The sequence below is a fragment of the Ursus arctos genome, chromosome X, assembly GCF_023065955.2.
Source record: "Ursus arctos isolate Adak ecotype North America chromosome X, UrsArc2.0, whole genome shotgun sequence".
Classification (NCBI taxonomy): Eukaryota; Metazoa; Chordata; class Mammalia; order Carnivora; family Ursidae; genus Ursus; species Ursus arctos.
Genome location: NC_079873.1, coordinates 6817977 through 7786545, shown reverse-complemented (window position 1 = coordinate 7786545; position 968569 = coordinate 6817977). Strand labels below are relative to the sequence as shown.

The 968569-nt window shown below is 44.4% G+C and overlaps 4 protein-coding genes and 1 non-coding gene across 13 annotated transcripts; 2 read left to right on the top strand and 3 right to left on the bottom strand.

Moving 5' to 3' along the window:
* Positions 1-10887: 10887 nt before the first annotated feature.
* On the bottom strand, positions 10888-22196 carry LOC113240740 (holocytochrome c-type synthase). Its single transcript, XM_026478150.4, has 7 exons — positions 22045-22196; positions 21261-21404; positions 18863-19014; positions 16442-16590; positions 15294-15413; positions 12885-12971; positions 10888-12373 (listed from the first exon to the last, which is right to left on the bottom strand). The coding sequence occupies exons 2-7, from the start codon at positions 21370-21372 to the stop codon at positions 12175-12177; spliced, it is 819 nt and encodes a 272-aa protein (XP_026333935.1). The 5' UTR covers positions 21373-21404; positions 22045-22196; the 3' UTR covers positions 10888-12174.
* Positions 22197-22323: 127 nt separating this feature from the next.
* MID1 (midline 1) lies at positions 22324-592229 on the top strand. 7 transcript variants are annotated; one of them, XM_044391873.3, is made up of 14 exons: positions 22324-22592; positions 33346-33455; positions 40632-40747; positions 50500-50615; positions 197775-197835; positions 488869-489584; positions 525952-526047; positions 548776-548883; positions 557740-557888; positions 565886-566013; positions 571082-571225; positions 579552-579713; positions 583076-583283; positions 588055-592229. In XM_044391873.3, exons 6-14 carry the CDS (start codon positions 488925-488927, stop codon positions 588401-588403), a joined length of 2004 nt encoding a protein of 667 aa, XP_044247808.1. In that variant the 5' UTR covers positions 22324-22592; positions 33346-33455; positions 40632-40747; positions 50500-50615; positions 197775-197835; positions 488869-488924; the 3' UTR covers positions 588404-592229. The 7 variants fall into 7 exon arrangements, with proteins under 7 accessions (XP_044247808.1, XP_048069199.1, XP_048069198.1 ...); XM_048213242.2 differs by having other exon boundaries at positions 22338-22592; positions 488869-489470; XM_048213241.2 differs by lacking the exon at positions 22324-22592 and adding an exon at positions 24326-24452.
* A 95982-nt stretch (positions 592230-688211) lies between these two features.
* Positions 688212-688315, top strand: LOC113240824 (U6 spliceosomal RNA). Its single transcript, XR_003311320.1, has one exon. It is a non-coding gene; the product is annotated as a U6 spliceosomal RNA (small nuclear RNA).
* Positions 688316-756553: 68238 nt separating this feature from the next.
* CLCN4 (chloride voltage-gated channel 4) lies at positions 756554-820363 on the bottom strand. 2 transcript variants are annotated; one of them, XM_026478153.4, is made up of 13 exons: positions 820184-820363; positions 818766-819026; positions 793592-793746; positions 791097-791196; positions 787181-787368; positions 784368-784490; positions 777290-777496; positions 777087-777167; positions 775287-775832; positions 773583-773769; positions 771363-771761; positions 764119-764335; positions 756554-757155 (listed from the first exon to the last, which is right to left on the bottom strand). In XM_026478153.4, exons 3-13 carry the CDS (start codon positions 793733-793735, stop codon positions 757065-757067), a joined length of 2283 nt encoding a protein of 760 aa, XP_026333938.1. In that variant the 5' UTR covers positions 793736-793746; positions 818766-819026; positions 820184-820363; the 3' UTR covers positions 756554-757064. The 2 variants fall into 2 exon arrangements, with proteins under 2 accessions (XP_026333938.1, XP_044247807.1); XM_044391872.3 differs by lacking the exons at positions 791097-791196; positions 818766-819026; positions 820184-820363 and having other exon boundaries at positions 793592-793679.
* A 21603-nt stretch (positions 820364-841966) lies between these two features.
* On the bottom strand, positions 841967-959758 carry WWC3 (WWC family member 3). 2 transcript variants are annotated; one of them, XM_048213426.2, is made up of 23 exons: positions 959443-959758; positions 919431-919540; positions 913705-913908; positions 903455-903531; positions 902248-902327; positions 890968-891097; positions 887937-888083; positions 883864-883937; positions 870504-870746; positions 867810-867899; positions 866265-866830; positions 860931-861051; positions 860089-860163; positions 859570-859656; positions 858420-858612; positions 857108-857281; positions 856580-856731; positions 855582-855747; positions 851667-851831; positions 848908-849000; positions 846952-847179; positions 846361-846488; positions 841967-844710 (listed from the first exon to the last, which is right to left on the bottom strand). In XM_048213426.2, the coding sequence occupies exons 1-23, from the start codon at positions 959733-959735 to the stop codon at positions 844644-844646; spliced, it is 3663 nt and encodes a 1220-aa protein (XP_048069383.1). In that variant the 5' UTR covers positions 959736-959758; the 3' UTR covers positions 841967-844643. The 2 variants fall into 2 exon arrangements, with proteins under 2 accessions (XP_048069383.1, XP_057165971.1); XM_057309988.1 differs by lacking the exon at positions 959443-959758 and adding an exon at positions 953446-953596 and having other exon boundaries at positions 856580-856734.
* Between the last annotated feature and the right edge of the window lie 8811 nt (positions 959759-968569).

The following is a 968569-nucleotide window of genomic DNA, read 5'->3' as shown; positions in this document are numbered from 1 at the left end:
GCTGGGACTCAGGAAGGATTTGCCCACCGGGCTCGGGTTCTTTCTGGCTGCCCACATGCAGCCGAGCAAACCCTCCTTGATTGTGGATCGCAAGTCGCCTTTCTGGGCCACCCCCCCTCCTCCTATTCCTAACCCCCGTGTGTTTTCCAGGCTTTGAGTCTGACCATGAGCTCGCCACTTCTTTCCCGCCGTTCTGGACTGAACCGCCACATGTATGGGACCCTCTTCCCACCTGGCTCCTGCCCTAACAGTTCTGTTTTTTAAAACTTGCAGACCAAATGGTTCTGAGGCTGATGTCTGTGACCCAAAGGTCTGTCCATCTGTTGACAGGCCGAGAAAAGCCAGTCCAAGAAACAGGGCTCAGGGTGTGTTTTAAATAAACTGTGTGTGTGTGTTATGACTGTTCACTCTCCCCTTCTCTTTATGTGGCTTAAGCCCAGTGGCCGTATCTTTAGCTTAAGGAGTGAAAGCTAGGTTTTTAGATGCCCTTATCCCATTGAAAGTAACCTGTTTTAAAACACACACGAGACCCAAGAACCTGAGTGGAAATTGAAGTAATTTATAAGACCTTGCAAATGATACAATACCTGACAAGAAAAAAATAAAATCCAAGCTCTTCCTAGTTGGACAAAACCATGTAACAGGCTGTTCAAGTCACTGGCTCCTGTGAGCAGAGACTCCGAGGAGCAAGAAGAAAGCTTGAGACCCGCCACGCCTCTGACTCTGAACACTTGGCCGTTGCGTGTGTGTCTCTGGCGACGGGGCCAGAAGGACGATGGCAGAAATGGCCAAAAGGGGAATTTGTCTTGGTCCATCTAAGTAGCTATTAACATACGTTTGTTGTGGTTTTTTATAGAAAAAAAATCTCTTGTACCAAGGGAGTTGGTGCAAATGAAGAAAACTCAATCAGCCCAGCTTGCTCCTTTCCTCACGCATGTTTTACTACGCGTGGTGCGCGCGGGCTGGGCGGGGGAGCAGCAGTGTCAGGAGACGTGGGAACAAAGTCCAGGCCGGTGGAGGCTGATAAGCAGACTGCTGGAGGGGTGTGGGGACACGACTCCATAGAACAGAGAGGAAGGAAAGGAAACGACCGGAGAAGAGGCACACGGAGGTGAGGACAGGACCACAGCTCGACCAGACAATTTTAAAATGGGACTAAATCAGCAGCAAATGTCGAAGAAAAAAATGAACGCAAAGCGAAAGGAAAATTCCAGTAAGGGTTGAGAATCTTCAGCACAGCCGAGGCAGCAGATGGCGTGGTACGGATGGGAGGCTGCTGAGAGGGGTCGCTGGGGTGTGCACCCCTGGCCCACTGAGGCCCCCAGTGCACCCAGGTGCATGCAGCTCCAGCCCCAACTGAAGGCCCCCCGGAGGTGGCAGAAGGGTCAGAAGATTCTCAAAACTCAATTCAGGCAATATGTGTTCAGCCTAGAGTGACCAAATCGTCCCAGTTTGCCTGCAACATCCCAGGTTTTGTAATGAAAAACCCACGCCAGGGGGCACAGGCCATGCTCTGAGCTGGCAGGAAGGGGGAAGGTGGGTTGGGGATGCAGAGCCTTCTACCTTGGCACCTCTCAGGTAGGGTCACCATATCAGATCGAGGACAGACACCCAGTTTAACTGTCAGATAAATGAATGGCTGTGTTTTAGTGTATGTCCGTGCCATGTCTGAGGTGTAATTATATTAAGAAGAGATTTCTTGCCCTAGATATGGCACGGGACATACTGACTGTAAAAAGTATTTAAAGTCATTCACTGTTTATCTGACGTTCAAATTGAATAGAGTGCCCGTTGGCTAAGTCCGACAACCCGAACTTCCAGCCCTGATGGCCCATTCGGTCCCCAGTGGCTTGTGGTCTTCACTGGGTGTCGCCCAGAGCCTCGCCAGTCCCAAAGGACCAACTGCACACCTCGACTCCGTGCGGAGCCCCGTTCGTTCCCTGCAGCCTCCAGCCACCCCCCCCCAGGGTATGCTACCCCAGCCTTCCGGGGGTCCCAGCCTTACTGCGTCTCCCTTGGGTCTGCTCTCACCCTCTCAGCCTCCGGTTCTTGGGCTCCCTTCCAGCTCCTTCTTCCCGGCTCCTCCACGCCACCGCCCCTTAGATGGCGTGTAACGCGTACCTCGTCACGGGCACGGCCCTGCTGCCGAACCACGGATGCCCTCCTCCCCCTCTGGCCCACAAGACGAGGCCCACACTCCTCACCTAACATCACAACGCTCGCAATCCAGCCTCCACCGACCTTCCGCCCATCGTTTCTCCCCAACACCGTACCCCCTACTCTGGCCTCCGCCGGGGGACACCCCCCATCCCACACGCAGGATGCACTTTCATACTTCTGTTCCAAGGGCCTCAAGTGCTCCTCCCTGCTTTTCCTCGTCGTTCAAAGGCTATTTTCCTTGTAAATTAGCTTGACTCTTCCCCTCCCGTAAACATGCTGAATCACAGCTTAGGCAGGCACTTGGCACACGTGGCCATTTTAACAAGCGTTGCTGTGCGTTATCGGGACTGCTGCCCGTCTCATCTCGAGGTCATTCCCACTCTGTCCTTGATGGCAGGGACTGTGTGCTCAGGACCGGGCAGAGAGCCAGTGCACGGTCGGTGTTTGATAAATGTTGCTGAACGTCCGCCTGGGAGTGTGATGAGGCACTTTCCCCTGCCACGGAGCAAAAAATGCAAGTGCGTTGACCTCCCAGCGAATGCAGACGTTGAAGTATGTTGGCCAAATAAAAAGGCTTTGGAGGAAATGGGGACACAGTCTGGGGAGAAGCTGATGGCGAGCACAGAGACCCTGTCTCCTAACCAGCCAGGCCCCACAAAGACGCGTCACGCAGCGCTGAAATACCTGGGACAGGGGCCGGCAGCTTGGGTATGTTACTTTTCCATTCTTAAGAAGAAAATGGAATAGTAAACGTGGCAAGTAAATGTATATTTGCACGCTTCCTGCTTGGTGCTCACTTAATGATTGAAAGAACAGTGACCTTTCAAAGTGTGGGCTTCAGGGTCAAAGAGGACGGGGTTTGAGTCCTGGCTTTGTCGTTCAGGAGCTGGGTGACCTTGGGCCAACCGCTTTCACTGGACTGACTCTCCATTTGCTCAGGGCAGTCAGAGCCTAACAACACCTCGCCCGCAGGATCCCTCCGAAGGTTAAGGGAGAAACCACCTGCAGCAGCACCGAATTAATCGTCAACACGTAGCCGAGACTTGGTGTCCCACGTGAGATCACTTTAGAAGAAACAAATTGGGACCCTCTGCTGCAAAATGCTGGTCCTATTAACTAATACTTATTAACAGCTGCTCAAACCCAAGTGTTTCCTCCGTCGCTCATTTAACCCCCACAAGCGATAGACAGGAACCACAACTATCCTCTCTTGCCAGGGGGCACAGAGGACTCAGAGTGACGTCAAATGAGTGGCCCAAGGTCACACAACTCCAGGGTGGAAGACCCACAATCTGCTGGCAGGCCATCCAGGGGCGCCAGCCTGCCACCTGGATAATTCTGAGTGACACGAACAAAGCTCTGTAGTTCTTGGAGCCCTGGGTCTCTTTCGTGAAGGAGAGGGGCTCAGCTGGAACTTCCCCAGGGGAGGAGCTCCTGCCTCTGGGATGACAACTGAGCGAAAAGGAGGACCAACCTTCCAGTTTGCACTGGGGGTGCTGGGAGGAGGCTGTTAATTGTTTCCTCAGAGGCTGTAGATGAGGGGGAAAAACCCTTTCCTCCTACCCTTTTTTTTTTTTAAAGATTTTATTTATTTATTTGACAGAGAGACAGCCATCGAGAGAGGGAACACAAGCAGGGGGAGTGGGAGAGGAAGAAGCAGGCTACCAGCCAAGGAGCCGGATGCAGGGCTCGAACCCAGAACGCTGGGATCACGCCCTGAGTCATAGGCAGACGCTTAAAGACTGTGCCACCCAGGCGCCCCTGCTCCTACCCTTTTAAGCACTGTGGGCAGGGCCTGTGAATTAAACTAGGAAAAGACCGCTTAACAGGAGAAAAGCATTTACTCCATATGCATAATGGGAGCCCACAAAAGGGTAGCTGTTTCCTTAAATGGTTCACGTTACAAATTTAGTTATCTAACTTAGTAGAGAAAAGGGAGCTGGAAGAAACAGCTGCTTCTTTTTTATATTTGGTTGATATGCCTTTATTTTTTTTTAATTTAAATTCAATTAATTAACATATTATGTATTTGTTTCAGGGGTACAGGTCAGTGATTCATCAGTCTTATACCCAGTGTTCATTACAACACATACCGTCTCCAATGTCCATCACCCCATTACCCCATCCCTCCACTCCCTCCCCTCCAGCAACCCTCAGTTTGTTTCCTAAGATTAAGAGTCTCTTATGCTTTGTCTCCCTCTCTGGTTTCGTCTTGGGAGAAACAGCTTCTATGAGAAAAACAAATGGGTTTTTAGGAGAACAGATGGGAGAAATGGAAGTTTGTGATAATGTCTGTCTATACAGGTAGGAGTGATTTTCCCATCTCCTTCAGGACCATAAAACTCCTCCAGAGAGGGGATTTATGGTGGCTTCATTTCCAAGACGTTGCTGTTCTTAGATACTTGAAGCGCTGAGAAGGTTTTTTTTTAATCTACATCAGTAGAATCTCAAATGTGTTCAGTTTAAAGTAGTCTTGATGCCAACTCTGGGGTTCTGAGTGGGTCTCCACAAGGGTAAAATGAATTAGAGAAGGAATTAGAAACATGCTTCTTCCTGCAAGAGAGAAACAGGGCGAGTCAGTGTCAGGAGCCTTATTAAAGTCCTTTGCTTGGTCCAAGATCAAGGGTCTGGGCCCCGAATCTGCTTGGGAAAGTCAGTCAGATGAGCCACCTGGCTCTTGCCCTTCCTGATGTGTTGCAGGACGCTGTGCATCTGGTTGTCTTGCCCCCCCCCCGCCCCGCACCAGGAGATTTCCTTGAGCTGCTTAGCCGTCTGGGGAGGGGCGGGTGCCGCTGCAGCGCTGAGCGCGTCCGAGCTTGGCAGAAGGGTGAAGACTTGCGAGAGACCAAGCCACTGCTGGTTTGCAAGGTCACTGTTGAGCAATGACAGAGCTCGGACGCCAGAGGGACAAGCTGCACTGGCCCTGGGTGAGGTTTTTCATAGCCATCTCGCAGATGTCCATGTTTTGCGTTGAATCGCATCCGCCAAAAAGATGTTGAAGTCACAGTACTTGTGGATGTGATCTTATTTGGAAATAGGGTCTTTGCAAATGATTGGCGTCAAATGAGGTCATTAGGGTGGGTGCTAATCCCATGTGGCCGGTGTCCTCATAAAAAGGGGAAATAGGGATGTAGACACAGACAGGCGTCCATGTGAAGACTCAGTTCTGCTGCCCCAAGCTAAGGAACTACCAGAAGCTAGGAGAGAGGCATTTCCCCCAGCACCTTCAGTGCCTGGCCCCATCTACACTCTGATCTTACTCGTAGCTTCCAGAACTGCGAGACAATAACTTCATGTTGTTTATCATTTTTTCCTGTTACATTTTAACGGAAAACACATAAACATACATGGTTTGTTCAGCGTCCAGCGTGGAGCCACGGCCGCCTCTCTGAGCGTGGGGTGGGGGGGGGCGGCGGTGCCGCTTCATCCCTCGTAGGTGAACCTCATCCGTGTACCAGTCCCCTTCCAGCTTCTTCACGGCGACCTCAAGAGACTGCTGCGAGGCCATGAACAGAGAATGTTCTGGAGTTTTACAAATATTTTCCCAACTCTTTGCAGTTTCAGGGCAATATTTTTAGTGATTCTCCTTCAATCCGTTCTGAGCCATTTATCAGCGTGTATAGACTTGGTTTATGCATGTACATTGCATTGTCTTTTCTTTTGCTTCATTAAAATTAAGTTACTGGCTGTTGGTAAACTGACCACTCAGTCAGGAGCGGCGTGGGGTTCTGCTAGCTGCAGGGATCAGCCAGGACATGTTTTTCTTTCTTAAAAATAGCTTTAGGGAGCTGTATGTACACAACATACAGTTTGCCCACTTAAAGTTTGCCGGTAGAGTCACCGAGGGGTGCAAGCAGCAATTTTAGAACATTTTCGTCCCCCGAGAGAAACCCTGCACGCACTGGCGGTCACTGCCCGTTCCCGCCTCACCCCAGCAGTGGCACCTGCCAGTCCGCTCTCCGCCTCTATGGATTTGCCTGTTCCGGGCATTTCTGTAAACGGAACGCACAGCATGTGGCCGTTTGTATTTGGCTTCTTTCACTGAGCATGGGGTTTTCATGTTTTCTAGGGCTGAATGATATTCCACCGTATGGCTGGACCACCACTTATTTATCTCTTCGCCAGTTGATGAACATTTGGGTTATTTCTTTTTTTTTTTTATTAATAATGATTTTTTATTATGTTAGTCACCATACAGTACATCCCCGGTTTTCGATGTAAGGCTCGATGATTCATTAGTTGTGTATAACACCCAGTGCACCATGCAATACATGCCCTCCTTACTACCCATCACCGGTCTATCCCATTCCCCCACCCCCCTCCCCTCTGAGGCCCTCAGTTTGTTTCTCATAGTCCATAGTCTCTCATGTTTCATTCCCCCTTCTGATTACCCCCCCTTTCTTTATCCCTTTCTTCCCCTACTGATCATTCTAGTTCTTATGTTCCATAGATGAGAGAAATCATATGATAGTTGTCTTTCTCTGCTTGACTTATTTCACTAAGCATTATCTCCTCCAGTGCCGTCCATGTTGTAGCAAATGTTGAGAACTCATTCTTTCTGATTGCTGAGTAATATTCCATTGTATATATGGACCACAACTTCTTAATCCAGTCATCTGTGCATTTGGGTTATTTCTAAGCCAGCACATTGCATAGAAGGAAAGGAAAGCAGTGGCTAGCTAGGAAGTAGCCGAAGTGTAGGTCGAGCAAGTCTACTGACGTTCTGTGAAATCTAGTTCAAAGTAGGCTTTCAAACCGCATCATCTTCCCTTCACTTATACAGCCTCAGCCCCAAACATGGCCCAACCCAGCCCATCTGAATGTAAGAGAAGTAGGCCGCGTGAAACCGAGAAATCTGGTGTGGAAGGAACACTGAAGATAATCTGAGGAAGGTGGGGTTTCCGGATCTAAAGCGATTGTCCCCATCCCCCCCCCCCACAGAGAACCAGCACACGACGGCGATTCTCCATTCTGCCTTCTGCCATCACACTAGCCCCTTGCTCCAGATTTGAAACCCTGGCATCAGAAAAGGGCCCAAATGAAGGAAAAACACCTTAATGAAACGATGAGTAAGTGGGGGATTTAAAAATTCATAGTGAAATCATCCCCCTGTGGGCGCGGCAGTTTAAGTGGTTCATCTGAGGCTAAGCACGAGAATGTGCAAGGGTACATGCTCGGGAATGTACAGGGCGGGAGGTGGCCGGACACAGACCTCATGCCGAATTGGCCCAGTGAGCGGGAAGAGGAACCTTATTTTCCATGGTTGGGGGAGACACCCCCTCCTGCCCCACATCAGACCCACCGGCCATAGACAAGTATTATAAAGATCAGGTGGGAGCTAGGAGCCATGTGAGGGTGATGAAAGGAATCCACCCTATCAGGATGAAGCTGGAGTTAAGCATGAAGGGAACAGCATGAGAGAGCTCGAATCGACCAGGTGCACACCCAGCTTTGCACTTGTGGTGAGGAGTCCCAGCAAGGACTCTGCTACTTGTAGGCAAAAGCATCCTGATAATATTCCATATCAAACCACTGGAGAGCCACGGGAACCAGCCACATGAACTTATCCGAAATGTAGACAGAAAAGCAAAGTGTTTAAATGATGATTCGGAGCAGAGCTCCAAAACGGTAACCTTTATTGTCCTTGGGGAGTCAACTCACTCCTGTTGTGAAGTCTTCTCTCTTCACGCAGTTCCTACGTTACAGCACTCAGGGTTGTCGTTTCCGTGGCCCCCGCACACGGGGCATGACGCGTGTGAAAGCATTCAGTAAAAGTTATCAGTCCAAGCTAGCGCCCATGTGTCCATGCCTCACCCCCCGAGGAGACACAGGCTTCCCGAGAAGAAACTTGTCTTAGAAACATTAACATCTGCTCCAGCTGCTGCTGCGATCCCACAAAAACCTCGGACCGCTTGCTATGTGAGTGTGACACCAGGGCGAATACCTCGCAGAAAGCGCTGCCAGCTTCTCTTCAGAACGAGGGCGCACACAAGCGTGAGGCGGACGCTTCGCCGCTTCTGCAAAGGGCACGGCCTCCGCCGCGGGAGTAAGTCTATCACTCCCGTTAGAGCGGGAAGGAGCGACTAACAGGCATCGCTTTAATAGGCTGCGTGTTGAAGAGATTGTGTCATTTTCAAAATTTTACCTCAAGTTACGAGGAATGCATGGCTTCGGAAATAATTTTCGGTACCCTTTTACACGCAGGAACCATACCCTTGTCATATCCGTCTTAAATCCGGAGACCTCTGTGACCCCGAGGACACAGTGAGCTATGTTTTAGATTAGGAAGCACAGGAGCCTCATTGTAACCTTTATTTTTCTCTCGTGGGACTTGCATATGAAGGAAACCAAATGTCCCCCTGCCTTGGTTTCCAGTTTTCAGCCGGTCAAAGACTGCTACCTGCCTTGTCCCTGGACGGATTTTACTAGCACCTGCTAATCCTTCCAATTAGCCCCCATCAGGAGGAGCCCCTGCTAGTCCACCCGCAGATGCTCCTTGGCCCCAGGGGTGGGAGCGGCGGGGGGCGGACGACTATGTGTCCTAGCGCTGCTTTTCTGCCCGGCCTCTCCCTCGAACCATCCTTTCCTCGTTGGTGATGATGAGCGCGTGGCTGACATTCACGGAGCACGTCCCCCTGCGGGCTCTGCTTAAGTGCTTTCAGGTGTCATCTCGCAGCACCCGGAAACAACTCTCGCAGGTGGGCGCAAGGGTCTGAGCGTCTGTGCCCCCCACGCCAGATCCGTCTGCTGTTGGTATTAGGCGGTGGGGCCTTTGGGAAGTGCTTAGGTCAGGGGGGTGGAGCCTTGGGATGAGATTAGCGTCTGTAGAAAGGAGACTGCTGCGTGCTCTCGACCCTTCTGCGAGCAGGACCCGGGAGAAGATGGCCCCCAGCGACCCAGGAAGCCAGCCCTCTGCACCAGGCCCTGAAGCCGCGGCGCCCTCGTCTCGGACCTCCCATCCCCAGAACTGTGACACGTGCGGTTCTGTGGTTTGTAAGTCGCTCGGCCGGTGGCATTTTCTAATAGCAGCCTGAACAGACTAAAACAGTTTTATTACTCTTTCTAAGGGCGACAAAGCCAGGACCCAGAGATACTAAGATCTCACAGCAAGTGAAGGCCTGAGCTGGACTCTAAGCCAGTCGTCTGCTTCCGGGACTTGCGTTTTTTAAATTGAGGTGTATTGACATACGGCAGTAGTCTCAGGTGTGTAAGTAATGATTTGATATTTGCATATATTGGGAAATGCTCACCACAGTTACAGAATTCTTTTTTCTTTTGATGAGAACTTTTAAGATCCACTCTCTTAGCAACTTTCAAATATGCATTACATCCTTATGACTTATTTTATAACTGAGATTTGTACCTCTCGACCCCCTTCACAAATTCCACCCCCCCCCCGGCCATGTTTGGCAACCGCTAATCTATTCTTTGTACCCATGAGCTCGGTTTTTTTGTTTCGTTTTGTTTTTTAGATTCCACATATAAGTGAGATCATATGCTATTTGTCTTTCTCTCTTATTTCACTTAGCGTAAAGCCCTCAGGGTCCACCCATGTTGTCACGAATGGCAAGATTTCCTCCTTTTTTTATGGCTGAGTGGTAGTCCACTGCATATCTATACGTATTTTCTTTATTCATTCATCTGTTGGTGGACACAGGTTGTCGCCAGGTCTTGTCTACTGCAAATAATGCTGCTGTGCCCACAGGGGCGCATGTTATCTGTTGAAGGACGTGCATTGTCACCACACATGGCCTTAAGCCTGTGCAGACACAAGCGGTCCACGGTGCAAGCCCCACAGTCCCTGCAGAGGGGAGGCGTGACGTGCGCATCTCTTCAGTCTCGCTAGCAGGGAGCTCTGGTAGACGACGAACTGCACTCGTGACTCAGTAAAGCAATCGGTAACTATATATTCAATACATATGCAAAAAGACTTAGGACAACTTGCACCCCCTAGGTTACCACAGGCTGTCTTTAAATTGGAATTCTCGAACTTACCATTTCATTTACAGACTGCCCCTCAAAAGACTGAGCACCTCGTGGGTCAGGGCTGCCCCTTTTGCATTTCGTATTCCGGGGACGATGGGGGGCCCGGCTGCCTCTACACAGGGGCCGGCCAGGGATGCTCCAGTTTAGTACACGAGCCCAGCTCCAACCCCACCTTGTCCACGAACACTTGGCCTCGTGACAGGAGTTTGTACTGATTCTGAATGGGGCTAACACCGCAGAGAGAAGACGTAGCCTAAAACCCCGGAGAGCATCCAAAATGAATTTCAAGTTCTAAATGAAGCCTCCTGTCCGAGCAGTGAAGTACTGGCCCCCGGACACGAGCAAGTCTGATCGAGCCCCCAAGGAGCTCTGGAACACCCAGCAGGCTGTCTTTTCCAGGAGTGGTGGAAGGGTTTCCTTCCCGCTGTCCTCAGCTTTGCCTGACAGTTTACTGCAGGGGGTTCCTCAAGAACCAGTACAGCTCTTTAGGAGGGGGGACCCCTGCCTATGGCTCAGTTTCCAGTTACACCACTTTGTTTCCCATAATGATGCCTTACCCGACACTTCCTCGGTAGCACCGAGGACCAAAAAAAATATGCCAACAGTAATTCTTTCTCGGTAGTTTAAAACGTGATTGAGAGAGAAGAAAACAGCCACTAACAGCGAGACTACAGCATCACTTCTGTAAAGATTCTCTCTGCAGAACGACTGCGACACGTGAAGTGACTCTTCAAATCCAAACCCGTGAACTATCAGCTTTATTTTATTTTAAAATATACATTTTGACATGTAGAAGAGTTTCAAGTTGTTGGATTTTGAAACCAGCACACAAAACCGACACAACAAAGAAATCGGTATCAAATGAATCACTGCAGACTCCAGTTCCTTCTACTACCTCAACACTAGACTCCAGGGAAATCAACAGATTATCATCAACACTTAAGAAAACCCCCCAACAGTCATCTCACGCTGCTGTACGCAGAACCACCGGCTGACGAATCGCCGGTAGAAAGAATTTCAACGGCAAACTGAGAGCTCCCTTAAGAAAAGAAAAAAATCTGCGCCGAGACAGTGAGTTGATACAAACATTCTGTATCTGGGAAAAATACTCTTTTCGTGCATCCTAACACTCAACAAAGCAGAAGCGTGTTTTCGAGAGGGACCATGGTGGTGCTGCGATTTGCGCCGAGCCTTCCAGGTCCCGGCGAGGCCGGCTGGAGGGAGGGCTGCCGGCAGGAGGAGAAACGGGACTCCAAGGCAGGGTCAACCATCAAATGCCACCGGCGACAAGACATGCTTGCTGGGAGCAGAGGCACGTGGCAGGATAGCGGGAATTCAAATCTTTACAAAGTGAAAACATGGATTCCAATGCACGTGCATCATCAAACCATGGGGGACTTGAAACTATTCTAGAACAAGGTCCAGCCTGAAAAATTCTCACAACTGAGAATCCGGAGCCGAGACGCGCCTTCGTTTTGCTGAGAGCACTGCCAGCGGACAGCTCTGTGTTTTCTTAAGGGCGCGCTACTCTCGCAGGGCCAGCGACACGCTGGTAACTTCTGCGAAAGCAGAACCACTTATTTGCAATGAAGAGTATTCGTTCAAACACCCGGCTGGCTAAAAACTCCTCGACAGAACACGGGCTGCCGGGGCTACGTCTCAAGTGTTCCTGAGAAACAGTAAGGAAAAAAGCCGCTCTCTTCACATGACAAGAAACATTCTTTTTCAGACACTGTTCACTTTTCTAGATTAAATACACCGGCAATACTGCAGCTGAAGGAAAAACCAAGGGACTGCTTCCCACTTAAGCCAAGAGGGAAGGAAACCCGCAACGACCTGCTATAAACTGCGCAAGGTAAACACCAAAGGACACGGGGCCGGGCCCCCTCTCTATGGGGCGTCTAAGGCGTCCTCACCCACCTGCCATTCCCATTACATCATGAGAGCAATGCGGTCTGGGGAAAATAGTTTAATGTATTGCTCGGAAGAAAAATAGTTTCTATTTTCCCATCTCTAACAAAACAGCACTTAGGAAGTCCAGCGCCACCACGCGACCTTCATCCTGTCCCACACCGCCGAGAGCGAATCCAAGGCGGGCCGGACGTCCAGGATGGTGAACTGGTAGTCCTGGTTGACCTCCCCGCCGTCGTAGTAGTCGATGACATATCTGACTTCCGTCCCACAACGGTTGATGATCCAATCGTGCCTGTCGAAAGGCAACTCGTACCTGAAATGAAAACGTGCTCGTGAGCATGAAAACGCTTGCTCTCGGGGTCAAACATCCAGCTGGGGGGGGTGCGGTGAGGCTCAGAGAACCCGTCTACAGTGTTGAAGAACCATGACGAGCCCAGGTTCACGGGACTGGTCACTTGTCTGCAAGGCAACATGGTCAACAGGAAAGGGACCCAGGCCAGGGAGGTCGGCTGAGATACTGCAGAGATCCAAGTACGAGCTAAGAATCAGTCTACGCTGGAAGGAAAGGGGGGGATGCTAAGTGCTCAGACGCAGAGAGACCACGGGAGGAGGAAGAGGACAGTTCCGAGAACACAGAAGACAACTCAACTCAGGGCTACAATAATCAGGGAACAACGCATGAAACCCGAAGAATCTGCCCACCAACAGGCAAAGTCGAGAGAGAGGAAGAAATCTCCAGCTGAATACTGGTAACGTCTTGGAAGATGGCCCTGCAGTTCTGAGACCCCGACGTGAGGAACGTACATTTCTGCACCATCACTCACCCCATCCAGGAACGAATTCTTGCCCTTGGTGAATACTCTTTCGCTTTACCTCCGAACCGGATCAACGATGGACCACAAGGACACTCCCTAGAAATTCCCAAACAAGAACGGCCTGTTAAAATACTTTCCCTCCACTGAAAAATGTGATGTAACATTTTACATAATTTCACGCTTAGAGTGAGAGAACTTCCAACACAATTCAAAGAAATATCCCTATTCCCTAAAAACGTCATTCTTTATTTCTGGGTCGAGTATGCTGCACCCCCTCCACTGCATTCCGAGGATCTGCACTGTTCTTCCAGGACGCAGGAAGCGGGCTTTCCATTTGCTGGGGGGACACAGGCACATTCTCAGGGGAAAAAAAAGACATGTGAAGACCGGGCATTACACATTTGACTTTCACAGCCTACAGCAGGGTTTTTAAATAAAAGAAAATCCTCTACTCTTCTTTCGTTTGAAACCAATGAAGAAAAATGCTGGAAGAATCCTTAAGAACAAATGAAATTAGTGCCGGACCAGCTCTTTAAGTAAATACGACAGGCCCCCTAGCTTGTCAGCCAGTGTCACTGCAGGGAGAGGCTTCAGCCTTGCTGGGCCTCATGGCGTGCGACGGAGGAAACAAGCCCCAGTGTGACTGAGACCGACGTGAGGCCCATCGGAGTTACTTTGCTCCTCACTTTATTAACTACTCACTAGCGTCCCTTCTCAAGAAGGTCACTGGCGAAGAAGTAAACTCAACCCAGGCAAGCTTCCCCCTGGAGGCTGTAGCAGGTGTCTTTAAAAGGCCGACCTAATTTTGAGGGACCCTGGAATATGACCAGAAGAGGGGTTGAAAGCGACAAAGTGGAATCTTCTCATCTGTCTTCTCTCTGCTCCAACGTCCCACTCTGAGTAGTTAGCAGGTGGCTTTCGCTCCAGCACACATCGGACACCTGCGGCTCACCTTGCTAGCGAGCCGCGGGGAGGACAGATCTGAGTCCCGCTGGCCTCAGGGTACCGAGAAGGGAATCCTGGTTGCCGTGCCATTCCCTCCTCACACGGACCCCTCCCAGGCCTGGGGACCAGCCAGTGACACCCAGGGAGTGCTAACGAACTTCAGAGTCCAAATGTTAAAAAAAAACTGAACATCTTAACAAAATCATTCAGTGGACTTTAGCCAAGAAGTTAATCACATTATACCATGAATTTATTTTTACTTTTATTGTTTTTCAAAGATTTTATTTATTTGAGAGAGAGAGAGAGCACAAGCAGGGGGAGGAGCAGAGGGAGAGGGAGAAGCAGGCTTCCCGCTGAGCAGGGAGCCCAATGTGGGGCTCGATCCTGGGACTCTGGGATCATGACCTGAGCTGAACGAAGCTGCTTAACCCAGTGAGCCACCCAGGTGCTCCTATCATGAATGTAAAATGTAATCCGCCTGTGATGATACAATCTGGCTTTCTGTGCTGACATTCCCCACCCCTACCCTTCTCAAAGTGGACTCCTCAAAGCAGTAGCATCTGTGTTGTTCTGGAAATGCCAAGTCTGGGCCTCACGTCAGAAACCCTGGGGATGGGGGCGCAGCACTCAGTGTTTTAGTAAACCCTCAGGCGATGCCGGTGCAGCTCAAGCGTGAGGACCACCGCTCGGACAGACCGACGGTCCATCACTGCCAAGACACGCAACAGCACTTACCATTCTCTCCGAGAAAAAGGCCCGCATGCCAAGACAACTCTTGATGTTTAGTCCTACTGGGGAGTCAATGCTGCTAAGGGAACGGAACCACTTTTCTCATCAGCCTCAGGGCAGAGAGCATTGTGCCACCTCCCATCCCACGTGCTGTGCCTTCCATGGGCTGTGGCATTCCTCCCACCGAGACGTGTAAGGTCTATGGCCCCTCCCCCTGAATCTGGGCAGGCTTGTGGGACGGGTAAGGCCAGGTCATCAAGGCGGATGCAGCTTCCCTGGAGCTTTCTGGAATTCTAGCTCTGGGAACCCAGCCACCATGGTGTGAGGAAACCAAAGCAGCCACGATGAGAGGCTGTGGGTAGGTGCCCTGGCTGACAGCCGGCATCAATCAGCTGACAAGTAAATGTTCCAGTCTTCAGAGAATTCCAGCCCACGGCTGTCAAGGCATCCCTGATCAGAACCTGGCTGAGGCCCTAGACGTTGGGAGCAGAGACAAGCCATCCCTGCTCTGTGCTTTCTGCACTTGGGACCCACCGAATTCACAAACATAATAAAATGCCTGCCATTTCATACAGCTGCGTGGGAAGAGTCTGTCACACAACAGTCACTGAAACAGGCCCGCCACCCACCATGTTGGATTAGAGGAACACATTGTCTGAATAAAAGGTTAAAACTCTAGAAAGCAGAGATGAAATAAGAAAGATGCTGGAAGGATGTTTTTTTTAAGATCTCAAACATACTTACGCAGCATGAAGGGCTTCCCACTTCAAAATCTCCTTCCAGGCTTGCTCGTTATTCTGATTGTGAATTCTGATGATATTATACATATCTTTCTGACTAATATCATCATCCTTCCACTTCCACCTAGGAAAGAACGTCTGGTAAAACTTGATAAACCTTACTAATAATGCCGTACAATCAATCCACATATGCATTTCACCAAGTGACAAAAAACCACTTACACGTGTATCAAGGAACCATAAGGTGACACTTTTTCGGTCAGTACCACTGACTGATGATTCCCCAACTTTTTCTAAGTATCTTACATAACAGTGTTTTTAAAAACTACTACTGGCAATGATGGGTTAGTCTTATGTGTCAAGTTGACCAGGCCATGGTGGGGGCCAGATATTTGGTCAAACATTATTCCGGGTGTGTCTGTGAGGGTGTTTCGGATGAGAGTAACATTTAAACGGGTAAAAGAGAGTGCTGTCCCTAACGTGGGTGGGCCTCATCTGATCAGCTGAAGGTCTAAATAAAACAAGAATGAGCCTCCTGCAAATAAGAGGGAACTCTTCCTGCCTGACTGCCTTCGAACTGGGACACTGGTTTCTTCCTGCCTTTGGACTGGAGTGAAAACATCAGTTCTTCCTGGGTCTCCAGCCTGCTGACTGCAGATTGTGGGACTTCTCAGCCTCCATAGTCACGTGAGTCAATTTCTTATCATAAATCTCTTTTTCTGTATAAAGACACACACATCCAATTCTGTTTCTCTGGAGAATCCCGACTAATACACTGACCCTGCTCTTAAATTCTTTTAAGTCTGAAAGATCAGTTGAATATTATATACTGATTAGCTTATAAAAACTTACATTTGGGGATGAAAACCTCTTTATTTTATTTTTTTTTAAAGATTTTATTTATTTATTTGACAGAGAGAGAAAGCCAGCAAGAGAGGGAACACAAGCAGGGGGAGTGGGAGAGGAAGAAGCAGGCTCATAGCGGAGGAGCCTGAGGTGGGGCTCGATCCTATAATGCCGGGATCACGCCCTGAGCCGAAGGCAGATGCTTAACGACTGCGCCACCCAGGCGCCCCTGAAAACCTCTTTAACATTTAATTCTTAGATGAATTTGATGAGCAAATTTATACTCTCAGTAACATGCTCACTCACCCTTTCCGTAACATCGCATTCCAGAACATCTGTTCGGAAGGATAAACCCACTTCTTCTCCGAATCTGCTCTGGGAATGGAGGACTCCTCTCTCACGGTAGACAGTGCGAACGGCTGGTCGGGGGCCGGCATCTGATTAGGTGGTGGCATCTACATAAATGAAGTGGAGTTTTTAAGTGCTGGAAATCGGACATAAAGCGGAAACAATGATAATGACTTTCGGAAAGCAACGCCTCACACACAAGAAACATGTTCCCTATTAAGCCAGCGACGGCAAAATTTCAGCCCTCCCAGAAAATTTGGCTGTTTCGAAGAGTCAGAGTTCAAAGTGTTTCCTTCTCGTTTAAGTTTAAGTTCTCACAAATGGTAAATACACACCGTGGTTATGTTTTCTGTCTCTTTCTCCCCGAGGATTAAGAAGTAAAAACTAATACCACGGCTGTAGTTGTTTCTAAAAACCTTTCTATGATGAGCTTTTCAAAAATGACTGTTCTCTCTTCTGAGGAAAAGTATCATAAAATATAGGTACACCACCACTTTCTTTTTAAATATTCTTTACTTTTAGGATCTTGCTGATGCTTCCAGTGTCGGGGCTGACTGCGTTCCAGAGCAGCAGTGACGCACCACAGCGGCCATCGGGAAGGAGGGCAAGACTCCTTCCTCCCAGACACAAGGGGCAGCAACACCGGGGTGCAGACGCCCTGCCTGGACCAGGGTTCTCACCCCAGGCTCCGCTGGTGACGGGGGTCTGTTCTGAGCACTGGAGGACTTAGCAAGCTCCCTGCTCTCTACCCAGTGGTACCCTCCACCCAAGCTGTGACAACCAGTGTCCTCCCAGGGGCAAGATCCCAGCTGGTTGGCAACCCCTGGCCGAGAATTTCTTCCAGCACATGCGCATGTGTTACTAAGTCACGAAACAGCCCCGGCTAGGACGACGGCAGCGCGCCACCCGGGTACGGAGGCGCCGCACCGAGCACCTCATTGCGCCCCCACCATGGCGGCCTGAAGCACGCACGTCAGAGGCAGCTGGGGTTCCGTTTGGGACCTGCCGCTTCCTGGCTGTGTGCGGTGGGGCAAACGGCGTCCTCGCTCGTTCTCGGTGGCTTCAGCTCTAAAGATGGGGACACTGACACTCCCGGAGGGCGTGTAGGGTGCTTAGCACAAGGGTACAGATGTCACCAAAAGAAATGCTGACTGCTACTGACTAATATTCTTGCTACAGGTAACAGTCCCATGGGTGAGAGTCTAGGTCTATGGGATTCCAAAAGGCCCATGTTCTGACCCACTAGGGCTATTAGAGATTATCTAGAACAGCAGTCTTATGCCGGCACTTTTAGAAACGTCTGGAGACATATTAGGTTGTCGTGACTGAGAAAAGAGGGTGCTCCTGGCATCTGGTGGGTTAAGACCAGGGATGCCGCTAATATCCTACAGCACAGGACAGCGCCCAACCTCAAGGAACCGACCAGCCTCCAACGTCAACAGTGCTCCGGGGAGAAGCCCTGATCTCGTCCACCTCCTTCCTCAACACAGCAGTTCCCTTATAGCTTGGCAGGGTCATTACTGAGTGTTGAGGCTGAATGTTCGTGTCCCTCCAAATATACTGAATCTGCCGCCACCTTCCAGTAGGACTTCTCGGCCTCTGGAACTTTGAGAAAGAAATGTCTATTGTTTACAAACCACCCAGTTAACGGTAATGTTTTATATATATAATGTTATAATACATATATACACACATATATCCCACACCCCTTCTCTTTCAGACTAAATATTTCTAGTTCTTTCAAATGTTAGCCAAGATTTCTAAATACTTCTGATAACTCTGGCCTTCTGAGAACCCTGTTCTGGGTTTCCAGAGTACAGATCTGAGTCTGCCCCTCCATGAAAACGTGATTTCAAACAGGAAACCTCCAATCCCTACACTGTCTATCACAAAATGTGGTGAGGCCAAGCTTGTCTTGTCCTTGCTTTCTCAGTGGCATTCCACTGGTGGCTGCCACATGACGCTGTAGCACACCAGTGACTCTCACACAGGCTGGTACCCGGCTGTGCTGGAAAACAGAGCCCTAATCAGGCATCGTGCCTATGAGATTTCCCAAGACCAGAAACATCTTTAGCAATTCTAGCTGCACTCCTAATGGGATTTCCCGCCTTCCACTATCCCTAAAGGCAATACTCCTTTGGTGTGGCTCGTTTCCAGTCAACGTACTCCGGCACTTCGCCATCAGTGTCTCCTTTATCAGGCACTCTCTGAAACTACAGTTAGTGATGCCCTCAGGATTTTCAATGTGGATGGAATATCAGACTTCTTTATTTTAAAAGTAAAGGAGAATTAATCCTAGCAGTGAGCAGTCTGTCTTGGGAGCCCATAAAAGCATCTCTGCATAAAAAGTTCCAGGAAGAGGGGCTGAGTGTGAATTACCAGATTAGAAGGATCTAGGTTCTCCTTATTCTCAGCCACAGCACCCGTAACAGGACACTGCACGTACTCATACGCACGATCTTGGTGGGCAGGCACAGAGTTCATTTTGTTCTCACAAGTTGGGTTAGATGGCTCTGTGCTCACTGGACAGCCTGAAATAAATCAAGTAAAAAAAAAAAACAGTGTCACCACAAAAGCAGGAGGACATCTGGCTCTCTGAATCCCGGCCCTAAAGAGCTGGATTTCTGACCAGTGATCACCATCAAAGGCAAAGCCAGGTTTCTACTGCTCCAAGCTGCCAAGAGCTAAGCGAGCTAACATTCTAATATCCTAAAGACCAGGAAAAGGTTCTATAAATTTACTTTCCCTTGAAAGAGAAATGGGTACCCATTCCCTTATTGTGTCACGCCCCCAACAACAACAACAAAAACAAAACAAAACACCTCAACATTTGCAAGACGTGTTGTTCATTCTGTGGTTTTAGCGATGGGCTAGAAGGTACCTGCGTGGGTTCCTAGCAGCGAGCTGTTTTGCAGAGGAACCTAAGCAGAGGCCCAGCCATGTTTTACGGGGTTTCCCTGACTTTCAGTTCCGATTCCAGACAAGGCCCAGCCCTGATCAGGACACAGGATGCCAGACTTACTGACGCCTTCTCTCAGGTACCAGAGACAGGAGATGGAAATGAGCAGAGGAGCCTTCAAGAAGGCTCCTGGAGAAAAGTCTGAATGCCCCTCTGCCTGTGCTTTGCTCCAGGACAGAAACAAGCACAGAAAACTACCCCCTGGCTGAGGTTCTACTCCCCACCAGTTGACAGCAAGCACTTAGCAAGAAAAGGCACATATTAAAATGTTCCACAGTCACACAGGATCCAGATGCCACTTAAGAGGGAAGGTCTGAACCTACGAGAGCAGCAGCGGGAAGGGCAGCTGATGTCCAAGAATCCAGGGTGCTACTGGAAGCAAGTGTGGAGACTGAGAAGCTGGTCTTACACTGAGGAGAGGGGGCAGGCACCAGCAATAACGCCGAGAATATGCTGGATGCCATACACGCCAAAGACAGATTTCCTTTCACTTCCTTTCCTCTGTTTCTCCTTGCAGACCCTCATTCCCTAGGACCCTGTACTGCTGTCCACTTGAGGGGTGAAGGGAGACTTGCTCTACCACCTTTCCGCTCCACCACTCAAACTGATCCCGGCTGGCTGTGAGAAAATACTGTTACATTTCTCCTATAACCAGGAGCCCCTTTAGTCGCCTATAAATATCCACATTCTTTACTTATCTGACTGACCGCTCTTCCGGATACACAGTAAATGAAATCTAACCATATTCAGGGCTCTATCATCTACCCGGGGACACTCAGAGCAGGAACACAACAGTTCTGTCCAACTCTGTCTCCATTCTTCCTATACAGAGAAACCCTGGAAAAGCACTGGGTCTGCCTTTGTCCAAGGTCACAGAGTTTCTGCTGACTTTGCCAATTATTAGCTGTGTGGCTTTTAGTTTCCTGAATATAAAATAGGGAGAAACCCTACCACACAGGATTACGGGGATGAGATGTATACTCCATTAGGCAGAGGACTGTTGTGTTCTATACGCTGCTCTTCTTTCAGTGCAAAAACAAAACCCACCAGTGCTTGGCACAGAGTGGGCAGTGAGTCAATTCCTGCTGAATGACCAAGGGAATGTAAGACTACAACACAAGGAAGGGTTTTTTAGGCGATACTTTTATATAAACAATCTCAAGCAAATGTGGACCAGGGAGGAACAAAAGATAGCTTCTCCGTTCTCACCTCTGCACCTAAGGAAAGAACAGCAAGGCCATGAGTGGTGACTTACTTTTACAAAGATGAATAACGCAACGGGATGTAAAGCTGCCTTGACAGATAAAGGCAGATCTAGACCAAGGTTCCGCAACCTCAGCACTCTTGACGTTTGGGGCCAGGAGATTCTTTGTGGCAGAGGTGCACTGTGCACTGAGGGATGTTTACCGGAACTCCTGGCTTCTACTCACTGGACGCACCACCGCCTCTCAGTTTGACCAACAAAAATGTTTCAAGACATTGCCAAATGTCCGCCAGGGGAACGGGGGTGGCCACCCAGGTTGAGAACCACTGACTGCAAACTTTGAGGGGTAAGGGCTAATGTATGGAGCTATCACTCCACTCTCATGCATTATCTTAATTTAATTGTCACAACAGCCCTGTGAAATATTATTATATCCTCATCTTTCGAATGACAGGTTGCAACTTAGAGAAGTAACTTGTCCACAGTCACATACCTTGTAAGTAGCACCATAAGGACAGAACTCACTTTGCCTCACTAGTGTGCTATGCTGCCTCTTCCTTAAAATCCTTTTGAGAATTCTCTTGGTTTTATTTTCTAGACAAAGGGTCGATTACCTTTCATTTTCCCTTCATGCATGGGACATCCTGAAGGCGGGGATGCCGTCTGATGATCTGAAGCGTTTGAGCTCTGGACTGCAACAGCAGGGGTAGATGCAGACAAACCCATGGTCGGAGCTGCCGGGCTGAGTCCAAACAATTCTAAACTCAAACGTGCCAAAGCAAAGAGACAGATTAATGCTGATGCCTGGGCTCTGACCATTCCCTTGGTCTTCTTTATCTGCCCAACCCTTGTTCCTCCTCCTTGTCATTCGATGTAAATCTACAGGGCAGGGTATCCACTTCGAGGGATAGCTTTAATGTATTAACCCCTTTGGGAAATACTAGTGTGAAATTTACACCACACCACTCTTTAGGGGCACGTTTCTAAGATGTGCGGATTTTCGGGGTGAGGTGAAGGGGGTCCCTGAGAAACTAGGTCACAGAGAGGGAGTGTAGGTCTGGGGAACAGGAAGCCCTAAACGTGGTGACCCAGAGGGGAGTCCAGAGGAAACCCCAGACCCGGGCTGAGAAAAGGATTGGAATTCAGGGCAGGGTACAGCGCAGAAAACGGATTCGAGGAAGGAAGGAAGGAAGGAAGGAAGGAAGGAAGGAACGGAGGAAGGAAGGAAGGAAGGAAGGAAGGAAGGAAGGAAAGAAGGAAGGAAGGGAGGAAGGAAGGAAAGGACCTCCAACGGGGGAACACGGCCAAAGTCGTCTTCATACGGTCCCTCCGCGTCCCACCTGCTCCAGTCCCGGGACTCCAAAACCCACCGGCCTCAGCCAGCCTGCCACTGCGCACCTGACTCCAGTCCCAAGCCGCTCCGAGGAGCCGGCCCCTCCTCTAACCGCCAAGCCGCGGCCGCCTTCTCCCAGATCGGTCACCGCTATCTTCGCGGTCACCGCCGGCGCCCCAGCGCACCGCTACTTCCTTTTCCGAAGGCGGGACTTCCGGGCGCGCGGGAGGCGGGGCGCAGGCTGAAAAGGAAGGGCTTCCGTCGAGTACGCAGAAGCGGGCCCGCCCCCTCCCGCCTCGACCTATAAGGGCGAGCGCCGGTCCCTGGCCCCGCCCTTCCAAGCCAGCGCGGGCAGGCAGAGTTCAGGCTGAGCCAGAGGCTTCCATAGAACGAGGCTCTCCAGTGTAGCTCCCTGAAGCTGCAGAAGGGTTGCTTTAGAGGTATTAGTTTTAAAGTTTGTCTTTTAAATTGTATCCCATCAGTTTCAAATATAACAGTGACTCAGATAACATCAGTAGGTGTCCAGAACTGTGGCCGACTCTGGAAATCCCAAAATGAGCAAATCAAGGTTCCGGCTCCCAAGGCCTCCTTAACTGGGTGTGTGAACTTGAAGGTCTGTATTTTCACTTACCTCTAACAGATATTTCGTATTTTTTTCCGCCAGGAATGCAGGCAACAAATCCTAGTAGTGTTAGCAATATGTGGCCCTAATAGAAATCACAGAGAAATTGTCATAAATGATGGTGGTTTCTGCCTTAGAGTACTATTCATCGCTACTTTGAAATTAAGATAATTTTATCTTGTTACTTAAAAGTGTTACTAAGAAGCATATGCCTTTCTGCATCACTGTGATGGAACTGTGAAGCCTGCCCACATGGCTCTCCAGGGCCAGGCAGGCCATCTCCAGCGTGCTGGGGGCTGTTAGCAGCTGACACCTCTGGGCTGAGTCTCTCTCCAGGAATTGCCCTCTGCCAAAGAGAACTGCATCAGGCAAAAGCACATCCCCTCCCTGGGGACAGGCTGCTGCCTCCAAGTGGCCTCTGCAAGGGTATATAAGCCCCAGGCCCTCGCCTCAGAAGGGCCATCCCAGTGTCAGTGGCTGAGGCTTCCATTGTGACTGCATCACGGTCTAACGTCTCCAGTCAGTCTCCCATTGCTGTTCACGAGAGCACTCTGATGCACATTTCTTGGAGTCTCAGCCATTTTAATAAGTCTATTGTAATTTAGATTTGGTGAGGTTGACGGATCAGGAAAGAATTGCCATTGAATAACCAGTTTATTATACTCACAGATCCCAAGAGAGGGGTACACCTCACACGGTGGGTTGCCACATGTGGAAACACTGGAGTCCTTCTGAGCCAGGGGGAGAGGGGGAAGAAACAGGTGAGGCAGGCTCCGGAGCAGGTGTACAGCATATAGTGGCTCTGAGTATGAGAGCCCAAAAGGGAGGTGGTTGGCGAGTGTGGACCTAGCTGCTCAAATCAGGGAACTGACCAGCCACTAGCCGGGGCCTCCAAACTGGATCAAGTCAGCATTTTAAAATCTATATTGTATCAGTGTATATTTCCTGGGGAACCTGACCTTTAATGATCAAAACCTGCTTTTCTAAAATATGTGGATAACTATATTTCAGTATAATTGATTTCTTTAGTGATTTCTTGTATTTTGTTTTATGCACATAGAAATATTATTCTGAGAAGATGCTCATAGACTTCCCGACAATCCACAGGGGCATATGGCACAAAAAGGCCCCAAACCTCTGGTAATGGGAGAGGCATGCATGCAAACAAATAACCATGTTTACATCTCAGTGCATGTATGTGCAGACTATTGGAGGCAAAAGGGAAGACGTGACTGTTTGGAGGGTCATGTGCAGAAAGTGGATAGGAAGGAAAGAAGTAACAAGGATGCTTTATAAAGAAGGAGCTACCAAATAGGGTGTTCAAGGAGAGCTGTAGGTGGGTAGGGAGACTGGGGGGACACTTTCAACCCCAATTCCTACTCTCCTCAGGCAAAGACCTTAACTGTTTCTTCTACTTTTCCTTCCATGTTCCAAACAACATGCTAACACAAACACACGTGTCCCTCCCCATGTGCCAATTGTTCTATGGTTTTGGAGACATTACAGTTTAGTATTTACATTATTGTGACTGAAAATATTTGTTATGACCAAAGATGAATTTTTTTCTCGTACAACTTTTTCAATAGACTTTAATACTTGCCTTTTCCCCCTTTGTCTGTCTATATTTTTAGGTTAACCCTAAGCTTCCCGTCTGCATTGTAAATCTCCTCCCAATGCATTTAAATATGTCAACTAATGTGTATGTTTCCCTTTCTTCCCTTGAGACCTCACTCACAGATAAGCGCCTCACCTCTGCCACTGCCCAGTTCTAAACGGTTTGGAAGTAACTTCTGCTCGTCGTCGTCTTCGGGGACTTCCTTTCAACCTGTGCCTGTCCTGTGTGGCTCTCTGGTTCGTGGATACCCTGTATTCTTCTTTGCATTGTTTTGGGAGCACATCAGTTTTTGAGGTCTTGAGAATCAGAAGCTGTCTTTGGTTTACCCTCCCATGTGATTGATAGTTTGGATATTTAATTCTAGGTTTAGAAACATTTTTCTCAGAATTGTTAAGCAGTTGCTTCATTGTCTTTTAGTTTCCATTGTTGATGTTGAAAAGTCGAATGTCATTTCTTTTTTTCCTTCAACGATATTTTCAACTTCTTTCTTCTAGTGGCCTGAAAAGATGTGCCCTGATATAGACCTTTTGCTTTCGTTGGCTTGGCACCCGATGGGACCATTCATTCTGGAAACCCATAACCTTCACATTGGGGATATTTTCTTGTATTATTAGTTTTCTCGATAACTTGCTCCACTCCCTCCTTCTTCATGTTCTCTTTTAAGGAACCTCTATTCCTCATATGTTGGATTCCTAGACTGGCACTTGTATTTTCTTACATTATTCTATCAGTTTTTCATCTTGTTTTATTTTTTATAAGATTCAAAAAATTTCCTAACCGTTTTATTAGTTTATTTCTGTTATCATGTTTGAACTATCTAAGATATGTGTGCATGTATATTTATATGTACGTGTGTGTTTGTGTGTATGTGTACAAGCGTGTGTGTGTGTGAGTGTGTGTATGTATGTGTACATCTGCCTGTACAAGGCAGTGCGTGTGGCTTAGCCAGTCCCTGGTAATGTTATATGAACTTCTGTTGTCAGACCCAAGGGTTTAGCAGAGATGAAAAATTGAAGCTCTTTTGTAATGACAAACCGAATTTGTGACTGGTTCTTGTAAAGTAAGTCTCCTTTCCAAATCTCCAGTTGCTTACGTGTACAAAGTGCTGCTTTTGTACTTCTGAGAGCTCCCACAATGCCATGTCTTGTGCATGATTCCCTTTTTTCATTTTTCCTTGTTTACTTGCTTAATTTTGCTCTGGTTGCCTTGGCTCATGGTGTGAAATCCAAAAATTTATCTCCGAGACTGGTGTCAAGGAGCTGACTGCCTGTGTTTTCTCCTAGGAGTTTTATGGTCTCAGGTCTCATATTCATGGCTTTCATGTTTTGATTAATTTTTGTGTATGGTATAAGATAGTGGTCCAGTTTCGTTCTTTTGCATGTGGCTGTCCAGTTTTACTGACACCACTTATTCAAGAGATTGTCTTTTCCCCATTGTATATTCTTAGATCTTTTGTTGTAAGTCAATTGGGCATATATGCATAGGTTTATTTCTGGGTTCTTGATTCTTTTCCATTTTTCTATATGTCTGTCTCGATGCCAGTACCATACTGTTTTTATTACTATAGCTTTGCAACATAGTTTGAAATCAAAGTGAGATGTCTCCAGCTTTATTCTTTCTCAAGATTGCTTTGGCTTTTCAAGTTCTTTTGTGGATCCATACAAATTTTAGGATTGTTCTATTTCTGTGAAAAATGCCCTTAGAATTTTGGTAGGGGTTGCATTGAGTCTGTAGAATGCTTTGGGTAGTATGGACCTTTCAACAATACGGATTCTTCCAATCCACGAGTATGGAATGTCTTTCCATTTATTTGTGCCCTCTTCTATGTCTTTCATTAGCATCTTACAGTTTTCAATATACAGGTCTTTCACCTTCTTGGTTGAATTTATTCCTAGGTATTTTATTCTTTTTGATGCAGTTATAAATGGGATTATTTTCTTACTTTCTCTTACTGATAGTTCATTATGAGTGTATGGAAATGCAACTGATTTCCCACAATTTCCTGTCTCAAGCACAATTCTCTATTTTCCCCACAATTTCCTGCTCTCTCCTACAATTCCATATCGCTCCAACTATTCTGTTATTTCCCCAAATTCCCCTTGTCTTCCACGTTTCTGTTTTTCCTCCACAATGATATTCTTTCCCACAATTCTCTGCTCCCTCTCATAATTCCATGTGTCTCCCAGAATTTTCTATCACACCCACAATTCCCTGTTTTTTCCAGAATTCCCCATTCTTTCCCAGAATTCCCCTTGTCTCCTATAATTCCCTATTCTTTCCCACAATTCTCTTTGTTCCTCAGAGTTCCTCTTTTCTCTCACAATTGTTTTCCCCACAATTCTCTACTTGCTGCCACAATTCTCCCTTCCCTTTCTCACTTCCCTGTGACTCCTACAATTCCTTGTCACTTCAGCAATTCCCTTTTGCCCCACATTCCCTGTTGTTTCCCACAATTCCCTCTCTAAGTACAATTCTCTGTTCTCTCCAACAATTCTTTATTCTTGCCCATAATTTTCTGTTCTCTTCCACAATTCCACATCTCCCACGATCCCATCTCAAGCACAATTCTCTGTTCACTGCCACAATTGTCTCTTCTTTCCCACAGTTTTTCCCCTTATCTCCCACAACTGTTTCTCTCACAATTCCCTCTATTTCTAACAATTCTTTATTTTCTTACCCAATACACCATTATCTCTTATAATTCTCTCTTCTCTCATAATACTCTTTTCTCCCACAATTCTTGTTTTATCTCACAATTGTCTTCTTTTCTTCTTACAATTCTGTTCTCTCCCACAACTCCCCTTGTCTCCCACAATTCTTCCCCTTTTCCACAATTTCCTAGTCTCTCCACAGTTCTGTTCCTTCCCACAATTTATTGTTTCTCACAACTCTTTGTTCTCTCCCACAATTCTTAAGCTCTCCCACAATTTCTTGTTCTCTACAACAATTTCCCTTGTTTCCCACAACTCTCTGGGTTCTCCCACAACCCCCACAATTCTGTTTTCTCCTGCAATTCCTCTGCTCTCCCACAATTCCTTGTTCTGTCGTACAAGTTCCCTTGTTTCCCACAATTCCCTATTATCTCCTACAGTTTGCTTTGTCTCCCACAATTCTCCATGCTCTCCCACAATTCCTGTTGTATCCCACAATTCCACTGCTCCCCCATAATTCTGTTCTCTCCCACAATTCCTCTGCTGTCTCCCACAGTTCTCTGCTCTCTCCCACAATTCCCTTTGCCTACTGTAAGTTTCCATGCTTTCCCACAATTCTCTGTTCTCTCCCATAATTCCTCTGGTCCCCCATAATTCCTTGTTCTCTCCCATAAGTCCCCTTGTTTCCCACAATTCCCTGTTATCTCCCACAGTTCCCTTTGTCTCCCACAATTCTCCATGCTTTCCCACAATTCCTGTTATTTCCCACAATTCCACTGGTCCCTGTAATTTTGTTCTCTCCCATAATTCCTCTGATCTCTCCCACAATGTTCTGCTCTCTCCCACAATTCCTTTTGTCTACCATAAGTCTCCTTGCTTTCCCACAATTCCTATTGTTTCCCACAGGTCCCTGTTCTGTCCCATAATTCTTTCTCCCATAATTCCCCTTGTCCCCCACAATTCCCTGTTCTCTCCAACAATTCCCATTGTCTTTCACAATGATCTGTGTTTTCCCACAATTCCCATCGTTTCCCACAATTCCTTGTTCTTCCCCACAAGTTTGTTCTCTCCCACAATTTCTCTGCTCCCCTACCACTCTCTATTCTCCCTCTCATTCTCTTTGGTCCCCCACAATTCTCTTTTCTTTCACAGTGTCCCTCATTGCAGGTAGTTCCCTGTTGTCTCCCACAATTCTCTCTTCTTTCCATAACTCTCTTCCCTCCCACAATTCCCTTTGTCACCTACAATTCTCTATGTTTTCCCACAATTCCTGTTGTTTCCCACAATTCCCTGTTCTCTCCCACAATTCCCCTTGTTCCCCACTATTCTCTATTCTCTCCCACAATTCCTTGCTCCCCCACAATTCTGTTCTCTCCCATAATACCTCTGCTCCCCCCCTTCTCTATTCTCTCCCACAATTCCCTTTGTCTCCCATAGTTCTTTGTCTTCTCCCACCATTCCCCCTTGTTACCCACAATTCCCTGTTCTCCCACAGTTCCCTTTGACTCTCACAAGTCTTCATGCTTTTCCACAGTTCCAGTTATTTCCCACACTTCCTTATTCTCTCCTATAGTTCCATTTGTCTCCCACAAGTCTCCATGATTTCCCACAGTTCCTATTGTTTCCCACAGTTCCTTGTTCTTTCCCATAATTCTCTTTTCTCCCACAATTCCTCTTGTCCCCCACAATTCCCTGTTGTCTCCCACAAGTCTGCTTGATTCCCATCATTCTCTGTTCCTTCCCACATTCCCTGTTGTCCACCAGTTCTGTTTTCTCCCACAGTTCCTCTGCTACAATACCATTGCTCTCTCTGACAAACCCTCTAGTCCCCCACAGTTCTGGTTTTTTTTCACAATTCCCTTTGTTTCCCACAATCCTCCATGCTTTCTCATAGTTCCTGTTTCCCAGAATTCCCTGTTCTCTCCCACAAGTCCCCTTGTGTCCCACAATTCTCTGTTTTCTCCCACAATTCCAGTTGTGTCCCCACAATTCTTTGTTCTCTCCCACAATTCCCTTTGACTCCCATAAGTCTCCATGCTTTCCCATAATTCCTCTTATTTCCCACAATCCCTTGTCCTCTCCCAGCATCCTCCCTTGTTACCCACAATTCCCTGTTCTCTCCCACAATTCCCTTTGACTCTCACAAGTCTCCATGCTTTCCCACAATTCCTATTGTTTCCCATAGTTCCTTGTTCTCTCCCACACTTCCCTTTGTCTCCCACAATCCTCCATGCTTTCCCACAATTCCCATTGTTTCCCACAATTCTGTTTTCTCCCACAATTCCCCTTGTTTCCCCCCATTCTGTATTCTCTCCTACAATTCCTCTGGTCCCCAACAATTCTGGTCTCTCCCACAATTACCCTTATTTTCCACAAATCTCTGTTCTCTCCTACAATTTTCTGTTCTTTCCCACAATTGTCTATTCTTTCCCACAATTCCCCTTGCCTCACACAATTCCCCTTTTCTCCCGTAAGTCCCTGTTTTCTCCCACAATTCTCTGTGTTTCCCCATAATTCCACTTGTTTCCCCCAATTCCTCTGGTCCCCCACAATTCTGTTCTTTCACCATTCCCCTTTTTTCCATAATTCTCTGTTCTCTCCCACAATTCCTCTGCTCACCCACAGGTCTCTGTTCTCTCCCACAATTCCCTTTGTTTCCCACCATTCTCTGTTCTTTCCCACAATTCCCGTTTCCCACAATTCTCTGTTCTCTCCCCCAAATTTTCCTTGTTTCCCACAGTTCTCCTTTTTTCCCACAATTCCCTGTTTTCTCCCACAGTTATGTTCTTTCCAACAATTCCTTTTGTTGCCCACGATTCCCCCATTCCCTCCCACAGTTCTCTCTTTTCTTCCACAATTCCCCTTGTTCCCCACCCTTCTCTAGTTTATCCCACAATTCCTCTGTTCCCCCACATTTTTGTTCTCTCCCAAAATTTGGTCCCCCACAATTCCGTTCTCTCCCAAAATTTCTCTTGTCCCCCACAATTCCCTGTTCTCTCCCACAATTCCCCTTGTTTCCCACAGTTCTCTATTCTTTCCCACAATTCCGTTTTCTTTCATCTTCTACAGATATGCTTAAAGATGTGAGAAATGATGTAAGTTTGTTATTACTCATTGTAGTATTGTTTGTAATAGGAAAGGATTAGAAACCATCCAAATTTATATAATTAATGGAAGACCAGTTACATAAATTATATTAATCCATATGGTGGAATAATATACAACCGTTAAATAAAAAGCAAAAGGAATGTTTTATGTAACTATATGGAAAGCCTCCAAGATATTTTAGGTAAAGAAAAACGAGAGTGAAAACACCCTGTGAAATATGATACCATTTGTGTAAAAAAATGGAGGTGGGGAGAGAAGGGCTCTTCTATAGCACGTGACAGTGTCTGCTACACTGGAATAACCCCTACTTAGCCTTTAAAAGTCAATTCAGGGTGACCATTGCCCAACACTGTAAGCTGTAAGCGTGTTTAATGCCACTGAATTGTACCTTTAAAAATAAAGTGGTAAAAAGAAGTCAATTCAGAGGTCATCTCCTCCAGAGTAAAGGCCATGGCTAAATACATTTTCCTTATATTCCCACAGTAACTTTATGAATTAGCCACAATAAATGCAATTGTCTGAATGTATGTCTGTCTTGCTCCTTAAGGTATTGGCGAGGCTGTTGGTGGGGACCATGTCCCACCCATTCCATGGACTCTGATACTGGCTCCATGTCCAGCATATGGTGGGCGCTCAGGAAGTATTTCTCTGTCAGCCTGTCCTACAGATTTCAGACTCAGGACTGCAATGTCAACGTCTGCTGAGTTCGATATTTTCATGCACTACAAAGTGATCACCCCAATAATAGTTACCATCCATCGTCATACAGTTGGCTTCCTTCACCCTTTTTGCCTATCCTCAACCCACTTTCCCCCCTGATAACCACCAATCTGTTCTCTGTATCTGTGGGTTTTGTTTGTTCTGTTTTTCGGATTTCACATGTAAGTGAAATCAGATGGTATTTGTCTAATTCTATATGATTTCTTTTAACTTTACTTACCTTCCTAAAGATTAGTAGCCCTAAAGTGATATTTGGGGTTAGGGCTTCAATGTATAAATTTTGAGTGGGACACCGTTCAGTCCATGACAATAAGTTAGACTTATTTTCTGTTAGTCATCTTTCCTGGGTTTTTTCTTACGGTGAGTTTTGCTTTGAGTAATTTTTGTGCACCTTAATTTGCAGTCTTTTCTTTCATGGTTTCTGAGTATTAATAGCATAGTCAGAAGTACTTTCTTTTAAGTTCTAAATAAATTCTTTCATATTTTTTCAAGTTTCCACTTTTTATTTTAAAACATTAATAGAGTTGAAATTTATCCTGGCGTAAGGAATAAATTACAGCGACAATCCCCCTCTCTGTTTTTCAGACAGTTACTTTGTTGTCCCAGGATGATTTATCCAATAAACTATCCCTCCAGACACCCCTTCACCCATTCTTAGATTTGAGATGTCTCCTCATTATTAAGACATTAAATCCCCATGTATTTTTGGACCTATTTGTAGATTTTTTAGTCTGAGCTGTTGTCATATCCATGAACACACCAATACCACATTCACTGAGGTATTGGGACCATCTGGCAAATCACTAACCTCTCATTACACTTCTTTTTCAGAATTTTTCTTGATACTTTTTGCTTATGTATATTGCTGAATGAAATTTGTAGTTGGCTGGTTACGTGTTTTTTTTTTTAACCTGCACAGTAATTTCATTGGGATTATGTTAAATTTATATATTCATTCAAGAAGACCAGAACTCTTTAGAAAAATGAGTCATCCTATGCAAGAATATGCAGGACCCTCCCAAATATTCGGTTCTTCTTTTGTGTCCCTCAATACCATTTCTAAGTGTTTCTTCAAATCTTAAATATTTTTTGGTGAGCTTATTTCTTGGCATTTAAACTCTTGTTGCAGTGGGAGGGAAATCCCTTCTTCCTTATGTCTTCAAACTCCCGTTGGCATATTTATGAACGCTGTTGGCTGCGTTCACCTTATGTTCTACAATGTTTTGAATTTTCTTATTGTCTTTGGTCTTATTTTTCTGTTTATATTGGGTTTTCCAGGGCTTCTTTCGTATCATCTCAATTAATAACTTCACTTCCTCATTTCTCACTCTAACGCCTCGAATTCTTTGCACTGCCAATTGCATGGGCTAGGGACTTCCCACAAAATATTAAATAATAGAAGTGGTGGTAGGCATTTCATCATCTTGTGGCAATGTTTCTAGCGTTATTTATCCAGGAAACGTGTTAACTTTCGACTGGCTTAGATACAGTTTTCTTAAATCATGTTCACAAAGTCTCCATATGTCTCTGTTTTATTATGAGTTGTAAAAAAATCAACAAATGCTTTGGTGAATGGACTTCCATGGAAGATGATAAAGGGGTTGTTTGCTATCTAAGTTACCGTGAACTGAGCCAGCACAGGCAGAAAGAGGAGTCCACAGCAGAGATGACCATGGGAACATGAGTCCCTGGGAAGTATCACGTAACTTAGGGAAACTTGATCTTCCATGGATCTGGAGATTCCAGTGGATCAGATCTTGAGCTCCAGGGGATAGGGAGGCCAGGCCTAGCTGACAATGGCTTAAACTTTGCTTAAGGGTGCACTTATTAAATACCTATTATATAAAATATGGTGAGTCGATCATAAAACATTCTGTGGTCTTAAAGTAATATGCGTATGTCTGCGTGCCTGTACAGTTGCTTTTGATTTTATAGTTTGGACTAGTGCTTCTCCTACTTCAGTGTGCACACAGATCCCCTCAGGATCGTGTTAAAATGTAGATTCTGATTCAGTGAGTCTAGGTGGAGGATGAGAGTCTGTGTCCTCACGAGTGAGTGCCCAGGGGACGCCAGTGCTGCTGGTCCAAGGACCATGCTTTGGATGGCAAGGTTTTAGAGTACCGTATGTGTTGTTCATAAAAAAAAAAAATACAGAGGTCAAGAGCAAGCATTTGGAAATTTTTGCCACAGTTTAAAAGAGTGATTTTATATCTGGTGAATCCGAACTTAGGCTTGTGTCTTCTTGTATGTTTGCTTTTTACTTCATTAGTAATATTTTGTCTTTGTTGTTGTTTTACAAAAATATTGGTCTGTGATTAGAAATTAAAAAAAACCCCTAGTCCTCCACTGCAGATAGTTCAAGAAGCTGTACTTTCAACTACCTCATAGTGAGAGAAAACTGCTTCTCTCCCTTCTCTCATGTGGAAGCAAGAGAACTTACCTAAAGTTCTCAGTTACCCCAAATGAATTCAGCTTTATATTTAGCGACTAGAAGAGATGAGTAGGACTATTCCACTATTTACAATTGTAATTCGCCCCTACCTTTATTTACGTAACAGTTTTAATAATAATAATATACTCGGCTTATTTTTAAAAATTCCTTTATAATTGCTCAAAGTGGTCTTCTACTTTAATTCATTGCTTTTTGCAGTATTGCCGTGCTGAGCACTGAGCCACCCGAGGCGAGAGAGGAGCGTGTGCACCGATGTGGCTGGAGGCCCACCTGCAAGAGCTCCCCTGTGCAAACCCCTTCATCCCCAGGTGAGCCTGCTTTCGTGACGAGTGGCTGCTAATGTGGGAATGCACCGGTTGTCCTTGCGAACATCGTGCAATGCATATGTACTGTATCAGGGGAAATAGAAACAGTCGATTGTGTCTTATACTGGTGGTTAAATATTTACAAGAAATTCCATTTCTGGGAACTTGGCTTGACTTTTTTGTTATTGTTGTTGTGTGTTCATCTGCTTCGTTCTCTATGAGCACTTGACAGCATATGTGAGAATTCCACCTCCATGTGTGGTGGAGAAACGGTTAAAATTAAGAACGTTCTGGGGCGCCTGGGTGGCACAGTGGTTAAGCGTCTGCCTTCGGCTCAGGGCGTGATCCCGGCATTATGGGATCGAGCCCCACATCAGGCTCTTCCGCTATGAGCCTGCTTCTTCCTCTCCCACTCCCCCTGCTTGTGTTCCCTCTCTCGCTGGCTGTCTCTATCTCTGTCGAATAAATAAATAAAATCTTAAAAAAAAAATTAAGAACGTTCTATCTGTTCATTTAGAGAGTTCCTGAAAATTAATGTGTGTATGTTTGCGTGTGGCTATTATTTTATTGTAACGGTGAACAGCGCAGCCTGGCTCCCAAAGTATGAGGAAACACTGAAAACCATCACTTTGAATCATTAGCTCCAATAGATGAATTTGTTTTGGGAAAGTTATGTCCCTGAAGAGAAACCTCGGCAACATGCTTAGGTCATTTGCTAAGGAGGACAAGGGAGATTTTCATTGTTGGGTGGTGTTTATTAGTGGGAACATCGTGTCCTTATAAAATAATTATTTTCTCTACCTTTCCTCTTTTTCTATATTATTCTTTTTCCTCACTCTCTCCCTTCCTTCCGTCCTTCCTTCCATCCTTCTCTCCCCACAATCCCCCCCTTCCCTTGCTTTTAACAAATTATTGAGGACCTACTATGTGCAAGATCTTATGCTAGACACGCACAAGAAGATATGCTTTGGCACTAATAATGAGGCCCCCAGACAACTGGGATTTAAAAGAGATTTGATGAAGTTTATCCTTCAAAGTGGGGGTGGAGGAGGAGAATGTTCTGTCCTGAAAGGAAACAAGATCTGAGTAAAGGAAGCTGAGGGACATGCACTTCCGCTCAGGACGTAGGAGTGGCAGGAATGTTTAGCATGTAGGAGGTTAGCACCAGGATAGTATTATTTACAGGACTATGAGCCTGGCCTCTAAGCTAAAAGGGGCATGGGGACGAGGCATAGTAGGTAGTAAACCAAAAGAATTCACTGTGATCTGAAAACTGTGTTGAAATATGGACTCCATTGTGGGTAGGGAGGCAAGAACCTTCCCTTTTCTGAGCTGAAGGTAAACCTCTTTAGTCTGGACTTGCTTTCTTCAATTCTAGTTCTTCCTTTTCTAGAAAACGAGGTGACATACATTTTGCCAGCCATAAAAAGCACTGACTGTATTTAATGCAGATTTGTGGGCTTATTATGCTATAAAAGTGTTCCTTGGCTGTTTCATATGTAACGTATGTTCTTTTCCACAAAATACTTTGTATTTTTGGGATCCCAAAGAGCCCACCTTCTGTTTTTCAGCGAAAACATTCAGTGGCTGCAGTGGCATGAGTTCTCATCTCTACTCTAGGCCGTCTGGATGCCACCCACTGAGAGTCTTTTCTGGACTTAGTGATTTGGTGCTGGTCACTTCCACCTTCTCTGAGAGTGGAGCCTCAGCGTAGAGACCAGATTGAAAAGTCTGAAAACTCTCTTTTGCTTCTGGAACCATGAAAGCAGCTGCTGCCTCTTATCTGTCTTTTCTCCTTGGCACCTCACACGGTGTCTGCACCTGCCTAACGTAGAGATGGTTAGATCCGGGTCATCAGGAAAGAGAAACAAAGCCCACAGCATACTACTAAGTGGCTGCAACATCATCCCTGCACTGAAGACCCGCTTGCTCTCCTTTGTTTTCCATAGGATGCCTTTCTCAACTAGGTGGAAGGATGGGCTGATGGGTGGCTGGAAGAATGGATGAGGATCAGATGGGATAGTAGGTGGGTGGATGGGTGGGTGATGAATTCAATCTCGTACATCAGTCCCTACTGACTATTGAGACTGTTCTGTGCCAGTAAACTCTGTCTGATGACTTAGGGCACCTCTATCACCTATGTTTGGGTTTCATCTGCTCGAAGTTTGAAATCACTAAAACTTTTATTCATTTCATTCTGCCACTTCAGGTATAATCTGCTGAAAGTTTTGCCAACCTGACAGTGACATTTCTATATAATTTGTGTGGGTTTAATGTTGGCTTTTGCAACGTTATACATATATGGCTTATAAACCTTCACTTTTATTGGCTTTGAATATTTTCTCACCTCCTTGGACAATGTTACAAAACATTTTATGGTGGAAAAGTTTACAGAGGGATAGCACAAGTCCCAAAAATCATAGTTATTAATAGCGGTTTAATTGGACCGGAAAAAAAGGAAACCTGGGTCTGGATCCTCTAAATTAAAAAAAAACTAATTTGAGGTAATCACATTCCTACTGGACTTTGCAGCTATGATAGGATAGGAATTTTTTTCAAGGGGCACGCCAATTGGTGAGATCTGTCCAATTGCATATTTCTTGTCCATTGCATGAATGTGTGACCCCATGACCCAGCAGCTATTAGTTTGACATTACTAACACACCTCCACACAAACTTTTCATAATTTTCGTGAGAATTAAAAAAAAAATTCTTTTTTAAACAGCTTGGGAGGGAAGAATCCTAAGCCTTTTGGAGTTAGAATATCCCTGACAAAAAAAAATTGCCACTGGGGGGCGATGGAGGCTCAGAAACCTCCCTGTTATTCCCCGAGGCAACCGAGCACTTTAGCTGGTTTATTTATTCAAAGCTGGAATTTGGACGTGCGAACCACCAAGCTCAGAGAAATTCCTGGATGAGGAGCACGGTCCTGGGAAAAACCTACCAAAGATGGAATTAGCACCTTGGCGGACCGCCTTTAACGCAAAGAGCTTTCCTTCCTTGTGGGTCTTAAGAATTGACTTCAGTTCCCATCAGTCTGAAACAGAGGAAGGCGAGTCAAACTGCAAGGAACTGAGACAGCAAAGTGTGCTCATTTATCAGTACCAGCAAACGCACGTACGCCCGCAGAGCGCGGTGCGCATGGCGTTAAGGCATCTCCCAGCCACTTGGCTCAGAGTTTTGGCTGGTGTGGGCAGGCCTCGGTCGGGTCCTTCCCTCTGGAGAGGGGGGAGGTTGCAGAGTTTCTCGCAGGAAACTGACTCATAGCTAACTCTTTAGGTGACAGTTGAGGAATCTAGCAAGGCAGAGCTTAGACAGGTTCAGAGAGGTATCTTTTGGAAAACAAAGGAGGAAAAACAATGGGTCTTCGCCAAAGGGGTAATTCTGCAGCCACTTGGTGGGGTGTGTCGGGCTGTATTTCTCCTTCTTCATGCTGGCCGAGCTTGGGCCCGCTGGTAGCTTTGGGGTTCAGCCCTGGCATCAGACTGTGGCTAGCTCCCTCTGTCAAGCAGTGTCAATGTTGTTGGCCCAGCCGTTAATCTTGCTTGATCTTCTTTTCCCCAGATCGATACCATCGGTGTCCCAGTGTAAGGTTTTTGTCTTGCTTCTACTCCAAGACGGGCCAAAGGACAGGGAGATGTAGAACTCAGGAAAGCAAGCCCAGCCTGTGCTCTGTGCGTCACAGAAGGCACACACCTATCCGAGAAATGGTGTTACGTCCCATGTCCCATAGGCTGTCCATTTCTAAGGCCCTCTGACCTGGCAGAGGCATGGCCCAGGAGTTCTAAGATTGCAGCTAGGAGCGGGACTTGTGGGTCCCAACGTCCAGTGCCCCGTGCCCTCTGGGAGTTGCTGATGCATATTTCCAAGGACACTCGGAAGATCTGGAAGTATGTTATGTTGGTGAGGACCTTTTGGGTTTTGAGTGAAAAGTCTGACTTGGATTAGTTAAGCAGACAAAGGAATGTATTGGTTCACAGGCCCGGAAAGTCCGGGGCTGCGTAAGACCTCAAGAAGGGCTGGATCTGGGGGGGCTGTGCCTCCCTCCCTCAGCACAGCGTCCCTTTGTGGGGATGGCTCTCTCCCAACTTCTTTAATATTCTGGGGACTTGGCTCGTATTGGGTCACATAGTTTCCCTTCCATCAGCTGCTGTGTCTCAGGGTAGAATGGGGCGATATGATTTGCAGGGGCCTGGAATGTTGTACCTGGCAGCCCACCCAGGACCATGTGAAGTGGGAACGAGGCCGCTGCTCAGAGGACTTGATGTGGCTACGCGAGAGCGGCAACACGCCGCACGCAGGGCGTTCGTCTGGGTGCACAGCACGATCAGGAAGCCGAGTCCTGGTGAGAGGTCCTCTAGCCAATAGTAAGAGTAACCCCAGCTGCTGTTTGGCTTCCTTAAATTCTTCCATAGGCCTAAAGAAAAGGCTCCGGATTCATATTTGGGGACTGTCTCCACTAATTCAAAGAGGATCTAAGAACTGTTTTCTATTGACAAAGGCCACTATAAACAGAAACCCGAGCTGTAGTAGATACAATAAGGAAAGCACCCTGAGTTCAGTGTCGGATGCTGAAAAGGGAACATACTGTCTAATAATGGAAAGGACCAGCAATTGCATTTAGGACTAACAGCCCCAAAATTATCCTTGGAAACCCCTTAAGGTCTACATAATTATTTGCAGGGTTCCCTTAATGCACGTGGTCTGCTTTCATATGAAACACGTGCCCTGGCACAAAACAAACTGAAAGAAAATAAAATGTCAAGAAACCAAGGACCCAAAGTAGTTCTTTTTTTTTAATTTTTTTTTTTATTTGACAGAGATAGAGACAGCCAGTGAGAGAGGGAACACAGGCAGGGGAAGTGGGAGAGGAAGAAGCAGGCTCCCAGCAGAGGAGCCCGATGTGGGGCTCGATCCCGTAACGCTGGGATCACGCCCTGAGCCGAAGGCAGACGCTTAACCGCTGTGCCACCCAGGCGCCCCCCAAAGTAGTTCTAAGCAGAAACTAGTAAGGTGTGGATGGAGACAGCCGGATATTTGGGCCTGAGTGACAACAGTGTGTGAGGCTGAGAGGGAAGCTGTGGTGCTGGTGGGACCATTTATCCAGGCCACAGGCCCGGCAGCCACATCCACACATGATTCCTAGGTCATGTGGTGGGGCGGCCCGGAAAGGGCAACCTTCTTAATGTTCGCGATCTTCTCCTGGCTTGCTGGCTATAAATGTGGCAGTCACTTCTCGTTGTGAGCCTTCCCCGCCTCATTGGTGAAGTGGCAAGAGTGCGACCTAGGGAGTCATCTTGCAGATAAAACAAGCAATCCTACATTGGCCTAACCCGGGAGTCAGCACACTCCTGTGAAAGACTGAAGGGTAACTACTTGGGGCTTCGTGAGCCAGACTCCGGCAGCTGCTCACCTGTGCCCCCCGAGCAGAAGCCTGGGCAGTTTGTCCATGGTGGGTGTGACCATGCACCAAATAAAGTTTATTTACAAAATAGAGGGGGCCTTCTGAGTAGGCCTGCAGGCCCTAGTTTGCTGACCTCAGGCCCAACTAAATGTCCCTCCCTGCTCTCCCTGTTAGCCCTCTTGTCCCTCGTCAGAGAACTTCTTTGTATGGACTCACTTGTGCCCCCCACCAAGTTCACAAGTTGAAGCCTTAACCTGACATGTGCCTGTATTTGAAGATGGGCCTTTAAGAGGTCATTAAAGTTCAATGAGGCCCAAAGAGTGGGGTGTCAGTCTGCCAGGGCTGGTGTCCTTGTAAGAGAAAGAGACACCGCAGCTCCCTGTCTCCGCCAGATGAGGACACAGCAAGGCAGCACCCCCGGTGGCACCTGGAGCTCAGACTCCCAGGCTTCAGAACTGTGGGAAAATGAATATCTGCTGCTTAAGCCACCCCGGCTATGGTAGTTTGTTGTGGCGGCCCCGGGGGACAAGTACAATGGCCCAGTGATTGTGTGAATGCTGTGGCCACCTTACAGGTCTTTCTTCACTTTCCCTCTCCCTCTTCCTTTCTTCCTCCTTTCCTCCCTTCCTTCCTTTTCAAAAATGTTTACTTCTCTCCAGTGGAGCTCAAAAACATTTGCCCTGCTTAGCCTACCAAATCTGTGTGAGACTCAGATTAAATAGAAAACATGAGGTACAACATAGGAGAAGCAGTTACTACGGTATTTCTGTTTAAGCTCTACCACCTATCTTTGCAATCGTAAACTACCACATGGCACAGCCGATCTGGACCCAAATGTTGGGGCCCCCTTCCCCCTCCCCCTGCACAAGGTTGCTTGGGCAATGAAGTGATGTTTGTGTTTATTTGCTTGGGCACTTTTATTGTTTGAGCGGTAGCGGAGCTACAAGGAGGCCAGGAGGAGAAAGCGTGGATGAAAAGGTTTCTAGTTCTAGTCCAAAAAGAGCGTTTTCCCTCCACCCTTCGATGGTCAGTGGTATCGTGTCCTTCATTCAGCAAATACAGATACTCTCTACCCCATGTCGGGTGCTGTGCTGGGTAGATACAGAAGTGACGAAACCGATAAGGCCTCTGCCTTCAAGTTGACGTTCTGGTGGGGCGTGTGTGTGTGTGTGTGCGCACTCGTGCCCACTGGCAGAGGGGGAGAGGAGGTTAGGCTCAGAACAGAGAACAACTGAATGAAGAAAATTTCTCTGAAGAAAACCAATTGGGTCCCATGTCAGAAGTTACAGGTGTGGGCCTGCTGGAGACAAAATCCACAGTGTCCATGGCCTCTTCATCTCCCCTTTGTTCCTCTGTTCTCCTCTCTTCCCTCAACTCCAATATCCAAGAACAGCTCCTAGTTTCTCCCAAAAATGTTGAATCAAGATGGTGGTCTTCTTGTTGGGATTATTCCTCATATGATTTACAAATACAGGTCACAGTAATAGTAACAACTCTTATTAACATGTCCTTCTGGCCTGGGTACTACTCTGCTAGGCCTTTTTTTGGTAATAAATTTTAAATTTTAGAATAGTTTATTTTTACAGGAAAGTTGCAGAGACACACAGAGTTCCCATATGCCCCACACTCAGTTGGTCCTATTATGAACATCTTACCTGAGGATGGCACATTTGTCACAAGCTATAAACCGATTTTGATACATTAGTATTAGCTAACATCCACTCTTTACTTGGATTTCATTAGTTTTTACCCTAATGTCCTTTTTTCTGTTCCAGGATCTCTTCCAGGATGCCACAGTACAGTTGATGGTCATGTCTCCTCTTGGCTGTGACATTTACTCAGACTTTCATTATTTTTGATGACCTTGACAGTTTTGAGGAGTACTGGTCAGGTATGTTGTAGAATGTTCCTCAGCTGGCTTTTGTCTGATGCAATGCATTATTTCTTATTCTCATGGCTAACCTTCAGTGTCAGTATAAATTACTCATTTCATCATTACAAATGAAAACACTGAGGCACAGAGAGGTTAAGGAACTTCCCTAAAGTTGCACAGCTAGCAAATGACAGAAACAATGATTCAAAGTCAAGACTGACACGACTTCATGCCACACGTACTATGCCTCCCCAGCCCCTCTCTGCTGAATTCCTGACAATGAAAGAGTTCCCTTCAAGGCTGTCAGGGTGATTTCTTTGGTAGTTGTTCCTTCCAAATAGTTTTAAATAATTTACTATGTTTAATTAAATTAGAGCAATTTCCCCAATCAGTTACTTGCTGAACTGATTCTTTGTGTAACTTCAGTGGTTGTCTTCTCAGGGCAATTGATTAATCGAGAAAGAACTTCACTAAGAAGTATTCAAGCGTCTGTGTTTCTCGGAGTGGCTCTCAAACCGTGCTCAGCTGGAATGCATGTGTATCACCCGGACTGCTTGTTAAATGTCCGCTTCCCTGGGGTAGGATGACCAGCCATCCCAGTTTGCCCAGACGTGAGCTGTTCCCAGAATGTGGGATTTTCTGGCTAAAACCAAAACCGGGACAGTCCCAGGCAAACCAGGATGGTTGGTCACCCTACCACAGAGCTATGGTGAATTGCTAGGGCCCAGCAAGCTGCTTGTAAACAAACTACCCAGCAGATCGTTCTGAACACACACAAGTAGGAGATCCCCTACATCAGACGTGGGAGTGGATTACTGGAAGAACTGCTGCTGGGTTTCTGGCCACACTGAAAAAGCACTGAGTTTCATATGTTTGATTCTGCCTGAAGTTGATGTAGAACATTGTCACCCAGCGTTCAGCCCAGATGACATCAGGGGGGATGCTTTTTCACTCTTTAGGTACGAGATGGGCACTACTTTTCCAACTCCACAGTTTTGTTGAGGGATGATGGGAGCGCCCAAAAGATCTTCTGGGCCTTCTGAGGCCGTTATTTATCAGTTGGGATTGATCAATCTGGGCTAATCTGGGGGCAGTGGTTCTCTACCTTGGCAGATGAATGGAATCACCAGGGAGAGTGTAAAAACCCTCATGCCCAGGCCCAGCCCAGACCAATTCCATCAGAATCTCTGGGATTGGGAGCCAGGCACCAGTAATTCGACAGTTGGAGAACCATGGATCTAAAGCAGCCCTGGGCAGTAAAATAATATGTGAGCTGTAATTTTCTAGTAGTCATATTTTAAAAAGGAAAAATAGCACATGAATGTTAATATATTAAATTTAACACAGCATATCTGAAATTTTATCTTTTTAACCTATAATCATTATGAAAATGATCAATTACACATTTTATGTACATTTTCTCATCCTAAGTCTTTGAAATCTGTGTGCCGTTTATACTTTACAGTACTTTTCACTTCAGATGCTGAGTTTTTATCAGAAATACTTGATCTGTATTTAGATTCATATATACCTGAGTTGTTCCAAATGTGTTTAACTTAAAAGTAGTCCAGTCACTGAATCAGGTATTATTTTCCAAATTTTAATTTTAATTAAAATGAAAAATGCAGTTTCCCAGCATCACTAATCACATTTCAATTACCGGAGAGACACAGGCGGCTAATAGCTTTGGAAATGGTTAGCACGGTTCTAGGGCCGCGTTTCCGAGACTTTCATTTGGGCCTACAAATCACCGGCAGTCAGGCTGGTTAAAAGCTAGGTTCTGACTCAGCAGATCTGGGGGAAGCCTGAGATTCTGCATTTTGAACAAGTTCCCAGGTGAGGCTGATGCTGCTGGTCCAGGGACCACATTTTGAGTAGCCACGGACTAGAATAATCTTGAATGAGGGCTGCCTCAACTCTGACTTCTCAACTTGCTCAGTGCTATTCTCTCGCTTTACAGGCTGGCAAACGTGCGTCCGATCGTGTGAATGTATATAAAATACATGTGTACATACGTACATGCCAGTGTATGTGTGTGTGGCTGATGAGGCGGAACTTGTGTTCACGTCTGAACTTGCACAGACACCCAAGTAAGCTCTGCAAATACAGAGAACGCTCCGTTACTACATGTGTTCTTGACCTTCTTCGCTTTCTTTGAAATTCAACTTACTCTTCTTTGGTCACTGGAACTGAACAACAGCTGAATGTTTCACCTTGATTTAAGTCCCTATATGTATTTGTTTGCTTTTGTTTTTAACTGAGTGCAGTAGGTTCCTGCATTGTATTTCAGTGTTTGAAGGTATTTAAAAAGTATTTGATGACCCAGCCTCTCTGTGGTTTTGTGTATAGTGCAGAGTAACCTCCAGTTCCATCTGGTTCCCTTGTGCTTGTGTGTGGACATTTTATGCCCCAGTATCTGTGTTTCTTTCTATAGGTGGCTTCTCACTCTTCTTTAGACATCTCTATGGAAAGGTCGTGAATTACTTCCAAAGTGTTCCCTTCCCCCCCTCCAAATCCAAACAACAAAAACTAAAATTGACCGAGTGCTCTTTTTCAGGATTTATAATCTGAGAAAATTATTTGAACATAAATAGCAACCGAAATCATAGTGAAGTTGGAGAAATTGGTCATAGTTGTCCCTTTATTATCCTTTAGTTTCTTTAAAGGGACAACTTTTCCATGGGAAAACACCATTGTTTTTGGCAGTTATCGGAATCAGACAAAGGAAGAGATGAAGGACATAGCTGTCACAGACTTTTGGGACAAAACAGGGAATAACCCTTCCTTCCACTTAAATGGAAGGAAATAAAATAAGGGATAACAATTGGGTATATCAAAGCAGGATGGAGGGTAAAAATATTTTTTACCCTAAACCCAATTTTCATTTTATTTTCTGTTATTGGTCGTGTGTGGTGGAAAAAATCATACATCTTTATGAGACACAATACTTACTCTGTGTACAGTTATGGATCCCAATAATTATAAGATTTGGCTCCATCCACGAAAATGGCTACTAATTCAAAGGCTTCATTCATTGGGCTGCATTCTGGAGGATTCAAAAATCTCCAGGGAAATCAAGCTAGAGCTCAGCGTGAATAGTCTCTTAAATTTATTTCTTTTGATTTGGCTGCATAGGTGTCTCTGGGTGAAGTTTGGATATGTTACATTTTTTATTTCCTGTGGATCATGCTGCATTTAATTATAGCTAATAGTAATAGCTAACATTCATTAACTGCTTAATATGTGTCAGGGCCTTATTAATTACTTTATTTGCTTTATTTTATTTAATTCTCATAGTAACTTCGTAAGGTAGGTACTGTCAAAAGTATAATTTTTAAAGAACTAAAAACATAATCTCATACAAATACAGAATGAACACCTGTCAAGAATTTATTCAGCGCATTAATGATCAGAACCATAAATGGGTTAAGCCGATTCCAAGAGCATTATGAGGGACTTGGTATTTATAGGCATTTTGAGAAAAATAAGTGTTGGAATAAGATTTCTAGGATAGATTAAAAACTGATTACTGCCCTACGAGGCAATAAAACCACGACCTTAGGGGTTATCTTTTTTTATTGGACAGAAGTCTATGAATTAACATGTAACTTCAGAGCATCTGAATTCTAATCAAGTAAAAAAACAGAAAGTCAAACACAAGCGCGTTCTCTAGGGAATGAAGTAAGTCTTAGGTAGGCAGGTTACTGCCCCAGTAAGATTTTGAAAGGTCATGCCACAGCTCATTTCACCTCATTTAAAGTTTGGGAATAATTTTCTTAACAAAATTTTACTTGTCCTTATTTTACCAATGAGGATGCTTAGAGATGTTAAATAATATGATAAAGGAATCACAATAGGGGCAGAGCAAAACTGGAGCCCATGTCCTTCTGACACTGATACCTACTCTCTTACACTAGTTGAAATCCATTTTGACCTGTTTTATTAAATTCTCTCTCCCTCTTTGTGTGTGTGTGTGTGTGTGTGTGTGTGTGTGTGTGTGTGTGTGTACACGTGCATGTGGCAGGAAAGAGGATTTGGAAACTGGCATTCTAACCTGGGTATTTTGGGGGCTTTTACTGGCAAGGCTTATTAGATGATACCAACATTTTGACCATTTTTTCCTTCTTTGAAAAAAGAAAAATCTCATCCCTTGCCCATTAAAACATCTATCATTAAAGGAGAAGTCTAATCTACTGGTTTCTTAGGAACGGGGGAGTAGGGCTTGCACTGAACCATCACACATGTTATCCTTGCCCTTGACCACCAGCACACATTTGAGAACTAGCTGGCTAGGGCAGTTAGGCTTTGAAGTTCCAAAACAGGCTTTTCCTTGGTACGAAGCAAAATGTGTTCATCAGAGTCTAAATCCATGAACCCCGGTCTGTAATCAACTCAGCTACCCAGCTTCGATCCAAGAGAGTTAGTACACGCCTTTTAGGTGTAATTTGAGTGAAGGCAGTCTAAGATCTATTGGATTTCAGAGGGAGGGAGAGAGAGGGGATGAAAGATTACATTAATTGAAGGCAAAGTTAAATTTTGTACCCATCAGGAGGACCAGGGGCCAGATTGAAAGGTTAAAATGTGGGGATGGAAAGTGGGGGGAGTGTGTGGATATGGGAGTCTGTCAGTATGGGCAGACCCTGCTCCCCTCCTCAGCACTCCCATCTCTAATCTGTCTGCCTCCCTTGAGCCAGGCAGCTGCCAAGAGTGGGGTGACTAAAGCAGGTGAGGCCTTGGGCTCTGCTGGGGTGCTTGGGAGTTGGAGAGAGCTGGGCTAGACTAGTGCACAGAGGGGTCACCTGATGATGACCAGAGGATGACAGATCCCAGCTTGGTGTTCAGGGTGGATGACGATTCCACCTGCGTGTGCTGGGTGTCCGTGATCCCCGCAAACAGTAGAAAATGAAAGGTCTAAAAACTTTGTCGTGTGGTCATTTGTAGAAACGAGGATGGCGATAGGGATATTTTCTTCCTGTTGTCATATGGATGTGTCTGTACATATAATAAAATTTGGTCTTCTTCCCTCTGCCTATTATGTAATATAAGGAACGAGTTCAACCTATAACTCAACCCTTAACCCTGCAGAAGAGTAACGAGCTATCGTGACTGAACTAGAAGACAATGACCCTCAACCATTTATGGGTGAAATAACAAATCAGACTTTGTAGCTCTGCTTTGGGGCACAGCATGAGAGAGTTTGGGATGTATGGGGGATAGTTGATTCAAGTAGGACGGAAGCATTATGTTGTTGACTTATTTGGAAGTTAAAAACGGGTGAAAGGAGAGTGTTGGGACACTGCACTGACAAAGGGGTGGAATGTGCTGGACTATCCGTTGTCAAGGAGGCATCACTACCACCGCTTTGGAGATGTCTTCTGAATTCCTGAAGCAAAGTGGGGCACTGCGTCTCCTATGGTCCCCGGCCCGTCCCGTCCCGCGTTCGGGTCGCCAAGGTGGTAACGCCCGCTGTGTTTCAGGTGAAAGAGAAGGAGAAGCTGGTGTGCTCGGGGGTGCTCGCGGCTGGACGGTGGGCAGGCAGGAGGCTCACAGTGGCTCTGCAGGGGAGACTGAGAACCAGTTGCTTTGCTGGTGCGGACCGAGACAGTCGATGCAAGGGTTCTCAGACGTCCTCACAACCCGGAGATTTCCGTAGAGCTTTGGATAAGCGCCCACACTGCTATGCCAGGCTGAGGTATATTCAGTGTCTGCTTCCCAGGCCTTCACTGGTGACTTTCTTGACCCGACTGTCCCAGTGTATTCCGACATTGACGTAAGCCCTAATTAATATATTAAGTTCTTTATTCCTGGAATGTTTAGAGTGAGTTGATTTTCTTGACTGAATCTAAGCTTATGCTAATAGTTAGATAAAAGATGTGCACCTCGATGCATTTAAGGAAAATGCTATTGGCGGGCCAACGCCATACAGGAATCAGAGGTACTGCTAAGCGCATTTTAAAATAGAATTAAGAAGCACTATAATTTTCAATTTGACCTTGAGATCTGCATCTTTTCTTAGGTTTCAGTCTGTTGGAAAGCCATCTACATATTATTTCAGGCGTCGGCAAACTACAGGCTGCAAGGCAAATCCAGCCTGTCACCTGCTTTCGTAAATACAGTTTGCCTGGAATACAGCTGCGTGCGTTGCTTTACATACTGCCGATGGCTGCTTTCGGCGCAGTGGCAGAGTTGAACGTTTGCAAGAGAGACCGTGTGGCACACGAGGCCAAGAACGTGTGCTGTTTGGCTTTTTACAGCAAAACTTTGCTGACCCCTGTATTACCCTAATTCCTACTTCCTTCAAAAAGGAAAGCCTTTTTCACTGTCATCATCAACTTGGCTCGCTCAGTGGGATTAGACTAAAATATTAAGGCTTTGGCAGAGCAATTTGGGATGCCTGAAAGAACCTTTTAGCTGTCTGAAAGTACCCACTTACCAACAACACTTCTGACTTGGCATAGCAGCGTGTCATTCGTAATTAGCTGAATTCCTCCTTAATCGTTTTGGCTACCTCTGCGGTGTCTTGCTCCCTGCATTGCTCAAGGTAGACAAGTCTGCTCTTCCCATGCTTGCGCAGTTCCCGCAAGTCCAGTCCCCACGTGGCCTTTTCTGAGGAGCAGCTCTGTTCTCTGATTGGACTTCGGAGTGTTGCAAATGCAGGAGGTGCTCTCTTCTGTCCTCATCTTCAAATACTGAGAAGAAAGGTTTAGATAATAACTGTGGAGTCTTTTGCATCCTAAATTCAACATTTTAGAAGTGATTGAAGAGCAAGTTGATACATTACTGGAAATGTAGAGGAACAGTGATTAAAATGCTTTAGAAGCAAAGCCTTCCTCGGTGAGTCTGTTCGAACTATTATGTTTTTTATCACTTGCCTAAGCTAATCTTCTCTCTTTGTTAGTAACAAAATGGAGCTTGCCCTCTCCTCTAAACAGTTGCAATTGAAGAGAAACTCTGGAAAGTTACAGTGTAGGACACGTAATAGCCAGGTTATGACATTCAGAGAGGATTCTTTAGCTTTGGGTTATGATATTGCATCTGCTATGATCCAGTGAGCCTGCAAATACATAAGATAATGACTCCATTGGTAAATATTATCCATCCCCGTGCACATGTCATTCATTAAGTCCCGCCCCTGTTCATTTAATTCACTAAAAAAGTGTGTGCATATATATGTGTATGTATGTATGTATGTATTTGGATCCTACTGTAGGCCGGGCCCTGCTTTCGTTTTTGAGCCTATGAGGACAGGAGGCAAATAATGAGAGAAAGGAAAGTTCTGGAGACCTCTCTTTTACTCATCTTATTTTGGAGAAGTAGCTCAGTTATACGAACCCTATATTTGTGGCTCTGAAACTAAGGGCTCTAGTGTGGCTCCGCACTTACTCCTGGCTCGTGTCCTCTTGCTGTGTTAGCTCTGCTCACAGAGTAACCGGAAAAAAAAAAAAAACCCACCATAGGAGGATGATTTTAAATGGATGTTTTTGTGAAGAGTCGACTATAAAGTTTGTATTGGACCAGAGTTAATATGGAGCAGCAGGAAGCCTCTTGCACTGCCCCTTCCCACTCCATAGTCTGATATTTATTCTTCTTGACAGGAAGATAGACTGCCAACTTTGTTTTTAATTATTTGAATAAAATTACATATATCATTCTCCCTTTTCTCGTGCCTCCCTCTGAAATCCCATCTTCTGTGTAGCTGATGCTGATGAAAGTGCCGGTTTTGGCATTAGTGCTTCTGTCAGCCAAGTGAGATGAACTGAGTTAATATCCACACCCTGAAATGAAGCCAGGAACGTTTACCCCCGGGTTCTCCGTCTCTCCCCTCACTTTCTGCCTCCGCTCGGCTCTTTACCTGCCACCCTGCAGACATCCCGCACGTCTCCACACATCTAACCTGGCACCTGAGTAAACATTTTCAAAGTATTTTCTAATTCCCCCTTCCTATTTCATCCTCTTTTCATCCTTTTCTTGTCTTTTCTTTCCTCTTCTCTTCTTTTCCCTTTCTTTCTTTCACAAAGTGGCTGGACCTTCCTTTTTTGTGTTCTAGTGTAAACATGGAACAAATGTGTAGCTCTTCGTAATGGACGTCTGTTATATGCGTAGTGGCGAGCTCGTATCTCCCAGAGTAATCACTGGTTCTATTCATTTGGAATTAGCAACCTGTGACTTCAAGGAACTCCCTGATGAAACAGAACACACATTCTTTTCACAGATGTATAGAAATAGGAATAAATCTACGGTTTGGCAAGTGCTCCAGATGCAGAACACAGTGCATGCTTGTAATAAGAAAATACAGGACCTGTCTTAGGCTGATACATGGTGACTCTGACAAAGAGGAATCTATATAGTCAGAACTTCTTGAAAACAGCCTCACCTGCGCAAGTGTTTTCTAAACTCCGGCCCTGAGGGCCTGTCGTTTCCTGACAAAGTTTTCTCCTGTTATTTGTCCTCCTTGGAGACTCGAAATTCTTCATCACTTAGAAGCAAGATAGAAATTTGGAGGCTATGAAGCATAACAGAATTATCGTCTGTAGGAGCCGGGGTCTCACTGGCTACCCTTCTTTGTCAAGGTGTGTTTTCAGAAAGAGCGCGTTCCTGTGTGCTAGGACTAGGGCTCCAAGACATCTATCATATACGGACCATTGAGTAGAAGTCCGCAGAAGCTAATGATTCACAGTTGTATCCCACTGTACATTTACACGGAGTACTGCCCTCAAACCCGAATAAGGAGTGTACAGCACAAAGTATTTGTTGAATTTATTTGTGCTATGAAAAGTGCCAGCTTTTACAAAAAGGCCGTTCATTCATTTAGCAATGGCTTATTGATCCTGTTTTATCCGAACCTACTGGACCAATCTGGGGCTGTTCTAATTTGGGGTATGAAGACATGAACTTTTTTCTTTAAAAAATTGTCTAATGAAGGGGCCAGATGTATGTAAACATAAGGCCAATGCTGTGATAGAGCCTTTGATAGGCATCTGCACAGCAGAATGGTCAGTCTCTCTTCAGTGGGCTATCGGCAGCAAGAAGAAATTGCGAAAAGACTAGAGGGAGAACATAGTATCTGAGCAGAGTCTTGAAAGACAGTTATTTATCTGGGGCCTTCAGGAGAGTATTGGACATAGGGTGGGGACAGTGTGGGACTGTTACTGATTATCTTCCTTGGGTTGCATCCCGTTTCTATTCTGCTTCCAGAAACAAACTTAAAGTGTAAGAACGTTAGTAGGAAAATGATATAGCAGGGTCAGGGTTTGAGAGGAAGAGATAAGGGACAGTGTAGGCCACTTACCGTGATGATAATCTGATGGTGGGAGAAACATCAAGTAGGCCACCTCTGGTTTCCTTTAATTGACTATGCTGAGGCTAGACAAGATAATAAGAAAATCGTAGATCAAAAATGATCAAATACAGCGGTGTCTGGTTGGCTCAGTCGACAGAGCATGTGCTTCTTGATCTCGAGGGTTCTAAATTTGAGCCCCACATTGGGTGTAGAGATTACTGAAAAATAAAATCTTGAAAAAAATTTCTTTTAAATTGTCAAATATTGGTGATTCCATAAGGTTCAGTCTAATAGGTATAATATGCATGTACATGGTACAAAAATCCCAAAGCACAAAAGACAGTAAAAAGCATGTCTCAATCCTTTCCTTCTCCCCTGCTCATCCATTTTCCTCCTCAGAGAAGACCACTGCTAGAGTTCTTCCAAAAGATATCCTTGCCAAGTTCAAGCATTTCCATAACGTAACATGTTAAAATGGGGTCTCTTCTAGGGTCGGTTTTGGCTGAGGAATGAAAGACAATGGCCACCACATTCCACGATACCACCAGGACAGTAATTCTCAGTTCACCGTGGGAAACATGAAGAAAGGAGTCATTGACATGGAAGGTAAGAGTTAAGAGGAGTTTTTGTGTGTGTGTGGAGAGAGGGGGGAGCTTCTTACCCTCCAGAATGAGGGCAGGGGACCCCTACCTCTAGCCCCTGGCCTACGGAGGGGAGCATCTCTGGGACCAAGCTGAGACATGTGAGGTCTGTTTCTTGCATCTGAGGAGCCCAGAGGGCTAGTGTCTGACTCATCTGATGAAGCCTGAGTGGCCTATGATCAGAGGCAGGGGGCTCTATCTGGAAGGAGACTGCCTTCCGTCCAGAGTTGCATGGATTCAGGAGACCACATGTGGAGTTTGGGATGGGAATATTGGCCCACGGTTGATCTAACAGGGATCTTGTAGCAGGGTGTCATGAGTTGGTTTCTCCTGGAAGCATACCATGAGAAGGAGTTCAGTGTGCACATGTCTAAAAGGGGTCAACACCTGGAAGGGGAGAAGAAGGAAACCAGGTTGGGTAGAGGGAGAAGTTGGGCTGCAATGCAGGCCAAATCAGCCTTGGCCTTCCCCATGGATAGCTGTGGCATAAAATGGCCCATCATAATGATGCCACTTGGGGGCCAAATAGCACAGATTTTATACCTTTACTTTGATCAACCATCATTGGGTGTAGGCCACCCTAGGAAGGATGTGACCTTGACTTTGACAGCCCTCTCCTGCTCAGTTGCTGCCAGCTGAAGGCTGTCTACCTGTAGCCCTCCCGTCAGCAGGGGCCACAAGCCCTTCCTGGAAGGGGGACCTGGACAACACACCTCAGTGCCCATCACACGAGCCAGCGCACCTCAGCGTTAGGAGGCAAGTGTGCATATTGCTGGTGGCAGGAGCCAAGAGGGGACTGCGAACAGTGAGTCAGAGGAAAGGCCTAGGAGATTTAAGCCTTGGGTGAAAAAGATACCACTGTTGAAGTTTCTGTGGTTCATTTCTTTGCTTAGAGATGGGTGCTTGATTTTCCTTTGATGATAACTGCTCTTCAGTTGTGGGGAAGAAAAATGACCAAAGCAGACCTTTTTGGTTTTGCCGAAGAGAAGCTATAACTCTAAGCCGTCTGCATAATTCTTCATTGTCGGCCAGAGTCATACCCTCCCAGGAGGGGGAACCGAGGGCTGGTGCTGAAGGATAAACTAGTTTTCTCTCTCTAGGTCCCAGGAGAGTTTGGGGATGGGGGAGACAATGGTCAAAACCCCTCCCAGGGTGAGTGGGTAGTGGGAGGCGGGCTCCGCTCTGCAACCGCGGGGGGGGGGGGGCGGCGGGGCGCAGCGTCCCTGGTGGGGGGTGCAGAGCTCTGGGAAGAGTTCAGGTGGCCTGCTGGGGAAGGCTGTGAGGCAGGAAGCACTGAAGTCCCGTAGCCACAGGGCACTAGGGTGAACTGAAGGAATAGTCTGGTCTTTCGGAATCTCCGTATCAGAGGTACCGGGGGTGGAAAAGATACCGTGGCCCAAGGTGGGGATTCACCACTATTACAGGGATATAAAAGGCAAGTGCCAGCACGAGAGAGGAGCACTTGGCACATCTGAACATGAGTGCTGGAGGACCTCAGTGGTCTCTCTAAACGCCATCTTATCCAGCCACTCCGTGGGTGTCTATTGTTGGATGGGGCCACTTACTAGAAAATCCTCTCCAGGGAAAATTAAATTCAGGTTTCCTTACCTGCCTCTTCCTAGCTGTCTCTTTATTCTCCTCCCTTCTGCATTCTTCAGTTAAGCACTGCTTCGATCAAGAGGCATGGTGTACAGTAGAAGCATGGCTTTGGAGTCAGGAAAACTCATAGTCAACGTTGACTACTTCTCACTGGCTGCAGATGCTGGCACAGATGACTTAACCCCCCCAGACCGAGTTTGTACAGCTATTGCTTATCACCTTGGCCGCAGTTACTCTGCTGGCTGCTCAGATTGCCATAGATTTGACCGGTAGGGGCCTCTTTAAGCTGCTTCCAGTGTCCTTTTGAAATGGCCTTATCTCTGAGATCTTCCCTGATTTCTGGCACTACATGATGTCTCAGGCTCGTCTTATATCTTCTCTACTGCCAAAAGAGATCTGGAATTGGCCATTTTCCCGAGAAACTTTGATACCTTTCAGTGGGGATTGGAATTGGAGGCCAGAATCTAGGGACTTGGTCATTTATTTCTACTGGTCGCTCTAGTTAGCATTATGCAACTAGGAAAATAGGATGAGTGTTTTCATGTATTAATCAGAAGAACATCAGTGATTTATTGGTAAGTGATAAACGCAAATTGTGGAATAATACAATACTATTTTGAAAAGAAATTAAAAGGAAATAGGCACATATTACAATGAATCTGAGAAAGATCTAGAAGGATACGTAGAAACTGCTAACAAAGTTGTGGGATTTGGTAAGAGTTAGGGTATTATCTTTGTTTATATAGCTTAGTATTATATGATTTCCTACAATGATCATGTATTACCTTATTTTGTATTCTGAGATCTATTAAAATAATTTAAATCAGGGCACCCGGGTGGCTTAGTTGGTTGAATGAAGGCACAGGTCATGATCTCGGGGTCCTGGGATCGAGTCCTGCATCTCAAATAATAAAATCTTAAAAAAATAATACTTTAAATCACACACACACAAAAATGGAGGGATGAATTTGGACCTACATAAAAAAACTTCATTCCATTTTATTTTGTCCACTGTAAGCTGTCTGTGTTGCTACAAATGATCTCTGCAGCTCTGTCAGGGGGAAACATGCATGATGGAACCCATAACAGACCTTTATTCTTAGATTTATGTAAATCACAATAGCATTGGAGAGCCTTGTTTCAAATATGTGTTACTCTCTGGCAAAAAGATACCACATTGTATTCCAACGGTAATTACTGCTTCAGTCACTTAAGAAAATGTTATTTTTTTTAAATAATTTTTTATTACGTTATGTTAGTCACCATACAGTACATCCTTAGTTTTTGATGTAGTGTTCCATGATTCATTGTTTGCATATAACACCCAGTGCTCCATGCAATACGTGCCCTCCTTAATACCCATCACCGGCCTATCCCAATCCCCCACCCCCCTCCACTCTAAAGCCCTCAGTTTGTTTCCCAGAGTCCACAGTCTCTCATGGTTTATTCCCCCTTCTGTTTACCCCCCCTTTCATTCTTCCCTTCCTTCTCCTACCGATCTTCCTGCTCTTTCTTATGTTCCATAAATGAGTGAAACCATATGATAATTGTCTTTCTCTGCTTGATTTATTTCACTTAGCATAATCTCCTCCAGTCCCGTCCATGTTGCTGCAAATGTTGGGTAATCGTTCTTTCTGATGGCTGAGTAATATTCCATTGTATATATGGACCACATCTTCCTAATCCAGTCATCTGTTGAAGGGCATCTCGGCTCCTTCCACGATTTAGCTATTGTGGACAATACTGCTATGAACATTGGGGTGCATATGGCCCTTCTCTTCACTACGTCTGTATCTTTGGGGTAAATACCCAGTAGTGCAATGGCTGGATCATAGGGTAGCTCAATTTTTAACTTTTTAAGGGATCTCCACACTGTTTTCCAAAGTGGCTGTACCAACTTGCGAGTTAGAAAGGCAAAAATTGACAAGGCAGGAAGAAAATGTTATTTATACATATTTTCATATCTCCCCGTTCAGTAAAAATCGATTTTTGTCAGATTCTTAAGTGGGTATACAAGTCTTCTCCTCTTCTCCCATGTCTGGTTCAAGGAAATCTCAGTTTCACTTTTGACCTCTGTGAAATGCCAAAAGGAGGGGTCAGTAGCTAATTCAGGACCTATGAGTTGGTGATCCAATGTAGCCACTTCAGGTAACTCCGCTGAAATGGTCCCTGCCACTCCCCTTGGATCTCCTTTGGGCTGCTGGGCAGCGGTGGCAGGAGTGTGATCTTTGCTGAGGTTGAATGTTACTCTTCCTTCTCCTCTTTCTCTGTATTTTGATCTGTGGTAAGTTGCCAAGGCTTCTCAGCAGTACAGAGGAGAACAGGCACAAGGAGGATGAGAAGAATGTGGCCAATTTCTGATAGAAAATAGTCTTTAAACCCAATATAAATATTGTACTGAGAAATTAAAGTTTGTAGATGCTTTGAATTTTTATTAACAAGTTTTAAATGCTGTATTTATGAAGATGCTGGCAAGCCCTTAATTGGGATCTAAAACAATAAGCGTTCAATCTCCAAAAATTTAAATGTAAATAATTGAGTAATAGTCATGATTTAGGATTAAGGGGATGTAGTTCTAGAACATTTTTTAAAGCTCCTGTAGCTAATATTTTGGAAAAGGTATTTTGTCTGATATAGTTTGTTCTATTCATCCTCAGTGAACATGTAGTTGGTATTTTAATGTAGTTCCCTTTACGATGGTTCTGTCAGCTTCTTTTGGTCGGAGATAGCATAGCGTAGTGAAAACTGCACAGGCTGCGGTGTTAGGCCTGGGTTTGAATGCAACCTTGGTCAAGTTAGCCAACACTTGAGGAACTCGGCTTTCTCAGCTCTGAAATGGAGATGAAAACGTTGTCTCAAGGGTTAAATTACATAATATATAAAGGAACTGGAATGCCTGTTTAATAAATGATAGTTATTAATATATTGAAGTAAAAATTTTATAGCTCTGCATTTCTAGAGAGTGAGCCAATGAATGGATGCAGTGAACACCTGCAGAAATGAGGAGGTGATGAGAAACTGTGCGAAGGAAGTCAAGACGTGGGCTAGAGGGTATTATGCTAAGTGAAAGAAGTCAGGCAGAGAGAGACAAATGCCATAGGATTTCGGTCATATGGGGAATTTAAGAAACAAAACAAGCAAAGCGGGGGAGAGACAACCAACAACAGACTCTGAGCTACAGAGAACAAAGTGATGGTCACCAGTTGGGAGGTGTGGGGGGATGGGTGAACTAGGTGATAGGGATGAAGGGGCGCACCTGTCATGATGAGCACTGGGTGATGGATGGAAGTGTTCAATCACTTTATTTTACACCTGAAACTAATAATACTGTATGTTGACTAATAAATTAAAATAAAAACTAAAAAAAAAGAATACTCCCTGTAATACATTGAATTCTTGTAGCCTAATATTACAGAGAATATGTCGGTATTTAAATGAGCCCTCAAATTTATCATAGAACTGCATTGTATAATGAATTATTTATAACTGTGGTTCATACTTATAGCAAAGCAGAATAGATTTTCCTCAAGAAGATTCAGAGCAAACATATCCTTCTCAAAATTAATCATATTTCCTTCAATCCAATTAAACTAATTGTTGCCAATTCACAGGAAATTCGGTTTGAAGAAAACACTTATAATTTTGGGATATCATTCATTGGAACGCCACAAAAGTAGAACACAGATGAATAGAGAAACAGTTTCCAAACCAATGTCTGGGATTTTGTTTGGAATTATCCTCAAAACCCCAATTCTGGAGCTTAACTGGTAATATCAAATGACATTCCATGTCAGTTACTTCTCCTATCCACTCTTTGTCCCTCCTTTCTGCCAAATAATTTTTCCTTCCAACTGTGGTATTAATTTGTTCAACTGACCCCCATGAATACGAAGCAGACTGAAAAACTCACATGGTGTCAGAGGTGGAAATATCTGCTCATATTTTTGATTGTGCTATAATGAGATCTAAACTATACACTGTAGTCCATTCGTGTTGCGTCCTTTTGGAAGGTCTTACGTACCACTGACACATGCAGCCAATTGTGCCTTCCCGGAGTTAGAAATGTTACATATTTCAAGAAGCAGTTCTTTGTGCTGGTATTTGAAACGCAAGCTCCTTTGTGTGCTGTTCTACTCCACCCCATTACTGGTATGAAGCTATATATTTCAGAAATGCCTTGCTTATGAATACCAGGCAGAGAAAGCACCCACGTAAGCATCTAGAAAGGAGAGAAGCGGACTACACTGGATGAAGAGAAGCGTAAATGAATTTTGGAAACCCTGTTTGTTTTTCCAAAAGAGATTCCCTGGTTCCTTTGCCACTCCCCTCCTCCCAATCCTTATGGAGCCATTTTAGAGCGAAAAGAAAAAAGAAAGAAGGAAAAGAAAAAAAAAAGAAAAGGAAGAAAAGAGAAAAAGGAAATAAATATAGGGTAAAAATGACATTTCAACTTTCATAATGTTGTAGTATTCCTTTCCTAGCTTTGTGTTTTTCCTTTCATGTTAAACAAATAATTCATTTCTCTTGTCTTTTGCCTAATTTCCTTATGAATTTGCATTTTTAGCACTTGGCCACTGGGGAAACGTTTATAGAACAATTTAACCTATTACTGATGTTTGGATTTTGCCTGTCGCTATCACGAGTGTCTGCCAATTTCCTGTTGGGCGTGCCTTCCCTTCCCCTGCTCCACACAAGCAAATCCTTCTGGCTTTCTTGCCTGTCCCGAAGACTATTGCACATTTAGGATTTTTATCACTCTTATTACTGATTTGGGGACCTTTCACAATTTTGTTGCCCACCACTCATATTTCAGTCCTTAAGGAAATTCTACAATAAGTAATACTTTTAATCCCGTAGCCTGTCTCTCTGCAAGTGGATTCATTTTACTTTATTATTTTTATTACTTTGTTTTATTATTCATTTTTAAAAATTAATTTTATTTTTTAAATTTTATAATCTTAATTTTTAAATTTTATTATTTTTTTAATTTTACTTTTTAAATTTTTAAAAATTTTTATGCTTCATTTTAAATCATATTATGAGCAAGACTATAGGCAAATTAACCAGGTTTGCCATATATGTAATTCCTGAGAAAGGAGAAACTGTTGGATTCAAAGTGTAATTGTTTGCATGAATTTATTAAGGGCTAAAAGTACGTGTTTCATTTTGTGTACCTTCAGTTATTTTCATCTAGCTGTATTTATATTGTCTATTTTAAATTTATGCAAAGATCAAAACATCAAGCAAAATGAAGAGAAAAATCAAAGAGAAGGAGTTCCTTTCCCCTGCCAGCCTTCTCTTTTGTCACGTAGGCCTTGTCGGTTCTATTACTAAAGGGCAGGTGAAATCAAGGCAGGTACTGTATGGTGACTAACATAATATAATAAAAAAATTTATTAAAAAAAAAGAAATCAAGGCAGGAATCTTTAGCTCCCTTTATAAAAAAGGAGGGCACTCCTAGTTCGTCTGAGAAGGGAGGGTGACTCTCTGAAAGGGAGCAGCTGCTCTCCAGATCAGTATAAATGCTTAAAATGTGACAATTACTTTTGCCTTAGGATTCTGGATCATTTCTTTTTCTGTTTGGTAGTAGAGTAAAAGAATCACTTGTAATATCCGTCTTCTCATTATTGCGGACTTTTTCTTTTCTGTCCTCTTCAGCATGTCCCTCAATTCTCTTTAGCACATTAACTAGAGGAGAAGTGTATCTGGAAAAAACTTAGTTGGGATAGACCTTGTATCAAGTACCAAAATGAAATTAGGGGATTATGATTATCATGTTTATTTAAGCTATTACCACCTCCTAGTAACACACAGATATACTCAAGTGGACTAAGATTTGATTGCCCGCAAACAGCAGAGGTTTGAATAAGATGCTTAGAACCTAAGTGGATGTTAAGATCACATTGTTTTCCTCCCTGATTATATGCTGTTATGCCTGATTTAGGATTATTTCTTGTTCTAGCCATAGAAAGCCAGTTCAAACTAGATAAAGAAAAAAATAGAATATATCGATTTATGTAACTAAGAGGGAAAAGAATTAGTTCCGACGTCAGGCATGGTAGGATCCAGGGACTCAAATGATGTGATTAGGAGATATTTTTGTGTGTGTCTTTCTTTTTGCCTATCTAATCTTTTTTCATTTTTAATGGTTTTGGGGTTTTTAATATTTTTTTATTGTGATGAAATATGTATAACAAAATATGCCATTTTAACCATTTCAATGGCGTTCACTACATTAACAGTGTTATGCAGCCATCACCACTATTTGTTTCCAAATCTCCATCACCCTAAACAGAATCTCTGTAACCAGTCATTAAGCAGTAACTCTCCATTCCCCTCTGCCCCCAGCCCCTGGAAACCTCTAATCTTTCTGTCTTTATCAACTTGCCTACTCTAGATATTTCATTTAAGATTTGTCCTTTGGTTTCTGGCTTATTTCAATTAGCATAATGTTTTCACGGTTCATTCCTATCATAGCAGGTGTCAGTACTTTATTTCTACTTAGGACTGAGTAATATTCCATCATGGGGATAGACCACATTTTGTTTATCTGTTCATCTGTTCGTGGACATTTGAATTGTTTCCATCTTTTGGGTGTTGCAAATGCTGCTGCAGCAAACATTGCTGTACAAATATCTGTTCGAGCCCCTGTTTTCAGTTCTTCTGGAATATACCTACGAGTGGAATTTCTACCTGATCTCGAGTCTTCCTTTCTCTCTGTGGCTTCATCCTCAGGTAGACAAAGGCAGTTTGTTCCTTACTCCTCAAGTTCCTGAAAGATGGGAGCATTCTCGTTGTCCATATTCTCATCTCTACCTTTGGATGGGTCACTAGATCTAGGAAGAAACTTCTTTATGACCGTGTGACTAACAACCCACTGGGTTGGAGGGCAGTTCTGTATAGAAAAGGGGGGTTCAGCTTCTGGATATTTCTAGATGCCAGTGGGCAGAGATAAGAGATGTCTACTGCAGTCTCATTCTTGATGTAGGGAGAAAACTCATCTTTGCTGTTTATTGGGGACCCTTGGATGAGAGAAATAATTTAAGAATGGCGCAGTTGGAGTTTTGGCAAGAATGAGGGAAAACCATCAGTGCTGCTGATTGGAATACTCTTGCTATTGGCCCTTGGAAGAACATTTCCATGGTGTCTAGCATGGCTGAAAATGTGCAGACATTATGACCCAGGAGCTCTGCCTCCATGCATTCCCAGCAGAACCTCTTCCACTATAGCCTCTGGAAACAGGGACAAGACTCTTCTTTGTGGCATTGTTTGTAATTGTGAAAAATGGAAAACCCCTGAAGGTTTCATCGGCTGGCTAAAAGATCAATTGTAGTGTATTTATAGAATGGAATGTGATGCCACATTAAAGATGATCTAGGTCTATCTGTATCAGAATAGATAGGCTCAAAAGTATAACACTGAGCGAAAAAAATCAAGTCGTGGTATCATAAGTGCTGATTTGATAGCATTTGTTTACATATCAGAAAACATACAAGACCATGTTCAGCATTTTTGAACCCACATTTGGGAAATATGTCTATAAAATAAAAGTATAAAAACATATACTGAAAGGGTTCCCAACAAATTAAATAGTTAGAGGCAAATGGGACAAGGGGAAAAAAATCAAGGGGATTTCAGTATTTTCTACATTTCTTTTTTTTTTTCTTTTTTTAAAAAGGATTTATTTACTTATTTAAGTAATCTCTGTGCTCAAGGTGGGGCTCGAACTCATGACCCCGAGAGCAAGAGTCCCGTGCTCCACCAACTGAGCCAGCCAGGCGCCCCCCCACTTTTTTCCATTTTAAAATTAACTCAGTTAAAATGACTGAATGTGATCAATCGTTAATTTAGTCTGGTTGATATTGTTTTTTCTTCACTGTTCTATATTTTTTCAAGCTTTTCGCAGTTATAAAAAAGGAGCACATTGTTAGAGTTCAAATGAAAATCCAAGTTTTTTCCTTTAATCTTAAAATTTTGGGGTATGTATGCGGATAGATGAAAAAGGTAGGTAGGTAGGTAGATAGATAGATAGATAGGAAGATAGATGGCATATTGCAACTCTTTTACTTGGTGTTTCTTCCTAGTAATCATAAGAAGAGGCTCTTGCCAGACTCTCCCTGCTGTGCTATATTACCTCACGCCATTTTGTGTCATTTACGTGTTAGAGTACATTTTGTCCTTCATCTTGCCTGTGCCCCAGTATTCCCCTAACTAGCAAAATGCCCAGTGTGTTTCCCATTAACCTCAAAATCCTACTAGGGTTTAGTCTTCGAGCCCTGAAGTGCCTCCTATCATTTTAACAAACAATCAGACTGCTCCCCGAATGTTAAAGGCTGGCAAAAATCAACTATCCAAATCAGTATTCCTAAGAGAAGAAAGTCCTGGGAGGTGAAGATAGATTTCAGAAACCCCATTCATACCATGAGGGAAAAGTCATTAAATGATTGTGCTTGAGGCAGTTGGTGACAGCCGTGTCTCTTTCGGTTTTGCAAAAACGCTAACAGAAAGATTTGCAACATCTTGCTTGATTCTGAACTGGTTAAAATTTTATAATAGGAACCTTAATGGCAAGAAAAAGAATCGCAGCAAGCGCATTGCTCGCTGAGCACTGACATCACCGCGCGGGAATGAGGATTGTCTTACACAATGGAATGAGCTCCATCCCTCCTCCGAGAGGGAATTTGGCTTGGTATGCAAATTTAAAATATTGTTTTGAAAAATCTGTTGCATCAAATGACAGAAACATTTTTTTTTCTAATCCGGCTCTTTGGTGCATTATTGGCAAAGCAGTTGACAGCAGGCTCATGTAGCCAGTTCGTCTGGGGCACGCTCTTGGATTTTGGAATGGAGCCCAATCAAGCAGAATTGTCCTTTGGCGAAGACGCAAAAGAGCCCTAAATTCTTGAGGTCTCTGTTTAAATAGTTTTATTGGGCATAAAAGAAAGGAAGGATAACGTACTTGAAATGCTTGCAAACCCTTAAAAGCATTTCGAATTTGAGTGTTATTTTGTTTTCCCTTTGTTGGGAAGTTGGCAGGTGAGATAGGGGGACGCTGACTTGTTTTGGTAGGTGGCCTTCCTCTTCTCCTTTCAAGCTTCCTCGAAGGGGTCTCTCCCCAAATGAAGTCTTCCAGTCTCAAGTTCTGCAACCTGGAAATAATTTGAAACGATTCAGAAATGCTATACATTTCACAGCTCTGCTCTGCAATGTCATTTGACTGGGGTTGAGCCTGAGTTCACACGTGGGGATTCAGGGAGTGGCCGAGGCCATCACTCATGCTCATGGCTCTGGCATCACTCCGAGCAGTGGTTCCCCGACAGTGGTCCTGAACAGCCTCATCGGCATCGCCTGGGAGCTTGCTAGAACTGGCGACTCTTACAGTCCACCCTAAACCTACTGGGGGCGGAATGCAGCAATCTGATTTAACCAGCCCTCCAGGTGATTCGGATGCACGCAGAAGTTTGAGAACCACTGCTCCAGGGAAATCTGTCCACCCGGCTGTAGAGAAGCCCAACGCTGAGTCCTCTTTACTCTTTCACCTCCCGCCATGGCTGAAGTCCATATACCAGATCTGTCATCAAATAGTTTGTGGTGGAATAATTTTAAATTAATTGCCATCATGTTCAGGGGACTTTTGGTGTTATTTGGAATTTGCAGGGATGTGTTTTTCCACAAGAAGGTAAATGTAGTCATCCTTAGTTGTAAAGAGGGGAATGTTAGTCTTGGATTAGGGCCCTTATAAAAGGGGCCCCAGAGAGCTTTCTCTGTCCTTCCACCATCCAAGGTTACAGCATCCGATTAGTACCTATTTGTATCCCTTTTTTCTTCAAGAGATAAACTTGAAGTTAATATTGAAAAAGGCTTTCCCTGAGCTTATATCTCCTCTAATGACTTCTGTCACTTGTTCCTTGGTACAGGACTCTTTTCAGAAACGAATTTGGCATCTTAGGTAACAATCCTCAGACAGACAGTGATACGTCCGGTTGCCAGACACGAATGTGTTATGTATGTCAGAACGCCTAAATGCAAGGAATGGAAAACTGTATCTAGATGCTTCACCTTCTGGTCTGCTTGGTGTTTAGTTTTTAAAAATCTCCTTATGGAAATAATGCTGTAATTATTGATGGATAATGTTCAGGAAAAAACTGACATATATCGAGCAGCTAGTATAAGCCAAGTGTGCTTGGCACATGCTATCTCATTTATTGTCTTAAGATTTATTTGTTTATTTGAGAGAGAGAGAGAGAGGAGCAGACTCTCTGCTGAGCAGGGAGCCTGATATGGGGCTCGATCCCAGGACCCCAGGATCATGACCTGAGCCAAACGCCAATGCCCAATCAACTGAGCCACCCAGGCGCCCCCATACGCTATCGCATTTTGTGTTTCAAACAATTATGAGAATAGATCATTTTGCCCAATTTACAGATAAACAAACTGAATCTTTAATTACTTATTGTAGCAGTTCGTTGGCTGCCCAGTGGTGATTTCTTTTTTATCTTTTGTTAAGAGTGGAACTCAGAATTACTGTGGGTATCAGGTAAAGTTATGCTCTCAGGAAAGGAGGGCTCAGTCTCTGGATGTGAAATATGATTGGACATAATATGTGTGAACATGATTATTCTACCTCCTTTCCAGTAATTGATTTGAGGGCAGTCATGTGACCTGGTTCTGACCAATTAAATGGAAGGGGAAATTTGTGGTGAGTGCTGTGAAAACCTATTCTCCCTGATAAAGTAGAGACATGCACAATCCAAAGACCTCATTCCTTCTTACATTGGACTGCTGTCTTGGAAGGACGTGGTACTTTGTTGAGTTACGGCAGCCATCTGCAACTATGAGGAAAAAGCCAAGGGAGAGCTGTAGGGGTTGTCCTGCCTGGCGCTGTTCTGCTTCTAGATTTCTGGTTGTATGAGTTAACAAATCTCTATTGTTTAAGCCACTTTTTGTTAGAATCCCGTTGCTTGCTATTAAAAGTATATATTCTGAGAATACACGTGTTTATCAGGTACCAGAATAGGGACTAAAACCCAAGTTTCACTGATGGTGAACACCCTCCTGGTTTGTTCTCTCTCTTACCCACCTGCCTTCCTGCCTTTTCTTTTAACAAAAGTAAGCTTGTCTACCATCAGCCTACAGAATTTGAAGTCATAGAAAATGACCAACAAAAATGAGAAGGTCTTTGAAAACATTCTATTAAGTACAATATATTCTAGACCAGATTGTGACAAGGAATGTTTCATTAGTATTTTTTCGGTAATCTGATGCATTTTAGGCATGTATGTGATAAACACATTCTTCTTGTAAAAATCCAGATATTACACCAAACCAGAATTGTCCAAGATTTATTCAATCCTGTTTTCCTTTACAGAAGTAATCATCCCTTGCCTGTTAGATATCTTCCTAGATTATTTTCTATGCATTTATATATTTACATGCTCAGATCGAGATGAATTGTAGAAAACAAATAGTGTTATACAGCTTATATTGTTCCATGATTTTTTAAACACTTCACAGTATGTCTTGTAGATTCTTCCATATCAGTTGATCAGGCGCATTTTTTTCTTATTATATGTAGCCCAGTGTTCTATAGTAGGAGCATGGTAAGGTTTGATATCTGCTTATCCCTTTGGCTAAAATAATACCTGGCACATAATAGGCATTTAATAAATATTTGTTAAACAGATTTGTCTTTGAAGTTCCTTAGGGTGTTCATAATTTTTCCTTGTTTCAAACAATGTTTCTACTTAAATTTTAGAGTCAGTGTGTCTCTTTGCCCAAAATTAATCCGGTTGGGACTTTGTTTGGAATTTTATCGGCAAGAATTGACATTTTTGTAATAGTAAGCTTTTTCCATGCATTTTTTGACATAAGTATTTCTGCAGGACAGATACCTTTGAGAGAAATTGATGATTCAAATGGGATATGAATTTTTAAGATTTAATAGTTACTGCCAAAATTTGTTTCAATAAAGCTCGACAATTGTCTGTACTACCAATGGTGTAGGACGGTGGTAGTCATGGTGATGATGATAGTAATGGTGGTGATAACGGTGGGGTAGTGGTGGTGGTAGTGATGATGTTGGTGGTAGTGATGGTGGGGATGGTGTACTGATGAGGGTGATGGCGCCTGGGAGGGCAGTGGTGGTGGTGGTTATGCTATATCGCAAAGGAACCCAGGGCTTTTCTGTCATGGTTCAGTTTAGCTGTGATTATCCCCAGATACCTGATCACCTTTAAATTTTATTGCTCCTCAGGGGCGCCTGGGTGGCTCAGTAGGTTGAGCGTCTGCCTTCGGCTCAGGTCATGATCCCGGGATCCTGGGATCGAGCCCCGCATCGGGCTCCCTGCTCAGCAGGGAGCCTGCTTCTCCCTCTCCCTCTACTGTCCCCCCCTGTTCCCCTGATTGTGCTCTCTCTCTCTCTCAAATAAATGAATAAAATCTTTTAAAAAATGAAAAAAATGTTATCGCTCCTCACTTCAAGTGTGGAGAGAAGCACGGATTCTTCAGCTAAACCCATGTTCAGAGAATTAGGCTTGCCTGAGCGTATACATTTTATAATTGCTGCCAAAATATTGGGCCAGTCCTGGGTGAATGCTCGTATTGTAGAGTTGAGTAGTGCTGAATTTGTTTTTAGGAATAGTAACCCCCCCAATCTTGAATGGCTGTTGTAAAGTGTCCCAGGATGGCAAAGGAAGACTTCTAGCAGGAAAGGCAAGCAGTGAAAATAAAATAAGTAGTCGGCCGCGGGTTCATGCTTATGTAGCTGTCTCAGCTGAACTGCTCAGTGTCCCTGTTTCCTAGTAAATACCCAGACTCTGTATAGAGGTGGATCCCTGAACCTGAGAGGGAACACGTAGCTGGCTGCCTCCATTTAGACTTTATTTTCACATTTTCAGCTGCCTACACAAAACCTAGAGCTCCTGACCTTTGCCTCACTGTGACTGGCTCATCTTCTTAAACTCGCAAAACTACGGGCAGTTTAAAGACTGCTTTTGCCACCATGTTGTGTGTGCGTGTCTGTTTTAGTTGTGCGTGTTTCTTTGACAAAGTCTTTGTGTGCCCAAGGATTAATGCCACTAATGCAATTAGTAATAAACCAGATCAACTGCGATAACTCTTGAATACCATACCACATTCAGTATTGGTATTTCTTGTTTTACATATAAAGTTTCATTCTGAATGATAAGTAAATTGTTTAAATAAAATGGAGAAATTATGAATATTCTGAATTATCGAGATTCAGTGATTCAAGTGTATCTTTCTAAAGAAGGTCTGGAACTCTTGCATTGAGATAATATTTTAACTTAAATACTTTATTTTTAAAAAGATTTTATTTATTCATTTGAGAGAGAGAGAGAGAGCACAGGCAGGGGGAAGGACAGAGAGAGAGGGAGAAGCAGGCTCCCTGCCGAACAGGGAGCCCAACATGGGGCTCGATCCCAGGACCCTGAGATCATGACTCGTGCCAAAATCAAGAGTCAGATGCTTAACTGACCACCCAGGTGCCCTTTAAATTAAATACTTAAAAAAAAAGACTTAAGACTCAAAATACGTCCCCATGGGATGCCAAATATACTGTCATTATGACTTTACTATCTTTTATAATCCTATTGCCCAAAGGTCACTTTGGAGCAAACTCTGTTTTCCTTTGTATCTGCCTAAGGAGCAACATTGTACCTAGCAGTCATTCAGAAAAGAGGTTCTTTCCCCACCTGATTATGGAAGCAGGCTCTGGCCCATTTCAGGGAGGGACTCACTGACCTGCATTCTTCCCTCCCTGGCTGTCAGGCAGAGTGCTCCTGCCAACCAGTGTGAGCTGAAGTGTCAGTGAGACGTGGCCTGTGGTCCATTGCTCTGGTCCCAGATGATTCTGGAAGGTCTGCTACCTACTCTGTGGGAGCTGCCGGTCAATGGGAGTCCTACAGATTGGTGATGGGAATACGCCAGAGAAGATGCATGATTTCGATTTAATACATTGATTTTGAGCTAATACATGAAAATTAGAATGCCTTTCCAGAATGCTGTTTTTTTAATTTTATTTTTTTATAATAATTTTTTATTATATTATGTTAGTCACCATACAGTACATCCCTAGTTTTTGATGTAAAGTTCCATGATTCATTACTTGCGTATAACACCCAGTGCACCATGCAATACGTGCCCTCTTTAATACCCATCACTGGAATGCTTGTTTTTAATTTCGAAAGCTATCCTTTGTCCATTGCTGGGACGCTAGCTTGTATGTTTTGACCCTAACGCAGTTGAATGTTGAAGCCTGGACTGAGAATGCACACAAGGAGAGAGGCACCTTCTACAGACAGAGAACATAACCATAGAGAAAGGAATACCTGCTCCTTAAACTTGAAGTGTGGACCATGGACCAGCAACACCATGTAACCTGGAAGCTTGTTAGAAAGGCAGAACCCTGGGCTCCATCCCGGACCTACCGAATCAGAAGCTGCATTTTAACAGTATTCCTAGGTGATTCCTATGCACATTCAAGCATGAGAAGTGCTATTTTAGGCAGTATTAAGACTATTTTAGGTATGTTCCCACTGCATAATACCACTTGCCATCACTATGCCCCCAGTCGTTTCCGAGCATTTCAAAGGAGCCTCCCAGGAAAGTGTTTGCACGGACTTGCATAGAGAAGTTAAGATCAGAAATGGTAATAATGAGATAATCAAGCAGTTAATGGTAGAGCTCTAGCAAGCAGTGCAGTTGATAGGCTCTGTGCAGTTAGAAGGGAATCCCCGGTGCTTTAAGGGCTGACCCTGAACAATTACAGGCTGACACAGAGATTAGAGCAGTGACACATCGGCAGGTTTTGGGTGAATCAGCATGAGATAACGCTGGCTAGAGACAGATGAAAGGATACGATCACTCATTAGGTGTGGGCTTGTGCCTTTTTTTTTTATAGCAAGTCCTGTCGTGTCTGCACCCGACTGTTAAATGCTATGAGTAAGAAAAGTGCTGTGATTGTTTTATGTTGACCTTGGGTGGCCTACAGGACCTGGCTTTTAACTCTTCTATCATGGACTCACATTGGGGCTGACTCATTCTCAATATTCACCGGCTCTCTCTAAAATAAATCTTTAAAAAAAAGGTTAGTACTAATGACAGTAGTTACAGCATAAAAAGTTCATTTATCAAGGACCTACCTCTTCTCAGTCAGTCCCATTCATGTGTTAATTAAACCTGAAGTGAAGGCCTTCTCTAGGAGTGGGTAGGAGTTCACAGATGCGCTAACCAACCCTGCAGTCAGTACTCCAGCTCCACAAACAAATAGATCAGAAAATTGTGGCTTGAAACTTGGTATCCATGTTTATAGTTAATATCATTTAGCAATATCTTTGGTCCTCCTGCCTGTGGGTGGGATTGTACCTCTGCGCCTCCTTGACATGAGGCAGGGTTATACGACTTGCACTGGGCGACGAAATGTGACTGAAACCTATCACTTCCGGGCATGTGTTTAAGAGCTGCTTTGCAGTGGTACACACTTCCTTCGCCCCGCCCCCAGGACTAGGGGTGTTCAAGTGGAAGAGCTTCTGAGTGAGGGTGATTTGGAGCAGACTCACGGCAGGCCCATGACGAGCACGTGGAAGAAGCCCACAAATGAACGTTTGCTTTAGAACACAGAGAATTTGAGGCTGTCCGTTCCGTCAGCATCACTAAGCCTATCTTGTGACTGGTAGAGTACCTTCAGGATGTGGTCAGGGTTGAGTCTAGTGACAGCACCGGCCAAGCAGAGAACTAGAGACCAGAGTTTGGCTGGAGGGGTAGCCAAAGGCATGGGTGCCGGAGAGTGAGTTCAAACCGTATCCAAGACCAAGAGCCAAATATTCAAGTGTCCAAATCTGTCCAAAGTGCAGGTGTGGGACTGGCAGCAGGAGACAGGAATGAGAGCCGAGAAGTCTGGAGCTGAGTAAAGGCAGGGAGGGAGCAGGAACTGAGGAACAGACCCTGAAAGCAGATAAGAGGGTCTGCCGGTGATTTTTCACCATGCAGCAAAGGGAGAGCCAAGGCGCGCTGTTCCTGGGTGTGGCTGTTTGGTGTGTGGTGGGCCGCCTGCCTGGAAGCCACAAGGTCAACGTCAGCAATAATTTGGGGCCGTTTCTCTTTGGATGCATCAGTCTTCATACCAGCAAGATTCCTCGGTACCCCAAGGTTCGAAGAACACCACAGAAATTCACTGTGTTCTGGACAACGTTTGTGCTCATTCTCTTTCTTATGTTGAGATTCTCTCGATCCGGATTCCAAGAGGCATCACTCTGATTAGCTCGAGAATCCTACTCACTCTGCCAGAATCACTTCTGAAACATCAAAACACGCATTTTGGCTCCCTTTTAAGGTACCATGTCATGTAAATCCTATAAAATGTTACCAATACAGAGCTGTCCCTGTGTGCTTTTAATCGGGTCAGCAATGTTAACACAGCAGTAGTGTAAGCAGAGCATTTAAAAAATTTTTCCCAATCCTTTTGGAATTCAGCTCATGGTCTTAACAGACATGTATTGACATAGCTAACTTGTTCAACATGTCTTTCTGTAAGTTATAAGTGTGGAGAAAGTAAAGCTCTGCATTAAACTAACAGATGAGATTTTTGTTTTAGGGCTAATATACCAATATGCTACACACTGATAGGGTCCATATCCCAAAGTGCAGTTTCATCATTTAATGCAAAGTTACCTCCTCCTGGGGACTGAAGATTATTTTACAGAAACTATAAATAATGGGAAGGCTTTCTTGACACTCAGCAATAAGCTGGGATGTGAAATAATTTACCGTGTACCGTGGGCCATGTGCAACATCCTCATATTGAAGATGATCGTCAGGATTCTGTGGTGAATGGATTGGCAGGGCTGGAGAGCGGGCAATTCCTGTTATGATGCCCAGGGACCAAAAGCTTATTTTTGTTCTCAGTTGTCCCCTTAATAAACTACAAAGGTAGAAAATGGTTGCATGAGTCTGTTTCTGTTTGCAACTGTGAAGTTGTTCAGCATCATGACTTTTTGGTTAAAGTTGTCTGATGTTTTGCGACAGTTGCTTATTGTGGTAATAATATGCACTGACATGCACTAGTACGTCCAGCTATGCAAGCAGACGCTTAATAAGTGTTGAGAGTGATTTTATATGCACATTTATAAAGTTTGAAATCTGCGTTGTCAGAAAGGCGAAAAGAACGCTTCTGTAAGAAAAAAATTCAAAGCAATCTGAAACATTTGAATAGTTTGTAATATACGCGCATGTGACATGTATTATACATATAAATATAGAAATATCTTACAGGAAATAGTCTGAAGAAATATTATCAAATAATCTTTTGGTGTTTAGAGGAAGACTTGTACAAGAAGGATAGATTCGAGGAGAAGAGCTGCCTTAACTTATTTTATTGCTTCTTTGCTAAAGGTATTCACTCAGGACATCAGACGTAAAGCTTTAAAGTCAAATGTCTGGAGAAATTTAAATATATGTGAATGCATGTGTTTAAATTGAAGAAGAATGTTGACAGAAATAAATCACTTTTAGAGAGAATTCCCAGGACCTAGTCCCTTTTAGGAAAGCTCTCTCGGGCCTTGTGCAAATACACGGTCCTTTAAAGTACTAGCGCGTGTAATTTATGGGTTTATGTCTGTATGCCTCTGTTTATTTTGGGCATAAAAATCCTTGCTTATAAAAAGGGTAGTTAAGTATGGTACTACATAACTGTGATCCCTTTTGCCTGACTTATGAATTTGTACTTAAGGAACATAAACGAAAGTCGAAGGTAATTCAATTAACATTCTGAACACACAAAGGTATCTTGCTTCTCAGCTTTAAGGCACAAAGCAGCGCCTTCGGATTGTAGCGGTAATTACACCATGTGTACACATTCTTAAAACTTCCACGAATTGCAGGGCCAAGCTCTAATTTGTGATGTTTGTCTGTCTCTGGAGAATCAACTGAAATAGAAATCTTGAAGCCAGATAGCTCAACTCCTTGTCTAACCTTACAAAACAAAAATCATCACCTTCATTCGCAGACGCATACCCAGGTCCCCCTGTTTTCTTACCGCTCGTGCTGATCCATTACCAAACTCCGTGGATACCAGGTCTGAAATAGCTCTTGAACCTGTCCACTTCTGCCCGTTTTCCTTGCCATGGTCCTGGGTCGGGATGCCATCCTCTCTTGCCCATATCAGTGTCAGTGGTCTTGTACGTGTTCTCCTGGCCCCCATACTGTCTCCCCCGACCTCTCCTCTGCTTTGCATAGGGCCATACTTTTAGTAAATAAAATTGCACCAAGAAGAATGCTGTGAGTCTCAGCTTACACATACTTCCCCAGGACACCCCTGGTTTCAACTCCCTTCTCCCGCCCTCCTGAAGCCTCTGTAATTCCTTTGTTGTGACAAGTGTCACACTTGATTGTGATTCCTGGTGTAGTCATCTATTTCAGTAAATCACAAGCTCTGTGAGGGTAGGGCCTATGCTCATCTCCTTTACCTCTGAGTCCTTGGATTCCAGCCCAGGACAGACTTTCAAATTATAAGGAATTTATCACAGCTCTGTAATATGAGAGCAGTCCTCAAGGCAAGGCGTGTACCAACACTCTCTCACATACTAATACACTATTTGTCTCATGCAAGAACATTTATGTCTCTCAAGGAAAATTCCCCAAATTGGTGTATCCCAACAGGCTTTATTTTAACTAGTGAAAATAGTAAAATCTTATAAATTTCTCCTTGAACTAAGGGTACCGACTTAAATTCCTTCTCTTGACTTTGACTAAAATGCTAGGAAGGACAGTTCCAAAGACTTTTATTTTAGGCATGGAATTACGTATACCTATGGTGTAAAATGTGATCTGAGAATCTGCACATGTGTGGAAGGGGCTGTGGCATTGTTTCCCTTAACTGTTTACATGTTAGAGGACTTTTCGTGTGTTTTTATTTCTTCCTCTAATGTCTTATTTACAGGTTTTTCCCCATGACTGAAAAATCTGGTTTAGTTTAGGCTAGAAGAATGTGATATAGGAAGAAAGATTACATGTGTCTCTGTGTGTGTATTTGTATGTATGTATATACGATGATAGATGAATGACTATTATGAGCAATAAGAAAAATGGAACGTGTGGGAGTTGGTGGAGCAGAAGTTCATTCATGGCTCTATTGTGAAGGAAAGGTCATTGTCAGTTCAAATACAATCTTTTTCCCCCCACCTTTATTGAGATATAATTGACACGTAACACTGTGTAAGTTTAAGGTCAAAGGAAATCTTGTCTTCGTTGTAAATGTTAAAAATGAGTAGCGTTGAATAGACTTGGTCCCTGTTCTGAAAATAGTAGAAGTAAATGTAATTCTCCTTGCAGAAATAAAAAATATTTATTATATTACAGCCACTGATAAATTTGGCATAAAATCTTATGCAAGAGATATAAACTTTAAATATATATGTATGTACAGAAATAATAATAGGTGAAATGGTAATAGTCGGGGTAAGGGGGGTGGGAGTGGGAAGGTGGGTAGGGTTATGGAGGAAATAAGAAGGCCCTGAGTTGATAGTTGTTTAAACTGAGCTGGGTACATGGTGGGTTGTTATATATTCTAACCTTTGCACATGTTTGAAAGTTTCCATAATATAATGTTTTTACAAAGAGAAAAAAGAAATCCTATGTGTAGAAGTAGAAACATTCCAAAGCTGATAAAACTTAAGCCTGAGGACCCACCACTGAATGGGTCCCTTCTGGAACGGTGGGAGTAGCCCCTGTGGTGTTTTCAAATGTTTATGTGGTTTTGTTTTAGAAAATTTGCAAAAATGAGATAATTTAACCACGGTGGGTTAAGACTGCTGTCTCTTCCCATTTCAAAATCCCCTCCACAACATAATAAAAAATTATTATAAAAATAAAAAAAATAAAATGAGCCTCAGGGACACCTGGGTGACTCAGTTGGTTGAGCCTCTGAAGAAAAAAAAAATCCTCTCCATTACGCTTCCCTTTGTGGTGAGAGGTGTTTGAGAGGCTGTGGGCTTTTAAGGGATCTAGCTAAGGGGAGTTGGGGATACAGAGAGCTAAGTTTTGATATCTTTACACATGGATGAAAGATACAGATTTCAGATTCCCAGCAGAGACATGCGTGTTGACACCCCCGTAATTATTGGTGGAAATGTCGATTTCTTACCAGTCTCGTCTGTATATTGGCACTAGTTCCTTGCTCGCGCAGGGATGGCTTCCAGCAAGGCCTCTGTCCAGGCTGCTGACTCTGTCGTGACTTGAGCCGCAGGACTGCAGACTGTGTTGGAGTATGCGTGTGCCCCACGGCACCTGGCACGAAGGTATATAGGTAGGAGAGGAAAAACAAGGCTTGAAATGTGGGAAGCCAGAGGCCAGTCGATGGATGATTTTTGCAACCGGCAGATGTGTAGTTATATGCTTCAGATTTGGTTCCTATCGATAAGTGGCGAAACTAGGAATCCTTTCCCGTCAGAAATATACTCCAAAAGGCTGCAAATATAATTATAAATGCACCATACTTCTTTTGCGTTTTTGTAGACATCAAGAGAAATAGAATTCAGCAAAATGTCATGTTGCTAGTGCACAGACCTCTACTACCGGAAGCGTAAACTGGAGTTGGACTATGTGTAGCTGTTTAAATATCTGTTCGTTGTATATTAGCTTAGCTAATGCATTTTTCCCCTGAAGTAGTGTGGGATTCCAAATCTGAAGAAACACAAAACTGCCTCTGATGCACCAAAATGACCCGAAGCATGCATGTGTGCCTGTGAAGACACACACACACACACACACACACACACACACACAGGCACGCACACGCACGCACGCACTCGCGCAGTGGATTGAACCAGCAGTGTGACTGTTACAGGCATTCAGACATTAGTAAGTGGATGAAAATGTGGCAGTCTAGTGAATACTCCTGTGAACTGAAAGATTTTTGGAAGCCCCCTTCCACAGTGACTTAAAATACGTAATGTGCTCCTTGAGGATAAAATTTAAAATAAAATGAAATCAGATGCGTTTCTAGGTTTGAAACCAAAGTTTCTTACTACTTTAAATTTGAGCCCTTTGTGAAGATGGTTTCAAAGATAACAATCTAAGTCTTTTTTAAAAATAGAGTCCCCTCCAGAGAACTGAAGCGGAGCCAAATCCCTCAACATAGAATAGAATAGTCACTTAAAAGAGAAAAGCAAGTCATCCTGTTTCACTTGGTTATTTTCTCTTCCAAATATGGAATATAGGCCTCTAAAAAGCAGGGCAACAGTGAGTTAATATTCATCATGTTTTGTTTATCTTGGCTTTTAAAATACCCATTTCTTAAATTTCTGCTTTCTATAATTTCTCTATTTACCCAAGCAGCCTTATATCTTTTCCAAGTTTTCACTTTAGAGTGAAAATCTTAGTCCCTTTTCCTCAGGTTTTCCTTCTTTCTTCCCAGACATTGTTCATCATTTTCTCTAAGAGTCTGTTTACTCAGAGCATGCCGGCAGGATATTTTGTTTTTGAAACAAGATTTAAACACATTAACACACAATCAATGATGTGTATAATGTGTATGGGTGAATGCAATTACATGATCCATTTATATCTTCCATAGCTAAACGCAGGATGCTAGTTGGTTCTTGGTTTGTAAGTGGTTATGCCTTTGATTAAATTATCTCAACCAGCTATGCTTATAATAGCATAGAGGTCTTTTTTTCCCTGAATTTTCTGGGATATTGTTATGTATAGGGCCTCTCTGAGACAGGGTTCCTCTAATATCGAGGAATTTTTTCACAAACCTAGCTCTTAAAGCTGCGTGTAAGTATAGCGGCAGTCAGTGTATTAAGGTAAGCAGCACTCTGCAGTGACCAGTGACCTGCAAATCTCCAGGCCGTAATCCAAGCCTGGCTGACATTGTCTGGGGAAAGGCTCTACTACATTCAGAAATTCAGGGACCCAGATTCCATAAGTTTTATGGCTCTCCCCTTGCAAGAGGCCTCAGGATTTGATGGGATCATCTGCAACCAAGTGGTAGAAGCAGGAAGAAAGAATGCATGGAGACCTAGCAGGGTGGGGGCGGCAGGGTGAGGATTCAGGGGCCTGGCCTAGTAGTGGCAGACATCACGTGCAGTGACGTTACGTGGGCCAGAATTCAGTCATATGCCTGGCGGCATTGCGGGGAAGGCTGGGAACTCTGTAGCAGCGAGGCCAGGTGGGCAAGAAATAGAGTTTGGGGCGTTCATAGCATTGTCTCTGCACCATTCAGGTCAACCAGCTATGATTTCAGTGTCCTGTGCTTTATCGATGTTTAGCAATATCTCTGGCTTCTACCCACCAGACGCCAGTAGTTCTCCTCAGATCTGACAACCACAAAATTGCTGTATGTTGCCAAATGTCCACTGGGGGTCCAAGTCATTCCCAGTTGAGAACAGCTTGGCTAGAAACTTCAGCAAGAGGCAACGCTTGCCATGATAGGAGCTTCTCTCTGAGCAAGGGACATTACTTTTGTGAGGTGAAAAAGTTAGGAGTGTGTTTAATGCTGATGGAAGACCAGATGCTGACTCTCTCTCTTGGGAATAATACACTTGTGGTGGGCGTTTTACTATCTATTCTTGATGATCTGTCCACTTCACAAAATATCTCTGCAGTTGAGATCGGTATATGGACCCGATTTTCCCCAAAGTTAATAGTTCAGCTTTTTCAAGTGTTTCTTATGGAATATATAGTCATGGAATAAAAAGATCATAGTTAATAATCATTTGTTTATTATTTTTTGGAAACTTTGACCAGCAGGGAAGTATGAGGATTTTTAGAAATCACCAGGGTACAGTGAAAGTTGCCAATAAAAATGTAAAATAATACAGATGTTGTTATGAAGCAGAAACATGTTATGTTTTAAATAAATCAGTATCCTTAACTATTAGCAAGAGAACTTGAGTTTTTAAAAAAGAACAATGGTATTATAATTTTATTATCTTTTTCCTACACATCTGGAATTTTGAAAACTTTTTGAATAAAAAAAATCCCATTAGATTATTTAAGTCATTTTTGAGTTTAATTGTAGTTTTGAGAGTATATGGAAAAGTTATGTTTCAAATCTCTTACAGAATCTTTTTAACATTTTCAAAGAATTTATCTGTGAGTTATTGCCTAAAATATGTAGGTGACATTCAGAGATAGTCTACAAATTTTGTTTTAAAATCACACTTATTACTTTTCTTATAAAACTATAAAATTTGAAAAATAGAAACAAATATAAAGAAAGTAAATGTGATTTATAATTTTTTTATATAATGTTATAGCCTTCTTTTTCTTTGCTTATGTTGTAGTGGCTCCCCAGCTTTCATGTGCATAAGAATCATAGGGAGAACTTGTTTAAAAACCATGTTTTACGTTCACTACAAAAGTAGGGTACAGTATGGGGCCTGGGAAACAGCATTTTAACAGATACTCCAGATGATTCTAATTCAGATGGTCTATAAAAAGCACTTGGGAAAATCTGATACATGTTCTTATGTTGCCATAATATCAGTACCATACATTGACTGGTTAGGGGAGGGAAGAAACTATGGATTTATACCCTTGCTTTGTCTATTTCAAAGAGTCCCACTCCTTGTAAATATCAATTCTTTCTACAATAGTTAGCTTCTATTTAAACATACAACATTCACTTTAGTCTTTCAGTAGCTTTTGGGTTATTTTCCGTGAACTGATAATCACTCAGTGTTCTTTTGCCTTATGTTATTTGGAAGATACATAATTAGTGCATTCAAGATTTAATAATCTCCCTTGAGCAGCTAGAACACTTGAGATGTGTTAACTCTAGGCAGGAGGTAATAGGGGACGGGGCTTGTGAAACACACAGTGTCAGTGTGCAAGAAGAGGAGTGGCATAGACCTGGGCAAACCGGGGGGTGGGTGGAAATCTGTGGTAATGAGCACCTGTTAAAGCGCAAGGGCAAATGAGAAGGAGATGCCTGGGTGACCTTAAGTTTGTGAGTCTGAGCAGCAGAGAGGAACTGTGTTGGGGAATTTGGGGTTATGGGGGCAAGGAATATAAAAATGGGAGCATGATGCAGAGTTTCAGGGGCCAGTGGATCATCCGTCAGAAATGTGTACAAGCAGTTTAGAAATTTTGAACCATGCTTAAGAAGTCAATCAAGGATTGAAATAGAGAAGTAGGAGCCAAAGAAGTGAATGGACTAACGAAAAGAGAGTAAATATTAAAAGAGGGCCAAAAACTAAGCTGTGAAATATGCCTTCATTTAGAAACCTGGGGAGGAAAGGGTGCCTGGGTGGCACAGTTGGTTAAGCATCCAGCTCTTGGTTTCTGCTCAGGTGGTGATCTCAGGGTCGTGGGATGGAGCCCTGCTTCAGGCTCCACGTTCAGTGCAGAGTCTGCTTGAGACTCTCTCCCTCTCCCTCTGCCCCCCCACTGTACTCTCTCTTTCTCTAAAATAAATAATTTAAAAAAAAAGGCGGCTGGGGAGGAGGAAAAAAGGAATAAAACAGGTAAGAAATGGCCAGAGAGGAAGTGGGAACACCAGAAAAAAAACTTTCCTGGAATCAAGGGAACACTTCAGGAAGGAAGATGTGTCCAGCAGGAGCAAAGCCAGTAGAACTGAAAGATGGAAGCAAAGTAGTTGAGCTTGGTGGCCAGATTTCATGGGTGACCTTCGATGAAAGTTCTGTTATGTAAGTAGATTTAAATTATCGAAAAGCCAGGAGCTTACAAGAGAACTTAAGACTCAAAATCACAGCAAAAGTTTGATTCCCCCTTCTACTCATCATGAGTTCCTTATTTTGTTGTTGATTTCTGCCTGCAGGATAAGTATTCCCCTGCATTTTCCCCTTGGTGACCTCTTCAATGTAATCAGTTTCGTATTTGTGGTCCGCCATGACCCTCATTTGAGGCTCTCTCAGCCAGGTGGGACGCTTCAGTGGAGTTAATTGGTTCAAGTGGCAGTTCACGCCCAAGGCAGCTTGTCATCCCCTGACTGACCTCTTCATAGGGTATGCCAGGAAATGAGAGAGGAGTTGAGCTAATTTTCTATAACCCTTTCATTTAACGGCTACAATACAATTGCTCTCCCTTTTGCTTAGCTATTCCTACCTCAAGTATTAAAACCACCCAGTTCACCTTATCAAATCCCTGAAACAAGTTAATAAAATGATATAATTAAGACATGTGGGAAAGGCATATAGTGGGGGTTGATATGTACCTGCTACCATTCTTTCCTAAGGTTCAAAGCACATATTTAAGAAACCAGTTAATTTTCTTCAGTGAGTCCAATTTCATTGTAGTAGATTCTTTACTGGGAACTATTTCTAATATGGTAATACGGCCATGAACCTTTACTTAGCTTGGAAAAGCTAAATAACCTGGAAGTTGCAGAGTTGAATTTGAGTCCTGTTTGGTCTGACTCCATTGCCAATAATATTTCTACCATACCATGCTACCTTGGCAAGTCATTTTTCTCTTCAAGTTTTGCTTTATAAGAATGGATAGTTGATGTATTTTCTTTTTGCTGCCTCCTATAGTACAAAATACAAGTAAGAAATAAAACCAAGAAAACACATTATCAAATTGGTTATGTATGACCCAAATGCTTAGGAATGAAACATTTAACCTTATACTTATTCATTATGCATTAGCAGCCAAGAACAAATCCTAGTTTTCTAATGTACCTCTTGATGGGCTAAAAAAGTACCATAATGAGCTCATCTTCCGTAACACATCTCTCATGTTTATAAATATTTTATATAAATTCAATTCATGGAGTTAAACTTCTACAACCAGATTATGGGACCTGACAGATCCAGCTTTTTAAGGGAAAAGTTGAAAATGTCTAATTCAAAGCCATCATAAATTATTTATATATAAGTTAAAATTTTTAAAGTCTCATTTTTGGCTTGTCCTCATTTTCGGAGAAGGAATGGGTTGTTCTAGATATGATAACAAGCTATAAATATAGTTATATGAGATGTCACCTTATTTCCAGATATTGGGTTGTGGAATACCCCATAAAGCATGCTGGGGTGCTGTGTATCTTCTGGATTTGAACACTGGAGGTATGGGCTAGTGTGAGGTTGAGGATACCACGTCGAGGAAAGGTGTGGGTTTGGTTTTGAATGGTGAATATGCCCAAGGTAATGTGATCTGGCTGCTGAGTCAGAGTGTCAGTCACTGGAAGGACAGACTTTGTGGTCATAGATGATGAGTCCCTCAGGGGAGGATCCCAGGCACTAGTAGCTGTGGGTCTATGGGAAAGAGTACCTATCACTCAGGGGACAACGTTGGCAAGAGTTGGGAATGGGTAGAGATCAGAGGAGAGCTCCAGGCCATCCCGGTGGAGAACTCAGAGGATAAGGATGACTGCTACAATGGGAATTATGGGAATTATGATGGCCAACAATTGGGTAGCACTATCTCCTCCTGCTGGTGGCATGTGGTATTTCATGGCCACATTGTCTCAAACTCCATGGCCTTCAGCCTGCAATGATAAGCTGAGTTACAAAGGGCTGTAAAAGAAGAAAGCTGACAACTTCTAATCTTTTGGTCTTTAGTCCTATAGTTCCATGACCTTAAATACTTTATTTTTATTTATTTATTTTTTTGAGAGAGAGAGAGAGAGGAGGGGCAGAGGGAAAGGGAGAAAGAGAATCCCAAGCTGGGTGTGGAGCCTGACATGGGGCTGGATCTCATGACCCTGAGATCATGACCTGGGCTGAAATTAAGAGTTGGACACTTAACCAACTGAGCCACCCAGTCGCCCTTTAAATACTTTATTTTTACGTGTATGTCTCTCAACAGTCAGCAAAGCGTAGTAGATGTGAGCACAGACTCTGGAGCCAGACCGCCTGGGTTCAGCTGTGGGCCTTGGATATGTTACTTGACCTCTTTGTAGTTTAGTTTCCTCATCTTTAAGTTGAGAAACAAGAGTCCCTGCATTGTTAGTTTGTTGTGAGGATTAAATGAGTTAATATTTGTAAAGCATTTGGAACTATGGCTGGCATAGAGTAAGAGTTTTCTATTACGTTGTGAAAACTACAAATTAAACTTCACCTCGCTTAGTGGGTCCATTTGTAGCAGTCTCTAACAGGGACATTATTTAAAATGCAGATTCTGGGGGCGTCACCCCAGACTTCCTCAAATTCTTAAGGGTGACCCTAGGAATCTGTATTTCCCAAGAAATTCTTTTGGTCAAAGTCAGATTTGGGAATTAAATGAGCCATGTCTCCAGTTCACAATAGATTTGAAGTCATTAGCAAATTATTTTCTGACTGATTTATTAAGACCCTCAATACATGGGACAAAGCTTGATTACTTATTTGGAACACAAAGGATATAAGCAAATCAGACTTTCTTCCTCTTCTAACTCCAGGTACGAATATATCACCTATGAATTATAGAAGCTACTCTCAGGCAACTTTTTGGCATGTCATTTACTAAGACTAACCTGGAATTTGGTTTGGATTGTCAAATGTTTATAATACAATATAAAGGAAATGCAGTTGTTCCAAATGTTAAAAATCCTAAGGAGATCGCTCAATTTCTAAAGGAAAAAGAAAAAAAACACGATGATAGGCAATTGCCAACTGTTCACAGATACATTTTTTAATAGCGTAGTCATGATAGAAAACCAAACAAGAGAGTCTCCACAAAGATTTAGCCAAATGGAGCTGCCAAGACAGTAATGTTGCATTTTAGCAATAACATGACGTGTTCTTCTTAGTTAAAAACAAAAACAAAAATGTGATCTGGTCTTCTGTAAACAAGTTCAATAAAGCAGTAATATACAAATGATTTATTTGAAAAGGAAACAGAAAATAAGTTTTTGCTACTGTAGTAAGTGTTTATGGGCTGCCCTCATTTGGGCAAAGAAGTCCCCGTGTATCTTTAGTAGATCACGTGCTAGAGGAAATGGATTTACACCGAGCCATTTTGTTGTTGTTGGCTTTGTTCGGTTTGGTTGCCCTTGTTAGCAGTATCATTTATTTTCAAGGTGATTGGCTCGAGTTAAGGACCCATTTCATGACTATGCAGCAAAGTGGAGTGAATTAACATAGCCAAGGATTCTGTTAGCACTTGTATCTCAACCATGAAACCAGATGGGCAAGGTAAACTAACTGAGAAATTAACTGTATCTTTTCTTGCCCGTGGGCTTTTAACACACACAAATTTAAAAAAAAAATTCTTTCTTCCTCTTCTTTTTAATGTAGGAAACTAGGTGTGGCCGATTGTATTTTCTGAAAATTGCCTCAGCAATATATCCAGTCCCACATGTTCCTCCAGAACCATGCCACGCTCCTACCAAGAGGTGGAATCTCTTTCTCCTCCTCTGAACTTGAGTAGAACTTTGAGACTGGCTCACCGAGTAGAATGCAGTGGAAGTGACACTGCATGACTTCTGAGGCCAGGTCATAAATACTGCTGTGCCTGTATCTGGCTCTTTCTTTGGGGATGCTCACTATGCTGTGAGGAAGCCTCAGACACATGAGGAGACCATGTATTCATTCCTGAACGATAACATTAGCTGAGGTTTCCTATTGGCAGCCAGTATCAGCTGCCAGAAATGTTAGTGTGCTGGCTTCCAGATAATTCCATATTCCAGTCCTCATCCTATGAGCAGCCCCAAACTGCAGAGTTTTGAGCAAAATAAGTGTCACTATTGCTTAAGGTGCAAAGTTTTGGAATGATTTCTTAACCAGGATGAGAGAACCGTAACTCTGGGACTTGCTGTTCTGGAGGTCTGTATCCTGTTTTTTTTTTTTTTTTTTTTTCCTTCAGGAGACAGATTAGATGCCTCCGTTTTCAAAAGCCTGGGAGACCAAGATCAGGGCTCAAAGAATTCAAGAAGTAAGGCAGCAGATCAGCCCTTAAAAGTAAAATTCCTAAGCCCCATGGATAAGATCTGGGAGTTCTGAGAGCAGTGGAGATGGTGTTCCACTCCCAACTGGGCCTTGAAGAAGGGGCAGGACCTCTGACAGGGCTGGCAATGTGGGGGCCTGTGGACCAAATACTAAGCTCAGTGATCTTGGGAGTTGTGGTTAAAGGCTGTCATAATCCCAAGTAGGGTGTGGGGCTGAGGGGAGATGGTGTCAGAAAAGCCACTGCCTTCAGATGGGCCATAAGAGCCAGAACAAAGACAGATGGCAGAGTTACAACCACATACTAAACATCCTTGAAATCCTTGTCAGCCCCCGGGATTCTTGTCTGATCCTGGGAAGGGGAGGGACTTTCAGAATTTATTCTGATAAAGGTTTTATATGTATGTATATGAAAATTGTTAATCATTTGTTATAATATTGTTTATCAACTGGCTAATTTGCTGGTTAATCCTTTTCTTACCAATTTGAAATATTATATTGTCATATACCAAATATTTTTATATATTTGGTTTTACTGTTTTGTTCCATTAATCTGTCTATAACCACCAATATGATTCCACTTTAATAATTATATATTTATATTTTAATGTCTTGTAGAGAAACGTCTCTTTATTTTTTCCCAGAAGTTTCTTGGCTTTCTCCCAAATGTAGTCCTCCAAACAGGCTCTCAGATCATTTGGTGAGATGACCTCCCAAAACTCACTGGGGCTTTGATTGTGATTGTCTTGCATATAAGTAGTTAAGAATGACAGATTGAACGCACAGGTACCTTAACTCCTCTTCCTCTCAGAATCCCACTAAATGAGAGTAAAGGGATGTTTAAGGAAGATATAAACAGACAAGGACAAAGGATGAGATAGGAGACAACAGTGACAAAATTTTGGAAGTTGGTAGGCAGATAGATGGGAGTTAAATGACTTAGCAGACGTGAGAAAGCTGAATCCTAAACTGGAAGTTGGGGAAGGGGAGAAATAACCTAATGTACATTGCAGAATCCTCCAAAGGAGTAGGATTTGGCAGGTGGAGAAATGGTTGAAAATCTGTTTAATAATTTAGTGCCTCATATCTCCATTCCAAATTTAGGCAGCTGAGCAAACATCCTTCCCCCATTCTGGCAGGAGACTCGTGCGTTATTCTGTGGAGAGGATAAGCAGATGATCTTTGAACACAATACCAGGCACAGCTAAGACAGAGAAACCAAGTAGAAAACATAGGGATTAAGATAAACCTTATATATGGGACTTGAGATCTTTAGCCTTCTTTCTTCATAGGACTCAATAATTTTGGCAGCCAGACATGTACCTTCTAGGCAAGAGGTCAGAGGCTTCTTTTCTGGAAACCTAACGTCCAAGGGAAATGAGCACAAAATATTCAGATCTGAGGTCTTCCAAGTATTACCCTAGAGAGAAAAACACTGTTGACAAGCATCTTCCCTAAGAGCTCCCACTCCTCTTTTTTAGTGCCCCACTCTTAAATATGACCAGATGGCTAAGGACTGCCAGACATTTATTTTAAAAAAATAAGTTGAAATACCAATGCAATGGGAAGAAAGAAATCTGTAATAACTATTATTAATATCTTCAGAGAAGATATGAATCTATGAAACAAGAAGTGGATACTGTAAAAAAGAAATATTCAGTGAACACAAAACCTTAGAAATTAAAAATATGATAGCCCAAACTATTGGCAGAGATACTGAAAGGAAGCCCTTAGAAAGTAGAATAGAAACCAGAGAGGAAAATAAGAAATACAAGATTAAAAAAAAATAGAGACCCCTCTGGAATGTTCCAGGATAATTGAAGTTCTATGAATAGAGGATAGAGATAACAAAGGTAAGGAAATCATCAATAAAATCATTCAAAACAGATTTCTCAGAATTGAAGTACATGAATGTCCTTTAATTGAAACAGATTACTAAGTGTCCAGAACAATGAATGAAGTAGACCAACACCAGAGCACATTATCAAGAGATTTCAGGCAGCTGGGGACAGAAAATAGATTCTGCAAGCTCTCGGGGAGAAAAAAAAAGAAGTTCATCCAAAGTATCAAGTGTTAGAGAACATCAGACTTAACAATAGCAATAGTGGAAGCTGGAAAGCGGTGGAGGAATAGCACACTCAAAATTCTGAGGCAAAACAGCTTCAAACATAGACTCCCGTGTTCAGTTCCTAAGAAACAAGACTTACTTCCCCTGCAGCCCTTTCCAGAAAGCTGAAATGTGCTTCTACGAAACTGGAGTTAGTCAAGAAAAGAAGAGACATAGGGTTCAGGAAACAGGGACTCCAGCCTAAGAGAAAGGCTAAGGGGATTCCCATGATGGTAATGAAGGGAGATTTCTGGATGACTTCTAGTTATTAGGTATAGTAGTAGGCAGAATTATTCTAAGATGGTTCCCAAGATTCCCACCCCCTGATAAACATATCCTGAATAATCCCCTCCCCTGAGTCTGGGCAGGACCTGTGAACAAGATGGGATATCAGTCCCATGATTATGTTACGTTGGTGATAAAGGCGAAGAAATTTTGGAGATGTAATTAAGACCCCTAACCAGCTGAATTTCAGTTAATCAAAAAGGAGATTATCCTGGGTGGATCTGACCTAATTGGCTGAGTCCTTTAAAAGAGAGACTAGAGGTTATAAAGAAGTCAGAGAGATTTGAAGCCACAGAGTTTCTCCTGTTGGCCTTAAAGAAGCAGACAGCCATTTTGTAGAGAGCATCACCTTGCAGGGAATGGTGGGTGGCCTCAGTTCTGTAACCACAAGGCACTGAAGAGCCACGGGAGTTTGGAAGAAGATTCTGTGCCTCAGATGAGAACACAGCCCTGGCCATCACCTTGATTTCAGCCCAGTGAGAACCTGAATAGAGAACAAGTTATGCCAAGCATAGACCTCTGGTCCAGGGCAAGTTAGATAATAAGTGTGTATTGTTTTTAAGCCACTAAATTTGTAGCAGTAGATAACTAATGCAGGCGCAGATAGCAGTCAGTCCAGATGGAAGCAGCTCCGGACACTGGAGGGATTTAGCCAAAGATGTAAAATTGTCCCAGTGTTCTGAAAGATGTGCACAGCTTGAGGATAATTGGAAGGTATATTGGTAGTAAGTATATACAAAACTAAGTAATCAAACACAAGACCATTGATAACTTTAAGAAAAAATAAATTTTTCATGAGAAAATAGTGTATATAACATGACTCAGTTATAAATAGGATTTACAAAGTCATAGTAATGTAAAACCCAATTTACATCCTAAGCAAAATTGCATGATAAGTACCATAGAGGAGGGAAAAGTTCTGTGATCCTTTTTGGGTCCCTAGCTGGGTCTGAAAATTAGATTAACAAAGACAGATGAACAGAACGGCTTACAAATTTATTTAATATAAGTTTTATGTGACATGGGCCCTTTATAAGGAAATGAAGACGCAGAGAAATGGCTGAACCTGAGTGTTTACATGCTAGGTTTGGCGAAGTCGTAGAAAAATGTGATAGGACTTAAAGGGGTATGTGCTAAGTGTGTTATCTGAGATAAAGCTGCTCCTTCCCTCCAGGTGCGGGAAGGACACCTGCCACATGTTTCTCTGACCAGCTTCGGGGAAAGATCAGAAAGTTCTCCCTGCACGTGCCTTTTCTCACATTCCTTCAGCTGGAAATATTCAATATGGCGAGGTGCCATATTTTGGGGTAGCATGTCCTAAACTCTTTTAATACATTGGAGGGTTGGAGATGGGACTTGTATGTGCGAGTAGGGGGTGGCAGTGAGATGGAGCAAGAACAAAAATCATCATCTTCCTTGGTAGAAGTCATAGCTAATGACTAGGACTGAAAAATTTAAGAGTAGCAATATGTATCTATCCTACTGGCTGTGGGAAGGGGAAAATTGGAGTCGAGGAGGCAGGTAACTATTGTAATCAATTATTATTATGGACCTTGCTAAAACCTTGGGGAAGTATTTGACTTTTTAAAATATGTCATTCACATATTTAGGGGCGCCTGGGTGGCTCAGTCATTAAGCGTCTGCCTTCGACTTGGGGCGTGATCCCGGGGTCCTGGGGTCGAGCCCATCAGGCTCCTCCGCTGGGAGCCTGCTTCTTCCTCTCCCACTCGCCCTGCTTGTGTTCCCTCTCTCGCTGGCTGTCTCTCTCTCTGTCAAATAAATAAATAAAATCTTCAAAAAAAATAAAAAAAGAAAGCTACTTTCTAAAAAAAATAAAAATATGTGAATGTATACATTGGACAAAAGTGAAAATGCATCTAAAGGAAAGAATTGAATGTTCAATAAAGACAGCCGAGATTGGTTCTTGAAATGACATTTTCACTTAATTGCATTTTCAGATTCCTCCCCCTTATGGGCTATCTATAAATGAACAAGATTATAAATGGTAAAATTCAATCAGCTTGTTCTCGTGTGAACAAATGCCACAAAAGAAGAGACTTTCTTTTTCCCAGTCACCTGCATTTCTCTTGAAAAATGACCTTCAGCTAACCTGACCAAATAAACAAGAGCTGCTACTTGTCAATTTTTAGCACATCATAGAGTGAGAGGATTTTTTCTTTTTACCCTTCTGTTCCTGAGAGTAATTAAAGTATTTTTGATAGGGACACCTGGGTCCCTTGGTCGGTTGAGCGTCTGACTCTTGGTTTCGGCTCAGGTCATGATCCCAGGGATCGAGCCTCGAGTCAGGCTCCCCGCTCAGGATGAAGTCTGCTTAGAATTCTTTCCTCCTTCCTCTCCCTCACCCTGTGGTCCTCCCCTGCTCATGGACGTGCGTGTGTATGCACGCATGGTCTCTCTCTCTAAAATAAATGAAAAAATACAATCTTTAAAAACATTAAAACACTTGTGATATATTAACACCCTCTGTCTGGTGAAAGATCAAACATTTCAGTGTTTGTTTCTTCAGTAGTCAACTTCTCATTTGGAATAGTGGGAATCTAAATTCATGTTTCTCACACTTCCACTCTCCAGGCACTGTGATTTAGCTGGATCAAGAAAGAGATGAATTGCGGTGGTTTCTGTATTTCCCATTGAATAGTATTCACTAGCCGTGCACCCGAATTTGGTGTGCGCCAGCAGTGTGCACCATTTGCCATTACAGGCACCTGCCATGCAAGTTCCTAAACCTTGTTAAGCAGCTATTTCCATCTCTGTACAAAGGATCACTTAAATGAGTTAAGTAGGCAAAGGGCTTAGCACAATGAGGAATCAAATAGCATTAGCTGTTGTAATTGTTATTCAAGAGAACAGTTGTCAATAATAAGCATTTATAGTCAATGTTTAATAAATGTAATAATGAAATTCTGACTTTAACCCAATAGGAGCTTTTCAGTTCTGTATATTGAATTTTCTTATGCAGTCCAAGAGGTAAGTGGAAAATTGATCCATTTCTACCCTCTTTCTGAAACTCAAACTTATAAAGCATGATAATTCATATACTCTTTTTTTATCCATTTGAATCTGTGCAGTTGAAAGGAACTTTTGATGTTGGGGGCAGGTATAGCCATGAAAAATGTGACTTTTCAGACTCAGAATTTAATAACAAATTTTGTTGAAAATTCTCAACCTCTTCAGGGAGTTGGTAGGGAAATTGTGTTAGATCGCCTCTGATTTCTAATTCTCAGCGGATATGAAAGAATTGATCTGACTTTATCTAGAAACCCATGTTACCACATATGGTTATTATTTGTGTGTATGGAGCAAGAAGAAGTGCTAAGGATTTATTTTTATGAAAACTTGGTTCTTTAGTCATTAAGGCTTTGGTCAGGAAAAAAAAATGAGAGAATGATAGTTTCCCAGTTCAGACTTTTACAGTCACTTTTACCCATTTATTTCTTGCTGAAAAACAAATTTTAAAGCACAAATATGTGTGCTTTCATTTTTTCTGAATGATAAATTTTTAAAAATTGCTTTTAGCAGAATGGTCATTTTCTCAGGAAAAATTCCCAACACGAATATAAAAAACAAAAGCCCATAAAGACATTAATCTTTTGTTCTGTTTTGTTGTTGTTGTTCCATTGCAGTCCCATAAAGATACATGAATTAAGAACTTTGGAGTAGGGACTGCTAAGTTGAAAATTTCCCTAGAATACTTTCTTCCTTTGATAAGCCCATGGAAACTGAATACAAATTCTGTTACCACAATATCTATGTGCAAAGCCCAAATTTTAGAACAGTCGTTAGGAAATTCCAAAGGTTCTACAGCCCAATTACGTCGGTGTTGTGGCCTGAATGTAATTTTTCTATCCCTCTTTCCCTTGTAAATTTATACCCTCAATGCAGTTCTGTTCATGTGGTAAAAACTGTGTCAGAATTTGCCCAGGGTATGTAATTTGGCCAAGTTCTCATTGCTCTGCAAATCCTTAACTAGGCATTTCCTGACTTTTGATTTTTCACCCTTTAAAGAATTTTGCATTAATGCGTACCATACAGAATATCCACTTGACAGAAGAGGGAAAAACTGAGGATCAGGATATTTATAAACACGTGGCATCCACAGAACACAGTTCAATAGAGCCAGGCTTGCTGTGTGAATAAACACACTTTTTAAGGCAGGCAGCTTGTCCTTTTAAGCATCACAAGAGAAAGAGAAAGACACATCTTGATTTTGTATTTTGTATAAAAGCTGTTAGGTTTGCCTCATTTATCATTCAGCTACAAAATGGAAACTTGGCCTTTGTTCCCTCACAACTCTAATTTTTCAAGAAAGTGTGCACAGATTTGAACAACTCCCACTTCTTGTGAACAGTCAACATGAAATCCTAAGTTTTTAGAACTTGGGAAAAAAATTTTCACAAGATAAGGAAACAGTTCAATTTGGAGATTCAAACCCTTAGATACTGGGGACCTACAGGGGGGATTGGGAATCAAGAGAGATGCGAGGTTTCCACAAACCACAGTTAAAATAAAACTAGTTCCAATGTGGTACACAGTGAAATTGCTGTTAACATAATTAGTTAATATCATAGTGGATTTAAGGAATATCTTTTCTGTACAACCGTAGGAAACTATGATTGCTATCTAATAGAATGAGGTTTTCTTTCCTGTTTCTTAACTGAGTTCTGTTCCCACCTCCTCACTCCCTGACCCTCTCCCCAGCTCGTCCTCTCTCCCTATTTCAGTTTGCCAAGTGGGACAAAGTTGGTCAGAGTTGGGGGTCAAGCTGCTTGTACCTTCCACCCTCTTTCTTTTCTTGTCTAAATCTTCCTATTTCAGAACCCCAACTCTGTGGATTCACATTCTCTTGGCACTTTGGTTCCCCCTTGCCTCTGTCACATGGCCATCCAGCTTCTATATGCTTTCTGATGGGGCAGCTGGCAAAAAGAAGGGCCATCACCTCCTTGATTCACAGATCTGATCATTTAATCAGTCATTCAATAGTTATTTATTGCATATAACCATGTATCTGGCATGTGGATTACAGTCGCTGTGATGGCTGGTGTTTTTCCAACTTACCCTGACTCTACTACGGCTCCTCCTCAGGGCTCCATGCCACAGCCGGACATGATGAACAGGCTGTCACTCATTTTGGTGATCCTGGACTCCCAATTTTGTTCCCTTAGCCTTAGGAAACTGTCAGAAGTTCTGCTCAACTTCTCAGCCTTTCAGTCCGTTCTTTTGGACTTGACAGATGTCCCTAAGGGAGAAGGAACCCCCAAATGGCAGGCTTACCTCTTTGCTGTTCTGTTTCTAGTTCCTTGACCTTAAAATTGTTTACTCCTTTGTAAGCAGTTTAATGCCTTAAATCAGCTGTTTTTATATCATGTCCAACTGTTTATAGGGGGATGGGTGGTTCCAGTGATCTAGTCTGCCATTGTTGGAACCCTTTCATTTCCACGTTCTTCCTTTATGAGAGTATATCTCTGATACCCCTTCCTTCTAAGCAGAATTCATCATGTCATCCTCTGTGCCAGCAAACTCTTGGGCACATGGCTGATTAGAGAGGGTATTCATTTTATAATAACTTATTTAAGCATCTCTTGCTCCTGATAGACAGTTCACATGTGAAGGGCACCAATTATACATAACCCATTTTCGTGTTCCCAGTGCCTAATGTTGATGCATATAGTAGATGTTCAGTAAATGTTTACTAGTGGAAATAGTTGGCATTTCATGTAAATTTCATGTGTTTATAAATTCAGCGTCTCAAACGAAAATCATATAACAGCTACCATCCCAGAAGAAGGAAAACAAAAGACAGGGCAGAGCTTATGTGTCTCTTTCAGTGCACTTGAGACAGGCAAATTTTAAAGAGCAAGTGTCTTCTTTGGTTTTGTCAAAGGAAAGGTGGGGAAATAGGTAAAGAGAAGTACAGTCACTATCAAGGTTAGGAAGGGCTTGGAAAGGAAGAAAAAAATCCTTAAACACAGATTTGGGGGAATGATTTTCCAAGGTGCTGGCCTGTTTGCACTGTTCAACCTCTGCAGTGTGCCTCTGTCCTCCAAAGGACCATCACGTGCTACCCAAGTCTCTGCCTCTCATATTATGCATTTGTCCAGTGCCTGGTAGAGAGGACATTCAAAAGGAACTTGGGCTATTGTACTCAGAGTTATCCATCTCAGCATTTAGGTTTTCTGAGTGGATATTTGATCAATGGATTTTGTAGAAATATTTAAGAGTACATAAAACAATAAGTGCACTTTTGGCATAAGCTGTGGATGAGAAAGAATTAAGGAAATATTAATTTTTCCTCTCAGTGGCAATTCTTTTATAAGATAAAAAATTGCCTGTTTACAATACATTAATTACTGCACACAGCACAAACAGGTGGAATTTGTGTGGAATTCTCAATCATGTTGCCATGAAAAAAACCATTGCCAGATGTGATATTTTATTTCTTCAGCTCCTAGATCATGAAGCAAGTAGAAAACAAACATGAATAAGGGTAAAAGGATGAGAATTTGTCTTTTTTTTTTTTGGAAGATTTGATTTCTTTATTTTGAGAGAGAAAGAGCATGCAAGCAGGGGGAGGGGCAGAGGCAGAGGGAGAGAGAGAATCCCAAGCAGACTCCACGCAGAGCATGGAGCCTGACGCGGGGCTCGATCTCATGATCCCGAGATCATGACCTGAGCCTAAATCAAGGGTTAGATGCTTAACTGGCTGAGCCATCCAGGCACTCTAAGAATTCGTCTTTAAAATAGAAATGTAGAAGTATCAGAGGATTCATGCTAATTGTGCTGTTCTCTATTATAAAATACATAAAGGAATATAGGTATATGACCCTCGTTTTTACTATTTCACTCTTGTCCCCCTTCTCATTTTTTGTCTCTATACCTTCTCTATACCTCTAAGATAATTGGCACACAGACAGTTTCCCTCTGTTCTTTAAGGATATCCCATTCTCAGAATAGTACTATCCCACAATAATGTTTCTAAAGTCAAATTTTGCAGTAAAAAAAAAAAATGAACCTGCCATTCATATAGGATCAGTAAGCCACAGAAATCATGCTGTGACAGTCTCTGAAGTTGCTCTTCAAATAATGAGGAAAGCAAGCTTTACCATCATCTATTCATTCACCAAACTTCTAGTGTTAAAAAAGAAACAAATGAGAAGGAAGCCTATAAGCATTATGATCCTTAACACGCCAATCTTGTATTCTCCCCGATGAGCCTGAGAGGTAGGTAGCATTATCTTCTTAGAACCAAGGAAGCAAGGCTTCTGTGAAATGTAATATCTTATCCAGAGCAAGGAAGTGAAAGAAGAGAGTCAGAACACAAACATCCAGAATCTCTGCTCTCTCCACTTGATCACACTGGTTTCAGTCCTGAGGTAGGGCGTGGATGGGTCATGGTCCTGACACCTGAAAAGTTGAACTCCTGCAATATAATGCAAAATAAAGTAATGCCACACCCTAAAATAAGCGCAAAAGTGTCCCATGATATTTTACATTTTCCCCAAGGTAATGATTTTGTTTAGTTATTATGGAAATATTAGTACCCATGTCTTTTCCAAGAACCCCTTCCCCCTCCCACACACACCTTTTCCCTCCCTCCCTCTCTCTCTCTGTCCTGCTTTGGTGTTGTCATAAGCACGTGTTTTGTTTTTCATTTGTGTAGTCTGGTACCAGGCAGGATAGGAAAACCTTTCCTCTGGAGTATAGGCTCTGAGATAGTTTATGGACAACTAAGTGGCCAATAGATGAACTAGAGATGTTGATGAGAGCCCTGGAATGTATGCAAAAGTTTGTGTATACGGGCGCTTTTCTGGAGTGAAGGCCAGAGCTTTTGCTGCCATCCCCAGTAGACGAGGAGCTACTGCTCTAAAAAGTCGGGGACTCTAGGAATTCATTAAGAGCAGGAGAGAAAACTGAAGAACAGTTAAAGAGAAGATTATTCAGATTGCTTTTATCAGAGAAATGCTAGACATTTCACTCCTTGGCTTTTATTTTTTTTTTTGAACTTTTATTTAAATTCCAGTTAGTTACCATACAGTATTATATTAGTGTTAGGTGTACAATCTAGTGACTCCACACTTCGATCCATCACCCAGTGCTTGTCGTGGCAAGTGCCGTCCTTCAGCCCCATCACCTATTTACCACTCAGCTGCTTTTAAATTAAGAACAAGGATTGTAAAATTCTGTGCAATGTCTACCAAAAATTAAGGTTGCTACCTTATATGTACACAACTTTTCTCCATACCCAGCACGGCTCCAAGCATTTTACACATATCCTCACAAGAACCCAGTGAACTTAATATTATCATTTCCATTTTATTTAAGATATTTCTTTCTTTTTTTTTTTTAAGATTTTATTTATTTATTTGACAGAGATAGAGACAGCCAGCGAGAGAGGGAACACAAGCAGGGGGAGTGGGAGAGGAAGAAGCAGGCTCCTAGCGGAGGAGCCCGATGTGGGGCTCGATCCCATAACGCCGGGATCACGCCCTGAGCCGAAGGCAGACGCTTAACCGCTGTGCCACCCAGGTGCCCCTATTTAAGATATTTCATAAATAAAAATATATCCTAGCTCTATATTACTACAGTCCATAATGGAGAAAGACAGAAGAGGGGAAGGGAAACAGAAATAGTAAGAAAAATAGACCAAAGAACGGGTGATGGATAAAAGGGCGAGGGAGAGAAATCTAATACTGAAGTGCTATAGGAAGAAAGAGAAGTGCTAACTATGTAGAGACTGGCGTGACCACAGCTGTGCTATTTGCCAAAGCCACAAGCACTAACAGATTAATCATTTTAGAAGAGAAAGAATATATAAGCGATAGATTAAAAGCATGTATAAACACTGTCAAAATTTATTAGGAGTAGTGTTTGAATTTCAGCCTAATATTTGGAAGTACAGACATTTCTGAAATGTTCTCTTTTCTTCATCTGATGGTGAAAATCCTTATTCACACACTGTAGAAACAGCCTGAGAAAATAGTAGTTTCATTGAATAAACATTCATCTCCCACCTGGTCTTTTGGACTTTAATTAATGGCCCCTCGTAGCTTGCCCTGTACATTGGTGAAATTAAGCCAAGCACTATATGGAGACCACAGGTGAGTACTAGTCCATCCTTCCTTGCTTGCCAAGTCTACCATGAAATTAAACCCGGGCAGTCGTAATTGGAAAGTAAATGATCTATATTGTGCTGTAGGGCTCTCAATATGTTTAAAGTAGCCCTGTATACTACTATGATAATAAACATACTATAGGAATTTAAACCGATTCTTTCTGCTCTTTTAAAAGAAAATTTAACCAGGAAATTTTATTATATTAAGAATTTTTAAAATGTCAAGCTTCATTCATTCTTTCTTTTTTTTTTTATTGACACACAATGCTGCATTAGCTTCAGGTGTTCAACATAGGGATTTGGCCACTGTATACACTGTGCTGTGTTCACCACAAGTATAGCTACTACAGTGAACACATTCAGCGCAAAGAAGTTCGCAGGATTTTCCTATGAAATTTTAAGAGGTTTGTTATGTGAGAGGAGATGGATGATTTAGGCTCAGTGTCAAGCTTCTCATTTTATGTTTTCACCTTTAAAAATGTGGAAAGAAGAATGGATTTAAATATTAGGATTGACTTTGATTTTCTACCTTTATTCTCAGTGATCAGAGTGGCCCTAGGATGTATCTTTTCTGAGTGTCTTCTAAGGTATTTCATATTTGGTGCCACGAAGCGCCCCCACCTCATTCCCATTGCCTGCATACACCGTCTACTCTACAAGACTGCAGGGCCATTGCATTGCACTACCTGGGGGACAGGGGTGGGAAGCCACAATTTGGACCCTATGTGAATTGTCTCACTCATGGAACTAACTGATTCATAACAGTTAATTTTGACGAAGTGGCTGTCAAAGATCAATGTTAAATACCTGGAATTGGCTCCAAATGACCAATTTTTTTTCAAAAATTTAAGCATATGTATTTCAAAGAAAGAAAGGAAACTTGCTTATTTACTATTCTCTTTATGTTCACTTATAAAAATACGTACTCCCTACTTGCCTATTCCTTCTCATTGGACGTAGACTGTTGTCACCATCAGCTCATGAAGCTGTCAGCAGGTCCATGGAGACCACTTTATGATGTCAAAGTGAAGGCAAAGTAACATCGATACAAATCCCCTGGTTATTAACAAAACAAACAGAACTCATTTTAAATGACTTTTACAGTTGAGGTCCCCTCTCTGGACTCTTCGCCACTACTATGTTTCCATTTCAAAGTCATATCTCTGTTAATAATATCATGGGATTCTGAATTCAAATTGCTTATGCTTTGTTAAATCTTGGGAAGACTCATGCTAGAGTTCCAATTTCCCTTGAGCATATTAGAAAACCACAAACTATTTAAAATTTTTTAAATATTGGTTAGACACATTGTGCATTACAATGCTATATTATTAAATCAGAGTTTAAAATATTCCCTGGAATTGGGAGTGTTGAGTAAAAGAGAATTCAGCTAAATGTGTATCACTAAAATATTTGCAGATAAAGAACATTTGAATAGGACTTATCCAGTTTTTTACTTTCTCCCCAAAAGAACATTTATTAAGGGCTTACCATATGCCAGACATTGGCTACATGTTAAACAGGGAGAAGAGAATAATGCAAAAAAGGATCAAGCACACCCATGACACTCAAGCGTTTTATGGAGTTTAGGAGTGAGGGAAACACAAACACACAATTCCAATATAGCATGCCATGGCACAGGTATGCTCTATGAAATTGGGAGCCCAGTGCTCCCAGTGGAGCCCAATGGGAATGTGGTGAGGAGTCTTGGAAGGAGAATATTAATTTGGCCATCAGAGAGGAAGGATGTAGTGAATGGTTGCTGCCTAGATCCGTTTAAACACTCTTCTAATAATTGGAAGACTCTTTGCCTCCCAAAATAGAAGGCAAAAAACTTTCCCTCAGCCTCATTTGGAGCTAGACACTCGCCCATGACCTAGGTTTCAGCAGTCAGAGGTGCTTATAGGAGATGTTGATATAGAAGTGAGCGACAGGGGGCGCCTGGGTGGCACAGCGGTTAAGCGTCTGCCTTTGGCTCAGGGCGTGATCCCGGTGTTATGGGATCGAGCCCCACATCAGGCTGCTCCGCTATGAGCCTGCTTCTTCCTCTCCCACTCCCCCTGGTTGTGTTCCCTCTCTCGCTGGCTGTCTCTGTCTCTGTCGAATAAATAAATAAAATCTTTAAAAAAAAAAAAAAAGAAGTGAGCGACAGAAGGAGTAAGTATGTGGGATTTTTCTTCTGGAGCCAGAAGTAAAGTTCTGGGGTGATCTATGCAGGAAAGAGGAAAGCTGTGATGGGAGTGTCAGTTGGAGGAGAGTAGAACAGTTGGATATTGTTTTTGGCTTCAGAGTAAATAAGCTGGCCCCTGGTTTTCCTGAAGATTCTGTAAGTTTCCCCCATACCACTCAAAAGATGGCGTGAGTGACTACTATCCCATAATAAATGTGTCTTTTTTCGCTAGAGTAGTTATGGTGTGGACCCAAGGATCTTGACTGATAGAAATATGTAGGTAATTATGGTCCAGACAAGGTAGAGGGAAAAGGATGTTCAAAGAAAAGGAGTTACAAGAAGTAGACCAAGTTTGGTATATGACAAAGGTGGTTTCAATTGGATTATTGGTGGTAAGGCTGGAGTAGGGAGAAATACAAGATGAAATTAAAGGAAGTTGATATCAGACTTTGGGGGGAATTAGGATATAGTTCTGATTAATCTAGACTTTCCCTCATAGAAAATAGGGAACCTCTAGAAGGTTTTAATTGGAAAACTGACAAAGATATTTTTGATCTATTTTCAAGCGAGAATCCTGGTGGCAGTGGGAGGAGGCAGAAGTGAAGAATTGTTCATGATGGGAAAACCAGTTTGGAAGTTGATAGCATAGTTCACATGGAAGATAATGAAGCCCTCATGTGATAGTTACAATGAAGAATAGAATGGGGGGGGCTGTGAAATCTTTAGGGGGTGAATCAGTAGAGCTTTATGACATTGAAACCGATGGATAATGAGGGAAAATAAAGATAAATCAAGTTTTCTAATTTAAGTTACGAGGTGGATGGCAGTGAAGTTTATTGAGATGGGAAGTATAGTGGAAGAGGCAAGTCCTGAAATGAATTTGGTTTTAGATATAGTGAATTTTAAGTACTTGAAAGAGAAACATAGTTGGGAAATCTTTAGAGTGGTGAGTGTTGCATCTAAAATTGGGAATCATTAGTAATTAAGTGGTAGCTGAAGTCATGGACTTGCATACGGGAGAGTATGCAGGGACAAAGCAGCGGTGATAGGAGTAGGGAGCTGGGGAGGTGTCATCTTAAGGGGCAGAAAGAAACCAATAAAGAAGACAGAAGACTGGAGAAGGCTCATCAGGGAAGTAGAAAGAAAACCAGAAGAGATGCTCAAACAGACTTGAGTCTTTTAGTTGTTAGAAATCCATGGCTTTATTTTATCTCACCTTAGCATGAAGGCTGTATTATCTTATAAAATATCTTATAAAATATTTTCTTTTCACTGGAATATTCCACACAGCATACATTGGAATGTCAGCTACTAATTCGTCTTGCAAACATTGTATTCAAGGTTTTAGAAGGTGTAATGTACATAAAATAAATACAATAGAGCAAGCATGAAACACATGGGGTGGGTGTCCTGAGATTGGTGATTGGTATTAACTTAGCCTTTTGATTGCAAAGAACTGAGCTTCTTTAATTTACCTCAAGCACACCCCATGTGGTGCTCTCCTTATGAAGTCTCACCCTTACTCTGGATTTCTATTCCTTTCACTACTCATTGACCAGTGGTCTACCAAAATCAGGGGCAGGGGAGTTAGTAGTATTTTATCACTGGCATTGTTTAGAATCGCAGGTGCATGGTAATAATGAGAATAAGACCAGCTTTTAGCCAGTTTTATTATTCTTTTTAGATTATCTGTAGATAATGTACCCCCTTTTATCTGCATTCAGGGTGGACTGCTCCCCTGCAGCCACTACGGCTGGTTCATCCTTTTTCCCCACCTCATCTATCTTTTCTTTACCTCATAGCTTCAGCTTACTTATGTCTTGTGTATCCTCCTAACCACAGCTTCTGTGTTCATTGCTAAGTTTGCTACCCAGGTTCTGCACTACACAACTACACAACTCTGGGGATCCTGCTTGTGGCCTTTCTTCTACCTCACTGCCTTGTAGCTGAGGCTTTTGATCATTCTAAAGAGCAGGAAGGAAAATCCAACATTTCTTTTTGCATTTGCTAATTTAAATCTCCAGGGGACAGGAATCTGATTGGCTTGACTCTCTTTTTCCACGTGGCCAAGTAGAAGAATTAACTCCACTGGATCGTGGACCCATCTTGGATCTGGTAGGTGATCACCCTGCTGCATCTTAGACCAATTCCCGTGAGGGGAAGCTTGCACTTAGAAAAAAAGAGAGACGTGCATTGGCATACTAGTGGAAATTTTTTCGTTACTTAGTTTTTCGTTTATGATACAGATTTCCTACCAAGAGAATTTTTGTAGAGGGTCTCCTCTACAGAAAACAGGCAGTCTTCATTTCCATTTACAGATTTCTAAACAGTTAAACCCACAAACAATTCCTTATGGTAAATGATAGCAGACAACCTGAAGAGTTTATGTAAATACTACCCTCAAGTATTTTTGGAAAGGCAATCAAACCAGCATAATACTGATGGTCCAGACACCTTAGTTTGTGCTCTCAACAGATGACCTAAATAAGAACATTCAAGACTACATGTTGACATGTTTTGAAACATTTAGCACATGTACAGAAACCTTTCTTTACAGAACTTGATTGAAGTTAGCAGTCATGTTTTCTTTTCTTTTTTTTAAGATTTTATTTCTTTGAGAGAGAGAGTGGGGGGAGGGTCAGAGGGAGAGGGAGAAGCAGGCTCCCCACTGAGCAGGGAGCCTGACATGGGGCTTGATCCCAGGACCCCGGGATCACGACCTGAGCTGAAGGCAGTTGCTTAATCAACCGAGCCACCCAGGCACTCCAGCAATCATGCTTTCTAACCAGGGAATTTTAATCACAGTCCTTCTAGTGACTGTCAGCATTGGCAATAGCCTCAAAAGACCAGAGTCAGCTTATCTCCTCTTTTTAGATTTTTAGCTCTTGAGTACATTGACTTGCCGTCTGTGATTTTTGAATATTCAATTTCCCAGACTCTCCTACTGGCACATATTTCTCCTTCTTGGAGAATGCCAGGAGGAGGAAAACATTCTCCATTCCTTTATTATTTTAAAGATTTTGTTTATTTATTTGAGAGAGAGAGAAAGCAGGGGGAAGGAGAGGGAGAGAGAATCCCTAGCAGACTCTGTGCTGAGCACAGAACCTGACGGAGGGCTGAGATCAGGACCTGAGCCAAAACCAACAGTTGGACGCCCAATCAAGTGAGCCACCTAGGCGCTGTTCTCCGTTCCCTTAATGTGCTGTTGCCATTTTTGTCCCATCTTACCTGGAATCATCTCTACACTCTCCCTCTGCCTCCTGAATCCAAAGAGGAGGGTGACCCTTACCCCATCTGCTGGTATAAGAAGTCACCACCAATATCACATCCCATGCCCCTTCATCCTACATTTACTTGGCGTTTCTCCTGGTAGTTTATACAATGAATCCCCAGCAGAATGACCCTGATTGCAGACAGGTTTGTAATGGTAGCCAACAGCACTTACATAGTTGTTCAGCAGCCTTCAGTACACACCCAAGTGTGGGGACAGTAAAGGACTGCTACAGGTGGAGGTTGACACAAGTGGACATAGTGAACAAATTGAAGGCTTCCAGGAGAGCCAAAGAAATGACTGACCCTGGAATCCAAATCGGAAAGGGCAGTTTATGAATTTATTTATTCCTTTAGGTGATTATTTTGTGCCTGTTTCTCACCAGGGCCCAGTGACTCTTCTACCCACAGATATTTACCTTTTTTTTTTAAGGGAAGGATTTAAGAAAGAAAATGATAGCCTTCATGACTATCTGTCATGACTCTCTGCTTTCCCAGACTCCTTATCCCCTTTCCCTAAGATGGTCTTGCAGTCTCTGGCCTCTGACACTCCCGTCTCTGAAATGCGTTTGATTCTTCTATCTCCGTACCACGTGCCAGGGAAGGGCTGTTGTTCCCTTCTTTATTCTGTTTTGGCATAGGTGAAACCTTCTTTCCCAGATTTATATTATAACGAGCATGCCTTTTGATAAAGAAGAAAAACATCAGAGTAGAAACCAGTCGGGTGGGGAGGGAGAGAACAGGGCGGGTGTGACAAGGGAAGAAGGAAGAAAAAAGGGGGAATGAAGACAGAAACAGAAAGAGAAGTTTTGAAAAGCTTGACACACAAGAAATTAGAGGAATTAATTATGGCTAAAAGGCTATGGGGAGACGTCATTAGGAAGTCTTTAAGATTTTTAAAATGATAGTATCCAAATCTGAAGGGTTGAAAAGGGGATTAAGCATTGCTGGAGGCAGTATGAAGTTGTATGGCTCTTTGGGCAAGAATCTAGAGTTTGGCAAGAGCCTTAAAAATGTTTGTGCTGGGGGCGCCTGGGTGGCTCAGTCCTTAAGCATCTGCCTTCGGCTCAGGTCATGATCCCAGGGTCCTGGGATTGAGCCCCACATCTGGCTCCCTGCTCGGCGGGAAGCCTGCTTCTCCCTCTCACATTCCCCCTGCTTGTGTTCCCTCTCTCGCTGTCTCTCTCTGTCAAATGAATAAAATCTTTTTAAAAAATTTTTAAAAAATGTTTATGCTGTTTGGCTCAATATTATACTTCCGGGAATATATCCTTTAAAATATTTCTAAATTTTGAAGGAAAAAAGAACTTTTTGTAGAAGAATTTCTTCTCAGTAATGTTTGCATACGTAAATAATTGGTGACAACCAGTATGACTAACAATAGATACATGATTAAGTAGTTTTAACCATTAAATAATTCCTTTCACTTGATTGAATATTAGGTAGCCAGTGAAAATGGTGATCTTGAAAAACATGTAATATAGTAAATGCTTATATTGTCATAAAAACAGGCTGCAAAAAGGCTATATGATCCCAATTATGTCTACAAATGACGAAAAAATATCTATGATAAACATTGAGAAACACACCAATATATTAATAGTGGTTGTGTCTGAGTAGTGAGACTATAGGCTGCTTATGTGGTTTTCTTTCTTTTTAACAAATAAGTTTTTAAATGGTATTGTTTACATATGATAAAAGTCACCCATGTTTAGTATGCAGTATAATACATTGTGTGGTATATATAATCTGTTGTTACCACCCTAATCAGAAAGTTTCCCAAATGCCCTTTCAGAATGAATGCCCTCTCCCCACCCCTGGCCCCAGACAACAGATCTGTCATTAAAATTTTGCCTTTTCTAGAATTTCACTTAAATGACATCATATAGTATATGAGATTATAGTTTTTGAGTTTTAATCTCCTTTTAAAGTGTTTCTTCAATGAGCACATTGAAACATGATTTGAACCTAAAACAGAGATTTCAACTGTGTTTTCTAGGTGGATAAAATAAGTCACAAAGTAAAAATTTTCCCTCTCAATGGGAATAGCTATAAGAATTCATTTCTTTCATGTCTTAGTACATAGGCTACGGCTTCTATGACAGTTTTAGGAAGTGTGGTGCTATTGGACATCCTGAATTGCTCTTGATTTCCATGAGAATGCATTTGTAGTTACAGTTAAGTGTGAGACTGTTTTCCTAACGGAGATATTAATTATTATGTTACAGAAATAGTCCTATATTTTTAAATTCTAGGATTTTTAAAAATTGGAAACAAGTGTTGAATTTTAAAAAAATACCCCCTTACCATCTATTTGAAATAACGTTTTTCTCCTTGGACATATTCAAATGTTTAATCAAAATAATAAAATTCCTAGTAGTAAATCTTAGATAAATACCATGTTTTCAAGGTGTGTCATTTGAATAATATACAGCAGTTGTTTTAGTACTCTATTGATTTGCTTTTATTCAATGTTGATTTTTGCCTATGGACTTATGAATATTTTAGGCTATAATTTTCTTTATAATCTATTCTTGTTAGGTTTTTAATCAGCCTTATGTTTACATATTTCTTATGTACTGAAATATTTCTGGAACAGCAGTATTCCGTCTCTTGAAGATTTGCTAGAACTCATTTGTAGAACGCTGTAGACATGGTAGAACTTTGGGGAGATAATTCTTGAAACCATAGAAAGAATTTTAAAAGTTTTTTTTTGTAATCAGAACTTTTCTATTTCTTCTTTTGTCAATTTGGTAATTTATAGTTTGCCAGAAATAATCCATTTATTATGACTTTTAAATGTGTTGGCATATAATTATAATAATATTTTAATATTTAAAAAAATATCTCTGTGACTGTTATATATATATCCCTTTCTCATTTTCACATTTTTGTGTTTGGTACTTAATATTTTTTTTTTTTTTACAAAACCTTGACTGAGAGTTTTCCCTGTATTTCTTTATTTTTTCAATTACTCAAGTATTTGGTTTTATAATTACTTTCTTCTATTTCCATTCCCTAACTTTTCTTAATCTTGTTTACTTCTTTTTTTAAAGTTTTTATTTAAATTTCAGTTAGTTAACATACAGTGTAATATTAGTTTCAGGTGTACAATATAGTGATTCATCACTTGCATACAGCACCCAGTGCTCATCACAAGTGAGTTCCTTAATCCCCATCACCTCCACCTACCTCCCTTCTTATTTACTTCTTGAGTTAGCTCATTCATTTCCGTTACATTCTTTTATTAATATCAACAAAATCTGTGATATTACCTTTGGGTATAATTTTGACCCAGCCTGTATATTGTGATATGTTATAATTAGCTTTAATTATAGAGCTTATTTCCATTATAAATTTGATACAAATTTAGATTAATGCTTTAAATTTTCCAACTTGTTGGATTTTGTGTGTATTTAACTAAAGTTATGTTATGAATTTCTAGTTTGTTGCATTGTAGCCAGGAAAATTTCCACTTTGGGGAAATCTAAAAATAGAGGTTTTTTTGTGGCTGATATTTGTAAACATTCATGAATGTGGATACACATTCTTTGTAGAGGGCAAAGTTCTATATGTAACTATTAGGTAATTTTAGCAATTAAATTCAGATTATCTATATTCTTATTTGTTTTGGGTCTATTTAATATTTCAAGATTGTTTTACTTTTCTTAAAGATTTATTTGAGAGAGAGAGTGTGTGTGCACACATGGGGGGAGGGGCAGAGGGAGAGGGAGAGAGAGAATCTCAAGCAGACTCCCCACTGAGCACAGAACCTAATGTGGGGCTCGATCCCATAACCTCGAGATCACAACCTCAGCCGAAACCAAGAGTGGGATGCTTAACCAACTGAGTCACCTAGACGCCCTTCAAGATTGTTTTATAATCTAACATTAAAACATATACCTTTTAAGCTCTCCTTTTAATTTTAGTAACATCTACTACATATACACTGAGACCCAGACATGTGCTGTTCAATATCGCAGTCACTCACCACATGTGGCTTTTTAAAATTAACATTTTAATTAATTAAAAATAATTCAGTCCATCTGCTACCCTAGCTATATTTCAAGGGCTCGATAGCCACAATTGGCTAGAGAGTCTACCATATTGGACAACACAAGTATAGAACATTTCCATTGTCATGGAAAGTTCTATTAGCACTGATCTGGACTATTTTATTGTGGGTTATACTGTTGGTCAGTGTAATATTGTTATTTTTGTTATATTCCATTATATTCTGAATTTAATGTCTTCTTTTTTAAACTAAATTAAATTTATTTATTTTTAAATTATGTTCAGTTAGCCAGCATATAGTACATCATAAGTTTTTGTTGTAGTGCTCAATAATTCATTAGTTGCGTATAACACCCAGCGCTCATCCCAACACGTGCCCTCCTTAATGTTTTCTGTTTTTTCTTTTAATTGCTTGATACATATTTGCTATCCTTTTATTTTTAATATTTTATTTATAGTTTTATATTTTTAATATTTCGATATCTTATTCTATATATTCTCTTATAAATAACATATAGTTCTATTACTTAAATTTTTTAAATGAGTCGAACAAATTTATGTTTATTTTTATACTTTTATGTTTGATCTTCTAACATTTTAGGTTTATGCTTTTTAAAGAATGTTTTTCTGTTGTCCTTGTTGGTTTTCATCTTTCGATGCATGTGTAGAATATTGGCTAAGACCATTAGCTCAGGCACGTGCTCGCCTGAGCTTGGATCCGCTTCAACATTTCAAGAATCAATAGCTCTTAAATTCTTTTTTTTAAAGATTTATTTATTTATTTTAGAGAGAGAGAGAGAGAGAGAGGAGGGGCAGAGGAAGAGAAAGGTCCTCTAGCAGACTTCCTGTTGAGCACAGATCCCAATTTGGGGCTCAATCCCAGGACCCTGAGATCATGACTGGAGTGAAATCAAGAGTAGGCTGCTTAACCAACTGAGCCACCTAGGTGCCCTGCTCTTAAATTCTTTGTACCTAAATGTCCTCATTTATAAGATTTGTAAAGTAGGTATAAAATAGTACCTATTTCACGGTGTTATTAAGAGGGCTATAGAAATGAATATCTTGAATGTGCCTGGTACATAGTAAGTGTTCATAACTATTAGTAGTTAATTCCTGGGCTGTTTTCCTCTAGAAACACCAAATTTATTTTCATTATAATAGCATTAAATCAAAAAACACAGCCTATATATCTCTAATTGTCGATTTCATAGAGGAAATACAATTATTTGAATCCCACATAAGATGAGGTCATTAGCTTGTTTTTATTTCTCCCTCCTCTTTGTGTACACATTTCATGATTTTTGTTGGAATTATCTGAGATGGTAGAGCCACATTATTTAATATTGAAACTATTTTAACCCGTAGATGTTTGCTTTCAAGAATGATCAATTGTTTTTGCAAATCTGTAATATAAGTATTTGACTCACCTCAGATTTAAGTGTTTTCAGTGCTAACCAGCAAACCTTTTAAAACTTTCTTATATTCTTTTTTGTTTATATATTTACAGTTTTTAGCCAAACAGTATCACACTGTGTACATTTTGAATCTGCCTTTATTTCCTTAGCAATCTTTGAAAAGCAGAAAATTCATCCCAAGAGTAAAACGTAATTAGAATTCAGTTGCTATGCCAAAACACGTGAAATACAAATGTCCAATGTTCTCTGTTTATTCACACACTGGACCATATAGTTATCTATGTTTGGGTGGTGTCCATTTGGCCATTTCACTATGGGTGTGTCACTCTCTACATGCTCTGCTTGGAAGCCAAAATGCGTTTCTTCCGTCTGCTGGGGCGAAGTGGATCATCATATATGATTTCAATTACTGCACGAACCCAGACATCTCCAAAGTCTGCATGTCCATTTCTGGACTCTCTCCCTCTTTCTAGTACAGTAACTCCGGTTTTAATATGTTGTTTCCACAGGTCCGTTATCCATAAGACGTGTATTTCTTTATCTATAAATAATGGGATTAGATTATATGATCTCCAAGGTTTATTCCAGGAATAAATGTCTATGATCTATAAGCTGCCATTCCTTTATTATTCCACCAAGAGGGCTCTTTAAAATTCTTTTAAACTCCTCCCTCTGAATTTGTTCTTTTTTCACTATTGGTCTGGAAGGTAGCCATTATTTCTGTAACAAATTGAACCATACGTCTACTGGAACGTACAGCCTTTGTAAAACACTCACAATCTTTGATCCTCTCAAACTCGCTCCGCTACAATTAGTGGCTCCAGTATCCAGAGGGAACATCCTCCCCACCCATGTTGTGAACATTCATCTGCTCACCAGTTCCTTCTTTTTTACTCATTCACACATGCTCTCAACTCTTCAAGTCACCTGATGGGTCACATTTGGGTGCTGCTCAAAAAGTGGAGTCCTGAGAGCCGGTACCAGGGGTATGAGGGATCAGCTCAAGAGATGGTGGCTTTCCCTCTGTTTCTGTTTTCTCTTCCTCTTAAAGATTTTCAGTAGCCCCTGACCACCTGTCACTGCCTTAGTTCTTTCTAAGCTGGTACTCATTTCACTCAGTTTAAACCATACCCTTTACCTCAGGAGTACTGGCACAGTTTTAGTCCAATAGATGGGGCACATGCCACGTTACTGGGAGCACCCAAGAGAGAAGGGTAGACCTCTGAGACTCAGGGGGGGTCACTTCCATCGAAGGATGATTACCTTTGGGCCAGGATCTCCAGTGATGGTTTTTGGTGCCAGTTTACTTGGATAGTCAGAACACCTCTTTCACTCATATACACGCTCTCCCTCTCTCTCTTTAGTATTAGTTTTGGCCTCTAGTCCATACCAGAAAGATTTCAGGTCTATGTTCTTAAACTACTGCTGCTGCCATTACTGTTGTTAGGGCTACTATTGCTGCCACGGCCACAGTTGTCATTCTTGTAGCTCTTACTCTGTGACATGAAATGGGCAAAACTCCTTATACACATTATCTCATTTAATTTTTACAATAGCCCTTTTGGGTAGTTTTCACTATTAGTCCTATTCAAGAGAAGAAGAAACAGTCTTAGGGCAGTTAAGTAAATTTCCCAGTGTGTCTGAGCTTGTAGTTTTCAACTGAGGTTTGGTCGATCACAAAGCCCACTCTCTTAACTGCTACCAAGCCCCAAGCTGGAAAATTTCTGCACATAAACTGACCCCCCTCTCATTCTGGAGTACTGGCAAATGTTGTTAATAGACTCCTACCTTGTCTCTGCCTAAACCCAGATACCATCTCAGAATCCTTCAGAAAGGGCCTAGGCAGCTACTAGGGAAAATCTATCAGGTTTGGCATATGAGCCGAATCTGAGTAAAGCCTGTGTGTGAGCCCTGTCGCACTTGGCACAAAATGATGTCCCCCCCCCCCCCCCCCCGCCTTCCATTCCATGGTTCTCCTCTGGAACCGAGATGACAGAGGCTAAATTCAAAGCCTAGTCACTTGGGAGACACAATAATATGGAGCCAGAGGCAGAAATTGAAGCTGTTGACACAGTATACTCCTGTCCCTTTTCTTGAATGACACGTAGTGATTACTGCTCCATATACTTGAACATTGGCATTATTTCATGAAGTCAAAAGTAACCCAAATATTTTGTATATATTTTTCCTTAATATTTTTAAAGCGCAGACAGCTCTGTAGTTCCCATACCATTGACCACACCATCTCGCCTCGCTGGAATCCGTTTTTGTTATTTGCAGAATGGGATTTATAGTACTTAGAACTTTCTGTAACCAGAAAGCTTTCAAATAATGAAATGTACATGTATGAGAATCACCTGGAAGTTCGACAATTGTAATTGATGCAGTGAAGCAAAGTGAAACTAAAAATGCGTATCCATATGACCATACCCTTAGAAAAATGTCCATTTATTCTTCGTGTTGGTGTAAAATGTGTCAATCCAAGGAGAAGAAGAGATTTCTTCCTGTTATTATGAAGCATTGCCAAAAAGAAAAGATCAATTATTCCCAAGACGCATTTAGTTGAGCCTTCTTCCCACATCCTAAATGCTTATGTTTATGTGAGGTATACATCTGTACAATGCAGCAATTGTTTCATCTTCCCCAAACTAATAGAGATGTTAGAAACATCTGGTAGTTGATAGTTAGTTCATTTTTTTCATTGCACCTTTTCATAGGAAGCAGGGAACGCAATTCAATATATCCCCTGAGAGAGTCTTGCGTTTATGACAGGTGTGTATTTCTTAACACGTCGTTGTTTGACACCATTGCTTCTCCTAAGACCAGCTGGAAGTACATTCATCTGGCAAGAAAGAGAGGGGAGGAAAAGTGAAATTTGAAAGGAAGTTGGAGTGTCAGGTGGTTGTTGAATAAAGCATCCAGTTCACTCCAGTAATATTTATTCTGCTTATTTTGTGCAATTTCCTGCAACCGCCTTTTACAAGCCTGTCACAATGATGACTTTCTCTGTTCTGATTTAGGTGCATACTACTAATTTATTTGAGACAGTAAAATGAGGTTTCTTTTCAGCGTGGACCCAGGAATTGATTCGATGTAAGGCTTGACCACCCCCCCCCATCCCAGCACAGCATCCCAGCCCCATCTGAGACTCAGAGAGAACAGAAGGATATAAGACGAGTCATTACATCCTGAATGTTCTGACCCCTTCTTAGTATGCCTCTTTGATCTCTAAAGACTTTTTTAGCTCCTTGTGACCTCACTGAGATTATCTCTATCCTCCCTAGCAGTTATGATTAGCTAAGGTTATTTTTACTGAAAACATCTCAGGGCTTGAAGTGGGAGGGTGAGGATGCTGCATTCTTGGTGGAGGGCCCAGTGTTTGGAAATCTTCCCTTGATGTGACATAATGAATCGTAATTGGCCTGCCTGTGGGCCATGGCACAGCAACCCCAGCTGGCCAAGCCTGAGGGACAGGTGCTGCTGAGGCAAAGGTTCAGAGGTGGCTCCAAGAAACTCCATGAGTAGGCAGACAGTGAATGTGGGGCCACCTTGATGGCCAACATGGCATCTACTCTACTGGCTCAGCAACTTCCTCATTTGAAGACTTGGCTTACTAGATAGCTACAGAATATTTATTCAAAAAGAAGCAATGCTAATGGTGTTTATGTCACTCTCACTTATCTCAAACTTCTCTGACTCCTAGGCACTGTTGACAATCCAGCATTGTAGTTTTGTAGTTGGCTTAAAGTATTCTTTTCTACACACACACACACACACACACACACACACACACACATACACACACACACACACACACTGAATGAAGAAAAGCTCTTCTGTTAATAGAAACATTTGATTGGTCCCCTTTTAATGTTCAATGTTAGGCAAAATATGATGCTTGTCTACTGGCTCAGTGATTTCCTCATTCGATTTCAGTGGCAGGAGCTTGAAATATGGACTATTTCTAATTTGTTCTTGAAGATAAAAATAAAAATACATAGAAAATTACAGAATACAGTACAGCAATTCCTAACTCTTGTCATCCATTTCTCTCCGGAGTCATCCATTAATGAGCTGGTGATAATATTCCCACTGGGCTCATGAGGTCATTGGAGCAATAAGGGATTTAATAATTTGGCCAAGGTCAATGCTAATGAACAAAGCAGCTATGCCTCCACATTGACTTGCTCAGCTAGTCCTAGTCATATAATTTCACTTAGCACACCAATTTATTTTGATTTCCTTAAAACATCTATCATAAAGTGGCAGAGCTAATCCAAATAAGCAATTGAGTTTAGACAGGACCGGGAAATGGTAGGGTGGCTTGATTGAGCTCATGACCTCAGTGCCCAGGCATCTCCATCCCCTCAAAGTCTTCTCCTGCTGATAAGTTTAGGAAGGATCTTGCTCAGTTCATGCTCTTCCATTAGCTGGCATGCCCTCCCTTATCCTTACTGTCACTTAGTGGCTATAAAGAAATGTGTTTTCCTGAGATATCCACTTGGAAGTGGCTTTAATAATTGCTGTTTGTGCCTCCAGTCAGTCTTCTTTTCTTTGTCATTAGGGGTGGTCTGATGGCCTCAAGAATGCGACAAATGTGAGGAATGTGCACAAGTCGGGGGGGCTCTGATTTCAAGGCATTTTCACCTGAACTCCTCTCCCCTTCCTTTGTGACTGGAGTAAAAGAGAACTTTAGTAATTAGGTTAATCTCTTTAGGAAAAATTTCTTGATAGAAGTTGTGTGTCAGCACTGGAAAAATCACTACAGAAAGGTATTCTGATTCATCTTGGCCACTCTGTCTTAAAAGTTTTCTTTGTCTTAGAAACCAATGTAATAGATTTTGGAATGACCTAATGAGTGTTATATTTCTTCCATAGCAGGAAAGAGAGAAATTTCTTTTCCCAAGTATGGTCTTCTATTCCTCTTTTCTTTAAGTCCCAAGAGTGGTATTTAATCTTTGAGAACATTATGCTTTGCATATGGTAAAGATTGTTAAAACCATTGGGGAAATTTACCAGGAAATTGGTGCATTTTTTCCTTCTTCCTTTTCTTCATAGAACTAACAATGATCCTAACACTCTGTTTTCTGTGATCTAAGACTCATAGTAACAGGATGAGCTTTAAGGATTCCACCAAAATCTGTACAAACTGGCTTTGCCCATATCTGCTTGGCTATATGATTGACAGTGGAGCTCCCTCTGGTGAGGGAGATGCACCAGAATCACCCAGAGAGTTTGTTTGCTTGTTTGTTTCATCTTAAAGTATTTTTTAATTGAGGTATAGTTGACACATAATAATATATTAGTTTCAGGTGTACAGCATAATGATCCAGTATTTTTTATTTAAATTCAGTTAGCCAACTTATAGTTTGTTAAGACTTAGATTGCTGCTGCCTACTACTTGCAGAGTTTCTGATTCATTGTGTCTGGGGTGAGTCCCAAGAATGTGCATCTGTAACAAGGTCCTGGTGATACTGACGCTGCTGGTCTCCGGACCACAGTTTTTGAGAACCCTTGGAGAAGGAAATAGGAGTCTATACCAAATACCCCATAGCCAATATCTGAAGCTACTCTTCCCTGTGCTAGGGCGACTTGTGGACTTGCTGTGTTGAAGGAGTTGCAACAACCTACGCTACTCCCAGAACTTGCTAATTCTGTTACTGCCCTGTTAGGATGCTCGAAAAATGGACTGATAACATATTTGCAAAATATGACTGGCTTCTTAAGAGGTACTCAAGATACCATTATTTTTGTTGCTTTTTGTTCCAATCCTTGTCTTGGAATTGTTGTGTTGTGAGAAAAATGACTATAAAAGCCACCAGGAAAGTAAGGTCTTAGTATGATTTTCAGTTTAACACCTCTTGGAGAAGGACTTGTTTTTCCTGTGTCACATGGCTTAAAAGGTTAGTTAACCAGGACAAGCCTTGATGTGTCTGGATTGAGCTAATGAGTAGCTGAACAGTTTACCCGTAAGTGCGGAGTAATCCTCATGACCATATGATATAACATGGAAAGTAATCAACAGTTTCAGAAACTGACATCACCCATCCTATTGTTTTCATTTGACTTAACTGATAGTTCCTACATGCCTTCAAGGGAGAACTGGACTAATTAGTAGAGGAGGGAGAAACCACCTGGCAAAGAGGCACAACTCTAATTACATAAGCAAGCCCAGCCACAGTTTTTCAGTTACAGCATGTGGAGATGGGTGAGAATACAGGGCAGTAAGAAGCCAGTGCCCGGCAAAGATTAGAGGTAGCTCCTGCTGCCAAGGGACTTAATGACAAGTTCCAACAGTGTCACAGATTCTTTGTGAAAGGAACAACCAGATTATAATAAACCAACAGGTATGAATGAAGTTAATGATTGTGTCTTCCTCTTCTAAGTGACCTCTTGAGAGAGAGGCATGTATATATAGAGAGATAGATGGGTAGATCTATCTATAGATAGACAGACAGATATCTCACTCCTGACAACCTAGTTATGAGTCAGTAGTCTCTAAATGCAACAGTGTATTTGGTGCCGTTGTAAATAATATTGGTTCCTCAATTTCTCCTTCTACTGCTTCATTATTGGTATATAGAGATACCTAGGAATAAACCTAACCAAAGAGGTGAAAGACTTGTACTCTGAAAACTATAAAACACTGATTAAAGAAATTGAAGATGACACAAAGAAATGGAAAGACATTCCATGCTCATGGATTAGAAGAACAAATATTCTTAAAATGTCTGTACTACCCAAAGCAATCTACACATTTAATTCAATCCCTATCAAAATACCAACAGCATTTTTCACAGAGCTAGAACAAATAATCCCAAAATTTGCATGGAATCACAAAAGACCCTGAATAGACAAAGCAACCTTGAAAAAGAAAAGCAAAGCTGGAGACATCACAATTCCAGACTCCAAGCTATATTACAAAGCTGTACTGATCAAGACAGTATGGTAGTGGCACAAAAATAGACACACATAGATCAATAGAACAGAATAGAAAACCCGGAAATGAACCCACAACTGTATGGTCAATTAATCTTCAATAAAGCAGGAAAAAATATCCAATGGGAAAAAAGAATGTCTCTTTGACAAATGGTGTTGGAAAACTGGACCAGTTTCTTATACCAAACACAAAAATAAATTCAAGATGGATTAAAGACCAAAGCGTGAGACCTGAAAGCATCAAAATCCTAGAGCAGAACACAGGCAGTAACCTCTTTGACATTGGCTATAGCGACTTCTTTCGAGATACGGCTCCTGAGGCAAGGGAAACAAAAGCGAAAAATAAACTCTTGGGACTTCGTCAAAATAAAAAGCTTCTGCACAGTGAACGAAATAATCAACAAAACTAAAAGGCAGTCTACAGAATGCGAGAAGATATTTGCAAATGAAATATCTGATAAAGGGTTAGTATCCAAAATATATAAAGAACTTATACAACTCAATAACCCCAAAATTAATAATACAATTAAAAATGGGCAGAAGACATGGATAGACATTTTGCCAAAGAAGACATCCAGCTGGCCAACAGACACATGAAAAGATGCTCAACATCACTGATTATCAGGGAAATACAAATCAAACCTGATGGAATTTGACAGTTTTTGGGTTCATGAGCACATGGCCAAGAAAGAATTCTTGAGATGTTTTTGGTGCAAAAAGGTCATTTTATTACAGCATGGGGACAGGACCCATGGGCAGAAAGAGCTGCACAGAGATTGTGAGGAGTGACTGATTATATACTTTTTTAATTAGTGGGAGTTAGGGATAGCGTAAGTCTCTGAGGAATTTGGAAGCAAGGCTTTCAGGACCTTGAGGGACTAGCTGCTGTTGAGATAAGGTTACTTTTAGTCTTTAATAAAACATAAACATTGAGGCACTAAGGAAGCCATGAGTTCCTTGAAGAAGGTCACGCCCTGCGTGTTTCAGGGATCTGTCAGTGGGCTACAAGCTGTAAGGAGATTTAATTTAAGCTGCATTTCTCTTGCCTGTGTTTCCCTCATCAAAAACCACAATGAGCTATCACCTCACACCTGTCAGAATGGCTAAAATCGACAACATAAGAAACAACAGGTGTTGGTGAGGATGTGGAGAAAGGGGAACCCTCTTGCACTGTGGGTGGGAATGCAAACTGGTGCAGCCACTGTGGAGAACGGTATGGAGGTTCCTCAAAAAGTTAAAAATAGAACTACGCTACAATCCAACAATTGCACTACTAGGTATTTACCCAAAGAATACAAAAATACTAATTCAAAGGGATACATGCACCCTGATGTTTAAGGCAGCATTACCTACAATAGCTAAACTATGGAAACAGCCCAAGTGTCCATCAACTGATGAATGGATAAAGAAGATGTAGAATATAGGGGTGCCTGGGTGGCTCAGTCGTTAGGCGTATGCCTTCGGCTCAGGTCATGATCCCAGGGTCCTGGGATCGAGCCCCGCTTCAGGCTCCCGGCTCAGCGGGAAGTCTGCTTCTCCCTCTCCCACTCCCCCTGCTTGTGTTCCCTCTCTTGCTGTGTCTCTCTCTGTCAAATAAAGAAAATCTTTAAAAAAAAAAAAGATGTAGAATATATATACAATGAAATATTACTCAGCCATAAGAAAGAATGAAATCTTGCCATTTGCAATGACATGGATGGAGCTAGAGAGTATTATGCTAAGCAAAATAAGTCAGAGAAGACAAATACCATGTGATTTCACTCATATGTGGAATTTAAGAAACAAAACAAATGGGAAAAAAGAGAGAGAGGCAAGCCAGGAAATAGACTCTTAACTCTAGAGAACAAACTGATGGTTACCGGAGGGGAGGTGGGTGGGGGGGGATGGGCTAAATAGGTGGTGGAGATTAAGGAGTGCACTTGTGATGAGCACTGGGTGTTGTATGGAAGTGTTGAATCACAATATTATACACTTGAAATTAACATTACACGGTATGTTAACTAACTGGAATTTATTTTTTCCTTAGGGAGAGAGAGTGAGGGGAGGGGCCAAGGGAGAAGGAGAGAGAGAATCTTAAGCAGGCCCCACGCCCCGTGCAGAGCCTTACATGGGGCTCAATCTCACAACCCTGAGATCATGACCTGAGCCAAAATCCAGAGATGGACGCTTAACTGGCTGAGCCACCCAGGCGCCCCAACTAACTGGAATTTAAATAAAAACTTAAAAAAAAATGCAGAAGTGTAAGGTTTTTTACAATTTTAGGCAAAAATTAGTTTCTGATATTTAATGCAGGAAATTGTACAAGACTATAAAGTGAGAACAGTAGGCTAACAAATTACTTATTGTTGGATAAACTTACTTTTTGAACAGCCATCCCAGTGCCTCTATGTTGTCCAATGGGAATTTTCCCTGACTTCAGGACAACTGTACCGGTTTTGGGCTGTGGATGCCTCCAACCATGAGGCACTCTCTATTCTGTTCTGTTCTCCAGAAGGCACCTAAAAAGGAAAGCCTGGAGACATTTGACCAGGGAGGCTAATGATCTTTGTCTCCTGGCATTTCCCATATCTGCTTCTTGACTGCTGTTTCCTCATTCTGTCCCCCTCCCTGTGGTACCGGTGTTTTCACCCTGCCTTCTCTCTTCTCCCTTGCTGCCACTGCCCACACTGGTCAGAGAATGTGGAGAATCCCAAGCCATTCTAGTCTGGCCTGTAAATGATCTCAGCTCTTTTGGGCTCTCCCAACCAAAGAAATTTTTGCTATTTCAGTTTTTGTCTGAGAATCTTGGTGCACTCTGGACCTTACAAAAAAAAAAACCTCCCTCCTGGTCCCTGCCAATAAATGGAGAACAAAGATAATAAAATCATATCTAACATATTGAGTATTGGTATGGTCAGCATTTTTCCAAGGTCTTGAATCCATTGAATCATTTTACCTGTATACAGTTACACAATAAGTGGTTACCGAAACAATTCCCGTTTTACAGATAAGGGGACTAGGCACCATGAGGTTAAGTAACTTATGTAAGTTTCCCCAGGTGGTTGTGGCAGTGCTAGGATTGAAAGCCAGGCAGTCCGGCCTCCGAGTCTGTGCATGTGCTGAGATTCTCCCTCCTGCAAGGATATATGCCATCTCCTTGACCGCTGCCCCTGCTCCCACTAGAATCCAGCTGATCTCATCTTTCTACTCCCTACTAGTTCGACAGGATCATTTCTGGCTTTTCCATATATGGGAAGCACCAAGCACAGAGTCCTCTGGGAGAACAGGGATGAGGCCTTAGAGGGGCCTCATGCAAATAAAACTTACGGTGTTCTCTAGCTTGCTTGTTTGCTGAAAAAAAATTATTGAAATATTTTTGGATTAATAGTAAGAGAGCTTTCCTCAATACTCTTCACGCTTAATGTCAAGATCCCAGTCCTTTCAAGTAAAAATAGTCCTAATTAATCTGAATGAACTGAACAGGTAAACTGGGATGGGGGTGTTTCTTTATAAGATGACTCCATTCCGTTTGAGTTGCTGAGTACAATTAAAGTAGAAACTAATTTTTACATCCTCAAAACATGTGTAATTTTACAGGAATATATTTGTATCTATATTGTACTTTATTCTTAGAAAAATAGGTAGAGATAAGAAATCAGGATTTAAGAATTGACTTTCTTAAGCATGAGACAAGTGAATTTGGCTTGCTTTGATAAAGGAACAGATATACTAGTTCTGGAAAAAGCTTTAAAAATGAAACTTGTTGGTTTCCTTATAAATTTTGAGCTCATTCATGTCTTCATCTAACAAATATTTATTGAGTTCCTTCTGTATGCTCGGCAGTGAGAAGACAGCCCTGAACAAGAGAGATGTTTCTTGTCCTAGCGGAGTTTAATGTCTACTGAGAAAGACAAACACTGAAATGATTATGGTAAAATCTGTTGTGAATAATGATGGTGGATGATAGATGGCCTGTGGATGCTTTCGGTAGGGGACCTAACCATGGTAGAAGTGAAGGCCTTCCAGAATATTTATCATGTATGCCGAGACCTGAGGATTTGGAGGGTCAGCCTGGTGATGAGTGAAGGACAAGCATTCATTCCAAGTAGAGGGAAAGGATGTGTGAAAAATCAGAGGTGAGAATGTATGTAACATATTCAAATAACTGAGAGATCCTCTAGAACCAAATTTCTTTCAGCCAGTTTGGACATTCAGACCTAGAAGGGTGAAGAAAACTGTCCAGTGGGGCGAAGTGTAGAGTGCAGGTCACCTGATTTTTACAGCTAGCATTCTGCCATATGCCCATGGTCTTCTGTGGACTGAGTAGACCTTTTGGGAAGGGCTGCTGCCAGCTCATATGGCACCTTCACATGAATTAGGAATATAATCTGTTTCTAGATCATCGTAATATAAATATTTTGCTAGAAGAAGTCTGCCAGGGAATTATGGCAATAAATATATAAACCTATAGCATCTCCCGTCTTAATGGTCCCCCTTAGATATGCAACATGCGTAACTGTATTGGCCTCTGTGGATTCACATCAAACCTGAAGTAGTAATCTTTGAAGCTTCTGTTGGGGGGAAGAGTCTGTAGTCATCTCACTCCAGTGGCTTTTTAATGGTTTGTGATGGGCTGCCTAGAGTGGAACCATTGACCTTGACCTCCTCTCAGGCATTTGTGTTCTCTTAGTTTCTGATTTATAACCCATTGCCTGCTGTGACCTTCAACATTTCCTGTCTGTTCTCCCACCTGCTTGCCTTCTAGTTTCTGATTTATTACTTGTTCCACAATCAGGTTCATTTTCTCTGAGACGACCGTAACCACCAAATCATAGAATTAGACACTTAATTTTGAGTTTTCCTTCCTTATTGAGTTTCTCTCCTTTTATTTAGTCTCTCTTTTTGTGTGCATGTGTGTGGTTTGTCATAACCCTTGGGGCTTTGTTTGGGAAGTTTACTGGAGTCTCTTTTATAAGGGGCAAGCTGGAGGGAAGAATGGAAGCTAGACTTGGGTTGGGATAGATTTTCCCAAGTGTGTTACACTTGGAAAACACTAGTTTTGCACGATGTCCACAAGCATATAGCAAAGAGGGAAGATTCGTTAGCTGAATAATCCTGGACAACCGTGGGATAAAAAAGGGCAACGGTCTTTCTGCAAGGCAGTCTTCAGAGTCATTATTATGCTAACAATGCTTATGAATGTGTAAGTTTATGCAGCATTTGTAAGATTTATTTGACCCTTTAAGTAATGAGGTTTTTGTGCTCCATGGACTACTCCTGCCACCTGGGCTTGGTGCTCTAATTAGGCCATAGAAGGACTTGGTTCAGAAGAACGAGATAGTCCATTGCTTGATGCCCATGGAAGCATGGCAAAGGAAGGGCTCATTCTGGGTGGGCTGCCCATATCCCAGGCAATATTTAGTGGCAAGGGAGGGAGTGGCTAGGGAAGGCCAGAGGCAGAATCCCACCCAGGGAATGAGAAATGGTGAAGTTTGGTGATCACCGCTTCTGTTAGCTGTTTAGGGCAGCGCTACAGCCACACTCAGAAATTGGAATGCTCATCCGGAAACAGGGACTGGAAGATAATGGTAGGGGACAAGCGTGGTGCTCCTAATAACTGCCTCAAGGCCATGGCAGAGTGGCCAAAAGCCTTGAATCCAGAGTCATACAGATTTTTGTCTTTCTCTCATCCAAGTCTGAGGGAGAGTTGGTGGCCCTTGGCCATCTTGAGACATAGGCAATTATATATGTATGCATCCTTTTATTTTTTTTTACGCAAATGGCAACTATTTATGTAGTGTTTTGTACTCGTTTTTTTTTTAACGTGGCACTCTATCAGTGAAATCACTCTGTATAAAGCTGCTTCAATTTTAAAATAATGACAGAATTCTGTTGCATGGGTGCGTTGTAATTTACTTAGTCTTACATTGGTGGGCATGGGTATGCTTTGTAGCCTTGCAATACTGCAGCAAATATTGGACTCATCATTTCACACATGTGAAAGTATCTCTGCAGGATAAATACTTAGGACTAGAATATCTGACTCGGAAAGAATGGGCATTTTTAATTTTAACAGGTATTTCCGAATTGCCCTCCATAGAGTTTGAACCAATTTACGCACAGTCTCATAATGTATGAGAGTACATTCCTCGTTTTAGTTATTTTTTTGTTTGACCTACACAGCGTTTTTCAAAATCTGAATTTTTAGAAAAGAAAGATTTAAATTAGAAATTCAGATTTTTGTGTTTTCTTGAAAAACTTGACATTGGCCCCACAAATCCACAAGTGTTAATCAGCTAGGATCAGTAGCAACTGTCTTCCTTAGGTGGGCAATGAGCACTCGGGGTCATCATAGTCCCCTGTATTTCTTATCACCTCCCAACATTTGAAGCCATACTTAGGTGCCATTTGCCATCATGTATTTATAAAATATATGCGTGTATAGAAAAATTATACATTTATACATATATACATACAGGAGACTTAAGAGGAAAGTGAAACGTTTCTTCTCTACAGTAAAGAGGGAAATGTGTGTTGATTATGGTCATATTACATACAGAGCTCAAACAACTCTTTGCCCAGTGCCCCCAGCAAATAGGAAGCACTCAATGAAAATATGTGTATTAATGGTTGGAGGCTGGATTAACTGGGGTTGGTGTACAGTGGGCTTGCCTCTTGGGGGCCTTTAGTACCTACAAATGAATGGAGTTGGAGACTCCAGGGCTGATATTCAATACATGTTTATTGAATCAAATTGAAAAATCTAATTTTAAAAAATGATTCTTAAACCCTTGGATCCTTTTGCTAAGCATGCATATATTTTAAATGGTTTAGTTTTACCATCTTGATTTAGGATTAACATCCTGTCCAAAAAAAAAAAAGACATAAAGAACAAGAAAAGGAGCTTCAAATACCAATAATGGAATGTGAGAGAGTCGATGCAAATGCCTTAGGTCTAATATTTTGCATTCCTCTAATATATCGTAGAGAGCTAGGCTTTGATTTCCTCCTTAGGTCTTTATTTACACTGTATGTGTTCCAGGCCGTCTGCAGGGGAGACTGTGAGTGGTGGTCGTCTGGGTAAGGGAAGGATCCTGGGTCCTCCTTTGTCTCCTAGTGTGCTTCAAGGCAAGGCAAGCTATCTTGGCATCACTTTCCCTCTTCCTAAGGGGAAAGACTTGAACTTAATATGTTTTCTTAACTGAGGTGGGAAAGTAGGATACAGTGACCTCTAAGTATCAATTAGGGGTGACCTAAGTTATAAGAATGGTAACTCTACTCCCTCCACCCCTCATGGAGCTAGGTGGGCAGGGGCCATGGCAAGTCTTTCTGTAATGTCAACTTCTTGGACCACCTCAGTGTGAGCTGGAAAAAAAGACAGGCATAGAAATGGACATCCAGCATATTCCCAACAATGTACAAATATCCATAGCAAAGAAAAGCCCAAAGGAAATGCGCTGCAACTGTAGCAGTAGTCGGCTCTGAACAGTGGCATGATTGACAATTGTCTTTTTCTTTTTTGTTTTTGAAGTTTCCAGCCTTTCTAAAGGAAGTGTTACTTTTATCATCAGAAAATTATCAAACTATATTTATATCTCTGAAAAAAAGGAAAAGATGCCAATGAGAACCCAAAGATACCAAGCGAGTATCTGGCTGTTCTACCTCCGCTGCTTGAGCTGTCTGTCCAGAGTGCTGGGCCTTCCAGGGGACGTGCCCCCGGACTCTTGCCATGTGCCTCTCTGGTGCTGTGGGAGCGCAGGCCGTCTCTCTCCTCCCCTGCTCTGGGTCTCTGTGGGAGAGGGATGTGACTGCCATCGAAGACCCCACAGGAACTCTTTCCACCGCTGATAACTCTCGAGGGCATTGCCGCTGGAGTCACAAGCAATGCCATCTGTCGGGAGGGTGGATAGGGGCGGCCACGTCACCAACATGATCATCACAATGAAGCAGCCACTGCCATCAGCGACTCTGCCAATGGCAGCTCCTGCTCTGCTGTCACAGAACCTCTGATCCTTTGTGCTTTCAGTAGCCGTTGGAAATTTTACAGAAACAATTTTGGGTTTTAGTAGATCTTTATTAGAGTCTCCTTGTCCGGAGACTCAGGGTGAATCCACGATGACTGAACAAGGGAACAGTTCTGATACAGAATGGATGCTGTGCTCAGAACGACCCCTTTCTTTCAAAGCTCACCTGTTATCTTTGAAACACACTTTGTGCTATTGACCCTTTGTTCTCTTGGGATGAGTAATTTTCCAAGAGGCTTCTGGGTTTCTTTTGTGCATAGATCCCTAGTGATTTCACTCTGCTATGTCTTCTTGAGTCACAAGGTGAAAAAATGGTGGTAGCTCAAGCCCCTGCCTGAGTCTGTGATCGCTGATGGATGGGAAATCTCACTTCTCCCAAGGAGGTAGAAAAGAAAGAATAAAGAAAAGAAGTGAAGGAGGATCGAGGAACCCTGAAATTGTTGGGCTGTGGCGAGAGGATCAGACTATCTCCTTCCTCCCTCTGCCTGTAAGATGTTCATTCCAGAAATCACCCAGAGCAAGAAAAAAGGAACAGGAAGGAAGGGCTCTTTGTTGAGTGCCTGTTGAGAAGTGCTTCACGTTTAATATCTTCTCTAGCCCTTACAAATTCCTAGAGAGCAGATATTAGGACCGTGAACTTGTAGATGAAGAAATTAAGATGGAGAAACATTAGTAATTGCCTGAGCTCATGCAGCTGGGAAGAGGTGGGCTCTGGATGCTGACTGTGAAGACCTTGATGTTTCGGTGAGTTCCTGTTTGTTCATCACCTTGAATTAGAAGTTTTTCTGGAGTCCAGAGATGCCCCATGCCTGGCTCTATCCAACTCTGTTCTCCTTGGACACATCATCTGGCTGCTTCTGCATCACCAAGCTGACCTTTATGAGTGGCTTCTTTTAGGCCAGGGTTTCTCAATCACTGTGCTAGTGACATTTGAGGTCACAGAATTCTTGGCTATGGGAGGCTGACCTACGCATTATAGGACGTTTAGCAACATCCCTGGCTTCTATTCACTGGAAACCAACAGCATTCTTGCCCCCAGTTGTGACAACCAAAAGTGTCTCGAGACATTGCCCAATGTTGCCTGGCAGGGGGGTGCAAAATTGCCCCTAGTTGAGAACCACTAATTTAGAGGTTCCAATTGTAAGGCAGCACTTCTTAGATGACTCAACTTCTCTGCTCAGCTCCCATAACATTTCCTCATTACTCACTCTAGTCACATTTGCCATACTAATGGCTGACTCTTCTTAGATGAGCATATAGAGACCTGTGCATAAGGTGAGCTGGGCCGAGTGGACCACCTGAGCTCCAGACAGAGCCTGGGTGAAAATGGTGGCCCTAAAAAATAAGAGATGGGCCAGGTGGGAATGGACGGAGAAAGCCCCTGAGTAGGACAGACTGATGCTTCAATGTTCTTCAGTGCTCTTATCCCTCCTGAATGAGCAGGACGCGGGGCAGAGAGGTGCAGCTGAGGCCTTGCCTGTGCCTACACTTCTCCCATTCCCATCCTCAGTAGATTTTGAATTTTTGTCTCAGGTTTCTGTGGTCTCCTGCCCTGTGCTGCCTGTACCCTTCACCATTCCCCTGCTTTCTACCCCTTCCATGGAGAGTTTGGGCATTCCAGGTAAAAGGGGAGACTCGTCGGGATGAGTTGAAGTCTGTGTGTCAAAGGAAGCATCATGTCCTTTACGTGGACTTCATTCCCTTCCAATGACACCGACTCTCTTAACTCAGCAAATTCCACAGCAGTACTTGCCAACTGTGATTAGACACATCATAGCACACATGGACACATATGTGCTTTAACACAAACACAGATAACGATACTTTTGCTCCCACTGAAATGGTGTATTTTTGTTCCTCTACTCTATTGTCTTATCTAGACACCTCTTAAAGCAGGACAGCTTCAAAAGTCTCCTTACCTTTGATCAGGTCCTCACCAAACTGCAAATAGCACCCCTGTGTCTGTTTGGCTGTCTTTAAAGAATACTAGAGAAGGATGACTCAGTTCCGATAAGTGGTCTTAGTGGAGGACAGATGGAAGGGCATTTGAATGCTCGCTGGTTGGCCCGAAGAATACAGACGACCAATGTTTCTAGCTTGGCTTTTGGAGTCTTCCCATGTTGTGGTTGTGTCTGAAGTCCTTGGTGTTGTGGTGAGCTGTGCAAACCGTTGTGTTATAGTGGCTTCTTACTTCCTGCCTCCAGTTGCTGGATGGAGATTTGTGCACCCTATGGGAGCTATATTCCAGATTTTAATTTGCTGGTCTTGAAAAATGCATGTACCCTTCCTGCTCAAATTCAATGTAAATCAGATGCCTCCTGTTCACATCTCGTTCCAGCCACTAGAATTTTTGTAATATCTTCTTTGTTGTCACTTAAAAGTTGACCTGCATCCCCCACTTCACATCTTTCGTTAGTGATCTCACCCCTCTTTCCCCCCTTGTCCCCAACGTCTTCTTTCCCTCTCCTTTTTTCTCTCTGCTCTGCTTTTCCTGGTTTATAGTTATTTTTTCCTTTGCAAAATTGTTTGCATCTGTGTTCCAATTATAGTCAACATTTGCTGGTGCTGAATTTGGGACAAGACTTTATGTTAAGTATTATGGAAAATAGAAATACAGACATGATTCATGCCCTAGTCTCCAGGAAATTCATAATTTGAATTATAATACAAGACAAATTATGAATCTATATTTTTTTCAATCCATTAATTTGACAAAAATGTCCCGAGTAAAATATGTATGAGGCAATGTTTGGGACGTTGGAGGCACACTGGAGGATAAAATAGGCCCACATTGCCCTTACGTAGCTTGTAGTCTTAGAATTATAAGCTATGTCATGAATTATAAGGTGCAACGTCTATTTAATAATACATTTTTCAGGAATAAAAGCTGCATTTAATGTTCGTATCAATTATAAAGAGACTCCTTGACTTCAGAACATGTTTGATGTGGGGGGGGGAGTTTGTTTTCAGTTTGGTCCCCAGAAATGCTGAAATGAGGATTTATATGTGAGCGAGGAGGAAAATGCTTCCAGTTGGAGCAGGTCAAGGAAGTCGAGCAGGCCGCAATGCTCAACGACAGCCAAGCAGGGGTGCAAGGTCAAGCGAAATCCCACCCCACCCCCAAGACCCCACAGAGGAGCTCTGTAGAGCAGGGTACACCTCAGAGGTTGCCACCCCCTCTCTGCCGGGGAGCTTCCTTCTCATGCTCCCCTCTTGTTAGTCATGAGCTAAGGCCCCCTCCCAAGTACGTCAGGATGTGGTGCAGCCAGAATTGCTCCCATAGCACAAGGGCAGTGCCAGGAAGTCCTTGGAGGCCAAAATATACCCCAGCCGGGGGAGGTGGCCCATGGAGAGTGAGAAGGACTTCCGGGGATCTGGAAGGAGCCGAAGTGTCTATGACAGTGTCATCTCAGATCAAGGACCCATGGTAAGCGTTACCATTTATGGGTGTGTATGCACACCTATGTGTACCCACATACATACATACATGTGTGTGTGCACGTATAGATTTTAAAATGGATTTTATAAGTGAAATACGGACATTGAATATGTAAAAAAAATATCAGGAACAAGCTTTGTCATGATTTTAACATCCAGTTGCAAGTTACCTTGAAAATTTAGGTATGTGCCATTTGCGTGTCTCTTCTTTTCAATTTATGCCATTTCGATGACAAGAATTGGACTTTTCAGGGGAGTTTGGTGTGATATCTCTCTTACATTTATGAACATTTCTTGACATTTGGGAAGGCCGTGCTAGATTTGCCCTCCCTCCCAGGTAGCTGCATACCATGGGAGCGGAGCAGCCACATGACAGCTGGTGACTTTGCTGTCTCTTCCTCCAAGAAAATGCCCGAGTTTCTAGTTTGAAGTAATGGTGATTACTTCTGTATAGGTATCACTGATAGTTTTGTCATTGTTATTCTTTTTATTTTTTAATTAAATGGGCAGTTACTTGAACAGTGAGTATAAAATGCACGCATTATAGTTACAGGCTTCCATGCACAATACGTAAGCAAGAGCGGAAATGTACAGATAGACAACCCTGTTAGTGAGGAATTAAAAGACATTTCCAGGGGCGTCTGGGTGGCTCAGTCATTAAGCGTCTGCGTTCGACTCAGGACACAATCCCAGGATTCTGGGATCAAGCCCCGCTTCAGGCTCCCTGCTCAGTGGGAAGTCTGCTTCTCCCTCTGCCACTCCCCCTGCAGGTGTTCCCTCTCGCTGCCTCTTTCTGTCAAGTAAATAAATAAAATCTTTTAAAAAAAAAAAAAGACATTTCCTTGTCTGTCATGTGATAACAACCCGTGTTAAATATTGACGTGATTGGGTTCATTTTAATGTGACTTGGTGGTGCTTTAGCATAAATAGGTTCAATTTGATTGTCAGAAATACATCAAAACTTTCCCCTTTGCTGTTAATGATGATTTTGATTTTTTGCTAATGAAAAATCACCTTAGAAAGGATTTTTTCTGGGAGGTAACATCCCTCAAAAGGTAGGTGGCAAGACTCATGTGTGTATGTTCAGATAGAGATATGGCTGTCGCTTTCTAAAAATGTTTTTACTTTGAAATAATTAGATTTGCAGGCAGCTATAAGTAATACAGATATCCCATGTACTGCGTGCCCAGCTTCCTCCACTGGTTACGTCTTATGTAAATACACTACAATGTCAAAGTCGTGAAACTGACATTGGTACAGTGCATGTGTATTGTTCTGTTCCATTCTATTACATACAGAAATTTCTGTAACCACCACCACAATCAATATACAAAACTGTTCCGTGACCACAAGGCTCCTTCATGCTACCCACTCAGTCACACCCACTCCCCGTCCCCCTCTCTAACGTTTGGCAACCACTAATCCGTTCTCCATCTCTATAATTTTGCTTTTTTGATAATTTTATATAAATGGAATAATATAGTATGTGGCCTTTTGAGATTAGCTTTCCTTCCACTTAGAATAATTATCTGAGATCTATCCAAGTTGTTGCGCGTATCAAGAGTTTGGTTTTTTCTGTTGCTAAGTGGTATTCCATGGTATGGCTTTCCTAGTTTTCCTAGTTTCTAGTTTATTCACCAGTTGATGTTGTTGGGTTGTTTACACTTTTGACGATTATAAATAAAGCTGCTGTGAATATTTGCGTACAGATCTCTCTGTGGACATGAATTTTCATTTCTCTGGGATAGATGCCTAGAAGTATGATTACTGGGTTGTATGTTAGCATAGATATAGATTTTTTTAAATGCAAAACTATGACCACCCTGGTTAATTCTTTGATATCAGCCAGGAGGTATAGACTCAGCCAAACGTGTGTTATACTTTCTTAGAAAAGATGAACTTAGCAGTAAGATAATGGTGATTTTATAAAAGAAGGGATTTGTCCACAAGGAATTGACGTTGTAAGTATTATTGTAGTTTTCTGCTGTCATGCTATATTTCGAGTCCTTGTTCTAACCTATAATTTTGTAACAGGCTGTGATTCCCAGTGAATTCAATCGGCATGGCCGCTCTGTGCAGTAGGGAGCACAGCGTCCCTAATATCAGATCATCATTATTCCACTTAACTTTACTCTTTCTGTGCAACTAACCATTTCCGTCCAGTGAATCTGAGTGCGTTCTAAATGTAGCCAGCATATCTTGTTTTTCCTTTCAAGGAAAACTACTTTAGTTTCCAATTTTCTACCTGTTTTTTTGACACATGTAGTTTCAAATGCCTGTGAAAACTGGCAGCTCCTCATATTCAAAAAGCATTGCTACTTTGTTGTGTTGTTTTCAAACTTTTAAACCTGGTGGAAATAAAATGTCATTGTTCTCTCACGTAAGCCCGAGCACATCAGCTTCCATAGGGTAACTCCAACCCCCTTTCGCCCGACGTCGAGGGTCAGCTCGATGAAACAATTTCACGGTATTCAGTTTAGTGAAGACTTCAGGCGCTGTCACACTGGGCTTCTGGGATTCTCATCACACAGTAAGTCCAGTGACTGAAGCACGAAGAAGAAAGATATTTGCCAAATGTGTCGCAACAGTTGATGTAATTTGCAGTTCACTTCTTCTCGGCGAAATAACATAGAGCATATGTGGCTAGCCTAAACTTATTTTTAAGTCAGAATGTATTCAGAAGTGAAGAGAAACTGAAAGGGAAGAGAGAACCTCATAAATTAATTGAGTGGCACTTCAGATGCAGGTGTAGCCAAGCTCTTGAAAGCATATGTCTCAGCCCCGGGCGTCTGCGTTCCAGCCCTCAATCCTTCCCTGACCACGGCTCCACTGCACTGGACGTTTATGATTTATGATTCGCCACTTACGGAGCATTTATTTCGGGGGAGAAGATTCTGACCAATGTCCTGACTAAAGGACGAGGGTTTAAACAGGTTAGCCAAGGTCAAAAAGGAAGTAAATTCTGAAGTTGGCATTAGAAATCTGGCCCGGGCATCCATCTTTTCAATCAGAATTAGCGTGAGTGACCAGAGGAGTCAGTTTTCCCAGGACAGTCCAGGTTAAACGGTCCCAATGCAAATACTGTGAGTGCCCCCCTCACTCGCAAAGTTTTCCACTTTCAGGACAAATTCTGTGTTCAGTCTACTGGTAGCTCCATTTGTATATTTTTCCTGGTTTATTAATTTAAAAAAGGTTCATCTATTTTTCCATTATGCAAGATAAATGGGTGACACTCATTGTGCCCTTTAAGTCTTTCTACTGATAGAAAACTTCAGTTTGATGATTGATATTTTCTGCTTGTTAATATTAGAATTTCATTCCTAGTTATACACCCAAGGGAAACAAGTGCATATATCCAAACAATGACTTACACATATTTTTTTGCAGTGTTATTCATAATAGTCCCCAAATATTTTTTTAACCCCACAAATATCCATTAAAAGCGTCTGTGGTATATTTACATGATGGAATACGATATAGCAACAAAAAAGAACAAACCACTGACACACAAAATTATGCATGAACTTTAGAAAAGTATTGCATGATAAAAAGGCACAAAGAATACCTATTGTGCAATTTAATTTATAGGCTAAAAAACACTGGACAAGGCCAATCTTCATTGATAGAAATCAGAATAGTGCTTGTATTGGAAGATGAGGGATAGGTATTAACTGGGTAGAGGCAGGGAAGCCTTCTAGGGTAATGGAAATATTCTATATCTTCGTCTGGGAGGCAGTTGCATGAATGTATATATATGTCAAAATTCATAGAGGCTTACACTTCAGATTTGAGCATTTTATTATTTATATCTCATACTATAAAAAGCCAGAGAAGAAATTGTATAAGAACCACATCTATTAAGGGGCCTCTGGGTAGCTCGGTCAGTTAAGCATCTGTCTTTGGCTCAGGTCATGATCTTGGGGTTCTGAGATGGATCCTACTCAGTGGGGAGTCTGCTTGTCCCTCTGCCTCTGCTCCTCCCCCGCTCATATGCGTGCGCGCTCTCTCTCTCAAATAAATAAGAATCTTAAAAAAAAAAAAGAACCACATCTCTTAAACATTTCTATTAAATTTCTACAGCATGACTGTCATTGATGTATCCAGAGAAGTAACCCAGCCTGTGAGTAAAAGATCGTAACTCATTCTGATTAAGAATGGGTATCTGCTTCTCTCCTCCATCCCTTCACCACATTATCCTTGTTGAGTCCTGACTGTCTCTCACCAAAGTTTGTGGTCTTGGGCGAAAATGCTGGGCAAATGAGAACCTTGTGGTGGCATCATGAGCTTGGGGCAGAGCCAGGGTGGTGTTTGAAGGTTTGGTTGGCAGGTCCTAGAAACCTGAGAGGTCGGTACTGAGTGCAGGCATCAGAACGAGGTCAGAGCTGAGCACACGAGGCCTTCTTCTCTCATTCCTTTCTCCAAACTCCTGGCTAAGGAAGGGAGAAGAGGAGAGAGTGAATTTGAGGTTGGAAGTGCACCAATTGGTTCTTTCCAAAATTTGCTGCAAAATAATGTTATAATTACAAACAGGCAGGCTCTGTTTTCATGGCAACAAAAACACACTTGCAGGCGAAAGTATGGTGGGAGCTAGGAAAGGCATATGGTTCATTAAAACAACTTTCCTTTTTTTTCACCAAAACATTTCAATGGCTTTAGAGCCAAGGAAGGTTCATAGTCAAAAGCGCCAGTGAGTTTCTTTTTATCCCACTTTTCATCTCTGCTTTTGTTCCTATTTTTTGTCTGGGTTTATATATGGGTGCTGAAGGATTTAGACCAGTGGTTCTCAATCTGGGGTGATTTTACCCCAAATAGACATCTGGAATGTCTGAAGACATTTATGATTATCAGAGCGCAGGGTTGGAGTGCTGCTGGCATCTAGTGGGTAGAAGCCAGGGATGCTGCCACGCATCCCACGGTGCACAGGATGGCACTTGATGACAAAGAATCATCCAGCCCCAAGAGTCAATAGTGCTGAGGTTGAAAAATCCTGTTTAGACTGAACCCCACATCTAGGATTAAGGGTGAAGGTGCAGGGGGTTAGGATCCAGAATCCCGCCACAGAACTAGTCTCTTAGGGATCTTTTCATTTTGCAATATTGTTCCTTAGATACGAATTGCTATCCAAGGGTTTGGGTAGATCCAGTCCTTACAGCATTTCTCAGTGACTTTGTGGGGCATTAAGACAAGCGGAGCCCCAAGAATTAGTTTGTTCTTTCTATTTTGATTCAAGATACGTTGAAGCAAACTGCTGTGGGGTTATAATGAAAGAGCAAGTTAATACTCTACAGTAATAAAACATAATCTGCTAGAGGACAGGGACCATGATAAACGAGAAGATCATTGGATGAGTCATCAGAAAACCAAGGTCCTAGTCCTGAATTGTCATGGATCTCTGATTTTGTGGTAGTGGATGGCTTGGAGACCCTTTCCAGATCTTGTCTTCCTCATTCATAAAATGAAGAAGCCAAAGTAGATCATTTCAAAATCTCTTTTAACACCAATATTCAGTAATTTGATGGGAACCAACATATTCCCCACTAAAAAATAATTGATATCTCCAACAATGAAATGACTAGAGGAATATAAAAATTGTTATGCAAGAAACTCTTCTTTTTTTAAAAAAAATATCTTATTATGCCTGTCACATAGAGTTCCTTTGTCTTTATAAAATCAAGATGCGTCTTTCTGACTTGTCAGTTTAACTGTTTGGCAAAATATGTTCCAGGTAAAGAAAAATAACTGCAGAGCTGTTTAACATTTGTTCCTAACGTTAACTTTTAAACTCTGCTTAGAAAAATAATTCTGTTCAGAAATTTGATCTGTCTGCCTTCCTTTTGTATTGCTTTTGGCTCTTCTAGAACTCAGAAATGTCAATTTGTTATTCATGTTTGCCTTCACTAATCCTTCCAAAAGAATGTGAAAAGGCCCACAGTCTTTTATATTAGGAAATAGTGGAGATTAAAACGGATTAAGTCTGAGCTTTCTTTTGCTCTGTATTGATGTAATGAGTGTTATCACAGCGTTTACGAAAGTGATGGGGTTTCTCATACTGAACTATAATTTCACTGTATGAGCATTCAGTAGGGGCACTGATACAGTTAGGCCTGGCAACTTTTCACAAGTTAAATGCCAAGATCCTGCAGCGTCCTTCTGAAATGTTGGACAAGGTGGTGGATAGGGAGGGGTTAGAGAGACAGAAGTATGTGTCAAGTCAAAGTCTTGAAGAGGGGGCAGGAAGGGAGTGGATAGACAGGCTGAGGGTTGTTGACTTGCAAAACCAGTGGGAGAGCATAGCATGGTGGGAGCATTCAGCTACTAATGAATTGGATGTAGAATTGTTTATGCGACTATCTTCTATGTGATATCTACTAATATTACCAAGAATAATAGAATGTTCTCCCTTTACATGGAAGATTCTATAGGTCTCACATCAGAAAGGAGAATGCTAGATCCAAATTACATCAAGGGTCTGGGCCAAAGTGTTCCCAAAGTGTTCTCATGACCTGAGCCGAAACCAAGAGTCGGGCGCTTAACCGACTGCAGCACCCAGGCGCCCCATTTCTTTTTTTATGAGATGGCTCATACCTTACCTTAAATGTCATACGTGATAAATGCTTCTTTAAATGTGATTGCTTGAAATTGTGAAAATTTTCTAAAATTATTTTTTGAAATTCTGATTATTTCAGGGGAGAACTTTTTGCCTAGTGATCATTTTATCACCATAACCACACTCTCCATTTTTCCTGTCATAAACAAAAAAAAAAGTAAGCATGCAAACAAATAAACATAAATAAATAAAAACAAAGATCTGTGCCCTCAAGCCTTGAAATCTTCCTTAAAGCGCATCTGTTTACTTAAAGCTTACATCTTGAAGATCACCCATGATATACTACTATGAAGGTCATGGCCTTTCCTTAGTGATCACTCAGTGCATCTGCTCCATAGCAGTCAACCTTGCTGACTAAGTCTTCCTTAGAACTGTCTTGTTATCTTTGTGATTCTCTGTTTTCCTTGTCATCTCATCTCTTTGATCACTTGGTTTTGCTTCTCTTTCCGTTTGCTTAATGTGGGCATTTGCCAATCCCTCCCTCCCTCCCTCCCTTCCTCCCCATGTATTAAATATAATCTGTGTCCCAGGAATATTGTCTGATTTCATCCTCCCAACCTGGTAATCACTTGTCATGTATGGCTTCTGATCCCTTGAAATGTGGCTCATGTGATTGAGAAACTGAACTTTAAATTTTACTCTCTTTTAAAAAATTTAAATCTTAAAATGATACTCCATTCAGTTATTGGGAAACTTTGAAAGAAGGAACTTCATTCCTTCCTTTCCTTCTTTCTTTCTCCCTTTCATAACAATACTATACTAACATGGCTTTCAGTACTTCTCCTAATTAGAGAACTTCACATACTTTTATTCATTACTGACCCATCCTTTTAGATCCATCTAGACCAGAGTTTCTCAACATTGGCACTATTGACATTTGGGTGCCAGAGAATTCTCTGTTGTGGGGCTGCCTTGTGCACAGTAGGATGTTCAGCAACACCCCTGGCATCTACCCACTAAATGCTAGAAGCACTTCCCTAGTTGTAACAACCCAGAATATCTCCAGATGTTGCCCCATGGGGCAAAGTCACTCCCAGTTGAGAACCACTGAGATAGATATTGACCAGCGGTAGGTGGTAGCAAGGAGTGGACACAGGTTTTGGAAGAGGAAAGATGGTTTTGAAAAGAAGTAGATTTTACCTAACCATGAGATTAATTGGGAGGTATTTTTCAACAGTGAGATTAATTGAACTTTCCTAACGAATTAGAAAGGAAATACATTTTTGCTTTTTCTCACAGAAGATACTTAATTTTGGAAGGTTTTTGTTTTCATACAGTTTTTTAGCTTTAAGTAGCTAAATGATAATAAAGAGAAATGGTGTCCTTAGAACTTTCATCTTAATTCTGTATTAAAGATCACTTATTCGACCATTTTTTTTTCCATGTAAGAACAATAAACTCCTTTTGCAAAGCTCTGGAACATACCCAATAACAAAGGGAAGAGTCGTGTAGTTAAAGGTTAGACAAAGTACAGGCTTAACCTTTAACATTTCGATTAGGCAAGGCAAACATTCTCCTTTAAGCCAAGTGTCTGTCTCATTAGTTTCTATCAATTTAATTTGATCAGTTTTAACTAACTTTCTAAGAATTAAATAAACTGTGTTTATATCTTTAGAGAAGACTCTAAATTTAGGACACAGAGAGCCTTGGGAAAACAAGGCAGCCATTCAGATTTTACAAGAAATTCTCGCTTCCCAGGGGATCTTTATCAAAATTGCACTCTTCAGACTAAAATTATGTAAGTGTAGGCACACAAAACAAAGAAAACTACCGTGAACGTTTGACTGGATAGTTCTGCTTCCGGAGAATTAACCTTATTTGCAATGATCTTAGCGAGGTCTGTTTGGATTTCCATTAACATTAAATCTTCATTTATATTAAAAAGACAAGCAGTGCAGCCATATACAAATTAGTTTTCTCTTGATTCTATAACATATTATCACAAACACAGCAGCTTCAAGCAACACAGACTCTCACAGCTCTGTCGGTCAGGAGTCTAAGTTGATGTGGCTGGTTTCTCTGCTCAGGGCCTCACAAGACCAAAATCTAGGTGTCAGTCACCTGGGCTCTCCTCAGGAGGCTGTGGGGAAAATCTGTTTCTAAGCTCCTTCAGGTTGTCAGGGCTCATGTGATACCACTGGCCCACTCGAACATCCAGGAAACTCTCCCTAGTTTAAGAAGAGCTGATTCACAACCTTCACGCCATCTGCAAAGCCCTTTCACAGTAGTAGGTAGTTTAGTGCTTGAGTGGGTAACCAGGACACAGGAAGCTTGAAGGGACACTATAGATTTTTGCCTACCACAGCCTAGGCATCTATATGTACAGCAAAATCTTTCCCAACTCATTCCTAGTCATAATGTCGTCACCTCTTCCATCAAACAGGTAAGCACTATTACTAATTTCTTGTTAGCACTATTACTAATTTCTTGTTATCCTTCCAGAGTTTCTTTATGCATATGAATAAGGTATAAATATATACATTCTACTTTCCTCCCTTCTTTTATAAAACATAGCCTTCTATACGTAGCATTTTTCACCTTACTCTTTCAAGTATGACCATATCTTCGAGAACTTTCCACATTGGTATGTATAGAACTTCCTCGGGGCACCTGGGTGGCACAAAGGTTAAGCGTCTGCCTTCGGCTCAGGGCGTGATCCCGGCGTTATGGGATCGAGCCCCACATCAGGCTCCTCCGCTATGAGCCTGCTTCTTCCTCTCCCACTCCCCCTGCTTGTGTTCCCTCTCTCACTGGCTGTCTCTATCTCTATCGAATAAATAAATAAAATCAAAAAAAAAAAAAGAACTTCCTCATTCTTTTTCACTGCTTTAAGGTAGTCAACCATCATTTATTTAGCCAGCTTACCAGGAGTGTGCTGTAGGGTGGTTTCCTGCCTTTCGCTACAACAAATGGTGGTGAAACAAATGCATTATTTCACATATGTGCTGATGTGTTTATAGAATGAATTTCCAGAAAGGGAATTTGTAATTTCAATGGATACCACCAAATTGCCCTCATGAAAGAATGAACCAGCCTACCCTCCTTGCTGTAGAAGCACTTGTGTGGTACTTTTGTACAACGTTACTAGCACAGAGTATTGTGACTTTCAGATTTGGGCCAGTCTAGTAGTTGTAAACTGGTGTTTCCATTTGCATATCGTGCTGCAATGTATTTGAACTTTATGAGCTCAAACGTGTTTTGTCAAACAGTGTAATGCTTTAAAAGTACATTTTTCCTTCGTGTCCCACCAGAGTCACCAAAAGAAGTATGTGTTTCTTAGAATAGAATATTATTCAGCTAGAAAAAGGAAACAGAGTACTGATACATACTACAACATGCATGAGCCTTGAAAACATTATGGTAAGTGAAAGAAGCCGGCTACAAAGGGCCATATATTATATGATTCCATTTATATGAAAAGTATAGGATAGGCAAATCCATAGACACAAAAAGCACATTAGTGGTTACTTAGGGCTGGAGGGAGCGTGAGAAGTGCCTACTAATGGGTATGGGGTTTCTTTCTAGGGGAATAAAAATGTTCTCAAATTAGATAGTGGGGATGGTTGCACAGCATCATAAATCTGCTGAAAACCACTGAATTGTACTTTTAAAGAGTGGATTTTATGGTGTGTAAGTCGTCTTTGAAAAAACAAGTCTAGTCCTTACCGTTTGTGTGACATGGGCATATGAATTATTGAAACTGCCTGAACCACAAATGTCTCTCTTCTATAAAACAGAGGAGAGCTCCCACCAGGCATGATGGAAGGAGGAAAGTTGATGATGTTTGTGGAGCCCCTGCATATGGCCTGCCCTTGACACATGGGAATACACTGCCCTCTTCCCTCCCTGCCCAAATTCCAGAGAGGGGCCCCATGAGAACACTAAGGGACTGGTACCCTCAGGGGAGTAAGGAGCACCAAGGAAAAGGACTGAGAACTGCCCAGTCACCCTTCCCTGATTGGACTCTTTTTTCACAAACTGGTTTGGTCTCAGAAATGCCATGCTGGAGTAGAATCAGGAATAGCTCTCTGGAAGGATGACACATTCATCAAAGGTCAAGTGTATGGAATCTGCAACAATAGCATGACTAAAATGATATGCTTTACTCTTCCTTAAATTTTGGCATCTGTTTTTTTGTTTTGTTTTGTTTTGTGTTTTGTTTTTTTTAGCCATGTGGTTGCCAACCGTATAAGACAAATAACTTAAGAGAAACTCTTAGAAACTCAAAATGTAAGGTTCTCCAAAAGAAATTGAGATGCAGTTTTCACGTGAAGGGAAATGATTAACTTGATTGATTTGGGCAGGGGGTGGTTCTTTCTCAGTGTGGAGGAAAACAGATAGTGTACATTGTTAAATGATTTCCAAGACATTGATTTACTTAGCAAACATTTACTGAATGTCTACTTTGTTCAAAGCATTGTGTTAGGCGTTCTTGGGGAATAAAGAATTAGACACAGTCCTTGAACAGAAGGAAGAAGGGAAACCTATGTTTTTGGAGAGGCTGTGACTTATTTAAGTCCCACAATAGCCCTGGGAGATGAGAATTACATTATTATTCTCCCAAGTTTTTTAAAAATTTTATTTCTTTATTTCCAAATTATGTATACTTTTTTCTCTTCAAATACCATATGATAATGACAGAGTAAGATATTAACAAGTACTCACACTTCACTTTAGGAACACAGTTCATTTTTAGCCCAAATTATTTTAAGGCAAACACATTGAAAATCTGTATTTTATGTCTGTAGCACTATTGACCTATTCATTTCAATCCATTTTCCTGTTATGTCAGAATTTCACTATGAGTTCTTTATTTTCCAGACATTGTACATCTCCTGAACAATCATTGTTTCACTTTGATTTATAAACACGGTGAGATACATTTAGAAGTCTTCTTGATATCAAACATTTGGATATTAACCCTACTGACTGAGGCCTATTATTCATATTGTGTGAATTTGTTATACCAAATTTTTTGGTATTAAGGGAATTGAACTTGTTAAAAAGTGTATAGTGAGCAACGAAGATTCAAATCTAGATCATCCTGACTCATACATGTACTTTCTTTTTACTGCACCATATTGCTTCTCTTATTTTAACTTCTTTGTAATTTCTTTAAGATATTTCCATAAATTGGGACTTCGAATGTAATCTGGCAATATCATTGAAATGGTTTGTGTATTTCACATACGTGTAAATTCATAGATTGAAAATACAATTTTTGAGGTTAATATATTTAATGTTTTTAAAATATAGATCTTTGTACTTTATATACACATGCAGTTAATTTAAACAAAAAGTAAATAGTTATATGAAAAAAATCTATCTTTTCCACAAGGATTATATTTCTACAAGAGCTTAGTTCTGTATTTATTTGGCTAGAATAATGTTAAACATTTTTAAATAGGCAAGATTTTTTTTCCCAAAAAAATTTTGACATCTCCACCATCTACACCAAGTCAGTTGTTGTTTTTTAGTAACTTTTCCCTTTTATGCTTCTTTCTCTTCATCCATGGACCTCAATTGCCAACAAAAATTGTTGGGACTATTCTGTAACAAGAATGTATTAGTGTCAGCAGCAGAAGGCACCTAATTCTGTTTTCAATAATGAGAAAGCATATGATAAAGGTTCTACATTGATGAAAGTAATATTTTATAACCAACTATGGAGACATACATGGAGAGATTATTACCTGAAGGCAGATCCAGTTCTTTGGGGGTAAGAGTACTATGGCCTGTGATGATCGGCTCATGAAAAACTTTCATTTCAATGAGCTGCACAGACCATTTAATTCAGTAAACATTTAGTGAGTGCCTATTACATAAATGACACAGTTCTCTGGGACTCATGGGAAGAGTGGCTTTATTTCCCAAGACAAAACAAAGAATATTTTATATTTATGAAGACATTGGTATAGGGTATGTGGAATCTGCATGATCTCAGAGAATTCCTGTTAACGTCATTATATCTATTATGTTTCCTGTGTGTCTCTAAAAGACAGAACAATTGAATATTCTTTCTCACATGAAAACTTCTGGATTTTGAAGGCAGGGAAACACTGTAAGAGGAAAATAGAGAAGATAGGGATTTCTAGCTTTGGAGATCTAAAGGAAAAAAACTAGAGAATGATTTATCCTGGGTGGCTTAGAAGGTGCTTACCTGCATGCAGGAGGGGAGGGGAGCTTATGACCCCTCTTTATGTGCTTCAGTGACCACAACTAATAGACGGACCGAAGTAGAGGAATATGCAGAGGGCATGGGACCCCGGGGACATGGAGAGGATGTGGATGTGAGAAGGAGAAAGGGCACTGATTTTGAATCAAAAGAGAATAAGCGAGGTAGCTGAAGATGAAAGACAAGTTGAAAGGCTGGAGATTATCCCAATCTTCTCAGAAAAGGCAGCCTCATCCAAGAGTGAAGTGGGTGGAGGTAGATTTGGAAGCCCAGACAGAGTAGAAATATTTGTAGCATCTGCTACTAAGTCACTGGTGAGAAAGCTTAAAGGAAGAAAAAGTCTAAAATCCAGAGATTTAGAAATGTTCTTAACTAGTTTGGGATCGCTCCAACATCACTCAGAAACTGACAAGCAGGAATGAGAAAGTCCATTATCGGGACAGAAGTCGATCAAGGTTGGGGACTGGCAAGGCAGGAATCCTGGAAGGTCCCTAATGAGAGGAATTCTAGGGTGAGATAATGGGCAAAACCGAAATTATTGACTATTGGCACTGTCAGTACTGGGTCAAAAGGCCATTCAGCTGCATGGGTGGTATATTAGTTTCCTCTCACTGCTGTAGCAAATTACCACAAACTTAGTGAATTAAATAAAAACTAATTTATTATCTTACAGTTCTGGAGGTCAGAAGTCCAGAATGAGTTTCACTGGACTGAAATCATGGTGTCAGCAGGGCTGGTTCCTCTGGATGGTCCAAGGGATAATCTGTTTCTTGCCTCTTCCAGCTTCCAGTGGCTACTGACATTCATTGGCTCATGGTTATATCACTCTAGTCTCTGTCTGACTGTGGTCCTCCCACTTCCCTCTTAGTCTGAGAACCTTCATGATTACATTGGGCCCACTGGGATAATCCAGGAGCCTTCTTCCATCTCAAGATCCTTAATTTAATCACATCTGCAATTCCATTTTGCCATTTGGGAGGCCACGGTCCATCTGACCACAGCTGATGATTCATTGGGAAAGCAGGGAGGAATCAAGGAAATGGGTGTCATGATAGGGAAGGAGTTTGAGATCACAGTTTGAGATCTTGGTAGCAATAAATGGTCAGGTGTATTATGATGCTTCCTTAGAGGGTTAGTGCTGAAGAACTGAGTACTTACCGCTATGAAGGACAAGGATCTATGAGGTGTGGTATCAGAAAGGGCTTCAGTAGGGTTGTTAGAGCCTTAAAGGATGATGGCCGCTGAAAGGAAAGACTGTGGTAAATGCCCTGTGTCTTAAAGGACCTGGCAAGGGATCCTAGGATGTAACAAAGGTGAATAGCAAAGAAGAGATGTGCAAGCATATGGTAAAAGACTGAAAAACTAGGAATATTATTGCATGTTGATGGTGGGGTAGGAACCTAGGCACTGCAGAGGAGAGTAGGGCATGTTCATTGCCTTCCAGTCATTCTACCCATCCCTGAGTCATGGGGGGTGCAACAAGAAGCAAGCTACCTACCTTTGGAAAGGTCAGGAAGGGAGTTGAAGATTTAGGGATATGTTATCAGTAGACTGTGGACCCCACAATGATAGGAGTGAAGTAATCTTTTGGGGGCTGGGACTAGAATAATTCTGGACAGCCAGGAGAATTTTGTGGCGATCAGAGTGGGAAGACGTTTCACTTTATAGTACTGAGTGCAAATACATGAGACAGTGCCTTTTGTTCCTAGAAGGAGAAGGCCAGCACATTCTTTTGCCAAATATTTACCATAACAGAGATGCATGTGAATAAAAAATGCCTATGTATTTTTTTATTGACCCTTGACACTTACAAAGCTTCTTCACAAACTACCATTTCTTTGAATCCTCTACTTGTGCTGTAGATATTTGTGTCATTCTTTTACAGATGAGGCCCCTGGGCTCAGAGGGACAGCAGGACCAACCGCAGTCCATGTGGCTAAAAAAAATGGCAGAATCGGGTTGACTCCCCAGTTTTTCTAATACAAGTCTAATCTTTCTTTCTTTTTTAAAATCTGCATCTAGAAAGGAGAGTGGCCTGAAAAATATCGGCACAGTTGAAGGGAGTGTGAGAAAAATAAGGGAAGTTTATTAAACCACCAGATAATTTAAAAATTGCTGTTCAACAAAAAAGGAAGGAGGTGGTTAAGAGAATTTTTTAAACTTAGAAGTAGATATGAAAATGATACTGTAAAATCTTAGAGGAAAAATGTATTGCCCTGTGAACCACTGTTGTGTTGACTTGTCCATTCTGTGGTGAATCCTGAAAGAATTGGCTTAAAATTTTTCCATGTGGTATGGACATTGCAGTTCTGGCTTCCAAGATGACTATATCATTTTGGAATTTCAAGTGACAGAAAGACAGGACAAACTCCCAAGCGAAGCAGAGTTGAGGTTGTTCTTACAAATTCTTGAATGGGAAAAACTGCAGAGTGATTGAGGGAGGGAGGGAGGGAGGGAGTGAGTGAGTGTGTGTGTGTGTGTGTGTGTGTGTGTGTGTGGTGTTCCTAACGGCTATTTAATTGGGTGCCTAGAAATCACTTTTCTCCCAAATTAAAGTGCCCTGGTTACAAAGTCTTTGGGATAATTGAGTCTGTTTGGGGGCCAACTAAAAGGAAAATCAAATAGGGTGGAAATATAACACTCCCTCTTTCTAGAATTTTAGCTTAAAAGTTGTGAATACTGTGTAAATGCATAATTTCTTTTAGCCAGATCTTGAGAGGCTATCATTTAGCTAAACGTTTAAACATTTTCCTAATGTTTTTATTTTCAATTTCTGGTAAAGATATGGAACAAGAAGGGAGGCAAAGAAGAGTTGAAAGAAGAGAGGGTTTTACACACAAGTGAAATTTTTTTCTGTAATTATCATGAAAAGAAAATTAAACATTGTCAGAGATTAGAGAAACAAATTCTTTCAGGTGACTTTTTTTTTTTTGGCCTTTCAACAAAATATTTTACCTCAACTCAATTATTCTGCTGATGTTTATGTGAAGTACTGTGGAGGAATTTTAAATTTTATTTCTGCCAGTAATTTAATTATATGTCATAAGAGTTAGTTTATTTTAGCTCAACTAGTGATGAATACTTTCAGCTTAGGAATAAATCAGAGTTAAAAGATGGCAGGGTAGGGGGATTACTCATTTAGGACATTTTTAACTTTTTCCTGTGTCCGACTTAGAAGGTGTACCTCCAAAGGAGACCAAATGCAGTAAGCACCTGTAATGGATTTTAAGCATGGGCAAAAATCACTCTGTGTTGCTGGAGGAAATGAGGAACCCAGTGAAAGGGTTGCAAATCATATTAATGTTGTATTTTCATGTTCAGATAGAGATTCTGGTTGACAAGCAACCAGAGATCATTACCAAACACTTTAAACCTGCAATTCTTTGTGAATGCATGAGCACTCTCTTTAATGGAAAAATGATGCATCAATTGCCAGGAGACTGGCTTCCAGAAATGCATTTCCCAATTGCTACAGGGATGAAATGGTATATATCATAGAAGACATGTTGCTAGAAGGAAGGGAGGGATATCATGCTACACATTCCAAAAGGAATATGGAACTATTACGTGGGGAATAGGCTTTCAGGCTAGGAAATACGAAGACTACATAAAACATCGCCAGACACTCAACCAGCCTGAATGATTATGCTAGTCTCTGGAAAAAACTGAAGCGCAAAAGGCTTTCTCGGTTCAGCGAGTAACCGCAATAACATAAAAGAGTCATGTAAACCAATTGGTTCTCTTTTAATTTTGTGAATAGGGACACCGGTGTTGACTATGTTTGTCTTGCAGAATTGCCTCTTCCTCCCTCCTCCTTGCCTTCCCCTTGCCATCATCGTCTTAGCTCAATAGTTACTCAGCTGTGGAGGGCCAGTCTATTGCCTTCACTCCCATTTGCCCCCATCATAGCTGTAGCTAGACAAGCCCAGGTTCCAAGGGCCCCTTTTCTCATATCCTGTGTGTGGCAGCTTTGGCATCATACATAAAACACGTGAGTGCCGACTTCTTTTTTCTAAAAAGGAAAGCATTGACTTTGCAGGATTATTGTGAGCAGAAGATAAGGTAAAGGTATGTAAAGTGCCGACCGTAGAGGCTGGCATATTTGATCAATAATATATGTTGATAATAAAATTTTGAATGCCACCAGTCTTCCACTTGGAACGCGTGCAGTCTTCCTTCCACTCTTTCTTACCTTCACTCTTATTTCATGTTGAGGACATTCCCAACCCACTTGTCTGCCGGTTTCTCAACCTCCAGCACTTCACGGGCTTCATCTTCGCCTCACCTCTCATGCCTGTCCCGGCCACCACCATCACTCAAAGCTGTCCTGTTCCGAATAATCACCTGCCTTCTTCCACGTCTTCCATGTAGTCCATATATCGACTCAGTTGTCGGAGTAATGCACACAGGGCACTCTTGCTATTGCTATTTTAGAGAGAAGGAAACCGTGGCACAGCAAGACAGTATGATTTGTCCGAGGTCACGCTACCAGGAAGTGGCAGAGTCCAGATTCCAAAACAGCATTAATGGTGGCTGGGGCTGTAGTCTTAATCGCTGTATCCTGCTTCCTTTCATGGAGTAATGCACTCTTGGGACATATTCTGCAGTGTTCACAGACCTGTGGTTCCTCATCCACCTCCACCCCAGGCTGCCCTCTCCTCCAGTCATCTCATTTAATACCTTCATCTGGGCCCCATATCACTCTTCAAAGGCCTGGAAACCTCCAAGAGCATCAGTTTATGTATGTGGCTACTCCCTCTCTAGTCTCTTGCACCCCACTTCCCTCTCCTTTCCATCTCTCTTACATCTCTCAGTGACGTGACGTCTCTGAATTCTGTATCACGTCTCTGAATTCTGAATCACCTTTGTATTTCCCATAGCCCACTGCTCCTAACATACAACAGAACCCCACCCCAGCCCTTAAAGAAGCCACCTCTGCCTCCTCATTTTTTACACCAGTGACTACACTATTTGTCTAGTAACCTCCTTTAAAGCCTTGGCCCTCTCTGTCCTCAGCATTCCATGTGTTTCCAACCTGATCGTTCTACCTCTGGTTGTCTCCTCACCTCTGCTCAGGCCGTTCCATTCCTGCTGCTATCACTTGGGTTCCCACACTTACTCACTCCCCATTTCCTCATTGTCCTGACAGTGTTTCTGCTCCTTAAGCAGCAGTATCTCTACCCCCATCTGTCCTCTTCACTTCTCCTATCTGTCCCCATTATCCTTCTAAAGCCTACTGTGCTCAGAAACTCAGATATTGCCAACTCCTCCCCTTCAAGAGAGACAGAAGCTTGTTTTTAGGGAACACGGAGGACAGGACCTAAAATCAGTTCACAGAGATTGGCACTCTTTGCTAATCCAGAAGGCAAGTGGGCCTCATGGTTTCAGAAAAAGCTGAAGGGTCAGAAAAAACTATCTCCGTGAACTATAGGGGACAGGAAGTAAAATGAATCTCCACACACTTACTGTTTATGTAACTGGAGATATAATTTTGCCAAATGTGTATTTTGAATATTAAATTGAAAATCAGTCTTTAGAAAAGCTGGAAGAGCAGAACACACATAGAGTGGGGTCACATAAAATTATTTTGGTAGTTTTCACTCAGCAGTAAGTTAGCAGATATCCAGTTCAAACTGGCACCTGGGTGGTTTTGTATCACATATTTAACATAAAAATGTTGAGTATAAATCCCTCTGGATCAAATGTGGAGTGATTCAGGAAAGCTCTGTATGTACAGCGAATATGTTTGATACAAGGAAATAAATGTGTGATGTGAACTAGTGAATGGGGGATGGTTAGATTGCTAAAATGGAGTGTTAATTTCACGACAAAGTAGAGTATGCTAGTAAAATTTTTAACATCAGAGAAACAGAAGGTGGACTGTCATTAACTTCTCTTTGTCCTGTAGGACTGCATTCAAGGGTCAACTTTCCTCGGATGTATCTTCTGCTTTCTAGCCCCAGGCTGAATTACTTGAGTGCTTGTCTCCTGGAGACCTACCTTTGTAGGACTATGTGCATCTCTTTTTGTGCTACTGATCACAGACTTTCATTACTTTTGATTTTCTTGGCTGCTTTACCTTCTAGATTTGTACCATACAATATGGCAGCCATTAGGTACATGAGGCTATGTAAACTTAAATGAATTAAAATTAAATTAAGAATTCTGTCCCCAAGTTGCAATAGCCACGTTTCAAGTACTCATTAGCCACAGGCGGCTAGTGCCTAGTGGCTACATTGTATTGGACAGTACAGACATAGAACATTTCCATCATTGCAGAAAGTTGCCGGACACTGTTGATAGCCTCTGATCCCCTGAAGGGATTGATATTGCCCTTTTTATTTCTATATTCCCTACACCTAGAACGTATCAGGAGCTCAATAAATAATTGTGGGATGAATAAGTACAGGAAGTTCAAACACTGAGATGAGAGAAAATAATTTATAATCCATTATTATTTTGAAGCCATGTTTTCAAGTTTCTGTCATTTGTTAGGTTGCTCTGGTGAACATTTGATTGTAATTAGAGATGATGGATTAAAGACAAAATTTCCTGAATTATGTGCAAGATTGGCAAATATGTGTGCGTTCTAGTGGTCTGAGCTCCAAAGGCATTGCTTTCCCCAAGGATTAATGGATATCATCTCTGGGTATATTGCCATCCAGCTGTGAGGTTTGCCTGCAGAAATTTGTTAATAAAGGACATTTCTCTTGTAAAATCTTCAAAATGTAAGACTGTTTGCTTTCCTTTTGGAGCATCAGGTTACCAAGTGTAGCAGTACAGTTACCCTATGCTTTTTTTGTATTTTGGAGGAGTAATTTGAAAGCTGATCTTGGAGGAGATGGGAGATAAATGCATCCAGGAAGTAGTATCAGATAAGAGGTTTTAATGGCATGCATTCAGAATCAGGACATTCTCAATTGGGCCGACTTAAACCACAAAGAGAAGTATTAGCTCACATAAGGATACATCCATAGACGGAGCATGTTCAGGGCGTTGGATTCTGTGACTTTATGATGTCAGCAAGGATCCAGGTTCTCAACTCTACTCGCCTGGGTCATCTTAATGATTGGTTGAACTTCAGGTAAGATGGCAACAGGGGTTCCAGGCATCACCTATAGACAACAGAGAGACAGTTTCTCCTGTTGCTCTTCCAGAAGAATTAGGAAACCTTTCCCAGAAGCGTCTACCTGATTTCCTCTCATTTCTCATTGGCTATAATAAGGTCATATACCCATTCTCTGTCCAGTCACTGAGAGGACTAATGTATTACCCCCAATCAATCAGGTCTATGGGTGGAGCTAAAAAATAGATTCAGCCTCCCTCACATGAGACACATGACGGCCTGAGAGTAAGGGATGTTTGAATGAAATGGTGCTCCCTTAGCAAGGAAGTAAGGAAAACCTGTTGGATAGTTAACTAACAATTTCTGCTAATAGATTACCCAATATTTTAGAATATATGACATAGGATTCTTTTAAACCTCGGTTGAAAAATAGTCCACTGATGGTCCATTTATGGTCACCCCAGAATCTTTGGCAAGTCAGTAAATTCACCAATAGTGTCATGCCAACTAAGTCTTGAATTCATAATTTGGCTAATACCGTCTCTTATATTCAATGGAAAATAATGAATTATAAGATTTAGGTTCATATTCAAGCAACCAAGTTTAGGAAAATGGCATGAACAAACCCACACCCCATTTCTTTTATCTCCAAATTAAAAAATATAAGTCACACTCTCTTCATCTCGACTCAACTTCTGGAATTATGGGAAATTATTCAAAATTTGGGCTAGTGGTTCTCATTGATGGTGCGGTTGGAGAGGACCATGGCTATCAGAATCTCTTTGGCGAGCTTCTTTACATACCTCCTTTACCTTTCTTCCCACCCCCTTTTCAATATGTCCCTGCTCTCTCCCTGATGGTGAGAGTAAATTTTGGTGAAACAGTTATCTTTTCCTAATATTCTAGTTCTTTCAAAAAATTTTTCCACATGATGTGTAAAAAAGTGAATCTTAAAACAGTAAATGAAAAAAAACAGTAAATGTCCACAGATTGTGGGATCATTATTTATTGAGCACTTACTATGTACCAAGCATGGTGCCAGGTCATTTAGTACTCCTTTAATCCACATAGAAATTCTCTGTGGAGCAACTCATCCCTGGGTTATAACTCAGGCACTCAGACTCAAGTTTTGAGAGAACTGCTAGAGGGTTCCCCTGTTAGTAAGTAGGAGAGCTGGGACTCAAAACCACAGCTCTCTGTATCCAAAGACAGCCCTCTTCTCACTAAATCATTGATATGCTATTCTGAGAGTGATATTTTAAGCTTGTGTATAGTGAAGTGTAGCATTCCCAAGGTCATGATTTGAGAGCTGGTAGTGGGATCATAGCAGGCCAGTGGACAGAACCCCAGCCTTGAGCTTGTTATTGATGAAATATGAGGCCTTGGGCAAAATATTTAACATCCCTAGGCCTCTCTTCCACACAAAGATTCTACTAGATCAGGGGTTGGCAAACCATGGCCGTTGAACCAAATCTGTCTCGTTACCTGTTTCTGTTTTGTTTTGGTTTTATAAATAAAGTTTTTGTAAATAAAGTTTTATTGGAACACAGCCATGCCCATTTGTTTACACATTGTCTATAGCTGCTTTCCCCATGCAACATCAGGGTTAAGTAGTTGTGACAGAGACCGTATGGCCAGCAAACCCTCAAATATTTACTATCCAATGTTTACGGAGAACATTTGCTGACCTCTGTATTAGATCAGTGATCCTCAACTTTGGTATTACCTTAGAACATTTAAAAACCACTGATGTCTGAATCCCACTCCCAGGAATTTTTACATAATTGGTCTGGGATGGGGCACAGGCATTGCTAGATCTTTTTGAAAATCACCCCAGGTAAATCCAATGTATAGCCAGAAATTCTCCAAGTGGAACATTCTATGAGTCCATGAAGATGTAGATGTTCAGAGAACATTCTTTCTTAAACTAGTAAATAGCCATATCAAAACTTGAATAATCTGAATTCAGATCTCCAAAGCATGGGCTTTTTACTACCACGTACTAGCTAGTTACTAACTTCTCTGAACCGCTGTCTCTTCATCTACAAAATGGGGATAATAGACTTTTTCCTGCCTGCCTCAATGATCAAATTAGAACGGAGTATCCAAATGTACCTTGAAAACTGTCAAGTGTTAAATAAATATAAATACCTAAGTTTGGGGAAACAGTTTTTGGAATCACTGGAAGAGATTTTAAAACTATGGACGTTGTTATTTTTATTCTAAACTTGGTAGGAAAAATAGGGCTTAAATACGTATTTTCCAAGTTTTATTCGATTTCCTGTTTTCAAATCTCCAGATGGATGAACAGCATATACCTCTTCTTTCTACAGTACTTGCAGTATTCCTACATGAATATTTTTGTATGGCCTTGGCAGTCTTCATTTATCCTACCTTGTTACCTTTCATGGGGTCTTTCTAATCATTCTCCAACCATTAGCTTCCCATGCCTTATTTATGGCTCTGTGCCTCTGAACAGACGCCAGTGACTATGAAAGCTTTCCAATGGTTTGGACATTTTTTCCCATTTTCTCCTTAATGAAGTGCCTGGATCTGTCTACATTTTTCCAAGCATGATCTCATTGGCATCTTCTAGAGAGAGGGTCATCTCTTCACAACCATGCAATGAAGCCTGTGATGAGTGTGGCCTAAACCATAACGTGGCCATTGACATTGGTATGATTTGATCTTTCTTCTCTTACTCTTATCATGAATTTCCTTATCTCTTGGTTTCATTTTTTCTTAGACGTAAGCATTTTCACTGTAGTGTTAGTGAACTTTTTTAACATTGAATTTTTGTTTGTTTTCACTTTAACAGCAACTGTAATTTTCCTGTTACTAATTATGATCTACATATTATATTTGCAGTTGGCAAACTATGGCCTGTGGGCCAAATCCAACAGCCACCTAATTTTTTTTTTATTTGAGTATAGTGGACTCACCATGTTACATTAGTTTCAGGTGTACAACTTAGTGATTTGACAAGTTTATACATCATGCTGTGTTCACCACAAGCATAGCTACCATCTGTCCCATTACATCACTATTACAGTGTCATTGACTCTATTCTTCATGCTGTGCCTTTTATTCCCATGGCTTATTTATTCCATAACTGGAAATCTGTAGCTCCCACTCCCCTTTGCCCATTTTTCCCATCCCCTCACCTCCTTCCCCTCTGGCAACCACCAGTTTGTTCTTTGTATTTATAGGTCTGATTCTACTTTTTAATTGTTCATTCTTTTTATTTTTATTCATCTGGGGTTTTTTAGATTCCACTTATGAGTGGAATCATATGGTATTTGTCTTTTTCAGTTTGATTTATTTCACTTGGCATAATACGCTCTAGGTCCATCTATGGTGTCGCAATGTACAATCTCATCCTTTTCATGGCTGTATAATATTCCATTAGGTGTATATACTACATTTCCCTTATGTATTTGTCTATCAGTGGACACTTAGGTTGCTTCCATATCTTGGCCATTGTAAATAATGCTGCAGTAAACATAGGGTGCATATATCTTTTTGAGTTAGTATTTTTATTTTCTTTGGGTAAATACCCCATAGTGGAAATATTGGATCATATGGTATTTCTATTTTTAATTTTTTGAGGAACCTCCATACTGTTTTCCACAATGGCTGTACCAGTTTACATTCCCATGAACAGTGTACGAGGGTTCCTTTTCTCTACCTCCTCATCAACACTTGCTATTTGTTGTCATTTTGATTTTAACCGTTCTGACAGGTGTAAGGCGATATCTCATTGTGGTTTTGATTTGCATTTCCCTGATGATTAGTGATGAACATCTTTTCACGTGTCAGTTGGCCATCTGTATGTCTTCTTTGGAAAAATGTCTATTCAGGTTCTCTGCCCATTTTTAAATCAGATCTTTTGTTTTTTTTGGTGTTGAGTTATATAAGTTCTTTATAGATTTTGGATATTGACCCCTTATTGGATATATCATTTGCAAATATCTTCTCCCATTCAGTAGGTTCTCTTTTGTTGATGGTTTCCTTTACTGTGCAAAAGTTTTTTTTAATTTTGATGTGGTCCCAATAGTTTATTTTTGCTTTTGTTTTTCTTGCCTTAGAACACATATCTAGAAAAATGTCACTATGGCTGATGTCAGAGAAATTACTGCCTGTGGTCTTTTCTAGGAATTTTATGGTTTCAGGTCTCACATCTAAGTCTTTCATCCATTTTGAGTTTCTTTTCGTATATGGTGTTAGAAAGTGGTCCGGTGGGCAGCATGTGGCTGTCCAATTTTCCCAGCACCTTTTGTTGAAGAGACTGTCTTTTCCCCATTGTATATTCTTGCCTCCTTTGCCATAGATTAATTGACCATATAAACATGACTTTATTTCTGGGCTCTCTATCCTGTTCCATTGATCTATGTGTCTCTTTCTGTGCCAGTACCATACTCTTTTGATTTCTGCAGCCTTGTAGTATATCTTAAAATCTGGAATTGTGATACTTCCAGCTTTGTTCTTCTTTCCCAAGGTTGCTTTGGCTATTTGGGGTCTTCTGTGGTTCCATACAAATTTTAGTATCGTTTGTTCTACTTTTGTGAAAAATACTGTTGGTATTTTGATAGAGATTGCATTTAATCTGTAGATTGCTTTGGGTAATATGCACATTTTAACAATATTAATTCTTCCAATCCTTGAGCATGGAATATGTTTCCATTTTTTGTCTGTCATCTTCAATTTCTCTCATCAATGTTTTATAGCTTTTGAAGTACAGTTCTTTCACCTCTTTGGTTAAGTTTATTCCTAGGTATTTTATTCTTTTTGGTGCAATTGTAAATGGTATTGTTTTCTTAATTTCTCTTCCTGATGCTCTGTTATTAGTATGCAGAAATGCTACCAATTTCTAGGTATTAATTTTGTATCCTGCCACTTTACTGAATTCATTTATTACTTCTAGTAGTTTTTTGGTGGCGTCTCTAGGATTTTCTATGTATAGTATCACATCGTCTGCAAATAGTGACAGTTTAACCTCTTTACCAATAGAGATGCCACTTATTTCTTTTTGTTGTCTGATTGCTGTGGCTAGGACTTCCATTATTATATTGAATAAAAGTGGCAAGAGTGGATATCTTTATCTTGTTCCTAATCTTGGAGCAAAAGCTCTCAGTTTTTCACCATTGAGTATGATGTTAACAGCTGCCTATTTCTGTAAACAAAGTTTTAAGGGAGCGTGGCCACACCCATTTGTTTATGTGCTATGTGTGGTGGCTTTCAGGCCACCATAAGGACAGAGTTGACTATTTGAGACAGAGACCAGAGGTCCCATAAAACCTAAAATAGTTACTCTCTGCTCCTTACAGGAAAGTTTGCTGACCCCTGCATTAGATGAATACACTTATTTGGATTTTAGATAGTTTGAGAAGGGAATTAGCTATGATATATTTATATTTCTCTTTCATTTTAAACATTTTTTGTAATAAAGTCAGTTTACAGCATACTAGCTTTCATGTATTGATTCATTCATCACACCATGTGCCATGTGTGGCCCTGAGCTTTGAGTATGGAGAGGGAAACAAGATATACAGGCTTCTTTTGTGGGTTTCTGTGCTTGTGTGATGACGCAGACAAACAAGCAAGGAAAGGCAAGCACCAAGATGACTTCAGATGGTAGGTGTGGTGAAGAGAGTAAGACCTACTGACATGTTAAAAAGTGATGTGCAGACTGGTTCTGTGATGGTCAGGGAAGTGCTTCCTGAGAATTTAACATTGACATGAAATGTGAATGAAGGGAGAGGCAAGTATGTGAAAATCAATGGGAAGATCTTTCCAGGCAGAGGGAAGAGCAAGAGCTAAGACCCAGAGGAGGAAATGAGCAGGGTGTGTTCGAGAAATAGAGAGTTGACCGTCATGCTTCAAGCAGAATTGGAGGAGGGGAAGGAAGGTGGGAGCTGAGGCAGCGTGTAGACCTTGTAGGGCCATGAGTGTCGAGTACAGGAGTCCAGACTAGGCTTAAATGTGGCTGAAAGCCTTGGGACGATGGTGAGGACACGGGAGACAGGCCTTGATATGTCCGGAGGGCTCACTCTAACTGTTCTCCGAAGAATGGATTATAGGGGATCAGGAAGGAAGACAGGCATTCCAGTTATAAGCTATTAACATAATACTATCTTCAATTATAGAGGAAACTTAGTAAAATTTAATGGAGCCCAGACCTCCGCTTGGGAAGGCAGATCCAATATAACAAACTGGAAGACAAAGATGAATACACTACCATCCAATCTCGAACTGAGGAGCTCAGCCAAGGAGAAGACACATATATGTGGTCCATTCTACTATGAAGAACTCAGTTACTGGTCATTATTCCCTTTTATCCTTGGCCAACAGGAAGCTCAGAAGTATGCTCGTTTAGTTCCATCAGATAAGTGTGCACATTTTCTTCCTACTTCCTTCCATGGCCTCAATTTCCTAGTTTTATTTGGAATTTATGTACGTACTTGAGATCCATCTCAAATTCTGCTTTGAAAGAATTGGCCAAGACGTAAAGTAATAATGGAGTCTGTAATTTCCAGGATCTACTGAAAGTTATGAGATTTGTTTTCCCTTTGTTCCCTTAGTTTCTGTTTTCCTTAGTATATTGGTTTACACTGGCTGTGGAAAGAAGCCCTCGGAAGAGTTTATCATATAAGTGATGAACTGACAATTATAGTTAGCGCCAAAACACTGAAACAATGGTTTCCTAATTGTTCAAGGATGCCATGGACCCTTCTCATCACTACTGAACTCAGTATACTTTGCAAAGTGAACTCACTCTTGTATATAAATATAAATATTTAAAAAGTTCTAATTAGTTCATTAGTGGGAAGGAACTCTGGCTGTGACAGATTTCTCCCCTACTATTACTCCTCTGAGCTACATAATTAAGAGAAGAATTCAGGGAGAAATGGCATGTCTAAACCACACTTTCATTGGTTAATGGAATGCTGGGCTCATGTAAGGGATACCTCTTTCTCAGTAGAAGCACCGTTCTGTTTGAAGTGCAGTCAGCCCGTAGAGGCTAAATGGAAGGCTGAAATGCAAGATTTCTCTATGACGGATTTACAGTCTCACGCTCCACCAGAAAGGTGGCAGAGTGAACAGCACTCTGTAAACTGCAGTCTGCCCTCAGACATGCTGGACCAGCCACAGCAGCGCTATTCCCCAATATATGTGACACAACAGAGATGGCAGGTGCTCACACAAGATTGCACTCTGGGGCAGAACTTATTTCTTATTACTCTCTCCGTTTTCCAAGCCCAGAATAGTGCTCGGTGTGGTAGCTACACTGAAAGGTTGTTTGTTGAATCAGTGAGTGAATGAATGAACGAATGAATGAATGGTTCTCTAAAGGCGGAGGACACGTACCTAGATAACCATGATGTAAGCTAGTATCTGATGAATACCCTAAGAGAGTTACAAACATCGACCAGGGTAGCAGAGAAGGCTTGGGGGTGGGAGTGGCATATGAACTGGGGCTTGGAGTCTGGGCAGGGTGGGCAGGGTGGGGATACTGGAAAAAGTCGTCTGTGCTGGGAGAGAAGCATAGACAAATAGTACTACTTGGCAAGACCCACAAATCCCAACAATTAGGGAATATCAGAACCCTTTTGTGGCAGTACATCTCTTTTCACTTGCCCTTAGGGATTAACAAAAAAGTATCTCATCATTTTTTCACAGTGTAAGTGAACTAGTTTTAAGTAGACTATATTTAATTTTGATCAGTAAATACTTATTTTAAGGTTTTTGTGGTTAATAACCTTATTAATGATATATAAAAATAAATCTGTTTTCCCCCATTTAATAAGTTTCCATTTAACAGTCTTTTAAAATTTATTTTCTAAAATTATGTTTTAAAAAATATCTAAGGTCCATGGGGGCAGAAATGAGGTGAGGGGAAGCATGACTTGTTGACAAATAAATTACTGGCTGTGGGACACTGAGCCAATTGTTTACCATTCACCGTGACCTTATCTGCACACAGAAGTCACAGTGCCTGATCCACAAATTGTTACAAGCATTAAAAAATATATTGGAAGACGTTTAGCAGTTATAATGGGCCACACAAATGCAGTAGTGGATGGGAAGTTTGGAAATATCTCTCTAGTAGTTTGGAGCCTACCGTACAGTCTAAATGAAAGAGAAGGAAGGCAGGAACTAACGGTAGAAATTTGGAGAGGATCCAATGCATGTGTCATTTCAGGAACAGCATGGATCAAATTCAGTGGCTAATTAAATGAACAGAGTTCATAGGAGAAGGACAGGAAAATGGCTTGAACCTGTATAATTAGGCAGATATTAGTACACATACACACACACATGTAAATACACACATATGCATATAGATATATTTGTGTGTGTGTATACTTTTTAAAGATGAGAATGGAAATAAGATTCTAGAGAATGTCCTTCATCTGTTTATGCAGCAAGAAAAATCTTTTTTTTTTTTTTTTTTTTTGGTGGTTTTGCCGAAGTGTTTAGGGCAAAGTATGGTTGAACTTGACACTGCTAAGAAAATGGTCACCATCCCTCCAGTACCTTTTAGATGGTTACACAAGATAGAATGTGTGATTGTGGATGATTTCTTTAGCCATGAGTGTCATGCAGCTCTGGAACAGAGTAGTAAGGATGCCTAGAAGCCAGTTTTACTAGAGTTTTTAAATACAAGAGAGCTGATCGTTCACCTAATGTAGCTAGCTTTGAGACAGGGAACAAACAACTGACTGGATGTCCTCTATGATTCCCGTATCTGTAGATTCCCATGATCATCTATAAAAATGGGGATTGCAATTGCAGAAAGGAAAGGAGAAATACGAAAGCTGAGCAGAATGTCTGAATTTAGTCATCATTGAATCACCGAGTCACTCTGCAAATACTCATTGCGTGCACAAATGTGCCCGACCTTGTATTATAATGTAGAGCCCAGGACAATAACTGGGGACAACCTGGTCCTGCTCTCGAGGTAATCCTCATGTAGTGGGGGACAAAAAGACCAAACGGATTGCCGAATTGCCACTATTTGTAATTCATAAACCCTAAATGACACAGCTAAAACTTTCTACTTTCTGCATTGCCTGTCATGTCTCATCACCCCTGAAATCATTGCTGTCACTCCTGGATGTGTGACAATGTGACCGTGTCACAGGGGAGTACATTATCAGGGCTCAAATAGGCAGCCACTTGTGTGGTGGGTCCTGACATGTACCAATAGCTCCACTTATTTAAAAATAGTCTCCACAGCAGCCGCGTGGGAGGCCTGCCTGTCCTACTTGAGACTTGTGCTTTGGAATATAGTATTAGACCTTAGGAAGTTCCCTGAAGCTGTTAACATTAATAATAGTTCCCCAAATTGAGTTCTGTGGACACTGAGGAGGAAAGGAAGAGTTCCATATTTAAACACATTACAAAAACAATCTGTGCTCCACTGACACATCTACAATATTTACAATGAACATTAACATGGAAAGCTCTGGAAATAAAAGGTTTTGAGAGGTTTTGACTCCCCACATCTCCACCACGAGACTCTTCATTCTGTGGGACTCTTGTTAACAGCCTGTAAGGCATATGGCTTCAGGAACTGCTGGTTCATCAGATTGGGTGGCATCTGCAAAAGCAGAAAGTTGAGCCTCAAGGGAATGGAACACCAGACGAGCAAGTTTGAAGGGAAGGCGGGGGGAGAAGATTCTGGGCCATGCATTCTCCTGGCAGCCTTCTGCCTGCAGTGTTGGCCGTGTATCCACACTGCTGGGCTGAATGCTGACCTGCAGAAATGGAGCGAAGTCCCATTCTCAGCTGCTTGTTGCTCAAGGAATTTTTAAGAGACAAGGGTGAAGGATTCCAACTGCAAACATATATACATGTGGGTGTAAGAAACATAAACAGAAAAGAGCACTTATGGGTAACAGAAGTGCCAGCTGGGACTTTAGAACTGGGTGGTTTGTGTTTGCACAGTTTTTTTTTCAGTCCAGAGTAGTTCTTAGAGTACATAATCCATATGGTGTGTTTAAAATAGACCACATAGTCTGAAAATGGAGCTCCTGAGAAATTCGCAGATAAAAATCTCAACTGTTATTTTCATATGTAAAAGCTGGAATCATCTTGTAAAGATAATTCAGGATGAAATATTTCCATTTCCATTTGAACACAGAATTATTTGGTTTTCATTGCAAAAAGCTCCAGCCGGAGCCCCCTATTAAAGTCACATGGCTGACTCCAGGCATTTTTGAAGTGTCTGTTACAACACTTCAGTATTTATCTGGCAGGAAAAGATATAAAGAGAAGATAGGCAAAGAGAAAATCCGGAATCAACTGTTCTAATAATTAGTTCTACTGGGAAACAGGGAAAGGTGACTTGTAGAATTAGAAGTATGGAGGGTGCTTGACTACTCGGCTTTCTGATAAAAATCCCAAATCACTTTCAACTCTGTACTTTGCTTTAACTGCTTTAATTCCTTTCTGAAAATCATTAAATGAAAAAGTTTTCATTAATTAGGTGAAACAGATACTAAAGAGGCAAATGCATAAGTAGACTTTTTACCTAAAATATAATGTTAGGGAGGTTTGTTGTTTTTTCCCCTGACCCATTTTCCTGACCAGTTTTTCAACCTTTCGAGGCTCATGGCTGCATTATACTCATAATAGACATATACATAAAGTTGTAGTGCAGAAATATGCTTTTGGGGAAACGTGAAGGTTAAATATGACTGTGCTTCAAGTGTGGAAATGGCACGTGTGGCCGATAGCCTTTGATCTGGCCATCCCTCTTGGGTGGCGTAAGGACCAAGCAAAATTCCTTGGGTTTATTTGAACATGGTATGAATGAAATCTGTCCATATTGTCATGTTCTCTGACCAAAAATTCTTGTGTCAAGTAAATTGGTGAGTATGTCATTGCCTAAATTAATAATGTTGACATATCGCTTCTTATAGTTTATTTAGTGTGTTTTGGGGTGAAAAAGATTGATGTTCTGAGGGGAAAAAAAGAATTGTCCTCAAAGTGATATAACTTTTCAAGAGCTGCTATGGCAAAAAAAAAAAAAAAAAAAACCCACAAAAAACCATTAACTGCACATTTATTATGTATTAAGCATTATATGTTACATTCATTAAGTCTGTATTACAATAATTTTCATCTCACTTCAAAGAAGATTTGTGCTGTATGCTTAGTGGAAGGATTTTAATTTTAGATAAAAGGATGGGAATAAATAACTTGCTCAGGGACTTATATCAAGTTTATAATAAATTAGACAATGCAACTTTACACAGCAATTTTGGGAAGTTTGATTCCAAATAAGTCCAGCAAAGAAAGATTAGTCTATTGGGAAGATCCCAGAGTACTCTAACAGAAGAGCAGAGCTTTTGTTCTGGATTGGCCACTAAGCAGCTCTGTGGCCTTGGAAAAGTCTTATAACCTCCGGGAGCTTCTCTTTCCTCATTTATAATAAAAGAGGAGTGGTTGCACTAGATATTCATTCGTCCTTCAAGTATTTATGTTCTGGAAGCTAATGATGTTTTAGTTAGCCTCTTAAAGCAGAGAATACAATGCGTGTGGGATTTCCGATTTAAGGTGTCCCCAGTGGTTACAGAGTTATACCTATACCTATATCTGCATCTATACCTATGCCGACACTTGTAATTAGAAAGAGATATAAAAATAAAATCTAAGTCATCTCACACCACCTTCCTTTATAGAAATTGTGGGACCCTCCGGGGTCCAAAAGGATTTGAATACTACACTAGGTTGATAAATGTAGACACTAACAAACTATCCTGAAACTTGTCTTGCAAACACATTCTGAATTGGAGTCATTAAATCACTAGATATTGTCAACACCTACTATGTGCACTTTGCTTCATGCTTTTGTATTCATCTCTGGAGTATCAGTTTGGTGCCAGATCAGTGTTTCGGGGAATTCGTTGCTACTGAGTTTTTCTCAGAGTACTTCCAGAAGTTGGTTTAGTGCCACATGGGTGGCTATACAGGTGACATATGCTAATTTACATAGACACGAAAATATAAAAGCTGCGCCTTCAGTGAAAGGCACCAAAGTCTGAAAACCAAAAATCTGCTCATAAAATTTGAATCTTTTAAAATTGGATTTATACTGCTATGGTCCCATGGAATAATAAACATTTTATCTCTCAATCAGAGGGTCTCCAACTTGGTGCTCTTGGATTTGGGGCCAGGTAATTCTTTTTTGCAATGTTGAGTAGCACTCCCAGCCTCTATGCGCTAGATGCCTGTCGCATGCCCTTCCCCACTGTGACAAACCAAAATGTTTCCACACATTACCAGATGTCCCCTGCACGGCAAAATTGCCCCCAGTTGAAAGTGACAGCTTATAGCGAGATACAATGACAATGATATTATATCACAAATTTTGTTTTCTTGAAAATAACACTGGTGTTATACATTTGATGAGTAAAAATAGTTTGATGCTGATTGAACCCTGCTTTAAGTTTTCAGTGCTGCTATGTTGTCCTCTATTTGTGAATGGGGTTCAATAGAGTTAATTTACTGCCCTTTTAAATTGTTAGGCAACATGGAATTAATTCACATATGTAGAATTGAAGCTAAGCAGGGAATCGGGAGTTAGTCCATATATTAAAATGGGTGGAGGGAGATTACCGTCGAAATTGCACAAAGAAGAACTTGTTTCTTTCCCTTGGAGTGGACCTAAGAAACTTAATTTATGTTGATGTTTTTCTCCTTAAGAGTTAGCAACAAAGAAAATAAAGCCAGAACACAAGAACATTTAAAAATGAATAAATCAGTCATTCCTTCCATATTTATTTCAGTTAAGAATGTTCTCACCAGATGATAATGGATAGACTTAAACTTCTCCTGGAAGATCATTATGCTTTTGCCCAAGAAAGTTATTATAATCAGATGCAGGCTAGCAGTTTGTGAAAACATTCAAAAAGGGAGAGTCCTGAGGAGTTGATGTTTATACATGTAATTATGTGTGTGTGTATGTGTGCGTGCGTGTGTATGTGTGTTATAACCCAGTTTTGTCAGCAGCTGAGAGAGCAGCCAGGGGACCACTGTAATAACCTAGGAGAGACCGGACCAGGTACTTTGGACCTAGGTGGTCAAAGTGGAGGCGATGAGAGCAGGTGATCGGATTTGCTGAGGAAGCAAATGTGAATATGGGAGGAGTCAAGGATGTCCCTAAGCTCTTTGGCCAAAGCATAGAGATGGATGGGATTGTCGTTAACTGAGATGGAAAAACTAGGAGGAGGAGAACTGGCAGCAAATGGCAGGCTGGGGAATATCAAAAAACTCCACATTGGACAAGTGACATTTGACATGCCTGTTAGACACCCACCAACAGATGTGGAGCAGGCAGTTCGGGGATAAGAGTACAGAGTTAGGGAGAGAACTGTGGGTTGGAGATGTACTGCATCCACACAGTATGTAAGGTCTCATGACTAGAAGGGACCCACTAGAGTGTGGTGGAAAGGAAAAAAAGAGAGAAGCAGGAGGACTGAGTCCCAGGGCACTCTGATAACAAAGAAGATCAGGTACACAGTAGTCAAAAGGTATAAACAGCCCAAACATCCATCAGCAGATGAAACAAGTTGTGATCTATGCATACGATGGAGTATTAGTAAGCCGTACAAAGACATTAAGTACTGACATGCTTCAAAACATTACGTTCAAAGAAGGCAAAACCGAAAGGTCACCTATTGTATGACTCTGTTTATACCAAATGACCAGAATAGTTAGATCCACAGAGACAGAAAGCAGATTAATGGTTAGCAGAGACTAGGGAGAGGGGGGATGAGAGTGACTGCTCCGGGGCTGTGGGTTTCCCTTTTGCACGATGGGAATGTTTTGAAACTAGATAGGGGAGGCAGATGCCCCACATGGTGACTGGACTAAAGGCCATTGAGTTGCTCGTTTTAAAATGGTTCAGTTTATGTTATGTGAATTTCACCCCAATTTTAAAAAAAAAAGTCAGGGAGAGAAGAAGCCAACAAAGGAGGCTGAGAAGAAGCAGCCAGAGGGCAGAAGGAAAACCAGAAGAGTGTGGTGTCCTGGCCGCCAGGCTTCGGAAGTGTTTCAAGGAGGCCGGAGCAATGAGCTCTGCACAGTGGTGCCAAGGAGCCGGGCATGATGAGGACTGACATCCGAGGCGGGACTTAGTATTATGGAAGTAACCAGTGAAACTTCAGTGGAGCAGCCTTGCTGTGTGGTGCCTGGAGAAGGTTGATCAGAGGAAATTCCTAAGATTGGAAGGCGGGAGGTTAGAAACAGGAAATAGAGACAAAACTCTGAAGGACGCTTGTTGTAAAAGGAAGTCAAGAAATGGGAACAGTATCTGGAGAAGGATTGGGTGATGGGAGAAATAACTGCATGTTTTGAAAGTGATTTTAAAACTTTGACTTATTCCTCTCTCCACCCCGTAATTACGCAGAAGTGGCTGGCAGGGTTTACGACTGGAGAGTGGATGTGCTTGCAAACCAATCCATCACCCTAGCCTGCTATTACCACTTAGGGAAGAAACACAACCAGTGAGCACAATTATAGAAGTGCAAGATGACTAAGTGACATTTGTGTTCTTAAAGGGTACACAGCACACACGTGGACACACACTCTGTTTACTGGCCCTGACTGAAGGGAGCGGAAACACAGCATTTTAATTGTGTATCGTGATGCTTTTTTTGGCATTGTACCACATTTGGACAGGCTTGTTGATCCTAGAAAATACTGCTGCCTGCAAGTAACAGCTGACAATAGATTAATATTTGTGCTGCAGAATGAAGTTGTAGACAGTGTTTTCACTCTAATTTTATTGAGCTGTCTAAGGACCCACCATGAAAGAGCACAGCCATGAGCTAGTACAAGAAGCCTAATTAGAACATAGTCCTGGGGCGCCTGGGTGGCTCTGTTGGTTAAGCGGCCGACTCTTGATTTCGGCTCAGGTCATGATCTCAGGGTCCTGGGATCGAGGCCCGAGTCGGGCTCCATGCTCAGTGGGAAGTCAGGTTGAGGATTCTCCCGCTCCCTCTGCCCCTCCCCTGACTCATGCTCGTGTGTGTGCTCTCCCTCTCTCTCTCTCTCAAGTAAATAAATAAGTCTTTAAAAAAAAAAAGAAGAACATAGTCCTGAAACGAGAGTGGAGGATTGGAAAGAAAATGAGATTCAGCCTAGAAGCAGAGATGATTTGTTTTGTGTTTGGGAGCCTGTTATGTGAATGGATTTTATAGTGAGATAAAGAAATTGAAGTAGCATGAAACACATAGGGAAAAGAGAAATTGGGCTCAGAGTAGGCAGTTCTTTAGATGAATTGTGTTATAAATGACAGGAAATGAGGGACGGAGTAGCTGGAGGGGATTGGAATAAATACGCTTTTATTTAAACAGAAGAAACAGTAGAATGTTTGTAAAGGTAAGTTGTAAAAGTTTAACTTACTCCTTTCTTCACTCATAATTTCTCAAAAATTACTATTAATGTGGGAATGCACCAGCAAATCAATATCTATCACCCTCACCCAATAGCACCATGTTAGGAAAACAGCCACGGCCATTTCTTTTCCCCTTCCTTTGGAAGGTTAAAATCATAGACATTTGTTTCTCAAAATAATAAATAAGAATGCAGCTTTAGAAATCTGCATTTCACAAGTTTGTGAGCTTTCCCATGATCCTTCCTCAAATAAGAAGGGCTATACGTCTGCCTTCAGCGCAGGGCGTGATCCCGGAGTTCTGGGATCGAGCCCCACATCGGGCTCTTCCGCTGGGAGCCTGCTTCTTCCTCTCCCACTCCCCCTGCTTGTGTTCCCTCTCTCGCTGGCTGTCTCTCTCTCTGTCAGATAAATGAATAAAATCTTTAAAAAAAAAATAAGGGCCATAACTGGCGTGTCCACTGGCTGGGACAGTGGTTGGGAGAACGGGGAAGCAGTCTGGGAGGTGACTGATGGATTCACTGGGTGATCAGCTAGTTTTAGAGGTTTGTAGGGGAGCAGACCACACGGACCTGCTGATGAGTACACAGGCCCAGCATTAGGGACAAGCTGAACCCACTGCCATCTCTCTAAGAGCTAAAACACAAAGAGCGGGATGCAGAGGGAATCGACCCGCCAAACATCTGCGTTCAATTTGTCGGCGGCAGTGACCACCCGGGGGCAGCGGCTTCTTCCCAGGGAAACTTGATTACCCCGGCACGAAGTGCCTTAACATCCTGGAGAAAAACTTCTACCTTTGGTCACACAGCAAAATCTGCTTTGGAAAGAGCGTCCCAAAATGTTGTCCCTGCTTTGGTTCGAGAAGGAGCTTTAGAGGACAACTTTCTAAGCTCCGTAGTTTCCCTTCTCCTTCAGTGACAAGTTCTGGAGAGGGCAGGGGAGGTAAGGGGGGGTTCACTGTGGGGCAAGTCAGTCAGTTGGGAGTTGATGAGATCTTGTGTTTTATGCCCAGTCTGCTGAAGCTGTTATCACTTGAGACCAGAGTATTCTAATTGGGTGTGTTCCCGGAAGAATTCAGAGCTGTGTTCCTTTAGGTCAGTGCTTCTCTCGGTCAGCCAGAGAGATTAAGGCTGGCCCCAGGCGCTTCTGTGTGCTGCAACATCTTGGAATGTTCCAGGAGAAGCCATGATAGATTTGGTTGGAGAGGCAGGGAATGTTCATGGTGTCTCTGGTGCCGCTTACAGGCCCAGCGAGCCTGCCTTGCCCTTGGCTCCATTTAACCCTTTATATCAAATTGTCATCCCGTTACATTGGCACCAGCTCTTTCTGGACTGCGTTCCTCCTCCGTTACGTGCACGGTGTGTTCTTTACCCACCTTTACCTCCTTGTACGTTATGAGACGTACCTTTATAAGGTCCAAGGCTGAGCCTAAATTTTCTTTTCATGATTTTGCCTGAATTATTTGCTGGAGTGTTTCCTGTTTTTATAGCTTTTCCTCCTGTTGGACTCTAGCATCCGGAAGGGAGTGTCTTATTATTTCCTTGCATCTTAATGAAATGTCAGCCCGCCTGCTGCCCTGCTCACACCGTTGCCGTAAGGGTAGAATTCAGGGTCCTTCTGTCTTTTGTCTTCAAGCGTGCCATCATGCGTGGCATACAGTAGCTTTCTGTGAATATGTGTTGAATGAACGAACGACTGAGATGGACTGGCAGTCGTTCAGGATCTAACACATACTCCGCACACCAGCCTGCTAGGATTAAACCGTGGACTCTGGCGCCAGGTTACCTGGGTATGAATCCTAGCTTCATCCCTTATTGGACACTCTGACCTCTCTCTGCCTTAGTTTCCTCATCTCTAAAGTGGATAAATAGTAATGCCTACGTCCCAAGCACTGAGAAGCTTACTAGGAGTCAGTAAGCAGGAAGAACTACGCAGGGAATGTATTAAGACTATGTAAAGATCAACCATTTTTTATCTCTTCGCCATGCCCCCAAATCTTTGCTCAGGTCACATGTACTCTCATAGCTGATGCTTTGGGGATGCCCTCCTCTCTCCTGGAATATGGTTGTCCTTCCTCTTTACTTATCATGTCCCCCAACCTCCAGTTAAAAAACTTCTTTGGCTTCCACAGTCTGTGCGAGCTGCCTCAATCACGGGCATGGACAGCACCACATAGAGACCTCGGCTGGGATGCTTCTATTATTTTTAACTTGCTGTTGTCTGTCCTTCCCACGAAAATATGAGCTCCTGTAGGGTTGGGACATGCTTTCATCTGTAGATCCCTGATGAGGCCCACGAGCAAAATTGGACCTCCCAAAATGTCAGACATTGAGGAGTGTCTGGACCACAGTGACATTTCTGAGTAAGAATATATCCCTGTGTTTGACTCTATGTTTTTGAGGCATTAACTGGATAAAACACTAAAGCAGCTTTTCTCCAGGAGTAACTAGAAGATTCAAAGAAACAAAAGCTGAAAGATAATATGTGAATTACGAGGATGCGAAAGAATGCAAACGCTAGCCAGGAACTTATCAAATTCCAAGTGCAGTAAATTAAATAAAACCAGAGGCTACTGCGAGAGACAGTTTTGAAACTGATATGGTTCAGTTGGTGGAAGGAGGCAGGATCCCAGGCTGCACTGTGCTGATACACTTTTTTAGCAAGCTTTTCAACCTTCAAAACTCCCCCCAGACTCAGGGTGATGTTATCATGTATGGTGCATTATCAGAATCCCATCCTCAGAGCAGAAAAGAAACATTAAATATGTCCATCACGGGTACAGAGAAAAAACATTGTGCCCTAGGGTCAGGTACACAAGTTTGGAATCTAGAATGTCTGAAATTTTCTGATATCAGTATTTATTTTCTTAGCGCCTTTGGCCAAATTTCAAACTCTTTGGTTCATTTCTCACCAGTGTTGAGGTTTGGGTCATATAGAGTACTGTGTTTGGTGATATTTTTGCAGTGATTAAGGCGAAGAGGTATTTCTTTTTTTTTTTTAATGATTTTTTATTATATTATGTTAGTCACCATACAGTACATCCCCGGTTTCCGATGTAAGGCTCGATGATTCATTAGTTGTGTATAACACCCAGTGCACCATGCAATACGTGCCCTCCTTACTACCCATCACCGGTCTATCCCATTCCCCCACCCCCCTCCCCTCTGAGGCCCTCAGTTTGTTTCTCATAGTCCATAGTCGAAGAGGTATTTCTTATCATTGTTAAAGTTGTTTATTAGAATGGAGTCAATATCACAAAGCAGTTAAGAGTAAGGACCCCAGAGCCAGATGTCCTCTGTTCAAATCCCAGCTCCACCACTTGAGAGCCTTGGACGAGGTGTTCTGACTCTTCAAGCTTCAGGGTTTTCACCTATAAAATGGGGATCGTGGCCATCACTACGTCGGAGGGCTATTGTGAGGTTAACAGGAAATGTCATCTTAGAGCTCAAGAAAGGGGATGTGCGCTGACATCCATGGATGTATACTAGGCCCCAAGGAGCCTGCCAGTTTGCCATGGTCTCGCCATGCTTCCGAGCCACGTCTGATCGTCTCTCAGGGACCTGTGCATCTTTACTCTCTTAAAGCATGATGTGGTCAAGAGAGAGGCAACACTTCCCCAGACTGGTTTAGCCAGTTATTTCTCTTTATTAACAGTAGGGAGGCTGACCCTCAGCTGAAAGGTCTACAGACCTTAAAGTATGTAAAGCGTATTGTGATCATTCTCGCCCTTGGCTTCCAAGGAGAATCCACTCCGTTAAATAAACACCAGTGTCCGAGCCCCACCCTAGACCAATTAAGTCAGAATCTCTTGCAGGAGGACACCTGGACTTCAGTATATTTTTAGAGGAAATTGTGATGATTGCTTGATGTGATGGGAAGAAACTAGACGGACCAAAACTCGGCAATTCAAAACTAGATCTATTGGCAATTCCTCAAAAAGTTAAAGATAGCATTTCCATAAGATCCAGCAGTTCAACTCTGGGGTATATGCCCAGGAAAAGTGAAAACTTATATAAACATCAAAACTTGTACATGAATATTATTAGAAGCACTCTTCATAAGAATCAAAAAGTGGAAACCACCCAAATGTCCATCATCTGATGAACGGATAAATAAAATGTGGTTGATCCATACAATGGAATATTATTCAGCCATAAGGAAGAATGAAGTAGTGATTCATGCTACGACATGCGTGAACCTTGAAAATATTACCCTAAGTGAAAGATGCCAGGCACCAAAGACCGCTTATTGTATGACTCCATTTATATGAAATGTCCAAAATGGGCAATTCCATAGAGACAGAAAGCAGATCAGCAATTTCCAGAGGCTCGGGGTAGGGGGGGAATGAGGAGTGACTGCTATCGGAGATGGGGCTTTTGGGGGGAAGGAGTGATGAAATGTTTCAGAATTTTATAATGATGATTGCACAACCTTCTGAACATACCAAAGAACACTAACTGTACACTTTAAAAGGGTGAATTTTGTGGTATATGAATTGTATCTTTGAAAAACTAGGTCTGTTCCTTACCGTTTGTGTGATGCGGGCATATGAATTATTGACACTGTATGAAACACAAATGTCTCTCTTCTATAAAACAGAGGAGAGCTCCCACCAGGCATGTTGGAAGGATGAAAGTTAATGATGTTTGTGGAGCCCCTGCACATGGTCTGCCCTCGACACATGGGAGCGCACTGCCCCCTTCCCTTCCTGCCCAAATTCCAGAGAGGGGCCCCATGAGGACACTAAGGGACTGGTACCCACAGGGGAATAAAGATCACCAAGCAAAAGACTGAGAACTACCTGGTCACCCTCCCCCGACTGGCTCCTTTTTTATGAGCTGGTGCTAATCTCGGGAAAGCCATGCTGGGTGTTGTAGACTAAATGTTTTATCCCTCACCCGCCAAATTTTATGTCCAAGCCCTAACCCCCAGTGTGACAGTATTTGAGATGGGAGGTAATTAGGATTGAATGAACTCATGAGGGTGGGGCACTCATGATGGAAAAAAATGCTCTTACAAGAGACACCAGAGAGCTTGCTCTCTCTGTTTCTCTCTGCCATGCGAGGACACAGCAAGATGCTAGCCAGCAAGAAAGCCCTCCCCAAGAACCAAACTGGCTGGCACCTTGATGTTGGACTTCCCAGCCTCCAGAACTATGAGAAATACATGTCTGTTGTTGAAGCCCCCCAGTCCGTGGTATTTTGTTATGGCGGTCCAAGCAAACCAAGACATGGAGTAAACTCAGGGATAGCTCTTTGGAGAGATAACACATTCATTAAAGGTCAAGTGTGTGAAAACTTCTGCAGCAATAGCATGGATAAGATGACATGATTTCCTTTTTCTTAAATTGTCGTATGTCTGTGTTTCCATTTTCGCCATGTGCTTGCCAAACCCTACAGAAGACAAATAATTTAAAAGAAAACTGTATTTCTTTTTCTAAAATGGAAGATTCACAACCAAAGCCTGTATAATAATGATTATTTTCCTTATTGTGAAGGAGCAAACAGTTAAATTAGGTTCACAGAGCAGTGAGATTAAAGTTCTGCTTGGCTAAGGCGGTTGAATTCTGAGTGGATAAGTATCGAGAAGGCAGCAAGCTCAAGTTAGTCATCGGCATTTCTCTCCTCAATCCTGGAGAACCCCCAAGATTGTCTCAGTGTTTCCAGTCTTTGGGACTTGGAATGAGAAATTAGAATTCTGGGGAATCCCATATGTTATTCTGTCGTATGCATTATTGTTAAAATGTTTCAACATTTTTCAAGCGTTTTATTAGCTATTAAAGATATTATAAATTGTTTAGTAAATGAAGAATTCTCAGATTAGCATTATTTAAAAAGAGTCGTGGCCTAAAGCAAATATTCAAACACTGGAAAATGCTGACTAGTGTTATTGGGTAGTATCAGAATAACCTTACATTCAGATCTCCTTATAAGATTAACAACACTACTACCCAGAGTCATGCATGGAAATTGCCAATTAAAAGACTTATTTTGCTTCAAAAACTTGTCATTTCTTGAACACCAATCATATGATTTGTATAAAGTATACGATGCATGTAAACTTATTTCTATTTTATTTACAATGAACACACATGTATAACATGGCAACAGCTGCAGGCAAGGCTGACTGGTGAGCTCACAATCCCCTTTCTGTGCTCCTGTCCCGCTTCTGGAAATGCTGACCTTGTTCTTCGACTCCATGCATGCATCAGAGTTTCCTGCTCTTACTTTTGACTTTGTGTCAGTGGCTTTCATCAAACCAGTTATGTCTCTGTGTTGATTTTTCAATTTTAATTCTTGGAGGAGAATTATAATACCTTTTCTCATTTCCTTAATGTGTTCACGAATTTTTTCTTGGATTTGGGTTTAAGAGACACACATAAGTTCCCTGAGAATTGCCAAGAAGGAATTCATACATGAAAGTACTAGTCGAGACAAGGCATGGCCTGGCTGGCTGTTGACCCCGGCTAGATGGAGCAGGCTGGGAGACGCAGGGACCCGGAAGTAAAACAGCATGTGGGCAGGGTGGGGCCAGCTACAGGCCCAGCTACAGGGGCTGGAAGGAAGTGCAGCCTGACAGGCTGTGAAGGCCATGAACATGCAGCTGGCAGACCTCTGACTATGGGGGGGGGGCATAAACAGACCAAGGGGCCCGGCTGCTACAGGCTGGACTCAATCGTGGGGTTTACGCTGAAGCTCCCCTCCCATAGGCTGCTCCCTTCCACTGACTAAATGATGAGGAGATACTAAGGCAGGCCCCTTCCTGAGACACATAGTACCCCTTTGATGGGTGACTGCGGTTGATATGCTCTCACGACAGCTTTACCGAACCTTCCTCAGACTGAAGGGCAGATTAGGAGCTTCCACCTTCTCCCCTTCTCTCCTTCACTGTAAGTCACCGTACATCGTGATCTGAATGGTCTCTTCACCTTCTCCATTTCCCATCCTAGCTCCTTTCACTCAGGCGTGTCCACCAGTGAAATCCTTGCATACTTTATCCTGTGTCAGCATTTGTTTCTCAGAGTATGTGAACTAGCATGCAGGTAGATCACAGTACCCAGCCATGGTGGCTCTAGAAAGCAGGGCTTAGGAGACTCAGTGGAGTGTCTGACAAATGGGAGAAGCACATTAGCAGGAAATTGAGGAGCCAATGGGGATGTTTGGCTATCTCGGCAGCAGGCAGGTGGGAGATTTCAGGAATGTTCTTCCCTGAACTGATGGAGAGCAAGAGAATACAGCCCTCCACCACTGTGAGGTACCCAGAAGGGATGAAGACAGTACTTTTCTGAGGAGGTTGAGCTCATTCCAATTACTGAGATACAGATTGGGCCCAAGAGGTGAGCCAGGAGGCCTCAGGTGAAGCGACCATCCTGGGAACAAAGAAATCCAGTTACAAGAATTGGGGGTAAGATCGGAGGCAAAATGGCAGCCAAGAAAGTATAAAAGGATGTTCCAAATATTAAACCAGAATTCCTTAAAACCTCCCAACAAAGATAAAGGTTGGCTCTAGAAGGTAGCATAGGATCGAATCTTCAATTATGGAGAAGGTTTTTTGTAGGAAGCCTGAAGGCTCAGCTATAGGAGTGGAGCAACTGAGGGTCCTGAAGAGCACGGTAAACATTCATGTGGCCTGAAGAATGGGGCCACCCACTGAGGTGACTCTGGCACAGTCACTTTACTGACTATTCCTGAGAGCTGGGCTGGCCTGTGTGAGAGAACGTAGACCTAGGGACCAGCGCAACAGCGAACTGAAAATGCTGGGTGGTTTGAAGAACATTTTGAAATTGGAAGTATGTGTTTGAAAGTTGTCCAAGTCACAGTCTGGCCTTAACATATTTTGGCTGATTGATATGGAGAAATATTTATGGAACTATTCGTTCTTTTCAAAAAATATTCATTGGACAACTTCGTGCAAAGCAAATATGGAAAGATGCTCAATTGTAAAGATATTTATATCTATGCTGCAACATGTCAATTATTTGCACCTGAAAAGTGTATTTGCTTTGTTGAAAGTCTCAAGAAACCATGAAAAATTAAGTGTTGAAATAGCCCTATGTAATCCAAGACCATCAGAATTTAAAATAATGAGAATATACCAGTAAATGAGAGGGTAATGGGTAACTTTATTCATTTTTATTAAGTATCCCTATAGATGAAATCAAAGATTCTAGCTTATTTCCCCCCAAGAAATATGGGGTATTGGCAGCACTAAATCTGAATGTGTTCTCCAAAGAAATCTGGAGGCCAATATTTCTCTAACTTATACCACTGTCGTTATGGATGACCAAATTTGGCATAGCTATTCTGGAACCAGATCTTGTGAGAAATTAAAGTAGTCTAAAAACCAGGAGAAAATTGAAAGTAAAATCTCCTAATTTAAATGCAAGCTGAAAATATAAGCCAAATTATAAAAGCCCACTTTTTTAGGTCACTCATCTCCACTATAGCTGGCCACATTGTCACTAATCAGAGAAAGGAATGGTGCAGTTGAGTTAGGTCAATGCATATATTTGCAATCTAACATATTTAAAAATGTTTAAGCTGAATAAAATAAATTGAGAACTTTCCCCCACCGCTGTCATGGCAAACTTATCAGTGGAGATAGGAAAATATTTTATGAGCTTTCAGAAAAGCTACTCCCCTAGTGTCAAGGCAAAGGCTAATCTTGTTAATGGGTTTCAGGCTATCTGTCTCTAAGGTCTTCTCCATACCAGGTTAAAAAAAAAAAAACAACCCCACATGCCATTGTCATGTTCTGGCTTCAACATAAAGCTGCCCTTGGAACATTGGATACATGTGGGTTATGACGATTGCCTTCAGTGTCTCAATGATATTACCAAATGTTATGCCCAAGCTGATGGCCTAATGCTGCATTCTGAAAGGCGAGCCTGATTTACTGCCGTGTCTGAAACTTTTATTGGAACAGGATACTGTGTTTTCTTTCCAATGACTGCACAAGAACTATATGCTCTCTCAGAATTAGCCCAAGACACCTATAAAGCTACTTTCAAGTGTTTATAAGATTGGAATCAAAACATGAGATCATGAGTCTTTTGCTGCAAATATCATTATTTGTTTAAATGTTCTTTTCTGTCATATTACAATATCAGGAAACTACTCTTTGTGTGCTCACTAATAACACAACTGAAATCAGAAAAACCAGGCTCAGTGTCCATCTAGGTTAACTGTCTATGTTGGTTTAACTTAATTGAAAGTTTGGAAAAAGGAAAAATAAAATTCCCAAGTCCTTATCTCACATTGATTTACTTTAGGTTAGATGATGGTTTAATTATTTTCTCTTGATATTCATTGGACACCTATCACGTGCAGAGACAGAATAACAGGACATTGGGAGCTAAGATCATCTCTGTTCTCAGTGGGCTCTCACAGTCGAGTAGGGAGTAAAGTACCCTGATGACTTTCAAACAAAGCGTAAGATCAGAGACAAGGGTCATCACACAGAGGCAAAGCACAACTGTCCAGGTGACTGCATAGAGATGACGTCTTTCCTGAGCAGGATCCATGGCTTGGCTCTGCCATTGTCACTTGGACAAGTGCACTTGGTTCCAACAAAACTGGCATCAGCAAGTAGCTGATGACTCAGCGTATCACACATTATTCAGTCCTTTGCATGCATAATGTTCTTCCTGGAATGTTCTCTCCTCAGCATCCCCTACATCTACCCCATCCCAGCCGTACAACTCACTTGGCCTAATTCCTATTCATTGCTAATATTGCAAAATAACCACAGTTCCTCTAGGAATCTCCCCCAACTCCTTCCCAAACTGACTCCCTCCTCTGTGCTCCATGGCATCCTTTATTTCTTGTATCACAGTACTTACCATGCTTCAGTTATGAGTGCTTGCTTAATTATTTGCCTCTCCTAATATAGTGTTGGCTCCATGAAGACAGAGACTTTTTTTCCTTTAACAACTTTATTTTTTTTAATGTTTTTTTATTATGTTATGTTAGTCACCATACAGTACATCCCTGGTTTCTGATGTAAAGTTCGATGATTGATTAGTTGCGTATAACACCCAGTGCACCATGCAATACGTGCCCTCCTTACTACCCATCACCAGTCTATCCCATTCCCCCACCCACCCTCCCCTCTGAGGCCCTCAGTTTGTTTCTCAGAGTCCATAGTCTCTCATGTTTCATTCCCCCTTCTGATTACCCCCCCTTTCTTTATCCCTTTCTTCCCCTACCGATCTTCCTAGTTCTTATGTTCCATAGATGAGAGAAAGCATATGATAATTGTCTTTCTCTGCTTGACTTATTTCACTTAGCATTATCTCCTCCAGTGCCGTCCATGTTGCAGCAAATGTTGAGAACTCGTTCTTTCTGATAGCTGAGTAATATTCCATTGTATATATGGACCACAACTTCTTAATCCAGTCATCTGTTGAAGGGCATCTCGGTTCCTTCCACGATTTAGCTATTGTGGACAATGCTGCTATGAACATTGAGGTGCATATGGCCCTTCTCTTTGCTACGTCTGTATCTTTGGGGTAAGTACCCAGTAGTGCAATGGCTGGGTCATAGGGTAGCTCAATTTTTAACTTTTTAAGGGACCTCCACACTGTTTTCCAGAGTGGCTGTACCAACTTGCATTCCCACCACCAATGTAGGAGGGATCCCCTTTCTCCACATCCTCTCCAGCAATTGTTGTTTCTTGCCTTGCATGAAGACAGAGACTTAATCAGTCTTGCTCCCCAGGGTCTAGTACAGAACCTATATATAACCACCCAATAAGTACTTAATTGAGTGAACAAATAACCTATGATAATTCTATAGAAAGCTTTCAGATAAGGATGTCATGAACAGTTGGGCAGGTACAACTTCCAGGGACACTATTCATTTTGAAGACTTTGTGAATGGCTCTCCCTGGAGTTGAGCAGTGTCCCAACCAGTACAGTCTTACATGATGGTCTTGCCTCCCATCTGCTATGTATTGCACCCAAATTTTCCTTTGTTGAGTTAATTGAAACTTAGACTTTTAGAGTCTAATAAAAGCCAGAAATTGCATTTTAGCCTGCATGTCCAATGAAACTCAATAAAAATTCCTTGGAACAATTGCATATGACTTACAAATCTAACATTTGCATGGCCCTTCACAAGGATTAAAGTCTTGGAATCTGGTATGGCAGGAAATTGTTTGTCATTAAAGAAGGCATTCTGGTGGTGGTGACGGGATAGGTTCAAACAAAGGAAATTAAGACAGCTTTGAGTGAATCACCATTCTTGTTCTTTACCTGCCTGGTCCTGTTAAGAAAAAGCAATCCCTTTCATCTCCAGTCTTTAAAAAAATAAAGAAAAAAGGAAGAAAGAAAGATGGGAAGGAAGGAGGAAGAAGGGAAGGAAGGAAGGAAGGAAGGAAGGAAGGAAGGAAGGAAGGAAGGAAGGGAGAAAAAGAAGGAAGGGATGAGTTTGCAATATCCCAGAATAGATGGACAAAAGAAGCCTAGGATGGGAATGGAAAAGTTTAAGTTTTAATACTGATGTGCTTTTTGGGCTATGATGTTATCAGAATCAACTATAAACTTAATGCTGATTTTTCTGGTTTTTCTCAAACACAGGAGGGGTGTCCATCTCCGTGTCCCAAGTCAGTCAGCCATTGATGTTAAAACCATTATTGCCAAGGGATGAGCCAAGAGATATCTAGTGACAATGTGGGCTCAGAAAATTACTGACTGGCTAAGAGTCGCAGCATTTTTCCCATCTGATTAAGTGCAGCACCTTGGGACATAATATTTGCCAGCTACTCTCAGCTTTACATATTTCAATCCCCAAGAATGCTTTCCCGTATTCCAAAGTTGTTCTATCTATAAAAAGTGTGCTCTTCCCTTGAGGATTGCTGATCCCCCTATATTAATTAATAGCTTGATTAAATATAATAAGATGATTCATCTGTCACCAAAGGATTGGTTACATTGTCTTCTAGCTTGGTTTAAGGCCTTTGAATAATTCTCGTGACTTCAAGACTTTGTTTCCCTATTAATTCCATTCAGGTTTCAATAACTCCTGAGTTCATTTTCCAACTCAAGATTTTAAACTATTCCTTTGGCTTTTGGAGATTCAAAGACAAATCATGATGGAGACATTTTGACAATAATCACTAGTTAAATTGCTGAAGTGGTTTTATTAACAACACACAAATATTTGCACCAAAGCTAGTTTATAAGTCCTCCTTCTCTTGACCTTTAAGAGAATGTTCATTCTCCTCTACTGTCCTATCTCTTTGTACCCAAAAGCCATCTTGCAGGTGTCTGCCCCCATGAAAGAGTTACATGTCTGTGGCTAGAAGCCTCTCCCAGAGTCAAAAAATATTCCTGTCTTCAGATTGGGCTGGAGCACCTGTATTTTTTTTCAATTTTTAAAATTTAAGTATAGTTGATTCACAATGTTGCATTAGTTTCAGGTGCACAACATAGTGATTCAGCATGTCCATTCATTATATGCTGTGCTCACCACAAATGTAACTACCATCTGACACCATACAATGCTACAGTATCACTGACGATACTCCCTATGTACCTTTTATTTCCCTGACTTATTTATTCCACACTGGAAGCCTGTATCTTCCACTCCCCTTCCCCTATTTTTCCCATCCCTCATTCCCCCCTTCCCTCTGGCAACCATCAGTGTGGACTTACAGGATGTTATGCTAAATGAAATAAGTCAGACTGAGGAAGACACATGCCATATGATTTCACTCATATGTGGAATCTAAAAAACAAAACAAATGAATAAGCAAACAAACAAAAAGCAGAATCGGACCTATAAATACACAGCATCTGTATTTTTAACAAAGCCGTTATATGCACAGCAACACTGGGGAACCCATGCCTTAGTTCGTACCTCTCCCAACATACCTGTTTTTCTTATCTCATGGTTATGTCCTGGTCTTACATTTTCTGTCATCCCTTGGAGAACAGGGACTATACTCTATGCATCTCTACTCTTCAAGTGGTACCCAGGGCAATGTCTTGCCCAGAGAAGTCATTCAGGTTAACATTTCTTCTGTTGAATCAGGTTGAGTGTATGCTTGAGAGACGTGTAGACAAACAAATCAGGCCATGTTTGCACTGAATTTCAGGGAGAATTTTAATTCGTCAACAAAGCAAAATTACTTGTGTCCTTCGCCAGTTACCTTTTGGTTTTCCATATTCTGTGAATTTAGGTATTTCTGGAAGGGTGGGGAAAAGTACAAGTTTGATCTTAGGGTAATTTGTAGAGAAGCACTGTCCAAGAAAACCTTCTAGGATGATGGGAGTGTTCTAATCTGTGTTGTTCAGTATGGTAGCCACATGGCTCCATGCAGCTGAAATCTGGCTTGTATCACTGAGGCACTAAATTTTTAATTTTATTTAGTTTCAATTGCTTTTAAGTTAAATAGCCTCATGTAGCTACCAACTTCCCTATTGGACAGAGGCACTCTAGAGAATAAGTAGATAGCCTCTGGCACTAAGATAGTGAGCATTGTTACCCTTCTCTCCCCCCCCCCCCACCCCCACCCAACATAGTGTCTGGTACATTATTTGTTTATTTATTATTTGTTTTTTGTTAACCTGAACTGAAAAATTTCGCTCTTTTTCCTTCCTTTCCTTGGCTCTTCTTGCTTTGTTTCTTGTTTGTGTTTTGTTTTTTTTATTCATACACACATACATATATACACACATACTCCACTTAAAGACATTTTCCTTCCTGTGTCATGTTCTGTCCCTTTGGTCCTGTTGGTGACCCTCATGGATAAAATAGAATCTTTCTAAGATACAAGACTTTCATCTCCCTGAACTTGATAGAGTTTTAAGAATATGCAACCTACTTGGGTGAAGGGATCAGCAAATACTCCCTGAAGGTTCTGGATGGTTTCTATATGGCTCTTCACTGTTCTTGTCCACCTGGAGGCTTTGATCTCCCATCTTGAGGTCATATATGGATTGGCCAGACATTTCAAGTATCACTTCCTCTCCCTTGGGCCAAACCTGAGGCTTAACACCCTTGCTAATTCAACTCTCCCACGAAGTAAGTTGTCATGCCAAGATAGGTACAGAGATGGGCCCATCTGATTAAAAACCCAGCCATGCAGTTTAAAATGTCAGACCGTTAAAATGTAGAATTTAATGAAGCAAGTAATCCAGTGATTTCCTAGCCAGGAGTACCAGATGCATGCACCTGGACCCCGTTTGTAGATGTTGACAGTGCTGCTCGCTGTAATCCTTTCCAGCTGAATCCTCTGGTAATGGATTGTGTTGGACGGTCTTTAGTTTGGATGGTTAACTTCAATGGCATCAAGAAGAAGGAGATCATATGGGTCTTGGTTTTCAGGGATGTTTAATAGACATCATCTCCTCCTTCCAAATATGACTTCAGCACTTTGCAGGGAGGGGCATTTCAAATATTAGGGCAGTGGTTCTCAAACTTGAGCGTGTCCTGGAGGGCTTGTTAAATACAGATGTTGAACTCCCCCCTCAGAGTTTCTGACTGTGGAGAGGTGCTGAGAATTTGCATTTCTGACAAACTGAGGGCTACAGAGGGGAGGGGGGTGGGGGAATGGGATAGACCGGTGATGGGTAGTAAGGAGGGCACGTATTGCATGGTGCACTGGGTGTTATACGCAACTAATGAATCATCGAGCCTTACATCGGAAACCGGTGATGTACTGTATGGTGACTAACATAATATAATAAAAAAATTAAAATAAAAAAAGAAAAGAAAAAGGAAGAGGAAAGGAATGTTGGCTTTGCTTTCTCTGTGCCTGGCAGATGATTAAAGCTGAGGTTTTTTGGTCATGTGGGCCTTTTTGAGGGCTTCTCGGAGGATCTCTGCTTGAACGCTTTGACCTTGATGCCCTTGAGTTAGGCAGGTGCTTCTCTCTTCTATTTGGTCACTTACGTCATCTCCTTCTACCAGCCCTGCATATCAGATCCTCATGGTATCTTTCACTATGTTCTCTTAGTCTAACTGATCTCCCTGAAGCTGGGATAAACATTCCATGCATTCTACCAGCATGCCACATCTCAGTCTCACCATCGCCTTGTTTTTATTCTAGGGGCTCTCTCCAAAGCAGAGAGAGACCCTTCAGGCCTTGAACAGCCACTGCCCTGAAGTGTAAGGGGGATGTTAATGCTCTCAGAAGTGACCCTTATTAAAGGGGCAGTGAGAGTCAATAGATAAATTGTTTTATTTCCTTTTTTTTTTTTTTTTGCTTTACTTCCATTTCACTTGATTTGACATTTCTGAGATCTGTTCTACTAGTTCCCCAGATGGTCTTAATTGGGCTTATGACCCAGTTGCCTACACTGTTTACCAGCTCAGTAACTCATTCTTTTGTGGCTTTTTCTCCCTTCTCTGTTCTGCTTTCCTCATTCCCTCACTTCTGCTTTGAATATCACCTCCCAAATTAACTCCACTCAAGTCATTAGCTCAGGCTCTGTTTTCAGTAAAACCCCAAGTGAGATACCCTGGTAATCCAGGTTATCTTTGCTGGGATCCTTCTACTCTGTAGAAAGACCAATTAGACAGGACCCCAAACCACACCCCACTGACGATCTGTCTTGTGTTCCTCACATCTTGCCCAAAGGAATTACTAACACATCACTTGAGCTATAAAACTCTGGGAGTGTGGACCATCCCAATCGGCCAGCTCAGCTCCATTTCCCTTTGGAAGGGGAAAAACAAAATTCCATTTTCTCTCGTAGTCCATTCAGTAGGCTATAACAAAAATACCATAGACTAGGTGATTTCTAAACAGCAGAAATGTGTTGCTCACAGTTCTGAAGGCTAGAAGTCCAAGGTCTGAGTATCAGCGTGGTCAGGTTCTGGTGAAGGCCCTCTTCCAGGTTGCACACCACCAACTTCTTGCTATGTCCTCACACGGTGGAAGGGGCTAGCAAGTACTCTCTAGCCTGTTTAATAAAGACACTAATCCCATTCATATAGACTCTTCTTTCATGACCTAATCACCTCCCAAATGTGCCACCTTCTACTATCATCACCTTGGGGGTTAGGATTTCAACATACAAAAATTGAAGGAACAGTAACATTTAGACTGTAGCAAAGAGGAACGACAAAATTCCAATGGGAGTTTAGCTGTCTCTGCTGCGTAATTCAAGAAAAAATTCTAGAACTCAAGTACATGAATCTCCAGATTGAAAAGACCCACGAAGAGTATAATTCAAAGAATACAAAAGACCCCCATCACAGTACATCATTGTGAAATTGCATAACATAAATGATAAAAAAAAAAAAAGATCCAAAAATATTCCACGGCGAAAAACCAGATCCTAAATGAAAGATCAGGAATGAGAACTATTTTGGATTTAGAAACTTCGGTAGCTAGAAGGAAATGGAGCAATAACTTCCAAAAATTCTGGGAGAGGATAATTTCCAACTTAGAATGCTATATGAGCCAAACTATTCACTTAAAATGAAAGCAAAACAAAGGTTTTTAAAAAGGTATCTCTAGTGTATCTTCTCTTAGGAAGTTCCTGGAGCATGGGTCATACTGCAGTAAACCAAGAAAAAAGTGAAGTCTTGGAAGCCGGAGATACAACACAGGAAAGAGGAGAAGGTTGATGGTAAAGAGAAGTTTCAAAGAAGACAAGTGTCAGAAGTCCAAGAAAGTAACTGGTCCTAATGGAACACAGAGATGGAGGGTACTAGACGGGAAGTCATAAAGGAGAAAAAAGCAACTGATATATGAACTGAGAGATTTGATTGCATGGAAATCTGTATTGCCATAATATTATATGGTATTGGAAGAATTAACTATAGGTAAAAGGACAGCTAAGCGAAGGAAAATAAGACAATTATTAGCACTAGAAAAAAAAATTTACAAGAAAGTTAGTTTAATCATTATAAACATTTGGCTCATATTTACCCAATAATACTGAAGAACAATTTAGCAGAAAGTTATCATCTCCCCATATTTGGATGATGGATTGAGGTAAAGGGGGTGTTAGAGAACTACATAATTATATATCAAAATGGCTAATAAATAGATGATGTCACTTAGAAAGAACTGGTTCTGTTGTGAAACTAACTTAATCAGAGCTAATTTTGGATTTTGGAGCTTGTTATCTTATATAAACTATTTCCCCCAAGTGTTTCCAAAACACGTTTTAGAAAGGTTTATATTTTCCGTCTAGATAGTCTAGTAAATTCATGCTTTGGTGCACAGTTTCTGTTCCCAGCACATGGCAATGAGATGCCAAAAAGATTTTTTAAAAAACCACACATAACGAGAGTAGCATTTCCATGGTCCAGAAATATAACAGAAAAGCAGAATGGTAGGCAGAGGTGAAGCAAGAGACCTCTTGGAATCTGGGTCTGATAGCAGACAGTTGAACTTCTGCAAAGGAAGGGAGACTTGAAGTACTTTCTGGTTCTCCATCTCCACTTGAGATGCACTAGGATAGGCTCATAGCTTACAGCTAGGGCTGATACGGGACTTCCTCCCCCTGACTAATGAAAGAAGACTTAAAACCTTTCTGTCACTCACTGCCTAGGGCCATAACTCACAATTACCTGTGGGCCAAGCCAGTGGAAGAATTCAGGCATAGCTGGCTAACTAGGAGCTTAACCAAATTACCAAATAGCTTGGGGCCCAGGTCTGTGGTAACTCTATCTCACTGCAAAGGGCTCAGGCCCTGAATTACATTTTAAACCTGATTCTAGAGTTGTAGTCTAGGGTCTGGAGAAAGAGATAGGTAATCATTGAGAGAGAGAGAGAGAGAGAGAGAGAGAGAGAGAGAGATGAAACAAAATCTCCTTCTCCAAATGAGCTTGTTAATCAAGATATAAAAACAAGTTAGGAAATCCAATGCAAGGAACATGGCCAAAAATAACAATTAAATCAATATTTAAGTTCTTTCCACCTAAAATAATTTCTAGGGAAGCCTGACAAATACTTTAAAAAGGGGGCATCTGGGTGGCTCAGTTGGTTAAGCCTTCGGCTCAGGTCATGATCCCAGGGTCCTGGGATCAAGCCCAGAATCGGGTTCCCTGCTCAGCAGGGAGCCTGCTTCTCCCTCTCCTCCCCACTCATGCTCTCTTTTGGTATCTCTGTCTCTCTCTCACTCTCAAATAAATAAATAAAATCTTAAACCAAAAAAAGACTTTAAACACATAGGTTTTATTTCCAGGAAGATACTGTAGACATCCCTTTCCCTATTTCTCCAGGTAAGTAGAACTAAAAACCCAGAACATTACAGATAAAACAAATATAGCAACACTTTGAAAAGTGGAGGAAAGAAGGCAGACTGAATAGGGACCTCGGAACTTGAGGTTTTCTTTTTGCATCAGCCTGGATGCCTGGAAATGCCAATAGGCACAGACAAAAAAGCCTACGAAAAGCCTTCTCTCTCTAGCCAAAAGACCAGGAAGAGGGCAAACTAGCAACATAAAGAACTTTTAGATGCTAACTACCTACTATAGCCAAACATCACAGAAAAAAACTGTGGCTTCACCCCCACCCTCACCAGCAAAGGCAGGGTGAAGAGCTTAGACTTCCACCTTTACCAGACTGTAACAAGGTACCATAATGCATCCCCCAACCCTTTTAGGGTGGTGTCAGAAGTGGAGAGCTAAGAATGGAGGAAATGACTGTTATAAGAGCTGAAAATACCTACATTGGAGGAAGATATGAGTCCTAAATTTAAAAGAATGCCCCAAGTGCTAAGGAGAAAAAATGGAAGTAAATCCATACCTACGCATATTGTAATGAAACTACAGAACATGAAGGGTAATATACAAAAGGTCTTAAGAGCTGCCAGAGAGAAGTCGGAGAACAGACCATTGTAGGTGAGACACCCAGCACATCTGTTCATAATTGAATATAGATGCCAGAAGACAATGAATTAATAGCGTCAAAGTGCTAATGGTAAATGTCAACGTAGGGCTTTATACCCAGTTAACTATCATTCAAAAGCAAAAGCAAAATAAGACATTTTCGGTTACACAAAGACTAAGTGAATTTACCCCCTACCAAAGACCCTCACTAAAGTAACAAGGAGTGAGGGGCTTCTACATGCAGAAATGTAAACCCTGAAGAAAATGTGGGGTATAAGAAACAAATAAAATGCATAACTCAACATAACTAACAAGCAACAAGTTAATTTTTTGGAAACAGATAAAAGTAAAAGTATAAACAATAATAAAAAAGAGGGGGTGGAATTTGCTATGGGTATTTAAGGCATTGAAGTTCTTGATGTGTTTTGGGAAAAGGTGGGACTACCAAATAACCTTAAAGTTGTTAGAAAAATAGAGAATTGCTATGTATGTTCACATGTATGAATAGCCCCTGAAATAATATAAATGCAAACCATATCTTTTTAAAAAAAGAACAGATTTTAAAAAGTCTTTAATCCTACGAAAGAGAAAAGGAAAACAAAACTAGGAGCAAAGGAAAAAGAAAAACAAGAGAAGAAAGAGAAGACAATATCAATTTAAGTTGTTCATAAAAATAAATGCAAAAAGATTGATATACTTATTCAATATGAACTTTGTGAGACTAGATAAGAAATAAAATATACCTATATGCTGCTCAAAAGAGAATACATAAAGTAACAAAATATTTTAAAATAAAGGGATTTTTTAAAGAAGAAACACCAATTTACAAAACAAACAGCCATATTGTATTAAAAAATAAAATAGAATTTAAGAAAAAATGTATTAAAAGAGAAAAAAGATATTAAAATGAAATGGGTAAGGAAGAAGTAATTAGTAACACTATTAAAGGGTTTCGATATTGGTAAAATGTGTTGACTAGCAGTTGAGTGTATCAAGAATCTCGAGGATTTCTATATATTTTAAGTATTTTATTAACAAATGAAAAGAATTTCTAAGAGAAAGAAAATTGATATCCAGACTAAGAAGCACAATATTGAAAAAGAGTTAGTGCAGTGAGTAATTTACAAAGGGCTAAGAGCATGGGGTTTTTTTTAATGTTTTTTTTTTTATTATATTATGTTAGTCACCATACAGTACATCCCCGGTTTCCGATGTAAAGTTCGATGATTCATTAGTTGTGTATAACACCCAGTGCACCATGCAATACGTGCCCTCCTTACTACCCATCACCGGTCTATCCCATTCCCCCACCCCCCTCCCCTCTGAGACCCTCAGTTTGTTTCTCAGGATCCATAGTCTCTCATGCTTCATTCCTCCTTCTGATTACCCCCCCTTTCTTTATCCCTTTCTTCCCCTACCGATCTTCCTAGTTCTTGTGTTCCATAGATGAGAGAAATCATATGATAATTGTCTTTCTCTGCTTGACTTATTTCACTTAGCATTATCTCCTCCAGTGCCGTCCATGTTGCAGCAAATGTTGAGAATTTGTTCTTTCTGATAGCTGAGTATTATTCCATTGTATATATGGACGACAACTTCTTAATCCAGTCATCTGTTGAAGGGCATCTCGGTTCCTTCCACGATTTAGCTATTGTGGACAATGCTGCTATGAACATCGGGGTGCATATGGCCCTTCTCTTCACTACGTCTGTATCTTTGGGGTAAATACCCAGTAGTGCAATGGCTGGGTCATAGGGTAGCTCAATTTTTAACTTTTTAAGGGACCTCCACACTGTTTTCCAGAGTGGCTGTACCAACTTGCATTCCCACCACCAATGTAGGAGGGATCCTCTTTCTCCACATCCTCTCCAACAATTGTTGTTTCTTGCCTTCTCTATTTTTGCCATTCTAACTGGCATAAGGTGGTATCTTAGTGTGGTTTTGATTTGAATTTCCCTGATGGCTAATGATTTTGAACATTTTTTCATGTGTCTGTTAGCCATTTGTATGTCTTCATTGGAAAAGTGTCTGTTCATATCTTCTGCCCATTTTTTGATTTGTTTATTTGTTTCCCGTGTATTGAGTTTGAGAAGTTCTTTGTAGATCTTGGATACCAGTCTTTTATCTGTAGTGTCATTTGCAAATATATTCTCCCATTCCGTGGGCTGCCTCTTAGTTTTTTTGACTGTTTCCTTGGCTGTGCAGAAGCTTTTTATCTTGATGAAGTCCCACAAGTTCATTTTATCTTTTGTTTCTCTTGCCTTTGGAGATGTGTCATGAAAAAGGTTACTTTGGCCGATGTCCTATAGGTTGCTGCCTATGTTCTCCTCTAGGATTTTGATGGATTCCTGTCTCACATCGAGATCTTTCATCCATTTGGAGTTTATTTTTGTGCATGGTGTGAAAGAGTGGTCAAGTTTCATTCTTTTGCATGTAGCTGTCCAATTTTCCCAGCACCATTTATGGAAGAGACTGTCTTTTTTCCACCGGATGTTTTTTCCTGCTTTATCAAAGATTAGTTGCCCAAAGAGCCGAGGGTCCATTTCTGGGTTCTCTATTCTGTTCCATTGGTCTATGTGTCTGTTTTTGTGCCAGTACCATGCTGTCTTTGTGATCACAGGTTTGCAGTACAGCTTGAAATCTGGCATTGTGATGCCCCCAGCTTTGTTTTTCCTTTTCAACAGTTCCTTGGCGATTTGGGGCCTTTTCTGGTTCCATACAAATTTAAGGACTATTTGTTCCAGTTCTTTGAAAAATGTCATCGGTATTTTGATCGGGATAGCATTGAAAGTGTAGATAGCATTGTCCAAGTGTAGCATGGACATTTTAACTATGTTAATTCTTCCGATCCATGAGCATGGAATATCTTTCCATCTTTTTGTGTCTTCCTCAATGCCTTTCAAGAGTGATTTATAGTTTCTAGAATATAGATCCTTTACGTCTCTGGTTAAGTTAATTCCAAGGTAGTGTATGGGTTTTGGTGCTATTGTAAATGGGATGGATTCCCTAATTTCTCTTTCTTCAGTCTCATTATTCGTGTATAGAAATGCAACTGATTTCTGAGCATTGATTTTGTATCCTGCCACATTACTGAATTGCTCTATACTTCTTATAGTTTGGGAGTGGATTCTTTTGGGTTATCCATATACAGTATCATGTCATCTGCATGTTTTTATCTATTTTACAATTTCCTGGTTATCAAAAACAAGGTGATCAGGCTTGATAGTAGTGATGCATTTAGATTTATTAAGTTCTTATTCTCAATTTTTATTGTCTGCAGAGAAATACAAACCACTTACAAAAGCAATTCAATTTTTTTAAAGCTCCAAATAAAATACCAAAATGTGTGAATATTAGAATGTGGGAATATATTAAAAAGGCTTCTCACTATGTAATTGATAAGGAAATATTTACCTTGTACAAATATTAAAAGTTTTGATGTAGATATAATTAGTTTCACCTGGGAGTTGGATATATCGAGAAGCATATTTTCAGGGATAAATTTCAGAAAATATATGGCAATTGACTCTATGGGGATGGATAATTACATTAGTAGTTTTTTTAAGAATGCTGATACTCCTGTCATATCTGTGTTCATTTCCCCCAGTCTATAGTTATATGTCCTGAAAATAGCCAAAGAGAGCTGTTCTTCTTGAATTCTGCATCACAATGTTTTTATAACTTGTCATTTTCATATCCAAAGCCTCACACATTATTAGCCTTTACATGTTGATTTGTTGCAGGTTTGATTGCTTTACAAAGCTCCTGTCCTTGTGAGCACAGCCTTAGAAATAGATACTATCAGTCTAAATGTCCTACTGATAGCAGGATGGCTGCATCAATTGAGGCAGTGTCAACTCGAATATCTAACCTAGTAACCCACAGAATTAGCAAACACAGAACCACACTGATAGGATAATATGGAATGAAAAACATTTGGGCAGAATTCTATACACTCTGTCAGCATGCAAAATACAACGCTTATATTAAAAGAGAATAATAAATAAAGAGCTGTTGCAATTGGGCAGCAAGATAAGTGATTTTCTCCTCTTTTCCAAAATTTTTCATATCAATATTATTTTATAATTAAATTATTTTACTTTACAAATCCAATGTGATTATATTTTAAAATAATTAAAGTAATTTGAATAAGAGTGGAAAAAGACAAACTTTTGGAAGCTGAAAATATATCAAAGAAAGGAGAATGAATGCAACCTTAAAAAGGAGGTTCACAATGGCACATTCAGCAGTAAAAAGAGCAGGGGATTCAGGCCAAGGAACAAATCAAATACCAATGCCCAGAAGAAAAACAACACTTGAGAGTTAAGCACTTCAGATTTTTATTAGCTCTTAGTAAATAAAGTAAGATTAAAGGAAAGCATTGGAGACAGCCAAGAGATCTTCACCCTTCAACCTCCTCTTGTCTTGGCGGTAAGCACGAAGGAATTAAATAAAGACCATATGTTCTATTATTTTACCTGGTCAACAGGCTGTAAGGCTTTGAAGGAAAAGAAAACGAAGACAAGTTCCCAAAGCATTCAGGTGTATAGCTCAGCTTGGAAAGCTGAACTTTGCCTTCATTTGAAGTGGTCACTGAATGCAACTAAGAGTAGCCAGTGCTAGAACAGAATTGTGCACAGCTTGATTTCTCACAGGGCTTAAGAATTCTAGTCGTGACTGCCTGTAGCACTGACTTGGCCTTTTTCTCTCTTCAAAGCATTTTATGCATTCCTACTTTTTACTTAAGCAAACCTCCATTCTGCCCCAGAAGTTTGATTCATATATGGAGGAGACTGAGACAAATGAATGTGCATGTTTCCTAAATTTGAAATGGAAGTGGAATCCGAACAGAATTTTCTAAGTCGCATCCCTCCTAAAGCTTGAGTTTATAAACGTAACTTGTTTTTTATAAGTCCTGATCTAGTTTAAAATAAAAATCTAGGCAAAATATAAGTGAAAAATGAGTGCCCAGTCAAGAATGTTGTGTAGACTCTGACTTTCTGTATACCACCCATCTTCCCAGCCCAAGCATAGACAGGGCTATTTCAGCAATAGGAGTCACTGACACCCATCCCCTGCCCTGCACAGAGCACCAGGAAATGGGACATCCATCTGGTTCTAGTCCTGAATATTAGCTTCCTAACTTTTTCTTCTAAGCAGGGATCTAAGAGTAGATAATGTCACTCAACTTGAGTGCATAGCCACATCACTTTCATTATTTAACATGGAGTCCACCCAGACTCCATGAGAAGAAGCAATACATCAGTAGCACCCAGTTAAAAGTAATTTTTAATATTCTTTCCCTTCATGACATCAAACCTAACCTTGTGATCAAGACTTTGCCAAGGTAGAACTAACCAGGTGATCTTCTGCTCCACCCCCAATTACTGTTTTCCTCATTATCGTGTGAATTTCTTTTTATAATGTCATTGACATAAGGTAGGGTCTTAGTTCCTGGGCAACCAGGAGTGGAAAATGTGCAGAGAAGTTGTGGCATAAACCTTTAGAATCTCTCGTCAGTTTCCCACAATTCTCTTGATTCCTCAGATTCTTGTGGTTAAAAGAATGCCAACTGTGTCAGAACTTTGCTGCTTTCTCTTCCTGCATTGTCTGCCTCCTGCTTGTGGGTTTGGCTGACCTACACATTGTCTATTGAATTTACTAATTTAACTCCTACTTGCTGATCTTGAGGCTTTTCCCCTAATCCTGCAAAATTGAGGCCCCCTTGATTTATCATTTCCTTTCTACAAAATTTTTTAATAAAGACTGGCATTATTTAAATCTGGACTGAGGTTTGCAATTGTAAGGACACTTAAATGTATTCTTTTCCTCTGGTTCATTACTACAGATTTGGGAATAGTGTTGGTAAGAATTTATTCTAAAACTGCCAACTTTCTTGGTTTTGATAAGCAATTTTCTTGGTTTCAATAGATAATTAGAGGATTTCAAAAAGCAAGATAGTTCTGATCTAGAATGAGGTTGATATTTGTCATGAACTGTTTATCTTCTCTGTCTCCTCAAGGATGTCCTTGGAATTTTTAGTACTTAACACAGAAAAGCAGTAAAATTGCCTTTGACAATTCTGATCATGTCCAAGAAAATCCAAAACAAAAAGTGCCACCCAAATTTGCCTGTCAGATAGTTCAGCATTTCAAAGGAGGTCTCTTCTAAGAAAAGCAGCTAGAGCCAAAGAAAACTCAACACTATTATGTCATAAATTCATCATTGCTAAGTTTTTTGGCTGGGAACCATGGCCTTCGTGGTCTAGGGAAATATTCTTTAGAGTCTTTAAGTTCTATGAATTTTTTAATTTAGGTGTTTTTATGTCAATGATAATCTAAAAACAATATAAACATATTCTGAATCACATGTACAATAATATAACAAGAAATCAGTCCACAATTATACCAAATCTCTGAAACCAGATGTGTTTTAGAATTCACAGTTTTTCAGGTTTTAGGAAGATTACATGGTGCATATACTGTGTATTATGTAATACCTATAGTGGAGGCTGGGGAAACCCCAGGAAATCAATCAGACGAATATTTCTGTGGTGAAGAATGTAAACATTTCTGTAGTGAAACTATGATAAACGTAGACTATGAATAGACCACATTCTGATCCATAAAATAAGCCTTGACAGATTTAAAGTAATTAAAAATATTAAAATGATGTGTCTGACTAAAAAGTAATTAGACTAGAAATCAAGAATAAGAAGTTATCTGGAAAATCGCTCAAATATTTAGAAATGAAATAACACACTTCTAAATAACCCATTAGAAAAAGAGAAAGTCACAAGGAGGTTAGAACATATTTTAATGAATTAAATTAGACAACATATAAATTGTGTGAATGCAGCTAAAACAACACTAAGAGGAAAATGTATAGCATTAAATGTTCAAAACTAAGGTCTCAAACCAATTTCCTAAACTACCTAGGTAAATTAGAAAAAAGAAAATTTAACTAAAAGCAATAAATAAAAGATTAAGCAATAAAGATAAGGTCAGAAATCAATGGAATTGAAAACAGAGAAAAGAGAAAATCAATAAAAGCAAAATCTGTTTCTTTGAAAAAAATCAATGAAGTTGATAAAAAAATTTTAGCTGAACTGCTAAGGAAAAAAGAGAGAACTCACAAATTAATAGTATTAGTGATGAAAGAGGAAACATCACTAAAGATCCTAAGGACATTAAAGGAAATAAGGGACTACTTCGAACAATTTTATGCTAATAGATTTGATAACTTAGATGCAATGGAAAAAATTGCTCAAATGTTATAAACCTACCACTCAAGGTCACTCAAGAAGAAAGAGGTAACCTGAATAATCCTACACCAAATAATGAAATTAAATTTGTAGTTAAACATCTTCCAACAAAGAAAACCCTGGACTCTGATAACTTCACTGGCAAATTTTACCTAATGACAAAGAAAAAGATAACACAATTTTATATAAACTTCCTAAAAATAGAGGAACATGAAACACATTCCTGCTCAAATTATGAGGCCAGCATTACCCTGATACCAAGACCAGACAAAGACATTTAAAGGAGAGAAAATTATAGACCAATATCCCTCAAGAGCATAAACACAAAAATTCTTAACAAAATATTAGCAAGTTAAATGTAGGAATTAAATTATATTATGACCAAATGGAACTTATCCTAGTAACGCAAGTTTGGTTCAACATTAAAACATCATTGAAATTCACCATGATCATCTCGATAGATACAGAAAAATCACTTAACAAAGTTCAACATGTATTCATCAGGCAAACTGTCTTCATTCTGATGAAGGATGTCAACAAAAACAGCTATAACCAACCTCATACTTTCCTATTCAAGATTGAATATTTTCTTTCCAAGATTAAGAATAAGGCAAGGATTTTTATTTTCACCACTTCCAGTCAACATCATACTGGGAGATTCTAGCCGGTGAAATAACGGCAATTTTTTTTTTAAAGCACAGATTGGAAAGGAGTAAGTAAAACTTGTCTTTTTCTTCAGCAATGTGATTGACTATGTAGAAAATCCCGAAGATTTTACAAAAAAACCTCTTAGAACTAATAAGTGAGTTTAGCAAGTTTTTAGGATGCCAGATGAATTGCTGGTTGGAATATAAAATGGTTACTACCTCCAGGATAAATTAAAGTTAACCATACACTTATATTTTGATTCAACAGTTCCACTCCATACTTACCCAAGAGAAATGAAGACATTGAAGACATTTCTCTTTATTTGTCCACACAAAAAATTGAATGTGAATGTATTTACCAGTTTTATTCTTTTCCTACAAGATTTTATTTAAATTCCAGTTGGTTAACATACAGTGTAATAATTGTTTCAGGTGTAGAATTCAGTGATTCATCACTTACATACAACACCCAGTGCTCATCAAAACAAGTGCCTTCCTTAATCCCCATCACTCATTTACCTCATCCCCTCACCCACCTTCCCTCCAGTAACCCTCAGTTTGTTCTCTATAGTTAAGAGTCTATTTTATGGTTTGTCTCTCTTTTTCTTTTCCCCCTATGTTTATCTGTTTTGTTTCTTAAATTCCACGTATGAATGAAATCAGATGGTATTCATCTTTTTCTGACTTATTTTGCTCAGCATATCTAGCTCCATCCATGTCATTGCAAATGGCAAGATTTCATTTTTTATGGCTGAGTAATATTCCATATACGTAATGGAATGTGTGTGTGTGTATTCCACAATATTGTTTTAATTCTTAATTTTGAAACCAACTGCCATGTTCACCAGTTGGTGAATGGATAAAGAAGTGGTGGTACATCTATAAAATAGAATACTACTCAGCAATAAAAAAAGAAGAAGCTATTGATACAATCCAGATGAATCTCAAAAGCATTATACTGAGTGAAAGAAGGCAGTCTCAAATGGCTACACACTATATGATTTGACCTTCATAGTCTAGCACTTTCTAAAGTAAGTGCCTTCCTATTCTGGATCACACAAGGGTGATATTTTTTGATGAACTTGTTTGTTAAAGGTAGAGAAAGCTGAAATGCGGAGTGCTTCGGGGAAAGTGTGAACAAGATCAGAGAGCTTATTCTCCAGTTATGAAAGGATGACTGTGTCAAGACTCAGAGCACAGTGAGACGTTAAACAGAAAGCCCTTGACATCCTGCCACAGGGGCATTCCAACCAGTTAGAACAAAATGTTTAAAAACATGGTATTTGCACAGATCAGGCAGTAAACCAGCTTTTGTGAAAGAAAATTCAAAATATACAACTTGGTTGGATTGTTTAGATATGTGGCTGTGTTATGCCTTTTTCATCTTTAATTTTTAAATATCTCCCATTTGAAAGAACACCTTCCCTTGGTCCTATTTTTCCCTCCAATTCCCATCACCATATCGTTGCTGCTTTATACACATCATCTCCATTTCACCCTCTCCAAATCTCTTATGCACCCATTCTAATCACTCCACTGAAATACCTCTTGTCAAAGTCATGAATGATCTACATGTTTTCAAATCCAGTGGTCAGTTCTCTGTTCTTAATCTATCTCAAAACACCATTCAGTGTAGTCACTTACTCCTTCAGCTTCTAGGACACCACACTTTCCTGGTTTTTCTTCTCACTGCCTGATTGTTCTCAGCTTCCCTCCTAGATATCTAAGTATTGGGGTGCTCAAGGACTAAGCCCAGCCACTGTCCCTCTTCTCTCCCCAGGTGGCCTCACGCAGTACCATAACCGTAAATACCATCTATACACCACTGGTTCCCTGAAGCAAATATAGCAAGTTTACTTATTCAACACTCATTCCAAACTCCTCTAGCTTTCCTTCTAACACTCGAGAGGTTGTAAAACTAAAATGGCATGTTTTTCTTATAGCTGGAGTAGAGACGTATGGCTGAATTTCTTCAACTCATGTGCATCGGTGCAAAATCTGGGTGCACATGATTAGGAGAGAGAGGGTCACATTTCATGACTAAGGCATATCTGCTTTGTCTGAAGGAAGTCAGATAGATTTCCAATGTCCAGTCCCTAATGGCACAGTGGGTAGTACCAACAATGGTGTTTCTATTAGAACTTTCCAATGGTGTGGTTGGATGTTTGCCGTGGCTGCATCATGTTTGGCCGTGTAACATCCAGGTCTTGTTCTATCTATTCTTGGAACCATGTAATACTCCATTTCTTTTTCTTTTTCACTTTATTGAATTTTCTTTATTTGATCAGCCTATACAATTCTACATAAATTAAAAATATGTCATTTAGCACATATTTTAGATTTTATTTTTTTAAGTAATCTCTATACCTACATGGGGCTCGAACTTACAACCTTGAGATCAAGACTCGCATGCTCTACTGACTGAGCCAGTCAGGCGCCCCCTTATTCAGCACAGTTTTATACTTTGACTTAGCCTAAATGCATAATATAGAAGAAAAGTAGGAACAGTACAACTGTTTTTCCCCCCACATTTACTGATTAAGGGTTATTGTAGTCTTACATTTTTATTTTTTTAAAGATTTATTTATTTATTTATTCGACAGAGATAGAGACAGCCAGCGAGAGAGGGAACACAAGCAGGGGGAGTGGGAGAGGAAGAAGCAGGCTCATAGCGGAGGAGCCTGATGTGGGGCTCGATCCCAGAACGCCGGGATCACGCCCTGAGTCGAAGGCAGACGCTTAACCGCTGTGCCACCCAGGCGCCCCTGTAGTCTTACATTTTTAATATGGAACATCTACATCAGAGCCAACTTTTACTCCTCTTATGTTATAATTCCAGTTACAGCTGAACATGTTACTTTTTATCTTAGTTGTTATGATTTTTATTTTTCTTATTTTTTGAGTGAGTTGACATACAATGTTACATTACTTTCAGGTGTACAACACAGTGATTCAACATCTCTATATATTATGCTATGCTTACAGCAAGTGTAACTACCATCTGTCATCATACGATGCTATTATAATATCATTGACTATATTCCTTATGCTGTACCTTTTATTCCTGTGGCTTATTCATTCTGTAACTGGAAGACTATATCTCTCACTTTCCTTCACCCATTTTGCCCATCCCTCCACCCCTTTCCCCTTTTGCAACCATCAGTTTATTCTATTTATAGGTCTGATTCTGCTCATTGTTTCTTTACTTATTCATTTTTTTTGTTTTGTTTTTGAGATTCTACATATGGGCGAAATCATATGGTGTTTGTCTTTCTTGGTCTGACTTATTTCACTTAGCATAATACCCTCTAGGCCCATCCAGGTTGTCACAAGCAGAAAAATCTCATCCTTTTATGGCTGAGTAATATTCCATTGTATATATACACTACACCTTCTTTATCCATTCATCAATCGGTGGACACTTAGGTTGCTTCCATTTCTTGGCTATTGCTAAGTAATGCTGTAATAAACGTGAGAGTGCATGTAACATCCCATTTCTATTTAAACTGGCTAGAGGGGATTCTATTGTCTGCAGTTAAGAAACCCGTGCAATACTACCCCCAAGTTGTTATTTCCAGCCAAGCACCTAACTTTAGATAATGTATTTCCAAATGGCTACTTGATATCTTTGCTTGGATATCTAAAGAGTTCCTTAATGTTAACACGGTAACAAATGAATTTTTGATATCCTCTCAAATTAGCTATTTCCCTAAGTTCTTCAACTCAGTAATTCATGCCATAAATCTTGGGGTCTTTTTTGAGTCATTTTTTATACTGAATTCATCTATGAATTCTGTTGACTCAGTCTTTGCAGTGTTTCCCTAATCTGACCACTTCTCATCATTCCCACCCCTAACACTGGGGTTTGATGTAACAGATTCCTAAATAATATCCCTGCTTCTACCCTAGCCCCACCACAGTCTGTTTGCACAAAGGTAAAGGGATCCTATAAGTCCTCTTTTGTCTGTATTGTGTTGCTTTTCTCGTCATTGTTTTCCACGTGATCTTATTCACAAAGTCCATCATCTGACTCCCTTATTTGGTTGCTCTTAAATTACTGCTGAATTTAATGTAAGAGTAAAAAATTCATAAGAATATTGCTTTTGAAAGAGGAGAATTACATGAAGAATGATGATCCCAGTATGTCCTAACATCTTTGACTCATCTCAAAACTTCTATTTGTATTTAATGGAGAAACCATACTTTCAGATCCCTACACTCTGAACTTCAGAATCCTTTGACTTTCATTTCCTTTGTAGTGATCACTTCCTCTTCCAAACTTTTATTTTTTTTTTCCTTGAAATCGTTCTCCTTTCTGTTCATTCATTCCTCATTTACATTGCCATTATTCTACCAATGTACTTTATTGATCTATATGAAGAATAGAAAATAATTTCATTACTCTCTCTATGGCTTCAGGCTTTCCCTTCTCCAGTTTTTCCAGCACAATGTCACATGGATGATATTTATAAATAATTGTTTTGGTCATGTCATTCTAGTACTAAAAAACAAAAATTGTCTCCAAGCTGTAGTTGGGATGTCAAGGTACTCCACAGTAATTGACCCAACCATCCATCCAGGCAGTCAACCACGCATCTGTCTTAGGGGGGTGCCAGTCACTAGGAGTAAGAAAGTTATGAGCTGTACCTAGATAGCATCTGTAAACCAGGAAGTAGATAATGAATGGCACCAACTCAGTACCACAAAAGAGCTCAAAAGAGAGCAGGATCATCCTTTGGTGTGACCACTGAGGTCACACAGATGCTCTGGTTTGGGGATTTGAGGGTTATGAGCCAAGGCAAGATGTGAATTCACAGAATGGGACCTAGCCTATACTGACCGTGGTTCAGGACTCTTGCTATGGAGATGTCAGGAATAAGGTTAGACTGTGGGCTTCCTAGGCTAATCCATAAATTCTGTGAGGACAAGCATCATGCAAAGATCTTGTCTAGTACCACCTTGTGTCCAGCACCACTCCTTACACAGTAGCTGACTGTGGAATGCATTAATAAATAAATTATTTATTTTTATGTTTTTAAAAGATCTTATTTATTTGAGAGAGAGAGAGACCATGAGTGTAGCGAGGAGCAGAGGGAGAGGGAGAGGGAGAGAATTCTTAAGCAGACTCCCCGCTGAACGTGAAGCCTGATGTGGGGCTCAATCCCAGGACCCGAGATTATGACCTGAGCCAAGATCAAGAGTTGGACACTCAACCAACTGAGCCACTTGGGTGCCCCTAAGTAATTTAAAAGACAGAAAATGAATACCTGTCTTGCTAGTTATAAAACCATGGTTCTCAACAGGGGGTGATTTTGTCCCCTAAGGGACATTTAGCAATGTCTGGAGACATTTGTGGTTGTCACAAGTGGGGTGGGGTAGCTACTAGCATCTAGTGGGTGGAGGCCAGCATCCCACAATGCATAGGACAGCCTCCTCTACAAAGAATTATCTGACCCCAAATGTTCACAGTGCCAGGAAGGTTGAAAAACCATAGTTATAAAACATCACTTCAAGTATCTTTGTGTCTTTTATCTGGAAGTAAAGAAAAAAGTTTCTAATAGGTAGAAGAAAGCAATGACTTTGCCAACATTTTTACTCTAAGGAATTTGAAAAGTAACAAGATACCCCATTGGCTCTGGTGAATGGGCTCATTACACTAATGAAAAACCTGGCATTGTCCTTCCACTGGTAAAGGTCTAAAAAGACATTCTAAGTTCCAAAAGGAGAACTTGGCAGAAACCAAATATAATTGTGAAAAGACACAATGCCCTGGGAGAAACCTGCCTTAAGCACAGCCAACTACGTAGAAACTTAGATCTTCAGGTTCTAATGGTGACTAATTGAATCCATGAGAGGCTGTGTGTGTAGGAGTCTCGAGTCTCCTAGTGCTTAAAATGCCATGTCTTCTAGAGTTGCCTTGAAAATGAAACTATAGAATTCTTTGAAGCTGGAAGTAATGCAGTGGGCTAACTTTATGGAATTGAAAAGTGAGCAAAAATGTTAATGTTTACTTTTTAGCTACACGAAAGGCAAATACGTGGACTGCTAAATTTTAAGCACCATGGTTCGGTAAGAGAGATGAATATTCTTCATGATGAAAACTCCTTTTTGCCCTCATGAAGGGGGCATTACCCATGATGATGACTCAGTGTTCTTAAATATTCTGGCAATTGATGGAATACATTTCAGTGTAATACGCCCTCCTTTTAGGACTGTTTTCCAAGTTTTCTTTGCGTCAACTTACACCCCCAGAAATAAAACACATACCTTGGCTGAGATCACCCAATCAAGGCAAAATAAAAAACAAAAAACCAAACCAAAACCCCCAAGCACGTTTAAAAGGTCTGTTAGGGATACTAAAAGCAAGAGTTGTAGAGCAGATTGAACTCTTCGAAACCTACACATTTTTTAACACAGATTTAAAAGTGCACCTTTGTTCCTGCCACACAAAAGAAAAGTAAACCTTTGTTTAATGGTTAACAATTTTTGGCAGCTACTACCTTTTAAACTACTCCAGGGCCAAGATGACTATCTGGAGAGGCGAATTACAGATCACTTAGGCAGGAGATTATGCCATGTTGACCCACTCTGAAGTTTGATTTTAAACAGTGATTATATTCTTGTTGTGCAGGCTACATTTACTTGAGCCTTGTTATCTGGACTAAATGGCAATAGAGCAAGCAAATACATTTGTGCAAATGTTGAAAAAGAGCTCAGGGGCTGTAGGGAGCCATATAACACAGCACGATGGTTCGGATTGAAGAAAAGTCTGGTAACAACCAAGAATTTACACTGAGATATTAATTTAAAAATTAGAACAGAACACACCAACTTGCTTATCTTTAAATCTACATAGTAATCTCTGGAGGTTTTTATGACTCAACCGTGAACTGAAATGGAGCTAATTCAAAATAAAGTCTTATCTGTTTCTAAATAAAGTAGAAGTTAAACTGGCATGGCAAAAATTCCTTATTTGGGTTTTATTCCAAAACAAAAGCAAAATTGCATTTGGCTGAAGTCCCTAATGCAAAACACACCCACACAGACGCTTTTTAATGGGACATTTTCTTAATTCTTAATCGTGTTGAGGGCCTACTATGAACAACCCTTGTTTGCAACAATGCCAGGTAAGAGAGGCATGTCCTTCTGTTAGTGGCCAAATAAAGAACCCCTTCCTGTGCCCTCGCCTCTGGATCTGTCCTCTCCACCCTACCCTGGGCTGGAAGTGCCAACCCATGTATTCACGGCCAACAGAATCAATCGGCCACACTGTTTAATAGCAGCAGCCATCTTGTAAGTGTTTTGATCTGTGGGTTAAATGATATGCCAATTCTGCACTCTTAATATCCGCCTTATACTCTCCAATTGCTGCTGTATAATAAAAATATAATTTTGAAATAGCTAAACTATAACTTGGGTAAAATCTGAACTAAGCTTAAACTATTTCTGAAAATTGAGTGGAACCTCAATCATTTGGAGGTAGGACCTCAAATTTTTTTAGCTTCCACCTCACATCATAAGCAAATTAAATTTAAACAAAGCAACTTTTAAAAAGACACTTCTGAGGCAATTGGGGATATTTGAGCATAGGCTAAATATTAGAGGAAATTAAGGAATTATCATTAATGTTGTTACTTGTGATTACATTTTTTTATTTTTAAAGTTATTCAAGGGATTCATATTGAAATACTTAGTAGTGAAATGAGATGAAGTATGAGATTTGCTTAAAAGGACTCCAGAAAAAACAAACCAGAAAATGGTGGTGGTGCTGGATGAAACAAATTGGCAAAATGTCGATCATCATAGAAGCTGGGTGAACGGTTTATGCAGATTTATTATACCATTCTCTCTACTTCTGTGCAAGTTTTTTTAAATGCTAGAAAAAAAACAATAATGGGAGCTCCTGGGTGGCTCAGTTGGTTAAGCATCTACCTTCGGCTCAGGTCCTGATCCCAGGGTGCTGGGATCAAGCCCCACGTCGGGCTCCCTGCTCAGCAGGGAGCTGTTTCTCCCTCTCCCTCTGCCCCTCCTTATCCTCCCCCACCCCACCGCTCGCTCATGCTCTCTCTCTCTCAAATAAATAAATAATATCTGTTTAAAAAAACAATAACAAGTTACTTGCCAGATAAAAAGCAATATAAGAAAACCTACCTAGGGTAATTTAGAACATCAAAACTTAAAGGGATCACAGTGAGATATCACTGTACATGTGTCAGAATGGTTAAAAATGAAAGAAACAAATAATATCTAGTGATATCAAGTGTTGGCAAGGATGTAGAGCCATGGGAACTGACACATTGCTGGTAGAAATGCAAAATGGTCAGGTCTCCTTGAAAAGAGTTTAGCAGTTTCTTGTAAAGTTAAACATAGAATTATATGACGCAGCAGTCCTACTCCCAGGTATTTACCCAGGAGAAATTAAAATTTATATTCACTCTAAAATCAGTATGTGAACATTTGTAGTGGCTTTATTCATAATTACCCAAAACTAGAAATAACCCAAACATCCTACAAGTGGTAAATGAATAAACAGTGGTATCTTCAGACAGTAAAACACTATTCAGGAACAAAGGGAACAAACTACTGATACGTTTGCTGTCTTTGGCACAGTGGTAGCCACCTTTCTGCATCTTGCTTTTCTTTGCTTCTAAGTTGACCATATCAAAGGAACATGTTTACACAGAAACATGTACGCGAATGCTCATTGCAGAATTATTCCATAATAACCAAACGGGGCAAACAACTCAAATGTCCATCAACTAATGAATAGATGGACAAACTATGGTTTATCCATACAATGGAATATGATTCAGCTAAAGAGGAATGAAGTGAATCATGCTACAATGTCGATGAACCTCAAAAACATTACGCTAAGTGAAAGGAGTTAATCGTAAAAGACCATATTGTATGATCCCGTTTATTTGAAATGTCCAGAATAGGCAAATCCATAGAGATTGCTAGGACTGCGAGGGGGAGGGGATGGCGAGTGACTGCTAGTGGGTACAGAATTTCTTACTGGGGTGATAAAAGTGTTCTGGAATTAGATAGTGGTGATGATTGCACAACGCTGTAAATATATTAAAAACCACTGAATTATTCACTTTAAAATGATGAATTTTATGTTAGGAGCAGTAGTCTTTTGGCATTTTTCACGAAAACATAAAATTATTGGTTATCTTTTATGGGTACAGATCACAAAGTCCTAGTGAACTTGGGATCCTGATGCCTGGTGTGTAGCAAGGATCCGACGTTTATGAATATTTCCCGAAAGCACGATTCTTTTGGATGAGAACCATCTCTGTTTAGTTTAAAGAGGTCATCAGGGGCGCCTGGGTGGCAGCGGTTAAGCGTCTGCCTTCGGCTCAGGGCGTGATCCCGGCGTTCTGGGATCGAGCCCCACATCAGGCTCTTCCGCTATGAGCCTGCTTCTTCCTCTCCCACTCCCCCTGCTTGTGTTCCCTCTCTCGCTGGCTGTCTCTATCTCTGTCGGATAAATAAATAAAATCTTTTTTAAAAAAAAAGAGGTTATCAAACTTCCTTTTCTCATTTATTCAGTTCTTTCATTAGAAGAATTTTACCTGAATGTTCCTCCAATTTGGACTGAGGAACCTCCATTCGAACTGAAAACTTTTCCTTAAAACTCTTTGCCAGTTGCATGCAACTCTCTGTGAATTCCTTCCAGCTAAATATTCCATCACTCTTTTGTTCATTAAAAGAAATGAATTCCAGCAGCTCGGCTTTGTAAACAACTTTGCAATAAAAAACAAGTGTTCACATTCAGTGAATGAAAACCATTTTAGACAGGAAATGGGCTTCAGGTTCCAAATTCAGTGCCTGTGTTCCAAACAGAAATGTGATTAGGAAAATATTGAAATGGGAATCGGGAAGCTTTTTCGCTAAATAATTAACTGAAGACTTTTCTGTTCCTTCAAAATTGAAAGAAATAGTGGATCTCACCACTCTACCTTTTTTATAGTTAAGGAAGGATTCCTGTATCAGATATTCAGGTAAAAATGAGAGGAATCAAATAGTATACTTTATTTGCTGGGATGAGAAAAGACTTTGAAACTCCTTCTGTCTGCTGAATACTGTTTCAGGTATCTGATGTGGGTGGGAGTGATAAACTTGGAATAAGAAAGCTTGGGTTCTAATCCCAGTTCTTTTGTTTTCCTGCTATGGGACCTTAGACTTGATGAAAAGAGGATAATACTGCCTAACTAGAAAAGTCACTGCGAAGTGTAATTGATAATAAGTAGAGGAAACCCAATGCATAGACGCTGATAACCCCAGATGTAATGAACCAAACTGAAAAATTTATGGAGTTGTATTATGTGCAAACCACCATGCTACTGGTGATGACACCCTGAAGAAAAAGCACTTAATATCCCTACCCTCACAGAACTTACAGTCCAGTGAGGGAACACTGCCAACTTCTTAGGCAATGAGAACATGGCTTTTCTTTTGCTTGGTCTTCATTCATCTGTATGAGTGAATACGGTGGCTTTCCATATGGTCGTTTTCAAGGGCACTACAAGTAAACAAGAATATTTTAAAATGAATATTGTCGTGATTGGGCAACCAAAGTGTTCAGACTAATAAAACCAGTAAGTGATACTCTGAATATTCAGTGGGAAGGTAAGTGAGAAACTGGAACAAATCAAGAGTTTTGTGAACTAAGTATTTCACGCAGAAGGAGTTGTCCCCCAGGTGTGGAACCAGAATCCATTAAGGAAAAGTTACTGCAATCCTGCTTTATCTTAGAGGTTTCCTTTGTAACTTTTGGACATGTTAATTTCATCAGCCCCCCCCCCCCGCTCCTGCTTTATGTAAATGTTAGATTATAACTCAAGGAGTTTCATAAATTTAACCACAAGTTTTGGAACCATTGAAGAATTATGTCAGCATCTTTCACATTTTTTTTCTTTACAAAGAGAAATCTGGAAATTCACTTTCCTCTTACAGCCAAGGAATTAGAGTGGGAAGTTTTGATCTAGATCAAAGTAGTACTGCTGGTCTTACTCAATGTTTATTAACCCAAGACTTTGAAGCATGAGGTTGACATTAGGTTGTTTGTGAAGCTCCTTGGTCCCTATTCTCCCACACATCTAGGTACTTATAGATTCCTGCGCATTTCATGATTTTAAATGGAATTTCTCCATGTATGTTATAAATGATGGTGTTCAGCTGCACAGCCCAGGAAATGACTGTGGATGTGATATTCCCTTTAAAATCTTGAACATTTCAATAATTTTGCATTTAGTTGAGAATACATGTTATTTTCTAAATCAAAGACTATGCTGTTCAAATAATTTACTCAAATACTGAGCTGATCTTTCAAAGCAAATGACCCACATGAAGGTTTCTAATATATACACCAAGAAAAGCCCCCGGGTATCTGGAAGTCACCAAAAAGAAACTGAATAAGGCCATTGCATGTGCTGAAAAACTTTCTCAGCTCATGACTTGCACATTTGTAGAAAGATTGCAATTTGAAATACTGTTGATTCACATTATTGCTTACTTGAGGCAACTAAATATTTCTGTATCCCAAGGCCAATGTGATGGTACCACCCACTTCTTTTCTATTGGAAATTCCAAGTTTTTAAATCAAAACCTCAGAGTGGAGTCCTAAAATTGCTTAGTGGTGAATATTTTTCAGTGAAGCCATATCTTAGAACCACATCTGCTGAACCGTAAGGTTTGTCAGGCTGTGGTCACCCTCCCAACTGCCCCATGGCCTACTTAATTTATGCCTGAAGGAATGCATGAATATAAAAATCAGAATATTCATAGCCCTTAGACTCAAATTATTCCATAGTCCGTTTACCGACATTTGGGTATGAAACTGTTATTTTATTTTTTCACAAGGTAAAAGCAAATTGCTGGCAAGTTTCTTACCTAAAATACAATTTGCTTAGTATTTCAACTCCAATGTTGCAGAGTGGTAGATTGAGACATGGATCCATGTATGTCTTACACCAATATTCAGTCTAATGAAATTGAAAACGTGAAAATGTCTTTTTGGTATTTTACTGAAATTGACTCTTTTACTTCAAATCAAATCTTTAAAGTATGACACAGCTTCAAAATTAATTTCCATGGAACTAATAAGACATTATGGAAACTGATGGTATTGAAAGGGATTTTTCTCTTTTTATTCATCCCCCAGATGAGTGGCTGTGTATTTTGCCTATCTTGCATTTTGTTCACATCTATGTAACTTCCAAATCTGTTAAAATTATAAAATATCATAAAATTAAGTTAGCAAAGAATTCCAAAATGTTTTCATGCTACTTGAGAATAGATATATAGAAATATCTTCACAGGCATTCCAGGTATAGAGAAAGGATTTCAAAAATTCAAGAAAAGCCCAGGGGGTACAAGGAAAATAGAATTGATATCTCACTCCTAAAAGGGTTAGTTAGTTTTTCTATATTCTTACTCTCCTTTAGTTCATCCTCCTCTATTTAGCCACCATTCTGTTCTAAAAGCTTATATTTCAAAGGTATAATGTTGAAGAAGAACATTAAACAAGACACCAGGTCGGAGATAAATCAAAGGATGGAGAAAATGTTAGTGTTTCCCTTATTTCAACCTACTGAAATAATTTTTTTAATGTTTTTTTATTATATTATGTTAGTCACCATACAGTACATCCCCGGTTTCCGATGTAAAGTTCGATGATTCATTAGTTGCGTATAACACCCAGTGCACCATGCAATACGTGCCCTCCTTACTACCCATCACCGGCCTATCCCATTCCCCCACCCCTCTCCCCTCTGAGACCCTCAGTTTGTTTCTCAGAGTCCATAGTCTCTCGTGCTTCATTCCCCCTTCTGATTACCCCCCCTTTCTTTATCCCTTTCTTCCCCTACCGATCATCCTAGTTCTTATGTTCCATAGATGAAAGAAACCATATGATAGTTGTCTTTCTCTGCTTGACTTATTTCACTTAGCATTATCAACCTACTGAAATAATTTAAGGCAAGAACTTGGTTCTCTGCAGAGAACTGGCTCTCCAAACATTTCAGATGTTTAAAAAAAAAAATACAGATACCCGGCCCACCATTGGAGATTCTGATTCAATAGGTTTTGTTTAGGATTCTGGGATTTAAAAAAAAATAAAGTTTGTAATGTGCAGCTAGGTTTGAATTTCCTAAAGATGCTTGATCATAAGCCTTACCAGGGAAAAATTTCAAAATACATGGGCTGGTAGAACCCAAGAATCACTATTTATCCCAAATTCCTTGGATGATTATTATGATCCTAAAGTTTGGGAAATGCTGATCAAGAGACAAAAGTGGAAGGCAGGTTTAAATAACTATAGAAAGTATGATACAAATGTAGATTTTGTTATCTTTCATTGTGTTCGCTGATGACATGTTTAGCATAACACATTTCTAAAACAAGTGTTGGTCTTGACTGAAAATAGTACTACATTCATCTTTGGAAGAATTTAGCTTTTCTGAGCTTATAGAGGTGGGAGGAGCCTATATAGGGAGCGTTATGAGAGAGGAGACACCTTCTCAACCATCAAAATCTTCAGGATCAACCCTAGGGCTCAGGGCACTGATATTTTATAGCCACCATTGCTTTATATGCAGCTCGTCTGTGTACAAAAGTGATTGTATTCTCATGAGATCGTGACCCCACTTTCTAGGATAAAGTCCTAAGATTTCAAGTCACTCCTCTAAGATAGGGTATCCCAAAGTGCCTATCATAGTATGTTAGTTCTATCTGAGGGTCATAGTACTGTGAAAGAGGTAATTCCATGAAAAATGAGCTGTGTGGACAAGTGATTTGGGAAACATGGCATTTTATATTCATCTCCTGGAGATCCCTAGCACATATTAGCGTATTTAAAGCTCTGATAAATCCTGCATGCCTAGTTACCATTGTTTAATCCACATTTTTCAAATTAATATAGAATTCTTTTTTTTTTTTTTAATAGAGTACCTGCGCACACTGGAGGATCTGCTCCTTGGAGAAATCTTGAGGAACATTGTTTTAAGGTACTAATATGGTACTGACATCTAGAATTATTTATGGGGTTTAATACTGATGACAAGGAATAGGCATTTACTCTCTCCTAAGAAGATGAAATTAAATAGAAAATTAGGTAAACTGAAAAAAATGCATTTGTTTAGTAGATGATGGAAATGACCACATAGGACAAAAGAAATTTTCGGTTTTATATGTCTGTTTATACTGTGGGGTTTAGGGAATCAAACAAGTTACAGAACTCTAATTTCTAAGTTGAACAAGAGGCACGCGTTAAATACTACTGGGTACTCTTTGCTCATTTGGTTGCCATGGACGCTACCAAGGTATATAAGCAGAGCTTATAATAGATTTGTGATATTAATAGTGAATGTTTATTGAGTCCCTAACATGTGGTGGAGTCTAATCTAACCCTTTACATCTATCATCTTGCTTAGTCCCTACATTAGCCATGTAAGGTAAGTACTGATATTATGCCCATGCTTTCTGGATTAGAACTTTTCTGAGTCCTACTGATAATTAGTAGTGAAGATGGCATGTCAGGCCTGAGGGTTTCACTCCAGAAACTCCACGCGTGACCATTATGCTACAAGGCCGCTAGACTGCACCCATGGGTCCTGGCTTACTACGCATACAGAAGGAAAGATTACTGGGCTTGGGGGCTCATCTAAAAATTCCCCATTTTCTGAGGCCTTACTCTAAAATCTCAGCTTTGTTCAATCTAAAATATATTTTTAAAACGTGTATTTCTATTTTAATCCATTTTAAAATATATAAATATGTATGTGTGTATGCAGCATGTGTTATTTGGCTTCGTCAACATACACATGATACATGGAATCAGTATACATGTGTGTATCCCATACGTTTGCTTGAACGAACGTTCCTACCTCTTCAAGGAAGCTCCTACCCCAAGCTTTTGTAGGAACTCTGTGTTTTGGGAAAAAAGCGTGGCCAAGTTCATTTTTACCCTCCGACTGCAGTGACAGGCTACATGTGAAATTTCAGTCTCGTTTGGACTCTGTACATGGGCGGATTTCATAGTCTGTCATTATTTCCCAGCAACATGGAATTAAAGGTCTTGCCTTGTGTTTGTTGGCAACTTTTGGTTCCTCGGTCCTACTGAGATACTATAAGCATGAAGCAACCCTGCTGGGTTACTGGGAGTTTTAGTCTAGTGTACTAGATATGATTTCAGGCAAATCCCACTTGTTCGTTTTCTCTTGGTTAAGTTTGCTCTTCTCCCATCCCTGTGGGCTTCTATCTCTGAATATTTGTTTATGATTCTGTTGTTTTAGAATGCAGGCTTCCTTGTACCATGGGATCCTTTCAAAATATGAAGTTGACCGCGAAGATGACAAAACATTCTTATTGAATTATCTTTTCTTCTGTTGCCTTATTCCCTGCAGTTTCTTGGTAGGGGGCTAGGGCAAGGCTTGCTACTGACTGGGTGCCAAGCTGTTCACCATATCACGTGTGTCGACCGTACACATGGTGAGCGCTCCTGTGCGGGACTGGGGTGTCCTTAAATAAGCCCCTTCGCTTCCAAATTCCTTCCAGGATGACTTGCCCACTTCCTGTCCTGCTGATCGCACCCTTGGAAGGGATTTGAAGTCTGGAGTGTCTTTGATGTTTTCTTCTGGCCATGCCAAAGCCTCCCCAGGAGACAACAGGCTCTCTCAAGCCTGTGCAAATGGGTTTTTAAGTCAGTGTGTCTGCCAAGCTGTTGTGTTTCTTTGCTCTCTCTTTGATGTCCATCTAGCATGGTGCCTTGTATGCCTCACCCAATGCCTGGCATGCAGCAAATTCTCATTACCATTGCCTCGGTATGGAAACATGCATGGAAAATATTTCTGGAACTCCCTCCTACCCATCCCAAGTTTATTTCCTTCTTCCTGTTCCGTTGCCTTCCCTCTCCCCTCTACCATACAGACATTTGCCAGATGTTAAGGAAATTCAGTAAATTGAAATAAAACAAAACAAACACGTAAAACCAAGAAGAGATAAGAATGCGGTTTCTTTAAATAACAGACTGCAGGGTTGGAGTAAATGGAAGTGTCACTTTACTTATATACTGAGAACTCACAGTTTCAAGGCTTCGGACCTCCTGACAAGGCTTTCGACTCATCCAGTGAGCCCAGTTTAAATATATTCTGTTCTTGTTCTTTCTGGGGTGTGAGAAGAGTATTTATGGAGGGGCTGATCCAAAAATGAGGTGTTAACAAATCAGACAATCCCTTTCACCACCTATCGACACGTACACAGAGGTCTACTGGCAACTTTCACCACATTCATTTTCTTTTATGCTTGCTAGTTGGTTTCCAAAGGAATTTTTTTTTCACGAACAAATGAGTGAAGCAAAACACAAGGGATGTGACTTTAAAGGATGCTATGTTAAATTTAGAGTTTGGATAAAGCACCGATGTCGTTAAAAATATGCGGGCATATACTTCAATTCCTAGACGCTTAGACATCAGAATGTTGCAGTATGACTCCCCGGGAGGGAGTACAAAGGAGGATGTTGAGATGTGGACATGCTAAGGGATTTGAGTCCAAGGTCATTGCTGAGTCATGTTTTCTCTCAAGACTCTAAGCATTCTTTTCTCTTTCCTCTTGTTTGGTGACTGCAGCTCTGCTTCTTCTGAGAATCCCTGACATTCTTCCTTTGCAGCTTGAATTGTTCTGCCTGGTGCGTGTCATTCTTGCGTATTTGGTGTTTCCCTCCAACAATTCCAGCAGATGCTTCTCGTTCCTTTCCACTTTGAGTGTCCACCAAGCATGCCTATTTGTGCTTCAGTCTCTGCTGTCGAGTTCATCTTGGTTGATATCTACAATGAATGACTTGCCAGTAGTAGGTTATTAAGATGAGCCTAGTTTGGGCAGCCTTTAGCCCTAGCAGTATTTCCCGAGGGGCTGGTCAGGTTATAGAGAGCCATAAGATTGGTGGCATCACGTCGCTTGGAATGATAATAAATAATGCAAAGGAAGGGGCAGTGCTTAGGTGATTACGGGCAGAGCTATTACTTCTGTTTGCTCTTCATTAACTATGGAATGGTGAGGAACAGAGGCACAGATAATGCCGACACCTAAACACGATATTTGCATGTGGCTTCAGGGTGCTTTCTTGGCAATGAAATTCAAGTGCGAGCCTTTCGATGTTCCAGACATTCACACCTCACACACCAGGGGTGTTTAAACACTGGACTGAGGCACAGGGCAAGTTGTCCAGATTACTTCTGAAGTCCTTTCTTCAAACCTCATTTGCGGAAGATGGGCTGCAGCCCATTCTCTACTGCTTCTTCTTTTTTTATTATAATAATATTTTTCATTATATTATATTAGTCACCATACAGTACATCCCTGGTTTTTGATGTAAAGTTCCATGATTCATTAGTTGCGTATAACACCCAGTGCTCCATGCAATACATGCCCTCCCTCCTTACTACCCATCACCAGTCTATCCCATTTCCCCACCCCTCTCCCCTCTGAAGCCCTCAGTTTGTTTCTCAGAGTCCATAGTCTCTTATGCTTCATTCCCCCTTCTGATTACCCCCTTTCTTTATCCCTTTCTTCCCCTACCGATCTTCCTAGTTCTTATGTTCCATAGATGAGAGAAACCATACGATAATTGTCTTTCTCTGCTTGACTTATTTCACTTAGCTTCTTGTAGCCTCCACTCTTCTGGTTGAAGATACGTGTTTTCGCAGTTCAAGCTGCCTTTCAAGTACAAGCGAGTTCATCATTAGAAGTGTCAGCTCAGCATTTCTGCCACTCTGTGCTTCCTCCTTCTGGGGAGAGCATAGATCAGAAAGTCTTGCCAAAGAAATGTTTGACACACAGAGTATGGTCTCTGGCAATGCTCTTCTTTCATGATTATGGCCAAATATGTTTTCAGAAGGAAATGAATACATCAATATATGAATAAATACAGCAATGTACAAATATCAAATATACAAATTTATTAAAAATTTATATTTATTGGGATGCCTGGGTGGTTCGGTCAGTTAAAGCATCTGCCTTCGGCTCAGGTCCTGATCCCAGAGTCTGGGGATCGAGCCCTGCGTTGGGGCTCCCTGCTCAGCGGGGAGTCTGCTTCTCCCTCTCCCTGCTCTTGCACTCTCTTTCTCTCTGTTTCAAATAAATAAATAAAAATCTTTTTTTAAAAAAAATGTATATTTAGTTATATATTAATTTGTTTATTTAAAAGAAAACCTACTTCTTGCTAGAGTGAAAGAAGGATTTGCCTATGATAAAAATCATGGAAAACAAGGAGTTAAGGAAACCATTGGACCAAACGTCCAAACAACAAAAAGTGTTGCTCTAAGTACACAATATTTATGAAAGTTTTATAATATGCTTGGCACCATCTTAGATATACTGGTGTCTGAAAAATAAATACAAGAGATTATCTTTGCAAACAAAGGCTTTACTATTTTAAAAACAGAAACTGCGTTGGGCACCCAGATGGCATTCCAAAAAAGCTGAATGAAAGAATACGCCTTCAAATTATGTTGGTCATAAGAAATAGAGAAAATAATGCTTCACTTTCACTTAATGACAAAAACAACATAAATTTAGAAATGTTCGCTCACGAAAAGTAGTTCAGCGCTTCCTTAGCAAACATGTCCCACTCGGCAAAACTTCTAGTGATTTACCATCCTGTCTTTGCCTAGGATATACTAATAGCAAATAGAGACCGAGAGAAAGAAAAAGAGAATTAGGCAAACAGGAGGGCCCTGATTCATTTCAGAAATGTATTTCCATTCAACCATGCCTAAAGCTGATTATAAATTATTAGATTAAATTGTAGTTTCTTTTGAACCCCAAATGGGACCATTCAGATGATGGTCAGAAGACAAACTGGAACACCAACCAAGCCTGCCTTACGCGTACTTGAGGCCACTGAGATTAAATTCTACCGCACCCTGAGTGTTTCAGCCGACTATCAGATGTAACTGGAAACACTCAAGGTTCTTAGACATGAATGTGCTAAGCTTAAACATTGTTTTCTATACAAAGATTTTTAGATTATATTACATTATATATTACGGTACAGCTCCTCCTATACCCACAAGCATTTGCTGATTCTTTTGCTGTCTCCCTTCTCCTGGGCCTCTTAATACTCAGCTGCTGCCCAGGTGTCTGTCTAGCTGTTCTATAAAGAGTCTGTGGTTGATAACAGAAAGGATTGTTTTTCCTTTTGGCTTGGGCAATTTGAATGGCTGTGTTAAGTAGCCCATGACACTAACCCAGGATATGTTGGAAGGTGATGACACAAAGGACTCAATCTAAAGACCAATTGTCTGCTCTCGCATCAGATTGTCCCCAGTTTTGCTTGACATGTAAGAATGGGGTAGAAGATTACAGTCATTGGAATTGTGTCAATTTGCCTAACAGCCTTGTTTACATAGAATGTGAATTGGACATATTATGTGCTCAAGGGTGAATGGATCTCAAGTAGTGAGGTTTAACAGAACGTAATGTATTTGGATGGGTTCCCCAGTTCTCGCTACTGGAAGCTTGACCCTACTGTCCTGTGTGGATGTAAAGGCACCCCATTAGCCATGGTATTTTCTGCTGCTTGTATAGAAACTGAAAATAGAAAGCCAGAAAGAAATTTGAGATTGCAGGTAAACCCTCAGCTCCAGAAACCCTTTGTTACAAACAAGAAGGGACATGTGCTCATTATTTTCATGTAGCTAACAAATAGAAGTTCAACTTAAGTTTAAATGTAATTTAAACTAAATTCCTATGACAACTCTTAACAGGTTAATTAAATTTGCTCAGGTGCTTAAATGCACTACCGGGCGTATTTTGTGTAGTTCTGTTCATCACACTCCAGAAAAACAATAATTATAGAAGAGGTAATGTACATTTGTGGGAGGGGGTCACTAACATCTTTTTCAATATTTAATGTGTGCTGGACCAGTGCTTCTCAAATGAATTCTAAGTAAAATTTTAGCGAATCAAATCCAACAATATATTAAGAAGCATAACACATCATGATCATGTGGGGTTAATCCCAGGAATGCAAGTTGGCATAAAATATGAATATCAACCAATGTAATTCACTATATTAGCAAACTAGAAAAAGAAAGAAAAAGCCGTATGATAATATACACAGAAAAAGCATTTGTCAAAATCCAACATCCATTCCTGACAAAGCCTCTCAGCAAATAGGAATAGGAGAGAACTTCCTCAACCTGATAAAGGGCATCTATGAAGAGCCCACAGCTAACATCATACTTCTGGTGAAAGACCAAAAGCTTTCTCTCTAAAATCAGAAGCAAGATCAGGATGTCTATTTCATCACCTCTATTTAACATTGCACTGGAGAGTCTAGCCAGAGAAGTTAGTTAAGGAAAAAGAAATAAAGATTGGAAAGTAAAAAGCAAATTCGTCTATATTCAGAGATGACATCATAGCCCACGTAGAACATCTGATGGATCCACGTATTAAAAAGCCACTGGAGCTAATAAATGAGCTTAGCAAAGTTACAAGACACAAGATCAATATACAAAAATAATTATACTTCTGTATACTGGCATGGAACAATAGAAAATTGAAATTAAAATATCATTTACAATAGCATAAAAGAATGAAATGCTTAGGGATAAATTGGATGAAATAGCCAAAAGAAACATGCAGTGAAAACTATAAAACATTCCTGAGAGAAATTAAATAATTACCTGCATAAATAGTCAAATATGCCTTATTCAAGTGTCAGAAGACTCAATCAATATTGTTAAGATGTCATTTCCCCCCAAGTTGGCTAATAGATTCAATGCAATCTTAATCAAAATCTCAGCAGGCTTTTTTATAGATGACAAACTGATTCTAAAATTCATATGGAAATATAAATAACCTAGAATAATCCAAACAATATTTTAAAAGTAGAAAAAAAGGTAGGCTAACACTACCTAATTTCAAAAATTATTATTAAGCTGCTATAATCAAGCCAGTGGGGTATTAAACATGTAGACAAATAGGGGCACCTGGGTGGCTCAGTAGGTTAAGCGGCCGACTTTTGATTTCTGCTCAGGTCATGATCTCAGGGTCCTGAAATCGAGCCCCATGTTGGGCTCCATACTCAGTGGGGAGTCTGTCTGGGGATTCTCTCTCTTCCTTCTCCCTCCGCCTCTCCCCCTGCTCGTTCTCTCTCTCTCTCTCTCTCTCAAATAAATAAATAAACCTTTAAAAAAGATAGACAAATGTATCAATGGAATAGAATGGGGAATCCAGCAATAGGCCTACATATCTATGGACAACTGAATTTTGACATAGGTTCAAAAAACAGAGAAATCATAGTCTTCTCAAAAAATAGTGATGGAACAATTGGATGTCCATACACATTCAAAAAAAAGAAAAATGATACTTTGATCTATATCTCACACCACATATACAACATATACGATCTGTGATCAAAATGTAAAGCTTAAAACTGTAAAACTTCTGTAAGAAAACACAACAGAAACTTTTCATCTTGGATTAGGCAAAAACTGCTTAGATACAACACCAAAATAGGATCTATAAAAGAACACATTGATAATACAGACTTTTTTTTATCACTTTCAGAGGTAGAATTTAGTGATTCATCAATTGCATGTAACACCCAGTGCTTATTACATCATGTGCCCTCCTTAATGCCCATCACCCAATTATCCCTTCCCCCCACCCACTTCCCCTCCAGTAACGCCCAGCTTGTTTCCTAGAGTTCAGTGTCTCTTATGGTTTGCCTCCCTCTCAATTTTCATCTTATTTTCTTTTTCCTTCCCTTCCCCTCTGTTCATCTGTTTTGTTTCTTAAATTCCACATATGAGTGAAATCATATGGTATTTGTCTTTCTCTGACTGGCTTATTTCGCTTAGCATAATACCCTCTAGTTCCAGCCACGTCATTGCAAATGGCAAGATTTCATTCCTTTTGATGGCTGAACAATAGTCCATTTGTGTGTGTGTGTGTGTGTGTGTGTGTGTGTGTGTGTGTGTATGCCACATCTTCTTTATCCATTCCTTTGTCAATGGACATCTGAGCTCTTTCTGTATTTTGGCTATTGTGGACATTGCTGCTATAAACATTGGGGTGCATATGCCCCTTCAAATCACTATATTTATATCCTTTGAATAAATACCTCGTAGTGCAATTGCTGGGTCATAGGGTAGCTCTATTTTTAACTTTTTAAGGACCCTCCATACTGTTTCCTACAGTGGCTGCACCAGTTTGCATTCCCACTAACATAAGAGGGTTCCCCTTTCTCTACATCCTTGCCAACATCATTGTTTCCTGAGTTGTTAACTCAGGTGGTATCTCATTGTGGTTTAGATTTGTATTTCCCTGATACCGAGTGATGTTGAACATTTTTTCATGTGTCAGCCATTTATATGTCTTCTTTGGAGAAATGTTCATATCTTTTGCCCATTTCTAGGCTGGATTTGTTGTTTTGGGGGGATAATACAGACTTGATCAAGTTAAAAATCAATTTGTTGAAAGTCACAGTTAAGGAATCAAAAGACACACACAGACTACAATAAAATATCTGCAAATCATATATCTGATAAAGGACTTGTATCCAGAATGTATAAGCAACTCTTAAAACTTAATCATGAGAAAACTAGCCACCCATTAAGAAATTGGCAAAATTCTTGATACATACGGTGCTCTTCTCCATGCCTCACTTCACTGACCCAGGATCCTTCCATCATGTAGGATTACACAAAGGATCCATAAAGTGGGAATTAATTTTATGAGCCAGTCCTGGTGGTGTGTGGTGTACACATCACTCCTGCCCACATTTCATTGGCCACAATTCAGTCGTGTAGTCATACAGAACTACCCAATAAAAGAAGAAGGTGGGCTTGGTAAACAGCTAGCAAATCTCTTCCACATTTTGCACCATTAGAATTGGTGACTATCAGTAGATGTTTACAGGTGGTTTTGTGGCAGATAAGAATGTTCTATAGCAAATCCCAAATGTATAAAATCATTACCACAATATCATTAGTTTGACCTAATTCAGCTCTTTTTTCCCCTCCTGTTTTTCCTCGTGACTTCATAGGTGTAAAGAAATACTCCTTCTGGTTGGATAGAGTTATAGAGATATCTCTTTTTTTTTATCCATAAATATGAGAATATTTGCATAGTGGGGGTTTTGAAAAAAAATGTCATTTTTGCCCTGGCCCGACAGTTCCTTTCAGGAAGAGAGATAATAAACCACTTAAGCTGTAGCAGGTGATGTCCCAATGACATGGTCTGTAAAGGGAGATGTTAACAAAGATCGAGGGGGCGTAGGAAATATTGGATGCCGAGTAGAGATCCAAGAAATGAGGCAAGACTGGGAATATGAGAGATGTGGCAAGAGGTTGGAGCCTATGGAAAAAGAGTGTATGGGAAATTCTAAGATGGGAGTGTGAACAGAAGATTTTAAGGAGAAGGATGCTAAAGATTCAGTTTTACATCATTTGTACACTGCAAGGTAAATGTCGTCCTTCATCTTCAATCTCCAACAAAAAAACTGCTACCCATGGAACCTGTGTCATTGGTACCTTGAGTGGCATCTGACATAAGGCCATAAGAACTATGTCAATTCAGGATCTCTGAGAAGCAGATACACAGATGGAGAAAACGCTAATGACAGATAAGGGGGAGAGAGAGCAGGAGTAGGCAGGAAGAGCCCTTAATCCCTTATCAACTCTAATACCTGTGAGGGGAAAGAAGGAAGGAAGATTGGGACAGACGCCTCTTAGACTGCAGTGCAGCTCTAGAACCATCGTGGCCTGGCTGATGGGGAGCCTCTGAGCAAAGTTTGCCCATTAGAGAATCAGACAGTGGCCTGGATCTAGTCCCGTTCCATGCTCAGTCCTTGGCTGGGAGTAACATCGAGGCAGTATAGCAAGGCATAAATGCCATGGCTGATCTGTAAATACAGCAGCTGACCACCGCCTGCTAGCCATATTCCTAGCTGGGAATTCACTTCAAGAGCCATCTGAGTGGTGCATCCCCATGGCCGCTGAAAAGGATAGGCTCGGAAGGGTGAAGTGGTCCAAACACTGAACTAATTCATCAGAAACAGGAATTGGAGTCAGAAAGAAATAGAAGTCCAAGCGCCACCAACCCCTAGGCATCCTTGGAGGGTCTCTACAGCAGCTGGGATAGAGATACCAACTGATTTCATGAGCATCAAGAGGGAAAGCACAGCAGGCTGACATCTGGGTTACACCCTGATTCTTCTTATAGAGTAGAAGGGGAGAAGTTGAGCCAGCTTCCCTCTCATCTCTCAGCTGTGCACATTGTTCAGTGGTGCCAAAAGTAGATGGGAAAGTTATCAACCCAAACACTTGCTATGGAATGGCCAATTGTGAAGGAGAGATAAGAGAGGTGTCTAGTTGTTTTTAAAGTTTTTAATATGTAATCTATGAGTGTAAGTACAGTTGACCATTGAACAACACGGTTTGAACTGCATGGATCCACCTATATGCAGATTTGCTTTCAAGAAATACAGAATAATATTGTAAATATTGTAAATAATATTGTAAGTATTTTCCTTATGATTTTCTGAATAACTTTTTCTTTTCTTTCTTTTCTCTAGCTTACTTTATTGTAAGAATACAATATGTAATACATAGAACATATGAAGTATGTGTTAACTGACTGGTTGTTATTGGTAAAGCTTCTGGTCAACAGTAGTCTATTAGTAGTTAATGTTTTGGGGAATCAAAAGTTATATACAGATTTTTGACTGCACCAGGGGTTCTGTACCCTAACCCTCATGTTCACTGGCCAACTGTATCTCCTTTTCAGAGGTCTTTGCTTCACACCAGATGCATTTAGCTGTGCTCCCTGATCCCGGGCATAGCTGAGTGTGGACAATGGTGGCAGATTCAGGTATAGCTTTTTTGAAAGTTGCCACCAGCATATCCACCACTGGTGACTTTTTCACCTAGGGCCTCCCATTATCTTGGAGAAGTCAGTGTTCATAATGATAAAAGCAGCTACTTTCTAAATTCCTTTCTGGACATAATATCCCACTTTCACCCATACTATAAATGCCCCTCTTCCCCTTATAGCAAATCACTAAGTTCATGTGCATCTTAGACTTGACATATATCTTAGGGAGGGTTGGTTTTCTTTAATTGAATTTGTTTTAGAATATATTGTGTTTATATCAATATCGTGATTACTCTGGAGATATTAAACTATAAACAGCACTCATTTTAAACTTTTAAAACACTTAAGGTTTTGTAGTGGTTTCAGAATTTTTTTCTTCCATTTAGATAGCACGAGCATTTCCAGGGATGATCTCAGTTCTGGGCACATGAAGGACGGTCATGTGTTCTAATATCAAACCCAGATGGGTGCAATTTGCAACACCCTTGACAGGTTTCCCTGCTCTAGGCTAACCAACTCATCATGATTTCCCAGGAGTTTTCTGGGCACTGAAAGTCCCACGTCTTGGGAACCTCCCCAGTTCTGGGTAAATGGAACAGTTGGTCACCCTACCCTGCTGTTAGCCTCAAACAAAAGAAAAAAGTTCTATCAGCAGGGTGGCCATTCTTAGCTGGCAAATTACATTCCTGTTTACTTTCCAAGGTGGTGAAAAAGCAGGACCCCTATAGATGTCTTTGATTACTGTCACATTATTTCAAACATTTAAGAGTTACAATGGTATAGGATATCTAGTGGATTTACCTGTAGTTATTGATTTATGAGAATACATTCTTCATAAAATTAAATACTGAACACATTAAAAAATACTGCTTATTTTCCAAAAGCAATAAAGAGATGGAAACAATTGCATTTTTAACAATCTTACATATATATTATTTTTTGTCTTCTCGAATTTGCCTGTATTCAGCTTCTAACTCCTTGGAGCTGCCCTAAATGAAGATATCAGATTAATAGTAAATTGAAACATGCATGAAACTCTTTTTCTTTTTTAACTTTAGTTTGTGTGGGTGTGTATGTATACACACACACACATATGTATAGATAGATATATACATATATCTGTATATATTTCATGGCACATCTTGCAAATCAATAAATCATAAGGGAGAAAAAAGTAAAAAGTGGTGGCTTATTCCTCAAAGCAAATTCAGTCCAACTGAATTACTATTTCAGGTCACAATGTGACAAAGCCAATTGGGAATTTCCAGATGCAGAAGAGGTAAAAATGCCAACTTTATTAAAAAGGAAGCCAAAGCAAAATCACAGTCTGAGATGGAAATGAGATTGAGGAAAAGGCTGATTTTGTTTGGCATGCACTGTAAAATTCTAATTTCATGTAGGTTTTAGAAAAATGAAATGCCCACCCTTATAGAGCCATAGAGGGAAAGACAAGCACACACTAAGCTGATTGTCCATGGTTCTTAAATTTTTATGTTAATAATAATTTTAATTGTTGATAACATTTTGGGGCTCAATTGATGATGGCATTGGAAGATTTCATGAGCTAAAATAAATTATTTTAGTAGAGCTCATCAAAAAAGAGATATGATTTGATCTTGGGAGACCAACTTGGACCTACAACATATCTATACATATCCTACATATGAAATCATAGAAGGGCCACATTTTTAGAAAAGATTGGAGGTATGAGTACAATCTTTTCCTAAACCAAAGAAAGCCAGTTTTTTTTTCAGTGCTTTAGGTATAATTTCTTTTAGAAAGATGACCCATATATCTGTTCATAACCTACAGATGAAGACATAGGGCTGCATTTTCACGAAGATTGGAGGTACTCATAATTAAGGAATCCTCTGTGACTTCAGGTGTGATTTCCCTTAGAATGATGACCTAAACATTGTGCATGCCAATGGTCTGACACAGCCTGTAATCTGTAGGATTTTAAGTACTTTGATACATAGTAAAAAGATCATGAATTTCAGAGTCAGGTAGACCTGGGTTCAAATCCCAGCACAGCTTAGACATATACAAAATATATTAAAGATAGATAATTGAGGGTGGAATAGCCCCTGGATCATGGAACTAGTAAGGAGAGAGAGAGAGAGAGTGCTCGTGAGAGAGAGCATGAACAGGGGAGAGGGGCAGAGGGAGAGGGAGAAGCAGACTCCCCACTGAGCAGAGAGCCTGATACGGGGCTCGATCCCAGGACCCTGGGATCATGACCTGAGCCAAAGGCAGCCACTTAACCAACTGAGCCACCCAGGCACCCCGCAAAATAGCATTTGAATGTAGAACATCTTCACTTCAAAACACATTATATAAAAACTAAAAATTTCTGACCTACAAAAAACCTACCATACACAACGTTGAGAAGCACACGACAAATACAGCAGGTAAAGAGCTGATTTTATTAAGATATAAAGAGCTTTTACAAATGAATATCCAAAAGACATATATGGGCAAGTCACAGAAAAAGACAATGAATAGCTTGTAAGCAAATGAAGTCCCCACTTCAGCCATGTTTACGTAAATATATATTAAAACAACAAAATATTAAAGATTAAAATCATGCCATGTGTTAGAAATGTAGGGAAACAAGGGTTCTCAAATTAGACATGTCAACTGGCAATCCCCTTTGGTATCACTTAAATGAATGATAAAGAGTGTGAGACATGTTAGTCTGATATTTCGCAAGTAAGAGAATTTAAGATGGCTTAAATAAATCCATGTTTACTTTTGTCACATAATTTGAAGTTTGGAGGTAGGTGGCTGCTGGTTTGGGGGCTCTGGGTTGTGGGGTGGCAAGATGCCTACCGTAGCACCAGGAACCATGCCTGTAATCAAGTAGCAAGGAGCGAGGAGGAAGGGTGGGATCAGTGCTGGCACATCTGGCCCCTCATTAAGTAAATAGGACCTTACCTACATAGGTCCCAGCAGACTTTGATTTATACCCTACTGGCTGGAACTGTGATATGTTGAACACTCATGACTACAAGGGAAACTGGGAAAGTCTTAGCCTACTGATGGGAAGTAAGAGAGAAGGAAGGTGGGAGCAGTTGTTGGTTCAGGCAACTTGCAGTGTCTGCTACACATTTGGTGAACAATATTTATCAAAATGTACATGCCACCTGACCATATAAAGTATTGGCAAGGATGTGAAGCAACTGGAACTCTCCTACAATGCCATGAGTAGAAAATGGCACAACCACTTTGCGGAACCATTTGGCAGCCTCTTATAAAGTTGAACATACAAGTTGAAACTCCACGAAAGACATTTGAAAGAATATTTGAAGAAAAAATATTCATAATAACCCCAAACTAGAAATAACACAAAGATGAATGAATAAACAAATTGTAATATATCCATACGGTGGAATACTGCTCAACAATAAAAAAAAGAAAGAACCATCGATACACAAAACAACATGAATGAATTTCAGAAACATTATCCTGAGCAACAGAAATCAGGCACAAAGGTATGCACATTGTTTGATCCCATTTATATGAAGTTCTAGAACCGACAAAACAAACTGTGGTGATAGTAAACAGATAAGTGGTCACCTGGAACCAGAGGTTGGGATGGGATTTTCTGCAAAGAGTTTTGAGGGAACTGTTTCGGTAATGGAAATGGTCTTAGCCATATTTCTAGATTCAGTAAACTTGATACTTTAACAACTGTCCTGTATGCAGATGCCAGACATACCTTGTTCCCTAGAGCCTGATTTGAGTCCTCTCAAATACAAACGAACAAATCCAGAGTCAACACCGTCCTCTGTAATAACCAATAAAGGTCCTTCCTCCTCCCTTGTGCTTCCTGCAAAAACCACAACAAAGACTTGGACACACAGTTCCTCTCTCTCTTGCTCACTGACTTTGCTACTTCACTCTTGATGATTCCCCTGGTGGCTCCCCCATGGCACGACATATATTCCCTGTCTTGGGAACTGTGAGTGTAATAAGCCACGCTTTCCATGGAAGTCCTCTCTTCCTGATCTTGGCATCACCTTTCCTCAATAATAGTAAAGCTTATTAAAGCAGAAAGGTTCTGTTTCTTAATTGTGTTAGTGGTGATATAAGTACACAAACTTCACACTTTAAATTTGTATATAAATTTCATGCTTTTGATTGTATATAAATAAAGTTTATTAAAAAGAAATGTACATACCCTTTGTGCCTGCAGCTCTATTGCTAGGACTGTATCCTTTGGATATCCTTGCACATGTATGCAAAGGTAAAATAAGATCTTCATGATATTGCAGTAGCCTTAGACTGAAAACAACATAAATGTCCATCATCTGGGGATTGTCTGTTAATGCGGCATAGCCTGCACTATCAGAACGGATATTCTGCATTTTAGGATTTTGAGCTAAACCCTCCTCCAGCCCTCCAGTTTGGCCAGGTACACCTTTAAGTCAAGTCCTAAAGTATGATGAGATATTATTTAGCTATTAGAAAAAAAAATGGGTAAGTCTATGAGGACTGAAGAGAAACAATGGCCTAGAGAACGTTAAGAGCAGTGTGCACTCTGCTCCCAGTTATGTTGATAAGTATGGGGCAGGATCAGATTTTGTAATTGTATATATCATGTATTATATTTGTGTATGCATAGAATACATATTAGTAAGAGTTCCTTCTGGGGAGGACTGCAACCTGGATGCAGGGGAGGGGGGATGAAAATGAAATGTGGTTTTCCCTGCATATCCTTTTATAAGACTGAATTATTTTCTTAACATTGTGTAAATATATTAACGTTTTAATGAAAAGTGACCAGTTATTTTATAAACAAAATAAGGAAAAGTTAAAAATTAAAAGATTTAGAATTTGCAGAAACACAATTTGTATTACCCCTCAGGCTGATATAAGAATGATCTTCTTATTATTGGATTGGCTACTATTCTTAAATCAGTAGATACATGTAGCAATCCCATGTTTTGCTGGGGCCAAATATCTCAATGGGGAATGGGGACCCAAAGAGTTTAGCATGTAATAAACGTGGGAAAATAGAAAACAGATTCCAGCATGCTCTGGAGGTCTATAGTTCTCCTGACTGCTCCCTTGGAATGGAGTGCCTTTTTCAATTATAGCTCACTTTATGCAAAATATACCACATTTCCCCTAACACTCCCCCACACACCCACACACACTCATTCTCATAACCACCTTGGGAAATATCATTCTTGTCCTTGCTTTACAGAGCAGCAAAAGGAAACCTAAGATGATGGTGGTTTGCTGAAGTTATAAAGAGACATTGGAACTCTGAGTATTGTGTATATTCTCATCAGTTAATTTTTTGATAGTTGAGTTCCATGTCAAATCTATCTCTCAGAGAGAAAGAGAGAGAGAATGTGAGTTAAATATAGAACAGACTATGGTTTGTCATGGTTTCTGTCATAGCTTCATATGTTAGTGGGAGGCTCAGAGGGAAAGAAAGGAATTATGAGCCCCTCGCCTCCCTTTATTGTCTCAAATAAGTATGAGGATGCTGATGAATGTGACATATGTGGTTAAAGTGGTGCAGATGGCCAAGCCAGAGGACTATAGGGGGGGGTCAAGCTTAAAATCGTGAAATGAAGTAAGATGCTAGATGGGATAGCAGAGATTATACTGCATTAACAAACAACCCCAAAAATCCTAGTCATGTAACACAATGAGGTTTTTTTTTTTTTAATCACACTTGACAAATAGCAGATGTATGTAAGAGGTACTTTTCTATGTCATTCTACCTCTGGAACCCAAGCTAATAGAGATACCAACATGTGGAACATCACCAGTCATGACAGCAATGGAAAAAGTGCTGCAGGGTCTCACGGTGGCAATGAAATTCCACAGCTGGGAAATGACACAAGTTACTTCTGCCAACAGCCTATTGGCCATTACTAGTTACATGACTCTATCAAATGGCAAGAAGGTTTGTTAAGTGTATATCCTCCCATAGCTCTAAGGGAGAGGAGACCCAGATATGCATGAACAGAAGTCTCTACCACCAGAATGAAAGCAAAGGCAGGCAGGAAGAATAGTGAGCTGGGATCTGATGGATTGACAGCCCAGGTGATCTCTCCATCCTCCAGGACCTAAGGTAAATTTGGGTCTTGGAGCAAATTTAGGCCTTGGAGAGAGGAGAGGATGGTGGCAGAATAGGAGGACCCTAAGCTTATCTTGTCCTACAAACATAACTGGATAACTATCAAATCATCCTAAATACCCCAGAAATTGACCTAAAGACTGACAGAACAAACTCGGCAACTAAAAAGTGAGAAGGGGCCATATCAAAGAAAGTAGAAAATGCAAAGATATGGTTTAGGGGAGAAACGGATCTTGAGTCCTGCGGTGGAGAGGGAGGCATGGTGGCAGAGAAGGGCAAGAGAGAGAAAGAGGAGCACACAGGGGAATGCACAAGGAGGACATTTCCCCAAAGCTATTGGCTTGGAAAATGAGGGGCGGAATTTCATGAGTTCTTGCAACCAGCAGGGCTTAAAGCCTGAAATTTTAAAGGTCAACAGGCTTGGCTGTGATAGAGCCTGGAGGGCACTGCACTGCTCCTGGAGAGAAGGCAGACAGACAACCCAGGGGCAGACAGTGTGGAAACAGTGATCTGAAGAGTGCCTGGGGCACACAGGGGGAGATTATTTGCTCTTCTCAGAGCACCTCCCTGAGAGGCAGGATTCCCAGAGATGCCTCTCTGGAAACAAAGGAGCTGGCTGGCACCATTTCCTGCCCCCGCCCCTCAGCATATACACAGAGCCACCTGTGGGAAGCAGCACAACACCGACACTGGCTGCCTAACTTGCTTACACAAAGCCATATCCCCTGCTCTGGCAGGACTGCCCTTCTCAGTCAAGATTGCCTCAAGTCCAAGAATGTTGGGCCCGTTCCCCAGAAGACCAGCACAAACCCCTGCCCGCACCATGTCTCCAAACCAGAGTCTTATAGGACCTCAGTTCTGGTGGAGTTGGTGTCATGTCTCATTTCACAAGCAGACCAGAACACACCTAGTTAAAATTTGCCACATTCAGGCCAGGGACCAAACACTGCTCACAGCAGACAAGGAGAGCCTCTGCAGATGACTAACCTTAAGGGTAGGCAGCCAAAACACAAAAGCAGAGCACACACAGCACACACCAGAGACACTCCCTGATGTTCCAGGCCCTGGGCACTACATGACCTCATCTTCATAAGGCCATTACTTTCAGAAGCAGGAGTCATAACTGGCTTTTCTAACACCAAGAGGAAGGCAGAGACTTAGACAAAATGCCAAGATGGAGGAATTTATCCCAAATGAAAGAACAAAATGAGGCCATGGCCAGAGATCTCAGTGAAACAGATATCAGTAACTGCCTAATGGAGAAAGCAACAATTATAAGGATACTCACTGGTATTGAGAGAAGAATAGAAGACATCAGTGAGACCCTTAACACAGAGATAAATGAGTTAAAAAAAAAGAATCAGAGATGAAGAATGCAATAAACGAGATTGGAAACAGGCTTGATGCAATGAAGAGCAGGTTGGAAGAAGCAGAGGAGTGATATTGTGACCTAGAAGACAAAATAATGGAAAATATTGAAGCTGAACAAAGGAGACAAAAAATTATGTAACAGGAGAATAGACTTAGGGAACTCAGTGACTCCATCAAATGCAGTAACATTTGTTTTGTAGGAGTCCCAGAAGGAGAGAGAGAAAAGGGGTCAGAAAATGTATTTCAAGAAATAATAGCAGGAAATTTCCCTAATCTGGAGAAGGAAACAGACAACTAGATCCAAAAGGCACAGAGAACTCCCATCAAAATCAACAAAAGCAGGCCAACATCAAAACACATAGTAATTGAATTTGCAAAATATAGCAATAAAGAGAAAACTTAAAAGCAGCAAGACAAAAGAAGTCCTTAACTTAAAAGGGAAAAGCCATAAAGCTAGCTGAAGATTTCTCAACAGAAACTTGGCAAACCAGACGGGAGTGTCATGATATATTCAAAGTGCTGAATGGGAAAAATCTGCAGCCAAGAATACTCTATCCAGCAAGGTTATCATTCAGAGTAGAAGGAGAGATAAAGAGTTTCCCAGACAAACAAAAACTGTAGAAGAGTTCATGACTGCTAAACCAGCCCTAAAGAAATTTAAAGAGAACTCTTTGAGTGCAAAGGAGAGACCAAAAATGACAAAGACTAGAAAAGATCAGAGAAAATCTCCAGAAACAACAACAAAACAAGTAAAAAAAAGGCAATAAATACATATCTATCAATAATTACTTTGAGTGTAAACAGACTAAATGCTCCAATCAAAAGACATAGGATGTAAAAAACAAGACCCATCTATATGTTGCCTACAAGAGACTCGTTGGAGATCTGAAGACACCTGCAGATTGAAAATGAGAGGGTGTTGAAACATTTATTACACAAACAGATGTCAAAAGAAAGTTGGAGTAGCAATACTTATATCAGACAAACTAGACTTTTAAAACAAAGACTATAAAAGGAGACAAAGAAGGGCATTCTATAATCATAAAAAGGGATAATCCAACAAGAAGATATAACAGTTGTAAATATGCACTAAACATGGGAGCACCCAAATATATAAAACAATTAATGACAAACATAAAGGAACTAATAATAACCCCCACTTACATCAATGGATAGATTATCTAAGCAGAAAATCAACAAGAAAACAATGGCTTTGAATGATATACTGAAACAGATGGACTTAACAAATATATTCAGAGCATTCCATCCAGAAACAGCATAACATGTGTTCTTTTCAAGTGCACATGGAACATTCTCCAGAATACTTCACATATAAAGTCACAAAGCAGGCCTCAACAAGCACAAAAAGATTGAAATCATATCATTCACCTTTTCTGACCACAACACTATGAAACTAGAAGTCAATCACAACAAAAAATTTGGAAAGACCACAAATACATGGAGGTTAAATAGCATACTACTAAACAAGGAATGGGTCAACCAGGAAATCAAAGAAGAAGTAAAAAAAAAATACATGGAAACAAATAAAATTGAAAACACAACAGTCCAAAACCTTTGGGATGCAGCAAAAGTAGTTCTAATAAGAAAGCATATAGCAATACAGGCCTACCTCAAGAAGCAAGAAAAATCTCAAATAAACAACCTAACCTTACACCTAAAGGAGTTAGAAAAAGAACAACAAACAAAGCCTAAATCCAGCAGAAGGAAGGAAATAATAAAGATTATAGCGGGCACATGTGGTGATGAGCAGTGGGTGTTATACGCAACTAATGAATCATTGAACACTACATCAAAAACTAATGATGTACTATATGTTGGCTAATTGAACATAATTTTAAAAAGATTATAGCAGAAGTAAGTGATATAGAAACAAACAAACAAAACACAATACAACAGATCAGTGAAACCAAGAGCTGATTCTTTGAAAAAATTATTAAAATCGATAAACTTCTAGCCAGAATTATCAAAAAGAAAAGAGAAAGGACCCAAATAAATAAAATCAAGAATGAGAGAGGAGAAATAACAACCAACACCACAGAAATACAAACAATTATAAGAGAATATTATGAAAAACTATATGCCAACCAATTGGACAACCTGGAAGAAATGGATAAATTCCTAGAAATGTATAAACTACCAAAGCTGAAACAGGAAGAAATAGAAAACTTGAACAGACTGATAACCAGCTAAGGAATTGAATCAGTAATCAAAAAACTCCCAAAAAAATCATAAGTCTAGGGCCAGGTGACTTCACAGGCTAATTCTACCAAACATTTAAAGAAGAGTTAATACCTATTCTTCTCAAACTATTCCAAAAAATAGAAAAGGAAGGAATACTTTCAAATTCGTTCTGTGAGACCAGCATTACCCTGCCAAAAGCAGATAAAGACTCCACTAAAAAAGAGAACTAGAGGCTAATATCCCTGATGAACATGGATGCAAAAATTTTCAATAAAATACTAGCAAACCGAATCCAACAATACATTTAAAAAAATCATTCACCACTGATCAACTGGGATTTATTCCTGAGTTGCAAGCACGGTTCAATATTTGCAAATCAAAGTGATACACCATATTAATAAAAGAAAGGATAGGAACCATATGATCATGTCAATAGGTGCAGAAAAAGCATTTGACAAAGTACAACATCCATTCATGATAAAAACCTTCAACAAAGTAAGTTTAAAGGGAACATACCTCAACATAATAAAGGTCATATATGAAAAACCCACAGCTAATATCCTAAATGGGGAAAAACTGAGAGCTTTTCCTCTCTGGTCAGGAAGAAGACAGGGATTGTACTCTCACCACTGTTATTTAACATAGTACTGGAAGTCCTAGACACAGCAATCAGACAACAAAAAGAAATAAAAGGCATCCAGATCAGCAAGAAAGAAATACATCTTTCACTATCTGCAGATAATGTGATACTCTACATAGAAAACCCAAAAGACTCCATCAAAAACTGCTAGAACTGATAAGCAAATTCAGTAAAGTTGCAGGATACAAAATCAATGTACAGAAATCTGTTGCATTTCTATACACCAATAATGAAGCAGCAGAAAGAGAAATTAAGGAATCAATCCCATTTACAATTGCACCCAAAACAATAAGATACCTAGGAATAAACCTAACCAAAGAGGTGAGAGACCTGTACTCTGAAAACTATAAAACACTGATTAAAGAAATTGAAGATGACAAAAACAAATGGAAAGACATTCCATGCTCATGGATTGAAAGAACAAATATTTTTTAAAGATTTTATTTATTTATTTATTTGACAGAGAGAGTGAGTGAGCACAAGCAGTGGGAGCAGCAGAGGGAGAGGGAGAAACAGGCTCCCCGCTGAGCAGGGAGCCCAATGCAGGGCTCAATCCCAGGACCCTGGGATCATGACCTCAGCCAAAGGCAGATGCTTAACCGACTGAGCCACCCAGGCACCCCAAGAACAAATATTCTTAAAATGTCTATACTACCCAAAGCAATCTACACATTTAATGCAATCCCTATCAAAATACCAACAGCATTTTTCACAGAGCTAGAATAAACAATCCTAAAATTTGTATGGAACCACAAAAGACCCCAAATAGCCAAAGCAACCTTGAAAAAAAAAAAAAAACAACAAAGCTTAGAGGCATTACAATTCTAGACTTCAAGTTATACTACAAAGCTGTTGTGATCAAAGCAGTATGGTACTGGCATACACAAAAAATAGAAGCATAGATCAATAGAGCAGAATACTAAACCAAGAAATGAACCCACAACTATATGGTCAATTAATCTTCAACAAAGCAGGAAAGAATATCCAATGGGAAAAAAGAATGTCTTCTCAACAAATGGTGTTGGGAAAACTGGTCAGCAACATGCAAAAGAATGAAACTGGATCACTTTCTTTTTTTTTTTTTAAAGATTTTATTTATTTATGTGACAGAGAGACAGCCAGTGAGAGAGGGAACACAGCAGGGGAGAGGGAGAGGAAGAAGCAGGCTCCCAGCCGAGGAGCCCGATGTGGAACTCGATCCCAGAACACCAGGATCACGCCCTGAGCCGAAGGCAGATGCTTAACGACTGCGCTACCCAGGCTCCCCCTGGATCACTTTCTTAAACTAAGCACAAAAATAAATTCAAAATGGATGAGGGGCGCCTGGGTGGCACAGCGGTTAAGCGTCTGCCTTCGGCTCAGGGCGTGATCCCAGCATTGTGGGATCGAGCCCCACATCAGGCTCCTCCGCTATGAGCCTGCTTCTTCCTCTCCCACTCCCCCTGCTTGTGTTCCCTCTCTCGCTGGCTATCTCTATTTCTGTCAAATAAATAAATAAAAAATCTTTTAAAAAATGGATGAAAGACCTAAATGTGAGACCTGAAACCATAAAAATCTTAGAGGAGAACACAAGCAGTAACCTCTTTGACATTGGCCATAGCAACTTCTTTCTAGATAAGTCTGCTGAAGCAAGGGAAAACAAAACCAAAATAAACTATTGGAACTTCATCAAAATAAAAAAACATCTGCACAGCAAAGGAAATGAACAATAAAACTAAAAGGCAGTCTACAGAAAGGGAGAAGATATTTGCGGATGACATATCTGATGAAGGGTTAGTATCCAAAATGTATAAAGAACTTATCAAACTCAACATCCCAGAAATGAATAATCCACTTTAAAAAAATGGGCAGAACACACAAATAGACATTTTTCCAAAGAAGACACCCAGCTGGCTATCAGACACATATAAAGATGCTCAACATCACTGATCATTAGGGAAATACAAATCAAAATTACAATGAGATATCACCTCACACCTGTCAGAATGGTTAAAATCAATAACACAAGAAACAGCAGGTGTTGGTGAGGATATGGAGAAAGCAGAACCCTCTTGCACTCTTGGTGGGAATGCAAACTGATGCAGCCACTGTGGAGAGCAGTATGGAGGTTCCTCAAAAAGTTAAAACAAAAACTACCTTTGATCCAGCAATTGCACTAATAAGTATTTACTCAAAGAATACAAAAATATTTAAAGTGTTACATGCACCCTGATGTTTAAGGCAGCATTATCTACAATAACCAAACTATGGAAATAACCCAAGTGTCCAGCAACTGATGAATGGATAAAGACAATGTGGAATATATATGCAATGGAATATTACTTAGCCATAAAAAAGAATGAAATCTTGCCGTTTGCAATGACATGGATTGAGCTAGAGAGTATTATGCTAAGCAAAATAAGTCCGTCAGAGAAAGACAAATACCATATGATTTCACTCGTATGTGGAATTTAAGAAACAAAACAAATGAGCAAAGGGGAAAAAAAGAGAGAGGGGGGCAAGCCAAGAAACAGACACTTAACTATACAGAACAAACTGATGGTTACCAGAGGGGAAATGGGTGGGAGGATGGTTTAAATAGGTGGTGGGGATTAAGAAGTGCACTTGTGATCAGCACTGGGTGTTGTGTGGAAGTGTTGAATCACTGTATTGTACACCAGAAACTAATATTACATTGTATGTTAACTAACTGGAATTTAAATAAAAACATACATACACACATAAAACAATTAGAGGCATTTGTTGTACATCTCAGCTACCTCAAGCAGTAGATAACAGTTGGAGCAAATAGTAGGCTAACCAAAAAAAGGTTTAAAGAAAAAGCTGGAGAATGAGATGTCCTTGGGGAGGTTTAAAAGACTCTGACATATTAATGGCAATCTGGACAGCCACATGCATATGTAAGGTTGTGTGTATGCCCAGGGCTGTATACCTGCTCTAAAAAGACCTGAGAAAGCACTAAGTTCTCACCTCTGTGTGAACTTGGAGTTCTGTAAAAATAGGAAATGAAGGCTAAGACCAAGTTGTAAATTACTTTGCTGAGTGTTGAAATTGCAACCATACATGTACACAGAACCCCTCAGCAAAACTGTGAGACTTATTGATTCCATGCATTGAAGGAAATTTCTAATCATTAGTTGACTACTAACTGAGCAGAGACACTGGTGGCCATGAATGACAAAGAATACAGACTTCACACAATTAATTCAAGAAAGTCACACACAAAAAAGGTAACAACTATGAAAAATAGCAGTAACAACAAATTCAAGGGAAAGAGGAGAATATTAATTCCAGGGTTGCTATATTTTCAACAAGAAATTATGAGGCATGCAAAGAAATAATGGAGTATGGACCATCCACTGGGGGAAAAAAATCAGTCAACAGAAATTGTCCTTGAGGAAGCCAGATTTTGGCCTTACTGGACAATGACTTTACATCAGTTATTTTAAATATGTTCAAAGAACTAAAGGTAAGTATAACAATGATGTCTCACCAAGTAGAGAATATTAATGAAGAACTGGAAATTCTACAAAAAACAGCCAGATAGAAATTATGGAGTTGAAAAGTACAATAACTGTGGGGCGCCTGGGTGGCACAGCGGTTAAGCGTCTGCCTTCGGCTCAGGGCATGATCCCAGCGTTCTGGCATCGAGCCCCACATCAGGCTCCTCCGCTGAAAGCCTGCTTCTTCCTCTCCCACTCCCCTTGCTTCTGTTCCCTCTCTCTCTGGCTGTGTCTATCTCTGTCAAATAAATAAATAAATAAATAAATACATCTTAAAAAAAAAAGAAAGAAAAAGAAAAGTACAATAACTGAAGTGAAAAAATCACTAGAGAGGCTTAACAGCAGATTTGAGTAGGTAAAGTTACCAGGATGAATATAAGAGGCACTAAATGTTTCCACATTCTATTCACAAATTCCATTGAACTTAATTAGAGTTGAGAGGCTCAACATAGTTTCAATCTCTTCACCCCCCTCCTTCAATATATAGAGGTAAATGTCTGGGAATGCATTAGAGAATCATCAGAGAACATCTTTAAATTTTAAGTCAAGTGATAGGGAAGGTTCTACAGAATCATTATTAGAGAAGGAGAGTGGCATCTCATTCAATCGTTGGCTGTTTGCCTATGTATACAGATCTGCTGATTTCTTCTCTGGAACCAAGGGGCAGGATAGTCACTGAAGAGAGATAGCAAGACAGAAATCAAAGAGCATTCATTCCGGGGGAAGCCGAGGTATTTGAGTTTCCCCTGAGTCAAACAGACACAAAGAATGATACCTCGCCCTTGATGGCTGCCTATTGGGCCAGGGTCTCCTGGCAACAAGAGCCTGTGTGATGCACCGCCAAGGGCAGGATTTGAAGTGGGTTCAAACTGAAGTACATCTTTTATATATAAGAACCGTATGGTGGGAAGATCCATCCAAGGAGCCTCTGAAAAAATATGTCCATGAGCTTCAGGTCAGAGGAAGCATTTATGTTCATGCATACACAAGGCCTCTGGGAAGGAGTGGTAGTAGTCAATGCAGAAGACTACAAATGGACCTCTTCTACCAGAGATGTCTGCCCCAGGTACCACCACCCATATTACGTCTCCCTGGGCTCTGACACAACACAGGAAGAAAAAAAATCCGGAAGAGGGCAGTATGAAAGAAGTTGGAAAAAGCTCTTCCCTTATTCACAACCCCTCAGGCCAAGGCCCAGCACTGGGGGTCCAGAGGAAGAGTTCATGATAAACTGAATGGGAGATCGAAGTTTCAAACTGCACTGACCTGGGCATTTTCAAATACAAGAATAACAGGCAACTAAAAAAATCTGCCTGGGTTATCTTTGAAGAAAGAGAAAGGGAGCTGGAACAGAGAATGTTTGAAACGAGTGGTTGGAGAAAAAATATTCTTGTCACATTCTATCAAGCAGTTCCATATAGATACCATGGAAATTGTTATAGCGAGTAAGTACACAGACCAACACAACCGTTTGTGTCATTCTTATGTATTTTGAAAACACATCACTATGCAACCATAATGAACTTTGAGTTTCTTCTCTTCTCTGGCTTCAGGTCACTCATCTAGAAAATAAACTGGTTTTACCAAATAATCTCCAAGAAGTACCTCTCTGTTCTAACTTTATTCAGCACAGTAACCAATTATTGCATACCAATGAGTAACCCAAGTGTAGCACTTTACAAATAAGCCAATTCTTACCAACAACCTATGAGTAGGTAAGACAGATATTCTTGGTCCCTTTTAAGGTTAAGAGGATGGTGAGACTCAGAGAGGCCAAATGACTCGCCCACGTTCCTCCAGCTGGTGAATGGCAGGGTGAGTACCACGAATTAAGCCTTCTAACTAAAAAGCATGTCCTCGTTCCAGTAAGTCACACCATTTCAGGCTTAGTTCAATCCTGAATATCATCCAAAATGTTGCCCCCAAATGCCACTTCCGTCTCTTCATATTTCATGCATTATGAGAGGATTATACTTACGAGCAAGAGAGAACATTCTGCAAAACTTCCTAACTGCTGGAGCAGATCACTGGTGGTGGCGGAGGGGTCAGGTATCTAGACTGGCCAGGAGAAGAGGCAATCAGCTGCAGGGAATTGAGGAACTTGCAAAAGTCATCTAAGAATTTTCTTCTGCTTGGGCCAACATCAGAAGGAAGGATGTTGGTTGGTGACCTGACAGCAAGATCAAGAAGAAAGAGAAATGCTGGAATCTTTTTTGAATTTACTTTCATAAAAAGAAAAAAGCCCTTCCAGAGATTTCCAGATTTATATTTTTTTCCAAATAGATGGTGCTGGAGGATGATTGACATCCAAGCTCTTCACGTGACAATATTTGTGTAAAGCATTTGGAATCATGTTTATTATGCTGAGAATGACATCCTGGGGAACGTACATGATTCTCTGGATTTTAAAATCTACAAGCATCTACCATTATTTAAGGCCAGCTCTTATTTACACAAAGGATCGCTTTTGCAACCTTCTGTGCATTCGGAATTCTTGAAGCACCACATTACATTGTTTTATCATGTGGTCATGTGTTTTGGGTTACCCTCGTCATAAACTGCAGCTGCAGGGAAGAACTATGTACCCAGTCTACTTTAAACTTAATAAAATCTTCCACATGGAAAATGAATTAAACCATCCTATTGTGGTACATGTTTATTGTGATGACAGAGAGGGGGTGCTTGGGTTTCTTTGCTTTTGGTTTAGGCCATCAGGCTTTCAAAGCCCCCTGGGACATTGTCCTCTGCAGAGGAAATCCACTAGGACCTCAGTATTCAAAGACTGATGTGACTAAGTCTGTCTCTGGAGAGAAAGTGTCGGCCAAAGTGATTGGGAGGCTCTGTCCCCACCCCGTTCCTTCTCGAAGCTGACCAGATGTGCAGGGTCCCACTCTAAACTGACCACCCCCCTCGGACAGGGGCTAGTTTGTCACTGACCCCCAAATTGCCTAGAACTGAAAATGTTTTAATTAAAATAGATTTAGAATTTACAGATTCCCTGAACCTTAAATCCAGAATCTACCTTCAGGATGAATTTGGTAAAAGTGAGAAAGGGATAGAAGAGATTTTCCAAGGAACAAATAATCAAATCCAAATGCAGAGTTCTTATGGATCTGTAGCCTCTTTCCTAAGTTTCATGTGCCTGACATGGGCCCTCAAGTAGTATTTGTTTAGACATTCAAGAGGCTTTGACCCTATCTTCTTTTCCACAGTATGGGAAAGAGTTTCCCGTGAAAGCCCGTTCCCTCACCCTCTTCCGGTGTGTGCGCACACACCGCCACCACCACGCACACACCCACCATAGCTCACATGCCTGGAGCAGTGACTCCTAGGCAAACTTCCATGAAGTTTCATATCTCCTCAGAGATATTGGGCGTTATAACCTAAACACACACACTCCCATATCTATGTGCATACACAAGATGCTTTTATTAATGTTCTTGATGTAATATTATCCTTCAAAGCATGAGAAGGAACAGCTATAGATAAGGACGAGAGTGAAGTGCACCCAATCTCTTAAAATACTGATCATTGGCTGAGCCTGAGGTAACTCTACCCTGCTCATGTTTCTGGAATGAGTTAGTCTGTGTTCCAAGAAGTGGGTGTGTGTGCCTTGCTGGAGAGGGGGACAAAGGGAGCAGGAGAAGGGAGTGAGAGAGAAATCTGTTGACAGGACAGTTATTACTCTGATAAATGTGGAATATAGGACATGGACAGCTGGAGCACCTTTGAATTTCCACTGTCCTCTTTCTCCTGGGAGTGCCTCGTGCTGTGTATGTTGAAGCATCCGCAATCTAATCACCAAGAAATCCTTACAGATTGCCAGTTGCTTTTTACCACAGGCAATTGATTATGTTCGAGCATCTGAAAACTTGATGCATTTAATGCCTATGCCTAAGGACAAACAAAATTGCAAATTCATCAATGCCAAATATTCACTTAAAAATATATTTAACTCTTTGTGGGTTTGATTTGTATTTCCCTGATGCCAAGTGCGCTAAACTCTACCTCTGAAATTAGTACTACAGTCTATGTTAAGTAGTTGATTAAAAAAATAAATACGTAAAAAGCAACCTGACCATCTAAGGTAGTCCTTAACAAAAGTACATTTAACTCTTTTAAGTCAAAATGTGTCCATAGTTATATTTTGGATTTTCTTGCCATTGACTAAAGAAAGTAACAGTCTCTTTTATGCAACACTTTATCCAGTGTTAAGATAAGGCATGCGTCAAAGCATCTCAAAGCATTTGATGAAATCACAAGGGATCTGAGGAAACCTTGTGTGGTGTCACGTTAGTGCACGTGCACACACTCACATAACACTTGCCACTGATCAGACCCTGCATAGCCTCATGGAACTCTATTTTTGAGGAATGGCTTTGCAGAGGAACTTGGCCAATATCCTGTATGAACCGAAGGCACAGAAAGTGTAGTGCTGCCTCAGGTATCAGCTCAGATTCCCTGCAGCTTCTAGCTGGAACTGGAATGTTCCTTCCAAAGCGCTAGAGAATTGCCACTCCACCCAGATTCTGCTGGATTATGTGATTCTTGGCACCTTAATTACACTCAAAACTTCACACCATCTTGAAAATCTGTTTCAGAGTTCAGAGCTGGGTTGTCCCATACATGGTTACTGACAGTTGCTGACAAGGGCCATAAACTATCATAGTTTAGAACAGTGATCACAAAGCGTGTTTGGTTATGCAAGCCTAGAAGTAAAAATAAATGCACATGAATCCTAAATGTATGTATGTCAATTTACAAATTATATATCTATGAATCGGGAACTATACATTTTGTATATTATGAAACATACCTAATGGAATAAAGACGAAGTAAGTAAATGTGTTGTTGAACACCAGGCGCCTGGGTGGCTCAGTCGGTTAAGCATCTGCCTTCGGCTCAGGTCATGATCCCAGGGTCCTGGGATCGAGCGCCACAGTGGGCTCCCTGCTCAGTGCAGAGCCTGCTTCTCCCTCTGCCTGACGCTCCCCCTGCTTGTGTTCTCTCACTCTCTCTCTGTCAGATAAATAAATAAATAACTTTTAAAAATGTGTTGTTCACTGTGATGTCTTCACCCTGTGGGAAGGCACATATGGCTTCATCCTATAGAAAGCCTAGGTAAGGTTTATCTATAATGGAAGTGGTTCTCAATTCATGTTCTATATAGATTTCTTGATAATATTAAATATTTGTGGCTGAGTTCTCTTTGGCTATGAATAGAGTCATAAAGTGGCTGATGATGGCCTACTTGGCAGACAGAAAGAGTTGCTTCTGACATTTTCTCAATCTCGAGAAACTTGAGATTGCAATAATAGTATTACCTCAACCCATTGTTTCCATACAGACAAATTTTGAAGCCACTGGTCCATTATTTGAAATTTACTCTAGTTAAAAGTAGATAATATAACCTTTAAGTTCACTTAACTAGGTTCTTATAGAAGGCACTGCGTTGCAATACTCCAGGTGACTATCTGTCATAGGGACCGAGGAGAGTGAGCCAGTGTAAAATATTTAAATATTGGCAAAATAATTTCTTTCTTATTTTCTAGATTAAAAATAAATGCAAATCTAGCTTCTAATCCTTTCTTCCTATATTCGGATTGATTATCTTGCCCACCCTCAGTAGTACACATACCCCACTTTGGAGCTGAAGAGAGGGGCCATAGTCGTTTGGGCTCTTAAGAACCCACATCATGAACTGTTTATCATCAAATGACAGCTTAAATGTCCCCTCTCCAGAGACATCTTTCCTTAGAGTAGCCTCCCTTCTGACACAAACAGAGCCCAGTATATCACTATCACCATAGCATTTACCCTTCTTGGAACTACATTGTTTGCATATTGGCTCATTTATCTATCGGTGTATTATTTCCCTCTTATCCTGTATTAGAATGTAAGCACCACAAAAGCAGATGCCCTGTCCGTTTACACCACCCTGTCCCTTGACCTGACAATCCGTTAAACTTTTGATTGATAGAATCATAATATTAATATAATTTTGTTGGGTAGCCATTTACTTCACTGTCCTCAATACGGTGGCATGACTATGATACCTTTACAGTGCTAAAAAGTACAACCTGGCCATCTTCAAATCTTCCAGTTACCTTCTCAGTTGCTCAAATGGAAAATCACATATGATTGTTGGCTTGCAAATGTGGGGAAGAATTCCTAGCTTCTACCACAGAAACCAAAAAATTTTTCTAGTTCCTATCTTGTAGAATGCCAAACCCAAAACTACTTAAGTAAAAATTATATGTAGGCTCAAAAAATGTGTTTCCTCTGTATTACTTTTGAAGATGAGAGGATACAAACTATGAAATTATGTCAGGGAGCTTTTCCAAATCACAAATGACATCTGAAACCTAAACGGTTATAATTATTACTACTGAAATATTTGTTTCCTAACTCAGGGAAAATGATATGTATAAAAATGGTATGCAATGAATAGGAGACGATTTTGAGCTCGTTCACTACATCAGTAATTTTGCCGGTATTCGTAATTTAAAATTCAACAATTTAAACCCTTTAAAGTGGTTATTTTTATTCTCATTTAATATGTAGACCTCAAGGCAACAGAATGTACCTAGGTTTTTTTTTTTTTTTAGCAGTCTTAGGGAAAAACTAAAAACGCTCATAAAATAGTTTTTATTTCCACCATTTTACATTATTTACAACACCAAACACAAAGATTTACAAAATTTTAAATAAGTATTTAATAGATGTTGTGGCAGGCAGAATAATGGCCTCCAAAGATGTCCACATTCTAATCTCTGGAGCCTATGAATATGTTACCTTACATGGCAAAAGGGATTTTGCAGGTGTGACTTAGTTAAGGATCTTGAGATGGGGAGATGATCTTGGATAATCTAGGTGGGTTCAATGTAACTAGAGGGGGCCTATAAATGAAAGGCAGGAGGGGCAGAGATGTAAGGATAAAAGCAGTGTCACAGCCATGTGATGTGAGAAGGACTCGGCTGGCCCTTGCTGGCTTTGAAGATGGAAAAAAGGCCATGGGCCAAGGAATGCAGGCAGCTTCTAGAAGCTGGAAGAGACAAGGAAACAGAATCCCCCCAGAGCATGCAGAATGAACACAGCCCGGCTGACACCTCTGTTTTAGTCCAGAGAGACTCATTTTGGACTTCTGACCTCCAGAACTATAAAATAATAAATTGGTTTTGTTGTAAGCCACTAAATTTGTGGTGATTTGTGACAACAGCAGCAGGAAACTAATATGGCTATCTTTTTCAAACACACACTTTTAAAAATTCATCAATTCCTCTGTGTAGCCTCTCACATTCAGCCCGTAACAAATTTTGATGGCTTCAACAAAATAGTTTAGAGTTCTTGAAATCTGAGCTTTTTTCATATTAGAGAATCATTTTAAGTCATGCAAATTAGATAATAAAGCCAAGTTTTTGTGGGTGGTTATTTATAACTCTAAGTTCAGATGTAAAAAGACACCTATTTGACACAAAGCAATAGTTGTATCATAAACTATCTGAATGTTCAATCCAAGCCTTTTATTTTGTGGGAATTGAGCAAATAAGATCATGCTCTGTAAGGAGTATGTGCTCAAGAAATGTTGACAGATCAATACAAGAGACACAAGTGAGGTAGCCTTTGGACCTGTAGATCTTCCCTGAGTCTGATACTTGGCTGTCTACAACCCATTCCTCTAATGAAACTTATGGGATCACATGTCCAGTATTGTTTCTCAAATAGAACTAGAAAGAATAGCCTGGGAAGTGTACCATTAGCTGGAACTGGAAGGAATCGTGATACCTGAAGAGTCTCAGCACTCTGGGTGGACTATGATTTTCCATTAATCAAGTTAAGTGCTGCTGCCCAGTCTTCACTACACAGTGCCCCGGAAAGCAAGATCCACCAGTAAAATGCTTTAAAAACAATCCATATGGACACCATTGGCAATAACATATCCTAGCATATGGCAAGTGACATGTATACATATAAAAATAAGAACTGTAAGCATCACGAGCTGTTTCAATAGTGAAATCATATTCCTCCCCACCACCACCTCTCCAACAACACACAACAAGGAGTCCCCTGCCACCCCTCTGCCACCTGAGCCACCCAGACGGAATGTGAATTGTGCAATAATGGCTATGCTCAGTCATTGTACCAGTTAGGGTCCCAACTGGAAGCAGATGACACACTGAAGTGAATTTACATAGTCATTAATGAACTTTTTACAGAGGATTGGACGGGATTGAAGCACTGATGGGGAGACAGTAGGCACCGAAGGATCAGCAATAGTGGGAAGCTGCCGGTACCACTCCTAGGTCTGAAGGGGCAAGGAAAAGGAATGTTCTTTCTGGTATCAGGGAGAACTAGAGCTATGGCAGTGGGATGTCCTGACAGGAGCTCTTCTTGTAGCAGAATGCAACCAGTGGCAGAACCACAGCAGGGAGGAGGTGGGAAGGGGAATTATCATGACCTCATCATCTACCCACCCATCTGTCTCTTGTGAGAGCCTCCTCTTGGCCAGCCCCATCCAAATTGCAGCTGGGTCAGTAGTCTGGATGATACAGTCCATGGAAGTCTCTCTGGAAGAGACACCTGGACAAAGCAAGAGAAGAATGGATGGAACATAAAAAATATAGAGCAGTTTTTCAATTCAGCCACCATTGTAATGAGCACTTAGTGAGAGCCATGCTCTGTGTGATGCATGCAGTCAAAGAGATAGAAGTGATTGAGTCCGCCTCACAAAACTCAGAGACTGCCAGGGGAAGACAGAAAAGTAAATGATGACATGATGACAATGATACTATGATACAACAAGAACAGAGTATTATGGAAACACTTAAAGGAGCAAGCCAATACAAAAGGGTCAGTGAAGGCTTCTAAAAGAGAGTCAGATCTAAGCCAAAATATGAATTCATTGGCCATCACTGACTTTCAGTGAGGACTGTTCTAAGGGCTTCACACATTGTAGCACATTTAATCCCTCCAAGGACCCTATGACTCAGGATCCATTATTCCCCAATTTAAACCTGGGAAATCTGATGCACAAGGCCATGACTTACCCAGTGTCACACACCTTTAATTGGTGAATTCAGGTATCTAACTCCAGAGCTGCCCTCTTAACCATCACCCTAGAAGTAAGGAGAGTTCTGGGTAGAGGGAAAAACCCACACTAAGGGCTTGAGAGTTCACAGGCTGTTCAGAAAGCCCAGTCTCGTCTGGCTGATACAGAGAAGGGGAAGGGTCCAGGAAAGTGGAAAAACAGGATTAGGGGCTGCCGAAGTGAGAACACATCATGCAGGGCTCCATAAACAACGTAACAAGGCTTTGGTTTTAATCTAAAAGCAATGGGAAGCTTCTGTCGAGTGTTTTAACCGGGAAAAGCAATTTCTAGATTTGCACTTTCATAAGATTCTAGCTGAAGTAGGAGAGGGTATGAAAGTGGGTCAAGAGGTGAGATAAGAACAGTTAAGAGACTGCTGTGCAGCAATTTGCTATACAACCCAATAATTCCAGTCCTAGAAATGAAACTTATCTCCACTTGCAGATTTGTGTATGAATGTTCACGGCAACATCATTCATAATAACTCAAGAGTGAAAACAGCTCTAATGTCCATCCGTGGGTAAAGTGATAAACAATAATGTCCATCGGTGGGTAAATTGATAAACAAAATGGTCTATCCATGCAATGGACTATTATTCAGCCACGAAAAGGAATGAAGTGCTGATTTGTGCTACTGTGTGGAAGAGCTTCAAACACATTGTGCAGAGTGAAAGGAGCCAGTCACAAAAGGTTACATATTGTATGGTTCCATTTATTTGGAATATCCAGAAAAGGTGAATCTATAGAGACAGAAAGCTTAGTGGTTGTCAAGGGCTGGAGGTGTGAACAAGGATTAACTCTTAAATAGTAGAGAGGGGTCTCTTTGGGGTGATGGAAATGTACTAAAACTGGATTATAGTGATAGTTGTACAACCCCGTGAACTTACCAAAAATCGTTGAAATGCACACATAAAAGGGGTGAATTTTGTGATATGTAAATTATATCTCAGTAACTTTCATCGAAACAAAAAAACCAAAACAAAACAAATGAGGTTGTTTCAATAACGTAAGGAAGACAAGATGGTGGCCTAAGCCAAAGTAGGGGCAGTGGGGATGAAAAGCAGAGAAGTGGTTGAAACTGATAGTGCCGTTTACGGTTGGGAGAGATGACTGGAAATTTCGGCACCTTGACCAAGAGGCTTTGAGAAAGAGACTGTGGCTTTTTGCCATCCTGGTGTTGGAGGTCTGTGTCGGAAGACAGAGATCTCCAGCTGTGGGAGATTACCCGGCAGTCAGTGCCTCTAGCATGAGCAGTAGCTCTCCGCTGAAGATAACGCAGAGAATTCTTGAATACAAATTTTTGGCATTAGAAGGGAGACTTTAAGAATTAGCCAGATATCTTGGACTAACCTCTAAGAAGGTCCTAGGAACAATCATAGCACGCTATGTGGATGACTGCCCTCATATATGTCAATCAGTTTTCCAAAACAAGAATGAGAATATCTGGGTTCTTGAGTTAATACCCCTTTCCACATCAAGTATAGTGACATTTGGTATCCCTTGAGGAGTGTTTGGGTTGTGAGGTCCCCTCATGTAGCTTTAGAGCCAAGAAAATGTCAGTGGTCTTTCTGCTTCCCCCTCGAGCCACAATAAAATCCAGGGTCTGATTAGTTGTTTGGGCGACACCTAGTCATGTTTTGATGGAGTTTGGTAAAACAAGTAAAAAGATCCATTTTTCCCAGGCCCATGAAATGCATGTCGTGGTAAGAAAATTGGGTTAGACTGTGTTTCCCCTGCCAGGACATAGAGTTCTCCATGTAGTTCAATACCCCCTAAGGGATGGTCGAACCTTTCAGCATATGGTTAGTTAATCTCTCTTATGCTGGGTTATCAGTGGGTCAGCTGAAAGGTCAGAAGCTACAACAGGAACATGAGAAGTCTGAGCTCGGAGTTGTGCATTGTAGGGTGACTTTTAAAAACTTGGGAAGGGGTGAGGACGTCTGGGGCATGGTAAGAAGGGGAATTTCCTGCTCGATTTCAGCAGCTTTTCTCTCAGCTGCCTTTTGTCTCCTAAGAGATCGAAGTTCCTCGCCTCTCTGATATAAAATTTGCTCTATGTATTTACTTTTCTGGCAGCTGGGAGGCAGATGTAGCGATGTGCTGCCCACTCTCTGCATATCACTGATTTTAAGCTGAGATCTGGGCCACTTGATTTAAAGCAAAATATTTCTTCTGGTTCAAATATCTTGAGGGAGATGATCGGGGCCGGCAATATAAGCTAAGAATTTGGTGTGGCCAGGTCTACATATATGCTGGCTTTATGTGTGGTTTCAGCTATGTGGCTCCTCGTGAACGAGTTGGGGTGACCAGAAGGAAGCTTTAGCATTAACTCTTGATCAGTTCCTCCTCGGGGCAGTACCCCTGCTATTCCTGTAGCCGTGAAAGTCATCCGTGGAGCAGCTGAGAAAGTTCCTTAGTTACAAAAGATTTTTCTAAGTTCTACTTTGTACTGAAAACAAATCATGTTCTGTCCTTTTAATAATGAAAACTGAGAGATGACATATTGACAGAGCAGGACTTTTTCTTTCTTATCCTTTTAATTCCTTATAAGTCTTCTAATCACATTATTTGCCTTGACAGTAACACATTCTTTAGTCTGAGTACTTGGGAAGCAAGTAAGCAAACTGAATTCCGTACTGCTTGATGGAGCGCTGAGTAAAATAAAAGCTAAAATTGGATTACTGCGTCATTATGAAGAGAGAAGATTTAAGAGGCAGAAGGAAGACAACCCAGATTTCTCGTGCTGTGTTGAGGACCTTGTAGCTTTTTTTTTTTTTTTTTGAAGAGTTTATTTATTTGAGAGAGTGAGCAAGCGAGAGAGAGCCGGAGCAAGAGCACAAGCAGGGGGAGGAGCAGAGGGAGAGGGAAAAGCATGCTCCCCGCTGAGCAGGGAGCCTGACGCGGGGCTCGAGCCCGGGACTCCATCCAGGGACTCCATCCAGGGACTCTGGGATCATGACCTGAGCCAAAGGGAGACTCTTAACCAACTGAGCCACCCAGGCACCCCGAGGACCTTGTAGCTTGAAATAACATATCTTGGTTCCAAATACATTTATTAGAGAATAACCAAGAGAGAATAAGCCTAGAACGTAATGCTGTGGTTTTGAGAGGGCTTTTTTGACAATAACATTTGCAAATCTGGACACAGAAACGTAAAGAAACTTGAGTCACAGTAAGGAGACACTTGAGAGTGACTTGGAGAACTTTTCTGTTTGTGTAGAGGCATCGTATGTATTGCTTTGTTTAAACCATACCTACACACTCACTGCATAATACTCGTTTTAACTCACAGGGAGCATCGGTGAAAATATATTTTTGGTAGCAAATTCAGAAATTAACTCCATTTGCTTCTGAGCATAAGAGAGGTTCTTCAGTTTACCTTTGGGCTGAAATACTAACCTTTAGCATTTGTAGCTGTTTCTCTTAAGCGATAAGGTGCTTGGGGAAGCTTTGGTTTCTCTGAGAAAAAAAACAATTGATTTCTACAGCACTGAAAACAAAATGCAAATGTTGCTACAAATTGTATGGAGATCTTAATGAAACATTCTTAAAATCTCATTAAATGTAGGCAAAAGAGATTGTTTACTTGGGAGATTCTGTTAAGAAAGAAGATGCACGTAAATGTGTACACTCATTGGTTGGTTTGGTTTTTTTTAATAGCTGTCAATGTCGAGACAGTGAAATGCATCATGTTTAATATGTGTTCCAATCTAAGGGATTTAAAAATAGCCTATAATTTTAGGGGCATCTGGGTGGCTCAGCTGGTTAAGTGGCTGCCTTCAGCTCAGGTCATGATCTCGGGGTCCTGGAGATCCAGCCTGTGTTGGGCTCTCTGCTCAGCGGGGAGTCTGCTTCTGCTCCCTTGCCCCTGCTCATGCTCTCTCTCTCTCTCAAATAAATAAATAAAATCTTAAATAAAATTAAATTAAAATAGCCAATAATTTAAAAACTTAGCCTATATAGCACATTCTTTTTGAACTACCTCAGCCAGATTCCCAAGAGAGTTAGGTGAAGATTAAACTTTAAACTTTAGTTATTCTGATGAGGAAAAAAAAAAAGTCCTTTCCATATGGCCAGAGTTTAAACTGGATGGATAGGAATAAAACTGAAACAGCCACTATGGGAAACAGTACATAGATTCCTCAAAAAATTAAAAATAGATCTACCTTATGATCCAGCAATTCCACTTCTGGGTATGTATCCAAAGGAAATGAAAACAGGATATTGAAGAGATATGTGCACCCCTGTGTTTATTGCACCATTATTCACAATGGCCACAATAAGGAAACAACCTAAGTGTCTGTCAACAGATAAATGAATAAAGATGTGGTGTATATATACAATGGAATATTATTCAGCCATGAAAGGAGGAAATCCTGCCTTTTTCAACAACATGGATGGACCTAGAGGGCATTATGCTAAGTGAGATAAGCCAGACAGAGAAAGATAAGTATTGTATGATCTCACTTACATGTGGAATCTAAAAAAGCTGAACTCATGAAAACAAAAGAGTAGAATGGTGGTTTCCAGGGGCTGGGGTGGGGGGATGGGGAGATGCTATTTAAGGGTACGAACTTGCAACTAGTGCATAAATAAGTCCTGGAAATCTAATGAACTGCGTAGTGATTATAGTCAGCAATACTATAGTATAAACTTCACAGCTGCTAAGACACTAGAGCTTAGTTCTCACCACAAAAAAGAAACGATAATTATGTGACATGATAGCGGTGTTAGCTAACTAGCTACAGTGGTAATCATATTGTAATATATAAATGTATCAAATCAACACATTGTACACCTTAAACTTATATAATGTTATATGTGTCAATGGCATCTCAATTTTAAAAATGAAAAATGAAAAATCAACTGGGTGGATAGACTGGACGAGATCATTGGTTAATTTCAGAATACCTTGTAAAGAAGAGACCTGGAGCCAACTAAAATCGAAGGGAAGGTCAATGTCCTGAGTCCCACCCAGATAAAGGTTTACAGTTCCCTGCTAAAGGCATCACAAAAGTGCCCCTCGTTCTTCTATACCAGTGATTTTCAAGCAGGGTAACTGAGCCCCCCACAGGCATGTGGCCATGAGTGGAGGCATTTTTGGTTGTCATAACTGGAGGAGAGTCTATTGGCATCTAGTGGGTAGAGACGAGGGATGCTGTCGAATGTCCTACAGGACCCCCACGACGGAGAATGGGGGCACAGGTTGGCAGCAGGGGTTTTTAGCAGTGTGATGATTTCAAGTCACGTGGGTAAGAGTATTTTAGAATCAGCATTTAAGGTAGAATGGGAAGTTCATACAGACTCACTAAGAAAAGACCTCAATTTCCACAGATGGAGACCTGGTGTCTGGAATGATCCATGGATAGTTTAGAAGGGAAGAACACAAAGGGATTATGTCTTCATCACCACCCTCATGACCTATTACATGTCCCTCCATACCCAGGACCAGCATGCGACATCTGTCCCACAAAGAAAATAATACAGCTGTTCTAGTCAGAGTAACTAATTCAACTGTTGTAATAAACAGTGACTTCCCACAACATCTGTTTATTTCTCACTCACATTTGACTCCAGTGCGGTTGACCAATGACAATGGAAAAGGAGGAGTCCAGGGACCCAGGTTCTCCCAGTCTAGCAGCTGTCTCATCACTAGAGCCTTAGGGACCTTAGCTACATTCTCAACATCTGGCCAACAGGTGACTGAAGGGAGAATTTCAAGGGCCATGCAGAAGGCTTTAGGAGCAGGCTACTTGCCACAGGCCAACTCCATTCCCTGGCCTCACTTAACTGCAAGGGGCCGGGAAATGTTTAGTTTTGTGCCCAGGAGGGCTTGGCAAGCACATGCCAATGTTTCTGCCAGGATATCATTTCAATATCTGAGGAAAATGTGATGGAGCTTGAAATAGGATAGTATTTGAGATCAGCTGTGTAAATTATGAAATGGATTCTCTTTATATTGTGACAAGGCAAAATTTACGTTTTTTGACAAGAAAGTAAAAATAATCAAAACTCATGAATTTCAGGGACCCGTTCTTACCATGTCAGTTTATCCCCCTTTGTTCCTTCACCCCCTCCCTCCAACTTAGGCTGCTACCCTGAGATGTTGAGGTCAGCTCAGGGACAGTGAGCAACTGAGCTGGCAGCAGAGAGGGGCCTGGGAGAATGATAAGGACTGTTTTTAAGGTCCAGACACTATGTTAATGCATAGCATTTGTTATAGAAAGGACACAGCTGACACAGCACCAGAGCCCACAGCCTTGAAATTTTCACATCGGCTTCCTTTCAAAAGCCCAGCTGAGATGGTTGATTCCTTCTAATCATTTGTTCTCCTAGGTTGGTGCTGCCCAACTTGATTGTAAGCAAGAATCATCTGGGATGCCATGGTGGACAGATTCTAAGACCCCCCCCCATTGACTTTTTTTTTTCCTGGCATTCTCCCCATTGTATAATCCTCTCCCTCAAATGCAGGTGGGACCTGGGACTTGCTTTTAACCAAAACAATATGGCTAAGGTAATGCGATGCCATGTCCATGATTACATTACTAAGATTGTAACCCCTGTCTTGCTAGTGGGCTCTCTTTCTTGCTGGCTTTGATAAGGCAAGCTGCCATGTTGGAGAGGCCCATATGAAAAGGTACTGAGGGCATTCTCCAACCAACAGCCAGCAAGGAACCTAGGACTTCAGTCAAACAGCCCTTAAATAACTGAATTTTCTTAACAACCTGCATGAGCTTAGAAGTGGATCCTTCCCTAGTTGGACCTTCAGATGAGGTCCCATCCCCAGCTGGCAAATTGACTACAGCCTTATAAGACCCTAAAACAGAGGTACCATCTAAGGCATGCCCCAATTTCCTACCCACAGAAGCTGTGAAATAATAAAATGGGTGTTGTTTTGAGCTGCTAAATGTGTGGTAATTTGTTTACAGCAATGATAAGTAATATAGATGCTTGTTAAAAATATAGATTCCCGGGTCCTAGCCACAGAATCTGTTTAGCAGGATTAGAGAAGGACTTAAGAATTCCACTTGTTCACCATAACCTCAGATGGATTTTGAACTATCTGGCTTAGAAATCACTCCAAATTCTATCATCTTTATTCTTGTATCTAGTCAGCCTCACCAGAAAGTTATATAACTCAGCAATATTATTTTTACTCCCAACTGAAGTGACTTAAAAGTTACATTTCAGTGATTTTCCTCTTGGCCCATTATTTAAAAATCTGCACTTCTTTTCTCTTGTGGTTGTAACAAATTATCATAAATTTAGTGCCTTGAAAAAACATAAACTTATTATCTTACAGTTTTGGAGGTCAGAAGTCCAAAAATAGATCTCACTAGGCTAAAATCAAGGTTTCAGCAAACGTGGTGCTTTCTGGAGGTTCTAGGAGAGAATCTGTTTCCTTGCCTTTTTCAGCTCTTAGAGGCCACCTGCATTCTTTGACTCGTGGCTCCCTTCTCGCAATGGCATCTCTGAGACCTCTGCTTCCATAGCAACATCTCCATCGGACCATGCCCCTCTGACTTATTTCTTTTCCGTATAAGGACCTTTGTGATTACATTGGGCCCACCAGGATAATTTAGGAGAATCTCTCCATCTCAAGACTCTTAACTTGATAATATCTATAAGGTCCCTTTTGCTATGTAAGGTGACATTCACAGGTCTGGGGTTTAGGACATGAATATCCTTGGGGGAACCGTTATTTTGCCTACCACAAGATCCATTGAATAACGTATCTATGTCTTGATGCTAGTAACATATAAAATGTTTGTCTCTTTCTTTATATCACGTGAACTAGATTATTTGTCTTATTTCCTTTTCTGCCTTAGCTACTGGGGCTCTTGGAGTTCAGTTGTAATAACTCTGCTGACTTGTCTCTAATCCAGCTGCTGCCCTTGGTTTATTATTTTGTTCTTGTTCTTTTTTTCTTATTTTAACGGTTCTGTTTTGTCTGTGTCACTTATTGTAAGTTGATTTTGAAACGTAACTAGAATATACAAATCCCCATATTTAAGCTTAACCCCTAGATCCTCTGATTCCTAATCTCTTGCCCTCCAAGGTCACCAGCGAGTGAACCATTTTCTCATTTGATACCTGGACTTTCTCTCTTCTGTATCTCACTCGACTGCTCCTTCTTTGTCCTTTCCACAGCCATCCCTGGACCTCCAAGCCACTCACCAACCTAGTTGTCAATTTCCCCGAAGGGACAGTGGGTGAGTAGTTCACCCTCCACCCATTGGGTAGAGCCTGCTATGGCCCTTTATACTGTGATGGATGAACTAGTCTCTGAACCCTTGGTCAGCCTGCCCATGGAAGAAAGATCTTCTGAACTGATCTCAAATACATTGGATTCATTAAAGTACTTGAACAAATTGCCCTAGTAACTCCCATAATAGCCACACACCTCAGGGAGACAAATAATATTATCCATATGTTACAAGGGGAAATATTGAGTCAAAGAAGGCAAAGAAAGCTATAGATTCTATTTCTTTGGGAAAATTATCTCGGTTTCAGGGTTTTAGATGACTTAGATGGATGAATCCCAATCCTAGTTTTCCATTTCATCAGTACACCCCAATTATTGTTAGCAGTGGTTTGACAGAATAATTTTGTTAGCGTAATTAAAATATATATTTCAGATACCATATTCTGGAATGGTCAGAAGAGCAGAGAATAGAGTGCGAACTTTAGAAACACAATGACGAAAGTGTCTGCCAAAATGTTTTGAAGTTAAACGTATATGTTCAGCTTAACAAATTTTTATAAAATGAACACCTATAAAGCCACTCTCTTCTTATGCCCAAATTCTGTCCATGCCTCAAAGACCAGATTAGATGTCCTTCAACAAAGACTTGCAGAAGGCTCTTCCTCATAATCTTTTTTTCATTAAATTCCAGGAACATCTTAGTTGGATGCTTCTTATGTCCCATAACATGTGTATTTAACGTGTGTGTGTGTGTGTGAATCAGATATATATATATATATACTTACATACACATACATGTATATCTATATACATATATATATCATATATATATAACCAGATATATATATAACCAGATATAAGTGTATATATATATATCTGATTCACACATACATTCACTCAGTGTCATTGTTTTACTATAATTTAAATATAGTTCATCAGAGGAGCGCCTGGGTGGCTCAGGCGGTTAAGCATCTGCTTTTGGCTCAGGTCATGATCTCAGGGTCCTGGGATCAAGTGCTGCATCAGGCTCCCTGCTCAGCAGGGAGTCTGCTTCTCCCTCTCCCTCTGTCCCCCCCACCCCCACCTGCTGCTGGCTTGTGTGCATGCTGTTTCTGTCTCAAATAAACAAAATGTTAAATAAATAAATAAAGTAAGTAAGTAAGTAGCTAAGTAAGTAAGTAAGTTCATCAGAGAAGAATGAGTGAATGAATGAGGGAGGGAGTGAATGAGGCGTTGAGTTAATGGAAGTACCCAGCTCAGGAGGGAATAGTCAAGTCCACCATGTTCGGGGAGTTAGACAAGGGTCAGTAAGCCAGGTGAGCCAGGGTGGCTCTGGACAGACACTTCAGTCCTGACTTCAGGTCTTCAGTCTGTCCACCTCCTGGGATTAGATGGCCTGGGGGCCCTGAAACAGTGATCATGGTTAAAAGGGAATCAGATAATTTTCAAGTGCACCCTTCTCCTGTTTAGAGCTAGGGCGACTTTAAGGAGAGTAGGGCATACTCTGCCAACTCTTTACCTACATTTGTATCATGTTTGACTCTTTCAGCAGGTTTTCACATATACATTCTTGATTCAAGCTCAGGGGGAAATTAATTTTGCTACTGCGTTCATAACTGTTGACCATGGAAGCTAGTCTCCAGGGCATCAAGCAAATGACTAAACATTTATATTAGGGCACTTGCTCTTATTGATCTCATTTCGTCCTCAGAGAAAACTTAAGAGAGAGAAATTAGTATCCCTCCCTTTTTACAGATGATGGAATCAGAGAGCCTCAAAGAGTTTTAATGGCATGCTGAAAGTCATCTGTCTACTTCCTAGTTGAATGTCTCCGTTCTACTCAGCTGTGGTGCAGAGGAGTCTGATACATAATGAGAAAACAGACTTAGGGATTTTGGTTCAAAGAAAATGGCCCAAGGTGTTCTAATTATGGTCTTGTTTATGATTAAGCTTAATATGAAATGATAATAGTTAAGTATTCTTAAATATGTACCCTGATTTATTGTAGATGGTAATGCTTGAGTACCAACTATGTGCAAGCCACTGGGCTAATGGGACAGTGCACCCCACAAAGCTGCCTTTTCCTTATCTCGCAGATGGGAAGTAGGACACAACTCTCTTCGCTTTCAAAATCAAATCTCTTTGGTCCCCCTTTTTTTTTTTTTCAATTTCTGTGGTCAGAATTAGCTAGGGCTCATCTCTTGATATGTACAGAAACACTTTTTAAATTAAAAAAATCCCATTTTCCCCTCAAAAAACCTACTTCATATATCGAATAAGCTTTGTTTTTGAATGATTTTGATTTGCTAATCAAGTTTACTAACTTGATTCAGCAAAAATAATTGAGTTATGTGTTCTAGGCGGTATCTGAAGACAGTGGGCACAGAAACAGTTTGTTGCTACCTGGTATGTACAAGTAACAGATAGAAGGCATAGAGGAGGGAAGCACAAGGCATCCCAACAAATGCTCTTGCATTTATTACACAGTATGATAGTTTATGATTATAATAGATACATATTGTCATATGCAATAAATCCCACTGCTCTCGCACACTTTCTTTCTTTTTTTTTTATAATGATTTTTTATTATATTATGTTAGTCACCATACAGTACATCCCCGGTTTTCGATGTAAGGCTCGATGATTCATTAGTTGTGTATAACACCCAGCTCGCACACTTTCTCAATTGATCATGCCAGGTTGAAGCCTGGAGATTCTACAGTAAAATCTGTTCATTCGTTTGTTTCTCCTATAGGCATGTAGATGTTTAGAGATTAGAGATTAGGAATTAGACATTAGAGTAGAGATAGAGGTGAACAGTGGTTCTTACCTGGGGGAAATACTGGGACACATACAAACACACACACACACACACACACACACACACACACACACACCAGGGAACATTTGGCAATATCTGGACACATATTTGGTTGTCACAGCTGGGAGAGGGAGTGCTACTGCTATCTACCAGGTGCAGGCCAGGGGTGGTGCTCAACATCCCACAATGCACAGGAGAGCCCCCTTCCCCTCATACACACACACATAACAAAGAACTCTCTGATCCAAAAATGTCAGTAGTGCTAAGGTTGAGAAACTTTGAGATAAATACAAGATAGCTAGATACATAAGTAGATACATAGATACATAGGGATAAAGCTAGTTATATGCTAAGTGCCAGGCACTGTGCTTGACAGACACTGACCAGGTCATCCCTCATCGACAGCATAATTTACCGTAAAGTCATTGTATGTTTTCACACCTCAAAATCTCAGTCTTGTTTCCAGGCCACGTACAGCCCAGTTCTTTTTTGGGAAAAATTAAGTTTGGCCTCTCCCAGGATTTGTTGTCCTTCTAAGCAGTACTTCTTAGGAGTAAAACCACCTAAACATACGTTTCTAGGTGAAGTTAATTTTTTGCACCGCATACATAGTTCCTAGCACTGATAACAAATTCAGCAGACTTAATCAGATTCAGATTTGGTATGCTGTTTCAGTGGAAAAGGAAAACAAATATAAGAGATCACTTTAGAACTTTGGCTCTTGTTAAAGAGTTTATGTAATTTGCTGCATTAAAGATTAAACCCAAGCTCACAAGAACTTCACATTTATGATATAAAACTAATTCAAGATGAAATATGCAGTCCCCTGAGATGTCTTTGCAGATCTGTGTCCCTACTCTTCCCCTTCCAACATGCCAACCAGTACCAAAATCTCAATCAGTTTCTACATGGAGATTTCTTCCATCTAATACGGCATGTGGATTCTGTGATCAATATCAATAAAAGGTTTGGAGACCTGGGTGTGAGTATCCCATCCATGAAATACGTGTTTGGACTGATTCAGGGCACACACTAATCAAATACTTTTGATTGACTGTTAATATCTCACACTTAACCTTGTCAAGACTGTCCAGACTTACAGTTAATACGGTTTCAAGTCCTTTTTGGAAAAACACCATGGAAAATGTATGTTAGTGCACACTGGTCTGCAGAAATTCTTAGCATGCATTAATTGCCGATTAACTGTGAGGTTAAATGCTCAGGGAAGCTTCTGTGAAATACTGGGACTCCTTTTAAGAAGAGAACCCCCAAAGTCTTCATATGTGTAATTGTAAAAGCCTAACCTAACCTTAGGGAGTTTTTAAACTTTTTTTGGCTTCCCATTATATGTATTCCCAGGCAGACAAAAAGCTAGATTAATTTCTAAATAGAAGTACCCATTAGGATGAAGTCAAGGTCAATCGTAAATGTATCCTTTTGGCATTGGAACACTAGAGAGTATGGGATTCTCAAAGAAAAGCTCTATAACACATGACAGCTTTTAGTGTCAAAACCTTGCTGATCAGTCTGTCCAAGGTTCCCGAAAAACTTGCTAAACTAAAGCTATTCATTGACACATCTGCCTTCAGAATCACATAGAAAAAAAATACCTAACATTTAAAGATAGAAAAAGAAAGAGAAGTTTCTCAGTACTCCAATATGTTTCCAATCTATGTCAAGTCTCTCAGTTCTTTCAAAGACCTATCCTTTTTTCTGATCCCTGTAACTTAAGAGAATAGCAGGGAGCCACATAACAAGGCAGTGGAGCTTGAACACCTCCTGGAGCCCACCAGAAGGATACGGACTCTTACTTCCATATCTGTCTGTTGCTCTTTGCATGTTCCTGCCTCTGTCTCTGTCCTTCTTAGATGGATCTTTTCTTCATCATGTTTTTTCTTCTCTGGCTGCTGTATAAAACTAATGTGTTGTTCTTGTTTTGGGGGATTTTAAAAGCATTTTTAAATATTTTTACTCTTATTTTTGAATGATTTTAGATCAACTAAATGTTTCAAAGAGAATACAGATATATCCTATATATGCTTCACCTGATTTTCCCTAATGTTGATGTCTTCCATTACCATGGTACTTCTGTCAAAACTAAGAAGCCAACATCATACCTTACTACTAACTAAACTCTAGACTTTATTATAAAAAACTAAAAACTCTAGTTTTTTCACAAATGTCTTCTTTCAGTTCTAGGATCCCATCCAAAGCATTTAGTGCATTTAGTAATCATATCTCCTTAGGCTCCCCTGGGCTGTGAGTTTCTCCATCTTTCCTGTTCAAGACTTTCACAGTTTTGAGGAGTACTAGTCAGATATTTTGTAGAATGTCACTCAATTTAGCTGCAATGATCTGAATGTTTGTGTCCCCTCAAACTTCACACGTTGAAATCTTAACCCCCATTGTGGTGATATTAGGAAGTGAGGTCTTTGGGAGGTGACTAGGTCGGGAGGGCAGAGCCCTCATGGTTAGGATTAGTGCCCTTGTAAAAGAGATCCCAGAGAGCTCCCTGGCCCCTTCCACCATGTGAGGGTATGACAATAAGCCTGCAGCCCAGAAGAGAGCACTCATCCAACCATGCTGGCAAACCGGTATTGGACTTCAAGGCGCTTCTATGGGTTTGGGGAAAAATACCACAGAGCTGAAGTGAAGTGTCCTTCTCATAGCATCGTAACAGGGATGTTTATATGTTTATATGTTTCCCTAAAACATAACTTTTGAAATTCTTCCAACCGTTGAGTTGCTCTTACCTACCCTAATATACGAATGTGTGTCTGACACATGACATTTACCTGATATTACTTGGTAAGTAAATGAATGACTATCTTTATGTCTCTCTCTGTCCTCATCTATACTCTGGGTCAGGGACCCCAGTTGGGGAAGAAGAGAAATCCTAGGCAGCCTCAATGCTGACCATGTGGTAGTCTAACTACTGTTATTGATCTGGGTTTTAAAGAGTTAATTAAAAATTACTTTGGCTGGGTGCCTGGGTAGCGCAGTCGTTAAGCGGCTTCCTTTGGCTCAGGGCGTGATCCCAGTGTTCCAGATCGAGTCCCACATCGGGCTCCTCCGCTATGAGCCTGCTTCTTCCTCTCCCACTTCCCCTGCTTGTGTTCCCTCTCTGCTGGCTGTCCCTGTCACATAAATAAATAAAATCTTTAAAAAAAATTACTTTGGAAAATTGTGATGTATTTTCACCTTCCTAAAAGAATGTTCTAAATTTTCATTTAGTTTTGTTATTCAACTGTGGTGTTTTAAACAGTGCTAATGAAGTGAGAACTAAGCAGCTAGGAGTGAAGAAATTCAGACCTTGAGAAATGGGGAGGGGGTTTAGAATTATTGCTGTAAAATTGCTTGTTTTCATTGCTCTTTGAGGATTTGCCCTCCCGCGTGGTTATTTGCCATCTCATTAAAAGGGAAACTCTCAATGACATGGTCTTGAAACACCTGCCTAGCAAATGGAAAGAGTCAGTCTTTTAAGAGCTGTGGTTTTATTTTTTCTGTAGCTTGATGGAGTTTTCTTTTTATTTTTTAAAAATTTATTCATTTTATTTTATTTTATTTTTTTTTATTAATAATGATTTTTTATTATATTATGTTAGTCACCATACAGTACATCCCCGGTTTTCGATGTAAGGCTCGATGATTCATTAGTTGTGTATAACACCCAGTGCACCATGCAATATGTGCCCTCCTTACTACCCATCACCGGTCTATCCCATTCCCCCACCCCCCTCCCCTCTGTAGCCCTCAGTTTGTTTCTCGTAGTCCATAGTCTCTCATGTTTCATTCCCCCTTCTGATTACCCCCCCTTTCTTTATCCCTTTCTTCCCCTACTGATCATTCTAGTTCTTATGTTCCATAGATGAGAGAAATCATATGATAGTTGTCTTTCTCTGCTTGACTTATTTCACTAAGCATTATCTCCTCCAGTGCCGTCCATGTTGTAGCAAATGTTGAGAACTCATTCTTTCTGATTGCTGAGTAATATTCCATTGTATATATGGACCACAACTTCTTAATCCAGTCATCTGTTGCAGGGCATCTCGGCTCCTTCCACGATTTAGCTATTGTGGACATTGCTGCTATGAACATTGGGGTGCATATGGCCCTTCTCTTCACTACGTCTGTATCTTTGGGGTAAACACCCAGTAGTGCAATGGCTGGATCATAGGGTAGCTCAATTTTTAACTTTTTAAGGGATCTCCACACGGTTTTCCAGAGTGGCTGTACCAACTTGCATTCCCACCAACAATGTAGGAGGGATCCCCTTTCTCCACATCCTCTCCAACAATTGTTGTTTCTTGCCTTGTCTATTTTTGCCATTCTAACTGGCGTAAGGTGGTATCTCAGTGTGGTTTTGATTTGAATTTCCTTGATGGCTAATGATTTTGAACATTTTTTCATGTGTCTGTTAGCCATTTGTATGTCTTCATTGGAAAAGTGTCTGTTCATATCTTCTGCCCATTTTTTGATTTGTTTATTTGTTTCTCGTGTATTGAGTTTGAGAAGTTCTTTGTAGATCTTGGATACCAGTCCTTTATCTGTAGTGTCATTTGCAAATATATTCTCCCATTCCGTGGGCTGCCTCTTAGTTTTTCTGACTGTTTCCTTGGATGTGCAGAAACTTTTAATCTTGATGAAGTCCCATAAATTCATTTTATCTTTTGTTTCTCTTGCCTTTGGGGATGTGTCATGAAAAAGGTTGCTTTGGCTGATGTCGTAGAGGTTGCTGCCTATGTTCTCCTCTAGAATTTTGATGGATTCCTGTCTCACATCGAGGTCTTTCATCCATTTGGAGTTTATTTTTGTGTATGGTGTGAGATAGTGGTCAAGTTTCATTCTTTTGCATGTAGCTGTCCAATTTTCCCAGCACCATTTATTGAAGAGACTGTCTTTTTCCCACCGGATGTTTTTTCCTGCTTTATCAAATATTAGTTGCCCAAAGAGCTGAGGGTCCATTTCTGGGCTCTCTATTCTGTTCCATTGGTCTATGTGTCTGTTTTTGTGCCAGTACCATGCTGTCTTTGTGATCACAGCTTTGTAGTACAGCTCGAAATCCGGCATTGTGATGCCCCCAGCTTTGTTTTTCCTTTTCAACAGTTCCTTGGAGATTCGGGGTCTTTTCTGGTTCCATACAAATTTAAGGACTATTTGTTCCAGTTCTTTGAAAAACGTTCTCGGTATTTTGATCGGGATAGCATTGAAAGTGTAGATTGCTCTGGGTAGCATGGACATTTTAACTATGTTAATTCTTCCGATCCATGAGCATGGAATATCTTTCCATCTTTTTATGTCTTCCTCAATGTCTTTTAAGAGTGATTTATAGTTTCTAGAATAAAGGTCCTTTACGTCTCTGGTTAAGTTAATTCCAAGGTAACGTATGGTTTTTGGTGCTATTGTAAATGGGATGGATTCCCTGATTTCTCTTTCTTCGTTCTCGTTATTCGTGTACAGAAATGCAACTGATTTCTGAGCATTGATTTTGTATCCCGCCACGTTACTGAATTGCTCTATAACTTCTAATAGTTTGGGAGTGGCTTCTTTTGGGTTTTCCATATAGAGTATCATGTCGTCTGCGAAGAGAGACATTTTGACTTCTTCTTGGCCGATTTGAATACCTTTGATCCCTTTTTGTTGTCTGATTGCTGTTGCAAGGACTTCTAGTACTATGTTGAATAATAGTGGCGAGAGTGGGCATCCTTGTCGTGTTCCTGATCTTAAGGGAAAGGCTTCCAGCTTTTCTCCATTGAGAATAATATTTGCAGTAGGCTTTTCATAGATGGCTTTTATGAGATTGAGAAATGTACCTTCTATTCCTACACTCTGAAGGGTTTTAATCAGGAAAGGATGCTGTATTTTGTCAAATGCTTTTTCGGCATCGATTGAGAGGATCATATGGTTCTTGAGTCTTTTCTTGTTGATATGATGTATCACGCTGATTGATTTGCGAATATTGAACCACGCTTGCATCCCAGGTATGAATCCCACTTGATCGTGGTGGATAATCCTTTTAATGAACTGTTGGATTCTATTAGCAAGTATCTTGTTGAGGATTTTGGCGTCCATATTCATTAGGGAAATCGGTCTGTAATTCTCCTTTTTGAGGGGGTCTTTGCCTGGTTTGGGGATCAAGGTAATATTGGCCTCATAGAATGAGTTTGGTAGCTTTCCTTCTGTTTCTATTTTTTGAAATAGCTTTAGGAGAATAGGTATTATTTCTTCTTTGAATGTTTGGTAGAATTCCCCAGGAAAACCGTCCGGGCCTGGAGTTTTGTTATTTGGAAGGTTGTTTATCACTGACTCAATTTCTTCATAATTAATTGGCCTGTTTAAGAAATCAATTTCTTCCTTTTTCAATCTTGGTAGTTTATAGGTTTCCAGGAAGGATTCCATCTCTTCCAGATTGCTTAGTTTATTGGCATATAGCTGTTGATAAAAATTTCTAATAATCCTTCCAATTTCAATGGTGTTCGTCGTGACCTCTCCTTTTTCATTCATAATTTTAATAATCTGGGTCCTTTCTCTTTTCTTTTGGATAAGTCTTGCCAGTGGTCTGTCAATTTTATTGATTCTCTCCAAGAACCAGCTTCTAGTCCTGTTGATCTGCTCTACTGTACTTCTGGTTTCTGCTTGATTGATTTCAGCTTTAATTTTGGTCAACTGCTTCCTTGTGCGTGGATTAGGCCTGTCCCTCTGTTGCTGTTCCAGCTTCTTGAGGTGAGAATATAAAACTGCATTTTAGATTTTTCTATTCTTTTGAGTGAGGCTTGGATGGCTATGTATTTCCCCCTTAGGACTGCCTTTGCAGTATCCCATAGGTTTTGGACTGTTGTATTTTCATTCTCATTGGTCTCCATAAATTGTTTAATTTGATTTTTGATTTCCTGGTTTATCGAGTCATTCCTGAGCAGGATGGTTCTTAGTCTCCAAGTGTTTGAGTTTCTTCCAAATTTTTCCTTGTGGTTGAGTTCCAATTTCAGAGCGTTGTGGTCTGAGAATATGCAGGGGATAATTTCAATCTTTTGGTATCGGCTGAGACCTGTTTTGTGTCCCAGAACATGGTCTATTCTTGAAAATGTTCCATGGGCATTAGAATAGAATGAGTATTCTTTGGTTCTGGGGTGTAGTGTTCTATATATATCTAAGAGGTCCAACTCGTCGAGTATGGCATTCAAAGCCTTTGATTCTTTGCTTAGTTTTTGCCAGGGTGTTCTGTCTATTTCTGAGAGTGGAGTGTTGAGGTCCCCTACTATTAATGTATTTTTATCTATATGTCTCTTTATTCTGGTTAAGAGTTGGCTTGTGTATCTTGCTGCTCCCCTGTTGGGGGCATATATATTTATAATTGTCATCTCCACTTGTTGAATACTTCCTTTAAGAATAATATAGTGCCCTTCTGCATCTCTAACTATAGTCTGTAGTTTAAAATCCAATTTATCTGATATGAGAATTGCTACCCCAGCTTTCTTTTGAGGTCCATTTGCGTGAAAGATGGTACTCCATCCCCTTACTCTCAGTCTGAATGCATCTTTGGGTTCGAAATGAGTCTCTTGTAGACAGCAAATGGATGGGTCATTTCTTTTTATCCAATCTGCAACCCTGTGGCGTTTGAAGCCAGAATTTAAACCATTAATGTTCAGGCTGAGTACTGAGAGATATGCTTTTAATTCTGCCATGTTGTCAGTAAAGTCTTTGTTTGTATTGGCTGTGACTTTCTGTTTTGTATCACTCTTGGGGCCTTTTTACTTTTATAGAACCCCCCGTAATACCTCCTGTAGGGCTGGTTTCGTGGTTACGAAATTGGCTAGTGACTGTCGATTCTGAAATGTCTTTATTTCTCCATCAATTCTGAATGACAGCCTTGCTGGATAAAGGATCCTTGGCTGCATGTTTTTCTCTGAAAGAGCTTTAAAAATGCTCCCCCAACCCTTTCTCTCGTTCCAGGTCTGTGTAGACAGGTCTGATGTAATTCTGATACCTTTGCCTTGGTACGTGAGAAATTTCTTTGCCCTGGCCGCTTTCAATACTGTTTCCTTGGATCTCATATTTGCGAATTGCACTATGACGTGACGTGGTGTAGGTCTGTCATGGTTGAGCTTGGGAGGGGTCCTCTCTGCCTCTTGGACACGAATTTTTGTTTCCCTTGCTAGATTAGGGAAGTTTTCAGCTACAATTTGTTCAAATATCTCTTCTAGACCTCTGTTTTTCTCCACCCCCTCGGGGATGCCGATGATTCTAACATTGGATCGTTTCGTTGAGTCAGTAATCTCCCGTAGCCAACATTCGTGGGCGTGGATTTTCTTAAGACCATCTTCTATTTTTATTTTTTCCTCTATTAACCCATCCTCCAATTCACTAACCCTTTCCTCCGCTTCCGTGACCCTGGCCGTCAGAGCCTCTAGTTTTGCCTGCATTTGGCTCATAGAATTTTTAATTTCTGTCAAATTCGCTCTCATTTCCGCCCTTAGGGATTGTATATTCTCAGTAATATTTTCCTGAATACTTTTTTCAAGTCTACTCATTATCTTGACCATTGTTACTCTGAATTCCATTTCTGATAATTTGGTTACATCCATATCCGTTACTTCTGTGGCAGAGGCCACTGACTCACTGTCTTTTCTTTGCTGGGGGGGGCTTCTCCTTCTTGTCATTCTGATGAAGAGAGGTTGCGGGGTTTCCAGAGCCCAAAATTATTGACTGGGTCCCAGGCCGTGCCCCTTGTTTTATAGGGATCTTAGAGATGTGGGCTTCTTCTTTAAAGATTTTATTTATTAACTTATCTGAGAGAGGGAGACAGACAGTCAGCAAGAACGAAACAGAAGCAGGGGAGTGAGAGAGGAAGAAGCAGGCTCCCAGCGGAGGAGCCCGATGAGGGACTCCTTTCCGGAACGCCGGGATCACGCCCTAAGCCGAAGACAGGCGCTCAATGACGGCGCCACCCAGGCGCCTCCGGTTGTGGGCTTCTTGATTTTTCAGCCTGCCTTCTGTGTTCTGGGGGAGGGGCCTGCCGCGCCGATACTCAGGCAACCCTGTTTGGTTAGAGTCTCCGTGTCCCCTGCGAGGGAGGATGGGGATGGGCACTCTCTGAGCCGGTATTTCCAGGCTTTTGTTCTCTGGCGGCTTTCCCTGGCGGCCGGCTATGCCTCTTCTGAGGGTCAGAGCAGCAGAGGCTGCATTGTCACAGAACAGAGGGATTGCGGCCCGTTCTCCACTGATGTTCTGGCCACTTTAACTCTGTTACTGTTGGTGCTGCTCAACCCTGCAGCGTCCCGGAATGTGAGCCCCACACCCGGCGTCCCTGCCCTCACTTCCAGGGCCGGCGCGTCTCTGTCCTTTGTGTTTCTAATGCCGCCAGTATTCATTTTATTTTGAGAGAGAAAGCACGTATGCGGGAAGAAGGGCAGAGGGAGAGAATCTCAAGCAGACTCCCCTCGGAGCACAGAGTCCGACATAGGGCTCGATCCCAGGACCCTAAGATCCTGACCTGAGCCGAAATCAAGAGTCAGACGCTTAACCCACTGAGCCACCCAGGCGCTCCTTGATGGAGTTTTCATCCTTTACTCAAAGCAGTGAATTTTAAGCTGCCGACAGACAATTGAAAAATGCAAAGTTAAGTAAATTGTTGAAAAATTCAGCCCACTTTATTTTGCAGAACGTGTATTCCCCCAAAGCTAAGTTTAAAAGGCCAAAATGATTGCTAGCCTTTGCTGGTGTCTCCAGTGGTTTTGCAGAGAAGTCAGCTTCTCCTGTGCCAAGGCGTACAGAAAAATTGTCTGCCACTGTGGGGAAGCGGGAGGACAAGACGGACCCGAGGAACTAAGAGTTTCTTTGCTTTTCTGTGCTTTTCTACATTGGTTGTTAATACTTTTTAAATGTCCTGGCACTTCGCAAGCAATTTAAAGGCCAACAATTCCCGGGTGGGGATGGTTTGTGGGAGTGGGATGGGTGGGGGAAATCTGTAATTCTAGTCTTCTGTTTTGAGAATAAACATTCTTGATTAAAATGAAAGTACAAGACACCTTTTCTCCCTCCTTGACAATGGGTTCAAAAATCAGATGATAGGTTTGTGAGGAAAATCTGAACAATTTCAGCCTTTGCTCCTCCTGTTCAGATTCAAAAAATACGAAGAAAACCATGGGTGACAGAAAGGGCTCTTACAGGGAATCAAACACCTAAAAATCAATTTAAAATAGAATTTCAAAAACAGACTCCTCAGGACAATTCATATACTACAGCAAAGTTGCTGTTTTGGTACTTGGACACCGAATTGCAAAGGAAAGGTTTCTTAAGATAAGCATTTGTGTTTCAAATTTCCCCCACTTGGCTCTTTATGATAACAGCTTTCGTAAATAGCGTAGCAGTTGAAACATTTATTATTGGAACAGAAATGCAATTACATGCAGATGTTGTCCTGTGATTCATTGCTTTATGCTACACACATTTTAAAGCTGGAGGAAGAACAAGCAGGTCATCAAGTAAATGCTCTAGGCTGAGCTCCACTTATTCTCTTGACTCAAGTTATCTAATCTCTTTCGTGAGTGTTGCCGCAATCTAGGCCTCCATGGCCCTTCTTGGCAGCCTGTTTCATTGTGCAATTACTCCAACTACCGTCAAGAATGTCTTTTCATCCAACATAAACGTTCTTTACTTAATCCAAACCTGGTTCTTTCTCCAACATTCCTGCTCCGAGACATATTAAATGACCACCGCCATTTCTTTTTTCAAGTGTGTCATTGTTGGCTACTTTTTGTCAAGGTAGGCCTTTTCTTTTTTTTTTTTTTTTCTTTTTCTGGCTTTGCAATGAATGAACTGTGGTAATATCAGATAGTGACCAGAGCTATGAAGGAAATAAAACGGGTAAATTGATAGAGAACCACTGGAGGTGGAATGGGTGGTGCCTGGCAGTCCTGGTTATCACGGGTGGCCCCCTACTGGAGAAGAAGACGTTTGCATACATTCTGAGGGTTTCGGAGCTAGCAGTGAAGATGCCAGGAATATTGGTTTCCTGTTGCTGCTGTAACAAATTATGGAAAGCTTAGTGGCTTGAAACAGCCCAAATTTATCATCTTACAGTTCTCGAGGTCAGAAGTCCAACGCAGGTCTCACCGGGCTAACGTCAAAGTAGCACCAGGGTTGCATTCCTTCTGGAGGCTCTAGGGGAGAATCTGTTCCCAGCTTCTAGAGGCTGCCCACATTCCTTTGATCATGGTCTCCTTCCTCCATTTGCAAAGCCACCAATAGCTAGTCCAGTCTTTCACATGGCATTGCTCAGACACTGCTCCTTCTGCCTCCCTCTTCCACATTATACGAACCTTGTGATTACATTGGGCCCACCTAGATAATCCAGAATAATCTTCTTATCTTAAAGTCAGCCTATAGCAACCTTAATTCTATCTGCAACATTAATTCCCCATTGCCATTTAGCATAACATATTCACGAGTTCCGGGAATTCAGATGTGGACCTCTTTGGGAGGCCACCATTCTGCCATCCACACCAGCAGGAGCATTCCAGGCAGTGAGAATAACATATACGGAGGTCTTGAGTTCTGAACAAGATGGGTATACTGGGGAAGGAGAAAGAAGGCCAGTGAGGACATGGTGCTATAAGATTAATCTGGAGAGGCTGACAGAAGTCATACTCTGGAGAACTCTGTGGGCCATGGTATGAGAGCTAGATTGTATTCTAATTATAAGAGGATACCACTAGAGGTTTTAAGCAGAGAAGTGGCATGATCTGATGTATATCTTTAAAAGATGGTTTTGGCTGCTGTGTGAAGAATAGACTGCAGAGAAGCAAGGGCAGAAGTAGGGAGAACAATTAAGAAGCAATCATCTATTTCAGAGGTTCTCCAAAAGAGGTAATTTTGTGCCTCCCCCAGGAAGATTTGGCAATGTCTGAAGATACTTTTGGTTGTTGTGACTTGGAGGGTAAGGGGAGGGGAAGCGCTCCTGGCATCTAGTGGGAAGAAGCTGGAGATGCTGCTGAACATGCTACAAAGCTCAGGACTGCCCCATCACAAAGAACGATCCAGCCCAGTTATGCTGAGGCTGAGAAACTGATGTAGCCACCAGATGATACTGGCTTGGACTGAAAGTATCAGAGGCAGTGGTCACAAGTAGTCGGATTCAGGATTCAGGGGCATTTGCACAAAGACTCATCCATAACCAGACTTTAGCTTTCAGGACTTTATCAAAGGAGGGAGAGGCTATGGAGCTGACTGCAAAGGAGATTGCACGGGGGGGGGGGTGTGCATGGGGGAGGAAGGGACAGACAGTGTTTGGAGTGCTGGGCTTTCCCCAACGCATCTGAAAAGACATACCACAGGGCTTCCATTGCACTTCATGTAAGCTCTTTATTCTCTCAGCCTCTGCGCACTTGGTGTTTATCACGATTCAGAATTGTAAACCCAGGCAATCTCGGTCCTATTTCCTTCTCCATCGCCATGAGCTTGTTGATGTTAGACAATTGACTTAACCTTCCTTATCTCCATCTTCGCCTTTGGCTAATAAGGACATTTGCTTCATTGACCTCATTTGGTTATGAAGAACTTGGGGGAAAAAATTAAAAACGCTATGTGCATATACCTTGTTGCAAATTTTTGTTTCCTTTAATTTCATTATTGTAATCTTTCTAGGTTTTCTTATATGTTTTCATCTTTGATATTTTTGTAGCTGAAAAGCAATATAATTGATAAAAATTTGGCAAATCGAGATGGGAAATTATATTTTGGATTTTATTTCCACAACATCCTCAAGAATTACATATTATAAATCTTTTTGAATATTTAATAAGGAAGCTGGTATTTCTAGCTAATTTCATTTCATTTATCTCACCAAGTCATTCACTAGCACCTGCGTGGAAAGCACCATTAAGGGAACTTGAACAATAGGAAAATGGCCAAAATAGGATCCCTCTTGCCTTCTAGGCACTTGGAATCAATATGAGTACCTTGCCATTCTGGGACACTTCTTATAATGTAGAGAGAGCAGGGGTCTGCACAGTATAGCCTAATGTTGGCTGCCCAGTTTTGTCAATAAAGTTTTATTGGCACCCAGCCATGCACAATCATTTACACATTATCTGTGGCTGGTTTGGACCACAACAGCAGAGTTGAGTAGTTGTAGGAGGGAGACTTATGGATGGCAAAGTTGAAAATATTTACTGTCTGACCCTTTGCAGAAAAAGTTTGCTGACACCTGACCTAGGGTACTTAGTCTTTTGGAAATTTCTGCTTTTGCCTCTGAATTTGCTCTGATTTCTTATTTCTTAAACAAGGCTCTCCAGTGAGGAAGTGCTCTGAGAATTCCTATCTTCCAGTGCTTACGTGGTTAGTACCACCGTACCAAGGGCTTTACAAGTAAAAGTGCTAAGCTGTCAGTATATATTCAATTTACAGGCTTGTATTTGCTCATTATATTTTTCTACCATGTATTTTGTAGACCATTCATTCCAATCCTCTGTTTGTCCCTGTTGGACGTAAGCTTCTTCTTTAACGTCATTTCCCCCCCTACTCTTCAAGGTCATTTTGAATTATAATACAATCCTCTGAGGTGTTAGCTATCCAATTTGGCACCATCTGCAAATTAAATCAACTTGTCTTTTATTTCATCACTCAAGTAACTGATAGAAATATTAAGAAGAGTCTGCCTCAGGACATCCTTTTTAAATGTCACTGTTTCCCTCAAGGTTCAGCCAGAACCACTGATTAATCTGTGAGTCCAGCTTTAAGCAAGTGCTCCCATGGAAATTGGAGCTGGTCAGTAATTTCCAAACTTGAAATGCCAGTCCTTGTGCCATATGGGGTATTCAATATGCCTGCCTCCTTGATGCTTTCCTCCAGCCACATGGTTTGCCGTATCTGTCATGTCTTCATTCGTCATATATTCTAGCTCTCTCTCTTGCTTTGAAGTTAAGCAGGGCCAGTGGAGTTGCTGGGGCCAATGAGGGTAAGCGGAAGTTTAAGTGTCCCTTATGAAGTGAAGTTTTGAAAGGCAGTGCGTGATTCACCAAGTCCCTGTTTCCTGTCTCAGCAACCGTGGAAGTATGTGTTGAAAGGAACGTTCATGAGCCTGGGCTCCTGAGTGGCTATGAATAGGAGAGCCTTCCCTGTTGATCTGTGTAAACATGTGGCATGAGTGAGAAAAACACCTTTGCTGTTATAAGCCACTGAGATCTGGGGGTTCCTTGTTACCAGAGCATAACCTCACCCATCCTGCCTGATATAGCAGCATAACATTTTTCTAAAAAGCTCCCACTAAAGCTAAGGACCATGCTTTTTCTGTGTATCCTATCCTATTTGTATCCTTCACAGACCCTTATCTATAGTTCGTATCAATTAAGTGCTTATTGAATGGAAAGGAACGAAAACAGATTAGTAGCCTGATAATGGGCTATAGTATTATGCTTCTGCATCACTTCTTCGTATACAGAATTAATGATAAAAACAACTCTTTGTATATCCAGCTTCCCGAGCGTCTTTAAGATGTTTTGCAAGTGAATGCACCGGTCCTCCTCTGTTGTTCGAAGGACGGTTCATGATAGGACGGATGCATCAAGTTTTACCTTTCCCTGATATTTACCTTATTTGGCTCAGCCCAGGCCCACCGAGTCTAATCATGGTAAGGCCAGCCTCGGGCCAGGGAGAGCAGTCTGGACTGACTACAGTGAACGTGTTAGCTCGGGCATTTGTCTATTAATATTTCTATATTGATGTGGAACTCTGGTTCCACATTCTTGTGTTATGAGAAATCCAGGGAAATGTTAGGGTTTCACATTCCATAATATAGATGTGCGCAGCCTTTCCTTGAAGATCGTTAGCTGCATGATGGGGGAGACATGCCTAACTTGCTCGCGGCCATATTCCTAGGACCTTGAGGAATGCCTGCACCATGAGAAGCATCAATAAATTCATTGGGAACGATTGAAAACACCCATTAGGTACTTTCAGTCATCTGTGAGATGTGTAGCCATTGTTTCCACTTTGGAGGTGAGGCTTCAAAACATTACCCAAGGTCACATGACCAACACATGAAACCAGCATGACTCAAAGACATTTGCACTTCCTTGGGTAGCGTGGTACCCCCAGGGTGCGGTAGACATAGCAAGCATTCTAGAGTCTGATGGACTGAGGTTGGAATTGTAGCCTACCTACTCATTAGTCGTATGCCATTGGGAATTTCCGAAATCTGTCCCCTGATGTTTTCCTTAAGCCACTAGGATATTCTCTCCCCTTCAAGTAGGTCTTGTATTTTATTTAGTTTCCCGTAAGTGCTATTTTTTTGGCCCAGTGTAATTATTCAGCTGTACGCACTCTCTCATTGGGGGCTTCTATGGTTAGGTTGAATTCATGCTGCCTCAGTGACCCAGCCTTTCCCAAACCATTCCTTGAGGCGTCCAAAATGGATTTAGCAGAGGGTTATATTCCTTCTTTGAAATATGCTACTTTGAGATCCAAATTCCATTTGACCTTCGAATTCAATAATTATATCCTAAGATATTTTGTGTTTAAAACCGAAATGATTGTTTGCTTAGAATTGTAAGAACAAATTTGGAGGCCAGCTTAAGGCACTTAAAGGTTTAGCCTGCCCTGGGAAAAAAAATGCATTCTTTGTCTTGCATCAACATGTTAATAAAGTCTAAAGTTCCTGCGTAAACAGAACTTGCTTCAGCGGGAATTATGAGAACATAAAGGGTGCAGGATCATAAATGGACTCTAGTAGTGAAAGCCGTTTACCTAGCATGGTACACAGAGCTTTATTTAAGATTAATGAAAACCCAATAAGTAAAAAACCCTAATATTCCTGCCAGTGGGGGAGTCGAGATGAGTCTTAACTTGATGCCATAGAAATGTGTGTACTGCGAACAGAAAAATGTGTGCAATATTTGCAGTTATACCTTCATAATATTTTATAACCCAAATTCATATTCAATAAAAATATACTTCCTATCTCATTTTATGATCTTTCTGGAGTCATTTTAGCTGTAAGTTATGACTATAGAAATAGTATTTTAATCAGTTTGTATATTGCATTTAAACTCTCTGGACATAACGATTATTAAAAATTATATTTGAACATGGAAAACTGCCATTTTAATGTTCTTCTGTCCCTTCAAGTCGATTCTATTTTTGGAAATTTTACCAGAGTTAAATTCTAGAAGATCTGGGATTTGGGATCTGCCACCAGCTGATCGTGAGACTTTAGAGCACTCACTCTATCTCTGCGAGTTAGTTTTGTTATCATAAAAAGGAAATAATAACGCACATGCTTCGTAGCGTTCCTGTGGAGATATGAAGAGAAGCTGTATGCAAAAGTCTTTGCCCGGTGTAAAATGCTATTCAAAGATTAGTCGCCCGTCCTGACGGTGTGATTTTTGCACTCTACTGCTCTTAGCACAAGCTTTTTTTCTTCTTTCTTCTTTCTTCTTTCTTCTTCTTTTCCTCACAATTTTCAAGAGTTTATTTGAGCGAAAGCGGATTGGAATCAGGCAGTGCTAGGAGCGCTCCCCCCCCCCCACCGAAACTCTTGACGATTGGTTTGTGCTGGTGCTGGCTTAGGTATGTAAACATTCTCTCCCCTTTCCTGAGCAGGGGCCCAAAACACAGCACAGAGCTATTTTTACAAAGATTGACACCATCCAAGGAGCAGTCACCCAGTGGATGAAACAGGAACGAATGATTCATTTGAAGATAGGTTTTATTTAGTGTGCAGTCTTCACCTCCAGCACCCGGTATCGGGAAGTCTTGGGTCTCTACCGAGTCACAGGAAGACTGCAGTTGAATTGGTTAGACTTGAAAAGAATTATTACTTTACTTGGTGGTAGATAAATGTGGGGGGGAAGAGCCGATTATTAGGCCATTGCCATGTTACATACTTACATTTAAAAACTATGTTTGGAGCCCAGAGTTAGGCCTTGCAGGAGTTCTTTCTTAAGTCCAGGAAGCTGTTTAAAAAAATTTTCCGTGTAATTATGCAAATTCACATGTCTTCGATTTCCTTCCTGAAACCATCAAATAACACTTCAGTATGTGGGCTCAGGAGGGTTATTATGGAGAATAAATAGATGTCATTATGTGTCATTTTGCCCATCAAAAAATACAGTAGCAATTACCGCCTTGTAAAGGGAGTAAACTGAAAATGATCATATTGCATTATCTACTAAGGGCCTGGAAAAGTTGAATAACTATTCGTTACTATGCTCACATAAGGCATTTGAGCCTTATTTAATGGAAGTTTATTCACATTCTCTTCTATCACATCTTCTGTGCACTTCTTTGAAAATCACTTCAAGACAGGTTATCCTAGTTTTAAAAACACTGTAGGCAAAGGATAGCGTCCTCTACTTTGGTTTTGCTCCCTACTGTGCCTTCGGATAATACGAGGTTGGTCACAGCTCCTGATACAAAGTACTAGCTATTGACTCGCAGTTCTCCTAGAAGGGCCAATTTCACAGACTGCTGGGATAAAGATGATTTTAATTAAATCGCACAAATCCCTTTGTGCTGCAGCCAAACCCTGCACGGGCTGACGGACTCTGAGCCATTCTGGCATGGATAGAGTTAACCAGGTTACCGGGATTCCTAGTTAACTTCTTTCACCAGGAATGCAATTCATGTTTACCTATATAAGGAAACCTGTTAGGCTGACCTGAGTTTGGCAGATTTTTGCGCTGACTGGGAGGCGTGTAAGCACACAGCCTGGAAAGGGGAGTGATTCGGAGCTGGACAGAGCAAGCTTCCTGAACGCCCCAGCCATTCAGCTGATCCGAGGCAGCCTGCTTGGAGGACCTACAGGTTTGTCTCTTCCAGATCACAGCTGAGGAACAAAAACCCCGTCCTGGGAAAAATGGGGAAGCCGGTGAGTCTTACCGATCTCTCTCTGCTTTGCTTCAGCTCAGTGGCATGTCCCGCGGCTCTCACCCAGGAAGCAAAGGGAGAGGCGTAGCTCAGCCTCCAACCCCACAGCTCCTTCCCGAACCAACACAATGCTCCGCAAATACCTCCAGACAACTTTTCCTGCCTGTTTTATACACCAGGAATTCACAGAGGCCATGGTTTTAGCGCGTTAGGCATGCCAGAGAGTGTTTTTACTAGCCCAGAGTTTGTAGACCCTCGTGATGAGCAAACTTTCTCATCTTTGTTGCACTCTGAAACAGTGGAAATGAGCCTTGGGGTGCTTTGTGAGGAGGCTGAGTCCCCAAGGAAGTAATAGTAAATCTAAGTGGGTTCTTAAAACCACAGGCGGTGTGATATTCCGCAGAAGTGCAATTTGTCACTGAAAAGGCAGTCTGAAGGTATCGTTTTTCACCCATGCAGCAGCAGAATCCTTGCATCCTGCACATGTAATAAAGGACACCTTCTGAGACACTGAGGAAAGAAAGAAGCCGGGCTGGGCTCTTTGTTCTAGACAATGTAAAGATCACTCGTGCATTTTGACAAGTAGCGTATGTCTATTTATATATAAGGCGAGAACGATGAATAAGAGCTTGATGTCAAAGGCATTGCGGTCGATTGAGAATTTGGCTGTGCTCTATATGTATACAAAAATATCAGTCTGAATGCAATTAAACATGGAAATGTGAAAGTGTTTACCAGACTTTTCAGGGCAATCGTAGTTAGACTTGGGAACAGCCAATTATAAGAGGCAACCGAGAAAGAAGAAAAAACTATTCCAACTGAGTTCTGGGGCATAGGTAAAACTTTGGAAAAGAGAGTCGATTTCTTAGAGTAGAGCTGTCAAAAGTGATCTGGAATCAGGAATTGTTTTTTTATTTGGAAGTATTTTTTAATTTTTTCATGCCAAGGGGTTTTTCTTAATTGAGTTAGCTGGGATGATTGTCTTGGAATGATCTGACTGCTCATCTATCAAAGAAATATTGTCGTTTCCTGTCCTGCCCAGCGACTTAATCCTAAGAGTTTGGGGAACAGGACTGGGCTACTGAATGCAGCAAGTGGCACGAGGACCCGGTTTCCGATTCCTCGGATTCGGAAATTGACCTCCAGAAAAGCCATCAGCGCAAACAAACACATTTAATAGGCTGACCACTTGTTTAAAAATTGCAAGCGATCGTCCATCCTCTGCTGGGACTACTGATTTAATGCAGGGATTGGCGGCTGCCTACTCATAAAAACAAAAGCTATGGCCAATTTTGTTTAGGGCCCTTGACTTGAAAAAGCGTAACTATTCCCGGTAACATGGTGTCAATGAAACCCGCTCACCTCGAGGAGAGCGAAACCTAGAAAGGGGCACGCGTGATACAGTAGACGTTTTAGTAAATAAAGTTCTCAATAGCAAAAGCCGCAGAACTGAGAAGACTTGTGCAGACTTTTTCGAGCCAGTTACCTCAGTGCTGCTCAGAAAACCAGAAGTCTTGATATTGCATTGCTTTCAACGGGAATCAGTAACCCAGGAGACAAAAAAACACTATTGGAAAATATATGGTTAATAACAGATGTTTATATCGGATTGTCTCACCCCGCCGATGAGATGGCCCCAGGCCAAATCAGCCAGCGTGTCCGCTGTTTTTCCTGTGAGTTAATATGTACACAGTTATTATATGCTAATTTCATCAACAGCCAAGGGAATATATAAGCAGAAAGATAGATAAGTCTCCTGGGGTGGGCAGGGCCTCAGGTAAAGGGCGGAATTTTGAATCTCATGTCTAGAGTCCTCCTTGCCACTGACCCACGAATTACTGCAGACAACCGGGGGGGGGGGGGGTGGCGCTGACTCCACAACCTACTGATCCTTGGCTCCTCGGCAGCTCATTTGGGGGCAATGAGAGTGATTATTGTATTTAACACCTTGGTGTCAATAGAGTTGCAGGAGGGTTCTTCTTGAAGATGGCAGTTATTTCAGTGTCCGAGTGAGTGGGATGCCGTATTGTCGCATTGGCCTTTTGTGTAGAGGGTACAACCGTTCGGCTGCCTCTTTAGATCTGGGGGACATTAGGAGGTATCTTGGTTAAAGGAGATTGAAACCTACTGGGGGGAGAAAAGGACAAAGAGAAACAGGTCTTCTCAAGCCTTACCATGCTCATTTGCTAGTGTGTGTTGTGAGTCTCCAAACAAGTGTAGCATGTGAAGTATGGTTGGCTGCAGACGGGCCCGATGGCTTTGTTTATTTTGGCTGATCAGCCTCATGAATATTCTTTCAGACAAAGTTTCCCAGTGGCTGGGCCACAGAGCACTGGTAGACAACGAATGGGTCACAGACCTGCCCAGATGTTGGTCTCTCTTGTCATCGAGGCCATGGAGACGTGCCCGGGCTGGGTGTATCCCCCTGAAGGTTATCTCTGGGCCACGTGGCTTCCCCAGTTTGCCCCAGTGCATCGTGAAGATAGGATCCATTTCTGTATCTCTCATGATGTGCGACAGTTAGGAAGCTGTCTGACAATCCAGTCCCAGAATATAGATCGAGCAAGTCAAAATTCCACTACACTCTGTTAACCTAGGCCTTGGGGCTAAATATGAAGGAAAATATCTTAACTTTAATTGTCTATCGTGCTGTGGAGGGGATGTCAAGGCCCTCTATATGTTACCCAGCTTGCCCTCTCCATTCCATAAAGAATTTAAAGAGCTGTTTCTGCGTGCGCGTGCATGCGTGTGTGTGTGTGTGTGTGTGTGTGTGTGTGTGTGTGTTGTTCTATTCTTAAAGATCTCCTACAAAACTGATGACAAAGTGTTTCCTCATGGGATCCTTTCTAACATTTCGTCCTGGTTTACACTTCCCCTTTCTCAAACTGCTATCAGGGTTTGTTTGGCTAGGATTCTGCTGCTGCCAGTGTGGCCTAGTCCAGAGGCAATGACATAAAAGAACCCGGTTTCAAAAGTTATTTATTAAATGTAAATTCCTTCCTTGGACACTGTACCAGATTTGTACACAGCATTCCTATCCCTGGTGAACTTTCTCTGGCTTTCTCTGCCTACCATTTGACATCAATTACCTTTTCAAAAACATTTCGCGTTATTAATTCCTGTTACTTTCATTCAGCAAATATTTATTGAGTGCCTTTTGAAGTCCTATGCTAAGTACTCTGGAGGAGAAGCGGGAATATAAGAGACAGATGAATTTAAACCAAATCTTCATGCCACCGATAGCATTTCTGCCAAGAGAAATCTCATTGCCTCTTGAGTGTGCAGCATATGAAATATGAGTTGTTACAAACTTACTTGACCACTTATTTTTTTTCTCTGATCATCCTGAGGGACTTTCTTTAAGTCAGAGCTTCCCAACTGGTGGGCATAAACCGGGTAACGCACAGGTCATGATGTTCATGCTTTCAGTGACCAGATGATTTCCATGTTGGAACATGTCAGGTGCCAATGAACTTAGTTGTACTTACAGAAGAAAGATGCCACTTTACTCCCTGCAGAGCATCTGTAAATGGCAGAGAGCTGGATGATGCCTCTTTATATTTTGTTAATGAAATTTTTAAGACCACACTTTCTTGGGGGCTGTCGGGGATTCCTGGGGCACCGCACGAAGAAGAGGTATTTTCAGCATACTGAGTAACTCAAGAGCTTTGATATTGGTTTTTAACCACTGGAAATTATTAAGGTTCAAGTTCCAGTGACAATTCTCATGAAGCAGACGAAAGCAGCTGCTGTTACTTCTAAGGTTGTATATATAAGGCTTAGGACTAGGGAGCATGAATTAATAACTGGTTTGTGTCAGTAGGATTCTCCAGGTATCTAGGGCATTGGCAAAACCAATTTAAAATATATTTATATTTGAAGAAAGGTTAGCTGGTGAGGTGATAGACAAGACTAGGGTTTCTAGTTAAATGTAAAAGTACATTTCCATATTTTAATTAATTGCTTGCAATCACATAGAGTAGAATCTTCCGTGAGTGAACCTTTCAGAGAAATTAAGTTACTTTATATATCATTGCCAAGGGTTCAGTTAATTTTATTTTTTATTTAAAAGGAAAATAAAAATGGATAGCAGTGCTCTGTGGAATGTAGCATTTTCCAGTATGCGTGGTGCTTAACAGTGGGATCTGCATAAAGAATGGCTCTTACTGGACGTCATCGTGCGTTCACTCTCCTGTGAATTGCCCTTCACTTGTCTAAACTGGAGACAGAAATGAAATTAAGCAGAACCTCCTCAATTTGACAGTTTGAGTTTTAACACGTGACAGAACTGGAATTTTGGTTAAAGAGCTTAAGCCAGGAAATGCTGCGTTATTTATAGGTATTGTTCTGCAACGGAGGCCTTTGGTTATTCGAACCAAAATTATTTTCCCCCCTGAATATCTAATTGTGCCGTTATTTGGATCTGTGCTGACGCACTCATCATGTGTTGCCTCGGGGAACGGAACAGTGTATAAACTCTGGAGAAGGGATAACAAGTTTACTCAAACTGATATACTTGCCTTAAAGTTAAGAAACAAAGCAGTGGATGGTGGGTTTGGCCAAGTAAGTCATCTTCAACTTCTCTGGGATTCGGTTTTCCTCATCTATCAATGGAGACACAAATACGCGAGTCACTGGACAGTTGTTGAGTGTGGAAAACGGTCGCGTCTGTGGAAGCACCTCGCGCAATGCTGGGCATGAGGCCAATTGATAAGTATTAGTTGGATCCTAAATGGATGTCTTCAAGTAAACAAGGGATTGAAGAAGGAGAAGTACACACACACTGGTGGCCTGTATGTAGTTTTGCCCACTCGGTGACTTAAAATTTGCCTTTCAGTGAAGCGTGATATGCATTCTAATGTCTTGTTCCAGGTTCTGTTTGCTTATTTGAGTTCCTGCTTGTCCCCTGTAGGCTTTTGTGTTCGGGACCCTTGTTTTCAAGTCTTCCGCCTTCTGTAGCAATCTATGTTATCTCAAACATAAGCTTCCTCCTTTTAAGGTGTTTTCCCAAAAGTAACACGTTTTTATAAACAAAACAGAAATACTCACTTCGTACTTACTAATTTGACAGCTTGAAAGCTTTTCCAACAGCAGTGGTGGGAGACTGGGCTAGTGAATCCATTGATAAAAACCTCTCGTTTTATTAACAACAAGTTAGAACATTTCCCTGGCTTCAGTTCGTAACAACAGTTCTCCAGGGGTCTTGAGGATGGATGCCTCTAAAGGTGTTATGCCCCCAAAGTTACCCCCAGACCCCACTCTCTTCCCACTCCCCACCTACCACATCCCTTTGCTTTTTGGTACAAACTCAAAGATAGTGGAGAAGCTCTCTCAAAAGAAATGGTGTATTTGGGCACAAAGCATGGTAGCATGGTGCAGAAAAGCACACACACGACGACGACTCCAACTGAAAAGTAACTTAGAGAAGTTGAAGTCTTAAAAAGTTTATCTTGCCTATATTTTCCATTTATGTGTGTACAGGAGGAACATATGATTCAAAAAAAATATCGGGTCTAGGGGCGCCTGGGTGGCGCAGTCGTTAAGCGTCTGCCTTCGGCTCAGGGCGTGATCCCGGCATTATGGGATCGAGCCCCACATCAGGCTCCTCTGCTGGGAGCCTGCTTCTTCCTCTCCCACTCCCCCTGCTTGTGTTCCCTCTCTCGCTGGCTGTCTCTATCTCTGTCAAATAAATAAATAAAATCTTTAAAAAAACAAAAAAACAAAAAAAAATATCGGGTCTAAATAAGCGTAAAAGAACTCTTTGGATAAACTTAGCCTAAAATATTTAAATGCTAAGAAAACATTGGCTTATGGTCTAATTGGAAGAATTTTTTTTTCTTAGTGTTATATCTTATCTCAAGTTCAATGAAAGTAAGCCAGAAATAGGGGTTCTATACTTTTTTAATTTTTATTTTAATTTCATTTAGTTAACACACAGTGTTATATTAGTTTCAGGTGTATAATATAATAATTCAACACTTCCATACATCACCCAGTGCTAGTCACGACAGAGATCTACATTTTGATTAAGCCACTGCTGTGGACTGGATTGTGTAGTCCTTCCTGCTCCCAGAACTATATTCCTTCCTCAAATGGTCCTACCTGGGAATGGACTTGTCCATTCACACCCCCAGGAATATCCACCAAGTTACTACACTTCTCAGTGAGCTAATTACTTAACCTTTCTCACACATGTCCACAAATGCATTAAGAACCAGCATGCTTCGTGGATTCCATAGATCTCCTGGGTATCTGTCCAGATAACTTCCCTCCAGTCCCACCTGAGCCCTGAAAGGATCTTCCTCTGGCCTGGGGGAAACCCTTCCTCCTTTCCATTTCTTTGATAGGCTTTGCCAGGCATGTAACTTCTCTTCTCTCAGTGCGTCTTATTTCAAAAAATGTCTAGAACTCAACAGAAGTGAAAACAGTATGAACTTCTATGACCAAGAAAGTTCATGGGCAGGCAAGACAATTATATCATGACTGCAGCCTAGGCAGCAACCTGTGTAGGATGCATCCCAATATCGGCTATGCAAAACTAGGGAGAATTTCCCCGAGGACTCATGAAATACAGTGTAACGCCCCCATCCCACAGGGATGCCTAAAATCTTGGCATCAGAGCATGATTTCATTATCTTTTAAGGCGTCAAGAGTGTCCTAGTAGAAACTAATGGCTCTAGAGAGAGCAACACCTATAGTCACCATGTTTACTGCTCTGGCATGGGTTTCTTTCCAATTAAAACCAAGTAAGGGAACGAGATCCCATGAAAGTGGGACAAGCAGTGGGTTAGAGATGGAAAGAGGACAGGAAAAGAGAAAAACAAAAAGGAAAAGCTCACCATCCATTCAACAATACTTATCAAATTCCTGCTCTGAACCAGGCATCACCCTACACACTCAGACTAAAGTAGAGCCTGCGCCCAACGAGATAACAGTCTAGTGGAGGAGGCGAACATTGATGCAATGTCCCACAAACAAGATGCGCCCGTAACAAAAGCTGTGAAGTGTAGCTGTATATTGCCGTGAGATTGTCCTGGGGGGCTTCAGCTAATCGGGAAGGAAGTCAGAGAAAGCTTCCCCAGGAGAGGGTTGCTTATACTGAGAGCTAGTAGGAAACGATGTGAGTCAATGTACTTGGAGGGGTAAGAAATGGCCAGACTGCATTAGGGAGTTTTCAACAAAGAATGTCATTTATCTTTTGGAAAGGCCAGGTGGGCGGCCACACAGAGAAGAGATCATTGGAGTGTCAGAATGAATGTGGGTGAACCAAACAGGAGCCTACAAGAGGGGTCCAGGGAAATGTGATGTCTACTCTTTCTAATATCGTGGCCGTAGAGATGAAGGGAAGTGGATGGATTTTAGTTCTGTTTCCGAGGTGAAAGAGACAGGAGTGGCAATGAATGGGACATGGGTGATGGGGAGGGACCGGGAGGTGTCAAGGCAGACTCCCAGGAAGTTTGTTCTAACTAGAGGGATAGCGGGGTCATTAATGACTTAGGGAACAATAAAGTTGGCCTGGTTAGGAGGTAGGAGGGGAATCATTTGTAGCCTGCTTGAGTGGAAAATGCACCAGCTTTGGCTGAAAGTATGGCTGTGGGTTTAAGTCCTGGCTCCTCCATTTACTGGCTGGGTGATGCAAAGTTTCTCTGAGCCTCAGTTCTTCCCATCTGGAAAAAAGGCCATAAACACCCACCTCACAGGGTTGCTGGGACAATCAAAAGAACTTCATATATGGTCAAAGGTCCTACATACATGAGTTACTCTTATTACTCCACAAATTCACCAGCAATGAAGCCTAGAGGAGGAAGGAGTGTTTTTAATAACTTCCTGGGGGGAGGGGTTGGTGAGGGAGTTAGGGTGGTGTGTGAGAATCTGGACAGCTGAGATCCCAACACGTGGTAAGTTTCCCGAAGTGAAGTTTTCTCTTGGTTGATAATGTACAGGACAGCTATTCACTTCAGTTGTCTGGGGACTACCTTCTGATTTCCTCCCAACCCCCTCTCCTCCTCTCCCTCAGCCTGGATTAAGGGATACCATATAGGAACAAGCTACATTACTTTTCTCAGCTGAGATCCCTTATCACTTGTAAGAGGACTATAGGATTTAGGAAAATGTAACCCGAGAGTTTGCACTAACAGATGAGCACACTCGATTAACTTCACACTCCCTGTAGTGTTTGGGTGAAGGTTTTACCATGCTGTTTTTCTAGCATCAACTTAGCGAGAGCCTTTTATATGACATGTGTAATTCCACTGCCCTTGAGTGACCTCAGCGAATTCCTTTCTGGCTTCCAAACGTGCTCTCATTAAAGGGAGCCATTAGGCAGTGAAGCTGCAGCCATCGGGTTAGGAAAACCTTGTAATGGGCAGGTGAAGGGGAGGAGGGGGTTAAGCCCTGTGGAATCCAGGTCTTAGCTTCCCTCCCTGCAGGTGTTCTGGAATTGTAGGATCCGACTCACTACCAAAATTCTCCTCCGACTGCCTTGTTCCGTTTCTTTCCCTTTGTTCCTGAGACACACTCTTAAGTCTCTTTACTTGAGAGCTACATTCCTCTCTCAGTGAATTTTCAAGAAGTTGAAGTTTCCCACCAAGATCATTCAGTTATTTTTCCATGCAAGAAATACTCATTTTAATACAGAAAAACGTGTGGGAGAGACTGAGAGGCTATCCATTTTGCCGTTTCACTTGTGTCATGTTTGGGTGGCAGACGGTGAATACGTTTGTACGGACTTTCAGGTAACCAGCTTGCTTCTCCATCTGGATACTTGAGATTCGACCATATACACCCAGACTGGGAGCTGCGCGTGTGGGAGGTGTGGGGAAGGAAGTGGAGTGGAAGCTGTGATCTGAAATAGAAGTCTTAGACACGTTTTTAAGAGCTTCCTCTTCCCACTACCTTCCCCTGCCTTCATATTTCTTTTTCTATGTGACCCACTTCGGTACAAATACATCCCAAGATATAAGTTTAAAAAGGCAATTCTAAATCTGAATTGTATCTCCAGAGGGGCTGCCATTTCACTTCGTAAAGACTCACTTGGCGTTTGTTGTGCTGAGTTCAAGGCGGGAGCATTCCATAAGAAACTTGCAATTAGCATGTGCAAGAGTAGTCACTCAGCATCTGGAGGGTTTAGAATTCACAGCACAGCATCGGCATCGGGAAGCCAGAGCTAGACAGGGTCACAGCAGAGAAAGAGTTTGCTTTAACCATGAATGTAGTTACCTGCCAATAAATAATTTGCCAATAGTTCAGAGATAACGAAGGAACCTGGTAGAATGATCCCGGATGAAGGTCACAGCAAAGAGAAAACACATCAAACATTATAATGAATGAAAAATGGTGAGAACTTCTGTTTCCAGGCCCCCAAATAAAGTTCTTGCAAAGATAAAGATGTGAGCTTTGCACACCATCAGGCCTTCTGGGCTGTTTATCCTGCTCAGAAAGACTGAAAATGGGGAGGAGGAAGGCCTCTGCCAACAGATTGTAGGTCATAAATTAGTTAATAAAATCTGTCCTGTGTTATCTCTGCAACAGCCTATTTTATATATACTTGTCCATTTGATTTATTTGTTTCTCTGCTTACTCCAGGCTGTATTTTGGTAGCATAAGTCAATATATGAGTTTTAGATTACACAAAAGTTTATTTATAAATGACCTGCCTTCTGTGGAGAAAATAGCAGTGATGTGTGTGTGTGTGTGTGTGTGTGTGTGTGTGTGTGTCAGTGTGTTGTATATAACTTATTGCTGCTGATCAGGAATCTCAAAGTTAACTTTAGATTTCAATATATAATACTAGTGATTCCAATTAAACATATATATTGTTATCTGCCAAAATATATTTATTTTTATCATCAACTTAATTTTTATTGCTGCTTCCGAGAACTTTTCAGGGCTAATAGAGTTCTAGTAAATTATTTCCATTTAGGAGTGTGAGTACATCCAGTTCTCCTTTTATGTCCTAGAGTCACTATCAATGCTAAAGCAACACTGTATGTATCTATGTACATTTCTATGTATATTACACATATGTACATGTATGTGTCCCTTTGAAAGCTTCTCTGTATTAAGGAGGGTAAGCTGTAGCCATTGATACTGATTTTTTTCGAAGTCAGATAAGAGATACAAAGAAGAAAATGTCACAATTTTTTAAGACCAAGTTAATTATTTAGAAGATAAGTGGAAGTCCAAAGAGGTGGTGTGGGGGAGGGGGCTGGGGACGGGGGTGGGGGGGGAAGAACAGGAAAAAGAGAAAAGGAAAGAAAAGAGAAGCAGGAGATGAGAGAGGAAGGGAGATCCCAAAGCAACAAAAATCTCCTCCCCCTTCCCCATCCAAGCCCACTCTCCCTGTGTAGACAAAAGCCCAGGAGACAAATGCTGGAGGACTAAGGGATCAAGAAAAGAAGAGGCAAGAGGCAAATTGCTAGAAAGTGCCCGAGACTGAGAAAGAGAACAAAAGAAAGGGTGAGAACAAAACAGCAGGGCAAATGCTTGCACCGTGTGAGCAGATGAGCCAAAAGGAAACATGGAAGAAAGTAGGAAGCGAGGAGGTCATGTGAAACACTCGGAAGCGTGGAATGAGACAGAAATGGTCACTGCACTTGAGTGGGTGGATGGTGGAGAGGACGCTGTTCTCTAGGTGTCTTGATGAAAGGAAGGCTAGACAGCACAGAAACGAAGGTGGGCAAGAAGACAGCAAGAGGAAGGCCAGAACAAGGCGAAGGGGGCACCTTTAGCCCCCGTGAGAAGACAGCCAGCCAAGCGCTAGGTCCCAGAGCGTGTTCACGTGGTCATGCCCTGGGGGGAAAAGGGTTCATCCCGGTGAAACTGACCCCCGGAGATGACATGGCTGGTCTCATCTTTGTAATTGGTCCTATGCTGCGATAGGAGTGTGAATGCAATTTACTTTGTAAATGTCCCCACTCAGTAAGAGCGGTGTAGCAGGAACCCCAGTGTTCCCAGCCGTGAGGTGCTCCAGAGGAGGTTGCCTATTCCTGATCTAACAAACGATTATTCTGGGGCAGTGAATGATAGCTTGCTGGCCTGAAGAGTTAATCCTCCAGATGCCTTCCATACTCCCAGGAGTCATTTATTGAGCCAGCAGTACCTGACTTAATAGTTATTAAACACTTTGAATCTCGGAAGGCGAGTGGGAGGGAGAGGCTGTTGTATCTGAATCCACGTCCACTGCCAGGTCTCACCTGAGTACCCAGTGCTTGACTCTGTAACTGCCAGGCTTAGAGCCTGCACGTGAAATTCGCAATCCAGTCTCCTGTGGGGTTGGACTTGCTCGTTTATTTTTACTGTGATTTCGCTCATAATAACTTATGTTTGCAATTCAGCAACCCGAGGAATTGTTTTTATGGCAAGTTCGGAACTTAGAGTCAATCACACATTTCAAGGCCCAGTTCAGGAAACGAGTTTGACGCAGTATGTTGACCGTGAATTATTAATTCTTACCTGCAGCAGGGAATGATACTCAGAGGGGTCGGGGAAAGCTTACCGGTTGTTGACTCAAAGTGATGCGGCTGCATTTAGAAGTCCAGTGGGCAATTCGGAAGATGGCACGCTTTACTTTGATACCGTGCCATTGCACCTCCATTAGTGCCCTGGTTAGAATGCAAGCATGTGCTTGCTTTTATTGCCCATGTGTTACTTAAGATGGTCTGTTTCTTTATGACGTGAATCACTGGAATCAAGTGTCTTTTAGTGTTTCCCTGCAATGATCCCTCTCTACAATTGTTTAATAGATAATTGGCCCTTTAGGTACACAACAAATTCTACAGATCACATTTTCTACCTTCCTGACCTTTTACAAGGATGACATTGTGACGGAAGTACCCGGACCTGTGGTGGAATTTGTTGTCTTTGGGGGCTGTGTGAATCGTAGGTCCACTCAGCATGTCAGGTCAAAGGAAACCTCACATTTCCATTTACTGAATGGGGGACAGTCGGACTGCTGATTTTTCCCAGTAACCATAGCTTTGTGGATTTGCCCTGCAAGGGTTTGCTGTTTCCTTCCCTGTGTATTTACCTTACCCTGGTCACTGCTGGGCGATCTGTTTGCCCTGCAGGCTGTGTGCACATCCAGAGAGAAAAGCCTCGGGGCAGTAAGGACCGTCACTTTAGTTCCAACGGACTGGCTGTATTCCAGGGCCTCTTGTTGGGAATTTTACCTTACTTTTATGGCGAGTCGGAGTTTGAAGCCAATGGGACTGCGCAAGAAAATGAGAGCCATGAAACCAAGGCTCTACCTATGGGAAAAACAAAACCCATCAATTATGATTCCAGATTTGAGAAAAGATTGGCATAAGCTATAATGGATAGTAAAATGGCTCTCCTTAGCCCACGATTAGAAAAGCTTGGGAGGACATATCTATACACAGTGGGTCCTATAACTCGTAGAATGTTACAGAATAGGCCATCTGGAAGAGTACTCTCATGGTATTCCATAAAATACGGCTCTTACTCAGATCCTAGGATTGCAAAGGGGAGGAGGCTTCCATGGAATTCCCTAGGGCAGAATATTGGAAGATGATCATTTGAGGATTGTGAGAGCTCCTGAAATGGGCCAAAGAATTAAGACAAAGACTAATTGGGAGCTCTGAGAGACCAGACAGAACAAACATGGAAATGTTAGGTTGTAATGATTCTTTCCACTCAACATCTATGTGTTTCTTGCTCTCTCTGGGTTCCACATACTGAATTTATGAAAATGGAAGGGAAGAAATGAGTGTGTGCCATAGGCAAGGAAGTAGGGTTGGGGGGAAGTAGCCACGGCCTCATGATTGGGGAGAGAAAAAGAATGGGAGAGTGGGATGGAGAAAAGTTGAGGTCATTGCATGGAGTAAATGTAATCACTACAATGTGGCATTTAAGACATTCTGTAAGTCACAAGTAGGGGGTGTGAGTAAGGGAGATAAACTACAGTCCAAATTAATTTTATTTAATTAATTGAAAAGACTAGACAAGTCGTCTTCAAACTTTTCCGATATTTCTAAGTATTCTGTCTGTCTCTCTCTCTCTCCACACACACACACACACACGATGCAAATTATCCCTCCATAAATTAACCAAAATAAAATTAATGTGTATGTGTTGCTTCCCAGCGCAGCTAAGGAAGGATGTGGAAAAGAAGCACTCACTTTGTTTTCCCAACCCTCGGTTTCCCACAGCCACCATCACTAGCTGCTCGGTGCCCTCTAAAGACGTGCAAAATGAAGTAGAGGTTAGGAGAGCAAACTTTTTTTTTAAGATTTTATTTATTTGACAGAGAGAGACACAGCGAGAGAGGGAACACAAGCAGGGGGAGTGGGAGTGGGAGAGGGAGAAGCAGGCTTCCCGCCAAGCAGGGAGCCCAATGCGGGGCTCGAACCCAGGAACCTGGGATCACGACCTGAGCCGAAGGCAGATGCTTAACGACTGAGCCTCCCAGGTGCCCCGGGAGAGCAAACTTTTGAGCCATGCAGACCTGGATTAGAATCTCTACCGAGCCACTTGCTAGCTGGACCTTCCACTCTTAACACATAACCCCCTGACTTTGGTTTCTCTTACCACCTGCCTCCCAGGGTCATTTGCTAAGAGTAAATCAGAAGATGTAAATGCAGTATTCTGCACACAGTAAGTGCTCAATAAATGCTGGCTAGTATATCATCCCTGCTAAGTTCCTTGAGAGTGATGGCCCGATATTTGATAAACATGTGAGCTACAGAACTGTCACTCTGCAGGACAAATTGTGCAAAACACACTGCCTCTGGGTGAAAGGGTACCCACTAGAAAGTTTTTTGAATTTGTTGGCTAATACTGCTTTTACTCCAAATCACTCACGGGGCGCCTGGCTAGCTCAGTTGGTGGAGCATGCATGTGACTCTTGATCTCGGGGTTGTAAGTTTGATCCCCACGTTGAGTGCAGAGATAATTTAAAAATCTTAAAAGAATCACTTGGACTTCCTTCAGAGGTCTGTGGACTTATGCAGGACATAGGATCTTTTTGTTAATATAGTTAATGAAAAGGACTGGTAAGATGTTGAGACAGTGACTCGTCACTGTTGAAGGTGGACGTTCTGTCCATTGTGAACTGGATCTTTATACCTTTAAAGGATCTTTCTGAGACTAGATCAGCCTGAAGTTTGGCATATGAAACATGTCTCAAATAAATTTGGACTAATGTTACTAAAATATTCGAGTGATTGCAGGCAACCGTTGTAACGTATGTTGGCTCAAAACTAGCTTTTAAGAATTTTGCCTGGAGACAAATTCTCTGTGAAATGCTTGAACAAATTAAGCACAAAGTTAAAATTTGTTTGGAAGATGATGTCTTACCCAGACTGGTTTTCTGTTCCCTCTTGAATCAGAAACATGTCAATCCTTTTAGAAATACTATGTCCTGTAGACATATTTCAAGAGGGCAAAAACCCTAATCAACAACCAAATCCTAGTTCTAGAAATATGCAAAAATGGCAGCAATGTTGAATGAAAGAAATGAATATCTAGCTCTTTCCCCTTCCTGTCCCTCCCAAGGAAACGCTCTTTTGAAAACCATGTTGAAGTTACCCTGAGATTATTAATAGTCGTAGAAGTTTTCTAAAGTACTTCATTGCTGAAGTCTACTTATCATTAACACTTAATTTTATTTTTTCCTCCTCTTCTATTCTGAGGCATAAATGAATGATTAATTTGCTTGTTTTACTCAAAGGTGGATTACAAAACTTGTATCCCTCTGTAGCGTTTTATAACCCACTGAGGAAAACACTTAGAAGTTTCTGTCCTTCATACGAGCTGTATGAAAATTAAAGAACACAGTTATCTTACCTTAGATCCTTGCTAAGTTATCCTAGATCTCTGAGCATGGATGTGTGTTCTGCCTCCCCCATATCTGACCCTTCAAGAATGCTTATTTGTCATAATACCTTTCTGTGGAAGTGTCGGTTACTTTCAGTCTTACAGAATAACTGACAAGGCAGGGAAACCTAAAGATCAACATCAAAGGGCTTGAGACATCCCTACCTTAAAGCCAGAATTTGGATCATCTGGGGAGACTGTGTAATTTGAATTCTTATCTAGAAAATCTGTGGGAGAAGCAGAAGGTGGGGACCGCCTGCTCACCTGGCTGGATATCCATTGCCTCCTTTCTACTTTATTGTTCCACGAGAGACCGTTGTGAAATAGCTTTTCCCACATGCGCATGGAAATTGTGTTGATAGTAAAATGGTTCAGAGTCTATGCAGTGGCACCAAAGATGCAATTTAGTTGGTCGGTGTCCATTCGGCAATATTTGTAAACCTATCATGTTCAGGGCAATCTGAGGGATGCTGAAGGAGAGCCAGAATATGTTCAAGAATCCAGCATCTTCCACAACCTTAGAGTGCACTGTGTAGTGCAGGACGAAGCAACTCTAATGTAAAACACAAGCCATTCATTTGTTCAACGACCATTTATTAGGCACCTATTTATTAGGCTATGGAGACACACATTTCCTGCCCTCAAGGAAATTACAGTTTGATAAAGAATTTTAAATAGGTGCTAAGTAGAAGCACAAACTTAACATTTTCATTAGAAACATAACTTAAGTACAGCATGTGTGAAGAAAGCTATGATCTGCTGAATGTCAGAAATAACAACTCTGGCTCATACATATATCACTGTTGACCTCATAAAGACCGTGTAATTGACAGAAAAGGACTGAAACTAGTTTGTTGGCTCGTTTTTCTTTTAACTCATTTGCAAGCCAGGGCTTACGTTCCTATTGTCTACTGGAATGAGTTCCGAGATGGTTGAAGACAGCGCTGAAGCTTGAGTGAGCTTCAGTCTCCGGGCGAGAGCCAATAAAAAGACAGATGGCTGGGCCCCGCTGCAGACATTCTGAGTCTGCCGGTCTGGGCGGGGGGGGGGGGGGGGCGGGGGGGGTGCCCGAGACTCTGCATTTCTCTCGGGTTTACCAGTGCTGTGGCTGTGGCTGTGGCTGGTCCGAAGACCCTGTTTTGAGTAGCACCGGTTTCAGATCCAGACCCACGTTGCAATGCCTCCTGGATTCTGAGACAGTGAAAGGTGGTGGGGAATCTGCACTTCTGGTCATGGCCAGTGGGGTGAAAAAGCCAATTGCCCACTCTCACGAAGTAATGAAAGACGTCCTTCCTTGCACCATTCAGGGCCCCAAACTTGACTGGTAGGGCTTTAGATTTGAGGAATTATAATCCTCGAAACTAGTTCCATTCTCTCTAGTCAGTATAGTCAACTTGTTAACCATGCAGCTGTATAACCCCCGGGGGCCTGATGAAAAGGGTTTGTTTGCTGTGGTCACGGAGCTTTCGAGTTTCCCCTTCCCAGACACACCCGGAAGCATGATTAAATGTTGTTTGCGTGTTCCCACTCTGCCGTCCCTAATCACTTGCCCGTGCTGTGAGACAGTTTCAAGTTCTGAGTGAAGAAGCCACACAAGACCTTTATTGAGGGAGGCTGTGGCAAGGACAGATGGTTGGATGTGAGCTCATAACGTCCCTAAGAGACAAGTAAATCATGTCCCTTCTTCCATGATGAGAAACACCCTGTCTTTGGTTGTTTCCCTCTGTACTTTTACTTGTGCGGCATGTAAGGGTGAGAGCAATAAATGGCAAGACGGAAGAAGTGATTTGATTTCTTGTCCTGACTCAGTCCAAGCTGTCTGTTTTGTGACTCATGACCCTTTGGGGTCAGTTAAGTGCTCTAGTCTGGACTTCCTGGGTCTCTCAAATGAGAATGCAAGATGGCAGGGAATTTTTAAAGGGCCTTTTCCACGGCATCATTTGTTATCAAGTGTTTCTGTGATAACGTTAAAAAGCTTATTTTGAGGGGCGCCTGGGTGGCGCAGTCGTTAAGCGTCTGCCTTCGGCTCAGGGCATGATCCCAGCATTCTGGGATCGAGCCCCACATCAGGCTCCTCCACTAGGAGCCTGCTTCTTCCTCTCCCACTCCCCCGCTTGTGTTCCCTCTCTCGCTGGCTGTCTGTCTGTCAAATAAATAAATAAAATCTTTTAAAAAAAAAGCTTATGTTTTATAATAATATTTTTTTATTATGTTAGTCACCATACAGTACATCCCTGGTTTTTGATGTAAAGTTCCATGATTCATTAGTTGCGTATAACACCCAGTGCACCATGCAATACGTGCCCTCCTTACTACCCATTTTGAAATAGGCGCAGTGGGAATTTTTTTAAAAGTAGCAAATGTGGGGCGCCTGGGTAGCGCAGTCGTTAAGCGTCTGCCTTCGGCTCAGGGCATGATCCCGGCGTCCGGGATCGAGTCCCACATCGGGCTCCTCTGCTGGGAGCCTGCTTCTTCCTCTCCCTCTCCCCTGCTGTGTTCCCTCTCTCTCTGGCTGTCTCTCTGTCACATAAATAAATAAAATCTTTAAAAAATAAATAAATAAATAAATAAATAAATAAATAAATAAATAAATAAATAAATAAATAAAAGTAGCAAATGTGAAATCCCCATAGCCCAGAAATTGCATGTATCTTGGACATGTATCTCAGAGAAATGAAATGGTCACATAAAAACCTGTACATGAACATTCATAGAAGCTCTATTCGTGTTAGCCTGAACCTGGAAAGAACTCAGATTTCCTTCAACAAGTTCAAGGTTAAAGAAGCTGTGGTACATCTACACTATGGAATACCACACAGCAATAAAAGGAATGGACTATTGATACATTGAGCAACCCGAAGGAATCTGGAGAATTCGGAGTAAAAAAAAAAGCCAATCTACTGTATGATTCCATTTACATGACATTCTTAAAATAACAAAATTTTAGAAATGAAAAACATGTGAATCTACAATAATCACAATAGAAATTCCAATCCTAGGATTGTTTGGTGTGACTCACCCCTTAGTTACGAAAAACTGGTGTTGTTACAATTTAAAATGTCAACTTATAGTCAGTAGTATTTACTGATTATTCATTGACAGATTTTCTTTTCTACTTTTGTAAACTTTGTGAAAGTAAGCCATCAAACGTGCATGAGAAAATAAAAGAATGATCTTCTACAGCAGGGATTGGCAAACTGTGGCCTCTGGGCCAAATCCACGTCGCCACCTCCTTTTGTACAGCCCATGAGCTAAGGATGGATTGTACGTTTTTTAATTCGAAGAAGATTCGAAAGAAAAAGAATGTATTGTGACAAGTGAAAACTACGTTTAACTCAGAATTGTCGCCATAATAGTTTTATTGGCACACGGCCACACTCATTCATTTACGTGTTGTCCGTGGCAGCCTTTGAGCTACAACAGCACAGTTGAGTACTTGCGACAGAAGGTGTCTGACTCATGCAGCCTAGAACATTGACTCTCCGACCCTTTACAGAAAAAGTTTGTCCACCTCTGCACTAGAGGGATCATTGCCCAGGATTTGCTAGTCTGTGACGACTTCCCATTGTCACTTGAGTTTCCTAAGGTAGTCCTGACAAGAGACATGCGGTTTCCAGGCATTCCCTGTGAAAAATGAGGAAAATAACGCTAATAGTTCACAACATAAACTCCGTAGGGAAATGTCCTAAGTGTCACTGCCTGAATCAATAGCGTGTAATCTTGGGTTATTTTGCATGTCTGCTCTGCCCCTCTGGCAGAAACATTACACTTTATAAACTCAGCCCCTAGGACAACAGGCATCTGTTTTGAAAGAGCAGGGTTTCTTGTGCACAGGAAAGAATGTGGTCTCAGAGCGAGACAGACTTGGGTTCAAGTTCAAATCAGCATTCGGTCATTTGCCAGCTATGTGACCCATCTTTCTGGACTTTCTTTACTCTCCTTTAAAAGAAAGATCATAATACCCAGTCTCCGGGGGTGTCGAGAGGATTCAGTGAACCCATATGTCAGTGTCTGGCATATAACGGAGTCAGCAAATGCAACTTCCGGTACGGAAGGCCCCTGGTTGCTCTGTTTTGTGTCTGGGCTCCCCCCTGCCTCACATCCCTCAATCTAACCCCAGAATCTACAAAGAGGCATTGGAATCCTTTGTCAAATACCACTCTGATTCCGTTTTTGCAGCATTCTACACCAGTGTCTGCGGAGTATCTTTTTTCAAAACTAGATCATCTCCCTCTTGCCCAGACCTCTCCACTGAGAAAGCCGAGTATAGGCTCTGACACAATGGAATATAAATCAAATCTCGTTTTCAATTATAGGATGAGATATGTCTTCTGTGCTGGGGGAAACCTGCAGATTGATGTTATCCCAGGAGGGCTCAGCACTAGTCTCCAGGAATAGGCCAATTCAGGTTTTAAAATGTTTTCAAGCCTTCGGGCTATAAAGACAACCTTCTCAGTGAAATCGTAGGGTCTGAAGGGAAAAGTGCAGGAGACCAGCTTGCCAGTTCATCACAGGCAGACGTTCAATTCCAAGTGCGCTGGCTTGTGATTAACTCTCTGCATTGGTTCAGCAGGGACCTGGGCGTGCTTCCCACACAACTTCTCCTAGGGCAAAGCGGGCTGGTGGCTGGGAGGTGGCTGTGTTCTGTGCCTCGCACAGTCTGGAAAGGACATAAAATCCGGTCTCGGATGCCTTCCCCACTCGGGGCGAGTGGGCTGGGCAGAGCAGGACCAGGCTGACTCCAATGCTGACGGACATGTGCCTCCCCGATCAGCACTTTGGTCTCTCATAGATGTTCAGCGAGGAGGTGTGTAAGGTGCTGCTGTTTATCTAGCTTCCAGTCTCACAGGTCATTGGCACAGCAGGCGGCCACTGGTTGCTCTGTTTTGTGTCTGGGCTCTCTCTCCAGAAGGAAGGGGCAAAAAAGCTGATGAATGATTTTTTTTTTTTTTTAGAGTCAAATGGGTATTTTGGAGTTTGTCAGTCTTTTTTTTTTTTTTTTTTTTGCTTCAAAGCTATGGCTTAAATTACTAGTCCCTTTATATCTCCCCTTTCCCCCATGTGTCTTAAGGAGGTGGCCACTAATAACCAGCAGAATGCAACATGTATGTAATGAGCCAATATGTATTTTTTCCATGTGGCCACTCAAGTTTTGCTGCCTAGAGGTAAATGAGAATTCTCTATCCCCACAGTAGCCTGCCTCCCACCCCTGTCACTCTGTCAGAACTGTCCCCAAATAATGTCACTGGTGATCTCCTTTTGGCCTAATCCACTTAGTACTTTTGCCCTTACTATATTTGACCTCTGTGATCTTTTCGATTGCTTTGTTCTGACATTTCTAATGCACTGCTTCCCAGATCTTCAAATTTTAGGGACCAATTTTTTTTAAAGATATTTATTTATTTATTTAAGAGAGAGCCATCCAACGTGGATTTGCAGGATCAAGAGAAGGCATACAATCTTAAGGCTCTCCCACCCAAGAGGGAACAAGATGCGTGGAATGGGTGCATCCATGAAAAAGGTCTGAGACTCACTTTAGCTTAAAGACACACATAGGCTCAAAGTGAAGGGAAAGAAAAACATATTCCATGCAAATGGAAACTAAAAGAGAGCAGGGGCAGCTATGCTTATATCAGACAAAATAGACTTTAAGTAAAAACTGTAACAAGAGACAAAGAAGATTGTTATATAATAATAAAGATGTCAGTTTATCAAGAAGATATAACAATTGTAAATATGTGTGCACAACATTGGATTGCCTAAATATATTGAATAAATATTAACACATCTGAAGCAGAAATAGACAGCAATGCAATAAAAGTGGGAAACTTTCTTTTTTTAAGATTTTATTTATTTATTTTGAGAGAGAAAGAGTATGTGCACTAGTGGGGGAAGGGGCAGGGGGAGAGGGAGAGAGAGAGAATCCCAAGCAGAGCAGACTGCCTGCTGAGCATGGAGCCCAACAGGGGCTCCATCTCACAACCCCAAGATCATGACCTGAGTGGAAACCAAGAGTCAGATGCTCAACTGACTGAGCCACCCAGGGACCCCAGTATTCCACTTTCAGCAATGGATAGGCCATCACTAAGGGATCTTGGTGATCACAGAAAATCACTGAGGAAATAATGGGTATACTTTGGAACTACACTTTAGACCAAATGCACCTAAAAGAAATATATAGAACATTCCATGTAATGACAGCAGAATACACACTTTTTCAAGTGCAGACAGACATTCTCCAGCATAAACCATATGCTAAGTCACAAAACAATTCTTAACAAATTTTAAAAGATTGAGATCCCATCAAGTATCTTTTCTGATCACAATGGCATGAAACTAAAATTCAGTACTAGGAGGAAAGCTGGAAAATTCACAAATAATGTAGAAATTAAACAAAATTGTCCTGAACAACCAGTGGGTCAAAGAAGAAGTCAAAAGTAACATCAAAAAATGAAGTGAAAACACAATATATCAAAACTTATGAGATGCAGCAAGAACAGTTGTAAGGGGGAAGTTTACAGCAATAAATGCTGACATTAAGAAAAAAGAAAGATCTAAAAAACCTAACTTGACACCTCAAGGAACTAGAAAAGGAGAAACAAAGTCCAAAGTTAGCAGAAGGAAGGAAATAATGAAGATCAAAGCAGAAATAAATGAAATAGAAACTAGAAAAACAATAGAAAAGATCAATGGAACTTGAGAAAGAAAACGAAGATGAAGGTATCTTACTTCCTGATTTCAAACTATATTATAGAACTATAGTCACCAAAACAGTATGGTACCAGCATAAAAACAGACACAGAGACCAACAGAACAGGCTAGAGAGTCCAGAAATAAGCCCATGCATATCCGGTCAACTAATCTTTGACAAAGGCACCAAGAATACACAATCAGGAAAGGACAGTCTCTTCAATAAACGGTGTTGGGAAAACTGAATATCCACATGTGAAAGAATGAAACTGGACCCCTATCTTACACCACTCACAAAAATTAACTCCAAATGGATTAAAGTCTTAAATGTAAGATCTAAAACCGTAAAACTCCTAGAAGAAAATGTAGGGAAAAAAGTTCCTGGACATTAGTCTTGGTAATGACTTTTTTGGATATCACACCAAAAGGAGAGGAAACAAAAGCAAAAGTCAACAAGTAGGATGACATCAAATGAAAAGCTTTTGCGCAGGAAACAATCAACAAAATGAAAAGGAAACCTAGAGAATGGGAGAAAATGTTTGCAAACCATATATCTGATAAGAGGTTAATTTTGAAAATACATAAGGAACTTATACAACTAAATGGCAAAATAATAAATAATATGATTAAAAACTGGTCAAAAGACCTGAATAGACATTTTTCCAAAGAAGACATAAAAATGGCCAATGGATATATGAAAAGGTGCTCGCTAATTACCAGGGAAATGCAAATCAAAACCACAGTGAATTATCACCTCACACCTGTTAGAATGGCTGTTATCAAAAAGATATCTCTCCATAACGAATGTTGGTGAGGGTGTGGTAAAAAGGGAATCTTTGTTCAGTGTTGGTGGGAATATAAATTGGTACAGCCATTATGGAAAATAATATAATTTTTTCTCAAAAAATTAAAAATACAGCCACCATAGGATCCAGTAATTTCCCTTCTGGATATATATCCGAAGGAAGTGAAAACAGTATCTCAAAGAGATATCTGCATTCCCTGTTCATTGCTGCATTATTCACAATAGTCAAGATATGGAAGCAGCCTAAGTGCCTGTTGATATATGACTAAAGCAAATGTGACTATATCTATATAGCTATTGATCTATAGATATAGATAGGTAGGTAGATTGATAGATGATAGATAGATAGATAGATAGATAGATAGATAGATAGATGATAGATAGATATAATGAAATATTTTTCAACCATAAAAAAGAAGGAAATCCTACAATTCACAAGATGGATGAACCTGGAGGATATTATTCTAAGTGAAATAAGCCAGACAGAGAAAGAAAAATACTTCATGGTATCACTTGTGTGTGGAATCTAACAGTCGAACTCAGTAGAAGCAGAGGGTAGAATGATGGTTGCCAGGGCCTGGGGCTGGGGGAAATAGAGAGATGTTGGTCAAAGAGTAATACTTTTGGTTATAAGACAGTAAGTTCTGCAGATCTAATTTACAGTATGGTGACTATAGTTAATAATACTGTATTGTATACTTAAAATTTGCTAAGAGAGTAAATCTTCAATATTCTCACCACACACATACACACACACACACGTGTCACTGTATGAGGTGGTGAGTGTGTCAGTTAACTTGAGCATGGTAATCATTTCACAATATATACATATAAAAAGTCATCATGTTGTATACTTTAAATATATACAATTTTATTTGTTGACTGTACTTCAATAAAGCTGGGGGGCAGAGGAAGCAAAGAGAAACATAATAAGTTTCTAGAATAAAATGAAAAAAAAAAAAAAGAAAGGAGAATAGAGGTTACCAAGTGCCTGGGGGGAGGGGAGACAAAGGGGGAAATGGGGAGTTACTGTTTAATCGATACAGAATTTCAGTTTGGAGGATGAAAAACTTCCAGAAATAGATAGTGATGATGGTTATACGATGATGTGAATGTACTTAATGTCCCTAAAAGAGTGGCTTCACAGCGTGGAGTTCTTTAGAACAGGCATGTTAGTTGATGGCTTCATAGAGACAGGCGTAATGAAGAGGAGCACCGTAGAGAGGGGCACTATAGAGAGGGGCAGCACAGAGAGACGCATCATAGCCTGATTGCATCATAAACAGGTTCATCACAAAAAAGGCATCATAAAAGGTCTTACAGAGATGGACATGACAGGAAGAAGATTTGATGGTTATCATATATAATCTCGTCATAGAGAGAAGCAACAAAGGACCATCAGACAGGACCATCTTAGAGGTTTTCATGTCAGCTTTTACTCTCTGGACACCAAGTTGTGAGGTCCCTGAGAGCAGGAGTGGGTCTTATTCATCTTATTCATCCCAACATCTGATGCACACTCTGACACATAATAGGTACCTAATCTTTCTTGTGGAGAGAATACATGTGTACCATTTCTTCTAGATGCAGTTATTGAAAAATGTAAAACCTATTACCCATTTCTTTTTTGTCTTTCTCTTTGTTTGTCACTGTCTTTCTTAGGAAGTTCCCAGAATTGATTTCTTAAAAGTGAGTATTCTAATAAAATATTTTTCTTTCAGTTCTAAATAGGAAAAGTTCCCTGCATCATAACCACATTCAGATATGTTAGAGAATTTGGAACTATCAGACTAGGAATTTAAGATAACTATAATTAATATGCTAATATCCTAATGGAAAAAAATGGACAACGTGCAAGAACAGATGGGTAACATAAGCAGAGAAATGGAAACTCTAAGAAAAAAAATCAAGAGGAAATGCTGGAAATAAAAAATACAGTAACAGAAATGAACAATGCCTTTGATGGGCTCATTAGAAGACTATTCATGGCCAAAAAAAGAATCAGTGAGCTGAAAGATATGCCAATGAAACTTCCCAAACTGAAATGCAAAGAGAAAAAAAGAATGAAAACAAAACAGAATATCTAAGGACTGTGAGATAATTACAACTGGGAATACCAGAAGAAGAAAGAGAGAAAGGAGCAGAACAAATAATTGAAGTAATAATAGCCGAGAATTTTCCAAAATTAATGGCAGAACCCAAACCATAAATCCAGGCAGTTCATAAAACACCAAGCAGGATAAATGCCATAAAGTGTACACCTAGCCATATCATATTCAAATTGCAGAAAACCAAAGACAAAAATCTTTCAAATATAGTAACAGCTACTTATTTTGTGCCAAGAGCAATATAAACATTTCACTTACATTATGTCATTTAATTTATATGGAAACCTGTATCTCAAGGACTTTATATCTATCCCCCTTTACAGTTTGTAAAACTGAGGGTCAGGGATGTTAAGGCCTCTTGGTTAGGAAGTGAATTTGGCTAGAATTCAAACTCAGGACTACTTAACCCCAAAGGCCTGTGTCCTAAGTACTAAGAAATAGTGCTGACAGTGTAGAGCTTAGTGTAATGAATAAGTGTTAACCTCAGAACAGAAAGTCAGAAATTGCTGCATTTTTTTTAAAGATTTTATTTATTTATTTGACAGAGAAAGAGAGATAGCCAGCGAGAGAGGGAACACAAGCAGGGGGAGTGGGAGAGGAAGAAGCAGGCTCCCAGCGGCTCCCAGCAGCAACCAGCAGCTCCCAACGGAGCAGGGAGCCTGAAGTGGGGCTCGATCCCAGGACTCTGGGATCACGCCCTGGGCCAAAGGCAGACGCTTAATGACTGAGCCACCCAGGTGCCCCAGAAATTTCCGCAATTTGTTAATAAAGTTTGGAGCTGTGGTTTCCCATTAGTATGGAAATCAGCTGACATATATTGTCACTTATGATACTCATACAGAGGAACTGATACGGAACATGAAGGCCAATCCTAAATGAAGAGAAAAAAAAATATGAAACAAATAGGAGGAGTTTTTAAAATTCCAAATGAGCTTTGACTAATTTTTAAAGCCAGGGGAAATAACACAATTTCTCATATTACTAGATGTAATTGGGCCATACATTTTTTGAATTTGAGTGTTGACTATCTATGTATTTTCAATAAAAGCTCTGTAAAAGATGGAAACTTTCTAATCCAAAGGTCTGTTCCCTGATGATGAAGCTAAGCCGCACAGAGCTAGCCTAACCAACCAGGATACCGAGATAATTCCTGAGGGGATGACTCAGCCATTCTCTAGTTTTCAATCTTAATTTAGGTTGGAATTCTAACTCCAGACTGACTAAATCAAGTGATTTCTAAAACTCCTGTCACTCATTGTGTACTCGTTCTTTGTTCATGTGTATGAATTTATTATATCTATGTATTTGTTGGCTGTTTCTGTGCCTATGGTTACATCCTTTCTGGGGTTTTTTGTTTGTTTTTTAAAGATTTTATTTATTTGAGAGAGTGCATGAAAGAGAGAGCACAAGTAGGGGGGAGACAGAGGGAGAGGGAGAAGCAGGCTCTCTACTGAGCAGGGAGCCCAATGTGGGGCTCGATCCCAAGATGCTGAGATCTAACCCTAACCGACTGAGCCACCCAGGTGCCCCTCCTTTCGGTTTTTCACACCGAAGTCAAGCAAAGGTATTAGGCCCAGGTGGCAATGCATTTTCTATATTTTTTGCCTATTTTCTGGCTACAATGTAGTGGAGGAGTTGAGGTATCTGTCACTTTGAAAACTAGCATCATTGTCTTCCATGGGTCTCAAACTGGTGACCACATGTGGCAAGTCAATTGGTGTTATTAGGCCATTCTGTGAGGCCCTTGCATTACCGATCTATTGCTCCTTAACAAATTACCCCAGCACTTGGAGGCTTAAAACAATATACATTTATCATTTCACAGGTTTCATGGGTCAGGAATCCAGGCACAGCTTAGCTGGGTCCTCTGCTCAGGGCCTTACAGGCTATGATCAAGGCGTCCACTGAGGCTGGTATCTCATCTGGACGCTCAACCGGGGAAGAATATGCTTCCAAGCTCAGCCATGTGATTGTTGGCAGGATTCAGTTCACTGAGAGCTGTTGGCTTGAGGACCTTGTTTCCTTTCTGGCTGTTAGTCAGAGGCCGCCCTCAGTGCCTTGCCATGTGGATCTCTCTAACATGCCAGCTTGCTTCATCAAAGCCAGCTAGAGAGAGAATCTGCTAACAAGATGGAGATCACAGTCTTTTTTTTTTTTTTTTTTGACCAATCGTGAAAGGCGTCCCCTCAACATTGCCGTATTCTGTTGGAAGCAAGTTACTTAAGGGGAGGTAAATACCAGTTCATGACTACTAGGAGGTGGGGACCATTGGGGACCATCTTAGAGGTGCCTACCACAGCACTTATGGTGGTTTGAAGAACAGCATAATTAGGTACCTCTTGTGCCTGGTTAATCAAAAAGACCTCTAGAGCCAAAAAGGAGTTTAAATCCCAGATCAGCCATTTCCAATAAGTCTGGACTTCAGTAGAGTTTCTTGACTTCCTCAGGTCTCAATTTCTCCTTTGGGAAATATGGGGATAAGAATACTAGCTTTGCCTAACAGTTGTGAGGATGTAGGAAAAGTCCCTGCTCGTCTCCATATGACGGGTTTAAGTGTCCACTGCATGGTACTATTTTTTTACTCTCCTCCCTGCTATAAATGAGACTCTAATCAGTGTTTAGTATCTCAACCCCACTCTAAACTTCCTGAAAGTTCTGGAAGTATGCAAATTGTCATGATTTTTGTAATATCTCACTGGAACAACGTATCGATTAACTCAGTAATGAATGCTTTTTGGTAATGGTGGTTTCCAATCATGATATTTTTATACAATAACCCAAGGGATTCAGTTCTGGCCTTATATTGTCATGAGATTTTTTTCCGCTACCTTCATGTCATGGCCTATCTGCACAATTAGAAACCTAAAGTTTCTACGAGCTCTATGTTGTACTCTGTATGCTAGTTAATAATTGATCGTTTTGCCCAAACTCAATACAATTACATTTAAAACAAGTTTTTGAGGCCCATTATGTGTTTAGAAGATGTTAAGTCTCCTTGCCCATTATTCCTCACTAACATTTGCTTGAGGGAGTGGGGAGGAAGAAGGATGAATAAAATTTGTATGAAAGAGCAGAAACCGAGGTAAAGTGGCCACATCACAGTAATATTAGTAATGATAGCCTGGTGGGTGAAAGCATTGATCTGATGACCTCAACTCAGTGCTGCTTGCTAATATTACACATTTTGAAGGTTGACCCTAACACCACTAGCAACTAAATGTAATATGAATTCACTTTATAAATAAAAACTCCAATGAGATTGAACAAAAGCAGTAAGAAAATCTACCCACAAATACCATCGTGGTGACACACACACAAAAAAAAAATCAAAGACACACTTCTTTTACTCCGCTAGTGGTGTGTCTTCTGTTTGGCCCCAGAGTATTCACAGTTAGATTCAAAACACAAAAGTGGATAGCTGCCATCGAATAAATGACCATTAAATGTGTGGTGCTTACAAAACACAGTCTCTAAAATTTCCTCAATTACCATACAAGACTGAACTTTCTTGCATTTTTTCTTTTCTTCTTTTCCTTCCTTCCTTTTCTGCCCTTTTCCCTCTTCTCATGCACTCAACTCTCTCCTTAGAAGCACAAATGAGGATCCTGCTAAGTTCAGCACGATTATGGACACCCCTTGCCGCATAGCTAGCTAGTGACTCCCAGGTCTGCAATGTTTCTTCTTCACTTTTCTGGCTTGCACTAGAAATCTAAGGGACAATAAATCAATAATAGAAGCAAAGTGGAGTGAGGAATCAAAGTGGTAAATTACTGCTGTAAAGCTGGGTAGAAACTTGAATCAATGAAATGTAAAGAATTCAGATGAGAACTTTCAGAGGCTATAAACCAAAATAGGGGAGGCGACCATCAAGGCGTGCCAGGCATGGTTTCTAGACCCTTAGGCAATCCAAAATAATGAACAGCATATCTGCTTTTGAGGGGCTCCAGGTCCTGTGGACAAGACAGACCGGTCAGGACATGTTTTAATGCAAGGTGGCAAAGCAAGGATGCGAACCTAGTGAGGAAGGGAGCAGAGCGGGGGGGAGGGGGTCCCGCGGGACACATTACGGAGAGGGGCGCCACAGAGAGTAGTTGCTCTAAAAGGAGAATGTAGGGAATCCTGCAGGTCACGGCCATAGCTTACAAGGCCCCATCCACAAAGTTCGTTGCAGATGTAACACTCTGCCATGCTCCCTACAGTCTAGGCGTCCGTAACAACGGGTCAGTAGTTGTGCTCCAATTTGCAGCTCTGACACTGTCCTCGAAGGGGCCTGCCAAGGCCAGCCCCCCACTCCATGCCTGCTCTCCTTGCATTTAAAGAGCGGGCAGAATAAGGAACGGTGATCAGCAAAGGCTGGAGAAGAAAGTGGGAGGGACCGGACTGCGCTGGTGAGATTTTTAAGGAGTAGCAATGCGTCAGCCATGGATCTCCGCATAGTTGTTGGTCTCAGAGAGGGAGTGGCATATGGGAATGATACTTAGTCACGAGTACTAATGTCGACTGGGGAGGCCCTTAATGCTTTAGTGTCCTATCAAGCCTCGTCCGACGGGGCAGCGGGGTATCAGTGGTTCCATTCACCATGTTCTCACAAGGGGAGCTGACAGCTCTCCACCTCAGGCCGCTGACTTACCCTTCCAGGGGATGGGGCTTGGACAGAGCCGGCTTCCAGGCTCGCCTCAGCCCCTTGCTGGCCTCATTGACTCTGGAAAATTATTTAACCCCTTAGTAAAATGGGAGAAATGGCACCCACCTTGTAAGGTGAGCGGAGGACTGAATAAAATAATGCAGATAGCAGCACTCATTGCAGGATTTCTATTCTGGTGCTGACGGTCCATTTGGCTCTTCCTAAAGGGAGCCAATGTTGGCGCCGAAGACCACAAATGGATTGTGAAAGTCCCCTGAATTGCACCGTGAGAGGTTAAGCAAGCTGACGGGGAATGTTCTGCTGCGTGGGCCTGATTTCTTAGGGCCCCATTCTCAACTTGACTCCAGTTGTCCTCCTACTTCTTAAATAGTTACCTGCTAAACAGTATTTTACATTTGAAAATAGAAGACGCAATACAAGGAATGCCTGGCCCACAAGACATTCGCTGTGTTCGAATGGATTAATTTCTGTTAGATCCCTTAAAATAAGCACCCAAAGTTCTGCAAAGAGCATGTTTTGATAGATATGTCTTCCCTGGACGGGGACGACAGGGAAAACAACAGCACTCTTTATTCAAGTAGTGTTCAGATCATCCATTTCCTTGACTGGCAGCTACAAGATGCTCATTATTCAGGCTCGGTTATTTTAGAAATTACACAAAGCTAATTTGGAAGCATGTAGGCTCCTTCTCTGAAACTGAGTCCAAAATGCCAGTCCGACCCCCAAGCAGCTGTTGAATTAGCTGGTGGGACACCTATAGAAGGGAAGGGTGTTTAAATGGCCATTAATTAGAGCTCAGAAGATTCCTAATCAAAAGTTAGACAAAGGGCCCAGACTTCCCAGTCACCTCACCCTCCACATTTGTGGTGAGCCACTGTTCTTAGAGAAGAATGCTGGGTACACGCCCGCCCTCTCGGATGAGCCACATTCTTTCCAGCTGATCACCCTGAACATGGCCTAGTTTGGGTTTTGTTAATAAGAAAGGCAAGGTATTAAATAGATCACAAGATGCGAGCTACTCATAGAGGGCTTAAAGCAAAACCACAAGTTAGATTGACACGGGCTATGTTGAATATTTTTCTCTTCAGCTAAACAAAAACGTGGGCTTGCACAAAGCAAGTCACTAACCCATTGGGGAAAAAAAGATTAAAAATAATACTAATCAACTTTTCATCTCTCTGTAAACAGCCTTTTAAAGAAATTATAGCATTCGTGCCAAATGTGCGTCTGGTGCTAAGTCAAAACCCATAAAATATCGTACAAGAAAATCATGAAAGCAAACGAAATCACACGATACTGTGACTATGGCGTAGGAGTGTTACATTGGGCAGCTTCCTGTGCAATGTGAAATAATCCATGTGTGATTGTCAACAGCCTTGCAAACGCACTTTTTCAATTAGAAGACCATATTCCTGGGCAAATAAGAAAGTTTATGAAAATCCTGAAGAAAAGCTTTTTCTAAATCCGTGTCAGCTTTACATGAGAAGGCTGATGAAGATTGATGTTTGATTTCTTGCTTAGTCTTCCTTCCCACTTACTGCTTCTTGGTGAACGAACTTGCAGCCTCATTCCTCCATGGGAAAAACAGTATGTAGGGATTTGGTTGATGGCCTTTACCGAGTCAAGGCAGATAAGGAGTTTTATGGGTAGCGCGATTTAGACTTGGAGGACTTACTCTTGGATTATAACCAAGACAAGGGAATGAGGCGGTGGGAACAAATTTTCTTTGGGTTGTCTTTATAGATTGTTTGCTGATTAATGGCCTTCTCAGAATTGTAAAATCTTGTAAGGCCGATACCAGGACTAGTCCTGCTCTTTCTGCTGTTAATCTAAATACATCGTCATTAAGAGAGGTTAGTTATTTTAGCAAAAGGCAGAGATAAACGACTTGTTTTTTCATTGGTTTCAAACTAAAACCAGCTCTCTTCTTTCTCCTGAAAGAGCTCTTCATCCAAATATTATGATCTTTAAATGTCTGGTTTGAAACCAGTTTTAAGATCCTTCCACCAACTACAAATATTGCCGAGTTTCAGAGGCATTTACAGGCCCTTGTTGTTTTTAGAAAGTGTAATCTTGGCATACGATTCTTGAGGAAGGCATAAAATTCTGCACTGGGTTTCGGGGGAGTCCTCCTACAAGAGCAGCCCCGGCCTTACAGCATTTCAGTAGGATGCTGAGCAAAATGCATGGCTCTCTGCATAGCGTGTTGGTTGCTCTGTGGTGCTGGTCGGTTTACTCAAACCCAGCAACAAATGATACCGCGGCAACATGTGTGCATTCTGGATTTGTAAGTGTATAGTGTCCAAGAAAGAAAATGTGTCGAACTGTGTTGAAAGAGGAAAATAAAAAGAAAGTATTTGCTGATCTTTTTTCTTCTCGTTTTTTTATGTATAGTACCTTGAACAGTGGTTTTCAACCTGGAGTGGTTTTGCCCCCGAGGGAACGTTTGGTAGTATCTGGAGGCATCTTTGGCTGTTCCGGCTGAGGGATGGGTGCTCCTGCCATCTGGTGGGTGGAGGCGGGGAGAGGGGGCGGCGCTTAGCATCCCACAGTGCCCAGGACAGCCCGACAGCCCCTACCACAAAAAATTATCCACTCCAAAATGTCAGTAGTGCCTAGGCTGAGGAACTGGGCTCTAGAATCATCACCGAGTCCATGGGGAGATGGAGTAGGTGGGTGAGTATGTTTTCATTGGCTCAATACATGTGTGTGAACTAAGGAAAGGTCAAGGGCTTGACATTTTTCACCTTCAAGTCTTTTAATGGAGCAGCTGTTATTTCAAAGATTAAAAAGAAGAAAAAGCCTAGGTAAGTGCTGAATTTATAATGAAGTCATGTCCCTTCTTGTTTCTTGATCTGCTTCCAAAAGAGAAAAGAAAGGAAATCACCCACCGACTGCAGTTTACACTTATTTTGTGCTTGGGTTAATTAGAAATGAATAGCAGTCACCGTCTTGGGAAAGGTGGTATCCACATCTTAATTACAGATTTGCCCCCCAATGCACTGCTCTCTGGGGAGGGAGGTGGTTACCCCGAGGTGCTGGTGCAAACTGTCATTTTACTCTGTGAGTTACAGGGTGTGTCACCTTCAGTCACTCGGTTCAAGTTCCTTAGCTGTGTGCCTGCTAACTGGTTTCTCTGTGACGCTCGAGCTTGTGTTGAGAGCAGCTGGTTTCTCTTAAATGCCTGTGTCTATGTTTGCTACATTTCTATGACAATGTGTTCGCACCAATATAATTATGACTGCATTAGCACTTGCCCTGTAAACCACATGATTCAGGGCTTTATGAGTAGGTAATAAAAACTCTCTCCAGGCAGAAACTTGTCTCGGACATGGAACCTTGGGGGTGGGGGCAGTAGTAAATGGTCAGCGTTGGTGAGGACCTTCTGAAGTCTGTGGTCATTAGAAGTCCCATTTATTGGTTAACCTCTGCAAAGCCAGGATGGTGTGCTGCGGGGTTAAGGTCTTTCATCATTTAGCTACACGGAGAACCATTGCCAAGTTTTGTCTGCACTCATTCATTCTTTCAGAAAATATTCAAGTGCCTAAAATGGGCCAGGGGCAGGTGACCCTTCAGTGAACAGCACAAGAGTTCATGTTCTTGTAGGGCTTATGTTCTAGAGGAGGGGGGAAGGGAGAGAAGAAGAAAGAGAGGGAAGAAAGCAGAAAGGAGGAAGGAAGGAAGATGGAAGGACGAAGGAAAGAAGAGAGGGAGGGATGGAGGCTAGAAGGGAGGGAGGGAAAATATCAGATGGTAAGGGCTTTGCAGGGGGTTAGCATAGAGTGAACCGTTGCTATTCCAGGACGGGAGACAAGGACAGTCTCCGTGGGGGGTGACCCGGGTGCAGAGTCAGCCATGTGAAGGGCACTCCAGGGGTAGGGAGCAGCTAGGGTGGATGCGAAGCCGGCCCCCAGGCCGGTGGGGGAAGGGCAGGGCAAGCTGCAGCGCATGTGCTAGCCCGCAGACCAGGGCCTCTGGGCCCTTCTAAATACGGATGAGGGGCTTGACTTTTTCAGGGGGAGTGGACGTGGGTGTATGAGTGATTGAAGTTTTAAATAGATCCCTCTGGCAGCCGTGAGCAGGAGGAGGCCCAGGGAGAACGGTTGGGGGGCTGCTGCTGAAGCCAGGTGGCTGCAGCGGGAGCCTGTTTGCAGGGCGTAGCGTGCACCCCCTTTCAGGGAGAGAGAGCGCATGAGCCAGTGCTTGCGGTGTGAGTCTGGCTCCGGCGCCGTCAGCCTGAGATCTGTGAGATCCGGGATGGGGGAAAGAGCATGGCCTTTGACAGTCAGTTTGCTCATCTGTAAAATGGGATTAGAATGCACCACCTGCAGAACTGCTCGTCGCCCAGTGCCCGGCGATAATCATTTTATGTCCAGACAACTCTGGTAACTGATATAACCAGATCAGCTCTCTGTGGGCGTCTTCCAGGGGTATGGAAGGTAAAGTACTACCTTTGAATTGCTCTCAGGACGTGATAGAGCCCCTTTTGTGTTCGAATCCATGTATATGGAACCATCCCAGTTGCTGAATCATTGATTTGTCTACTTCCTTGCTTCCTTCCTTCCTGCCGCCCTTCAGTTTCCACATCTTCTTAGCTCCTGTTTCTCCTTTGCTTCCCACATTTGTAGGACTTTGAACACATAAATATATATTGCCTCAAGTTGCCTTCCAGAAAGATGGAAACATTGTATGAGAATGTCCTACTCCCTTTTTTTAATTGACATATAATTCATGTGCCATAAAATTCACCCTTTTAAAGTGTACAATTCAGTGGGTTTTGGTACATTTACAGAGGTGGTGCCTCCATCACCACTAATTCAGAACATTTTCATGACCCCCAAAAGAAACCCTGTGCCCGTTAGCAGTCGTTCCCCATTTCCTCCCCAGCACCCCCCCCAACCACTAATCTGCTTTCTGTCTCTATGGATTTGCCACTTCTGGACGTTTCACACAAGTGGAATCAAAATACGTGGCCTTTCAAAGCTCATCTATGTCACAGCTTCTATTTCTGAACTATACATTTATTTTTAATTTTCAAAATAGGATTTTTTTTTTGAGAGAGAGAGTGCACGTGTGCATGTGTGCAAGCAGGGTGGAGATGCAGAGGGAGCGGGAGGGAGAGAATATCAAGCAGGCTCCACGCTGGGGCGGATGGGGGGTGGGGGGCCTCGATCTCATGACTCTGAGAGCATGACCTGACCTGAAATGAAGAGTCGGATGCTTAACTGACTGAGCCACCCAGGCGCCTCCAAAATGGGATTTTTTTTTAAACATAGTAGTCATAGTTGCTAGGAAATTCTACCAGTGACTTTTATCACAAGGAAGAGTATGTGTTCAGTTACTCACAGGTTATGGATCTATCGTCACTACCTTAGTATATCGTACAACTAGAATATTCTCCTTTTGGTACCAGGGCAGGGTTGCCATCAATGACTTGGGTTTTTTCCCATTTGTTTTAGAGCTGTCTCCCTTGTTGCCAGATCATTTTCTTCCTTTCATTCTTTATAGTCTGGTGCAGGGCTGGCATACTATAGCCCACTAGAGCAAATCTGGCTGGCCATCTATTTTTGTAATCAAAGTTTGATTGAAACATGACTGTGCCTGTTCATTTACATATTGTCTGTGGCTGCTTTCACATTATGATGGCTTTGTTGACTTGTTGCAAGAGAGACCATATGGCTCACAAAGCCTTAATTATTTACTAGCTGACTTTGTTAGCAAAAGTTTGCCACCCCCTGCTCTCGTGTCTGACTGAGGACAGGCCCTCGGTGCTGATTTGGTTCCAATCAGAATGATTTGTGACTCATTGTGACCTCTCTGGACTGGGGCAATTCATTGACAAAACTATGAAGACGATAAAAGCATTCGTTGAAATAACTGTTTTCCTCTACACAGGAAGGTTAAAAAAATATTATTTCAAAGATGTGAGAGTATTTCTTAATATTTCCAGACAGAAAGAATGTTGGTGAACGTAACTGTTACCTTGAGGGTTGTAAGTGTCATATCGTAATCACATAGGCGCATTCGTACCACCCAGTGGCGCACGTATGCATAGCAAACTTGACAGCGGGTAAATGACTTAAACCTTCCTGAACTCAGCAGCAAAGGTAGCTTTCCCGGGAACTCTAGCTGGAGGCTTCCATGATCGCACTCCTTGGGCTTCCATTACGATCGGCACTCACATGTCTGGAGTCTTATAGGAAAACCCGGGCAAATTTCATGTTATTGCCTCTTTACCTGCCAATACCAACTGGACTCTTCTCCAGACTGAGACATGATCCCAAAGCAACACATTTGGTATGAACGTTGCCTTCCTCCTTTCCTCTCTAAATTTGAGAAACAACAAAGAATTTATGGTTGTGGTCGCCATTGTTTTTTTTTAACAAAACTAAAACATGCTCTTGTTTTATTTTTTTAAATTTCCAGATGCCTCCCTTGTCAATCTTCCCACTTTGGTAGCAATCTCTTTCTTGACCCCCTTGTGCCGCTGGCTCGTATGCCCCGTTATCTTTACATTTCTATCTTCCCCACTACTCTATGAGCCTTTGAGAAAAGAGACTTTCCTTTTCATGCCTCTTCTCCCAGTGTCTGATGAAGAATGTGGTACTGGCAAGGTCTGAACGAATGTCAGTTTGAATGTATGCATGCATGCACATAAAGCTTCAAGCAGTTTCCTTTGTATGTGTCATTTTATTTATCCATAAATTCCTTATATTAATATAGTTTTCAAGTGATTTATTTCATGAAAAATTTAGGTGTCTATTCTCAACAATGACATTGTCTGCCCTTTAAACCATCCATTCAACTGTCACTAACCAAACAGCCATGATCCCTGGAGAACAGAACTGTGCTGGGTCAGGCAACAGATATTACACAAAGAACCAAAATACAAACACACATATACACATTTATAAAATGCGGTAAGAGCTCGGCGTAAACATGATTGGAGGCTGTGGAAGAATCTATGTGAAGAATAATACAAAGAATCCATACTGATTTAGATTGAGGAGTGTGAATGCCAAAGTGCTGGCCAGAAACGAAATTCACTTTAGATGGTTCAAATGAAAATTTGTTAATGAAGGCGCTACTTCCAGAGGTGGGTGCAGAGTTAAGGGAAGACAGGAGAGAGGTCAGTTAACCCCAAACTAGCATCGACTGGAGGGACAAGGGGACAGAATGTGGCACTTCATGAGAGCTGGAGTTCTGGTGCTAGTGGGAGGAAGTTTCTCCCAGAATGGAACCCAGGTAGGAAAGGGAGTGAAAATGCCTGGATGTCCATCTGCTCCAGCCCTCAGATCTCTTACTGATGTTTCCCATTGGCTGAATCCAACCCAGAGCCAGCTAGTAAGGGTGCTTAAGTCATACAGACACACAGGGGTCAGGGGGACAGAGCAAGGCATGGAAGGATGGAGAATGGATAAGGAAGCAGGGGATGAAAGGAAATGGGAAGTTAGGCGTGGCCTTTTCTAGGGCATGATATTTAGGTCATGATATGGAATGTAAGGATTTAGTGGCGGGGGAGGAGATTTCCAGTTAGAGGAAACAGAATGTGTGAAGCCTCTGAGTTGGGAAAAGAACTTAGGGATCCCTGTGGCTAAAGTAGAGTCAATAGGTAAGGGTATGAGGTGGGAGGGTCTAGGTCATGGGCACCTTGTAGGTTTTGAAGCAAGGTTGTACGTTATCTCTAGTGCAGTGGGAATTTATTAAGAATGCTAAACAGAACACAGCCTGATCTTGGTGTGCGGCAGTCTGGGCGGGAGAAATGGTGGGAGCTTGGCCAAGGGTGGGGCAGCAGAATGGGAATTCATTCCCATAAAAATGAAGAATCCCCCACCCTTCCAAATTGTGTATTATTAACCCACTTCTAGAAAAGTTGTATTTTTGTTTTAACCCCCAGACAGCTGAAAATAAGATTAGAGCATTCCCTCAAGAGGAGGTTACTTACATTTTTAATCTACTCATTATCATGGAATTGTAAATTCCTCTAGTTTAGCCAGTATAAATTTCCTCATTTAAAATCTGGAGAGAGTGCCATGCCTTAGCAAAGGATTTCTAAACCTTGGCACTATTAGCATTTTGGACCAGATCATCTTTGCTGTGGAGGCTGTCCCGTGCATTATAGATATTTGGCAACATCTCGGGCCTCTACCCACTCACTACAGGCTATCCCCACCCCGAGTTGTAACAACCCGCATGTCTCCGGATGCTACTGAACATCCCCCTAAGGTGGCACCGTCACCCCTGGTTGAGGACCACTTGGGCTTAGCACATACTCTGGTATTGCTCTTCTTCCTTCCACGTGGGGTTATGATTTTACACCTATTTTTCCATGGATTTGGGGTTCCCTGAAAGCAGGGGAGATGCCTCTTCCTTTTCCTACGCACACAATAAGCCGCATATTGGGAGATCAATACGTATTTGCGGAACAAGTGGATGAACGAGTGGACCTTGAATGTGATACAACTGTGAGCATGGGATAGGGATTCAAGGAGACTTAAGTCATTCTCTCCCACTGCTGCTGCTTCTCATTAAAAAAAGGATCACTGGAAAGTGTGAAAGGAAGTTTTTAGAGACCTCCCAAGTGGTATAAAATTTGACTATTCCACACATAATTGCTTCAAATAAACCCTTTAAACTTTACAAAATCCTTAATTGTCTACATTGTGTTTTTTAACTTCTCTAGGAAGATTCAGTTCATCAGTTTCTCTGAGCTGCGTCTGATTGAGTTGAGGGAATGTAGTGGTTGACACCTGAGCTTTGCAATCAGAATTTGGATCAAATTCTGGCCCTGCCACTGCGATCAGCCAAATGCTTTAACAAGCCTGAGTTTCAGTTTCCTCCTCTGTAAAATGATGATGGTGAAATCTATCTTACTATTAAATTAATAAATGTGATAATGAATGTAAGGTGTAATTTCTAAACTATAAAGTACTATATAAATAATAATGAGAATTAATCAGAGGTCACTGGGGAGCCCTGTTTAATTTTTTTATTATGTTTTCAGAAAAACTTTTTCTTTAAAAACTTGCTTTTGTGGGGCACCTGGGTGGCTCAGTCGGTTAAGCGTCTGCCTTTGGCTCAGGTCATGATCCCAGGGTCCTGGGATCAAGCCCCATGTTAGGTTCTCTGCTCAGCAGGGAGCCTGCTTCTCCTTTTCCCTCTGCCTGTTGCTCCCCATGCTTGTGCTCTCTGTGTCAAATACAAAAATAAAATATTAAAAAATGCATTAAAAACTTGCTTTTGTTTCTACTGCTTTTTAGGAAAAAATCCTTTGTCAGGAAAAAAATATTTCTTTTGCTTTTCTTTAAATAGAATGTTTTTTTATTTTCTTAAAATAATTCTTCCTTTTGGTTTCACAAGTAGTACATGGAAACATTCTTATTATAAAAGATTCAAACTAGCAAAAATACATAAAGTAGATTCATGAAAAATATATTTCTCATTCCTCCCACCACCATTACTCACTCAAAGGAAACCAGTTTTAACACTTTGGTGTTCTGGTTCTTTTTCTGTTTTCACATCTATTTATTTTATTTTTTACCTAACTAGAATTATATATGTGTGTCCTCTTTTTTATTCAGTTATCCATATGCCTTAAAAATATTTTTGCCATTAGGTTCTAATAAATCGTGCATTATTGAGATAAATATATTATCTTCCCTTGGACCACCAGCCCATTCTTCATCTGAATTAAGTGCCCACAATAAATTAGAAAGTACTGCCTAGAAAACTGCATCTTTCCAAGCTTCTCCGAACAGATGGAAAAGAACATCAAATGTGTCACGTGTGGACACTTAGAGCTTGTTGAAGAGTGTGCTTTTCCACCAAGGCACAGTCAGACAACCTAAAATTTTTGAAAATACTACTTGTAAGGGGAGTTGGCATTAATGTTAGTTGGTGAGTTCCCATAATGAAAGGCACACAGAAAACTGTCGATTGTATTTGACATTCAGGTTTTCAAATCTAGTGTGAATGCTGCCATTGCCCATTGTTGGGAAGTAACATACGTTTCCCATTCACTTGTGTGTGAAGGCATTGTGAAGTGTAAGTTCTTCGGAGTGCTGTATTTGTGAGTCAGTGTGAGTATGTAATCCCTATAAAAGTCTAATGAGGTTTATTACATTGATGGCAGAATATACTTAATTATTAACCACGTTAATGTTTGGTTTGGTGTGGTTAATTTCATGTATTTTAATTTTATAGCTTTGTAAAAACAGGATCTAGTATAGAACTCTGCAATAAAGCAGAATGAATGGTGTTTTCTTCTCACCTTTTCTGTAAAAAATAGACATTATTTTTCTTATTTGTAGCAAAATATTAGTGCATTCGGAAGTCTAATATCTTTCACGAAATTGATGGGAAAACTGCTTTTATATCACCAGAAAAAAATGTTTCTCCAATAGGAGTGCTAGTTCCAAAAAAAAAAAAAGCTACAAGTCTGTTTTTAATTTCAAATTTAGTTAAGGAACAATTCTGATGGAGGTAGAGGATTGCCAAAGGAAAATGCTTTCCTGCTGCTAAAGAAATGATGAGGCAGGCACTGTGTTTATTTTTATAACAATGTATTTTGATCCTGTGACAAATGTTTCACCATGGCTTTAACATTTTTTCCTATTCTAAACTAAATTGTGTATGTTAACATTCTGATCTGTCTCGACTTCTAAGAACACTAGGGTGCATTGTTGGTGTTGAAGACTTCTTTCTGGTTTCGTGTAGGTTTAATTCAATTACATGGTTGACAAATGCCTTCCATTTGCAAAGTATCAGATAGGTGCTATCATGGGATAATAGATGATTAAACCAAAGGCTCTCCATCTGGGGGAGGGCAAACTCATCCCTAAGTAATTTGGGCACAAAGCAGAAACTAATAAGTTCTATAAGAGAATGAGAAGATACACTGTAGAAGGAAAACAAGGAGGAAAGTTAAATAAGGAAGATCCTAGAGGTCTTCTTGGAAGAGGTGAACAAGTTGAAAAATGGGTGGATTTTAATAGATTACTATGAGAGTGCTAGGGTTGGAAAACGAATATTTCTAGGTGGACCGGAAACTTAAAATACAGCATAGAGATGACACTGGCTGTCTGCTTAAGGATATAGTATAGGGAACAGACCGGTGCTGTCCAATATGGAAGCCACTAGCCACACATGGATGTTTAGCTATTTTTCTCTCTGCTAATGGTTCTTTATTGGTAGTTGTTTTATTTTTTAATTGAGATCTAATTGATATATAATATCATTTTCATTTTTAGTGTGAGACTATTTAGAAATGAAACTTGATAAAGTTAACATTTTTCTCAGTCATACCAGCCACATTTCAAATGCTTAGTAGCCACCATGGGCTACAGGGTATTGAAGGAGCGGTGGAAAAATCGTTATTCAGTGTATCTTAAAGGTTAGCTAGAACCTACAAGGCTTGTTTAAACACAGATTGCTGGGACCCACTCCCAGAGATTCTGAGTCAGTAGGTCTAGGGTGGGACCTGAAATTCTGCTTCTCTAACAAGCTCGCAGGTGATGTGGATGCTGCCAGTCTGGGGACCACACTTGGTGTATGGCTGTTGTAGAACAGTGCTTCACAAACGATCACGGTATGAATTTCCAAAGTGTGGTATCCCAATACACATATTTTTCAAGAGTAAAATGAATTACTCGAAGAAGGATGTTAAAATATTTTTTAAATTTACAAAACTGAAACCGTATTTGTAGACTTGATAGATGTATAACTACATTTCAATGAAGATAATCAGAACAAATATGAGAAAAAAAGACAGAATGTCTAGGGAGGTTTCTAGATGAAGACTCCATATTTTTCCATGTCTCTCCGTAGTGAACCACACCAAGGAGTTCGTGGACCACGTTGGTACTATTGTAGTTTGCTCAAGGATCCTGCATTTCCCGCTGCTTATAATAGCGATTCTTCACAGCTTTTGAGCAAGGAAATTATATAAGCCAAATCTTAGGAAGGGTAATGTGGTGGCCATGGAGAAGAGTAATGGGGAAAGGAGGCTGCCAAAGCTGGGGAGACCAATTCCAAGGCCATGACAAAATCCAGGCAGAAGGAAGTAAGGGCAGCAGACAGGAGGAGTCAGATGCCAAACATGTTGAGGTCATAGAATCAACAGGATTGGGCAGCTAATTGGATGTGGGGTGTGAGGAAGAGGAGAGAGGTAATGATGACTCTGAGGTTTCGACCCTGAGCAACTGGAAGGGCAGCAGTGGCATTCACCAAAATAGGGAACACCAGAGGCACCTGAATCAGCGTATGCCGAAGAGCAGCTACAAACCCTCTTTGTTATCCCTAAGATCAGATTTCAGTTTCACTCATCTGTGTGGTTTTCCTTTAAGATGTTAGTGGACTCTTGATTCAGAGGCGTACTTCATAAGTCATTACTACACACATCAGAAAAACATCCTGTTGGGTGAGCGACTCATATGAAGATTATTTGCATGTGAGATTGGGTGTTTAAGATGGCACAGATAATAAAAAAGAATGAAATCTTGCCATTTGCAACAACATGGATGGAACTAGAGGGTATGTTATACTAAGTGAAGTAAGTCAGACAGAGAAAGACAAATGGCATACAATTTCACTTATTTTTTAGGATTTATTTATGGTGAGAAAGAGCAGGGGCAGAGGGGAAGGGCAGAGGGAGACAGAGAATCTCAAGCAGACTCTCCACTGAGCAGGGAGCCCAACGCAGGGCTTGATCTCATGATCCCGAGATCATGACCTGAGCCGAAATCAAGAGTCGGACACTTAACCACCCAGGCACCCAGGCACCCCTACAATTTCACTTATATATGGAACCTAAAAAAACAAAACAGGTGAGATATATCTCACACCTTTATCCATTCCTCTGTCAATGGACGCTTGAGTTGTTTCCGTATCTCGGTTATTGTAAATAATGCTGCAATATACAGAGGGTTGCGTATATCTTTTTGAATTAGTGTTTTTGTTTTCTTTGTGTAAATACCCAGTAGTGAAATTACTGGATCATATGGTAATCCTATTAATTTTTTGAGGACCCTCCATACTGTTTCCCACAGTGGCTGCACCAGTTTGTGTTCCCACCAACAGTGCACAAGGGTTCCTTTTTCTCCACATCTTCACCAACACTTGTTATTTCTTATCTTTTTGTTTTTAGCCATTCTGACAGATGTAAGGTAATATGGTGGTTTTGATTTGCATTTCCCTGATGATTAGTGAGGTTGAGCATCTTTTCACGTGCCTGTTGGCCATCTGGGTGTCTTCTTTGGAAAAATGTCTATTCAGGTCCTCTGCGCATTTTTAAAATTGGATTATTTGGGGTTTTTTGGTGTTGAGCTGTATAAGTTCTTTATACATTTTGGATATTAACCCCTTATCAAATATGTCATTTGTAAATATCTTCTCCCATTCAGGAGGTTGTCTTTTGTTCTGTTGCAGGTTTCCTTTGCTGTGCAAAAGCTTTTTATTTTGGTGTGGTCCCAAGAGTTTAATTTTTTGTTTCCCTTGCCTCAGGAGACATACCTAGGAAAATGTTTCTATAGCTATTGTCAAAGAACTTATTCCCTATGTTTTCTTCTAGGAGTTTTATGTTTCAGGTCTCACAGTTAGGTCTTTAATCCGTTTTGAGTTTATTTTTGTGTATGGTGTAAGAAAGTGGTCCAGTTTCATTCTTTTGCATGTAGCTGTCCAGTTTTCCCAGCACCATTTGTTGGAAAGAACATCTTTTCCCCATTTTATATGCTTGCCTCCTTTGCTGTAGATTAATTGACCACATAAGCATGGCTTTATCTCTGGGCTCTCTGTTCTGTTCTATTGACCTGTGTGCCAATGATGTGTGATTTTTGTGACAGTAGCATACTGTTTTGGTTACTACAGCTTTGTAGTATATCTTGATATCTGGGATTGTGATACCTCCAGCTTCATTCTTCTTTCTCAAGATTTCTTTGGATATTCAGGGTCTTTTGTGGTTCCATACAAATTTTAAGGACTATTTGTTCTAGGTCTGTGAAAAAAATGTTGGTATTTTGATAGGGATTGCATTAAATCTGTAGCTTGTTTGGGGTTTTATGGACATTTTAACAATATTGGTTCTTCCAATCCTTGAGCGTGGAATAGGTTTCCATTTGTTTCTGTCATCGTCAATTTCTTTCATCAGTTTTTTATAGTTTTCAGAATACAGGTCTTTCACCTCCTCAGTTAAATTTATTCCTAGGTATTTTGTTCTTTGTGGCGCAACTGTAAATGGTATTGTTTTCTTAATTTCTCTTTCTGCTCCTTCATTATTAGTGTATAGAAATGCAATAGATTTCTGTATATTAATTTTGTATCCTACAACTTTATTGAATTCATTTCTCAGTTTTGGTGGAGTCTTTAGGGTTTCTACATAGAGTATCATGTCATCTGCAAATAATGAAAGTTTTACTTCTTCCTTATCAATTTGGATGCCTTTTATTTCTTTTTGTTCTCTGATTGCTGTGGCTAGGACTTCCAGTATTTTGTTGAATAAAAGTGGTGAGACTGGACATCCTTGTCTTGTTCCTGATCTTAGAGAAGAGCTCTCAGTTTTCCACCATTGAGTATGACGTTAACTGTCGGTTTTTCATATGTGGCCATTATTATATTGAGGTATGTTCCTTCTAAACCTACTTTGTTGAGGGTTTTCATCATGAGTGGATGTTGTACTTCATCAAATGCTTTTCTGCATCTATCGAGATGATCATGTGGTTTTTATGTTTCCTCTTATTTATGTGATGTATCACATTGATCAATTTGCAAATATTTAACCACCCTTGCATTCCTGGAATAAATGCCACTTGATCACGGTGAATGATTTTTTAATGTATTTTTGGATTCAATTTGCTAATATTTTGTTAAGGATTTTTACATCTATGTTCATCAGAGGTATTGGCCTGTGGTTCTCTTTTTTTGTAGTGTCTTTATCTGGCTTTGGTATCAGGGTAATGCTGGACTCGTAGAATGAATTTGGAAGCTTTCCTTCCTCTTCTATTTTTTGGAATAGTTTGAGAAGAATTGCATTAACTCTTCTTTAAATGTTTCGTAGAATTCACCTGTGAAGCCATCTGGTTCAAGACTTCCGTCTGTTGGGAGTTTTTTGATTACTGATTCAATTTCATTGCTGGTAATATCTTCAAATTTTCTGTTTCTTCCTGATTCAGTTTTGGAAGGTTATACGTTTCTAGGAATTTTTCCATTTCTTCTAGGTTGTCCAGTTTGTTGGCACATAATTTTTAATAGCGTTTTCTTATAATTCTTTGTATTTTTGTGGTGTTGGTTATTATTTCTCCTTTTTCATTTCCAATTTTATTCATTTGAGTCCTCTCTCTCTCTCTCTCTCTCTCTCTGATGAGTCTGACTAGAGGTTTATCAATGTTGTCGATCTTTTCAGAGAACCAGTTCCTGGTTTCATTAATCTGTTCTGTTGTTTCTTTAGTCTCTATTTCATTTATTTCTCCTCTAATCTTTATTATTTCCTTCCTTCTCCTGGTTTTGGGCTTTGCTTTCTTTCTGACTCCTTTAGGTGTAAGGTCAGACTGTTTATTTGAGATTTTTCTTGTTTCTTAAGGTAGGCTTATATTTCTATAATCTTCCCTTTTTGGACAGCTTTTGCTGCCTCCCAAAGATTTGGGACCATTGTGTTTTCATTTTCATTTGTCTCCGTGTGTTTTTTTAAATTTCCTCTTTGATTTCTTGGTTGATCCATTTATTGTTTGATAGCAATAATTATTTAGTTTAGTTTAGTTATTTAGCCTCCATGTATTTGTGTTCTCTCCAGATTTTGCTTGTCCTTGATTTCTAGTTTCATAATGCTACGGTCAGAAGAGACGCATGGTACGATTTTAATCTTTTAAAATTTACTGAGACTTGTTTTGTGGCCTAATATGTGATCTCTTCTGGAGAATGTCCCATGTGCACTTGAAAAGAATGTGTATTCTGCTGTTTCTGGATGGAATGTTCTGAATATATCTGTTAGGCCCATCTGGTCCAGTGTGTCATTCAAAGCCATTGTTTTCTTGTTGATTTTCTGTCTGGATGATCTATCCATTGATGTAAGTGGGGTGTTAAAGTCCCCTGCTCTTGTTGTATTACTGTCGATTACTTCCTTTATGCTGATTAATAGTTGCTTTATGTATTTAGGTGCCCCCATGTTGGGTGCAGAAATATTTACAATTGTTATATCCTCTTGTTGGATTGTTTCCTTTATCATTATGTAGTGTCCTTCTTTGTCTCTTGTTACAGTCTTTGTTTTAAAGTCTATTTTGTCTGATTTAAGTATTGCTACCCCAGCTTCCTTTTCACTTCCGTTTGCATGGGAGATGTTTCTCCATCCCTTCACTTTCAGTCTGCATATGTCTTTAGGTCTTGCTCTGGGTGGGTCTTGCTCTGGGGGGGGGGGGGGCGGAGTCTTGCTTTTTTCCTTGTTCAGTCACCCTTATGTTTTCTGATTGGCGCATTTAGTCCATTTACTTTCAAAATAATTCTTAATAAGTATGTAGTTATTGCCATTTTGTTACTTATTTTATGGTTATTTTTGTAGTTTTTCTCTATTCCTTTTTTCTTCTCTTGCTGTCTTCCTTTGTGGTTTGATAGCTTTCTCTTTTTTTAAAAATGGCTTTCTTTAGTGATATGCTTGGATTCCTTTCCCTTTATTTTTTGTGTATCTGTAACAAGTTTTTGATTTGTGGTTACCATTAGGTTCTTATGTAACATCTCATGCATATAGCAGTCTATATTACATTGATGATCGCTCAAGTTCGAACCCATCCTAAAAGCACTAAATTTGTACTCCCCCTTCCCACATTTTATGTAAATGAAGTCATACTTTATATCCTTTTATTTTGTGAATCCCTTGACTGATTTTTATAGATAGAATTGATTTTACTGCTTTTGTGCCTTCCCCTCCTTACTGGTTTTGTAAGTCATTAATCTACTACTTTTATTGGATGCTTGCATTTACCTGTGAAATTTTTTCCTTTCATAATTTGCTTGCTCCTGATTATGGCCTTTTCTTTGAGTGGGTAGAAAAGGCCAAACAGATTTTTTTTTTTTAGAGAGAGAGAGAGTATACACGTGTGAGGGAAAGGAGGGGCAGGGGGAGAGAGAGAGAGAGAGAGAGTCTTAAGAAGGCTCCCCGCTCAGTGCAGAGCCCAACACAGGGCTCGATCTCATGACCTGAGCCAATATCAGGAGTCAGATGCTTAACTGACTGAGCCACCCAGGAGCCCCCCAAACAGACTTTTCAATACAGAGAACAAAGTGGTGGTTGCCAGAGAGGAGGTAGGTGGGGGGATGGGTAAGCTAGATCAAGGGTATTAGGAGGTACAAACTTTCAGTTGTAAAATAAATAAGTTACAGAGGTGAAAAGTACAATATAGGGAATACGAAAAAATGGCAAATAAATAGTGTTCTAGTAATACATGACTGAGGAAAAGTACTATACAGCTTGCAGATTTAGGATTGGTCCGGAGTTCTTGAAACACCTTGAGAGCTTTATACAACAACTTAATCTCTTGATACTTAGAAGAATGCATTGTTGTTTCATAAATATAAAATCACAGCTCCAAGAACAATGGACAACCCTGATCTGACTTACTGGAATGTATTACTAATTATCCAGAAGATCATCCTAAATACCATTTTCACATGGAGGTCTAGTGATGGAAGTAATTAGTAGATACTGTTTTAAACCCACAAAAGCAAATGGTAAAGTTACCTCTGAATATAACAGGAGTTATGGAATATTTGGGGATTTTAGCAACAACAAATTAATGTCATATAATGCACTAGGAAGGTGCTGGGAAATCTCCTCAGGTCACTAAAAGGAATTTGATGGTTTCCTTTCTTGTTCAATATCCATAACACTTCTATCACCTTTAAACCTACAAACAGCAGAGCGGCCATCTTGAGAACACTATTTTCAGTGTACCTGCACATCACAGGGTATTCACTAAGGGTACCACTCTCCTAGGCGTGTGGGGCAAATTTTCACGATGTCAGACAAGGAAATTTCATTTTCAGATATAACCCTTATTTCTTACACTTTTCAAAAAGTGGAAAATGTATTATTTCCCATGTGACTGAAAATTCTTATGTTCACAAACTAAAGGAGTTTTGATATTAAAAAGTTGTTTTTATTAACTCTAGCAAAAGCACATTTTTCTTCTTTCCGTGTTTCTCTGAGTCTGGTTGGATTCACTGCTTCTCTCCTCCCAAACTGTATTTAAAAATATGCTCCTGGCTGAAATTAATGTTTCAACAATTAGTTTAGTCTAACTCCCAAAACAGATTAAAAGATTTATCTCTCTATTTAGGACCAAGTACCTGGATTAAGTTTTTTAATTCTTTCTGATGCTCCCTGCAACTTATACAAATACAACCCTTACTTTCAGTTCTCCACCCCTCCACACCCACCGTCAGAGCCCTGGTGATGCATAGAAATTAATAAGATAAGTCATGAAAACCACAGGATTGGGAAGACATCTAATTTTCTCAGCTAAGGAACACTTGAAAGGCTATTGGTAGCTAGTCTCATTTTAAGTGTTGACACTAAATCCATTAAACAAAGATGGGCTCCCTTAAAGTTGTCACTTTTAAAATTGAGGCTTCCAGAGAATCCAGCCTTCATCCACATTCCCTTATCTCTGACTTTAATATCATTACCCCTCAGCCTACAACATGTTCAGATAACCCACAACTTCAAAAATTAGCAAACAAGTACTCAAATACTTCTCCCTCAACCAACTCAATTCTCTCCCTGTTGCTCACCCAACTTTCAAGAGAAGCTCCTAGAAATCATGGACTATCTTGGTCTTGACTTCCCCACCTCCCATTCACTCTTTCACAGGATCTGGCTCCCATTCTACAGATTTACTGGAGTTACTTTTGCTGACACCACCAGAGACCTGCCATAATGTCAAGTTCAATGCCCTCTTCTCTGAGCTCTTCCCACTTGGCCTCAAAACAGACTTTAACTTAACTGACAATTCCCTTTCTAGTTGTCTCACCCGAGCTTTTATGACACAGCCCTCTCCAAGTTTTCCACCCACTTCCTTCTCATTTCTTTTGCTGGTCCCTTTTCCTTTGTGAAGTACTTCAAAGTGGCTGTTTTCTAGGGTGTAACACTAGCCACTTTCTGGTTCTTGCTGCTAGTGATAACCCCTCTTACCCCCTTAGCATGGCCATCACCTATATACAGTACCTCAGACTCCCAATTCAACATATTTACCTGGTCTGAATTCCAAGTGGGTGCACCACAGGGACTCAAATTCTACGCACATAAAATTGAATTCTTTATTTCCCTCTTTGTCCCCTCTATTAGTTTTCTATTGACACCGTAACATAAGCTTATAATATATAAGATTACCACAGACTTAGTGGCTTAAAACAGTGCAAGACATCCAAAATGGTTCACCATTACTGCCTTTCTTCTGGCGACTCTGGAGAAGAATCTGTTTCCTTGCCTTTTCTAGCTTCCAGTCGTCACCTGGATTCCTAGCTCATGACCCCTCCCCCCATCTTCAAAGCCAGCCATGCAGCATCTTCAAATCTCTCTGTGTCACCTGTGCCTCTACTGTCACATCTCCTTCTCTGCCTCTGACCCTCCTATCCCTTCACGACCTTTGTGATTATGTTGGGTCCACCTGAATAATCCCCAGAATCCAGAATGATCTCCCTACCTCAAGATCCTAAACTTAATCCCATCTACAAAAACCCTTTTGCCTTAAGGTAATCGTTTTAGTTTCTAGAGATGAGGACATGGACATCCTTGGGGACATTATTCTGCCTACCACACCCCCAAACCCTTCCTCTCTGTGTATCTTATCTCAGTGAATGCTTGTCCAGCCACTCAGCCAGTGAAGCTGGAAACTTCCAGGCCATCTTCTGTTCCTCTCTCTCATCCCTTACATTAAAAGTTTCTTAGGTCCCATATGTTCTACATCTGAACCTCCTCATAAATATACAGTCTTTTCATCCTAATCACTACTGCCTCTATTGAGAACCTCTCCTTTTCTACCCTGGACTTATTAAACACCATCCAAATTTGCTTTCTTGACTCCTAACCCATTCTTCTGTTCCAGTGAATTTCAGATCCTGTTTCCAAAGTGCAGATCTCCCTATTCCTCAGTCCCAATTGCCATGCACGTTCATGTTTTTGTGACTTTGTGTGTATGTCCCCATCTACCTGGAATGGCTTTCTTCCTTCTCTGCCTGCGACACCATGCTCCAAGGGCCAGCTCAGCCCTCAGCTCTGTGACGCTTCCCCGCATGCTCACACAGGAGTTGCTAGAGACGTGCTAGCACAGCACTCCGTGTTCATGAACACAGAAGCGCTTAGGGTTTATTGTGGCTCTCTGGTCATATGGCTGTTGTTCTGGCTATGTGATAAGTTTCCTAAGGGCAAGACAAGGTGTTACGTAACTTTTCTAATCAGATTCCAAATTCTCCCTCTTCCTCCTTCCTTTCTAGCCTTCCTTGCTCTTCCCTCCCCACCCAGCTAGCCCTCCTTGCAGCTGAGTTAAATTACAGACAATCTCTTCTCTCACTCCCCAGGTTGACTTTCAACTCCTTTCTGTGTGATCCCACTGTTTCTTGTATGTGCATCTCTTCGCCCTGGAAGTAACCTCATAGCCTGGCATTTGGCTATTACATTTATATATTTATTTCCGACAGATTCTGGAGAGAAGGAATCATGTACCTTTTCATCTATGTGTCCTCAGCACATGGCAGCACGGTGCATGGCATGTAGCAGCTGCTTAATATATATTTATTGAATAAATCATTGAAAATTGCCACCTTCTCCACCTGGGAAAACATAACTCATTTAAAAGTTCATTGTTGTGTTGTTGTTGTTGTTTTCTCTGTTTCCTTATCTCTCAGGCTGGACGATATGCTCAAAGCTAGGAACTGTGTCTCATTTATTGTAACCTAAGCACGAAACTAGCATCTATAATACTGTTCTACGTGCTCAATAATTGCATGGAGTTGAATTGGATGCTCTTTTTTCATCACAGTTGCAAGAACTTAATTCAAATAAAGTTAAATAAAATTTTAATTCAGATGAGAATACTGAAACTGGATATTCTGGCTGGAATAAATACTGGAAGAGGTGTCAAGCCTCCTAAGCTCTGTGTGGATTCTATAACTAACTTGTTTGGAGTGGCTTGAGGTTAATCACTTCACCTTTTAGAACTTCTGTGTCCTCATTTTGAAAACTTGCCTCCCCCTACTTTACAATATTATCAAGACCAAACAGGAAAGTAGAAAGCATCTTGAAAAAAGGCACAAACTGCTATATGAGTGCAATTTATTGTTAGGAGTCTGCCTTGAAAAAAAATGGTGTTTTGCTTTGTCTCGTGAGTTAAGGCTCTTGGGAATCCTTCATGCTGATGGAAAAGGAATAGAGGGCAAGCCTTAATGCCTTCATATAATCTGGACATTTACCTTAAGAATGCAATCTCTTCTCTCCATCTGGCCCCTCTAGCTCAGGACTATTCAAAAGAGAACAGGCTTCCTCCATTGCCTACCTGTCAGGAGCTGTTTGTGTAGGAACCTGAGGTTTAAGAACCTTTGAAGCAATCACTGATTAAATTAGCAGAAGAAATACCTTTCTCCCTAGGGTCACCTGATTTTGAATCAACCTGAATATACAGGCTGGCATTCTTGGGTCCCGTTACCCACACATGGAATCCAAGGAATTGGCAGTCTTCGGGGAGGCCAAGGCTAGCTTGAAGGGTCCTATGCAGTTCAATCCCTCGACAGGTAGAAAGAAACTTGTAGTGTCTCTGTCTGATGGCAGGGGCTTCATGAACGCCTGCATTATTCTGTTTTATAATCCCCAGTGCTGTGCTTCCATATGAGGCTTCTCAATGTGATATCTCAAAACAAATAATTCATTCATGGCTCAATTAATGAACATTATTCTTGACTGGTATATAAAAATGCATGGATACTCCTTGCCTCCCCTCCTCCCCTTTCCCTCTGTTAGGGAGTGGCTAAAGCACGTCAGAGTTGTATGCTCTTTGGTGTCCAATGTGAAGAAATGTCTAATGTAAGGTTTCTTGACCTTCTTCCCTCTTTCTTTCCAATCTGCTTTGCTCTTCCCTTCCCACCCAAATAGCCCTTCTTGTAGCTCAGTTAATTATAGATAATCTCTTCTTATTCATATGCTCTATAATCCCCATTCTGTATCCTCTCTCACTCCCAGCTCCTGCCTGGTGACCTTGGTGACCCCACTGGTGTCCTCTCTCTCTCTCTCTCATTCTCCTTGCCCCATCCCCAACCCCTGCCCCAATGCCCAGTGCCGTTCAGGACCTCCAAAAAAAACCATTACAATTTGCTTCTTGCTAAGATACAAAGCATTTAGAGCTAAAAGACAGTTTTGAGATCATCCACGCAAAACAGAAGAATTAGAATTATACCACTTTAGCAAAGAAAATAAATGTCGTTGAGATCTGAAGTGGACTTAGATGTAACAAAGAGCCAAAGAGGCCCGTTTCTAAAGCCTGTGAAAGTGCTTAGAGGCCCCTTGAGAATATGATGAAAGCCTTTGACCACCTCATGCTCGCTTGTAATCAAAGCTGCTGTTCCTGGTACCAGAATTCAAGTTAAAGTCATGTTTAAAAGTAACTCTAGGGACACCTGCGCGGCTCAGGTGAGGATCTCAGGGTCCTGGGATCAAGCCCCGCATCAGCCTCTCTGCTCAGTGGGGAGCCTGCTTCTCCCTCTCCCTCTCCCTCTGTGTTCTCTCTCTCTCAAATAAATAAATATAGTCTTTATTTAAAAAGGAGGGGGGAAGACTGGGGGGGCTCAGTTGGTTAAGCGTCTGCCTTGGGCTCAGGTCATGATCTCAGGATCCTGGCATCGAGCCCCGTGTCAGGCTCCCTGCTCAGCAAGGAGTCTGCTCCCTCTTCCTCTCTCCCTACCCCCTGCTCACGCTCTCTCTCTCTCTCTCAAATAAATAAATAAAATCTTAAAAAAAAAAAAAAAAAAGAGGGACACGTGGGTGGCTCAGTCGGTTAGGCATCTGCCTTAGGCTCAGGTCATGATCCTGGAGTCCTGGGATGGAGCCCTGCACCAGTCTCCCTGCTCAGTGGGGAGTCTGCTTCTCCCTCTGCCCCTTACCCCACTCTCATGCTCTCTCTCACTTTCTTTCTCTCTCAACTAACTAAATAAAAAAATCTTTGGAAGGAAGGAAGGAAGGAAGGAAGGAAGGAAGGAAGGAAGGAAGGAAGGAAGGGAGGAAGGAAGGAAAATGCTCTCTAGGACTGTACTGTGCTTTATAATGGCCATTAGCCACATGTGACTTTTTTAATTTAAATGAATAAAAATTAAATAAAATTTAAAATTCAGTTCTACAATCACAACAGCCACATGTCAAGTGCTCAGTAGCCACTTGTGGCTGGTGGCTACTAAGTGGGACAGCACAAATAGAGAACATTTCTGTCACCACAGAAAGTTCGACTGAACAGCAATGTGCTAAATGTTCCTGTTGGATTTCACTGTAAGATGAGTCTACAATGACCCATTAAGGGGCACTATTTCTTTTTTTAATGTTTTTTTATTATATTATGTTAGTCACCATACAGTACATCCCTGGTTTCTGATGCAAAGTTCGATGCTTCATTAGTTGTGTATAACACCCAGTGCACCATGCAATACGTGCCCTCCTTACTACCCATCACCGGTCTATCCCATTCCCCCACCCCCTCCCCTCTGAAGCCCTCAGTTTGTTTCTCAGAGTCCATAGTCTCTCATGCTTCATTCAAGGGGCACTATTTCTATTCTTATTTAATTATTTAAGAAAGTATGCATTCATTTTTATCAAATATCTTTTGTTATATCTTAAATGTTCATATGATCTTTCTTATTAGAGTATAGAATCCTACATTAATAGATTTCTGTTTATTGAACTATACTAATATCTGAAATAAATCATCCCGGGTTTGGGATTTTTTTTTTAAAACATCACTAGATTCTATTTATTACTAAAATGTTTTGTTAGGTTTATCAGGTTTTAGAGTTGAGGCCATAATTATCTGCAAGAAAGTTTTGCTAACATGAGAGACTTCAGAAGAATTCACCAATAAAGTGGGGAAGGTCACTTGAAACTTCCCATTTCTTCTCTTATTCAAATGACTAAGAGAGGGTTTATCCTCTTTATTGTTGAGGTTCTGAAGTTGAGGCTCTCTTCTCTTTATTGTTTGAGTATTATGTGTTGAGTTATGGTGAGTTCTCAGAATGTTGGATGTATGCACTATTGAAATACATCCAAATCCCCACTACAATATAAGTAATTCTAACTTTCTTTCTGTTATTTTAGATAGCTGCCTAAAACTTCGAGTTGATTATGTAGATATCACTGTAACTCAGATATTGTTAGTTAATGAAGTCATGTTAATGAGGATATACTTTATGTTTTAATTAAACACTTCCAGGAAGATTAATGATTTTATCAGATTGTTTTCATCTCAATTTTAATTAATTTGGCGTGATCTGTTGATTAATTAAGTTTTTACTAAAATGCCATTTGTAAGCGCAGTAAGCTGCATTTCAGTAATTCGACTTCAAGTAAGTGAGGACAGGAGAAATGAAAATATTCATTTTAAAGGGTTGAGTACACAGAATCTTGGAAGATATTGGAGGTATTTGCACTGGGGGACAGGACAAGTATGTTCCGCAAATATATACCATTCGTCAGTGAGGGATTTGTTACACAGCCTGCCTTGTGGCAGAATGGAGGAAAGAATTATGGGGGGCAGGGGGAGAAGCTACATCCTTGATCTGACAAGAGGTTTCCAATAAAGCTCAGCAGATTTAACTAATATGCAACAAACAATACAACAGAGTGTGTAAAACAAGACAAAATGTAACCAGGAAAGAAAAATCTAGTTCTTAAATTCACAAAAGGTCAACTGCACAGCAGCAGAATGAGGGAGATTTTGATTTACTTCAGTTCTGGCAAATACTGAATCATGGAACACTACATCAAAAACGAAGGATGTACTGTATGGTGACTAACATAACATAATAAAAAATTATTATTAAAAAAATAATAGTTGGCAGTACCAGTTGACTAAAAGCTCCAACATGAGGCACAGCGCAACTCGGGGACCAGATCACGTCTTCTGAGGCTGCATCACTAGAATCATAGCGTCCAAAGTGAACAAATCATTAGACCTACTTTTCTCTGCACTGGTCAGAACACAATGATTAAGAGAGGAGAGGTATAAAATAGCTAGATTGAAGACACACACACGTACACACACACACACACACGTGCACACACACACACATGATGGCTCTCAGTCAATTTACCAAAAGCCAATAGGTAAATTTTCTGATTTATTAAAAAATGGCATTAGAGCATCCCAAGGAGAGCTTTAAACAGCTTTGACAGAACTCTGCCACCTTAGTATCTGATGGTGGGTTACATGAACCTTTTCTGTACAATCAGTTTAGTAATTGGTAAAGCATATTAAATATATTTAGAAATGGATTATTTCATCAAAATATTAGAATTGACTGCTTTTCCGTTTAAATTAAATACTTTTTAATGTACTTTGGTTCAGCAATTTTAGCTGTTTTAACCAATTAATCCTTCATGTCCAATTATATACTTATGGTTAAAGTATTTCAAAATTGAGCTACCATTCAGTGAACTCTCCATTTGTCCCTTCTGGGCTACCATGCTCCCTTTCTGCATCTTTATATGATTTTACCTCGCAAATCTTTCAGTAAATCTCAATTATTTAAATATATAGATATGTGGATATAGATATATCGCTATAGATAAAATCATACCGTGAGATGGAATTGTTTTGGCAATTTATGAGTGTTTGCTTTTGGATTTAAATTTCAATATTTGCTTTGAGTTAAATTTTAACCTAATTCTTAATTTTAAATATCAATTTATCTGGTCTGGTTTTTAATTTGTATTTAAAATTTTACTTGTACTTAAAGTTTAATTTAGTTTAATTTCATTGCTATTAATTTTTTTTTAATTTCTACTAAATTCTTTAAATGTTGTGAATTGCTAGCAATAGTAGGAAAAGACCGATAGTCCATTACAAAATTAGATAAATGGTTTAAATTAGAAAATACAGGAAGTGTCATTTAAAAGCAACCAGACTAAAATCAGAAGTAGCTGAAACAGTCCTATTACACATAAAATGCCAATTTTTTAATTAAAAATAGTTTTCCATATGGGAAGCTTACATTTACTTCTCTTTTGCCAGATTTTTGGCATTTTTAGAATTCTTACGGTACCCTTAGTTTATTTAGCTGTCCAAAAATAGGTATCGGTCACTAAAATCCAACATTCCACTTAAAACTATTAAAGTAATTAAGCCTACAACAAGTAAGTAAGTAAATTTGGTGTATTTGGCTTCTGGGAAAATTAGTTTTTGGCAAATTGGCCTCCTTGTGTGAAAGCTAGGTGAGATCCTAATTTCAGTTTATAAGGTGTAAAAATCTTGAGGAAGATAATTTTGAGCCATTTTCTACAATTTTAAGAATAGATCAAAAGAAATGGTTAATTATGGTAAAATGAAGGATTTGGACTAACTGTTCAAATTAATCTTCTCTCGTAAAGAACGCCAATGTCAGGCACATAATTGATTGAAAGGGACATTTCTCCTGAGTTCTGAAACTAATTGCTTGCCTATGTAAACACTGGCCTTGGAAGAGTTCAGTCAGAGACTTACGCAGATTCTAAATAAGTGATCTTCTAATGACTCTTTTGCCTACCTTCTTAATATGCTGAAATTAACCCCCTGGTGTATACACTAGACTCACCTTTTGCATTCTATCACCTGCGATTTGCCCAGTCCGGGCCAAAAGAGAAGTGTTCGCTGTCTTTTCCCAGAACAAAGGGCTCAACAACATGGAATTCCTTGGAAAGCACGAGTGAGCCAGCAAGTGAACAAATCCTTTGTGCAAAGCAGGTCCTCAGAGGCTAATTAAATTTGAAGAAAGAAAACTAAAAATAGGATAGAGCGGTTCACGAATGGAAACAGTCTTAAGACCCTTCCTCATAGCCAAAACTCACTGTTTTCAGTGCATCTGTCGTGTTAATTCATTAGCAAGGGCAATGTGCACAATTTCCAATCCGAGGGCAGAGACCAGGGTGGACCCTGGCTGCCATGTTGCCATAGTGATGACATTTGAGCGTCTTTGGAGTGGTGAATCTGATTAGTCAGTTCAGTGTTTTCCCTCATTTCACTTTGTTACACGGGAAAAGAAACTCCTCAAAAGGCAGTTTCATGTGTATTTGTATTTGATTAAAATATAAATATTTCTCATGCTAGCTCATTTATGGAAATGGCAAGACAGTCAAAAGCCCAGCTGTATCATCTCAGCTAAGAGTTTACACAAAAATCGGTTTGCCCTGATGCCATAATGAATTGAAACTTGAAGCCAGTGAGTAGAAGCAAACAGCATGCTTCATGCTAGAGTAGTTGTAACTCAATTATCTTTGCTTCCTTCTGTCCGTCCTGGTGGAGCTTGGGCTAAAGATTCACAGTCTCCAAGTATTTGCGGATTGGTTGGCAAGGTTGTAGCTAATCTCTTTGTTGAAAAGAACAGGAGTAGAAAAAGAAAATAAGGGCGTTAAAGGTAATCTTTGTTTGCTGAGAAATGTATTTGTTGGCGGCCAAGCTGAATCTAAGGTATTTTCAGTTCTTGTGTGCTTCTCTGAAAGAAAGGGAAAAAATGGGTCCCCAGGGGAATGTTGTGTCTTAGATGGAAGCCTTGTCATCTTTGTGTTTCAGAGGGCGTGTGAGAGGGAGTCTCAGGGCACAGAGGCAAGAGTGAGAGGGAGCCTGCTTCTCCCTTTTCTCTGATCAATTACCTTTGTTTGGTGGCCCTGATTAGGTAACCCCTGTTAGCAAACAGCCAGCAGATGGCGCTATTTGGTTTCGTGCTAAGGAGAGCCTCTTGGTTTTGTTTTTTGTTTTTTCAAAGGAAGTACGGTAAAGAGGATTTTGCTTTTATTTTCAGCTTAATAGCCTGCCGTAAGGTCAGTCCAAATATCAATTCTAGCTATTATAAAGTGTCATCATAGGTCATTCGGATACATTTTCTAGAATCAGAGCAGGATAAAAGGGAAAATAAAATAATATGCCTCTTTTAGCAAAGTCATGTCACGATATTATAGAGCACAGACTTGGTATCATATTCAAGTTTTTGAAAATGATAGAAAATTAGAGGGAAGAGTAGATGCCAGCCTTCACTTTCCTCTCCTGCACGCAAACACATGCACCCTCCCAGCCCCACCCCCACATGCGTATCACGGTCACGCAGTTCTCAGAAATTAGTTGTCTGCATATACTTTGTTTCATGGCACCCCATTGCTCATCTGCCAACACAGAAAAGGAACTCAATGAGGTTTGTAGCCATTACTATCCAAAAATTGGCATATATTGCAGAATTAAACAAATTAACAGAGTGGGGAGAAAGTATGAGTAACCCTGTTGGGAACCACTAAGGTTGGTGCCCTGGAGGGAAGTTTGGCCGTGCTCCAGAGGACCAAGCCTGGCCATTTCACCCCTGGGGGGAAGTGAGGCCTGTGATCTCTAAGGGTCTTTCCAGAACTAACATTCTTACATTCTATTTAATAGTCCCAGGAGGGACTATAGGCGGCACCATTGTCTTATCTGCCCAGGGCCACAAAATCCTTTTTGGTTTCCTGGAGGCAAATGGGGCACCCAGAGTTAGCTCCAGACATCCTGCAGCTTTGAAACCTCCCAAGCGTGTGCTTTTCTCACACATCCCTCTGCTCAGTGAGAACACCATTTCTTGATTGCTGAAAGACAAGGTTGGTTGTTAATGCTTTTTCAAATGTCTAAGGCTGGCATTTTCTTTCTCTTTTCTTTTCTCTTTCTTTCTTTCTTTGTGTGTAGAAAGGGCTATTTACAGTTATGTAGGCTTTAAATTTATATTAACTTATTGAAGTTACAAAAATCAAAATATTCCTCAAGCTTTTAAGTTCAACTTACAAATCTTATTTTTCTGCTTATAATTCTAGTAACTTCTTTGTATATAATAAGAACAAATAGTTTCACAGAGGGTTTTGATTAGTGTTGAATCAATTTAAGTTGAGCAATCTAAACTCAAACAATCGCTCTCATTTCTAAACTTAATTAGCTAAAATTCTTTATATGTTTTAATCTACATTTATAAAGTTAATATATTCTGTTTTTGGTTTAACCATTCACGTATCTATCTAACTGGCAAACTTACAACCCTAACAAGCAAAACCTTTTTAAAAACTTAAACAACTTTTATAAATCGAATACGTGCATTCATTTATTCAACAAACGTGTATATTTAAGTTTATTACTATTTAAACTTTAAATATTTCAACTTATTGCCACTAAAACTTTTCAATATTTAAGTTTATTAAATATTTAGAATATCCATACTTATTTAGAGAATGAAGTTCACCTAAAGAGTCCAATGTTATTTACCAGTTAAATTCTGTTATACTTTTCAATCTATAATCACAACTCTAAAATCAATCTCTCATTTAAAATTGGAATCAAAAGGCTAATACATTTAACCATTTGACAAATATTTACCAATTAGGCGAATATGTCCATTTGCCAATATGCCAAAATACTCTTAATCATTGGGAGTGTTTTCAACTGCATGCCCAGAATGTCACTACATTGACTACGTGTTTTCCTAAATTTAAAACAAAAGAATTAACCCTATAAAATTCATTTATTAACAAAATTGGGTTTCCATTGGGTTGACCGGGAATGCTAACGTGGTGGCTTATGGGGTAGAGATTTGACCCAGGATGTGGGACATGGAGGCTGCTGTCATCCGAGGTGTGTGCTCTGAGGCTCAAAGGATATCCATTTTTTAGAATCACGGAACATGTGAATCTAAATCCATTTCTTTACTCAGTTCTTTAATCTGATTTGGGTTGAGAGAAGTCGGCTTTCTTTGTATTGTCTTTCTGGCAAAAACTCTAAAGATATTTTAATTCTTTTCATCTGGCTCTAAAGATAACTTGAAGCCATTCCATCATATCCTGGGTAAGTCTCAATCCTTTGTTTGGTTCTGTTCCTACATGGAAGGTTCCCACATGCTCACATCAGCTGGAACCTCCGAACTGCTGCCCCTAGAGAGAGCCGGTGCTCTGCAGTTCACCACAGACACCCCTCACAAGCCCCCTTCCAGGCCAGACACTACCGGCGCTGGGGACCAGGTAATTCTTTGTTGTGGGGCTGCCCTGTGTACTGTGGCATGTGCAGCAGCCTTCTGCACATCCTCTTTCCACTAGATACCAGTGCGTCCCCCCCAAGTTGCGACAACTAAAAATGTCTCTAGACATCACCAGATGTCTTCCGGTGAGCAAAATCACCCCTCTACCCCACTGCACACACTTTGAGAACCACTATCTCGCGGCAACTGAGTGTCCACCGAAAACAGACGCAGAATGATAGAAACGTTTGTGGCACGATTGTCTTGTTCTTTGTCTTACAACCCCTTGGTGCCTTCGGGTCGGCCCCCCCGCCCGTCTCCCCTTGGGCATTTGAGCGTATGTGCCCTACTCAGACCCTAAGGCGGGGTGCTCTGCTTTGAGGAATTGAGCCCATTCTTTGGTTTTTGACTTGTTTTCGTCTTTATCTTTCAGCCTCCATGACATTAGACAGTATGCTTCCTAGATAAAAGAGCTCCGTGTCAGCCTTTAGCTTTGTATTAACAATTGTTACATAAATTCTGCTATTAAAAACATCCGTTCATTTTCATATGGCATCAGGAAGTGAGCTTTTAAAAACACTGCTGTTTCTACACATCCTCATTGTCCTAACCAGGACTCCAGTTTCACATGAATTTCCTGACTCTATCTTTCTTTACATTAACAATGACCAACTGGATTTTTTTTTAAGCCCCCATTGGCAACATTTTTGGTTACAAGGGTTTGAAACCAAAAATAATCAAAATCTGGGCAGCGAAAGAAAATACAAAGTCTTAAACACTTGGGAATACAGACAGGCTGAGAGATGAAAGGGAAGCCTGGGGCTTGATCTGTCACATGCTCCGTGATAAATCATTGCTTCTTGAGGACGAAAGGAACATGCATCCTGCCTCATGAGAGGGATCTATTGCGTGGTCTAGCTTTATCTCAGAATACCACACTTTGAACTTAAGGACAGATTAAATTGCCCGATAAAATAAATGTTACACAGTGAGATTGTGGAAACCCAACTAGGTAGATGGAACGTTTTTAACGATGGAAAGCTGGAAGAACTTCACCTTCAGCTGGTTGGCCCTGCAGCAGGCTCGATGTTATCGTGGAGGTCTCCAGGAACCCTTCGCCAGCTTCCGCACACCGAACTTAGCTTGCGCACAAATGCCTCCTTGGCAGGTCAGGGCGGCTCGGTTCGTGCGAACTCTGTGCCCGTGTGTGGCTCCTCTAACACGTTTCTTCGAGTTGAGTATGTTCGTTAGCCAGTCTTCGCCAGGGGGAGCCACAGTGGTTTGGGAATTTGGGTGAGATCCTGTGAACATGAGGAGGGGCGAAATAAAAATGGTGGTAAGGGTACGGGTAATGAGGAGCTTTCAGAAGCCAAGGAGAGATTCCACACAAAAGTCCTTGGGGAAAATACGTATTTCCTTTGATATTCCTGTTGACCCCTATTTGGAAATCAAACCCAAAAAATGTATTGTCCCATATGGTCACCATCAAAACCAGATTGAGCAACATTCAAATAGGTGGAAATAGTCTACATTTGTGCTACACAGACCCAATGTTGATATATGTGGAAATAACAGAATAAATGTCCTAAAGAGAATAATTAGATAGAAATTGAATTAAATCAGCCTGCTGGCAGGATTTGTCCTAGGAAATTCTGTCCCCCATATGTTGGGAAACTTTGGGCCATGAGGATAGAATAAATAAACAATAAATGACTAAGTGAATAAAAACCAACCTTATGATTGGTCCTACATAGAACCTTAAAAAATGTTCTAATATTTAAAAGCAAGCCCAAAAGATATTTCCATAAGTGTGGATTTTAGATTAAAGAATGTATTTGAGCTTCAGCGTGGCTAATTCTGCATTCATATCACCGTGACTCCGGTCTTATAGTTTACTGTTTATAGGAGCTGGCGGCAAACTATGGCCCACCTGTTTTCGTACACAGAGTTCCATTAGCACACAGCCACACCTGTTTGCCTACTGTATATGGTTGCTTTTGTGCTACTATTGCAGAGTGCACCGGTCACAACAGAGACCATATGACCCCCAAGGCTGATAATACGAAAATATGTACTCTCTGACCCTTTTCAAAAACAGGTTGATCAACCTGGCAAAATCATTTGACCGTCCCTGCCAAACGATCACTTCTATAGCTGCAACAGAAAGGAAGGCAAGCCTTGTGTTTTTGACATTGCTTTTTACACACTGGGTCATGGGTCTAATTAGAAAACATTCCAATTACATCCAATACTTAATCGAGAGAGTCTATAGAAGACGGGGGAGAGCAAAGAACATTCACTTTTAAAGAAAGACATGTAATGATCTGCTGTGCTTGATTTTCTTTCAAAAGAACTTTATGTTTGAAAATTTGTCCTAAACATGAAACTTGTGTCCAGAGCAATATAAATAGCTCAGCGGGACTTACCACTTTTGGTAAATCATTCCCTCCGGGCACTGGGCAAGAAGAATGGCAGACTTTATAGTTGGATTTTTCAAAAGACCTAAGGCAAGGAAAAGATAGGAGTCATATAAGTGAAACCAGAGGAAAATGAGCAAAGAATTAAAAGAAGAAGAAAAAAATCATGGAATACAAATAATGACTCAAGTATAAATAGACTTTCTCTTGCACATTGTATTAAATAAAAATAATGCTAACATTCATTGTTCTACCCTATGCTGGGTAAATGACGTACTTTATCCATTAACTCATACTCTTGAAGGTAAGTGTGGTAGTTCTTGTTTTACAGATGCATAAATTGAGGCTCTGGAAGACTAGGAAACTTCCCTCTATATGAATTTAGAGCCATCTGATGCAAAAGCCAATCTATTTCTACTAGGAATCTCTTAAAAATGATATTGAGTAACATTATTGTATTGTTATATCACATTAAAAAATAAGTAATCAAACAGACCCTTACCGGTCCATCCTATAAACCAAACCTGCCTGATAGTGATTTAATGATGCATCAGTTAGTTAATGCCACATAACAAACCACCCCCCTACGTAGCGGCTCAGAACAATTGTGATTTATTATGTCTCCCAAGTCCACTGATCAGCTGGGTGTTGGCTTATCTGGTCTGGGCTTGGGGAGGGTTCTGCTGCAAGTACCTCTCATCCTTCTCAGGGACCAGCAGGCAAGCCCGGGCATATCATTCTCATGGCAGAAGCAGGGTTCAAGAGCAAGTGGAAACACACAAGGGCTCTTGAATCCTGGGCTTGAGACTGGCACACTCTCACTCCTGCCTCATTCCATGGGCCAAAACAAGTCTTGTGGCCAAGTCAAGAGGCAGAGAAGCGCACCCTGCCCACAGTGTACTATGGCAAAGGGCTGGAGCCAAGGAGCCAATCTTGCACTCATAGATTGATTAAAATTCAAAGGACTTTATTCCAAATGCTAGAAGTTTGAATGATCTGAAAGGCAGGTCCAGAGTTATGCTTCTTTTCCATTATAATTACCCTATGACCAAAGAGGCAGCCAACTATTGTTCTCTACCAAGAGTTCATGAGAGCAACATCTGAGGTCCACATGGAGGATCCTGGACACACAACTTCACAGAGTTCCTTGGATGCTTTTCAACCACCTGAGTCCTGTTTTGTTCTAAACTCTGCCCCAAGAGTAGCCAGCACTTTGGTGTCCGTGGTGAGAGAACCAAGGTCCTGTTGGTGCCTGGTCGAGTACTTTACCTGATTAAATAAGGAAGTCTCTGCCAGTTAAAGCAAGCAGCATCTTCTTCACCTGGAGAAGAGTCAGAAGTGCACAGGTGTGTGTGTGTGTGTGTGTGTGTGTGTGTGTGTGTGTGTGTTAGAGAGAAATAAAGGAACTGAACACAGGTTTCACATAATTAGACTCTTGTAACAATTCACTTACAAGTACTAGTCTACATTTTGGGGGCACCTGGGTGGCTCAGTCGGTTGAACGTCGGACTCTTGATTTCAGCGCTGGTTGTGGTCTTGGGTTGTGGGATCGAGCCCCACCTCTGGCTGTAGGGTCTGCATGTTGCTGGGGATTCTCTCCCTCTCCTTTCCCCTCTGCCCCTCCCCCTGTGCTTGCTCGCTCTCTTTCTGTCTCGGTCTAAAAAATAAATAAATGAATCTTTAAAAAGAAAAAGTACGAGTCTACGTTTTGGTAAAAGGAGTCATTTCCTTACTGTCAGTTGCTCTGAGTAAGAGATAGCAGTTGATGGCAGCTGTGCGATAATGTCCTGCTGTTCTCAGGTGCTTGTACAGTCATTAAGAGAAAACGGAAGTGACAGTGAGGCTTCGACAATTAGTTTCAAGGCAGGAGATATTGATTGGTGTGAATATTCTATAGAGTCTGCTCGTGCTGGAAGAACAGGCAAGACGATTATGGACTTTTCCCAGTGATTGACGGAAGCTTTGGGCAATGCAGTTGTTTCAAGACGCATGCAGTTTCCTTTTTGTTTTGTTTTATTTTTTGACAAGACAAAGAAAACTTCATATTAGCATCCCCCAAATAATAGAGCCACGAAAGCACACGCAATGTAGGAGGTGTTATGGGGCCAGTAGAAAAAGGAAATGTAAACTGTTTTTTGTTCTTGTTTTTGTTTTTTTTCATTTTCCTTGCTGTCTGAGGCATAGCGAAGAAAATAAAAGTGCTTTTACAGTTTTGGAATGAAGAATGAAGGTGATATTACCTTCTTCTACCTTGAGGGAGGGAGGCCTTCACAAGGTGAGCCAACAGAAGAACGAAAAGGGAAGGCTGAGTGGCATTTGCGGTGGAAGTAGGTTTCTAAGAGACAGCACAGTACATGCTTCTATCTGCCCCCGAGGAAGCCTTCCCCCACCCTTGACTAGCCAGGACCCACGTCACTGTGGCACGCTGAGCATTGGTCTGCCAGAGGTGTGGCTGCTGGTGGGCCTGATGCAAAGCATTCAGCTCAGAAAGCAGATTGGTGGGGAAGAGTGCTTCCCAAATGGGGAGAGACCGGTGCGTCCTCCCGAACGGGACGCCTGTGCCAAGGGGCAGCCATTTGGAAGAACGTGGGAGGAGGGGACGGGAGGGTCTTCTGGGATCGACTGACAGATCCAGCCCAGGTTCCCATGGCGCCTCCTCTCGCCTAATACATGTGGCAGCAGAATTCACTTAGAATACTTTTTATATCTGCCTTTAAGCTGTGCTTTACCAGCCACACGGACATTTCTGATGCTAGAGAACCGAGGGCTGAGCCGGCCCTGAAGAGAGGATTGAAGATGGAAATATGTGTGTTCAAACTGCATGCAGAGAATAGGGTAGCAGAGTTAGGTAGCAGAACAGGGCCGGCAACTCGGTGACCAGGGAAGACCAGGGCAGACGGGGGAGGCAGGGGAGAGCGAGCTTGGGGCCCTGTCTGGAGTAGGGACCCTTCCCTTGGTGCTCCCAGGGCAGGAGAGAAGGCGAAGTGGCTTCACCAGGCGGGGAAGAAAGTGACTCAGGTCATCTTGCCCAGGGGCAGGTGGGGGACAGAGACCCCAGGAAGCTTTCCTTATCAGACATCACCTCAGAAACCAAATTTGGTGTGTCTGGGTTTCCAACCCATTCATACTGCTGGAGAAAGTTCTGAAAATCATTAGAGCCCCTCGTTCCAAGCCTAGAGTCCAGCCTCCCGCCTCAGTCTCCTTCCAGTGTTCCACTGTGGTGCAAAACAGCGACAGCGCACTGGAAGAGATGTTTCAGAGGCTGGCCCTAGGGGAACGTCTGGTCACCTACCTCCAAGCTCAAACTACTAGAGAAATGGCATGACTTCAGCCCCCTTCAGCAGTGCACAATTAGAATAACGTAGACACCTGTGAGCAAGGCCCCCTTGAAAATGGAGTATTTTCTTTTTTTTTTTTTTAAGATTTTATTTATTTATTTGACAGAGAGACAGCCAGGGAGAGAGGGAACACAAGCAGGGGGAGTGGGAGAGGAAGAAGCAGGCTCCCAGCGGAGGAGCCCGATGTGGGGCTCGATCCCAGAACACCAGGATCACGCCCTGAGCCAAAGGCAGACACTTGACTGCGCTACCCAGGCGTCCCGAAAATGGAGTATTTTCTATCTGGTGGCTCCTGAGAAAGGAATGGTGTTTTACTGGATAAAAGATGCAAACCGGGAAAGGTTACGTGTGGGGAACATCTGTAATAATTTGCCTGCCAGTATAAAATCAATGAACCGCGTGTACAGATGTTAAAGAGTTCACTTCATCTGCTTGTTATATAGATAGAATTTGTCCTTTGCATTGTTTAAATTTTTGCAGCTTTTCTTCAAGCTTGAGAAACAAAATGTTAAATCTATTTCAATTACATTTGGAGGAGAGTGACATAGTTAAAAAGCACGTGTAAAGATTGGTTTCGAGAGGACCTGGAGCCATTTGGAGACCTGACAAAACTTTTTGTCAATGGTCTACAGATTCAGATGAAGGTTAATAAAGAGAATAAATAAATGAATTTGGAACAAAGAAGATTTGAATCTTGTCTTGATAGTTAAACTCGCCTTTAATGCAAGAGAAGGAATTATGAGGGGCGCCTGGGTGGCACAGCGGTTAAGCTTCTGCCTTCGGCTCAGGGCGTGATCCTGGCGTTATGGGATCGAGCCCCACATCAGGCTCCTCTGCTATGAGCCTGCTTCTTCCTCTCCCACTCCCCCTGCTTGTGTTCCCTCTCTCGCTGGCTGTCTCTATCTCTGTCGAATAAATAAATAAAACCTTTTAAAAAAAAAAAAGAGAAGGAATTATGAGAGCAGCTGATGCACATTTATATGGCGGTTTAAAACCATTACCAAGATTATTAAATAAAATGTCGAGTTGCCTTCAAATCTATATCAGAATTATTATTGTTTCTTTTTTGTACACATTGAGTTAGTCGAAACAGGAAAACTGCTTTCCAAATAACTACATTGCTTTGGAGATCAGGCTTGATCAGAACATTTATTTCCTTGTTTTGATAGACTTTCGTCTTCTGCGGAAAACTAAAATCCAATAATAAGAACAAGAACTATGTAATACTTTTCTTTATAAAGGGAGAGTTCAGATGTAAAGTTGCCATAATTAAAAAGTTCTTTTCTAATGAGGTAGTTTCAGAAATCGTTAACTTAACCCCCAAAACTGACTTATAAAAATTCCCCACGCTTCTTGGAACTGCATGCATAAGCCTCAACAATTACGGTAATTACATTTAGCTTTTATTACTGAGACAGCTTTTTCTTTTTCTTCTTTTCTTTCTTTCTTTTTTTTTTTTTTATGTTCCATCCCATTGATCTTGCATACGGAGACCGTTGAAAGCCCCCTTTGGACAATTTCTGTAATGGCTGCTTGTCGCTATTTTCCTGATGGCAGTGCCAGAGACCTCAGGCTTTGTCACTGCTTTCATCTGCAGGTGTTGGAGGCACACACCCCCTATTTTATGTGGTCCGATAAAAGAGCATCATCTTCATCCATCAGTTCAGTAATCCTGTTTCAATCAGCTTCAACTGTGCTAGTGCAGTGTGCTGGACCCAGGTGTGGGCTGCGTGCAGAAATGCACGTTCTTGGGCCGCAGCCAGGCTTATGGAGTCGGGAACTCTGGAGGTAGAACCCAACAACCTGTCTTAAGCCCTCCAGGAGACGCAGACTGACGCGTGCTCGAATTGGAGGACCGTCGTGCTAGGATGTCCGGGTGCACGCAGGAGGCAACGGGAGTGCCGGGAGTGAAAGTGAATGCTCCAGGTGTTCGTGGCAAAGAGGTGATTTTTCACTGGGGTGGACGGGGCGGGGGTGGGGTTGGGGATAGTAGCTTCAGGGAGGAAATGGCTTTTAAACAGGGTGAGAGACCTCCAGCTTCTGAGGACAACGTAGGGATAACTTGATGCAGTGATTTAGGTCTGGTCCCCTGGGAAGTTGCTGGTAGGCTTTACAAGCGAATTAGGCCCCCTCGTCGTTTTTCCTCCATCCAAAAGTCCCTATCTGCCACCAAAGCTTTCAGCTCACAACAGGAAGCCTCAGCTTCACATTTGATGAATTCCTTTTTGGTGCAACGTGTATTTTCCCCCTGGAGGACCATGTGTTGCCCCCACTGTGAGCCGTGTTGTTTTCACATCCTTTCTCTCTCTGTGTGTTCGAGTGTGTACTATCTCCCCCTTCTGATATATGCATAAATGACCAGACACACAGGCTTGACCCAAGCTTGCGTGTGGGTGACTTCACATGGTAGGAATGTCCGGGATCTCAAGCTCCTCGTCTGTGAAGGGAGGGACTTGGACTGGGGACTCCCGAAGGCCCTCCATACGAGTCCACAAACCCTACATGTTTGTACTTGTCTTTCTTTGTTCACTATATGATTTAGCATTTTAATTAGATGCAATCAATCTTAATACTCTTCAAAATGTTCCTCCCAGAATTAAAAGCTCCTTATGAAATTACTCTGCTCTAAACACGCAATAGCCTGATTTTTAATTTCACTGCTTGCTTGTAAATGATTACATCACACTGGACCATCAAATAATCTGAGAAGCTTGTTTGAAAACACTTGCATAAATCAGTGGCATGGGATTTCTTTTCCTTCCAAAGGAGCTTAATTTACATGGACTAAAGGAACATTCTGTGTTGTGAATGGTTGTTGGCTCTATGCTTTTAATTTTGCTTCTCCATATGAGCCTGTATGGGTGCATGTGTGCGTAAATAGCAAAACGAGGTCATAGCCTTGATACCTTATTCATTTCTTAAGGTGGTATCACGTCACCGAGAAGATTAGTGACAGATTCACATCACAGAGTGTAAAATTCTATCCGTTCAATATTATTTAAAGTACACCTTTTTCCGCTTCCTCGTACTTAAGTCTTGGTGTGTGGGGTGCAGGGATGGGGAAAGCATTTTGCAACCGAGAATCAAACAAGCCATGTCACAGCCCAGTTTTCTCCTTGGATTTCTTTCCTTTGGTGGACCACCTCTGCCATCCTGAAGTCTCTGGAACTCCGTTTCTCTGAAAACCCTAACGAGATGCGCTCACGAGGCACTCCTAGGCGTCCACTGGTGAATTGCTGACATTCTTTCCCGCTGAACTCGGCTGCCTTGCTCTTACATTTATTAGTTCATCTGAAATTCCACAGCTGCCACCTGAGCTTTTATGCCGTCGATAAGGCCCCCCGGCTTGGGGGTTGGCGAGACTCTTGTTCGGCCAGGCTCTCGTCTGCCTTTTACCAAATGTCTTTGCTAAGAAACGGATAAATCTGTTCTTTTTCTTCTGCTGGCCGTGAAATGACAGGTAACTCCCCTTGCTCCGTGAAAGCATCGTTTGATGTTTACTTTGTTGGTTTTAAGAATTCATCTTTCCGTGCTCCTTGCCAGGTTGGCCCTACCTCCCATTAGCAACGCTTGCAAAAACTCCGTACGCTGGACAGGGGAAATGACTCCGTGTTCTTCATTTTGTCGACTTTTCATTACTGTTTCAGGGAGGGCAGCAGATTTTTGTTTTCTGCAGTCTGCTCTGTGAATCCCTTTTGCTGCCCCGTAGCCTAATGGAGGACGCATTTGGATTCACATGGCTTTCTGCGTATTTCTCTAAAGCATCTTTGCTTAAATCATCAAGGTACAAACTTCGACCACCGTCCACCTTCTAACCAGCTGAACAGGATTCACACCAGCGTTCTCGTGCTTTTCCAGTAATACAAATGTCACTTTAAGGTGGCTTTTTCAAACTTTTCCTACAAGTTCTCTGGCCTTGTACTTTGGGTATGACAAACAGCCTAGTTTAAAAAAAAATCACATATCCCAGAATGAAACTTACAAGAAAAAATATTTTTTAGGATAATGTTAAACTCAACATTTTCGTATGTTTGGGGCCGACTTCTTTGAATTGGGATACCTAGAAAATCTAAAAAGAAAAATGACGTTTGATGTGTTCTGCCACTGAATAATTACTGTTTTTGAATAATGAGACTTTTCATTTGCAGTGATGTGAACTTTCCAAGGGAGATGTTCCCTAGATCTGAGACTGATCGTGGAGATTACAGGGTCAGTAGACACTGGCCTTCTGCTCCCACAGGTCAGGCTAATCACATCTGCTCCGTCAAACAGAGCACCTCGCTCAGGAAATGAATACAAGATAGAGCAGGAGAGAGGTTTTAGTCTTCTCAGCCTCTCTCTGTTTGAGAATTACTTGTTTTCAGAGGTAAAATGCCATTTTCGGGGGTCTTCCGAGATGAACTTCAAATAGAAGCCTCTCTTCGGTGCTTTAACAGTTTACTCGTGTGAAGGTTTTTTATTTAAGCATCTGTGTTTTTTGCTACAAAATATCACCGAGTTCGTTTCTTAGAAAAGCTGAAATCGGAACTCACTCCCCTGAAAACATTCTGTACATGTCACCTCTAACAGTGGCTCATGTCACAGCAGCGGGCCAGCAGATGACAACAAAATTATCTCATCTCTTCTTATAAGACAAGTCAGTATAAATAGATGTCAGAATACTCACTGGATACAAAAATGTCTTGAGTTCAACAATCTCTCTCCTTAGGAATTCAGCACTCAGGCAAATATTTCACTTACCCTTGTAATACTAAAAAAAAAAAAAAAAAAGAAGAAGAAACTGCTCGCTTCTTTCAGCAACCTCACTCTCTTTAAAACATGCTCCATCTACTTATTCTCATTAAGCTAAAACTATACCATTGTATAGTTGTACAGCTTTGGGGGAGATTTGCAGCAGGTCTGAAAAAGATCTGAATTTCTTATTTGGACTTTTGACAACTCCTATGAAGAATATATTGTCCAGGTTATGTGGCTTTGTAGCCTAAAACATCAAAGGGCTTTGCTTAGTCAAAATTATGTAAATAGCCTCTTTTAGTCTTTTTATAGTTTTGGTTCTTAAAAGGAGATTAAGAAAAAAAATTTCCACATTCTTTTTGGCAACCAGTTTTCTACCTGCCAATAGATACATCCATATTTTCTAAATGTGGCCATCTTTGGACCACAATATGAAAATATTTTTACAGGGGCGCCTGGGTGGCTCAGTCTTTAAGCGTCTGCCTTCGGCTCAGGGCGTGATCCCAGTGTTCTGGGATCCAGCCCCACATCAGGCTCCTCCGCTGGAAGCCTGCTTCTTCCTCTCCCACTCCCCCTGCTTGTCTTCCCTCTCTCGCTGGCTGTCTTTCTCTCTGTCAAATAAATAAATAAAATCTTTTTAAAAATGTATATTTTTATAACTTTTTTAAAAGTAGGCTCCACTCCCAGCGTGGAGCCCAGTGTGGGGCTTGAACTCACGACCCTGAGATCAAGACCTGAGCTGAGATCAGGAGTCAGACGCTTAACCAACTAAGCCACCCAGGCGCCCCTTTTTATACCTTTTAAAATTTTTCCCCAAAATTCATTTTCAAATTCCAGGTCGGGAAAAATTTTTCAGACTTAGGGGGTTTTAGAATTTTTGGAGCAAGGCTCTATTTTCCCAACATTGCATTTTTATCCTGTGAGATTTTAAACGCCTTTCACTTAAAAGGTTTTTTTTTTTTTTAAGTGTGTCCTGGATATGTCTAATGAATAGTCCTTGAAAACAGAATCACCTTATTTATAAATTCAATTCTCTTTCCATTCATACGAGGAACTTTATCCTTCCTCGGGGCATATATTTAATAACCATTAATGAAATCTGAAATTATATATGAGCACTGAGACCCGAATTTGCTACTCATTTTTTTTTCCAGTGGAAATTTCATAAGGGTTTTGGCATGGGAACACAGCAGACATTTAAGGCAGATGGAATAATACAGTTGGCCACAATGGCTCCAAAGGAATCATAACAGTTTATAATCAATAATTTGCTTACTGGGGAAGACAGTCTTTTCAGCCAAACCAGCACAGAGCCTACCACTCACTGCCCGCCCCCCCCAGTTAGCCGGCTCCCGCCACCATTCTGCAATCTCGAGTCTCCTGCGGATGTTAAGTGTAGAAGCTGGGGGGCTCAGCACTCATTTGTTCTGTCTTTTAAGATTTCTGTTTCCACCCTCCCCTCCCCACTACATGGCCCATTCCCATTTCCCCTTAATACCACAAAAGCCATTTGAGCAAAGAGGGACAATGGGGACCAGATCCAGCAGGCATCTGCAGAAGGGGACAGCACTTACAGAGGAGAAGACCCATCCCTGCTGGGTCTAGGTCGGAGACTACCAGACGAAAAGGGACTTGGGGAGCAGGGAAGGGCAGGACTATTGCAAGTTCAGATGAATTTTGATTGGGCCTGTTAGAGTAAAGTCCTTGCAGGATCTCCTTTTGAAAAGAAAGTGGAGAAAACCGTAGTTGACTCTAGACTCTGAAAGGTGAGGTTAGCAGGAACAGTGTCCCCACTTGGGTGCCAGTTTCCCTGTAGAGAATGAAGAAATCTGGGTAGCCAAGAGGCCGAGGAGGATGGGTTCTGGGCAGTTGGCCTCCGTGCGCTCTCTTGCAGGTTTCTAGGTGAAGGGACTATCTGGGGAGCTCGTTGCCAAGGCAATCTACTAGATGCGTGGCCCAGGATTTTCTCATTTAATTCCCTCAGCGGCTATTGGACAAAGGCATTAGGATTACCCTGTCTCCTATGGGCCAACCTGAGGCACAGAGACTCTGGGTAACTGGCCCCAGGTCTCATAGTTTGCAAGAGGCTGGTAGGATTTGAAGTAAGCAGTTTGAATGGGGAATTCACAGCCCTGGTCCCTGTGCTAGTCTCCTTTTGTTGGCACTTTTGAAGAAATGCCAAATGTAACATAGATCTATAATTTCAAGTCTTCGTGGGCAGTACGTCTGAAGATGGCCGTGGATTTGAGAATGTTACCGGGTTACTTGGCGACCAGATCCTGACATTGATGGCCTGACATTGATGGAGCTCGTCGGGACAGCGTGATCTTAAGGAGATCCAAACCAGCAGCAGCTGTAGGAGAGTCATATAGGAGCTTGCTAAACATGGAGATTCTTGGGCCCCCTCCTCAGATCAGTGGAATCAGAATCTCTGGGGTATGATCTAGAAATATGTATTTGTAAGTAGTGAGTCAGATGCCCAACCTGCTTTGGGAATCAAGGAGTAAAACACTGCTCCAGAAGAGTCCTTGGCAAAATGGCCAGCTTCAGTCATCTTTTCAGTCATCTTGGTTTGGCCATCCTTGCTCCTAACAACACTGCTCTTCTTTCTTCAAGCCCGGTGCAAACTGTAATATGCACACAAATAATCCTGTTCAATTCAGACTCGGACTCAGCAGGTCTAGGGTAGGGGCCTGAGCTTCCGCATGTCTTCCAAGCTCCCAGATGCCGACGCTGCTGGTCGGTGGACAGCACTTTGAGTAGCAAAGTCCTAATCTCCTCTGCAGGCCATTCCTTTCTAGTGGCAACGTCTCTGCTTGGACCCTTTGTGCCTTCCTCTTCCACATAACTGCTGCAATTTATCAATGTCCTATAGAGACAAAGCTCTTTCCAGTCTAGTCAGACTTTGAGGAGAGACCCCTGTGATGGAAATTCAAAGAAAGTTGAAAGAGAGACGGGGAAATTGTAGACTATTAGCAGACACATTTTTGGCAGCGAAGAGATACAAAACGCTCCACGTTATATGGTGTGGCTGGCACAAGGATAGCCTTAGAACCTTCCGGAAATAATCTGCTCTGCAGAAATGCAAAATATGCACAACCCCAGAGCTGACCACAGAGGAACTGTAGAAAGAAGGGACCCTTGCAATAGCAGCAGAAAAGACTCTCTTGCCTTATGACAGCACCCGAGTGTGCCTCCCAGCCCCGCCCCCGTGGTACTGATATGCCCTGTCAGATATTTCTCTGGCACATTTAATTCATGAGGCTGAAAGTACCAGGGGTCAGACCCTACTTAGCTTACAACCCACCATGTACTGCACGCTATGGATGAGGCCGTTCTTCTCTGGGGCAACCTCACACATATGTTACGTGACCACCAACACGTGTATTGATAACCTCGAAACTGGTTTTACATCTCCCTGAACCCTACTTTGTTTTCCATTCATCCACTTTATTATAGCGATTATGGTTCCCACTAGCTTTGGGGGATGGGTTAATTCATAGCAATAAATTACTCAGGTGATAACTACCCACCATTATATAAATTAAGAGAAGAATTGTCTCAATGTATAGGCATCAATACCTTATAAATATGCATTTATTTAGAACTCCGACCTCCTTTTGAATTTTTCGGGATAGCATATAAATCTTCAATGCTAGCAATATCGACTTGCGCCATCTCAACTTGCTTGTTGTTTAATTCCAGACTTTGCAAAGTGCACCTAATAAATCAAAGGTGAGTTTTCACATGTAATTGTTTTCTGTCCCGGGGGAGAGGGGGAGTGCTATAAATTGAACCTGGACCTGGGACAGTGAGGCCCCGGCCCTGCTGCCTCTGGTGCTGTGGGCTCTGTGTCTTAGCATAGTGACAGCCTTCTAGATGCGCGGGGGCCAGGGAACGGTAGGACTGCTTGGAGGGAGGCCCTGTGGACTGCAATCAGGGAGAAGCCAACCCAGTGGGAGAAGCTGGAGCCAGTTGTCACCAGAAATGTATTAGTCCCAGGAGCGTCAAGACTGTGTGCGTTCCTGATGATTTGGGCCACTAGAATCGCATGAACCGTTGTCTCCAGCTCACTACATGGATCCGAGAAGCTTAAAGACTTGACACTCCTTAAAAAATGTCCCCCTGTCTCCTCTGCAAGATCAGGCCTAATGTTTACAGATTTGGGGTTTGAAGGAGCACAGGTCGTATGTGAAGAATGTTTAGAAGGTGTGTGCAGGTCTTAAATGCATAAACATGTCTTCTGGCCAAATAACTCTCACAAATTTGGGGTTCAAAAGAAACATTGAATGGGTAGCTTCCAGATACACACAACCAGGAAGTTAATGAGATAGAGAGACTTCCATGAAGAAATGAGTTCAAGCCTAGAGGAAAAATTTTAAAACACACACACACAAATGATCATTGATTAGGTCAATGGTAAGGTATATCTGCAATAAATGTATAGGCCAAAACAAAGATGCATTGAGGGGCGCCCAGCTGGCTCAGTCGGAAGACTGTGTGATTCTTGATCTCAGGGTTGTGAGTTTGAGCCCCACATTGTGCACAGAGATTACTAAAAAAAGTTAACTTGAAAAAAAAATTTTTTTTTAAAAAGATGCATTGAGATCACTAAAGACCTAAGAAAATTTTAGTGACTGTCTCAAAGAGTCAAACCAGAAAGGCTTCTGAAGAAATGAGAGGATGTGAAATAATATTCAAAATGATTTCAAAACCCGTCAACTGTCATTTTATTTTCTTACCCCCATCCCTTGCCTTAATTAGGAAAACTTCCGCATCAGTGACATGAGGTCACAAGGTTGTGAAATTCGAAGGGTTGCTCTCCGTTGACATTCACAAACATTTGAGGTTGCAAACGGGCTGTGGATGTTTCTGAATCATGTGACTTCCAGAACCCATATCCCAGCTGCCACCGTATTACCTCTCACAGGCATGTCCGTCCTCAACTGGTATGATGGCTTCAGCTCAGAATACTCACGTCCTTCCTCTAGTCTCTCCCCTATCACATCCACCCTTCACTCTGTGCACAGGCTGACCCCACTAACACCCAGACTGAGCCCCTAACGCACAAGATCCAGAGCCTTCCGTGGCTCCCCTCCATCTGCCCAGCTGGATTATCAGTGGCACTGACAGTGTGACCCAAGCCCTTTCTCCCCTCTTTCCATCACTCCCCCTGCTCTCCTAAGCAGCTCACACTAGTTTCTTTTCCTAATTGATGACTTATCTGTAGAGTAACACAAAATTTAGTATTGCCTTTGTGGCTGGCATCAGACTTCTCAGAGAAGTATTTTTAATAGGCTACATACGGTGGACAGTGAAATCCAAAATACCTATTTGAGCAACAAGAATCAATTTCAAAACCCCCAGGCATGAGACCAGTGGAAGAATTGGTTTTGCCCCTAAATGGAGGAAGATAATTGCTCTGCCTCGTACAGGAAGAATCATGTGGATTTCCAAAGAACTCTGTAATGGTAGAGAGAGTGTGTGGCTAGGAAGATGGTAGAAGGCTGTGGAGTTTGACCAACCAAAATCTTCAGAAAAGAGTCCTAAACTCAGGAATGTGAGTTTAGGCATGTGAGTGATTTTGTTGGAATGGAAACCAAATGGGCAGAATTTTATGCAAAAATCAAAGCAGCAGTGGTCAAATGTGCTGGATCCAGGAGGCTGAACAACCTCGGAAGTGGTAACCTGCTGGCCATTCCCAGAAACCCGGGCTTTGCATATGTACGATCCTCAAAGTTGGTAGTGAGCATGGCCATGGGGTGTCAGGTCACTCTTACGTCTCTAGGGACATGATGACCCTCAGCTACATCTAGATCCTGTCAGAAAAGATGAAGGCTGCACCAGTACATCTTGTCTTCTAGCCACCATCCTCGTTGCGACTTTAGCTCTCTCCAAGCACGCGTGCGCCATCCCACCACCCCGACTCCATGACAGTTCTCTCTGCTCAGGAACACCTCCCGGCACTTCTCTGCCTGGTGAGCGTCAAAGCTCAGAACAACTACTACCTCTCTTGTGTCTCCTTCCGTGGCCTCCTCTCAGACATAAATCATTGTCTCTTCCTCTGGGCTTTCACTGCTCTCTTGGTCCTTGTCTCTCGGTCTATTTTGGTGACAGACTGTGAACACCAGAACAATGGTTGCATTTTATTGCTCTAACCTCAGTGTAAACACACAGAAGGTGCTCGGTATATTAATTGATGGACTAAATCTTTGCTTCGACTCTCCCTTCCCCTTTTTTTAAAGTAATCCCTACGGGGGCGCCTGGCTGGCTCAGTTGGTAGAGCATGCGACTCTTGATCTCAGGGTTGTGAGTTTGAGCCCTACGTTGGGCATAGAGACTACATTTTTTAAAATGTGTGGAAGTGGCCTTCATCACAATGCCAATTCTTCTCTTGCCCTCTAGGAAAATAGTAATCATTCTCCTATACATTCTCCAGCTCTCTATAGAGTTTTTACTTGTCAAAGGAGAAGATCTTCTCAATAGTGCTATAAATACATAGGGTAACTCAATTTCCACCCCTTGCCAAAGTGATGCTTCACCTTAAACCTTCCAAGTAGCAGAACCAGGACCAGGACCTAGTCTTTCTAGTGCTTCCGTCCAGCCCTTTTTATTCTGCTGTTTGCATTTAACTTAGTGAGAACCAGGGATTCTTCGCCACTAAGAGTGAGTGCGTATGCAGGCTGGAGCAGCTGCACGCAGCGACTGGTGCAGTGAGTCGGGCGGTGCGGTGGGCGGGATCTCCGTCAGCGCCATCGCAACGGTACATCCTCGCTCTGCAGTCACGTCCTGTCCCTTTGTCTCCATCCTGGATGGGCCACTTGCTGTGGGGCTCAGTGAAGAAGTGGGGTGCAAAACAGCTGTTCCAACGAACTTCTTCACCCAAGCGTGAGAGAGGAGGAATGGTTCTTCCCCACTCAAGAGAATAATATAAATATTTATGAAATACTCTGTGTCAGGCACTGAGCTAAAGGCCTTACATGCATTTTCTCATCTAACTGTCACCTAGAGTTTTGAAAGGTGGGAACCAGGGTGGTCTCGGGGAACTCGGGAACCAGAGCCAGGCATTCAAACGATCTGGGGAATTTCTTTGTCTCCTCTCTGCATGTCTTTGCTGGTCAATGTCATTCTCTTCCTCAGTAGACCGGCTTTATACACATGATGGAAATGTGATCGCCAGTAGCCCCGCCAGCTTCACCACTGGAAAGAAAGGGTCTTGCCCTGAACATATGTGAACCCATACCCTGATCTAGTGTTTAAAATCCCAATGGCAGGATTTTGGTCAGCCTGTGTTTGAGTCATTGCCCAAATGGTTGGACCAATTACTGTAGCCGAGGTGGAGGTGGGGTTGGGGGATGTTGGTATTCTTCTTTGTAACCCCCGCTAGAGCCTATGTCCGGCTGGGGATTCTCCCAAAATAACAAGGGAGGGGGGTCTGTTACCAGGAGAAAAGGAGGAAGTGGTGCTGGGCCGGAAACAACCATGCCTCGAGTTATAGTATTATGGCCCTTTTCAACACAAAGAGGACTCCGAGGCTTTAAGGGGTTTATGTAACTCGCCCAAGGTCACCAGGCAGAAGGATCAGAATTTGGACGCAGGATAGCCAGACCCCAGAGGCTATGCTCTAGACTTGGGGGCTGTGCTAATCGCGCCAGTTGCAACATACGTCTACTTGATGGCTATGTAGAGCTAGTTAGCTGGTTAGCTCAGGGCCAAAGTCCCAGTCTCCTTTTCATGGGGCTGATCAAGTCAGGAATGTGGGTCGCCTCCTTGAGTCCTAATAAATGAACTCAGAGGACCCAGGTCTTCTTTCAAAGAAGAGCTCTGGGCTACCAGGTGAGCAAGGAGCAGAGTGCGGCTCAGTCCTAATCCCATCCACCTTCATTACTAGTGGAAAATAACACAAAGCATACCTTTTCCCACAGGGCGCCCGGAGTACCATCTCAGTAGAGGGCCTCGGGCTTTCATTTCCCTTTCCAGATCTTCTTACATTTTCCCTAACAAGGCTGCCTTCCTTTTCATTTTCCCCACAGCAATGGCCCCTGCTGGGCTGAGAGGCAGAGCTACGGTGGCTGATGTTATCACAGCTCACACCCCCTCTGGCCATTATTAAGTGGCAGCCTGTGTTCAGTTGCATGTTTCTTAGCAACCACCATACGTCATGTCCTCTCCTTTCATCTGCATCTTCCTTCTCCAACCTAGGGGGCAAATTTAGTAAGAAATGAACCCCTGCCTTCTCAGCTTTCTAAGTCATGGAAACCAGAAAATTGATAATGATTGCATTTTCAGGCTCTCAAAATGATGACCGATTTCCTGGGCTGGGGGTGGGAGAGCAGAATCCTTCTCTCCCGTGCTGGCAGTGGCTTTGCAGAGCCCGTGTGATTGAGAGCGTGCACAAACTCATCTTTAGGGAACTTGATTTAAACTGAGATTCCTCGTAAGATCAAACGTGTCTACTGTAACTCGCTCAAGTGCTAGACATGCTTTTAAGGCTAAACATTTCAAAACATGAAGACTGCTTTCTTACAACTTTCCAGCAATAACAGCCAGTTCCGCTAGCCTCTTCCTTTTCATATGGTGCGCACTCAGAATGGCTTGGTTTGAGAGGAAGCTTCCCGAGACAGATGCTTAATTTCTCATAAGCGAGCCAGCTGCTTGTTCCTACTGCTCGTACATAGGAATAAATCATCCCCCACCCCCTCCCCCCACCCTAAACACAGTTGTTAAGGTCCTGGAACATGGAACAAAGACTAGAATTCTTTGCTCACAAAGCTTGGAATCTTGGCTTTAATCTATATTAATCTGGTTTTATTTGTTTGCTTTTATTCTGCATTTTTAGTGCTGCTGTTTCGTATTTGTCTTTGGCTTCTGTGTACTTCTTCCGTCACCACCACCTCTCCGTAACTCAGTCTCATTTGGGTGTTTGTTCTCAGCTGTAGTTGTGCAGCGCGTTCGTACCTACACGCATTCGGGAAGCTGCGAAGTCGTTATCAGACGGTGTTCCCAGCGCAGATCGTGAAAACGGTCACCCGGCCCCAGAGGCAGCCACTGTAACGCATCCTGTTCCTTCTAAGCCACAGTGGTATTCTTGTGTCTAGACGCAGTCTGTTCTCTAGAACAGATGACTGTAATCTAATATGTCAGGTTACAGCGAAGCCTTGCTTCTAATAAGCTTTTAATTCCAAGTAACAGAATTTAGCGAAACGCAAAAACAGTATATTGTTTAAAGCGAGGCTTTTGGAATGGACGTTTGGGGCTCGGCTCTACGAAACTGTTGTGTAACCTTTCCCCTGCACATCATCTGAAAGAACCAGAAAAGTCAAGTTTACCTCATTTGTTTGAATGTCCCCAATAGGCTTATCTATAGACCAAATATTCAAACACACTCGGTTTTAGTTCATTTCATAGGTTGGAGTTAACGTATTAGTTGTTCCAATGACTGGAGATCTGAAATGCCACAGGGCCCCTTATGTGAGGATGGGGACATGCAAATCTCATAGACTTGTGAAGAAAACGAGTCTAATTTTTCTACTGAGAATAATTTGTAATTATTTGAAGAAATCAAGAGGTCAGGGATAAAGTATCTCACCCTCTGGATGTTTAAACTACAAACAATTTGTCTTTCACTATTGGAAGTGTTTTTAAGGTACTAACAAAGAAAAGTCATAATAAGGTATTGTAGAAAATTCCCTTTCTTCGCCGTTTAAGAAAAGTAGATTTCGTTCGGTTGGTTGTTAGAAGGGCTAAACTTTACCTTCTGCAGTAAGCACCTCATGCCTTCGGCAGGTCAGTGGTTTAAATACACAGAGAGGGATTTTTTTTTTTTAATGTAGCGTGTTTTCATGAAGACCCTCTTGCTGGTCCTTACCTCCTCAAACTCCCTTTATACATCTTCTTACTTCCTGGCCACAGTCTTGAATGTCATGTGAAATGATTACTTCGGCACTAATCTTTGATTCCTATTAAAATGCAATTCTGGAAAAGGGGAGGTAGAAAATTGGTAATCTCATATCAGTTTTATAACTTTCTTTTTTTAGTTTTTATAACTTCATAACTTCTGTAACTTTGTTTTTTTTAGATTTTTATTTATTTGAGAGACAGAGAGAGAGCATGAGCAGGGAGAGGGACAGGGGGAGAGGGAGAAGCAGACTCTCCGCTGAGTAGGGAGCCCGACGTGGGGCTCGATTCCAGGACCCTGGGATCATGCCCTGAGCCCGAGGCAGGCGCTTAACCTGCTGAGCCACCCAGGCGCCCCTATAACTTTTATAACTTTAAATGCCAGGGTTTCAGTCTCTCACCTGAGATCAGGAGTTAATGGAGGGAGAAAAGAAAAGCACAGGGCCATAGAGAAAGCTGGTAGTGAGGGAGGGCCTATGGTAGCAACATGAACCAAAACGGGGAAAAAGAACCAAGTTGGAAGATGGAGGCCTCAATTTCAAATTCAACTTATTTCAAATTATTTCCTAGGTTTGCTTACTCCCACTGGTTTTTGTCATCAAGAGCTTTGTAGAAACGTAACATGCTTTTTTTTCTTCCCTTGCATGAAGCTAGTTTTAGCCACTTATTCCTGCAGACATTCCACTTCATTGTCACCTTGACTATCACTTATTCATAAACTATTTAGAAAGACAAGGCATCTAAGTTAAATGTCACTCATTATTTTATTTTTCCTCATATACCCCCTTTCTTCTTCTTTTTTAAAATTTTTTAAAAATTATTTATTTGACACAGAGAGCACAAGCAGGGGGAGCAGCAGAGGGAGAAGGAGAAACAGGCTCCCCACTGAGCAGGGAGCCCGATGTGGGGCTCGATTCCAGGACCCTGGGATCTTGACCTGAGCTGAAGGCAGACGCTTAACCGACTGAACCACCCAGGCGCCCCAATCCCCTTTCTTCTTGAGACATGATTTTACATGATTCATTTGATAAGTTGCTCCTTTAGTAGAATGTCTCCCCACCCCCAACAATGGAATCAATCTTCTATTTGGTTTTATTTCATGGTGTTCCTGCTATAAGCTCAGCAAATTACAAACACTTGTCTCCTTCCCCCAGTGGACAGGCTTGGAAGAACTACCTTTCTCTGGATTCTTAGTTGCTGTAAAGGGAACAAGGATTATTTTCAAAGACTGAAACTTTTTTTCACCTAAGAAGAAAAGAATGTATTGGAAAAAAATAAGAAAGCATGTCTTTGCCCGACCTTGTTATCACTCCCATTAATTCAGGATTCAGCCAAGAGCCCAAGGCTATTGTCTTGATCTGCACATCCTGTCTGCACACAGATTCCTAGCATGTAGGTCTCTCACCATTTCAAAACATTTCCAGAATTCCTCCATACTTTGACCCTCTTTGTGTTGAAACTAGTAGTCTTAATTTATTTCCAAAGTCTATCTTTTCTCTCCAAATTAAATAACAGTGTCATGAAATGCTTCATCTTCTAATATCCTAGCAGCAAAATCCTAGCTTTAAAAGTCCAAGGTTATCTTCTGGGCTTTAGAAATTTGGAAGCATTTAAGCTAAAATAATGTTGACAAAGCCCAGATACTCCCTTGCAAGATCACAATGAACATTTTCCCTTTCGGGAGCATTTCCTCCAAGCCAAGCTACTATGCTACTATGCTTGGTTCCACATGATTGATTTCTGATACTTTTGCCCACTTCTGAAAAATGGTTAGGAATATTTCTATGGATTGCTTTCACCAGACTTTAAGATAAGTTACTTTTTAGTGAAATTCTTAGTCTCTTCTTTAAAAATGCCCGATTCTCTTAGAGCAAGCCCACCAAAGTCCACAAGCCACATCTTAGACTGATGTGCAAGTCACCACTGAAGGGAAGAGTTATAATGATGCTGACAGTAAGAGGAGGCAGAGGCATTTTTGGTGCAAGAACTTCACACGTATGAATTTAGTCCTCCCAACGACAAGAATCAAAACCATTGTGAGGTTTTTCACAGTGAAATCCTTCGCTGTTCGGTGAAGAAAATATTATTAGAGGCATTGTACAGTCAGAAAAACTAAGGCTGTGAAAGGGCGGAAACTTGTGTGTGGACGTGCAGCTGGTCAATGGTGGGATTTGATTCCAGGACTCAGTAATTAACCACTGTTCTACTTTTCTTTCACCTTCCCATGAACCGCTGTTAAGTTATATGGGCACAAATAAAGGTCCTCAAGGTCAGTTTCCTTTGTACCAATCATATGGCATTGGGCAAGTCACCTCTGGTAGAGTGACAAAAGCATGGAACTTGAAAGTGAGAAGCTCTGACACTGGTCACTGACTGGGCCTTATCTCTACATTGCCACCCATAATTCCTACCTCATAGCAGTGTTGGGAGGATTCCATGTGAATATGTCCCCAACCCCAAGTCCTGTGTAAAGTCGGAAGTACCACATGAATATAAGTTAATATCTGTCCACATACTGGATTCTCTCCATTTATCTTTCCCTCACATGCCATATGGCATTCCAGTTCTAAAAATAAGAGGAAAAAAATGACAGCGGTATGGTTCTAGAATATCTTTTTTTTTTTTTTAAAGATTTTATTTATTTATGTGACAGAGATAGAGACAGCCAGCGAGAGAGGGAACACAGCAGGGGGAGTGGGAGAGGAAGAAGCAGGCTCCCAGCAGAGGAGCCCGATGTGGGACTCGATCCCGGAACGCCGGGATCATGCCCTGAGCCGAAGGCAGACGCTTTAACGACTGCGCTACCCAGGCGCCCCGGTTCTAGAATATCTTTAACTTCTGTGCCAACGGCACAGAAGACTCATTTTCAAGTACGCAAGCATTTGTAGAAACATTTTCTAGATCAATAATCTTCTTGGGTTGCAGTTCGCGGCCCTCTCTGACAGGAGGTCACTGCCCACACGTGGGGCATGAAAGTATTCGAACCAGATGCAGCCTGTCCTCTAAGGTCCAGCCTCCAGCTAATTCTTTACTGAGTTCTAAAATGCTGTGGCTATATGCTCAGAAAAAGAGAGTGTGCATTTTAGGGTGGGGTGGGGGTGCGGGTCTTCGTGGCGGGCACTGAGCTCCGCGTTAAATAATGCCCCGTTCGGTTTGAGTAGGTGTGCTGTTTCTCCGTGGCAGGAGTACTCTTTGCTCCATTTATTGTTTCTACTGTTCATTTTACATTCTCACTCTTCCAGATACATCGCCACAACTGTATCCTCTGCTTGTAACCCATTGGCATTTAACCAAGACTTGCCTGAATCTTTCCAAAGTTCATCCAGTGCCCTGATGTTCTCTGAGAATATTTGATAGGAAGTCAAAAATCTTAGCTCAGTCAGCTTTTTTCCTTCCCGTTTCCTATGCTAATTCCTTCGGAAGGCAAGCAGGATGTAGTTCACAAAACCGATGAGGCTCCGTGAGAGAGTTTTTCATTGGATTGGAGAGAAGGCTCTTCAGAATACACATGGGCCCAGTTTTTAAATCAATGCCAGAAAAGTCAGAGTGAGATGGAATGTTGGAGGTCATTTATTCTCACGTCCCACCCACCACTCCTACAGGAAGGCCGTAATAGAGCTCCTGGACAGGGGATCTGTGCTACCCACACACAGGAACAGGATGTCTAACTGTGAAATTCCATCTCCTCAGCTGCCCCTCCTCAATCTTATTTCTGTTCCCTTGATCTTCACTCCACAATATAGCCAACCAGTTGACACCCTTCCCAACATGTACCAGGTTTTTCTGCTATTTGAAGACACAAACAGTCTATGGCCATACTACCCTGAACACGCCCGATCTTGTCTGAAGAGGTGAACATATACTTTTTGTCCAAACAAAGCATTGCCTAGATGCTAGAATTGAAAGCACAATAAAGCAAAGCGAGGCCAAAAGAAACCTGGCATGCAGGACGAAAGTTTAGGAAATTTTTTGCATTCAGCAGAAAGTCGCTATGCTGTGAGGGTGTATCCTAATACCTGTAATTAACCAATAGAGGTAGAAAGCATGGACGAGACAGTGGAATTAGTTAGTGGAAAGAAGTTGAGAAAATAACTTATGGGTGGGAAAAACAGACCCGAAACGAGGGTTGCCAGATCAAACACAAGATGCCCAGTTCAGTTTGTATCGCAGACAAACAAATATCAGTAATATCAGTACACCCCAAATACTGCATCTGTCTCTTTGTCTCGGCCACTCTCTGTCGTTCCTGCCCCTTCGCACTTTACCCCCCTTTCCAGAGTGTTCTGTCTCTCTCTCCCTCTTTCTGCATGGGATATACTTACCCTAAAAAAAAAGTATTACCATTAAACATTATTCATGGTTTATCTGAAGTTTGTGTTGATCTAGACGTCTGTATGTGTATTTGCTAAACCTGCTAATTCTGGCTGATGTACCCACAGACTTCCTGCAGAAAGAAGGTTCCAGACAGAAAGCCCTGATACCAGAGCCATTCTCATTTGCTTTTCCGCCTTGGTCTCTCTCCTTCCTGGGCAGGGCGTCCCTCTGTTACCCATGGAGATGGCGCTGACCTTGGGAAGGGCAGTGAGAACTGCTTTGGGCGGTTCTACTCTAGGGTCATGACTTCTGCTTCCATACTCCAGCCCTCCTTGGCTTCACCATGGCGTTCCTGTCACGCGTATGCCCTTCTTTTTCTGAGCCCTAACCAGGGAAGGAGACGATAATGCCTCTTGTAACTCATCAAACCGTTGAGGCCAGCGCCCCGGCATCTATGTCTGCGCAAGGTCAGGACTGCTGGTGATTGGAGACGAAAGGCACCCCCAAGCTCCCTCTGAGATGTGCGTTTCAAGAGAGCAGCAGCCCCAGAGGGAGACCACGGGGGTGTCCGAGCGCTCCCGGGGCTTGCCCTGGCTTAGCCACCCGCACTGGCCATGGCCGTGCACAGCCTCCGTCCCGCTCCACTTCTGTCCCTCCCTTCATCTCTGCCAATCTGCACCTCTTCTCTCCTTCATCTTTGCATCGCCGTCTCCTTTGAGGGCGCCCTTTCCCTCCATCCCTGCCCTGTTCCTGTTCTAGTGCATCCCTCCCCTCCCGTCCTAGCAGCCTTTTCTCCTTTTGTCTCTCCAGCACTCACTCCCCCCACCCATCCCCTCCGTGACTCCTCTTCTCCTCCCTTCTTCTTTGCCATCCTACCCCTCTTTCTCCTTTGTGCCTTGCCCCCACTCTCTCCCACTTCCGTTTTCTTCTCCCCTCTTTCCCCGGCCCGCTCGCGCACGGCCATCCGTGCCACACCACGGATGTGGCATCGCTGAGACTGTGGCCGGCACGTCTGTGGTATTTGTCCTTCCGGCTTTGCCACTGGCCACAGCGACATGTTCAGATGGGGTTGGCCCAAATCTACACACCAAAGCTGCTTAAGTGGGCGGCAGGATCCACCCAGAGGGCAGATTTACTGAAACAAAGTACAGGCTTTTCTATCCTGTGAGCCCTGGTAGGGCCTCATTCACAAGGGCCCTGGTGTGTGTGTTTGCTGCGTTTGCTTGGTTCTGCAGAAACCAGTTTTGCAAGAATTCTGAGAAAATCTGTCAAATCGCTCTTATCCTTGGAGCTTATGTTTGTTCCTAAGCATATTTTTGAAGGGATCAAAATAAGGTTTTCATAAGCTCTTTCCAAGTTCTTTGTTGAGAATGAAAAGCAATATTCTAAGACTCTTTATTTCCCAAATCTGGAGGGGAAATGCAAAGACTATTTCGAAATAAGAATGTGCTATATATTTGTCTGGGATACACACACACATATACATATATATACACAATGTCAATACAATAGCTCTATACATGTCCTTCTTTCAAAATATACTTTATATATTTAAACTGTATCTGAATGTGAATCTGTACCATGCGCATATACACACAAATCCTCTAAAGCCTGTGGTTGTTTATAAATACCTGATTATATAAGAAGACTATTTACGATGATATCATGAACCATGGTTAGGGATGAAAGAATGAGGAATTTGGGGTTTCTGATTTTATTTAAAGATACTATGCCACTTCTTGGTTTAAGTTTAAATTAAGTTTAAGCGCTTTCATAAAAAAAGAAATCTTAGGTAGCTCTCACAAATAAGTGTGAAAGGAAATGAGCCCCTAGCTCAAAGAATCCTTTGATAACAGGGAAAGGAAGGCAGCCGTGGCAAAAGCAAAGCTCAGAATTCAGAAGTTTGGCATTCTGGTCATGAATGGACTAAGTCCACGTGTCACTGTGTCTCTTCTGCTTTCTGCCACATGTCCAGGGGCTGAAGACAGCCTGGTGGCCTTGAGAGCCACACGCCACCTCCCTCATCAAACCCAAACCATGTGAACAGCCATCTTTGGTTCCCTTGGTTGGGGGGGGTGGAGTTGGAGTCTTGAATTTTTAAAAAAAAATGGCTTATGGACATCATGTACAAAATGTTTCTCTGCTCTTTCTGAAGAAAAACTCAACAGTAGAGTCATTGTGAAGTGTTGCTTTAAAAACAAGCCCTCCCCCAACCCCTCAAAAGACCCTCTGATTTCAAACTCAGTGTGAGAATAGTAATTAGAGTACACACAACAATTTTATTTTTTTATTTTAATTTTTTTAAAGATTTTATTTATTTATTTGACAGAGAGACAGCCAGCGAGAGAGGGAACACAAGCAGGGGGAGTGGGAGAGGAAGAAGCAGGCTCCCAGCAGAGCAGGGAGCCCGATGCGGGGCTTGATCCCAGGACCCTGGGATCACGCCCTGAGCCGAAGGCAGACGCTTTACAACTGAGCCACCCAGGCTCCCCCACACAACAATTTTAGATGAAAGGTATCAGAGCTAACCCTTAACAACTGCTTTTAATTAATTTACAGTATTCACTCCGTGGTAGAAGTTAGGAAGATCCTAGAAGGCAATACACCCTGCCGATACACCTGCCTCCAGAATCATGGCGTATAGACTTCTGTGCAGGAATTCCTTATCTTTAAAGGCAGAATGTTTTGAAGCTTGAAGAATAAGAAGTTTAAACAGAACTTCAGCGCGATAGGCACCTATGCATCAAATGCAACAAAAATTCGCTAACCTTGTTCACAGAGAACAGATAGTAGAGTTTCTTTTAGGGTCAGGAAAAAAGGCATGCGGTACAAACAGCAAGAACAAGAAAGACAGAGAATCTATGTTTCGGGGGGAGGCCACTACCTTAGTGCGTAGGAACATGTGTTTCAAAATCCCCGCTATGTCTGATAGACTTTTGGTGGCAAATGGAGGGGAAGAAATACCAAACAGAAGTGGTCTTAATTCGCGGTGACCCCTGAGCTTGCTGTGTTGTGACTGATGAAACAGTGACAAACTATTGACTCCTGGAGCTTTATAGTTAGCTTTTAAATAAAATAGGGTGGGTTCACCAACTTCATTATTCTTCTAAGGCTTGTCTGGCTGCTCTCGTTCCTCTGCATTTCTATATAAATATTGCAATCAACTCGTCTCTTTCTACTGAAAACCATATGAGGCTTTTAATCGGAAGTGTATTGAAACTATAGATCAGGGGCGCCTGGGTGGCACAGCGGATAAGCGTCTGCCTTCGGCTCAGGGCGTGATCCCGGCGTTCTGGGATCGAGCCCCACATCAGGCTCCTCCACTATGAGCCTGCTTCTTCCTCTCCCACTCCCCCTGCTTGTGTTCCCTCTCTCGCTGGCTGTCTCAATCTCTGTCAAATAAATAAATAAAATCTTTAAAAAATAAATAAATAAATAAATAAATAAATAAATAAATAAATAAAATCTTTAAAAAAAAAGAAACTATAGATCAATTTGATGAGAATTGATATCTAACAATATTAAATCTTCCAAGCCATAATCATGGTATATCTCTCCGCTTATTTCTACCTTTTAAAATTTTTCTCAGCAATAGTTTATAGTTTTCGATCTAGGTTTGCACATCTTTAGTCAAATCACTTCCCCAGTATTTTATCCTGCTGTAATTATATAAAAATACAATTGATTTTGGGGGCGCCTGGGTGGCACAGCGGTTAAGCGTCTGCCTTCGGCTCAGGGCGTGATCCCGGTGTTATGGGATCGAGCCCCACATCAGGCTCCTCCTCTGGGAGCCTGCTTCTTCCTCTCCCACTCCCCCTGCTTGTGTTCCCTCTCTCGCTGGCTGTCTCTCTCTCTGTCAAATAAATAAATAAAATCTTTAAAAAAAATACAATTGATTTTGATATTAATCTTGCACTGTTAAATGTCATTGTTAGTCTGGGCAGTTTTGTTGATTCCTCAGCATTTTTCACATAAACTGTCATGAAATTTTTGAAAAAGGAGAGGCTGACTTCCTTTTAAATCTTTATAGCCTTTATTTATCTTTTTCATTTTATTGCACTTGCTGTAATATCCAGTACAATGTTGAATATCACTGGTTAGAGCAGACACCCTTGCCTTGTTCCTGATCTTGGGGGAAAGTGTTCAATATCTCACAGTAAAGTATGATGTAGTTTTCCATAGATGCTCTTCATCAGGTTGATAAAATTGCTTTCAATTCCTAATTTACAGAGAGTATTATATTATTGAATGGATGTTGAATTTTATAAAATGCCTTTTCTGCCTTTAATGAAGTGATTGTATGGCTTGACTCCTTTTCACTCGTCATGTGGCAAATTATATTGGTTGATGAATTTTGAGTGTTAAACTAACCTTATATTCCTGCTCATGATATATTATGCTTCTTACATGTTGCTGGACTTGATTTGCTAACATTTAGTTAGAGACTTTCATGTCTGTCTTCGTGAGGGATACTGATTTGTGATTTTCTTTTCTTAGGCTGTATCTGCTTCATCAGATTTTGTTATCAGATTTATGCCTGATTCATAAAATGAGTTGGGAAAACATTTCTCCCTCTTCTGTTTTCTGAAAGAGTCGCATAAAATTGGCAGTATTTTTTTCTTCTTTAAATGTACAGTAAAATCCTCTGGGTCTGGTGTTTTCTTTGGGGGGAAAATTTTCATTTCAATTCAATTTCTTTAATAGGTATAAGATTAATAAGATTTTCCATTTTACCTCGTGTTCATTTTGGTAACATGTTTTTCTACAAACCTGTGCCTTCCAACTAACTTGTCGGAACTATTGGCGTAAAACTGTTTATAGTATTACCTTATTTCTCTGACGTCTGCAGAATATGTTATATCCTGATATAGGTGATAGATTTCTCTCTTTTTCTTAGATCAGTGCTGCCAAGAGTTTGTCGATTTTATTAATAAGTTCAAAGAATCCACTTTTGGCTTTGTTAAATATCTATTATTTATTTGCTTTCTATTTCATTATTTAGTGCTTTTATCTTTATTTTTCCTTCCTTCTATTACCTTTGGGTTTAATTTGCTCTTTTTTGTTCTAGCTACCTGAGGTGTATACTTAGATCATTGATTCTAAACTTTTCTTTTTTATAAACATTTAACTCTACAGATTTTCCTCTAAGCAGTGTTTTAGCTGCATCTCACAGATTTTGATATATTGAGCTTTCTTTTTCTTTCAGTTCAGATGATTTTCTAGTTTTTCTTGTGATTGCTTCTTTTACTTGTGGATTATGTAGCAGTGTGTTGTCTGCTTTTCAAATAGTTGAGGCTTTTTAAAAGACCTGATTTTTTTTTTCTCTCGTTGTTTTATCTGTTGCTTAAAAGGAGGTATACAAACCTGCAACTATAAGCTTGGGCTAGTCTTTTTCTTCTTTAGTCCTGGCAGTTTTTCTTCATTTACTTAAAGCTCTATTATTGAGTACATGCACATTTATTATTGTGATGTCATCCTGATGACTTGCCCTTTTGTCATCATGAAGTGTTCCCATTTGTCTCTGGCAACATTCATTGACTCTCATACCTGACATTTATACAGCCCTGCCAGCTCTTTTAGGTTGAGTATTTGCATGATGTATGTTTTCTCTCTTTTTACACTTAGCCTACTTGTGTTTTTATACTTAAAGTCCATCTCTTTTACACAGCATATAATTAGTTCTTTATTTTTTAACCCTTCTTGACACTTTGCCTTTTCATTGAAGTGCTTGGTCCCTTTATGTTTGATACAATTACTGGCATTGTTAAGATTAGGTCTACTCTCTAGCTATTTGTTTTCTATTTGTTCCCTCTGTTTTAGATGCTTTCTTTTGCCTTTATTGCCTTCTTTTGAGACCAACAGAATTGTTACTAACTCCAAACATGTTTTCATCTCAAATATTTTCAGGATTTCAATCCAGTGTTTTTTCTGTGTACCTGTGCACTTGAGACCTCACATAAATCAAAATTATGTTAACCATATATAGGTAACATAAATTTCAGTGTTAAAGGGCAGTCATAGTAGTAGAGTAATTATTATTTAGATTTTAGCCAGGTTTCAATTATCTGGATTCCAGTAAGATATGATTTCTGCTCTCAAGTATCTGATCTAAAAGGTTGGTTGGTTATTTGGTTGGTTGGCTGGTAGGAAACATTTTCAGTGTCATAGATCTGGGCATCATATGCTTTGATTTAATGCTTTTTTCTTGTAAAAGCAAAGTAATTATTTTTGAGATTAGATTTCAATTTTTATTCCTGTACACTTAATTTTCTCATATTCCTGCCACGTATGAAGCATGTAATTTAAATATTTAAAAATCAGGTGTCAAGGTTTGCATTCAAATCTGCACTCTACCCTCATAACAAATATACACTAGGCTAATTGTATTACATTTTGTTAAATGTAAAATATAAGATTTTTGAAAACCTTTGGAAACACCTTGAGTCTCTAAAAAAATGTCATTTCTAGAAATAAAAGAATTCCCATTGTACAATCTATTTTGATTATTTTGAAGAGCTCATGTCCAAGTTCTACAACATTTAGAGCAAGTCGTATCTTGAAATTAGTAGCTTGAAATGAACAGTTGAGTGATTTAGAAAAAAGTCCATTGTTCTACTAATAATCACAGGTCCTTTTCACAAGCCGGGTTGGGATAGGATCTGGATGAGGCAGCATTATGAGCCTCACTAATATGAGCTCCGCTTGCAAACTTTAGAAGTTAAACACTTGGTTTTTAAATGAAAATTATTTTTTTTTCCTTTTCAGAAAGTCACAGGATGACATATATTTGGATGGACACAATGATTGCTTTAATTTTTTTCAGTTTATTTTCCCTTTCTGCTCATGACTTCAGGAAGGATTAGCATTCGGTAGCTAAGGTTTAAGAATGTGCCGTTGATCTGCCCAGGCAGACGTGGTTTTGGAATTTAATGTGGTCAGCCTCTGGTTTAGCCAGACAAAGAGAGAGGAAGGTGATAGCATGCCTAGCGCTTGTTGTTGTTGGAAACGTGACCCTCCACTTTTGAAGGGTTCCCAGTGTGTGTGCAGCAGCAAGCCCCTATGACACAGGAGAGCAGTCAGCGAGGACAGTGAGTGAACACGGATGACAGAAGTGTCTGTGCCACTCATTCATTAGGGACTCACAAAGGGGCATAGAAATGCTGGGCTTTTGTGGGGATTGAGAGCTTCATATCGAATGTCTGTCGGGTAATTTAATTACATGGGCATGGTAGGAATGACACAGTGGTTACATTAATAAACTGAAGCATTAAAGAATAATAGCCCAGTTATTGCTGAATTATGGGAAACACGCTGCCTATTCATTCCTGGTGATATTAGAAGGGAGAAGGAGGGGGCTTCCTACGTTGCACTCGCAATGCATAAAAGAAACAGTTTCTTGCCTCTCCAGACCTGTGGAAAACCCGGTACAGGGGAAGGTCCAAAGTCTCACCCAATAGCATAAATCTTGCTTTGTTTGAGATGCTTAAAATATCATAAGCTAAGTCTGTTTTTATGGTGCTAAATAAAACTGACTCGGGCCAGACACGGTAATGAGCATGTCCTGCACAAACATCTCCGCACAGCCTTTCCAACAGATCACAGGCCTGATAATTCCCGTCCGTTGTCCTGGGCCTTTTGGTAATAGAATCCATTTTATATCATCAGAGGCTACTAGGTTGGTAGCTTAAAAGAAGTAGCCTATTATTTAATAGAAACTAAAGTAACTTTTCATCTTCACTCATCCCTTCTGACCGACTGGAAGCAAATGCCATTTTCCCTTCTGTAGGAGCAGGGGAAAAGGAACACACATTTGATTTCATATCATTTTGCAAGAAGCATTTATTGAACTGTGCCCACACTGTTCCAAGATCAGTGATGTGGAAGTCAGGGGGAGAGACGGATGAGATGTGCTCCTTGATTTCAGATTTCGGTAGAGGAATCCATAGCTTAGTAGCCGGCCGTCTACTTCCATTTAACCCCCGATTCCTCCGTCTGCCTCTCATGGTCATCATCCTGTGGCCTGAGTTTCTCCCTAGGTTAAAAAAAAAAAAATATATATATATATATATATATATATATATATATATATATATATATATGTATGCCATCTATATGTGGATGGCTTTTAAAGATCTGTTGCACCTCTAAGATTCTTGGAGCCCCTAAATTCTGAAAAATTTATTTTGAGGAAAAAATAAACATTCACACAGAAATTAATAACACTATACAGAGAATGGTCCAAGGAGTCACTGTTCAGTAATACAAATTCTATTTCTCGCTTTGGGGTTTTGGGAGAAACTTTGAGAATTCAGATGTGAACAAGTCGAATACTAGAATTTGAGGGAGACGGTGGCTTATTTCCTTCCACAAACTAGACAAAACTAGAAACTAGAAACTAAACTAGACTAAACTAGAAAGCAAACTAAAGTGGTCTGATTTCACGGACCAAATACAAAGTTGAAGCGTCCGTGCTAACACACGAGCAAGCAGCCTGTTTCCCAGGGGAGGGGGACCCCGGTGACCCTCAGGGATGTTCCCTCTGCGATGATTTCTTAAGTTGGCGCTTCTCACGTGGAGCACGCAACAGAATCATGGGGAACGCGTGGTAAGACACAGATGGCTGGGACCCCACCTCCGAGTTCGGACTCGGGAGGATTGAGGTGGAGCCTGAGAATCGGCATTTCTATCAGTCTTTCCCTCCCCGTGCTGCTGCTGCTGCTGGTCCAGGGACCACACTTTGAGAACCCCTGCTTTAAACAGAGCGGCGATGCTCTCGAGTCTTCAAAGAAGTTGCAAAATGCCCTCTGCTTTAGCAGCATGAAGACAAATTTTCGCTGAGTGTGGATCTACACATGGCTCTGATGAGCCAGTCCATAATTCGAAAGGCAGAGTTTAAAAATACCAACGATGAAATAGAAACAGCATGAATCCTCGTTCTGCCGCATAACAGAGACATTACATAAATGGAGATTTGATTGCAGACTCAGTTCTTTGCTCCGGCTCTTCTGAGCATTCCACTGGGATCAAGAAAGTAGTCGTGGAACATTCGCTAATTGTATCCCTTCCCAGCCCCACTTTGTCATGTGCTACAGGCACAAAAGAGGAATCTAGCCATTGCGTACTGGTTCCTGTGGAGCCACAAGCTTCAGAAAGCCTTTAGTCAGCAGTTCCTGGCTCCTTGGCCCACACGAACCACTGTTTGGCCACCACAAATGTGGGTCAGCGAGTTGCCAGAATGTCGAAGTAGAGCGGTGGTTATAAGGACCAGAAGGCGCAGGTTGGAAACATGCGATGCCGGCCCAGTTCTTAAGATGGGAAATGAGGGCAGAGGTCAACTCTGCTGTTCTTGGATTTGGTTCTGATATGCCACCCCTTTCTGAAGCCAACTGCTGCTTCCACAATTTTATTTTTCTCTCATAAATTCTGCCAGACGGTGGTTTCAACCAACGAGGCAGGGCTGTTGAAGTTTAGTCAAATGCATCTTTATTCGTCTGTCCTTTTCTTAGAGAAAGAACACTCAACCAAACTTTATATTACAGACTGCGATCTTAACCTGAGTCATAAAACCCATAGTGTTAGGAGTGCCTTCTTGCCTGTTTTAATTTTGTCACAAAGGTCAAGTAAATACTTTGATGTAAGTGTTTACTGGTTCTCCCTCGCAGGGAATTAGATTCATAGCTTCTTAAAATAATACTAGATTTGTATTGATTGTATTATTATCGATTTGTAAGAAATGGCAAGTGTTTAACTGATATCCAGAGAGTATCTCCTTGCTGGTTCTGGTTTAAATATGTTGTTTTTTTTTTTATCATGTACCTTGCTTACATAGCTTTATCCACAGAGACTTAAAAACACATAGTGGCTTTTTTTAAAACTTCTACCTTGTTCCATTAAGAATTAAAGAGGCATGGGGCTCCTGGGTGGCGCAGTCGGTGGAACGTCCAACTCTTGGTTTCCACTCAGGTCGTGAGATTGAGCCCCAAGTCGGGCTCCACACTCAGCATGGAGTCTGCTTGAGATTCTGTTCTCTCTCCCTCTTCCCCTCCCATTCATTCGCTCTCTCAAATAAATAAATAAATCTTAAAAAGAATTAAGGAGACAAAGTCCTAGAAATACAGGCCATATTACGAGTCACTATGAGGTGGGGCCCTGGCTGGCTCAGTCAGTAGAGCGTGTGACTCTTAATCTCAGGCTCATGAGCTCGAGCCCCACATTGGGTGTTGAGATTACTTTTTTAAAAAAGAGAAACTATGAGACCTGTGCAGGAAAGAAAAAAAATATTTGAGTTCTCTGCAAAGTTCATTGGCTATATTACATCTTTTGTGCAATATGTTCTTTTTCGAAGGTTATTGACCCTAAGCATGGCATGTGGTGATGTCCATTAATGTACGAAGATTTTTTAAAATAACTATTCTTTTAATATTAAATATTTAACATGGCCAGTATATCTTAAAAACAATTTTTAAAAAATGGCTACATGCAGCTTTATCTCTATTGAGTAGAATACATTTATAAGTTTTACATCAGATCTTAGAGAATACTATCATATTGTCTTTGCTTTCCTCAAAACCAAATCTCTCTTAAGCAGTGTGCTTGCTGGGAGGGCACTTGTGGAGGCCGAGAGAGAGGCGATCTGGACCTCGGGGTACAGCGACTTATAGCCTTGGTGCCTGCTTTTATTCATCGAGCTTCTTCAGGGCCCTGAAATGGACACAGTTGGATTTCTAGATAGGGGTTTGGCACCCTCGGTGTCATGGCGATGTCTCCCTTGGAGGAAAAAGAGTTCTGCTTATTGTGTAGTGAGATGACAGGATTGACCCACCTTGGGGGGGGGCAGTGTTCTCTGAATCCCTTACTCAGTGCCACGACTTCCGGGCTCACCCCCATTGTCTCATAGCCACGAGGCCACAACCTGAGGGAGCAGCCCCCTTAGCAAATAAGCCCCCCACTGGTTTCCTCTGACATCTCCAAGTTTGCTGAGTGGCACGCAAATTGAGCCCATCCCCTGATTTTTTTTTAAATTAGAACTATCTTCTCTATGGAAGACCACCCTTTATGAGTAAAAGGACGTAGGAATCCTATGATTAAAACTCCTAAGGCAGCTAAGGTGACCAAGAGAAACAGCCAAACCACAAAGTGGACCGGACGGCAAAAAGGAAAAGCTCCTCTATTTTCTTTGCTTTTGTATTTTCCTGCAGAGAAATAAGTCCTGAAGAATCTATTTGAAAGTCCCAGCTCAAATGACACCCCATTCATGAGGCATTTCAGGTTTTCCCAGCTGGAAGTGATCTTCCCATCGTCCTCTGAACTACAGAGCACCCAGGCCTCTTTTATCGCATTATTCTATTGGGCTGCGTGTTCTCATTGTCCTCATGCATGTCTTATCACCTTTCTTAGACTCCGAGCTCCCTCAGCATCAGCACCGCACCTCAGACAGCTCTGTGTTTCCTAGGAAGGCCAGCATCTTACTCTGACAGCGCGCAGAACCCCACGCCGAATAAGCGTACGTACGGGACCGGCTACGTAATTTACAGAGCCTGGTGCAAAATGAAAACGTGGGGCCTTTTGTTTAAAAATTACTAAGAATTTCAAGATGGCAACAGCAGAGCACGAAGCCAGGCTCCGGGCCCTCCTGAGCCTGGGCTCTCGTGAGACTACGTGCTTGCACGCCCATGAGGCCCGCCTCACCGGTGTGTGTCAGTGAACGAATGAATCCGTCCGGCATTCGCTTAACCAACCAAAGCCATGGTTTCTGTTGTCTAATCAGGACTCGGGTTTAAAAATAAGCAACAACGGGGGCACCTGGGTAGCTCAGTCGTTAAGCGTCTGCCTTCGGCTCAGGGCGTGATCCTGGCATTCTGGGATCAAGCCCCACATCAGGCTCCTCTGCTGGGAGCCTGCTTCTTCCTCTCCCACTCCCCCTGCTTGTGTTCCCTCTCTAGCTGGCTGTCTCTCTCTCTGTCAAATAAATAAATAAAATCTTTTAAAAAAAAATAAGCAACAACAAAAAGGCAAAAAACACACTAGCCAGGGGGTACCTGGCTGGCTCCATTTGGAAGGCATGTGACTCTTGATCTCAGGGTCATGAGTTCGAGCCCCACATTGGGTATACAGATTACTTAAATAAATGAGACAAAAAAAAAAAAAAACACACACGCACATACGAGCCAGGAGCCAAGTTTTTTGACTCCTTGAGGCAATTATGTTTTGTCTCTTTTACTCATTACTTTTATTTAAACAGATGTTTCCTTAATATCTCGTAGGTTAGTAGACACCATGGAAGATGATCCAGCTTTTTACCAAAAGCTCTATTAGCACGCAGTGCATGTAGACAGTCTCCTTTTACTGCCCCTTGGTTATTTCTAGCTGGTCTAAGGTGTAGGTAGTTTAAATATCTCAACCGTGGATCCAGAACTGCTAAAGGAGGTAAAGAAACGACACCTTTAATGAAATACTACTGTTTTCCTGAACTTTCTCAAATGGTTTTTTCAAACTAATTTTTGGCCTTACTATGTATTTCTAAGAACCCTGAGGATGCAAATATGTGTGCTTTGTGTGACAAATTCCCTTTATGATTTTAACAGCGGAGTAACGAGGGTGGCATCATTTGATCCTGAGTGAGGCTTGTTTATGCAAGTCTGAGTGAGGGGAGTTCTACAAAAGGAAAATGGGAGAGCAAAGTCCGCCCTGGAAAAATTCAGCCGCTAGAAATGCGGTCTTGTCCAGATAGTGAGAAAATAATTGTCTCCAGGTTTGATGAAGGGTTTATGGCGCTAACATTTTAGGATGAAATACAGCTGGTTTCAAATTCCACTGTCAACTCAGAATCGAGCTAATTTCATGTGGTTTGGGGTTTTGCAACTAGTTTTTTGCAGAGTACTTCTCAGGACTTTTTGTTCCAGAAACACCCTTGAGCCAAAAATAAAAAAATAAAATAAAATTTTACTTCAGCCCCAGCAGAAACCTTACTGGGCAGCATTACTGAGTTTTCCCAGCAGAGGGCACCATTACACCTCCTTCTATTCCTGAGGGTTCCCCGCCCCCCCATAACTTCTGCCAACCCCTCAAAGAGGTTCTTTAGATCCTCAACCTGGACACACAATCTCTCTGATAAGGGAGTGGGGGGAACCAGCAAGAAAAAGACAGTGATACTTTCCAGAGGCAGCAGCTTCTGCAGTTCTAACGGGGTGTTGGTGTCAGAGGTTGCTGCGGGGCTTCTCCTTGGGAAACTTAATTCGAAGACAGGATTTGGGCTCAGTTTCTGACTGCCCAGCCTTCCTTTGTTCCTGTCTACTTCCTGAGCTAGATCTCCATTCATCTCAGAAGTTCCTTTTCTGCTTGAATAAATAAAGAAATAATTGATTAAAAGTAGCATCATAATAAAAATTTCAGTTTTCCTCTTGAGAGCTAGTATTCATTAACCCTGCAGCTTCCAGAACAGGAAGGTATTTTTGCTGCTTTCGGGGCCGCTCTGGTAGGGGGAAAACAATTGATTTAATCCTTAATTCCTGTTTGTCTTAGATTTTTGTGTTCCCCTATTGGAATTGTCATTTGTGTCCTATTAAAGATTTATCACGTCCAGCTGATTAATAAGGGGTCAGCATTGCTAACTATCCAGATCATATCATCCATACTTAAAGGAATCGAGAGTTCAAATTCATATGCATTTATGTAATTTGCTTTCCTTTTAATATATGATTTGCTTTCTATTTGTAATAAGAACATGTACTTCAGTGGGTTAAGCTGGGGGGGTGGATCCTTTTACATGGCAAAAGAAAACATTAGAACTACAAGGAGCTTTCGAGAAACGTACACTCCCTGTCTCCCAGCTCTGCAAGAGAAACATCATCTATGATGTGATTTTTATGCAGCAATTTGCTTATTTTTAAAATTATACTTGGCCTAGGATAACATCAAAAGGTTTCTTCGAACCACACGTACTCAGACTTACAGGGAGATGGCCAAGGAGCTGTGTGGGTGGCAGTTTGGAAATATTTCTGTGCGTAATCCTCCAAATAGCTAGCCTGTGTTCTAAAAGAAAGTATTCTGTTTTGAGTGCAAAACTATTGATTTGGCCTTAATTTTCAAAAAGGTATGTTTTTAGATTTAATCTCCTTTGCCCAAGAAAACAACTGTTATTCCTGCCAGTGCCGTACGTTAAGGAAGTTTGTGGCCCCCGCGACCCTTCCATTGTGGAGTTGAACTTTGGGTGACGGGAAATTTGATCCTGTGTTTGGGGCACAGAATGACCATGGAAAATATTTGTTGATTGACGAAACATTGCTGAAACATTAGCAAAGAACGCTATCTCTTTAGATCTGATAAGCCACCAACTCCCTAAATTATACTTTATATGAGTTTGTCTGAGTTGGAGACATATAAAGCTGTGACAGCTGTTACTGCCCAGTCCTGTGGATGTGGCTGTTGGACCAAGGACTCCTGGGTTCACCCTGCAGACAGCTGCCCTACAGTGCTGACCGCAGAGGAGTCGACCTATTCACGCGCACATGCACGGAGGGAAAACAGCCCGTTTAACTCAAGCACACCTCCTCACGCCCAACTTCGTTTTGGAGAAAAGACCAACTTTCTAATGCATTCCAGTTAGATTATTCCTTTAAAATTTGCGACAGGTACAGTACACGAAAGAGAATATTATGTCTTGATTAAAACAAAATTAGAATAATAAATAGTTTTGAAATCATCATATTTTAATGATAGAATTTTGTTTTATTTAAACAAAGTTTGGCATTCTCTGTATTATCACTAATTGCTTTGGTAATTATTTTTTTCCCTTATGCTAACATCTTGGCAGGCTCCTTGGATGTAAAATCTTTTCAAGCCCTACCAGACATGGCCTCATTTCCATTCCCTTTTCATTATGTTTGGAGCATTATAAACGAGGCTGTTGGCCTGTTACATGGGACTGACTTTTATCCATGGCTATCTGGAAGCAAGAGCTATGGTTAAATAAGCAATAGCACGAATACGATGGAAACAAAACCATGTTAGAGTGTTCCAGATCTGATTAACAAAAATCGATCGCTCACAGATTTTCAAGGGGCTGGTTCCGCACAAGATCACAACTGTCAAAGATGAATGTGTGGTTCTTCCTTGAGAAGACGAATTCCTGACTTGGACACGAAGGCCCTGTGAGCTGTATAGATTGCCAGCTCGACAGCCACGTGACCTCGGGCTGCCTCGGAAGCGAGAGTCTTCCAGGCCCTCTCCCATTCAGCTTGACCCGGGGCTTCGCTTTAGAAAGCTGTGCTCCAGGAAGGCATGCCTCTTCCCCGGGCCAGGCTGCCAGCTTGCGGATGGATGTTGCCGCTTGTTTGCGTGCCTGAGGACGGGCACAGAAGGAGGCTCTCCCTCGCCCTTTAATTGTATTTTCATTTTCTTTTAAGAGTAGGCCTTTCAAAGCGCAAAGAGAAAGCGTCTTGCTATGGAGTGGGCGAGACGGAACGCTGCCAGCGCGCACGATTCCAAGCGCTCTGAGTCCCGCGGCGCCGCTGGGAAGCAGAAACAGTTGAAGCAGGGCGCTACTGTAGTAGTCACTGCAAACGGGCTGTTTTCTTTCCTCTGCATTCTGGATCCCATTGTCACGGGACATGAAAACGCCAACGTGAAGGCTGACTTTTTTCCGAAGCTTGCAACTGAGATGAATGCAGAGGAGATAGGAAGAATTAACAGGCAAGACTGAGCATGCCCAGGGAACATCAGGAGCCGGTAGCCCGCGGACCCCTGGCCTGAACTAGACTTTTAGTAAGGGTACCCCACTTACTAAACACTTAGGCTCTCAAGATCTTTGAACCATCTCAACGAGTGGGCTTGAAGTTTGCATCTCCATGAGAATCATGGGCTGCCCTGGAATTGAGATTTTAAGTGGAAATCCCCACCCAGATTCTATATTTTTAACGTAAATGGTTGCGTTAAGGGAATATCTTGAATTACACAAACCTAAAACTTCTTTAAGAAATTCTCTCTTGGGCCGCCTGGGTGGCTCAGTCGGCGAAGTGTCTGCCTTCAGCTCAGGTCATGGTCCCTGGGTCCTGGGATCAAGTCCCATGTCACGCTTAACAGGGAATCTGCTCCTCCCTCTCCCTCAGCCTCTCTCCCCAGGTTGTACTCTCTCTCTCTCGGATAAATAAAACCTTAAAAAATAAGGCATTCTCTGTCTCTCTCTCTCCGCTTATTTTTTAGCTGAAGCAATGGTTTGCTTGTTTTGTTTTAGTGTAGTTGACATACGATGTTACATTAGTTTCAGGTGCACAACTCTGTACGTCATGCTGTGCTCACAAGTGTCGCTACCATCTGTCACCGTACAGCACTATTACAATATCATTGACTATGTTCCCTGTGTTGTCACCTTTCAGCCCTGTGACTTCTTCATTCCATAACTGGAAGCCTGTATCTCTCATTCCCCTTCACCCATTGTGCCCATCCGCAACGGCTTTGAACTTGGGCAGATTATCAGCATCACCTGGAAGACTGGTAAAGCCCAATAAGCCCACGGTCAGAATTTCTGATTCAGTTATAGCTAACTGGGGTGGGGCCTCAGAATTTGCATTTCTAGCAAGTTCCCAGGAAATGCTGCTGCTGCTGATCCAAGGAACACACTTGGAGAACCGCTGAGCTACAGTCTCGGCACTTAGTATCTCTTATTCTTCAAGGTTTTGTGCAAGATTTTGGCTGGCCTGAAGGAGCTCATATCAGTAGGAATCTTCCTTACGCCTCCTCCGGGAATTAGAATGAGCTTACAAAGGAAAGCAGTCAAAGCTTTCATGACTTTTTCTAGATTCCAAAGATGTATCCAGTGGTTCCTTGAAGAGAAAAGGTACATTTCTCATTGATCCTCTTCATAGTTTCTTTCCTCAACTAGTATCCTCAAGAGGAACTCAAATGTTACTGAGGCGCTGCCCTGTCTAGAAGTTTCTGATACAGAAAGGAAGACTTCTACCCATAACCTTGGCTAGAGTCGAATCTTGTTAAGAGCCCATGTTGTCATGGCTGATAACGCTTGAAATAATTATTCAAATGTCAACTGTGAATCCAACAAACTGAATTTGAAGTACATTAAAGCAGGGCTTCTCAACTTCGGCACTATTGGCATTTAGGGCCAGTAATTCTTTGGTATGGGAGGTTGTCTCGGGTATCATAGGGTGTTCGGCAGCATTCCTGTCTCTACTCACTAGATGCCAGACCCCCCGCCCCAGTTGTGACGACCAGAAATATTCCAAACGTTGTCAAATGTCCCCTGCAGGGCAAAAGCACCCTTGGTTGAGAACCACTTACACTAAATTATTCACAAGGTCACTGAAATGTAGAAAAGAATTTCAAAGTACATTTATAAGAACATTCTACCATAACTCCCTTGAACTTCACTTTCAACATTTGGCCAGTGCCAACCTTCATACACAGTCTGCTGCGTCTTGACGCTTTGTCTCATCAGCTCGATCCTACATTTGCTTGCTCTCTTTTTGTCCAAGAGGGGAAATACGAGAAAAGAGAAGAAAACCACAATTTCAATACAGTTGACTTTTGAAGAATGTGGGGGTTAGGGGCACTGACACCCCACTCAGCTGAAAATCTGTGTATAACTTTTGACTCCCCCAAAACTTAACTACTAATAGCCTGATGTTGACTAGAAGCCTTTCCAATAACATCAACAGTTGATTAACATATATTTTGTATGTTATATGTGTTATATACTATATGCTTACAATGAAGTAAGCTAGAGGAAAGAAAACTCGATTAAGAAAATCATTAAGGGGGCGCCTGGGTGGCTCAGTCATTAAGCGTCTGCCTTCGGCTCAGGGCGTGGTCCCGGGGTACTGGGATCAAGCCCCACATCAGGCTCCTCCTCTGGGAGCCTGCTTCTTCCTCTCTCACTCCCCCTGCTTGTGTTCTGTCTCTCTCTGGCTGTCCCTCTCTTTGCCAAATAAATAAATAAAATCTTTTTAAAAAAATTTTAAAAAAAAATCATTAATGGGGGCATCTGGGTGGCTCAGTCGGTTAAGCATCTGCCTTCAGCTCAGGACATGATTCCGGGGTCCTGGGATCGAGCCCCACATAGGGCTCTCTGCTCAGTGGGGAGCCTGTTTCTCCCTTTCCCTCTGCCCGCCCCCCCCCCGCCGCTCATGCACACGCTCTCTCTCTCTTGCTCTCACTGTATCTCAAATAAATAAGTCAAATCTTTTTTTAAAAAAAGAAAATCATAAGGAAAATACATTTACACTATTGTACTGTATTTATCGGGAAAAGTCCATGTATAAAAGAACCCATGCATTTCAAACCTGTCTTGTTCGAGCATCAACTGTACCTTGTAATTTTACTTTTACTTTAAAAGAGGCAGAATTCCTAAACTCCTAATATTGTATATGGATCGATATGGCTGGGAGTGTTTTAATCATGTTTCACATTATGTACACCTAAATGTGTTTTTTTAGTTTATAATCACGGGACTGGTTTGCTTGACTTTCATAGTCACAGGAAAAGCCCCAACATTTAACAGGGCTTGAAAGAGGTCCCTTAATGATCTGAAACTTGTCAGACCATTCTGGGGCAAGGGTGAGGTCCAAAGTGCCTCTCACTAATTTAAAAGCTCTCTGGGGTCTTTCTACTTAAAACAATAGAGAAAACCCTCATTAATTGACTGTCACTTTCCTTGACAAGAAGACTGTTAGGCATCCTGGCTTCTAAGAGCATCATGAAAGTAGCTTGTTAATATAATAGAGAATCTGGCGTAAAGGAGGAAGGGCACCAAAATGACCCATGCGCTCTTGTCTCTGCACTGCTTCGGACTCGGGGTTAAGGGGTGGGGAGGTGTAGAGGAGACAGCATAGCACCGTCAGTGAGGCGGGACCAGGAAGAGCTACTTAATGAATTCGACAGTCAGCCTGGAGATGCAACATGGCTGGTTTCTGTCTCTCAGAGTTATGGTGACACTATTTCCAGAAAAAAAAGTCAAGGAGCATGGTCTGACACAAGAATTTGTGTTCCTTCCAGATGTGAAAAGCATCTGGAAAAGGGAGATTGGAAGTCAACATGTTAGAATGTTCCATGATATTTACGTGGATTACATAAGAGGCCAAAAGAAGAGAACGTACAGAATCATTACTCTCCCACACATGCTGGCTAATGTGATCGGAGACTTTGTGTCCAATGCCTGAACGTGGTAGGTTACAGATCAGTGTCAGAGGGAGGAAGGAAGGAAGGAAATTGGGAAATATGCCCTCGTCTCCTCCAAAATAGGGAATGGCCTGGCTGGAAACTCTTAAAACAAACTAATAACTCTCATATGGTTGGTGGGATTGCAAATAAATATAAGTTTTAAGGGAAGTACTTCATCATCTGCATTAAAACCTCCACAAAAAAATTATGTCCTGTTCACAATCAATCCTCCATCTAGGAATTTAGCCTCAGGAAGTAATTGGGCAAATCTGCTAACATGAGTATCAAACAGTTTTGATAACAGTCTACATTTGAGCCAAAACATGGTAAACGATCTAAAGGGCCAACAAAAGTGGACTGACTGAAATAATGTACACTGGAATATTATATAGCAGTTAAAATAGTAAAAGGGCAGATTAATCCCACTTAAAATATATGCTACATTATATTAACATAGGAAAAACTTGTACAATAAATTGCTACTAGTGGCTGACTTTGGAAGGTAGGCTAGATCGCAAGTAGTTTTGATTTACTTCCCTGGATTTTCTAATAGTTCAACAGTGACCATGAACTACTTGAGTAATTTTTTAAAAAGAAAAGTGTTTTAAAAATAATTCAATCGTTGGGTGCCTGGCTGGCTCAGTTGGTAGAACGTGCCATTCTCAATCTCAAGGTCGTGCGTTCAAGCCCTGTGTTGGGCATAGAATTTACTTTTTTAAAAAACTTAAAAAAATAATTCAGGGGCGCCTGGGTGGCTCAGCCATTGAGCATCTGCCTTCAGCTCAGGTCATGATCCCAGGGTCCTGGGATCGAGCCCCGCATCGGGCTCCCTGCTCGGCAGGGAGCCTGCTTCTCCCTCTCCCACTCCCCCTGCTTGTGTTCCCTCTCTCGTTGTCTCTCTCTGTCAAATAAATAAATAATCTTTTTAAAAAATAATAAAATAATTCAGGGAAGCCTGGCTGGCTCAGTCGGTAAAGCATGCAACCCTTGATCTTGGGGTCGTGATTTCAAGTCCCACGTTGGGCAAAGAGCTTACTTTAAAATAATAATAATAATAATAATTCAATCATGAGAGATCCACCTCATCCACTTACCCTGATCACTCCCTGGTTTATGTAGTAAGAGCCTTTTCTCAAGAGTTATTCTAAGGGACCTATGCATTTTTAGATAGATCATTTCACTATACACAGGTTTTGCTTGCAAAGACATAATTGTTGCCCAATAACTAATATACTTATTAATTTATATAACTTATTAATTCCGTGACTATGTAATTTTGTAACTTATTAACTAATACAATACAATATAATCTGGTCACTCCAGAAAGAGTAAAAAGTTGGCTGCTTCTTGGTTTAGTGCAACTTCTGGGCAAAATAAATTCTATGGACACATAAAATTGGCCCTACGTTTCTATCAGGACAAATACTAGGTTGGTGCTGCCTTCTAAAGTACAGAGCAGAGAGCGCTGGCTCCAGGAGCTACCTAAACCCTTCACTGGCATACAGCTTTGGCTGCCTCCCAACCACCTCATCAGTGAACCCCACCTGAATTTCCTGCCCTAGGAATTCTGTCCTTGCCAGCAACGAGTTCCCACACCTGTAATAACAATTGACCATGAACGCTGGACCGCCAGGTAGCTTCTTTCCCCAGAGGACTCCAGACACATAATCTTCCCCAGTGGTTAGACCCATAAATTCGGGTCAGTTAGATTGAGCTGTCTCATTTAGAAGTGAATAATCACTTAAAAAAAAAAAAAGGAAGAATCCGCTGTCTTCCTCACTCCCCACATCCCACACACACTCCCTCCTCCAGATTTCCCCAGACTTTCTGACTTTTTCACTTCCTTTCCTGAAGTTTGTCTTTTGAATCAAAATCGTCCTTGCAACTCAAGATGATTACCCTAAGTTAGAAGAAAATAAGAAAGTTTTACCTGGCTCTTATAACCTATCACCAGAGGATTACAGCTTCCAAAATATCATGCCATCCAAAAATGCACAGGATTCAGAAGAAAGGACCCAGTGATCGTTAATAAATAGCATGTGAATTCTGTACCATGTAAGTGAATCCACTTGTATAAATTCGGACTCGAGTTTAAATTTCGGTGGGTGACAACGATGATGGTGGTCAGAATTTGGTAACTGCCTCTGGCTGCCTTCACTCAAATAATTTTCCTCCACTTTCAGAAACTTGTCAAGTCACCAAATTCTTTCTTAGACAAATGAGCCAGAAAGGGCAGAACTCGCCCAACCTGCCTGCAGCCTGCTGTTGTGTCTCTCCCAGATACTGAAGGGCCGGGACTCGAGACACGGCCTCTGCAGTTCACCGCACACGTGCGGCTGCTCGCCGTGGCCAGTGAAAGATAGCATCAGCGACCACTTCTTTTTCTTTTGCAAAGCCACTGACTGATCTTCATCGCTCCATTACTGGGCAACGTCAGGTTTTAGGTTAAACGTTTTCTTTGAGTACTCACATTGAAGAGTGCTGGGAGTCAGAATCATGGAGATTTTGAGTTACCTCGAAATATGCTGTGAATTATTTTCCTCCATTGTTTCCCCATCTGATTTATCACTGGGTTCGTCAGCAGGACATACCTTACTTTGTACGAAGGATATGTTCCTGGGAAACTTAACCTTAAGGTTAACCTTAAAAACTTGCCATTTGCCTGTCAAAATGGTCGGATGTTGACAGTTTCGTGTTCAGCCTAAATGTGTGAAAATAATTTTTATTCAGCCGAAAACGGTTCTCACTGACTCCAGGGTAAAGTCAAGAGTTAAATATATTTTAAAGGGAATGTTGGGGTAAGGTGTGGAATCCCTTTGTAAATTTAATAACGACCCATGAATTTATCCCTCTGGTTCCGCGTTCTGTCTACCAAAAGCGGGGCATACGTGTTGTCTGATAAATAGCTAAGTGCAGAAAAGGAAAGGCAGTGGGGGCCCTCTGTTCCAAGTGAGGCTTCCAGGTTCTCACTTCCCAAATACCCTCAGGATGGCTTGGGAGTAGTCAGTCTCTCTAGTTGCACTTTCTTCTCATTTCTCCCAGGAACTTTGGTGTTCTCTTTGAGGGGGGTCAAGTGACGTAAGGAGAAATAAACCAATCTGTGGTTTAGCTCAGACACCCTAGACTTCTGTCCATTTCCCTTCTTCTTTCTGACCTGCTAACCATCCTCTTCTGCTTCAAACCTCCATCAAGCTTGGAAGGAACCGATTTGTTTTCTGAATTGTGAAGAAAGCACCCTGACGACTTAAGAGTCGGGATTACTTTGTTGTGATTTAATTACTTCTTTTTTTACCTAATTGGTTTTAAAACACATGAATAATTTATACATGTCTGAACCACCAGCCCACATTTCACCCCTAAAATAAATTTAATTTCATAGAATATACATTTTAAATAACTAATAAATGTTAATATCTTGACATACAATGCCCAGACATTCATATTTATGATTTGAATAAATACTAGAAAACAGAATCTAAGGTATTCATCTACGTCAGAAAAATGACCAGATAATTTCTACTAACCATTTTCCCATTAGCTGATTTATGATCATATCTCTTTATTCAATAGTAAGGTCTTGACATTGAAAGATTCATTCACATAACTCTAGCAACACAGTGCATTTATTTAAACCACACTTGACTAGTGGTATATAAATAATCTCCCCCAAACCGTATTGATTTCCCAAAGGGAATATTAAATGCTAAATAACTTCACAGATTGGAAGCAGTCCTGTCTCTGCCTTCATTTTTGATATAATCAAAAATGATGACATTGTAGCTAGCTTATTTTTAATAATTCACACATTGAGAGCAAAAGAAAATATTACGCCATTGCTGGGGGACATGAACTTGTACCGCATAGCACATTTGCCTTTTCTTAACGACTGATAACGGATTGACCACATCAGGATGTCTGCCAGGGATTAAGAATGTGTCTATTCATAATGGGGCTATAAATTAGTAGAGTGTATTATTCTCCGGATATCAGATATGTCTTTGGGAAGAATGTAGCTTACAAATATCTCATTAGTCTTCACAGAATCTTTATAAAGTATATAATATCCTGATTTTATAAACCAGAAAATTAGACAATGTATGGCTCTTAGGCAAAGTATGGCTCTATGTTCAAACAATCCTCCTTTCCCTCCTGGACACGTCGCTGGACTTCATTTTCTAGCCTCCCTTATAGGTAGCAGTAGTCATGTCACTGAGTTCTTATCAACAGAATATCAAGATTCTGGTCATGGTCTGTAAAACCCCCATTGCGCTCTGCGCACTCTCTCTTCTCCCCTTCACTGCTGAAGGTGAAAATTCCGAATACCTACAAGACAGCAGAGCCATAAGGTTGTCAAAGCCTGGGTCCCTGAGTCTCAGTGTAGAGAGGAGCATCCCGAAAGTCCGGAAATCCCAGGATCATCCGTGTTGGGACTGTTGTGTAATTTCTGGATTGCAACAGTTGACCTACCAGGACTAATCCCCCAGCGACCTGGAAATACTGTGATAAACCTGCAGACGCTGAACGCAGCAACCCTTGATTCCAGGCTCCCCAAAGTCAATGCTTTCCTCCCCCACCCAGTTATAGAGCTATAATTAGCCCCCACGATGGTATTAGTCACTAAGTCTTCATATCCCTTTAGTATTTTTTGAAAGCATAGTAATTTATGGTATACCCTGTCTCAGGGTAAGTTGACTATAAAACGTGTTTCTATAATGTATTTCTATAGAGAAAATTCGATTGACTTCCTTTCCAAAGCAGAGATGGTTCCAACAAGAAACCTTTCCTTAGAACAATGTGGAACCTTTTCGTTAGGTGGTAGTTACATGTCAGGCATTATGGCGGATGACTGGGGCTTTTTGCTTTTTAAAGAGAAGCTGGGTATCTTAGAAAGCCTCAGGCTGAGTAAGAGTTTCCTAAGTCCTTAAGCATAAGACTCTTAATATTGTGTTCACAAGAGCAGTGTTCTTATTCAGACCAGTTTCCTCCCCAGAAGACATTTGGCAACGTCTGGAGATATTTGGGGTCGTCGCGACTTGAGGGGGGTGGGTGCCGTGCTCCTGGCAGCTAGCTGGTGGAAGCCGGGGATGCTATTTAACGTCCTGCAGTGCACGGGACGGCCGTCCTCGGCAAAGAATTGTCCAGCTCCAAATGCCAACAGCACCGAAGCAGGGAACCCCTGGGTTGGGTTGTGAGCTCTGGGAGGGCTAGGGCCATGTCTGTTTCACTCATCATTGCATCTTCAGCAGCCCATCCAGTGCCTGAAACGTAATGAGTACTTAGTAATATTTGTCCAATGAATAGTGGACTGCGCGCCCTCGCCATTAGCGAATGAGCTGGCGGGGCCGTACTTGGCTAGTGAGTGGAAAAGGCAGGACTTGGAGGAAAATCTTAGCTCCACTGCTCATTAGGAATGTGTTCTTGCACAAGTTACTCTCCCTTTCTGGGTCTCAATGTCCTCGTCTGCAAATTGGGGAGACTAAGAGTGCCACCTACATGGAGCTGTTGTAAAGATTAAATGAGATGAAGAACGGAGAATGCCCAGTGCAGTGGCTGAGATGCCCTCAATAAATATTAACGTCGGTTAGTACTAAGACTAAAGGAACCCACGTTTCCTGGGCTTTTATCATGTGCCGGGTAGAGTTAAGGAGGCACACCATCTCATTTCATCTTCTCGACAATATCTGTGGAGTAGGGCTTTTTGTTCCATGTCACAGAAAAGGAAACTAGGCTTCAGAGATGTCAAGGGACCTGCCCAAGATCACACACAACAACTGGGAATTATGAGACCTCAAAGACCAGGCGCTCTCCATCACAACACACTGGCTTCTTTACAAAACTCCTGAAACTTCACTATCTTCCATAAAATCAAAGGGTGCGAAGCTAACCCCTTTCAGCTTTACCAAAGCTGCGTTCATGTGGTATTGACAATGTCTATTGAGCTAGGTGGCAGTATCCCACTTTCCCGAGCTTTTATCTAACGTATAATGTACTCTGGCCACCACATTCAGAAGGTTATAAAATCATTGGTCCCATATTGTACCAGTCCTTGAAAATCAAAGTTGCAAATATTAGGTTTACTAGAAAGGAGAAATACCCATTCATCTGTAACTTTGTGCCCGCCCTGTTTTATCTACTGGATTCTAAGTTTCTTGTAATCCTGTACTGTAACCTGTTTCTTTTGTGGTCATACCTGACCCAGTGCTCCTAGCAAGGATAGTATGGATTTCTCCGAGCAAACCTACTGCCGTACTGCCTGGGACAAATCAAGTTTGCTTGCCAAGATACAGTTTTCATAGCTGCCTCAATTTTTAAGATGCAAAGAAGTCACCCCAGAGTGTTATGAAACTTACATTGACTTCATAGTAACAAAGGGATTGAATAAAGCCTCAAATTTCCTGTTAAAGCTTATCCAACATCCATCTAATGCTTAACAAGGTTTAGCAAATTAAATTTAACAATGTTTTGAGAATCAAAACAAAAAATCGTAAAGGAAAGGAGGCTAGGTGATTATAGTCTTTCTTTTTTCTCTTCCTTTCTTTCTCTCATTCTTTGAGTTTAATATTTCTCAACTCGCCTCCTTTTTTAGCAACATTTGTTGGTACAGTGACATTTGGATTCTGTCGTAACTTCGATTGGGAGTCGCAGGCTACATCAGCTTGATGGAGTTTTGCGGGCTTCACAAAACCAAATCCACAGCAATTGGAAGGGTCTGAAGGCTCATGAAGGCTAGCGAGGCGGGGCTACTGGTGACGGCAGTGGTAGGAGACCATTTTGGCCATTTCCTTGGACGCTTTGCTAACAGCCACCACACTGGGTAGCAACGTGGTAGTCCCTGGATTCTCACTGAACGGTGTTTTCCTTTAGAAAAAAATTCCTAAGAAAAATTTTGACCTGCTAATGACATAATAAGTGAAGCTTAGAGCTAAATGTACTTTGTAAATGTCACAGTTAAGTAGAGCTACACCGTAAACAGGACAGACTTGTGACCGCTTCAAAAAGCGAGGTGTCTGATGGGAAGGTTACTGGACAAGGCGCTGGGTGGAGAAAGGGAGGGGATGGGCTAAATATTGCACCAGGCCCTGGATTTAAAGAAGTCCATTTACGTCTTCTTTTCCTGTGAAACTAGCTCCATATGCTTTTGGTGAAACTAGTCTGTCAACAAAAATGATATTATAACAGCTCTCCAAAATGTATTTAAGAGACGTTTTTGCAATAGATTTGTTTTAGTGATTTATATTAGGATAAATCTCATTGCCGTTCGTCAGACCTCAGAGATGAAATAAAACTGGCATTTAGTCTTTATGTATTGATTTTAAAAGAAAAAGGAACTGTATTTTTTTAAAGATTTTATTTTTAAGTAATCTCTACACCCGACGTGGGGCTGGAACTCACAGCCCCAAGGTCAAGAGTCGCACGCTCCACCACCTGAGCCAGCCAGGCGCCCCAAAAAAGGAACTACTTTGAATGCACCAAAGGGAAGGAAGAATCATTAACGAGCAAAGCTTATCTTACTTTAAGCTATCCTCTTCTCTCCTCTTTTCTACTCCCTCTTACCCCCTCTCTCTCCCTTCTTTCCTCAAACATGAAGATGGTTGGGGTATTTGTGTAGGACATAGTAAAGGAATTTTAAATAATTGCTTTTAGCCAGCTTTCTCGAAGTGAGTTATTCCAGATGTCCACACATGGCGGGCCCATGGTCACATAAGTTAAGGAAACCCTGGAACAGAGTTACACAGGTATCTTTCTGCAGGACATCTCAGAGGCTTTATGATGGCGAATTTTCTTGGTCTCATGACATTCTTAAAGGGAATCATCCCAAGGAAACACATTTTCAAAGCTGACACATTCGACAAAATTTGTGAGACAACTATTTCTACTCTTCAGAGGGCTCTTTACTTATATTTAGTCCAGGCACGGAGGGTGCCTGATCATTGTGCCTAAAATAGAAATATAGGGGTACCTGGGGGGCTCAGTCGGTGAAGTGTCTGCCTTCAGCTCAGGTCGTGATCCCAGGGTCCTGGGTTTGAGCTCTGCGTCAGGCTCCCCACTCGGTAGGAGCCTGCTTCTCCCTCTCCCACTGCCTGCTACTCCCCCTGCTTGGGCTCTCTCTCTCTGTCAAATAAATAAAATATGTTTTAAAAATAAAAATAAAATAGAGGTATAATCATAGCTAAATAAGCACATCGCTTTTCAATGTCGATAGTTCCTACCATATAATCACATATATAGAGGAGTGTTTGTTTTAGTTACATTAAGTATATCACATTTCTAACTATCAGAAAAGGGAAAATCCGGATTTGATAGTAGACGCACATATAATATTTAACATTATATCAAGCTTTAACAATTATTTTTATGCTATTTTCTGCAAATTTAATATTCCAAAGGCACTATTGGCTTTAGTGAACTTTGTAGGACACTTAAATTTAACAGTGGAAACTGGTGAAAGCCGGAAAGTAGAATATAATTAACAAGTGGGATATGAAATGGTGTACTATCCCTTGAAAATATAGTTGAGAAGTCACAGACCCAGACAGCAGAGTCCTTATCGAATCCTTTATTTATTCAACAGATATTGATGAGAATTTTCTGTATGCCAGGCACCGGTCTACGTGCCAGGGATAGAGCCCTCAACAGAGAAAGAGGAAGAAAATGACTGTCCTCGTGGAATTTATATCTTGAGGAGGGGAATGTTGATGGGTAGACAATATAAAAATAAACGGATGTGCTCTGTAGTGATTAGAAGGTGGTCAGTGCGGGACGCCTGGGTGGCTCAGTCAGTTAAGCGTCTGCCTTTGGCTCAGGTCATGATCTCAGGGTCCTTGCCCGGTGGGGAGCCTGCTTCTCCCACTCCCTCTGCCCCTTCTATCTGCCCGTGCTCTTTCTCTCTCTCAAATAAAATATAATAAATAAATAAATAAAGTGGTAAGTGCAATGAAGAAAAATTTTAAAAGGAAGGCATTTGGAGGAGGCTGCAATTCTATATAAAGAGGTTGGGGAAGGCCTCACATAAAGGAGACAACGGAGAAGATCTGAAGGAAAGTGGGAGGGAGAGCAGATGTCTGAGGAAGGAGGGTTCCGTGTATCACTTGCTATTACTATCTATCTATTACTGTCATGTCTGTCTATCTATTACTTTGGGCAGGTTACATCTACTGCCGGAATCTGTGTCTTCGTCTTTAAAATGAGAACAAATTGTACCGAAAATTGTATTTATTCCAGGTGATTCAATGAGGTCAGATACGTGAAACCTTTACATAATCTGTAGCAGGCGTTCTCTGTTACTGTTACCACTACGATGCTGACGAGGACTCCCCGCCCCACTGACGGGGTTGTCCCCTAGGAGCTAGGGAGATTGGGCTAAAACCAGAATGTGCCTACAGTACCCAAAGTTCACTTTTCCTGCCCCCCCATAGCCTCCAGTACCCAGCCATCTCTCTCCTGGCCCCAAACTTCAGAGCTCTTTTGTTGCATAAGTTGGGAAGATTCTGAAACATTTTCGGGGTCAGCAGATGGGCAGAATCTTTGGGGACATAGATTCCCCTCTGATGGCACTCTCCCTCAGAGTCATTGGTCTCTTGACTAATGGGACAGGAGAAATGGTCCCAAGGTGAAGGGCAACAGTGGTGTGAGGCTCGTCGGGACCATGATAGGAGAAAAGGTTGAGCTAGAAGGGCTGCAGTGTCCTGATATTCTCTTATTTTCTGCTTAGCGAACTAAAATGTGCAGAAACAAATTAAGTGCTCTAATGGAGGGAATTCTGAAGACAACCGTCGCCCTTAACTATTTATGCATTAACTATCAACAGTCTGTCCTTCCTCCCTCCCTTCCCCCCTTCCTCCCTTTCTTCCTTCCCTTCCTTTCCCTACCATTCCCTTTCCTTCTTTTTCTCTTTTCCTCCTTCCTACCCTGTGTGTTAAGCTTTGCCCCGGGCCCTAAGGATACATATATGAATATATATGAACATATATGCTTTCCAGTCTGGAGGCAGAGACAGCCCCATAAGTAATCATAGTCTACTGTGAGTAGTACAGCTAGAGAGAGACGTTCCCGGAGGTGGGGTGCTCAGTATGCCAAGAGAAAGAAAAGTGAAGTTGTTGGTGGGCAAGTGGAACAGGGGTTCCAGAGAACACATCATCACGCCTCAGTCTGACAGAGCAGGGTTCCCCCAGACAGAAGGAGAAACGTCAGGTGGGGAGGAGGTGGTTCAGTTTTTCAAGGCAGAAGGGTGAGGCAAGGTTTAAAGGTAAAAGCCAGCGTGGGGTGCAGTGCGTGCGTGCGTGCACGTGCATACATACTGGGAGCAGGAAAGAGCACACGATGAGCAATTTGGTGTCATCTCAAGAGAAAGAAACACAAGTGGCATCGGTTTGCATGCTGGGGATAACGGTTATTTGAAAACCCTAGGCACTCCTCAAATTCTTCAGAGGCTTGGAATCAAAAGAATGTACAGTCCGTTATTTGTAAAAATGGTCATCTATCTCTATCCGTAATCTAGTGGAATACTTCCATCCCAGTTGGCCATGTGTAAAAGAAAATGTGTACAGTAATTTAGGGAAAAATGATCTTACATAGGCCAGAGTTCCTCAGTGAAAACTCAAAGGCAAAGTTAGAGAAACCACCTACCGAATTGTTTCCCCTTTACTCAGTTTTTGGTTGAAAAGTGGAAAGATAAAAAACCCATGTTAGTTGACCAGGTCCAAATCTGTCTAAAGTATTGACGAATCTGAATGAAGATCTGAGTCTTCGGAGGTTTCGACCTCATGATGCTACCAAACCTATAACCAAAGTTTGGCCTGGGTTTTCCTCGAGGCTCAATGGGGGGCCGTGGGCGTGTTTCTCAGCATTTCAAAGCCCCTTTGTCTTCATTTTTTACAAAACAGCTTTCTTGAGATATAATTTACATACCACAAAATTGACTCATTTCAGGTGTACAGTTCAGAAGTTTACAAGGTTGTGCAACCCTCATCACAGTCCAATTTCAGAACATTTCCATCACCCATAAAGATCCCATTTGGGGCGCCTGGGTGGCTCAGTCAGTTGAGCGTCTGACTCTTGATTTTGGCTCAGGTCATGATCTCAGGGTTGTGAGATCGAGCCCCGTGTCGGGCTCCATGCTGGGCATGAACCCTGCTTAAGATTCTCTCTCTCCCGACTATGGAGTCTGGGAAACTAACTGAGGGCTTTGGGGCAGGGGGTGGGGTTGGGATAGGCCGGTGGTGGGTATTAAGGAGGGCACATATTGCATGGTGCACTGGGTGTTATACGCAAATAATGAATCGTGGAACACTACATCAGAAACTAAGGATATACTGTATGGTGACTAACATAACATGATAAAAAATTATTATAAAAAAAAAAGATTCTCTCTCTCTCCCTCTTCCTCTGCCCCCTTCCCGCTCTAAAAAAAAAAAACAAACAAACACCTTAAAAAAAAGATCCCATTTGCCCCCCACCCTGGCAGTTTCTCCCTGTTCCCTCCCTCAGCCCTGGCAACCGCTAATCTACTTTCTGTTTCTGTGGCTTTGCCTTTTGTGGACATTGCCTATCAATGGAATCATACAGTGTATGGTCCTTTATAGCTGGCTTCTTTCACTTAAAATAATGTGTTCAACATTCATCATGTTGTATATATCAGTAGTCTGTTCCTTTTTATTACTGAATATTATTTCATTGCATAGCTAGACCACATTTTATTTATTCACAAGTTGATGGACATTTAGGTTGTTTCTACGTTTTGGTCTTTCTTATTTTTAAAATGAGAAAACTGTATTGGGAGAGAGTATTCATAGCACCTCTAAAATTCTTAGGCCACATCTTATTTTATTTTGTGAATTGTCCATCACTTTTATTTTCCGTTGCAAGAAAGACATATGAAATGTTGCCTCTGATGGCTAGACAATGGACTCTAGATATAATGAACTTATGACTATGTCCTTATGTTTTGCTGTTGCTTAGAGAGCCCATATAATGGTAGCTAAATATCACATTTAAGGGGCACCTGCGTGGCTCAGTCAGCTAAGTGTCTCCCTTCAGCTCAGGTCATTCCTGGGATCGAGCCCCACATTGGGCTCTCTGCTCAGCAAGGAGCCTGCTTCCCACTCTCCCTCTGCCTGCTGCTCTGCCTACTCGTTCGCTTGCGCTCTCTCGCTCTCTCTCGCTCGCTCTCTGTCAAATAAATAATAAATAATCTTTTTTTAAAAAATCACATTTAATTGTGTGGATATTGCAAACTGTACCATTTCAGCAAGTAGTAGTGATAATACTTAAAGGCTAAAGGTGCTGGTGATGTGATTTTTGGTTACTTTTTTTTCTCTTGACTCCTGGTATACTTTGTGCTTACTCTAGGAATCCTGCCGTAGTGGTAAGTTTCCAACTAAAATACATTGTGCTACTAAGTTTTGTGTTGTTCGTGGTATTGGTCAGCTTGGGTGGCCATAACAAAATACCACAGACTGCGTGACTTAAACAACAGAAATTTACTTTCTCACAGTTCTGGAAGCCAGGAAGTCCAAGATCGAGATTGAGGTGCCAGCCAATTTGGTTTCTGGTGAAAGCTTTCTTCCTCACTTGCAGACTTCTACCTTCTCAGTGTGGCCTTAGGAGGCTTTTCCTCAGTGCTTGCATATGGAGACAGAAAGGAATAGGGAGAGAGAAGGGGAGAGGGAGAGAGAGCTTTCCAGTGTCTCTTCTTATAAGGACATTAACCCTTTTGGGTCAGCCCCCTGCCCTGCGACCTCATTCAACCTCAATGACTTTCATAAAGGCCCTATCTCTAAATACAGTCATGTTAGGGATTAGGGCTTCAATATATGAAATGAATTTGGGGGAGACAAAAACGTTCAGTTCCTAACATTCATTAATTGCAGAAAAGAGTAAACTGTCCATTAGGGGTGCTGGCAGGCTCAGTTGGTAGAGCATATGACTCTCGATGTTGGGGTCATGACTTTGAGCCCATGTTGGGGGTAGAGTTTACTTTAAAAAACAAACCACTGGATGCTGGGAAAGAATTTGTATTGGTGCAAACTTGAGTTTGCCTTCAAAAAAGCACAATAGTATTTATTCAGCTTAGGCATGGATTCTGGAAATAGTGTGTACTTAAAGACAAATAAGCAAGATAACTAAAATAATTTGGTGTATACATGAAGAAGATGTATCTTTCTGAACAGATTCTCCACAATTTTTTGGAGACATACCGTAACACACATTCTTTTCAGAAAAACAATTTCAACTTAGGATTCTTGACAGCTTCATTTTCAAGCAGTCAGCTAGGATGAAAATTGAGCTGCCCAAAGAGAGTTGGCAAAATAGTTTACTTGCTGTAATTAAAAAAGGGGAAATTTCTAAACCACAGTCGTCTTCAATGCTAATGTGAACGACCAAATGTTATTTCCAGTGGATTTTTTATTTCCTCGTTCTTGGCAAGTTGGTACAGCTTTGTGCAGTTGGGAATCAGAAAGTTTTTCCCTGAGATAGAAATGCTCTTTGTGTTAAACACAGAGTGGTATAATTATCCGACGCGTTCACCGCACACATTCAGTGCCGAAACCCAAGTTCAATAATTGCAAATTTGAACGCTTAGCTTTACACCTTTAGAAAGAAATCAGAGCAACTATGTACTTCTGGCAGAATATTTCATGTGGTCAATGTTATTTACTTATACAATTGGAAAATGACTTGATTGCAACCATGTTGAAAATCTTTGCAAGCGTATGAACTTTTCTTACGTTGGATTTCTCTTTATGGGAATAGGTAACTTCATTTTGTGATCTTATTTGGTTCTGCTCAGTGACACAATCCAGCCTAGGAGACATACAGACAGATCTTGATACAGAAAAAAACAAAGGCAAGGATTTGGATTACAGACCCTAGCGGACGAACTGCTGTGGTGAACAGTCAGTGTCCATTGGACCACAGTGTTGAAGGTAGTCCACCACTTGGGTACTGGGCCCACGAATAAGTAAGTCACTGATAACTTCCAGATGTTTTACTTTTTCAGCTGCTGCCGCATCTCCTCCACTTTCCCCTTCTTCTTCTTTAAATGGAACAGTTTAAATTCTGATCTCCCCAAAGGCACTTTTCCAAGTGTTTCATTTCTAACGTACCAGTCGTGGAATGGCATCAGTGTGTACTTGGGAAGAGACAATGGGGGCTGCAGGGGAAGCTGGGAAACTGGGGGAGGCCAGCTCCCTATTTTGTCCACCTAAGCATGCTAACGGGGTGTTTGCGCAGACTTGGGCCACTGCCTATTGTGTGTATGTCTGCGTCTTAAACGAAGACGAAGATGCCTTTTGAATGGCTTCCCCATTTTTGCACGTCTCCATGGGTCCCATTTACCAGCCTTGAGATGCAGATGGAAGTAAAATCCTAACTCTGTTCTGGCTGAGATGGAAGGACTAAGGAGGGCTAACACTTGAGCACTAATGGGATTCACACTTTGTTAGAAAGTAGCCTTGTTGCTCTAACCTTTGCTCGCATCAACAGCGGCTGCTTTAGAGTGAGTATTTGCTTTTCTTCTTGCCTGTGAGGTTATATTAATTTCTTTTTCCAGCTTAATGGTCTGCCTGTTCTGGATTTTACGTTGAAAAAAAAAAAAAGGAGTTTCCAGCACTGCATTCTCAGTGGTTTGTGTTCAGGCTTGCAAGCCACTCTTTAGTTGTCTAAAGAAATGATTTTTTGTCTTCGTCATTTCAAAGCAGTTTGTTTGTAGATGGCATTTAAAAAAATAATGCTAAAGTCTACAAATTCATTTTTCCCACTGGTGGCGGAAAAGAACATTACCGTTGCACACGTAGACTTCACATTATCACAGAGTAACAGTGACCTGGGTTTGGGGGTTTTTTCTTATCGTGTAGTCAAAAATATCGGTTCTCTTGTAATTCTATCCATCCAAGGCAAATCCAGTTCTTTCCTTAAAAGAGCTCAAAGCTGCCTCCCTTAATCTGTTATTCGAAATCCCACTTTCCTAAATGTAAAGAACTTCTTAAAAATTTCTTTTCACCCCATTTCCTATACTCATATTTTCCACAATCCATGAGATATGAAGTATGTTAAGCATAAGGGACATTATAACAGTTTTCGCTACATCGTAGGGTAAATTTACCTTTCAACTGTATCACAGTAAAACTTGAATAAAGTACGGAGCTAGCCACTTTACCTAATCTACATACAAGTGTCTCTCTAGAAACTGCCTGACGGGAGGTAAAAGGATCCTGGCAGTTCTTGAACATATTCAAAGGGTATATTTGTGGGCACTGGACTTACAGCTCTGTGATGTCCAGAAATTCCTTTTGCCTCACATGGACGGAGTGTGGCACTGCCAAGAAGTACCCCATAATTCTTCAGGGGGAAGGGACAAGATAACTGCTCTGGGGCAAGACCAGCCACACCTATCAAAACAGAGCTACAGAGAACAAATGACAGGTCCAATGTGAGTCTCCAAGTTTAAGTCACGGGGGCAAAACTCCAAGCTGCAGCCTTCAGTTTGCAACGGAGCTGCTGGTCAAAAGGGCAACTCTTCGTAGCCGGCGACGGGGAGGGTTGTCCAGGGATTTCGCTATTTAGTGATGGTTAAAATGGGGGAGGCCGGCCGGTGGAATGAAAGCGTTGGTGAAGTTGTTTCTAGACAGGAGATGACAGTCCTGCATATTTGCACAATAGCAGCATGACCTGTCCGTTTGGTCCTTTTCACGTCCCAATGGGAGACCGCTTCCAGGTGCCAACGTGGAGTCAGTCACTCTACCCTCTTAGGTTCAGTGACTGGGACCCTGCAAAATAAACGGACGAAAAACAGATTAACAGAAGAAAAAAGTTTATTTAATATGCATATGGGGGGAACCTCACAGAAATGAAGTGAAAACCCCAAAGAGGCTATTAGACCTGGAGGCTTAATACATTATTTTAGCAAAAGGCTATACATTGGGGCGCCTGGGTGGCTCGGTTGGTTAAGTGTCCGCCTCTTGATTTTGGCTCAGGTCACGATCCAGGGTCCTGGGATCAGCCCCTTCTTGGGCTTCCTGCTCCGCAGGGAATCTGCTTCTCTCCTTCTCCCTCTCCTCGGCCCCACCCCCCTCTGTGTGGGTGCTCTCTCTCTCTCTCTCAAATAAATAAATAAAATCTTGTTTTTTAAAAAGGCTATAAATTTGGGGAGACATGACAAGACAAGGGAAAAGGGTTTCAGGCTCGTAGGGGCAGTAAATTGTGAGAAGGCAAATATATGGGGGAAACTAATGGGGGATGAGGATTATTTCAGTAAGACTTGTTTATGCAGATTTCAGTCAGTGCTGTCTCCGGTGATAACAGTTGTCTCCTCCTTCCGATAGGGGCAAGTGGAGGCGGGCGCCCCTTCATGCAGGGAAACTATGCCCTGCCTTCAGGCAGATAGAAGAGGGTAGAGAGCTTTTTCGTTGTCTGCTATTTCTCAATTGCCTTCAGCTCAAAATAATCTTTATGCCTAAGTGGCATATTTGGGGATAGCACCTTCGGATCCCCTTTAACGGGTATATGACGGTAGAAGTGGAAAGTGGGGACACTGAGGATGTTGACCCCCTTTGCTGTTGAATGGCACCCCAATACCCTTTCTGAATCACTTTTACTTCACCATTCAAAATAGCACGCTCCGATACATTCAGCGTACCTTACTATTAAATGCGTACTCTCCGCCCCGAATTGGGTGCTTGTCAAGACGGAAGCTGTGCATATAAATGAGGTCTGTTTTTGAAAAACTACGATGGATCATTGTTTACATTTTATTTCATTCGAGGGTGAACACAGATCAGTGTTATGAGACTCATTTCTCTGTTTGTTTTGGATGGTGGCAGAGGATGGGGTGGGGGGGGGCGGGACCCGGGACCCACCACCTCAGAATGTCAACACGCGACTGGAGCCTCCCCAGTAAATGGTCTTCCGAACAGGCTGGGACCTCAGCCTGCCTGAGAGGGTCATGGCTCAGCGGAAAATGTGTTCTCTCCATCACTGTCCAACTCGTTAGATTTTAGAAAGACACATATCAAAGGTATGCATCATAGCACTTAGGAGTAAGAACCAACTGGGAAAACCCACATCAATACTTTGAAGTCTGTGTTTCTATAAATGCTCTATTTTAAGGGATTACATCAGTGCTTTTCCAGAGGAGAAGGAGGAAGGCAACTGTGCCTTCCAAGGGACACGTAGCAAAGTGTGGAGACATTTTTGGTTATTACGACTGGGGTGTGGGTGCTGCTAGGGGCATCTGATGAGTAGAGCCCCAGGGTGCTGCTGAAGGTTTTACAGTGCGCAAGACCGCCCCCACAACAGGGAATGATCCAGCCGCAAAGGTCAATAGTGCCGTGATGGAGAAAACCTGCTTTCCATCACCGCGCACCGCAGGTCAGTGGGCACCCACCCCCTGCCTCCCAACCACGGCTCCAAAAACAAACCACCACCACAGGACACCCGCAGACACTGTGCCAGATATTTAGAAAGAGACCAAAGCCTTCAATCAATTCATAAGAGTCTTCTGTGTTTTTCAACAAATACACTGAATCATCAGTAAAGATATTTGAGCTTTTCTTTTTTATGAGACTCAAAGTGGATTTTTTATGGGAAAAAAAATTCATCAGTGATGAGTGGACACAGGCAGTGCTGTATAAATCATCTCCCTCGGTCTCCTTATTCTGAAAGCTCCCGCTACAGAGAGGCCGTTCTCATCCCCCAGTTCCCCTGCTCTGAGCTGCTTTGGGTTTCTCTTAGCATTTCTTTTGGTTTTGTTTGGGCTCGTAATTTGAGTTTAGGGAATGTCCCCTGAGGCAGTCTGGGATCCAGTCCTTTGAATGTTGATCCTCGGAAGGATCAGTAAAGAGCCATTAAGAGCTGGCAGTGGTGTCCCTTTGTAGAAGAAAGTCAGCGTTTTCTCCCGCTGAGAGTAGCCCCGTTAATCCATTGTTTCTATTTCTTGGAGGAAGTGGCAGATTTTTGTAACTGAAAAGCAAAACCACCTGGTAGATTTCTGAAGGAGATGGAGTCCCCAACCTCCCAATTCTTTTACAAATGGAATAAATGGTATTGGGAACCCGGGGGTGTCCCTGCACCTTCAGTTTCTTGAAATGGACGGAGGTGTAGTAAACAAGAAAGTAGTAAATGGTAGGTGAGAACTGTTCTAGTAATGACTTCTTGAAAAATCGTTTTCCAAAAAAAAAACCAAAACAACAATGCTTGCGTTGATTAGGAACGAAGCTCAGCCTTCTGTTGTTGCAGGCAGCCGGGATGTACTCGGGTGAAATTGTCGCTAGCCACCGCTCGTAGTCGGTATGATTTTTGGATACATCATTGTCCTACAAACAAATCCCACCCTAGCTTGCCAGGCCCTCCCTGGTCTAGGGCAGCACCGTCCGTTAGAAATACAATGCCAAGACACATACATAATTAAGATTTTTCAGGTAGCAAAATTAAAAGGCGATTAATTAATTTAAAAATAAATCAATAAATAAAATGGATTATAAGGATATATTTTCTTTAACCCCAAATCCACGTTATCATTTCAACATCTAATCGATATTTTAAAACTATTTTAAAATATTTTGCATTCTCTTCGCATACTCAGTTTTTGAACACTGGTATTTTGCCATCTACGTACAGCACATCTCAGTCAGACTGGCTACATTTCAAGTGATGGATAGTCACAAGGAGCTGGTGGCTTTCCTGTTGGACAGCACAGCCTGGCCCCTGCCCATTTCTCTGATACAACTCACATTCCAGCCGTGGTGAGCTTTCAACTCCGTCACCCGGAGTGTTGTTCTCTCTTATTTCTTGGTCTTTGTATAGGACTCTGTCCCTGGAACGCTCTCCACCATCCCTCCCACCCTACCGGGTTCATTCCTGTTTATTCTTGACAGAAGTTGATTCTTCTGGGGGGGGGGGGGGAACGACTGTTTGGGAAGGAAAAGCCTTTCTTCTACCCTCTTCGGTTTAGGAATTGGGGGCCTGCATGTTTAAACTGACAAAAGGCAGATCAGCAAGAGAACAGGCAGAGTTTGTTGACGTGTTCGATACGCAGACACAGGGCAGGACTTGGGGGTGAGTAACTCACAGGGGTGGTTAGAATTTGGGGTTTACATACCTCACTTAGGGGAAACGGAGTGGGGAGAAAAGACTTCTATGGGAGGGTTTCTTTAGGAAAGCCAAATGGGCTTTTAGGAGAACAAATGAGAGAGAAAAAACGTTTATGATCCTGTTTGCTTGTGCGGGTACCAGTAGTCTTTCCGTCTTCTCCGTGACCAGGAAACTCCCCCGGAGAGGGGATTTCTGGTAGGTTTACTCTTGGTCTCTCTCCTAGGAGTAGAAGCCTTCTGAAGAGGGAATTTATGGCAGTCCTCATTGCCCAGAAGTTTCTGCTTTTAGTCAGATAAGGAAAGCTCTGAGAAGACTTCCTTTTGCATCTGTTGAATCTCAAATGTCTTCAGCTTAAAATAACCTTTTTACTAGGGCACCTGGGTGGCTCAGTAGGTTGGGCGTCTGGCTCTTGGTGTCAGCTCAGGTCGTGATCTCGGGCTTGTGGGATCGAGCCCTACGTCAGGCTCCACACTCAGCGTGAAGGCTGCTTGTCCCTCTCCCTCTGCTCCTCCCCTTGTGCTGTCTCCATCTTGCTCTCAAATAAGTAAGTAAAATCTTTAAAAAATAATAATAACCTTTTCACCAACTCTGGAGTTCCAAGTGGGTTCTCACAAAGACATAGAAGAAGTTAGATTTTGCAACTCCGTGCTGTAATGCTGCTCCTAGTCCGTTCTCCCTCACTTTATCATTCCCTCAAGTTGAGTGTTTTTTTCTCCCCAAATAGACTATAACCCCTGGAAAGCAGGAGCAGCACCATCTAGGACAATGAACTGGCACATCATAGTCACTTGATAAATATCAACCAAATATAAACACTTTTGGAAGAGAGGAAAAAGATGTTTTTCCTCTACCTTTCTATGTTCATTAGTGGCTGGGGCCTCTGTAACGAAAGATTGGCAAGAGAATAACATAAATGTAATATGAATTTTCCATGGCACAAGAGACTTCATGAAGATACGAAGCCCCAAAGAAATGGGTAAACCTGAGGGTTTTATGCTAGGTTTGATACAGAGCTACACGTACCGTTCAGCCATAAAAGCCGATGGAGTGACGATCCACGTTACTATATGGATAACGCTCAAAAATCGTTTATTTAGTGAAAGAAGCCACGCGCAAAAGACCATGTATTATATGATTCCGTGGATATCAAGTGTCCGGAAAAGAGAAATCTATAGAAACAGGAAGGAGTTGCCCGGGCCTGAGGATAGGAACAGGGATAAACTGCGAACAAGTGCAAGAGTCTTGTTTGGCTGATGGAAATGTTCTCAAACTGACTTTTGGTAATGGTTGCAGAACTTGGTAAACTTACTGAAAGTCATTAAAAATGGATACATTTTATGATATGTATCTCAATGAAGTTGTTAAAGATGAAAAATAATGACACTTTTAAAGAGACACGATGTAGGGGCGCCCGGGTGGCTTGGTCGTTAAGCGTCAGCCTTCGGCCCAGGGCGTGATCCCAGAGTCCTGGGATCAAGTCCCACATCAGGCTTCTCCGCTGGGAGCCTGCTTCCTCCTCTCCCACTCCCCCGGCTTGTGTTCCCTCTCTCGCTGGCTGCCTCTCTCTCTGTCAAATAAATAAATAAAATCTTTAAAAAAAATAAATAAATAAAGAGACATGATGTAAAAATGTATACAGATCCAGTGTAAAGTCACCTGGTTGAATGTTATCTCTATCTATCCATCTGTCTGTCTGCCTACCTACTTACCTACCTACCTATCTGTCAATATGCGTAGCAAACTGTTAATAGTGGTTCACACTTTGTTTTTGAATTATGGGTGATTTCTTTTCTGTTTTTTTCTTTTAATATCCGAAGTTTTTCTTCTTTATTTCAAGTTTTTATTTAAATTCTAGTTAGTTAACATACTATCCAAATTTTCTACAGTGAACATTTATTACTTAAAGCAACTAACTCACAAACTGGAAAAAAAAAAGAAGAAGAAGAAGAAGCATTTTAGAAAGATGAAGTGCACTTACTCTTTGGCAGAGAATGTTCCGGCCTTCCAGGAAGGCCGGACCTTGCTGTTCAACATTCCTACAGCGCATGTCCCATCATAGAGTACCTGCTCGAGAGAGATTAAATTTGCAATTGAATGATTGACTGTGGATGAGTGAAGTATGCATGTATGTGAGTACGCACGTGCATGTGATGCAAGCCAACAATGGAGGACGGGAGACCCTAGCTTCCAGAAAGAAGAACTGTGTTTACTCAGGGTGTTAATGATTTTGTCATTAAGAGTTGACAGTGGAACTCTTTTTGTTTCTAGAGAATCGGGGCTGAGTTCATCCATGTATTCTTTTAAAGGGGTGACCTTTCAAGGGTGGAAGTAGGGGCTCTAGCAGAAAGTATTTGAGATTTCAGTTGGGGTCAAGTCAAAGGAAACGACTACAATTGAATACAAGCATGACAAAGCTTACTAAAAGCTGATAACTGTTAAACCAGTTTATGAGTTTGGTTAATACCATGTTCTCCTTCTAGTGTCATACCAATGAGTCTCATTATATCAGGATCGTTTGTTTCCTCCAGCTTCGTCCAATGCCCGACCCCCTGACTATTGCTCTCTTGCTACAAGAGGAAGTTCTACATTCAAATTTGCCCGTGTATCTATCATTCCTGACATCTTGGTTAAACAGTGCTTTCAAAGTACTTGTTATATGAGAGGTCGGCAATTCTCCTTCCAAAAATAAGTTGCATTTTCACATATTTTTAAAAATGTGAATGTTTGGGGAAAAGGTAGTGATCGTGTAACAATAATGCATTATGTGCACACCACAATTTTTCTTTTCTGATATCCTGGCCCCCACTGAACTATCTCCTACTATTCAGCGATTAAAATGTGAATTTATTAAAATAAATTATTATTTAAATTATGTATTTGAGAGAGAGCTCAGCGGGGGGGGTGGGCAGAGAGGAGCAAGGGAGGAGAGGCGGGCTCGCAGCTGAGCAGGAAGCCCCTTGCGGGGCTCAATCCCAGACCCTGGGATCATGACCTGAGATGAAGGCAGATGCCCAATCGACTGAGCCACCCAGGTCCCCCAAAATAAATAAAATCTTTTAAAAATAATAAAATAAAATAAAATGGGAATTTATGATTATGTTCACCCAGGACTAATTTGGAGACAAATTATACTAATTTTAATGACATAGCTTACTTTTAAAAAAATATGTTTTAGGGGCACCTGGGTGGCTCAGTCGTTAAGCGTCTGCCTTCGGCTCAGGGCGTGATCCCGGCATTCTGGGATCGAGCCCCACGTCAGGCTCTTCCGCTGGGAGCCTGCTTCTTCCTCTCCTGCTCCCTCTGCTTGTGTTCCCTCTCTCGCTCGCTGTCTCTCTCTCTCTGTTGAATGAATAAATAAAATCTTTAAAAAAATATATGTTTTATGTTGCTGGTGCTCTTTTGTTGTCATAAACAAAAAAGAAAGTTCTTATTTTTATATCCCTTAAACACCTTAAATACTTTATATCAATTAAATGCTTATAGATAGCTAAACAATAAATTCTTCTAACAAGCAGAAAAAGGAAAAAGTGCTTTGCCAAGGAGCGTTCTAATTAGCTTTCAATTATCTGAAAAAAAAGAATTAGGTCAAGCTTTGTGACAACTCAGATTATTGTCCTCTGAGGTTCATTTTGAAATACCTTTTAATTTTCTATGAGCATTCATTATAAGAATATTATAAACGCACTATCTTAAAAAAGTTGAAATACAATCCCATCACAGAAATATAACTGATGTTCATGTTTTGGTAGTTTCTCTTAGACTATTTTCAATATAGACACAAACATAAAACATAATTCATTTCTGTACAAAGATTTATTCAACAAATGTTTATTGAGTGTCTATTATGTGCCAGCATTATTTCTACTGGATGGCATCATATCTGCTATTCTGTCAACTCAGCATTCACTGTCGTTAGAATGTCCTTTCATGTCAATAAATTTGGATCTGCTATATCCTTCCAATGGCTGTGTAATTAAGAAAGATTGTTCTTTCCAAAATCGTGACAGCAACCTTTTTATTCACCCCTCCCAAACCTTGTCATGCCCCACTGAGAGGTAGAATCTATGTCCCCTTACCCTAAACCTGGGTGAAGTTCTACGACTGCCTCAATCCACCAGAAGTGAGGCCATATGACTTCCAAGGGAGATCATAAAAGGTGACATGGCTTCTGTCTAGCCCTCTCTTGGGACACTCACCCTTGGAAGCCAGCCGCCACATTATAAGGAAGCCCATCCCACATGGGAGAGGTTGTGTCTAGGAGTTCTAGCCAACAGCCCCAGCTAAGGGCTCTCAGGCAACAGCCAGCATCAACTGCCGACCATGTGGTAAGTGAGTCTTCAGATGACTCCAGCATCTAAGCCGCAGCAGCCGATGCCAAAAAGAACAGAAGCAGCTGTCCCCACTGAGCCCTTCCAAAATCACAGATTTGTGAGAAAAATGCATGTGGCTTGTTTTAAGTCAGTAAATTTCCAGGTGGTTTGTTGCACAGCAGTGGATAACAGACACAGCAGTATTTCTTTGAATGACCATACTGCAACTTCGGTAGCTGATTCCGAACTTTTAGACCTTTCTGTTGTTGCTTTCCTAATATAAATATTGTGTGTGTGTGTATGTGTGTGTATACAAGATGGCATGCATAGCGTTATTTCCTCAATACTATTTCCCAAAAGTAGAAATGCAGGTCAAATGATCGAATATTTTAAGGGATTTGTTTTTAAGATTTATTTTTTCAGAAGATTTTATTTATCCGAGAGAGAGAGAGAGAGAGAGAGAGAGGGAGAGATCACGAGTGGGGGAGGGGTAGAGGAAGAAGCAAACTCCCCGCTGAGCAGGGAGCCCAAGGCGGGACTCAATCCCAGGGTCCTGGGATCGTGACCTGAGCCAAAGGCAGAGGCTTAACCGACTGAGCCACCCAGGCGGCCCTGAGAGATTGTGATGTAAGTTTGGAGCAATTCACTTTAATGTAGTTTAGAGGCTCACAGATATGTATGGTTTAGAAATAGTTAAATTTAAAATACTTTGGCAAAATCAATCACTAGAAATTTGAGAACTGAAAAGGAAAGTTCATTGAGTATAGGAAAAAACACTGATATTTCTATCAAAGAGAAGTTCTGGCTTTTAAGTTAAAGCTAATACATTCAAATATTTAAATTAAGAAGAAAAAGTGATTATGCAAACATGAATTTTGAGGGTGAGAGTCTCTTACTCGAGTCTGATTATGTATTTGTCACATATAATCCCCAGATGGATCCCAGACCCACTTAGTCACTTAATATACCACACTTCATAGTAAGATAACCTTTATTAGATGAATTTCAATTGCAAGAACTGAAAGATATCTTCAAGTATAGAAATTTCTAGAGCTTTCTGAAGACCAAATAATTCTACTGCAGTGTGAAGTCCTTGAGTAGGGTTTTACCTCTGAATCAGTATTGTCGGATGACCAGCCGCAGTGGGTTGACTGGTTGTAGAGAACAGACGGGAGCTGAGAGTTGCCATGTGGCCAGAGCTGGGTATAATTACAGCCTAAAAATGTTAAGTGGAGAAAAGCTTAAAGGCAATGTTTTAACGCTAAGTTCTGCAAATTTGCAGTGTCAGGGACTATTCTAATATTAAGTGTTCTTACTAATTACGTACGTGTGTGCATTACCTATCACCTTCCAATATTAATAATAATATCTTAGGTTAGTATTGTAGTCTAGAGTTTACAAGGTGCTTCCATATTTGTTTTCCTTGCTTTATTTAATCTTCATAACAAAACCAAGGAGTCCTCACTCTGTAAATGATGAAAGCAAGTCCAGGGAAGTTAAATAATCAGAGACAACAAGGACTTGAACACAAGTACTCTGATCTCAACCTACCATCTTTTAAAGTAGAAACCAGGGACATCTATACCCCATCTTCTTAAGACTATCTCTTGCATTACACTAAAACTCATCCCACAGAGTAGGATTCCAGCAACTTTTTTCTATAAACGGCCAGGTAGTGAACATTTTTGGCTCTGGAGGCCATGCGGTTCACCCCTCAGTACAACTCAGCTGTGCCACCGTAGCTCGAAGGCAGCCGTGAATAATATGCAGTGAATGGGCATGGCTGTGTCCTCATAAAACTTTATTGACAAAAACAAGCAGAGGATCCTTTTGGTCATTAGGCCTTGGTTTGCTGACCCTGACATGAAAGAATGAGTAAACACAGAGGAGCTTCATGTCCACTTCTTCCCTTTTCACCCCATTCGCTCCCTCTCCCTAAAAGAAACTATTTTTATTAGATTCTTGTTACTCTTCCAGACTTCCTTCCTTTTGCAAATACAGGCACATGCATATAGAGACTTCTGGTCCTCCCGCTGCACCCTCGTCCCTGCTCTCAGCCCACGCCGTCTTCTGCGCTCTGTTTCAATTACGTGCGCATTCGTCCAGAAGAGTGCTTAGAGACCGGACATTCCTTTCTGCGGTTGCGTTGTGCTTTACTACAAGGATCTGCTGCAGGTTAATCAGTCTGCTGCTGGGCGTGTGTGTCGTTTCCATGATTTTGCTTGAATGTGTGACATCTTGTGCTTTTACTGGTGATTCTGTGGAATAGATGCCTAGAAGTGGTATTGCTGGACGGAAGGGCACATGCATCTGTCAATTTACTACTTATTGCCAAATTCCCTCCATATTTGTGGCAGCATTGTATACTCCCCCCAGCAACCTATGAGAGTACCTGTTTCCCCAGAGCCTCACCAATGGAGTATGGGGCCAATCTTTGGATTTAGGCAAAGAGATGATACCTTGGTATAGCTTTTAATTTGCGTTTTTATTTTACGGCAAGTGAGAAAGAACACCTTTCCATACATTTCAGGACCAATTATAGGCCTCCTGTGTTTCATAACCACAGCCCATTTGTCTTTGGGGTGGTAGGTTTTCCTCTTTTCAAAGTTTAGGCACTTGTTGAACATAAAAGAGATTGGCCCTCTGTCCCAGTTCATCATTTCTTTTGACTCGGCTTATGCTGTTTTTTGCCATGCAAAAGGGTTTTTTTATATTTATGTAGATAGATTTACCAATTGTTCATCACTGGATAGATAGATATGGATATAGGTGATACAGATAGAGATATAAATCAGATAGATAAATAGGTAGGTAGATAGATAGATATGGATATAGGTGATATAAATATAGATATAAATGAGATAGATAGATAAACAGATATGATGGATGGATGGATATGATAGCTAGCTAGCTAGCTATGGATGTTACATGTGGGATGTAGATGGAGGGGTGGGAGCCTGGCTGGCTCAGTTGGTGGAGCGTGTGACTCTTGATTTGGGGGTTGTAAGTTCGAACCCCACGTTGGGTGTAGAGATTAGTTAAAAATAAAATCTTTAAAAAAATGTAGCTGTGGATGTAGATATAGATATCTTCTGGGGTTTTTTTAAAGATTTTATTTATTTATTTGACACAGAGAGAGAGAGAGCACAAGCAGGGGGAGCTGGAGAGGGAGAAGCAGGCTCCCCGCTGAGCAGGGAGCCCAATGCAGCTGGATCCCAGGACCCTGGGATCTTGACCTGAGCTGAAGGCAGATGCTTAAGGACTGAGCCACCCAGGCGCCCCCTTCCGGTTTTTTTACTCTCCTTGTGCTAAACATCTAAAAAATTTAGATGGGTGAAAAGGACAAAGGTGATGATGTGAGTCATAAAGACATGAGAGCTTTTATCTGCAAGTAAGTTTGTATTCAAAGTACGAATGGATTTGCCAAGTATTGTTTTAAGTGTTAAGACAGGTGACGCATACCGGTACAGAGAAGAACTAAGACCTAGAATAGAGCAACACGGCCAAGGTTAATTCAAGAGCTATGTATTAGTTGATAAGGCGGAGAAGGAAAATCTTTTATAGTCAAGAAAAATGTGATATTAAATGAGTTCCAGTCAAGTCTGACAGTCTTTCTACAGACACTTAAAATCTTGGTGGTTGCTTACATCCAATTTTAATGCAAACTCTCTGAAATCGCCTGTAACAGAAAGATACTAGTATCATTGTGCGAGTGTTTAATAGCGATATAAAAAACAAGCCACATGTCCCTTTTGTCGGTTAGTCTTTGGCTGTCAGGTGATAAACTCAGAATCTGGAGTTCTGCGCTTTTGTTTGGTTTTGCCTGGCTTCTGTCCCCAGTATCTCACACCTCGTCCTGAGCCCATTACCCCGGCAAAGCGGAATCAGAAAACTGAAGTGAAGGAGGACAGAGAAGTTACAGCATTTGCCCCGCGCCCCAGGTTCATGTTTGCTATGGAGGTGGCATTGTCACCAAGCACAGGCAGTTTTCTTTCGAGAGAGGAAAGGCTGGGTGGCGGCCCGGGTAGGGGTGCACACAGCACCGTGATGTCACGGATTGCATCGTCTCTGGGGAAACTCATCCATCAAACGGTCACTTCTGATTCTGTGCGGGGTCACTCCGGAAAGAGGCGGCACGCCCCAGTTTGGGCGTTCTGAAGCGTTAGTATGTGGTAGAGCTGGTGGTGTGAAGCCGATTCATTTTGTTTCAAAGGCCCAAATGGCATGCTGCCGAACAGAGACACAAGCACAGCAGCGTCTCCTTAGAAATAATGACTCCAAGGCAAACAGCCCTCGTTGCAAAATGTAGAACTGTGCCATCTGCTTGTCTCCTCTTTGATTTATTCGTTCCGGGGGTTTAAATGATGTAATAGAAAGGAAAGGTAAGTCTTCTTTTTTAAATCTTGAGGGGAGGGGGGCATTCCAGATTGATTATAGCCTATCTGAAATATGCAGAAGATATTTGTCTTTGGTGAGAAGAGGATTTGGATTCATAAGATGTGACTATCACCGTGAAATACAAGGGCGGACCCTGTGCTCTGGGAAGAGAAGGGAAACTAGATCTGAGAAAGGGTCCTGCCCCACGACTTAGCGATTGACTTTACAGTTTTTAAGACATGATTGCGAAAGAACGAATTTTTGTAGCCTGTCATCCTCGGGATCTTGGATAGAGCGTGCAGATCCACGTTTTCGTGTTTCAGAATCTGCCTTTTCTTCACGTTTCGGCCTCTCTTCCATTTGGGGGGGGGGGGCAAATTAAAAACAAACAGCTGCTCTCAATCGTCAAGGGCTCAAAGTGCTAGATGACCCTGGGCAGCTTCGAGCTGATTTCCCCACAACGTGTTGGAAATCATTCTGTTCTGGGAGGGAGGATAAAGAGAGGTAGAGAACTCGGCAAGTTCGAGGCCGAGCCACCTTTCCCACCCCTGGAAGGTACCGCTTGGCGTCCTGGGGGGGGGTACGGAGAGCTCAGAAAGCTCACCTCCACGTCTGGCCAGGGAGCCGTGCTGCTCTCGGGTTTGGTACCGTGCGTCCTGTCGCCGAGGCGCGCAGAGGGTCGGATGCCTCTCCGAGGGTTCGCCTCGCAGGGATTAATGCTAGCAAACACCCTCCTGCCCCCCCTCCCCTCCTGCTCCCCAGGAGAGGCGCTTCTGTGGAAGTCATTCGGCGGCGTGTGTGCCGGTTTTTCTTGTGAGGGGATTAGAGAATAGGAGAGTGCTTTGTGCGAAAAATCCCGGGAGAGGTTGCTGGGGAGAAACCAAACAGTGGAAAGGAAGACTTCAGCTTTCTTGGTTCCCTCACTGAAGTGACTCTAAGAAACCCAGGTCTCTGGCCTAGAGCAGCTGGGGGTTGTTTTCCTTCGGCTACCACAGGAGAAACTGGTAAGGCTCATGTGTTTTTTTTCCTACTGTTCTGAGACGCTACTATAATTGCTTTATTAAAGTGCCTTTGTTGGGAGGAAGGGAAATTGGTTGGTGATTCTGGGGACATCCCACATTGTCTCTGCCTAACGTATGAGAAAGGTGCTGTCCCCCCCCCCCCCCCGCACAAAGGGCTGGCAGCCATGGCATAATTTTACTTTTCCCCAAACTTGATTAGCGTCACTTTTGAGCACCTGACTTCAACAAAGCACATGCGCGCGCAGAACCCGTAGGCCGTGTGGGAATGCACCTATTTATAGGATAATCCTATTTTTGAAGGGTTTATACCTAAATTTGGTTAGTTTGGAGGTACGACTGCATGGGGGAGGGGGGAAGAAGATCGGGCATTTGTGGAAAATTCCAAATTGTCTGTTTCCTATGAGAATGCATGTTTCACCTGTTTTGCAACTAGAGCTGGGCAGACCCAAACCACTGCTAATAAACCAAGTAGTCCCCAAAGTTAAGTTGCAGACAGTGTGACATAAGGGGAGAGAGGTCCCACGAAAATGAGGAAAATGGAATTTTGAGTTAGTCATGTAGAAGTATAGATTCTCGATTTGTTACTTAGCCAGTGTTCTAATTGGAAAGAAGAAATGAGGAAGCCGTTCAGAATCAGAAAGTTTAGGTACCATATCTCCTGCAGCATTTTCAAGGATGCAGCTCGCCAAACCTTCTTTGGTATATGTTACTCCCTAAGGTTCCATTTTGTTATGTTTGGAGTTGATTTTGCTATTTGTGTGGGATTTTATATACATGTATATATAAAATATGTGGATTTTATATATATACATATATAAATGTCTTGTATTTTATATATATTTATACATGTATAAAATATATTATGTGTATATAAAATCCCACACAAATATAAATATGTATATGTACACATTTAATATATATGTATATGTATATATACACACTTTTTATATCTATATATTTATGTACACATTTTGTATTATACGTATATATATCCTCTTATTATATCGTGGGAAATTTAAGCCTGAATAGTTCAGAAATGTATCCATTCAGTTTGAGGCAAATTGTCCTGCAAACAAGCTACCATAGTCCTTCTGAGCTGGAGAAGATCTAAGCGACAGACGGCTCAGAAGCCTGTCCTCAGAGCTGAGAACCAAATTCCTGCAAACACTGCCGGCCCCTCCCCCCGCCCCACCAGGAGTGGGTGGTCAGCTCTGCTGTTGTTTTTCCGGGAGAAAGTTTGGATGCTGCCTAACATAGCTGGCTCTCTGCATTGTTGTTCCTCCTCATGAAAATAAAACAAAAAGCCACGCTCTGCTCAAAGTTCTGATGGTAGATGTCTCGCTTCTCAACTTAACGTATTCCGAAAACTACACTTCCTATCATTCCAGTTGAATCTGTGCATCATGAAAATAACGATCAAGTAAAGTCTTCCACACCAGCTAGTTACCCAGGTCTGCAACTAAATTCCCATCGAAATTAGGCCCAGAAAGCTTTTTCTACTTAATTCTGCAGTCTTCGGATGACCCGATTATTAGAATATTCAAAAATTGTATCTCATTCATAACAATCAACTTTTAAAAAAGGTGTGTAACTATTTAACTACTTTGCATGCATATTAATATGAACACCGAAAAAATATAGGCTCTTCCTTTAAAATGAGCTAACTATTGCCTGACGGATGCTTTACAAAACAGGGAAAGCTGATTCCCTTTCAATTTTAGTTTCTTCTTCTACAGCTGAAAATGCTAATTCTACCAAACAGTTTTATCTCTGCCTTTTGCAATTGCTTACAGAAGGCAGGCTGTTAATTGGGGGGGGGGGTTCCTGAGTGTGAAATAACAGTTAATCAACTTATCTGTGAACTCCAAGGACACCTGGGAGGTTTTCAGGTTTTGATCAATGTTATTTACCATTCTCTGCTGCATGCTCGGTCCAGTTTCGAAGACTATTTACCTTCATAATATTTGAGCCTGAGAGCATTGAGTTTATTGGAATTGATTTTTCTTTCCAGGTTGATCTTTTAAAATACTTTTGCTGGTTGTTTTTCACTACCGCCTTATGAGATTTTCACTCGTCTGGCCTACATTTACTGAGTGACTGGGTGTCACTAGGGTGGCCCACGTTTGGCTCTTAGAGATGAAAGCTCTACTTCCCTATGGCTCCTTGCAGAGGTGGCCAAGGCCAGAAGGGAAAAGACCAACTTTTGCAAACAATTGTTTTCAGGGTCACATGGTTCCGTTGCCAAGTGTGCTTTCAGCAACGACAGAAAATGCTCGTTCTCCTGAATTATTGATACAGTAAAATATATTACTGGCTACTTAGAACCTGGGAGTTGGGTTAATCAATAATCCTCTCACATTGCACAGGACCTGCTGTGTGTTAGTCTCATCTCTGGGCATTTAAATAATTCAGAAGTAAGATTTCTCATGAATTAATTCGGCCTTTGTACAACTTGGGAAAATACAGAGCAAGACCTTTTAGCTGGCTTCATCTTTACAGCTTATAAGTTACCGTTCCTTCTCATGTTTTGCCTTTGATTAGTTTTTTTGTTAGATGGTTTTGGTTAAATATGTTTGTTTTGTTAAATGGTATGTCACAATGTACATGATAAAGATATCCATGGGAAAAGGGCGTCATGTGAAAGAAATGAGTGTTTCTTGCATCTGCCATGTAGCAGACACAGCCTTGGCCTCATCACAGCATGGTGTTATTTAATCTTCTCAACCGTGCTGCAAAATAGGTATCATTATGCCCATTTTAAAGATGAGGACACTGAAGCCCAGGAAATTAAAGAATGAAATCATGTCATGCAACTGCTAGGGTAGCCAACACACATCTGTCCCCTGGGCCACAAAAGCACTTTTTTAGCCACGTCTGTATTGCTCTCTTAACACCCGCATCTTTCTTCCCAGATCCATTGATAATTCCCTACAGCTTATCTTAATGCTTCCAGAGAATCTCCCTTGACAGTTGCAGCCCATTCCCTGAGTTCCTTTATGAGCTGACAGCTAACATGTAAGTAGGGATTGGGCAGGTGCCTTATGCGTTTACGTGTAAAAAGTGCTTTTGAAACATCAAGGTAGAAACAACGTATTAGCTTAGAATATAGAACACAGCATATTTGTTTGGTTAGGGGAACTGAGAAGTAAACTTGGTCTGGTTTGGGGCCACGCCTGGCCTGATTATCATCCCAGCCAGGGCGCCAGTCCTTGCGAGCTGCAACTGGCGGCTCCTCCTCTATTTGTGTATGTATAGATGTGGGTGTCCGTCCCCACTTGCCTCGCCTCCTGCCTCCAGCAGGGGGGCAGGGGAAAGGCTGGGGTTGTGGAAGCCCAGGAAAGGCATCTCCTGCCCTCCTTCTAAAGCTATCAGTTGAGAGAAGGGAAATGATGGCATGTCATTTATAAAAGACTTCTGAATGTATCGATGCCTTAGTCTGGCCCCTTCATAGCACAGCCATCGATTGACCTCGGTGCTTTAGTGGGCACTAGCTATCCAATTGCCTGTGTATTGGTTTTCTATCACTGCCCTAACAAATTACTACAAATTTAGTGCCTTAAAACAACAAATCTGTTTTCTTATGGCCGTGGAGGTCTGAAGCCCGAAATGGGTTTAAAACCAAGGTGTCAGCAGGGCTACATTCCTTCTGGAGGTTCCAGGGGAGAATCTGTTCCTCGCTTTTCCAGCTTCTAGAGGCCACCAGCGTTCCTCGGCTCTTGGCTTCCACATCACTCGCAGGTCTGCTTCCATCGACCCATGCCCCCTCCTTTCCCTTATAAGGACCCTTGGGATTACATTGGACCCACCAAGCTAATCCAAGGAAATCTTCCCATCCTGACATCCTTAATCACATCTGCAAAGTCCCATTTGCCACGTATCGTCACATCTTCACAAGCTTGCAGAATTGGAACATGGACACCTTTGGGAGGCCATTCTGACTCCCACACGTTTTAAAATATTTCTCTAGAACTACATGGCATTTACTTCATGCTCTTGTAGGTAATGAGAAGCCACAGAAGGATTTCAAGTGGAGAGGAGAAATAATCAGGTTGTCATGTTAGAAAGCTTACAGGAAGAACCCTATAGAAATGGAGGCTCAACGAGGGTGCCCATTGGAATGTAGGAAAAAGGAGTTGAGAACATGCCTTGTGGTGGAGTCTGAGAGGAGGGGACAAGGGCAGAGTGAGAGAGATTAGAAAGGGTGCATTGGCAGGACAGCTGAGAGGAAAGCATCCGTGGTGTGGGTGACCTGGATGGATGATGGGACAGGGAGGGAGAGAGGGCAGGTGGCTCTGGGAAGTGTGTCCCCTGCACTAGGAGCTGCGGATTCTGTGGTGGCCAGGGGCAGGTCTTTGCTCATGTAGTTCAAAATCCATCTGTGAAGACCGATAGGAATGATAGTAGCAACAAAGAAATCCTATTTATAGACTGCTTTATCTATTGCAAGCACAATACGTCGCGTCTTCACACCAGCCCTCTCAGGTAGATACTGGTAGCGTTATCATCCCATCGTTCAGGAAGAAACGAGGCCAAGAGAGGTTATTTGAGCAATTTGCAAGGGGAAGGGAAGGATTTGAAGCCAAGTCGGCTGGCTCCAGGGTCCATGGTTTTAATTCTTACACTCCACTGCCTCGCTTAACAACTAATTATAATCATACGGGGTATTTAGTATGGGAGCTAGCTGTACATTTCAAGATGGATTGTGAAGTTTTTTGAGGCAAGTTCCTATAGACTCCTGACCATCAGCAGCATGTCATTCACGATAAAATAAAACATTTGTTTAGAGCACTGGACTAGCCATAAGGGTGAAATGGAAAAAAAAATCTTATTCCCCTGCTCTCTAAGAATTTATATCCACACGGAGAAACCCATATTGCCATAAAAAAGAGACGATCAGAAATGAAATGGTTCCAAGGCCCTCTGGATAAATCCAAAGTGAGGATACAGTCCTTTTTTAAAAGGAGTGGGAAAGAGCAAGGCAGTGAGAAGGCTCAGATGACCAGATGCAGGGGCGTTACAAGCGTCCATCAAAGGACTCAGTGTGCTGTGTACTTTCTATACGCTGCCCCATTTAATCCTATGCCAATGCTAGAAAACTCCCTCTGTCTTACAGATGGAGGAATCGAAGCCGAGAGAGGTTAAGTTAAGGAACCTGAGGTCACAACGTAATGATAGACGGAGTGAAATTTCTGCCCCAGCCTCTCGCTTCTCACTCTGCTACGTGTGTGTTTCGAGGATGTGGGTTCAATGTAACAGGCAGAACCACCCTGGAATAATATTGTAAAATGCCTCAGGAATCCTAAAATGATGTTTACACTTTTTAAGGTTATGGTATTTTGATCTGGTCGCTCTTTGTGATCATTATCGCTGCCTGGGCTGCTGGGTGGAGCTGTATGGTGTGTGCGCCCGAGGATTCCACTATCGCTCAGCTGTAGGTGGTCTTTAACAGAAACATCAGGGGCGCCTGGGTGGCTCAGTCGGTGAAGCGTCTGCCTTCAGCTCAGGTCACGATCCCAGGGTCCTGGGATCGAGTCCTGTGTTGGGCTCCTTGCTCAGTGGGGAGCCTCCTTCTCCCTCTGCCTGCTGCTCCCCCTGCTTGTGTGCTTACTGGCTCTGTCAAATAAATCTTTAAGGAAAAAAAAAAAAAGAAAATTCCATCCTTATGGAGAAAGATATATGTACACTTCTTTTTTTATGTTCTCTTTTTATCTTCTTTATAAACTATTCTATAATCTTTGTAGAAGTTATAATGTGAAACTATAGAACATGTGTGCGTGGGCTCTATACTTTATATATGTAGAGATAGATATAGATACAGATATGGATATAGATACAGATATAGATATATAGATATAGATATATAGTAATCCTTAGGTGACAGATACCAAAAGATATTGGTAGGAATGCGGTGCTTTTTGTTCTTTTATGGCTAGATCACTCAGAAGATATGAAATCTTGCCCCTTAAATTTGCTTCTTAATTTATGTAACAGACAATGTAGATCGTCTTAACCTTTTCTACCAGACATTTATTTAATGAACAACTACTCGGTATCCAGTGTGTGTTGGGCATACATTTGTTTCATTTGTCCCTTGCAATTCTTGTTAGAGAGACTGCTCTTTATGCTAGGAGAGTCTCAGAGAATGGCCCAGCCAGACTTGAACTCCTGGCTTCTGCCCTTTAGCCTGGAAGACTTGCTCCCATGCCACTTGACCCACTTAGCTAAGATGGGTGCTCAGAGCCACAGGAGATGACATTTCTCCACTTGAACAGCAAACTAGGAGAGTTTGCTTTTATCCCCAGGACTGAAGGTAGGCACCTTTTGGAACCAACTTTCCTATTTATCAAGATAATCTGCTGCTTGCTTTAATGAGAGGGGATTTCAAAGCCCTCTTGTTGAAAGGATAACTCTGTGCAATTGTATAATTTGCCTCAAAGTGAGAATTCCAGAAAATGTGAGATTTCTCCAATAGCTTGCTAGCCAATAGCTGGGAGATTTACATTCAAGATGACATCTGTTCAGGCTTATGCTCTGCTTTTGCATATGTGTTGGCAAAACACTTTCAGTGAACCTTCCCCACATTCTAACCCCACGTCAACTTCTCCCAAAACTCATGACAAGAAGGGGACAGAGCTAGAATTATCATCCCCGAGTTTCTGACCCTGGGTTCAATGCTTAGAGTAGGTCATGATTAGTTTTAATAGTAAATAATATATAATTGCTGACAGGTGCCTTTGGGCATTGGGAAATAGCATTTAAAATAATGTTTTCCGTGATATATTGCCTACAGGAGGATGTCATCATGCAAGCTTAATAGCAATGCTTAAAGGTGAGAGCTCAGTATCATATGGAAAGGGAACATTTGTTCAGGTTTTCTCCTTCACTGTCAGGGAATCAGACATCATCTAGCGCGTCTTATATTTTTAAGACTAATGAAAAAGAAGCTAAAGTCCATTTGAAACCTAAAGAAATACAGATATCAATATGCCAATAAGATCTGCAAAGACAAATAGCCTGAGCTCTCAATTAAAAATTATCTTATTCAGTGAATTTCCGTTGCAGAGTTTAGATCCCCTCCGGGCACGGTAATGGCAAACTACTCTTCCCTATGGTTCTGCAAGGCAAGGAGAAGTTCACGCCTCATTTTCACTAAGTCAAAGTAAGGTGATCAACAAATTTAATTTTCATATACATGTGTAACTTCAGATACAGAGAGTCTTGAAGCTACTGCAAACACAAGTTTACAGAATTGTATTTGATAATACCTATCCTCTTGCCACCTAACAGCAAGAGCAAACATTCAAAAACTTCTCATTCGTCCGAGGAAATCCTCCATCTTTGTTAATTATGTGGAATTTCTCTCATTTGTAATGCAGGGTATAGGCCCCGGAAAAGTGTGGGAAATTGGCACGTAATTGGGACATAATAGGCACTTAAGCCTTATATTTTCATAACAAAACTGTCCTAAATTAAAATAAAAATGATATGCAAATGAGATTTGTTTAGCTAAATGTAGGCAGAAGGGCTGTAAAGATATCAGTATATATTAGAATAACATGAATAATTTATTTTATGATATAAAACCTAATAAAGATTTAATGATCACCCATATGCCTTTAAATTTATGGGAGATATACCAATATGGTGGGCAAATAGAGGCAGCAATTACAACTCTGTCCTGAACTCTGTAACTCTTCCTATGGGCGTTACTTTTTGGAAAGGGTCACAGAATGATGCAGTAAGTGGTTGCAAAGAAGTGTCGGTCCCAAGATACCCATTCAGTGAATTCTAGCGCTCAAGCTGCTTTTCTCTAAAACCATGAAATACATTCTCTTGCTGCAGATTTGGGCTAGCCATTTTCTGACATATAAATTTAATGATTTTAATGTCAGAATAATTTCGGTGAAGAAGAACCATTTTAGGGGCATAATTTCCTACAAAGATCACTGGCCTGTTGCTTTGCGTTCCATTTGAATGCATGCAACAAGACGGGGGGCTGGCTAAATCCAGTGCTTTTGGTGATAGAACTAAAAGCTCACGAGATGCTGTGTATCAGCAATGAAACAATTAGTCTTTGAGAAGCTTTGGGGAAATTACTCAAGCAGCGAATTAATCCTTGTGATTCTGGTCCCCCTTCCCCGATGCTAGATCTCTGAAAGGATACCCCCCCCACCCAGCCCAGTTCATGGTGCTCTTAAAGGTGTAAAATTTCATAAACCTTTGGTAAAACATTATGAATTTGCTTTCTGTGCGATACAACTGGTATTTTTTCCAGACGTGTATTTCCATAATTAAACATCCTAAAATACAAATCCCATTATTATTTGTTATGTCTAGTCAGTAATTAGACCTCAGCTGGTAGGGCAATTTCAGAACAGAGTTTACCAATTTACATACTAATCCAGCAGAGTCTGGTGGGACATGATTAGCATAGATTCAGTCAACATCTTAATTAACCCTAATCCCAGCATGCACTCGGATGTGCCTTACCCCACCCCCACCCCTGTGAGTCTGGTTTAGCTGACTTTTTTTCTTCAAGAAATTCCCACCCTTCAAAAGGTATTTTCCAGTGCCCTTCTTCACAGATGAAATGGCTATGTCTCAAAGTGGTCTGCCAGGCAAGACATTTTGTGTCTTGAAATGTGACTAGACACGTGAGAGAGCTGGCCAGGCAAGTGATGAATACTTGAGTCCGAGGTAAAAACCGAAGTACCAGAGTGTGTTGTGGAATGTTAGAATATACACACTCTTCCTTCCCATCCTTCCCCCAACTCCAGGTAGCAGGGCCTCTAAGCCATCCCGAGCATAGGAGAATCTTACCGATTTCCTAAGACCCTAGAGGAGGATATTTCTTATTCCCATCCACAGTCAGGAGCCCATTTCATTGTTTACCATCTCTCGTGTCAGGAAATTCCTTATACTTAACTGAGATCCCCCATGTTGCGCATTTAAGCCTCTTGCCTCTCTGTCCATCCGTAGTGGAAATGGAGAACAGGCAGTCCGCTCACCTATGAAAAGCTCCTCGTGTAGCTGAGGACCATAATGAAGTGATCTCCCAAACCTTCTCTTCTGCAGGTTGAATTTTCCTAGCTCCCTGACTCTCCTCTCAGGTCCCTTTCTTCAACCCTTTGATCTTCCTTGTGACTTTTCTGTGAACCCTTTCCAAGCTCCCCGTGTCCCTCTTTAATCGTGGAGCTCAGGACCAGGCAGAGAACCTTTGAACTAGCTTGAATGGCCAGATGTCCTCAGGAGCTGTATCTAACACTTTCGCATGCCTCCGTATTCAACTTACTTTGAGAATCAGTGCTTGCTCTTAGTTAGCTGGCTAGCTTTCTTTATTCCCTTCCCATTCGAAAAAAGAATTTGATTTTCTATTTGTGTGCTATTCTGTAACCGGATAGGGATTTCTTCTATTTGCTTCGGAATATCCTATTGCAGTTTGTCAAGGTTATTTTGTGTTTCAGTGTCAATTTGCAAATCTATAAACCCCCGGTAACTCCCGCCAAGGTTTGAAGTCATCTGCAAACTCAATTTGGGCATTATCAGTGAATTACTGCACAAACCAAGGACACAGGGCCCCCAGTGGGAATGGGGGTGCACCCAGGAGAGCCTCATTTGCTAAACCCTTCAGCCCGAGGATGCATCTCTCTTCTCTTCTTGTTCTCTGCCCCCCTTCCCCACTTTTGACCTTTGTCTTGTGACAGACTCTTTCCCTGATTCACTCTCTCTTCTTTTCTCTTAACTTATTCCTCCTTCTTCAACTCTTCCATGTTCACTCAACACCTGCCAGCTATCCCTGCTCGAGATTGTTCCCTAGCCAAAACTTTGTCTGGTTGTCATGGTTGGGAGTGACATGGCAGAGACGATGGAATGAGAGAAACATCCCACACAGTTTTCCCTTCTAGCTTTGTATTGGCTGAGCTGAAATCAGGCCACATAGGTCACAGATAAGAACGAGTCAAAAGCAACAACTGATGGATATTATAAGAATCACAAAGAAGAAGAAGTGCCCACCTCGGGCTCAGCTGCCTAACTGCGCCAGCCCCGGAAGCATGGGCATCCTTCTTCTAGCATGTACCTTCTGGCCTCACAGAAAGAGGTAGTCAGAATGTTGCTAGCTTTGTGCATAAAAGAATCAGTCTAACTCACATTAAGTATTTACTTGATTTGTCAGGGGCCAAGCCCATGTTTTAAATTCCAGAAGGTGTCCCAGCTTGCCTTGAAAGCCAGGGTCTGTATTAATCCCTGTCTAGAAATTTAAGAATCCTTGAGATTATGAAAGGTTGTTTCGTCTTTGGAGGTTTTTGAAAATAGCTGTATGTCTGTGGGCAAGAAGCAGGTGTGAGGGCTTTGGCATGGACGTCTTTATAGCCAAGACTCTCTCTTACTGTTGAAAACTATAAAGCTATAAAAACCAGTTCTAATATCCCCTACTTCTTCAGGGGTTACTGATGGTAGAGCAAATCCCTACTTTGGGGGTTTCTGTTTGACGGGTTGGTTGATTTGGTTTATTTTTTTATTTTTGGCTGATTGAATTTGTGTGTGTGTGTGTGTGTGTGTGTATTTGTTGCAACCGAAAATTTTAAATTTCCTCGCCAAAAGCCAGTTCACACTCTAGATGTGGAATTGATAAACACATCCTTAATTTCCTTATTTTCTTTTTTTAAAAGATGTGTTTATTTATTTTAGAGAGAGAGCACGCATGAGCAAGGGGAGGGGCAGAGGGAGAGGAAGAGAGAGAATCCCAAGCAGACTCTGTGCTGATTGCGTAGTCTGAGTCAGGGCTGGATCTCACGACCCTGAGATCATGACCTGAGCCAAAACCAAGAGTCCAACGCTCAACCAACTGAGCCACCCAGGTGCACACCCCTCTTTTTTTTAGTAGGCTCCGCATCCAATGTGGGGCTTGAACTCATGACCCTGAGATCAAGAGTCCCATGTTCTACCATCCCCCCCTTGTTTTCCATTTTAATTTCTTTTTTTTAAAAGATTTTATTTATTTATTCGACAGAGATAGAGACAGCCAGGGAGAGAGGGAACACAAGCAGGGGGAGTAGGAGAGGAAGAAGCAGGCCCACAGCGGAGGAGCCTGATGTGGGGCTCAATCCCACAACGCCGAGATCACGCCCTGAGCCTAAGGCAGACGCCCAACCGCTGTGCCACCCAGGCGCCCCTTCATTTTAATTTCTGATCACTTTTTTGAAATCGTGGAGAGGCATATACGCTCTCCTACCTTACCACTGGCCAGACCCCGAAGTGTGTAAGAGAAGGGACTGTGGAGTTTACTAATTACAGTAAATGACAGGAGCCATCAGAGTGACTTTGTCGGTTTGGATTAAGAAAAGGAATTTTTGGTGGGATGTGAAATGGTGCAGCCGCTTTGAAAACAGTCTGGCAGTTCTTCAAAAAGTTAAACATAAAGTTATTACGTGACCCAGCAATTCCACTTCTAGGTGTATGCCCAAGAGAATGAAAATATATGTCCACATAAGAACTCGTACATGAACGCTCATAACAGCATCATGCATAGTAGCCAAAGAGTGGCAGCAACCTAGATGTCCATCAACTGATGAATGGAAAATGAAATGTAGTGTGCCCATACAATGAGATCTTACTCAGCAGTAAAAAGCAGTGGTATACTGATAGATGCCACATCGTACTGAGTAGAAGCAGCTGGTCACACAGGATCACATCTCATATGAAATGTCCAGATTCGGTAAATCCATGGAGACAGAAGACAGACAAGTGGTTGTCAGGGGTCTGGGAGCAGAGGGTGGGAGGAGTAGGGAGTGATTGCTAATGGATCCAAGGTTTTCTTTTAATGGGAGATGAGCCTCTTCTAAAACTGGATTGTGGCGATAGTTGTACAGCTCTAGTGAATATATGAGTAAAACGCTAGCTTGTACGTATGAAATGAGTGAATCGTATATAGGAGAATTATATGTCAATGAAGCTATTACTGAAGAAAAGAAAACGGGCTAGTATGTAGAAGCCAGTGCTCTAGGTCATTCACAAAAAGCTTTTATTTGTTAGGGTCTAAGAAGAGATAGCTAAGCTCTGGTATCGTTTTAATTAAACATTTTCTGCAAATGGCACTATTGGAGACATCAACGAAGCCAAATGAAGGACAATTGTGGTGGTAGAGAATGTGACTCCAAATGAAGTATCGTGAGCAAGGATGTGAAATCTGGGTTTTAATCCTCACCGTGAGCATGCCTAACAGAGGTAAGCCAAAGGCTGGACCTCTTTGGAAGTTAGCCGTCCATTTGCTCAGTGAGGATAATGGCAGTAACCTCTAGCAAGCTCCCAGAATTATATCAGGATCAAATTAGATGTGTGCTATCAGGGTCCCTTGAAGAGTGCCATGGAGATGCAAAGACATTATTACATAGCCAGCAGCGTGTATTATAAATATCAAATATATGTATGTTTCATGTTAATATTTAGGTGATTCCTATGGTCCTCATGATCCCGACATTGAATAATTACACACCTCCCCCCACCCCACCCCGCATGAAATATGAACCGACGTTGAGATTACATTTAGACATTTACATTAGATATAATCTTGGTTTGTGATATGTTTGTAGTCCTTGTGTTAATCTCCGAACTTCACTCACGAAGGGGAGGAATGCACTTAACCAAGTTTTTAAAAAGAAAACAAGAAACGTAAAGGAAGTGAGATCCAATGATGCACCCAGCTCTGTGGGAATTGTAAATGCTGTTTTAAAATGTATCTATTTATTTTTAAGTGATCTCTACACCCAACGTGGGGCTCAAACTCACATCCGCAAGATCGAGAGTCACACACTCCTCAGATTGAGCCAGCCAGGCACCCCCGTACACACTGTTTCAGTAACTACTGGAAGAGCATCTGAGGCAGTAAAAGGAAACAGAGCTCTCCTTTATAATCGTTTACAGAATGCTTTTCTGAGTGAACTGAAAATGTGGGGTAAGTAGAATTTTCATGGAGAAAGTGAACTCATTGTCCAAAATCCCTTTGAGTCCAGACACTGACACAAGTGCTGAGAAGACTGTGGCATGTGGCTCTGTCATTGTAATTATCAAGGCTTCGCTGAGACAACACATTCCTCGACAAGTCCCAGTTGGAGAAATACATTTTCATTCTGCATCAAAAATAGATTTTTTTTCTCCCATTTTTGGTATGTTGAAATCTTTTAAGAAACACAACAGGCTGCAGAGCAAGTAGAGGGTTCCTGTGTACCCTTCATGCGGCTTCCCCCAGCGATAACATCCTTCCTTCCCCAGTGCAGACAGTGTCAAAACCGGGAAATCGGCATTTACACAGCACTATCAAAGATCAACGTTCACAGTGGTGAAATTTCTCACAGAAATTGGGCTACCAATGATCACAGCTTTTCAAATCTCAAGTGTCACGATTGAAACTGTTTCCGTTGGATCAAGCTTTTATTATCAAAGGGTGTCATTTGATTCCGCGGTAAACAAATGTTGCCTTAAGTGTTGGGGTTTTTTTTAATTACAAGTATTGAAACCCAGATAATAGCGCATTTTAGTTTACATTTGTATCTGAAAATACTAATAAGCTCCAATTCCGAATATATTACTATTTTTTAACTCCGCATTGCTTTTAAACAACACTTAGCTCATTAAATTAAATCCTCATTGTTTCCTCAGAAGAGGTGGCAGGCGTTATTAAAATGTGTTCTGCACATTTTGTTTCTGTAATGACATCTAATCAGTGTGAATTGATACTGTAGTAAAATACTTAATTAAAAACACATATTTGAGATGTAAGTGGGAAACAAAAGAGAAACTCTCCTACCATGCTTTCGAAGTGACAGAAGCTGACAGAAAGTTGAAGTATTAGACAAGACCAGAAGCCCGGTCAGACAAAAATGTGTTCCTAGGTAGAAAATGCAAAGTGTCTATAGAAATATCCCGGCCTTACAACCAAAGCAAGAGCTTCATCATTGTGTATTCTTTTCCCCCCTGCAGAATCGATTCTGAAAGATGTGGCGATCTCACAAATGTCTCCAAAGACCAGTCCGCAGCACCCAGGGAGGGAGGCTTTCTGAGAGAAATGCCTTCCCATGCTGCGTAAATGGCATGTGTCAAGGGGGAAAGACCCCAGTGCTGTCGTGATTGAGCGGGGGGAGCTGCTGTGGGCCCTTTCCTTTGTATCTCGATCATTTACATGACTTAAACACAACAATGTGCTCCATAGTCAATAAAACAAGACGCTTTGCCATAGCAACAGTTTCAGAATGTGGCCCAGCTTCGGTGCTGTCCGCAAGACAGAGAAAAGTACCATAAAGAAACACTCCGTATGAATATGTTCACAGATTTCTTTATCCCACTGGTACTTGTTGCAGATTCCACGGGCTTTGGGTTTTATTGACGCAGCCCATCTTTCCTTTGCTCTGTGAGAACGAGCTTTGTGTAGAAGTCGTGGACACGACTGAGGGGTCAGAGGGTGGGAATACGTACTTGGCTGTAATGGAAATGTAATTCTTGGGTCCATTCACTGCAGGCTGTTAACGCTATCCAGGAAACCGTGTAAAACTCAGGAATGTAATGTAATGTACATCTCTAAGTCGTTGTTGATTTCTTTGAAGGTATGTCATAAATGGCCCTGTGAGTGTTTGCACTTTTCACTTCTTTATAGCACATATCAACATGTGCATATAATACAGCCCACTTCAGAAAATCATAAGGAAATGAACTCCACTCTCGATGCTGTTGTCCAAGAGACACAGCACATATGCGATCAAAGCTGTAATTAAGCTCCGATGTTTTCCTCTTTTTTCAAGGTCATTTCCTGGCGTGATAAAATTTTCCTAAAGCAGTCCCCCTTCCTCCTCCTCCTCTTCCTCCTCTTCTTCTTTTTTTCTCCTTAGCAATCGTACTTGCTACAAGTTTGAATCTAATGCAGTTGTCCTGGCAAAATTTTCACCGAGGAAGGCAAACCAGAGAGGAAAACTAGATAAAGAATTTTAATGATCAGTGATAAGAGTTGGATATATCTTTGCTGCACAACGTGCAGTGGGTTTTACCTTTAGGACATAATTAGAGAACTTTGTCATTTGTTGGCTCAGTTGAGTAGGGAATTCTTTACCTGGAGACATTTGTGCTGCTTCTGAGAGATATGCCTTCTGTGACATATGTGCTTTGTCCCTTGTCCTCAGCTGTGTTCCTCTTCATTGGTTTCTGGGAAGTAGCCATCCCTTACCACTGGAGCTACTTACAGTGATAGATGAGATGCTGGATCTGTGCACCTGACTCCATACTAATGTATAAATTAGTTATGAGCTGGTAATAAAAAATCCTAAATGTCCCTGCTTCTCGGGGAGCCACAGACCCCAGGGATCGCCAAGCAATGAAAGATCAAACTGGACTCGCCAGTGAAAACACAATTAATTATTTACACACATCAGCATTTGACATTGGTATAACTTGAATCGGGAGATGCTTTGTTTGCTACATTGCTACATTGATTTGCGCTCTGCATGCTGGAAGTTTGGCCACACTCTTGTTCAGGCTAAAGGGAGATGAATGGGCAGTGGGTAGTAAAAGGTGAGCTTTGAGTGTCAGACTTTATGCACATGTTCACAGCAGAAAGAAAGTAATGTTGGATGTTACAGTGATATTTTAAGGCATTTTGGAAACACGGAGAGTGTGTGTGGGTACAGAGTGGAAGGGAGAGGGGGGTGGAGAAGCAATTATAATCCTCTTATCTCAGACCAGTGAAGGCGAATTCATTTAACCAGAACTGGGGAGAAGTCTCAAGGGACAAGGCCTTCCATGTAAAATCCCGCTGGAGAAACTTCAGTGACACCAGAGAGGAGTGGCTCTAACTGATGTCTCTTGGTGACTCTGCTATCCTTGAAGATGATTTTTCGGGCATAAACCGGCCGGTGAGTCTCATTGCAGAAACTTCTGGCTCTATATCACAGGCACTTTATGCATTAATGCCATTGGGAGAGTAGGGGTGCCTCTTAATATTTAGCCTACTCAAGAGGCTGAGCCGGTCTGATTCTGTGAACCCAGGAAAGAGAAATCATAATCTTCACTTTGTAAGTTCTCTACATTTCAAGGCTTTTTATACCCTAAGAGCTGCCATTTGAATGTCGTGGATTTGGTGGGCCGCCACTGAACAATGGGGAAGTTTCATTAAGCTGAGCCAAGGCTAATTCTGAAGCAGTTCTAATACGTTTCCTAATAAGTAGAGGGACTTGATTCCCTATCCTCCCTTTCATGCTTGAAGAATCTCAGAATCTTTGACAAAGCAAGGCCGGCAGTTGTGGCTGCAAGCAAAGGGAGCCCTCTTCAGATCGGCAGGGTTGCCTCCCAGATGCCGAAATCACTGTCTTTCCCTAGAACTACTCAGAACTATTAAGAACTTTTCCACTCTTTGCTGGAAGAATAGGTCATAGATTTCTGTGGAGGCCTTTCTCCCCAGTCAGTTCAGACACCTTGATTGCTCACTGTCCCAAAAGCTGATGAGTAGACGTGTTCAATATATTTAATTCATATGTATGAGTAAAGACTCATAATTTTCTGGACCACACAGAATCCTTGTACAAGTTTTGGATCTAATCTCTGCTTTTGTACTAATTCCAAAAAAGTCAATGAAGTCTGAAGGCATTTGGCAATAGAACTAACTGATTTCAACTCTGTGCTTTACTCTACGATTGAAGTCAATGTTTCATAAATATTTGAACATGGTTATTGGAACACCCTGGTTATCTTTTTAAGTTGTACTTTGCTATTAGACAAAGAACCATATCAGAGTATCACTCTCCCATAAGAATCTGCGAAGTAATGCTTAAATAGTTCGACATGAAAAGAAAGTAAAATTCCCCAAGTTCATTGTTCTGTGGACATTGGGCAAAGTGACTGATACCCATGTTATAGATGAATCGAGTTATAACCCAGAATTCCCCTTATATTCATCCTTGGTTCAGTTACTCTGCTATCAGGAAAATCACCCAGGGTCTTGGACAGAGGGCACATGGGGCCCTCTGGCAACTCTCATCCCTCTTTACCCTCCAAGTGGCTGGTTCCATTCCTTATCACATTGTCTTGCTCTTTTCCCCTGAATTGTTGCCATCACCTTCTTAGAGCCAGTTCCTACCCTTCAAGGCATCTGATAGGTGGGTTATTATCTTTGTTTGGGTTCTCCTGGATATAGATCTTGAAACAAAATATCGAGTGCAAGTCATTTATTTGGAGGGGAGAGACGGGGGAGGCAAGGAAAACAAAAAAGAATGTGTTTTTGAGTAAGTTCTCACTATGGGAAGCTGGAGCTTAATCGAGCCGGTGTAAAACCGGTGTAAAACATACTCTTCGGAGGTATCCCTGTGATACCAAGTGAAGAGGGAGTCAGGGTATGTATATTCTGCCTCTGGTCGGTCACTGGACAGGGTCAGCGGTGGGAGACTATAATTCTCCCGCACCCTTTTGCTGCCAGAGCAAGCAAAAGTCAGCTCCAACGCCAGAGAAAGCTCCCTGGCAAAAAGACGTCAGGCTACCGGGCAGAGAAATGGAAAGGCTTAAGGGAGTATGAGTAGAACATTGGCCTCTCTGGTTCATACTGTGGGGAACCAGCTTCACTGTCTACCAACCCCAGAGGCTGCACACACACTGCACAAGTCCCTGTGGTAACCTTGTCAATATTCTTCCACCAAGAACAGACATCATTTCCTCGTGACTTGCCTTAAAAAATATTACCATCTGCTTCTACTGTATATACTCTGTCATCTGGATGGGAGAGCTCCCAGACATTCACCTGACTTCCCAGGCTCAGCTCTATCTCGGACAGAGGATAGAGCAGAAGAATAAGAGTGTGGGAATCTGGGCCTAATGGGGCAAATATCCAGGGACGGAGGTGGCTGTCAGCATCTGATAGGTGGAGAGCTCTTCCATTTGCAGGAGAAAATCTGCACAGAGAAGTGCAGAATTCTTTCTACACATGGATTTCCGCAGGTGGATACCATGTAAAGCATGCTGTTTCATGGCCCTTACCTCAAGATAGTCCAGGGTCGGGGCGCCTGGGTGGTGCCGTTGGGTGGTGCCGTCGGTTAAACATCCAACTCTTGGTTTCAGCTCAGGTCGTGATCTCAGGGTCATGAGATCGAGCCGCGCGTTGGCTCCACGCTCAGCACAGTCTCCTTAAGACTCTCTCTCCCTCTGCCCCTCCCACCACTAACCCTGCCGCTGGCTCTCTCTCTCTCTCTCAAAATAAATAAACTTAAAAAAAAGATAGTCCAGGGGCGCCTGGGTGGCACAGCGGTTAAGCGTCTGCCTTCGGCTCAGGGAGTGATCCCAGCATTGTGGGATCGAGCCCCACATCAGGCTCCTCCGCTAGGAGCCTGCTTCTTCCTCTCCCACTCCCCCTGCTTGTGTTCCCTCTCTCGCTGGCTGTCTCTATCTCTGTCGAATAAATAAATAAAATCTTTAAAAAAAAAAAAGATAGTCCAGGGTCTAAATTGATTATTTATTATACATCAGGCATATGTAAAAAAAAAAAAAATGGTCTGGCAAATATTTCAATCTTTCCATCCCACAATTTGTGATAGATGTGTTATTTTTGTTCCTATTTTGTGGAGGAGGAAATTCAGGCTCAGGTTGTTCCATAACATGGAACAGGTTTTGATCCAATCCAGTTGGAGTCTAGAATCAAGGTTTTGGGGCGCCTGGGTGGCTCAGTTGGTTGAGCCTCTGCCTTCGGCTCAGGTCATGATCTCAGGGTCCTGGGATCAAGCCCCACGTCAGGCTCTCTGCTCAGTAGGGAGTCTGTTTGTCCCTCTCCCTCTGCCCCTCCCCCTGCTCATGCTCACTCTCTCTCTCCCCAAATAAATAAAATAAAATAAAGTCAAGGTTTTTCCGCTATGTACTGGTATCACCCCGCAAATGAGAGAATTATGTTACCTTCCTAAGGGATCTTGTCTGACTCCTCATGTAAATTATAAATCTTACACCTTTCATCAATACTCCCAGTGCCCCTGACCATATTCTATTTGCCCATAGGGCATATCTTCTGAGATATTATGTAATTCACTTATTTATTTTATTTCTGTTCTCTTTTAATGGAAGTACATCAAAGAAGATTTTGTCTGTTTTCTTCTCTGATGTATCCTAAGCATCGAGAATAGTGCCTGGTATGTAGCAGGCTCTTACTAAATATTTGTTGAATGAATGAATGAATGAATGAATGTATGAATCGGATGAGACTTCTGTAGCTCATGCTTTTATTGTCCCCACCCCCACTCTACTGTGGGGCTTTGAGATTTTATGCATGTGCAGGAGTCCCATAAATTGTTCTTATATAACTGACTTTAAAAAAAAAAAAAACTGGTTTACCAGAGAAAGGAAAAGTAGCTAATGCTATCGGAAGGGAAAGTTCTTTACATGACAAGTCTTTTCTCTATTGAAATTATATTTTCAAGATAGAGGACGTACATGGATCGATTTATTATATAGAATAAGACAAATTTCCTTTTGGTTGCTGCTGTATTTATATCTACATATAACTGTAACTATATTAATGTCTATATCTAGTTGCCCTAGGTGAAGATTCAGTTGGCTCAGCAGAAGTTCTTCTTGCCCAAAACTCTCTCTGCTGAGGATACTTTTTGTCTTCTCAAACCTGTATAAAACATGCTCTCCATTAATATTCATTGTCTGACCACAGAAATAATGCATAGATCTTTTTAATACTTCAGTAAGGAGTTAACTGAAGCTAAAGAACTGTTCCATTAAAATATTGCTAGAATTTTCTGTTATTCAAGTAGAATGTTTGGCAGGAACGAGTTACACAACATAAATTGTTTGGAAAGTTTCTTTTGCATTCCTATGAAGCAAGACCTTAAAAAGTATGGCTGGGAAATATTTTCTTTTTCAACAATGACAAAATATTTTTGGCAAAGGTCATAAAACTTATCGTCTTTTTTTTTTAAACCTCCATCAACCAAATAATTAAATATTGTTATGTTTTCAAATTTGGGGGAATTTCTGACAAATTCCTGTTACATATTTCAAGTCTTGGATTTTTCATTAGAAATACAATGCTTTCTTTTTAAGAAAGAAGAAGGAAGGAAGGTAGGTAGGTAGGTTGGTTTTTATGTCTACCTTTTTTTTTTTTTTAAGATTTTATTTATTTATTTGACAGAGAGAGAGACAGCCAGCGAGAGAGGGAACACAAGCAGGGGGAGTGGGAGAGGAAGAAGCAGGCTCACAGCGGAGGAGCCTGATGTGGGGCTCGATCCCATAACGCCGGGATCACGCCCTGAGCCAAAGGCAGACGCTTAACCGCTGTGCCACCCAGGCGCCCCTATGTCTACCTTTTTAAACAATTTTTTTAAAGGTTTTATTTTTAAGTAATCTCTACACCCAACATGGGGCTTGAACTCACAACCTCAAGATCAAGAGTCACATGCCCCACCGACTGAGCCAGCCAGGCGCCCCTATTTCTACCTTTTCGATCAGTGATGTATAAGGAAGTATAATGCAGGCATAAACCTTATCTCCAATTGCTGAGAGCAAATATTTTCTGAGAAATGTGCTATGATGATTTTTGCGTTAACAATACCTAGTGTCCACAGTATTGTTTTAGAGAGGACTTTGATTTTGGCGTGGGAGTTGATTTCTAAGTCAGATGGCAGGAATAAAAGACAAGACATGGGAATTTCTTAACTGATCTTGCCTAAGTTAACTTAGAGTGTAAACTTGTTAATGCCTTAACGAAGCTTACATTTTATTCACTAACGTACACATTCAAAGGGTATCATATAAGGCTAGGAGAACAGCAAATACTCTGACGTACAAACTCACGGGCCAGCGGGACTTAGGGGGTGACGTCTCTGTGGAAAGAGTGTATGAAGCCCGGGGGACTGGCCGGCCAGGGCTGAGGCAGGCAGTAGAGGGCCGTAAAGCACCTGTGCCTCCCTCCGCAGATCTTTATTGAGCACCAACACCCTGTCTAGCTCTATTCTGGAAGCTGAGGCTACAGAGTCAGTTAGTTACACAAGTCCCTGTCCTCATTTGGCTTATATTCTAATGTGAGGAGACACACAATAAAGCAGTAAGTATCCAAGAGGGCAGATAGTGAGAGGTGCTATGAAGACAAATGGAGGAGGGCACGGGAGTTAGGGAGCTCCAGAAAGAGAGAGCAGCGAGGAGATTTTCTGTCATAGAAAGTGTCCAAGAAGGCCTTTCGGAGAAGAGAAAAGTTGAGCAGAGACCTGAAGGAGGTGAGGGTGCAAATCATGCTGTTATCCTTGGGGGGACAACCCCAGGCAGAGAGAACAGCAAGTGCAAAGGCCCTGAGATGGAAGCATGTGGTGTCTGTCATAGACCTACAGGGGCTCAGAGCGGCTGGAGCAGCGTGAATCGGGGGAGACTGGGAGAAGATGAGGTCTTGCATGGACTTCGGCTTTTGCTCAGTGTGAGATGGGAGTCACTGAAGAGTTTTGAGCAGAGGAGTTCAGAAGAAACACAGCTTTTAAATAGGCTGGGGAGGGGATGCAGGGTGATGCAGAGCAGAAGTAGACACCCCAGTTAGGAGGCTGCAGGGGGAGTGCAATGAAAAGATGGCGGTGGCTTGGGGCAGAGCAGTAGGATGTAATGAGAGATCATCGCATTCCGGGTGTATGGGTTTTTTAAAGTTTATTTTATTCACTTATTTTAAGTAACCTCTGCACCTGACCTGGGGCTCGAACTCATGCCCCTGAGATCAAGACTCGCATGTTCTTCCAAGTGAGCCAGCCAGGAGCCCCTCTGGGAGTGTTTTGAAGGTGAGATGGACAGCATCTCCTGATGAATTGGGTGTTGGTCTGAGCATCCGGCTGTGTTTACGGCCATCTCTTAAATGCCCACTTGCTTTTAGGGATGGTTACAGGTGTTTAAGAGGCCAGAGATGGGACAGACAGGAGCAAAGTTGTTCCAATTAGTCTAAACACAGTATTCAAACCTAACAACATGAAATGAATAGAATATCAAGGCTTCCATCAGTAAACTAAGTGCAAAAAGAAAGAAACGTAGTTTAGCAGTCCTGGGTAAAACCAATTAGAGGGAGTAAGTTTATCATGAGTTAGCAGAACCTAACGTAATGTTAATTTGCAGTAATAAATTTACAATATTTCAAGGTGGGCTCACTATTGTAGTATCTCATTTAGTTTTCCTTCAAACTACAGAGCAGTTGGAGCTGAGAAAAATAAAGGTCACAGGGGGACATAAAAACAGGTCATATGAGAACAAGTTAATTCGTTGGATGAATAGCCCAGAAGCAAATGAACCAAGAGCATGAGGACTGTCTTGGAATACTGCACGGCTGTTCTGTGAAAGCAGAACTAAACTTGAGTCAAAATGATCCAGAGGTAAGCTGGCTCCTTTAGGTAGAAGCTATTGCAAGAAACCCTTTAGCTAATGGAAGGACAGCTTTGCATTACAGGCACTGCTAGTGCTGTACAATACCTGTGAGCTCACCTGCATCCTCGGGACCCCGGCACAGTATTTGTGCTAGCCCCTTGTTAACGAGGTGGGGTCACGTGCCTATGTCAGGCCAATAAAACGTGGGTGGGATAAAGGTATGTTACTTCTAGTCCTGACCCTTAAAGCCTCCTTCAAGATCTCTCATCTGCTTTCTGCTCCCTTGCAGAGGGATGCAGGGGATCCAGGGGAGAACTCTGAGGCCCCAGAAGGTGGTAGGTGGAAGGAGTGTGGGTGCGTGAGAAGAGCCAATGTACAGCAACTCCGTGTTGGGTTGTGATATGAACGTGAAATAAATCCTTAATGTGTCAAGCCACGGAGATTTGGGGACCTTTTGTTACAACAGCTAGATTTACTTACCCTGACCATATATCTTTTAACTTATAGAGCTGTCCAACTGTAGAAGGGATTACAAAGGAGGGAATGAGTTTCCTATCCCTGGACGTGTTCAAGAACACCCACTTAAGATACAAAACTCTGGAGGCAAAATCAAGCTAGAGATAAGTGACTTAGCCAAATAATTTGTGCAGTGCATTTGAAAAATTTCCACGAAGGTATCCCTATTAACAGAGAGGCATGACCTTTTACCCCCAGGTGGTAGGGTGGATAGTTTCCAGCGAACCTTCTTTGAAGTCCTTTGTTTTCATAATCTTACCTGAAACACGAATGAGTTTCTGTATTCTCCAAAACCTATCAGTTCATTTTAGTATGTATTTTTTTTATTACTGAAGGGGACTGTTTCTTTTACATCTTCCAGTGAGGTGGACCCATTGGGATTAAGTGTTCAAAAATTAGTATTTTCAAAGACAAGATGTATCAAAATCATTAAATTCAGATTTAAGTCCCATTTCAAGTGAAATACAAAATCAAAATTCAAAATTTGTTTTTCATTATTTTAAAGATTTTATTTATTTATTTGACAGAGATAGAGACAGCCAGCGAGAGAGGGAACACAAGCAGGGGGAGTGGGAGAGGAAGAAGCAGGCTCATAGCGGAGGAGCCTGATGTGGGGCTCAATCCCATAACGCCGGGATCACGCCCTGAGCCGAAGGCAGATGCTTAACCGCTGTGCCACCCAGGCGCCCCCGTTTTTCATTATTTTAAAATAATTTCCTATATTAAGTCAATCGTACTGTACATTGCATGGTTCACATTTTAAAAGTTACCGTGCCAGCTAGGGTTCTTTGGAAAACACTGGAGACTTCTTTGTCTTTTAGGTAACTTGTATAGAAATTATTTCCATGACTTTTTCTTACTTAGATAAATAAAAGTTGTAACTGTTGTTGCACCTGCTTACAAGAAGAAGTTGCTGTAAACGTGGTAGGACTCCTAGAGCAAAAACCATGTCAACATGAGCAGGGTACACGCTTTTTACCTACTCACATCTCATCATGTGATCCAACCAGGAGAGGGGGATTTCTTCTTTCGCATTTCCCCATAACCCCACATCTTCCTTTAAACCAGCTCAGGGGTGCCTGGGTGGCTCAGTCGGTTAAGTGTCTGATTCCTGGTTTTGGCTCGGCTCAGGTCATGATCTTCAGTCGTGGGCTTGAGCCCCTTGTCGGGCTCTGCACTCAGCATGGAATCTGCTTTAGATTCTCTCTCCCTCCCCCTCAGCTTCTCCCCCTGCTCATGCTCTCAATCTCTCTCTAAAGTAAATAAATAAATAAATAAATAAATAAATCTTTTTAAAAAAAGTTGCAGGAGAAGATAAGATGTCAAGGCTGTACTTGAGAAAAGGAAAAAAAAACATGCACCTAAGGACATCACTTTCTTTACAGGCATTCTCTCTAGTAGATGTTTAGGCAAAGATAATACCTACTTAGAGGGGCAAGCTGCTTTGCTTCCCTGGGGAGAGTTTGTCCACGGAGTTTGCAGACTTTATCTGATAAAAAACCTTAAAGCAGGTTTTTTAATATTCTTTTATTTTAATATAGATTTTGAACTAGCTTTCTTGATTATTAATTTACCCTTCATTTTTAAATGGAAAGCAGGAAACGTGAGTGAAAGGCGATCATTGTAAATTTAAGTAAACTTGTATATTTTAATAAAATGAAACTACTCAGCGTCCATCTAGTGGCCAATATGAAGACTTGGTCCCAAGCCTTGAGATGTAACCGTAATATGACACTGAAAGAGCTGGCAGGAAGATCACGTGGGCTATTAGAGCCAGGCCACCAGGGGATTACATCACTTTTCCCACAGCCTGGAACTCAGTCACGTGACTGAAACCTATTCACGTGGGAAACTGGGAAATAATGGTCTTCCTGTGTGTGCAGGAAGAAAATAAAATACAACAGGATTTGGTGGCCCTATGGCATTGTCTCTGCCCTACCAGCCTTCTCATAATAAAACCGTCAGCAATAATTAGTCTGTGCTTGCTAGGCACTTACCATCTCAATGAGGTAGATAGATATACTTTGGATTCTATTTTGTAGATGAGAACATTGAAGATCAGATCTGTTAAGGGGCTTTTGTCTCCCTGAATCGCTCATCTGATCCTCTTGATCTGAAATGAATTTGCTTTGTCACAAGATTAAATTTGGCTTGTGGATGAGTTGGTAAACGTTTCAAAGCACCATAATTCAAATTTGTGGATTGCATGTTTTAGTTGGCTACTTTTGGTGGCTTGAACAACACAGACTCCCCCCCCCCTTTTTAAATCTCACACACACAAATTAAAACACAGTTAGTCCCAGCCTTGTTTAATTCCTTGGCCTAACAGCGTCATCAGGAATCCTGGTGTGTCTTCAGGTCCTCCCTCTGCCATCCTGACCGAGTCCGCTTACATCAGCAAGTGGCTGACAGATGGTTGCCTGAGCTCCAGGCATCACCTCCTCACTCCCCCACCCCCATACCCAAAGGCAGGAAGTGGGTTCTTATTCACACATCGCCCCTTTTTTTCCTTTTAATCAGGTATTAAAACCGTTTTTTTTTCTTTAAGAACCCTTCTAGCAGCTTTCCCTTTCTATCTCATTGGTTGAAAGCGATTTGCATGCCCATGCCTAAGCCAGTCCCTGGCAAAGGTCATGGAATGACCCTGATTGGCTTTGACAATCCCAGTTCACCCCTTGAGGTTGAGGAGAGCACAGCTCCCTGCCCTGATAAAGCTTGGAGGAGGGTGCTGTTAGCAAAGATGAAGGGGCAACGGCTACCAGGGCAGTCAACGAACAGTGTCTGTCAGAAACAGTCTCACCTCTTAAAGAGTATTAGATATGAGCCATAAAATGAGAAACACTAGGGGCGCCTGGGTGGCACAGCAGTTAAGCGTCTGCCTTCGGCTCAGGGCGTGATCCCGGCGTTGTGGGATCGAGCCCCACATCAGGCTCCTCCGCTATGAGCCTGCTTCTTCCTCTCCCACTCCCCCTGCTTGTGTTCCCTCTCTCGCTGGCTGTCTCTATCTCTGTCGAATAAATAAATAAAATCTTTAAAAAAAAAAAAAAACGAGAAGCACTAGAGCAAGAGTTTGAATCAAAGGACTTTGGAAATTATTTAATTCAACCCTCTCTTTACAGATGGATAAACCGAGCCTCAAATAGCTAAATAAGGGTAGAGGTAGGACTAAAAGTGAATCTTCTGATGACCAGTTTGGTCTGGATCTCTTCATATCATTGTGTAATAGTCAAGAGTCCATCAATCACAAGATGACGATACACTGTGCTCGCTTCTTTGGGTTTGGGTCCGCGCCCGATAAATTATGAACTCACTTTTCAAGGGAAAAGAACATCTTCTCGAGCTTTGACTCTCCAGTGCCTGGCACGGGGTCCTATGTACGTGCATAGCACACTTCACATTTGTACAGGGTTTAATGATGGATTGCATTTAATTCTTACCATAACCTACAGGTAGGTGAAGAAATTGAAGCAGAGGCTTACCCAGAGTTACAAGGTCCCCGAGGCACTGTTACAATAGCATAGCTACAAAAACATGCGAAAATAGACAGAGGGAAAGCCTCGGAGAAATCTTTCTTGTTGCTGCTCATGTGTACATGTATGAAATCTTTAAAAACTGAGTTTATGGCAGTGGAATCTCATAATCTTCTGCCGGAGGTGAAGTTAAAAAAAAAAAATCAAACCCAGGACTAGGGTAGTTAAAGCCCATGGCTGGAGATTAGTAAGGAATTTCATTCAATACTTTTTCATAAAGATGATAGGCACACAGACATGGGTACGAGATGAAAGGAAAACTTCAATTTTGACAAGTGGAGGAAATCCCTAAAATGAGGAATGAAAAATGGGCTGAGTGATTTGTGGTAGTTCTGCTTTTCTTTTATGGACATATCAGACCATCCGGATGCTTGATGATTTCACCTAGGCCCGCACTGGAATGGCAATGACCACGTTTTCCATGGTTACCCACACAAAGGGATGCAGTTGTTCTGAGTGGGCTCACTACGTGCTTTGGACACATGGAATCAGATGCATCCTTAGGCTCTAATTTGGGGGTAGTTATGAGCTTATCTCTTTGTTTTGGAGACCGGGAGTATATGCCTTTTATTCTTCCATTTCCAAGTTACCGTTTGTTGCCTTTCAGGTTTGGGGGTTTTACAAAAGTTTTTAGCACTTTTTTTACACCAACCCTTCTAGAGTCTAATTCTCCACTTGATGTTAGAATTAAAAGACACACAACACTCTTAACAGTTTTCCGGAGATGATTTTGACCCTTTACAACCTCATGTGTTTCATTTTGTGGGAGTAGTATTGGGAGAGGGCCAAAATAGCAAGTAAAAACACCAAGTAATTCTTCTTTTCTAGAATGGTCAGCTATTCAAACTAATAAAAACAACAAAATATCAATGTGATGGTGGGAAAAATCCCAGGTCAGAGCTGGAAGACCTAGATCTTTGCTTCTGGCTCTGCTTCCTCTGTGTGTGTGTGTGTGTGTGTGTGTGTGTGTGTGTGTGTGTCTGTGTGTGTCTGTGTGTATTTAGAGAGGAAGGGGGAAGGGGCAGCAAGAGAGAATCTTTTATTTTTTTAAAGATTTTATTTATTTATTAGAGACAGCCAGCGAGAGAGGGAACACAAGCAGGGGGAGTGGGAGAGGAAGAAGCAGGCTCATAGCGGAGGAGCACGATGTGGGGCTCGATCCCATAACGCTGGGATCACGCCCTGAGCCGAAGGCAGACGCTTAACCGCTGTGCCACCCAGGCGCCCCAGCAAGAGAGAATCTTAAGCAGGCTCCACGCCCAGCACAGAGCCCAACTTAGGGCTCGATCTCACGACCCTGAGATCATGACCTGAGCCAAAATCCAGAGTCGTACACTTAAGCGACTGAGCCTCCCAGACACCCCGCCTCCCCTGTCATTTAAACACAAGCCAGGCTGAGGTGGTTTCCCCTGCCAAAGAGTAAAGGATCCTGGGGTGCCTGGCTGGTTCAGTCCGTAGAGCAAGGGACTCTTGATCTTGGAGTTGTAGGTTTGAGCCCCATGCTGGGTGCAGAGATTACTTAGAAAAAAATAAAATCTTAAAAAAAAAAAAAAGAGTAAGGGTTCCCTTTCTACCCATCTCCCAGCGTGTTGTTGACATTGAAGGGTGGGGGTGAGATGGGGCAATGTTATGCCAACCCACAATCACCAGGCCAAGGTTAGATCATCTGTATACCTTATCCAACAGTAATCTGCCAGGATCACAGTGTGAGAAGCAGCCCCGTGTAGTTAGCTATTACCTCCTCCAGTTAAGACGTTGTTCAAATTGTACGAAAAAGATAGCCTTCTTTTCATTCCTCTCAGCCTATTCCACACCTTCTTGTTCTGCAAAAGGCCTGTGGAAAACGACTCTGTGGAAAAAGAAATTCAGGAAATGCTGCTTTTGGAGTCTCTCTCACAGAATCACAATCTATGTTAATATTTTGAAGGCTCAGAGAAAATTTACCCTTTATAAAAAAGAGACTGCTTAACATATTTCCCAAACTTAAATGACAAAGAATTCCCACCCCCAACGATTGATAACATTCCTTGGTTCTGTTCTAAAGGGAGAGATGACACACTTCTCTAATTTTTGGCAACAAGCAAAAATGTGTGTTTTAGAAATTTTTCTCCCAACCTTTTAAAACGTCTCCTGTTTTACAGAAATTCAGATGAAAATGTCCTTCTCTTAATGGTTTCCTTAACATCAGGGAGGGGAAAGAAAGAAGAACAGTTTCTAGGTCTTTCTCATTAGCCTATTTCTGTTTAAATTACTCTCAGTTACAGTTCTCTTCCACGTATATCAGGTCGCCATGTGATAGAGCCAAATACACTCTGGGACTGTACTAGAACCGCATGCCCAGTGGCCTCTTCAAGTCAAGCAAAAAGCTGGAAGTAATTTTCAGCTATCCTGGCCACTCAGCCTCTTCCCAGCCTGTTCTTATTACAAGGACCACTGGGCAGAACTGAACTCCGCCAGCGAGCAATTGCAGAACCATCAAAATTTAGAGTGAGAAAGGATGTAAGCGTGTGATGTAGAGTAGGCGCTTCTTGTAGCCGGGATCCCCCCAGAGCGGATCCTGAAGACAGCCTCCTTGCAGGAAGTCTGTATGGGAAGGGGTCGCAGGGAGCAGCACTTGCAGGACGGGGGCGGGGGGGGGGGACAGAGACAGTGGGAAAGCCAGCCCAAAGGGATGGTCGAGTTGGCTTCTCCCACGGGCAACGAAGGTTCATCCCAGGGAGCGTTCAAAGGAGTGTGCCAAATGCATCTCAGAACTTACCTTTGGGACAAGACATCAGTCTTGGGTGACTCCGTGAGAGTCAACCCCTGAGCTTCTGGACTGTGCCTCCAGGAGAGCTGATATAGGAATCCCATGCCCTGTCGGAAAAGGCCCAAAGCAGGAATCGAGAATTCCTTAGTACATGCAGAGGCAAGACAAGGTCAGTCACACCCAAGGGAAACTGGTTGAAGTCCATGCAGGAATGGTCACCATGGTGGCAGTGGGAGGAAGGGGTAGCAACATGAGGACCTGACGTCATTGGTGCTTAAGAGGCATCCAATATGGCGCTCAGTAAACTCTAGCGGTTTACCTGAGTGAAGCCCATCCCCTCACTGCCTCCCTGAGGATTTTGAGACCCTGGGAAGTTAACCAGATTGCCCCAGGGCCGAAAGGTTGCTGGTGGCAGCAAATGAGAGACAGCTCTCCTGACTCCCTGTTCCCTGGGGCTTTTGGTCACATAGTACCCTCTCACCTTCACACTTGCTGTGGTCCGAAAGCATGAGACCAGGGTGTCATGCAGTTGTACCCACAACAGTCGGGAAGAAGTTCAAAAGAGAGGTCTGTCTTCAATAAGGGTAATGACAACAGAGAAGCGAATGCAAGATAGAACAGAATCAATAATTAAATGAGTGATGCAGACAGCGAGTCTCCTTGGAATTAAGACAGCAACGGAGGCTTAAAAGGAAACGGGGCTTTGGAGACCTACTATCGCCACTCGTCCTCTGTGTGCCTTACACTTTCTGAGTTTGGAAGGGAGTTACGTTTTTGTGTCACACTTGCAAATTGTGCTTTGTGACTATCATGGGAACTTTGGACCCTGTTCTGGAACTAAGAATAGCTGAGCTACTAATTAGGTTGCTTGACGAATACTGAAAAGGAACTCATCAAGTCCAGAGAAATCACAACGGGACCTCCTGGCCAGACCGAGACTGGCTGGAACTTGGGCTCTTGCGCTGCCCCCAGCACAGTGACTACCCCCTTGCTTTCTCCTATGGAAAATACTAGGATGTACTAGAGATCTTGAAATTTGAATCCTTGAATGTTGGAATTTAGCGATTTCTAAATTCAAATATTTGAGTATCGGAATAAACGAACATACAACCGTTTGGATACTCAAACATAGGAGTAATGACAAAGAAACGTCATGGAGGGAAGGAATAAAGATCAGGTTTGGAGTGGGCCTAAGACGTGAGGGAAGGCGAAAACAGCTAGCCAAGAGAGGAAGAATAAAGGAAGTTTCTCCTATTGAAATTTAAGCGCCACATTTTTTTCCCTCAAGAGTTGGTTCTTTTCTTTCTCAGAGTAGGCACCGGTATTTCTTTACCAACGCACGTTAAGAGACACCACTGTAATGAGTTCGTGTTGGTAAGGTGCATAGCGAAATGCCCGGTACGTAACAGACAAGGGGTCGCGTGTTACTGATCCTTCTTTCTACAAGAGAGCTTTGTCCGTCCTTTCCCACTTCCCTCAGTGTATTTACTCATTATTCTTCGTACTTTAGAAAAATAAAGTTTGATTCCAGAACATTTTTAGATTCACAAAAAAGTTGCAAAGAGAGTGCAGAGCATTCCCACATACCCTCCCCTCTGCTTTCCCTAGTGTTAATGTCTTACATTACCATCTGGGGGGACTAAGAAGTTAACGTTGGTATGTTACTATTAATTCCTTGCACATTTTTTAAAGTCAGCTCTATGTCCAACATGGGGCTTGAACTCACGACCCCAAGATCAAGAGTCACATGCTCTACCCACCAAGCCAGCCCGGCGCCCCTAGAATTTCTTTTTGAACAAAACATTCTAACCTGCTGCGTAAACGTGATGTGTTCAGACACACGATGCTGCAGATGGCCGCGCTCTTTTGGACATGATGCTTGACACAGGTGACATTAGGAGATTCAGACTTTTCAAAAGGGGCCCTTAGAAACATCCGAGACGAGATGGCTCAATGGGGAGCCTACCAGATGGAATTTACGGGCCTCTGTCCTAAACAGATGTTTTCCAGCTGGGAAAACTGTGACAAGAAAATACACCCAAATGCTTCTAATGGACAAAGCTCTGCACACGCGTGTGCGCATGCACACACACACACACACACACACACACCACTCATACAGCTTAAGAACTGAAAATATTTAGATTGCTTAAAAGTATCCATCACTTAAAAATTAAAATTAATTTCAGTTGTCAGTCACCACCGGCCCATCATTTATTGGAGAGACTCGGCAAAGTTGGAGATGATTTTATATTTAACACTGTTTCGTGTCCAAGCGTAAGGAAGACTGTACCTGTTGTCTGAATCGCCCAATTTGTTAGCATCAAAACTCCACATTATCTGAGATAGTGTTTGGGACTAACGAATTCATTTCAGCTCCCATCAAGTCAATTCTGGGCAACTGGCTTGAAGTTGTTTAAATAGTAACTTCCATTTGCGCAAAATCTTAAGAACTCCAGTACGGTGGCCTCTGACTTCTTGAGCTTTTGACATTCAGCCACCAGAGGCTGCTCTGAGACCATGATCTTGCTTTCTACTCTAGGTCCAAACCCCAGTGGGGGAACCTGTAAGGACTGATTCGGCTTCCATTGCTTTGAATTGTCCGAGCTCAGTGCAGTTCCCAGGTAGTCTGCGGTCGGAGTGAATGATTAATGATAGCAAAGAGGAGGCACTGAAGGAAGATGAACTATCCATTACTGTAGCGCCCTCCTCTCTGTTTTTAAACTCTTAATCTTATTTGATTTCTTTTAAGTAAAAGAATTGGCCAAGACTTTCCTACTGGCGTTTGCTAATTTTTCAGTTTTTTTCTCTGTTACTGTATTTTCAAAGAAGATTCCTGAAGATTTTTTGGAAAACCTTTATTCCACAATACTGACTTCCACATGGTTTCTATTCTCCCGCATTTTAGCAGATTTTATAGTTGCTTTCATGCTGTTTTGTTTTTTTTTTTAAATCTTCATCTTTCTCCTTTATTTAAGTCTTTCTCTTTATCTAACAAAACAAACCAAAAATTAAATGAAGGAGTATCTGTAGTTAAGTAAGAAGGATTAAAACTGGTTTCGGTGCCTGTAATACATTTTGCATTTAACCTTAGACAACTAAGCACTGATTGAAATTGTTGATTGAAAAATGAAACTAGTTTCTTCATGTGAAATTGTTTTCAGTCTTTTTGAGCAAAGGCATGATTGTGGCAGACTATGATGAACCCATGGAAAACAACTGGTTTTATATTATTGTTACATATGTCACCCTAATTAGTGTGCTTCCATGAGAATAAGTTACTACGTAAAGATGTGAAGTTTTAAAGCCATGGAAAAATACCAAATTAATAGTTTCGAAGCAGGCAAAGTCATCAATGTATTTCAACGCGGCAATTCTTTAATTCCAAGCTTTAAATTTTTTTTTTTTTTTGCAAAATTCCATGTCCGGTTGAAAAAGGTATAATTTAAATATATGCCTTCTTAAATGTGCTTCATTTTCTATAGATCACTGGGAAAAAATCAGCTGAACTTGAAGGAAAATGGATACCTATTTTGTTAATTTCTATTTGTCGTCCAGGATGAACATCTCAAGATTTCTTTTGCTCTGAAAAGAAATTCTTGAGATACCTAAATGTTTGGTGCCATTGTATTCATTGAGTGGAACAATCATTAGAAGCGTGTGAAATGTTTTTGGAATGACGTTTGGAATGGTATTTCACCTACGTGTATAATCATAAAGGTGGTGATCCTTACCTAATCAACTCGTGGCTAAAGTAAGCTACAGGGTGGCTCATATTTTGGGTAGCATAACAGCAGCCATAATATGCATATTGGAGTGTATTTCGCTAAATGCTTTGACGAAGGTGGAATGCCAATGAAAATGCTACATTCCTTCTGAAAAGCAGGTTCCGCTTTTCAACTTGCCCCTACTCAGGAGAGAACCAGAAGTCATTTGTCCATGAGTAATACCTTATTCAACCATCATGATTTAATATGGCATATTTTTCTCTCAATTTGCATGCCTGACAATCGACTTCCTAAATATCACGTGTGAGCTGAGCCATAGAAGAAAAATAGCCCCACTGAAGTAGCATTAGGTCAGCTTTGTGGGATGCCTTAGCAGCCTGTCGGAACAAAGACAAGGGACTTAGGCACAGAAAATCGTCACGTGGCCCTGGGCCCTGGGAGCCTTGCAGACACAGCTCATGACTCATTATTAAACATGCCGAGAACAGACAAATTCCAGGCGAGTGAAGCATCCACTGATTGAACTGTAGTTAGTTAGGTGGGCCGGGCGATGTTTGTCTTCCTGGCTTTTCCTTAAGGAACTCCCACGCCATTTCCAACCGCTCCTGAGCACCGCATGCCAAACGCACAGAGCAACTGTATTAAGATGAAATTGTTAGCATTAAAGACAGGCACTTAAATTAGTATAACCCTCAGGCCAGGTATACCTCACTCAATTGCACAGGCTTTAAAATACCGGCATTCAATTAAAAAAATGTATCCATGGCAACCTTTTTGTCAAGGGAATGGTTACCTGAAAGGATACACATCTTTTCAAAGAAACGGGGAGAAATAAGACCCTGTTAGTTAACCGTGGATGAGATTACTTGGGTTTAAATTTAATTAGGGGCATGATTCAGGAGGAGAAGGGGCTTTTAAGAAAGTTTTACAACTTATGTGCTTATTTCCAGTAGAATGTGTTTTCGTGCCTTCTTTATCACCAAAGAAATCTTACGTATCAGGCTTTCATTAAAATATGATGAAATAACTATTCAAAAGAAAATAGCAAGGAGTCACTTGCTGGGTTTCAGATATTTAGGAATGAATCACAGCCCTCCTCTTCATCCTGCCCGTGATATGTCTACCATTTTCTCAGAAAGATCCTTCAGTTAGCGTACACGGTGCTATGTCCTGAGGGTTTTGCTACAGAGGGATCTTTGGCGGTCATTTCATGCGAATTTGCTGCCAGAAAGGATACAGGGTCATGTAAAAGCCCATGGTGTTTCTATTGTGAGGTGACCTAACCCATCCTGTTTCCAGGAGGCTCTCTCTGACGGAGTGACCTTTCCTGAGGTCCTGATCAATGGCAGGCTGCAGGGGATCGCCAGGAGTTGGGCTTCTGAGGATATCTGTTGACAAACTGAGATAAGGTAAAGGAGAACGTTAGAGCTGAGGAGGCTGCCCATCTCAATCTCTCCCATCTCCGGGGTCAGGAGTGTCAAAGGGAAAACTTTTCCTCAACTCTCTTAGGTTCAGTCAGCGGGGCCTGTGAATTAAACTAACCGAAGTCAAATTAACAGGATCAAAGGCCCACAAGCTTTTAATATGTATGTGCACAAGAGTTCGGAGAAAGGGGGCAAGACTCAAAGAAGCAGTGAGACTCGAGGGCTTATATGCCCTTTTCACAAAGGAAAGAGGGTTTGGGCTTTAAGGACGATAAAATGTGAGGAAATGACGAGGAGATCTACGAAGGAACTGCCGGCAGGGAGGGGCTATATTAGTATGGTCTGTTTATGCAAACTCATCTTGGTGGTGACACCCCATTTTCGATGAGAAGAATCACTCTTCTTCTCTTCCCCAGAGGGGGGATCACCGGCAGAGAAATCTTCCTGCATCTGTTAGTTCTCAGCTGCCTTATTTTTTTTTCTTTAGATTTTATTTTTAAGTCATCTCTACACCCAACGTGGGGCTCGAACTGACAACCCCGAGATCAAGAGCGGCGTGCTCTGCCGCCAGAGCCAGCTAGGCGCCCCAGTTCTTAGTTGCCTTTAGCTCAAAATAATCCTGATGCCAAAGCAGCATATTTGGGGGGCCGTATTCTGATCTGCTTCAGGAGGCAAGCACCCCAAGCTCAAGTGTGAGCCATTGTCAGTCAGGGCTGACTTCATCGGCAAGCAGGGCGTCACACCAGGCCCCGGCTTGGTTTAACGAATGGGTGTGACTACCTTCCAATAAAACTTCATTTATGGCCCCTGGAATTTGAATTTCATATACTTTTCCCATGACTTGAAATAGAATTCTTTTGATTATTTTCTCTACCATTTGAAAGCATTAAGAACCGTTCTCCGGCGACTGTACAGTAACAGGTGGTGGGCAGGATTTGGCCGGAGGGCCGGAGTTTGCGGACCCCTGATACAGAGAAGAGGGTCCCAAACCAGGGGCTCAGCACCACCTGGGAACTTGTCCGAAATGCAAATTTCCAGGCAGTACTCCAGACCTGCTGAATCAGAGACTCTGGGGTGGGGCCAGGTAATTGTGTTTTAGCAAGCCCTCCAGGGGATTGTGACACATGCTAGCATTTGAGAACCACTGATCTAGACCAGCGGAAGGTTCTCCACCTTGGGCTGCTCATTCTAATCCCTAGGGGAGCTTTTAAAAAAAAAGAATCCCACCCAGGCCCAGCCCAGATCAATTAAATCAGAGTCTTCTGGGAGTGGGACCCTCTCGCAGGTATCTTTTAAGTCTCTTCCAGGTGATTTCGAAGGGCAGACAAGTCAGCTGGTGCTTTCATTGTGCAGATAAGGACACAGAAGTTCAGAGAGCAGGTGACTCGTCTGAGATGTAAAGCAAGAAAAGGGCGTGGCATAGTCCCTTTAAACTTGTCTAGATACAAGGGTGTTAAAACAGTGTGTTCGGTTACGGAATGGATTTGCAGGAGCTCCAGGGGTCGTGTTATCTTTTATTCCTAGTGCTGATTGATTTTAAAACACATCTGGAAACTTGCCCTAAATAAAATGAAAACTAGTTTTAGAAACTCATTAGGCCAGAGGATGTGACTGTAATTGGAAGAAGTAAGGCGCAGAGGCTCGGGACAGCCCCATCTGTGAGCCCTCTGGGGCGGAGGCGAGACTTCCATGATTCACACGGAGGGCAAAGTGAGCAACTGAGGCTCGTTCGCCTACCCCGGAGCTGCTTGCCAGTGTATCTGGAACACGAGTAAAGAAGTTACAGTCTTGGATATCACTGATGAGAGTGAGAAACCAACATTTGCACACTTACGGCAGGGTTTCTGACTCTTAAGGACTCCTATGCCTTGGGTGTTTTTTTGTTTTGCTTTTCTTATTTTAAGAAGGCTCCACGCCCAGTGTGGGGCTCGAACTCACAACCCTGAGATCAGTCGTCACATGCTTCTCTGACTGAGCCAGGCGGGTGCCCCTTGGGTGTTTTTAAAGGCAACTTTCGAAGGATGGATGCCTTGTTCTCAGCAGAGGGGGCGCCGTGTCTGTGCATTCCACCGAAGGAAGAACACAGGCTGTGCACCCAAAACAGAGCTGGAGAAAGTGAGGCACAGACTGAAACTGAGTCACACTATGAGTCCAAGTCAAGTTTCACAAACGTATGAGTGACCATTGGGCATTTTCTTGTTTTAGTAGTTACGTCATCGTAACACAAGCTACAGTTTGTGAGTGTTTACTCTGTGCTGCGTTTCCGTGGTTCTGTGGTTAAGAGCATGTTGTCAGGGGCCAGTCAGCCTGAATGTGTAAGCCAGGATCGGCAGCCTCCTGGCTTTATGACCTCAGCAAGTCATTTTGCCTCTCTGTGTCTCAGTTTTCACTCCTGGCAAGTGGGGATGCTATTAGTACCCGTTCTCTTGGGGGTAAGGGAGAATTGAACGTGCTCACAAGTGTCTGGCATTTAGAAGGCACTCCGTAAATGTTAAATATTATTTGTAAACAAATTGCTTTATTCAAATCACAATGTTGAGGGAGCATAAGCAGATGGGCCGTATTCACACAGTTATTAAGGGACAACGTTGATATTCGGACTGAGACTGTTTCTGGAATCGGCGCTCCTAGCCACATCGCTGTGCTGCATTGATTGGGAATAATAAAGCAAGTATTTATGGGCAGTGTTTTTTTCCATGTGTAGTATAAACTTTTTGGCTTGGTTCACATATCCCTGGACCTTCTTTTCATCTGGACGATTTTACGATGCCTCCAGAACCCCTCCCCCATCCCCCCACAGGAGAGCGAAGCAGGGAAAGGGCCCCTCCTCCAAACAGCTTTCCCCGCAGTTGTCCCCATGTCAGTAAACGGTGACTCTATTTTTCCAGCTGTGTTCCAGAAAAGAACTTGGAAGTCATCCTAGTGTCCACTCTTTAACACCTCCACTCTGTCAGCAAACCCCATCGGCTCGGCCTCCCCGTCTCCACTGCCATGCCTGCCCCAGTTCACCACCACCTCCGACCTGGTTGACTTGGTTGACCAAAAAAGCGTCCTCAGCGACCTTCCTTCTGCCCAGTAGGACCCAGCAGTCACACCAAGCTCTAGGAAGTTGATTGGCTGTTGTCACTTCTCGGCACCAAAGCCTCAGAGTCTCCCTTGCCTTGCTCTGAAGAAAACCCAAAACTCTTCCGGTGATCTACTAGTCCCACGTGACCTGCAAAAGCTGCCCCCCAACACACCACACTCACGTGCTCACGTTCCTGAGGCCCAGCTCCTACCGCTGTCACCCTTGCTCACTCTGCTCCAACTGTCACAGGCTCCTTTCATCGAGTGTGTCCTGGCCTTAGAGCGTCTGCCATTACTGCTTCCCCTGTCTGGATAACTCTGCCCCACCCATCACCAGAGCCCAAAGTCTTGCTTCCTTGCTTCCTTCGAACTCTGCGGACCTGTCACCCTATGAAATGCCGACTTCCCTACCCACCCCCCACCCCGCCACTCCCTACCCCTGGCCAGAACGTCTTTGTATTTATTTATTGTCTGTCTCTGTCCCTCCACTAGAAGGTTCGCTGACTGACGAGGGCAGCCCCCAGTCTGTTTGTACCTGTCTGCCTGCCTCACCAGCGCCTAAAACAACGCCGGGCCTGTGATGAGCGTGCAGTAAATACTTGCCGAAGGCAGGATTGACCGTTCAGGCGTACGGAAGGTATGCCATTGCATCTTCGTTAGCACGGGGTGAAGGCCTGAGAGTCCTCAGCCTGTTTCTTGTAGAAACCCTTGTCTTTACACTTGAGATCTTAGATGCCCCGGGAGTGATGAAAACCAACTCCTAGGGATCTACACATATCTGTGTGTTGCTAATGAAATCAACGTCTAATCCGCCGATGCTCCGGTTAGCTTAGAACAAGGAAAAGCCCTCCGTGGGCTGCGTGCTTTCCTAACTGTGGAAATGAATCACAGGAACATATTCCAATGGGAAAGCCTTGGAGAAATTCTGAATGTAGAAGGAAAACCTCATTTACAGTCCTAGAGAAATAGCCCCAAAGTTCACATCCTGCCTTGCAACAGCGACGTCTTTTGCCATGAGGCGTACCCCATCGATAGGCATATACGTGGGGTTTTTTTTTTCTCCTATCTAGAAATGATCAAAGGAACACAGTCCAAATTTGGAGAGCCATTAAAAGCAAATAAACATCACTCAAGTGCTTCAGTGGGTTTTCAAAGATAATGGTGAACGCCCGATTTAGCTCGAAGGTGCAGTGTGAGATGCTTGGGAGGTGGGTTGAGGTTGGCGATTTCAGAACCAGATCAAAATCCAAGTAGTGAATCCCAAACACTCCTGTATGAGGCACCGGGGGTGAGGGAGCCTTGCAGCGAGTCGTGCCCGGGCGCGCCGGGCTTTGACGCCTCTTTCCAAAGGAGAGCTGCCTCTGGGACCAGGGTGGCAGCACCATGTGCCGGAAAGAGCACGAGTTTTGGAGTCAGAGACATGGGTTCCAGGTTCTTATATACACCCCAGAAACTCACTCCATCTTCGAGAGGGCCTGATGCATAATGGTCCACGAGAGATCCGCGATTCCTGCCATCTCCTCTCGTTCCACGCAGCACAGATACTCGGTAGCTCACGTCTCTTAATTTGAGGGTTAGCTGAGTTAGACCTCTTAGAGCAGAGTGTATCAGCTGGTTTTGAGTTCCTTTAATTGCGTTAGATTAATTTGCCCAGTTGGAGAAAAGTATAGCCAGTGGGTTGGTTTCTGAAGATGACCGTAACGTAATTATCTTTTGCCCACACAGAGATAGTTTAGGAGAACTAGCAGTAGGGCTTTTTGATACGACACAGATAAAGCTACACCTAACGGTACGGTTATCCTGTTCGTTGTATGATATTATTTACATCACTCACATGGAAATGATTGTAAATTGTGGCACCATTTATAAAATAGACAAGCAACGTAAGCCCTTCCTTTCAGAAATTATTAAATCGAAGGAGAAATAAAATGAAACTTCATTTGAATGCAGCTCCTCAGATATTTCATAGAGCTCTTTCGTAAATATGGAGCAAGGCAAGGCACTGCTACTCAACGTTTGCATTTTTCCCCTTGCCACGATTCAATGTGTTTATCTTGCATCTTGTATCAGGGGAATAGAGGAAAGCCTATCTCAGTATGTGTGAATTTTCCTAAGTGGGTCCCAGCAGAGGGAAAACTCATGATGGGCCATCTAGTTATACGGAAATAAGAGCAGCTATTCTTTTCTTGCCTATGAAAAGAGAGTAAAAAAGCAACAAAAAAACCAAACCAAAACAACAACAACAACAAAAACCCAGCCTGATCTGTGTCGAGCAAAGGAAAGAAGCATGTAAGCCATGATTCTGGCTCATCGTGAGTTTTTCCTCTGCTGGGAACCACTTACTGAGTCGTGCCAATCAGGGGAAAAAATACAGCCATTTCAGCAGTCTTTCTGTGCATCTGAGAAGTGTCAATCTAAAGGATAAAGCATTGTCTTTTTACAAGCAAGGAGCGCAAATCCTGTTCAAAGCTTCTTTTGATTAAAATTTCTATTCACCTTCTGTCCATGTGATTATCAATGCCCAGCCTGATTTGCTTGTTTCTAACGTATAAAAACTGAGATCCGGTTCACAAAAGTAAATGTCTTTTTAATCTCTAAGGCTAATTTAAAAATCAGCTTTGAGCATTAAAATGTTAAAGGTTTGAGAGACTAACTAATATATGAGAAAAATAAGAGAGAGGAAAGAATAAGGATAAGAAGTAAAGTGGTAATAATATAAAGAAGTGTAACCAGTTATTCCTAGCCATACTTAAACACAATTTTTAAAAAATGAATTTGAATCAAGAATGATGTCAATTAGGAATAAAAAGAAAATGGGTTTTTTTTAATTAGTCTCTAATGAATTTTTAAGACATCTGGGGGCGCCTGGGTGGCACAGCGGTTAAGCGTCTGCCTTCGGCTCAGGGCGTGATCCCGGCGTTATGGGATCGAGCCCCACATCAGGCTCCTCCACTATGAGCCTGCTTTTTCCTCTCCCACTCCCCCTGCTTGTGTTCCCTCTCTCGCTGGCTGTCTCTATCTCTGTCGAATAAATAAATAAAATCTTAAAAAAAAAAAAAGACATCTGGGTTGTAGGATTTTGATTCCTGGAGATCTAAAAGAATGTTAGTCTAAAACAGTTTGGATCAGGGCTGTCTAATATATGTATTTGCCGCTACACATGGCAAAGCGGTCATAAACTCCGAGCAAATTAACTCTGTGGTGGGGGAGAGAGGAAATGCCCATCAGATCATATGTGCATGACATGGTGACATTGCCCTTGAGGTTCAACATGGGCCATCAGGCATATAATTTCTCGAATGCTCTACCCTGACTCTTTGGTTAACTATGGGCCTGATAATCATAACATACTGCTAATACAGGAAGTGAGTTTAAGGACAAGAAATTGATTTAATCACCGGGGCGTATCTTTTTTGTTTATTTTTAATTATTTTTAATTTTTATCAAAGTAATATATCTTTGAAGTACAAATATACTAAAGACTTGTAATAAAAACAGCCATCCCACTCCATTCTAGGAACAATCACTTTTGACTTGTAAATATTTCCTCTGATATGTACTTTCATATTTCCCATAATATGCTTTTATTGCTCTTTCTTGGCTTATGAATTTTAGACCTTATCTTTCACATCCTGCATAGGATCAGGAAGAAATGACTTCTCTTGCGCCACCCTCCTCAGCCCACCCCACGTCCTCCCAATGAAATTGTGTCCGTTCATCTATGAACACAAACTCCAAAACATTGGCTCCCACAAATTAGCAATTTATTTTTCTCACAGAACGTGAAGTTCAGAGCTCATTCAGAGACTCTAAGATGTCCTTGGGAATCCAGGATCCTTCTGTCTTTCCTGTTTGCCAGCTTGACCACGTGTCCCATCCCTCTCATGGTGACACAGCAGCCCCTGTCCCTCAGATAACTGCATGCCTACTCCTGGTGGGGAAATTGGGAAGGGCGAAGGGCAAACTGCGTCTCTTCTAAGAGCTTTCTCAGGAGCCCTCCACAGCAGCTTCTATTAAATTTCCATAGGCCATACAGTTTCATATCAGCACCCACACTTGCCAGGGAGACTGGGAAATGTTCTTCAGCTGGGCACATTTCTGCCACCAAATACACTGAAGTTCTGTTGGAAAGAAACAAGGGCAAGATGGATACTGGATTGGCTCCCAGTAGTGTCTGCCACAAGATCTGTATCAGAGATTGCTGCCGGTTTAAGGAGTGTCTTAGGACTGGGCTTCTTTTTATGTGCGTTCTTTTGCTTTTCCTGGAACTAATAATAGTGTCGCCTTTTGCTTATATCCATGTGCACCTGTTCATCCTCAAATGTGATCTATCAGTATCATTTCTCCCCCTGGAGACCTCTGTCCAGGAGTTGTTCATCTTCCTGCTACAGCTTAGATGGGGGCCTTTCTAGAAGGGCCACATCCACCATCTTTGTTTCTCTTTATGTTGACTTCTCTGTTTTCTGAGTCCCATTGGCTTATCTTTCTTGGCTTAATTCCCTCCTTTTGCTAAAACCCGTCTTTGAGTAGATTCCAAAGAAAGAGTAGAAGGGATGCAAAAATTCTGAGTCTTTCTATGAAAAAAAAATTGCATTCTATCTTGACATTTGATGAATAGTATGACCTGGTATAGAATCATCAGTTAGAAATCATCTTATCTCAAAATTTTATAGCTCCTACCTTCCAGTGTTGCAGTTGAGAAGCACATAATAAATCTATTAGCAAAATTCCATCATTTATAGAGGCGAAAGCCTTCTACTGATAGCGGTTTTGAAATTATCATTATTAGTTGCAATAATTCAGTAAACATTTATTGACTAATTGATCATAAACTGTGTGCTTGTATATACGACAAGTCCATTGGCTGGGCTATAGTACCCAGTTATTCACTCAAACTCTAATCTAGGGGCTGCTGTGAAGGCATTTGTAGATGTGGTTAACAGCTATAATCCGTTGACTTGAAGAAAGTAGACTATTTTTGAGAATGTGGGTGGGCCTCATCCAATCAGTTGAAGGCCTTAAGAGCAAAACTGAGGTTTCCCTGAGAAAGAAGAAATTTTGCCTCAACCATAGGATGAGCTCCTGCCAGCCTGCCCTACCAACGTCAGACTTACCAGTCCTCACAATCACAGAAGCCAAATCCTTGAAATAAATCTCAAGATGTGTGTTATATAGCCTACTGGTTCTATTTCTCTGGAGAACCCTGACTGAAACAGACCTCACCGGCTGCAGGATCTAGTAAAGGGGTTAATAAGACAAGTAAAAAATACATTATTATAATAACGTTCTTCTTGCAAATTTAAGCACAAAATTGTAGCAAAAAAAGTAGATGGTTTGGAAATTGAGGAATTACTGTGGGGAAGTAAGATATTACTGTGTTGACATGAAGCAGAAGGTTTAATTGGGAGTGTAGAGAATATTTGACAGTGGGAGGAGTATATAAAAACCATTGCCAAGTTCATGCATAAACCTTTACCGGATTACTAAAAAGAAGATAAGGAAGGATCAGCCATATTTAATCCCATCAACAAAAACTAGGAAATGTCAAAATATTTCACCTCTAAAAGCGGAGAATTATTAAATAGTTAAGATATGATTAAAATTTTAAATAGCATGATTTGTTTTAAATCCTTAATTTTCAAGTGAGGAAATATCAAGTTCCATGCATTGAAAACCCTGACTGGTGACCAGTTAGTCAGTTCTGTCCTATCTGCAAGTCTGCCCTTAGGGTACATTCTCCAAAACCATTTCTTATACTGGGTCTATTCCTTCCATTTTTGTATTCACAGGTTTCTTCCCTTTTTTCCAGAGTCTGTTGTCCAAAACACTCATATAAGCAATAGTTACAAAAAAGCTTTCCCACTCATGATTTCATCTGTCTCAGTCCGTCGGGTTGCTACCACAAAGCGCCACAGACTAGGGGATTTATAAACAACGGACATTTATTTCTCACATTCTGGAGGCTGGAAGTCCCAGATCAAGGTGCGGGTCCGTTGGGTGGAAAGTAAGAGCCCACTTCCTGCTTCAGACAGCTGTCTTCTTGCTGCGTCCTCCCGAGGCCATGGGGCAAGATAGCTCTCTGGGATCTCTTTTACAAGGAACTAGTCTCATTCATGAGGCTCCACATTCATGACCTAATCGCCTTCCAAATACAACACTCCACCTCCTAATACCATCACATTAGGGGTTAGGATTTCAACATATGCATCTTGGGGGAGCACCAACATTCAGTCCATAATTTGCCTGACCGTCCCCTGAAAAATTTGGGCTTAAAGATGTCAGTTGGTTTACTTGACGTCCACCGGTGAGTTTACCGGCTATATTGACACCAAAAATGGATTCCCGATCGCATCTATGACCCGTGCTGCTGGTATGCCACATTGCCTCCATCAACCAATCAAAGAAACTGGCTTAACGAGTACCTATGCCCAGTGAGTAGAAACTTGTTGCTTTTTTGTGACCTCCTGTAAGAATTATAGGTTCTATAAATAAGAATTATTTCTTTTTTTCTAAGCAGGGCCTTGTGTTGTCGACTGAAACTGCCTTCACTAATTACCTCAAATACAGTATTCCTCAGATTTTTCTCTGCTGTCATAAGTATAAAGCAACTGGGTTTCTGGAACCTCTGCAGGAGAGGAAATTCTCTCTTTTCATAGACCCCAAAGATTGCACTTGTACCAAGCACACTTCCCAGGTGGCTGACTAGGCAATATCAGCTTGGTTTTCACTGACTTTTAATGATGTGTCCTGACACATATTTCAATAAACTATACGAAGTTACTGATAGTCAACCATGATTTACTTACACAAATGATAATCCCATATGCTTTGACCCTAACAGAACACAGAACAAGGTGACCCAGGTCCTGCTAGCTCTCCTGTGAGGTGCCATGCTCATGCCCAGTCATGTCCAGTAGGGCCTACCCAGGGCCACCTGCTCAGGCACCTATGTGACATTTACTGTGCAGGTCTGTTTATAACTAAACCTCCACATACCACACAGGACTGTTATCTAGACTACTTTTTTTTTTTTTTTTGGTCTAGGCTACTTTTTAAGGAATATCCGTCAACAACACTAAAACATCCCTTCAGCTGTTATTTGCAAACACGGTTAATCACACACTGCAGAAGAAAACATCTTCTCCTTTGGCAAAGCAAGTTTCCTGTTTCACTTTACTTGCTTACACCGTTCCCAGTAAGTGGATCTAATGCTCACTTAGTGGACAACCCCCAAGGGGCCATTTATTTCATTAGAAGTTTTAAAAATTACACACAAAAAAAGAAATTTTAAAAATTATATTTATTTATAAATGAAAAAGACTTCATTTTTTTACACCATCCACTTTCTTTAGGCGTTTTCTGGACACTTCTAGAAACAGCGCATTTTATAACACAAAGCAGAGTTATTCTGATCCCAAACACTTGATTCCTGGTACAGCAATTTATAACAAGAAGATCCTGGGTTATCTACCTTGCCTTCCTGATCTCGTCTGTTCATCTTAGCCTGACAACGGTGATGTCTACTTTTCGGTGTTTTGGTGGAGAGAGTAAATGGCGCACGTTTGTGAAGAACCTGTCAACACGCGTGGCTCACAGTGGGCACTTATAGGTGGTGTTTGTTAATGACACCACCATTAGCATTCCTGTGTTAGTGCGTAATGAGAAAATGGTCGAGATGACCATCACCAATTACTGTCTCTCTTACCGGTGGAAATGCCCTTCCATAGACTTCCCAGGGGTTATCGTATATATCCCTCCTGGAGATCTTTGGAATCTATAACTGATAGAATGCGCAAGTATGTGGATGCAAAAGTGTGTGATGCCTTCATATAAAAACATAAAAAATACAGTGTCTCACAAATATGTCCATGAAGTCGAGGTTCTGTTTTAGAAGGCCGGCCTCTAGTCTTTCACTCTGGTCTGTTTATGATGCTCAGATGTCGGAGTGTTAGGACGGAAGATGGCATTGTGCTTATTGTTTTCATAAGTACAGAAGAGATAATGATATTATGGTAAAAAGGTAACTGTGAGAGTTTAAGTTTCTATGAGAGTCTTTTCCCTTCCTTGCTGTGGCAGTGGCAGCAGTCAGATGGGTGTCCGTGTCTCGGGGAAGCCGCCATTGCATTGCGTTCTCTTCCCGCACACGTTGGTTGACCACCTCCTCCACAGCACGTACAGTGCAAGTGGCCGGGGTTGCAAAGATGAATGGGACGCCATGTTTGCCCTTGAGAGTGTTACAGTCTAATAGGAGAGAGACTCCAGAGAAGAGGATGACAGTATCCAATGGAAGTGGCAACAGAGGTGTATCATGGTTTGCTCAAGCTGGTGCTTACCATCTCCTGATTTGGCACCACTCTTTCCAACTCTGTGTTCGTGTCCTCATGGTAGGAAAGGAGGGAGTATTTACACCACAGAAATCGGCAAAGGCTGCTACGAATCTTGTTGTTTTTTTTCCCCTGAGAGCTGCTTGTTAAATATTTACCAGCACACTACCGGCTGTCTAAGAACTGCTTTATGAGCACAGAGAAGGGAAGGGATTAATTTGTCTTGGGGCATTGGGCAAAGCACAGAAGAGGGGTGACATGTGACCTTGTAGGATGGTAGGGGATTGGGCTAAAGGAGAAGAAAGATGGATGAAACTTGGAAAGGGCACAGTGGTGGCGAGAGGAAATCCCAGCTCACATTTACCTGTGAGATGATGACCGCAGAAGGCAAATGCAGTTGTGAGAAGCTTCTGTTGAAAGTGAGAAAGGAGATGCACCTTGGGACTTAACTCAAGTGATACTGAATGGCGGCAGCTCTGGGTAGCTCCCTATGTCCCGGGGCTGAGGGCATACCTAGGGCAGGAATAGGTACAGTATATCTCAAAGTGAATCAGAGGCCTTTGATGGGGCGGGGGATGACACAAAAATGCAGATTCCCAGGCTCCTCCTCAAACCAACAGATCAGATTCCTTTGGAACAGGAGCAGGGGCTTTGGGGGTTGCATTTTTTACAGTGTCCCCAGAAGTTTCCTTGCACACTGTAGCTTGAGAACCAGTATTTCAGAGCTGGTACATCCATGGTTCTCAATCTGGCGTGATTTTACCCACCCCCCCTTCCAGAGGACATTTGGTAATTGATTATTATTGATCGTCATGGCTCTGAGAATGCCGCTGGCAACCAGTGGGCCCAGACCAGGGTGCAGCTCAACATCCCACGACGTACAGCCCGGCACCCTCTGTGGAGAATGGTCCGACCCCAAATGTCAATAGTGCTGAGGTTGGTCTAGGTCATAATGAAGGGCTCCGAAATAAGTACAAGCCAGCTTGTGTCACCAGGTGGGCCCTTGGCCTACTAAGATGGGGGGCTGGGGTGGGGTTGTGGACCTCCCGGTCCAGATATTGGGCTGCTGAGTTTTCAGAGAACTGGGCAGAGTTCTACTAAGCCCATGTAGATGACACTCTTAAAACTGCCCGTTCGTGATCTGCTAACTTGTTATTTTTGCCTCTCATACAAGAATTTAAAAATATTCACTGAATTAGTCTCACAGAATTTTGGCCACTTCTTCGGGAAACAAAATATATCACTGGTGCTGCACAAAGTAGTCTTTGCTCGACTTGCTCTTTTTTTGAAATCCGAAGGTAGATTTGCATTGAAATCACGCTGGCTAAGAGTTGAATAGTTACTGTTTATGGGAGTGAAGAAAGTGGACTTTGGGAATTCTTTTTCAGTATGGGTTTAAGTTTCTAAGAAGCCAGCTAGCCTTCCTCCCATCCTGCTGAGGTGATGGGCAGCCAGCCCCTGTTTGTAAGTTCACTAGATCAGCTCCGTTGGTAAGGTGAGCCGCAGTGAAAGGTAGATACACTTACCTTAGAAATTGTCTTCTTGATGAAACATCAGTGTTTCTTTTTCTAATAACAGATAAAAGATTCTTGGCCATTTGTTGCGTTTCAACATTTGGGTGCAAGTTCCCATTTAGATTTGTTTTATACAGTTCATCTCTATGGAAATGACGTGGGCGGCACCCTCCTCCCAAGGTGTTCTGCATAACAATTTGGTCTCCTCCCCAGTGGCTTTGCCAAAGTGGGACCTGGGGGCAAGATACCCTTTTCAAAAAAGATGGTTGGGTCCTGAATGTTGCACTTTCCTGGCTGAAATAATCGTGCACCTTCCAAATGCTTTCGTGCTTTTAGGGCGCTCCCAAAAGGCAAAGCCCTTAAGGCCCGAAGCTAGTTAGTTAGGCTTTGAACAGACCCCGAGCAGCGAGATAAGAATAGAACTCATCCTTTACTTTGGGAGCTTTCGCCGTGCTTCCAGCTGCTTCCAGCCATTTAAATCCCGAAAGCTCTCTAATCCTCGCGGAGGCAGCCTTTCTGGCTCCCAGGACCCACCCCTTCCTCCTGATTGGCGGGGCTCCTCCGGGGCCCAAGCCAGCCACCTACGACGTCTCTGAGACCCGATTTGAAATAAGAGCCAGGCGGTCCTCGCTTCCCTGAGCCCGACTTTTCATAGGCTGGGGAAGAAAAGCTTGAGAAACTTGACATTGTCTTGGGCAGAGTGCATGTAGCAACAGATCAAAGGAAAAGGAAGAAAACGTGCTCTTTGCTGCCTGTGGATCTCACTGAGTTGCTTTTGTCTTGCGGGCTTCTGTCGGGTTTGGTGTTTCCCCTCTGAAGACCGCGGTGTGGGCTTCGAGGCAGCTCGCTCCCTGCCGGATGGGTCATGGAATTCTAAACATGAGGCAGGTAAGCTCCAGGGGCTGCACAGGCGGGTGGAGAGGGAGGGCGCAGCCTGGGACCCCTGCGATGGTACTCCGGAGAGCTGCTGGATTAGCAGATGCCTGTCCGAGTCCGTCCATTTGGCGTAAAGACGGGGCTGCGTTTTCCTAAGGGAACCGAAGAAGCCGATTTTCTGAGCCCCCCCCCCACCCTTTTACCCCCTCCCCAGTTTGCCTCTAATGGTGATTGGTGATGTCAGCCAGTCATTGTAAAGGGCTTAAAAGCGGTTTGTAGAATATGTAAATCAATTCCAGTTTGCAGTCGCTGGAATGTATTGTGCAGGCTCCGTCTCAAGCTTTTAGCCTCTATCCTATGCTTTGGATTAGAATAAAGATAACTGAATATCCTGAAAAAGAATTACACGGGGCGTCTTATCTCATTTTGGCTTCCCATTCTGAGCACTTAACTGTGTTTATGGCTGAGAAGGCGGAACCAGCCTGAAGTGAGCACAGACAGTCCTTCCAGAAAAATGCAGATTTATTTTTCTGTTCTAGCAGTTTTGAAACTGTGTTGCTTCTGGACGTGAGACGGCAACCCTGAAGCAGGGAGCTGAGAAAGGCTTGGGATTAGTTAAAATGAGTCTTTGAAAGGAATTCTAACTGGGCAGCTTCTTCCGTGGCTTCGGGGCAGAATGATAAAATTCCTTATCGGCCCAGACAGAGGTTTATAGCTTTGCCATTAAGAAAGGAAAAGAAAAAAGTGGGTGTACGAAGCCAAGAAAAGGGTGCGATTTACAACTTATTCAAAGTTATGGAAGACTCTGATGTCAATATATAAATATCAAGATTGGTACTCATAGAAAGGGAAGACAAGATTGGAAAAACATGCTGGTGGGCTGGCAAGGGCAGAGAATTACCAGAGGAGTGTTAATTGCTTTTGCCTGCTCTCAGCAAATCTGGGTAGGAAAAGTTAGCCTCGGTATTACCACCAGAAAAGCTCTTCACTTCTTTTTTCTAAATGGGTTCAGTACCCGCCACCCTGAGCACTTTGGGGGAGGTGATTTGCATAGGAAGCAAACTTTCCCTCTGGCGGCCAGGGCGAGGGGTTTAGAACTTTCTGTCCGTTTCCTGCCGCCTCGGGAGGTGGTGCAGAGCCCCCCACCCCCCCAACGGACGGGCGCCAAGACCCTCTGCCGCTGGCTCGCTAAGCAGGCGTGGCTGGCAAGTTTTAGTGAGTGCAGAAAAGCACATTTAGAGGAGCAAGTGCCGTGTGTTTTCAATGAGTTGCCCTTGCCTTGCCGCACATTGCGGGGCCGAGGCTGAGTTTCTTTCAGTTCTGCAGACCCACAACCGACCCCGTTCTTTTTATGCCGAGCAGTCAGATGGGAGGGGGAAAAGGAGCAAGAAGCCCAAATGGAAAGGATCTAAAAGGTAAAAGAGGAGCGCAAAAGAATTTTGACAAAGGTCCTTAGCTGGAACAAAGAAGTCATTTGATCCTGTGCAGAGCCACCTGTCCTCTCCTCGGTGGTGTCTGAGCTCAGTTTTCAGAATCCCTGTTCCCACACACTCCCTGTGGAACGGTGGCACTCCCCTTGTCTGATGCCAGAGGCATGCTGGCCGGCTTGGCGTAATTTCCCCCGTGCCTGGCGCGTCGTGGCATTCGCGTGAATTGGACTTCAGCCCGGTATTGAAGTTTTAAGGGTACACATGTAATAACTCCTTTGTTATTTAGTGAATGAACGACCTTTTAATCCTCTGACTCTGTGTGTCTCATAATTTTTTGGCCTGTTCTGAGGGTGGGGTGGGGGTGGGATCCCGTGGGGGGTGGGTGGAAGGGGGAGAGAGGAGGGAATAGTCACTGCTCACCCAAAGAATGGGGGGGCAGTCCAGGGTTTCAAGCATCTCATACATTGTTCACAGCAGCTAGAACAACAGTGTAGAGGGGATGAGGTGGTGGAGTTATGGTGTGGATTAAGCCTAATTTCACGTGAGTTTCTCTTGGGGCAGACTGCTGCATCCAGGCTGGGTGAATGGCACCCATCAGCCAATGTGCCGCCACAGCCTGGCAGCCCCGGCCGGATTTGCAGCGTTAACTATCAAACAGGTCCGTGTGTCATCAGCTTGGCGATGAAATCCAGTTTCTGCGCTGAGGAGTGATCCGTCCCAAGGGCTGCACAATGCGGAACAACGGGGTGGCAGCCAAGAGACCCCTGCCACGGACTAGGCATAGCAGGTAGCCAGGAGCCGCCAGCAGAATGAGAAAGCTGCCTGCCTGGACATGAGATTCAGAGGGGTTTTGCTCTCTGCCAGGGTGGCAGGAGAAAAAAAAAAAACGCATAGAAGGTTGATATCGTTTGAGGGTTCCTAAGGTCACGCTGAGTGAGGACAAAAGAAAAGTGTAAACCTGATTTGCCTTTATGAGGAAGTAATTTCCAAGTGTGTGCCAATCTTTCTCCGCGCTCTGATCATAAATGGGAAGCTTTCCCGAAACTTCCTTGAGAAGGAATTTGCTGTGTTCCCAGGCGAAAGGAAAGGCATGGCCACCTGTTGTGGAGGCCCAGCCAAAAACAACAGGTTTGCCTGTGGCATTCTCGCAACTGCAAATACCCTCCGCCAATAGCGCACCGCTCATTGTCCCCGCACAGGAGAAGAACAAATAATTCTGCTAGAAAGGAAAAAAGCAGCTTCTCCAGACAAAACTGCCTACCAGACCTATTTTGCGTTTTTAATATCCTGATGACTTTCCAAACCACTCCAAGAGAAGAAGGTGCACACTCTTATCTCTGATAGACTAAAACAGAGCATCGCCTTTCGCCTTAGAGTGTGAAGGGGAAAAATGAGGTAGTTATCCAGAGCTTTAAGCAGCTGCTCGATTCTTGCAAGGCTAGCATGGTGCTTATATAAGGAAGCTGTGACTGGCCTGTGTTGCGTTCTTCAGACTGGAATTAAAATGCCCAAGGACATCTGGTTTAATAATGAATGTCTTTGTATTAATCTTTCCTTTGAGGATTAGAAGGTCCTTTACGAACATGATCTATTTATTCTCTGTCACATCCCCCAGGAGAGAACGAGGTGGCAGTTTGATCCTCATTGAACAAATGGTGGGGTGAAGGCGGAGAGAACAGGCGAAGTATAAAGATACGCGGCAAATTAGGTGCAATTCTGAGGGTGACTCCCGCCCACTCCGCAAGGCAAGCTACCTGCGTGCACGAGGCTTGGAATTCGAAGTGATGGGGCTTCACGCTGGGCACCCCTACAGCATCCCTTTCTCTTACGGTTCTGGAACCAGCATGCCCTGTCCCAAATATGCTTTATGGTTTCCTCCATTTGAAAGTCGAGCCTATAAAAGTTGAAAAGGCATTTCTGTTCTCATTTGTCCCAACGTTGAGATAGAAAGATACTGTAACTAACCGGAATTTAAAATATGTATCTGAGAAATTTGCCCTTTCAACAGCTGTTTCAAGTTTTTGCCCTGGTTTGGAGGTTGGTTTGGAAATCCAGTGTCTTCAACACCCGTTGAAATGTTCTTGTCTTCCCTGCTATCTCTCCTTTGCAGCGAATGTTAGAATCATAAGACTTGCTGTCAGATTAAAGGTTCTTATTGGTCGTTTTGAAATATTCAAGTTGGCTTTTCCTTGCCATTCGTTATGACATGCGTTCATAGTTTGCTTGGCTGTGGACCGCATAGGCTGTGGGCAAATCCTTTAATTGGTAGGTGCATGTTACCCGCAGACATTCCAGCAAGTTTTAAGGCTAAGTGTGTATGTGGATGTCTCCTGGCTTTGATCCCTTGTGTGGTAAATAGACATCCAAGGTAGCTATGGCAACCTGGACCGCACGGTGTTTCGTGAAAGGGCCCGGGGATTTGGTCGCTGGACAAAGAGTAATTTGTTTGATTAGAAAAAGGTGGGGCCAATCAGAACATTTTTAACCAGCATGATCTGAGGATCTCAGTTCATCCAAATCATTCGGATTTTTCTCGATAAGGCAAAAAGAATCAGTGGTTAGCCACGACCAAAGTATTTTGCAGATGAAATTTAAATGCTTTTCAGTCAAACGGTTGCTACTTCCAAAAAGCAACTTATGAAGTGAAAGGAAAAGCCAATATATTATCAGTCTGCGCGTTATTCTTACTGTGAATATTTGCATTTTCAGAACTTGGTGGGATTTTGAAAAGAAAGACCACAGCCCGATTGGGCGGTGTGCATTTCAGTTAGCCGCCTGCAGAGGTCAGGCTTGAAGTGTCTAGGATGGAAGGCTGGGCAGTGGATGCTGCCGGGAGCCCGATCGGAGGCCCGGAGAATTGCTCTGCTTACTTGGAACAATTAGTTAGCGATTCTTTAATCTTGTGACCAAAGCCACGACGAAAATGAGTTCATTCAAGGAAGAGAATATCAAATACGCTGTGATTAAAGAAAGGGCTACAAAGCCAGGTCAAACAGGAATCTAATCTCCCATTTAGATACGGGACAGTTTTATCAAAATGATTCTTTCTGGCTCGTTATCAACTCCTTTTATTTCACATGAAACTCATCTCGGGGGATTTTGTTCTAGAAGGTTGCTTGCCTAGTTTTATAACCTGGCATGTTCTAGAAATTTCTTTAAATGAAAGGACAAAATATTAGGGACCCTTCTGGATCCACAAGACTTTTATCCCCCTCCCCCCACCCCCAGAGGAAAATATCCCTTTGACACAGATTAGGATGGTTAATGGCCTTCAGAAAGTCAGGTGGTGGTAAAGAGGTCAGAAAATCGAGGCACTGAAAAAAAAATGTTTAGAGAGGACTTTTCTAAAATAAAACAAACAAACTAAGAACTTATCTGCTCTGTGCTATAAAAGTAGTTTTGGCTAAAAAAGGCAAAAAAAAGATGTACTGATCATTTGTAGTGCAAATGGATTTGAAGGTTTCATACACAGTCAGCTGTTTATGATGAGTGTAACACAGAGGCTGTCCTTCATTCCTTACATTATTCGGGGACATTCGCTGAGGAGTACTTCCAGAATTAATGTATTCAGTAGTCTGTTCATTTAAACTATTTTAAATGATTATTAGATGCCTTTTTGGGCTACAGACATGATTTTAATGTGATCCCTGCCCTCAGAGGACTTTTGATCTGATACATAGTTTATTGTGCCAGTAGCACAATGTAAGTTATTTGTGGGCAGAATGCCTGCTTATTAATAACTACATTTGTATGGATAAGAATCTACTTGATCAATTGGTAGCCAAAGCTTTCTTGACCTTAGGAGACTTGACAAATGATTTGTATTTGTGAAGTTTAGTTAATTTTTAGCTACATATCCATTTGTAGAAAGTTATGAGTTCCTCGTTAAAATACATTTATCATAATTATTAAGTAGTCCTTTAACCAATTTTTAAATAGAGAAAAATAACTCCAAGGCCGTCCCCAATCCAGAATGTTTTCCAATGAGAAATGATTCCATTTCCAGAATGCATTATCATAAAAAATAATCTGATTAATGTCAGATTCAGTGCTGAGTTTTGAGGACATGCCTCCATGTTACACAGGATGGAACACGGAGGGAGAAAGAGTTACCATGCTTTGGGTAATGGGCCAGTCTTGGCAATATTTGAAGTAGGAAATGTTTACAGTAGTTTGCACTTCTTTCTCCATCCTTCTGATACCTTCTGGGTCCGACTGGGACTCCCTATCCAAATACACAATGAGTTGAGTTCCTGTAATTGCCGAATTTCCCTCCTGCCCTGCCCCACCTCCACGCCACACCCCTACTTCCTCTAGACAATGGTCTCAACTAGGTATTGGGGGAGAAGCAATATGGATGAGCTAACATGACTCTTAGCCCTTCAGACCTCAGGATGAATCTTGGAGAAAAAGTAAGCAGTAGAGCCTGGAGCTGCAACAATCAGGATTGCCCTTTCCGGGGCAACATTTGTGGGCAGGGTCATGCCTTTGACAGATGGGACTTGTTGATGTGTCCACCCATAGGTCCGACCTCTTCACTTGTTTTCTTTCCTCGGCATCCTGCCTGAACGTGCGGACTCACTGAGGTCTTTGTGAGTGACAGCCAGGGAAGCACAGGGGGCCAAGTGAGGGGAGTGATGGTACTTGTGGGTTTGGGTTGTTTGTAAGGATGCTCTTCGTAAGCTGAGTGCTGTTTATGGGATTAGAATAAATGGAAAGAAAAAAGCTGGAGCTTCCTCTTATCCACACAAGTATTAGAAATGGTGCGTGTATTTCCAGTTAATCATTTGTCTGCCTATCTAGGGACTGAGTTATTCAAGAGCAAGAGTTACATCTTAATTACCTTTAAATCCCCCGGCCCAAGCACAGTGCCTGGCACACAAGAAGAATCATTAAATATTTTATGGGCACACGCTAGATGAATTTTAGCAGGAAAGAACATTTTCCAGGAAGCATTTTCAAGAGGAAGAAAGGGCGTTAGAAAGGTTGGGGAACAGCAAGGACTGAATAGATTGACATGAGAGAAAAATCAAAGGAGTTTGCAGTTGCTTGACCACGTAGCCCATGCAGTTGTGTTCTGGGCGAGGGCACAGCCTGGAATATGGCAGGCAGCTTAACTTACGTCCTTCGCGATGGGGCTACAGAAGAGGTCAGGAAATGGGATATGTCCTCCAATAGCTCAGAGCCTAAAAGCAACGATGGAATCTGGTTCTTGCTCTCATTGAGCCCGACCTGGTGTGTTAGGCCTTTGGCCCACGTGCAGCTGGTTTATTTTGCCAGGTGAGTGGCATGCCCAAGGTCACTCAGCAACTGAGAGACTGTTTCTGAGAGAAGACTCAAGTCTTCTGCTCTATTCTACACATATGGTGGCCACATTTTCTCTACGAAATTCAAGACATATGCTGGACAAAGCATTTTCACTGCTTCTGGGTGTGACAGACTGTCTGAGAGTTATGGTTAAAATGATGAAATAGAAATTTCTGAGACATTTACTGGTTTATGGAGACAACAGGACGAATACATTTTCGAAGGGCCCACGCAGTAGACTGTGTCGTCTGTCCTATGTCAAGTGGTGGAGTGTGGCTTCAGTTGTATGTGTTTTGAAGTGGCCTTCCCCAAATAAGTCGGAGGAAAGGAGCTGTTTTTGGACAAGTGGAATTTGTTGAATGCCCTGCTCAGTTGCCAATAACTGGATGAATGACCAGATAAAGAGAGAAATGGAAGGCATCCCTAAATATTAGAAATCTATTTATTTAGGAGACACAAAGAGTACTGGTTAAAAGTGTAGCACTTGTGGGTTGAAATTTTCACTCGGAGGGATGCTTTACCCTCCATCAGGGAGCAAAGGTATGAGCAAGTTTACTTCTAGAACCTGAGTCTTCCCGACTCCCCACCTTATTGCCTTTTGACTACACCTCATGCCTTCTGGTAAGATGTAATTTGGATGTTTTGGGGTCACGGTCTAATTTAATGTGCTAACAAATGCCAAGACAGTTCCAGCAGGTGGATGGTTTCTGGCGAGTCAAGCAATCAGGAAGGACTGTATCCCCTTCGGAGCAAATACCATCCGAAAAATCCAGATGGTCACATAGCCTTATCTTTGGATTTTGTGGTACTTTTGTCTACATATTCTTTGCTCTGATTTTAGGTAAGTGTGAACATGTCAGAGAGTAAAACCTTTGGAGGATTATGTTTATACAGAAGAAAGTTGTAGGAGTGAGAGGAGTCCTTTTTTTCTGCGAATTAATCAGGGGGGCTTTGTGGAAATAGTGCAGGAAAATGAAATGGAGCAAATAGAAGGGCGAAGCAAGGATGAGTTCTTTTAGTCAGCGTCTGGGGAAAGCAGAATAGAAAAATTGGCTACTCACTGAGGGACTCAGTTTAGTTTTTTTTCATTGGTCAGCGTTTAAAGAGGGTTTCTTTTTTTTTTAAGATTTTATTTATTTGTCAGAGCGTGAGCACAAGCGGGGGCGGGGGGGGGCAGGGGAGCGGCAGGCAGGGAGAAGCAGGCTCCCCGCTGAGCAAGAGGCCAATGCAGGGCTCTATCCAAGGACCCTGGGACTGGGGCCCCAAGCCGAAGGCAGCCACCTAACCAACTGAGCCACCCAGGCGTCCCTAAAGAGGATTTCTGGAGAGGTATCAATGCTGCTGCCCTTTCTATATGGCTCTGAGTGAAAGAAGGAATAAAAGTCATGATAACTGAGTGAGAGAAATTTCTGAGTGGAGAAGAACGTGATAGGAGACTATTAAATAATGAGTATTTACTGATCAGTGCTTCTCAGCTTGGAGGAGACACTTCCTGAATATTTTTAACATTTCCCCTTTCTAACATTTCAGCTGTCAGAATGGAATAGTTCACATGTAAACTACATTGTTTTGGTTTAACTAACAAAGAGTGATAAGACGTGAATTGTTTGTGACAGCCCCGAACATTGATAACAGAAGACATTAATGCCTGCAGACACAGCCTACATGGTAAAATTCTGGGAGCAAAAATGCTTATTATGTTAGGCCAACATGCTTCGACCTAGTTTTGCTTTTCTGCTTGGAAATTATGTCAGTATTAGTTACATCATCCCCGCGGATGAGCAATTTCACATTCTTGTTTATTTCAGCGTCGTTGTATTCATTTTGTAGATTTAGTTCTGACCTCCAAGAAGCCAAACTAATCCTCATTGACTTGCACTTTCCTTTTGAAATGAGTCTTCTGCATGATAAAGAGAGAGTTTTATGTATTAACGAAACAGTCTAAGATGGAGTCTTCAAAGACATTCATTTCTCCTTGATCCGGGAGCCATTGCCCCCTTGAAGGCTCCAAAGGCCAGCCAGTTTTCTGCTGATCAGAATTAGTCTCCTTTTCTTTGTCTTCTGGGGGATGGAATAGATGACTGTGCCTGAGACTGCCACAGTTGAATAACAAAAATATTACAGGAGACAAAGCGCTAGATGGGACATTTCCCAGTCCATCATCCTTAAGTTTGCCCATTGCATATTTCTGCTTTATTTATCCAGTAGGAACTAGCCCGGCATATTTTTCCTATTTAACATTTTTATGAGATGATTTTCAAAATGAATTATTTCCTCCGTTGATTTCAAACACATTTTTTTCCCTGCCATTTAGTACTTTATATCACTAGGGGAAAGAACCACTTAATTCTTTCATACATTTATGAATTCAAATCTTCAAAGAGTGTGAGTTCTTCCAGTGATCAACTTACATCGAATTTACAAGTATAATTTGCTACCAAAAGACCTTGAACGGTTTTTGGTGCACATGTTTTGGCATTCCTTATTAACAAACGTAATCAGGCCAAAGCCCACAAGAATATGTATTCATGGTTCCTCTTCAAAAAGCCACCGACAGTATGCTCTTGTTTTCTCATTAAATCCGTTTATTGTTAGCTCCTCTGCAAATCCTGTCTGAATGCAGAAAACCCAAGAAGGGAGAGTCCCCTTCAAAGCACTACCAAACCAACTGAATTTTAACCAGGTAAACTGCTGATTAGCTGTGGGTCATTTAAAGAAACAATCTAAAGTCATGGGCCTACGTGCAGGTCCTAACTGTGATTTTGGGGGGGGGGCCTTCAAACGTTGTTTGGAACCGTCAATTCAGAGTATCAGAGTGTCTTATCCTTATGTAACTTTAAATCCTAATATCTTGAAGAAAAACTTCGAGGATTTCTGAAGTCCCTAATGGGTATACAAACACTGTCATTCCTGAGCTGCCCAAAGTGGGAAGTACACTGTCTCTCATAGCGATAGCCATTTCTCGGTATCGATGGCAGAGTCCCAGCAGTTTTTCTGATCCTCTTGGGCAGACATGAATATATTCCCCTCATCTTACATAAGTTGAGGCCTTTCACATAAACTACTTGCACCCTTTTAGCCCCCACTTTATCCTGGAGATCTTTCCATCGTGGTGCACAGAGCTTCCCTCCTCCTTTTCTTGAACAACATCATAGCATCCCATCTTGAAATGTACCATGATTTATTTGACCCTTCCCTTACCGATCACCTGCGTTCTATCCAGTCTTTTGCTATTAAAACACTGTGCATAGAAAAGCCTCGACCATTCATCAGTTTGTGGGGGGCAGGTGTGTCTATATTATAAATCCCCAGAAGTGGGATTGCCGGGTCAAAGGGTGCCTGCGGTTTCTGATCTCATCTCGATGACTAAGTCACACTGCCTCCCCACGGTGTGCAAGCGCTTCCTCAGAGCCTCCCCAAGGGAGTGCATTGTCCAGCTTGTACGTCTTTGCCTACTTGAGACATGAGAAGAGGTACCGCTGCGTAGCTTTCCATTTCTCTCCTGAGTGATGCTGAGCATCTTTGCATGTATTTGACGGCCATTGGCATGTCGTGTGCGGCGTCTGTTCACATCCTTCATTTTGGATTGTTCTTGATATTCATTTTGCAGTCCATCTGTCTTTATAATAACCATTCACCAGAGGGATATATCTTGTCGACGGTCCCCAAGTATGTGGGAAATCATCCGAAAGGGACTCCTGTCGTAAAGTAGCTACTTTCCAAAGATTTTATACGAATGAAGGTAGAGCTGGTGCACAGCAGACACTCATGGCAGAGTCCAGATTTCTGGGCCTGTCGATCGCTCTGTCTTCTGCTCTCTAGCCAGCACTGTCAAAGCCTGAGCGTTATAAAACACGAATAACCTCCGGAGTGTTGAAAGCTTACTACTGCGGGTTTAATTCTGGGAGGACACTCATGTTGTTAGTACTGTTTGTTGGAATTACGGCCCTTTTCCAAGGAAGAGGTTCCACTTTAAATACTCAAGACCCTGGAAAAGTCTTTAAGGCAGTTGTCTCCACTTTTCCTCTCAAATACCACATGTCAAGGCACATCGGTTATGAGTGTTTTGTTTTTTGTTTTTTGTTTTAAAGATTTTTATTTATTTATTTATTCGACAGAGATAGAGACAGCCAGCGAGAGAGGGAACACAAGTAGGGGGAGTGGGAGAGAAAGAAGCAGGCTCATAGCGGAGGAGCCTGATGTGGGGCTCGATCCCAGAACGCCGGGATCACGCCCTGAGCCGAAGGCAGACACCCAACAGCTGTGCCACCCAGGTGCCCCTATGAGTGGTTTTTAATATTTCTGCCCCTTGGGGTGGTTCTGTATCCGCCTTCATGAAGACTGGGGCTTTATGATCAACACCAGCCAGAGGAGAACAGTTGCATGGGTCTGAGGTTTCAATGTATGTTCTTTCTTTTAATAAGGAAAACCATTTAGTGCTTAGAAATATGCACGGCAAGTACTTGCCATTTTATGGGAACGATCCAGCTACTTAATCATGATGATTGCAGTTACCTCCCCAGTAAAGTGGTAACAATAGTCTCAGTACCTATCTTACAGGATTATTATGAAGATTAAATGAGTTAGTATTTGTCCCTCATTTGGAATAACACCTCATACAGAGTAAATACTCTGTGTTAAATAGGTTAGAGAGTGGGGACTGTCAAGAACCGTGAAGGGTCTGAGGCTCTACCCTACTTGCTAGCTAACAGGCTGGCCTGCCACCATTTTCTTGGGTGTTGCCACAAGACAGGAGACCCCTGGGTCAGGGACAAAGGTCTTTATCACCCACGGCGCAGCAAGTGGCCTGAGCTTCAGGTTCCCGCTCGTTCTCCTTGCCAGCCCCAAGTCCCACAGGATAACCCGGGGCAGCGCCGCTGGGTGCTGTGCGGGTGGGAGATTTGCCCTGCGGGTGTGGACCCGGAGTTGAGAGAACCTGGATCTCTTAAAATGGACAGTGAGTACAGCTATCTGTTGCTCTCCCGGGGAGACACGATCTTTATTTTCCGAGATGGTTCACTAGACAAAAAGGTAGTCTGCAACAAAGGCCACCGGTGCCTCTGCTCATAAGATGTGTGAGGTGCGAGGGCTCTGTGGAGAATCTTCTCCGGCGGTAGTAGTCCAGTGAAGCGTCTTTGCACCTTCGCTCCTCAGAAGCCTAAGACTTCCACAGAGATGCTTGGGGTGGGAGGAGAGGGGTTTCGCCCGGACACAGGAAGAGGGAAGAAATGAGGGGCAAGGGCCGTCCTCCAGTTCCCTACCGTTCCAACAAGAAAGGCTCAGGTGTTTTCTTCTGTTTTCCTGCTCTTCCAAAATATTGGGCTTCTGATTAAGATTTCATTTGAACAAAGGCATCTCTCTTTAAAAAAAAAAAAAAACCCCGAAAACACCAGGTCTCGTACAATGATGTTTGACATTATTTTGACAGTGATAAAACTACTATTTAGTTAAGAAAAATCACTGCAGGCGGTAGATTTGGAAGCACAGTCCCGGAAACCCTTGGGTGAGGACCCCGATGTGCCACGCGCTAGCTCTTTGACCTTGGCCTGACTTCCTTAAGCTCTCTAAACCTGTACGTGGAAATACTGCCACCAAGTGATAGGGTTTATGGAATGACTAAATGAAGAACTATGTATGAAAAATGAAATATAAAGCACGTAGAGTACTGGTTACATATCAAGCATATAAGAAATGTTAGGTTACCTTCTCTTTTTCTGGAAACAAACTTAAGGTTTCAGGGAAATCTGGATTTTATGGACATTTCCACTTGTTAGCTTCTGAATGAATACACACGCGTACGGAGTTGTGTGCGCGTGCGTACACACACACACACACACACACACACACATATCTGCCTGAAGAGATGTCTTTAGATTATTACATCCGTGTAGTATGTCACTCCACTGTGTGTGTGTGTGTGTACGCACCCACACAAATGCATATATATTTGCATGTATATGTAAAAACAATCCCTGTAAAGTGTGAGAAAACTGTAATTTGTTGCTAAAAAGTATACCTTTGTAGGGCAAGTTCTCCTCGTATGCTAAAACAATACCAAATCTCATCGATGGACATGATCACTTATCACTAGATTTCATGTGGTAAAGGAAAAATTCTCCTGACCCTCGTTAAAACTGTAAGGAGAACTTTATTCAGGACTATCATGACAGCAACAGGGGAGAGAGCTCTGACTCAACCCCCACAGCTAGAAATTTATAGCATGATATGGAAGCTTATTAGGAGGAGACATCAGGGTAGAGGGATTCTTATCAAACCAACTTAACAGGATTCTTCCTGAAGGCAGGCCAGGGTGACCGGTTATCAAGAGTGGGGGATTCTCGCTAAGCTGACTTAACAGGATTCTCGCTAACACTGGGCTATGCAGACCCAGCAAGGATAGAGGCCAAGGTTGAGGCCTAGTCAAGCGGAAGTCTGACTAAAGTTTGGTTAAGGAAGGAGTCTTTGTCATACAGCATAATCCAAGAAAGCATTCCTTCTTCATCTGTTTTATTCTTTACGGTGGTTCTGTGATTTTTACAGTATTACATACCTTCTATTTAAAACTCTACTTGGAACTGAAATTACAATTATACTCATGTTTATGTGCTTCTGTCCTTCAAGCAAAAACAAAATTAAGCAGAGCAGTAAATACGAAAGATAGAACTGGTAAAGGATATATTTTGGAGATGCATAGGGTTGCCATTACTGAGAGCTAAGAACTAAGCACGACCAACCCTACAACTGCGAATGTGGCCATTTGGATGCGCTTGTTTCCCAGGGCTCTGTTAGTGTAGAAATGTGTGCCAATCTCAAAGACTGGCATTTTGTACTCAGCATAATTGTCCGGAGGTCCACCCAAGTTGTTGCGTAGATCGCTAGTTTGACCTTTATCGTTACCGAGTAGTTTTCCACGGTAGGGGTGCCCCGCAGTTTAACCGTACACTCGTTGAAAGGTTTTTGGGTTGTTTCCAGTTTGGGGCGATTACAAATAAGTTTGCTGTGAGCATCGGTGTACAGGGTTTTGTGTGACCATAAACTGCCATTTCTTTGTGATGGAAAGTGTGGTTGCTGGGTCATGAGCTCAGTGCATGCTAAATACTGTACTGCACCTCCAGACAGCTTCCCAGGGGGGCCGAGCCAGCGCCTGTTCCCACCGGCCGTGCGTCCGTGATGCAGTCTCTGCATCCTCCCGGGCATTGGCGGTGGTCCTGTTTTTATTTTGGCCATTCTGGCAGGTGTGCAGGGGTATCTCATTCGTACTGGTTTTTAAAAGGTGAAGAGATATTTCATAATCCACTGTGGCTGTATTCGGTACCTCCCCGGTCAAATCCTCACAGCCACATGGGCCTGTCTTGGTGCATGGCTGAATTGTCAAATTGCCTCATGATTGCTGGCTCTGCAGTTGAGCCCTGGCTAAAATACTGATAAGCAATAAAGGAGCAGTGTTGTGTGAAATAGATCTTTCAGTGTTAGACTGGCCTTCGATTTATACTCTGAGAAACACAGTTGATACTTCCTCAAGACACCGCAGACCCACACTTCACCCATATTCGCTTTGGGGAACAGACACATTTAATCTCGGGAAGAATTGCCGACTATTTAAACTTTCTCTCCCCCCAAACATAGTCCCTTGCCTTTGCATTTGCGTGAGTTAAATAGAGGCACGATCCAGCTCCGTTGTTAGTATATGCACAGGTGGGTGTATATATACACAAACACACCTTCCCAGGCTCTGTGGACTTGCGTCCTGAATGTTCCCCAACACCCACTCTAGATTCTTCCAGGTCAGATTTCTCAGTCTTGGCACTGTTGACATTCGTGGTTAGATAGTTCTTTGTGGGGCTCTTCCGGGCCTCGGTAGGATGTTCAACAGCCTCCCTGACGCCAGAAGCCACCCCTGCACCTGCCCAAGGTCTGACAACCAAAAATGTCTCCACTGGGGGCGAAATACCCCCCCTTGAGAATCAGAGGGAGATGAGAAGGGGACTGTGAGCCTTCGGGTTAGCTCACGGGATTGCCGGTACTTGATGAGCACCCCCTTCCCGGGAGGCAGGTTCGGGTGCCTGCCTGCCTGCCTGCTCATTTCCGGTAAGTACCGACATCTTTACCTTCACTTCTGCACCTTATGGCCGAAAATTAGGGGTTAGTGGAGAAAGAGGTCAGCCCTTGCTTCTTACAGAGCTCGTATGAATTGAACCACGTAATTAAAAACAAACTTCAGCAAAGCGTGGTTTTATTTTACTTTGTATTGATAGTTTATCACTTAATGTTAGATATCATGATTATTTCAACAGATAAAATTGGGTAATAAAATATCTTTATGAAATGAGGTAAATCTATATGTGCATAGAGAATTTCATAGAGAAATTGGCACAATCCTGGCTATCCCTCTGATTTAACTTGTTTCACTGAATCCTCTAATGATAGAGGTTTCAGGACATTTAAAGAACTCCAAAACAGGCAAGAGAAAAGACAATTGGTTTTTAAAATTTAAATTATATGGTAAAAATCATTACTTTATTATGTAAAATATCACTTTTTTTTTTACCTTAGATTTTATTTACAGGGTAAAAATAGTGTATTTTCTATTTATTATATCTTAATATACAAATGTATTTTTCTATTTTAGAACTAAAAGAGGGTGAAAATAATTATTGTTTGAAACACTGCAAGTAGTATCTTCTTATTGCTTTAAGAATTAAAATATGTATTTTATATTTACATGCCAATTACAAATTACCAGAGAAGAGAATAAACTATAACCTCACGTAAAAATTGCATATTACTGTATCAGTTATACAATTTAAATTCCACATTTATTTGTCACCCTTTCCTCGTTTTATTAGCAACAGAATGTAAATTGTTACAGTGAGCTCAAAAATTTGGACAATAGTTATCATTAATTCACAGCCATTGTGGCCCTGCCTGTAAATTACGCCATTGAGTAGTATTGTACTACAAATCCCCCGGGAATGCTGAGCCAAGGCAGAATGAGGCCTTTCTTTCGCAGGAATAGAGATTTATAAACTGCCTGGAGGTATCGCTATTTCTAGATGAAGGTGCGTCCTGAAGTGTTTTTGTTCTTTTCTATGCGCCTGTGATCCCAGCACGCTAAACTCAAGTGACACGTAAATACAGCAAAGGCTCTTGGGAGTGTATGAGTTTTAATAAGACAGTATGCCAAGAAAAAAAAGATAGACCGAGATACAGACTGACTCCCAAATAATAGAGTAACATTTGTAAATATATTCGTTTCATGATGACAAATAATAACTCAAAAATACTTGAAAATGCTTGAGTCTGTTTAAAAAGTGCCCAAAAGGATTTGTAGATTATATTGAGAAAAGGCTTTGGAGGAAGAAATATTGTATCCCTACGAGCCAAGAGAATGATCTTCCTTTGTTTCTAGGATTATATAGAGGAGTTTTTGCTTCTAACATGCGAATACACATTTCTTCATAGGCTAAAATGGGCCTTCTCGTAGGCGATGATACTGGTTTTCTTAATTTAATATTCTTCCAGAAAGTCTCTCCCAACTTATAGCATTATAACTTCATTTAAGATCTGTCTTCTAGGGGCACCTGGGTGGCTCAATCAGTAAAACGTCTGCCTTCAGCTCAGGTCATGATCTCAGGGTCCTGGGATTGAGCCCCACGTTGGGCTCCCTGCTCGTTGGGGAGTCTGCTTCTCCCTCTTCCTCTGCCCCTTCCCCCTGCTCATTTTCTCTCTCTCTCTCATCCCCTCTCAAATAAATAAATAAAACCCTTAGAAAAAAATAAGATCTGCCTTCTAGTAACATCACAGACTTGAGGTTCATTTATTTTGGAGTTATATAGCAAAGGGGTGCTAGACCTCAAAATAACATACCTCTGATTTCCGGTATTGCCTGACAAAGCTCTATTTTAAAGGTAAAATGTCAGGGGACAAATCGAATAATGTCACCTTGGTCCTCAGTTGTGCTCATCTTTGCCTTCCCTTATTTCTTCCTATGCAAGGAACACATGAGGTGACCTTTTAGGGTTACAATATCTTCTTGCAAATTGGGATTGATTTGCCGAGGTTATAACAGCAGCTGAACTTTCCCTGAAATCCATAAAATGTCAATAAAGAAAGACTTCAATTTTTTGGCAGTTCTTTTAAAGCAATTCTTTGAATGAGTCCTTGAAACCTGTACAGTGGAGGGTCTGAATTTTCCTCAATGCCTAGCACAAAACTTATTAACCAATCTGGTGAATATATGGATTGCTGAATTAATTAATGGAAAGCGAATTTTTAAAATGTAATATATTGGTTATTTGGGATAAAATGTCATCTCCACGTGATAGAACATCATAGTTGAAGCTTTAGGGATTTTCAAATACTCTAGCTGCTACTAAATCTCATTGGAGCCCCTCAAGTTGTAATATGATAAGAAAGCAATATTCCATAGAAGAAAAAATTTGTCAGTTTTGAAAGTGTTCATAGCAGGGATGATTCATGTTTTTTCCCTTCTAAAAGCATTTCGAATTGTATAATAGTTTTGAGATTTTTAGCTTTGAATCAGTGTAATTTCAAGAAATGTAATGTCATTTCAAGAAGTGAAGAGTATTTCTCATTAGTTCCAGCCTAAAGCAGTAGAGTGCTTCGAGATTTTAATAAATTATTGTATTTTTCATAATTAATATCAAGGTAGAGTCTTCCCTGTGGTTCATGATTTTCTTGTAAAAAACACATACTGCCTTGTGTTTTTAAATTTCTCATTTTCTCCTGGAGCTCTTGTCTAATGATCATGTTAAGAATCTTTATATATTTTTAAAAAGAATCTATATATAAAGAGTAAGTATTTATCATTCAAATGATAGGTATGACTGTATAGTTTCTCTTTTTTGTTCCAAAAGACTATTTTGGGGCTTTTGCCCAAACATCTTTTTTTTTTTTAACAAAAGGATATAATATTAAATATCTGGACAGGTTAAAAATCTGTAGCATTTACCTATAAATGTTAGCTAATGCTTTCCCTTCTGTTTGCTAAATCGCTGCATAAATGCTTTAAAAATTATGTTACCATTGCCACTGAGACATCATCCTCATCACTTTAAAAAGCACCGCAGTCTCTGGGGTTGAGCCATCACGGTGGTTTTAAACTAAACATCCCCCAGCTGGATTCCTTACCCACCATCCTGGGCACAGACTTTACGTCCCTGGGGAGTTAAAGGTCTTTGGTTCATTTCTTCGTACCTTGTCCCATTTGAATTCCTATAATGTCACCAGCACACCTGGAATGCTAGCCTGGCAGGGCAGGGGATTCTCCCGAGGCCCCCTCCCATCTGGGGACATCGTTCGCAGGTACGGTTGTCCTCACGTGAAATCTCTGTCTCCCTATTGCTTTTACCCATGTTTGGCCCCCTCTACGCAGCACAGAACACGTGCAGTTACTCTGTTCTCTGACAGCACTTCAAAGCCAAAGCTAACAGGGCCTTCTGGGGGCATTTTTCCAGGTTAAATGTGCCCAGATGTGTTTGATTTGGACTCTATCCTTTAGGATCAAGCAATGTTAGTAAGTACAAATGTCCAATAGTTAAATGATCTGTCCGTGGGAGAGACTCGCCTGATTGGAGGAAAGAGATACCATTTGGCTTCTAATACCCAGTGATCTTAGAGCCCCTATTTTAAACTCTTGCTGCTTGGATTATACAGACTTTGCCTAGCCCGCTTCTGGAATGGAAATTCTGAGTCTTTTCTAGTGAGTGAGCGATAACCGGACGGCGGGCATCTAGGAACTGAGAAAAAAAAATCATTAACGGACGAGGTTTGAAGTGCCCTCTTTTGTCTGATACTCCACGGATATTCATAATATCTTGGTGTGTGCTATGGGACTCAACATGATAATCAGAGAAAGGAGTCCTACGATGGAAGACAATAAAATTGAGGGTGAGTAAGTAGGAAAAGAAGGGATTGAGGAATCAGGAGCTTTCTTCAGATATCTGGAGAGTTGAAAGCAACTAAATTATTTTGAACACCTTAAGAAATTACATCATTTTTACAGAAAAGGCAAAAACCCTGGAAAATACATTCAGTGTGTTGGCAGTAAGATGTTCTGGGGTTGACACATCGAGCCAGTATCTGGTGAAAAGTAAGGTCGTGAAGAACTAGATCTGTCTAGCCCAGCACTGGGCAGGTACCAGGCGCTCATCTGTTGCAGAAATGACAGAATGAGCAGCTGGTGGCAGAGGGATGCCCTGAATGGTGTTGCCGAGACTCACAGGCGTCCCTGTGGACAGTAAGAATGGCTTGTGGGCTATTTTTATCATTTTGAAAAACTCGAAGGAAATCGTAGTCATTACTTTGAAATGATTATTTTCATCAGATACTTTTTAAAAAAATTTTTAAAGATTTTTAGATTTTTAAAAAAGATTATTTGGGAGAGAGAGGGAGCATAAGCAGGGGGAGGGGCAGAGGGGGAGGGAGGAGAAGACTCCCCGCTGAGCAGGGAGCCCAAAGAGGGACTCAGTCCCAGGACCCTGAGATCATGACCTGAGCCAAAGACGCTTAACCAACTGAGCCACCCAGGCGCCCCTCATCAGGTACTTCTAAACCTGGAGATTCGTGAAGTTAAAAGTGAAAAGGTTTTTAAAAAACATTGTGCTAAGTGAGAGAAGCCAGTCATAAAGGGCCACATATTGTGTGATCTGTTTATATGAGAGGTCCAGAATAAACACATTTCATAGAAACAAAGTAGATTAGCGTTTGCCAGGAGTCAGGAGGAAGGGAGAATGGGGAGTGACTGCTAATGGGTACAGGGTTTCTTTTGCGGGGCGGGGTCAGGGGCAGTGTGGTAGTGATGAAAATGTTCTGGAATTAAGTAGTGGTGATGGTGGCACAACTCTGTGAATACACTAAAAACCACTGAGTTGTACACTTTAACTGGTTGAGTTTTTGACATATAAATTATATTTTAATAAAACTGATTTTAAAAATAATAAGCACAGCACCCAGCCTTTAAAAAAAAAAAAGACAAGGTCTTTCACGGTTAAACCGTCGGGAACCACTTGCTAATTATTATGTAAATTTTATCCCGGATTAAAACACCCCTGTTCCATCTCTCTAAAGGGAACCAGCAGAATAGTCCCACAACTATAGAGAAGGAAGTTGGGCTCTGCTATTGGTTATTCCCTCTTTCTTCAACCCAATAATTGGGAAAAAGTGTGTGTGTGTGTGTGTGTGTGTGTGTGTGTGTGTAAGTGCAACAGGGCAGTGTGCAGATCTAGGTCATGAGACTTCCAAGGTCTGTGGACACCCCGGCACTCGGGGTGAAGTTTAAGCACCCTTCTTGTAGCACCTATAGCTAGGCCAGGGATCAGCAAACTTGTTCATAAAGACCAGATAGTAAGTATTACAGGCTTTGCAGGCACCCAGTCTCTGTCAACATGATTCAACTCAGCCATAAGCAATAGGTAGAAATGATTGGACACTGACATCTGAATTTCATGTAATTTTCACATATCACAAAATATTATCCTTTTGATTTTTTTCTCTACAACCATTTAAAAATGTAAAAACCATTTGTAGCTTGTGGGCCACACAAAACAGGCGGAGGGCTGTAGTTTGCAGATCCCGGCTCTAGGCTAATGGTTTAGAAAGGTACTTGGCCTGTCCGCGGTTTGTCGTAAAGCATGTTAAATTCCTTACACCAATGTACAATGTAAAACAATAAATAATGCTGCATTATGTTTAAAGGCCAAGCTATTGAGAGACTAAATTGCCCCAGTCCACTTTGTAGCAAATTCTGAAAAATCAGCTAATAGGATCTTTTCTTAAGAGTATTTAGAGTATAATGAGTATAATAATGCTACCTTGTGTGGTTTTGAGATTTTTATTTTTAAGTCAGGGAATCTAGGGATATCTTGAACGTAGGCCATTGAGAAGTCTGCCAAGGCTGTGGATTTAAAGCCCTGGGAATTCTTCATTGCCCCTGGCTGTTGTATTTTAACAGCAAAGTTATTCATTAAGTTCCCATTTTTAAAAAACTATCAACAATGCTGCTTTATACTTTATCTACATTTGACACACTTGCAGAGAGATGATCTTTAATTTGATGAGAGTATCCATTGTTATTTTCATGACAACTAATTTATGGAAAGAAAAGCTGTTCAGCAAGGGTGTCTCTTAGATCTGGAAGTAAATGTCCCCAACGTTCCAATCCAGGAGGGAGCAGTTGGTGTTAGGTGACTCGCACAGGATGCGGTGGCTAGGACCCTGGAAATACTTCCCAGGTAATGAGCCTGAAATACAAAAGGAAGAAAACAGTTTGAAATACGCTGGCCATTTTATACCACACTTTTGGGACTTATTTTCTGATCTGAGCAGAAGCCAGAAGTTGAAGAACATGGAGATTTGGCAGACATCTGACCCACTGCACCCGACCCCCAAACATCCCCTTTAGTTCTGAAACGGAAGTATTTAGATCTATTAATTTGAAGAAAAATAGAACCTATATTCACTCAGATCATAAATAAGAGAATTCAGGGTAAAAAATCAAATGTCGAGCTCACCACAGTTTTCAGCATAAACCTCAGTCTGGAACTGATTTTGGGGTGCACGACTAAGTCAAGTGCCCACTGAGGCCACAGCAGACCCTGTGGATATCCGTGGTGAATTACACGTGGGCTCTGTCCTCAGGGGACTTATGCTTTAGTCAACTTTACAGAAAAACCAATAGAAATATCCTTACAAGTACAGTAACTGCAGAACTTTCTCCCTAATCCTAAAACTCTTTCCTTCTTGGCCAGAGTAATGAATACGGACAGCATCCATGTCAAATGATTGTCTCCAAGTCACGCGACGCTCAATTTGTCCAGGCTAAAGTCTGCCTTCAGGAAGGTTAACTGTGGCTTTTTTTCTTGTGAGAATAGAAGAGATAAAGAGATAATTTACAAAGCTCCCTCCTGAAAAGTTGAAAGCAAACTGTTACCTGAATTCTCAAAGGTGACATGTAAAGTGTTTGCATATACTCCACTTTGTGTGGTATGGGCTTTTTACCAGTTTTACTCCTACTTGCAGCTCTGTGAGGGAAATATTCCTACTACTCTTTTCTAAATGAGCAAAAGGAGGCCTAGAGAGATGTAAAATGTGTAGCAGGGACCGGAGGTGATAAAATACCGGGAAAGCTTCACGTTCTGCCCCATCCGATGCCTAATCCCCTTCGCTTTGCGCCTTAGCATACGACTTCGCAATCACTGCTTCTGTTTTCCCTACTTCCACTTATTTCCTTCCCTGGTCCTTTGATCAGCCCATTAGAGCAAAGTGAGGGCCCTGGAGACCGCAAGAGGCTGATGCAACATTCCAAGTTCTTAGCAGGTGGAAGACAATCTGAGTGCGTCAGCTGGATGCTGATCTGGAGAAGCTACGAAGCACCAAGTAAACCAGGTGGCAGAAGGCGCTGGGAACTTGATCATTAAGTGGAAGGTGATGAAAATCCTCCTGAGGGACCATTGATCGGAGCAGGGGTCAAGAGCTATGGTTTGACTGGCAGGATCGATCGTAGATTCTCAAAGGGTCAAGAGGGCGAGTGAGAGGCCCAAGATTGGAAACTTTATTTGAACTGATTGTCACTGACGCAGGGTCTGAGACCCAGGTCTGTGACCAGCACTGCCAGCGTGTCCTGCGTTGGTGTAATTGATAGGGTTGTCCAGTGGAGAAAGGAAGACGATGTATTCGTGACTATTGCTGTGTGACAAATCACCGCAAACCTAACAAGTTAAAACCGTATCTGTTCATTAGCTCGTGGTTCTGCAGGTCCCGAGTCTGGGCGACCCAAGGTCTGCTCTGCTCAGGGTCTCGTGAAGCTGAAGTCAAGGTGTTGGGCAGGCTCGGCTCCGATCTGGAGGGCCTGGGGAAGAATCTGCTGCCAGGCTCATACCTGTTGTTGGCGGATTCGTTTTCCTGCGGTTTGAGGGCCGAACTCCCCATTTCCTTGGTAGCCGTCAGCTGAGTCCACTCTGTCTTCCTGGTGGTCGCCCACATTCCTTCTCACGTGGCCATCTCCATCCTCAAAGTACAAAAGCACCCTGAGTCTTTTGCACACACATGACATCTCCATATTCCTCTGCTGCCATCAGGTGGAAAAAGCTTTCTCTTTTAAGGGCCCATGTGCTCAGGCCAGGCCCATCTGGATCATCTCCCCGCCCCGACCTCTACCATGCCATATAACAACCTGATAGGGGTGTGATGGATCACGTAGGTTCTGGGGGTTAGGGCAGACATCTTCGGGCTACCCTTTTCGAAATTCTGCTGACCACAGAACATCACCACGGAAGGTGATGAAGATTTCCAGCCGCTGCCTTGCTCCTTTGTGAGTCACGTTGCCTAGGATGACAACAGCCGTGTGGGCAGCTGGTCCATTCTCTCCCAGGGTTGAAGGGCAAAGGTGAAACGCCCTGGCTTTTCTTTCCTCCTGACCCTTGCTTCTTCCCGCAAGGAAATCTGTGACTTTGGGCCTTCTTTTCTCTCTGTGACTCCCTCCTGCATGTTGGTGCCAAGAAACACTGGAGGGCAGATGGTCCGTCAGTGTGGAGCAACTTCAGGTCATCGAGAAGAGGTGTCCTGGAGGCCCAGACGGCACCAGAGGGCAGCACGGAGCAAGAGCCTTGCAGAGATGGTCTCTTCATGTGTCTTCAGAGCATCTGCTCACCCACCATGCGCCTCCTGAGCCAGCCCCCAGTGAGTCTCCAGTAAGAACACGGCACATTGAACAGAGGCCAACCATGGGCACATCGTAAAAAAAATCACTGTAGATTCGCTTCTTGGAAACTCGGTTTCTCCCAACTCAGAAATGGGCTGGAATTCATTCAAGGGTGAGACATTGAAAATGGAAAACTTCATCCTTTGAATCGCAGTGGTGTAAAGGCCACTGTTTACGAGTCGATGCTGTAGCGCTCTGTTTCACCAACTGTTTTCATCACTGATCCTTCAAGGAGCCTTTTCAAAGATTGTTTCCTAGTTGTCCCCCTCCCCCCCATGAAATTTTACTACAACCACTGTACCGTATATTTATGTATATTTGTGCTTTGTACATAACAAAGAGTAAGATTTTTTGCCACCAAGATCTAATTTTCTCACCGTCGGGGGCAATATTGTCCTCATTGACAATGTACGCTGTGATGGGAAAGAAAGAAATTGCTCACATTTTAATATTTATTAAATCTTCTGCTCGCATGCTCTATTTGATTTGGCAACTGGCAGGAATACTTCAGTGGTACTAAAAGGTGCTTAAGATTAATCCTGCGAAATCACAAGAAGTCTTTGAACATGAAAAATCACCCAATATATTTAAAATAACAACTCGCAAAACAAACTGTGAAGTGTGATCCCATTTTTGTGGCTAAGATGATAGAAAAATGACTAGAAAGATCAGTCTACTGAATGCTGCTGCTTAGTGGTTAGATTCTTCAGGCATTTTGCTTTGGGGAAATGTTATAAATGAACACATACTATAATTGCGGCAAGAAAAATATTACTAGAAAAGTTAACCAATCATTTCTCTCTCTCTTTTTTTGGCCTTCAACATTTAAGATTAATAGGCAGTGTAAGCTCAATCATTCATGTGTAACGAAAGGAGAAACATTTTGCATGGTCCATTCATGATTCCTTTAGATCTCTGGGAGGCTTCAGGCCTGAAAGTTTACTGTTGCATTCTTAATTCTTGTCGAGCACATGTACATTATTTTCTGCAAAGAAATACCACCTACTAAAGAGTGTTTCTTCTCTTCTAGCAAGGTTTTGGTGTCCCCAGAGCCCCCTTAGTCCTGTTTACTTTGGATGTTTCAGGAGTTACTGTAGGTTTAACTGTGGTGAGTCTTTAAGCCCTCTTTTGAAATTCACAAACTGCCTCTAATCTTAGAAAAATGTCAGGTTACACTTTTGAGAGGTTTGGGAACTTGACATTTTGTAGCCCAGTTGGGGTGTAGGCTGCTTCCATTCGGAGCACCTTGTTCCAATTTATGTCAGAGGGAATTATATACAGGTCAGGGCTGAGAGCAGCTTATAATTAATGGGGTGGACAAGTGGATTTTTAGTGTTTCATAAAATAAAATGGAAATCATATGTGCCTGGAACTGTTGTGTGTTTTTAAATATTTACATTTATCCTAGTAAACATTCATTATAACTGATATGTTTCTCCTGTGAACTTGCTACCTGGGAGGTCACAAGCCATTGTTCACTGAGTAAAAAGGATGGCTGACGAGCTTGTTATATTAAAATTAAAAAAAAAAGAGGAAGAAGAAACAACAGAGTACTTGGGGAGATACTGGTGAGTGAACTCGTGGAAGTAATCCAGTCTTAGGTTTTTCTCCTAATTTTCTCTCTTGTTTAAAGCACCCACTTGCCGGGGTGCCTGGGTGGCTCAGTCGTTAAGCGTCAGCCTTTGGCTCAGGGTCTGATCCCGGCGTTCTGGGATCGAGTCCCACATCAGGCTCCTCCACTGGGAGCCTGCTTCTTCCTCTCCCACTCCCCCTGCTTGTGTTCCCTCTCTCGCTGGCTGTCTCTCTCTCTGTCAAATAAATAAATAAAATCTTTGGGGGAAAAAAAAAGCACCCATTTGCCAATATGATCCAGATGTCAGTCCTTCTGAGGGAGACTGGGGAACGCTTAGCTTGTGAAATTCCCAAATGGCTCCGGGTAAAGACGCATGGCCAATGCTTAAGTTTGTTTGTTTTATTTGTTTGTTTTTAAAGATTTTATTTGAGAGAAAGGGAGCATGAGGAGAGGGAGGGGCAGAGGGAGAGGGAGAAAGAGAATCTTAAGCAGGCCCCACAGCCAACACAGAGCCCGATGCGGGTCTCGATCCCAGGACCCCGACACCGCGACCTGAGCGAAAGCCACCCAGGTGCCCCCGTTTGTTTTTTAATGAAAGTTTAGAAGTAGTTGAGGCACTTGTCAGAATCTACAGTGTCCGAATTTTCTTTACGAATGTCCACTCCCTTATGTAGCAGCAGCCCGTTGCTGAGGAAAGCGATCTTTAGGAGTCCGAAAAAGCCACCTTCTACACTGGCCTCTGCTGTGTGCCGGCTGCATGGCCCTGGGCTGGAGGCTCTGACTGAGCCTTAGTTCCTCAGTCGCAGAATGGACAAAAGGAGACCCACTCTTTCGGGTTTGAGGAGGGATTAGAGATAATTTATATCAAGTGCCCGGCAAATTGTTGGTGCTTAAAAAAAAATGTCAGCTATGGGTATATGAAGGAACGGTCAAAGAAAGGAGACTCAGAGGAAGCCTTCTGTAAGTAGCATTACATGGCAAACATTTGGGTGTTCGGTGTATTAGTGCAAGCTTTAGTCTGGCCTCCAAGTCCCCCCGCTCCCCAAGTAAGTATTATATCCATGAAGTCAACAATTCCTTTGATAGTTAGGCTTCGTTGTGTGCGGTGAGGAATCAGTATAGCGCCGTCGCTGTGGGCGTAAGAGTTAACTGAGTCATGCAACAGGAGACCTGTGTGCCCTTTTCTGAGGAAGCTATTTCAGTGTTTAATGGGAGGGCGGCTTCACAGAACTAGCAGGTAACAATCTACAGTACTTCCTGATGCTGCTTCTACAAATGAGCCAGAGGGGTGTTTGGGCAGTTCTAGATGGGATGGGGCTACTTGTCCAGACCTTTGACCAAGGATGTCCTATCCACCCACCTGGAAATCACTGCGGTGACAGATGTTGGAGGCAGATCACCCTCGGGTCCCTTACAGTGCTTTTGAGTGTCCCACTTTAGAAAGTCTCTGCGGAACTCTCCGAGGTTTTAGGTCTGTTGTGTTTCCTGAAGGTTCAGAAAAATAAAAGTGTCTGTGCTTTGGGTGTCATTATCCTTCTCTGGGGCGGGACCTGTTGAACATACTGAGAAAAGAGCAGACAGTACAGGGGCGCCTGGGTGGCACAGCGGTCAAGCGTCTGCCTTCGGCTCAGGGCGTGATCCCGGCGTTGTGGGATCGAGCCCCACATCAGGCTCCTCTGCTATGAGCCTGCTTCTTCCTCTCCCACTCCCCCTGCTTGTGTTCCCTCTCTCCCTGGCTGTCTCTATCTCTGTCAAATAAATAAATAAAATCTTTAAAAAAAAATTAAAAAAAAAAGAGCAGACAGTACAGATAAAAGGACAAAATGAGCAAGAAGAAAAACCCACTGATGATGGGCAAGGTCTAGACTGAGTTGTAGATTCTGAGATCTAAAATATATACTCAATACATGTATCCTCAGTGTATGCTCACCACATTTGTGCCCAAGACATATTAGTTGATAAAATTAATACATAAGTGGGTATATTAATGCCTTACAATAAAGTCCTATTTTTACTGGGTAACAGCTGCATCATTTTCAAAATGGCCGTTGTCGGAAACACCAACACTGCCACTAAATTTGGTATCATTAATCTACCTATAAGGAGATCTTTTATAGGTCCGTAAGTGAGCTCCGGCTGATCCCTTCACTTTCACTCAGCCCTTTATGGAAATCTTCATGAAAATCCTACTGTGTGCCCAGTAGCTAACAGAGTTCCTGGCAAATAATAAGATTTCAATAGGCTTTAGATTTTGCCTAGTGCTGCTTGGAGGATGAGTGCATCGTAACGCCCCTCACCACTACCTCCCCCCCAAAAAAGGTGTGTGTGTAAGAGAGACAGAGACAGACAGAGACATTCTACTTAGAAAGATTCTACTTAGTTAGCAAAAAGCCTGGTCTTATCTTTGCACGTACATGGCATGGTATTTAGAATGGGAAATGATCTTAGCTGACATTTTTCCAATCTCCTACCCAGTGCAGCAATTCTTTCTACAATAGTCTTCACCAAAGGGCAGGAAGCCTGATGTAAGACTAGGGGGCTCTTTCTGTTGGGCAATACTTTGATTCAATGTGGTATTATTGTTTGGTAGCTCAAGGTGGCATAGTATAAAGTTCTGTGGGAACTTGGAACGTGGAGCCCGAGCAAGGGTGAACTTGTTTTGGCCACATTGCGGAAGGAGGACATTTGGGGCCAATTTTGAGCTGCCATCATGTTCTACCATGAAACCTAAATCCTAGTGCTTTCTTAGTGAGTTTAAATAGTTACATCAAAGGAATTTACATGGTCTTTAATTTGTATCAGTAAAATTGATGGGAAGCACTGTATTAAAATTATTCACTATTGACACTTGCCAAACAGGTGTAGAAAGGGTTTTTAAAGTCAGGTTTTTTTTTTTTTTTTTGCTGTGAAGATTTTTCTTTTAATATGCCATAAGATATTCTTAACTGTGTATTTTCCAAAGTACTTTTCCAGCTGCATCTCCCAACCCTTCCAGAAGATTCCGCCAGTCTTCCCAATGCAATAAAAGATGCTGGATTATACTTTTGTCCATCTTCTCTTTTTGAAAGTAATATAATCCTAATGACTTTAATGGTCATTCATTCTTATCTAATAAGGAAAAACGCTTACAAATATCAGAAACCCAGTTTTGAAACATTTGCATTAATTTTGAACTGAATCAGCATTTTGTGGGTTTAAAAAAAGGCAACAATTTGAACTCATGACTTACTGACAAACACATTTCTGCGGAGGGATGGGGAAGAGAGGGATAGTGAATGCTGCATTTCTCCTTTGGCCCCAAAGTGCTAATTTCACAAAGGGATACATCACAAGCAAACATGCAATGGCGGGAAAGTTGGTTTCTTTTAGCACTCGACAATACCAAAGCTTCAACTTACCTGAATTTTGCCAAAAGAACCAGACCTCTCTGTTACCCAGTTTTCTACACTACCCTTTTGCAACAGATAGTGAAATGCAAGGAAGAAGGCAGTATCATGGATTCACCTAAAAATTCATGGTCATGGACACACATACACATTCAACTCAATCTCTGAAATTTCCTCTTTTTATGATTAAAAGAAAGAAGATCTTTATAGAGATCTCAAGAAGCAATAAAATTTGGAATTACCTAAGAACCTTTAAATTCAATCCACTATGTGGTTTGTAGTTATGCAAGTAAAACGGGCTCAAGCATTTTAGGAATGTTCTCAACGAGGATTTAAAAGAAAAAAAGATTTAAAAAAAATCTCTATTTGAGGTTCAGTTAACCAGAAAATTAAATTAACCAGAACTCTCCCATTTTCAGAGAATTTCAATTAATTGAAGTTTGATTGTACTTCTATTATAGTCTTCATTCCTATGCAGGAATGAATTCCACTTTCTGCCTTATTTTTTGGAGAGTTCTTAGCACAAAAACTACCTTGGATGAGCAGGACAGAAGTGGCTGGCTGTTTTTGGATTTAAATTATTACTCTCTCTCTCTCTCTACGAGGATTTCAAGAGAGAGGGAAGGCGAGAGAGAGAGCACTTGGTGGCAGACGTGTTTATGTTTAAAGAAATATGAGTAGTTAATGCTCTCACTGTGATTTGACTTCCATCTTCCTCTTTCAAGTACTCTTTTCCCCTTTCAAACCTGCCATTTAGAACTGAGAAGTATTTTCCTAGAAATAGAACAATGCTTTCTACTCTGCTTCGTAAAGTCATTCACAGAGGAAATGCATCGTGGTAAAAATAATTAATAAGTGAAATTATAATGCGTTGCTAAAGATAACCAGGAAGTGAGGAGCAAAAGCCCTCAAGTAGCAGAGAGGCCAGATGGTCTATTTTTTTTAATGCAGTTGCTAAGCAGGACATTTTGCTTGATTAAGAAGGCACTGGTGTTGATTTTCATTCAGCGGTTTTGAGAGCCATTTTTTAATGGAGACATATATACGCACACAGAGCACACAGTTTTCATTCAGCCAGTTGATCATTTGTGCCATTGTAAGCAAAATTCTGCTGATGAGAATGTCAAGTTTTAATGATAAAGAAGTAAATGGGTTCCCAGTCTCAGCGATGAAAGAACCTGGACTCTGCCCACCACCCTACAAACTCTCCGTCATTACCATGTCCATCATACTGTTGTAGGGTCTGGTGTTTTGTTTTGTTTTCTTTTGATAACCCAGAATGGAAGAAAGGCTGTGTACCGCAGTGGCTAACTGGGTTTTTGTGAGATACAGGGTAGACTCGGCAGAAAATAGAGGTTTTGGAGTTCAACACTCCAGGGGGCTAATGTGCATAAAGGACCTGCGTTTAATCCTCGGAGCTGCCAGTCAGGATCATGATGAAGAAGCACCCATGCAAAGAATTGCTTTCTGGATGCTGATAGGCGGGGGCGGGACGGGGGATCAGAGCGCCCCTATTTGGACCGTGATGTTTTGGCAGTTGATGTGCTGGGAGGTTGCCTGGCAGTGGCTCGGGCACAACAAAGCTCCCTTCTGGGAAGTCACCCTGCCATCGTCCTGCCCCCTTTGCCCAGTGCCCCAGGAGAAGGGCATTTCCCACTCTGAGGGAAAGAATGAATGGAGTTGGGGAACGGAATGTTTGCATCCGTTTACAAGACAGAGCCACTTGGAGGGGTTTGTAAGAGAAAGAATAGACTCCAGACAACTGGCAGAACCGTTTGGAACAGTGCCCTGGATCAAGTGTCTGTTGATTTAAATAAGGACCAGCTAAAGGAGCTCTGTAACAAGGGATGACCCAGCAATCTTTACCGTAAAGATGAGAGAGCAGACATTAAGGAGTGGTGTTTTTCAAAAATGCAGTGCTTTCTTCCATAATTGTGATGCTTTTTCCAATTCACATCCATATGCATTATCAAGATAAATATATCTCCACTTTGAGGTAGCTTAGTTACCTTGAAAGCTCACTGCTCTTAAAGCTAGGTATTTTTTCGTAAGTGAATTTTTAAGCCCTAGATTGTATCTCAAGTACTGAGTCTTTTCAATTCCACCTTTGCTTATATACAAAAAGCCAGCTTTTTATATAATTTGACTCAATGAGAGGATAAAATGTGAAGATGAAGTGCATGCTTATTGACTGAAAATAAAACTTTTTTCCCTTAAGACTCAAGGAATCCTAAACACCAAACAAATAAGAAATGGAGCCAAAGGACAACAGTAAAATCTTAGCGTCAGGTCCCCGAGATGGTACCTTTTGATATTAACTCCAAGGGAATGTCTTGATTTCTGGTTTTATAAATTACATTTATAATTTCTCTCAAAGTTACAACAGGAAACATTTGGATAACACAAGAGAAATCCCTCAGAGGTTAGCCTGCCTTTAGCGTATTTTTAAAAAGACACCAGGAGCCTCACAGCCTTTGTGGGATTTGTTTTCAGATGACTGCAAGTATTTTTTTTTACTTTGTTTATTTTATTATTTATTTATTTATTTATTTTGCAGAATTATTAAGCCTGCAATGAAACATTTTCAGTCTTGGTTTTTAGGCCAGTAATCTTTGGGCTGGGGTAAACTCACTCTCTGAGGATTACTTGTGTCCTAACCCCCACTCTGCCTGCCGCTCTACCCTCTCCTACAGCTGCTTATTGGTTTCACTGTGGGGTGGCTGGCACCCGCCACCAAGACTTCCCAAGCCCGTCCCTCGGCCTCTGCTGAGCTCCAACAGCCACTCGGTCCTCTTTCACGATTCCTGCTGATTCCGGCTGTGGTTCTCTCCCTTCCAGCCACTTGAAGAGATGGGCTCTAATACTCACGATCTGGCTGCTGTAGCAATTTACCTAGCCGGTGAATTTCTTTCTTTTGAGATACCTTCTGTTATTGTTGTCATTGTCAGTGAGACCCCAATAGAGCTCTCGGGCAATGGGCTCTCCTGGTTTCCCCTCCTCTTTGATCCTCCAGGCATGAAGCCCTAGCTCTGCCTGTTCGTTAATGCCTGCGCTGTTTCCCCACCTCTTTCCCTTCTTTCCTGAAATTTCTTCTAGAGAGGCAAAAGCAAAACCAATGACTCTTGAAATGTCTGTTAATTTCCTTCACACCCTTCCCTGTACCCTTAACTGCATGTCCATGGTTACTTTCAACTTTAGGTTAACATCCTGCCATCAAACACTCAGACATTCAGGGAATTCTAAGTACCATAGTTCCTGTTTTTTTGGTCTACCACGTGATCATGGCTTTTCTCTCAAACTTTATTGTTAAATAAATAAAGAGGTCAGTGTTTTCCAATAATTTAGCACTTTGTCTTTTCATGTAAGGAATGGTAAACACTGGATTTTAACGTCCTTGAAAAAGAAATCATCCCTTAAGGAAATCTGTCACTGAACATTTAAGAATTTGAGGATTAAATCAAAACTCTGTACTCAAATGCCGGCAAGTTTTATACTGAAGTTAAGATGTTTGCTTGTTTATTGGCAGGGGAACAAGCCAAAATAGCAGGAAAGCCTGCACAGGTATGAGTAGAAATGTCTTTGTAGCTAAAATAGACCTCACCCACCCCTCTGTCCTCTATCATGGCATTCTTTGTTTTCTTTCATTTTATGTATGGTTGTTTGAAGTGATGGTGTTTTCTCACCCATTTCCTGGTTTATTTTATATTTCCCTCATGGAAATGTAAGCCCTCCCAGGGCAGACCTTTGTTCTCATATTCACCAGTGCATTCCCAGTGCCCAGAGCAGTGCCTGGCACACAGCAAGACCTCAAGAAGACCTGTTGAATGAATGAATATTCAGAGAAATGACTTTGTGGTTTTACTCCAAAAGTAGTTCTAAAATTGAAAAAAAAAAAAGCTGAGTTAAAGTCAACTTAATGTACATATAGGGTTTCTAATATCATAGAATTAACAAAACTAGCTTATTCTTCCAAACTCTTAAAATAAGTTTTAATTAAGAGTGAAGACCAGGGGCGCCTGGGTGGCACAGCGGTTAAGCGTCTGCCTTCGGCTCAGGGCGTGATCCCGGCCTTATGGGATCGAGCCCCACATCAGGCTCCTCTGCTATGAGCCTGATTCTTCCTCTCCCACTCCCCCTGCTTGTATTTCTTCTCTCCCTGGCTGTCTCTCTCTCTCTGTCAAATAAATAAATAAAATCTTAAAAAAAAAAAAGAGTGAAGACCAGATACAGGCTGATTTGGGGACTAAGAAGGAAGTTATTAAGGGCTCTGTTTACTTGGGCAAAATCTATGGGTGGGGCCTGCCTGCTCTCTGCTAGTTTCCCTGGTGTATCACCTGATATGAAAGGATGGTGGGGATGAGGAGCGTGGAGCACTTTCTTGTGGGCTTTTACCTCCTGTCTTCCATGAACGGCTCAAGGGCTAGTCAATGTCAAGTTAACTGCCTCTACCCTAACTACTGGAAAGCCCAGTGGTGATCTGATTTCTTGTGCGAGATCGCCAGGAGAGGACAGGAGCTGTGTCTATTGGGAAATAATTCTCCGGGGACCTCTCACGTTTCTGAACCTCTTGTGAGCTGAGGTGCTGATGGCTTTTGTTCCAGACCATCTCTTCAAAGATACGTATTTGTGTAGCAAACAGCTTGGAAGATCGAGATAGACTATCTCCCTCCAGGATAGAAAGCGGGTTTGTTTGCTGTCCATTATAATAAAGATAACGTCTCTCTACAGGGCAAATGTCAGGCAGCTTTGCTTGCAGTCCATAGTAAAAGATTCAGGTTTCCTAAGCTTGGGTTTCTCAGCTGTGATGCAAACCCCCTGTGAAGGCAGCGTGCACCTGGGGCACTCTGTGGACTTGGGGCACAAGGAGAACTGACGTGAACATGAAACACACCAGGCCTGCTGTGCCCTAACAACATCCTTTGTCTCTGACTCACGGGTCTCGTATCTTCTGCCAAAATCCATGAAACTGGTAGGCTGATTAGCTCGCAAGTAAGAAAAATCTGAAACCCTTCACTGTTCTTGATAGTCTCATTTATACCGCCCATGCCAGGGTCTCTGATTTCCCGCAAAATCAAAAATTCTGATAGGATTCGTTTGGGACAGAAAGCTCTTCCGTGAGGAGCAGAGAACCGAGGACTCTAGGTCATGGTGGGAGACCCAATGGTAAGGAGGGGCAGCATGTCGATAGCTGGGAAATACAGAAGATTGCCTATATGAAGACAATTATTTAAAAATAATTGACGTTAATAATAGAAATGCTGGTTTATTAGTCATATACTGTTTCATCATGGAAGACATTCCATGCATGTTGTTCAACAAATACATGGATTGCTATCCTTCCCATTTCCAAAAATGGGTTGAAGAAGTTTCCAACAAAAAATACAGATCATTAATGTACTTGAAGAAGAGTGGGAAGAGGTGACTCAGGACAAGAGGGGAAGAAGGGTGTGGGAGCTACAATTTTGCTGGCGCTTTTAAAACTCTGCTTCACTTAATCCTCAAAAGACCCTTTGAGATTGCTCTCATTGTCGCATTTTACAGATAAGGAAATTGTAGAAGATAGGAAGAGGATCTGTGGGTGGAAGATATGTCGAGTAGCTGGCTTCTATCCGCCTTTGTTAGGAAATGGCAGAGCCAGGGTTTGAACTCAGGTTTATCTGTTTTCAAGGTATGCCTTTCTTTGCACGACACCACACCAATGGTCTCACCCCAAAACTAGACCAAGGGTAGTTGGGTCAACTGATCTCAGGGCTTAACCCCATCTTTTCTGCCAGCATATCATAAAGAAAGCCAGATGAAATGCATTGTCTAAAAGAGGAAAGCCTATGAGTTTTCCCTTCCTCTTACAATAGAAGGAGAGGATAGGGAAAGACGAAAGAAGTGGAGTAGCAGTAGAACAGAGAAGAGGAAAGAGACGGCCATTTTGGAGGCATTGCAAAACAAGATATATTATTTGCTTTTCTGAACCCTTTAGCTTAGAGACTGCAGTAATGATCATTATACCTCTCATTATGTGATAAGTCCAATAAGCCAGATGAACTCTGATGATCTGACAAAATGTGTTGCCCTACTGGCAGCTTTAGCAGAATTTGCATTAGAAGAAAGTAGAAGATGATAAGAGCATGACTTGACCAAACAGATCTGTTACATTTACATTCGTGTGAGCTTCTTAGTCGTGATGATTGTTTCTCAAGGAAGAACCCATTCCGTAGCTTCCCTGGGGGTTCTTGAAAGCTCTCTTTAAAGGTTGTATTTAAAGTGTAAGAGTATGCTCAGAATGGAGAAAGGTGTTTTTTCTTTTTGTAAAAAATGCCGGTTCCTTATGAACGTCCACTAAGTTAGCTCAGTTATTTAATAAAAAAGTTACCTTATTTTAGATGGGTCAGAAACAGATCTAGAAATGTCAAGAAGTGGATCATGGGTTGAAAAGTGAGTGATTTAATGTGATTTGAAAGCAGTTTTTTTTAAATTTTATTTATTTATTCGACAGAGAGAGAGACAGCCAGCGAGAGAGGGAACACAAGCAGGGGGAGTGGGAGAGGAAGAAGCAGGCTCATAGCGGAGGAGCCTGATGTGGGGCTCGATCCCAGAACGCCAGGATCACGCCCTGAGCCGAAGGCAGACGCTTAACCACTGTGCCACCCAGGCGCCCCATGAAAGCAGTTTTAATTTTATGATACTTCGCGCGCGCCTGTGTGTGTGTGTTTTAATGATAACCTAATTTTACTGCCCCAGACTTTAAGATTTCTGCCTGGAGAGCTCATTCATCCGTTTGCATTTAAATCTTTTCAAAGTATTTTTGCTCAAATTTCTCCCAAGAAGCCTCCTGCCTTTGTTCTGTGAGGACGCACAGTTCCGACGCTGTTCTTAATATCCTGTTTTCATTTGTCAGCACTGTTGTCCTTTTCATTGCCATGTTCCCATCGTTCCCCTTCTCTCATGTGGTGCTTTACAATAACAATTCAGAACAAAAGAGTCACTCCTCTTTCTGTTGCCTTAAAAAAAAAAAAAAAAGAGGAAGAAGAAGAAAGAAGGCTTCATCCCCTGACTGTAGGGCTTCAGTGATCACGGGAAACCTTTAAAACATGTTCCTCATAATAGTTAACCAGGAGTTGTGAATAAAGGTTACTTTTTAAATTTTTTTAAGATCGCAAAGTAGCTTCAGGGCATTGTGAACATGGGGTTTTTGTGTGTGGCTAACTTTGAAGTTGAGAGAGGAAGCAATTTCCTTTGAGGAAAGGGGCCATCATTTTTGAGAGAATTTCCCGATCTGTCCATACAATAGGCATCAGTTACTATGTGACATTGTCATTACTTCAGTGAGTCATGGGACTGGAGTAGTTGTGCGTGCCATGGAACGTCAGCTTTTCGGTGTTTAGGGAACAATGGTGGAATGCCATACTGGCCACCATCAGCAACTATTATTTATTGATGCATTTTTCTCCTGGTGGATAATAAGTGGGAAGGAGAGAGTGTGCACTTTCTCGGCCTCCTAGAGGAGTATTGTATGAATGAAGTAAGAAAAAGTTTTCCCAGTTGGCAAGCATTTTTCCAGGTGGAATCTGCTTGCAACAATCCGGCTCAACCGGTCTGTCCTTCAGAGACTAGATGTCTTATGTCATTTTCCTCTTTTCCGGGTAACCCTTTTCAGATAAGAATAGGCATTTGGGGGGGGGTTATATCTAAATTATGTATAGGTTTCCATTTTGTGCAGAGGAAGGAACGTTTGCAGGAGGGATGTGGTAACTGAGGGGTTTGTGAAGAGTGAATTCCATCAAGTGTCCCAAGTAATTTTGCAAAGGTGCTTTTGTATATGGATGCGTGTGTGTGTACATATATACGCATACATATTTATATAGGACCACAAAGGTCAGTTCCATTGTAGACATATATAGGATTTTATATAAACATAGAGTAGTACTATGAATGGGTATAGAAATGCCTGTCGAACTAGAAACACTTGCAGGAGCATTCAGGGAAGGCGGTGTTCAAGTGCTTTTCATCTGCGGGTGGTTTCACCGGACTCAGCGGTGGCTTCCATTTCCACCATCACCATAATGGCGGCCCACTCTCCAGGAGAGGCGATTTAGACTTCTGTCAGGAGACTAGGTGTGTGTGACAAGTACTCGCTCTCTTCCTCCTCTTTCGAGTCTCCTGTCACTGCCTTCAGCACCAAATTCTTGCCTGACACTGGGTACAGCACAGACCGGGGAAACATCAGTCATTTTCAGTTGAATGTAAAATAGGTTCCATTTGCCTTTAACACTGGATGTTTTCTTTCTTCGTATCAACTATAAAAGACTTGAAATGTCTGAGATCCTCTGATGGTAGGAAATCACCTGTAGAGGTTGTCAGATTAGGCTCTATAGAAGATTATAAAGGTGGTTGTTTATCCTTCTCTTTTGTTTTTGAGGAGTGGAGTATGTGTTTGTTTTCTGATGTTTCGACTCTAGACAGGCTAATTTTCCACCACAGCGCCAAAATACGGACAAGTTAGCCATTTCCCGCAGAAATTTTGACAATTTTAATGTTGCTTAACAAAAGCAATGCTTTCAAATCTCACGATGAAAAGTTCTTTCAGATTCTGTTTGATGGACCTGTGTCTTTTCTGTAGATAGGACTTCTTTGGGAAGTCGTGTGTATGTGGAATTGAGTAATCCCTTTGTTTATTGTTAACAGACAAAGGAAATTATGATTCGTACAGACATAAGCTAAGAGAGTATATGTTTGCATTTTAATGTCCAAACATGTGAAGCGTGCTTGGGTTTATCGTGAGGTGTTGCAATGGCATGAAAATAGGCGTCGTGATGTTCGAGCCAGGCAACAGGAGGAGGCGGTCCTTGCCTCCTGCTCGACCTTTCGCAAGAAGTTCTTGCACACCTTTGGTGGAGACCAGATGTCTGGGTTTGCACATGAATCGTGCAGGTTTGCAATCAGCCTGTTTTTTTGTTTTGGCTTGGTTTGGTTTTTTTACACTTTCCTGATGATTTACTTTAGTTGCAGTTTCTTGTCTTGCGTGGTGATAAGCAACATCCTTGAAAGAACTGCAGGGTAGGCCTTTTTTTTTTTTTTTTTGCGCTTTTGGGAAGACTACTTCCTCTTCTTCCTTTAGACAGACAGTCAGTTTTTAAAAGATTACTTTCCATTCTCAATTCACTCTTTCTTTGCCATTCTGGAAACTGAAATCTGAGACACCCGTCACAGATCTGCTCTTGTGTGTATGTGTAGGCATTATACGTATATATAACCATATGTCTATGTGATATGTTATATGCATGCATAATATGTGCATATATGTATGTGTATATATGTATTGCTTCGTGGGTATAGGCATATGTATGTATTTCATACACATACATTTTCATTTGTTTATCAGGATGATAGATTGCGATTTAGATCTCTATTTTTGGAAGAAAAAAATAACCACTTTATTGTGTCTGTACAAGAGATCATTCTTCTTGATGTAATGTTTTTAAAAAACTCCTTCCAGGTATTATCGTTTCATTCAGAAGATAGACACAAAATAACCAGTATACTATTTTTAAAAAAACAAACAAACAACAACCCGGCATCCAGAACATAATGTGATCATGTGCTTCGGAGGCCGCCAAAAGGACTGAAATGCAAGGGAGGCGAGCGCCCGTTGCTGACCCTGGGAGCCGGACAGGACGCTCCTCTTGGCAGCATGGAAAGCTGGCATCCTGCACTCAGCTGCAGGACACTGACCCGCTACTGGTCCCCGGGAGCAAGGGGGGTACAGAGCCCAGTGCCAAGTCATCATTTTTTTGGGACCAGGCAGTGGGTATTAATCTGCCCCTAGCTGCCTTTTCGTTTGGCTTGAGTTGAACGTTGAGTGGGCGAGGGCATAGGGAAGCCCTGCCGGGGTCTGTGGAAAAGGCAGTTGGAAAGCAAGAGGGAGTTTTGATTCTTCAGCTCAGCAACCCTGGCGGGGTGGATGAGGTGGAGCTGGCCTTCCTGGAATTGTCGCGTCGATTTTCCTGTTGTGTTTCACTGTTGACGCTCTCACAGACACACAGGACCGCTCCAGCACTGCCTGCCACCCACCATCTGGTCTCGGTGGCCTGTCTGTCATTTCGTGGGTCCCCATCCTCTGCCTACGGCGATGTTTCTTCAACAAGAACTAGGGTGCAGTCCATTGGTGGGTATTTGAGGTGATCTCTTTGTAAGAATCTGGAGAGATGCTAAGAGAACTAGTAAGGACAGATTGCGATTTCCTGTTTTTAACCTATTTGTCAGTCTTTCAGTAGGACAAATTGCATTTGTGAGACTGTGGAGGGGGTTTCTTTACCTTTAAGACAGAGCGGGATCGGGGCAGTTGGTGCTGGAGAAATCAGGATTGCTCTTTTGCGTTGTCATTGGTGTCCTTTTTTCTTGTCTGCTTATATAAATGAACTCCAGAAGGTGTATTTAAGCATTCTGTTAAGTAAATTTGGAAGACTAGGTTTCAATTAAAATAACCAGACAGTGTGACCTAGCTCCCATTTCTCCTTAATTTTTATCATTAAAGCCTTCATATCCCCAAAGACATCTTCTGTGCTTCCAAGTGATTCTTTTCAGGAATGTTCATTCATTATTAATCAGGTTGCATGGTCAAGAGAGTATGTGATTATTTTAAAGACTATCCTAGAGATCCAATTACTAAAAAACTGAGCACGTTATGGACAGATGTGGAAGTATAGAGAAGGTTTATGAACAGTTTAATTCAATTTGCATGAATTCCACCAGGTGGGGGTTTGGTGAAATTAAAAGTCTTCCCTGTTTCTCACTTTTGGTTTTGGTGAAACATTTTAACCTAAGCATTCCTCAGGATAAAGTCGAAGTGGCAAGTTATTAAAAACATCTATTGTATTAATTAGTTACTTTAAAACTTGAGGCTAGTGCCTGGGTGCTTATCTGCTTGTCACTTTTTTTTTCCCAGTCAGTCCCTCTGGTCCCTTACAATTTGGTTGGCAGAAATTCTTAGTCATCCGTCACTGATAAAGGGAATGAATTTAAGTGTGCTGACAGTCGGAGGTTAACCACAGCGCTATTTCAGAGGCATTACCTATAGAATGTTACAGATCACTTTTTTTTTCCACCTGTTCCTGCTAGTGTGTTATTTGTACTGTTGCTTTAAGAGCCACTTTGCATTTTGACTGCTCTCTGCCATAATTTGGAGTAGGAAGTAGCCTCTGTTGTGGTATTAATTTCCAGTCTTTCAGAATGCCATTAAATTCAATTGGATCTCCCTCTCCCCTCTGCATCGCGTCACGGTCCTGTTTTACTGTGCATTTACTGACTCACCTGGGTCTCAAATCAGCCAGGGTGCTAATCGGTAAAGCAGCTTTTGGGTAGGGTGTTTATTCTGTGGTTTTTATAACTCAAAGCTAAATACTAAACCATGACCAAATAGGCAGACACTGAGTGCTCGTATTGTGTTATTTAAAATACTCTATTTGTGGTGAATTCGTCTTGAGTATAGCACCCAGTTTCTATTGTTTCTGCCTCACGAGCTGCGGTTAATTTCCAGAGGTTAACAGTTCCAAAGTTTTGAGTCCTCTGAAAGTCCGGGTTTCTTCTGATCTAAGATAAAAACATCATTCCACGATCCTTAACAAAATAATCCCACCTGTGGTTCTATAGCAGGGATAGTCGCAGGGAAAAATCCAAATGGCAATAAGAAGGGATAGGAAATTGACTTGGTCATGGTTCTGAAATGTAGGACTCTTTAAAGAAAATTTAGTCATAGAATTTGGGAAGCTGTTTGTCAGTCACAACACTTTTGAGGGCTTTCTCTCCGCCCCCACCCCCAAACCGGTTTTATGTGATTTCGTGTAAGATTTGTACAGTTTTGGTAGTGTGTTTGTCGTCTCGGTTCTGTTTTGGTAAATTTAACATCAAGCTTAGTTTCCATACCCCAGAGGATATGTAGAAAAAAAACGGGAGGAAGTGCCTCGGGGATCATCCAGGCAGTGGCTGCGAGCCACCTGGTTGACCGCCGGCCACCCAGTGTTGGTATCCAGGTTTATTCCTTGGTCTAGTGACTCATGAATTTCCCTCAGAGTGATGGCTTTCAGAGCCGTACAAAGTGAGGGACTGAAAGTAAAATTATTGGTGGCTGGAATGCGTGCTCTTTTTCATATACTCCACGTCAGAAAAGTGATCATTGTTCGTGGAGTTTGCAGACATGACATAGAGTAGCTGCAGGGAAGCGCTGAGAGACAGGTTTACCTTATGATTAAAATGTCAAAACTCTGGTAAGAGAAATTTGGAATTCAGAAACTCCTGGATGACACATGCTGACGATCAGGTATCTCCTTATTCTAGTGGGTGATTGAGCCCATAGAATGCGCTTGCTCTCGAGACTCCTAATTCTTGGTCACTTGCATATATGGGCGAAAGAGTAGGAAATCCATATTCTTGGGATTTTGACCTGGAAAGCCCGCTCACTGACTTTGGCCGTGGATTAAACCTTGCAATGCATGTTGTCTTCACAGGGCTTCTGGGTGTTCCTTCAAGGTGCAGGTTGTCTTCTCTGTGTCATGACAGAAGTCAGGGGAGACTACAAGGAATAAAGTTGTGAAATTCTAACATGAGCTAGCGAGCAGGGTGATGGCAAGGGTTGTGACAGCACAGGCAGGGGGTTGAATGTTTTCTTTGCATGGACTTGCCCGGACGATGGTTTTGCCTCTCACTTCAGAGGAGGGGGCAGAAAGGATGAATCCAACAGCCACGAATGCTCCTCACTTCCATCTCGCTGGCTGAGAACAGTAATCCATAAGGACATCCATCCTGAGCTCCCCATCTCCCTTCTCAGTTCCAAACCTTGTATCTCCACTAAGTCCTGGTGTTCGTCCTCTTTTACTGGGGACTTTCTCCTTCAGTCCGTTTCCCCGAAGAGCCTGCACCTTGGACAAAAAAAAAGCTCTTCTCCCTCCAGGAAAGTCTTCCTCCTGGGATGGGTGCTACCTCAAGATGATGATACCTGGAGCCCAGAGGGGGTGAGGGGCCATCTGTCCAGGCAGCTGGTTCAGCCCAATCACCTTAGCCATCACCTGGGTGCCAAGGTCCGATCATCCCTGCAGGCCTCACCACCAGCTGTCCATCTCTCTGTTGATTAATTTTCCTTAACCCCAAAAGGCACGAGCCTCTGACATCCAGATTTATCATGGGGGATTTCGAGGAGTAGGTGGTCATTTGGCTCAGGCGGTCACCCATTCGCGATCGGCTTCAAATTTAGACGATGAGTGTTAATTTCCGTATGAGATTTTTGTGTTTGTGTTTGTGTCCGTGCTCGCGTGTGCATGCCTGTATCGGTCCCGGAGCTGATCCAACTCTACTGAAAGAATGGGATGAATCATGTAACTTTAAACCAGGATCGCATTACTGATCGCTCTGTTGTGTACCAGAAAATAATATTTTTAAATGAATATTTTGGTTATTTTGTAAATATGACAGTTACACCACTTTGTGGTTTTCAGCTAAAAACTTTAATTGTAAACATTTAAGACATGGCACACTATAGCCATCTTCTAAATCAGTTCTTCTTTGTTTAATATGAAATCTCCAAATACAACAATGGCCAGGGTTCTGTGGGCCTCTGGGAGGTTCTGCTGTCAGCTTAAAAAACCAGAAAACAAAAACAAGAAAATAAACGTGAAACACACTAAAAAAAAAAAAATCTCACAAAGGAGAAAAAAAATTTGTGCTAGGAAGAAAGGCAAAGGCAGCTGCTAAGAGCAGCAAATGGTCCCATCCCCTGGGTCACTGGGATGGGAGGTGAGTGCGTGGGAATCAGGTTGAAGAAGCAGGTCTGGAGACGCTTGGGCAAGGTGTTTTGAAACAGGAGCTCAGGCATCCATCAGGACTCACGCTCTGGCCAGCAGGGAGCTAACTGCTCAATGCGTGGGCCTTTAAGAGAAGTGACAGGAAGAAGCCGTGGTGCCAAAAGCATGTGGCAGAAATGAAACTGAGGGACAAAAAGATTGGAGGTGAGGAATCAAATTTGGAGGTGGTGGTTTGTTTTTTGTTTGTGTGTGTGGTGGGGGGGGGTAATAGTCTAGGAATGCAGGAAAGAAGATCTGGATCAACCCATCTGGATCAACCCAGAAGCAGTGAGAGCCGAGAGAAGGAAACCAATCAAAGAACTGGGGATTGACCCTCACACGTCTTGGCTAATGATTTGGATTTGGGGGAAGGAGAGTGTGTGTGTGGCTTCCTATTGGTGGCAGAACAAATTACCAGCGACATGATGCCTTAAACCACACTAGAGGGCAGAGTGTCTGTGCAGGGCTGCGTTCCTTCGGGAGGCTCTAGGGAAGAATCTGTTTGCCTTTTGCAACTTCTAGAAACAGCTCACATTCCCTGACTCGTGGCCCTTCCGTCTTCAAAGCCAGCGATGGTCATCAGGTCTTCTGCATCTCATCACCTGACCTACTCTTTTGCCTCTCATTTCCACATGTCAGGGCCATTGGGATTCCATCGAGTCCACGTGGATAGTGCACTCATCTCCCCATTTTAAGGCCAGTGGTGGCAACCTCAGTTCCATCTGCTACCCACATTCCCCTTTGCCTTGTAATCTAAACTAGTCACAGCTTCCAGGGATTCGGATGCTGCCATCTTCGGAAGCCATCTATCCCGCCTTCCCCAGAGAGGGAGAAGTCGAATGCGAGGCGAGTTTCTGACTTGTAGTGATCAGGAGAACGGAAGCACCATGAGGAGACACCAGAGGCTCGCAGGGCAGACAGGTTTGGGAGGGAAGCTGATGAAACCCATGAGATGCACACTCTGAATTGAGGCATTTACAGTAAATGAAGCAGAGAACTGTCGGTGTCGAGCTGTGATTCTGGAGAGAGATGGCCCTGTGAGAGGCAAGCCTAGGAGTCCTTCTCAGAGACGCTGTATGAGAAACGAATGAACAACCTGGATGGCTTTTTTTTAAATTGAGGTGTAATTGACATATAACATTACATTAGTTTCAGGTGTGCAACATGACTCCGCATTTGTACACACTGTATTATTTAACTATAGCCACCACATTGTACATTACATCCCCAGGACTTATTTCTTTTGCAACTGCAAGTCTGTACCTTTTGACCCTCTTTGATGACCAGACACTTAGAAAACACCCAGGCTCTGCTTCGCTAGAAGAAGTCAGCAGTGCTTAGAGGAAAACCAGAAGAGCACAGTTGCAGTGACATACAGAATGAGAGAGGGTGGGACAGGAGGAAGGCAGAGGTGTGACAACATTGACATTATCGGTTTTCCTCAGAAGTCTTGAATTTGTAAGAAAGTTTCTGGAAAAGATGTCTTGCATCCAGTGCATCCCAGGAAGCGGGGCTCAAGTGTAGCCTGTGGCTAAGGACTATCCTGCTTAGGGATTGTTCGAAGTGAGTGCTGGAAGGAACTGGAGGGAATATCTGTGGACACTCTGCCAGGGCCACGCAACTAGTAAATAGCCAAGCTGAGTGTCATCTTCGACTGTCTGGCCACCTGCATCTGGCTCTCTCCTTTCACTCTATTCCATGCCCTGTTCTAGATCACAAACCATGGACAAGCAGAGGTGTGATCTGCAAATTGACGCCATTCCCAGTTTGTTGCAAGGGGTTCCCATGATTACCCACATCCTCCTCTGAATGAGGACCAATCAGCCCATTCAGAAAAATGTTGAGCTATAGAATTTCCTGACAATGATATGCACGTGTGATTTCCTTCCATTGTGGTGAAGGTTAAGAATCTGTCTCTCTCTCTTTTTTGAGGCCTAGACATTAAATTACAGGAGTTAAGAAAAGGAAAAGATAACATTTTTCACAAATACCCCCCCCACACACACACACAACTGTTTGATGAACCCCTGTTCATCTTCAAAAATCCTTCTCACGTGTTGCCTCCTTTAGGAAGCTTCCCATCTTCTTCTCCCCCAGTCTTTGGCACATGTCTTTTGTTATGTTGTTTTCTCTCTCCATAAGATCACTGAGGCAGGGGCCAAGTGTTACAACTACTTGTCCCAACACCAAGAACCTAGAGGGGCTTCAATAGTTGGTGAAAGAATGAATGGTATTTTCATTTCTCAAAAAACTAAACAATAAACCATGCTAATTTTCTTGGGTGGGGGAATGGCGTGCATGCTTACCAGTAACATATTGTTGAGTAATGTAACCAAAATATTACATAGCACGGCAAGGTCTGCATCAAAGGAGGATAAAATGTGATCCACCATAGATACCGAACCCAGAGCCCCTTCCCTTTTGGCAACGTATGGGCACAAGATTCAGAAAATTGGCTGAACCTCACAGCACATTCAGATATTTAGTCATCACTTAATACAGTTAAACCAACATTTACAGTGTAGACGCTTGCACACAGCACCGTGCCAAGCGCTATGGCAATAAAAGAAAAAGATCTCGTTCTGAGCAGCTGCTATTAAATCATTCTTACATGAAGTGCCCGTGAGCACTCGACTCCACATTTTTTCCATTGATGTCTGGGTGAAATCCCATTGCCTATCATTTCCCGTTAGCGTTCGAAACTTGTACCTGCTTGTCGACGTCTCGCTCCACCGCCGTTCCCTTGTTGCCCACACAGCCTCTTAGTCCTATCTCTCGGGGAGGGATTCTCACTTCTCTGTTGTCTGGATGTACGTGTCTCTATTTTCTTACTCCGGGGGTCAGCAAACTAAGATCCCCAGGCCAAATGCAGCTTGCTCCCTGTGCTCGTAAATGCGATCTTGTTGGCCAGCCGCACTCGCTCGTGCGTGCACTGTGTGTGGCGGCTTTGGCGTGCCACCACGCTGCCCTCGAGCAGGAGCAGCTGCCGCAGAGCACGTCGGGCCCGCGGCGCCAAAAGTGGTTACTCTCTGGCCCTCTATAGAGCAAGTGTGCTGACCTCTGTTCTAATCTGTTGAGACAGCAGTGGTGTGGTGTTCTTTGGGGTTCTTCACCCCAACAACTGTATGTTTCCCAACTCATTCAACCCATGTTTGAGTCCCGCTGTGTGCAAGGCGCTGTTCCAGGCACTGGCAGGACATCCCTCAAAGAGCCAAGCCAAGTCTCCACTCTCATGGAGCTTACCTTCTACTGGTGGGGCAGCGGGGAGTGATGATGGCTCAGCGACGAAACTACTAGAATATGTTGGCTGACAAAAGTTATGGAGAAAGACAAAGTGAGGCGGAGGGAGAAGCGTCGCCGTGATGGGTGGGTAGGTGGTCGTGCTGGTAGCAGGGGAGTTGGTTTCACGCGGGTTCACAAAGAGGCGACCCTGTGGCAGAGAGTCACGTGGATTCCAAAGACCTTGGGAGGGGGAGATGGGACGTGCTTGGCCTGTTTCAGGCATCACAGGGAGGCCGTGTGCCCAGAGCAGAACAAGGGCTAGCGTGGGAGGAAATGAGGTCACTGTCTGAGTCTGTTTTCTGGGGCTGGTGTTATTCTGCTGAGTTGCTCCCTGAGTGAGATGGGAAGCCCCTGGCGGGTAGAGCAGAGAAGAGGCAGGCTCAGTCATGTTTTAACAGGATCTCTGGCTTCAGAGTAAAAGATTGCAGGTGGGGGCCAGAGTGAGTAGAAGGCAGGAAGCCGTTCGGAAAGGTATTGTGCTAATCCAGGTAAGGCGTAATGTTGGCTGGCCCACGATCATAGAGCCGGGATGCTGAGGATGCCAGATTCTGGCTTCTCGAGCCAGCTCACTTAACGTCTCTTGACTCACATGTCAGCATTTCCACTGGGGTCGGCAGCGGAATCACCTCTAGAAATTGTGATTGCACCATGCTGGGATGGAATCCTGGCACCTGCAGGAAAATAGAATCCTCACAGCTCTTCAGACGTAATTGGGGTTCATCCCTGTGTTGAGATCTATCGGTAGGCGTTCTTGTGTCCCCTGAGAACAAAGCGGACCAAAAGGGCGATGGTTTCCCTTTAATTTACGTTCTTCCGATGGGAAGAGAGAAGAAACTCGATTTAGAGATAATTCTATTTTTCCACAATGAACCAAAATAATGATTAATAGGTAAACCCTTTCAATTTCGTCCAAGCCATCTGTCGGAAGGGGTGGCTAGGAGCAAGCGGGGACGGTGGGTTTCTCTCCACAGCGGCCCAGTGGTTGCCACTGCGGGTTGTGCAGACATGAGCAAGCTTTCACATTTCAAATCTCAGCTGCTCACTTATTCTTTCTTGTGTAGTTAATATTCGCGAATGGCTAAAGATCTCTTAAGATACCAGGCTTCTATGAAGCCAGCGGCTCTTTAATTTTTAACAAACTCAGCACACACTTGACACTTTTAATGATCAGTTCCCGTTCAGTTGATGGCAAGATGAACATTAGCTTAACCAAGGCCCCACATGCTATTTCTGAGGGATGCTATTTCAGAAAGGGGCAGCACATTCTAGAAATCATGAGTTTTGTAAATAAATGGAGGTGTGAATGCAAAAAGGCCGATTGTTGGAATCACTAAACGGAGCTGTGGATGTGAAGCCTTCCCATCAAGCCAGCCGAGAACCCCCCCACCTCCCCGCGATCCACCCCCAGGGTGGTTGAAACCTGGCGTCCCCTGGGTGAGCCGCACTATTCTCCCACAGCCTGCACTGGGCTGCATCTAATATGCCCGGCGCTGTTCCGCAGACGTCTGCTAATGGTCTTGAAAAGGAGAAGGTTCAAAGAGGCTTGGTTCCCAGGCCTGCTAATGAGCGCGAGGCCTCTTCCCCGTTAATGAACCAGGGTTTATGTGGGATTCTTTTCCCCTGCCCTTTTTGAAGGGAAGGCAGGCAAGAGTTCACAAAAGCAGCGGCCCGTCTTCGTGGCACAGGGAGCGTGCAGCTGGGCCACCCGAAGGCAGCCTGGCGGGGAGCAACAAAGCTGGCGGAGATCGAGCCCGAGGCCAACGGGACTCTGGGTGTGAGGCTGGACCCCCTGCCGGCCCGGCCTGTCACTGGCCGCAGGGACAAGCCCTTGATGGGACTCTTGGCCAGGAGGGTTGTGCAGGATCCCTCAGCAGCCCTCGCAAGCCTCCTCGGAGTAACGCGACTACTTTACGCTGCTGCCCACACTGTTAGCCCTGTTAATAACTTATCAAATGAATACTGAAGCCACGAAAATCCTTGTCCTAATTAACTAAATCGTTATTAGTCATTGGTACCCAGGCTCACCGCAGCCACTGAAAAGGCCCGCAGATATTTTTCTCTGCTTCGCTCTGCCCACCCACATCCCACTGCTGCATTAAACAATAGAATTATTCAGGAGAGGAACGAACACATGCCAAAAAACATTGCCTCGATCAAAATCATCTCTGTGAAAGTCAGTGTTTTTCCGCAGGAATATGTTTTGGAAGCTGACATCCCATATTTAACCATTATCATTTCCGCTGAAGTCATGCGTTTGATTTCATGCACATTTCATGCCCGTTTCCACAAGAAGTGCCTTTCTGCTTCTCTGAAGCCTGCCGTGGTATGTAGAGTAAAAAGTCCTTCAGACGCATTAACATTCACCTGTAAGTTCATCAATTCAAAGTTAGGAAAGACTCTAGTTCGTTAATTAACATTTCTACATTTTAATTCTCCACACAAGGTAAAACTTGGCTGTGACACAATAAGATTATTGTGATTAGATACAAATTATGGAAATTACAGTTTCAATAACTTGCCAGTCTGGAGTAAGACCTTTTTAACAAACAAAATTGAGAAAAAAAATTTTTTTTCTGCTTTTGGTGACTTGAACTTTGAGAAAATGTTAGTTGGTATGCTGGCTTAGGGTGTTTCTCCCCTCCTTATTCCCCCAGTGAATAGAAAGAGAATTATTTGGAATGTACACACATTTACCCTTCCATGACCTGCGTTTGGAATTATTCTGAGACGCATTCAAAGCTGACAGCTCCCCGTGGCTGACCCCCTCGCGCCTAATCAAATCTTACGTTCTGTTTCCAGATAGCTGATCAGCTTCCTTGGATTTTGCTGATGACCCAGGAGAGCTTTGCCTGAAGATGGAAACACTGGAGTCGGAGCTGACCTGCCCTATTTGTCTGGAGCTCTTTGAGGACCCTCTCCTGCTACCCTGTGCACACAGCCTCTGCTTCAACTGCGCCCACCGCATCCTGGTGTCACACTGCGCCACCAACGAGTCCGTGGAGTCCATCACCGCCTTCCAGTGCCCCACCTGCCGACATGTCATCACGCTCAGCCAGCGAGGTCTAGACGGACTCAAGCGCAACGTCACCCTGCAGAACATCATCGACAGGTTCCAGAAGGCATCCGTGAGCGGGCCCAATTCCCCTAGCGAGACCCGCCGGGAGCGGGCATTCGACGCCAACACCATGACCTCCGCCGAGAAAGTCCTCTGCCAGTTCTGTGACCAGGATCCTGCCCAGGACGCTGTGAAGACCTGTGTCACTTGTGAAGTGTCCTACTGTGATGAGTGCCTGAAAGCCACTCACCCAAACAAGAAGCCCTTTACAGGCCATCGTCTGATTGAGCCAATTCCGGACTCGCACATCCGGGGGCTGATGTGCCTGGAGCACGAGGATGAGAAGGTGAATATGTACTGTGTGACCGATGACCAGTTAATCTGTGCCTTGTGTAAACTGGTTGGGCGGCACCGAGATCATCAGGTGGCAGCTTTGAGTGAGCGCTATGACAAATTGAAGGTTAGTCCGATCCGCCTTAAGCCAACCCCTTTCTGCCAGCAAATGTCATGGAAATAAAAAGTGTATTCACTGCTAGCTGCATGGCAGGTGAAGGTTTTCTCTTCACCTTTGTTATCTGATTAGTTTTAGCATGTTTTTTGGCAGCCTATAAATGTTGCACAATCAGGGTATCTCGTAAAAGTTGACTGCTGCTTGTAATTTTAGCGTTGACAAGGTGAGGGCGAATTTGAAAAATCTGGATCATTTTCAGTCCTTGCAGGGGGGGGCGGGGGGGGGAAGGAAAGAAGGAATGGCAGATAAAAATCTGGCTTTGGGCATTTTGGGGGCATGTATTTTCTTCACTCATTAAGGAAAGCTAATGTCACCCGAATTGTACCTGTATCCAGTTACTTGCACAAACAAAAGGATAGAGGGAGGAATGCCTACAGCGAGTGTGGGATTTTAGAGGACATGGGACCTGTATTTCTTGTGTGAATGAAATCCAGCTTATTGGTGAGCTACAGCGCTCTGACCATCTCGGGTTTCGCCAAGGAATTCCTTTTTGTGTAGACTTTTTCTTCGGTAAGGTTACAGGCGAGACTGTTTGAACTTCACTTTTAACATGAAATTATTAACCTAACTCCAGCTCGGGGAATGATAATTAATATGACTCTACGTCAAATTAAAAAATCACTCTCTAAATATGGATAGAATGCACCAGGGAAGAAATAAGTCAGGTCTCTAGATGTCTGTTCAACTTCAGGCGACAGCGGGTCTAATTATGGCAAACTCAGCCGAGAGTTTGCTCTAATAGTGAGATACTATGCTCACCGGTTAATTTTAGATCACAAGACGCCAATTAAAAGGAAAGGAACTATAAATTAAGAGCTTTGAGTAAATATATACTGAAGTCTTTCCTCTCAGGGAAAACACACATCGTGTTGTTGAGCAAACAAAAAATGAATTGTGTGATCGAGAGTGTTATCACTCAGGGCACGTCGTCACCTCTCACAAATGGCTCCCGTCACTTTTCCTTAGTGTGCTAACGGGTGGTTGTATTTACCGGCGCCCCGTAGTTTATTTTGTGATGCTGGGATTAATGGACCACACCTGTGATTTGCCCTGGCCGTTGCTTGAGATGCTGAGGGAAATTGGTGAGCTAAAGTGAATCCCACTTCTGAATGTCACTTGGGGAACAAAAGCCTCACCTGGGCAGCATGCCTCACTTCGAAGTGTCCAAGGACTGCTGGTGCAACTCCATCTGCAAATGTGGAGAGGAAGTTAAGCCCAAGGATTTGGGTGCTGGGGACAAGGGGAGACAGACGCCGACTGGTTTGCTGGTATAGCGCGCGGCACTAGCCAAAAACACACCCACACCGCTAGAGATAATAGCAAAGGCGATGCGTGTATGCGTCGTGCCTCCGATGTGCTTAGGAAACTGACGTGGCAGTCGATCTCAGAAGCCAAGAAGATCATTTCTGCCCTTTTTCGGTTGGGGACAGAATGTTTAAGATGACTGGATGTAGGTGTTTTTGTTTTCCAAAATGTAAACATGGTGGACGGGGTCTTTTCTTTATCGAAAAAAAATGTTCCCTTGACTGGATTAACACTGCCTTTTGATGATCGATTGCTAAAACACCCCAGTGATGGATGTTCGGCATTCAGCAGCCTCCAGACTTGCTATTTAAACTTGGTAGTCAAGGTCTGCTCATTATTTGTGAGCTATTATAGAGGAGTTATTAATTATTTACGGAGCATCTCCAAATTTATGAGGAGATACTGTCACGCTCTAAGCCCTTTTTGTGATGAAAATGGAGCTCTTCAATTATGAGCCCCGCACACTTGTCTGCTCAAGCCTGGGGGTTAGTGGTGGTCGATACAGTCACCAGGAGGGCCTGACAATGAACAGTGCAGTACGTTTGATCTTCTCATTACAGAAATAGAAGCATACGAACAGCACCCGGTGCACCAAAGCACAGTTACAGCCACTCAACAAAATGTGTTCATGAGCATTTAAACAGGTCACCTGCTAGCCTAGCCTGTTTGTCCTAAAACGCGCCACTTACATTAGAATAAAAAGATCATAAGAATATATTGACATTTGGGGTGTCTGTGGTATTTCAGTTATCACGTATTTATGAACATATGTGCTTTGGTTTAAAACCCAAGTACAACGTGGACATTAATCTTTGAGGAAAGCAATAGCATACTGAAACAACCAAAACCAAGGAAGGGTATTTTCTGTTAATTATTACTTTGGTCTGAACAAGTGAATGTGCTCTGGAAGTGTCTTTTTCTGAGGCTTTAGCGTCTCGGTACAGAAATAGATCGGAGACGATGTGGAACTACAAAGCGTGGGGAAATGTGAGGGTGCTTTCCTTGAGAAGATGGTAAATGTGCTCTACTTATTTACATATGTAAGGACGCAGGCGTCTTCTTTTGGGAAAATGTGTTTGTTCTTGTGTTAGTGAAAGTCCATTATTTGGGGCGCCTGGGTGGCTCAGTCAGTGAAGCGTCTGCCTTCGGCTCAGGTCATGATCCCAGGGTCCTGGGTTCGAGCCCCACATCGGGCTCCCTGCTCAGTAGGGAGCCTGCTTCTCCCTCTCGCTCTGCTGCTCCCCCGGCTTGTGCTCTCTCTCTCTCTGTCAAATAAATCAAAATACAATCTTAAAAAAAATTCCTTTAAAAAAAAAAAAAGCCCATTATTTGAAGATGGGAATTCTGCAATGATTATGAAGAACAGTTATTTCTCGCGCTAATCTTAAACTCCGGGGACCACTTTTACTCATATTAGGTCTCAGCATATATACATGTGCTTATGTAAAGACTTGGAACATACTTTTGTACGTTACAACTCTCTTTCTAGGCACAAAAGAAAAAACAGCATAAAAATTCCAACCTGTAGAATTCATGCAAAGAAAATCTTCCATGTCATCTGAAACAGCATCATGTCAGTGATCGAGTGCTTTCAGAGACTGTGCATTGGGAAGCACTCATAAAATATTGAAGCAAAGAGAAAATTAAACCAGCATTTCCTGAACTCGATTTTAAGATAAAAAGAGAAAAGTCTTCCTGCCAAATGCATGTCTCTAAATGGAGCATGTCATAATGTGGACCTGCTTGTATCATTTTAATTGAATTTTAAGAAGCCTCTTGGTCCTCAAGCCTGAATTAAAAGTTTGATTTGTGACCTACATAACATATAAGAGAATTTAATATAATGTGCTGCAGAGTTTTCAAGGAGTTACAATGCAATAACTCCATTTTTTTCTGTTCCAACATACTGTGTTGGGGTTCTTGTTTCTTTTCTTTAGTTATTCCTGTAAAAATAGACAAACTGGGGGGCGCCTGAGTGGCACAGCGGTTAAGCGTCTGCTTTCGGCTCAGGGCGTGATCCTGGCGTTCTGGGATCGAGCCCCACATCAGGCTCCTGTGCTGGGAGCCTGCTTCTTCCTCTCCCACTCCCCCTGCTTGTGTTCCCTCTCTCGCTGGCTGTCTCTATCTCTGTCGAATAAATAAATAAAATCTTTAAAAAAAAATAGACAAACTGGGAAGAGTTGACCTTTCCTTGCCCTTCAACTTCAGCATAGCCCCACTTCAAGTTGGCTGATGCTGAAGGTCCAAACGATTGTTTTGCATCTGTGCCTCCAAAGGCTGGCTCAAGGAGTTTATGTGTATGATGCCCATTTCAATGGGTCATCCCGTCAGGCTTTTGTCCTCGTTTGATAAAGGCTCCAGTTAAAGCTCACCTTCCTGCGTAGCCCTTCTCATCTAGAGGTAAAGATGAGGGATTTCCCTCTTGGGTTTCATTTATAGATTGTGAAGTTCCATAATTTTGAAAGTCCTGTGCTTTATTTGCAATTGGGAAAGTTGTAAATGGATACTTACCTAGACTTTTTTTCCTCTTCCTTAGAATTTGTAGAACTTGTTTCTTCTTTAAAAAAAAGTAGCAGGTGTAGTGCAAGTTCCAGTGAAAAGGAGAGAGAGAGAGAGAGAGAGAGAGTGTGTGTGTGTGTGTGTGTGTGTGTGTGTGTGTTTGGGTTGCGTGGCGTGTCCCCAGCATGGATAGAGGCCGTGGCTGCTTGTACATCTGCAGTGTGCAGGATGGACTCCCACCACGTGGACGTATCTGGCCTCAAATGTCAATAGTGCCCAGGTCAAGAAACCCTGATCCCTGAGCAGAATTTAGTGTTTATCACTGTAGTAATTTGCTAGGGCTGCCGTAACAAGGGACCACAAACTAAGTGACCTAAATGACAGAGATCTATTATCTCATGGTCGTGGAGGCTAGGAGCCCAAAACCAAGGTGTGAGCAGAGTTGCTTCCTCCTGAGGGCTGTGAGGGAAGGGTGTGTTCCAGGCCTCTCTGCTTGGGTTGTAGGTGGCTGTCCTCTCTCTCTTCACATGGCATTCTCCCTGTGTGCTTGTCCTTCTGTTCACATTTCCCCTTTTTATAAGGACACCAGTCGTATTGGAGTAAGGGCCCACTGTACTCCAGTGTGACCTCGTCATAACTAAGGATATCTGCAGTGACCCTATTCCTCAGTAAGGTCACATTCGGAGGTATCGGGGATTAGGACTTCGACATGTGAATCGGACAGCGGGGCACAATTCGACCCGTAACAGTTACCGACTTTGGTGTGTGCCTAGCTATCTGGTCCCCTGAACGCATACTATCTTTCCATCAAGGAGTCAATCACCTCAAGTTAGGCAGAGCCCTTTGGCTCACACCGCCCCATCCCTCGCCTAAGACTGACCACAGGGGCTTGCAGATCATTAATTCTCAATAAATTCTTGTCAGCCGCTTCACTGATGATCAGCTATTAACCCTACATGAAAACTTAAATTCATAATAACATTGCAGGTCTTCATTCTTCTATAGGACGTAGCATTCTCTAATAGAACTTCTAAATAAGAGCAGAGCCAGATAGCACATGCTATTTTAGCCAACTGGACATGAACCAGTATTTTGGTCTGTATTGCATTTTATTGGCTTAAGTGGTGTGAACTGTGATCAACTAGATCACACCGAGTGGTATTCACACTTGTTTCATGCTACTATGCGGCAGACGCTTGATAGACCCATCATACCCATTATTTCATTTATCCTCCAGTCAACCATAGCTGGCATATAGGTTTGTTTTTTTTTTAACAGGCCACCAAAACGTAAGCTCATATGCTTAATAAATGAACAGGTACAGTCTCCTTCCTTCGTGGAGCTTTATTGTTATCTCATGTGACATCCCTTGTGCAACCCTATGTATGGATTCTAACTGGTTCACAATAATTCCAGGCTAGATTTTAATCTAAAATATAGATATACCTTATGACATTTCGCCACATGATACCGCTGGGATATGTGGGTGAGTCAGACATATGTCTTGTAAAATGTTTTGGTTATATGGGGTCTCACCACTTCTAACTGGCCCCTTCAAAATGCAGTTCTGCGTGTGTTTCTTTCAGTCTGCAATACACGTTTAAAGTTCCCATGTGATGAAACTATGGTTTCCAAATATTTGTAAGTTACGTTAAACCTATATTTTAATTCTCATAGTTTGGTACCGAAAGGATTTATGATACATGGAGTAAAAGAAAACATCTCCGGGGATAAGTTTTTAGCAGTAAGCTCAAGGCCACATCTTTCTCCCTGAAGAATCTCCTCTCCCTTCCTTCACCTCCAAAGAGGAAGGTATTTTTGCCTGATGCTTTATTATTATTGGAATCACTTTCAGTAAGTTTGGAGAGTTCCGGAAAATGCACAGACAAGTATACAGTCATGTGGCTGTGTAAATAAATGTAATTCTTGGGCACATTGTTTAATGTTCAACAACCAGAGCTGATAATGTACTTACATGCATAGACACTTGGGAGAACACAATAAAATGTTTCACATTAACCCTCAGTATTGTGCCTGGTGCAGAGGAAGCCTGCAATATATGTTAGAACAAAACAATGTCTATTGGAAACTAGGGGCTAGAATGGTGTAGTCTGATGGTTAAGGTGTGGACTTTGGAGGGAGACCATCTTCCAATTATTTTGTAATAGTTTGTATTATTTGTGAGATAAGGGTCCATGTTGTTGCTTTAGTGTGTTTTGTAGTTTTGTTTCTAAAGCCCCTGGCAAAGGGCAGAGGCACAACGGTGAGTAAACACTTGTTGATGGATGTGTCCAGAATTGATGGGTTAGAGAGGGGTGTTTTGGGATTTGAAGGAGGAAAAGATGACTGGTCTTGAGTAGACAAGAAACCTTGCTTCAGGGTGGTGGGTTTTAAGCTGCCATGACAGATCAGTGGATTATGCATCAAAGGAGAGAGAGGCCTTCCTCGGGAGTGAGGCTAGCAGAGACCTGTTGGCAGGAATCTGCAAGACAGTTTAGGGATTCTAGACAATGCTGGCTAGAGCCCGGGGTGCCGACTGAGGGGCCAGGAGAGAGAATGTTGGAAGAATCATGTCAGGGGGAGATTTTGAAAGCCTTTGAATGCCAAGCTAAAAGTTTGGGACATTTTTACTCTTCTCTATGAGGTTAACACTGAGAGAGAGGCTGATGTAATGTGTATTTTCTCAAGGTAAGGTCAAATGAACACGTCAGCGTCCACAGAAGAAATAGAGGGGGGGGAGGACATTCACATTACTTTACAATTTTCAGTCTCTCTCTCTTTTTTTAAAGATTTATTTATTTATTTATTTGACAGAGATAGAGACAGCCAGCGAGAGAGGGAACACAAGCAGGGGGAGTGGGAGAGGAAGAAGCAGGCTCATAGCGGAGGAGCCTGATGTGGGGCTCAATCCCATAACGGTGGGATCACGCCCTGAGCCGAAGGCAGACGCTTAACCGCTGTGCCACCCAGGCGCCCCTTCAGTCTCTTTTTTAACTGACAAGGTGAAGTAGTATCATAGCTCAAAACCCACCACACTGTCACCAGAAACCTGCCACGGTGGCAGAGTCAGCATCTTGCCCGAGAAGACTAAGAAGAAATGCGAGGGCGTCATCGCCAATTGGCTCTTGGATCCAGGCATCAGTGCGATTCTTTTCCCGCTTTCCTAGTGCAGAGTGACACACTGGTGATGACGTGTGCTAATTTCTTCTGGCTCTTTGGTTCACTCGGAGAGGATGACATTCGAGCCTCTGAATGCCTGCTATACACCTAAGAAGCAACCTTGGAGCCCCCCCTTGTTTTGTCCCCCTTCTGCATATGAGGAGATTAGGGCCAAGAGCTGTAACAGGCGTTGCCGCCAAGCACCCAGCCTGCCCCAGGGCGGGACACAGCTGCCCTGCTGCCCCGTCTGTCCTGTGTGTCTTCCGCTCCTTCCTGCCGCAGCCGCCAGTGCCAGCACAAAAGCCTTGCCTCTCAGTGCTCCAGGTATCCCTGAGGCTTCTCTTGAGGCATTGAGACTAAATATAGTGATTTTACAGTGCTTTGGGACACATACCTGGCCCGGCTGTAAGCCACCATCATGGATATAGGCTGATGCCTCTAGGGCCACCAAAAAAGCTTCTTTAAGATATCCCCATGCTGGGACGCCTGGGTGGCCCAGTCGGTTAAGTGGCTGCCTTCGGCTCAGGCCATGATCCCAGGGTTCTGGGATTGAGTTCTGCATCGGGCTCCCTGCTCAGCGGGGAGACTGCTTCTCCCTCTGCCTGCCGCTTCTCCATCTGCCTGCTCCCCTGCCTGTGCTCTCTCTCTCTCTCTCTCTGTCTCTCTGACAAATAAATATATAAAATCTTAAAAAAAAAAAAAAAAAGCTATCCCCATGCTGTTATTTTCTGCTGCGCCAGTATAGTCTGGGTTGTCCTAAAGGGCCTTATGCCAAGAGGTTGGTTCACAGAGATGGACCCCGGTGCCCTCGGGGACACCACAGAGAAGAGGATGTTCACGTGGAAACAAATGAACTGTTAATTGCAGCTTAAATGGGCTCATTAATTTCCCTCTTAGGGGAATTTTTTTCCCTGAATGTTTTAATATACAGATAGCGATTTAATTTTATTTAGATAGATAAGCTGAGTGAGCATGAGTGGGGAGTATCTGTGCATGGTATTTGAATTCCAGTTGAAAAGTTTTGAAAGAATGCAATTCATCTTGACTAGTTACAAAGTTAAAGCTAGTAGAAAATGCAGAAATTACATTAACTAAACAGTCCGGTTTTTCAAGGCCGCGATATTCAAAATTCTCCTTTCTACGTCATTGACAAATCATGAATTAAGTCCTTCTTAGAAAGAATGGTAACTTTTTCAATACTGGATGAGTAATGAGGAGGACATGAATGGCCTGAGAAAGTGAATGTGGCTAAAGATTTTATTCATTTTCAGTAGGTGACGTAAGCGTTCTGGAAAAATCTGATAAAATTGCATTTACAAAATCCACTTAAAACTTACACGCTTGATGCTTTGGACTTCGGGGCATGATACTTAAGGTCTTTGCATACCCGTGAGGATAGCTTTTCAGCTGACAGAGGAAATTCGTTTTGCATTTCTCATCAAAAAAGAAAATGCTTGTAAAATGCCTACCGAGGTGATTGGCACATAGTAAGCGTTCCGTGAGCATGAGGTATTATTGTATCTGGGCATTTACTGTTACAGTAAAGGCTTCATTGGTGTAATCCAATCGTGGATTTCCTGACAGTATCATAAATTACTCAGTGGTTATAGGGTCGATTTGTGTTTCTGGCTGACATGGGAAACTGAACAACCTTCAGGGGAATTATAATTGGGTGGAAACTTTGATTTGTCCTTCTTTCGAAACCAAGCTGGGTAGTAAAATGGACTTTTAAGAAGCAGCGTGTGGTAGACTGAAAGAAAGGGCTTTAAGAACAGGCACCATTTTGAAGTCCAGTCCACCGGGGATGAGCTAGTCTTTCACGTTCCTGGTTTTATCTGATGGAATCAACAGCAGAGGTGTTGACGGAGGACCCGTGACTATTTCCTAGGAAAGAGAAGCTGGCTGAGGTGTATGCCGTGAGTGTCACATTTAGACGTGTAGAGGCAGGCGACATGACAGGCAGCCCAGGCCAATCACAAGCTCTGTGGGCCAGCTTTCTTTTCTTGTCGTAGACTGCCTTCGGTGGGTGAAGGAAGGATAGAGCGAGCTGGCCTCGGGCTCGGTCAGCGGCGGTCTCCCTTGGAACGGGGAGAAGAGGCTCTGGTATTGGTTAGGGCTAGGAGAGGAGGAAGGCTCTGGAGTGCAGGGACTTGCAGAAGGGGAAGGCTTGAGGGGCTTCGAGCCCCGCATTGCAGTGGCCCTCGGCTGTTTTGTTCTCGAGGTTCTCCTTCTGTGCCCCAGGACAGAGTGCATAGAACAGCAGTGGCGTCATCCACCTCCTCCCTTTTATCTATTTTACTACCTAGTGGGGGAAAACTCAGGAAAATAAAGGCTTTTCTTCGCATCAGTATAGACTAGGTTATTATTACTAAGACAATACGGGAATTGTGAAAAGCTTCTACCCCATTTGTGCCTTTATAAATGATTTTTCCCCCATCTGCTTTATCAAATCCTACTTAAAAAAAAAGAAAAGAGCCCTTGTTTATTCACCCAATGACTGTTTGTTTGTAGCTAAATAGATTAGCACTGGGTAAACTCTGGGAATGCAGAAATGAATAACCAAGATAAGTCCAGATGTAATTATAACATGCCGCAAGAGTGTATAAAAGGACTATGAAAAGAATTCTATGGAACTCAATCCGTGAGATAGTTTTTAATATGATTGGTAGTCAGAAACTGCTGAGTTAGGTGTTGCTGTCTGGAAATTGCCTAATTCCAAAAGCTGAAGTGAAAACACATTTCCATGAAAAGCAACGTGCAGAGGATGACAGTAACGTTGGCACTGTGCATTCCCTTGGAGTGGCAGGTCGGGGCAAAAGCTGAGGGCTCTGAGCCGTAATAAAATCTGGGCCAGACCCTTTCTTATTAAAGGTCTACTGTTCACGGGCTGGACTGTTAGCTCTTCTCACGTGCTTTTCCTCAGAGGTCTCCGTGTCCTTCCTGAACAGGGCTCGTAGGTCAGGTAAATATCCAGGCTCGGAACCAGTTGATGTCATTTCCACTCTGAAGGGACCCATCTCTAGGAAGACGTTGTGAGAAGCAACTGGAGGAAGTACCGTTGTGTTGCCAAGCCAGCTAGTGGGCTGGCTTTATCTGTTAGGGATTTTTTTTTTTTTTTCAATGAACGTAGGCATTAGGCTGAATATCCCGGCCTGGTAGAGAGGTTTATTTGTCCCTCCTTTGACCCTTGACGTGGCTGTCCAGAGCTCAGTTGCTCTTGGTTGACATCGTCAGATTTAAGGCCGAGAGAAACAAAACGGACAGGCTTTCAGACTCATGCTTACCATGGCCTGTTGCTTCTGGAAGATCTAGGAGACCTCAGGTACCTGTACATACCCCACCCAAGGAGCTTGGCGGGAGCTACTTTTCTTGCCCCTGGATTGCTGAATCGAGCTCTAGAGGGTCCTAGCAAACAAGGGTTTCACTCGTCTGTCGTGTTCAGCTTGTTAAGTGAAGTAGCTGTAGTCTCGCTTGTATTCTAGAAATTCATCTAGAAACATACCAGGCAAGGCCATCATGCCGCCTCCACGCCTCTAGAAAAAAGTCCTGTAGGCCAAGGCTGGGTGGTAGTAGAGGGAAAGGGAGTTACCGTTCAAGATGCTGCTTTAAGTTGTTTTGAGATGTGGTTCGAGGGTATTTGTTGATTCAACATCCAGAACCAGCTATTACCGAGAGTAATGACTAGCATTGGTAAATCTCCAGATTGATAGTTTGCAAAGCACTCTCAAGTATTATTTGATCCTTGGAACAACCGCGTATCCCCTGCAAAAATGTGGGAATGATGATACCTGCTCATTAGGGCTCTTGGGGGGATTAAATGAGATAATGTAGGGCCGAGGGTCTAGCCCAGCATCTAGTGGGGGGGAGAAGCTTGGTAACTAGGAACCTTTTTAACCACGTGGAGCATGAGGCCACAGGAAATTAAATAGCATCACTATGGTTAGAGAAATCAAAGTTTGGAGGCTCAGACCCAGGGAGCCCATCTTGCCCCTAATTAATCACCACCTATGATTAAGACTGAAAGAACTATGGCTCAGACATGCTACACTTCAAAAAACTTAGTGACAAGGAAAAAGAGCTTGAGTGATGGAGAGACGAAGCGTTTTCGCCTTAACATTTGACACAAGGGCTCCCTGGACTGAGCAAAGAAATTTCCTTTAACGTGGTGACTATGATTGAAGATGATCTATTTTCCATCCTGATAGAAATAAAGAAGGAAAACACAAAGTTGGAATATGAAAATCCATGTGGAATAATTTTTATGTATTTACAGTAATGCTGAATTATTCAAAACTCATCAGCTACTCCATATGTAAGTGTTAAGTGAAGGAGTGAATGGATCTCTGATGATCCCTAAATTCATTTCATCACTTGAAATGTGGTTATTTATTTGCCCTGGTTAAAAATGTAAATTTAGAGTCGCAGAATATGAGTTTGACATTTCAACTCCCTTAAGAGACCTCACTGAGTTCTTATTCATATTTAGTTATTCTTGGCAAAGCACAGATACAAATAAAAATGGTCACTACGTGTTAGTCAATAACAAGGCTTTTTGGTCTGTTATGCATTCCTCTGTCCACGATTGCTTATCAGAACTGTAGGCTTGCTTAAATTTGTTTCTTAGACCAGAATGTCTCAAACATAAATGTACACGGGAAGCACTCGGGGTTGGTGCAGATTCTGAGTCAGCAAGTCTGAGACGGGATTGGAGTCTGATTGCAACTTATGGCCTGGCCTTGCCGGTTTAGAGTCGTGTGCATTTAGGTCAGGGAAAAAAGCAAAACTAACCTCTCTAAGCCTCATTTGCTCCTCAGTAAAACAGGAGGTAATAATTCAGGGTGAAACCCTGTAACGCTTGGCCCTTGAGAAGCCGTGGACGAAGGATAGCGGCTCCCCTCTCCATTCCTTGTGTAATCCCCTGAGGAGTTCCATCTTCTCCTCTTTTACTCCAAATTTTAAGCCTCTTTCTGTCGTAATCAGGACAATACAGGTTCTTCTGAGAAGCCAGACAATGTAAAGTTTCTACAAATACAAGTGAATGCTCTCCTTCCTCAATCCTTCCATCCCTTCCTCTCCTGACTCCACATTATTCTTAAAGGACCCAACTCTAGGCTCCCTGAGGGTTTCTCTAGCTCAGCTTTTCGTGAAATTCCCTTTTCTCAGACTTTTGTATTGTCTTTACCACCCCTTCCTAATTACATAGCATTTGGTATTATTTTATAAACATTCTTGGGGCACAAGCCTTCCCGGCCCAACCATTTGTCCATTTCTTAAGCCCAGGGACTGTATCTCACAGCCCTTTTGTATCGGATTGCTCATTTTTCAATGACTAGAGCGTTTCTGAAAGCTACAAGGTATTTTATCAGTAGTAAATACTTGTTGAAACAAATGGAACAGCCCATAATAATTTAATCAGATTATAGTCTCCGCTGTGTCGGTAGAATTTGCCCATCAGATAAAAAAGGAAAACCATACATAGCCCACCAGCCATTCTTTTGAATTTTGAATACATAAGCAAGCGAAACACTGCCTTTCAGGTCCCTGCGTTCATTTCTGAATCTACAAATTGCTCCCCGATGATTTCTCTCGAGAAAGTATTATGAGGAGACCATTTGATTTTTTTTTTCTTTTTAAACTTCGGCTCAGCCAGAGGCGATGAAACAGTTGTCATTCACAAGGGGTTGGATGAACTAACCGGTACTTTTGCATGTAAACTTAGCGTGTGTAGATTTTGTTCTCTGCGGCCTCGGAACGGTTCTCTTTAATTCCACTTCGAGGCAGGGATACTAAGAAATCACGAAGAGCTTAGGGGGTGAACTTAGCAGTCCACAGTTGCCTTATTCTGGCAACCTAAGGGGCCAGGGGCCATACTGGCATCCGGGCGATCAAGGTCAGGGACGCCGCTGGGCCTCCTGAACGCAGAGAATCATCCGGTCCCAAAGGGGAATGCTCAGCTTCGCTCTCAGAGGCATTGATTTGTCTGTGTGACCTCCAAACCCCAAATGTCTCTGGAGATATGGAAAACTCAGCCCTTGCAGAATCCCGCTTCCGCCATCTGTGGCCGCCCCGAGTGGCAGGCTGGCCGCGCCCCAAGCTCTCTGCATGGCAGGTTTCTCCCTCCCCGGGCCCCCAGCCCGACTCGAGCAGTCTGGGCCCGCACATGCCGTCCTTTGGGCTGTTTCAGCAATATTTAAGCCTCCGAAAGCTTATTAAATATTCCTTAATCCCTTCCTCAAACATGATTGAGGTGCGTTGATGTTATCAGGGGTAGCTGTTTGTGTCAGAGACAGCCTGGGGCTTTCGACCAAGTGGGAAGTCTGCAGAGAACAGGCTGGCAGCTGAGATTTTCCCCCAAATGGCTTACATTTGATGTATAATAGTTTTAATTGTGATACATTCAAAGTGAATTATTTCCGTAGTTCAAAAGTTACTCAGTAAATCTGTTAGTCTATTTTAAATCTGTCTTCCAAAGGAACCGTTTATATTCGTATAGCTCTGCCTCTTTATCGGCAAAACTGTAGATTCTAAACTTCTCAAATCGGAGACTTGAAATGTGAGTCTTGGAATCAAATGCGAGTCTTCAATGCCGGCATCATTTCCAAGTGCCTGTTCCTGCAGGCAGATACTCTTTATTCCGGAAGAGATTCACATCGAGAAAGCCCTGAGCTGGGACGGCCTTCGTCGTTGTCTAGTCCACTGGTTCCTGCCCTGGCCGCACGAACATCACCTTGAGCGGGGTGCCCAGCCCCGTGGAACAAGATCCTCGGGGGTACAACTCAGGCCCTGGGCTTTTCCCAGAGCTCCCCAAGTGACTCTAATGTGCAACCTTGCTTGAAAAATTTCTGTCTTGCTCAGCCTCTCGGTTACGGATGGGGAAACTGAGGTCCAGATGAATTCATGAAGGCAGGGGTCAGCAAACACTGTAAGAGGCACCTACTAAATATTGTCAGCTTTGTGGGCCATCTAGTTTCTTTTGGAATCACTCAACTTGCCTTAGTGTGAAAGCAGTCACAGACAATGCTCACACGAATGGGCGTGGCCGTGTGCCAGTGAAACTATAAAAACACGTGGCTGGCCGACTGGGCCCACAGGCTGTAGTTTGCCAACCCCTGGTTGAGGACTCAGAGCTGGTTAGTGGAAACCCATATGCTAGACCACAAATAGACCAGCCTTCAGTAAATGTTCTTCCATTTGAAGCAGTCTTCCTGTTTGAGGCAGGGTCTAGAATATACCCAATTTCTGCAGAAGTTGAATAAATACCTTTATGTCAGTTAAGACAAGTCTCCTAGCATAGATACTCGGCCTACCGCACAGAGATCTTCGTTACCTGTGGTCTTATAGGAGGTCTTCATTTTGAAGATATTTATCAAATCTAAGACAATGATAATAATCAGTGTCTCTGTTTTACTCAAGTAATAGGCCAGTCAATACGATTTCTATCCAAGAGATATTTTCAGCTGGAAAGTCAGAAGATAATTTGTTTTGAATAACTGAGCGAATTTGAGTATTCAGTGGAATAGCTCGAGATGCGTCCCTAGGAGGCCTCGGGAGTGACCGTGGAGGAAGGCCAAGGTGGAGGAAATGAAGCCATCACAATTAATGGGGGAGTTATGTGTTTGGCTCTGAGGACAGTGCTGGTCTGTTTTGCTGTTTGTGTGGCATTTCTTCCAAAATGCACTCATAACAGTTGGTTCCTTGGAAGGTTAAAAAGCCATTGAATCTGGTCTTTTTTCTTGGAGATTGATTTACCTATATTTGTTAGTTACCTACTTGTCTATATTTTTCAGAGAAGATTATTCTATCTCTTCCATTTTGTGTCTAAGGAATACATTTGATAAAAGTGCTCCATGTCCTTAAAAAAAAAATCATTGTCGTATTTACCACGATAAAATGGCTTTGTCATTGATTTCTCTGAATGGGTAAATACTGGAGATGGTGAAACAAAATGAAATTTGTTTCCCGCAGGAAGTGTCCCTTATCCATCCCAATGACCCCCTCTTTATGGTGCCCTCTCCCTGTGATGCCACCTCTCTGCGATGCTCCTGCAGACGTGAGGTCAGCTGTATTGAAGTTTGCTTTCTCCACTTGGCTTACTCTACCCTAGTAAAACTTCACTGCTGCCTTAATCTTTGATTCTCGAGGCTCAGGAAGAACCATTTTTCCCGTGCTGTTGAGAGTTATATAGCCCTAAGTGATTTTATGAAATAAAGTGTTCGGAAAGAGTGTTCTAGAAGATGAGTGGTATGAGTTAATCCCATGCGTTTCTTCTGACAAGGAAGTGTTAGGTGATAAGACAGGGGCTGAAGGTTGAGCCAATCCTTACCCAGATAAGCTCTGCACTTGAGGTGGTCTTTGTAGGGATGGACAATAGGCATAGAAAATGTTGTAAAAAAATAGGTTCGTTTGTTTCCCACTATCATCGGAAAAAAACCAGCTATAAAGAAGACAGAGTGTGATCATTAAATGCCACTGAACCCTTGAATGATGATTTATAAATTGCTGAACTGAAAATAATTTTCATGAAACAAAAACGTTTCAGAACTTGGGTTTTTTTTCCCCCAAAGTGAAGCAATTGTTCATCATTTTACTGTTTCTAAATGTTTGTTTGTTTGTTTGTTTTTGCTGTTACTGCTTAAAGAATAACTATTATTTAAAAATACTTTAAAAATATTTCCTAAGTAATAAATTCCATGCAATCAAAGACAACGAGCAGAGAGCATAATGCCAGAACATTTCAGGCGTGCCCCAAATGGGCAGGATGGAGGAAGCAGCCTCATGGGACTTGGCCATTTCTCTTGTAAAGTCTTCAACTCCCATGGGAAGTCCATGTAGGACATGCTATTGTTTGGCAGTTCCATTTAAAATCCACTGGCAATATTCAGTGCTTTTTTTTTTTAAAGTTCTAGAAATCTAAAGTGTAAGCTTTTTCAAATACAGAGTTTACTCCAGCAGCCAATGCTGCCAAACAGAGCTAAAGAAGAAAAAAATTAAGAAAATATAAATAGGAACATCATGACTCTATAAAGTGATAAACAGACGTTTTTAAAACAGCAAAAGAAAGCCACCCCAGCCTTGTTTGGGAACGCGAAAGTCACATTATTTCAGATGTGTTTCTTTCTCCTCTCACCCCCTCCTCGTTCAGAAATAATTATCTTGTCACCACAGGCACGCATCCCATTTTGAAGATGTTTTCCAGGAACAGTTCCCTCTCTTTTCATTTTGTGTTCTGAATATTGGGGTGACTTTCCTCTTTTTGGCAAAGGGATTACGAGACGCACTGAAGGAAAATAGGAACCTTTCTCTAATTATAGACTGAGCGAAGGGTGAAAAACGATATTTTATTCTTCTTTTGATCGTATGCAACAAGAGGCACAGGCTCCCAAAGTTCCCTTCAGAGCTCGTCAGCTAGTATCACAATCGCCTACTGTGTGTCGAAAGTCTACCTCATCCGACCTCAAGATGCCACATTTTTACAGAGAAGGGCTAGAGCTTTCCGTAATGTTTTCAGCCTCATCCTTTGCAAACACACCTATATCCGGGTATTTTTTTCTTGTTAAAATCTTGAAGTAAGTCAAGGTGTACATATGCAATGATCTAAAACTTATCTTTGAAATTAGGTAAATCCACAAATTAGGGTTTAGAATTATGGTGCCTTTTTACTACGTAAGGGCAGCAGCATTTTGCACTTGGTCTGAGTTCATCTATTGGCCTTTCCTTACAAATTTGAATTCAAACGTTCGTCAGGCTAAACAGATGTCCCTGTCATTGGTAGTGAGCCAAATCAGAATTAACCCATAATAAAAGTCTGGGAGAAACCTGTGGTACTAAGGGGACGATGACGTGGAATACTGTATATATTTGTGCTCTTAAGTTGGATGCAGTCCTGTAATTGTTTATGAGACCTAAGTCAGGTCAATACCCAGAGTTGGTTTTATTTAGAGTGAGTTGGATACTAAAATAGAATATTTCCCTTCTGCCGAAAAGTCTTCCGATAAAGGTTTCAATTCATGGTAGAGAAGTATTTCCTAAATTAAAGGTCTTTTAATTAGGTCCTTGGTAAGCAGTCCCAAGCATGCCTTTGCCCGCCAGAGGTCCTTCCACACGGGGCAGTTACTGTTGACGAGATTTCAGATCCTCTTGATTCTAACCAGGGCCATTCCGATGAAGAATCTTGCTTATTGGCTTTTCTCCCGAAAGTGTAACCTTGGAAACCCCAACCTTCCCTTTAAAGCACCGACTCTGTCTTTCGTGTCTCGGTTTGTGAAACCAGCGTGACCTGCTGTACTCACAACAGGCATTTTCCGGAGATGTTACAAGGGAACAGAAAAAGCAACGGAAATGAATTGACTTGTTAGAAGATGGTCCCATGAAAATGAAGACGTGCATCTCCTCCAGAAGTCGGATGATGTCGGGGGGTGCGGAAATGGAGAAGGAGCTTGGAATCAAACGGAGCTGGGCTCAGGGGCCCAGTTCCAGCGTTCACTAGCTGTGTGAACTTGGGCAAGTGAGGCTCTCTGCGTACGTCTCTCCATCAATAAAGATCAGGGTACTAATGCATGCCTATAGCATCATTAAGGGGACTAAATATAAAATATGCCAAATACTCGGCACACAGTATATGCTCAGTAAATGCTGGCTGCTGTTATCGTGACTACTGGCACTATGACTACCTTCTCTATGGCTGCTCTTTTTGCTGCAGCTAATTCACTGCTGTTATTACTGTTACCGTCATGCCTCTTCTATTTCACAAGGAGGCTGTATGGAAAGAGGAATCACCTCCGGTTCTCAACAAATGAGCCATTGCCTCATCCTAGCCCACCTCTCTGGCTGGGATAGGAGAATGACCAAGTGCGTCAGAGCCAGATAAACTCAGAGTGACTTATGGAGAATGATAGGACCGCAGAGGATCTGAGAACCTGAGTACATTCCCAATGCCGAGTTTGTGTGGCTGTGAACGTTGGTTTTCCAGAATTGAATATTGTCAGAGGTATTGAGATTTATCTTGTGGTCGATATTTGATCTTTTGAAGTGGGCAAATACTTAACACGCTTCAAATTGGATGAAAAGAACCTCGACTTTGTTGTGTGGACATTATTGTGGGTATTTATATACCCGCAAGTGTGTCATGTGGGGAAGATTATTCCGTGTTTGGTACATGGTAGTCGAACTAAGACTTCCACTTAATGAACTGTAATTGAATTGCGCTAAATTCTTTGGGTTTTTTTTATTTTTTATTATTTATTTTTTTTAAAGATTTTATTTATTTATTCGACAGAGATAGAGACAGCCAGCGAGAGAGGGAACACAAGCAGGGGGAGTGGGAGAGGAAGAAGCAGGCTCCCAGCAGAGGAGCCTGATGTGGGGCTCGATCCCAGAATGCCGGGATCACGCCCTGAGCCGAAGGCAGACGCTTAACCGCTGTGCCACCCAGACGCCCCCTTTGGTTTTTTTTTTAATTCAAAAGAAAAGTAAACTTAAATATAACTATGATGGTGCCTTCCAATGTGAAGTGGTTGGAGTATCTTCGAAATGTTTTGAGTCCAAAGTAGAACAGAATGGGGTACTTCAGTTACCCCTACCCCCCATGTCCATATATATTCCAATGCAATTCAAACATTTATTGATCCTACTGTGTTTAGATGGGAAGTGGTTAAGATTAGCAAGATACCTTTGTCGTTAAGGAGGTTACTAGCCAGGGGCCCCAGGTGGTGCAGTCGGTTAAGTGTTCCACTCTTGGTTTCGGCTCCAGTCATGATCCCAGGATCACGAGATGGAGCCCCCCCACGTCGGGATCTGCTCACAGTCTGCTTAAGTCTCTCTTTCCCTCTCCTTCCGCCCCCCCCAATAAATAAATAAATAAATCTCTTTTTTAAAAAAAAGTTTACTATCCAGTAAACCTGGATGCTATATCTAGTCTATGATTGTTTTTAAAATTTTACTTTGCATGATAAACTCATATAATAGTTGCAGGAAAGAAAGTATTTGGAGAAGCGGGGAGCCTGGGTGGCTCAGTCGTTAAGCAGGTCTGCCTTCGGCTCAGGGCATGATCCCGGGGTCCTGGAATCAAGCCCCACATCAGGCTCCTACACTGGGAGCCTGCTTCTTCCTCTCCCACTCCCCCTGCTTGTGTTCCCTCTCTCACTGGCTGTCTCTCTCTGTCGAACAAATAAATAAAAATCTTAAAAAAAAAAAAGAATTTAGAGAAGCAAAGGTTCAAGTTCATTCCTTTTCTTCTTCAGCTTTTTGTTTAGACACTATTTGTGATGTTAATCACCACATTAATTAAGTCTTAAATTCCCCACCCCAACCCTCATCCGCTTTCATTTCTTAACAGCTGGCAGACATTGGTAAATAATGAGCTACAACCTTTTTGTAAGGTATTGAGCATGTATTGGGACAGCACAAAGTACCCTTTGGAGACATTGTATACACTAGTAGCAAGGAGCAAATGTTTCTTTTGTTTTTATAATTGTTTTGGAAAACCATATGATTGCCAAAGACAGCCTACACATGGTCAATTTGGATTCATCCCAGGCTCTAAAAAAAATCTGCAGAACACATTAATGGTTGTAATGTATGCGGTGGAGGGCTTTTTTTTTTTTTAAACATGCCTCCCAGCTGTACATTTGTAATGTTTAATTTAGGTGAAAATTCGATGAAGGATTTAATTGATATGATCCAGAAGTTTGTTAAGCATTTTAAATGGTCATTGATTTTGCCAAATTTCATTCTGTGCCATGAGAACGTGGTCCATACTGGGTCACATTAGTGATGATAAAACGCCCCTTATAGATTTGACTCAAGTCAAATGGTAAAACGGCTGCCTGGAAAGAAATGAACCACAGTCCTGGGGAGTCTGATTAGGCCTGGAAAATGTAGTGGAAATACCTGGCTCCGGGGAGTCCCAAAAGACTGTGGAGTAAGGTGTTTCTCCCTTAAAGCTCCCCCCTACCCCGAATCTCCCACATTCTTCTATCCGACTCTTCATTTACTCCATCTGTGCTCAAAAATTCACACTTGGGATTTTTGTGCTTTAACCTCGTTTTTGCAATTTCCTTTTACGTTTCTGGGTACTTCTCGAGATGGACTCTAAACTACAATCCCAGGCTTGTGTGTTCACGAGACACTTTGCTAGACTACAAAATGCAAATAATATAAAACTACTTTATTGGCCTCATTTTTATTTATGTATTTTTTTCTTTTTTAAAAAAAGATTTGTTTATTTTAGAGAGCGTGCGAGCGAGGGGAAGGGCAGAGGGAGAGGGAGAGCCACTCTCAAGCCAACTCCCCGCTGAGCACAGAGCCACAGGGCTCCATCCCAGGACCCTGAGATCACTACCAGAGCTGAAACCAAGAGTGGGCCACTCAACCAACTGAGCCACCCAGGCGCCCCTAGGGACCTGATCTTTAAACCCACATTGCACTTTAGGACTCAAGGAAAGAAAATGCTTGTCAATTGACAACTTCCTCCTGTTTTTCAGTCTCCATACGTGTAATTGGTTATCAAAAGGGATGAAATGCAAATAGCCTGCTTCAGAATACTTTGAGGATGTTTTCTTCAGATTCCAGTTTTAAAGTTAGTATTTCAGAGAGCGAGAAGTTGTAATAACCAGCTGTGAATCACTGCAGGGAAAATTTATTACTAGCACCTCAACTCGGTGTTTTCTGTTTGTGTGTAATCTAAAAACAAGCGTCTACTAGCTTCATGTGCTAATTTGCAACAACAGCTCTCCAGGCGGAGGAGAAAATGTAGCCCCAGGAATAAGTCCTTTCTTTTCAGCACATGTACAAGAGAGAATTAAGGTTTTTGACAGAGAAGGAGATAAATAGGCCTACTGCCTTTGGTATCTTCCATAGAATGTCAGAATACCAAGTATTTGGATCCTTCCAGAAAGCTTTCAATAGAATCAGCAGTGCTCATTTAAGAGAACTGGATATTCTTCCAACGCTCAGGCAGCACAGCACAGCTGTGAGCGCAGTATAATCCGAGAACTTTCCTCTACCACCTAAATTCTTTCTCAGGGTTTGGGACTGAAGTGTCACATTATTTTCCTAACTCTGGGAGCCCTCATTCACCCACCCTCCCATCCATCGATCTACTCACCTACTCATCTGCCCATTTCTTTAGCAAATATCTGTTGAGAATCTACTATGCAGCGAACATAGTATTGGGTATTTTAAATCAATGGGGAAAAGAGAAACAGGAGTCCTGCCTAATGATGCTTTCCTCCAAGGGAGTTCACATCCTTTGTATCTGAAGTTTTCGAACTATGAGAAGCAGCAGGGGGAGTCTCTGTGTGTTACTAATGAGCTTTGGCCCTGGTAGACTTAATGTTCACCAAATTGACTATCTGGGTGGGATCCTCATTACCCATGCCATAGATTCAACTTGGACGGGACTCAATATCTCATTCTTGGAATCTTCTGCAGGTGGGAGATATTGGGTCTCTGGTGATCAAGGACACACTGACTCTCCTACTTGGAAACAATGCCTCAAACTATAATTGAGATAATTTTGCCCTGAACCTCTTTCTGTGACACACAGAGCACCTACAGACCACAGCTAGAGCCATTCATGTGGGATACCAACAGCCCAGGGAACGGACCAAGTTAACGGGCAGAAGTCTTTGGACTCATTTCATAACTACTTGATGCTCTGAAAATGGAATTTCCCAGATCTTGGAACCTTGCGAAGGCCCTCTAAAGGGGTCTACTCTTTAAAGTCCATTTAGTTCCTGAAACTTTACAGAGGAAATCTAGACCAACAGTTATTAGTTATTAGTCCTGGAGTGGGCTCCTAGGGAGATCTCTTTTCTAGACCTAGGATTTTGTTGAGGGCTAGAACACTCTTTGGGAGCTAGAGACCAAGGGCAGGAGCATCAAATTCTCTAGCAGTATCATTCCATCTTGACAAAACAAAATGTGCCTTTCTGACTGGTACACCTCCAAGCTGTTCTGTGTATATACTGTGGCGTGACCATCCCAACCTCTCCCCGAGCACACCAGGTTGCCTTTGTATCCTGAGCACCAAAGATGCCATTTTTCATTAAACCAACACGAAGGTCCCCTTAGGTACATTTTTTTAATTAAAAAAATTTTGATTGCTTATTGCGAAAGCTTATAGCTGCAAATAGTGTTAGTTTTCAAGAAATCAGTTAAATGGTAAAATTCAGGCAACCGTTATAACGAAGTTGAGTCATGAAGAGAAAGTTAAATATGTGGCTTGGTTTCTTTTGTTATGGTGTAAAATAGAATAACATTCCAAAGAAAAAGCCAGATAAAAGAGTAAAAATCACAGGGCTAATGCATGGGTGAGCTGTATTGGTGGTCACAGGTAGTGTAAATTCTCTGATTATTACCAGGCAGAGATGAGCTTTATTTCGGGGAAATGGATCATTACTAAGTCATCCGTCTGATCTGGAGCCAGCAGCATGACCTAATGATTTCATTCCTGGATTATTTTTAATATGTAGAATTAATGATGTATAGGAAGCATTCACAACTATTTTAATAGTACAGTGTCCTCCTAAATTGCTTTTGTTAAGTAAAATTATGTTGCATTGGAAGAGAGTGTATATTTTCTTAGTAGCGCTTCGCGATTCCTTGTCTTACAATTCAATAAATCATCTTACACCTGTCAGCACATAGAGTCTAAGATTTATTGCCTGATCCATTGCGTAGTAGATAGCTCCTTGGCCGGAGAGCAATTTCTGAAACTAATTTAATCAAAGTGTTTTTATAATATAGTGAACTCTGGCTTGATGTCTCAAATATGTATTGATGTCTTCAGAAAAGTATGATTTAATCTTATTCAATTTTGAAATAGAATTCAGATTTGGCTTTATGTGATTTCTGTTATAGATAGGAAATCGTTAGCTGCGTTAATACTATTCGTGTATTCTTTTTATCAAGCAAGCATTTATTGGTGCCTCTGTTTGCCCGTACAGCACTCTGCTCGATTCTGAGATGCTGTGGGGGGGCAAAAAAAGTGCTGGGTAGGTGGAAAGGCATGACCAACAGCTCAGTTGGCACAACCAACTGCAACTGGCGTGGTGGTTATTGGCCAATAAGGAAAACGGTTTAATTGAAGTGTAGACCTCATTTCGCAGGGCAGCGGTCATTACAGCTGGCTTCTACTGGGGAAGTTCTAAACCTTCTATAGCTTTGAGGACTTTACATGCCAATTCAGCAGCTTGAATTTGATCCTTTAAGACCAGACAGCTTTGGGACTTTTGAGAATGGGACACTATGGTAATGCCAACTTACTGGGAAGATTACTTTGGTGACCACACATAGACCCGCTTGGCTGGGCAAAAATTAGAGGAATGAAAACCAACAGTTCAGGGAAGAGGATGGTTAGAGTGGTTACCTTGGGAGGAAAAGGAAAAGCTGAAGCCCGAAACCTAGAGGTCTTTTGATAAACAACGAAGCAGCCGTAGAGAGTGATTGATAGAATGCATGAGGGAGAGGTCAGGGTTTAAGATGATGCTGTGGTTCTCGACCTGGAGAATGGTAATTCTCCTTTGTAAAGATTCGAAAGTGGGAAGAAATTTCAAAGGGACTGATGATGCGGTTAAGAAAATGGAGTTTAAAATAACGAGGGGTCGTGGAAGCTTAATGTTGGTGTGGCGGTGGGAATGAGAGACCAAAGTTTAGGTCTGAGTTAAGATCTGAGATCGAACTTTGAACCCCATCAGGACAGAGGAGAGAGTCGAAACTGTCAAAGAGTCCATGTTTGCCGGGGAATATGTATATATGAAGTCACCGTTTTGTCGTAATTGTTTGGAGATGGAAAGAACACGTTCTGGTGAAAGGCTCACTTGCAGTCAAAATTATGCGGTGCCAAAGTCTGCCTTTAATTATAGGAAATGTGTTTGATTTGAAAATGAACTCATTAGCGGTGTAAGTGGCACTTCACTCAAAGCTAAAGCATTGGAGAAAAACAATGGCTAGTGGAAGGCCACTCTGATTTACTGTCACCGCTGAACTACCAAGCTGTCTCTGATGTCATATGATAACATTCTACCTCCCTGGAATGTCCTATCACAGTGGTCAACCAAGGTCACAGACATTTGAAAATCAAATGACAAAAGTCACACTAAAAAGTTCTGAGAGCAAAGTTTAACATTTGCTTTCAGCTTTATACACTTCGTGTCAGGCCAAATCTTATAGAGGTGCACTGACTTCAGCCCGTTGGGGTGGCATTATTTTTTCATCATAAACAGATGAGTTTGGGTCCTCTGCTGGCTGACTGCCCTCTCCCCCTTTCAACACCACTTAAACATTTTTCTAAACAGCATTTATAAGTAATTGAGAATACACTGGGGCAACTTCACCAAGACCAATTTTTTTTTTCTGGAACATTCTGAACATCTGAGTTCTATCTATGTTTTTATTAGAAAAAGCAATTCAGAATTGCCAACGGTGACAGGGTAAAAAACACAGTTGACTGAGGTACCCATTCATTCCCAAACCTTCCGTCTGCCATGAGGTTGGGTCTTCGCCCCCCACCTCCCCGATTCTCCGATTCTCCAGCCCTGCCTCGTCCCGCCCCCCCCATGCCATGGCTAGCACCCTCTTCCACCCATTATCCTTCCTGCTCCCCAACGGAGACAGAAGGAACTACGGAAAGGGCCAGGCATAAGGCCTGATGACAAAGACCGAGAAAGGGAGGATAGGAAGAACAGCACAGGTGTTACTTACCCCCCACTTAGCTTCTCTTGTCTTTAAAAGTTTTAACCCCCCACACGCTGAAGAGTGTTAGAACGTTCAGGTAAGTGGTTCTCAAACTTTCGCACTCACCAGAATCCCCTGGAGGGCTTATTAAATCGCAAGTTCTGGGCTGCCTTCCGTTTCTGATTCAGCAGGTCTGGGTCAGGGCCCAAGAATCTGCCCTCCACCCTCCACCCCTCCCCCGGAGAGGCCACTGCTGCTGGGCGCGCTGCACTTGGAGAACTAGACGCGACAGCCCGGATGAGATGAGACTTTGTCCTTTAGAATCCTTTTAACTGGCAAGTCTCCTTCCACTTCTCTGGATATTGGACACTTTTCTCTCCCTGGGTTAAAAGCAGATGGCTTTAAACATTTTTTTTAAAGCGACATTTATTCTTTGACTTCCTCTTGAGCCAAACGTTGTGTATGCGAACCAGAACATATTCGAGGGAAATGAGAGTTCTTTCATTTCCGAAATACACTGACCCTTAAATGGTCTTCAGTCATGTCTACACAAACCAGCTCTGGGAAGACGGCTTGACAATTTTTTGTGCAGCGCTGCAAATGAAAGAATTAACTCTAGAATTATTATTACTAGTTTTTGCCAGCAGACGGGTGGCCTTCGATCGAAGACACAGAATATTGTGGGCAAAGATGGAAGGAGTTAAATGTTATCACTGTGGTTTCCATCGGTGTAAATATTTGCATTTTACCGTTCAGACTGCAGAGGCGTTTCTAGTCTTCAGGGCAGTCGTGTTGCCTGAGTTGACCTTTCAAAGAATCTGGGTAGGGCAGTGAATCTATTCTTTTGTCATCAGAGTTCTTAATTTTTTTCCCCTACGTCTTTGATTTACCGCATAAGAAATCCTGTTGAATTAAAACATCTGTAGCGCACTTCTGTTTTATTTCTGGTGAAATAATTACTGTTAAAATCAACAAACCCAGTTAGTAGGATACTAATATGTTGCAAAGAATAAATTGAGGTCACCGGAAGTTCTTTTTAGACATTGGGAATACTCGAATGAGTATTTTCTGGTCAAAAAGCCCTCTGAATTTCTGAACAGTAATAATCAGTGTTCCCTGCAAAGCTCTTAGTCAAGTTCCTGGGATTTTCTATGATAAATTCCTATAAATTCACACTTCTAGTGACATCTATATATAATTTTATTCCTGCACTCACTATATGCAGATGCTGCATTCCAAAAGATATTCTTTTTATTCGGAATAAGTCTCGAAGTATAAAACTAGCAAAGGGAATAAATTGTTAATTTTTGTTCACTGTATTACAGATCCAAAGACTTAGCAACCTGATTTCTCAATTTGGAGCAATAGCTCTTGCTTTTGGCTACACATTAGACTCTCCTGAGGAGTTTTAAAGATTCCAGTCCCTGGACCTTACCCCAGTCTAAGTAATTCAGACTCTGTGGTTGGAAGGGGGTGTAGACTGAGCATGGCATTTGTACAGCTCCCCAGGCGACTGCGGTGTGCAGGCCAAGGTGGGAACCACTTACCCACTGATCAGTCATCATCTTGCTTCCTTCCTTCCATAACGTCTCTGTTTCCTTAATTTCGACTCAGTCAAAATCACCTTGATTGGACAAAGACAGCATCAGTCGTACTAAATGAGGAGGAAATGGCTGGGTGAAGGTGGTCGAGTCAGGGATGGAGGGTGCGATGAATTCAAGGAATCTGAGATTCAGACGTCTAAAAGCCAAGGAAGGTTCTGTCTTTGAAGGTTAGTCAGGACCGAGAAACAATGGCATGCTTTCATATTCTTCTTTGATTCTCCAGGCTGTCCCAAATGGGGAATTCTCTTACATAACATTGATTTTTGTAAATTCTTAACAGACCAGACCCCTTTAGATAGCCTGGAATTTTAATCTATTTTTTTTTTATTCAAAGAGTGTAACCTCCCTTGGCTTTAATACTTTTTGCACCTCCCAGATGGGGATATGAATTTCGTGAACAATATGAATCCTTTTTGGGCATGCCACAAATTCAAGAGCAAAGCTGACCATGTATTGAATTTCAATAATCGTTTTCAGCAGCTGGTCCAGAAAAGACATAGTCCTCTAAAACCTAAAAATTTGAGGACATACATGTTGTGGTAGAAACAAAGCAAAGCAAAGCTATCGATGCAGAATTATTAGATCAAGGACTCAACTATTTTCGCTTGAAATATATTCAATATATGCGCTTCAACCAAAATGAAGTATCTAAAGTTCTGGCTTAGAAAAAGATTTGGTCTTCCCACAGAATCTTACAAACAAAAAATGTATTTCCACTCACTGAAGGCTAAACACCCACCATGAGACATTCAGTTCTGGTAAAAATGTTTGATGGTATCAGTTAAAACCCTATTTAGGGAGAAAAGCCAGAACATGTTTGTTAATGAGTATCTAGCAATGTCATCATCTACTTAAAATGGAGGAAAGGGGATAAGATCAAAATTATTCAATCTCTGAGTGATGGAGGAAGTAAAGCTTGAAGTAACGTATACAAACAAGGTGTATGGCGTCCATCAGTATCGGGGGATTTTATAGCCATTCATTATCCCGTGCTCTGAGGCCCCCTTTGAGGTGCGTTTTACGGTTAAGAAAAAAGACTGAGGAAAACAGAACTGATGCAAAGAGCAATTGAGGAGTAATTCTACGTTCGATGCGTACCTACAACCAAACCCTTCATACTTAGTCACAGATTGGAAAGAACCGGCTAATCCTTGTGCTGTGCCGCCTTCTTTACCTGCCCTTGACCACGCTCTTGCTGTAACCTTGATTCCATTTAAGATCCTTCTCTTTCCCAACGTGAAACTGCTGCTTCTCTGAAAAAAGTTGACAGTGGAATTTATTCAGACCTATGCATTTCATCCATGATTTCAAGCTATTTTTTTCTTTTATGCATTACAAATGATTTTGGTAGCCCACAAAAAGAGACTTCGCCTTTAAAGAATTTCGAACACCCGAATGACTGAAATTTTGGGCATACTCCTGTACTCTCATAGTAGGGATTGAAAATGTTAAGTGAATTGAATGATTGGAAGTTTTAAATGATTTGGACCAACAGAGCAAACACTCTGTAGTAACGAATAAAAAGTGTTTAGGTTATTTTTTAAAAGATGTTTTTATTGTTTCTAAGGAGACCCATTTTCTGTAAGGTCTCCTTAGACCTTAGTACTCACCTCCGTCGTTGTAGGTCATAAGCAACAACAGACAGCCCATAACAAATGAAAGTATTTGTGCTCCCGTAAAACTTTACGGACACAGAAATTTGAATTTCATATACTTTTCACATGTCACAAAATTTTATCTTTTCGTTTTTAAAAATCATTTAAAAATGAGAAAACCATTCTTAGCTGGCACGCCATACAAACACAGGTGGCAGGGCACGATTTGGTCTGTGGGCCCTGCTGTGCCGACCCCTGGTCTAGGAGATTAATATTTTCCCCAACTTGAAAGCTTTTTTTTTTTTTGAGCAAAAATAATAAACTACTATTAGTCTGTTTTCTGATATGCCCGTAATCTTTGCACCGTCTAATTCTTGACTGATGGAACCTTCCTTCATGGCTCTTTTACCCAGGCCATGATCTTAGGAAATGCTTCCTGCAGTTCTCCATTGGTCAAGGCTACAGTCATTTTCTCTGAAACATTTCTCTGCGGGCATAAATTTCACAATGAAGATAATTATTTCTAAATTTGAGATTTTCAGAGGTTCCCAGCCATCCAGCTTCCTTCACCTCGGTATTGATTCTCAAGACTGACAAATGTGGTCATGGGTCAGTTGCTCACCTCTCTCATTGTCGACAGAAGTAGGGCCAAGGGGGTTGGGAACAAACAAGAAAGGCCACTCACGTCTCTGGTACCTGTAACTAAGTAGTTGTTGTCAGATCTGCTGGAATTATCATTAGGTGAATATAACTCTTAAAGATAGAAATTTATCTCCATCAAAATTTGAAAGCCGTTCTAGACCATAAGTGGTATTTAAAAATTGTTCTCTGTATATTATTGACTACGAGATTAGAATAATAAACCCTGAGCTCCTGATGATGGAATTTATAAATATATAGAACAGATTCTGAGGAGTTAATATGGAAATATCAAATAAAACCTGACAAGGTAAATACAGTATCGCATATCCAAATGGCTTAAATTGTAGCCCATGGAACACTAGACTTAAATTTGTATGCAGATTGGGTTTTATTATGTTTTTGAAGTTCCCCGGGCGGCCTGTCTTGCCAGGGCATTTGGAAATGTTAACTATCATAACCAATGAAAAAAGGCATTAAAAACTAAACCCAGCATAAATCACACGTACTCGCGGTCTGTCGTGAGTGGAACCTGAAGATAGCCTTAAACTCCTGCAAGGTAATTAAAACATCTTAAGTGTTTAGTTACATATAAAGAGTTTATGCTTTTATGCAGGTGGCATGTGTTAATACGGGTGTGTGTTTTCATATTAAGGATTGTGATTAAAGTTTCTTAGAAGAAAATATATGGATTGTGGCACTCGACGTGTTCATATCCTGATCGTGCTGGAGTCGTGGTGTTGGGTGTCAGGGCTACACACAGTTCCTGAATGTCGCTCTGAATATTGTGCACTGAAACAAGCCAGATCTGTGTTTGCCTTGAAAGGTATCCAGACTTAATATTATACTTTAAAGACATTCTGAAGCATTGACTTCGGAATAAGAGCAAACATTCTTTAAGGCCTGGATAAACCCAAAAGGAATTACTGAAATCTCCTGTTTCAGGCATACATTTTAATAGTAGTGCTCAATGACAAGTCATTAATTCCCTGCAACCTGACTCTTAGGTCTAGCTCTCCAAAGGCTAAAATTAGCAGTATTTCTGTCCGCTTACCTTGCCGTTTGATTAGGTATCAGTGTGCCTGGAAGCACAAAGCTCATCTGTTTTACCGTTCTCAGCTGGTGTCCATCTCCCTGCCTACAGGCTCCTATTGAGATTGGTGTGAAGTCTGTTGTCCCACTAGGGATTGTTAAATTGTTAAATTACCAGCTCAAATGAGCCTCACTGAACACTACCTAACGTGAGGAGGGGGAGTATGGCTCCGTGAAAATGCAGTAGCAGTGTATGCGTTAAAAACAAAAATTATAGGAAAAATTAATCATCCTCGCTGCAGAAAAGTGTTCAGGGCAGCCTCATTCTTTAAGCAACACGTGGTTTACAACTTCGCCTTTCCCAGATTTGACTTGTATCCCATCGTTCGCTTAATATTAAGAAACCAAGTCTGCCTTTTAGAGGGACCGTTCTGTATCTTTACTTTTAGAAGGACCCTCTTGAATTATTTGTATTCCTCTACTTTGGTGGTGGTGGTGGTGGCGGTAGGAGGCACGCGTTGAATTCCATCTCAACAAAGACACATCCTTAGCACATCCTTCCCCTTCGAAGAGCCGCACTATGAAAACCACACCTGGGGAAGCGCTCATGAGTTAAGGCGAGGAGCGACCTGACTTCGCTTTTAGATGGAATGTGGAATAGATGTGTCCCTGATAATTGCTAGACTATTTACATAAACCCATGTCTAGTAAAATTTGTTCAACAGTGTAGTATTTGCCTTTCCAGAATCCTTGCGGTCCTGGGGAGTGACACGGCATTCCTTCAGAATGCTTCTCAGTTGTCAAGTCCCTCTTCTTGGGCTCAGACTCATTGCTACCAGTGAGAAAGGCCCCCAAGGGGAGAAGGCAATGTTCTAACAATCTGCGGTAGTTGTTAAATTAATGAACTAGTTAGTTGATTTACTACCTTAGATTTCAGAAGAATTGTCCCGTGAATATTCAGTTTTCCTGCTAATTGGTCCCATAACAAATATTTTAACACTTACAATGGGAAGGGACTGAGCAGTGATGGGTATACAGCAGGTACTCAATACATACTGTGGTTTTGTTATGCACTCTCCTTAGTAGTAGAATTATTTCCTGCTCTGCAGGTGCATTCCAGAGGGAAGAGCATGTGCCCAGGCCCAGGAAGGAGCTTGGCCTACGGGCCAAATCTCAGTCACCACCTGTTTTCGTAAATAATGTTTTATTGGAAGAGAGCCCTGCCCATCCGTTTATGTAGTCTATGGCTGCTTTCTCGCGAAAACAGCCACAGAATTGAGCGGTTGCAACAGAGAGCTTATGGCCAATAAAGACTAAAATATGGACTGCCGGGCCCTTTACAGAAAAAGTTTGCTGACCCCTGTTCTGGACTCCAATGCTGTGCCGTTCAATCACAGAGCCACTAGCTGCATGTGGCCACTGAGTGTTTGAAACGTGACTGGTGTGAATTGAGCTGTGTTGGATGCATAAAACACATACCAGATTCCAAAGACCTAGTAAAAAGAAAGAAAGAATGTAAAATAGCTCATCAGGGTTTTTTTTAAACGTCTTGAGTCATCTCCACATCCAACGTGGGGCTCAAACTCACAACCCCGAGATCAAGAGTCGCGTGCTCCACCGACTGGGCCGGCCAGGCGCTCCAGCTCATTAGTTTTTAAATATTGATCACAGATTGAAATAATATTTTGGATATTCGATTAAGTAAAATATGTTCTTAAAATTAATTTTAGCCGGTTCTTTTTACTTTTTTTTTTAAACATAACTATTAGAAAATTTAAAATGTCATTCACATTTGTGGCTGACATTGTGTTTCCAGTGACTGCTGGTTTAAAGCCTGGAATTTGGAGGATATGTGGCCTCTAGAAAAAGTTAGAAAGAGGGGAGGGGGCGCCTAGGTGGCTCAGTCGGTTAAGCGTCCGACTCTTAGTTTCAGCTCCGGTCATGATTTCAGGTTCCTGGGATTGAGCCCCGCGTCGGGCTCCACGCTCAGTGCAGAATCTGCTTGTCCTTCTCCCTCTTCCTGTGCTCCTCCCCCAGCTGTCTCTCTCTCTCTCTCTCTCTCTCTCTCTGAAATAAATAAATAAAATCTTAAAAAAAATGAAAAGAAAGAGGGGAGGTGGAGGAAGACAAAACACTCTCTCGTATTTGCAAATGTCTTTCAAAAGCAATAAAATCCTTTGTTAATTTGACTATTCCTCATAAAAAGGAATAGGTACAAATAATGGATTAGGATTATTTTCCTAATAAGGTTTAGTCAGGTTCTTCCAGAAGAAGACCTTGGCTCAGAATCCATGTTGGAAGGTGACCCAGGAAGCAGCTGTAAGGGAGAGGGGAAGCGGGACCAAGAAGGGAAGGAAGCAGAAAGAGGGTGCGGACGCAAGCTGCTTGTCGCCACAGGCACCTGGCTCCTCTCCGTGGGGTTCTCTGAAAGACTTTATGGGTCATGACTCCGAGGGGTCCCACCTGGGGGACCATCCACCTACTGCCACCTTTTCATCCACCTACTGCCAGTAGTTGCTGACCGAAGGCTGCTCCTAGAGGCATCAGCCTCCCCTCGCTCTCCCCAGCACCGCAGCCTGCCCTGCCCAGGGCCAGATAAAACCCTGGTAGCCAAAAGAACAGGTGCTTGCAAGCAAAAGCCACCAGCAAGCCCGAGAGTGGGGACTGCCTGAGGCACGGGATTGGGCCCCTCTAGTGCCTGGTACTGACGCCAAACGGAAAGTTTTCTCCTGTAATTCATGATTTCACCAAACATTTGTATAGTTCCTGGTGTATGTGTTCGTTTCCTCCCCTGAGCTTAACAACAGTGCAGATAGGGAGATATCCGTACCCACACCTCATGGATGGGGAAGCTGGGCCCAAGTGGCGTCCATCCAGGAGAATTGAGCTGGGATGGTAGCCCCAGTCTCCTTACTCCCTGCATGTGTGGTCACTCCGTGGATCTCTACAAAGCTCAGTTCTGTAAGGAGATGTAAATGTATTAACGTTTTCGAGGTGAGAACAGGAAACGAAAACTATTTCTTGGTACTTTGTAGAATTCCTTAGATATCCGTAGGGAAGTAGATACTTCTATACGCTTAGTCCCAAGACTCTTATGCCAAAAAATATTATCTCTCTTTTGCACAAAGCACAGTCAAAATTAGGAGGTTATAGTACCTGCTGACCGCCACACAGGATGTGAGCGATACAGTTAAATTCTCAAAAACTCCACAGAAGTCCCTGTAGTGGGAGCTGATGGATGCATGGTTCACTGAGGACTGGATTTTGTTACCTCCCCATTACCCGGGCTCTCTTCAAGTGTTGTCAGTCCCTTCGGTACTTCTTGGAAACAAGTCTCTCTCCCAGCTTCATTTCCCTTTATTATGCTTGTAAGTGACTCGGTAATTCTTTGTGGATTTCAGTAACACTTGTACTATTTAAATTTGAATAACCCCAAAGGATCTAGATAGGTCAATGTGTTTAAACCACAGGCTTTAGTCTACATATTAGTTGATTAAAACCAGATTTTTATACATGATGCATACTTAATAAAAGGAGGGGAAGCAAGCAGATGTTTGTAAAATCTAAATGTGTTAGATTATATTTATTTGGCTCTCTTTTGCTGACTAGCTTTAGAAAAATCATACCTATGATCACTGAAGTGTAAACAGCTAGATGATGTATTTCCCTAGAAATTTCCTGCTCGGAAGGGTCAGCCAAAAAGACAAGGAGAAAGATTCCCTGAGATTAACATACCAAAAGAAGTTGACAAATACACCATAAAGTAGTCACATTTAGATCAAGGACACTGAATAATGGAATGTCTCAAAATTACTGGCTAGTCTGACCATAAAGTGATTAGTGGTTGTGATTCATTTCATCCAAACAGAAAAACGTTTGGCTGTTGTCTGCATTGTTGTTGTTGTTAAGAGCTTTGAAAGCAAGGTTTTCTTTGATGCAACCATGAGATCGTTAACCTGCACCTTAATCACTCTGTCTGGTTCCTTCTCTGACTTTCTGTTAAGGTATCCCATCCTTTAAGTGGGAAATAGTCATTTTTCTCCTTTAAGATATTTGTATTTGAGATGCTTTGAGTGTTTCAAAGCCAAAATTGAAGCACTCTTGTTGGTCTTCCAGCCCCGATGAAATATGTACAAAACCTCCCTCTGAATTCTGAACACATGAGAACTACAGATAAAATATTTTCAAATGGATTTTGAAGAATAATAACCAAGTTTAAACATGAGTGGAAATTCTCCAAGGACCGGAAATGAAAGGAGATGCAGAATGGTGGGGGGAGGCTGAAGCTGGGCTACTCAGGAGAAGTGGAGATGAGACGGGGTGGTGGAGACCCAAGGGGGAACACGGTGGAGAGTGTCCCACACGGGGCAGGAGCCTCAGACTGTCCCATATGCCCGGAGGCCGGTGCTCCCCATGGACATACTGGACTCAAAGGGTACCACCCACCTTTTCTGGAATTGGAGCCAGACAGAATTCTCAAGGACAGAACGTCTCAGGGATGCACTGAGTCAAACCTGGATCTGTGCCTCTCTAACACGCGGGTGTCCTGTAGCAGTGCCCTTTCTAGGGAAACGACTTCACGCCCTAACATCAGAGTGGGCAGCTTGCTTGGCTGGGCTGTGCCAATCCCCAGATCACAGCCCAGGGAACAAAGTTCACATCAGATGAGCTGTCGGACCAAAATTATAAGATACAAGATAAAATCAGACTCTTGGGAAACATTGCACAAACACAGGAAAATAGGGAATTGCATTTTTCAAGTAAGCTTAAGAATAAATCAATGTGTTTAGTTCTCTTGAAATTATGAAGGAGGGAACTGCATCCTGGGAACAAGAAGAGAAAGTAATTCAAGAAGAGGGAGATGTGATAAAGAATCCACTGGAAATGAAAAATGTGGTCTTTGAAATGAAAAAATTAGGCAATAGGATAAAGACCAGATTAATAAGCAGAACTTGTTTAAGAATGACCAGAGTGATTTCTGTTTCTGATGTATGCATTTTAAGCATTAAATAAAAGTGACTCTTTTCCTGAATATACCTTTCTAAATCTAACATTTTGCAAAGTAGAAAGAGTAAATGCTTTCAGAAATTAATCTCACGGCATAGTGAACTATTATCACCTTTATGAAATTATTGATTTTCAAAATGCCCCCCATACTCTTTTCAAATCCTTTTTCGAAGATAGCATTACAAATCCTCGATCTATTTTCTTTTCCATGAAATTTCCTTCCTTTCCATCTTTTCACTGTATTTGTGGAATTGTCTAACCATTAAAACACAGAGTCACCCTAATCCTTTGCCCCAATCTTGGTCCATGACATCGTTCTGTCCCCCGCCCGTGGCCACCTCTACCTCCATCCCATCTTCCCAAGAAATTCCCATTCTTGTTCACCAAAAACTCCATGCCCATCCTTCCAGCCTCAGTGGACAGAATGTGTCCTCCAGGAACCCTTCCCCGGGCAGCCCTGACTTTGCCCCTTGACTCGTTCACAGCACCTGTCCCGCAGGGGCATGGCCGTCTCCTTGTAGACAGGGAGTAGGAGTTTTTCTTTGTGTTTCCCCGGTATCTTTTGGAGTGTGACATTTAGTAGAAGCTTAATAAATACTTGTGTGAATGGATAAATGAATGAATGGCATAAATGAAGAGCATACAGGGGGCGCCTGGGTGGCGCAGTTGTTAAGCATCTGCCTTCGGCTCAGGGCATGATCCCGGCATTCTGGGATCGAGCCGCGCATCGGGCTCTTCTGCTGTGAGCCTGCTTCTTCCTCTCCCACTCCTCCTGCTTGTGTTCCCTCTCTTGCTGGCTGTCTCTCTGTCAAATAAATAAATAAAATCTTAAAAAAAAATGAAGAGCATACAGAATACAAAGCGGGTTATTGTGGTTGAAAATTAGATTTAATAGTCATTGCAGGGAACTTTAAATTTGATGTTCCAAACAAATAGGGAATAAGTCTAGATTTATAAGGAGGATAGTGATGTGGAAAATGTGGCATTCAAGGAAATTTAATCTGGCATTGATAGGTTGATAGACAAAGAATAGAAGCATGTACAATAAAATGTACTATGAGTGAGTAAATGTGTATGATGAGGACTTCTTATACCTTATAAATGCCTGTAAGTAGCCATAATGTCAGCAATAGCCGGATTAACTCGAACCTTCCTCTGAGGGACTGACCTCAGCCTGCCCGTAAGATGGTAAATCCTAAAATTCCAATAAGAGTTGATTTGCTGTGGGAATATACTCCTTATATTATTGCCATTTCTGATTCAGGTAAAGAACTAGAAATCCAATTACCTCCTTTCTCCGTAGTTCACGACCTATAGCTAATTATTTAGGTAAATGTGCCCGGGTTTGTACAAGGAGGAAAGAAAGAATGAAATTTGAAACTTTTTTAAAGGTTCTTTTAAATGCAGCTCCTCAAAGTCAAGTTTAAATCTATAAATGCGGGGCGCCTGGGTGGCTCAGTCAGTTAAGCATCTGCCTTCGGCTCAAGTCCTGATTCCAGGGTTCTGGGATCGAGGCCTGCGTCGGGCTCCCTGCTCAGCAGTGAGTCTGTTTCTCCCTCTTCATTTGCCCCTCTGCCTGCTTGGACGCTCTCTTTCTCTCTCTCTCTCAAATAAATAAGTAAAATCTTTAAAAAAAATCTATAAATGCTTAAAGCTGCATAGATTTCATTGAGGTTTCTGCAAAAGAGATCAGATTTTCCTGAGTATGAGTAATTTTGTTATTAAAGGTATATAATACTTCAGGATACAGCATAATATTTTCAGGATGCAGAATAATATTTGTCTTCTCTTTTTGAACAGCAAAACCTAGAGAGTAACCTCACCAGCCTTATCAAGAGGAACACGGAGCTGGAGACCCTTCTGGCTAAACTCATCCAAACCTGTCAGCATGTGGAGGTGAGTGTCTCTGCATGCTGTGTTTCATATGAAAACTGCCAGCCCACGGTTTTATACCCTCCTCACCTTTACATTTGTAAGATGGAGATCTTTTTAAAATTAGATCTTTTGCAGAGGCCAAATATGGACAGAATTGGAAAGAACTCGACTCTCGGAGACTCTCCCCCATGCACTGCTTTGTCGCACCCCCACTGCCGCCATGACAGCTCTCCCTACTTGGCATTCCTAATATTGTAGATTTCCGTCGCCTTTACAAAGAGCATCCACAAAAGCACTATATAAAAGCTGTTGTATTAGTTTCCAGGGGCTACTGTAACAAATCACCATGAACTCGGATGGCATAAGATGGTAGAAATGTATCCTCTCATAGTTCTGGAGGTCAGAAGTTTGAAATCAATCCTTGCTCCGTCTGAAGGCTCTAGGAGAGGACAGTTTCATGCCTCTCCCCACCTTCTAGTAGTTCCAGGCAGTTCTTGGTGTTCCTTGGCTTCTAGCTGCAGCACTCTCACCTCTGCTTCTGTGGTCCCATGGCCGTCTCCCTGTGTGTCTCCGTGTCTTGCAGGCACACCAGTCATTGGATTGGGGCCATCTGAACCCTGGGGTGAATTCACTTTAACTCAATTATATATGCAAAGACCCTGTTTCCAAACCAGGTCATATTTGCAGATACTGGGAGAGAGGACTTGGACATAACCTTAGGGGGGCACAATTCAACGCACTGCAGATGTACGTTACGTGCATCTTCGTTGTCAGATACGTTTCCATGAAATCGACCACCTGTTGGCATTAAGTCAAGAGTACGTAGGCAGCAGTGACACCAAGGACAAATTGCAGAAGCCAGATCTTTCTAACCCTCTGCTTAGAATGGATTCGCTTTTGGGGTGCTTGGGTGGCACATTCGGTTGAATATCTGACTCTTGATTTCGGCTCAGGTCGTGATCTCAGGCTGGTGGGATCAAGCCCTGCATCGGGCTCTGCACTCAGCTTCTCCTTCTCCCTCTGCCCCTTCCCAACTCGTGCGCGTGCGCACTCTCTCTCTCTCCCTCTCAAATAAATAAATAAATAAATAAAATCTTTAAAAAAAAAAAGAATGGATTTGCTTTTGGCAAGGGTCTCTCTAGGGACCATTTTGAGCCTTGTTGATTAAACAACATGGTAAATAACAGTGAGCAAGCATAATGTTTTCATTATTGTAGGGCACAGTGAATGTGTGTTATAGGAATAAATGGATGAACAAAATGGAATGATCCCTGTGCTATATTTTATTTTTATGATGTGATGGCATCTGATGTTTAGGACAATAAGAAAGAATAATTTCTCTTCAGTAAAAAAAAAAATTACCTGTGTTTTATGGGGAAATCTTACAAAGGCTTTATGGATTGGGTGATTATTTCATTCAATTTCAGCTAGTTACTTCTTAAAGCATTTAGTGTCTGGTTTCTATTATGGCCCGTAGTAATTTCAGAACAACTGTCTTGCTCCCAATGCAGTATTAGTATGGCTTGAATTTACAAAATGCTATTCGTTTTAACATGGAAAATTACTTTCTATAATGTTCAGTAATTTCAAATGATAGATAGAAATTCACCAGCAGATTTGATTTTTATTCCAAAAGATTAGATATTTAGTTGTGATAGAGGCTTTTTAAATAAAGCTATTACTGAATCGATTGTACATGCCGTTGGAAGTTATTTACAAGGAGTAAAGGGTACGCATTCCTTTCACTTTGTTCCTATATAAAGCCTTAGGAATGGAAAGGAATCCTTGTCGGTGAATAAATTTGGTATTTGCGAAATTTATTCTAGATAAAAAATAAAATTAATTACGAGTAGAAAAACGATACTGGAAGTACCTATTTTTTTTTTTGCTATTTTATGATGTGTCCCTTATTCATAATTATTCATATTCTCAGAGTGTAATTTTTCAAAAAATTGAGCATCCGGTTCTCGTACAGTAATCCAGTGAGTCTGTTGAAGATTTATCTAAGACATTGATGAAGGAGCCCCCAAGGCGGTAAAGCTGGCCAAAAGGAGCAGAGCAGAAGCCGATGTCCGCACACCTCGGGCGCAGGGGGCCGCACGGGGAGAAGGGCGCTAGGGTCAGGTAGCTGAGTTAGATGCAAAACTGCTTCGTGACCCAAAGGGCAGGAAAGTCATGACGTTTGGGCAAAATGAGTTGTATAGCATCAGTTTTCTCTAAGTTAATGTTTAACTTTGCAGAGACTAAGGCTGGATCAGGAGTAAATAGAAAGCTGAACTCTGGGACCTGCCAGCCTGCAGAGTTACACGACCCTTCCTTAGGCTGCCGTGTGGGTTATGCACTAGTACGACCTAATACGACCCCGAAAGGACTCACAGTCTTCTTTTTGCCTTGTTTTCCGGTTTTGGATAGTTTAGTTTAACGTGACTTTCTGCTCTTCTGTCCTGATGCCCGTTGATCCATGAGTTGTGTTCACCGCACAGAAATTTCTAGGCAAGGGCGTCCATTTTAGCCTCTGGCCAGTCACTTCGGTTCGTTCCGGTGTGACCTAGCTTGTTCACTCCGCTCACGTGTAGGGAGCGTCGGCTGTGTGTGCACCGCCCTGTACTAGGCGCCAGGGGACCGGCCCATAGGGAGCTTACCATCCTGCCCAAGACCAAAGAATAACCTCGGCACAAAATAGAAAACTAATGCCTGTAAGAGAGGGATGGACTCAGTACTTGGAATTTCCAAGAAGCAAGACATTTCTTCCAGCTGGGAGCTGGGGGAGGCAGCGCCCCATCTGAGCCCGCCTTCCAGGGGTCGGTGACACTTGGGCATATGGAGGGACAGGACAGGCAGTACTTGCAGGGCAGACCAAGGCATGGACATAGAAAAATAAAGAGGGTGTGTACACAAAGCAAGTAGTTCGTTCTGTGGAAACAGAAGGTGTGTGAGGGGTATCAGACGGAACCGGCTTTTACGAGATGAGAGCGAGGTGGGCTTTAATAATCGCATCATTCTCTAAACTTTATTTGGTCCTGAAAGTTTAGTGAGGGTTCGAGGAGCACAAAGACCTGGGGAACTTTCGCAGTTACAACCGGCATCCCTATTCTCTTCAGTAAAGGATATCCTATTTTTGGCTAATGGAAAACTACTACGGATATCTTAGCGCAAAATGCACTGAGCGCGCGTCCCGGGGAGAACCTCACAGCACGCTAGTAAACTCCAAAAAGCTAGTGGAATTCGTTAGGCACTTTTAAATCAGGGCAGTGGACAAGAATTTCCTGGTTCACATCCGAGGTTCCGAGACTGTATTTCTTCCTTTTCCTCTTCCTGAAGGTGTCCTTGTATTCGGGGCTGAGCATTCCAAGGGAAAATAATCCCCATGCCAGCTGGAGCGAAAAACTCCAAGCACAGAGGCGACTCTCAATTGTTGTAAATCAAATCAATGAATTCCCACCAAATCCTGAGGAAATGCCACATCCTTATAAGTCCACACCTCCTTCCTGGGATTCACTTCTGCTTTTCTTGAGAATGAAAAGAGTTTGAAGGTCTCCCCCCATCCCCATTGTTTTCGTAACTTGTTTTTACAGCGAGGGTAAGCAAATGAAATGGCTTTTTGATAGTAAGTACCAGATCTTTTTCAAGCTAGTGGACGGAGGGAATGACGGCCAAGGCAGTTCAGGACTCAGGAGGGGCAGGCATTGAAAGAGCTGTATCAGGTAGACTCCCAAGAAATGTGTGTGGAATGTGGTGGCTGGGATTCTAGAAACGAGTGGGTTTTTGGCCACTGGGTTTTGTTATCTTCAGGAGAGAAGGACAGTAGAGAACCCCCTCGGGATGAATTTAGCATTAGTTATCTATGCGGTGTGGGACAAGCCTCTGAGAAGTGATCAAAGTTTGGGTCAGCCACCGAACTTACCAGTTCCGGGTCAAATATGGGCTGTTTCTCTTCATCACATCCTCCTCCTCCCTGTTTTATTTTAAAAATCAGAGGGCCTAGTTTGTTGGCTAAGCAAATACTGGTCTGTATCAAATTCTCCATACATTCTGAGAATCAAGTTCTTTCATGGGGCCTTCAACACCTGGACACAAAGGAGATGTTCATTTGGGGAATTACAGGTGACCAGTGACTAAATACACAGAGAGATGGTAAAGAAAAACCGGCGAAGGGTGACTAATTAATTGCCAGAGCAGCTAGGAGAAAATAAAGGCTCATCTGACCTCACCACCCTTGCCCAAGCTCATCTGAGAAGGGTATTCACCAAGCCAGCATCCCGCCTAAGTCCTGGCATTAGCCTCTTTGGCTTATCTTGCCTTGTTTGTAATTACTTTTCATTTTATTTTAAAGATTTTGTTTATTTATTTGGGAGAGAGAGAGCAAGCACGAGTGGGGGGGGGCAGAAGGAGAGGGAGAAGTAGACTCCCCACTGAGCAGGGATCCCAGAACCCTGGGATCACGACCTGAGCTGAAGGCAGACGCCTAACAGACTGAGCCACCCAAGTGCCCTATAATGACTTAAAAAAAAAAAATCCTTTTGCCATTGTTTTTCTCACTAAGTTGTTAAATTATCTTTTTCTCTGATTTTAGTGGAAACTTTGCTCTCTTGCTGGCTTTCTCTGCGTTCTTCCGCTGCTAGGTGACACGTGAAGTGGCAAGCTTCTTGGGGGTGAACTAAGTGCCATTTAATTCAATTTTTGCTCAGATATTGGGCTCCATAAATTGAGAGGGAGGAGGGTGATATGTTACAGTAGCTTGTAAGAAATGGTAAAAAAAAAAAATTGATTTGGGAAAACAGATAGGGGTCCATAAAAGACTTTTGCAGTCATTCACCGCATCCTAAAAGCATTCAATTGTAAGCTTTGAAATAAGGGGGCGGGGGGGGAACCACTGGGTTAAAAAGAAAGATGAAGTTTTAAGTTCATATTATTTTATTATGCAGTTTACACCAAAGTGTTCTTTCTCTCTTTATGGAAAACCTTGGCAATTGCTTCATCGACAGCCATTGGATAAAGACCAGCGTCTGAACAGCGAGTGCGCTGTTTGTGTCTTGTGGACAGGTGTCTGATCTTGGATGACGTATGTTGTGCTGGGGGCCAACTCGAATGTTCAAAGTCATAATCTATTGTCACCTGCAGATAAGGGTTCGATTCCCACCCCATCTGAGCCCTTGGGAGAATGCTCTCAAGGTATGATTAGAGTCAGATTCCAGCCTCATTGAAATATGCCAGGCAACCCACAGTCATCCATGGGGTCTCCATGTAGACGGCTCTGGAATGATGATAATGTGATAGTACAAATATGGTGGCATTCAAAAACTGGATTCTGAGCCACTGTGGTAAAGGCTGCTCTCCTAAGTTCAAGTCTTACGATTCCAGGACAGACGAGAACTCTTGGGCTGCACTGAACTCCATTCTCTCCGGAGAAGATTGACTACTGCGTGTGTATAATGGCTCTGTATCCAGTTTACTCCACCAAGTTTGCTAAAATTGACGCTGATGAAACAAACTTAACTTTTCTCCGGGGAGAGTAAATGTAATTGTTTATTAAAGTGGTATATGACACATACTTGAATGTCTTCCCCTAGATTCAATGCTCCTGCCTTAAAAAAAACATGATTCAGAAGCATTGGATCCTGTTACCTTCCTAGGTATATTCATGAGGAATAGTGAGAAGAGATCAGTAGAAAGTGTTCCAGTCTTCTCTTATTTTGGAATAAGAGATGAGTCTTCGGAATGAATGACTATAAGGCTTGGTCAGTTTGCTATTACTCTCAGAATAACATTCCCAAGTTTCAGCTTTGAAAGAGTTTTAAAACCTTGATCCAAACCTCTCCTCATCTGCTATTCTTTCCAGTTTGGATGGGGTGAACTGTTGCGTCATATTCAGAATCCCCCCGGGTGGCTTCGAGTGGGGTGTGAGCCCATGTCCGCCCCCCTGAAGATCATTCCTTGGACATATTTGAATTTAGTAATGCAGATCTCCAAGGCTAATACGTAAATGTGAAATAATTGGCCTTAGTTGGGGGCCCAGTGGATGAGCAGTGGGAAAAAGAGAGAAGGCATGTATCTTAATGTGGTTTCTCCCCGTAATAGAGGGATTCTTCATCATGTCTCCCCTACACTATTCCACACACAGCCTCCTTGCCTTGAAATATTTAGACGCTTGACTAGAGCAGTAGGGATGCTTCTGGCATGATAGAAAGAATAGTAAGAATGGGTAATGACAGATGTAAACAAATGCCCATTGTAGTTAGCACACGGGATAGCGGGAAGTTGGACGGATCCAGCTGAGAGAGTCAGAGGTGCGAGGGGAACCATCCCAGATGTGAAGGTGACCGTCAGGTAGAAGATTGAGTGTCATTATTGCGCCCGCGCACGCCGTTCAGAGATGAGCCTGATGCAACCAGCAGTCCATCATTTTGTGAACTAGACTCTTTTGTTTCTGGGTCTTAATATCTAGTTTAAATTATTTTTTCAACAAATGAATGTAAAATTGCTTTTTATGGTAATCAAACTGAAATTATCTCTGTATATAAGATAATTACAGAGTGTGAGGGAAACGGGACACATCATCTACCTTCATTTGATTCATTTCTATTTTTAATTGCTAAATGTTACAGGGAAAACTGAAGAGCTCTGTTCTAATTTTGAAATTCTCCAGCAAAGTAATTGAGTCATGCATATAAAGTGTTCGTTAACAAGAGCACAATTGTAGCATTGATTATTTTTGTTTGAAACAGAAATTTGAAATTTTAAATTCAGCTATTTAAAAAGCCTAAGGCTACCACTGAATGTAAAAAGCTTTCAGTGAGGAGCGACACAAATAAAGATTTTTACAACCAAGTGAGGTAACTTCCCAGCCTGGGAATTTATGATAGAGCCTTTACTATGCTTTTAAAAGTATTTTCACTAGATAGAACATCAGGTTTATATATATGAGGTGATGAAAACCATCCTAGTAGCCTAATTCTCTGACCAGGCAAGCTCGGTTTGGGGCTGTGATAAGTCCAAGAAAGCCTTCCATCTGTTTACATCGGTTGGAAAGATGGCGCCTTGTTGGTCCTTGCACATGTTAGGAGGTGATTACTGAATCAAGTCTTACAGGTCCACAGCAACGTGTGCCTGTGGTGTGGGGAAGGGAAAAGTGGCAGGACTTATGCAGATGTATCCAAAAACAAAACCGACCACTTAGCCAGCTCCTACCATCACTTTCTGATTTAATTATCCCAATGGTGTTCTGAGGTAAATGTCATTCAGATGACCATGGTAGTGTGACTTGTAGGCAGACATAATAAGAATCAGCCAGTAAAAAAAAGGGGGGGGGGGATTGAGTCAAATCAAATAATAGGGCAACCGGAAGTGGTTACTGAACGTCAGCTACCCAAACCAGGTGATAGAGTTGAAAGAGATGATTAAAAGCTTAGATTCCTAGGGGAGTTCTCATGGCGAGAAACGATCCCATCTGCTGGGGCATTGGAAATCCTGTCCAACTCGCCATAACAAGGGCCCCAGTGAGTATCCCTCTGTGGTGCCAGTGGAACCAGTGGGCCTCCAGGTCTGGTGAGATTATTCTCAAATCTTTAACCATGAATCCCTGACCTGGTAACCTCAACTTCTTTGAGATGATCAGGAAAGAAAGTTCTTTTTTTCCTCCTCCCCAGGAAGTTTGAGAAGTCTGTGGAAAGATGAAGACCTAAACCATATCTATAGAATCAATATCTTGTATTACAATTTGGAACTAAAACATATGTTTGTATTTTAAGGGTTTGTAGCATTTAAGAGAAAATGGCATATTACAGAAATTTGACAGGTTAGCTTTGAGATTCCAATCTGAAACACGTGATTTATTTTAGACCTGTGATTTTTAAGTTAAAAAGTGTAAAGTAGTTTGTTTCAAACCAATGTTGGAATGTTAAGGACAACTTGAGTTTCACTACATTTGTACATTTCGTTTATTAGATTTCTAAGAGCTACTTAAGGATGTGAGAAGGTTTACCTTGTTAGGGTTTTAATTTTACCCTGTTAGGCATTTAAAGTGCTTATAAAGTAAGTTGAATATGTTACATTTATAAACGCAATTTAAAATGTTACGGGAATTTGGCGATAAAATTCAGAACAGTGGTTACCCATGGGAGTGAGAATAGACTGGAAGAGGGGCTCCCGGGGTGATGGAGTTATTTTTATATCTTGATTAAGCTATTGCTTATGTTGCTTATCAAAATCCCCTGACTTGTACCTTAAGATTTATGCATTTTCCTGTAGGTTAATTTACCTCAATTAAAAAAAATGTGTGCAGGAATTTAACCAACTAATTTATATATGGCATTGATTGTTTAATGGAGTTACGTCTGCTCACATTGAGTTTGTTAAACTTTGATTCAGGACCCCCCTGAGAGTGATTATTCTTGGCTTTATAAAATTTCTTGGATTTATGAATAGAATAATGAGATTCATAACCTGAATCTAAAAGCTTAAGGAAAACTGCATAGTGGTTTGTTGATACAGATACAGTCCTTGGGCAAATATCCTCATGGTCTTTAAGTGCATGGTTAATTCCCTCTCGTAGTTGGTTAGACTCCTCAGGAAGCAAGACAGTATCTTTCTTTTCCTAGCATCTCCTGCGGTTAGCACACAGCGCATGGCTGTTGATGAGAAAACAGGACCCTCCTAGAAAGACCAGCTGCCTCCTTCTGTCCTCCCTCTGTCACTAGTGAATGCATTTGCGTAGATCAGCGCGTCAGATAAATTCTCATCCTGAAGGGCAGAAAAGGGACCCTTCTTGAGAAGACCATACGCAGGACAGGGTTCATATGATGGCCGATCTCAGCAGCCATAATTCCTGGCGGCAGTAGCAGGATGGGTGATGCACCCTGGGAGCTCTTTCCAGCACAAGGGCTATGTCACCTGAAGAGGGCTAAGAGGATGGGGCTGGCAGAGGGAAGTCAAGGATGAGAGAACTGTCCATTGGGTCATTGCTGAGCCCTTAAGGGAGGTCACGGTGGGCCTTCCCCATCCCCTTGTTGTAAATCTCTCTTTCCTTTTGATTTTCTGGGATACCCTTTCTATCTGTTCTGGTTTATAAAAGACAAAATAAGCAGATAGCCATTTGAATCAAGTTTGGGGAAACATTTTTTTAAAAGATTTTTTATTTATTTATTTGACAGAGAGACAGCCAGCGAGAGAGGGAACACAGCAGGGGGAGTGGGAGAGGAAGAAGCAGGCTCCCAGCAGAGGAGCCTGACGTGGGGCTCGATCCCAGAACGCTGGGATCACGCCCTGAGCCGAAGGCAGACGCTTAACGACTGCGCTACCCAGGCGCCCCTGGGGAAGCATTTTTGAACACTTTCACACATGGAGGTTGGCAGTCAGCACAAGTCTGAAGATGGCTTATGAGGTGGCATTTTCAATATCAGACTCTCTTGATCTCCAAACACACACACACACACACACACACACACACACACACACACCCCGCCATACCTCAAAATCAGCAACTGACAGACATTTGAATTCTGTGGTCTTTCCTTTTCTCTTCCAGATCAGGTTAGATTCTCTTTTCCCTGTCCTTTTGGCAAAGCCTGGCTTGTACAGTGATGGTGCTCTTCAGTCTCCCTCCTACCACCCTCGTAACTTGCACTAGCACCACCACCACCGTTTCAGAAGAAAACCTTAGAAGAGCAAGTAAGCATGGATAGCTTCATTTCTTTTTCTTTTTCTTTTTCTTTTTTTTTTAAAGAGAGCGCGCAGGGCCTGGGGTGGAGGGGGGCGGTGGGCAGAGTAGAGGGAGAGAGAGAATCTTAAGCAAGCTTCATGCCCAACATGGAGCCCAATGTGGGGCTCGATCTCACAACCCTGAGATCATGACCTGAGCCAAAATCCAAGAGTCAGACTCTTTTTTTTTTTTTTAAGATTTTACTTATTTATTTGAGAGATAGAGACAGCCAGCGAGAGAGGGAACACAAGCAGGGGGAGTGGGAGAGGAAGAAGCAGGCTCATAGCGGAAGAGCCTGATGTGGGGCTCGATCCCACAACGCCGGGATCACACCCTGAGCCGAAGGCAGCCGCTTAACGACTGCACCCCCAGGCGCCCCAAGAGTCAGACTCTTAACTGACTGCGCCCCCCAGGCGCCCCAAGCGTGGATAGCTTCAAAGAGAGATGGTGCAGACCAACAAGGTCAAGGATACAAGGGGAGTCAATTAGAAGAAGGTCAAGAAAAGATCCCCTCCCCAAAGTTAAGTCTCCAGATTCACCTCTTTGCCTTAGCTGAGCTCTGTGTGAGAGGGGCCATAGTCAGCTCTCTGCAGTTGACCTCAATGTAGCTTTTTTGCGAGGGGCAGTAAGCTATACCTGGCTTTGGTGCTTCTCTGTCCGCTCCCAGATAACCAATTCCAGATACGTGCTCACCGCACCCTACGTATCGTTGAAATGTATGTTTTTACCTCCCCACAGACAGGCTCTGCTTTTCCCCTGCTCTGGTGCCTTTCTCATCTTCCTCACCCCTGGGGTCCCAACTCCCTTCTTGCTCATTCTGATCTTCAAAGACCAGTCCCACTTCCATATTCCAGAGCAGACCTTCGCCAGCTATTCACACATACCAATTGCCCCATTTCTGAAACCCTCTAGAATCACACCATCCGATTGAAATATAATGGGAGCCGTGTATGTAGTTTGAGATCTCCAAGTAACCACATTTTTTTCAAGTGGAGACAAAGAGATAAAATCAATTTGACCAGTACATTTTATTTTACCTGATATATTCAAAACATTATCATTTCAACATGTAACCAACACAAAAATGATTCATATATGTGTTTCATATTCACAGCACAGCTCAATTCAGACTAGTCACATCTCAAGTGCCCCCAAACTACAGGGGGTTAGTAGCTGCCATGTTGGACCACACAGCTCTAGAACTTCTCAGCCCATGGTTTAGCAGTCAATTGTGTGTGCAGTTGGCATGTTTGCTAGCTGTTCTCTAATGAAGTCACTGTCTTTGGAGGGCAGAGTTTGTGCCGGGTCCTAGTGTGGTGCTTTGCACACTGTGGGCACTCAGCAAGTCCATAGAGTGCTTCCGTGTTATCACCGTACACCGCTAACACCCTCCTTCCGGAGAGACAGGCGTGTCCTCATTCCCCCTCACGTACATTCCTCAGCCACTAAGGCCGTTGCAGACATCTCTGGATATGCCTATGCTTGAAGTGAAGAGGGAAGTAAACCTTGCAGCAGAAGTGGGGACTGCATGGAAAGTTTAGTTTGCTGGAAGAAGCATCATTAACACCGCATCGAGACCCGTGCGGTCCCTCATTTTATACACAGAGTTTGCAAGGGGAGTGTTGGCATGTTTAGTTCTGGTGCAAAATGTTTCTTCCTTTAGCTTGGCATCTGAAAATAATGCTGCCAAAGAGATGATATCCCAAAGGAAGGTGATTTCTTTCGTCATCTGTGACGTAGCCTCAATCCAAGCTTCTCGAAACATGGGTGCCTAGACTAATGATGGCAGCAGACGCCCGCGTAAAGAGAACACATGCAAGGCTAACCTGAGTCAGGCTCTGGCTACTTAAACAAAGGATTGCATTAATTTTTGCAGAATAAAGTATTTTTTCCTTCTGTTTTTCATGAAATGGCCTTAAAGAATTCCTCTTGTTTGTGGTCTCGAAAAAATTAGAACTATGCCCATGAGGCCCGCCTTTAAGGGTTCTAATAAACAATAAGAAGGCTTTGTTCTTGGTAGTAAAATTAAAGCAAGCAGTGTTTCCATTACCTGGCAGGATGCCGCCTCCCCAGCAACCCCTGATCCTGACAAATGTAAACAGAGCATTCTGTTTCCCAGTTAGGAGGTGAGAAGGCAACATCTGTCAGGTTTGTATATAGAGATATAGTTGACCTTTCTGATAATGGAGAGAGAGAGAGAGAGGCATCTTCTTCGTGTAATCCCTCAGTTAAGTATTTTAAGATTCGATTTTACTCTAGAAAACTGTGCCTATTGAGGCTTAAAACTGGAAAGCCATTGTTTCAGAAAGACATTCATTTCCCAATGAGTTGGAATGATGGAAAATCTAGGGGTCTCTAGATAAAAGAAATACATATTTTTTAGTCTGACTCACTAGATTGCATGCATTTTCTGTTCCAGGCAACTTTGCCTGCCGTTGCTCAGATGTAGACCCATTTATGGTCAGTTGTGAATGAACCTTTGTGGGTAGATTGTGGCCCGAAGTAAAAAACGACCAAGGTCAGGATAGAAAGCACTGTCAGATGCAAACTCTGTTGAGCCCCGCAGTTAGTCAGAAGTCGTCGAGGCTATAGCATAAGCTGGACGGGTGTGACACGGGTGCCCCCTAACATCCTCTAGAGCTCTTCTTAAAAAATGTCCCGATTGTAGTCCCTTCTACCGTAGGTGCTTCGGTCTGTAATGGTCAGTGCCACACCCTTGAGCACTCACCAGTCCTATGTCCCCTGGCCTGAGAGCTTCCTTCCCTTTGGAAGCTGCTAAGACTCTGCCTGGGGTCTCCTCCACCCAGGGTACCCACCTGTTAATTCCAGAGGAGAACTGCCCAACCACCCCCAATAGCCTTCGGCCGGCCACGGATGGGCGATATTAGGTACATACTGCACTTCCTTCCCATCAACTGGACTGTTCTGCGCAGTTTCCCAAAGTCACCCAACGGGATTAATCTCCAGCTGCCCACCGTGCTCTAGGTAAGGCATGCTCTCCTGGCTTTATAGCTTTCCCCGTCTCACCTCCCCACCCCCTACTGGTGTTCCCTGGCAATGACTTGTACTCCCACCCCAGTCTCCTGCCCTGCTTCCTGGAGAGAGAACCGCAGGCCTCCTCTAAATTGGAATGATAGTGCCCGTCCCTGTTTCCCTCGTGCCCCCAGTTCACATGTTCAATACCCCTAAACTCTCCTCTCTTTCACATTCTTTGAATAAATGTGAATATTAAACACCAGGCATCAAAGATTTTTATAAATCAGTCTACCAGCTTCTGCTGGCTTCCTAGAGTGATGACAACCAGGTAAGGCATCATAGATGTTAACTTGTGGATGCATCAGGAAGACAGACCGAAGCTTAACATTTTCCAGTTGCATTTGGAAGCGCAAGGCTTACTGGTGATACAAGGGAGGATATTTCACTCACTGTAAGGCCCACTGAAGAGCAGGGACCCGATCCTCCTTCTCCGTAGCTTTGCAAGAGAGCGGATGACATCTATCCCTGAGTACCTCAAGCCCGAATAGGAGTTCAACCTTGTATTTTTCCAGGCCACCGCTATTCAGGAATCACGGCACAACAACTAAAAAGGATGCCACTTAATGAGAAATGACACGTAAGATGAGTAATGTAAGGTCATGGGGTAGAAGCTTCCTCTTTCCATTAGAAATGACTTCCCTTCCCTGAGATGGATCACCTCTGTCCTCCCCAGCACTCAATTTTCCATCCCCTTCTGCAGATTATTTTTTAGCTTCTGACCACAGTGTGATTTTTGCCAAATACATTCGTTGAAAATTACTTAAAAGAAAGTAGCACTTTTCAGAAACTTTATGAAAAAGACTTGATAGACACAAGCGCCCGTGACAGGTTAATAGATTTTTTTTTTCATTCTGCATGCCCAGCCCAAACGGAAGGGTGTGGAATATTTGTTTTATAAAGTGTGTAATTAACAAGAGAAAGGAAGGGAGGAGTTTATTGTTTTTGAATGAATTATGAGCAACACCTTCCATTCTGCTGCTTCTTTTGGAACTGCTTCGAGCAGAGTTACCATTTAACACAAAAAGAAAAGTCTGTAGTGGGAATGCCAAGAACGTGAGGTTGGAGTCAGTCGAGTGTGCTCTGAGGAAGACTGCACGGGAAGAGCAGCGCTGTTCTAACTGCCACAGACGCCGGCAGGACGTCAGTCAGGGGGGGAGTAAAAAGCACACTGCTAGCACAGTTTCATTTTCAAATTGACAGCCTGTGAATCAGTAATCGCAACTCTTCATGCCCCGACAGGAGAAAACTGATATTTATCAAGCACCTGCTACGTGCCTGAGAGTTTACAGATATTTTCATTCGAAGTATGCAAGTGAGGAGACATTCTCACACAGATTCGACACATTTTCCATACCCGCAGCTCTGATTATGATGTCTGTGATCTTTTCCTCTGTGCGAGAGGTTGGCAGACTATGACCCTTGGGCCAAATCTGACTCGTCACCTGTTTTCCTAAATAAAGTTTTATTGGAACACAGCCACACCCGTTTAATTCCGTCTTGTCAGTGGCCGCTCTCCTACTACAACAGCGGTGTTGGGTAGCCACGACAGAGACCGACAGAGACCGTGTGGTCTGCAAAGCCATAACATTTACTTTCTAGGCCTTTGCAGCAAAGTCTCCCAACTCCTGCTGTACGTCTTGGAAGACTCTCCTCTGTCCCCACCCTCCCCCACCCCTTTGCATCAGGAAGGAGCCTTTAGAGAATGCATTTGGGATCTGAAAATAACTCCAAAAATTCTGGAGTTAGTGTTCACGTTATAGCTTCCAAAGCCGTTGTTTTGGTGAAAGATATAGATGGAAACAAATTTCGATTCATGCTGTTAAGTCCATCGGGTAGTCAGCACAGGCTGACCGGTCCTAGAACTTGTAGTATTGGTCCTATGTAGACATTCCAGATGAAAAGAGTTTCTTATCAATAGTAATGGTTATCATTTATTGAGTAGTTACTATGTGCCAAACATTTCTCAGTGGTTTTTCATGTACTGAATCATTTAGCTCTCACCACAAGCTACGCCCGGGTTTCTCTGCCTTGGCACTAGTGACATTGGGGGCTGGATCATTCTCTGTTGTGGCGGGGGCTGTTCTGAGCATTGCTGGATGTTTGCTGGGTAGCATCTCTGGCCTCCACCCACTAGATACAGGGCGTGACCCCCGCCCCCCCTTGTGACAACCTAGAATTTCTCCACGCATTGCCAGTGCTCCCTGGGAGAGCACCTGATCTACCAGGTAAGAGGAACTCGAGAAATGGAGAGTTTCAGCAAATGCCCAAGAACATACTACTAGGAGGTAAGGACGACCTGGCATTCAGCCCCAGGAAGATTTCCTCAGGACCTCGAGTTCTGAACTGCCACCTCCTCTAGCCCTTGTTCACTCTAAATCATTTCACCTTGTCTGACGATTTTGCTTTATTGAAAAATTCACAACAACGTCAACAATGTCTTCAATGGACGTGTTGTGTGTGCTCCTCCTGGGGGGGAAATGCCTTTGTGTGAAGCTTCAGAGTCTCAGGCATTAGCAGTGGTACTCTCACTGGACAGTTTTATCGTCTCATCACAGTTGTGTTTCACTTATAAGAAGACTTTTATTGCCAGCTTACCACAGCAGGCTGCCATTTTTAATGGCATCACACTTCCTTATCCAACATTCAGCCTTCATAATCTTAGAAACCTCAAGAAAAGAGGACTTATTGTGAGGTTCCTGGGAGCTATTTTTCGATCCCATAGCAAAAACAGAGCAGAATCCGTGTGGAGAGTTCATCAGCGCGCAGAATTGGCCTCCTCTGGGCCAAAGCATTTTCCCTCACGTCACTCCGCGGTGAAGGCTGGATTCTGTGTAGCTTCAATCCACACCGTCACTACTTTACCTTCTCACCAAAAGCACTTTATGAAGGGATTCTGTTTTTTATTTTTCTGAAAAGCCTGTCTCTTTGGCTTTCAAAAGTTTCAGTCAAAAGTGTTCAACTTTAAGTGAATGTATAAAATATTAAAAAATATGGTCCTGTACTCCAGTTTCTCCCCCAAAGACAGGGACCCTGGGAACTTGGCCACTCCTCTCTCTCATCTACTTGAGCTAGGTCCACAAATATTTGACTCCGGTGTGAGAGAGTTTTAGGGTGAAGATTACATATAAACATATTAGATGAATTACAGTAATACAGTCTGCTCTTACTCAATTCTTTTTGGCTCAGTTTTATATACAAACTCAAGTGCTAGAGTTGCTTTCATTGTTCCTTCTGGCAGCTCTGTCTAACTTCTGCCCCAGGGTCTGGAATGTTCATCACAGCTGCCTTTGGCAATAAAACCCAGAGCACCCTCAGATCCTCATATTTCTCTTCGCACCTGGTCAGCAGTCCAAGGCGGGGCACGGAGCCCACCTGCATACAGGCTTTCCCTGTACCCTCATCTTCCTGGCCAAATTATCAGCTTATCTGCAGCTCCGTTGTGTTTCCGTTGCTCCGGCCCCGGGCAGATTGGAATGAACTCCTCCAATGTTTTTCTTTTGGAGTGAGATGGGATTGTTATAGATGTTATAGCCTATAACAGTATGAAATAATGGTGTTACTAAGACATAATAATAACACTAACGCCTTTAAATTTGGATGCAGACTCAGAATCACGTATTCTTAGTAACAGAGAAAAACGCTGTTGAGTTTAACCAATAACACATCAACATAACATAAAACAAAGAAGAGTTTTAACCTTTCTCAGGATCACCTTAATCTGAATCACGGTACAGCTTTGCTTTTGCCATGAGGACCAATTCTAGGCAAATTTGTAAAGTAGACATTTGTCTTTTAAACCCCCAATCTCATCAGCAGTGATTTTAAGGATAGCAAGATTTAGAATCTTCGACCAAAGGGGTCGCAGTTTGATAGAACAATTTCAAGAGTGCGCTAATGGTGGGCCCGTGTGGTAGGGGCAGTCTCCTGGGCTGCGCAGGCCGGGGGGCGGGGGGCACCATTCTCATGGAATTCAATGTGAATGGTGGCCTCTGGGATTGGGTAACACCAGCATCCCTCCTTCCTCCACACCCTGAAATAAAATTTCCTTTTTCCGACACATCAGCCTTATCCTCTCTGAAACTTACTCCGCTGTTTGCATCTGTGTATGAATAGAAGGTAATCTCTCAAGTCAGCATATCCTTCTCATGAGAGGAATTAAAAGGTTCTGTTCTCAAAATCTAGAGATGGCTAGCGCATTTCAACGAAGCATCTTAAAATGAGAAAATGAGGATTTCTAAAATGCATATTAGTCCAATGGCACCCGTGAGAAGTGGCCGGGTAACTTTTCCCCGTTGACGTCGCCTTCTAAGAGTTTCATAGAATATTTCTAAAGATGTTAAGGCCACATGTGTCTGAAATCTAATGATGTTTATACTTCGCACTAAACATCTCATTTTGCAGTTGAATACAAGTCAAATTAAAAGAGCAAGTTTTTAGAGATACTTAGAAACTGTTTACAGACTGCTAAAGAACATTTTGCAGACACGTAGTCCAATTTTTAGTGTGTAGGTAATTAAATCCTTTGAATATTTATACATATATGACAAGAACAAAATAAGAAATTGTCCGCTTCCCCCCGCCCCTCCTGTGAAATGCCGTGACACTATTATACCATAAAACTTAACACGGGGAACTTTTTACTGGGCGTTGCTAACCAAGTGCTCTAGAGAAAACAGCTAACCCGTTTATGTTATCATTAACAACGCCGGGGAATGAGGACGTGTGACCGCACTTCTAGCAAAGGCAGATAGACCGTGAGCCCAGCGGTGACTCCCACGGGACCGCCCCGACTGTTGGTATCTGACGTCAGCGCTGAATGAGATCTCAGCGCTAGGAGGACAAGACAGGAGTGTTGGCCTTCTACGCTCACTTCATTGTTTGACTTTCTCATTTCTCTTTCATTAGGCTGTAAAGGATGAGATGGTCATAGTCTGTCAATGAGAAGAAGCGAAACTACTGTAGGACTAGGGCAGAGTGGGGCCCCAGCTCTACAAGCCAGGCTGTTCTTCTGTGTCCTATGTAACTTCCCTTCTCATTCTACCTTTCCTGCTCCCCAAATACTTGGGACCATTATGGACACACTAGATAATAGGTAAATACATCGATTCTCGTCATTTGCGGTAGTTACGTTCTATAAAGTTGCCGGCAACACTGAATTGGCCAAAATGGAACCATTGCTCTTCGGGGAAATAGCCACACATACACACACATACACCCTTCACCCAGATTATATAATCTTAAATCTCGAAAGCCAGTCCTCCTGGTAGATTCTATTGTCTTTGTTTTATGAAAGAGGAAAGGAGGTTCCAGAGTGCTAAGTGACTTGCCTGAGGCTGACGCACTCACAGGAGCCAGAATTGGGACTCGAAACCCGTCCAGCTGGCCCGAGAGCCAGAGCTTCTTGGACCACACTGCACTGTCCCTATTGTCTCCATCCTTGGATTATAGAAGAGCTGAAGCAAGAAGGCTGAGCGTGTCCTGCTTCAGACCTCAGCTAGTAGGGTGACTCATGTGTTTTTTGTGCTCTGGGCATGTCTGAAACAAACACAAAAAGGCCACAAGTATTGATTTGGGGTTACAAATTAATTTTTAAGTTGGAGTGAGTATGCACATCGCGAATATGGAATCTGTAAATAATGAAGCTAGACTGTAGAATTTGTGTGGGGGTCCCCATTAAAAGCGGAGTTGGGAGTGCCAGCAAATACCTTGTCCATGTCTTTTAGCTGGTTCCTATTCATTCCTCCAGAGACTTGTCAGAGAATTCTTGTCTGTCCCATGAAATGGACCCAACGCTCAGCCATGTTCAGTCACATTACCCTGTTTAATTTCCTCTAGGCACTTGTCATGATCCAAAATTTTTGTTTCTTGACTTGTTCAGCCTGTTCCCCTATGCTTATATGTAAACTCTGTGATAGTGGGAACTTTGTCTGTCTTGGACGCCCTGCCTGCCCAGCACTTGGAATGCTGTCTGAGACACACTGGGAACCCAGTTGCTATTATTCGAATGAATAAATGAATAGATCGATGAATGAATCAATAGTTGTATGTAGGTCTTTCACAGTGACGGCTGCAAGCAGTTCCTAAGAGTAGACCTGAGCGCGTATGACATTGGCTGTGTCACTTACAGTCAGATAAGGCATCAGGGCCTAAAAAATAGGATCATTCACCTGAAAGAAGAAAGAAATTCTGCCAGAATTGAGATTGGGTCTAGCTTGAGAAGAATTACTTTAGAGTATTTTGCAAAGAGATGAAGTCAGTACCAAGGACTAGAAACAATGATGGGGGGGGGGGATGATGCGTTTCAGGATGAGAAGGAAGTTTTAACTCCAGATGTAGAGAGGTTGCGTGCCGAGCACATGGGTGAGGCCAGAACACAGATGAGGTCAAGTAACTGAGTTTCTTGTCATGAGGGGCCGAGGTGACATTTACATGTGAGTATAATTGAGATGAGAAAAAAAGCTAGCAGTGAGAAGCCTGCAATGGGAAGAGACCTAATTTTAAGCTCTATTTTGTCCTGCAACGTCAAGAGTACTGAAGGATAAGTGCCCTTTTTCCAGTGCGGTCCAGAGGTGGGATCCAGTAGTCGCCTACCACTGGCCATCATTCCTAATTATGCCCACCCCACTGTTGCCTTTAGGTTAGGGACGAAGAAGGTGGAAGTAGAGGTCTATGAAAGAAGGTTTGGGGGCTGTTTCTTTCATCCTTAGATTGGCTCTACTCAAAGCACTTCCATTAGCCTTAGTGATTCTGAATCAAAAGATCTGAATCTGAAGTTGAAAGCTGAAATCATGACCAGGAGCTGCCCGCTTCCAGAGCAAACCTGGGAACTAGAAACACCTGAACACACTGCAAGCAGCCGATAAGCCCTTCACTCATTTGGTTGAATAGCCCATAGAAGAAGTGAAGTCCAGTCAAACCATTAGCTTCTTTTAAGTGACATATAAAACAGCAAAACTGTGGAAAACTTCTTTGTAGTGGAAGAATTTTAGAAATATAGGATAGCATTCAACTTATTTTATTGTACCTTTTGGAATTTAAGAATGCTAGAGTTACCAAAAATTTGGAAGCTTCATCAAAGTGTAAGAAGAGATTCAACTTTCCTGATTTCAAAGGAAAGTCAATTCTGTGTTTTTTGAAAGATCTAAGGAAAATACTTGGCCGAAAATGAACAGATCATGTTTCCAAATTTCTGGGAATTTATATTTTGGGACCATGGTGGTTGTGGTATCAGCTTTCTCAAAACATATTTGGCTCAACAAAGTAGATTTCGGTCTACTTTTTTTGTAAAACAAATCTATCCATCATAAATCTCAAATGGTCAGGATTGGGATTAAATGGAACCCCATGTTATGATGGCAACTGGGACACTCTTCCTACCATAGAGTAACCCAAATCCCAGTGATCCTCGGAGTGAAATGGATCCCAAACTAAATCGTAGTCTATTAACAAAACTACTTCTCAATACAGACAATACCACCTCAGATTTGTCTATGACGTCATAGTGTTACTAATTCCTCATATACTATTTCACGTATTTACCCACAATAACCCACATGGCTGAGACAGCAGATATTATTCACCTCATTTTACAAAATAGGAGAACTTAGAAATGGATATTTTCCCAACCTCATCCTCCTGCAAGTGAGTAGAGCTGGTACTCCACACCACATTTCCTGGCACCTACTCTAGAACTCCTGGTGGGGTTGGGTCAGGTTTACTCAAAGCCAGAATATCATTCAGCACAGAATATGTTAGCAACAACATTGAAACCTGAGGACTTCGTGATACGTTCAATTGATTTTCGATGCAAGTGCTAAGACACTTCAATGAAGGAAAGAGTTGTGTCTTCCATAAATGGTGCTTAGGCAACCGGCTATCCATAAGTAAAAAGACACAGCTGGACCCTACTTTGCACCACACGCACAAAACTTAACTCAAAATGGCTCAAAGACCCAAAGGTAAGAGATAAAACTTCTAGAGGAACGCAGACGTGTGAATCTCCATGACCTTGGATTAGGTTGCTTAGCTATGACACCAAAAGCACAAACAACAATAGAAAAATAGGTAAATTGGACTCTATCAAAATTAAAAACTTTCGTGCTAATAAGGGCATCATCAAGAGGTGCCTGGCTGGCTCAGTTGGAAGAGCATGCAACTCTCGATCTTGGGGTTGTGAGTTCGAGCCCCATGTGGGGTGTAGAGATTACTTAAATAAATAAAAACTTAAAAAAAAAAAAAAACAACGGCGTCACCAAGAAAATGAAAAGACTTGGGAGAGTTGCCTTATTTCATACAACAGCCAAAGATCCCTGCCCTCATGGATCTTACGTCCTATTAGATTTACCTTGATTGTATGCTCAAGTACAATTTCGCTCTTAGGGCTCATTCTAGAAGATACTTTTCAAGTGTCAGGTGCCAATTTCCAGAAGTTTCACTTTCTCCATCGTAATGTGCCCCTGGTTTCTATATGATTCCATCCTTCTCACAGCTCGGTTGTGGTCAGTTATTAAACTTAGTTCCCTTTGAACTCAAAGGGAAAGACAAGAAATTTCTTGTGAGTAGTGGCCTTTCAAGTAAATATGTCCACAGATAGCTAAGTTTATTTGGGAATCCTCAAGGGGAACTAGAAATGACAACATGAAAGTAAAGGTAAGAGAAATTGAGCCCGGTGATGAACTTCCTTGAAATATTAGCCTGAGTTCCACATTCTGTACTTGCCCATCAATGCATCTTATGAATTTTTTTGTTCATTAAACACTTAGCAAACACGTCTGTGTGCTAACCTGACATAGGACCTGATCTTGCGGTTTGCTGCAGATGGCCAGTGACCATCATCTTCTCAATAAGATGTCTTGAGTAGTCTCTCTGCTGTGTCTTATCAAGATCAGGAATAAAACTCAAGGAATCTTGGCCGCTGGAAACAGGACATGATTTCTCTGAGCAGCCATCAGTGGATTTTTATCCTGAACTTCTGACCCTACTTCCAGTCTATGTCATTCAGAGAGAATGGAATTACTGCAGTTAAATGAAGTATCTCAAATCAAAAGGGCTTAATGACTGGGCCATGTCTCCTCCCTGAGATATGCTAGAGTAATCAATGATGCTATTGTCATTCTCTGTAACACTGCAACTTCTGTGCTGTGTTAAAATCATAAAACTCATGCATGCTCTCTCCATTTCCCACAGCTGTGATTTTTGGGTCTCTGTTTGCGAATAAGCATTTGGGAATTGTCATGAGGTGGAGGAAATAACATGTGCAGAGTATTTCCCAAGCCCAGTTGCCAAGAATGAGCTAATTGTCACCCTCCCTTGCATATAATGAGTCTTAAAAACTTCAAATACAAGCCATTCTAGAATCATCTACCTTTCCTGGAGAATGGCATGTGTTCATTTTAGAACCTCGGTCTTTCGGAAGTATACCAGAAGTAAAATTTTAAATTATGTCCTAAGATTAATAAAATGGTCAACCATTCTTTTTCTTTTTTGATGTTTTCATAGTGATGAAATACAAAGTCAATGTCTGTATTTAAAAGAAAAGTTAAGTAAATGTGATAAAATCTTGCTACCTTGCTTTTGGAAAATTTGTTCAATGGACATCGATAGTAATCTTGTCTCCATAAAGGAATAATATTATTTTTTTAACTCACTTTTTTTTAATAGGCCAAAATTACACTTTCTTTCAAGATATAAAAGCAGGAGTCACAAATATATTTCAAGTGTCAATTTCCAACTAATTGGTAATAGCTACATATATGTTGGGAAGATTCTTCCTTAAGGAAGGGCAAGTTATGGCTTAGTAGAAAAGACTGCTGCCAATGATAATAGTGTTCTCCAAGGGTGCAAGATAGGGAGCGGACATGTAAGTCCTATATTTTCCATCTCTGTATAACTGGAAGAAGAGTTAACATTTAAAATATCTTTTTTAGTGATTACCAGAAACATAGTAGTCGACATTAAAGAGCATGTAACTGAAAACAAAGGCCATATAAACGCTTACTCTTCTATCTATCCTGTAGGTCAATGCATCACGTCAAGAAGCCAAATTGATGGAGGAGTGTGATCTTCTCATTGAGATCATTCAGCAGAGACGACAGATTATTGGAACCAAGATCAAAGAAGGGAAGGTATGATTTCTAGGGTAGACGATTTCATATTCCCTACCTGGAGAAAACATCATATTCCCATGCCCTTCAATAGCTTAGGAAATATCGAATACCCCCCCCCCTTTTCTGTATTTTCCGTAATCTCCTCTTGTCTTTGAGACGGAGCTCAAAGGCCCCTGGTTGGCCATTTTCTTCTCCACCCCTTTCTTTGTATTATCACCATCTCCTATGCACATCTGTAATAAAAGGATTACATTACATTACCTCTCCTCCATTACTGAACTCCAGGGGGCAGCATGGAGCTCTGGTCTATTATAGCCATTGTTTTCATCTTTCTTCTCTATGAGAAGGTGGGTTCCACAGAGCAGGAGTTCATTTCATATTTATCGCTATATCCTGGCAATTAGCACAGTATTAAATAAATGTTTCAGCGAGTCAGACTTTATATAGAAATTGCAAAGTATTTTCCCATGCCCTCGAGCGAATTCAGACAGATATAATGTCATGGTGGCAAAACTACTATAGTTTCACTATATCATATATCCCTTTGGGGATATATTAATAGTAATTCTTTTCTAATGTTTGTATCTTTAAAATTCCTATGGTTATTATTGAACTACTTGGGATCCATTTTATTTTACTCATTTCTTTGCCACCCTCAAAAGGTAATTTTGTAAATATTTTAAAAATAGAAACATTCATTCAAGATCCAATAAATTCATGAAGTTCTTTATTACTACTCATAACCGTGCTTTAATGAAATATGTATAATTAAATTAGCAACCATTAAGTGGTACACAGAGGTTCCAATAGCTAATATATGTGCTCTTCTCTGTTTTCTACCACATTTAAAAGGTACTTTCAATACTGCATAATATTTTAGATTACTTTGTCTGTGTAAGTTGAAAAATATCTATGCATGTAAATTGTGATGGTGATCAGAAAAGTAAAGTCAAATCCAATAGCCCTGGAAGCTGTTACAGTGAACTAACAAATTAGTATGAAGTCACTCGCTGGCCAAGAACGGGCTCAAATGTGTCGAGAAGTGACTTTTCCCCACCACCAAATTGTACGATTTCGAAGAGCACTGAGTGTCAGCCTGGAATCCTCACGGCACGTTTTTCCTCTCCCGTTATCATGCACCACGTGCGTACATCTCTTAATACCTGACATCTTCCAGGTCCTCAGATACACGATTGCCCGAAATACAGCTACAATTCATTCATATGCGTGTAGGAGGGGATTTGTTGCCTTTCCATGGTGAAGGCACCCGCTCTCGACACTCATATCGTTCGTTTTGTATCACTGCTGTAACAAGGTACCGCAGACTGGGTGGCTCAAAACAACACGGATTTAGTTCCTGACCTTCCGGAGGTCGGGAGTCCAAAGTCAGTCTCACTGGGCTTAAAGTCAAGGTTTCGGCAGTGCTGTTTCTTTCCGGAGGCTCTAGGGCAGAATCCACTTGTTGCCTTTTCTGGCTTTTAGAGGCCACCGGCGTTCCTTGGCTCCTGGTTTCTTTATCACATCACTCTGACCTTTGCTACCCTCATCATATCTCTTTCTCTGACACAGTTCTCTCTGGCTCTCTCCTCTAAGGACCCTTCTAACTACACCGGGATCACCCAGATCATCCGGGATAATACCCCCCTCTCTCAAGAGCCTTACCTTCATCACCTCTGCAACATCCCTTCTTATCATGTAAAGCGCCATAGTTTAAAAACTCCTGGGATTAGGATGGGAGCATCTTTGGGGGCCCGTATTCAGCTTGGCCAGCATGCCTTTCCCATGCTTAACTTCCCAGCATGAGGGTCTCTCTCATGAGCTCGATCAAAGTAGTGAAGGGGTGTCTGCAGTTCTGGCCGTGGTGATGCGTGGGGGGTGTGCTTTGGTGCACCCGCTCCACCCCGAACGTGTGTCAGTGACAAGAGAACACAGTGAAATAGGAAAGCAGACCCAGCGGGACCCAAAACAAGGTAAAGGTCTCCATGGGCCGGAAATGGTACAAACCTGCAAAGCTGCGATTGTGGCGAAAACACAGGAGTGGGACTTGGTCTGGAAAAGACCAAAGCAGCAACGCCTTCAACTCCAACGGATAAAGAGTTCTCAAAGCCTGGGGATAAAGGGGCTAGAAGTGGTCCAGATGGTATGGGCAACTAAAATCGGACTCGTTGGTTAATGCCACGGGCCATATAAGGCTTCTCAGTTCATTAAAAGGCACTGAAAAAGATTATTGCCAACCTCTGCCTCGGGTCATAGTGTTCAGCGATTTCGGGCCCGGGAGTCTGGAACGAGTCTGTTGTTGGGTTGGAGCCTGGCTCTGCACTATTACCGATGCCTGTGCAAAAGAGAAGCCTCAGAAATTCAGAGGATCCCTGAATGAGGACCCCCCAAGGGTGAGGGAGGTGAGGAAAACTGATGGTAATACCAGTATCCAGAGGGAATGGGAGGGGGCTAAGTCAGGAGGGTGAGGGAGCAAAAGGTTATGAATGAATTCTTCCCTTTACATCTGAAACTCAAGCTGCAGTGCTGAAGCATATAAAGAAATCTTGCATTTCTGAAACTATAGCTCGCAAAATCAACACAGACATCATCTTACCCCAGGTGAAATTCATTGTATGGGAAAATATTAAAAAGATGTTTAAAGCGATAATGAAGGGATAACTTCTGTTTTAAAAGAGCAAAAACTTGTGAAGCCACAAAAGGATATAAAATCAGAAAGAAAGAAATGTGAAAATAACACAATAGCAGTTTGGGAGATAAAATGTAGACACTGAAACTACAAAGGCAGCTCAGCGTCGGGGGGAGTTTGGAAACTGAGTTTCAGCCTTCACGTAGGAGACACTATTCTGCACGTAAGAATATGAAATTCAAGCCATATTTCACGCCATAGACAAAAATTAAATCTAAACGGATATTCCTAATCTGAAAGACAAAAGGATAAAACTTCTAGAAGAAAACATGGGAGGAAATCTTGGTGAACCTTGAGTTGGGCAAAGATTGTTCATATACAATATTGAAAACATCAAAGAAATACTATAAATTAAACAGGTAATGATATTTCATCAAAAGTAAGAACTTTTCTCTAAAAGGCACTGTTAAGAGAATGTAAAGACAAGCCACAGGTTGGAGACAAGTATTTATAAAGTATTTATCTAAATAGAAAAGTATTTGTATGCAGGTGTATAACAAATTCTCAAAACTCATTAGCAAGGAAACAAACAACACCTTTACCAGAATGGGTAAAAGATTCGAATAGGCACTTTACCAAGGAAGGCATATGGATGGCAAATAAGCACATGGAAAGATGTTCACAATCATTAGTTGTTAAGAAAAGTCAGTAAGGCAAATTAGAACCTCAAGGAGATACCCTACTTACCTAGTTAAGATGAAAAAGATGGACCATACCAAGTGTTGTCGAGAACATGGAGGGACTGGAAGGCTCACACGCTGTTTATAAGAATAAAACTGCATTTTGAAAAACTGACAGTTTCTTAAGTAGTTAAACATACACTTACCATATGATCCAGCCATTCTAAGCGTTTGCCAAGAGAAATGAAAGCATATGTCCCTATAGGACACGTACATGGATTTTCATGGGAATGGCAAAAGTAATAGCCCCAGACTGGAAATGACTCAAATGTCCATCAGCAGATAAACAGATAAACAATTTGGGGCACATCCATACTATTCACCAACAAAAAGAACGAGCTACTGATACATGGAACAACGTGGATGAATCTCAGTAAATTATGGTGAGTGAAAGAAGCCAGACGGAAAATAGTACATACTGCATGACTACGTTCATATGGAAGTTTAGAAACAGCACTTTCTAATAATCTGAGGTGACAGAAGACAAATCAGTGGTTGCTTAGGGATGAGTGACAGGGAGTGGGGAAGGGGGGACTGGGATGAGTTACCAAGGGCAGGAGGAAAATGGAGGCATGGTCTATGTGCTCATTATCTTATGGGTTTACATGTATTTGAACACTTGCCAGATTTGCACTTTAAATATATACAGTTTGTTGTATGTTAATTATATTGCAATAAAGCTGTTTGTAAGACAGTTCTATATTTATATAATGGAACAGTCTTCAAAAGTTAAAATTAATGAACCAGGGTGATATGTATTCGTAGGGACAAATCACAAATTTATATAAACAAGCTTTACAATGCTTTGCCTGGAGTGAGACTTGTTATATAAAACTCGATAAACTACCAAAAACTCCCATATGATGTTTAGGCATGCATACGTACATGGGAGTGATCCGCCCTGAGTTCAAAAAGGTGTTTTCCTCTGGAGAAGGACTTGAATGAAGTTAGGGAGGGACACACAGGGCTTCCATGCTATCAATAATATATTTTTTTAAGATTTTATTTATTTATTCGACAGAGATAGAGACAGCCAGGGAGAGAGGGAACACAAGCAGGGGGAGTGGGAGAGGAAGAAGCAGGCTCATAGCGGAGGAGCCTGATGTGGGGCTCGATCCCAGAACGCCGGGATCACGCCCTGAGCCGAAGGCAGACGCTTAACCGCTGTGCCACCCAGGCGCCCCTGCTATCAATATTTTACTTCCTTTTGAGAAATCTTTTACGCTAATATGATGAAAATATTGAGATTTGGTAAAGCTGGGACTGTGCACAGGGAAGTTGATCACATGACTTTAAAAATCGTCTGTGTGTTTGAAATTTATCATTTTTTAAAAAGTGCACACTTGTTTGGGAACATTAGCTCAGAAGGCAGACTTAAAAAGCAAACGTTACTTGGTTTGAAAGATGAGGCCCGGTTTGGCTTTCTCGTGAGTTACTGGTTTGGCACATCACCAGAGACTAGTGGATCCCAAAGCTCGGAATCCACGGTGACTGAGTCCCTGGCCAGGGCACGTGGTGTCAGAGATTCATTTTGAAGAAGAGAAGAGCGTGAGTACCAACACGCTGGGAAGCTCAGGCGCTGGGCAGGGAGGGCAAGTACGGACTTGGTGCCCAGTGTGGGGAGCTGGAGGAGGACCTGGCAGAACCGTGGGGATCACGGCGGTGAATTTCATCCACCTTATGACTTCGGCCGCCACACGTCTCTGGTGTGGATCACGAGGCCGTTAGACCTGGTGGCAGCAGACTCACCGCAGATCCTCCAGCTGGGGGCTTGCCATGTAGGCAGGGTTGGGACCCATTGGTCCATACTGGTGTTGCTTGCTCGCGGACCGTTGTGCTGGCTTTGAAAGAAATAGCTCGGCAGCCTTTCTCCTTGGAGGGACTGGAGAGTCTCAAGCCATGAGACTCCCTGGGAAAGAATTGTCTTATCTCTTCAGTAGTAGGAGATAAATTTCATGTCAATGCACGAAAAGCTGGCAGCAAACTCCAGACTGAGTAAATGATGTGTTTTATGTTCAGACGCAGATCGATGGTAGAAGGCTGTAGCCACAGAGAAAAAGGGTCCCTTCTCTTCACTGCTTTTATGCACTCTAAATCTCCAAAATTTAAGATAATTAACTGGACTACGCGTTCAGGCTTTTCTAGAGCCTTGTAGAAAAACGCCACATCAGGCCTCATTGGCAATGCAGAGACTTGTGATGACAGGATCAGTTGTTAGGACATAACAATTTGGGAGTGGGAATCCTACAATAGCTGTAAAAGCACATATATTAAAAGCATTTAAAATGCATTTAAAGAAAAATGAAGGGCTACTTTTTAAAGTACGTGTGAGGTAAAATAAGCAACAAATAAATTGGTATATATAGGCCTATGTCCACACTGAAAGGAGATTCAACCAGCAGGCTATTTCCATGATGAGTATGGAGTGAATTCCTGAAATTACAATGTGCAATCAACACTTCCCAAAGGAAAAAAAGAACAGGGCCGACTTGGAAAAATGTCTCCCGCAGCAATAACACATACATATAAAGAATCTTCTTATGTGCCAGTATCCTGTGTTTCTTTTCAAAAATCAAATTTTATTTGTCTTGTCAGATTTTTAAAATAGTATATAAAAAAGTGTTTTCTTTTTTTTTTCAAAGATTTTATTTATTTATTTGACAGAGATAGAGACAGCCAGCGAGAGAGGGAACACAAGCAGGGGAAGTGGGAGAGGAAGAAGCAGGCTCCTAGTGGAGGAGCCTGATGTGGGGCTCGATCCCAGAACGCCGGGATCACGCCCTGAGCCGAAGGCAGACGCTTAACGGCTGTGCCACCCAGGCACCCCAAAAAAGTGTTTTCTAAGGACAAAATTAGTATTTTGCTAAATGCTCGGTGTCTGATTTAAGTGCTGTAGCAAATAGGATAGTGTTTCCCAGAGCGTGGTTCAGATCAGGGCTGTTTGATCAGAATCACTTAAGTTGGCAAGCTTTTTCTACAAAGGGCCAGATAATAAATATTTTAGGCTTTGCCGTACAGTTTCTGTTGCAACAGCTCAGCTCTGCCCAGTGTTGTAGTGTGAAAGCAGCCATAGGTGATTCCTAAATGAATGAATGTGGCAGTGTGCCAATAAAACTTTATTTATACAGATAGGTGTGTGCTGAATATGGCTTACAGACCATAGTTGGTGAATACCTGACTTAGAGTAGTGTTTTTCTTTTTTCTTTTTTTTTTAACTGCAACCCACAGTAAAAACTAGAGAGGACATGAAATCCAGCATGCGTGCGTGCCTGCACACGCATGAAAAGTTTTTGCAAAACCTAATCTGCCCTTTGTACCAAGAATGCACTCTGCTACTTTCTTTTTTGTTTCTCCTCGCCTCTTCTCGTCTATTTAGTTTTTATTTATTTTTTATTTAAAAAAATTATTTATTTTTATTGTGTTATGTTATGCTAGTCCTGACCGAACTACTGATCCATCACGTGCAGCTCATTGCCTGTTGAAATGCTGATTTGTGCTGCTCTGCTAATGACAACTTTTGACGGAGGATTTTGGAGAGTAGGCCCAAACATCTACAGTTTCTCTTTTCAAAAGAGCCCCAGCTGATTCTTGTGCACACCATTTTGAAAAGCTCCGATCTGGTGTATCAGATGAAACTGTACACTTGAACTAAAATTAAAATTATGCCAACAATTGTTTTCTGTAAAGCGTTCCTAGGTTTTCAAGGGAGGCTCTCATTTGGGCTCGCTTCAACTCTTGTTTTTATCTTTTCCTCTTAATGCCACTTTTCATTTCCAATATCATGATAGAAGAAAAGAAAGAAGAAAATAGAGTTCAAGCACTGTTGCATCTGGAGTCTGTGGGATCACTGGTAGGCATACCAAAAGGATAAGTGTCTCTTTTGTTAGAATCGTATTAAGCGTCTTTAATTCCGTTGTATGCTTAACTATTTCATTCACTTGGTTTGTTACGGACTCTAAGTTATCTTCCTTCCTCTGATGGTTGTGTTCTAATACCTTGAATTGGACTCGGTGCCTTTCTCAGCTTTACTTCTGGATGTAACCATGTTAGACACTAAATTCAATTCGGTGTAAAAGAAATGTTATTTCATTCGACTAATGAACACGTTAGTTAATCTGCTGCCGATGGTCACTGTAATTACAGTGAGTGAAGTCTTTTACCAGGCTTAATATCGTAGGGTGTTAGCTCCAAGGTTTTGACACTTCATTCTCTCCAAGTCCCTACTTTGAGGAATTTTTCTCACTCTTGCCCGGAATCTTGCGGCCGCTGTCTCTCAGTGAAGCATGAGTTTCCTGCAGTACGACATAGCTGGAATCAGACGTTCCTTAGAGGCCTCAAGTTCTGACATCTCCTTCCTTCCTTTTCTTCGATTAAAGTTGCATGGGGATGATAATGATGACTTGGAGAAAGAAGGAATTTCTTGGAGTTAGCAGGAATTCTGGAGGGAGCCGGAGCCAGCCTTGTCTGTAAGACAGATTAACTGGCCTCCTCCCTACCCTTTCACCCAGGGCTGTTTTCCATTCCGGAATGATCCCGAAGCCGGCCAAGACCTGTCCCAGGCTGTGTGGATGGGGCACTGGGCGCACGGCGCTTCCAATTAGCAGTCTAATTTTGACTTGGCTTCTGGCCAGACGGCTTCATCTCACAGCACATTTCAAACACCGGAGCGAATGGTCAAGTGGGTTACCGTGCACTTATCTTGGCCTACCCCTGAGGTTACGGTCAATTACATTTGAGGGTCGTTTTCAAGCAAGACAGAATCAGGAATCGGAATGGAGGTTGGAACCAAACATGCATTTTTATCCCGACTGGGAAACGCTTATCAAAATAGTTCTTAGTTATCAAGTAAGCACAAAGTGCCTGGAAATGACGTTCCCAGTGAGGGGAAATGGCCCAGCTGTGCTTTTTTTGGCTTTCTCTCATCTGCTCAACAGGAAAAATATTAATCAATGGAAAAAACGCTCTCTTTCTGTTAATTTAACACATGAGTTTTAGATCGTGTGGGAAATAGTAATACCTCATGTTTTCACATCACAATTTTATTACGTGGATTGCAGAAACCTTTTTAGAAAATGGTTCTTACTTAAGCCACACATTTGCATCTACGGGGATGTCTTAATTTTCTTGATGGCCCAGCTTAAAACCTGAGATAGAGAAAGTCCCAGTGTTCGCTGCCATCTTACAGTAATTGAGGGAATGGTGAGGGAAGAGGTCCGGTGACCCTTGTAACTTGCCATTAGGCAACACCTTTTTTCCCCATCAACAAGGAAGCAATTCACAATAAAGTATTTTCTCATAAAACAAATTAGTGACGCTTCTCCAAGGCGATCAAGAATATCCAAGCCAGGAGTCTCCTAACTGGGATTTCCATATTTCTCCGCCCACTCTTTGGACTTGTATTGAAGGACAACTTCCGTGCAGGACGATGCACACATTAGAAGGGTCCAGCTCGACGCACGTTCCCTAAGCGAGCCCACCCACCTAACCATCTCCTTGCCTCTTTTCAAGGTGATGAGGCTTCGCAAACTCGCTCAGCAGATTGCAAACTGCAAGCAGTGCATCGAGCGGTCGGCGTCCCTCATCTCCCAAGCGGAACACTCTCTGAAGGAGAATGATCATGCGCGGTTCCTGCAGACGGCTAAGAATATCACCGAGAGGTGAGTTGCGGGGGCTGCTGGGAAGTTCTCCGCGGCTGAGCTCCCGTGTCTGGGGAGTGATCAGTTGGCCTTGCCCTTGCCTTGCTTTTGTTTTCATTTTCGAGGCTGAGTACCGGGGAGAATAGAGGCTTTGAGTTGCTTTGTTCCAGCTAAAGATGCGTCCCTTTGACATGTCAAAGCCTTTTCAGTAGCGCCCTGGAGTTCAAGGCCTTTGAAACAAGAGTCCACCAGTTAGAAAGAATAAAATCAGCCTTGCTTTTGGGGGGCGGAGGCTGGGGAGAAAGCTTATGGTGGCACAAAAACAGCAATGATTGTGACTCTCAGACCTGATCTTATCGTACACTTGGTAACAAAGAGTCAAAACGAAGGCAAAAACATCAAAGGGAAGGGATTTTTTTCTTCCATCTCAGGGCTCATTTATTAAATAAAGAAAAAAACAGCAAGCGCCCAGGTGTTGTGCTCTGTTAGACCTGTTTTTATTTGGTTGGGAAGCTTCGCCTCGTCAGAAAGGTCAAAGCTGACTCATGTGGAAGAGAAAGGACCCAACAGTCAATCTCATACCTCTTTCTTTTAAAGGATCCTTTATTCTAGGGCAGGGAACATAAAGATAACATTATTCGAGCGGTCAGTTCCGCAGTGAAACCGATGGGAGTCAGTGCTCCTTCTCTCTGAAACCGATGGGAGTCAGTGCTCCTTCTCTCTGCGCCTCGACTGGCGTAAACTTACGCGCCTTCGAGCTGCAAACGCCTACAGCAGTTGTTAGCGGAGCCAAAGAAAAGCACCTCCCTCCACCTAAACGATACCTCCCGCCCCTGCCAAGTGCTCTTGACTTTTCATTCATTCTCATTTTCTGAGTCCCCTGCCCCTTATGCAAAGCAATGATAGAATCCCATTACCGGACAGCTCGTGCATGCTGGGCCTTAACCTAGAGCAGAAGTCCACAAACTTCAGTGAAGGATCAGAGACGAAATATTTTCAGCCCTGCAGGTGCTAAGGTCTGGTTCACAACTCCTCAGCTCTGCCGGGAGAACTCCATAGTAGCCTATCCTAGCCAATACGGAAACAGACAGACGCGCCTGCCTGTGTTTCTACAGACACTTCCCCAGACAGGTATTTGGCCCTCTGGCTGTATTTTGCCAGGCCCTGGCCCAGGGGGAAAAAATCCTCACCATCTTCTGACTTGCATTTCTTCAAGGAAAGAGAAAGAAAACTAACATTGATCGAGTGCATGCTTCCTCGGCCACTGTGCTCATTGTCAAATAGTACTTAGAGCTAGGCGTGGATACCTCTGTTTCCACTGTTCTTTCGGTTAGAGTACCGGACACTGGTTTTACAGCTCTGGTCTCGTATCGAACCAGCTTCATTGTATTATTTCTTACATTTGAGAAAAAACTCTTCGACGACTGGTTACGATACTTAATCTCTTCCAAAGCACGTGGCTCACAGCTGGTTATCATCCTGTTTATATCCTTAAAATGATCGCCTCCCTACTCTTAAGAGAAGCCAGTTTCTTTGCTCATGACTCCTAGGTTCCCAGTGTTGAATTGTCTTTGTAGCTCTCATCTGGACTATATCCACTTGCTTTATGTTCCTCCTAAGGTTAAAAACTGCAAATGGCACTGATACTCTGGTGTACCCAGGACACTCTACTAGGCCCTGTTTACACTTACGTCATGGTTTCCAGCTGGGATCCAAGAGTACTTTTCTCCAGCTATAAATCGTAAAATGTCCAGATGAAATGGCTACTATGACGGCATTTCTCAGCAGTCCCTAAAAGTTTGACCAAGCAGAATATGAACAAACTCTCACCTACCGAGGAGAGAGAATGTGGCCCCGTAATAGCTAAGATAGAACATTCTGAAAGAAGACCTACCTTTGAAGTATAGCATAAGTGCGTGAATGTCCACATGTGATCTCCCACAGATCCAGCAGTGCATAACCAGTCCCATTCACCTCTACCTGTCACAGGCCCATCTCTTCAAGAACGGAAACATGACTTTGATTTTTCTTTCTACAGATGAAACGTATACTACAGTTGACCCTAGAACAGCATGGGTTTGAACTGCTCAGGTCCACTTATACACGGGTTTTAAAAGAAATAAATACAGTACAGTACTGTAAATGTATTTTCTCAATAATATTTTCTATAATAATATTTCTTAATATGTCTAATAATATTTTCTTCTCTCTAGCTTACTTTATTGTAAGAATGCAGAGCATAATACATAAAACCTACAGAAGATGTGTTTATCACCTCTTTATGTTATCAGTAAGGCTTCTGGTTACCGGTAGGCTCTTAGTAGTTGAATTTGGGGGAGTCAAAAGTTATACACGGATTTTCCACTGGCTGGGGTCAGCGCTCCTAATCCTCACATTGTTCAAGGGCCAGCTGTATGTTATATTCTCAAGCCTCACTAAATATATGGTTCTTAGCATAATTGTATGTGCACTTTTATAAAATCATTTTAAATAAATGAAACTATTCACTAAATCCACGTATAAGAAAATCGGCCTCCTGCTTCTGAGAAGGCTAAAGTCCATCGAGTTTGAAGACACAGTGCCTATAAACATTTGCCAAACGCCTTTGTCCCTCTGCTTCTGCGGCCCCTCTCTTCCCGTCTCTGTTGTCCATCCTCTTGCTCAATTCCTAAGCCTTTCTGTCTTTCCAGGACTGGAGTGTAGTGAAAGGGCAGGGAGCTTGGACCAGGACCTGGGAAACTTGGGCTGGGATCCCAGCACTGCCACTTTTTAACTGTGATCCTTGGGGTTTATCCGTGAGCTGTTTTCTGCATAGAGTATTGGGCTCATAGGGGCGCCCGGGTGGCTCAGTCAGTTAAGCATCTGATTTGGCTCACGTCACGATCTCAGGGTCCTGGGATCAAGCCCCACATCGGACTCCATGCTCAGTGGGGAGTCTGCTTCTCCCTCTCCCTCTGCCCCTCCCCCAGCTCATGCACTCGCAATCCTTCCCTCTCTCTCTCTCTCTCTCTCTCTCTCAAATAAATAAAATCTTAAAAAAAATAAAATAAAATTGGGCTCATAACAGCTGCCTGTGTCAGTAGTTGTAATAATATTCCTGGTGACTCCTCAGGACAGGCCTTTAGCATCATAGATACTCCGTAATGTCTGTTTGATTTAAGTTCTCATAGTTTAGTATGTCAGTACGGCCTCGCCTTGTATGTCTGTTCTGGGGCTGGTCTGTGCCTGTCTCTGTTCTTCAGTCCTTTACTTAGTAAACATTCTTCTCCAGGACGTGACTTCATAAGTCTCTGCCTCCTATTGTGTCTGCCTTGGGCTTTCTAAACCATCTTTATTCAAGGGGGGAAAGCCTGGAACAAACTTTCAATCTTGCAAAAGCCTTCCTAAAGGGAGACTTGGATGAGATTTTTCTGCGTCTTTAAATCACTTTAAGTGGATATGTTCATCTACAGGCTGAATCAAACTGCAAAAAGGTTTTCAATTCAGAAACATAAAAAAAACTTACCACCACCCAAAGAAGAGAGACCCTCAAGCTTTACCTTGTAGGAGATGCGTATGCTTTGGAATCCAGTGTCTTGCTCTATGCTAATTGCTTAGCGGTAATTGTGGTTGGCACTGGGGCTGCTCCTTTAACACTTGTGAGTCTAATTTCGCTCATACGCTCCTAGCAGGCAGAACCCCCCGCCCACCTTGTTTTCACCATTATAGCCGCAGCACGTAGCGAACGGCCTGACCTGAGTGAATGAGTGAACAAATTATAAAACAGGTCGATTATTCCTACCTAATATGGTTTTTCTAGGGACAGAATGAAATAGTATAATAAAACTATTAGTCCAGGAGCGCCTGGGTGGCTCAGTCGTTAAGCGTCTGCCTTCGGCTCAGGGCATGATCCTGGAGTCCTGGGATCGAGCCCCACATCGGGCTCCTCCGCTGGGAGCCTGCTGCTTCTTCTCCCACTCCCCCTGCTTGTGTTCCCTCTCTCGCTGGCTGTCTCTCTCTGTCAAATAAATAAATAAATAAATAAATAAAATCTTAAAAAAAAAAAAAAACTATTAGTCCGGTTCCTGTCCCAAGGTGATCAAGCAACAAATGCTAATTCCCTTCCTTCCCACTTACTAAATTGATGCAAATGGATTGTATAGCATACTTTGTTCTCAAGCCACACTAATATATAGGTCTTCCGTATGATTGTGTGGGTATCTTTACAAAATTACATTAAGTAAGCAAAACTCTTCACTAAATTGAAGCCTAAGAAAGTTGGTCTACTGCTTATGAGAAACCTGAAATTAAAATCACTTTAAGCAGCAAGTTATCAAGAGGATGGTAAAACGAAACTTCCCTCCAAACAGTACCCGTTTTTCAGAGCTCCTAGGAGGGTGTCGGACTCCTCTCTCCTTCAACACCATAGGCAGCTCAAGGATCCGTCAGACTTACCCAGAATATGAAGCCAAGAGCTCCAGTTGTTAACACTGGAAAGATGTCACTTGATTTTAAGAATTCAGGCACATATGATGAGTGGTTTTTGAAGTGTGTTCTGGTGGGGTATTAATTGGTATTAAAACAACAACAAAGTTTCAGAGCCAAATGCATTTGAGAAATCCTGAGCAGACCAAAGCAAACCACGTTTTGTTGCTGCAAGACCTCACTGGGTTTTACCACAGTGATTTGCCCACTTGCCCAAGAGAGACCCATTTAAGTGCCATTGTCAGGGGTGGGTCATAGGGCGTGATTTTAGGCAGGAAGGATAGAGCATCTTCCCCTGGCATTGACAGTGTGACAGAAAGCCTGTGTGAGCCGCGTAACTCCAGACACATCCACCTTCTGGAAAACTGGCCCCATGTGGCCCTAGCAAACTCATGGAGATTAGGAGCTTCGAAGTCAAAATAGAAACAGGAAGTAATGTGCAGGCCACCCCCTCAAGCATCAAGATAGGACACAATATCCTAATTTGCCTCAATATGACAAGAGCTTAACACACACTCGCAAGCGTGTGCACACATGCACATATACGTGTATACACACACACACACACACACAACTATGAAAGCACAGAATTGCGAAAGTGGCATAAGACTGATGGCCCTACTGGATTTTGGCAACTCATCTGAAAGGCCAGAAGATGGGCAACAAGGATTTGGGGAGTAAAAACATGGCCTAAAATGTTGAATTTGGCAGATCTCCCCTTGCCTGTCACTCCAATTATGAACTTGAAATTGTAGCCAAAGATAAATATCTTTCCTTCCATCAAAAAACTGTGTAGGTGTTAAAAGCTGCGGTAATCTACACAGACTCTTGCTGTCAGTCTTTGCCTCCCAGGCTTAGGGACTCTCAGCCTTTCCGTTCCCACTCCACAAAGTTCCCACCAGCAAGATGGCAGGCATTTCTTTTCTTTTTTTTTTTTTTTTAACACTGTCACTTGCCTGAAGCGTGTTTTAGTTAACTGTGGACCACAGAACCAGGAGAAACTTGGGAGTGAAATCTGTTTTGGGTGAGCGCGAGCAAAGAAATGCGATAGAAAGACGCTCGTTTCTTAATAGCTCGGTGCAGTTTTCCCTGCTGGACATCAAGAAACATTCTAATTGGGGTTTTGCTTTGAAATTCTTATCTGAGGAGTGCACATGGCACTATAGCGTTTCTTTTAACTTTTCTGCATGGACGCAAATATTTCGGGCTCTTCAGGACATGTAGACGTGCTTTAAGAGCTTCGTATATATTTGTTGAGTGATCCCGGGATCGCTCTGAGTTTTGAGGAGTTTTTGTGCTTATGGGTCATAGGAAAGCATTTTTTAAGTACAGTTTGACTCTCTGTGAAAAATGCCTAGCAACCATCCCTTTATCCGCCAGTCTGAATTAGCAGGTGTTCGTCACAATGATTAGCCCATTCCCCTTGGGTGCGCTCATTAGCCCACAAAATCGCACAGCTCTGCTAGTCACTGTTTCTTGGTGAAAGAGTTAAGTGGTGAATTTAGATTCTCCCCCCTCATTCAAACACTTGAAACTTTTCTTTCCAGAGTTTATGCCTCTTCAAACTTTTCATCCATGGATGCCGATATCATCCCAGTTATTACACTGTTCATTATCCCGTCTACTTCCCTCCCTAGACAGAACTGAAAACGTGCCAGAAGTACAATTATAGAAACGGGCGCGTTTCTAAGGATTTTGAGCACTTCACAGGTATAACTTATACTGAGGTAAAATCCAGAGAACATAAAATTAACCGTTTTAATGTGTGCAGTTCGGTGGCATTTAGTACAGTCACAGTGTTGTGCAATTACTACCTGTATCGAGTTCCGCAATCTTTTTGTTATCCCCCGAAAAACTCCATACCCATTATGTAGTCATCGTCCCTTGCCCCGCCGTCCCCCCAGCCCCTGGCAACCACTAATCTGCTGTTTGTATGAATTCGCCTATTCCGATCATTCATACAAATGGATCATACAATACGTGGTCTTCTGTGTCGGGTTTCTTTCACTTAGCACAACGCTTTCAAGGTTCACCCGCATTGCTGTGTGCATTAGTACTTCACTCCTTTTTATGGATGAATAATATTCCATCGTATGGATAGATCCACAAGTGTAATTTTTATAGCCAAAATACGTTATCTTTATAAAATACAAAATTGTAAGGGCCATTAAGAGACAACAAGAGGAGAAAAATCTCCTTAGGTGACCACGTTGAAATTTTTCTAGATTAAATGGAAGAGTATAGATCTAGAATTCTCGTCCTGGCTGCTGCCAGCTAGCTTTGTGAGCTTGTATAAATGAGCGTCAATACTCTTAATTAGAAAATAAGTAACTAGGGGCGCCTGGGTGGCTCAGTTGGTTAAGTGTCTGCCTTCGGCTCAGGTCATGATCCCACAGTCCTGGGATCGAGCCCCACATCAGGCTCCTTGATCAGTGGGGAGACTGCTTCTCCCTCTCCGTGCTGCTCCCCCTGCTTGTGCTCTCTCTCTGTCAAATAAATAAAATCTTAAAAAAAAAAGAAAGAAAAGAAAGTAACTAGAGTTAGAGCTGAACCATTTCAGAGTGTTGCTTTGCTCACAAATTCCCAGCCCTACTCAGTACCCTACACATAGTCGGTCCTTGGTGGTGTTTACCGAACTTCATGAAATACCCAGATCATATGCTCGCACGTGGTTTATGTCATGCCACAATTGTATCGTTTTTAAGGGATCACTTGCATTTTTAATTAGTCAAAAAGTCCTATTAGTAACTGACCTTTGCAAATCAACTTGAGAGCTTAACACACACGTAGCAGGAAATTCTCTCATAGCAGAAGAGTCATATGTACCAATACGTTGCTTTATGGTTTGTAAATGAGAACTCTTAACTAGCAACCGTAAACGAAGAGGGAAGATGGTGCATCCATTGGAGGAATTTGTGAGAAAGCTCATGAATATTTTCCATGGCATCTGCTGGGAATATGGTGCACAAAAAAAGGAATACAGGGAGAACGAAACGAGCCAGACAAAAACTCCTTTTTTAATGTTTATTTTAGAGAGAGGCTAGTCATTGATTAAACTAATCCAATATCTGCAAACATTCTTTTTTAATCTTCACTTTGCCTTTTCTGCAGTTTGAAATTTTGGAGCCTCCTCTTTGAAGTGGAGCAGGGTCGAGTCTGAAAGGAACAAAGTTTCGCAGACAGATGTGTGAAGAAACGCCTGGAGCTATGTGCTTCTCGCTGGGGTTAGATGTGAAGGGGCCGGGCTGTTAAATACACAGCAACATGAAATATGAATATTCTTTCACCTCCATGGGGAGTTTTTTTCCAACAGTATAAAGGATGGGGGGGGAGCCATTCTACTGTTTCCCCGATTCTTTTGCCTCGTCTTTAAGCTCACGTCCGTGTGCATTGTGTTGCTGTGTCGTGCCGTTCCAAGGTTTTTCTTAAGGCTCACGTGCAAAAACAGCACTATTTAAAATGATGCTTCTTTTCCTTTTATTTTTTTCATTCCTGTGCAGTGACGGTGAAAGGCATCTTGACATTTCTAAAAAGTTGTTTTGTTTAAATTACAGAGTCTCCATGGCAACTGCATCATCCCAGGTTCTAATTCCTGAAATCAACCTCAATGACACATTCGACACCTTTGCCTTAGACTTTTCCAGAGAGAAGAAGTTGCTAGAATGTCTGGATTACCTTACAGGTATTGTCTTGTGTGTGTGTGTGTGTGTGTGTGTGTACGCGTGCACGTGCATGCGCACTGTAATATTGTGTACATTCAGTGATACACATACTTTGCCACCACGTCGATTCCCTAAAACCCAGAGGTGTGCGCTTCTGATTTAGGAATGGAGTCTAATATTCCCATAAATGATTTCTGGCATGCTTTTTTTGCCCTCTCCCAAAACAACACGGTCCGAGACCAAATTGGGGACAGAGGAAAAAGGAGAATCTCAATAATTAAAAACATACTTCCCACCATTTTCCCTCCCTCCCTGAGTGTGGCAGCCACAAATAATCGCTCCGTTGGCCATCGGAGACGTACATAAGGAGCGTGGCTGTTTTCCACTTCATCTCAGCAAGGCATCTGACTCTCACAGTGTCTTGGCAGGGAAAAAATTGGCAGCTAACTCTTGATTGGGTGTCTACCCTGTTTCAGCTCTTTGTGTCTGAGATCTTGTGTCATCTTCACACCATCAAACTGAGGTAGCATGTTATAATCCTCATTTTGCAGATGACGGAGGTCACCCATCTTGCTGGAGGTCAGGTAGCTAGCAAGTGGTGGAATTAGGATTTGACTTGGGTCCGTACGGACTCCGAAGACCTCTTGCTCTTTCTAGTAAAAGACCGCATTTCATCTTGGCAAAAGGTCACCATGGCAAACGTTCCAAAAATCACATGTGAATTCCTGGTGCCGTGTTTCTGATAGGCATTTTTTTGGGTCAAGCTTACAAAACAAAAGGAATGGCAATAAAAGAAAACCTCAGGCTACTCCTGTTTCTAACCACGCTTCCAAATTTTTCTTTGCTGTCAACCTCGAGAGTGAGAATTGAAATCATTCGCTGGTAGAATGCGGACTGTTTAGACGACCTTTATTTGTGTTAGCCAAAACCACCGGTGCCGATGACTTCAGGAAGGCTCTGTATATACAGTGAAGCCAGATGTGCACCGAACTGAGGACACACAGCCTTCGAGAGACCACATCCCTAACTTAGCATGGCATCAGCTTCCCCACTCCAATTCTCTGTGTGTGTGTGTGTGTGTGTGTGTGTGTGTGTGTGTGTGTGTGTGTGTTGAGGGGGAGTGGTTGGAAAAGATGGAGCAGGAGAAAGGGAACATTGTGCGATATTTGTTTTTACAGTCTGTGGATCAAAAGCGAGGAGTTTTATATCCAAGGGGCATTATACCCAGATAGGTTTTTTCTTTGCAAGAAGCCGAGGTGCTGTTTTTAGCCTTTCTGCATTTGCAAGGGAAGCGGCCATCCCACAACTTCTTATCTTATGTCATTCTTTCAAACCATAGCACTCGTATTAAGGAAGAAAGAAGTTGACTCCAAAATGCAATTGCAGCAAGGAGCCAAACTTGGTTTCAAATACTTCTTACTAGACCACCCTCCCTTTTTAAGCTTTTAACTCTGACATCTGTCTAAACTCACACTACCGCATAGAACCTTCCACAATGATAGAAACATTCTGTATCTGCACTGTCCATTATGGTAGCTGCTGCCAGCATAGGGCTGTCAGAAACTTGAAATGTACACGGTGAGTCTTTACTTTCATTTAACTTTAATTAAACATAATTGAAATATAAAACGCTTGTGGCTGCTGTATTAGCTCAGATCTAGGCTTTCTCTGGCTCAGCGGTTTCTCATGATGGCAGCCTACGAAAAATCTCTTTTTTTCCTTATACCGTTTGGGATTGAGTATGATTGCAACAACAGAAAGTCCAGTTAGCAGTGACTAAACCCATCAAGGGGTGTTCACGTCCTGCAAACCCGAGCACGGAGGTGTGTGGTCCAGGCCTGCGCAGCGGCTCAGTGATGACCTCAGACCCCAGGCTCTTGCTCTTTTTCTACTCTGCCATCCTCGCTGTGTTGCCTTTTTGCCACATGATCACAGCACAGCTGCCCCGCCTCCATACATCGTGCTCAAGTTACAGGTAAAAAGAGAGGGATGCAAGGGAAATGGGGACAAAAATCTGTCTTTGTTTATTAGGAAAACAAAAAGCTTGCTCAGAAGACCCATCTGGCAAACTCCCACTTGTGTCTTGTGGGCCAGATCCACGTCACAAGGTCATGCCCAAGGACAAAGAGGACTGAAAAACTGTTGGGCCAGGCACATGGAACTTTCTGCACAAGATCAGTGTCTTGTTGACCTGAGTGTGTCCTCCCCATTTCCCAATAGCCGTCTGATGGTGTTCCAGCGGGCATACATTCATGGGCCACGTCTCCATGCGAATGCCAAGGCAGTGATTAAAGGGGAAAGTGTGAAAGTAGTTCGCACTGACTAGGACCGTGTACACCATATATCATCCTGATGGCTGTTTATGCCAAGCTAGCACCACATGGGGTACCTGCCATTATGCCTTCTTAACTGTCGAACCTCAAATACAAATCTGGCCCATTTCTAGACATAACATCGATCCCGGCCATAACATATGATGCTTGGCTGATATTGCCAAGTCCAAATAGTTTATCAGACATTTGTAAGCAGGAAATGAAGTGTTTGTGGAGTATTAGCGCACCATTTCTCATGTCCTGTTTATGACAGAGGCAAGAAAATAGTTCTGCTACCAATTCCATGAATATTGAAATTGGCAGCATGCTGCTACTCTCATTTACGGTAAATTGGGTATTGACTTTTCAGGACAAACCCATTGGGTTTATAATCAAAACAGGGTTAGCCTGCGTGGCTGTGAAAACAAGATTTTTTTTTTCCCTGTGACATGCCTCTAAGTGGTATGTCAAGTTAATAACCCAGAGAGGTGACATTTCCTCCCCGATCACAGCTACTGCCATGTGTCTCACAGCTACTTGCTTATTTTGAACATAAGTTTGCTTTCTATTTAATCATATATTGCAATGCCGAAAGGACAAAATCTTTCTACAGTGGTTGATGGAAAAGTAATTCAATGCACTATTTAGATTATGGGAGAATAAGCATTTCTCCACCACTCCCCGCCGGGGGATCGCACAGCAGCAGGGACCACACAGACAATCATAAGCATGTTTTATGGTGCAGCTGGGTCTCCCTCACTGAATGCGTCTCTGGCTTGGTGTCGCTGATTCATGCACATCAAGTCATAGCACATGACACTAAATCTTGCATGTGGATACTTCAGGAGACAGATGTATAAATACATATTCCAGAAAGAATGCTTTGGGGGCTCTATAGAGCCTTTCTGTCTTAATACGCGACTTAGCGCGGTGCCTGCCCACGTTGTGTAAGTGCGCGGTAATGTTCGTGGAATTCTCTAAGCAAGAGGCAAAGCTGGTCTAATCAACTTTATACAACAAGCATAAAAGTAACTTGCTGTGTACGCTGTTTGTCCTGGACATCTCTTCAGGGGACAAAATGAAGAAGCCTAAAACAATTTGAGTTTTCAATTTACCGTTTTTTATAAACTCTTCTCCTTCTTTGGGCTTGTTTAGGACTCCTCAGTCCTAATCGAAGTTTAGAGCAGGAAAGAACTCTGCAGTAGTGTGAACAGAGGTTGCTACAAATCTATAGAATGCAGATATGTTTCTCCTTTTGAAGTTAGGCCCTAGTATAAAGAAGAGTGGAAATAAAGGCCTGGATCGATTCTCTAAACCAGGAGTTGGCAAACTTTGACTATAAAGGGCCAGATGGTAAATATTTTAGGCTTTGCAGGACATATGGTCCCAACTACTCAACTCCGCTAGTGCACAAAAGCAGCCACAGACAATACATAAATGAATGAGCCTGGCTGTGTTCCAATAAAACTTTATTTACAAAAACAGGCAGTGGGCCAGATTTGGCCCATAGCCATAGTTTGCCAACCCCTGCTCTAAAATATTATTGCCAGTGCAAAGCACTCACTGCCTAGTCTTTTTCTTGCTCTCAAACTCTTCTCATAAAACCAGTTACTGAAATCAAGCCGGTAGATTTTAAGTCAACTTCATTTTTTTTTTTTAAAGATTTTATTTATTTATGTGACAGAGAGACAGCCAGCGAGAGAGGGAACAGAGCAGGTGAGTGAGAGAGGAAGAAGCAGGCTCCTAGCAGAGGAGCCCGATGTGGGACTCGATCCCGGAACACCGGGATCACGCCCTGAGCCGAAGGCAGACGCTTTAACGACTGCGCTACCCAGGCGCCCCAGATTTTAAGTCAACTTCAGATCATTATTTTGGTAGGATTTAGACTTCTCTACTCCAGACTCTGTTCAAGACATAAAACGGCAGCCTTCTCCAGTGAAAAAGTTAACCAAATGCCAAGGAGCCATGTTTGCTTTGGGGAAGGAAACATGTACTTCTTAGATATGATTGATTGTTAATTGTGTTCTTCTTAAAATATCACCTATAAATTGAAAATGAGAAGAAAATAGGGCCACACTAATAAGATTTTTTAAAAAAGGCATCAAAACATCTAATGAAAGAAGATTTTCAAACAATTATTTGTCTGGTTTGATATAGGATAACAAACATTGATATTTTTCCAGTTGGGTGTATGAATATAAAAACACGTGACCTCACAAAGCTCAGAGGCTGGCAAACTTTGGCTCATAGGCCAAATCTAGCCCTCACCCGTTTTTGTAATAAAGTTTTACTGGAACCTGCCCACATCCATTTGAGTGTGACTTGCCCAGGGCTGCCTTCACAGTGCAGCAGAGCTGGGTAGGTACAAAAGAGACCGTATGGCCCGCAAAGCCTAAAATATTTACCACCTCACCCTTTACTGGAAAAGTTTACCATCTCCCCAGTGTGGATGAAATCACAAAAGTTCATCTTGTTTACTTTTTGTTTAATATTTTTTTTTCATGGATAAGGGTATTATTTGCTTAACCTCCTAAACATACTTTCACGATAAATAGAGATAAGTCCCTACTGGCTGGCAGAAGTCATACTACCTTTTAACAATCACAGCAGCAACCAGCCAACCAAACGCTCGTTCTTTGGACTGGGGTCACCGTCTCTGGGATAGTGGGCCCAACGGACCTATTTAGAAAGGCCTGCTTTGACTGTACACATCTCCTCTGAAACGTATCCCAGAGGAGCCTGCTTCTCCACTGACAAGCATTCTTGATCCCCACAGCTCCCAACCCTCCCACGATTAGAGAAGAGCTCTGCACAGCTTCCTATGATACCATCACCGTCCACTGGACCTCCGATGATGAATTCAGTGTGGTTTCCTATGAGCTCCAGTACACCATATTCACCGGACAAGCCAACGTTGTTAGTGAGTATCGCACCCCCTGTCGATTTCTCTGTTTGGTGACTGTTTTCAGTTAAATCGCATTTCTAAATTGAAGTGTCAAGGGAAGACGAGGAAGGAAAGAATACACAGTATGTATTGGCTGCGTTTCCTAACCAAGAAGATGATAGCATTCACTTGTACTATACTAGCAAAAATAGCTGGCCAAAGAGTGATGAACATTAGCGATCTCTAGCAAACCACAAGCATGAGTCTTACAAGCATACGGCTAAGAGAAAGAAGCAGGAAACAAGAATACATGTGGTATGAATCTATTTATACATTCATAATTTAAAGATAAAGAAGAAAACTATGTTGTGGGGCGCCTGGGTGGCTCAGTCGGTTAGGTGTCCGACTCTTGATTTTGGCTCAGGTCATGATCTCAGAGTCATGAGATCGAGCCCCACGACGAGCTCCACGCTCGGCGGAGAGTCTGCTTGAGATTCTTTCTCCTTCTGCCCCTCCCCTCCCCTCACACATGCACATGTGCACTCTCTCTCTCTCTCAAATAACTAAATCTTTAAAAAAAGAAACTATTTTGTTTAGAGATGCATACATAGGTATAAAAACTATAAATAAAAGCAAAGATGATCGTTACTTCCGGGATGGGAGGGGAGTGGCCCCATTGGGAAGCAATATATGGGGGCTCATGGGGTTAACTACTCTCCGGGTGGGAGTTACATGGTTTAGTCATTATATCATACATTTAGTGTTATGTGCTTTTCTGAGTGTTATTTCAGAATGTAAAAAAAGAATTTACTAAAATGGGTAGCCAAGCAATGCCAAATACCACATCCCATTGGGAGGAGAGCAGGCGCAGCATTTGAAATGTTAGTCATTGGCCCCCACCTGGGAAGAATTTCAGACCCGATGTGAAACACAGAGAGGCCCTTCTTTCACTGGGGCCCATGAGATATTCGGTATCAGAGACAATTTGATGATCTCAGATAGCCCCAGTTGCTGGCCAAAGAGGTGATAACAAAGGACTCTCTCCTCTGTACCCCCCCAGTTATTCAAATTGAGTTGAGTAAATGGGAAAGGACCAGAAGAAGTGGCTTTTCAGGGGAGCAAGTTTGAAACTTCTTTAGCAAATTGAAATAGAACATGTCAAAGTAGAATAGAATAGAGTAGAGTAGAGTAGAGTAGAGTAGAGTAGAGTAGAATAGAATAGCAGTCACTTTTCAACAAAGAAATGTTTTGAATAAATCCGTATCAACTGAATGTGCTTTTATTATATACACCTGTTCTCCCTTAACCACACCGTTCTTTCCTAGCACAAGTAATTCTGAGGCACGTGATGCTTAAAAAAGAAATTAGATTTAGGATTAATTGAAAGAGCGATGCATGAAGACCCCCGCCTCCGAGTCAATGAAGTATTTCTGGCTCATACCAACAAAGGGACCCCCAGCTGCCTTAGTCCTCATTTCCCAGGCTTCCCTCCTCGACCCTCGGACCTTCCACTCCTTAATTGGCCTGCTTTGGAAGCTTTTATTAAAATCTCACCATTTTCCAAGAACGTGTAAGGGGGGAAAAGTCACGAAATGTTGCGAACCCCTGTGGCCGGCTGCCTAAGAGGGCAGAAGTGGGGGGTGTAACAAAAACGTCTCGGGGGAGGTGATGGTTTAACTAAGTTTTGAAAGAGAGTGGGTACATATCAGCGAGTTAAGGGGATGCCAGGCAGCCACATCATCGGGGGCCAACCTGTGGAGACAGAGAATGGCAAGGCATTTTCTGAGACATCCCCTACTAAAGCCTGGCTAGAGAATTGAGTGGGGAAGGGGAGATGGTGGGAGATGAAGACAGAAATAGAACCAGGACTCAAACCCATATAGGTCTGGTTCCAGAAAGCGCATGTTCTTAATCATCAGTCTCTTAATCCTAACCCACAGTAAAGACCTAGACCACAGAGGGCCACTTGGGCCACACGGTGTAGGATTTTTCCCTGTGGGCTTGGGCGGCCCGCAGAGCAGCAGTGCCATCAGATGTATGGTTAGAAGCCCCCTCAGGCAGTGTTGTGGAGGATGGAGTGGAACAGGGCAAAACTAGAAGCAGAGACATGAACTTGGAGGTTCGTAGTAATTCGAGGAGGCAGAGATGGCCGGGACCTGCCAATGGTACTAGCACCAAAGAAGGCAAGGAGAAGATAATTCCAGAAAGACTTCTCCACCTCTGACCCATAGCCCCGGGAAACACCATTACTATCTTCAACTATTTGAAGTGCTTTTAGGGGCAGGTCTAAGGGTTTGGCGTCATTTTGCTCTCCTTTCCGGAGTTTGGATTCTTCTGGTTTTGCTCCTCATCCCTAGTTCTACATGCCCCGCCACAAATCATGAAGAAATATTAATTTCCCTAGTATCTTTCTTGTTAGTAATAATGCACTAACACTACGTAATAATATATAAAATGTCTACAGTGATAATTGGATGTTTTCCAATATGGCAGCCACCCTGGTTCCAGAGTTACCCACTGCAGCAGCTCCAGCTCACACACATCTTTCCTGGGGTAGTCTGTTAATACACAAAGATGGACATACACTCACACACACCCAGAAATTCATTTTTTAGGATCACAAAAGGTAGCATGCCAAACACAGTTCTTTACCTTGCTTTTTTCAGCCAGAATAATCTTTCTTTTGATTAACTCAGGAACACCTGATCAGGGACCTTAAGTACATTTGCAAACTCCCTTCACCTTTGCCATATGATGTACCACCAAGGAGTGAGAGCGATGACAGGACTTTTGTCCTTTGCCATATTCTGTTGGTTACAAGCAGGTCACAGGTCCTGCCTACACTCAAGGAGGACATATTACACAAAGTCACGAACAGTATGGAGTGGAAATCATGGGGGCTACTCAAGGGCGTGTCCGCCATAGATGGTTATGTATTTCCTGAAGTGTCTTGAATCAAATTTTTATGGGCATTTGGACAGTGCATAGAGCCTTGGCCTGGACTGGCAGGCCCTTGTGTCAGTTGGCTTTGGCTGAAGAGCCAACAACCAGAGAACCCAAGTAGCATATAACAATAAGCATGTATTGCCTGTGTGTCTGCAGTCAGGTGGGGGTCTGCTGGTCCCGCTGACCTTGGTGAGGCTCCGTCACGGTCAGGCTGTGGACTGGGGCTGCTGGCTGCTGCATGGCTCCCTCCTGCAGTCCTGCGTGGGCACGTTCTCCTGGTGAGCTCAGCGCACGACTGTTAAGGACAGGCCCACTTGCACACGGGCTTTGCAAGCCCCTGTCTTTGTCCTGTTAGCTGATACGCCAGAGGCCAAAGCAAGTCCCACAGGCGAGCCCAGAGTCAGAATACGAGGGCCTGCGAGGCTCCAGGGCTAAGAGTATAGATAGGCGAGGAGCGAGGACGTGGAGCTGGAAGGCGATCCGCTGGAGAACCCTGACTCATTCCCGTGCTTCCTTCCATCCCCCCAAAGAAGAGAAGAGATCTAGTGCCTGAAACTTAGGGTTTCTCAGGTAGCTAAGCTGGGACTGACTTGGCTTCCGTGCCATTGGCATGAAAAATAATACCAAAACAAGACAAATGAATCGACGGGAAAAGGCCGTGCCTACAGAAGTCCGCCGGCAGTGACACTCCTGAATTCAGAGCTCTATACTCGGTGATTCCAGAGATGGCGTTTTGTTCCCCAAAAGCAGTTGCCACAAGAAAATAAAGGGGAATGACTTCATGAAGATGACAGACCTTACTTATTTCATGCATGTCAAAAAGGCCGTTGCTCCCAGGACGGATGGAGATCAGGGAAACTGCAGGTGCCCATCCGACTGGGGTACTCTCATCAGCTTGTTAGTACTAACCGAGAGCTGTTTGTCTCTTTAACTCCCATTAAACCAGTATAGTAAAGTCCTGAGGCCTACAGGATCAAGTCCTAACGATGAAAGAATAAACGTAGATAAAAGGGCAATTGAGATGCAAAGATCTTCTAATTATTTTCTTCTTAACTATTTCACGTATTTCTAGTGGCCGAGAGAGACCTGGATTTGAATCCCAACTGTGGAGCTCAGTAGCTCCATAATTTGGGACAAATTATTTGACATCCTCTAAATCTGTTTCCTCGTCTGTAAGAAGAGGTAATGTTTTAACTTCACATGGTTGAGGTAATGAAAGTATAGGTCTGAGCCCTGTGCTTGCCACAGTGCTAGCATGGAGGTATCCAAGGTTATGATTCCTACAAAGATAGGACTACACTCACCCGTCATCGCATTTTTTTAAAAAGCTGTTGTTTTGGGTCCTTGGATAAAGGTCAGTCGTGAAATTAGCCAAGGTTAATCTACACGATGGCATTTTACACAATCTTCATGTGCGAGGCCGTCCCTGAATGTTGTGTGTTCATCTGTCTTACCACCTGGAGGAATATCCTTTGCGGATGTTGTTACATTGCATGACAAGAGCTAATAGTAAAACTGTACCAAAAATTAGAAGACAAAATGCCCCAAAACTGGCCTGTAGGTCACGGTTCCTTCACTTGTCATAGTAAATTCTAGTTAATTGCCCACAACTGACTTCAGTGAAGGAGAATTAGATAATATCTGTGAAGCTTTTAATCTTATAAAAAGGCTCTCCCTAATCAAATTCATATATTCAAATGCAAAATTAATGACTATCAATTTTTTATTATGCACTTTTATTAACGGAATTATGCCTACCAATGTTAATGAATTGCTTATTAATAAGTAGATATGTATTTAATCTTACAACGTTTTTCATGTTTTTTCTAAAACTGCTTTCAGCGCACCATTTAAAATCCTAAATGGGGCCTTTTCCCAGCAGCCTATTTTTATTATTAGCAAAAGTCCAAAGATGCGTTTCTCCAGGTCTCCACGGCGAGGTAGTTATCTGTATTTAATTAATTTTAGTCATTTTGAAAACATTCATGAGCGTTATTAAACAGATACTGTTTTTACAGAGAAGAAGGAAAAGAATGTTCACTTCTGTCCGATCTGCTAGAAGAAACAAAGGATGTTTGCAGCCACATGCCGCCTCTCTGAAGGGTGTCCGTGTTGCGTAATGTTTTATACATAATGTTTTACTGCGAGATGACAGTTGCTATACAAGGCTCTGAAATCCCCAATGTAATTAGGATCTTGTAATGAGCGGCATTATGTAGGGAGATGCCTCTGACCCATTGTGAATGAGAACAAAATGTATAAAATTGAAAAACTCAATTAAGTTCCATTATGAACTAATTATCTCCCAAGTTCCATTGTTGTTTTAATACTCGAAGCTGAATTAGAGAAGGTGGGTGTCGGCATACCCTCAAAGATGATTGAAAACGAATTTGGAGAAAAGTGAAGTTCCAGTCCAGGATGGTTACATGGGTGTTTCATAAAGAGATGCATAAAACCTGGTCAATGGCCCCAACACAGTAGGGTATCAAGGCAGAGAGGCCTGGCACTTGGCACCATATGCGAGACGTTATGAGGTGCTGGCCCTGGACCAACACTAGCAGTGCAGTAACGGTGTGTTCGGAGACACTTACTCCAGCCCCCGGAAGAAAATGGTCAATGTTGCTTTCTTGGCATTTTTAATCAACTTCTCAATTACTATCCTGGCAATAATAATAACAGAAAGGTAAGCCGCCACAGAAATAGCGTTCGTGAGAGCAGATTGGCCCAGTGTAAAGCTATCCAATCAAATTTTACTACTCCATGAACATTTTTGTTCTTTAATGTTTGAGGGAAAAAAAAATAGCGACCTCTTCAAAATAATCAAGATGGTCAGGGTCCCTTTTCTGTTTGGAAAAGGGTTCTGAAACCTTAAATCTTTTTTGTTGGGTTAAGGCTTTGGATTATAGGCCAAGTTGCTGTTTGTAGCAATTTTAGACATCTGCTTTATGATGTCGCTGAAAGCATTCCCCCACCACATTAAGCCCAGCTTTTCGGCTGTACAGTGATGTAAAGTTTATTGAAACATTTTTACATTTGCTTTCTTTGACCACAATAGTCATTTTACTGTAACATATGCAATTAAACGGGAACAGTGTAAATGCAGTGACATTGATAGGATTCTCATTTGATTCTACTGAATGCCGCTCCTGTTTTCATTCGTGCTTGACTGCTGTTGACAAAGGTCTAGGAATACGAGTGGATTATCCGAGGCAATTGAAAACCTCATTGTTTTTGTTTTATTGCTGTTGTAAGATCATGATTAAATATCTAAAGTGAATCGCAGCCTTCTTGGGGCCCAGAGCTCCGAGTTCACAATGACCCTTCTTTGGTTGGATCCAAATCTATGATTTGGCCATGGCACTATCTAGAAGCATTGAGCTTATTACAGCTACAGTCAAGGAAAAGGTAAGGTGAAAAAGTAGCAAAAGGGAAATGTAATGAGGAGAGTCCCGTGTTACTGGACCACTGGTGGATGTTTTCCTGGGTCTTAGACGAGTGAGAATGGGTAGGAGAACAGAGGGCTAAGAGTTGGGAGAAAATTGGGGGTGGGGGGGTGGGGGTGGATGGTGCTTCAGTCCTTCTGCTCCGTCTCCAACATGAGCACGCACACATTCAACCCCTTCCGTGAGTCTGCCACTGTTCCCTTGCTTTATGCTGGCTCTATCACTTGTGGCGGCGCTGCTGGTGGAATGTTCGCAGGTGGAGATGAAAAGAAGTGATAGAAAACTCACAGGGTCAGACCTGACCCTGTGAGTTTATATACGTGTGTGAGTTTATATATATATGACTCACTGGAGAGTGTCTAAAAAGACTGTGCACCCAAGGTACAAATCGTATGAGGTGAAGTTTCACACTTGACAAAATGCTTCTAAAGTTCTCAACTGTGAAACTAGCATGAACAACGTTTCACTCAGAAGTTGGAGAAAGTATTTAGTAGGATTCAAAGACAGATGTCATGGGGCTGTGAATATCTTAGAATGCCATGCAAATATTTGTGGCTTGGTATGGATCTGTGCATGTGACTTTCCTTCTATAGAAACGTTTTATTAGATTCTCAAAGAGGTGAGACCAAAGAAAGATTAAGGGACTGCTTCTTGGGATTACGGTAAGGTATAAGTTGCCTCAAGATCAAAAGAACTAACCCTTTGACTTGCAAATCCACTGAAAGGGAAAGAGTGGGGGGAGTTTGGAGCTCCTCAGGAAGTGGAGGGGCTCAGCCCTCTACCAAGAACTGGTGAAGGAAATTCACCAGAGTCAGGAAACTTCATGACAGCCAGTCACCAGGGGGCTGGGAAAAGGTTCTCTTAGAGTGGAGATTGATGGGTGGAGGAGAGAGGAGAGCTGGGCCCAATACCAAAGAGATGTTTTCAGCATCAGCCAGCTGCAGAACAAAATGGGCTTCGTTTTCCCTACATGTTCTTCCAAGCCTCGTAAATCCTCAGCCTGCCCCCAGCCCACATCCTGCAGCAGCGGCCCTGCCGTACTCTGAAACCAGCCATGCTAGGGAACACAGCTGGTCCCCGAATCCCTGTTCGTGCTTTTCTAAGAGCTACCCTGGGCCCTGGGCTGCCCGTGGGTGCCACTGCTCCAGGCTTCTCCTGGGGACACACCTCCTAAGTTGGTTAACTGCAGCCACGCTAATGCTGCGACGCCAACAGCCCTGATGATCACTTTCTTAGCTCCCCTGTCAGAAGTTGGCCCAGTCTCTGCTGGCCTCACTCCTGCAGGGGCAGGGCAGTAGAGCTGTTCCCTGTCTCTCTCATCCTGCTGAGACGAGAAGACTCTCTGGGGAATGTTCTCCCCTTGGCAATGGCAGAGGCCCAAGGCGTCAACAGAAATTCTCGAGGCCTCGGAATGCCTACTCTTGCAGCTGGCGTCCCGCCACTTCAGCTTCAGCCCATCGCCCGAGCAAATCACATGGCCAGATCCAAAGCCATGTCACGAGGGAATACATGCCAGCCGTCTCTGCAAAGCCACTTAGGCCTGGGTCTGGGGCAGGGAGAAAAATAAGAGGCACAAAAGCAATCTGCTGCATTTACGTGAGTGCAGCCAACTTCTCCTATGCCGTTCAGGTCTCTTCGCACCTGCTGTGAGGCTCAGAACGGAGGAGACTCCAGTTTAACCATCACCGTCCTGAGCGTGGGGCGAGGGGACCGAGAGCGGGACCAGTGGTAACTGGCTGCTTCCGTCTCACCACGGTGCCTCACGACGCATCGCGCACGGGCCGCACGCACGACGTGCCAGACAGGACCACCTTGGCTGCCGCCATGTTTACTGACCAGAAGCTGCGATGTAGTCACCTTCACGGGCTTTTCCGTTTGGAGCACACGATAGGAACACATAACGATAAATACAGGTCGCTCGCGCCAGTTTATTAGTGCGCTCCCTGAGCAACAGTGTCTGCTTGGCTTCGCAGGTCTGTGTAACTCTGCCGATAGCTGGATGATCGTGCCCAACATCAAGCAGAACCACTACACGGTCCACGGTCTGCAGAGCGGCACCAAGTACATCTTCATTGTCAAGGCCATCAACCAGGCGGGCAGCCGCAGCAGCGAGCCTGGGAAGTTGAAGACAAACAGTAAGTGCCGGGGGCTCAGCAGCACCTCTGTCCCCCTTTCTTTTCCTTCTCTCTGCCTCAGGCATCGCCGACAGCCCCGAGAAGCAAGTAAGGAGCCGGGGCGGGGTGATGGGGTTGGCGTCAGACACCTCTGGGGGCCACAAGTCCCTTGACCCCCTAGGGGCTGTGAGTCCATTGACTTCCCTGCATCAACTTTAGACCGCTCACTTTTAAAATAGATAATCCTGGAGGGGTTCTTGTGAGAATTAGAACATGTATATATGTATGAAGCCTGACGTGTCATTGGGGCTCTACACGTGCAAATTGTTCTCCATAGCAGAAGAGCAAATGAGGAACTCTTTCTTCAGGAATTCTTTAGTTTACTCCAGATATCTGTCTGGGTCTGTGGTTCTCAGTCAGAAGCAATTCTGCCCTCCCCCCTTGCCCCCCCAGGGACACCGAGCAATGTCTGGAGACATTTTTGGTGGTTATAACTGGGGTGGATGCTACTGGTATCTAATGGTTAGAGGCCAGGGATGATGGGAAACATCCCACACTACACAGGACACGACAAAGGAAGACCTGGCCCATACATGTGTCTTGTAACACTGTCATCTCCCTCGTTGTCTCTGCCCACATGTGTTTTCTTTTATCCTCTCTTTTTTCTTTACTATTTCTGATCTAGAAATGCGTTCTATAACATGGAATCTCTTTGCATAGGACCTCCCAAGAGAAAGCAAATTGGAGTGTGTCGATATGGCGCCATGTTAGATAGTTGCGCCTAGTCAGTGGGAACAGTCAGCTGCTTTTCCAGAAGCACCCTCACTTAAACCAAAGCCTCCATTTCAGTGCTCAAATAACTTTATTTTACTCCAGACATACGTGTTTAAGACACATACACTTAGACATTAAGCTAATTTCTCCTCTCAATGTAAAAGAAGGAAATGTTTTTATAGATTAAGTAGGAAAAAAGTAAGTAAATACGTACACTGAGGTTCATTCTGTAGAATATATCTTTGAGACATCTAATTTGTGCTTCATCAGTTTTACGGAAGATGACGCATTCATTTCATGTAGACAGAAATGTCATCCTCTATTTCTAGACATGCAATTATTGAACAGATGTTATCAAGTTTTACATGAGGAGTTGGCAAACTTTTTCTGCAGTGTGCCAAAGAGTAAATATTTGAGGCTCTGCATGTCAAATGGTCTTGGTCGCCATCCACTCTTATTCACCTCTGCCCTTGCAGTGCAAAAGCAGCCATAGATTACACGGAAGTGAATGGGCGTTCCCGTGTTTCCATAAAACTTTATTGACAAACACAGGCAGTATGCTGGATTTGGCCTGCAGGCTGCAGTTTGCCAAACTCCTATGTGCACAATATTACAATGAATTCAATTCTTTAGTAAATGATAAATTTGGTCCTTGAACTAATTTGTCGTCATTGAAGCAAAAGCCTTGAACTTGGACAGAGTAGGTGATGGTGCGTTTGAGAAACCCATCTGAGGCTCAGGTGGAATTTGCCCGCTGAGGATGCAGGGGTTGGGGTTGGGCCTGACCTAAGCTGACGTGACCCTGCTCCACGCGTGTGGAGGTGAGGGTGTGAGTTGAGGCGAGAAGGGGTACATCTCACCTCATTGTGAGGCCAGTCTTCCTGATGGCTATACCATTCTGATATTCCTCTGTGGAAGAAGGGCAAGCAGCACGCGGCCCTGCTCTTCGGTGATGGCTGCCTCTGTGAAACTCCCCCCTGGTCTGCCTGTTAATGTCCACTTGGTTTTACATGCGTTCTCTCTTCCACCTTTAAAAACTGAAATATTTTAAGCAAAACTATCTTCATACTCTTCTTGCCTTAGTTCATACTCTATCCCTAATAGTTGCTGGTGTGATCATTCCTGAGGACATCTGTGTTTCACAAGACAAGCTGAAATTTAAACTCTGCATGTAATCCAGTAGCTCTTAGAGCCTCGGAGAATGTCCGTGCCCTGATCCACACTTGAAGCTTTTTCTCAGCTCCCCCTTTAAGCTTTCCTGTGATGTGGACAGAAATCTAAAACGGGTCAGCAGATGATCCAGCCCAGCAGCCAAATCTGGCTGCCTGTTTTTATAAATAAAGCTTTGTTGGCACACAGCCACACCCATCCGTTTCCCTCCCGTCTCTGGCCGCTTCTGGGCTGCAGCAGCAGAGTTAAACGGCCACAGAAAAGACCACACGGCCAGCAGAGCTGAAAATGTCTATCTGGCCTCTTACGAGAAAGTTATGCTGGCCCCTGTTCTAACAGAAAGGATTTGAGAGGTGCCAGTGTCATGTTTGTACCCAGGTGGCAGCTGGAAATCCTCTGGCCTCCCCGGACGTGACGTCACACTCATTGCCCCATGCTCTCCGTGCCACTGTCACAGCCAGCGTCGTGGATTGCCCCGGCCAATGTACCAGACTCTTTCCACTGGCTGCCTGAGGGCGGGCCTACCAACTGCACCCGTGGCTGTGGCCAGGGGGCCTTGGGATATCGTGGTATTTGCAGCCTCTCTAACTCATTTCCTGCCTTTTAACACCGATGTGGTGTCGAATGGCAGGCAGTCCTCCAGACCAGCGTTCCATTCTCAAAGAAGTAACAGCTATGACGAGATGTTCAGGGGTGACTCTGCCAAGATTTTCTAATGGTTCGATCTTCAAGACACAAATATATATTATATATATAAATCTTCAAAATTGTATCTAGAGAGATCTTCAAAACACAAATGTGAATAATGAAATAGAGAGGGATGTGTATACACACACACACACACACACACACACACACACACACATACATACACATACTCTGGAGTATAATACCCAGGTGTTCTGAGCACATTCTTTTTCCTGATCTTGTTGTGGGCTGAAAAATGCACCTTTTTTTTAGTCATTCTGAGCTCATGAGAATCATTTGTAATTTGCAACAGTTTCAGAAGAACGTAAAGCCTTTATGTCAAAATCTACAGTCTTGGTTTCTTTGGCTTCTGGTGTGAAGTCTGCCGAGCATGAACCGCATTTTAAGCTGGATCGAATTTGGGAATGGTTGAAAACGAAGTCTTCATTTCCTCCTTCGCTTGGGAATGCTGTTTAGCCAGTACGTACCTGAGCTGCTTGTGTCCAGCTGGCCCCGAAGATAGCTTCTGCCACATGGCATGGTTGATCCCCGCCCCTGCTCCTGTTGAATCATTAGTCGTAGCAGCTCGGGATCCTTGTCTCAGAACTGACAGACTGGGAGTTCGTGAAGGCAGGGGCATGTTCGTACTATTTTACTGTGCTTTTAAAATCTGATTCTGAGAATACATTGTTGGTCATGTTGAAATAAACAGTCCTCTTCTTCCTCTCTCTGTTTTGTAAACTTCTTCCCAGGCCAGCCATTTAAACTGGACCCCAAATCTGCACATCGAAAGCTGAAGGTGTCCCACGATAACTTGACAGTAGAACGTGATGAGTCATCATCCAAAAAGAGCCACACGCCCGAACGCTTCACCAGCCAAGGGAGCTATGGCGTAGCTGGAAATGTGTTCATTGATAGCGGTCGGCATTACTGGGAAGTGGTCATAAGTGGGAGCACATGGTAGGCAATGATCTGTCGTCGTCCAGTTATAAAAAGGCACATCTCACTGTGTACTTTGTCAGAGCATTAATCCATTCCAGAGCCCAGCTTGAAGAAAAATATGCAGAAAAGCTCTTTTGGTCTGTTGTTGCACCACTACTGGTGCGTAATAAGCGCCCCGAGACTCGGTGGCTTCACACACCAGTCATTTCTGACGGCTCGCTCCCCACCCCCGTGTGTGGGTTCACTGTCAAAGCTCATCTCGGCCGGGCTTTGCTCTAAGCTGTAGGTTGGATCGAGGTCTGTTCTTTGTGTCTCTTCAGCCTCCTCGGACATGAGGGCCACCCAGGTCATGTCTTTCTCAGGGAGCCCGAGAGCGCAGGCACAGCTAGGCAGACACATTTCAAGCCCCTGCTTCCATCACTGTCTACTAACTTCTCATTGGCCAAAGCCAGTCACGTAGCCAAAGCCAAAGCCGCTGGTCTAGGGAAGTATCTCTCCCGTGGAGGTGAGAGGAAGGGAGTGAGTATGTGCAAAACGATCATCTAATCTTCTATTCAGCCAGTAAGAAAAACAGCTCGTTTTAAGTCCATCCTTTTTTTTTTTTTTTAATTTACAGCAAGAATTGCAGCTGAGATGCTAGAGTCCTGGTCCCTAACAGCTGGTATGCTCACTGCTCTTACAGCCAGAGGGCCAGACCTGGCCCGGTGCCTGTTTTTGTAAATAAAGTGTTGTGGGCACACAGCCATGTCCACTCTTTCCCACATTGCCTGCCTGTGGCTGCCTTTGAGCCACACGGCAGAGTTGGGCAGTTAAAACAGAACCCTATGATCCGCAAAGCTGAAAATATTAACCGAAAACGTTTGCCGATTCCTACTCTAAAACATCATGCTTCGTCATTTGAAAGAACAAATTTCTGTTGCCTTGTACGTTTTGTGACTCTAGACTGGGCCGACGACTGGAAATAGTCAAGAGCTGAGGGGCTGAGGCAGCGATCATAGGCTGGGAATCCTTTGCAACGGTCTGTTCGATCCGGCGCCGTGCCTTCAGCCCAGCGAGCTCTCGAAACCCAAGCTCGTCGGTCGGGGTGCGGTGTCTGCGTTGGAATGAGCTAACCTTGCCTAGTTAACCTCACGAAGCTGACCTTGTCAGTTCCTCAGCCACACGCTGCAGCCCTTCCTCTGGCTGGCTGGCTGGCTCACAGGCACCTGTTCGCTTTTGCGCTTTCATTTTCATTTAACCAGCCCTCCTCTAGCAGAACGATGTGCCGGGCGCTGGTCTAAGCATCCTACAGATGTTAACTCATTCATTCATCTTAACAGCCCCCCAGAGGCAGGTGCTAGGGCTAGGAAGTCTGCAGTCAGGGCGCAAGCTCTGACCCAAGGCTTCACAAACCTTTCTGTAAAGGGCAGAGAGCCAGTGTTGCTGGTTTGGCAGGCCAGATGATTTTTATCCCGACTACTCAACTCTCTGGTTGTAGTGGGAAAGCAGCCACAGACCGTGTGCCCGTGACGGGGCGTGGCCTTGCACAAAGAAAACTTTATTTATAAAAATCAGCAGAGGGCCACATTCGGCCTGTGGGTTACAGTTGGCTGGTTTCTGCTCTGAAGCACCATGCTCTGTTTTTGAAACATGATAATTCCTCTTCCGGACGTATGGTGGTGTGCTTGATGAGGCAGAGCTTAATCCTTGCTTAGAAAGAAACACCTCACAACTAACCGGAAACGAGGAGTATCGGAACAGTGTTGTGTTTGAGATAAGGTTGCTAAGACACTTACTGTGTCTCAAGTCCCGTACAGTGTTGGTGCGAGCCCACTGAGATCTCAAAAGTGAAATCAGAGGCTTGGATGTCTACTTTCTCCCCAGAACAGTACCTACATCGGCCAGGCGAGGAGGTTTTCTTCTGTTGTGATCCTCGCAATTCTGTTGGCCCAGAATATTCCTGTTCCAACATCCTGCCAGAGGATGGAGGACAAATCCTTCCGCCCCACTCGGCTCTGGGCCAAGCTGGCATTTACAGTTTTTAGCTGCACTGGGGCAAGATAAAAGCCTGAAGGAAAATAACGATGAATTTTTGCAGGTGCAAAGGAGCAAACATTTCTAGTTAATTAACGTGCTGTATTAATCTGGGATAGAATCCAGTGTCTAAATAATTACAACCCCATTAATAATTATTTATGATAAATGATACCCGATCATTATGATCTCATTCGCATTGATGAATGGTGCGGGAAAATTCCACCAGACCACTTCAGTTACATAAACACAGATCAGTATTACCTTGAAAACACCCTCCAGATGTCAAAACCAGCTCAGGAGGGGGGAAGAATTCTAAAATTAATCGCCACACTTTGGATCTTTACACACCGGATTGTGTCAGTTTCAGAAAACATCTCATGTCGAAAGTAGTTGAACATTTCCTGGGAGGTGTTAGAGGGGAAGGGGTGACCCATGTGATCAAATGCTTGGGGCGCCTTGATTCGCACCAGCTAATGACCATCCATTGTCTCGTGAAATATAGTCCTGACTTTCAATTAACATGTATGTTATGATCCCTGCAATGGGGCATGTTAGCATGGCTCTGGGAAACATAATTTTTATACTTTCTGAATTCTCCAAGTCTCACTGCGTAACTTAATGGAACATTACCTTCTGCCTGCACCTTTCAAGCTCAATGGAAATACGTACATGGTTTTACAGATTAATGATAACATAATGGTATTTTCCTCTGCTTAATGGACTATACACGGAGTTATTTTCTTACTCTCTAATGCTGTTAATGTGCACTTGGTGTTTTATGAAATGGTGTTAACTAAACGTGGGTTCACACAAAGATGCCTGGGCCACAAGTCAAGCGGGAGGGGGCGAGATTCTGGATCCTGCTGCTAATTGTAACCTTCTCTGTGTTCTCCCATTTGCTAAATGAAGTCGGCCCTACCTGCCACAGCTGCTCCATAGCAGGTTCAGTTAAGGTTCAAATGGGAAGTAAACGTCAGAGTCCCTTGATACGAAATAAAAATGGTGCGCACAAACAAGAAGGAAACAATACAGACGTGGCTATTTTGTGACGGAAATGCAGGTTCCACAGTATCTGAAAAAATGGAAATAGTGTCTGGGGGGCGTAGAGAACATCGTTGGGGCAGATAGTCAAAACCTTTCCAAAGTGTCTGTCTGTCTGCCATCTGGAAAAGAGTGTTTCCCCACCTCTTAGAACTTCTGGATCTTGTGCAGAGCCATCGCAGTGGCAGGTCCTGACCCAGACTCCCACTGGAAAAGGACTCTGGGAAATGCAACCCCAGGATTCTCCCCACGATGCAGAGCAGGATTGGCCAGAAGGAGGAGAGGAGGCCCAAGTTGATGACAGACAGGCTGGTACACGAGGCGTAACTGAGGATCAGTAATTTTTAAATTCAGTGATCGCATGTTCTATTCATTTTTTTAAAACATACCACTCTTAAAGTGATTGTGTTTTAAATCCAACATGCGATTTAAAAAAAAATAATAATGTCGTTTTATCAAAGACCAATGGAGTTTTTTTTTCTCTCTGCACTGGATAAGGTACCATATGTCAGTATCCACTTAGACTGGTTTCTGCTATAACATAGTAAAGATTGAGCTCTGAATCATTTACTCTTTATTAAGAATGATGGGTTTTGCTTATCTTAATCACTGAAATACTGCAAATGTTATGGAGGCGTGCCTCAGCAGGGCAAAAAGAGATTAAGGAGCTTCGAACACCGTAGAAAGAGTTCTTAACTTTTTTGAGTAGTTGAGAGTACATTTAGAATAATCGGGATATCCATCTCTCAAAGACATTCAGAATTTTTAAAAACAGTAGGAAATGTAATCAGAAGGGCTCTTGGCAGTGATGAGGCACATACTTTTTGGTGGAGGAAGGGATTAGAGAGTGTTAAGTTTGTGGCCTTTTGAGTCACCGTAGGTTCAAATTCTGATTCTTTTCCTTATTAGTAATGTGGCATTGGGCAAAGATAAGAAAACAACAGTTACCCAAGATTCCTTGCCACACCTTGTGCCGCAGATTTTACATATGTTCGTTCCTTTGCTCCTCAAAATCCCCGTCCGGGATGGAGACCGTCATCGTCCCTGCGTTGTAGGTCAGGAACCCAGCTAGGAGAGGACGAGGAACTTATCCTGGAAATGAAAACCATTCTCCATGCTTACCTATTGCAAAGTGTACTCAAAGTCATGGAAAACGACAGACATGGGGTCAGTCAAAAAATTCAAAGTAGGTCAAAAGGAGAAGTCTAGGGTTGTGCTGTCCAATATGGTAGTCCTGGGCCACATGCAATTAATTTAAATCATTTAATTAAAATTAAATTTAAAGTCTGGTTCCTCGGTCTCCGCAGCCACAGTTCAAACACCCAGTAGCCACATGTGGCTCGTGGCTACCATATTGAACCGAGGAAAACATTTCACTCATTGTAGAAACTTCTGTGGGATAGCGCTGGTCTAGAGAATTCATTGTGTGGGTCTTGATGACTGTAAAAAAACAAAACAAAAGGTAGTGAGACACAAAGTTCAAATTCTCTTGTAATATCTGAACTAAAAACAGGAATATGAGTAAATACAATGGCCCATGTCCGCCCATGGTATGTTTGGGAGGAAGGCGACGAGGAGCACTGGTGTCAGGGTCTTTGCCAAGCTTTCAATGAAGAATGAGCAGGGAAAACAGAAAATCATGTTTTCGTGACCCCTGAAAACCAGAGAAAGGAGATAGCATCTGTGTGCAACCCGCCTCATGGTTTTTGTCGTCACTGTTCTGTTTGCGCAGGTATGCCATCGGCCTTGCTTACAAATCGGCCCCGAAGCATGAGTGGATTGGGAAGAACTCTGCTTCTTGGGCACTGTGCCGCTGTCACAATAACTGGGTGGTGAGACACAACAGTAAGGAAACCCCCATCGAGCCAGCCCCCCACCTCCGGCGCGTCGGCATCCTGCTGGACTATGACAATGGTTCCATCGCCTTCTACGATGCTTTGAACTCCATCCACCTCTACACCTTCGACATCACCTTCTCACAGCCTGTGTGCCCCACCTTCACAGTGTGGAACAAGTGCTTGACCATTATAACTGGCCTTCCAATCCCAGACCATCTGGACTGCACAGAGCAGCTGCCGTGAGCACCTGGCCACGTGGAGCTGCTTTCTGGGGAGTACAAAGGGTCGTGGCCACCATTTCAGGGACAGAGAAAGCACAGGCTCCCAGAGTGTGATTAAATGTCGCCAAAAAGTGTCCAGAAATATCGGCTAGGATAGGACTCGAAATAGGCAATTCTCCCCTTTTACTGTCTTTTGTATTAAGTACCTGCTTTAATAATTTCTTTAAATTTTTCCTGTATTTGCAGGAAAATTTATAGATTATTTATAAAAGAAACATAACCGAAATTACAACTCTTAGACATTATTTGGTTTTGCACATTAAGAGGCCCAGAAGTTTACCAGCTCTTTACAGCAACCTTTGTGTCATCACGGTCTGTGGGCTTGAGAAAAATCTTTTGTAGTTTAGTATGCTTACTCACCTTCTCACAACATCATATCTCATACTGATCCCATTGTGGGTCCTGTCACCTGGACAGTGCATAACAGAATATCACTTACCTTAAAAATAAAAAAAAAATAGTTTTGAACCTAGTAGGGCAGCAAACGGGCCTAGGGTCTGCTTTATCTTGAAGTGTTTTAAGTGTGATGTCAAAACCACCTTGGATCAACTAAAATGGAGAGCAAGAGGGAGAGTGGAAAGAATTGACTTGGGAGCTTGGAATCCGCCATGGCCCAATCTTTAGTCACCTTCCAATGGCTGGTGGGCTCGCTCTGGATAAAAAGGTTCTGAAGCCTCTGGCCATGTGTGACCTAACCTTTCCCAGGATTCAGGATTCTGGGAGAACGTTAAGAATGAGCTTGTCATTGAAAATAGTCACTTTGAATCCTACTAATTATTCAAAATGTCAGAGGCTGATTTGTCTTTGATCAGAAGTAGGGTTCTGTTTCATGACCTAAATCTATTTCATTCTTCCTTCTAAAAGTTTCTACAGGCCTATGACATCGCTTTACTACATTTAATAGCTGTCCTGTCTCCCTCTCCCCCAAAGCATTTTTCTTTTGTTGCTGGGGCTGAGGAAATAAACATTTTCTGTTACAAATGGCAGCACGACTTTGGATTGACTTTGCTCTCCGGGACATCAACACATGGCCTTGACTGTCTCTACCGCGTCCAAATATGACTCACCCGAAAACACTTAATATTTATGAGTTGGTAATGAAAAGGGACGTTGCATAAAGTATTCTTTACTAGTATATGTGCCTCAAAAGTTATAAACAGACTTTTATTAAACACATCTTGAAAGATGTAGAGGTCCCTCTGTATTCTAGTATAGTTCACTATAGAGTTGTAAAACAAAAACAAAAACAAAAACAAAAGCAAAACAAAAAAGAACAAAACAAAACAAAAAAAAAAACCAAAAAAATCAAACTCACTATTCCCGTGCTGGAACCCACTAATAGAACCTGCTAGTAGAGTGTCAGGTGGGATTCTGGGCATGCTGATCTGGTAAGATGGAATGGTCCATGAAGTAAGGCTCTCTTAAGCAGTCCTTGGACTTGGACCGGAATCCGGCATTGGTTCTATCTTGACGAAGGGCGTGACATCTTTAAGTCATTTCATTTGCTAAAATATTTATCTGAGCTACTGGGTTGGCCACTTTGACTGAAAGGACTGATGGATTTAGGCATTGTTTTTAGCAGTTTTGTTTTTAACCAAATCAATTGTCTCCCTGAGATCCGTCCGTAGACCCGCTGTTTCAGCATCGCGCTATGTGAGCCCCAGCCCGGACCCCCTGGGCTGCGTCATGCACGCTTCTGTCCTCTTCACCGGCAGATGCTCTCCTTTTTCTTAACAGATAGAGTTTATATATTTACTATATTATTTATACCCAGATGAATATTTTGATAGCTACTTAGGACAATTTCACATCTAAAAGATGGACACCTCAATGGAAAAAAATTAATCATTGTCTGGAAACTTAATTTTTTTTTTACAGTATAAAAACAATGCGTGTTTGCCTTCCCTAAACAAACTGAAAGGGTTGTAATTTTTACATACTGTTTTTGGTAGCTGGATAACAGATATTTTAATGCACTTTGTACACTAACAGGTTTTAAATAAAAGGGTCTAAAACTCAGTTTCTGAGTTTTTAAAATCATGGTCGCCAGGTACCAGTAAACGCTACGGTTTGCCTTATGATGTTGATGTAAAGCATTTACGAGGATGATATTTCCATGAATATAATGTTTTTCAGTATAAAGACGTTACTACTCCGATTTTCACTGCAAGCCATTTAGTTTATGTTTTGGCTATTTTTATAAGGACAAGAGGGATTATGTTATAATTTGGTTGTGGAAGTCTCACTCTTTGCTAACTTAAAAACCTTGTGGATAGTAGCAGTTACTATTTCCATGTTGTCATATTTACAGGAAAATATGTATATGGTGAAAGGCCACAGTGTTTACTTTCATTACTGTAATGATGTAGAAAAGATTTCCGTGGATTTTTTTTTTGGAAAGTCTAAAAAATATACGCTATAAACACGTGCTGCAGTACAATTCTTTAAGTGGACTGGGGTCACAGTATTTTGTTTTCGAGGTCCTTACTTCACAGGCAGCATTGCGACACGGGAGAAAGAGACGGCAGTGCCAGTTACATTAATACAGCCAAATCGATGCGGCGCCAACCAAGGCTGCCAGGTCTGACGTCGTGGGTGTGTGAAGAGGTGCTGTCGCCATCTTGAAGTTCTTAGTAATTTTTGAATAGGGGGCCTGCATCTTCGTTTTGTGCTGGGCCTGAAAAATTCTATAGCCAGTCTTCATAACAGAACTCAGAAACATGGTACCTCCCTTCCTGGTGGATACAAATGAAGAAACCTGGATCCAATGTCAAAAGTGGCTGGCCATATAGTGCGAGTAGGAATCCAAATGGATTAAGAGGAGAATGGGTGTGGGTGAAGATTTTCTTCCCAGCATGAAAAAAAAAAAGACTTCAAAAACTGACTGCAAATATTGATGATTTCTGCTGGAGAAGAGGAAATGGCCTGATGACGAATGGGCAGTTTATCACGGTACTGAGATCATTGACCCTAAACTTCCCAAGGAACTGAACCAGCGCCGTCCAGTGAACGGGGGACTCCGTTTCCGCTCCAGGCACATACGCGGTGCCTGAAGAGACACCTGTGTGTATGCTCGCATACCTGTGCTTTTGGTGTTGGGAAGTTGATGATCTGGTCTACCCTTAACAAAATGTTAAAAAGGAGACAAAGACCACGATGATGGGGGCAGGAGGATGTTTTTTGAAATTGTGCTACTCAACAAAGGGGCGATTTGGCAATGTGTGGAGTCGTTTTTGGTTGCCCCAACTTGGGAGAGGGTGCTATTGGTGTCCAGTGGGTAGAGACCAGAGATGTTGCTCAGCATCCCCACGCACAGCACAGCCGCCTCCCGCCCACAACCAAGAACCATCCGGGCCAAATATCAGTGGTGCTGCGGGGGAGAAACTTGTTCTTTGGGGCTCTGTAAAGCAAAACTCTCACGAGTATGTTTTCCCGTTCCTGTAATTGACTCAATGCCGGATATATCAAAAAGCAAAGAAAAGGGGACACTTCACTGCAAAACCTTCACAGCAGTGGCTCCTTCACTTAAAAAACCATTATAAAAACCTGCAGTCTGAAAAGCAGTCCAAGCTTGTGTAAATGGGAATGCAGGGATCGGTGTCACGAAGATCTGGATGTGGCTGGCTCAGTCTGGAAATGCCACGCGGACTCTGTAGGCCGCTCCTCTCACGGGAACAAATGCAGCCCCTGGTACTGGCTTCCGGCGGCCACTCCCGCGGCCCGGACCATTCTCGCCATTGCTGTTGCTTTGTGGTTCAAAATAAAGTCATTTTTGTGGTTCCAAGGCCCTCTGTCTCGCCTGTCTCTGTTGCCTTTTCATCATTGTGTGTTTTCACACTCATTGTTTCCACAAATATTTATTCAACATCTGCTGGGTTTCTGAGCTACTTTGCAACATTGAAAGTTTCCTTTTATTCCTGAAACTCTGACCCACCATCCCGCTTCTCTCCATTCAAAATAGTTACTAAGCCCCAAAACAGTCCCTAGGAAATTTAAAAAACACAATAAAGAAAACCTATACAGGAGTGGAGATCCGGAGCAAGAATGGCCTGATTTCGAGTCTTCTAGAGGGGGTGGAGGAGGTGAGGACAAGGGGGATTGGAGCAGAGGAGTGAGGCTTTTCAGCGTGGGCTGCAGCACGCCCAGCGGTCGGCCCGTAAGTCTATCCCCAGCCCCATCCTGTGGCTCCCAGGACTTGACTTTCTCTGGTTAGAGGGACGAGCCCTTTCGATGGAAGTCAGTGCGCTGCAGAGTGGTCAGTGGTCACGGGTCTGCAGCGTCCGCACCACCTGCGAGCTGGTTAGAAATGCCCGTTCTCCAGGCCTCCCCCCAGGCCTCCTCATCAGGATCTCGGGGCGTGGGGCCGGCAGGAAGTTCTAACAGGCCCTCCCGGGCACTCCGGTACTGGCAAAGCTTTGTGCAGCGAAGCTCGGCTTTAGCCAGACCCCTATCCCATATGAAAATGCACTTACAACCTGAAGTGTGCTTCCGACGTAACATGCTTGAGAGGCAGCCTGATGTAATGCAAGGGTTCTTCACTTGGCAGAGCGTGAAAATCGCCTTGTTGTTTACAAATCTGAGTCCCGGACCCCCTTCTGAAAGATTGGGGATGAGAAGGTCTGGAGTGTGGCCAGGACTGGCAGCCAGTGCTAGAGACATGGAGCTCAGCACCTTTTCTATAAAAATCAGAGAGTGCATTATTTGGGGGGTTTGCGGGACCTACTGTCTCTGTGGCAACTACTCCACTCCACGGCTATGGAGTGAAAGCAGCCACAGAGGCTATGTAAATGAATGGGTGAGGCTGGGTACCAATAAAACTTTTTTTACCAGAACAGGCGTGGAGCTGCCTTTGGCCCTTGGCGTCATTTGCCAACTCCTGCTGTAACAGATACAGTACTGGACGCACCACGGGGCGCTCGCCAACGTCTCCTCTCCCTGAGGACTCGGCGGCCCCTCGTGGCTCTGGGCCTCTTGGCTCTCAAGTCCTTTCCACCCTTGAATTACATCAATTCTGAAAGCACAGAACTCGTGGAGAATTAGTCACTGAGGGCTTAAGACAGGGCCATTCAAAGGTTATTAGAAGATTCTTTCATTCAACAGAGTAGGGCGTGTCAGTTCTAATGATTAGCGTTCCCTCTTTCATAATTTTGACTTGAATCAGCCCTTCTCACAAGTGACAGGTGTGGAAAATAGATTCCCTTTAATAAGAGTTTTGAAGTACATTTAATTTGAACTTTTGAAACGGAACAGACACCGCTGTAATTAATCACCTTTCAAAGTCAGCTTGAAGGGCATGCCAGGCGCTGCGGAGAATAGCCCACTTCCTCCTCTTTTTTAAAGTATTATTTTTAAAAATACACAAAATATGTTGAAGAAGATAGCTGCTCGCGATGATAGTAGGAGCATAAAAAGGGAGACGTGCAACTTGCAAAGTCCTTCTCCCTTGAGTATCGTTCTCGCTGTGGGAAGCATATTCAAGAGCAAAATAAAAATGGGGTTGAGGCCTTATGGAAAACCTTTCTTGTAGCTGTCCTGTCTTAACATGGGCGGTTTATGGAGAGGAATTCAGGTCTCCCTTTGGATCCTTTTCAGCCATGTTCTCCTGGGAGAATTATAAAAGCATGATTAAATAGGAAGTATAGCAATTAACAAGCAAATGTGTCATGGCCAAAAACCAATTACTAATTAAGGAGAGACACAGAAAAAATGATTTAGTGAACACTGGTGCTTTTGCACGGTCTATTTATTCTCAAAGCTTAATTTTTGATTATGGTCATTAGAGCTGTTCAATTTCAGTAAAGTATTTCAGTTAATAAAGCCTATAACTTCCCCAGTCTTATTTTCCCTCCAGCTTCCGCCCTCTCTCGCCTCCTGTTTTCTGTCAAGCTTCTCAAAGGGCGGTTCAGATGTTCCATTTCTAAGAAATCAGAGAGGGAGATAAACCATGAGAGACTCTGGACTCCAGGAAACAAGCTGAGGGTTACAGAGGGGAGGGGGGGTGGGGGGACGGGGTAGCTGGGCGAGGGGTATTAAGGAGCGCACATGTCGTGATGAGCACTGGGTGCACATACAACTAATGAGTCGTCGAACACTACATCAAAAACTAATTAGGTACTATATGTTGGCTAACTGAACATAATAAAAAAAATCATTTAAAGATTAAAAAAAAAGAAAAAGATGTTCTGTTTCTGTTTCCTCACCTCTCAGTAGACCTCCCCATGCTCCACCAGGCGTTCAGTGTCTTCACTCCACCACCGAGGTCACTGACGTCAGAGACAGTGTCTGCATCAATACAAATGTCCGCGCACGTTTCATTGGCTCATCTTGACATACGGCAGCTTTTGAGATGTTGACCACTTGTTTTTTAATCCCTCCCTGTGCGACGCCATCCGAGCCACCTCCTCCCGCACCATTTTGTGCAGAAGCCTCCCCAACTTAAATCTCTCCGTCTGATTTCTCTGCTGCCTCAGCCCCTTATCTTGACCTGCTTATTTGGTCGTCTCTTTCATACATCTGAAGGGCACCTCAAACTCCACCTAGCCAACACTGCTCTCATGCTCTCTCCCCAAACCTTGCCTCATCCAACCGGTTTCATGAACCCCAAACCACAGGTTCATGTTCGGTGCCCTCCTCACCCTCCATGTCCCATCCATCACCAAATCCTGTTGATTTTATCTCTTACATATCTCTTCACTCCTCTCTCTGTCTGCACACAACCTCCAAGTCCAAGCGTCCTTATCTCTCACTCTACACCTGACTTAACCTGCTGACTGGTCTACCTGTAAATCCACACTGCAACCCGACCCCCCAGGTGACAGAGCAGCCAAGGTAATCTTGATATTAGGTCACATCACACACACCCTCACCGTTCCCCCCCCCACTCCTCCCGTCACCCCCCACTCCTGACCCCCATATGTTGACTTTAAAATTCTCCCTGAAGCTCTTCCCTAATGCCCATAAGATTCTCCATGGTCCCTGTGTATTTCCCCAGTGTGGCCTTGGACCACCCTCCCCTTATTCCCTGCACTCTGGCCACACTGGCTGTTGTAGCCAGGCTCTGGTCTGCCACAGACCTTTACTCCCCTCACCTTCTTCCCTACCACTAACATTTCAGATTACTTCTCAACCCTCGTTTCCCTGCGAGTCTTACCCCGACCTCCCTGCCTGAGCCAAATTCCCCTAATCTCATAGAGCAACTCGTAATGTTTGTCACAGTTGAAAGTTGGTATGTATTTAAGTTTCGTTTACTAATTCTGCTCCTTTCCCCCCACTAGACTGTAATATTCCTGAAGTCTGAGGCCAAGACTGACTTAGTTCAATGTTTGCCACGTAGTATGTGCTCGGTAAATATAGAGTAGAATTCTAATTTCTCATGAGTGTGTTCTTACTTGTAACTTTCTCTTTAACCTACAACATCCACTATTCTCTCTTCTTAAAAAATTTTTATTTAAATTCGATTTAGTCAAAATATAGTATATTACTAGTTTCAGGGGTAGAATTTAGTGATTCATCAATTGCATATAACACCCAGTGCTCATTATATCATGCACCCATCACCCAGTTAGCCCATTCTCCCACCCACCACCCCTCCAGCAACCCTTAGTTGGTTTCCTAGAGTTAAGAGTCTCATGGTTGCCTCCCTCTCTGTTTTTGCCTTATGTTATTTTCCCTTCCTTTCCCCTCTGTTCATCTGTTTTGTTTCTTAAATGCTACATATGAGTGAAGTCATATGATAATTGTCTTTCTCTGACTGACTTATTTCGCTTAGCATAATACCCTCTAGTTCCATCCATGTCGTTGCAAATGGCAAGATTTCATTCTTTTTGATGGCTGAGTAATATTCCATTGTAGAACCGTACCACATCTTCTTTACCCATTCATCTGTTGATTGATATCTGGACTCTTTCCATATTTTGGCTCTTGTGGACATTGCTGCTATAAACACCGGGGTGCACATGCCCCTTTGAGTCACTATTATTGTATCCTTTGGATAAATACCTAGTAGTGCAATTGCTGGGTCATAGGGTAGCTCCATTTTTAACTTTTCGAGGAACCTCCATACTGTTTTCCAGAGTGGCTGCACCAGCTTGCATTCCCACCAACAGTGTAAGAGGGCTCCCCTTTCTCCACATCCTTGCCAACATCTGTTGTTTCCTGAGTTGTTAATTTTAGCCATTCTGACCCATGTGGGGTGGTATCTCATTGTGGTTTTGATGTGTATTTCCCTGATGCCAAGTAATATTGAGCATAAAGGCTAGTGTTCAAAATCTATAAAGAACTTATCAAACTTAACACCCCCCAAAAAACAAAAAATCCAGTTAAGAAATGGGCAGAAGACATGAACAGACATTTCTCCAAAGAAGACATACAAATGGCTAACAGGCACACTGTTCTCTTTTTAAAAGACTTACCTTAAAAAAAACGTCCTTTGTATTTGCAGAAACCACAAATATTACAGAATAAAAAATAATATCAAAATAAAAGGTAGAAAATCTACCTTCTAGCAAACTCCACCCTCTCTTTATAGTGACCGTAGGTCATCAGCAAAAATAAAACCTTAAATTTGGGCAAGTAAATCGCCAACCTGTGTCTTCTATCCCCTCCTGCCCACCTCCTGTCCCTGTGTTGTAAGGCTGGGGCTGTACTCACGTATTTCTCGCTTGCCAGCGCAGCTCATCCCACACCATAAGATAATCCAGGTGCAAATAAAATGGGCTCCGAGGTATCACCGTCAACCTGGGTCTTGGAGAAGATCCCCTTTGACCTCAGTGCCCCACCTCCTCAGTACTGCCACCAACTTCCCAGAAAGCACACTCCCTATCCTTCTCCACAGTATCGCGGAGTCCCAGCCTCCTTTCTCATTTCTTCCCAGTAGCTGGGCTCTCTGTCCTTGTACTCCCTCTGACTTGATCTCCAGCGCATGCACTGAACTTCCCAGGCAGGCAACAGCCCTCCCCGTGGAGTTTCACCCAATGCCTGTGTCGCCTGCTTGTTCAACTTGGTCTCAGGTCACCACCAACTGGGTGCTCCTGCCTGCTTGCTCCTATGGGCTTATTTCTGGTTTCATTACCTCGGGTTCTGCTCCAGTGTTCCCAGGTCTGCTGCCTTGCAGCCCCTTTAAAGGCACTGGTCACGCTCCTGTTTCCCAAAGACGGTAACTCAAGAACAACTCCAGGCCCATCTTCCCTACGCTACATTCGATCCATAAGAAACTCACATTGGCTAATAAAGACAGAGGTGGGTTAAAAGTAGCAGGATGGCAAACGAGATACCACGGAGCACTAATGAAAAGGAGGCCGGAGTAGCTACTTTAACAGCAGACAAAGTCGGCTTCCAAACAGGGAACATTGCCTGGGAGTCAATTCATTTAATATGCAAAGCATTCTTACTTTCTTTCCCTCCTATTCCCATTTTCTTTCACCCCCCGCCCCCCTCCCCAACCAAAGAATGAGAACAAGAGCAAAGACGGGGGCAGTTGAGGAAAACAAGGCCTGGCGTTGGGAAATTCGGAGCACGCCTGCCCAAAATGGAGGTGGCTATGCAGCCCTGGGGTTGGGCCTACTGCTTTTTGGAGTCTGTTGTCAGCACCCAATAAATAAGTTACCGTAGATGATGACAGAGACGAATATTCTCGGTTTAGATGCCCATGTCAAGCCTCGGGTGAGTCCATCTCGGTGAGGCCAGGTTCAGGAGCAGCGGGAGACACAGACAAGAACGAACGTCCAGCCCAAAGCACGGAACAAAGAGGCCCAGCAAGGCCTCTGACCTTGGCCCCTGGGGAACCGGTGTGCACAGAGAGAGGAGGGGAGGGGGTCCGCGTGGCAGCATCTGTTATCAGTTGCCTCTCGCTCCCTCCCCGCATTCCAGACCTGGAGCTCAGGACATCCTGAAATGGAGAAGCTTGCTGTTGGGGGGACGTTCGAAACCTTCCGATGATTGACTGGAAGCAGAAGTGCCAGGGCGTGAACCCTGAGCCCCAGAGTTCACGGGGCCGACGAGCCCGCAGAGCCCAAGCCCCTGATGCTGCCGGACAGGCACTTCTCATTAAGCAGGGCCGCTGGACCTGCTGCCCAAACCCGACGGCCGCCTGCAGGGAGTCAGGCCCGAGAGGCGCTTCTGGACCATCACGGAACACCACTCGGAGCTCCCGTGTGAATGACTTCGGAGAGCCACGGCACCCGCCGGGGCCGCCGGCTTGCAACGGCAGCTCCTTCTTCTGGAGGCTTCGGCCCTTGAAGCCAGGGTCCTCAGGGGACAGCTCGGACTGCACGAAAACGCACACGGTCGTGACAGCATCCGAGACACAAATGTGAGCAATTTTCCTCCAAGCCGTCAGACACGGCGGCAAAAACATCCCCCACGTGGGATGGCCGGGCCTCATGTCGCAGAACCGTCCCACTGGGGGGCCTGACATCATGACACGGTCCCAGCTCTGGAAGGAAGCAGCGTGGCCGAGCGTGCAAGTGCCCTGGTGAATTAGGGAAAAGCGAGGACTTTGTTCGTTCTTGCTAATTACGGTCTGGCTGTCAAGTTCTCCTTTTCAGTTTAGGCAGGATATTACGAACTTTGTTTGCCTGTGTATTTGGGGTCTAATGAGATCGCCAAGTACAGTCTTCTACCTTCATGGAGACAAAGGACAGGAAAGCCGGTATCTGCTGAATGTATTTTCCACAAACACTTCTTCCTCACCTCACTTGTTCTGTGGACAGAGTCTTCTGATGCCCTGTTTTCATCGTCGTTCAGTCTTTTCTCTAGCTGTCTCTTCTCGAAAGCAGGAGTTCTCCACCTCAGCGCTATGGCCCCGGGGGCGGGACAATTCCTTGTTGGGGGGCTGTCCTGTGCATTGTGGAATGTTCAGTCACATCCATGGTCTTCACTCCTCCCAGCTGTGACAACCAAATATACCTCTGGGCACTGCCAAATGTCCCCTGGGGGGCACAGTCCCTTCTGTTTGAGAACCACTGACCTAGATGAGTGCTTTAATCGTAATATCGACGTTACATCATTATAACATTATAATGTTACGTCTGCTCTTTCATAATACCATTCCTTCTGTCCACAGGATCTTCTCATGTCACCTTCCTACAATTTTCTATCCCCGCCTCTCTGCTCCCAGGTCACTGCATCACTTGCGGGTGACTGTCGATAATGCAGCCATTGTCCCACTTACAGGTCAGTGTCCCCGGTGTGCCCAGTGTGCTATCAGTAAAGTCAGGAGAGAGAGAGGCAGGGTTGTGGGAAGAAGGAACACTTCCAGCTCCTCCCTGGATCTGGAAGCTGCCAAGAGGCAAATACCCAGGAGATCTGATTCGAGATATCTGTGGGATTCAGATAGAAGGAATCTTTGTATACTTGCTGATAACATTATACAGATTTTTATTTGCAAAAAAAAAGAGGGGGTGAAGTTACAATGTTAGTTTTAAAAGCTACCTGAAAGGAATTTACTTAATCCCTCACAGTATTTCTGTGCACTGCAAAAATGCATTCTTTCTGACCAGCCCAGGAAATCCTGGCAATCAGACCTCCAGGGAAGACCCTGCCCCTGGTCGAGGCCACACCATCGCTCTGCTGTCATTACATTAAGCTTCTCTTCCCAAGGCTAACCTGAGAGAATAGCTTTTTGGCTTTTTATTTTGTTTTGGTTTTGCTATCAGCTGGAAATGTGTTCTACAGAGAATATGGGGGGGGGTTGCTTTTTGAAAGAATATGGTAACCCCAAAATAGAGCTATGATATTTTCTCTTTCCTTCCTTTCTTCCTTCCCTACACAGTTTAGAAGAATCCACAAATTTCTGCCTTCCTTCCCCTGAGGGATTTTTTTTTTCCTCTTAGGACATAAGCTCCCTTAAGGTAGGGATTGTGTTTATTATCTTTTCCTACCTCTGCTGCCTAATGCAGTCGCTAGTTCGGTGCATGTCTTCAGGGGATGTTTACTACCGAAAGAAGTAAGGAAGAGAGAGATTGGGGGAGGGAAGGAGCAAAGGAGGGAGGAAGGAAAATCGAAGGAAAGGAAACAAGAAAAGAAGGGAATTTGTTTCAAGATCAAAAGAATCACACAAGGGATGTTTGGCACAACCTGCTCTCATTTGCCGCCATATAGCCCGGAAGTTCGTAGTGCTTCTGGCCTCCAGCATCTCGGGCCGGACAAAAAGAAGCTACGTGTGGGTTTAGGTGATCCTAGAGACCCAGTTGAATGAAAAGTGACAGCAAGAGAAAATAAGCGACTGTAACTAGTCAACAGATGCCCAGCTTTTCGAGTTACACACATTCCCATTAACTTAATATTGGACAGGAGGACAAAGCTTCCACGATGGAGCCATAAAAGATAAACAAAATTAGAATAAAAGAACAGGCTTAAAAGTTCTCCAATCTGTCCCATGCCCTTCAAGCAAAAAACCAAACCAAAACAAAAACCTTTTAATTTTCCTTTTCTACAGACTTTTGACAGCAACTCCACTTCTTGAAAGGCCCTCTTGATACCACATCAATTTTTCAGCTCTCAAATTTAGTCCATTTTCTCCAGTCCAGTCGTGTATATCGATTGAAGAAAATTGTGAAAAATAACAAAGAGCACGAGGGAAAAAGCAAAGCAAAATAAATATCCATGGTGTTCCAGGAATCATTTAATCAATGAAATATTTCATTTCTGAAAAAAATTCGTTTCTACTACATGTTACTGTGTGAATCATTCTGCGATTACATCCTGACTCAAACCCTAATTCTTTATTCACCATTAATGAGAAGTGTTGTATATTTTTTGAAGTGTGTTTAAGTCTTATTTTAGGACATGGGCCAAAAGGCAACATTCTCCAACTCATTAACCTGCTCCATAAACTTTAAACCACTGTTTCCTACGGGAGAAAAACATACCTGGTAATAGAGTTACTATTTTAATTCTTTCCTTCTATTTCAAGACCGGTTTATCCCCATTTCATCTGAATGAAAATTACTTGAGAACGTTTCCTCCCTTGTGCAATAAGGGACTTAACAATTTAATTCTGGTTAAGAAATCCGATTGCTTCCACCGGTCACAGAACCAGAAGCCAAACAAGAATTAAGAACCAAAGGAAATGTGTCCTGATGGCGTAGAGAGGCCCATGGAAGGCGCTGCCAATCAGCGGGACCCACCGACCGATAGACCCTTCCGACCTCGTTAACTCCGAGCTGAGCTCCCTCTGGCTTCTGCCACAGGAGAAGGAAAGAGTGTGGCCCCCGCGCCGTGTTTGTCCGCAACCTTCTCCCAACCATTTCCTTTCCAATGAGGAAAGGGAGCCGTTGGGTTCAGTCTGTATGAGTTTCATTTGTTTTTCCACTTCAGGATTATGTTCTTTGGCTGGGAATTTGGGAATTCTGCTTCTGCAGGCCTCGGCCTGAAAGCCATCACTTCTCCCAACTTCTCTAGGCAGGAGCTGGCGTCCAGGCCACTCAAGGAAACTTCCCGGCTTTCAAGGGGGCCCACAGCCAGGGCTTTCTGCTCTGCTCAGGGAAGCCTGCTTGTGGAGGGGGGCTGCTTTCCCGGGCCTGGGGCTGGGCCCGTGCCCACATTTTAATGACAGGCTGGAGCCAAGTGCCTTTACTGATTGGGAAAGCTATATGCTTGCTTGGGGCTTTTTAGTCATAAACAGCCTTTGCAGGCATCGTTCCTGGGCTGTTTCTACCTCGGCCTTGGGATCCGAGCTAAATAGTCCGTGCGCTGTTATCAATGGTCAAAATACTCCACCAGTGTATTATTATAGGGCTCTCCCGTGTGGTCTGGCCTTGTGCAGAATCAATAAAAAACATAACCTCTGTCTTGAAGACCCTGTGCCCTGAAAGCCTGCTAAGCATATGTAGATAGGAAAGCCGACAATCAATCATTGACGAACATCTGAAACGTAGTAAAGCCTTGTTAATCCACCGTTGCTGATCCCAAATAGCATGTAATTCAAAGCAACTGCTGTTCCTGTCCCCCATTGTTCCGTAATGAAAATATTACATAACTCAGAACTGGCAATGCGATGTTTAGTTTTCCAGGTCCCTGGCATTTCAAATTTTCAGGACATTGCTCTAATTGTATGTGTGCAATTAAGTAACAGATACTATTATCCTATGTCCACCGATCGAGTTCTCTCCGAGAAGTTTCACCGTAGGAGCTACAACGGCACTCGTGTCTGATCAGAAAGCCGAGGCTCAGATTGTCTACAAAAAACTGTTAACACCAGCTAGAAGTCTAAGCATGGGTTAGTGACTCCATTTTTTTAAAGGAATTTGTATCTGATTTAAAAAACGATATATGTTTATTGCAGAAAGTTCCAATTTAAAGAATAGCACAGAGGGAAACAAAAAATATGCCCGCGATCCCACATGGAAATGCTGTTTTATTAACCTGAAGTTTACGGGGATGTTGATCCCAAAGAGATGGAAGGAGGGTGGGAGGGAGGGAGACAGAGAGAGAGACCCCTTCATTATCTGCTCCTTTCATTTATCAGAAACATGGATTCCTCCCTTATACTAATTTGGATCCGGGTAAGGAATCAGTGCAGCCGCCACTGTCAGCATCACAATGAACTCTATTTTCCATGAGGAGGGATTCATGATAAAGCAGGCGCAGCTCCCATTTTAATTCCTGAAGTAAAAAGAAACTCATGACAAGATGGCCTCGCACAGGAAGTGAAGATACAGGCTAAGCCCCAAGGACAACTTTGTGTGCACGATGCTGCCCTGGGGAGATTGAGTTCAACCAGTGGTTCTCAACTTGCCGTGATTTTCTCTTGCAGGGGACATTGGCGGTGTCTAGAGACAGGAAAGTTCTCGTCCCCACTTGGGGGACGTGCTACAGGCACCTAGTGGGCAGGGACCAGGGATGCTGCTATCGTGGGGGGCGCAGGGCGTTAGACTCATCCCACGCTCATCCACAGAGGGTCACAACCTGAGGGGCCACACGGCTGCAGAGAGGACAAGAGACCAAACTGCCTGCCCTCCCGATGATTCGGTGGGTGGAAGAATATTCTGACAGCCTAGCATAATGTTTAAAAGCCCTGCTGTGAGGACAAAGTGAGTGTAGAACGGTCTAGCGCCTGACACATTGTTAGTGGCTCCAGATATGGTGACTATTGCCATCGTGGGCTAACCCCGGTAACTTTGGACGGGCGGCTTCTAACTGAGAGGCAGACTGGAGATGTCCTCTGGCCATGACCAAGCCGACGAAGGGCTCTCAGGAAAAAATGGAGTCATTTCTTTAAGAGTTCATTTGCGATCTAAACAAGAGTAATGCATCATGGGGCTAGGAGCCTTTTTGGGTTACCATTGTTTTGTAATCATGGTATAATCAAATGCTAAATGAATTTGCGGTAAATGTTGTAACGATATTCTATTGAACAGTTTTCCAGCCAAGTAAATCTTTGGCTTTAGAATTCTAGACAGCTATCATCTGGCCGTCCTTCCCAGCATTAACTAATCACCAGTGAAAAATACAAATGTCATTCACAAATCATATCAAAGACGGGAACAGCTGGAATCAAATTCAAGAGACTGCATCATTTTATCATCTTGACATTAATCATTCTACATGGATAGCACAGGCAATCTGGAGCGAAGAATTATTTATGTTGCAATATAAATGTTAACCATTTAGGCCTTGGGAGACTCTCTTCCTATTCCCTCCCTCCAACCCAGAACACCCCTAGAGACTCAAGTCCAGGGGTTACACGAAAATGTTTTATGAAGCGTTATTTATAAAGTAGCCATGAGCGCTGGGGGAAAAAAAATCCTAATATGAACAAGGCTGAGTTGTCTGACCACCTAGATTAGGGGTCGGCAAACTACTGCCTGTACACCAAATCCCGCCTGCTGCCTGTTTTTCTCTGGCTCGTGAGCTCAGAGTGGGTTGGTTGGTGGGGTTTTTTGTGGGGTTTTTTTGGTTTTGTTTTATTTTTATATGGTTGGAAAAAATCAAAAGAATCAAAATGTGGTGGCGAGTAAAATTTATATGAAATTCACATTTCAGTGCCCATAAAGAAAGTGCCACTGGAACCCAGCCGTACCCGTTGGCTTCCATGCTGTCTCTGGGTGCTCCTGTTCCGTAACGGCAGAGTTGGGTAGTTTCAACGGAGCCCATACGGCTCACAAGTCACAAAATCTATATTAGCTGGCCTCTTACAGAAAAATCTTTGCCCACCCTGAGCTGGGAATCTAGGGATTCAACACTCTATTTTGTTTCTATGCAATAATTACGGACTTGACCCAACAGCTGCCAGGTTTTACCTGCCTCACCAGTGCGTCCCAATCGGATAGCACTCCAGAATCCTGGTGCGCAGTTACTTCTCCCCTGTCGTGAGTGGTCTTGGTGGAAAAGTAATTCCAACTTCTCTAGCCAACGCGTCGCTACTTCTGCCTTTGTGTCCTTCGATCTGCACTTAGGATTTCAGAGGGGCTCTGCCTATAACGGATTCTTCATGTATTCCCTTGACAAACATCTGGGGGAACATGTCCCATTTTCCAGGCACTGCGCTAGGCTCTGCGCAAGGTAGGCGAAGTCTACGCGCCTGTGTGGTGCACCTACCTAGGATGGCTGATGAACAAGCCAACAAATAAATGTGCGAGTACCTTCGGGGAGCAAAAGTGTTACACGGACAAGCGAAATGGATGTTTGACAAGGAGTGGGAGAGGTTGGTTAATGGAAGTTAGTGGTCAGGAATGGCATCCCCGAGGAGGCCATGTGAAACACACACTTCCGTTGACTTGGACCCAGAATTGTCGCAAGGCCGGTTTTTAGCTCAAAGGAGACGTGAAGGCTAGAGATAGAAAATTGCAAGTCCTAAGTCCACGAGGAGAAATTTGAATCCCTGAGCCTCCAAGAGAGAGGGTAGGGGAGTGAGGGAAATGTGATGTCCAGGGAAACCAAAGGAAGAAATGGTTTAAGGATGAAGAACTGACTAATGAGGGAAACGTCAGAGGCAGGCCTAGAAGCCATATGCCGGGCCTGGCTCCATGCGATTGCTGGGCCTTACAGTCTCCATTGCTGGTGGCCCTGACAGACAGTGGACAGAAGAAATCGCCTCAGTGTCCAGTCAAGCACATCTCCTTTCCCCCTTTTCCTGGGATGAGAAGTCAGAAGACCCGAATTGATTTCAATACTGAGGCGTAGGTGGTGGCTAAAGGACTCGCTGGACGGTTCTGGGGTAGAAGAAGCAAGAAAGAGGGAGTTGTCTACGCAGGTGGAAGCCACAGACCTCGTGTATGGGCCTCGCCCATGAAACCTGTCCCTTCACACTCGAACCCGAATCTGTCTACACCACTGCCAAGTGTTCAGTTTCCCAGAAGCAGTGTGGCAGAAAGCATCTCTGTCCACCAAACATTCTTCCACCTTCTCCTCAGTACGGAGTGGTCACTAAGAAATGGCCACTGAGCCAAAGGGCACATTTTCTAGTGTTCTCTGTGGTCACGTGTGAGCAGGTGACAGTGGGCATATTTCTCGTTCTGCCAAACGAGATCTTTTTCAGTGGAAACTTGAGATTTGACGTGGCCTTCTCGATGCTTCTCCCTTTTCCCTTTCCCTGAATTGCCTCGTCAAACAAGCAAAATAGTGAAACTCTAGGCAGAGTGAAGTCACAGTCAACATGTGTCATTTATTTGGGATCTATTAGTCTCTATATTTTTCATAATTAAGCAAATAATTTTCAACAACCTAATAAGAAGAATGTTCAAATCCTGAGACTTTTCTACTTTGGGACCAAAGGCAGGCGACCTGGAGCATCTGACAGCATTCTTTTGCCCATGACCTCTTTTGTTTATTATTATTATTATTTTAGTTCTTGGTGCTAAAAAATGTTTAACTAGGCTAAACCATGGGTGGGAGTGGGGAACTGAAATGAGCTTTCTCTAAATTATTTAAAGGTGCCCAGGAGCCATTCTGGAACACCAGTATTTGTGAGGTCCAACTGAGGCGAATGTAAATAGTGGCGTGCGCAGCTCACACGGAAAAGCTCTTCAAGTGGCAACTTGAAAGGAGGCTGATACAGAAAACAGATAAAGCCGGAGCCGTCTCATTACCATTTGCATGGGGTGCACGGAGCTCCATGTGCTACAGCCCCCTTCCCTTCCCTTCCCTTCCCTTCCCTTCCCTTCCCTTCCCTTCCCTTCCCTTCCCTTCCCTTCCCTTCGCTTCCCACAAGTGGCAGCCACAGATGTTCTGCAGAGCGGATTTGAAAACCATTAGGCTACACGACTGGAAGGTACTCTCCAAGGTCAGTTTGGTCTGCTTCCTTACCCTGGCAATCCTGGCAGGTCAGGGCTGGTCCAATAAGACCCAGAGGTTGCATTTGGAGAAGGGCATTTGGGAAAAGTCTGGATGTTTTGGAGCTAGAAGTTTGCTCCCTTCTGAGACCCCAACAAAACGGAAGCAGGGACTTCCTTAACCTCTAAGAGGGCTGAGCTGGGAGAGGGATGAGGCATAGAAAGAAATGGTTTATGGGAGATTCTGGAAAACACCATTCAAAATCACTTCTGACCCAGCCTTGGAAGCATGGGGCTCCAGTTTTTTGAGAGCCACTTTCAGAATCTAAAAGAGCAAATTAAATTGAAAAATTCGGGAAACTATGGGAGACTACCCCGTTTGGATTTTTATAATGGCGTGTCAGCATGGCCTCTAGCATTTCAGCTTCTCCTTCTCTTTGAATTCACTTTGTTACTTTCAATTTATATACACTTTTAACTTCTGAAGACTTCATATAATCACTGTATTTTGTTCATGTGCCCCAAACTTAAATTAAACCACCGGGACACCAAATTCATGGACTCTTTACACTGCATTTCCTTATTTGTCATACATTTTTGTTGCATTAATGGTCATGACTATAAATTCTTGATAATGTCAAATGAAGCATTATTCAATACAAGAATTTTTCCAAAGAAAAGAACTTTCATAGCTGAGTTTAACTCAAACATTTGTCTGCTATTTTTCCAGCTAATGATATTGACGTTTTACTATATTAGTTCATTAGAGCATGAAACTTCCTGTCTTGTTTTTGAAAAGCTATTTTAGGACTTCATATAAAAGTAACTCTATACCACTGGGACGAAGCAAATGCAATGGAACGATCAACCACTCGGTGGGAAAGAAGCCCACTGCAAGCCACGAATCGTTATTCTAAATGGAACACATTTTAGCCCACTCACCTCATAGACGCACTCCACACCTGACACCACAATAGGTTCCTCGTGACCTCTCTGAACGGTAGGGGGGGTGAAAAGTCGATCTTTGTTTTACTTGTTTGGTTTTCTTGGACAAGTTTGCTGTCCCTCTCCATAGGTCCGGGTAGATGTGTTAATTTTTCTAGAAGAATGTCTACCTAACCCTAGCAGATTCTACTTTCCTAAATTTGTTCACACCTGTATCTCCTGTCCCTCAAGCTCTTCTTAGAATGTCTTAAGCTCTCCTCCTGTCAGAGCGTGAGTCTAGTTTCCTCTTCTTCCTCTTGAACTTCGCTGAGCTTGTGACTGCAGTGACTTCCAAGGCTGCTTATTTTGCAGACGTTCACGCTTGGAACCCAGCCACCATGCCGGGAGGAAGCCCAAGCAGCTGCGGAGAGAGGCCATGTGTCACAGTCCAGCCCCAGCCTGGATCACCTGCTAGACACGTGAGTGAGCGAGCAGCTGGGTGATTCCAGCCCCAGCTGTTAAGTCACCCCAGGTCTTCGTCTCCCCAGCTGAGGCCCTAGACATGGTAGGGCAGGCACAAGCCATCCCGTCTGCCCTATCTAAATTCCTAGCCCCCAGAGCTGTGAACATAATCAAATGGTAGTTTCACAACACTGGGTTTAGGGTGGTTTGTTATGAAGCAACAGTAGCAGGAACACTGATTTTCCGTTCCGTTGTCAATTTAGTGACGTGGATGGTGTTGTTCTTTCAGTCCTCAGATATCTGCCAACAGCCCAAAATGTCCCGACCACTGTGAGGATACCAGAGACATGGAAACACAGGAGAGGTGGTTTTTGCATTCCCACGCTTTACATTTGACCAGGGAGCGATGGCTTGTAAACCAGTTAGTTTACAAAACCAAGAATAGTTGCCTTAAAAACCGAGTTTGCAAACCCACAATGAGTTTCAGGTACCATGAGGAGTTTGCAGAGCCCAGGCAAGAGTTTAAATAGAGGCCTGGGGGCGCCTGGGTGGCACAGCGGTTAAGCGTCTGCCTTCGGCTCAGGGCGTGATCCCGGCGTTCTGGGATCGAGCCCCACATCAGGCTCCTCCGCTATGAGCCTGCTTCTTCCTCTCCCACTCCCCCTGCTTGTGTTCCCTCTCTCACTGGCTGTCTCTATCTCTGTCAAATAAATAAAATCTTTAAAGAAAGAAGAAAGAAAGAAAGAAAGAAGGAAGAAAGAAAGAAAGAAAGAAAGAAAGAAAGAAAGAAAGAAAGAAAGAAAGAAAGAAAGAAAGAAAGAAAGGCCTGGCCAGAGCACAGTCCCTCTTCCTGTCCCCAGCTCCACTGCAAACCACCAAGGGCCTCGGGCATGTGAGAGCAGATGCCCTAGCTTGCACATCCAAGGGCCATCTGAACATTAGGCAAACAGCCGCCCGCTTGGCCCAACTCTCAGGCCTGGGGGTGCACACGGCAGCACAGTGTGCCCTGTGCTCTTGTGCGAGGAACATCAGGAACAATCCATGGGGGCTCGGAAGCAGGCTTGGGCACTTGAGCAGGGAATTTCTAGCTCTTGGGTACAAGGGGTGTGGTCCAGAAGGGGCTCCACATTCACTTCGCCCAACAGAATTCTGGTACTAGGGAAAGGTGTAGACAGGAGGATCTTGAAAGCATGAGGCCTGGGACTGAGGCTGGCCCCTGGGTTTAGGGGAGACACGCTGGGGGTACTAAGTGGAAGCGCCATTCTAACTTAGTCGCTTAGAAAAGGCATCGAGGACTAGATGACAGTGGTCCTGCCTCCTGAAAGATGCACTTGTCTGCAAGTGTGATCGTCGGCATCGATGCACGTTTCGGTACTGGTATTACTCAGGTTAACTGGTACACAGAGAACCGGTTGGTTGACTCAGGATTTTCCTTTTCCATTGGTTTTGGTGCAAGGAAGGAGCTACAATTTCCAACCCAGATGCTCATCACAAGGGGCCTGACTTCGGACTTGTAAACCTGAGCTCTCTTCTGGGCCCCCACTATCATCTGTGTGTGCAACTTTATGAAGGCCAATTAACCTCTCTGAGTCTGGAGAAAGAACTTATAAGCCTTGTACCAGATGTGCAAATCTATGAGCAAACAGACTTAACATTCATTAGAGGGAGGTATCACATAAATGGACTGAAAACCTGCCTGTTGCTCATTGCTCAAAAGGAAATGAGGACCATAAAATAGTAAAATAAAATAAAATAAAAGCTTATACTTTATTAACTGCCCCTTAAGGTGTGGTGTCAGCAGACACTTTCTTTAAAGGGACAGAGAAATAAATACTCTTGGCTTTGCGGGCGTACGGTCTCTGTCACAAATGCTCAGTGCTGCTGTTGGGGTAGCGGAAGGAGCCATAGACAAATGTGAACACGCGGGCACCATGGTGCTCCAGCAAAACTTTATTTACAAATGCTAGCAGAGGGCAAGATTTGGCCTAAAGGCTGTAGTTTGCCAACTGCTGCTCTGTGTTAAAAAATAGTATCTGGGGTCATTCCATTCTGCTCAGCCATGTTAAAATTTTCAGTCCTTATATTAAAAATAGAACTGAGCAACATGACTGTAATCTTGGCTAGCATCTCCAGAATGTGCTAGAAGTAATTAGCAGTATTAATGGACACCTTCGCCTTTTTTGTTTAAGGTGGTGTATTTTTAACTGAAACAAGACCTTCATCATCATGAGACACAGGACGGGTGGTTGGGATTCTGTGCTCATTGACTTAATCATAAAGAATAACTATAAAGGAACAACGTAAAAGGGGAACATTTTTCTAAGAATAAAAGGCTATTTCTGGGGCATCTGGGTGGCTTAGTCAGTTAGCATCAGACTCTTGATTTCAGCTCAGGTCACGATCTCAGGGTTGTAGGATCAAGCCCCGTGTCGGGCTCTGTGCTCAGTGTGGAATCTGCCTCGGATTCTCTCTCCTTCTCCATCCTGCTCTCTCTCTCTCAAATAAATATATAAAATCTTTAATTAAAAAAAGAATAAGAGGTTATTTTTATTTCTGACCTTTTTTTGGAATGTCATTTTTCCTAAATCCACTTTCATCTCCAGCATAAGAACTATCCAGACTATAAGCATCTTACATTTTTTAAGTTAAAAATATTTATGTGTAAGATACATAGATAAAGTCGCAGATCACAGAAAGTTCACGATCTACCAGGAGAGACCGAATAATAAAGGAAACTACCATAATACAAGACAGAGCAAGGCAAGCAAACGTGGAGGTAGAGCTTTTCAAGACAGGAAGAGCCCTCACAATCCATCCGGTCCAGCCCCCACCCTACGCTTGGGTTGCTTTATCCCTGAAAAGGAGAATTCTCTGTTTTTTGCAGATACACCACGTCCCAGGGACTCTGCTTGGTCAGGAAAACGCAGTTCTCGGCGGGGAAGCCAGGCACTTGCCAGGCACGTTATGCAGCTGGGACAGAGCTGTCCCACCCGGCTAACGGTCTGGCCCTAGCGCACTGGACCTGGCTCAAGGACAGCAAAACCCGTTCCAGATCCCGCTACTGGCACACTTGAGATTGATGAGACGCTCTCATTGCTGGTCAGGACGGGGCCAGACACTGCCCAGGTAAGAACATTCCGTGGCAGCCCCGGGATGAGGCCGGGATGGGAGGCAGGGCTGCCGATGGGTGGCAATGACCCGTTCTTCCTGCCAGTATTGGGCCAACAAGCTTAATTGATTCCGAAGACTCCTTGTGTGGCTGCTTAGGACAGATTAGCAGTCTGCATAGAGAAGGTTCCTGTTCAGTGGGGCACCTGCAATCTCCAGACCCTGAAACACATTCCCTGACTACCACACAAACCTTCCCGAGACTGGAAAGCAGTCACGTGGCACAGTGCCGAACGCTTAAATGTGTTCGGCCAACAGCAGGTTTTACCCTCTCGAGTCTCAGAGCCCTGTTTTGCCTCGAGGTGTGATTTCCAGCAGGTTATTTACTTTCTCTGTGCTTCAGCCTTCTTCCCTTACACAAAAGGGGGGCAAGTGACGTTCGGCCACCTCGCAGCGCTGCCGAGAAAACGGACAAGCTCGTGCCCGTACGGTGCTGCTGGGGGCAGCTGTTGTTCTGGCTGCTCAGACGTCACCTACGTGTATTAGTTATGTGGCGTGTTTTCTGCATTTTCTGATGCTTTGACATCTGGAGCCTTGCCGGTCCTGGAGAGACTGTCCCTCCAGAGCTAATTCAGTCCTAGCGACAGCAGAGCCATCAGCCACAGCCCACACCGGCCAACCACCTCCTTGATCAAGCTCTCCCAGGTTGAGCCACCGCTCCTGTCACGGTCAGAACTTTCGTACCCCTCCAAAATTCGTATGTTGAAATCCCAGCCTCCAATATGATGGTATTCGGAGGTGGGGCCTTTGGGAAGTGATCCGGTCCCGAGGGCGGAGCCCTAGGATGCAACCAGTGCCCTAGTAAAAGAAACCGCAGGCAGCTCCCTCGCCCCTTCCTCCAGGAGAGGACACAGCGAGAGTGTGTGACCCAGCAGAGGGCGTTCCCCAGACCCTGATCTCAGACTTCCAGCCTCCAGAACTGCGGGAAATACAGGTCTGATGTCTATAAACCACCAACTCTACGGTGTTCGGTCAGAGAGGCCTGAACAGACTAAGACAATTGCCCTGCCTTGATATCACCCCAAGGCCGGCTACCAGGCAACGAGGGGCAGTCCCTACATCCTGAAGGGCCCTGAAATGATTCAAACTCGCCAATCCCGAGTCTGTCTATCCTGCTTTGTCCCTTTCTTTGCTGTGCAGAGCACTATAAAGGCTTTTCCCATGCTCTTCCATTGCCCCTCTGCCTCCTGACTCTGGTCCTTCCCTGCGTGGCCCTCTGTGCTATGTCGTGACTTCTGTTTCTAGAGATCTGTGACTAGGAACTTCTTCCTTCGTGACCCCCCTTCCCAGGTCTGTGTGTCTGACCATACCTGATGAAAACAAATTCTGGGTCCACCGGAGGCCCTCCAGTGCCTGTACCCCCAATTCCGTCTGGGGCGCTTAGACTGGCTGTCCAGGGTAGCATCGCAGATTACCACAAACTTGGCGACATAAAACAATACACATTTATTCGTACACAGCTTCTTTGAGTCAGGAATCCACACGCAGCCGAGCTGGGTTCTCTGCCCCATGGGCTGTCGCGAGTCTGCAACTGAGGGCACGGCCAAGGCTGGGGCGTCATCTCAAGGCTTGACTGGAGAAGGATCTGCTTCTGGGTTCACGTGCGGACAGGAGTCCGTTCCTAGAGGGTGGTCGGACTGAGGATCTCCGTGCCTCATTTGCTTTTGGCTGGAGGGCGCCCTCAGTTCTTCGCCATATGGGCCCACACCTCCATCAAAGTGTGCAAAGCTCAGAAGGCCATAGAGAGAATGTGACAGCGACAGAAGTCACTATCTTACATAAGCCAATCACAGAAGAGACATCCCGTCGCTTTTGCTGTGTCTGATATGGTAAGAAGCATTCATCTCGTTCATGTTGACGAGGCCAAAGGATGTCCCTATAAGCATACACCTTTCCATGCTCAGCCCTTTTTTTTTTTTTAAGATTTTATTTATTTATTTGACAGAGAGAGAGACAGCCAGCGAGAGAGGGAACACAAGCAGGGGGAGTGGGAGAGGAAGAAGCAGGCTCATAGCGGAAGAGCCTGATGTGGGGCTCGATCCCATAACGCCGGGATCACGCCCTGAGCTGAAGGCAGACGCTTAACTGCTGTGCACCCAGGCGCCCCATGCTCAGCCCTTTTTAAAAGCTGAACTGAGCACAAAAGGCCCCTCATTTTCTGATGAAGAAGCATCAGGTCTCCTGTTTAACAAATGAGAAAAGCAATGTGCACTACTTGGCCAAAGTAGACAGAGCATAAGATATTTTAATTTCTAAAAATAAAGTTACATTCAATCATCTGAGGCGTTCGCCAGTTAATACTTAGAACTGAGGATTTAAAAATCATCAGTATCCATGAAAAGCAATCTCCCCCCCTTTTTTCTTAATGCTTTTTTGACCAAACGTGTTTCATAGACTGAACTCTCTAATGAGGGAATATTTATATGACATACGAAAGCAGATGCGAGTCCCATTTTATGAAGCCCGAACCCAGATGCTCTTTTCTTTCCATTGTCTTATGTAATTTATATGAAAGCAGGACATGAAAAAAATTCAAATGTAATTTCTTTTCCACCATTTATGCTTAATGGCCCTGTAATCACTTTCATGGCCTCAGTTTCTCTGCCGAGTCTCCAGAGGGTCTGTGGATTAGCTCATGTCACAGAGGTGCTTTCCAGCAATTGGAAATGCCCAGCGAGAGTGGAAATGTCTGTTATCATGAAACATGCATTTCCAATTTAGGTTATCTACCATGTGTCCTCCGTAGAGAGTCCAAAATACTCTTCTAATTTGAATCAGCCCAGAGGGTAGAAACTAAAAGAAAGACCCGTAGATGAAAAAAAGAAAAGAAAAGAATAATAATAAAAAAAAGGCTGACCCTGAACTCAACTTCTTAAAATGAGTTTTCTTGGGGAGCATTCTATTTCGTTTGGTCATCTATAGGGAAATGGAAAAGAGAATCGAGGGATGAAAGGGAGGAGAATACAAAAGGGCTCCGAGAGGTGTCTAGGAATTTCCTTTTGCTTGAGAATTCCTGGAATATGACGAGGAGAGGGTTTAATTTTTCCACTTGGCTTAGTGACAGTCTCTGCCACCTTCCCAGACATTACCTTGACAACCAATTCACGCTACGTTCTTGAGAATTCGTTAGCAGGCTCAGAACAGAATAATAACACCCATTTAGTTATCCTCTATTCAGAATTGTATTTGTAAATGTTGGCTTCAAACACCCTAAAGGGCATTTGGAGCTCCATGGATTGCATTAAATTGGGCCATGTAATGTAGTATATTTCCCAGCACCTCGTAAATTGTACAGTATTCATATATTCACGGTGTAGAGATATCTCGGATTCTCTTTGAAATTAAAAATTATTTTCTTCTCATTTCTCCTTGAGTTGCATTCCCCACATTCCCCAGCGTGTGACTGATTGGCCGAGCAAGGGAGGACTGAGTTCCTCCACCCACGGGGGACCAGAAAGGAGGAGAGTTTCCCAGGGGAGGCGGGAGCCAGCAACTGGGGGGGCCTCAACAACTCTAGGTAGGTGCAGGGAGGGAGGTCTGAGGAGCCGAAGGAAAATTAATATCGGGACCTTGGGCACCTGGGGTCTGGAAATTTCCACAGGCCAAGGAGAGCTAGCCTGTGGACGTTTTTCTGAGCACAAAATTCTCTGGGAATTTCACACAGGGCATTTAGTGCTTTGTATTTTCCTCTTTGTGCTTCTAAAACTCTATACAAAAGAAAAGGGGGGGGCTTTCCACATTTGCGGGCAGCAGCTAAGAAGCAACAAGAGAGTTAAAAAAAAATTTTACACACCATTAAACTGAGAGTCCCTCATCACACTGAGAGGTTTTATGACAGATGCTGAAAGTATGTGCCGCCCAGGAGCGCCGGAGGACCAGGTCGGGGCCTCCGACATCTCACTCTCTCCTAAGCTCATTTTTTCAGGAGATGGACCCGAAAATGTCTCATACTTCCGTTCACGTCTGTCCTTCCAACAGCCCCTTGATCCCCCCCAGCCCCCCTCCCCGCGTCGGCAAAGAGAAGTCAAGGGCAGCCGGCCCTCCCCAGCGGGCCCCCCGACGGCACCTGACGGGCGCCAGCGGGAGCCGCTCACGTTCCCGGCCTCAGACAGGCCCCCGCCGCCCCCCGCTCTGAGCACCGAGTCCCAGGGAACCCTCACATGCCGAGGAGGATTAGCAGATCAAAAGGGTCGCTGTGCCAGGGGTCCGGGCTCGGGGCACTGCGGCTGGAAATGGAAAGCACGCAGCGGCGCGGCCGTCCGCGTGGGCTCCTGCGCTTTGTAAACGTCAGTGAGTTAGAAGCAAGCTCTTCATGGGGTTGGCGAACTGTCCGTGTGACAAGGCACAAGTCCCTGCGCTGGCGATTCAAGCACGCACCACCCGTGCCCCCTCGGGCTGTTTCCTTAGCTGCCCCCGCGCTGCAGTTTCCACGTGGATGGCCTGCCCTGGGCACAGCGACACAGCCCGCGACCAGCCCGCCATTAGAAAGAAAATTCACTTCCTCTAATCAAAGAAGAAACGAGGACGTTTGGCGGTGGAATGATTTATACCTCATAGGCAGCTTCACATAGTTTCAGAGTTATATCAGTGACTGAAACCACACAGTAAATACCTCCAGATTCAGAGAACTCTTAATATTTTTTTTTAAACGCGAACCTTCAAATCTAAGAAATGTTTTGGACATTTCCATAAAACACAATTGATTTTAATAAGTCGGTTACCCCAAAGAGAGCCTTAATGAGTACCACTGCTCCTCCTAAATGGAAATCGTCCTGAATTGCAAGATCTTATGCACATAAAGGTATATTATTTGACCATTTTTAAATGTAAATAACGTCTCCTATGTCTCAGCGGTCTGCCAACCCCTAGCAAACACATTTGGATAGTGAAACCGTATTTTCCCCATTAGACATTTTGTTTTAAATGAAGCCTCACGCACAAAAGCAAAGATAAACATCTAATTGGACAACCCTGGGAGCTTCAAGTTCGAATTTTGATCATGCAGCTTACTGCCATCTTTGGCTGAAAATGTCTGGATATCCGCACACAAAAGCACGCTGCTCTCTGCTTGTCACGTTTTTTAACTTTAATCTCTGCTATTTAAAAAAAATGGCATTGTTGGCCCTTGAAAAGCTTCCATTGTCAAAAGGAAATATAATAACCTTTCCTGCAAAGAGGCCAGGTGTCCTGTAGTAACAAGCCTGGTGACAGAGCGGCGGGCTGTCTCTGACGGCTATGCCTTGGTGATCTTGCCGGGTTGCAGTGGAGACGCTAACAAGCTCGGGCGAGGGAGCGGCTGGGTACACCACGCCGTCTCCCACAATGGAGCGGTGCTGTGGGGAAACTGCTGGAAGACTTGGGAAATACAATAAGCTTGATCTCTCATGTGGGAAAATCCATGGTGTTTAATAGCTTCATAAAGTGCCGTGCTTTTGTCTCTGTATATAAAGTCCCCAGTAAATTCTTACGTTACCACCATTATAAAACGCAGCAACGGAAACGTTGAGCTGTGCTCTGTGATCCCCAGTGGCAAAGGTTAGGAAGAACCAAAATTCATAATGACTTCCAAGAAAATACTATTAGAGTGTAATTTAAGGAGGCTTCGCGGCCATAATTTTCAGCACGATGCAAAACGTGCTTTCGTGACACACACACCCCACCAAAACGGTAATGCTTCCCGAGGAAAATTGACAAGCACAAAAAAGATGAAAGGTCAGGAGGGAAATGAAGAGTGTAATCATTTGCGACAATTGGCTCTGCTGCAGGAGTGCAAGAAAAGAGACCACATGTTGTTGGATAGGATTCCATGATAATGCGGGAGGTTCTGTTCTCCGTTCTGAAAGGACACCGCTTTCTGCTGTCATTTCAGTGTGTACCCGGAGCCTACGACTGGAGGCTGAGACGGGCGTTTCCATGGAATGATCATGGCTCCTGCTCGCACGCGGTGCCCTCTTGTCTTGATCTGGAGCCCTGCACGTCACTCGGACCTTCATGAGAGTGGGAATCTGCATTCTCCCCAGGTACAGTCCCCGGCTCGGGAGTGTGTCGTCACTGTCACTGCGGGGTGAGGACAGTCAATGAGGACGTGGGCACAGTCTCTAAGGGATACTGGCGTGACGAAACTAACAGAGCAAATGCTCCACGACCCACTCACTTGGGCGGCGGGGTGTTCTGGTAATTTAACTGCTCACCTTAACATACCATTAGCCTCAATGCATCCATTTTCTGGGAAATAGAAGACTATAACATATATTTAATATTGAATTAAAGACTCAATACATTCCACAAATGTCGAAAGTACCTTTTATCCGATAGTCTCAGCACAGGGGTTGACAACGTCTGTGAAGGACCAAATGGCACATACTTGGGGCTTCCCAGGCTGATGATCTCTGTCTCAACTACTCAACTCTGCTGTTGTACAAACGAAAACAAATGGCGTGGCTGTATTCCAATAAAATTTTATTTACACAAACAGGTGGTGCGCTGGATTTGGCCAGTGGGCCACGGTTTGCCAACACCTGGTCTAGAACAGCCCTGCCCGATAAAAATATAATGGAATCCACATAGGCAGTGTTACATTTCTATTGTAATAATGCTGTGTGGTGACAGATGGTGACCCCACTAATTGTGCTGAGCACTGAGTCGTGCCCAGAATTGTTGGATCAGTATGCTGTCCACCTGAAACTAATATAATGCGGTATGTCAACTACGATAATAAAGAAATAATTTTTAAAATGTAAAAGAAACATTTAAAAGGAACAAGTAAAATTAATGTCAATCATATATTTTGTTTAACCCAATATATCAAACACTGCTGGCAGCCACCTAGTCCCCTGGGGGACACACCGAGAGGGTCCAGCAGAATGGGCACAGCCCCAGAGGGTGCCAAGGAGGTCGTAAGGAGAGATGCAGGTGTAAAGGCAAGCTGCTGCCCCCGCTCCAGGAAAGCGGCCGAGCTCCTGGACCAGATTCCTTCCCAAAACTGAGGGAGGGAGCTCCCTGGAAAAATCTCTCACGCCCCCCCCCCCCCGCAAGAGGGGCGTGGAACATGCCGTCCTGTGCGGTAGAAGACTTCCTTAGCTCCTAGGCTGCCGTCCCGCCGCGGGGCCACGGGAGGGGAGGTGGGATGTTCACGTGCACAGGGGGGAGCGGCGGCTCCTGATGCGTTCGGAAGGAGGGTCCCTCCTGTGCCGGCCAGCCCCAGGGCTGGTGCTGCCCCCGCTTTGTTGGCATCAGGATTGCAGGCTTCCCCCGAGGAAGGGGCAAAGAGGCGCGCCCATCAGAGCGACGATGCCCGCGGAGCCTTCGGCTGGAGCCACAGAGTGCTGGGTCTGGCAGGTGGCTGCCCGCAGAGCTGGCTAGAGCCACAACCCTCACCTTGGGTGGTGGGCAACGAGAGCTCTGAACGGCCTGGCACAGTGCTGCCTTAAAAATGCGCAGGATCCGATCTCAACAGCCAGCGCGAGGCCGTCGAAATCACTGCAAGTGACCAAAGTCACGACATTAGCCTGAACAGAATAGTCGAGAGCCCGCTGCCCAGGAAGAGGGCGGTGTGCTGGTTAGCAGTTATCACGAAGAGTAAAAGATTTTGATCTGTACCCTGTGGGTCGAGACTCCTCCAATAACAGGGTGTCCATCAGTAGGATTTTCACTCCTTGAAGACAGGAAATTGGAGGTCTGCTAGAAGTATAAAGGTTTGAGAAACTGAAACCATTATGGAGAAAATTTTCCATATAAATGAAAGCTGTGGCCTGACAGACGAGACAATTTCAGCTTGAATTACTGTTGTGGAAAAGAGAAGGAGCCCCTGACATCAGGAGCGGGCAGGCAGGCCCAGCCAGGCCTGGGTGTTCCCCTCTCGAGCATGCACGGTTTCATAGAACATCGACATCAGACAAGGCCACGCTGTGACCATGATGAATGAAGACGACAAGACTCCTCCGTAAACATATTGGATCATAGACAAAACACGAACATTGTCCAAGCCACAAAATAGAAAGCCCCCCTTCCCCTGGCTACTATGAGTGATTGCTGTTTCTTTATCAGTTGCAACTTGGCCTTGTTCTCGTCTTCCCTCCTCCTAGTTGAGACTTATCGCAATACCCAAGCCCAGAATCAGCCCTGCTTCCTGAGACCGTGGCACCCAGAGCAAAGTCTCGCTTCCTTACACTCCCCCCCTACCCCAGCGTCACCCAACGGAAGTTCCAGTCCGCTGCAGAGGTCAGGGAGGGTCAGGTGCTTTCCCTGCATCAGGGAACAAAGGCGTCGGTACCTGAGAGGAGAAATAATTAAGGATTTACGTGGTCACAATATCTGTGGCAATGACAAAGTCACTGCTAACTGAGGAAGGCGAGCGGGAGCTGGTACCAGTATCTATGGAGCTGTGTGCCTGACGTCCATTATCTGCCTTGATCCTCAGAGCAACTTCCTGAGGCAGACATGCTGTCCACTTCCTCCTGCGTAACTGGGCAGCCACTTGCCCAAGGTCCGACATGAGGCGGCAGAGCTAGAATTTGATCCCAGAGTCAACTGGCTGGGAGCCCCATGCTCCGGGAGTTTCCATGGCTTTTAGAATATGTGACCCCCATCACCCCGTGTGACAGAGGGAGCTGGGTGATGGGGGCAAAGGCATGAAGGGAGAGAAGGCCAGGGAACTGTGGGAGAATGTCTCGAGCACTGTGTTTGGTTTCAAGCAACAGAAACAACTCTGGGGACTCCTGGTTGGCTCAGCGGGTGAAGCGTCTGTCTTTGGCTTGGGTCATGATCCCAGGGTCCTGGGATCGAGTCTCGCCTCGGGCTCCTGCTCAGCGGGGAGTCTGCTTCTCCTTCTGCCTGCAGCTCCCCCTGCTTCTGCTCTCTTTCTCTCTCTCTCTCTCTGACAAATAAATAAATAAAATCTTAAAAAAAAAAGAAACTCAACTCTGGGGATCTTAAAGAGAAGAGGGACGTATTCGGAAGTTTATAGTGTAGCTGAGAGACTCAATGGGACTGTTCTAGAAACAGGTCCAGAAAACTGGTGGATGTGAGGTTAGGAAACAAGAAGGGTTCGGGAACTGAGGGCAAGCCTGGTATGTACAGCCCGCTTATCCGATGTCCTTTAGCCCTCTTCGTGTGCTCGGCTCGGCCTCTTGTAAGCCAAGGCCGCTCCGCTCCGCTCGGGAAGCCTGGGCCAGGGTGCGCAGGGGGCTCTGAGGTCGACGGAGTGTAGTCACTGCCCTCAAGGGCCTCACAAGCTCCCGGGGGAGCAGTAATCATGTCAGGACAACAATAAAAGCAGTAATGGGGTAACAGCGCCCACAAAATGCTAATGCAAATAACAAAAAGTAGCAATTAATTCCACAAGGGGGGCGCGGGAGAGCCTTATGGAAGTGTCCATACTGCCTGGGAAATGTTCTGTTTCCTCACCTTTTGGTATCTCAATTCCTGCACCAGATCAGGGAGTGTAATTTCTAATCTCGTCCCTGAAGTGAACCCCCAGCATGGCGTGGGGGCGCGAGCCGGTGCCCAGGATGATAGCCCTCTTTCCCTGGGCCGGCCTGCGGCCCAGCGCACAGGAATCACCAGGACAGGACGCAACACGCGACGCCCCTCCTTCCCTGCCAGCCCAGGCGCGCGGCGGAAAAGAGAAAGGGCTGCTATTTTGAACCACTGGCATCTCGAGCGTTGTATTGAATACCCCGATGAATGCAATGCAAACGAGCTCTCTTCAAGCCCACTATTTTCGTTGCCAACAGCCAGGTCCATCAGTAGTTTAACAAAATTTCATGGAATTGTTTATCTACACCAAGAAACCAGGGACTTTGGAGTTGTGCCTGTAAGATGATTTAATTAGTACACTTTAATCACTTAAATCGTAATGTCCTTTTTTTAAATTCCTTAAACTCGTACGTAAAGTTCCTTTTGGAAAGCAGATGCCCTGTGCTGTCTCATGGACCATTACCTTTACTGTTGCGGAGGCCGAAGGCCTTGCAGTTAAGTTGGTGAGATGCGTGATTTTCCACAGAGAGAGTCAGCTTCTTCCAAGTAGGAAGGGGGGTCCGCATCACTTGGGGGGCTTTTCCCTGGCACCTGTGTTCCCAGGAAATTCTCACTCCCCTGCTTCCAGTGGGGTGGCCTGCCAGAGTAAATTCCTGTTGCTTTGAGGGGTGTGTGTGTATAGCCCCCCAAAGAAAGGAGGGAACCGTTGGTTTGGGGAGAGAGGCCAGCTGGCAGCTCAGTCCAGGTGCTGGATGTGCACACCTTGATGGCGTGCTTGCAACAAGGTCCAGTTCTCGACCTTTCCGGAAGTAGGATGTCTGATGGATGATGAGAACATCACGCACCCCCAACGCTGATGACACACGGGCAAAATCCTTACATTTTTAATAGATAGTCTCCATGTAGCCCATCCCTTCATTCCGGCAACATCACCTGGCTCTGCCACCATAACAAAAATCTGGTTATTTCCATTTTCTTGAGAGTAGTGGCAACCCCTAGCATATCAGCAGCTTCTCCACAGACACCTTTTTATTTATTTATTTATTTATTTATTAATGATTTTTTATTATGTTAGTCACCATACAGTACATCCCCGGTTTCCAATGTAAGGCTCGATGATTCATTAGTTGCGTGTAACACCCAGTGCACCATGCAATACGTGCCCTCCTTACTACCCATCACCAGTCTATCTCATTCCCCCACCCCCCTCCCCTCTGAGGCCCTCAGTTTGTTTCTCATAGTCCATAGTCTCTCATGCTTCATTCCCCCTTCTGATTACCCCCCGTTTCTTTATCCCTTTCTTCCCCTACCGATCTTTCTAGTTCTTATGTTCCATAGATGAGAGAAATCATATGATAGTTGTCTTTCTCTGCTTGACTTATTTCACTTAGCATTATCTCCTCCAGTGCCGTCCATGTTGCAGCAAATGTTGAGAATTCGTTCTTTCTGATGGCTGAGTAATATTCCATTGTACATATGGACCACAACTTCTTTATCCATTCGTCTGTTGAAGGGCATCTCGGCTCCTTCCACGATTTAGCTATTGTGGACAATGCTGCTATGAACATTGGGGTGCATATGGGCCTTCTCTTCACTACGCCGCAGACACCTTTTTAAATCAATACTCCCGTCTAATAAAATTAATGGAATATTTCCCATCCTTGTCATCTTTACTTTTTGTTACGACTTCCTTTTGGACACTTTATATTCATTGTTCTCCTTTTTAGTATTCATCATGGACTCAGCCTTTCATAGACACAACATTCTGGTAAAAACAAATATTTTATATGCCTCTTGTTTTTCCCTGCAGAGGATATGATATCCAATACTCACAAAATGTTCTTTTAATGGAAAATAGAATTAGAATCCCGGATCAGGGCATTGGGGTGTATAGTGAGGACTTCTGATGTGTGCCAGTGGTTGGCTTCCAGGCCACGTTAGTGATAGAGCCAGAACAATTGTTCTATTTAAGGTCACGACTTCATAGGGTTCTTTCCATTATAATACTAATACTAATAAATCCCTTCTAAAATTTGTCTGCATTTAAATGTTTCGTCTTTGTTTTTGGTACAATGTAACAAATCAAGCTGTTAACTCCTTTCCCACACTCTCATCATATCCCTTCTCTCTAGAATTCTCTATACGTCTTTTTGACCAATATTTTGTAATCTCTCTTTTGACCTGTATGTGTCTATTGGGTACAATGCAATGTCTACCTCACTGTGTTGTTTTCAGGACTCAATGAGATGGTATAAGTGAATTTTTCGGGTAAATTGGCTTTTTTCGATGGGAGTACTGATGTATGAAAGTGATCGAATAGCTTTCACAGAAGTAGAACTGGGAAAAAGACATATTCCAGTTGAAGTTAAATACTTTTGAACCTACTTGTGGCTAGTCCTGTATGTAATCCCTTTTCTCTCTCTTCGTATGTGTGTATCAAGCTTGAAACACGTAATGAGATGTGAGACCTGGCCCGTCGAAGTACACTGTAATGCAGTAGCACATTTTTTAAACAAAGCACGCTCTGTGTCCTCGCGACAGGTAGACAAAAGAAACTCTGAAGTCATTTTCAGTCGTAACCATCTATGATCGTACGATTGTAGGTTTGCCTCTTTCTCAAGACGTTAATATTGCTTTACTTAAAAATTTTATTTTCAGGAGGAGACCACAAGGAAAGGAAGGAGCAAAAGGTAGTAGCCTAGGAAGTCAAGGAGACTTCTTGGAGAGAAGAGTGGAGAGGTCTCGATTGTGTGCGTAGGTAGCAATGAGATGACACATCAATGGTTCCTTTAGCCTGCATTTTATTTGAGAATATTTGTAACCCTATGTTTTAAAAGATATGGAATCAATGTAATACACCACATCGAAATAATGAAAAAAACCCCACATATGATCATCTCTATTGATGCAGAAAAAGCATTTGCCAAAATTCAACACATTTTTATGAGAAAAACATTCAAAAAACTAGGAATAAAAGAAAATAACTTCAACATAATAAAGGCCATATGTGAAACACTCACAGTGAACATCATACTCAATGGTGAAAGACTGAAAACTTTTCCCCTAAGATCAGAAACAAGGCAGGGGGGCCCACTTTTACCACTTCTTTTTTTAAAAATTTTTTTAAAGATTTTATTTATTTATTTATATGAGAGAGAGAGAGAGAGAGAGCACAAGAGGAAGGAGGAGCAGAGGGAGAGGGAGAAGCAGACTCCCCCCTGAGCAGGGATCCCTACACAGGGCTTGATCCCAGGACCCTGGGATCATGACCTGAACCAAAGGCAGACCCTTAACCTGCTGAGCCACCCAGGTGCCCCTCGCTCTTACCACTTCTATTTAACATAGTACTGGAAGTCCTAGCCAGAGAGATCAGGTAAGAAAAGGAGATAAAAGACATCCACATTGGATGAGAACAACACTATCTCTGTTTGCAGATGACATGGTCTTGTATATAGAAAATCCTAAACATTCCTTGAAAAATTGGTAGGACTAATAAATGAATTCAACAATGTTGTCCAATACAAAGTCAACATGCAAAAACAATTGTGTTTTTATACACTAACAATGAACAACCTGAAAAGGACATTAAAAAAATAATTCCATTTACGATAGTGTCAAAAAGAATAAAATACTTCAAAAACTAATGATGTACTGTATGGTGACTAACATAACATAATAAAAAATTTTTTAAAAAAGAATAAAATACTTAGGAATAGACTTCATCAAGGAACTGAAAGATTCTTACACAGAAAACTACAAAACAATGCACAAAGACATTGAGATGGACACAAATAATTGGAGAGACATCCTGTGCTCACAGATTGAAAGACTTAACATTAAGATGGCTACACTTAACGATCCACAGATTCAACACAATCCCTATCCAAATCCCCCGGATGTTTTTTGAAGAAACAGAGAAATCTATCCTAAAATTAATATAGAATCTCAAGGGACACTAAATAGCCAAAACAGTCTTGAAAAAGGGGAATATATTTGGAAATCATACTTCTTGACTTCAAAATGTATTCCCTAAGCTACAGAAACCAAAACAGTGTGGTCCTAGTGTAAAGGCAGGCAGATAGACCAATGGAATGGAAAAGAGAGCCCAGAAATAAACCCTTGCATAGACAGTCCGATGATTTTTTGAGAGTGCCAAGACCATTCAATGGGGGGGAGAGACAGTCTTTTCAACTAATGGTATTGGGAAAATTGGATACCCACATGCAAAAGAATGAAGTTAAGCCTTATATCAAATACAAAAATTAACTCAAAATGGGTCAAAGACTTGTAAGAGCTAGAACTATAAAGTTCTTAGAAGAAAACATGAAAGGAAACCTTCATGGCATTAGATTTGGCAATGATTTTTTTTGGATATGACACTGAAAAAAAAAGAAAAAAATAGACAAATTGGACTACATCAAAATTCAAAACTTTTGTGCATCAACGTCCACCACCAACGGAGTGAAAAGGCAACGCATGGGATTGGAGGGAATATTTGCAAGTCATCTATCTGATAAAGGGTTAATATCTAGAATTTATGAAGAATTCCTACAAGTCGACAACCAAAAAACCCAATTAAAAATGAGCAAAGGACTAGAGTAGACATTTCTCCAAAAATATAAAAATGGCCAACAAGCACATGAAAAGATGCTCAACATCACTAATCGTTAGGGAAATGTCAATCAAAACCACAATGAGATACCATTTCCCAAGCATTAGGATGACCATTATGAAGAAAGAAAAAAAAAGAGAATAACAAGTGTTGACAACACATAGAGAAATTGGAACCCTCGTGCATTGCTGGTGGGAATGTAAAATGGTGCAGCTGCTGTGGATAGCAATATGGCAGTTCCTCTGCAAAGTAAAAATAGAATGACCATGGGTTCCAGCAAGTCAAAAGAATTGAAAGCAGGGACTTGAGTATATATTTGTACACCTATGTTTATAGCAGCATTATTCATAATAGCTAAAAGGTCGAGGCAACTAAAGTGCCCATCGGTGGATATATGGATAAAGAAATTGTGGTCTAAACACTCAATGGAATATGAGTCACCCTTAAAAAGGAAGGAAATTCTTACATCTGTGACAACGTGGATGAACCTTAACGACATAATGCCGAGTGGAATAAGCCAGTCACAAAAGGACAAATACTGTATGATTCCACTTGTAATGAGGTACCTGGAGTAGTCACTTTCATAGAGACAGAAAGCAGAATGGTGGTTGTCAGAGGCTGGGAGAGGGGAGAAAGAGAAATTAGTATTTAATGGGTACACTTTCAGTTTGGAAAGATGAAGAAAGTTCTGGAAGTGGATGTCAGTGACAGTTACACAATAATGTGAATATACTCGATGTCACTGCAGTATGCACTTAAAAATGATAAATTTTATGTCATATATATTTCACCCAATAAAGATATGGAATTAATGAGTTCTACCATTTGAGATGCTCTTGAAATATTAGCCAATATGTGAAACTATTAAATATAGTGTCCTTTCACATACATCTTGACCAAATACAGAAATAAAACAGCTTCAAGAGGCCAAATTCATTCTGGGTAGATTTAGAGAATGACCTGATCAAGATTTCTTCAAACTCCTGCAATTTGATATACACATTAAGTGTGTATGTGAATTTTTTTTCTGGAGTCCATGGTTTAAGTCAGATTCTCAAAGGACTAGAACACCATAACATTTAAGGACGCCTGAAAGCATTGAGACCTTCAGCTGTGACTAAAATGTAATCACTAAGCTGACAGCAGAACTCACAGGGAGATGAGGGATCAGGTGAAGAGAAGAAGGTGAGAGCAGACCGGGGCAGGACAAGCGAACATGGCGTCTCCCAGTTCCCATACTGATATTCAGTCCTGGTCTCAAAGTTCTGCTGTGTATGGAAATGCAAACACAGAACCCTGGCTTCATACTGAACCCATGTGTATGTGATTAGGATATATTCGCTGGGAAAAGCCCCCCCATTGTTTTAGTTTTTATTTCATTTGCCTGATCATAATTAGTTTTAGCTTATTATTGAGTGGTTATGGCGTAGATTTTTCACATTGCTTCTAGATGAAAAGAACGCATAAAACTCTTATCATGAGAACTTCTTGGTATTTGTTTGGGAGTCTTTGGAAATGATTTTCAAACTGTCTTCTGATAAGATTGTGAGAAGGGAAGAAATAGCCAAGCTCGGTCTCCAGATTCCCAACTCATCTCCAAGCGAGATAGTTTTGCTTCTATCTGTCTTACACATGTGGATTTCACTGGAAAATATTATTAACGTTTTTGAATTATACAAACTCCATCAAGTACCAAGTCAGTAGAAACCAGATTATGGTACAGTAAGAAACAGCACCCACATCTCAGTGCTTCACCCAACCAAAGTGCCATTCTCTTTTTATATTACCTGTCCACCATAAGTTTGCATGGGTTTACGCTCACAAGAGTCACTCGGGAAACCAGGCTGATAGATGTGCCATCTGGACATTCTTCTGCAATAGATAAGCAACGGGTAAATGTTAAATTACATGCGGACTCTTAAAGCATATCCTCTCATTTTCTTCACCAATGCAAGTCATCTGACCACACCTACCTTAGAGCGATTAGAGGAGTGACATCCTATGGCATGCCAGGAAAGAGAGGAGAATAAGAATGTTGGTGGTAGCACTAAAAACCTCCATAATATCTGTATTACTTACAACTGTGTGAGAAATGTTTTATAAAAAGATTAATAGGAGTCTACTTAAAGTCCTGTTTGGGTTTACCTAATCTCAGAGGAAGACGAAAATCCATATCAGGAATTTTCCCACAAAATATCTTATTTTATTTTATCTTATTTTGGGGAAAAGAAAAGTTAAGAAGTCAAACAGATCATATTTAGGGTTCAGGCAGTGAGTATGTTTTGTTGTAAAGCGTATTCCACGTCAGTGGTAACTTTGTACCGGTCAGCATAACCTAGTCAGAAGACTGCTGTAATTTGCTGAATTCGTCTCCCTGAATGAGATAAGGCAGTTGAGCCACAAATAAAGGGACTCACACTTCCACCTTGCACTCCTCTGGGCCAGAAGAGAAAATAGACCAAGGAGAGCCCCGTGAAGAACCCCCCCCCCCCCCCCCGCCGCCACCGCCACACACACACATCCCCTTCTTGTGACAGACAGGAGCGGGGGTGGGGCACAGAGAGGAGACAAAGGTCTGGAGCCCTGGCGATATTACATCCACCATATTCTCATGCTTCCCTGAGACCCAATTCTCCTTCTCTGGCTTTTCTCAGACAAGAAAGAGAAGGGCAGACCCTCACGACCCAACCATGGAACACGAGAGGAGATTAATCCCACAACATCCTAAGCCACATCCTAAAGGAAAGAGTGACTCATCTATTAAAGAACCCTATCGTGGAGCCAAAGTGGGAGCCAAGTAATAGGCTTCTTCCCCACGCCCACCTCCCTTTTAAGTGCTTTTTGTGCTAACAGCATAATTTGGTGGAAACATGACATGTTCAGTTAGTCTTGTGAGTACTTAAATAGGCTGCCTTTAAATTACTCGAGGTAGTACTTAAGTATGATGCCAAGTACCCGACATGGTGGGTAGCATTTAAATAGGCCAGGTTGAATGTTCCTTTTAGCCTGGACTGCTTCCTGCAATCCTCGTAGAAGGCAGCTCCCCACCTGCGCCCCACCCCCATTCTATTGTAGATAACATTTCTACGACTTGAAAATGGTTCACTCAGCTTCCCATCAAAGACAGTGAATTAGAATACACATGTGTACCTCTTCCCCTGCCTGAAATCCCGTCCTTAACTCCCATGGCTGTAAATACATTTAAAAACAAAAGGCAGAAACCCAGGACGACAAAGAAAAAGAGAGGAGATAATAGGAGCAAAATTTCAGCAGCTGGTGAGCAGATGGATATGCTAATTGATTTAGCAGGGCCGGGAAAGGGGGGGCCTAAATCAGCAATGGAGAAAGCCAAGGGAGTAACCGGTATTACAGAACCCCCCAAAGGCTCAGGAATTGATTGGCTCAGATACTGCAGCAGAAAAGAGTGCAAATGTGGCGCTAATGATAAAAGGGTTAGTGGCGTGTTTATTTAAGAAACAGTTAAACTTCGAGATCCTCCGAACAACTAAGGAGTTGATGTCCACTAAACCCAGACCAAAAAGTATGCTTATGCTTAGGAAAGAGAGAGAACTAGCCTGGGAAACACCAGGTAGAGTTAAGGCAGTGCTTCTCAGGTTGGGGTGACTGTGCCCCGCAGGGGACACTTGGCAATCCGGGGAGACGTTTCTGTGTATCGCACTGCGGGGAGGGGGTTGAGGCTACTGGCATCGGGTGAGTGGAGACCAAGGATGCAGTTAAACATCCTTCACGGCACAGCGCAGCCTCCACGACAAAGAATTGTCCCGCCCCCAGTGTTAATAGAGCCAAGGTTGAGAAACTCTAGGTTAGGGCAACGAGTCCACATTGGAAACGATGAAATTAATAAACATATATATTCTAAACACTGAGGCACCGACGCTAATCTTCTCCCAGTTTCCCACGCTCGACTCCCGATTGGTAGCTGCGCGTGCCCGTACTAGGTAGGAGCCAAGGGCGGGTGTGGGAGTCCTTTCAGAGAAATCTCATCCATCTGCGAGGAAGCTATCTAAAGATACTGACATCAGAAGGTTCCAATCCAATGGGCCAGTCGTCTCTCTAGAATGAAGCCCGTAGCAAACCACTTCTGCCATGCGTTCAGAGCTTCGTGCTGTCCGCATGTCCCACTCACGCATACACAGTCAAGGGCTGCCAGACATTTGAGGGAAGCAGCCTGCATCATAAGAGGAAGAAAAAGCGATGTGGAGCAGAAGAGCCTACGCAAGGGGCTAGGCAAATTCAAGGATGTTAATATCCTTGGAAAAAGCAGACAGTAACGCATGCGTGAAACAAGGACAGATGTTTTGTAAAAGGACCACTCAGAGACTAAGAATAACGGCCATTAGAAATTACAATATAACAGCTGAAATGAAAGACTGTAAGTATTGGAAGGGCAATTGAGCAGATCTGCCACAAAATTGCCTTAAAAGACTAAGGTAAGGAATATGGGAGAAGAAAGACATGATAAAAGGGAGGGGGAGGGGACACAACAAGGTCCAGAGAGACAAAATTCAAAACCTACGGGCTGCAAGGTAGAGAACGATGCAAATGGGGAGTTGAAAATTATCAAATAACTCCCCCAAATTTCCCAGGACCAAGAGGCTTGATGGTCTGACTTGTAAGGGTCCCCCACAGTGGGTCCAGTGCAATGCTCGACAGTTGACTCATACCAAGATATCTCATCATGAAATATAAGGCCACCAAGCACCGAGAGAAGATGGTCAAAGTCCTCGAGAAAGGGAAGAAAAAGGAACAACGTTCACACAAAGCATCAGGAATCAGAACAGCATTAAACTTCTTGGCAGCAACATCAGAAGCTGAGAGCCAAAAAGCAATGCCTTCAAGTTTCTGAGGGAAAACGACCCCCCGGCTTAGAATTCCATAGCAAGGTAACACTATCAATCAAAGGAAAAGACATTTTCTGCCATGCAGTATCTCAAAAAATTATTTCCCATGCATCCATTCTCGGGAACGAACCAAGGGATGTCCGGAGAAAGGAAGAAATCAGAAAGGAGACAGTGGAAACAGGGCATTGGGAGCAGGCGTACAGGGGAACCTGAAGATTCTGGAGAAGGGAGACCCAGGGGCGGTGGAGAAGCAAGGCAGGCAGAAGCTCTGGGAGAGATTTTCCTAAGAACATGAACTGGATAGACTTCCTGGAAGTGTCGGAAAGCATTAAGAGGAGAGATGTAAAGCCAGGGTAGTGTTATGAAAGCAACTGATAGGTGCAGAGAAAACCAAGCCAACTAGGAAAATAAAAAGCTTATTTCTACCTCCAGAGAGAGCAGTTGGGCGGCCGGCATTCCCTCGTCACAATCATGCGAACTCTGAATCTTGGTCTGACCGAAGTTTCAGCATGACTGTTTTTCCGGGATTGGAGGATTGGAGGCTAGGAGGTGTGTGTGTGGGTGGCAGAGGCAATCGTCAGCCTCCAAAATGGAAGCCAATGGGTAATGCAGAAATCAAACAATGAAGAAGTAGCAATAAGAGCACGCAACCTAGAGGCATGAGGATCAACTTCCAAACAGTTTAGGTGGTTGCCTTGGGAAGCAGGAAATAAGAAGTGAGGAGAGGGGGTAGCGGAGTGCTGCTTTTCAAATCAAGCCCGTGGAACTATATAACTTCTTAAACTGTGTGTTTGTGTAACTTGCAGAAAAATAATAACTGGATCTTAAAGGAAAGGCATTTGGTGCCAGACGCTGCGCTAAGCCATTTGGGGACCCCCATGATTAGTAACGCATAGTCCCAAAACGTCCCAGGGGAGGTAAGACACGCAAATAAATAGCCACAAGCGTGACGAACCATAGAAAAGGGAAGAATTACTTCTTACTTGAGATGGGAGCTCGAAAGAAGGGCTATCTGGACAGCCTGTGGAAGAGCTGGAAGGATGCGGCTGGACGTTCTCCAGCCGGGGTGGAGATCCAATGAAGGGTATGCGGGGAGGGGCCAGGGTGGGGGCCGAAGGGCACTCGGACTTGGCAATGAGATGGCTGTGCTTGCCCCTCAGTATTGTGAGGCCTCACCCATCTCATGTTTACGATGAGCACGTTGGACGGTCATCTAGAGGCATTCAGTATGGCAATCTGAACCGAGTTTGTGGGTTCGGGACTGAGTTCATGATTTTCAAACGGGCCATCAGGAAACCAAGAAATAAACGCTGTAGGAGAATCAACAAACATCCCAGTTAAAACCTTGACCTCTGCAGATCAAAGGTGAAAGCAGATCAGGCTCCGGGCAATTGCATTATATACATAGAAGATTCCAGTCCTAAGGCCCCGCCCAACACAGAACCGACACATACACTAAATTCATCGAAACGTTCTTGGGGCTTTTTCTCAATGAGGTAATTTTCTTTTTTTCCTTTTCTTCGTCTTTTCTTTTCTTTCCTGTTTTTTTTTTCCTTTTTTTTTTTTTTTTGTAAATCCTTTCTCCTGAAATCATACATTTCGCTGGAAATCACATTTCCTCAAATTCCTGGTTGTCTTTTTCACATGACACAGATTACGGAGTCCAGGTAAGAGAACTTGCCAAAATTCTAAAGGCTGTTATCTCTGTCCTGTGTGTTGATGCTGAAATTATAAGGAATGGAAAATTTATAGTAACAAAAGCTAAAAACAAACAAACAGCCCTCCTTCCTATATTTTGTCAAGATAAATGTGTGCCTATTCCTTATAGTAAAAGTAACACGAGTATTGGAACACCCAACACTCTAGAAGAGCATAGAAAGGGGAGACAGAGAAGGCTCCTCGTGACCAGCGTCCTAGGGCCCAGCAAGAATGACAACACGTGACGTATCGTCCCAGCACTTCTTTATGCACGCACATATATTTTTAAAACAAAATTGGAATCATTTAATATATTCCTTAGGGCGAGCCACTTTTTTCACAGAGCAAACATTGTCCCTGTCAGTTCACTCCTGGTTTCTCGACAAAGAAAATATGTAACAGACTTCTCTTCAGTGAGGGAATCTTAAAAATTTCCCCTTATTTATCAGATTGCTGAATCTTCCATTCCACAAAAAAGGGAAAGATGCCGTCATCGCAACGTTTCTTAGCTGGAAATCAAGAGAGTTCCATCAAAAGGGTCCATCTGCTTGGATGCGAGGTAAAGGCTTGGAGGAGTGTCTCAGAGAGAAGCTTTGGGAAGGGAGAAGGCCAGCCCTGGAGCCAGGGGTGTAGATCTTCAGCTTGCCCTTTACTAGCCAGGGACCCCGTGTCAGCCACTTAATTTCACTAAGTGTCACTGTCCTCCTTAGGATAAAGGGACTGGAACGAACTCCCTTGAACAGGCTGCTCTGGAGCAGTTTCTGGCTGGGGCCCGAAGCTGAAGACGACAGAGGAGCCAGCCTATCCAGGAAGGATTTGCTAAGTGGTTCCAAGTGGACTCTGGGACCCTTGCTCAGTGCCTGCCACCTGCCTGCACGTGGAGGAAGCCGGGCCCTGAGAGAAGGGAGCAGCCCATAGAAAGAAGAGAGAGGGTCACGAGTTTGCTCTGGTCCCCTTTGGGAGAGCGGTCAGCGGTCAGCGTGCTTTCTCTGCCGGCCGCAAGGGTAGAGGCCAGCCTCGGGGACCCTCATCCTGCCCCTGTCCCAGCATCTGGGCCACAGAGACTGGTGCCTGACTCTTGCCTGGGCAAGTTCAAAGGTGAGAAGACAAGTCCGAAGCTGCGGTGGTTGGCACAGCCTACACCCCAGAGCCTGGCGGGGGAGGGGCTAAGTCTTCCTGACCCTGAAGGTGGCCGGCCAGAGTGAGCCGCCCGAGGACATGCCTGCCAGGGGGAGAAGACACCACCGCAGAGAGGCTGTGAGGTAAGCGAGACAGAGGGCGCTTGGAGTCGGGAAGCTGGGAGGAGCCTGAGGTCCCAGGGGGCGGGTGGCCCACATCCCACGAAAGCAGCCAGGTTTGCACGCTGCTCGATGAGGTTCCCACACCAGAATGTGAGGGCACGGGACCGGGAGAAGGCTCTGCTCCCCGATCTCCAGCCGGACCCTGGAGGAGGCCGAAGCTGCAGGCAGCAGAGTGGGGAAAAGCTGAAAATAGGCTTCACTAAGGTTTCTGTCCTGGGCACACGGAGCAATGGGAAAGCCGAGAGCCTTTGAAATGTGCTTACTATTGAAATATCAGTTTCGGGGGCGCCTGGGTGGCTCAACCGTTAAGCTTCTGCCTTCGGCTCAGGTCATGATCTCAGGGTCCTGGGATCGAGCCCCGCATCGGGCTCCCTGCTCAGCCAGGAGCCTGCTTCTCTGTCTCCTGCTGCCCCCCCCATTTGTGCGGGTACTCTATTAAATAAATAAATAAAATCTTTTAAAAAAAACTTTTAAAAATATCAGTTTCGATTGGACCAGACTTCTTAATAGCTAAAAATGAGACTGTTCTACTGCCCAGAAGAAACAAAAAACAACCAGGTTCTGCCTGAGATATGATCTGGTGGGACAGGGGTGAGGAAGGTAGATTTAGGGGCAGTGAGAGGAGGACATAGAATTGTTTCCTGAGGAAACCCTACGCCATTCAGCTCTGGGCTGCCCGTTAATATGCCCGTGTATCACCTGGGCCTTGTGAAAATGCAGATTCTGATTCCGGAGGTCTAGGACCAGAATTCTGCATTGTTAAGTAGCTGCCGGGTGACACCGGGATCGCTGGTCCACGGAGCACATTTTGAATAGCAAGAGTCTAGACCAAAGGTCTACAAACGCCAGCCGATGGGCCAAAGATTCAGCCCACTGCCTATTTCTGTAAGTAAAGTTTTATTGGCACATAGCCTCGCTCGTCCTTTTATGTATGGTCCATGGCTGGTTTCACGCTACAATGCGGAGTTGAGAGACCGTATAGCCCGCAAAGCCGGAAATATTTATAACCTGGCCCTTTATGAAAATGGTTTACGGACTCAGTTATGCGACCTACAAGTCTGTCCAACATCGGAGGTAGTGACGTCATGAAATCTATAAAGAGCCTCACACATATTGCAGGGTAAGGTTCTGCAATCCCAAACATGTTTTTAAAAGGAGATGACAAAAGGGAAGGTAATAAACCAGAGGACTAATAAAAGAAAAAAGATGGTCAAATATGGGACCAATCATCTGCTGGAACAGCCCCCTCACCTCTACCAGAGAGCAAGGGGATTTTTTGTCGTACTTCATAATGTTTCTTTTACAAAAACTATGGGGGTTTTGGTGGCCCAACCAAGATGGCGGCCCAAGGATGAAGCCCTCTGCCTGGCTTCTCTTACGAATACCCTTTCCTGAGTTTCCACTCCAGCTTGGCCATTTAGGAAACAAAAGCTCCTTGACTACCGTGTGGGGATTTGAATGGGTCTTGCTTTTTCCCATTGAGCTCAGTGTAACATGCATCAGGCATATGTCTCTGTAAGATCTTTATTTTTTTTATTTTAATGTATTTTTATTATATTATGTTAGTCACCATACAGTACATCCCTGGTTTCTGATGCAAAGTTCGATGATTCATTAGTTGTGTATAACACCCAGTGCACCATGCAATACGTGCCCTCCTTACTACCCATCACCGGTCTATCCCATTCCCCCACCCCCCTCCCCTCCGAAGTCCTCAGTTTGTTTTCTGTAAGATCTTTAAATGGAAGTGCCTTTTCTTTTCTCCAGCTCCACATCAGTTAATCCCTAAATTCACGTATGATTTGGGGAGACGTGGGACTTGGAGAGTCTACAAAAGAATGTGCCAAATTTGGAATGAATTATGATTTAGGCCTAACCAAGACTGAAGAGGTAGACATTCCAATACAAACACTAGAGAAAGGCCATGTATTCGTCAACAATTGCTTCAGAGTGGCAATTCCCCCAAAATGAAAGGGGCCCTTCCCAGTGGAATGTGGCTACGGCGCTCTGCAGTTAACACCCTGTTGTTATTACATCCAACAGATATGCCCTTCCTGGACATCGGAAAGTTCTCCGGTCATGTGACGTTTTGTAGGATGACTTTCAAAGACCTGTTGAAGGTGTCAACCATGGGCTCCCCTGATTTTAAAGGCTTGTGTTTGACCAGAACCAGGTGGGGTACGATTTCAATTGGAGTTCTCTAAATGATACTCCCCTCCACGTCCATACACTTGGGCATGGTATATGGGTTGTATGGTATATACTATATATGTTGTATATGGACCATATTGTATATACCATGCATACCAGATAGATAGATAGATAGATATAGAGATGATAGATAGATATAGAAATGATAGAGAGAGAGAGAGAGATGATAGAGAGATAGATAGATATAGAGATGATAGAGAGAGAGAGAGACAGACGATAGATTATAGATAGAGGTAGATATCGATATAGATCATATATACTACTTTATTCCACAGATAAGAAGGTGGTCCTTTCCAGTCTCATTCTGGCATCAGTAAGTAGCAGGCTGGAAAGTGCCCATGCCTTTAGGACATTATCATGCCCCTTGCCCCAGTCTGGCCCCTGCTGAAACCCGCAGGGACTCCTCATTGTCCTGATGCTAATGGTATTATCCTACACACCTCTGGCCGTTCTCTTTGAAGCATCCGTGTTTTCAGGTCCTCTGCCTCCCCTTTATGTTTCAGTGTCTGAGGGTGCTCTGAATGTGCTCGTAATCCTGTTTTATAGTCGTTGGAAATAAGAGACAGAGCTCCAGTGACTTGCTCTAAGTCACACATCAAAGCAGATACTCAATTAGAACACAGATCTCCAGGGTGTTTTGTTAAACTCTTCCCTTTATTAAATGTTACACATAATAAATTTCCAAGGCAGCACCATTCCTGGAATGTACAGTATACATTACCCAGGGCCCAGTGGAGTTAACTTTGCCACAGACGCCTTCAGACTCATTTCTGTGTTTGCTTCTCTGTTGGTGGGTTTTTAGAAGAAACATTAAGTTTTTCACCAACATAAGAGAGAACATCATTTCCCAAAAACCATCTTTGAATGTGCCAGCATCTTTTCCAAGTTTACCATCTTTGAGATGATTCTTTTCCAAAGAGCGGGTGAGCCCACTGGAAACAGTAGAACAAATTATCCAAATACAGAGATCATTTATTTAAATAAGCAAATGAGGTTTTTTTGCCCACAAATCCTTTTGGTTTCTATGGGCCGTTTTTGTTATTAATAAAAACAGATGAAATTTGTTTAGTGGGCACCCTTTGACAAGCAATGTGCTTCATACATTGTAGGAATTTATTCGTGTCTCACAGCGCCATTCAAACACACTATTGTCATCACCCACATTTCACAAATCAGAAGCGAAGGCTTTGAGAGGGCAAGTAAGTATCCAAAGTGGTGGAGCCAGGATTTGAACCCATGGAGTCAATCCCAGGCAGCCTGGTGGCAAAGCCGTGGCTCTCAGCCACCTCTTCATCTTTTTTCCTGTGCTCATCACCAGATTTGCAAGCTGACGTTACTTTCAGGGACTGCTGCAAAGATCTATTTCCCCACAACAATCACCCAACACTTAGTGGCTTTAAAAACACGTATTATTATCTCTATGGTTCTGTGAGTAGACTGGGCTCAGCTGATGGTTCTTGCTCAGAGTCTCATCTCAGTGATGTCTATCGGATAGAGGTTGGGCCTGATGTCATCTGAAGGCTCGGCACTCACACGTATGGTGCCTGGAACGGCTGGGATTATTGGAGCTGGTTGGGTATCCCTCTCTCTCCATGCAGCTTCTCCACACGCTAGTTTGGGCTTCCTCACAGCATGGTGGCAGTCTTTCCCACCAGCAAGCATTCCAAGAGAACCTGGCAAGGCTTCTTATGCCCTAGCCTTGGAAATTCCAGAATGTCAATTCCACCGTATGAAGTAGAAATGCTCTCTTTCGACTATCGTTTTATTTTGAGGGAAACAACTAATGATTTTCCAATAATTTGGGTGTTTTTTCTTTTTAATGGAAATGAAATAGAAACCAACCCTAAAAAGAGATTCACTTCTTAAGATGATTCATTCCATTTTTATTGCTCTTTGTAGATGTAGATTTTCATTCCATCTCTCTTTTTAATCTTCCTCGTCTATCGTAGAGCAAGTCAAAGACATCCAAACAGAGCTCGAAATTTCATCCTATCTCCAGAAACACCACCACCATCCCCATCACCAACAGTGAAACAACAGAAAGTTCTAAACCGAATCCACTGCAAAAAACATGCCACGCTATCTTTGATTTTATTGTGTAGAGACATTTGTCACTGATCCCTCAGCTCCACCCTGGCCATCAGCTCAGTGCCTGGGGCTTGGCCATCTAAAGGCCACTCTACCATTTATCTGACAGAAGGATTTTTTTGCAATGGAACATTTCAAACAGCAATGGAAATGCAGGAACCAGAGGACTTTGGTTTCCCCAACTTTTCCTGAAAAAGCAGACAAAGGACTCTTAGCCAAAGTTCAAACCCTTTGGTGACAATTATGTTAATTTATCCCACTCCTCGTACTCAAGACTCTTTGCGGTGGTAGAGATGGTATCAGACATTTTTGTGCCTCTACCTTTGTTTTTTCTCCTTTTCATAAAGCAGGTTTTCTCTAAAGGAACCCAGAGGGTTAATCTGAGAACAAAGATGCTTTTAAACCCCAAACCATGTCTCCCTAAAAACACCTGTGACCAGAGACTCCAGGCCACAATCCGTGGCTGTGCTGGAGCATTGTGTTAGCAGTGTTCTTTCGTGTCTGGCCACGAAAGAAGAGAGGGGAGATCCGTCTGCTCTAGAAAAAATATCCATGGAATAAAATGCATCCGAATGAGAAAATACGCTTTTTATTAAAGCAAAACTTCTAGAGAGGTGAAGTCGACTGAAAGAGGGATTTCGCTTGTCTATTTGTTTGCTTCAATGAGACTTCAAAATGTTGTTGACCCATTTGGGAAATAAGACTTGGCCCAACAATAAAAATCACTCACTTCAGTAGATGAGTCAGCCATGCCCACCTTCTTCCGGTGGTTGGGGATTAAGTCCTCAGTGACTTGATTATTTTCTCAAGAGTGCGAGAGCGGACATTCTTCTTCTGGTTTGTTGTTTTAATGTTGACTAAACAAGAGTGGCAGTGACTTATCCCCAAACGAAGCTCTCCTGGCTCGCTGGAGGAGTGGAAGCTATTAAGAAGGTGAAACGTAAGACCTGACTTTGTTAACCTAAATTGAATCATCGCGCTGAATTTAATTCTAATTGTTGAAACAGCTGCCATTAACGAGCCTCCTCTGCCTCCACTAGGCTTCCCCGAAGCCTATATCATCTTCTCCCCCGTCTTATCTGGGACTGATTTCAGAGAGTCATTTGTGTTTAAGAAATTGTTTTTTCAGTGAGTGTCAAACATTCCAACCCGGCCATCTAAATCTGCGTTTAAGTGATAGACCCATGCCGGTGCCCTTAAATAGACAGTTACCGCCTGCAGGATGTGACCCTAAGTCTGAGCCTTGGAATCTAGGCCATTCCCTTCTGCCCCTTGTTTACCTTCGAATTTTACCCCTGATCGTTCTCTTGCCTAAACCTTCCACCATGGTTTGCCGGGTCTAACCACGGCAGCGGTCTCATCCTTGTCCTTTTGCACATGTGACTTTCTCCATCCAAAAAAGCCCTTCCTTCTTCCTAGCTATCCATCCAGGCTCCATTCTAGTTCCAAATCTTCTGTGAGGTCATGCTTGTAAGTTCCAGCCTCCCTTTCATCTCGTTTTATCTTCAACCTCTATTACTCATTGCCCATACTTGTTAAAAGACACATCCATACCCTGTATGAATTCGACTGGAGAAGAGGCTACAGCAGGAAGGAGCGGAGGCAGGAAGATCAGGCAGGGGCTGTGGTGGTCAACTTCTGAGAGTAATGCCTGTCTTCTCTTAAAGCCCCATGCCCTCGGAGAGTCTATGGGTTGCCATTTCTCCAGGCTCTGCAAGTGGTGAGGGTGCGCAGCAGGAAGGGAGGGGCGGGCTTCCTGAGTAAATAACCCAACCGTGAGATTTTGCTATGATTATGAGACTCTGCTCCCCTTGCTACAGACCCTTGCCTGCCCCATTTGTTTCTTAGGTGTGTTCTGTTGTTGCTCTTGGTTCCTTGGCTTCTCTTTCAACAGGACAGGGATTTTTTTTTTAAGATTTTATTTATTTATTCGACAAAGATAGAGACAGCCAGCGAGAGAGGGAACACAAGCAGGGGGAGTGGGAGAGGAAGAAGCAGGCTCATAGCGGAGGAGCCTGATGTGGGGCTCGATCCCATAACGCCGGGATCACGCCCTGAGCCGAAGGCAGACACTTAACCGCTGTGCCACCCAGGTGCCCCAGGATAGGGATTTATTAACCCAAGGCAATGTTGCCTCCCAGGGGACATTTGGCAATGGCTAGAGATATTTTTGGTTGTTGAGACTGGACAGGGAGGGGTGCTGCTGGCATCGAGTGGACAGGGGCCAGGGATGCTGCTCAACAGGACAGCCCCCACAACAGTGATCCAGTCCAAAACGTTAATAGAGCCTAGGTTTTAAAAATGTGCCATAGGGCGCCCATCCAGTGCCCCGTCCTCCCCCAGGCATCTCCCAAGGGCCGCTTCCTGTCTCTGGGCTCCGATCCATGGGGACTTATTCTCAGCTCACCCTATACCCTCTGCCTGCTCCAGCTTCTTCAGCCTGGGCTGGGGACAGGGCTCTTCACCCCCCACTGGAAAGTCTTCCTTTGGGTTGTAAAGGACTGGCTTCTGGGCAGTGCCACCAACAAGGCCAGTCCCTTCTGGGAAACCAATCATTTCTTTCCATGGTACTTCTTGACTCTTTATTTAACACACTCCTTAGACCAGGAGCAAAGGGCAGGACCACATGAGTCATAATTAACTGGCTGTTCTAGCTCAGAACATCTTGGATAGTGGGCCTTTGGATGGCAGTTTCTAGACAGAAAGCCAATCATGGATACACACAAATGATTTTTTTAAAAGATTTTATTTATTTATTAGAGAGAGAGAGTGAGAGAGAGCAGAGAGAGTGGGGTGAAGGGCAGAGGGAGAAGCAGACTCCCTACTGAGCGGGGAGCCTGATGTGGGACTCAATCCCAGGACTCCAGGATCATGACCTGAGCCGAAGGCAGATGCTTAACCACCCAGACGCCCCACACAAATGATTTTAAAAACACTTCTTCACTTTTACAATGAGTGGCTCTTTAGTTAGAGTCACCAGATAAAACACGGTCCCACTTAAATCTGAATTTCAGACAAACAATGAACAGGTTTTTAGTTGAAGTATGTCGCATGCAACTGAATTATTTAGAATTCAAGTTTAACCGGGTATCCTATGTTTTGTTATTGTCATTTTTTTTTGGTGACTTTTCACTGTTTCTTAACCAAATCTGGCAACTCTATTTTCTGTGTTCCCAGGGAGTATCAGGTGTGCGTCTCTGTGTTCCTTCGTGCTCTGGTGGCTTCTTCCCACTTCTCTCTCCCCTCCCTCTGACTTTCCAACTCCTTCTCCTTAGATGGGTGCAAACTGCCCCTTGCAGTGCTCAGACCACTCTCTTGAGTTACTCTGACACATTGTTGATCTCTCCACCAAGTCGGGCAGCTGTTGTGGGGTAGGCATCAGAAACCTCATTCTGAAAAGTTCTACATTAAAAAGATGAAATGAATTGCAACTGAATGTAAACATATTACTATTTTAATCAAATCTGATTTTTAAAAAGTTCTGCTTTACAATGGATAGTAAATGCAATCAAATTATTGAATTCTCAGGACAATTCCTTTATAGAGGGAATTTCAGTTGAACAGACATTTGATTTAATTTATTAATTGAATGATGTAATTTTTCAAAAATAGGGACTCAAATGTTGGGGAAGGAAGTATGGAAGAAAAGATGAAAAAAAGAAATCTGAGACAAGTAAAATCTTATGTGGCAAAAAAGACTTGAGCAGTAAACGCTTCAAAGAAAGCCCAGTTCTCGACAGGGATTATTTGTAAGGAGTATTGAATGAATTTAGAGGGGTCTGCAATCTTTTTTCCCCCAAAGGAATTAAACAGATCATTGTGTTCAATAACTGTTTGTTGAACTGAATTAAAGACTTAGTCTCCATCCTCAAGGAGCTCTCGAACATTTAAGAGAAGGAAAAAATGTAAGTGGAGAAATTAAATTAGAAGTCATGGGTGACCTCTGTAATCAGATAATAAAATCCTTGCAAATGTACAGTAGAAGATAGGATGCGAGCAATTATATGGATACCCTATTTATAGCTTCTAGAATTCCAGGGGCTCCTACTGTTTGCTTGGTCTCTACATTTGCCCAAAAGAAATCCACTATGTTTCATACACTGTTCAACATCCCCATGATTTACGCTAAGGAAAGTTGCTTTTCAAAAAATGTTAATGGTTCAAAAAATAGACTCCTGAAGGCGAGGACCTGATCAGTCATTCTCACCTCCTTTCCCCTGGTGCCTAGAACAGCGCTCAGGCAAAGACGGATGCATAGAGAACAAATGGTTATATAAGCCCCGTCACTACATTGTGTAAACTTGCCTTTATTTACGCTCCCTGTGGAGTGAACGATGACAAAGCATTCGGTGTGTAATAAAGAGCGTAGAGGATGGTGTTGAAGGGCGTGTGGCTAATTGTCCCCACATCTTTGGTTTTCACCAAGCCCACTCCATCCCCGAAGGCTGCAGTGACTGAAGTTGCCCCAGTTGTGATGGCTTCTTCTCAAGGAAGAGCGACATCTCCCAAGATTCACTGAGGGTCCTTCTGCTCTGTGCCAGGCACCATAGGAAGCACTAGAATACGAAGTTACTGTGTGTAAGGAAGAAGGGCTAGAGGTAAAATATTCATTTCAACTCATACGACAGAATAAGCTGTGAGTCCTTCCGGCAAAGCAAGGCGCTCTAGACGCCCACAGAAGACGGATCTCGTAGAGGAGACGACGGTCGAGCTGAATTTGAAGGTCACGGACAGCATCACGGCAATAGTCAACACGGGCAAACTGCCCTAACAGACGGCCCGAAATCTCAGGGGCTTAACGCAATCGAAGCTTCTGAGCTGACACGAAGTGCAGAGCAGATGTCCCCCATCACGCAGCTGTCCCGGGCAGCTCTCTTTCAACCAGGCTCCTTCTCTTTGGGGCTTCCACCAACGCAACAACTTCAGAGACTTCCAGAGCCTGGAACCATCCTGTCCAGTTCTCTCTCACCGGCCCATCCATGAAGGGAGGATGGAAGGGAGGTGAAAGATTCTGCAGGCCATTCAGGAGGCCCAGAAGAGGCAAACGTCACCATGGCCCCCAATCCGTCCTGCGTGCATCACCTCATGGCCCACCCCACGCAAGAGTCTTCCCGTGGACCCAGGAGGGAATGGAAACAATTTTGTGAACCTCGTGTTGTTGCCTCCACAAGCACCAGTAATGGGAGAGTACATCAGCCAGAGAAAAGTGGTGAGTCCCGATCAGGAGAATGGGACAGTTGGCAGGGGGCGGGACTAGGGGGGTTCAAGAGGGAAGTTGAACGTAAGAGAAGCCGAGGGCTCTGATGGAAGGCGACGAGGAGTCATGTGTGATATGATATCAGGAGGGAAACTGTCTCCTAAAAATCAAGGAAGAGGGAAGGAGGTGTGTAATGACCAGAGAAGGGGAAGTGACCTATGGATATTTTCCAGAAAGAGAGACAGAGAAGGCTACTCTTGCCCCAACTGCCTTCTGGAGTTCAGCTATGAATTTACTGATTAAATCTTCAGAAGATTATATGAACACAGCCCTGATTTATACAAATCTAAGACTTCTTTATATTTCCGACTTTCTCTTCTCTGTGAGTTACAACAAGACGCTTTGAAAGTGGCTAATAAATATACAGGAATGCGGTCCTTCTGGAAAAGCCACAGGGAAGAGACTGAGTGTACCTAATATTTATGTAAATTTTAACCACATAATGGGCAACTCAAGAAGTAATGATCTGACTGCTGGGACCAATCTCCTGAACAGCAAAAGCATTTGATTCACCAGGAAGCGTGGGGTCACTGCCGCCCTCAGCCCGCTGCTCTGTCGATAGGGCAGGTCCCGCCTTGAGATCGGTTTGGGTGGAAACTGCAAACAGCAGACTTACACTTAATGGACTTACTGATGTTTGTGAGAAACGAGCGGTTTCGAAGTGGATGTATAGCGTGGAGAATTGTGAGCCGCACGGAATTAATAAGAACATAAAATAATAAGAATATAATTTTATAATGTAATAAGAATATGTTAGGGGAACATGACAGCAGTTGACCTTTGAGATGCCAGCTTTACACGATTTCCTTTGCTCTCGTGCCCTTTGTGTTGCACCAAAGAGCTGGAGAAATGGATATGAAAATATAAAATCCCTCTCCTCACCGGATCGCTCTTTGGGAAATGAAAGACTTTGCGAGAACGTATGTAGAAGGTCTGCTTGGCATGTGGTGCGGCCTGGGAGGGCCACGAGCCGAGGGTTCCCTCCCTTCCTTTTCCTCCCTGTTTACTCTTCTGTGTATATAGTGGTTTTGCATCTGTTCTAATTACGCTCCTAGATTTCAATATTTAAATAGTGCCCCTTCGGTTTCCCCCTTCTGTCCGGAACTGAGAATGTGTTTGCATCGTTCTAATGTGCTCCTCAATTTATTACCCTCAGCGGCTCTTCCGCAAATGGCCTGTAGATCTTCTCCTAGCCTAAGTGCCGTTTAAAATTTAAATTCTCATGAGGATCACTCGTATATTTCAAACCACCCCTAATTCATAATTCATCATCTGTGTTTCCTCAGAGGACGCACATGTATCATTTCCAGAGTAGAGGCTGGTAGATACACGAGTTCTCGGGAGCCCTGGGCTCCCGGTTTGGGTGGGTGCCCGCCCCACAGTCAGCTCGATCCCTGCCATGGAGAACTGGAAACTGCAAGTAGGAAAGAAAGTACTCCCCGGCGTCTCGCCCCAACAATTAGTCAGTCAGTCCTGTTTGATTTTAAAACAGCAATGTTGGGGCGCCTGGGTGGCATAGCGGTTAAGCGTCTGCCTTCGGCTCAGGGCGTGATCCCGGCGTTGTGGGATCGAGTCCCGCATCAGGCTCCTCCGCTATGAGCCTGCTTCTTCCTCTCCCACTCCCCCTGCTTGTGTTCCCTCTCTCGCTGGCTGTCTCTATCTCTGTCGAATAAATAAATAAAATCTTTAAAAAAAAAATAAATAGGGACGCCTGGGTGGCACAGCGGTTAAGCGCCTGCCTTCGGCTCAGGGCGTGATCCCGGCGTTACGGGATCGAGCCCCACATCAGGCTCCTCCGCTATGAGCCTGCTTCTTCCTCTCCTGCTCCCCTTGCTTGTGTTCCCTCTCTCGCTGGCTGTCTCTATCTCTGTCAAATAAATAAATAAATAAATCTTTAAAAAAATAAAAATAAAAATAAAAAAAAAATAAAAAAAAATAAATAAAACAGCAATGTTTATTTCTGCAAATGAATATGATCTAAGAGAAAAACCTTAAAAAACATAATGTATTTTTTAATGGCACATTTATTACCACTCTACTGCTCTCATTACCAATATAAAAGGTCATTAAAATGTAGAAGACTTTTGTCAGGTTATTAATAAGCATTTCGTAGCCGGTGGAAATTAACAACTTGATCCCTTACCAGGAAGCACGTCAGTTCCTCTCCATAATTCCTCTTAAACATCATAACTAGTCAGAGTAGATTTACACGTGAGAAGGTCACACATTCTCCCCTGGGAAACACTCTCCCGTTCAACTGCATTTTGATGCATGACTTTACGAAGAGCAGTACATTTCACAGCACATTCTGACTTCCCTTTCTCGACTTGGGAACTGAAAGACACGAACAACAATGGGAGATGTGTTTTTAGTCATCTAAAGCAAAGACAGTTGAGTTTGGTTTCGTTTAGAGTTAATTGTACATTTTGAGTGATTCGGTTTTGGCAAAATCCAAAGCATATTTTGCAAATCGCTTTTCCCATTAAATGCTAAAACCCTTTATTTTTAAAAGGAAATGTGATCCATATGTTTGGAATTTGTTTACACTGAAATTATAAAAAATATATATATTTTATTCATGTTCCAGAAGCTTTCTGCACCATTTTGTACCTCTTTCAAAAATCAAGAAGTCATGTATTGCCAAAAACTAATGAGAGCAAATCCATAAATGTTAGAAATATTGATTTTATGATTCCTTATGGTCTGACCTTAGAAAAACATGTCTTTGGTTTTCAATCATCCATTGTAGAGAAAATGCCCTTTCTTTGGAGAAACCTGTACCAAACAGGCCTTTTAGGGCAATGTGTTCTCCTTGTCTAAGACGGTTTTCTTTTGCCTACACTTATCAAGCTACTCAACCAAATTAAATTTGGAAAATTATTTAATTCAGTAAAAAAATAAATTAAGAACTTATGAAATGCTGGTGTATTAAAAACCGTATCCAAAATTGTCCAGTTCAGTTCTGGGGGCTCATTAAACATGAGGAGGTTTCACACAGTCAAAAACCTCCCCCCACACCTGAAACTAATATAACATATGTCAACTCTACTTCAATAATAAAAAAGAATGTTTAAATCTCCCACCTGAAAATAAAGAAGGCCAAGAGGAGATAAAGACCCCAGATGTTCCTTTATAATGAGGTTGACTATGAAGATGAATTTATCTTTGCCTGGAATCATGAAGTTGTCATTGGCTTAGAGCAGAGATCGGCCAACTGCTTGTGAACGGGCATTTAGTAAATATTTTTGGCTTTGCAGATCATGCAGTTTCTGTCCGACCGCTCAATTCTCTCACTGTAGTGCAAAAGCGGTCATAGGTGATATGTATGTGAATGGATGTGGTTGTGTACCAATAAAACTTTATTAACAGAAATGGAAGGCAGGAGAAATTTGGCCCTTGGGTCCTAGTTTGCCAAGTGCCTGGCTTACAACTACTTAAAAAAACAAAAAACAAACAAACAAAAAAACAATCAAAACAAAAAAAAAAAAAAACCACGACTCTGTTTGGTATATATCTAAAGTCACATTTGAAAAAAATTGACTTTGGATGCTAAAAGACAAGAATCAACTTTTCATCTCTTCTCCTACTAGCGTTCTCGGGACTCTGATTTTGAGACACAAAGACTTAGCTCATGGAGAGACTGACACCTTGTCTTTCGTGCTCAGGAACATTAATCAGATGCCTAGAGCTGCCAATGCAAACTTAAGCCTCCTGAAGTTGGGGTGTTTGCAGCCTGTTGTGCACTTTCAGGCCTTGTGTCACAGGCAGCACATACTTTTTAAAAATATTTTATTAATTTATTTGAGGGAGAGAGCACGAGCAGTGGGGAGAGGGAGAAGCAGGCTCCCCACTGAGCAGGGAGTCTGATGTGGGACTCGATCCCAGGACCCCGGGATCATGACCCGAGCCGAAGGCAGACGCTTCACCGACTGAGCCCCCCAGGCGCCCCTGGGCAGCGTATTCTTAATGAATATAAACAACACCAAAATGTTTGAGAAGTGCTAGTTTTTTACTAGCGTGATCTTGGTCTGGTTATCCTGGTTCCAACCTGTCTTTAATAGTCCTTTGGCTTAATTAATATACTCTGTTGACTTGTGGTCAGTGGCTGCAACCCAAGCGTTGGACTATATAGTCTTATGCTGGTACGGCGAACAACCGAGCGCACAGGCTATGGAGCCGGGCCATGCTGAAGCAAGTAGGCCACCTGCCACTCGGGAGCTGTGTGACCTGGGAAAGATGTCAATGTCAATGTTGATGCCTCTCTTCTCTCTCATGATAATAAACTCGCAGTGTTTGTAAGAGCATAGACATCTGAATAAACAACAGAGTAAACCCCACATTTTCCACCTTTTCCTGCAGGTAGTTGTAGCTACATGACCAAGATCTGAACGATGAGAACAAAAGGGGTAGGATTGATTAGTTCTGTTCCTAAAGTTCAGTAAGATGTCTTACATGTGGGTTTTTAAAAATTCTGTTTGGGATGCACTGGGTCTCTGTGTTTTGATGTCTTCCATCATTTCTACAGTTTCTCAGCCTTCATCACTTCAAAATTGCTTCTCTCCCAATCTCACTCCCTCTCTCTCTCCTCTATTAATGAGACTCCAATTAAACATATATAAAGCTTTATCACTATCTTCTGTCTCTTCTCTTCTGAGTTTCATCCTTTGGCTTGTGCTTAATTTTGAACTGTTTCTTTGGACTTATTCTCAATCTGTCGTTACTCTTACTATCTTCTATTGTTGTATTTTTCAAATGTAGAATTTCTATTTGGCTCTTTTACACAATTTTTATATCTTCCAGTTCCCTGTCAATTTCTTAAGATTTTGTTTTCATATTCTTTGTTGTTTAATGATAATAATCTTTGCTGTTTTATAGTCTGTATCTGATAATTCCAGTCATTACAGTCTACAGATCTGTTTCTATTGTCTGTTGTTTTGCTAGTTCTTGCCCGGTTGGGCTTGTCTCCTTGCTGTCTAGGTAACTTTGATCATGTGTTGGGTATTATATTGGAAGTATTATTTGTAGGAATAATTTGAAGACTAAGCTGACATTTTCTTAGTTATATTTAGCTCTGTCCGGTACCTGGGGCTATTGCTTGCAGTTTAGCAACACCTCGATAGAAGGTTTAGATGTGAGATTTTCTGAGGGAAAATCATAGTTTTACAAAGCTGGGATTCAGATGAGGCAAGGGTTGGTTTACCTCCAGTTTACCCTTAATTCTAGGGCACGATCCTTTGCTGCCCAGCCTAAACAGGATCTAGGTCTTTGTTCTCCTAGTCCTTCTGGTGACCCCTAAAGCATCCTTTAGGACAAAGGCAGCTCTAAGTGCTTTGCTCATCTCTTCTGAGTCAGTAGCCTCTCTAGGGTGCCAGACAATAATTTCTCAATATCTTGTTGATATTGATGCTTCTTGGGTTTTATCTTTTTTAATTGTAGGAGGATTGGTCCATATCACCTGGCTCATATCACCTAGCTCATATCACCTGGCTCATATCACCTGGCTCATATCACCTAGCTCATATTACCAGAAGTAGAAAGCCTGAGGTTTCTACTCCTATCTGTAAGGCGGAGGGAAGGCATATTTTCCTCCCTCCCTGATAGTCATCTTTACTTTGGAACATGGCTGAAGTGATGACAAGCCTTAGACCCTGCAGAAAGTACACGATTTGAGAGGAAGGCAGAGAAACTAGATCAAAGAAACCTGGAGGCCTTGTCGAGCACAGCAAACATACAAGCCTGGACTGCCTGTCTTTGGACTACGACACGGAATAGGAGCAATCCACTGTTGTTTTGGACCTCTGTGACACACAGGCGAGCACGTATCCTGATCAAAAGAACAAGTTACTTAACGTCTGTGGTAGATGTTTGTAGTGATGATCCCAGTGCTTCCCTTGACTTCCAGCAAGTACGACGCAAGCAGGCTTCAAAAGTGCTTGTGCTTTTCTTCTTGTCCTATCGAATGCTCATGCACCCCAGCCTCTACCGTGGGAAAATGCCTGAGCTAGCCTGCTGGAGGGATCTGAGAGACATATGGGGGAGGGTTACCATGTAGTGGAGTCAACCCAGCTGAGGCCAGCCCAGACCTGCTGCCCGGGTGAACTGCAGCTGACTGTAGAGGAATGAGCAAGCCCAGCCAAGACCAGCAGAACCACCAGCTGACTCATACGCTCAAGAGAAGTAACAGGTGGTGGTTGTTATAAGCCACCGAGTTTGGGGGAGGCTTGTTACACAGCACTAAGTAAGTGCGGCAAGAGCACTTACATGGAGATAATTATATTTATCTCATCGTTTTATTTTTAGACTTAAATGGTTATTTCAAATATGCCCCTTACAACAGTCAATGGTACATAGTAAGCACTCAAAAAGTATTATCTACTCGTATTGTGGCTACTGTTGTTATTACTATAACTATTGCTGAGACCCACAATTCCTCCGAAACAGGAAATTCAGTGATTATCAGATATGACTGACTCCAATGTCTGAATCACCAAAATTTTCTAAGGCATTGTCATTCCCTTTGTCCTTCCTCCCCTCTCCGTTCTTATAAACTCTCACCCCTCAAATTCAGCACCTCATTTTGCTGCTTTCTTTTGAGCATTGCGTAGACGAAACGTAAGACTACCCGGGTGAGTTCTCTGATGTTTCCTCTGATTTGGCACAGGGAAGCAATAGCTTGTGCGGCCCATTGCTGAATCAGGAGGCCTGAGGCAGGAGTGTCAGTCCTGCTTTCCCCGCCGACTAGTTGTAGGACTTACATAAGTCACTTCGGATCTCCAGGTTAAGTTTCTTCACATGAGAACTGGGATACTTGCTGGTAGACCGGATCTTGTCGTTGCATCCCCAAAGCTGATACACTATAGATGCCGGGTGAATGTTTGTTGATTTTATTGAATGGAATTGAGCCAATTCAATTGAGTGAATTGAATTGAGGAAATTGGCTAAACCTCGGAAAATTCCTTTTCAGCTTAGTCTTTCTATAGTTTTTACCACATTTTTCCTTTTACATCTCCTCTTTTAAACAACACCTCTCTGTTATAAACAAACAAAATAAAATAAAATTGGCTTCCAGTAGAAACCACTTTCATCCTTCCTTTTCAATGGATGTTGTTCTTTGAAGCAAACCGTGTGGAAAAGATGCTAGTATTAGCCATTTTCTGGGTATCCATAGACTTTGTGTTCCTCCCTTCTCTCCTCAACCTTACACCAGTGACTGCCGTGGGAACAAGATGAGCAGGGCTCCTGTATCAGGAGAAGGATTTACTTTCTATTATTATTTCAGTGCAAAAATAAATTTTAATAATCATAGAGAAATTGTGGCATATGAAAGCATGAGAGCCCTCTGTTTTCCACTTTGGAAATTCAAACCACAGCAAGCTAGCCTGCAATTTGAATTTTAAACTGGCCTCCTTGAAACTGTTTCTCTTCAATATGTCAACTTCGGCTTTTCAGTAGTGTTTCCTACTCATTGTTTTGTCTGGATTAAAAATTTTTTAAATAGTTCCTGTAAATATATCTGTACGTATGTTATTTTTACAAATAAAATGAAATTTTCTGTCACCACAAGAACTAAGATATACTATCTTAAGTTTGTCAGGAAGGTGGGCACAAAGTTAATGGGGAAAGTTAATAGTATAACAACTATTAAGACTGCAGCTTGGGGCGCCTGGGTGGCACAGCGGTTAAGCGTCTGCCTTCGGCTCAGGGCGTGATCCTGGCGTTGTGGGATCGAGCCCCACATCGGGCTCCTCTGCTATGAGCCTGCTTCTTCCTCTCCCACTCCCCCTGCTTGTGTTCCCTCTCTTGCTGGCTGTCTCTATCTCTGTCGAATGGATAAATAAAATCTTTAAAAAAAAAAAAAAGACTGCAGCTTTGGTTTTGAGTGGAGAAGAACTCTATACAACTCTGTTTCTTTGTATTTCCCGATACCAACACTGGGAAATGCCAGGCCTGAATTGCCAGAATTGTTGAAATGTCAGGTCTGATTTTGCGGGGGAGAGTTTTTGATACTAACCTGATGGGGTTTTGAAACTAACATAACAAGATGCATCAGTCAAGCAATGAGATTGCGATTCCTCAGGGCTACCACATTGTGCCACTTACAGGAAGAGAACCAGGATCGTGTTCCATCCACCAGAAGGAAAATGAGAGAAAAAGCTATGAAGAGCTATGGCAGATAACGTGCTGTATCCTCTTCCTGGGAATACAGGACTACTACATTTCCCAGCCTCCCTTGCAGTTAAATGGGGCCATAGGACGAAGTGCTTGCCAATAGAATGTGATAGAAAGTAATGTAAGCCATTTTGTTTCCTCCTCCTTGGAAACATCTCACAAAACCCTTCAGTCTTCTTTTTTTTTTTTTTTTAAGATTTTATGTATTTATTTATTTGACAGAGAGAGAGAGGCAGCGAGAGAGGGAACACAAGCAGGGTGAGTGGGAGAGGAAGAAGCAGGCTCCCAGCGGAGGAGCCCGACGCGGGGCTCGATCCCAGAGCGCCAGGATCACGCCCTGAGCCGAAGGCAGATGCTTAATGACTGAGCCACCCAGGTGCCCCAACCCTTCAGTCTTCTATGCCTTGCTAGGAATATAGAATTTCTCAGAAGCTCTATGAGTCCATCTATGTTACATAACAAGTTACCCCAAAACTTAGTGCCTTAAAGCAAAAGCAAGTATTTTATTTGTGCATGATTCTGTAGTTCAGCATTTTGAGAAGGGCTCTGCTGAATCGTTCTTCTGTAGACCTTGTTTGGGATCACTCATGTGGCTGGTGGGTTTGCCAAGGGGCCCTCAGCTGGAGTCGTTCATCTATGCTCCGTGTGGTCTCTAACTAATACAAGGAGAGTGACACTTCTCTCAAGTACGAGAAATATTTCTATTACAACGACATTCGGAATATAATTCTAATATAAAGCCATAAACTGCTCTTCTGCAAACCCCTCTTAGTTGATAACTAACATAGAGTTTTACCATTTATACAGTTGTTACACATATATTAACTCATTTCATTCGGGTACCAACCAAAAGAAATAGATGAGAGGATCAGATGTTCTTCGGAGACAAAAACCATCAGGCTTAGTGTGAAACGGTGCACAAAGACCACAAAGGTAGAATGAGCAGGGACGACACCGACGTCTGGATCCACTACCCTTTATTCCAGCAGGTTCAGGAAAATCTTGGCTCAGTCGCTGTGCTTAGGGCGGCTCAGGCATCAACACAGACTGGCGTCATCTTGCAAAGTAACATTCCTTGGAGAGGAAACAGTGACTTAACGAGGGCTCCTTTGGCCAAATAGGAAGTCTGTTTGTGACGGCACTGATGCCAAGAGAAGTGGGACGTATTGAGAGTCTGTCTGTCTGTCTGTTTACCACTGAGGCTGGTAGATTCAAAACCTGAAAGCTGACTAGGGTGTCACCAAAGACAGGAACTAAGTCTAATACTAGCTGGACGAAGTTCTTCAGGCACGAAAAGCCCATGGGGAGAAAGGAGGCCCCGTGAGGTCAGCTCCAAAGCCTACAAAGCATGATGGGAGAATTTTAGTGTAGGCAAAGCCTCCTTCCCAGCTTGGAGAACCAGAACCAGGCCAGGACCTAAGAGAGGCCGTGCAGCTGTAGAGATAAAATGGGGGGGGATTGGCTGGAGTCGGACCAGGTGGCTATGATGTCTGCTCACAAGTCTCAGAAGTGGGTTCCGGGCCGAGTTGGAGAGTTCATCGACTATCAAAGTGGGCTCCGAGTCGGGGAGAGCAGGCCCTAGCACACCATGACCCTTGGGCCGCCTCCAGCAGCTGCCTGGTTTTCTTGGGTTTGTTTTTAACCTTTTTTTATTGAGGTATAACTCAAAATCCGCATAATATCAAATGAACCATTTTAAAGTAACATTGTCGTACAACCACCACCACCTCTACTGATTTCCAGAACATTTACATCACTTCAAAATACAATTCTTTACCCATTAAGCTGTTAGTCCCCATTTTGCCTCCAACCCCAGCCCCTGGCAACCACCAATCTACTTCCTGTTTCCATGGATTTACCCATTCTGGATATTTAATACAGACGGAATCATACAATGGGTGATGTTGTGCGTCTGGCTCCTTTCACTTAGCATCGTGATTTTGAGGTCCACCCACAGTGTAGCACGCGTCAGTACTTCATTCCTTTTTATAGTAACAATTCGATCTTTCTATGGCTGAATAATATTTCATTGTATGGATAGACCACAAGTTTTTTATTCGTTCATCCATTGATGGGCATTTGGGTTATTTCCACCCTTTGGCTATTGTGAAGTGTGCCGCCATGAGCACTTGTGTACAGGATTTGGCTGAGTACCTGTTTCCAACTCTTTTTGGTTTATACCCCTAAATGGAAGAGCTGCCTGTTTTTGAAGATAAATTTTATTGGAACACGGTCATGCCCGTTCATTTACGTGTTGCCTATGGCTTCTTTCACACTGTAGTGCCAGAATTGAATAGTAGCGACAGAAAACATAGCCCTAAAGCCAAAAATATTGACTATCTGGCTTTTCATAGAAAATTCTTCCTGACCCCTGGGATAAAGGAAATGCAACTCCCATCCTTCAGACCTTGGTACGGTGCATACCCTAAGCTACTTTTCTCCTGGTCGTTGGTGAGAGGAACTGGAGTTTTCCTCTCATTTGAGACAGTCAAGACCTGATGTGGGAGGTTTCCAATTAAAATAGGAAATACGTGTTGGTGACCATGCCTCTCATTCTCTTCGCTTCTCTTCCTTCCTTCCCTCTTTCTTTCCCCTCCCTTTGAGAAATGCCGATCTTTGCTCGGTAACTAAGGGAGAGGAACATTCTGCGTTTGTCGAGACAGGTGAGGGGGTCAGCCCCGTGCTTGCTGCCAGGTGCAGAGATGGCAGCAAGATCTACTTTGCTTGGAAGTCATGAAAGGGTCCGCACAGCTGGGGCCATCGGTGGGTGGAAGGCTGCTGCTGTCCCGTGTGACTTTTCTCCACCCTTTACTGTGCAAGCAACTCATCTGGGTGGGGAGGGGGGTCTTGCTAAAAAGTGGATTCTGATTCAGTACGTCTGGGGTGGAGCCTGAGACCCTGCGTATCTCATGAACTCCCAGGAGTTGGCAATATTTTTCGGTCAAGCACCGCTTTGAATAGCAAGGTGAGCACTGGTTCTCAAACAAGGCTGTGCTTTGCAATCCCCTGCGGAGTTACAAAAAAACGCTAATGCCTGAGTTCTATCCCCAGATTCTGATGAACTTGGTCTAGGATATGGCCTGGACTCCCGGATGTACAAAATCCCCCAGTCTGACTCTAACATGCGGCAAAGCTTGAGAGGCAGTGTACTAGAGTTTGGGGGGTGAGGACCGGAGTTGGGTCAGCAATGTCTGTCTTCAAAAAAGGTAAATATGAATAAGGATAATATTAATTCAGAATCAAATTGACTGTCTACCCATCACCTATCAGGGGACTTCTATAAACTGTCCTCCATTGTATAACTAATTTGGGCTCTCAGGGGAATCCATGTAATTCAAAGCTGGATGCATTTTACAAATAAGTGATCTGATTTCATTACTCTTTTTCCTGGGAATTGTGCCTGGCCAAGCTGTGATCGGCTTCCTGCCTCTCATTGTATCAATAAATACGTCAGCATCAGGCCACTGGGACCTCATCTACACTGAGAGCAGAACGTGCAAGACGATCCAACAGTTAATGTTTTAGACTTGTCTCTTCCCATTTCCAAATTACACACTTCTTGTATTCAGGCAAAATCAACATGAGGCCAAGTCTGCAGATGTTTGAAAACTTCCAGATGATTCCTTAAGTTGTTCGTTTTTCATCCCGATGTAAAGATGCCTACATTCATGGTCTTTATTGTACATTTTTAAAATGTTCCAGTGAACCCAAGTGTTCCAGCCCTACCTTCCATGTCTCCAGACCAGGATAGAAGGCAAAGACATGTTTATTAATAAGACTAAACTGCTAGTTGGTGAACCTCCACTCCCCACCCGGCCTCTTAGGGCCTTGGTCTATCCGGGCTACTCCTCACAGATTATTATCTTCAGAGCCTTGTATTCCATGCAAAATCCATTATTAAGACAAGTCCCCCTCGCCCCACCCCACCGCCAAGGCTACCTGCGTTCTCTTCACTGCAGCCTATTCTCTGGACAAGGGATCCTGTTCCCAGCTTAGGGCACATCACCAAATGGCTCCGTCCGAAGAACTCAACTTTTTCTATCTGTGCGGCACAACCTGCCAAACATGGTTCATCCTATTAGTAATCAGCGGTTTACACCAGTGGCTCCCAAAGTGGGTCCTTAGACCGGCAGCGCCAGCAGCACCAAGAAGCTTGATACAAATGCAGACTCTTGGGCTCCAACCCAGCCCAGACTGGGGCACTCGGGCCGTGGGGGGCGGGAATCTGATCCACAAGCCCTCTGGGTGGCTCTGACACGGGCTCAAGTCTGAGAAGGGCTGGGGTAGACCAGTGCAGTCATCCTATGATTTCTGCGGTCCCGCTGCGGTCAGGTGTATTGCATTAGCTATGAAATACGCCGCCCCCAAATGTCAGGGGCATGCGAGAACCAGGCCCTTCTCGCTCGCGGCTCGCTCACTGCTCCTGCAGCCTGGCTGAGGCGCGCTGCTTCAGACAGCAGGTCGAGCCCAGGTTGAGCCATACATCTTACTCAGGCCGGAGGAGTGGCAGCTACCCGGGCTTATCATTCTCCTGGCGGAAGTCAGAAGCTCCCACGGGGCTAATCTTCCGAAGGCCTAGCCTCAGAGCCAAGACATCATCTCCTCTGCCCTCACGCCACTGGCCCAGGCTGGTCACCTAGCCAAGCGCCCATGCGGGTAACTGCCGGGGGGTTGGGGGGCTTGGCAAGGGGAGTGAATATTTGCTGAGCAAAAACCTAGCAGACCACATTGGGACAGTGAGTAAAGAAACCCCGTGTAGACCTTGCCAGCTATTAAATGCAACTGCATTCTGCTAGGCTGACAAAGGTAATCAAATGAGAACAGCAGATATTTCAAAAGGGTAGCCGTCAGCCTATAGACAGTTTCTGTCACTCTTTCATATTCATGTGAGAAACCTAGACAAAGAATTTCCGTCCACATTTCCTTTCTGCTTCTACTTCTAAAGAACATATGCAACATGAACTTGAAAAAAAAAAAAACAAGGGAAATAGCTGCTACAGCATTTTCCCCCATGGTTATTTCCACTTTGAAAAGCTGACCAAATATTTTTCTCTCCTACTGTGTTTTTTAAAAAGAAAACTCTCTTAAATTCCCATCATTGACTCTCTAACCACATTCAACTTGCAAGAGCCAAAAAGAAAATATCTTCCCTGAAGATACAGTGAAGTCTGCCGCTACAAACAGAATCAATCCTGGGGCAGTCACGGAATCATGACAGGACTGGGGACAACACCGTTGTGACGGGGAGGTTGAGAAGGCGACTCAACCCCACTGATGACAGGTCTGAGAGAGCCTTCATTTCTTTAGTTCAGTGGCTGGGACCCTGAGCCCAGTGAACATTTGCTGGACTGAAAACGCATGGATTCTACTCAAGAGGCCAAGCAACTGGCAAATTCTGAGCTTAATGTCCTTTTGAAAGGAGAGCAAAAGGAAGCCCATTCCAGAAAGACCATTGTCCACCTCCCTTCAATGGGCCAGACACTCAAAGGTGAATGTGTTGCCATGTAATGGACAGGTGGAACGAGCAGAAGCTCTCCATCCAAGAAGATGGGGCAGTTTTCCAAGGCTTTTTTTGTAGATTAGGGTGAGTTGAAGAATTTCTAACGGGGTGAGAGATTCTAACACCAGTGCTGGCAGGGCACATAAACCTAACTGATCTGGAGAAGAGCTATGAGCAGCACAGAAGAAAACAAACAAACAAAAACAGATCTATAAGGAGGAAAGTGGGACTTATTGGGGAAAGTGAGATGTTTTGTTAAAATTCCCAGTCTTGAGTTCCAGCCCTGGCTGTCCCTTACACTGTTAGACACCAGGCAACTTATGTAAACTCGCTCCGCCTCGGCTTCCTCGTCTGTAAAATCAGGATCATATAATGAGCGGCCTGGATTTGTATGTAAATGGTCCATCGCTCTGTGGAATATTCTTACTAAGAATAATATTGACACTGGGAAGAAGTGAGTGATGGACCCCCTTCCCTCAGAGGGACTGGTTGAAACAGACATTGTGGCCCATGTAAATGGCACCCCCGGGGGTCCTACAGTGCACACCTTCAACTACCGTATGCTAGGCCGCGGCGCTTCCCATGCCCCGGCCATGGTGGCGTCTAAAAGCCAACGTAACAAACAGATTTTGAAAGATGGCACACACATACCAAGTGAATACCACCCTATTCACCAAGTGAGTTCTTGATTGAGATTGATAAAAGAAAAAGAAATACTATGTGTCACATTTAATGGTAATTTTTTAGAAACTCTTCAGACACCAGTAAAATGATTCCCCTAATCACCGAGGCAGCAGAGTTGGCTTTTTTTCATGATTTTGAATTTTCCGTATAACTTTATATTGTCATGTTTCAGGGTCTCATTTGGGAGGCAGCCTGAGAAGTACCTTCCCTTCAACTCCCTTCCTGTTTGCCTCCAGCATCACCTCTCAGAGAGGGGAGAAAGAGGAAGTCCATTCCAGAAAGATTGCTGTCCCACAGTTCATTACACACCTGCTCTGAGCCAGGCCCTCAAAGGTAAATAAAGGCACCATGTCGAGTGAAGCAGAGCCCTCAAACAGAGACAGTAACACAGTGTCCCAAATCTTGCCTCATTTCTCACTATTTCTGGTGGACACACCCTAAGGTGACCCCCAGCGCGCCATGCCCTTGTAGAATTCCCTCCTTCTGAGTATGAGTAGAAGCTGCGATTTGTTTCTAACCAACAGAATATGGCAGAGGGGATAGGATGTCACTTCTCTGTCTAAACTGTTCCATGACAAAGGTGACAGGATGTCACTCCTGTGGTTACGTTATAGAAGATTCCATCTTAGCAGACTGGAGAGGGATACTTTCCTGTGGGCACACAGACGTGTTGTGAACTACCCAAGGGAAGACCGCATGGCAGGGAACTGCTGGGCCTCTAGGAAGATGCCAGGACCTCAGTCCTACAACCACAAAATTCTTCTGACAAGCTGGAGGAGCTTGGAAGCAGAATTTTGGCCGGTCCAGCCTCTGATGAAAATACAACCCAGCTGGCACCTTGACCTCAGCCTCATGAAGCCTCTAAGTTTGTTATGCAGCGATAGGAAACTAACACATACAATACTGTATAGGTATGATACATATGATACTATATTGACTTCTATTATTAGTACTAGTCATCAGTTTAATTCTCTAATAGATTACAACCTGGGGTATGTCCTAATCGGAGAGAGAAGCCCATAGTGGGCTTTTAATGTTGAATGGAACATTCACAGCTCTTGTCCTATAGGTCAAGTGCACACTGCTCGGGGGCTGCCTCAGCAGAACAAGAATCCCTCAGGGTGTCTCCCTCACTCATATCCCATGGCCAGAAGCCCCCCGATCCTCTGGGTAACATAAATTCACACAGACTTCTATAGGATTGTCCAATGTGATTATTGTGGCATTAAAGTTACCCACAGGTAGCAGGTCCTGGGTAGGAGAGGGACTCTGCAGGTGTGAATTTTGATGAATTGTGACCTTCAGCGTGTTTTGTGGCATTTGACTTGTTTTTTAACATAAATTCCAGGTTCCGTGATTTCGCAGGTTAACAGCTTACGGAAAATAGAAATGTTGCGTACGGTTTTAAAAGTTTGGTCCTTTAGAATAAATCGCACATAAACACAAAAATATTTATAGTCGCTCTGGCATAAAATTGTTCTTTTATTCCTCAACTGAAATCACATTTTATACCATGGGTAGCAGTTTCTATTTTGAATCTCACGAGCTGTTCTTAGTTGAACTTTCAATCTAGCTTTGAAATCCGAAAATAACAGGAAGATCAATTCTTTTGATCACATTGAGAACTGATTTGATTTATAAATATCACCACAAATACCCTTTTTTTCCTATTTGCTCTACTGTCACAGGGTCTTGGATTCCATAAATAAATGGTCGGTGAGTATTATCAAAGTGCACGAAAGTCTCCGAAATGTCAGATTGGGTCCTAATACAGAATAATGCGTTCTGTCTCATATTTTATCCTTAATGTGGCGTGTGACGGTGGAGGATATTTTCAACTCTGATTTTCAACAGACCCATAAAAATTTCCAACATCTCTCAAGTCCCATGGTGTCTTGACTCTCCATAAATCTTCATTTACTTCTTTTCCAGGAACTTAGCGTCTGAGCTTAAATGCTCATAATTGGTCGTCCAAATCTATTTTTTTTAAAGATTTTATTTATTTATTCGACGGAGATAGAGACAGCCAGCGAGAGAGGGAGCACAAGCAGGGGGAGTGGGAGAGGAAGAAGCAGGCTCATAGCGGAGGAGCCTGATGTGGGGCTCGATCCCATAATGCCGGGATCACGCCCTGAGCCAAAGGCAGACGCTTAACTGCTGTGCCACCCAGGCGCCCCTCAAATCTATTATTTTTGGATAATATTTCACTGTTTTCAGAGGCCATCCGTATGTAAAGAGAATTATATATGCCCGTGATGCAAATCCATGTTACAAGAAAAACAAGGTTACTCTGAATCTATTTGATTCTGGTCTTGAGGTCAGCACCACCGGCGACAAGCACGGCATTGGGACCCATGAAACAGTCTTCACGGCCTTGCCACTTAAAGTGTGGTCTGTGGACGGCAGCATGAGCACGGCTGGAAGCTCGTTAGAAATGCAGACTCTCCGCCCCCCACCCAAGACCAGCTGAATCCGAATCTGCATCCGAGCAAAAGCCTCTCGTGTGCGCAGTAGTGCTAACGAGAAGCGGCAAGGGCAGAACGAGATCTACGCAGAGCAAAGTCCTCTGGCAGCAGAGGCTTCCATGTAAAAATATACAGCAAGACAGAGTGAAAAGAATTTAAAAAGGCATTGTAAAAATCCAAATGCCCTCTATTTATGAGGGGCTGCTCTCAAGGTATGGCTAGTATGTGATATTTAAGGTCCGACATTTCTTTGTGACTTCAGTGTCATAGAAAATTAAGAGCAATGCCATGATTACGTAAGATGTTAACATTAGGGGAAGCTGGGTGAAGGGTAGGCGGGAACGCTCTACTATCTTTGCAACCTTTCCGCAAATCAGAAACTATTCCAAAATTAAAAGTTTGTTTATTAAAAATGCAAGATTTGGTTTGCGATTTAGGAAAATGCACCCCTCTCAAAAAAACTTTTCAGATGATATTTTGCAGAGAGTTGAATACATAAAAAGTAAGGAAAACATAGAGCAATGGAAATACACACACTTCTCACATATTCACCACATTTTTTCACCCATAACAGCATACACCTATATGCTTAGCAAACCCACTGGAGCACAAGGGTATGAAAAAGCCAAAAGGAGAACGAAAGGAGAATGAGTAATCAGTACTACGGTGCCAGAAATTTGATAAATATATATTTGGAATCTGAAATTACAGCAGAATCTCCCTTAGGCGGTTTGTCTCGCCTCTCCCTCCAAATATCTACAAAAAAACTTTTTCGTGAACAAAGTATACACTTAAAAGGAGCTGTATCCATCATCCCATATATGAAGTACTCAAGTTTTATTTTATTGGTCAGGATTCTGTCTGGCAAATGCTGGAATCCATTCTCTCGTGAGTTTAAGCAGGAAAGGGTTTATTGAAAGATATTCAGTAGCTCCGGAATCATAGAAGGGCTGGAGAAACAAACCCAAGGCGTAGCTTCCAGGAACAATGCCAAAACCATGCTGCACATTAGCCGGGTTTGGGGAGAGACGCCACTGCCGCTGTACTGTTGCCGCCCCCGGGCCCCCGCTGCCAAGGACCTCGGCTCGATGGCAAAGGATAGCGCTTCTAGCCTCCGGCTCTTGTGCGCCAGGAACTCCACTTACAGCCACTGCCCCCGCCGAGAGGCGGACCCCCGTCCCTGCCAGCACGACGGAAGCTCACTGCAAGCCTGTTTCCTTCCTAGCTCAGCTCCGACTCTGGGTCTTGGGTGGTTTTTAAACGCTACACGGCAGAGTCTTGGTTGCATGCTACACCCTAACTCCAAAAGGGCCTGCGGGTTTTAGCTCGGATGCTGCGTCTGGGAGATAAAACCTAGGGTGACCGACTAAGCCCAGCTTGGCCCGCATTTTCCTGGTTTTCCCACATCCCGGGAAACCCTTGGGTCCCAGGCAAACCAGGACAATTGGTCAGTGACCGGGAACTCATAATCGGTGTGTTTCCCCCAAGCAGAGAAAGGCTTTGCAAAAGATGCTGGGTAGACAGTGATGACGCAGAGCCCCTACAGTGATCAATACGTGTTGATGAAAAGATCGATTTGAGGCACTTGCATCTGTAGTCAGATCGGCCATTAGAGCCCCGTGGCCCGTCTGATGAACTGACTCATCTCCCTTCCCGTTGTCCTCACCCTTCCGCAACTCGTGTGTCATAGTCTGCCCCTGGTCACACATGGTCATTTGCATAAAGTACAAACGATTTTCCTGGTCGCCTTGTGTTTCTTATGTGAGCTATTCGTATCTGCCAATTATTAAATTGGATTTAAAGTGGCTGTTTCTCGATGCCCACAATACCCACACTGTGGAAAGAGCTGAGATAGCCGTCGGCAGAAGAATGGATACCGAAGATGCGGTGTATACAGCCCCTGCTTCTCCCTCTCCCTCTTTCCTCACCTAAAAGGTAATGTCCTCTAGGGCACTATTTTTTGTTCTGTTTTGTTCGCTGTTCCACCCCTGCACCCAGAACACTGCAGACACCCAGCAGGTGCACAATAAATGTCGAATCATTGTTGAACTAAAGATGTCAGGTCGCCCCGGACTCAGCTTGAAATATAAAACTACCTCGATAAAAATGCCGATACTTTCTAATAAAAGAGTAAAAGTTGATATGGAAAATGAAATAAGAGAAAATAGCCAGAAAATATCTTGGGTAAACAAACAGACTAATACAGGGGGACCCTCCCTATGACATAGTAAAACACACGATGACCTTGCCACACCTTCAACAGGTGTCGTAGACGTTTGCGGGTGGCAGGCGATCACGGAACCAGCACAGCCCTCAGTGACAGCAGCGTGTCCCTGCCCGCTTCCCTGGTCTTCACTCCTGCTGTTTCGTTATTATTATCACCCTTCTGCCTTTATAATTTTCCTTCCCTTTCCTGGCTCCTCAGCTTTGCAGTAAAAAGCATGTTGTAATTTCCCCCAAATCTGGATGTGTTATACCAACGGGACTTTTTCAGGTTTCTAGTACCTAAAAAGCAAATGTCCCATGTCAAAAATGACTTTTAACAGGTGAAAAGGCAGGAAGAGAAAGGTCAATTAAATGCATTTGAAGAAATAAGCATTCCTGCACGCTGCTGGTGGGGGGTGAGCAGGTATCACTTTTAGGGAGAGCATTGTTGCCATTTCGGTCATAATTAGGAATACATAGAGGGGCGCCTGGGGGGCGCAGTTGGTTAAGCCTCTGCCCCTGGCTCAGGTCGTGATCCCCGGGGTCCTGGGGTTCCCTGTTCAGTGGGGAGTCCGCTTCTTCCTCTCCCTCTGCCCCTCCCCCCTGCTTCTGTCTGCTCTCTCTTTGTCAAATGAGTAAATAAAATCTCAAAAAACAGTAACATAAAAAAAATAATGAATACATAGAACTTTTGACCCAAGAATTCTACTTTCAGAAATTTATTCTACAACTACTAATGTATGTGGCGCTTACTCACTGCAGTATGACTTGTAATAGCCAAATATTTTATTTTTTTCTCTTAAGATTTTATTTATTTATTTTGACAGAGAGAGACAGCCAGCGAGAGAGGGAACACAAGCAGGGGGAGTGGGAGAGGAAGAAGCAGGCTCCCAGCAGAGCAGGGAGCCTGATGCGGGGCTCGATCCCAGGACCCCGGGATCACGCCCTGAGCCGAAGGCAGACGCTTAACGACTGCGCCACCCAGGCGCCCCATAGCCAAATATTTTAAAGCACTTGTATGACTATTAAGAAGGAACTGTTTCAACAAATGATGGCACATCCGTACGATAGAATATTGTTGCATTATTTTTGCAAATGAAAACATCTTAATACACTGGTATGATGCAATTAGCCAAGCTAAACGTTCCATGGTAAGCGTGAAGTGTAGAACTATGTGCATTTTGGGCTGATTTTTTTTTAAATGTGTATTCACGTGTTTGTTTGGATAGCCCTAAAATATGATTGGAATGGTGCATAAAACATTCTGCCAGTGTTGGCTGCCTCCAGTTTGGGGGAGCGGGTGCCTGGAGAAGGAAGGTAAGAAGGAGGCTTAACGCCGTAAACCCTTTTGGACGTTTTGCATTCTCAACCGTGTGAATGTATTCTCTATTTTTAAAAGGGTTTGCCAGCTCACGGTTGGCCTCACACGGAAGTACTGAAGAGGGAGTGCCGAACACAAACTTTGCTTTTCTTCTCCCTTTTGCCCGCGGCTGTTCTCACCGCGAGCAGAGACGGAGTGTGGAGAAATCAGGAAGCCAGGTTGTCCAACAAAGACTAGGCGAGCTGATGCTGATTCATCGTCCGTCTGTGCCCTCTGCCTCCGGGCCTCGCCAGGTAACTAATAAGAAAGTTTCATTTATTGCTTTTCACCTAGAAATCTGGAATGTCACAGATGGCTGGGTTTTGACAGGAATTTAATGCACACTCAAACGCACAAAAGTCCAGAATCAAAGTCTTTTTAAGCAGCAATTCTCTCTCTTTCTCTTGCTCGGAGCAAGACAAGGGATCGGTCCTAAGGTACGGCTGTGCTTCGTGTTTGGCTCCACATAGTACCGCAAGCACTGCCGGATGTCTCGCTGGAGGAGCTTCCTTTCTGGGCCCAAAACCTTGGGAAGGGAAAGGAAATAATTCGGTTTCTTGAGTACAGTCACACAGCACACACGACTTTGGAACTGGGAAGTAGAACTAGAAAATTCAAAATAGAAGCCGCCAAGTGCAGCATTGAAACTGAAATTCCACTGTGGGGGGAAAAATCCCAATTCCATCACTCGATCGCGCAACCCTGTTTCCAAAAAATGGCAAAGCTATGAATGCCGCAAACAACGTAATCTTCTGGTTTTACTTTTTTCTTAGTACGAAATGTCTCGGGTGTGCAGAGAAGGCGAGGGAGTATTCTAAACAACATCCAGGGGCGCCTGGGTGGCGCAGTCGTTAAGAGTCTGCCTTCGGCTCAGGGCGTGATCCCGGCGTTATGGGATCGAGCCCCACATCGGGCTCCTCTGCTGGGAGCCTGCTTCTTCCTCTCCCACTCCCCCTGCTGTGTTCCCTCTCTCACTGGCTGTCTCTCACTCTCTCTGTCACATAAATAAATAAAATCTTTAAAATAAATAAATAAATAAACAACATCCAGGCACCTACAAAAGTCTTTGTCAAATCTTAATCTTTTGCTATTTCTGCTTCAGATAATTGTTCTTAAAAAAGCACAATTTTGGATGGGGTTCAAGGCTCCCGTGTCCCTCTTCCTCATCCCACTGGCTTCCCGAGAGCTAACTGGCTCTCAGAATTTGGTGTTCATCACTCCCATGCATGCTTGCTGCCTTTACAGCATGTGTAGTGATTCATAAACAATGTATGATCGTATTTGTCGTATTTAAGCATTACAGACGTGATATTCTGGGTCCACCATTCAATAGCTTCCGTTTTGCTTTCAGCTTTTTCTGTTGAAGGACACATTGGTTATTTCCATTTTTCCCCTTTACCAGAAATGCTGCAAAAGAAATTTTGTACTTTCTCTGGGCACCCAGGTGAGGCACTTTCTCTAAACTAGGAGACAATTGATTGGTCCTAGTTTCAAAGTTTCCGGAGAACAAGTTACTCTTAAGCCTGATCATACCATCTTACCTCGTTTAAATAGCCCCCAAGTTTTCTAGGTATGCTTCCTAGCTTCACGGTGCCACAGGAAAAAAAAAATACATTTTGGATTCAAATACTAATTTGGCAAACGAATCAGTCATGGACATTGTCGGCACCCCACCCACATCCCCTCGCTCAGACCCCTTCAGTGTATACAAGCCAACCTCCAGCTGCCGGCACCTGCGTTGCCTTTTGCCTGGGAACATTCTCTGGCTGCCAGAGATAGCATCGCTGATGGGGCAGCGATAGCAACTGGGAGGAGCTGGGGAATTTCCATCCCCTGGGAGCTGTTTCAACCAAAGACCGAGGGGAGCTGGCGTATCAATACCTCAGCTCCCTTGTCCTTCAGGCAGGATAACTCTGAGGTACGTGTTTTATCCAGATTTTTGGAGTGCCCAGCAGAATTGAGCCACAGTTATCCCCAGTGATCATCGGTGTGATGTTAAACCCTATATTCAGTGAGCCTCTGTCTCACTTCCCCTCTCCCCCACCAGTGTCCTCGGACCACTTCCCAAATAAATTACTTGTGCTCAAACCCTTGGCTCAGAGTTGGCTCCTGGAGGAAGCTGACTGGACTCCCGTGGCTCTCATGAGGGTGCATTCGGATGCTGGGCACGGTCGGACGTGGGGGGAAATTGTCACCAGCTGTAGAGTTTGCCCAGAATCACACCACAAAAAAAGGAAGAGAAAAGAGTTTGCATGTTATTCAGAGACAGGACACAATAAACACTTTGCTGTTTGGTTCTTGTCCCTTTGTTAGCCGTACCTGTAGTTTCTCTTCCAGATTTCTTCAAATGCACTAGAGAGAAATGCTTGTAAACCTTTTGAGTTGCTTTGCATAGTTTCGAGATGATTGCAGTCAGAATTTTGAGTTTTTATAGTTGAAAGTATGAAATAAAAATTGGGAAAAGAAGAAAAAAGAAAGAAAGAACTATCTTCAAGAGCAAAAGGGCAGTGGTTTCCATATAAAAATCACCTCGTTGGCCTGAGTTTGAAGAAAAGTGCTTTTTAAAGCCTAGGTTTTGAGATAGCTTTCTGTGACATTTTCCTCTTTGTTGTTCTATTTTATTTTTTTCCCAAACAACAGTAGCTCTATGTACAAACATTAGGCAGGAATTTTATAATGTCATGGAGTTGTTGGGATAGTAAATGATGCTTCCATGGAATTCTATACCTTATCCCATGGCCTCGAGAATGGGCAGGCTACTGCCGACTGCTCTAATTTGTGAATCTTATAACCCAAAGCAAAGAGGCAAAGTTAAGTTTTGAAAGACTTTTTTTTCTAACAGCCTGATCAATTCGGGTTAATGTAAAAATCCCCAAACTGGGGGATATACGAGAGTACAAAAAATAAAAATGAATCACTCTCCTGTCACCTAGACGGAAGCACCAATAATCACATTATCTATGCATATGTTGTGCCCCCCAATTTTTACACAAAACTTGAAATGGATGAAGTACCCCATTTTATAAGCTATGTCATCACTAAAAGAATCATGAAAAGTACCTCACATCATTACCTGGTCTTCAAAAGGCATTCGTTCATATGGCTAAGCAGGCGTTACGTTAATGAAGGTACATCACTTATTTAACCAATTCAGCCAATCTCCTCGGCCTTTGGATTGTCTCTTCCCGACGCTTCCATGACACACTCTTTGATGATACACCTTTACGTACGTACATCTTCCTTTCCTTTGTTCGAATGATAAGAGCACTTTTATTATTTTTTTTTAAAGATTTTATTTATTTATTCGACAGAGATAGAAACAGCCAGCGAGAGAGGGAGCACAAGCAGGGGGAGTGGGAGAGGAAGAAGCAGGCTCATAGAGGAGGAGCCTGATGTGGGGCTCGATCCCATAACGCCAGGATCACGCCCTGAGCCGAAGGCAGATGCTTAACCGCTGTGCCACCCAGGCGCCCCGATAAGAGCACTTTTAAAGCTTCTCATACCTGTGCCAAATTGTCCTCTTGAAAGGTTGTTCCGGTTTGCACACTGATTTGTGGTGTGAGGGGGTGTTTGAGGACACAAAATATTTTATCACATGACAAGAGTTACCGCATTTGCTATGAGAGAAGCGGAGCTTCCAGGTGTGTTCACACACCCGGCCTTATTTTCAGTTTGGTTTAAATCTGCACTTCAACGCACTTAGAAATCCCAACATGTCTTGGTTCTCTGGAGGCTAATGGACAAAATGGGAATGCTAAGTCCTGAATACCAAGCTCGTCTTTGCAATTATTGTCTAAAATCTGTGACAACCGCTAGATTCTAGAGGGTGCGTCGGGCAACTCTGCTCTGTGTCTTCATCTTAAGGCCCGCCCCCATCTGATGTGTTTTATGTCCTTGCTTCGCTGAAAGAATTCCTCTGCGAAACCCCTCCGTTGCACTGCTCCCCCGTCTGGTTATGAGATGTGATGGAAGGGGCTGAATTAACTCCCATAAGATGTTCACAGACAACAATGGGCTTTCTTTCCTTCGACACTTCATAGGCGCCTATTCTGCACCAAAGAACTCTGCTAGGGGTAAAGATGCAAAGTCCAGAGGCCTTCTCAATGAAGGTAACTTGTAAATTGCTTGGAAATGAAGCCTTCCAACGTTTAACTCAGAAACTGTCATATCACAAAGGAAGAAATACAAATGGCAAAACAACAACAAAAAAGGTCCAAAAGGCTGTGTATTTTTGAAAATGCTGGTGCGCTGATCGCCTGCACCAAACGGTCAGCTCTCCTAACCCATGTCCTTCCACGCAAGCCAAGCCGGAAGCAAGAAGGCTAATCCTGCCCCTCCAGGCTCCTCCCACTCCTCCAGGCCTTCCAGAAACTCCTGAAAGCGCTGCTTTCAGAGAGGGCAGGCCCGTGGTTGCCTAGGCAGCAGAAGCCCTTCCGTTTCCTGCAAGATGCCGGATGCCTCTCTGGGCCGCTATGCCCTCCTCTCCTGCTGCTCACTGGCCCCCAGGGCCGGGTCAGGGAGACTTCTGAGAACCTCACACTTCCGTCCGAGGCTCGGCCCAGCTAGAACACCCCTGCTTCCTTCTTCCAGCCCGCCAATCTTTCATCTTATTTCTGCTTGCCTGTGTTGAGCCACATTTTTCTTTTCTTCTAACCCGTAAAAGCACCTACAGAAAAATCCAGAGAGAAGCTATGAGTCACTGAGTTTCAGGAAGACCTCAAATGGAGACTATAGTTGTTGCATATTGAAATCTTATCTGGGCTTTAAAAAGATCACAGACACGTTCTCTTACATAAGGCCCTGATTTTTCAGCTGTGGTACGTTTAACGTGAAGATGTTTGTCATTGATTCGGGGGCCACACGTGCATGTGGCCATTTTCATCTCCAGAGAAGTTAAAAGTCATGAGCCCAAGGCTGTTGGTCATGTGCTCTCCCTATCCCTCCTGAAGCAGCTTCTTGGGAAACGGACTACCTTAATTTCCATAGAGGAAGGGAACTGTCAGGTTCCTAATTTAATGATTTTTTTTTTGGTCATCTGCAAATTATAAAATGCCTCTCCACTCTGATCCTTCCATATTTCTCTTCTCCCTTCTTACTAGCACAGACTTGTATTTCCTACCAGGTAAGTTGACTGATATGGAAGAGTCCATTTATTGACACGGATAACATGGTGGGGGGGCTGATAACAGCTTCTGTGTTATACTAGAGCCTACATGCATAACAATCGCGTGACTGATGGCAGGGCTTACCCACCTCAGCACTACTGACGTCCTGAGCTGGGCAAGTCTTTGTTGGGGGGGGCTGTGCTGTACATTGGAAGACATGGGGCAGCATCCTTGGCCTCTGTCTACTAGATGCCACTCGCGCCTCCCCCACAGTCATGACGATACGGAATACCTCCAGACTCCGAATATTCCTGGGGGACAAAATCATCCGAAGTAGAAAACTGTTGGTCTACACTACATGGAGCATGAATGTTCCGAAAGCAACATGAGCTTGGATAAAACCACATTTTGTGTACTCTCCAAGAGCTATCTGGGCACCAATTATCTTAACCATAAAAATGAGATTCATCAGGCTAAGATATCTGTGTAGGGCAATCTTCTAAATATAAGGCTATTTCTAACCATATCGATAACTTGGGACTTGGAGAACTAAGTGATTGTTGGAGAATGACTGACCTCACCAAAAATGGAATGACAGAAAAAATTAGAAGTAGTACGCGGAGGAGGATAACATTGGCTGTCTGGGTGTTTGAACTCGTGGGACCTCACTAGTCCCAGAGGGAAAAGGAAATGTTGATCGATGAATTGGGCCAGGACAGGCTACATAGGTTGGCCATCGTGGTCAGGACACTGACATCAGGTAGAACATTCAAGGGAATGTGATTGCTGCTGGTGTACCAGGCTCCCTCCGACTCCTGTATGAAAATGGATTGGGGCAATATGGTAGACATGGAGACAGCAGTCAGGAGGCCGCTATGGTAGCTCCGATAAGGGACGACGGGGCCCTGGGCTGGGGTGCTCTCAGTATATGGCATCCCCTAATGGGCGTAGCCGAGGAATCAATATGAGCAGAAGCTCTAGCGTTACTTAACCCTACAGTCACTTGGGGTAAGACATTTCATCTCTCTAGGCATTGGCTGAGGCTTTGTTAGATGAAGGGGCCAGAGTCAGTATTGCCTGAGGGCCTTTCCAATCTTCTTACCTACCCTCCTCCTCTCCCAAGAAAAGCTGTGGGTCCAAACATGGTCCGGTGCAGGAGCTACAAGCAGGAAGCCAGTGTTTCCGAGGCTGATGAAGTTTCAAGAGAAGGTTCTGATGGTCTCTGACAGCCAAGCCCAGAGCAGGTGGGCAAACATACTCCCAGACACACTGACAGCTCGCTTACACCAGAACTACCCACATCATCTTTCAGGATCATCTGCAAAACTCTTCAGCTGCCGTCTGAGAGGGCAATTCCAGAATCAGTCTCTGTGGTCAGGAATTGCCACGATCTGATGGGCTTAGGCGTGAGTTACCTAAACGAATGGCTGAGGCCAGGGGGTGGGATTGGTTTGATCTAATCAGAGCCTCATATTGAAGCTCAGAGTGGAATCAATGTTGCAAACCGCATGGCTCCTACCCAGCGGAGTAAGGTAGACTGGCTACTGGGGGGTCCACCACGATGCCCTGTGCAGTGGACCTAAACATCTAACATACAGAGTAAAAGCGAAGACTGCCGGAAGACACAGCACAATAAGGCGTTCTGTGCATTGGAGAGCAGAAAAGGTACATTTTTAATTTGAATCCAGTGTTCTTTCCGTTGTGCTGGTGTGGCTCACGTGGTCATACGCTTGCAGTAAGTATCCAAATGGAATTACTCCATGTGTTAGCCCACAATACTGAACCCTCCAGGATCTACAAGCACGTGATTTATTTCACCTACACGGATGGTGCAAACACCACTGTAATGTTAGCACCGAGCCCAACACTCAGAGGGTGAGGCTGTGCCTCTCAGGGGGAACCTCACTGGATTAAATATCTTACTGATCAACTATTTTATGCCTATCTCATCCATTACCTATGGGTGTTCTGTGCTTTATAACCAGAGGGTGCTCTTCTCTTCAAATAAATCACAGTGCTCTGTTAAGCAAACATCAACTTTGAGACTATTTTATACTTCCATATTAAGATTGTCTGTCTTATCAGAAAAGGATTTTTGAAACTTAAAAAAAAAAAAAACTTCTAGAAGTGCCTGGGTGGCTCAGTCGGTTAAGCATCAGACTCTCGATTTTGGCTCAGGTCATGATCTCAGGGTTGGGAGATCAAGCCCCACATCGGGCTCCATTCTTAGCGTGGAGCCTGCTTAAGATTCTCTGTCTCCCTCTCCCTCTGCCCCGCCCCGCCAAAAAACAAAATCAAAACAAAAAAAACCTTCTAACCCCCCTAATTCTCCTAATTATTTAAAGATATGACCGTAGAGGAATAAAACATGCGTTAATCAGATTTCTTAGATAACAAATGTGAGAACAAGCCCTCCTCCCTGCAGTGGCCAAACAGATTTTCTTCATGCAAGTCAGTGTCTCTTAACCTCCTTACTCATCGTACTTGCTAGGGAACTTGTAAAAATACAGTTCCCCAGGTCCCATCCTACAATTCTCCCTGAATAGATCTGACGTCAAAAGGCATTTGCATCCCTGAAATATCTCTGTGAGGGATTCACAAAGATTGGCTGTGGCTCCCTGGGGAGACGCGTACTTCACAGAGCGGCTATTGTGACACGCCCTGTGACTCGTCCTGGCCCATGAGCTTGAGCATTGGTGGCCGGACCGAGCTGGCAGTTTTTGCCAGGCTCTCTCTTTCCTCTCTGTCATGACAACCAGCAGTGATCCAGCTAGAGGCTACTCTGTCACCTTGGTGTCACAGTGAACACAAGAGGGAGCAGAGCCATGGGTGAGCCCCAGTGAATACACACGGTGAGTGAGGAGGAAGTCTTTGCTGTAATAAGCCGTGAGATCTGGGGACCATTTGTTACCGGAGCCTAGCGGATCCTGTCCGACTCGGCCATTCCCGGAAGTGCCTCTGCTGCACAACCAAGATGGAGACTCACAGAGTAAGCGTGCTGGAGCGTCACATGTGTGTACCCGTCCGCGCGGCTTGCGTTCATAAGACAAAATACGTGAGTCCTGAGTTGGTGATCTTTCTCCAGGCTTGGGGATTGCTGGATGATACCTGAAATTCTCATGAATGAACTTTCTATGAAAACCTCTACTCATCACTGCTAAAGAGTTACCTCTCCCCCTCCCCCCCAAATCTGTGAAAACACAATGGCTTTCTCTGAGGCTTTGTTCAGTTCTCTTTGAATATGAATTAATTCCTCATGGCTTTATAAGGAATTTTAAAATGAATGGAACCAATTATTCCCCGTATTTTCTCCATCACACCCCTGCGGAAATGGGTCTTTCTAGACTCCAAATTCCCCTGGAAGGAGGATAGAGTCGAATTCAGCCCTGTTTTGACTAATATGCTGGTTGTAGGAGCAGGCTGCAAGTGATTTTTAAAAAGGTAACCTCTTTTTAGTTATTTAAGAACTGTGTTTTAAAGTCATTGAAAAATTGAACTGCCTGTGGTGAAATCAAGAATAGACTTGTATCTCTTTAACAGAACAGAAACACTTTACCCTTACAATAGTTTTGGCCAAAGACAAATGTATTGATAAAAAGTCACCAGGCTGCTTGGAAGTGCAGGAATTTGAGCCTCTGCCATAGCGCACTGGGCAGGGTGTCAGGGCTAACGCACCAGCAGAGGCCAAAGGAAGAAAAGGGGCTTCCCGCAAAACCACAGCTCGGGTCAGCATGAATCATACCACCACACCAGCTTCCTTCCTCCCCACCAGCGACTCTGACTGGCAAGTTCCTTCTTTCGCTCTTGTGGGACCTCCCGGACACATTCACCCTGAGACGAATAGCTTTGGCAGTTGATGTTTACGGATGTCGAGCCCCGGATGTGAGGCTCGACCTCACAACCCTGAGATCATGACCTGAGCTGAAATCAAGAGTCGGATGCTTAATCGGCCGAGCCACCCAGGCGCCCGAGAATGGATCTGCTTCTTCACAACAGAAGGGCAGGCTGGGGCTGTAGTGGGCTGGGGAGCTGAGAAGACCAGTGGGGGCCAAGAGATGATTAATTCTGGGCTGCAGAGAAGGGTCCCCAATCCAATACTTGATTCTAGCAAATCCTAAAGAAGGCGCCAAATGACTCATTGGATCCTAAGTGGACTTAGGTTTTTACAGCAAATAATATAGCAGAGGATTTCTTTGGTAAATCAAACAACTTTTATGTTTTCTCATAGGACTAGTATTTCCCTTAAATGTGTAGATTTAAAATCCTGAAAGATGGAGTCAGACACACCTATTGTTAGAACACAAGCTGGGAAGTGGCCATTTTTCAGCCCGGTAAACATAAAACTACCCACTTGCATTCATCTCATGAATTCCAGAACCTTCTATGTTGTGCAGTCTAAACTACACTTCATGTCAACCTATTGCACAAATTGTGAATCCCGTTCAATATGAGAAAATATATATAAGAATTCTTTATGGATTTTGTGTACCTTTCAGCCTGAAAACAACTCTTATTTGTTCCGATTTCAATAATTCCCTGCCTCTCTCTCACCCTAATCTGGGCTGGATGAATAACTGACATGCTCAAGATAAAATCAAACATAAATTGCCTGATAGGGCCTCTTGCTTGCGCTTCACTTAACACAGCAAAGACTATTCCACCTTTTCAAAGGTCAGAGATTCCCTGATCATTTAAGCAGAGAAAAGACCATCATAAATTCATTATTTGAAGCTTTTACGGAAAATGCATGTTTCTAGGTTCATTTAAACATAATTTAAATATTAAAGGAAAAAAGAAATGGGGAAAGGGTGGGTACCAATGTATCACTTGTGCCAAAAAAAAGCAACTTTCAGAAATTCCAAAAGAGTGCTCGGAAGCGGCCAGAAAAGGCAATTACTTTTATTTACACTTGTAAGCGTTGTTTCTTTTTTTTTTTTCTTTTTTTAAAGATTTCATTATTTATTCGACAGAGATAGAGACAGCCAGCGAGAGAGGGAACACAAGCAGGGGGAGTGGGAGAGGAAGAAGCAGGCTCCCAGCGGAGGAGCCCGATGTGGGGCTCGATCCCATAACGCCAGGATCACGCCCTGAGCCGAAGGCAGACGCTTAACTGCTGTGCCACCCAGGCGCCCGTACGCGTTGTTTCTAAAACAGTATTTGATGCTGTACCCCTTTGCTGTTCTCTCAGATCCAGATCTGATGGTTTTAAAGAAGTGTGTGTTTTTATTCTCAAGATTCCTTCCAGGGACTTCGCGAATTGGTGAGACTTAAATATTAGTGGCGAACAGGGCCTTTCTCATCTTTCTTCTCTGGAGCAAGTCACGAGGCAGAGAGAATCCTACAGTTATTTCCAGACATTTATTCAAGGAATTACAATTAAATGGAATTTAAACCAATGTAAAAACGCAGGCTAGCAGGACTGGTATTTGTCTTTACCTTTCTTGGACTTAAATTACAGGCTAATGGTGTCCATTTTATCAGAGCCGGGGTGCCTTTTCCTCATTAAATAGTAAGAGTTCTGTTTCTACCCACATGCTACATTTGTATACTAATGTATGTAGAAATTTCTATCATCAAAGGCTTACCGAGACATGCAGGACTCATAAAGGAGGAAATATGGGCCATAAATATTAGCGTTTTCACACTTGAAACAAATTTGAGTGATGGATTTCCAGCTCTGGGGCAGGAACGTGAGAGATGCGGTGTCTGAGTGATTTTTCCTGCACAACACGCAAAGCGTTGTTTCGTGTCTTGTAACCCGGCGCCAGGGGTAGCAAGCAGAGTCAAAACTGAGACGTCGTGTTCCTGCAAAGAAATAGAATCATAAGAGACATTGTATGCTAAACACATCATCCTTCAAGCGCTCCTAATATAATACATCAGACAAAATACATCAATTAAAATAATGTAACAAAACACGGAGGAAAGTAGGAAAGAGAAAATTGCCTGTGGTGCTTCAAAGGAACCACATGCCCCCCGAATTCCCCGGAGGATTTCCTGGATGGTAAAAACGCAACATGAGCAAACATGCTTTCCAGCTGCAAAGGCCAAACGCAGAGACTGATGAAGAGGGCTCAGGTTCTAGCTCTTCAAATAAAACACCAGGTGTTTACCTCAAAGATCGCCTGGAAGAGACAAGTACGACTGGACGCCTGGAAAGGAGACGAAAGCAGCTTAAACACGAAGTAGAAACCGTCCATCCAGAATTGACTGGAGGCCTCAGCCCAGGGGAACGCAAGCGTGACGGGGCGGCCAGCCCCGATCCCCCCGCGAGGACTGGGCGAGAGGAGGGCCCCAATCCATACTAAGGGCACCCCTCCATCTCACCCCACCCTGCACCTCCAAAACCGACTCTTCGGAAATTCCATTACACATGCTTCAGAAAAAAACGGGAACCCTAAGTCACATTCGATGGTGATGAAATTTTCTTCCACAGAAGAGACTTCTCTCGGCGTGCTACTAATTTAAAGGGCATCTGGCCAAGCCATTTATAAAGGTGCAGCCTCCAAGAAAAAAAAAAATGAAGAAGAGGCATTCACTTTTCTGGAATCTTTTCTACTAAGGAAATGGTTTCTATTTGCGTGCATCGTTCGGGAGTTGAGTCTTCAATAACACCGCTCCGCCGGTTTTCAAGCGAATCCGAGAGAACGGGCTAAAAAACACGCATGGTGGGCTTTATCAAAGCTGTGGGGGTGACAATGTTCTGGAAATAAGAACTGCCAACACTGCGACTTGCCGCCCGCTGGCCACGAATACTGTAGTAACTTCATGGAGCGATGAGAGGCTATGGAGATACAACCAAGGCAGCGCAGGGGACACGTGGACGCTCAGGCTTCCGAGCGGGATAGTTAATTCAGGGGTGGGATCCCCGCCGAGTCGGGCTGGTGGGGGTGTGGAAACACATCCTTATTTATTTGCACAAGCACAGTACTTGACCGAGGCTCTGTGAATCCAGTGGCTGCATTATAGACCGTAGTGGGCTCATCATTTATTCCAAATGAAAAAATGGCCTTTCTCTGGATGAGCGAACACGGTCAGGATCATAATTCAGATTAGGGATGTGACGGTGGATATACCAATGGAACTTTCCGAGAGAACAGCCGTTAGGTCCGACTCTCTGCCTCATGGAAGTAAATGTCTGAGTTTGCAACATCTTCCCTTCCTGCTGTTTTTTCGTCTCCTTCGTGCTTCCTTGGGGCCCATTTTCCAAACTTTTAGACTGTTATTTTGGTGGTATCTTTATATTTGACAATTTTTGGTCCACTCAAGCCTGACTTGTAAGGACATTCTCGTCATATCGAACAGCCGTTGCTAGAGATCCCCATGGTGCTCAAGGGTATTTCTATTTCCGACTCCCCTAATGGATAAGAAAGTGCTAGAAGAAAGGGACAGTGTTGTACTCCTCTCTCAGAACCCGACTGCTGATGCAATCCCTGCCTTAGAACCTCAGCAAAGTCTTTCCAATAATTTTGCAAATAAAAGTTTTCAAAGAGTTTCTGCAGGAACGAATAAAGGATGCACCACTGTGTAATTCATTGCCGAGTGAAACACTTTGGAAACTGCTCGCTTCACTATTTCATTTCTCTTAGTCAGAAATTCTAAAAACATTGTTTAACGTCATCTATGTAAAAAAAGTTTATTTTCTAGCAGACGAAACTGAGGTCATATAAGCTACTTGTAATCCACAGCAGCGTGCTTGAAACGTGGAAAATTCAGCGACCGCAGTACCCTGGGTAGAGACAGAGGGGGCCCTTAAGGGGAATGATTTTAAAATATGTGAATGAAGTCCCCTGAGCAACAACGCTCTTCACAGGTGACCACTGAAGACGTGTAAAAACAGGAAGCAAACACGTGAAACACAGGGAGAGAAAGCCCAGATCTGAGCCCCCCCAGGGGAGCTGGGCACAGAAGAGCAGGGGCTCTGAGCACCTGGACGCGGAGCCCTCCCTGCCCCCACTCCAGGGCCAATGCCCCCCCCCACCCCGGCAAACGCAGCCTTCTCTCTGTATGGCCTGCATGGGCTTTGGCTGGTCATGTTTTCGAGAGGATTACACTGGGCTCCAAAATTGTTTGGTGTCTTTTATGCCTTCGTGTTTTTTATAGTCATTTTGAAACCTTTGGAGGCATTACAAGAAGACACTAGAAGAGTTAGCTAGAGAACCTCCAGCTCTGTTCTCGCCAGCGCTGCAGTGATGAGAACCCGTCACTTCCCGGATGCATGTGGGAGGCGGGGTAGTTTGGGCTGAAACTACACGCAGGTGTTTGACTGATCGCAGCTTCCCCTCCCCCCACCCCACCTTCACCAAACAGGTAAGTTTGCCTTTTGTCTTAGTTTGCTGAAATCTGTGATCTTAGCATGCTGTGGGCACAACTGTAAACATCCAGTTCAGAGAAACAAAATTAATCTTGTCAAATAAGAGGATAAGAATGTCAAATGGGGAAGAGGAAGAAGAAGGGAAGGAGGGAGAGAGGAAGAAAAAAAGAAAAGTAAGAATTTCATCCACTTCTAGTCACAGGAAGCACTGTTGTTGGAAGTGGGAATTATGAAGGAAATTCATTAAGTAATTCTGCGATTTACAAAGCTGCAGAGCTTAGATGCTGATTTACAACACATCTCTACTGTCGAAAGAATACGGAAGATTTGGAAGATTGTAATACACATAAAAATTCACATTCTACTCTACTTGGCCAGAGAAAAGCATGGATCTCAACTTTGGTCTTATAGGAGTGGCCAATCTTATGTGTCGCCTGTGAGGCTGAAATGTCTCCAAGTTGCCACGTCTCCTTCCTCTATCTGCAGGGGCTTTACATGGCAGGAAGAGGCAGAGACCACAGTGAAATTCCTCATAATTATAGACTGGAGTGAAGAAGCCCACGCTCTGCGTTATCTTTAAACGACTGCTGTTTCTAGTTGTCAGCATAGAGGCAGCCGGGGGGCTCCCTTCCAGGCATCCACCATCTGGCAACGTCTAGAGACACTGTGGGTTGTCACACGGGAGAGGGGGTGCTCCTGGAATCTAGTGGGAAAAGAGGCCAGGGAGTCTGCTAAACATTTTATAATGTTCTTTGGGGTTCCTGGGCCCAATTCCAATTCCAGGGTGTGTGTGTGTGTGTGTGTGTGTGTGTGTGTGTGTGTAGCCTTCAACAAGCAATTCTCAGACACCAGTAGGGTATCTGAGAATTCAACCCAATTCTGGCACTATCTACCCAGAGACAGTAACAGCTCCACAGGCAAGGGGCCCAGTCCCACAAGACCACCCTCCACTTCAGATTCCACTCAAAACCCAGGTGGTTACCCATACTCCCAGCCAACTGGCTATAAATCAGAGGTTTCCATGACCCCTTCCTTGGGTTCCATCTATTTGCTAGAATGGCTCACAGAACTCAGGAAACCCATTTACTCGCCAGATTACCGATTTATTACGAAGGAGACTAAAGGATAGGAATCAATAGCTATATTAAGAGTTACATAGGGTGAGGCCTTGAGCAAAAGAGTTTCTTTCTTTGTGGAGCTTGGGGCCAGGCACAGTGGCACATAAATTGTTCTGGTTCCCCAATCTGGAAGCTCTCTGAGCCCCCTCCTTTTGGTTTTTATGGAAGTTTCATTACACAGGCATGACTGATTAAATCATTGGCCATAGGTGATTTCGAGACCCTGCAGCCCCTCTCCCTGCCCTGGAAGTCAGGGGGTGGGACTGAAAGGTCCTCTAATCACGTGGTTGGCTCCCCTGATAACCAACCCTTATCCTTAGGTGCTTTCCAAAAGTCACCTCACTAACATAAACACAGTTGGGGTGGAAAGGGGCCTGTTATGAATAGCAAGACACTCATTACAGCTCTGTGGTTCTGGAGAGATTTCCAGAACTGTGGACAAGAGAGAAAATATTATAACAAAAGATGCTCCCTTTGCTCTTATCGCTCAGGAAATGCCAAGGATTTTGGGAGCCATGAGCAGGAACCAAAGATGAAGACCAAATATACAAGAAATACATTGTGGTCACCTGAGTGACCAAATATATGCATTTCTTATAAATCACAATATCACAAATGCACGGAACAGTCCCCACCACAAAGAATTATCTGGCCCCAAATGTCAACGGTGCTGAGGTTGGTCTAAAGAATAAGCTAGAACTCATACATAGGGGAATTTTAAAGACAGCTTTGGAGTGATAAACAAAATTGGGCAATTAATTTTTAGACAGGTATCGGTCAGAGTTCAGGCAGAAAACAGAAAGCCAACTGAAATACTGAAATTCGAGATTTTATCAGGGCAATGCTACCAGCGCTCGGCCCATCTCTGCTGGGACTTCTGCAGCAAGCTTTGTACTCACCAGTTCTCCAAGGCTTTTTACTCGCAAGTAGCACGCTTTGTCGAAGCGTTGGAAAGCAGCTCTAAGACCGCGGAAGCTGCTCAGTCTGCAGAAAGGAGAGAGGGGGTTGTGGGAGAATCCGCATCACCTTGGGGCAGCCCTTCCCCGATGACTCACGGGTGCAGGAATAGAACGTCCTGGGTCCCTTCCTCTGATTGTAACTCCTCAGAGGTGTCAAGGCTCCAGAGCTTTCCTCCAGGGAGCCTGTCGGAATACTACTCCCTCGCTGGTCCCCCCAGCTGAGGCCCACGTCCCCTCTGCTCTATGATGCACATTTCTGCAAAATCACCCCCAGATGAATGCTCATCTCCAGCTCCACTTGTGGGGATCCTAACCCAAGACAGGGGTGACTCACAAGGGTGGACTGGGTCTAGAGAAGTCTCAAAAGCCAATGTGTTGGCCCCAGCCGCCCCCCTACCCCACGACCGCCCCAGCAGAGGTTCTGGAAGAGTGACGAGAAAGCAGCTGGATAGACTCCAGGGAGGGCTCTCTGGCTGCCAGGATGGAAGTCAGCACTGAGCAGAAGCAGCCAGCCTCAGGTGGCAAACAGGGGGAGCTGTGAGCTTGGGAGGTCACCGGGAGACCATGCTCTGAGGCCAGGGCACCCCCAGACAGCCCGGAAGCCCCGGGTGGAGGGGAGCACCGAACCCAGGCTCAGCTCCAGCTCCCTGTGCCAGGACGAAGAGCCACGTGCAGGAGAGCAGGACCGAACTGGGGGAGGAAGCCAGCACCCCCACTCTTGTGAGACCATGGCTTTGTTGTTTTGACTTTGGTTTGGTTTGGCTTTTGCATGTGCCGGTGCCCAGCACAGGGTCAAGTTATGGTAAATGCCCAGTCACGTGAATGAATTAATTAATGAGGCCAACCCAGGGGTGGCTGGCATGGCAGACATACTCCAGGGCGGCCCGCATGATCCCCACCTCCCGGTGTTCACTCTGCGTAATTCCCTCTGCTTGAGTGTGGGCGGGACCTGTGACCCGCAGAGGTGACAAGAGGAACGTGATTATGTGTACGTGACTATGTAACTGGGGCACCCAACTCGCTGGAGTCTCCTTCTCTCTTCTTCTCGGCTTTGAGGGGGCCCTCTGCCCTGTGGAGAGCTGCTTGACAAAAGGCCCAATTGGCTTGGTGTCCACCTGCCCGGGAGAAACCGCAGCCTCAGTCTGACACCTGCCCGGAACCCGATGCAGGAGCCTCTTGCTGGGAACCCCTGGGAAGGGGACCCTGAGGCTCAGCTAAGACAGCGACCCTGGCCAACGCCCTACAGCAGCCTTGCACAGGCCCCAGCTAAGCTGCACCGTGAGACAGTAAACGAGCACCGTTTTAGGCTGCCGAGCGCGTGGCAGTACTGTCGCGTGGTGGTAGCCCACTAGTACAATGGAGTGCAGAGGCAGGAAAGTTTTCCTTTCTTCCCTTCTGGGTTCTCTGGCTGGTCTAATGAAATTGACAGAAGACAGATTCACGGGAGAACAACAAATTTAATTTTGTACGTATGGGAGCCCATAGAAATAGGAGACACAAAGAAGTGACCAAAGCAAGCAGCTTTTATACCTTTTAGACAAAGAAACCATAAATCCGTGAAGAATTGGCAGAAGCTGGGGCTTGGGGTAGCGAATTGAAGAAGTAGCCGGTTGGCTTACCCAGCCTTCTCGGCCTTGACTTTCCCGTCTCTGGCAAGAAGGATGTCTCCCTTCCTCCCGGTACAGGGCGGGGACCTTCACAGGGGACACTGAGATCCTGCTTCCAGGCCCCAAAGGAGGTCAGAGCGTCCCTGCGCCCGCTGTTTCTCATGTAACTTAAATCCAAAACCATCGGTACGTCAAGGTGGCGTATTTGGGGGCGGCCTGCCCTGCACCCCATCGTGAGCAATGATGCAGTTCATCTGGGCCTGCTGGACACGAACCGCAAACACGCGCGGAGCAGGTGTGCCCTCCCGTGCCAGCACAGGGCACGCCGGCTCTCGTCTCTCCCCGAGAAGCCCGGGACACACCATCCTGCTCAGCCACCATTTCCCGTGAGCGCTGACCTGTCCTCAAACCCGAAAGAGGGACAGACTGGCCCCCCTCCCGCACCTGCACCACGGCTTCCGGTCTGGGAGTGCCCTGCCCCGCGCCGAGCCGAGCCCCGGCTCATTCCAGCATCTCACGCACACTGGCCTAACTGGGCACCCTTCCTAGGCAGTGAGCTTGATAGATACGATGTGTGCGGTTTCACAGGGACCTTAAAATACAGGAGAAGTGGGAGAGAGAATATTCTGGCAGATGACACATCCTTAGCTGTTAGAATCATAGAGTGCTGGCCAGGGAAGGTATCCCAGAGATTCCGGGGCTGAAAGTCTCATCTCACAAACGAGGAGACCGGATGGAGAGAAAGGAGGAGAAAGGTCCGGGAGTACACGGGGAGATAACTGAGGAGAAAGAATCCTCCCGACACCAGTGTTCCCTTCCGTCACGTTCCTGTCGTTCAGATCCAGGGTGGAGACCTCTCGACTTTCCATCATTCTACGACCCAAGAATTCTCCCAAGGTTTATGGCTGCCTCCGAAAAAAATCCTTCCCTCTTTTTCATCTTTTATATATTTATAAAATATGTATAAACCTTTTATATATTTGGCTTTCCAAAACCCTGCTGAAATCCTGGAGAAGAATCACGAAAGATGCAGGCCGCAGCTGCTGGCAATGGCGGGGGTCTAAGGCTGGAGTCGTGCTGAGCTAACGCCAGCTTTGTTGAGCTGGTTTTGGCTCAACCTTTGGGCTTACAACATGTCATCCTTCTGTGCCCAAAGCTAGCACTGGGCCATTAAAAAAATAAAAATAAAAAAGAGGGCCCTCTCAGATTGGACAGCATTTCAAATTTCCGTAATGGGGGTCATTACACACTTTTAAGACTCGAATAGTCCCACTACCTCCTGGTTGGCTCTTTAAAAACACAAAGGGTTGGCAGAGTTTAGGTGAATTGCTCACATTTGGGGTTTTTATGTATAATTTTTAGACGTAGCAAAGACAAAATAAGGTGCAAACCCCCTTTCATAAAAGGCCCCATCTGCTGCAAGGAAAAATATTGTTATCATGTGTGAAATTCAACTACATGGTTAAGGGGAAAATCAGAGCATAATCTAAAAGTAAAAAAGATCACATGTTTCCTTAAATTCCATCTCTTATTCTGTCTCCTCCAGTTCATTCCGGTATAAGATACACATAGCAGGCTTCAGCTCTCTGCAACCGTGGCCCCAAATATAGCATTTGTTTTTAATCACGGAAGACTTGATTTTCATTCATTTAAAGCCGAGGGTAACCACGAACTTATGTGGGAGTTCAGAATGAGGCTAGAGATGCCCTAGGCCCGCCCCCTTGAGAATCGGATTGGTCTGGGCTGTGGGCTCGCAGTGAATTGCTTTCACCTGCCCGGTGTCCCCTGGTTGATGCTGACTCATTCTGCCAGGGAGCTCTGGGAGGGCGCCGAAGTCAGCTAATGGGGCGCCTTCGCTGCCACATCTCGGAGGCCTCTGCCCCCTTGCTGTTTCCAGGGCTAAAAGGTCTCTGCCTCACTGCTGGACCGACTCTTCTGAGCCTCCCTGTGAGGAGGTGGAAGAATGGCTTATGGCCAGCGGGATCTGAAGAGACGAACAGTGACTTACAACTCACCAAGTTAAGAGCTTGGTCAGGGTTCGCAAATGCAGTCTGCATTTAAGGTCATCTTCACAATATAATTAATGTTGAGGAGCTGTTTTCCTTCTCGAGAAAATGCCAAGAGTCTAGGGGATGCTCTGGGCAGGCTTTTATCTTAGGGAAAAGAAAACACGTAGCCTTATATGGTGTCGCCATTTATCCGATGAAGTTCAGCCCTAGCCATCCAGGTCCAATGAGTCCAAAGGTCTGTTGATTCAACAATTTTTCTTCTTTACTGTGTTTATTAATTATAGAGAAAACGCAAAAGAACATTTATGCTATTTATGTCTCTTAAATCATTATAAAATATATTCTGTGTTTGCATCACCGAAAGAATTCCAGAAAATGAACATTACTATGACTTTGTCTCCTACGTGTCCCATCCCCAACCCCCTCCCTTTCCTGAGGCTTCCCAACCTTAGCACTACTGATATTCAGAACCAGACCATTCTTTCCTGCAGGAGCCTGTCCTGTGCACTGTAGAATGCTCGTTAGCGCCCCTGGCTTCTGTCTGCTGGAATGTCAGTAGTACCACCCCAGACATGAAAACCAAAAATATCTCCAGATATTGCCAAATGTCCCCTGGGAGCCAAAATTGCCCCTGGTTGAGAACCACTGCTCTGGAGGTAAATCTTATCCTGAACTTTGTATCATTTCTTGCTTATAGTTTCTAATCACCTATATTTGTAGAAATGTTCTTTTGTTTTGCTAAATATTAAATTTTTTATGATTCTTATATAGTATAACATTGTGTGTCAACTATACTTTAAAAATTCTTATAAATCTAATTGTTAAGAAAAATATATACAAAAACAAGGCAAAAGGATCCATTCAATCTTTTGGTCAAATGGTAGACACCTGATATCTTTATAATATTGAGTACTGGGCTTTAAAACATGTCCGAAAACTCTTTGGCATTCCCTTCAAAAGACAGAAATGAATTCTCCTCCTCTTGAGTGTGGGCTTGACTTAGTGACTTGTTTCCAATAAATAGAAAAAAGCAGAAGTGACAGTGCATGACTTCGGCAACTCTCTTTTTTCAATCTCTCACTCTAGGGGAGGCCATGTGGAAAGACCCACGTGGTGAGGAACTGAAGCCTTCAGCCAGCAGCCATGTGAGTGAGCTTGGAAGTGGGTCTTCCAGCCCCAGTCAAGCTCTCAGATCACTGCATCCCCAGCTGACTTCTTGACAGCAACCTCACGAAGCCCTTAAGCCAGAACCACCCAGCTAAGCTGTGCCTGCAGACCTGACCTACAGGAACTGTGAGATACAAATGTTTGTCATTTGGCGCCACGAAGTGTGGGGTAATGGGTTGTGCAGCAAGAGATAACTAATACATGTGTTCATTTCTATGAATATGGTATGACTCTCCATTTTAGTAATCTTCAATGACAGTCAACAAATCTTTGTCATTATTTCCAGAAAACTCGGTGGAAATTATTCCTCAATACTTTAAAGTTTTGATGCTGTTGTAGTATTTTCTTTTCTTTCCTTTTCTGTTTGTGACTGGTGACATGAGACGGTTGATTTTGTATGTTTATTTCTTTAAATTTTTTTAAGTATTCTGTACACACAACGTGGGGCTCAAACTCACAACCCCAAGATCGAGAGTCGTGTGCTCTATCAAGTGAGCCAGCCAGATGCCTCTGTGTGTTTATTTTGTATTCAGCAATTCCAAACATTTATCCACAATGATATGGAGTTTTCTACATAGATTATCATATTATACGTGAATAATAAGAGTTCTTTTTTCTTCCCTTTCAATTCCTGTGATAATTTTGCTGGCTAGTATTTCTAATACATGATGAATAGAACTACTGACAGCAAGAAACTTTCTTACATGTGATTTTAAAAGGAATATATTTAACGTATCATCATGTGTGAAATTTACTATAATCTCTTTATAAATATTCTTTACAAAACAGTAAAGAAATTTTGTTCTAATCTTTGTTTACCAAGATTTTTTACTGTGAATACTGAATTTTATTAAGAAGGCTTTTTATGCATCTATTGACATGATTATATAATATTTCTCCTTCAAACTCTTATTTAATAACATTAATTGATTTTTCCCTTATTGAAAAATCTTATTCCTAAACTAGACATTCGTTTCCAAACCAATTTGGTCTCGATTTTGGAAGCAAAAATGAGGGTTTAAGACTTAATACCCCTCCCTAAAAACGTGGCTAACCCCTCCCATATGATTGTAACTTTTAGCAAGTGGAGAAGTAGAAATGATTTTTGGTTTTATATGTACTCATAAAACAATTGTATTTATTATCGACAACCCTGATGTACTTTTAAAGGGAATTTGCTCTAACCATAAGACATTCTTGAAAAGACAAAACTAGGGAGACAGTAAAAAGATCAGTGGATTCTGGGGGCTAGTGGGAGAGGGAGGGATAATAGTTGGAGCGCAGGGGATCTTTAGGGCAGTGAAACTAGTCTGTATGTTATTATAAAGGTGGATACATGTCATTATATATTTGTCAAAATCATAGCATGTACAACACCAAGCGTGAACCCTAATGTAAACTGTGGACTCTGGGTGATAATGATGTGTCAGTGTAGATTCATCAATTGTAACAAATGTCCCACTCTGGATGGGGGATGTTGATAATAGGGGAGGCCGTGCACGTGTAGAAGCAGGGAGATATGGGAACTCTCTGTACTTTCCACCCAATTTTGCTGTGAACCTAAAACTGCTCTGAAAAATTAAGTAAGTCTATTTAAAAAAAAAAAAAGGAGGAGGATTCGGTTCTTGTTTCATGTTAGAACTGCATATTGGAGTGATTAATGGACCCTTGGTTTAGCCTCAGAATCGACGCATACTGAAGCATGCTTGGAATATGCTTTTATACTTTTTGATTTTGCGAAGGATGGAATGGGATAGAGCGGAAGGGGAAGGAAAGAGAGAGATGTAAACCATTTTAAATATTACATTTCTAATTCGTAACTTTAACACCACATTATTATTGGAAAATATTTATGATTGCAAAAGCCTGCTATGGGTGAGGATTGTTTTGATTCGATTTGTTTTGCTTTGTTTTTCAAGAAACCAGAAACAGTTGTAAATAACAACCCACTCAATGCCACAGATGAGTTCATGTTGCCACATCTTGTGATACTGTGTGCTTGAAATTATACCTTGGGATTGCAATCATCATGGAAGTCTTTCTGATGCATCTCTCTGTTAGTTTTTCTCTATCTGAACCCACAATTTACTGGAGTCTCCCTTGTTTCTTTATTGAGTGGGTCATACATGGAAGGCACCATGCTAAACACTGTGTTCAGCCCTTCCGGAATAAACTAGAAGACCTCCTCCAAGGTTTAACAAGCTATGCTGTCATCTGAAGAATGTTTCACTCACAGTCTCAAGTCAGACTATCTGGCAACGCTAACAACAATGGTAGATTATGCTTTTTGTGTAGATATTACTTATGAAAACAAGAAGACTATAGCTTTGTTGTGAGGTAATATATATGATTTTTTTTCTCCTAGAGGAAAAACATGAAAGAACTATTTTTAAAGACATGCTGACTCACAGGAGAATGAATTACTCATTTTTTTTTAGAAACCCAGCTAGATTAAAAGTAACTTCTTTCTGGTTTAAGAGTGGGAACATAATTTAGATATCTTATTGTGAAACTTACTGCTTTAGGATTCCAGGGGTTTCATGAAGGTATCACAATGGTTGTTGTCTCCTTTCCAGCTGAGTCAAAAAGACTTTTGGTTAAAAAAACAAAAACAAACAAATAACAAACCCAAAACTCTGAAATGGAAACCTAGTTTGTCTAATGTGAAAGTTAGTCAAAGTGGGGCACCTGGGTGGCTCAGTCCGTTACGCATCTGCCTTCAGCTCAGGTCATGATCCGAGTCCCAGGACTGAGTCCCATGTAGGGCTCCCTGCTCACTGGGGAGTCTGCTTCTCCCTCTCCCTCTGCCCCTTACCCTGCTCCTTCTCTCTCTCTCTCTCTCTCGCTCACTCTCTCTCAAATAAATAAATAAAATCTTTTTTTTTAAAGAAAGTTCAAAGTGCTTTCATGGGACAGCTGTGAAGTGCTGTCCTTGGGCTGCACAAATGTCTACGCCCAGGGCCGCTTCTGTACCACAATACTGCGGCAGTGAATGCCTAGTGACCTTATAGTTTTCCAGGGAGTGTTTACTGTCTGCGTCCATTGAGGCTTCCCTTCACACTATTAGGTAAATATTATATTGTATCTAAAGAAAGGACAGAAACTATGGTAAATTTAAGATTGTTTCATTCTTTTCTAGCACATTTCCTTGAGTGTAAAGAAACCAACCAACCAACCATGTCGAATGGTTGGTACATTTCCACCACAATTTTTATAAAGTAGAACCAAAAAGAAACAACGCTCTTTGTCAAGGAAAAAGTTCCTCATCAAAGTGCATCTAGAGAGGTGTGAGAGAAAGAACATGTGATTTGGTGGTAGACATTCCAAGGTTCATTAAAACACATTGGCCCTCAGTTGCCTTATCTGAGTATTAGGTGTAATAAGGACTTCTTTGAGAGGCAGAATTAAATAAAATAGCATATATAAAACTAGGGTGGTGTTTGCCTTACAACAGATGTTTTAAAAATATTAATTTTGGAAATACCTGCTGTCACTCCCATTGCCATTGGGAGAGGAGGCAGGGGAAACTCTGGGCTGTCTTGGATTTTTACCTTTAATACCATTGTACCCAGTTAGTCTATGTCAGATTTCCTCAAAGCAATAAGGACTTGCTGCATTTACTGGAGCCTTTTCCATGGCAAGTGGGAGAACCCCGGCACCATCATAGTTAAGTAAAAGGAGATAACTGGAAGGTGCATGGATGCTTCTGGCTTCAGGCACTCGGTCTCAAATGTGGTCAGTGCTTTGCCTCCCCATCTCTCAGCTCTGATGAGTTCTGTTAACCCCTGTTAAGGAAAAGAATTATTCTGACGCTTGTTAAAGTGTCGGAATGCAATGGGGTCAACACTATCATAATCAGGGAGAGAGATTGGGCTCAATTCCAAATACAAGGACAGTGGGAATTTATAGCCAAAGAGCAGGGTGAGGGGGCAGTGGATGGAAAACTACTCAGAGAAGACATCAAGGGTAGAGGGATTCTTGCTCAAGGCAGGCCAAGGACTTCGACATCCACATGGGGGATGAGGAACTTGATCAGATACCAGGTGGAAGCAGGGATTCTCCTTAAACCGACTTGGCAGGATTCTTGCTAAACCTGGGCTGAGCAGGTCTGGCAAGGACAGGATGGACACGGAAGGCCAAGGTTGAGGCCTAGTCGAGAAGAGGGCTCAGGGGAGCCTAACTACAGTTTGGTCGGGAGAGAATCGCTGTCACCCTCTAAGTGCCGGTCAAGATTTACACCCTCCTGTTCTAGCAAACTCGAGGGCAAACGTTGATCTTTCTGAAGATCTCTGTTTGCAAATGACTCTATCGTTCTGGTTTGGTCCCCATGTTCATCTTGAAACCAACCACCATGTCTAATGTAATGTACCATGGTTGGTCAAACTTGGCTTACGCTTCCTCCCCTGTGAGGGACCACTTAGAAGAGAGGAGAGATTTCTCAAAGGAACCAGGAAAAAGAAGATAGACAAAAATGTCAGGCACTCAAAATTCGTGGCTATTTGTGGCAGTCTACCACGGTCGTAATATACATTTTCTAAAAGACTTTAAAAGTGTAATAGCAAATACAAATAGTGATAACACAAAGTATCTTCGATGTGGCTCACCCATCAAGACTATTTGATGGAATATGCTTTGAATTACTGTGTTTATTTTCCTTACCTCCAAGAATGCCCCGGGAAAAACCCAGCTGCTCTGCTTGCTCTCCCCAGCCAGGCAACACTTCCGTCTGCAGGTGATGGACCACTCTCCCCTGTCAGCTCTCATGGCGAAAGCCCCGCTGGTCCTCCAAGGCCTCATTGAAGGAGGGGACCTATGACATTAAAAGACATTAGTGTGGTGCTCACTTTGGCAGCACATATACTAAAATTGGAAGGATACAGAGATTAGCATGGCCCGTATGCAAGGATAACACGCAAATTCGTGAAGCAGTCCATATTTAAAAAAAAAAAGTAATTAGTGTGGAGAGAGTCCCTAAGATGACAAAGGAACAGGTATCCTCTTAATATATCTACAGATGGTCATATAAGCGAACCCTTTAATAAATAACCACTCATTTTAAGGTAAAGTTTTGGAAAAAGACAAGAGCTAAGGGGTTGTACACTCAGAAGGCATTCCTAAGAAATGGGAACCAATAGATTAGTTCATTGAGCAAATTTTACTTGGATTCCAGCTTTAATCGTGGAACTGCGTTGAAGCTGTCTAAGGTGGACACCATGTCCAGTAGACACACTTCTTAGGGAACTCACAGTCTAAGGGGTTGTGAGGTTGTGAATAATGAGGAGGCATGAGATGTGCACCGAATCAATTAGAAAAGCAACATGGTACAGATGACCATCTGTAGGTATATTAAGAAGATAGTTTAAGGCATTTTTTGTTCATCCTTTGGAACTCTGTCTTATCACAGAGCAAGCATTCTACTGGGAATCAGAGGACCTGGCTTCTAGAATCAGTGTCGTCACCCATGGTGTGTTGGACCTGATAAAATCTAGTGCCTCAATCTTCTTACCTGCAACTCGTGGGATAGCTCTGAGGTTTTTTATGAATCTGCAACAATTCTATGGTTTCTTATTGTTCCCTACACAACTGTTCCTTTGTCATCTTAGGGACTGTCTCCACACTAATTACTTATAATAGTGTAGGTCCCCAAAACTGCCTAGTTCCTTCCTGAAGTAATAATAAATATTTATATCTGTATTTCCCTAAATACTTTATCAAGAGCCTTCACACCAGCTGCATTTGATTTTCATAACAATGCTTCCTGGTAGATCTTATTTTCACCATTTTAATGATGAGGGTACTGAGGTTCAGGGATGTTCATGACCAGGAAATAGAATGTCATGTGTTGAACCCACATAATTCGACGCCAAGTCCAGTGCTCTTTTTTCTGCAAATGACCTAGGAGGACATTTTGTCTGTGTGTGTGTGTTTGAACAGGATGAACAAGAATGTAAATTAGTATTTGAAGATTCATTACAAGATTTTGGCCTAATCTTCAGAGAAAGGTAAGTAGGACTTGGAGATCACATGACTTCAGTTCTCATGGTGACTTGGACTAAGAGTTGGTCTCTGGAAGTGAACAGGAGATGATGTGTAGATGATCCTAGCCCAAATTTGGTTGTATTTTAAATGAAATTAGAGCTAATGCGCAAATATGACAAAGGTCAAACAACAGTGCACTCGAAGGACTGTGCAGGCAGGAGGACACTGATGACAGACACACAGGCCCGTTTATGATGAACTTGGAATGCTGATCCAACACCTAAGAGCTTTTTCCTTTATTTTTTTTTAAGATTTTATTTATTTATGTGACAGAGAGACAGCCAGCGAGAGAGGGAACACAAGCAGGGGGAGTGGGAGAGGAAGAAGCAGGCTCCCAGCAGAGGAGCCCGATGTGGGACTCGATCCTGGAACACCAGGATCACGCCCTGAGCCGAAGGCAGGTGCCTAACGACTGCGCTACCCAGGCGCCCCGAGCTTTTTCCTTTAAACCAGCACCTCTACTCCACCTCTCCTTCCTCCATCTCGAGCTTCTTCCCCACTTCCCCCGACAGCCTATCTGAATGCAAGCCTGGAAACTTCTCTCAGAATTGCCCTCCATGGGGGCACTCCCCTAGGGATTATCAGTTCATTTTCCTGGGGCTTTGAAACCAGTCATCCAACAGGCCCTACCCGTTTGTCCCCCCCAATGCTTTGAGGCCATTTTATCCTCATGATTGTTATTGACAACCCCTGGGATTTGAGTTGAATAAGACCTAAGGCCACAAACCCAGCCCTGGTGCTAACCAGCAGAGCCCCCACTCACCACTGCTCACTGTCCCCCAACTGCTGTGACCTTCCAGCTATTTCTTTCAAATCAGTATGCTTAATATGGGCCAGTGGCATGATGTTCTGAGAGAGTGCTTTTCTCAGTAGGTTGAAAAGGGAAAGGCAATGAGGGGAGGTCACCGCCATCTGTGAAGAATAACTGAAGGAATAAATTCAGTAACAAATGTACACACCAGCGACGACCATTAAGCCATTTCAGCTATAAGAACTGAGCTAACTCGAAAATGAAATGAAATAAAAATGAAATAAAGGGGAGAATGATGAAGACGAACTAGGTTTCCAGTATCTCATGTTCAGATGCATCCTATTTTCAAAATTCTGCTGGTTAGCTCTCATTCTGATCTGGTCTTGCACATGCCTCTAAAAAAATGAGGGAAATTCGAATCGCCCAAATATCTACAAATGTGTCAGCCAAATGAAAATACTCAAGAATCTGTGTTGTGTGTGTGCGTGCGCGTGTGTATGTGTGTGTGTGTGTGTTGGGAATGGGGAGTTCCTCACATTCACCACCTCTCTCAAGAGTGCAACTAACTAGTTTTTCACATCTTGAGCAAGTTCCTTACTCTTTCTAATCCTCAGTTGCCGCATATGCAAAATCAATGTAGTTAGCCTTCAGAAAGTTCTGGTAAGTAATAAATGAGATATGTGGAAAACACCCAATCCAGTTCCAAGCAAAATGGGGGACCACTCAATTTTTATTGCTATTATGGAAAGTTCTGCATGTCAACATCTAGATGCATGTTAATACCTAGAACCAAGCTCTGCATGTCAATATTTGAATATCTGCATGTTAATACTCAGATATCTGCGGGTCAATAAGGAGAACCAAGGATGTTGCCACCATTCTTCCTTCCAGGTACATGAACTGAGAAGGATTTCTTAGCTAATAAATTGCAGGTCAAGAAATTAGGAAAATATAGTATATAGCAACTCTGTTTTCTGGACCACATATTACTTTCAGCTGGAGAACCAAGGCCCCCATGATGTTAAAACAGTTATAATAAGTGCTAAAGAAGAGATATGTTTTTGCATCAAGTATGTGGAACATTAATACATATATATGGTTTTAATTAGTAAATATACTCATATGCCTTACATTCTAATATGCTGCTGCTATGTCCAGACTGTATATGGCAGGCTGAATAATGACCCCAAAGATATTCCACGCCCTAATCGTCTGAGCCTCTATCTTACTGTACATGGCAAAAGGGATTTTGGAGCTGTGACGAAGAAGTGAAGGATCTTGACTCAACATAGGGAGATTGATCTGGTTTATTCATATGTGCCCAAAATAACCATGAGGGTCCTTGCAGGAGAGGGGGGAGAGGGGGGAAGGTACAAGGATAGAAGCAGAGATCAGAGAGGAAAGAAGATGAAGGAAGGGGCCATGAGCCAAGGAATGTGAGCCACGTCTAGAAGCTGGGAAAGGTAAAGAAAAATTCTCCCATACGACTTCCAGAAGGAATGCAGCCCTGTGGACCTATGTTAGACTTCTGACCTCCGGAACTGTAAGGTAATATATCTGTGTTGTATTGAGCCGCTAAGACGATATTATTTGTTTCAGCAGCAGTAAGAAACTCAGACACTGCCGAAAGGAAACATGGTAAGACCTCTCACTAAGAAACATAAGGGGCCACGCCTTGCCTTTCGGACAAGGGGGGGAGGTCTCTCGCCCATTCATACCTTGACAGTTTGAAAGCTGTGGCGAGGTCCTGGGGAGATACCTAGCCAACACCACCAACCACGGCCCCACCCCCGTCATTATTTGTACCATACTATATGCAAATAAAGGTATCCTGAAACCCAGACTCCATGTTAATACGAGGGGAGTTTGAGATGCTTATCGTCATCTGCAGAATCTCTTGTTTGCAATTCAGATGAGCTGTTTAACAGAGCAGATCTCCTCACAATGGACGAGAAACACAGAGACAATTGGGATCAGCCCCTCCTACTGCTCCAGGTCCCCAAGGCAATGTGGGAATGCAAAACAAACAAGCGAAAACCAGCTGCCTTCTTTCTCATGATCGTTTCCTTTTAAACCTCAAACATTAAAAGCCATCGGTTCCCCGTAACTGCCAGTCACTCGGTGTTTTTCCCTGCTCGGCTTATTTCTCAAGAACTTCTACCCACTTTTCTTCCCCCTAGCACCCATTTTCTCTTCATACTGGTTGTTATTTGACCAAAGAAGAATCTTCTGACAAACTAGGAGCCTAGAAGAAATCCTGCCCGGTGCTACGGGTAACACCTTGTCGATTTCTTTGGGGGTAAATGTGATCTTAAAAGAAAACTTCTCAGGCTTTTCTGCAGCTTCTTTGAAACATTTTCTGGCACTGAAAGTAAACTTATGGATTCCAGGCCCTTGTGTGGGATCTTTGATCTAGGACTGCTCCAGAAAGTACCTTCTCTGTGCATTACGCACTTCCTAATTTGCTGTCCCTGGTCCATTTCCTCAAATCCTCAATCAATACAAAATTTCCCTGCCTCTGCTAATTTACTCTCTTGTCACTCCCTCCCTGCATCCTTCCTGCCTGCCTATCTTTCTTTTTCTTTCTTTCCTTTCCTTTCCCTTCCTAGGCACTCTCCCTCTCTCTCTTCCTTTCTGTTTCGTGTTCTTTTTCTTTTTTCTTTTTTTCCACTGTATCTGTCTCTCTCCCTCCCACCTTTGACCCAGGCCATTTAAACCATGTTTTCCTAACCCTCAAGTACAGGGGCTTATTATACCACTTCGTCGGAGCAAGTCGATTTTGCAAGGGCACACGGTCGGTCAGGAGCGCTGGTCCTTGGCGAGGGCCCTGGGGAATGTTTAACAGACTCCCCTTGCAATTAGCCATTACCATGTTAATGCATCATGCAGTAGGGAGGCGGCAGATGGTGATTCGGAGGGATTTACACCCCCATTAACTTCATAGATTGGATTCGAGGTAAGGAAATGCCCATGCGAACAAAAGAAAATAAATGACTCCATGAGGCGGCATGGAACAGTTAGTCCAGTTCTTTTGCAATCTTGCGCTTGTCAGACCCCGTGCTACCAACACTCGGGCAAATCGGGGGTCCGCGGAGCCCCGGGGGGGGGGGGCTGCCTTCCCAGAGCCCAAGGTGAATTCCTGGTTTGCCGCTGACAAGCCCGGTGACCCAATGAGCTGGTTCAACTCTCTGAACCTTAGTGTCCCCATCTAGGAAAAAAGCTGGGTCGCGGTTCGCTGGCCTGGCGGTGTTGCTCTGACAACCGGAGGAGAGAGGGGGCGCCTGCCGGGACTCAAACCCAGCCGCAGGCAGCCACTGTTTGTCCCCGGGGGTCCCGCAAAGTACCACCCACTGCCGGGCTCATCCGCAGCGGGCAGCGTCCCTCATGGGCCTGGGGGCTGCAGGTCCAGTATCAGGGTGCCGGTCCCCGCCGGTCAGGGTTAGTGACATCTCTGCTGGGCTGCAGAGGCCCCTTCTCGGTGTCCTCGCGCGGGAAGGGGCGGGGGAGCTCTCCGGGGTCCCTCGTACAAGAACACCCAAGCACCTCCCAAAGCTGCCCCCTTCTAATATCCCCCCGGGGGGGCGGGATTTCAACATAGCAATTGGGGGGGGACCTCTGACACAGGAACATTCAGATTACGCAGCAAGGAAGGTAAAAGAAACGACTTTTTAGCCACTCCATGCTTATATGATCTCATTTAATACCCGTAACAGCTCCAACCAGTGCGTAAGGTGAAGTCAGAAAGTCTGAAGAGTGTGAGGCCGGAGCGCACTTGGTCAGACCGCAGGCAGGAGGCTTTCTGGGTGAGAGAACAGACCATTCCTGACTCAAGGCAAAAACAGCCCGCGCAGCGTCTTAGCACCAGTCCCCCAGCCCCAGGCTGCCCCCGCCCCCGGCGGTGGAATGAAGGCGCAAGCAAGAGGGTTGCACCCTCCAAAAGGAACCCCCAAAGTAGGAGCCCTGAAACTTAGCCTGCTGGCTCCTCTGCCGGGCCTTCCCTCCAAAACAAGAGGGAGAGAGGACTCGCGAAGCAGATCTTCTCCATCCAGGGGTGGGGAGAGAGCTCGAGCTTCACTACCCCGAATGTAAGCAGGTGGCTCTGAGATCAGTCCCTGAACGCCTCTGACTTAGAGAGACGCTATCTCCAGCTTTCTAGGCCTTTGTTCCATAACCTGGACCACGCAGAAACGCGGATGTGGCCATGGAGAAGTGCCTCCTGACTGGTGTCATGCACGCATACATATGTCACGTTAGATGTCCGCCTCAGGACCAGGCATAGGGGAGGCTGAGGCTCGGTCGTTATACCAACTCTACTTCTTGAATTCGTCCCCATAACCAATAAATAGCAGTATTTATTATGCTTCTAAGAGCCAAGTCTTAAAGTGCTCAATTCAGCTGAGCCATCTGGGTGTGCTGGGGCAAGCCAGACAGACAGTCGGCCCACGGAGATTTTCCCGGCGACATGAACCCTGTCTTTTGAACTTATTACTTCCTTCTCCAACACGAAAATTGACCTTTTATCTGTTCCATTTGTTCAAGATGTTCTAAATAATATTAAAAATAAATTTACTTTGAGTATTCATGGAACCTTCCAAAGAATTTGTGTTTCACATGGAACATAGTTAATAAATGACTTAACCCAAAACTTAGAAATCCTAGTGGCAACTTACAGGCAGGTAGATATTCGGTGGAAGGCTGGGTCTCACACAGAACACATCTCCAATTACCAGCAACAAGCATATTCACGTCCTTTGTTTTATTTGATCCCGTAGGAAACCCAGGGCAGAGGCACTTCAGATAAGAAACTCGAGAGTTCAAGGTTAAATGTGCGTTAGAGGTTAAGTAGAGGTAAGCTCCAGCATGGACCCACGTCTTCACGTTTTAAGGATACTGGTGATTCTCAACTGTAACGTGTGTGTGTTGGGGGGGGGTGCAGTTCTTTGGGAGGGTCGCCATGTCAGATTCACCTGGATGGGGGTCCAAACCGTGGCCCCCTTTAGAGACTTTGCGATCCCCCTTAAGTGAAAGCCACACTGAGTTTGGGAGCCTCGCCCAGGAAATGTTCAGAAAGAAAAAAAAAATCCTTGAAAATTACGAATTCAATTTTATAGTTAATCAACATACTTTCACAGGGTTGATAGAAATAATTCCATGTGGTTAATGGAGATAGAGTCATCAAATTAATCTAGAAAGTTTTAGTGCATATTATTGTAAAGCCAGCTCGGTGGTTTATGCAGCGCGGACAGAAATATTCATATGACTATCTTTGCATAAATATTTCTCATTCTTGGTTTCCTTTCATTTAACCAGGTATATCAAGAGTTTCACTTCTGTTGATCTTTTTTACAATGACAGCTAAAGGTTACATCTCAGAATGCAGAAGTCTAAGTTAAGTGTGGTACTTAAATTCTAATAATAATGAAAAATAACTCATCAGTGAGAACCCTTTTGGAAAAGATCACTCAAGGAGAAAATTGTTCTTGACAGTGTTAAGAGCCCTGCTCTGCTCCACCAACGGGCAATCATGAAGCTCAGGAGAAAATCAGCATTAGCATCAGATAACATTCTTCCAGATGCCATCAAAATTCTCTCTCATCTTCCGCAAGTACAATACTCTGTTCCCCACCACCTGTTTCATTTGAATTCGCTGCCAGAAAGAGGAGAAGAATGGTGTGCATTTCACTGCTCTGCAATTTCCCAGAAGTCAGACTCTATAATGCAAAATATTTGAATTTTGTATATTTCTCGAAGTGGGAACATCAAAAGGAATGCAAGACAAACAACAGCCCTCGGTTTTATTTCCCTCCGCCCAATCTTAAGTGCAGGCAGTCTCCTTTGCTTGACGGCGCAGGATGGTAGGAATGGCCACGCCGGCTGAAGCTTCGCGAAGCGATCTTAGTCACTCATGGGGAAAATATGATTGTGCTGTGAATTACACTTATATTGCAAGATTAAAGACTCTCTTCCCATCAGTTATGAATGTATAGGGAAAGAAAATGTAGCCAAAGTCGTATTTATGTAGTACGCTGTAATGTAAAACATCGGCGACATGAAGAATCAAAGTGTCGTACTTTTTCGTAAACACTTACTGTATAACCTACAACGGAGCATCTTTTCTATGCCTTGGAAAATTGTCACACTCCTTTCTTAATTTGGATCCACTTCTCCTACTTTATGCTTTGTACTTTCAATGTCAGGAGCGATCTCCGAGGGTTCCTTCAGTGTCAAGTTCTTTGCCAGCATCACTTCCTCTGGGACATCCTCCTTTCCGACACGACGGCTCTCCTCATTTCCACTGATCTGTGCCCCTCAGCAAGTGTCTCTGGCTACCCATCTACAGTCCCTCAAACGGCGACAGCATCAGTATTGCCACAGTCACCTTTTCCTTGTGAAATTCCATTTTTATGACTTGAATTTCACTTCTGATGTCAGCACTTTTCATTTCTTTGCTGCACTTTCAGTATGGTTGGCCAAGTTCCATTTTCAATTCTCCGTTTTGTAGAATATCATGAGGATTCATGACTGGGGGCAAGAAGGCAACACACCTACCTGCTTGGCTGTTCGTGCGTGAACTAAGGGACGGAGGCGCAGACCCACTCATCAATAGAGTTTGAAAGAAGTGCTCGCCACTTAGCCAAATGCCCAATACGCCAGATAACCAATTTGTTCAAAGCCAATTAATGGAAGGATCAATTTGCAAAATGATTGATTTGCCAAATGACTGATGGGTTGAATTTGCCAAAATTCCTCATTGGCCAAAATCTTCCTTTAAAGGATCGTCTTCTTGAATATATTCAAGGAAATGACTATTTTATTCTTAGGATCATATGCTTCTTAACTATAATCAGTAAAAATACTGAAAAATTGTGTTTTAGAATAGATTCACTCTATTTGTAATATAAAATCTTCATAATTATTAATATATTCAATAAATAACTTTATTAACATGGGTTTCCACCAATATGGACGTTAAGGGAAAATATATTCATGGAGTCAAAACCACCCTAAAACCCGGAACTTTTGACAAGTCAATGCGTCTGGGGAAATACATTAATTGACCAGACCCAAGAAGAACATTCTTAAGATAAGTGTTTAGTAAACTCATAAACTTAGATGAATCAGCCATTAGGCACTCAGTGATTGGGCCATTGGGAAATTAACTGTCAACAAGTTGGCTCTTGGCCAACTGGTTTTCAGCAAATTATCTCCAAGCCCATCTCTCTGCCCCCAGACCCTCCCTCCTCTAGACTAGAGTTGGTGTCCCTGCTCCATGATACCCTGATCCCCCATCATGGTAATTACCGTGCTGTTCGTAATCTCACTTACATGTCTGCCTTCCCTTTTCCACTGCAAGCTGCATGGGGTCCGAGACCAAGTCTGTCGTGTTTACCTTTGTGATCTAGCACCTAGCACAAAATCAATACCATTCCCGTAAGTAACTTTATTGACGTCCTCCCCCGAGCCAGGCACCAGACTCGTGCTTTACATGCATCATTTCATGTATTCTTCATGCAAATCTTATGAGCTGGGTGAGATGAGTGCTACCATTTTATAAATGAAGAAACTGAGGCCAGAGTCACACAGCAAATACATGATAAAATAGATCGCAGAACCTGCTAGGCAACCTCACAGCATTAGGAGTTCCAGAACCATATGCTGAATTAATTAATGTTCACTTACTGATGTTCATTCAGAGAGCAGCTGCTTGGGAAACTATCATGTGCTGCGAACTTCTGTCTACATTGTCTCCAGGGAACACGAGTAGGGTCCTTCCACTGCCAGAGTGGGCTTTGGGCTGGGCATCATCTCTGGAATCATTTCTGGAAGCCCCTGCAGCACGTGCTCAGCGTGAGCACGGCTGCTGCTTTCTGAATCAGGCAGGTGGAGCTCAGGGAGCCGTTGCTGGAACTTTCGGCTTCAGCGGCTGCACCACGCGTGTTAGGTCTGCATCAGAAAGAAAAGAAAGAAGGATGCCCTGGGCCCTGCCTGGCAACACGCACCCTGGGATCTTTGGTAATGCAGAAACACAAAACATTTTACGTGTCCACAACTGACTTTACCAACATGAAGAGCAGAAGTCAGCCGCACTTCGTTCCTGCCCTCTAAACCTCTCGGCAGCGCGTCGGATTCGCGTGAGCTAAGGCGCACCTGGACCCTAGCTGCAGGGTAGGCTGGGGATTTGTAGCTCCTGCTTTTCCATCCTGGAAGGAGAAGAGGATGGATGGTACATGCCGATTCACCACCTTTCCGTCCACAGTGAGCTAATACTGAGGCGGTCGCGATGCCACACCCTTGCGTGGGAACATGGGGCTAGCAGGTCTGCGTGTCTGATTTCTTCGTGCAGGAGATCGGAAGGATTGTCCTTGATTCGTCTACACTCTCACCCCTAACCTCACTGTTACCCAAAAATTCCTCGGTGCCATCAGGAAGGCCCAAGTTTGGGGAATGGAATAGAGCGATCTCACGTTTATCAGTGTCCACATTAGACAGTAACCATCATTAAAATCATTTGGTTGGTCAGCCTCAGCCCCTGCCATAACTCTGCGCTCACTCCAACAGAATGAGAGTTCCTGGTCCGGTCCTTGGAAAGGTGATGTGTGAAGTAAAAGACCAACCATAACATTTGTGCCAAGCTGGGAACAGCTTCCCAAGAGCCACAAATACGTAAATACCTCCAGCAAAAAGGGCTGAAAGGGATCCAGATGGAGTCAATCAGTAGGGAGAGGAAAGGATCACGAAAAGCGGTATTTCCTTGCAGAGTATTCGGCAGACTCATGGAGTAGGAAGTAATCCTTGGATTGGCACCGCACGACAAGAGTGAGGCACAGGGCAAGGGCCCCGGTCTGTGTGACCCCAGCACGGTATCTCCTGGTGTGACCACCACAACCAGCTGGACCTGGGCCGATTCCCTTGAGCCCAAGAGCCCTACCGAGCCTCTGGCTGTAAGCTGGAGGACATAGTATCTGCACCCAAACTTCCCTCTCATGTGGCCATCCTGAAAGCTTTTTAAATTCAGATTTTTTTTAGGGGTCTGAAATTTTGTGGGGCAGGTCATTGATATTTCCCCCAAAGTTTTCACTCACTTGGGAGCAAGACCTTTTAGTGTAACTTACACAGGGATCTATTTCTTTACTATCTATACTATCAAGTTTCAATTAAATGTCCCTAATACTCTTCCTTCTAACATTTTCGTTAAACTTTAAAGGAGGGAAAATGTGATTATGAAAAGCTACCCTCTAACGTAATGATTCGAAAGCAAACGTTTACTGCATGCCTCCTTCTTCGCAGACACTGAGCTAATGCTGGGCATGTATCCACTCACTCAATACTCCACACTCTAAAAAAGCTGCATTCTCCTCCCTGGTTTATAGTTACGGAAGCCGAGCCATGAGCGCGTCAAGTAACATACCCAAAGTCACACAGGTAGGAGGCATTGGAGCCAGACGGTTTCCCTCTGATTCTGATCTCCAGACTTAATCACTTAATCACTATCCTTCATTTCATCCCTCAGTCCTTTTTCGTTCGACACACATGGAGCATCTTCTCAGATGAGAGCCTCTCTAGGGGCGGGAGTGCACAGCCAAGACCCCGGACGCAGTTTTACCATGTGTGCTCTCCAGCTGGGGGCCTGTGACATACAGACAAGCCATCTGGCCCCAGATCTCCACTCTGACTACTACTTACCCCGCCACTAAAGAGAACTCATTTGGTTTCATTTCTCCAGTTACTTCAAAGTTGCCCTTTTCCATAGCAATGAGTAACATTTCAAGTTTACTTCTGAAATTTGTTAGTCTGTCTTCCCTTGCTGGGAAAGGGCTTCCCAGGAAGACTCCAAGTGTTTCAAAGGCATACTTGATATACAGAGCAGAAGAGGGCACCCCGGCTGGTGACTTGTGGCTCCTTTTGCTTTGTGCTGCTTTTTGAATGATGGAAGGGGGCCAAGCAGGCATTTCTTAATAGCTGAAGTCCAGGGAAATGGAAATTAATCCAAATTAACACAAATATTTACGACGGTGATTTTTAAATCTTGCAAATGTTGAAATATCAGAGAACAAAAATGAATTGTGACAGAGTGTATTTGCTAATAGTTTTTAGTTGCATGTGGTAAAAATCAACGTGAGCTGGTTTAGGCAGAGGGGGATTTAGTATAATAATAGGGGGTACCTCATAGAACCAATGGGAGGAACGAAACTGGGTCTCAAGAAGGGAATGTAAATAAGAACCAGAGAGGAGGCCAAAAGAAAAAAAAAAAGGCTGAAGTGTGTGTGGCGGGAGGAGGGGGGTGCGTAAACACGGAAGTGAGCACGAGTGCCCACGTACGTACATTCATATCCATCAATTACTTTTTCTGCTTCTCCATCCAAGTTTCAGAATATGGCTAACCTCACAGACCCCCAACTTAAATGCTACCATTCCAAAAACACTCAGAGTTCAAGTGTCTTTCAGTACCAATTTAAGTTCCCAGGAGAGGATCTCATTGGCCCACTGGGTCATGCACGCAATCCTGATGCAATCAATTTCAGCCAGAGTGGGCACGGTCACATGTCATAATCAAGGCTTCCCAGAGAGTCATCCATATCATATATCCAATCTTCTAACAAATATATATTAAGTGCCTGTTAAACCAGATGCTGGAAAACCAGCAGTGATCACAAGGACATTTGCATTCTTTTTTTTAAGCTTTTATTTTAACTCCAGTTAGTTACATACAGTGTTATATTAGATTCAGGTGTACAATATAGTGATTCGACAATTCCATACATCACCCGGTGCTCAAGCACCAGAGGACATTTGCATTCTTTGCATTATTTTTTAAGATTTATTTATTTATTTTACAGAGGGAGAGAAAACGAGCAGGAGAGGCAGAGGGAGAGGGAGAGAGAATCTCAAGCAGACTCAATGCTGTGCACAGAGCCCAACATGGGACTCGATCCCAGGACCCTGAGGTCATAAGCTGAGCTGAAATCACGATTTGGATGCTTAACTGGCTGTGCCACCCAGGCGCCCCGACATTTGCATTCTCGAACACAATTCTCAAAGGGAGAGGATAGCTTATGACCTACATGAATTCCCCAAAAGATTCCTACCACACAATCTTTAAATTGTTAAAATTTGTTTTAAGTCATGAAAACTCACTACCTCCAAGGGTTTTCCTAAGATCCTAATTCCTAATCTTAATCTTTAATCTTTATGCATTCACTCCTTTCTTTTGATAACATTTATTGAGCCACTTCTGTGTGTTAAATGCTGAAGAGACCAGGATGCCTTAGTCCTGAAGGACTTGAGCCCCTCAGGAGGGATTCAGATTGTGGACAAAATTCAACAAGACATTTATTAAGGTGCAACTACAGACGTAGATATAAGAAATATTGGGGGGGCACCTGGGTGGCACAGCGGTTAAGCGTCTGCCTTCCGCTCAGGGCGTGATCCCGGCGTTATGGGATCAAGCCCCACATCAGGCTCCTCCGCTATGAGCCTGCTTCTTCCTCTCCCACTCCCCCTGCTTGTGTTCCCTCTCTCGCTGGCTGTCTCTATCTCTGTCAAATAAATAAATAAAATCTTAAAAAAAAAAAAAGAAATATTGGGGAACCAAGAGGCAATGAGGTTCACTCCACCCTGGGACCAGGAAAGGCTGGGAAGGGGATTTTGTGTTGTTCTACCTTTATTTTGAAAGTACTAGAAAGAGGGCACCTGGGTGGCTCAGTCGGTTAAGCATCTACCTTCAGCTCAGGTCATGATTCCGGAATCCTGGGATCAAGCCCCGCATCAGGCTCTCTGCTCAGCGGGGAGTCTGCTTCTCCCTCACCCCACTCTCATGCTCTGTCTCTCTCAAATAAATAAATAAATAAAATCTTTTTTTAAAAAATGTGCTAGACAAAAACAGACACACAGACCAATGGAATAGAATAGAGAACCCAGAAATGGACCCTCGGCTCTTTGGGCAACTAATCTTTGATAAAGCAGGAAAAAACATCCGGTGGAAAAAAGACAGTCTCTTCAATAAATGGTGTTGGGAAAATTGGACAGCTACATGCAAAAGGATGAAACTTGACCACTATCTCACACCATACACAAAAATAAACTCCAAATGGATGAAAGACCTCGATGTGAGACAGGAATCCATCAAAATCCTAGAGGAGAACATAGGCAGCAACCTCTACGACATCGACCAAAGCAACCTTTTTCATGACACATCTCCAAAGGCAAGAGAAACAAAAGATAAAATGAACTTATGGGACTTCATCAAGATAAAAAGCTTCTGCACAGCCAAGGAAACAGTCAAAAAAACTAAGAGGCAGCCCACGGAATGGGAGAATATATTTGCAAATGACACTACAGATAAAAGACTGGTATCCAAGATCTACAAAGAACTTCTCAAACTCAATACGCGAGAAACAAATAAACAAATCAAAAAATGGGCAGAAGATATGAACAGACACTTTTCCAATGAAGACATACAAATGGCTAACAGACACATGAAAAAATGTTCAAAATCATTAGCCATCAGGGAAATTCAAATCAAAACCACATTGAGATACCACCTTATGCCAGTTAGAATGGCAAAAATAGACAAGGCAAGAAACAACAAATGTTGGAGAGGATGTGGAGAAAGGGGAACCCTCCTACATTGTTGGTGGGAATGCAAGTTGGTACAGCCACTCTGGAAAACAGTGTGGAGGTCCCTTAAAAAGTTAAAAATTGAGCTACCGTATGATCCAGCCATTGCACTACTGGGTGTTTACCCCAAAGATACAGACGTAGTGAAGAGAAGAGCCATATGCACCCCAATGTTCATAGCAGCATTGTCCACAATAGCTAAATCGTGGAAGGAGCCGAGATGCCCTTCAACAGATGACTGGATTAAGAAGCTGTGGTCCATATATACAATGGAATATTACTCAGCTATCAGAAAGAATGAATTCTCAACATTTGTTGCAACATGGACGGCACTGGAGGAGATACTGCTAAGTGAAATAAGTCAAGCAGAGAAAAACAACTATCATATGATTTCTCTCATCTATGGAACATAAGAAATAGGATGATCAGTAGGGGAAGAAAGGGATAAAGAAAGGGGGGGTAATCAGAAGGGGGAATGAAACATGAGAGACTATGGACTATGAGAAACAAACTGAGGGCCTCAGAGGGGAGGGGGGTGGGGGAATGGGATAGACCGGTGATGGGTAGTAAGGACGGCACGTATTGCGTGGTGCACTGGGTGTTATACGCAACTAATGAATCATCGAACTTTATATTGGAAACCGGGGATGTACTGTATGGTGACTAAGATAATATAATAAAAAATCATTTAAAAAATGTGCTAGAAAGAATATCATAAAAGCCTAAAGACATGGTGTCCATCAGCAGTGTTGGAATTTCTGGAGTCCTGGATTTCATTTTAATGGTACACCGTGTTCTAACATCACTTAGAAATGCCCTCTAACATCTATTATCCCTCTCATCTTCCGTTGGGGCAAGGCTGACAGTGTGGTCAGTGCCCCTTAATCCTTCACAATTATTATTAAGACATTGACCACTCAGTACTTTGGACTGGGATCTTGGGTTGGGCCCCCACTGAAGAGCTCAACTATTCACAACTCTCCTCCAGAAGGGCAGCATGCATCACACCTGACCCAAGCGGTAGTCCCTAAAACCACCCCAGAAGCTGCCTTAGCATTCCTAAAATGTCTTTTTTGTTAACCCATCATCATATTTAAGTCTTTATAGACTCAAACACCACTTTCTTCCTCAGTAGAAACATCTAAGTGGTAGTCTACACCTTCTGCCCATTCTGAATGAAGGATTCGTCCGAATCACTCCAGGATCAGAGTTGTTGTAAGGTTTTTCCTACGTGATGTTGTCATTTTAACGTTCTGTTTTGATGCAGCATTTCAAAGGTGGATGTTCTTTAGTTATTTGGTGTATTTGCCTTCTACCATGTTCCCATTCTGCAAGGCTGGTGCAGGTGTTCTTTAATTTTACTGTAAGACACAAAAAGAAAAAAAAATCCCAAATCACTATAGGTTTCATATGCTTTCCTTGCATAACTGATTCTCAAACTTTAGCATGCATCAAAGACACTTGGAGGGCTTGTTAAAACACAGATTTCTGGGCTCTATCCCCAGAGTTTCTGATTCAGAAAGTCTGGGATAACCTCAAGAATTTATATTTCTAACAAGTTTCCAGATGGTGCTGATGCTGTGGCCAGGGACCACACTTTGAGAACCACTTGTCTCAGATCTTTTTTAAATGGTTTGTTGAATCACAAAGGGCTTGAAGGTGGCTAGCTGTACCTTTAGGAATAATAATGGCATAGCACAGTCTGCTAAATGTATTTGCAGCTGATTAGACGAATTAACTGTCCGCGGAACCCATTAAAAATGTATGGTTAGTTTCATTAACTACAGATGTCTTGTATGACTATTTGAGAAAATTTTACCAGCCCGGTATTGGTGCAAAAACCTTACATTCGTTTTCCATGCAAGTATAGTAATATCTTTCGGAAAGAAAGTACATACAGTGTTATGTAACTTTTTGTGTTTTAAAATGATGCGACGTCCAGCAAGTTACTTTGTGGATACTGAGAAACTAATTCTAAAGTTTAAATGGAGAAGCAAAAGACCCAGAATAGCCAATACAATATTGACGAAGAACAGAGTGGGAGAACTGACCCCACCCGACTTTAAGACTATACAGTGACAGCCCTCAAGACAGAGTGGTATTTACAAAAGAATAAATAAATCGTCTTTGCAACAAATAGTGTTGGAACAACTGAACATCCACGAGCAAAACACATCAACACATCTAGACACAAGCCTTCTACCACTCCGTATACAACACCAAAAACATGATCCATAAAATGAATAATTCATAGGCTGGACTTCATTAAAACTAAAAATTTCTGCTCTGCACAAGACAATGTCAAAAGAATGAGATGGCAAAACACAGATTGAGAGAAACTATCTGCAAAAGACACAGCTGATAAAGGACTGCTATCCAGAATATACCAAAAAAAAAAAAAAAGATATTTGAAATTCAACAATGAGAAAATAAACAACCTGCTTTACAAATGGGCCAAAGACATTTACAGACCCACCAAGGAAGATCTATAGATGGCAAATGAGCATATGAAAAGATACGGTACATCGTAGGTCATCAGGGAAATGCAAATTAAAACCACAGTGAGAAACCAGGACGGGCTATGGAGAAGCCAAAGTCCAGAACGCGGGCGACATCAAATGCTGGCGAGGATGTGGAGCCACAGGAACTCTCATTCCCTGCTGGCGGGGATGCAAAATGGTACGGCTGCTTTGGAAGACAGTTTGGTCTAAAACTAAACATACTCCTAATGTACGGCCCAGCAATCGTGCTCCTTGGTATTTATCCAAAGGAATTGGAAACTTACGTCCTCACAAAAACCTGTTTATAGCAGCTTTATTCATCATGGCCCCAACTTGGGAGCAGCCAAGATGCCCTTCAGCAGGTGAATGGACACGTCCAGACAATGGGATATTACTTAGCACTGAAAAGAAATGAGCTGTCGAGCCAGGAAAAGACATGGGGGAAATTTAAATGCCTATTATAAGTGAAAGAAGCCAATCTGAAAGGCAACATACTGGGGTTGATAGTGGGGGAGGCCGTGCAGCAGTGCGGGCAGGGGGTGTATGAGAAATCTCTGTGCCTGCCTCTCAGTTTTGCTGGGGACCTAAAACTGCTCTAAAAAACAAAATCTTTTTTAAAACATTAAATATTATATATAGGTACATATATATGATACAAGGTAGGTAGCAGGAGCAGTAATAAACACTATCAACGTGACATATTTCATTTCAAACTTGGTGCTTTTGAACTTCAACGGCTTTAAGACTGGCAGTATAATTTTTTAATTATGTTTAATTGCAATAAAATACACATAACACGAAATTCACCGTCTTCATCACTTTTACGTGCGCGGGTCAGCGGCATTAAGTACGTTCACGCCGTCGCGCAGCGCTCACCACCCTCCGCCCCTAGAGTTCGTTTCATCTTGCAAAACTGAAACTCTGTCCCTGTTCAACAGCCTACCCCCCTTCCTCTCGCCCCAGGAAACCACCAGTCTACTTTGTGTCTCTCTGAATTTGCGAACATTTCTGGAAGTGCATAAGTGGATAAGTGCAAACCAATCGAGACTTTCAACTAGCATAAAGATATGCACCTCGAAACCGCTCGCAGGGGAGCAGCAAAGATGCGTGGATGAGTGCGGGATTTGGGGAAGCCAGGAACACAGGCGGCTGTAAATTTCCTAATAAGTGATGTTGCTGCTGAGCAATCTGCCCCGACACCCTCTCACCTCCCTCCCTCACCGCACACCTCATTTCTCACGGGATCCCAAAAGGTCTTTGTGGCTTTCGGCTCCGTACTCGTTAAGGACTCCAATGATCGGGTAAGAGCAACGGAAAACCAAAGCACTGTGAAGCCCATTTTTTTTTTCTTTTTCTCTCGTCATCCTTGAAACCCTGGGCTTTCCAGAAGATCCTGAGCAGACCGGTGTCACTGGCATCAGGTGTGGAAAAACGCCGCAGCAGCCAGGGCTGTGGGGTCGCGGCACAGGGGTGAGCCCGCATTCCTCTGGAAGCCTGGGTGCAGAGTTCAAAGGAAACATCTAGCGAATTCTACCTTTGGTAAATCCCCAGGCCAAAGGTAGACTTTTCAGTAAATGAATAATCCCTGAGTGACATCCGATGAGTTCTTTCAAAGACATTTTCCTTCACCCTGCCCCGACCCCTGACCTACACTTCATTCCTCGCAAAATGAATGGAACCCGCAGTGGAGACTTCGCCTTCAGACGTGGCCTCTGTTGCACGCTAAGCAGAAACCTCGAGACCCCCAGAGCATCAGTTTACACTTGGCGTAAAGCTTGGTGCCTTTAATTTTTAGATGATTGATTCTAGACAAGTTTGCTTTAGCAAAAATAAAAAGTAAAGGTTCAGGTGACAAGCAAGATGTTTCCTGAACACATTGTGTGTTTACCCAACTAAGCGGCTCCCAAATTATGTTTTGAATGCTCTTCTTTTCCTAATAATATAGAATGTTAATATCATGTAAGTCAAAAGTGCGAAGTTCCGGGTAACCATCAATGCAGAGCTGAAAGCTCACTGCAGGGGAGACGCTGTGCACGGCGTTGCAGTAAAAGAGGAAACACCCAGTGGGGACCAAGGGAAAGAGAACAAACACTGGCCGAGGCCCTCCCACGTGCTAGGACCTCTGCTGGATCTTGCCCTTGACCTCTTTATTACCACGGCGACAGCTACTGTCCCCAACTGTGTAGACGAATGACTGGCTCCAAGTCACATCGTTGATAAGTGGCCAAATCCGAATTCAAATCCTTGCTCTGTGTTTCTTCATTCCACATTAGCGATGGGGCCCCTAGGAAGGGCCAGGTGTGAAGGGGCCCATCAGCGCTCTTCATGGAAGTCCTGATTCGGACAAAGCTGTCCTTCTTATGAATCATCAAGTGTCGTCATACCGATCCTGACAGTCAGATGATGTGTCTCTAGCTTTGCATTGACTCCGGAAGCTAAAGGGGAGGAATCATCAGTCCAAGGTCACATAGCCAGTAGGGGATGAAGCGAAGTCTTGAATCTATGTCTATCTGGTTCAGAAAGCAATACTTCTAAATTATTGTGTTTTAATTAACCCCTCTGAGCCTCAGTTTCTTTGTCTATAAAATGGGGCTCACGGCAGCTTTATTCATAAAACCCAAAGCGGGGGAATGCCCCCAATGTCTATCAAGTGATGAGTCCATCCAATGGGATATCGTTCAGCCAAGAAGGAATCAAGTGCTGACATATGCTATGACATGGGTGAACCTTGCAAACACGGTGCTAAGTGAGAGAGTCCAGACACAGAAGGCCACAGAGTGTGTGACTTCATTTTTAGAAACGTTAAAATCAGAGAGACATAAAGTAGATTAACGATTGCCTACTCTCTGCCCTTTTCCTTCCTCCAGGACAGCCCTTTGTCTGTCCACCCGTCTGTCCATGGGACCTCGGAGCCTGCACCCAATGCCGGCTCCGCCTGCCCACCCTGCCCACTTTCCCCACCGCTTCCCCTCCGGCCCGGCGAGAGCGAAGCAGGAGCAGCCCTGGTGCGTCTGTCCTTGTCGGGGATGCGTTTCCCTCGTGGCGGCCTCCTACCATGCTGCCACCTGGACCCCAGAACTCGCAGCCTGGAGAGAGAACTCACAGGAAGGCGTAGCTAAGAAATGCCAGGACATGCGCAGTTCTTAACAGATGAGGAAAGAAGAGGAGAAAGAAAAGAGCTTCTCTCTCTCGGGGAGATGGGAGCATTAACGCGTGTGCAAGCTGTGTTCGAGGAACTGAGAAGTCAGGTACGGCCCGCTCAGCAGGTCCCCGTGGGACAAGAATGGAAAGACAAGCATGGAAGAAAGGATGGGGGGCTTCTAGGCCCTGCTATGATGTTTGAGCTTCACCCGAAATATCATGGAACTCTCCTGAAGGATTTGACTAAGGGAACAGCATGCTGGATTTCTATTTTAGGCAAGCTGTTCTTGCAGCCTGGAGCAAGTCACAGGGCCCTCGGCAAAGAAAGGAATTCAAGGGGGAGGGGCCGGGGTGAGGGGAGAGGCTGGGCAACGCCCAGTCCAGCTCGGATGATTTTGGGTTGGAAGTGCCTATGGGGACTGGAGCTGGAGCTTTCTGGAAGGGGTTGGGTGGCTTAGTTTGGATCATCAGAGGGAGCCCTAGGAGTGAGAATGCCAACAGCACCAGGTAATAGAGGAAGCATGAATATCCTGCAGATCCCCAAAGGGAGCGGGACAGAACAAGACACAAAAGGGCGTGCGTAGAGGACACGCCAGCAAGTGCTGGAGCTCGGGGGCACCGAGAAGAGGGCAAGGCTTTCAGTCCACAGCTCATGATAAGATAAGCCGCTGTTGCCAGAATCTGGTGTTCGAATCCTCCCTCTTCTCCTTCCCCACCATTTTTTTTTTAAAGTTGTGCATTTTTTTACCACATCCGTATTTCACCCCCAGAGTACTTAACAACATCACCACTTTTTAAAAGGTCACGGCACAAAGTGCCACATGAGCAGATGCGGTGATGGGCAGGCGGGTCTGGAGCCAACCCACACACATACCCTGGCTGCGGCGTCATCAGCTCAGAGCACCAACGTATTCGGAGTTTGTTTCTTTTTGTTCTTCATCTTGAAATGTTCATCATTTTTAGACTGTTGCAGCGCAAATAAGACCATGAAGTATTACGCACTTGGCATGACCAACTGCACAGCCTCGCGATTGTGCCATCACACTCCTAAGGGCAAAATGTGTTCACTTCCGTGAAGCCGGGGGTGCCCAAGGACCCCTCAACTGCATGGGGAAAACCATCACATCACCTCCCTCCCGACTTCCTTCTCTCCAGTCTAGCCCACTCTTTTATTGAGCAGAGGATTCTCTAGCCACCTAAACGAGAGTTGAAAATTGGCCACTTTGTGAACTGTCTTTCTAAGAAATTATTTGCTTTTTCTGAAACGTGTATATTTCAAAAAGAAAAACTAGTTTAAAATATCGCCTGTCTCGACACATTCAAACTGAGCAGATGTAAAGGAATACATTAAATCCGTTTTTCAAGGATATGCCCAGGAAACACACATTCAGACGTGATTGGGCACTTACACTTCTTATCGTAAATGCGAGCCTTCCTTAAATACCACTGATTATCACCTCCAATGGCCTGTCAGTTTCATCAGAACCAAATATAGCCCCAGATCCCTTCTGCCTTTTTGCCGGAGAATCCCGAACCGGGAAACACGCAGCCATCTGGTTCCCCTTTGGAATGGCTGTGTGTTATAACATACGATCACATGTGATAAAAGGAAACGTAGGGAACATATGGTGCAAGGCCTGAAGGTATTTGAAAGATTGCACCAAAGGCCACTTTTAGCTCATTTTATACACAGCCAGAAGAAAAAGAAAATTTTTTTTGCAAAGTCATTTGCAACAGTATATTTGTTTGCCCAGCGTGATTGCATTCTTCATCCGTTCTTTTGATGTCAACTCAGAGAGCGACAGTGAAGCGGACCGACGCATATTGAGGCAATTCTGGAAACTGGGTTATCTCGAGAAGGGGAGAAGTGAGCAGGAAGATAAAGGATGGAGAAAAGAGCGCAGAGCAAGCTCGATGAAGCTCGAAATTCCTGACAAGGATCAAGATCTTCCGCTTACGCGATTTACTTACACCCACGGTTTGTCTAACCTCGTAGACAACTTGGCTTCAGATTTTTCAGGATATGTGTGTTCAGTTCAGCGGCACTCAGTAACAGCCCGGTAGGACTGACCTACCTTGATTACAGAAGAAAATAATATATTTTTCCCAATGAAATACCTTACTTGTTTTCCAAAGAGACTCTCAACCCACGAGTCCCAAACATTATCTTATTAAAAAAAAAAAAAAAAAACACCGTGCTTGTTATGTGCTAGGCCTTGTTCCGAGAGCTTGCAAATGTATTAACCCTAATAATACAAACGTTGTCATACTCAAAACAGCCATGTGACATAGGTATAATTATTATTCTCGTTTGCAGATGAGAAAACTGAACCACAGAAGTACCTTGACCAAGGACGCAGAAACAATAGGTGGCAGATCTGGGATTCAAACTCATTTCTTGACTCATTTTGTTGGAAATGAAGACAAGAGACACACCTGCTTATCTCAGGTGCAAAGGGGTATCTTCTAACGCACGTGGACTCATCGTAAGTACGCTGGAACTGAAAGCTTCCAGTCGGCACGAGGGACTGGAACGCTGTCTGCCCCTCTCAGTCACGGTCTGTGCCTCAGTTTCTCCCCTTCTCTCTGCGTCTCCTTGCCTCCAGCTCCCTTGCGGCCTCTCATGGTTCCTACTCTTTCTCACAGATCTTCTCCCCTTCAGCTGCGCTCTACGGTGTGCTCATTCTCTCTCTCTCTCTCTCTCTCTCTCTCGCTCTCTCTCTCCATCCCTCCCTGCTTTTGACTCCCAAGCATCCAGAAAATGGCTGGCGGCTCTATAAAGCCAGGCCACGCGGTAGGTTCCTGGACAGCCTCGCCTTGCCCTCCCTTGTGTCAAGCACACTCCTGCCACTCGCCTACTTGGGTGAGTGTGATAAAGAGTCTCCAGAGAGGGCCCCGACGGCGACAGTGCTGCCACCCCCATGTGTGCATGCTCGAACCCAGGCTGCCTGTGGTTTACTGTGGCCAACAGGGCTGCAGTGGGAGAGACATTCTGGGGCTTCGGAGCCCAGGTCTTACTAATACTGACAGCGTCTGATTCCTTCCTCCTGGTGACCAGCCACCACGCTAGAAGTCTGACCACCCTGGTTGGGAAAAGCGCAAACTCTTACACCATGTTGCAAGGAAACCAAACGAGCCATGTGGAAACAGAGAGATTGGAAGAGAGAGAGAGAGAGACCAACTGACCTAGCGGAGAAGCCCCAAGGTCCCCTCACGTAGAAGCAAAGCCTTCTGGGATGTTCTGGCCCCACCCAGCTGCCCCGTGCTGTAGCCCAAAGAATGGTCCTTGCTGACACACACGCAGCAGAATGGTCCATCCCAATTCCTGATCCATCATGTTGTACCAAATAACAAATCATTGTTTGAAGGTTCTAGATTCTGGGCTAGTTTGTTTTTAATAACATTGCTCCTGAGTTGAAACCAGGAAAAGGTAACAGGCGAGAGGCAGACTGAGGTCTGGGAGGTGTCTAGTGAGAGGCCATAAACGAAGCCAGGAGGAAGCAGGCCCCGCCGGCTACGACAGACCGGTCTTTCCAGCCTCAGCCAACCCCTATGAGCCAGTTAGTCTTTTGGGGAGAAGAATGTTGGTGTCATTGTTGATGCAACTTCCGTAAAGTCACTTACCTGAGATTTAGCCCTGACTTCCACAGCCCTGCTCTTCTCTGCATACCACGCCTCCTCCCTTTCACCGATGGGACTTCAGTCCCCAGAGCCGCCGGACCCAGCTCCCCAGCCGTCAGGGGTGAGCCTGGCCGGGACCAAAATCAAGACCCCCTCTCATGCCTCCGGAAGGCCCAAGCGGGGAAACCTTGTGTAGTGTACCTCCCGCCTCCACCCCCAACCTCAGCTGCAAACATGTATTGGCCCCAACCACGTGTGGGACCCTGTGCTCGGAGCCCAGGATTCGAAGAGATGAACTCTCCAAGGTTGACAGCAAGGAAGGTAACGGAGGAGGCAGGTAGGCGCGGGAACTACAGTGGTAGTGCACGGCAGGGCAGCAGGTGCAAAAAAGCAAAGGACTATTTAAATTCATTTATTGATGGGGGGAGGAGTAGAGGGAAACGGAGAGAGAGAATCCTCAAACAGGCTCCACAATGAGCGTGGGGAGCCCAATGTGGGGCTTGATCTCACGACCCTGAGATCACGACCTGAGCGGAAATCAAGAGTCAGACACTTAACCCACTGTGCCACCCAGCACCCAGCACCCAGCAGAGGACTGTTTAGAAAAACAGCACTTTGGGAACTTGGATAAGGCATGGGGGTGAAAAAAATTATTATTTATATTATTTGAAGCTACTCAGGGTGAAATATAGATTTAGGTTTTGATTAATTTAATTACATAGATAAAATCCCTCCAAATAATTATACCCTTTCAAAGTTAGCTGCTCAAACAACGCGAGAGAGCCGAATAGTCCGTTAACCGTGCCCACAGGAAGACAGCCTCTTGCAGGGTCCTGAGCTGGTCCTCAGAGAATGTGGAAATGGGCATGAGAGCTTTTGCCATCAAAGGTGTTCTGGAGACATCTCAGTCTCGCCCCCATCTGACTTTGTGCCTGGGTGGCGGCCAGCTCCCCAGATTACCGCTGCTCTCTCCCCTCAACACAGGGCTGTGACTCTCCATTCAGCTTGCCGGAGGCGAGGAGAGGTGTCTCTGCAGAGCCCGAGCTCACTAATCCACCCGAGCAGGCACCGTCTGGAGATGCAGGGGGTTCGTGTGCTTGGAACAGCCCTCAGCTAAGGAGAGATGGGATCAATGCCCGCACCTCCCCCGTTTCAGAGTGGCAATTCTAGGGCACGTTCTGCACCATTCTGCAGGAGTCCCCGGTAGGACTGAGCCCTAGGTGTCCACAGCTACAACCCCCTCATTCGTGTGCTCTGTATTCGTTTCTCCCCCTCCCTCCCTTCCTCGCTCTACTCCTTCCCCCGCTTCTGCTTCCCACAACTACCTCTCAAATAAATACCCTGCATCAAAGTCCTTATCACAGGCGCTCATCTCAGGGGCTAAGACCAAGCAAGAGGCAGCTGGAAAGGAGGGAAAGAAAAGACGAGGTGCTGAAAGAAGATCGCATACTTTGAGTGAGAGGTGAGAGGGGATTGAAGCCAGAAAGCTCTTTCAAAGACAAACCCCCTAGATCCCAGGTTGCCTGATGCCTGACCTTGCCTAAAGGGGACCCTGCCAGCTACATGACAAAGACCTGAGGGGTGGTTGGCTGAAATCTGAACGCTCCAGGTAGGACTCTGCAAAAAAAAAAAAAAATCTCTTCTTAATAAAGGATGCGAAGAGTAATACTGATGCACCCGACTCGGATGGATCTCAAGGGTGTGCTGAGTGAGGAAGCCAGTCTCGGAGGGTTACATGCTGTGTGATTCCGTGCGTATAAAACCACTGCGAAGTGACAAAATCACGGTGAGGAAGAACAGATCAGCAGTAGTCAGGGTGTAACAGGAAGAAGTTGCTTTGTGGTGATGGAACAGTTCCCCTCCCTGAATCTATGCACGCGATCAGATTTCATAGAAACACACACACACACACACAATGTCTTGACAATGAATCAGTATCTTTATGTAAGATATTATCGTTGGGGAAGCTGACTGAAGGATACACAAGAACTCTCTGCTATTTTTTCCAACTTCTTGTAAGTTTTAAACTATTTCAAAATAAGCAGTTTTAAGACTGAAAAATATTTTTAGAAGTCAGAGAGATAGAGAGAGAGAAATACAGCCAGTTTTCCCTTTCTTCTCCCTCGAATGACAGTTTTGGCCATTTTACTGGCATCCAAGGATGAACTGATGAGATAATTCATGCCAAAGGCCTGCCCCAGTATGCCCAGAATAAACATTATCAGTTCTTCTGATGACTGTGATTATCATTGCAAATACAATACAAGTTGTTACTTCGGCCACCTCACCCACCAATAGGCTACGAATTTAGTGAAGGCATTTATTCTACTGCTGAAGAAAAGGGAACGGAAGAATTGTCTGGACTGTTTCTTCATCCTGACTCTCCCTGGCCCCAACTGCTAAAGAGAATTTCAACTTGGCTGAATGTGATTCAAGCTGAACCTGGGAAACGGAGGGGCTGATATCAGTGACCAGGAAACCAGTCTTTGATCGGGGCATCATCCAGGGAAATTTATGCAACGAATGCATTGAACCTGATCCCGATGACAAGAAGATCTGCCTGCCATATGCACGGCTTCCAGACAGAAGGCTGGGGGGTGAAATGCAGGTGCACACGTGCGGGTCTGAGAGGGCCAGGGCATAAGCAACTGTTGGACTGAAAGCCACACGATGGATGCAGAGTCGGGCCAGGTGGTGAGGCAGAGGCTAGCAGCCACACGATGGGAGGTCAGTCACTGGGAGCAGATGTTGGAGACAAAAGCAGGTTAGTGGGAGGAAATCAGAATCGGTGGGGAGCCTGTGGGGTTGAAATCTTTCCACACGAGCAATTAAGCTGATCATCGGTGGGAAATGTTTACCAATATTTTTCAACTATTTTTGTGTCCTCAGTGTTAAAGAAACCTGAAGTGTTTGAGTCACATTTTAACTTAAAAACTTCTCACAGGTGTACATTCCGTGGCCACCCCCTTGGGCCGTGTGTGTGATATATATATATTTTATATATAATATTATATATAATGCTGTATGTGTGTATATTATATACAGATCTGAAAACTAGCCACCAGTATTATTTCTTTATTTTAAAGATTTTATTTATTTATTTGCGAGAGAGAGAGAGAGAGAGCAGGAGTAGCGGGGAGGGGCAGAGGGAGAGGGAGAAGCAGGCTCCCCGCCGAGCAGAGAGCCCAATGTGGGGCTCGATCCCAGGACCCTGAGACCACGACCTGAGCCAAAGGCAGACACTTAATCGACTGAGCCACCCAGGCGCCCTGCCACCAGTACTATTTCTAACAGAATTTGTATTTTTTCCAGTCCTACTGAGAAATAATTGACATACATTGCTGTACGAGGTGTTCAGTGCGATGGTTTGATTTATATATATTGTGAAACGAGTATCACAATAGGCTTACTTAACATCTACCATCTCGTATACATAAGAGGAAGAGGAGGTTCCTGAGCTCAAACTTAAAGGATGAATAACAGAAGGAAGGGGCATCAAGATAGACAAAGCCCTGAGGTTGGAGGTAACACCATGGGCAAAGGTACGCGCTGGCTTGAGCCAGGAGCCCAGAGGTTAAGAATCGGGCTGGAGAGCTAAGCAAAAGCCATGTCATGAAGGCACCTAAACTCCTTGCCAAGATGTCCAAACAGGACCCTAAAGGTGATGAGGACACACTGAAGAATTTCGAATACATCTTTATATCAAATTTGGCTTGAGGAAGGTGGCTCGGTGTCAGGGCAGGGTATCAAGTAATGTGGAGTCAGGATGGAAGTCACCAGAAGCCACTTAGGGGCAGTTCAGACAAGACATGATGAGAGTTTGAAGTGACAGCAGACATGGACAGGAGGCCACATAATTGGGGGTATTTAGAAGATAGAATCAGTGGGTTTGGTGGCCAATTGGTAGAGGAAACATCAGGGTGGGCTCTTGAGTTTCTAGCTGCAGGAGAAGGGCATACATGAACACGACAGACAGAAGGAAGCCCAGGCGTGGAGGAGAAGCAAGGAGTCCAGTTAGGACGTGCACGGTTTGAGGCCCCCGTGAGTGGAGATGTCCAGGAGAAGCAATTCCGGAGTTGAGAGTCTAGACCTCTAGAGGAAGATCCGGGTGTGAAGCAGAGTTTTCGAGAAGTTTGCAGCCCACACCACAGGCATGACTGGCTGACACTTCGTGAGGTAGGTGAAGTGAGAAGAAAACCAAAGGCAGGGCGGTGGGGAACGGCAGTGTTTACAGGCTGCCGTGGGAGAGAGGGTGCACAAGGGGACAGAGAAGGATTTATCAGGGCAACGGAAGCCAAATGCAAGCAGTCGAGGAACACATTTCAAGATGGAGGGAATAATGCTGAACCAAGAACATTTTTGAGTTTTCTGTGGGCTGAAAAAAAGATGTCACGTGGAAAACAGGAAGATCAAGAAGAAAACTATTCAATCTACCAAAAGTAATGAAGAGTAAACTCCATCTAGGATTCCTGCGTTGTGGCGTCACGGCCTGTAAGTGTTTGAGAGGCTTTACACAACTTTGTATGCGGGTGCGTAATTTATGTAGAGACCTGTTTCTGAAGATGAGAAAGACGTTAAAAGCAGGGTCAGTCAACGTGTTCCGCGAAGGGCCAGACAGTAAATATTCTCAGCTTTGCAGGCCAATCTCTGTCACAATTACTCAACTGCACCACTGTGTCTCAGGAACAGCCCGAAACGCCACGGACGTGGTGAGCACAGCTGCGTTCTAATAAAACTTCGTTTACAACAACAGGCCCTGAGCTAGATTTGGCCTGAGGATCCTGATTTGATGATCGCTCACCTGTACTTACATCTTTCCAGACTTTCCCTCACTTCACCATCGGTTGCCAAAGGGAGGGAAGTGAACGAAGCTTGTTCAGAAGAGCACAATTTTGGGGGCGCCTGGGTGGCTCAGTCGTTAAGCGTCTGCCTTCGGCTCAGGTCATGACCCCAGGGTCCTGGGATCGAGCCCCGCATCAGGCTCCCTGCTCCACTGGGAGCCTGCTTCTTCCTCTCCCACTCCCCCTGCTTGTGTTCCCTCTCTCGCTGGCTGTCTCTCTCTCTCTGGCTGTCTCTCTCTCTCTGGCTGTCTCTCTCTCTGTGTCAAAGAAATAAATAAAATCTTTAGGGAAAAAAAAGGAGAAGAGCACAACTTTTCACAGGAAGGACAGACTGATGCCGAAAACATGTCGTTGCCACTTTAACCACCACAGACTCTAGTAAACGTTCATGGCAATCAAAAGGAGCTGCCTTCTGGCAGAGAGAAAGTTCTTCTGCCTCTTAGCGTAACTGGTGCAGCACCTGCAAATTAAAACACGTAGAATTTTTACGCCCAGCTCCGACTGTATGCATGTGCCGCTGTTGTGTTCCTTTCCACTACTCGTGTTTTTCAAGTCCCTTTTAATAGTCTGGGTAAAACAAAAAGAATTCTAATTAGGTACAGACATGTGTGTTTTCGTTCTTTCTGCGAACGCAGTGATTTATATGTATAACGTTGACGAAGAGGAAAGGCATTTGAAGTCTTAAGAGGGAAACTCCTCAGCAAAGTCTTCAGTGTATTGAATACAATACAAGATTGCAACTCAATTAAAATATTAGAAATGTCGTCATCCCTTTAGGGAGCGGAAGGCAGTATTGTGTGTGTGTGTGTGTGTGTGTGTGTGTGTGTGCTTACGGCACTCATCGTCTGGGTTCTGAGCACTCACCCCATGCAGACGGTGGATTTCGGGAGTGCTGGGCTTAAATATTCCCAGCAACGGCAGAACTGCACTCAGGGCCTCTTCTGAAGGCCCCGACAGCTCACTCGCCTTGGCCAATAAAAGGCCAGCAGATGTGATATGTGTCACTTGCAGGCAGAAGCTTCAAGAGCCACGGATGGGAAGAGATTTCCCTTGGCCGCGATGACCTGCGAATTGCAGATGGTAAATGTTCTTTCAGCCTGGGTCCCCGTTTCTAGTATTCAACTCTCATCTGGCAGGCGCTCAGTTTTTCTGACTAGCCCCCGACCCATAAAGATGCTGACCTAATTCACTACCCTTGCCCGAACAACAGTTCCTCCAAAGCAGGGGATAGACGATTTCTCCGGAAGTGTTTTCCACTCGGCGGGCCGTACGGTGTCTGTCACAACCACCCGCGTCTGTTCATGTCGTGGGGACGCAGCCTCGGTGACAGTCAGCGCACGGGGGTGGCTGGGTCCCGGGAAAGCTCTTTACCAAAGCAGGTTAGCAGGTGGGTTGGACCTGCGGGCTATCGTTTGCCGACGACTTGAGACTCCCGCGTACCTGAGTCTTCCGTTCTCCGCGTATTTCCTCCCTGCCACCGAAGGGCTCACAGACTCTCCAACGAAGGAGGCAGTCACAGTGGAGCAGAGAAACCCGTTCGAAGCGTGTGTCTCAACTGCTGCGGGAAAAGCTTGCCAGAGATCAAAGTTGGGCTCAAAAGGTAGCAGCAGCGGAAGGGCAGAAATTGCTATGGAAATCAGTGTTTTGGTATCAGGATTTTTTAATACAATTATGTGTGCTTTTGTATTAATTCAGAATTCCCCATAATAAAAAGCGGGGGAGGGGACAGGCGGGGGGGGGCAGCAGGCAGGGAGGAAAGAGGAGGGAAAAATCTCTAATATTTCATGTAAGCTTTTTGGAAGATGATTTCTGGGAATTAATATAATTCATGGCTTTGTATTTGGCAAAATTCACGTAAAAAGAACATTATGGCTGGAATCGTGGCCGGTATTTTATCTTGGAAATAGCGTATGCATTTTTTTAATGATTTCTCTAGTCCCTGAGAAACTCTAAGGGCTCAGCTGGCCCCTTAATCTATATGACATTTTTATGACAATTAAAATATCACCCTAAGGAGGGTCTTTTGTTCCGTTGTCAGATTTTATTGGGCTAGCATAAGCTAACAAAGCAGAATAAAATTATGCAGCTAATATTATATTTAAAACATCAATTTATTACATTTAAGGCTATACCAAGAAAATACACTGGCCTTCGGTATCAGCCAAACAAAATTAGTCACACAAATGTTTAGTATCTGATTATGGTTTTTCCTTAAGAGTAAGTTTCTCTGTTTGGATCAGTTAGCAAGATTCATCCTCCCAAACATAATGAGAATTTTAACAACCACTAAAAATCATCTTATGTCCTTTTGTCAGTTCCTTTCAGTAGTTGTATGTAAATTCATCTACCTCCTTCCAAAGAAAAACCGCATGTCTTTGGGGGATGGGGGCACAGCTTTCTCTCCTCTCTCTCTCTCACCCCCCTCCCCCCAGCCTTGGGTTTTAAACTGTGGAGTTACACACATATGTGATGGAACCATCACTCCCAACACTTGTAACTGTAGGACTTGGGCCAAGTTGCCTTAGCTTTTTGAGTGTTGGTTTTCTCATTTGCTAAACATAAATAAACAGGTAAATAAACGCCCAGGATTAATCTCAATAAAGCTCTCGGCACAGTGGCCGACCCCTAATAAGTAGTCAGGAATCGCTTGCTGTTTTCCTTTCTCTAGAACCACTAACTTTTTTCCAAAACTTCACTGCCCCTCTTGATCTAGTTTGATTACCAATCAATCATATTTGGCCAAAGATCCTGGACTTAGTCTTAGGGGATCCTGCGTCCCTATGTGGTCTAGTACGTGTTTAATCTAGTTAAGCTAGAGAACCAACAGGGGATGGGCGCCTGGGTGGCTCAGTCAGTGAAGCGTCTGCCTTCGGCTCAGATCATGATCCCAGAGTCCTGGGATCAAGTCCAGCATCGGGCTCCCTGCTCAGCAGCGAGTCTACTTCTCCCTCTCCCTCTGTGATCTCTCGCTCTCACTCTCTCAAATAAAGAAATAAAAATCTTAAAAAAAAAAAAAAAAAGAACCAACACGGAAACTCTCAAAATAAAATTTCCCAGACGCAACCCCTGTCCCACTGAGCTGTAAGCGTCAAGGACAGGGCCCTGGAATGTACATTTGAAACAAGCCCCCCTAGCAGCTCTTTAAGCAAGTGGCTGGGGATTACCCGCACAGCCCGCCTTGTTGCCACGCATAGGGCAGGGTTCACAATCACTCACGATCCTTGGCCGCTTCTCACACCTCTGTACAATTTCAGAAGACAAACCCAAGACATGCACGAAAAATACAAAAAAATGCACCAGAAGACGTTTTGGTTGGGAACCGCTCTCAGTGTCGTGATATTCAGGCTAATGCCACATTTTATTGCCACCGCTCTCTTCAGATGTAGGGCAGACTTTAAGTCAATAGAAACCAGAAGATAAAAGCTCAAGCAGCAGAGCCTCCCAAATGTCACTGAAATGGAGGAGAGCGGCCCCTGGCATTACAGGGTTCAGGGGGCCAGTCCCATTCGATTTCTTCTCTTCATCACTCCTTCTCGAGTCGTTCCTGCAGAATAAATATGCCATCTCTGAGCGGTGATTTCTCAAGCAATGTGAGCTTTCACTTCGCTTTGCATAAAGTCGCATTGTGCACACAGACCGGCAGTAGAAGTCATATCCCCCACGTAGCTCAGACGGGCCGGTCGCTGAAAGCCGGTGTGCGCGGCGGGCCGCAGGGGCGGAGCGGCCGTCTGCCTGGGACCCGCTCCCGTCCGCCCACACCAGGCGCGCCGGCTCGGGGAGCGGCCTGGCCCAGCAAGTACTTCTCACGCCAGGCCACTCGGTCCTCTCGGCCACGTCCGATGACAAAATCAAGCCACAGTCCTCCTTTGACTTCACTTACTCCTGGTGGAATCCTTTTTGCTCTTTATCGTGTCTTCTCGCTGTTTCGGGGGGACCTGATCAGCGCACACCTTAGTCAAACAACAATGGCAGCACCTCTCGGGAAGAATTTTCCATTTTTCTCTGAATTATCTTTTACAACAACCCTAAAAAATAATCTTATCGCCCCCTTCTAACCAGCGGGGTTCGTAAAGGTCTGAGTGGCTTGTCGGAGGGCAAAGAGCTATGGGTGGAGGGGCCCGTACTCACCCAGCATGTAGAGCTCTTAGCGGCCGCCTCCTTCCACGTGGCCATTTGCGAAAGGGTCAAGTTGGCAACACTGGTTTTGCCTCACTTTTCATTGGCTCGGCTTCGAGAATTACCAGTTCTAGGGGCGCCTGGGTGGCTCAGTTAAGTGTCTCGGCTCAGGGTCTCAGGGTGATGGGATCAAGTCCCGGATGGACTCTGGGCTCAGTGCAGAGTCTGCCTGGGATTCTCTCTCTCCCTCTTCCTCTGCCCTTTCCCTCCCCCGCCCACACGTTTTCTCTCTCTAAATAAATATAATCTTTAAAAAAAAAAGAATTAACAGTTCTACAATGAAAAGTACAGCATAGGGAACACAATCATATTGTAATAATGGTGTATGGGACAGACGGTAACTACACGTACCATGGTGAGCGTTTCGTAATGTACAGAACTGCGGAATCATACGCCATACACCTGAAACTAATATCACATTGTATGTTAATTATACTTGAATAAAAAAAATTTTATGAAAAAATACAAAGGATTGAAAAACAGAGTTAGCCATTCTAAATATTTGTACCAAATTGGGTGGGGTGATTGTTGGAGGAGGAAGACTTTTAACGGTACACATTCAATGTTCATGAGTGAAAAGAAGGGAGCAAGGGAGAGAGGGAGGAAGGGAGGAGGGAAAGGGGGAGAAAGGAAGAGAAGGAAAAGGCAAGGAAAGGAAAGAATGTGTTGTGGGTGCTCCCCACCAGGGAAGCCGGCGAATTCAATCAGTCGTTGCAGTGGCCAGTTATCCAAAAGAGCAGGAGAATTAATGTTGCCATCGGATTCGATGACATCCTAACGATGCTCCATCAATATCCTATTATTGTCTAAGCATTTCATCAGGCTTGACAAACTTTGTTAAAGGTTCGCTGTACCTGTTGATACATAACCATAAATAGACTTTCACCAGAAGCAGGAGATCTGTCACTTTGGATGTCCCAACGATCCCATCAGCTTCCCTGTCGTTTCTCCAGCAACACCCAGTTCTCCATTCTCCACATCAACTGGGTATCCTGCAATTTAATTCCATTCAGACACTAACTCCCCCAGAGGCCGGGGAGCCTGCACGACGTCCTACAGGGCACAGGGCGGCCAAGAATTACCCAGCAGTGCTGCGGTGGAGGAACCCTGCGGGACTGCGGGTCTAGGGAGCGCGGATTTCAGGCAAGGCCAACAGAGAGTGACTGCAGACTCTGGGGCGTGGAAAGAAGCTTTCTCAGACAGGAAGACAGTGGCCATGCAGGAGTCAGCTGGCGGGCGTATGCTGTGCAGTCACCACACAGGTGTTTTTGCGTCCTCTCTTGGGATTTAGTCCAGTCTTTTCCAAGTCACAATTCTGGTTTCTTCCTTTATGTTGCTTCCTTTTTTCTCGTACGTATATTTGGAGTAAATAAAGCCTTTCTCACTTCTGCCAGGCGGAACCAAGATGGGGGGCAGATGTCCCCAGGGCACCAGCAAGGGCAGCGGGATGGTGGTGAGTGTGGAAATCAGGTGAGAGAGCCCCAGGGGAAAGAAGCAACTCAGGGGGAAGATTCAGGGGTGACTGGTCCACGAGCCACCTCCTCTAGAGATCTTCATTCTGGGGCTAAGACCTCAGAAGTTTGGGGCTTGGTTGAAGAAGAGGAGCTGGGTCCTTCCCACGTGTGAATGTCATTACCACCAAAAGTCGTGGACCAGCAGGAAACATTTTGGAGGCAGCATCTAGAACAGTCTATGGTGTAAGCGAAAAGCAAGTTTGTTTTCAATCATAACCCCCGGAGAACACGGCCTGTGTCTCTTTTGCGAAGAGCAACCACAAGTGGAGGCTTCATAAATGCCCTTGAAAGACAATGGGACAGTCACTGTCTCCTTTTAATGTTTCACTTGGGGAAAAAAATGAAGCTTCACCTGGGACGTGGGTTCTTTGGCAGCAAAAATTCATGTTTGAGACTCTGAGTCGATGGAGCTCATGCCAGCGGTGATTGGCGGGTTAGGCTCCTGCCACAGCGACATCATGTAGGACCTGCACCACCCGCTCCTTGAAGGTGAACGCACTGGGTTAGAATGTCCGATGAAGGTCCTGGTCGTCGGTGTGGATGGGGCCCCTGCGCAAACCCGACCCGGGGTCACAGCATGTGTATTAGAGAAGGAGAGGCCTGGGCTCTGCTCTGGGGTGCTCTCGGTTGTGTGTTGGGGGGAGACCTGACTCCGGGACAAGAGAAATGCTTATCAGAGACGTAGGAATGCAGCATCATGGGAAGTGGAGGCGTGGGACTTTTCCCCCTTTGGTGGCAGGATTTGAACCCCTCTAGGACCCTGAGCCAACAGTAATTTCTAGAGAGCCAGAATGTTTCTGTTGCCCTTTAGTCAGGGTTGGGCTCAATGGGGAGCAGAAGTTAAACAGAATCTGTGATAAGCCGACCTCGTGGTGAGCCAAGTGCGACCACAAGATCACCCTGTGTTTAGTTCTCCCAGATCTGGGAGCACACTCAGCAGTGAACCGGACACCAACGTTGCTCCCAGTCTGTGGGAGGCAGAGAAGTGGAAGGCACCGGAGTCCTCCCTCCATAGCTAGGAAGGTGCTAGCCCTAGATAATGTTTCCTGTCATTGTAGTTGTTTCCCTTATGACACTTACCAACCTGTATATCCCTTTAGTGAAATGACACAATGTTTCCATAAATAAATTTAAGTCTCAAAGAAAAACACCTCGTAAATAAAAATATAGGAAGGACAGGGCTGTGGCACAAATCGGAAGTTCATAGGGAAAAGACTGGTATTTGGGAAACACTTTATTAATCTCTCACATCTTCCAAATTGAAGAGTAATGCTGTCCCGGGGCAGGAACCCTGAGTTCCTGCTGCAAAGTTCCAGACAAGTAGACCCTCCACTCTGGCTGACCCCAGAGAGGTGCGAGTCTAGAAACCAGAATCGTAGAACTTACGGGCCCTTAGAAGACACAGCCAACCTTTTCCCATTATGGGGGAAAAGGTAGGGGCCAGATTGTTTTAAGTGACTCGTCCAGAGTCATAAAATTTGCAATTACTGGAGTTGGAACTCTGGTTTCCTGCTCGTTCGCCCAGTCCATCTTTCCTCCAGATTCTACCCGTTAAGCTCCTGCCCAGCCTTCTAGACAAAGACTCCACAGGCCTGCATTTGTCTAAGAGACAGAGCTAGCACACCAACTCCCACACCAGGTTTCTAATGGAATTTCCAGCAAGGAGATGAGACCCGGAGCCAGCACGTCCAATATCCGGATGGCGCCATAACCTACAGCAAGCGGGAGGTGGGGAAAAAACGTACATGGTTCATGAACTGAAAACATTCACCAACCCCCAAACAGTGACCATCTGTGAAAGAATGAGCTTGTAGCTTACGCAGAAAGAAAACTACTTTTAACAAATATTAGCTAAGAATCTATGGACAGAAATTTCTTTTTTTCTTTCTTTTCTAAAAGTGTATGAATCTGAGATGCCTGGGTGGCTCAGTCGGTGAAGCGTCTGCCTTCGGCTCAGGTCATGATCTCAGGGTGCTGGGATCGAGCCCCGCATCGGGCTCCCTGCTCAGTGGGGAGTCTTCTTGTCACTTTCCCTCTGCCCCCTCCCTGCTCGTGCTTTCTCTCTGTGTCTGTCAAATAAATATATAAAAAATCTTAAACAAATAAAAAATAAAAGTATGAATTTTATGATGTCAGGTTTGTCTATGTTTGAGGATTCATTTCTTACGGCAAATATAGGGCAAAAAAAAAGCAATCAGGTCATAAGACAGACTTCCACGTGCTCTAAGGGCCAATATAAACTCCTTGGATCAGACATCAGGGGACTCAACCTCATTAAATATTTCATCTCTGAAATTGAGGCATCAAACAAACAGTGACCCGGGACCCAGTCCACTTCTTCCAGAGCAGAGAGAAGATCTTTCCAGCAGCGAATGACTATAGCCCAGCTTCTGGAGAGCTGGGCTGTGATGACCTTTTGTATTTTGAGAACGTCAGGCCGTCGGTACCAGGCTGACCGTGGCTTATCGTGAGTAAATTGTGCCGAACAGATCATATATTCCAAGCTCGTACCCGCCTTGAAGAAGACAGCAGCCTCCTCGGCCGTTGGTAGAAGGTGCTGGGATTTCTTTCATCTTAGAGGCGGCGTCAGAATAAGCAGAACACATTCATTAGACGTGGTCAGAGACCGGCAGAGGCCGACACGTGTAACTTGGCAGCTGTATGTGCCAGGACCTGGAAGGTACGATTTCCCATTAGCAAAATAATAGATCATTAGTTCCTAGCAAGTGAAAGCTTATTACTCAGAATTTGTGAGTTGATAATCCTATTTATCACAGGAATATGATGACTGATTATTCTCCCACCCAGAGAGAAGCAAGGTTTTCCTTTCTCCTGGGTTCCGTTGACCACGTTTTTGAGCCAGGTCGACTGGCGAGGATCATTTCCCTCGTTATCACGTACAGGTGTGCCTCACGGCATGCCACAGGCAGATCCAGGAAAATTAGGAACAAGTGACATTTCTGAATATGGAGGTCCCCAGTGAGAACAAGCAACTCGAATGAAACTTGTGGCGAATGATTATCTACTTTATCGCTAAGTGCTTGTTCACGCTGGTCATCGTCAGGTTTCAGAGAGAACTCCCATTTTTTACAAATTTACTTATTTATCAGGGAGAGAGAGCACAAGCAGGGGGAGCAGCAGAGGGAGAAGCAGGCTCCCCGCTGAGCAGGGAGCCCGATGCGGGACTCAATCCCAGGACCCCAGGATCCTCACCTGAGCCGAAGGCAGTTGCTTAACCGACTGAGCCCCCCGGGGATCCTGAGAACTCCCATTTCTTCCAGGCTGCCTCCAGCTCTTTTCCAAGGCAGAAGAATGAACAACTAAGTGCATTCATTCATTAATTTTTGATCTTGTACAATAATGAAGACTCCAACACAAGACCATATGGCAAGTCACAACCTGTTTTTTAGTCTTGCAAGCTTTTAAAATTTTATTTTCTATGGTATACACTGTGCTATCTGGGCAAGTAAAAGGGCAAAGGTTGGTAAAAACCTTCCAATTAACTGTGCATTAAAATTCCCTGTGCGTGTTGCCTGTGGACTAGGACTGTCTGGGGGGGGGGGCTTTGGGGCCTGGGGCAAGTCACATGGGATAACTGAGTCGCCTTGTACTAAGATATATTTCCTCAGGGGAAATCGGGTTAAAATGAACTTCAAAGATCCCTCAGATCTAGAGAAACCAGAGCTGAAATGTCAAGATCAGGAGATAAAGTTGTGATTAAAAGAAGTCATCCCAAGATAGGAAAAGTCACAAAGGGCGGTATTCAGTTATTTGTTTGCATCTGATGATCGTGCCTCCCCTCACTGTGCCAGGCGACAGGGACCCAACGATGAAATAGACACTGCCACACATTTCAAGAAACTCATCAATAGCCATGAAAATGCACTTGCATGAGATTCCAGCAAGTCTCCAAGGGCTAAAAAAGCTGGGGCGTCATGGACGGTTTTGCAGGGGTGAGTATCCAAATCTTTAAAAATATTCCTATCATTAAAAAACAACAAAATAAAAATGTCCGCGTGCATATGGACATGGAGATACGCAGTTCGGGAGCTGTGAATTAAATCACAAAATCATTGGATGAATTTGACTTCAGACTCGTTATTCTGCAGCCAGACTTGGTTCTCCTCACATTCCCTGAATCACACATTAGCAGCTCCTCTTAAAAATGCAATGTCGCCGCTTCCCCACTCTGTGTTTACAACCCCGTCTGGCTCTCAGTTCTGGTAGGAGGAAAAACCAGCTAAAGGGAATGAGGAAGTTCATGGACGCACCACCGTAACATGATAATCAGGTATAGTTTTCTCTTTTCAAGTTACCTGCCTTTTCAACTGGGACTGGAGGTAGGACGTTAGGCGGGTAGCTTCTTCCAGCTGCATAAGTAGACAATTTCTTTTTTCCTGAAGCAGAATCCTGTAGGTAAGAAAACAGTCCATTGGTGGATTTCAATAAGAGTGAGTTTATTTTCCCAACAAGAAATTCAACTGTAAATTTCCCCAAATGATCTGGGTTTGAATGACTAAATTCTAAAAAGCACAGGTAGGTCGCAAACACCAAGATAACAGAGACTGTTTCTGTCTTGCTTGACACTGCCCCCCCCCCGAACAGTGCCTGATACACTGTAGAAGCTCCACAGATGGGTGGGTGGGTGACGGGTGGGTGGGTGGGTGGTGGGTGGATAGATGGATGGATGGAAGAAAGGAACAAGGGAAGGAAGGGAGGAAGGGAAGAAGCATGATAAGTAAATTTCGAGGATACCAACCTGGGTCCTTTGGTCAAACTAACTAGAAGTTCTGATCAGTTCCCTAAAAAGCAGTACCTTGAAGTTATAACACAACCCTACAGTGTGTTCTTTGGAGTTTGTGGTAAATATTTATTTAACAATATTAAAGTGGAACTGAACATACAGCAGCTTGTGACAGAGCCAGCGGGGCTCCTTAACCCGGGGCTTGGTGAAGATAATAGAAAGATCGGCTAACAAGAGATGAACCATGCTATCGAAAGAGAACCATATCCACTTTAATATTGTTTGCAGGCCAAACGGGTAAGCGGCAGCCCTCGCGTATTCTCTCTCCTCCACCTGATTTACTTCTGTCCAGATGTGCTCCGTTTCACATCTGCTTTTCCGCGTTCAGGGCCAGCCCCGCTGTGATTTGTGCCTGGAGGTCATCACCCTGCGTGAGCGAGGGCTAAATCGTTACTCAGGAAAAGGACACTAAGAGCAATAAGAGCGCTTGAAACGCAGCTTGATTGATCTTTATCCTCGGAGAGTGGTGTCTGGCCTCATGATAAGAACTTCTTTCTCTTTCTATTGAGTGGCAAGTGAATTCCCTTCTGCAACGCGTGGTGGTGTATTTGCTGATTTACCGCCTCTGTCTACATGCACTGAATCTGTCTTCATTTAGCCACTTCTTTCGACCTCTGGGTGAGACATTGGGGTAAAGAAAGGGCTCCTCCTCATCGCTTCCTTACCCTCTCAAAGGACCAGGTGCCCCCCCACACCCAGCAGTCACTCAGCCCATAACCCTTTAAAGCCTGCGCCCAGGACATGCGATCACACCCCTGAAGGAGCTCGTGGCCCAAGACGGGGAACAGAGAGGTAAGCGTGTGTATTTGGCGTGCCCCTCAGCATACAGAACCTGTCTCGGACCTCTTTGAAAGCCGCGCTTCCACCTTCGTGACTTAAAGCACAACGAGCAGTCCCACGGGAGTCTACAGTTCTCTCCGTAACAGGGCAAATCCGCACCGCAGCTCTTTCTGTTGTCTGTGCTGTGTGAGCGGCCACTCCAACACGTGGTGGCTTCAACCAGCAGCCATGCGCTTTTTCTCCTGACCCTGTGACTTGACTGGGCTCAGCCAGTAGTTCTGAGCCATGCGGGCTGCGTTCGGCTGGCATCTGAGCCGCCTGGAAGGGCCAAGAAGCCTTCGCTCACCTCTGGTGCCGAAGAGGGCTCTCCACACGGTCCCCTGGGGCTTTTTCAGAGCACAGTAGCCTCAGGAGAGTCATGCCCCTCAAATGGCAGCTGGCTTCCGAGAGGGAAGACATTAAAGCAGCCGTTCTTCTCAAGGCCGGGGCTCAGAAGTCCCAGAATGTCATCTCCTCGACACTCTATTGGGCAAAGCAAGTCACAGGCCACAGTCTAGATACCAAGGGAGGGGGAACTAGACTCCACCCCTTGACGGATGGAGCCCCACTCATGTACACGGAGGAGAGGAAGTGACGGTGGCCATCCCGGAAGATGGCCTCCCCCATTTCCGAATATGGAATAAACCCCTCCTTTCACCTAAGATTGTCGAGTTACACCATTAACAATAAATTTCAATACTGTGAGACAGGTTACATAAAAGAAGTAAAAATTTGCCACCATGTTGTCAGAAAAGGGGAAATAACACTAACTTCGGAAGAACGCATCTGGAAATTCCACATAAAAGTGCAAACCTTTTGTGGTGATCTTCAAGCCCCTGAACTTTAGCAGAGATGTTTAGGGCACCTAAATGGCTTCATAAATGCACATTTCTTAGGCGAAAATAAATGGTGAGTAGCTAAGTGGTTTGTATTAGGCAGGGGAGCTAATTACTGCAGTAAACAACCCTCGGATCTCAGCGGCCTCACACTTGAAAGGTGTTTTCTCAGACATAGCACAGTTCAAGACAGTCCATCAGGGAGGCCCTGCTCCACACAGACATTCAAGGACGCAGGTCCCTTCCGTGTAGGGACTCGACATCCGTGGGGGCTTGAAGTCCTCCACTGGATGCTCTGCATTATGTCATCCCCCAGGAAAAGAGAAGTATGGGAACTGTTGATGGGCCAGGCGCAAAGATGGCGTACAACACATACCCCATCTAACTTTAAGGAATTCTGGGAAATGTGAGCAAGCTACATGCCCTAGAAAGAAATGGAAAACCATTTGGTGACCAACTAATCAGACTTTGCCACAAACTCTAAGTAACCCATCCCTAACCATCCGAAACATAAATGACCTCTGTTCTTGGAAAAAATAAAGTCTAATTTGTATTAAATGCCTGTTAGCAGCCATTTGAGAAGAATTAGCTACAAAATAGAATTGTGAAGAAATATCTGGGCAGTGTCCTGTGAAAATCTGTGGAAGCCCAAAGCTCAGAAAGATGTGACAGAAGCTCCGTACACATCCAACCCCCTTTCCAGATGTCAACCTAAATAAAAACAATACTGAACAAAAAGAATGAATGGAAGGAAGTCCAACAAGTTTCTGACTTTTCCCTTGATTATTAGTTTGTTTTTTTTTTTCAAGAAATCTAATCTCACCCCAAGAATGGGGTGTGAGTGTGCGTGTGGGTGTGTGTTACTAGTGTCCCAAACCCCTGCACTGTCTGCCTATCAGATAATCAAATCTAGCCCGGTACCCAAAGAACAAATGCCAGAAGATAAGGGACAGGAATAAAAAAAACACAAAAAAAACAAAAAAAACAAAACAAAAAAACTTTGGCAAACACACAATCTTCCCTAGCGCCCTACATCCCTCCTTCCCCCCCGCCCCCCCGCCGCCATGACACACCTCAACATTACGTTCGGCCCAACTCTGACCCATCTTGTAGATGGTAGAATTCTGCTACTCCATGTTGATAAACTTCATGACTTCTGGGGTCCTGGGCAGTTTGGAAGAGAAGACCATTTGAACAGAAAACTTGGGTTTGTATGTGCTTGTTTTTGTTTATTTGTTCAGCTTGAGTCCTAAAGGACCCTAACCAGAAGGTTTCTCCATCTAGCTTATTCTGATACTTTAGATAATGGAGGCTGAGACTGCCATACTATTACTATATTTGTAATCAGCTCGTAGAGAAGACAATGTGTCTTTTTGCAAGAACGTGGAAATAAGGTTTAGTCAGCCAGGAGTGGCTATGCTACAGTGATAAAACTTCCAAAAGCTTGGCGCGACACAGGCTCACTTCTCACTTACGCGAAGACCGATGCAAGTTGGCCAGAGCTCACCTCCATCTGGTGACTCAGGGGTCCAAGCTTCCTCCATCTGGCGATGCTGCCATCATAACATGTGAATCCCCAGGTTGCCATGCTTGGGAAAGAGAGGGTGGAAAGGCACACCAGCTTTTCACTTCCCTGGCCCATAAGTGATACATGCCGTTTCCACACACAGTCCATTCACTAGAATGTGTCAGATGGCTGCCATTTCACTCCGAAGGAAGCTGGGAAATATAGGGGCGCACAGTGTAAATTTGATGACCGACCATCTTTGCCATATAAGGGAAATAAGATGGCTATCAGCGAGTTAAACAAGGCAACATCCACATATCAAGGATGCACTCGGGAAGTCAGGAGCATGTGGGTAAATGGGCGGCTGGAGTCTGGGAGGCATCCAGAACTCCGGGAACAGCTTGCTGCTCTGGAAAATCACCGGTTAATCCAGAGATTAACAGGCACGGGTGCTTTTAGTCCCTGGCACTGGGTCAATTTTTCTTTTGCCTGAGAAAGGGTTCCCAGACGGACCCTTTTCTCAATGAGGAAAGGTGCTGCAAGACTCTTGTTTCAATTGCAATACAATTTAGACATGCTGCCGAAAGGGAAGAGAATTGCAGATACAAGTCTAAAATTCCTGAGATAAAGCTGCTCCCAAAACGATGACTTTCTCTCTTAATGATGTTATGAGACAAAAGCGGGAGAAAGCCTGATCTTCGGTGCTTCCAATGAGAAGAGTAAATCACAAAGAGAAAATACCAATTCTCATCATTTCTGCCCCCAAAGCAATCAAATCACTGGGTCATGCTGGCCAAGCTTGACTGATGGCTTGCCCCCATTTGTCCAGCCCTCCATCTTGGAATGGGCACCCCCAGTTACAACATTTGAAAGACAGAGAAAATCTCACCAACAGATTGCTAAAAATCCCAAAGTGGTTAACATGTACAGTTGACCCTTGAGCAACTCAAGGGTTAGGGGCTCTGACTCCTGGCACAGCTGAAGATTGCGTCTCAACTTTTGACTCCCCAAAAACTTAACTACTGATAGCCTGGTGTTGACCACAAGCCTTACCCATTAACATAAACAGTCAATTAACACATGTTCTGTGTGTTATATGTGTTATATACTGTATTTTTACAATAAAGGAAGCTAGGGAGAAGAAAATGTTATTAAGAAAATCATAAGGAGGGGTGCCTAGGCAGCCCAGTTGCTTAAGTATCTGCCTTCATCTCAGAGTCCTGGGATTGAGCCCCACATTTGCCTTCCATCTGCTCCTTGGGACCATGGGAGAAGTTGCATGACACTGTATACTGGATTTCCAGAACAAAATACCACAGAATGCCATTATTATTTGTATTCACGTCAAATCTCTGCAGTTAGAAGTGAGGTTGGTGAACCAGACCTTCCATTCCATTCCCTTGAATGCCGGGCATGCGAAGTCACTATGGGAACGCATTCTGGTTCTCGTTCACTCAGAAAAATAAGGATTTTGTTCATTTTTGTTTGCCTGCCAGCGAAAATAACAGCAATTTCAGCTCAGTGTCTTCATACCATATGACTTGGAATTTATGCCTTTTACTTGGCTGGCTTCCGATGGCCATTTATAGACCCATAATTTTATGTGCCACCTTCCCATAAAATTCACTCCCAGTTTGTAAAGCCAAGGCCAACGATGCACAAACCAGGTGTTTGGAGACACATTAGATGGAGTAGCTCAGAGCAATGGTAACACCGAGTCTGGGTTAATGACATGTTTCCTCGGACCCTGGATTTCCAGGCTAGGCAGGCTCAAGCCAACCCCCAGACAGAGCGGCTCCATACCCTTCCCTAATGTGCCTGTTGCCAGAAGGAACTCCTGTGGTCTTCGGAATTCATGTGGTCCTGCCTCGGGTGCTGCCCTGGGTCAATGGCTCGGTGTAACCCCTGACTACAACCAGTGTCGAGCCCCAGACTCATGACAGTGCCGTTGATAAGACATCAAAAGATAAAAGCATAGATTCCAAATCCAGGCCTGCCTTTTCTTTCTAGGGCTAGTTTCAGTGTGGCGCATGGGCCAGCTCTGGGGTGGTTCTGAGGAGAAGCACGGGTGAGGTGGCAATGGAAGCCCTTTGTCGTACCCACTCAAAGCTTGGGCTTCTCTCCTTCCTCCACCCTCCCTTCCACTTCAAGGTCTCTTATGTCCTGAGTGAGCAGTGGTCACTTTTCCAGGTGCCCGTGGGTCAGGTGAGTTCTCCAGGAAGCAGGCCCGAGATGGAGTTAGGAAGGCAAAAGGTGTGTTGGAGAGAAACACCTGAGGGAAAAAAGGCAGGAAGAAGGACTGGGCAGAAGAAGCTGCCAGACTCAGATGCCAACCTGACAATTTCTCCCTGAGCCTGACAGGCAGAGCAAGAATCGCCCCTACAGGAGTCCTGTATCGGGAAGAAATGGCTAGGATCCTCGGGACATGGCTTTGGGCAGTCCTTGGCCAGGGACTGCCAGATAAAGAGCATGACCTTGGCTCTCGAGCTGTGGCAGTCGGCCAAACACACTCTTTGCAGGTCAGAGGCAAGCTTTTTCTCGAAGCTTGATGGAGGATCTGGGCACCGCATCTCCAAGCCTGCCACAGCCAGCCACTTTTCCACGGGGAAATAATCCCACTCCCAACTCCATGTAACTCTAGCTGGGCAAGGAGTTGAGACCCTTTGCTTTCTGGGTCACAGGGATGAGCACATGCCCCAAGGAGGGACAATCGGAATCAGTTTTGAACATTGGTCATAAAGTGGTGAGGGTGTCTCTCTTTCTCTGTGGCCATGAACTCTACGGACCACATGAGCTTGTTGCTTCTTGAGGGCATCTTGTCACCATGTGGGTGAGCCTGTCTGAGGATCGGGAAGATGAAAGCATAGTCAAGAGATGGAACAAGGGACAGGAAGACAGAGACACGCTGATGGTGGGTGAGACACGTTTATGGGCCATGTCAAGTCCCCTTGGCCTCTGCCCTTACTCCATCCACTGTGACTGACATTGATTCCACACCGGCTTTGACCAGCCCCACACAGGGGCACCCTTGCCACCCCAGGACTTCTCTGAGGCTGCAACAAGTTCATTTCTACCCGGCGGCTTCTGTCCTGTGGCACACCTATGGAACCTGCTTGGCACTCACATGGGCAACTCACAAATGTGGGAGGAGTCAACACCCATGGGCCACACTTGATGAATGGGGTGCAGAGCCAATGAATCAATGCTTCTCCCTTTTGTCTTGTGAAGATCCCATGGCATCAGGCTCCAGGTTCCCATATCACCAGGCAACCCATTCATACATCTTTTACTTAGTTCTCCTGCACTCCATTTCCAGGGCTGCTCCCAAATGAACTACGGGCACACAAGCCTTTGTCTCAGGTTCTTTTATGGGGGAACCCAGACCATGGTAGATAACACTCTTCGAACACCTGGATCCAGCTATCCCTGAAACTATTCCCTTGGGTTTCCCAACTCCTTGAATAAAGTTACAAAGTTTCTTTTATTCCTTTCTTTGGTGTGTGTGTGTGTGTGTGTGTGTGTGTGTAAGTCTTTGTGATTTGCAACCCTCACAACCCTATTTTCCTCTTCTAATTCACTCATCACCCCCATCACATCACCCCATCTCCACACTCCCTATACTTCTCCACCCTCCCAGTCAGCTCCAAGAAGATGAAGTGTCCTCAGTGACTCCTCCCATCCATCTCCTCCCACGTACAGCCAGATGCCAAATACTGCAACCTCTCAGGGTTTCAAATTTATAGTGCGTCTCTTATAGACAACATGTGAGTTTGAAGTACCTGAGGGGTCTCCAGCTGCATCCAAACAGGAAGTTAGAGAACCATTCTGGAGTTCCAGAGATAGGTCAAGGCCAGAGATGGAGGAGAGCTGGTCAAAACCGAAAGCCTGGATGAGGTCACAGAAGAAGGCTGTACAGATGAGAAGGCCAAGGCCGGAGCCCCGCAAGTCCCATGTTTATGCGCTGGAGGAAACATTGCTCGTTGCCACTCTCGCCAACATTGCAAGCACGTTCCACGGGCCCAGAGGAAATCGCAGCAGCGGAATGTCAGGGGCTGCGGAAGGTAAAGGGGGCCTAGGAGGCAGCAGAACCCTCGCTGGGGGCCTCTTTCCCCCATTCAGACTCCGGCCATTTGGGCATGAGCAAGAATCTGGATGGGGGCGAAAGGAAGCCATCCCAGCATCAGCAGCCACTCCTCTGAGCACCGAGCCTCCCTCCAAGATAGTTCCTTTGCCAGCACCAATCACATCACTGAAGACTACTGGCCGGGGCAGGAACATGGCTCGGCGGGGGGGGGCTGAGAACCCCATTCTGCCCTCTGCTCGAGCCTCTCCTCTCTAATTCGTTATCTCCCATTTCCCATTAAAAACCTCTCCACTTCCGGTGGTTGTCGATCACTTCCACGGCAGAGCAGTGGGCCTGAAATGCGCTTCGTTCCGTAAGCGCAACTGTGTACAAACTGTGCTTTGTGCCCAGCTGGACTCTGGAAAGGTCCCCCGGCTTTGTGATCACACTCAAAGTGCATCCGGAAGGATTAGAAAGGGGACGCAGAAGAGTTGACATTCCACAACCCTGATCAAACTTGGCTCAGACAAGACTGGTAGGCGTGCTCGGAAGGAGGATACAGTATGACGTTAGCTGAATAAAATGGGAGGTGACAGCTGATTTTTGAGAAGGCATTTTAATAAAGTTTCTAAGCGAGGAAGGAATACTTGCTGACAGACAGCAGTTGCTACTGTGACAGCAGACAATTTTCTGGGGCTTTGACTCGGAAGGCATGTTGTCTTAAGCAATGCGGCCGTATTGCGAATGCCAGACGGTTGGCGTCCGCTGCACACAGTTCATAATGACATTTGAAACTTCGAACATTGGAATTCTCTGCTCTTTTATTCTTTCCAAGCCTATAGCTTCTAATCTTTGCCTCTGAGGATTATATAGTAAAAGACAAGATAAATCCATTGGTCACCATTCCTAAAACGTTCGTTTGCCAAAACCGAACTTTCGCAGGAATACACAGAATCCGAGTCCTAGTGCCTGCATTTTTGCAGGACCGTGGACTCCAGTGAGATGATCAGGGATGTAGAGGGTGAAGAAGCTGAACTTCAAAATGCAAAAGGCAAAAACGTTCCTTTCACCTCCCCGATGCTGCATTTCCCCATGGCCCGCACACTCATTTGCAAAGAGAAGCTTTACAGCACCCAATTTCCAGAGCTTCCATGTATCATCTATAGAAACCCCGGGACTAGCTCAGCACAGGGGTGTCAGATGGTTCTTACTGCTTTCGGCGTCATGATTTTGCACATGAGGTATGCAGTTTTTTGGGCGGAAAAGGACTAATTGAGGATCTGCGGTAAGGTCAAACCAGGGACTGGCAAAGCGTGGCCCCCGGGCCAATCCCGCCTGTGCTGGGCAGCCTGCAGACGTGGCCGGAGCAAGCCGGCACTGTGAGCCAGGAGACCAGCCCAAGCCTCGCCCTCCACCCCCACAGGCCCCTCTGTGCCCAGACCTGCCTCTGGGGCCAGTGCTGCTTGGGGCCATCACTGGTCATCACCTACACCCTGGGGCCTCTGCTCCTGGCATCGGCTGGGCAATGAGCACCCTGGAACCCTCCAGCTGCCCAGGCTGAGATGGCGTCACTTTTCAGGAGGAGAGGGGAGAGAATCCTGGGTGGCTCAGTCAGTTAAGCCTTTGCTTTTGGCTCAGGTCATGATCCCAGGCTCCTGGGATCCAGCCCCATATCAGGCTCCCTGCTCAGAGGGGAGTCTCCTTCTCCATCTTCCTCTGCCCCTCCCACCCCACTCATGTTCTCTCTCTCTCTCTCTCTCTCTCAAATACATAAATAAAATCTTAAAAAAAAATAAAAGGAGGACAGGGGAGTGTTCTGGGACCTGGGGGTCACTGAGGCAGGGAGTGAAACTGACTAAGGCAGCATGTCTCTCCCCACCAACCCCACCCCACCCATGTTCCACCCTGTGTCAGGCCCCAACAATAAGGGGACGAGGCATCTGCAGCACATGACAACTGGGCACAGAGTTGCCCACCATGCAACTCAACCGGGAGGAGGTGCAGAGAGGTGAATCCGAAGTGATATGTGGGAAGATACACTATGGGGGGAGGGGGCCTCTGTCAGCATATGGCTCTGTTCTCTTCACCTGTGTGATCATATTCTCTTTTTTAGTGTTAAATTCTTTTTTAATTTTCATCTTTACAGTTACATTCTATCCTTCCGATGTATTTAATTTTTGTATACATAGGTTTTTCTTTCTTTATAATTTTGGGACGTAGTTTCTTCTAACAAACTGCCCAAAATACACTCAAGATTAGTATATTGCTCTGTTCTGTTCACCTGTTTATATTCCTTCTTTTTTTCTTTTTCTTTTTTGTCTTTTAATTTTCATTTTACAGTTAAACTCTATCCTTTCATTGTATTTAATTTTATTTTTGTACATATGTAAGTTTTTCTTTCTTTACAATTTTAGGATCTAGTTTTCTAACAAAGACCAAAATATACACAGGATCCAGTGTATTGCTCTGTTCTGTTCACCTGTCTGATTATATTCTTCTTTTTCTTCCGATTTCAGGTCTCTTCTGATTTATTTAGTGTATATTTCTCTGGGGTCATTATTCCCATTTTAGTATTTTGTTCTCTCATTCATCTCTTCTTCTCTGGACAGAATGACAAGATGGAAAAAACTCAAAAAAGAGAACAAGAGGTAGTACCAACTGCCAGGGACCTAATCAGTATGAATATAAGTAAGACATTGGAACTAGAGTTCAGAATAATGATGATAAAGATGCTAACTGGACTTGAAAAAAGCATAGAAGACACTAGAGTATTCCTTTCTGGAGAAATAAAAGAACTAAAATCTAACCAAGTCAAAATAAAAAAGGCTATAAATGAGATGCAATCAAAAATGGAGGCTCTAACTGCTAGGATAAATGAGGCAGAAGAGAGAATTAGTGATATAGAAGACAAAATGATGGACAGTAAAGAAGCTAAGAAAAAGAGATAAACAACTACTGGTTCACGAGGGGAGAATTCAAGAGATGAGTGATACCATAAAGCAAAACAATATTAGAATAATTGGTATCCCAGAAGAAGAGGAAAGAGAGAGGGGCTTGGGAAGAATGTATATTGGAGCAAATTATAGGGGAGAACTTCCGTAACCTGGGGAAGGAAATAGGCATTCAAGTCCAGGAGCCACACAGAACGCCCCTCAAAATCAATAAAAATAGGTCAGGGGCGCCTGGGTGGCACGGCGGTTGAGCGTCTGCCTTCGGCTCAGGGCGTGATCCTGGCATTATGGGATCGAGCCCCACATCAGGCTCTTCCGCTATGAGCCTGCTTCTTCCTCTCCCACTCCCCCTGCTTGTGTTCCCTCTCTTGCTGGCTGTCTCTCTCTCTGTCGAATAAATACATAAAATATTTTTTAAAAATAAAAAATAAAAATAAATAAAAATAGGTCAACACCCCAACATATAATACTGAAACTTGCAAATCTCAGAGACAAGGAGAAAATCCTGAAAGCATCTCGGGACAAGAGGTCCATAACCTACGAGGGTAGAAACATTAGATTGGCGGCAGACCTATCCACAGAGACCTGGCAGGCCAGAAAGGACTAGCATGATATATTCAGGATGCTACATGAGAAAAATATGTAGCCAAGAACACTTTATCCAGCAAGGATGTCATTCAAAATAAAAGGAGAGATAAAAAGCTTCCAGGAAAAAACAGAAACTAAAAGAATTTATGATCACTAAACCAGCCCTGCAAGAAATATTAAAAGGGATCCTTTAAGTGAAGAGAGAGCCCAAAAGTAACATAGACCAGAAAGGAACAGAGATAATACACAAAAACGGTGACTTTACAAGTAATACAATGGCACTAAACTCATATCTTTCAATAGTTACTCTGAATGTAAATGGGCTAAGTGCCCCGATCAAAAGACGCAGGGTATCAGGATGGATAAAAAAGCAAGACCCATCAATATTCTGTCTGCAAGAGACTCATTTTAGACCCAAAGACACCTGCAGATTTAAAGTGAGGGGGTGGAAAACCATCTATCATGCTAATGGACATCAAAAGAAAGCTGGGGTGGCAATCCTTATATCAGACAAATTAGATCTTAAACCAAAGACTGTAATAAAAGATGAGGAAGGACACCATACCATAATTAAAGGTTCTATGCAACAAGAAGATCTAACAATTGCAAATATTTATGCCCCTAACATGGAAGCAGCCAATTCTATAAACCAATTAATAACAAAATTAAAGAAACACATCGATAATAATACAATAATAGTAGGGACCTTAACACCCCACTCACCACAATGGACAGATCACCTAAGCAGAAGATCAACAAGGAAACAAGGACTTTGAATGACACACTGGACCAGATGGACTTCACAGATATATTCAGAGCATTCCATCTTAAAGCAACAGAATACACATTCTTCTTGAGTGCACACGGAACATCCTCTAGAATAGATCACATCCTGGGTCACAAATCAGGTCTCAACTGGTACCAAAAGATTGGGATCACTCCCTGCATATTTTTGGACCACAATGCTTTAGAAACTGGAACTCAATCACAAGAGGAAATTTGGAAAGAACTCAAATACATGAAGACTACAGAGCATCCTACTAAAGAATGAATGGGTCAATCAGGAAATTGAAGAAGAATTTTAAAAATTCGTGGAAACAAATGAAAATGAAAACACAACTGTTCAAACCCCTTGGGATGCAGCAAAGGTGGTCCTAAGAGGGAAGTATATAGCACTACAAGCCTTTCTCAAGAAACAGGAAAGGGTTCAAATACACAAGCTAACCTTACACCTAAAGGAGCTGGAAAAAGAACAGCAAATAAAGCCTAAACCCAGCAGGAGAAGAGAATTAATAAAGATTAGAGCAGAAATCAATGAAATAGAAACCAAAGAACAGTAGAACAGATTGATGAAACTAGGAGATGGTTCTTTGAAAGAATTAATACGATTGATAAACCCCTGGCCAGACTTATCAAAAAGAAAAGAGAAAGGACCCAAATAAATAAAATCATGAATGAAAGGGGAGAGATCACAACCAACACTGAAGAAATACAAACAATTATAAGAACATAGTATAAACAAACATATGCCAACAAATTAGAAGCAATGGATGCCAATCTAGAAGCAATGGATGCATTCCTAGAGACATGTAAACTACCAAAACTGAAACAGGAAGAAATAGAAAACCGGAACACCGGTGATGGGTAGTAAGGAGGGCACATATTGCATGGTGCACTGGGTGTTATACACAACTAATGAATCATCGAGCCTTACATCGAAAACCGGGGATGTACTGTATGGTGACTAACATAATATAATAAAAAATCATTATTAAATAAAAAAAAAAAAAAAGAAAACCGGAACAGACCCATAACCAGCAAGGAGATTGAAGCAGTAACCAAAAATCTCCCAACAAACAAGAGTCCAGGGCCAGATGGCTTCCCAGAAGAATTCTACGAAACATTTAAAGAAGAATTAATACCCATTCTTCTGAAGCTGTTTCAAAAAATGGAAATGGAAGGAAAACTTCTAAACTCTTTCTATGAGGCCAGCATTACCTTGATCCCAGAACCAGAGACCCCACAAAAAAGGAGAATTACACACCAATATCCCTGATGAATGTGGACGCAAAAATTCTCACCAAGATAGTAGCCAACAGGATCCAACAATATATTAAAAGGATTATTCACCACGACCAAGTGGGATTTATTCCTGGGCTACAAGGGTGGTTCAACTTCTGCAAATCAATCAATGTGATACACCAGATTAATAAAAGAAAGGACAAGAACCATATGATCCTCTCAATAGATGCAAAAAAAGCATTTGACAAAGTACAGCATCCTTTCTTGATTAAAACTCTTCACAGTGTAGGGATAGAGGGAACCTACCTCAATAGCATGAAAGCCATATACAAAAAGCCCACAGTGAATATCATTCTCAACAGGGAAAAACCGAGAGCTTTTCCCCTAAGATCAGAAACACAGCAGGTATGTCCACTCTCCCCACTCTTCTTCAACAGAGTAGTAGAAATCTAGCCTCGGCAATCAGACAACAAAAAGAAATAAAGGCATCCAAATTCGCAAAGAAGTAAAACTTTCACTCTTCGCAAATGACATGATACTCTATGTGGAAAACCCAAAAGACTCCATCCCAAAATTGTAGAACTCATACCAGAATTTAATAATGTGGCAGGATATAAAATCACTGCACAGAAATCAGTTGCATTTCTATACACCAGCAATGAGACAGAAGAAAGAGAAATCAAGGAATCAATCCCATTTACCATTGCACCCAAAACCATAAGATACCTAGGAATAAATCTAACCAAAGAGGCAAAGGACCTGTGCTCAGAAAACTATACAACACTCATGAAAGAAATTGAGGAAGACACAATGAAATGGAAAAATGTTCCATGCTCATGGATTGGAAGAACAATATTGTTAAAATGTCTGTGCTACCTAGAGCAATCTATACATTCAAAGCAATCCCTATCAAACTCCTTTTTTCACCTTTTTCACCTTTTCAGAGCTGGAAGAAATAATCCTAAAATTTGTATGGAACCAGAAAAGACCCCAAATCATTGTTTGTATTTCTTCAGTGTTGGTTGTGTAGGGGAAGAGGGGGCTGCACAAGGGGACGCCTCAGGAGCCTATGTTGGGAAATTAGAAGTTCTTACCATGTCTTCGAAAGAGAGACGCAAACCGTATCTTCACGTACCAAAGAGACGCACTTCTGAGCGTCGCACTGACTTCTGATCTTTTGTGTCATTTGCACAGCAGCCTTGGTCATGGCGGGTATTTGAATGCCACCTACTGGCACGAATGGCCTCCACTCGGTGGAAAGGCTCGCCCCCACTCCAGAACCAGGCAGTGAGGCTGCGCGGGATCGCACTGCGCAGGACAGCCGGCGGGAGGACTTGACGTACACCGAAAGGTATTCTCTGCCGCAGTCGCTGTGCACACTCATGGTAGAGCAGAGACGGTCAGCCATTTAGGGGCCGGGGCTGTCCTGGGCATCGCGGGATGTTTCTTGGCACCCCTGGCATCCACTCATGCAGTGGTTTGAATTATGGCCCCTCAAAAACGATGTCCAAGTCCTGACTCCCGGTCCCTGTAAATGGGAACTTATTTGGAAATAGCATCTTTGCAGATGGAATTAAGTTAAGGATGTCGAGAGGCCATCTCCCGGACTTAGTGGACGCCTTAAATCCAATGACAGGTGTCTTTAGAAGAGAAGGAGAGGGTGACGTGAGGCACAGGGACATCGGGGGGAGGCCATGTGAAACAGAGACTGGGGTGATGCAGCCACAAGCCAGCAAGTGCCAACGACTGCTGGCGGCCACAAGGGAGGCACGGGACGGATTTGCCCCCGAGACTCCCTGCCCACACCTTTCAGACTCCCAGCCTCCAGAACCGAGACAGTGAGTGTCCGCTGTGGTAAGCCTCCCAGCTCGTGGTGGGTGATACGGCAGCCTCGGGAAGCGAATACAATCCACCGGAAGCCGGTAGCCTCCTCCCCCAGGTGGGACCAGCCGAAATGTCCGCAAATATTGCCAAACGTCCCCTGAGGAGCACGGTCATCCGTGCTTGGGCCCCCCGGTGTTAGCATGACGCCTTTCACACCGGGAAGGGAAGGAACCTCCCGATCTGATAGGAAGGGCTTCCGGCGCCGGCAGACGCTCCCCCTCCTTACACGCTGCGCGCGGCGGAAGCTGAAATGCGGAAATAACCCACGCCTCTTCCTCGTTGGTTAGACATTCCCCGCCAGCCGCCCCTGCACACAAGCAGCAGCCCTTTCTCCTGCGTTCCGAGCACCAACACACAGAGAGAGCGACCACCCGCAGTTCTTCGCGAGGTAGGAGGTGAATCCAGCGTCCGTGATGCGTCGAGACCCTCCCTTCACAGAAGAGGGTCTCCATCCAGGAGAAAGTACGACAGTTCATGGAGGGGCTGTTTTAGGGCAGAAGGGCTCCCGACTCTTGCCTCTTCCTCCGCCCGTTCAAGGGCAATGCGGACTTCCTCTCTGTTTCTGGGAACCAACGTGGGCCGTGACGTGTCGTTACTGGAGAGAAGTGTGGGCTCAGGAGTCAGGGGACCTGGTTTCGGAGGAGGGCTCTGCGGCGCACTGGCAGAGGGAGCCCCCTCCAGCCTCTAGGCCTCTCCAGCCCCTAGGCCTCTCCAGCCCCCCCCCCCCCCCCCCCCCCGCCTCCCCTGCACCATCCTCTGTACGTGCCGCGCTCGGCTCAGAGCAAGTATTCAAAAGCCTAATGAACTTAAAAAGTGCTCAGCCTGGAGTCTGCGGGGCAGAGTCAAGCGTTCGGGAAGTATTGGCTATTACTATCCGAAATGAAGCAGGTTCTCAAACAAGCCAGCCACTTTGCTGGGAGCATAAAAGTTACTGGTGCGTTGAAGGCATCACCGGAGGTGCAGAGCTGCAAAACTTCCGGGGTCTGAGTGGACTGAAACAGGGAGCTCTCAGGCAGAGAATTCTCAATTATCCGGATGAGGGAGTATCCACGGATTGTGTGCGTAATCAAAAGGGGCAGTGAATCCAGAAATAACTAGACCACAATCAGCAGCCGCCATCCAGAGTGGGTGGACTTGGCTCCCGGCAGCGGCTAGCCCACCTGCATGTGAGGTCACGGTCTCTGCTCTGAGAAGCCGCCAGCCGATGAGTGAGAGCAGACCTCGGAGAGCCGCCAGCCCCGACCTTGATTTGGTTACAGTTAATCCACAAAGCTGATTCCCCAAGCTAACTGAAAATAGACTGCCAGACATCACAATTATGTTGGATCCCCAAAAAGTCATTCAAAAATACATAACGCACGTCTTTGGGAGGCAACGTTTGTGTCCCCCACAGAGTGGAGCTTCTGGTGAAGCACAGATCTGATCCAAGGTGATCGTAATCATGTTAGATTGTGAGAGAAGAACTCTCTGGTTCTGTCAGTTTTAGAACTGCGATTGAAATCGTTCTTCATACGCATGAATGCACTCAAGGGATCTCATGCACACAGAGGTCAAGGTGCACATGTGACCGGAGTCGCAGTCAAGGGCAGTCAAGACCATACGTGTGAAGTCCCGGCTAAGAGGTCAGAATAAAGGAGTCGGCTCATCTCCAATAAATCAGGGAAGTCTTGTCCCCCGTGGGGGTGATAGCTCTGGGGTGCGTGCTCTGTTGTGTCCCCCACGTCTCCAGCTGTCCACAGCAGCAACTTGCTGGATAACCCCCTTTGTCGGCTGCCTTCCGCTCTCTGTTCCCCTCCCCCCTATTCCCTTAAACACTGTTCCCTGGCATCACCTTGCAAATAAATAATTTACACTTGAATCTTTGTCTCAGGGTCTGCTGTCAGGGGAATCCAGCCTGGAACAGCGCTGTCCAAACCGGCCACAGGAGCTCAAAGAGAATAAGACACTTTCCCCCGCTGCCCGTCATCACGGAGTGCTTTCGAGTGAGTGCAGACTCACGGTGCTTCGGGAGACACCCACTTGCCAGGTAGAGAAGTGACAACCGGAGAAGGCAAGGGGTAAACGAGTGGAAGACCTGAAACTTCTAACGCGGCCCAAGACACAATAATGTACCCCTAGGTCCAATGTCCCTACTTGAGAAAGGCACGATGACTGTTCTTGCCCCTTCGCTGTATGCTCTAACCTTAGGCGTTAGCTCCCACCTTTTGTAACATGTCCTCTCTTAATTTATTCGAGCCTGACCTTGATTCATAGCCACAGACACTTTCTGAGCCCTACAAATATACAAGCACTAGGTTATCAGGCTTTGGGGTAAGACTAAGAGGAAAAAGAGATATTCCCAGTCAGCGATGTGCTGGCAAACGTTCTCCAGCGGGGGCTGGGGCTGGGGCTGGGGCTGGGGGGAGCCTGGTTTATAGTCTCTGCCGGTTTCTGTGGCATCAAAATTCCCACCACGACCGATTTCAAGGTAGGAACGTCACAGCAAGCAGCTCACAAAACTCCTGCAAATCTCACCATCGGTCTCCCGAGTCGGTACGAGTTCATCACAGCACCGCCCCGGGATTCATAACGATAATAAATACGCAGTCTGGGGAGACTATCTACCTGATCAGATTGACCCCAACGTGGGAAATGACTCAGTACCACAGGCTTTGTTTCTTACTCACATGACAGCAGTGGGCAGATAACAGGGAGCCAGGAGGTCCTCCTCCAAAGTCATTCAGAGGCTTCCAAGGTCACCCGGGTCATCTCCCTCCCACCCCAGGAGAGCAGAAGACTGCAGCAGATTGCGCGGGGGACGTTTTCGATGGGCCGCACTGCTGCTCATGTTCCAGGGGCTAGGACCAGTACCTGGCCACAGCGAACTGCAAGGGACACTGGGGAATATAGTCTAGCTGCACGCCCCGGGCGGAAAAGGAGAGCGCAGACTTGTTGAGCATCGCCTGTCTCTGCACAATCACATTTTTGAGTCTGCGTGTCGTGTCAGGTACTGTGCTCACCCAGTTGTCTGGGTAGATGAACTGACGGCTTTTATCGATGAGAACCGAAACTTAGAGAGCTTAAGTGATTTGCCTAAGGTTGCCCAGGAAGCAGCAGGGCCTGGACTCAGAATCACGGCCATCCCACGCCGAAGTGAAAGCTCTGTGCTCGCTCATCTCTACCTGGCTTCCGCTCTATAAAAACGGTGGCTGGCGGTAATGTGATCCTAAGTCGGAAACCAGCCGAGTAAGCGCTCCTTTCTACAGGCACGGTTCTCAGTCCGGCCCCTGCAGACACTGTCTTTGGTCTTCCTGGTGAGCTTAAGTAAGAATGGATTCTGCCGGGTACAAGGTGGGGTCCCAGGAGCCTCTCTGGCCGTCCCGGGGCGCAAGAGCAGACAGCCACCAATAAAGACGTCCGTCAGCAGCTGCCAAGTGGGGTCCGAACTGTCTGTCAGTACAAAGTATTCAGCTATGCAGAGTATTTCTTCTTTCTGCGGAATATAAATCAGATGCTTATTCCTCCAGTACCCGTCCCCAGCATTGTGCCTCAGCCTCCTCGAATCCCCAAGAAAGGAGTCGAGTTGTCCATAAGCCGAGTCTCCCTGTGGGGGTGTTTGTGCTGTGAACTTCATCCATCTTGGACGTCACGGCTGAGAGCAACTTTTAGCACCAGTTCTCTAAAGACGCCAAGGCTCTTCCTACGTAGTCACATTTTTGTTCCCCTCCAGATGTGGTTATTAGATGCACCTTTTGGATATTTTTGTACTAAGTAAACAGAATCGCTTCAAGTCCTTCTATCTGAAAGAGAGAGAATCTATTAACCAAATCCAGAAATACTGAAATTTAATCTCATTTCTATTCTCTCTCAACATTGAACAGCAAAAGAACTTTCCAGTCAGTGGGGCATTTCTCCCTTTGATGTGACATGTTCAGTAAAGTCACGGGCATGGGTTTGCCGAGCCGTTAGTCTCTGTGGCATTTAGAGCCTGCCACACTTCTTTCGGGTTCGGTTTGATCAAAGATACACGAGGACACGTAGAGTCCGCGGACCCAGCTTTCATATTCAGCCTTTGGAAGTTCAGGATCTCTCAACTGAGCAGCCCTTCCCAGGCCATGAAACACCAAGCCGATTACCATTTTCTTTTGACACCGAGCGTTTTATGTGACATTTTACACAATGGTAGATGGGTCTCTTTTGGGGAACCGCTCTATGGCTCCAGAAAACTCTGCCAGGATTATTTTCTTGATTTATTCCAAAAGGTTACAACGAAAGAGCAGGTTTTTGGCCCTCATCCATTCTTCAAAAATATGTGCTGATTTTCATCAATACACAAGCTACGAGGACTGACGCTGAAGAACGAGAACGGAAACGTGGCTCCGGGAGCTTGAGAAGCTCACAGATTTGACCGAGGAAGCAAATCCCGGTTTTTTGCCTTCAGAGTTCCCACTTCATGAAGCAATACTCTATGTTAGCTCTGGGCCAAAGAAACGAAACAGGATCACAAGTGACCCCATCCGCTTCCGGGGACTGCTCTGGAATTGACAAGCTACTGTGGAAAGCGAGGCCTGCTCTTGTTAACGCTCAGAGTGCAACTTGAATGTCGAAGTGCAGCCATGAAGCCATCGTGAACTCACACAGTCCCACCCGTCTTGGAAACGGCACCGGCCTGGCACTGACATCCTCTAAGTCGAGTAATTGCAAAACCAAAACCCAAATCAGATGATGTGATTTCACCCAGCAGCAGCCCTGCTCGGAGCCTGTAAGCATTGTTTATACTTTCCCATGTCAGTCTGCGGGAGTCCCCCTCTCTGCTCTTCCTCTCCCCTTGGCAGCTGGTGCTGTGAACGATCGGTTGAAACAAACATTCTTTCCCGGGGCAGGCACGTCTGTCCCCTCGCTCTGGGCGGCCAGGGCACAGCCTGGAATTATGTATGTCTCGGTGCGGTTTTCACATCGGGCACGGCAAGGCTTCGGAGGGGGAGGCTCCGAGGGGGACCAAAGGGGAGGCTGCATTCTTCTCTCCTCCGCCCCCCGCCTCGTGCCCCACGGAGGTGTCCCTGCCCCTTGACTGAGATGCCTCCCTGGGGACAGCTGGGAGCTCACGTTACAGTAGGACTTCGGGGGCCTTTGAAGCCCCAGCTGCGGGGGCCAAGCCGCGCAGATCCGGGCCGCCTCTCCACGATGGCTGCACACTTGAATACAAGTGCAAGGGAAAAGGAGCACCTGGCTGAACTCGAAGCAAAGAATGTGCCTTTAGCTCCAAGCAGAAGGGGGTTCACTTAATTATACAAGAATGTTCATCTCTACAAAGTGCTTGATTCAGAAAAACTCAACCTCAAAAAACAAAAACGGAACCAAAAACACCCCTTCAGGCTTGCCGGCACAGCAAAGGTCGGCATGGTTCTCGCTAGCGCTCCCGGGGCGCCCACGGGAAAAGCAGGGCAGCAGAGGCTCCGCGCAGGCTGATCGGGAGCTGTTTTCCTTTCTGCTGCCCTGGTGTCTGGATACCGCCACAGACGCCCACGCACTCTTACTCTTCCCAGCCCTTCTCGTGCTTGCTCCGGCTCTCGGCACCCAGGCCTAACTTCCCGGAGGAGGTGCCTGGGCCAGGTGCGCGCGTGTGTGCGCCTGAGTGTTCTGGTGTTAGCATCTTCTCTCCAGCCACGCTTTCTCATTACCTTTGACCGGGGCTCCTCAAGCCTGAGCTGCACCTGAATCAGCTGGAGAGCTTGTTAAAACACAGGTGGCGGGGCTCTGGCCCCCAGCTTTCTGAATCACTAGCTCAGGGTGGGACAGAGGATTGATTTGCCTCTCTAACAAACTGCCGGCTGACCCGGATGTTGCTGGGCAAGGGACCACACTTTGAGAACCGCTGGGTTAGACAAACCAGTTTGACTCCGAGACTAATCTGAGCTAAGGGGACTTGTCATGTCATCGGAAAATGTTCCTGGCCTTAAAGTCACAAGAAGGGCCAAGAAGAGTCTGAGCTCTAGTCGGACCACCAACCAGCTGTACGAACTTGGGCAAGTTCCCGGAGCCCAGGGGTTCTCAATCTTTTTTTTTTTAAAGATTTTATTTATTTATTTATTTATTTATTTATTTATTTATTTATTTGACAGAGAGAGAGACAGCCAGCGAGAGAGGGAACCCAAGCAGGGGGAGTGGGAGAGGAAGAAGCAGGCTCACAGCGGAGGAGCCTGATGTGGGGCTCATCCCAGAACGCTGGGATCACGCCCTGAGCCGAAGGCAGACGCTTAACCGCTGTGCCACCCAGGCGCACCAGGGGTTCTCAATCTTGACCACGCTTTGGGATCACCGGGCAACCTCTTCTAAAGGTGATGCCAGACGCCACCCAGGATGCACTGACTCAGAATCTCGGGCCATTGGTGTGCTGTAAAAGCTCCACGGGCGCCTCTCGTGTGCTTTACCCTCTCCGGGCCTCAGCTTTGCCCTCTGAACAATGGGTATAATAGTCTTTACCTCATGGGACCACTGAGAAGAAAAACAAATAAATATTAAAATCCCTTCATAAATGACAAAGTGCTAGTCAAAGTACTTGCCCTGGCAGAAAACAGATTTAAATTGTAACAGAGGTCACCAATACCTCTGTTAGAATCTCATCAGGACAGATTGTTTCTGGCACAAATTAAGCTGTTGGAAAAACTTGGAGGATAGAAAAGCATTTTAACATGCTCATCTTAATCCACGAACACACACATCTCTCCTTGCTTTTGTTTTGAAAGCATCCCTTCGTATTTTCCACCCAGTGTAAGAAAGGGGAATTACTCTTGGTAGCTCTCCAGTGGTCTGGTGGCTCTAACTTACTCTAAGCCAGGAGCTGGCAAACTTCTCTGTAAAAGGCCGAATGGCAAATACAGTAGGCTCTGCAGGCCCCGCAGTCTCTGTTGCCACCGGAAAGCAGCCACAGACATTGATAAACGAATGGGCGTGGCCGTGTGCCAATAAAACTTTATTTACAGAAACAGGTGGCAGGCCGGATTTGGCCCACTGTGCTGTAGTTTCCCAACCGTTGCTCTTAACTTTCAAGGAAGATACAAAAATGTGCAAAGTCGATTCATGAAAGCAACGCGCAATCTTCTGAATGAAATGTAGCAAAGAGCCATTTTCAATTTGTGCCCGTGAGTGCGGACGGACAGTGGGCTGAGGGCTGGGCAGGGCATGTTGTGCCACGGGGGAAGTGCAGTCTTTCACTTCAAAATCACCAGTTGGCGCCAGGTGTATGCCAAAGTAAGACGACTGCAGCCTTCCTGGGCGCACAGTTAGGTTCTCAGAAAGAAAGAGGCAAACGTTCCCCTCTCCCTTACAAGTTGTTGCTTTCTGCTTCAGGCTCGGGGACACTCTTTCCCGGGCACGCAGAGACACCAAATTGTGTCCACCCTGTCTTTGCCCAACAGTAGAGATCTGCACCCAGCTTTATGAAAAGCTCACCAAAACTACCCCAAGGCAGGGTCCCTTTGTCCATGCTTTGTAAATCCCAGGGCTCCCTTCTGCACAATTCGAGTGGGAGGGGACTGCCCCCCCGCCCCCGCTGCACACGCACACATTGGGCGGCCACTGGAGACACAGAGCCTCACGCAGCAGTGCAGTGGTGAGTGGGCCAGTTTGGGGGCTGAGAAGTCGGACTTAACAGACCTCACGCCAAGTTGCTCTCCACCTGGTTTCTCTGGACAGGCTCCTTTGGTGACCCAATCACCGCAGCCTCTGCTCCCTCTTCCCCTGGAAGTTCCCCTAAGAGAACTCTGGATCTTACAGCTGGAAGTAACTCAGGAGATCTCGTTCAGACCCCGCAACTAAGACAGCGCTCAAACTTTACTCTGCACACAAAAGCCCCTGGGGAACATGTAGATTCGAGCTCAGCAGACCTGAGCGGGACTTGGAATGCTGCATTTCTAACCAGCTCTGGCGACACAGAAGAGGCTCGTCCCTAAATATCATTCTGGTTATCAAGCAGACGGTCCTGGCTGCACAGATGTCGTGTTGGATGTCCATTAAAGGTGACTCGCATCTCCCAGGTCGCTCAGTTCTGCAAAGAAACTATAAAGGAGACTTCCTGGACCCTCACACTCCTGCCCCCATAGCAGTGCTTCCCAAGGACTGGTCTTTGGAACCCCAGTCCCGGGAGGTAGAACTTTCCAGTTAGTTAACCACAGAATCCACTCTTGTCCGCGGGCACCTAGCAGCGTCGTGCACAAGCCCAGGATCCTGGAAGCACTTTGGCAAGTGCCTCCCCGCTGCATGCAGACCTACTAGTTCTCCCCTTTCTTCAGCACTCGAGACTCCTGCCCCACAGAGCAGCTGGACGCTTGGCAAGTCCCTGGAGAATGTAAATCACCCACAGCCATTGCCGGAAACGCTCATCTTTCTGGGGACGGACTGAAGTTTGGAAATGTCAGAAAAGGAAACCAGTCCATCAAAAGGAAGCTAGCTCCAATTTCCGCTTGGGTTAGTATCGGCTGGAAACAGGTGGCAGCCCCGAGTGAGTGTGAAATGAACATGGAGCCCCGCAGAAGGAAGGAATGTTCTACCGGCAAGCGTCCTCTGGACGCAACCTGTCACAGGCAGCCTGCGGGACGAGAATTTATGTATGTGTTTCCAATTTCTCGGACAGAATCTGTTTGGATTGAGGGCGGCTGTTTAATCTTTGGACGACGTGTTCCATGACAAATGCTGGAATCACATCGCAATCGCTCCCTTCGCTCGTGAGCCAAACCCTGACTAACGGGGTTTGGAAATCCCCACAAGGTGCTCTTTGCTTATTGCTCATTCGGAAAGAAAAGACCATTTCTTTAATGAAATGCAATGTTGAGGAACTGCCAGAAACAGATGCTCCCTATCCGCCTTCACATATGCTAGCTTCTTTCTAGCCAATTAACTACCAATGAACTGGGCACGGGCTGTAACAACAGGCTCCCCCGCGCTCGGCCAGAGCACATTGCCCTAGGAGGCCGTGGAAGTTTCTGGTCCTGTCTCAATTCACGAAAGCCCAGGAAGAAGCCTGCCTGACCCAGACGTTTATTTGCGAGGCCATTCTGGTTAGCTCTAGCTAAGCTCCCAGAATTAAAACCGATGGGTTGTCACCTTTCGGACAAATTCTGTTTGTTCATTCCCCCGCCCTCTAGTTTTTAACCACAGCACGTTGAGGGTAAATAGCCAAGGCCCACAGAAGGCTGGGCTTTCATGAGTTTTACTAATGAGACTTACTTCTACATTACCACCACGCTGGAGAGACTTTTCTGTCCGGAGGTGCAGTGGTATTGGGTTTTACGCTGTCTGAAAATAAGCAAGTTACACACGGTCTCGTGTTCTGTGACTCTTGCTCCAAACTTGAAGCTAATTGATAGTTCAGTACCCATGCACATTTCTGCTCTTCTGCTCTCTGAGCCGATACAAAGCTACAGAGAAATGGAAATTCTTACCAAGTGATTTTTCTAATAATTTATCATTAATTTGGAGCCAGTGAGCCTTTTTTTTTTTTTTGACATTCCTTAAGAGATCTGAGTTTTTGTTTTGTTTCCTTTCATGTTTTTGGAAATGACTACAGATAGAGCTGGAAAGAAGGCAATTGGTTAGCCTGACGTGTTACTAATTTTAGGGGTCTTATAATTCAACTGAAAACAACATCAAATTAATTTCCAACTAAAGCTACCCGGAGGGCTTCGTAACGTGAAATGGCCCATGGCAAGTGCCTCATGTATGGTCTCTTGTTGAATTCTCACAGCCAAGCCGCTGGTCAAGAGCGGCAGCTCACTCTACAGAGATGGGATAATCTAGGCCCAGAGAGGTTAATGCCTTTGACAACATCACACAGCCAAAAGGCAGTGAAGCTGGAATTCAAGTGCAGTCCTATCACTGTCTAAGTCAGCATGACTCCCCGAAAACTCAATATTCTGTCAGATTGTTCGTTGTTTGCTCTTAGGGTATCATTAGGCCATGGAAGTTTCCAGGCATGGCTTTAATACCACTGGTAAGCACCAATGGCTTGACTGATGTTACCAACCTCAAGGATCCCCCTGAACTCTGGACTTGGATGTCCAGCAGAGATCTTCAGTGTAGCTCTTGCACAATGGAGCTCTTCACCTAGTCTCGCCCATGTCAGCAAATGGCAACTTCGTTGTACCATTTTATATCCACTCCACCGGCAAATCTGTTGGCTCTACCTCGGAAATATATCCAGAATTCAAGAGCTTCTCTGGGACAAGCCTCCATCGTACCTTGTGTATATGAAATAGGCTCCTAGCCACATTCCCGGCTTCCAGGCCCGCTATACAACAGCCAGAACGGTTCATGTACAATGCAAGTCAAAGCACGTCCTTCCTCTAAATTCCTTGTCTGTACCTGGCCCCGTGAGACTTGGAAGCATCTGCTTGTGTTAGCCTCCCACCAAAGGAAAAGCAAAACCAACTTCAAATACCCCCCAGTCTCCGCGAAAGCACCACCCGTCCCACAGCCACTCACCCCTGGGGGGACCCCAGGAAGTTAGGCCTGTTTCCACCTCGGGACATTTGCATCTGCTGGCCCCTGTATGGAGGACCATCTTCCCAACGTTGTCCCCGGGCTGGCTCCCTCCCCCAATTAGAAGGGATTCCTCTCACAGCCTCAAAGGGATGTGGTCTTTAAACGGATGTGGGCATTCTCTGTGTTTTTTTCCTTCATATTTTTGTAAAGTTGAAAATTACATAAAAAACAAACTGGTGGGGAAGTACATAACTTAAGCTCTTGTGATTCCTAAAGTAATAGCTAAAAAGTCTGAAGGGATGACAGGATGAATGTTAGACCAGGCCCAAGCTGTCCTGCCCAGCCTCTGTGCACAGGGCAGAAACACAGATGGCCTGGGGACAGCGGTCCTCCCCATTCTTGGATGTTTTATAGCCCCAGTCTGAACTGTTATTTGGCCATCACCCACCGGGCTAAGACCAAGGGACTTCAAAGCTGACCAAACTGACGTCACCATCTTGAGCACAAATCTTAAGAATCGGTCTTTAACTTCCCCAGATACTTCGGCCGTCACTGGACTCGGGTTTGCAGAGGTTCCACTGGGAGAAACAAGCTGAGAAAATCAGTATCTCTTCCATTTACAACATGCTTCATGAGGACTGTGCTTGTTTTATTTTTAAAAGTAAAGTTCAAACATTTAATTTTTAATAAGGTGCCAATGTTTACACAGAGGGTTACAATTAAAAAAAACAACCACCACCACCACATTGCTCTGTGGTCGTTCCAACACCGGACGCGCACAGATCTCATTAGAGTCGCACGCAGGCTCGCTCCCAGCGCACCGAGGACGGCAGAGACACAGTGAGGCTGGTTCATGTTCCCACGTTACATACACAGGCTCCCCCCTCACGGAAATCATTTCAAAGGCTCGCTGCGCACGTGAAACTGAAATGAAGGCCTCTGCTGATGAGGGCTGAGCAGATCTGCACATGCTGATAATGTGAAGTAACCAGTTGTCACCTAAGGGAAACAAATTTTTCCGTTTCCGTGACGTCGTAGGGCCAAAAATGGATCCACCAAGATGTCTTCTCCTTTGTAAGGTCTTTGGGAAGTACTAAATAGAGGGATTTGAGACTGCCTGGTGTGCGTCACAGCAAACACTGAACAATGATTTGCTCCTAACACATCTGCCTTCCCGTTACTGCCACGCGCGCATCTGCATTCCCAGGGGAGGCACCGAACCCGCCAGCAATCCGCCGGCCCTTTCGGGATACTCTATTTGCTGTCTGTCCTTCTACGACACACTTCCTTCGTGGCAGGGAGGGAAAACGAGAAGTTGATCTCATTAGAGAACTCCTGTTCCATTCTGCATTTATGTGTATGTAATAAAACACTGATTCAGAAAGAATCCAGAAAGTTCTACAAAAGTCTAAAGGCTTTGGTTCTGGAAAAAGATAAAAACACATCGAAATTACATCAAAAACCAGGGATGTACTGTATGGTGACTAACATAATATAATAAAAATATTATGAAAAAAAAAACACATCATTCTGAGAAATGTGTACCTTATTCCGCGTCCCAGTTCTACTCCTCTTGCTCATCGGATCACCAGGCAAAGTGGATGAATCTCTACATCTGGACACAGCACACACCTCTGGAATCCCTACCCGCGAACTTCTACAAGCAAGAGTGACAAAGAGCTCGGGAGCCTGCCCCCCACCGAGTCTGTGTGCGACCCCAGGCCGGTGGGCAAGTGGACCGCAAAGGGGAGCTGGGGTTCAAGAGGAGGGAGGCAATCAACTCCCGGAGCCGCGCGGCAAACTCCCCCATCCTTGACCTTTACCTACCGGTCTGACCCTGGCCTTCTGTCGCCAAGAGCCCGAACCCCATGACAAATGAGTGGTTTGACTTATGAAGGAAAACAAGGTTATCTGAGTCAAGCAGAACTCCCAACAGTTTCCCATGAATCATTTGTGGACCTCTCTAAACTAAGCACTGGGGAGAAGGACACAACACGATGCCCCTTGGTGACCTCGGCCCGGAGTAAACTATCCCTTCATCCCTCCATGGCCTCGGCTGGAGGAAGAGGAAATTCTGTGGTTTCACTGACCTTTGGTTATCTGTTCACTGTTTCGTGTTCCCTTCTGAAGCTCCTTATTTCAGCTAAAAGGGCATCCTGGATTATATAAATCCAGGCTATGACTAACACTCTTTTGGGAGGTCATGTGGGAATAAGAGGGAACTACATGAAGCAATCTTTAGGACCTTTTAGGATTTAAAGTCCAGAAGAATTCAGCCTCACTTGCATATGCTCCATGGAAACCCCAGCAACAACACTAATATTAGGATCTGTTACTCGATACTTATGTGCCGCGGACAAGGCACGAAGACTGAATTCTCTACTACTGACTGGTATTCCACGCTGAAGTGGCTATTTGATATTAGTCTGGAGGAGGCCAACCAATCACAAAAACAAATCATCCATGGTTTGTCAGCACGATCTGACTTAACTTTTTTAACCCAGAGAACATATCAGTACATTTTCTTATACCACTAGAAGTTTCTAGGTTTTTATTAGGGCTAAGAAATGATGTCCTCTGACTGGCAGTTCTATGTCAAATCTGACAGAAGGGGTGGGAAACTATAAGGTGAGGAGAGAGTGTCTAGAGAGGTCGGGAAGAAAGAAGGTAAGAAGGACAGGAAGGACGATGACAGGGACACGATGATGGCACTCAATCCAGTGGACAGCATTCCCTCCCCAGGACCAATCCCTCTTCCTTATTAAGAGAATCTAAATTTCATTCAGAGAATAGTATGTCTGGCTAAAAACCTTCCTTCCCACACTTACGTGCAGCTAGGGGGAGTCACGTGACAGAATTCCGGCCAATGGATGTAAGCTGAGCATCTCTGGGAAAGTTCTGCTTTCCTGATGCAGGCACTGCACCTTGTTACAGGCCTCTCCCTCCCTCTTCCTGTCTAGGAAGCGGACATCCTACCCGGCAGCTCAGTAACCACCTTGCAGCTCAGAGGCAATGAGCCAGAGGACAAAGGATGGCAGAAAATACCAAAGGTATTGTTGACGATAGTACAGAGAGAGTCAAGAGTGCCCGACCCCCGGGTTTCTCATTCAACTCTCCATCGTCTGTTGGATTTTCTATTACTTGCCACCAAACGCACACCTGCTACGTCAATATCAATGACGAGTCCGCAGAGGGTGAGGGCCGCTCCATGAGCTGGGAAGAGCAAAGACTGGCCTGAGAGGGCAGGTGGGAGCAATCATACGGACACAGAGCACACCGTGGACCTAATCCACAGCGCCACGCCTTCTCCCAGAGAAGACCAAAGTCCTGACTGAAGAGAGAAATGCACCATTCAGTTCAATACAGAGATGCCCAGTGCTGAAACTGGCTGTCTACGATTTAACCCTGAGCTTCTGTGCTCTCGTACGAGGATGAAAGTGCATGCTTAGACCTTAAAGCTGAGTGTTTTGCATCCTACGGAGAAGATAATGGAACAGATTTAGAATCAATTTAGTATTTCTCTTGCAATCCATTTGGAGGAGTTCCCACTGAGACTTCGTATGCCTCACCCTCTCTGCAGCCGTATTTAATAAGATCTGAAAGGAAAAGTAAGTACTAACACTGGGTAGCCTGTTTTGACCCTCGTGTACGCTATTTGGAAATTAAAGCACACTTACGACAAGCGGGCAGCATACAGAATATGGCCCATGGAAAGTGCTGGACTGCTCAGTATGTAAGAACACAAGGGCAATGGCAATAAACAGGTGAAGCACGTGCAACATGTTTGCAACACAACGAGCAGGTGCAGATATCCTCAAAATCAGGATGAATCCCTTTGTATGGAAGGAAATACGGGCAGCACTAAACATGCCAGGAGTTGTTATGCAGTCCCAAGACGCTGGTCTTGCCTAGAGAAATGATTTCTTCATACTCCTCATCGCAGGAGACCCTGGATGTTGGTTCGGAAACTGACGGAGAAGCAAAACGCTAGGCTGAGAACAGGAGCAAGAAATGGGATGGTCATGAGTGAACCCACTGGCATACTTTTAGTTTTCACTATGTTCCAATTTAATTTCTTTTTTCTTTTCCAACAAAGTAAGTGCAAATATCTTTAGTCCGATTCAGTAAAATAGCAGCAAAACTTCAGGAACCAATAAATAAAAGATGCTGACAGGCCAGTACTCCTTTGCCTTTTGGACTCAAAGCTTCACAAACATCAGCCTTAAACACAATGGGCAAACGTTTCTGGACTCAGCATTTGTGTTCCGTGTCCTCGTACAAACCACATCGTTTACACCCACCCCCATGCCCCCAGGGCAGTTAATAAACTCATTAAGAAACACAGCTGGAAACTCATAAGGGGTTAAAGCTATAAAACGCCTACTCGTTGATGTCTTTTTTTTAAAAAAGGTTTCATCCTTTTCCCTTTCAAACAAAGCTTTTGTTTCCACTGCCCCCAGCGCATAATCGTTCATTAGGATAATAACATATCATTTGTTTATTTCTTTTAAAATGACACAGTTGTGTTTTTCTCAAAATAAATGCCACCTTGTTTCTAATTAAACATGATGGATTCAGGGTCCTGGTTCGCCATCTGGGCCATATGTCTCAAAACATCCTTTTTCGTGATGATGCCAAGAAGTCTCCTGGAGAAGAAACAAAATAGAGGAAAGGGATCAGCTTTGCAATATTGACTCATGCCTTCCCTAAACCCCAGGGCCCTTTCCACCCGGACACACAGAGAGATATTTCTCAGCTTTCCTTGCAGTTAGGTGGGGACAACAGAGTGGGCTCTGGCCAACGGCACGTAGGTAGAGAGGAGAGATGGCCTTCCCAGGTCACCTGCACATTTCCTGACACTCTCTCTCCTCAACTGGCAGCCAGAGGCAGAGGAGCCAGTGAAGGACTTGAGGTCACAGAGGACTGACTCAGGAAGCACCAGATTCAAAGACCTGGGGGTCCTTGGATGACAATATGGTGCAGAGCCCACGCCTGCTGAAACCCACACTGGGTGTGACGTGGGGGAAAATGAATCGCTATCGTGTTAGGCCACTGAGACGGCAAGCTTGCTAATTACAGCAATAAACCTACGATGACTAATACGCTCTCCTGAATTTCAAGCCTATAATCAGTTGAAAAAAGGGCTTGTGAAAGCTGTTGTCGAAACTGGACCACATCACAGAAATTCCAAGTATAAGGTATTTAAAGTATAAGATAACTGATCCTATTTTAAATCTATCACGCTGGACGGGCGAAGTTTGACATTCGTATCTCTGGCCATATATGTAAATGACCTCCTCTTCCGAAATTCCATTGCTTTCAACTTCCAAAAACGAGGCCTCTTACCAGGGTTCCTTGTGTCAGGCCCCCTAGACTACACACCGCACAACCCCAAGGAGCACTGTTCACAAGCGAGACAGTGTAAAGAGTGCCCGGGACTGCACAGGACACACTTGCACAACCATTCCCAGCAGCCCTTCCTCCATCTTGATTGTATTAACTACTTAAATGATCACCTGCTGGCACAAATCATGCCCCCTCGGTAAAGTAAAAGGTTTGAAAGAAGGGGATGTGCACCGTTTCTTTGGAGAAAGAAAGTTCCACTGGCCACATGAGTCTGCAAGATGCTGTTCACCCTATCACCAGCACACCCAAGAAATAAGAATGAGAAGTAAACAGTGTCAGGCTAACGCTGGAATACTGTGCAGCTATTAAAACGGAAGATTTCTACTCTGTATCTATATAACATAATGACATACCTCCAAATCAGAAAACACAAGTGTAATACATTGTGATTTATTTAGCTAAAGCCAAATCAGCCAAACTCATCTCCTGTGAAACAAGGGGATATGAAGAGGAACGCAAGCTTTCAGAGCGGCATTGGACTCAGTTACCTCTGGTGAAATGGACGCTGGGCGGTGAAATGGTGAGGCCAGAATTCTGACGTCTCTGTCCCTGACCACACTGGACCTTAACCAAGCCTGAAAAAGTGACTGTTTTCTGGTGTTAGTTTGCCCGCCTCTGACCCTGGTGGAGAGGGCGGGCACTACCTGTTCCCCTCCATCTCATAGGAACATCTTCGGGAAAGAGGAAAATCACAAGAGGGGGCCTGAAAAGCATGCGAAATAAAAAGAAAAACGACAACACGGATGTCAAAACACTGAGAGCACCAGGACTCTATCGTGACGGTCCAAAAAACAGGCGAAAGCGAGACAGAATCAGCAAATCGACATTTGCAGCCCCCAATGTAGTAATTAGTTTAGTCAGGAATTATCCATGGATTTCTAAAACCCTGGGTAAATGGTTGCTGGAAAACAAAAAATTCACCTGGTCTCAAAGGATCCCTCCACAGATTACGTGCAGAGAGAAAAATGTCCCTTTACAATGGAGGGCTCTGGCCACCACCACCTCATGTAAGTGGCAGAGCTTATCACCAACAAAGCTGGAAGAGCTGACGATATGACATCATCTATGCTGGCATGTCGCCAGAAACTGCTTCAACCAAACCAAACCACGCGGAAGCAATCAAACGGATTCAGAATGTGAGACTACAGATCCGGATTCTTCAAAAAAAAAAAATCTGTGTCATAAATAACAAACAAAAGGAAACTGTTCTAGATGAAAGCCTAAAGGGGAAAACAACCAAATGCAATGTGTGAACCTTGAAAGAATTCTGGATCTGAATTTGATATGAATTGGATATTGAATGACATACTGAGTCACTGTTGATTCCGTATAATTACAGTTTATTGGTGATATAAAATAATTTCCTTAACTCTCAGAAGATGTATGCTTGAGTCGTAACTGCCAAGCGTTGGCAGCAAACAAGATGTCCCTCAGTAGGTGAACGGATCCATCAACTGCGGTCCCCTCCAGACGATGGAATATGACTCAGCACTAAAAAGAAATGAGCTCTCAAGCCATGAAGAGCCATGGAGGATCCTTAAATGCATAGCACTAAGTGAAAGAAGCCCGTCTGAAAAGGCCACATCCAACTCTAGGACATTCTGGAAAAGGCAAAACCATGGAGACAGTCAAGAGATCAGGATTGCCTGGGCTGGCGGGAGGGACGAAGAAGCGGAGCACAGAGGATTTTTAGGGCAGAGAAACCACTCTGTGTGATACTCTAATGGTGGCTACAGGTCATTCTCCATTTATCAAAACCCATGGAATGTACCACACCAAGAGCGAACCCTAATGTAAACTAGGGACCCGAGTTAATGACGTAGCAACAGCAGTTCCTCAAAGGCAACAAATATAACAGATGCGAGATGTTAATAAGGGAAATTGAGGGGACAAGAGAGGATATATGGGAACCTTATACTTTACGTTCAATTTTTCTATAAACCCAAAACTGCTCTAAAAAATAGTCTGTTGATTGAAGAAAACAAACCCTTGTGGGAGAAAAGGGGTCCCCGGAAAGGAGAGGGGTGCTGGTGCAGAAGGATAAAATCAGGAATTGCTTCCTGTTCCGGCCGTTTAGAGCTACTTGGCTTCAACTGTGTTCATATATTACGTTAAATACATTTCTAAAATGTATCAAAATGCAGTAAGGTTGAAGATGTCCCGTGAAACAAGAGGCTGTTCTACTAAACCGGCCAAGTGGAGTCAGGGCGGGGACTTAGCTCAGGCGGCCGCAACGAAGCACCACGGACTGGGGGGCTTGACAACAGAAATGACTGTTCTCATGGTCCCAGAGACTAGAAGGCCCAGACCAAGGTGCCGGCAGGTTTGGTTTCTCCAGAAGCCTCTCTCCTTGGCTCGCAGTCCTCACATGGCCTTCTCTCTCGGCCTGCACATCCCTGCTGCCTCTTCCCGTCCTTATAAGGACACCAGTCTTATCAGATTAGGGCCCCAGCCTGAGGACCTCATTTCACTCTAATTACCTCTTGAAAGATCCCATCTCCAAACCCAGTTACGGTGGAGTGTGGGACTTCAACATACGAATTTGGGGGGACACAATTCAGGCCACGACGGTTCTTCCCTTGCATTTAAAATCGAAAAGGGCACTGGGTGTTATAGGCAACTAATGAATCACGGAACACTACGCCAAAAGCTCATGCGGCTAACGAACATAATAAAAAATAAAATTAAATAATCACATAGTAATCAAACGTAAAAAAAATCAAATAAAAAAGGGACAGTAAAAAGGCGAGCAGCTTGTGCCTATAATATGCCACTGAGAGAGCTGGGGTCGGAGGAGAAATGGGAGGCGGCGTGAGCAGCTGGGTTCGGGGGGACAGCTAAGGTGCGGTCCTCCGCGGTGGCGGGGAGGGCTCTGCTGCTGGTGATGGCCAACTAGCGGACAGCCGCTCAACTGACACGGCTCTGTTGCCCTTTGCCATTTTCTCCTTGAAAGCCTGGCTCAGGCCCTCGTCCTCTAGAACACCTGGGTAAAACCACCCAAATTGGATTATGCCCATGTCCCTGGTAGATGCCGAGCTCCTTGGCTTTATTACTTTTTAGACATCTTTTGAGCCTTCGCCAGGTCTCCGTCAGAAAGACGCCCAGTAAGACAGTGATGAAGTGAATGTTACTTTGAAAAAGTAGGACCTGTTAGTGTTTGCAAAGCCACGAGGACTCTACCACACGCGTGCGCACACGCACGCACTCACACCCCCCTCCTGTATCTGTAGAGCCTGGTCGTGTTGCCTTTCTTCACCCCGGAGCAGTCTGGAGCACCTCCTCTTAAAGCTCTGCGACTCTAATACGGCCACGTCCAGCGGCTCACAGTGTTTCTGGGGAAACACGAATTCAGAGCGGTCTTGGGTTCGGGCATAAACTATGCCTTGGCCTACAACAATGACTGCACAAGAGGAAAGCTGATCACCCACCGGAAGGAGGCGACGTCAAATCCGGCAGAGACCCTTAGTGGCGGGACATGTCCCACTGGATGTAAATCAAGTGTCTGACCTTCCAGTCCCTTTGGGTTGCAGTTCAAGTGATTCGAGGGAATGATAAATGGCCAATCTATGGCCATGAACGTATCCAATTAGAATAGCTGGGCTCTTCTGAGAAGGCCACTCCGTCCAAGTCCTGGGGGCCCACCTAGCAGGCTTGGGGAGATAGGACTCAACCTCCCCCGCCCGCTTTGCCTTTCGAGATCCTCTGTGGGGAAGATCCCCCCCCCCCCAAATGCAGGTTTAGCCCCTGGAGGCTTCGTAGACTCAGGCCTTCTGGGGACAGAGACTTCTGTGATTCCTGGTGTGGTTTCGTGATGAACTTGGAGCCCTGAGAAATCCTGCAGATGCCGCAGGTCCACAGGACGAGCTGGGGCTCTCGCCGTGAGCAGGGAAGGCACATGGTGACGGAACACATCACAGACGCAAGCCGGCTCAGGACGCGCCTGCCCTGGCCGAGAGCCCGGGAGATGAAAGGCCCGCAAACGAGGAGCCCTCGCCGGCAGTAACAGCGGCATCTGTGTTTGTTTAAAATATGTAGAGCGAGAGAGAGTGCGATTTTGTTTTCTCGCAGAACATTCGGAGCCAATTTCAGCACCCAGATCTTCACAGGAAAACCTCATGGGGTTGCGTGAGGTGTGAGCGGGCGTTAAGGGCAGAATTTCCTGCCAGAACTGGAAATTCCAATGATAACTGACATTGGATTATTATTTTAAAGGAAAAGAGAAACTGCTATGCACTTGAGACGCCACGGGTGATCACAGTGGTATTTATGCCGAGTGCTGGAAATTCAAGTATGTAAATGGGCTGGCTTCAGCGTTTTGCAAAGTGGAGTCCCAGAGATCAGCAGCGGCACCCGACAGCTTGCTAGAAATACATATTCACAGGCCCCCCCAGACCCGAGGGGTCAGTAATTGCAGTGGCCCCAGCACTCTCTGGGTTTAACCTGGAGCTTTAATCCTCTGGGGGATTCTGCAGCCCACTGAGGACCTTTAAAAATCACCAGCAGAAGTGATCTCTAGCCCCAAACGTTTATTTGTTGCCTACCGATTGTCCCTCCCACGTGCAACACAGCCCCCCTGGCTGCGATCAGAGCTGAGGACGCGTGCTGTGCAGGCTAGGGGTTCTCTGGGTCAGTGTGCACATTCGGCCCCTTGCACAGCCAGGACAGGAGGAAGGAAGTGAGTGAGTGAGGAGGGCTCACTTGGCTGTTCACGGGCACCTAGTCCACAGTCACTGAGTTCCAGAGAGAGTGACCTTCTGGGCCAGTGAGTCTTTGTTGCAATGCGGGCCGTCCCATGCACTGCAGGCTATCGGATAGCATCCCTGGTTTCTACCCACTAAGTGCCAGGAGCATCCCCTCTCTCTCCAGTTGGGACACCGGAAATCCTGGGGGGCAAAATCACCCTGGTTGAGAACTGCTCGGTTAAACTGGAGTGTGGGCTCTGCAGTGTAAACTACATCCGAGCGTTAAGGCCTCCACACAGCTAGGGTGCCAGTGTCTCTACAGCCCCATTCCCACCCTCCTCCCCTCAAGCCTATAGAGGAATATGCTGGGCGGACAACCCTAGGTTCCCAGCTACCCTGACTGAGCCAGTCTCTTCCTCTACCCAAGCCTCCAAAGCCGTGGGATTTGGGGTGCACCTCTGAGCTCAAAGAATGGCCCCTGGGGCACAGCACCTCTCACGCCATCATGAACCTTTGATCTTTGCAACGCTCGTTTCCTGGCTTGCGGCAACACAAAGCAAAAGTAATATTGCCACGGCAGAGACAATGCCATGGGGCCACCAGACCTCCCAGCTCTTGGGGAACAGCTGCTTTGAAAACGTGAGGTTGTTTTGAACAAACTGCTATATTAGGGAAGAGTCTGAGCATAAGGCAAACCTCACATTTGCTTATGGGTCACGCCATCCATGAGAAATTCCAGGTGAATGTAGAAAACTGCCCGCAGAGGACCCCAGGGGCACGGGAATACAGCTGGCCCTTAAACAACACGGGTCTGAACTGCATGGGTCCGCTTACATGCAGATTTTTTTCAAAACATACAGAATAGTACTATAAGTGTATTGTCTCTTCCTTATGATTTTCCTTACTGTAAGAATAGTGTCTATAATTCACATTCGGACGAAGTACGTGTTAATCAACCGTTCACGTTACCGGTAAGGCTTTGGTCAACAGCAGGCTGCCAGTGGTTAGGTTTCTGGGGAGTCAGAAGTTCGGTGTGATTTCTGATGGCGCGGGAAGCTGGCGCCCCCAGCCCAGTGGCGCTCCGGGTTCCACTGGACACAGGTCGCGAGCTGCAGCCCTTACGGCCCCCACTTCTACACAAAACTTCAGCGCTCCCGCAAGGTAGAGCGATGTGTTAATCGTAGCATTTACGTAGTTCTTAACCACTGGGCCCGCCCCGGTTTTCTCGCGAGCCTGTGCCTTTCACGGCCGCTCCTGCGTGACAGCACCGCACGCTGTACTTTCTCCCCGAGCCAAGTGCCACCCCATGGGGGGGCGGGGGGCGGAAAAGCAGCCCAGATCCTTCCCCTTTGGCTCCTGCCCTTTCTGACTCAACCCTCGGCCTCAGGCCGGGAGGCTTCTCCCGCCTTCCCGCCGCTCCGGCTGCCCCGCGAGGCCGGGGACGGAGACCGTGACTCATTCATCTTGGTCTCGGACTCCGGCCAGAGCCCAGGTTCCGTCGACGGCCGCCGGGCCACTCACCCGCTCCGCGTCACCAGGCACTGCCGGAGCCCCAGCTTCCGGAAGATGTCCACCACCGTCTCCATGGGGGTGTGGTCCGTGACCGTGAACGGGCTGAGGTTGAGCACGCGCCGCAGCTTCAGCGGGTGCGGGCTGTTGGCCGGCAGCTCAGGGGGCTCCTCCGTGAAGTACATGATGGAATTGCTCACGATGCCCTCCTGCCTCTGTCTGGCGTTCTCTGGAATGGGTGAGCGGGAACAGTGAGGACACAGAGGCCCTTGCTAGCAAGCCCCTCCGGCCCACACCCACAGGAACACACGTTTTCCCTCGATCCGCATCCCAGAATCCCACAGAGAAGGGGTTCAGAGGGCAAATGCCACGTTCCTAATGAGGGGCTTCAGCCAAACATCTGTGAAATTGGCATCTCTCTTAAGCTAATGCCGTGCAAGGGTCCCCCTGCTGTGACGCCATCACTCATTGCCAAAGTCTTGACACGTGGGCCTGAGCAGGGCGACTTCTTTGGGAGAAGAAGACTTCTTTGGCCTCCCCCTGGGCCCTCTACCCGTGCTTTCCTAACACTCCCTCACCTCATCATGGGCTCAAGTTGAACATGACAAGAAACCTCGCTTAGCTGCCCAATGACCTCAATAAGTTGTTTTTCTTTTTTCCTTCTTTCTTTCTCTTTCTTTCTTTTTTTTTTTTTTTACAAACTAACTTTTAACTGGCCCAAATGGCATTATGAATCCTAAAAGGAACAAAAACCAATAGGACCATCATCCCAGGCTCACAGCCCAGAAATGCAGCTTAATCCCAAATATGACCCTTGGGACCACAGAAATAACTCCAGAAAATCCACATTCCCCCCACCTCTTGGATCTTCTCTCCTAAAAATGGACCATTTTGTGGATTCGTCAAAGAAAGATAGTAAAACTGTTATGGTAACAATTAGCCTCTTTCTATCTGTAGGCAAGGATATGCAAAAGCAAGCCCCCAAAAAGTAGGGTAACAGGAACTCATTAGAAATACAGCTTTATGCAGTACTAGAAACCCAGGCTATTTTAAGTCACACATGAAATAAATCCATCGGTCTCAAGATATTTCTCCAAGGCGATTTTCCTTCTGTTGGAATTTTAATCTTTCTTTTGGTTCATGGGAAAAGGTTAGGAAAAATGTACAGTGAGGCTTGCCTTAAAATGGATCCTGGTTTCTATAATACATTTCTTGCCTTCTCAAAGACTACTATTCACCTATATTGTTCTTTAAAAAATAAAATTCTAACTGTCTGCTCTAAGGCCATTTATCGCAATAGAGTACTCTAATGGAAAACTGGCAGCATTCGGGGTCAGGCTGAGTTTGAAAAAGGGTCTCTGTTTAAAAGAGGAACAACGGGCCCGCTGGGCAAATGCCGGCACAGTATGTGGGTCAGGTTAAATCTCGTTACATCAAATGGGACAGGATTCAACCACAAACATCAGATGACGCTGGGGCACAACATGTTTTCAAGTGTGGATGCTACATGATACACACTGCACATTTCTCTCCTAAATCGAGATAGTTCCGGCCCGGAGCACTGAGGCGAGGAGGCAACTATCCACACATACTTATGTGCTGCTCTAATATGTGCTATTCTAACTGCCTGCTCATCAGGATTGGATCAAGCCACAAACCTCCATCAAGAACTGAGCACATGATTTGCTGAACCCCTCATAAAACCAAATACAACTGAGTAAACTGTCAATCCACTAATCAAAATAAATAACCCCCTTCTCTTTCCTCTGAGTCTCCTAATTGGGTTAGAAGCCCTGATTCTAACAGCAGCTAATTCAGTGATTCCCCGCTCACCAATACATTCCCAGTGCCTGGACAACGCCTAGTATACAGTAGGTACTCAACAGATATCTGCCAAATGCATGCTGAATCAATCACAGGTGAATGAACGAGTAGTTGTACTAAACATCAGCGTCCTTGGTTCTGCCTGCCGGGCGGAACAGAGCCTACTTCACATAGGAGACACGAAGAAGGAAAGCCCAGGAGCTGTTCACTGCCGAAAAGAATCGAAGGCACCCGCTGGGCTCAGAGCCAGAGATGTGAGCCATGTTCCTTGCAACTGCAAGAGTGGCAACCGCTGCTCTCTCTGGAAGGGCTCTGCTAGGCCACTCTGGAACTCTACTATCAAGACTTATCTGAACCCTGCAAATGGTGGGAGCGGGGGGGGGGGGTGCTACGTACAGGCCAATAGCTGATGAAAGGAAGAACCATCAAGAAAGCTTTTTGCATCTCTCTGCTAGGGTCAACCATGTACTCCCGGTTTGGACAAGAAATCTTCATCGGTCACCACAATGTCTGCAACGAACTACAGCGTGCGTGCTCGCTCACAGAGGGCGGAGGCTGGCTCCTGCCCCCACCCCCCAGCCTCCCAACGACGAGAACAGTGCCAGCACACGGTGGGTGCACAAGAAACAGTCCCCGTAGGAAAGCTTAACCCAACTCCCCACCCTGCCATGATCCAAGGCTATAAGAGTGTAGACTCCCAGAGCCCAGGGACTCATGGAAGCCCGTGTTAGAAAAGAAACCCCCCAGAACGCCCCACGTTTACATATGTACAAGACCCAAAAGGTAAGAAGGAAAAGCACCAAATATTAACCATGGCCTTCTATGCCGTTGAGAAAGTGGGTGCCTTTTTTTATTTTCCCTTTTGCTTCTGCTTTCCCCAATATTCCATGAATGTGTATTACTTTTAAAAAATGGGGGCGCCTGGGTGGCTTCGTTGGTTAAGTGTCTGCTTTTGGCTCAGGTCGTGATCTCCAGGTCCTGGGATCGAGCCCCACTTCGAGCTCAGAGCTCAACGGAGTGTCTGCTTCTCCCTCTCCCCTCTGCCTCTCCCCTAGTTTGTGCTCTCTCTCTCTCTCAAATGAATAAATAAAATCTTGAAAACAAACAAATTAATTAATAAGAATGTAACAAACTTCATTTTTAACTGTTTTAAAGATCAATTAAGCTGTTCTTAATATAGGAGGTTTGTTATCTATTCTACCAGAACTGGTATCAGTGGCCACAGCTCCTGAAAGACAAGGTGCATTTTGTGAATACCTGCTAAGGTACACTTTCTAGCGGACGATACGATGACAACGCCAAGCACGGAGCGGGCAATTAAGAGTGCTGGTAAAGTAAATTTCACAAACTATGACAGACCAAGCAATTTTAAGGCTGGAAATAATCACATACTCAGGAAGCTATTCCCATGGCTTTTAGAGCAACGGTTCTCAACTGGGAGCAATGTTGCCCTGACCCTCGGGGACATTTGGAAATATCTGGACCTGATTTGGTTGTCATAACCGGGAGATGATACCCAGGACAGCCCTCCCGAGAAAGAACGACCGGCCCCAAATGTTAACAGCGTTAAGGCGGAGAAGCTCTACCTTTGGAGTCATCACGTTTTTAGAGAGATAATACTCTCCCATCCTGTTCGTCAAAAATGCTCCCATGTAACAGATCAACTTATAAAGGTTAAAATGGGAAACTGAAAGCAACGATAGTGGTGGTCGGTACAAAGAAGATGTGATAAAGATAAAATAAAAACTATTTAGAAGACAAACCAGATGATTTTAGGAGAAGTTACAGTTCGCTGCAGCACGGAAAAGTCCCTCTGCACATGTGTTTCAAGCCCCAGCAGAAAGCAGATGACACCGCTGTTCGCCGTGGCCTATTCCAATCACGGACGGCCCTCCCAGGGAGAAACCGCGTTACCCCTAACTAGCCCTTCCAACACATCTGAGACTTTGCTCAGTTCCGGACGCAGATCCCTTTCTGCAAGTAAGCACCTTCCACATGCTGGAGAATCGTCATTAAATCATCCACCAGACGAAAAAAATGAGGGTTCCCTTAACTCTGGCCTGTGACTCTAACTTTCCAACCCTTTAATCATCTGTGCGGCTTCCCGCTGAGTCCTCTCTGAACCCGTCCTCACCTAATTGCAGAATTCAAGACTAGAAGAGTCTGAGCCCTGCTGAGCCCAGAAAGAGCCTCCAATTTGCAAACAGCACCGAGAGCCAAAGTCCCATTTACTGGGAATTTGCACATGGGTCACACGCGGCCCCATGTGTCAGAACATGACGGGGAAGTGCGCCGCCTGTGCTAGGTGGGCTAACCGCTCCCTAACAAGGACTTCGGCTATGGTTTGGTATTCCAGAGATGGCTGGAAAATGACAGAACGCTTTCAGCTTTGCGTGAGCAGTTGCTACAGCTTTTTTTTAAAAAGATTTTACTAATTTATTTGGGGGGGACACAGAGAGAGCGAGCACAAGCGGGAGAGAGAAGAAGCAGACACCCCACTGAGCAGAGAGCCCGACATGGGGCTCGATCCCAGGACCCTGAGATCATGACCTGAGCCGAAGGCGGACGTTGAACTGACAGCCACCCAGGCGCCCCAGCTGCTACAATTTTAACATGATATGTAAGGAAACCCCTTATTTGCCTCATTTACCATTCTTACCCAAACTATCTTGGATCTATACCTATCTATAATCTTTGCTCCTAATTCCCCTGAAAATGAAACTGGCATGAGATAGTCACTAGCTAAATGCTAAAGGCATATTTCTATATTCACAAAAGGCCCCATAATTCTGCAAATACAGGTCCACCAGGGTTTGTCCACCAGGGTACAGGGACTCTTCTATTTCCACAGATCAGGAAAACAGCTTTTCTGATTGCTTAGAGTGAAACACTCCGTGCGTTTTCCACAAACCATGTAAACCGCAGCTTCTATACTATTATCGGTCTGATTGAAAGCATATAGGTATTATTTACACGGCGTGTTGCCTCTTCAGACATTCCAAACATAGCTTCTGAGAGCCCGCTCTGTCGGCAAGCTTAAATTTCTTCACTAACCAGTTGACGACAATTACTGCTTCCCACTTGATTACAGTAACGGGTTTCAGCAAAATTAGTAAGCTGTCTCGTAGCAGGTGTGCCTGGAGCCGCACAATAGGTAAATAGATCCAGTGACGTTACTTTAGTTTTTAAATTTCAGCGTTTGCTTAAAAGATTTTAGGGACTGAATAAGTTTTCAAGGCTGCTGACTACACTATTTAAAAACAAACCCAACCCTGCTCATACAGCTAAAACAAACCTCATTATTTATAAAGCAATATTTACGCCCAAAGGCACCTACCTGTTAAGCAACAGGACCTATAATAAAGAGAAGCATCACTGAACACATACGCACAAATGTGCTGTTGTGTCTAAAATATATACCCAGTTGTTGCTTTGGGGGAGGTAAATACGTTTGAGCAACAAACTAAAATTAGAGGATACGGCTTATGCGAACTTATTTTTTTTTTAAAGATTTTTTATTTATTTATTTGACAGAGAGAGACAGCCAGCGAGAGAGGGAACACAAGCAGGGGGAGTGGGAGAGGAAGAAGCAGGCTCCCAGCGGAGGAGCCTGATGTGGGACTCGATCCCAGAACGCCGGCATCACGCCCTGAGCCAAAGGCAGACGCCTAACGACTGCGCTACCCAGGCACCCCCAAACTTATTTTTATAAAGCCTTTGATGAAACTACTTTTAAAGATATTTGAAACGCTATTTAACATCACAAAGAGATTTTAGAAACTGAAAGGGAGCCTTAGAAATAGTTAACCAGGGGCGCCTGGGTGGCGCAGTCCTTAAGCGACTGCCTTCGGGCTCAGGGCGTGATCCCAGCGTTCTGAGATGAGCCCCACGTCAGGCTCCCCCACTGTCAGGCTCCCCCGCTAGGAGCCTGCTTCTTCCTCTCCCACTCCCCCTGCTTGTGTTCCCTGTCTCGCTGGCTGTCTCTGTCAAATAAATAAATAAAACCTTCAAAAAAAAAAAAAAAGAAATAGTTAACCAATCGCAGGGATAAGCAAAGGGTCATCTGGTGAAGGTGTGTTCCCAGTAGGGCATGCGCAACAAGACCCGGGCAAGTCCCACTGGCGAACTTCTTAAACACCCTGGAAGCCGACATACGTGGTAAAGTCATCAAGTGTCCACACGAGCCGTGTCGTGGGCCCCAGCCGGCCGTGAGATGCCGGGATGGGGAGATCACGGCAGCAGGCGGGCTGACCAGGACGGCACTGGCCCCAGCCATGCACCACGGGGTGGGGGGCTCTGCTGGTCCCTGCCCTGCTGCCTCACGAGCGCCGGTGGGACTCTACCCCGAGGGGGTCTCCGAGGCTCGCTGTCCTTCTTCCTAGGTCTCCACATGGCTCACACCCAGGCCTTTATCCTGGGACTCCCACCTCCCACCTCCCTGTCAGTGCAGGCATCCCTAGGCTACGGGGCCGGCAGGCTTGCTTCTCTGAGCCCCCTGTCTTGGGTACACCGCACCCAGGCATTGCCCGCTCACGCCTCTCCCGACTCAACAGGCTGCCCCTCGGCCCCGCCGCTTCCAGCGAGCACACCAGGAGGAAAAGCATCACACAGAACTGACCTGCGTGGGCCTCTGAGTAGTGGAGTGGGACATAATGCCACCAAGCGACGTGAAGGGCTTGTGCGGTGCCCAGGGAGGCGGCCGAGACAACCCACCCGCGAAGCCGGGAAGCCTGCCTGAAAGTCTGTCTCTGAGAGCAGCTCCCCAGGGCCAGTCCGGGCTCCCCCGCCCCCATTCTTCCCAGCTTCACGTGACAATTCCCTAAAAAGGCAGCGGCGGCAGCGGGCCACGTAGCAGGGGTGGGCCCCAGAGGCCGCGTGCAAACGCCGCGGTCACTCTCCGGCCAAGCGGGTCTCTCCCTAGACATCGCTCCTCACAGTGGGACCTAGGGACCCACAGCAGCAGCATTAACTGGGAGCTCGGAGAAAGACAGTCTCTCCAACCCCCCCAAACCTACTGAGCCAGATCTGCATTTTATTTTATTTTACTAGTTTTTAAAAATTTTATTTATTTATTTGACAGAGAGAGAGAGAGACAGCCAGCAAGAGAGGGAACACGAGCAGGGGGAGTGGGAGAGGGAGAAGCAGGCTCGCACCAGAGCGGGGAGCCCGATACGGGGCTCCATCCCAGGACCCTGAGATCACGCCCTGAGCCGAAGGCAGATGCTTAACGACTGAGCCACCCAGGTGCCCCGAGAATCTGCATTTTAACCAGATCCCTAGGGGATAGGAATAGGCTCGAGAAAGTGTGAGAGCCCTGGCTTAAAGCCCTCTGACCTTTGCAGTCTCTCTGACCTCTTTGGGAATTGGGGGGGGGGGGACAAAGGTGGCCATTGGCCTCTTAGTACAGGACGAGCTTCCCTCTCTCTACTCACTTATTGCGAGAATCAGTTCCCTCCTCTGGGCAAATCCAATGAGGCGCTCGGAGTCCCTGGAGACCACCACGGGGAAGCCGTTGTAGTCGGTCTCCTTGATGAGCGTCTCCACGTCCTCCACGGTCATGCTGTCCTGGGTGAGCACGGACAGAGGCGGCTCGCCCCGCCGTGGCCGCATGACGTCGGTGGCCAGCGTGCGGTGGGTGAACTCATCCTTCACATCCAGAAATGGGTACCCGTTTAAGTGGATATGCGCCTCGTAGATGCCTTCTTTCCCAAAGGCATCGGCTACCCACTTGCTGGTCACGGCTGCCGCCATCAAGGGCACGATGTACTCCAGACCACCCGTTAATTCAAACATGATGACCACCAACGACACCGTCATCCGGGTAACTCCACCTGCAACCAAAGACAGGAATACAATTCTGGAACTCAACTCCAGACCCTCAAGAGGGCATGAACTGTGGAAATGGACAAGCTAGCTCTAAATTCTCCAGACACCTGTTCTGAAGAGAGAACATGCTGCCCACGGCAGACTCTGGAACGCTGGCGGGGCTCTGTTCAATGCAGGCTTACGTCAGGGGGCCATAAGTCACACCTGACTGGGGGGCTCTTCTTCAGTAAGAAGACAATTGAGTTGTCTCTTCACCCAAGACCACATGGCTGGCTTTTTGGTGAGTGGATCCTACATAGGCTTTGCAGGTTTCTGACACAGCAATGTGGCTCTGTTCCAGAACCCCATAAGCTGGGAAACTGTAGAGATTCTTAGTGGCTATGGACAGGACAGGGACCCAACTTTCTGTCCTTCGGTATTTAGAAGAAGAATCCATACCAACTCCTACTAGTCTTTCAATGAGCTTGAACTGGAATTTCTCGACCTCAGCGCTAGGAACACTCGGGGCTGGATCATTCTGGGATGTGGGCGCTGTTCTGTGTACCGGCATCCCTGGCCACCACCCGCTAGATGCTGGTAGCACCACCCCCAGAGGGGTGACAACCAAAAACGTCTCCTCCTTTTACCAGTGTTCCTGAGAGGCACAACTGCCCCCAGCTGAAAGCCCTATTCTAGATGGCGCAGCTGCAAGATGGTGGGGACTCCATCGTCACCCTGGGCCCTGAATGACTGAGTGGAGAAAAGCCCTCTACTAACTCACATCACATACACACTCACACACACACACACGCGTGCACACACATGCACACACGCACACGCAGAGTCGATTCTCATTATTCATGGTTATGATCTAGAAAGTGCCACAAACACTGAATGAGCAAATACTGAATCACCGCCCTAGGGGAAATTCAAGGTTAGGTTTCTGCGAGCTTCTGCACACAACATCTTGGTCAACCAATCTATAATAGAGAACCTTATTTCATGTGTATTTCTATTTAAAGACACCTTACTTAATACATGTAGATGATTCATTAGCATTGAACTCACAGCCAACAGCGCTGTGACTCCTGCCTGAAAAGACTTCCCCGACACACCCCAGCCTTCCTGTGCTTAGGATCACAGACGGACTTTAGCACTATGGTTGGGGGCCGTTTAAAACAACAAAACCTGGGGCGCCTGGGTGGCACAGCGGTTAAGCGTCTGCCTTCGGCTCAGGGCGTGATCTCGGCGTTATGGGATCGAGCCCCACATCAGGCTCCTCCGCTAGGAGCCTGCTTCTTCCTCTCCCACTCCCCCTACTTGTGTTCCCTCTCCCACTGGCTGTCTCTATCTCTGTCAGATAAATAAATAAAATCTTTTAAAAAAATAATAAATAAAAATTAAATAAATAAATAAATAAATAAAACAAAACCTTTCACAAAAATGCAAAAAAACATGGCACTAAATAGACCACAAAAAGGATACTTGCGTACAGTATCCCAGCTGAGACAAGGGGGTGCGCCTTCACACCTCGTTCCCCCGGAGCTGGGAACATACATGCTAGACACCTCACGCATTCCACAGCAAGTAGGCAAACTGCCATATATGGCTCCGCGAATAATGAGAACCAACTGCGTATCATGAGCAAGATATAAGCCTTGATGCGTTAAGCCACTGAGATTTAGGCCTTACCTGCGACAGCAACACAAGCTGGCCTATGCTGAGAAGGCCAACACTCAAGTCCACGTCCTCCTCACCGGTGCCCTAAACCAGAGCGGCCTGTTGGCGGTGCATGGCCTAGCTCACCTTCCCTCGGCCCCCCTGGCCCGCCCCACCTGTGGCTGTACCTAGGCAGGCGGCTGCTCCCACCATGGCATAAAGTCCGGGGGTGACGCAGTCTGCTCCGGGCCTGCACCAGTTCCTGAAGACGATCCAGTCATGGTGATGGTAAGCCAGCTGCTCCACGCCGATTCCCACCATCCTGCCCGCCATGGCTCCCACGGCCATGCTGGGGATGAAGAGGCCTGAGGGGATCTCCAGGGGGCACACAGGAAGAGAAGTGTGAGGGCGGGAGTCCGCGGGCCGCTTCCCCACTCCCAGTGAGCAGTCCCCCCAACAGGCTGGCATCGCACTCGTCTTCGGAAGAGGCGCAACGCTTCCAAACAGGGGTCGGGGGGACAAAGCGGGACAAGTGACTTCACCCATTTATCAGTCTTATCTACGGTGACTTGGACGGAGTGCAATTTTACACGTTCGTTTCCTCTCCTTCAAAAGTGGGCCTGGTTCTCCTGCTGGGGATTAAAGAATGATACGCCCCACTGCGAATGACATTCACAGTGAACGTCTGTCCCTCGAGACACTCCCTGCCTTCTCTCTCCCCTTGCGCGCCATTCACATTTGCTTTTAAAATTAAATGTCAAGCCGCAGCATGAGAATGGAAAAGAAAGGCGTGCGACCGTTCACAGGTCAAACAAAGCGGCTCGCTGCAGCCACCCTGCGCCTTCGGAAGCTTTCCACGGGCTCACTGTCCCCATGAGTATACAGTGGCCCAGCATCTGCTGCTCCCTCTTCCTAACGAAGTGTACTTTCCAAGAAGGATTCTGAATATTTTCAAGCCCGGTGAAAGGCGGCAAAGAACGAGACTATGGAAACTAGAAGATCTTGGTGGCAATGTGTTTCACACTTTGCTGTGTGGAAATGTGCTTTCATTTATCTGGCTATGGGACGTGTGCTAGAGAACGTGCCTGACTCGCCGTGTTCACAGACACTGCCCAGCATCCTGCCAGCCGTGCCTGGGAGCTGCCCAGGACGGTCATCGATCTGAGGATGGAAGCGGATTTGTAACCGAATTGCAGGTAAGCTGGGATCCTCGAGGATAATTTCTAGACTTTGAGGTGTTCCTGAAGAAGAAACTTCCTTTCTGAGTGGCCCCTGATTCCTAGTCATTTAACTCCCTGTAACTGCAAAGTAGACCTCCCCCAGCGGGCACCAGAAGAGGCTGCTGGCATCTTCCTCGGACACACAAATAATCCCTTTGCTAGGAACGATGGGTGGGAGACAGTTGGCTGTTTTAATAAAGTCCACCCATCCTCGCCCCTAAGGCAAAAATTCAGGTTTGTGTTTGACCATTACCCACGCAAGTACACAGCTTCCTAGCCTTTTTTAAGCGAAACAAATCATCAGAGTCCCGCACAGAAGGCAACGGCAGCGCAGCACTACAGGGGCTCTGCAGGGTCTGAAATGTTCTGCTTCGGGTCCTGGGTGCTCATTACGCAGGCGTGCATTTTATGGAAACTCCTCAAGCTACACACAGCTCGGTATGAATGGCGTACTCTGCGCCTTCGCTTCTTCACCCGTAAAATGATCACAATCTAGAATCGCTTCTCGGGGCTTAAAAAGAACGTCAAGTGCCCCGCATGAGAGAACGGTCAGGAAAGGTCAGTCCCCCTCTCCCTCCCCGTCACCATTTTATTCTGGCGACGAGGGTGCCATCCCCAGAAGGAGATGAACTGCCCCCCCCCCGCCCCTCAACCTCCTTCCCCTTCACTGACCTTCATGCCAAAGGTAAAGATGGTAATGACGATTTTGAAGATCAGCGCGAGGGCCAGCTGCCACATGGCCGTGTAAACCCCGACGCCGGCCGGCCGGTCCGGGATGTCATCCACAGGCCGTGTCATGTTGGGGTCGTTGATGTAGTCACAGAGCTGGGAGGACTCGAGGGCCCCGCAGTCATTGAACAGCTCGGAAATGAGCTCGCTCGTGCTCCGGCGCGTGTAGGGATTGGGGTAGGCGATGATGGCTGTGATGGCGGTCACCACGATGACCTCCAGCACCGGGTACTTGCCCAGCCTGGTGGTTTTGCGCCTCCTGCACCAGGCAATGTTGCAGCGGATGAAGAGGGTTCCCCACAAGCCTCCGAAGACCCCGAGCAGGATGAAGGGGAAGAGCTCGGCCATGTACCAGGGCGTGTGATATTCCACGTAAAAGAGAACGAGACGGCTGTTCCCAAAGGGATTGATGGATCGCAGCGTGAAGGCTGCCACCAGGGCCGCGAAAAAGGACCTCCACAAGGTCTTCAAGGGAAAGTAGTAACTGACCTGGGATGAACAAGGAGAAAATGAGACTGGCCAGAGCCCCAGCCGCTGATCGGCAGCCACCCACTGGCGCTCAGTGGGACAGTCACACTCGGACCAAAGATGGGCAGGAACTGACTTCCTCGGGCTAGGGTTCATTACCACCAAGACGCACCAACGAAGCTATTTAAAGGACTCAGTGTCTAAAAGTCGAACGGATACTAGGTCAAGATGTGTTTGAGCTATTTTTTAAAAGAAATGAAAATATTTCATTCTAATTCTGCTTATGTCACAAAGACCCTCCTAAAAGCAAATAAACCTCTGGATTTGATTCTACAGACAACGGAATAGGTCAAGGGTTGGAAAACTCCGGGCGAGCAAATGTATTTGTATGGCACATGAGTTAAGAATGGTTTTAACATTTTTAGAAGGGGGGGTAATCAGAAGGGGGAATGAAGCATGAGAGACTATGGACTCTGAGAAACAAACTGAGGGCTTCAGGGGGAGGGGGTGGGGGAATGGGATAGACCGGTGATGGGTAGTAAGGAGGGCACATATTGCATGGTGCACTGGCTGTTATACGCAACTAATGAACCATCGAACTTTACATCAGAAACCAGGGATGTACTGTATGGTGACTAACATAATATAATAAAAAAAATATTATTATAATAAAAAAAAGAATGGTTTTTACGTTTTTAAATGCTTGGGGTCAAAAAGAAATATTTTGTGATACTGGAAATATTCAAAAGAAAACCGATATTTTGTGACATGTGAAAACTGTATAAAACGCACACTCCAGCATCCGCAAGGAAGGTTTTATCGGAACACAGCCATGCCCACTCATGGGGCTGTTGTGTGCGGCGGCTTTCCCACTCCAATGACAAAGCTGAGGAGTTCCAACCGAGCCCGGAAGACGCACAGAGTCTAGACTGTTTACTCTCTGGCCCTTTGCAGAGAACATATGCTGACCCCTGGAACAGATCCATTCGGGTTGCCAAAAACAGAAATGCCTCATTAAGTTGGTTATGAGAAAGAGAGATTGCAAACTTCAAAAAACGAAAAAAAAATTACATTGGCACTTTTAAAATAATACTTGAAAACACATTTAACGGCGAAAGTCGTGGCTTCTTAATGAGCTGCAGGAATGTGGTCACTACTCCTTCCAGTGCTGTCCTCAAAGGGCTACAGATGGAGGCCTCCCACTGTGCTAGCCATCCACATGTTCCTCAGCCCCCCGAAACCACGAATCCCCCCCAACTCGCTGCCCCTTCTCACCTCCTCAAGACTGAAGAGCACGCCCCCGATTGGAGCCCCAAAGGCAACGGAGACTCCAGCGGCGGCGGCGGCAGAGAGCACCTGCGAGGCAAAGAGCTCTGTGTAAGCCCCCAGCCCCACCACGCGAACCTGCGTGTGCAGGTGAGCCGGGACGGGGATTCCAGAAGAGGCCATCAGTGCAGACGGGAGCAGAGTCTGCTCACCTCGCGCCTCTTGCCCTCGTTTTTGCTGTACTTGGAGAAAAGGCTGCTGAAGAAGTTGCCACAGCAACAGGCCACGTGCACCAGCGGCCCCTCTTTCCCCAGGCTCAGGCCGGAGGACACCACCAGGACCAGGGTGACAGTCTTGATCAGCAGGGTCCACTTCCCCAAGTAGCCCCTGATGATAAAGCCGCTCAAGATGGTCTTTATCTGAGAAAGGGATAAAGAAATGGGGGGGTAATCAGAAGGGGGAATGAAACATGAGAGACTATGGACTCTGAGAAACAAACTGAGGGCTACAGAGGGGAGGGGGGTGGGGGAATGGGATAGGCTGGTGATGGGTAGTAAGGAGGGCACGTATTGCATGGTGCACTGGGTGTTATACACAACTAATGAATCATCGAGCCTTACATCGAAAACTGGGGATGTACTGTATGGTGACTAACATAATATAATAAAAAATCATTATAAAAATAAAAATAAAATAAAAATAAAAAAATAAAATAAAATTAAAAAATGGTCTTTATCTGAAACAGGATGGAGAACGAGGGAGGGTGAGCCGCCTCGATGCCACAGCGAGGGAACTAACTGCCTGGCACTAGACTCACCCGCTCATACCGAAGAGAAGCTCCTTTAGTTTTGGGTTGGACTAGAATTTTATATTAACAGAATTTATAATAACATATTAATGCTAACTTGAAACCATTTGATGCATAGCAAACCTTAAGAATTTCTAAAGTTGGGGCGCCACCCGGGTTAAGCAACCGACTCTTGGTTTCAGTTCAGGTCCTGATCTCAGGGTCACAGGGTCGAGCCCTGCATCGGGCTCCACACTCAGTGCAGAGTCTGCTTTAGACTCTCTCTCTCTCTCCCCCTCTGCCCGTCTCCCCCCCCACCCCCGCCCCCCACACACACACTCTGAAATAAATAAAGAAATCTTTAAAAAAAAAAAAGGGAACTTCTAAAGTAATAAGAGATCATAATGAAGACTGAAGAAGTGATTATCAGGGTCTCAGTTTCTTTATGGCATTTTATCCTGTTCCTATTACCCTCTGTTGTGTTGAAGAGAAACACGTATCTATTGATTTTCAACTGTTAATTGTTGATTATCGGGGGAAGTCCAAGATAAGGAAACAGAAAGCTGGCTAAGCTCTGTGACAAGCAAATAGAACAAAATGTCAACTCAGCCGTAGGTCAGGGTCGGCAAACTATGGCCCAAGGGCCAAATCCAGCCCACTGCCTGTTTTTGTATGACCCACGAACTAATGGTGCTTTTAACATTTTTAAATGTAATTTACACACAAGACTACTAGCCTTTTACTGAGAACAGTTGCTAGATTTTACCTCTCGGCTCACAAAGCCTAAAACAGTGACTCCCTGCCCTTTACTGGAAAAGTCTGCTGACCCCTGCTGCAGGCCAGGGGTATGGGAGTTTACTGCCCCATTATTTCAACTTTTCTGTATGTTCAAAAATACTCTTAACGTGATGTTGGAAAAAGACGACACTCAACATTCTGATAACACATCTCCAGGGGATATAAAGATGATTGACTCTGGAACAACTCCTTCCCTTCCGTCAAATCCTGCCCTCTGGGATTGAGAAGGACTTTGACTACAGGTAAAGCCATCCTGCTCCATTTTCAGATCCTCCACATCTTGTAAATGCCAAACAAAAGCCAAATAACGGCTTTCCTTGTAAAGGTGCAGTTTGCATTACGCTTTTAGAATTCAGCTGGGTGCCAACCTCAGTGGTGAATCTCATATATTGGAGTCCTCTTTACCCAAAACCCCTATTCTTTGGATACAGAAGCATCACCAATGGGTAAATCATTTTTTACCTTCAACCTCTCCCACAACCGGCTGAACTGGAGTGAATGTTTACTGTGTGAGCTGGCAATTTACAAGCCTCACTTGTTAGTGAGTCAGCCAGTGAAATCTGCGGTCCGTTTCTGCCTTGCGGCTGCATAACACAACACAATGGGACAAGGTTCTCTCTCATCGGTGTCGGGATATTTGCGTATCTTCAAAGTGCCTCCTAGTGGACATTGCTCTGCCGAGAAATCAACGTCTCAAAAAGCTATGACGGTCCTTCTCAAGCCCTTCTCAAGGCCTTGGCGCTCACTGGAATCACGTGGGGAATCAGAAAGCAGTGAGGACTGGCTCTTTCCCGGGGGAGATGTGATGCAGTTGGTCTGAGGTGTATCCCGGGCATGGGGATTTTTACAGCCTCCCCAGGTGATTCAAAAATGCAGTCCACATGGAGAGCCACTGCTCCAGTCCTGAAAAGAGTAGTACAGGTATTCCTAATTTCTCCATACTTCAGGGACGGTCCCAAAACACTCTCCGGCATCAGGTCACCTTTGGCAATTTGGGGAGGGTCGTGAAGTGAGCTAATCTTCAAACTCTTAAAGGCCTACGAATGCAGGACCTTCACCTCAGGCATTATTGATCTGTTTCTTTTTTTTTAAGATTTTATTTTTATTTATTTGACAGAGAGAGAGACAGCCAGCGAGAGAGGGAACACAGGCAGGGGGAGTGGGAGAGGAAGAAGCAGGCTCCCAGCGGTGGAGCCTGATGTAGGGCTTGATCCCTGAACGCCGGGATCACGCCCTGAGCCGAAGGCAGACGCTTAACGACTGCGCCCCCCAGGCGCCCCTATTGATCTGTTTCTTCATTCACAGAGAAAGACCAGGCCAGTGAGCGTGTGGGCGCGCGTTTCCAAAGCACTCAGTGAGCTCCTTCCTGTAGAGCACGAGTGAGGTCTTCTAGCTCTATAGTCGGACAGTGTTTCCTGAACTAGCCTTTAACTAATGGCAGACAGACTAGCGGTGGTGGAAGTGGTCTTTAACTAGTGGTAGGTGGCTTATTTGAGCCTGTGCTCGAGGGATCTCAGATCTCTTTATTCAAGGGATGCTTTATTACGCCTGCCACAGTCCTGCCCTTTTGTGTTGCCTCGAATAAAATTATCTATAATTTTTTGTCAGTTAGTTAATATGGATTTGGACCCTAGGGTACAGTTTAAGAGTGTAATACCATTTAGAAGATTACAAGCATCTAAATTACCTGAGCGTCTGCCAGCCATGACATGTGGTGAAATGAACAATGTAATCGGTATTTTGTAATTCTCCATAATGATTTTATAAAATTGTCATGATCAAATTAGGGACTAAAGAAAGCGAATTCATTCCCAGTAAATGCCAAAACCTAATCACTTGCTTAATATGAATTAATAGAGACTGAATCAAGCAGAGCTTTCACGGGATGTGTGGGGTGGTTTTGCAACTTGCTAGTGTTACCTGTAACCCTTTCTGGTAAATAAATATTTGTGAGAGTGCTTACTCTTCGTAATGAACTGAAACATCAATTCAAAGTAAGTTTTAAGAGGACGTGATTTCTTAGAGAGTCAACAGTGGTTCTACCAACAAAGCAAACAGCGACAGAAAGAGGGGCACCCTTGCCCACCTCTCTCTAACGCCCCACGTCCAAGAACACTTGTCAATGTGCTTTATAGAGCTTAAACAAGAGTATTTATGACACAAAGTCAATGTTCTCTAAATCTGCTTTTTTTTTTTTAAGATTTTATTTATTTATTCGACAGAGATAGAGACAGCCAGCGAGATAGGGAACACAGCAGGGGAGTGGGAGAGGAAGAAGCAGGCTCATAGCGGAGGAGCCCGATGTGGGGCTCGATCCCATAACGCTGGGATCACGCCCTGAGCCGAAGGCAGACGCCCAACCGCTGTGCCACCCAGACGCCCCTAAATCTGCATTTTTAAAAATGTTTCCAAAGGAACGTCCATTCTAGGCAGCCAAAACCTTTCCGAAGCAAACACTACGGAGGATGAGCAATCCGTCAACGTGCTGGAGGCAGCACTGCCCCGGCTGCCCTGACACCGCGCCCCCCGGCACCGCCGCGGACCAAGACAGGTTCCTTTTCTAAAGAGCTCGGTTAGGATCTTTGCCAGACTGAGGGAGAGTGGGACTGTATCTCAATTTGCGTGAAGTCGGTTTAGGCAATTAGCTGGGTTTTCACTAGGAGGTTCTTTCAATGTGTGAACCACTTATTTACATTTCTTTTTTACTCTGTCCCTTTCCTCCAAGAGCTGGACTCTAAGGTTAAGAATTTCAAGCTCTCCTCCACTGGGTTCCTGACACTTTAAAAGATTATTATGGGGGCGCCTGGGTGGCTCAGTCGGTGAAGCGTCTGCCTTCGGCTCAGGTCATGATCCCAAGGTCCTGGGATCGAGCCCTGCGTGGGGCTCCGTGCTCAGCGGGGAGTCTGCTTCTCCCTCTGCCTCTGCGCTCTCTCTCCCCTCCCCTCTGATCGTGCACACACTCTCTCTCTCAAATAAATAAAATCTTTAAAAAAAAAAAACTATGTGAACTCTTTCACAAATCGAGAAATGAATGTTACGTGTAATATATGGTTAAAACTGTATTAAAAAACAAGAACCCATGTACCCACCAGCACATCAGAGAGAAGGATGGGTACCCATGAAAGCCCTGTGTTTGCTCCCTCAGCGGAACCTTCCTTGCCTGCCTTTATACGTTTAGCACACGTGTGTCACTAAATAGTGTGTGGTTTCACTGTGGCTGTTTGTGGACTCTGTATAAACAGAATCATACTTTATATATTTTTTGCCACTTTTTTCACCTGCTACTGTTTCCTGAGTTTCATGCACACCAGTGTGTGCCTTGCACGTCCGCCACACAGGAAACGTCATGCTCCACTTGGGAGTTAACTCCTTTCCAGTTTGGCTGTCACAAAGAGATGCCCGCTTTGGGCGAAGACCAGGTCCAGGCAGCCCCTCACAGACGGAGCTCACGTCCACGCCCCCTGTCTGTCTACAAGATCCCAAGCTGAGCCATGTGTCTCTGATTCTTGGAAGGGGAAGATGGGATTGCCCATCACCCCTTTTATTGCTGCTTTAAGTTTTCCAATTCCCCATCGGCCACCTGCTCATTTTGGAAAGGCAGTGTGGGTCCAAAAAAGCCCACTGTCAGGCAGTGGGATCATCAAACGGAGAGGCCGACACCAGTCTGTGCTCTTCAGTGTCCAGGGTGCCTTGGGTCTTAGATACCAAGTACGACACAGTCTGTTCTGCCATAACGCTTGTTTCGAAAACCCAAATTTGTTCCAATGTGATTCATGCACTGGGGAAGAACTAGAGCATAATGCAAATTTCACGTCTGTTTATGCACAATTTCATCCGGGAGAAACCGAATGCACGCAGAAAATGGCACCAGCCGAACGGAGCCGGGCAGGAACACACAAAACGCACGCGGCGTGGGCCTCCAATATCTACCCGTCCACACACGCACTAGCGAGCCTATGTTTCTTAACCGTTTCACACGTGTAAACTAGGCTACTGGGTTTCTTAAAGATTTTATTTATTTATTTGTCAGAGAGAGAGAAAGCACAAGCAGGGGGAGCAGCAGGCAGAGGGAGAAGCAGGCTCCTCGTTGAGCAGGGAGCCCGATGTGGGGCTTGATCCCAGGACTCCAGGATCGTGACCTGAACCGAGGGCAGACGCTTCACGGACTGAGCCACTCAGGCGTCCCTGGGCTACTGTTTTTCTAGGTTTCTATCTTTTTCATATGTGTCACTGATGAAGTTTTTACGTGTTGTGCTCCTAATGCCTCTTGCCCCAGCAGCGCCGTGCTTTGGCCCATGCGACGCGCACAGCCCTGTGACCTGCGGGGAAGCCCGTGCTGCGCGGGAGCAGAACGGACTCTGCTAAGGCAACAGGAAGGTGCTGCGGCTGGCTTTTCCCGTCCCTGCAGCAATGTGTGAATACAAACCAACAAGAAGTCAGCATGACATGTTCCTTTTTTCTCTCTTTCCTGGAACAGGATAACACCGGGCCCTTCTTTTGACAATCTTTCGATGACTCCAGCCCTTTCCAAGAACTGTCCGGAACAGCAGCGGTGTTGGCAAGTACCACCAAGAAGTGTGAGTCAGGGGAGCAGGCACCAATGTGGGTCTGCTGCCACAACCGGTCTCATCCTAAACTCAAAATCTCCACCTCCAGGGGCACTGCTGAAGCACCCACCTGAAGGATAACTGAGCTGCACTGATTACAGTGGCAATATAAGAACTTCCTAAAAAATACATTTGTTTGTTTGAGAGAGAGCGAGCAGTGGGAAGGGGGAGAGGGAGAGAGAAAGTCCCAAGCAGACTCCAAGCTAAGTGCAGAGCCCCACGCAGGGCTAGATCCCATGACACTGAGATCGTGACCGGAGCTGAAACCAGGAGTGGGTTGCTTAACCGACTGCGCCACCCAGACACCCCAATATAAGAACTTTTAAACTTATTTCTGGCTAAAATGTCCACTGTCTGGGCTTTTGGGGGAACTTGCTCAGTTATCATTATTCTAGCTAGTAGGTCCTCCTCGGTTTGCAGTTTCATCTCAAGCATTCCTCTTGATCGATGAGGTCACCTCCCTCACACTTGGGTTACACGAAAGTGCTAAAAAATCTAAGAACTCTAAACTCACGGGGGGGCGTCCACAGTGCACGCCCTGAGTGTGCAGTTAAGTGTTTTAAAGACTGCTATTACCCCGCCACCAGAAGAGCAAAACGTAGCAAGGGAGTTCACTCATGAGAGAGTTGACTCATCAGTCAACGTTCCGAGCAACAAACCTCCGTTACTGTCTTTTTTTCACATTACATCCTAGGTGCACTGACAAGTTTCTAAAGTGCCACATTTCCATATGTGGTTAATGAACTCTGATTCCACAGGCTTTAAGAGTTATGCCTGGTTTGCAAAGACAAGAATTTAATCATCTGAGAAGCAAAAGAGCACACATCCTGAATATAGAGCATCAATTCTGAAGCCAGACAGCTGGGTTCGACTTGTAGCTAACCAGCTGTGTGACCTCAGGCAAGTTACTTCACCTCTCTGTGCTTCAGTTTCCTCGACTATCGAATGAGAAATGGCAGAACCTACTTCACAGGCTCGCTCTAAGAACTGAATGAGTTAACAGATATCAGATGTTCGGGACTGTGCTTGGCACCTCAGTGCTACATAAGTGTTTGCTTTTCTTATTATCGGCACAAAAGAAATCAGGCCACCACTCACCTCTGGTATCCCCGAGCCACAGGCGTATGGTGCAAACACGCGCACCAGGGAGACGGCCAAAAACGCAAACAGCAATGCCCACAGGATGTACATGAGGTAATTCAGAATGTAAGCACTGGCCCCCTAAACAACACACACAGAACAAGGAAGAACACATGAGCGTCACAGAGCCGAGCACCGCCCCCGCCCGCCCCCTCCGCCGGGACAGCAGGAGTTTCCGCAGCTCGGGCAGCTTCTCAGCCGGCCCTGTGTCAACAGAGAGGCCAGTGCTGGTTTTCGGAGCCGTTGCTATTGCGACGTGGGTACACACCAACCCAGCACCGGGCGTCCCTCCGGGAGCCGTTTACACATGCCCTCCACCGGGGAGAGCTCCGCCTGCATGGATACGGCAGAGGGCACGCAGCTGGTGTCGTCCCCGGCGCTAGAGGTTATGAAAGGTGAGACACCGAAAGTTCTGGAACATTCGTCTTGTCCCGTCTGCGGTGCACTGGCCTCTCCAGCCTTCGCGAAGGCCACATCAGTGCCTCGGCAAGCGGCAGAACTGTACGTGCAGGCGCTGCTGCTCTGGCGTGGCCCGGACCCGCGGCACCAGTGTCCCCGGGGCACATGGACGCAGCACAGACTCTGGGCTCTGCCCCGGGGCTGCCGAGTCAGACGCTCTGGGGGGCGGGGGGGGGGGGGCAGCAAAATGTGTTGCAGCAAGCTCTGCAGGCACTTTTAGAGCGAAAAACACAATCCCTGCCTTCAGAATAATGCTCCGAACAGTTCATTCCAAATTATCTGACGAATAAAGAATGGTCTCTGAAGCAAACACACAGTCTCGGGTCTTTGATGCTGAGGACCTGGGCTACCGGGTGGAGACACTTCTCTCGGCCTCAGCTTCTTGCCACCATCTGGATTAGTCAAGCAAGGGGCGGAGCAAAGCGAGGTCACCTACAAGTCAGGCCATGGATACGGCCACATGTGCGCCTGTTAAATGCAGATCCACGTTCCAGGAGGCTGGTGTGGCCTTTACAATCCCGTACACTCACACCCTATGCAGGGGAAATCGGACTGAGGAATACATCCCACCCACTTAAAACCGTACTTTTTGAGACTAAAAATAACTTCTCATTCTGCTAACAGTCATTCTTTGAATCAAAGTATAAATCTTAGAAACGGCTGAAAAGATGGACAGCCATATTTCCCCCAAAAAAACATATTGCAAGTAGGAGACAAAATAAAATATGGTGTCCAGCCAATTTCACCTGCCCACTCCCATCAACCAAGTAGAGAATTTATGTTGGGAAGTAATGGAGAGCACTGAGAAGGTGTGAGATTTCAAGATCCCTGTCTACTTCTGAGATTGGAAGGAATTAATTTTCAATTCCACTGAGGAAGAGGTTTAGCCAAATGGCCAAGTGCACTCCACATATCCTTCAGCTGTGCTAAGTCCATCAAGAAAAAAAGAAAACACAACTGTGGGGGGCGGGGGGAGGGACAATCACATCCATCTTGCAAAAATACATCCTCACGCTACCCCTCATGTGAATCTCACCAACCTAGCTCCCTGCCCCCTGAGTTTCTGATCTGTCAGTGACCCACAGTCACTGTCATCGTCACTGAGTTCAGTTACAAGTTAACCCTTTTCCCGAATGAAGATTTCTGTACAGATCTGAAGTTCTAAGTGCCGTGAAGGCAAGCACCAAGTCTGGCAGTTCACCGCTACACCCCCTGCACCTGGAACACTCCCATCACAGGAGGCCCAGAAACATCCTCTGCAATTCACCCTTAAAATGCACCAGAAGACGATACTTAAACCACGATGAGATGGCACGTCACACCTACTCGGATGGCTAGAATCGAATCCAGACAATCATAAGTGCCAACGAGGAGGCAGACCAACAATAGCCCTCGCACGCGGCTGGTGGGGATGGAAAATGGCGAAATTGCCCTGGAACACATTCAGGCAGTTCCTCAAAAGGTTTAACACAGAGTTACCACAGGACCCAGCAATTCCCTAAGTCTAGACCCAAGAGAGATGAAAAACACGGCCACACAAAAGCTTGTAAACAAACATTCCCAACAAAATCATTCCTAACAGCACCTCAACTACGGAGCGGATAAATGTGGTCTAGCCATACAATGAAATAAGACTCAGCCATGGAAAGGAAGGGAACACCAATTTATCCTGCAACATGAATGAACCTGAAAAACCTGATGCTGAGTGAAAGAAGTGGGATACCAAAGCCCACATAGCGTAGGATTCCACTCAGAGACAGAGCGATCAGGGGTTGCTTAGGGCTGGTGGGCTGGGAGGAATGGGGAGTGGCTGCCAACGGATACAAGGTTTCTCCTGGGGTGATGAAGGTGTTCTAAAATTGTATGGTGGGGATGGTAACACAACTCTGTGCATCTTCTAAAAGCCAGCGTGCGGTACACTTTAAATGGGAGACCCATACAGAATGTGAATCATATCTCACTAAAGCTGGTATTGTTTCTCATAAAAAGAGATAACTTCTTTTCTTATTGAAGGTATAAAGAGCAACCCTGCTTCTTCAGCACAGTCAGCAAACCACTCTCGGTCAGAAAAATAACAGGACTTTTATAAATATCTACACATATCATGCACGTGAATCAGTAGGGAACGCTTTCCCAACTTAAGTTTGCACATCAGAGCCAGAAGAAGCCAAGTCGCACTGGGATTGAGCCAAGGACAGTTATCAGAACAGACACTGGAAGGAAGCACAGCCATCCAGAGAAGGCCCCGTGGTGTTCCAAAGCGCCTGCGGAATGGTGGGCTCTCCCAGCCAAGACCCTGACCAGAAACCCACCTCTGATTGATTCACCAGAAGCTCCGACCATTTCTGCCAGAGGGGACACTTGTCCCTGTCCTCAAAAGTGGTCTCGTTGGAAGTCCAGCAGCACTGCTCGTGGCTGTACCAGAAGGCGGACAGGCAGACCCCCTCCTTCAAGTCGGTCATCCAGTCGACGGCGAGATCGATGACCCCAGCCAGGGTGCCTGGAAGAAGCAGCAAGAGCCACTTTAGAGGAGGCCTGCTGTGATGAGGCAGGAGAACACAGGGCCTGGGGCCCGACGCAGGAGCTCGGCGGCCACGCAGGCCGTGCCGAAGGAGGGGACCACGCTGCAGAAGGGCCATGTAGAGGTCTCCTGAGCACTTCCGGCGTGGGCAAGGCCTTGCCCAGCCCAATGAGAAACAGGCCAAGGATAGGTGATGCCTGGGTGGCTTAAAACCAGCAGGAGCGACAGACATGCAGGGCTTAAGTCATCACAAGCCACTGGGGCCAAGCAGCTTTCAGAATTCATCCCTTCCAAATTCTAGAAACAGGGTACACAGGCCCTATATATGAGGTAACCCCTCAGAGGCTTCTGGGGCCTGATGTTGGGATCACACACATTAACATTCTGCAGACAAACCTGACAATTCAGACGAAATGGAGGCATAAGAACTATTAACAGCCTCATCATTTAAGTAAGGTTTTGCCACCAAATGGGAACCAAATTTGGAAAATCCTACTTGTTATAACTTTCTGGATTTTTAAAATCATGGATAAGGGATTGTGGATCTATATAAGAAGAAAACTACTTTAAATGCCAACAGAAGAGAGATAAATTGGGGTGTGCAGTGGGCCACAGAAGGCTACCTTGGATCTCTTTCTAGAATAACCCATTCCAGAGTCTTTTACGGAGGCAGGGAATACCTTCAGGCTACGAAATTTTTCAAACTTTTACCGGATCTTTATAACAATATCAACTCCCCACCTGCATCCGCACGCCTGCTCTCCTGTTACGTCGAAAGCTGCCCACTGTTCTTAGGAGAACGCCTAAATCCTTAGCAGGTGGCAAACTCGAACAGCTGGCCCCTCATACCTTTTCCGCCTCATCTCTTTCCATCACTAACGCCCCCCCCCCTTCCTGCCCACACCACGCTCCTGGAGCACACCAGGCTCTCCTCTCTACACCACCTCAATCAGCACTGTCCTTCCCAGACCCGGCAATCTCCTAGTTATCTTCCAGATTCAATAGTTACATCACCTCCTCCGGGAAGCCATTCCCGATTTCCTGTCTGGGCTAGATGTGCCTCCCAGGCATTCCCCCATCAACATACCTCTCATATCCTAATCACACGAGTGTGTATGTGTGTGTACAGTGTCTAGTCCATAAGTTGGGGGGGGAGATTCTGCTGTGTGGTTTGCGTGCCAAGGTAGGGGCGACGCTCCATGTCGAACCCCGGACACAGGACGCCGCGTGAAGAAGCTGATCATAAGACTACATACTGTAGGACTGCACTTAACGAAACATCCAGAACAGGCAAATATGTAGGGAGACCGAGTGAGATGAGCGGCCTCCTGGGGCTGGGAGGCGGCTGGGGGCAGCGGGGTTTGATAGCTAAGGGGGATGGGGAATCTTTGGGGGCTGATGAGAAGGTTCCAAAGTGGAAGCGTGGATGGTTTTCCGACTCTGAATATGCTAGAAAGCGCTGCACTGTACAGTTTGACGGGGTGAATTACATCTTCATAAAGCTTTTACTGACACACACACACACACACACACCCCAGGACGAGGGGGTCAAGGCTGAGAGAGGGAGGGGACTTTGAGGAAAGGTGGTCAGGGAACGCCTCAAGCGTGAGAAGACATTCGAACAAAGACCTACAGAAGGCGAGGGAGGGGTCCTGTGCATATCCAAGGGCGACACCAGTGATCAGCCCGGATTTCGTCGCTCTTCGTTCGCTTGCAATCACCTTGTCCCTCACCCTGACGGGGCCGCTGGGCTTCGTTCGGTGGAATAACAGCGACACCCAGTGGGGACTCCCGGTAAACGCCCCGCACAGGAGCTGCCGCTTGGGCCTCCCCACCGTGGGAGTCAAATACAAGGTCCAGGGCGCCGCTGAGGACAGAGGACTGGCCAGGCAGGGGGACCCCGGGGTCCTCCCCACTGTCAGAACCACTGGGGAAGAGAAAAGTGAAGCGGACACAACTTGCCGGCTTTCCCTTGGAGGCACACTTTGGCCACCCTCACTGTCCGCGTCCTCCCCCTCTCGCCTTCCTCCTGCCTCCGTCTGGCTGGGGTGTCCGCAGAGCGCCCTTGGGCAGGCGGCGCTCAACCCCGGCCGCACGTACAGTCACAGGTGGAGGGGGCTGGGAGGAAGGAGGGGGGCTTTACCCAAGGCTAGGGCACCATCTCTGGGGATACTACTGACTTGGAGCACAGGCAGCAACATTGTTTGCTTTCATACCCTGGGTGATTCTTCCTGAAAGAACTGGTGGAAATTGGGTTGTTAGGGAAACCAACCGGTCAATATCAGGTTTGTTAAAGAGAGCCCAATCGGGCTCTTCCGTCAGCCACTAAATCCATGCTGTGCTGTCTTCTCTGGCAAGACGCTAGAACATCTATTCTAGATTTCTTCATTTCCTCTATTTATTTCTCCTGCCTAGAAGCCAAGAACAATGATACGGTATACAGTTTCACCAATCTATTCTAAATAAAGACATCCACATTCACAGCAAATTCCTACCCTGCCCGCTTTCAAAGGTGTTCGTGGAAGCAGTCAAACAAATTGGTGGCGAAACACTGTATAGCCACGAAGTCGAATTCCCTGCCAACGCTGCTGCCGGTCTATACCGCGGCTGCCCCTGGGAACGGAAGGCGGAACAGCCACCGTGACTAGAGGAAAAGGATCCCCCTTCATTCAGCACGCCTCTTGGCTCTGGAGCGTGGGCCGGCCGAGGCCGAGGGAGGCCCTCCCTGGCAACCAAGCCCCTCCCGCGACTGTGTATGGAATAAATGAAAGATTCGTCCAGAAGTCAAAATCCTCTGTAATCACACAATTTGTATCTATGCCCTGTTAGCATTCTGTCTTTCTTAGAGCATTTACTATGTTCTGCCTTTATTACAGTCTTTCTCTGATCAATCCTATAACCATAACTCTTCTGTTATTACAGGTAAGTGATTTTTATTAAGGGAGTCGCTTTTAGTGTGCTCAGATTTTTTAATTTTTAGACATTAACCTTCAGAGCCTCCTAAAAGGAAATACGTCCCGGCACAAGAATTGCCAAGGAGAGCTGGTACATTTGATATTAAAAGGGCAGGTTTCCCCTCCAGATACTCCTCCACTCACTCTGGAAACATCAACTGCTTGCAAGCATGGTGCTGGGATTATAAAAATGAAGGACGCAGAGTCCTTGAGGGTCAAAACAACGTACGGGCTGGAGGTATTTGCCCCGGGCCTGCCTCAAGCCCCGCGGGTGTCTCCGATTATTCTCCGAGTATCCCAGGATGTGTACAACTCACTGCAGGGCCTGCCAGTATTAGTAAAAAACACTCTCACATGGCGCCTTCTTATTCGAGATCAAAGTTTTCTCATACTTGCTTGCCGTCTACATAAGCAAGGACTACAGAATGCAAACTATGTGCTTTCGATAAAATCCAGGATGGCCATAAACCTGTGTGCTGTGCAGAAACGGCCGGCCGGCTCTCTAATTACAGCTTTTTTCCAATGACTGCATTTGGGCCCGTGCCTTGGGGTCTTGCCTGATTGATGAGACGTTTTATGTTAAATGTGTGGTCATGTAGTTTGCTCTGAGGTATTTCAAGTAATACATCCCTTGCTCGGGGTAAAAGGGAACCGGTCCATCTGGGAACACCAGCCCGAGCAGGAAGAGCTGGTGCTCTGGGCTCGGCGCCTCCGGCTCCGGCCCAGGGGGCTGCCGCGCGCCCCCCCACGTACCCGCCAGCAGGCCGATAAGCAGCATCACCACCCAGCCTGACCAGGCATCCAGCAAACTCTTGATGAACTCCCATATGGACTCCTTGCTTTTGCTGGTTATCTAGAAACAGAAAGACACAGCAGTTGATTCTGGGTACATTTTCCAGTTCACACTTCCTTCCCTGAAACAGTTTCCTCCGGGAAACGGGGTGAGTGAGAAAATGAATGTAAGTGACCAAACTGCCACTTGCGTCACGCTTCCCACTACCTGGCACGATGGCAAAATGGGTTTTCGGGTTCACACACAGTTGTAGAGATGCCATCGTAGCCGCTGAAGACTTAGAATCCCCCTCCAAATCCACTTAATTAAAAAACTTCCTAAGTGTGATTTGAACTTTGATGATTCAGAAGCCATTCTGAAGGGAGACAGCCAGTCGCTGTCACCATTTTCAATAAGAATTACCACTTTACCCCTCACCTTACGGTCTGCTCACAAAAGCAGCTCTTCAACAAGAGTTCATCTCCTTCTTTGGTTTTCCAGGTCAAATGTCAACAGCAAGAACTCTGAATTAGCGCGGCCCACCTTCAGCAGGCGGATGCAGCGTCTGAGCACACTGCCCTCTCCTCCCGACCGTGCTCTGAGACGCCCTTCCTCTCAGAGCCCCTCAGAACATTCTCGAAAGATTTTCAACTCTGCCGGTCAGCCGGCCTCTGTCACAACTCCTCGACTCTGCTCCGGCGGCACAGAAGGCCGGCGGGAACGCGCCTGTGAATGCGTGCAGCTGCGGGCAACTTTCCTCACCGGAGCACGTGCCAAGCTGGCGGGGCCCGAGGGCCAGAGTCCCGCACCCTCCGCTCCGGGCCGAGGGCTGCCCCCTCTGCCACGTTCCTCCACACCGGACCCAGGAGGCTGGCTCATCTTCTGGACTCCACCTCACCCCCTACGGACGTCTCTGCTCCCTTTTCCCGTCAACTTGCGCGCAATGATGGGACCCAGCGGCGCTCCGATGTCACCCCCGTCCGGCTGGGAAGGTGCCCTCCCCGAGGCCGCCGACAGTGCCCACGCTGCGGGGCTGCCTCCTACTTCACCTCTCCGCGGAAAGTGAGCTGGCTGGCGGCCCCGTCCTCGCCCCTCTCTCCTCCTCGCACCCGCGGCCACTTTGCTGGTCCCCCTCCTTCACCTCTCCCGCCTCTCCCAGGTGTCGGCCACAGGCGCCCCGCCGACCCACGGCACCCACTAAATTATCTCGGCAGGGCCCGGAGTTCTGACTCCCTCCTTACTGCTCCCGCCACACACCGGGGCCACCTCGGCCGCTTCTAAAGCTTCGGGGCCCACTCACACGCCGGGGCCCCCTCCTCCTGCACCGCAGCCCTGACCTCGCCCTTGCTACGGAGTTCTCGCCACCTGCCAACCGCCCCCAGCTGCAGCCTGGGTCAACAGCTCAAACTCAAAGTGGCTGACACAGAACTCACTGGCCTCCCCCTCAAATCTGTTGTTCCCCTTTCCTTCCTTCTTGCCAACAAGGCCATCACCCCCTTCTACCTGCGGCCACGGCCTCATCCTGGACTCCCCTCCCTGCCTATCCCCAATACCCCACCACCACCAAATCCTGTCAGGGGCTCCTCGGAATAACCCCTGACCCTGAGCCTCTCCGCATGTGCACTTCGCTGCCTTCTGTCAGACCTTCTTCCTCTTTCTCCTGAACTGATTTCCAAGCTTCCTGTTTCTCCCTCAGCGGTGCGTCTTTCTTGTATTCTGTGACCATGAAGATGAAACCCAAACACGTCTTCATGGCCTACTTGGTCATTTCTGGTGTGGCCATCTGCCCGTGTCCACCCCTTCTGTGGACCCTCCCCTGGGCCGCAGAGCTCCTGAACCACCTATCATGCCGTGTTCTCTCATGCCTCTGTGACTTTACAAAGGGGCCCCTCCTGATTTTAGAATCTTTTCCCCTTTCTTCGCCTAGCAAACTCCTAGTCAACCTTCAAGGCCCAATTGAAATGTCACCGTCTCTAAAAAACCCTTGCCTAACCGTCCCTCCTGAATGATCCCACAGCACTTGATACCCAACTTTATGGTGGCCACTAAAATATAGTCTGATCGCCAACTAGCTGCCGGCACTGTGCTATGTGCTTTCATACACACGCAACTCGCTCCATCTTTAGATATAGTGACCTCCAGCCTTGTAGAGGAGAAACCAGGGTCTAGAAACGGCGCCCCAAAAGTCACCCAGCCTAAAGGCGTCAAGGGCAGGATGTACCGGATTTGTTTGGTTCTGGAGTCTCCTCATCGCCCTCCACACCATACCTCTGTATGACACAGCCTCCCACCCAAAGCGGGTAGTCTCGTAATTCCCTGTCCCCATCTCTGCCTCTCTCGCTAGCCCTTCTCTTCTTCAGAATCTCGTCCAGTATGTGACACGTGACTTAACCCTACCTCAGTAACTGTCCCACAAAAGCACAGCCCAGCCACTTGAAGGGAGCCCCTTTGACATGCCTTTATGAAAGCCACCTACCTTTCTGTGTCTGTCGGTGTCCCGGGACTTTTCCCGTAGCCAGTCAATGGTGTGGAAGTCCTCATACGTCCCCACATCAGGGAATGGCTCATCGAGGAAATCCATCAGGTTCCCAGAGCCACTCATCGCTCCTGCATTGACCATGCTAGTTACACCTGGGAGAGGAAGCCTGGGATTAAAACCATCGCTCGGGACATCTGCAAGACACGGCAGAACCAGCCACACGTAGTATTTTCTTACGCAAGAAAGAATTGCTTCCGCAAGGCACCTGTGCTATAACGAAATGTATATACAGTCCGCCTTCGTCCCTGTAGGCTGCAGTAACAGACTGGGCCGCTTAGAAACAACAGAAAGGTGTTTCTCACAGTCCTGGAGGCTGGAAGTCCAAGATCAAGGAGCTGCAGGGTCAGTGTCCGGTGAAGCCCCTCAACCTGGTTCACAGGCAGCCATCTCGTCACCGTGTCTTCAAATGCTGGAAACAACAGTGGAGCTCCCCAGGGTCTAAGGACACTAATCCCATCCACGAGGGCTCAGCTCTCACGGCCTGATCACGGCCCAAGGGCCGCACCTCCTAACACCATCCCATCGACGGTTAGGTGCCAACACATGAATTTTTAGGGGGACACCAACCTTCGGGCTGTAGCACAGTCAAGTTTTGTTATTTGCGGCCATTACGTTCTACAAAGTCACCATGAACACCGAATTAGTGAGTACTGAAGCGATGCCCCTAAGTGATATATACAAGCCTCTGGTCAGGTTGTTATAAACTGGTCAATACACAACGCTGCTTTTTGTGTTTCTGTTTAAAGACATCTTCTTTTATATATATATATTTTTTTTTTATTTTATTTATTTATTTGACAGAGATAGAGACAGCCAGCGAGAGAGGGAACACAAGCAGGGGGAGTGGGAGAGGAAGAAGCAGGATCATAGCGGAGGAGCCTGATATGGGGCTCGATCCCATAACGCTGGGATCACGCCCTGAGCCGAAGGCAGACGCTTAACCGCTGTGCCACCCAGGCGCCCCTAAAGACATCTTCTTGAATATATACCGCTGATTCATGAGCAGTGAAGTCCCGGCTGCAGCTCACACCCAAATGGAGCTTATCTGACAAACGGCTTCTCTCCGCAAGGCATACTGCAGCCTTCTGGCGCGTGAAAACACCACAGGCGCTCCAGCCCTGCATTTCGGGCCCACGACAAACAGCAAATTACCAATTAAAAAAAGCACAAAAATGTGAAACACATGGCACGAAACAGTCTGTACAAAGGACGCTTGTTTCTAGTAGGAGAGCTGAAGCAGGATGGAGGAGCCGGGAGCGTGTCTTTCAGGTGACTCAAACTTTTTGCCACTGTGCACATGCACGTCCGCGAGTAACCAGGAGAGTACCACGTGTATCGACTTGGGGGTTACGAGTACATTTGAGTGAGTAGGCAAATGCACAAATACCGAACCGCAGAGTATGAAGATGGACCACACGCATTTCTGAAAAACCTCGAGTTCTGCAAAAGCAAGGCGTCAAAACGAGAGGGCTCGAGGGGCAAATAGGGTCGAGGCACACCACTCCAAATCCAGTCACTGCAACCGAACCAATAATCGGTTCTCTTGTGAGAGTGAAATGCTGGCCCGACACGAACTCACTGGTGGAAGCCAAGGCAATCTGCAGACAGCAGTGGCCCCGTATAGGGGGTGCGGGGTGGAGGTGGGGGGGCCTCCTGGAGATGGACAAGGCAAGAGGACAACCTGCCCCATGACCCATGCTATGATCTGAACATGTGTGTGCCCCAGAAATTCGTATGCTGAAATCCCATCCCCCAGTGTGATGGTGTTAGGAGGTGGGGCCTTTGGGCGGTGACCAGGTGAGGGGGACAAAGCCCTCAAGAATGCAGTTAGTGCCCTTATAAAAGAGACCCCAGAGAGCTCCCTCACCCCTCCCATCATGTGAGGACACAACGAGAACCCTCTGAAGGAGAAGAGGGCCCTCACCCAACCGTGCTGGCCCCCCCGTGTCAGACTGCCAGCCTCCAGAACTGCGAGAAATGAATGTCTCCTGTGTAGAAGCCCCCAGTCTGTGGGATTTGATCACAGCAGTGCAAACAGACTAAGACAAGCCGAGAGCCATGCCCGCTGGCAGCGCACCGCCCCGGGCGAGGAAGCTGTGGGTACAGACGCTCACTTTTAATTTTTCTTAAAATACAGTCAAAAGCGCTCCTGCTGCCAGGACAGTAGCCAAGCTGAGTGTTTCTCCTTTCCCTGCCTAAGATAACAATTCCGCTCCCACTCTCCTGGCTCCCTGGGTCTGGAAAACCACCGCAAACAAACCAAGACACCTTCCATGCTATACCACCATCAGAGCCTGATTTACAGATCACACAGGAGCTAATTTGAGACACAGAAAATGCTTTGCAGCAGGACCAATGCTCCCCACCGGTTAGCAGGGAAAAAAATAATACACTCCCACAAAGACAAGAGGTTGGAATAAGCACTAAATAAGAATTACTTTGGCAAAGAGCATGGAAATTTGAATTATAGGACGAGGACCACAAAAGTGCTGGAGTAGATGCTTAAAGAGGTGAAGGGTACTTATAAACATATTTGAGCATAGGCTTCTCTCCTTGCTTTATGTATTTTTATATCTGGAGGACTCAACCACGACCTGACGAAACTGCATTTTAATCAAATTGAAAAGTCACTATGGGCAAAGTGGGGTAATCACCTTACAAGCAATAAAGTGGCGATACTGAGTGATTTATTGACCGTCTGTGCAACTCGGCTGCTTTAAAACTTTAAAAGTTTGAGGTCTGAGCCATGCCAAGCTGAAAACTATACCCGTTGATGAGTACCCAGGGAAGAATCATGTTGCATAAGTCAGTAGCAACCAATAATAAAAGGGAAGGAGTAAAATTAGAAAGCAAAGATTTCGTTCTCATGTCTACAAAAACAAGGTGGTAATAGCTTTGTATTATACGTGGCACAGAAAATCTCTGATGGGAAAAATAAGGGAGCTGACTATTGACCCACAATGGGGAGCTCTTGTGAGAAAAATGAAGCCAACAGACAGAAGAACAACAGAGATTTGGACATTCTACGAAAAGGGGGTTTGCGTTACCTGAAATTTAACCAAATCTCTAGTCAAGCAAACAACTCCAGGCCAACAATGGTTGAACCAAAAAGTCACTCTCGAGAACAGTTAACATCTTTAAATTTTGATGGAACATGTCATGGTCATGACAATTAGACACATATTGGTAAAGAAAAATAAACAAGATCTAATTTGATCTAATCAGGGGCTTCCCTGGGAGCCCAGAAGGAGGTGCCGAGGTAGCTTCTGACGCTGGGATTAAGAAAGACAGGAGGGCCTGGGAGAAGTGTAAGAAGAGGGAATCCATGGGGCGCCTGGGTGGCACAGTGGTTAAGCGTCTGCCTTCGGCTCAGGGCGTGATCCCAGCGTTCCGGGATTGAGCCCCGCATCAGGCTCCTCTGCTGGGAGCCTGCTTCTTCCTCTCCCACTCCCCCTGCTTGTGTTCCCTCTCTCGCTGGCTGTCTCTATCTCTGTCAAATAAATAAATAAAATCTTTAAAAAAAAAAAAAAAAAAGAGGGAATCCAGGTTAGAAAAATGGGAAGAGTTCAATCCGGAATCCATTTGGGAGATGTGGATGGATAAGGATTGAGAACCCAGCCAAACATGGGAGCGACAAGGAGTGAAGTCCCTGGACTTGCTAACTGAGCAATAAACTTTAGCTGCAGAAGTCATTATGGCGCCAGGAACAAGCCCAAATGGATACAAAGAGTCATTTGTACCTTAGTGAGGAGCTCTTGCTCCTCTCATCTCTTTTTATTTCTTCTCTCCAATAAGACTTCTGCTGACAGATGACACCCATGATTATGGCCTCAAGGCCTTGGTTTCAGGAAGGACAACATCCTAGAACCTGGATCTGAGACCCCTGCTTGGTCTGGATCGTCTAGGTCAGGGCTCAGCACACTGCAGCTTGTGGGGCCAAATCTGGCCTGATGCCTGGTTTTGTAAATAAAGTTTTAGTGGCACACAAGCCACGCCCAGGCATTTATATATTGTCTATGGCTGCTTCCATGTTACGAGAGCAGAGTTGAGGAGTTGTAACGGAGACTATATGGCCCACAAAGCCTGAGACGTTTACTATTCTACAGAAAACATTTGCTGATCCCTGATCTATGCAGTGGACTGATGGCAAACATGGCCATATTCTCTACCCCTCCCTGGATCCACCACATTCACAATGGGACTTCCTGGGTCCTCCTCGTCAAGAGACGGGGTTGATTTCTCCACCTGCTGAATCTGGACTGGCCTGTGACACGCAGAAGTGACTAGCACGCATGTGCCACTCTAGATCCCAAGAGGCGATGCAGCCTCTGCTGTTTTGGGGGTGGTTTTTGGTTTGGGTTTGGGTTTTTTGGGGCCTCTGCCTCTGCCACGAGAAGAAGCCCAGACTAGAACGCTGGAAGGTGAGAGCCCACATGGACTCGAGCTGGGTCAGCTGAACTGAGGCCATCCTAGATCGCCTAGGCCCAGCCAAGCACAGATTTCTGAGTGAGCCCAGCCAAGGTCAGCTGCGTTTGGCCCAATCATATCACCCAGCCCACCCACAGACCAGGAGAAAAATAACTGGTTATTGTCTCAAGTCATTGGGTTCTTTGAAGGGGTTGTCATCGCTCTGGAGGGAGAGGAGTTACGAAGACAGATACGCTAGCTGTGGCATCGCAGACTTCCGGGGAGGCGGACAGGAACAACGATAGAGGGTAAAACTGCCAACAGAGATGGGACGGAATGAAATTTCATGCTGGAGGCACCTGGCCTGACAACATAGTATCTGTCCCACCCAACCATATTTACCCACAAAGCGACTTTGGAAGACACACGGCGCACCTAGATCTTTTATCCAGTCCTTTCAGGCAAGAAGTATCGGTTTGCTCTGGTAGCCTGACGACTCCAAGGGGCTGGGGTCCAAGTGTTCACCAGCAGATGATAACAACAGACCCTGTCCGGTAAAATTCACTTCACCCAGGGCCCAGTGAGCACGGCGTGCGTTAGCTGTGATGGTATCAGTAACGTGATTTAGGACTTTGATATGGAAACAACTCTGGCTGGGTCGGTCCCCCCTCAAAACAGGGATCCGTACCATTTAAAGGAAATCTGGACTTCACATAGTCAGGATATCGGCAATAACAAAACGGTGCCTAGAAGATGAACGCAGGTGGGAACTCACCCAGATCAAGATAAAGAAGGACAGGTCCTAAGTAGGACCAAGGCCGCACTGAACACCGAGCACCGCAGGCTAGGCTGGTAGGGTCGGCAGCATGCCAGGCAGAAACCCATTCGTCTGAGTGTGCACTGGCCTCTACCTAGAACACCTTTCCTGTCCTCTGATGGGAAAGCTTCTATTCACCCTCCAAAATTCTGTTCTGTTTCACTCTCTGACACGTGCATTAATTTCCCCAGAGAGAGATGGGGGCTTCCTCCTTGGCAATCAAAAGCATTCGCTTTTTCTCTCGTGTTTTTAAATGGCTGGTAGTTAACAAAATAGTAACACAAGATCCGCCCTCTGAACAAATTCTAAGGGTACAGCACCACGTGCAGAAGCTTGTACAGCGGACCTCGGGTATTCTTCATTTTCTGTCACTGAGATTTTACACCGAACCACGATTCCCCATTTCCGCTCCCCAGAGCCCCCGGCAACCACAGCTACCTTCTGCTTCTAGGAGTTTGACCCCTTGAGATGCGTCATAAATGCAATGATGCGGGATTTGTCTTTCTGTGACAGGCTTATTTCACTCGGGGTAACGTCCTCCAGGTCGCTCCGCGTTGCCGCCTATGGCAGGACTTGATTTCAGAGGCAGCGTACGTACAGGTCCCATTTTCTTCGTCCACTCATCGGCTGATGGGCATGCCGGTGGCCTACTCGTCTCTGTCCTTCTCCCAGTGGATGACGATGCTTCTGTCTAGGTAAGGGGCACAGGTCTGCTGGTAGCTCTAGTACCCCGGACAAGGGTCTGGGAGGTAGCAGCCCAATAACGCCCGTGGTATAAAGCAAGGGCTGGCAACCCCCAGCCCGCAGGCCAAATGCAGCCCACTGCCGATTTTTGTAAATCAACTGTGAGGGGCACGCGGCCGCACGCCTTCGATCACGCCGGGGCTAGGGCTGCCTGGCACTCCCACCGCCCAGTGCAGGGACGGCGACACAGGCCGGAAGGCCCACATCGCAGAAAATATTGCCCATCTGCCCCTCACAGGAAGCACGAGCTAAGCCCTGAATGGCAGCTAAGTCGCCACAAGGGGACGGGCAGGGAAAAGGGGGCAAGGACAGGAGCAGTCTCCACCGTGCCCGCTCTGCTGGCCGATCTCCGCGCACTCATCCCTGCGGCGACTGGCCTCCACCGCTCATCGGAGGCTCTGGGTCTTTCTGTCTGAGCTCTGCGTTTCTGCTCTACCTGCCCCAGAGAAGTGGGCAAACAAGACAACGTGGTCGGATCTGGGAGCGGAATACTGGCAGAAAAAGTGTCGGGCTCTGATGGCCACCGCCAGGCTGAGAGAGGGGACGGGTGAAAGGTCGTCAGCAGTGGCTATAAAGCGTGATGGCAGCACAACGTGTGATGGCTCCTCGTGGGAAAGCACCCAAACGCCCATCCACAGGAGGGCGGAGAAATACACCAGGCTGTAGACCCACAGTGGAATACTGTGGAACAGGAGCTGGCAAAGTGCATCACCGCGTGGGCCAAACCCAGCTCGCCGCCCGCTTCTGCGTGGCTCACGGGCTAAGAATGGAAGACAAAAGCTGGAAATGAAAAATCCCATTTATATAAAGTTCACAAGCAGGCAACATTAATCTGTGGTGTGAGGGTACGGATAGTGGTTACCTTTAGGGGTGGGGTAGGGCCTAGAAGGGGCCACAAAGGGCTTCTGGGGGCCAGTCACATTCTGTTCCTTGATCTGGGTGCTGGTTTCTAACACTAACACATACACACGCGTGTGCACACACACACACACACACACACTGTGAGGTTTCTAGGATACCCTACTATCAGAAGTTTCTCCAACTAATTAGCTATCCTAATGCGTCAAGATTCCAAATGCCCTTGGCTCGTGAATAAAGATATCACACCATAGCTCTAACATCTAACACAGTGTTAGAGCTACAAATTACCTATAATCACAAGATAATGCAAAAAGCACAGGACCCCAGGAAGAAAGGATCTGAGAGTACGGAACTCAGAGCCAGACCTTGGTTAGATGGCACCTAAAATCAAAACTACTCAGAAAAGCTTCGTTTCTTACAGTTTTTCCAGAAGCTCCCAAAGTCATTGCAAGCAGCCACGACGAAGTCCCTTTTCTTGCAGCCCTCTGTGGGGCCGCTACTCTAATGGCCACCAGGCTGGGGGCTCCTGGTCGCAGAGGATGCTCTGCTAGCAGCCCTTCTGCCCAGGCGCCCGGGAGTCCGCGCGGAGGGTCCTGTGGCTCCAGGACACACGTGCGGGGACTGCCTCCTCCTTCCCCCAGCTCTCTTCAACGTGTGAGTCCCACCGCCACTCAAAGAGAAGGCAGGACCCCTTCCCCACCCTGCCCTGCCTCACCTGCTGTCCTTCCCTCGGCCTCCTGTAGTCGGAAATGCTGCCTCAGGTCCCGGAAACCTCCTACCTCCGGAGCCCACAGAGCTGGCTCTCTGCCCTGAGCAACTGCAGGGCCATCCCCTCTCTGACCCATGGCCACGCCTCTGTCACCTTCGGTGGCTTCTCTTCTGCCCCCACACTCTGACTCAAGGGCTTCCCAGAATGTGCTGGAAGTAGACGAGTCACCTCAGGGCAAGGCCTGTGTTACTGTGATCATCGCGTGACCAGGCAACCTCGCCCCTTCCTGCTCTCGTCGCTCGGCCGCGGGGGCCGGGCCCGCTCCTTACCCGCACTCGAGTTCTCTGACGGGGGGAGGGAACCAGCAGCTGAAGCTGAATGAAGATACCCCCCCACCCGGCTGCTTTTATTGTGACCTGGGATCTCTTGCACACACCACCACGACACACTTAAGGAATGGTATCCAATACAAAGGCATTGCTGGCTTCAGATTACACGACAGGGCACGGTTCTCTTAATTCGCTCCCGTGGACGGAGCAAGAAAAGGGTTTCTGCCATGACATTTGAGGCTGTAGCGTGCATCTGTTTATCTGCCATTTCTGCTGCTCTGAATTCAAAGATTAAAAGAGGAAGTTTAAAATATAACAAAGGGGGGCGCCTGGGTGGCTCGGTCGGCTAAGCGTCCGACTGGTGATGTCGGCTCAGGTCATGATCTCAAGGTCCTGATCTCCTGGGTCGTGGGATCGAGCCCGGGCGACAAGCTCCGCATCCAGCCCCAGCACTGGTGTTGGGCTCTGCCTCAGCAGGGAGTCTGCTTGAAATTCTCTCCGTCTGCCTCTTCCACCACTTGCATGCACATGCGTGTGCACTCTCTCTCCCCCTCTCTAAAATAAATAAATATTTTTTAAAAATAATTTTAAAATAAAAATAAAGCATAGCAAATGTACCGGGATTTTCTGTCCCCACAGTACACACACGCGCGCACACACACACTTTCCCGTCCAGCCAACGGGCAGACACAGAAAGGCAGTATCCGTCTGTGGCTCTCCCTGTGCCTCCAGGCCCAGCAACGGCCGGCACACAGTTCCTGCCACACCCCAAGGAAGACATAGGGAAGCCTTGACCTCGCTCTCTTCGCCCACAGCTGTAAAAGCATCGCATGACCGCATGCACATGGACTGCCCTCTACATGTGGCTTTGCCGTACTCACGCAAATTCTAGAATAACTACTGTATCTGATGCCGCCAGGGCCCCGCCCACATCCCTCAAAACCTTCCAGTGAGCTCCGGCTTACATCCAACTGTATCTCTACGCCTGAAGTTCATTATTAGGAGCAGGTATTAACTGATGACCCCCACTCCCCTAGCCCTTGAATGGAGCCATGTGCTTTATAAGGCAGAAAAGACTGCTCTCCTTAGGAAGGTCTGCCGGCAAGGCTGGCCCTTGGCTAGCATCTGGGAACTTGGATTTCAAGAGGGTTCCCACCAGTCCCAGAACTGATAAGAATGGCTCGCTGTGCTTACACTGCTTGTCCAAATAATGGAATTTATGCTGAGCTCTTGCTTTCCTTCTAAGAGACTGGAATTTTGATAATGAGCTAGACAGAGGGTGCCTACAGGACCAAGTGCCAGTAAAACTCACGGGTACTGAGGCTCTAACGAGCTTACCTTTTCCCTTTGCTGATGGTGCCCTATATTCCTACTATAGTAAGTCACAGCCAGGAAAGCAACGCTATGCTGTCCTGTGAGTACCCCTAGCTGAACCCAGAGATGATCCTGGGGACCCGGGACACAGCAAGCTGTTTCCTGGAGTTTCCAAAGCGTAGCGTCAGCCTCCAGTTGCCTTTGGGTGAGCCGCATCAACAGCCCGGCCTCTACGGCTGCCTTCTCTTCCGGGTCACACTTCCCCACGCCCCTCCCAGGAGACCCTGCACCTCCCACGAAGCTCCCTGCACTGGGATCCTTGTCTCCGGGGCCACTTCTGAGAGAATCCAAACGAAGGCAGGATGGCACTTTCTACTTCGCCAACCAGCAATGCCTTTGCCTCTGTGAAACCCATGAGTGAGGTTTTTACGGCTCTGCACAGACGGACAAAACCTTCGTGACCTGGGGTTAAGCGAAGAGTTCTCAGAAAAAGTATGATCCATAAAAGAAAAAAATGGATACATTATACCAATAGGCAAAGTCAAACTTCCCATCCATGTGAGAGTTCAGGAAAACTCCAGATACTCTCAACCGATTGCAACGGACGAACAGCCCACCGACAAAAGGGTCCAGGCTGCGCCCAGGCCTCTCGCGATCCCAGGGCAAGCTGAGCATCAGGATGGCCCGTCTGTAGTGCGCTCCTCCACAGAACGCTGGTGGCCGACCACTGCCCAGACCGGAGATACACAAATTCCATGACCCATGATTCCATGGTCAGCATGACCAGCGGGGCCGGCTCCAGGACCCCCCCCCCTTCGACTTTCAGCTCCAGCAGCTCTGGGGTGGGGCCCAAGGATCCGCATCTCTAACAAGCTCCCAGGGAGGCTGATTGATGTTGCTGGCCCATGGATTGTACTTGGAGAACCGCTGGCTCCTTAACCCGTTGTCCCCTCCTATTTCCCACTCTCTTGTATGCCCTGACTCCTTCCCATTGCGTTTTAACCACTAATATTTTTCGTATCAATCTTATTTATCAATTGCATTTTGTTGGAATAATTACTTACAAGTTTGCTTCCTCCCATATAGGATTGTGAGTCCTTGAGATCAGAGGCCTGTTACTCACCTTTATTTATTATCTGGACATTTGACAAGTGTTTGCTGAGCCCCATTCTACAGTTATCCACCAACCCTAAAAAGCTTAGTCAACCACCATACACTATCTCTATTCTACAAAAAGCATTACTAATACAGAATCCATCTATAGATACCAAACTCTGGAACAGTCAGCTAAATGCTTTTCTTTTTTAAAGATTTTATTTATTTGACAGAGAGAAAGAGAGAACATGTGTGTGCACAAGCGGGGGGGGGGGCAGTAGGCAGAGGGAGAGGGAGAAGCCGGCTCCCCACCAAGCAAGGAGCCCGACGCTGGACTCGATCCCAGGACCCTGAGATCATGACCTGAGCTAAAGGCAGACGCTTCACTGACTGAGCTCCCAGGCGCCCCCAGCTAAATGCTTTTGACATCACTGCACAGACACACTCAATAATACACACAAGGGAGATTTTATCTGTGCGTATGCTTAGGACAAAAAGAACATAGAAAGCAAGCTGAAGTCACTACACGTGTAAAATGTGAGTGGCTTTAAAACGTTTGACTGTATATCACCTTTCACACGCACCGTCCCACAGTTTGACCATTTGTAACGATACAAGTCTGCAGCACCGTGTGCTTTCCCTACTAGGTTTGTAGGTTTTTCTCTTAACTGTTAGATTCATCTTGATTTTCCTTTATTACTTTGCACCCATGAAATAAGTGGAGCTGACAAATAGATAGATAGATATCCTCCCCTCGCACGGCTGCCTCGCGTCCTGGCTGATATCCAACCACAGGCATTTGACATTGAATCCCTGGGGCCCCGGGGAGCAGACTTTGAACCCAGTGTAGTGGCTAAAAGCACCACGAGCTGACAGTTCCTTTAGGCAAACCCTTCTTCACCATTCTTATCCAAGTGGAGGAAGTGATAGGGACATGGGTTGAAAACTCCCTTTAAACTCTCTCAAGAAGTTCCTCTGAAATCAATTTTGATTAGCTGACCAAACATGCACTATAGGAATTCCAGTTCTACACAAAGATTTCAAGTATTAGACTACAATCCCAGATACGAGGAGCTCAACAAACCCCAAGCAGCAGAAGGAAATAAATAAGCCAACCAAACCACACCAAAGCATATCATAATCAAATCGTTAAGACCAGTGTGGGGCGCCTGGGTGGCGCAGTCGTTAAGCGTCTGCTTTCGGCTCAGGGCGTGATCCCGGGGTTCTGGGATCGAGCCCCACATCAGGCTCCTCTGCTGGGAGCCTGCTTCTTCCTCTCCCACTCCCCCTGCTTGTGTTCCCTCTCTCGCTGGCCGTCTCTGTCTAATAAATAAATAAAATCTTTTAAAAAAAATGTTAAGACCAGTGAAAAGGAGGGTATCCTAAAAGCAGCAGAAGAAACAAGACACCTGTGTACAGAGAAAACACTCCAGCTACGTCCAACCGTGAGGCCAAACAACGTACCGCTACACACACTGACAAGGATGAAGCTCGCGACCCCGACGTCGCGCGAAAGCCAGACACGAAGGGACACACAAGTCCACTGACATAAAGTTCCAAACGAGCACAACGAATCTGTCGGAGCAGATGCCCTTGGGCTGGGAAGTGACCAGAAGGGCACCTGCAGGTGGCTTCTGGGGACCAGTCATGTTTCAGTTCATCTGGGCACTGGGTACCCAAGCGTGTCCCTGGGTGACAACTCAGCAAGCTGTACGCTTCGGCTTTACGCACTTTCCTGCACGTGCATTTCAGTGCAGGCTTTACTGAAGGGCAATCCAAAAGAGCCATGGACCAGGATTAAATGGCACTGCCTCACTTTACCAAAGGTAGACTTGTCACTGGCATGCTACAGCACTTCCCAGAAGGGCCCATGGTATGCTTTCTTTTCTCTTGAAACATCTATCACATCAGCTCTTACAAAAAATATCTCCCACCCAAATAATTCAGGTGAGCAGTCCGAACCCTCTGACAAAGCAAAGGCCCTGGGGCTGGCCGACCTGCCGTGCAGTGAGCAGAGGACACGGGCTCTGCACTGCATGGCAGGTCAGGGTACGTTTCCCCCGCGCGAGAGGTAAGGGGGCATGCCCACATAGAAAATTCCATCCTACACTGGCAATTGCTGGGTGCTCGCAGTGACAGGCAGACATCCAATCCCCACTGGTACCAGGGCTTACTGCACGAAGTCTCCAGGCGAGGCATGCGAATGTGGGCATGGACGCTGTGACAAACGAAAAACAGCAACACACTCAAACTCATCATCGGGACCCCCAACGTACAGGGAGTCTACCTAAACCTTGCATGAAGCCCCTCTACTCCTCACCGGAAAGACGGTGGGAGGGAGGAGGGGAAGGAGGGGAGAGGGACAGAGAGCACAGCATGAACAAATATGGAACAATGAGAGGAGTGGAGCTTCAGAAGGGTAAGAGGGAGGCCGCCACAGGCTGGACAGCTGACCCAAGGAGCAGCCCGCGCTTGGCCCCCGCCCACAGAAGTCTGGGTTCTTACCATCGTCCTCGCCACCCAGTGCGGCACAACGAATCACCCCAGAACTCAGCAGCTTCAAACAATAAACACATGATTTTTCCAGTTTCTGTGGGTCAGAAATTCGGAAGCAGCTTGGTTGGATCCTTTTTTTTTTTTTTTTTAAGATTTTATTCATTTATTTGAGAGAGAGAGGGAGGGAGCACGAGCAGGGGGCAGAGGAAGAGGAAGAGGGAGAAGCAGACTTCCCACGGAGCAGGGAGCCCGATGCGGGGCTCGAGTCCAGGACCCTGAAATCATGACCTGAGCCGAAGGCAGATGTTCACCGACTGAACCCCCCAGGCACCCCGGTTGGGTCCTTGCGGCTCGAGATCTCTCTGGAGGTTGCGGTCAAGCTGTCAGCTCTGGCTGCGGCCATCTGAAGGCTTGATGGGGACGGGAGGACTAACTTAGAAGCCGGCTCACAGATGGGGCTAGCAAGTCGGTGCTCGTTGCTGCTGGGAAGCCTCCGGTCTGCTCCATCCTGCACCTCTGCAGGACCGCTTAAGTGTCCTCAGGACACGGCAGTTGGCTTCCTCCAAAGCAGGTGATCCGAGGGAACAAGCCAGAAACAGAGTGTTCCGTGACCTAGCCTTGGAAGGCCGCCGGCGTCAGTGGACGCCCAGGTCAGCCCTGAGTGACCAGTGTGGGAGGAGGCCACGTGTGGCCTGAGCACCAGGAGACTGGGTCACTGGGGCCCACCCTGGAGGCTGGCTCCCACACCAGTCAAAGCTTTTATCTCACTTCTCCACCTTGCCCGAAACCACACCAATTTCGCACTCATTTGCCATCACAGACTCTCACTTCTTAAACTGTAGACACCTTCAGATGATGCGGGGCCATGATTCATTCACTCCTTCCAGCCGATCCTCCAGACTGGGCTTCCCAGACGCACTGACAGAGGAGCCCCCTGGTGGCCATGTGGCGATGGGCCAAAGGCCACAGGACCAACGAGAGTCCCAAAGAGAGGGAAGCTCAGAGCCCAAGGACAGGCAGAAAGACTGAGAATTAACCTTTGCCTGGAGCCAACAGAGACAGGGGAGGGCCTCGTCCTTCCCCTCCTCCCTTCCTCCCTTCCTCCCTTCCTCCCTTCCTCCCTTCCTCCCCTCCTCCCTCTCTCCTATCTTCCTCCTTCCTCCTTGGCCTGCCTCCCAGCTCCCAGCACTCCTTCAGTTCCAGCTTGGCTTCCACAGGACTGGGGAGCTGGTGTGGGACCGTGACCCTCCCTCCATGGCATGCCTCCTACGGCCCCAGGGCCACGCAGCTATCTGTCACGATTGACAACACAGCCTGCGTGTTGGAAAGGGGATGAGGCCAACTGCATGTGGCCTCAAGTGACACAACAGACTCAGTGTTCTCGCATCCCCACGGCAGGGGCAGGGAGGGGAGGCAGGAGTCTCTGTGCTCCTGGTGTCAAGGGCTAGGGAATGAGAATCTCCCGAGAGACTCCTCCTCACGGTAACAACAACTTTTCAGAGGCCTCAGCGCGCCTGGCACCAGCTGAAGCGCTTCACATACATTCCATCGCCAGGGCTCTTGACGTCCCGGCGAAATACTGTCACCCTCGGGCCCACACCACAGATAAGCACACTGAGGCAGAAGAGAGGCTCGGTCACAGGTTCCGGTCTCACAGAAGGGGAGTGCGGAGCCAGGTTCGAGCCCAGGCCCCGAGGGCCCTTCCTCCGCAAGCGCCTGGCAGGCCTTGGTCCTCTCCGGGGCCGAGAGCTACCTGCTTCGGTCGACGGGCCGCTCCTCTCCTCGCGGATGCGGAGCTCAAGTAAAGGCGCGCCGGGCTGCCCTCTGACCTCTGGAAAGGCTGCCCTGCTCGGCCCGAGGGCTGCCTGAACAAAGGACCACAGACCACTGAGCTCAAATAACAGAAATGTATTGTGCCACGGTTCTGGGGGCAGAAGTCGGAGATCAAAGCGACAGCAGGATTGCTTCCTTCTGAGGGCGATTCCGCTCCGGCCTCTCCTGGGCTCGTAGAGGGCCGTCTTCTCCCCGCGTCCCTTCGGCTGCCTTCTCTCTGTGCCCTCCTCTTCTTACAACGACAGCAGTCATACTGGATGACAGCGACCTTAATGACCTCATTTTAACTTGACTACGTCTATACAGACCCTATTTTCCAAAGAAGGTTGCCTTCGGGGGTCCCGGTGGTACCCCAACCTAGGAATTCAGCTGCTGAGGACAGTGCTGACGGGAAACAGCACCCTGGGTCCCTGCTGCTCCGGGGCCCTCTTCAGACGGACCTTCCACTGACCCTTTCCCCGCCAGCAACCCGTTTTCTGCTCATGTGGGGTATAAATAAAATGTAAGCAGACACTCGCGATCTCTGTAAAGGTTAAATGCAGGCAGTCATCGAACACGGCTTTGAGGTGTTCCTCCTGGAGCTCTCAGAACAAGGCCGCCGGGGGGGGGCGTACGCGTACTCTAACTGGGTCACCAAGGTGAGGGCTGACACGTGGTCCATTCGAAGATTTGGGCATAAGGGGTGCTGGGCGGAAGGCATGACTAAGCTAAGAGGAAAAAGAGCTCATCTGTCATCTTTGCGGTCGGCCCTCCTATCTGCTCACCACAAAGCCTCCCAACCAAGCAGCGCCTCCAAGGGTTACAGCAGAGGGAGGAAAAATGCCAGCCAGCCCATCGAGAGACACGGTAAAAAGTGCCGGGCGAGCACAGGGGAGGCAGCGGCAGCCCCGAGAAATGAGTCGGCAGGCGCCTGGCCACCCGGCATGGAGCAGGCTTCCCAGGCGGGCGAGCAGAACGCAGCAGGTGCGTGCGATTCTCACTCCAGCCAAACCCCACGCCGCCCCGGCCTCTGAGCCGCTGCCGATGGCCGCGAGCCCGACACCATCCTCGGAGGGTCAAGGGCCTGTCCCCGGGGCTCCAGGACTCCCCTCATGGGACTTCAGGAGGGCTTGCAGTCCCCTCTGAGAGCGAAGGCGCGGCTCTCATACTTGCAATGCGACCAACGCCCGGGCTCCCTGCTCTCAGGAATGGCACCGAGCCCTGCCCAATGGCAAGCAGGACCCTCAGCGAGCGAGATGCAGCAGGCGCCTGTCCAGAGGAAAGGACACGTAACAGAGCGATGGCTCAGAATGCCTGGCCAGGGAAGGGAGTGATCGGGCAGGGTGACAAGGGAAGACCACTCAGAGGAGGTGACGGTGGCCCGTGAATGACCTGGACTGGCCAGCATGGGACGTGGGGGCTCAGTCCTCCAGGCACAGAGAGCAGCCAGCCAGTTCACGGACCCAGTGACAACAATGAGTGTGGTGGGCTCGAAGAGCAGTAAGAAAACAACGTACAGGGGCGCCTGGGTGGCGCAGTCATTAAGCGTCTGCCTTCGGCTCAGGACGTGATCCCAGCGTTCTGGGATCGAGCCCCACATCAGGCTCTTCCGCTATGAGCCTGCCTCTTCCTCTCCCCCTCCCCCTGCTTGTGTTCCCTCTCTCGCTGGCTGTCTCTATCTCTGTCGAATAAATAAATAAAAATCTTAAAAAAAAAAAAAAAAAAAAAAAGAGGGGCGCCTGGGTGGCACAGCGGTTAAGCATCTGCGTTCGGCTCAGGGCGTGATCCCGGCGATCTGGGATCGAGCCCCACATCAGGCTCTTCTGCTATGAGCTTGCTTCTTCCTCTCCCACTCCCCCTGCTTGTGTTCCCTCTCTCGCTGGCTGTCTCTATCTCTGTCGAATAGATAAATAAAATCTTAAAAAAAAAAAGAAAAGAAAACAACGTACAGGTGTGACCACGACCCCAAGAATCACAGCCACTAAGTGATGACCCGAGGACTTGGCGGACCTCATCCACAACAGCACGGCCGGGAGGAGAGCCTTTCTAGTATCGTGTGTGGAAGACACGTGCCACTCCTCTGCCGTCCCTGTGAACCACTGCCCATCAAGGGCAACACTGCCCCCAACCCAGGCACCAGAGGCCACGTGGGCAGCCTCCGTGGCCGCCGGCTGGAAATGTGATTACACATTCACAACCCGACCCGACCCGCCACTGCTCCTCAGACAGCCAAGCCCTGCCCTGGTGCCTAGCACGCTGCTGCGAAGTCGGTCAGAGGCCTGGGCCAGCTCACGTGGTCACCCGGGTCCCTGTTCACCCGCTACCATCCCAGTCTCCTCTCTGGCCACCCCGCTTTCTCTCTGGCGCACCTCGGACTCTTCTTCTTACAGCAACCAGAGTCGCCCTTTGAAATGCAAGTCCCCGCAGGTCACTCCCACACCTGAAAGCATGTAGCAGCTTTCCAGCACACTGAGAATAATCTAGGATGGGTGCCGCTCTGGCCACGTTCCTGCGTGGGCCGGCCCCAGCCACCCCTCACGGCACCTTTCGCACCGTGTGTTCTCTGGGCTGCTCTTCTCCGGACACGCCGACCTCCTTGCTGTTCTTCAAATGCACCCAGCCATGCCTCGCCGCAGGCGCTCTGCACTGGCTGTTCCCTCAACCCTGAACACTCCGGGCCTAGAAAAATGCAGGTCTAGACACTTAGCAGGGATCTAACACATGTTTGCTGAACAGGGAAGTAAATGAGGGAGTGAACGCACGAATGAACATCGAGGCTCATGTCTTATGGAAACATCTTTGCAGCCAGACGTGAAAGCGGATTATAGGGTTCCATGCGTATGAAGTTCAAGAACAGGCACAAGTAAACTGCCGATGCAGATCAGACCAGTGGATGCCTCTGCCAGAGGGTGTGGCTAACGGAGGGTGAGATGGGGCCCTCTGGGGGTGCTGGGAATATTCTCTGTCCAAACCAACTGAATTAAAGATCCATGCATTTCACTCCCTGCAAATTACATCCCAATAAAGCAAACGAACAAAGCACTATAGGCATCCACAGATGGGTGTATTTGCACAGACGTTTTCAGAAACCGTATCTACGCAGGTGAGCAGTGGCTGCCTTTAGGAGGGGGCCCCGGGGACTGAGAATGCGAAGGAGACCTCGCTTTCTCTCCATAACCTTGATCCTGCCAGAAACTCTCATTAGGTGTGTGTAATATGCAAACCAAGTCATTCAAAGAATACTTCTCGCGATCTGTGAGGCAAACCCACTCCTACCCTGAGAAAGGAGAGTTTATCTCTGCTGTCCACTGAAAGAGCAGTTAAGCAACGGTTTGATAACAAGGCCGACCTGTAGCCGGCGCGGCGGCGCTTGGTGAGGGAGAGTGTTGTGGGGAACAGACTGGCCCCCAACACCTGCCCCATGGGTGGGGGGGAAAACAGATAAGCCTCACCGCTAACTAACACCCCTTGATCTGGCTCGGGAGGGTGGAAGGGTGGAGGAGAGATGGGTGTGCCGGGAACCTCCACGCCAAGCCAGCAGGCCTCGGGTGGGGCCTCAAGTCGTCAGCGGCGCCTGGAGCTCAGGTTAAAAATGCCCAGCCCCACTCAGTCAGAATTCCCACGTCTCAGAGTCCGCAATTCTTTTCTTTTTTTTTTAAGATTTTACTTATGTATTTATTTATTTATGAAAGTGCAGGCAAGCGGGGGGAGGGGCAGAGGGAGAGAGAATCTCAAGCCGACTCCACACTGAGCCTGGAGCCCAACTGGGAGCTCCATCTCACAACTCTGAGATCATGACCTGAGTTGAAACCAAGAGGTGGACGCTTAGCCAGCTGAGCCACCCAGGGGCCGCCCCCTTTTCTACCTTGTTAAAAAAACTTTTTATTATGAACATTTTCAAATACACAGAACATTACCCAGAAGAATCCAACGAGTAACACTAATCCAATTCAGTACGTGTTCCCATTTGGCCATATTTGCCTCACCTTTTGCTCTCCCCATTTAACTGAACCATCTACAAGTAAATTATTTATCTCGAGCAGTGGTTCTCACAGTGTGATCTGCGGCACCTTGGGGTCCCCAAGACCCTTTAGGGGATCCCTGCTGTCAAAATATTTTTATAGGGGCACCTGGGAGGCTTAGTCAGTGAAGCGTCTGCCTTTGGCTCAGGTCATGATCCTGGAGTTCTGGGATGGAGCCCCGAGTCAGGCTCCCTGCTCAGCAGGGTGTCTGCTTCTCCCTCTGTCCCTCACCCCCTCACTTGCTCTAACAAATAAATAAAATCTTTAAAAATTTAAAAAATATTTTTATAATAATCTTAAATTGTTTTTTGCTTTTCTCTCGTTCTCATTCTCTTGTGAGTATACAGTAGAATTTTCCAGAGGCCACAGACTGAATGTAGAAGCGGGTGTGAGAATTCATCTGTCTTTTTTTTTTTTTAAGATTTTACTTATTTATTTCACAAAGAGAGAGAGAGCGCGTGCGAGAGAGCACAAGCAGGGGGAGCACCAGAGGGAGAGGGAGAAGCAGGCTCCCCGCTGAGCAGGGAGCCCCACGTGGGGCTCGATCCCAGCACTCTGGGATCAGGACCCACGCTTAAAGTAGACACTCAACCAACTGAGCCACCCAGGCGCCCCGAGAATTCGTCTGTCTTGTATTCAGCCATACATTAAAGAGTTCTCCAAAAATGTTAAAAAATAATTTTAAGTAACTCGTTGCCGTCATGACACTTCATCCCTAAATACTTCAGCACGCATCACCAAAATGTAAGACTCTCATACATACTCACTGTTCGTTATCTATTGCTGTATAACAAATTCCCCCAAAACATGGCAGCACGAAACAAACGCATCATCTCACTGATTCTGTGCCCAGAATCCCGGAGTGGCTTAGCTGGGTGCCTACCACCCCACAAGATTATCACATCTAATGAAACTTACAGTAGTTTCCTTAGATCATCTAATAGCCAGTCGCGTAAAAATAACCCAGGTGTCCCCAAGTGCCAAGTTATATTTGGTTATTGTCAGGGACTGAACGTGTCCTCCCAAATTCCCTATGTTGAAACCTAACCCCTAATGGGATGGTATTTGGAGCTGGACCTGCGGAGGCGATCAGGTCTTAAAGGTGGAGGCCTGGGGATGGGACGAGTGCCCCATAAAAGAGACCCCAGGGAGCTAGCTATTCAGTCTCTTCTGGCTGTGTGAGGAGGTGAGGAGAAGGTGGCCCGAGAAGGTGGCCGTCCGCAGCCCAGAAGAGGGCCCTCCCCGGAAGCCCACCGTGCCGCCACTCCGCTCTGGGAGTGCCAGCCTCCGCAGCTGTGAGGAATCGACCCTGCTGTTGATGAGCCCGCCCCCCCCCCCCCCCCCGCCGTCGCTGGTCTCTGTCACAGCAGCAGAGGGGACTGGGACACTTACTCAGTCTCTTAAGTCTCATTTGATGGTGAATATCCTCCTTTTTCAATCTTCTTTCAGGATTGGCACTTGCTGCAGAGACGGGGCCAGAAGGCCCAGCAAGGATGCCGAGGCACGGGAGAGCGGGGGGGTCGGCTCCGGGACGGGGGGAGCCGTGACCAGGCGACCCGAAAGAGAGTGCCCGACCTCCCGCACAGCAGCTCCCTCTCACTGCGGGCCAAACCACCCACCGAGACCAATTTTTATGGGGCCTGGAGGAGTCGGAGAGAAAGCTGATAGCAAGGGAATGGGGGAGGACAGGCACAGAGCGGTCCCAGGCCCGGAGGACGGGAGTGTCCTGGCCCTTCTAAGCCACCCACTGCCACCCGCGCCGCACACAGCCCACACCTCGCAAGGCCACTGCCATCACTGTCTCTTGGGAATCTTCCAGCTTGCAGACCCTCTGATATCCTTCTGATCCCCCGCAAAAGCCAAGGAAGCAGCAGGACCGGCAAGTACCGGGGGCCCCATGTCACGGACCCAGCAACTGCTCCAAGAGGGGAAGTGTAGCAGACAAAGCCGCCCTCCAGGGTCAGAGCCAGACGCTTAGCCTCGAGTCCTGCCCCGAGGCTGAAGCGGGTGAGCACCCTGCCCGGGGGGAGGGGGTGGGTTGTGCAGGCATTTGGCGAGGGCCTCCGGACGCTAGCCACCCGAGGCGCCACCACCGACGGCTCCCCGCGGTCGCTGCCAGCACCACGTCCGCGACGCACTGCCTGCCCCCTCATGCAGATACGGAAGGGACTCCGCTGTGAGGCCTGCGCCTGTGAGGCCTGTGCCAGGGTCTCCGGTGACCAGACAGTGGCGTCCAGGCAACCGAGCCCCCGCGCCCCAGAGGCTCCAATGCACGCTGCTCTTGGGCCGGGCGTCCCCTCTCCCCGGCACTCAACTAGCTTCCCAGCGACAACTGGCGCACAAAGAGGCCTCCCCATTCGGACAGACGCTACTTCTGGAACCCCACAGCGTAAAAAAAGCCTTCGCATTGTATTTTCCGATATATACGGACGCCATGAAAGGGAATCGGATCTCTGATCAAGGGCTTAGCATCAAACGAATCCTAGGAAAATGATCTAGAACACTGAAGCCAGAAGAACATTTAGAGATCATCCAAATCAGTGGTTCTCAACCAGGGACCATGCTCCCCACCCCAGGGGGACAGGGAGCAGCGTCTAGAGACATTTTAGTTGTCACAGCTGGGGGAGGGGCGCTACTGGCATCTAGTGAGTAGAGCCCAGGGATTCTGCCGAGCCTCCTACCGCACAACGGCCCCACCACAACGGATTTATTCAGCCCCAAAGGTCAACAATGCTGAGGCGGAGAAACCCTGATCTAAATTTCTTGGTTTCTTTGAAGAAGAGAAAATTGAGGCCCAAAGACACAAAGTAACGTGCCCAAGGTTACACAGTCCGGAAGCCAGAAGTAGAATTCAGGTCTCTCCCACATCCGTCAATATCACCCATTCTGCTCTGTCTAGGGCTGGACAGGGAGAAGGAAGGAAGTGACCCAAGGATCTTAATCCCTGTAGCCAACCTGAACCGAATGAAGGCAATTGCAATAAATAAATTGTTGAATTACTACAACAACACTTCAGGGTGTCCAAACTCTGCAATTACACCAGATACAAAACTAACTCGAAATAGATTAAAGACTTGAACATAAGACTTGACACCATAAAACTCCTAGAAGAAAACATAGGCGATAAGCTCCTCGACAAAGGTCTTGGCGATGATTTTTGGAATCTGACACCAAAAGCAAAAGCAACAAGAGCAAAAATAAGTAAGTGGGACTACATCATATTCAAAAGCTCTGCACAGCAAAAGAATTCATTTACAAAATGAAAAGCAACCTACTGAATGGGAGAAAACATTTGCAAATCATCTATCTGCTAAGAAGCTAATACCCAAAATATAAAGAATACAACTCAACAGAAGAAAAAAATCTGATCAAAAAATGGGCAGAAGATCTAAATAGACATCGTTCCAAAGAAGACAGACAGATGGCCATGGGCACATGAAAACATGCTCGACATCACCAACCATCAGGGAACTGCAAATCAAAACCACAACTGAGTGACACCGCACACCTGTGAGAATGGCTATTAACGAAAGGACCAGAAATAACAAGTGTTGGCAAGGATGTGGAGAAAAGGGAGCCCTCATGCGCTGTGGGTGGGAATGTAAATTAGTGCCCCCACTGTGGAAAACAGTATGGAGGCTCCTCAAAAACACTAAAAATAGAACTACCCTACATTCCAGCAATTCCACTTCTGGGTATTTTTCTGAAGAAAACAAAAACACCAACTCAAAAAGATATTTGCACCGTTATGTTCACCGCGGCGCTATGCACAACAGCCGAGGCATGAAAAGCACCTAAGTGTCTGTCGATGGATGAACGGATAAAGAAACTTGGGTATATATTTACAATGGAATATTATTCGGCCGTAAGAAAGAATGAAAGCTTGCCATTTGCAACAACATGGATGGACCTCGAGGGCATTATGCTAAGGGGAAGTCAGTCAGACAGAGAAAGTCAAATACTTAGGATCCCTCTTATGCTTGGAATCGTGGAATCGAAGGGAGGAAACGCTCACAGAGAACAGACTACTGGTTGCCAAAGGCAGGGGGTCGGGGGTGGGGGAAAGAATTTTTTTTTTTTAATTGAGGCTTCAAGCATGGTTGGATTCAGGGACTTGAAAATGATTAATGAAAAATGAAGCTCAGTTACCAGCTAGGTAATGAAAACCGCTAGCTAGCTCCCGGGGAATGATTTCAGCCTGAAACGTGCTGCCAAATCCAGTTCTTCCCTGACTCGTCCACCAGCGAGAACTGCAGGGGCACCGCCGATGCTTTAATCCCCTCTGGTGTGAGCAAGCTGGCTCCCCCCAGGGCTTCAGGACTTGTGCAATTACTAAACATTGACTGATTTCTAAAACAGTAACTAAACACTGCCGGTACCACGCCCAGTGCTGGAGACAGAGGCACGAACAATACACACGCACATCCCAGGCTTCCTGGACCTCAGACTCTAGCAGGCAGAAACAGCCTCGAAACACAATAAACCAGTAAATTACTAAAAAATTTAAAAAGAAGAGAAGAACCACAATGAGATACCATAACTACCTACCAGAATGGTTAAATTTCTTTTAAAAAACCGACAACACCAAGGGGCTGGCAGGGAATAATTTACATACGATTAAGACTCATTCACTTAAAAAAAAATAAGCACAAAGAGATAACCCCTACATACCTACGAGCACAGCTAAAATTAACAAAACCAAACCAAACCAAACCAAGGTGCTGGCAAGATCCTGAGTAACTGAAATTCTCATACATTGCTCGCAGAAATGCAAAATGGTATGCCCACCTTGGAAAACAGCGTGGCATTTTCTTACATAAGCGTCATTTAAAAAAAAAAGGCCTACAGAAGCAGACATAGGTGTAGAGACGGAGACATGAATGTATGAATATATAAATATACAGGCGCGGGTAGGAACAAAGATACGATTTTGACCTCTGGATCTCTAGGCTGAAGTATACGCAAGACTACGGCCCAGTACCCTGCCAGGTCATTTTCTGACACAGCGTTAATTTCACACAGACATCAGTTTGATTTTAGCAAAATCAAAGGTAAGTCTCACTGACTTCACCCCATCCCATCCCCATTTTTCTTTGCAGACTTCACCCCATCTCTATCCCCATATTTCTTTAAACAGGGCTCACATCCTCTCTTCTCCTTGATGTCTTCTGGATGGCAATCTTATAAAGTTCTAAGCTGGAAAAGAATTCCCCATTGTTTTCATAGCTCTGCCTTACTCTGAAATATATAATCAGAGCAAATCAACTGAAAATTGGTGAGAAAATAAAGCAGAGAGAAGTCTATAATCCCCTTCTTAGAGCCAAAGCTATCTGGGCTGCCTGATGGTAAGCCCACTGCAAGGGGAAAATAATTAAAAACCTTTCTATTATAAACTAAAATAGCATTGCTTTTTAACACTGTCCTCCAACAGTTGCTGGGGAATCGAATTATTCATGGTGTGAGTTCCAGTACAGTTTACTGACACCCCAACTTCCAGAGGGGTCATGTTTTACAGAAAAGAGCGCCACATTCTCCTCCTAAGGGTGCCCACCCCTGTCCCGGCCTCGGGCCCTATTTGACCCAGAGAAAGGAATGTAAACAGGTCAGAACGCTTTAACAGAGTCCATTAAAAATCCCACCCCCCACCCCACAACCGGCCAGAACTGAAAAGTCACCTGACCCCCCCCCCCCTCCATCTGCCGCTGAGTCATCAAGCCCCTTCTTCCAACAGGCTAATTATTCTGCACGGAAATTAAAAAGAACACTGGGAATTCTTCGGTTTGGGTGATCGTCTCCACCCCACCCCCTTCTAAAAACCATTTTGTTCTTAAGAGATGTACTGATTCGCTGTCTCTTACACTGGCAGTTAATCTTCAGAGGTTGCATTTTATTTTATTGGATACTGTTATTTTCCAATCTACTTAAAACACCTGCGGGGAGGGGGGAAATGCATTTCTGACATATCCCCTTTAAACACTGGAACCTTGCAAAATAATGCAAAACGATTCATATTGCACATTTGGCTCTTTAAATTGCTAACCAATATGTTTCCATCCCATTCAGAGTAAAGCAGCTTTTGCTTTAAAAGAAATCAGGCCAAATACCGAGGACAAACCCCTGTAAGGAGAATTAGTAAATGTGTCATTATTTAAGCAGCACAATGACAGCTGGAAAACAGTTGACAGTTATCTTTGACAAGCCCCTTACTCTCTTTATAATGCATGTATGGTAATCATTCCAGATTTTTTTTTCTCTCCTGAGCAAGAGGCCCCGGTCTTCCTGTCTGGCCCCTGCCCACTTTCCCGGATGGGCATGCCAAGCTCGAAGTCACGCGTGGGCCTGCAACACAACACCTCCCCCCCCACGCCCTGCATCCCCCCCCCCCCCGGTGCATGCAGCAGCCGCAGCGGCCAAAGACCCCCACTTTCGCTTTCTGGGGCGCGGACGGGGTGCAGGCTTGCAGGCCCCGGCTGCGCCTGCAGAGTGCGCGCCGCGCGCCCCTTACCTGCATTGCCGCATGGCGCATCCCCGCCGCCCACCTGCACAGCATCCTAGAGCATCCTTTCTTCAGCGCGACGCCTGCGAGCGCGGTGACGTCACCGGAGGCGGGCCCCACGCCGGCACGTGACGCCCTCGGGGCGAGGCGGGGAGGGGGTGGAGGCGAGGAAGACCCTGGAAGTCCCCGGAGGTGAGGAACAAGCGGCCGGGAAGCCCCGCTCGCGTCTCCCCTCTGGGAGGTCCGCTTGATGTGCGCAGCTTTCACCGACTATGGGCAACAAACAGCACACAGAAGGAGAAGTCCAAATGGTTACAGGCTCCAAGCGTGTAATAGGATTTCCAAAGAGTTAGCAATAAAGGGATTAGTAATGAAAGGGTTTTATTTTTAAGAGTCTTTATCAAATGAAACGGAGAGATATATTTTGTGTAAATCAAAATGAGAGTTAAAATATAAAGTGCACGGAAGTACTTTGCACAGAGGTTCAGTGTTTCAAATCATTTATCTAATATACTAAATACTTTAATTTGAAGCATATTCATTATGGAATATTATGCTAATTGCACTAATGAATAATGCTTTTATTTACTCTCAATAGCTACATTCTAATATTAACTTGCATTTGCCAAAGGAAAAAATGGGATACCACAAATTCATACCACTTACTGGAATATTTGCTTATTTAAAATAAAGCACTATTGCATGAGCACGGTTGTACTTGTGTCTGTTTTCTTAAATCTTCTGGCAAGGAATTTGATCTCTCAGACATGAAAGAGTTAATTCACAATAACTCATTATTTCACGTTTTTTAATTTTTACCACATTCTGCAGAAGTGAGTCATCTTACAATCACAGAAAATATGAACGATGTCAACATTTCTCATTCACAACTGAAACAGCCTTGCCTAGAAAGCCTTAGAAAATTCCAGCAGTGATCATGTAAACCTGAAATGGCATATTTCAAACTCAAGCAGTGAACCCATCAAGTTTTCTTCTGCCAAACCATATAAACGGTTTTGAAATGTGAAAGGACAAAAGCAGAAACTGGTCTTACCTGTATCCCAGTTTCATTTACCAGTTTACTTTCAATAGAGTTTAAGTTACAATTTCAACATTCCCTGGCCTCCTGCCCCCGCGAAAGAGATGCGAAATAGATTGTTTAGGCAGCCAAGAGTTACCTACTTGCTATTTATCGCAGCTGCTTTGGTGTACTTCTATATTTAACCTGGGCCCTTTTGCCACCCTTCCCTCCAGATTAACCAAATCTCTGTTCAGAAGGTCAGCCTCTAATTTGGGCCATAAATATGGGCCCTCGTCCCTCACAACGATCTATTTTCTGCACCGGATTTTAAAACCCAACAATGTGGCCGTGTGGTTTTGTAGGTCACTCCTCTCCAGCTTGTTTTTCTAGGTGATAAGTAACTTACCTTTTGCTTTCTGGTTCCTGAGATACAGAGTTAAAAGGCTACCGCAATCCCCCGCTCCCCTGGGTGGAGGGTCTAGTGGAGAAGGAATCTGACAGGCTCACTTTCCTGCCCGAGGCAAATGTCGATTTCATCCTCCGGCGCCCAGGGCGGCCCCACCCCCACCCCCCGCGGAGCCGGGCCGGGTGGTCACGTGCGGGGCCCAGCCACTCAGTCCGGCCCAGCCAGCTGGGTCACCTCTCGGCTCTGGAGGCCCGCCATGCCCGCCTCGTTCGCCGCCTACGCTCGGTGCGTTCCGGGCCACAGGGAACCTAGCGGCCACGACACAGGACGCCCTGCCCCGAGAGGCCGGGCCGCACCGGCTGCTGCGACAGAGTGCCAGCACTCACCGGGCGGCGGGGCGGGCGGGGGCTGCAAGAAGGCCTCCCGCGGTCTGAAATGACTTGCTCTGCGCTCAAGCCGGGCAGAAATGATTCAAGTAAAGGCACCTTCCTCATTGTGGGCCGATTTTTTTTGCCAATAGGTTAGTTTCGCCTTCTCTTTTGGAGGGGATTGCTCAAGTGTAAAGAACATTACAGCAAGCAGGCGGTTCAGGAAAGGCCTCAAAGGCCCGGGGCATTTTCAACACAATGAGATGACTTCTGTCAAAGGTTCAGAATAGCAGAAAGAAAACCAAAGGAATCACTGAAGTAGCAGTTAGTAAAAAAACTATTGCGCACGCACCAGGAAGTCTGCAAACCGGGAGCACTCCCACCAAATCATGGAATGAGACTCAGGGGTGCGTTGTTATAAAGCAGGTTATCCAATGAGAAAGCTGTGACTGTTTATTCTAAACAGTGATAATTTTACAATTTTCAGTGGTTACCAGTCGTATCAACTTTGGGAAGCAGTTCAAGGTTTGCTTATCATTTTCAGAGACACAAGCAAGAAATGACCCGGTCCAGTTAGCCTTGCACGATAACCCAAATTAAGCTTCACCTGCATGACCAAACTGGTTCTGTCTGCTCAGGGACCCTTCAAGGTTGGTCTTCCTTCGTTTCTAAATTTTAGCAATTGCCCCCTTTTGGGTCATACGCTCAGCAGGCTCAGAGTATGACCAGCCGTTACAGCATTATTCTCGGTTACCACCGTTGATGTAGTCAGGCTGGAAGATCACACATTTGCTGGTTCCATTAGCTGAGTCATCAAGCCAGAGGGCCGCGCGGTCACCATCGTCTTCACTCATGTGGTTATTGTTGATTTCAACAGTTGCCTGATCTTGATGGATACCATCTGGCATGTGATTGGCAGCCAACAGGCATTTAAAAGCGTCGAGAGCATACAATGCACGAGAAAGGTCAATATGATGATTATAGGGAAAACGAGAGCCAAGCATTGATAACTTCCCCAGAGCAGAGATACCCAGGAGCCATGGTTTAACCAACCAAACAAATCCAATGGGCTGTAATCAGATTCAGGTTTCACTTTACTAGTCAATCTACAAAAAAAACATTTTAAGGGGCGCCTGGGTGGCTCAGTGAGTTAAGCATCTGCCTTCAGCTCTGGTCATGATCCCAGGGTCCTGGGATTGAGCCCCACGTCTGACTCCCTGCCCAGCAGGAGCCTGCTTCTCCTTCTCCTCCCTGCTCATGCTCGCTTCTCGCCACCTCTCTCTCTCAAATAAATACATACATACATACCATTTTAAGTTATTTACATAGGCATAACATGATGTATTAGCGAACACATATCCTCATGATGACCCGGGTCAGGATGAACTTGAGAATGTTGTATTTCAGGAGATGCTGTTGCACGTGGGCTCGCTTCCACCTGAATTAGGCGTCTATATGATGTGAGCAATCAGGTCATTTAAAGAAAGGCATGTCTATGGAAACAAAAGAAAAACAAAGATTAATAGTTCAAGCAAATTAGAAATTCCGTTTTCTGAGTTTGGAGAGCAGTCAGTTGAGAAGATTTCTAAAAGTCGGATTCTAAGTATCTTTAGATAGAGCGCAAGCAGTGCAGTCAGGCAATCAGACAGGTTTTCCTGTTTGCAGCGTCAATGTCCCTGGTGACCTGAGTGGCTGCACAGCAGCAGGCACGAAGATCTATCGCACAGGGGCTGCTGTGGTTCCTTTGAAGTCTATATCGAGTTGTCAGGTTTCAGCTTGCGTGGCTTTGGGGGGGAAAAGCAGGTTTAGTTTCATAGTGATTCCAAGTGAAAATAGTGGGAGAAAATCGGAAATGCTAGTCTGGAGAGTTTTAGCCAAATACTGGAGGAAGCTAGAACTCGGGATCCAGTCCAATTTACAGGTGGAAAATAAACCTCAGAGATAATCAACAGCACCAGAATCTAGTATCCACCGGGGTGTCTTACTGAAACATAAATTTCTCTCCATGATCATTTCCATTTCCATCAAAGACAACCATGGCAAGACTAATTTGTTTTGCAAATTAAGTTGACTTTTAATCAGCTCGGCCTGATTATTTATATACGTGCAGCAGGAATAGTGATTGATCATGTTCTTTCAGATCCTTTTAAATCTGCAAACAAAACATTAAAGAACCAGCAATATTTTAAATGAAGTCATAAAAATTCTAATCATCTTCATTAATTCATCTGGTCTCCTGTAATTAATTCTTGTTGATCTCGATCTTTTGTTAGTTTGATGAATTCATCACTTTTCCATGAAAGTTTCAGAAATTCTTACCCAGTTCAGTGTATGATCTTGAAGTCATCAGAAACCTGTATTCTACAGAGTACTTGTCAGGACCTTTTTCATGAATCTCCTCAAAGATAAAGCATTTTTGCAGGAACATTTTTGCAAGAGCATCAGAATAAAACGGTAACTATCTGTAAATGACAAAAGGCTTAAAAGTTGGCACTGGTTAAGATCAGATGAGAATTCATTATAATGCAACTGACAAGAAAGTTTGGTTATTTCTCCGATATACAATAGTTTAAGACAATAGCTGGAATTATGACTGATAACACTATGTCAGTACATCAGATCCCCCCATGAACTTCATATAATTTCTGCAACGTTTATATTAACAACGTCCATATAAATATTTCCTAAAGAAAGTTTAGCATCACTTCTTATTTGACAATGCTTCCCATGAAATGGAGCATAACATTAAAGTTAGTTGAAAAAAAACCTTAGCTTTATACATAAAGAAGAGAGTTTGCTTAAGTAACCTGATAAAGACAAAACACAGAATCTTTGTTTTTTAGGCAGATTACATAAAAGGTAAAGAAAAAACTTTGCTTGCAAGTTCTTATTAAGAACAGACCAATAATCTAAGAAAACTTCGTCCTTTTAACAGAGAGAAAACCAAATTCTAATTTTGCGCCACTGCACTTTTGATATTAAAATTCTTCCCTTTTTTTTTTCTTTTTAGTTTAAATAAATCCATTTTAATCTCAGTCTCCTTGGCCACACAGAAGATTCCTTTCTCAAGATCCCTTTTCCTCAAGTTTTCTACAACTTTCCGTATCCATTTAGGTTTTGTCCTGTCTTTTTCCTTTCTTATTCTGGAACAATGGTTTTCCTTTAGGATGAAATTACTTTCTTTTTCCCCCTTACCAAAAATGCATCTCCATCCCTCATACCTTCTTTTCCCCAAAACACACCCCCTCCTTTTCATATGCACTTTCTTTCATCCTTATTGTTTCTAGTAGTTTTGTAAAACTAAAAAACAAAAACAAGCAAACGAAACCCTCTTTTTTCTGACATCTTCCATTTTACTGGTTGAAATGTTATTTTCTTGATTTCAAAAGCTTACAAAGCTTATCTAGGAAAGAAATGGCCCAAGGCTGGAGCGAGGGAATAATCACAGAAGTACTCCGAGGGGCCGGCACACTCGCCTCTGCGCCACGTCCAATGAGTAGACATCCCTTCTGTGCAATGCACTTCAAATAAACCAAATGCTTTTTGCAAATTACAGCGTGAGATTCACTCGTGTCTCCAGGCTCATCCTGACGTGACAAGTGAGACTGCGGATGATACGACAGACAAGGGCAACAGGATCCCCGCATTATTGCTGAAGGCTCTTGCTCTAAGCTCAACAGACAGAATAAAAATTCAAAAGATGGAACAGCAAGGTCCAAGCTGATGGCACAGCTGTAAATTGCTGGGAAGCCGCCATCAGAATTCCCAGCCTTGCGAGTAGTTACAGAAAATGGGGGAAGAGCTTTTAAATACTTTTTTTCTTCTCCCCCTCTTTTGTTCTTTTACTTTTTTCTTTTTTCTTTTTCCCAAGGGTAGTTGTTCTTGCACTGGCCTTTTCAGTTGGCCACAAAAACCCTGCCGTTTCTCAGTTTACTGTGGTAGAAGAGCGGTGGCTTTCAAACCCGTTGGATCATTCCACAGCAAGAGCGAGCGTGTATATTACGGCCCCGCACATACTGACCCCAATAAAACCATGTAAGTAACTGAAATAAAAGTTTCATGAGCTGACATGTATTTCTTATTTTCAGTATACGCCATGCACGCACTCTACTTTGCACTTTATGAAATCATCCTTTTATCTATATACAGATAATAAATCCATCTAGAATAAATCCATCTATAAATTAGAGATAAAATTGAAGATATATGTTACCCATTTATCTAGATAGGTGTAGATCATACCTGTATTTTCTATTTAAATAAAGGCTAATGCTCACACACCAAGGGTCTGGGAGCCCAGTTTGAGAAACAGGAAGTTACGGTAAATCCTCACGCAGCAGGAAGCAGCTGGCCTGGGCGCCCCATTGCATCTCACCCTTCACAGGGGCGCCTGCGCTCCCCGCTCCCGGAGCCCGAGCGGGGCTTGTGCACAGTTAGCTTCGGCTGCTTGTTCCAAGTGCTCTGACTTCCTCTCTTTGGTTCATTTTGCGGTCGCAGCACTTCTCCCAACTTCTTAAACTATTCGTAATCTTTCCTTTCCAGGGAAAACTAGGAAGCAGGCCCCCGCGAGCTATCACATAGCAGCATCCTGATAAATACATTTCAAAATTATTGGAAGTGTATTCTTTCTCATAAGTTTTTCAACGTGGCATAAAACGTGGTTATTAACAGACCCACATATTCGTTTCTCTCAGTAAAAACTAAAAAACCAAAAGTAGATAAACTGATGTTTCACATTTAATGTTAATCTTATTTGGAAATGAGTTAGATCACTGAATAGCCATCGTTTCATTTAATTGAGCATAAACTTTGACCTTATTTACACTTGTTTAAATTGCTTTTTTAAAAGATTGTATTTTTATTTATTTATTTGAGAGAAAGACAGAGAGAGAGACAGCAGGAGCGGGCCGAGGGGGAGAAGCAGAGTCCCCACAGAGCAGGGAGCCCAATGAGGGACTGGATCCCAGGATCCCGGGATCGTGACCTGAGCCAAAGGCAGGCGCTTAACTGACTGAGCCACCCAGGCGCCCCAAGATATTATTTTTAAGTAATCTCTACACCCAATGTGGAGCTCAAACTCACAACCCCCGAGATAGAGTTGGCACCCTCTGCCACCTGAGCCAGCCAGGCTCCCCAAAATTACTTCTTTTAAACAATGATGCTTGGATTAGACTTCAAATAGTTAACTATTAGTAATTTTTTGGTTGACAAATTTTGAAGACATGCTTGCTTCTATTAAACCAACGAATTTAAATTAATTTTTATTTATCAAAGATTATTGCAGATCATGTGGACTTGAAAAAAATATTTGGGTTACTTTCTACATTTCTGAGAGTATACTCGATTAATATAAACAAATCTCTTTAAGCGAATTAAATAGAGCTCTTTACAAATTAGATTTGGCAATACCATCCAGAGAAAAATATCACACATCTGTAACATACATACACAGACATACAGACAATACAGACATACAAATAGACACAGAGCTCTTACAGCTTTTGTTTTAAAAAGTTTAAACGTGTCTCAGATACAAAACCCAAAAAATAATCAGATCCAAACTGTGTTTCTGGCAAATACACGAAGTTAAGGTTACATGCTCAGATGACCAAAGTTTTTACTAAAGAATTTCATTTGCATGCTGTAAGGATCCTTTCAAAACTGTTTTTTGAGGTCATTTTTCTTTTAGAAGCTTCTCCTCCTTTCTCTCCATCCGGTCTCCTCATTTGTGAGATGAGACTTTCAGCCCCGGAATCTCTGGGATACCTTCCCTGGCCAGCACTCTATGATTCTAACAGCTAAGGATGTGTCATCTGCCAGAATATTCTCTCTCCCACTTCTCCTGTATTTTAAGGTCCCTGTGAAACCGCACACATCGTATCTATCAAGCTCACTGCCTAGAAAGGGTGCCCAGTTAGGCCAGTGTGCGTGAGATGCTGGAATGAGCCAGGGCTCGGCGCGGGGCAGGGCACTCCCAGACCGGAAGCCGTGGTGCAGGTGCGGGAGGGGGGCCAGTCTGTCCCTCTTTCGGGTTTGAGGACAGGTCAGCGCTCACGGGAAATGGTGGCTGAGCAGGATGGTGTGTCCCGGGCTTCTCGGGGAGAGACGAGAGCCGGCGTGCCCTGTGCTGGCACGGGAGGGCACACCTGCTCCGCGCGTGTTTGCGGTTCGTGTCCAGCAGGCCCAGATGAACTGCATCATTGCTCACGATGGGGTGCAGGGCAGGCCGCCCCCAAATACGCCACCTTGACGTACCGATGGTTTTGGATTTAAGTTACATGAGAAACAGCGGGCGCAGGGACACTCTGACCTCCTTTGGGGCCTGGAAGCAGGACCTCAGTGTCCCCCGTGAAGGTCCCCGCCCTGTACCGGGAGGAAGGGAGACATCCTTCTTGCCAGAGACGGGGAAGTCAAGGCCGAGAAGGCTGGGTAAGCCAACCGGCTGCTTCTTCACCAATTCGCTACCCCAAGCCCCAGCTTCTGCCAATTCTTCACGGATTTATGGTTTCTTTGTCTAAAAGGTATAAAAGCTGCTTGCTTTGGTCACTTCTTTGTGTCTCCTATTTCTATGGGCTCCCATACGTACAAAATTAAATTTGTTTTTCTCCCGTGAATCTGTCTTCTGTCAATTTCATTAGACCAGCCAGAGAACCCGGAAGGGCAAAGGTTTCTGCCCCTACGATGTACTATCTTTGTATCTACATGAATACCTTTATACATGAACACAGAACGCAATGAGGTAGCAAATCCGCTAAAGTCTCAACCAACTGTGGTATTTCACTGGCTAGTGGAATTAGGCGTGTTTTACATTTTTCTTCCTTTTAGTTTAGTTCCGTTTTCTAATTTTTCTACGATTAACGTGTATTACTTTTGTAACAAGAAACAGTTATTGCTTGTTTTCTTGAAAGCACTACAGTAGACACGATGATCATGGAATAAACAATTTTGGCTGCTTTTTAATGCAGATTTCATTACTCGAAGATTCTCACATCTTAACTGCAAAACCCCAAGAGAACGATTCCTAGTCATCCTAGATCATTCTGCTCATAAAAATCTTCAGGAAAGAAGATGCCAACCCCAAACTGGTGTTAATGTTTAATCGTCTGCTGGCCACTCTCAATTCTTCTTCCATATAAATCCCCTCCTTTTTCTGCTCCATGTGGAGATAGAAAGCTAGCCCTTATCAGCCTTCAGGAAAACATTCTCCAAACACTTGTGTAGCAACCTTCGAGCTTTAATTTCTCCTTATGGGTGCCTTCTATCTTCTTCATAGATTTCTACTTTGTATCCCTTTGAATCCTTGGCGTTTTCCCTCCCGATCGGCTGCTGGGGCATTTTTGGCTGCGACGGCTCTGACGGCGGAGCGCTGCTGCCATCTAGTGGCGAGAGGCTGGAGGTGCTGCTCGACAGCCCCAGCGCGCGGGGCAGCCCCACAGAGAGAGCGGCCGCGAGCACCGGAGTGCGGAGGTGGGGAAGCCCTGGCTTCAAATTGCTAATCAGAAGGGGGAATGAAACATGAGAGACTATGGACTATGAGAAACAAACTGAGGGCCTCAGAGGGGAGGGGGGTGGGGGAATGGGATAGACCGGTGATGGGTAGTAAGGAGGGCACGTACTGCATGGTGCACTGGGTGTTATACACAACTAATGAATCATCGAGCCTTACATCGAAAACCGGGGATGTACTGTATGGTGACTAACATAATATAATAAAAAATCATTATTAAAAAAAATTGCTTATAGAGTATAATTCTGTTTCTCGGCCTTTTTCGAGAATTCACCGTTGTGTAACGTGCTGGAAACTCTGCTTCATTTTGAATCGCTTACATGTAGCGGTTCTGGCAGGTGGGAAATACTATTTTGGAATGGATGCGAAGGAAAGTGCGAGGGGCAGTCCTGTCTGACGAGGAGCCCCTGGTGGGTGGCTGGGACACAGAGGGAGAAGGAAAGTTTTTTTTTTTTCCTTTTTTTTTTTTTTTGTAAGATTTTATTCATTCATTTGACAGAGAGAGAGCTCTCGAGAGAGCACATGCAGGGGGAGCAGCAGAAGGAGAGGGAGAAGCAGGCTCCCCTCTGAGCAGGGAGCCGGACATGGGGCTCGATCCCAGGACCTCAGCATCACGACCCAAACCCAAGGCAGATGCCCAACAGATTGAGCCACCTATGCGCCCGGAAGGGAAGTTTTCATAGACATGGAAACACATTAATTACATGATTAAAAAAAAAAAAGGCAGTTTTCAAGCCCCCAAATATTAATGCCACAAATGTTCAGTGGGCTGGGCACACTGGTCTGAGGATGTCAGCTGATTCTCGCAGCAGCTTGCTGACAGGGGTAAGGCGGGTATGCTGTGCCCCCATTTCCCAGACAGCCCTGACGTCAGCCTCCTGCCCCCCCACCCCTCCCCCCACCCCCCACAGGCAGGCCCTGTGGTCAGGCCGGGTCCTCCTGGCTTCTCGCCCTGTCACGGTGCTAGCTCCCTGGGCGTCTCTATGCAGCACGTTCCAGGTAATACCCAAATCATTAGCTCGCATTCGCTTCGAGTTCCTGAAGGAAAAGAGAGCTGAGTTTACCTACTGGGCTTTGAAGGTCTGGTGTTTAGCACTGTGTCTGGGATACGGTGTTACGCCAGAACTAAGATTGTCTCCAAATGTTCTCAGCCAAAGATTAGCACGTTTCGTCACGCACCATCCGGAGGCGTTACATGACCATGTTACAGTAGCACTGCCCGTGCTATTTTGCCAAGCGTCTGCACGCCTTGATTTTCCCTTCTGTAAAGTGGGCCGCAGTAGACAGTAATAACAGTATCCACCACCTGGGGGCATTGGGAGGCTTAAGCGAGGCATCTGGAAAGGGTAAGCAGTGCCTTGCCGAGTCTTGTTGGAGCCTGAGACACAAAGAAAAATGCCCCTATAAATGCTCATCAAACTACCCTCCGATATTTTGAGCCAAGGGGAAAAGCTTAATAGAGAGCGTACAATCACACACACCCACAATTATCTCTAAAGCCCGTGTGGCCCAATTTCTTCACACACCATCGTTAATCCACATAAACCCACCCTGTGGGGACGAGCAGGGCACATAACGTTTGGCTGCTTGGAAAGGACGATTCCCCTGGCACAATAACGCAGGGGCATCAAACGATAGCCTGCCTTCATTTTTTAAATATGAGATTTTGCTCATTGTGAATTTTTGCATTAATTTTGATTTTTATAAACATTATCTTGATCACCGATTTTTTTAGTGCCCACTTAAATTTTGCACCCGAGTCAAGCCCCTTCCTCACTTCCTCCAAATTGCAGCCCTGAGTAACTGGTAAATTATCCTGTAAATAGTGGGTCTGATAAAACCTGGAGGTTGAGGACCCTGTTTCATCCTGTCTTTCTGTCCTGAGCTCCTGCGCATCCGAACGCATTCTCCAAATGAATGAATGAACGTGTTCCCTCACACGTAGTGCGGTGCTACCCACGTGGCCAACGTCATCGAAGATGAGAGAGAAGGGGCACCTGGGGGGCTCAGTCGGGTAAGCATCTGCCTTCGGCTCAGGTCGTGATCCTGGGGTCCTGGGATCGAGCCCTGACAGACAGTCCCTCTGCCTGTCTCTCTCTCTCTGACAAGTAAATAAAATCTTAAAAAAAAAAAAAAAAAAGAGAGGGAAAAGTGACTGGTGTAGGCTCTAAATATATGCAATCCAGCCTCTCCCAGGCATTCTGAGCTGTGCTCCTAGATCCCAGCGGGCATCCGAAAGCTGCAAATGTGGGCCATACGTCTATCGAAAGGGAGAACCTTGAATGATGTGACAAACCACAGCTTTGAAAGCCCCCTGCGCTTTTGCAGGAGAGCTGCTGTCGAGGAAGTTGTCATTCTAGGAAGCCTGAGAGAAGATCCCGTGTGGCACTAAGGGCTTGCTTCCCCTGAGAAATCATGAGGCTGCTTCCTCTCCGACAATAAAGACTGTGTAGCTGGCAATGTGTGCTTTTTTCTCTTCGGGTGCCAGGAACCTCAGATTGTGCTCAGACAACGCAATAGGACCGTCCCCTCAAACTGGCCAAGGTTCAGTGAGGCAGCTCTGGAAGGGAGGATGTGGGGGGGGCCCGGATTTGCAGCGTCTGCAGATTAAGGCGGCCAGAGTTCTCCCAGCACGGCTGGCCTCCAGCTACGGAGCGTGCACTTGGAAAGTGAGATGGTATCGGCACTGTTTGCGCACAGACGATACAGGTAAGCTGTTATACTGCGCCTGGGCAAGGGACGGCTTTTCTCACCAGGATGTGGTCTTCGAGAAAAGCTGTTACTTGTCTGACTGCTTTAGACTGGATATATGATTTTTGTCAAATTGTACTGTTTCAATATGGTAGCCGCTAGCCACAAGGTGCTGTTCACATTTAAATTAATTTAAAGTCATAAAATTTAAAAGCCAGGGGGGGCCTGGGTGGCTCAGTCGGTAAAGCGTCTGCCTTCAGCTCAGGTCATGATCCCGGGGGTCCTGGGATCGAGCCCCGCGTCGGGCTCCCTGCTCAGCGGCAAGTCGGCTTCTCTCTCTGCCTCTGCCGCTCCCCCTGCTTGTGTTCCCTCTCTCTCCCCGCCTCTCTCTGTCAAATAAATAAATAAAATCTTTAAAATAGAGAAATACTTAAAAAAATTTAAAAGTCAGTTCCGCAGTCACACTAGCCACGTGCCAAGTGCCCAACAGCCACATGCGCTCATGGCTCCATTTTAGCACAGAGCGAGAACAATTTCATCATCACAGATCGTTCTATTAGCGCTGTAAAGCATTCCTTTTAAACTAATTCCATTGCAAACAGACAATTGACGCTGATTACCCAGAGGATTCAGCCCGTGATTGCAGAGTAGGAAGAGCAATCTGGCCAGAGCGTCTGTCTGTGGGAAGGACGGAAACGCACGGGTTCCAGAAGGCCCTGGGCCTCTAGCCACAGGTCACAGGCGAGAGGTTTCCAAATGCCACAAGATAAGCAGCCTCCGCCTTCGGACTTGACTAGAGCCCGCAAATCTTGCTTCAAAGTGAGGGGAGAGTGGCTGGTCACTTGCTTCAACACAAAAACTGCGACGCGTGACAAGAGCACGCACATTACAACAAAGGAACAGGCCCTTCAAAGATGAGTGTTTCTGTGGTCGGTTGAATAGTGACCCTCCCAAAGACGGCCACAGCCTGATTCATATGTCCCCTCACATGGCAAAAGACACTTGGCAGCTGTCATTAAGTTAATGCTCCTGAGGTGGGAGATGACCCTGGCTGATGCAGGGAGGGGCCGATGTCATCACAAGGGTGCTTCTGAGGGAGGCCGAAGGGTCGGAGTCCGAGAAGGAGATAGGCCAGCAGAAGCAGAAGGCAGAGCCACGGGGCTGTAGATGCTTTGCTGCCAGCCTGGAAGGCGGAGGGGGGCCAGGAGCCAACGAATACGAGGGGCCTCCAGAAACTGGAAAAAGCGGGCAAGCAGATTCTCCCCTAGAGCCTCTAGAAGGAACGCAGCCTTTAGACTGCTGACCTGCACCAGAGCTGTGAGAGAATGAATCTGTGTTGTTCCGGCCACTAAGCTTACGGATGCTTGTTACAGCAGCGGGGCTGCCTAACGGAGCCGTGACTCACTGATGCACCCAGTTCGCGCGGACTGAACCGCCAGGGTGCTCCCCGCCCCGGCTGCAATGCTTTGCCGCGACCCGGTGCCTCTGCCCTCTGAGTCCACAGTCTCTGGGGAGACAGCCATGAAACGAGCCTTTCCAACGGACAGGGGGCAGCACTCTAACGAGACAAGTCCTGGTTGATGGGGAAATACAGTGTTAGGGGCCAAACCGTGTCCCCAAATTCATATGCCGAAGCCCACCCCTGGTACCGTAGAACGTGAGTGTATTTGGAGATAGGGTCTTTGAAGAGGTGATGTACATTAAAATGAGTGGTGTCCTTGCGAGAAGAGGAAGAAATACCAGGGCTGCGGGCACCGAGGGAGGGCCGTGGGAAGACGCGGCAAAAGGACGGCCGTCTGTAAGCCAAGGAGAGAGGCCTCAGGAGAACCCAACTCTGCTGGCACCTTGATCTTGGACTTCCAGTTTCCAGAACTGTGAGAAAATTAATTTCTGTTATTTAAGCCCCCTGGTCCGTGGCATTTGTTACGACAGCCTGAGCAGAGGGACCAGGGCGCCTGGGGGGGCTCAGTCGGTTGAGCGTCCGCCTTTGGCTCAGGTCATGATCGCAGGGTCCTGGGATCGAGCCTGGCGTCGGGCTCCCTGCTCAGGGGGACCCTGCTTCTCCCTCTGCCCCTCCCCCTGCTTGTGCACGTGCTCTCTCTCTCAAATGAATAAATAAAATCTTAAAAAAAAAAAAAAGTAGAGGGACCGAATTTACTCAGGGATGGAGATCACTTCCCGCTCCTTGAGAAAGTAGCTGGTAAGCCTATCAAAGGAGGAGCAGAATAGCACACAATGGCGGGGGGGGGGGCACAGGAGCAGAATGGGCCAGAGGAAGGACGGCGGGTCCAGGGACAGTTGCGAGGGGGCACTTTATGCCACAGTAACTGAAGCAAGTTTGATTTGGTCACAGTAGTGTTAAAATTTTAATTTTAAAAAGAGAACAAAAAACATAATGACATCCTTACAGATAATGAACACGTGCCAGGAAGATGTGCTCACAAAACAGATAAAAAGTGTAATCTGAAGATTTCCGAGTAAAACCAAAAAGTAAGAAAATGCGATCTGAGACAACAGCATGCATTTGAAGTAGAAAAACTCAGAAACAAAGGGGTAGGACTCAGAACAGAATCAGAAACACAAGAAAGAGAACAGGAGGAACATAATAATGATAAATGCAAAACATAGCATCTTAAATATTACAAGGTCAAAAAGAAATATTTTTTAAAGATTTTATTTATTTAAGAGAGAGAGAGAGAAGGACCAGGGGGAGGGTCGGAGGGAGAGGGAGAAGCAGACTCCCTGCAGAGTAGGGAACCACACATGGGGCTCGATCCCAGGACGTGAGATCATGACCTGAGCTGAAGGCGGACGTTTAACCGACTGAGCCACCCAGGCGCCCCAGGTCAAAAGAAATATTAAAAAGCAAAAAGCAACGAGGAGCTGAAAGGGCTTTGAGAGAAAACAACAAAAATAAGAAAACAGGCAAAGAAGAGCAAACATATATATGTAACAGGAGAACACAAGGAAGAAAAACGAAAGCGAAAGAACCAGACAGATTCTGACAAGTGTCATCAGAGAAAAGTGTCGTCATATAAAGGCAGGAAACTACATCGAAAGGGCACGTGAATACTGAGAAACTGATGAGAAATCGCCAACATTAAGAAATAAGCTGCTAAAGACTTTGGCTTTAAAAAAAGAAAAATCCTCTGAATATCCAGGGCGGGGGGTAAGACCAAGTCACTTGTAGGAAATGAAAATCAGTTTATCATAAAAGTTTGAGAGCATCCCTTCATGCCAGAGGCCAACGGGGTATCATAGTTAAGATACCCAAGCAAGAGAAAGGTGAGGCAGGGATTTCATATCCTCCAACCTGCTATCAACCTGCAAGGACTCAGAGAATGTTGCTCCCACTAGTCCTTCCAGAACAATCTACCCAGAACAAGGTACAGACAACCAGGAGTGCAAGCAACAAGAGGACTGATGGTGGCCTACACACACAGCTACTAGTAGACCTATGACACAAAAATGATTTTACAGGACAGAAGAGAGCACACAGGGATCAGAGCTGCCCTGACAATGGGACTACTGGGGGCTATCAGAAAATGGGGCAGACAGGGAAGGATTACAGAAAGGACACTAAGCTTGTTGGTCGGCTTCTGGTTATATTACCTCAAAGCGGATATGGGGGAAGAGGAAGAAGGGAGGGTACTTGTTATTTGCGATACTGCTCACAGTAGGGAACCATCAGACACCAACCAAAAAAAGAGAGGGAATGACAAGGAGTATATCAAGATATTAATACAAGGAAACCATTCCAATAAAATGCAAACCTTCCTAAATACTTCATACATAGATATTTGTACACACACACACAAACGTGCACAGACACACACACGCATACACAAAAAAGACAATGGCTACACAGTGGAAATTATACAGCCGTAATTTTGAGTACACATAAAAATGACACAAATGAGATCAGATAGCAATAATATTAATAAATGCAAATAGCCCATAACAATCAATGTAAAAATGTCAAAACATTTTTGGAATATCTAACAAAACAGAATAGTCTGGGTAGAAACAGATGCAGCTACGACAAAAAGACTGAAATAAATGACGTACAAAGCTGCACAAGGGGTCGCCTGGGTGGCTCAGTTGTTAAGCGTGTGCCTTCGGCTCAGGGCATGATCCCGGCGTTCTGGGATCGAGCCCCACATCAGGCTCCTCCGCTATGAGCCTGCTTCTTCCTCTCCCACTCCCCCTACTTGTGTTCTCTCTCTATGTCTGTCAAATAAAATAAAATAAAATAAAATAAAATAAAATAAAATAAAATAAAATAAAATCTTAAAAAAAAATAGAGCTTAGGGGTGTATGTACGCAGAGCGGGTTGAACTGTGTCCCCCCAGGTTCACGTCCACCAGGACTTCAGAATATGACCTTATTTGGAAATAGTGTCTTTGCAGATGTCACTATTTAAGGATCTTCAAGATGAAATTTACAGTGGGCCATAAGTCCAGTGATTGGTGTCTTTAAGAGAAAGGAGAGGGAGTCTGGAGGCAGAGACAGGGAAGAAGCCCAGCTGAAGATGAAGCGGAGCTTGGAGGGACACCGCCACAGCCGACGGCCGCCAAGAGGCAGGAAGCCTCCTCCCCTAGAGCCCACAGAGGGAGGGAGGTCCTGCCGACACTTGGATTTCGGACTTGCAGCCTCCAGAACTGAGAGATCACAAAATTTCTGGTGTTTGAAGCCACCTGGCTTGTGGTGATGTATTACGGCAGGCCTACGAAATTAATAGCACACGGATGTGCGTATAAATCAACCCCAATTGTGCAGAATGTGCTCCTTTTCATAGAACATTCATAGAAACTGACTATGTAGGGGCGCCTGGGGGGCTCAGTCGGTTGAGCATCTGACTCTTGCTTTCAGCTCAGGTCGCGATCTCCAGGTCAGGAGATGGAGTCCCTGTCAGGCTCCGTGCTCAGCAGGGAGCCTACTGGATTTCCTCTCTCTCTCCCCCTCTCCCTCTGCCTCCCCCTCTGCCTCTCCAGCCCCCCCACACTCGCACACACACACACACACACTCTCTCTAAATAATCTTAAAAAAAAAAACAAAACTATCATAGGCCATAAAGAAAACCTCAATAAATTCCAAAGAACAAAAATAACACAAACAGGATTTTCTGACTATTTTGCCATGAAAGTAGACATGAATAAAAATCCATCAAGACCCTCGTAACTGGAAAAAAATTTAAAAGACGTGATAATAACACCTTTTGGGTCAAAGAGGAAATACAAAGTGAAATTATAGAATTTCTTAGGAATAATGATAATGAAACTCAAGAGATTGACAGAGAAAATGCATAGCAATAAATCGATTTAGCATTATAAAACTTCCAATAAACATACCCTACTCAACTACCCAAATAAGGCAAGTAAGTAAGACACAAGAAAACGAAGGATTCATAAAAACAAAAGCAGTATTTCATAAGACAGAAAAACAATAGGACAAATAAAATCAAAAGCTGGTTCATTTTATTTATTTATTTATTTATTTATTTATTTATTTATTTATGAGTCAGCTCTACGTCCAGTGCGAGGCTCGAACACAGGACCCTGGAGATCAAGAGGTGCACGTTCCAACCGACTGAGCCAGCCAGAATCCAAGTTTTGATTCTCTTAAAAAAAAAAAAAAGAGGTCCAAAAATGATCCAATGACCTAATCAAGGAAAAACAAGGGTGAAAACACATATAGAAAGTAGGAAATGCCAGGGGGAAAGAACCCTCTTGAAAGGAAGGCAGCGTCCCCCAAAACATTCCTGTGTGCTCTTGACAAAAGGGAAAACGGATAAAATGAGTCATTTTTAAGAAAAATACAACTCAACCAAAATCGACCTCAAGGGACAGGTCTAAAAAGCTCAATTTCCACAGAAGAAATAGAGTAAGCGGTTTCAAGAGTGCGCCTGTGGTAAAAAGCACAAAGCACACCCAAAAGTGTCCTCAGCAGAGTGCTTCCAAACTTCCCCTCGGAGCCAAGAAAAAGAAGAAAAACTTCCACATTTACTTTATAGAGCACAGCACTGACCCTCAACCCAGCAAAGACTGCACTAAAAAAAAAAAGTGTAGCAATGCAAACGTTATAAATACCAGCAGACCAACTCCAAAGACCACGAATGTGTCTATGTGTATATATCGTGACCAAATTAAGTTTATTTTATAAAAGGTCTCTAATTAGGAAATCCTTTAATACAATCAATCATATTTTTAGGGCTAAGGAAAATCATACGATCATTTTAGTAGGTGGAGAGAGGGGATCTGAAAAGCCCAATACCCATTCGTGTTGGAAACACTCAAGAATATAGAAATTGACAGGTTCGTCCTTAACGTCATAAATGTGGTGTGTGTGTGTGTGTGTGTGTGTGTGTGTGTGTGTGTGTGAAACTCACTTCCTAAAGCCAACATTTAATGAGGAAACACTAGGCTTTTCACTGAAGTCTGTAAAAAAGATATATAGCCTTGTATGCATAGTATTTATCTTACCTTTATTTTCTGTCTTTATGTGGATAAAGGCAGAAAATAAAATAGGCCAAAACCTCTCAAGAAATGTCTAAAATATAAATGAGTAAAACTGCAAAGCATTCCTGAAAGACACAAAATTTGTCTTGAACGGATGGAAATATACATTCTTGGATGAGAGGATTCAACATTATGAAGATGTCAGCTCTCCCTACTTTGTAAATTTAATGCATTCTGGTTATGATTCCATCATTTCCCTCCACTCCCGGGGCTACACAAGCTGATTATAAAGCCCATCTGGAAGAACAAATAAGCAAGAATAGCCGAGAAAATGCTGGAAAAAGGGAAAAGGGTCAGCCCTAACTGATAATAGAACATATCAAAAAGCTTCTATTTTGAAAGCAGCCTCTCACACAGATCTGCAGAGGTATCATTTCTCATCTCTGGAAGTGGCAAATGCTCACAATGCGACAACGTGTCGCTGGTGACCTTGTGGGCCGCTGTGCATACGGCGCTGGTGAGAACACAATATGGCGCAGGCCTTACCAGAGAAATGTGGGGATACCCAGCCAAGTCCCATATGCCTTTACCCTTTGACGCAGAGCTCCCACTTCTAGGGATCTATCCCACAGAAACCCTGGCAAAAAGATGGAAAAATGTCTGCAGAAGGCTTTTCATTGCTGAATTATTTTTAACAGCAGAAGACCAGAAGCACGGGGATGACTGGATAAACTACTGCGCGTGCGCTCATGCAGGTGCAAAGGTCAACAGGGATAGAGAGGCACCTAGGTACCACTCCGGGGGAAGCGGGGATCTGGTGAATCTATTTCGCACGTGGAATGGACGTGAATTTGGGGGAGCCACAGGGCTGATGGTAGTGGGTTGAATGGTGACCCTCTAAAAGAGAGGTCCCTCTTTAACCTGTGAACACGACCGTATTCGGAAAAAATGAGTCTTTGCAAAGGTAATTAAAGATCTTGAGTTGAGCTCATCTAGGATTAGCTGGTGGGCCCTAAATCCAAGGACACGTGTTCTTAGAAGAGAGAGAAGAGCAGCAGGCAGAGGCACGGAGAGGGTGACGAAGGTGCGGGCACATTGCGGCATGGCTCTACCACCAGCAACGCCAAGGATGGCAGGCAGCCCCCAGATGCGGGAGGAGGCAGGGAGGACCCCCCACCCCCACCCGCAGAGCCTTCGGAGGGAGGACAGCCCTGCTGACACCTTGATCGCAGACTTCTGGACTCTAGAACTGTGAGAGAATGAATTTCTGTTGTTTTAAGCCACCAAGTTTGTGGTAAATTGTTACAGCAGCCAGTACAGACGACGGTGATCTCCGAGAGAGATTTTTTAAGTGCAAAAAGCCAGGCTGAGAAGTGTGTTTGGTGTGCTACCGTTTATCTGAGAGGGGAGTGAATACAAACATAGATGTGGACATATTTGTGTGTACACACTCACAGCTATACGTGTGCACCTTCCCACACATACGGCTGTGTACACACTTACATATGCTTTTCTATCTGCTTATATTAAACAATGAGCAATGCAAGGAAAAGTAATATTCCCCGAACGGTCACCTGTAAGGAGAAGGAAAAATGGGGTGGAAGGGCAAGAATGAAATCAATACACTTTGTTTTGTATATTTGTCTTTGGAACCATGTCAATATTTTACATAATTATAAAATAAAACTGAAAATCCAAAATACAGTGAAACACACGTGTACCCCAGTGATAGCCACATAGAATGGAAAGATTCCAAGTTCCTTTAAAACACTGTACATTTGAGTACACATTCCTAGTGAGATATAGCTTAAAAACTAAAATAACTGAGAGAAAAATGGCAATTTCCAGCAATTAGATTATTGGCAGTCATGTTCGCTCTGTTATTCTGAAACTGGTGTGTGTGTGTGTGTGTGTGTGTGTGTGTGTGTGTGTGTGTGAGATATGGGATAAAGCAAATGAATAATTATGTGATATTCTGTCATCCCTTTATCCTGAAAAAAAAAAAGAAAGAAAATATTATCTATTTAAAAGGCCTAAAAACAATGACCAGCCCAGTAGCAATGAGTACAAAGCCTCCCTGGAGAAATGCCCACTTCCAGGTCGGAAACATGCGGTCCTGTGGGCTAGCAAGCAAGCCAGCTAAGACTCCCGGGGGCACACAAAAAAGGACCCAGGAGCCAACCAGGAGAGGTTCCTCCTAGCCAAGACGGGAGAATTTAAGCATCAATAAGGACAACTCCAATGGATTAAAGCACACCAAACATATTTAAATTGTGTGTTCATAATAATGATACTAAAAAAATTTTTTTCAAAACCCAAAACTAAATTGGTCACCACTGTACAGTGTTAGGAAAATAATTCATTGTTTTTTCTCTTTTTTTTTAAGATTTATTTATTTATTTGACAGAGAGAGAGAGAGAGAGAGACAGCAAGAGAGGGAACACAAGCAGGGGCAGAGGGAGAGGGAGAAGCAGGCTCCCCACTGAGCAGGGAACCCGATGTGGGGATCATGACCCGAGCAAAAGGCAGATGCTTCACCGACTGAGCCACCCAGGGGCCCCTCTTTTTAAGTATTTTTTAAAGATTTTATTCATTTATTTGAGAGATACAGAAGAGCCAGAGAGCACAAGTGGGGGGGATGGCAGAGGCAGAGGGAGGGAGAAGCGGGCTCCCTGAGCCCCATGCAGGGCTCGATCCCAAGACCCTGCGATCATGACCTGAGCTGAAGGCAGATGCTTAACCCGTGCACCACCTAGGTGCCCCAATAATTCATTATTTTCAAAATGGGTCAATAAAGAAAAAAATTAAGCATCTATCTTGCTTTACCCATATGAACTGTACCACTGGGTAACCAAATAGATGGGTTTCTCTTTATAAAGGTATTTCAAAGTAAGTTTTAAAAAATTAATAGAATTAGAATATCATCATTGTGCAAACTTAGTGAGTTAGGCAATCGATTACCAACAGTTTCAAACATTAAAAAAGAAAGATACTATAAACCACCTGATGGATGAACATACGAATTCTCGCCGCCTGTTCCCTGTCCCCTCCCACCACCAAAGGGGAAGAAAACGAACTGGAATCTGATCAAGTTTGTAGACTTAACAACAGCTTTCCCCCCAGTATTTGTTAATTGAAAATAGAGTTTACAGGAACATATTAAGCTACAGCACAGGGATACAATCAGCAAAACCCAGAACATGGCAGGCTCAGAGGACACACAATCTTGTTTCTTCAACAGATTACCCTGCTGTGTTTGCTATGGGGGGAGGGGGAATAGATCCTGCAGACTGAAGACAGACACAACTACAATGAGCTACCACTTCACGCCTACTAGGACGGCCACGATCAAAATGACATTAAGTGTTGGCCAGGACGTGGAGAAATCAGAACCCTCGTGTATTGCTGGTGGGGCTGGAAAATGGTGCAGCTGCCTGGGAAAACAGTCTGGCAGGTCTTCAAAAGGTTAACCATAGAGTTACCGTCTGACCCAACAATTCCACCTTTGGCTTTAGGCCGAAGAGAAATGAAAACATGTCCACACAAAAAATTGAACATGAATGATGATAGCAGCATTATTCGTATTAGCCGAAGAGTGGAAACAACCCAAATGTCCATCGACTGACGAATATGCAATATCCAGAACAGACAAATCCATAGGGCCACAAAATAAGTTAGTGGCTACCAGGGGTTCAGAGGGAGAATTGGGGGTGACTGTTAATGGGCCCAGGGTTTCTTTCTGGGGTGATAAAAAAGTTCTACAGTTGATTGTAGTGACACCTGCATAATTATGAATATCCCTAAGACTGACAAATTACATGTTTTATTTATTTATTTATTTGTTTGTTTATTTATTATTTTAAGATTTATTTATTTGACAGAGAGGAGACAGCCAGAGAAAGAGGGAACACAAACAGGGGGAGTGGGAGAGGAAGAAGCAGGCTCCCAGCGGAGGAGCCTGATGTGGGGCTCGATCCCAGGTCTCTGGGATCACGCCCTGAGCCGAAGGCAGATGCTTAACGACTGAGCCACCCAGGCGCCCCAAATTACATGTTTTAAACAGGTGAACTATATGGTATGTAAATTCTATCACAAGAGAACTGTTACCAAAAAACCCCCATAGGCATAAAAATAATCCCAATAAATATATATTTGGATTCTGTTCAGTTAAAAAGTGACACAAGACACTTGGAAAAGTGAACCCTGGATATTTAATGACATTACATGTTATTAAACGTTAAAATGTGGTAAGGATCCTGTGCATGCTTTTCTCTTTTAGCAATACATACTGAAAGTATTTATAGCTGAACTCAGAAGGTGTATGGGATTTGCTTTGAAACACAGGAAGGAAGACAGGTAGAGGTGTAGACGAAACAGTGAGCCATGACTGATCCATGTTGAGGGGGGAGGGCTTTCGTGTGTGTTCGTTTTACTATTCTACTTTTATACATTTGTTTTTATATTGAAAAAAATAATACTTTCTAAAAAAGATTAAATAGAGAAAGAGATCACGTGCCCGGGGGCGGGGGGAGGCAAGAGAGAGAATCCCAAGCAGACTCCATGCTGAGCACAGAGCCCAACACGGGGCTCGATCTCACGACCCTGTGATCATGATCTGAGCTAAAAGCAAGAGTTAGACGCTTAATCGACTGAGCCACCCAGGAGCCCTGAAAAAAATTACTATATTTTTATATATTTAAGTCCATGTAATTATATTTTATTACATTTTTCTTTAAAAAAAATCACACATTTCCATTCTGTTCTTAAGGCAGGTTAGTTTAATTTTATAGAAGGAATACTTTCAAACAATACAAATGACACAATTAGGGAAGAGTGACAAAAACAGAGATGAATACTGATTATAACTTATTCCCATGACAGAAGGTTACTGATTTCAGCAGTGACAATTTAGTGATCGGATGGCGTGAAGACCAAATTCCCTTTTACTCGTTGCAAAGAATCCTGGTGGCGGACTTAGGATTGTGTCCGGGCCAGAAGTGCTGGTCAAACACGGGAGCTTTCTTACCCCTGAAGGACGGTGACGGGCATATTCAGAAGATGGAAACAGCCCTTCCGACAATAGGACTTCGCTTTTGTGACGTGTGGGATATTCTCTGGGGGTGGCAGTCTTCACTAGAAAGAAGCTGCAAAACCAGGTCAGGAGAGAAGCCAATCGTGGGGCTTCCTGGCCGCCCGCCGGCTCGGGCGGCCTCTGTCGCTGTCCACGGGCCTGGTCAGCCCGGCTGGCAAGCAGCACAGAACGCATCACCCTCTACCTCCTCCATCTGTCTGGCTTTTCTCTCCTGCTCACTCTGGTCCCATGCGGGTGCAAAGGCAGACCCTTGCAGGGAGGCGGGAGAAGTCAATTAGAAGTGAACTTGGTGGCAAATCCAAGTGCTCCTTGGACACTGGAATAGGGACTGTATTTGTCTCTGGTGGGGCAAAGAGCTTTTTTTAAACACACACACACACACACAACGCCAAACTCTGGGGTTGGGGGAAGCACTCCAAACAGAAGCCTGGATACACTGGGCAGTGAAGTTAATTGAAACCCCTGGGTTGAGGGCCTTCTGTATTGGCACAGTGGGTTCCCCCCCGTCGCTACTAACAGAGGTTGGCAGAAAAGTTGCCTCAAGCCCCCACATCCCATGCAGCGAGTGCTTCATGTGGCAACCCACCCCGGGGCGCCTGAGAGGCGCAGGATTGGCCTTCCACACGCCCATGTCTGGAGGCAGATAGTTCTTCATTGGAGTTGAAAGTATCATCAGCTGGGAGCACAGAGAAGGCCTGCCATCGTCAGCACCTGCTTGGCAATGCCGTCTGCTGTGGGGCGCTTCCGGCAAGGACTGAGATTTGGCGCATCTCTACCTCCGTGGTGCGTTACGCACACAGAGAAATCAGCCAACAAAAAGCAGCGCGGCTAGAGGCAGAAAGAGAGAGCAAGAGCTTGCGCCGTGAAAGCACGCCGTCTTCAGTCCTGGCACCAGTGGCAAACTGCACTGTCTGTGATAGGTCTCGTGTCAATGAAACACTTCTACAAAATTCATTGTTAACAATGTAAAAAGGCAGGCAGGTTATACGGGGGGGTGGTTACAGACTAATGAGGAGAGTTACACTCATTCAAGGTAGGCATTTGCCAGGGAGGGGCAGAAAGATCTAGGAAGAGAGTTCTGTCTTCTTGTACGGTTCGCGCGTCCCACCTCATTGACTTGTCTGAGGCCTCGGAAAGGAGAGTGCATTTCATATATAATAAATTATGCAATCGACAAAATAGTTAGATCATTTGACATTTTAAAGGAATATTGGTGTATTTTTATTACATAAAAATTTTTTGTCCTCATGAACTACTTCTAAGATTTCTTAAGAAATACTGGGTAGACTCCAGTATGGGGGGAGGGGGGGGATTCCGATTTAAATCGAATACTCTCCTGTAAGTGACTCACTGGGTACCGGTCGTTACCCACGCACGCTTGCTTCCTTCCGCAAACAAGGGCCTCCCGAGGCCGTCCCGCCTGCGTCCTCACCGCCGTGTCCATCCGTGCACTCACGGATTCTCTGCAAACTCGCGCGCCTCGTGCTCGTCACTTCCCTTCATGACAGTCGTCGTGCCGGAGTTCCACGCCGCCTCGTTGGTCATGGTCGGGTGCAGCCGCCTCGGGGGGCTGCGTGTGGTCGGCTGAGGGCAGGCAGTGCGGACAGCATCCCGGCCAGGCAGGCGGAAGGCCGGGGCCTGCCCCCCAGGCGCGGGGAGCACAGGACGGCGCACCGCCGGACAACGCAAGCAGAGGCCGTGCGCGCGCAGCCCGCAGCGGAGCAGCTCGGCACCGCGCACGGACGCCGGCCGGCCCGGAGCCGCCGCGCTTGGCAGCGCACGAGCACGCGGCAGCGGCGCGCACACGACACGTGCTCCGCGCACACAGCGGACACGCGGACGAGTGACGAGGGCAGCGCGGACGGTCTGCGGTTTCGGTGTCCGGAACAAAACCGGCCCCAAACTTCCGTTCTACGGCATGACGAACACTGAAGCACAACACTTTAGTCTTAAAATACATCTTAGACTCAGTATTTTCCTTCAAGGAAAAAAAAGTACTATAAATAAATTACAATACAGTGAATTTGCCTGAACTCACTTTGTTTCTGTCTTCCAGCCTTTAAGTCAAATAAAACAGCGTAAAAACTGTACACTCTTAAAACGATAGTTGATCTTATATAAAATAACCTGTCTTCAGAGATGTCAATTTCACAACAAGGAAAAACCAAGCCCTGTTGCCGTCACTATTATAAAATATATATGTATAGATATATGTGTGTGTTTTTTACAAAGTGTGTATATTAATAGCTTTGCACAAATATTTTAAGGACAAATTTAGCTAGTCTAAGAACGTCATGAAAATGAAACAGGCAGATAAATACTTCACGTGTACAAAGCACTACATCAAACATCGTCGGCCGGCAGAGGAGGTACGTTAATCCTTGGTCTTGTAAAAAATGCTATCTTCTCCCTGGAATTGGAAAGAATTACAGGTTAGAAGTGGCTATAAATGCAATGAAAGCTCTCATATCAATGACAGCTTTTCTTACTCATATGAAAAATTAAACTTCAATTCCTAACAACACATCTGTCTCTATACGGACTCTCTAAATTTTAATAGAAGTTATGAAGCCCCATGAGGACAAGGGTTTGTCTCCAATGCCTAGAACAGTGTCTGCTATATAGTAGATGCTCCATAAACACTTGCTTTATTAACAAATGAATGAATACATGAAAAGCTAGACAAATGAAGGAGTTCTAAATCACGCTTGAAGGAAGACAGTTACAGTGTTTTAGGTTCCTTTAATGATGGGGATGTGAAAATTCAGGGTATAAAAAAATTAAGGCTAAAAGGCACATATTATTCAGGCATAAAAAGGAATAACTTTTTTTTTTTTTTTTTAAGATTTTTATTTATTTACTTGACAGAGAGAGCAGGAGCGAGGACAGGCAGGGGGAGCAGCAGAGGGAGAGAGAGAAGCAGACTCGCCGCTGAGCAGGGAGCCCGATGCGGGGCTCGATCCCAGGACCCTGAGATCATGACCTGAGCCAAAGACAGCCGAAGACAGCCGAAGCCAGGCGCCCCAAGGAATAACATTCTAACACGTGCAACAACACAGATGCACTTCAAGCACATTATCCTCAGTCAAAGCAGCCAAGCCCAAAATATCACATAGTGTAGGACTCCACTCACATGGAACGCCCAGAACTGGCAAAGCCAGCGAGGGCAAAAGCAACCTGGGGGGTGCCAGGGGCTGTGGGGAGGAGGAAACGGAGGGGTGGCTGCTTCATGGGGACGGGGTTTCCTTCTGGGGTGAAGGAAATGCTTTGGAACTGGACAGAGGGGGCGGGTGCACAACACTGTGACTGCACTAAACGCCAAAGAGTCGCTCCCTTAAAAACAGTGACTTGTACGCTATGTGAATTTTGCCTCGATTTTTTAAAAAGTCAGATACAAAAGAATATAGATGTCACTGTAATTCTCCTCATATGAGAAACAAAAACAGGGAAAACTAACGTACGCTATTCAAATTCAAGATGGTGGTTATTCTGGTGTGGGAAATCGGGAGGGGTGCCCATAATGTTCAGTTCTTGCCATGTGGACTTGTGACAACTCACCGAACTGCTTTACGCATACAAAATGCATGCTTTCCTGTATGTTGGTTAGGTTTCAATAAAAAGTTAAGTAAAAAGGCAAAGGTGATGTGTGTGTGTGTGTGTGTGTGTGTGTGTGTAAACCACTGTGTTGTTCACAATAGCAAATATTTGGAAAGAAGGTTATAAGATAGAGTAGTTAGGCCAATTATATCTTCGATGAAACAGTACAGCCAAAAAAGAGAACAGATGATGTGGCAACACAGGATATTTTTATTAAAAAAAAAAAAAAAAGCAAAATGCAAACTCGAACCCACATTATGACAACAAGCAGCAGGAAGAAAACCAGTGCCTAGACAAAAGGATCAGAAGAAGAAAAAGTCAAAATGCTGACAGCAGTGGGGATTCTGCTTTTATTCTGAACTGCACATGGGTTTGTTTTTTTTAATACTTATTTGCTTCTTACGATGACAAAGGTATGACAGTCCAAAGCAAGCAGGGAGGTGGGGCCTGCGGCCTTGCCTACCTGAAGGTCTGCACCTGGATGGGCTCCTTGTGGTTCTGCCCCCGCAGCCGGCAGACCCCTCTGGAGGCCTTCTTCAGCATCTTCTCAGCTGCCTGTTCTTGATGGAAGTCAAGTTTGGTCTGTCTTGTCTGGAACGGCAACATGGGATGGATAAGACATTTTTACTTCTAGTTCTAAGGAAGAGTGAGTAAAGCCACTCCCAGCCCTGGGGCCCCAGAGGGGAGAAAGGCCTGCCCCATGCACACACAGCCCTGCGACAGGGACTCTTCAAAGGGGCTACCGGGGTCCTTGGGGTGATGCCTTGCAGACGGCGGACCCGGAACACTCCGCTACAAAGCAGAGGGTGGCGAAGCCAGCGGGAGGGTCTGGGGAGCCTTCCTTCTAGCAGCCGTGGACCTGAGGCAGCTCTTGGTGCCACTGGAACACTGGCTGCTGGCCCACAGAGGGAGAAACCCAGCTCCTTCAGACGAGCACTTGGAGTGTTTGAAGTATAGTTTCATCATCATGACCAGGCAGGCCCAGGACGCCAAAGGGACTCCGCAGCAGGCCCCTCGAAGCAGGCCCCCCCAGGCAGAGCCCGTGGCCTCTTACCTGCCTCTCTGCTTCCTTCAGCAGGCTCCGGAATCGCTCGTCCCGCAGCACCCAGTGTGGGAGGTCGGTCTGACCTCGGAGCTGCGCGTCTTCTAACCGCTGCCTCAGTTCACGCAGGGTGCAGATCTCCTCGTTCAGCTGCCTCTGCCGCGTTCTGGAGGCCTGGAGATCCAGCTCCAGGTCCAGGGAGGTGCGGGCCATGAGCTCGGCCAGGGAGGACCTGCAGGGCTGCGGGAGACGGCAGCTGTGAGCACACACGCTCAGCCGGCACCGGGGCGCTGCGCAGCCGGGGAGCACGGGCCGTCTGCGAGGCCCTTCCACAACGAAGAGGGACAGGTGAAGCGCAGCTAGGGGACAGGGGTTTCTCTATGCATGACCGATGTCAAACGAACATGGATTTGGGCGAGACTAATTTAAGTCTCTAGTTCTATATCAAGTTGGTGACGCCAATGGTTGGTTTAATGGTGACCCGTGCATTTGCAAACATGTGGAGAAATAGATCCTCTCATATGGAGCTGGGGGGGATCAAAAATGGGTATAATCTTAAAAATCAATCAATAAATAATGGGTACAATCTTTTTGAAGTCCCACTTGACAATATACATCAAGCCACAAAATGTGCACTTTCTTTGGTTCTGAAATTTCACTTTGACTTGCAATGGAAAGGCACAACTCATGACATGCAAAAATGATCCAACTCAAGTTTATGACAGAGAAAACCTAAATATATAACAAGAGAAAACAGATTAAGTAAATTATAAGGCCAGCATAAAATACAGCCACTATAAAAAGGAGAAAAAATATATTGGAAAATCTTAAATAATCCATGGTATAAAGGGGGAAAAGCATATCATAAACCATATGAGTGCTTTTTGTTTAAAAGATTATACATACACACATGCAAGCTGTTAAAACCTTTCCTCCCCGTGTAAGCCTCAAGTAAGCAGATGTGCCATGTTTAAGAAAAGTCCGAAGATGAGAGAAGAATTTTGTATGTGGTACTGAGAACAGTACTTCCCATCCAATGGGAAACGACCTCAGGAAAGGTAGTTATCAGTAAGACACACCAGCGTTGTTCAGTGGGCTGGATAACTGTAGGCTTTTTACATGCACGTAACACTATTCTGCACACGTACAGAATTGGAATGCAAAGATAGGATATGATTTAAGAAACACAGGTTCATTTAAAAGCATTGCTCAATTCATAGGAGAGCTCGGCGGTTCTCAACCAGGGATGACTTGGCCCTTCAGGGAGCACTGGGCAGTGTCTGGGGACATGTCTGGTTGTCACAAGTTGTGGGGGGGGGGACGCAGGGCAGCCCCCACAACCGTGACCCAGTCCGAAGCGTCGACAGCGTTGCTGCTGAAACACTTTTGTAGCTGAATTGTGTCTTTCCTTCTCGTTCCCAGTCGGCAGCTGCTCTAAACACAGGCACCACATGGAAATCCGGATTTGTATTATTTCCTTAAAAGAATCTTAGCCTGCATAAGACAAGGAACTACTACTCGCTTACAAACAGAAAGCAATAAAACTCTGTAAACTGAGGCCCTTCAGAGAAAACCCACGGGGGGTGAAGTAAGTGAAAGCAGCAGAAGAGGCCTATGAAGAAGACTGCTCCAGGCTGAAAAACACCAATATCTCTACTATACATAATCCCTTGTCAAAAAAGAAAAAAAGGGTCTTTCATATAGGTTGGCTGGCTGTTTATTAATGTATTATATTTAAAAATGTAAAGATCATGAATTATCTTAGATCATGATGTTATCCTAGGAAATTAAGAAATAGTGTAACAGTTTGACATTATATAGGCTTCTAAAAATTATACCTCAGTAAACAAGGAAATAAATACATTACGTTTTTTAAAAATATATATATATTACCTTTAAATTAATGTTACCTAAAATATGACCTTTTAAGTTCTGTTCAGGCTGCATATTAGTTTGCGTGGCACGTACCTGCTTATAGCGAAGGGTCCGTCTTTCCAAGGTGTTTCGGACAAACGGGGACTTCCGGGGCAGCGTTGAACTGTCGCTGTCGCTACGATAAAGCTGTGCCAAAGAGAATGATGCTCAGAAACGCTTTCTCAGAAGTGCACTATTCACTCTCTCTGTGTATCTGAACTGCAGGATTTCACGTCTCACAGGTGCTCGAACGCACTGCTGACGGCTGATACTTTAACTAAGCCTTCTGGTCCCGGTGAAGACGAAACCTACGCAAGTGTCAAGTAAAACTAAAGACAAACCAGAACAAACCCGATAAGCAAACCAACGCCCCACCTCCTTCACGTTACACATCGCCCGAGCCGCGTGAAGGTTCCAGGGGGAGAGGGTCGACAAGACGCCTGCCCCGGCGGCACCGGCTGGGAACAGTGCTGCTCCGTGCGGCGCTCACGACGCCGGCGCGGACCTCAGAGCCTCCCACTTGCTCTCAGTCCTTCTCATCTGCTCTATTCCTGGCTTGGCCAAGAGCTGGGAAAAAAATAACTTTCCAAAAAAAGGCTCATTCCTAGTAGTAGGACGAGCCAACACCACTAACACCCACTCTGCCAGTCAAGAGAAAAGGTCTGCTTTTAAAAAGAAAAATAAATAACACCTTCCTTATGGCAGCCAAGACATTTGGTGGCGGGTTCTTGCTTCAGGATCAACATGTATCTGTGTGAAAGCCGAAGTCCTTGTCTTCGTGGCCTTCTTGTCCATGCCCGTTAACCCCAAGGACTCAGGACACGCCGTGGCACGGCAGTGTGCGCCCCCTCACTAGATCAGGACACCCAGACAAAAACAAAGAAGCCTTCAAAAGCGTCACCTGCAAATGCATGCTTTCCAGCAGGGCACAGAGCCCAGCACAGAGCTGCAAACCTTTCCCTGCGGAAGTAGAGGACTTCCTCCTTCACCACACTGCCCTTCTCACCGAGCAGACCCGAGCCTGCTCTGTGGTGGGGCAGCGACAGCCTGCCGTGAGGAAGGGACCTGAGGCCAGCCTTGGCTCTAGCGCCTCCAGGAGGGTGTCTGGTTAAGCACAAGCCCCCAGGGGGCTGCAGTCTGATGGGGCGGGAGCGCCCGAGCCTGACCCCGTGCGACTCAGGGCAGCCACCACCAGACACCTTGCTTCTGTGGGGAGAAGCGAGGCAGGTCTAGCAAATGGCCCAGGGGCAGCTAGGGCCACCGGGCTCCAACCCCCTGCTGTTCACCCCCCCCCCAAACCCCTGCCGTAGGGTAAAGGATTAACTCTGCTCCAGGAAAGTTTTGGTCCTTGCCCAGCTCCTGGGAAGTGACCCGTAATCCCCTGGAATGTCCTGCCTGAGTGTCTCTGTTTACCTGGAGACCTCGGGCCAGGCCACCCAGTCTCTGTTAACTATGTGATTTATAGTGGGGGCCTTACGCCATCAGCTTGACCTTCGGAGGGGCTGGAGACAAAGGTCAGGCATGCAGGCAATCGGCTCTGCCTATGTGACCAACCTCCCCCAAAACCCCCGGCTGGCAATACTCCATGCGTGCGGCCTCTCCCAGCAGTGACAGGTGACCAGAGCCACCCGCACAATCCTGCTGGAAGAGACCCGGAAGCTTGCCCCAGGTCTCTCCTGAGCACTGCCCGATGTGCCTCTTCCCTCTGCTGACCTTGGTCTATATCCTTTCACTGTAATAAACCATAATGGTGAATATAACGGCTTTGCTGAGTTCTGTGGGTCCTAGCAAGTTACTGAACCCGAGCATGGGCCAGGGGACCCCTGAACCATACCCCCGGTGTCTCTGGCACACGTCTGAGGCCGTTTCTCTTGTATGACTGAACTTTGGTTTTGCCCAAACAGAGCCAGCTCCGTGACGGTCCCCGCCAAGGGAAGGTGCTTTACTTCAGCGAGCCCAGTTCAGAGGCGGGAAGGGTCAAAGTTCTCCTCGATCCAAAAAGCCCCATCAGGCCACTGTGTCGTGACCATTTATCCTTCAAATTCCCTTCTCTTTCCTGATCCTTCCTGTCACTGTCACACCACCACCGCCCGCCAACCTAACACGCGGTCCTATCTTCAAGGACCACAGCAGATTGGGTCCTCCATCTTGAGGTTCTCAACATCAGAATCATTCCCAAGCTCTGGTGTCTAGGCCCCATCATGACCCATGATGGATCCTGGGGGTGGAACCCAGGCACCAGCATTTTGTGAAGCCCCCACCTCCACCCCCAACCGTGCCAACATGGCTTCGCTGCACAGTGCAGCCAAGGAACCACACCGTGTCTCCCGCCATCACCCTCGGGGTGAGAAATGACGTGCCGGGAGGGGTCAGAACCCTGCCTCAGTATCCCGAGTCTTCAAGGCTGCCGTCCGCCCTGGGACCCCGCTAAGCTACACTTCAAGACCTCCAACCACTCAGTGGCCTGACTTCCCAATCTCTACCCAATTCAGGATACTCCCTGTTCCGACCTGTTACTCTTAGACTGATGTAGAAATGGTTTGCCCGGCTTCCTGACCATGAGTTGGTACACAACAAACTGAAAATCCGGGGAGAGATGTATTAGAATCATAAAGAAATCCAGAGTGAGATATGCACAGGCGAGGGGGAAATGGAGCCACCACACTGATCGCATAACCCCCGTGCGCCGTGCTCATTATCGGTACTTGGGGGCACACAGGTCTCTCAGCATGAACGGTAAAAATAAAACATGATATGGGGGGTGGGAGGAGGAGACAACGTTCCAGACAAGTGGCAAAGGAATTCCAACTTACTCTGCAAACGTACTGGCTTCGTGCTCCAGGGGAGAAGGTCTGCGAACGCACAATTGTGCTACTCCGAACGAAAGGCGACCCACGGGCCCTGCGGCTGGGCCTCTCCTTTGGAAGACTCGCTACTTCTTCTGGGAAGACATCTTCTGTGTTGGTTTCTTTATCGACCTAGACGGTAGTTTATTATGACCATGACTTTTTCTAGAACATGAGCAACAAACATGAACCACTGTGGCCTTCTTCACTTGGAGTTCTCACTGGCATTTCACGCTTAGGTCCAAAACTATTTTCGATACTCCTCCCTGCAACACACGCATCTCCTCCTCCAAGACTCTCTATTTTCCAATTGTTCGTGCAAAAAAACCACCTTCGTGTCATCCTGGACTCTGCTCTCTTTCATACACACCATATCTGGTCCAAGATCTAATCCCACTGGCTCCAGGTTTATGATGAAGCATATTTTTTTTAAAGATTTTATTTATTTATTTATTAGAGAGAGAGAGAGCACAAAAGGGGGGAGCAGCAGAGGGAGACGCAAACTCCCTGCTGAGCAGGGAGCCTGATTCAGGACTCGATCCCAGGACCCTGGGATCATGACCTGAGCAGAAGGCAGACGTTTCACCGGCTGAGCCACCCAGGCGTCCCATGATCGTGCATGTTTTGACCACTTGTCATCAGCCTTCCACTTGGGTCACCATCATCTCATGCCCAATTGGCACAGCAGGCTTCTGACCAGTCTCCCCAATTCCATACCTCTTTCCCCCCTTCAGCCTCTTCTCAACCCAGAAACCAGGGAGATCCTGGTAAAGCTGAAATGAGACCCAGCAATTCCACTCCTAAACATTCACTCAAGACAACTGAAAACAGGTGTTCAAACAAATACTTGCACGCAAACATTCACAGCAGCATTATTCACGTAGCCGAATGGTAAAAACAGCCCAACAGTCCATGCATGGATGCACAGTTATACCAATCAAGGAACTACTACGCAGCCACGAAACAGAGTGAAGTTCCCAAAACAGGCAAATTCCTAGGCAGAAAGCAGATCGCTGGTTGCCAGGGGCTGGGGGAGAGGGGCTGGGGAGTGACAGTCTCGTAGGTGCGAGGCTTTACTTAGGGATGATGGACGTGTTTTGGGACTAGACAGAGTGGCGGCTGACCACATTGCGAACATGCTAAATGCCCCTGAACTGTTCACTGTGAAATAAGTTCACTTCATTTTCTATAAATTCCATGTCAAAAAAATTATTTTGTCTTTAAAGATTTTATTTATTTATATGTCAGAGAGCAAGAGCACGCACGCACGCATGTGCCCAGGGAGCGGCAGGCAGAGGGAGAAGCAGGATCCTTGCTGAACAGGGAGCCCGATGAGGGACTCAGTCCCAGGACCCTGGGATCATGACATGAGCCAAAGGCAAACACTAAACCGACTGAGCCACTCAGGCGTCCCTCTTTCAAAAAGTTATTTTAGAAAAAGAAAAATCATGGGGCACCAGGGTAGCTCAGTCGGTTAAGCATCCAACTCTTGATTTTAGCTCAGGTCATGATCTTAGGGTTATGAGATCCAGCCCTGCATCGGGCTCTGTGCTCAGCGTGGAGTCTGCTTGGGATTCTCTCTCCCTCTCCCCACACCCCCCCCCACTCACTTGAATGCATGCTCTCTCTCTCTCTCTCTCTCTCTCGAAGGAGAAAAATCCACAGAAAACCTTAAGTCAGATCATGTCAACCTTGGCCTCAAAACCACCCACCACTTTCCCAATCATCTCAGAGAAAAGGGAGAGTCCAGAGTGGGCCCCTACACAATCTGGTCCTTTTGCTTCCCTCCGTCCTCAGCTCTGGCGACCCCCCTGCCCCATGCTGGTCTCACTGCTGTTCTTTCATCAGCCCCCCACACCCCCATCTGTGGGCCTGCACCTGCAGCTCCCTGTACCTGAATGCTCTTCTACAGCCCCGCACAAGGCTCCTGAGACCCCTGCCTTAAGGCCTCTGCTCAAAAACTGCCTTCTTGGTGACGCTTCCATGACCTTTCATTCTTTTTTATTGTAAAAAATACATAAGATTTACCTTGACCATTTTACGGTGCACAGTTCAGTAGTGTTAAATGTATTCACACTGTTGGGAAATAGAGCTCTAGAACTTTTTCATATTCCCAAACCGACTCTGTCCTCATTAAACAACTCCTTATCCTCCGTCCCCCTAGCCCCTGGTGACCACCTTTGTACTTCCTGCCCATATGAATTTGAATACTCTAGCCACCTCCTGTATGTGGAATCGTACAGTATTCACCCTTCCGTGGCTGGCTTACTTTACTTGGCGTAATGTCTTTGAGGTCTGCCTATGTTGTGGAATTTAAGAGGATTTCCTTCTTCTTTAAGGCTGAATGATATCCCACCTTTTCCTTATCCGTATCCGACGACAGACACTTGGGGTGCTTCTACATCTAGGCTCTCCTGAATAACGCTACTAGGAACGTGGGCGTGCAAATAGCCCTTGGAGACCCTGATGTCAATTCTTTTGGATATATACGCAGAAGTGGGATTGCTGGATCATAGCAGCTCTATTTTTCAGTTTTTGAGGAACCTCCATGCTGTTATCCATGGAGGCTGTACCATTTTACAATCCAACCTCAAATATAAATGCAAATCTATATTTCTAAATGTAAACCCCTTCTAAAATAGGAACTCTTTCTAAAAATGCAAATCCCACCTTCCCTAGCACCCTGTCCTCCAGCAGCCCCTCTTCTCAAGCGCTGCTGTGTTTTCCCGAGCGACGCTTGCCTGCCTCCCCTTTATTTTCTTCACTGTCGCATCTGCACTGCCTACCAACTACCCACGTGTGCACGCAGAGAGACCACAAACGTGGTCAAGAACAAACAGCTGGGGAGCTCCAGTGAAGGGCACGTGGGTATTTGTTCTATTATTCTAGCAACTTGTCTGTAGATTTGAAGTATTTCAAAATTAAAATCAGGGGTGTGGGTGGGGATGACGACAACACACTAAACTTGCCTCCCACAGCCCCTTCCCTCACTTGAGCCCATGCTTTTAAAGGTTTTAAAACGCTGACCACCAGCAACCACTGGCAGCCTGGGCCACAGAAGAGCTCCTCTAGAGGGGCCGCGTGTGGGCAGCTTGGGAAGCTGACACCATGTCTCTCGAGACTTGTGCTTTGGGGTGACAGCGGGGGCCATGGTGATAAAACGCTTTGAGGTGTTGAACAGTTTGTGGAAAAAACTTCCCAGAAAGTACTGATTCAGTGTCTCCCAACCTCAAAGGCTTCCTTAGACATCTGTCACTGCAAATGTGAGACTTCCTCGCTGAAAATGTGGCCGTGAGCACAGCTAAGACTGGCTGAACAGAAGGGGTGAAGGGGTACCTCGTAGCACCTAACATCTCAAAGGGAGCAAAGGGATGAGACGCGGCCAAAAGCGATGACATGTGAGACCTCCTGAGCCATATGCGGCCCTGAAGATGGGAACAGGTCATCACCGGGCAACACGGAGTACCAATCTGCCCTTTCCAGCTGTAGCTGTCCTTTCTTTTCAATTGAGAGTTGAGAGATATTTCTATGATACCTGCTGTGCCCATTTTAAGCCGTTTACAGATTTAGGCCCCTCCCTTCTTTCCCTCGGCTGTCCGTGAAATGCCCCCTTGGCTATGGCCCCCCGATCCACCAGCACAGTCCATTTCACACCACACAGTCCCCACGGCCCCCGTCACGGGCAGTGTCTGCAGGTAAGCCACACTGTTCTACTCCTGCATCGCAGAGCCTGTCGGCTTCGTCTCACCCATCTCCTCCACCCACCCCTTCCCGTTTCACGTGGGGGGTGCAGGCACACATGCCCTCCTTCCAGGGCTGTGCCTGGGGTTGTGCGGCAGAACACTGTGGAGCCCCAGCAGTCCCCTGACCTTGCCCACCTACCTTCAGAGGCGGAGGCTGAAGTTTCTCAGGGCTGTAAGGATCGGCCTGGCCAGCAAATGTGTGTCCATGGAGTGGGTCGATGCCAATGCAGCAGGGCTCCGGGTGTGGGGGGCTGGTCTGGGCGCAGCTGCTGCAGCCGCTATCCACCGAGTCGGCTTGCCAACTCCTAAAGCAGACGTTGCAAAAGCCCACAGCACGTGTGTCAACGTGGTCTTCCTTCCCTTCATCTTTTCTTCCCCAACTCCCCTGTGCACCCTGCCTTCTGCTCTTTATCAGGAATTCTCCGGTGAATTTTACTAGTGTGGAGTGGAACCAATGCTAACAGCTCTCCAGGATTTCCTGTTCGTTTTGCAGTTTGTGGATCCTTCCCTTTCCTCCCCATCCCATACATAAAACATTCTGAATTTGGTAAAAACCCCTTGCCAGAGTGGTGGTGTCAGAAAAATAAACCACAGTGTTTCTTACAAAAGCTGAGAAACCAAACCGCTTCCCGGGAGTGGGTGCCCCACGGCACTGCGCGGCAGCGGACGCGCCCGACGAGACCTAAGTGCTGCCGGCGATCGCACACGGGCGCTCTTGCCAGCAAGTCAAAGGGCCTGCTGTCCCGGGGACACACGTGACAAGGCCTTTCGGTAAGAGGGTCTGTGTGTCTTTATCTGCCAACGGCAGCTGCTGAAGAGGTCAGCCTCCCGAGCCCTCGCTCGGGCCCCTCCCAGCTTCCCAGCTTCCCGCCAGTCCCCGAACACAATACCCTGCCCCTCGGCCCTGCACTTTCCCTCCCTACGGTAAATTTAGCCTCAGCTGTTCAGAAGCAGCAGGCAGCCTTGGAAATGGACTTCGTTGTGGCAAAACGTGGAAGTAAAGCAGCACCAAAGTGCCTCCAGGAGGGCTCGACAGAAGTCCGTCGGTCGAGGCGCTCGCCCATCTACTCTACGCCGCCACTACGGCACGGTGACCTCTATGGAGTCCGGGCTTCGCCCACCGGCCGCTTCAGGTACCTCTCGGACACGGCCTCGGCCAGCTCCTCCTTGCGCTCCATCTCCAGGATCTCGTCCTCCGTGTACTCCAGCTTCACCCGCTCCTCGGCCAGCTCGCGCTCCACGGCCTGCAGCTGGGCTGTGGTTCTGGCCAGCAGCGCCGTCACCGCGTCCTGCTGGGCGGGGGACAGGGGCGCTCCTGAGCCGTGGCTGGCCGCCCTCGGCGGCTCTCCAGGGCCGAGAAGCACACGCCGCGTGCCAGCAGGACGTGGTCTGGCCACCTCGTGCAGCTCCGAGGGCTCCAATTTTAAAACCACCAATATGTCTCTCCCAATCACTAGCCGGTCTGCATTAAAGCCACGGTCACGGACAGCCATATATACCAACACCTCCCATCTCTGTGCCTCCCTTGAACCTGCCCCTTGGGCAGCGCTATGCTCCCACACTAAGCATGCAGAGACGCTCGTGGGAGATGAAGCCCCCGTGACAGTGGGTGTCGGCAGCGGGACAGCAGTGGCGCTCTGCGGCACAAGAGGCAGGCACACGTACCGTCTTCCCGGCGGCGGCGGTGGCGGCTTGTGCGGGGTCCCCGACGGCACCCCCCACCCGCTCGCTCTCCCTGGCCCTGGGCGGCCCGCAGCTGCTGAACACCTGCACAGCATACCAGCGCAGCTGCATTTCGCTGGATCCGTCGTAGTCAGCCAGGTTGATCTGAGCAATGCCCTGCGTGAGTGTCCCCGGAAAAAAAAAAAAAAAAAAAAAAGGCAGAACAGACACTGAGTGATTTCACCTTAACAACCAAGGGGAATCTTGTAAAACATCAAGTCACCCTTCGATCGTAACCGGAAAGGCAGAATGTGTCATTGCTCTTCGAAGGACTGCAGTGAAATGAAAGTGGCAGCAGAGGCTCTTGAGGGAGGCTCCCGGACCCCTGCCTCAGCCCCATGGGGAAGTGCCAGGAGGGGGACAGGGGCACAGAGTGGACAAGCTGCAGTGGGGGGGGGGTCAGGCTCAGGGTCTGCCCACTGAGGAGCTGTGGAGTCGCTCAGGGATTTCTGAAGCAAGAGAGGGCTGGCTGAACTCTACCATCGAATTCTCCTGCTGAGGGGTGAGACCAAGGGGAGAAATTCCAACTTCACAAAGAAACCATCTGCCTGCCGAGTCATGGCTCCGGCCAGTGCACGGCTGGGGTACTGAACACAGGCTGCTCGTGCTCTTAGTTCGAGGAGTACCAGATAAAACAGAGAGCAGCCAGTAAATGCGAATCGCAAATAAACAACGGATTTCTTTAAAGTATAAGTATGTCCCAAATAGTGCATAGGACATACTTATATTAAAAAAGAAATCCACAGTTTATTTGAAATTCACATTTAACTGACCATCCTCTATTTTTAATTGCCCAATTTTTCAATCCTACTTAGTTCCCTCAACTGAAAATGGGGGTAATACAGAAGTCTTGCAAGTATTAGTTGAGATAATGTATTTAAAGTACAATATACTTGGCAAGACAAATCCCTTTCTGTACTCCCAGCTACAGAGATCACTTCACATGATGACAATTTCTAAGCAACCCACCACAGGAAAAAGGAAGGAGGGGAGGGAGGAACAAGAGGGAGGGAGAGACAGAGACAAAGAAGAGAGAGGGGGGCAGAAAGACAAAGAAGACAAAAACAAAGAAAGAAAGGACAAAAGATGGAGAAACAAGAAAGAATGAAAGACCAAAAAAAAAAAAAGGCAGAAAGACAAAAAGAGAAGGGGTGGGAGAGACAAAGACTGATGGGAACACAAAGAAAGGAAGGGGGAAGGGGGGGAGGAGAGCAGAAAGGAAATGAGGGGGAGGGAAAGAGGGGGAGGGACATACCAGCAGTTCTTCCTGCAGCTGCTGATTCACTGAACATACATATAATTGAAGTGACTTCAACGTCAACATGCTTGAATGCACGGGGATTCTGAAAATTTCATTAAATACCAGGGGGGCCTGGAATTCCAGAGCCTTCGAGCAGTAAGTGTTCGGGGTGCCAGAGTCAATCGGCGGCAAATAGACTCGGATGTGTCTGAAACCAGAAAGAGGGAAGAAAAATCAGAGAGGTGACACTTACTGACAGATTCGTGCGATGAAAAGCATGAACCACACACGTATACACATGTATGTTTCCCTATTCGGATGCCCACGGGCAGAATTTTAAAGTCTTTTGGAAAAGGTCGTTTGCTCAACTAAGAGTAAGCCCAAAGAATTTATGTGCCCCTGGAGATTACGGGGAAAAACACTCACAAAGAGAAAGGCTTACAAGTCAGTCGTTAAGACTTTGGAAGGGGTCAGAGGTCCTGCTTTCACCAGCTTTTTGGGAAGCCACCTGTACTGATCTCTCCATGGCCTCTTGGCTCCCTCTTCAAGCTGTGCCTGTCTCCAAGACAGTTCACACCAGCCTGGACTTCCTGCCCTGTCCACCCTCAGCATGGAACAAACGAGAAGCTCAAACACTGGCTGCAAAGTACACCGTCAGGGTGAGCAAAATCCCAGGGCGAGCCCTCAGCCACTTACAACAGGGTTGCTCCCAAGGCCTTTAGAAGACAAGTGTAAAGACTCGTGGAAGGGGAGGGCCCCCCTGGGCTTGAACGGACCATGACCAGTATGCTCCGTGGCCTGTGAGTGGGACCCGCCCGGCAGCCATCTGGGGCCACGGAGCTCAGAGGTCGCACCCTCCAACGGCAGCTACGCGTTTTTCCTTCTCCTTTGCTCAGACAAGGGCCCCTGGTCCCGGCCAGAAGCCTTTCCATTCACTTTGCAGGAGCACAGAGCTGGGCGCCACTACATCACCCACTCTTCTCAGAACTTCTAAGCCTTTCTATTCAGACATTGCCTGGTATTTCATTAGGAATAAGCTTTGGAACTCAGGTTCCCGAACGGCCTTTTCCCGCCCCAAAGTGCCGAGCAGAACAGGGGAGCTGCCAGCGCCGGCGGGGGTGTCCCCGGGGCCCCGCAGCAGAGCGCTGCCGACAAGCCAGCTTACACTTTGCAGTCTTCCTTCGTGAGCAGCCCCGCAAAATTCTTTAGTTGGAGCACGTTCACAAGAAGACACTCGCTGGCACTGTCGAGCCTGGGAAATGGAACAGAAGCTCGTAGGCTGCCACCCACCACGCTGGGACCCTCCCGCTGACTGGCCCCCGGCAGCGGCCCTCAGTGGCGGGTGGCCTGTGCAGCCACGGACGCAGGCCGCTCCGGGCACGACGGCTGGCCGCTTCCCAGGGTGTCCGTGCCCCCTGCTGACCCCCGTTCCAGGACATGACAGCAGCCGTGACTCCCGGTGTTGGAGGACGGCGGTGGAGCCGCTCTCCCCCATCCCTCCTTCCCGCCACCTCTGTCCCCCCATGTGAGCCACTGAAACGGGCTGCAGGCGTCCAGGCCGCGAGCACCAGCCAGACGGCGGAGGTCCCTGCGTCCCTCCCGGCCTGGAAGTGTGGGTCACTGGGTGGGCCTTGATCTACAGGCCCTCTCTAGGAGCAACAGGGTAGGAGTGTCCTGTACTCACACAAATCCAACATGGATCTGGGGCCCTTCACTACCACAAGCGTCTCCGTGTGCAGACTCTTCAGCATCTTCACTCCTGAACAAACCAGAAATCACCGGGGTTACTCCCCAGGGAACCATCACTGGTTTGCCAGAAGCTCTCGTGCTGGGGCGCTTCTTACCGAGAAGGGCTTTCTTAAGTTGTGACTTCACTAAATTCTTTATGTAACTGAAAGGACACAGGAGGCCCACGACATACCTCCGTGGGTACCTGCCTACAAAGTGCTGTTGTTTTTGAGAAAATAACTTGGGATATCTTTCAAAACCACATGTGCCATTCAGGGCAAACTTCCAAACTAACTCTTAAGCCATTTGCAGTAAGTGAAATGTCTGACAGACACCTGAAAGGAACAATGACATCAAACATATCAAATCAAAATAAAGCCCAGAATCCCAAAGGTGTTTTGTTGTCACAAAGTGATTCCTCTAGCCTAGGAAAGAGGGAAAGGAGGGAGAACATTCATTTCTAATGAATGCTTTCGAGAAAGGCAGGTCTCTCTTGTACAATGGCTCTCCTCTTCTAGCTCTCAGAGGCTTAGGCCTTCCACGGACCAGAGCCAGAGAGGAGGAAGTCATCCTCGAACCACGGAAGGAGGGCCAACCTCCAGAAGGCACACAGAAGCCAGAGGAGTTTTCTTTGCGGGTTGCTAAGGCCCAGCCTACCAAAGTTGAGAGAAGCCAGGAAGAGATTCTAGCCTTGGAGACACACGCAGTTTCAATATGCACAAGTCCCAGTACGCATACATTTTGTGCTTAACAGTAACACTGTGGGAAGTCTGCTGAGGGAGAAGATCAGCTTCTAACCTTTTGGTTGGAGGCTCAAATACCCCACTATCACTTGCTAGCGAATAATCCGACAGGCATGCAGACACTCGGCGCGCTCTCCTCTCCAACCTCTTGGCGCTGTCTTCTCGAAGAGTCACTGCTATAAACAAGAGACATACCTGGGGTCAGGAGGTGACAGCATGGGAGGCCGGGGACCGTGATGCCAAGAAATGAACACTCTAAGTTAGGGCACATGAGAGTTACTAAGTGTTCCAGAGACACACCATTGTGTATATATATATATATATATATATATATATATATACACATCATATACACATGCATATGTTTAAATATGCTACATCCAAAAAAATTTTTAATAGTGAAAAATCAAAGAAATAGACTTCTGGCTACTTCTTTAAAAACTCTTTATTTTTTAAAAAGATTTTATTTATTAATTGGACAGAGAGAGCACAAGCAAAGGGAGCAGTAGGCAAGGGAGAGGGAGAAGCAGGCTCCTCGCTGAGCAGAGAGCCCCACATGGGGCTCGATCTCAGGACCCTGGGATCATGACCTGAGCCGAAGGCAGATGCTTCACCAACAGAGCCACCCGGGCATCCCTAAAAGCTCTTTAAACAAGTCACAGATCTCTCTTCACCTCCTTAATGAGCACACAGAACAGAAGATGATGGGGGGACGCCCCTTCAAATCACACTTTGAGAAAAACCATCATCCCTGAAAGACCAGGAAAGAAAGGTTATCCCAAATATGGACTGCAATGCGAGCGAGGGGTGGGGGTGTTTTTCATTTCCTTCTTTATGCTGCTGGTATTTCCCGTATTTTATAAAATAAACATATACTCTAGAGTTCATAATCAGGAAAAACAATTTTTAATTATCCAAATAAACCCTAACAAGACATGGAGACTTTCAAGTCAGAGGACACGGCTGATCCCACACTCAGCCTTTGGAAACAGCTCCGCTGATGGCAGTATCCTCCCAGGAGCCCTGGGGCCAGATTTGCTTCTAAAATTGCTTTCTGGGGTTAGCAAGCTACTGTTACGAGGCAGCTTATTTTTGCCTGTATCGCTCTTATCAAGAGCAGAAAATAACCATTGACATTCTTCCTTTTAGCATTTCATCACTGTCTTTGCTCCTTCCCTCACAAGCTCCTTTTCCCAAAGCCAGTGCAAGCAGGCACACCATCCTGTCGTGCCAGGCGGGAACGTGCACACGGGAGCCTCGGCGCTTTCCCGAGAAGCGGACCTGGTCAGAAGACGGAAACTAAAGCCTTCCTCTGATGTCGTGCTGCCTCTCGCTGACAGCGCGGGTCCCTCCGTCCTCTTTGTGCTTCTCTGCAGCCATCTAAGCGCCGAACATGAAAATCTAGACATCTGCGCAACCCTCCAATGAGGGAAATGTCCAGTCCACTGACGACCAGCTCGCTTTTCAACCAAATCATTATTCACATACCGATTAAATCCAAACACGCTAGACAGCATACAAACAGACGGCACTGTGGTCTCTGGGCTCACGATCTCAACTGTAGACAAAAGCTGTCCCTCCAAAGGTCTGCAATGCCGAGCCTGGGCAGCTACAGGCTCCTCCCTGGTCAGGGACCGAAGCTGGCTCCATTCTGGGGTGGCTGGAGGCGCGACTCTCAAAGTCCAGCTCTTCTTGTCACTCCTGCCACACGGGAGGACCCAAAGCCCCCAGCTCGGAATTGCAGACGGAAGCCATCTGTTGCATGGATCTCCCGCAAACGAAACCACTCCCTGTCTCCATCCCTAGCCCCGACACTCAGCCGGGCTCCTAGGCACAGCCTTGCATTCCTTCAAGGAAATACCACCAAGCAATGATCCCAAGCACTTCCGGTGAACCGGACGGTGCAACTCTCACAACACTTCTCTCTCCCTGCAATGGCAGTCCAGGAGGAGAAAAAGGAAATGAAGGAATTAATCCTCAGTGATCCCAGGCTTAGTCACCGCATTCACGGAGCAACTGGCAGCAGTTGTCGGAAGGAAGTATGACCAGCAGTTGCCCTGGGTGAGAAAAAGCGCACAGCAGATCCCACGCTACACCCCCCGCCATCTGCTCCGGGGCTTCAAGACGGCGAGATGGAGCACGGGGAGCAATGCCAGGGAAGGAAAGAATAAACAGTCCTCCAAACATTCATTTTAAAAATCTCTGACCTTTTCATCATTAAAGACAGACACTGAGACCTGAGGACATCAGCACTGCTTGACGAAAAGAGAATATAATGAAAATCACATTTTGGGCAAAGCTGCCAGATGGCATATAGTAAAATAATGAAAGCCACTGAAGTCTGGGAAAAAATGTAGAGGATTAAGTACTTCAAGCTTTTAGAAAAGTTCTTACACAACTTTAGTAGCCATGATAAATATTAATGTTGAAAGAGTAATAATAATAATAATAACAGTAACTAGTGAGCTATGTTAAAATACAACTATGCGATATGCCCTTCTTGGCCAAATCCCCCCCGTCCTGATACACTGATTCATTGCACAAAGCTGTGCCTGCTGCCTGGCCAACAAGGTGAAGGATTCCAAGGTCACTTACAGTGAATGTTTCTGTCGAGCCGCATGAGAAAGGAGATAAAGAAAAAAGCACAAGGTGAAAAAACCGCAGAATTTAAGCCAACAATTTTAAACAGAGTATGAATATTATAAAAACGTCAATAAATGGCTGAACACAATCAAGGTTTTCCCAGATTTAGATTAGCAAATACTAATGGGAAATGAAAATAGGAGAAGATTTCAAAATCATGACACATTTGGCTTTTTAAGATTTTAAGTAATCGCTACCCCCAACGTGGGGCTCGAACTCACAACCCTGAGATCAAGAGTCGCATGCTCCACGGACTGAGCCAGCTAGGTGTGCCGACACATTTGGCTTTTAAAATCCCAGAAAGATAAAACTGTAGTAAAAATGTTAAAAATGTTAAAGATTATAGTCTATTTTCCCACTCCCCTGTTCCACCTTTGGCCTCCTCAGATTGATTTAAAACACACTGAAAGAAATTATTCCTAGAGCTTGCTTTGTAGGTTTGGGCAATTTTGAATCTCAGCTTACTACAATTTTATCTTTCTAAAACTTGCCGGAGCTCAAACTTAGACTGTCCTGTTCCTAAGGAAACTAGAAAGTCGGGGGGGGGGGGGGACTACATGAGGGAAGGCATCATAAACGAGGGGTGCAGTAACATGAAGAGTACAAAGATCCCTGCCAACTTTATGAAGCAGCAAGGACTCCAGGCTCAAGCGTTCCCACAAACAACAAGAGAGGCAAGAAGTCACCCTGTGTCCACTCCTGAAGCTGGTTACCCAACGCAGCCTTCGGGGAGCACCCACCAGGACCAAGGCATTCGCGGAGTTAATTACTTCCAGTTTATAAAGATCCAAATCAACTGACAATGTCATACAAGAATTGACCACGAGGTGGCAGTACCTGAACGTAGCACAACCAAATGCCTCCCAAGTCTGAACCATTATAACGTCAGCCAGAGTGGGGAGAGAAAAAATAAAGAAATCAGGATCAGAAATTAAGTCAGCTCTTCTTCCTCTCACCCTGTCTTTCCCCTGGCCCAAAAGCGCCCTTGGGCCGCTTTTTTCTGACTAACAAGAGTGATACTCTTGTGTCTCAACCTTTAAAGACAGGCTGGCAGGGAGGCGAGGCACTGAGGGCAATCAGCTTAAGCAACAACACATGTGCAATTTGGTCCCGATTTTGTGTTTTCATTTTTGAATTAAAGGCGTAAACACGGAGCACTGAACCTGTGATTATACAGAACAAAGGCCACGAAGGGCACCTGCCTATGTGAACTACAGAAACCATGCGCCTGGGGATATGCAAGGCGTGCTTGTAAACACAGAGAAGACAGCAAAAGAACAGATGCCGGAAAGCCACCGGGCTGCCTCACGACGTCACAGATCTCTGGCCCAGCACGTGGGCGCTAACAGAGACTCTTATTCTATTATAGCTGCAATAACCAGTACGGTCATATACAGAAAACTCAGGCTAACAGAACGGTGGTGAGTGAAGACCGCCTTGTTCACGGCCAGAGAAGCCAAGACTCAGCCAAGTCCACGGATGCCCTCAAGGTCACACAGCTAGCCAGTCAACAGGCCAGGCAACAGGATCTGGGCCTCTAAGCTGCGAGTCTGAAGCCCTTTCCACTATACCGCCCTGGCTTTGTCCTCACATTTCATTTCTGCCCCTCCTGCTGCTGAAGTGCTCACCGGTCCGTGACCAGGGTTTCTCAGCCTCGGCACTACGGACATCTTGGCCGGATCGTTCCTTGTGGCGGGGGCTGTGCCGGGCACTGCGCGATGGTGAGCTGCATTCCTGGCCTCCGCCCACCAGATGCCAGCAGCACCCCCTACCACAGCCTTCACTTGTGACAACCAAAAACTGTCTCCAGCCATTGACAAGTACCTTCCAGGGTTCAAAAACTCCTCTGGTTGAGATCCACTAAGCTATACAAATATCTAGTGTTTGCCTAAATGGAATATCTAAAACCTTTTTGCATGTAAATAAAAGTTCAGGAACTTGAGGAATGAGACCTTGCTCTTGGTCCTCTTGGAAACCTAAGGGAGTGGAAGTTGCTGGAGCTTGGTTCAAAAAAGCACACGGGCTCAAGATGAGGAGGGTCAGAGCCCAGGCTCTGCTTTGTGTATAAGCCATCAGCTGGAACATTCTTTAGAACAACAGTTTTGTTTTCTACATGGGCTACCACCGGACAGGCCCGGGCACCAAGGAGAAACTGAATTAACACTGACCAAATGCATGAGGTTCACGTTGCTTGATTTGAGGACCACCAGAGAAAATGAGCTGGATGCTTACCGGCATGTCTTTTGAAATTACACGATTTTCATTCCCGTGTTTGAGAAATTACATCTTTAAGGACAAAGGCTGAAGAGACAAAGTCACAGGGACAAAGGAAGTAGAGCTTTCCACTGGGGCTACAGGCAGACACAAGCCAGCGCTGCTCTCGGGCGGCACGCGGGGAACTCACGAAGGCCCCGGACCGCCTCAGCAGCCTCTGACTACAGGGGACTGGGGCGCTTACCGTCCTTTCCAACAATGAAGCACGTTCTGAAAACAAACCAAACACCTGGGAAAGACGACTCTGCCACCTCCGTGACCTCTCCAGGCCCCAAACCCCAAGGTCCCTCGAGGAAAGCACACAGACAGCAGGCATGCTCCTCCTCACCGGACCAATAGTCTGAAATCTAAAGCTCGCTATGGAATCGAAGAGCCAGCCAACTTCAATGCCATTGCACACGATTTCTTCCTGGAACCAGAAACCCTTCTTTCCCCAGCACTGAGAAAACCAGCAACACTCCTCAATACTTACTTGCAGCCGTGGCAGCGGCAGGCACTTGGGGTCCTCGCTCGCGAGGTCCTTCCCCATCCCCGGGGAGCCCATGCGGCTGAAGGGAGGCCGTGCCCTGCAAGTCCTCATCCCCCAGAGCAGAGGCCTGAGCCCGCAGTCTGTCGAGGGTGCCCAGGCCGGGCACCTCTAAACTGTCCCCCAGTTGGGCCAAGGGCGAGTCACGCGAGGCCGGGAGGAAGGGCGTGTCCAAGGGCGAACTCGGGGGAGACAGAGAGGACAGGGATGAGCGGGAGGACAGGGATGCCAAGGACTGCGGCGTGTCCAGGGAGCGCCTCTGCTTGTGGAAGCCCGAGGGGACCGGGGGATCTAAGAAGGGGGCGTCTCGTCCCAGGGAGTCGAAGGGAAGGAGATCGAAGCGCAGAAGCTGGCCACACTCGGCATCGGGTTTCTCGTACTGTGGGAGGCCGTAGATGTCGGTGAAGCTGACGGAGCTCAAGGACCCGCGGCTGGAGGCGAGTGAGCCCCGGCTGGAGGCCAGGGACCCACGACTGCTCCCTGAAGACACAGTCAGGGTGCTGGCGGACAGGCTGAAACGAGAGATACCCCACACTCTTAGAAAAGTGGCCTGAAGACTTGTGCTTGAGTCCCACTGTTCTCCAGTCAGCTGGGCCATTCCAGAGGGAATGGAATCCTGCCCCATGCTCCCATTACCCAGAGCGTGTCTTTAACCACTCATGGGGATTTATAAGGCACCTTCACTAGTATCTCCTTTGTTTCTTTTGAATGTCAGTAGAGAGTGGTAGGTAACATCAGAGACTCACGCCTGACTTCAAGTTCCAGCTCAAATGGGGACTAGCTGAGTCCACTGGGTCAAGCCATTTGCCCTTTCGGGACCACCCCCCACCCCCACTTTCTCACTGGGGGCTGGGAGATAATCATTCCTACCTCATGGCATTTTTAGGAGGAATAACCGAGAAAGTAATACACAGAAGGCCCTTAATATTATGCTTCACAATACACGAAGTACTTGAAAACGAAGCCATTACTGAGCATACAAATCTTACTTTAAAAATACTCCTATCATGTTTTAAAAAAACAAAATGAAACTATCCAAGTGCATATGGAAAGGGATATACACACTTCCAAAGCTGTGAATTATAAAATCATCGGACAAGTTTGACTTCAGACTCGTTATTCTGCAGCCAGACTTGGTTCTCCTCACATTCCCTGAATCACACATTAGCAGCTCCTCTTAAAAATGCAATGTCGCCGCTTCCCCACTCTGTGTTTACAACCCCGTCTGGCTCTCAGTTCTGGCAGGAGGAAAAACCAGCTAAAGGGAATGAGGAAGTTCATGGACGCACCATCGTAACATGATAATCAGGTATAGTTTTCTCTTTTCAAGTTACCTGCCCTTTTAGGGGCGCCTAGGTGGCTCAGTCAATTAAGCATCCGACTCCTGATTTCAGCTCAGGTCATGATCTGGTGGAGGCTGCTTGACATTCTCTCTCTTCCTCTGCTCCCCCCCCAAAATAAAATAAAATTAAAATAAATAAAGTTACCTACCTTTTCAACTGGGACTGGAGGTAGGACGTTAGGCGGGTAGCTTCTTCCAGCTGCATAAGTAGACAATTTCTTTTTTCCTGAAGCAGAATCCTGTAGGTAAGAAAACAGTCCATTGGTGGATTTCAATAAGAGTGAGTTTATTTTCCCAACAAGAAATTCAACTGTAAATTTCCCCAAATGATCTGGGTTTGAATGACTAAATTCTAAAAAGCACAGGTAGGTCGCAAACACCAAGATAACAGAGACTGTTTCTGTCTTGCTTGACACTGCCCCCCCCCCACCCCCCGAACAGTGCCTGATACACTGTCGAAGCTCCACAGATGGGTGGGTGGGTGAGTGGGCGGGTGCTTGAACAGACAGAAAAGATGAGAGGCTAGACCAGAAGACGGCCTCAAATGCAGAACATGCAGTAACCCACTGGAATTCCTTAGAACAGATCAGAGTCCCTTACTTAAGCCCCACTGCAGGCAAAAATGCATGCAATCCTAAAATCCATAGAATTAAGATTAGACACAAATAAAACAAAACAGCAACTGTCACAAGGCTGGAGGGCATGTTTTCTCTTCTTTCCACGTTCTTTTACTTAATGATTTCTGAAATGAACTTTGTCCACTGCACTAAGCCCACTGCCTCGAATAGAGCCCCACGCGTACAGGCACTCAACACTGAATGAATGAATGAATGAGTTTGCCTCAGAACGAACAGTCCTTGTTTATAAATCAAACAATGGCATTTAACATGTGACCAAATAGGCACCCTTAAAACAGTCGCTCTGTCCTTTGACCGGGGAAGGCTTTTCACCATCCCAATCCCCCCGTGACACTACCCCAGGGCAAAGCTCCTACCTGACGGATAAGGGCACCGGGGCCGAGACAGGCAAAGACTGGCCAAGCAGTGGGCTCATCTCAGCCCAAAGACACCGACCCTGGTCACTTTGTTCCATCTCGACACTGGGTCTAACGCCCCTCAGCCTGTTGTCGGAGAAAGCCTCCCACCTCGAGTGCCCATGCTTCCAATACAAGCATGCATCCGAGGAAGGGAGCAGCACAGAGAAACAGGCCTGCCTCGGCCAGGCCCAGAACGCCACGGCTGCAGGAGCCCGGGGTGGGGGGGCACTTGGCCCCACCGCGTCGCCATGCAGCGCGGGTCTCGGACAGAGAACGTTTGCGGAAGTACCCGGCATGAAAGTGCTTGTTAGCACCAGTGGCTGCCCCTCCCTGCCCAAGGCTGTTTAGGGGCTGATTCAGGAGACACACGTGGGCCAATTCAATCCAGCGGAGGGCTCTGCATCCCAGCACTCAGCTCCTGAGCTGGTCCCACAAGAGACTCCAGCAGCTGGATGAGTTTGGCTGACCCGGTCTGTGAACCCGGGCATTGAGGGTCACACCAGCTCCATGGGGTTCCGTGGATTTGTACCCTGAGATTTCCACATGGCGAGGGCAAAAACAGTCAAGGGGGAATGGGGTCCTAAGAAGCAGGGGGCACTCACGGGACCACAATCCACCCCCTTGAGACAACCAACCCAATGAACTCCCAGGCCCTCCTCCGCAGAACATATATGATAGAATACCAAGGGGAGAGCAGAAGCACAAGAGCACAGACGAAAACTTCAGTTCATGGGCCCTTCCCAGACTCAAAACCAACTCTGCGTTTATCTTGAGTGAAGTGACAGGGCATGCGATCATCTCAAGCAAACGAAAGTTCACTCCAGCTATTCCTATGAGCTGGGCTCTCCCAATGCCACCACTTCCCGCCAGCACTGACACCAGCCACTCATGTCACCACACAGACCTCTATCTATTAACGATGAGTATCCAAGCACTGATAACTCCGACACGTACCGAGAACAAGCTCCCATGTGACGGAACGACAGGCAAAAGGGCATCTGCAGGGATGCAGTAATTCGGCTATTAAACTCTACGTACAGAGGCTCATACAGATACAGCATTGGGTCCTCTCAACACACTGAATTTGAAGGTCCAGTAGATTATCACATGGGGGGGAGTTCTCCAAAGCTCAGCGGATACCCAGATAAACTTCTGACAGCCATGAAATGGGGACTGCAGACCTGGCCTCTGACGCAGCCCGTGGCAAAACAGAAGCCGGCAGCCCGGCACACGCCGAATGGCCGGGCAACAAGGACTTGGGGTGCCGAGCTGGCTTCAAGCCTCCGATGCCAACCAAGAGCCCAAGACAGACTGTGGGGAGGTGCCTCTGGGAGCGGACACGTGCCAGGCTGCCGGCTTCGTGCTGCCACAGAGCCAGCAGGCTCTCCGGCTGGGGCGGGGGGGGGGGTGTCAAAGCTGCAGATGAGAGGAAGGGGTGGCTTGCCGCAACGCCGACCGTGCCAGCAACAGGGCTCCCTCTGCGTGCCGGCGCCTGCCTCCCACCCTCCTGCCGGCCGCCCCACGCCTGTCCAGGCTGTCGTTCTGCGAACAAGGCAAAAGCACCCCGATCCTGGGAGGGGGGGGCGCTAAGCAAGGGGCTCCCAGCTTCCCGCACTCCATCCCCTTCTGCCTCTGAACAGAGACAAGGAACCCCAGGAGCCCTGGGCAGAGCTGGCACGTCCCACAGAAGGGAAGGCACACCAGGGGGTCGATGCCCTGAGTACTAATGACCAGGACCGATCTCGAGTCACGTGCAAGTTCTCCAAGTTCGCTTTTCTGGTTGGCTCTTCCCCCGAAGCTGGCCCACCTTTCCGTGGCGCCCTGCACCGACGTGGCCCGGGCTCGCTGGATCTCCTCCTCCAGGCGCCTCCTCTCCTCCTCCAGCCGGGCCACGTCTTCCACCGGCCTCCTCTGCTGAATGATGAGCTGCAGCTCTTGAAGCAGGGCTTCCTTCTCCTTGATGAGCTGCAGCCGGTCCCTGTCGGCCTCGGCCAGGCCTGGCCACGACTCGTTCTCAAGCTGGGCCAGCTGCTGCTGGATCGTCGAGACTCTGCAAGAGACGGGCCCAGAAAAATCCGTGACGTCAAAGTATCACCACACATTCTCCACACCATCGCACGGATCCTAGAAACTTACTCTGCTAAGGACATACTGAAATTATGGCACCAAGTGAACCTGAAATGACAAAAACAAAGCATCTGGAAATGACGGGTAATAAAACGAACGAGTAGGTCCTGTGCATAACCTCCCCTGGTCTAGGAGATTTGGGATGGCAGTTAGCATGGCATGCCTGCTTCAAAGAATGGACGAAAAGGCTGGCATCCTCCACACCCCATGCACTGTGTTGTTTCAGATTCGTGCTTTCCTCCACGGCACTGTCCCAGAGCAGGATGCAACCGGCTCCTCTCCCCATCCCCCATCATCGGTAGCTAAACACAGTGCTGGATGCACGAGAGACGCTTCTGGCTTCCTGCCTGCTCTGCTGTACCCAACTGCCAACACCCCCCGGACAAAACGACAGGAGAGAAATGCACCCATCACGGGGCTTCTGAACAGAAAGTCCCCGAAGCCCGGCGAGCCACGTCTTCCAGCTCTGTTTGGTTTCTCCAGCACCAGGCACCTGGAGCACGAGTGACATTCAAAACGCCTTGCAGAGAGCAGACACTCAGCAAGAGCTAAGCGCGTGAAACTGCACAAACACGCCAGCAAATACACGGACGCACGAGAGTCAGCCCTGCTAAGCGCACATGCCAGCGTCAGGCCACCGGGGGTGCCAACCAGTCGGCCTCACCAAACGTATCGGCACGACCATGCTCCGGGTATAAAAGTACGGACTCTGCTGTCACCTTCCACGTGCCTACATTTCCACGTGTTTGCTTGGCACACGGGCTGCATCGTTTTGCGTCCTGAGTTATCGCTGAATGCAGATTAAACGAGATGGATGTGGCTCGTGTTGTCAGAGCAGCCTTTCACAGGCGGACTAGAATGATTTCAGCCCTTCAAGTCTAAGTGTAGCTAAACAGGAGGGCTATCTGTTTTCAGACAGAAACGAGGGACGCCAGACTCGCCCCGAACCCAAGGCTGTGGAGGGCAGAGGTTGGCATACATGTGCCAAAAACAAAATCGACAGACTTCTCTGAGGTCACAGAGAGCTGTGAAGACAGGGAAGCGGCAGGGCACATAGCCCTGTATCCTCTAAGGCAGCAATTCTCAAAGTGGGGTCTGGCAGGCAGCGTCAGCATTACCAGGAGCTTTGTTACAAACGGAAACCTTGGGTGCCACCCCAGAGCTGTTGAATGCGACACTCTGGGGATGGCGTTGGGTGACCTGGGCTTTAACAAGTCCTCTAGGTACTTCTGATGCTCACTTCAGTTTGAAAACCCTCTGCTTTCAGGCAGCCAGGCCTGGTCTGGGGTCTGGAAGATCCTAACTGGCTGTGGAGCTCTCAGGGGACTGCCTTAGGCTCCAGTGCGCTGACCCTCACTCCAACAGGAACAGCAGGAGCGCTCCTGCCACCACCCTGTCCCTGCCCAGGGCACACGAACTAATCAAAGCTGGCATCCTGCCCGCTAGGTCCAGACCTCAGAACCCTCAACACTGTGCTCCCTGCTGATACTGCCAATCACCTGGTGTTGGCCCGCGTGTGGAAGCCTGTCAGGCTCCTCTTGAGCTAGACATGAGCATGGGGGCTGACTAGGCTGGGTAAGACGCCTTCTTCACGTACCAAACCAATCAAAAAACACAACAGTTTACAAAAAAAAAAAGTAGGGGCGCCCGGGTGGCTCAGTTGGTGAAGCGTCTGCCTTCGGCTCACGTCATGATCTTGGGGTCATGGATCGAGCCCCGTGTTGGGCTCCCCGCTCAGCAGGGGCGTCTGCTTCTCCCTCTCCCTCTGCCCCTTCCCCCAGCTTGCGCTCTCTCTCAAATAAATCAATAAAATCTTTTTTAAAAGGAGTACACAAGTAATAGTTTAAACGTGCACACCGTACTCAAGTCCAATTCCCCAAGAAGGTAAAGAAAATAGCTGAATGTCAGTAGCTTTATTAGGCAAGTTCTTTTCCAACTTAAAACTAATTTCCTGAAAATGTGTTGGAAAATGGTGCCAAAGCATGTCACTGAAAAATACCACTGGCAGAGGCGGCTGACCAGGACTAGGAACCCAACCGGGCTTGGGCATCCATCTACGTCTAATTAGTGTAATGAAAATTTATGGCAGTCATACAGCTGAAGCCCAAGGAAAACACACTCCAAGTCGGCCCATAAATAAGTTAGTGCCGAATTAGACATTATACCCAATGAAATTTCTGGAACGTTCTACTGGAGATCAAGACAAGTCAAAACTAAGGAATAAATATGAAAGAGACAAACAACACTGTGCAAATCCATTGTGTTCTCATAATTTTTCATTTATCTGATCCACCTGCAGGAAAGCCTCCCTGAACCCAGCTGAAGTTAGCGGCACTGCTTCGTAACATATACTAATTCTCATTCATAGACTATAAGAACCCACATTTTGAAAAGCACGCCCTCTGAGTTTTCTGAGGTGTACACGGAAGGTGATCAAGATTCCGTCTGAGTTGGCCAGGTGCTGGTCAGCTGCCACTCTACAAGCCATCAAGTTGCTGAGGGGGGCAGATAATCCAACCCCAGATAATCCTATGCTTTCCGGGCAAATCTCAAGTAATACCCGCTACCAGAAAACAGAATGCGGGAAGAAAAGAATTACAGCCGGGAAGAGAGGTGAAGGACCAACATCAAAAGATCTGTCCACTGAAGGCATAAGAGAAATTGTACAGCGGCCCGAGTGACACACGGTCCTGTGACTCTACAGAGCTTACAAGACAGATATGCACAGACACGCGGCAAGGGACGACCTCTGCAGCACACACAAGATCAGGACGAAGCTGACTTCGTGCGGCCCATCTGGGAAAGCCGTTTGGGCTGTGCTGAACACGAGGCAAGCGTTTCTATGCTGAAGAATCGTGCTTTTGCACATAAATTTCACAATGATGCAAATGAGTGCCTGGTCGTCTCCGAGCTATCCATGAGTCCAGAAGGATACGGATATATAGTGCCAAGTGCCATTTCTCTCCCTATAGCCACACTCCAGATGCAGACATTCGGGGCCTGCTCTCAGCCAGGTTCAGAGTGTGGCACATACGTCTTGTCTGTCTGCACTGGAAGCCAAAAGCTCTAGAAGGATTCCTTCAATGTTTCTTGTGCATTCACCGAGGGACAGCCAAGACGGCTTTGCCTTTGACGCGCTATGCCTTGTCTACTCTGTTGCGGCCTAGAAACAAGCCATCTGCAAGGATACGCTTCGTGTGTTAGGTTTCATGGAGGAGACAGACTTGGCACCTGAGGCCAAACACAGATGTAGACTTACAGTGCCCCCTCCTCCACTTCCCCGCCATACGGCTGGCCCGGAGGCTGGGACCCCACTCCTGCGAGCACCATCGTTCCAATTCTGAGCAAGACAAGAAAAACAATCTCCAGAAAGGCGCTTTTTTTCCCCCCTGAAATATCATTTCAGTGAAATTAAATACATGAAAGCAAAGTAAGGTCATGATTAAAGTTGGCAAAAAAGAAACTTCCCCAAGGTCATTTTTAAAGAAAACTGAGAGCAACTTAAAACTGGTGAGAGGTTTTTTTCCCTCTAAGTCAAGCATAATCTGTACTGATTGTAATTTTTGATAGGTAATAAATTTTATGGCCTATATATAATCCCTCACAAATGCCTTTACAAAAGCTTTAGAATATACGTCCATGTGCTCATGATAGAGAAGAAATGAAATCCTCAGATCAAGCATTCAGGTTTCATATTCCAAATTCTATTCCCTGAACAGGTCTGATGCAGGCAGAAGTAAAATATGAATCATTTTTCCCTCACTATTTTTGCCCAAATACATTTTCTGTTACAACCGAGGCACCATTAAACCATGAATGGAAACCTGCATTTATGCTGCAGAAACTACTGAGAGCCTCATAATTCCCATGGAAATCCTAAATGTCATTTGCATTTTTACTGTAAAAAATGCACTTCTAATAAACACAGTTTTGAGGTATATTTTACATATCCAAAATAATCCTAAATTATTTGAATTTATACTTCAATTCTGCAGTTCACCATATAATTTTTTTTTTAATTTATTTATTCGACAGGATAGAGACAGCCAGCGAGACAGGGAACACAAGCAGGGGGAGTGGGAGAGGAAGAAGCAGGCTCATAGCGGAGGAGCCCGACGTGGGGCTCGATCCCATAACGCCGGGATCACGCCCTGAGCCGAAGGCAGAAGCTCAACCGCTGTGCCACCCAGGCGCCCCTTGCATGTTCCTAAAATACGGCTGCTTTCTGGAAGGAAGACAGAACTCCAGGCAAGCCACGGTCCCATCTGATGGTTATGAGACATGACGATGGGACCCCAACGCCACATTCTGGGGCACAGTGTCAGCTTAGAGCCTTGTGCCTTCAGATTTCAATCGCAGCTACAGCTTTGATACTTCCTATGTTTTCTCTCTTTAGTTTTCTTTTTGTAAATATCCATGTAAGTGAAAAGCAAAAGTTCCAAGAAAATCTCAGCTAAGATCGAGGTCAGATGGGTGATAAAATCCTTTCAGCTGACTGAGCTAAATATTGATAAACCGGCGTCCATTTGGCTCAGCTCTCTCTATCCTACACTGGAATTCGAGAATGAATCTAGACTACGTGGTGGCGGAAGGGTGTACTCACACCCCCACGCCCCTCCCTGCCCTCACACCTCATTTCCCCTTCGGAGAGCGACTTCCTTAACTGAAAGCAGAACACCTGCAGGGTTCTTTGTCTTGGCCTGAGTGGGGAAGGAGGAGCCACAGTGGCAAAGATGCTTTCCCGTGTTCCCCCCCGCCCCGGCTGTGCCTCACCCCCGAACCCAGATACACAGTCACTGGAGAGACGCAGGAAAACCCTAAGCGACTGATCAAATCCAACTGGAATCCTAACACGACACTGACTGCTGACAACGGATGAACAGCAGGACCCATCCTGGCAACAAACGCTAAGACACAGAGAAACTGGATGGGCCAAAAGTTTTGTTCCTATCTGGACTGTGAGTGTTTCTATGGAAACAGCTACAGTTTGTGCATAGTTCTGGAACAAGTGCTCTTAGGTTAAAAATAAGGAACTATCTGCGTCAGTGGGATTACTTCAAGACTTGTTCTTCCAAAGTGGCTTTGAAAAATTCTACAGTTTATGGGCGCCCGGGTGGCTCAGTCAGTTGAGCATCTGCCTTCAGCTCAGGTCATGATCCCGGGGTCCCAGGATTGTGTCCCACTTCGGGCTCCATGCTCAGTGGGGAGCCTGCTTCTCCCTCTGCCCCTCACCCCACTCTCATGCTCTCTCTCTCTCTCTCAAATAAATAAAAATCTTAAAAAAAAAAAAAAAGAAAAGAAAAATTCTAAAATTTTTAACCAAGAATGTGAAAATATTCCTATCATAAGGTCTGCCCTGAGAATCCAAAGTGATGTTCCTGAAGGGAAACAAAGAAGCAGTTGTTTGGGTACATTTCACATGACCTGGAGTTGAAAACACAAAACTAGTCACCATGAGAGTTGTGGTTTGGTCTAGGGAATTCTCTAGCAATCACACCACTACTTGGAATATGAGTCCCACTTACACAAACTTCCTTTAAATCTGAATACATCCTGATACTTCTCATTGTCCAGAACACTGCATTCTGATGATTTCCCGACTTCTGAAAAACAATCTCAAATCTAGATATGCAAGGGGAGACTTCTCTGAAATACATATACACGTACACTTCTGCCCCCACTGAGAAGTGGTAAAGCCCAGGAGGTTTTGCAGAGGATCGACAAGCTGAACTTCTGGGGGAGGAATGATTTTGGAAACGGGAGCTGGGGGACTGATGTCCACAGCTGAGATAGCAGAAATGACAAGACCAAATACCGAACTGTAGCACTAAAATAATGCAAGTCCGGGGGCGCCTGGGTGGCACAGCGGTTGGGCGTCTGCCTTCAGCTCAGGGCGTGATCCCGGCGTTCTGGGATCGAGCCCCACATCAGGCTCCTCCGCTGTGGGCCTACTTCTTCCTCTCCCACTCCCCCTGCTTGTGTTCCCTCTCTCTCTGGCTGTCTCTGTCTCTGTCGAATAAATAAATAAAATCTTAAAAAAAAATAGATAAATAAATAAATAAAATAAAATAAAATAATGCAAGTCCAGCAGCAAAAGAAAAGCCACCTGCCATTCCCAGCCTCAGGGTGAAAGAGCTGAGCAGGACGCATTGCATTATTCTTTGCTAACACTACCTTTAACAGTGATGCACTTTTGGGGCACCTGGGTGGCTCAGCAGGTGAAGCGTCTGCCTTCGGCTCAGGTCATGATCCTGGAGTCCTGGGATCGAGTCCTACATCGGGCTCCCTGCTCAGAGAGGAGCCTGCATCTCCCTCTGCCTGCCAGTCCCCTGCTTGTGCTCTCTCTGTGTGTCTCTCTCTCTTACAAATAAATAAATAAAATCTTTAAACATCGGTGGGTCAACGGGGTACATGTTGCTTTCCTGTACGTGGGCCAACCCCCTCCAGGGATGCTCATGGGGCTGTCATGGAGGTGGCCACGTGGAGTGTTCCTGGCCAGAACATCAAAGCCACTGTGCTTTGACTGTGGTCCTCGCTGCTCGGGTTCTGAAACGTTAATGCTGGTTCTAGATTTAGTTTTTGGGGCAGAACCGCTTGTCGCCGTGCTCCTCCCAAGTCTATACCGTTCTCATCCTGTGTTTCATTTGGAGGCAGTCTGAAAAAACAGAAACAACTGGAATAAAAGCCCTGATGTGGCTCTGGATGATTCCACTCCCGGGACCTGAGGACACCAACCCTCCCTAATTTCACCTGTCTGCTGCGGGGTGGGGACGTGAGGCTGTCCTGACCCATGGCTCCAAGGTGTGTCCAGTCAAGGCCCCTGCCAGGTGCGGCTGGCAATCATATGCCCTACGGACGAGTAGGTTACAAGTCAGGCCCTCACTTGCTCACCAGATCAGAAGCCAGATCTAGAAGAACTAACTTCAGTGACTAGAGGCAAAATCGACTCCCCGGGGACTGGAAACGTGCCCTGCAGCCACCTCAGGGGACCAGAACCCCGAGTGCCCGACAGAGGGCGCCGCGATCAACGGCTTGGTGGACAGAGGTTGAGGTCTCTGCCAGCAAGAATGCTTCATAGACATTTTAAAGCAGCTGAAAGTCCAATGAAAACAGATACTCATTATTAAAACTCCAGATCCACCTTCTCAACGACCCTCGGCCATGAAGTAAGCCTCTGAGAACTCTCTCTTCAGGGCCATTCGCCTCCTTTAGCTCCAGGGAGTGCCATCTCCATCACACTCCGCATGGGCAGGTGCGACTTAAGGAAGGGGGAGGGGCTGATGTAGGGCCACCAACTTTTTATTTTCCCAAGTAGAGATTTTGAAAAAACATACTCACATCAACTATCATCATTTTTTAAGAGAAAGATATTTTAAAAGAAAAAAAAAAAAGATCAGAATAAGAGTTCTTTAAATGGAAAAAAAGCAAATCAGCGTGATAAAAACCTGTCGCTGCCCTCCTTTTCCCCGTGCACGGTGGACCACGGACCCCTCTGAGCAGTGCTGGGGAAGCAGAGGTCTGTCCGTCCGCCCGCTGGTGTTACTTCTCTGTTCCCTTCCTGACGTCCTTTGCCAGCATCTCCCCCTCTGCTGTGGGTCCCTGGAGGTATGTCTTCTGAGGTTTTACTTCCTCTTCTCTTTTCTGCTCACTCCTAGCCAGACTCTCTTGGAACTTTTACTTCCCTCCCCTGGCCAACCTCACTCTCACTACGCCAATAGCTACGGGACTTTCTTATGACTCAGTCCTGACTTCTCTTCCTTTCTCAGTGCACGCTCTCTCCCAAGGTGAGCTCAGCCACTCCATGACGTCGGTACCACCCCCAACTGCCCTCCCGGACATCTCACCATTTGGATGGTGCACACTGAACATTCCCGACTCAAAAGTCCTAGAATACCCAGCAATTTCCCCTCCTTTCCAAGGTACTAGTGGTCTCCCATGATAGAGACCTGCCTCTCTGCTTGTGGCAACCTCCATCCCACCCTCCCATCCCTGCTCCCCTTCGTTCTGCAACTACAGCTGGTCCGGCTGCCGCAGACCGGCCCCCACCTCCTCAGAAACTTGCGATCGCACATCTTTCCATCCTGATCCCTGCCCCCCTCTTGCTTGAGAAAGCCCTTCCCAAATGCATGGGCAGCCAGAATCCCAGGATCTTTCAGGGTGCAGCTCCAATGCTGTTTTCTCCAGCACCCAAGAAGAGAATTCATTACAGAAAGATTCAAGATCATGAGCCTTTTCAAATGTCCATGAAGGCCCAAGGGCTGTAAGCTTGGTGTGATTACGTATCATGCAAACACTGTTCTTGAAACAGAGAGACCATCTCCCCTGCCTCTGTTAGAACCCTAAAGACACGCATATCTTGATGCCTTTTCTCTCCTCAGGTCAAGGAGAAATAACCCAAGGCCCACATCGGGCCCTGGGGAAGGGACCAGGAGCAGAGCAGTCAGCCTGGAGGTGACCTGGGCCCCCGAGGACTCCTTCTGCTTGCCCACAGGCAGAAGCAAGGGCCAAATAGCAAGTATGACCAAATGGGGCCCTCGTTTACTCATTCAATAGATATTCAGTGGGTATTCAGCTACTGGAATTATAGCAATGACCTAAACAGACCTAAATCCCTACCCTTGTGGGGTTTACATTCTCGGAGGGAAAAACAAATGATGAAAAAGCAAACACGTATGTAGAGAATGGGTTAAGTGATTACATTTGCTGGGAGGATCGGGGTGACGGGCACGGGAATGGGTCATGCTACTTTATTCTGGATGATCACGGAAGCATCTCTGACAAGGTGACCAAGAGAAGAGCAGAAGCCACCTGACAATTTGAGGTAAAGCATCCCACTGTCGGCAGAGGAAACAGCAAAGGCCAAGGGCACTGTGTGAGTTTCCTCTTGTTGCCTTAACAGAAGATCACAGACGTGGTGGCTTAGCACAGCACACATTATTATCTTATAGGTCCAGAAGTCAAAAGTCAAAAATGGGTGGGCAACGCTGTGATCCTTCTGGAGGTTCTAGGGAAGAATCCATTGCACTGTCATTTCTAGGGGCTGCCCACAGGTCTCGGCTCATGGCCCACACCACTCTGCTCTCTGCTCCCCTCCTCACATCTCCTTCTCAGACTGTCCCTCTTCTAAGTCCCCTACTGATGACACTGAGCCCACTTGGATCACCCATAATCATCACCCCATCTCAACGTCCTTGACTTAATCCCATCTGCAAAGCTTCTTCTGCCACGGAAGGCAACAGACCCACCAGGTTCTGGGGGTTAGGACAGGACCATTCTGAGAGGGCCATTATTCTGCTGACTCTAGGCGCTAAGTCAGGAGTTCACCTGGCAGGTTTGAGACCTGGTGTGTCTGAGGAACACTGAGGGGCCAACCTGTCTGGTACAGGGCGAGGGAGGACACAGGGGAGTGGGCTAATGTCCTGAATTAGTGGAAAACCGGCTCCTGTGGGCCCTTGTTGTCCAAACACAGCCGGGATCTAGGAGCGTACTAAGAAGGCCAAGGGTAAGGTTTCTCAGCTGAGGCACTACTGACACACTCTGGGCCACCGGGGTGCTTGCTGTGGGGCCATGCTGTGCATTGTGGGCTGTTTGGCAGCGTCCCCGGGCTCCGCCCACTGGGCGCCAGCAGTACCCTGTCCCCAGTCATGAGGACCAAAACTGTTCCCTGGGGAGCAAAAGTTGCCTCTTTCAAGGGTTAAGAGCCATGTGGAACAGGGGAATGATAGCATCTAACAGGTTTTGAAAGGATCACTTGTCTGGAAAAAAAATTCAGACATAGCAATTAAAATAACCAAAAGTCACACAAAATTACGTTGAATGGCACCAGGAAATGTGCCATTCACACCAGGGAGAAGCACATGACAACTGAAAGAAGGTCTTTGCCCATTACTCTAGTAAAATTTACAAAGCATGAACATGTTTAATGATGCTCAGCCGATGTGAAAATCAGGGCTCTCCATCAGCGCCGGTGGCAGTGCAAGGTGCCTAAGTCATTCTGGAAGGCAATTTGGGGGTATCTACCAAAACTTTTTTTTTCTTTTCTTTTTCTTTTTTTAATAGGCTTCACGCGGGGCTCGACCTCAGGACCCTGAGATAAAGACCTGAGCGGAGATCAAGAGTCAGGCGCTCAACCGACTGAGTCACCCAGGTGACCCTATAAAACCTTCCCATGTGCGTGCCTTAAGATCTGTGCATATCATTGGTAACTATCAGCCCAAGGAAACGGTCATTTCTGCAAGGCTGGGGCGTGTGAAAAGATGTGCGCTGTTTGTGTAAAGGAAACACCGCAACCGTGTAAGATGTCCATCCGCAGAGGGATGTGTACGCACCCTAAGCTACGCATCACATGCTCCTTCACTCCACCGGGCTCACTTGAGTTAAATGTTGAGATAAAAGCCTGGAAGGCATCATGCCAGACCATGGACGGTAGGAAGCGGGATTAGAGAAGGGGAAAGTGGGTGGTCTCTACTGATTGTGCCTGTGACAAAAACAATGGATTCATGTGTCATTTTTGCAATAAAAACAAAGAGGAAAATACAAGCGTGCATGCACATCTGTACACATGTGTGTACTATATGTGTGCATGTATGCACGAGCACACACAGGCATGTTTCTGACTCCGTGTGTACGTGTGCGCATGTATGCATGTGCGCGTGCATTCACGCACGCACGCACACAACCCCGGCAGGTACTGCCCGGTGGAGGTAGGGAGAGGTCCTCACCCTCAGGCAGAGCCACTGATACACCAACATATTTCTGGTAGTCAGGGAGGAGTTTATCTCCCAAATAGGTTAAAGACCATATGTAATCACATCGCATAGACCACACGGTTTTTTTGAAAGGTCCAGAACAGGGCAGGTATTACATAGAAAGAAGAACAATCTCCCATTCTCCAGCAGCTTCTCTGCCCCCTGCTGCGGGGTGCGGATGAAGCTACTAGGGTCACCCACTGACATCGGCCAGCAGGAAATCCCTCGGGGACGGCCCCGCCAAGACATCACAGTCCTCCAGCCAGAGCAGGGGTTCTCGGCTTCGGCACCGCTGACATGTGGGGGAACCGTTCTCTGCGTGGGGCCGGCCTATGAGCTGGAGGACATTGAGCAGCGACCGTGGGCTCCACCCACTAGATGCCAACAGCAGGTCCCCCAGAGCTGTGACAACCAAACCTGCCTCCGGACAGGGCCAGGAGTCCCCTGGGGGTAAAGTCCCCACTCCCCCACTCCGCCTGTTGGGAACCACTGTGCTAGTGGGAAAAGGACACTCCGTGCTTATGCAGGCCGACCCAGGACATCTCCACGACGTGTCCCAGATATTTAACTGTGGCCGGTGCAGCCCAGAATGGCGTTTCTGTCCCACAAAGGCTGAAGCACTGGGGGCAGGGCATCCCCCCAACCCACCCCCACCCCACGTAGCTGCAGTGCGTCTCCTAACAAGGTCCTGGCAATCCTGAAATAGTACTGTCATTTAAGAGCTACCGATAAAATGCACTGTCTTCCCCTGAATAATTTTCTCAAATACTTGCCTTTTAGCCCAAATGTCTTATCTCAACATTTAAAAGGTTACTCACTATGTACCGATACTATCTCTAGAAAACAAAGAAATCGCTTGCTATGTTAAATAAATGTCGAAGCAAAACACGTTTAACGATTATGTCCCTAAGCGTAGCAAACATCTATTTTCTGCATTTTAATATGGCACAGCAAATTCCAGCACCCACACTGTGCGATCCAGTAGAAACATGCAAGAACGAGCGGAGGAATACTCAGAGGGGACAATGGCCCCTGACACACGGCAGCGAGCTCAGGAGAAGGAATGTACGACAAATGGAGAATATGGCCGCGGAGATAAGCAGCACGGCTGAATGCACTTGGCAGCGGTCCGCATGGAAACGTAAAGCCCAGCACAGATACATGGTGAGAAGCCAGGAAGAAGCGGGTATACGAGCTCTGAGCAAGCAGAAAGCCCACGTCAGCTCAGGCCAGCCCTCTAGCAGGGAGTCATATGATCCGCTTTTGTTGCTATTTTTACATTTTCTAAAAAGGCGACAAAGTGGATTTCCAGACATCATGAATGATACAGAATATGGAGCAGACCCAGCTATTTCACTTCCAGAAAGGACCCCCCCTTACCCCACCTGGCATTCCGCTCCTTCTACCCCACCCTCCAAGAAAATAGTTCATATGTGACTAAGGAAACTTTTTAAAAAAGATACGCTTCATAGCTTTCTCAAGCACATATTTGGAAATAATTTGGTTTTAAGGCTCTTTTCAGAAGACATGAAAGAGAGAAAGTCTCTAGAAAGGGGACACGAAAGCCAGGGCAGGGTCCAAATACTGAAGCCAGGGTCCTGAGAACGTGGGGAGGGACGTGACGTGCTAAAAATACTGCCTGTCTGCGAGCGTTACATACTGCCTCTCAATTCTGCCCTTGTCCGATGCTTAGGGCTCGGAGAGGGCGACAGAAAGACAAATCCTGAACATGTACAGACAGGGTCAAGTCTCGATTTTGCGAGGGCAATTTACAGCGAAGGTCAACATAAAAGGCTGTGCTTCGATTTCTCTCCACCGAAACCCAGCAGATGAGGCACCCCTAGCACCTGTTGACCTAGTCCTTATTAAACTGTCTTTTAAACCGAGATATGTGACTGTTCCCATTAACCTCTGGAGTTAGAAATGACATACATAAAAGATAAGGCAATTTTGCTGAAGCAGGTCTGAGGGACTGCTGCTGGTCGGGAGGTGGGGAGGGTGGGACTCCTGAGCTATCTGAGAGGAGAAGGAAGCTGGGGAAGTCTCTGTCTTTATTAAATCATGGCTTTAGAACTATTCACAGTAGTGAGAATTTCACATTTTAAATGCACATGGAATTTTGTCATGGGTATTAAGAGGCTTACCCAGAAAGGAAGATCCTGGATTTTGTATTCTAGCAGACACCGCTTTCTGATAAAAAGTGGACAGTCCCATACTAGAGCTCCATAAAACCTCTTTCCATGGGAGAAAGGAAGGAAGCAAAAGGTCAGATTTGAGAAAGGAGCTTCTTACCTCTTTCTGGCTTCCTCGTACTGCCAATTAAGCCTGACTCGGTCTACAAGTCTTGTTTTATCATCAAAGACAAACTTTCCGGAACAGAAGAAAAAAAAAAGAGGAAACATATTAAAAACATATTTTCAAAATAGAAAACTCATTTCAACTTTCGGCAACAATGAAGAATATTTTAATTTGTCTTTAAATTTCCATTTCTCAAGGGTCTGGAAGGAAACACACAATACTCCTGGTTGGCGGAAGCTGCGAGTGGGGCTGGGAAGACTCTGCTTCCCAAACACTGGTGGATTATTTTTTTTAACAGTGGAAGTGTATTCATCTATTGTGTAATTCCTAACAACAACAACAAATTAAGTTTTAAAAAACTAGGGAATTATTTAATAAAAGTTGACACACAGGCAAAAATATTCACCCCATCTTGTACAGTATGTTCCCCCGTCCTTCAATAAATACAGAATAATAATGTTCTCCTAAGGAGTCACAAGATTTGAAGAAGACGGACGAGCTGGGTGAGGTATGGGCTACGGGGCTCCTTCGAACGGTATGTAGCATGTTAAAGAACTAAAGTCAAAAGGAAAGAAAGCAACGTATGGAAAAGCCTGACGGGGGCGCATCGCCCTGGGAGTTAGAACCGAAACACGGTGCTCTGACGTGATCACTAGCTGTACTTAAATATCTTCATACCAATTATGCTGAACTAAACGAATTCCTAAAACAAAACCAAAAAAGACCTGTATGGGAGATAACTGTAGCTCACCTCGGTTACCTCTTCCTTCATTCCTAGAAATACATGACACTAGTTCATTAACTCAATTGTCTCTGTAGATCTGACCTTAACTTGACCATATGTTATAGCCACTAAGTCTTTTTTTTTTTTAAATAACCTCATGTCAACAAACATTTGAAAATATTCTATTGGAATGACTAGTGCTGAATTTACTGATACCTGTTTTGATATACATCAATAGGATTTTCTTTATGTCTTTATTGCTTTGAGTGAGGAATGGAGCGAACATTCTCCGAAGAGACGTGTCACCATTGTTGTGCACATTTTAATGGCCTCATCCAAAGCCCCTCTCCACAGCTTCCTCAATATAAATATATTTAGGCTACAGCATCCCGTCTCCAGAAACCGTCTACACCGGAAATGAGCTATGTGTCACCTCATCATCTTGTTTGTTAGAGACTCCTGCAGCTGACCCCTCATCAAGACCAATAAATGTCATTTATTAAAACCTCTTTTCAATGCTGTCTATAGATCTCTAAGCTCTGTTTTTGCACTCTTCTTTGAGAACAAAATGGACATCTTAGTCAAAAAAGGAGAAACCTACAGCCCAATGGACTCAACAGGTTTCTGTCTCACAGTTTCTGTGTGGTCCTAGAGCACGCACCCCAACCACTGACTCTCACTGTTAGGCCTGTGGTGTGTACACAGCTGTGTTTGCAAAGTCCTGGGCTCAAAAAGCATGTCTAATTACATCACCACCCATCCCACAAAACTGAGACTCAAAGTGATAACTAAGTCAGGTGTGCAGATGTCTAAGATGGTCCCCAATGGTCTCCACCTCTTGGGATTCAACCCATGTGAAATCCCCTTGAGGGTGCTCTAGAGCCATGATTTGACCGTAACCAGTAGAACAGAACAAAGATGATGGGAAGCCATTTCTGTGATTACATTACAAAAGACAGTCACTTCCATCTTGCTAGCAGACTCTCAGTTTGCACACTTTGATGACACAAGCTACTGTGCTGGAGAGGTCTGTACAGTAGAGAAGCAGAGCCCTCAGTCAACAACCTATGAGGAAGTGAATCCTGCCAACAGTCATGGGAGCTTCAGCGTGGCTCCTCCCCCAGTCAAGTCCTCAGATGAGACTGCAGCCCTGGGTGACACCTTGCTGGCAGTTTCGGGAGAGCCCCTGTAACAGAGGACCCTGCCCAGACTCCTGAGCTACAGTGTAAGTGTGAGATAATAAAAGTGTACTGTTTGAAGACGCTAGGTTTTAGAGTAATTTGTTATGCAGCAATACCAACAAATCCAGTTCAGCTTTTCAATACACTTTTGTACAACTGCATGACGTAGTAGAACGTACAGGGGTTCAGGCATCAGAGATGCTGATTCAAGCCTAGGCAGACCTGCCTCTCCCTGGCTACATGACCTCAGGTGACTTGGCATCTCGATCCCCTCATCTATCAAAAGGATATGGAAACAATGAACAACCCAGGGCCAGCCCCAGTAACCTCACAAACATGACAATTTACGGCTCAAGTTACCGCAACAGCATAACCAACCATTCCGCACCTGACATTTTTGGAAAGTCTTACCTAGATCATTAGAGAACCTTTGACCCTACGTGTTTCTCTCAAACTAGCTGAATCTCTAAATTCTAAATCTAACCTATGATAACAGCAATAAATTATTCATGGAATTCAATGAGTCTTTTACTTCTTTCCTTCCTGTGTGCCAAAATCTTTAGGCAAAAATGGCAGATCTTTCTGACTTAACAGATTCTTCTCTGTGTGTTATATAGATGGTGACCATATTCTTTAAACCAAAACTGCCTGGTCACAAATGTCTAAGTGTAAAAAGCAAAACAAAACAAAAATGTCTAAGTGTACTTTTGACAGTGAAAACTTAAAATAGGACTGTTTCAGGACGTCCAAGACAAAAGAGTCATTATTTACCATATTATAGTCAAAGAGATACTATTTGCCCAAATTTCAAAATATTAGCTAATTATTTAAAACTCAGAGTTTTTTGTCAATGGCTTTTTCTCCTGTTTTTTTCTTTTTCTTTACTTAATTTTGGGGAGGACATTCCACATTCAATTGATGTCTCATCTTTATAAATTCATAAGCCCTAAGAAAAAGAAGCCATCTTTTCTTCCCATTTGTAATAAACTTCACTCAATAACATTACAACAGTAGCGTCTTTAAGTATTCACTACCCTACTTCAGATGATGATTGCCAACTTTGTTTTTGCAGCAATTCAAGGCTTCACTAATTATCAAAAGGGGCATTATGAAATTCTTCCAAGTTCTAAGCAAAATTAATTTTGATTCAATTCAATTTCCTGACATTATTTTAGAATAAGAAATAGCATCAAAGTATAACCTAAGGGTGACACAGACACAAAGCCTCTGAAAATCACGGGTCTAAGCCAAAGATCAGTAAACTGTGGCTCTCACTGGCCAAATCCGATCCTGTTTTTATGGTTTTACTGGAACACAGTCCTGTCCTATGGTGGCTTCTGCACCATAACAACACAGTTAGGTAGTTATAGCAGAGACTGCATGGCGTGCAAAGGCCTAAAATATTTACCATCTGGATCTTTACAGAAAAAGTTAGCTGACCCCTGCTCTAAAATGTCATATGTCAGGGCACCTGGGTGGCTCAGTCTGTTAAGCATCTGACTTTTGATTTTGGCTTGGGTCATGATCTCAGGGCCGTGGGATAGAGCCCCACATTAGGCTCCACACTCAGTGCAGAGTCTGCTGTCCCTCTCCCTCTGCTCCTCCCCCTGCCCATGCTCTTTCTCTCTAATGATAAATACAACCTTAAAAAATAAATTAAATAAAATGTCATGTCTGTTAAAAAACACATCTAAACTTGGGGTGCCTAGGTGGCACTGTCGGTTAGGTGTCCGACTCTTGGTTTTGGCTCAGGTCGTGATCTCAGGGTCGTGAGATCAAGCCCCGTGTCGGGCTCTGTGCTCTCAGTGCGGAGTCTGCTTAAGTTTCTCCATCTCCCTCTGCCCCTCCCCACCCCTGCATTCTCTCTCTCTAAATAAATAAATAAATCTTAAAAAAAAAAAAAACCACATGTAAACTCAACTCTCAGAAGCATTCTGCTGTTTTAAAGAATCCAAATTATAAGAATAAAGCTAAGAAGCAATTCAACTGCCTTTGAGGCCATGGAACCTTCACAGCTGGATTTTTCCTTCAAACTTAATGGCACAAAAGCCAAAACATGCCTGAAGAGAAAGTGGCAAAGTCAAACAAATGCGTGATGGCAACACGAAAGCAGCTCTTTCCTCTCCTGGCACGCTCGGCTCTTCCCCCCGTTCCTGGCATACCTCTCCAATGATGTCAGTCTGAGACCCCGCATCGCAGAACTGTTGAGGTAAAGAATCGCCAAGCACACCCGGATTGTGAGGGAACTCTTGCGGAGGGTCGCTAAGAGAAAAGCTATTCTTAAAGCCATCGGTCAGCTTGGCCAGGCTCTGCAACAGAAGGAAACGAGTTACTTGAGCGGAGGTGGTAATGCTTCTCTTCCCTTTAGAAGCTGTCATTGCATCGGCTCCAGGGCGGCCGCGTCAGTGCCGGAGAGCTGGCCTGCCCCGACCCCCACTCCCACGAGATGTAAAAGACGCGTCCCTCACGACTTGCACCATTAATCCAACGTGTAGCCATCTAAATCAGACAGTGACGGAGTCCTCCTGGCAGCACGGGAATTATGTAGAGAACAACTGTGGTACCATTTTTACTGTTTTTTGAAATCTTTGTTTCCTAAAGAAAAAAAATTAGCATTCCCTCCCAAAAAGCCAAACTCAGAGAAACAGAGTGGCATGGTGGTCGCCAGGGGCTGTGGGGTCAAAGGGTACAGACTGAGGGTTATAAGACGAATAAGTTCCAGGGCTGTAACGTACAGCACGGCAACTCCATGTCTGAAAGCTGCTCAGACAGTAGATCCTGAAAGTCTTCGCCGCGCACAGACAAAAAACAAGGTACCCACGTGAGGTGACGGATGTGTTAACTAACTTCATCGTGGTAATCATCCCACCTTATGTGTGGGTATCGAATCATCAGGTTGTACAACTTATATTTACACAATTTTATCTGTCAATCGTACCTCAATAAAATGGGGAGGGGAGCACTGCCATCCAAAATGTTGTATCAATAAATGAGTCTGACAGGGATGAATGCTACCTTGAGATTTTTATAAACCCCACAGAAGGAAAACCACTCCCAGATGAGGTTTACCTATTTTTATAACCTGATTTTTCAGTCATAATTCTACATGGTCAAGAGTCATCTCACATGGATGGTAGCTTGCCAAAAACTAGAGTAACTATGTTTTCTGGTGTACGTAACTCCTTTGGATGGAAATCAAAAAGAAATCAGATTTTCTACCATTTTTTTTAGAAGACTTTTGAATAGATTTATCTCCAGCAGACACTTCTGCAGACACCAGAACGCACAGGGGCAGTGAACACGCGTGGCTGGCTCTGGACCCAGACAAAGGCGTGCTGGGATGGGCCAATACTGTTAAGTTCATAAAAGACAGAACAACTTCTTTGATTTTCCTGGAGAGGACGTTGCCCAGGCCTCTCCCAGGAGCTTCTCAGAGAGGATGCTGGGGTCTAAAGCTTCTTACAGAAATTCTCTCTCCAGCCTCCATGGTGGGGAACCCACTCAAGGCAAGCTTGTCCCAGCTCTGCACACTTGGAAAGGCCAGGTCAGAGAAGTTAGTTCATCCTCCTGGGGCAAGGCCTCCAAGCCCCCATGGTGGACTACCATCTGCTTCAGCCCCGGGGTTTGGGCTTAGATTGTATGGGTGACGTCCACACCACACCTCGCCCAACGCTGCGCTCAGAGGCCTCAGTAAATGGCAGTAGCTCTTCTTGCCACCAGTGCTCGGAGAATATCTAACCATTCATTGACCATGTACCTCTCGTGACCTGGGAGGGCATCTGAAAATACAGATTACTGGGTCGCACCTCCAGAGCCCAATCTAGCAGGCCTGGGGTAGGGCCCAGTAATGGGCAATTTAATGACCACCGTGGGGACACTCCGTAAGTCTCCTGAATCCTTGACCTTCAGAAGCACTGCCGTGCAAGGCAGCTATGTGTGCACCTGTCTCACTTGGCCCACAAGTCCGAGCTCTGCTTCACATGTCCTTCTATGCCTTACATTCTGCAGAATCTAGACACACGCCTCCTAGGCACTCAGTGTGCTGAGTGGAAAATGAAAGCCGGACCCAAAACATCTGAATGCACCCCGGGATCGAGCAAAAAGACCAGTGCACATTGATCTGCAAAAACTCAAGCTTTTTCTAAAAATAACAAAATCTCCAGAAGTTCAAGGGACAAAGAATAAAGCAGTACAAAGCCCCAACGATCCCAGCCATGTAACGACCATCTGTGCACACGGCAGAACACTTGGCAGCCCTATCAAGGAGTGAAGCAGCTCGCTGTGTACAGACACGGGAGCAGGTGTGGGCATTACTGTTACGTGAGGAAGCCGCTGGGACAGCAGGAGGCACAGCCCTAGCTCTCCGTGGGACAGCCGAATGTGTGCCCGCACCCTCCCAGGTCTGCAAAAATGCTGGCAGGGAATACAAGCTAAGGGAAGTCGTTACAGGAGATGAAAGAACAGGGTGACAGCAAGACTTCTCATCAGAGACTTTTTAAATTATTTTGATTATTGAACAATCTGTATCACCCATCGTTATGGCTTAAGTTGTGCCCTCCCAAACGACAGGTTGGAGTCCTAAGAATTGGCAAAAGCGAGCTTATTTGGAAAGGCAGTCCTTGCGGATGGAATCAAGTGAAGGTGAGGTCATACTGAATTAGAGTGGGTTCTCATCCAGTGGTTGGCATCCTCGTAAGTAAGGACGAGAAAACGTAGACACAGAGACACGGGGAGAACACCATGTGACGACGAAGGCAGAGATTAGAGTGGGGCATCTACGAGCCAAAGAACGCCAAGGATTGCCAGCAGCTACCAGAAGCTGGAAGAGGTGAGGAAGCGTCCGCCCCTAGAGCCTTCAGAGACAGCATGGCCCTGCTGGCACCTTGACTGTGAACTCCTGGCCTCCAGACTCTTGAGAGAACCAATTTCAGTTGTTCTTCACCCCTTTGTGGTACTTTGTCATGGCAGCCCTAGGAAACTAACACCCATATTTTTAAATATTTTAATACACAGTACGCAGAAATATACACACACATAAAGAACATGTATACACATACGGCATGTATGTATGTTTTAAAATATACATGAACTGTATATATAACGAATATATAATACACACTGTCAACACATATTTGCCTGAAATGTTAACTAAAGGCAGACAGACACGGGCTGTGAAGAATGCCGGGCCCCTACCTGCATCAGGTCCCGCCTCTCCTTCTCGCCGGTGCAAATGGCTTTCTTGATGGTCCGGAGCTCGCTCATTATCGCCTGGGCCTCATTCAGTTTGTAGTTGCTGTGAGCGCTTGACATCTTTCTATCAATCCTGGTTAAAAAGAAAAATCAAAGTCATTCCATGCGAGAGTCTAACAATCCACTGAACAACAATGCAAAACTCAGAAGCTTTATAGAAAGGTGGGAGACAGTCGAACACATTGGTTCGGCAAAGAAAAATAAAGATCCCATAAAACCTTCCTTGCTTGTGGTATACAGACAGAGATGAGACTTGACCAGTGGACGGCTTCCTTTGCTCCAGGAACACCCAATGCAGGTGAGGACTTGCGAAGCAGGGTTCCCATGACCTCTACTAATGATTAGGCAACCAACAGTGGCTTAGGTAATTTCCTGACATTTTAAACTCCTCTCTGACAGGAGGATCATGTCTTATTTGTTTATCCCCAGCATCGGGGTTAGTGGTCCAAAATGCCTATTAAATCAACATACGAACGACATCTGTGTACAAGAACATGTGGGAAACAGCAAAAAGTTGTGAGCAATGCAGTAACGATGCCTCATACAAAACTGCAAACTGTCTCCTCCACCTTTCTTTATCTCATTCCGGTTCTAATTTCTCCCTCTCTCTCTCTCCCTCCCCCTCCTACTCACCTCTTCACTTCTTTCCTTCAATCCAAACACCCATTCATCCTTCCTTCTATCCGTTCGAACTTCCTCCCTCCCTCCCTCGCTCCTTCCTTCCCTCTCTCCTTCCGGCCAGTCCGCCCCTGTGCACACGAGGCCTGGTCTGGGTGGTGGAAGCCGAGTGCTGACCAAGCCGAGGCTCGGCTCCTACAGCGCACCCTTCGTCTCACCTCCCCTACCTAGGTCTTGGGCCTTGGAAGGCCTCAGGGCTAACCTTTTGGTTGGAATACTTTGGTCCAGAAACGGTATGAACTCCTCTGGAAAGCCATCAGCAGGCCTCTCAGATTCCAGACCCGCCACCACACAGGTCCTGGGGCTAAACTGTCTCCCCCAGGTGACCGGGGAATCTGGATCCTTAACAGCCAGCCCAAACTCCCCGATTTTCCACTCATGAAAGCATCCTGGCAGGCTGGTGAGTACCAGTGACACTTGAGTGTTACAGCAGGACCCTGGGCAAGTCACTTCAACTCTTCACGCCTCAGTTTAATGCCTCCCCCGTTTAATGAGAAAATGTCAGGGAAAGGCTTCCTTGGCAGGGCGCCGGGCACGCAGTGTTTGCGGGGATTATGCTGATTATCAGCCTAACGCTGCATCTGCACACTCACGGTGAAGACTTCGCCAACTCTGCCACTTTAGGCCCGGAGTTGGTCTGCGCTATCAGCACCCTTGGAATAAGAGAAGGACAAATAGAAGAGGCGGGAACCCAGTCCCTCCCTCTGGAATCAGGCCTCAGGGCTCAAGAGCACTACTGGGACCGCATCAGCTACAAATGATGTATTTATGAAAACTGGTCCTGAGTCCTCTTCCATGGAGTGGATGCGGGCACATCGTGGGTCCCCACACATTCCCTGGTGACACCTCTGCATCCCAACATGGCCGGCCCACATGCTTTCCCATTTTAGCTGTTTTACAGAGAACCAAGAGTCTCCACCGAAGGTAGAGATGGAAGGTCATCCATCTCACAGCACATCAGCCCAAGAAGTGGCCCAACTTTTCCTGCAGAGAATACTTAGACTCGTTTACGTAATAACGTCTCCCTGTATTCATCTGATAAAAGGCTTTCCGATACATCTCATTTAACGTCCCCACCAACAACCCACAAAGGCTGATGAAGGCGGCAGGAAAGGGTTACATCATTCTCAGACAAAAACAACCCAAGGCCAGAGAAATTGGATTTCTCTGTAACCATCAGTGACCAGCCCCTCTGCTAACCAGGTCTACAGCTCCTCCAAAATGAAAAGCACAGCAAATAGATCATCACCTGACACCCACACCCACAGAGAGAAATGCAACTCCACTACACAGAACAAAACCTTTTCAATGGCTTGGAAATGACAGCTAATCAAACAGCCACAGAAGCACAGACACACACCATCAGCGTTCAACTGTGATGTGAGCCGCGACGCACGTCAGCTCGGCTTTATACTTCAGTGTTGTGATTTCCTTAGGGCTTTTAGTAGCAATAGAGCCTAAGTGTGGCCATCAGTAAACCCAGGGATTGAGCCAGCAGCCTGTCAAGGCACCAGGTTCCACGATTAGGCCCCAAATTCCCTCAGGGAGGGGGATCAGCAGCCCCGTAATTCATCCCCCGCAGACACCGCAGCGCACCTCGGAGAATGACAGCTCAACTTCAAGGCCACAGACCTGCACTTTGAGCTCTCCCCAAGTGGCTCTGAGACCTCGAAGAGAAAGCAGATTGGCCTAGAACAGCTGCTTCCATTCTGTTCCGAGGGCGTCCTGGTGTGGGGAGCAGGAGCGGCTAAAGGGAGAGCCTGTCTCAGCTTGGGGACCCTCACCGCTGCTTAGTAAGCACTCCTCTTTGCTCTGTCTCAGACAGGAAATGTCTGAGATGCGCAGAAGATGTCACTTGTAGGAAAGGAAAGGGAAAAAGATTCCACTGTTTAAAAAGTGTGAAAGCTACTAGGGAACATGGTCTTGAAGTCCTAGTATTTCAGAGAGAATACTGTTATTCAAAAAGTTATATATTATTATTATATTATATAAGTATACATTACATGTTATGTTAATAATATCATCGCATATTGTTAGATCTGGCAGAGCAGCCTGGGTTCAAACCCACGTCTCCCAGTTCTCAAGTCTGCACTGGATCGCCAAGTGCAGAAATGCCCCTTGATACCGCAGGCGCACCCCTGCTCACAGCGGCCAAGTTCAGGCCCGTATGCTTTTATAAGGGCAAGCAATGTTTCACAGAATTCACACCACTTCCAATTTTCAACTACAATAAATCTTCATCTAATAAAAACTTCAAAGGGGAGGAAACCTCTTCCTTTACATCTGCAAAATTCATTTCTTTGGGAGTGTTCGCCCTTTGCTCAAATTCCCTCTAGAACTTTGGTCAAATTCAGAGGATGTGGTCAGTGATTTGGTATTTTAAAATACCAATATATTCCATTTCATAAAGAAAATAGTAACATCTGTGACTGCCAAAAGAACGGTCTTTTCTTTTTTTTAATTTTAATTAAGAGCCCAAGAGAGTGCTTATACATCTGAAATAAAAAGAAAAGTGATAACCGCTCAACAAAAGGTGGTATTAATAAAAACGTAAGTTATTATACAGTGTGCTATGATCTGAATGTTTATGCCCCCCCCCACCCCCCAGTTACATGCTGGGATCCTAACTCCCATGCGATGGTGTTCGGTGGTGGGGCCTCTGGGAGGTAATCAGGTCATGAGGGAGAAGCCCCCGTGAATGGGATCAGTGCTCTTATAAAAGAGACCCCGCAGAGCTCCCTGCCCCTCCGTCATGTGAGGACACAGCGAAAAAATGGCTATTTAGGAACTGGGAAGCTGGCTCTCAGCAGACACACAACCCGACCATGCTGGCACCTTGAGCTGGGACTTACAGCCTCCAGAACTTTGAGAAATAAGTTTCTATCGTTTATAAGCCGCCCAGTCCATGGTATTTGGTTATAGTGGCCCGAGTGGACTAAGGCGCAGTGTAAAAAAATCCAGTACACACACTAGAGTCTTTACTTTTCACTCCTCAACATCTTGCAGCAGCTTCAGGGAGATTAGGTGACTTGCTCGAGGTCACAGAGCCAGTAAGAGGCACAGTGTGAGGTTCACAGCGAGGCCCCTCACACCGGCACTCATCCTCTTCCTCGCTGGGTTAGAGATGCACTCGAAGCCAAGGCCTCCAAACGCACACAGCGTCAAACCCAAAGGCCACCCACACGGCCCGTCAAACGTCATCCCAAAGGAAACTGGGGCTCTTCGTGGTCTGCTTTTGCAAGAGATGATCAGAGAAAAGAAGAGAAGGTACAGCTTCAAATGACAGTACTGCGGCTGAGAGGGCAGTTTAGAGCCGTCTGTCAACCCCTACCTCCTGCTGCCCTGAAGTTTCCGTATTTGTTATTCAAGTTAAGATGTCAAGGGAACTATTCTGGCAAAAGTAAAACCAAATGGCTGCTTTTTTTTTTTTTTTAAGATTTATCATTTACTTGAGAGAGAGAAAGAGCATGTGGGGGGGGAGCAGAGGGAGAGAAGCAGACTCCCCGCTGAGTGCGGAGCCCAACAACATGGGGCTCGAACCCACAACCCTGAGATGGTGACCTGAGCCAAAATCGACAGTTAGACACTTAACCAACTGAGTCACCCAGGCGCTCCAAACCAAATGGCTTCATAAACCCACAGCATGAAGAAAAGGGCTGCCAGGCCTCCAAAGATATTCCGTGTTAATACCACACATTACAACCCAAAAGAATGAGAAGTTTTGTTACAACTCTACCAGCTCTGGCAGGCGGCCTGGAATGCACGTCAGACAGCTTCCGGCAGCTTTCTATGCGCAGCAGGCCCTGCGTGGGGCACCGGACCCGGGCCACAACCAGGAACAACACCCGCTTTGGTTCCGCCCCCCGCCCCGGCCGTACAGTTAGCGGAGTAGAGCCAGGCTTTCCGCACGCGCCGCACCTTACGTGCGACGTTCATGGGATACTGTCGGCCTAGGCCTGCTCCAACTGTGAGCCATCCCATTCTCTTCTGAAAACACCAAATCCCCTGGGACAGAAAATGCTAATCCCAATATGTAATAGTGCGGCATTCTAGTAGAGAACGCTCGGGAAAGGGGCGTCACTCTTGTTTACGGACACACACGGGTTTCGCTTTGTTCGTGCCACCCGAACAGGGAAGAGGTTCACCAAGCAACTACGAGGCTCAAAGCACAAAGGCTGACCCTGTGCTGAAGAACGTGCTGCATGGAAACTGGGTATTGGAACATCTAGCGAACACCCCTTTCCAGGATCTGAATAGCAGTAACAAGGAACAGGGTTTCTTAAAACACAATGGAGCACAGTATGTGGAAGAGAAGACGACGGGCTGATTTACAGAGCCCCCCGCTGTGGCACGGGGCAGCCCAGGCCCTCCCCTAGAGGGTGCCGGTGTCCAACAGTGACACGGACCCCACAATGGCTCCCGGCAGGCAGGCGCCACGACATCAGCCGCTCACCACAGCGCCTGGGGCAGCGTCCACGCGTGCCACTCGGCCCTGGCCTCTGTCTGCAACTGTCTGCGTCCTGAGGATGACACAGGGAACAAAGCAAAGTCCTTCTTCTCATGCGGCACACTAGTCAAGGAGACAGACCACAAAAAATAAATCACTAGGGTGGGCAGCAATCCGTGTTTTAAGGAGAAGGAATCCAGTTTCCAGGACGGAGTGTGACGGAAAGGGGTCCTTTTTAGAGCTAGTGCTCAAGTGAGGACCTTGGTGAAACACCATTTGTGCAGAGAACCACAGAAGGGAGGGAACAGGTGTGTGGAATTTGGGAGAAAGGGTGTTCCAGGCACAGGGAGCTACAAGTTCCAGTGGGGAGAGCCACAGGGTGGCCAGGGGGTGGATGCAGGTGAGCAGGGGTGAAACGGGGGCAAACGAGGTCAGGACAGGGGCCAACTCATTCTGGATTGGGGACTGTACTCTAAGTGGGAGAGAAAGCCCCAGGAAGCTGCAAGCACAGGAGACACTGTGAGGGTCCATATGACTACGGCATGAAAATGGTGAGCCGTAACAGTGACCGTGGCAGAAGCTGCAAGAAGGGAACAGGTGCTAGGTGTGCCACCGGCACACCATGACAACAGATGCTAAGAAGGTGCGCAGGACGGTGCCCCCCCTCCCAGAGCGTCTTGAGCCATCACGCCAGCACACAGGGACCTTACAGGTGTCCTGGTGGAAAGAGGCTTCAGTGAGTGGCACGTAAGCGTGGGAAACTCGGGGTGAGGCAACGTTAAATGAGCGTTCTGGCTGCGAGACAACTCAGAATCTAACATGAGGTACATTCCATATCTCCGGGAGATCTAGAGTAACTAGAGAGGGAAATCTCCCACACCTACGGCACACTCAGCACATTCCTGTACATCACCCATTTGGGAAACTGCACACATCCTGCTCTGAGCCCTCCGCCTTTGCCCCTGGATGTTGCTAACGAGTTACACTAAGATCGCTTTTCCAAACAACCTTCAGAAACTGGAAGGCAGCGGAGCCCAGCAGCATTTTCACTGGAAAAGATCGATTTTTCTAAAGACTTTCATACTCATAAATGCTACTCCTATTTTCCGAAGACTTTTATGAAGCGCCTCAAGAGAAATGCAAATTACAACTACACTGAGATACTATCTCTCACCTATGAGACCGGCAAAAATGCAAAAGCGTTGACAACACATTCTGTTGGCACAGCCGTGGGAACAGAAACTCATCTGCTAGTGGTAGGAAGGCAACAGGGCAGAACCTGTAGGAGGGGGATTTGGCAACCTCTCCTAAATACAACCGATGCATTTACCCTTTGACCCAGCAAACCCACTTATTCTGAGCTCTTTCACATGTGCACGTGCACAGCATCAGCTGTAAAGCTGATGGGAAACGTTACGAATGGATGCATGAGGCTGACCATACCAGAACGCACTGGTACTCTCCACGTCACAAGAGAACCGGACAGTCTGCAGCTCCCGACGCAAGAGACACCACCACCAGCTACGAAACAGACTTCGCCCCCAAAAAAGAATAGAAAAAGAACTTGAACTCAAATCAGATCAAGCCTCTCGAACTCACTGCACTAGTTTGCATAAGTAGCAGGGGACAGAGGAACACGTTAAATGTGCAGCAGCGCGGCAGAACCCAGTATCGGGGAAATTCTACAGGACAAGCAAATTGCTTTCTTCAACAAGTAAGCTGTCAGAAAGGAAAAAGGAAAAAAAAAGAAGGATGGGGGAGTAGAGATTCAGAGACATACCCACCAAACGTACTGCGCGGGCCTCATCTGAATGGACCCAAAAGCGCCAGAGAAATGGGAAAACTTACTGGAGGAGGGATGATGTTAAGGGATGACTATTAAATGGGGTACAGGCATTATAGTTATGTTTTCAAACGGGATCCCTATCTTTAGAAGAGCTATTTGTGGATTCAATACGCCTCTAGGATTTGCCTCAATAAGGCAGTAAGGGTTTGAGGGAGGTGACAAGCTGACAGACAAAACAAGACTGGCCCCCATGTGGCTAGCTGGTGAGGTGGGGGTGAAGGGTCCAGGAGGGCTCCATGCTACCGCTCTTTCTACTTTTGTGTATGTTTGACATTTTCCATCATTAAAAGTTTATATATATTACACACACACACACACGTACCTATTCTATCATTAACCTAGAGACTGTGTTCATGGCCAGCTCCCATTTACAAAAATTAACAACGTACATAGACCCCCCTCAAAAAAATACAAAAGGTTCTTTTTTCTTCACCTGGACCCAAGCGTAATGATGGATTTCCTTGCTAGCCAGGAAAGTTCACCAAGATAAACAAGTAAGAGTTTAAAATGTTATAAGCGGCTAAACTCCTGGCGAGGTGCTCTGGAAAAGAATATCCTGGATATTCTGGGAAGCAAGAACAGCAGAAAATTTTCTGGAGGAAAATCTAGGGTCTCTGCCTTAAATCAACACTAGTAATAACATCCAAGAAGCCCTTTTCCGTCCAACAGCTCATGTATTATCTGTGCTTAGAGTCAGGATTTTACGGTAGGGGTTAGGGTAATCACATTATTGACGCTCACGGAAGGTTTTCAAAATTTCTCAATAATAGCGGCACCTGGGTGGCACAGCGGTTAAGCGTCTGCCTTCGGCTCAGGGCGTGATCCCGGCATTCTAGGATCGAGCCCCACATCAGGCTCCTCTGCTAGGAGCCTGCTTCTTCGTCTCCCACTCCCCCTGCTTGTGTTCCCTCTCTCACTGGCTGTCTCTGTCAAATAAATAAATAAAATCTTAAAAAAAAAAATTTCTCAATAATAATACCAATCTGCATGATTCGACGGAAGCGTAAGAGCCAGTCTTCAATACCAGAAAAATAAGGGGGCTGTTTTCGTCTCCTGCGTAGCGTGTATAATTCAGGGGAAGGCTACGAGATTATTTTTCACTTGCAAAGAACTTTAAGCACGGCATGCGTGCCTGTGTTTTGTCTCCTTCCTGGGAGGACAGAGAGAGCATGTACAGTCAAACAGCCAATTAAACACTGCCTCTTGAGGCAGCTCTAGCTGGAAAGCTGCAGTGAGTCCCCCAGGACCAAGGCTGGGCCAGAACCTTCTCCCACGCCATTCCTCGGCCTCTCCTGGGGAGGGCGGGCATCCCCACAGGCTCTGGCAGGGAGGGAGGATGGTCCCCTGGGCAGGGACACATTTACCCCCGCAGGTGTCAGGTCACAGCTCTCCCTGCACTGGCTGCCTCCCATCCCATAAACCTGGAAAACTGAGGCTGCCTCTGCCCCTTCTTGAAATTAGTTCCACTACGAGCGATAAACTAACTTCCTGGAGCTGCTGAGGTAAATGGGTTTCCTCAGGCCCCTGAGCCGCTGCACCTTTGCTTTTCTAGCGCTCAGCCTTCAGTTGCCAGGGCAGCAGAATCTCTGTGTTCACAGAAGGAAATGGCCAGGGCCAGAGTGGCAGAGGCCAGAGGGATGGGCCCCGGGCCCGGCAATCTCGCTACCGAAGCCAGAGCCGGCGAGGAAAGGTGCCGGGCCGGGCTCCCCTCTGAGGTTCGGGGATCCTGTGTGGCCTCAGAGTGTTCCTGAACCACCCCAAACCTCCATCACCTTCCCTAGAGCTTCTACAAGGGAGAAGGGACGTAACTGCAACATGCAGCCTGCACAATGCCCAGCATTCAGTTCCGTCGTATTATCTAGAGACCCTGCAAAGTGTCGGCTCTCCCTGGTAATGAGAGAAAGCTATTGTGTGGCCAAAGGAAAGGATGAAATCAATGTCCGATTCAAGCAGACAGCCCTAGTCACTTTAGAAGACCTCCCAAATTAAATGATTTGCTTCCGCTTACTTCGTGTCTGGCCCTTTAGCAGAAGTGACACGGGAAAGTGTGGCCACAGCACGCGCAGACGCAGCCTAGCAGGTGCATCGAGCTTCTGGAGGCCGGCTGGCCGTGGGGGCAAAATTATAGGCCGTGTATCGCTGAGCTGGGAAGCACCGCAGCAGACGGACAAGATGAGCAACAAAACCAGCAGCCGATATTGAAAAAGATTGCTTCGCCTAAGCAAAACTTTCTTAAAAAGCTGTACTGACCAGGACTAAAAAAAGGAGCCCCCATCGTGGACTGCAATCACAGGAGCAAGCGTGCAGGCACATGCATGTGCACGCACACCGCTGGATAATGGTAGAGGAGCAAAAAGCTGACAGCAAGGCTGAAAGACTCCAGGTCACACTAAGCATGTGGACGGGATGACCAAAATCCCCCATGTGGTGGGACCTGCAGAGGGCATGGTTAGCTCTCAGGGCCAGAGACAGCCAAGTCCAAGTCCCCGTAGACAGGACCCAGTTCCCCTTTCTATTGTGACTCTCTTGGTGCCTATAAGTCCCTAATAAATAAGTCCTAAAATAAAAATGAGCAAACAAATCAACCAAAACAATCCTGGATGATTAAGAAAGTGAATCTCAACCTAGTATTAAACAGCAGGGTTTGACATGCCCGGTAATTACCCTTTATATGAGGCTGAGATAACTGTGCTTGGCAAACACTGACATTCTTGTATCACTTCCCCATAAAGAGCAATACTTTTGTCACATGTGACACACTGTCGTTGCATCTGCACACATGAGTCAACAGAGTGGCATGCTGCCCACCCTTCCCGAGTAACCACACGGACCCCTGCCACTTGCGGAAGGCTGACTAGAGCGGGCTCTGCTGCTGCCCTCCGGACCATTCAGCCCCAGGATCGCTGCTCTGGACTGAATGTGCCTGTCGCCCCACAATTCACAATGTGGTGGTATATGGAGAGGGGGCCTTTTAGAGGGGCAATTCGAGTTAGATGAGGTCAGGAAAGTGGGGTCCCCCAAGACAGGGCGAGTGTCTTTAAAAGGAAGAGACAGCGGAGACCGGAGCTCACCATCACCAGCAGCAGCACGTAAAGACAGGGCAAGAAGGCAGGGAGCAGGCCCTCGCAGACAGGAAATTTGCCAGCACCTTGATTTTGGACTTCTAGCCTCCAGAACGGTAAGAAGTAAACGGGTCTGCTGTTTAAGGCCCCCAGGCTCTGGTACTTTGTCACAGCAGCCCGAGCTAAAGCCACCCCACTGACTGAGGAGAAAAGCAGGCATAGAAGGGTTCGTGAGGCACGTGCCCAAGCTCGGCGAGCGAAGCCAGGCCCTGAATTGAGAAAGAATGGGCTCAACCGACCCGTAAGCACACGACACCCTTTCTCAAGAAAATCAATTCTTTCGGAAGAACAGTATCACCATTTATAAAATAACTTTTGTTCACTGAATTTGCTGACTTAATATAGCCCACAAAAAAGAAATTCAACCCCAAACTTCTAGTAGGGATAAAGTTCTAACTGTAAAGACGCCAATAGGAGGAAGACCTATAGACCAGACTGTCCAATAGGATGTTCTGTGGCAATGGAAATGTTCGAGTATCTGTGCTACTCAAAGCAGTGGCCACTAGCCCAGTGGTTCTCAACTGGGGGCTCGTGTGCACTCCAGGGAATGTTTGACAATGTCTAGAGACAGTTTCGGCTGTCACAACTGGGTGAGAGGGTACTACTGGCATCGGGGGGGGGGGGGGCGTCAAAGCTAAACATCCTATGACGCACCAAGAGTCATCTGGGCCAAAATGTCAATCGCGCCAAGGTAGAGAAAATCTACAATGGCCACAAGCGACTGCGGAGCATTTCAGACTTGGCTATGTGACTGGGGTTCTACATTTTTAATTTTATTTCATATAATTAATTTAAATTTGAATTTTAGAATAACAAATTTTGAGACTAAAACAAACAAGACTGGAATTCAAATTTAAACAGCCATGTGTGTCTTGGACAGTGCAGCTACAGAGAACGTGCATAAATAGAAAATAAAGGTCTTGTTTCCCATGTATTTCCACTTAAAGGAACCAAGTATCTAGAAGGAAAAGAAAGATTCTGAGGCTTAGGATTGGGGGAAAAATAAGCATAAATAAAAGCATAAGAGGGAACAGCCATGCAGCTCGAGGACAGAGGCCCAGGCATCACACAGGTGAGCACAAGAGGAAATCACAGGAAAAGCGCCCCTTCCAGAATCACAGGCAACTCACTCTTGCAGGGTCTCCACCCCCTTCTCCTTGTACTGCAACTCTTGCTTCATCTGGGTCAGCTCTCGTTTTAATCTGGAAAGCTAAAGACAAATTACATTTTTTTTTCCAAAAAAAAGCTGTGGTGAAAATGATTTCCACAGTTGTTAGCATTGTCATCTAAGTTCCTGATTAGCTTACAACCCACTGGATCATCTATCCTGTCCGTGAATTTCCAACCACGGGCACACACAGCAGCCATCCTGGAAGAAGTGCCTCGCTTAGACACAAAAATCCCAGATCACTGGCAGGTTCCTGGCTCTGTGGAACCCGCAACTGTTTTCTTTTTCAAGACAGTGATTTACACATTACAATCGGCACACTCCGTAATACTTTTGTCATCTTCCCTCTACTTACTATTTAGATCCCACACGTGAAACGCTGTTGCTAAAAGCACGCTGTCCCACTAGGCTAAGTCAATCCCCTGGAGTGCTTACTTCAGCACATTCTGCCCCCACTTCAGGCCTGTGTAAGACTCAGGGGCTGGGCCTGGCAGCTCATGTGTTTCATCAACTCCCCAGGTGTTTTCTCAGGTGTGCTCGACTTTGAGAACCACTGCACTAAAACAGACACCTTTTTCGGGAAGGAGACACTGGAAGAGGAGGCTTCGCTTCCAAGCTGTCTCCCGTGATTGCTGCAAATGCAACAAAACCGTCCCCCTTCTCATACAACCAAGACGGGGGCTGAGGGGTGAAACAGGGTGGCACATAAAGAATTCCAGGGTCACTGGGAAGGAGCATCAGAACCTTCTGGTCAAATGCCACTTCAGGAAGGACTTCCCTGGGAATACGGCAACCAGGGAAGGCCAGCAGATGCTAAAGCTGCCAAGGGTCAAGGCTGGCAACCCACTAATAGAGGGAAGCAGTCCTTTGAGATCAGGGCCTAGAGTCACCAAATCTTTCCAAATTGGGCGGGAAGAGTCTAGCTCTATGGAAAACACAGAAGGATACAGGCCATTTTTTGTTAGATGGGCTGTGTTTTAAAGAGAAACTCCCCCCCATTAGAAAAAGGTGAAGAGTAAAACCAAATGTAATAATAATCCACAAAATTGAAAATTTAACCAAAATATGAGTGTTAGACACACTGACCACCATTAAATGAACCACGATAAGTAATATTACATAAAAATACATATGGGGCTTCTACTTGTGAAAGCACTCATTTTACTCACCCTATCCCGACGGCTTGCTATTTCTGCTTTAATTTGGTATGGGTCGTACTTTGTATTTGCTGAATATCCAGAGAAGGCTAAACAGAAGGAAAATATTTTATTTTATAATGGATCCTTTAAAATAAGTAAATACACATAGACAGAAACTTCTGAATCAATAATTAATTCTAAGTCTGCAATTTACAAGTTGGCCCCGGCTCATAAGGAATTAACATTTCACATCCTCAAATCTTGATGTCTGATTTCTACATGAGGCCTTTCTACGTGAGTCCACATGGGAAAATACATGGCTGTCGGTAAACCAAAACTCTGTGTTCACTCCGACTACAAAATTACTAGGGTTAAAAGCCACAGATACACTTGGCGGGGGTGGGGGGGTGTGATTATGGCATATGGAAAACTGCTCTTACTATGGAAGTGACTGTCCATACAGTATGAATCCATTTTGACTTTCTTTGCAAATGCATACACACACAGGTGCCACTAGAAGGACAGAACCAAGAGTTAACGGCGGTTATTCTCAATGGTTTCATCACAGAAGATTTCATTTCTATTTTCTTCATATCTGTATTCTCCAGATGAACCATTTTTGACCTAAGAAAGAAACAACTACTAAAGACTTAGAAAAATGAAAAAGACAACTTTCTAGTAATGTGCCAATCTCCGGCAGGCTTGAGAAAGAGCTTTCTTCCGAGTGTGTGTTTGGGGCAGCACCCCCACTTTTCTGCCAGCGGCTTGTTTTGCTGCGTGTTTAGCTCCAACACGCCACACAGCTAAGTGCTTCCCTCCCCAGCGCCGCACGCAGGGTTCAAACTCTTCCACCAGCCACAGCTTCGTGAGTGTGAAAGTCAGTACGTGCGGCGAACGGACACGAAGGGCTGTTGAGCTGTGTGCTGAGCAGTTAGCCAACTGCTGTCGGCGCAGACTGCTGAGAGCCTCTGCCGGCGTTTCAGCAGCTCGAGCACTTGGCGGCTGCTTCTCATTGCTATCGCCCTGTTCACCTCTCCGCATTGCTTTTTCTTGATGCTTCCGTCTCCTTTCTCTGAGGCTCCAGAACTGTCAGCCTGTGCGCTGCAGGGACCTGGTCTAGTTCGGCCCTAGCTGGTGGGGCGCTCCCCTGTCTTCACCTGCGGCCACCCCACACTGCTATGATCTGCCTCTGGGTCACAGACAGTAACTTCACCTGCTCAGAAGACCCATCTGCAGTGCCAGCATCGTTCCTTGACTCCTTTGATCTGGGTACTGAAGGGTGACTGTCACTCAGATAACTAGGTGCCAACGGCTAGAAACGAGTTCTAAATCATTTCCTGACTTTGTAACAGGATGGCTCAAAGTCATCAAGCGGCTTATACAGCAAGACTGTTTAATAGCCTCAACTAGAACTACATCCGAAGTTAATCTGAGTAGTTCGGATAGCTCTTTAGAAAACAGTTCTATAAAAAATTTACTATTGAAGTCCCTATCAGTCAGAATTTCAAACCATTAGAATCTACTAGAAATAAGTATTGGGAGGAGCTAAGCATTTGCCAACTTTATCTCAAATGTTCTTATATTTAGAATTGTAATCTCTCGAAGACATGGAGTAAATTATTTTTAAAATATAATTCTTTCTTAGACGAAGAATATCTACTTTCAAACCCTACAGCTTCCATCTTGACAGACTCTTTGGCTTCATTTAAGATCAGTACTGAAAGCCACACCTCATACAAAGCCCGTAAGAGTCAGAAATCATTTCTGTAAAATCTTCACATTAAACTCCTGGGACTTAAAAGTTTCCCGGACCTGAGCCGAAGGGACCCGGATACGAAGCCCATGAGCCTAGGGCTTGCTGACTCCTCACTTCCCCGTGTGTCACCCTGCATTTGAGGAAGACAATGCCAACAGTTATCACCTGGGATTGTTCTCATTTGGGGTAGAAAGAAACCGCATCACCCAAGCCCAGGGAAGTTAACTGCAATGTCAAACAGCAGTAACCATGGTCTGAAATCGTTGCCACAAAACTCCCAAGCGATTTCATAGGGAAAATGAGCAGAGAGACTTGAAATAACAGGATACAGCTGGACAAACACAAAGCAACCTGTCCCCCAGTTCTCCCTCCTAGCTAACGGGACCCTGAGCTTGTCGGGGATGCACATCTCCCGGGAGACTCAGCATGTACCCGGTCCTGGAGGGAGGGCCTGACAGCCACGGCTGCACCGAGTGCCGAATCCACCCCACCGCTGGACTACTCTGTTATGGGACAACAGATGTCCTTTGTCCGGGTCCATGGGAGTTAGTCTTTTCTGTTACGTACAACTGAAATCATCCTAAATGATAGAATAGGTTTTACCTATGTAGACGGCATTCACGTTAGCTTTGCTACAGTCTCTAGAATTGAAAAATTCCAGGACTGGGAGGAGGGAAAAGGCAACCCAAGTACCTAAAACAGCGAGGGCATTTATCTTCAAATACTAAGGAGAGTTGTGAACCCTGGTGTAACTTTTAATAATATAAGTCAACTTATACAAACTCTTAGCTCCTTACATCTGCCGGTAAGTCTAATGTAACCCATTTCTGGAGTCCTGAGGAATACCTCCAGGACTCCAATTTTCACGGCACACACTCCACAACATTTTAAAAAAAAGACACGTCTCCAATCTCAAGGTTTGTGATTAATATTAGACTTCCACCTCTAAAGCTTTCTTGTCTCTTTAAGACTTGAGTGGGCACCACTATTAAACAGCTTTAGGAGTCCACTCAGGGATACGGTAGTGCTTTGAGGGAGGTAAGAACAAGGTTATGGTCAAGGGGTGCCTGGGTGGCACAGTCGTTAAGCGTCTGCCTTTGGCTCAGGGCGTGATCCCGGCGTTCTAGGATCGAGCCCCACATTAGGCTCCTCCACTGGGAGCCTGCTTCTTCCTCTCCCACTACCCCTGCTTGTGTTGCCTCTCTCACTGGCTGTCTCTCTGTCAAAATAAATAAATAAAATCTTTAAAAAAAAAAAAAAAAGAACAAGGTTATGGTCTAGTTGGACCACAGCAACGTAAACTATTAGACCTTCCTATTAGGAGGTGCCGTTCACATTTACTTCATCTAGTCTCATAAAGTCTGTGTGAGAGTGGGGTGCCTGAGTGGCTCAGTGGGTTGGGCATCCAACTCTTGATTTCACTCAGGTCATGATGTTGGGGTTGTGGGATCGAGCCCCACATCAGGCTCCGTGCTCAGCATGGAGACTGCTTGGGATTCTGTCTCTCTCTCCCTCTCACTTTCCCCCACCCCCCCACCTGCGCTCACTCGTCTCTCTATCCCTAAAATAAAATAAATAAATCTTTAAAAAAAATCTTTGTGAGAGACGATGATGACGTTCCCCCACCTGACAAAGAGTAAGTTTGTAGTGACTCGATCTACATCAGTCAAAAAGGGACTTCTGTGGGCCAGCTGCCCAAGATTCTTTAATCAGATCAGCTTTCCCACCGGGAGAAGGCACGGACCTCCAGCTCCCCAGTGCCGACTGTCCGACAGGTGAACGTGACCTGTGTTTTTAGCACTCGAGATGTTGCAGACCCCAGTACTTACTATGGATTTCGATTTTATGGGGTACTGAAAAGGGAAAACATGTACGCTCATGTGTCTGTCTCCGCCTCCCTGTTTCTCTGTTCCACACAGACCTCCTCTGTGCCGTGAGAACCTGAGATCACCTGACGGGGACAGCATGATTTAAAAGATCAGCAGTCCTTCTCCAAAGACGTCCTCTGGGCAGACTGCTCCTTAGGACCAGGTATGCACCTCCAGGCACCAGCACTGTAGGGAGGTGCTCAAGGAAGCCAAGAGAACTCTGGCAGAAAGGATGGCAAGCCCTGACAGTTCCCGTGCTGACAGGTACTAATTACCAGAGCAGCGACAAAGGCACGCATGTCAATAACCCAGGCCAACAGAGGGCGTGACATTTGTTTTTAAAGGCACCATAAGCAAAGGAAGAAACAAATCAAACGAGCCCACTCAGAGGTGACCTACAGAAGTAACACAAGATGCCAACAAATGTTCTCTAGGGTGGACTAGGGGATTATCTCTCAAGGGACATGTATGCTCTGCAATCACCTTCCAGATCGAGTCTTGCCAACTAATACCTGTGAAAAACACTGCGTGATCCATTTTTCTCCTGCCAGCTCCAACATGCTTGCATGAAGGGAAACAAAAGGTTGAATGGACAGACTGTGGCCATTACCCTAACCTAGACAGCAGAGGAGAAACCCTCTACGGGATAACCAGTGGAAGACAGTCTTTGTGGGATGGGCTTAAAGCCTCAAAGAATGCTGGCAAAACTGATAACTGATACGGTCAAGCTTCACCACCACCTAACCCAGGAATTCAGGGTGGGTCAGCACTTTTTCACGGGAGGTTTGGCCAACTCTCCCAACCACCCAAAGATACTTTTGGTGCAGACATCTGGTAGTTTCTAGGAGCCAGGATAACAAAGTCATATTCCTACTGCTGGAAGAGGCCATCACAAGTCAATCTAGACTAGTGGATTCCCAACTCTGGGAATCACCTGGGAAGCTTTACAAAAAAATGTCTGGCCCCACCCAAAGTCAATTAGATCCCAATCTCTGCGAGTGGGGCCCAGGCAGCAGTTTTTAAAAGCCCCTCAGGAGATTATACCCTGTAGCCAGGGTTCAGAACTACTGGTGTAGACCAGGGGTTGGGAAACTTTGTCTGCAAAGGGCCAGATAGTAAATAACTTTTGGCTTTGTGGGCCACAGTCTCTGTCCCAACTCCACAACTCTGCTGTTGGAGCTATATAGACTATAGGTAAATGAGTGGATGTGGCTGTGTTCCAATAATACTTTATTTATAAACAGCCAGAGTGGACAAGATTCAGCCCGAGGCCATACATAATTTGCTGACCTGTGGATTAGACTATAATTTACCCTGCAAACGGTCACACACTTCATCCGAATGCATCCGGAAGCTAAAGTTTCTCAAGAAGACTGAACGATTAGCTCCAGAAAAAAAGCTTCTGACAGAACAAATGTATTCAATGAAAACGGCAAAGAGAAGAACACATTACAATGAAGAAAGCAGGGAAACTTCTTCTAGATGAGGAATCAATTCATTCTTCACCCAGAGATAATTATGCTCACTGTATGAAATAAATGCATGGAATTGGAGACAAATTTTAACATAAATTAAAAAAAAAAAAAAGACCTCCCTCTTTCTACCTCTAGATATGAGCCACGTTAACAATTTAATGCAGTTCCTCCTCGTTTTTCTTTCTCCTTCATGGTGGGGGATAACACACATAAAGAAAAGTGTACAAAACCATGACTTAAAGCAAAGCAAATACAAATGTAACCACCCAGGTCAAGAAACACAAAGGTCTCCAATTGTCAGGTAGTACTTTCAGTTTTCAATTTTTCTTGTAATCCTGAAGGCTGCAATAAATTCCTTCACTACAACGATTTTAATAAAACTCCTTTGCCAGCAACACAACACAACACAACACGTGAAGAAAGCAGGAGAAAACTACAAAATGGAGCTGCAGAGAAGCAGCGGGGGAGCATCAGAGAGAGTGCGTCCACCACCGTGCTGTACAGAGCATAAAACAGGCCTGGGTACCGAGCAGCCCCCAGAAATAAAGCAGAGTAGGGTTCTTAGTCTCTCGGGGACATGTACGCTCAAATCCAGCCAGCATCTGAATCTGCTTTGCTCAGGGACAAAAAGAAGGTCAAGGCCTGGATATTCTTAGATACCAGATGGCCCAATATTGACACAAAATCTTTTCTCTCCAGTGAATGGAGTTTTATTCTGGCGATTTCCATAACTCACGGAGAAATCTGTGAAGGGTGTGGGAGAGATGCACATCCCTTCCTCCCACCCTCCCCCGTACTCCTCTGCTCCAATATTAAAAATGGCTGTTTTCGTTAATTCCTCTGTTCCACCCTCCCCCGTACTCCTCTGCTCCAATATTAAAAATGGCTGTTTTCGTTAATTCCTCTGTTCACCATTATTGCCTTATCTTTCCCTACAATCAGCCATTGGGGATAAATCGTGTCCCCGACGTTTAGTATATACCAACAGCACGTGCTAAATAAGTATCTGTTGGAACCTAAATGAATACTTTGGCAATCCTACCACAGGCCACAAAAAATAGATAGTGCTCTGCCTTCCACTTGTCCCTTTTAGTGTTGCAAAACTGCCAGACGACTTGTCCATTTATAATCGGTCTCTATTTCCAGATAACCTGAACAATGGGAGGAGGCAAGATGTTTCAAAAACACAAATAGCTCTTTTGCGCTGCCTCCCCCAAAGTCTAGGAAACAGTACAGAGCACTGAAGGCCACATAACACAAACAGATCTCGGTTCAAGTCCAAGTTCTACCATTTACTGGGTATGTAACCTTGAAGAAGTAACTTAGCCTTCCCAATATCATTTCTCATGTGTACAACAAAGACAGCATCATGTACCTCAGAATGTTGCAATCCTAACAATGCAGAGATAATAACACTAGCCCACTGAACACTGGCTCTTTTTGCTTCAAGTCACTGCCGATGAAGGAAGTAATGGGAAATAAGTCCAAATGTTATTCTGTTCCCAGTACCAGAGCACTGAGACGCCTCCCTGCTTTAGACGACTAGCCCCGACAGCAATCTGGGCTGTGTGAGAACGCTGTGGCCACAGAGAGTTCCTTTGAGTCATCTAACAGAGTTTTCCTCATTGTAATTGGTAGTTCAGGTTAAGTGGCAAGCTGAAAGAGCTTGCTCAGAACCCTAGGGACAGCAGCAACCTGGTAAAGCACCTAGACTAAGTCCTAGATTCCATTCGGAGTCTTTTCCCAGATGAGCCAATAGGCCCCGGCAAAACCCACTGGCATCTCCAGTCCTTCATGAAAACAGGAGGCCCAATCTGGCCCCTGAGGCCACTTACACAAGTGGATGCAGAGACTGCGTCTACAGAGACTTCTAGCATGTCGGGAGTCCGATGAGCGTGTCGGAATCTCAAGTCAACACTACAGAGTCAGGTGCTTCCTCTGCTAAAGGCTTCCTCATGCACCACTCAGGACAGCATCTGGAGTATCGCTTTTCTACTGGGCAGTCATTAAACTCTACAGAGCACAGGAAGGAATATAACTGAGTGCCAACTCCCTACTTGCCCAAACGTCAAGGAAGAGAAAAGCCCATGGTAATATAAACACTGATGCTGAGGGATGTCCCAGCATTAAAGGACTACAAGTTCTCAGGGCTCTTCATCTGCGGGCTCAGCTTTGCCCCGGGACTCCTCCTCCCTCGCTTCTCCCAGGGCTGGATGTGGAATCCAACAGGGTGCTCGAAGGTCCTCCTATCCCTGCATCCTCAAGCGCTCAGGTCCTGAGCCCCCACCTTCCCTGCAACCGAAGTCTTGGCTGCACACGTAAAAGGCAATCTTCCCTTGAGGCAATTTTTCTTTTCAATCATTGTCAAGAAACTTCCTGCCAAATTTTTCTGATATGTCTTCCTCCCACTCCGTTCTTAGAAAAACCGACTGGAGATCCTTTGGAGACCTAACCAAACCCAACCATGGGACAGATAAGGTCACTAAAGGCTACTGGGAACAAACATTCTATTAGGGTTGAATCTCACAAGATTGCCAATATTCAGACCTTTTTAAGCTACAAAAATAACAACTTCATATGGCTCAACCTAGCTTCTAACAAGTAACTTTCTAAAAGGCTTAAAATCGCTAGCCATGTGCTCTCAGAAACAGCTATAAGCCACTGCTGCAGCGAGGTGTGACCTCGAGGTACCAAGTCCATGGGCTTCTAATTCTATGAGGCCACTGAGAGAGACCATATGCTGGGCCATAAGTCATCTTGGTAGATTCCCAAAGACTGAAATCTTCTATGTGTAGTTTCTGACCACAATGGAATTCAATTAGAAATCAACAACATGACATCTTTTAAAAGTCCGAACAACCTACTTTTAAAGGACCCAAGGGTCAAAAAAGAAACTACAAAGGACATGAGAAACCATCTTGAATTGACTGAAAAAATACCAACACTTGTGGCATGTAGTTAAAGTTGCACTTAATGAAGAATTCATACCTTTAGAGGTTACGTGAAAAAGTAAGAAAGCTCTAAAATCAATGATCTAAATTTCTACTTTAGGAAGCTAGAAAAGGAAGAACAGAGTAAAGCCAAACTAAGAAGCAGGAAGAAAATAATAAAGAAGAGAAATCGATAAACTAGAAATGGACAAGAAATAGGAAAAGAAAAAAAAAACCCGGGGCGCCTGGGTGGCACAGCGGTTAAGCGTCTGCCTTCGGCTCAGGGCGTGATCCTGGCGTTATGGGATCAAGCCCCACATCAGGCTCCTCCACTAGGAGCCTGCTTCTTCCTCTCCCACTCCCCCTGCTTGTGTTCCCTCTCTCTCTGGCTGTTTCTAACTCTGTCAAATTAATAAATAAAATCTTTAAAAAAAAAAAAACCCAAAAGCCAGTTTATTATAAAGATAAATACAATCAATAAAGGCTTAGCTACACTGATTAAGGGGAAAAAAGACACAAATTATTAATTTCAGTAATGAAAGACAAGACACAACCTCGGAGTGTCTACATATTTAAAAAATGGTAAGGGACTTCTACGAACAACTTTATAAACTTGACAACTGAGATCAGCAGTCAGCAAATTCCCTGCAGGCCAAATCAAGCTTGTTACCTGTGTTTACACTTTCATCAGAGCAAGCCACACACATTGGTTTATGTATTGTCTCTGGCTGCTTTTGTACTATGAAGACAGGTTGAGTAGTTGCAATGGAGACCATATGGCCCACAAAGCCTAAAGTGTTTACTATCTAACACTTGATAAAAAAAAAGTTTACTGACTTTTGGATTAGATGAAATAGACAAATTCTTTGAAACACACAAAAACTAAAATTGATTCAAGAAGAAACAGAACATCTGAATAGCCTTGTATCTATTAAAGATACTGAATTTATAGTTACGAACATTCCCACAAGGAACTCAAGGTCCAGATGGCTTTTCTGGTGAATTCTATCAAGTTCTATCAAATACCAATCCCACAGAAACTCTTTCTGGAAAGAGAGGAGGAGGGAACGCTTCCCAATTCATTCTGTGAGGCCTGATACCAACATCAGAGAAAGATAGTATTAAGAAACTCTGGAGATAAGAAACCAGCCTCTAAAAATTAGCACTGAGCTGACCATTGCATTCTGATGGACAGTTAAAACAAAAACCAAAAACCAAAAAAATCTAGTAGATATCAATATTTGAAGAACAAGAGATAAGACGACCTGGAAACAATGTACCATTATACCCAAGTCCTGACCTTCTCTCAGGGCACGTGATAGCAGCACTCTCTTCAATTCCTGTTACAGAGGGGACGCCCCACCCCTCTCCTCCCCACAGCCTGCAAAGGCGTATTCACCTTCAACAGCAGTTGCAATAAAAAACAACTATGGCCCCTTGGCCTTAACTCCGTTCTGACTTGCAACACAGAATAAAGCTCTGACCGTGTCTTTAATGCTCAAGGCTGTGTCACCAGAGGCAAATACCTGGCAACGTGGCAGTCATGTCACAGGTAAGTCTCTCTACGTCTCAACTAGACTGAGGCTGTTGTGACACAAAACTTAGCGGCAGCACCTCCACACATTCTTCCCAAGCTCACTGGCACCCACACCAGTCGCGGCCCTGTGCACCTGTGGTGGGCTATTAAGTGTGACAACTCTGTTAGGAGGGGACAGGCTCCAGCGGTGACTGACTGTGTCGGTAACAACATGCTTTGGTTTCTGAGACTGGACCGGGTTCCCTGAATACCTGAGCACCTGCTGAGTACTCATGAAATGGAGGCCCACATCCAGCAGCCTCGAAAACTAAGAGGGATTCCTTCTGAGAACATCAGCGTGCATCCGTCTAACTGAGTGTGGGGGAAGCCCTTGTCTGCACTGACAAACATGAGACGTGAGGTGGTTTCGTGTCGCTACCGGAAACTCGCTTGTTGATTTTCTCCCTTCCCCACGTGAACGGAAGGTCTTGAGGGCAGGGACGTCTGCACTCTTGGGCTCCACTGCCTCATGGTGCCTAGCCACAAGGCAGGCACTTGATAAATACTCGCTAAAGGATGACACCTGACTCCAGAGCAAAACACTGACTCCTAACAGTACGCAGTTAGAAACTAGGAAGCGGGCTTGCCTGAGTCAAGTTCAGTGTTTGCAGGTAACCTAGTGGAGAGCTGGCTTCTAAAGTCATGCGTGTGAACCCCGGGAGGCAGTGAACTCACAGCTAGCGTAGGAGCGGCTGTCGTCCTCGCACATTCTGTGCAGCTGCTGGTACTCCTCCTGAGCCAGCTCGAACCGCTGCTGCTTAATCTGGTAGATCTCTTTCTTGGCATTGAGAGCCTCCTGGGCCACAACTAAATATTCCTTCAGCATCCGTTCCTGCTCCCGCCGCCACTGTTCTCTGGGATCCTCAATCTGGGTAAGCTCTGAAATGAAAAGAGTAAGAACGTAAGGGACTTAGAAGTAAACTCTTTAGGCTGACCAACAGTCATGCACTTATGCGACTAGTCAATGTGAAAATTAATTAATTGCCAGGATGCACATTATGGAAGCATCGATGTAACGAAGCTTCCTGTAGCGCGGAACACCTTCTGTTCATATGGCCACAGTCGAGATGAGAAGAAAACTCTCGGGACATGAAAAGGCTGGCTGGAGGGGGCTGAAGACGATGCCACACAATTTTTCACACTGGTGGAGACGTAACCAAATGCGCTCGTCAGAGTCAACCCGACGGCTCTTCCCAACCTCCTTCTCGCTGACTTCTTTGGCTCAGGATGCCCTCTGCTCCGGCTTGCTTGCCTTCCCCTTGCCTCCGCACCACAGCTGCGGCCCTTCCGCGATGCTTGTGAACTTCCTCATCTCCCACCTATAAATTCTCCCCTTTTCCACTCCGGCTTTCTCACTCTACAAGGGAGGCTCATGCCTCCCTCTGGCTCCAGCCTCTCTCCTGGGCTTCCATTTTTCTTCCAACTGTCCCCTAAATGCATCTCCACCTGGACGGACCCAGAGTAATTCTGAGTTGTTCGTCCAAAGCAGAACTCACTGTCACACGGCGTCCTTTTACTACGCAAACCAGAAGCACACAGTGACACTGCAATCACGTGCTTCTCCTTCTGCCTCCGCTCTCGAAGTGAGAGGCATCAGCTGGATCTACCCACTTAGCCAACCTGGGACTCACCCTCAGAGAATGCCTGCTCTTCTCCCTCACCCAGAATATTCCATGGGTCATCAAGAACTGGTGATTCCTGCCCCTAGATATAATAATGACTGGCAACATACCCTTCATTCCCCCTCCCCTAAGTTCACTCAGATCCTCATGACCTCCCCTCCAAAACTACGCAGGCTTCCTGTCTCATTCCGCCAAGAGCCATGCTTAGTACGCTCACCAAAGCCACCTTCCTACCTCTGCTTTTAAAGCAATGATGTAGGAGTCCCAAAACTAACTCACCAGCTTCATCTCTACTTTCTTTTTTTTTTTTAAGATTCCATTTATTTATTTGAAAGAAAGAGAAAGCGATAGAAATCACAGAGGCAGAGGGAGAAGCAGACTCCCCACTGAGCAGGGAGCCCGACACGGGGCTCGATCCCAGGACCCTGGCATCATGACCTGAGCCGAAGGCAGACGCTTCACCCACTGAGCCACCCAGGCGCCCCTCATTTCTACTTTCTGTCCTTGCTCCAGGATGAATTTTTCCAAAGTGCTGCTGCTTCTCTCCTTTTCTGCCCACTAGGAAACCCTACCATCTCCCAAGTCCCTTTGTGAAAGCGCCTCCTTTTTGAAGCCTCCTTGTCCCCTGCAAGCACAAACGCCTCTACGCGATGGGCAGGACTGCAGTTCCTAACGCTGGGCACATAACTGCTTCCATGTCTCTCTTTCCCCCAACTAAACTTCAAGCCCTCAAAGGCAGGCATAGGGCCTCAGTCAGCATTCTCTTCTCAGGACCTTGCAGCCATCCGAAAGCCAGAAGCAATCGGTAACCGCTGACTCCAAGTGCACCGAACACAGAACAGACAGGCAGTCTGCTCCACAGGCAGAGGACTACGGCCCCGAAAGCTGATCCTGAGACTGAGGAGGCAGACTGAGCAAACAGGCCCCACACCCAGACGCGGAGAAGGCTCCCCTCCTTCACTGCAACAGATCTCCTAAGGGAGATTTCAACACAAGTGGTTGCCTCCATGAAGTAAAACCTGCGAAGCCATGTTCCTGTTCCAAACTTAGAGACCCCAGGCTATGGTGGCTGTTTTCACGATGACATTTTGGTAAATGCGTGCAGGCTGCTGGTAGCCAAAACAAAATAAGGGAGAGCGCAGAGAAGTGCTGGCCAAATTCCCCCAACCCAAATTCTACATAAATATGCAATATACTACATGTTAACTAACCAAAATTTAAATAAAAATTTGAAAACAAAGAAAGAAAGAAAGAAAGAAAGAGAGAGAGAGAGAGAGAGAGAGAGAGAAAGGAAGGGAAGGGAAGGGAAGGGAAGGGAAGAAAGGAAGGAAGGAAGGAAGGAAGGAAGGAAGGAAGGAAGGGAGGAAGGAAGGAAATTTTTTTAAAACGTGCCTGGGGGGGCGCCTGGGGGGCTCAGCGGTTAAGCGTCTGCCTTCGGCTCAGGGCGTGATCCCGGCGTTATGGGATCGAGCCCCACATCAGGCTCCTCCGCTATGAGCCTGCTTCTTCCTCTCCCACTCCCCCTGCTTGTGTTCCCTCCCTCGCTGGCCATCTCTCTCTGTCAAATAAATAAATAAAAATCTTAAAAAAAAAAAAACAAAAAACCGTGCCTGGGGAGCTCTCCTCTATATGCTAGATGGGATGCTACCTGATTCACAAATCGTTTCATAAAGCCAATCAGATCTTAGTAAATAAATAAATACATAGACACATACATAAATTTAATTGTGCGTGCTTGGCCGGCACTATAACGACAGCCAAAAGGTGGAAACAACCTTAATTCCAGCAATTGATGAGCGGATAAATAAAACGTGGTCTATCCGTCCAATGGCAGGTTATTCCGCCGTAACAAGCAACACAGTGCCGCTTCATGCTACAACACGGGTCAACCTCACACACGTCATAGTGAAAGAAATCAGACACAAAAGGCCACATAGTGTATGATTCTATCTATATGCAACGTCCAGAAGAGGCAAATCCAGAGAGACAGAAAGGAGATTTCATGGTGGCCAGGGGCTCAGAGACTAGAGGGTGGAATGGGGAGTGACTGCTCATGGGTTCCAGCTTTGACTTTGGGGTGATGAAATGTTCTGGAACCAGACAGAGGTGGTGGCTGTACAACACAGGACACACTAAATGTCACCGAACTCTACACTTTAAAATGGGTAATTTTATATTCTGTGGATTTCACCTCAAAATGGTTGAAAAAGTAAATGTTACGTCATGTTTATTTTAACACACACACACACACACACACACACACACACACACACACACACGAGTGCTTGCTAGGATGCTTCAAGGAAGTTCTCCCTTTAAACCGCCTTCCGCCAACACCCCCTACCCCCTTCACACTGCCACCTCAGGCCCCTCCTGGAAAGACCCCCCGAGGCCTCAAAAGCTCACACCAGGAAATAAGAAACAAATATAACACCAAAAATCAGGGTTCTGAACTAGCCCAGAGTTCACACTGCGGGCGCCCGGGGCGGGGCGCGGTCCCGGCTGTAATGGCCAGAGTCGCCGCTGTGTACGCAGCACCAAGGCCCGCCGTGGCCCGCGGGCATGGCCTGCACTCTGTCCAGCGCACCAGAGGCTCTTGGGAGCCTCGAAGGCGGTCCACCCAGGGTCCCTCTGGTCCCTCACACCCCACCGCCAACCTGCACAGTTCCAATTTAATATCTGACTCCTCAGCTGTGCTAGGAAGACTTGGGTTCTCGGGAGCAAGTTTTCTGGAATGCAGTGTTTGACCCCCATGTACATTTTGTTACAACAATAATAACCTTTCTTGTTCCTGAAAAAAAGAGAGAGAGAGAGAGAGATGGGTTCTGTGATGTCTTCATCACCCACAGTGCCGAGTCACCCCACTTACACTCACAGTGGCTAGAAGAAAGTCCTTGGTAATTACTCAGTTTTGGGTTCATGGCCACGTCTAGAATGTCATGTGGAATCCTTGAGGGCAGACACTGGGTCTCACTTCCCTGCGTCTCCAGAGCCCAAAGAATGGCCAGCACAGAGAGGCACTCTAGACTCCCTGTGACAGCGAGCAGGTGAGCAAGGAACGCCCACAGCAAAGAAGGGGGCACAGAGGGATGAGGACGCTGGGTTCACAGGAGAGGCAATCCAGGACCTCAGCGGCAGACAGACTTTCCAGAAAGGTTGTGTAAGGCAGATGCCTCTGCCATTCAGTAATACCACCTGGGCTCGGAGAGGCCAAAGACTGGGGATGAGGGCCCCGTGCACAGGTACCTGGGCCCATCGCGCAGCAGCCCTCACCCGTGGGGGCGTCCCTCACCTGAGGGGGCTGCCCACCAGCAGTCGGGAAGGCAAGCCCAGACAGCGAGACACCTCGAACACACACAGTCGTGAGGCACCAGGTCAGCTGGGGCTATAGGGAGGGCCACCCTCGGCAGGGGCCTCACTAAGCATTGCACTCTGTCTGGTGGGTGGTGGATCTATCCAGAAGCCCTCCTGCCACGTAGATAACTGCCTGGGAGGGCGGTTGAGCCAGGGCACTTCTTCTCCCCCCTGCCCAGTCTTCGGCTAAAGGCTGATATCACGTGCAAGGCCGACCGCTGCGAATCAGAAATTCCACTGCCCCAGGACTGAGAAAGGGAGTCTTGCCATTTAGGTTCCCTAATGCTGACTTGGGAGGCTGGCCAGGAAGTGCCAATGCAGGAATGGGCCCCAAGGACACCAACCTGGGTTGACCGCACGCAGGGGACGTGAGGAGCCATGGACCGGAGTGAGGAAAGAGCTTCAGATCACTCACGCGGTCGGCATCGTGCGTCCTCGGGCCCTCCCAGCCTCCCCTGCACTGACTGAAGGACAGAAAACACGCCAAGGGGAAGCCACACTTCGTGTCCCCAGGAGTGAAAAATGATAAATGACAGAAACACTGAGGGTAGCTAGAATGAAAATGGGAGAGAGTGCAAAAGTGGGAATGTGAGAGAGAAGTGGATCCCCCCGCTGGGACCAGATCGAGGAAGGCTGATGCAGGGGAGGCAAGCCAAGAGTGAGGAGCAGAGAAGAGAATGCAGCCTGCGAACCAGGGTGTGCCAACCTCGGCACCACGGCCATTCGGGGGGCAGCTCGTTCTGCGGCGGGCTGTCCCGAGCAGCGTACGCAGTTCAGCAGCATCCCTGGCCCCTGCCCACCAGAAGCCAGTAGCTCCTCTCAGGGACGTGAAAATGAAAAACACCTCCAGACGTTGCCAAGCCCGTCCTGGGAAGCAAAATCAGCCCTGGTCAAGAGCCACAGCTCTACCCAATTCTTCAAAGAAAGCTGGCGTGGTCAAGGACCCACCGCATTATTCTAGCTGTAGTCTTTACACAGTTTTTTCCCCGTCACAAAGATCAAAAAGGTTTGGTATATTAAAGTTAAAATTGACTGTGTAAGACAAAATGAAGTTACGGTAATCACTTGGGCATTTATTGTTCCAAGAACTTGTAAGCTCCACTTTGCAATAAACAACCTTCTTATTATGAAAGATCTTTCTATTTCCAGACTGCCTGGGAAATGTATTCCTTTTATTAGGCATTAAAACCCTCCATTAAACATACTCCGCGCAGTCCTGAGCAACACACAAGCAAGGTAGCTACACAACTGCTTCCGTTTTTGAAGAACTCCACAAACGAAAACTTCAGGTCACATTTAAAAAATCCAGCTAATGCTGCATTGGATAGTAACGACTGTCTTAGCTCTACAAAGAGAGTTCTTAGCGTCTCTGAGAGCTATAAAAGTCATTCACATATAATAACTCAAATGTGGGAGTCTACTTACTATTTATGTGGTCCATGTAATAAATTCCAATTTGTTTATCGTATACAGTCTCCCATCCTAAAGGAAGTTCATCCCCAACACAATCGGCAAAGGTCAATGGCTTTGTTATCCTGCAAAATAAAATTATGAAAGCAAATGTGAAAGGTCAATTTCGTTAAGTTTGCTGAATCGACTCTAGAACTAGGTCTTAATACAAAATTAGATATTATCTCATCTAATTGACTGCTTCTGCTCCAACTATTTAGCTGGGCAATTAATTCACTGGCTTTGCCTGAATAATACTCAGCAACAATATCAGTACAGTTAAAAGCATTCCTATCTCAAAGTGCACTTTAAATAGCAGCGAAAATAGATATGGACAGTTACAAAACAGGTAAAACGAGCATCCTCTTCCAAGCAGTATGTTTAATGAGGCGATGACGCTGGCACCTCCACAATAGAACACCCATGTTTTGTTCTCATTCCCTTACAAATGCCCCCCCACCTGTCTGTTTCTGACCACTACAGCTTACACCTACCTAAAATGTACTGGGAAGTTTCATCTACCAGAGGGCATCTGTTAAGGAGTTAAACATTAACCAATGACCCAGCGCAAAAAGCCCAGCAAGCCGGGTCCGACACAAGGAGATACCTACTCCATACTGCCTGTGGTCCTTAGACTGTAAGAGTCGGAAATTGCAAAGGATCCCTTTAGTTTTCTGGAGAAAAACGACAAAAGCACATTGTCTACCTTTCTCCTTTAAGTAAATATGACTAAGGAAAACGTGGCTTGACATAGACAGATAAAGGGCTTCTAGATGGGTGTCTTTAGGGAGAACCGCCCCCTCCCCCACATCCCATGATCACACTGATTGACAAGACAGCTGTTGTATAAAATAGGCCACGCCTTATAATTGTCTGAGTCTGGGCAGCTATCTCCTGGGCTGCCTCTATAAATGCACGCTGACTGGTATGCATGGGAATCCGATAACCTAAATTTCACTAACTCAATCCTCCCACCTCTTCTGTTCAAGTCCCTGGCCCAGGAAAGCGAGATACCACAACCGCGGCCAAACCTCACAAGACCAGCATGAATTCTGAACATGTTATTTCCCCGAACTGGTTAGACTACCAGGCTCTGTCTCTCCCAGTAGCATTTAGAAACCGATAAACACCATCAGAATGGCAGAGACTGTAATTCGTCATTTTACACGTAGGGTTTTAAGACGTTAGAGTCAATATCAAAACAGAAATACACGGAAGGTAAAATCCGTCACAGACAGCCTGCCAAATACAATGCACTCCAAAATGCACGACATCACAGATGAGCCTACGGCGTGCCGTCTGCCCCATCCCGCAACGTTCCCTACACGGCGTGATGGTGGTGTGTTTCAAGTCAAACAGGTTATAGCAGGGTGTTGTGCGTGATTCCAGTCCCAAAGGGGACCAAACCACAACAAAAACAACGCTGCTTTAAGATAAATGGAGTTCTGAGCACATTTCTGCCATTCTAGATTCAACAGAGAAAAATGCCCAATCACAGGTGCATTCTAAGCACGTTCACATCTGTGATCTCATTTCATCAACAAATAGAGGTGGGGAGCCCAATTCACTTCATAATTCAGAACTGTTATAAAACTATTTTAAGTTCCTATTTTCAATTTTCAATCCAATGAATTACGTAGGTAATTATAATAACACTTCCATACTTGTTCTAAAAATAAAATGACACATCTACTATCTCGGTGAATTTTATTGTGGCTTGATACAGAATCTGTATGTCTCAGATTCCACTTTCTTTCCAAACAAAGCATGGAGTTTGCACGGTCATCCATGGAATCAGTACTACAAACCTAGCCAATGAGGCACAGCTCTCACAGTCCAGCTCACGCCAGAAGCAAGGTCTCTGCACCCACAGAGAAGTTATCAAGTCCTCGCTGTTGGTCTCATCGATCCACAGTAGCCCATCTACTCACCTGACAGCAGTCTCAACAGGCTCAATGCTGAAGTTTTCCAGCTCCCAAAACACAGAAGTGGTAAGCTAGAAGGCAAAGACAGGGGTCCCCTGGGCAGGCAGAATGCAGCAAAGGGGCTAGCTGACAGCAAGGAGAAGCACATAAACCCACTCCCCGCTTTCAGCCATCACACCGTGAAACACGCACACCTGCGGCAGGACACCCATGACAACCAGCTTTTAAGATGGCTCCCAATGCTTCCTGCCTCCTCCTGGCCTCGCGTGCTCCCCTCCCCCACTGAATACGGTTGACCTGTGCGACCACCAGGACACTGTGGAAATCACAGTGTGTGGCCTCCAAGGTGGGAGTCATAAAAGACACTGTGCTTCCACCATGTTCTCTTAGACTGTGGGCTCTGGGGGAAACCAGCAGCCATGTTGTGAGCTCACTCAAGCAGTCCAATGAAGAGACCCAAATGGAGAAGAACCAAGGCCTCCTGCCAACAGCCAGCACCAACTTGCCAGCCACATGAGTAAACCACCTCGAGAGTGGATCCACCGGCCCCAGTCAAGCCTTCAGATGACTGCAGCCCCAGGCAGTATCTTGACCACAACACCTCATGGGACCCAAGCAAGGCCCACCCAGATAAACTTCTAAACTCCTGCACAACAGAAATCACGTGCTCACTATCATCTGGAGGCACTAGATTTCAGAGTAGTTTGTGATGCAGCAACAGGTAACCAATAAAATACTAAGCTCTCACACCCCTTCCCAGTCTGTCAGATACTGTAGTGGACATTTGTGGTGACGACCCAGGCTGTCCTTTATTAGGAGGCAGTGAAACGCAGAGGAGGTTTCTTCGTCTTATTTAAGAATGTTAAAATAAACTCTACACTGCTCTTCTGATTCATCCATCTATGAGGGTGACACACCCGCTAGACTTCCAGGCAGCTGCAACCTCATCACATATAGACACATTTTGGCATGACTTTCAAGAACAGCATTGAGAATGTCTAAATTTATTGTCCTAATTATCATTCCAAAATGTTTACGGGACAGACTGCATGCTTTTCTGTTGCACAGCACATGCCCCATGAACATCTGAAATTGTACCAATATCAAAATGATGTTTTTCTCCCAAGAAAGGTGATGGTGGGTAACATTACTTCAGTAATAAGTAAATCACTTCAGATGAGTTGTTCAGTTTTCGAATGTATTTGATCACATTGCTACAATGAGGAGAGCTGAGGAAATCTTGGTTCCCTTTTCATTGTCAGAAGGGCAAGGTCTGGGAGTCTGGAACAGTGGAGTTCTGTTGGTACTAGTTTTTCAGCAAGGAGTGCTTTCTGGCCGTTGTTGGCTAAAAAGCATGATTCCTACATGTCAGGCTGAGGCCTGAAGCCACCTGGGCAAGATCTCATCCGTGGCCAGAGACAAGCAGCACCCTCAGCACAGTGGTGGGCTTCCTCCTGGACAATCTTGTGACCCCTCATCCTGCTAGTGGTCATCCCTCCAACTGGGTGGAGACACTGATGTCCAGTGGCTCTTCCCCAAGAGCACATGGCTCTCTGCAAGTGCCCAGCGCCGAGGGCCAGGCAGGGCAAAGTCCGGGCTGGTGTTCTGAGTCCTCCCCAAGGCAAGCCCAAGGTTCTGTCTCCACTCACAGGTATGATGGCCCAAGTTCCTGAGTTCTCATCTCTCCAGAAACTTGATGTTAGATTTTTCCAACTAACTCCTTCCCACAGTCACCACACAGACTCGGGGGCATTTCTGTTTACATTACAGAGGGTTTACATAGGAGAAAAACGTCCATTCATACCACCCCTCAAATACAACCATTATTCCTATTTTGGTGTGTTTTCCTCCATCTTTTTTCTGTGTTCTTTTGGGTTTTTTTTCTGACATAGTCATGATCACACAGTATATACAATGTTCTATCCTGCCTTTTCCACCTAACTTTGTAACATGTATACTTATTAATTCATACCTTGAGTCTCCCCCAAAATTACTGGAGATGGCCTAACACTATAGCCTAAATATTCTGCCTCCCTTGTTATAAATCCTCTGTAAACATCACCTGGAACAGCTGAATAGATTAAGCTCCTTAAGAACAATTATCCAATCTCAAAACTGCCTTTGACCCCTCATCCCTGATCTAGGAATAAAGAGCTTGCATTTTTACCAACACCTTGCTAAGGGGAATACAATTCACCTAAGCACTCTCCTACTATTGACACCTACATTATTTCCTAATTTGTTAATATAAATATTCATAAGCACTGCTTTGGAAAACAGTGCAGCAATTTCTCAAAACAGTTAAACACTGGAGCGCCTGGGTGGCTCAGTTGGTTAAGCATCTGCCTTTGGCTCAGGTCATGATCCCAGGGTCCTGGGATTGAGCCCCCATCGGGTTCCCTGCTCAGCGGGGAGTCTGCTTCTCCCTCTCCCTCTGCCTCCTGCTCATGCTCTGTCTCTCTCTTTCTTTCAAATAAATAAATCTTCAAAAAACAAAAAACTCAGTTAAACACTGAGTTTCCATATGACCTAGTAATTCTACAACTAGGTGTATACCCAAAGGTCCACACACACGTCCACACAAATGAATGTCCACACAGGCATTACTCACGACAGCCAAAAGGTGGAAACAACTAAGGGCCATCAACTGATGAATGGATAAATAAAACACGGTCTACCCATACAATGGCATACTATACAACCATTAAAAAAAAGACGGAATACTGACACAAGCTACAGCGTGGGTGGACCTTGAAGTCGTCGTGTTGTGTGGATCCATCTGTAAGAAATGTCCAGAATAGGCAAATCCACTGAGACGGAAAATGGATCAGTGGTTGCCAGGGGCTGGGGGAGAGGGGATGGGAGTGACTACTAATAGGTACAGGGCTTCTGTTGGGAGTGATAAAAAATGTTCTGAAATGAGACAGTGGTGATGCTTGCCCAATGTGAATATACAGAAAACTACTGAACTGTACGCTTCAAATGGTGAGTTCCATGCTATATGTGAATTATATCCCAATTTTTAAAACTATGATGAAAGGAACATCTCTGTTTACTATAAAGCTCATAATCTTTATTTATAATTATTTTCCTCGAAAGGGTCCAAGAAGTAAATTTTCAAGGTTGAAGAATATGAAACTCTTTTTTCCATATCTCAAATTCAATGCAGAACCTTCACAGTAAAGTATAAGGAACAGGAAATAAAATCACCTAAAACCCAGAAGCCCAGGATTCATGTTTTCGTTTGTTTCCTCTCTTCTTTGTCCTACAGCTCGTTTTTCCACAGCCGGTATCATACTACATATCATTTCATACACTGATTTTTTTATTTGCGTATTTCTCCGTGCCCTCTACCTCCTTGTCAGCACCACTTTTCATCACGTTGGCATCTTCCATCATTTCCAGTAAACCCTAATCCACTCACCAGGTACCTCGGGTCATCTCTTCAGGTATGCTCCGATGTTCTGCTCTTTATTGTGAAGAATGAATACGAGCTCGCAGTAAGCACTTGATACAAACGGCCGAAGTGCGTTACCCTCAGCAGACACTCCTACCAGTGAAGTAAGAGATGGCCTTTGTCATTACCCTCTGGGGACAGCTTCAATGCACTTGCTCAAGCGCTCAGAATACAACCGTATGGCACAAGCGTGCTTTACTCTCAAGGAACAGGCCGGTAGGGAGCACAGGGTAAGTTTAATAGCATTCCCAGAACGCGCGGGAACTGGGTAAACATGGTAAGCAATGAACTGAGAAGCGGGGTATCCACCGTCCCCATGCTTCAAAGTGTGCTCTCGTAGTGGCCAGCTCTCACCAGTCCCCTCACCCCGTCCCCCGATCTGAGGAACCCCAGCCAGGAGAGGCACCCTCAACCCCCCTCAGAGATGCTCCCTCTGCAGAGTCTCCCCTTAATGAACGGCTCTTCCTGGCCCAGCAGAGGATATGACCACGTTCTGCTGGCCAATCTTAACCAGAGTTGGGCCGCGAGAAGGGAGAGAATGATGGATGGTACTGATGCCGGCTGCTTTTGGGGCCCGTTTGCCTGTCGCATCCTGCAGGGCTCTTTAAGGAGTGGCCCTGGGCCATCTCAGTCAGGCCGCTCCAAGAGAGCCATTTATTGCCATGAAACCCCAGATGAGTCATTCTGCTTCTCTCTGGGCCTCAGTTTCCCAATCTTCAAAATGGGGATGAGCAAATGAACCTGCCAGGGTCATGCTAGCCAGGCGTGGCCTCTCCGGTTATGGCGCGGAGGCCAGCTCCGTCCGCTCCCCTTCCCGCCTCCCCCTCGGTTCTGCAGTAGACCTGCTTCAGACTGTGTTTGCTTCCTTTTGCTGCTGTAACAAACCGTGACAAACTTGGTGGCTTTAAACAACACGAATGTATCATCTCCCAGTTCTGGAGATCACAAGTGCAGCTCGGTTTCACAGAACTAAAACGAAAGCGTCAGTCAGGCTGCATTCCCTCTGGAGGCTCTAGGGAGGAAATGTGTTCTCTTGGCTTCTCCAGCTTCCTCCATCTTCGACGTCAGCCACGGCCAGTCGAGTCTTTCTCAGGATGCCATCCCTCTGGTTTTCCCTCTCCCACTTACGGAGACCCTCGTGATTACACTGGGCCCACCCGGATATCTGGAACAATCTCCCTACTGCAAGATCCCTAACGCGGTCACACCTGCAAAGTCTCTTTTTGCCACGTCAGGTAACACAGTCACAGTTTCCAGGGATGAGGACGTCTTGGGAGGCCATTACCCGGCCAACCACAGCCAGCCACTGGGGAGAGCAGTCGGTAGCAATCCAGTGCCTCCAAGATCGTGCCCTCCTTCCCGGCCAGGCTCAGGGGGCTGGAATCTCTGACAGCAACTATACCAAGGTGCAGAAAAGCGGAGGTGGGCAGGTGAAGGCAGAGAGAAAAGGTTAACCACCGGTTCTTCACACATTTTCCTTACAAGAAGGAGACCAGGATGACCCTACGGCATTTGCACTACCCGTTCCAGTCTCCTGGGACAAGATCATCTTCATATTTCCAATTCGTGCTTGTTTTTCATGTGCTATTCAGAGGGGATACCACGTGTTTCCATTGGAGTTCCAAAGCAATCCTCAAGAAATTGTAATGACTTCCCTTCAACTTTTCGGACCTATCTGGCTCCCAGTGAACTTCGCAGCCTGCTGGAACAGGGACATCAACTTAACGTGGAATCTACCATGTAACATCCACTTAACATGCAATGATCATAAAGATCATGAACAGATATTTCACAGTTTGAACTGCAAAGTCCATGTTTTACACCCAGAGCCCAGCTGGTGTGCAATCTCCCACGCGGCTGTGGCTATGGGGCTGGACGGCACAGCTCTAGGGCCCCACCTCACTCTATCATCGTCTAATTCTATGAAAGATCACGGCAAAATCCACCCACTGAACTAAGAGCCTTTAAGAACTATCAAGCATGAAAAGCCATCTTCCACAAGCCCCTAGTAGGGATCTTGAAAGATTTCTAAGGTTTCTAAGACCACAAAACCGCATGCAGGGAACTCTTTGCTTCCCTCCGGCCCCTCGCTGTCCACCTGCATTCTCTGAATCCTCGGGAACTGCTATTTCTCAACTTGGATTGTTCTTTCCCTTTGCCATGCTTCCCTCCCATCCCCCTTCTATTCAAATCCCAGTGCGTCTCCCAACACGGGGCCCAGATGCCTCCTGTCCAGACCCAGCCCGTCCCAGCAGGAAGCAAGCTGCCCTTTCTGTGGCCAGCCTCGGCACTTTCTCTCTCCTCCTGGGACATCTATTAAACCTACAAGCAGAACGTGGTGATTTGTTCACGTCGCATCTCCCCCCAAGCGTCTGTTCCTTCTGGGCAAGCACGCCATCTCCTCCCACTCTGACAGCCCCCATGGAGCTCCAGGGAGTGTCCCACACACAGGGGGAGTCACAGACTTGCCCTGATCAATGGTGAATGGAGTCTGCCACCACATACGTGTCTATGGTAGCTCTAGAGCTGTTCTGAGATGTCTCTGTGTTGACAGAATACGCTCAGGGGCAGGTGCACAGATCTGAGGCCTGAGAGACTAGAGCCAAGGCAGTGGGCTGTAGCGAGGCAGGTGCATCTCTTCCTCTTGGGGACAGGAGTAACAGGTGCTCAGGATCTGTTTTCTAGCGCAATAGGAAATGCAGGCTTGCCGAGTTAGAAATGGCATCCTGGACCCATGGCACTAACCGAGGGGAGCCAGTGCAGACTGAGGGGCCCTACGAGGAGACCCAAAGTCAGCTCTGGGTCCTCCAATATTCCCCAGCTGCCTTAAAAGCCCATGTGCCCACCCCATGCCCGCACAGACCAGCCCTCGGTGCCCAACCCCTGCAGATGGACCCGGGCTGGTCCTCCTCCCTGGGCTCCAGACCAGGCAGCTGGTCACCGGGGAGAACCCCAACCCCTGCAGGTCTCAGCAGGGAGGGTGGACAAATAACGACTTCCAGGAAAGTCTGACTTCTGGAATCTGTCTTTTCCAAAGAGGAACCAGAAAAGCAGGCATTCCAAAATACACACACAGACAGAAAGCAGATCCGTGGTTTTGAGGCATTGGAACAGGAAAGGGGCACATGTTGGGGATGGGGAACAACGGGAGATGGGTATATTCGAAAACCAACTCATAGCGATGCTTACACAGCTGTATACATTTACTAAAACGCATCGCACGACACTGAAATGGGTTAAGTTTTTGGTATATAAATTACACCTCACTAAAAGTGTGTTAAAAATCTACACACACTCATTGAGATTCCTCCTAAGTAGTTAATTTACAGTGGGAAGAAACAACTTCAGGATTCCAAGTCCTATGAAACACTCCGGAAACACTTCACTGTCCTCTCACCTTATGTTGTTACATGCATCTGGTGATTCTGATCCACAGATTCCAAGTTACGGCTCAGCAATGTCCCAGAACATCCTCCAAATGGCTGGACACAGGCTGACATAGTGTCTAAGCTAATCGTTTCCAATCCTCTGCATTCATTCGTCACATTACTCTGGATTGGGCACTCGTGCTATAGTCACAACCCGTTAGTGAGTGGTGAAATCCACCGAGTAGGTCCCAATCAATGTTTTAGTTTAAAAAGAAAATAGGAGGGGCGCCTGGGTGGCACAGCGGTTGAGCGCCTGCCTTCGGCTCAGGGCGTGATCCCGGCGTTATGGGATCGAGCACCGCGTCAGGCTCCTCCTCTATGAGCCTGCTTCTTCCTCTCCCACTCCCCCTGCTTGTGTTCCCTCTCTCGCTGGCTGTCTCTATCTCTGTCAAATAAAAAAAAAAAAAAGAATTAAAAAATATATAAATAAATAAAAAAGAAAAAGAAAACAGGAGAGCACATCACACCTCGTGGGGGTAGTATGGTACGTGCTATGTTATGAAACTTCTGTGCGTGTGCTACCGAACAGTGGCCTTCCTTTCTGCAGCAGTCAGCAGTGCTTGGAAAGGGGATGCTCCAGGACACACTTCAAAGTGAGCGAAGCCAGTCATACATTAAGCACTTGGGGGGTAGGGCTACCGCCTACCTCCTCGCACGTCTTGCAGACACAACCGAAAGTGTGCAGCCACACCCACCAGCCCCGGGGCCAACCCACAGGTGCTCTGGCCACACAGGCAGAATCTCCTTTAATCAGCACAATTTTAAGAGATGAGTCCATTATCACCCCCACTTCACCTAGGAGGAGGCTGAACTCAGGGATGCGTGCCTAAGACGTGGCCAGACCAGTCCCCACCCTGGGAAGAAGCCCTCGCGGGTCACCAGCAGACTCAGTCCCGGCCCTGGGAAGAAGCCCTCGCGGGTCACCAGCGGGCTCCCTGCACGCCCACTGGGCTCAGAGGGATTCTAAGCAAAAACGAAAGGGCACTAAGAGCCGATCAGGCAGCAACCACCATCCCTGGGGAAAACGCTAGAAATTAAGATGCCGTCAGAATACAGATATACCTCCTTTTATTGCACTTTGAAAATACTGTATTTTTTACAAATTGAAGGTTTGTGGCAATCCTGCACAGAATAAGTCTGCCTGCACCTTTTTCCCAACAATATTTGCTCCCTTCACGCCTCTGTCACACGTTGGTAATTCTCGCAATATTTCCAACTTTTTCATTATCATATTTGTTACCATGATCTGTGATCCGTGATCACAACTCACTTAAGGCTCAGATGATGGCTAGCATTTTTTAGCAATAAAGTATGTTATAATTAAGGTATCTACATTGTTTTTTAGACATCATACTATTGCACACTTAAGAGACTACAGTATAGTGTAAATATAACTTTTATATGCACTGAGAAACCAAGAAGCTCATTTGGCTCAGTTTATTCGTGATATTCGCTGTACTGCAGTGGTCTGGAACCCAGCCCGGGTGTGCCTGTAAGCATATATGCACCACAGTCCCCTCTGAGATAATTTTATCTCCCTTACTCTCCTGACAAACTTCTAGTGATGATGACTCTGATGGGAGTACAGTTATGGACGTGAATGACCACCTTATTTTTAATACGGACAAAAGGCTAGAGAAGGGAACTTACTCCTTTAAAGATAAAATGTAGTATTACAGAAGCTCGATCCTTAACTTAGTACCAAATACAACTGACAGGAAGGGATACTTAAAAATCAAAAGGGGAGGTTTTAAGGAAGGATTTGGGGGGCAAAAAAAGAAAGAAATAGTAACAATTGACGGAAGAAGTAAATTCAACTGAAATGGGAGAGGAAAACCTCACAGGCCAAGGAGAGCCGGGAGGCCCAACAATAACATTCTCTAGAAATGGCACCACAGGGGGAGGCGACCAGGGAGGGTCCCGGCCATCACTGCAGACAAGCAGCACGCATCAGTGACGTCACAGTCCTCTGGGCTCTGTGATCTCAATTTCTGCTTTGCAAATAGCACCCAGATCAAGCTCACCAGTATTGTACTGTTTCCAGTTGCAAAGGTCCTACGCCAGGCTTTTAAGAGTAAAAGGATTTTATCGTGCATCCTTTTTTGCATTAATTACCTCTCTCCCTCCCACCAACAGCCAACTTTTCTGCAATCTGTTTTCTTTTTGGCATGAGAATTCCATTCTTTTTCTACATGCATCTTTGCGAATATCATGAACTGAATCCACGAACAAAAGCAAAGGGGAAAATGCCTGGACATCTAAAACGTTCAGTCATCCATCAAGCTCCTAGAAGGAAACAGGCCAGAAGAGGATACGAGGAATAGTTACGTTCTCAGGGACAGCGGGTCTTTCAGGCCTTGGATCTCCTTGGGAATCTGAGATAAGCCATTGATCTCCTCCCTAGAAAAATGTGCCTACACATACACCCAAAACGCTGCCCTCAGATGTACACAAAATGTTGCCAGTCCGGGCAGTCCAGTTTCAGGATCCCTGTTCCCAAGGCTCCCCACCCAGGGGAAGAGGCGCCAGGTAGAGAGTGCGGCTCCTGGGGGAGGGCCGGATTCACCAGCCAGCGGTAGGTTCAAAGCCCAAGAGAGGAGCACCCAAGACTGCTTCTGACCTACCCGGGGAGGGCACAGGAGGCTGCCAGAGCGACGCAGGCCGGTGCCAGGCGAACCGGGGACCTGCCCTGGCCCCCAGCAGATGTAGCGAGGGCGGGTATGGCGAAAGGAAGCCTCCCAAGAAGGCGCGGGCTGTCCTGCCAAAGCAGGTCTGTAGGTGGCGTGCGGTCAGGAGGGGTGGGGGCGGGGCATGCAGCCATCATCAGATCAGCTGTGTGGAAAGATCCCTTGGGCTGCACAGAAAGTAGACAGCAGGTGGAGGGACCGGAGGGGTGGGCAGAAAACGATGAAGTCAGAGGAGCATGGGGCCAGGGGAACAGTGACAGAGCCAGGACCTTGGCCGGGGGGAAGCGGGCATGCCCGTGTAGGCCGTGTGCTACAGGGAGAGTAACGGGGACACCAGCTACTCCGCCGCCTCCGCTCGCTCCCATGACCCTGCCGGGGTCCCTTCAAAGTCACATCGGGAAGGTGCTGAGTCTGAGGTCTTTTGTGCAAACCCATTCAAGGGGTCATTCGTTAGCAGTGGGAAGCTTTCGACAAGGCCAGGCCCCCCCTGCTACTCTCCAAAGAGGCAGGAACAGGTCACTGCTGCGCTGATCGCACAGCATCCCTAGCAGGGGCCCACGGCATGGGCCAGTGAACCCTTGAATGAGTGAGGAGCCCCGATGTTAGCAAGCTGGGGTCAGGACGGCCTGTACTGTAAGAAGCTACCCCCAAAACAACAGGTGCTGCAGTCACCAATCTGACATTTTGCTCAATAGCGAGCTGCAAGAATTGTGGGGGAGAAAAAAAAAGTCCTCAGAGCAGGACTGCGAGTAACAACACTTGAGCAGCCCCATGAAGTGGCTTCATAGTGAGCCCCAAATTCTCCATCAGAACGGAACAGAAGCTAAAGTTTCCCACCTGGCGCACCCGGCAAAGATGCCGCGCGTTACCACAACTACTTGAAATCCGACGCCACTTGGACCCAAGGCAAGGCACATCACCCCAAGCTCGTCAACTCCACTGCTTCTTCCTCGTATGCCCCTGCCACCCTGGCTGAAACTTCTGGACCCAAGGGCCTCCGGAAGACCCTTCACGTCCACACTGAGCCTCTCAAGTACGAGCACAGAGACGTGCGTGCCGGCCCGGGGCGCCCTGGGTGCGCCCCTCCAGCCGCGCACCCGGGACAGGCGTTAGTTCCCGTGGAGGACACAACTCCGGGCCCTCTCTAAGACTTCCCCCCAGCTTTAAAACCACCACCAGGAAGCCTGCGGAATCATCCCTTTGGCCCTGCCAACAAGGACACGGGCGGTGGTGCCCTGGGCTCCTGCTGTCCACGGACACAGGTCCCCACCTGGGGCACTGGCGGGAGGGCCGGGCAGGACTGGCCATTACACAAAAACACAGCACCCGGCTCTTCAAAACAGAAAGCCACACTTAGAACAAGTAACCGGCTCTTTTTCTGAGATACATTTGTTCTGTCCAACTTGTCAATGCAAATCCCAAGACCAGGCCACGAGCACCTGGAGCCCGAGCCCATCTGAGCAGAGCTCAGTACTGTCGGCAAAGAGCGCGGTTAAGGTTCAGTCGGCCTGCTTGCACTCGCAGAACTGCCACAGATGGTTCTGCGGATCTGCGGAAGACTGCTTATCAGGACCCGGCAGCGAGTTCCTTTCGCTGAAGCAAACCTTGTGTGCCTGAGGTCCGCTTCGTGGTGTCAGAGGGGACACGAGAAAAGGGGTTATTCTCAGGACCAGGAGCCAAGGAAGACCAAGGGGCTTTCAGACATTATGGCCCCACAATCCAATCGCAGAGAATGAGACTGCAGGGACACAGGCCTTTGGTCTCTGTTATCCTACCCCAAACCAGCCCGAAGCTCTAAACCCTGAAATGACCTTAACTCATCTCCTCACTCCGAGCACCTGTAGCCCCCTCTCCCTGGAGAGGCTACCTCACCACAAGCCCAGGCAATCTTGTTCCCAACACTCTGCTCTGTTTTGAATCTTCATTGAAGGACAAGTGTCTTCTGACGCCCCCGTTAGTCTGTGTATACCACAAAGTCAAGGATCACAGAGGTCTGGCCTTCCCAGTACCTAGCACAGACCCTGACCCTATAGCAGGAGTGCACTAAGCCCAGATGGATGAAGGGAGAGAGGGAACGCTGCAGGGATGGAATGAAGGGTGGACAAAGAGATGGAGGGAGGGATGGAGAGACGGATAAAGAGCTGGATGGGGGTCAATGGAAGCATGGACGGAAAAATGGATGGATGGATAGAGGAATGGATGCGTGGAAGGCATGAACAAAAGGCTGGATGGGGGTGGAGAGACACATGAGTGGATAGAGGGATGGATGGAGGAAGAAAGGGGGGGTGGACAGACGAAGAACCCATCTATATAGGCCGGTGGGGAGGAAAGATCTTGAGAAGGAGGAAGTAAACAGTATGAGTTAAGGGGAACTGTAAGCCAGAATTCCCAAACCAGGTCCATCAGGATTTATGGGCAAATACATTCCAGGCAGGCTTAGGAGGCCAGAGGGCGCCCAGTTTCTTCATATCTTAATCGGGCTTTATTTCTTTAGATTGCTTTCCTAACCAGGAGCCTGGCGTGTAAGGAAAGAGGTAGCCGAACTCAACAGCAACCACACACCAACCACAAGAAGCTGCCTCAAAACCTGTTATTGATGTGATCTTCAGCCGGGCCACTTTGAGAAAGGGTGGGTTATTTGGGGGGTGCCAGAGAGAGGCTTTCCTACACTGTCCATTGTGGCAGCTACTAGCCACACATGGCTATTTAGTATTAAATTAATTAAAATTAAATAAAATTGAAACTTCATCCTTCAGTTGTACTAGCCACATTTCAAGGACTCAAGAACCATACATGCGGGGCGCCTGGGTGGCACAGCGGTTAAGCGTCTGCCTTCGGCTCAGGGCGTGATCCCGGCGTTATGGGATCGAGCCCCACGTCAGGCTCCTCCGCTATGAGCCTGCTTCTTCCTCTCCCACTCCCCCTCCTTGTGTTCTCTCTCTCGCTGGCTGTCTCTATCTCTGTTGAATAAATAAATAAAATCTTTAAAAAAAAAAAAAAAGAACCATACATGGCTAGTGGTACAATCCCGGACAGGGCAGCCGCTGACCACTTCCATCATCACGGAGTGTTCTATCAGACAGCACTGCTCCAGTCAAGGGGCAGTGGGAAGACACCGCTCTCTCAGGGGAAGGAGACTGGGTAAAACAGGGGAGTGGAGAAAGGCAGCAAACGACAGTGTGCTGAAATACTTTTTTCCAAGCAGCATATATTTTAAGGTTCAAAATCTTAAAATCCGTTGACACTCTTTGGTTCGCTAATCCCACTAGCACAGTGGCTCTCAACCAGGAGCCAGTTTGCCTCCCAGGGACACCTGGCAGTGTCTGCAGATACTCTGGGTTGTCACAACTGTGCAGGGGAGGTTCTGCGGGCATGGACTGGGCAGAGGCCAGGGATGCTTCTAAACACCCTACAATGTACCAGACAGCCCCCACCACAAGGAAGGAACCAGCCCGTCACGCCAATAGTACCATCTGTGAAAACCACCTAAAATATGTAAAGACCTTAATGTATCAAGAGCTGCATCGCAGTACTGTGTACAATAACAGGAAACAAGGAAACAAGCCAAATGGCCAACAGTTGGGACAGGACCCAATAAATTACTGCACAACAGCAATCATTCAAGAGTTATTCACTGAGTACCTACGACATGCCAGACTTTGCTTAGGCGCTGTGGCTGGAGGGAGCAAAAACCAAAACAGAATTCCTGTCCTTGTGAGGCCTATCTAGGATAATTTTAAAGTATGTTTAATAACACATTGTAATGGGGCGCCTGGGTGGCTCAGTGGGTTAAGTGCCGACTCTTGATTTCAGCTCAGGTCACAGTCTCAGGGTCCTGGGATTGAGCCCCACATCTGGCTCCACGCTCAGCAGGGAGTCGGCTTGAGGATTCCCTCTTTCCCTCTCCCTTTCCCTCTCCCCCAGCTCACATGTGTGAGCTTGCTCTCTCTCTCTCACTCTCTCTCTCTCTCTCTAAAATAAATAAATAAATCCTTAAAAAAATGACACGTTGTAGTAACTTGGAAGTGCTTCGGTTATTGGTCAGGGAGAAAGAGAGGCTAGCAAATTAAGTTAATATATGATCACGTTTGGTTCCTTCGCTTACGAAAAGGAAAACTGCTAGAGAAGATAGCTGAGCACAGCAGTATTTGTAGGGAGAGGGCTGGGCTGAATTGTGGGGCGTTTATACAAATAAATCATTTTTTAAAAGGGAGCGTCTACCCAGAATCCCACATAGCCCCGTCTCCCCTCCTCTTCCCATGATCCCTACAGACCAGTGTGGCCACCACTGCATTCCTCTCGGGTTCCTGCTTCTCCGCCTAGGACAAGGGCAAGCCAGGGAGCGAGAGCTGGAAGCACATGACTCCAAAGCTGCCGGGGGGCCAACTGGGCCTGCAGCCGTGTTCTGTCCGGTTTGCAGCGCTGGTCCTCAGAGTGTTTTACCAAAACCCCCTCGAGTTGCCAACATCTAAACTCAGAACATCTCATTTCAAACACCTGAATTTCTAACTCTCTCGAACATCGAAGAACTGGCACACAGGGATCAGAGTCCCCAAAGACAAAAGATGACTAAAGCCGGTGAGGGCCACCCCCGTTGGAAGGGACCACTCGCTGTTACCTCCGACATCTGGCCATTTGGTTGGGACCCCAGCCCTGGTGGGCGTTTGCGTCTGTACTCACCGCACTCAGGTGAGGCGCAAAGGTGGGAAAATCCCTCCCGGAGAACAGCACAGCAAAGAGGGCATGCACGAGGAGCTCCCGCCAAGCAGAGGCAGGCGCAAAGTCTGGTACAAATGATGCTCACCGTCTCGGGCATGTAACCCTGGCTAAGGATGAGAGAGCGTGGGGACCCCACACCCTAGGACAAGCTGTGTGGAGACCATAAAGGGCTATTCATTTGTTTCAATATTCACTGCAGGAAAGCTATGTGAGACGCTAGGTGCCAGGAGTTTCCTCAAGGACTTCATCTCAGCCGGGAGCGAATAAATAACAAATGGCCACAACCCGACAAATTCCCTCATTCCCTCGATGCTGGGGGCACAGAGTGCTCCGGAAACTTAGAGGCGGAAGCAATTCAACATGAACATAAATTATTTTTATGGTCAGCGGAACACCAAATCCTTACCCCCCTCTCACTGCTCCCAAACAATAACACAACGGCGTCTGCAGTTCTTCTGCCTTCCTTTCCCGTTTACAAATCCCAATGTTTCTGGTTTCCAAGATCAAGGCTTACTGGCCCAAGTTGCATAGAGGGGTTGAAATCATCAACAAATACTCCTTCGTGACTGTGAACAAGAGGGAGCCCGTGAGAAAGTGGATTTGCACCCTGGCTGCAAGTGGAATCGTCGAGGACATCTGGATTTACCCAAGAAGCTGGACTTAACTGACTTGTGGTAGAGCGCAAGGAACAACAGCTTTCAAATGCTCTTTAGAGATCACCGTAACGTGAAGTCTGGGTTGAGGCCTTCGTAGAAGTGATGCTTGAAGGCACGTGGTCCTCTGCCTCCTACGTGTGGGGCGTCTCCACGGAGAGGGAAGACGATAAGCGAGCCAGGTCAGGAAGCCCATTTGGGGAGCAGGGGATCAGTGCTTTTCACAACCATCTGCTTTTTGAACTGAGAATTCCAGGTTGAATACTTCAAGTATTTTTAGAACTGTAACCCAATAATTATTTATTCACCCACCCGGAGCATGGCATTGCCACACTTGCCAAGTGCGGGAGAAGCTCGAGGAAACAGACCAGGGCAAGCCCCAGACGGCACACAGTCTGGCAAAAAGCAAAGAAGAGAAAGCACCAAATACATGGGCTACCTACGTTTCACGAAGACAGGCTTCTGCACGGGGTCAACAGTAAAATGCAATGTTCCCCTGGGCCAGCTTCTCCTTTTTTCGCAGGGAGACAGCAGTTCTAAAATAGTCACTGATGTTTAACACTGGCACAGAGAGCACGTGCTACGAAGCAGGAAATGTATGGCTGACCAGGCGATCATTCAAAACAGATTTTGCTGCCTCCTTCCTCGAAGGTTGAACATGATGCAGCACATAAGGAGCCTATAAAAACTGCCCCCGCAAAACTACCTTGTACCCTAACTTGGAACTTAATAAAACACGCAGTTCCATGGCACTGAATCCCTCTGAGGCCATCTTTTTCTTTTCCTTTCCCACCCATCAAAACCGTATTCTTAGGAGTCCCTATGTGGTTCCCAAAGTTTGCAAGGAAGTAAGTCATCTCGGACCAGCCGGACACATGGGAGGAGCAGGGCAGGTGGCAGCCTGGAACGGAAGGTACAGGAAGGAAGAACCACGCCCCCAGAACACGGCAGGCTCTCAGCTCCTATGAACCCAGGAACGAGAAGGGACCCACCAGAGTGATAAAGGGCGCTGCAGGGCACACTGCCGGATCGGCAGGAGGTATTTTCTCTTATGAGATTCCTACGAAGCAGAGCCCTAGGGATCCCGCTCTCTCCAGCCGTGCCCAGCTTCCTATCAGATCTATCATATGAGAACTTCTTTCACTAGAAAGTTCCACCAACTGGCCGACAACCAGCATACCTTCTTGGTTTTGAGCCAAGCCTTCAGCCATCCTTTGGAACTAAGGGTACACAAGGCAGAGGGAAAACAGGCTGACAATATATTTCTTTAGAGTGGAAACAATATTCCACATTAACATAATTAAAATGATGTTTCAAGCAAGCACCAACAGCGCTCTCTCCATCAGAAGAAACAGAAAAGAAATACTAAGAGCCCAGCTCAACGGCCTACGTGCAAATGCTGAGGTGCCCTGCCCCCAGGCACAGAAGAAACGGGCAGATGAAATGCTACCTCCTGAGAGGCCAAACAACATGGCAAGTCTTGGTGCTGGTACTTCAGGAGGGCCAGGCCACCCTGGAACGTGCGTGGGCACGATGAAGAGCAGCCTACCGCACATGTCACAAATGCCCTACACAGAACATTCTGGAGAAGGGGGAGCAGGGAGTTGATGCTGGCTGATTCTCTATGGAACTGCTGCAGTCTCTGTTTTAATGACACCTGTCCACTCAGGTCATGAGTCACTTCTAACTATCGCTTTGTCATGTAGTTATTTGTTTTGGGGGGAGGAAGGAGCTTATCACAACCCCTGGGGAGCGAGAGGGTCGGGGCTGCGTTTTCGAGCAGTTTTGTTTGGTTTTAGAAAGCTTTCTAGGTGTCTGGTAGGATGCCTCAGGAATCACTGGTCCAGGTCTGTGGGTCTCGAGCCTGGCTACTAATCAAACCCACCAGAACTTTGCAAAAATGGACACCAGTTGCAAACCATCATGTTCGATAAGGTGCAGTATCCAGAATGTAAAAACAAATCGTCAAATTCAACCACAAAAAGGCCAAGAACCCAATGTAAAAACAGGGAAGAGGCTTGAAAAGATACTTCTCCAAGGTACACAAATGGCCAACAAGCACATGGAAAGATGCTATCATTAATCACCAGGTAAATGCACATCAAAACCACACTAGGGGGCGCTTGGTGGCTCGGTCAGGTAAGCTCTGCCTTCCGCTCAGCTCTTGATCCCAGGGCCCACATCCGGCTCCCTGCTCAGCGGGGAGAGCCTGTCCCTGCCTCTCCCTCTCCCTCTCCCTCTCCCTCTCCCTCTGCCTGCCGCTCCCCTGCTTCTGCTAGCTGGCGTGCGCGCCGCGCGTGCTCGCTCTCTATCAAATAAATAAATAGTTTTTTAAAAAACCACAGAATAGATACCACTGCATCCCCACTAGGATAGCCATTGTTTTAAAAAGCAAACAAAACACAGAAAACAACAGGAACTGAAATGGATGTGGAGAAACTGGAACCCTCCTACGCTGCTGGTAGGAATGGAAAATGGTTCCGTGGCTGTCAAGAGGTTAAACATAGAATTACCATACGACCCAGCACATCCAACCCCAGCTACGTGAGCAACAACACTGAAAGCAGGCATTCAGGGGTGCCTGGGTAGCGCAGTCGTTAAGCGTCTGCCTTCGGCTCAGGGCGTGATCCCGGCGTTCCGGGATCGAGCCCCACATCGGGCTCCTCCGCTGGGAGCCTGCTTCTTCCTCTCCCACTCCCCCTGCTTGTGTTCCCTCTCTCACTGGCTGTCTCTGTCACATAAATAAATAAAATCTTTAAAAAAAAAAAAAAGAAAGAAAGCAGGCATTCAGACAGACACTCAAGAGTGCGTGTTCAGAGCAGCACTATTCACAACAGCCAAAAGGTGGAAACCACCCGAATGTCCGTTGGCGAATGAAGGGATGAACACAGTGCGCCTTCCATGCAGTGAAAGGGTTTGCAGCCATAAAAAGGAGCGAAGCCCCCACATGCGCTACAACACAAATGAACCTTGAAAACATCATGCTAGACACAAAAGACCATATATTCTATGATCCTATTTCTACGAAACGGCCAGAACTGGCAAACAATAGAGACCGAAAGCAGCCTGGGGCTGAAAGGAGGGGAATGGGGAGTGACTGCTTAATGGGTACAAGGTTTTCTTTTTGGTGGTGAAAATATCTTGAAACTAGATAGAGATAGTGGTTGCACAACACTGTGAATGTACTAAATGCCACAGACTTAACCATTTAAAATAGTTAGTGGTTAATTTCATGTTACATGAATTTTACCTCAGTCTTTCAAAATAGGAGAAAAATGGGTACTGGGGCTTCCTGGGCCCTGCTGATCAGAATCTCCTAAGGTGGGGCCGTGTGTGTGTGTGTGTGTGTGTGTGTGTGTGTGTGTGTAAATGCAAATATACACAGATAGCTCCCCAGGTTAATTTGGCATCTAGGATTGAAGAGGCCAGGTTAGGATATGTACAACTCTAAATTAACACAGAAATGACAGCATTTCTGTGCCTAAGACCTCAGGGTTTTACCTGATGCTACACTCATCACGGGTAAAGAGTATGACATGCTGTCCCTCCCTCCCTCTGGGGGAAAACAAAATCAATGCATTTTTGAAAATATAAATAGATATGTACCACTCGGAAATACAAAGCGGTGACAAAATCACAGCTACGAAGCCCTCGAGAGCAACATAAGCAGGACAGTGTGTGGATTTAGAATCAGGCCCCCAGAACGGTGGGAGGACCCAGAGTTTCGTCTGCGTGGACGAACGCAAACTGGAGGGCACCCTCAAATAATCACCGAGGATGCTGTGCTCCTTATGAACACGAAATAAGGGCGAATGTTAATGGCTGTCCTGGGAAGCAAGCAGGACCCAAGGGAGTAGGTGAGACGGAAGTTGCAGCCCGGGCCAGCCCCACGAAAGACAGACTGCTCTCACCCCAAGCCGGCTAACCATCCGTGGCTGGAGATGGCGCCAGGCAGAAAAGGACGTGGCCCCTTGACTGTCGATGGCAACACGCAATCTGAGATTCCAGAGGGAACCCAAGGAGCCGTCTTAAAACAGAAATACGCCTGTGGCTTCAAGCCTAGGCTGCTCCAGTCCTGTGTACTGTAGGTAGTGCAGAAATCTTGTTCTACTAATACTGATCGGAGATGGTGAGACACTGTTTCATTACACAATGCCACTAGCCGGGGAGGGAGTGACCGTGAGGGACCACTGCACAGAGTATTCGTTTGCTCCTTTATAAACAAACTGCACTGCAATTGACACTTTCTCCAGCACTTTCTTTTCCTTGCTTCTAGAGAGTTCTGACTTTGATCCTATCTTTCGACCAAGCGTAAGACCTAATTATCAAAAGAGCAATGGCCTGAAGGTCACACTTCTGTTTCACCTTTACTTGCATAGGAGGAAAAAAGAATTTCACTTCAGTTTCTTTGAAACCCATTAATTAATAACAAGAATGTATCAAGTTTACTGTAGGGCTACCTTTTTGGTGAGGAAAAAAAAAAAACCCAACCACTTCTTACACCTTCCAGCTTTGCAAACATGAAAACATGACCAGCCAAATGCTTCACAAACCCAATTCCAGCAACTTATATGCCTGTGGTACCATTATGTCGTTGGTCGGCTTCATGGAAAATTTTCTATTTTCATTTATTTTTGTAGTTTGGAATACACCAAAGCACCTTCTTTAACTCTGGGTGGAGAGGTAAAGCAACCAAACACCAGTGAAACATAAAAAAGACCACGGGAGGAGCGCCTGAGTGGCTCAGTTGGTTAAGCGTCTGACTCTTTGATTTCGGCTCAGGTTGTGATCTTGGGGTCATGGGACCAAGCCCCGTGTCGGGCTCCGAGCTCAGTGCGGCGTCTGCTTGTTCCTCTCTCTCTGCTCCTCCCGCTACTCTCTCTCTCTAATAAATAAATAAAATCTTAAAAAAAAAAAAAAGACCACGAGAAAAAGGGGAAAGACTCAGAGGCACCATCAATGAAGAGCTCACGGGCGACACTGACTAGCTCCTGTGCAGTCCAAGTTGTCTTTGAACTACTACGAGTTTGGAGAGTGTTCCAGGAACTGATCTCGCAGCTCAGGGAGGTAGAAGAACCAGCTTAGTTCTTGCTCCTTTCCCCACCACCTGCCTGGGATTAATCCACATGGTTTTATAACCCTGAAAATGACAAAAACAGCCTTTGTCCCCAAAGTGGCATGCCAAGTTGTTATTTTCGGTGATGCAAAAAGGGGATGACAGCCAATGAAAAAGTGGTTACCAAGCACCCCAACACAGATGGCAAGAAAGTGACAGGTTTCTCCACTTTACACAAGATAAAAATCAGCCCATCTGAAGGAAACACAGACTTTGGATCCCAAATATTTACTGAGCTGGCACGAGATTTCAGAATGAGATGCTGACAATGACTCAGGGAAAACGTGTTATATCCGTTACATGTTGATGTCAAACGTTAGAGTGATTTATATTTTTAAAGGAGCTGGGTGATATATGGCATAAGAAAAATATTCATAATTTTAAAGGCATAATACGTACACACAAGTCATATTTAAAAGTTGAAAGTAAACATGTCGAAAGCTCCAAGATAGAGCTGAGTGTTGAGAGTTGCTCAAAGAGGAATTATTGGTTCTGGCCCCCGCGGTGGCACTTAAAATGGAAATGCTTCTCTGTCCTTCTCCCCTAGATACACATGTGAATGCAAGAAGCTATTCTTGGTAATCCTCGACATTTTTGTCAATATGCCATCTGCACGGTGACATTTGGGAGGTTTATGATACTGGAGGAGGGAGGGTTTGGTTTTTGATGTCTCGGCTTTTAGTACTGAGATTAAGGAGATGACAATCTTGGGTTAACCTGGGCCAGATCAATCACAGAATAATCTACGTGAGATGCCTTCTGAGGCAGCCTACATATGGCAAACAAAATGGCGCCACAATGCTTCTAAAGAAAAGTCACAACGGGGAAAAAACTCTGCAGAGTTGGCCACCATGGGCTCGTGCCTTATCATTTTAGATCCCAAACCATCCAACCATTAGAAAGCAACTACCCGCCACTTTTTTTGAAGTAATAATAAAACACCAGGTTCTAAACACAAGAATCTGTAACAAGATATGGGCATTCCAAAAGCATATATAAATCTTCCCCAAAGATACTCTTTAAGTGCACACACAGCTCAACTGCTAAAATAACAAGAACAAAATACATCCGCTGCACAACATTTCCTGTTCCACAGTATTCGGCGTAGCCACCAGGAGCAAAGCTGGGGAACAGCATAGGCACAAGGCCCAGCTCCTTTGTGCTGATCCAAACATGACAGCCACACTCTCCATTCCGGCCGAACCCTGCTTCTCGAAGCCTGTAAGGGCTCTGAGGGAGGGCCTCAAGAGCAGGGGTGAATCAGGGCCACTGCAACACGGACTGCAGGTCCTTAAGAAACCATGCCTAGGTCTGGGCACACCCCCACTGCTACCTCTCAGTCTCAGCCCCTATCTCCTGCCCAGCCTTCTTGCTTCAGCTCCCTCCCTCCCTCTCAGTCCCCTCACAGCAAAGAGACCCCAATAAAATGCTAAGACTCCCCAACAGAAGGCTCCCTGACCTGCTCAGAGTCCCAGCCAGAGTCCCCGCGATGGCACACCTTTATGTGACATAAACCCTTCTGGAGCCACCTCGCCCCACCCACTTTGCCCCATCCCTGGTACCTCCACACCTGCGCTTCCTTCTCCCCAAAAGCCTCAGCCCCCAGACACCTTGGGCTTCCTCCTCACCTCCGGCAAGCATCACTCAAACATGCCTTCACAGCGAGGCCTCCCGACACCCCCTACAAACTAGCCACCTCACCCAGAGTGAGCACTGATGGGGCTGGTTACTGCCCCTTGCCACCACTGCAATGTGAGCCCCAAGGGGGCGAGGGCCATCCAAGGATGGTTTACCAGTATACCCCTAGGGCAGGTTCCCAGCCTCAGCGCAGCTGACACATGGGCTGGATTTGTCTTCGTGGTGCGGCTGCCCTGCGCACTGTGGGATGTCGACCGGCGGCCCAGACTCCCCCCACCACGTGCCTGTACAATCGCACCTGTCTCCGGACATTGCCACATGTCCCCTGGAGGACAAAACTGCCCCTAGCTGACAACCCTTGTTTTAGTGGAATTGGAGAATCTAAGTAGGGTGGAAATATCTTTTTTTTTTTAAGATTTTATTTATTTATTTGACAGAGAGAGACAGCCAGCGAGAGAGGGAACACAAGCAGGGGGAGTGGGAGAGGAAGAAGCAGGCTCCCAGCAGAGGAGCCTGATGCGGGACTCGATCCCAGGACTCTGAGATCACGCTCTGAGCCGAAGGCAGACGCTTAACGACTGAGCCACCCAGGCGCCCCAAGGATGGAAATATCTTTTATAGCTTCGGCCTCATGCTGCTAGGAAAATACCTACGTTAACTGTTGAAGTGACTGTTAATTATTTTTCACTGCCTCCCTCTAACCCCGTTTCACCCCTCCTTTCCCGTCTCCCCACACTGGCATGTGAGCCCTACGAGAATGAGAACTTCCCCAAAGCGCCGGGACGGACATGGACCCATGTTCTGAGAAGCCCTTCCAAGGCCCAAACAGCACAGTGATTTGGGTAAACTTAATTTCATCCCAAAAGTAAGTTCATCCATTCAATGTACAGCCAAAAGCTATTAATACACAAACGAAAACTGTCTTGTAGATATTGCACAAGGTTGCTGAGAAGATGTAGCTGAACATCTTGACCTTGAATCAACTTCTCCTATTCTTAATACCTGTCCAATATTAAGTATTCAACATTAACTACGGGATGAGGTCTAATCATATGATGTGAATTCTTTCAGAGTCTTCAACATCCCTGAGCGCTACAAATACCAAGTTCCGAACCAGATGATACCAAAACCTGGAAATGAATAGTTCTGTACATATTTGCCGTATTTTCAGATTTGTATCTAAGCTAACGTGACAATAACGGAAGTTAAACATGCAAATGCTCCGGGGGTGTTAACACGGTACACAAACAAGCATGACGTCATTCTCAGATCGGCCAAGTAGGGTCCACAGGCCAAATCCGGCCTGCTTCCTATCTTTATAAATAAAGCTTTACTGAAGCACGTCCAGGCCCACCCAACATTTCGGGATTGTCTCTGGCTGCTTTTGAGCTACACCAGCAGAGCTGAGTGGTTGCAACAGAGACCCTGTGGCCTGTAAAGCCTAAACTATTTTTTTCTCTAGCCCTTTACCAAAAAAGTTTGGTGGCTCTGCTCTAATTTGTTAATTCTCTTTAGTAACATTTCATTTCCAGCAACTTCACTTACCCAGCCACAAAACCAAGAGAATGCAAAGAACAGCTTCAAGCAGAGAGGAAAAATAAGTATCGTGAACTCTGAGCACCTGTCTGTACCCTCGGAAGCAGAAGTGGCATGACAAAGGGAGGAGAGTTTGGTAGGCGAAAGAAAAAAGAAACGAAGACTCACAATGCTGAATGACTATTTAATACGATCACAAAAATGATTTAAAATGTGTCTATTATGCACTAGACATTGATCTAAGTGCCCCCATTTTATGGAAGAGGAAGCTGAGGCTCAGAGAACCCAAATACTGCCTTAGGGCACACATCGAATGGCAGAGCCAGGAGTCAGACTCAAGACTGTCCATGTCTAAAGCCGGGGCTCACCACACTTGGGCGGTCCCTACGGTTTGTGGTACATTCCGGGACATACCAATGGCCCTGTTCATCCATTCCAAACCCTATCAAGAAAATGTCACATTTTAATATATCTAAGAAACGAAAAGCATGTTCTACAATTTTAAGAGGTTCTTCCAAAAATGTGTGAAAGACGAGAATGCCGATATTTAAAGGCCCAAGTATCAATTGGTCCTTTAGCCACAAACTTCATTTTACTCCAAACACTGCCACATCATGAGGCATCACACCAACTATTCTAAAACAAACAGCAGTGCTAGCGAGTCGTCCCAGAAGATAAATTCCTCTGAATGAAAGAGGTGTTGCCTTCGTGAAAACCGCCCATCTTGTTAATCTGTACTGGTTACCAGGTTGCTCATGACTGTACTCTCCCCTTACAGTGGGCAAAACTCCTGGACAGAACTAACATATGGCTTCCTGGTAAGTGTACCCGGTGACTGCACAAACATTTTAAAAGGCTTTTTTGATTTTTGATTTTTTTAGGGAGAGAGAAAATCTTGAGCAGTCTCCACACCCGGCATGGAGCCTGACGCAGGGCTCGATCTCACAACCCTGAGATCATGACCTGAGCCAAACCCAAGAGTTGGACCCTTAACTGACTGAGCCACCCAGATGCCCCAAGCTTTTTAAATTTTATTTTAATTTTTAAAAAAGATTTTATTTATTTATCTGACAGAGAGAGCACAAGCAGGGGGAGCGGCAGGCAGAGGCAGAGGGAGAAGCAGACTCCCCGCTGAGTAGAGAGCCCAACGTGGGGCTGGATCCTGGGACCCCGAGATCATGACCTGAGCCGAAGGCAGACACTTAACCAACTGAGCCACCAAGACCCCAAGCTTTTTTTATTCTTAATGGAAGTATAGTAGACATACGATATTATATTGTATGGACGTTCTGAGGAGCCCAGAAGCCTTTTGCACGGTCAGAGGCTGCCAAGTCTAATCTACACAGCCTGGTCTGTCCAACTACCAAAACAAGGTAACCACATGTAAAATATAAAAATGTAAAAAACAGGTTCACTTTAAAAGATTTTTTTTAAACTTTTTTTTTTTTAATATTTATTTATTTATTCGACACAGATAGACAGCCAGCGAGAGAGGGAACACAAGCAGGGGGAGTGGGAGAGGAAGAAGCAGGCTCATAGCAGAGGAGCCTGATGCGGGGCTCGATCCCATAACGCCGGGATCACGCCCTGAGCTGAAGGCAGACGCTTAACCGCTGTGCCACCCAGGCGCCCCTAAAAGATTTTTTTAAAACAATTTTACTGAGGGGGCACCTGGGTGGCTCAGTCAGTTGAGCATCCGACTCTTGATTTCACCTCAGGTCATGATCTCAGGGTCCTGGGATCGAGCCCCGCCTTGGGCTCTGCGCTCAGCAGGGACTCTGCTTGAGGATTCTGTCTCTCCCTCTACCCCCACCCTGTGCTCTCTCTCTAAAATAAATGAACAAATCATTTTGAAGTAAATAAACGCAACATTTTATTGAGGTATAATCTGCACACCATAAAATCCTCCCCTTTTATGTGTACGATTCAATGATTTTTTAAAAATTTATCAAGTTGTACAAAACATAATCCAGTTTTAGAACATTCCCATCACCGCAGCAACACCCCTGGTGCCCACTGGCAGTCACTCCCTTTTCCCACCTCTGGCCCCAGGCAACCACTAGTCTGCTTTCTAATCTCTATGGATTTGCCTTTGGGGGACATTATGTTGTCCTGTGTGTCTCTGAGGTTCATCTATCCCTTTCCTTTTCATGTGAAATCTAGAGAGTACTTGGGGGCTGTATGTAGTCACCGCACAGTTTAATGCTGGGATGGGTGTGAGGCTGGGGAGGAGCTGGAGAAAGCATAGAAGGTTCTCCACAAGTCACTATTCAATGAATGCCATATGACGTCACTAGCCTAAATGAAATGAAGCCTCAGAGCACTTCTAACAAGTCTGTCGAATGCACGAAACATAAATGAACACCCACAAAAGAGAGATATAGGAGAAACTTAAAAATACTAGGTTTGAACCACACAAATACCAACAACTCAATAGTTCTAAAAAACTCCTGGAACAGAAAAAAGACATTGGTGGAAAAACTGGTGAAATTCAAATAATGTCTGGAGTTCTAGTAACAGAACAAAACTGGCTTCTTAGTGTTGACAAATATGCCACGGTGATATAAGACGTTAACAATGGGGGAAATGGTCTTCGCAACTTTTCTGTGATTCTAACACACTCCAAAATAGAGGTGTATTAAAACCAACCAACCAACCACTGGTCTGCATTCATCCCATGCCTATGACGAGCTCCTAAAGCAAACATGGAAAAAACAGCACTACAGAGAAAACAACTGCACATAAGCAGCACTATAATCATAGTATTTACATAATCATAAATATCAAGAGGCAATCTAAATGGTCAGAAACAGACGACAATTTAATAAATGATGGTAGAGCCGCCCAGTGGCAGCTTACACCCCCAAGAAGAACGTCAGTGATGGAAGCTAGGAGCACATGAGCAATGACACCTCTGCCGGTTGCAAATAACAGAACCCCAGTTCAACCAGCTTTGAAGGGTAAGTAGACGTCATTTCACATTTCATATAAGAAAAGGTGCTGCAGGCAAGTAGCTCTAGAACCTTCAGTCAGCCTCTCCCCTCTGCCACCCTCAGCCTCTCAGCCTGCTCCCTCCTGGGTTTTGTGGCAAACAACTGCCCAGCTCCGAATCTGGGTGGAGACAGGACATCAATCAGCAGGGGGAGGAGTTACTGCCATGTAGGTCTATAGGAACAAAGGGCCTTGTCCTCAACTCTGCCTGTCTCTCTCTCTCTCTCACACACACACACACACACACACACACCCCGTGCTCACTGCACAGCTCTGGGCTGTGTGCTCCTGCCCCAGCCAACCGCAGGTCTAGCTGCTCTACGACAGGCTCAGAGTGACCTTAGACACTATGGATATCTGGGGCCAAATCACTGTTCGTTGTGGTGGGGGCTGTCCTATGCATTGTAGGGCATTTAACAGCATCCCTGGCCTCTATCTCCTAAATGGCCAGTCACACCCCAACCCCGCCCCCAGTTACAGCAATCAAAAATATCTCCAGACATTGCCAAACGCCCCCCCCCAGGGGGGGGGGAGAACAAAATCACTCCTCCTTGAGACCCACTGGCTTTGAGTAAGCAGGACTTCACCAGGAGCTGCAGAGAGGGGCACATCCCCTGAGTCAAGACAAGGGTGGCCACTCTCCAACAAAGCGGGGGCCCTGACGGCTGACAAAGAAGACTGCTCTTGAGAACTCTAGGATACATGAGAAAAACTAAGTGAAATGCTGAAATACACAAGTAAAACCTGTTTCTACATGCATAATTGCATTCAATATTTATTGAGCACCCATAACGTGCTCAGTACTGTGTAGAAAAAGCAGAGTAAAATCTAAATAAGTTAAAGGAAATGAGATGGTTTAAATTTTTTTTTTAAACTATAAATAACTGCTTGGTCCCTTCATTCTCTGATTTCCTTTTCTTTTTTTCTTTCTTAACTTTTTATTTTGAAACAATCACAGATTCACAGAAAGTTGCAAAGAAATGTATGGGGAGTGTCCCTCACCCAATTTCTCCCGGGGGGTCACATCCTGCGTGACTATGGCACAATGCGCGACCGGGTAACTGACACTGGTACGCTCCACACAGCTCCCTCAGAGTTCGGTGTGCGTGCGTCCCCGTGAGCGTGAGCGGCTGTACTTATTCTGTACTAGTTCCGTGCCATTTTATCACATGTGTAGCTTCCATAACCACAAGCAAGATCTAGAAATATCCCACTACTACAAGCCTCCCTCGAGTGACTTTTAGAGCCACATCTACCCCTGCTCCCCATTCCTAACCCTTGGCAACCACTAATCTGTTCTCCATCTCTGTAACGTTATTATTTTAAGAATGCTATATAAACAGAATCATACCAGTTTCCTTCTGTGTGTTGTGTTGCCTGGAATCACACAGTGGTTTGGGGTTTGACTGCCTCTCAGTTTACTCTGACGAGGAACGGGCTAATGATGGGCTCTCCCTGTAACACTGGTCCCAGAGGGTCTTTTCTGCACCTCCAGGTCTGCGAAGTGGGGTGTGGAGGGGTAGGGAACAGCTGGATTTCTTCTTTCCATCTGCATGCTCTGAGCAGGCACATATGTACACACACACAATTCCCTTAAGGGGCCTTTAAAACCCACTGAAGTTCAGGTGGGGGGGAGATCCATTTACCCAGGAGCACAAAAGAATGAGTCCCTTACTCAAATTCCCCCAGGAACTAAAGCTTTTTGTACCTTTAAACCTTAGCTTTTTTTTTTTTTTTTAAGATTTTATTTATTTATTTCACAGAGAGAGCAAGACAGAGCGCACAAGCAGGGGGAGAGGCAGAGGGACAGGAAGAGGCAGGCTCCCTGCTGAGCAAGGAGCCCGATGTGGGGCTCCATCCTAGGACCCTGGGATCATGACTTGAGCTGAAGGCAGACCCTTAACCAACTGAGCCACCCAAGCATCCCTAAACCTTAGCTTTTTTAACTGTGTGTTCTTTCCATCTTTACTGAGATATAATTGACATATAACATTGTGTAAGTTTAAGGTATACAATATGATTTGATACTTACATATTGCAATATGATTATCACCATATCATCAGCTAACTCCTCCATCACATTACATAATTACCATTTCCTTTTAGTGCTGACAACATTTAAGATCTACTCTTTTTAGGGGCGCCTGGGTGGCACAGCGGTTAAGCGTCTGCCTTCGGCTCAGGGCGTGATCCTGGCGTTCTGGGATCGAGCCCCACATCAGGCTCCTCCGCTGGGAGCCTGCTTCTTCCCCTGCTTGTGTTCCCTCTCTCGCTGGCTGTCTCTCTCTCTGTCGAATAAATAAATAAAATCTTAAAAAAAAATCTATCTTTAGCAATTTGAGGATACAATGCAGTACTGTTAACTATAATCACAATGCTATACACTAGATCCCCAGAATTAAATGTGTATTTTTAATGAAAATCTTTCTTTCTTTCTTCTTCCTTTTTTTTTTTTTTTTTTAAGAGAGAGAGAAACAGAGAGAGAGCCCGTGGAGAGGGAGACAGAATCTTAAGCGGGCTCCCTGACTCGGGGCTCAATCTCACAGCCCTGAGATCATGACCTGAGCTGAAACCAAGAGTCGGATGCTTAACAGACTGAGCCACCTAGGTGCCCCCTAATGAAAATCTTTCTGAAGGCGGTTACTTTCCTGCCTTCTTAGTCTTAATTTACATATTATTTAAATGATCTAATCTAACTTTCCCTGATTGCCTTATGACAGATACAATATCCTTTTCTGAAAAAGTTTCTACAGAGGGGGTTCCTTGACTAAAACATCCCCACTGGCTTTTATGATTCCAAGCCCCTTTCCTCCAGTTGGTTAGACTTCCCACTGGAGTCTTCAGGTCTTATCCTGTGCCCCACCCCCCTATACGCCCACGGACCCATGGTTACCTTAATGAATCGTGTATTGTAAGATCAGGGGTCAGTAAACATTTTCTGTAAAGAGCCAAGATGGTAATATTTTCAGCTTGGTGGGCCACATGGTCTCTGTCCAGAACTTAACTCTGTCCTTACAGTTAGCTATAGCTTGAAAGCAGCCACAGCATGTATCCCTCAGCTCCAATAAAACTTTATTCATGGACACTGAAATTTGAATTTCCCATAAATGTCACAAAATACTACTCTTCTTTGTATTCTTCTTCAACCACTTAAAAATGGAAAGCCCCTTCTTCTCCTGCAGGCTGGATAAAAACAGGTGGTGGGCTGGATTCAGCCTGTGGGCTACTGATGGCCAGCCCCTGCCCTAGGATCTCCCACGGCCCGCCAGGACGTTCGGGAAACAATTCACACTGAAACATTGGTTCATCGACTAACTAACAACAAGTATCGTCGTCCCCCTCGTCCGTGTGGGAAAATCTAGGCACAAGGACATTCGGGGCCTTGCAGGGCAGCATGGTGCAGGGGCAGGAGCTAAGCTGGGGCCTCAGCCTCGGCCTCTGGCCTGAGGGCGGCCCGCCGCTGGCAGCACGCTGGTAGCCCCCGGGGCACTGGCTTCTTACTCCGCAGACCGTCCCTCTGCCTCCCCAGCGGCGTCTGCAGCTCCTGGAGGAAAAGGGCTGGGTGACGCTCATTTGTTCCGCTCCACGGCACCCGGCAAACGTAGCAGCTAGATTATTAAAAAGTCTTACTACATATTAGTTTTTGGGCTCCCTGTCCCTAATGATAAAAAGAGATGTGGAAGATTTGATACTTCTCTCTTTCTCAACGACTCAAAGGCTAAATTAAGGAAAAAACGAAAAGCTTAACTCTTTTTTTGATGGTCGACTGATTTTCCTTAGAGTGCGGGCTGCTCCCGTGGGCACAGTTCACATGGCTGCCCTTGGTTAGGGTCCCGTGAGGGCTTTCCCCGTAGTACACCAAAAGCAGAAGCATAAAACCAGGCCCCTACAATGCGGATGAACCTCAAAAACATCAGGCTGGGGACACCTGGGTGGCTCAGTGGGTTAAGCCTCTGCCTTTGGCTCAGGTCATGATCTTAGGTTCTCCCGGGATCGAGTTCCACTCCCCCTGCTTGGGCATGTGCACTCTCTCTCTGATAAATAAAAAAATCTAAAAAAACAAAACAAAACAAAAAAACCAGCAGGCTAGATGGAAGAAGCCCCACACAAAAGGCCACATATCACACGACTCCACTTAGATGGAACGTCCAGAACTGGCAACACCAGCGAGGGCGAAAGCAGCCTGGGGGGGTGTCAGGGGCTGTGGGGAGGAGGAAATGGGGTGGCTGCTTTATGGGGATGGGGCTTCCTTCTGGGGTGAAGGAAATGCTTTGGAACTGGACAGAGGGGGCGGTGCACAGCACTGTGACTGCACTAAACGTCACGGAGTAGCTCACTTTAAAATGAGTTAATTCTTTTTTTTTTTTTAAAGATTTTATTTATTTACGTGACAGAGATACAGCCAGCGAGAGAGGGAACACAAGCAGGGGAGTGGGAGAGAAGAAGCAGGATCCCAGCGGAGGAGCCCGATGTGGGACTCGATCCCGCAATGCCGGGATCACGCCCTGAGCCGAAGGCAGACGCTTAACGACTGCGCTACCCAGGCGCCCCTAAAATGAGTTAATTCTGCTGGGCGCCTGGGTGACTCAGTAAGCTGAGCGATGCCTTCGGCTCAGGTCATGATCCTGGAGTCCCAGGATCGGTCAGTGTCGGGCTCCCTGCTCAGTGGGGAGTCTGCTGCTCCCTCTGACCCTCTCCCCTCTCGTGCTCTCTCTCTCACTCTCTCTCTCTCAAATAAACAAAATCTTTTTTAAAAATGAGCAATTTTGTTATGTGAAATTTACCTCAATAAAAAACCTGTTAAAGAACGGTGGTAGATCTATATACTCCAACAGTGGAAAGAGCACCCAGACATATTATCAAACGAGAGTGTCAAGTCACGGGGGAAAAAAGTTGGTAGTATGATCCCATTTATGTAAAATCCCAAGACAAAGGTCCAGCTTCATGCACATGTATTTAGGTAGAGCGTAGAGAAGGGACTAGAAGGACACAGAGCAAGCTGCTGAGGGAGGTTCCCTGTGGGAAGGGGCAGTTGGGGATTTCCATGTGTTCTGCATATTTATGCACTGTTTCATTCTCATATGGCAAGAATGTTTCAGTGGGTTCCCCGCGTCATAGAAAAACAGCCCAGGTCCCTGTGGACCCGAACATTTCAAAGGGCAGCTGTGCACGCGAGCGCAGCGCCAAGCGAGGACTGGGAGTTGCCATGATGCCAAACAGTGAATTTGCACAGAGCTCCCCGCTGCTTTGGCTGCATCCACCCATTGATCGTCACATGAAGTGCGTCACTTCACAAACAACTCACCCAGGCCTCAGAAGGGCCGACTGTCAGGACAGCATCCCCCCTCCTCAAAAACGTCCGTTTTCTCTGAGAAGCGGGCCAGTGTGTGAGGGGCATTTCTGGGCGAGAGCGAGTGGAGGCAGGGTGCGAACGTGTGCAGCTGCAGCCAGACCCTCCCTGCACTGCAGTCCGAGCGCCAGGCCCCACGGGCACATCGGGACACATCGGGGCCCAGCGGGCGGCTGCACACGGCCCTGCGCACGGCCCGGTCCCGGCCCCGACCCACCAGGCGAAGTCCACGGGCCGGCCCGGGCCCCGAAGCCCCAAACTGCCCCGAAGCCCCGAACTGCCCCGTTCCGAGCACTCACGGGCTTCACCTAAGCTCGCCTGTCCGGCCCAGGCTAATGGACACTTCCCTGCATGAACGGACACTCGGGATAGAAGGGCAAGGAAACATTTTCCCCAGAGCCGGGATGAGCAGTTCGAACAGTCCGCGACACAGAGCTATTCGTCACGGTTCAGAAATCCAAATGCAGGGCCACCTCCGATCAACACCGAACCTGTACTGAGCTGTGACCCCATCTCCAGACACAGGAATCCACTCGGGGCTCATGGGAGGGAACAGAATCCGAAGCCTGAAACGCGGGGCTCCCTGGGCACCACGGGCAGAGGGCCCTGGGAAGGCCGGCTCCAGCTGTGGGCAAGCCAAAACAAGCAGCGAACCAACGAGAACAGACAACAGCTGATCCGAGCCGGCCCAAGAGCTCGTGCTGCTCACGGACTACACGAGGTGGTGTTTACATCTGTCATTGTAAACACGGGAACGGTCATTTTTCTGTGAGTAGAACTGCTGGAGTTGACACAGTGCAATTTCAAGCCACGCCTGCTTCCTCTACTCCGTAGGGAACACCTGGACGAGGCGGGCCCTTCGGGGCGGCTTCCAAACTGTGCCCGAGCCACACGGCGGAGCAGCACTTGGCAATGAAAAGGCATGAAGCACCGGATGAACCTCGAAGAGATCACGCTGAGCAAAATAAACCAGACACAGGGGGCCAAAGAGTGTCTGACTCCGCTCAGATGAAATGTCCAGAACAGGCAAATCTACAGAGACAGCACATGAGTAGTTGCCAGGGGCTGACGGAGGTAGGGAGTAACTGCTAACGGCGATAGTGTTTCCTTCTGGGGTGACGGAAAAGTTCTGGAATTAGTGGTGATGGTGGCACAACCCTGTGAATATCCTGAACACCACTATACTGTGCATTTTAAATGGTACATTTCATGGTATGGAAATATTATCTCAACTTTTTTTTTTTTAAGTGAGGACAATTTTCAGGGCAAATCCAGTTGATCTGTACACTCAGAGGCCACCCCCACGCTGGAGACGGGCACCTTCCCGTGGGACAGGGCTCCAAGTGGCAGCAAGAGTTCACCCCGCACGGTGGCTCTCTGGTGTCCTGACTGAGCTCCACACAGCCTGGAAAGGCCGTACTCACCTTGGCAGTGCTCTGTCTCCCGGGGGCACTGAGGCTGGAACATCACGGCCACTCAGAAGCTTTCCAGCCTAGAGCGATGGCTGGCCCACCCACCCAAGTACAGGGCTTGCTGTCTGGGGGCTGCCCTAACCTTCCTCCCTTTCTCCTTCCCTCTTGCTTCCTTAGCCCCTTGAGCTTTAAAGAAATAAAAAGAGGACCCGCCAGAGAGAAAACACTGAAGATTCCACAGCTCTGCAAACACTTTCTCAAGATGCCTTCACCATTGTGAGGTATGTAAGCCCCACGGAGCAGGGACTTTGCTGGCGCTCACTGCTGGAGTCCCAAATCCTGGAGAAGCACCTGAGACCGAGAGGCTGTGCAACAGTTGTTGAATGAATGAATGAATGAATGAATGAATGAATGAATACACAGAGGTAGGATGCTTAAAAGTGGGTGGGGTTTGGGCAGCTGAGTGGCATACCAGAAAGAGCACTGGTTCTCGGCCAGAAAGTCAACTCCGCTCGAGTCCCTGTCCTTCAAACTCCAGCAGGACATCCCCATAACTATGGACTGCAGTGCGAAATGAGGGGCTTGCACAAGACAGTCCTAGCCCTTCCAACTCCCAAGCTGAGGGTTCCAAGCTCTTCACGGTCTTGCCCAAGTCTCAGCTCCCTCACACAAAGACGCTGGGTAGGTGAAACTGACCTCATTGATCCCAAACAGCCCACAGGCACTTCCTGCCTCCGGCACTTTCTTCACATTCCTCCTTTTCCTCCCCAGCTCCCAGAAAGCCCAGGAGAAACCTTCAACAAAGGAAATCAATGGAAGAAAATAAAGACACCCCCCCCCCAAATGAGCCCTCCCTCCTTTTCTCAGAAGCCATCACCACCTCGTGGCAACCATCTTCATTTTGTATGTCTATCCCCCATCTCCCAGAAAAGTTGGGTCTCCATCTGCCTCCCCAGAACTCGGGAGGCCAAGAATCTCTGTAAATATCTCTTCATTTTACTGGATTTAAATGGGAATAACTGAATTCAGGAGAATGTAACTCTGCTATATTCCATCAGATTAATTTTATTGAAGGTATTAGAAAGGCAACCAACATCGGCGAAAGGACCTGGGCTAGAAGCAGCTCACCAGGCTCTCCAGGTGGCTTTTAACATTTAATGCTTGACCCGTGGGCTCCTGGAGCAGAACCTACCAGAGAAGGTGGAACACGTTATTTCCACTTCCGAAATCAGAGTGAAAAGGGAGAAAAGGAAACTTAGAGATTTCTAAACATCCGGGATCTATTTTCAGAAATGACTTTTCCATTCACTTTTCTTAAAAAAAAAAGGAAGGAAGGAAGGAAGGAAGGAAAGAAAGAAAGAAAGAAAGAAAGAAAGAAAGAAAGAAAGAAAAGAAAAGAAAGAAACCAAAGAAATGATTGTTGACAATCTAAACGGACAAAGATTCTTCCAGGAGCCCACCCCTTAAGGCCTTAAAAGCAAGACACTCCCTGATGTTCATACAAACAGTACTGATAATCTTAAAATATGAAAAACAGAGAAATCATTGTTTGTTTATCAGAAAGTTTGTATAATCCAGAAATAGACTCTGTGGAGTAAATATAGTAAACCGCTTATTAATTAATACAAATAAAGGTCGCAAGAAGGTGGCAATGATGTCATTTGGCTCTGTTATATGGGGCTCCGGCCTGGCAAATTCCCAAACCATGGATTGTTTTCTCCATAAAACAATAGCTTGTTCAAAGGAATGTTAATATACCACAGAATTCCTCCAACTGGAGCAGGTCAAACCCCATCTCGAGAACAAATGGGTCCCTAAAAGTTTATGTCATGATATAATCCGGGCCTTCCACCATCATCAGGATTAGTTACATTCTGCTTTGATCTCAAATGTGATACGATCCACCATCCTTAAACTGCTGGAGGTTGGCATTCCAGTATTGTAATCTCAACTGAGCTCCACGAAACAGAGCATGAAGTTTCAATCACTCAGTCCATCTATAGGATAACGTCAACACAATCCCACAGGAAGCACACATATATACAACTGTCAAAGGCACAACATTTTTCCAAAGGAGGCAAAAATGTTCTTCCCATGTTTTCTGCCTAAATAGCAAATATCTCTGTACAGAGTGGTCGCTGAACTCTGAGTTAATATACATAAAATACACACGTGCGACTAATGGAAACCACACAAGACTCACCCACAGAAACTACCAGCCACAGAAACAATCAACTTGATATTTTTTAACAAGGTCTTTGGATACGAGTGGCAGGAAACTATCCAAATTATACAGACGGTACAGAGCTGTGGAGATAGTGAATTGAAGCCTAAGGTGGGTTCAAAATCAAACCCAAAAAACTCCGTTTTGAAAATACTGAGTTTTTTTATACATCTGAAGCCACATCTGTAAAGATTACTTCCTTAGGCTTGCAACCTTTTGGTTGTGACCTGAAAAAGAAATTACCACTCCAGTAATTTACCAACACACCCTGAGCCGCCAGTATCAAATGCTGCTAAACACAACGCTGAATGGAATCACTATAAAACTCTACAAGAGATTATTTTACAACCCTCGGCCCTCAGTTACTTTGCTTATAGGAGCATAGTTTACGCCATTGCAGTTTTTACTAAATTGTATATGAGATAATGTTTTAAGTCAGCAACAATTTTCGCCTCACCTACTACGTTCATTTATTCCTTCCTAATTTCATTTTCTTTAAAAACCTATTTATTTATTTATTTATTTGCCACCCTCCTCTCAGTTCTCTATTTGGAAGCTGTTTGGAGAAAGTCCCTGAACACCATCTTCCAGTTGTGTGAATCAAACACAACTCAAAAACGATTTTAACTGTCAGATGCACATGGAGAAGATGTGCTCCGACAAACAGTTTTTTTCCATATAATAAAAATCAATTACAACTTTAAAGGATAATCAGCCACCCATAAAAATCGGCAGGGTTCTGTTTTGAAAGAGGAAGAAGAATGGCTATTACACCATACGCCATTTACACCCTTCGGGAGACTCCACTTAAATGTTTGTGGCTTGCTGAACATTCCATACATATTTCGGGCAAGGTATTATGGGAGCTGAAGTGCAAGCTGTCCCCAGCTGAATTTTCACTCACTATAAAAACAATGTTTCATGAAAGTATACACGTGTTTTTACTTTACAAAAAATGTAAAATATGCACTTTTGTTCACTCGATTGACACTTTTAGCATTAGAAATGGGACTTTCAAAAAAATCTATAACATAAGTGATGTCTGAAAAGGGTGAAAACGTCATTCAGTAACACAAATGGATTTCTGGAAAAAAGAACATAGGAAATGTGTATAAAACACACAGAAAGGAAGATTCTACAAGCTGACTCCTGTAGGGTCTGCTCACCTCTGTCCTGGGTCATACCATTAAAATGGAAATTTGCACATTTATATTTTTCATCTTGAATCCCCACTCCAATGTAACCACAACTGTTTTATATTACCCTCATAAAATGAGCCTTAGCCTTTTCTAAGCCAAACAGTATTTTTAATTGGTTCATTTTCCAGTTGTTTGGGTTTTTAACAGACATACAGCATAAAAGGGCACCACGTTCCAAGCAGTTCTACCAATTCCAGAACCATCCAAGGCTTGATCAAACAGCTGTGGCTCTAGCCTTTGGTTAAAATTATTATATGATCTCACCTGATTTTCAAAATAACTAAACATCTTTTTAACCCATAAAACTGTGCTAGGATTTATCTAAGTTTCTGAGTCCAGAAGTTAGCTGTGTTCAGGGAGAATGTCAGGGAAACACGATCGTTTTGCTTTGTTTTGTTTTTCCCTATCTGAACCCAGAGAGATTCTTCAAACAATAATTCAACAGCTTCCCTCCTCCAAAGTTTATTTTCAAACGCCAGTGCCATGCAGCACTGCCTTTCCTGTGCAGGTAAGGAGGAAGCAGGAGCAGTGTCATCACACTGGGCCTTTTCAAGTCTTAAAATCACTGGGAAGCCTACAGTATTTCCTTTCTGGCACTCAGGCCCAGTGCAGAGACAAGTTGCTCCCCATAGGACAAGATATCAAGTAACCACTAGAAACACTTGGTTTCAACAGAATTCCCAATTACACACACACACACACACACACACACACACACACACACACACACACACAGAGGCATCTCTCCAAAAAAGCGGAACCACTGAAACCAGCAATCACACAGAAAGCTAAGGAAAAGCATCATTACATGGACTTAATTAAATACAATCTGGTAGTGCTTTTAGAAGAATCCATTTTTTACTCCATGGGATATACTCACATGAATAATAAGACAACTTAGTGCCCTATTCACATCTTGCACAAAAAGGAAACCTGAAATTCAACTCTTGTTTTTCGTTTACTCCAAAAGCATATGGGTCTAATCATATTCCATTCTGGCTGCAGTGCACAAGGCTATTTCAATCAGAATTTTAGCCCAGTTTTTAAAAGGCGCTAAAGAGCAACCATCATAGTCTGGGAGCAGGCTCTCCCAACTCCAAAAGAACTGGGAATCCCTGAAGTGGCCCATCTGGCACCAGTTTTTGGATGGAAACTAGGTTGAGGCCGCCAGACAAGGAACCCACACCACGAAGCTGGAGCGCACGTTTATGCTCCAAGATGACAGCTCATCTGGCCACCGCGGGGGCCGGGGGCGGTGGGCCGCCGAGGCCCGGGAGGGATGGGCGAGGCCGCAGCGGAAAAAGGAAAAGAGAGCCATCCGTCAGCCCTGGGAGAGGAAATTCCAGGCGCCCAGCTTCCAGGCGCCGGTCAGCGGGTGACGTGAGGGAACCAAGTCACTGTGTCGGCCCCGCAGCGGGGGCCGGGAGGCGGCCGGGGCTCCGCACTCCGGGGACTCGAGGCCGGAGAGGGGGCGCCTCGATCCTCGTCGAAGGCCCCAGGGTGGGGGCGTGGGGCGCCCGGATCCCGTCCGGGGCCCCGAAGACAGGCGATCTTCGCCCAGACCCGGAGGCCTCCCGGCGTCCTCGATCCCCTCCCAGAGCCCAAGGGATGGAGCGCCCGGATCCCTGCCCCGGTCCGCGCCCCCGCCCTTACCGGTCGCGGGGGTCGATCCACGACGTCTGGCGCGTGTTGTGGTCGATGTAGAAGACGCGGCCGTCGTAGTCGCGCGCCTCCTCCCAGCCGGCGGGCAGCGGCAGCTCGGCGCTCTCCCGGGCCCGCGGCGGCGGCGGCGCGGAGGGCGCGGGGGGCGCGGGGGGCGCGGGGGCCGCGGCAGGGGGCGCGGGCGGCGGCGGCTCCCGAGGGGGCTGCGCGGACGGCGGCGGCTCCCGTGGGGCCTCCCGCGGCTCTCCCCGCCGCCGCCGCCGGCCGCCGCTCAGCCACGGCATGACCGCACGAGCCCCGCCGCCGCCGCCCGGCCGCCCCGCGCGCGCCGCCTCCTCCGCCAGCACTAAGGCCCGGCGCCCGGGGCGCGGGGGCGGCCGCGGGGAGCCGCCCGCCGCGCCCGGTGCATCCTCCGCCCGGCGCCCGCGCACCGGCGCCCGTCCGCCGCCGGCCCGACCCTGCGCGTTGTCGCCCGCGCCGCCCGCTCGCCCGCCCGGCTCGCTCGGATCGCCGCCACGCGTGGAGTCACAGCCCCGGAACCGCCACCGCCGCCGCCGCCGGTGCCGGCGGCCCCTCAATTCCTGCGGCGCGCCCGGCCATCTTCGTTCCTCCGCGCGGCCCGGTCGGGAGGGGCGGGGCGCACGCAGTCCCCGCCCTCTCCCGCTGCTCCGCCCCCTCCTCTCGGTCCCCCTCGGCTGCACCTCCTGTCTTTGCTGCTAGCCTTGCAGTCTCCCTCCGCTGCTCCGCCTCCAAGCTCCCCCGGGGCTCCTCCGCTACCCGCTCCTCTACCCCCGAGCCCCCACCTCCTCCTGCTGCTGCTCCTCCGGCTCCCCAGCCCGAGGCTCCTTCTCCCCCCCCCACTCCCAGCCGCTGCTCCTCCTTCTCCTTCCCCTCCCGCCCCGCGCGCTCCTCCCTCTTCCCATTCCACCACCTCCCTCCTCCGGCCTCGCCGGGAAACCGCGCGGGGGCCAGGATGGGCGCCGCCGCGTCCGTCCGCCCCCGGGCCACCACGGAGAGGAAGGAGGGCCGGGAGGACGGCACCCCACCCGAGCTGCAGACACGGCCCGCCTGGGGCTGACTCCTGGGACCCAAACAATTCCCGGGGGAGAGGGCGGTCACCTCATTTTACCCGTTCCCAGGCCTTGGAGGTCTGGGGGCCTCCCTTCTACTCACTTGGGGCGGGGGGGGGGGGACATGTGCCTTGGGTCTCCCGAATACCCGAGATGGTCCCGCGAAGTGGGGTAAAGCCCCGGAGGGGAGGCCGAGGGAGCTCGGGTAGCTGGATGAGGTACCAGTGGCCAGTCATCTTGGGTGGAGCTGGGAGGACACACCTGGAAGCGGGGAGCCGGGTAGGTGGCCACTTATGCATCCCTGCCAGGAGAGCCCCAGAAGGGCTGATCCGGAGTCCCCGCTCTGGGCCAGGCCCCCTGACCTGCCTTGAGCTCTTCCACCTTCCAGAGCGGAGGTTCTGATAGTTTGAGCAGAGACCCAAGTAAGCCACTGCTGGGGAGGAAGCCAGGTCAATTCCGAAACCTCGAAACCTCGGTGGTAATTTATGTTCCACTCGCATCTCAAGCTGGGGAAATTGAAGTCCAACTTTAGGTTCTCTCTTGCTCCAAGTGTCCCAGCTACTTAGTACCCCAGTTCCCTGGCCACAAGACTTAATGCCAGGAAATGCAGAAAAGTATCAGGCAGGTTTTAAAACAGTGTTATGGTGATAGAAAAACAGCTAGTAAAAGGTCAAACAGTGGTCCAAGTCTAGATACATAGAAGAGACTGAAGGAAAACCTTTCAGAAGGCTCACAGTAGTTTGCATTCCTTTGTGAGATGGTTTTTTAAAAATTATTTACCCTCCAAATTGTCTGTAAAATGGTAACATTACTTTTATAAGGGGGAAATGTTTTTAAAGACCGTGGAGGCATGGAGACTGCATACTGGGACATATCCAAGGAAGCTCTTTTCTCCCCTCCTCCCACAACAACACAGAAACTTCCTTGCTCCCCAAGTATCTGCCCCCACCCAAAACTTAATATGCCAGAAATCCCACCACTAGAGTCCTTTTAGTGAAACATGGGTGATTATTAATGTCCCAGGAAAAGGTAGGGAGAGTAACAAAAAAGCGAATACTTCCTGATCTTGCACATTGCGGGGGGGGGGGGGGGGGGATGCCCAAGGGCAAGTCTCCCTGCTGTGATCTCTTCCCTTCTGAGCAGCATGAGTTATTGCCAAGCAAGCTGCCACTGCTTTTTCTCTCTCTTCCCACCCACCCTGCAGTCACTTTGCCACCCAACGTGGCCAGGCTGAAGCTGCGTTCCACTCTCCCAGGCATCATGTCCTTTCAGAATTTCACAAATCTGGGTACTGTCGCTCAAATCTGCCCTGAATGGGACCAGGGTGTGTTAGACTGAAGCCAGACTCTACAGAGAGAGGAGAACACCCACACATCAAAGGCAAGAAGAGAAAGTATCACATAAAGAGTAAGGGGAGTGGGGGGAGACCCATCCAGTTAGGAGCTGAGAGGCAAGAGTGGACTGGCCTTTCCCCGAGGATGGGAGGTCTTGCACACCGGGTGGGACTGAGCTGCACACCTACTGTGTACAAGCACTGGGCTGGGTGTTGGCATGCTACAGAGAACAAGAGAGAGCCTGTGCACCCCCCACGCCACAAGGCACTTACGACTGTGATTTGTCTGCAGATGAAGCCCAGGTTCCAAGCCCAAATCGAGGATTCAGGGAGGCCCCGTGAGACTCAAAGGAAGGCGCCTCCCATGCGGAAGCTGAGGCTCAGGCCTTCAGGTTCCCAAGTTCTGAGCCCTGTTCCCTTGGCACATGAGCTGCTGGCACCAGATGCTTGATTCTCACAGCAAATGCGGCATCCCACCCAGACCTCCTTGGCTGGGGCACAGACCGTTCTGGGAGGGTCACCCTTGGCTGACAGACGTCTGAGAGGTTCTGCCCACCCCCCAGGGACTGATTCTGCAGCAAGACGGCCCTGCCTCTTGCCTTCGTGGGACAAACTCCTGGCTGCCACACACCAGAGTTCCCCATGGGCTGCCATGGCTTTGCTAGCTGTGCCCTGCCCTCGCCTGCCTCCCAACCCCCTTCAGCCAGCACCCCCCCCCCCAGTCACTCGCATGAGAACGGCCACCTCAGGCGCCGCTTCTAGGGAGCCTGGCCTGAGAGAGTCCGCTCCGCTTGCTCTCTTCCAAGCACTTAGCAAATATAAACCATCTGACCATCATGACAACATCTACGGATAGTCCTTATTTCATGTGCACGTCACTAGAGGAGAATTCAGAAAAAGGGGGGACACAGCGTGCCAGTGAAGATGGATGGGAGACCCCCGCTGGAAAAGCTTTATCCACATGCCCAGGTGGCCCCTGGAGCTCTCTGACTCGGAGAAGTACAGCAGGCCTGTTGCATTTATCTTCCCTGAGTGAGCTAACTAAAGGAAAAGGCCAGAACTTGGGGTGCCCAAGGCCTGTTGACAGCACCGTTAGTCCTTGTTGACTTGAAAGGTTTGCCCTAGGCAGCCGCTGCTGGTCCCTGCAGACCTGTGCAGGCAGCTGGGCCGGAGGCGCCGGAGGAAGGGAGTCCTGACTCCCCAGCACCGCCAGCCATTGGGAAGAATGATCTGCGTGTGCTAATTGTCAGGGAGAAGAAGGCCCGTCTTTCTTACGGTCCAGCGGGGCTTTCCATGCGGGACTAAAGACAGAGGCACACGCCGGACACTGGAGGGGAAGAAGTCTTCGGTCTGAGCTGAATGCACAATCACACATTCTTTATTGCCTCTGTATTAAAACCACAGCCTCGCCAACAACGAAAGTACAAACATTGCTGTGACCTATCCTCTCACCAAGATTTCTGATGGAAAACCAGCTCAGGAAAAATCCACTTAGGCTCTGGGTAATTGAGGTGCAGATGATTGTTTGCAGCTCCGACCTTCTGGGAAATCCCTTTTCTGCAGTGGTTAAAATGCACTCAACTACAGCTTGCGGAAGATTTTCCTTCAAATGCTCGTTAAGGAGTAAAAGCAGCACGCTCTTTGCATGCCAGATGAGCAAACACAGAGTTTGAAGATTTTTACTTTCAATTAGATTCCGCCTCTGTCCCCACTCCTCTTCCCGAAGGAGAGTCTTTATTTTATCTTATTTTATTTTATTTTCAAATACAAGGTACAAATTTGCATCTAGACACGTTCGATGCTTGAGAAGCTTCTAGAAAAGGGGGGTACCATGAAGGCCACAATCGTCGTATCTAAAATGAGAGAAATAAATACTGCCAAAGGAGTCTTGCTTACTTGTGTAAACAGTCAAGTGTTCTAGGAAATGACACATGGGCTAATTCTGCACATCGAGCTGAGAGGAAACCGGAAGTGGGCCGGATTGGGTCTGAAGAAGAAATGGCTCATTGTTTGGCATTCTTTAAATGCTAGAATAATTACTCAATTATGGGCACTTCCCATATATTTAAATAATGCAAATCCACAGGCTGTCGAGGAGATTAGATGGGGTTCCTGCTAATTCCTGTCTCGCTGGTTTAGGGACTGCAAAGGAAGAGATAAATGCCAAAATCCCTAACCTGGGACCCCTCCGCAGGCTCGGGGACTGGAATGGGGACAGGGTGGGGTTATTCCCTGGTGTTTTATTTTGTGGCTTTATGGCTTTAACTTTGACACTTACTTGACTGTGATCAGAAAGGCTGTTGTTTAGATTTTGAGTGGGGACGGAGAACCTGACAGCGCTTTTCTCAAATGTGTAGATACAGCCAGTTTGGAGATTCGGGTGGTTCTCCTTTCCTGACCTTCCACTCCAAAGACTGCACGTCGGGTATTCTGGAAAAGTCAGCTGTGTGGATAAGCCGGGCAGCCTGCGTTCGGTCCATTTTAGTGCGTTATTCTGCTGTGTGTCGGCTTCCCAGCACAAAGCAGTCTTCTTAGAACGGGTCCTGGCTGTCACGCTGCAGGCACACTCCACTTGTACCTGAGGAATTAAAATTCAGATTAAAAAAAATGTTAGACCAATTTCTCTCCCAAACTTAGAACACTCAGAACCACCCACTTCCTTCCTCTCCAAGTCTCCCCTCCCAAGGCTACATTTTTACCGCTTTTCCTTCCCAGCCCATGGGTTATGTCCAACAAAATGCTAACGAGTAGACTGAAAATGTACCCCAGGCAAACCATAATTTTAGGAAGACACAGCTGCCATGAGCCAGCATACTACAAGACGCTTCCTCCTGGCTGGGCTCTCTGGGTCAGGATTATGACTCTGGTCCCCTGTGTATTTGGAAAAACAGATCCTTAAACTGCAGCCCTCTGCCTTGTGAGCCAAGCCGAGCAGCTTGGAAGTCTCCCGCTTACAGAAACAAGAAGGAGGATTTAGGCAACACAGTAAGGAGCAGCCTCTGGGTCATGAACCACTTTTTTTTTTTTTCCATCTGACAACACTGGGGGTACGATTTAGTCTCTTCTGTAGCATGAATGGAACAGCTTTGGAACACAGTTAACGTCGCTAGATCCTGGAGCGACAACCCAGCAAATCTACAAGATGGTCGTTACGTATCAGTGATTCTCAGCCCGGGGCGATTGTGGCCCCCAGGGGACACGTGGCAGTGTCCCGAGACACTTTTGGAAGGAGGTTGGACTTCATCCGGTGAGTAGAAGCCAGGGAGGCTACTCAGCCTCCCGCCATGCACAGGACAGCCCCCCACAGACAGTGCTCACCCCCACGTGTCACTGGTGCGGAAGCAGAGAGCCCCCCCAGCACAGGTGTGATGCAGGATGACATTCGTACTGCCTAGGCTTTCTGGTGGGGAAGCCAAGGCTCAGGGAATGTAAGTAACTAGTCCGATGTGATCTGGCCACTGCTATAAAGCATCAGCCCTGAGACGGAAGCTTGGCGTTCCCATCTGACCTCCGTGTTACTCGGGGTTTTCCAGAGAAACAGGACCAATAGGAGATGATAGATAGGCAGCTAGAGAGATAGATAAAAAGATTCATTCTAAGGAATTTGCTGACGTGATTATGGAGGCTGACAAGTCCCAAGACCTGCAGACAGCGACGTGGAGACCGGGGAGAGCCAACGGTGTACCCAGTCCAAGGCCAGCAGGCTCGAGCCTCAAGAAGAGCCGATCTTTCAGTTCAAGTCCAAAGGCAGGAAAAGTGATGTCCCAGCCCAATGGTCAGGCAGAAGGACTTCCCCCTTACTCACAGAGAGTCATTCTTTCTGTATTATTCAGCCCTCGACAAATTGGATGAGACCCACCCACATCTGCTTTCCTCAGTCTATTGATTCAAACATTCGTCTCGTCCAGAAGCAACTTCACAGACACAGACCAAATATCTGGGCACCACATGGTCCAGTCAGGTCAACGTATAAATTAGAAATCATATCTTTCGACTTTATAACCAGTTGCTCAGTGTTTCCACAACTCTTTCTGCTCACAGAGTGGTTCGAACCAGCAGCGGCCGCGGGGTGGGGGAGCTCACGGAGCCCCGTGCCCAGACCCATCAGGGCGCAGAGCGCTGGATGACACACACAAAAGGGGATGGTTTGGGGGGGATTTCACAATATCGATTCCAAGAGCCATCTGGGTAATGTTTTCCTTAACTTCATAATCAATAAGGATTTATTTATCATTTTAGAGGTGCCAAGCCCGGGGCGCCTGGGTGGCTCAGTCGGGGAAGTGTCTGCCTTCGGCTCAGGTCGTGATCCTGGAGTCCTGAGATCGAGCCCCACGTCATCGGGCTCCTTGCTCAGCGGGGAGCCTGCTTCTCCCTCCCCTGCTCTGCAATTTTCAGTGACAGCACAGAAGATCGTTTGGGGGAAAAGACCCTGCCCCTGCAAATCAAAGCACTCGTTTCCAAGGCTTCTCTGTCAGGCCAACTACCTCCCCGAGGTCAGCACAATCTTGCTGGCAGGAAAAATGTCCACTACTCCTATGCCCTGGGTTCCCGGGTGTTGGGGGTTGAAGTATGTCCCCAAAAGAAATGTTCAAGTCCTATGCCTGGTACCTGTGAACATGCCCTTATTTGGAAATAGGGTCAGATGTAATTAGTTAAATTAAGATGAATTCAAACCCACGTAGAGTGAACCCTTAAACCAATATAACTGGTGTCCTTAGACAAAGGAGAGACACAGACACACAGGGAGAAGGCCATGTGATGAGGGAGGCAGAGACTGGAGTGATGCCCGCAGCACTGGAAGCTGGGAGAAAGACTCAGAACGGATGCTCCCCAGAGTCTTCGGAGGGAGACAGCACGGCCCTGCCAGGACCTTGATTTCAGACTTCTAGCCTCCAGAACAGTGAGAGAAGAAATTTCGGTTGTTTTAAGCCACCCGGTCTGTTACTTTGTTACTGCGGCCCCAGGAAACTCATAGGCCTCCACATTTGTCCCCAGGCTCCTGCTATTGCCTTGAGGTGGGCGGTGGGGACAGGAATCTATGGAACTCTGTCCTCAGAGTCCCAACCAATGCCAGGAAGTCCCAGAAAACAGAAACCCACCTTGACAGCACCCAGAAATCCCACCAAACCCAGGAGCCCCAGGTCTGTGACGCTTGACTCCAAGACTCCGTTCCCTAAACAGAAATGGCCAGCATGCCGTGCAGACCAGAAGCAAGCCAGAAATGTCCGTATTTGCCGTGTGCTGCCCAAAGTTAACAAGTGTCTTGAACCACTGGGTGTCCACCCTGTAGATAAGAGAAGCGTCTCTTCTTGAAAACATTCGGCTAGTCCTCAAGGAGTGATGGAATCAGAATTTGAATGAAGCCCCCACCCACCCCCATGGATGGACTGGATCTTGGCTTGAGCTTCAGTGGCTGCTAAGATCACGAAAAGATAGCCATCCAGCACTGACACATTTCCGTGGAAGAACACACCACCTAGGACTCGGTCTTGCCAAAAAGTCAAACCTGAATCGGATCAAAGCCTGTGGATCTGATTACCAGCTCCCAGGAAATACAGACATCACAGGGCCATATTAACATCTTGGGGATGCTATCAACAAAATCCCAGCTGGGGAAACTCTACCCAACCAATGACCTTGTTTCTTCGAGAAATACACTTCTAGGGGGACAAAAGAGATGGAAAGGGAGCCTGTGGATGAAAAAGAGACTACAGAGACATAGCAACCGGTAGCATGGTGTGGGCTGTATTTGAATCCCAATTAACAAACCAACCGGAGGGGCGCCTGGGTGGCTCTGCCAGTTATGATCCCAGGATCCTGGGATCGAGCCCTGCGTCAGGCTTCCTGCTCAGTGGGGAGTCTGTTTCTGCTTCTGCCCCTCCCTTCCACTCGTGCTCTCTCTCCGGCTCTCTCTCAAATAAATAAATAAAATCTTTAAAAGATAAATAAATGAACCAACTGGAAAAAACATCTGTGATATTTGAGGCAACTGGAAATGGGAATACTCCTTGAGAGTTGATGGTCTTAAGGAATTCTTTTTTTTTTTTAATTTAGGTTGAATAATGATATTTCAGTTATTTTTTTTAAATAGTCCATACGTTGGGGTGCCCGGGTGGCTCAGTTGGTTGGGCGTCTGCCTTCAGCTCAGGTCACGATCCCAGGGTCCTGGGATCGAGTCCCACATCGGGCTCCCTGCTCAGCAGGGAGCCTGCTTCTCCCTCTGCCTGCTGCTCTCCCTGCTTGTGGGCACTTGCTCTCTCTCTCTGTCAAATAAATAAATAAAATCTTAAAAAAAAGAAAAACTTTAAATAGTCCATACATTTTAGAAATGCATTTGGAAATAATTATGGGAAACGTGATATATCTAGGATTTGCTTAAACATAATACAGGTGATGGAGGACAGGAGTGAGTGGATTTGAAACAAGGTCATTGTGAGTTGATAATTGCTGAAGCTGGTGATGGGTCAAGGGGGTTCATTATGCTGCTCTCTGTCACGTATATATGCTTAAAATTTCCATCATAACAAAAAAATGTTTTAATTAATTCCATCGGAGCTTCATAAAAGCAGCTGAGCCAATAGAATCTGAATTTTGGATACTGGACTCATTTTCTCTAGCTGCTGTAAGAAATCACTGTAAGCACAGTGACTCGAAAGAACAGGCATTTATTATCTTACAGTTCTGGAGGTCAGAAGTCCCAAATGAATCTCTTGTG

Excerpts from the sequence above, each read along its gene's own strand:
- CLCN4 (XM_026478153.4), bottom strand. The coding sequence starts at position 793,735 with ATGGTCAATGCAGGAGCGATGAGTGGCTCTGGGAACCTGATGGATTTC. Across the intron at positions 784,491-787,180 it reads TTCTGGTGAATCAATCAGAG|GGGGCCAGTGCTTACATTCT; the intron begins GTGGGTTTCTGG and ends TGTGTTGTTTAG. Across the intron at positions 777,168-777,289 it reads ACGAGGGCAAGAGGCGCGAG|GTGCTCTCTGCCGCCGCCGC; the intron begins GTGAGCAGACTC and ends TTTGCCTCGCAG.
- LOC113240740 (XM_026478150.4), bottom strand. The coding sequence starts at position 21,372 with ATGGGTTTGTCTGCATCTACCCCTGCTGTTGCAGTCCAGAGCTCAAAC. Across the intron at positions 19,015-21,260 it reads GCATGAAGGGAAAATGAAAG|GCTGTCCAGTGAGCACAGAG; the intron begins GTAATCGACCCT and ends GATTTATTTCAG. Across the intron at positions 12,972-15,293 it reads TGGGAAGCCCTTCATGCTGC|GGAGTGTCCTTGTGGTCCAT; the intron begins GTAAGTATGTTT and ends GGGAATTTCTAG.
- MID1 (XM_044391873.3), top strand. The coding sequence starts at position 488,925 with ATGGAAACACTGGAGTCGGAGCTGACCTGCCCTATTTGTCTGGAGCTC. Across the intron at positions 526,048-548,775 it reads AAACCTGTCAGCATGTGGAG|GTCAATGCATCACGTCAAGA; the intron begins GTGAGTGTCTCT and ends TCTATCCTGTAG. Across the intron at positions 548,884-557,739 it reads CCAAGATCAAAGAAGGGAAG|GTGATGAGGCTTCGCAAACT; the intron begins GTATGATTTCTA and ends CCTCTTTTCAAG.
- WWC3 (XM_048213426.2), bottom strand. The coding sequence starts at position 959,735 with ATGCCGTGGCTGAGCGGCGGCCGGCGGCGGCGGCGGGGAGAGCCGCGG. Across the intron at positions 856,732-857,107 it reads CCGCCGCCGCCGGGAAGACG|GACGCGGTGACGGCGCTGCT; the intron begins GTACGTGTGCCT and ends CCCGCCCAGCAG. Across the intron at positions 849,001-851,666 it reads GAAGCCAGTACGTTTGCAGA|CTTTATCGTAGCGACAGCGA; the intron begins GTAAGTTGGAAT and ends TCTTTGGCACAG.